The 1,153,433-nt window shown below is 38.5% G+C and overlaps 3 protein-coding genes, 2 long non-coding RNA genes and 2 pseudogenes across 5 annotated transcripts; 5 read left to right on the forward strand and 2 right to left on the reverse strand.

Moving 5' to 3' along the window:
- The first annotated feature begins 113,588 nt into the window (after positions 1 to 113,588).
- On the forward strand, positions 113,589 to 125,905 carry LOC132228475 (uncharacterized). Its single transcript, XR_009451355.1, has 4 exons — positions 113,589 to 113,857; positions 115,599 to 115,677; positions 119,887 to 120,051; positions 124,819 to 125,905. It is a non-coding gene; the product is annotated as an uncharacterized LOC132228475 (long non-coding RNA).
- LOC132228474 (uncharacterized) lies at positions 115,689 to 119,852 on the forward strand. Its single transcript, XR_009451354.1, has 2 exons — positions 115,689 to 119,534; positions 119,603 to 119,852. It is a non-coding gene; the product is annotated as an uncharacterized LOC132228474 (long non-coding RNA).
- Positions 125,906 to 177,632: 51,727 nt separating the features above from the next.
- On the forward strand, positions 177,633 to 832,456 carry GPC5 (glypican 5). The gene is made up of 7 exons (XM_059681213.1): positions 177,633 to 178,195; positions 214,876 to 215,037; positions 429,969 to 430,663; positions 465,475 to 465,608; positions 482,648 to 482,773; positions 615,179 to 615,299; positions 832,289 to 832,456. Exons 1-7 carry the CDS (start codon positions 178,018 to 178,020, stop codon positions 832,454 to 832,456), a joined length of 1,584 nt encoding a protein of 527 aa, XP_059537196.1. The 5' UTR covers positions 177,633 to 178,017.
- Positions 550,029 to 551,195, forward strand: LOC132225914 (actin, cytoplasmic 1-like; annotated as a pseudogene).
- Positions 668,674 to 669,519, reverse strand: LOC132226398 (BET1-like protein; annotated as a pseudogene).
- A 128,149-nt stretch (positions 832,457 to 960,605) lies between the features above and the next one.
- Positions 960,606 to 962,002, reverse strand: LOC132228476 (ras-related GTP-binding protein A-like). Its single transcript, XM_059684948.1, has one exon. The coding sequence runs from the start codon at positions 961,948 to 961,950 to the stop codon at positions 961,009 to 961,011; it is 942 nt and encodes a 313-aa protein (XP_059540931.1). The 5' UTR covers positions 961,951 to 962,002; the 3' UTR covers positions 960,606 to 961,008.
- Positions 962,003 to 1,098,043: 136,041 nt separating this feature from the next.
- Positions 1,098,044 to 1,098,943, forward strand: LOC132226399 (serine/arginine-rich splicing factor 1-like). Its single transcript, XM_059681083.1, has one exon. It carries the CDS (start codon positions 1,098,077 to 1,098,079, stop codon positions 1,098,800 to 1,098,802), a length of 726 nt encoding a protein of 241 aa, XP_059537066.1. The 5' UTR covers positions 1,098,044 to 1,098,076; the 3' UTR covers positions 1,098,803 to 1,098,943.
- Positions 1,098,944 to 1,153,433: the final 54,490 nt, after the last annotated feature.

The following is a 1,153,433-nucleotide window of genomic DNA, read 5'->3' on the forward strand; positions in this document are numbered from 1 at the left end:
CTCTTCACTAAATGGTGTTGGGAAAATTGGACAGATACATGCAAAAAAAATTAAACTAGACCACCAATTTACACCATACACAAAAATAAACTCAAAATGGATAAAGGACTTAAATGTAAGACAGGAAACCATTCATTCTTTAAATAGCTGAATACCAGTGCTGTGCCAGGCACTGTAGAAGGTAAAGTATAGGGTTGTTCACACGACACTTGTGGTCACTTCTCTCATGGAGCTTTCAGTGGATCAAGGAATACAGATACTAAATAAATAATTATAACTATGATGGTATAAGGCAGAAGAAAAGTCAGAATATGATGGAAGCAGAAATACAGGCCCTAATATAGTGTGCGAAAAGAAAGGGCCACTTGGAAGAACTGAGATATGAACTGAAATTTGAAAGGAACACTAATAAACCAGATGATATGGTGAGAGTGGGATCAATGAGAAGTGTGAATAATATGCTGAAAATGCCAAGTGAGAGAGAGAGAAAGAAAGAGAGGTTGCCAGGAACTGAAAGATAGTAGCCTAGCAAGAACTATGAGTGAGGGAGAGCCAGTAAGAAGAGAAGCATCAGGTAAGTACATAGAAAAAAAGAAATAGCACAGGATCCTGATAAGGGGAAAGGATACTCTCCACAACAACAATACGGGGCATGGCCGTATGCAAGAAAGGAACACCTCTGCCAGTGGCAGGAGCAAAGGAAGAAAGGAAGTTTTCTAGGTTTGGTGGTGGAAAGTTGAGGAAGAACCTCTCTCTGGATTTTTTTTTTTTAATGAGGTTGAGGATAGGCTCATTTGCTGCGAATGGGAGGGTGAAGCTTTGAGATAATTGTGTGGCACGGCACGCAGGAGCAGGAGTCTATTGGGAAATATATTAAGATTACCAGGCAGTGTTGAGGTCCCAGGCAAAGTGATGACTGTACATTTATAATGGTACTAATCTTCTCAGTTATGTAATTTTCTCCAGCAAGTCTTATCAGGCAGAATAATGGCACAGAGAGTGTAGAAGTTGGATTCATCCAGGAATGATGACTTGTCAGGATGGTGTGATGAAAAACCAAAAAAAAAAGGAAAGAAAAAAAAGAGGCCTGAGCTATTTGCCGTAGAGTTGCTAAAATGATAGTCAAGAAAATTTATCACCAAAACCAAGGATAGAAAACTAGAAGGGGCTGATGGATAGGGAGCATAAAAAATGATCAATTAACTAATAAATAAATAAATAAATAAATAAATAAATAAATAAATAAATACATAAATACATAAATACATAAATACATAAATACATAAATAATAAATAAAATAATTGCATAAGCAAAGAACTTTTATTCCCTAGAAGCTTGTATTCTACCAGAAGAGCCATAAAATGAACAAAACAGCCACAAAAGTGATAAACGCCATGGAGAGAATTAAAATACGGTAAGGTTAAATAGAGTGACAGCATGGCCATTTTATACTGGGTAATCACAGTCTCTGAGAAGACACCATTTAAATCTAGATAGCAACAAACATTCAGTTTAGATACATGACAGGAAAGAACAATCCAGAAAGATAATAGAGTAAGTAGAGATACAGTAAGATGAGAATGGGTTTGAAATGGAAAAAAAGCTAATACTATGTTGAGTCAGCAAAGACACGAATGAAAAGAATAAAATCAAAGTGTAAAGGCCACATTGTGTACAACTTAACTGAAAAAGATAAGGAGTTTGAGCCTTTTGTTGGTCAGAAGATTAAAGGGGAGGAGTGATGTGCTTTATGCTTTAAAAGTTGATTATGGCTCTTGTGTGTAGACTGAACAGAGAGATGAAGTTGCTGGTAATCATTCTAATAATCTAGGAGGAGAGGTGAAGATGGAATCTTTTAAATGGCAATGAAAAGGTGAGACTTGGAGTATGTTTTAATGGCTTGGATGTAGGGAATAAGAAAAAGAGAATACAAGCTTGGAGGTGTGGTCTATTGTAATTTCTTTTATAAATATCCTCAAATAAGGCCTAATCTTCCTCCTCACCTGGACAGGACAAGACTACTCCTCAACGCAAGACTTCAACCATTGGACTCAATGCTAACTGCATGGAAGTTCCGTTGTCACTGCTGCCAAATTAATCTTCTTGGTGCTTAGTAGAAAAATCATACCTCTTCGATGTCTTGGTCAGATAAGAAGAGTCTCACAGCGAAATTTCCTGGGATCCAATGCATTTCAGCTGTTTTAATTCATAGACAAAGCTATAGCCCAAAAGTAAAAACACGCTGCCCATGCAGCCTTTTGAGTGTGTGATCCCCCTCCTACATTTAAATCTTACTTTCTAGATCTTGTCACAGTATGATCTAGAAAGTAAGTTTTCAATGTAGGAGGGGGTCACACACCCAAAAGGTTACAAACACTAGTTAGGACTATAAATGAAAGGACCAGATGTTAGACTGTACAGTGGTATAGGAACTACAGCACATGGGAGAACTCTTGCTCTATCTAAATGGAGTAGTTGCTACTCAACTCCACTTTTGTAATCATACAGGAATGAAAATCTAGCCAAATAAACTGATTAGTGATTATCAAAAACAGTCATAGAGAGCCCTGACTGATGTTCTCAGTGGTTAGAGCATTGGCCGGAGTATGAAAGTGTCTCAGTTTTGATTCCTGGTCAAGGGCATGTACCTGGGTTGCAGTCTCCATCCCTGGCCCTGGTCAGGGCAAATATGGGAGGCAACCAATAGGTGTATTTCTCTCACATAGATCTCTCTCTCTCTCTCTCTCTCTCTCTCTCCCTCTCTCTCTCTCCCTCCCTCCCTCCCTTCCTCCCCCTCCCTTCCCCCATCCCAATCTCTCTAGAAATCAATGGAAAAAATATCCTCTGGTGAAGATAAGCAAATAAAAAATCCAGTCATAACTGAGATTTGGATGTTAAATTTCTGGTTTCTTTTAAGTGCTATCTTTGCCAACCAAAACCTGCCTTGGGTTACCAAACAAAACCTTTCAAATTTGGCCTATACACTGCTAATTGTAACCTAGTTTCTAGAAAGAAGAACAAGAAGGAGGAGGAGGAGGAGGAGGAGGAGGAGGAGGAGGAGGAGGAGGAGGAGGAGGAGGAGGAGGAGGGAGAAATCAGCAACAGCTAGCCTGTTCTTGGTACAGAACTAAAATTCAAGTTTCAAAAGCAGTATTTGTTGCACATGTATGTGGAATGCTTTAGCTCACCGGGAAACTATCAAGGTGTTAGAATCCCAAATCCCACATAGTATTAAGGTTTCTCTTCCTAGCTTTCATCTTGCTTGGGCTTGGGCTGCTGAACTCCACCACATATTAGTCATCCCTCTCTCTATACCTGGAGACTGAAAGAGAAAGCACCAGATGGTGGCCAGCATTCCCAAATCTTTGAAGCCCCTCTGCTGTCACATTTTCAGAGGAAGAAATATGGAGGGGGGAAAACAGGCCAAATTTTTATTAGGATGTTCAAGGTTCTCTATAACCTGATTTCAATAAAAGGCTCAATCCTATTTTTAATTCTTCTGTACTCCACTCAATTAGAATGCTTACTGTAATAAAACATATTATGCATCCTAATTTCTGTATCAGTCTCCCTTTACTCTCTGAATCAAGTCCTTTATCATTTTTTGTGACCTTTCCAAATGTATTCTTTGTTGCCTCTTATTTTGTACTTACTGATAATGTTGATTTTGATTCTCCCTGAGTATACTGGATTTCATCATCAGGGTGTTAGGCTGAATTCTCCAGGAATAATATGTCAAGACAAGATTAAACGTGCAAAGATTTTTATTGGGAAAAATGCCTGTGAAAAAAATGGGAGCATGCTGGCAAAGGCTGAGAAAACCATCCAAAGCAAGCAAGTCCGATCCTGAAGGAAAGAGAATAGGAAGAAAGGTCAGATAGAAGCATCCTAGATTGTCATGCCGTCAGAGGAAGGTCCAGAAATATTCAGGAGGAGTCCTCGAGCCAAAGGCAGCTGGCACAGGAGTCCCAAGTCTCCCAGGAATAGACCTGCCTCAGTGTCTCAACCGCGCTAGCGATTAACTGGAAATAACCTCTAGAAAGAGAGAACTTGGTGAAAATATGGCAGCAATGGACTGAAGAGCCCAGCAACAGAGGTCCTTGGTCAGTTACTGCTGTTGGAGGACTGAGAGGCATATTCTCATGGCAGTCATTAAGAAGATAGTAACCTCTTTAAAGGTAGAAAGATCTTCAATATACAATTTTTTCTTGCATTGCATTTAAAAAGGTGCCATGTTTGATAAAGACATGCATACATATATATGTACATACATTGCTATAAATAGATAAACACACAAATGAAAATAAATCACTAGATAATGTATAAGCATTTAGCTGTATGTTCAACTTAATTGTGTGCTCTTTTCCTAAAATGGTGAAATACTATGAGTATGGTTCTGTTGCCTCCATGAATAAAGTTACTTTACTAATCTAACATTATTTCACTTAATTTTTCTAAATTTCTCCATCTATATCAGTGATGGCGAACCTATGATTTTTGGTTGATTTTTCTTTGTTAAATGGCATTGAAATATATAAAATAAATAACAAAAATATAAATCTTTGTTTTACTATGGTTGCAAGTATCAAAAAATTTCTATATGTGACATGGCACCAGAGTTAAGTTAGGGTTTTTCAAAATGCTGACATGCCGAGCTCAAAAGGTTCGCCATCACTGATCTATATATATAAAAGCGTAATATGCAAATTGACCAGTGAAATGACTGGTCGCTATGATGCGCATTGACCACAAGGGGGCAGAAGCTCAACTCAGGAGCTGCCCCCTAGTGGTCAGTGCACTCCCAGAGTGGGAGCACCTCTCAGCCAGAAGCCAGGCTCATGGCTGGCGAGTGCAGTGGCGGTGGTGGGAGCCTCTCCCGCCTCCACGGCAGTGCTAAGGATGTCTGACTGTGCTCCCAGCAGGAGTGGCCTAAGCTGGCAGGCAGACATCCCCCGAGGGCTCCCAGACTGCGAGAGGGTGAAGGCCGGGCTGAGGGACCTCCCCTGAGTGTACAAATTTTGTGCACTGGGCCTCTAGTATTTATATATTTGTATTTGAGAAACTCATAAATAAGATAAACAGCAACAAGCATTATATCTGTAGGGGCCAAAAAGCTGCCCTGCCCCTGTGGCTTGAAAGAGTTAGTCCACATCTCTAATACCCAACATACCATTATATTCTCCCAAGGAGCAATGCAACCCAAAAGGAGACATCGTTTATTTGAGATATTTCAGTAAAAGAATATCCTTTGAACATACATGATATTGTAAATGTCCCTTGTTGTTTATTTTGTGTGTTCTTTTTTTTATTTAATCTGCATGTAGAGGTCATGACAATATCACTTAGATTCTTATTGCACACTTTCGTTAAACTAATTATCTTGAAAATAATTAGCTAATTACTGGGAAAGGTAGATAATGATAGTGAATGGAATGTAAGATAAGCATTAATGAACAACAGCAGGATCCAAATATTCCAGTCAGGGAGAAGACATTCAGGGTTGGCAGAGAGACAAGGAATATTCAATAACCTTTTGATCAGTTGCACTTGAATCAGAACTAACAATGCTACCCTGTGTTATTGCAACTGGGTAGGAATCCAAGTCCTCAATTTTTAAATTCTAACAAAGCTCCTTTACATTTCAGTGATACTGAATGATGTACTAAAGTGCCCTAGTGCAGACCGATGGCAATTTGTCAACTGGGCTTTTCACTCTTCCTCTTTTTGCCTTTTTAGGAAGTGTTATGTGGAAGATATTTGCTTTTATTTGTAGCTATTGTCAAAGCAACAGAATTTAATAATTAGGTTACAACATGCTTCTGAAGGACCAATATTCTAAACTTTAAATTGCTCACAATAAGGAAAGAGCATATTTGTCTGAAACAAAAAATAAATAAGTAAATAAAATAGGTTGAAAATAGATTTTTAATTAACTGGCTCTGGATCAGAGCACTTTTCAAATGAATATACAATAGGGCATCTAATCAGACAGGTTATTTACCCAGAATAATTGGATCCATGCTATAGCAAAGTTCTTTAAAATGTGGCTTTGCTGCAATGTTTTTTAGTTATCTGAGTGTGTTCAATGGCTAAAGCATGAAACTAATGTAGCATGTATCATGATAAAATCCTTGTTTGAACCAACAGCCTCTTCTGACAAAAACCATGCCAAGATCAAAGGCAACCATAAGAACCCGTCTCCTCTAATCATTGGATTGAAAGCAGAAGTAAATTACAAAATCCGCTGCATAATATATTTATAATATTACTTTAGAGTAATTCATGTGCCCCAATTCCCTATTAGAATGTGAGATAATTCTGAAGACAGAGTTAGCCTACCTCACCTTTTGTCCCCCAACCTAAAATCTAACAAGCCCTCAATAACTGTTAGTTAATTTAAAATGTGATCAGTGCAGAAGAAACTAAGACTAATTTAATTAAATTTTTTATTATTTATTTATTTATTTATTCTGTAGAAAGCATGAGGTTAGCTATAAATGAAAGAGAAACCATAGCTATCATCTGGGAATATATAATCTTGGAAAATTAAGACAGTCACCCATGAGACATCTACGACCACACAAGATGGTTTGTAAACATTGTGTTTGAATGAGTGATACAAATAGTGTATATTGACAGAGTTCAGAGAAAAAAGGAACCTATGTGAGGTAGAGTGACAAATATCATAAATATGACAGGCAAAGAGGAAAATAATGGCACCCAGAAAGTGGAATAAGTGAGTCCACACTTGCAAGACAGTTGGGAAATGGGTCTGACTGAAGTGGATGATTGGATGAGGAATAAAGAGGCTAAGGGTGGAAAGGTAACGTTGGAAATAAAGATGAAAAGCCCTAAAGCCATTCTGAGAAATTCAGTTCTAAAGTCTGAACTTGCTAAGGATCCTCAACATCCACTTGGGTGCTTCCAACACAACACCTCCTCCTGTGTTCAGCACACCTGGGCATTCTTCCAGTTCAGCTTCCCATACCACTCACTCTTTTGCATCTTTTCTTCTCTATCACTTCTCCATTCTCAAGTTAACAAAATCTGACTTAAAATTAATGCCTTACCAAGAAAGTTATCATGGTTTAATCATTAAGTAGGCATACTGGGTACTTGGCCATCACAACAACCTCTGAGGTATTGTATTTGTTTTGTCTTGCTACATGACAAACTACCACTAACACAAGAGCTTAAAACAATACCCATTTGTTAGCTCACATTTCTGTAGATTAAAAGCATGGCAAGGCATGGCTTTCTCTGTTTAGGGTCCCACAAGGCTCAAATCCAGATTTTGGACCACCTTGAGTTCTCATCTGCAAACTCTCAGGGACTAATCCAATTCCAAGCTCATTCCATATACTAAAAGAATTCAAGTCCTTGTGGTTATAGGTTATAAGTTATAGGGCAGTGATGGCGAACCTATGACATGCATGTCAGAGGTGACACACGAACTCATTTTTTGGTTGATTTTTTTTTTGTTAAATGGCATTTAAATATATAAAATAAATATCAAAAATATAAATCTTTGTTTTACTATGGTTGCAAATATCAAAAAAATTCTATATGTGACACAGCACCAGAGTTAAGTTAGGGTTTTTCAAAATGCTGACACACCGAGCTCAAAAGGTTCGCCATCACTGTTATAGGAGATCCCTATTTTCTTTCTGTCTATCAGCTGAGGGTTGCTGTCAACCCCTAGAGTCCACCCAGTGCCTCTCTCTGTTCCTAGAGTCTATGCAGCTCTTTCAACTTCAAAGCTAGACATGGAGAATCTCTTGGGTCAAATCTCTCTCCCACTTTGAATACCGCTGACTTTGTCTCTGACCCCTAGACCCAAATTTTTTAAAAATATATATTTTATTGATTTTTTACAGAGAGGAAGGGAGAAGGATAGAGAGCTAGAAACATCGATGAGAGAGAAACATCGATCAGCTGCCTCCTGCACACCCCCTGCTGGGGATGTGCCCACAACCAAGGTACATGCCCTTGACCAGAATTAAACCTGGGACCCCTCAGTCCACAGGCCGACACTCTATCCACTGAACCAAACCAGTCAGGGCTAGACCCAAATTTTTTAATGATTTATGTAATTACCTTAGGCCCACCTGGATAATCTTTTTTTTTTTTAATAAAGTCCACGGTGCTGTGTAACATAAGTTACAATCCCAGGGAATATACAGAACAGGGTATAGTACTGGGAGTCCATTTAGAATTCAGTCCATCCCTGGTATGTAATAGGAGTGTAGAATGGTGGCTGGGAACCAATGTTGTTTAGATACTTTCTGATGTTTTTATACAAGGTCTGATATTTCCATGATGTTTATTAATGAATGAGACAGTTTAATTTAATATTTAAGAGCTTGGGCTCTACCAGTAGATTTTTACCTCTGCCAGTGATTTGATGTGTGATCTTGTGGGGATTTTTAAATCCTCACCTGAGGATATGTTTTCATTGATTTTTAGAGAGAGAGGAAAAGAGTGAGAGAGAAAAGAAATATGGATGTGAGAAAGAAATATTGATCCAGGAATGGAATCCACAACCTCAGTATGTGTCCTGACTGGGAATTGAACCCACAACCTTTTTTTGGTGTGTGGGACAATGTTCTAACCAAACTGAACCACTCGGCCAGGGTTGATGTGTGATCTTAATCAAGATCCATACAGCCCTCCCAATCTAGTTTCCTCATGAGCAAGATACAAGGTAAATAATACTTGTCTCATATCCTATATAATAAAAGGGTAATATGCAAGCTGACCCTAACAGCAGAAAGACTGGGAATGACTGGTCACTATGACACACACTGACCACCAGGGGGCAGATGCTCAATGCAGGAGCTGCCCTCTGGTGGTCAGTGAGCTCCCACATGGAGGAGCTCTGCTCAGCCACAAGCAAGGCTGATGGCTGCCAGTATAGCGGTGGTGGTGGGAGCCTCTCGTGCCTCCTCAGCAGCGCTAAGGATGTCCGACTGCAGCTTAGGTCTGCTTCCCGCTGGCAAGTGGACATCCCCTGAGGGCTGCCGGACTGCCAGAGGGATGTCTGATTGCCAGCTTAGGCCCAATCCCCTGAGGAGCAGGCCTAAGCCAGCAGGTTGTCATCCCCCAAGGGGTCCCAGACTGCCAGAGGGCACAGGCCGGGTTAAGGGACCCGCCTCCCCCCCCCCCCGAGAGCACAAATTTTTGTGCACCGGGCCTCTCATATCTATATATATAAAAGCTTAATATGCAAATTGTCCCCGTGGGAGTTTGAATGGGAGGCCGATCGCTCACTATGATGTGCGCTGACCAACAGGTGGTGGCGTGGAATGAAGGAAGGCCCCGGACAGCAGCCAACAGCCAGGGAAGGGAGGCCCTACTCAGCAGCTGGAAGGCCCTGATCAGCCCTGATTGCTGGCCAGGTCTAGGGACCCTACCCATGCATGAATTTTGTGCACCGGGCCTCTAGTACATGTTATAAAGGTTAAGTGAAATAATTCATGTAAAGCTTTAGTACAATTGGTCTGACTCACAGATGGTTGCCTTTTTCTTTTTTAAAAAATGAGACTGAGAAAGTAACTAATTTTTTCAGAACTACATGGCTACTAAGTGGAGGATTTGGGATTCAAATTTTGGGTTTTTTTTTACTTTAGAACCTACACTCAGGCCACCAGGCTAATGGCTATTCTAGGTCATAGTTTCTACTAGCACCTCACGAATATTGTATATTTATCAATTCATTGATCAATCAGTTGCTTAAAAGTACAGATACAAAATCATTATCCAACATAAAGAATGAGTTTCATAGATTTTAAATACATTCTGCTTACACTTTCTTACTGCTGATAGCAAGCTGCTATAAAATTATTCTCTCAGCATCTAATATTTATTGAATTTTGTGAATGACATGGAATGATTACTTTGTAAAGAAATTAAATCCATTCTTTTTTAAATCATCTAGGGATCAACATATTACTGTAAATGATGTTCAAAAGAGATGTTATCATTTAATTAGAATATTATATCTGGGATTAAAGGATTCTTAATTTTTACAAGTACAGCTCATTAGACCTATACATCTGGAAGCCAGCTCACTTCTACCTAGAAACTAAGGTTGGGACACGTAATGTTATCATCATCAGCAATACTGGTAGGACTCAAGGGTATTCAAAAGGAGACGAAAGGTGAAACTTCTTAGAGAAGTTGCTTAACTCACCATCTCCAACAAGGAGTGGCCAGAAAAGCAAATGGGAAACAACACCAAGTTGAATGAGGTGGTGTCATACTAAGATAAAATAGATGACCATGGACTTAAGTTATTAATTAAACCTAAGGTCCTTAAGATATCATTCCTATTGAGCTGAGATCCTTATAAATCTCATTACCAACTTTTATTCTTTCCACATAAATGTTGACCTTTAGCATTTTGTTTTTAATATTTGATTACGTACAATATATTTGGACCCACACAATATTTTCTTTGCATTAACAACAATAAAATAATAAACTCTTATATTGATATATCATTTTAATACTTTGAAAATATTTTAACTTACATTATTATTTTAACTTACGCTATTTCTCACAAAAGTCCAGGGAAGCATATATTATAGCCCCTTTTACAGCTAAGTAAATGTAAGCAACTCTCTCAATAGAACACAAGTGGGAAAAAAGGCAAAACTAACCTCAATATCCAGTTCACAAATTTGTGCATGGATGGGGCCCAGCCAGCCCGGCCTCAGTCACCAGATCACAGCCGGGCCTGTCGGGAGGAGGAGATTGTGGGAGGTTGGCCAGCTAGCCTGCCCCAATCGGGCCTGATCTGGGTTGGGCCGGCTGGGGGGAGGGGCCCCGGGTGATTGGCCAGCAGGCCCTGCCCCCAATTGGGGTGGGGGGGGCCGATTGGGGGTGGGGCTGGCTGTGGGGAGGGGCTGTGGGGAGTGGGCCAACTGGTCCCTCCCCCAAATGGGGTATGGGGGACCAATCGGGGGTCAGTGGCTTGGGCAGGGACGTGGGAGATTGGCCAGCCAACCCCACCCCCGATTGGTGTAGGGGGGACAATCTGGGGTGGAGGTGGCTGGGGAGAGGGGCCATGAGCTGATCAGGTTGGTGGGGGCCCACTAGGGGCAGGGCTGGCTAGGGAAAGGGGCTACAAGAAGTTGGCCATCAGGCTCCGCCCCTAATCAGGGTGGAGGGGCCGATATGGGGTGGGGCCAGGCGGGGGCAGGGCTACAGGAGGTTGGCTGGTCAGCCCCGCCCACTATTGGGGTAGTGGATGGCAACCAGGAGTGGAGACAGCTGGGGAGAGGGGCTGTGCACCAATTGGGGTGGTGGGAGCCCTTCAGGGGCAAAGCCGGTCAAGGGGAGGGGCTGCAGGAGGTTGGCCGTCCAGCCCCAACCCCTATTGGGGTGGGAAGGTAGATTAGGGGTAGGGCCTGCCTATCAGGGGCAGAGCCAGCTGGAGGGAGGAGCCATGGGAAGTTGGCCACCGGCCCCACCCCCCAATCAGGCCGGGACACTGGCCACAGTGGGCGTCATAGAGACTAGTCCTTCCGGTCATTATGGCACTCTGGTTACTGGCTTTTTATACATATAGATTCAAATCATGCTATTTCAACTGACATCAAATATCAAGCTTTGACAACTTGCTTGGTAAACTATTAGCTTTTGCTTTAGAGTCTGTTCATTTGAAAATATAACCACATCACAATGACTATACTGCTATTGATTCTTTTTAGATTTTTGGAATAATGTCATAGATGACACATTCTTCATCTCATGCTAAAAACTTACCAATCACACCTTCACCTCTCTCCTCCAACCTCAAACACCCCTCCTCGCTACGGATAACCTTGATTTCTATTTCGCAGAAAAATCAAAAGCAGACCAAACGGAGCCTCCACGTGTTCTCAGCTTCCAAGCTACAAATCATTCTGCACCTGTAACTTCTACCCTCATCCTTCCTCCTTGCTCCTGGGGTGAACTATCTAAGACCACTGCTTCCCTTGTCTAGGATCGCAACCCTTCTCACAGAACCAAGGAACAGTTTTGGAATAGCCCCTGCTTTCCGCACTTCAATAGTTCCCACACTAGGGTATTATTCCATTAGCATAAACACATGCTGCTTTACCTCCCACCTGAAAAGCAAAGGCTTCCCTGTCCCACATCTGCTTTTAAATTTCCACTTCTGATCTGTTTCAGTAAGTGTCAGCTCCATTTTTTCAGTTGCTCTGATAAAAAATCCTGCACTCGTCCTAAATGCTTCCTTTTCCTTCACACTATATGTATTCCTTTAGCAAATTCTCACAGTTCTAACTCAAATGCAAACCAAATCTGACCACTTCCTGCTACCTCCCACTCCACCACCACAGTCCAAAGACTTCCCATCCTAAAAAAAAAAAAATCTGACATCCTTATCAGGTTCACCAGGTCCTTTATTATCTGACGCCAGGTTTCCTCTCTAGCCACATCGCCAACCACATTTCATTTCTCTAGCTCACTCGCTCCAGCCTCATTCGGATTCCTGGAACATGCCAAGCAAGCATCCACTTCATGCCCTTTGCCTTAACTGTCCTCCAGAGAAAATGTTCTACCACAAATAAGCAAGATACCCTCGCCATTTCACCTCAATTTTAGTCCTTAGAAAGGCCTTCCTGGAGCCACCTTGAATACTCTTTATCACATTTACCTGCCTCATTTTTTTTTTAACTTTCAATAGTATTTTGTATTGGTTTCAGATGTCCAGCATAGTGATTAGACCATCATATACTTTACAAAGTGTTCCCCCGATATTACCCACGACGACCATACATAGCTACCACAATATTATTCCCTATATTCCCTACGCTGCACTTCACATCCCTGTGGCTGTTTTGCAATGGCCAATTTGAACTTCTTAAACTCATTACCTCTTTCACCCAGTCTCTAAACCCCCTTCCCTCTAGTAACCACCGTCCACTCTCTGTGTCTGAGTCCATTTCAATTTTGTTTGTTTATTTTGTGCTTTAAATTCCACATATAAGTGAAATCATATGGCATTTGTCTTTCTCTGACTGATTTAATTCACTGAGCATAGTGTCCTCCAGGTCCATTCATTCTGTGGCAAATGGTAAGATTTCACTATTGTGTATTGCCAGATAATATTCCATTGTATATATGTACCACAGCTTTTTTATTCATCCATCTATTGATGGGCTCTTGGGCTGCTTCCATATCTTAGCCATTTGTAAATAATGCTGCAATAAACATGGGGTACATATATTCTTTAGAATTAGTGTTTTGGGTTTCCTCGGATAAGTACCCATAAATGGATACCTGTCTCATTTTGATATATTACATGCTTATTTGTTTATTAATACCTTTAGCTATTTTTTACATACCTTTTATGTTATATTCACTGGTTTACTTGTGTGTTTGTTTCTTTACTTGCCTGTCTTCACCCCACTAAAAATGGACGCTCCATAAAGGCAGGGGAATTCGTCTGTTATGCCCACTGCTCCCTCTCTGATGTCTAGCACAGTGCCTGACACATAGTAAGATCCCAACATATTTGTAAAGTAAATGATGTAAAAGTTTCCCTCTTATTCTTTTTTTAAAAAATATATCTTTATTGATATCAGAGAGGAAAGAAGAGGGAGAGAGAGATAGAAACATCCACGATGAGAGAGAATCATGGTGGATAGGCTGCCTCCTGCAAGTCCCCCACTGGGGATCGAGCCACAACCCGGGCATGTGCCCTGACCGGAATTGAACCTGGGACCTTTGAGTTTGTAGGCCGATGCTCTATCTGCTGAGCCAAACGGGCTAGGGCTCCCTTTTATTCTTAAATTACATTCAACTTTCATTCACAGGGGTTTCCTATGTGGTCATGATGCAGCAGGTCCTGTCCCAGGTGCTAGGTATATAAGGTAAGTGAAAATTTTAAAAATGATAAAAGACATAGATATAGAAATAAGCAATGAAATTCCAACAAATGTGTTATAATATGGGAAAGACAGTGTGCTTATGAACACAAAAAGATGAAGTCTCCCTAAAGATCAAGAATTGTGCCTTGCCCTAGCCGATTTGGCTCAGTAGATAGAGCATCAGCCCCTGGACTGAAGGGTCCTGGGTTCGAATCTGGTCAAGAGCATGTACCTCCTTTGAAGGTTCCATCCCAGCCCTGGGCAAGTGTGGGAGGCAACCAATTGATGTGTTCACTCACATCAATGTTTCTCTCTCTGTGTTCCTAACCCTCCCTTCCACTCTCTCTAAGAATCATGAAAAAATATCCTCGGGTGAAGGCTAACAAAAAAAAAAAAAAAAAGAATTGTGCCTGAAGGAATTGGCACATAAGTTGAAATCTCAAGAAAGACTAGAAGTTAAGAAGTGAAATTGATAGGAGTGGTAATAGAGACTGGTTTTTCATTTGTCTGTAAAAAATGGAAAATTTCAAATAAACTTGTTTTGAATGTCCCCAAATTTTACTTAATAACATATTTAGTTCCCAAATCATTGATCTGATCAAGAAAATTATGTCTGTTTTTATTTGGTAATCTCATTTTCTATTTCAGGTCAATGGCATTCAGTGTTTTTTTAAAGGCTCAAGAAAAGAAACAATTGACAAACAAGCTATTTGTTTTTCTTTGAATTGGATCACATACCGTTTTCATAAAGGTAAATAAGTCAGGATTCCTCCCTCTCCCCTGAAAATAATATCTGTAGGACAATCATTAAAATACAAAACAATAAATGAAAAAAGTACTTTATGTGTAGTTCAAAATATTTTGAAAGTGAAGAAGACAAAAATAAAAGACTCTCTATATATGTATATATATCCCTAATATGCAAATAGACCGAATGGCAGAACAACCGACTGGTCACTGTGACATGCGCTGACCACCAGGGGGGCATGTGCAGAATGTGGTGGGTGTCAGCAGCAGGGTAGAGTGCAGAACATGGTGGGCATTGGCAGAAGCTGGATGGCAGAGCGGGTAAATGGGGGTGCCAGACCAAGGCAGGGTGCCAGTTGCTTCATTGGGGTGAGCCTCTGGTGGTTACTGAAAAGCTTTGCTCCCATGCACCACAGTCCCTCCTGGTGCTCACACCTGCTGCCGGCACCAGCCCCACTCACAACCACTGCTGGCACCAGACCACCGCTTGCACCCGCTGCCCGCGCCGGGTGGTCGGTTCTGTCAGCAGGTGTGAGCAGCAGCTGCCGACCCCAATCATCGCTCCTCGGGGCAACAGCCACCGCTTGCACATGCTGATGGCACCGGCCCCGCTCACCCCTGCTGCTGGAGCCAGCCCCAATTGCTTCCCGCCATCAGCGGGTGAGAGCAGGGCCTGCACCATCAGCGCATAGGAGTGGTGGTGGTGGGAGTGGGCTGCCAGCAGACAGGGGATTGGGGGCCATGGCGGTAGGGGCCAGGCAGGGGTGCAGAGGATGGGCTGAGACCTGCCTCTGTGCCCACTGCAGACTTGTGGGCCACAGTTCCTTTCAATGTGCACGAATTAGTGCACTGGGCCCCTCGTATCTATATACAGTAGGTCCTTAGGTTACATCAGAGATCCATTCCTACAGTGCAATGTAATGCGATTTTCACCATAAGTCGGAACCCACCTACATAAGCACCTACATCACTCACATGGAGCATATAAATAGCTGTTATGAAGTGAAACAGTAAAAAAAAATTAAAAGAAAGATAACAATTCCTGACCTTTACTTGTGGTAAATAAATAAGAAAAAAACATAAAGCACATATGTACATACAAAATGACAGAACTTTCTTTATATATATACTAGGGGCCCGGTGCACGAAATTCGTGCACTGGGTGTGTCTGTCGGGGGGGAGTGTCCCTCAGCCCAGCCTGCCCCCTCGCACATACTGGAAGCCCTCAGGCGTTGACCCCCATCACCCTCCAATCGCAGGATCGGCCCCTTGCCCTGGCCTGACGCCTCTGACAGAGGCGTCAGGCCTGGGCAGGGGACCCTCATTTCCCCCCATCACTGGTTCTGCCCCCAGCCCAGGCCTGATGCCTCGGCCAGAGGCGTAGACCCCCATCACCCTCTGATCTCCTGATCGGCCCCTTGCCCAGGCCTGACACCTCCGCCAGAGGTGTCAGGCTTGGACAGGGGACCCCCATCTCCCCCTGATCACTGGCTCTGGCCCCTGCCCAGGCCTGAGGCCTCTGGCCCAGGATTCATGCCTGGGCAGGGGACCCCCATCTCTCTCTGATCGCTTGCTCCACCCCCCGCCCAAGCCTGATGCCTCTGACCCAGGCTTCAGGCCTGGGCAAGGGGACCATCATATCCCCCCAATCCCTGGCTCTGCCCCCCACCCAGGCCTGATGCCTCGGCCAGAGGAGTTGACCCTCATCACCCTCCGATCACCAATCACCGGATCGGCCCCTTGACCAGGCCTGAGGCCTCTGGCAGAGGTGTCAGGCCTGGGCAGGGGACCCCCAGCTCCCCGTGGTTGCGGGCTCCGCCCCTGCCCAGGCCTGACACCTCTGGCCTAGGCGTCCGGCCCGGGCAGCGGGGACCCGCAGCTGCAGCGGCCCCGCGATCGTGGGCTTCACTTTAGGCCCAGGGAAGGGACCCCTAGCTCCCGGGACTGCCAGCTTCGACCGTGCCCAGCTCCCATCGCTGGCTCCACCCCTACTTCCTGCTATCACTGGCCAGGGCGGCAAAGGCTCCTGATTCTCCAATCATGGCTGGGGGGCAGGGCAAAGGCAGCCCCAGGGCCGCCTTTGCCCTGCCCCCCAGCTCTTAGCTCCCCCCTGGGTTTCCGATCACTGTCAGTGGCAGGGGGCTTCTTCCTGCTTTCCCTTTCGCCTCCCTGCATTGTGCCTACATATGCAAATTAACCGCCATCTTGTTGGCAGTTAACTGCCAATCTTAGTTGGCAGTTAATTTGCATATAGTCCTGATTAGCCAATGAAAAGGGTAGCGCCGTACGCCAATTACCATTTTTCTCTTTTATTAGATAGGAGATATATATATATATATATATATATATATATATATATATATATATATGGGAGATGGTGACATAACCATGAAACAACATACATTGAGTCTGACATAACCTGAGGACTGTCTGTATATAAAAAGCCAGTGTCCCTAATGACCACAACGACCAAACGACCAGTCACCATGAGGTGCATTAAGCACCTCTCAGTCCCCCCGCCCCCCCCCACAACCGCCCGTGAGCAGCGGCTCCCGGTGGTGGGACGGGGCAGCTCCCGGCTCCTGGCGTTGGGGCGAAGGCGGGGCAAGACGGCTCACGGCTCCCGGAGCGGAAAATTCAAACCAAGGGGGTAGGACTGAGGCAGTAGATCAGATTTTAAAATAACTGATTTTGTGACACAATGTGGAACTAGAAAAGCGGTCCAGGGTAAGCAGTGTCTCTCACTAGGAAGATCACCACGTGTTCCTCCTCCATCTTGCCCAATGTCCTCAGTGCAGACTGGAGGTACCGCTGCAAAAAGTCGGGCAACTCGTGGCTCCCGGAGGCGGGGCGGGGCAGAGGCTGGCGGCTCACGCAGTTTCATGCACTGGGCTTCTAGTATATATATATAATTGATTTCAGAAAGGAAAGGAGAGGGAGAGAGAGAAACATCAATGATGAGAGAGAATCATTGATAGGCTGCCACCTGCATGCCCCACACTGGGGATCGAGCCTACAACCTGGGTATATGCCCTGAGTGGGAATTGATCCGTGACTTCCTGGTTCATAGGTCCACACTCAACCACTGAGCCACACCAGCTTGGCAGATGAGAGACTGAGTGGCTAAATGCGTTTACCACATATGCAAATAGAAGAAATCTAATTAATAAAGCTTTCAGAAATACAGAAGAATTTTTTAAATCCCTACAAGTAACTGGTACTCAAGGTCAAATAATATTCTTCAAAAGAGAGGTCCAGAATGTAAAAAAGAGAATAAAGGAAAATATGATATAAGTAGCTTTGCCCCATCTCTCCTGAGGCTGAAGATAGAATTTCAATAATGAGGATAAAGAACAAATATATCAACGTGTTTATATTTTAAGCTGAAATGAAGAGTAGGTTATTAATCTTCACCTGTAACTATCAAAGATAAAATCTCAAGTTACCTGGATATTCTCATATGAGAAACTTAAGCTGTCTCATTTATTGTTTATATATTTTCCAACAAAATACATACAGAAAAATAAAAAAAAATCTTGAATGAAAATGAACTTTTCTGATATATTCTTTACTGTTGGCTAATATGTTTTAGGAACTCAGTTTCTCCATTATCTTTCCTTATTACACAGTAAAATAAAAGTTAGAAGCTATCAATATTTAGTAAATTAGAACTTTCATTGCATTGCATATAATTCCTTGGGAGATTTTAGCAGGATAATGTTTTTCATTTCCAGAAGCAATTATATGAAAATTGCACTATCAGATCTCTGGTTGATTCCTTATAACATAGTGCCATCTAGAGATTAAAGCTGATGTTGCTGCAAGCTACATTAACCACAGCTAGTTTCTAAATTATATAAAATGTGTAAACATTGTATTTTATACCTAATAAGTTCAGTTGAGTACATCCATATGGAATATATTTTAAGTAAATTAATGACTTGAATAAACTTACTTCTCATACATTGACAACTGATACTCATAGTGTGACCTCTGCTATGGGTAGTGTTCTATTCATAATGAGTCAATATGTCTAGTAGTTCAGTGACATATGGTAGCATTGAGGAAAGTTGTATGGAGGTTACAACATGCATTTGATTAGACTTTGTAAGGAGGCATAATTAAACTTCTGCAAAGAAGCAAGACAGTTTTATCATAAATATGAAATATTTATGTCTTAGCCTATTTGCCTCAGTGGATGGAGTGTCAGCCTGCGGATGGATCAAAGGGTCCCAGATTCGATTCCCATCAAGGTCATGTACTTTGGTTGCAGGCTTCTCCCCAGGGCGGGCTCAGGTGGGGGCTCATGCAACAGGCAACCAATCTTTGTGTTTCTCTCGCATCGATGTTTCTCTCTGTCTTTCCCTCTCTCTTCCACTCCCTCAACAATTAAAGGAAAAAACCCTCAGGTGAGGGTTAACAAAAATATGAAATAGTTATTAAATACCTACTATGGGTAAGGCTTTGTACTTACTATGTGTCTTAGTTGCCATAGCAAACTGCCACATGCTTGATGGCTTAAAATAGCAGCAATGTATTCGCTCACAGTTCTGAAGGCCAGAAATCTGAAATCAAGGTGCTGGCAGGCTGCACTGCCTCTGCATGTCCTAGGGGAGAATCCTTCCTTTCCTCTGAGCCTCTGGTGGCTGTCAGCATTTCTCGGATTCCTTGGCTTGTGGCCATGTCACTCCAATTTTTGCCTTTGCCTTCCTGTCACCTTCTCTGTGTGTTGGCTGTGGCCTGGTCGCTCTGACCTCTGATTCTGTATTCACATTTCCTCCTCCACTTCTGTCTGTGTGTCCTCTGTGTGTCTAAGAATACTTGTGGGTTCCCTTAGGGCTCATCTGAATAAACCAGGATGCCCTCTTCATCTTCAGACGTTAATTTCATTTGCAAAGACCCATTTTCCAAATAGAGCAACATTCACATGTTCCAGACATTTGACATAACGTTGGCGGGGGGGAGTGGGGGGGCAGTATTCAACCTATTATACTTATGTTTTTAAAAAGGTGAAAAAAATGTTTTTTACTTCAATAAGCTAGCAGCATAATTGGGAAAAGGTTAATATGCAGATACAAACAACTACACAGATCAGGGTTTCTCAACTCAGCAATACTGATGTTCGGGGCTAGATAATTCTTTGTTGTGGAGCCTGCTCAGTACTTTTTATGATGTTTAGCATCACTGGCTCTATCCATTAGATGCCAGTAGCACCCACCTCTCAGCTATGACTAATAAAAATGTCACCATACATTGCTAAATGTCCCATGGGATGTGTGTGTGTTGGGGGGGGGATTGCCTCTGGTTAAGAGCAAGTCATCCAGGCTATGGAAGAGTGATATCAGCAACATGGCCAATTAAGCCGCCCCTCACCTGCATCCCTGCCTCAACAGCAATAAGTTGGCACACGTCCAGGGACAAAAGTGGGAGCTCTGGAATCCAGGTAGGAGACTGTGAAACCCAGTGCAGTCCAAGTCTGAGGAGAGACATTCTGAGAAGCATTTCATAACCAGGTGGCTGACTCACAACCTCGGTGCCGGCTACAGAAAAGGAAATAGCTCTACATGCCTGAGAGCTCGGCTCCAGTCCACTGGGCCTTGGGTCTGTCATCAGCATCACAGGCTAAGGGACCCAGAAGGAGTCAGGTTCACCCCTATATCGTGTAACAGACACACAGACCTCAGTCCAGTTGTGGACCCTGAAGTGGCCCCTGGAAGGGCTCCAGCCCCTCTTGGCCAGTCTGGGAGCCCCTGGAAGGAAGTCTGTCAAGATTCTGAAAGGACCAGGCAACTGGGCTCCAATTCTTCCCAGCCATAGTGTGTGACTGGCCCTGCTGGCACAGGGACCCTTGAGGAGATACTCTCTTGTCAAGGCTACAGACCAGAAACAGCTCTGTACTTCTGAGGGTGTAGCCACAGCCCCATTAGCGTGGGTCCCATCACCGGCACCATACACCAAGGGAAGCAGTCCCACCCACATAGGGACCTCAGTTCTGCTGTGGGCCCTAAAGTGGTAGTGGACCAGCTCCAGCCCCTCTCTGCCATGGTCTGGGAGCCCTTAAGCTGTAGGTCCTGAAAAGGCCTGTAAGTGGACTCTCATCCCAGCCCCTGGATGTGAACAGTCTTGCTGGCACAGAAACCCTGCAGGAGGCACTCCTGTCTGCACCCTGGAGATTCTAAACAGGCCCTATTCTTCAAGCCCCCTCACAGCCACTGCCTGCCAGAAGTCCTGAGGGTCCAGGGTTCCAGTGGGAGACTGCACCCCCAAAGACCCTGAAGGATGACCCAACCCCATCACAGCCACAGTCCACCATCAGGCCTGTCAGCCCAGGAACTCAGGACAGGACATAGCTGTCTGCATTCTCAGAGATCCTGAAAGGGCCCCTCCAGTTCCAATCCATGAGCAGTCCTGTGAGCAGTCACAATGGCACATTGACCAGGAGGGAAACACTCACATCTGTGCCTCAGGAAATCTTAAAAAGGCCCTATAGTCAGCTCTAGCCTCTCCAGCAGCAATCAGAGACCAGTCCAACCTACTCAAGAACTTGGGGAATGACAGTCCCATCTATGCCACCAGAGTCAGAGCTGAAACCAGAGTTCAATTCTGTTTGTTTGTTTTTGTTTGTTTTAAAATTATTTTTTTTAAATTAAATCTTTATTGTTCAGATTATTACATTTGTTCCTCTTTTTTCCCCCCATAACTCCCCTCCTCCCAGTTCCCGTCCTACCATCCGCCCTCACTCCCCACCCACTGTCCTCATCCATAGGTGCACGATTTTTGTCCAGTCTCTTCCTGCATCTCCCACACCCCTTTCCCCCCCAAGAATAGTCAGTCCATTCCCTATCTATGTCCCTGATTCTATTATGATCACCAGATTATTTATTCACTTGATTCTTAGATTCACTTGTTGATAGATGAATGTTTGTTGTTCATAATTTGTATCTTTACCTTTTTCTTCTTCCTCCTCTTCTTAAAGGATACCTTTCAGCATTTCATATAATACTGGTTTGGTGGTGATGAACTTCTTTAGCTTTTCCTTATCTGTGAAGCTCTTTATCTGGCCTTCAGTTCTGAATGATAGCTTTGCTGGATAAAGTAATCTTGGTTGTAGGTTCTTGGTATTCATCACTTTGAATATTTCTTGCCATTCCCTTCTGCCCTGCAAAGTTTCTGTTGAGAAATCAGCTGACAGTCTTATTGGTATTCCCTTGTAGGTAACTGAGTTTCTTTCTCTTGCTGCTTTTAGGATTTTTCTCTTTGTCTTTTGCTCTTGGCATTTTAATTATGATGTGTCTTGGTGTGGTCCTCTTTAGATTCCTTTTGTTTGGGGTTCTCTGCGCTTCCTGGACCTGTAAGTCTATTTCTTTCACCAGGTAGGGGAAGTTTTCTGTCATTATTTCTTCAAATAGGTTTTCAATATCTTGCTCTCTCTCATCTTCTGGCACCCCTATAATTCTGATGTTGGTACACTTGAAGCTGTCCCAGAGGCTCCTTACACTATCTTCGTATTTTCGGATTCTTTTTTCATTTTGCTTTTCCAGTTGGGTGTTTTTTGCTTCTTCGCATTTCAAATCTTTGACTTGATTCTTGCGCTCCTCTGGTCTGCTGTTGGGAGTCTGTATAGTATTCTTTATTTCAGTCAGTGTATGCTTAATTTCTAGTTGGTTCTTTATCACAACATCGAGGGTCTCATTAGATTTCTTGTAGATCTCATTAAGTTTATCGGCAGCTTCTAGACAGTTCTTGAGAGACCTTAAAAGTGTGGTTCTGAACTCTTTATCTTCCATTGACAATTTTGTCCTGTTTCTTTGTCTCCGCATTTTTTTTTTATGCTTTCTTGGTGCACCCCCTAGTGGTCTTTGTGCGCAGTCCTGTTGTAGTTAAGCCTTGATTGTTGTAGTTAATACTGGGGGGATTTGACCTCCAGGCCAACTGGCTGTGAGAGTCAGCTGTGTCTGCAGTGGGAAAACTTCTGTCCTCTGGGGAGGTGCTAATCTAGCCTTTGCCTGAGGCTATCTGGCAAATGGCTCTGTGCAGGGCTTGGGCGGGGCGGGTCACAAGGGATCAAAAAGGGCAGGCGGATTGAGCAGTTATGGCTGCTCTCAGTTCCGTCCCTAGGGGCTCTGCCTCACAGAGTCCCAGCAACTGCTGCAAACCTCAGAGAGAAAGCTGCCTTTGAGTTCCAACTGAAGCCAGACAGTCCCTCTTCTCCCGTTTGAGTCTGGGTCCCTAGAGACTCGCCCGGATCTGGAGCTCAGAGTCTGAAACTCCCTCCCGATTGAAAACAACAACCGTGCCCTCTGCCGCCAGCCCGCTCGCGCACGTACATTCCGCACCTCAGTATTTCACTTCAGCACTGTGCCTCCTCTGAGTCTGGGTATGATATTCTCTTTCCTCCTAGTTGCAGAATTTCCACTCAGCCAGCCTTCCTGTGGTTCTGGATGATGTCCGTTCCGTCTTTTAGGTGTACCCTTGAATTGGTTGTTCGAGGCAGCAATCTCCGGCGTTAACCTATGCCGCCATCTTGGTTCTCTCCTTAAAATTATTTTTGCAGAAATAGATAATGTGGCACAATATCACATTCCATTTTTTTAATATGACACCTGAAAGCACAGGTAACAAAAGCAAAAATTAACAAGTGGGTCTACATCAAACTAAAACACGTCTGCATAAGTACAATAACAAAATCAACAGAGTGAAGAGGCAGCCTATAAAATGGGAGAATTTTTGCAAAGCATATATCAGATAAAGAGTTAATATCCACAATATATAAGGAACTCATGCAATTCAGCAGCAAAGCCCCCCTCAAAAAAAACAAAACACAAATAATCTATTAAAATATGGGCAGAGGACCTGAATGGACATTTCTTTCTAGGGAAGATAAACAAATGGTCAATAGTCTAGATCAGGGGTGGGTAAACTTTTTGACTCGAGGGCCACAATGGGTTCTTAAACTGGACCGGAAGGCCGGAACAAAAGCATGGATGGAGTGTTTGTGTGAACTAATATAAATTCAAAGTAAACATCATTACATAAAAGGGTATGGTCTTTTTTTTCAATAGTTTTATTCATTTCAAACGGGCCGGATCCGGCCCACGGGCCATAGTTTGCCCACGGCTGGTCTAGATATATATCTGAAGGAAATAAAATCACTATCTTAAAGATATATATGCATCCCCATGTTCAATGCAGCATTATTCACAGTAGCCAATATATGGAAACAACCTTTGCATCCATCAGTGGAGGAATGGATAAAGAAAATGTGGCATATATGCATCTGATCCTATCTAATAATAGACAAACATGGTAATTGACCATAACTTCGCTACACCTCCCATTGGCTAATCAGCACGATATGCAAATTAACTGCCAACAAAATGGCGGCTAATTTGCATACTGCAAGCAGGGCGGGGCAGCGCCATTCCACCTGCCCCGCCGCCATCTGGGCCTGCTATCTGTGACCCGGGGCAGCGGGCATCCTGTGTGCGACTCAACCCGGGGCGGCTGGGCAGGGCAGCGAAGGTTTGAAGGCAGTTCCTGCTGGAGCAAAGGCCTGGTCCTGGGTGCCAGAAGAAAACCGGTGTCGGCAGCCAGGGGAAGGGAAGGCCTATTGCAGAAATCTTTTCGTGCAGGCCTCTAGTATTATTATATATGAATTCGTGCACGGGTAGGGTTCCTCTGCCTGGCCAGCAATCAGGACTGATGCGGGGGCCATCCATTCGCGGGGGAGGGACCACAGGAGGTTGGTTGGCCATGGGAGGTTGGCTATGGGAGCGCACTGACCACCAGGGGGCAGCTTCTGAATTCAGTATCTGCCCCCTGGTGGTCAATGCGTGTCATAAAGACTGGTCAACCAGTTGTTTGGTTGACCAGTAGTTATAGTCACTTAGGCTTTTATATATATACTAGAGGCCTGGTGCACAAAAATTTGTGCACTCAGGGGGAGGTGGGGTCCCTCAGCCCGGCCTGTGCCCTCTCGCAGTCTGGGACCCCTTGGGAGATAACGACCTGCTGGCTTAGGCCTGCTCCTGGATGGCAGAGGGAAGGTCAAATCCCTAGGTGCAGCCCCTGGTCGGGCTCAGAGCAGGGCCGATTGGGGAGTTGGGGCATCGCCCCTGTCATGCACAGAGCAGGGCGGATCGGGAGGTTGCGATGCCACACTCAGTCACGCTCAGGGTAGGGCCGATTAGGGGGTTGGGGCACCGCCCCCTGTCACACTCAAGGCAGGGTTGATGGGGAGGTTGCGGCACCACCCCCTGTCACGCACAGAGCAGGGCCAATCAGGGGTTGGGGCGCTGCCCCCTGTCATGCACAGAGCATGGCTCATCAGGGGGGTTGGGGCTCCGTACCCTGTCACGCACAGAGCAGGGCCCACAGGGGTTGGGGAGCTCCCCCCAGTCACTCACAGAGCAGGACGGATCAGGGGGTTGGGGCGCCGCCCTCTATCACCCACAGAGCAGGGCCAATCCGGGGGTTGGGGTGCCGCCACTGTCACACTCAAGACAGGGACGATGGGGAGGTTATGGCTCTACCCCATCACACACAGAGCAGGGCGCATGGGGAGGCGGGGGGTTGGAGCACCGCCCTCTATCACCCACAGAGCAGGGCCGATCAGGGGTTTGGGGCACTGCCACTCTCACACTCAGGGCAGGGCTGATGGGGAGGTTATGGCTCTACCCCGTCACACACAGAGCAGGGCCCGTGGGGGGGTGGGGTTGGGGCGCCACACCCTGTCACTCACAGAGCTGCAGGGCGATCAGGGCGTTGGGGAGATCCCCCCTATCAGGCACAGAGCAGGGCTGATCAGGGGGTTGGGGCGCCTTCCCCTGTCATGAACAGAGCAGGGCAGATAGGAAGGTTGTGGCCCCACCCCCTGTCACACACAGAGCCACAGGGCGATCAGGGGGTTTGGGCGCTGCCCCCTGTCACGCTGATCCCGGTGCCGGGAGGCCTCGTGGCTCCGATCCCAGTGCTGGGAGGCATATTACCCTTTTACTATATAGGCTAGAGGCCTGGTGCATGGGTGGGGGCTGGCTGGTTTGCCCTGAAGGGTGTCCTGGATCAGGGTGGGGGTCCCCACTGGGGTGCCTGGTCAGCCTGGTCAGCCTGGATGAGGGGATGATGGCTGTTTGCAGCTGGTCACACATCCTTCAGGGTGGGGGTCCCACTGGGGTGCCTGGCCAGTCTGGGTGAGGGGCTGAGGGCTGTTTTCATGCTGGCGGGTGACTGAAGCTCCCAACTGCTCCTTTTTTTTTTTTTTTTTTTTAATTCTGGGCAAGCTTTAGCTCTGAGGCTTGGCTCCAGCTCTTAGGCCTGGGCTGCTGAAAGCAGGTATCCGGTTTGTTTGGGTTCTATAATAGAAACACTGTTTCAACTCCAGCTCTGAGATCCCGGCGGGCTAAAAGCAGGTTTCTGGGGTTTTGTTTAGCTTCTATATTTGTAACAATGTTTCAAACTGCAAGCTCAGAGGCCAGCATGGCAGGTGGGGAACGTTGGTTTCCTCTGTCACTGAAGCAAGCAAGCCTCATGTTAGCTTCAAGCTGCCTGGCTGCCGGCCGCCATCTTGGCTGGCAGTTAATTTGCATATCGCCCTGATTAGCCAATGGGAAGGGTAGCGGTCGTACGCTAATTACCATGTTTCTCTTTTATTAGATAGGATATAGATTATATATGATACTAGTTGCCCAGTGCACGAAATTCATGCACGGGGGAGGGTACGTTCCTCAGCCTGGCTTGCACCCTCTCCAATTTGGGACCCCTCAAAGGATGTCCTACTACCAGTTTACAGGGATCGGGCCTAAACTGGCAGTCGGACATCCCTCTCGCAATCCAGTACTGCTGGCTCCTAACCACTCAACTGCCTGCCTGCCTGCCTGCCTGATTGCCTCTAACCACTCTGCCTGCCTGTCTGCTTGCTCCCAACTGCCCTCCGCAGCTGCCGGCCTGCCTACCCCCAAAATGACCCCCCTGCTGGCCTGCTCTCCCCTACCTTCCCTCCCCACTGGCTTGCTCATCCCCATCTGTCCTCCTACTGGCCTGCTCACTACAAACTGACCCCCCCGCTTTCCTGATCACCTCCAACTGACCCCCACTGATGGTCTGCTTACCCCCAATGGCCCTGCCCCCCACCAGCCTGATCACCCACAACTGCCTTCCCCTCTTGGCCTCTAACTGCCTCTACCTCAGCCCCACCACCATGGCTTTGTCCAGAAGAACATCTGGAAGGTTTCCCAGTCTAATTAGCATATTACCCTTTTATTAGTATAGATGTACATTATCATGTATATATGATATTATTCAGCCATGAGGAAGAAGTCCTGCCATCTATGACATGATGGATGGACTTAAGTGAACTAAGTCAGACAGAGGAAAACAAATACTATTTAATCTCCCTTGCATTTGGAATTTTAAAAGCCAAACTCATAGAAACAGAGAGTAGAATGGCAGTTGCCAGTACTCAGGATTGGGGGTAAATTAGGAGATATCAAAGAGGACAAACTTCTAGTAATAAGATGAATAAGCTCTCAAGAACTAATATTCAACATGGTGACTACAGTTAACACTGATGTATTATTTACTTGAAATTTACTAAAAAGTAGATCTTATATATTCTCACCACACACACACACACACACACACACACACACACACACACACAAATTGTAATTATGTGAGGAGGTGCATGTCTTAATTAACCTTATTGTTATCAACTTTATTGAATCATTTTGCTACATATACATGTATCAAATCACACCTTAAACATACATAATGTTATATGATAATTATCTCAATAAAGCCAGGGGAGAGGGGAAAACAATTCATCTAAATTATCATAAACAAATACCATGAGATCAGATTTCAGAGGAGGAAGAAACCAAAATGGACTAGTGTAGTTAAAGAAGATTTCATGAAGAAAATGAAAAGTGAACTAGTCATTGAATAAAAAAAAAAAAAAAAAAAAAAAGCCGAAACCGGTTTGGCTCAGTGGATAGAGCGTCGGCCTGCGGACTGAGGGGTCCCGGGTTCAATTCCGGTCAAGGGCATGTACCTGGGTTGCAGGCACATCCCCAGTGGGGAGTGTGCAGGAGGCAGCTGGTCGATGTTTCTCTCTCATCGATGTTTCTAGCTCTCTATCTTTCTCCCTTCCTCTCTGTAAAAAAATCAATAAAATATATTTAAAAAAAAAAAAGCACGTGGAATTATAGATGGAGTCATGGAAAGCATTACTGGCTAATGCGCTCTTACTGAGAAGCACCATGAGCTTGTTAAGACCAAGGAAAGACCACACTCACTCATCTTTATGTGCTAGGTTAACAGCACAGTTCTTGGCACAGAGTAACTCTCAAAAGTATCGAATGAGTCCTGGAGGTAAGGTAAATAGATTGGAGTCCGTAGTGAAGGATCTTAAATGATAGACTATGAAATTTTAATTTTATGTTGTTGCTTGTGGAAAATCTTGAGGGATTTTGAGTAGGAAAGATGAACTGAGCAGAGAAAGCAGTAGTTTATAAAAAAATATTAGCGGAGCTAGAAACAAGATCAAGAAAGATCAGCTAAGAAATTATTAAAATAGTCTTGCTGTGAAGTAATGAGTTCAGGGACCAAGATAATAACAGTGGGAATTAAAATGAGGTATCAATGACAAGAAAAAATAATTGTCAGTTTCTTATTATTGGATTTGGAGGAGATGGAGAAAAGTCAGATAGGAAAATTTTCAAGCCAGGATAACTAAGAGAATAGAGTTTGTTCATTTGAGAAAAGTAAAGAAGTCCAGAGAGGGAGAAAGATGATGAGCTTGAGATGAGATTGCACATCCAAGAGTTGTTACTCATTGAGATGCAGGACAGATTATGTTTGATTTTAGGGTAATTTTCAAAAAAGTGATAGTTGATAATGAAGCTGAATAAATATGAGATAAATTTTAGGATTTGCTTGCTAGATATTATCCCCACAGAAATCATAAGACCTTTGGGTCATTAAGAAAGTTTTTTTGCAAAGATTTCTGAAACAGTCTGAATTCAAAATCATAAATTCTGCTTGTATTCAATGGCTTCCATCTTTGGCTGAAACGTAGGCAATTCTAGATTATTGCATTATTCATACTCTGACAGGCAAGCCACTGTTTCCTCTGGATACACTGATGTTCAGGACAAACAGAATAGTTTCAAATCAAGGTCTATGAACATGTCAAGTAAGTTTGAGGATATAGTTTATGTTTTTAAAAAAGACAATTTTAAAAGATCCACTAAACAACTGAATTTTTTTATTGTTGTCAATAATTTACACAAACTGGTTATTAAGAACTTGTATAAATAATTCTATACTTACTTAAGTTAATTTTTTTTCACTTTCTATTCTGTAATTTTTACATTGTTGTAAAAATTAAGCATTTTAATATGTTACCATATGTATTTTTTAAAATATATATTTTTATTGATTTCAGAGAAGAAGGTAAAGGGAGAGAGAGAAACATCAATGATGAGAGAGAATCATTGATTGGCTGCCTCCTGCACGCCCCCTAATGGGAATCAAGCCCATAGCCTAGGCATGTGCCCTTGACCAGAATCAAACCCAGGACCCTTCAGTCCGCAGGCTGATGCTCTATCCACTCAGCAAAACCAGCTAGGGCACCATATGTGTTTTTGAAAGTGGAACACTATATACTTAATTAAGAAAATAATTTCATTAAAAAAATAATCACTAGGCTAGAAATTAATGAATGAAGAGCAGGAGCAACTCAGACTCCAAATCTGCCCTTAAAGAAAATGGGGATTTTGTTCTACTTTATAGGTGATTACCTTATCTTATTGTTTATGTAGGAGCAGTTTTAAAATTGTAACACTAGTCAATATGTGAGTATGCACAAACTGAATTATGGTGTTCAGGTTTGGAAAATAATTAAAAATAAGAATCAACTATCAAAATCAGAACAAAAGCATTAATTTTGTTTAATGATTACATATTTTTGTGTATATATTACTAAAATCAAATCCAGGTAGCAATATGAAATAAGTAACACTTAATATTGAAATATTAACAATTAATGTTGACATTTACACTTTTTAAAGTAACTTTACATTTATATCCAAAAAACAAACTAAACAGAAAGCTATTTTTTTTAAAAAGAGGTCAGTGTTTCTTATAAATGCTCCTTCGTTGCATACTGAAGAGAATTTCCCGCAAAAGCCAATATTTGTCCAATACATTTAAATAATTAATTAACAAACAACTAAATTAAATAAAAATTGCCATTATTCTCACCACCCTGTTCTAGAAGTTATCCAAATTTGAAGCCTCACAAATAGAAGTCATTTCTAATGCCAGCCTTTGCTGGGAACCCAAATATACATAGGGCAGGAGGGACAGGCAGTTTCTGAAGTCTGCAGTGCTTTGGTTAATCATTAATGAGGCTTGGATTTTGTTTCAAACCCCCTAGATTTTATACCACAGAACCTGACTCCACGGTTAGATTTGGGATTAGGAGAGGGCAGGACTTTCTTTCCCATGTGGAAGAGGGTTATTGGGAACTCCAGCAGGTTCTCTGGCAGACTCATTCTAGGAAAGACTATCAGAACTTGAGACTATCAAAACTGACCCCCTTAAGCTATACAGTGTGGACTCCTTTCCTTCACCCCCAGGCCCAAGGTGACTGGTATAAATGATGAGTCCAGCAGGTTGCGAGTGGATATGCAGGAAGGGGTGAACTAGAAAGCTTCAAAAGCCAGATCTAAAGGGCGCTAAGACTATTGTTGTCTTTAGGAATAGAGGCAATGTTGGCTTGTCTTCAGATTTTAAGAAAATTCAGAAACCCCAATTTTCATGTCAAATAATATAACTTTAAAATGCTAACTCAAAAACTGTTAAAAACCTATTACGCACAACAAATGCAACAATACTGCTACTGATTCAGCCCAATTTGTGCTTTTTGCCATTGATTGTTTTGTTGTTATTTCTGCTTAAAATTAATACTTTTATTTTAAGTATAAGTTATAATGATCATAACTCCATATACTAGAAGTGTATTTCATCTCCATGTAACATTATGGGTTTTTTTCTAGGTCAATTATAAGTGGAACTAATGAAAATTCAGAATAAATCTTTATTCCTGTCATCTAGAAAATTCATTCATTCATTCAACGTTTACTGAATGTCTATTATTTGCGGGGTACATTTGAGGCATCCTCAAGATACAAATAAGAAAATTATATGTAATTCCTATTTAATATGAAAATAACACCTTCAAATAAGTGGTAATGATATAAATTTATGTGTTTTACACTAGGAGATTAGAAGAAAAAATTTAAAGAAGATCAGTGGACTCAAAGAGCAAACTATGATTACTGAAGCTAGAGTATATTATTCATGAAAAGTATCTTTAAAAAATAGTAGTGTCTGTTACAAGATTAATGTATTTGAATTTCCAACAATGTTAGATTATGAGCACTAAATATTTCTGCACAATGTTTTGACAAAGAATATTAACAGCAAGAGAAAACAATTGCTACTTGTCTTGAAAACATTTAAGAAATGTTTCTGACATATATTTTATGTTATGGAAATAATTTTTTATATCCAATAGAAAAGTTGACATTTTCTAAACACTAAAATATGAATACTACTTAAAGTTTACCCTTTCATAAAGAACATGCTAATAAAAAACAATGGCAAGATCTATAAAATATCCATTGCCATTCAAATTGCAGTCACTCAGAAATATTAAATAACAGCAAATAGAGGAAAGGAGAAACAATCTCAACCTCCCAATTCTGCAGGAAGCAAGAAAAAAAGTGGGCAGCGTTTAACCTTTTATTGAGTGAGACTATATACGATACTACTAAAAAGCAAGGACTTTATAATCATACTAGAGGCCTGGTGCACAAAAATTTGTGAACTCGGGGGGAAGGGAGGTCCCTCAGTCCAGCCTGTGCCCTGTCGCAGTCTGGGACCCCTTGGGAGATAACGACCTGCTGGCTTAGGCCTGCTCCCAGGTGGCAGACGGCAGGCCCAATCCCTAGGTGCAGCCCCTGGTCGGGCTCAGAGCAGGGCCAGTTGGGGAGTTGGGGCGCCACCCCCTGTCATGCACAGAGCAGGACAGATCGGGAGGTTGCGATGCCACCCTCAGTCATGCTCAGGGTAGGGCCCATTGGGGGTTTGGGGCACCGCCTCCTGTCACACTCAAGGCAGGGTCAATAGGGAGGTTGTGGCGCCACCACCTGTCACGCACAGAGCAGGGCCGATCAGGGGGTTGGGGTGCTGCCCCCTGTCTTGCACAGAGCAGGGCCCATCAGGGGGTTGGGGAGCTCCGCCCTGTCACGCACAGAGCAGGGCCCATCAGGGGGTTGAGGAGCTCCCCCCTGTCACTCACAGAGTATGGCCGATAGGGGAGTTGGGGCACCGCCCGCTGTCACACACAGAGCAGGGCAGATCAGGGGGTTAGGGCGCCACCCTCTATCACCCACAGAGCAGGGCCGATCAGGGGGTTGGGGCCTGCCACTCTCACACTCAGGGCAGGGCTGATGGGGAGGTTATGGCTCTACCCCGTCACACACAGAGCAGGGACCATGGGGTGGGGGGTTGGGGCACCGCACCCTGTCACACACAGAGCCACGGGGCGATCAGGGGGTTTGGGCACTGCCCCCTGTCACACTGATCCTGGTGCTGGGAGGCATATTACCCTTTTACTATATAGAATAGAGGCCTGGTGCATGGGTGGGGGCTGGCTGGTTTGCCCTGAAGGGTGTCCTGGATCAGGGTGGGGGTCCCCACTGGGGTGTCTGGCCAGCCTGGATGAGGGAATGATGGCTGTTTGCAGCTGGTCACACCCCCTTCAGGGTGGGGGTCCCCACTGGGGTGCCTGGCCAGTCTGGGTGAGGGGCTGAGGGCTGTTTTCATGCTGGCGGTGACTGAAGCTCCCAACTGCTCCTTTTTTTCTTTTCTTTTTTTTAATTCTGGGCCACCTTTAGCCCTGAGGCTCCAGTTCTTAGGCCTCTGCTCCTGAAAGCAGGTATCTGGTTTGTTTGGGTTCTATAATCGAAACTCTGTATCAACTCCAGCTCTGAGATTCCAGGTCGCTGAAAGCTGGTTTCTGGGGTTTTGTTTAGCTTCTATATTTGTTACAATGTTTCTTAAACTGCAAGCTCAGAGGCCGGCAAGGCAGGCGGGGAATGTTGCAGTCCTCTGTCACTGAAGCAAGCAAGCCTCATGTTCAGTTTAAGCTGCCTGGCTGCCAGCCGCCATCTTGGCTGGCAGTTAATTTGCATATCACCCTGATTAGCCAATGGGAAGGGTAGCGGTCTTACGCCAATTACCATGTTTCTCTTTTATTAGATAGGATAGGCTTTTCTAACCAGCCTGTGTTTCATCTATACTCTAATTCTTAAGAGAAGAGTCATCTTATCAAAGGGTTAGGTTTAAAATGAGTGAATGGGATGGAAATGAGGTACACAAAAATTTCCCTAGCAAGCCCCTTGAGAACTGAGTCACATTAGAAAACAACAAGCACCTCTTAGTAAATCATAATCGCTTGTTTTCTTTCTGCTGTGTTTCTTTCATTAAGCACCAGATACATTAGCTGGTGTGTGTTTAAGGAGCACATCATACAAAGTAAAATCCAATTTCTCACTAGTGTTAAGAATGGACTAGTGTTAATAGGTAGAATCATTCATATTACTTAAAATGTCATTTCACCTCCTATCTTCCTCACTACCAGTAGTGAATTCATATAAGATTATTGACTCTGTGTATACAATGTGATACCACTGTGAAAACAGATAAGCTTAGACACAGACAAAAGGGTGGTGAACCCCTGTGGTGAAGGCAAGCTGGAGGTGGTAATGGAGGAAAAAAGGGGACATATGGAATACTTTAAACTATAAAGAATTTTTTTAAAAATAAATAAAAAGTAAAAATAAAAAATAAAATATATATAAATAGATAAGCTTTCTTATTAGTAAAATAATAACAATAATATATTTTTCTCAGTGGTACTGAGAGGATTAAATGAGGATCTATAATAATAAAAGCATAATATGCTAATTAGACCAGACATCCTTCTGGACGACCTTCTGGACAAAGCTGAGGCTGTGAGGTTATCCCGGGTCCCAGGTGCCAGAGGGAAGCCAGTGCTGGCAGCTGGGGGAGGGAAGGAAGGCCTACTTTTGCATGAATTTCATGCATTGGGCCTCTAAGATATATATAAATATATATATAAATATATCCTATCTAATGAAAGAGAAACATGTTAATTAGCCATACCTCCTCTACCCTTCCCATTGGCTAATCAGGGCGATATGCAAATTAACTGCCAGCCAAGATGGTGGCCGGCAGCCAGGCAGCTTGAAGCTAACATGAGGCTTGCTTACTTCAGAGACGGAGGACTCCAACGTTCCCCGCCTGCCACTTCCGGCCTCTGAGCTTGCAGTTTGAAACATTGTTACAAATATAGAAGCTAAACAAAACCCCAGAAACCTGCTTTCAGCCTGCCAGGATCTCAGAGCTGGAGTTGATACAGTGTTTCGATTATAGAATCCAAACAAACCAGATACCTGCTTTCAGCAGCCGAGGCCTAAGAGCTGGAGCCAAGCCTCAGAGCTAAAGCCGGCCCAGAATAAAAAAAAAAGAAAGAGAGAAAAAAAAGGAGAGGTTTGGACTTTCAGTCACCCACCAGCCTGAAAACAGCCCTCAGCCCCTCACCCAGACTGGCCAGGCACCCCAGTGGGGACCCCCACCCTGAAGGGGGTGTGACCAGATGCAAACAGCCATCATCCCCTCATCCAGGCTGGCCAGGCACCCCAGTGGGGACCCCCACCCTGATCCAGGACACCCTTCAGGACAAACCAGCCGGTCCCCACCCATGCACCAGGCCTCTATCCTATATAGTAAAAGGGTAATATGCCTCCCAGCCCCAGGATCAGAGGAGCCACGAGGCCTCCCGGCACAGGAATCAGCGTGACAGGGGGCAGCGCCCAAACCCCCTGATCGCCCTGCGGCTCTGTGTGTGACAGGGGGTGGGGCCACAACCTTCCTATCTGCCCTGCTCTGTTCGTGACAGGGGAAGGCGCCACAACCCCCAGATCAGCCCTGCTCTGTGTGTGACAGGGTGTGGGGCCCCAAACCCACCCCCCCCCCGCCACGGGCCCTGCTCTTTGTGTGACGGAGTAGAGCCATAACCTCCCCATCGGCCCTGCTCTGAGTGTGACAGGGTGCAGTGCCCCAACCCACTGATCCGCCCTACTCTGTGTGTGACAGGAGGCGGTGCCCCAACTCCCCTATTGGCCCTATTCTGTGAGTAACAGGGGGGAGCTCCTCAACCCCCTGATCGACCCTGCCCTGTGCGTGACAGGCTATGGAGCCCCAACCCCCTTGATGGGCCCTGCTCTGTGAGTGACAGGGGGCAGCGCCCCCACCTCCTGATTGGCCCTGCTCTGTGCATGACAAGGGGTGTCACCGCAACCTCCCCATCGACCCTGCCTTGTGTGTGACAGGGGGCAGCACCCCAACCCCCCAATCAGCCCTACCCTGTGCATGACTGAGGGTGCCATCGCAACCTCCTGATCCGCCCTGCTCTGTGCATGACAGGGGCGGCACCCAACTCCCCAATTGGCCCTGCTCTGAGCCCGACCAGGGGCTGCACCTAGGGATTGGGCCTGCCCTCTGCCACCCGGAAGCAGGCCTAAGCCAGCAGGTCGTTATCTCCCGAGGGGTCCCAGACTGTGAGAGGGCACAGGCCAGGCTGAGGGAATGGCCCCCTCCTCCCCGAGTGCACAAATTTTTGTGCACTGGGCCTCTAGTATATATACATACTAGGGGCCCGGTGCACGAAATTTGTGCGCTGGGTGTGTGTGGGGGGGGGGAGTGTCCCTCAGCCCAGCTTGCCCCTTCACACATACTGGGAGCCCTCAGGCGTTGACCCCCATCACCTGACAGAGGTGTCAGGCCTGAGCAGGGGACCCTCATTTCCCCATCACTGGTTCTGCCCCCAGCCCAGGCCTATGCTTCGGCCAGAGGCATAGACCCCCATCACCCTCCGATCGCCTGATCGGCCCCTTGCCCAGGCCTGACGCCTCCGCCAGAGGTGTCAGGCTTGGACAGGGGACCCCCATCTCCCCCCGATCACTGGCTCTGGCCCCCGCCCAGACCTGAGGCCTCTGACCCAGGAATCATGCCTGGGCAGAGGACCCCCATCTCCCTCTGATCGCTTGCTCCACCCCCCGCCCAAGCCTGATGCCTCTGACCCAGGCTTCAGGCCTGGGCAAGGGGATCATCATATCCCCCCAATCCCCGGCTCAGCCCCCCGCCCAGGCCTGATGCCTCGGCCAGAGGAGTTGACCCTCATCACCCTCCGATCACCAATCACCGGATCGGCCCCTTGACCAGGCCTGAGGCCTCCGGCAGAGGTGTCAGGCCTGGGCAGGGGACCCCCAGCTCCCCGCGGTTGCAGGCTCCGCCCCTGCCCAGGCCTAACACCTCTGGCCTAGGCGTCCGGCCCGGGCAGCGGGGACCCGCAGCTGCAGTGGCCCCGCGATCGTGGGCTCCGCTTTAGGCCCAGGCAAGGGACCCCTAGCTCCCGGGACTGCCAGCTTCGACCGTGCCCAGCTCCCATCGCTGGCTCCACCCCTACTTCCTGCTATCACTGGCCAGGGTGGCAAAGGCGCCTGATTCTCCGATCATGGCTGGGGGGCAGGGCAAAGGCGGCCCCAGGGCCACCTTTGCCCTGCCCCCCAGCTCTTAGCTCCCCCCTGGGTTTCCGATCACTGTCAGTGGCAGGGGGCTTCTTCCTGCTTTTCCTTTCACCTCCCTGCATTGCGCCTACATATGCAAATTAGCCGCCATCTTGTTGGCAGTTAACTGCCAATCTTAGTTGGCAGTTAATTTGCATATAGCCCTGATTAGCTGATGAAAAGGGTATCGTCGTATGCGAATTACCATTTTTCTCTTTTATTAGTGTAGATATATATATATATATATATATATATATATATATAGAGAGAGAGAGAGAGAGAGAGAGAGAGAGAGAGAGAGATGGAAGAGAAGCCCTCTTCCACCCTGCTCTGTGCCCTGGAAGGCCAACCTTTATGGGCTCCCTGGCTCTCAGTTTGGGGTTAGCCAATAGGAGGCATGAGCAGGGGACTGAGGGGAGAAGAAGAATATGAGGTCAGTATTCCCTGTTTCCCTCCAAGCCATAGATCAGAATGGCTGTATTCTGATACCAAAGGCCACAGCTCTTGTCACCTGGCCTCCTACATCTGGAACTCTCTCTCATTTGCTTTTGGGAGGTGCTTCTTTTCCTGGCCCCTGCAGGTAACTGCTCCCCTTTGTTACATAGAGGATGAATTGGAAGGAAAGATGACTGGAAACAGAGAGACTTAGAGAACATAAAGACTTCAGTCACCCGGCTCAAGCAGGGCCAAAAACTAGACACTGAGGATTGCAGTGGAGAAATATTGGCTATTTGATTATGAGAATGGGAAGCTAACGCTCAAAAGCCTGAACTCCCCCGATGGCGTGTAGATTACAGATTATATAGGGCAAAGTCATAAGACACCCTAGGTTAGGGGCTCAAGGTTGTGCTGGGAGCTGATCGATCAGAGGTGAGTTAAGAGTAATCAGTTATTTCTTCGGGTCTTGAGGACAGTTCTGATGTTGGTTTCAGTGTCCCTCTATTTGGTTTCACAGGAAAGTAGCTGGGGGGGGGGGGGGTAGGGTGCCGGCGGGGAGGGGGATGGTTCCATCTCAGGGCTCAGCCTCTGGAACATAACTTAAGTCAAGATGTTATCCTTAGCCTGCCAGAGGTCTGGACCTTGTGATCCTCATCATTAGTCAGGTCCAGGCTACTGTCTTCTGCTGCCTCGGGGGTTGCTGATTACCCTGGGAAAAGGCAAGGTCTCTAAGGGGTATAGATAGAAAGAGAGATATGATTTCTAGAGCTAGGATTTAAAGCTAAATTTCATCAAAGTCATAAGGACCCTGGGTTTCAATACTACTTAGAAACTAGTCGTGCACCACCTACGGTTGATTCACAATGATGGACGCATATACACAGTGATCCCATCACCTCGTGACCTGGTAGCCATCCTAACATCATAGCACTGGCTACAGATGTGTCTTCGAGGTAGCCTGTCCTGTCCTATTTGACTTTGTTGTGGAACTCACCCCTACCTCTCTTCCTTCTCCTCCTCCTCTTCCTCCCCCCCTGTCTGTTCTTCCACCTATCCCTCAGTCAGTCCTCCCAAGGGCAGCCTAAGAGGAGCCAGTGGTCAAAAAGCCAGAAAGCTCCCCCACTCCACCCAGTCAGATATCTTCCTTGGAACCCTGTTATAGCAGCACCCTGCATTTACTCACATTTTTGTGATGATGCAGGTATAAACAAACCTACCACACTGCCAGAAATATAGAAGTATAGCACAAACAATTAGGGTAGTAGGTTCTACCATCTAGGTTTGTGTAACTGCACTCTATGATGTCGCCATGACAAAATCACCTAAGAACGCTGTCCTCAAGCTGCACAGGACTGTACTTATAGACTGGAAACATCCTTAGATCTGACCAAAGCAGTAAGTGATGAGTCAGGGAAAACAGGACAAAAATAAGATGCATTTAGAATATATCTAGTATAGGACAGAAAATAAATTGCAGCTCATTGGATGAAAGAGCAGGGAGAGAAGAAGTCCAGGAGGGTGCCCAAGGATTTTGCTTTAACGAATAAATTAAGATTGATGCCATTCACAGACACAGGGAGGCCATACTATCTGTTACTTTTATTCTCCCTGCCCACTTTGTTTCCATCATCACTCATTTGGAATCTGATTGTTTGCTTCTTTGAGGTATCTCTTGTATTTTATTCAGCATTTACTAGGACCTCACCTAGTCTCCTTTCTGAGACTGCAAAAATTATTGAATATAGGCCTTTCTTTCTGAGTAGTCAAAAATTTTAGAGTACTAGTTTTTAATTTTTAAAATCTGTTTTAAACAGTTCTGTTGAGATAAAACAGACATAAAATAAACTGCATTTGTTTGAATTGCACAATGTGGTAAGTTACATACAGCTGTGAAACTACCACCACAAACAAGATAATTAAGATAGGCATGACCACTAAGAGTTTGCTGTTGGTCTTTTGTAGTCCCTCCTTCACACACCTCTTCCCAAATCCTATTATACCCCAGGCCCAGGCAACAACTAATCTGATTCTTGTCGCTATAGAGTAGGATGTGTTTTCTAGAAATTTATGTAAGCGATATATTTATATTTACAAATAAAAATATAAATTTATATAAGTAATACATGTTTTCTTTCCTGGCTTCTTTCACTCAGCATAATTACCGTGAGATTCATCCATGTTGTGACATGCATTCCTTTCATGTAAATGATATTTATTTGTATGAATACAATTATTTCTACATTTACCTATTGATGAACATTGGGTTGTTCCCAGGATTTTTTTTATATTCATATATAAGTTTGATGAAAGAGATTATATTTTCACAGAAACTGCTAATTCTGTCATAAAAGTTAGGAATCTAAAAATCAAAAGATCAGATTAATTTACTTTGGGCCTCCAAAAAGGCTTTTATTACTTTGTGGTGTTTTTTGTTTGTTTGTTTGTTGTTGTTGTTTTGTTTCTAAGTAAATTTTTTCTTTGATCTCTTTGGTAACCCAATCATTGTTTAATGGCATGCTATTCAGCTTCCAAGTGTTTGAGTTTTTTGGATTGTTTTTATTGTAGTTTATTTCTAATATAATGCCATTGTGGTCTGAGAAAATGCTTGATATGATTTCAATCTTCTTGAATTTGGGGACACTTTGCTTGTGACCCAATATGTGGTCTATTTTTGAAAATGTCCCACGTGCACTTGAGAAGAACGTGTATTCCGTGGCTTTGGGGTGAAATGCTCTGAAGATGCCAATTAAGTCCATCTGATCTAGTGAGTCATTTAGGATTGCTGCTTCTTTGCTGATTTTCTTGTCTAGAGGATTTATCCAGTGATGTCAGTGGTGTATTAAAGTCCCCTACTATGATTGTATTGTTGTTGATCTCTCGTTTGATATCTTCCAGGAGTTTTTTTATGTATTTGGGTGCTCCTGCATTGGGTGCATATATGTTTATCAGGGCTATAGTACACTATATTTGTACTTAGTTTCATTCTAAAATTGAAAAGATGAAAAAACATATCATCATTTGTACTTAGTTTCATTCTAATATTGAAAAAAATGAAAAAGCATATCATCATTCACTTGCCTTAAGGACATATTAAACAAAGTAAAAGATATCTTGATGGTGACCTATTTCAGTTTTATCCCTATATCTGTCATTATGTACGCACAGAGAAAAACAACTGCATGAACATTGCACTCTAGTGGCATGAGAAAAATAGACAAAAACATATGGATATCATGAAAATAGAGAGGAAGTAACAATAAAAAAGTGCTGAATCAAATTTATAGGCTTATGTACACTTTTGTGGGTCTAAAGATTGAGAAATCATTTCAATACTAATATTGAATTTCTGTGTAATTTTGCAGTATCCTGGGCCTCAATGTCTAGACTGCTCTTGATTTTTCTGAAGTTTTGTTTAGGTTTCCCACTCCTGTTGTAATTGTTTTCTAGAGATTATTCTATAATAAGTCATAGACATGGGGAAGTCATATTTGTGTTAAATAAGTATTTTCTTCTGTATGGTTTTCAGAATGATTTTCTTCTGTGCCTGGAGGGCAATGAAAAACAGTCATTCCTCCAACAGGAAGCCTGGAGAAATATCCAGCTCAGCTATGTGGTCACGTGTGGCTTCCTGTTACATTCCAGGAATTGCTCTTGGGTGTAAACAATCACCTTCCGGGGCCAGGCCATGGCTGCATCTGCCTTAGGTATCACTCTAAACTTGTAGAACATTTGGAATATCTGGCTATAGCTATAAAATTAATTCTGACATAGCAGAAAGTCACTGTTGAATGTGTCAAACTTTTGTCAAGTAGGCACAACTTTTTTAAGGCAAACAGAATGCATTATTGAGTGCATTCTATGCATCTTTTCCCCAAAGTAAAGCATAGATGTGTTGCTTTATCATATTGAAAAGCATGTTTGAAAGAGAAATTTTCACAAATCTTTCTAAGCTTTCCAGCACCTGCCAACAATAAACACAATAAACAAGAAGCTGACTATAAAAATGTCCACATGATCATCAGAATATAATAATGCTTAATTTGAAATATTATCTATAGTAATAAAAGAGTAATATACTAATTAGACCAGACATCCTTCTGGGTATCCTTCCAGACAACCTTCCAGACAAAGCCGTGGTGGCAGGGGCCAAGGCTGAGGCCCCTGCCTGCCACCACGCCAAGGCAGAGGCAGCCGCCATGGTGGCAAGGGCCGAGCCCCTTGCACAAATTTTGTGCATCTGGCCTCTAGTTAACAATAAAACACAACCTTCTTAATAATATAGTTATGTTAGTCATAAGTTAGGACTTTAATGAATAAAGACATAAAGCCAAAACCGGTTTGGCTCAGTGGATAGAGCGTCGGCCTGTGGACTGAAGGGTCCCAGGTTCGATTCCGGTCAAGGGCATGTACCTGGGTTGTGGGCACATCCCCAGTGGGGGATGTGCGGGAGGCTGCTGATCGATGTTTCTCTCTCATCGATGTTTCTGACTCTCTATCTCTCTTCCTTCCTCTCTGTAAAAAATCAATAAAATATATTTAAAAAAAAAAATAAAGACATAAAAATCTACATTCAGTAACTACATAGAGATACAGATAAGACAGAAGGAGTCATCTCAGAATTGACTAAGAGCATAAACGGTGGTGTCCAATATGGGAGTTATTAGCAATGTGCAGCAATGTTGATGTAAATGCAAATCAATTAAAATGAAATAAAATTAACATTTCAATTCCTTAGCCACATTTCAAGTGCTCAGTAGTCACAGAATACGTACAGAACATTTCTATTTCATTATTACATATGAATATATATATGAATACATACTACATATGAACACAAAGTAATAGCACTTTAACTGAGTGCAATTGAAATAACAAAATATATGAGCATGTGCAAACTATGCTAGAATCCCTCCCAGGGCCTTGGAATGGATCTATGCATGGTAAATCCGTCCTGATAAAAGGATGAATTCTTCACTGACACACTGCATAATAAAGGTTGAAATATAAGGGTTCTGATTAAATATAAGATAGAATTCTTGACATGATTGCTGAATGTTGACATTATGACTTAATAGAAATAGATTCACAAGTTCAATATTCAAGAAGCTGTTTATTTCTTTATAGTTCCTTTGCTTTTGTTTCAAATATACTGTCACAAGAAAAGTGGTAGCTTCTAAAATCTTTATGATCGGATATCTACATTTCTGTAACATAAGGTATCTGAGAGAGGGTCAAAGTGATACATGTCTACATTAAATAATTTGTTATAATATCAGAAACATAGCCATTACTGAATGAAGCAGTAAAATTTTAAAGAAGTAAATTTTACAAGAAACATAAGAGATCACTAGCCATCCATTTTATTTTTTCTCAATTATTATTGATGCTTTACAAGATTCCTGTTCTATCCTTGCTAAGAGCAGAACAGTTTTTTCTACTTTTTTTGTTGTCAGGTAACATACAGTAGCTACAAAAGCATTTGGTTTTCTCCTTCTGAAAGGAGATAGCCAATGTTTCCTCATTTCATTTTTTTTTCTCAGTCCTATATACTACAAAAAAAAAAAACCCAGCTACTCCTGGAAAAGGGTGGTAGATATATATATAAAACAACAACAACAACAAAACAGAATCTCTTCAGCACTCTCCTCACTCCAGATATCCTGCACCAGATAAAAAGAAAAGACAATAGAAACTCAGCAATTATCCCCCCCATTAAGTTTTCTCTCTTACAATTGCTGTTTTATATTTACATTAGATAGAGTATATCATTCTAAACTTCTTCATCCCCTTACCTAAAATCACCAAATTAATAACTTAGCCCTGATCGTTTCTATGGCAACCATCATACAGTGGAACAGACACATCTGCTCCTTGATAAACTCACCTTTTGAACAAGCATAGAGTTTAAAATTTTAGGTTTATATTAGAACATAACTTGAAACAGATGCATGTTATTAGAGCACATCACGTTCCCTAAAATGTGACAAGTGGCTTCTCTATAATTGGAAAAGAATACTAGCTAAGTCTGAACCTTTACAAAGTATGATTTAGAAAGATGGTTTTAAAATCAGCAAATATGTTCTCAGTAACCTGAAGCATTGCACATGGAGTCTACAGAAGTAACTAGACCTTTCTCCTACAGAAGTCTGCAATCTGTGAAAGAAAGGACATGAAAGGTCCTTCAGGTAGGAACAGCATTAAATTGACAATCAACTGTGAAAGTAGGAAAATTCAGCAAAAATGTAATTGTTGTATGACTGTATAAAGATTTAGGGAAGTGATCCAAAGGAATCATGGAGGTGTCTGGTGTAACATGAACAAAAGCAAAGAGAGAATAAAGCATAAGACAGTTGGAAAGAGAAGGGTGATCTACTTTATTTCAGGTCCAATGTTAGCATGGGAAAATATCTGAAGAAAAACATAAAGGAAATGTTGAGAACCAGAATATAGATGTGGGCTTGAATTAAAATTAAGCATTTGATTCTACAGATAATGCAAATACTATGAGGGGAGGGGGGAACCTTATAGATTAACAAAGCAATGTGTACAATATCTTAGGAGAAGTAATCTGGCAGTGCTATCAACATGATACCAACCAAATGTAGAGAAAAGAACAGAAGCAAAGAAATTTGTTCTATTATTAGAATCCCATATGTTAAAACATTCCTGAGTTCTGGGAAAAAAATTATTTGGTTATAAGGAAATATTTTTTATCTATTAAGTTATATGAAACAGCATTTTATTTAAGAATTTTATGTCTATATACATTGATGAGGTTGATGTATGGTTTTCTTATTAGTGGAATCCTAATCATTTTATTAATGATACTAGAGGCCCGGTGCATGAAATTTGTGCACAGGGAGGGGGGGGGGCGGTCCCCTCAGCCCAGCCTGCACCCTCTCCAATCCGGGACCCCTTGAGGGATGTAAAACTGCCAGTTTAGGCCCAATTCCCAGGATCGGGCCTAAACCGGCAGTCAGACATTTCTCTCACAATCTGGGAGTGCTGGCTCCTAACTGCTCACCTGCCTGCCAGCCTGATCACCCCTAACCACCTCTGTCTGCCAGCCTGATCACCCCTAACTGCCCCTCCTGCCAACCTGGTCGCCCCATGCAGCCTGCTATTTGGTTGTTACTGTTACTGTGATGGCGTCCTGGACAATTTGCATATTCCTCTATTATTAGTATAGATGATGTATTGTATGCTTCCTATATGTCTAGAATTATGCCAATTCTTTTCCATCTATTTGTATGCTATTTCATGTTTATAGCATAACTTCTTATTTTATAGGAGAGGAAATTTAAGTTAAAAGTTACCACTTGACCAAAGTTACACAATTAGTAAACAGCAGAGCAAGAATTGGAATTTGCCTGACTCATTCAGAAGCTTTCACTCTGATAAATATGCTATGCTGTCTTATAGAATAAGATTTATTATAGAATAAATTAAGAACTTTGTTACCTTTTTATTTGTTCTAAAGCTAATTCCATATAATAAAAAGTTTCAGTTTCTTTAAATGATATAGGAATTCCCAGAGAATCTACTGTGTCTATCTGTGTTTGCATGGTACTTAATATTTGAATATGAACCTTTTTTCACATTTATTTAATATACTTTACTTACTAATTAAAATATATTCACAGATCACCCACTATGTTGTAGACACCAAGTGCTAGAGATAAAAAGAAATGATCTGACCACATCCTTCTTCTTAAGAATTCACATTCTGGTGGGGAAAATTAGATTGTAAACAAGTACACTATTTGAAATAAAAAAATTTACTAGGTTGTCTCAATAGCAGATTTAAACTGAATAAAGAGAGAATAAGCAAACTTGCAAATTGGCCACTGAGATTATTTAGTCCAAGGAACAGAAAGTTAAAAGCATTTTAAAAAGGAACAGAGACTCAGAAAACTAGAGATGAGGCAGAAATAATATTTGAAGAAACAATGGATAAAAAACATCCCAAATTTGAAAAACGTTAACCTACAAATACAAGAACCTCAAAAAACTAAAGTAGGATAAACGCAGATATCCACACCTAGACACATCATAATCAAATTGTCAAAAGACAAGAGAGAATCTTAAAAGCAGAAATAGAGAAGAAACCCATCATGTACAAGGAATCCTTGATAAAATTAATGTCTGAGTTCTCATCAGAAGTCATGAAGCCACAAGGCAATTGGATTATATATTCAAACGCTGAAAGAAAAAGACTATGAAATGAGAATTTTATATCCAGCAAAACAAACTTTTAAAATCCAAAGGAGAAATTAAGGCCATCCCAGATAACACAAAACTAAGAGAATTTGTTGCTACCAGACCATCCTTACAAAAAAAGTGAAAAGATCTTTCAGGATAAGATAAAAGAACATTAGACTAACCCTAATTCACATGAATAAAGAACACTGACAAAAGTAAATATATAAGTGCCCTAGCCGGTTTGGCTCGATGGATAGAGTGTCAGCCTGTGGAATGAAGGGTCCCGGGTTCAGTTCCACTCAAGGGCACATGCCCAGGTTGTGGGCTTGATCCCAGTGTGGGGCGTGCAGGAGGAAGCTGATCAATGATTCTCTCTCATCATTGATGTTTCTATCTCTCTCTCCCTCTCCCTTCCTCTCTGAAATCAATAAAAATATATTTTTTAAAAAAGGTAAATATAAAAGATAATATAAATGTATTTTGTTTTTTTCTATTTTTTCTCTTAACATTTTTTAAAAAACAACTATATAAAGCAATAATGATGAAACTGTTGATGGACTTATATAGAGATGTAATTTCAATGGAAATAATAGCACAATGGAGGGAAGAGTGAATGTATGTATATGGAACTAAATTTTTGGATAGTATTGAAAATAAATGTGTATTAATCTAAATTTTTATAAATTAAGGTGATAATTATAATCTGAGAGGTTGTATATAAATAAATACAGGTATTTATTTTTATATATGAAAGAAATAAAGGAATGAAAAGGGTATGTTAGAAAATATCTATTTAACACAAAAAAGTGTAATAATGGAAGAAACAAGGAATAGAAAAGACATAAGACATACAAATTTGAAGGGATATATAGGTAATTCAACAATAATACAGTACATGCATACTTCAACACCCAATGTACCATAATGGATTGAACATCTGTGGGCAAAATCTATTCACAATTCACATTCTACTAAATGTGTAAGTAAGAATGAATAACAATCTTTAACAAACTCATCAAAAAGCTGGAAGAGAAAGTAACATTTTATAACTCATTCTAAGAATTCAGTCATGCCCTCATACCAAAACCAGAAGAAGATCTCATTTTTTAAAAAGAGTACTGGCTGATATTCCTTATGAAAGTACACAGGAAAATTCTCTACAAAATACTAGTAAACCAATCCAGTGACATATAAAAAGGATTGTACATTATTACCAGGTGGAATATAACAGAGGAGTGCAACATTGTTCAACCAATGAAAATCAATCAATGTAATACATCATATTATTAGGATTAAAGACAAATGCCATATAATCATTTCAATAGGAGCTTCAATAGCATTTGCAAAAATTCAACATCCTTTCATGATTAAAAATGCTCACCAACTAAGAGAGGAACAGAATGTCCTCACTCTCATATAGAGCATTGTCAAGAAACCCACAGTCACCAACATACTTAATGGTGAAAGACTGAAAGCTTTCTCGTTGAAATCAGGACAAGTATATCTGCTTTTGTCAATTCTATTCAGTATTGTACAAAAGTTTCTAGTCAGTACAATTAGGCAAGAAAAAGAAACAAAGAGCATCCAAACAGGAAAGTAAGAAATAAAACTATATTCACAGATGACATGATTTTGCACATATAAAATTTTAAGGAATCCATTATAAATTATTAGTACTAATAAGCAAGTTTAGTAAGGTTATAGGTATAAGATCAATATACAAATATCAATTTTATTTCTGTACACTAGGAATGAACAATCTGAAAGTGACATTTTGATAGCATATAAAGAATTCGCTATTCAGGAATAAATTTAAGAAAAGAAGTGTAAGACTTATATAGTGAAAACAACTAACACTGTAGAAAGAAGACCTAGATAAATGGAAAGTTATACCATATTCAAGGATTGGAAAGCTTAACATTGTTAACATGGCAATACTCCTTCAAATTGATCTAAAGATTTAGTGCAGTGGTCAGCAAACTCATTAGTCAACAGAGCCAAATATCAACAGTACAATGATTGAAATTTCTTTTGAGAGCCAAATTTTTTAAACTTAAACTATATAGGTAGGTGCATTGTTATTAACTTAATTAGGGTACTCCTAAGGCTTAGGAAGAGCCACACTCAAGGGGCCAAAGAGTCGCATGTGGCTAGCGAGTCGCAGTTTGCCGACCATGGATTTAGTGCAATCCCTATCAAAATCCCAACTAGCTTCCTTGCAGAAATTGAAAAGCCAATCCTAAAACGCAAGGGATCAAGAATAGCCAAAACAATCTTGAAAAGGAAGAACAAAGGTAAAGACTCAGGCAATGTGGAACTGACATATAGATCAATGAAATAAAATGAGAGTCCCTAAGTAAATCCTCATACTTATGGTCAATTGATTTACAACAAGGGAGCCACAACAATTCAGTGGAAAAAGAATAGTGTTTTCAACAAAGGGTTCTGGATATAGACATGTGAAAGAATGAAGTTTGACCCTTATTTTATACAAACACTAGAGGACCAATGCATGAAGATTCGTGCAAGAATGGGCCTTCCTTCCCCTGGCTGCCGGCACCGCCTTCGCTCCAGCCAGAGCGCCTTTCTGCCTTCACTCACTGTGATGGGCAATGCCTTAGTGTGCTCAAACTGTCATAACAAAATGCCAGAGTGGGTGGCTTAAACAATAGGAATACATTTTCTCATAGTTCTGGAGGCTGAAAGTCCCATATCAATATGCTGGCAGATTCAGTTTCTGGTGAGAGTTCTCTTCCTGGCTTCTAGAGGGCCATCTGCTTGATGATCCTCCCAGGGCAGGGAGAGAGAAGAAATCTCTGGTGCCTTTTCTTATAAGGACACACCCTTAGGCCTCATTTAACCTTCCTTAAATGCCCTATTTCCAAATTCAGTCACACTAGGGTCAGGGCTTCAACATATAGATTTGGGGGTTACATAAACATTCAATCCATTACAGACAACATCCTCTCCTTCTCTGTTTTACATTCCTGGTTCCTTATTCTTGGTTCTCAGATGACTTTCTAAATAAACTATCTAATACAAGAAGCAGATTTAGGGGGAACTCAAGCTAAGATAAGAATTACTTCCAGAAATTTCCATAGCAACATTGTCTGTGATGGCAAGAAAGTAGAAATAATAGAAATGTCAATTGACAATATAATGGAAAAATAAATTATAGTATATACATAATGTAATTAAGTACTAGAGTTAAAATGACATAAGAAGTAAATCACAAAAGAATACATATGGTATAATTCCATTTATATGAAGTTCAAAAACAGACAAAATTCAACAATATGTTTTTTGTTGTTTAGGCAATACATTCAGATGCAGTAAGGCTATAAAGAAAATCAAAGAAATGATAAACACATCATTCAATGGTTAACCCTGGGGATGAAGAAAGAGAGCTTCAGAGTTATTGGCAATGTATTTCTTAATCTGGGTTGTGGATATAGAGTTGTTGGTTTTACTATTTTTTTGCAGCATACATATATCTTTTTACCATATGTATGTCATATTTATAGTTTTATATGAATGCATGATATATTTAATAGACATTTTAATAAAAGTAGTTAATTTTTTAAACAAGAATAATAACTTAAAGCATGAAGAGTAGGCTTTTAAAATACAAACTTTGTTAAGTGATACACTCATTTAATTTTTTTTTAAATGAGACAGCAAAGTTGGTGGGATTTTGTTTTTTTGTTTTTTACCATTAGCATTTTCAAATTCAACTAGGGAAAATCCCAGGAAGAGAAAAACATGTTTCTTTCCTAAGCAGCATACATTTTGAAATCTACCAATAGGGAAACATCTTCCATGAATAAATTTCAGGAGGGAACAAATGTTATAATTTACCGTCTAGATGGCTGCCAAGTTTTAGTGACTGAAAAGGCAGCAGATTTAAGGTGCTTTTTTTCTTCCCTTTCAGGTTCCAGTTTGTTAACTGGAGACAAGCCAAGACCTTTAGATGACTCCATTTGTCACTCCATAAGATGAAGACAATACTTGCCATATCCCAAATGGAGGTTATGAGGATTAATCTGCCCATAAAGCATTTGAAGGTCCTTGTAATAAAGATTATAACCTTATATAAAATTTGTTGTATTTTATAAATGCGAGTTTGCAAGACTAGTTACCTTGAAGCTGTTCTTTCCCTAAGAATTAGGCCTGTAGTTTAAGATTCTAGCACAACAAATATGTGGTTCAATCTTAGTTAGAGATTTTTGGTCTTAAATAACTAGAATTCTCACTGTCATGGTTAATTAAAAGAGATTATAGCCATTTTCCACTTACTATTTTTTTTTCCAATTACTATTTTTGCATGTATTTACCCTTCCTGAAATACAAATAAAACTAGAGGCCCGGTGCACGGATTGGTGCACTGGTGGGGTCCCTTGGCCTGGCCTGTGCCCTCTAGCAATCCAGGATCCCTTGGGGGATGTCAGACTGCCAGTTTCAGCTCTATCCCCGTAGGCAAGGCTGAGGGACCCCACCAGTACACGAATCTGTGCACTGGGCTTCTGGTATGCATATAAGATCTTTGGTTAATCTCTTCCCGCCCTCCCGCCTCCCCCCCATCCCTCTGAGATTCATCAGTCTGTTGCATGTTTCCATGCCTGTGCATTGAGCGTCTTCCCCCTGGTGGGCAGTGTGCATTGTAGCTACCAGTCGAACAGTCGAATGGTTGCTTAGGCTTCTATATAGACTAGAGGCCCGGTGCACAAAAATGTGTGCACTCGCAGGGGGGAACCCTCAGCCCGGCCTGTGCCCTCTCGCAGTCAGGGACCCCTCAGGGGAAGACCACCTGCTGGCTTAGGCCCACTCCCCGGGGGATTGAGCCTAAGCTGGCAATCAGACATCCCTCTGGCAGCCCGGGAGCCCTCAAGGGATGTCCACTTGCCAGCAGGGAGCAGGCCTAAGCTGCAGTCGGACATCCTTAGCGCTGCTGAGGAGGTGGGAGAGGCTCCCACCACCACTGCTATACTGGCAGCCATCAGCCTGGCTTGTGGCTGAGCAGAGCTCCCCTGTGGGAGCACACTGACCACTAGGGGGCAGCTCCTGCATTGAGCATCTGCCCCCTGGTGGTCAGTGTGTGTCATTCCCAGTCTTTCTGCTGTTAGGGTCAGTTTGCATATTACCCTTTTATTATATAGGATAGGATAGAGGCCTGGTGCATGGGTTGGGGCTGGCTGGTTTGCCCTGAAGGGTGTCCCGGATCAAGGTGGGGTCCCGCTGGGGTGCCTGGCCAGCCTGGGTGAGGGGCTGATGGTTGTTTGCAGGCTGGTCACACCCCCTTCAGGGTGGGGGTCCCCACTGGGTTGCCTCGCCAGCCTGGGTGAGGGGCTGATGGCTGTTTGCAGCTGGTCACACTCCCTTCAGGGTGGGGGTCCCCACTGGGGTGCCTGGCCAGCCTGGGTGAGGGGCTGAGGGCTGTTTGCAGGCTGGCCAAACCCCCTTTAGGGTGGGGGTCCCCACTGGGGTGCCTGACCAGTCTGGGTGAGGGGCTGAGGGTCGTTTTCAGGCTGGCCAAGCCCCCCAGGAGATGGAAGCTCCCAGCCTCTCCTTTTTTGCTTTTCTTTTTTTATATTCTGGGATTTATTTACCTTCTATAATTGAAACTTTGTAGCCTTGAGTGGAGCTCAGAGCCAGGCCATGGCAGGCGGGAAGCTTGGCTTCCTCCACCACTGGGGCAACTGAGCTCCTGCTCGCTCCAACTCCGTGGCTGCCGGCCTCCATCTTGGTTGGGTTAATTTGCATATAGTCACTCTGATTGGCTGGTGGGCGTGGCTTAAGGCATAGAAAAGGTATGTTCAATTTGCATGTTTGTCTTTTATTAGTGTAGATTACAAATATGGAAGCTGGTTATTACTTGCTCCTTTTCACAACCCTAAAAGTGGAACAGGATGGGTAGTATATCTCGTGTAAAATCTAGAAATCTAAATGTTACATAAAATTTAGGTATAATACTTATCTCAAAAAAATGTCCCTGCCCTAACCAAAGATTTTTTTTTCCTTATTGAAAATCATGTTTTTCTCAAAAAATTAAAAATAGGACTATTGTATAATTTAGCAATACAAATTCTGGGTATTTATTTGAAGAAAACAAACACTAATTCATATATATATATATATATATATATATATATATATATATTCATTCATTGCATTATTTACATAGATATACTAGAGGCCCGCTGCACAGATTCGTGCAACAGTGGGGTCCCTTGGCCTGGCCTGCGGGGATCGGGCCAGCTCTCTGACATCCCCTGAGGGATCCCGGATTGCAAGAGGGTGGTTCTCGGGTGATGCACCCCAGAATCGGGCTCCCTCCTCTATAGTCCCGGGTGTGTCACCAGAGATCCATAGCTGCCAAGTCAACACAGCTTGGTAGCTCCTGCATTGAGCATCTGCCCCCTGGTGGTCATTGTGCACCGTAGCTACTGGTTGGATGATGAAACAGTTGGATAATCGCTTAGTCTTTTCTATATATAGATATATATACCATAAAATATTATTCTGCCAAACAAGGAATAAAATCTTTAACCTAGTGGGTATTATGCTAAGTGAAATAAGTCAGAGAAAGATAAATGCTATAGAATTTCAATTAAATGTGGAATCTGAAAAACAAAGCAAATAATTAAAACAAAACAGAAACAGACTCCTAGATAAGGAAACAAAGTGGTCATTACCAGAGGTGGGGAAGGAATTGGGCGGGGGGGGGGGCGGGGGGCAAGTATACAAAATAAATAAGTCATGATGAATCACTCTGATGTACATATGAAACTAACAGGATAGAATATGTCAATTATATGTCAATAAAAAAACAGATTAAGATAAAATTAAATAGAATTGAATAGGAGGATATTGTGTTATTAATATTATAGTTTAATGATTAAACTATCATAGTTTAATGATAATAGTAGTATTTGCATTTTATAATAGCATTAGGAAGAAAATACTTTTTAACAATTCATCTTGTTACTTGCCAAAATTTGTTAACAATTTCTATTCATCATACTGTAAAAGTATTTTTACCTTCAAGATTTAAGACATTGAAAAATAGCTCCATGCCTCAAGCCGCAGTATCTTCAGGATTAGGAAGCATCAGTTTTGCTTTTAGAGACATTGAAGTATCAGCCTTTCCCATTCTGTTTGTAGTTTAACAACATTTCCGAATATATTTTACTAGTTCACTTTTCTTTTCATCCAACTTCCCCTATTCATATTTTTATTCATTTATTCAAAAGACATTTATGCCTACCTACTATGTGTGAAAGCTTTGCTAAGTGAAGAGATACAAAGAAAACATTGTCCCTGCCTTCTAAGAAATTCATAGTCTAATAGACAAGACAGAACAGAACATATATTATTTTAATTCAGTATCATGTTTAAATCAATATTTCAAAGGAAAAACAAGTGCATTTTTGTGGCATCCATGTGTGAATGATCTTGTCAAACACCTACTTAAAACTTCTCATGGCTTCTATAGGTCTCAGTAGAAACCTGAACTTGGGACACACAACCATCATGAATAAACATCCCTTGCCCACCATTGCCAGGATAGCCCTCCCCGGCAGCCACATTGACTTCTCACAGCCCAACCTGTGCCATATATCTTTGCCTATGATGTACCCTCCGCTTGTACCTTCTCTTTTGCTAGATGATTGTTATTCTTCGGGTCTTATCTTAGGAGCCTTCTCTGGAAAACCATCTCTAACTCCTTCAGTTTTATTTAGATAACTCTCCTCTTTGCTCCCATAGAATTGTCTGCATATCTTATAGCATTTATCTTTTCCTTTTATTTATCTGCCCTGGTAGACTATTCAGTCCTTGAAAGCAACTCTCTCTCTCATTCATCTTTGACCCTATAATCCATCACAGTGCATACTTTTATAATATATACCCAATAAACTATTGACCTAATACCTTATAAAATGAATAATTACACCTGTATATAAAGTTACATCTGGAAGAAAAAAAACATAGGAAGTATAAGAACACATAGAAAAAGCACATAACTGAAACATGAATTTGTGACGGACTGGACCGGGTGGGCAAAGGTTTGAAAGCTCCCCTGGAGAGGTGGTGTTTCCTAAAGCACCTCTTGGAAGGGTGGCCAAGGATAACCCCAGCACAATGACAGAGGAACAAATTCTCTAACATGAACTAGTGCCTTTATGTTAAAGGAACATCCTGTCATGTGGCAGAAAAGTGAAAGTGAGTGTACCCAAGTCTCCCGGGGGACTGACCCTTTGCTGCGGCTTTACAAACAGGACAGAACTGCCTACCTACATCCAAAAGAAGAGTGCGAGGTAATTACATTCTCCCTTTGGTCTTGCCTACTATTCGGTTATAATTGTCTGCCAGATTAGGTTGCATGTTCTCCCCCTCCTCCTCATGCTTTCTTTCCTTTCTTCTCTGCCTCTTCTTACCTGCCTGCTTCTCTATAACTCCCTCCTCCCATCTCCTTCTTCCTTTTCTCATATTTCCTTTTCTGGCAAAACAATGGATGATTACAAGTATTTTTTACCTTCACAATTCAGAACTTCTTTGGACCTTAAAGTTTGTTTTTATTGTTACGCGGGAGGGGGAGAGGGGAGAGAGCCAGTCTACTAACTTCTAATGTAATAGCTTTATACTCTGTGCTATCAAGCTGATACCACCCTGCTGGATTCTAGAAATCTATTCAAGTCCACACGACTAGTTTTAAACTACAGCATGACAACAGTTTTCCTCAGTTTGGATGGTGATATTGACTTCCTGAAGATTGCAGTGATGGGAATGTGGGAAACAATATTATTTGACAAGGTAAATGTAGAGCATGAATGTTTCCTTTTTGTAAAAAATCTATTTCTTTACATCAATGCACCACGTATGTAGCAGAGTGAAAAATTACTGTATTAATGTCTGGCATAGGCACTTATCTTAGGAATTCTGTATAAGAGAGAATGGCCCAGGTCATGGGAAATGAGCAGTAACAGAGAGTAGTCTATGGAGCCGGCAAGACATTTGATAAACAACTCCATCCTGGAAGATACCTCAGCTCTTCCTTAAAAGTATTAAACTCTTGAAATGTTGGTGTGGAGTGATCTTTGGTGGGAACTGATGAATGGCAGGCCAGTTTGCACAAGTTGGTTTAAATTAGAAGGGAGAAGAAACTCACTGTGGCAGCCGCGGCTGATGTTCAGTATGTAACCATACGCTCTTCTTAATTAACACAACACTGTTTTATTCAGGGTTAAGTGTGACTGGTAACAATTCACACCAATGGAGAACACATGGAGGACTGCTGGCGATTTGGGGTTTGTCAGGTAGGTGGTTCTTCAATTCCTTTTCCTTTTTCCTATTGCAAGTGCAGTTGGGACACTGAAGGTGACGCAGCCATCTTGCAACCAGAGGGAGAAAAGCTATCCACTGGGGATGGAGGAGCAGAAAGAAGAAAAGACCAGAGGCAATGAAGACATGATAGAGCCAGACTGAGGACAATTATCCCCTATTTGATGGAGCCATTGCTGCTGGGTTTCTGTCACACACTGCTGAAAGCAAGCCCTAACTGATAAGTACAGGAATATAGGGGAAGGGAGAGGCAGGACCAAGAGGAAGTGTGCTGGAGGGGAAATTGTGCAAACCATTGGGAGGGCTTTGAATTCTCACAGACCATGTAATGGGGAGTCCAAACAAATTATACACACAATCTGAGGAAAATGGAGATTGCACTGTCCATCTTGGCTGCATGGTCTATCAAGGATTTCACTATTAACTGGATCTCTGTTTATCCTAATACTCGGACATATCTCAGCAAACCTATCTATATGAAAAGGTAGGAATGGCAGGAGTCTATTGACATGAGAACAGGAGGCCTTCTGGAGAAGAACACATTCTCAGGAGAGAAAACAGATGTGCAGAAGATGGTTTCAAGGATAAAGGATTGTCGTCACAGGGAAAACATTATGCACAGTATTTTTATATCAGATTGCTCTCTGGCCAAATGCCCAAGGACTCCTGCTTGAGTCCCAGGACAAGGAAGCTGCTAAAGAAAAGAGTAAAGCTAAAATGATCTTTCTCTAAATAACCTCCTGTGATAGGAGTCATGGTGCTGAAAATAGCCACCGCAGTGGTGGCAAAAAGATTGGTGTGTCAGGCATCGCAATGACAATATTAGTGGTTGAGTGCAACTCTTGGACAACCTGGTGCAGAGTTCTGAATGTAACCTCCAAGTAACATGCCCACAGATACTATCTGTGGAGTCAGAATTCTAGAGATGCTCACCCTCCCCACAAGATGCTCATCAACAGGCTATCCAAACTCTAATCTAGGTTCTGCCGTGAAGGGACGCTGCAGGTGGAATTAAGGTTCCTAATCAGCTAACCTTAAGATAGGGCAGGCCCAACATAATCACAAGATCTTAAAAGCCAGAGAAAAAGGTAAAAGGGTCAGGCAAGAGAGATGAAACAGGAAAGGAAGTCAGACAGATTCGACGTGTGAGAAGGACTGGATCTGACTTTGCTGCCTTTCATGATGAAGGGGGCCATGGGACAGTGAACACAGGCAGTCTCTGCACCAGTGATTCTCAGCCTTGGCTGCACATTAGAATCACCTGGGACTCTTTTTAAAATCCTGATTTCTGGGCCTCATCCCTCTGGAAATTCTGTTTCTTTGTTATGGCGTGGGGCCACAACATTAGTAACAAAGAAACAGAATTTCCAGAGGATGAGGCCCAGAAATCAGGATTTTAAAAAGATTCTCAGGTGATTCTAATGTGCAGCCAAGGCTGAGAACCACTGCTCTAAATGCTAAGAATGGCCCCTACTGCCATCCAGCAATGAAAAAAGGATCTTGCCCGACCCTCTTAGAACTGAATATTCCTCCAAACCTGAGTCAGCTTGGAAGCAAATTCCTCCCTCCAGCCTCCAGTAAGGAATGCGGTTCCCAAGGTCTGGTTCTAGCGAGGTGATTCTATGTTAGACTTCTGACCTATCAAACTGTTAGATACATTTTGTTTTAAGCCTGTTAGCTTGTGGTAACTTGTTATGGCAGCAACAAAAAACTGATAGACTAGATATACTATCCTACTGTATGGCAATTATTCCTCTATATCTCTGTCTCCTCTACTGAATTCCCATCCCTTAGGGCAAGGAGGATGTCTTTGTCATGCTGTTATTTTCATGTTTGTCTACTTCTCCCCCTCTAACATTATATATATTTCGATATAAAAATTCTGCCCCGACCGGTTTGGCTCAGTGGATAGAGCATAGACCTGTCGACAGAAAGGTCCCAGGTTTAATTCCAGTCAAGGGCATGTACCTTGGTTGCGGGCACATCCCCAGTCGGGGATGTGCAGGAGGCAGCTGATTGATGTTTCTAACTCTATCCCTCTCTCTTCCTCTCTGTAAAAAACCAATAAAATATATTTTTAAAAAATTCTGATGCCTTTCTTTAAAATATTCATGATTTGTTTTCAAACACCTTTGCAAAAAACAATGGTTGCCTTTGATTCCTGCTAAGGTGTGTTTGCACAACAGACACATACTAGTCCGCTCAGGCTGCCATAACAAAAGACCAATCTTTTAAACTACAGACATGTATTTTCTCACCATTCCAAAGGCTGGAAGTCTAAGATCAAGGCACAACAGGGTTGGTTTCTGGTGAGACCTATCTTTCTGGCTTCCAGATGCCCTCGCTCTCTGTGTCCTCACATGAGAGATCTTTGGAATGTCTTCTTTTAAACTTCTCAAGCCCCCTCCTGTGGATTTAAGGTCCCACCCTTCTGACTTCATTTTACCTTAAGCATCTTCTTGAAGGCCCTGTCTTCAAATGCAAGTACATTGTGGGCTAGAGTTTCAACAAAGGACTTTTGAGGGAGCACAATTCAGTCCACATCAGGATAATAAAGTCTAGACTTATTTGCATCTCAAATAATAAAAGTTACACTTACAATAGGCAGGTACCTGTTGTGCTCCTTTGGAATTCCGATGTTTTCTACTGTGGATACATTTGTTGCTCCTCGCGCTCAAACTTATTACGGAGAGCTTAAGAGCCAATGCTAAGCCTCTTTCAATCCTCCGTGGTTTAAAGTTTGATGTCTTCCTTTTCTTTTTCTTTTTTTTTATAATTTTATTGCTTTCACGTTTGTATTTAATTCATGTCCCAGTAGAATATATATTGAAAAACCTCTTTGTTTTGAAACATAAGAAAAAATATATAGTAAGAAGTCACAAAACTGATACTGTTTCTATTTTAAAGTTGTTTTTTAAGTGACTAGGGTCTAGAAAACTCTGCTCCGGATTAAGTTTCTAGGAACTACTCCTACTCCTGTCTCCACCTTTGTTGCAATTGGGGAAGGCAATCAGCTGTGGAGTCGGGAACTTCACCATCTCTGCTTGAATCTGCACCAAACAAAAAGGGAGGTTCTGCACCAGCTGGTTTGGCTCAGTGGATAGAGAGCCGGCCTGCGGACTGGGTCCCGGGTTCAATTCCGGTTCCAGGTTGCGGGCTCCCTTCCCAGTTGGGGGTGTGCAGGAGGCAGCCAATCAATGATTCTCTCTCATCATTGATGTTTCTATCTCTTTCTTCCTCTCTGCCATAAATAATTGTTTTTTAAAGGGAGGTTTGCACACGGCCTCTCCGCTCACATGATGCAGTTCCAAATCAAAGGCCGGCGGAGTGCAGAAAGCCAACTATCTGCGACAGAGGCTTATTTGGAGAAAAACATGAAAAAAAATTAAAATGGTCACTTACCTTTTTTGTGTGAATCATTTGTAACCTTAGATACTGATTATGTTATTTCTGAAGTTTTTGATGAATTTATAAAGAACTCAATTCATTTCTGATACTATTTCAATAGGCACTTTCTATGCACCCTTATTTATTTATTTTATTAATCCTCACCCGAGGATATGTTTTCATTGATTTTTTTTATCTTCAGTGGAGAATATGTTTATTGATTTTAGAAAGAGGAAGGGAAATAGAGAGAAATATTGATCTGTTGCCTTCTGAACATGCTGGGACTGGGAATTGAAACCTGGGATGATGCTCCAACCAACTGAACCAGCTGGCCAGGACTAAACACCCTTATTTTGAGAGAAGAGAAAGGTATCAATATATTTCAGGGGGGAAAAATGGTAGAGAAAATTGCCATCCTCTCTATCTTCTTCCCAACTCTTATCAGCTAATATAAAATGTCTAGGATTTTTAAGTTGACATGTCAAATAATACCATTAGGTCTGGTTTCAAACTAATTAACCCTTTAAACTGTAGTATTTATTTTCTTTTTCTTACTGGCATAGCTACACTCTGAAGGAGTGAAAAGAAATTTCTATTTTATTTTTCAGTGAATGCTTTCTGGAACCAGTTTATTAAATCCATAAAACAGCATAGTGTGTACCCCCAAAAAGCTGTAAGTAGGTAATTCTTGCTTTAGATTTGTGATTATAAAGAGAGTATTCAATTAAAAATCACAGGTGTAGTTTCAAACAAGAATCCCAGATGAAACCACAATGATAATTTAAATCATGAGTCAGTATTTTTTCCCTTTAAAGGCCAGATAGTCAATATTTTAGGCTTTGTGGGTCAGAAGGTCTCTTCTGTCACTATGTGACTTTGTCACAGTAGTACAAGAGCAGCCATAGGAAACATAAATGGGTGTGTCTGTGCTCTAATAAAACTTTATTTACAAAAAATAACCCAGGTGCTGGCTGGATATAGTCCATGCCTTTAGTTTGTGGAGCCCCGATTGAAGTCAAACCATGTTTCTGGTACCAGCAGCAATAGCATCTGGGAGCTTGTCAGACTCAAAAATCTTCTATTCCACCCCAGATGTACTGAATCAGAAATTCTGGGGATGAGGGCATGACCTGTGTTGTAACTAGTCCTCCGTATGATTCTGAAGTTTGACCACTAGTTATACTATTAGTATTTGTTAATGTAAATTATCATTAACCTATGATAGCTTTGCTTAAATAACATTGATTGTAAACTATTAAAAGCAGTTATGATTTTCAATTTTCTAAGAATCATATAACATTTTTATAGCACTATGCAAATAATGGGCTCTTACACACAAAGACTAGCTTATTTCTCTTTTTATCATTTATTCCAAGCAGCACATAGTAGGTGCTCAAGAAAGACTTCAAAAACAAAGTCAAAAATAAGAAAAGATAAAAAATTATGTACTTACAGATTTTCCTCAAACGTATAGGTGGACAAAAAAAAAAAAAAAAAAGGATTAGCTGTGCTTATTGAAATTATTTTGCTTTCTAAACATGGGTTGAATAAATGCATGATTAAAAAAGAGAGAGTAAGGAAAACAATGTGATTTTTCAGTGAATCTTAAAAATAATATTCTCTATGCCTAAGTAGTTTATAAGTGGCAGAAGTAAAAATATGCATAACTTCAAGCACTGACAGAAGTTCATGGAATAAAAGCCAAAGGTTCACATTCTTCCTTCCAGCTTGAAATTTCTCATGGTTTTCTATCTCCAAAAAATGAAAACAAAGTATTTGGAACTAAGAAAAATTTCCAAATTGTAAGTGCAATTTAGGGGTAAAGTTTCAAAGGAAAAACAATATGAATGGTTCCTCTAAAAAGTTGCTGCTTTCTTCACACTGACCTCCCAGCCCCTAAACTGGGTCCTCCCTGGGCCAAACCTGTTCCCCTCAGGGCGCCCATGGAAAGAGACTGGACTGCCTCTTCCAGCAGAGGGCATTTTTCAGCTTGCTTGGGACAAGTAGCAATCTAGCAAATGTCAGTTACAGAACATTTCCAGAAGTCACGGTCGCTAGAAATTATCCATAGAGAAGCTCCTTTAAGTGCTCCAAATTTACCTGTGAGGTTTTTCCTCATGTTTTCCTTACAGTTGAGTTGCTTTTTAACTCTTGATGGCACATAGTAGGTGTTTGAGCAATAATTGTTAAATGAGCCTTGGCAAGTGTTGCTCAATGGTTAGAACGTCGACACCCCAGACCCAAAGGTCTCAGGTTCAATTCCTGGTCAAGGGTATGCACATGGGTTGCAGGGTTCAGCGTGTGCCGGAGGCAACCAATCGATGTCTCTCTCACTCCCTCTCCTCCGTCCCTGGTTTTCTCAAATTAATGGTGAAAATAACCTCAGATTAACGACAAAAAAACAAACAAAACAAAAATAAATATGTATATATTGTACATATATTATATACATACTAGAGGCCCGGTGCACAAAAATTTGTGCACTCGGGGGGGGAGGGGGGTCCCTCAGCCCGGCCTGTGCCCTCTCGCAGTCTGGGACCCCTCGGGAGATAACGCCCTGCTGGCTTAGGCCTGCTCCCAGGTGGCAGAGGGCAGGCCCAATCCCTAGGTGCAGCCGATGGGGAGGTTATGGCTCTACCCCATCACACACAGAGCAGGGCCCGTCGGGGGAGGGGGGGGATTGGGGCGCCGCACCCTGTCACACACAGAGCAGGGCCGATCAGGGGGTTTGGGCACTGCCCCCTGTCACGCTGATCCTGGTGCCGGGAGGCCTCGCGGCTCTGCTGATCCCGGTGCTGGGAGGCATATTACCCTTTTACTATATAGGATAGAGGCCTGGTGCATGGGTGGGTGCCGGCTGGTTTGCCCTGAAGGGTGTCCTGGATCAGGGTGGGGGTCCCACTGAGGTGCCTGGCCAGCCTGGGTGAGGGGATGATGGCTGTTTGTAGCTGGTCACACATCCTTCAGGGTGGGGGTCCCCACTGGGGTGCCTGGCCAGTCTGGGTGAGGGGCTGAGGGCTGTTTTCAGGCTGGGGGTGACTGAAGCTCCCAACCGCTCCTTTTTTTCTTTTCTTTTTTTTTATTCTGGGCCAGCTTTAGCTTTGAGGCTTGGCTCCAGTTCTTAGGCCTCCGCTGCTGAAAGTAGGTTTCTGGCCTTTGCTTACAATGTTGCAATTCTGCTGGCTGAAGCCTGGGACTAAAGCAGGTTTCTGGAGTTTTGTTTAGCTTCTATATTTGTTACATAGTTGCTTAGAGTTGCAGCTCAGAGGCCTGCAGTGGCAGGCGGGGAATGTTGGAGTCCTCCGTCACTGAAGCAAGCAAGCCTCATGTTAGTTTCAAGCTGCCTGGCTGCCGGCCGCCATCTTGGCAGGCAGTTAATTTGCATATCGCCCTGATTAGCCAATGGGAAGGGTAGCAGTCGTACGCCAATTACCATGTTTCTCTTATTAGATAGGATAATATATGATACACATATTATACTGGTGGCCTGGTGTACCGATTCGTGCACATTGAAAAGAAATTAGTTAGAAAAAATATTTTAGTATCACTATTCTCCCTTTCTCTGTAATAGAAGTGTCAACCAAATTCACGATCGACAATGAGAGATTGAAACAAATGCAGCAAGAGCTTTATATGTATCGCACATGCGTGAGCCAATGTTTATTTTTAAATTGCCAGTGTGGGTCATATGTACCGGCCAGTTGGTCATACAGTTGATCACTTAGCCTTTTATATATATAGATATTATGTACATACTAGAGGCTCAATGCATGAAATCTGTGCAAGAGTAGGCCTTCCTTCCCCTGGCTGCTGGCACCAGCTTCCCTCTGGCACCTGGGACCCGGGCTTCCCTCTAGCCACTGGCAGGCACTTGGGACCCGGGCTTCTCTCACAGCCCTGGCTTCATCTGGAAGGTTGTCCGGAAGGATGACCAGAAGGATGTCAGATCTAATTAGCATATTATGCTTTTATTATTATAGATATGATATATTTCATATATAAAGCTATCCATCAGTGTGTATATATATATATATGTGTGTATATATATATATATATATATATATATATATATATATACATATTTATCCTATCTAATAAGAGAAACATGGTAATTAGCCATACCTCCGCTACCCTTCCCATTGGCTAATCAGGGCAATATGCAAATTAACTGCCAGCCAAAATGGTGGCCGGCAGCCAGGCAGCTTGAAGTGAACATGAGGCTTGCTTGCTTCAGTGACAGAGGAAACCAGGTTCCCCGCCTGCTGATGCCGGCCTCTGAGCTTGCAATTTGAAACATTTTTAGAAATATAGAAGCTAAACAAAACCCCAGAAACCTGCTTTCAGCCAGCTGGGATCTCAGAGCTGGAGTTGAAACAGTGTTTCGATTATAGAACCCAAACAAACCAGATACCTGCTTTCAGCAGCCAAGGCCTCAGAGCTGGAGCCAAGCCTCAGAGCTAAAGCTGGCCCAGAATAAAAAAAAAGAAAAAGAAAAAAAGGAGCAGTTGGGAGCTTCAGTCACCCGCCAGCCTGAAAACAGCCCTCAGCCCCTCACCCAGACTGGCCAGGCACCCCAGTGGGGAACCCCACCCTGAAGGAAGTGTGACCAGCTGCAGACAACCATCAGCCCCTCACCCAGGTTGGCCAGGCACCCAAGCGGGATGCCCAACCTGATCCAGGACACCCTTCAGGGCAAACCAGCCGGCACCCACCCATGCACCAGGCCTCTATCCTATATAGTAAAAGTGTAATATGCCTCCCAGCACTGGGATCAGTGGAGCAGCGAGGCCTCCTGGCACCGGGATCAGCGTGACAGGGGGCAGTGCCCAAACCCCCTGATCGCCCTGAAGCTCTGTGTGTGACAGGGGGCGGGGCCACAACCTCCCTATCCGCCCTTCTCTGTTTCGTGACAGGGGAAGGCACCCCAACCCCCTGATCAGCCCTGCTCTGTGCCTGATGGGGGGAGCTCCCCAACCCCCTGACCACCCTGCGGCTCTGTGTGTGACAGGGTGTGGCACCCCAACCACCCTGCCCCCTCGAGTGCACAAATTTTTGTGCACTGGGCCTCTAGTTATCCTATCTAATAAAAGAGAAAAATGGTAATTGGCGTACGACGATACCCTTTTCATTGGCTAATCAGGGCTATATGCAAATTAACTGCCAACTATGATTGGCAGTTAACTGACAACTAAGATTGACAGTTAACTGCCAACAAGATGGCGGTTAATTTGCATATGTAGGCACAAAGCAGGGAAGCGAAAGGGAAAGCAGGAAGAAGCCCCCTGCCACTGACAGTGATTGGAAACCCAGGGGGGAGCTGAGAGCTGGGGGGCAGGGCAAAGGCGGCCCTGGGGCCGCCTTTGCCCTGCCCCCGAGCCATGGTCGGAGAATCAGGTGCCTTTTCCGCCCTGGCCAGTGATAGCAGGAAGTAGGGGTGGAGCCAGCGATGGGAGCTGGGCATGGTCGAAGCTGGCAGTCCCGGGAGCTAGGGGTCCCTTGCCTGGGCCTAAAGCGGAGCCCACGATCGCGGGGCCGCTGCAGCTGCGGGTCCCCGCTGCCCGGGCCGGATGCCTAGGCCAGAGGCGTCAGGCCTGGGCAAGGGGCCGATCCTGCGATTGGAGGGTGATGGGGGTCAACGCCTGAGGGCTCCCAGTATGTGAGAGGGGGCAGGCTGGGCTGAGGGACACTCCCCTCCCCACACACACCCAGTGCACGAATTTCATGCACCGGGCCCCTAGTTATTATAATAAACTAGACACTGTAATAAATATAATATTCATCTATTTTCCTACCTTTGGAAGTCTTAGCATGTGTCAGTCCTTATTACATTACCCAGAGTAACATCAGCAAAATGGCAGAATAGGATATATTAGCCTTTGTCCTCCCAGAAAAAATAAAATGTAAAGAGTCATTCATAAACAAAAATAGCCCTGGGAGGGTTTAAGAGTCCAATCACTGCCCTACCCAGTTTGGCTCAGTGGATAGAGCATCGCCCTGCAGACTCAAGAGTCCCAGGTTCGATTCCAGTCAAGGGCATGTACCTTGGTTGCGGACACATCCCCAGTAGGGAGTGTGTAGGAGGCAGCTGATCGATGTTTCTCTCTCGTTGATGTTTCTAACTCTCTATCCCTATCCCTTCCTCTCTGTAAAAAAATCAATAAAATATATTTTTTTAAAAAAGAGTTCAATCACTGAACCTACTGCAACACAGTGAAGAGAAAGAAAGAAAGAAAGAAAGAAAGAAAGAAAGAAAGAAAGAAAGAAAGAAAGAAAGAAAGAAAGAAAGAAAGAAAGATGAAAGGAAGGAAGGAAGGAAGGAAGGAAGGAAGGAAGGAAGGAAGGAAGGAAGGAAGGAAGGAAGGAAGGAAGGGGAAGAGATGAGAAGGAAGGAAGAAAGAAAGAAAAAGAAAGAAAGGAAGGAAGGAAGGAAGGAAGGAAGGAAGGAAGGAAGGAAGGAAGGAAGGAAGGAAGGAAGGAAATAACTATACAAAAAGGATCACTGGGGAAACTGATCCAAATTGCCTAAACAATCCTGGAAAAGAACAAATTGTAGGCACCACACTTCCTGATTTCACACTACACTATAAAACTATAATACTTGAAATAGATCATGTAAGTCCTGAATCATAAAACTTATAGAAGAAAACAGGAAAAACTCCTTTACATTAGTCTTACATTAGTCTTCTCTCTCTCTCTCTCTCTCTCTCTCTCTCTCTCTCTCTCTCTCTCTCTCATTGTTAATCCTTACCCAAGAATATTTTCCCATTGATTTTTAAAGAGAGTGGAGGGAGGGCAAGAGATACAGAGAGAGAAACATCAATGTGAGAGAGACACAACTATGGGTTGCCTCCCACATGCACTCTGACCAGAATCGAACCCAGGATCCTTCAATCTGTGGGCTGATGCTTCATCCACTGAGCCAAACTAGCTAGGGCTACATTAGTCTTGCAAGGATTTTCTGGATATGACATCAAATGGACAAGCAACAAAATAAAAAATAAAAATGAACAACTAGGACTACATCAAATTAAAAAGCTTCAGCACAGCAAAAACAAAACAAAACAATCAACAAAATGAAAGGCAACCTACAGAAAAGGAGAAAATATTTGCAATCTGTCTAATCAGGTTAGGGATTAATATTTAAAATTTATAAGGAACTCATACAACTCAGTAGCAAAAAGTAATAATCTGATTTTAAAATGAGCAGAGAGACTAAATAGTCATTTTTCCAAAGAAGATATACGAATAGCCAAGGGCTGCTTGAAAAGATGATCAAAACCACTAATCATCAAGGAAATGCAAATCAAAGCTAAAATGAGATAGATATCACCTCACACCTGTGAGGATAGCTATTATAAAGTCGAGAGGACAAAAGTTAGTGAGAATATGGAGAAAGGGAACACTGGTACGCCATTAGCAGAAATATAAATTGGTACAGTCATTATAGAACACAGTACAAAAGTTTTTCAAAAAATTAACAGTGAAACTGTCATGTGATTCAGCAATCCCACTTCAGGGTTTATAACTGAAAGAAATTAAATCAATATCTCAGTGAGCCCTGCCCAGTTTTTCTCAGAGGACAGAGCATTGGACATTAGACTAAAGAGTCCTAGGTTCGATTCTAGTCAGGACCATGTGCCTCAGTTACAGGCTTGATCCCTAGCCCTGGTCGGAGGCCCGTGCCGGAGGCAATCAGTCGATATGTCTCTCTCACATTAAAGCTTCTCGCTCTCTGTCTCTCCCCCTCCCTTCCACTCTCTCTGAAGGACCATAAGAAGGTTATCCTTGAGTGAAGATTAACAAAAAATAAATTAATTAAAAAATAGATATATATCAAGAGACATTTCCATTCCCATGTTCATTGCAGCATTATTCACAATAGCCATGACATGGGAACAGCATAAGTCTGTTGACAGATGAATGGATAAAAAAATGTAATATATATAATATTGACATATTGATATATTATAAGCTATATTAAAATATATGAAATATTTATCTATAGAAAGTCCTGCCATTTGTGACAACAAATGGATGAAGCTGAAAAGCATTAGGCTAAGTGAAATATGCCAGACAGAGAAAGACAAATGGGATAATTTACATATGGAATCTAAAAAGAAAAAATCATGTTCATAAAAACATAGAGTACAGTGGTGGTTGACAGGAGCTGGAAGGAAAGGAAAATGAGTAGATGTTGACCAAAGGGTGCAAACTTTCAATTACAAGATGAATAAGTTCTGAGAATCTAATGTACTGAATGAACTGAAAATGTTGCCAATTATCTGGATATTTATAAATGTTAAACTTCTTATTTAGAACTAAATTGATATATTTGAGCTATTTATTGAATTATCTGATGGATTGGATTATATAGAAATTAGGGGCCCAGTGCAAAAATTCGTGCACCTTGAAAGGAACTGTGGGCTGCGAGGCTGAGGTGGGCACAGGAGCGAGTCTCGGCCCATCCTCTGTGCCCCCACCCACCCCTCCCCCTGTGGTCCCCTGTCCCCTGTCTGCCTGCAGCCCTGCTCCTGCTGCCAGGCTTGCACATGCTGACTGCCCCAAGCAATCCGGGCCAGGGCGCCAGCAGTGGGTGCAAGCAGGGCCGGCGCTGGCAGCAGGTGCGAGCACCTGGCAGGACCATGGCGTGCGGGAGCAAAGAATTTTCAGTAACCACCAGAGGCTCGCTCCAATGACAGCAACCAGTACCCCGCCTTGGTCTGGCACCCTCCGTTCACCTGCTCCACCATCCCGCCACAGCAGATGCCCACCATGTTCCACATGTGACCCTGGTGGTCAGAGCACATCATAGCAATCAGTTGTCCGGTTGTTCTGCCATTTGGTCTATTTGTGTATTAGCCTTTTCTTATATAGGACTAGAGGCCTGTTGCACAAAAAGATTCGTGCAATAGGCCTTCCCTTCCCCTGGCTGCCGGCACCGGTTTTCCTCCGGCACCCGGCACCCAGGCCTTCTCTCCAGCTGGAGCCACCTTCAGTTCCTTCGCTGCTCTGGGCAGCTGCATATGCAAATTAACCACCATCTTTGTTGGTGGTTAATTTGCATATCTCACCGGTTAGCCAATGGGAGACGTAGCGAAGGTATGGTCAATTATACCCTGTTTGTCTATTATTAGATTAGATAGCTTCAAATTTTAGCTATATGTGGCAGATTTGATTTCAAGATATTTTCAAAGAATTCATTATTAAATAACCTCAACTATTACCAACTTTTGTGTGATAATCTAATTGAATCCAAATGCATTTTCTTTACAAACTCACTATGTGTATATGCAATGTTAGAGTCTTCGTAATATAATTTCATAAGTAAAAAGGACTTTGGTTATTGCAAATGTGTGTTATTTGCTTTTATTACCAGTCTTCAGAGTGATGACAACTGTATATAAATAATGCAACACTATGAATCCATTACTTGCCTACCAATGATGTAGTCTGATGGCTGTCCTTTAAAACATTAATGTTGGGGGTGTGGGATGACTTGGAATTTAAAGGGCTTAGCCACTGTTGATACATGTTTCAAAAATCTCACTATTGACAATACTTTAGGTGTCTTGTTGAAAATGAGATGGAAATATTTCAGAGTGCCCTTCATTTTTCATATTCTCCAAGCAAAGAATGACATCAAGGCTTTCATCCCTGAGTCAGCACAGCATGTCATTTAGCTGAGTCATTTGAAATATTTTTATGTAAATCATGGAACAGAAACATTCATTTATTAACTAAATATCAATTAACAGAAGAGGTATTTGTTACAACAGATAAGGGAATCTTGTGTCTGTGGGAGAAAAAGGCTGTGTTTTAATATCTTTGCAACCATCAACCCTCTGTTTGGTTAAGATAAGAGCTATTATTATTACTATATTCATCAGAGCCAATAGTAAGTAATTTGAAAAAGTGAAATAAATAGTGAAAAACTAAAGTAAATAAAGTTTTTATAGCTGTGTCTTTTTAAAACCTTTAAAAATATGACTAGTTCTTCAGAAGAATATTAAATGAATCTACTTTTATGAATTGATCTGTTGCTCCATCTATATTTAAATCAGTGTTTTTCAGACAATACACAAAAATATAAATGACACATAATCATCTAAAAATAATATTTTAAAACCAATAAAATGTAATGCTTCATAAAAAGAATGTTACATGCTGTTTCTTTTCAAATTTTGAATTATTTTATATAGTAAGCTTCATTTTTGTCTAAAGCTTTATTTCGTTAAAATAATTTTAGCAGAGTTTAAGTTTAAAACTGTGTTAAGATATAAAGATATTTTTAAAACTTTTTATTTGGATATAATTTCAAACTTATAAAAAGTTGCAAAAGTGAGAGCCGTAAAAAAAAAAAAAAAAAATCCACAGGTTTTCCACTTACTGCTAACAATTTATCCCATTTGCATTATCATTAGATTGTGTATGTGTATGAGTATGTGTTTTTCCTGAAACATTTGAGGGTGATATACTTTGTGAAGCTTTCTCCTTAATATCTCAGTATGTATTTCCTACATTGAACGGGAATATTATCTTACTTAAATCACAGTACAAATACTAATTTCAGCAATTAAATTGATAAATTAGTTTTATGTAGCCAACCATCATTCTTCTAATTTTGTCAATTGACCAAATTATGTCCTTTATGATAGTTTCTCCTTTAATACGGGATCCAGACTAGAGTCAGGTATGGCATTTAGCTGTTAAGCCTCATTAGCCTTCTTTAGGAAGGCTAGAAATGGAAAAATTCCTTGGCCTTTCATTGTCTCTTACAACATTAACACTTTCAAAAATTAGAGTCCTCCTTTTTTCCGATAGTTCCTTTCTCATTGTAGGTTATCTGGTATGTCCTCGATTAGACGCAGGCTCTCCATTTCCAGTTCGAACACTGCATCGGTGGCCTTGTGTCCTTTCAGAGTGACATACAGTGTCCATCTGCCACTTATTGGTGATATTAATTTTGGTCATTAATAAAAATGTCCTCTGAGTCCTCCATTATGTGATGGTTATTTTTCTCATGTATCTAAAAAACGGTTTGTGAGGAGACCCTTTCAGACCATGCAAACATTCTGATCCCCTGGAGTTAGGATCCACTGATGATACTTTCTTCATCAGACTTTTACCACAATGATTGCAAAGGCTAATTTTCCAACTTCAGCATTCCCTGCACATTTACAAGCATTCAACTATAAGAGGTTCCCTTCTCTAGCATTCATTCATTCTTCACTCATCGATTTATCTACCGACTGAGTGCATGAATACGTTCTGCTGGTTGTTTCCCTAGTTTATAATTACTGGACCTAATTTTAGGTACTCAGACTCTCCCATATTTGGCCATAGGAGCCTGTTCAAGCTGGATCCTGTGCCCTATAACACATGTATTTATTTTATTTTCTTTCTTATTTTTTTTCTTTAGTTCTTCCTTACCTTGTGGCATAACAAGATTTTTATTTCAGGCCCACCTTATATTTTTCTCCTCTAAGAATCAACCATTTCTCCAAGGAGCCCTGCTTCCTTATAGTATGGCATAGTATTACAGACTAATGTCTGGGTGATGGGTGTAGTCTCCAAATGTATTTTTAATAGTGGTCAAAAATCCTGCCAAGTTGAATTAGTTCTCTGACTAAATGAGATCTGACTTATATGTAGAGGAAATGCCTAGTTCAATTTCACTATAAATGGAAATTGCATACAAATAGGGAAAAATATCATGAAGTTTTTCTGACCCCCTGAAAAAATGTTAAGAGCTATTTAATCATACACCATGATGGTACTTTTCAGTGGTACATAGATACCATTAGATATTTCAAGATATTTCTTTACATAGTGCAGATCAATCCAAAGGGAAAATTCATTCTTGGACAGAATGGAAAATTATTATAACTCTTTTGATGAAGGAATAAATTTTCATGACCTAATTTCCCCTAAGGGCTCAAACACACCTCAAAAAGAAATTAAAACTTCACATTTGCATATCTGTATATATCCATATATCTGTATGTTTCACTTTACTATATCTCATTAAGACATGAAATTAAATATGAGCTTTTGCTGCATCCTCTCGAAGATGAGATATTTAGTGTTGAGTCTGCATTAAAAATTGTTTCATTTTCTTTTGATTAAGTTATTCAATATTAGAAATATGTGTACATGTACATATGTTATGTATGCATATAGATACAGAAAAGTTTTTACCTCATTAACTTCATTTCACTAAATAAATAATCTAGGCCAAAAATAGGAAGTGATATAATCAAAGAAAATTTCTTCAAGCCTCATATGATGCACTTATTCCCTGCTTATAGAAATTTCCCATAAGGAAAGTGGGTTTTCATAACTATTGGGAAAAACACTCAGCTTGTAAACTACAGGATATAAGGCATATTTCCGTTTAGAACTCTTTATATTAATAACCTATCAATTGAAAAACATTGCCTTTGTAATATCATCTACTAACAGACATTCCACATTTTAAAATTTAAGCCAATTATAAGCCAAAAATGGAAGTCAGAGGCATGAAAAAATTGGGATTCTATTTGTTATTTATACTACATGAACCTTGCTTGGGGGTGGGAGGCAGGGGTGGGCAGGAGGAGTGGGGAAGACTACAATTTTTTTAGCTTTTTCTCCTTTATAATCACTGTGCTGTATCACGTATTTTCCTTCATGGATTGTAGAACAAACAGCCAATACACTCCTTAGAACATTCATTCATTCACTCATCCATAGATTCCTTTATTCATTACTTACTGTGTCTTGCACTATTTCAGACACTAAATTACAAAACAGACAATGTCCCTGTCCTGATGAAACTATATTCTAATTCTATCTAATAAAAGAGAAACATGGTAATTAGCCGTACCTCCGCTACCCTTCCCATTGGCTAATCAGGGTGATATGCAAATTAACTGCCAGCCAAGATGGCGGCCAACAGCCAGACAGCTTGAAGCGAACATGAGGCTTGCTTGCTTCAGTGATGGAGGACTCCAACGTTCCCCACCTGCTGCTGCCAGCCTCTGAGCTTGCAGTTTGAAACATTGTTAAAAATATAAAAGCTAAACAAAACCCCAGAAACCTGCTTTCAGCTAGCCGGGATCTCAGAGCTGGAGTTGAAACAGTGTTTCGATTATAGAACACAAACAAACCAGATACCTGCTTTCAGCAGCCGAGGCCTAAGAGCTGGAGCCAAGCCTCAGAGCTAAAGCTGGCCCAGAATAAAAATAATGAAAAAAAGGAGCAGTTGGGAGCTTAAGTCACCTGCCAGCCTGAAAACAGCCCTCAGCCCCTCACCCAGACTGGAAAGGCATCCCAGTGGGGACCCCCACCCTGAAGGGGGTGTGACCAGATGCAAACAGCCATCATCCCCTCATCCAGGCTGGCCAGGCACCCCAGTGGGGACCTTGACCCTGATCCAGGACACCCTTCAGGGCAAACCAGCTGGCACCCACCCATGCACCAGGCCTCTATCCTATATAGTAAAAGGGTAATATGCCTTCCAGCACCGGGATCAGTGGAGCCGCAAGGCCTCCCGGCACCAGGATCAGCATGACAGGGGGCAGTGCCCAAACCCCCTGATGGCCCTGCAGCTCTGTGTGTGACAGGGGGTAGGGCCACAACCTCCCTATCTGCCCTGCTCTGTTCGTGACAGGGGAAGGCACCCCAACCCCCTGATCAGCCCTGCTCTGTGCCTGATGGGGGGAGCTCCCCAACCCCCTGACCACCCTGCGGCTCTGTGTGTGACAGGGTGTGGCACCCCAACCCCCTGATTGGCCCTGCTCTGTGTGTGACAGGGTGCAGCGTCCCAACCCCTCTCCCCCCATGGGCCCTGCTCTGTGTGTGACGGGGTAGAGCCATAACCTCCCCATTGGCCCTGCCCTGAGTGTGACAGGGTGTGGCGCCCCAACCCCCTAATCCACCATGCTCTGTGTGTGACAGGGGGCGGTGCCCCAACTCCCCTATCGGCCCTGCTCTGTGCATGACAGGGGGGAGCTCCCCAACCCCCTGATCGACCCTGCTCTGTGTGTGACAGAGTACGGAGCCCCAACCCCCTTGATGGGCTCTGCTCTGTGAGTGACAGGGGGCAAGGGGGCAGCGCCCCAACCCCCCAATCAGCCCTACCCTGTTCGTGACTGAGGGTGGCATCGCAACCTTCTGATCCGCCCTGCTCTGTGCATGACAGGGGGTGGCGCCCCAACTCCCCAATCGGCCCTGCTCTGAGCCCAACCAGGGGCTGAACCTAGGGATTGGGCCTGCCCTCTGCCACCGGGAGCAGGCCTAAGCCAGCAGGTCGTTATCTCCCGATGGGTCCCAGACTGCGAGAGGGCACAGGCCGGGCTGAGGGACCCCCCCTGAGTGCTCAAATTTTTGTGCACCGGGCCTCTAGTGTAATTATAAAGACAATACACATTTAAAAATTTGGAGTCTGATACTACGTTTTTAAAGAGTGCATTAAGAAGAATAAAGCAGTAGTTATTTTTCTCATTTACTGTAATAATAAAAGGGTAATACGCTAATTAGACTGGACGTCCTTCCTGATGAAGCTGGGGCCGGAAGGAAGGCAGCTCGGGTCCCCAGTGCCCTCCGATAGCCAGAGGGAAGCAGCCTGGATATCGGGTGCCTGCCGGCAGCCAGAGGACGGAAGCGAGAGCCCCGGTGCCGGGTGCCAGAGGGAAGCAGGTGCCGGCAGCCAGGGGAAGGAAGGCTTACTCTTGCACAAATTTTCATGCATTGGACCTCTAGCCTATACATATATAAAAGCCTAAGCAACTATCCGACCGTTTGACCATCTGACTGGTAGCTATGATGTGCACTGACCACCAGGGGGCAGACACTCAGTGCAGGAACTGCCAAGCTGCAGTGACTTGGCAGGTGCGGTTCTCAGGTGATGCACCCAGAACCAGGGAGGAGGGAGCCTGATTCTAGGGTCTGCCACCCAAGAACCACCCTCTCGCAATCAGGGACCCCTCAGGGGATGTTGGAGAGCCGGTTTCGGCCTGATCCCCACAGGCCAGGCTGAGGGATCCCACCTGCTGGAGGGACCCCGCTCACTCCTCAGATGATCTTCGAGCCATGGCACCTCCCCAGGTACAACCAGGGAGGGACAGCAGGAGGTTGGCTCCAGGGCATGTCGGGCCCGTCTCTCCCAGTCCCACTCCGCTGGCCACCTTCTAATTAACTTCCTTTCAATGTGCATAAATCTGTGCACCAGGACACTAGTTTTAATATAAAACTGAATTGCAACAGGAAAGATAGCAGCAAAGCCATGCCATTACTCTGCCTGCAAAGTGAAGGCAGTATGTGATTACTATATGGTGTCCCCAAAAATGTATACACACACTTTGAATAATTATAAAGGCAGTGTTTATTAAAATACATTTCATTTTCAAAATTGAGCTATCAGGTGTTAAAGTATGTATACATTTTGGGGGACACCTTATATATTTCTGGGTTCTCTGTAGTGTAATTCTAAATTATTTGAAAAGAGAAAAGAAATACTTTTTTATTTTTATAGTTTCATTTGAATTATAGGAGACCTGCGATATCACTTGGGAAAATTCTTAATAATCAATTCTTTTGTAAGGAGGTGGGTTAACCCACTTATCCTATTATTTCCTATAATGCCCGGCCTCCTAGGATATGCCCTTTTTGCTCAGAGACAGTATGCCAGGAGAATTTAACTGTATTTCCATGAATACGAATACACACCTTTTCCTTTTAAGTAAGTTTCAGTAATTAGTAAGTATAGTTTTAGTTATAGTATTATCTTCAGAGAGGCAAAATGCTACTGTCCGGTAGGACTTGTTCCCTTCCTTCAGAGTGTTGCTAACAGATTTTGTTAATTGCAGAACTGCCAATTTTTTTCTTTTATGAGACGTCCCTAAATTATTTTAGATTTGCTCTCACAATGAGTCTATTTGACAATAAGTTCACTTGACTCTTGCGAATAATCTTATACTATACTTAATCCCAGATATGGGTTTATTGGAGTCCTAGTGCCCTAAAAATCAGTCAAATCGCACAGCCTAGATTCCCACACAGAGAGAACACTAGGACACTCCCAAAGTTGGACGGTTTGAATTTTCATAAAGAAGGATCTTTTGTTATCCTCCCAGGAACTAAACAAAGTGTGTCACCAGGCCAACTCCTGGAGCCAAAGTTAGGAGTCAAGCAGAGGCTACTTCACTGAGAAATCGACAAATTATGGAAGGAAAGGAAGAAAGAAAAAAAAAAAAACAACTGTCCCTCCTACGTGTACTCTTGGATCACTATTTTTAGTGGGACCTGTGTTTTCTATCACAACTTCATTTTTCTCCTTCAATAATTCATTTTGTATAAATGTGGTAATGGCACATTATTTCTACTATGTTAATTATTCCTTCCACATATTTACTAACTCGTTCATCTTTTGTCTCATAACTGGGTTCCTGTGATGTCTGCCTCTAATTACACCCCAACCCAAGGTTCTGAGGATAATTGTGTATCTGTGACAGAGAACATTTATTTGATCCCATTATGGGTCCTAGTCCAATGCCCCTCTGGTGACCTACTAGTTAGTCTCATAGGCCAGGGCCTGCCTTTGCCCCTGTTTCGGCATTCTTGTTCTGCCTGACCATTAGTCCCCATAGACATGAAGCCCTTCCAAGCTCTCACCAAGTCCAGTCCCAGCCTCTGGAACTCTTCCCTAAACTTCTTAACCAGAGTCTGGGTCATGACTGCCCTACAGTAGAATAGCAATATAGTTAGGTAGGCATTCAGAAGACTCACACAAATCTGAAAACTTGTACGATTATAACCAGTGTACTTCTAAAATTAGCCTCATTTCCAAGGTTTGCTTTCTGGAAACTTTGAACCTAAGAAATTTCAGTCAATGACAGACCGCTGCCACGATGGTGGGCCCATACGATTATAATGGAACTGACAAATTCCTGCAGTCTAGTGATGACCTAGCCATCCTAACATCATAGCGCAGCCCTGAAATGTGTCTGTGAGGTGGCCTGGTGAGTCCTTCCTGGCGTTCATGTGAGACTCCCTCTTTCCCCTTCCCTCCCCAGCCTCCTTCTCATCCTCCTCCGGGACTACTTCCTCCTCCTCCTCCATCTCTTCCTCCTCCTTTCTCTCCTCCTCTGTCTGTCCCTCTGCTGCTACCCCTTAGGGCAGTCCAAGAGGAGCCAGTTGCTCAAGAGCTAGAAGACACACCCTCCTCAGACACCTTCCTAGGGACCTGATTGTAGTAGCACCCTAAATTTACTCACGTTTTTCTGGCTATTTTGGTGTAAACAATTCTACTGTGCTGCCAATCATATAAAAGTCTAGTACATACAGTTATGTACAATACAGCAGGTCCTTAAAAACGTTATTTTGTTATAAGGTTGATGAGGGGGAAAAAAATTGATTCCTAGCCCAGGCTACTGTCTGTGGGGAGTTTGCATTTTCCTCACGTCTTTGTGGGTTTTCTCCAGGAACTCCGGTTTCCTCCCTTATCCCAGAAATGTGCCAGTAGGTGTACTGGTATGTCTAAATGACCCCAGTCTGAGTGAGTGTGTGTGTGTATGTGTGTGTGTGTGAGAGAGAGAGAGAGAGAGAGAGAGAGAGAGAGAGAGAGAGAGAGAACCCTGTAAGGATATCCTTGCCCCTGAGCTGCTGGGACAGATTCCACCCACCACCACTCAGGACTAGAACAAGTAGGTTAGAAAGGAATTCTCTTATTTTTATTCATAGTTCTTAAAGGTATGGATAGCTCACATTTATTTCTATCTTTAAAATTAGAAGTGTTTATGGTCTTTATTTAGAAGTTTGGTGATGTTTTTGTGACCAGAAATATGCGCTAGGAAATTAACTCTTGTTGACATCAATTAGCCTATGGAGAAATTAGTTTTGTTATGTGTCATTTCACGTAAAGTTGCAGTTTCCAAGAACCTATTGTGATGTTAAATGAGGACTTCGTGTGCATAATACTGAACATGATGATAAATGACCATGATACTGGTTCATGTATTTATTATACTGCACTTTTTATCATTAGCGTGTGCTCTTTCACTTATCAAAAACAAATTTTTGCTGTAAAATTGTATGCTGTGTTATACTAGCAGCAGCCTAATGCATCTCTTGATGACTGCGTCTCTTGATTCCATCACTTTATCTTGTGCTTGATTTAACCTCCTGTTGTTTTGTAGAGTAATAGGCTACAGAAGCTGGCAGCCTAAGAGCAATAGGCTATACCATATAGTCTAGCTGTGTAGAAGGCTGTACCACCAAGCTCATGCAAATAAACTCTGTAATGTTCACACATGATGAACATGTCCCCATGGTTAAGTGGCCCATGACTGTATTAGACTTAAGGCTTGCATGTTATAAAATCAAAACATCTCATAATTTTTTTACTTTATCAAATTCCTAAATGAATATATTTTTTAAGTCAACATATTTGTTCTTCAAAGGATGTAATCAGAAAAGAAAATTGTAACTTCCACTTACTCAAGTTAAAAATCAGAAGAAAAATATTTCTATTCGAAATAGAAATAACCAAACATTTTAAAGACAGAAACATTGTCCTATAAATGATGTTAAGAAATACTTTAAAGAAGTATTCCCATTTCTGGGGAATAATCCAACAAATGAAAGTAAAAGTATGTCCTATTGTTTGACATGATGAAGTGCCAGGAATTTTTATGATTGAAAACATAAAGACATTTCACCAACTTAAGAAACTAGAATCTTATCTATCCATGTTCTAGTGCTTCATTTCCAGGTTCTTATTATCAGCACCAGGCAGAAAAGTCTCACAAGTGGACAAGAAAGAGACTAAAGAAAGAATACTGCTGAATAGTACTATCTAAGCAGGCAATTCACAGGAGTTTCATATTAATACCACAATAGTAAAGTAATTCCATCTTTAATCAAATTTTAAGAGTAAGCAGTAGTCTTGTATTTTAATTATCTGTACCCTAAAAATACTCATAAGTTACTTGTTTCTGTGTTATCTAGATAATGAAGATACCTGACAGTTCCTGACACTGAGACATGAGAGAAATTTTTCCTATGGATGCCTGTTAAGAGGACATAATAATATTGAAAGCATGCCATTAGGAACATTACTATAATAAGTACAGCTATTTATTTTAACATCCTTTGATGTAAAGTAATGGTTATACAATAAAAATAAAAATGTTCCATAAAAGAGACTCTATGGAGATTAATTGGTTTATAGAACAATATCGTCCAAGTATACATTTCTGTTGGTCTTATTTAAACTATGAACACATTTTTTAAAGCAGTTGTTCTAGTTGTGTTTTGTTTTGCAAAAGAGAGCTATGCACATGAGCACAATATTTTGTATATAAGTACAATCTTTTCATAAATTCCATCGTGCATAGACTTATTCTGATAAGGTATCGGTGGTGATAATGTAGTTTTGGAATCCCCCTTAATTCATCCATAAAAACAGACCAGACAGACAAGTGAAAATAGCAAACCCAACAACCTTTGGACAACACCTATGACAAAACTTCACAAACCTCACAGTGTGAGCACATAGGCTCAAACCATAAAGACCTGATCTACAAGACCCAGATGGAATCAGCATCTGAGGGGCAGGAAGTGGAGGGGAAAGAGTGGGCTTGATAGAACTAGGAATAATAAACATCCAAATTGCCGTAGGCACTCACTGGAAATTGTGGCAGGCCAGTCTGAGAGCAGTAGCCTAACCCACCCAGGGTTTCTGCAAGACCCAAGTCACAAATAAGGGCAGGGTGTTGAAATGTGACCTGGTCCTATGGTACCTGAGAAGTCCGAACCCTATAGACTATTAACTAACATACCAAGCTACCTTCTAATTTTAGAAGTATAATATAATGATCATAAAAAGAGAATAACTTTTCTTTCAACTGAAATATTGATAATTATGGAAGGATTGCAATACCAAGGCTACTGTTCATCCCTAAGAATTACCTAGAGTTCTTTCTTATTTCATTGATTCTAAGGGGTATTTTTTTCACATTTTAACACCTCAGAATCAGCATGTCTTTTACTTTTTACAGTGTCTTACAATTGACGTCAGCACTTTTCCTCTGTTTGTACATTAAATAAATAATTAAAGTATGTGTCTTACCTCTGATGGCACCTTAGATATGAAAACATATAGTATTTTCCTGTTACCTACACAATGGTCCATCAAATGTTTTACCCATGAAGAATTCATTATTTTCTGGTCAATGTAAAGAAGTTTGACTGGTACAATAGAATTCAACCCTACCTCCAACCAGAGATAGATAGCCAAAATTATAAACAATTACTATTGGGTATTAAAAAAAAACACACTTCCTTGTTATGCAATATTATACAGAAAAATATTTGACCACTTGAATTGTATTATTTAATCAATTTCCCAATATTTTAAGAGTTCAAATAGCTGAGATAGTAACATTTAGAATTATGACTTATGGATTATTTAATAAATGTCAGTCTTATGGAAATTAGAGCAAAGTAGAAATTTGAATACAATTAAATACAAAATCCATAGAACTAACTCTATTTACATCACCGGTGCCTGTTGCCATTATATTAAATTTTTTCTAATGCTAGTAGACACACAAAAAGATGACTGATTTAAGTTATGAATATGTTAAAGTATAATATAAATAGGAATTATAACTAAGGATACTGTTGTGACTATCAGATTTTTAAATATATATATATACTAGAGGCCCAGTGCATGAAATTCATGCATGGGTTGGGGGGGGGGGAGTCCCTCAGCCCAGCCTGCAACCTCTCCAATCTGGGAACCCTCAGGGGATGTCTGACTGCCTCTTGCAATCCGGGACTGCTGGAAACAGTTCGCTTGCCTGCCTGCCTGATCGCCCCTAACTCCTCTGCCTGCCTGCCTGATCACTCCTAACCATCTCTGCCTGCCTGATTGCCCCTAACTGATGCCCTAACCGCCTAATCGCCCCTAACCGCCTCTGCCTCATCCCACACCCAGGACCCACGATTCCCTCCTTCTGGCCAGCCACAGGCACCCAGGACCCAGGCCAGCTGCAGCTGCAGACGACCATGGGGCGGGCAGCTTGTCTCTCTCCCAGACTGCGGGCACAGCCGTTGGCACCCGCAACCATGGGCGGGTGGCTTGTCCCTCTCCCGGGCCGCAGCCTGGCTGGTCCCCATTCCTCTCTCTCCAGTGTTGAGTGTCTGAGCAGTAACTACGTGATGGCATGAGGGCGTGATGACCATTTGCATATTAGCTCTTTATTATATAGGATTTTATTGACTTCAGAGAAGAAGGGAGAGAGAGATAGAAAGATCAATGATGAGAGAGAATCACTGATAGGCTGCTTCCTGAATGGCCCCTACCATGAATCGAGCCCACAACCCAGGCATGTGGCCTGACGGGGAAATTGAACCAGCGACCTCCTGGTTCATGGGTCGACACTCAACCACGGGGCCACACAGGCTGGGCAGATTTTTTATGTGATTATGTGATACTTCATCAACCAATGTTTTAGTCTGGGCCCAAACAAGAGACAACAATCACACAGTAGACAAGCGATATCTATACTAATAAAAGGGTAATATGTCTTCCAGTCATCCTTCCAGACAAAGCCATGGTGGTGGGGGCCAAGGCAGAGGCAGTTAGGGGCAATCAGACAGGCAGGGGAGCAGTTAGGGGGCGATCAGGCCAGCAGGGGAGAGCAGTTAGAGTTAGGGCCGACCAAGACAGCAGGGGAGAGCAGTTAGGGGTGATCAGACTGGCAGGAGACAGCAGTTAGGGGTGATCAGGCAGGCGGGCAGGTGAGTGGTTAGGGAGATCAGGCAGACAGGCAGGTGAGTGGTTAGGAGCCAGCAGTGCCAGATTGCTAGAGGTATGTCCACCTGCTGATTTAGGCCCAGCGGGATTGGGCCTAAACCGGCAATCAGACATCCCCCAAGGATTCCCGGATTGGAAATGGTGCAGTCCAGGCTGAGGGACTTCCGCCCCCCCCCGCCCCCCCCCCCCCCCCCCGTCCATGCCCCATGCATGAATTTCATGCACTGGGCCTCTAGTTTAATGTAAATAATTAGGAGAATAGCTATAAAGGTGTAAAAAAATAAGGTTGAGGGAAAGTACTTAAGAAAGGACAAACTTGTAGGAAGGGCCCCCTTCTAAGTCCAAGGGTCACACCTAATTGGGAAAGGTGTAATGGGAGCCCACTGGAGGGCAGAGAAGCTGGCTGCACTGCTGGGCCAGAGGTGGTCCACCATCGCTAGAAGAGCAAGAAATAAGCCTTCGCAGTACAGGAGAGCTACCGCTAGCGGGAAGTGTGCCAAGGGAGGGGGGATGCTGTGGCAGGAGAGAGGCCTGGGGTGTGTCCTGCCCACATTGAGAGGGCTTCGGAAAGATGGCCACCACACCCAAGCCCTGGGTACAAGGTTCCCGGGGAACTATGAGCTCTGGTGCAGGGTTGGTATGAGCTGCACTGCATGGCTTCACACACCATACCACTGACTAGCCAGGCAGCAGGAGTAAGGAAAGGTAAAACCACAGCTCAGGAACCACCAAAGTTACACCTTTCCTCCTGCAATGCCCCTCCCACCCCCTCTGCTGACTAAATTTATATTAAGCACACTGGAAAGAAGAAATGCTTCAGGAGGGCGAGGGGTAAGAGATCCACCAAAGGACTTGTATGTGTGCATATAAGCATAGCCAATGGACACAGACAGTGGGGAGTGGGTGAGGGCCTGTGCTGGGGGATGGGGGCAGCTGGGGAGAGGTCAGTGAGGGAAAAAGAAGACTTATGTAATACTTTAAACAATAAAGAATTTAAATTAAAAAAAAATTTAAAGAAACCACGAAAAAAAGAGTTCAGTATTGTGTGGCCAGTGTAAAGGCTCAGTGGTTGAGCACTTACATATGAACCAGGAAGTCACGGTTCGATTCCATGTCAGGGCACATGCCCACCTTGCAGGCTTGATCCTTGGTGTGGGGTGTGCAGGAGGCAGTCCATTGATGAGTCTCTCTCATCATTGATGTTTCTATCTCTCTCTCCCTCTCTGAAATCAATAAAAAATATATGTGTTTTTTTTTTAAAAAGAGTTCAGTATGGACTGTCAGAACAGGTAGTGAAGTTTGCCTTTGGAGCTGAGAAGCAATAAATTCATAACTGGCACCGCAGTCAGTTAAAGATATCTTGGAAGTGTTTGGTCTAGAAAGTTGTTGTAAACCCTGAGTTAGATACTAAGAAAAGCACTGGCAAGGGAAGCTGTATGGCACAGCAGCAGCAGGGGAATGAAAAGGAGAGAAACAGGTGGAAAGAGACTATGATCCTGAAGACTGCGCCTAGAAACCAGGGTTCTAGGTAGTTGGGGTAAAATCCCTTCATTTGCACGGTATTTAAGAATTTTCTAAAATCCTATACATGATCTCATTGTGAACCTCACAATCATCCTGTGAGATTTGTTGAGTCGTTGGTATTATTATCGATTTATAAGTGAAGAAACTGTAGCGCAGACACATGAACGGACTTGCCAGGGTCTCAGAGCTAATGAATACCGGAGGATTTGATCTGAAATTCTTAGAAATGTATGTCTAGTGCTGTAGCACTTAACCTGGTTTTGACAATGAAAATTAGAGTAGCGCTGTTTCAGGGTCCCATTAGCCAGATATGTTGCAAATTACAAATAAGCCAGTAAACAAGAGTATACTCTCTAAGTCTAGCCATCTTTGTAATTCACTAAAACAGCAGCTACTTCTCTCTTCTTCAGTTATTCTAAATAATCCCTGCCTTCTCTCTCTCTCTCTCTCTCTCTCTCTCTCTCTCTCTCTCACACACACACACACACACACACACACACACACACACACACACACGCGTGGTGACTATTTTGGAAACTTTCAAAGGTCTAACTCAGTGGTCGGCAAACTGCGGCCCCTTTAGTGTGGCTCTTCCACAAAATACCATGTGCGGGCGTGCATGTACAGTGCGATTGAAACTTCGTGGCCACACTCAAGCGGCCAAAGAGCCGCATGTGGCTCTCGAGCCACGGTTTGCCGACCACGGTTCTAACTGTATCTTTAAACCTTACGAAAGTAACCCCTGCCTATTCTCAAATTGTTTAAATGTGCAACCATCCTAGGAAGAATTAATAGAGCTCACAAAGGTAAAATTCAACAACTCACAAAATCTAATTAGGTTTGCTAGGGATTAATATGTCTGCTATTTTCCGTGACTCAATGAGTTCTTTCCTTGTTTAAATAATTGTTAATGTCATGTAATTAAACTCAGGCTCAATCCCATAGCCTTTCAAATTTACTTAAATCTCTAATCTGATGACTACACCTTACTCAACGTATTTAATGTGTGCACGAGGGTTGTACATATGAGAAATAAGGTAAAACAAAACAAAACAAACAAAAAACCCACCAAATCTGTCTGCTTAACATCCAGGTAATAGAAAGGAATACTCAATTTTGCTTGAGTAACACATAACTTCCCTTTGCTTTTCAAGTCAATTTAGACATTTTTTCCTAAACAAACAATCACCATCAAACTGTGATTTTTGCTGTTGTTGTTGGTTTTTTTAATCTGTCTTTGGGTATTTACGGTACAATCTAATTTTAATTTTTATGTCCAGTTTGGGTGTCATGTACATCCGATGCTTTCCCTTCCTTTGGTTCCCTATGTAGGCATTATTACCAAATACTACTACCAGAAGGCTAGGCAAGTTAAGGACACATTAGTGAAACTGAAAATCGCTACTTGAGATGAGACATTTTAGAAAAAAAGCTGAGACCACCAACTAGTTATATTTATAGTCTCTGACTATCCAGTGAACCACAGTAGGAATCATTTTAAAAGTATGGTCTTCAGAATCTTTCATTATATGAATGAACATGATTATGTCAATAAAGAAAAGGAATGAAAAGCATATTTTTCTGTTGCTCCCCTTTCTTTCCTTCTGTGTAACTTCTTTCATATCTGCATTAAATCGCATACGTGGAGAATACTTACAACAATACCAAATTTGAATGGGAGATGTCAGTTTTCTAAATTATTTAAAATAAAATAGCTTTTCTAAGAATCTGGGAATCTAAATATGGGAAGCATTTAACACGGATTTTTTTTTAAGTGAGCATTTTATTCTTTTTTTAATCATTTGAAGAACAATTTCCCGTGCGTCCTCTGTAAAGCTGCAAATGCCATGTCAGTGACAGCAGGGAGAGCCAGACCGTGTTACAAGGAATGAATGGTGCAGATTATAAACGACGGAACAAAAATGGTTCTGCCACAGAATATTAAATAGAAAAAAAACACACATTTAATAGAACAAAGGTCGTTGCCATTGAGTGGGAGAAAATTACTGCACGTATTCACACTAATAACAAAAGATATTTGAAAATGAAAACTTCCCAAGAGTAATCCCAGGATGCAGCTGGATCTGTTAGAAGAGGGATGCCCAGTCGTCCTCCACTCTGGATTTTGCAGGTGCTTCTCAACCCAGCCTGACAAGCAAGGGTTTTGCCCTGCTCCTACCTGTGAATCAACATAGATTTTCAGATAAAGGAAGTGTTAACATATCTGCTATTGTTGGGTAATATTTTAGCATTTTTAAATATTTCAGCTATTTACCATTGCAAATGTTTATTTTGTTGAACATTAATAAAATGTTTTTTTATATGAAATAAACTAAATAGGAAGGGCTTTACCTAACTTCTTTTCTGTTTTCAGGTAAAGCCCAATATTAGCATTTGATACAAAGTGACAATAAATACTCAGAACAGTCTCTCAACTATTTGTATTATATACGGTTTTCTAAGGCATCTAAAATTTTAAAGCTGGTGTATTTAGTACCATGTCCTAATGTTGATGTGAACCACATCTTGAAACTAAAAATTTTTTTTCAATCTTTTAAGCTATCTAGACTTCAGAATTTTCATTAATTCTGAATAGATCAGTTCTGATCATTCTGGAAAACTTTACAACTATCGTTTGTTTTCATTAACATTACTTGAGCAATTTTGGCAGTATTTTTAATGAAAAAACCGTAAGGATTATAATTTCCATACACAGAAAGATAATGAATTTTTTTTTAAGTTAGCATGCTCTCCTGGTAGATAAAATAATTATCACTTTCGTTTATATGTGCCAACTACTAATTATCTTAAAGGCTGTGAATTTAAAATAATTATTTCAAAATATGTATATTGTGGGTCATTAGGAAAGATGCATTAGGAAGTGCATGGAGATGCAGATCTGAATAGTTGTTACTTTGGATCATGAAGAAAAATACAATTTTTAACTGCTTTTTCTTAGTCAACTATATTCAGAAAAGAAATACACTTAGGTTCAGTTTATATGCACAACATGCTTCACCCTTTTCTTGACTATTAAAACCACTAATTAGCAGCTGTTCAATGACTTAAAATAGTCAAGCTGTGCATGCTGTAGCTAAGGACAGAATGTACAGGTAAAAGAAAACTAGTAATAAATCCATTTTTTCCCTTTTGAAGCACAATCGTTAAATGAGATCTTACCTCTTGATTCATTGTCCCAATGTGAGCCTGGGTCCTACTAAGAAACTACTGATTCAAAAATACTTGTCAAACACAGCATGTTTTATTTATACCTTTAAAAATATTAGTAAAGAACAAAACTGAATTATTAAATTGACATTTATTGGTTGCTTATGTATAAATTAATAAACAGTAAAGAAGAGTAACTTAATTTCTCCTTCATTGTTAGCATTATTCTTTGCAAAATTCTTTGCAAAATAATAAATTCATGTTGAATTTTGATTTATATACACATATGAAATATTTGGGAGAAAATGATTAAATTGGTTAAATACTCCCTTCATAACTAATAATTTCCAATTATATATTATTTACTAAATTTTTGCAATATTTTCATTGAAGCAATAGCACCATTGAATTATGTATGGCAGAAATGAAAAACCATAATATATTTACAACTGAATACATTTTGTTGATTTCAATTGGGTCATATAAAATATTTTCATCATTTTCTTATAAGTTCTATATTTTCGGAATCATCCATTTTTTGCTAGTTAGCAAACTAGGGTCAAAATGTTATATACCTAAAATGTTGGAAGCTTGAAATCAGAAACATTTGATTTTACAATTAAATCAGACTCTTTTTAATAAGTGTCTTTTTCACTTTTGACAGATAAGACAGTTTGTCCCAAACCCTTTAAAAATATTTCATTAACATAATTTAAATAGTGAGGAAATAAAAGTAGTTTATTGTTTAAAAAGGTAAAACTTGAATATATTTTCATTTTGTAAACCAAAAAACAACTAGAGTAATTTGTAGACTGTAGGGACTGCCATTTCAAGAAACTTATTAATTATAAAATTATTGGTATTCTCATAGCATCAAAGAAAAATTATAATAAAATTAACAAAAAGATTTCCCCCAAAATCGATAGTCAGCTATCACTTTTGTACTATTACAGTTCTTACAAAATAAGAAAAAAATTACTTTGGGGTGTGTTATCCTACGTATACTATGCCATATATTCTGGGATACCTTCACACTAAGCCATAAAGTTCAAAGAGCTAAATAAGAGCAATGGAAAAATATTCTTTCTTCTTCAGGTCTACTACTTAATTTTCCCTTATTTATCCAACATAACTTACATTAGCATTAATTAGAATCCTATGTACAACCTACCTCCTCTTCCCACAGAGAATGTAAGACTTAAATTAATATCAAGCTCCTTCTTTCTTCCAACTGCAGCTGTTCCACAGCAATTCAGGATATAGATAAAGCTACACAGGACTGTCTTGTGAAAAGTTGAATTTACATCCATACACAGCTGGTAGGGGTGTAAATGCTAAAACCAAAGTGGGAAAATAATTATACTTTACTTGGTAGTGTTGAATATATGCATACTGTATGACCATATCTCTGTATAATCCTATAGTCTGGAGAAATTCCTCCTTCTGCACATTGAAAGGCATGTCCAAGTTCATAGCTATATTGTTCACAATAGCAAAAAAAAACAAACAAACAAATAAATAAATAACAACCCTGCAAATAATTCAAAAGTCCCATGACAGTAGATAAAATAAATAAATTGTGATATGCTTACTGATACACTGGAACATTTTATGGGATGGAAAAATCAACGAGCTACAGTTATGGGCATCAATGAGAAAGATTTTTTTAAGATTAAATTAAAAAATTAAGCAACAGCCTGGCCAGTGTGACTCAGTAATTGAGTGTTGACCTATGCACCAAAAAGTCACTGATTTGATTCCTGGTCAGGGCACATGCCCAGGCTTCAGGCTTAATCACCAGTAAGGGGCATACAAAGGCAGCCAAATAATATTTCTCTCTTATCAATGTTTCTATCACTCTCTCCCTCTACCTTTCTTTCTCTCTCAAAAAATAATAATACACTATATTTAAAAAAAGCCTAAGTGACCATTATAATCAAACAATCGTAATGACCGGAATGACTAGTCGACCAGTCAACCAGTCACTATGAAGTGCACTGACCACCAGGGGGCAGACGCTAAATGAGGAGCTGCCTCCTGGTGGTCAGTGTGCTCCCACAGCCAACCTCCCATGGCCCCTCCCCTCACTGGCCAACCTCCTGCAGCCCCTCCCCCACACACACCTGGCCAGCCCCCTGATTGGCCCTGATGGGGGGCTGGCCGGTCAACCTCCCGGGGTCCCTTCCCCCAGCCGGCTCCCCAATAAGCCTCGATCGCTGTGCACGAATTCATGCACCAAGCCTCTAGTAATAATAAAATAAAATAAAAATTAAGCAACAGAGGAATACAATATGATTCTGTTAGTTTCAGTTTCAAAAATAGGCACACTAAACACATATTGTTTAGGAATATATCCAAGTGTAGTAGAATTACAAAGAAAAGCAAGGGCCCTGGCCAGTTTGGGTCAGTGGATAGAGCGTCAGCCTGTGAACTGAAAGGTCCCAGGTTCGATTCCAGTCAAGGGCACATGCCCAGGTTGTGGGCTTGATCCCCAGTGGGGAACTTGCAGGAGGCAGCCAATCCATGATTCTCTCTCATCATGGATCTTTCTATCTCTCTCTCTCTCTCTCTCTCTCTCTCTCTCTCTCTCTCTCTCTCTTCCTTCCTCTCTGAAATCAATAAAAATATTTTTAAAAAAAGAAGAAAAAAAAAGAAAAGCAAGGTAGGATGAGCACCAAACTTAGGGTAGGGACTGTTTTTAGGAATGAGGGGAAGGGACATAAATAGAAGAATATGCACTCAGGTAATTTCAGGTTCTTATGATATTTTGCTTCTCAAGCTGGTTGGTGGGTGGGTATACCAGTGCTCCGTTATTTGTGGGTTATTTTGGGGGTGATGTTTTTTCATAACAGCACTCTGGTTTTGTGTGTGTGTGTTTGAAATGTACATGTGTACCGTATTCCACAAAGAAACAAAGAAAGTAAAGTAAAGACATCGAGTTTAGGCATATAACTGAAGCAACTTACTAGTAACTTTCAGATTGGTTTCAAAGTAGCTTATTGACTTTAGTCTTCCCCCGACTAATAAACAAGCAAACATGTAAAACCATGTGTGTGTGAACGTGCCGAGTAAACCAAGAGAGTATCAATCCTAACGTGCATGGAACTAAATCTAAATTTGTATGAACTACATAAATGAGCGTTTAGGGCAGTAATCCTCAACAGAATTACAGTGGATCTCAGCCAAGACAAGGAAGGGAAGGTTCACTGAGAATAAGTGTTCAGAATTGTGATGGGGGGAGAATTTGAAAAAAGCTGTCCCACCCCGCCTGCTCCCTCACCTCCTCCAATCCCCCACTTTAACCCCCTAAACTGGTCTGGAGAGCAACTTTAAATATATACACATTTGCTTTTTTTCTCTCTCAAACTGGAGCGCACCATCATCACATTCATTTACGCCTTATGCAATTATCTATTGAGCACCTACAGTGTACCAGGCGCCAACTTTCCCAATAAAGCACTGAACAAAACAAATGAAAACCCAAAATTAAAAACCTTAAAAAGATTAATGCCATTCTTTAGTCTGTTATGGAAACGCACATTTATTTCTCTTACATTAAAATACTTAGAGTTTATATCACATACATAGATACCCACATTTCATTCACCAGTCTTCTGATATACCGGGCATTCCCTGTCTCAGAGCATGAGCCCATTGACTGGAATGTTACATCACCTTTTTTGCCTAAGCCACTCACATAATGCATTGTGTACAATTTTCAGGTTCAGTTTCCTTCATGTGGAGCAATAACTGAAGGCAGGCTAAAAGTTACTACTAAACGTACATTAGCTGAGAGCAAGCTTTTGGGGAGTTTGTCAATTTATTTTCCTCCCAGCCTCAATCTCCCACAACCAAGTTAACAGTCATTTTATCACTTGCCCTTCAGGGATCATTCTAAACATTTGCTTTAGAGTCCCCAGAAATAACTATTTTCCGTTCAAACTGATCTTGCACCTATCTATGTAATGCTTAAGTAAATTATGTCATTGAAATAATGTCTGCAACTGACGACAGGTTTGGGAACTGACACCCTTTCTGGTTTAAAGTCTCAGATTATTGATAAGCTCACAACTCAGTTGCTGGAAGCAAAGATGAGCCAACTTACCTATCAGAAAGGAACCGACAGTCTTAAACATTCAGTGTTTTTTGGCATCGGTCAGGATACTATTCAAGGAAAGAAATGAAGAAACTCTGTTAAGACAGGCCAGGTAAGGGAGGCTGGTTAAGATAACACACTATCAGATTGACAACAGCAGCAATAACAGCAAGGGGTTGGAGCCAGGAAATGGGCATTCTGGAAAATGCTGTGGAGAGAAGGCTCCCATCTGGAAGATTTTAATCTGTAAAATCAATTGATTATGCAGTCGGGGGCGGGGGGGCTTAAAATCTGCCCTAAAACCTGAAAGTTTTCAATCTGTGAACCAGTTTAACAGGTGCAGAATCCCCCAAGATTCCTATGCTACTGCTAACTACTAGTGTGGTGGTTAAAAAAAAAAAAAAAAGAAAGAAAGAAAAAGAAAAAACAATACAGAAAACACTGATTACAAGTAACAAGAAGAATCACGCCACTTCTAATGAGTCCCCAATAAGAGTGATGGCTTTGTTTAGCTACTGAAAGGAAATTAATGTCAGAAACATATTGGCATCACCCTATTAAAGGCCGTAAAAGTGAAAACCCATGGTACTAGCTAGACTGCTCTCTGAAAAATGAAATAGTAGCCCAAAGCTATCTAAGTTCTGAGTTTCCCAATTGCCCTGTAGAGTCGGCAATGCTGGTGCTTTCTTTTTTCCAAATATGTGGACCCCCAAACAAAGGTGCAGACTTGACACCAGGTGTTGCTTCCGGGGGTACCAACTGGGAAAGACAGGAAAAATGGGCCCAAGGGACCTAGGGGAAGTGGGAAGGGAAGGGCTCTGGGGTCCCCAGTTTGGAGACAAACACCCTCTCCAAGTCATGGGATGAGCTAGGATCTAAAAGCTGAGCCAGAGCTGCAGACAGGCACCTGTGCCCACCAGCACTGTGTTGTCTCTGGAAAGAAGTCACTTTGTGATTGGTTAAAGAATCAACACTAATAAAAGAGAAAAATGGTAATTGGCGTACGAGCTACCCTTTTCATTGGCTAATCAGGGCTATATGCAAATTAACTGCCAACTAAGATTGGCAGTTAACTGCCAACTAAGATTGGCAGTTAACTGACAACAAGATGGCGGTTGATTTGCATATGTAGGCACAATGCAGGGAGGCGAAAGGGAAAGCAGGAAGAAGCCCCCTGCCACTGACAGTGATCAGAAACCCAGGGGGGAGCTAAGAGCTGGGGGGCAGGGCAAAGGCGGCCCTGGGGCCGCCTTTGCCCTGCCCCCCAGCCATGATCGGAGAATCAGGCGCCTTTTCCGCCCTGGCCAGTGATAGCAGGAAGTAGGGGTGGAGCCAGCGATGGGAGCTGGGCACGGTCAAAGCTGGCAGTCCCAGGAGCTAGGGGTCCCTTGCCTGGGCCTAAAGCGAAGCCCACGATCGCGGGGCCGCTGCAGCTGCGGGTCCCCGCTGCCCGGGCCGGACGCCTCAGCCAGAGGCGTCAGACCTGGGCAAGGGGCCAATCCTGCGATTGGAGGGTGATGGGGATCAACGCCTGAGGGCTCCCAGTATGTGAGAGGGGGCAGGCTGGGCTGAGGGACACTCCCCCACACACACACCCAGTGCACGAATTTCGTGCACCGGGCCCCTAGTTAAACAATAAAAATGCAAAAAAGAAATTGTGGCTGCACGACCAAGGGTGATCTCGAGTGGGGGGTAAAAGGATTAAGGAAAAGACAGACAAGAGAATAATAGCTGGGTCTCAGTGGAACGCTGACTCCCTGATGAGGAGACAGCGACAGCGCCCACAAGCCGTGTCTTTATTTTATAGCAGATGCCACGAGGCAAAGTAGGGGCGTGATCACGTTGTTTACAGCATTCTCATGAGCTCCAACCCTACTCAACTACATGCACCTGAACTCCAGCACAAAGCACATGGGGCTACGTGTTTGGACCACAGGTTCAAGCTTACAACCACAGCCGTTGGCTATGATTGTGCTTGGGGGGGGGGGGGGCCTGCCCTCCAGCTGGGACTTGCACGTGGCAATGAGAGGACCCTGTCCTTTCATTAGTCCGAGGCTTGAACCTGGCCAAAACACCCTAACCGCGCCCCACAAAAAATTGTAATAAATTTTAAGAACAAATCTATACGCGAGAAAAACAAGCCTGGTACATGCCCCACCCACTTCCCCGCTGGTCCCAGCCCCCATAATTCCCACATCCACCCTCCTCCCCACCTAATAAGCGGTCAGGATCAGGTCTAAAGGAGAGGGTTTGAGCGCCATGAGGCCAAGCCCCCTGGGCCCAACCACCTAGGGTGTGGGTTCAGCCCAGGCTAAAGAGGTGAGGGACTGACTGCACCGACCTCGAGGCCCATCACTTTGTTCTAAGTGACCTTCACCCAGGAGTGACGTCTGCGTCTGGGGCTTGAATTCTCTTGACTGTCCAGCCTGCAAGCCTCTTCTCTGGGACTCCGCAAGCGTGGCTTCACTCTCCCCTCCCTTGGGACTGAAGTCAGGAGACCCTGGACTTAGCACAGCAGCATGCAGAGCCGGACACACACTGCATAGAGCCGCCCAGATTTCCAGCTCAAGGTTTGGACCAGCGGCCTCTGCGACCCCTCTCCGCCCCTCCCTCCCCGCTGAGCCTTTGCTCACTGGCCTGCTTTGGGTTGTTGAGATAGTCTTCCAATTGCTTCTGACGCACCTGAACCCAGACTGCTTTTCTAAAAGTGTGTTGCTTCCTTTCACTATTCCACCCCTTCACATCCTTTGCCACCTACCTCATGTACCTACAAGCACACATTCACACACCTTGCTGGAGACTGTTCTCTGAGGGTATTCATATAACTGTTTCCAAAGCTCACCACCCACCCCCCCTTTTTTTGAGGTTGCAATGCAATGGTATTCACTATAGCTAGAAGGATAGAAATGCTTTGTATGGTCGGTATGAATCCACCTCTAGGCCAATGTCCAGCAGAACCTGGAGTTTCTGTGCCTTCCTCAGACAGCTGGGAGCAGGCTGCCCCTGGCTAGTTGAACCCCAATTTAAAATGGAAACTTCTCTGGAACATACTTGCCATCAAGTGTGTGCAACAGGCTACCTTTGTTTGATCCTGTTATTTCCTCCCCTGAACTTTTAAAAGTGTTGAATAGCATAGAGTTCTGTTTTCATTTGAAATACTTTTCAAAATAATTGAGTTTAAGATTTTCATAGCATTCAGTGGAGACATACTTGTGTTGAGGTAAAATCAGATTTTAGGGGGAAAAGGTTTGGGGTTACTGGTATGCACAATCCTAGGCTTTCGGATTTCACAGCCCTACCTACTTATGCTTTTAATTTGAATTTCATTTTATTTTTTTAATAAAAATAAATGTCAATCCCTAAGCACCATCATTATTATCTTTTCAAAAGGGGCACTTAAATCCCATAGAAATAAAAATGTTTATTTTTAACTTTATGAAAAAAAACTTTTTAAAAAATATATAATTTTATTGATTTCAGAGAGGAAGGGAGAGGGAGAAAAAGAAACATCAATGATGAGAGAGAATCATTGCTGGGCTGCCTCCTGCCGGCCTCCTAGTAGGGATTGAGCCCACAACCCTGGCATATACCCTGACCAGGAATTGAACCAGTGACTTCCTGGTTCATGGGTCGGTGCGCAACCACTGAGCCACACCAGCCAAGCATGAAAAAACTTCTTGATGTTATACTTATGTCTCTTATTTTTGCCCTTCTCAGTGTGAGCTTTGGCATGGAACGGCATCAATACGATGGCCAGTGTTTATGAGCCCGGTTGCCCTATCAGTGGTTCTCAACCTTCTGGCCCTTTAAATACAGTTCCTCATGTTGTGACCCAACCATAAAATTATTTTCGTTGCTACCTCATAACTGTAATGTTGCTACTGTTATGAATCGTAATGTAAATATCTGATATGCAGGATGATCGTAGGCAACCCCTGTGAAAGGGTCGTTCGACCGCCAAAGGGGTCGCGACCCACAGGTTGAGAACCGCTGTCAGACATGCTTCTCTGGGATGCTTGCTTATATCACTGCTCTCCTTCACCAGCTAAACCCCACCAAGGAGAGGAAAAGCTCTCTTTTCCTTCTTCCAAAATACATGCACAGTATGCTGATCATGAAGAGGAAACAAGCTTGACAAGGTCATTTTCGGAGGTATCTTCTGCAGTCTGCTTTACAGAGGATGTGCGATTAAGAGGAAAAGTGTATTATGGGAAATTGCTGGTAGGGTCTTGTTACAGCACCGTTCTCCATAATGGCAACTTCTGATTTGAGATACAGAAAAGTGAACATTAAGGCAGCATGCCCCTGGGACTTTGAAAGAAAAAGGTCTTGTCTCTGGAACATTTCAACAGCAATCTGTGTGTTCAAGGAGAAAGTTGACTAGAGATCTGTCTATACTAACTCACTGATATATTAGGAAGGCATATAATAAATTATTATTTTTTCAGATTTCTTGTGCATGTTGACTTTGTGAACTAATTTATTAAAATTAATACATCACAATGGAGCCAGAGACTCTGGGTTTGATTCTTGTCTCTGCCACTTGATCATGCTGAGAACTTGAATAAGTTTTGACACATCTCGTATCTCGGTTTCAACTTTTGTAACACAATGATAATCTCTATTTTGCTTAACCCCCTGTAAGAATTAAAGCGCTAAATGGTATGGGAACATGCCATATAATATTATTCCAATTGTCCCACTGACTGCTGTGAAATCCTGAAAACCCAATTATTTTGAAATTTATTTCAAATGAAAACAGAACTATATGCCATTCAACACTTTTTAAAGTTAAGGGGAGGAAATCACCAGATCAGTCAAACAAAGGTAGCTTGATATGACATGAATATATTTGCATAAATTCCTATACATCTTTATGAATGGGACATGAGAGTGAGCTCTCAGGTATAAGCAGTAGGAAGAGTGAAGTAATATTCTCATTTCCTGCACATGGTATGATCATATATTTGGGTTGAAAGTGCACAGCGGCCTTAGGAAATAAGCTCTTTTATGCCAGTCTTATTGCAGTAATTGGGTTCCACATTCTCCTTTGGCATGAGGCCATGGACAATTACAGGCCAGGTCAGAGGAACTGTCAGATATGCAGGCAAGAATGTGGGGCCACAGACTTTAAAAGTGAGCCGGATAAACTACAATAGTCCCTGGTGTCCCATTAGTGGGAAAAATAAGGAAGAAAGGCTACTGGTTGTCCCTTTTACACCAGAATAACCATTCCAGAGGGTGTGGCCAAATGCATACATCCACAGAATATTATATTTCTCTCTCGTCTTCTAGTTTCCCCTGATCTATGAGCCACGTTACCCTAAATTGTTTTATTGCTAAATATGTAAACCAAGCTGCTCTGAGGTACTTGCTTGCATCATTGCCCTCATCCACCAGCTAAAGCTCACCAAGGAAAAGCTCTCCTAAAGGAAGGTCAAGGGAAGGACCAGTTTTCATACCTGTCAGAGACAAGACTGCTTAGTAAGCTCTATCAGGACTTTCTGTGATCTTAATGGAGCCAAGATGCAGCCGGCAGCAAGAAGGAGATGTGGATCTCAACAATAGCCATGACAATAACATCCTTTACTAGATGGGCAGAGGTGTGTAGAGGCTCTAACCAAAGCTCTAACCAAAAATAACTACGTTGTCCTTAGTTTTCTTTCCTTTTTTTAAATCATAGGTTAGTAAACCTTGCATCATCTGTTGAGAGCCCAGTGTGGGAGACACTGCTGTAGATCATGTTATCTGTAATCCAGTTGTTTCGGTCTGTTGGGGCTGCTATAACAAAAAGACCATAGACTGGGTGGCTTAAGCAACAAATATTTAGTCCTCACAGTTCACTTAGTGGAAGGGGCTAGAGTTTTCTGGGGTCTATATTATAAGGGCACTGATCCCACTATTAAGACCTCCACCTTTATGACCTAATTTCCTCCCAAAGGCCCCACCTCCTAGTACCATCACATTGTGGAGTTAGGATTTTAACACACACATTTTGAGGGGACACAGTCAGTCCATAAAAATAGTTTAAGCACATACAGTTCATACCTGCTGAACATTCCATTTTCATCCCTTCCACCTGGGATATACGAGGTCTTACAAACTGAGCTCAACTTCAGGAAATGGTATAAGGAATTAGTTTTTACTGTTTTATAAACCCAAGTCAACCCAACTCTTTTTAAAGCATTAAATATTGTAAACAAACTTGGTAAATGCTAAGTAATCACTTTTATATTGCATGCTTGGAATTAGGATTCACAAAAATTGACATGTAAAGTAGCAACTTGCTATAAATACCAGCGTGGCAAAATTAGGTTTACAGATGTGAGTATGTGAAACAGTGCATTATTTTATTATTTATTAACTAGCGGCCCAATGTATGAAATTTGTGCAAGGGGCTCAGTCCTCTCGACCCCGCCCACTGGTTGTTCCAGAAGGTCGTTCCGCCGACCAGTCTAATTAGCATACTACCTTTTTATTATATAGGATTATTGTATTACTAGGGGCCCGGTGCACGAAATTCGTGCACTGGGTGTGGCGGGGGGGGGAGTGTCCCTCAGCCCAGCCTGCCCCCTCTCACATACTGGGAGCCCTCAGGTGTTGACCCCCATCACCCTCCAATCGCAGGATTGGCCCCTTGCCCAGGCCTGACGCCTCTGACAGGGGACCCTCATTTCCCCCATCACTGGTTCTGCCCCCAGCCCAGGCCTGATGCCTCAGCCAGAGGTGTCGCCCCCCCATCACCCTCCGATTGCCTGATCGGCCCCTTGCCCAGGCCTGGCGCCTCCGCCAGAGGTGTCAGGCTTGGACAGGGGACCCCCATCTCCCCCCGATCACTGGCTCTGGCCCCCGCCCAGGCCTGAGGCCTCTGACCCAGGAATCATGCCTGGGCAGGGGACCCCCATCTCCCTCTGATCGCTTGCTCCACCCCCCGCCCAAGCCTGACGCCTCTGACCCAGGCTTCAGGCCTGGGCAAGGGGACCATCATATCCCCCCAATCCCCGGCTGCGCCCCCCACCCAGGCCTGATGCCTCGGCCAGAGGAGTTGACCCTCATCACCCTCCGATCACCAATCACTGGATCGGCCCCTTGACCAGGCCTGAGGCCTCTGGCAGAGGTGTCAGGCCTGGGCAGGGGACCCCCAGCTCCCCGCGGTTGCAGGCTCTGCCCCTGCCCAGGCCTAACACCTCTGGCCTAGGCGTCCGGCCCGGGCAGCGGGGACCTGCAGCTGCAGCGGCCCCGCGATCGTGGGCTCCGCTTTAGACCCAGGCAAGGGACCCTTAGCTCCCGGGACTGCCAGCTTCGACCGTGCCCAGCTCCCATCGCTGGCTCCACCCCTACTTCCTGCTATCACTTGCCAGGGCGGCAAAGGCGCCTGATTCTCCGATCATGGCTGGGGGGCAGGGCAAAGGCGGCCCCAGGGCCACCTTTGCCCTGCCCCCCAGCTCTTAGCTCCTCCCTGGGTTTCCAATCACTGTCAGTGGCAGGGGGCTTCTTCCTGCTTTCCCTTTCGCCTCCCTGCATTGTGCCTACATATGCAAATTAACCGCCATCTTTTTGGCAGTTAACTGCCAATCTTAGTTGGCAGTTAATTTGCATATAGCCCTGATTAGCCAATGAAAAGGGTATCGTCGTACGCCAATTACCATTTTTCTCTTTTATTAGTGTAGATTTTCCATACAAACAACTGTAAACCTACTTTTGCCTATTACCGTAGTGTGCGTTAATTAATATACAAACAAATGCAAAATGGTTAACTTGAATTCTAATTGTGTTAACATTACATACTTTAAATACATTAACATAAAACACATAAGGGTGCATTTTATTCCAAAATCTCCTTGATGTAGGGCCAAGGACTTTTCTTAAATATAGTTTCACTGATTAGAATTTTATTTATTAGATCATATCCTTCAAATATAAGCCATATTCCAATATATCTCCCGAAGTTCCTGTATTGATTTCGGGGGGGTGGGGGGGTGGATATAGTAAAATATTAGCCAAATAGTGGGGAGTCTTTATAGACTTTTGGCTTATTTTCTTCATAATATTTTATAGTTTTCCACACACATTTCAGTTAACAGTATTTTTTTTTTAATCTTACTGTCTGTAGGGACTTTTTCTAAAGCATTCATCTTAGTTTCCTAGAAATAACAATTTTCCCTTCCAACACTTATTTCATAAACATTACTTTATGTAACATTTAATGAAACTACATGATTACAATAACAACTAGCATATATTGGTTTGTCAAGTGCTCAACTCTGACTGGTGGGACCAGAAACAGAACTTATTGGAAAGAAACCTATGAGCTCTAGTGCGTTTTCTTTGTGGCCGCGAGTCAGTGTGTCTTGCACCGGAAAGAGAGAGCTATGATTAATGTATTGAATATAGGAAAACATGTCTGTGTTAACTGTATTCTCATTTAAGTTCATTAACTACTAGAAAAGCTAATCATGAATAGAATACTAACATTTTAGCATTGCCACATCATTAAATGACACAGAGAGAGTTATAATAATTATACTCTTCACAAATGAAAAATTTTAAAGCAAAACTATATCTGGAATATCTTGGCTTAACAAAAAGAGAGACTATAGATCTGGGCAGCAATATTAGGTCTATCCTGTTCCCTACTCAAATTTTCAAGCTGAGCCTAGGCAAACTATAATATAGACAAACTTTGTTTCATCCATTTTGCCCACCGTATTTCTCAAAAACTCATTTTTTTTCACCCTTCCCATAGTAAACACAGGGTGGGGAAAAGTAGGTTTACAGTTGTTTGTATGGAAAATAATTAATAAATAATACTACAAGGAGATAAACTATGTTTCACATATTCACAATTGTAAACCTACAATTGCCTCACCCTGTATTTTCAGATGCTTGCTAGCTAAATAATTGCCCTTAATTTTTGGCATTCAAAACTCTCCTTCTCAAAGTTCTCCCACATCAAAATTTAGCTTTTTCCTGTTTCAGTACTTCAGACTCTATTTTTCTAGGATAATAAGTTAATAGTTAAGGTATATCAACATGAATATAATGCAGTTAATAATATGAAAATCTAACATATGCTTAGGAGTTAGCGTGCTGTCCTATTAAGATAATGTAAGAATTTTAATAGGGCTGTGATAGAGATAATCTCACCCCCAAAGCTGTGATTAATGGGGAGGGGATCTTAATAAGTGCTATGGGAGACTCAGGAATTGGGAGAGAATTTTCAGTGCGTGTACCTTTTAGCCTCCTTTAAAACTTAATAGCAGAGAAGCCACCTAATCATTTCAAACGTTAGGGCTGACTATTAATTCCTTGCACCAAAGAAACTATCTCTACCAAAGAAGCGGGGAGAACTCACAAGCTGCATCTGAAGCTCAAAAAGACCTTTATTTTATTTTGGTCCAGAAAGCCAGCCTCTGTGTGTGTGTGAATGTGTGTGTGAATTTTTGGTATACTCGTTAAAGTATGTTTCCAGTGGAAAAGGAGCAGGCTATATATAACTTCTTAAGGAGTACTGATCTCATTTTAGGTCCAGCCAAAGAGGTTATTCTTAACAGAAGAGCTGGAGTCAAGCCCTTATTAAAAGGCTCCTAGGCAACTTTAACCCACAAGCCACGGGCACCATGTTTTACTCAAAAGTTAGAGGCATTAATGGAGGAAACAAAACCCCCAATGGTAAAGCTCTCCACTTCTACACGGTTTGCCTGAAACTCTATCTTCCCCCATGAGCTCTCCCCCAAGCTGCATAAATCAGGGGTAGTAAACCCTCAGTCTCAGACTATGCCAGCTTATAGCAACTATAGTTAAATATTTGTTATTTTGGAGATAAAATCTAGGCTAATGAACATTAATAAATATCTCATCCCATTTTTTCAGTAATCCTCAAGCATTTAGAATTATTGAAAAAATGGGGTGAGATCTTTTCTTCCTTCAGCTTTCAAATTGTATGAGCTGCACTTTTTTTCTAAGAAAAAAAAAAAACTCCACAAGTTCTGACTAAGACAATGTCACTTTTGCAAGTTGCTTATTACCTCTTTAAAGTGGAATTGTTCTTTAAAGTCCTTTTTTAATTGTTCAATATATTTTTTTAATTTAATTTAATTTTATTTTTTAATTAAATCTTTATTGTTCAGATTATTACATTTGTTCCTCTTTTTCCCCCCCCATAACTCCCCTCCTCTCAGTTCCCGCCCCACCCTCCGCCCTCACTCCCCACCCACTGTCCTCATCCATAGGTGCACCATTTTTGTCCAGTCTCTTCCCACATCTCCCACACCCCTTTCCCCCCCAAGGATAGTCAGTCCATTCCCTTTCTATGTCCCTGATTCTATTATAATCACCAGTTCATTCTGTTCATCAGATTATTTATTCACTTGATTCTTAGATTCACTTGTTGATAGATGCATATTTGTTGTTCATAATTTGTATCTTTACCTTTTTCTTCTTCTTTCTCTTCTTAAAGGATACCTTTCAGCATTCCATATAATACTGGTTTGGTGGTGATGAACTCCTTTAGCTTTTCCTTATCTGTGAAGCTCTTTATCTGACCTTCAGTTCTGAATGATAGCTTTGCTGGATAAAGTAATCTTGGTTGTAGGTTCTTGGTATTCATCACTTTGAATATTTCTTGCCACTCCCTCCTGGCCTGCAAAGTTTCTGTTGAGAAATCAGCTGACAGTCGTATGGGTATTCCCTTGTAGGTAACTGGGTTTCTTTCTCTTGCTGCTTTTAAGATTCTCTCTTTGTCTTTTGCTCTTGGCATTTTAATTATGATGTGTCTTGGTGTGGTCCTCTTTGGATTCCTTTTGTTTGGGGTTCTCTGCGCTTCCTGGACCTGTAAGTCTATTTCTTTCACCAGGTAGGGGAAGTTTTCTGTCATTATTTCTTCAAATAGGTTTTCAATATCTTGCTCTCTCTCTTCTTCTGGCACCCCTATAATTCTGATATTGGTACGCTTGAAGCTGTCCCAGAGGCTCCTTACACTATCTTCGTATTTTCGGATTCTTTTTTCATTTTGGTTTTCCAGTTGGGTGTTTTTTGCTTCTTCGCATTTCAAATCTTTGACTTGATTCTTGCGCTCCTCTGGTCTGCTGTTGGGTGTCTGTATAATATTCTTTATTTCAGTCAGTGTATGCTTAATTTCTAGTTGGTTCTTTATCACAACATCGAGGGTCTCATTAGATTTCTTGAGGATCTCACTACATTTATCGGCAGTCTCACCAGTCTTTTCGAGGGCCTTACTAAGTTTATCGGCAGCTTCTAGACAGTTCTTGAGAGACCTTAAAAGTGTGGTTTTGAGCTCTATATCTTCCATTCCTGACATTTGCGTCCTGTTTCTTTGTCTCCGCATTTTTTTATCTTTTCTTGGTGCACCCCCTAGTGGTCTTTGTGGGCAGTCTTGTTGTAGTTAAGCCTTGATTGTCGGCAATACCAGGGGTGATTTGACCTCCAGGCTAACTGGCTATTAACTGTTCAATATTTTTAATAAATAATTTATTACAGCTCCTTATATTATCAAGCGTGGTTTATTTTGAAAACATTTGTCCTCATCAGAAAGTTATAATTGAACAAACATGCCAAACATATGCATATATATGGTAGGGGAGTTAGGAGAAAGGTCCTGTATAAATATATATATATATATATATATATATATATATATATATATATATATAGGCTTTCTGTATCAAAATAAAATAAAGGGTGTTGTTTTTTTTCTAGTTTTAAATGTCATTCTGAATTTGCCCCACTTTTTTGGTGAGATGGTTTTGTGGTCTGTCTTCCATGCAAGGAATTAGGAGTTAGCCCTAATGATTAGGTGCTTACCAAAGTATGCTTCTGAACTTTCATAGTTTATACAGTTTTGAAGCCTTAGAGAAATATTATATGTTTTCTTCAGTGTAAGCCACTAAAGGGAATTATAAAATTGATGTTTTTCTACAGGCTCTTTCAAAATGTATTGACACTGTGGTTGATGGCCTGCATTACTAATGGTTTGTAAGTAAGATTTGCCACAATAGTTGATTATATACACAGTTCATTTTGCAAGACTATTTAAAGGCTTTTGGTTGGTAAAAGCGTTATAAAGTATTCCTAAAAATACTTAATTAGAGGGTCTACCAATACAAAGAGGCAAGTTAAAGAGTCCCATTGATCCAGAGTCCGGCATCCTGTGAGGACTGGCTTCTCTCTGATTGTTTCATTGCATAAACAGATTAATCCTAGGAAAATCAGAGAACCACTGAGTGAGACAACACGGCATGTAACTATGCCGATTAACTGAGGAGTTGCCATTTTTCTATCCCTACTATGAGTCATAATAAATTCAGAATGAGGCCAGAATCTTAGGACTAATGGAGTCTTTTTCTTTCCCTTAAAATGAATTAAATTTAAGAACATTTAATTAACATTTAGAATTTTTGTTCTCTGTTGGTGTTTTTCTCCTATGTGCCTTTATCTGTTTCCATTTTGACAGAGGCAGGGGCTAGTGTGAAGGGTGTTGAGGAGACTGGAGTGCAAATAACTGAGTAAAATAAAATTGGAATTAAGAAAAAGATAAATCAAAGAACCAGAACCTTTGAGTTGTGAAGAACTAAAAAGTAAATAAATAAATAAAAAGCCTGCCCTGGCAGACCTTATATTCCAGCAGGATGAGGCAGAAAGTAAGCAATAGACATAATAAAAAAGTAAATTAAATTGAATGCTTGAAGATGATAAGGGTTAAAAAAAAAGTAAACCTAGAAAAAAAATTGGAGAGATTTGCAGTTTAAATGCATTTTATAAAGAATAAGAGAAAATAACACTTAGCTCCAAATCTTGAGGTAGAAGTAAGGGAGTTAGGAGAAAGGTCCTGACAAAAGAGCCTTAAGAAATTGTTGGATGAGCCCTTGCTCTTAAATAAATAAGGAGCAAAATCAGCATTCCTTGCCCTCCTCCTGCCTTCCCTTCACCCATCCAGCAAATGCTGGCACCCAACCTCAGTTCTGTGTACAAACAGTGTTGAAATGGTACAGGCATATCAGTGAAGATCCACTTTTTATATAGTTATTTTAAAAAAACATATAGGCACATACAAGAAACCTTGTGTCCAGCTCACTGCAAAGCATTGTACTGTCTGTTTTCCCATACAATACTTACACACATCTGCATTCTATGGATATTTCTCCTTGAACACAAGCCTCTGTGTTATACATTTCTGTATCTTACTCAAGGATTACTTGTGGACTGAATAAATGAATTAACTCATTCATTTTATTCATTGTTGAACACTGAATCTAGCCAGAGGGGAAGGAAAAATACTTGTTCGAGCATGCTCCCAAGGAGGCAACGGTCAAGTTCAATTTAGAGAAATTTAAAGGTTATTTTTTTTTATTTTCATAAATTTTAAACCAGAAAGAAAAGACATTGAAAGAAAGTAAATTTTTCCTTCCCTTTGTACTAATTGCATGACTGGTTGAAATTTATTATTCCTCTTGCTTCATGAACACACAACCTATCCAATTCTGTATGGTCTGTGTGTGTGGGGGTTGGGGGGAGGTATGTAGAAGAGTCTATGTAGAAAGATTTTTGAGGTACTTTTTGATAGTAAAATGGCCATTTCTATGGTATAAAAATTATTACAATTTCAATTAAAATTTACTCTTACAAATTAGAAGGTTTTGAGAGTCTGGTTCAATGAGTATAACAATATAATTTACTATCTTTTCAACAATAAAAAGAACCTTGATGTTGGCAAATAATCTTATAATATATTTTAACTTTATATTACTGTTAATAACAATAAAAATAGCTAATATTTATTGAGTTCTTGTGTATTATTCATGACCTTCAACCATTTACATATATCATTTCATTTAATTTTTAAAAACAAACTGATAAAGTAGAAATTAATATTCTTATTTTAAAAATGAGGAAACTGAGAGGTAGAAGATTGTCCATGATTATAGGCTAGATAGAACATTTGGGACTTCCACACTGATCTTTATTGTTCTGAATTACATTCATTAAACATTGGTATATGTTGTACCTACTTTACTTAAAAACTGTGGAAATGGTAGATGTTTTAAGGACCACCTGAGAATGCTTTGAGATGCCTTTGAGACGTTAGGAGAAGTGGAAAGGAATTGCGTAGTTTATAGCATACTCTCAATTTTCTATTGTCTAGTATTGGCAATGTGAAAATAATTATTGACTTTTGTTCCTTCTAGCAATCAGAATGGAAACTTTGCTCTTCATTGATTCTCTAATGGAACTGAAGAAAGTGAGATTTTCTTTTTAAGGGCACATTTTTATTATTTCTTTTAAAGAGGATATGGTGCCTTGGAAATGTTCAGACTTAAATCACTTAATTTTTCTTCAAGACATTCATGTTGACTAAGCCCTAATTTCCAGTAATCTCATAAGATTAGCAATACTATTCTACCTAGCGTGGCAGATTTTAGGTAACAAAACTCAGGATATGCCTAAGGAGTCAAAACAAAAATGAAAAATATATGGAGTGTTTTCAATCTCTAAATTGAGTTTAGTTAAATTGCTAAATGTACTCTAAAATATATCAAAAGTGATAGTATATCTATGGTGTATTGCTAAATGGCAGCAGTTCATTTTTTCTTTAAAGATTCAGACATTAGAGACGATCCTGCCTCCAGGATCAAGAGAACGGATAGTACACACAGAGGGTTGCTCTGTCAAAAGTGGCCCATGCTTAGGTTCTCTTTGCTCTGTCAGTCTAACCTTTACTTACCTGCTCTCTCCTGATGCAGGGCTGCCAGTGGTTAGTATTCTCCCTGAGAAGGAGATATTTAAGAAAGTCCCAGTTGGGACAGAATTTTGTCACCATTTCAGTTGTCCCAGTTTTACTGCGCTTTGCATTGTCTTCTTTTGTAGTCCTCACCCGCTTTCCACGGTTCCACAGGATACTCCCGACCTATTGGGATAGGGAACCACCCAGATAATGTAAGACATTTAATATTGAAAAAGAGAATCCTCTTGGCTAATCTTAAAGGTTACTCTTTTCTTGAGTATCTGATAAGCGTAAGAGCCAGCTCTTCTGGCCAATGCTTGGCATTAGTAGTTTCTTAAATATTACCTGTGGCTGATTTGTCTGTCCCATCCATGACTCTTCAATTGCGAGTAGCTCATCCATGCATAATCAATCATTTAGAGAACACACAAAAGCCAGAACCAGACAGTAGGCAAGTATTTAACCACAACCTTCTTCTATGTGCCTCTTATTCCCTGCTCTTCTGTTTGCCTTGGGTTCTTACACTGATTTCTACCTCCTTGTTGTTGTTATTGCTGTCTGTATTGTTTCTCAAAATTGAAAGATAATATACATAGAACAAAGAGCATAAAGTACACTAATTATAAGTGTATTGTAATATACTTATACTTATAAATGCTAAAATTAAAATACTTATAAATATGAAGTGATTGAGATTTTTTTTTTTTTTACTCCCATGTAACCACCTCTTAGATAAAAAATATAGAATATTTTCAGCACCCACTTACCTCGGCTATTTTCTACATCCAATTCCATCCTCCAAACTCTGCCTCACTCTTCATTTTGATATCTCTTTGGACTTTTATGGCTCATAAACTTCAGCCTCCCTCGTTGCTTCCTATCTTGACTTGGTTTTAAGCATTCTCTTGGATTAATTTCACTTGCAGCTTCCAATGAACAACTACCATCACCTCTCAACCAGAGAAGAACAATTTGCTCTAAATATGTTGCAAGCAAATTTTAACATTGGGCACTTATAAGTATGTATGGATAACTGTAACATCATTTTCTTTTGAATGGATGCCCATGTAATTTTGGGAAATTCTTATAAACAAATGTGTCAGACATAACTGGTCTTCCTACCACCACAACACCATCATGCACGTATTCCCAGAAAGCAAAGGGAATCATTCACTTTCTCAGGCATGATTTCTGAGGCCCCAGAGGATACTGGTTTCTCTTTGGACAATTGTAGTGTAAAGCCCACCACATTCTCCAGTGTTTTTAATTGGCCCTTACACTTTTATCATTTCAGACATAGAAATGTCTTATTTTGTTCCAGCTCAGTTTTGGTTTTACCTGGCTAAAACTGTGTGGAGTACTTCCTTGTTGTGAACATTGGTATGTGCAAAAGAAGCTAATATATTAAAACTAGTGGCCCAGTGCACAAAATTCATGCACATTAAAAGGGAATTAATTAGAGAAAATATTTTAATATTGCCATTTGCCCTTTCTCTATAATAGAAGTGTCAGAGATGAAAGAAAATTAGTAAAACGTATACGAAAATCTCCCTCCTGTCAGAGTCTGGGGCACACTGCGGGACCCAGAGTCAAGTCCCCGCCCACCCACGTGCACCTCGAAATCGCGCGAGACCCAGACCCGGCCGGCCCCACCCCCATTGGGCGAGATCCAGACCTGACTGGCCCCACCCCCATCAGGTCCCCTGTCCTGGTGCCTGGCAAGGGGCGCAGCCTCAGGTCCCCTGTCAAACCCCACCAGGTGAGGGGCACAGTCTCAGGGCCCCTGTCAAGCCCCACTGGTGAGGAGCGCAGCCTCAGGTCCCCCATCAAGCCCCACTGGGTGGGAGGTGCAGCCTCAGGTCCCCCAGCCTGGCGCCGGGGTGGGGGGGGGCACGGCCTGAGGTCCCCTATCAAGCCCCACCAGGCAGGGGGCACAGCCTCAGGTCCCCTACCCCAGCCCAGTGCCACGCAGCCTCAGGTTCCTGCTGATCATTCGTTATGGCTCCTTACAGAAACCCCACCTCCACTGTGGGTGCAGCCATCTTGGGCTGGTATGACAGAGTAAAGGTCAATTTGCATATTGCCTCTTTATTATACAGGATGTACTGCCTGCATATGGGAAACGCTTAATTAACTGGCAGTTAAGGGAGCAAGAGTATGCTGCTGTGCAAGATTTTCCAAAAGTGTATCTGCTTTATTGGAAGTCTCATGTAAATAACACTTGTATGTTTTTATAATTGTCTCAGTTTATCTTCGTTAAGCACTTATTGAAATACAGTAAATCCTACATTTTGCAGACTTGAATTTAATGGATTTAGGATTTAACGGACAATATTTCTGGTCTGTATGTCAGATGTCAAAATTAACACTCTGATATTTTTAAAATGCTTTTAACCAAGATTTGCTTATAATTAAATTAACAGGTTATTTTGTTGTTGTTATTAATTCAGTTATTTCTGACAAATTTTAGCAAATAGGCCACATGTTGGGGAAAAAACTTTAGTAATTCCACCAATATAAATAAATATTACGTATCTACAACTATAATCTAAATATTTAAATCCAAGAGTTACAACTTCTAAATAATGTTCAGCAAATAATTACCACGTGATTACACCTCATCCTGGGGGGTAATTGGTTCTTTTGTCACCTAGCCTGACTTTCTGAAGCAGTTTTGAAGTGTTTGGGCTGATCCCGGGCATGCCCTAAGCCACACCACAGCCATGTGCATTTGTTTACTCATGATGACAGGTGAATGCACGAATTTACTAGAGCTATTGAGTGTAAATTCAAAATTATGTATATATGGTAAACACACCCTTGTAACCCTGACCTTAAAATATGGACAAATGGAAAAGAATTAATTTAATAGTAAATCAAAAATTAGAAGTCATACAAAAGTTGGAGACAGGAGTGTCTGTGTCTTGTATATGTGAGCAATATGCCATAAAACAACAAATTGTATTAGACATTTATGAAAAACAAAGACAAACTTAAATTTTGCATTAATATGTGATGTAAGTGCAAACACCAATCCCAGAAAACATGAAGTTGGCACGTGAAACTTCGGGTGAAGAAGTATTGTTGCGGTGGCACGCACAACAAAGTTCTTGTGGGGTTCCAGTTTGGGCAGTTGAATGGAAATCTGCAGCAATTAAATTAGCAAATTATATGAGCACACCATTCAAAGCAAGTGATGAACAGCTTTGATACTGTTGCAAAAGACACAGAATTATGAACAAATGAATTTACAGCAAAGCTTCAAGTGCTCCAACAGAAGATATTGAATCATTTAGACAAAAATTAATAGAATGTATAAATAATGAAAAGCTATTACAGTCTCAGACTTACAATGCTGATGAAACTGGTTTGTTCCGGCATTCTGTGCCTGAAAACACATAAGCTTCCAAATATGAAAAATCGACACCTGGAAGGAAAATCAGCAAAGACAGGATATCCATTCTGGTTTGTGCCAATGCCGATGGATTGCAAAAACCAACATCTGTAGTTGTTGGCAAACTCATAAACCTAGAGTTTTAAAGAATATAATGAATCATTTGCCCATTTTGTATTATAACTCTAAGAAGGCATGGCTCAACTCGGACATTTTCTAAGACTGTTTTTTGTTTTTTAAAGAATTTGTACCTGAAGTTGGGAAATTTCAAGGTGAAGAACTTGGAATACCACTGGAAGATGCAAGATGTGTATTGCTTTTAGCCAATGCTCCTGCTCATACATTTGAAATATTTTATGTTCAGAAGATGGCAAATTTAGATGTATGTTTTTGCCAAAAAGTACAATATCACTGACCCAGCCCATGGACCATGACAACCAAAATTATATGCCACAAAAAGATTTTTGGGGAAATAATGGTTGTATTGCGGGATGAAGATAATGAAGAAGATACAAGAGGACAGCATACCTTACAAAACTTAAAGAGTTACAGTTTAAAAATTGGCAATTTTTAATTTTGCTGTAACATGGAAAGAAGTGGAAGTGCAAACATTAAAAAAAAATGGTTGGAAGAATCTGCTTGATGATGAAGATGCAGACTTGGATTTAGAAGAGCTAGAGGTTACTGATTATGATAGGGCAATACAGAATATTGGTGGAGAAGTAGCTGAGGAAGATGTTGTATAGTGGTTAGAAGATGAAGGTGACCCTGGCTATCACATCATGACTGGAAGTGAAATAGCAGATGAGGCGATGACCTTGGAAGATGAGGATGGGGGTGAAGATAATGAAGAAGAAGAAACAATTTGCCCCAAAATAAAATTATCAGTGATTAAATTGCATCTCCATGATCTAATAACAGTGATTGACCATTCATCAGATAATAAAACTCAGCTTTCTTACACCCATTTTTGTCATTTTAGGGAGTTAATTATAAAAACAAACATCAGACTTCAAAAGTTCAAACAAAACTTAATGGTTTTCCAAAGCAGAATTACCTAAGTGCCTCGGTATCAAACATTAATGTCACACCACACCAGTAGTGTGGTTATATCATCACTTGAAGACAATTAAATGGGAAAATTTTTTGTTTTTATAAAACTGAAATTTTGGTTTTTTAAGAACATTGTTTATTTGTTTAGTTAAATATAATTAAAGTGTATTTTCATAAAAATGTTTGCTTACTTAGATTTAGATCACATACTTATTATAGTCTCAAAACTACAGGGAATACATAAGCAATAATACATATAGAAAACTTTTCCATGAAATTAAACATTTCATACGTACTTAATTTTAGTTACACAAATATGTCTACGTAAGTAAAAAAAAAAAACAGGTAAATTAACTACTTTGTCCATTTTTTTAACATACGCATTTGGAAAACCTATTTTATTAAATAATCGACTTTCAGCTTTAAGAGATACCCCCTTGTCTGAATTAGTCCATTATATCGAGGTTTTACTGTATAGCAATTTTACTATCACAAATCTTCAATCTGAACACATTGTCATCCAACCTTTTAAGTGACTTTAGAAACGTATTTACTTACAATCATAATTCACAAACCAATTAAAATTGACAAAATAAAAATTTTATCACTTTTATATGTAGAAAGAATTGAGACTGAAAGTTAAGGTGAATATAGGTTCAAGTGTAGTTTTGTAAAGTAATATTGCAATTGTGAAATCTATATTTTAACCAACCTTAGAGAGGTAATTATATAATCAATAGCTTAAGTTGTTTCTAGACTATCAACTAGCAAAATAGATCTAGATAATAGGCTAAATCAACTGGTTTCCTCTAATATAAATTGAAGTTAAAGCCTATATTTAAAAGCAAAATATAAAAACCTAAGAAGCGTTTAGGAAATTAAATAATATTGTTTAAAAACAGTAGTATTTGGCCTGGACAGTGTGGGTCAATGGTTGAGCATTGACCTATGAACCAGGAGGTCATAGTTCAATTCCCCTTCAGGGCACATGCCTGGTTTGTGGGCTCAATCCTCAGTGTGGGGTGTGCAGGAGGCAGCCGTAACCATGATTCTCTCTCATCATTGATGCTTCTATCTCTCTCTCCCTCTCCCTTCCTCTCTGAAATCAATAAAAATATATTTAAAAAAAATAAAAACATTAGTATCTGGTCATTTCTCCTACCTGGGGCCATCTTCTTGTCTGACTTTTATTATTTTTAATATGAGATGACACTAATGATCTCTATATACCACTCTCTTTCTGCTAAATGATTGCAAAATTTTTTTAACTTATGTCTAAACATGTCTGGCACAGAGAATATTTTTTAAAATACCACAACCTACATCTGGAATACTTTTCCATTGTTAAGTAGATTTCTTAAATTAAATTGTAAATCCAGATAGCAAAAATATAACGGCACTTGAAACTTTCCAACGTGCCTTATAAGCCAAGATTACTACAGTTAACATACAAGTTTTTCAAAATTATTTCTGAAGGTTTGTCTTTTTCTCTTTTAATCTTTATGCCCATAACTCTGGTGAAGGATTTAGAATATCCTGGGCAAGTTTCTCATGGTTTATGTGTATTAATAATGCACATTTGCAATGTGAATAAACACTGACACAAGCACCTATTAACCTAGTAAGATTAACCAGCTAAAGATGCTGATTGGCCAAACACTTTATGTAATGCAGCGATTTTCAACCAGTGTGCTGCAAGCATTTTAAAACATGCAATACCTGACCATTTAGTCAGGGGCACTGACCTCTTTTCCTTTACATCATTGATTTTCAACCTTTTTCATCTCATGACACACATCAACTAATTACCAAAATTCTGTGGTACACCAGTTGAAAATCGCTGCCTTAGATTGTCAAATAAAAAGGTGACAGCAGCCACACAACATTAGCCATCCAGGGTGAATGCCCTATTTTGAACCATAAATATATAGGTCATATAATAGAGTTGCCTCTCATTGGTCACGCTGCGTAATAAAGTTGCATCTGATTGGTTAATTCTTGGCACCAGAAATATACAAATTTATGGGAACCTGATAGTTTTAAAAGTCACTTTGGAGCAAAGAAGTGTAGGTAATTACTCCTATTATTTGTTTGTAAACCAATAAAAATTATACCTATTTTTTGTCAGATTGGCAAAAAATATATTTTTTGCTGTGCCACAGAATTTTAGTAATTAATTTATATGTGCCATGAGATGAAATGGTTGAAAATCACAGATCTAACACAACAAAAAAGTACCAGACCTTGTCAGTTTTGATTTAACATAAGCATGACTTGGGAATTTTTATAAAAACGATGTTAAGGTCCTACTTCTGACCAACTAAGTTAGAATGTCTGCAAGGAATGATCAGATATTTGTATGTTTTAAAGGCTCTTTGGGCAATTGTAAAGTATAGCCAGCTTGAGAACCACTGAATTAAATTAAGAAAAAAAAATTTAAAAATAAGCTACTTCTAATTTTGATATTGCATCCTTCTGGTAAAAACAAGTGAAAAACTAGTGAAATGCTTTATTAGAATATATTATACTGACACATCACCTTTAAATGTTTAATTAGAAATGTATTAGTTTTCTAAAAGCCATACAATTTTACATATATTAAGAAATGTCACTGCATTCTGAATTTCTTTAAGTGCAAAGGCTGTCTCTTTATTGCAACAAGTAGTACTTAGTCTGTCTAATTTTCTTAATTAAATAATTCTTAGTTACTTTCATCTGGTTCTACAGAGTATCACAGTGACAAATTAAAAAATACTAACAACAAAAAAGCATTTTCTTCAACTTATTTATTCATAACCACACATTTATTCATTTCCCCCCCTATAATTTATTATTTCTTAATTTCAAAACCATAAATGTGACTAGGAGTTCAAATGATTGTGGTCTTTGTGTTCACTATAAATTTATTGTCATTAATATCACCTTGCAATGCCATTTGTAGCAAATAATCTATTGCTATGACATGCATGATTACCAAACAACATATACAAAATGTAGATATTCTAAATTGTTAAATAAGAAAATAAAATAACCAAACATCAGTGGAATTATTTTATTAGAGTATTGGAACAAATAAAATAAAATCTGACGACAAAAATCTTTCAGCTTATTTGTGAAAGATTCAGGGTAATCAGCAATATCCTGTAGTTCTTGAACCTTTCATTATCCCAGCTCTTATTCCTTGTTATTACTTCAAGGAATGCCAGAATAGTGGGCACTTAATAGATGACTGTTCATTTGGATTGAACACTTTTAAAATTCTAAATATAAAACGTAATTAATATGGTAAAGAGTAGACTCTGTAGTTTCAGGCATTTCAAATATACCTTGTAAAAAATTCAAAGTGTCATCATTAAATTTGTGTCATTGATTACATTACTTAAAAAGTTCAAAATATTCTTGATTTATAACCAGTTAATTTTCCAAAGTCAAAATGATTTTGAATTTTATTTCCCTTCCTAATATAAGTTAAATACTGTGAGAAAATAATAAATAACTATAGGAATCTGTGTTAAAAATGCCACATTGCCAAAATATTAAATATACTTCATTGCAATAGCAAACATATAAACTTATATGTAAATATAGGTTTAAAATAACACCAGTCATCAGATTTGTCTTAGATTTCTGTATCATTCTTGTTTTCAAATCTGTAATGTGAATATGATTACTGCTTCATTAGTTTCTTAAAATCCTATAATTATGCTACAAAACAAGAATATTTTAACTGAGTCTATCTTTCAAAATACAATTAAGTCAGTTGGTTAATACTGACATAGTCAAACAGCAAAAGGTCGGAAGTAAAATTCTAAATATAATTAATAAACTCAAGAACTTTTTATATGTTCTCAATTCATAACATCTATGTCCATAAGGCTCTGAAGCATATGAGTGAAAAGTGAAAAATACAGATATTTATCTACTACTTGATATATATCATGTAAACAGCCAGTTATATGAAACTGTCCTGATGTTGAACTGAGCTTCTCATTTCATCTAAAATGCCCTGGATTGTGTAAAACAGTACTGTGTGTTTTAGCTAACTTGAGAAGGCTGTGTGTCTGCCTACTTTGGGGTTTCAGATAGTTTTATTTTTACATTCCTTGGTTGCAGAAGGCATTTGTTAGCAGTTCTGATATTTTTCCGATCTTCAAAATCATAACCACAAAATCTTCAGTTTAGTTATAAAGTACACCTAGCTGTAGCCCCTGAAATTCAGGAGTATGAGTTTCTCTAGTTAGTTAGGAGGGACTTTAAAAAAATAAATTGGCTACAAGTTTCAAATTCACTGAAAAGTTTTCAATTATTCTAATTTTACTGACAATAATTTATTAATTTTGAAAGGAAGTATGAGTGCGCCCCTCAAAAATAAAATGCAATCTACTAATTGTGAAACTTTCTGGGATTTCCAAGTAAGCAGGTTTTTAAATTAATTTACATCTTCCAAAATCCTGATTACCGTAAAAAAATGTGTACGCTAAGAATTAAATCTCTCATACTGTAGTCACAGAAAATACTTGCTGGTATGTTAGATACTCACAGAAATGTTGTTAGATGTCTAAAAACAGCTTTTTAAATCTAGGAGTATTGCAGTGCTGACCTTAATTGGAAAGAAACTATGAGATAACTCTCTCCTGCTAAGAAACCTGCTTATAGGTGGGATTTCCCATGATTCAGAGAGTGTGATGAATACTTTCTCACAGCACTTCTCTCCCCAGACAGTCTTATTTTAAGCAGAAGATAAGTTTTAAAGAAAAAGGAATTGACATATCAATCAATGCTGACCAAATATAATGTAAATCAGATTTTAATAAAATTTGAAATCAGTTTTCCTCTTTAAAAGACTAATAAATGACTAATATAGAAAGATGAAAAATTGTAAAATTTCAGATTTGGCCATCTATTTTTTATTTGTAAAACAGAAATACCGGAAAACAGATTCTTAACATAAAAGATTAGCAAAAACAAAAGTTAACCCACTTTTTACATCACTAGTTTGAAAATTGAATTTAAGCAAGGCATGGTCACATGAATTAGAAAGATAGTAAACAGCAATGTGTGAATGTCCAAAACTAACATTTGGACATTATAGACATCTGTTGACTTTTTTTTTACAGTTGACTTGTAAAATCACCGAATCGTGTGTGCTTTTTCCTAAGTGCTGAATTATTTAAAACCAATTTAAAATGACTGTATTGGTCGTGTTATGAGTGCTCACTTCTTTTAACAATGATGTTTCTGAGCGTGCTGGAATTTCCTACACCACCATGTGCAGAAGGAGGTGCCCCGGAGCGAGTGGGCTCCTTTCAGGGGCTTTGTGGCTGTTTCACCAGGTCCTGCCGGGCTCAGCTCCGGCTCCGGGAGCGCCAGCAGCGCCTGCTGATCGCCGCGGGGTCGGGGGCGGACCAGGTACTGCAGCTGCGAAACCTCCGCTCCGATCGGGCATGCGTTTTGGTTCGCACACTGCCGGGCGGGCGGCGGAAACACATTTCAACCACTTGGGCATCCATCACTCTCGGGGGTGATGCGTTTGTCTCTGCCTGGAGAACGATCATTGCACTGAGGGATCCCTCTTCCCTGGGAGAGTAAGTCACTGGGCGTTACTTCTCTTTGGCTCCGGATGGCACGAAGCAGACCCCCAATGACCACCAAGACCCGCCCAGAGCGAGGAAAGTGGTAGATAAGGAGTCACCCCGCACACGCGTCGAGTTCCCGGGAGGAGGGGGCTCTCGGGGAGCCGCGGGCAGCGTGCGCTCCCCGGAGGGTGCAGGGCGGCTCCGGCGCGCGGGGATCTGCTCGCGCGCAAGGCCGGCTCCCGGAGGGCGTGGCGGGGGCGTGGCGCGAGGTGTCCGGCCGGGCGCTCCGCGCGGCGGCGGCGGGGGGCGGGCGGCGGGGGGAGCGCGGCCGGAGGAAGGCTGCGCGGCGCCGCGAGCGGCTCTCGGCTCCCGCTCTCCCGACCGCCTGGCCCGAGCTGCCGTGGGCGGGGCCTGCGGTGATTGGCGGGCGGGCGGGGAGGTCGGAAGTACTTTGTTTTTTATGCTAATGAGGGAGTGGGGCTTGTCCGTATTTACGTTGAGGCGGGAGCCGCCGCCCTTCATTCACCCACATGGTCCTTCGAGGTGCTGCCGCCGCCGCCCGACCCGCGCCTTCGCGCCACTTCGCGCCCTCGGGCGAGGCCGGGGGGGTGGGGACGGCCTCCGCCGCGCGGCCGAGCCTCGCGCCCCTCGCCGAGCCCCTTCGCGGGCCGGGCCGGCCGCACCCCCCCGGGCCCGGGGCCTCGGGGTCGTAGTCAAGCGGGGGCGGGTGGGGAGGCGGGCGCCGGAGCCCACGGCGGGCGAGGCGAAGATGGTGGCGGCGACTTCTCCCGGTGAGTCCTCCCGCCCGTCCGCCGAGTGAGTGAAACCTGTTGTGTGCAGCCCGGTCCGGAGGGAGGGCGGGCGGGCGGACGGGTGGGGCGGCGGGCCCGGGGCAGCGTGGCGGCGGCGGCGTGGCCGGGCGGGTCTCGGGCCGTTGGCCGCCCCGGCGTGTGGCAGCCGCGACCCGCTGCCCCGGGCTGCACGCGGCGGGCGGAGGGGCACGGCCGGGCCGGGAGGGGAGGAGGGTGGAGGTGGCGGCGGCCGCGCCCGGGCCCCGCGGAGACCCTCCCCGGGCCGCTCCGGCGGGCGGGGGGCGCGCGGCGCACACAATGGCCCCTCGGGGCCGGGCCCCGCCGGGCTCGCGCCCCCTCCGGGGCTCGGGGTGCGCGCGGGGCGCGGGGCGCCCGGGAGAGGAAAGTTTCTCCCGGGGGCGAGAGTTAAAGCGCCTCCAGAACAAAGCGGCGGCGCACATGGGGCAGGGCAGGCCGCGGGCCGGGAGGGGGCGCGCCCACGAGGTACCTGCGCGCCGGCGGGCGGCGCGACGTGGGCGGGAGCCGCGGGCCCCCAAACTTTGTGCGCGCGAGGGTGGGCCGAGGGCGCGGGAGCTGCGGGCCGCGCGGCCTGGGCGCCACCCCCCACGCCGCGTGGGCTTTGTTACCCCGCGTGGGCAGCCCCCGGGCGGACTCGCCGCTCCCCTGGCCGCGGTCTGGGAGCAGGCCCGCGCCGGCCTCGGTGACGGCTCGGAGCCGCCTTCGCTCGCCCGCGGGCCCGGGAGCGCGGCGGCGGCGGAGGGCCGGGCCGGCTCGGCGGGAGCCGCGGCCGCGCCGCCATGTTCCTGCGGGGCGGGCTGCGCGCGGGGCGAGGGCGGGGGGACATGGCGGCGACTGCGCGCCGCCGCCGATTGTTCCCGGCTTAGGCCTCGGGCCGCGTGCGACGGGCACCGCAGTCGCGGAGCCTCCGCCCCTCTGGGCCGGGCTGGCGGGGGGGGGGGGAGGTGGCTGGGGGGACACAAAGGAGGGGCGGCGCGCCCGGGTCCTCGCCGCGTTCGGGCCTCGGCGCCGCCGGTCGCCGCGAGGCTGCCGCCGGGAAACGGTTTGGGGGGGGCGGGGGGGGGCCGCGTCCGGCAGGACTCGGCTCTGACCCGCCGCCCCCTGGCGGTCGCGCGGGGAACCGCGGCCGCGCGCCCCCTTGTGCGACATGTGCCGCCGGCCTGAGCTCCAGGAGCGTGGCGGGCACTTTGCAGCCCCCGGTGCCCGTGCCGCCTTTTCTGTTCGTGAACCGGAGCCGCGGACGGGAGCTGGAGAGGGGCGGGCTCGTCGAGGCAGTATCGCCACGAGGGAGAATCGGCCTCGCGCCGGCCGGACCACGTCGTGGGGGAAACAACTCTTTATCCCGGCTGCGGCCACGAGGTCTAGAATGGGGGAGGGGTGGGGAAGAATAGTCCCCGCGCTGCCTTTCCCTCGTTGGAGCTGAGCGATAGAGGTTAAGATTGCTGTGGATCGTGCTGGAGTCTTTCAGGGTCTTTTAAAATAAGATGTGGATCTAATACTTGTGGGTTTTTCAACTTTATTTTCTTACGAATTTTCACCCATACATTGTCGGTCTTTTCAACTCCACTAGTCTTGCTTGGCTATCTTGGGTTTTTTGATGACTGTAATTGACTTTATAAAGGGGTTGGAAAAGAACACATTTAAATAGGGATCTGGACAGTGGTAGTAAATTTGTGTTTTTTCCCTTTCCCTCCCATCCCAGTCATTCATACACGTGGACCTAACTGCGCCAAGAGCTTATCCTAAGGATAGTTGGCTGAAAACGAAGTTTTCGCAAGTGGGTGAGTGTATTCTAATTTTCTTTAACTTTTCTTTAAAATAACTTTCTCTTGACTTTAATTTGAATAATTAAGATGTAACTGGGTTTTTCAAGGGGTGAAATGGGTAGTTTGTCCATTTATGTTTTCTAGAAAATTAACTCTGGGTCAGCTAATTTTTAAGTTAGTAAAAAGTACAATCCAGATATCTTTATAAATCTTTGGAAACTGATGCACAGTTTACAAATGTAATTTTAAAACTGCTTTAAGTTGGATGATAAAATCTAATCTGTAGTGTTCCCAAGATTTAAAAATTAAGTGGAATATATAAGATCGACTAGTTGATAAACTTGAAGTATAGTCTGAATGGTAATTTTATGAATTAGTTTACCAAATAATTGCTAATTGGAAGCAGAAGAAAAGATGTTTTTCCACGTGGATGTGAAGATTTCCTCTAAAAGGTACATGAGTCAAATTATATTCTCATTTATTTGCAATCTGATTTTGATTTTGTAAGTATGCCTTTGGGAATGGAAGGTAAAGGAAGAGCCACCACTTTCTTTTACAGTATTAGGATGATGATTAATTATGATTGTCTTGTGAAAAAAAAAAAGAGTTCTCTATTTTTAAAGTCTGAATGGAACTCATGGGTTTAAGGTAATTGAACTCGTTTTTCTCTTCCCCATTAAGGATTATGCTAAATTTTGTATGTTTTATAGCCTGTAAGAGTTTGAGGTGTTATTCTAATTATTTATTTAAAATTTAGCAGGAATAAAGAGAACATCACCTTGTAAAACCTGAAGATTGTGACCAGTCAGAGTAATGTCAAAGTGCTTACAGTGCAGGTAGTGATATGTGCATCTACTGCAGTGAAGGCACTTGTAGCATTATGGTGACAGCTGCCTCGGGGAGCCATTGGTGGGCTTTAAAGCGCAGGGCCTGCTGGTGTTGAGTGCTTTTTGTTCTAAGGTGCATCTAGTGCAGATAGTGAAGTAGATTAGCATCTACTGCCCTAAGTGCTCCTTCTGGCATAAGAAGTTATGTTTTCATCCAAGCCAAGCCAAGCAAGTATATAGGTGTTTTAATGCTTTTTGTTTGCAGTCCTCTGTTAGTTTTGCATAGTTGCACTACAAGAAGAATGTAGTTGTGCAAATCTATGCAAAACTGATGGTGGCCTGCTATTTCCTTCAAGTAATTTTTACTAATTTTGTGTACTTTTATTGTATCGATGTAGAATCCGCCTGGTGTGTCTGATGTGACAGCTTCTGTAGCACTAAAGTGCTTATAGTGCAGGTAGTGTTTAGTTATCTACTGCATTATGAGCACTTAAAGTACTGCTAGCTGTAGAACTCCAGCCTCGGCCTGTCGCCCAGTCAAACTGTCCAGTTACTGAACACTGTTCTATGGTTAGTTTTGCAGGTTTGCATCCAGCTGTGTGATATTCTGCTGTGCAAATCCATGCAAAACTGACTGTGGTAGTGAAAAGTCTGTAGAAAAGTAAGGGAAAATCAAACCCCTTTCTACACAGGTTGGGATCAGTTGCAATGCTGTGTTTCTGTATGGTATTGCACTTGTCCCGGCCTGTTGAGTTTGGTGGGGATTGTGACCAGAAGATTTTGAAAATTAAATATTACTGAAGATTCACCTTCCACTTTTAAATGTTCCAGAGATAAAAAGTACTAAAAGTGCAATTTTAATTTGTCAGTGTGAAGTTTATATATGTAACTTTGTTTCTTCAATCAGATTTCATCCTTTTGTACTAAAACATTTCACTACTAGGATTGCATGTCAGATTTTACTATGTTTATAATACTTTTTGTCTGATTATTTGGTTATCAAGCATTCCATTACGACTGTCTGTATAAAGGTTATTTACTTTGATAAATGCACAATGATCTGTAAAATTAGGATATGCCTCTTTGCTTTCTTAATGTTTTATTTTAAAATTTAATAAATTATGATATTTGTACACTACTTAAGTTTTTAAATTTGGTAAAAATTTCATTCTGTTTAAAGCAGTGTATAAAGAAAGTTGTTTAAGCATGGAATTTAGATTTTTGAGGGAGATTGTCTTTTTTCTAGTAAACAAATATTTTACCAATGTTATCAGTTCATGATAAAACTGTTAACTGGTTATGTACTAGTTGTCTGGTAATTTTTAATGATTTAAAAACTTTTAGTGATCCTTAGACTCTGCTTTCTGGAAGTTAAAAATAAGAAAACAAGACATACTGATGCCAGATGGAGTCACAAGTATGTGTATACGTACATGTCTCTAACACCAAGAGTGTAGAAGTTGAGTGGAAATTTGAAAATCATTTTGCAACAATTCTAGGCTAATGAAACTTACGTCACTGGAGTAGAACCTAAGAAGTGGCAGTTACAGTATTTTATCCAACATTTCTGCCCTTTTTTTAATGTGTCTTTAGTTTATGTTTCTTATGTGTAGAAAAATGTGGGTTAACTTAGGAATGATCAAATTTGAAGATTGGTTGTTAAAATTGTGCCTGTGCTAAATTTTAGTAATAGGAAACAAATTTCTATAACATTATACCACCTGATAAATTTATAAAACATTTAAAAAGTATATTAAGCCTAACAAGAAAATTTAAGCCTCTTGAAATTAAAGGAGTTCAATTATGGATCCCTGAATAGAAAGGTAAGAGTTTCACAGTTCTGGAGCTGATTAAAAGGTATAAATTTTCAGGATGAGAAAATAGTAAGAACAATGCAGTGATTTATAAAACAAATCTAATTGTCCTTGAGTGTTCTTAAACCTTTGTGTTATAAAAAAAAAAAAATGGAAATTATTCTGTTTGGGGTTATTTTCTGACAAACATTTCTTTAAATATTTTGTAAAGTTACATAATGTTAGCATAGCTTACTATGCTGTGGTTATAAGGGGGAAAAGTGATGTTTACATGTACTAAACCATATAATTGTATTTTAAAGCTTTGGGGGAAATACCTCTAGCATTGTGGTTTAAAGTGGAACAGTGATGATTTCTCTAGTATGCTAAAATGTAACTCAAATTTTAATAACAAAACCTTAAAATGGTTAACTCTTTCTCCCTAGACATTTCACCTCTAGCACTTGTGTTCAGAACTTAACAGGACTTTTAATCAAGACTTAATATCTACTAAACAAGTTAACAGTATAATTTCTTTCGGGGTTTTCAGTGGGGCTGAACACTTTCTTAGACACTAACAGAAGACTGCAAATATAAAGGTTGACATTAATTTAGCCATTTTTTGATACAAATAAGTGAACAAGTTGGTTGTAGCTAAAAATTTCTCATTGACCTGGGGAGAGTGGCCTTTTATTGTTTTAACCTTTAAATTGCTTAAGACTTTAAGGTACTGACCCATTGCTTCAGGTTTGAGAGCATTAAAACTCAGAAAAAAATATAAACTTCCTAGTATTTCGCATGTTACATATGCACGTACAAACTTCTAATTTATGTTTAAAAGGAAAGCACTTACGGTTTTACAAATTATCCTTTGTGAGATAGTGATTTTACTAAAAATTTCTTTGAGATCTTTATTTTACAGGCAAACATGTCTAAGAAGAGCAAGCCAGATGTGGGTTTTTCTCTACACTTGGAAGAGTCCTACAGAATGATTCCTAACAAAATGCAACCTGCAGCTGCCTGGAGAACAATTCATTGTCATGTTAAAGCTTATGTACTTAATGAAATAACTTGTTAGTAACTGACAATCATGGTGTAGTTTGTCTAGCATTAAGATAAGTTAGGAGTCTGGGCTGAGCAGTAAAGGTAAGGATAGCTCTATACAGGCTAATTTTCGGTGTATGTCTGGAAATACACGTAACAGTATCTACTTGAGTCTTCACTCTCGAAATGTGAATTAATGTACTTGGCTGTTTTGATAAATTAATACTCTTTGTAGTCTTAGTGATAACGTTAGTAAAATGTAATATTCTTTGTGAGTTTTAAAGGATAAGATGGGTGTATCCCATCAATTTTAAGACCATAGAAAATTTGTTTTAAAAGGCTTAGTTTTTCCTATTTGAACCACAGAGACACAGCATTGAGATGCCTATTTTATGTATTTGCAATTTAGTCATGCTCTTTGAATTGTTTAGTGCATTTAATGTAAATAATAAAGTTATGTATTTTAAAACTGCTTGTTGAGAAATTGTCCAGAATGAACATAATGAAATAAAAATTTTAAAGTTTTTCTTAGTTGTGACAGTTTTTCTTTTTTGTTACAGTAAATGAAACATCCCTATTGAGGTAATACGGGAAGCAGCAACAAACACCAAAGTGATTTACCTGTATTAATAATTTAGTGTCTATGGCATCTGTATTTGTATCCTAATTTCACCATTGAGGAAGTGAAATCAGCAAAATTTCTTTGCAAGAAGAATATAAAACTGGTAAATGGGCTCTGAATTTAAATTCATGTCAGTCTGTTTAGAAAGGTTAATTTCTACGTAGTTTTTATAATCTGATGTTTAAATCACACCTGAATTTGCTTAATTTGGAGATTGATTTGGTTCCTAATATGTTGAAGAGCTCCAAGTACAAATTACAAGTTTAGTTATTTTTACTTATTGATAAATTGACGTTTAAGCTAAGAGGAAACCAAAGTATGAAACGTCTTTAACTGGCTTTTATTAAATACCCAAACGTTTGCTGATTACTAAGGTTTGAATGTTTCTTAGTGGAGCTATACTATATTTAAAATTGAATTATGTTCTGAGCAACTCAGAATTCAAAAAATTTATGGGTGTTCAAAAAAATAGTCACTACTTTAAAAATAAGATACTAGGTTGTACTTTGGATGGTAAAGCAACTATCAAAATTGCAGTCCTGTGTAGTTTTGAGTCTCAAGTAAATGACTGCAAATACAGGTTTGGTCATTAATGAGAAGTGTTGAGCATGGCATAGAGGTGAATAAAAGCCTTACCTTGGTAGCAAGTGGTACCAACTCAAATGTTCAGTGCAATATCTCCATTCAGACTGCAAGATTATATCTGGCCTGAAATGAGGGAGAATGTACACTTCATAGAGAAAATGAGCATGGACCTGCTTACATGTTTATAAAGTATATGTACTATGAAGTTGCTAACAAACCAATTTGACTTCAGTTTACATAGGCTAAAGGTTTGAAAGGCTGTTAATCTTTAAAGGAATCACTTTCCTGTATTTAAATTGCCTCTTGGCCTATTGGCTAAGATCAAGTGTATATTTAATAGAGATGTAATCCTCTAGAACAGTGATGGCGAACCTTTTGAGCTTGGCGTGTCAGCATTTTGAAAAACCCTAATTTAACTCTGGTGCCATGCCACATATAGAAATTTTTTGATATTTATAACCATAGTAAAACAAAGACTTATATGTTTGATATTTATTTTATACTAGAGGCCCGGTACACAAATTTGTGCACCAGTGGGGTCCCTTGGCCGGGCCTGTGGGATTAAGCAGAGAAACCAGCTCTCCCCGAGGGGTCCTGGTTTGTGAGAGGGCACAGGCCAGGTCGAGGGTCCCCACTGGTGCATGACCAGGGTGGGGAGACACATGGGAGGTTGGCTAGCCAGGGAGGGGCTATAGGAGGGCTTCAGGGCCTGTCCAGCCTGTCTCCCTAAGTCCAGACCCCAGCAGCAAGCTAACCTACCAGTCGGAAAGTCTGCCCCTGGTGGTCAGTGCACATCATAGCAAGCAGTTGATCGGCATTAGCATATTATGCTTTGGTTGGTTGAACAGCCGACCGGACACTTAGCATATTAGGCTTTTATTATGTAGGATATTTAAATGTCATTTAACAAAGAAAAATCAACCAAAAAAATGAGTTCGCGTGTCATGGGTTTGCCATCACTACTCTAGGAAAACCACTGTTCAACAGATTGGGGGAGCTGGGACTTGTGAGAGTAGAAGACAGTTGTCTACATTCAAAGCAAGTATGTATGCCCTTTGAGCCACTTACTGGCTTTAGACAGTAAGTACATCAAGTTCAGAAACATCCTTCAACACAAAGTTAGAATGCAAAGGCCAAGGTCCAGTGAAGACTCCTGCTGGGATTCTAGAATGATTGTACACTTGCAAGGTAAGGTACTTCACTACAATTAGGTGTTACAATTCAGGATATTTTTCAAAATAAAAAGTCCTGGAACTTTCAGATGCATTAGAATCTTTGGTGTGTGAGTAGGGCTGGGTGCTACGGCAAGCATTTTGAGAGTTCTGTAGATATTTGTATTTAAGAATGTAACTGCTGCCATACATTTTACAAAATGAGCCATAGGGAAAAGCAGAACATCAACATTAGAATTCATGTGGAGGTAGGAGACTAAGTAGGACTAGAGAACAGACATTTCATATATTTTATTAGTGTTTTTTTGATATATTATTTCAGAGAGGAAGGGAGAAAGGATAGAGAGAAACATCAATAATGAGAGAATCATTGATTGGCTGCCTCCTACTGGGGATCGAGCCCAAAACCCTGGTATGTGCCCTTGACCAGAATCGAACCCTGGCCCCTTCAGCCTGCAGGCACTCTATCCAAACCAGCTAGGGCTATTTCTTGGTTTTATAGCTGACTTGTGCTTTGGCATGACACCTTTCAGTTAGAGCCAATCTTATATTTGCTGCTGAATCTACGGGGTTTTCTTCGCTCCCAACTTTAGGCAATATTCCATAGATAACTTTGGTAAACGTTTGGCACCTAATACATTGAGTGTGTAATCGGGGGTTTCCTTGGGGGTTGGCTCTTAAACTATAGTCTTCAGGGTCATTCTGGCTAAGAGATTTTCTAGTCCTCCATCTCAGAATTGTGAAACTTGTATACTTACATGTGTTTTTTTTATTTTCACTGATAACCTAAATTTCTGTTTAAATAGGATGTAGTTTGTGCCATGTTCTAAACATTTCTTGTCTCTGTGCTCTTAATTGCGGTTAGTCACAACAATAGACTTCTTTTAAAATGACATCTTTCCTTGAGTATTCAATAATCATCTTGATACAATGACCTTTTATTGAAGTGTTGTACCTACCATTGTTCCCACTGTACTATTATTCTGTAGGCTTTTCATGGACTTGACATTTGTTTGGAAAAGTTTCTGTCCACATAACCACATGATTTAATCATGTTTCCTTTTCAGTCTTTGTACCAATGTCAAGTCAAAGGAGCTCTACTTAGCTGCATACTCTATTCTCCCCTGGGTCATTTTCCTAATAGAAGACTAGTAGAATCACCTGGGATCTTCGAAATTGCAGGATGTGAGTGAGGCTCATCCCTAAACCTGAATTGGCATTTTTGTATTTTTAAATGCTGTCCCTACCTTCAAAGAGGGCAGGGGTTTGAGCTGTTTGGTTCATTTATGCCCATTCATCCAAAACAGCAAGCCAGTCCATGAAATGTGTTCGATAGGTTTTGCATAAACAGTGGAAATGCCCATGGTGAATGATTGCTGGATGAGGCAGGCTCAGTGGTGGTTAACAGAAAAAAAGGAAGGCATTAATTTGCTAGTATCAATGGGATTCTAAGGTATAAGTATATTACCAAATATCTGGTAGAAAGAGTTGATAAGCAGGAAGTAGGCATTCACAGGATCCAGTAATATAACAAAAACGAAAACTGAAGGATCAAGAAATTAGGAAACTTTCCCCATATTCCATTTGGCAGTTTAATGGTGATATGTTGGAAGTAAGGTTGAACTCCACTTTTAAATATCCAGATGAGTGGCTGGCTTTCAGACCACCAGGTTAGTAAACTCTTAAAAGGCATACTGGAGGAAGGTGTACAGTGACAAGTAGATGCTTTTGTTGCCTGGGTGAAGTAAGCCTATCTCACAGCTTCTGTTTATTCCATAATCTCAAATCCCCAATGTTTGGTTATCAAACAATTTGGCATTCTTAAAATATCAAAACTGACCAAAACAATAATGGGTATTGAAACTTCTCTTCACCCCAGCAGAAGTTTTAAGGAATATAAGAAATTCCTCACTAGTATATTGTGCCTTGAATAAATTGAGTTGTGTCTTTGGTGCTCTGGGACAAAGCATCAGCAAAACCAGAATGCCTTAACCAATGGACATAAGACACTGGGTGATAGGGGAGGCTAGGGGACTGTCTAGGGCGGGGGGATAAAATGGATACATATGTAATACCCTTTGTAATACTTTAAGCAATAAAAAAAAAAAATTAAAAAAAAATAAATGATTACGGTAAATAAAAAAAAAAAAAAACCAGAATGCTTGAGGAATATTATAAGAAATTAATCTTTTCAGATTAATTTTAGGCAACAACAGAAATTGGCACAGCAGTTTATTTCCTCATAGCCTTTGTGAAGTTTATCTGGTTTGTGGGCCCATGAAAACGTGAACTCCAACTTGAAGACTGCTCTTCTAAGTTACCACGGGATACTTGGCTAATTGGTTGAGAAATTTAAAGAACTACATAAGGAGCTTCTTAGTGTAGTTTAAGAGGGAAACTTTGGGGTTTCATTGTTTTCAGCATTTTTACCTTATTCAGCAAGATAACCTATTATAGCTATCACAGTTTCTGTCCAGCACAAAATCCTCCATTCCCCACCTTCAGAGTTTCAGGACAAGTTTAGGTCCCAGGCCCAACTGAACTAGCCCAAAGGATAAGGTCATTTTCAGGCCTGATCTTTGCGCACCATGTCTTATCGTTAGCAGTGACAAAGCTTTAATTCCCATAAGCACACAAAATACCTACCTAGATGGAGTGGATAAAGAAAAGATACTTGAGAGTACAGTGCTAAGGGTTGTGGGGTATCCATCTTGGCTGGCCCCAAACAGCCTAATTTCAGAAGAGGAAAGGGGTGGAGAGAATTCACAGGCTTGTGATGTTCACCTGGATTTAGGTCTCCATTTAAATGTTTCTTCAAAGGCCTCTGACTATATTACTTAGGTCTTCATCATTTGTTTTGTTCAAAACGCTGCACAAGTTATCTTACAGTTCTGTAGATGACTCCGGTGACACTAGGTTAAAATTAAGGTGTCAGCAGGGCTGTGTTTCTGGCAGCTAGGGGAGGAGGATCCAGTGCATTTTCCAAATTCTAGACACTGGCATTTTTTTTTTTTTTTATTGCTTAAAGTAATACAAAGGGTATTACATATGTGTCTATTTTTTCCCCCCAGACACTGGCATTCTTGACTCATGGCTCCTTTCTCCATTTTCAGATCCAGCAACAGCAGGTCCAGTCTGCACACCATCATACTCGAACTCTACCAGCATCTCTCCCTCTGACCTGCCTTCCTCTTCCACTTTTAAGGATCTTGTGATTTCATTGAGTTCACCCAGATATCCCAGACTAATCATTTTAAGGTCAGCTGATTAGCAGCCTGAATTCCATTTGCTGCCTTAATTCCCCTTTACCATATAAATTTATATTCACAGGGATTAGAATGAAAAGATTTTGGTGCCCATTCTGCCTGTCACACCTTCTGGAATTAGGTCACTTGGGACTATTATGTTCTGGGCCCGCATAACTACTTGGGATTTTATTCAGACTGAGTTTAAGTAAAATTAAGAAAAATACAATTCAGTGAGACAAAATAGAACAAACAGGCTGTCCCCTGTTACTTAAATGCCAAGTTTATAGAGGTTCTAAGAATAATTATTCATAAATACAATAACCAGTTGTAATCCTTTTTCTGAGTTAAACATTTTCTCTGGAAAGGCTCATAGTATTATAAACCTATTATAGGAAAACTAAAGAACTAGTAGGTTATTTAAAGAAAAGAATGGTTAAGTGAAATGTTAGCCAATAAAGCATTAAAGAACTTCACGAAGTGAAGATGCAGAATATGAGGAACTCATCAGGGTCTAAAATGGGATTCTCAAACAGGAATGAGCCTCTATACAGATAGAGAAGGTAAATAAGCCATTTATCCTTTGCATTTTTACAGCACCTAAAGAGTGTTTTTATTCAAAGCAACCACTAGCAGCTAAAACACTAAACTTTGAAATCACTAGAAAAAGGAAGGAGAAAACAACTAAGCATTTTAATGGAAATTTAGCACAAATTTTAAGTAGCTTGTGTTATAACTCAAAACAGATTCCATAACCTGCAAGCCTTGATTATTTGTAACCATTGAAAATATAGGCAGTGGGTAGGTTGGCCATGCTCAGAGATAAGTCCTGGACCTTACTTTGGTGCTCTCTGGCCCAGCAATAAGATCTATTATAGATCAGCTTCTTGAAAACAAAACTTTTGTATTTCTCAAAACAACTGTGCAATAGGCATTAAATATTTGTTAAATGAATCTAAGACAGCCGTGGGCAAACTACGGCCCGCGGGCTGGATCTGGCCCGTTTGAAATGAATAAAACTATTGAAAAAAAAGACCGTACCCTTTTATGTAATGATGTTTACTTTGAATTTATATTAGTTCACACAAACACTCCATCCATGCTTTTGTTCCGGCCCTCCGGTCCAGTTTAAGAACCCATTGTGGCCCTCGAGTCAAAAAGTTTGCCCACTCCTGAATTCTAAGATCATTACTAAATATTTTACGTGTATTTTCTCCACTGCAGAAGGTGTTTCCACACCACACTTGCATTTCTCATCTGATGCCAAATTTTGTACAGAGGTTGAGGCTGAAGATTATACTTGCTTTGATGGAAAGCATAGAAAAGACAGGGTGTGAGGGGTAGTGCATATAAAAACCTGCTCTAGCCCTAGTTGGTTTGGCTCAGTGGATAGAGCGTCTACCCCCGGACTGAAGGGTCCTGGGTTTGATTCTGGTCAAGGGCATATGCCCAGTTGTGGCTCAGTCCCCAATGGGGGGTGTGCTGGAGGCAGCCGATAGATGATTCTCATCATTGATGTTTCTATCTCCCTCTCCCTCTTTGAAATCGATTAAAAAAAGAAAAACCACCCTGCACATCTGTGATGTGTAAGGGAGACATGGATAGCTGAATGGAGTGGGATAGTGATTGTGGGTACTGGGAGGTTTACTAGTGGGTCATACTGTGGTAAAAATGGTTCAGAACAGATCTTGGGCAGAAGTAACTCAACCAGTTTTCCTGCTTAGTTAACTTTTGGGCCATTGTTCACCAGATTCTGTAGTCCCTGAAAAAGTAAGTTGCTTAATAAACTGATATAACATTTGATAATATATAAACACAGCCCTCTATATTAAAGGCTGTGTGTCCTCAAGGACATTGCAGGTGATTTTGAGAGGTCTCACATGGGTAAATTAGAATTAGTAAAATGAAATGGTAACTAACACTAAATGAAAAGCTTAGAAAGTAAGTGCCACTGGAGTTCAGAGGGAAAATGTTTAATATACTGTGCATTTGGCACACATAATACACAGGTAATTAGAAGGGCAGATTTTGATCTAATTTAGCATACATAAATGCAGTAAGCAAGTTTTTTCCTGATTTGGTCATGGTATGTCGATCTTTAATATGAGGAATCTAATATTTTACAGGTTTTCCAGCTAAAAATGGAATTTGCAGTTTAATACCAAGTGAAACCATTCAGCCATAGTTGATAGGTATTACTGTCAGAGAATACATTCCTGGTTTTCTTGCTTTATAGAAGTTGAGACATTTCATTGCTATAGAAGTGGTTTGCTTTCTTAAAATGGTGAAGGAATATTAAAATATTGAAGACCCTAAACACAGTATTCATTTTAAAGACTTACTCAACCCTGCTGATGTTTAAAGCATGCTGTAATATTTTAATCATAGGAGGAGGCCTATCTCAAAAAGGATGTCATCCAAAAGTAATTTTCATTTTTGTACAGGTTATTACTTTGCATTCATTTGCTTTATAAAAAAGTAAGGGATAGCAAATACATTTAGACAGTCATGTAATTCAACTTTAAATTCCAGGTTTCTTATGCATATCCAGTTCTGGATAATGATAAGGTCTAGAATAAGGAAGCACTGATGAACCTTTAAAAAATTACCAGGAAAACATTAAAATAATAGTTTAATAATTCAGTGAGGTTACAATGCAGTAGTAAGTAACCATATTATATGATGCCATTATTTTAAATACCTGAGAATGACAGCTATGACTATAGCCCACTTACCTATATAATAAAAGCCTAAGAGATTGTTACAGAGGGATGACTGGTCACTATGATGTGCACTGACCACCAGGGAGCAGATGCTCAAAGCAGGAGCTGCCCCATGGTGGTCGGTGCGCTCCCACAGGGCGAGCGCAGCTCAGCCAGAAGCCAATCTCTCAGCTGTTGAGCACAGCTGCCACAGCAGGACCCCAGACTGTGAGAGGGTGCAAGCCAGGCTGAGGACGCCCCTCCCCTGCCACCATGCATGAATTTCATGCACCAGGCCTGTAGTTTTTAATACAATGCTAGCAAAACAGAGAACATGCTACTAAGATGCTGAAGAAAATTTTGAGGTTAATGATTAATTTTTACACTTTAACCATGTTTTAATCTAAGTGCTGCTGGTGCTGTTTTGTCTTAAACTCATCACATAATTGGGCCAAGTTGGAGGAAGTCAATCTCTATTAAATAGTTAACCATAAAGTATATTTGTATTAGCAAACAAAATGCTTTCAAAATATTTCACTTTTGAAACTGTTTGAGTTTTTTATGTTGACCCAAAGACTTTGTTTGCAAAAGTAAACTGAAGTGGAGTTAAGCAATTGCCTAGCAAATTGATCACTGAGATGACTATAAGGATAAAGTGAATAAACTGATTTTTAGAAAATCTACTTAATGACAGCAGACCTTTACTCTCTCTACATTTTTAGGAGTTTTTATTTGTTCCAGTATTTATTGGTGTAATATTTCTATGTTATTTTTCTTTTCTCCCTTCCTTTTTTTTCCTTCTTCCTCTTTCCCTTTTTTCTCTCCCCCTATTCATTTTCCATTCTTCCCTCTTTTTTTTGTCCTCCCTTTCTTCCTCTATGTGTTTATCAATTATCAATGGTATGCACATGGCTAAGGATTTCATCTAGTAAATATTAACTTCGTATATTTTAAGTATTTGTGGACCTACCTGTTAAGGTAATTAGAATACATTTTTAGTTTTAATTGGATGTTTTATATTCATATGGAAAACTCAAAGGCAAAAGTGTCTTTTAAAACAACAGTATGTTTTGAAACAGATGGTGAAGACCAAAATTATTTTCTACTGGATTCATTAACTTAGTACCACCCGAATTAACTGCCTATTTCTTGTATCATAATCATAACAATATTTCATGTTTCCTAGTCATCTCAACTTCAGAGTGCCTGGGGTTTTCATGTTGTCTAATCTGTCTTGATGCCATCTCAGTTTGAGAGTTACATAAATGTCTTTCAAAGACATTTTAATCTCATGAATCCATCCCCAATGAACAGTGAGTTTAAAATCTTGCGTAATGATGTTAAAGAAAAGCTTCTTGTCTTTCAAGACCAGGAAAGATTTCTGGAATGTGGACAACTAGGGTTGGCGGTGAGAAGGGTACAGAAACATCATGGCTCTCTCCTGTCTTTTGTGGAGGTTGGGCACAGACATTAATAGAAATCTCAGTTATATTGGGAATTCAATGGCCAGCCTATCTTCTCACTCGGGTGTTAGGCCTGAGAAAGACCCCCAATTTCTTGCCACTCTCTGTGGCACACCAGAGAGGTAGAGTAGTTTCTGTACATTGAAGGAGGAATGGAGTGTTAGAAGGATTCCTGTATACCTGAAAGAATCATGAAAATCAGGCCTAAGGTCATGAACAAGAGAACCCAGCAGTGATGGACTTGCCAGATATACAGAGACCAGTGTGGAAAAAACCTCTGTCCACCCAAAATTTGTGGCTAAAACGTGTAGCAGGCATTGAGGACAGGATATTAAGAAAGCATTTATGGGAAGAGTTTGGTCTAGAATCATTTGGTATAGAAGGTGGATTAGAAAAGTAGAGGTGGTTGTTAACAGAAGGAATGAAATGGGATTCAGAAACAGTCTGGCCAACAAGAACTCTGACGTCTAAGCTGACAATAATGTGAGAAGAGACCATGGCTGGTCACTGATAGGATAAAAATGGATACTGCTAAAAAACAGCAGCTTCTTTTTACTTGGAACCTTGGCACCCACAGCAAGAGAGTACCTTTTACAACTGCTTACCCTTACTCATTTATTTAAATAAACAATTGTAGTATCCATCTGGAAGAACAAACTGGTGAGATGGGAAAAAGTTAAACTTGGGAAATTTCCTAAGCACTAAATGTTTTATGAAGTTGAAACACTGGCAATAATCAAGATAAATCAAAGGAACAAAATAAATAGGCCTGCAACAGGCATCATTATATATTAGAACCCCCAAATACATAATTAAGAAAATGCCAGAACCAAAATTAAAATATATACACTACCCAAGGAAAATGTTTGAAACGGATATGGGAAACAGAATTACTATTCTTAGTATAAAAAGCAATCATAAACCATAAAAAATTACAAAGTTCTCTAAGAAATGAACAGGTAAAATATAGGCGTAGATAATCCAAGAAAAATGAAAAACAAGTGGCAAATATAGTGTGTGCTGGTTGAGAGAAATAGCAGAATTGGTGTCAGGCATGTGCAGTATTGGGGCTTACTTATAAGACCCAATACCCATGGGTTTTTACATGGTATTTTTGGAACATTTTTAGAAAATTCCTAACATACTTTATTACATTTTCTTATTTGTTTTTGTGGCTGATACTGCTTATTTCTCCCCAATTTATTTCCTAACCCTTATCTAGAAACAGGATGAGCAATGTTTTACCTGAGCACATAGCTGCCCAGCTAGAAACTACTGCCTCATTTGCAGTATGACTAAATTCTTACTAATAAACATTGCTAGTAAACATAAGAGATATGTGCAACTTCCACATCGCTTTCTTTAAAACAATGGACTGACCTTCCTCTATCTCTTTTTCCCATCCTTAGGGATGAAATATAGAACTGGTGCTGTGTCTGCTTTGACTATGCAGAGAAGCAGAGTGAACTCCAGGGGTTGCGATCAACAGGGTGAAAGGAATCTGGGTCCCTAGATGACCTTTTGGTGACCACTTAGAGAAGAGGCCTAGACCCGAAATGGGATTGCCCTGATATTAGAGGCCTACCTTGAAGTAGTTTATTTTAGAGTTGATCTCAGTAGCAGGAATGAGGAAGAGAGAAGTGAAACAGAAGAAGTTACCAAGTTGGCCACTACTAAAATTGCCTGGTGTTCCATCCCATGAAATCCTTTGAGGAGGCTTATCAAGTGCATTCCAAAACTCTGCCTAGGGGAGGAAAGGGGGAGTCATTTTTCTTATTGGTTCTCATCACCTACTGACTAAAATGTTTATTTCTCTCGGGGTATTAATCATCCCACTCTTCTGGATAGCACAAATCTACTTGTCTACTGGATTCCTTTGGACAGAAAGTGAGAGACACTGCATAGACCCAGGGTGAGGCATTGTCTGCATGCTCTAGTCCAGTGGTTCTCAACCTTCGTAATGCCGCGACCCTTTAATACAGTTCCTCATGTGGTGACCCCCAACCATAAAATTATTTTCATTGCTACTTCATAACTGTAATTTTGCTACTGTTATGAATCATAAATATCTGATATGCAGGATGTATTTCCATTGTTACAAATTGAACATAATTAAAGCATAGTGATTAATCACAAAAACTATGTAATTATATATGTGTTTTCCGATGGTCTTAGGCGACCCCTGTGAAAGGGTCGTTCGACCCCCCAAAGGGGTCGCGACCCACAGGTTGAGAACCGCTGCTCTAGTCAGTCTGTAGATCTTGGCTCAGAAAAAGCTGGAGTAAAGGTGTGATCAAGATTTTATTTTATTTTTTATTTTTTTAAAAAATATATTTTATTGAGTTTTTACAGAGAGGAAGGGAGAGGGATAGAGAGTTAGAAACATCGATGAGAGAGAAACATCGACCAGCCGCCTCCTGCATACCCCCCACTGGGGATGTGCCCGCAACCAAGGTACATGTCCTTGACTGGAATCGAACCCGGGACCCTTCAGTCCGCAGGCCGACGCTCTATCCACTGAGCCAAACCAATCAGGGCATGATCAAGATTTTAAATGGTGCATGAAAAATGTTCAACAGAATGCATCTTTTGCACCACTGAGATCTGCTTATGTCCTGCATTAATCCCAGTCCATCACAGATTTCCCTTAAGGTTATGGCTGGCCACAATCTTGGCAAGCATGTATTATGAAAGATTTATTGGAATAAGTTATAGTCCTGTTACTGAAGCTAGTTCTGACTCAACACCACAGTGACTTCTCTGCTATTCAGTGAGCCATGCTGCCTTCTCTTAACAAGGTCTGGAACTCAGTTCTTGGGGGCTTCTTTCTTGGGCCTCTTATCAGTCAAAGGGCTAGTAGTGGTTGCTCCTTATATCTGCTAGTCCTATATTATTTAGTGTTCCCTTCTTACTAGCTAATTCCTCATTTTTCCAAATCTCTGTTTAGTTAGTGATTCTTTAACTTTCCTTCTTCAAATTATCTTGTGCTATCTCTCTCCTGTTTGGACCTACACTGATACAAGATAATATTATAGAACAACAAAAATATAGTCTATTAAGAATAAAGAAAAAAGAGTACTATTTGTGGCGAAATTCAAAATGACGGTAGAGTAGGAAGATGCTGCATAGTCATGCTCCCAGGAACAAGTTGGGATTACAACTGAAATACGGAACGGCTTTCTGAATAATCAATGGAAAACTCACAGGAGAGAACCCTGCTACCCAAGGACCAAAGGTGGAGACCACATAGAGACTGGTAGGAGGGGCAGAGGCATGAAAGGGCTTGGCTGGCTGGGCACCCACAGATGGCAAATGAAGTCCTGGGGAGATATCTCAGCTGTGGGGGGTGCCTCTGAGAACTCTGGGATCTAATCCAGAAGCTGGGCTCCCCAACAGAGAGCACCAAACTGAGGAGGGTACCCACATAACATCTAGCTGTGAAAAGCAGAGGAGTGCTGTCTGCCAGAGAGTGGCAACTGAAAGTTTGGGCACCCTCTTAAAGGGCCAATACACAGCCCTAACCAGTTTGGCTCACTGGATAGAGTGTCAGCCTGTGGACTGAAGGGTCCCAGGTTCGATTCCGGTCAAGGGCATGTACCTTGGTTGTGGGCACATCCTCAGTAGGGGGTGTGTAGGAGGCAGCTGATTGATGTTTCTCTCATCGATGTTTCTAACCCTTCCTCTGTAAAAAATCAATTAAAAAAAAAAGGCCAATGCACCAACATTCCCTGTGGAGCCACCCACTTTGTGCTCAGGCAGAGAGAGGGTGAAGTGGACTGGAGCTGTGAGAGCAGAACCCAGGATGGGGGATTTGGGGGCTAGAGCTCGGAAGGCAGACACCCCAAGTTTCCTGGTGTGAGTCATTCCCTCACTCAGTGGAGGACATCTTTCTCACATAGACATCTGCCTTGCCTGGGGGGAAGACAGTTGACACACCCTATTGGAAAACACCTTGCCCTGAGGCCACTTAAGAGATTAAAAGTAACAATTAGCCTCCAGGGGGAAGCAGCTGCCCCACCCTGTTGAAAAACCTCAACCCACACCTGAAGCTGGGGACAATTCAAGTCAGAATCCTATTACAGGCAGTCCTTGTCAACATACATCATTTTGTGGTTACGTTGCCATCTCCCATTTATAAAATAAAGTTCTGTCATTTTGACATGTACACAATGTGCTTTATGTTTTTTATTTACCACAAGTAAAGGTCAGGAATTGTTATCTTTCTTTTAATGTTTTATTTACTGTTTCACTTCATTTCTGCTGTGTATGTGCTCCATGTGAGTGATGTAGGTCCTTATGTAGATGGGTTCGGACTTACGAGGAAATCGTGTTACGTCATGCTGTAGGAACAGATCTCTGATGTAACCTGAGGACCTACTGTAGCCTATAGACAGGCAGTCTCTGGAGGCTTTGAGTCTTTGCCTGATCCAATTAGTCAAAAACAGCCTTTAACACTCTCCTGCACTAGAGATTGAGAGGTATAGAGGATCTACCTAAAACAATCACAAACCCAAACAGACTACCAAAATGAGGAAACAAAGAACCCCCAAATGAAAGAACTAGTAAATTCTCCAGAAGAAGAGATAAATGAATCAGAGATAAGAAATTTATCTGAAACAGAGTTTAGAGTACTGATATTAAAAATGCTCAACAGTATGGAAAAAGATATAGTAACTGTGAAAAAAAAACAGTTTGAGGTAAAGGGTCCCAAATAAAGAACACATTGAAAGGAATACACAGCAGATTAGGGGAAGCTGAGGATCGAATCAGTGAATTAGAAGACAGAGTTGAAAATATCACTCATTTAGAGAACCAAAAAGAAAAAACGAAAAACAGGACTGCTTAAGGGAGCTGTGGGACAATGTGAAACGTAACAGTAATAGAATAGTAGGTGTGCCAGAAGAGGCAGAAAGGGTAAAAGGAATAGAGAAGGTGTTTGAAGAAATAATGGAAGAAAACTTCCCTTACCCGGTAAAGGAAAAAGTCACACAAGTTCAGGAGGCACAGAGGACCCCAAACAAGAAGAACCCAAACAGACCTACACCCAGACGCATCATAATTAAAATGCCAAAAATTAAAGACAGAGAATCTTGAAGGCAGCAAAAGAAAAGAAAACTATTACCTACAACAGAGTTCCCATAAGGGTGACACCTGATTTCTCATCAGAAACTCTACAGGCCAGAAGGGAATGGCATGAAGTACTCAAGGTAATGGAAAGCAAAGATCTGAGACCAAGATTACTATATCCACCAAGGCTATCATGCAAAATAGACGGTCAAATAAAGAGCCTCCTGACAAAAAAAAAAAAAAAAGGCTAAAGGAGTTCATCACCACCAAGCCAAGCATTACAAGAAATGCTAAAGGGATTGCTGAGAAGAAGAAACAGAAAGAAACCTAGCAATACAGAATTAAAATGGCTATAAATAAATACCTCTCAATAATAACCCTAAATGTAAATGGATTAAATGCTCCAATCAAAAGGTGTAGAGTATCTGAATGGATACAAAAACATGACCCAATTATATGCTGTCTACAAGAGACCCACCTCAAAACAAAAGACACACACAGGATGAAGCTAAAGAAAGGAACTAATGAAGATAACAGACACCTTTCAAAAGAGGACATTCAGAAAGCCAAGAGACATATGAAAACATGCTCAAAGTCACTAATCATCTGAGAGTTGCAAATCAAAACAACAATGAGGTACCATCTCACACCTGTCAGACTGGCTATCATCAACAAACGACAAGTGCTGGAGAGGATGTGGAGAAAAAGGAACACTTGTGCACTGCTGGTGGGAATGCAGACTGGTGCAGCCACTATGGAAGACAGTATGGAGTTTCCTCAAAAAACTAAAAATGGAACTCCCATTTGACCCTGTGATCCCACTTCTAGGAATATATCCCAAGAAACCAGAAACACCAATCAGAAAGGATATATGCACCCATATGTTCATAGCAGCACAATTCACCATAGCTAGGATCTGGAAACAGCCTAAGTGCCCATCAGTAGATGAATGGATTAGAAAACTGTGGTACATCTACACGATGGAATACTATGCTGCTGTAAAAAAGAAGGAACTCTTACCATTTGCAATGGCATGGATGGAACTGGAGAGCATTATGCTAAGTGAAATAAGCCAGTCAATGAAGGAAATATACCACATGATCTCACTCATTCATGGATAATAGAGACCATTATAAACTTTTGAACAATAATAGATACAGAGGCAGAACTGCCTCAAACAGATTGTCAAACTGCAGCGGGAAGGCCGGGGAGGGTTGGGGGGCAGGAGGGAGGGGGGTAAGAGATCAACCAAAGGGCTTGTATGCATGCATATAAGCATAACCAATGGACATAAGACACTGGGGGGTAGGGGAGGCCAGGGGATTGTCAAGGGCGGGGGGAAAAAAGGGACACATATGTAATACCCTTTGTAATACTGTAAGCAAAAAAAAAAATAGAGCCAGAGGGGGAAAAATATTATAGAACCCTAGGGGCCCGGTGTACGAAATTCCTGCACTGGGTGTGTGTGTGGGGGGAGTGTCCCTCAGCCCAGCCTGCCCCCTCTCACATACTGGGAGCCCTCAGGCGTTGACCCCAGCCTAGGCCTGACGCCTCTGACAGAGGCATCAGGCCTTGGCTGGGGGCAGAACCAGTGTTGGGGGGAAATGAGGGTCCCCTGCTGGGCGGGAGAGCGGGTTGGGGGCGAGTTGCCCTGCTGGCCCGCGTGATCGGGTCCCGGGTGACCACCGGCACTCATGCCCCCAACCCGCTCTCCCGGGTTGAGGGCGTGAGTGCAGGCAGACGCCGCAGCCGCCCCGCCGGCTCGCGTCCCGGTTTGCCCCGGGCGACGGCTGGCACTCACGCCCCCAACCCACTTTTGCGGGTTGGCGGCGTGAGTGCGGGCGGACGCTGCAGCCACCCCGCCGGCCCCGCGTGATCGGTCCCGGGCGACCGCCGCAGCCGCCCCGCCAGCTCGTGTCCGGGTTTGCCGGCCGGATTGGTTCCTGGGCGACCACTGGCATTCATGCCCCCTACCCGCTCTCGCGAGTTGGCGGCGTGAGTGCAGGCGGACGCCGCAGCCGCCTCGCCGGCCCGCGTCCAGATCTACCGGCGGGATCAGGTCTCGGGCGACTGCTGGCACTCACACCCCCAACCCGCTCTCTGATGGCACTGTACCATCCTGCCTGCAATATGCAAATTAGCCGCCATCTTTTTTGGCGGTTAACTGCCATCTTAGTTGGCAGTTAATTTGCATATCTCACTGATTAGCCAATGAAAAAGGTATCGGTCGTACGCCAATTACCATTTTTCTCTTTTATTAGTATAGGATAATAGAAGAAATCCTGCTACTTGCAGATTTTTAATATTTCCTACAACTTTCGTGATATCATACATATGTTAGTACTTTGGTAATCCTATATGATAAAACCCTGATGTGCAAATCTACCAAATGGTGGAACAACCGGTCACTATGATGCGCACAGACCATCAGGGAGCAGATGCTCAACATAGGAGCTGGCCCCTGGTGGTCAGTGCACTCCAACAGGGGGAGCACCGCTCAGCCAGAAGCTGGACTTACGGCTGGTGAGCACAGCAACGGTGGCGGGAGGCTCTCCCGCCTCCAAGGCAGTTCTAAGGACCCCTCAGGGGATGTCCAATTGCCGGCTGCGGGGAGTGGGCCTAAGCTGGTAGGCAGATATCCCTCAAGGGGTCCCAGACTGCGAGAGCACACAGGCCGGGCTGAGGGGTCCCCCCACCCCACACCCTGCAACCAGTGCATGAATGTCGTGCACCAGGCCTCTAGTATTATTAAATATTATTACTTAAAATCCTTTTATTCTTGAAATATTAATGATTATTACATGTAATATTATTATATGTAAGATCATTTTTCTTGAATAATTGGTGTTTGTTGCATTTAAAATCGTTTTTGAGATATTAATGTGTTTTGCATGTAACATATTTAAGATTGTTTTTCTTGAAATATTAAGGTTTATGTAACATTACTATATGTAAGATCATTTTTCTTGAATAATTGGTGTTTGTTGCATGTAACATTTAAAATCATTTTTCTTGAGATATTAAAGTTTTTTCATGTAACATTATTATATTTAAAATAGTTTTTCTTGAAATAAAAAAAAACTAGAAAAAAAAGTCTAAAGAAAAGAAAAATAAAAAAAACATTTATCCAGAAAAAAAAAAAGATAATATTATAAGAGATAATGTAGAAGAAGGAATCTCTCAGCTGGTAAGAACAGTGGCTATAGAGTAGTTCACTTTACTTTTTACTTTACTGGGAAGGAAATTTTCTCAATTCCTGCTAAATAGAGTATAGTGATTGCTATGTTTCCCATTCTTTATTTTCAGAATGGTAGTTTTTATTGCACCTCTTTGTCCGCTTTCACCATTTTGTATTGAGAAGTATTGCCTATTAGATAATAAGTTGCTAGTCCTTGAAAAGCCACCTCCACGTTACACAGAAAGAAATAAACATTACTCAGATATCCTATATTTTGAATTGGGAACAATAACTGGATGAACTTTAAGTTCCCATTCTTGGGAAGGGCCTGTGTCTGTTATATAGGAAGGTTGGTCCATGTGGTTACTTGGAAGCTAGAAGCCAAAGGCAGAGACTTCTGTTTTTCAATCTCCTTTCCAATGTTCCTTTTAATAATAAAACTCAAGTTTGGGGCAAGTACTTGTCCAGCCAGAGACTATATTTCTTCCAGTCTCCTTTGCAGATCTATAAGGCTGGTATATGTAATATCCCAGGTTTGCTCTTAATATGCTTAGGTGTATGCTCTTTGTCTCTCTTTTGCTTAGTCTTGAATGAAGACAGTATGCTGGACAGCCAGTTTTGAATAGTCGAGGGGAAACTCAAGGGCTCTTCAAAGTCCCATGTAGACAATCTGGTTCCTGAATGCCCTTGTTAAGCTCAGTCCCCTGCTTGCCTTGGATTGCCTGTTCACTCTGCACTGATATATGAGAAAAATAAAATTCTTTGTTTTTGTGAGCTAATTTATTCTTGGTCTCTTTCTTACAATAGTTTAGGCTGCTCCCTAATTAACACAACTTTCTCTCTCATATTCCTTTCACATTGACTATATTATTTTTCTTCTACTTTTACAGCATTTCTTTCCCTTGAGTCTACCCCTCCTATATTTTGCTGAGAAGAGTTTGCAGAAATTTTTGGCCTCATCTCATTACTCTTTACTGTCACTGCCTGCAGGCAGAGCCCATAATGTAAATGTAAAATTGTGTTCCGTATAAGTTCCCTTGAGTATGTAATTATAACACATTCCAGGGTGTACCTAAGTAAGAAGTATCTGTTTCTCCAACCTAAGATTGATTTTGGTGTCCATCACACAGTGAGGAAGAGACAGAGGCAATCGCTGTGGTAACTAACACTAACTGAGGCAAACCACAATGTAAAACATTATCCATTTTCATTGCTGATGCTGGGGAGGATTCAGATAATATGGAGGCCCTAAGGGTGGGATAGAAGAATGCTATTTATTTTGGAGGGCGGCAGAATATTTAGTAACAAAATCATATTTCTGCTCATCTTCAGAAGCACTAAGTGACTTAGTTCTGTTCTATAGTAAACATTAAGTGATTAACAAAAATATCTGTATTTTCTTTTACGAAATCACAAAAACTGACAAAAGTGTAGATTTTTTTTTAGTTATTATGTACTCTATAACAACTAAGTGTATATATAGATACATGAAAATTCTTTAACATATAAATATACTAAAATATGTTTTAAAGTATCTATATATGCAAAATGTTTAAAACATACACACAAAAGCAATCATTGTAAAAGTGATTTTTTTTTTCCCCTTAGCTGGATTGGCTCAGTGGATAGAGCGTCGGCCTGCAGACTGGCTGGTCCCAGGTTCGATTCCCATCAAGAGCGCCCAGGTTGTGGGCTCGATCCCCAGTAGGAGGCATGCAGCAGGCAGCTGATCAATGATTCTCTCCTATCATTGGTATTTCTATCTCTCTCCTCCCTTCCCCCCTCTCTGAAATCAATAAGGATATATTTTTAAAAAAGTGATTGTTTTTTGAGGGCCAAGTCTTATTGAATGAATACCAACATACTTATTTTAAAACAAACTATAATAAGTAGTTTCATACATACATATATTCATAATTTAATTCAAAAATAAATAGTTTATTCTGAATGAATTTTAAACATCACAACATTCACAGAAGTTTGGATATAGAACCTTTATATAGGAGAAACTTGTTTGTGAATCATTTAGTAAAAATATTCAAGTAATTAAAAATAAATGCCTTCAGTTTCTAAAGTAAATGTATTTAATTGCTGACCATAAATTGGTGCCTTTGAAAATATAGTTCCATAGCATTTTTATTTAAATATGTTTAATTTTTTTAAACCAGCATTATGATTAACACATAATATTTTTAAACTACTTCAGTTGAAAATATTTCTTGATGTGCTAAAGTCATCTCACATGGCCTGCAAACACACTTTGATTAATGATTGATTTAGTATTTCAGCATATAAAATTCTTCTAGTAATCAGTGATTAAATAAAATATAAAAATGTGCTATACTTAAAAATCTCATTGTAGCAAAAGTGTATTCATGCCCTACCAGCCAGGATTAGTGGTAATAATAGGTATGTATTTTTTTCATCACTTTAAAATACTAAAGCTCTTGAGCAAACCAATAAATCTTATAGCACATTTTATACAGAAGTGTGACTTGGGACAATATGCTGTTATTATTAATAAGGTTAACTTCAGTCCTGGCTGTGTGACTCAGTTGGTTGTACCAAAAGGTTGCGAGTTCAATCCTTTGTTGGGGTGCGTATAGGAGGCAATCGATCTATGTTTCTCTCTCACATCAGTGTTTCTCAAATCAATAAACATATCCTTGAGTGAGGATTATAAAAATAATAAGTTTAACTGCACTATCTAAATAAGTTACTCCAATTTCACATTTACCATAGTAAAGAGATAAAGGCAAATGTCAGGGGCTGCCAATAAACTGTATCTCTCAAATTCAGTATGTTCAGTAGCAATTATGTTATTACTACCAAGTTTTTTATGTCCAACTTTCTAGGAACATTTCATTTGCCCAAAACAATTGAATAATATGCATTACAGTTATCTTTGAGTTAAGAAAATAGTGGTCCGCCTAACATTAAACAATATTTTAGGTTTTTGTGTATATATTTGTGCATATCTATAAATTGCCAATTTGCAAACAAGAACTCAATAATTCAAGTTATGTTTCTTTTTTCTTTTTTAAAAAAATATATTTTATTGATTTTTTACAGGGAGGAGGGGAGAGGGATAGAGAGTTAGAAACATCAATGAGATGAGAAACATTGATCAGCTGCCTCCTGCACATCTCCTACTGGGGATGTTCCCACAACCAAGGTACATGCCCTTGACCGGAATTGAACCTGGGACCTTTGAGTCCGCAGTCCGACGCTCTATCCACTGAGCCAAACTGGTCAGGGCCAAGTTATGTTTCTTAGATAATAAATAAAATAAGAAAGCCAGATCATTCTACAAAATATAATACACTATTTTTTATTGACTATGGCACTTCTTTCTGAAGAGCAGTGGATTTGGATTTGGAGACAAAGTATTTATGATAGGACTCTTCTCTCATCCAATGTCTTGGATTACCATCTGCTTACAAAGTGGTTATGAACCAAAATGCTGGATGCAGTCCAGCTTCAACCCCATTTAATTCTTGGAGTTTTGCCCAGGTGGAATGTGCTTGGTAAGCTGGGACAATGTGCATGCTTTTCACAGACTAAAGCTGAGTAATGAAACCTCAGTACTCCATAAACCCTCTCTAGCTGTCTAGAATATAGTGGACAGTGCTGGCATGGCCATGGAGCAAGCCTATGCACAAAAGTCCCTCGATGTTCCCAGTGTGTTGAAAGGGGTCTGTCTGCTCAGGCCACCTTTGGAGGTGTGCTTCTTTTCTGTTGCTATGTAACAGATTACCACAAATTTAACAGTTTATCATTCGTTTATTAGCTCACAGTTCTGTGGTCAGAAATCTAGGCACAATGTGCTGGGTTCTGCTCAGGCTAAAGTCGGTGTTAGCCTTCTCATGGGAAGTTAATGTCCTTTTCCTAGCTCATTCTTGTCATTGGGAGAATTCATCTCTTTGCTGTCATAGGAAGTGACACCCCTGTTTCCTTGCTGGCTGTCAGTTGGAAGCAGTTCTAAACACCTAGAGGCTTCTTCCAATTCCTTACCACAAGGTCCCTATCTCAGCAGTGGAGAACTACCCTATGAATCTCTTCAACTTCCTCTTCTCTGAGCAGCCAGAGAAAATTCTCTGGTTTCGAAGGGCTCCTATGATTGGGTCAGGTCCTGCAAGTTGATCTCCCCATCTCAAGGTTAATGGTATCATATAGCATCACCTAATAGGAGTAAAACATTAAATTCACAGTCCTGGGGATTATGCAGGGTGTGTACACCGGGGACAGGGAATATTGGGGGACATCTTAGAATCCTGCCTACATAGAGGCTTTTGTCACTTTCACTTTTAGCTTTACAGACTTTTTTGCCTTCTACCTTCACACCCAAGCCTTTAAAATTTTTTTTTCCTGAAAAGAAACTCAGAAAAACTAAAATTGTCCCCAAATTAGTTTACATGTAATAAAATATACATAAAAGATGTGTATTCCTGGCCTTGCAAACATATTTCAAGCTTAGATGCTATTCATCAAATAAGCTTAGAGGCTTTTCATCATTCTCATTACAAATGCAGTTTTAACTAAACCATCACTTTATGGCGAAACACTACTGTGACACTATAGTAGCTGACAATATTATTATAATAATGAGGACATTGTATTTATTAAATTTGTTGTTTTTTCCTAATATCAGACCTGCTATGGAAGCAAGTAACAGGTTTATTTCAATACAAATGCCAGTTTTTATGATGTACTTTCTACAAGTTAAATGTAATTTTTAAGTTGTGTGAGATTAGTATGCAAATAGTGCACAATTAATATAATTATTGGTGCTATGGTTGTGTCTACCTATCCTGAAATGCCTATCTCCCCTCCATGTCTGGTTATTAATTGAATTCTTCTCTTTTTTCCTTCTAAGATGTTTTATAATATATGTAAATTTTTAGATTTATTTTAAACAGTTGTAGTCATGTATATACTTATACCAGTGATGGAGAACCTTTTGAGCTTGGCATGTCAGCATTTTGAAAAACCCTAACTTAACTCTGGTGCCGTGTCACATATAGAAATTTTTTGATATTTGCAACCATAGTAAAACAAAGACTTATATTTTTGATATTTATTTTATATGTTTAAATGCCATTTAACAAAAAAAAAATCAACCAAAAAAATGAGTTCACGTATCACCTCTGACACGTGTGTCATAGGTTCGCCATCATTGACTTATACAGTAAGATTTTTCATTTAGCATTAAAACGTGCATTTTTTCATACTATCTATAAACATACATTTTTTAGCATTAAATCATTCCTTATTTTATAGTGGAATTTTCCCACTGGAAACATTAAGGTTTACCGGTTTTGTTTTGTTTTTTTGTTTTTTGTGTATGTGGTAAGAACCCTCTTCTTTTTTGTTAATTGGATCCTTGTAGTAACTAATTTTCAGCCAAAAGCTTTGATTTATCAAAGTACAGGTGAAAAGGTACTTATGAAACACAAATCAAATAAGTCTGATTTGGAGGAACTTACTAATACTAAAATGTATAACTAAATACCAAATGGCTAATTTCTAATTAGAATAAAGACCAATAATACAAAATAGTGAGTGTAGTGTAGTGAAAAAAAAAAAAAACAATGATAAGAGTTACTGGATAAGCTACTTAACTTATCTGAGTCTCTGTTTTTTCCCTATATAGGCAGGATGATCCTCCAACTTTATTGAGTTGTGAGAGTTGAATGATTTAGCAAATATATAGCCTATAATAAATGTTCAATAGAATACTTCCCTTCTCTGAAAGTGATCAATTTAATCAACTTTAAAATGGACAAAGTCACAGTTTAGATGGACACAGAAGACTCCATAGATTTAATTTGATTTGTAAAAATTTGTAGAAAAATAATTTGTAGACACAGCTGCTATAACTGAGACAGATAACAGATAAATAATACTGAGGTACTTTTAAGTACTTGCAGCAAAGGACATTTAATAGTGGAATTACTTAGAGAAGTCAAGTGGGTCAACCCAGAGAAGAGCAAAAACAGGAGTTACCATCTGCTTACACCAGAAGCACAAAGGGAGGATGAGGTGTTCTACAAACCCAGAGGATGGGAAGGAAATGCAGCTGGAAGTCCCAACCAAGGTAGAGGGAGAAATTATCTGGTTTCTTCCTTCTAATAAAAGGTAGATCACACCAGAACATGAGAAATGGCCCTTGGAGTTTGAGAAGAGCAAAAAGGTAATGAGTATATTTGAAGGCAAGCAGACCATACATAACTGGCACTCTAATTGGTAGAACTAAGTAAAAAGTAATTGACCAGCAACTAATTTCAGATAATTCCAGAGAAGCCGGGATCCTGAAAATTCTGTGATGAATTGTGTTTTCTCAGAGCGTCAGAACCACCACTAACAAAAAAGAGCCGTTAAAGACAGAGATTTATTCCCTGAGGCCCTCTCAGGCAAGGCTGTGGGGAACACAACCAATGGCTGTAGCATACACAGCCTCAAGAAAATAACTAGGAATGTAGGCCTTCTAGGGGTCCTCAAACTACGGCCCGCGGGCCACATGCGGCCCGCCAAAAACATTTATCCGGCCCGCCGAGTGTTTTTGCTGCCGCTGTGTGCATAGGAATTTGTTCATAGTTTTTTTTTAAACTATAGTCTGGCCCTCCAACGGTCTGAGGGACAGTGAACTGGCCCCCTGTTTAAAAAGTTTGAGGACCCCTGGGCCTTGGCTGTTGCTGGCCACGAGATACGGTATAAAGCGTAGAAGTATTATTTGTTGTCTCACTTTTGTTCTTTTTCCAAATGTGAGCATTCTGCCTGTCTTCATATTTGTTATTTTGAAATGTAGAAGAGTGTGTTTTCCAAAGGTGATCACAATAAAATGTAGCCCATACTTAATACTCTTATTATGGTATGATGTTGACATATCTCCATTGAAATGTGTAAGGTGGCTGTGTTATCTCTCTTTAAATCTGTCATATCTGTGACCATGAGAAAAGTGACTGATTTTTGAGGCTGTATGATAAAAATTATACAACCTCTGCCAGGTCCTCTTGGGACACTCATCTTTGGACCCCAAACACCATGTTTTGAGAAAGCTCAGTACCCATATGAAAAATCCATGTGTGGCCTTGGCTGGGTGGCTTCATTGATTGAGCACCATCCCATGCACCACCAAAAGGTCTCTGGTTTGATTCCTGGTTGGAGCACATGCCAGGGTTGCATGCTCAATCCCCAGTGGGAGGCAGCCAATTGATGTTTCTCACATGGATGTTTCTATCTCTCTCCCTTCCTCTCTCTCTAAAATCAATAAAATCATTAAAAAAGAGAGAGGAAGAAAAACCCACATGTGGTATCTCAGCCACTATCTCAGCTGAGAGTCACTATCAACCGAATGTAAGTAACTGAGTCTTCAGATGATGCCAGCCATCAGCTTTCAAACCCTTTCAACTCCCAGAGAAGCAGAGATATGTCCCCACCAAGCCCTTCCCAATCTGCAGACTCATGAACAAAACAAATGTCATTGTTTTAAGCCATTAAGTTTTGGAGTGGTTTGTGACTCAGTAACAGATAACCAGAACATAGGATGATTAAACTTATAATTTAGTCAAATGTTGCCGTATGTGACAAATCATACTGGACTAAGAAAAATATGCTTCTCCAGAGATCTGGTGCATACTACTTTATGTAGTAGCTGGATTTGATTTTGTGTTCTCTGCCTCTGGGGAAGTGTAAGTGCATTTTCAGTTGTGAGTGGGATAATTGTATTTACTATATCAGGCAGAGGAAATGTGGGAATTGTCTGTGCATGTCTAAAATGATGTTAGAACAGGATCTTTCCTGTCTCCATTTTGACAGGCACCAGTGGTTGATATCAGATTACCTACATGGCAGATTCTGACTTCATATCAATTTATCCAACATGAAGTGCCTATTGTGTACCCCTTGTAATTCTCAGTGTTGAGACAGAGCAGTGGACATTGCAGTTAAAATTTTCTGCCTGCATGCAGCTTACATAGGCAGATTTAGGAAGGAACCAACTCTAAAGCCCTCTTCCTTAAGGAATGTAAAAATAAGTCAGGGTGTGATAAAGAGGAGTTTGGTTAAGAGATTTTATTGGAAAGTGTGGTTGGCATGTGTGTTGGTCAGGAGAGGCTGGGTTACATTATGTCAAAAAACATGCACAGATCTTATCCAATATGGGCCGGAAAATCTCTGAGGGGAAGAAAATGAAGATGAACACATATAGGCCTAAGGGTGTGGACAGTGGTAGAAGACCATCTGGAAGAGAGAGTCATTGTCTTCCTGGATCAAGAGCACTGTGGGAGAGAGATAGTGTGTTAAGGAATATTTGGAGAGAGAACAGGTGGGAGCAGAAAACAGAGGGAAACACACCTTGTCCCTATGCTACCTCCCAAGTATCCTTCCCCATGGCATCCCTTTAAAGAAAGAGCAGGTCCAAGCTCAGGATAAAAGAATATTTGATGCTAAATCAAGTTTAAAATTTTGTTTAATGTTTTTTATTGGGTACCTAATTTTTAAATTGAAACAGTATTTACCACTAACAGTAACTGAAGAACTTTATTTTCTGCGAATGAGTAACCACAAAAATCATGGGCCTGTCCAATTATCTTTCAAGGTAAGGAGAGATTACCCTGAGTAAATTTTGAAGCCAAGGTAAGAGACATAACTTAATTGTCTCTGTAATCACAATTCTTGTGTTATATTCAACATTCCCAGTTTAAATCTATGGGGTAAAGGGTGTATTTTTCTAAGATAGACAATGGATAGAACTCCACTTTTTTATACCCTATTACTGGTAAGAGAATTCCATTTCCTTATGGGGAGTGCATTAAATGGAGGTCATTCTATCTATCTTTAGTCATAAAAGTGGACACCTGACTCAGTTCAGTGAGAATGATGGGTGGTAGCAGGATAAGCATTTGACCCAAGAGTCCGTTAGGTTCTACTTTGGATAACTATAGGGAAGAGCTCTGTCTTTCTGTTGGGATTACTAAACTGTGGGTGGCTATTATTTTGACAATGAGGAGAAAGAATGAGAGAAAGAGAGAGAGAGAGAGAGAGAGAGGGAGAGGTACTCACTGTATCAGTTTAGTCCCGGCTCTAGCTTTACCATGAAAAATTTCACTTCTATAAGCTAACTAATTTTCAGTTTTTACTTAAGCTGGTTTGAGTTGTCGTTTGCAACAAAAACATGTTTTACCTATATAGGTAGCATATTTGAGGAGAACCAAGTATATACCTAATTGACAGTAGCATATCTAGAAAATGAAGCTTCTTAGTTATTATGGGTTTTGGATACTTTGTAATTTAATGAAATCCGAGAACTTTCCACATTAACACAATTATCTCAATTATTTTGGAGTATGATTTTCTTTTTTTGCTAATCAAGTACTCCCCCCCCCCTTTTGTAATCCTTATCCAAGGATATTTTTCCATTGATTTTTAGCAAGAGTAGGAGAGTGGGAAATTCAGAGAGAAACATTGATGTGAGAGAAACACATGGACTGGTTGCCTCCTGCATGAGCCCCAGAGCCTGGGGCAGGGAGGAGCCTGCAACTGAGGCATGTGCCCTTGTATTTGGAATCAAACCCGGGATCCTTTGGTCCACAGGTCGATGTTCTATCCACTAAGCCAAACCGGCTAGGCCGCTAGGGCCAACTATCACTTTTTAAAAAAATTTATTATTTTAAATATTTATTGTTGAAAGTATTACAGTATGTCCTCCTTTTCCATCCATTGACCTCTTCCCACTCCCACCCCAGGCCTTCACCTGATTTTTTTCACATGCATGACAAAACAGTAAGTTGTATCTTTCTCAAAAAGTAAAAGTAAATTTAAGGAGAAAGCCACTGCTTGGCTTGAATGCACACTTGACCCAGTGGGTTGGTTTTTGACTCATTTCTTTTTGGCAAATTGGTAATCCTTGATGCTACGTATGACTGTGTAGAAAACATCTTCAAGTGTGGTTTACAGTACTTATCTATGTCTGCACATTTCTGTCTGGAGTGAAATTTTTCATGACTGTCATTTTCATCCATAATCTGAAGATTTATCTTCAACGCTGGACCACCCACCAGGTTGTCTGCTTTTAGTATCCCTTTCCAGAGTGGCAAATTGTGCTTGAAGATAAGTGGGTTTTCATCAGTATCTATCAGGTCATGTCAAGGCTTCCAATCAAAGAAGGGATTAAGAAGTACAAATTGGTTGTTACAAAAGAGTCATGGGGATGTAAGTATAGCATAACGAATATTGCCAATAATCCATATATAGAAAGAGCCAGGGACCGTCACAACCAAAACAACCGAATGGACGACCAAACAGGCTGTGTGGGGTGACCAGGCTGGCAGGGGGGTTAGTGAGGGACAACCAAATGACTGAACAGCAGGCGGCGTCGGGTGACCAGGCCAGCAGGGGGGTTAGTGAGGGACGACCAAACAACTGAGCAGCAGGCTGCATGGGGCGACCAGGCCAACAGTGGGGGCAGTTGGGGGCGACCAGGCTGGTGGGGGAGGGGGGGAGCAGTTAGGGGCAATCAGGCAGGCAGGCAGGTGAGCAGTAAGGAACCAGTGGTCCTGGATTGTGAGAGGGATGTCTGACTGCTGTTTTAGGATGGTCCTGGGGATCAGGCCTAAACCGGCAGTTGGACATCCCCTGAGGGGTCCCAGATTGGAGAGGGTGCAGGCTGGGCTGAAGGTAATACCCTCCCTCCCCCACCGTGCACAAATTTAATGCCCTGGGCCTCTAGTCCTATATAATAAAATGCTAATATTCAAATAGACTGAACAGTGGAACGACCAGTCGCTATGACGCGTACTGACCACCAAGGTGCAGATGCTCAATGCAGGAGCTGTCCCCTGGTGGTCAGTGTGCTCCCATGGTGGGAGCACCACTCTGCCAGAAGCCCTGAGCTAGGCTCACTGCTGGTGGTGGCAGGAGCCGCTCCCGCCTCTGTGGCAGCGCTAAGGATAGCCAACTGACAGCTTAGGCATGTTTAGGCCCACTTAGGCCCTCTAAGCCATCAGTCGAACATCCTCTTTGGGCTCCCAGGCTGAGAAAGGGTGCAGACCAGGCTGAGGGATCCCTCAGCATGCACAAATTTTATGCACTGGGCCTCTAGTATTGTAATAACTATGTGTGGTATCAATTGTGTACTAGACTTATCATGATGACCACTTAGTAAGTTTTATAAATGTTTAATCACTATGTTTATATATGAAACAAATATAATATTACATGTTAGCTATAATTGAAACATAAAATATTATTTGAAAATAAAAGAAATTATATAAAAAAAGAATTTACCTCATTCACATGGCTGAGAATATCTGTCAAATGACCTAATCCATGAATCACCTCTTCCCTGTCAAACTGATGTGGGATTTGTGTTGGTTATATCCACCTAATAGTAAAAAATCTGCAAAAGATTCATTTAAGTATGTGAAGACTTGTCATTTGGAAAGTTAGCAATATATATTACATTTCTTATTATGACAAAATCTCTTGAGAGGTAGCAATTCAAAGCCCTATTTTAGTTGTCAATTACTAATAGCAAACATTCCAACGTAGAAAGCTGTGATCTGCGTCCTAGGGACATTTGGTATTTCTTTTTTCACTCAGCCACAATGCCAGATGAGTTCCAGCTACACACGTGCTCATCTGTGCTTGGAGTAGCAGGACATTTCTTCCAGTTGGAATTCTTTGGGCAAACCTTGAAGATACTCGTACCAAATTGGTAATTCCTTTTTTTAAAAATGTTTTTTATTGATTACAGAGAGGAAGGGAGAGGGAGAGAGATAGAAACATCAATGATTAGAGAGAGTCATTGATCAGCTGCCTCCTGCACATCCCACAATGGGGATTGAGCCCACAACTGGGGCATGTGCCCTGACCAGGAATTGATCCATGACCTCTGGGTTCGTAGGTCGATGCTCAGCCACTGGAACCATGCTGGGGTGGTAATTCCTTTTTTGATGATATCTGTGTGAACACCATGAACAAAAATGAGGAACTGCCTGTATTCACATTTAATTGTTTCATCCTACTGTAACTTGAAGGGGAAAATAAATACTAACATTAATTTAAACTTAAGTTTATTCAAATAAATATAGTTATTATTATTTGTTTTGGTGATGCTTAAGTACATACAGACAAAGTGATTTGACTGAATTGAATTAAACCACTTCAGTGATATTTTTTAACAATTTAGTTATTTTTTACTGAATTTATTAGGGTGGCATTGGTTAATAAAATTACATAGGTTTCTTTAGAATTTTACAATACATCACCTGGATATTGTGTGTTTACTACCCCAAGTCAAGTCTCCTTCCATCACCATTTATCACCATTTATCCCTCCTTCACCCTCTTCTACTTTCCCCTTGTCCCCTCCCTTCTCCCCCAAGATGGTCATAAGATAACAATAGTTTTAAATCAGATACTTTGAAAGATAATGTGATTTTTTTTTTCTTATAGCCTCTATCAGCAGGAATTTGTTATATTCATGTAAATATAAGAGGATGTTCAATTTGTTCGAGATATGGCAAATCTCCTTCTGAGACACCAAAATGGCAAATATATGCTCTATCCTTTTGGAATGGCTGCTAACTTTACTTAACTGATATTAAATTGTTGAACTACCAAACGCAAGTTTAAACTTCCCACATAATCAGGCACTATACTCCGCAGCTGTTAGGATCTGAGAGAACACTTGGGGGCAGGATGAGCCTGGTGTTGTACAAGGGTGTTTACAGATGCACAGAATGCAAGGAACAGCCAAGGAGTCACAGGCATTATTGCTCTGGCACCTTCCCTGTATCTTGTGATCAGAAGCAAATAAATAATTTTTAAAGAAAAACATTGTCAAACTTCCAGAACAAATATTATTCTTGAATACAATCCATGCTTCTGAGTTTATGAGTTAGTGTTCAACCAACAGTTTCACCTACAATAGTAAATGTCTGTACTATTGTTTCTGAAAGATTGATTTCTCAATAGTATCTTTAATTCCTTCTTAATCATTATATTAGTTTATTCATGTTATTTATATATTAGAGCATACTATTTTTAGAAAACTGGTATTCTCCTAGCAGCATAAGCATTTATGAAGGATGTGAGTGATGAATAATAATTAGCAAACTCCTGAGGGTCATATTTATCCTTCTAATATCAATATCTCTTCAGAATTGCTCTAATTTTTGTTTAAGTGTCATGTACTCAAATTTACACCAGGTCATTACAAGGAACAGCTGATTGAAAATTTGTTTTTGCATTGCTATTAAACATTTTGTTGATACAATGTCGTTCCTGCAACTTAATGTACCAGTTGAGACAAGTACTGAGGAGAGAGAAAGAAAGGAAGGAGGGAGGGAGGGAGGGAGAGAGGGAGGAAAAAGGAAAGAACGAAAGGAAGAAAGGGAAAGAAAGAAGAAAAGAAAAGGAAGGAAGGAAGGAAGGAAGGAAGGAAGGAAGGAAGGAAGGAAGGAAGGAAGGGAGGGGAGATAAAAAGGGAGAAAGACAGAAAAAAAAAGGACTTTGCTTCTTAAGGAAGTGTTAGTCTTCTTTCTTTTTCTTTCTTTCAGAACAATAGTTTGGTGATGGCCAGAGGGAGGGAGCTGGGGGCTGGGTGGAGGTGGATAAAGAGTGCGGGTGGGGGTGGGAGGCGGGGGGGGGGGGGAATAGGGGACATCTTGTAATAGTGTTAGCAATAAATTTTTAAAAAGTAATTGTTGATAGACAAAAGAGAAAATGAAACAGTACCTATTGTCGGGCTCCCCAATTGGGATATGAATTCCTTGAGGACAGAAAGCATATTTTCTTCACTTGTATTTTTCTGGTATCTAGCACAGAAGCTTGTATATGGGAGATATTCAGGAAAATTTGGTACACAAATTAATGAACAACTCTTTTTTTTTTTTGTCTTGGCAAAAAATAGTAACATTTTTTCTTCCTCGTCCTCTTTAGGACACTGATTTTTTATTTAGTGTATTTCAACCTATTTGTTATATTTAATGTGGTGGAAAGTGTACAGGCCCTAAAGTCATATTGCTTGAGTTCAGATCCTGACTCCATTTAAGGATGCTCAGTTATCATCATCATCATCATCATCATCATCATCATCATTATTGCTTTTTCTCAACTTCCAATTTAGTCAAACTCTTGTCCTCATTTTCCCACAGGCAAATCAAATGCCGTTTTTCTATCATCTTTCATTTTGTTCCCATTTTTAAAAATCTTTCTTTCCCTTCTATTTATCCAAGTTATATTCTTCAAAGTCCTCACAGGTCTCTTCCCTTTAGTGAAACCTTCCCTGCAGCATCAAGACTTCTCTGAGCCCACAGGCATGCAAAGTCTAATACCCATGCTTATTTGGTAATTTTCACTCCCATGCCTATGTGTCAGTCTTGCTTCCACTAGTCTATAATTTCCCTCAGGGTAGAAATTATGTATTTACTTCTTCTCTATAACACTAACCAGCCTGGTTCTCTATTCTACCTGTAACATATACTTTCTAGTTTATTGTTTTTCCATTTGAAATTGTATTGGTAGTAATATGTTATATGTTACAAAATTTGCAGAGTATTAGTTACCCATAAATATCTAAAGTTATGTTTTAAAATCTGTCTTCATTGACTTTTTTAGAGAGAGGGTAAGGGAGAGGGACAGAGAGATAGAAACATCGATGAGAGAGAACCTTGATTGGCTGCCTCCTGCACTCCCCCTACTGGGGATTGAACCCCCAACCCAGGCATGTGCTCTGGCCAGAATCGAACCAGTCACCTCTTGGTTCATGGGTCAATGCTCCACTGCTGAGCCACACTGGCCAGACTAAAGTTATTTTTATAAGAATAATTCTTAATGTAAAACTATACCATAAACAACACATTTTAAAACGAGACAGCTTCAAATTAACACATTTCAAAGAATGAATCAGAATAACATTTTGAGATTGCATCAAGTTTTAAACATATTAAGTACATTTGAATAGGGATCTTTATCCACAAACTGATAATTCTAGGAAGCATTCTGAGGGAAGACTTATTAGTCATAAAATTCAGGTCAGAATTAGAAAACCTAAAATGTTAAATTTCTAAGAAGGTTGATTGAGTCCACAGGAAAACAGATTGTACAGTATGCTTAAAATTCTTTAAATTACAGAAAATCTCTTTAAACAAAATTACTCAGTTTGCCTAAAGATATGCATAACTCAAAATAAAGACGTGAAAACACAAATGGCTGGTGACACTAGGCTCCCTCTTCTTGTGACCCTCCTCTAGTGCTATCCCCAGTACTAATATGCCATGTGCCATTCTGATGTTCTCTAAGTACAGCAATTGGGATGTTTGCTTGCCAGGTCACCAAATCTCTAAGGTTCATTTTGTGAGCAACAGATAAGATTGATGTTTTATTGTAGTTCAGATGTGGATGATACTGGAGAGTTGCAGGGTTCTCTTTGGCCACAACCATCAGATAAGAGCCACACCCTGTCCTTTGTTGAAGTTCTCTCAGAGCTGTGGTGATGGTCTCACTGGGCTTGTCAAATACCTGAGAAAAACAAACCGGTGGTCTGAATTCTTTGGGTGGATGCATGCTCTAAGGCTGAGCATTTAAAAGTTTAAGTTTGCTATATTGTTTGTTTTGCCTTTATTATCCATTCTAAGATAGGAGATTTGAACTTCCTTAATCATCAGGCCAAGCAAGCCTGACATTTTTTTTCATCAAACCAGCCAGGGGACTGTGGGTCTCTGGTGGGAGCCAAGAGGGTACATCAGGCCTCAGATGTCATATGGGGCAGCCACCTGGTCCTGAATGAAGCACCCACCAGCATTTGGGGAATCGATAATAGCCTGTCATTAGCAATACTACAGAATGAAAAAGAACTCTGCAGAGCCATATCTCATAGCTATTGATATATTTTAAAAACATTTTATTTATTGATTTTAGAGAGAGGGAGAAGGAGAGGGAAAGAAAGAAACATTGACTTGTTGTTCCACTTATTTATGCATTCATTGGTTGATTCTTGTATGTGCACTGACCAGGGATCAAACCCCCAACCTTGGTGTATCGAGAATCGACACTCTAACCAACTGAGCTACCCAGCAAGGACGTTATTGATACATTTTTAAAAATCATATAAAACTTATCACACTTATAAATATTTTTAAAAATATATAATTATTTATTTATTGTTATTTTCTGATTTTTGCCAATTAAAATTTTCAAACAGCATAACTATATGTGACTCCTTAATGGTAATTTAAGATCTTTTAGTCTGTATACAAATTTCTATATATTTATCAGAATTTTTTTCTCATGAAATATTTCCATCTATTTTCCAAATATAAATTACTGAAATGTGAGCAAATATATTTTTCTTGGATGGACAAACCACACTGGTTTAAAGTAGTAAGCATACATATAGCCTATATATTATTTCCAACATTTTTTTCTTCATAGAATTGTGTTTCTTATGGAGGTTTATTTCTTGTTTTATGAAGGATCAAATTAGCCAGGTATTGCCACTTTTGAACAGTTGGTGGCTCCAATGCTTTGCAACTGTCTTGGAAGCATGGCAGCAAAATAAGAGAGCTCTCTTTTAACTGTTAAATGCAGAATTTGAAAACAAAAATGCGTTTGAGTGATATGGTACATTTAATCAGAAACTACAAGTTATATCCGATATGCATTTAGAAGAAAAGTGTTAATATTAACATATAAATATAGTGAATACATATTAGTGCATACATTAAGTGCTCTTAAAGGATCCAGAGTATTCCACTAGAAATATAATGTAAGCCACATATATAATTTAAAATTTTTCTGTAGCCACATTAAAAAAAGAATAAAAAGAAGTAGGAGAAATTAATATTAATAAAATATTTTATTTAACCCAATATACCTAAAATATTATCATTTTAATATGTAACTAATATAAAAAATCCTAAGGAGGTATTTTACATGCTTTTACCTCCTTCAACATCCAATGTGTATTTTAGCTCTACAACATATCTCACTTTGGACTAGCCATCTTTCAATTGGTCAATAGCTGCACGTGGCTAATGGCTACCATATTGGTGAGTTCAGGTCAACAGTAGCTAGGAGCAACTACCAAGATTAGATGCAATCTATGAATATTAGATGGAAACTAAATTTTGGAAATGAAATTCTGTAAAGGAAGTCTTATTTTTTGCACTCATTTTGATCCTAAGGTTGGAGCTATTTTCTTACAAAAAAACATCCAGGAGACTTGGCTCACAATTTTGATGTGAAACATGTGGCTTGGCTAGCAGTATATGAGTTTGTGTTATTGGCATGTCTAGAGATTTTCATTACTAAAAGATTTTTGAATTACTCTAAAGCCATTGGTCCCTTAATATTTTAAAAGATTGTAAAATTTTCCCCATGCATGATTTCCATTTCTAATTCTCCCCTTCCACATTTCCAGAATTTAGCTCACAATATTCTCTGATCTGGCATTTACAAAGTCTACTCAGACTCAATTGTTGTCACCCTTTACAAGCTGCTATTATCATCTACATCAAGAGTGTGGTCTCTGGAGTCAAACTAGCTGGGTTTGAGTCCTGGCTCTACTGCTTCTTGGTCATGTGATCGTGGACCAATTATTGTATACTAGTATACTTTATGTGCTTCAGTTGACATCTTAAAAATACAGAAAGTTATAATACCTGGCTTGTGAATTGTGGTGAAGATTAAACATGTTATGTTAGTCCTAGGTATCTAATACACGCACAAAAAATCAACTCGTGTATGTCTTAGTTCATTGTTTAGATCTTGCAAAAAGCACCAGTGTCTTCTCTTACCAATTCTCTAATACTGGTATTTAGCAAAATAACATAACTTCACACAGCCTTCATATTTTTTAGTATAGAATGAGGAATTTTGTTGAAAGATGCATCTTATTTATACAAATCACAATCAAATACAGTCTAGTTAGTCTTCCTCAGAGTACAGAATAGGGCCTTCTGAATGTCCACAGAGAAAGTGCTGAGAAAGCACAGTGACTGAGGTGCAGGGCTCTGGACAGCATTTTGAAAAGTAGGGTTTTGAACAAATACATGATTTCTAGTAGCCACATTAAAAAAAAAAAGAATAAAAAGTAGGTGAAATTAATAATAATATATTTTATTTAACACAATATACCTAAGATATTATCACTTTAATATGTAATATAAAAATTTAAATTCTCCATCTATTGAAATGTTTATGAGTAGACTGTATCTCTACATTCAACAAGTATTTACTGTATGGGCCCCTGAGATCTTTTAACAGTACAAATTCTCTCCTGTACTGTTTTATTTTTTATTATGTAGGATCTGTTCTGTGGCTAAGGAAGGCAAAAAAAATTCAGCTTTTAAAGTATAATTGGTCTGTACATCTGCACAACATATCTACTGGGAAGTTATGGTGTGCTAGGTATTATGGTTGTTATACTGGAATTGCTTAGAGAAAATGAAGCACTTAAAAAGTTTGAGAACAGTAAATTTGTTCTTGGTGAATAAACTTACTTGCTACTTATATACATAGAAATTGAACACGCTTTTCAAGCTAGTCAAGGATGTTTATTACTTTCTTTATTGTAAATTGAGGTTTTACCTCAAAAAATCTAGACCATCTGGAAAAATAAGTCATCTGTACCATCTGCTAGAGTCTAATTCAGGAATAATGATTTAGGGAGAAAAAGGAAACAAAAACCAATAAGTTGGAAACAAAAACCAGTAAGTTGGGAACAATTCCAAAAGCAACTACTACTAGAAAAATATTTGTATAATGATTAGTATTTTGGATTTTTTTCAATTGATAAGCGTTTACCACCTGTGGCCACAGCTGTTAGATCTATTTCTGGATAATAAAATTCTGGAATAAGTCAGGAACTAAAAACATATTATGAAGGACATTATGAGAAAAACTAAATATGAAATTATACAGTACGAACATTCTACATTAATGTTTTAATTCTCTATCCATTAAAATGTTTATGAGTAGATTGTACCTCTACATTCAATAAGTATTTATTGTGTGCTTACAACGTATAGACACCTGATATCTTTTAACTAACTTTATTTCCTATTTATATGTTTCAATCTCTTTGGTATTTAATTACCATGGTCTTTGAAGGGATCAACTTTCATGCTGTAGCTCACAGAGGTCTCTGCAGAATGGATGGACTGTGGGAAGTTGAAGCTTGGATTAGGCTGAAGGTAGTAAGAATGATGAAGAGCAAATCCCAGAAAATGTCTGAATAGAGAATTGATGATATGATGATTGACTACATGTAGATGCTAAAATAGAAAGAAATATCAGTGACAGGATATGGTAAGATGATAGTCAGTCTGAAATACTGTGATGAAAGATAGTCAAGCTGAGGCACGTAGACAAGGTGGTTTTCTTGATGATGAGAGCGTTATTATTGAGAGAGAAGGCTGATGGCTTCAGTTCTGGAAGAGTTTTCTAGGAAGTGAAGCAGGCAGTTGAGGATGAACAGATACATTGTAAGCAGAAAACAAAGCCAAAGCAGTGTTCGATGGCCAACATTTTGCTATGATGCATAAATAATTGGCTATGGAGCTCCCTCTAACAGAGCTCCATAGCCTGGGAGGGCAGACAAATTCCATAAGTACATTTAAAGTTTATTTGATTCATGTTTTCTGCTTCTAATTAAAATCTTGTAGTTGGGAAAAGTTTTAACTAAATATTTAGGTTTTTCTGTGCAGATACTGCTACACTTTTAATTTTGAGTCTTACAGATTAACCAGAAAGGTAAATAAGAGTAAAAATATTAAATTATTGTTATTATTTTTTTAAATATATATTATTGATTTTTTACAGAGAGGAAGGGAGAGAGATAGAGAGTTAGAAACATCGATGAGAGAGAAACATCGATCAGCTGCCTCCTGCACATCTCCTACTGGGGATGTGCCTGCAACCAAGGTACATGCCCTTGACCGGAATCGAACCGGGGACCTTTCAGTCCGCAGGCCGACGCTCTATCCACTGAGCCAAACCGGCTTCAGCTAAATTATTTTTTATAAAACAAAAAATTATTGGTTATAATATTTTATCCAAGGTATCAATAATTGTGAAGTTCAGAAATGGAATAAAAGGTAGCCTGCCCTGGCCAGTTTGCTCAGTGGTTAGCATGTTGCCCTGCAAACTGAAGGGTCTCAGGTGGGATTCCCAGTCAAGGGCATGTACCTTGGTTATAGGTTTGATTTCTGGCCCATCGGGCATACGTCAGAGGCAACAATCCGTGTGTCTTTCTCATGTTGATGTTTCTCTCTCTTTCTCTCTCCTCCCCCTCCTCCCTCCATTTCACTCTCCCTAAAAATCAATGAAAAAAATATCCTCCGGTGAGGACTTAAAAAAAAAAAAAAGGAAGTCCTAGAGTTTGATGGCCCAAGTTGACTTCCTCCATTTTCCATGCTTCAGTGAAAATTCACCAAAAGAAACAAAAAGAAACTAATCTCAGCTTTTCATAGTTCTACTTCTATTTTACTTAATTTCTTTAATGTGTGTGTATTGTATAAGTATATGTGTGTTTCCCTCTTAAATGATTACTTAATTGGAATAGCTCAAGTTTCCAATGCCTGTTAATGGGCCTTCAAACTAAACATTCACTTTGAAACTTTCTAATTATCTGAGAACAAATACTAATATTATTCTAAACCACCCATATTCCCTCTTATGCTTAATGCCTTGAGGAGACAAAAATGAACTCTTCATTGATTCTCTACACAAGGATTTCATCCTAGTGGAGATGATAAATCAAGATATGAATTCTAATACCCAATAACGAAGTAATAAATGCTATAAAGAGGAACAAATGAAGTAATATGAAAGTCGAGGAGGGGACTCATTACTTGCATATAAGGCAAACTGGTTTCATGAACAATGGGTATAATTTGAGACATGTTTAAGGACTGAGAATGAAGGTCTAGAAACAAATAGCTTAATCAATGGCAGAAAGACAGGAAGAAAAAAAACGATTGAGTTTCGCTTCAATGAATTCAATGAAGTACATATATAAGGGAACAGTGGAAAACAACTCTGAAGAGGTAGGCTGTGGCTCAGCTCAAGAAGGACTTGGAATGGTAGACTACGTGATGGACAGTGGTGAGGCATTTAGTGAGCAGAGTGACAGTGGTAGGGCAATGGTTATGAGCACAGGCAGATCAGACAGACCTGTGTTCCAGATCTGGTTCTGCTGCTCACTGGCTTTGTGACCTTATCAAGTTACTCTACTTACCTTCTCTGAGCCTTGATTTCTTTCATCTGGTAACAGGGATTATGATTGTACTGAAGGCTACAATGTGGATTAAATTTTAAAAATGAGTGTTAAACACTTACCACAGACTCTGGCATATAGTAAGTAGTAAAAAAATGCTATTGCTAGTATTAGTAATGGCAATAAATATAATAAAATAACTTTGACTTTTGCATCCTGTGAAATCATTTCAATTCCTGAATTAACCAAATCATGAGGCAAAATTACCTACTGCCATTCTATGGCAGAGCAAGAATTATTTTCTATGTTATTACTAAGATTGTCTATTTTGATTTATATATATTTTAGTGCTGTCTTTATATACTTGTAAAATATAAAAATGAAAAAAATTAATTATGTGTAAATTTTTTCAAATTACCTAAGTAGTGAGAATATATCTTAATTCATTTGGACCATTCAATTTTTTTTTTTTTGCTTATTGTTTTTCAAGACCACTTATTTAAACCCAATAACATTTAATACATATAGAATTTCAGATAACAGAGATAACAGATTATTTAGATTAGTCCCTCTAGAGAAACCAGAAGCTCTGAGAGGCTTGGTGACAGGTTCAAGCTAACAGAATATTAAAGATGAAGGGAAATTTTTATTAGATCCAGGGGCTGATGATTCTCTCACATTATCTTGCTTTTTTAAAGTAATGTGATTAAAAATGATTTTCTTTCTAAGACACTTCACACAAAAAATATTGCAAAGAAACATGGGTTTCTCAGGTCAAGTAATGATAAATTAACAGGGACAACATTTTACGTGTAGCATTATTCAAAGTAGCATTCAAAGTGAAAAAATGTCAGTACTACTTATCCTTTAGTCCCTTTGGCCCTTTGTTGAGATTTACTGTTTACATTTCCACCATTGGCTGCTCAGAGTGACTTGGTTTGCTTCCTATCGGCCACCTCTCTGACTCCCAATCAGGTAAGTTATTGGAGGGAAGAGGAGTGTGAGCCCATGAGGACAGGAGTAAGGGGCATGGGACACAGTGGAAGTCACAGGGAAGAAGGGTAGAGACGGGAGTTCAGCACATTTTTAATAATATGAGCTGGTGTGCTTCCACTTAACTAATGCCCCATTGACTTAGACTCCTAAAATTGCATTAAGGTACATGAATTAATTTGGATATAAAGATTCATTTTTAATAAAAATCTATTGAGCTGCAAAATGAGCAGTCATAGCTCCCATTAATATCTATTGTGATGGGAATGTTAGGCAAATGCAAGCCTTCCTTTCAGCACTCTTCCTTTCTTCCATTAATCTTTTAGGACATTTCCTTTCCTTTCTCTAATGTTGGAGAATGTAGATTTCTTATTTTTTAGGATAATGTGCAATTTCATTTGTACAAAATGCTTATTTTCAGATTACAACTATAAATTTGGAAAATACTTGAAACTAAGAAAAAGAGAAATTAGCTAGAAATAACCAGTTAGTATGTTTTTATCATCCCCTTTTTATGCATTTTTTTATCACAGCTGCAATCATATTCTATATACATTTTAAATATTAGTTTCCCTCTCCATCATTCCTCAAGTTACTTGAAACTTTTAAAGTATTCTTTTTATTGACTACATTATATTCCATCACTTCGATGATGTGATAAGTGGAGTGAATGGGAATGAACATGAGACTCTCCTTTCCACACCCTGTGATTTTAACATTCCCTCTTGGATACAATAACTTACCATGAAGGAGATATTTGTACTTTGTTTAAACCTTCCTATTTGATTAAATTGCATTTTGAAATATTCAGAAGGACATGTCTTAAGCAACTACGCAAGAAAAAAAAAACTTGCTTTCTGAGCCTTGTGCATTGTAGCCTTCCTTTGTTTGCTCTGACACGGGGATCCAAACTTTTGGTCCTTATTTGTTTATGTGCTTGTCAATTGTTCTGAACTGTAAATTTTTTTTGAGGGCAGGAACTGCATGGGATTCAGCTCTGCTTTCCTAGTTTGTAGTTGGAAGGGAGCCTGGCATGTAGGTGCTTTGATGTTTGAATGAATTCATGTAATGAATCAGGGCATACTGAATGTTGATAAAAAAAAAAAAAAAAGTCAGTGGGGTTTGGTCTGAATGAGTGTTTTAGGTAAATTTTTTTTGGATTTTGATAGAGCATTCACTGTGTTAAATATCTGGACAGGAATGATACTGGAGAGTGTTTCTGCAGTCTTTTTTTTTTTTTCTATGTAACATCTGAGAAGTGAGAATAATAAATTTTAAAATACAGGAAATGTGTTTTCAGTTCTGAAATTTGTAATGCAGACTTGTTTCTTTTTCTGAGAAGCATAATCTAATTAATGAAAGTCGAGGTATAATTTAAAAACACATGTTCTTGCCTGGCCAGTGTGGCTCCATGGTTGACGATTGACCTATGAACCAGGAGGTTACAGTTCCATTCTCAGTGAGGGCACGTACCTGGGTTGCAGACTCTAGCCCTAGTAGTGGGTGTTCAGGAGGCAGTCTATCAGTGTTTCTCTCTCATCGATGGTTCCATCTCTCTATCCCTCTTCCTTCTTCTCTCTAAAATTAATAAAAATAAATAAAACCACTTTATTTTATGATTGTAGAGAAAACTTCTTAAAGTATCATATGTGATCATTTATATTTAATTGGATTAAGATGATAAAGCAGCTGATAGAATCTGTATAGTGTATATATTTCTCTGCAGCATACTTATGTCTTCCTCTTCATAAAGAGTAATAGTTGTCATTCTATGCTTAGTTTCCATGGTTAGTAAGCCATGGACCAAGCAATAAATATTTTGATTTTCATAGTATATGCTATGCTCAATAAATATTTGTCAGAGTGAATGGACTGATTTATATTTGAAAATGAGTAATGACTATTGGTATAGTTTTAAAATTATACTTTTTAAAAAATTTTATTGATTGAGAGAGAGAGGAGGGGAGGGGAGGGGAGAGAGAGAGAGAGAAAGATTGACATTTATTCCACTTATTTATGCATACATTGGTAGATTCTTATATATGCCTTACTGGAAATTGAACCCCAAACCTTGTCATACCAGGACAATGCTCTTGCCAACTGATCTACCTGGCCAGGGCCTAAAATTATACTTTTATAAACATAATAATTATTTTTTCCAGATGACTAGCCAATTTTTGTTGTGTTAAGACTAATTCCATGCCTATTAGGCCAGTAAACAATATGAGAAAATTGATAGGTTAAGTCTAGCTATCTACACTCATATTTCTGAAGAGCAAATATCAGACATGTTATCATTATTAAATTATCATCTTTCAGCCTTCATAGTTGTACTCCAATGGAATAAGTAAGAAGATAAGCATTCACTCATATTAGTTTACTTTCTAATGAGGGAGTATACATCTAAATCTCCTGTAATAAATAATTGTTTAGTTTTTCAAGATGCTACTCTTAGTCTTTCTTTCAGGCATTGGTTCAGCATACATTTACTGAGTTCCTAGATCCTGTGGGGAATCTGGAGTAGGGAAACAAAACATATGGTGACTTAGATAATGGTATACAATTGATCAGCAAATAATCATTGGCACAATTATATGCTACAGGAATCCAGAAATGGAAAAGAATAATGTGAGTTGATGAATTAGAAACCTGATTGAGCTTTTAATGAAAGAGAGAGGAAGAAGGAAGTAACTCTATGTTTACCTGACACTTATGAGTATAAATGAACAAGGTATATTGGAAGAGGGAAAATGATGAACTTCTCTCCTTCTGGAAGAAAGAGAGGGTTCATGTAGGAAGGAGAGTGGATTTAGAGTGAAGTAAAAGGTGTTCACTAAGTCTAAATATTGAACTTGCATAAGAGTTTTACAAGAATGACTCTGGATCCCAAACCAAGAGGCCATTTTTATTTTATTTTATTTTATTTTATTTTATTTTATTTTATTTTATTTTATTTATTTTTTTTAATTTTTTTTAATTTTATTTTTTTTTTAACAAGGCACAGGTATCTGCATTCTAATACTCCAGGTTAATATGATGCAGGTATTTCCTGAACTATACTTGAAGAAATATGGGGGTAGATACTAAAGTCTGTTTTGCCAACTATTAATAATTTTTAAAATAGAGTACAGTTCTGATATAAACTGATGGACCTGGGTGGGTCCAGGATAGAGGATGATTTAGATCATGAAGAGACTGCAGATGAGGAATCCTCTCTGAGAATTAATGTCATCACATGGCAATTTAGTGAGAAAGGGTAGGGCAGTTGGAATGAAAAAGATGAATATGAGAGATAGGTGGTTAATTGACATCTCATAATTTATATGACATGGAAACATCAGAGGAGAGACAGAATACAAAGCATTCTAAGTTAAAAGAGAAACTAAGAAAACAATCCCATTTACTATAGCAACAGCAAAAAAATAAGGTACCTAGGAATAAATTTAACCAAGAAGTTACAAGACCTGTACATAGAAATCTATAGGATATCAAAAAAGAAGTTGAGGAAGATACAAACAAGTGGGAGCATTTACTGTGTTTATGGATTGAAAGAATTATCATTAAATTGTCCATATTACTCAAAGCAATCTATGGATTCAATGCAATCTCTATTAAAATAACAATGACATATTTCACATATCTAGAACAAATATTCTAAAATTTTATATGGAATAATAAAAAGACCCCAAATATATTCAGCAATCTTGAGAAAGACAGACAAAGTTACAGATACCACAATACCAGATATGAAGCTATATACAAAGCCATTGTAATCAAAACAGCCTGGTACTGACATAAAAACAAGCATACTAGTATAGATCAGTAGGACAGAATAGAGGGGCCAGAAATCAACCCTCGTCTCTATGGTCAATTAATATTTGACAAAGGAAGCAAGAGTATACAATGGAGTGAAGACAGTCTCTTCAGTAAACAGTGCTGGGAAAATTGGACAAGTGCATGCAAAACAAAGAAACTAAACTACCATCTTACACCATACACAATAATAAACCCCAGATGGATAAAAGACTTAAAGTCACAAAACCATAAAAATCCTAGAAAGAAAAATCTTAGAAAGAAAACATAGGCAGTAAAATCTCAGACATCTCTTGTAACAATATTTTTGTCAATATGTATCCCAGGGCAAGGAAAACAAAGGAAAAAAAATAAACAAATGAGATTATGTCAAACTAAAAAGCTTCTGCATAGCAAAGAAAACCACACACACACAAAAAAGGAACCCGCTGTATGGGAGAACATATTTGCCAATGAGATATATGATAAGGGGTTAATTTCCAAAATATATAAAGAAATTATACAACTCAACACCAGTGAGACAAACAATCTAATTTAAAAAATGGGCAAACAACTTGAATAGACACTTCTCCAAAGAGGACATACAGATGGCCAAAAGACATATGAAAAAATGCTCAACATCATTAATCATCAGAGAGATGATTTAAAACCACAAAGAGATATCACCTTATACCTGTCAGAATGGCTGCCATCAAGTGCTGGTGAGGATGTGGAGAAAAGGGAACCCTTGTTCACTGTTAGTCGGAATGCAGACTGGTGCAGCCACTAGGAAAAACAGTACGGAGTTTCCTCAAAAAATTAAAAATAGAACTACCTTTTGACCTAGCCCTCCAACTACTGGTAATATATCCTAAGAATCTGAAACACCAAATAGAAACATCAATGATAAGGGAGAATCATTGATCAGCTGCCTCCTGTATGTCCCCTACTGGGGATTGAGCCCAAGCCCTGGCATACGCCCTAACAGGGAATTAAACCATGACCTCATGGTATGTAGGTCGACACTCAACCATTAAGCCACACTGACTAGGCTGTACATGCCAACTTTTTAAAAACAGTGCCTGGAACTGGGAAAGAACAAAATACATGATAGCTATTACTACTACTTCAAGTGAGGATCATTTCTTTCATCTATAATTTGGTAGCGACACTAGAAACAATGACTCTATAATAAAACACAGAAACCTGATTACTCCACCCTTTATATCATCTCCCAAGAAACATTTATTCCCACATTACAAATTTTTCTGGACCAAATGAAGTAAAGAATGTGTGTGTTTGTCTCCTCCCTTCTCAAGAAGAAGCCATTTTTCTTTTCCCTCTCTAACAATGCTCTCAGATTATTTCCAAATGTATCTGAGATTTTGGTTTACAACACTGGAATAGTTTTTATTTATATGTTTTATTGATTTCAGAGAGGAAGGGAGAGAAAGATAGAAACATCAACGATAAGAAAATCAGCCATTGGCTGCTTCCTGAACACAACACACTGGGGATCGAGCCCACACCTGGGCATGTGTTTTCACCAGGTATTGAGCCATGACATCCTGATTCATTGGTCGGCCCTCCAACACTGTCATGCCAGACTTGGGATAGATTTTACTGAATTTTACTTTTTTTTTGATTCATTAGGAACTAGACCAAGGGTGGGCAAACTTTTTGACTTGAGGGCCACAAAAAAAAAAAAAAAGAATCTGAAACACCAATCAGAAAGAATATTCATAGCAGCGTTATTTACAATAGCCAAGATCTGGAAACAGCCCAAATGCCCAGAAGTAGATGAGTGGATAAAAATGCTGTGGTACATTTACATAATGGAATACTACACATCTATAAAAAAGAAGTAACTCTTACATTGTGCAATAGTATGGATGCCCCTGGAGAGTATTATGCTAAGCGAAATAAGGAAGACAGAGAAAGATAAATACCATATGATCTGACTTATATGTGGAATCTAATGAACAAAATAAACTGATGAACAAAATAGAACCAGAGGCATGGGTACATGGAACAGATTGACAGAGGTCAGAGAGGAGGAAAATGGAGGGGCAGGGGAAGGATGAAAGAAGGTGAAGAGATTATGTATCTACATAAAAATTAAAAATGGAACTGCCATTTGACCCAGTAATCCCACTTCTAGAATATGTCCCAAGAAATCAGAAATACCAATCATAAAGGATATATGTACCCCTATGTTCATAACAGCAGAATTTACAATAGCTAAGATTTGGAAACAGACTAAGTGCCCATTAGCAGATGAGTGGATTAAAAAACTATGGTACATCTACATAATGGAATACTATCTATACTAATAAAAGGGTAGTATGCTAATTAGACCAGACATCTTCCAGATGTCCTTTGGACGTCCTTCTGGTAGTGGGGGCTGAGGCAGAGGTGGCTAGGGGCGATCAGGCTGGCAGGGGAGAGCAGTTAGGGGGCGACCAGGCCAGCAGGGGAGAGCAGTTAGGGGGCAACCAGGCCAGCAAGGGAGAGCAGTTAGGGGGATCAGGCAGGCAGGCAGAGGTGGTTAGGGGTGATCAGCCAGGCTGGCAGGTGAACAGTTAGGAGCCAGCGGTCCCGGATTGCGAGAGGGATGTCCGACTGCCCATTGGGATTGGACCTAAACTGGCAGCTGGACATCTCCTGAGGGGTCCCAGATTGGAGAGGGTGCAGGCCGGGCTGAAGAACCGCCTCCCTCCCCTCCCCTCTGCATGAATTTTGTGCACCGGGCCTCTAGTGCTGCTATAAAAAAGGAAGAACTCTTACCATTTGCAATAGCATGGATGGACCTGTAGAGCATTATGCTAAGTGAAATAAACCAATTGGAGAAAGATAAATATCACTAATTTTTGAAATATAATGAACAAGATAAACTGATGAGCAAAATAGATCCAGAGACATGGAAGCATCGAACAGATCATCAAACCTCAGAGGGAAGGCAGGGGAGGGTGGAAGGTGGGGGTAAGAGATCAACCAAAGGACTTGTATGCATGCATATGAGCATAACTAATGGACACAGACAGTAGGGGGTGAGGGCATGTGCTGGGAGGTAGGTGTGGCTGGGGAGAGGTCAGTGGGGGAAAAAGGAGACATATGTAATACTTTAAACAATAAAGAATTTAATTTTTTTAAAAAGGTGTTTTTGTGGTGCATCTTTTAATCACAGCATATAAAAAATAGTTCTTCAGCATCTCATCATTTACAAAATGGGCAGTTAATAGTAATCCTTGGTATTGCTTTATTCTAAGGTTTAAAAGTCTTTTCGTCATTCCATTTTAATGATGGGGAAACTGAAAAATTAAGAGATTTGTTATGAACAAAGAGTTTACCACATGATACCAAAGAAAATACTTATATATTGAAAGTATTTGATGCCCTATTTGATTAGAGACATCTCAAAATTTTTTTGTGTGCCAGTTGAATTTTAATAAAACATTTTGATTGACTATTATCTGCAATTATGTAGAAAGTTCAGTGTTTCCCAAAATCTGCATTAAAAATTACTTGGATCAAAATAATCAAAATAATATACTAAGTAAGAATAATAATAAAATGCTTACTATACCTCCCCCCACCCCCCAAAAAAATTACACATATAAATAGCTCATGGACACAGACAAGAGTGTGGTTGTGGCCAGAAGGATGGGGCTGGGGGCTGGGTAAAGGTGAGTAAAGAGTGTGAAGGGGGGTGGGGGGCAACTGTAAAGTGACAACAATAAAAAAAAAATATTCCGAGTTAGCAAGGATGGTTTTACTAATAAAAAGTACAAACCTCAGGGTCTTATGTTTATTGAAATCAATGGAAGAGGGAGAGTGTGAACTGGGGAGAAGATGATAAGGTCCCTTTGGTAAAAATAGAGCTGAGATAATGGTAGGAAGCCCAACTTTAAAAGCGGAGGAGGAAGATGAGAGAGCAGACCTAGAAGGAAAGGCTGCTGAATAGATGCCAGAAGTGAAGTTATGAGAACCAATAGATATTCATTTCCTAGGACTGTCATAACCAGTCACCACAATAGCCACAACTCTGTGGCTTCAAACAACATAATTTTTCTTCTCTCACAGTTGAAGAGGCCAGAAGCCTGAAATCCTGTTGTCGGCAGGCCTGGAAGCTCTGAATGAGAAGTCATCCATGCCTCTCTTCCAGTTTCAAGGGGTTGTCAGCAATCTCAGCATTCCTTGGGTTTAGTTGCATCACTCCAATCTCTGCCTCCATCTTCACATCATTCTTTTCTGTCTGTGTCCTCTCCTCTTCTTATAAGGGTACCAGTCATTGGCTCTAGGGCTCACCCAGCATGATTTCATCTGGAGAGCCTTAATGAAATACATCTATCTGTGAAGACTCTATTTCCAATTCTGAGGTTCTGGGTCGGTATGATTTTGCAGATCTAGTACATCTTTCTGGGAATATGTAGAAAAGGAACAGCAAGTCCTAAGGTGTAAGCCATGGAAAATACAAACCATTAGAAGACAAAAGAAAGGGGGAGAAACAGACAAAAGACTAGAGAGAGAAATGTTGGAGAGCTAGGAGGAGAACAGTGCACTGTCAGGGAAGCTGAAGAGGTTAGAGATTTCAAAAAGAGAGTGTTTAGCAACCTTAGGTTCAATAGATATTTGCAAAAATTGGCCACCAGGTTTTGGACTGATGTGATTTATGAACATCAGGAGAGCAGATATATAATCATTTGAGAATGTGGGAAGGCAAGGGAGAGTCAGAAAAACTAAAATGATACAGTATACAGGAAATAGATCAGATGGAGGTTTTTTTTTCTTCCCCAAATAGGAAACACCAGAATACAATTCCCCTTCAAGAGCACACAGTTGCCAATTATGTAAAATCTCCCGGGACACATCCAGAGAGAGGATTGTTTTCTCTTCCCACAAAATCTGGATCAAGAGAAGTGAAAAGTGGTTAGAGCATAGGAGTTCTCCTTTCAACCTGAGAGCACGAACTGCTTGTCCCTTTTCATATGCAAATATAAAGAAATAGGCTGAATGCTAATTAAATTGCAGACATTTGTAAAGTAATATCACATCTGCGGATATTTAATAAGGCTTGTACATGAACCTTATTTATAAATAGCAAAGATTAAACATATGATAAAGGGATCTTTAGATGGAATAATTAAAGATCAATTATGACAATAGTACACAGCAGTGAAAGCCTCAGGAAGACTTCCTACTCGTTAATCAAAGATAATTATCAATGATGAGGCTTTATCATTAGTAGAGTGTCTACACTTTGCATCTTAAAAAGCTGATGATAATTAGTCTCCAGTTCTTGCTCTGAGTGCTCATTATGTTCAGAGAGGAAAGACTCTTTCCTTTTAATAATGACTTTTGGCTCATGACCTTGGGCAACTTAGACTCTCCTGTCCATACGTTGACTTGAGATAATGCTTATTTTTTCCATTACTGAAAAGAATAATTTGATAGTTGCATAAATGCTAATTAACACGAAGAAACCATACTATTAATATCAGGAGGCCAAAAGATTTTAGTTTTGAATAGTTGTTGGATTCAGAGGAGCAGATTTATTATCTTAATTACAACTAGAATTTAACTAATAGATCAGGAACTAATGACAGTTATTTTTTCCAATAGAGAAGAATAACAATGTCTATTTGTTGAGTGTTTATATGAACCAAGAATTATACAAAACACTTCACATATATTATCTCTGTTAACCTTATTGATAATGTAATATAGCTATCCTTTTCTCTCATTTTACATAATGAAGTGTCAGAGTGGTTTAATAACTTGTCCAAGATGACACAAATAATTAATAATCATTCTGGAGAATATCTGATACATAGTATTAAAATTAATCTAACCCGAAGATACTAATATTTAAGATATTGTAATGTCAGAAGTTGCAGAAAAACAATTAGGAAAACTAATCCTTTAACTCTTGATTAAATAATTAATTTGGAAGTAACATTAAACATTTAAAACATCCACTTCACATCTTTTTCATGGAAAAGTAAATGAAAAGAAGTGAAACAGAAATAAGATTTGTTGAAAGTAAAACGCTACGTCAATACAATGATTTATACATAATTTTAATTGGGAAGTTATAACTTGGTTTTAAAGGTGTTTATTGATACCGTTGCACTTTGCAAGTAATTTAAAAATCTAGTTATTAAGTTGCATTTCAAGGGTTGAATGGCGCTTAAAAATAAACAATTCTGATAAAGCTAATACAAGAAACATGAGGATGTCAACTTCTGGGGGCTGAATTTACTCAGTAAAGTCATGGGATGTCTACAGCAAGTAGTCACTTACTGCTTAGAGAGTAGAGGTGGATATGACAGGCTTTCTTGAACTCACAGGCTTATAGTCTGGTAGTTAAACTTTTGTAGCTCCCTAGTTCTCACATGAAACACAGTAAGGACAACAGTGTGGTGATTGTGGGGGTGAGGGGTAGAGGTGGAAGAGGGCGTAGAAGAGATAAATGGTGATAGAAAAAGTAAAATAAAATAAATAAATAAAAAGCACACAAAAAAAGGAAAAAAAGAGATGTTTTAAAACTTATTTTAATTTTTTGAAAACATCTATAATAAAAGTGTAATATGCAAATCGGCCAAACGACCAAACAGCAGAACGATCATGAGGACAACCTTCCGGACGACCACGCTATGACACACACTGGCACCAGGCCAGCCAAGGCAGGTGTGATGTGATTGGTTGGGGGGCCCACCATCGCCCCATGATCGATCGCCCTGCAGAGGGAGGCCCAGGCCACTGGCTGGCAGGGTGATCAAGTGGGGCTGGGAGGTTCTGTGATTGCCCCAAAGAGGGAGGCCCAGGCCACCCTCTCTGTGGTGATTGATTGTGGAGCCCTGCAATTGTTCGCCCTACAGAGGGAGGCCCAGGCCAGCCAAGCGATTGCACCCCACACCTGTTGCTTGCAGAGAAGTGACTAGCAGCGGGGGGGAAGGGAGGGGCGGGGGAGGCAGCACCTCACAGATGGCAAGCAGTGGCAGCGGCAGGGCAGGGGCAGCTGCTGACAACAGAGGGAAGGAAAGACCCGATAGGTCCTGATCGCCAGCCAGGCCTAGGGACCCTACCTGAGGGGTCCTGTATTGTGAGAGGGCGCAGGCCAGGCTGAGGGACACCCCTCCCTGCCCCCCACCACATGCACGAATTTCATGCACCGGGCCTCTAGTTGTTTATGAAGGAATATTATATATTTCATACAGATAACAACTGAATTTATTTGTTCATGCAGTTGTCTTTTCTTAAAATATAGTTATAATATAATTCATGGTGGAATTGAATTTTGGATGTGAATTTTGCTCCATTTGGAAACCAAAAATAGTTGGGGTCATAATTAGTGCAAACTGTACATTTGGAAATGAGAGAAACTTGTACTGTATTTCTTTCTATTATAATGTTCTAGAGGCCTTGTGCACAAAAATTTGTGCACTTGGGGGGGGTGGAGTCCCTCAGCCCGGCCTGTGCCCTCTCGAAGTGTGGGACCCCTCGGGAGATAACGACCTGCTGTCTTAGGTCTGCTCCTGGGTGGCAGAGGGCAGGCCCAATCCCTAGGTGCAGCCCCTGGTCGGGCTCAGAGCAGGGCCGATTGGGGGGTTGGGGCACCGCCCTCTGTCACACTCAAGGCAGGGTCGATGGGGAGGTTGCAGTGCCACCCCCTGTCATGCACAGAGCAGGGCCAATCAGGGGGTTGGGGCTCCATACCCTGTCACGCACAGAGCAGGGTTGATCAGGGGGTTGGGGAGCTCCCCTCTGTCACACACAGAACAGGGCCCATCAGGGGGTTGGGGAGCTCCCCTCTGTCACGCACAGAGTAGGGCCAATAGGGGAGTTGGGGCACCGCCCCCTGTCACACTCAGGGTAGGGCCGATGGGGAGGTTATGGCTCTACCCCATCACACACAGAGCAGGGCCCCTTGGGGGGGTGGTTGGGGTGCTGCACCCTGTCACACACAGAGCAGGGCCAATCAGGGGGTTGGGGCGCCACACCCTGTCACACCCAGAGCCGCAGGGCGATCAGGGGGTTGGGGAGCTCCCCCCTATCAGGCACAGAGCAGGGCTGATCAGGGGGCTGGGGCGCCTTCCCCTGTCACGAACAGAGCAGGGTGGATAGGGAGGTTGTGGCCCCGCCCCCTGTCACACACAGAGCCGCAGGGTGATCAGGGGGTTTGGGCGCTGCCCCTTGTCACACAATTCCTGGTGCTGGGAGGCCTCGCGGCTCTGCTGATCCTGGTGCTGGGAGGCATATTACCCTTTTACTATATAGGATAGAGGCCTGGTGCACGGGTGGGAGCCGGCTGGTTTGCCCTGAATGGTGTCCTGGATCAGGGTGGGGGTCCCCACTGGGGTGCCTGGCCAGTCTGGGTAAGGGGCTGAGGGCTGTTTCCAGGCTGGTGGGTGACTGAAGCTCCCAACTGCTCCTTTTTTTTTTTTTAAATTCTGGGCCAGCTTTAGCTCTGAGGTTTGGCTCCAGCTCTTAGGCCTCGGCTGCTGAAAGCAGGTATCTGGTTTGTTTGGGTTCTATAATCGAAACACTGTTTGAACTCCAGCTCTGAGATCCCGGCTGGCTGAAAGCAGGTTTCTGGGGTTTTGTTTAGCTTCTATATTTGTAACAATGTTTCAAACTGCAAGCTCAGAGGCCAGCAGCGGCAGGCGAGGAATGTTGGAGTCCTCTGTCACTGAAGCACGCAAGCCTCATGTTAGCTTCAAGCTGCCTGGCTGCCGGCCGCCTTCTTGGCTGGCAGTTAATTTGCATATTGCCCTGATTAGCCAATGGGAAGGGTAGCGGATGTATGGCTAATTACCATGTTTCTCTTTTATTAGATAGGACGGTAATTTACATATGTGATTTATATCACAACTCTGAGGACACTATTTTCAAATTCTTAGCTATGAACTAGAACAAAATTATTTGAAGAAATTTAGTTTCATTGAGTTTTCTTGGTGTCTTTTTTAATGTTTTTGTTCTCATTCAGGAAGCAACTAAGAGTCTTATTTCTCAGTAAATTCTCTGAAATAAAATGTCTTTATTAGAAATTGCAAATATAAAACCTATAAAATTAAATACAGTATGAAATACTTTTGAAATTTTCACAGTTTATTTAATGCTTTTTTTGTGAACTAGTTACATTGTCTTTGCCTTAAAGCATAATTACTATGAGATGACATAAGTACATTGAATATATTTCAAAATCATTGATAAATGCGTATTGGTGATTAGCCAATGAGGATTTTTGAATTGGAAATATAGATTATCCAATTATAGTAGACATGTATTTTTAGAAAGCATTTGCTTGAAAATGTGTTTGCTGGTCACTTTCCCAATGACTTTCATGTAACTTTCAACTTGGTGTCTGGCTTTAAGCATTTTATAGAATGTCGTATGTCCTATGAGCGCTCTCCTGCAGGCAGCCTTTTCTCAGCCATTGTTCTCTTGACCCAAAGAGACATCTGGGAGGATCCCTCAATTTCCTTCTGGTTACTTGGTGGCAGAAATTCATTACTAAGGTCATCTGGGGCTGACCTCCAATTTGACTCCCTTTAATAGTGCAGCTACGGGGATAAAGCCTGCACTTGGGAGAGATAGAAAGTCAGCAAGGCGAAAGTACATTTTTTTTTTTTTGAAATAGCTAAGTGGAAGCACCTGCATTGAGGCTACGTTTGTTCTAACAGCCTCCTACTCACCCTCATTAATATGAGATGGCTAAACCCATGACACTGGAGAGCAGTTTCTTAGTTACATATGCTCACAATCCAGGGGAGGAAGACACGACATGTCATGAAGAGCTAAATGAGGGTTGCATTTGGGAGCAAAGTGAACGAGCAAGGGCTGTGGAAGGCAGGCTTTGTAGTGACAAGAGGGTTAGGTGACCCTTGGTTCCATGGAAGAATGCGATCGACTTGTTTGATAATTTCACAGGCTGCTGGGAGGGAAAATTAGGCTGAAGATAAGGTAGGATGGAGCTGGTCTGGTTGATAGAGGAGCCTTTCCTGCTGGTGAGAGGGGGATGCATATCTGGCAAGAGCAGAACCAAGGCTAGGCCTTTGAGCCCTCAAGAGGCTCAGCGGTATCAAGACAGCACATTGGCTTTTAGTCCTTACAATGCAGTTCTCATGATTAAAAGATTAGTGGGGGGCAGAGGGCAAAGCGAGTGGGACCTGGTCCAACTGCGGAGGGAAGTGCTGCTGGGCCAGGGTTAGGATCCCGCAGGTCTCTGGACCACTGTGAAGATGAGGTCCAGCTGGCTGCCCACGAGGAATAGCACTGAGGACCAGGCCTCCTCCCATATAGGATAGATTGGGTCAAGGGGCCACAGGACAGGTGTTTGGTTTGTCAGAGCAGGAGAGCGTGGTGGCTGAAGGAGCGCGGGAGATGCTTGCCTGGCTAAAAATTGGGTATTTATCAGATCCGTGGCTTTTGGAAAGTTACTTTAAATCTCTGTAAGTCTGATTCTTCATTATTAGTAGAACAGTCTCATGGGGTGGTTGAAATGTTAAATGAGATAATACCTGTAACTACTTAATATTAGCTATTCTTATTGTTTGAGTCCAGAAGTTTCCTCAACCAGCTTCTGAAGGTAATCTAACCAGGGCATCATGATATCGGTAATATCATCCTAACCATACTTGTGATTCTTTATTTCTCTTTACAAGGTCTTGAGTTGTTACACTGCAAACAGTTACTTAGAAGTATTGCACTTAGAAGATTACTAAGCCTGGCTGGTGTGGCTCAGTGGTTGAGTGTTGACCTATGAAGTAGGAGGTCATGGTTTGATTCTCAGTCAGAGCACAGGCCCGGGTTTTGGGGTTGACCCCCTCTGGGGGCATGCAGGAGGCAGCAGATGAATGATTCTCTCTCATCATTGATGTTTCTATCTCTCTCCCTCTCTGAAATCAATAAAATTATATTTTTAAAAAAAGATTACTAAGGTGTATTTTACGTAATGACCATTTAGAGATCTTTCCTATGTAAGGGTATTGATATTTTGAAAGTAAAAGCACAGTGCCTATTACATAAAAGGCATTCAGTACATATATATTGTATGATCTTTGAAAAATGAGGTACCATCACTATCAAATTATGGAAATTTCCCCTAAGAAGCTTCATCTGTAACATTTACATGTAAATTGAACAAAAGATCAGTTATAGTTATTAGTTCATATAAAAGGCACTTTGCTATTGCTCTAGAATGTTCATATAAAAGGCACTGTGGTATTGTATTCTGTTTGGAAGATGGAAACTTGTCTTGAAGCTTCACAGCATAGTCAGCACATAACTGTGCATTAGAGGGACACTGACAGAAAAGAAGCCCTTTGAAGCCACTGTTGGGGCATCCACTGTGGTAGCAGTAGAAGATAAGATGCAGCAACAAAATATTTATTTTTTTTATAATTGGAGACATTTTATATGGATGAAATATACTTTCTCATTAGATCTTACTCCATTTCTCTATACAACTTACCACCTAATTGTTCTGTTGAAATGAATTGCAAAAATGCTGGGAAGAGAACTTGCTTACATGTCTCTGTAATCCCTATTATGTCTAGCATATTGGGTTTAAAAAAAATAGTATGTGTGCAATCAGTCTTTGTTAGTTGATTAGATTTACTGAGCCATCAATAATTCTCTGTTGTGTCTGTGATTTTTTTACTCTTGTAAGACAAGTTGTTTTAGAGATTCCAAGTTAATAAATTGGTCCAGGTCATCTCTAAAAATTCTTTCAATGCTAATACTCTATAATGATCAAATCTATCAAAAAGAGATCTTGGTAAGAAAAAAGAAGCTTTAGAGAAATCTGGGGATATATTAGCCTTATAGTAACGTAGACAGGATTATAGTAGAATAAAATTCTATACATAAAATTGTGTATATTTAATAATAAAAATCTGATAAGTTAATAAATGGCCTTTGGTGTTACTGGATGTAACTCAGTAGGTTCCTTGGTGTGCCACGGAGTGACCCAGGAGAGCCTGTAGTTAATAGTATGAGTCTGGATTCTAATGCGTGGGTTTAATTCCTGGTTCCACTACCTAACAGCTCTGTTGGCCTTGGGCAAGTCACTTCACCTCTCTGTGCCTGTTTGCTCATTTGTAAAATGATAATAGCATCTAATTTATAGGGTTGTTATAAAGATTAAATGAATGAATTAGTATCCATGAGAAGCACTTAGACTATTGTCTGGCACCTAAGCACTGTGACTTCCTCATGGCTGTCTTTTCTTCTCCTAAATATAGCTGACTTTCAAGCATTCTTTCCACACTTGGTGTCTAGAGAAGAAGAAATTCATGGGGAATCTCCCCCCACCCCATACATATATAAAGCCTTGCTTGAATTTAAAAGCAGCTATTTTTTTCACTTCTCATTTATTAAGAGAGCTTCTCAAAAAAATCTAGTATTTATGGAATTGATGTCAAAAGCCAAATGAGTGCTATTTCACTGAAGTATCTCAGCCATTGCCCTGGAATGGTTTTAAAGCAAGCAATCAACTGCTGAAAGTACTGCCTTGATATCAAATGGTCATTAAAAGTCCCATGACACTTAACTAAGACTTAAAATTATTCATCTCTACCTCTTGGCAAGGGTTCAAATTTGAGATTAAATTCCCTTTGAGTGGTTAAGGCATTTATAGTACCCCTCTGCCTGATGCTTTTAAGGAGTTTTGTTTTACTGGAGGACTTCTGTCTTTAGGTACCTGTAGATGCAGACATTCTTATCACTCACAGGCTTAGTATTGAGGCAATCACATTTAGAAAATGCATATGATATAGCAATTCCTCTTCTGAGTATTTATCCAACGAATACACACACACACACACACACACACCACAAATGGAATACTACTTAGCTATCAAAAAGGTAAAAGTTACCATTTGTGAAAACATGGATGGACCTTGAAGGTATTATGTTAAGTGAAATGGACAAAAACCACATGACTGCTCTCATATGGAATATAAAACAACAACAAAAAACCCAAATGAGCAAAAATAAAAACAAATTCATAAATATAAACAACAGATTGCTGGTTACCAGAGGGGAAGTGGGTGAGGGGAGGGCAAAATGTGTAAAGGAGGTCCAATGTATGGTTAAGGATGCAAACTAGACTTTTGGTAGTGAGCATGCTACAGTGCATACAGATACCAAATTATAATGCTGTATATCTGAAACACATGTGTTATTAACCAATGTTACCGCAATCAAAAAGAAGAAGGGTTAAAAAAAGAAAAGAAAATGTATCTGACCCTTTGCTTATGGTTTCTAATGCATTCCTTTCATAAATTGAGAAAATTCCTTTGTCATTGAAAAATTACTTACAGTCTTTATTTTTCTATCTTCCTTGTGAGAAAATCTCCTGACCACTCTTATCTTAGTAAATCTTTGAGAAGTGTGTTAAAGAAATTCGAGAAGTGTGCCCTTAATATTGAAATACAAAGTATGATGCTGGCCCAGCTGGTGTGGCTCAGTGGTTGAGCACGACCTATGAACTAGGAGATCATGGTTGATTCCCCTTCAGGGCACATGCCCCTGTTGCGGGCTGGATCCCCAGTAGGGGGCGTGCAGGAGGCAGCCAACCAATGATACTCATCATTGATGTTTCTAACTCTCTCTCCCTCTCCCTTCCTCTCTGAGATAAATGAAAACATATAAAAATATGTTAAATGAATAAACGACTTTACTGTGATAAGAATGTGATAAGATTTGAATGTAATTTTTATGACTTCTAAACTCAGAAAATCGTAATGTTACAGAAAAATGTTTCAAAGCAGACCAGAAAGCGATTAAAAAAGTAACTGCTCAAGTATGCTCTTAAAACCTGTAAGTGCTATTAAGCCTCTCAATTGGAATATTTAACTGTAAACCGTTCTTGCTTTTTATATGATGCCGATACCTTTTCATGCAATTTGAATACAAAGTCCTATGTACAGAGGACCGAGATTTATAGGGAAATATTTCATCTTCGCGCTAGTTGGTGCTTCTCCTGTCTTGTGTTCTCTGAGCCTCTTCATACATTCGCTCTTTCTTTTCTCAGACTGTCCCCGCGATTGGCTAGCAGAGCGAGGACCGGGTTGGATTTCATCTATTTGTTTCTTTGCTCCAGGCAGCGTCGCTCTCCAGCCTCTGCTGCGTGGATCCCCGCATTAGAGCAGCAGGGCTCGTGCGGCTCGGGGCAGGGTGCCGAGGGCGGGGCCTGGGGGCGGGGCGGGGCCTGGCCGCGGGGCGGGGCCTGGCCGTGGGGCGGGGCCTGGCCGCGGAGCGCCGCTGGCTGGCGCGTCCCAGGTTGGCGGTTTCCAGCGGAGCCGGTGGCGACCGCAGCGGTGCCAGATCCGGATGCCCGCGGGCTCCGTACGGCTCCAGCTCCATTTCTCGCCCGCGCAGCGCCAGCTCGGCCCCGCCGGAGCGGGAGACGCGGCGGCGCTCTGCCCGAGAACTCTGGTGTCTCCGCCCCGGGCTCCTCCGGAGAAAGCCAAGTGCTCGCAGGTGCAGCGCGTGTCCCGAGCGGTCCCGGAACGCAAGCCGCCGGACGGCACCTCTAGGGAGCCTGGACCCCCGAGCCTTTGCAGAACCTTTTCAGAACCTTTTTCTAGAGCGTTCAGCGCCGGGCGCGCGGGGGAGTGGGATCCACGGTGGGAAAGGGGTGATGAGGACACCGATGATGGGCAGACCGACCTGGCGCGTGGGCTGCTGCTGTCTCCTCCTTCTGGCTCTTGCTGTATTTGCCCGAAGCGACGGCGGGCAGAGCTGCGAGGAAGTTCGGAAACTTTTCCAGTGGCGCCTGGTGGGAGCGGTCAAGGGGCTGCCAGATTCGCCGAGGCCAGGTAAGGCGACGCTGGCCGGCGCCGCGCAGTGCGCCTGGGCGCGGGCCGGGGCGTCCCGAGCGCCGGCAGGCACTGCGCCCAGCCTCCTGGGGTGGCCCTTGGTGGGAAGATGACCGTTCAGGCCCTTTGGCCGCTCAAGGTGAACCCGGTGAGGCCTCTGGGGAAAGCTCGGGGTGACCATCCCGAGCGCCGCCGCGCAGGTCCGGGTCTCCTGGACCATGGGAGTAGTCGGCGGCCAAGGCGTGCTTTGGGCATTTGCTTCCCTCAGTCTCGGCTGATGTGTGGGAACAGGCCAGTAAAGCAGACAGCTGTTCCGGGTGGGAATTTCACCAGTGCCCCGCCGGGGGCCCCGTATGTGCTTTCTATTTGGGTGGAATGAGTTGGGTTGGTCGCTCCAAGTTTGATACGAAAAAGGCAAACCTGCGTAACTCTTCTTTGCTGGAGAGCGGGGCACTGACGGGGCAGCCCACCTCCTCTGTAATTAGCACTGGGACCCGGTACACCCATCCGCACTGGCGTCCGAGCTCCGGCACCAAACCCTCTGCCTGGAACCAAACTGGCCAGTATTGTCTCTCAGAATCACCTGGTAGTTTCAACTCCTGAAAGGTGTGATGGCAACAGGCGAACGAACTGAACGTATTGGAGAGCCACTGAGCAGGGATGAGATGCACCAAAGATTGAAGGGGAGAGAGTACAGCAGGTGTGGCCAGTGTAGATTCTGCTCCCTGTATGCGCCTTTTATGTGCTCCATTGCCCCCTGCTCCCTGCCCCTACCGCGCAAATTCCCTTCCGCTGGCGCGGAATCTCCAGGTTAGGGTAGTAGGCTTGGAAGAATAGGTCTTAATTGTCAAACGCAATAGCAGGTGTCTGGAGCTGAGATCTTCCTGGAACAAGGTACCCTGACTATGAAGCCAACACAGACCGAGTACTGTGAGCGTACAGTATTGGTTAACAAAGAACTTGTGCAGGATGCTTGAGTCCAAAATCCGTTCTCTGCGTGAGTTTCTAGGATGAGGAGACTTGCTGTGAGCGCCACGGAGTAGGTATTCTGCTTGATTGCTTTGCTGGCTATGAACTCAGTTCTGGAGTCATCCTACAAGGACAGTCTAGGCATTTGGGAACGCTGAATCCATGTTAGTTTATGTGACCAGTTTTTTAATCAAACACCAATATTTATGTGACTATCTGTTCCGTACTAGGTGCTTTTTCTGTGCTATTTGAAACAATATAGTTGAAATTCTCAGTTTAGGGCAATTCTTCTGTGCAATAGGACCCCCTTTAAATCTGCTTTCTTATTTCAGTGCATTCTTTTCATTAAAAAGTAAACCTCACTTATCGGTAGCTAATAAAACCTTACTTACCAGGGGTTGTGTGTTGGGGAGGAGGACGCAGAGAGGGCATTGAGCTGTGAAATCCTTACCTGCATTATTAGATTTTGCCTCCCATTTACCATAATTTTGGCTGATATGTTCAGTGAATGTTGACAGCTCCCTAGTAAGGCCTTGATTTCACCCAGCTTTCATATCTGGTTCCCACTGGATACAAAGCATGGACTAGAAGGTGTTACATTTCTAGGACCTTGTGTGTGTTTCATCTCATCTGAAGAGGAACTTTACAGTGTATCATGGCCTTTTACCACTATGTAAGGAGAAACTGAAGCTCTGCCCTGCAGAGAAGGAAATGGTTGTACTTATTTGGGTTTGATACACATCACACACACACACACACACACACACACGCACACCAGGGTGGCAATCACCTTTTTTTTCTTAGACATTCCGGATTGTTTTCCCATTGCGAGTACCTTTATTGATCTGTGGCTTATGATGATGGAGGAATTATAGTAGCACCTCCTAATGGGGCTGTGCAGGGTTGCACTCTGAGGGACGCGAGTGGTGCTGGTGGGAAGAAGTGCTAACTTCCTTTGATATTTGCAATAAGAAAAAGTCATACAAGAGAATTATTCTGAATTAGAATCGCCCAGTAAAAGGCATTCACATATGAATTTGATATAATTCTGTACTTTTCTTGTCTCTGTATTGTTGTTCAAATTTTATTTTAGTAGTTAAATGAAATATTGAGCTGTTTCTTTTAAGACTGATATTTCTCTTCTTCCCAGTAAAAAAAAATTAATTTCCAAATTGAGTAAACCACACATATGACATGTGACCTAAATGCTTTTCTTAATTTTATATGTTCTTCAACATTTAGCTTGATTAAGTATAGTAGTTGGCTATCTTGTTTTCTAAAATTACCCTCAATCTCAAGAGAGAGCATAGTTAATATACAAGTAGTCATTTCCACATTAAAGCACAAATATTAACATTCTCTGTAACAAATGTATTTACTTAGCACACAGGCTTTCATCGACAAAAGCAAATACATATCATTTCGTATTTGTTTTCCTTAAAAGTTTATTTTTAAGTGCTTTCTTGCATTTCTTGTTCACAAAAGGTTCATTTCTGAGCTATCTAGCCAAAATGCTTTTAAAAAATAATATAAGCTGGTAGAACAACTTTTTATTTTAATTTAAATTTTTCCATCACCATCTATCCTCTCTATGCCCTCTTCCACCTCCCCACCACAGTCACCACACTGTTGTTCATGTCCATGAGTTCTCTCTCCCTTTTTTCTTCTTTTTGGCTCAATCCCTCCACCACCCCCAGTTCACCCCTCCCACCTGCTCTCTATCCATGAGGCTGTCTCTATTTTGCTTGGTAATTCAGTTTGTTTGTTCAATTCTACATTGACTGAAATCTTATGGTACTTGTCTTTCACTACAGTTTCTTCCCACATTTGTGACTTTTAATCTTCTGTAAACTACTTTACCAATTTGAAATTATTAAGGTGGTGAGAAGGGCCATTTCAGCTGTTTCTCAGATTCCCCTCACCTTTGTTCTCTACTCTGCTCCAATTCTTTTAGGCCTATTGAGCTCCTAAGGATGTTTGGATGAGAAATGTAAAAAAGGAGAGAAGGTGTAAATGTGATTAGAATTACAGATTTCCCTGTGTTCTGATTTTATTTCCTAAGTAGTAGTCAAGGTGCCCGTTGCTCTTGTTTATTTTATTCAGAAAGTACTGTTAGAGAAAGTGTCTTTTAAAGGTCCTTTTATTTTTATGTTATTTATTGGGGAAGAGGGATAATGCTTTCCCATTGAAATTCTCTTCACACGTGCATTGTTCACACATGTATTATTTCCTTTTAAAAAGAAGATAATTCAGAAAGGAGAGGCTTATAAAAAGTCCAAGACTACATGCAGTTAGTTTATATACCAACTGGTTTTTAAAATGTGCATGTTCATTGATACAAAGAGTAGTTTGTGGAAGACAACTTTTTCTTGGTAGCTTTTGGCCATAAATGAGATAATAAAAATAAAGTTGATGTGGCAGAATGAAATCATGATACTATAGAACACTTTAAGCAGAGCTCTAGCATTTTAATTTTTTTAACTGCTTTCATTGTAATCAAATCTTATAATCTCTTCAAGGACAGTGTCATTTCATTTTTACACTCAAGAGAAACAATCTGTCTGCTAGAATTATAGATATTTGGATTTCAAAACTTGGTTTTGCCACCAGAATCTCAGTGACCTAGGTTAATCAGTCATCTTCTTTGAACCTCTGTTTCCTCATCTGTAAAATGGGAACATTAATAGTTTGGAAAGGGTTGCTGCATAGGTGATATGAAATAATGGATGGATGTAAAATAGCACAAATCCAGGCATATAGTAAGTGCTCAAAAATGCATTGCTGTCATTAGAGTTTTTATTTAGTGTCTTGATTTTAACTGGTCTTGGCCTTTAAGGGTAAAATTTTAGTTTTAGATCTCTATATATCAGAAGATGTATTTATAACATCCTAGTGCTTTCTTTTAAATTCACAAATGATTGTTTTTAAAGTTGGGAAATATGTTTCTATCTGAAATGGCATTTATTAGGTTATGGTGACTATTTTGTTTCTTTTTGTGAACTAATGGAAACTCTAAGAAGGAAATGAGGCTACACCGCTGCTAGTGGCAGCACCCAAAGCTACTGCCTCCTCTGACATCACCACCATTCTGCTGTCTGTATTCAGGGAGGTGAAGTAGTATGAATAGAGTGAGTGGCTTAGGTAGTCACACAATGAGGTGGCTGGTGGCCATAGTCACTCTTTGACAGTAATCTCAAATTCTTGTTTCTCAAGAACTAACCCCTTTGGTTGATGGAAAAGCATAATTATGGTGATTGAATTTTCAAAGCCATAAAAGGGACCCATGGTCTGACATTTGGGAAGATCATTGTCGGGATTGCCTCTGTTGAAATCCATCAGCCAAGAATTGCCAGAAACAAACCTATTGTTAAATAAATTAGGTTCATTTTGCTTTCTGCAGCAAGGAGGATTGCACACCTCAGGAACTGTGGATGTCTTGGTAAGAGGTGATTGAGAGGGGCGTTTATGGGAACTGGGCTGTGCCAGCTGATCACAAGGAGGGTTTAATAAGTGGGACAGTTCAGGAACGGGGCATCTTTGTAGTTTATGTGTTAGGAAGATTAAAGTGTGAATAGTTACCATGAATGAAAAGCAGTAGTCACTCTTGTTGGTGGATATAGTGGGTTGTTTAGTCATTTTGGGGGTTTGTAGAGTCTCCTTGTGGCTCTCCTGCTGCACCACAGATCTCAAGGGGCTTTGTCTGATCATTGTTTTCTGATTCTGTGCAAGATGTCTGTGTTGAATTGTAAACATTAAGGCCTCCTTCCGGTGTCAGGGAAGTTTGTCACTTTCTCCTCTAGACAATCCAGTGTGAGTTTTGATGTCTAAGAGAATCATGGATTTTGTTTTTATCCAGGCCTTTTAGTAAAACTTAATGATGGGGAGTAAAACTTATAGTGAGTATAATGTTCTACTTTTGGGCCATGGAATATGACTGTCCATAATCATACCCTATTCTTTCATTGTTTATTAATAAATGTAAATGTTGTGTGTGTTCTCCCTCCATCCCATAATTTACTAGTAAGTTCCTTTTTGTCAATGCATTGTATATTTGTATAACTGGTGTCAGGAGGGGTGCAATTTGGGGAACTTATAAGTAGCATTTCATGATTTTCCTACTCCCCTGTGAACCCCATTTCCAACTTGTCTAGATTTTCTGAAATATGAATTTTTGTTTTCTCTATGTGTGTATATAATTTGCTTTCCACATTTGATATGAACACCTCCTATGTCTGTAACATTTATTATTATTAACTAGTATTAGACAAAAGTAACATTCCAACAACCAGATGCATCTCCTAAACAGGCACAATTTATAAATTCACTTTGTTTTAATGGAGTCATGAGAAACTTCAGTCATATGCTTTGCTGGAATAGATTGTGAATATGGTACCTGATCTACTCGGTTAAGTAACAATAACAATTTCATGGAAAGTAGCCGTTTCCCACATCTGTCTTTCTTTTATAAAAGCCTGACCTTCAACTCGAAGAGATGGCAGCACCAATTGTGCCCTCAGTTCTTCTCCTTTACAGCCTTAGGTATTTCAGATTTCACTAATGATACGGCTGAAATCATTCTAAAATGATTAGTCATTCTATGAATCACACTAAATAGGACAGTTTTTGATTAGCCATATCAGGTTCACATATGGCTGTTTTGTAAGTGGAATGTATAATGTACTTTTAGAGAAAGAAAATGAGATTTTGTGCTTTTGTGGTTTTATGAAAGAATACACATTCTCCTGAAAATTTAAAGCACTGAAAAGCATAAAATAACTACCACCCAGAAATAACCACCAATAACCCTTTGCATTCATCTTTCAATACTCTTACTAATGCTCTGCTAAGCACATAAATATTCTGTGAAGGTATATAGAACCACTTTATTATTCTTTGTAACTAATTATGAACCTATCAGTATTTCCCATGGCATTAAACATCCTTCTAGGCATGTATTTTTTAGTGATAGTATAGTATTTCACTGACTCACTGCACCATAAGTTGAATTCTCCCTTGTTGTTGGAATATGGGTTTCCAATATTTACTACCGTGACGTCATAGGGCTAAGGACATGAAAGGTTAATGTGCTAAACTCTTACACCGCTTTCGGCTTTGCCCATGACATACATTCATTTTACATTAAGATTTTTCAATATCAGCACCATTAACGTATGGGCTGAATAATTCTTTGTTGTGCGGGGCTTGGTGATGGGTAGGTGGAGAGCTGTCCTGTGCATCGTAGGATGTTCAGAAGCTTCCATGACCTTCACCCACTGGATACTAGGAGCAATAGCCTCCTTTCCCCAGTTGTGACAACCAAAACGTCAGATATTGCCAAATGTCCCTTGGGAGGCAAAATCAAACTAATTGAGAACCACTGTCATAAGCTGGACAATCTGTGGCTCCTTCACACACACACACACATGCACGCACACGCACACACACACACACACGCACACTCACACACACACGCATATGCACACGCACACGCACACGTTATATACCTGGCTGGTTTGCATACTTTAGGACTTAGCTTGAATGTCAGCTCTTCTCAGAGGCCTTTCTCGAGGTTCACTGAACTGTGTTTCCCAGTTATCAAGGTGACATATTTTCTTTCTTTTTACTGTTGATTGCTCATCACTAGATTGTGCGCATGATGAGAACAGAGAACATGTCTACTGGGGCAGTTTCACAAGCATGTAACCTGTGCAGTCACACAGGGTCCCCCACTCAGAAGAACCTCCTGCTTGGTTTAATATTCTTCTGTTGCCATCTTGAAGTTTGAACGAAGGGTCCTGCATTTTCCTTTTGCATCGGGCCTTGCAAATTAGGTAGCCTGTCCTGTTGTGTACCTGGTTCACTGTAGAATATCTGGTGCCCAGCACAGTGTCTGACATGGAATAAAAGTTGAAATATTTGTTGACATCAATCCGTGGGTATTGAACCTGCACAATTCTGCTATCTAAATACAATGACACTTTTAAATGTTTTATGGTGTTATGTAAATGGGTTAGGGCTTGGCCCCTATGCATTTAACTTGTTCACAGCAGGTTGGAGTCAATAGCCCAAAGACCACCAGTGCCATACTCAAATGTTTACACACCCCATTGCTTTAAATATGCTCAAGTAAGCACATTTGTAGTCATTTAGAGCTTGCTTGCATTGCATCCCACAAAACCGCACCCAACTTCTGCTAGTTAGAGGTGAAACGAACTCTGGGGCTGTGCTGTGAAGCTCTCTGATTCAGAGACTTCCCATCTTGCTGCTGAGTTGATATCACCAAGACACGTGAGCCCTCTCTCCAGCTCCCCTCTCATCTGGGGGTTCCCTTGCCCTTTTCCTCTTCTGGGTAGTAGTCCTGCTTCTGCTATCTCCTGTCAAAGTACTGTCCAAATAAAGCTCTTTGTGACTGCCATCTTGAGGCACTGTGTTTTTCTTCATCAGCCTGCAAAACCTGGAACTCATCGCACACAGTCATTACTTAGTTATTTCTAATACAGTGATGGAGAACCTTTTGAGCTCGGCGTGTCAGCATTTTGAAAAACCCTAACTTCACTCTGGTGCCTTGTCACATATAGAAATTTTTTGATATTTGCAACCATAGTAAAACCAAGATTTATATTTTTGTATTTATTTTATATATTTAAATGCCATTTAACAAAGAAAAATCAACCAAAAAATGAGTTCACGTGTCACCTCTGACACGCGTGTCATAGGTTCGCCATCACTGTTCTAGTATAAGGTAGGGACTCCAAGCAGCAATACCGATTTTAAAAATATCTCTTTCCCTCTACTAGACTTTAGGCTACTTGAGAGCAGGATCTGTGATGTATCTTTTTGTTCTGTGATTAGGACAACATTAATACATAAATTTTGATTTGTAGATTTAATCTTATATGTAGAGTTACCTAATAGGCTAAGTTTCTTGTGTTTAATTATGTTTTCTATGCTTAATCTTAATAGAATGAGAAATGTAGAAGTTGAAGTTTTTAAAAACATATTTTGTTCTGGGCTCAGTAAATTGTTTTTATGGAGTTAATGTTTTCTTATGTAACTCTACCACACATTCTATAAAGTGACCCAACCCTTTTTTTAAGTTTAAATTTAAAGGAATTTTTATCTATATTATCTAATATGTTTGAAATGGACTAAATTAATTAATTGCCAAACAAATGTCTGGAAAAAAAGTTTCCTGAACTCTGTTCTGCAAGGAAAGGAAGATTATTCAACATTTAAAATACTAGATTTATTGGCACACTTTAAGAAAATTATTTATTGTTGAAAGTATTACAGATGTTCCCCTTTTTCCCCATTGACCCTCTCTACACTCCTCCCCCAGGCCTTCACCACATTATTGTCTGTGTCCATGGGTTATGCATATATGCATATAAGTTATTTGGTTAACTTCTTCCTGCCCCTCCCCCCCTTCCCCTGAGATTTGTCAGTCTGTTCCATGCTTCTATGTTGTCCATCAGTTTATTTTGTTCATTAGGTTCTACATATGTGTGAGATCATGTGATACTTATCTTTCTCTGACTGGCTTATTTTGCTTAGCATAACACTCTCCAGATCTCTCCATGCTGTCTCAAAGGGTAAGAGATTCTTCTTTTATACAGCTGCATAATATTCCATTGTGTAAATATGCCACATCTTTTTTATCCACTCGTCTAATGATGGGCACTTGAGCTGTTTGCAGATCTTAGCTATTGTAAATAGTGCTTCTATAAATACAGGGGCGCATATATTCTTTCTGATTGGTGTTTTGGGATTCTTAGGATACATTCCTAGGAGTGGGGTCACTGGGTCAAATTGGAAGCTCCATATTTAATTTTTTAAAATATATTTTATTGATTTTTTTTACAGAGAGGAAGGGAGAGGGATAGAGAGTTAGAAACATCGATGAGAGAGAAACATCGATCAGCTGCCTCCTGCACACACCCCACTGGGGATGTGCCCGCAACCAAGGTACATGCCCTTGACCAGAATCAAACCTGAGACCCTTGAGTCCGCAGGCTGACGCTCTATCCACTGAGCCAAACCGGTTAGGGCATATATTTAATTTTTTGAGGAAGCTCCATACTGTTTTCCATGGTGGCTGTACCAGTCTGCATTCCCATGCAGTGTACTAGGGTTCCTTTTCTTCACATCCTCACCAGCACTTGTTATTTATTGATTTGTTGATGGTAGCCATTGTGGCAGGTGTGAGGTCATACTCCATCGTCATTTTGATTTGCATCTCTCTGATGATTAGTGACTTTGAGCATTTTTTCATAATACCAGATATCAAATTATAATACAAAGCCATTATAATCAAAGCTGCCTGGTACTGGCACAAGAACAGGCATATAGATTAATGGAACAGAACAGAGAACACAGAAATCAACCTAAGCCATTACACTCAATTAATATTTGACAAAGGAGACAAGAGCATACAATGGAGTAAAGACAGTCTCATCATTAAATGGTGTTGGGAATATTATTGGGAGAATGGAGAAAAATAAGGGTGACCAAATATAATTTACATTTGGCTCTGGATTGGTTGGTTTGTGTTTTATGTGAATATTTTTTTTGCAAAGTGTTTTTTCCATGAGGAAATTAATAGTAAGGACCTCGAAAATGATTTATTTTTTCCCATCACCTGCCCTTGTTTGGAGCAATGCACACATCACTTATATGTAGAATTATTCCTCCGCTGGGAATATTGTTTATTAAAGGATACTGATCCAGATTCCATATGGACCAAGTAGCAAGACTACAACCTTTCATAATAAGCAAACAAATAATTGCTGCCAAATTGTAAAACATGGTATTTGAAAGCAGGAATAATCTGTCTCTAAATTATTTCCAACAATTCCAATTTTAGAAATACCAAGTGTTTAGGACCTCTCTTCAATAATATCTTAGAAAAAACCCCCACATCTTTTTTTTTCTGTATGAAGTGTGGTTGGTTATTTATTTGGGATAGCTTATAGAGGCATTAGGAAATTTTACCTAAGTAGAAGGATTACCTATGTCAGTTCCTATGAGACATGAATATTTTGATATGGTTCAGGTATTAACTTAAATATGTTTCAAATACAGTTATATTCAATAGTTACTATTTCTTATTTCATAATTTAAATTGTTTATTACTCTTATTAGGATAATGGGTTTGAATTACTAGTTTTCCTCTCCTGTGCTATAACCAAATTTATTTAGGTTTTATAATTCCATATGGCAATATAATTTAATGATCTTTGCAGATATCAGAGCTCATAGTCCTTTGCTTTTCCTTGCTTTACAGTTTCAAGGGACATTAGTTCATAATTCCTTCAATATTGATTTTGAGAGAGGTAAGAACTGAGAAGGGTGTTGGATAAAAAGCCTTCATAGATCAAAGGAATGTAAAAATTATTCCTGGATGTCCTTGTTCTCTCTACATATATTTTCTTTAAATAGAAGATTGTCAATATTAAATTACCAGTTCAGATTTATTTGCTTTTTGAACAATTCTCTTATTTAGTAAGGTTATACTAAGTTACATTTGATTCATTTTCTTTTGATCATTGAAAATGTCTGTGTTTAATGAGCCAAAACTGAAGTAGGTCAATAAAATGAAGAGATGAACAGTATATTCTCACCAGAGTTGGGATACATTTTACTTTGCAAAAAAGAGTAATTTTTAAAAAAGGTTTTTTTATAAACTTAAAAGGTAAAGGAAATAAGAATAACATTGAAACTGTCATAAAGCTTTGGAATCCATGAGTTCTTCAGGGTACTATTTGTCAGGTGAAGACATATAGATATGTGTTTGTCTATACATATAAGTTCAAAGCTTTAGTTACAAAACAAAACTAAATTTTACTTTTATAAGTTTAGAGGCACAAGTAAGCTTTAGGCTAATAAATTTGTAGGAAATGTCTTACTTACAAAATAAGAAAAAATAGTAGGTATGACAAAGCATTGAAATATTATGGGCTAAAAAATGGGTAAAGCAGATATTTCAACTTATAATTTGTCTCATATTATGGTCACACATTTTAGTGAATAATAATGAACCTATAGTTTTGAAATAGCTTAGTCTTGACTCCATCACTTATTAGCTATGTGACCTTTAGCAAACAGCTCACTCTCTCAGAAAATATTTTTCTTTTTTTCACAGACATAGTGTTATAGGCTTGTTCTTTTTCCCTTTCAGTGGTTTTTGAGGATCACATGGTATGGTGATAGAGATTTGTAAACAGTAATATTTTCTACAAAAGTTACAACATTAATTTTATATAAATCTGTCACAAATGGTCTCAGATATATTAAAAAATTTAGGCTCAGTCAGGGAGCAAAGAAATCATAGAAGAGCCCTGGCTGGTGTGGGTCAGTGGGTTGGGCATCATCCTGTGTACCAAAAAGGCTGCCAGATGGATTCCTGGTCAGGACCCATGCCTGGGTTGCAGGCTCTATTCCCTATAGGAGGCACGCAGGAGGATGCTGATCGATGTATTGCTCTCACACTGATGTTTCTCTCTCTCCCTCTCCCTTCTTTCTTTCTAATAAAAAAATACCTTTAAACATAATATAGAAAAAATTATTTTTTAATCTAATAAAGTAATAAACTGTTAAATATTTTTCTCCCATAACTCACCCTCAAAGTACTAATCCTTTACCCTTGGAAACTGTTTTAATTCTTTAGTTAATAAATAATTTATTGTTTATAGTTTAATTCCTTGGTAAAATAAAGTTTGTTTGTTCATATAATGTAGTTTAAAACTAAAGGCCGGTCTTTTGCAAAATACTGTTATTTAAATTAACTCAGTTAAGGTTAAGCAGAAGGTACTTTGCCTGGAAATATGCTGAGTAAATATGAGCAGGGGGAGGCTCTGCGATGGAGTTAATTCTCTAGTGTGTTTTATCACGTTCTTGCATGTCATTGCACTGGCAGGTTTTGTGTGTTGCTGGTATTGAGGGTAAGAACTTTTCTCCCAGATGAAGGGCACAAAGGTGGAATGTGCTGGCAGGTCTCGATTTGCCCCTTCAGAGAGACTCTCCACTGAGCTCTGTTCTTAGGCTGTGCCAATGGGCATTCTTGCCTTCAGCAGTTGAGGGAGAGCAATGGCTGGAGCGGAGATTGGGCAGGTGGAGAGTGGTGGTTCCCATCTCACCTGGTGAAGCCACTGCTGGCTGCTTATGTATGTTGCCTTAATCTAAGCACACAGCTCCTGCAAGTGACTTCACAGTTCTCTCTGGATTCTGGCCACTACTTTCTCCTCCTGGCCCCTAAGCGGTAGCAGGGCGTACTACAGTATTCCTTCTAGTTTTCCTATACCCTGCCATTTGAAAGTAGCAATTTATTTCCTTCCAGGGTCCTATGTGACAAAACTTTATATAATTTAAATATTTAAGTCCACAGATTTTAGAGATAATTTGATTTGTAATTACAATGTATAGAAACATAAATCTGTCCTAGAGTTCATTCATAAATATTTTTAGAAGTTCCAATCAATGATGATTTCTCTATTCACCTTTGGTTGCCTTGTGATCATGTTTTGATAATTGTTTCTCTCCGTCCCTTTCCCCTCCCATCTTCTTTATGAAGAACAATGGTGGTAGGTAACTCTTTAGGTTCCAGTCGGAAATATGACTAAATCGATAATATGCCATAGTAGCACAGTTGTTTTATCCACACCCACTCCACGAATTCAACCAATCAACAAATTCTCTAGATTCTGTTTCACAAATGTCCCTGTAATTTCCCTACCCACTACCATCACCACCACCATGCTTTAATCTAGTGCATTTTCATGGCTGGATTACTAAATCAGCCTGCATCTACTCTTGGTCCTTTCCTTGCCAGTCTATTTGCCAATTAACTCCCAATTGAGTTCCCAGTAGAACTCAGATCTTATCTTTATTTCTCGTGTTAAATCCTTTAATGATTTTCTATTGCCTTTCTTTAAAAAAAGAAGAACATAATTATTTGAATACGTAACTTCTGTATAATAAATAAAGTAAACGTAATAGTGAAGTAAATGGGGAAAACATACCCTATGGCATTTTATCTGTAATGAACAACAACCAAAATGTTAGCATTCTTAATCACAAATGAGCTGTTATAAATTGGTAGCGAAGACACTAATATTCTAAGGGAAATGAAAGAAGAGCATAAAGAGGAAATTTACATCATATAAATGACTAATAAGGATATGTGAGGATGATTGAGCTTAACATTAACAAGGGAAAAACAATTTAATAGGAATATCACATTGTGAAACATTAAAAGTACTGATATTTAATGTTCCTGTGATGGTAGGAAATAGAGTGCTCATTTAAACATAGTAAAAGAAAAGACTGATGAAGATTTTCTCTACATTCAGTGGGAATTCTGCAGTTATAACGGGATTAATTTAAATTGTGTGCACCCTTTGCCTAGCAATTCCAATTTATGGGAATATATTTAAACAAAGTAATTGGGTAGATTTAAACATATATACATATTCATTGCACAGAAAATTTGTAGCTATGTAAATGCATATTAAATGATAAATTATGGATAATTGTGTGTTTAAACTAAGAGAGGTAAATCTATACCACTAAAGAACATGTGGCTTACTGTATGTTGAGAGGAAAAAGCAAACTATGGGCTGACTAGAAAGGAACCTTCCTGAGTATTAATTTATGTATGAACATACCCCAACACAAAGTACACAAAATCCAATTAATAGTGGGTAGCCAGCTGGGAAAACCAAGATGGTGGCATAGGTAAATGCTGGTATTTACCACCTCCCACAACCACATCAAAATTACAACTAAAATACAGGACAACCATCAGAACTGTATGAAATCTGTCTCAATGGAAGTTCTACAACTAGAGACTTCTTTACTTAGAGAAGTAAAGAAGAAATTGCATTGAGACTAGTAGGAAGGGTGGAGGCACTGAATGAGCTGGTCTGACACCTATGTGTGCTTTTTTTTTTTAAACCAGGAGGGGTATCTCCACTGTGGAGGCCTCCTGTGAGAAGCAAGGGTTCCCAGCCCCACACCAGACCCCAAGCCCAGGGTTCCAGTGCTGGGAAGAAAAGTCCCTGTAACTTCTGGCTGTAGAAAAATCAGCAGAGACTGTAACAGAGTGACACAGAGGCTGCTGGAGACCCAGGCAGTTCCGCTTAAAGGGCTGGCTCAGGAACATACTCTGTCCTGCTCCCTCTGGGCTCCAGTGCTGAGAGGCAGCATTGGGGAAACCAGGGACACACAGGGAGGAACTGGATTGTTTGGCATTAGGGCAGGAACTTGGGGGTGGCTTTCTCCAAGATATGGGTGCTCATAGGGGTCATTGTTCCTGTGCTTGGACATCTCCTGTTGCAGAGCTGACTGGCAGCCATATCTGAATTTCTATCAGCGGGGCTCACACTGTGCACTCTATCCCGATGATTTCCTGTACCACTTAAGCTGTTTGTAGCGGCTTTTCCATATGAATGGCCTGTCTTGGCTCAGGCTTCAGACTTTCCTAAAATCTCTCAATCAAGCAGCAGCTGGCATCAGCATGCCCCATGCCTATCAATAAGAGGCCCAAGACCTGGCACTAGCAGCAGCCTGTCTTGCTTCACAGCTTAGCCTAGCCCTGGCACTTTCAAGCCCAATATAAGTAGCAGCCATCTGCAGATAGCTCTGTAGCTCCTGCAGGTGGCCCTTGGCAGTGGCTGACTTTGCACCTACTAGGAGACCTCAGAGCCAGTGCACCCGGTGGACAGCTTTAGAACATACCAGGTTACAACTCTATACATCCACAAGCAAGTGACACACTCAAGGGGCAGACTCGGATAACAACAAAGCCCCACTGAAGCAAGTCTTGCTCCATAGGGGTGTCTCCTGCATAGCCGCTCTTCCAGTATAGTAGCTTTTGGTCCTCACAGCCAATTGGCCTGGAGGTCAACTCCTTACAGTGATGCCAACAGTAATCAAGGCTCAACTACAAGAAGACTGCACACATTCCACACAGGGGCAGGCCTAGAGTGCCCAGCTCAGGTGACTGGGGAGGCTGAGCCCCTGGGCCCTACAGGACACCTGCTGCACAAGGCCACTCTACCTATTCCAGGAGACACAGCAGCTCTACCTAATACATAGAAACAAACACTTTGCAACCAAAATGTGGAGGCAAAGAAACATGTCACAAATGAAAGAAAAGAAGAAATCTCTAAATGAAATGGAAGCAAACAAACTACTGGATAGAGAGTTCAAAACAATAGCTATAAGATTGCTCAATGATCATAGTGAGAGCTTCAAGGGATTTAGTGAAACTTTCAAGGATCTTAGTGAGAATTTCAAAGGCATCAAAAAGGACCAGTCAGAAATTAAGCATACACTAATTGAAATAAAGAATAATTTACAAGGATTCAATGATAGAGTAGATGATTCTGAGAATTAAAGAATTGATTTGGAATATGAGGAAACAAAAAACAACTAACCAGAAGAGCAAAAAGAAAAATGGCCCCCAAAATATGAAAATAGTGTTAAGGAGTTTCTGGGACAACTTCAAGTGTGCCAACATTCACATTATGGGGCGTCAGAAAGAGAAGAGAAAAAGCAAGATATTGAAAACCTATTTGAAGAAATAATGACAGAAACTTCCCCTACCTGGTGAAAGACATAGACAAGTCCAGGAAGTGCAGAGAGTCCCCAACAAGAGGAACCCAAAGAATCCCACACCAAGACACATCATAATTAAAATGCCAAGGTTTAAAGACAAAGAGAGAATCTTAAAAGCAGCAAGAGAAAAGCAGTTAGTTATCTACAAGGGAGCACAATTATGACTGTCAGCTGATTTCTCAACAGAAACTTTGCAGGTTAGAAAGGAATGGCAAAAAATATTTAAAGTGATGAATGGCAAGGACCTACAACCAAGATTACTCTACCCAGCAAAGCTATCATTTAGAATTGAAGGTCAGATAAAAAGCTTCTCAAACAAGAAAAAGCTAAAGGAGTTCATCACCACCAAAACAGTATTACATGAAATTTTGAAGGGTATTCTTTAAGAAGAGAAAGAGGAAGAGGAAGAAGAAAGAAGAAGGAAGGAAGGAAGAAGAAAATGGCAATAAATACATATCAATAATTGAATCCAAAAATCAAAATAAAGGAATAAGAAATCTAATGGACAAACCAAAATGGTGAATAACAGAATCAGAGGCATGGAAACATGGACCAGACTGATGAATCTCAGAAGGAAGGAGGGTTAGGGGAGCTGAAAGAGATTAACCAAAGGTCTTATATGCATATATGCATTACCTATGGATATAGACAATAGAGTGGTGAAGGCCTGGGCTGGGGCAGGAAACAATTGGAGGGGGGAAATGGGGAAAAAAGGGGGAATCCGTAATACTCTCAATAATAAATATTTAGAAAAAATGATAAATAGCCAGTAGATAGCTTTGAGGAGTAGAATTAGGAGGAGGAAATAGCAGTTAAGAAGCAAAATATACTTTACAAATTTCTATGTCTTTAGAATTCTTGAAAAGTATGATTTTTTTTAATGATTTAGAATTTTTAGTTTACCCTGAGATAAGTGAACTTTTAAGTGTATGTGATTCACACTTATAGGACTACCAAAATGAAGACCTTACAATTCCTTTTTAAAAATCTTTATTATTGAAAGTATTATATATGTCTCCTTTTTTTCCTCATTGACCCCATCTAGCCTGCCTCGCTCCCAGCCCAGACCTTCACCACACTATTGTCTGTGTCCATGAAGCCCTTACAATTCTGTCATTCTCTCCTTTTAAAATATCTTTTGTTGATTGATTTTATAGAGAGAGAAGGGAGAGAGAAAGAGAAAGAGAAACATTGCATTCATTGGTGGATTCTTATATGTACCCTGGCCAGGGATTGAACCTGAAACTTTGGTGTATTGGGATGATGCTCTAACCAACTGAGCTGCCAGGCCTGAGCCTCTTAGTTTCTTGGTATAATAATGTCTTCAGGGCTCCTGGGCTTGAGTTCAATAGCAACAATGAAACAGGGAGGCCCATTGCTCTTTATCCCATTGACCTTCATGTCTTATCAGATCCTTCATGTTCTTACCCCTTTTTCTTTAGTTTTATATGCTCTTTTTTTCCTCATTTGGAAGAGTTAGTTTTTGATCCTGAGCTACTGTAAGTAAAATTATTCCTTACGTATTATCCCTGGAACTAGTGAAGTGCTCTAAACTATCTTCAGCGCCAGGAATTATTTCCAAAGTTATCCCTGAATCATAAGTATCTAATTATGGCATGTCTTTAAGAGCAAATAGAAACATAATTTCTCTCTTGGACTATTGTGATAGGCCATTGGTCTTGTTTCCAGTTTGTCTTAATTAGAAGCCGTTTTCCATATTGCTAAAAACGTGACAATGTTTTTAAGTGATAAACCTGAAAATATTGTTCTTCTAAACTAGATCACACTTTTAGATTCAAGTGACATAAGCCAAAGTTCAATTCCCATTAATTATGAAAGGAATGCATTGGAAATATATCAAGATATCTTAAGGGACAGTGAAGGGCAAAGGAAGAGCAGGGGTGCAGATGCGCTAAGGAAATGAAAATAGAGACTAGAATGTGTGCAAATCTCTTGCTCTTTGTTGATTTAGGCTTTCTTTTGTTACAGTAAAACCTCCTTCTTATAGCAGAAAATATGACAGCCATATAGCCTTGCCCCCGAAAAGGGAGAAATGGACCAAACTCTCTTGGTTGCAAATTTATAAATTTCTGGGAGGAGATTACCATATAGAGTCCAGCAGTTTTTTTTTTAACTAACTATAAAGATGAGTTGGGGGCAAAAGAAGGAGGATGTCCTAGGAATCATTTCAAGTCATACATACAAAACCAGTGGGGTTTAGCATAAATCTTAAAACATCTTTCATGGTCCCCCAAAGCTCAAACTCCTGTGTATTGCATTTAAATTTCTCAGTGATTTGATTCCTTCCTTCTTTTTCAGTCTTGTCTCCTATGGCCTTTCTGCTCTCTCCTAGCTCACCTTCCTGTTAAGTGAGGTCATCTGCCTTGGGCCCTGAGTGTCCCGCATATGCCAAGAATGCAAGGCCCTGACTTCCCTTTACTTGGGCCATTTCTCAGTGTTGTGCTTGCAACAAGCAACATTGAGAGATAGTTTCTCCTAGGACAAAGAACAAATTGTTCCCACTAGATATAAAAATGGCAATCCCTCACAAGATCAGTATTCCTCCCCTGTAATGCAATCTACTGCATGTGCAGGCATTCATCTAGAACATCCTGCAGAGCAGGGTAACCAATGCATACTCATGATGCTTGCTTGCTGTGAGGTGAGTCTCTTGTCTTCTGTTAGCATCAGTGAAACAATAATATGCTAGCTTGCTAACTTGCAAGTATGAAGAACCCCTGGACCCTGCACAACACCCCAACAACTTCCCCTAGACTACACCATATGCAGACCTGGCTTTCCATTTAAGTCATACTTCAATGCTTTTTATTTTCTTTATTATTAAGGTATTACATGTGTGTCCTTTTCCCCCCATTCCACCCCCACCCCGCCCCGCTCATGCCCTTCCCCGCTTGGTGTCTGTGTCCATTGGTTAGGCGTATATGCATGCATATAAGTCCTTTGGTTGATCTCTCCCCCTTACCCCCACCCTCCCTTGCCTTCCCTCTGAGGTTTGATGATCTGATCGATGCTTCACTGTCTCTGGATCTGTTTTTGTTCATCAGTTGATGTTGTTCATTATATTTCACAAATGAGTGAGACCATGTGATATTTATCTTTCTCCAACTGACTTATTTCGCTTAGCATAATGCTCTCCAGGTCCATCTGCAGGAGTGTTTCTCAGCATCTAGAAGGGTTCAGGAATCTGGAGAAGGGCTGCGAGTAAATTAATAAAGAGACTAGACATGAAATATATATTTGGAATACATGGGGGAGCCAGATGGAGCTTAGCTTAAGTAACTAAGATCTCTGGACTCAGGGCTTTTTATTCATACATTTTTGTCCTAAAGCAAAGCAAACACACATATCAAAGGTAAAGTTTGGTAAGCAGTAAAGTATCAGGTTGGGGGAAATGCCTTTGGCTGTTCAGCTGTTTGGCCAGCGGCAGGTAATAACATGTAGATTTTCAGGTTTGGGGAAATGCCCTTAACTGTCTGGCAGCAGGCAATGATATGTATCTTCAGCCCTGCTGAAGCCTCAAGGTTCACCAACCTTTTGATGAACTTCTTGTTTTTATGACCTGCTGGAATTAGCCCCCAGCATCCATCCATGCTGTTGCAAATGGTAGGAGTTCCTTCCTTTTTACAGCAGCGTAGTATTCCATTGTGTAGATCATACCTCAATGCTTTTGTCCTTCCTAATGAACCATAGTTTTTCATGCATCTTGTCTATTGTTGCCACTCTTTGGGATATCATTCCTCCTTCTCTTCTTCCAATCTTGTCTGGCCAATCTGAGTTTCTTTTTGCTACTTATTACATTTGTGAACTTAGATGAATTTAATCATGAGAAACTCAACTTCTCATTTACAAACTAGGAGTATTTTCTATCTTGTATTTTTTAGTAGGGAGACCATGAAGGACCTACTTAAAAAATTATTAACGACATTGCTGAAACTCTCCTGTGACCCACTCTATTGTCTCTCCAAGAAGAGGAAATAATTTCTGCCTCTGAGCTCCCACAGAACTTAGTACATAGTTTTTTTATAACACTTTGTCACATTAATTAAATTTTTTACAAACATGTTCCCCCCTAGACTAAGCCTTGGAGGGACCAAACTGCTTTTTATCCTTCTTGGTATCTTTAATAACCATCAGAGTGTCTTGTGAAGAACAGGTGTTTAATCAATATTTGATGAATTCATTTGATTTATTAATTAAAATAAAGAACAGGAAATTACTCTATAATTTAGCGCAGGTGGAATGAATACTCGGCATCTCCTGAAGAGTCCCTTGAGAAGGGGCGGGGGGGATAAAAACCCATTTGCCTATTCCCAGCCACAACATAGAAGCTTGCACACTTATCAGTTTTTATGATGCCATTTTTAAGAACTCTGGTTAAGTTGACCTCAAAAAGAATAACTAGCAAAACCCAAATTGTGCTCTATTGCATATTACTTCCATTAACTCTTCAACTGGTCTTCTTGATAAAGAAGATCTTATTAGCTTGGGAGAAATGCTGCATTCTGAACATGTTTCTTAAAAGTCACAGTATATATTAGCATATTAAAGCTATGAGAAGTACTACACTTGAGAGAATCTATTTATTTGATTATTAAGAAAACAAATTCATTTGCATAGGGCAAGAGGTGGTTTTTGTTGTTGTTTTTTTTTTTTTTTTTTTTTTTTTTTACTTAGCTCACTTCTATCATTGCCCTGGGGCATTTTTCTTTCATTTAATATCAATTAGAGAAGCCCTTCTTGAAAAAGTGGATGGAGCTGACGGAGAGTCTCAGAAAGTAGAATTCTTAGAAACTTGGAGGGGAAAGGAAGAGTCTAGTATGATTCCAAAGTGTTTGTTTTGCTTTGTTTTCAGTAGAGTAGAAGTAGAGAGGAGAGTGTAACCTGGGGCGTATCAATATTGAGTCTACTTTGTTATATCATGGTGGAATGTAGAATAGATAGTTGGGAATATGGGTCTAACTATTACTTGAGAGTGTTATCAGTAAAGATTTGGGGATCATTAGGTATGTAAGTGAACTCTTGGGAGTAGATCACACAGAGACAGAATTGAGAAGCAGAACCTGGGGCAACACAAGTAATGATTAGGAGGAAGAAGAGTCCGGTGGTGTCCTAGAAGTTAAGGAAAGGGAAGAGTTTCAAGAAATGGGGTGTAAATATTGTCAAATTCCACAAAGATGTCAAGAGTGATTAGAAATGGATACATGTCTCTTGGATTTGATAACTCAGAGTTCACCAGTTTCCTAGAGGTATGCATTTACCAAGAAGTGGTGGGATCAAAATTGAGATAGTAAGACTGAGGTGAGAATGAAGTGGGAACGATAAATTCAGACCACACTTTCAAGATGCTTAATGCTGCAGAGAAAAAGAAAGAAAGCCAGAGTATAATTGGTCCTTCTTGTGTGTGTATGTTTCGCGTGCTACACACTTCATGAACATGTCTATAGGTTAAGAAAGTGATGGGACTGTACAGAAGAGTGAGGGAGCCATTATTTAATAAGGCTCTTTTGGCTATGTTAAGGATTTTGGAGTTCATAATGATGTTATTATAATAATCTGGTTATGATTTAACAGGGAAGGAGTAAATGGAAGATTAGATAATATGGGCATGCCATTTATGCAGCTTTGCTAATTTAACACTTTCCTAGTCTGTTCCCCACTGATTGATGTGGGAAGAGACTAGACAAAGGCAGTGTAGACGCATGATGCCCAGTAAGGTCTCAGTGACCTGAGAAGGTGCTTGTCTGTCAGTCACACCTGGGAACAGGCGATTGGCCAGAATAGGCATGGCCACTGCAATATTTAAACTTCTGAACAAAAGGAGTTTTCTCTTTTTTGGCTCTTGGCTCTCTCCCTTGCTGTTCATGCCTGACTCCTGTTGCTCCTCTGCATTTGCCCATGTGGCTCACACTATGTGGGCTTCACACAATGGGCTAATGGACTTCATTTATTTTTATTTATTTATTTTTTAATATATATGTTTTTATTATTGGTTTGAGAGAGAGAAACATCGATTCATTGCCTCCCACAAGCAACCCAACCTGGGTTTGTGCTTGGACTGGGAATCAAACCAGCAACCTTTTTTTTTTTTTTTAAAAAAAATATATTTTATTGATTTTTTTTACAGAGAGGAAGGGAGAGGGATAGAGAGTTAGAAACATTGATGAGAGAGAAACATCAACCAGCTGCTTCCTGCACACCTCCTACTGGGGATGTGCCTGCAACCAAGGTACATGCTCTTGACCGGAATCGAACCTGGGACCTTTCAGTCTGCAGGCCGACGCTCTATCCATTGAGCCAAACCGGTTTGGCAAATCAGCAACCTTTTGATGCATTGGGATGATGCTCAACCAACTGAGCCACACTGGCCAGAGCGTGGACTTTAATTAGCTGAACTGGACCTGACAGCAACATAGACACTAGTCCTACTTTTGGCTCTACTGGAACCCCAGCTGCTCCTCTTTCAGGATTTGTTTAAGGGCCATAGGACTTTGGAACATGAGAAATGTAACCCTACACCAATAAAAAACCATTCATTCTCCCATACAAATCTTAGAAAATTCTTTTCTAAAGATATTGTAAGAACCCCACTCTTATGAGTGAGGGAGGAATTTGATTTCTCCAGTAACAATACCAAGAGCCATAGAAAGCCATGGGAAATCTTTTAGCATAAGTGCCATAATTGGGTTTGCATTTTTAAAAGATCTTCTTGTCTCTATGGTATCCATTTAAAATGTCTTTTCTAGGTGTTAAGATTAGAGTGGTGGTTGTACAGATGGAAAGAAGTAAATTTGAAAATTGTCCAAGAGGTTGAATCAATATGATTTTGATTTCTTGCTTCAACTTATCTTGCAAAATGAATCTACTCAAGTGCTTCCAATATATTTGTTTAAGTTGTACATCCAGCTGAAATCAGCCAGAAAGAAAAGAGGAACATACCAACCTTGAATTCATGGACTTTTAAATAACCTTAATTATATTGCATGTTGTGTGTGGCTATTCCTATGACATATGCTTCTGACTGCATAGTTAATATATTCTTATACTGTAGACCCCTTGTAACTATTTGGGAGTGAGTTATAAAATTTCTAGAGGAGCCAATAATTTGAGCCAGAAGGAGTTAAGCTATTCTGTGTCTTAATTGTTTTCAATTAGCTACTATTTCTATTTAATGTGTGTATTTGTATCCTAGCTCTTTCAGTGTTAGTTTAAATCACTGTACAGAGATCATATAGCCTGAAAATAATAGTGGGATGAAAAGTTTGTCTTGGTATTTCCTATTAGCCACTAAAAAGAATAATGTAATTAGTTACATGATTCAGAGTAGTTATGAGAGCAAAAGAACAAATAGTGAGCAAGACGTTTTCTGTGGTTCTTTCTAGAATAGATTGTGTAATGATAGAAACAATTTAAGCCATCGGGGAGATGTCTTTAACCAATAGAGAAGACCCATGTGGAATATTTGGGTTTTAAGAGAGGAGGATAATAGCAATAAACAGGGAACAGAAGGTGGAATTGTCATCCACAGTTTCAAAGGAGAAAATTTTATAGAAGCAACCCAAAGAGAAATTGACTAAAATCAGCACTAGAGACATATTGGATATTAGGGATAATTTTATTATAAACAACACTCTCACCCCCATCTATGCTAACAGAGTTTAAGAGTAAACTTCTTATACTTGATAGAGAGTCTTCTATATAACTTATTGATTAAGTCATCCTTTCTTGCTATGCCCTTAATGAGAGTATCAGCTTAGGCACTTTGGTTGCAAGAAACACAAACTAACTTGGTCTAATATAAGCATAATGTATTATAAGCCTTTACGTGTAAATCATAAACCCCAAAGTATAAAAACAAACTAAAACAGGAACTACAGAGAGCTCTGACAGTTTTCCCTTCATTTGTCTACTCTGTATGCTCTACTGTTTGACTCTATGGTGAAATAACAATAGACACTTCACTCCTAATTTATATATAAAGCAGTTCTGATGGCAAATAAAGTAGACTTTTTCTGTGTCCCAATTCTAAATTCTCAAATGGCACGATCTGTATGGTTCTGGTTTTTACTCACAAATAACTAGAAGGGGCCTACACTTTAGGAATATATTAACTGCGTAGTGAGAAGCATATACCCTATGAATAGCCACACACAATATACTCTGATCGAATGTGCGGTCACAAATGTGGCTGGCAGGGTCCTCTCTCATGGAGGTGTTGAGAGAGCTGTTCTCAGAGGGAAGGGGCGGACCGATTCCAAGTAAATGTGGCCTCATAAGTCATTCTCATGATTGAGAGTTTCCTCTGCTTCCCCACACCGAGACTCACCACCAGGAAGGTCTTTAGCTCATATACTACATCAGTGGAAACAATTAGATGGAGAGGTAGTGCTTAATTTCCTGTGCCAGATAGCTCAGAATCTCTGATGCAAGGGCCTGGCTTCCTTAGGGAAATAGTGTGGATTGTTGGCTAGTGAGACGGCATTTTTAGGTGAGGTGGTTAAAAAGCGTTAGAATGATATGGGTCTTCTTTTAAATTGAGGGGATGAGATTGTAATTAATTTTTTCATCTCAAGTAGAAGTCTATATCACTGCTATTTCTTAAAATAAATATGTATTAACTTATATTTAGGCCTTTTGTCTCCTCAACTGGTTCATGTGTTACAAAATGTTGACTCCAAATTCATGACTTCAGGTTTGAGAAAGCCTTCTATTAGTACAACTTTCCCCTGCTTTACTGACACAAAATATGTACTTTCATTAAACCAATGCTTGCTATTGGTATAAAAGTAAGTATTCAAGTATGTGATTTTGTGTGAACGTTAATCAACCATTGCTGGAAAAACAACTCTAGTACATTGTCTGTTGAAGGATCAATGCTGCCACTTACATAGGTATATGAGGGGCAGCTTTATAGTTCTCCCAGTGAGTATTATGCTGACCCTATTTGTCTAAATCTGTAGGTTGCCAAATGTTACTTATTTTTTTATTGAGTACACAACCAGAAAAAATCATAATACATGAAATACTTAATACTCTTTGGAAAAAAAACACCCTGTTTTTTTAAAATTTTAATGAGCAACTATAGGACAGTGCCTGTATTCTATAAAGAAAAGATGGATCAATAAATGATGGATCACTGATATGAGGAAGATTTGAAAAAATGTAAGTACAGTGATCTCAAATACTATTTCAAATGGCTTATTGAACCAGTTTTTAATGTCCTCAGCAATATGCTCATTCTGGATCTATATTTAAAACTATCTCATTAATTTTAAGCCATGAAAGTGCCTTCTTTAGTCTCTTACTAAATATTTATGTGCAAGTATGGAGAAAGGGAAAGAGACTAATACGTCAATGAAGATCTTTTCTTCGAGGCATGTGCCAGTTACGTACAATGCATTGGGAACAAGGCCGTGGTGGTCCTTTTCCTGTGGAAACTTGCAGTCTTGGGAGAGAAACAAAAATTAAATAGAATCAATTAAGTACACAAAAGCAAATGTTCCGGAAAGCACCAGGTTGCAGAGCAATATTAGGGGCTATTAGGCATCCCTTCTGTTCAGGGTTGGCAGAAGTTAGAAAATAATGGGCATTAAAATTGTTAAATAGGTTTTTAGCTCAACTTTCAATGAGTTGAACTGACCTTATAATTATTTCTCATAATTAATAGGATCCCAAATGCAATGTAATTGCTCATGTAGTCACTATTTAGTTAGAGTCAAGAAAACAATCCAATGGTAGCCCATATGATTACAGATCTTTGAAAAGTACTAGCTTCTTAAATGTTGCTACTTTGCCCAGTACAGCTGATTTCTCACGTCTTATAACTTTTTCAGGACACCATATTCATTTCCTCTTACCTCCTCCCCCCCCCCCCCAACTCATTTTAATCCTTCTAGCTCATTGACTGCTTCTTTTTTTAGGCTCCTTTAAGGGGATTCTTCTCTGTTCCAATTCATATGGCTATACTTTCATCTTGGCCAATGGTTCTCACTCAGAGGTGATTATGCCCAAAGGGCATCCTTAGCAATGTCTAGGTACATTTTGGTTGCCACATCTGGGGAGGGTGCTCCTGGGATCTAGTGCGTAGAATTCGGGAATACTGCTAAACATTCCTGTACAGGACAGCTCCCCCACAAAAAGAATTATTTTGCTTCCAGTGTCAATAGTGCTGAGGTTGAGAAACCCTCTAACTTTTATAAACGAAACTCTTTCCTTAGATGGTCTTATTGAAACCCTCAGTATTTATACCATTTTGTATTTAAAACTCCCAAATTAATACCTTCACTCTGGATATCTCTCCTAGACCTAAGTCTTGCATATTCAAATAGTATTTCTACATTTTCAGTTGCATTTCTAATAGACATCTCATTTCCAAATCTGAATTCTATTTTTTCCTTAAACCTGATCCTTCTTATGTGTTCTCCTTTTCTATTAATGGTACCACTTAGGCATCCAGTTTCTCAGGCAAAAATCTAAGGGTTATTTTTGATTCCTGACTCTCACCTGCCAAATTCTATCACAGACATCTATTCCAAGTTACCTTCTACCTTCAATATGTATCTAATCTAACCACTTCTTATCTTTTATCGCAGTCCTAATTCTCATTTGCAATACAGAAATACTTATTCTCAAAATAGCAATTAGAGTGAACTTTTAAGAAACAAATCAAATGAAGTTTCTTCCCTATTATAATTGTAATAAAATCCCTCCTAAATGTGATCTATAAGGCATTATGTGAACTGACTTCATTTCTTATATTTCCATCCTTTTTGGAAAAGGTGGAAATACTGGGCTTCTTGCCTTTTCTTCTTAACCTTTGTTTTTTAGTAGTTTGATTATAATATGCTTAGGCATGATTTTGTTTCTTTTTATTTTGATTGGGGTTCAGTGAACTTTTAAAATCTGGTAATTTGTGTTTCTTATAAAATTTGGAAAATTTATAGTCATTATTTCATGGAATGTTTAATCTCTCTCTCTCCTTTCCGGAACTCTGGTCATATCTATTTTATATTTTGCACTGTTTTCTCAGTGCTCCATGAATGCATACATAAAATCGTAGGCATGTACTAGTATGTATAGGATTTTCAATCTTTTTATCTCCCTTCTTCAGATTTGATACTTTCTATTGATCTACCTTTACATTCTCTGATCTGCCCTCTGTCATCTCTATTCACTACTAAGCCCATCCATTGAAATTTTTCTTTCAAATATTATATTTTTTAATTACACAATTTTCATTTTGTTTTTTTATAGTTTCTTTGTCTCCTGAGATTCCTTTTCCTACAATTTATTCTCAGCACATGCTCCTTTTACCTCATTGAATATAGTTGCAATTGCTGCTTTAGAGCTCTTCTGTGTTTATTCTAACATCTGGGGCATCTGGAGTTGGTCTTACTTTATTATCTTATCTCTTGAAAATGGGTCACATACTGATTCTTCATATGTTCAGTAATTTTAGATTGTCTCCTGGATGCTGTAAATGTTATGTTATGGTGACTCTGGATTCTATTATATTCCTCCAAAGAGTGTTAATATGTTCGACTTTGGAGAAAATGAACTTGATTGGACTCAAACTGTCAACTATGTCTCTTGGGCAGCCACTGCAGTTTCAGTTCAGTTCTTTCATCCTGAGCTTGCCAGTAGCTGGGCTGTTTACAGTCTGCTCTGGCCATGTGAGATGTGGTTCAGGAGTCAGCAGAGATTTGAGCAGTTTACACACAGAAGTTGGGGTTCCCTCTCACTGGCCCTCCCTTTCCTGGTATTTCCCCACCACTTTCCAGTAGCTGTGATTGCCTGATTGATATCTTTTAGTTCCTCAGTCCTGAATGACTGTTAGCTTTTTTATTTTTTTTATTGTTAGTTTTTTTAAATTGGAATTTAGTCACTTTATACAAGGACTGTCCCCAGGCTAAAAGCCACAGATGAGAAAATAATCCTATGCTTCTCTCTTCTTCCAAATATTGACTCCCTTTTATTTATTTACATATTTTTTAAAAATCGATTTTTAGAAAGAGAGGAAAGGAGGGGGAGAGAGAAATGTCTGTCAATGTGGGAGTGCGACATCTATCCACTGCCTCCTGCACACTCCCTATCAGCAATGGAGCCCAAAACCCAGGCATGTGCCCTGACCAGGAATCAAACTGGCAACCCTTTGGTGCTCAGGACAATGCCCAACCAACTGAGCCACACCAGTAGGGCTTTACTCCCTCTCAGGAACTTTCTCCTTTTGTTCACTCTCTAGAGCTTTCAAGATATTTTTTTATTTTGTGCAGAGTTAGTGGTTGCTCTGTGTGAACGGCACTGCCATGTTGCAGCTGGAGTTCTTGTTGTTTCTTGGACATACCAAGTTTACTCCCACTACAGGGCAGGGAACTCAAGCAGCCATTAAAGGGGTATTATCAGACCCCTCATTTAGTATCAAGTCCTCTTGAAGTTCTGGAATAAATCATGAAGGAAAGTGGTATATCTCGTGAGCATTTGGTATTTTATGATTTTAACAGGCATCTAGCAAACCTAAAATATATCTTATTGTCTTGGTACCAAGGGCCCTTTCCTATGTCAACCATCAATAAAGCTGGTATGTGCTACAAATGTAAAAATCCTATAAGTTGACTATGGGAGAAATAAATGTTTGAAACAAAAAGAGAATGCATATTACCAACCAGCAGTCCTATTTTAAGTCTTTTTTAAAAATTATAAAATAAAGCATAGCTACAGAAAACCCTTGGATTTAAGCATATTTATTGATTGCAAGTCATTGCAATTATTATTATTGAAGGTCAGATTGTCTCATGTTTGCCAGTAGAAACCTTTCTTTTTTTTTTTTTTTTTTAAGAGAATTACTCTGTTTCTAGGTCTCATGTATACAGGAGGTATACATGTTATTAAATTTAAATTTTTAGAGGCTCTAGTGCAGGGGTCCTCAAACTACGGCCCGCGGGCCACATGCAAATACAAATATTGTATTTGTTCCCGTTTTGTTTTTTTTACTTCAAAATAAGATATGTGCAGTGTGCATAGGAATTTGTTCATAGTTTTTTTTTTTTAAAACTAGCCCGGCCCTCCAACGGTCTGAGGGACAGTGAACTGGCCCCCTGGAAACCTTTCTGATATGGGCTAAATTGTGTCCCTTACAAAAGTCCTAAATTGAAGCCCTAACTCTCAATCTGACTATTTTGGGAGATAGGGCCTTTATGGAGGTAATTAAGGTGAAATGAGGCCATAAGAATGGGCTTCAGCCCTGACCGGTTTGGCTCAGTGGATAGAGCTTCGGCCTGCGGACTGAAAGGTCCCAGGTTTGATTCCGGCCAAGCGCATGTACCTTGGTTGCGGGCACATCCCCAGTAGGAGGTGTGCAAGAGGCAGCTGATCGATGTTTCTCTCTCATTGATGTTTCTAACTCTCTATCCCTCTCTCTTCCTCTCTGTGAAAAATCAATAAAATATATTAAGAATGGGCTTCAATCCAATGTTACTGGTGACTTTATAAGAAGAAAGATATCAGACAGCGCCAGGTGAGGACATGAGAAAAGGCAGCCATAGACACGTCAAGGAGAGTGGTCTCAAACCTGCCAGCGTCTTGATCTTGGACTTCCCGCCTCTAGAACTGTGAGAAAATAAATTTCTCTCATTTAAGCCACTGGTTTGTGATTTTGTAATGGCAGCCCCAGCAGGCTATCATAGCTCCTGAGTGCTTTTGATATGATCCTGGAGTTATTTGATAGTTTCTCTGCTGTCTGGTGTACAAGAAGTTTTAGCTGGTCTGTCATCTTATATATTCATTCCCCTAATCTAGAGTGAGTCATTTCTGTAGGAAGCACTGATTTCTTCTTGAGAGAAATGATATTTCAAGACCATCATCTGGGCATGTGGAATGCCCTTTGCCACTTGGTTAGTCATTGTTCTAGGTATTTTCAATGAAGCTAGGAAATATATATTTATTGAAGGTAAATTTCTTCATAATTTCATATTGATACTTCAAATTCAAAATCACAGAGTTTTACTTAACCTCTTCTTTATTAGGCCTGTATCTCCTTTCTCCCACACTTAAAAATACTAATTTTCAAGGATACAGTTTAGACTTAGAGAATAAGTCTTAGAAAATAAGAAAGTGAATATTGCATAATTGTTTGTTTTGAATTTCATATGGCTCTCACCACTGTTTTAGCTTACATGAAATACAGATTCTCTTTGTCCTGTTTTCCTCTTCAGGGCTTACATTGTTAACAATATTTGTTGTCACCATCTTTCAAATCCTTTCATTCCTTTTGATTTTTTATAATTTTTTATTTTCTATCTTCTATTTTTTAATGCATAACCTTCATGTGATTGCCTCCTATGTTTCTTCTCATTTAGTCTTCATTTTAGAATTTTTTCTTTCATCTTTAATTATTTCTTGAGTTCCATATCTTAGATTTTCTATTAATTTTTGCCGGGGTCCAACCCCAGCGGGTCCAGGGGTCCCCAAAGGTGTGGACGGAGTCGGCGAAGAAGGAATGACATGGAGACAGCGTTCAGTTGATCAGCAACCTAGCCAGGATCTCTAGCCCGGATCTCCAGAGAGGTTCTGCTTCGGATCTCCAGCGAGGTTCTGTAGCCATGTTCCCTCGCTAGGTTCTCCAGCCAGGTTCTGTCCAGGCTCTCCAGTCAGGTTCAGTGTCCAGGTTCCAGTCAGGTTCTCCTGCCAATCTCTGTAGTCAGGTTCAGTCCAGGATCCCTTGCCATGTTCTCCCGCTAGGCTCTGTCTCTAGGCTCCGAGGCCAGTCCCTCTCCAGGATCCTCCGGCATGCTCTCTCCAGCGAAGTTCTTCTGTCTCTAGGCTCCGTGTAGGCTCTGTCTTCTTGATTCTGTTCTAAGTTCTGAGTGTTTCTGTCTTGTTACAACTGTATTTATACCAGTTGATTCAATCCTATCAATCTCTATTACAAAGGTTAGGGCGTTTCTTATCTCCATTCCAGGGAGAAAAGATTATGTAGTTTAAGCATGATTGTTCGTAGTTAAAGGGATTAATTACCCGCCTGGCACTTAGTTGAGGGGTTTTATTCCCTCCCTAACTTCAGGGGAAAATCCCTACCTGGGGATTCAACCTTTCTCGGAGAGGTGACTTTGGTTAAAACACAGCGCCAAGAAGGTGAGCAAACATATTAAGAACAGTACGCCATATATGCCAGGTCCCTTGAAACAGCAAGGATGGACCGGCTCCCGGCAAATTTTGATTTATGTTGTTCTTTCATGTTTCGTGTCATTATCTTTTCACTTGTTTTGAAATAGTATGATTATATCTTTGATCTTTTTTGGTGGGGAATGTCTTTCTGACATGTTTTCTTTATGGGGATATTATTTTGTTCTTTATTCTCTTTTTTTTTTTTTTTGCTGTATTCATGATTAATTTTCTTTTTTTTAAAATATTTTTTATTGATTAAGATATTACATATGTGTAACCTCTACCCCCCCCCCCCCCCCGCTCATCTCCTCACCCCCCCGTTGTCCGTGTCCATTGGTTAGGCCTATATGCTTGCATATAAGTCCTTTGGTTGATCTTTCCCCCTTGCCCCCACCCTCCCCTACCCTCCCCCCAAAGCCCGACAGTCCAATCAATGCCTCTCCGTCTCTGGATCAGTCCTTGTTCATCAGTTTATGTTGTTCATTATATTCCACAAATGAGTGAGATCCTGTGGTATTTATCCGCTCTCCAGTTCCATCCATGCTGTGGCAAATGGTAAAAGTTCCTTTTTCTTCTTCCTCTTCTTAAAGAATACCTTTCAGCATTTCATATAATGCTGGTTTGGTGGTGATGAACTCCTTTAGCTTTTTCTTATCCGTGAAGCTCTTTATCTGACCTTCCATTCTGAATGATAGCTTTGCTGGATAAAGTAATCTTGGTTGCAGGTTCTTGCTGTTCATCTCTTTGAATATTTCTTGCCACTCTCTTCTGGCCTGCATGGTTTCTGTTGAGAAATCAGCTGACAGTCGAATGGGTACTCCCTTGTAGGTAACTGACTGTCTTTCTCTTGCTGCTTTTAAGATTCTCTCTTTGTCTTTTGCTCTTGGCATTTTAATTATGATGTGTCTTGGTGTGGTCCTCTTTGGATTCCTTTTGTTTGGGGTTCTCTGCACTTCCTGGACTTGTAAGTCCATTTCTTTCACCAGGTAGGGGAAGTTTTCTGTCATTATTTCTTCAAAAAGGTTTTCAATATCTTGCCCTCTCTCTCCTTCTGGTACCCCTATAATTCTGATGTTGGTACGCTTGAAGTTGTCCCAGAGGTTCCTTACACTATCTTCATATTTTTTGAATCTCTTTTCTTTTTTCTTTTTCGGTTGGGTATTTTTTGTTTCTTTGTATTTCAAATCTTTGACTTGATTCTTGGGATCCTCTTGTCTGCTGTTGGATCTCTGTAAATTATTCTTTATTTCAGTCAGTGTATGCTTAATTTCTAGTTGGTCGTTTTTCATGTCCTCCATGGTCTCACTATACTCCTTGAGGGATTCATTAAATTTATCGGCGGTTTCCATAAAATTCTTGAAAAACCTTATAAACGTGGCCTTGGACTCTATATCCAGTCGTTTGCTTTCCTCCATTTCTGCCATTTGTGACCTGTTTCTTTGTCTCCGCATTTTGGCTGCTTCCCTGTGTTGATAGAGTGGCCCTGCGCGCCAGGTGTCCTGTAGGGCCCAGTGGCTCAGCCTCCCCAGTTACCTGGGGTAGACACTCTTGGTGCACTCTTGGTGCCTTGGTTGTTGTAGGATCACTGGGAGGAATTGACCTCCAGGCCAATTGGCTGTGGGAATCAGCTGTGTCTGAAGTGGGAGAATGGTCCCCCTCTGACCACTGGGTACAGTGGCTCCTGGATCTAAGGAGGTGCTAATTCAGCCCCTGCCTGAGGCCACACAGCAGGAGCCACGAAGAGGCTCAGCTGTGAAGCAATGCAAGCCGCTGCGGGGCCTTGGGCCTTCTCTTGGAAGTTCCGGGTCTGCCTGGCTGGGCTGCAGTTAGGTACATTCACATGCAAAAGCCTCTGCCGCAGCCTGGGTGGGGCGGGGTCTCAGGGAGTCAAAGGGCGGTGAAAGCAGCTATGGTGATTCTCTGTGCCCGGAGCCGCGCGTCTCAGTGTCTCGGTAACGGCTGCAAGCACCTCTGAGGGAAAGCCGCCCTCAGGTTCTCCCGCTGCCGCCTGACAGACCAGCCTCTCCCCGTATGAGCCCTGGGTCCCCAGAGACCCGCTGGAACCGGAGTTCAGAGCAGTCTTCCTGTTGTTCTGGACGATGTTTGCTCTGACCCTTGCGGCATTCTTCAATTGTTGTGTGAGGCGACAATTTCCCGGTGTTTATCTATGCCGCCATCTTAGTTTCTCCTTTATTCTCTTTTTTATTATAATAAGTTGATGTGAAATTTGACCTCTTATTGTTGTTCATTTTATATGAGGTTAGCTTTTTTTTTTTTCCTGAAAATTTAAATCGAGAATGGCTTCCAAGTGGCTTTTCTAACTTTATAGTTTTCTCTTCTGTTATTTTTGTGTAATATTCAAAAGTATGGTTGTTTGTTTTCTGAAATTTTCTGAATTTATTTCCCCTCCCACATTATTCTAGACCTTTTCCATCTATGCCTCTTAGATGCATCCTCTGTTGAATTTTGATTCCACTTCCAGGATTGTCTTTTCTGTGTGGGATTCTTCCCTGGAAAGGAGCCTGCTGGATCTGTTTAGAGATTTCGTAGGGGTCTGGATTGCTTCTGCTCATTCATTCTTTTTCATCAATGGTCCTTTGCACACATTTAATAATCAAGAGTGAAAAACACTCCAGGTTTCAGCTGCTATTCTCAAATTAGCCTTCTGGGCTTTCCCGTGAATTGCTGTTGGTTATTTCGGGTTCTTCTGTCTCCAGGTTCTTCAGACATTACCCCACTGCTTTATTCTTCTCCCTCCTGCCCAGAGCCTGCATTGGGAGTATTACGGCATGTAGTTTAGTTGTCTCTTCTGGATTTATTTTCTAGTTCTATATGAAGATGTGGAGATAGTGGAAACTATGCTGCCACTACCACCATCTTTCCACAATGCCTCCCAATGTTCCAGTTTTAACCTTTCTAGACAACACACACAGATAGATGGCCGTGACAGCTTCGTATGCTGGTTCACAGAAAGGAAGGCAAAATAACCAATACTGCAGCTTCTTGGTGAGAAATGAAAGAAAAAAAAAAAAAAAGCTCCCACAATTCTGGTTGGGAGCCCCCTCAGCAAAGAACCTGCTGTTTTATTTTTAATTTCATTTATTTTCAGTGCTTTAATTCTTGTGGAGTTTGATTTTACTGTTCAGAAACATGCCTGCTGTTAAGAAACACGACTGTTGCCTTTGAGCCTGGGTTGTGTACTCTTGCCGTTTCATAGCATCCTTAGTCGTGCCATGTTCTTTGAAGTCAGGCTTTGAAATATTTTAAAAACGTGTCTTGTTACCGTGTAGTATCTGTTTGGATTCCATCTGGCTTTGCTTTCTTATGATGCTTGTTCTTTTTACAACAGGAGAACTGTAGCCTGGGCTCTTTGTCAACCAGCATCTTTTTATGTCCTTTGTGGTTATGCTGAGAATAAAATGTAAGATAGAATCCTTTCCCTGAGGAGGTGTAGTTCATCTCACCTGTCTTTTGGACTGATTCAGGAAGCAAGGGAGCTAGTTCCTTACAGACTCTTTTCCCCATTCACTGCAACCCAAATTCCAAGGTACTTAAGCATATGTCATAGTTGATGCTGTTGAAAATGTTGTGCTGATTAAACATAACTAATCTTTGACTTACAGCCCTGATTTGTTTTGGAGTTTAGTTTTATTTCCAGTTTCCAAGGTGTATAAATGAAAGTCTGGATTAATCCACACAGGTTCTCATCAACTTGAAGAATGTATTTGTTCTAAGTTGTCTAAATTGCTACCCATGGTTACTCAGAGTTGCCGAGACATGAAGGTCTCCCTCCCGCACTGTGTTTAGGATAGCAGCCAGGGCGATTTGTAGCATCTTTCTAAGTGTACTTTCTACCACTTAAATTTTGCAAAAAAACAGCAATGGCAACTCTATAACTTGATATTTTAGCCTATTTTATTTTTGTAATATAACTCCTTTGATGGTTCCTAACCTGCAATTTATTTTCTTGCAATTTACCAAACGAATTACTTCTTTCAAAACTGGAATTAAAAATGGCCAGTTAGGGCTATTGATGAACCATTTATAGATTTAGGACTATTGCTTTCCTCCCAGTAGAGTGATTGTGAAGAAGATAGTTTGGGGATCACTGCAAACACCAGGTCCCCACTTTGTAGTATGTAGGTGTGTGACATTGGGCAGTTTTCAGAACTTCTCTATGTGTCTATCTCCTCATGTGTAAAATGTGGTAGTAATGGCCCCTGTGCTCTGGAGTGATTTCAGATACCTTGATCTTACCCAGAACTAACTTTTGGAAATGTGATTCTGAGGCCGACTCTGTGTGAAAAAGTAGGAATAGTTTGAAAAGTGGCTGTTATGTGTACGTATATGTGTGTGTCTTTAGACCAGTATATATAAGATATAGTTGCTGGTCTAAAATTAGTCAATAACAGGCTAATACGGGAACTGCGAAACTCCCCAGAGATCAAGAGCCACAAGTCTTCTTCCTGCCCTAAAATAAAGGAGTAACTGTATTATCTTAGGCCTTGTAAAAATAAATGGATCTAAGCTTTCTATAAAACCTGGGTAGCCTGAGAATGCCCTGGGACCTTCCCTGTGATGCCCTCATCAGGGTTATCCTTTTTAGATGCCACTACATGTCCGTACCTTCTCCTTCCTTCTCTAGCATACCTGCTATGTATAAAGGTGCTTGCCCTGGGACCCTATCCAGGATGTGAGGTGCTAATCATATTAGCCAAATTTTTAACCACAACTATTACATATGTTTAATAACTTCACAGACAGTTTCTGAATATGCTTAGAAAACTAAAAGGTGCTTTTTTAAAATTTTGAATTTATTGGGGTGACATTGGTTAATAAAATTATGTAGTTTTAAATAGGAGAAAGATAAATATCACATGATATCACTCATTTGTGGAATATAATAAACAGCATAAACTGATGAACATAAATAGATCCAGAGAAGCATCGAACAGACCCATCAAACTTCAGAGGGAAGGCGAGGCGTAGGGGTGGTAAGAGATCAACCAAAGGACTTGTATGCATGCATATGAGCATAACCCATGGACACAGGCATGGGGTGAGGACATGTGCGGGGAGTGTGGGGGTGGCCTGGAGAGGTCAATGGGGGAAAAAGGAGACATATATAATACTATATGTAATACTTTAAACAATAAAGGATTAAAAACAAACAAACAACAACAAAATAAAGTGCCTATGCATAGAGTATAAAAAATTATATAGGTTTTGAGTGTACAATTCTATGATACATCATCTGTATATTGCATTGTGTGCTCCCCACCCAAAGTCATAGGAGTTGTCTCTAGCAAGTTAGGTGTGAGTAGAATATTTGATGCTAGTTTTGGGCCCATGTGGGGGTCTTGATTCATATCATGTTTGCTGATAGTCACTTATTCACAAGAAGCACAAACATGATGTTGAAAATGACAAATCAGGTGAAGATTTTTTACGTTTATCTGATGTACATAATTTGATTTTATTTCCTCAAGAAAAACAATTGTTTTAGCCCATATACTTCTCTATACTATTTTCAGTGCAAATAATTTTAGCTGGATAAAATAAGCAAAAATAAATTTTCTCTATTTAGCTATGTACTTACATAGTAGTATATTTGTTTTCTATTATATAGTCTATTTGTTAATAATTAATTAATTGAGTGGACATAATATTTGATCAAAAAGTTAATAAAATATTTGAGCAAAGAGTTAATGGTTGAGGATATTTTGTTTCATGTTTAGGTTCATGAACAATAGATAAATATTTTAATAGCAAGTGCTCTGGTAAATCAGTTCCTCGCATAGAAACACAAACACTTCATGTGCAGTGCTGTGCTGATCATTAATGCCTGACGTGTAATATGTAATGTTTGTTAAATGAACAGATAATTATTCTGAAAAATCTTATATGTGTTCCAGGACCTGATCTTCAGGTTTGTGTATCCAAAAAACCTACATGTTGCACCAGGAAGATGGAGGAAAGGTATCAAATTGCAGCTCGCCAAGATATGCAGCAGGCGCTTCAAGCATCCAGCTCTACATTAAAGTTTCTAATATCTCGAAATGCAGCTGTTTTTCAAGGTAAATTTATCTCGAGTTAGGAAACTAAGGACAAGCCTTGTTATGTAATCTGCCTGTTGTCATTTTATCGGTAAACTCAGCTGGGTTTCCTTCTCTGTCTTTGTATATTATTTTGGCATAAATAAGGTTTTAACTTTTTTGAACCTTCAAAAATTGTTTCTAAGGCCAAATCAATATATATATTTTGAGTTGGACTAGGGAAACTGTTTTGTTAATGAAATGGCCCTTGGAAATATATGCCCTTCAATGGGTCTTCCAGGTCCCCAATATTCTGACCAATAGATTTACTTCAATATGAATGGACATAATTATTATATTTTATTAAAATATTTGATAACATAAATCTCATTATCTTTAAGTGTGTAATTGTTTTTAAAAATCTGATTTGAAGAAATATTTGTCTGATGTTTCCCCCTGCAACCTCATGTGGTTCTCAAAAGAACACCAGTATGATATATCAATGTGCAAACAAGTCTGATAAATAGTAAAATAGAAGCTATTAATTAGATGTTTAATGTTCAGCTAAGATCAGAACTCAACCTTAACTCAAACAATATGTTTATATATAAAATTAATGGGTTATGAAATTACAAGGCACATTACAAAATAGATGATCTTTTCCTTATTTTAGTCATCTCCTCTATAAAATTCCTTATTACTGTAATAAAATAGCTTAATTTATTTTTCCTCTTATAAAGCATTAGCTATTCAGTATATGATTGGAATGAAAATATTTATATTACACTGTTTTTCAAATAAATTTATTGCTTTTGTTCAATGCAAAATATAACTTCTGTTAGGATTTCTTTTTAATAAGTGTATTAATATCGATCTAAATAATTTGTGCTATGTCTATATACAGAACTAAATCACAAAGCTGATTAATTTTTAAAATTATACTATATATTAAATGAAATGAATACATAAATCAAGATAAAATTTGAATTAAAATGTAGTTCATGATTAATTGATGATTTTTTTTGTAGAAATTGTAAAATGTCAGATTTTAAGGTATTATTAATTTAGTGTTTCTTTTAGATATGTTAGAAAACAACCTTATTTCTGTTATGGGATTTAATCATGTACAGTTGTTGGAGGAAAGCATATTAATATGCTTTTTAAGCAAAGATTTGTGGTTTGAACTGGCTGAACTAGACACACACAGATAGCTATGTAGTGATTTTTTTCCTCATGAACATGATAGCAAGTATAATATGGAAAATACATTTTAGAGATAAATAGACCAGTTTAGCCAGAGCAAGGAGTTGTAGATGGGAATAGTGGATCACATGCTTGAAAAGGTAAGTTGGACTCATATGGAAAAAAACTTAAAACATCAACTTGATTTAGTTCTGTGAAAAAAGCCTTTGGTATTTTTTTTCTTTCCCCCCCCTTTATTGAATAAGATATTACAAATGTGTCCTTATCCCCCCAATGTCCCCTCATCCCTCCAATCCTGCCCTCACCCTCACCCCCTGTTGTCCACATCCATCACTTATGCTTATATGCATGCATACAAGTCCTTTGGTTGATCTTTTCCCCGCACCCCCATCCTATCCCACTTTCCCTCTGAGTTTTGAGCATCTGATCGATGCTTCTCTGTCTCTACATCTGCATTATGCTAAGTGAAATAAGTCAGTCAGAAAAATATAAATATCACATGCTCTCACTCATTTGTGGATTATAATGAACAACGTAAACCGATGAACAAAAGCCTTTGGTATTTTGATAGGGATTACACTGAATCTGTAGATTGATTTGAGTAGCATGGGCATTTTAATGATGTTAATTCTTCTTGTCTGTGAGCATGGTATATGTTTCAATTTATTTGTGTCTTTAATTTCTTTCTTCATTTTTTACACTTCTTCAAGTACAGGTTTTTTACCTCATTGGTTAAATTTATTCCTAGGTATTTTATTCTTTTTGATGCAGTTGTAAATGGGATTGATTTCTTTATTTCTCTTTCTAAGAGTTGGTTATTGGTATATAAAAATGCAACTGATTTCTGAGTATTAATTTTATATCCTGCTACTTTTCTGAATTCATTTATCAGTTCTAATAAAGTTTTGGTGTAATCTTTAGGATTCTCTCTCTATATTATTGTCATCTGCAAATAATGACAGTTTAGTACTTCCTTTCCAATTTGGATGCCTTTTATTTCGTTTTCTTGTCTGATTTTGGTGGCTAGTCCTTTTAATACTTTGTTGAATGAAAGTGGTGAAAGTGGACATCCTTGTTTTGTTCCTGATCTTAAAAGAAAGCTATCAAAAATAGTATGGAGGTTCCTCAAAAACTTAAAAATACAACTACCTAAGGATCCAGCAATTCCAGTTCTGGGTAGTTATCTGAAGAAATCTTAAATGCTAATTAGGAAAGATATATGCACCCCTGTGTTCATTACAGTATTATTTACAGCTAGAGGCCTGATGCACGAAATTTGTGCAAGGGGCTCAGCCCTCGCAGCTGTGGTGGCTTGCCTCGGCCTTCACAGCCCTGGCTTCGTCCAGAAGACGTCCAACCTAATTAGCATATTATGCTTTTATTATTATAGATAGTCAAGATATGGAAGCTACCCAAGTGCCCATCAATAGACAATTGGATAAAGAAGATGAATACTAGCCATAAAATAGAATGAAATCTTACTATTTGGTACAGCATAGATGGACCTAGAGAGTATTATGCTAAGTGAAGTAAGTCAAAGAAAGATAAATACCATATGATTTACTTATATGTGGCATATAATGAACAAAATAAATGAAAAAGAAAAACAAAAATAAAGTCATAGATACAGAGAACAAGTTAATGGTCGCCAGATGGTAAGGGGGTTGGGAAATATGTGAAAAGGTGAAAGGGATCAAGAAGTACAAATTGCCAGTTATTAAAATGGTCATGAGATGTAAGTAAAGCATAGGGAGTAGAAAAAAAAATATATATATATATACACACATATATATATTTATATATATGCCTAATATGCTAATTGTCCCTCAGACTATTAGACCAGTTACTATGACATGCACTGACCACTAGGGGGCAGATGCTGTGACCGGTAGGTTAGCTTGCTGCTGGGGTCCAGCCGATCTGGACTGGACCAGATGGGCTGGACATTCCCTGGAGCCCTCCCATGGTCCCCCCCAGTTGGCCTGTCCCTCCCCAGCCCTGATCGTATGCTGGTGGGGTCCCTTGGCCTGGCCTGCGCCCTCTCACAATCTGGGACCCCTTGGGGTGTGTTGGAGAGCTGGTTTCGACCCGATCCCAGCAGGTCAGGCCAAGGGACCCCCACGCACCAGTCCTCTAGTAATGTAATAATTGTCTATAGTGTACATTGGGTACTAGACTTATCAGGTGTTCACCTCATAAGGTATTAAATGTTTAATCACTGGTTTTACACCTGAAACTAATATGTGTGTCAACTGTAATTGAAAAATAAATTTTAAAGAATTAAAAAAATAATTAACTTGGGTTTGAGAGCGTCTTTAAAGATTTTTGAACAGGGAGCTTAATTATGATTTCTTCTCTTTTAATATGCAACCTAAATCCCTCAAGTAAGACTATATGACTGAAGAGAATCACTACAAAGCAAACCGAATTCTTTTTGGATAACAGTGTTAACTATCTAGGTGAAAGAAAGTGTCAACAGCTACTAACACTTAGGCATTAATTCAATATTGGTGGAATATTTCTTCTGTCTTGAAAGATACTGTAGCAAACTTTTTACATATTCTTGGATAAATTGATTAAGATAGAGAAAATTGAGTTCAAAAGATTGGGAAAAACACAAGCCCTGATTACTTATTTACACTTTTAAGATGGGTTTAAACTGCTGAAAGATTTTGTTGATATTGCTGTAAGTTTGGTGATAACTACCTAAATAGTAGAAATATATGGGGTTGTCTCTGTCTACCAGAGTGGCAGGTAATTTTATGTAAATTTAATTTTTTTTCTCTTTAAGAATTTGTATGTGCTGGATTCAAGAGGTTGAGTTTTGGTATTTATTTAAATATTAATCATAAAAATGGAAATGGGAGGGACTTTCTTAAATGTGATTTGTTATAATCAAATATTGTTTTCTCCCTTTGTGGAATGATGAGTTTTATTTGAGAATTATGAGGAGGCAAGACAAACTTAGAAAAAATTTGCCTAAAGTCTAATTTTACTGGAACAAATTCTCTTACAAGAAGAATATCTGTTTTTAATTTAAGGAACAGAATAATCATTTTAGGCTTATTTTCATACAAACAAGTTTAAATATATATGCTAAAAGTCATTTTAGCAGTCACATTTACTCTTTCATAACTGAGCAGGGCTACTTCATCAATAAGTAAAATGCCTTCCATCTATTTCTGTGCAATCAAATATCCGGAAACAATTCAAAGTCATTACTTTTCTAAGATTAAAGAATCCAAGCACATTTTATTGGGAAACAAGTCTAACTGAGAAAAATTTAATGGGGAAATCAGTTCACTTCTCAAATGATTTAAGTAGATTTGCTACATTTTGCGTATTTTGATTTTTAAGTATTTCATTTCTGTCTTCTACTTCAGCAATAAACTGTTTTTTTTTTAAGTGGTATTCTGGGTTATGAAAGACTTAGGGCTGGGATCCAGTATGGTCTCTTCTGTCATGGATCTTATGGATGCCCATGGAAATTCATTTTTGAAGCAACCCTTTAGATTCTGCTGGTGGGGATAATCACTTGGGTCTATAGGTTTAGTGAGCCCCATATTTTTGTGAGATGAAGGGGTTTTTTAGGGGAGAGAGGAAACAGTGCTGGCAACTGGTGGGCGAGGAAGCAAAGTTATCCTGTGTACAGTTCACATTCAATCTGGGATTCAGCACTGGCTGACATATACCAGTGGGGTTGGCATCAGCCTGCTGCGCCAACTCTTCCATTTTTTTCTTTTAAGAAATTTGTTGGTGTGGTGTGTTTTTTTAAAGTCCTATTTCCTTAAACAGAACAACAAAACAAAAATTTGTTTTGGAAGGACCCATAATTATGACTTGGGAATTTACTCGATCGTAAGGGTAGTCATTCATGCAGCATGCAGGGTTCTGTAAGATAACAGGCACAAGCCGATACCCCTGTGTCTGCTGCTGTTCATGAGAAAGTGGTGCTGTTTGCAGAGGGACTTTGTCACAGTGCCGAGAACTGTTCTTCATTCTCAGGGGCTAACGGCTCATGATTAAAGTGAACAGCCTGCTAAACGTGAAAGTTTGTTGCTCTTCATCTGTTTTACTATGAGTTGGGATTGACTGCTTCAGAAATATTTTGAAAATATTCCTGGCAAAGGTTTTATTTATTTCTACACTAAAGTATGGTGTGACTTATGAAGAAATACTGAAGTTGACAGAGAATATGTAACCTGCTGTGAAAAAGCAACTTTCATCCAGCTTTCAAGTTTTTAAATCTCCATTTCAATAAGATAATAGTTTAGTTTTTAAAATTTAACACTATAAATTTTCAGCATCACTTTCAAAAATAAAATGAAGGACCACTTGGGAGAATACTATTGGAAGCATTTTTTTTTTAAACTGGTAAGATAAGGTTAAGAAATTATATATTTCTTTTGAGATATACCTTTTCCTATTTCTTCATCTTCAAGTAGCTCAAATATTTTTAAACTATGTGGTAGATACTAAGTTTTTATTCTGGCAGTTTCAAGTTTTCTATAAAAATTAAAAATATACATTATTACAAAAGTCTGAGTGATAAATAATATTTAGCACAGGAAGGATTTAACATCTTTATTAACGATTTCATTCTCTTAGCTAATTAACTTTTCATTTTTTGATTGTAAGTACCTGAAAGATTGACAAGCTTGTCCTCTTGGGTTGAAATACTAGATTTAGGAATTTAATAAAAATGTATTCCTATTTTTAATGAAACATAGGAATGTGTTCAAAATTAAATATCTTTTAAAAGCAGGTGAATTAAGGATGAGAATATAATTAATGGATTGTCCTCCTTCACACTAACAGATATTAGCTACTGCAAAGTGTACAGCTGCTGTAAAACTAAAGTATGTGTGTTTGTACACATAGTCAAAAGCACAAGGATATAGTGAATATTTGACTATATTATATTTATATTTAGCATGAAATACATTATTCTTATTTGGTTTACAGAGGTGGATAATATTTAAAATTATTCCCTGGAAGAGCATTATGTGGAAGGATAAAGAAATAACGCTATTCCCAACACTGAGACTTATCTGGTCAAAAATCCAATGGTAAGAGAACTGGTAGCCTTAGGCTGGCAGTGTTGGGGAGACTTGTTTATTTTCCCTTTTCTCTAGCACCTAGAGCAGATACTCAATAGATGTAATTAAATGAACTGCATGAGCCCGGCTAGCATTGCTCAGTGGTTAAGCACTGACCTATGAACCAGGAAGTCCTGGTTCGATTCCCAGTCAGGGCACATGCCTGGGTTGCGGGCTCGGGGATCCTGTAGTAGGCAGCCAATTAATGGTTCTCTCTCATCATTGATGTTTCTATCTTTCTCTCCCTCTCCCTTTATCTCCAAAATCAATAATAATATATATTTAAAAAATGAACAGTATGAGTAAATGAAGAAATGAATGGGACTTAGCAGGAAGATGGTTCTGAAATAAAATGACAGATTTCCTCCCTCGCTGCCTTCATTCTTTTTTTCTTTTCTTTATTTCTCTATTGATGCAATTAATACTAGTATATCTGTGAAACACCTACTGTGTGCCAGCACTGTCAGGTTCTTGATTGTACAGTGTCCAAAATTCAGATCTATTTTTATTTCCATTGGTTCCTTTAGACTTCTAGTATGCCAACATTGATTTATTGATTTTATGAACTAGAAAGGGGTGCATTATAGTGTTTCTGTCAGTGGCATTCCTTATGAATGTGATTACAATTATTTTCCCATTCAGTTTTAGGCATGGGTTAGTGTGTTGCCAGCTATCAATGCAATTGGTCTTTATCCAACTGTTCTTTATCTCTGAAATGTTAAAACTTGTTTCTTTTGGCCCTAGCAGGTTTTTCCCAGTGGTTAGAGCATTGGCCTGTGGACTGAAGGATCATAGGTTTGATTCCAGTCAAGGGCACATACCTCGGTTGCAGGCTCAATTCTAAGCCAGATTGGGGCATGTGTGGCCGGTGACCAATCAATGTGTGTCTCTCATATAGATGTTTCTCTCTGTCTCTTCCCCGCCCTTCCATTCTCTCTAAAAAAAATCAATGGAAAAAATACCCTTGGGTGAGGATTAAAAAAAATGTTTCTTTTGATTCTATATCAGCAGGCTTCTATTAATTATGAAAATGAGTGATTTCCCTATATTATAGATAAAAGTTTCAAGAGCTTAAATTACTTTTCAGCTAGAAACACAGCTTGCTTTGAATGAAGCATTATCTACAGTGGAAAATATTAAGTATAATTCGAACACTGGGTTTACTTTGTAAAATTTCTTTTTAAAATTGTAAGTAGTAAACTTTTAGTTGTTTTAATTCTGACTGATGATAACTTATGATAATACCACATATTGTCACGGCAAGCTTACCTAGAAGCATAGTAACCCATTGACAGTAGGCTAAGTAATTTTTCTTGATTTTATATTAAACACAACTTCAGTTCAATCTTTTCAATGTGAGAACTGTACATTTATTGACTAGAAGAAGAGTTGACATTTCATCAGATAGTTCTTTCTCTTTTCATTTTTTTTTGCTCAATCCCTTCTACCCCCCTACCCAGCCCCATACCTGTCAGCTGTCTCTATTTTGCTTGTTAGTTCATTGAATCTAATCATCTGATTTTTATCATATGGTTATCTTTATATTAGTTTAATCTTGCATTTGCATAAGGTATCAAAAGGAATGACTCTCAAAAGCTACCTTTGCTTTGAGTAAAGGACGGGACGTGGGAGGTTAAAACTAGCTATGTTTTTGAGATTTATCTTTCCCTCTATCTCTTATTCGTCCATGTAAAAGTATTTATAAAATTTCTCTTTATAGATATGCAATATTTGTTCATTCTCCTTTCTATAAATTTCCAATTTATTTTTGTACTTTCAGCGCTGCAGTGAACATTCTTGTTCATGTCTCCATAGGCACATGCTTCTCTAGGATTTAGACATAGAAGTGAAATAGTGGCTTAGAGGCTATGAATATTGTCAACTTTCCTAGATTTTGCTGAATAGCTCTTCTAAGGCATTGAGCCAATTTAAACTCCCACACACAGTTGGTATGCTCTGTCATTTTCCCACATCTTTCCCAACAGTATTGTCAGAATTTTAAAAGATTTGCTGATATGAAATGATACCTTGTTTTCAAAATATGTGGTTCCCTATTATTAGGGAGTCTGAATGTCTTTTCACTAACTGTTCTTCACTTTGTGTGTTCTTCATTTTCCTTTATATATATGTCCTGTGAACTATATACACACATTGAGCAGCCATTCTCACCTGTGGTGCCTATGAATTTTTAAAACATGCAATACCTGACTATTTAGTCAGGGGCACTGACCTCTTTTCCCTTAGATAGTCAAATAAGAAAAACAGCAACAACCAACACAGTAGTCATCTAGTATGAATGAATCAAAATTATAACTATTTTTAAAAATCAGAAATGGAAACAGTACATTTTTTGGTGTGCCACAGAATTTTACTAATTAGTTTATGGATGCCACGAGATAAAAAAGGTTGAAAATCACTGACTTAGAGAATATTCACTATGTTGTGTTTTGTATGCATTTAAAATATTTTTCTATTGCCACATCTTAAAGTTTTAGCTAAAATATTCAAATTCCCTCCCATATTTTGCAAAAATCTAAGCTTTTCACAAGTTTTTTGCACATTCCCAGGGCTTGCAGTCACATGGTTATGCCTGCCTCTGCATCCCTGCTTTTTTCATTTGCTTTTGTCTCTTATTGCATTAATTAAAGTGAAAAATAAAACTAAATTGCTACCTCCATGGAATACACGTATATGAACACATATTAACCTAAGATGTGTATAAAATACATTTTATGAGATGTTGGTTATAAAGGAAGATCAAGTTTGAAAAATCAGAATAATTTTAAGTTGAGCATCTATTTCTGTGTTTGCAAGTATATTCCAGCTCTCACTCCACCATCACCCCATAACGCTAACATCCTCACATTGTTCTTTCTGGTCCTTATCTCTCCCACTTCTTGTGTAATACTTCTTTCCTCCCTAGATAGTGAGATAATACATCTTCTAGCTTTTACATTTATTATGTGAGCATGGATGTGTTAAATAACAATCATGTGGCTCCGAGAGTGAATTTAACCCGAGAACCCTTATTTATTTTAATATGAAAATTTATTTTATTTTTAACACCTTTTTCTCAGTTTTATTGAGCTATCATAGACATATGACATTATGACAACATTGTGTATTTTTAAGGTGTACATTAGTTAGTTATTCATAACAGGAAAGAAGCAAAGGAAAGGCCAGCTATTACAGGCCTGTCAGCGGACAGCTTCACTAGGAAGCTCCAGTTTCATACTCCCCAGGGAACTCTGGCTTATTCCATGCAAAACACTGGGGAAGGGATTCAACAAAGAGAAGATCGATGCATGCCCCGTGAAGCTGGGGTGCCAGAGGAAAGGCACTTGTCTGTCAGCCACACCGGGGACAGGTTGTTGGCCAGGATAGGCTGCTTACTGTAAGAGCGTGAACATTTGGGGACGCATCGTCCCCTCAGCAAAGAAGCTCCTTCTCTGGGGCACTTGGCACTCTTGTTGCTCGGTGCGCTCCCTTGGTTCTCTTGCATTTGCCCGCGGGGCCCGTAAGCATTCAGACCCAAATGCAGTGGACTAATAAGGGACTGCAATGGGACACACAAGCTAAGCTAGCCTCTTGGTGCACTGGACCTGGCTCCAACATGGAAAGCTAGCCTGATGCGGGACTGGACACTGGCTCTGATTTTAGCTCTGATGAAACCCCAGCTACACTTTTTCTATGATCGAACTAAAGGAAATGGGACTTTGGAAACCCAGGGGTATAATTCCACAGAAATAAAGCTTCTATCATATCTCATCCCCCCACGCGAGTCTCAGAAAATTCCTTTTTTTTGGGATATCACAAGAAGCCCAACCCCATGAGCAACTGGGGGAGATGAGACCCTTTCCTCTCCTTTAACAATATAATCACCATCATGTCACAAAATTACCATTTGTTTTTGTGGTTAGAGCATTTAAGATCTACTGTCTTAGCAATTGTCAGCCATATAATACAACATCATTAGCCCCCATGCTGTACTTACCTTCTAACTGGAAGTTTGTACCCTTTGACCAACATATCCCATTCACCCCCGCGCCCATTGCCCGCTCCCCCCCGCCCCCCCCCCCCCCCCGCCCCAAGTCCTGGGTAGCCAACATTCTGCTCTCAAAATTGAGTACTTTTTGATCAGCCTGATATCCATTAGATATTTGGGAGCAATGAATTTCCCAAGGCCATTATACAAGGTGACCCCCCAAAATGTATACACACTTTAACAGCTGATAGCTCAACTTTGAAAATGAAATGTATTTTAATAAATGCTGCCTTTATAATTATTCAAAGGCTGTGTATACATTTTTGGGATACCCTATACATACAAAGTACAGTGATATTTTATAAAATGTAGATAAGGTATATCATCTTTTTTTCTAGTATTATTTAAATTAAGTCCATGATATATTTTCAAATGTTAATGTTGATAACATTTGAAATCCATGAAAATAAATAATTATCAGCTACTTATAGAACAGAGCTTATCTTAGAAATATTTACCTCTGAAAGCAATAATCAACAGACTGATGATTGATAGAGGGAGGGGGGTTGGGGTTGAAACAGGTGAAGGGATTGAGAAGTACAGATTGGCAGGTACAAAATAGTCACAGGGATTTGAAGTACAGCATAGAGAATGTAGTCAATGATAATGTAATAACTATGTATAGTGCCAGGTGGGTATTTGAAATGTCAGGACGATAACTTTGTAAAGTATATGATGTTCTAACCACTATGCTATGTACCTGAAACTAAAACAAGTAATATTGAAAGCAGTAATAGGCCATTAAAGTTAATCAGAAATGTATTTCATTTAAATGATTTTTCTGTTTCGATTATAAATTTCATTAACACATTTTGTTGAAGTATATCCTGATGCACTACCAGGCCTTCTGACAAGCCATTTCTTTTACAGTTGTTTTTGTGTGAACAAACAGGCTGGGACAAAAGTAGATTTACAGTTGTTCATATGGAAAATAATGTAATAATGAACAAATAATAATACACAAGTAAACTCTGTTCTTTTGTACTCACAGCTGCTAACCTACTTTTGCCAACCCCTATATTACAATCATCAGTGGGCTCTGGGCATAGTAGGAAAGAATTGAGGCCAAAAGGTGGTAGATTGTTGTAAAATATACCAAAGGTGTGTCTGAGGGTTTGGTGTCTGGCTGTAGTGCAGGTGAGTTAAAGATGCTGGGGCTGTAGGATTGGTTTCTACATGGATTTTGCAATCTCTGAATCTGTTGGTAGAGTTGGAGTGAGACAAACTGTCACCTGTTTCTAAAGTTCTCAGTGAAAGAGGGAAGTTGGTGGGTGTGACAGGGGCATTTATTAATTATCTGATGGAAGCTTTTATATATATATAAATTTATAAATATATATATATATTTATAAAATTTATATTTAAACCACGTTATTGGGGTATGATTGACATACAAAAAGCTTTACATATTTGATGTATGCAACTTGATGAGTTTGGAGGTAAGCATACATCGTGAAACCTTCCCTACAATCTGTGCCACAAATGTATTGGAGGAGGTGATCTTTGGCACAGGGCTTGAAGATTAGTGGTCTGGAAGAGCCAGGAGATTTCCAACTCCTTCCTAGGATTTGGCTCTGTAAAGTGTTAGAGATGTTGTTTCTATAATAGCATATATGTAAATATGAAAATAAAATTAATTTTGATGGAATAACGTATGATTGTACACAATGAAACATCAAATTTTAGCATAATTTAAAAATAAAGGGTATTATAGATAAATAACACATCTTCTATACTAATAAAAGGGTAATATGCTAATTAGACCAGATAGACCAGACGTCTTCCAGTCATCCTTCTGGACAAAGCCACAGTGGCAGGGGCCAAGGCAGAGGTGGTTAGGGGTAATCAGGCTGGCAGGGAAGAGCAGTTAGGGGTGATCAGGCCAGCAGGGGACAGCGGTTAAGGGCGATCAGGCCAGCAGGGGAGAACAGTTAGGGGTGATCAGGCAGTCAGGCAGAGGGGTTAGGGGCGATCAGGCCAGCAGGGGAGAGCAGTTAGGGGTGATCAGGCAGTCAGGCAGAGGGGTTAGGGGCAATCAGGCAGGCAGGCAGAGGGGTTAAAGGTTATCAGGCAGGCAGGCAGGTGAGTGGTTAGGAGCTAGTGGTCCCAGATTACGAGAGGGATGTCCAACTGCCCGTTTAGGCCCAATCCTAAACTGGCAGTTGGACATCCCCTGAGGGGTCCTGGATTGGAAAGGGTGCAGGCCAGGCTAAGGGACTGCCCTCCTAACCTCCCCCGTGCACAAATTTCACGCACCAGGCCTCTAGTAAATAAATAAAATCAACTTGCATGAAATTTGTAAAGACACTTGGAGCACTGATAGGAGAAAGCATGTAATGAGATAATGTTGAATAAAGTTGCATAATAGTAATTATGGTCAAAATCATGACTTTGTATATGAGAAATTTATTTGAAGCTTTGTTTATAAAATATATAATGTTATTGCATAAAATTGAAAATTAAAATTCTTTTAAAAAATATATTTTATTGATTTTTTTTTTTTTTACAGAGAAGAAGGGAGAGGGATAGAGATTTAGAAACATTGATGAGAGAGAAACATTGATCAGCTGCCTTCTGCACACAGTGCGGGGATGTGCCCGCAACCAAGGTACATGCTCTTGACTGGAATCAAACCTAGAACTTTTCAGTCCGCAGGCCGATGCTCTATCCACTGAGCGAAACTGGTTAGGGCAAAAATTAAATTCTTTATTAGTCAACAATCCAGGTAGCATATAAGGTTCTTTGATGATTTAAGGCTCATGTGACTCAATTTTGAAGTCTTGGTGGTAATTTTTGTAATACCAATAACACATTTGCTATTTTTATATGACTAAAAAATGAACTAAGCTCTGTTTACAAAACAATATCAATAGTTATTAATCATTTGCATATCTTTTATTATATCATCTCTTAATCTACTTAGAAATACTTGCAGTATGTGTAATTGGAATTATTGTCAACTTAAAAATTTTTAAATGATATAATATTTTTTGTTTATTTAAAATGTAGAAATGCTATTAATAGTTAAATGTTTTTTTTCCCTATAGCCTTCAGAGAAGAGCAGTTTAAGATGAAAATATTAAGTCATTGGCCATAATACTTAATTGGTAAAGTGGTAAGATATAATGGGAAATAAGATACCTCTGTTTCCTCAGACAAATAGAGGACTTTAATTTTATAGTCATTCCTCAGTGTAGCTGTTCATAATGGAAAATTATCCATGCACATCTCCATGCTTTTAACATAAAATATATCTAGCAATAAATGGGATATATGTATAGCTGTTATGCAGAAGGCAAAGGGCTTGAAATGGCATCTCAAGATCCAGAGAGTCATAATAGTAAATAAAGGGTAATTGTTGGATAGCTATGCTGCCCTTCTTTTGTTCCAGGGTAACTCTGCCTGTGGGCTAAGTTTTATATAAACAAAGATAATTGAACTTTTACACCTTAAAGGATATTGCTCTCTTGTACTATTTGTTTGACTACATCTCCTCAGGGAATAGACTTGACTTGAATGTTAACTTGGGAAACCTATTCATTTTTTTCTGTAAGTAGAAACAAGAGGAAGATACCCCATAATAGAACAAACACTGGCCTTTGTTGTGGTAAAACCCTTTTTGATTGTTGTGATTGGATAGGCAATACACTTAAGAGTTTAAGAACAAGGGTCTGAGAGTTAGGATCTGAGTTTGAATCCCATCTCAAAGTTTGCTAGCTGGGCCTCATTTTCCTTGCTTGTAGAATGAAATAATAATAGTACCTTCTTCTTGGCTGCAATTAGTGATAATTGATTGAGATAATAAAGTAACTAGCATGGCGGTTGGTACATGATAAGCATTCAGTATATGCTAGCTATTATTTTTCCTCCTTTATTCATGGTGTATATTTTTTCCTAATATTTGATTGGCAGCAAAACATTTCAGGGTAGAAATTGTCTGATGGTGTTTTTATAAATGTACTTGAGGCCTGGTGCACAAAATTCGTGCATGGGGGTGTGTGTGAGCCTGCACCCTCTCCAATCTGTGACCCCTCGAGGGATGTCTGACTGATCCCGGTAGGATTGGGCCTAAACGGGCAGTTGGACATCCCTCTCACAATCCAGGACTGCTGGCTCCCAACTGCTCGCCTGCCTGCCTGCCTGATTGCCCCTAACCACTCCCCTGCCAGCCTGATCGACACCTAACTGCTCCCCTGCCAGCCTGATTGCCCCTAACTGCCCTCCCCTGCAGGCCTGGTCACCCCCAGCTGTCCTCCGCTGCTGGCCTGGTCGCCCCTAACTGCCCTCCCTTGCTGGCCTGATCGCCCACAACTGCCCTCCCCTTCAGGCCTGGTTGCCCCCAACTGCCCTCCTCTGCAGGCCTGGGTCCCCCCCAACTGCCCTCCCTGCTGGCCTGATTGCCCACAACTACCCTCCCCTGCCAGCCATCTTGTGGTGGCCATCTTGTGTCCACATGGGGGCAGCTATCTTTGACCACATGGGGGCAGCCATCTTGTGTGTTGGGGTGATGGTCATTTTGCATATTACTCTTTTATTAGATAGGATTATGGGGAATTGTGTAAAGTCAGTTGTCACATTGACAGATGTGCTGTAGTGGTCAGGATCTAAACTCCTAGATGCTTCCTTGGATTATTGCTCCTGGTAGGGTTGCCAGATTCATGTTACAAGTGCTTAGGGTTACATCCAAACATGCTCTCTAATTTGTTAAAGACAAGCCATTGAGAAAAATTATTTGGTGAATAATATTAATTAGTACATTTTAAAGCAGGGTTTTCTATTATCCAACTGGTAATCAAATGAAATTTCTAATTTTATTAAATGGTATTAGATTGTTATGCTTTTACTCTTACTGTAGTAGAAATTTACATTAACACAAAAATCTGAGATTTGACCGTCAGAATGATGCACAGTGACAGAGTCTATGGGAAATTATTCAGTGTCCTCCAAATGAGAATATATTCACATAGGAAAGACTTAATTTTTGATATCACTGATTCATTCTTATCATATTCAGGGATATTTGCAGTTTCTATTGGTATCATGACAAAGCAAAGCCTTTAGAATATGCATTTTTGAGTTATTAAATAGAGCCACTAACTTCAAGTTGGTCCATTTACAACAGCGTGGAATAAATACACAGCCTTCAGAGCAATGTGAAAGGCTTTCTGGTTGGTAGAATATGGCAAAAAGTTTCATCTGCGATTTAATTGAACTATTTTGGAACCTACTGTTCATTAAGATTATTTTGTTTTGGTCTAAATGTTGCTAATTATTATTATTTTAAAAATGTTTTTATTTTTTTGAGAGAGTAGGCGGGAGAGGGAGAGGAACTTCAATGATGAGAGAGATTCATTGATTGGCTGCCTCCTGCATGCCCTCTACTGGGAATAGAGCCCATAACCTGGGCATGTGCCCTGAGTGGGAATTGAACTGTGACCTTCTGGTTCATGGGTCAACACTTAACCACTGAGCCACACCAGCCAGGCAATGTTACTAATTATGGATTCATAAAATTATGATTGATAAAATTATCTGATAGTTGCATGCCCTAACTTTTGAAAATGTGAAATATTACTTGTCTGCAATATATTTTGAGAGGAAACACAATCTGGAGATCAATGGGCATTTACAGTCTCTGGAAGGTATGATTTGTGAAGAGTCAGAGGGGTGTGGCAAAAATGTCCGCTGGTTCAAGAAGGAGCAATAAATGTTTCACTCATGTTCTGATTTTTAAAATCTGGGCTTAATGTGCTTGCTTTTTAGCTGTGGTCCCAGGGCAATACTTTAGGTAATCTAGGCCAACTGCTTAATTTGTTTTTATTACAAACCTTCAAAGAAGGTTTAAATTAAATTATATATTTGGCAACGCTTACTAAATATATTTAGTGTATTTGTTATTTTAATGAGATCATATATTTTGAATGCAAATTAAGACTGTATTTAACAATTGGTAGTCTACACTGGTGCTGCTCTTCTGGAAAGCAATTTGACAGAACGTGGCTTAAAAATGTGTTTCTCTCTCCTTCTGATCCTTCTACTGGTTATTTATATTGGAAAATTTTTATAGAGACCAGCCATTCAGGGTCATGAACAAGCATGTTAATTGTAGTGCTTGTTGTAATAGTCGGAAGTTGAGACAGTCTGGTATCTGTAATGGAGGGACAGGTAAGGAAAAATTGCAGATAACGCATATGGAATCATATGTATCATTAGGAATAATCAACTGAATGCATATGAAGTGCCTTGGATAGCCTTTAAAAACATAAGGTAGAGTGAAGACAGGTAGAAAGAAAATGAGGTATTCAGCACAATACCATATAGGCATCTTAAAAATACATGTACCAAACAATGTTATATATTTTATTGGAACACATACTAATGAAAGAGTTTACATTGAACACATTAGTATATTAAACACATAATTAATTCCTAGAATCCTTTAAACAAACAGGTTGTTTATCCATAGCTACATGTGAATTTACAGGTCATCATTTACAAAATCAAGGTAAAAAGAATGATGGGATGGGTTACAATATAGACAGAGGAATAGATACATAGATTAGAGAATCCCAAAGTAGACCTACCCAACTATGTCCAACAGATAGGTGTAAATGCCATTCAATTTAGGAAGGATATCCTTTGCAACAGATTGTGCTGAGGAATTGGATATCAATAAGCAAAATATCATTCTAATATTTTTGTATTGCAGTGTCTAAATATTTCAGCCAAAAGATTTTCACAGGTTCTGCCTTTTCTGCTTTCATTTAGAGAATCTCTCTTTAATTGTTTCCCTTAGGCAAAACTATTAAATAAGTCATCTCTGTGATTCTTTTGAATATTTCACCAAATCTAAATCCTACATATCATAGACATTTTCAATTTCAGTGCATTCTAGTAGAGTACATTTTTTTTCAAATAAAAATAGTAGCTTCATCAAAGGATTCTTCCTACAAGTTGAGTTAACCAAATAAAATTTAAATCATGACTATTGTTTGAGACCCAGTGTTTAATTTATTCAGTTCCCCTCTTTTTTTTTTTAAAAATATATTTTATTGATTTTTTACAGAGAGGAAGGGAGAGAGACAGAGAGTCAGAAACATCGATGAGAGAGAAACATCGACCAGCCGCCTCCTGCACATCCCCCACCGGGGATATGCCCGCAACCCAGGTACATGCCCTTGACCGGAATCGAACCTGGGACCTTTCAGTCTGCAGGCCGACGCTCTATCCACTGAGCCAAACCGGTTTCGGCCAGTTCCCCTCTTGATTTTATTTTTAATACAGGCACATTTCAATGCCTTTTTGTGTCATATGTTTTTAAGAATTAAAATATATTAAAAAATTTTTAAAAAACAGTTTTTTTTTTTCTTATACATTTGTCAAATATTTTGATTTATGATGCTAGGTGATTTCTTCTGATTGTAGGATGTTCAGTTAGGCTATTTAATAGTCTGAGGTAGAGAAAAGACAAAGGAGTGAGTTTTGACAGTGATGATAGAGAGTAGAGGAGAAAAAGATCTAAGAATATTTTGAAGAAAAATTTTAGAAGACTGGATAACTGAATGAGTATGGAGTGGAACTAGAAAGAAGGAGACTAGGATCAACATTGAGTCTTGAGAGAGAATACTTTCATGGACTGATTTACAGTGTCTTCATTTTTCTTATTTCTACCTTAGTTTTTAATATAGTTCTTTTGAAAGTTTTATTCAACTCTATGATGCGGGTAAGCTACTATAGCGAACTCCTCCACTCCTTTGTTAATATTTATTTAATATATATCAAATGCTGGGCACTGTACTATATTCTGGAAGTCCCCGATTTGCACAGTTTTTTGTCAGCTGAAAATCATGCATATCTGAACTGGGTTCTTGCTTTACAGGGCTCCATTGATCTCTTTAGCCAAGAACAGTGCAAAACAAGGACTGCCTGTTTTTCATTTAGAGATAGGACTGAAAATTATTGATACCCCATATGGCAAGTTCGGACTCTGTAATTGCGGGTTCTTGTCCTATGAAGTCTGAAGAATAAAATTCTCAGACTAAAAGATTTTAAGCAAAAGTGTAGAAGTTTATTGCAAGCATATACAAACTCCCCCTGTTGAGGGGTCCCCAAAATGGAGAGCCTTGCTCTTTCTCTAAAATGAGAAAAAACTGGTCCCGTGAGTCTCTTTGTCTATGGGTTTATAAATGTTTGTAGTTTCTTTGTTCATTCCACTTTCTAATTGGACCCTTCCTTATATTATGTCCCCATTCTTTCCTAATTGGCCACTTTCCCCTTTTCCTTGTATGGTATCAGTTTTAAAGTTTCAAGGCTCATCCAGTGCCCTCTCTTCTTCTTTCCCTTGTCTTGTAACATGCTTGTAAACAATCTGGCGGCTTGGGGCTGTCTCTGCCCATTATGTATGCATCCCTCTGCCATGGACCCCCTTACACTAAAACTGACTCTCCTATCTCCAAAACCCTTTCATTATATCTGCTTTCAAGAACCTAAAAATCTTTTGTGGGAAATTGACACATGATTACCGTTCAGTGTGCTCTGATGGAGTTAAGATCTCATAGAGAAGACATTTGATGTGGATTGCTGGGGAAGGAGATTGGGGGTAACAAGTTCTGAAAATGGTGATGTTAGCTGAAGAACAAGAGTCAGGTAATTTCTGTCCTAGAGATGGAGTGTGGAGAGTTCAAGGGCCCATGAGTACTCACACAGGGACACAGGGAAGGTGGGGAGCTTTGGGAAGTAAGCCTGAAGATGTGAAATCCCTTTTAGTTATTTTAATTTCCCAGGAATGTGTTCCTTTTTCTCATTCTTAATTTTGCTTCTCTCTGTTCTTACTCTTTTTTCTTAAGTTTTCCTTCCTTTTTCATGTTCTCCTTCCTTCTGTTCTTTTCTCTAGTTTCCTCTCTTTGACTTATTATCATTGTCATAGTCAGTGTTTTGTCCATGTTTATGCTATTTTTCAAGAGCATTCTTTTAGATTTAGTTATACTTTATCCTTTTGTTTTCAATGAAGTCTATCTTAATCTTTTAAAATTCTCTCTTGCTACCTTTTGAAAATTTCTTTCATAAGTTTTTGATTTCTTAAGATAGTTAATACTTTGAGCATTTTAAGTTTTCTTTTTTGATAATGAAAGTATTTTAGGGGATACATTTTTCTGTGATTGTAGCTTTACTATATATATAGCATATAGATTTTAGTATGAAATCTTTTTATTTTGTTTTAGAGAGTCTGAAATTTTATTTTTGATTTTCTCTTTTGAGGTTATCTAGATCATTTTTGGGTAGGCTTGACTAGGTTTATTGTAGTTCTAATGACCCCCAAATATCTGGCTCACATCCAAAAAGAGGTTGCATGTCCTTTCAATGTAGGTGACGGTTCTTCCTGCCTAGGCTGAAAGGGCAGCCCTATGGGAGATGACGGTGCTCCGGTGGCAGTGGGTAAAGAAGAGGTCTTGGCTGCCTATATGTCTTCCTAGAAAAGGCACACATTACTTCCGTTCACATATCATCCATCTGCCAGGTCAAGTCCTGTGGTGCTTGCCATCGCTCCCACAAGGAGGGCAGACTATATTTTATAGGAAAATGCAATCTACCCTAGAGAATGTTGATATGGCTTGAATTATATCTCTCCTCCCCCCCCCTCCCGCCCACCACCACAAAGATATGGTGGAATCCTAACTTCAAAGTGACTTCATTTGGAAATAGTCTTTACAGACGTAATCAAGTTGAAATGCAATCATTAGTTTGGGCCATAATCCTAGATGACTGATGTCTTTACAAAAAAGGGAAATTTGGACAAAGAGAGACATATGCACGGGAGAACACTAGCTACAAGCCAAGGAAGGCCTGAGCCTCTCAGAAGCTAGGGAAGACACATCAAACAGGTTCTTGTTCACAGCCCACAGAAGGAGCCAACCCTGTCGACATGGTGATCTTAGGGCTCTCATCTCCAGACTGTGAGACAATACAGTTCTGTTGTGTGAGTCACCTAGTTTGTGGTGCTTTGTTACTACCGCCCCAGGAAACTAATACAAATATGTTTCAAAAATTTTAAGATATGCCTGGTCAGAGTCTTCTTATTTATTTCTAATTTTATTATATTTTAATTAGAAAATTTAGCCAATAAGATCTCCATAATTCAATATTTACATTTTTTTTTCATGGTTAGAATCATTGTCAGTTTTATAAAGTTATTTCAAATAGCAAATTTTCCATGTGAAAAATTTCACTCAAATTTCAGAGGTTATCATATGGTTTTTCTTTTCTATTCAGAAACTTAAATAACAGTTTGACACCCTTGTGGTTTACTGCATAGGGTTTTGTACATTTTAATTATTTAAGAATTCAGATTCATCTTACCCCCAAAGAAATATCTTAGGTTTTGAAGCCTGCCTTTATGTTAAATTTTTCACTTGTTTTATTAAGTTGCAGAGATCAGAATGGTGTAAACTATACTAGGTTGATTGTCATTGTAAATGTTTTCTTTTAGTGTCTTATCCAGGAATATGCTCTTTTTTTCTCTCATTTCTTCTTTCCCTTTCTCTTGTTTTTCACTAAAGCAGCTCAGTGATTTTCTTCACGCAGCTTTCTCTAAGGCCTGTCTATAAGACCCCTCCATCTCTCTCAAACCAGATCCTTAGAAGTTATAGGAAAGTGCTCAGTACTACTGACATCTCCTTTTCTTTACAGATGGGGCTAGGCTGATAGTGATATCACAGCTCAGCTGGGAAAGGAAATGAGGAGAAGAATTGGACAGGAGAAGGAAGATGGAAAGTAATAGATTTCATGCTCCTTTGTTCTCAGGAAAAACTTAGATGCCATTGGAAGGCATTTTGAATTTACGTACAAGATTTGTGATCTACCAAAATCATCTGCATTATTCTGAATTGTGCAAATATTATTTTATGACCTGCTCTTGAGTTAGGTAAGAGAATGGTTCTAACTGCTGTCTGTTTTGCTCTTTTTATCTCAAACACTATGACCTTGATGTTATTTTAACTTACATGTTTATACACGTAGTAGTGTCTAAAATAATTAATATAACCAATTTTGTGTCTTCAGGATTAGCTTTTTGCAAACAACAAACAAGCTTGTGTAAGAAACTGGAGCAAGTCTTTCCAATTGGACTATATTAGAATTCCATCTACATTTTAATTTGGTTCCTGCTGTGTGGATATATTAGACTGAATCTATTACCTGGCTCAATGGTCCTCTCAGACAATTTCCCTTTCTCATTCTGATTTTATTGTAAGTGATCATCAACTTACTGTAGAAGTCTGCTAATCCAATTTTGATCACTCCTATGAGGCACAGATGACTACGACCTTACATAAAACCAAACAAGCAAGCAAACAAACACACAAACAAAAACAACAAAAGCAAGAACTGTAGAAGTATTGTGATATTTAATAGATTACCTTTTTATTAAAGTTGCTAGTAATGGAGTGTTTTGTGAGATGTTATACTTGGACATTTCTTCTTTACTGATCCTTCTTTTGGGTGTTTTGCAGAAGATTCTAATAGCCATCACCCGCTTGGGGGCAGGACCTGGTTTTATAGTTAAGATTTCTGCTTTATATTTAATGTTACTTTTCCGGGTGATCATGAACCACCTGCTGTTTTTTCGTTTGGAGATATCGTTTCCCTGAGTATTTATTATAATTTCAGTTTTAAATATAGTGTTCTCATGCATTTAATCCTTACTGTGAAACAGATTAATGGACCTTTGGTGTAAAGCTTAGGAACATTAATTTAGTTCACTCTGCCTTACTGAACTGTGTTGCAGCCTTACTAGGGTATACGTTTTCAGGACATGTCTACAAGTTAAGAGAAGATGTCATATGTAGCATGGCATTTCATTTTCTCATGCTGCCCAACAGTCTGATGAAGGGTACTCTTAGGGAAAAATAAATAGTGGTTTTTCATTCCATTCGCATTTCATTCCATTCCTGACTTGAAGGTCTCATCTCCAGCTTCCAAACTGTCCTGTCATCACCTGGGGTCTGATACCTTGTGTTGACCCTCATCCTGACTCTCAGATCATGTCTTCATCTCTTCATCATTCCTCTTCCTATTTTTGTTTCTTTGCATATTTTATTCTTAATATCGTTCCTATCTCTCAGCTATCTGCTATATTTATTTCTATCTGGATATCATGCTAACACATTCAATGTTATGATTGAATGTAAATGTCTCATCCTTTTCTCAAAAACAACTTTTCATCTCCACCTCCCATTTCTGTGCCTGGTATCACAGAGTCCTAGGCTCAGAACTACAAAGCTGTGAGTGACTCATATCTCTTGTTTCCCTTCCACATGTCAACTAAAGACAAAGTTCTTCTCAAATTTACTATTTCCTTCCTGTTCCTCTTGACACTTTTTCTTTTTCACTACAACAGTCTCTTGACTGGACTAACTCTGCTGATCCAAAGTAACTTCACAGATTACGATTTTAAATTCTAATATTCATGTGCCATTCTCTAATTTAAAATTCTTTAGTACTTTGCCGTTTCTTCTGCTTAAAATGCTTTATAATATTCATAGCTTTAGATGTCCACCATAATCTCTGTTATAGCTATTCACAATTAGTTCTTACTCATTTCACATCTTTTTTTCCACCAGCAGGTCCTGTTCCCAGAGTTCTCTGCTCATTCAGTATTGTTACCTTCTGAAGAACAGGAGTTATGCCTTACTTTTATAACCATGTTCCCATAGACTGCATTTTTGTGTTCTCCCTCCCCAGTTCGTATGTTGAAACCTGATCTCCAGTGTGATGGTTTAGGAGGCAGAGCGTTTGGGAGGTGAGATCATAAGGATGGAGCTCTGATGAATGGGATGGGTGCCCTATGAACGAGATCCCAGAGAGCTCCCTCACCCCTCTCACCATGTGAGAATGCAGCATGAACATGGCCACCTAGAAAGTGAGAAGCAGTCCTCACCAAATGCCATATTGCCAGGTCCTTGAACTAGGACTTTCCAGACTCCAGAACTGTACGAAGTACTATGTTTCTCCTGTTTTTAACTGCCCAGTCTCACGTACTCCTATAGCAGCCAAAATGGACTAAGGCATGCTTCTGTCACTTTCCTCAGCAGAGTGTCTAATCTGTGATAGGTGCTCGGTTACTGTGGTTTTTTTAAAGAGTCAGTCTAGGTTATCTTTTACCTTTCTTATTTTATGACCTTAGATAATTTACCAAATGTCTGTGTGTCTCAGTTTCTTCATCTGTAAAGGGAATTAAAACTATTTTAACCTAAAAAAAATATTATGAGGACTAAATGAGGCAACACATGTACAGGGCTTTGCAAGAGTGACTGATATATAGTAAGTATTCAGTTAGGTATCTATATGATTTTATGTATGTGCCATATCTTTGTAGGCTAATGTTACTAAGAACATTTCCAGTAGCTTGGCTTATGTAGAGAGGAAAAATCTTAGTTGAGGAATTCCATGTTTTATTTTATTCCTAGTCATTGTCATCATGTGGGTTTTTTGTTTTTGTTTTGTGTGTGTTTTTAAAATGTTTTTATTGACCAGAGAGAGAGAGAGGAAGGGAGAAGGAGAAGGAGAAACATTGATGAGAGAGAACATCCATGGCTTACCCTGGCATACCTGTCCTCCACTGGGAATTGAACCTGTAACCTGGGCATGTGCCCCGACCAAGTTGACTGGGTATTGAACCAGCAACTTCTCAATGCATGAAAGGATGCTCAACCAACTGAGCCATACTGTGCCTATTTATATATAGATAAATATTTTGTCTTGTTAAATGAACTGGTATCTGAAAATATTGATAAAGTACTGATTTTAGGAATACGGAATTACTAAAAGTTTATAAGATTAATAATATTACTTATTAATAATGGAATGCTACTCTTAATACCACTATTACACCATCATTTACTTAACACTGATTATTTGTCATTTGAATTTTTTAAACTACAATCCACTAAACACTAGGTAAAATATATTAAAAAATATGCATACAGAAATTATTACCACAGAGTATATACATGTCAAATGATAATGAAACTTATCCTTATAAAAATTATCTGGTGGGAAAGTTGTTCATTTACCTATTATATTACTCATACTTCTTTTCTATCCCTCTCCCCACTATTATCTCAAATATTTTTGTCTATTAAGCGTAGAATTTTCTTGTAGTTGTTCTTTTCATTTCCAGATTTTTTTCTCCCATCACCTTTAATGTATGAAAGATAATATTTAAAATAATTAAAGATTTAAGTGGCCTTCTCTAGAATCAAGTAATATTTTTAAACATACTTTGTTGTTTTGAAAATTACTCCTTAATAAGGAGAAGAATCTGAGATTTACTGTTTTTTTTTAGCAGATTAGAAAAATATATCTGCAGGCTGACCTTGGGCCTTGGCCATTGATCACATAAAAGTGAAGAGTTGGGAGAATGAAGGATATAATTTCACTGTTGAATTTAATTGAGGGAACATCTGTTTAATATTTCTTCTGGACCTGAGACTGCAAGGTGCTAAAAGTTCAGGAACACAGACATAGGTCTTTCCTCCATGACTGTCATATTCTAGTAAGGAAGATAATGAATAATCACGGTAGAGAGGGGTCAGCACTGTAATAGACATACGGACCAGACAGTGGAGTGATTCGCTTTAAAAAAGAAACTTGACCAGGGCTGGTTGTAGAATGTTTCCTAGGTTCACTTTTTTCACTTTAATTGTAATTTGGTTGTTATATTTCTTTTTATTTTCATATATTTGATATTAAGCACAAATATATTTTTTCTGGCTGCTGTGAAATTGTTGTACCAAATCTTCTTAGTCATGACACAGTCATATAACTCACTGTAAACTTGAGTTTTATCTCCTTCGCAGGTGATATTGAGAGTTTGGCATCCATCAACAAAGCTGCAAACCAGAATATTACTAGCAAAGAAAAGAAGCTTAAACAGGCAGTTCAAAATTTTATTTATACTCCAGGAACAGTAAGGAACCTGTTTATGACAGCTATTTCTCTCCTTTCAGGCTAAGATGCTTCATCTTTTAGTGATGTTAGTTGAGCAAGGATACCATGGAGAAATAGTTTTCTTTTTTTTCTAGAGCACTCTAGGCTATCAATTTTATAGAGTCTGCATAATTCACGACAAGAAGGTAGTTTGAAGCAAGTCGTTATGATTAATTATTGCTCGTTAACTGAATCTTCCCTCTGCATGAAAGAATATTGTAGTTTTTTCTCCCTCATTCTAAAAATTGTGTTGTTTCCATTAAAATTGAAATGCATTTGGGGAAGTTGGAAGTTGAGAGGCCTAGGGTGGACTGTGGGGGAAAAGGGATGTTGTAAGCTTTGTTTATGTACTATTATGCTGATGCCATTGTGATTTTTTAGTTAAAATAAATCAGTTTGCTCAACAGAAAAATTTAGATAATTATTCATTTGTGATAAAAATAGTTTACATATTTGTACTTTATAAATCCACCTTCTTCTTGGCAAGAGGCCTTGGTCAATATATACTAGAAGATCTTAGAAGAATATGTGCCCAAAATCTTCATGTCCCTGAACTCCAATCACTTTCTTGTATTTACAGGTTATTAACTAAAATATTAACTTGGTTTATAAATATGTACCTAAAGAAAAGTAACAGTCAGTTTTTTTCACCTTCTTTCTTTACTTATTTAAAGAAGGAGATATAGACTTTTGCATGTGGTTATATGAGTAATTCTTCCTTTAATAGTTGAGCCAAAATCTATCAATTTCTCAGTCTCTCCCTACATCTACTGTTGAGAGTCTGATACGTACGATTATGTTCATGTAAATAATGAAAGTAATGTAACAAAATGTGCTAGCCTCCAACTTACAGGCAAAGTTTGTCTATAACAATTTAGGATGATGATTTCTAACAATCTTTTGCTAAAAAGAAAGGGAAAAAATGATTGCTAAACATTGTTATGTTGATGGGACCACAATTTTTAGGGACTTTCACAATTATAGTTATCATTTTTTAATTAATTATGAACATTTTAATAACAGTGGTAGTAGGAACTAAAGACATATGTGATTGACAAGGTGTTATTTTGCTATTAAATACTTAGCATGGATGACACTGCGATTAAAGTTTGTACCATACAAGGCCATAAAAAGGTAATATGTAGATCCTTTGTTTAATGTCCTTAATTCATAGCACATATACAACAAGAAATCAAGTACCAAAGAAATAGGACATAGAGCAAACAGATATTAAATGTTGTAAAGAGTTCAACTATAACTTAAAATATTGTGAGTAGAGTTACTTATTATTCCCCTTCAGAGAAGTTGATTTTAATGTACTTTTTCTTTTACAATATTCTTTTGGCATAATTTTATGCCAAAAACTGTATTCCAGCTGTTACTTTGTTTCTTATTCCATCCCTCTCCTGTGCTATTTGTAAATATTTTCTTAATAGCCACATTGTGGTCACTTTGGACACTTTCATATACTGGTATATATGAAACTATATAAACTTGAACATAAAATGAAACATAAAATGAAAAACAAAGCATTTATTAGGCGATGTTAATGTGATTATCATGTGTTTCTCTAAGAGAGATCCCATTCTGCTAAGAAAAATGTCTTGGTGTTGTTTTCTTTTATGTTTAATCCAATCAACTAATTAATCTATGTATTTATTTTTAGTGTGGGAGAAATTATGTAAAAATAAAGGTACAAAAGGAACAAGCAACCACAAAATCTGAGTGGTATAGGGCCTTAGCATTTACTTGTTGCTCACAGGTCTGCAGATCAGTTAGCGTTTGGCTGATCTAGGCTTGGTTCTTCTTGGCTTGGCTCTGAACTCTGGGTTGGGTCCACGAAGGGCTAGTCCAGGCTTTGGCTCTCAGGGCTGTAGAAAACTCTTCTTATGGTTGTTGGCAGGAGTGTAGAGAGAAAGTTGGAACTTGTGGTGCCTGTTAAAGATGCAACTCACAGCTGGCCCACTGTCACTTATGTCTGTATTCTATTGTTCAAAGCATTTCAATGGATGAGAGAGTATATTTCTGCAGGGAGCGAATGCTTGCTGAAGAGTGAGCTAATCTACCACATGTAAAATGTAAAAAGTGAAAAAGCACAACTCAAAATTTTTCAGAACTTGGAATATATGAATCTCTTACTGGTAATAATCTCTATCACTTATCAAGCACTGGAATTGGTGTGCAGTATGCTAAAGGCATGCCTGCATTGCCCTAGGGCTTTTTCAACCATGGCACTACTGACATTTGGAGTCCATGTCCCCCTCGTTGTGGGAGGTTGTCCTGTGCACTGTAGGATGTTTAGCAGCATCCTGGGCCTGTACTCACTAGACACCAATAACACCTTCCCCCTCTCAGCCAGTACAGCCCAAACTGTCCCCAGACATTGCCTTATGTCCCCTGGGAAGCAAAATCACCCTCCATGGAGAACCACTGACTTCTCTTGTACTGGAATTTTTTGAAATCGGGGATCACTTCATTTTACAGATGGAGACATTTAGGCTCAGAAAGACTACTAGACCTGTAGCTACAATGAGGTAAATAACAGATTTGGGATTAAAACCCAGACCTAATTCCAAAATACATGGGTTTGACCATATTGCTAAAGGCTAATAAAGAAGATGCCTTTGAATTGGGTTTTCCTTTAACAGTGGGGCCAGAAAAGGCAATAACAATGTATAGACCATAAGGTCTATAAAAGGTATGCTCAGGGAATTATGAGAGAATGGTGAGAACACAGCAGGATCACTCTGCTCACACTAATTGAGGCAAACAGTTGCAGGATTAGCTGAACTACTAATAGGACAAATGCTAATTACGCAGAAAGAAGACAGGATGGGTCTCACTAAGCAGAGGCCACAGTATATGAAGTCATATATACAAAGAATGTAAGAAAGCAGAGATGGCTGAAGCAAAGAATGTGGTGGAAATGAAGTGAGAGGCCAAGCAACAGTGACTTGTGCTGTGCTGTGGATTCTGAACTTGAATCCTGAAGGCAGTGTTGGACACACACAGGGTTTTTAGACAGGGAAATTACAGAGTCATACTTGAGTTTTAGAACATCACTGTCCTCCTGTGAAGGATGGATTAGGAGGGGGATTATAGATGACAGGAAAATGTGCTACAGAAGCAAGAACATTTTGTGGAAGGATATATATTGAAGTATTAAGAATATTTATCTTTGGATAAAGATTATGGTTTTAATTTTCCTTTCTATTATCTTTAGCTTGAACTTCTCTGCAGTAAAAATATATTGCTTTTGTAATAAGAGATGCATTTCATTAAAAAAGTAAGGACACTGGCACAATTTAGGCCACAAATGATGAGGCCCTGAACTAAAGCAGTGGCAGGAGTGATTGACCTGATTGTGAGGTCGGAGGTCACACTGTCAGGGCTTGGAGTCACGAATTTGCGGGCATTGCTGAGGGGAAGAGTCCAAGAGGCTCCTTGAGGTTCTGGCTTTAGCAGGTCATAGAAAAGAGCATTTAAGAAAATGGCCAGCAGTTTAGGGGAGAGCATAAGTCCTGTGTTCCATGTGGTATACGTGACATGCTTCTGGTCATCCACTTGAGGGGGTACTGAGGTGTCCATTGAAAGGGGAGTCCAGTGTTCAGGAGAGATTTTGGTGGAGATACAGATTTGGGAATAGCCAAAAGATAGATTTATCTTTCACGGTGAAATTGGCCAGGAAGAATGCAAAGGTTGGACAATGAAAAGGGCTGCGGATGGATTCCTGGTGTGGAAATGAGGCGTACAGGGGGCTTGGTGAGTGTCCAGCCAGAGCAGTGTCCAGGAAGCAGAGCAAGATCTCAGAGGAATGGAGTGGACACTAAGATGACTGAGCCAAATGCGATGCCCACATTCCTTTATATCTGGCATTTTGGTCTTTAGTAACCAGGGCAAAAGTCATTTCAGAGGGACTGGTGGTTACAGTTAGCAGTTCAGTAACAGTGGGTTGCGGTAACAAAACAGAAGCCTGGAGAAAAAGCCAGCCTTTTAAGAAGTTTGCTTTAAAACTAAAATGGGAAAGAGGATGGTCTTTTGATGCACAAAAGGACTCTCCATGTTATTCATGGTTCTTTCATATGGAAAAATTTCCTGAGCGGATTTGGAGGAAAAAAAGTATTCATATTTAGATGACATAATTCAATGTGAAAGGAACTTTTAATATGAAAATTGCCTGTTTTGAGAGGTTTTTTTTTTCCATTTCATTTCACTGTTAAACTTATCCATATTTTAAAAAGTCACAGAAACTTGAGGAGAAAAAGTTAATCTTTATATGTGAAATGTAGCATTACTCTTTTCTTTGAAGCAGGGAATCAATCCATTAAAATGATAAGAAGGGTATCCTTTTGAAGGGCTTGCCTAGCGTGTGCATTCACAAATTTAATTTGTATCTCCAAAGAATCACTTAAATATGTTATTAACATGAACAATTTCCCACCTATTTCATTTCACTTTCTTCTCTTCCCTCTGAGTCATTTTTGCCCCTGGTTATCTTATTTTTTCCCTAATGCTAAAAAATATATAGATAATGAAATGTAATATTTTTTAAGATATAACTTAGGCCATTTTATACATTACCAGTTAGGTATTGTAGTTTTAATCATCCAAATTTTTATTTACCATATCTATTACTTCTTAATTGTTAACATATTTGTATTTTGAAAACATTACTTAAAAATTTTGTTACCCTGACCATTTTTGCTCAGTGGATTGAGCATCGGGCCATGAACTGAAATGTCCCGGGTTTGATTCCAGTCGAGGGCATGTACCTTGGTTGCAGGCTCGATCCCCAGTAGGGGGTGTGCAGGAGGCAGAGATGATCTATGTTTCTCTCTCATCAATGTTTCTACCTCTCTATCCCTCTCCCTTATTCTCTGTAGAAAATCAATAAAAATATTTTTAAAAAATTTCTTACTGTAAGCACTTGGATTTTGAATGCTCATAGAAATATATTTTTATTAAATTATTTCCTTTTTCTTTTAATGCAATTGATGTATAATGATGAGAGAAACAATAATATAGAAATCAGCTATGAATCAGGAGTATTGAGTGTAGGTCACTAGATTTATTCACTAACAATGTGATTTTGGTCATGTCATTTATCCTTTACTTTAATCAATAATTTTCATTTGTTAAAAAGACATTTTTGAGGTTTTAGTACTCTTAGTCATTTATATCTAAAAACTGAATCTTATTCCATGAGAGCATCTAAACTTTCATTAAAGGAGTGAGTTTTAGAATGGGGGGAAGAGGTACATGGTTGTGGAGAATGAAATAATATAGTTGAGTAGAGATCTAATTGTACACTGTCTGTGTTTCTGGGGAAGGAGTGCCTTCAGAATCCTTCGACAGCAATTATGAAGTGTTTAGGCTTCTGAGGGTAAAAGTAAAGAGAAACAGGATCTGGTAATAAATAACAGAAAAAGAGATGGAAGGCTGGTAAAGCTTAGAACTTCACTAACACTATAGTCTACTTAAAAGTTTTATTATGGCTAACTACATATATATTTGAGTCATGCAGTTTAAATGCAGTTGTTGGTTTTGTAATAGGAAATGAGAAAATTCCCAATGTAAGTTCTTAGGAATAACAGGAGATTCAAAGAAATTGCTGAATTAAATAGAGTATAGCTTCATTTTCTAAATTCAGCGTATCTGCCAATACTAATTGACAATAAATTTATAATAGACTTAAAATGAGAGAAAGTAGAAAAAGAATTCGTTTTTCTATGGCTCTTACATTCTCAGTAGAGCGTAAAATTTAAAGGTAAAAACCTGCTGAAATTATGTGTGACCAAAAAAAAAAAAAAAAAAAAAAGAAAAGATAAATTCTTTGCACTACATACATTTTCAGAATTATAAATGAGTATAGGTTGTATGCTTTACCTACTTTATATGGAGACTGTAGTCCTAATAGATTCTTCCATGAAATTGGAATCTCTTTGTATGCATTGGGTATGTACTTGTCAGACCTAAATATGTTCTAAACAGAAACAATAATTAGAAACTTTTCAACAAAAAGTACTTCATCTGGGCAGGTTTTACACATCTGACTTATTTCAGGCTTTTGCTATGAAATGTATATTGTGTAAAGTATAAGCATATTTTCATTTATGCACACAGCTAGCTGTACTATAGACAGGACATATCTCCTAAAGTAGATGATCAGTTTTACAGAATGGAGAGAGAAGTAGAACACTCATCAATTAATTTTCTAAATTTCCCTGCTGTGGGTTTCCCTCAGTGTTAAGTCCTTCACCACATGCACATGCCTTTTTATAAAGAGTGATGTGTGGTCAGACATAGCAGAGCTGCCATTACGTGAATGAGTAGGAAAACCACTTTATATAATCTGTTGCCAAATCCAGCTTGACTATTCATTACTTACTCCTAAAAGGCTCTTTTGTAAAACTTTTTAAATAATTTACTAGAACCTCAGTAAATATTGCAGTTAGATGTCTATAAAGACATATTAAGTAGATATTCTGTTAGGCTCTTTCTGAAAAAGGTGGGCTGAGGATGGAAACAGGATATTTCAGAACTGAGGGATAACTTGGAAAAAACTTTGTAGACATCAAATAGCCTTTAGTGTTGCTAATTTTTAAATTTTTGGACTTTCTGCTAGGTATTTTTAGGATACATATTACAGTCTAATATTATGGTTTTAGAGCTATATTTTTTGTTGCTTGTAAGCATCTGTATCTCACTCTTTTGTGTTTAAGCTAAAGAATGGATATGTTGGAAAAATTTTTGGTGTAATCTCAATTTAAAGAAAATGTTGAACTGAACCTTAACAAAGCAAAGAATAAGGATGCCCTTAGCCAAAGTTTGGGGAAATTTTCTCTAGAACCTGGTCCTAAACATGACAGCACCAAGCACTCTCTGTCTCTTTGTTTTGCTGTTAAATTTTAAGTTCTGGGTGAGAGAATCATGTTGGGTCAGTTTGTGTCCAGTGTCTGTCCCGTTAGGTTACTCAGTTGTAGCCAGTGACTGAGATGAATATACACACACATAGCCACTAAGGGGATTGGACCATCACACCTTTTGTGCCTAGTGCTGTCTAACCTTTGGCTAACCAAGGCGTGTGTGCTTACACCGGTCCTTCCCCCTGGGAGACGATCCAGGGTCACTTCAGCTAGTGCAAGGAGAGCCAGGGTCATGGCACTAATGTTCTCTGAGTCCAGGATCTCTTGGTGATTTTGATGTCTTTACTAGTTACATTATGATCCTTTGTTGAATGTCCATAAATAATAGTAAGAGAAAATGAAAGAAAACACAGAAGTAAATTATACATTATACTAGAGGCCCGGTGCACAAAAATTTGTGCACTCGGGGGGTGGGGGGGAAGGGGTCCCTCACCCCGGCCTGTGCCCTCGCGCAGTCAGGGACCCCTCGGGAGATAACGACCTGCTGGCTTAAGCCTGCTCCTGGGTGGCAGAGGGCAGGCCCAATCCCTAGGTGCAGCCCTTGGTCGGGCTCAGAGCAGGGCCGATTGGGGAGTTGGGGCGCCGCCCCCTGTCATGCACAGAGCAGGGCAGATTGGGAGGTTGCGATACCACCCTCAGTCCTGCTCAGGGTGGGGCCGATTGGGGGGTTGGGGCACCTCCCCCTGTCACACTCAAGGCAGGGTCGATGGGGAGGTTGCGGCGCCACCCCCTGTCACGCACAGAGCATGGCCCATCAAGGGGGTTGGGGCTCCATACCCTGTCACGCATAGAGCAGGGCCCATCAGGGGGTTGGGGCACTGCCCCCTGTCATGCACAGAGCAGGGCCCACCAGGGGGTTGGGGCGCCGCCACTGTCACACTCAGGGCAGGGCTGATGGGGAGGTTATGGCTCTACCCCGTCACACACAGAGCAGGGCCCTTGGAGGGGGGGTTGGGGTGCCGCCCTCTATCACCCACAGAGCAGGGCCGATCAGGGGGTTGGGGCACCGCCACTCTCACACTCAGGGCAGGGCCGATGGGAATGTTATGGCTCTACGCCATCACACACAGAGCAGGGCCCGTTGGGGGGGAGGGGGTTGGGGCGCCGCACCCTGTCACACACAGAGCCCCAGGGCGATCAGGGGGTTGGAGAGCTCCCCCCTATCAGGCACAGAGCAGGGCTGATCAGGGGGTTGGGGCGCCTTCCCCTGTCACGAACAGAGCAGGGCGGATAGGGAGGTTGTGGTCCCACCCCCCGTCACACACAAAGCCGCAGGGCAATCAGGGGGTTTGGGCGCTGCCCCCTGTCACGCTGATCCTGGTGCCGGGAGGCCTTGTGGCTCCGCTGATCCCGGTGCTGGGAGGCATATTACCCTTTTACTATATAGGATATTGGCCTGGTGCATGGGTGGGTGCCAGCTGGTTTGCCCTGAAGGGTGTCCTGGATCAGGGGTGGGGGTCCTGTTTGGGTGCCTGGCCAGCCTGGGTGAGGGGATGATGGCTGTTTGCAGCTGGTCACACACCCTTCAGGGTGTGGGTCCCCACTGGGGTGCCTGGCCAGCCTGGGTGAGGGGATGATGGCTGTTTTCAGGCTGGTGAATGACTGAAGCTCCCAACCACTCCTTTTTTTCTTTTCTTTTTTTATTCTGGGCCAGCTTTAGCTCTGGCTCCAGCTCTGAGGCCTCTGCTGCTGAAAGCAGGTATCTGGTTTGTTTAGGTTCTATAATCGAGACACTGTATCAACTCCAGCTCTGAGATCCCGGCCGGCTGAAAGCTGGTTTCTGGGGTTTTGTTTAGCTTCTATATTAGTTACAATATTTCTTAAACTGCAAGCTCAGAGGCCAGCAGCGGCAGGCGGGGAACATTGGAGTCCTTGGTCACTGAAGCAAGCAAGCCTCATGTTAGCTTCCAGCTGCCTGGCTGCCGGCCGCCATCTTGGCTGGCAGTTAATTTGCATATCGCCCTGATTAGCCAATGGGAAGCATAGCGGTCGTATGCTAATTACCATGTTTCTCTTTTATTAGATAGGATATCTATACTAATAAAAGGCGTGTGGCCATGAGGCCCTCATGACCAAACCAGCAGCAGCTCTCGTGGCGGGCTGGGCAGGGTGCAAGCTACTAGGGGCGGAGAGCTATGAAGGGCGGAGGGTGGGGCAGAGAGCTGTGATAAGCAGAGAGCTACGAGCAACAGTGGGCCGGGTGACCAGCTGAGGCAAGCGGAAGCTAGCTAAATTGTGCATGCTGGGCCTCTGGTACATGTATATACACACACGTATATCCTCCATGTACTTTGTGAATATATATATATATTTTAAATATAAACACATGTACTCTATACACATATATATGTTATATGTATATATATCTATATATAGTATATCCATACATATTTCTACATAAAAAAGGATGAGAATAAGAAATTATAAAATTATGATACTGGAATAAGATGCAAGAATTTGTAAGAAAAGGATATAGTCCTTGATTCTATGAGGGGCCAGAGTCATAGCTGGCTAGAGTTACAGAGTAAAAGTTGAGTTACTTTATGAACAATTTCCTTTTATATTGAATCTGGTTGGCAACTTCATTAGTTGGGGGAGAAAAGGGGTCTTTAGCCATAACTTTATTTCTAAAATGTCTAAGCCTTTGTTTTGTCTGTGTAGAGTTGTGATAGTATAAGCGTTGATCATGAAAGTTATACCTAGACTCCTAGGTCTTTTTTTTTCCCCTTCTGATTTCAGAGAGGAAGGGGGGGCAATGAGAGAGAGAAAGAGAGAGAGAGAGAGAGAGAGAGAGAGAGAGAGAGAGAGAGAGAGAGAGAGAGAGAGAGAAACATCAATGATGAGAGAGAATTATTGATTGGCTGCCTCCTGCATGCCCCCAACTGGGGATCGAGCCCAGGCATGTGTCCTTGGCTGGAATCGAACGCAGGACCCTTCAGTTTGCGGGCTGACGTTCTATCCACTGAGCCAAACCAGCTAGGGCCCCTTCTAGTTATTAGAGTGTTCAGACAGCCTCATTCTTCCTGGATGTCCAGTACCAGATTTTAACCAACAATATTATTTCTTATTCTACTTGTTTCTTAGTGATAGAGAATTCCCAAATGGCCAGTCCATTCCCAAATGGCGGTCTCACTTGGAACCATCATCTTTTTATTTTTCACTTTGGAGTTATTCTCCCTTTTTTTTTTCCCCTTAAAACCTCCAGATGAATAGAACCCCAAGTTGTGAGGTTGCTTGCACCCGGGTAAATGGGACTTAATGAAGAATAGATCATGTTTATGCTTAACAGCCATTGCTTTTTCTTCATAAGCTCATTAAGCAAACGTCCAGCTCTCTTTGCAATGTGAAACATAATCTCAATTCCTAATGCTGCCATCTGGTCACTATTAACCTTTTTTTGCAGAGAATGTCTTCTAGTGAACATTCATGTGGGCCAGGGGGCATGATTATTTTATGTCTCCACATCTCTTTGTAATACTTCTAGTGAAGCATTTGTCATTGTGCAGATATCTTATATCAATCCTGACTCTAACCCAGTGCTCCTCCCTGGCAAAGTGGATGATCTTAAGTGACTACTCAAATTTTTGTACAAATTAAATATTTGCCTTCTGCATTGTTCTTCAGTATCTTCCCTGAGCATTGCTGTAATCTTAAAGCAGTACAATTTTTGATTGTTCTAGCATATTCCTCTAAACCCAGTTTGTGTTGGGGAACTTTTTTGGTACCTTGGGTTTGGGATGAGGGAGACTCACAGGTGTGGCTGTAGTCATGTTCCTGGTGATGTGAATAACCTGTTGCAACTTATACCTTTGAGGGCACTCTCAGATCTGATCACATAAACCACCTCTACTTAATTTTGTGAAGCTTCTGAGTAACTCTGACTTTACAGCTAAGTTGATCTAATAGCACCTCGTTTATGATGGTAGCCTGGGTTGAGTGGTTATCTAATGTCCCATCCAACATTGGAGACAAGTGTCACACCAAAAGATGATACCTGCTGAGGGACACTGGGCCTTCATCTTAAACTCCAAGTACCTCTTCCAGATTCTTCCATCAGAGCTTGCCATAAACTTCATACAGCATCCAAGCCTGAATGGAAGAACCATCTGCACTGGAACCTGGGCCAGCTTGAGACCCTTCTTTGGCTTTGCACCTGATTCAAATTTGACAGCTTTTTAAAGGATATAGTAAAAGGCTAAGAGCAGAATATTCAAAACGCAAGATCTCATCTGACACTATGAGTTCTTAGCAGGAGTAATTCATTTTAGAGGCAATATCCAAAATGTTAGCTATGCTTCTCAAAGTGTAATTTAGGAACTAAAAACTTAGGAACTTGTTAGAAATGCAGGTATCTCAGATTTACTGAATTAGAATATGTATTTTAATAATATGCTCAGGTGATATGTATGTACATTGACATAGAAGAAGCATTGTCATAGATGATGTGACCACAGGGACTTTATTGAAGTGGGAGACTCCATGTTTCCCAGGGTTTATCTCCATTCTGCCAAGCTCCGTCCAGCCCTTTAGGTCTTACCAGCATGTATCATGGATGTAATAGATCTGTGTGGTGCTCTAGGGGAAGGTCAGAGAAATATCGCTCTTTCAGGTAAGTCATGTGCTTTTTATGAGGATGGAGAAATTTTTTTGCCAGATAACTATTGGGAGCTCTATGAATTTACTTCAATTAGAAGACCACATCTAGGATTTATTGTATCTGAATTGAAGTTACCCTCTGATTGTTTATTTTAATCATAATAGTAATTTTGTTTATTAGTATTTTACCACAGTTTAATTCCTGAGTTGGAGCTCAGTGATCCAAATAACACAGGAGCCCAGCTGGTGTGACTCAGTGGTTGAGCGTCAACTTATGAACTAGGAGGCTGCTGGTTCGATTCCTGGTCAGGGCACATGCCTGGGTTGCCGGCTCGATCCCCAATAGGGGGCTATTCAAATAACACTGGAATTAGTTTAACCTTGAAATAACACAGGAATTAGTTTAACCTTGATTTACTATTCAGTATAACCCTGAAGTTTGGGCATTCCTCTTTATGCAAGGTATGGCCTAGTTAAAGTCATTTTTGGTTAGGCTTAAAAGAGTTTATAGTACAATCTTGTGAAGATAAAACTGAGTTCTTACTCAAATATATTTTGTCTACTCTTCATGCAGAGGCTCTGGGTCCATGACCTGGTAGTTAGGCTCAAAGTTCTATTCTCTAGGCTACTGGTTTATGGAAGGCCTTTGTAAATTAACACTAGAATTGTTTTATTTTAGAACGGTTAATCAAGACCTAAGGGGATGTCTAATAATTTTATTTATGGGTAGATCTTGATAAATTAATCACATTTAGGGATCTCTATATGTCAGACTGTTCCATGTACCCTCAAGGACTGCTCCAGCCCTATTGCTATTGTAATACTCATCCCCGCTTTTTTCTGGTAATTAAATGCTTCCACCTGAGCTTGGTCATTCTGGGTGCCTATTATTTCCACTGGGATGGAGTTTACATTAAGCTTATCTACTAACATTTCTGACCTAGAGGTAATATCTGGTCAAACACTGTTAAAACGTGGATCATTTTAACTTAACTTGTTTTAATTAACTATCCTAATTTGAAGGAGGTAGTGGAGAATGTTACAAATTACTGTTAAATTATATACCTCATACTTTTCCAAAATTTATGATTCATCTTTAATATTACCTTCATAATAATTTTTGAGGCAGCATTGTCAAATTAAAGCTAAGTTTTACCTTAAAAAGTGGCAATTTATTTCCTATTATAATAAATTAAATTTGTAGAATACATTTTTTTCCTTAACTGAGCTCTCTTTGCTAAAATGTTTTGACACTGTTTTGGGCATTCATTCTATGATGTCTCACTTCATTATTAGGTTAGCTTTTGATGTGTTGAAGAGAGCATTGTGCCATATTGAGAAATGGTATGATGAAAAAAGAAAAGCAGTAGAATCAAGTGCAAAGTATCAAGGCATGGCAAATATCTTAATAGCTCTGTGACTCTGGAAGGATTCTCAACCTCTCTGTACCTTAATTTCTTTTTACAAAAAGAAAAAAAGCAGAAAAATATTCTACCTACCTAGTAAAACTATTGCTTTGATTACTTCAGATAAAAATAAATTTTAAGTTTTATGTATGCCAAGAAATATTTAATGAACACATATGATGAGCCAACAAGCTCTGTCCTAGTCACTTAAAATTAATGTGAAGCACTTTACAATAACATTTTCATTAGGCCACTAAATTCTGAGAAAGCTTAACTAAATTTGGACAAAAATCTAAGAAATACAGTTACTTTGAAGACAGTTATAATGTATATATACCTATTTGCATATGTCTATGTTTATATTAATATATATTTCTGTTTTGATTTGAGAGAGTAGGTGTAGTAACTGTGGCAAAGAAGAGGCATTTTTCTCCTTCCTTTCACATATTTTATTAGAAAATTAAGGGAGTTTAGTTTAAAATAGTGCAGATGTCTTTAAGGATGAGGAGCAATTCCCAAAATGGAAGAGGGTACCCTCTAATTGAGAGACCCCTGATTGAATAAACATGTACTGAATACTTGCTATAGTGCTAGATATTTTGTGGAAATAGTGACATTATTTCTACTTTTCCTGTCCTCCACAAAGTCTCTTCAGAGTGTTTCACTGTAATCAATGTACTTTGCTATACTTTTTCTTTTCCTTATCAAAGTGTGGTCTACAGATCAGCAACCTGGGCATCACCTGAGCGCTTGGTAGAAAGGCAGAATCTCAAGGGCTATCTCTGATCAATGGAAACACAATCCTCATTTTACTCAGATCACCAGGAGATCCATATGCACATTAAAGCTGGAGAAGCACTGCCCTGGATCATTATACAATCTTCAGTTCAAATTTGAAATTATCCCAAATAATTTGGTGTGTTTGTTTCTAAACATTTACAAATTTCTCCCTCCTTTTATGTATAGGTTTTTTCAACTTCACCCATGTCAGAACAGAAAAGATTAAAAACAAATGAACTACTAACAGTAATAGCAACCCATTCTCTGTTTATTCTAGTTAAGATCCTGTAATATCCAGTTTCTTATATGTCTGTAATTACCTAGGTAACCAAGATTCTAGTACTAGTACTTCTTTGTTCCTCTTCTTGTTAGACTAACCACTGGGCTCATTCCAATTCCCACCCTTATCCAGTTCCTTCATGATGAATTGGTCTTTACCAATGAATCACCTTTTTAACAGAACCCTGCAATTTATTATTTGCCTCTCTATTCAAGCCAAACTGCTTTTCAAATAGACATTGACCTTCTTTTTCCCCTCACTGAACCTTTTAAGTACATTTGAATAAAACTTAATGTAGCAAAATAGTTCTAATGGTGTTAAAACATTGGGTTTTTTCCTAGGGACCTTTCCAGTAACCCTCAAATAATGCTACTTAGTCAGCTGCAAAGTTGGTTATTTGTTAGGCTAATTTCAATATCAGTTTGCCAGGAGTAGGGATGGGGAAAAACTAAGAAATAATGAGAAAATTATTAAGACTTGCTATTTCCTGATCTTGGTGTCTTTGAAACAAGACAAGACAAAGCCAGCATGCACCTGCTCAGTTAAAGTTATCTTTGAGGAAAGTGAAAACAAGAAAGCAAACAAACAAACCCAAATGTGGCTTTAAAATAAACCCTAAGTAGAACAAATGTCATGTCTATTATTTAGTTACTAGAGGCCTGGTGCACAAAATTTGTGCACTGGGGGTGTGTGTCCCTCAGCCCAGCCTGTACCCTCTCCAATCTGGGACCCCTTGGGGGATGTCTGACTGCTGGTTTAGGCCCGATACCGGCAGTTGGACATCCCTCTCACAATCTGGGACTGCTGGCTCCCAACCACTTGCCTGCCTGCCTGATTGCCCCCTAACCACTCCCCTGCCAGACTAATTGACACCTAACTGCTCCCATGCCAGTCCAGTTGCCCCCTACTGCCTGGTTTTCCTAACTGCCTTCCCCTGCTGACCTGGTCTCCCCTATCTGCCCTTCCCTGTCTACCTGGTCTCCCCTAACTGCCATTCCCTGAAGGCCTGATCTCTTCCATATGCCCTCCCTCCCCTGCTGGCCCGATCACCTCTTACTGCCCTCCCCTGCTGGCCTGGTTGCCCTTAACTGCCCTCCCCTGTCGGCCATCTTGTGGCAGCCATCTTTTGACCACATGGGGGCGGCCATCGTGTGTGAGGGTGTGATGGTCAATTTGCATATTACTTCTATTATATAGGATAAGTAGGAGAAAGATGGTGAGTGACTTGGACTGGGGCATCATTTTTTGTTTAACTCAGAGAGTTTATTCTGGAGGTATAAAGCAAAGATGACTGTTCATTGTACTAAACAGAGAAACAGGTGAAGGTTGGGCTGAGTTGCAGAATAGTTCATGGATTCTCTAACATGCTGCTTGGAATGACTCTCTGTCAAGGCTATCTTCTTACAGAACAAAATATGTGACTGATATGGGAATTTAGGAATTAAAGATTGTATAAGGTGTAACTGAGAAATTAAAATATCCAAATTCAGCATTGATTCAGGCTTGATATCCTTATTAAGGACTGGGTCTTACATGGGACTGCTTATTTTTGAGGTGAGTTTAAACTTTAACCATATCATTGGGAAATCTGTTATCTTTGATTATTTTCTATACATCAAACAATTTGAATTGTTTCAGGTAAAGCTTGTGTTTAATATTCCTCTGACCCCATTTTTTATTCTTAATTTTGTTCTCACTGCATCACCCAATCCTATCCTATATAATAAAGAGGTAATATGAAAATGGTCATCATGCTCTCATGCCCTTGCACCCTTGCGCCGGAGCTAGGGGACCTGAGGCCATGCCCTCTGCACTGACACCAGGCCGGGGGACCTGAGGCTGCGCCCCAGCCTGGCGGGGCGTGACGGGGGACCTAAGGCTGCGCCCCCTGGCCTGTGGGGCTTGATAGGGGTGGGGCCAGCCGGGTCTGGGTCTTGCGTGATTTCAAGGAGCATATGGGTGGGTGGGGACTTGACTCTGGGTCCCACGGTGTACCTCAGACTCTGACAGGAGGGAGATTTTCATATACATTTTACTAATTTTATCTCTGACACTTCTATTATAGAGAAAGGGCAAATAGCAATATTAAAATATTTCCTCTAATTAATTCCCTTTTAATGTACACAGATTTCATCTATATAATAAAAGCCTAAGCGACTGTTATGGCAGAATGACTAATTGCTATGATGCACACTGACCACCAGGGGCCAGATGCTCAACACAGGAGCTGTCCCCTGGGGTCAATGTGCTCTGACAGGGGAGCACCACTCAGCTAGAATCTGGGCTCATAGCTGGCGAGTGGAAGCCTCTCCTGCCTCCGCGGCAGTGCTAAGGAGCAGTGAGCCAAGTGGTAAGGAGCAGCGAGCAGGCAGGCAGTAAGGAGTGAGAGCTCCTGGACTGCGAGAGGGGGGAGGAGTCCCAGACTGCGAGAGGGCACAGGCTGGGCTGAGGTCCCCCCCCCCATGCACAATTTTCATGCACTGGGCTTCTAGTCTATATCTATAAAAGCCTAAGCAATCATTATGGTGGAATGACTGGAATGCGACTGGAATGACCGGTCGCTATGATGCGCACTGAGCAGGCAGGCAGACAAGTGATTACAAGTGACCAGGCAGACAGGCACACGAGTGGTTAGTGGGGAGCAGGCAGGCAGGCAGGTGAGTGGTTAGGGGCAAGCAGGCAGGTGAGCAGTTAGGGGAGAGCGGTCTCGGATTGTGAGAGGGATGCCTGACTGCTGGTTTAGGTGATTGGGCCTCAACCAGTAGTCAGAAATCCCCTGAGGGGTCCTGGATTGTGAGAGGGTGCAGGCCGGGCTGAGGGAATTTCCCCTCCCCAGTATACAAATTTTGTGCATTGGGCCTCTAGTTATGTTAATATTATCTACACTAATAAAAGACAAAGATGCTAACTGACCACACCTTTGCTATGCCCCAAGCCATGCCCACCAGCCAATCAGAGTGACTATTTGCAAATTAACCCAACCAAGATGGCGGCTGACAGTCATGGAGCTGGAGCAAGCAGGAGGCTTGGTTGCACCGGTGATGGAGGAAGCCGAGCTTCCTGCCTGACATGGCCGGCTGTGGAACTCCTCTCAAGGCAACAAAGTTTCAATTATAGAAGCTAAATATATCCCAGATGCCTGCTTCCAGCCAGCCTCCACTGGGAGTTTGGGTGGCTGAGGGCTGTGGCCTGCCGGCAAACAGCCATAAGCCCCTCACTCAGGCTGGCCAGGCACACCAGTGGGGACCCCTACACTGAAGGGGCTGTGGCCAGCCTGCAAACAGCCATCAGCCCCTCACCCAGGCTGGCCAAGCACCCTCATGGGATGAGGGTCCCTGCTGGGGGGCTTGTCCAGCCTGTAAACAGCCATTAGCCCCTCACCCAGACTGGCCAGGCACCCTAGCGGGACCCCCATGCTGATCTGGAACACCCTTCAGGGCAAACCAGCGGGCCCCCACCCATGCATCAGGCCTCTATCCTATATAATAAAAGGGTAATATGCAAATTGACCCTAACAGCAGAACAACTGGGAATGACTGGTCACTATGACACACACTGACTACCAGGGGGCAGATTCTCAATGTAGGAGCTGCCCCCTGGTGGTCAGTGCGCTCCCATAGGGGGAACTCTGTTCAGCCACAAGCCAGGCTGATGGCTGCCAGTACAGCGGTAGTGGTGGGAGCCTCTCCCGCCTCCTCAGCAGCACTAAGGATGTCTGACTGCAGCTTAGGCCTGCTCCCTGCTGGCAAATGGACATCCCCCAAGGGCTCCCAGAGGGATGTCTGACTGCCAGCTTAGGCTCAATCCCCGGAGAGCGGGCCTGAGCCAGTAGGTGGTCATTCCCCAAGGGGGAGTCAGACTGAGAGAGGGCACAGGCCTGGCTGAGGGATCCCCCTGAGTGCACAAATTTTTGTGCACTGGGCCTCTAGTCCTACTAAATGTCATTAGATACTATTTGCCATGTAACTACCATTATAACATTCAAACATTGGGTACTCAGTTTTTGGGGGAGATATTTACATTATAGTAAAGGAGGTAGGTCTATAAAACAACATGCAAGATAGTGTGCTCAGAGAAATTACATTGTACACATTTATTTCTATAAGTTGTATTTTTAAATGTATTTTTTTAATTGATTTCAGAGAGGAAGGGAGAGGGAGAGAGAGAAACATCAATGTTGAGAGAGAACCATCGATTGGCTGCCTCCCACCATACACCCTACTAGAGATCCAGCTGGCAACCTGGGCATGTGACCTGATGGGGAACTCCAGGTACATAGGCTGACCCTCAACCACTGAGCAACACTGTCTAGGCCTATAAGTTTTTGAGTGGAGGGAGGGAGATCAAGAGAGAAATACATATAACATTAAATATTTTGAAAGGAGAGTACATAAGGGGAGAGAAATGGACCAGTTTAAAGTCTCCATATTCTTCTTATAGGATTTATGGTCATCATAATTTACTCAGTATAAAGCATCTTTTTGAGTTGAGTTTTATGTAGAACTGAGATTCTCTTTTTTATGGGTGATTATAGAGGCTTAAAAGGGTTATTCAGACTATATTATTTTTTGTTTTCACTTTATACCCTGACAATGTCCTAAGGTACTTCTTTATGATTCCAAAATACGACACTTGCTATGGGAGATTAGAAGAGTGAAGTGGTTCCCTCAGGGGAGTTGGAACCATTTGAGTTGTTTTTTAAAGGAAAGAGAGAGATAAGTGGCACAAAATGAAGCCTGAGGTATGTTAATGAATAAATGGATGAGCAAGTGAGTTGGTAGATATGGCCTAACCAAATTCTTTTTCTTTTAAAAATTTTTTCAGTTTGAGTGCGTGTTCATTAGAAACATTTAAAAATTGTTTTAGTTGCCATCATACAGGACATCCTGTAGTTTAAAGGAGCCAAGTCTATCACTCCTCCTTTCCTTTTTTAAATGAGAAACGTGTTTGTGTGTGGGACATCTCAACACAACCCAACGGCTCTGGGAGAGCAGATGTAGTTCCAGGTTACTGTTACCAATAGAATGGTCTCCTAGTAGAGAAATCAGATAAGATAGAGCAGGGATGGGAAGGAGATGTGCATTCTTAAGTATCGTTGGACGTTTGTATCACATGCACATATGAATGATTAACACTGAAGGGGGCATCACATAAGTTCGAGGTGGTGTAAGCACCACAGGCTTTGTATGTTTAGTTAGATGCCAATTGAATAATACAGTCTGATTATTGATAAGGGATAATAATCATCATTATGATGGTAAGAAATGGTGTGTGTAAATCAGAACATTGTTTTTTGCACAAGTTTGAAGAGTTGGAGGGAGCACTTTGGAGTTAGGGAGTTTAAGAGGCTATGCTAGAGTGATGGATGGAAATAGATAAAGTGGGTGAATTGGAAAGATATGTACCAGGATGAATTTTCAGGCACTTTTCTTGATGGTGGAGAGAAGAAACCTGACATTTTCAGGCCTGGACACTGAGAAAAAAAAAAAAAAAGTACCACTGAGAAATAAGAAATTTTAGACTTAGTTCTAGGGGAAAGGTAATGATTTTGTATTTTAAATATAATAGACAGATGGTGGGCTAGGATATTTAGGTAGCTTTCACTGAGGGTTTTGTTTCTTATTTAACTTCCAACCCTTATCAAGACTTATTTAGCCTTGATAGGTGTTTGTTAAGTGATATGGTAAACTAATTATGAATAAATGTTCATTGACTGTTGGTGTTATTACCCAATTTGAATTTTAAATTAGGGCTTCAGTCTTTAGCACAATAGCAGTAAATATGTTTGAAGAAAAGATAGATGCATACTTAACTTATTTTACAATCTATCTAGGTCCAGCTCAGAGAAAAATCATTAAATGTACAAGTTGCATCATCCAGGAACACAGTCAAAAACTTACTTTTTTGCTTCCTCTTTGCTATACGAGGTTATATAACCTAGTTTTACATTGTCCAGCTACCCTAGACATTTCCTTTTTCCCAAAACATGCCGTGTCCCTTTATTACTCTTTGTTCTTGCCTATACTGTCTGGAATACTATTTCATTACTCACTTTAACTTCTTGCCTTTTCAAACTTCTGTTCTTCTTTCAAGATTCAGTTCAAATGTCCCTGTGAGACTTTTCCTCATTGTATTCATTTCTGTCACAAATTACCACATGCCAAGCACCTTAACGAAACAAAAATCTATTTTCTCACAGTTGTGGAGGCCAGAAGTACAAAATCAGGTTGTCAGCAGGGCCACCTGGAGGGTCTAGAGAGATTTGGTTCTTGCCTCTTGCAGCTTCTGCTCGCTCCAGGTGTGTTTTGCCTTGTGACTGGGTAACTAGAACCTCTGCTTCCTTTTCATATCTCCGTGTTGTCTTTGCCTCTATGTCTTATAAGTCATTGCATTTAGGGTCCATCTCAGTAATCCAGGTGTTCTCATCTCAACACCCTTAATTATATCTTCAACTCCCCCCCCCCTTTTTTTTTCTCAAATAAGGTCACATTCATAGGTTCTGGGAAGGCATATCTTTTGGGAAACCGCTATTTAACCCACTATACTCACCAAACCCACAGTTCGTTTGTTCGTTCATTCATTCATCCACTCATTCGATGTCTGTTGAGTACCTAACAATTCCTCCTCTATCATCCCATGAGGCTTGGTTCAGATCTCTGTTTTAGCACTTTTTATATTTACTTCTGTCTCACTAGTTTGGAAGGTTCCTTGATGGATAATGTTTTGTTTTGTTTTTCATTCTTTGAAAATTAAAACCTTTGGCTCATTGTTGTTCTCTCTAAATATTAATTCTTGGTGATCATGTTTTTTGGTGATTTAAATAACAACAAGGTGATCCTTCTAATATGTTAACTTTTTGGCTATTTATTGTCCTTTCTTCTAATGATCTTGTCCTCTTGTGTTCTTTCAACCTTTTGCTCCATGGACATACATACCATAGTCCTTATCATTACAGATACCTGTAACAACTTCAACATTTCAGTTTCAAGCATAGCACTTTCCTGTGATCACCACCTATTTTCCTAGTTGCTTCTTCTGAGAACTACTTCTTAGAGACCTTTGATGGCATTGATCTCTACCCCCTTTTCACTGTTGCTCTCAGCCCTCATATACTCATGGTCCTCCTTTTCAAGCAGATTTACTGCCAATCATTATAATAATTCTCTTGCATTCTCTACTTTTGCTTTGTTTTTTTGCACCAATGTTTTTTTTCCCTCTTTATTCAGTCCCATTGACATAATTTGTTTCAGTCAACACAAAATATATTTTGAAGGGATTGTTTTCATCTTTTGCTGCTAAAGGCCCGTCTACATTTGCTGTCTACAGTTTCTCTCTCGCTGCTGTCTTTTGAATCTATTGTAATAGACTTTCAAAGAAACATTTCTTGTCAACATCCCCAATGATCTCCACATTGTTAAACCAATTGTTAAATCCAATTTTCTGTCTTCATCTTAAGTGACTTGTCAGCAGCATGTGACAGGTTGATCACTTCCTTCTCTTTGAAAAATATTTCTTTCACTTGATTCCCAGGATACACATTTTCTAGTTTCTTTCTCTTCCCTTACTGATTGATTGCCTTTGCTTACTCTCTTTTGCTGGTTCCTCCTCATCTCCGATGCCGGGGTCCAACCCCAGCAGGTCCAGGGGTCCCAAAAGGTGTGGACGGAGTCGGCGAAGAAGGAAGGACACGGAGACAGCGTTCAGTTGATCAGCAGCCTAGCCAGGATCTCCAGCCAGGATCTCCAGCCAAGTTCTGGTCTGGATCTCCAGAGAGGTTCTGCTTAGGATCTCCAGCCAGGTTCTGTCCAGGTTCTCCAGCCAGGTCCAGTCACCAGGTTCTAGTCAGGTTCTCTTGCCATGTTCTATAGTCAGGTTCAGTCCAGGATCTTTTGCCATGTTCTCTCCAGCGAAGTTCTTCTGTCTCCAGGCCCCGTGTAGGTTCTGTCTTCTGAATTCTGTGTTCTAAGTTCTGTCTCTTTTCTGTCTTGTTACAACTGTATTTATACCAGTTGTTTCAATCCTATCAATCTCTATTCCAAAGGTTAGGGCGTTTCTTATCTCCATTCCAGGGAGTAAAGATTATGTAGCTTAAGCATGATTGTTCGTAGTTAAAGTGATTAATTACCCGCCTGGCACTTAGTTGAGGGGTTTTATTCCCTCCCTAACTTCAGGGGAAAATCCCTACCTAGGGATTCAACCTTTCTCAGAGAGGTGACCTTGGTTAAAACACAGCGCCAAGAAGGTGAGCAAACATATTAAGAACAGTATGCCATATATGCCAGGTCCCTTGAAACAGCAAGGATGGACCGGCTCCCGGCAATCTCCTCCAGTGTAATCTTCAAGTTGCACCAAGGTTTAATTCTTAATTATCCTCTTCTTTTCATCTGTTCTCACTTTTTAAAATTATCTCACCAAGTCTTAGGGCTTCAAAGATCAAAATGGCTATCTTCATCCTGCACCTCTGTTCTGAACTGCTGACTAATATATCCAACTTGACATTTCCACTTGAATTTCTAACAGAGATCCCAGACTCCAAACTGAGCTCCTGGTCTTACTTCCCAAAGTGGCTTCACTGAAAATCTTTTCTATTTAATTAATGGAATTTCTCTTCTAGAGTCATCCTTGATTCTGACCTTTCTCTCATACCTTTACCCAATCTGAACATATATTATTGGCTCCAGTCCAAATATATCTGTAATCTGATTACATTTTACCCCTTCCACTAATACCAGACTGGTTCTGATATTTATTTTTTTAAAAAAGTAAATTCTCCCGTTTCCGTCCTTGATTCTTATAGTCCCGTGGTCAGCAAACTGCAACTCGCGAGCCACATGCGGCTCTTTGGCCCCTTGAGTGTGGCTCTTCCTAAGCCTTAGGAGTACCCTAATTAAGTTAATAACAATGTACCTACCTATATAGTTTAAGTTTAAAAAATTTGGCTCTCAAAAGAAATTTCAATTGTTGTACTGTTGATATTTGGCTCTGTTGACTAATGAGTTTGCCGACCACTGCTATAGTCTATTCTCCACACAGCAGCCAGGGTGGGATGGGAGGAGGCTTTTAAAGTGTGAGATAATGTTAATCCTCTGCTCAAATTCCTCCAATAGCTCCCATTACATTTGCAGTAAAAGAGCCCTGCTATGGTTTACAAGGCTCCTCTCAATCCACACATCTCTCTGATGTCATCTGGAACCTCTCTCCTATGATCTCATGCTGTTTCAGCAACAGTAGCCTCCTTGCTTTTCTTCCAGCACATTAGGAATCTAATGGGCTTTGACATTCATTTTTTCCTCTGCCTGGAAAACTATTCCCCAAGATGGCTTGCAAAGCTTTGAATTTTCTTGTAATGTCTCCTCTCACTTTTCTACTTGAAATTGTGTCCCCAACACTTCCTTCCAGGATAGGGAAACAAAGAAACACTGGTAAAGAATGAATCTTGGTCAAATGGGAGCGCCATGTTTAATTTTTTGAGGAAACTCCATACTGTTCTCCACAATGGCTGCACCAGTCTGCATTCCCACCAGCAATGCATGAAGGTTTCTTTTTCTCCACATCCTCGCCAGCATTTGTCCTTTGTTGATTCATTGATGATAGCCATTCTGACAGGTGTGAGATGGTATCTCATTGTTGTTTTGATTTGCATCTCTTGGATGATTAGTGACTTTAAGCATGTTTTCACATGTCTCTTGGCTTCTGTATATTCACTTTCAAAAAGTGTCTATTTAGGTCCTTTCCCATTTTTTGATTGGATTGTTTATCTTCTCTTTGTTAAGTTGTATGAGTTCCCTATAAATTTTGGAGATTAAACCCTTATCAGTGATAACATTGGCAAATATGTTTTCCCACACAGTGGGTTTTCTCGTTGTTTTGTTGATGGTTTCTTTTGCCATGCAGAAGCTTTTATTTTGATGTAGTCCCATTTGTTTATTTTCTTCTTAGTTCCAATTGTCCTAGGGGCTGTATCGGTAAAGATATTGCTATGACATATGTCTGATATTTTGCTGCCTGAATCTTCTAATCAGAAACTCCAATCAGAAAGTATATATGTACCCCTATGTTCATAGCAGCACTATTTACCATAGCTAAGATTTGGAAATAGCCAAGGGGCCCATCAGCAGATGAGTGGATTAAAAAACCGTGGTACATCTACATAATGAAATAATAAGCTTCTGTAAAAAAGAAAGAACTCTTACCAATTGCAACAGCATGGATGGACCTGGAGAGCATTATGCTAAGCGAAATAAGCCAGTTATAAAAAGATAAATATCACAGGATCTCACTCATTTGTGGAATATAGTGAACAACATAAACTGATGAACAAAAATAGATCCAGAGACATAGAAGCATCGAACAGACCATCCAACCTCAGGCAGGGGAGGGTGGGGGGGGGTAAGAGATAACCAAAGGACTTGTATGCATGCATATAAGCATAAACAATGGACACAGACAGTAGGGGGGTGAGAGCATGTGCTGGGGGATGGGAGAGGCTGGGAAGAGGTCAATAGTAAAAGAAGACATGTGCAATACTTTAAACAATAAAGCATTAAAATTAAATAATAATAATAATAATAATAATAATAATAATGAAAAGAATGAATCTTGCCCTAGCTGGTTTGGCTCAGTGGATAGAGTGTCAACCTGCAGACCTAAGGGTCTTGGGTTTGATTCCAATCAAGGGCATTTACCTTGGTTGTAGGCTCCTCCTGGGCCTGGGCCCTGGTAGGAGCTCATGCAGGAGGCAACCAATTGATGCATTTCTCTCACATAGATGTTTCCTCGACTGAGGATTAAAACAAATAATGAGCCTTGTGATCTTCTATAGCTAAATCTAGATGGGGAATAATAATATGATTGGGAAATGCAGTGTTAGTATTAAGTACAAATTCTTAAAACGAAATTGCATCTGCAGAGGAATACAAATAAAAAATTGAAACTAAAATTTCAAACTACATCAGCATTTACATTTTAGGAATTCTTAGTAAGTGGCATGTTCTTGACTTGAAGTTGCATCTTCTGATTCTAAATATCCTCATTAACCAATTTTTCCTCACATGCCTATTGCTTCTCTGCTTATTTTCTTCCTTTTTATAGATATGTGAATAAACAATTAATATACTTTTTTTCTATCATCTAGGTTGTTTTTTTTAAAAGATATTTAAAACCAGTAATGGTCTTTATGAAACAATGCTTGTATAACTACTAAGAAAAATGTATGGCCATTTATAATTATACTTTACAGTGTCATACATAGCTTTAGCTTTGAGTCATTTTAATCGTATTTCTGTCCAAACAAACTTGATTTAAAATCTTTCCGTAGATTATTATATGTCAGGTATCTTACTGAAGCCGGATCTCGTTTATGCTTCTGATTTTTTAAAAATTAGCAAAGTCTCTACTGTAAAGAAAAAAAGTCATCAAATTTGTCTGGCCTGCCAACTTTGTTATTTCCTGTAATGTTCTCTGAATAATGACTCATTATTTCTCTCCTTGTTCTAATTCCTTTAGACGGGATGGCTGACACAGTAATTTTTTGTTGTTTTAAATATCCTTCTCCCCTTCATGCTCCAAAACCATATATTTACTGCATTTAGCTTGATTTTATAATTACAGTTTATACTCATTCTCCTAACCATATACAAATTAATGTGCACGAATTAGTCCATAAAAATCAATACCATTCTGGCCCTCACTGAGTAGCTCAGTTGGTTAGTGAGTCCCTATAAGCCAGGGTTGCTGGTTCGATCCCCTGTTGGGGCACATACAAGAAGCAACCAATGAATATTTAAATAAGTGGAACAACAATCCATGTTTCTCTCTCCCTCTCCCTCTCCCTCTCCCTCTCCCTCTCCCTCTCCCTCTCCCTCTCCCTCTCCCTCTCCCTCTCCCTCTCCCTCTCCCTCTCCCTCTCCCTCTCCCTCTCCCTCTCCCTCTCCTTCTCCCTCTCCCTCTCCTTTTATCCCTCTCCCTCTCCTTCTCCCTCTCTCCCTCTCTCCCTCTCTCCCTCTCTCCCTCTCCCTCCCTCACCCCCTTCCTTCCCCTCCCTCCTTCTCTCCTTCCCATCCTCCCAGTCCCTCTCCTGTTCTTTCCTTCCTTCTCTCCCTTTCTCTCTCTAATAGAAGTCAATAAATAAAAAAATTTAAAAACTCAATACCATTCTTTATGAAGTACCATATATTGAGGCACAGTGTTGAGGAGTTGAAGGTAAAGCACTGGAAGTGTTGCTCTATAAGGAAGGCAGGGCAACAGTTTGGGGATCATCGCTGATGATATGGATGTCCATATTTATAAAGAGATTGACTAAATTGATTTAAAGTAAAAATGGGAATAAGTTATGTCTGCCCTTTCCCCCAGTTTTCATTTTAATGTGAAGGTTTATCCACCTGCCCAATATTCTTCAATGACTTCTAATTCAAACTCCTCACTATGGTCTCTAGGCTCTTTTTCATCTTAGGGCTGTTTCCTCTGCTTACTGCTTCCTCATAGCAGCCCCTCAGGTTTATATTGCTACTTCTTGGTCATTATTGAGGCCTTGACTTTTATTTATTGCAGGCTCGATCCACAATGGGGATCGAGCCTGCAATCTGGGCATGTGCCCTGATCGGGAATTGAACTGTGACCTCCTGGTTCATAGGTTATGCTCAACCACTGAGCCAAGTTGGCTGGGTGAGGTCTTAGCTTTTAGAGATACCTATGTAAAGTCCCTTTTGTGTTTATTTTATCATGCTTATTGTTATGAAATTATTTTCTTATTGTTTTACTTTCTTTCTCCTTTTGCCCCCAGGAAGTTTAGGTTGCCTGTCTGACTGACTGACTGACTGACTGAACCAATAAAGGAGAAAAAAGTGCAACTTGCCTGTGGCCAGAGGGAACTGGGTACGCAGAGGTTTAGAGGTTTAATGAGCCATGATCTAATGATTTCTATCAAAGTGGAAGTCAAGGGCTCCACCATGACTAGAATGTGAACTGAGGCAGGGCAGCTGGGGGCGTGGAAAGATGACAGGAAGGGCAGAAATGTAGGTTGAGGAATCTGGGAGAGCGTCATATTTTTAAATATGGTAGTAAAATAGTCATACTTGTGTTTTTAAAAGATAACTCCTAGGAGAGTGGAGGACAAGTGGCTGTAATAATAGGGGAGTCAATTAGGAAACTACTTCAGTAATTCAGGGGATTGATGTCAAGGAGTGGACTCAGGACATTCCAAAAATTTAAGAGAAGCGGGCCCAAAGATGATTTTTTTGGAAGTCAAGTTGGCTGGGCATGGACATTATTAAGTTGTGGTCTGCAAGGGAGGAAAAAAAGTGAAAGGTGGCTTTGGGATTCTACCTAAGATAATTGGACACTTGTTGTTAGACAAGAATAGGAAGAGATTTTTAGGTACATTGAATTCAGTTTTGGTATGGTGAAATTTGATGGGCACATACAAGAAGCAGCTAATGAATGCTTAAATAAGTGAACAACAAATCGCTCTTTCTGCCTCTCCCTTCCTGCTTTCCCCCCTCCCTGCTTCTCTTCTTCCCTCCCCTTTTCTGAGTGGAGATGGGTCTTGGGGAACGAAAATCTGAGTCCTGATCAAGGAAGTGAACATTGAAACAACAGAGGGTAAGAAAAGTGAAAGGACAAGAAAGTCAAGGATAAAACTTGGATATGAGAAAGAGAAAAACCATGATTTTTTGCCTACAATCTCTCTAAACACTTCCTCTAAGTCACTTTTGCTGTATCTTGCTTGTCCAATATGTCTTGAAGATTAAGATTTCTGTACCACTTTGGCTTCAGCTGTTTTCCTGTCACTTCTTTTTGAAGATGGTTCATGGTTGCTTTGCTTTTTTATTTTTTTTTTAATAATTCCTGCCTCACATTTGCTGAGCCATGTAGATTCCAGTGGCATTGGAATGAGTTTATTTCCCCTTTAGCCCTCTTTGTTTGTTTTCCTTTTTCCTCCCTGGGGCTTGTCTGGCAGTTACTTTCCTGCCACTTTTCAAAGGCAGCTCTATTACGGCAGCCACCCTACTCTCAACCCTATAGGCTGGTCATTCCCAATACCTGAATCTAAAATAGACACATGGAGTCACTTTCTGTTACTTAGGATATATTCATTTGCTGTGTAAAAATTACCACTGTCTAAAATACATTGTGTTTGTTTCTTGTCTGTCTCTCTCTGTAGGAAGTAAGCTCCATGACAGCAGTCACTTCCTGGTTTTGTCTTCTGGTCTCATTTTTGAGTTTTGTTTGTGCTTAACGTTTTCTCTTCCAGGAAACTCTCCCCTTAGCCTCTGGATCATGTCCTCATTTCATTTTAGTTCTTTGCTCACATGCAGGTTTATAAGACCAGTTTTTCCCTACCCTGTATCAAATAGATCCCCACTTCTATCCTTATCACCATTTATATCTCTCTTTTTCTTTTAAAAATATATTTGTATTAATTTCAGAGAGGAAGAGAGAGGGAGAGAGAGCGATAAGAGATAGATACATTAATGATGAGAGAGAATCATTAATTGGCTCCACACTGGAGATTGAGCCTGGGCAAGTGCCCTGACTGTGAATCAAACCATGACCTCCCGGTTCCTAGGTCGACGCCAAACCACTGAGGCACACTGGCTGGGCATATACCTCTCTTTTTCTTATGAACACACATTTTAACTTGTTTATTGTCTGTCTCTTGCCATTAGAATGCAAGTTCTTAAATATAGAGACTTAGTTTTATTCACTGTTATGGCCTTAGAAATTAGGATGGTTCCTGGCACATAGAATTTACCCAATCAATATTTGAGCTGTAAATGACAAGGTGTATAGAAATAGAGAAGTCTCTTTGGCCAGTCAGAGTAAGAAGAGCCTTGATAGCCAATCTGGCCATCTGATTCTTTCTGCTGGTGAACCCTCCTTTTCACTTGTGAGCAATTAGACACACATGAGGGAGGTATTGGGGAAGATTCCCATGTAAAGAACAATATATAAAAACATATTGAAGCAGACCTAAGAATATATAGGATTATATTGGATAAACACTCTTGTCATTATGATATTTAAATACAGTATACTCGAACCCAATTTTACTATTTCTGGAAGTTCAAGCCCTTTCTCCAAAGGCTGGTCGTGGGGGCCTTATGTTCCCATGTCCTCCTCTAGCGTTTGGACTTTTAGCTCGCTGTGTTCTAGCTCTGTGCTATGCCGTATCAGTCCAGAAGTAAAAGTCAACTTTTTTTTTCAAGTTTCACAACATTAAACTAAAATAAACTTACTAGTGAAACATGTTTAAAGTCAGTTACCATGACTTCTTGCCATTTCCATTGTCCAACATTTTGTTAACCAATCTTTTCTATTGTTCTTTCTTTTCTTATTTTTTTCCCCTTTACACATTTTTGTTTCCCTCACTGTTATTTACATGGAGTTTGGTACGGGAAATTTGTAAATGTATGGATTTGGGACTCCATTTTAACTGGAAAACTCCTCTCCTTTAAAAAAATATCCCAGACACTCTTACCTTCTCAAATACCGTCTTTTGATTAAATCTCAGATAATACCAAGCTTTTAAGTAGCATATTTAAGTCAAGATCTTCTGACTCCCAATTCTACATTCTCTCACTACATTACTCCCCCACCCCCACCCTTTAGGATTAAACTTGTTACTCTTTAAAGATGAGTGATTATTTTATTAATTTAAATTGAGACTCCTAAAAATAATTCCAAACAAAATAGATATATTTAAAATTGAGGAGAAAATGAAAAACATACCAATGCTTTTGTTATCTTTTCAGTTTTACCCTCCTTATTTAATGCTTAAGGCCATTAATCTTGCTCTCTTGCTTCTATGGATTTTAGTAATGAATTTCCTGTTCTATTGCAGTATAGTCTGGTTTCCCAATTTTATCTTGATTGTCTCTTGCTCATCCTATTAACAGGGTACTGCGAGATACCACAAAATTGCATAAAATTCTGAAAGCCTGAAAGAGCAAAGTGCCAATAAGCTTTTTGAGTTTGTGTGAAGAAAAGTAGTTAATGAAGAGATAAGTAAAAAATACTTCCATATGATGAAGTAGAAAACACTTTTAAACCAGAGTGTTTGAGAAAGGCAAATGATTTGAATAAAATATTTGTAAGCATATTTAAAATAAAAGCACATATGTCATTATAAATTTTAAAATATAATGATTATCTTCCATATATGATTTCTATTAGTAACTTAGATCATAAAACATGATCTTCTGAGTTTTTCCTGTTTATTAAATTAACTAATATTTGCCTATTATAACTATTATCCAAGAGTTTAAATTTTATTATAAAAGCAACATGTCCACTATATTAAAAATTATAAAATAATTGCATAGAAAATTCAAGTCCATTTGTCCCCTTAATTTTCTACCCCCCAGTCACAAGCTAAACATTGGTTAGCATTTGGATGTATACATTCATATATATATATATATATATATATATATATATATATATATATATATATATATATATATATACCAACTATGCATCTGCTCAATTTCAAAGATGTGTAAACTTGTGAATAAACACCTATATGTCAAAATGAAATTATATTTTATATGCTTTTCTGAAACTTTTCTTTCCTGGCTTATGTAAAGATGTTTAAAGTAAGATGAATACTGAAAACACTGAAGGTGTACTTAATTGAAAAGGACTATCACTGTCTTTAAAATACTTTTTAGTCAGCCCTGGCTGGTGTGGCTCTGTTGGTTGGACATAGTCTGGCGCACTAAAAGATCACTGGTTCAGATTCCTGGTCAGGGCACATGCCCGGATTGCAGGCTCAATCCCTAGTAGGGGGCATGCAGGAGGCAGCCAATGATATTTCTTTCTTTCTTTCTTTCTTTCTTTCTCTCTCTCTCTCTCTCTCTCTCTCTCTCTCTCTCTCTCTCTCTCTCTTCCTCTCTAAAATCAATAAAAAATATTTAAAATACTTTTTAGTCTTAAAACTTACTCTATAACTCTAAAACTATATATATCCCACGTTCAAAGGCTGTTAAGTCACATTGTTTACCCATATCTTCAGAAAAAAAATCACTTTCTGTCGTGGTAAACAACCTGCTTCCCTATTTATAATGGTCTGGCCCTCTAGCAACTTCAGTGCGAAATTATAGCTAATTTGCCTACAAACGTCAGGTGGTCATAATCATCTGACCACTCAGTATATATGTTTATTTATTTATTTTTAGGGAAAGTGAAAGAGAGAGGGAAAGACAGAGAGAAACATTGATGTGAGAGAAACACACACATCAATTGGTTGTCTCCTGCATGAGTTCTGACTGGGCCTGGGCTGGGGAGGAGCCAAGGTACATGCCCTTGATCAGTTTCAAACCCTGGACCCTTTGGTCCACAGGCCAAGGCTCTATCCACGGAGCCAAACCAGCTAGGGCTTAAACAAGATATATTTAATGAAAACAAATTTCTTAGAAAATGTCTTGAATTTGAATGAGTGAAAATGTAAGATAAAGGATAAGTGACCCTTTCTTATTATCAGATTATTGGCATTTTTAAATATTATTATTAGATGATCAAGACACTTCATATTTTCAAAGGGGAATATTGGGCTTAAAAACAGTGCATAAAAATTATGGCTTTAGCTAACGACAAAATGCATTATTAGTTCAACATAGTATGAATAACATGTGAAAAATGCTAACATAAAATTAGATTGCATTTATAGAACTGAAGTGTTGAGAACAAGGGAGGAAATTATTTCCCAACTATCTACAATCATGAAAACATGTCTGGTAGAAAATGGTTCATCCAAGAAGTCACCCTTGTTAAGATGAAATTAACAATTAGAGCTTATAAAAAAGAGGGCAGCCATGTGAAGACTGATTGAAACAATTGAGGATGTTTAGATTGCTACTTAGGTTTTGTTAGTATGACTGCAGGCAAAATAGGGACAATGGAATTTATAGGAAAGCAAATTTAAACTTTATAGAAGCGCAAGAACTTCCGCCTATTGAGTGCCTACCCTGTGTGAGGCAACATAAGAGATGTGCTATGCAGATTTGGACAAGGTGGGATTTTGAATGAGTTTTCAGAAAGATGGCTTAGTCACCATATAAGCTTCAGACAACTGATTAGAAAAATGTATTTAATTTGTTACTTCATATCTCACTGTAAAAGAGATGTACAAATTGTAAAGTATTAAGGATTTAAATGAAAAAAAAATCTGTAAATATACAATTTACACAGAATCACAGCTATTCCATAATTAAGCCCATTTTAACCATAAGGATTGCCTGCAGATCTGGAAGACTTAAATAATTTGCCCAAAGAGAGCATTATAAGGTTAGAAAACACCCAAGCTAGGGTTAGCCCTGCTCTGACCCCAAAGCCCAAAACTCCATACTGTGATCCAAATCATAGTAATTAATCAAATGGAAAAGGGTTGTATGTTGTATGGTAAAATGCTGTAAGAGATTTCTGATCCTTGAGGATTGTTTCAAAGTCTAGAGACAATCTAAGTTGTTGAAGTGATCCCTAGAAGTAGGAGGTTGTACAAGTTATCATACGTATTCCCTATAAGTCTAAGACAGTATTTTTTTTTAATGCTCAAATAAATGAAAGTACAATAAGGAGAACTTCTTAAAATATTTCATATTAATGGTAAACCCCAAACCATGCAATTCTCAATGCTGTTAAAATTTCCATCTCATGTCAAACCACTGCCTCACTGAACCTCACATGCAAATAAATTTGAGTTCAAAATGATGACTACCGCAATGTATTTTGTCAAGTTGCTTCAATTAAGTCTTTAATTTAAAGTGATAAAAATACAGCTTAAACATATTCATATTTTAAGAATTCAAGAGATATCCATATTTTATAGGCATTTTTATGAAAATTCCATGGCTTAAGAAATTATGTATACTACAATATATATTAATGAAAAGTAAATGTGATTAATAACCTCATTTTAGAATGCCAGTAAAGCAATATTTCATTTTGAGGCCTTGTTTTTCATGTTTCATGAGAATTACATTAATATAACAACATATGCTCAAAAGAGCTTTATGTTAAGATGTTTCCCACTTAGATTTCTTTATCCTCTTTCCTAAAGTAACATTTTAATTTAAAGTCATATTCAATTATATAGGACTACTTAAAATGTGGTAATGATCTATTTTAATATATTCATGTACTTGTCTTCTATTGGGCATATAGCCAAGTAATACTTACTTAACAATTAACTAGAGGCCCGATGTACAAAATTCATGCAAGGGCCTTGGCCCCGGCCACCACCAGGGGCCTCTGCGTTGGTCCCCGCCCGCTGAGGCTTTGTCCAGAAGGAAGGATGTCCGGTCTAATTAGCACATTATGCTTTTATTATTATAGAAGCATAATTTATTAGAATTTCTTGTACTAATACCAGCTATACCCAAAGAGGCTTAAATATACAAGATTAACTCATTAGAGGTAAAAGAAATTTATGATTTGGCTGCAATATTTCTGATCCCACTGGTGATAAATGCCATTATCTAAGTAAGCCAAGTGTCTGTTCATTGTTATTACTTATAACATCACCGTTCCTACATAGTTTTAATAATATTTGAAGTGTTTACCGTTTATCATTTTCCTCTGCTTCTTACTCTTTTATTTATAAAGTATATTATATATAATGATAATGATTTTTTTATTACTTATTAAATACTCTTTGGAGAAATATTGGAGAGTTACAGAAGATTACATACGTACATTTTTTATTATAAACTTTTGTTCTTTTCAATGATGGATTATAAACTGTAATTATAGCTATCATCTATATTGTGATTATTTTCTGCTAGGAGCTGCACTATGTCTTTAGAGATATTATCTTGCCTAATCTGCAAAAAGCCTCATAAGTGGGTGCTGTTATTGTCCCGATTGTACAGGTGTGCAAATGGAAACACAGGGATGTTTGGGATTTACCTCAACTCTTGCAGCTGGGAGGTTGCAGAATTTGAATTTAAAACCAGGATGTCTGGTTGTTGCACAATCTTCACTTGTAGTCATTGTGTCTGGCAAACTCTCGGAGTGTGAAATGTGATAAACATCAAGAGACGTACAATTTTTACCCATATCTTAGTTTTTCTTTCTGAAAAAATTCTAAACATTTATAAAGATCTTGGACATTGCCAAATTGTTTCCCAGAAAGGTTGCATTTAAACATATATCCCATCAAGATTATTCCACAGATTCCATTTTCCTGTATCCCCTCAAGTAATGGATACATCTTTTTTATAGTTTTTGTTAATTTTATTGTAAAAATTTCTATTGCATTTATTTCTAATTCAAGCATATTAACTTTTCCAATAGTTTTTATTAACTAACTAGAGGCCTAGTGTACGAATTTGTGCATTGGTGTGGTCTGCGGGCCCACCTGATGGGGGCCATGGGTCTAGGACAGCAGGGGGGAGGGGCTGTGGGAGGTCAGCCAGCCCTGCCCTGAATGGGGGGCGGGGGGGCTGATCAGAGGCGGGGCCAACCCCACCCCTGATGGGAGTAGGGAGGGCCAATTGGGGGCAGGGCCAGCCATGGGGAGAGGCCGCAGGTGGTTGGCTGGCTGGTCCTGCCCCCGATCTGGGTTGGGGAGGTGATCAGAGGCAGGGCAGGCTGTGGGGAGGGGCCTGAAGTTGGTGTACGTCCCACCTGGTCCCCCAAAACCAGGAAGTGTGCAGGCGCCTCTAGAGCACCAGCATGGTGCTTCTTTTGCGTGCTCCCTCAGTCTCCTCCGTGAGTTTCAGGGCCACAGGAGGTGCATTGATTTCTGAGAGTTGTAGTGTGCTTCCTCCACAAAGGGCCCTCCTGTAGCCTGGGCTCTGGGTTCCCCAGAACTACGCCCCCTAGGGTCCCTCGCATGAGGGCACCAGGTGTTTGCCCAGGTCGGCTTTATCTGTCAATGCAGAGTGGAGGACCCCGGAGGCTGGCTGCGGCGGGAGGAGGGAACGCACTTGAGTGCTGGGCCAGCCTGTTCTGTTCTTCTCAATCATTGTAAACAGGTGGAGGCAGGGCGGAGTGAGAATGGGATGGAGGAGGCTTCGGTGGCTGTGGCAGCAGTATGAGCGTGAGGAGGCGGTGGCTGAGGTGTGGGTGGGCAGTTGGGTGGCAGTGGGCACAGGTTAGTGAGGGGCAGCAGTGGAGTGCAGGGGTTGTAGTGTGCCCCCCTTGCGTGCCCAGAGAGCCCTCCTGGAACCCATCTCACAGTAGCATCTGTCAGCCAGTCTGTGGGGCTGGGCTGGAGCTGGGGGTGGGGGGCGTGGCTGCCCCTAGTGTGGGTTCTTCCAGGCAGGCTTTTCCTCAGTTCTCGCACTCTTTGCTGTCGGGAGATAACCACCTGCTGGCTTAGGACCGCTCCCCGGGTGGCAGATGACAGGCCCGATCCCTTGGTGCCTGCCCCGCCTCCCCAGGTCACGCGCACGACAGGGCCAATCCGGGCGTTGGGGCACCGCCCCAGGTCGGGTTGCACACAGGATGCCCAGATGGAGGCCGGGCGGGCTGGCCGATTGCTGCTGCACCACCTGGCTGCCCCGGGTCAGGTCAAAAACGGATGTCCGCCGCCCCGGGTCGCAGATAGCAGGCCTGGATGGTGGCAGGGCAGGAGGGATGGTGCTGTCTCGCCCTTCCTGCAGTATGCAAATTAGCTAACATCTTTGTTGGTGGTTAATTTGCATATCATGCTGATTAGCCAATGGGAGGCGTAGTGAAGATACAGTCAATTACTATGTTTGTCTATTATTAGATAGGATAACATACATTATATTATACTAGAGGCCTGGTGCATGAAATTTGTGCACAGTTGTGTTCCCTAGGCCTGGCTGGTGATAGAAGGTTGAGCGTCTGGCGTGGAAGGGCAGGTCTCAGCTGACCTCTGGACCCTGGGCAGCACCTGGGCCCCCAGTCCCTCACACGTCCCCCTCCACCTGAGTCATTGGGCCCCGGCCCGGCTCCCAAAGCACCTGGGAGCTGGTCGTTTACCCCGCCCCCGCTGCCACCGCTGGTCACCATCTGTGGGGCAATTGGCAGGGCGATTGGGCCCCGCTGGCACCTGTCTTGGCCTGGCGCCACCCGCTCACCTGCTCCACCATCCTGCTGAGGTCCCGCTGTCATTGGGGCCCATCAGGGCCAGCAGTGCCTCTACTGCCGCCCACTGCCAGCACTGTGTCGCTGATGCCCACCATGTTCTGTGCTGCCTCCTGGTGATCAGCGCATGTCATAGCGAGCAGTTGAACTCCTGGTTGAACCCCTGGTCAAGGGGACAATTTGCATATTAGTCTTTTATTATATAGGATACTATATATTATATAATGTATTATCTAACTAGATACTATTTTGTTCTTTTGAGATTTCTTAGAATATACTGCTTTCATTCACAGAAGGTTTTCTTTACTGAGAGGTAAGCCATTTCAGTATGATCTTTTCTGGGTTATTTATGTTTATTTTAAAAAACACACACACTTTTATCCATTTAGGTTATATTTGAGTTTGTAGTTAACCTCTTTCCTCCGAAGTATTTCCTTTCTCCTTTCTATTATGATGTTACTTTTTAAATATATGAAACGTGTGCACAAACCACACACACACCCATTCATTCACACACATTCCCATTTTTTGCTCTCTCATTTATTTAGAATTCAGGATAATACAGTGGAAAAGAGAAGGTCACTGGAGCCAAGCTGCCTGGATTCAAGTCCAGACCCAACACTTACTAGCAACACTGCTATTGCCAGAGTTTCAAAGATAATAATAATACTTATCTAAAAGAGTTCTTGTGAAGATGAATAATTAATATCTGGAGAACACTTAGAACAGTGACTAGCACATAATAAATGGTAAAGATATTACAGTTATTACTCATGTTGTAATTTATAGTATTTTGTGTATGATAGTTATATTTTCTTAAGTTTTTAAAAATATATATTGATTTCAGAGAGGAAAGGAAAGAGAGAGAAACATCAATGATGAGACAGAATTATTATTATTATTAATATATTTTTATTAATGTCAGAGAGGAAGGGAGAGGGAAAGAGAGATAGAAACATCAATGATGATAGAGAATCACTGATTGGCTGCCTTCTGCACACCTTCTACTGGAAATCAAGTCTGCAACCCACACATGTGCCCTTAACTGGAATTGAACCTGGGACCCTTGAGTCCACAGGCCAACGCTCTATCCACTGAGCCAAACCAGCTGGAGTGAGCAAGAATTATTGATCAGCTGTATCCTGCATGCCCCATACTGGGGATTGAGCCCACAACCGGGCATGTGCCCTGAATCAAACTCTGACCTCCTGGTTCATAGGCTGATGCTCAACCACTGAGCCACACCAGCTGGGCTTTCTTAAGTTTTTGATAGATTATATTTGATAGAATACGTTTGATAGAATTTGACAGTAATACTATATAGACATACACTGTGCATGTTTGTAGCTATTTCAGTTTTTTAATGGATATGTTATATTTATTTCTCTGTAAACTTTGATAGTTTACCCTTTTCCAGGAATTTGGATTTTATCTAAGTTACTGGATTTTCACATAAACTTGTTTATAATATTCCTTTATTATCCTTTCAGGTCTATAGAATCTCTAGTAATGCTATTTCTTTTACTTTTGGTAATTGTGATTTGTCTATTTTCTCCTTTTTCTTGATTAGTCTTGATCAGTTTTGAGATTCACTAATTTTTCCCCCATCATACATCCTCTCTGCTGAAGTCCATCGTGCAAATCCTCATCTTCCTATTGTGTGTGTGTATTTAGTTTGTAATACAGGATCTTCAAGATTTCTTTTTGACTTTTTAGAAAAGTTTCTATTTCTCTGCTAAAATTCTCTATTTCTTCATGACTCTTGTCTACCTTTTTCTGTAGATCCTTTGATATTTTAGTCATAGTTATTTTTAAATCCCTGTCTAATGATTCTAACATTTGGGCCAGCTCTAGTTTCAGTTTTGTTGCTTACTTTATATATCCACAGTGGGTAATTTTTCTCTTGTCCTCAAATTTTTTCATGAAGACAAGGTGGAAATCTCTGGAAAAGAGCTGGTGAATGGATGCAGACTTCTCATGTCTAGCATTCCCAGAAATTCACACACAATGTAAAATACACGTACATATGTCTATCTATCATCTATCTGTCTACACACACACACACACACACACACACACACACACACACACACAAGAATATCATTCAGCCTTAAAAATCCTGCCATTTGTGACAACATAGATGAACAGTGGAGGACATTATGTTAAGTGAAATAATCCAGATACAGAAAGACAAATAGTGCATGATTTCACTTATGTGTGGAATGTAATATAATCAAATACATAGAAAAAGAGAGTCAAATCATGGTTGCCAGGGACGGGGGGTTGGGGGGTGGGGGTGGGTGGTGGAGGGAGAAATGGGGAGGTGTTGCTCAACGGGTACAAACATTTACTTATGCAAAATAAATAAGTTTTAGAGATATACTGTGCAACCTAGGGCCTACAATTAAGTATTATATACTTAAAATTTTGCTAAGAGGCCATATCATATGTTAAGCACTTGTATCACTAAAGGAAAAAAAATATCACAGGTTGCAGGAAGAAACTTTTGGAGGTGATGGGTAAGCACATGGCACTGATAGAGATGTTGATTTTCTGGATATAAACTTATCTCCAAACTCATCGAGTTGTATATATTCATTATCTACAGCTTTTTGTATATCATCATACTTCAGTAAAGTGAGTTAAAAATATAGAACATTTTTAAGCGTAATTTTTTAAAAGTTCATTTTTCAAAGAAAAACAAATAATGGACACTTGCTACTTAGGGCTACACACTGATTCAGGCAACACTTCATATCTCGTTTTAATCGGTGGAGAGTGTCAGATTCTCTGACAGTGGCATTCTTAGGCCAATGAGCAAATTGCAGATCTGCAAATAGTGCTCAAACCGTCTGACTTTCGTCTTGATACTCGTCACACTGTGTCAGCTCTCACAAAATTTTATTAGCACTCATATCCTGGAGATTTAGTTTGCAATAGAGGATCTTTTGAAAGGAGTTCATTAACTTTCATAACCTTTTCAGTGAAGTAGTTAAAATGAAATATTTTACTTTATTTTTTCTGGAAAGGACTGACCTGTTGAAAGTATTTTAGTGACTTATTTTCAAATACCCTATGCAATAGTGTCTTGTGGCAGATAAGTTATTGTCCAATCATTGTACCCTATATTTCTATCTGCTCCGTATCCCTGTACCATTGGGAAGTAAAGACAAAGCTGAATCATGACCCTCTCTTCCTTTTTTCATTTGCACATTTTACCTTAAATGAACCAGTTACATTTTTATGATATGGGAATTACATAATCATTAAAGCTAGGATGAAAATCAGGGTTTTTAGATGGGGCAGTTGGTGTTTACCTGGGTAGCTAAAGCCTGAATGATTTTCACAGGAAGATAATTACTTTGTAATTGCAAACCGGTTTTGAATAGAACTCCAGAGTACATTACATTGAAAAGAAAAATTAATTTCAAGAGAACTTATAAAAAATTAATGAAATAGAGAATTTATCAAAATTTGTTCTTGTTTTGTTAATCCTCATCCGAGGGTATATTTTCCATTGATTTTTAGAGAGAGTGGAAGGGAGGGGGAGAGACAGAGAGAAACATTGATGTGAGAGAAACATTGATGTGAGAGAGACACATGAATTGGTTGCCTCCCGCACACACCAGGGATCCAGCCTACAACTGAGGTACTATGCCCTTGACTGGAATCGAACCCAGGACCCTTCAGTCCACAGGCTGATGCTCTATTCACTGAGCCAAACCATGTAGGGCAATAATTTATCAAAATTTAGTGAAGGAAGTAAGATTAGGGAAATCTAGGAGTCTGGAAGCACAATAATAGAAATTGTTCATGAAAGACACATAAGATACATTGTCTGGCTGGGGATGGGTAGCAGCTCCATGGAGGTTTGATCATACAATCCAGGTCAACTGGAAACAGTGGAATCATTGAAAAGAACACTGCTTTACAAAAAGGGCTTTCAGCTTACAGAAATCTTTACACTCACAACGTGTTGTAGATTGAAATAGAAATTGATTTTTAATATGTTAAATAAATTCTTGAAAAATGAAAAGGCCCATCACCATGTAAATGATTCCTATATACATTAGGCTGTTTGCCTGCATTAATAAATATTTTAAATCGACATATTACACGTGTGTGATGGTTGATTTTGTGTCAATTTGGCTAATCTCTCATGCCCAGATGTTTGGTTAAACACCAGTCTAGATGTTGCTGTGTAGGTAGTTTTTAGATGTGATTAACATTGAAAGCAGTGGAATTTGAGACAATGTGAGTGCAGCGCATGCAATCTGTTGAAGGCCTTAGAGAAAGACAGGTCCCCTGAGGAAGTGGGAATGCTGCCTTCGGACTTATGTCTGCAGTATGAACTCTTTCCCTGGATTTCTAGCCTGCAGGTCTGCCCTGCAGATTTTGGAGTGTTAGCCCCCACAGTGGCGTGAGGCAATTTTAAAAAATAAATCTTTCTCTGAGCCTATTGATTCTGTTTGTCTGGAGAACTCTGACTAATGTAAGGTGGATTGCTTATTTTTAAACGGTAATAAGGTAAACCAGTCATTGCTTGCTACTTTAGGGTAGTTTAATAGATATGCAACAAATTAGTGATTTTCTGTAGAAATGATGATTGGTGGTTCTGGGTAACTTTAAAAGTTACAACCACATATCATTACAATTTAATGATTATTTGGGGATTTGGTCATGTAAATTAGTTTTCATAATCTAATTTCAAATGCTAGCAGTGCATTTATATGTAATAAACTGTAACTCTTTAATTTGTGTTCTTGTGGAGATTTAAAATAAGCTCCCAAGCTGAATTGCAATGATGATCGAATTACCTTTTGCCACCTGGAACATAGCCAAACCACTTGTTTACATTTGGCATCTACTCTGCTGTTTCTCTTTATTTTCCTTCATGTGCATAAACAGACACGGCTTGGTTTCTTGAATTGTCGGGCTGGCAGTGTTCCATAAGAACTGAAACCAATTCAGAAAATTTAATGTAAAACATAGACTTAACACAATGCAAATCTTAGTGGGTTCCTCTGCTTTTCATTTAAGCTCCGTAATATTCAAGATTATTCTAGGAATTGAAGCTGAAGAAACTGTGGAATGTGAGAGAAATATAAACATATGCCAAAGAATATTGCCAGTGCCTGTTATACAGATAGCTTAGTTAAATATGAGCCATCATAGGGATGATAGAAATATTGTTTCTTTCCCTTCCTTCCTTCTTCTCTACATTACTTCTTGTCAGCATAGAGTGCCATTGATATACTTGTCTACAACAATGACATTTAACTTTAAAGACCTTATGGTTTCAAAACAAAATCAAATATAGATTTCCTTTATAGCTGTGCATTCTTTTGTTAAGGACATATGACCTTGTTGATGTAAACAAAAAATCAGGAGAAAAGCTACAAATAGGGACAATCTCTGATTATTAAAAAAAAATCAGTAAAATGAGCTGTTAAAGGAATGAATAATATCTCAGGTCCTTTAACATTCATATTCACATTCTCAGTACTTTGCAGTGAGCATTTTGCAGTGAGAAAACTGAGGCCCGGAAGTTTCATACGGTCTTAGCCTTAGAACCATGATGGAACCCCACAGCTTTGGAATCTTGATTTAACATCTTGTGTCTGATGCTCCACAGTTGAAATTCTCACTTTAAAGAAATATTTTGGCATAGTGTGTTTCTTTATGTTACCACTTAATTCAGCATGGTGTGATTGTTTGATGGATGTATTGTGGTCGAAATATTAAGACATCAGATTTTCATTTCAGCAAATGAAGATACTTAACTAGGAAGTAAATTCGATCATCCTAGGCCTATCTATACTAATAATAGAGGAATATGCAAATTGGCCAGGATGCCATCACGTAATGACCAATCAGAACTGGGGCAGGGCCAAGGCAGAGAGCTCTCAGCATGCCTTTAACAGGGGTCCAAAGGGCGCGGAGAGGAAGGGAGAGCAAATAGACAGTTAGGGTGATCAGGCCAGGAGGGGAGAGCAATTAGGGGGATCAGGCCAGCAGAGGAGTAGTTAGGAGCATCAGGCAAGCAGGCAGGTGAGTGGTTAGGAGCCAGTGGTTCCAGATTGTGAAAGGGATCCCGGATTGGAGAGGGTGCAGGCCGGGCTGAGGGGACTGCCTCTGCCCCCTCCACCATGCATGAATTTCATGCACCGGGCCTCTAGTTTTTAATAAAAATAAATTCTGACTGCCCCCTGTCCAGTTGGATTTCTGAATATATTTACTACCTTATTTTTCAAGGAGAAATGCCATTAATTATATATATTCTGTTCACATGGTGACTATTTTCCTCAGTGACTAGGCTGATTTTCTTTAGGTTATTTTGGTAGCTTTGCACTTGGCTTGATCCTGGGGTAAACCAGGTGGGAGGCAGTTCTTAAAATATATATATATATATACTTTTTTTTTTTACATGTCCAGATTATTATGACCACCTGACGTTTGTAGGCAAATTAGCTATAATTTTGCGCTGAAGTTGCTAGAGGGCCAGACCATTATAAATAGAGAAGCAGGTTGTTTACCATGGCAATAGAAGTGATTTTTTTTGAAGATATGGGTAAACAATGTGTTTAACAGTGAATGTGGGATATCTTTGAACGTGAGTGGCCAGATTCTTATGACCACCCCATCAGTACTTCGTTGGGCCACCTTTTTCCTTCAATACTGCGGCGATTCTTCTTGGCATTTACTCCATGAGATGTTGAAAATGATGCGAGGAATCTGAAACCGTGCCTGATGAATAGCACTGTCCAGTTCTGTGAGATTTGATGGTTGTGGAACCAGCTGCCTGATGGCTCTTTTCTTTTTTTAAATATTTTTATTTATTTTTACAGAGAGGAAGGGAGAGGGATAGAGAGTTAGAGACATCGACGAGAGAGAAACATCGATCAGCTGCCTCCTGCACACCGCCTACTGGGGATGTGCCTACAACCAAGGTAAATGCCCTTGACCGGAATCGAACCTGGGACCCTTCAGTCCAAAGGCTGACGCTCTATCCACTGAGCCAAAATGGTTAGGGCCTGATGGCTCTTTTAACTTCGTCCCACAAATGCTCAATTGGATTGAGATCTAGTGATTGTGGGGGCCACCTAAGCAAGGTAAAGTCTCCCTTATGTTCTTGAAACCACTCCTGCACAATACGAGCACCGTGGCATGGCACATTGTCTTGTTGGAAGAAGTCATCTCCACTGGGATACACCATCAACATCATAGGATGAACTTGATCAGCAACGATACTTAGGTATGTTGTGCTATTCAGGCATTGTTCCACACGAATTAAAGGGCCCAGATCATGCCAGGAAAACATGCCCCAAACCATAACACTGCCCCCACCAACTTGAAGGGTTGTACTCATACATGTGGGGTGCATGCTTTCATGCTGTTTCCGCCAAATTCTCACTCTGCCATCTGTATGATATAACTGGAAATGTGACTCATTGGACCACATGACCGACTGTCCAATCCTTGTGTTCCTGTGCAAATTGGAGGTGTTTTATCTTGGTAACTGCAGACAGCAAAGGTGTTCGAACAGGCCTTTGGTTTCCATATCCCATATGATGCAGTGTATGGCTAATTTGCCTACAAACGTCAGGTGGTCATAATAATCTGGCCACTCAGTGTATATATATATTCCACGTTCAAAGGCTGTTAAATCACATTGTTTACCCACATCTTCAGAAAAAAAAAATCACTTCTACTGTCGTGGTAAACAACCTGCTTCCCTATTTATAATGGTCTGGCCCTCTAGCAACTTCAGTGTGAAATTATAGCTAATTTGCCTACAAACGCCAGACAATATATATATGCATTTCAGAGAGGAAGGAGGGAAGAGAGAGATAGAAACATCAATGATGAGAGAGAATTATTGATCTGCTGTCTCCTGCATACACCACAGATGGAATTGAGCCTTCAACTTGGGCATGCACCCTGCCCAGGAATTGAACTTAAACCTCCTGGTTCATATCTCAATGCTCAACCACCGAGCCACACCAGTCTAGTCATGCTCTAAGGCAGTTTTTCAAGCCCTATAGCCCTTTGGCTCTCACTGGGGCAGCCTGTAATCGACTGCTGCCACTGCCACTGAGGATTCTCTCAGCTTATAGAGGAGAGAATAGGTATTCATTCTTTCCTGGAGGCATTTGGTGATCATGGCATTTTATAATTAGTAAGAGTGAAATATATAAATGCCTATTTGTTTAGTTACATACTCATTCCCGTTTTCTTACAAAATGTCAAAACAATTGAAATTGCATGCAGGTCTACCACATAACTTAAAAAACAACTTGTCTTACTGAGGAAAAGATGTCATTTTACTATTGCTGCCAAAGCCAGGAATGCAAATATAGATATTGAAGTTCCTGTATCTTAGTACATTGAATGTCACAAATATCTACACTAATAAAAGAGAAAGATGCAAATTGACCATACCTTCGCAATGCCCACCAGCCAATCAGGAGTGAGTATGCAAATTAACACAACAAAGATGATGGGTTAATTTGCATACACAGGCACTGGGGGCGGGGCGGGATGCTTGTGTCATTGCCATGGTGACAATGTAGGCATTCCGCACTTCCCCAGCCACTCTGGGCCTCTGGGCAGCGTGGAAGGCGGAAAGGTGGCTCTGGCCCAAGAGAAGGTGGTGCCGGCAGCCAGGGGAAGGAAGGCCCATTCTTGCATGAATCTTCGTGCATCAGGCCTCTTGTTTATTAATATTTATTAATACTTATGTGCATAATTAATGTCCTCTTGATCTCTTGATTTTGCATCCTTCTTTCCCTTTTCTGTGTATATGTACAGCTTATTTCTGAATCCAAAGTAACTATATATCTTTTTCTTGGAAATAAAAAATCCATAGATTTAAAAAGATTTTACTTTTCCCTCAGAAATATTAATATTCTGTCATGAAAATTCTAGAGCAGCTTGAAGGATTTAGCAAAGATAATTGTGAAATCAATAAATAACGTAAAGAATGTTAATATGTTAGTCTTAATGAATTTTAAAAGTTATTGGTTAATTTGTATTGCAGTTCATTGCTGTGTATACCATTATTTAGATTACTAGTATATGTAACTTTTGAAGATTATTGAATGTTAGTACCAGCAAAACTCACATTTCTGAAACTGCTTGATTTCTGCCATATTTCTTGAAACTGTGGTTATTACAGAACTGTAAACTGGAGGAATAATGTTATTATTTACTTTTTATACACTACCTCTTTCTGAAAATTATCTGTGGCATTTTTACTGAGATATGGAAAAAAAGAGTAAGGTTAGTGGCTTGGGTAGAGGGGAGAGCAGCAAGAGTGTGTCTTGTACCCAGAAGTTCTGTCATTCCGTTGGTGTTGTCTCAATGTATGAGCTACTTTTGATTTAATATAAGTAGAGCTCTGGATCCTTTTTTCACTTCACTACAAGTATTGTTAGTACTTCTCTAACAGTAATGTTGCACTTGGAAGTTATCATAAAATTGGGCCTTCAATCAGCAATTGAGGGAGGGGAAAGTAAAGAATATTGTGGGGAAGCATGAAACTTGAAACTTGGTTGGAAAGTTTGTAAGGAGGACATTCTGAGAAAAGAGAGGTGTGTGGAAGGCTGCCTGCCCTGTTTATCGGAATTCCGACTTAGGGGAGACTTAGGGGAGTGTCAAAGGTGACGCCCTTAATTATTCCTTGACCTTTCCAAACAAGTCTGTGCATAGCAGACCCCTGGGTGTTTACTGGAATCCTTATGCTTAATCTTTTGGGTGTCATTACTTAAAGGACATTGCAAATACATATGTCCTCCCAAAATTACTCACCCTACTGATTGTATCTAAAAGATAAACTTTATCTCAAAATGCTGTTATAATAAAAGGCTAACAAGGCAGGCAATCGAGGCTGCCTGGCTCCTTCAGCCAGGCTGTCCCTTAGCCTTCTCTTTCACATTGAAACTGTGTTGGAGTAATCTGTTCATCTGTCCTTCAGGGGCTGTTGGTCAGCTCTGGCAGAATATTAATATATGGCTTACAATATTTATTACACAAGACCTACATGATCTGGGGGGCCAGGAAAAGGGAGATACTAAACATTTGTCCTCTGTCCCTAAAGATGCAAACAATTGAATTTATGCAGCAAGTATTGGGGCCTGCTGCAGGGACAGTATTTATCTGAGAAGATAGATTGGGGGTTGAATGCATGGTAATGATAAAATAGGAGATAAGGTGGAAAATTTTCTCTTCAGTTGATATCAAAAGGTATGGCCCTACAAAAAATTTGGTAGAGAGGTTCAAAGTAATATCTCATTAACTCATTTGAAGGAGGAGGTGAGGTCATAGGGAGAGCACAGGGAGAGCAAATTTTTATATGTATGTAAGATATACTAGTTAATCTTTTAAAACTATATCTAAACTAGTCATTGGTTTTATCAACATTTTATAAACACTCATGGGATACACTATGCTAGACACTGGGAATAGATGTGTTTGATTTGCCCTCTGTTTAAAAAACTTTTTACTTTCAGGGAAGGAGAGTGGTGAGAAAAGAGATAGTCAGTCTTGCGTGATTGTGAGACAGCATGAGTATTTGGTCGGTTGAAATACAGAGAAGGCAACACTAATTTCTACGAAGATAAGGAAACATGTAGTAATATTGTCTCAGAAACTGGTTAGAGGAAGCTAGATTTGAAGATTTAGAGCCAGGAAACCTAGATTTAAATTTTGCCTTTATCTTGGCTTTGTGTGATTGACAAGGAGTTTTTCCTTCTAAAGGGAACTGAGAATTTGTCAAGTGAGCACAAGTCTCTATGTCAGGGGCTATGACACTTGTCATTTTCATAGGCACTGTTCTCTGCTGGATGTGAGAGTTTTCAGAATAACGAATCAAAACTGATTTATGATCCTTATACTTTAGGTATGAAATGTCAATGCAATTGTACATAGAGTGAAACTCCCTTTTAGTTTTTTTTGAATGAGACATTTTGTTTTGCTTATTAATGCATGACTTGTCAGGCAGCTTAGATATTTGTCCATTTATTTATTTTATTCCTGACTTCTTAAACATCAAGTTTCATGTTAATTAAAATTACTTTTATATTTACCTAAGTTACTTAAAAAGTGACATATAAAGATGTATATATTGTTTGATTTTTTTAAAAAATGTTTTATTAAATTTATCCTGAATGGAAAGTAAAGGAGGAAATAAAATCATTAAATCACAAGATTTTGGAGGGATACAGATTTAAGGTCCAGCTTAAATTTTTATCTTTGTGCTTTGAGAAAATTCATGTCTCTATGTTTCAGTGAATTTAGAAAAAATATTTTAACCCTCACTTTAGGATATGTTTATTGATTTTAGAGAAGAAAGGAGGGAGTGTGAAAGGGAGAGAGAGAGAGAGAGAGAGAGAGAGAGAGAGAGAGAGAGAGAGAGAGAGAGAGAGAAAGAGAGAAAGAGAGAGAGAGAAGAGAGGCACATCAATCTTGTATGCAAACTGACTGGGATTGAACCCAAAACCTAGATATGTGCCCTGACCAGGAATCAAACCCACAACTTTTGTGGTGTATGGGACAATGCTCCAACCAACTGAGCCACCCAGCTGGGCCTGTTTCAGTGTTTTTATTTGTAAAATGGAATAGTAAAAGTCTATGCTTCACAGGGTTGTAAAAGGAGAAGTAGGGTAAAGTTTCCCATTGTGCCCCCCAAAAGTAATCATGCAGAAAGTGCTAGTTTTAAATAAAAACAATAATAACTGCAGTATTGTCAACTTTATAGATAATTGGTAGGTAGGTAGGTAGATGATAGAAGATAGTGTTTGAAGATCTGTAAGATGTAGAGGGTAGTTTTCCTTTGTGCTAAATATTTTTTTTCTTTCTTTGGTCTTCTGTGGAAAATCTGATGTTCAAATTGTTGTTACTGTCCATTCCAATATGCCGTCACCTTTAGATGCCCTTGGCCAGAGGTTTGCTGGAGCTGGCTGGCTAGAGGCGAACAGGAATTTTGGGAGCAGATTGATGCATCTTGACAGGTTGAAGTCAGCCAGGGTGGGGATATTTATTCCATGACCAACAAATGCTACAACTTAGGTCTTTCCTTTTCACTCAGAACTCATTTACTTCTAGTGTAGGACCGGTAATGTAAAATTTTGGCCTGGCGTAGTAGCTGATGATTGATATGCTTCCTCATTTAAAAAAAGAAAAAAGTCTATAAGATTCCTAAATTTTCTCTCTGATTTCTCCTTTATCACCACTCCCATAGCAAGACCCACCATACTGTTGTATAACTCACTGTCCTATGTAACAATAGCCCTGTTGGCATTTGTGAAATCCAATGCATTAAATGTACTGCAAACCACACCGGACCATGGTTATTCTGGTCCCCACAGGATGTGAGTCAGTAAAGGAGCTAGGCTCTGAATAGTTTGATTGATTTTCTTAAGTAAAAAGTAAACTTTGCAGCAAAGATAACAGTCTCAGGCTCTTGCTGTTAATATCAAATTCCCCAAATTGTCCACACTTAGGGAGATATTTGAGAACATTTCTCTTGGGTCCCTCAGTGACTGCTGGCTCCAGCTTTGAAGAATGCCACTGGGAGAGCGGTCTGAGGCTCCTGTCACCTCTTTGAGTCACGATGAATTGATTTAGAGCTTACATGTAATTGTCGCACATTGTATTTTAAGTCTCGCTTTGTGGTACTGAAGTTTGCACAGAAATGATTTACAAACAGTGCTCCCCTGTTTTGACTCCAAGAAAGCTTGATATTTTTTGAATAGCTGTGGTTATCCGAGTGATTCTAAAACTTCGAAATGACTTTTTAGAAGTCATTTTGAATGAAGTAAAGATCATAGGATTCTATCCCCCTACGACAATTCAGTGCTGACCTAGTTTCTTTCCCTGAGCTACTGGGGAAAAGTGGCTATTTAAAAAAAAAAAATCACAAAGGCAAGGTACTTGGTATAAATATTGAAAGCTGATACCAGAGGCTCCTTTAGGAACACATCCCTCACTCAGGAAGAAAACCAAGGGAGATGTGTCATTATTAGGTACACTTGTAACGTGTTAGAAAACAGATGTCTGTACTCGGTCCTTATTCAAAGCTTAGCCGTGTTTATGTATTGCTCTTTCTCCTTGCTCGTTACACAAAAGTAGCAGCTTCACTAGAAACTGTGCCAAGTGCACTCTGAATAGGAGCTGGTATGTGTGCTTAAACTTTAGAGGGTACACACTTCGGGTCAGACTCTTCCTTTTACTTAGTTTCTCTATACTTTGCCATTCAACTTGATGTTTTCTCGTGCTTTCAGATTAGGGATGGTGGCCGGAACACACTTTGTTCCTTCCCGGCTCTCCATGATTCTCTTAGAAAGACTTTTTTTTTTTTTTCCCACGAAGAAGACTTCATGTGTTACTTGCAGTGACAGGATTTTGTCACAAGAACATTTTTGTGGGGTTACAGCTAATTGAGGTTTTCAAATCTATCCAAGCAGTTATTGAGCATTTAATGATTGGGCATGGGAATTAGGCAAGTGGTTGTAAGAAACTCAATTAACTCCTTACTGGGGAAAAATAGAGGGACAGATTAGGGAAATTGATACTTGAGTGAAGAGTTTAATATAATTTTGACAAAAATCCCTGAATATTCATTTTATACATGCTACTGTTAAAGCTCTGTCTGAGGACAATGAAATTGCAAATGGCCTTGGAAGGGTAACAATTAAGCATTTGTATAATCCAAATGCAGGAAGATGCTTCCAGATCAACCAACCAAATGATTCTGAATGGAGACAAGTACCAAAGAGACTTAAGGTCCAAAATAAATGAACTCTGTTGCTAATTGTTCCAGTACATACTTAATTTTTTGTCAGTAAAGTTTCTGGTGATCAGAAATTTTGAAAGTCTTGACAGTAGGCCCCCTTTATCCACGGTTTCGTGTTTCTGCAGTTTCAGTTACTTGTGGTTAACTGTGGTCTGAAAATATTAAACAACAAATTCCGGAAATAACCAATTCATACGTTTTACATTTCATGCTATTCTGAGCACAGTGATGAAATCTCGGCGTGTCCTGCTGCATCCTGCCCGGGAGGTGAAGCATCCCTTTGTCCTGGTATCCACACTGTGGACGTACGCTCCCCATCCACTAGTCACTAGCCCTCTTGGTTATCAGAGCTATAGCAGTCCCAATATCACAGTGCTTGTGTACAGGTTACCCTACTTAATAATGCGCGAGAGTAGTGATGCTGGCATTTTGGATATGGCAAAGAGAAGCCAGAAAGGGCTTTCTTTAAGTAAAAGGGGGTGTATGTATAGGAAAAGGAACAGTATACATAGGCTTCAGTGCGGCCCCTGGTTTCAGGCACCCATGGTGGTCTTGGAATGCATCTCCTGTGGAAAAGGGGGGAACGCTGTACTTCCCCTGGAGCTTGGTTTATTCATTTACATCAGTTTTCTGCTCTTTGTTTTGAATGTCTTATGAGTGAGTCCTTTTAGGCTCTGGTGAAGTTAGTAGGTAAGAAAAGAGAAATAATAAAATGGTGCCCCTGATTAAAAGATGGAGAAGAGTAGAAAACATATATAAGATTAATAAATTATTAATGGAGAGAGGAAATTAAGAGTGTAGGTGGTCAGAATAACTTATAGATTCTCAAAGACAAGAGGTTTTGAAAATACAGTTAGACGGATAGCCTGGATATATTGGAAATATGAGGATTTTTGAACTATGACTTGAGGCTTGGGAGGTAAGAAGAGACCTATGTGGGCAGATTCAAAGCAGGAGTGGATATGGCGACTGCAGGGAAGGGCTAGCCGAGGGCTGACGGTGAGGCTAGATTTAGCCAGGCGACTTTTTCAAAACACCGTGCTTCCCAAGGTCTTCCTGTTCTTTCCGATTTATTTCCAATGATTTTCAAGGAGGCCTTATAATCATTGGGCCAGAGAAAATTAGTTGGAGGGCTGAATTGTTACTAGAATGAGCTCTATTTTTATTCCCTCTATTGATCAGCTTATATTCTTGAATAAAACTCCCATAATAATCTGTAATTAAAAGTGCCCTTAGTTCCCATTGTGAACTAAGATTTCAGGCTTTTCAGGAAACAAAAGGATCTCAGCCTTTGCCCTTGTGGAACAGTCCTGGGGAAGGCAGGTAGGAAACGGTGGTGAAGAATGCTGCAGACCGTTGAGAGGGGCTCTGAGCGTGTTATGAAAGGGTATCTAACATGGTCAGCAAAGACCTCCCCTAGGAAGCAGACTTAAACGGGCCTATGGACGTACTTGAGTAATTACCATACATCTTTTCCCGAACACCTGCTCAGTGCAGTAGATGTGAATTTAGAGGTAATTAGGGACTTGAATCATGTATGTGATTCTGAAATAACAGATTTGGAGTCCTCTAAAACATACTTCTTCCAACTGAATCAAAGAGTCGACATCTTGAATAGTAGAGTTAATGAAAATGGGGGTGGGGGATATTTCAGATGAAATATTCTGTGCTTTATTCTTTTTAATGAAAAAAAGAAACAGCATCTCCTTTCAGCTGCTCCCCTCTGAGAATGAGAATGAAAGCACAATAATACAATTGTTTTTGTGTGGAAAAGAATAGTCTGCCCTGCTGGGAAGACATAGCAGCTTTCATCCCGAAAGGCCATTATAGATTATATAGTGTCCTGCCAATGTTATAATACTTCATGAGTCTATATATGATTTAAGTGTAAATTAACTTTGGAAGAACAGAAAATAATTTTCTGTTATTACAGTTGAAAACCCAAAAGTGGTCGTGCCCTTCTCTCCCTTATTCATAGAAACCCTAGGTAAACACATGTACATAAACGCAGATGGTAACAATAAGCTTACAAATTAACTGCACATTTATTTTCTTAGTTATTTATTAGTTTTTACATATTTTTATCTTTGCCACTTTTTGTTTGAGTTAATATACTGAGTAGAACTTTTATATGAATAATAAAAAGTAATATAATAACAAACATGATTCTCTTATTTCTGATTTTAAGCCAACAAGAGTCTAGCCTTGTACTCTATTTTAGTAGATACTGAAAGCTTGAGATAGGTATTCTTTATTCATTCATACTAGTTTACTATGAGATTTTATCATGAACAGGTACTAAATATTACAAAATATTGTGATTTTCCCCTTCTTGACCTCTAATAAGCTGTGTTAATATTATTAAGTTAATATTAAACCCATCTTAATTTTTTAGGATTAAACTTCATTTCATTGTGGCACCTTTTTCCTATATATTCTGAAAATATTTTCAGCTATAATCTTGAATGAGATTAGATTTTATTCTCCTTTTTCAATGCTGTCTTTGTCCACTTTTATGCATCAGAGTTCAAGACAATTTCTCTGATAGTATTGAAACAAACAATCCATACCTCTTCCACCCCACACAGAACAAAGAAAATGTGAAATCACAAAAAGAGGCTTATTTCAACCTGTGTGTCTCTTTTGTTCTGAGGTGGGTCTCTTATAGACAGCATAGATATGGCTTATGTTTTCTTATCCATTCCGCCACCCTATGTCTTTCAAAAAAAGTATATATGTATATATTTACTTCAGAGAGGAAGGGAGATGGAGAAAGAGGCAGATACATCAATGATAAGAGAGAATCATTGATTGGCTGCCCCCTGCATACCCCCTACTGGGGAATTGAGCCCACAACCTAGGCATGTGTTCTCACTGGGAATCAAACTGTGACCTCCTGATTTTTAGGTCAATGCTCAACCACCGAACCACACTGGCCAGGGCACCCTATGTCTTTTGATTGGAGCATTTAACCCATTTACATTTAAGGTTGTTGTTGATAGGTACTTACTTTTCCCATTTTTTCTTTATACCTATGTTCCTCTCTCTATTTCTTCTTAAAGCAGTCCCTTTAACATTTCTTGCAATGCTGGTTTGGTGGTACCGAATCCCTTTAGCCTTTTTTGTCTAGGAAGCTGTTTTGCCTTCATTTTCTTTCTTTCTTTTTTTTTCCTGTGTGCGGTTTTCTTTTTTAAAAATTTTATCTTTATTGTTGAAAGTATTACAGATGTTCCCTGTCCCCCCCCCCCATTGGCCCCCTCCCCCATACTCCTGCCCTCTCCCCTCACCACATTATTGTCTGTGCCATGGATTATGCATATCCATAATAATAAAAGCATAATATGCTAATTAGACTAGACACCCTTCCACATGACCTTTGGGACAAAGCTGGGGCTGTGAGGGAAGCCCAGGTCCCGGGTGCCAGAGGGAAGCCGATGCTGGCATCCGGGGGAAGGAAGGCCAACTCTTGCACAAATTTCGTGCATTGGGCCTCTGGTAAGGATATAAGATCTTTGGTTAATCTCCCTCCACCCCCCTTTCCTCTGAGATTCATCAGTCTGTTGCATGCTTCCATGTCTCTGGATGTATTTTGTTTGTTTTGTTCATTAGATTCCACATGTAAGTGAGATCATGTGATACTTTTCTTTCTCTGACTGGCTTATATTGCCTCTTGTACATGCCCCCACCCAGAATCAAACACACAACCTGAGTATGTGCCCTGATTGGGAATTGAACCTGCAACTCTTCAATGTGTGGGACGACTCTCTAATCACTGACCAACACTGGCCGAGGCTCCCTCCAGATTTTTAACTACCACACGTAGCTGTGGAACCAACCTGTTCTGCATCCTCACCTCTCCTGCTAGTCTTGATGGGACTGCTTTGTATTCTTAGTTGTAGGACTTCTGTTCAGCCATATTTCAGGCAGTTATGAATGATAGTTGTCCTGTAATTTAGTGGTAATTTTGATGTGGTTGTGGGAGGTTCTGAGTACTGCATTTACCTACACAGCCATCTTGACCAGTAACTTGAAGATAGCATTAAAATTAATTTCAGTCTGTGGATTTATGTATACATTTGGAAGGGAGGAATTCAATTTATGTACATTATTTTTATAAAAGCATCTATATATATAAAAGCCTAATATGCTAAGTGTCCAACCAATCAGTCGACCATTTGGTCGACCACTCAACCAGTTACTATGACGTGCACTGACCACCAGGGGGCAGACGCTCTGACCGGTAGGTTAGCTGGCTGCTGGGATCTGGGCTGATCAGGACTGGGCAAGATGGGCTGGATACGCCCTAGGGTCCTCCTGTGGTCCCTCCTTGGCCAGATTGCAAGAGGGCCCAGGCCAGGCAGAGGGATCCCACTGGTGCACAAATCCGTGTACCAGGCCTCTCGTATTTATATAAATCTCTTTTCTTTATCACAATTTTTAAACTGTTGGTTTATATTTTCTTATTCCCTTCCCTGTTTCTTGTCTTTCTGAATGTAGAATATGATTTTGAAGCTTTTTTCTTCTTCTTATAATTGAAGAAACAAAGCGATTCTTCTTTGTATCAGTAATTAGCTTAATTTGAAATCATTTTAGAATCAATGCTTTAATCAATTCAGTGGTTATCCGAACGTATTGATATATAGCAAAATTTTTATTTTTTTCTTATTGTAAAATAATATGGATCATATTCTTAGATATATTTATCCTCTTTATTTAATTACTAATATTCAGATAATATTCTGGTTTAGTAAACCCCAAACTCCTTTTACATAGCATTCTTTGATTTTGACTTGATTGCTAGTATTTGGATAATATTACTCCAGATTATTATCCTCTGAAACCCATTGATTTAGCATAGATTTATGTAACCTAACAGGACATATTAAAATGGCCATAGAAATGAAAAATGGAATCTGTTTTTTTCAATGAATAATGCAAACATTTTTCTTGCAGATTATTTAGGATAGTGTCATGATCTCAGTAAAATTAAAATTAATATATTATACTTTTCCAGCTGCAAATTTATAGTAGAAGAAAATAGCAGCTATGTGTTTAGTTTTGAAAGCACTATGTAAATAAATGGTACAACATAAAAATATATGTCATGTAAAGCAATATAGAAACTGAAATTTTGATGCCCTCGAATGGCTCTAAGTCAAGTTTATGTCTAATTGAGTGTCAGGAACCAATATAATTGTGCATTATTTGGTAAACAGAAAACTAGGCTGAAATTAACACTAGGTATCATGCAAAAAAGGCTGTTGCAAATACTAAGGCAGCCCCTAACTCAATTTCTGTTAAGAAACTTAGTAATTTTACAATCAGCAATTTTGATAAGACTAAATATTTTAATAAAATATATGCTGCCTTAAATCATACTGCTTAATTATATTTTTTGTGTTTTCTTTTCAATGCAAGACTATTTCTTTTGCAAATAGGTCAGAGGCATTTAAAGATGTCATTCTTTGTAATGAATATAAAGATGTTTTTATTTTAGAAATATTTTTTTCCTTTCAATTAATCAAGTAAAAGTCAGGCAATTTATCTGGATCTGTGTGACTCTTGCTTGTTTAATTGAAAGGAAATGAAAGCATTTCTAAAACACAAACAGCATACATAGCAAACAGTATGGAGGTTCCTTGAAAAATTAAAAATAGAACTATCATGATCCAACAATTTCACTTCTGTGTATTTATCTGAAGAAAATGAAAACCCTAACTGTGTATTTATCTGAAGAAAATGAAAATATGTCCATGCCGGTGTTCATTGCAGCATTAGTTACAACTAGAGGCCTGGTGCATGAATTCGTGCACCAGTGGGGTCCCTTGGCCTGGTCTGTGGGATTGGGCTGAGGCTGGCTCTCTGACATCCCCGAAGGGGTCCAGGATTGCGAGAGGGCACAGTCCAGGCCAAGAGACCCGACCAGTGCATGATTGGGGCCAGGGAGGGATGTGGGAGGTTGGCCAGCCAGGGAGGGATCACAGGAAGGCTCTAGGGCGTGTCTGGCCCATATCACTCAGCCCAGATTGGTGGGACCCCAGCAGCAAGCTAACCTACTGGTCAGAGCATCTGCCCCCTGATGGTCAGTGTATGTTATAGTGACTGGTTACTGGTCAACTGCCTGCCCCCTGGTGGCCAGTGCATGTCATGGTGAGTGTTTGAGTGGCTTTAGCATATCATTAGCATATTACACTTTGATTGGTTGAACGGCTGACCAGTCAACTGGACACTTAGCATATTAGGCTTTTATTATATAGGATAGCCAAGATATGGAAGAAACAACCTAAGTGTCCACTGATAGATAAATGTGGTAACATGGGTGGAACTTGAGGATATTTTTTAAGTGAAATAAGTCAGACAGACTTTGAAAGACAAATACCATATGATTTGAATTATGTGTGGAATCTAAAAAGCAAACCAACGAACAAACAAAACAAGACTCTAGAGAACAGAGGGGAGAGGTGTTGAGGTGTGGGTGAAATGGGTGAAGTGGGTTAAGAGGTACACATTTTCATTAATATAATAAACTAGATGCCTGGTGCATGAAATTCGTGCATGGGTAGGGTCCCTAGGCCTGGCTGATGATCAGGGTTGATCTGTGGGGTGATCGGTAGGGCGATCTGTGACCCCACTAGCACCCTCCTTGGCCAGCCTGGTGACACCTGCTCACCGGCCCCTCCCCCCTGCCACTGCCTCTGGTCACCTCCCTCTGCTGGATGACCACCAGTGGAGCAATCAGGGGGATGGTGCCACCCACTTGCCAGTCAGTCTCCCCCCTGACCCCTGATTGCCCCACCACTGCTACTGGTTGCCTCCCTCTGCAAGATGACCAGCATGGTGATCAGGGGGCCCCCCACTGGCACCTGCCTTGGCTGGCCTGGGGCCTATGGGCTGGGGGAAGCTCCTGCATTGAGCATCTGCCCCCTGATGGTCAGTGCATGTCATAGCAACCGGTTGTTTAGCCATTCGGTCTATTTACATATTAGGCTTTTATTATATAGGATAAGTCATGGGGATGTAATGTACACTGTGATGACTAGGGTGAATAATATTGTAGTGTCTAATTAAAAGTTGCCAAGAAATTAAATCTTAAAAGCTCTCATTACAAGAAAAAAAACATTTTTAACTTTGTATGGTGACTACATTTATTTTGGTATTCATCTTGCAGTATATACAAACATTGAATCATTATGTTGTACACCTGAAACTAATGTTACATGTCAATTACAACTCAATAAAAAATTGAAACTGAACAAAGTGGATCAAGAAGGACCTTGTAAGCAATATTTAGAATTCTAGACTTTGACATAAAGGTGGATGAGAACCATTGAAAGATCTTAATGAAACGATCCACTTTCCATTTAAAAAGACCACTCTGCTTAGAATTAGGAAAGAATTGGAGTGGATAGAGTGGATTCAGATTTTTTACTAAACCAAATTTGCAAGCTATTCTAGCAGTCATGACAGTAATGATTATGGCTTTGACTAAAGTGAGGACTGTAAGAATGGAAAGCAGATGAAAAAGTCCAGTGATAATAATAAGGAGGTAGATAGATAAATTTTGGATGTGTGGGATGAGAGAAAAGGAGGTGAAAGAGTGAATCTCAGGTTTCTACCATAAGCAACTGGGTGAATTTTCTGAGAGAACACACTGGAGGAGGAATAAGTTTGGGAGAGGAGTAGAGGTAGGAGAGATATTTACCATTGGTTTGAAACTCAGGATCATATCCTGGAATAGAGATAGATAGTGCAGAGAGTGTACATATAAATTTTAAATCTGAAACCATTAGAATACATGATATTATTTAGGAGAGAATATAGGTGGAGATGTAAAGGGACTGGGAGAGAAGATTCATTGGAATCCCTGGTATGAAGGGATTCTTAACCTCTTAACAAAGTAAAAGGTAGACATCAAAAATGTATGGAAGCAACACACAACTACACACCATCTTTGAAGGCTTTATTTTCGTTTAATTTAATGTTTACCATTTTTGCTTTCTAACTGGTATATGCAATTAGAAATTTCCATTGGTATTACTTGGTGGACTAATACATCACTACATCATTGAAATATGAGATGAAATTAATTAGGCAAAGCTTAATAAAACCAAAGTTACATCTTTTCAGATGTCATCAGATCATTGGGAAAATAGACAACCTGATTAGGTAAAGGGATTTAAAGAATTCAAAGAATATGACTTATTGATATTGAATTTAGTCCAATATCTTCAAGAAGAACATGTTTTAATGATTGATGGTAGACTGTGAATAAAATTTTTATTGTTTTATATTAAGGAAAAGTAATGATATTGTTACTTTTATTCAGAAGAAACTGTAAAGGAATAAAAGGGAAGAAAGGAAGAGATTCCAATCAATATTGGTACAAGGTTTTAGGATACATTTAAGCATTTGTTGTTGATGATCTTGTTGACAGAAAGTATAGTGAAAGGAGTACACACTCTGGTGTGAATGGGAACATCAGTGATATAATGGTAGTTCTGCCATTAGGGGGTGGGGTGGCCTTGGACCAATTTCTTAACTTCTCTGATATCTAGGTTTCTCATTTGTGAAAGGGTTCCAGTAATTATATCCTGGATCATTGTGAGGACTGAATGACGTTCCTTAAGCTGAGCATTTTATAGACTGCTCAGTACATGGTAAGTCATCAGGAAATAGTTACTATTGATGGGTGAAAATAATCTATAAAATAAATGGATTGATTCTTAAGTGCTTTTGGTCTCTTAAGTTCTGTGGTTCAGTGAATAGAGAGTAAAATCCTTAGTCTGGGAAATCATAGTAAAATGGACAATTGCTCAGAGTTGAAAGTTGTTCTTGTTATTATAATATATTTATTGCTTAATTATCTATTATACTTTTATAGAAATCATTAAAAGAACAGGGAGACACTATGCCAGTCTGTGTTTAATTTCTTCCAGAGTAAGGTAGACAAGACAAAGTTTCACAGAGCATCCATAAAATAGAACGACAAGCGTTAGACAGCATATGGCTTCTGAAGACAAAATATGTGAAAATACTCCATGGTATGTTAGGAATTGAAATGATAATTGAATCATAGGCATGCTAATTTTTGGAAGGGAGATTAAAGAAAAATGTAGTATAATTAAGTGGGGAAGCAAAGAGTAACCTTGAGAATTCTAGACTTATGTATGGTAGAGTAAGAGCTAACTTCATGTATTTTCTGTTTATTATGCAACATGAAAAGGTTAAATTTTTGAATTTGATTTGAATGATATGATGAAAATGTATTTGGTTCTTTTTTAATGGTATAATGAGAAACATCATTTATAAAAAAAACATGGTCAAGGCATAGTGTTTATTTTAGGTGATTAATTTATGTATATCTTGGTAGGAAGCTGTTTACATTAAGACATGCTGTTTAACATAAAATAGTTTATATTTGAACACCCTTTGATAGATATTAAGTATCTATTTACATGCTGATAAACGTTGTAGCCTAAAATTTCAAGGCAAATATTTTTTAAAAAGTAACACTGGGGAGTGAAGAAAATTTAAGAATCTAATTCTATTTTAGTACAAAAACTGAACTGTTTTATTATTGTTCTACTAGAGGCCTGATGCACGAAATTCCTGCACGGGGGCGGGGGGTCCCTCAGCCGGGGGGTCCCTCCCCCCGACAGGGAGCGGGCCAAAGCCATCAGTCGGACATCATTAGTGTTGCCACAGAGGCAGGAGAGGCTCCCACTATTGCCGCTGTGCTCACCAGCCGTGAGACCAGCTTCTGGCTGAACAGTGCTCCCCCTGTGACAGCACACTGACCACCACGGGACAGCTCCTGCATTGAGTGTCTTCCCCCTGGTGGTCAGTGTGTGTCATAGTGACCGGTCATTCCTCTGTTGCACCAAAACCAGCTTTCCAACATCCCCCAATGAGTTCCGGATTGCAAGAGGGCACAGGCCAGGCTAAGAGACCCCACCAGTGCACGATCAGGGCTGGGGAGGGATGCGGGAGATTGGCCAGCTGGGGAGGGACCGTGGGAGGGCTGCAGGGTGTGTCTGGCCTGTCTTGCTCAGTCCCAATCGACCGGACCCCAGTAGCAAGCTAACCTACTGGTCGGAGCATCTGCCCCCTGGTGGTCAGTGCATGTCATAGTAAGCAGTTGAGTGGCTTTACCATATCATTAGCATATTATGCTTTGATTGGTTGATTGGCTGACTGGACCACCGGACACTTAGCATATTAGACTTTATTATATAGGCCAGTGATGGCGAACCTATAACACGCATGTCAGAGGTGACACGCGAACTCATTTTTTTGGTTGATTTTTCTTTGTTAAGTGGCATTTAAATATATAAAATAAATATCAAAAATATAAGTCTTTGTTTTACTATGGTTTCAAATATCAAAAAATTTCTATATGTGACAGGGCACCAGAGTTAAGTTAGGGTTTTTCAAAATGCTGACATGCCGAGCTCAAAAGGTTCGCCATCACTGATATAGGATGATGTAAATATATCATAACAGAGGCTGTGTGGTAAGGCCTAAGATGTCTCCTCTATTAAGTAAATCAGGGTCTATATTGTCATGCACTAACTCCACGAACATCTCCAGTGCTTTCTCTAGCCCTGAGCAGTCTTTCTGTGGGTTTCCAGGTGATGCAGTTTCTACCAGTGACCCCTGACGGCCCCTCCGAGGAGACACTGCCACAGACACCACACTGGCTTATCTGACTCTCAGAATTGTTTTGTTTTGTTCATTTGTACATTTCTTACAGTGGAATCTGTGTCTGACATGCTAGTCTTGGACAAAAAGATCTGAGTTTCTAGGCCCCCAAGCAAGACGGCCTCTGCAAGGCCTCCTGGGAGATCTGACAACTGCCCCTGGGCACCATGGAGAATGGACCCGTCGTCTCCTTGGACAAACAGTTGGCAGGAGTCAGATGTTTCCCAACATTTAGGACCCAGGCAACACTGTGACGGGGTCCAGGGTGACTGGTGTCCGTGGTGGGCAGACCCCAGTGGCCCCGGTGACCTGCCCCGTGTGAACGTTTCCTCTGGAGTGTGGGAGAGGCCGTGGCTGCTCCTAACAGCCCAGCCAGGGAGCTGGGATGTGGCCCCTGCGGCTCCCTGGGGCCTGTCCTGCTCGGTGGTGGCAGCCGCTGGGGGGGAGGCCCCCTTGGGGACTGGAGAAGCCGTGGCAAGTGCTGGGGTGGCCTCTAGGACCCCAGGGGGTCTCTGTCCACAGCCAGCACGCAGCTGGGCCTCTAGTCAGACGTCCCCAGGACGGGTTCTGCCAGCGTCCGGATGAGCGTGGGCCAGAAGGCTCCCCGCTCGCCGCAGTCTTGCACAGCGTGTGAGAGCTGGAGCAGAGGGTCCGCTAAGCTGTCCACTCTGACCACAGGACCTGTGAGACCCAGGCCTGCTGTTGGCTGAGTCCACGGGGGTTTACTGCCCCCGCTGCCCTCTGCCACCACCTCCCATCTTGTGCAGCACCGCTGTCTGCCTGCCCAGCTCCCGTGTTCCTGCACCGCTCAGTGTCCCCGTGTATTCCTGAGTGCACCTCTCTTTCTGAAGTGCTGGCCTCACCCTCCCCCCACTTACTCTCCACTTGCTCGCTCATTGGCCACAGAGCCTCTGATCCCATCCCCCTGGGGGCCAGTTTCCATCCTCCTGTAAGGAAGGACCACACACATGGGCTGACAGCAGCGCAGCTGGGGGACTGGCAGTTCTGTCCATGGGAACACAGCTGCAGCACTGGGTGTGGCAGGCGCGGCTCTGCCCAGGGGCTCGGGAGAACCACTGGCTCCGCATCCAGCCTCTTCCTTCAGCAATAGCAGCGGAGCCCCTCACACTGCCTCAGGTCCTCCTTCTGCCTCCCTTGGCCCCATGCGAGGACTCCCGCGATCACAGAGGCCCAGGGATTCAGGCACTCTCCTGCTTCAGTCAGCTGAGGCGCCATCCCAATTCCACCCGTTTAGCTTTGCTTGTCGCCCTGTAACACCTGGGGACGGGATGCAAATTAAACGGCCGGTTTTCCTGCTTTCACACATTGTGAGAGCTGTAAGTTCAAACAATGGTCTAAGGCCTCCCTAAAGCTTGAGGTTCACCTTCAAGGGGACATACACCCTCAGGAGACCCTGAAATGCACAGAATGCTTATAGCAATGGGCTCCCGGGCACTGGGTACGCTCTGAAGATATATTTTAAGGGGGGACATTCAATGGTTCACAAACCAGATCATAAAATGACGGCTGGATCCACCTTCTTATGAAAACGTCTCCCAGTTTGGCCTTCATGGTTCACACCCTCTTATTCTCCTCTCACAACCTGAAGGGGTTGGAGGCGCAGCTGTGATGATGAGCTGAGCAGTGAGAGCGCTAGAGCCCCTCAGAGCTGGTGCCAGGCCTGCAGGGCGGAGGGCAGGGGGCCAGCCACTGTGTCACAGCCCCCAGCAGCAGTCGTTTCAGGGGCTCCGCTGGGTGGCTCCCCGGCATGCATCAATGGTCTCAATGGGAGTCCCAAATTTCCCAATAAATCTCCAAACAAAATTAATTTTAATGGCTTTAATTAGCCTTAATGGGCTATTCCTATTAGTATCTGCTTTTTTTGTGAAGTTGTTGAGGACATACTTAGGAACAAACCAACAGGCCAATGAGGGAAACGATTGGTCCAAAATCTTTTGAAATTAATTGCCTGTGTGCTATCTACTCACATCTCCTTCCGTGTGCAGTGCGCACACTTCATCTGGAGCGGGGCAGGCAACCTGGAGGAAGCACAGGGAGAGTGGTAACCGCTGGCGCTGTAGAGCAGTAACAGCTCTAGATGGTGCTGCTGGTGATAGCCTTTCTTCCTTGTGGAGTGTCTAGGGAGGGGAAGTGGCTGCAGTGCCTGAGGCAGAGTTCCAGGAGGCCAGCAGCGCTATCAGGATCGTGCTAGTGGTGCTGGTCCATTGGTGCCTGGTCTGTCCTCTGGAGATTGTATCCCCAGTTCTGCCCTGCGTCTGCCACTGATTGACTGGAGTCTGAGGGCCGTAAGGAGGGACCAAGAGGCCTGCCTTCCAGCTGCTCGCCAGTCCTTGCGCCACTCACTCCAGTTCCATCGATCAGGGGATGGCTAACAGGGAACGGGAGTGAGGGGAGTGAGCGCCATTCACTCACTCCGGTTCCCTGTTAGCCATCCCCTGATCAATGGAGCCTGAGGGCCGAGGGATGGACTGGCCCTCTGTGCGGTCATGATGGACCCAGGGTTTTTATATATATTAGGACTAGTGGCCTGGTGCATGAAATTCATGCACAGAGGGGTGGGGGTGTTCCTCAGCCCGGCCTGCACCCTCTCCAATCTGGGACCTCTCAAAGGATGTCCTACTGCCAGTTTACAGGAATAAGGCCTAAACCGGCAGTGGGACATCCCTCTCGCAATTCAGGACTGCTGGATCCTAACCGCTCACCTGGCCAGCCTGGGTGAGGGGCTGAGGGCTGTTTGCAGGCTGGCCACAGCCCCTTCAGGGTGGGGGTCCCCACTGGGGTGCCTGGGTAAGGGGCTGAGAGCCGTTTTCAGGCTGGCCACATTCCCTTCAGGGTGGGGAGTCCCACTGGGGTGCCTGGCCAGCCTGGGTGAGGGGCTTATGGCTGTTTGCAGGCTGGCCAAGCCCCCTGGTGACCCATGCTCCCAGCCCCTCCTTCTTTTCTTTCTTTTTTATTTTTTCAGCACCTCCGTGAGCAGAGGCCAGGCTGTCTGGAAGCAGGTATCTGGGATTTATTTATCTTCTATAATTGAAACTTTGTAGTCTTTAGTGGAGCCCAGGTCTGGCCAGGGCGGGTGGGAAGCTTGGCTTCCTCCATCGCCGGGGGCAACCCAAGCCTCCTGCTCGCTCCAGCTCTGTGGCCGCCACCGCCATCTTGGTTGGGTTAATTTGCATAGTCACTCTGATTGGCTGGTGGGTGTGGCTTGTGGGTTTAGCGGAGTTATGGTCAATTTGCATGTTCATCTTTTATTATGTAGGATTACAATCATTACATTGCCGCAACCTGCATGGCTAGGTTCAGGATCTGAAGGAGGGGCTGAAGCACAAATGAAAATACTAGATACAAATTTGAATTATTAAGGGGTGGGGGCCAGGTGGAGCCTCTTTCTTAAAGAGACACACTGAGACCTGGGCTTATCCGCTTTTTATTCAGTTTTAGATATACATCTTGTCCTCAGTAAAACACGGCAAACAGGTAGCAGACAAACAATCTCTAAGGTCAGTAAAGATCAGTTAGATCCAGTAAACATTTACTCGGAGGCTATCAGGTCAGGCAACTGCTCTGAGCCACCACTATCTCAACACGGACAATCAGTGCTTAGTGTCAGCCCTGCTAATGCTTAGGGTCCATCGGCCTTCCGTGTTCCTTGGTGTACTCTCATGATAGTATTGGCAAGCGGTGGCTTCCCACATTACATATATTATTTTGCTGTTATTTTTAATAATCAGTATTCTCATGTTAGAGAGGAGAGGACTCTGGAGGAAGGTTTTTGGTTGCTTCATTGAATAAGTGAGGCTTTGCCCATGCCCTTCAGTTCCTGTTTTCTTTCTAAATTGAATAGTGTTTGAAAAACTTAGTTTATGGCACAGTTGTATAGGTGATGGACATAGGTCTGTGGATAAGCAGATCTTTAGATTTCTATCTAACATGTAAGGAATATTGTAGTTCATAATTTCTAATAAGCACATTTTATTTATTTATTATGCATTTATGCATTTATTTATTTATTGTTGATAATATTACAGATATCTCTGATTTCCCTCTCTAATATGAACACTTAAAAATATTTTATTAGCCTTGGCTGCCTCACTCAGTTGGTTGGAAGCATCTTCCTGTACACAAGAAGATTGTAGATTTGATTCCAATTAGGGCACATACCTAGGTTGTGGCTTTGAGCCCCAATCAGAGTGCTTACAGGAGGCAATTGATCGAACTTTCTCTCTCACATTGATATTTCTCTCTCTCTCTCTCTCTCTCTCTCTCTCTCTCTCTCTCTCTCTCTCTCTTTCTCTCTTTCTCCCACCTCTCTCTCTAAAATCAACAAACATATCCTTGGGTGAGGATAAAAAAATATTTTACCATCTCTGAAATTAGAATACATCTTAAAATTGATGTAGTAGACTAAATTTAATGGTACATCATAGTATAACTGGCAAGATTTCCCCTTTTAATGATGGGTACTACAGTCTGTGATTTGATAAAATATGGTATCCTATGTGTGCCTTGAAGAGTGCATATAATTGATTTGGATGATATATATGAGGGCTATGTGATAATCTGGGTCCGTCTGGAAAATGATTTTGAAGTAGATAGCGTTTTCCTTTCATCTTCCCTTTTACTCTTAGAAGATTATGATGCAAATTAAAGATTTAGTGTAATTCAGCCATCATTATCTGTATTTCATTTCTATAAATAGTATAAAGACAGGTGTATGACCTGATTTTTTAGAAAGCAGAAATAGCATACTACTTAGGTAAATTTACCAAAGTTTAACTAAAATGTAAACCCCTCACAGGTAAGAACAGTGTATAATATTTATCATTACCCTCAGCCCTGTTTTTTTTCAATTTTTTAACATTTTGCTTAATCCCTTCACCCATTTCACCCAGCTCCCCAATACCCCACCCCTCTTACAGCTGTAATTGTGTTCTTTATATCTATGAATCTGTTTCTATTTTGTTAGTTTATTTTGCTCATTAAATTCCACCTATAAGTGAAATCATATGGTATTTGTCTTTCTGGCTGGTTTATTTCACTTAGCATAATAATCCCTAGGTCCATCATGCTGTCACAAAAGGCCAGATTCCCTTCCTTTTTACCATCAAGTAGCTATTACAAATAGCTCTGCAAAGAATGTAGGGGTGCATATATTCTTTCAAATTAGTGTTTTGGGTTTCTTCAGATATATTCTCTAAAGTAGGATTACTGGGTCATAAGGCAGTTCATTTTAATTTGTTGAGGTAAGTCCATACTGCTTTTCACAGTGACTGTACCAGTCTGTCATCCTACCAACAGTGTATGAGTGTTCCCTTTTCTCTACATCCTCACCAAGACTTGTTTGTTGATTTATTAAGATAGCCATTTGACTGCTGTGAGGTGATATCTCAGTGTGGTTTTAATTTGCATCTCTGATAATTAGTGATGTTGAGCTTCTTTCCATATGTCTATTGGCCATCTCTATGTCCTCTTTGGAGAAGTGTCTATTCACTTCTCCATTTTTAAAATTGGGTTGTTGGTTATTTTGGTGATGAATTTTATAAGTTCTTTATAAATTTATATTAACCCCTTTTCAGATGTATCATTGATGAGTATGTTCTCCCATTTAATGGGTTGTCTTTTCATTTTGTTGGTGGTTTCTTTTGCTGTGCAGAAGCTTTTTTAGTTTGATGTAGTCCCATTTGTTAATTTTTCTTTTGTTTCCCTTGCCAAAGGAGATATGTCTGTTTTTATGCCAGAACCATGCTGATTTTGGTTTCTATGACCTTGTAGTATGATATATCACATGAACAAAATGAAGGATAAAAATCACATTGTCATATCAATAGATGCAGAAAAAGCTCTTGATAAATCCCAGCACCCATTTATGATTAAAAACTCTCATCAAAGTGGTAATGGATGGAACATACCTCAATGTAATAAAGGCCATATATGACATTCTCTTAAGATCAGGAAAAAGACACGGATGTCTCCTTTCATTACTGTTATTCAACATAGTACTGGAAACCATAGACATAGCAATCAGACAAGAAGAAATAAACGGCAATCAAATTGGAAAGGATAAAGTAAAACTGTAATTATTTGCAGATGACATCATACTATGTATAGAAAACCCAAAAAATTCCACCAAAACCCACTAGAACTGATAAATGAATTCAGTAAAGTAGTGGGATACAACATAAATATCCAGAAATCAGTTTCATTTTCCTACACCAATAAGGAACTATCAGAAACAGAAACTAGGAAAACAGTCTCATTTACAATTGTACTAAAAACAAAAATACTTGGGAATAAATTTAACCCAGGGTGTAAAAGACATATACTCAGAAAATTGCAAGGTACTGAAGAAAGAAATTGAAGTAGATACAAATAAGTGGAAGCATATACTGTGTTCATGGATAGAGAGAATTGACATATTAAATGTCCATACTACCCAAAGCAATCTATAGATTCAATGCAATTCCTATTAAGATACCAATGAGGTATTTTTTTCACAGAACTAGAGAAAATATTCCAGAAAATTATGGAACCACTAATGACCCTGAATAACCACAGCAATCTTGAGAAAGAAGAACAGTTGGAAAAATCATGCTACCTAATATCAAACTATACTACAGCCTTTGTTAAATATAGTGCTTAGTAAATGCTTATAGAGCAGAACCCAACGCAGCATGCACTTAGGAATAAATATAAGTCTTCTGTTACTTACTTCCACCTGTGTATGAGGTAAGTTGCTCTCAAAAGCTTGAGAAAGTTTTCTCATACAGTATTAGTTTATCTATGTACTTGATTAATGATTTTTTTGCATTCTTTATGTTGTATGGCTTTATTTTATATAAGACACATACTTTGGAAGATTCAAAATGATTGACATTTTTTCATTAAGTAAATATTATGTCCATCTACTGATATGAATTAGTGATCATTATGTGTTGTCATAAAAAAACACTCTCATGGAAACTGCACAAGAAATAAAAAAGATGAATGAAATTAAGGAGAATTTATTTACCTGTCAGGTGAGGACGAGCATGCAAGAGCAAGTCCGTACACACGCGCACACACACACACACACACACACACACACACACACACACACACCCCTCAGTGAAGAAATTCACTAAATAATTTACCAAAATGGTAACCTTAGGGGATTTCAAGTGGTAAAAAGCACAGTTTAATGTAGACATACTAGTTCAGTAATGAAAATTTGTTCTCTAAGTAGGACAAATGAATTCACAGATCTGTACAAAGTTGGTTAAAACAAATCCCGTTGTTCAAAGCAAATCCTTTTGTTCTCTGGTCAGGCAAGGGTTTTCATTTAGGTCCATTGAAGCTCTGGTGCATTCGAGTGACCCCAGGTTCAGGGCCCTTTTATAACTTCCGCTTGTTGGGACCTGCTGTGGTGAGGCAGGGCCTTCCATTTCATATTAGCTCTCCACAGTGTAGAATTTAAAACAAACCCACATCCAAATACTAAAGACCTTGAAAAACAAGTCAATACTGAAATCGCCGAGGGCAGAGAGAGACTTCATACAACAGTCAAAGCCATAACAATCCTCTTTACTTCTCTTTTCTTTTTAGACCACCACCCTCCAAACAAGAAACCAACAAATAACAAAGTTTTAGCCCACACAGGTTCTTTCTGCAAGTCTGAGGGAATGATGACCAAGCAAGGGGTGCTGTCTTTCTTTTTGCTGGTAGTTCCCTGCTTTTATTATTTTTTCTAATCAAACTTTTCATTTTGAGATAAATTGTAGATTCATATGCAGTTGTAAGAAACAATAGAGATGGAACCTAAGAACCATTTATCCAGTTTCCCCAATGGTGACATTTGATAAAACTCTAGAATAACATCACTACCAGGATATTGACATTGATTAAAGCCAAGATACATTTACCATCCTGAGATCTCTCATGTTGTCTTCCACCATCCTTGATTTCTGACAACCAACAGTCTGTTCTCCATTTCTATAATTTTATTCATTTCAAGATTTCTGTATAAATGGAATTACATAGTATTTACCCTTTTGGGAATGACTGGTTTTCAGTCAGCATAATTCTTTTGAGATTTACCCAAGATGTGTGTGTATCAATAATTTAGTCATTACTGTTGCTGGGTACCATGCTATGGCATGGCTGTACCAGAGTTTGTGTAGTCATTCAGTCCTTGGAGAACATCTGGGTCACTTCCAGTTTTTATTATTGGGAATAAAGCTGCTGTGAATTTTTGTGTACAGATTTTTGGGTGAATATAGTTTTGATTACACCGAGATAAATACTCAAGAGCAAAATTGCTGGGGCTTATGGCAATTGCATGCTTAGTTTACAAGAAAATACCAAATTGTTTTTTCAGAGTGGCTGTACCGTTTTACATTCCCATCAGCAATGTATGAGTGATTCACTTTCTCTGTGTCCTTGCTAGCATTTCATGCAATTACTACTTTTTACTTAGGCTGTTCTGGTAGGTATATACTGATATCTCATTGTCGCTCTTATTTGCATCTTCTTAATGGCTAATGATGATGAACATCTTTTTCATGTGCTTATTTCTCTGCCTTTTTAATGTACATTAATTTACCATTACTACCTACTCTCCCTTTCATCCATTACCCTGGCGTGCAGTTCTATAATTCAGCCCCCATCCGCTGCGTGTCTGCCGCTGGTTCCCGAGAAGCTGCAGAAAAGGCCTCACTGTTGCCTCTGGGATGATGACTTCCCATCCTGCGGGAGCAGATGTCTAGTCTCTGAGCTCTTGTCTTTGTTGGCCTCATAGCCGTCAGCCATTGAGGCAGAGAGGGCAGCATTTTCCTGACTCCAAACCTCTATCGAATGCTGCATTTAGATCCTGAAAAAGCACTATTTGTACCCAGTATCTCTGAGAGTCTTCTCATTTAAACAGAGTCTTCATTTGCTCTTCACTGAAAGGCAAGCAGATATGCAGAGGCGTTTCTGCCTTTAGCTAAACAGCTTTTTACATTAGCCCCAAGCACAAGTCCAACAGCTTCTCCCAATAGGATTATGGATTCTACTGTTGACTCTCAACTCCCTAAAAGACCACCAGAAAAATTTAGGATTGGGGAGGCTGAATCAATAAGGGAGAATACTATTTTGATAGAGTCTCAGAAAAGGGAAGTAAGGGGAGCATATTAGGGTTTTAGGTCTGGACTGGATGGTTCATGATGGAGCTTGCAGGTAGGAATGTGGGTAGAATTTTCAGTTTTTAGCTAAGAGCCATCACTGTGAGATGTAGATACTGAAGGTGAGGCTGTTGAAACAGATCTTTTTTTTTTTTAATCACGTGGTTTCTCTTTTATTGACATTTTCTTCCGGCAAACAAATTCACAAAACTTCCCTGCTACAAAAATCTTGTTGAAAAGTAAGGCTTTCTGAGAATGGAAATCTGCGTGTGGTCAGAACAAGCCCTGTGGCCGGGAGGCCATGCGTGCCGTGGGCTCTCGGCCCAGCCACCGTTGAAACAGATCTTAATGAGCAAGCTGTTAACTCCTGGTAAGTAGCATGTTTGGCTGCTCACAGTCTTACTGTCCAGGAGCAGGTAATTCCTGGAGCACACAAGTCAATTCTTTTTGTTTGGCCCACGTATTGGTTAATTTAGAGACAGGAAACTACACCTGGTCCCAGTACTATTATTACAGGGAAAGGGGATTATGTTGTTTTCAGTTCTCACTACTTTAAATATGCATAAGTTAATCACCCTGGGCCAGTTATACATTTATTGCCTTTCATTCCAAATACCCTAATCACTGCCTCGCTCTCGAAACTGGATCCAGACCATGTGAACATTTCTCCTTTGCTTGCTGGCATGATGTTAACCATTGCTGGTAGAAGGTTCTGGAAGGGCACTGCAGGGGGAAGGCACTTTTGTTCTTAGTTCCAGGGTGATTCTATGTGCTTGCTCCGATGTTGCTTGGTTAGCTTACAGGACATCCACTGACAGCCCCAGAGGGGTTTCAGTGGCAACACCTTTGCAAGAAGCTTCCTGAAGAGTTTCTCTGGCAACCTTGAGAACAGTCTCTCTGCATCACCCAGAGGGTTCTGCAGGCCTCAGTGAGCTGCTGACCCCACTGAAAGTGGTTTTCTTCTTGCTAGCCCTAGCTTCTAGCACTTCAAGCAGACTCCCATCAGCCGGAAGGCCATGACTGTGTCATAACTGTGTCCTTTGTAATTATGTCTGTTGTCAGTCCTGGGAGGAGTGGGGGACTGGGATTTTCCCCCCTTTATCTGCTATTCCTATATCCTTTAGATTTCTCTGTACCCCTTTATAGAGATCTCTTGTTAATTCTTTATATTGATTTTTTTCTGGTAAAATTGCTATGTGGTTTCTGTCTTCTGACTGATATAGAATTGCTATTGGATTGGTGTAGGAGACTGAAATTTCGATTTGGTTCAGTCACACCCTAAAACGGGACCACAATGCTGAGCTCTTTGCCAATGGAAAATGGGATGCCAGTTTCTATCGCATGCAGTCATATAATAATTAATCAAGTTATCACCGACGGTTGATTGTGATGAAAAGCCAACTAAAGCAAGTGCCTTGGAAGCTCACATGGCTTTAACATTTGAATATTATGGCAGTGAGATGTCTATAAGAAATATGATGTGGAATGGATTATAATGAGAATCCTGGAGTGCTTACAGAAAACAAAATGATGAGCTGAGGGCCTTGAACTCTCTGTTGAAGTCATGGTCTGAGAACCAAAGAACTTCCATGACATACCTAAATATTCTTTTATTTATTGGAGCCACTAGGCTAATCTTGTTAAACTTAAATGTAAAATTGAGCTGTATAGAATGTTAATATCAATTAATTCACAGTTTTCTCACATTTCTTATTTGAAAAATAGGGCATTAATTGGGAAAGACTAGAGTCCTGTACTTAGAATGGGAGCAGATAGCTGGACCCACCAAAAATGACTGTCTTGAACCTCAAATTACTCTGAGCCTCCCTTACCACAAAGTACTTTGCCCTCCGATGTCTGAAGTGACTACCTTATTCTTGCCTGTAAATTTTCTGATAACCTCACCTGGGGAAAATGCTGTAAAAGTAGGTATTCATTCTTTTTAAGACTTACCACAACAATCCTGGTTATTTCTAGGTTCACTGCAAAGGGGAAATCTCAGAATGGTCAGGGGACAGGTACACAGTTTACATACAAAAGAATGCCACAAGACTTTGCTCTTGCATAGTTTTAAAGATTTTTTAATATGTTTTTTTTTTTTTTTTTGATTTCAGAGAGGAAGGGAGAGAGATAGAGAGATAGAAACATCAGTGATGAGAGAGAATCATTGATTGGCTGCCTCCTGCATGGCCCCTACTGGCGGGGATTGAGCCTGCAACCCGGGCATGTGCCCTTGGCTGGAATCAAACCTGGGACCCTTTAGTCCGCAGGCTGACACTCTATCCACTGAGCCAAACCGGCTAGGGCTTGCATATTTTTGGAACATGAGTAAGCTTGGATGTGAAAGGCATTAGGCCGTATGGGGCAGGAGGCAGAATATAACAGTAAATATGACCAAATTCATTGATATGTATACTTACTATAGAGTTCAGACTTAATGTGTTAGCTTGTGAAACCACCAGTAACATATGCAAATTTAATGTTTAATGCTACCTACTTTGTACTCATTAAGAACCTTCAGAATTGTCTTGCACATAGTAACTCAATGCATATTTACCAATTTGATTTAAAATGTTAGTGTGTGGCCCCTAAAACCAAATGTGTTATCAAAGGGAAAAATAATAATAGCAAAGTAAATAATAGAGAATTCACATTGCAAGTAATAAGGATAAAAGAGATTAGAGCCAGCCCAAAATACCTGAAATATGGATTAAAACATGGAAAAGAATCTCTATACGTGAAGAGTCATACAATAATGTATGCATAGTCCCCTTCATAATTATATGGGGAAAGTCTTCACCAAACATTAAAAAAATCATAAGCAAAATGTATTTTGTAACTTAATATGTCCTATGACTGATTGTTACTTCTTACATTTCTAACTAGTTCTTAAGTGAGTAAGATTACTGGAAAGGTAAGCAGTTACATTCCTGGAAATAACACAGATACTTGAAAGGCTTCTGTGGATACACTGTGGGTGAGATCTCTGGTCCTAGAATCAAACTTGTCTCTAAACTCTCTTTAATTAAAAAAATGAAGACCACAGCCCTGGCCGGTATTGCTCCATGGATAGAGCATTGTTCCATGCACCAAAGGGTTACAGGTTAGATTCCGGTCATGGGCATGTGCCTGGATTGCAGGTTCAATCCCTGGCCTCAGTCAGGCATGTGTGGGAGGCAACCAATCAATGTTTCTCTCACATCGATGTTTCTCTCTCTCTACACACACTCTCTCTCTCTCTCTCTCTCTCTCTCTTCCCCTATCTCCCTATCCTTTTTCCTTCCGCTCTCTCTAAAAAAAATCAATGGAGAAAAGATTCTTGGGTGAGTATTAACAACAAAAAATGATGCCACATATTAGAAAATTTTGTGAGGAAATACATATTATTATTTATCAAAGAGGAAAAAAACTAAGACATTATTACTCCATTTAAAGTAGTTCTCTATACTACCTTTTAGTTTAAAATATAATTTACTATAATAAATTATGCTTTGGTTTAATGTTCACTGTTACTAGAGAGTAATATCTAACAATAATTCTGTTGTCAAGTTCTGTCAAATCCTTGTTTCTAATTCTAGTCTGTGCTAAAAACTGCAATTAATTATTTTTAAATAACAGACACTGGCAAGTTACTATATGGTATTTCATCAGAGAGGTTATATTTAAGAAGCTACAAATCAATCTGTGGTCACTGAATATACTGGTTCACATGCACAAATGCATGCATGTGCAAAGATAGACTGCCTGCTAATTAATGTCTAAACAGGGAAAAAATACCATGAATTAGGGTTTTCCATTCTTTGTAGTGGCAACTTTAGAAAGACATCTGCACCAGACACTAATGCACATCAGAATGAAAATGGTTTTAGATTTCCATAAGTATTTTTGATGCTGACATATATCCCATATTTCAGACATCTTTCAGTGCTGATATCTGTAATCAACATTGCGTATGTAATTAAATGAAACTATTAGCAGCTTCACAAAAATTTAAGCAGCACTCTAATACAAATGGAACAACTTAATTGCTATATGTTTCTTCAGTCGCGACACATACATAATTATAGGAAAGTGACATAATGAGAAATATATGTATGTATACACACATTCTGGCACATATATCACCAGAGGAACACCAAACTGTGTAATTTTTATTCCTCTTGACAACACCAGCAAAGATCTTTGCCTTCCTGCCCTCAGCAGGCTATCCCCTTCCCTCTGACCACTTCCCTCCTCAGCATTTCTACTTGCCTCCTCTCAGGCGGGTCTCACTAGAGCAGCGGTTCTCAACTTGTGGGTTGCGACCCTTTGGGGGTTGAACGACCCTTTCACAGGGGTCGCCTGAGACCATCGGAAAACACATATATAATCACATATTGATTTTGTGATTAATCACTATGCTTTAATTATGTTCAATTTGTCACAATGAAAATACATCCTGCATATCAGATATTTACATTACGATTCATAACAGTAGCAAAATTACAGTTATGAAGTAGCAACGAAAATAATTTTATGGTTGGGGGTCACCACAACATGAGGAACTGTATTAAAGTGTCGCGGCATTAGGAAGGTTGAGAACCACTGCACTAGAGTGTCAGTTAGATGCTGTTATGGGGACTAGGGCTCAATGCCTTCGTAAGTAGAGTTGGGAGTGAGCGCTTGCCTCTGGTCTCCCCCTGGGCTCAGGTCTGCTCCGCCTGAGGGCCTCCACAGAACTGCCTTGTGTTTGGTACCCATTACACAATCTGGAAAAGTGTCCATCAGTCTGAATTTCAAAAGTATCTAAATGACAAAACCTAAATGCCTTGCTCAAATTTATTTCTTGCCAACACCAAGACAGTGTCCTAAAACAAGGGACTAGCTTTCAGTGCACTCTGCTTTTGAATGGATTCTTCTCACCCCAGCCCGCCACTCTCCTCCCCTCCCTCCCTGCCCCTGCTTACCATCATCTTCTATTCTTAGCAGAAGATTCCCTATTTAAACCACAGTATTCTGTGTTAAGTGAATGTCAAATGTGTTCTGTACCAGGATTCCTTAACTGGTGGATCAGGTACGTCATAAAGAGGTAGCAGGAATGCTAACATATTGGCCCACTCATCTGGGGCACCCTAGCAGAGTCTGGTTACATCTGGGCGCAAACAGCTGTTGTCTCTTTAATTCTGTGTTGAAGATTAATACTATATTCTTTAGGAGGCTTATACTTTCTACCATTTCAAGTAGCATCCCTGGGATACAGACAGATAGGAATAATGTAGATAAAGATGTAGCAATCTAAGAAAATAATTGTCAGCCATGAATGAATTTTAACATATTTGCAGAGCAATCTGAGGAGCATGTAACTCAGAAGAGCGTATTTCAGAATAAATTGCTTGCAGACTATTTTTTAATCTCTGCTATCTTAATGGAATAGTGAGTTTGCTTATAGGTATCCCTGAGATTTTGGCATAATGGAGATTACCGATATATTTGAATTTCTTTCCAAGTATCAAATATGGGCTTTTGCCATTTAAAACTTATCAGGGATAATATTGATTTTTATTTGGTCTTTCAGTGATTTACTAGCTTTCCCAATAGGCTGCCTTTAAATTATACTATAACACAAAGAAAATTTGAATAATTAAATTTTAAAAATAAAATGAAATCATTAAAAGAAGTAAGCTAAAGGCTGATTTTTTTTGGGTTATGGTCAGTTTTGACTTTTCAATATTTATATTTTAATGAAAAATTGGAGTTACACTGCTGAAGTAATATACAGTTGTTAGAGAAAGTTTGGAGTTGTTGCTTTTATCATTCAGGTTGCTCTGTGGTTCAAGTGGTAGTAGAGTTATTAACTGACGTTAGTGGCATAAACAACAGAGATACATGGTTTCCTTATTACAAGTTTAAAGTAAAGTGGTGCCCAAATCATCAAAGAACTTATTGCTTTTCATCTTTCTGCCCTGCATGCCTGAGCCTGTGGGTTTTCTGCCTCTGGCTGGCTCCCACGTGGTCACAATATTGCTGCTGCAGCTACTGGAGTTTTCTTCTCTTTCAACCACAACTAAGGCAGGATGTGCAGTTTCTTCCTGAGCATTTCTTTCATCAGAGAGGAAAACCTTCCCAAGAAGTCACCCCAGCAGGCTTCCCATTACATCTCACAATGTTAGTTTTTCTGAAAACTGATGGTATTTACCATTTATGTTCTGAAGTCATTAGAGACAATGGTCCTAAACTTGCCCTTGGAGCTACTTTCTTAAGTGTGAACAGTTGATTTGGTTGATATGTCAGGAAAATATTTTTACAAACATAAGCAATAATTAACCGCCTAACTTTAATAACAGTAAATAAAGGAAGCATTAGGGTAATGGTTACATATGCCAAGCTTCGAATGCAAACGTCCTTGAGTTTCAATTCTGTAATTACCTCTGACTAACTATGTGTCCTTGGGAAATTTATATAGCCTGATTCTTAAGTTCTGAACTGAAAAAATGTGAATTATATAAAACCTAACTTTGCAAGGATTAATTTAATGAATTGATATGTTATTTTCTAACATAACAGTACACACTCAATGGCAGCTATTCCTATACTTTCACTCATGGCTAAGGGAAGCTGAAGCAGACCTGGAGGGGTTAGCTGTGGATTCAATCTCTGATCAGTCTAAATGCAGAGTCCATGTTCTCTGGACTTCTTCTGTCTTATTCCTGGTTATAACTTCACTAGCATGTTACAAACACAGACATAGGATAAATATTACAGTTTCATTAATTGACTGGTTATTCGTTGTAGAGAAATAGAAATACAGTGGGGCCTTGACTTACGAGTTTAATTCGTTCCGTGACGGAGGTCGTAACTCAAATTACTCGTATGTTAAATCAAAAAGTGAACAAGTGAGACATGTGATGCTGGGCTGATGTTGTGGCGTTCACCGTGACGTTCACTGCGCCAACTAGTGGTGGGGTATCTGAAGCTGGCTCTTAACCCGACTTTTAGCTCGCAACTCAAAGCAAAAAATCGGCTGAGAGATGGCTCATATCTCAAAATACTCATAAGTCGGGAAACTCGTAAGTCAAGGCCCCATTTTATACCCTAAGTATCACAAGAATAAGATTCCTAGATTTTTTAAAAATATATTTTTATTGATTTCAGAGAGGAAGGGAGAGGGAGAGAGAGCTAGAAACATCAATGATGAGAGAGAATCATTGATCGGCTGCCTCCTGCATGCCCCCAGCTGGGAATCGATCCTGCAACCCAGACATATGCCCTGACCGGAATTGAACCAAGATCTCCTGGTTCACAGGTTGATGCTCAACCACTGAGCCATGCCAGCTGGGCTATTTCTAAATTTTGTGTATATTTTAATCAACCTTTAGAAAACTATGATATTGATTCTGCTCTGAGATTCTATTTAAAGTGTACATTATGTATATGTATATCTATACCCATATATATCTCACTGAATCTTTTCAAAGATAACTTTTGAGGTTGTAATAAAAAATGCTTTTCTCAAACTATAAGTAAAATTTTCAGGAATATTCAATTTGGGGATCAAACATTCTCTATATGACATTTAAAATAGACTTTGTGCAACAGTGTTTTCTAGTCCTGACATTAGAATACGGCTTTGCAGATGACTTCTCAACTCCTCCCATGTGTTTGGAAGCTGGCTCACTTCTACTTCCCATACTTGGGCTGGCTCATGAAGTTCTTAGACATCAAAGAACATTCATTCCGCTTACTATCCCAGAAGAAGAGGAAACAAATAAGTAGGAAAGTGGCTTGAGGAGGGAGTGGTTACTGACATGATCCAGGAAGTGTTAAGATGGAAGAGACTGAATGTTAAGATTAGCCAAACATCTACCTACAGTCTGGATTGTTTGTCCTAGGAATTGTGCCTGGCATACAAATAAACACATATTACCTATTATTATTTTTATCATTAGTGGCAGATAATCTATATATTTTGTAGGACTCTATTTGTTTCCTAGAATTTCTGTAACAAATTACCAAAAACTGGGTGGCTTCAAACAATAGCAGTCTCTTTTCTCACAGCTCCAGAAGCCAGTAGTCCACAGTCAGGGTTTGTGTAGGGTTAGTTCCTGCTGCAGGTTCTGAGAGCAAATCTGTTCTCTGTCTCTGTCTCAGCTTCTGGTGGCATTTGGCAATTCCCTGTGCTCCTCGGCCTGTAGATCTGTTATTCCATTCTCTGCCTCCATCTTTGGGTTTCCTTCTTCTTTGTGCTTGTCTTCTCTCTTATTATAGGGGCAGTTGTAATGGATTTAGAGCCCACCTGATAATCCAGGCTGATCTCATCTCAAGATAATTTATTTTTAAAAGATATTTACTCATCCATGTTTTATGTGGACATATCTTCTGGAGAGTGTCCATTCAACTTCATACAGACTCAAGGAAAAAATGTGTTAATGTCAGTTCAGAATTTGTTAGCAAAATATATCTAAAATACAAAATAATGAAAGAGTAAAATAAATGAATGTTTTAGTATGAATGAGAGTGACTTGGATCACTTATTAAAAATACAAGTTTCTGAGCCATTTCCCAGGGAGGTAATTGAGTAGCCATAGGGCCAATTATGTGCATGTTCAGGAAGCACATGGAAGTTTACTAGTATAATGCATATATAGGCCATAGATGCATTTTTAAGAAATGAAATATACTCATAGCAGACTAATATTAGCAGAGGTAAAATGAAAAATTTACATAAAACTCTGCTTTAGTGAAAGGGAAAGCACACAATACATCTATATGACATTATTACATTTTAATACAAATTTGTTAAGGATTTAAGAGGTTTTTAATTTTGAAATCTAATTTGTCAACCAAAACATTAAGTGAGTATTCTTCAAGGTAAACAGTTTTGAGAGATTATATTACAAAATTAATTGAAATATTTTTCTTCCAATTCTTAGCTAGCACAATAAATCTTGAAAGCATTTAGCAGTAATTGGGAGTGAGAGGCAGATGTATTAGAGAATCACATTTGGGACTATGATTACTCTGTCTTCACTTGCTCCTGACAACACTCTTTTGTTTCAGACCCTCTGTTAGGATCTATCTCAGGGCCAGCCCTGTCCCTTACGCACACTAGTCCACCTTTACAGACTTTTTAAAAAAAGCAGATTATTAGAATTAAAGTCATTTAAAGAAAGCTTGGAAATTTCTTATTTTGGTCAGAATAGTTCATGCTGGAGTGTGTGAGAGTGGCCATATTTGTGTGTATATTTTTCTGTGTGTGTGTGTGTGTGTGTGTGTGTGTGTGTGTGTGTGTGTGTGGTGATGTGTTTTAAAAGCAAATGTTTTCATCTTTTGTTTAGGTGCTCTTTACCCTCCCTATATTTCTGGGTCATCCACGTTGCTAATTTAAAATGGGATTACAGGTTTCACCTGACTCCTTGCTTTTCAAAGTGAGGTCTGTGAACAGCAGCATGGCCATGGCTTGGGACCTGATTCCAAATGCAGGATATCATGCCTCATCTGAACTTCTGAGTCAGAATCTGTATTTTAACAAACTTTCTCAAGGGATTCCTGTGCTCATTAAAGTTTGGGAAGCTGAACAAAAGTATGCAATACTCCAACAGATCAGCAGTTGCTTTCAATGTAGGAGACAATTCTTGTTACGGTTCCTAAGGTAACCTTCCCATGTGATTTCTAGAACTCAAGCCACTGAAGTGATTTTGAGTTATTGCTTTCTGTAGTGGCTCCTATACTAATCTTGTCTCAAGAAATCTATAAAAATTGAGATAAGAATTACATTTTATGAGGGACAAAAAACATACCCAAGAATTTTAGAAGTACTTGAAATGTCAAGACCGTATGCTTAGTGGTATGTAACTATGTCCCTGGCAAGATAAGTCCTGAAATATATGTCACATTGCTAGGAAAAAGGAGAGCTTTTATTGAATAATGGAAGGCAGATGTGGTGTTTTGCTGTGGCATAAAAATGGATCCTTTCTCAGAATTTTCCAAACATTTTGCCTTTAATATTGTGTAGGTTTGTTAAAGATCAGCATAACCTGAAAGGCCACTAGTGCTTATCTTAAAACTAATTGTATGTAGAAAACCATGTGCAATATCTTATTTCTCCTTAAGGTGTGTACATTAAGTTTTATAACATGTAAAATACACACTGTAAGCCCTATTAAAAATTAATACATGTGGAAGCTTAGGCGGAATAGAAAGGAAGTTGAGCGACAGACTAAGGAATAGATAGAATTTAGGGATTTAGGGCATAATAGTGTCACTTCAAATTAGTGAGGGAAGATATTTTGTTCAGTAAATGATATTAGGCCACCAGGCTAAACATTTATGAAAGACTAGATTTTTTACATCTCATTTTATACAGGTAGTTTCTAGATCAGTATTTCTAAACAATGTTTTTATTATAGTCTGCAAGGAGCCTTTTTATCTACACATTTTCTTTAGTAAGCATTTTTACAATAATCAGAAAATACGTAAAACGTATATGTATTTTTCTAATTCATTCCAACTTCCTGAAATTTTGATAATATTTGATACTCTATCTACTTATGTACTATAGCGCTTTGGAGGGTAATGAACAATTTTAACATCAAACAGTTTTGCCCCATTGGGAGTGGTATGAACCCTGAGGAGGAAGCATGTTCACAAAGCAAGTGGATCTACTTCATATTTTTTATCAAACGCTTTATTTGGGATATGTTGGGGTAGGGTAAATCAGTAATAGGTGTTATTCGAACCTTGTTTTGGACAGTTTACCAGTTGCCTTTTATCTCAAAGTTGTTGTAACCTGCAGTGTGATACAATGCTTCAAGAGAAAATACAGTTATAAAAATGGTTCAGCATTAAAATTTTAATTTATCAAAAAAAAGAAAATAAGAACTTAAGTGAATGTTTATAACTTTAAGGTGATTAAGTTCTTTAAAAGGAGAATAATAAAAGATAAAGTGTACAAAAGAAATACTATATATTAAACTAAATGTTTGAAAAACTTTCTGAACTATTAAAAAAATCATGAAATTTAAAATCTTATATAATAAAGAGGCAATATGCAAATTGACCATCACACCTTCACACAAGATGGCTGCCCCCATGTGGTCATAAGATGGCCACGCCCATGTCATCACAAGATGGCCACCACAAGATGGTCGGCAGGGGAAGGCAGTTGTGGGCAATCAGGCCAGCAGGGGAGGGCAGTTGGGGGGGACCAGTCCTGCAGGGGAGGGCAGTTGGGGGACCAGGCCTGCAGGGGAGCAGTTAGGCATTGATCAGGCTGGCAGGAGAGTGGTTAGGGAGTTATCAGGCTGGCAGGCAGAAGCAGTTAGGGGTAATCAGGCAGGCAAGCAGGCAAGAAGTTGGGAGCCAGCAGTCCCAGATTGTGAGAAGGATCAGGCTGGCCTGAGGGACAACCCCCCCCCCCCCCCAGTGCACAAATTTCATGAACTGGGCTTCTAGTAGTATTTATATGCATCTAGCAAGTGGATACCAGAAAGTTAGCAATAGTTATTTTTTATTGAGGTTATTGATGTATTTTAATATTTTTATCTATACATTTTCTTTAGTGAGCCTTACTATCATAATAAAATATTTAAAATTTATGGCTTTGCCCTGGACAATGTGGCTCAGTTGGTTGAGCATCATCCCATGTACTGAAAGGTATCCAGTTCAATTCCTGGTCAGGGCACATGAACGGGTTGAAGGCTTGATCTCTGGTCAGGGTGCATGTGGGAGGCAGCTAATCAATGTTTCTCTCTCTCCCTCTAAAAATATCAATAAAAACACGTTTTAAAATTTATAGCTTTATTAATGGAATACCCATGACACTCTTCCATCTCACAAGGATCTTGCTGTAATTTCCACTTGATATTTTAGAATTATGTAGTTTAGAGCAGTTACCCAAGCTCTAACATTTAGTAACTGTAAATGTCAGGGCTTGAATTTGAACTTGGTAATCTCTTACTTTAAAGTGTTTGAAATTCATATAATGTATAATTTTTCTCCAAGCTCCTTTTTAAAGCTTAGATCCTCACCTGTGATTTTCAGCCTCTTCAGTCACAGTTGTGAAATTGTTTTGCTTCCATTGTGGATGTGGTTAGATTGACCATTGGATGAGGTGGATGCATGCACTGATGAGCTTGCCACTCAGAACTCTGGCTTGTCTGCAATTTACATTTAAAAGAGTCATGTTCCTTAGCTCCATAAAGTCTTAATTAGAAACTTATATAACTCTCTAATTAGTTTCTATTATACACAAAGACAATAACCTATTTAAGAAAACATATCAATCACATCAGTAATTAACTTTTGTTTTCCTAAGTGATTCCTCTCTATTTTGTCTCTCTTGTCTGATGCTTAAGTCTATATAAAATGTCCCCAAATCTCATTGTACTTAGCTTGATTTTTAATTATCTGGTCTTTGCACTACTCACAACCAACTGTTTTACAAAACATTGGTTGTCCTTCTTGGATAATAAGTCAGAGAGAGAGAGAGAGAGAAAGAGAGAGAGAGAGACATTATGTGAGAGAGAAGCATCGATTGGTTGTCTCCTGTACATACCCCCACTGGGGGTTAAACCCACAACCTAGGTATGTGCCCTGATGGGGAATCATACCTGAAACCTTTTGGTATTCAGGACTATGCTCCAACCAACTGAGCCATGAGGCCAGAGCCAGAGTTTATTTTATATCCTGAGTCAATATCAACTTTTAATTATTACTATACAAATATAAGTAATACCTTTTTCTGTACTTAGATATATTTTGATTTTAATTCTAATCCTTTGAATTGACTCATATAAAAATAGTTTAGAGCCTTTTCTCTTTTTTCTACTTACTGGGGAATGGGCAGGAGGTAAGGATCTAGTCATTTATAGAGAATGCTCAGCATTCTTTTTGTTTTCCTCCTGCTGTCATCTTTTTACCTAGACAAGTAAGACTGTTTAAAGCTAATAAACAAAACTGCAATTATAAAAATTTTATATGTAAAACATGTTTTTATACTGTAAAGTAGGATCAAGTAATCTTGGGTTAAAGGACAATTCTTCCCCCCAATTTTTTTCAATTAAAAGTTCTTTACAACCTTCTTGCAACAGAACAGAAACTTTACTTTCCAATACTGTCCAACACAAGGTGTAAATATTCAACTTATTTCAGTTCTTCAATTATGCTTGTTTCTTTCATCCATTTGTTAATCTGGGGCCTCCATTCATTCCCAAATTGTTGCTTTTACTATAGCTGTTTGCCAAAAATCCAGAGTTATTAAGGTATATTGGAGAAAATTAAAGCAAAAGTCAATACAACTCTACTTAATTCAGAACATTCTGTCAGTACTGCGAGAAGGAGGAACAATGGTTCCCATTAATTCTAAGTAATATCCCTGATGCTTTAGCAAGAAAGTGGGTGTTGGAAAACCAGGTTAACTAGACAGAAGTGGGCCAAGTTTTATCTAATTTAAGTCCAGGGATGCACTACTTGGTTCCAAGAATGATGAGGTGGACTCCTAGACAGGTTCTTGTTTGTTGGCTCACTGGAAATCAGTGGTGCAAGCTCATTTGCTGGGTGATGATTAATCTACTAAAGATAGCTACTTTTTAAGAAAATATGTTTCTTATTGCTTTTTTAGAGAGCGAGGAAGGGAGAAGGATAGAGAGAGAGAAACATCGATGAGAGAGTGGCATCAGTTGGTTGCCTTTTGCACACCCCTTACTGGGGATCGAGCCCGCACCTCAGGCATGTGCCCTGACTGGGAATTGAACTGGGGACCTCTTGGTGCATGGGTTGGGGTTCAACCACTGAGACACACCAGCTGGGCAAGATAACTACTTTTTAAGTGTTTAATAATTATACATGTATACAAGCAACTTGCCAAATACAGATCATTTCTTGTATAGTGAGGAAAATTTAGGGAAGATGAAAAAAGTGAAGACATATTTATTTATGGTATCATGCATACTAAAAGTAATGAAGTGAATATCTTTAGAGCTATTCACTATGTTCATTTAAAAACATACTTAATGAGTCATCACTCTATGAAATGCCTTTTAAGAGCTTAAATTGTAGCTATATATTCAATATAGAGTTGATAGTCTTTACACTCAAATATTTGAATATGTAAAATTCAAATATTTGACTTTTTTTCTGGTAGTAGTATCAGATTAATTTTCTAATTATATGTTATAAATCACATTAAAGTAAGTTTTTATTCTTGAACACTAGTTAATATAGAAGTAAGACAGATAATCTAAATAGGTAACTGTGGACAGATAAAGTCAAAATGGGCTACAATAAGAAAGTAGATGTCCCAATAAAAATGAAAACTTACCATTCCTCAAAATTTTATCATTTATGTGCTTATATGTGTGTGTGTGTGTGTGTGTGTGTGTGTGTGTATCTATCTATACCAATGTCTTTCTCTACTTTGTCACTACATTCTGCCTCTTCATTTATCATATCTGGAAAATAGATAAGAGCAGGGAACTGATGAAAGTCATCTCAAAAATTACAAGAAAAATGACTCTGCAAGGACACATATTTGTCTTATTTGCATTTTAAGCCTAGAAATTTTAAATTGGTAACTATTATGTAAGAAAAAATTCCAAAAGTTTGTATATATTTTGATTACAGTCAGAGCTAAATTCTAATCTCTCACTTTGTTTTCTAGGGCTCATTTTAAGCTAAGTAGCTCACGAATGCAATATTGGAAATAAGAGATTTGGTTTCTAGTCTATATTAACTGTGTGACTTTGGATAAGTCACTAAAACTGTCTGGGATTTAGTTTTCAAGTTGTAAAATAAAGTCTTATTTAGCTCTAACATAGTGGAATTCTAACAGTACATGAGCTAGAACAGCCATGAGCAAGCTACGGCCTTGGGCCGGATCCGGCCCGTTTGAAATGAATAAAACTAAAAAAAAAAAACAACAAAAAAGACCGTACCCTTTTATGTAATGATGTTTACTTTGAATTTATATTAGTTCACACAAACACTCCATCCATGTTTTTGTTCCTGCCCTCCGGTCCAGTTTAAGAACCCATTGTGGCCCTCGAGTCAAAAAGTTTGCCCACCCCTGAGCTAGAAGAAATAGATTAGAGTCAGATGCCTCAGGCAAAGGCAAGTGTCAGAATCAGGTGCCACATTAAAGAAAATACAGGAGACTTAGATGTTTTTTTGGAGTTTGATTCTATAAGGTCAACAATAGAGCCAGCAAGGGACCTATAATTCAAGCAATTGATATTAAAGGTCTTTTCAGGCAAGAAGTAAGAATGGATGTGCAATAGAAAAACAGAGTCAGCTTGTCTATCAGCAATCAGACCAAAAATATTAGAGAACCATAGACATGCTGTAGCAAGAGAAAGGATTCCATATGTGCATGCCTCGTGTGTGCCAGGCACTGGTTTTATATTTGTCTCTCAGTTGCCATGAAAGCAAAAAGGTTTCCCCCAATACATAAATAAATGATCTGAACCATGAAGGTTCAGTAATTTGTTCAATTTCACATTATTTAGGATTTGGATTCTGTTCATGTCCTAATATTACTATTGACGAGTTACAGGAGTGATTGCAGACCTTGTTGGGCATTAGATTTCCCTGGGTGCAGTTTAAAAATACAGATTGCTAGGGGCGTCATCCTAGACTACTGGAATCAAAATTCTTGGCATGAGGCCATGGGATTGGTTTTGCTAGAAGTTCTCTAAAGACGTTGCTGCTAGCCTGGTTTGAGAAAAAGTGTGGTCCCAAGCCCATGCAGAAGAGAAAGAGGGCGGAGGAATGGCAGCCACATGCATTGCAAACTGGAATATTTTATGACTGAAGCAATTTTTGACCACAACTTCTGAAGTTTTACTTTCTATGAATATCCTAATTTTGTCCATCTCAAACCCTATAACCTTTCCTCCTCCACCTATTTTAATACATTGAATTTGTTGGTGAGTATTCAAAGAATACCAAACATTTTTAAAAAACATCTGTTTCATTCTCTTTCTGGGAATAAAGCCTCTTAAATTATAGTATAACAGGCTTAAGTTTCTATATATAATCACATTTATTTAAATGAATGAAATATAAATCCCACATGAGTCAGACTGAGTTTGTTCCATGAGTTTGAAGTTTACTGCTGATCGATGCTTTGAAAAGTCCTAGTGTTACTTATTTAAAGATAGGGTACATTGAAAATGCATTTTAAAAGAGCTATTTGCAACTGGAAAATAGGGATGTTGAGAATAACAGAGCTTTATAAGAAAATACCCTTTAGCTAACATAGAATCTTTTTTCCAAAGGAGAACATAACATTTTATATGCATGTTAAAGCCATACACACCCACTGGCAGAAAAGCTCTATTGTCTAGCTGTATGATGCTTAATTCAATATTTTACAGCTTTATTTTGTTCCTCTCTAGCTGTTAGTCACTTTTTAAAAAATTTTTAACTAAAATTTTTTAGTTTTGATGAAATAGAAAATGTATGAGGCCAATTTGGTGGGTACAGAATGAGAAAGCAGTGATGTTTTCCATTACTGATAGTTTTGAGTAGTGGGGCTCTTTAAGAGTGTGGTTATAAGTGGCTATACATTTGGAGAACTATTTTTATACTATATCCACTCTGGTTTTTATGCTTTCTAGTTGTCACATTACTTTCAGCACCAAAAAGAGTTCCAAAAGAATGAACAGGATAACAAATAACTTAAGCAGTATTAAATAGGATTATTTAAATGTCACTAATCCAATAATTTAGGCCAAATTTATTCAGTATAAAAACTGATAGTATAAAAATATCAATGAAAGTATAAATAGAAACGTCCTGAATTTGGTCAGTCAAAAGCAATGTAGGCAAAGTCAGAGGCTAAAAGTTGATAGGGAAAAATGGAAAAAACAGAGAGAACTAAAACTACTTAAAACAAGCAAATTGGAAAAAAGAAAAAAGGAAAAACACCTTAAACAAAAAGCTCTTTGTATTAGTCAGGTACCCAGCAGGTAACAGCACTGAGTGCTGGGATTTTTGAAAACAAAAACAAAAACAACCAAACAAAAAACTTTCCAGTTTACAAAGGTGTGTGCCAGATTAAAGGAACCGCTGGAGTTGCTAAGGTGCTTCAGGACTCACAGCCTCAGAAAGACATCACACCTCTAGGATCAGAGGACAGATGTGTTACTAGAGTCTGCTGAGAGCTGGAGCAGTGGAAAGGGGCCATGCTACCAGAAACGGTTGTCATAAAGGCCCTCAACCCCGCCAGGATATCACAGAAGCAGAGAGGAAGCAGACATTTCCTGTCATTGACTCCTGCCTATGGAACTCAAGTGGAAGCCCCTTGAAAAGAAAGTGCTAGATGCTTTGAATTTACATATTACTCCCAATGCGACTTTGCAAACTCAGAGTTGATTGCTTACAGTTTTCAGCCTCTGGGCCATCTACGTGTGTGTGTGTGTGTGTGTGTGTGTGTGTGTGTGTGTGTATGTTAAAATATGTACTTTATATATCTTCCTCCTATTCTGTGCCAGAATTTTTGCACAGCTTCTTTATTCAACTCCCCTTCCCACTCCTTACTCATATTTGCATATGGCCTCTACCTCTCACTCTTGTGTTAGCCCTAAAATAATGAATAGGTTCATGGTTCTTCTTTGTTTTTTTTTAACATATTTTTATTGATTTCAGAGAGGAAGGGAGAGGGAGAGATAGAAACATCAATGATGAGAGAGAATCATTGATTGACTGCCTTCTGCACACCCCCTATTGGGGATCAAGCCTACAATCCAAGTGTGTGCCCTTGACTGGAATCGAACCTGGAACCCTTCGGTCCGCAGACTGACACTGTATCCACTGAGCCAAATCAGCTAGGGTGATTCTTGGTTCTTCTTATCTGCCTTGGCACCCTGCTGTAAATTGACTGAAAAACTGGATTATGTGGGCTTCCTTTTAGTCACTTAGCTGTCAGAGGAGGGTTATGGAAATAGTTGGATTCTTGGGCAATTAAACTTGAGAAATGTGGTTCACTTTCTCTATATTATTTGTTGCAATAGTGCCAATGCATCTGAGCTCAGCTAGCTACGGAGGATTATGCTGCTAGAGTAGGAAGAAATATTTGAATTATAAATTGTCTTTCTACCACTTCTCTACTACCACAGGCTTATCCACTTTAGAAAGAAATCCCCTGGGAGAAAAACCCCAGGGCCCGTGGACTTCATGTTCCGTGAGCTGCTAGTACAGTTTCCTACTGTCTATGGCTATTGTTGCATCCCTGTGCAATCTATTTATTGTTCCATCTTCCTTCTCTCTCCCACCATGTACTATGCCAGAAACCTTCAGAATACATGTCCTCCTGCATTCCTTACTGTCATAAGCTTTTTAAAAAATGTTTTTATTGATTTTTAGAGAGAGAGGAAAGGGGAAGGATAGAGAGATAGAAACATTGATGAGAGAGAAACATCATGGATTGGCTGCTTCTTGCATGACTCCTACTGGGAATCAAGTCCGCAATCTGGGCATGTGCCCTCTTGTTTCCTGGGCCAATGCTCAACCACTGAGCCACACTGGCTGGGCTGTGATAAGCTTTTTTTATTATTGTGAAACTATTTCAGGGCTGTGAGCTTCTGCTTCCAAATGCTTGTTACTACAGGCTCCTGAAGACTGTGATTTAAGATTCAAAATGTAGCTCTAAAATGGGCACTCCCTGGTTTTTCCCCATGAACTCCTGCCACCTCTATCCCCTATACCAGTGGTCGGCAAACTGCGGCTCGCGAGCCACATGTGGCTCTTTGGCCCCTTGAGTGTGGCTCTTCCACAAAATACCATGTGCAGGTGTGCATGTACAGTATGATTGAAACTTCGTGGCCCATGTGCAGAAGTTGGTATTTTGTGGAAGAGCCACACTCAAGGGGCCAAAGAGCCACATGTGGCTCGAGAGCCGCAGTTTGCCGACCACTGCCCTATACTAACACTGGAGGCTACATGTGGTGGTTTAAAATATGTCTACAAATTCTTTGACAAACTTTTAAAACGTGGAGCCTATTTCCCCTGGATTTAGTGACTTGTTTCTAATCCTAATTTATTATTCTAATATAATAAAAGGGTAATATGCAAATTGCCCCCCTGGACTGGGAGTTCAACTGGAGTTTGACCAGGGGGTGGGGCTGGCCCGCCAACCATTCAGGGCCCCTCTCCCTGGCCAGCCCTGCCCGATTGGCCCTGATTAGGGGTGGGGCTGGCTGACCCCACCCATGCACGAATTCATTCACCGGGCCTCTAGTAATGGAATAAGGTTGTTATCAATCGTAGTGTGATTTCTGTGGCTAAGTCATTAAAGACATTGTGGTTTTTGGCATTCTCTCTCATCTGGGTATAAGCCAGAGGCCATGTTGTAAGGCTGCCCAAGTAGTCCTATGGAGAGATCCATGTAGCAAGTGACTGAAGGCTTCCTCCACAGCAGCAAGGACCTGGGCTTTCTGCCAACAGCCGTGTGAGTGAGTCTTCTTTTTCTTAAAAAAAAAAAAATTATCTTTATTGTTGAAAGTATTACAGATGTCCCCTTTGTGTTTTTTTCCCCCCATTGACCACCCCACTCCACTCTGCACCCACCCCCTCTCAGGCCTTCACCACACTATTGTTTGTGTCCATGGCTATGTATATGTGCACATAAGTTCCTGGGTTAATCACTCCCCACCACCCACCCCCTTCTTGGACACAGATACCCAGTCTATCATTCATTAAAATGATAGCAACCCTGGCCAAAGTCTTAACTGTAGTCTCATGAGAAACACTGAGCCACAAACACTTAGCTAAACTACTCCCAAATTCTTGATCAACAAAAGCTGTGAGATAATAAATGTTTTTTTGTTTTAAACTAAAAAATTTGGGGTAATTTCTTATGCAGTATTGTTTATGTTCCTTCCCGCTCCCACAGAATTTACTACTCCCTTTATCATTTCACCACCTTCTCTCAGAAGAGAGTTGTCGCTAATTTCCCAGGACCGTTTTCCTGTAAAAGAAGTTTGGTTCAAATTTCACTATGTTCCTCAAAGTTAATAGTGCCAGTCTACCACAATTTCTATACTGTAGGATGTTGAAATTTTCTTCTCTAATCTTCCTTGTCTTTTTTTTCAGTTGATTTGTTTCTGGGAAAAAAAAAACACATATAGTCTGGTCTTTACTGTGATTTTGAGTCTTACCCTGCCTTATAACCTCTGCTGATACAAGATATCTGCTTTTAAAATTTTCTAAATTAATATAATTAATGAATTTACATTTTAAAGTCTTACTCTTGAAAACATTGAACATAAAAAGTTCCATAGCTCCTTTTGTAGTTATTTTTAGGTCTTGGGAAGATATGTGGGAACCACCACTCACTGTCCTTTCCATGACGCAATCGTAGAGACCATTTAAGTTTCCCTCAGAGGTCATGGCATTATTCTTCTGCTCCGGATGCCTCTGTGCCCTGGAATGTCCTCTAAGCCAAACATTTCCTCCTTCAAAACTCAGCTCAGGTGCCATGTTCTTTATCTATTTATCTTGTCATCTCACATCCCTTTATTCTTTGGACCTCAGCTTTACCCATGCATGCTGTTATGAGGATGCCTGTAACATTTCATTATGCTTATGACCCCTGGATCTTTCCCTATTGTCAGTTCTTCAGGGCAGGGGTCATGTCTTACCATTGTCCTGTCCTCAGCTCTGTCATCTATCATTTGAGTACTTGCTGTCCTGTCACCCATTTTATTGGTGCATCCTTGTATTCTCGCTTCTTCATCTTTTATGACTTAGAGTTTGTATCATGATAGTATTCCACAATTTTATTGTTAATATGAAAGAGCTTCAGAATTAGAGCCTTAGAGTTTTTTCAAGGTACTTCTTGAGTGATAATTTTGTGTCATAAAAGAGATATACTATTTCACTCAATGCATTTTAGCATAAGTAGTCTCAATATTTAAGGTTTGCATTAAAACTTTTTGGCGTAAAATATATAAAACAAAATAAAGAGCATTTATTTTCATAAAATACTCTATATGAGTAAAAATAGTTACTTTTTCTTGTGGGAAATTTTTGGGAGTTTTACATAGTCTTAAGAATTTTTATTTAGTTTTCCTACATGAGATCTAGTACAGGTATGATTCTGGCTTTTCTCTTACCTCAATATCCTTTCTTCCATTCTATGGTCCCACTGTCACCCTTCTTACTCCCTGCCATGCACACATCCATTGTTGTTCTTAGAGTTAGGAGCTTATAAAGTTCTTTATTACTGTGCTTATATTCATGAGTTTATTATATATGTGTCTATATGTATCAGAGTTTACTGTTTAGTATTCTATTTACTCTCAAAAACTTAGAGATTTTTCAGGAAAATAAGATACAGATATATAACCAGAGTGAAAAAAAAAATAACACCATCATGGCTCCATCAGTGTTCGCTCTATGAGCTTGGATTTTTACTGTGGATTCCAGATTTTGTGTTTTCTACTTTGACTCTGACTTTGTGCCAGGACTGACTCTTATCTCTCTTTCATCTCACATCTTGGTTTTTGTCATACTGTAGTCTCCCTGCCTTTATTTATTTATTTTTTAAATACATTTTATTGATTTTTTTTTTTTTCAGAGAGGAAGGGAGAGGGATAGAGAGTTAGAAACATCAATGAGAGAGAAACATCGATCAGATGCCTCCTGCACAACCCCTACTGGGGATGTGCCCACAACCAAGGTACAATCCCTTGACCTGAATCGAACCTAAGACCCTTCAGTCTGCAGGCCGACGCTCTATCCACTGAGCCAAACCAGTTAGGGCCTCCCTGCCTTTATTTATAATGGCTGGTACTGGTTTGCCGGTCTCTTCTCCAGCTGTAGTTATTGCTTGTGTCATAACTAATTTCTGAGAAGGCTGTACATTCACTGACGTATTTTATAATTGCATATTTATTTGCAACATCAATCTGCTTGTACTTAAAATGTTTATAACTTTAATCCTGCACAGTTTGTGAGGCCATCATGCTCTCAAATTTTAACCCAAGATAGATTAGAGACCTAAAGGTAAAACCAAAGCTGTTAAACTCCTAGAAGGTAACAGGAGAAAACCTAAATGACTTTGAGTATGGTGATGACTTTTTGGATACAACGCTAAAGACATGATCCATGAAAGAAATAATTGATAAGTTGGACTTTATTAAAACACACACACAAACTTCTCTGCAAAAGCAATGTCAAATGGAGAAAAACAAGCCATAGACTAAGAGAAAATATTTGCAAAAGACACATCTGGTAAAGGATTGTTATCCAAAATATACAAAGAAATTCTTAAAACTCCACAATGAGAAAACAAAACAAAACACAAAAAACCCCAATCCATTTAAAAATGGACCAAAAACTTTAATGGATACCTCATCAAAGAAGATATGCATATGGAAAATAAGCATGAGAAAGGATGCTCCACATCATATGTCACCCAGAAATGCACATTAAAACAACAAAATACCACTACACACCTATTAGAATGGCCAAAACCCAGAACACTGACAGCACAAATGCCCAGGAGGATGTGGGGCAACAGGAACGCTCCTTCATTGCTGGTGGGAATGCAAAATGGTACTGCCACTTTGGAAGACAGTTTGGCCATTACTTGCAAACGTAGACATTCTCTTATATGATCCAGTGCATGGATGGTTATAGTTGCTTAAATCACAATAGCAAAAAACTTGGAAGCAACTAAGATGTACTTCACTTATGAGAATTGATAAACCGCGGTACATCCGGGCAGTGGAATATTATTCAGCACTAAAAAGAAATGCTCTGTCAAGCCATGAAAAGACCAATCTATGGAGACTAAAATGTTAATCGATTACCAGGGGTAAGGATGAAGGAGCGATAAATAGGCAGAGCACAGAATATTTTGGGGGCAGTGCAAATACTCTGTATGATACTATTATGGTAGATACAGGTCAATATTCACTTGTCCAAAGCAGAATGTATAGCACCAAGGGTGAGCCCTAATAGAAACTATGGACTTTAGGCGATTGTGATGTGTCAGTACAGGTCCATCAGTTGCAATAATGTACCACTGCGGTGGGGGGTGTTGAGAATGAAGGAGGCTGTGGTTGTGTGGGGGCAGCAGCTATATGGGAAATCTCTGTAGCTTCCTCTCAGTTTTGCTGTGAACCTAAAAATACTCTGAAGAAAAGAAAGTCTTAAAAAATAGGTGGAGGATAAAGGAACAAGATAATAGCAATACCTGAATAAAATTGAATAACATGTTTTGAATTCTCATATGTGAAACTACCACTGATTTTTCCAGGAACTTAATTTTATATGTTGCTTCATTTTGTCCTCTTTGCAAATTTCCCTTTTCCTTTTAATCATTTTATGTTTTGCATCTCCTTCCAAGTGCTTCTATTAATTACTAAGATGTAATTCTTTATTATTTTAGAAACTATTTAAACAAAAGATTAGATTAATGTCTATGATTTACCATCCACTGGAAGTGAGATGCGGAACCACCTCTAAGTGGTTATAGGCCAGAACTTTGGAGGCAGACATATTGGAATCATATCCTACCTGGTTAGTTACGTAATTTCCACAATTTATCAAACCTCTCTCTGGGCCTTTGTTTTTAATATCTAGGATGAGGACAATACATACAAACTACTCACAGGATTGTTATGAGCATTACGTTGTTAATATCTGCAAGGTCTCGTGCACCTCACTGACGTTTATTAAACAAACATGGATGCTCTTCCTGGCTGCTCCTTTGTTTCCATCCCATCTATATACATAGAATGCCTCGTTTCTTCTGTGTGGCTAAATATTCAACCAAACTCAATTTCTCAGTGCCCCTAAAAATCCCCAGTGACCTTTCCGGCTTCATGAATTACCTCTTTAAGTCCCTGTACTGGGGCTAGACACTGTGCTGCAGCAATATGGAATATCTGCAGTGAGATGTCTCTGGTTATAGACAAACTAGAGGTACAGTGCATGGATTTGTGCACTGGTGCGGTCCCTCAGCTTGGCCTACGCCCTCTCACAATCTGTGACCCCTCAGGGGATATAGTAGCGTGTGAAGCAGCAGGTGGCCGGGGAGGAGCCCAAGCCCAGGCCAGGCGCCACTCCTGCTCATCCAGGCCCCGCTGTGCCTGCTGCTGCTACAGCTGCACTTGCCAGCCGTGAGCCCGGTGTCTGGCTCACATAGTCAGCTGAGTGGCACTCCCACTGTGGGAGCACACTGACGACCAGGGGGAAGCTCCTGCATTGAGCATCTGCCCCCTGGTGGTCAGTGTACATCATAACGACTGGTCAAATGGTCGACCAGTAGAACGGTCTACTGGTCCCTTAGCATTTTATATATAGAGATGATTTTCTCTTTGCGTGGAACTTTTCTCACCTTGTGTGCCTGGGCTAATATTACTGATGGTTCAAATTTGTTCTTACTCTTCTTTGTTTAACCTTCTCTGCTGCAGAGTCCCAGGTACATAACTCCATCAGAGCCTTTACCACAATGACTTACCAATTATGTTGCTTTCCCTGGCTAGGACCCCAGCAAAAATGAGTATTTTTCGAGAGAGGTGATGTGTTCTTCTATCCCATGATGTCAACAGAATTACCCAAGCTATATGTTTTTTCAGTCAGTGAGTACATGAGTGTTTGACTTTGATAAGAGCCTTATTCCTTGTTATTATCAGATGAATCTGTTTTAGGAAAATAATGTGTGACCTGATAAGTAGCAGAAATTCTCTTTCCTTCCATGATTAACCAAGAAGTATGCTTTCATAAAAAACATTTTAAAATCAAAGACAAGACTTAACAGGACAAAAAATAAGAAAAATAACTTTATTTTTGAACACATTCTTATTTGAGAAAGTCTCTGATTCTATTTATTATACAATTGACTAGCCTATGTTTTGGAATGTCCAGCACTGTATGTTCCATGCTATCATCTTTATTCATAACTTTTTCTGGGAATTAATTTCCTCATGAAATCAATGCAGATTATATTAAGAATTTATGCCATCTTATAGAAAAAAATGGTTTTAAGGGCTATGATTGATTTCTGTGACTCAATGTCTGGATATATGTCAATAGTCTGTGGCTAAAGAAGATGTCTTCTAGAGCTTTTAGTCATTTAGTGCGCACATTTTTGAGATAGTGAGTGTATGGTTTGATGATATCTATACAAGGAATTTATTGTTCCATTGATCTTGTCTATTTCTTTTTGTCCTTGATTAACAGTAGAACTGACAGAATTGTCAATATAAGTGGAAACATATTTAAATAGTATGTCTCTCCTTGAACTTCGCTGGCTTGGCCTTTACGCTCTGGTCTGTTATTGGGTTGATAAGCCTGACTGTCAAGTTCATTTAGTCATTAAGTTTTAGGAGATGTTATGTTCATTGTCTAAGTAGTTCAGATACAGAAACAAATCTACAGAGGAACTATTTTTTTCCTACTCTCTAAGTGGAATTTTTATTCATTACAGTTAGCGTTTAACATTTTTTAAAAAGTTAGCCTTTAAAATTTTTAATATAAACTTAAAGTTTTAAGTATCCCCTTAATACCACTTTACTTGCCTCATCACACATTTTTATCTCTACGGTTACTTTATTTCTTCAGTTTGAAGTATTTTTTAACTTTTATTATGATTTCTTATTAAACTTGTGAATTATTTAAATATGTATTTCAAGTTTCAAATATATGAGGTTTATATGTTCTCTTGCCTTTTCCTCCCTGTTACCATTTAAAAGTTTTGTTCTAATTTTCCCTGTTCTCTTCCATACTGCACATACTTTTCTTCTGTACTATCTGAACTTCCCTTTAAGCATATACATTTGTTCTAGTTTGCTTTATATTTCAAAAAAGCAAACAAAACCTTTCATGCTGCATTGCCCTTTGTATAACTCATTTCTGAGCTCCCATTTAGAGCAAACATTTTTGAAGGAGCCCTGGAATTTGTTTCCATTTTGTCAGCTCCCATTTCAGCTTGGCTGCCATACCCACCATTCTCCTACAATTGCTTTCGTGACCTCCGTGTTACCAAATCCAGTGGTGATGTTTTGGACTGATTATCTGTCCACTTGTTTTGTCACTTAGTGAGAACTTTGACTTCAGTGGTAGATTTTTCTTTTTTCTCTTTGCAGTTCTATCATTTCTTGCTTCAGGTACTCTGAATTCTGTTGTTGAGCACATAAACATTAGTGATTGTTACAGCCTCCTGATGAATTTTCCTCTTTATCATCATTAAGAAATAATCTTCTTTACACTTGATAGTATTTCCTCTGAAATCTACTTTTTGATATTTATATAGACATTTTTTTAGAGAGAGAGAGAAAGTGAAGGAGAGAGAGAGAGAGGGGAGAGAGAGAGGGAGGGAGGGAGGGAGGGAGGGAGGGAGGGAGAGAGAGAGAGAGAGAGAGAGAGAGAGAGAGAGAGAGAGAGAGAAAGCTGAGAGAGAAACATTGATTGGTTGTCTCCCATAGGTACCCTGACTGGGGACTGAACCCATAACTTGGACATATGCCCTGACTGGGAATCAAACCAGTAACCTTTCAGTGCACTGGAGGATGCTCAACCAACTGAGCCACACCTGTCAGGGCAATATGGACATATTTTTTATTAGTATTAATATGATATATCTTTTTTCATTCTTATTGTCTATTTAAAGTGGTTTCTTGTAGGCAGCCTATAATTTTGCTTTTTATTTAGTCCGATAATCTCTATCTTTAAATTAATGTTTTGATTATTTACATTTTTTAAATCCTCACCTGAGGATATGTTTTTAAAAATATTAATTTGAGAGAGAGAGAGAGTGAGAGAGCAAGATTGATTGCCTCCCACATGTGCCCTGACCTAGGATAGAACTTGCAACCCAGGTATGTGTCCTGTCCAGGAATTGAATCACAACCTTCAGGGTGGTTCTTCAGGGTGTGCAGGGATGATGTGTAGGGACGATGCTTCAATCAATGGAGCCACCCACTCAGGGTAGATTATTTATATTTTATGTGATTAAACATATGCTTAAGTCTAAATCTATTATCAGTTTTAATGTCTTTCCTGCTAATTATATTTATAAATTCTGCATTGATTTTAGTTTATTGAGTTTTCTAATTATGGGTTGTGTTTTCCTGCTTCTTTGTATGACTAATAATTTTTAACTCAATTTCAGACATTGTGAACTTTACCTTCTTGGGTACTGAATATTTTTATATTTATATAAATACTAGAGGCCTGGTGCATGAAATTTGTGCACAAGGGGAGGGATGACCCTCAGCCCGGCCTGCACCCTCTACAATCTAGGACCCCTTGGGGGATGTCTGACTGCCGGTTTAGGCCCGATACCTGTGGGATCGGGCCTAAACCGGCAGTTGGACATCCCTCTCATAATCTGGGACTGCTGGCTCCTAACCGCTTGCCTGCCTGCCAACCCGATTGATGCCAGACTGCTTCCCTGCCAGCCCGATCGCCCCCAACTGCCCTCCCCTGCTAGCCTGGTCACCCCCAACTGCCCTCCCCTGCTGGCCATCTTGTGATGATGTTGTGCGAGGGTGTGACGTCACCTAGGCTTTCATTATATAGGACTAGTGGCCCGGTGCATGAGATTCGTGCACATTAAAATGGAATTAATTAGAGGAAATATTTTAATATTGCTATTTGCCCTTTCTCTATAATAGAAGTGTCAGAGATGAAAGAAAATTAGTAAAATATATATAAAAATCTTCCTCCTGTCAGAGTCTGGGGTGCACCACCGGACCCAGAGTCAAGTCCCCGCCCACCCATGTGCGCCTCAAAATCACACGAGATCCAGACCCTGCTGGCCCCACCCCCATTGGGCTAGATCCAGACCCAGTGGGTCCCACCTTTGTCAAGCCCCGCCGGGCGGGGTCGCAGCCTCAGGTCTCCTGGCCCTGCACCATGCGGGGGGGGGGGGGCACATCCTGAGGCCCCTCATCAAGCCCCACCAGGCAGGGGGCGCAGCCTGAGGTCCCCCAGCCTGGGCTGGGGCGGGGGGCATGACTTAAGGTCCCCCATAAAGCCCTGCAAAGCTGGGGGCGTGGTCTGAGATCCCTTGTCAAGCCCCGCCGGGCAGTGGGGCGCAGCCTCAGGACCCCCAGCTTAGCGCTGGAGCAGGGGGTGTGGCCTCAGGTCCCCTGACCCAGTGCTGGGGTGGGGGGCATGGCCTGAGGTCCTCCATCAATCCCCGCCAGGTGGGGGGTGTGGCCTGAGGTCCCCCAGCCTGATGCCAGGGCAGGAGGCATGGTCTGAGGTCCCCCATCAAGCCCTGCCAGGTGGGCGGTGCACCTTGAGGTCCCCTGTCAAGTCCTGCTGGGTGGGAGGCACAGCCTCTGGTCCTCTGGCCCGGTGCTGGGGTGGTGGGTGCATCCTAAAGTCCTCTGTCAAGCCCTGCCGGGCGGGGATGAGTCCTGAGGTCCCCTGTCAAGCCCCTCTGGGCGGGCGGCATGGCCTGAGGTCCCCCGGCCTGGCATCAGGGTGGGGGAAGCTGCCTGAGGTCGTCTGTCAAGTCCCACAGGGGGTGTGGGGTGGGGGGGGGCACAGCCAAAGGTCCCTGCTGATTGCTCATTACGGGAACTCAGCCTCTGCTGTAGGTGCAGCCATCTTGTGCTATGGACACCCCCCCCCCCCAGCTTCCACTGTGAGCACCGCCATCTTTGTGGTGGAGTGGTGGTCAATTTGCATATTCCCTCTTTATTATATAGGAGTATTGAGATTTGTTCTGGGAGAAAGTTAAGATTGATCTTTTTGAGTCTTCCCTTTTAGATTTGTAGATGGAACAAGGGTGACTTTCAGCCTAGAGTTAATTATTCTCTAACATGAGGCAAAACCCAGTGTGTACTCTACCCAGCACCCCATGAATTCTGAGGTTTTCCAATTTGATGATAGGGATAAACACATCTCCTGGTGTGAGTGTTATATATTCCCTCTAGCTCTTTGGGTGGCTCTTTCCCTTGCCTTGGTTAGTAACATCACATGCGTGGACTGATCAGTATTCTGGTGAATACTCCAGGGACACCTTCACAGATCTCTGGAGTTCTCTCTGGGCAGCTCTCTTCTTTTTATTATTCTGTCTTGCAAACTCTAGTTGCTTTGATTTCTCCAGACCCTCAGCAATGCCTCTTTAATTCACCAAATCTTACTGGCCTGTGTGAGTTTCCCATTCCCACTGCAAATCCTGGAAATTTCCAAAGCAGTAAACTGAAACAGTTATAAAACTTATCCCTTCAATCCTTCCTGATATCAAGGATTACTATATTTCACTGCTTCTATCCAGCATCTTGAAAATAAATGGTTTATAAAATTTCTCTATTTTTTATGGTGTTCACTTCTTGTTGGATGGGAAATCTAGTCCCTGTTATTCAATTGTAGCCAAATGCAGAAATAAAAAAAATGCAGAAATTAAAATATATATATATATTTTTTAGTTTCCTAGTTGTATTTAATTTAGTACAAATAATTTCTCAAAATTAATGCTCCCATTTGTTGAATAGATTGTCTTTCCAGCATTCAATTTACTTGTACTTGCAAATCTTGTTTTGAGCTCATCTTCTGAGGGAGATTTCCCCTTACATCCCCTTCCAGTGAGTTCATTTTGAGCCTGTCAGTAATCTGGCATTGCCAGGTGCACAAACACTGTTTGTATCAGTGACTTGACCCATGGATCTGGCTCAGTGTTATTTGTGTAGTTATTAGATGCTCCCCCCCCTCCTCCCAATGAAATACAAGCCTATTTAAAACCAGACTCACAAAGTTTGTGCCTACATCCTGGCCATAGTGAACAATTTATTTTATATAGAGGGTGAGGAGTGGGCACGATTCCTGTCCTCATTCATAGCAGGAACCTCATTTCTACTTCTTGCCCTGGGGTCCAAAATGGGCCATATTTCTGATGAATGGCTTCACTTCTAATGCCCACCATCCTACCTTCCCTGTGCACTATTGATTTCGGCTTCTATTTACTCCTCTGAGTTCCTTATTCATTTCTGCTTTATGGAGATTTTCTTTTCTTGGATCTTTCAAACATGAAGTTTTCTATTAATGTTGTGGTTTGGAGCAGAAAGGAATTTATGTTTAATCTATTATTTCACCCAGGATGCAAAAAAAAAAAAAGTTTTTGGAAAGATGGCAGAAAGTGGAGACCAGGGGGGAAGGTAACATAGTAATTTTAGTAAGCCCTAATTCTCTACTCTTTGGAACTTTCATCAGTTTACATTTCTTTACTTTAAAAAAATGTGTTATGCTTATATTGGCAAATCACTTAAAGATTTTAGAGAGTTCAAAGCCTAATTTATGAGGGATAGTAAAGATTTTGCTGAAGCTGTTGCTATTCTAGTGTTTTTAAAAATTCTGATAATAACTTGAAAAAGGTAAAAACCACCTTGTGTATACCCAGCTGGCTTGGGTCAGGGCACATGCAGGTTGCAGGCGGCGACCGATCAATGATTCTCTCTCACCATTAATGTTTCTCTTTCTCTTGCTCTCCCTTTCTCTCTTAATTCAATAAAAATTTTATATATATATATATATATATATATATATATATATGATTTTTATTTTTATGATATATATATATATATAGATATATATATATATATCTATATATATATATATATATATATATATATATATATATATATATATATATATATATATATATATTAAAAGCCCGTTGCATGAAGAGTCATGAAATAGGCCTTCCTTCCCCTGGCTGTTGGCACCAGTTTTCCTCTGGCACCCAAGACCCAGGCCTTTGGTCTGGCCACAGCAGAGAAGCCAAGCCTCTTCAGTCTTCAGTCTTCACTCCGCGCCTGTGTATGCAAATTATTGAAGTTTTCAATAATTTAAAAAATGTTTCATAATTGTAAGAGCCATTTTTAATATCATGTTTTACCCATCTTTTAAAATACCTAATAATTTAAAATTTCTGATGGGATATTATTTCTTACTAGAGGCCCAGTGCATAAAATTCGTGCATGGGGGGGCATCCCTCAGCCCGACCACCTTCTCCAATCTGAGAGCCCTCAGGCAATGTCCTACTGATGGCTTAGACCTGCTCCCCGTGGTTCTCTGTCCTCTGTGGGCCATGCTTGCCAGCTCCCAGGTCGCCCTGGCGATGGCCAAGCAGGCCCTGCTGGGTGCTGCCGGCAGCTGCGCTTGCCTGCTGGGCTCGCATTTCCTGGGCGATGCTGCCAGCATCCCACCCCAGCCGCTATGGGCGCTGCCATCTTTGTTGCGGAGTGATGGTTAATTTTCATATTACTCTCTTATTAGATAGTATGTATGATTTTCCTTGTACGGATACAGTGTAGTAATTGAACCTATTTTCTTACTCTGCTAAATACCAGCCTCCTCTCATCTTGATGCATCTTAAACACTTTTATATAGTGACTAAAAACATAATTTTGCTTAACACTTGCATGTTCAGTACACTCAAGTACCTATCTTTATAAAGTTTCCGTGCATTTTCATCTTATAAACTAAGCTTTAACAATTGATTAGCACAATTAATTTTGGGCACGGGGACACAGAATAGCCTTAAGCAAATATCATCATTAAAAATATTTATTTGCTGGTGTGGTTCAGTGGTTGAATCCACCCATGAACCAGTAGGTCACTGTTCAATTCCCGGTCAGAGCATATGCCCGGGTTGGGGCTCGATCCTCAGTAGGGGGTGTGCAGGAGGCAACCGATTGATGATTCTCTCTCATCATTGATGTTTCTATCCCCTTCTCCCTCTCCCTTCCTCTCTCTAAAGTCCATGAAAACATATTTTAAAAATGTATGTATATAATTAAGTAACATAAAAATCCAATTTATCAAAGAAATTACTAAAAAAATAATGTGTACATTTAAACTCAATATAATAATTTAAAAGGAAAACACATAAAACATTAAATTTAGTTATAGAAACCAAATTCACTTTTATAAAGTAATAAAATTTACTTACATAAGGTACAGAAGAAACTCCATCTGATTAATTCATAATCATAGTCCTCTATTATGTGCTGGAATATGGAAGAGTGATAATTACATGTCCATTCAAAACATTTTATAAATTGGATATGCTATCTTTAAATACACTGAGACTCTCCAGCACTTAAAAGTAAAAAATAATGCTGATGTCATTTGTTAATGCTAAATATATCTTGAGAGTCTTTTAATTAGTGGAAATGTTCCAAAAATCTACATGGAAAAAATAAGCAAGATACATAATAGAAGTTCAAGGACTATGTTTTTGTTTTAAAGTTTGCCTTCCTATAACTAAGCATAGCTTATTGATCTATCTAAAGTATAGGAAATTATTTATTTAACAATTATTTATGTTAGATTTTAGCAATAGTTTCTATAGCAAAATATTAAGTTCATGACTATAATGTAACTCACTGGGGCATAGTTACAGACTTCATTTTTGTGTCTGTTATTTATTTCAGAATTAGAGCATTGATTTAATGTCTGACCATGGGGAGATGTATGTAGTTTTGGCAGACCTTGGTCTTTCCTTCATTTATTAACTTCAGCCAGTTCATTGGGAAATACATACTCAAAACATAAAAGAAGGGCATCCACCTGTCTTTGTTTTAACATATATATATATATATATATATATATATATATATATATATATATATATATATATATATATTTTTTTTTTTTTTTTCTTTTTGGTGGAGATGCTGGGGCTCGAACCCAGGACTGTTTTAACCTATATTAATTAAGGTATTTACTTAGTAGTATATGTCTAATTCAGCTGTGTATAGACAGTGATGGCAAACCTTTTGAGCTCGGCGTGTCAAAATTTTGAAAAACCCTAACTTAACTCTGGTGCCGTGTCACATATAGAAATATTCATAATTTTTTTTGATATTTGCAACCATAGTAAAAAAAGATTTATATTTTTGATATTTATTTTATATATTTAAATGCCATTTAACAAAGAAAAATCAACCAAAAATATGTATAAAATGAACAAAAACAGAAAAACAATCTACATTTAGGAAAAAATAATAATAAAAACAATGATAATCAAATGGTATGAAACCTAGAAATTAGTGACTTTTTTGATGCTGAAGTTTGTCTGCTAATTCTTCAATTGCAGGTTCATACTTGGTGCACTTCAAGGCCAAGCAAGCTCCACTAACTTCATCTGTTAGCTGGTTTCTTTTGTTCGTTTTAATATTATTTAATGCTGAGAACAAAGTCTCACAAAAATATGTTGATGAAAAAATTGTTAGCAAAGCCATTGCTAGATTTTTTATTTCAATAAAAGTGTCAGGTACTCTGTTCCAAGCACTCAAAATTTCTTGTTCATAGTTGCACTCTTCATTATTCAAACGATTTTGTCCCAGATTTTCAAGTTTCAACCTTAAGTTGACAAACACATGAGTCCAAATGCTAACTTGAAAATCTGCAAGTTGCATCTCTAAATCATCAATTTGCAACCATTGGAAATCCTTTAATTCCAAAGTACTGTAAACAGCTACATCTGGATACTTAATTATTTTAATGGTCTGTTCTAGGCTTCTAAATCGGTCAAATCTTTCACTGAACTGTTCAGATAATGAGTTTACTATATTCTGGTACATAAGTATGGACTCCATTACTCTCGTTGTAGTGGCCTTCTCGAAATACTTTCTTATCCGAGGAAAATACTTATAAGTTTTAGTTTCAATATCTCGCTTGAAAATTTTAAGTTTACTCTCAAAAGATTTGATGTATCCAAACATAACATCAATACTTTTGCCAAAACCTTATAATTTTAGGTTCAGTTCATTCATATGAACAGAGATCTGTAAAAAACATCAAATTGCTGACCCACTTATGATCATTGATCTGAGGAAAATTTGCCAGATCCTTATTCTCAATAAATACCGTAATTTCTTCAAAGCACTCCACAAATCGCTCAAGTACTTTACCTCGACTCAGCCATCTCACATTATTGAACATCAGTAGTCCACTGTAGGTTGAATCAACTTCCTGTAAAAGTGCAGAAAATTCTCGCTTGTGAAGGGGTCGAGAAGCTATAAAATTCACAATTTTTGTTACAACTGACATTAAATCATTCAATTCTGAGAATCCCGATTTGGCACACAACACCTCCTGATGGAGAATGCAATGAAAAGGTACAAGTGGATGTCTAATAGCTTCCATAAACAATTTCAGGAATCCCACATTTTTCCCCACCATATTTGGTACCCCATCTGTCGTGACTAACACAATTTTAGAGATATCAATGTTTAGGTCACTGAATGTTTTTATAACAACCTTAGATATTTCATTTCCTGATGTACTTATTGGCACTGATTCTAACTTTATCAACTCTTCTCTCATTGTGAGACCATCAGAATATCCAGCAATAATGGCCAACCGAGCATTTGATGTGAAATCAGTAGTTTCATCAAGAGAAATTGAAAAATATTTACAACTACTTAGGTCTTTTTTTAATTAGTGTTGTACGTTTTTGTTAAGATCTATTATTCTGTCTTTGATAGTATTTCTACTGAGTGGTAACTCAGAAATTCTTTTAATAATATCATCTTTATTTTTCATATCGTGAAATAGAGCTGGTGCACATCTTAGAAATGTTTCCTTAATAAATTCTCCGTCACTGAGGGCTTTTCCATGCTGAGCTATGGAGTGAGCAATACAGTAACTTGCTGTTGTTAAATTTGTAGAGCATCTTACAAATTTAATGATGGAATTTGATTGACTTCTATAGAGGTGTAGCTGCCTAGAAATGTATTCCTCCCTTTCATCGATACTTTTTTTCAAGAGCTGACAATGATTAGTTTCAAAATGTCTCTTTACATTCCACATTCTGCTTACTACCGTTTCATTACACAGTATGCACAATGATCTGTTGTTTCTGTCGACAGTCCCGTACATCTCGGTCCATATGTCTTGAAAGGGTCGGCTACTGCTACTTCCACTTCCTTTATCATTCAATCTTGCTCTTTTATTTTTTTGATTCTCCATCACAAGGCTGCAAAAATAAATAAATATAAATCACGGCATTTTTTATAAAAGGTTGATAGGTTTCTTACCTATTAACTTTTTGCAGTGTTGTTGCACTGACTCCTGGTGCAAAACAATTCAAAGATAGTATGTATAACCAACAAATATATGGTGCTGTAATCAATTATCCGACACGCAGAATGTCTCGTGGAGCACTGTTGCACTGTATATCTTTTTCTTCTAACCCTCCCACTCCTGTCTCCTAACGAACATGGCGATCAAGTGCGTCCATTTGCCGAATGCACCTGAACGAACGGGAAGCTTACTAGAGGCGCAAGTTGACAATAACGAGGCCGTTTCCAGAATTGGGCATTTTGTCACTCGAGTAAAAATAAAATGTCATGAGTAAAGATTAATCTCTTTATAGTGCAATTCTTAACCTTTTTATATTGATGTCAATATTGGAACAATGTATCTTGGATGTTTTCACTATGTATCTTTGCTACACAATACCGATGTACATGTTTACATCCGGTTTTAGAATTGCATTATTGATCATGAGTAACGTGAGTAATAATATTACTCGAGTGATGCCCAACTCTGGCCGTTGTGAGAGACAAATATTTGAATTATGCAATTTTTGTCTCTGTCGATGCGTGTCACCCAAAATGAGTTTGCGTGTCACCTCTGACACGCGTGTCATAGGTTTGCCATCACTGGTCTAGAATGTTCCAGACATTGTGTTAAATCCTGTAGAATTAAAATATAAAAATGAAGATGGTCAAGGAGATTCTGTTGTTAATGGGTTTTTCATTCTAAGATTTAGTAAAGTTCTTTGAATAAAAAATCAGTGGGTAGTTTGACAGTAACTATTTTAAAACAACCAATCAACAACTACTTATAGGAATTTGTACCTACCTGTAGTTCTTGGTGCTGTGAGCTACCAGAAATATATATATATATATATATATATATATATATATATATATATATATATATATATATATCTTAGATCCACTGATTGTATGAAGAAAATATTATGTAATGACAAACTTGCCCAAATCTGTACCTATTTTTTCTCACAAAGTATAGGAGTGGATGCTTAAAAAATTTATATAGGCATATTTGAGGTTGTGGGAGGATGATGTATATGCATGCACAATACTTGTGGAGAGTTGGGTATGCTCTTTATTTATTCAGGAAGTATTTTTGTGTCCAGTACTATTCTAGGCTCTGTAGGCACCTGGCCCAGATATATTTGAGTATATTTGCAAGAGTGTGGTGTATTTAGCTATTTTATTATAGCAGTTGTTTCAGATAAAATAAATTACAGCCCATGCTGAATGCAATGTAGCAATCTATTTAGTGACTTGACTTGCATTTATCCATCTTAGTGAAATAATAAGCAATTAGCCAATGATTAGAATGCAAGAGATAATTTGTAATGATGGATGCAATAATGGAATTTAATTAACTTCAAATAAATATTTTAGTAAGGATTCATTTGTACACCCAGATATTTATTTATAATATAATAGCTTCTCTATTTTTGTCATTAGCCACTATACCAGAAATAGTGCAGCAACATTAGTATCAATTTGAAATGAAAGGCCATGATCTAAAAAGCAATGGCTTTTTAGTGTTTGTAGCATTTGTATCATGATTAGTATGCAGGTCACAAGAGACTGACAATCTGATGTGATTGATGATATTGTTTTCCAGTTTCTAAACGCATTGCTCTGGGTTGTTTCAGATAGATTTGTTTGAGATTAGCAATTTTGTGAGATTGGACATTTCTTAATTGATTTAGGATCATTATTTATAAAACATAGTTCAAGAAATTACTATTTGTGATTATTAAAAATAATTTTATTTATTTCCATTTGAATTATAATAGTCAACAGATTATTTTAGTATATGTGCTGCCGAAGTGAGCACAACAGATTATTGATGAATAGGTTATCATAGCTGTTGCTGAACTAAGGTATGCCTGCAATATGGAGTTAGTGCATGTCCTCAAACCCCTTAACCTGTAATTGTTTGCATCTACCAATTACATGGGGGAAAATGATTCTCTCTGAAAAGTAACTGCAGCAATACAGGTGTCAAAATATTGGAGCATGATTGCAATAATGGGTGGATAGTACAAAAGAAGGCTTTGAGAATTCATCGCAAGGGGAAAGAAAATGTGACAGAGGAGCCTGACTTGGCTACATACCCGGGGAACCAGAGGGTACTCCTAGTTCAGGGCAGGGTAAAAATCACTCTTATTTGAACTAGTCCTCATGCAGACTACCAGGCAGGGATGAAAAGCTTTAGATTTAAATTTTAGACTTTGATGTGAAGATTTGAAGGATGTACTTCTTTCAGAGAAATTTGAGATCGAGTCTAAGATCATTTTAGTTTATATGTGTCTCCTTAGCAAAGCAAAAACAATTGTCCAGGTTTTATGAAAGGTAAATGAAGGTATATGTATAAAGATCTATTCTGCATTTTTAAAAAATATATTTTATTGATTTTTTACAGAGAGGAGGGAGAAGGATAGAGAGCCAGAAACATCAATGAGAGAGAAACACCATCGATCAGCTGCCTCCTGCACACCCCGCACTGGGGACATGCTAGCAACAAAGGCACATGCCCTTGTCCGGAATCGAACCTGGGACCCCTGAGTCCGCAGGCCGACGCTCTATCCACTGAGCCAAACCGGTCAGGGCTGCACTTTTTTATTATATAGGAAAAGAGCAACCAGATTAGTAGACTGAGATTATTTTAATACTAGAGGCCCGGTGCACAAAAATTTGAGCACTCGGGGGGGGGGGGAAGAGGGGTCCCTTAGCCTGGCCTGTGCCCTCTCACAGTCTGGGACCCCTCGGGAGATAATGCCCTGCTGGCTTAGGCCTGCTCCTGGGCGGCAGAGGGCAGGCCCAATCCCTAGGTGCAGCCCCTGGTTGGGCTCAGAGCAGGGCCAATTGGGGAAATGGGGCGCTGCCACCTGTCAGGCACAGAGCAGGGCTGATTGGGAGGTTGCAATGCCACCCTCAGTCACACTCAGGGTAGGGCCGATTGGGGGGTTGGGCCACAGCCCCCTGTCACACTCAAGGCAGGGTCGATGGGGAGGTTGCGGCGCCACACCATGTCACGCACAGAGCAGGGCCAATCAGGGGGGTTGGGGCTCCTTACCCTGTGACGCACACAGCAGGGTCGATCAGGGGGTTGGGGAACTCCCCCCTGTCACACATAGAGCAGGGCCCATCAGGGGGTTGGGGCGCTGCAACTGTCACACTCAGGGCAGGGCCGATGGAGAGGTTATGGCTCTACCCTGTCACACACAGAGCAGGGCCCGTGGAGGGCGGAGGGGTTGGGGCGCCGCACCCTGTCACACACAGAGCCGCAGGGCGATCAGGGGGTTGGGGAGCTCCCCCGTATCAGGCACAGAGCAGGGCTGATCAGGAGGTTGGGGCGCCTTCCCCTGTCAGGAACAGAGCAGGGCCGACAGGGAGGTTGTGGCCCCGCCCCCTGTCACACACAGAGCTGCAGGGCTATCAGGGGGTTTGGGCGCTGCCCCCTGTCACGCTGATCCCGGTGCCTGGAGGCCTCTTGGCTCCGCTGATCCCGGTGCTGGGAGGCATATTACCCTTTTACTATATAGGATACAGGCCTGGTGCATGGGTGGGGCTGGCTGGTTTGCCCTGAAGGGTGTCTTGGATCAGGTGGGGGTTCCCACTGGGGTGCCTGGCCAGCCTGGGTAAGGGGATGATGGCTGTTTGCAGCTAGTCACACACCCTTCGGGGTGGGGGTCCCCACTGGGGTGCTTGGCCAGTCTGGGTGAGGGGTGAGGGCTGAAGCTCCCAACTGCTCCTTTTTTTCTTTTCGTTTTTATTCTGGGCCAGCTTTAGCTCTGGCTCCAGCTCTTAGGCCTCGGCTGCTGAAAGCAGGTATCTGGTTTGTTTGTGTTCTATAATCGAAACAATCTATAACTGCAGCTCTGAGATCCTGGCTCGCTGAAAGCAGGTTTCTCGGGTTTTGTTTAGCTTCTATATTTGTTACAATGTTTCAAACTGCAGGCTCAGAGCCTGGCAAGGCAGGCGGGGAACGTTGGTTTCCTCCGTCACTGAAGTAAGCAAGCCTCCTGTTAGTTTCAAGCTGCCTGGCTGCTGGCCGCCATCTTGGCTGGCAGTTAATTTGCATATTGCCCTGATTAGCCAATGGGAAGGGTAGCAGTTGTATGCTAATTCCCATGTTTCTCTTTTATTTGATAGGATGAGGCATATTTTGGCAGAACTTTTTTTATTTTTTGTATCATTTTCAGATTTAAAGAGATATTGGCACTAAAATATTAATCTTACTGATTGCAAGTAAACCTTTTGCTTCATTACATTCTTTATGGGCGATATTTGATGACAGAAAATTAGATAGCATTAAGTATTGCCCCAAAAGGGAGACATTTTAATGTTGAATATAAAATCTTTTTTCTTCTCCAGGCAATTACATTTTTTTTCAATGATAGTTGACATTCATTATTATTTCTGTATTTGTTGCTATTTCTGTGTAACAAATCACCACAAACTTAACAGCTTAATAAACACATTTATTACCTTGTACTTCTTGTGCATCAGGAGAGTAGGCATGCCCCACATGGGTCTTCAGTTCAGTGTCTCTCTAAGCTGCAGTGCAGGTGTTGGCTGGGCTACATTCTCATCTGGTGGCTTGAATAGGGAAGAATCCATTTCTAACCTCAAATTGTTGACAGAATTCAATTCCTTGTGATTGTAGGACTGAGAAGGTTACACCTTCTTGCTGGCTGTCGGCTAGAGGCCACCCTCAGGCCTAAGAGGTTGCTCTCTAATCCTAGAGGACAGCTGCTCTTCCTAAAGGTTGCCCACATTTCTTTGTTACATGTACTTCCCCCACATGGCCACTTATTTATCAAGCAGGCAAAGAGAATTTTTAGAAAGACTCTACTGGAAAGACAGAGTCTTCTACCATTCAACATAATCACAGAAGTGAGACCCCATTACTTTTGGTTAACAGTGGTTCTCAACCTTCCTAATGTGCGACCCTTTAATACAGTTCCTCATGTTGTGGTGACCCCAATTTCATTGTTACAAATTGAACATAATTAAAGCATAGTGATTAATCATAAAAACAATATGTAATTATATATGGGTTTTCTGATGGTCTTAGGCGACCCCTGTGAAGGGGGTCGAACGACCCACAGGGTGAGAACCGCTGCTCTAGTGAGACCTGCCTGAGAGGAGGCAAGTAGAAATGCTGAGGAGGGAACTGGTCAGAGGGAAGGGGATAGCCTGCTGAGGGCAGGAAGGCAAAGATCTTTGCTGGTGTTGTCAAGAGGAATAAAAATTACACAGTTTGGTGTTCCTCTGGTGATATATGTGCCAGAATGTGTGTATACATATACACAGGTTGAGAACCGCTGGGTTAGAAGGATGTCATAGGGCCTGCCCACACTCAAAGGGAAGGAGATTATATGGTGGTATGGATCCTAGGTGGTAGGACATTGGGGGCCACCCTGGGGTGGTCTGATCATCATAATTTCACTATGGTTCACATAAAATATATTTGTTTTAACAAATTTTCTGTTTTCCCAGACATATTTCATCAAATGTGGGTTGAAATAATGATCGGAATCTTAGAAACCTTTTGTCACACATTTTTTTTTTTTGGTTAAAAATATTTATTGTAATGATTTTTCATTTCTCTTTCCTGACCCTCTAACAATCTCTCCCCATTACTCATATGTATAGTGTTAAATAAATGTACTATGTAATAAACTACTAAATGTTCTGGGTTTATTAGTACCTATTTTTTTAATAACATCTGAAATAAATGGGGCTTTCTTTGATTGGAAGTTAATGGTCACTTATAAGTCATTTATTCTTCATTTTTAATTAATTAGATATTCTAAGGAAATATTTGAAACATCAAACAGATAGTAAATACATATTAGTAAATGATGATAAGTGTACAGGACTGAAAATTGCAGGTATAGCTTAGCTTGAAATTTGTCAGGCATTGGCTCTGAGAATCATAATCATCTGTGCATGTATGGGTATTTGCTGAAGCTATAATTACATAAGTCCTAACCTGCTTATCAGATTTTGGAGTGTGATAAAATTATTTTTCCTCAAGTAAATTGAATATTTTACACTTGCCACATATAATTTTACACATTCTTGGGAAAGAGGTTCTACCTGCCTAAATGTGCTTTACTTGTCAAAGCGGAAAAGGGTGGAAATAGAGATGAATGAGCCCTCCCTTCCCCCTGGTTCAGCAGGACTCACGTGTAGTACACACATCACAACAGCTCACTCAACAATCTTTTGGGTTGGAGAACAAATGAAATGGAATGCTTTTTTTCTGTTATACATCTAAATTTAAGCAAAGGTATTTAGTAGAAGGCAGGATAGTTGCATAAACATAAACAAAAGTTTTGTTTTCTGGTTCATTCTAAGATAGAGTCCTTGGCTAACAAAAGACTCGTTTAGTATTCATGGCTACTCTTTTAGGCAGTGAAAGGTTTTCCTCCCAAAGACAACCACACAGAGAAAAGTCTACATTTCACTTTGCCTATCACCTACATTCTAAAAGTATGTAATACACTGAAAGATGGGCCTTTCATTCAATCCCAGGTGGAAGAAATAGAGAGGGGCAAGAGAGTGGAGTTGGAAATAATATTTAACAATTGCTTTAGAAATTGTTTTCTGAACTATTTTTTTCTCTTTAATCAATTCATTTTTATTTCATTATTATTTTTATAAATCTTTATTGTTGAAAGTATTACATGTGTCTCCCTCTTCCCCCCCAATTGACCCCCTTTTAGCCCACCCCAAACCCCTGCCCTAGAACTTCACCACCCTGTTATCTGTGTAGTGATTCTCTAAGGTCCCTTTGAAGAAGGCCATTTTAGTTGAATAAGCATTATCCTCATGTGATATATTTATTATAGTGATGCTCTATGGGAAATTTATATATTTTTAACATTAAATTGAATTATTTCATATGACTTCTTAAATTATTTTCTAAGGAAATTATAAGACATTATAAAACAGTGATTTTCAACCTGTGCAGAGTTGATGGGAATAAGGGGTAAGGTGAGACAACTCCTAGGAAATACAATGATTATTCAGCCATCATATATGTAGCATCCATTATGTTCTCACAAGTGTTAAGACAGGAATACATTAGGGAATAAAAGAACTGGTTCCTGCCGTTATAGAACTGGGGGAAAAAAGAATTGATCTCATTTTCCTAGGATATTTTCCTATAGAGTATCTTAAATCTTTATAAAATTTGATGTGCCTTTAGGCTATTATGTGGTGCTTAACTTCTTGCACATATTACGCATAGCTCATTGCGTATAGAACTATAGTTTACTCACACTAGAGGCCCAGTGCATGAAATTCATGTACTCAGGGGGGTCCCTCAGCCCAGCTTGTGTCCTCTCATAGTCCAGGAGCCCTCAGGGGATGTCCAACTAATGGCTTAGGCCCATTCCCCTAAGGCAGTGGTTGGCAAACTGCGGCTCACAAGCCACATGCGGCTCTTTGGCCCCTTGAGTGTAGCTCTTCCTAAGCCTTAGGAGTACCCTAATTAAGTTAATAACAATGTACCTACCTATATAGTTTAAGTTTAAAAAATTTGGCTCTCAAAAGAAATTTCAATTGTTGTACTGTTGATATTTGGCTCTGTTGACTAATGAGTTTGCTGACCACTGCCCTAAGCTGTCAGTTGGACATCCTTAGTGCTGCTACAGAGGCAAGAGAGGCTCCTGCCACCACCGCTGCACTCACCAGCGGTGAGCCCAGCTTCTGGCTGAGCGTTGCTCCCCCTGTGGGAGCACACTGACCACCAGGAGGCAGGTCCTGTGTTGAGCATCTGCCCCCTGGTGGTCAGTGTGCATCGTAGTGACCGGTCATTCTGCCATTTGGTTGATTTGCGTATTAGCCTTTTATTATATAGGACTAGAGGCCTGATGCACAAAACTTGTGCAAGAGTAGGCCTTCCTTCCCCTGGCAGTCTGCACCAGATTCCCTCTGGCACCTGGGACCCAGGCTTCCCTCACAGTCCCGGCTTCGGCTTCGGCTTCGTCCGGAAGGCTGTCCGAAGGACATCTGGTCTAATTAGCATATTATACTTTTATTATTATAGATGCTTATTTGTCTATTGTGGGTGTTTCAAGGTGGAGCTGCAGTAGTACCTGGACATGTTATGGAGGGGCTAGACCTCATTTCAAACACACATAAAGTAGCTTCTATTTTAAATTCATATAGTTACCTGCAGCTGTTCAAGGGGATTGGCGTGGTGAGTCAAGAAAAATGTTAGAATTGAACAGATGTGGGTGAATGAAAACCAATATTTAGTTTTGCTTAATAAGATTTAGAAGGTTACAAATTGGGATGGGCTGAGCTGGTTTCAGTGGCATTTGGTGTTAATGATTAAACATCAATCCTGTGTATTTGCTTTGATCATAGATATGGAAGCAGGCAGTTAAATGTGTTTATATAGGATTTGTGTCCAAGAAAAGATTTTGTTTAGAATGATTTAATCAGACTATTAATAAAAAAATTTAATTCAATGTGACAACTTTGCAGGTGTGTGCCATCCAGATATAAAATTTAGATTTGACCAGTAATCCCTCCTCACAAGTGTTTCCTCATCAAGGAAATAAGATAAACCTTTCAGGCGTCTTAAGTGAGGTAAATATTTTGTTGAAGATATTCCATCACTGAAATATCAGTTAATGGAGCTGGGTCTTTGAAGTTAGTGGGCCATGTAATTCTTTTTCTGATGAGAGCCAAAATACTGCATCATACGAGGCGAGGCGGCAGTGGCTGCAGCTCTGAGAGCTGGGAGTAATAGAGGATGTTAACACGATCAATTAGCGTCTTTCTGACAGCACCTTGGAACACACTGAAGCTGAGAGAAAACAGGATGGAACTGTGAAATAGCCGGAAACACAGCGAGAGGCAGAGATAAAAAATAGTTCATTTAGCAACCAACTTAGTTTGTCCTCTGGATTTTGAGTTTTATTTATTCTAAGCTCTCATAATATCACTTTGTAAAGTTTGTTCTTAAATGGAAACTAATGTAACAACAAATAAAATTTCATAGATATATGAGTCTATGGTCTTCCTAATGTATACGTATACAGACATATGTATACATTAGGAAGACCATAGTCTAGGTCGGAGAGTCTGATGATATTCTTCTCCATGTTACAACAGCAGCAGCAGCAGTAGCATCTGCTTAGTGCTGATCATTTATCATGAGTCTGGCACTTTTCATACATCATGTCACATGCATTATTCAAAACAGCTTATGATTGTTATTATTTAACCCTTTTTACAGATGTGCAGTCAGACTCAGGAAGGTGTGGGAGGTGGTATGAGGTCAAACTTATAACCAGATGAATGACCTCAACCTCATCTTGCTCCCTCTTAGCTTCTACTCTTCTCCACTGGACTGTGCCACTTAAGGCCTTAACATAGAGGGTAGCCTCGCTCATATGGTCTTTCATCAAAGATTTTTGCCTACTGTTCTGGAAATTCTTTAGAAAAAAGTCAACTTGAATTCAAAATGAAGGTAAACCTGTACTCCTTCAACCAGCACACATTCATTTTGCTACTTTAAAATTATCTCCCCTGTTGAACCTTTCTCCATGCTCTTCCCAAGGAATGCCACCATCTCAGTAGCTCCATTTGCTACTGTGCTGGGGATTCTAAATGTATGTTTCTAAGACCTCTTTCTCAAGCTCCAGTTTCAGATACTGTATTAGTGGGGTTCAGCCAGGATTACAGAAACTGTGGTAACTATTTCAAAAAGAGCAAATGTACATAGAAAATCAGTTTCATAGGGAAGATGTAACCCAGAGATTAATAAATGGAAAAATGTAACTCAGAGATTAATAAATGCAGCAAGCTGTGAATTTATTATTTTTCAGTTGCAGGTGAAAGCATTCAACTCAAACCATCTAAGGTCAGAAGTGTCATCAGGTCGTAGACCTGAGTGGGGATTACTTTGGTTTAGCTCCTTGGAATCAAAGGCAGAGGAAAAGGTAGCGGAGGCTCAGGAAGTAGAACTAAGATGTAATTTCTTCAGGATATATTCACTGATCATATTCATTTCTTTCCTCTGCCTCTACCTCCACCACTTTCTCCCTTCCTCTCTTTTTTCTTTCCTCATTCCTCTCCCCTTCCACATGTTTGTTTGGCTTTATGATATAGAACGCATATCTCTCCAAATGTTAGGGAAGATGGCAGTCACATTCTTATGATCCCCCAGTTAAACCACTGGTGGAAAAATCCTTTTTAGAATTTAATGACTGTTATAGTAAGAGATATCACTCAATATCTTAATCCACTATGAAGGACTCGTTGACAATTGGAACAATTTATGTTGCTGAAGGAATGGTATTCTGTGGACTGATCAAATGCCTATTCTTGTAGTGAAAATGAGATCTTGAAATTGGAGAAGTGAGGTTTTCTAAATGAAGGGATGGTAATTAGGCAAAAACGTCATATGCTCACATGTTGTTCTTATTATTGTTATGTTATCTAGTAAAAAGAAGAAGCCCCTGGTGTATGATATAAATAAATACCTCAATCTCTGTTATATATTAATTAATAACAATTGCTGAGCTAAACTAAACATGTCTTTACTGCTGCAAGTTTTCTGTGGTCATCTTTGCTCATCATCAGATTGAATTTTAGGGTTCTGCCTATTCCTCATGCAGAACTTACCATATTTCAGAAACCATGAGCTTGAAATGAGCTCAAGTATGTTCTCCAGAATTTCTAATTATATATTCTGACATAAAACAATCTCTGTTTCTTCATTTTCCTTATTAAAAACATAATGCATCAAATAAAAATCATTTATTGAAAACATACTAGAGACTGAATCCTTTCTTCTTTATTTTTAATTTCAACATGAATGTTTTATTAGAAGGGATTGGCTTGTTTTTAGAAATTCTTCAAAGATACCTACTTATATACGCTCATTAAGTGGAAATCTTCAGTAAATTAGCAAATATTTATTGAATACTTTTCATGTCGGATGTATGGTTGTCAGCTGATGGTAATTATTAGCAAGTAAGCAAATATTTTATTACAAAGGTATCATTTGGCATAATTATCAATGTTTTTATTTTTTATTCAGCACCTAATGATAGTGGATACATTTTAACTGTGTCAGAACAATAGTAAGACTGTTTATGAATTGATGATAAAATCTTTACACATCTAATTGATGAATCCAAAATTTATTTTTATATGCCACAAATATAAATGTTATCATCTTTCTGTTCTTCTGGAAAACAGTAAGCATAGGGATTTTTGTTTTGTTTCGATTTCTCTTTTGCCTCTGAAGGTACTTTGCTTTATTTGTGTACACTTTCATAATTCATTTAAATCACATTCCTTAAATAAAGGTTTATTTTATCCTTATAAATTTCATTTTGAATTGTGGCAGGCAAACAGATGGGCCCTGAAGGGAAAGGCATTATCTGTAAAAGTGGCAGTGCTGTTATAGTTATGCCAGCATCCCATCAGTCCATTTGTGGGTAAGGTTTAGAGTCTGAAATTCTCATCTTTTGTTTACTTTTGTTTCCCAAATCATCTGGCTATAGGTATAGCTTAACTATTTAGTTGATTTCAATTAATTCTTCTTTCATTTAATTTATTCATCTGTGAAATACAAAACAAAATCTTTCATTACTAGTATCATTCTGAAGCAGCTAAAAGTATGAATAAATATGAGTGAAGCTAAATCTCTAAATTAAAGAATAATGACATTTCAGTTATTTCTACCTTTTCTGTCAGTGGTCCAAAAAAAAAATGGGGAGAGGTTGTTATGTTAAAAGTGTTTTTGTCAATTAAAAGTTTTACATTTGGAGCTAAGGGGATTGCTTTAAATGTGGTGTCATCTAAGATTTTTTCATCAAATTGAAAGGTAGGTTTTGCAAAGGGATGGGGATCTTCATTCCAGTTCCAGAAAATGAGATTTTCCAAGTGACAGTGTTGATAAGATTTGTTTTTCCCCTCTATCAGCATGTCTGTTGGAAATTACCAGGGTGTCTGGATCCCACTGGGTGGTTATGAAAAATATGTCAGATTAGTTAGAATATTCAGTAATATAGTGACATTAGTTAACTAAATTGCTTCCTTAATGAGGGCATATGACATTGGGTTTTAAAATGATAGCCTAAAGATTTTTAGAGATATGTAGATTAGAAGATTCAACAAATGAAAGCTAGTAAAAGAATGTAAAAATTCTTTGCAAAGCAATTATGAAACATCTTTGTCCTGTGAATTTCTTATAGCAACTCTCTGAGCGGTCAAAACTATTAAGCTTGTATGACAAATGTTTCTTGCCCAAGGTCATGGTTTAAAATGATGAAGATAAAAGTGTAACCTGCTTTTCTCTGTCTCCAAAGTCCTTTAGACGCCATAGCTGGGTTCAGTTTCTCACTACCAGACTCAGCCTAACTTCAGATTCTGGATCCAATCTAATCTCTTAGTTAGAGAAATTTTAAAGAACCCTTGGTTACCAGTTCGTCAGGAAGTCAGCCTATTATAGGCTCTTTTGATCTTAAACTATAGTCAAGATATTTATTCATTCTTCAGCACTAAACTTCTGGTTTATATTTCTGTTTCAGTTCATGAGTGTCTGTATTATTCTTTTTTTTTTAAATTGATTTTTAGAGGGAGAAGAAGAGAGAGGGAGAAAGAAACATCCATGTGAGAATAAAACTGCCATCTGCTGTCTCCTGCACACAGCCCCTTACCAGAATTAGCCCCAAATGGACATGCACCCCTACCAGGAATCAATCTGGCAACCTTTCAGTGCCCGGGAGGACACCCAACCAACTGAGTCACACTGGCCAGGAATGTATTATTCTAATGTTTGTGAAGTGATGTTTTGGTTCATTATCAGTTCCCCTAATTTTTTGAGAACTCTGATCTAACCGTCAGCTGAGTCCTTGTTGTTCATGAAACTACGGTCTTGACTCATATTCCTGGACCATGCTGACACCTATCACCTTAGCTACACTTATTGTTTTCTGCTATGTTCTTCCTACTCAATGAGACAAACACTGAACTTCTTTGCACTGCCTACAATGAGAATCCACTGTAATCACTTCTTCCTCATTAATGGTCTCTGAGCTCTAACCACACCTAATCAGGCCTGTTCAAATGCTAACTGTTGCATTGATAACAATAGCCTAACTGTTACTCATTTTGCCTCTGGCTTTCACTCTGAGTTCTATTTCCCCCCCCCCCCAAACTTTGGAGACTTACTGTGTCATGCAAAGGGGAGTGGGTATTAATAGATAATGATAGTCTTGTTTGGCTATGACAACCCCATTTCCTCGCACAACAACTTCCTCAGGTAACTGTAATAATTTGAATGGTAGATTCTCCTTATATAACCCTCATTATGCACCAGATTCTTCTTAAAGTACTTTTCAGGCATGAATACACATAGTAAAATGTACCTTATGAGAGGCTAGCCAGCTGTTGGCAAACTGCGGCTCGCGAGCCACATGCGGCTCTTTGGCCCCTGGAGTGTGGCTCTTCCACAAAATACCACGTGCAGGCGCACATGTACAGTGCGATTGAAGCTTTGTGGTCCATGCACAGAAGTCGGTATTTTGTGGAAGAGCCACACTCAAGGGGCCAAAGAGCCACATGTGCCTCGCGAACCGCAGTTTGCCGACCACTGAGCTAGGCAATGTCACGTTTTAAGTGTAGCAGGACAGTCAGATCTCTTACCATTCACTAAGCTGCACATCAGTTAAACTTCTCACGTTTCAACATCACCCACATTCGGCATCAGGAGAAAAGGCAAATGTCACAGCTGGCATGGATGCTAGAGAGCAAATATGAAGAAGGAAGTGTGTGCAGCTTCACTTAGCAGTATAAAAAGTACAAAGGTAAAAGTAAATGTACAAGTAGGAAAGGCAATCTGGGATGTTAGTATGTGGTAATACCCATGGATTAAAGCAAGCAAGCAAACAAACAAACAAAACCCAGGATATTAGAAAGTTGAAAACATAAGCACCACTCCTATAAGGCTAAAAGGGGAGACAACTGTAGCCTCTATAACGAGATGTTTATAGTATTCTTACATATTTACTGATCACGTCTCATCCTACTTTTTCCCACAGTTTCCAAAAGCATTTTGGATGAATTTTTACTAATGATTTTCCTTAATATTAATAATGGATATAAAAAATAATGGGGACATAACAGCCCCATCCTCATGGAATCTGGAGTCTGTTGGGTGATATGAAATAGGAAACAGGGAATTTACAATACAGGGTGATGAGTGCAGTGGCAGAAATTGGGCTCTGAAGTCAGACATTCCTGGGTCTAAATGCCAGCCCCACCACATACTCACTGGGTTACTCTGGAGATATTATTCTACATCAACCTCAGTTTCTATAAAATGCGAATAATAATTGTACCTGACATAAGGTTGTATGGACTATATTAAGTCCCTAGATTACCCTACTATACTTATCCTGATATCTCCAATTTTCCTGGTATGTAGGGTGGAGAAATAGGTTAGTAAACTATGTAGTATGGTATCTTATACAGCATTCTAAAATCTTAAAATCTCTGGAAAATGGGAGATCTTTGGAAATATATCTGATTGTAAAACTTCATAGGGAGAACTACAATAGGAGCTGGGAGAGGTGGTAGGGAAGATGAAAACTCAGCTTGGACATATTGAGCCTACAGCACCTCTGAACCATGGTATTGAAAGTTTGGATAGGTTTTGGATATAAGAGTTTAGGATGTATAGTATATATGGGTTAAAAAATTTGAGTGGGAATGACCAACATATTTATGGTAACTACAACCAAGGCAGTTAAGGTGACATCACCCAGGGAGAGTGTTGAGAGAATGGGGAGGATAGAACTCTGAAGACTACCAACATTTAAAATACAAAGCAGGAGGAGTAGCCGATAGAGAAGATTGAGAGGGAGAATATTCATCCTAACATGTCCATTATTAATCACTTCTTCACTCCCCTTCCATTTTTTTAAGAGATAAAAATAAAGGCCACGTAAGTGTAATACCAAAAGCCAGTGGAAGATGATGGTTAGAACATGAGTGACTCTGGATCCCAATGCCACATGCCAGTGACATTTTAAGTAACATAAGAACTGAAACAGATATGCTAGAGACTTTGCTGGTATGAGAGTTTCTGATTGCTATGTGAAAGAAATTTTAAATCCAACTACTGAGACTAGAAGAGAAAGCTGACTATGGAGCTATAAAACTGCTCTGCAGGATTGAGGGACCTGCAGATGTGAGGGGTCATGAAGCCTTGGCAGGGTCTATAGTGGCACATTATGGATATTTAAGATATTCCTATCTGTAAGTCTTCTCAACTGAGCCCAGATGTTACTGAAAGACTAAAGATCAGGCAGGTCTGAGGCATAGTTTTCTAACTGATACATCTTCTTTTCTCTTCGGCATCCATTCCTTTTCTATATCCATCATTCCATCTATCCATTCATCATTAATCCATTCATCCATCTATTCATGTATTCATCCATCTATCCATACTAAGTCTGTCCAGACATCCTTCCATTAATCAAATATTTATTGACTGACCCACTTTGACCCATTATGAGGCACCTGAAAGATAGAAAACAGCATAGTAATGGTCTCTTTTCACAGGATATTTTAACTAAGAGACAAGTTCAGATTGGTGAAGAATGAAGTTTATTTCTCTCTCACTCTCTCATAGGATTCTGAGTAAATAATTCAGGAAAACCAGGCTCTTTCCATCTGTTTGCCTTCTGATATCCCTATGGTACAGGTCTTATACCTATGGCAGAGAATAGCTGATTTGATGTCTACACTCCCACTTACCAGCCAGAGGAAGGAGGAAGGTAGGGAAAGGTATGCACCTTCTCTTTAACTCAAAATATGACTTGCACCTATCACTTCCATGCATGTTTGTTAGTCGTTAAAAAATCATATTTTGCCACACCTAGTTTCAAGGTGAGACTCACCACGAAACTCTTATTTTGCATGACCATATGTCCAGTTAAGAAATCTACAAAAGAAAGGAGAAGTCAGATAATGAAGAACTGGCAGATGTTTCTCACATACAGAGTTTGTGTTCTGGTTGGAGTTACAGGAAGGTGAATTGACAATCACTATAAATTGTGCAGAGGTCACAGTGGTAAATCAATACTTAATTCATCCTAACATGTCCATTATTAATCACTTCTTCACTCCCCTTCCACTTTTCTTTATAATACTAAGATATTTTCATATGTCTTTAATTGGTAGATTTTCAGGCTGACTTGGAAAACGTTTTCAGACAGACCTGGTTAATCTGAGATTCAGGTTTGATAATTAGATTTGAAGCTTATGGAGTCCAAGAAAAAATTGATTGCAATGTCACTAAAAATAATCAAGTAATCATGTTCACATGTACTGTTAAAAATAAAGATGCTTAAAAAAAGAATTTCCAGCCCTAGCCGCTTTGGCTCAATGGATTAGAGCATAGGCCTGTGGACTGAAGGGTCCCAGGTTCGATTCTGGCCAAGGGTACAAGCCTGGGTTGTGGGCTCAATCCCCAATGCGGGGCTTGCAGGAGGCAGCCGATCAATGATTCTCTCTCATCATTGATATTTCTATCTCTCTCTCCCTCTCCCTCTCCCTTCCTCTCTGAAATCAATAAAAATATATTTAAAAAAATTTTTGCTGATCTGGTAATTAAAAGAATCTTGTAGCAAGGGGTGTTATATTGTCCTAGAAGAGAATAGATATAGCCTCTGAGTATGCAACTTACTGCCTTTGACTTTTTGTTGCTTATTTGTGATTCATGGTGGAGCTGGGTATCCTGACAATAAACCCTTCCCTGTGACTGGTTTAATTTTAGAGAACCAGAACTCTTTATGAGTTACTTAAAGATACCTTTCTTGTAACAGATTAAGCCTTGGTAAAATGACTAGAAACAGAACCTCCAAGTATTAGATGGGCACACATCCGAGGCCTCCCAGTGTTTCTTACGAGGGTCTCTGGGCTTGATGAACTATGGGGAACCCTCAGAAAGCCTGGGATTAACAACAACACTACAAAATACAGATTATCTCATTAAGAAGGATAATTCAATTTCTGTTTCACTGGATCTACCTGGCTAATTTGCCATCTGATGTTCATTAAGGAGTTTATGACTTTATCATTTTACTCTGCCTAGTTTTCTGATTTGAGTGTCATTTTTGAAGCATTTAAGCTCAGCGATTTTGTCAATTCCTAGGTGTAAAAGTATTGTTATAGCACTGAAAATAACAGATCGCATATTTAGTGGTTAGTAGTTTAGTTTTTTTCCTTTTAAGTGGCATTTTATAAAATGCTGTATAAATTTAGAACATTGTATTATGATTGGTTTAATTTTGGCAGCTTCGGGTAATTTCTGTGTATATAATATTGGGCATTTATTGCTTTTTTATAATCATATTCCAACTTTTTCAGGAGATGAGTGGTACAATCCCAGTTGTCACCTTGGGAGACTTGGCCCTGATTCTGATGGCTGCTATCTTTGTACAATACATTTTTATTGCGGGGAGCGGGGTGGGGGGGGGAGTGGTTAGGTTCCAATTTTGTGCTTAAAATGATCATGTAATTCAATTTTTGCCAGAGGTTTTATTAAAACAGAAGAGTATAGTCAAGTCAGATCAACTAGTTGGGTCTTTTTAATGTTTAACACATTGGCTGGTTATTTATTTGTTTGACAAACAATTATTGAATGCCTGTCATATGTCAGGGTTCGATTCACTGATGAATTAAATGTTATCATATGCCTGACTGGTTTGTTGACAAAGTCTTTCTTCCTTCTCTCCTTCCCTCTCTCTCCCTTTCCCTCCCTTCCTTCTTCAGCACATTTATTTGAATATTTATTTCCAGGTGCTAAGGATAAAGAAGTGAGCAAAGCAGATAAAGCCTTGTTAGCATGGAGCTTGCATTCTAGAAGTGAAGCTTACCTTATAAAAACAAGATAGTAAATATTTTAGGTTTTACAAACTATATGATCTCTGTTGCAACTAGTTGATTCTGCCTGTGCAGTGAGAAATCGGCCCTAGACAATACATAAACAAATGGGCATGCCTGGCCTCCAATAAAACTTTATTTACACACAGAGGTTTGAATTTCACATACATTGCATGTGTCAGAAAAGCTTATTTTTAATGATTTTTTAAAAATTTATTTTTAGAGGGAGAAGAAGAGAGTGAGAGAGAAACATTGATGTGAGAGTGCCCTGACCTGGAATTGAACCAGAAACCTTTTGGTGTAAGGGACGATGCCCAACCAACTGAGTCACATCAGCAGGGTCTTCTTTTGTGATTTTATCTCCAACCATTGAGAATTGTAAAAATCATTCTTAGCTTGCAGGCTGTAAAAAAATTGGCAGGCTAGATTTGGCCCACAGTCTATAGTTGGTCTGATTCTGTTCTAGAGGTTCAGATTAGTGGAAACCTTAGACATAGACATTATATGGCTGAATTAAAACCAGTGCACATATGTAAAGGATTTAAAAGTAGTCAGTACAACCAGCTTATAAAGCACAGAGATTTGCCAGTTCTGCAGGAGAGACAGGAAAGTGCAAGCGATTGGGCCGTGAACAATCTTGGACATTAATGTCTAAGGGAGTGAAGGTCTTCTGTAAGGTCAATTGTCCCTTCCTATGTCCAGACTTTTATTCATATGGCATTTTTGTTTATATCCTAGTCTGGCTATATGCTGGGACCACCCTATCTGAGCCAGGCCCCTGTCATCAGTCTTGATATTATACAATATTCAATGTCTACTCAGGCATGACCAGCATTCATCTCTCTCAGCCTACCCATGTGAACATAGACCAGTTCAAGTACTTTTCTCAAAGATTACTGCAGAATTGGAATGAGTTTTAGGTACCTAGATGTTTCGGAGAGGAAGCTCTCAGGCCTGCAGACCAGCTGCCAGACCTTGCCTACATATTTTAATAACATACTTTTCATCTACTCACAATATTATTGTGTTTCATTGTTGAAGTTCTGAAGTCATTGTTGCTTGGAATCCAAGCTCAGTTCAGCCTGTGCTAACTATGTGACACCAGGCAATTTATTGAAACTTTCTCAGTCCCAATTTTCGCGTTTGTAACTTGGAAATAATACTGATATGTAACTTGCAGGGCTGTTGAATTAAATGAAATAGTCCTCATAATCCTTATCAAGAATATAATAAAATATCTTTGATGTAGTTAAATGAATGGATAAAAATGGACTAATAATTATCATTGTGATTATAGAAAATAAGAGAGAAATTAAATATTTTTTCTAGTAGAGTTTTAGCCATTGTTTTTTTTAAGACTGGATGAATATTATTCAACTCAACTTAAAATCTAAAAGTCCTGTAGAATATTACAGGTAACAATACAAGAGGAAATTAAATATGAGCTGTATTATTTTGAAATTGCACAACCAACTGTTAAACATTTAAAATTTTTAATTTGCTAAAGGTTAATTACTTTTACTATGTCAACTACATTTTTAAGTGAAGGATTCTTAATTCTTTTGAAAACATGCCCAAGACATATTCACTTGCTAATATAATACTGTGGACCCCCAACTCCCATAAAGTGAGTATAAACCTCTATAATGTATCTTAATGTAAAAGCTCACCATAGCCACTGTCAACTTCAGCTTCTAAAATTAGAGTATGCTCCTTTCTACATTCTCCCCACTGTATTAGAATTCGCCTTGTTCTGACACCAGTAAGAGGCTTTTTATTTACTTTCTATTGCTGGGACGGATTTTAATTGGTTTTACGGCTCTTAGTCAAGTATCACTTTATTTCTTAACAAGTGATTCAGACCTGCAGGAAGCATGCCATAATTTAACTGTAGGAAAATTTAAGACCTGGAAATGTCACATACACACAAAAAAATTGCACAGTAGAGAGAAGGTTGTGCTGATCTTTGTAAGAATGAGTGAAATGATGCTGTCTCACCCTTGTAGGTCTTGTGCTTCGGAGCTATTTTCCAACTGAGAGAGAAGGCTAAGGTGATCCCTGTACACTTTCCTTTCCAATCTGCTTTATGCCTACCAGCGTGTACTTACACATGCACATTAATATAAGTGTGTGTGTGCGCACACGCACATGCATGTATAATTAGGGATTTTTCTCCATGAGATTTATTTTTTTGTTCAAATTGCATTCATTCATACATGTCCATAAAATCTACCACCAACCCTTCAGTGAGTTATTGCTCTTGGCCTCAATTTTCTCATGAGTGAGACAAAGTGATGTCTTGAAAGGGGTTATTGGAAAGACTTACTGAGATAATAGGTATAAAATTGCTTGTTCAGTGCCTAAATCAGCAGGTGCTTCATAACTGCTTGATTCTTTCCCCTCCATCTTTCCTATGCCTTTACTCTGCCTTCAGGCCCAGGTCATGCTTTAACTACCATCAGGTTTCTTCTTTCATTTCTGAAAGCACCATGTAATTTATTCCCATTTTTAATCAAAAGTCGACAAATATGATAAATACCATCTCAGAGATTTCCCATTTGTAAATGTGATGAGCTTCATTAGGCATTAACCTAAACAGAATAATCTAATTATGAAATGAACATGAGTCTCCAGGCTTTTATTATGTTTATGATTGAAAATGATAGTGCAGATGTCATGTCTATTACTGCATGGCAATTTTGGTAAAATGACAAACCTCAAATATTTTTCTCCTAGGTACCTGTGAGGAAGGACTACCATTTTCACTTACCACCATCATGTGCTATGCTCTCCACTGAGCTGTCAAATTCATTTATCCCCATTAACATCTCTTAAACTATAAGATGGTCCTGGTTACTCACAATCCCTCTGTCCTCCAAAAGTATGGTCCTTATTGTTCTGCTTTCTCTGTGTATGATGGCTGCTAGGTTCTATAGGCTTTTCCTTGTCTCACATGCCTTTTTGCTAGTGAGCCTATTTTGTCACATAATATTTAGAATTATTTATATCTAATGCTAATGAAATTGGTCTCACATAGGTATGGCTATTGGGCATGACTATTGCTTTGCAAAACTTAAGTGTGTTTTGAGGCTTTTGCTACATTGGATTCCAAAGTTGGTATGTTTAGTTGCCAGAGGGCAGACAGTCTATGCTTAAAATATGGAATAATGAAATTTTATAGTTGTACATTTCTGGGGAATCTTCTCCAGGCCAATATCAGGTCTTGGACTAAGAGTTTATCATAACAGAAATGTCCACAGCCATGTGATTCATGTTCAGTATTTCTACAACCGCTGTAAGAGGTCTTCTGTTATACTGTGTGAGAAAGCAGTCTAGATCTCTCTACTTAATTCCATTATGTCTGACTAGCTTATTGTAGTAGGAAGAAGGGGCTTTATTAAATCCAAACATACATAAAGCATAGTTTGTCTAATGGGAAGTTTTCTAGGCTGAATATTATTTTTCTGCTCCCTTTAAAAAATAGAATTAACTGACATCTTGAAGATAGACATCTGTTATGTTGGCCTGCAATATATATATATATATATATATATATATATATATATATGTATATATATATATATATATATATATATATATATTCTCTTTTGATTTGTTTTTTGACTTTTAACTATAGCCCTCTTCTTAATTTTATGGTGGTAAGAACACTTACCATAAGATTTACCCTCTTAACATATTTTAGGTGTACAATACAATATTGTTAACTATAGACACAATGTTGTACAGATCTTTAGGACTTATTCATTTTGCATTACTGAAACATTATACTGTTGATTAGCTCCTCCCATATGCTCATCCCCCTATTCCTGGCAACCATTGTTTTGCTCTCTGCTTCCATGAGTTTGACTATTTTAGATACCTCATATAAGTGGAATCAAGAAGTATTTACCCTTCTCTGACTGGCTTATTTCACTCAGCATAATATCCTCATGTGTTATGTGTGTTGCCACAAATTATAAACTTCCCTTCTTTTTTGAGGCTGAGTAATATTCCATTGTAAGTATATATACCACACTTTTTTTTTATCCATTAATTCAGTGATGGACATTTAGGTTGTTTCTACATCTTGACTACTGTGAATAATGCTGCAGTGAACATGGGAGTGGTGATATCTCTTTGAAATTCTGATTTCAAATTAGAATGGCTATTAGCAAAAGACAAGACAACAAATGGTTGTGAGAATATGGAGAAATTGGAACTCTTGTACGCTATTGGTAGAAATGTAAAATGATAGAGCTGCTATGAAAAGTGGTAGGGAAGTTTCTCAAAAAATTAAAAATAGAATCACCATATGATTCAGCAATCCCATGTCCCTTTTATCTAATAATGTCACATTCATTTGGTCCATTTGATTCAGATGAGACTAACCTCAATCTAGGTGTGAGCATGTGTTGAGCCCCTCTGTTCCTTTGATTCAACTACAGGGAGACACATTAAAGCCAGTTCTAGAAATTCTGGGATTTCTGCCACTCTGTCTCTCCCTCTCTCCAAAGCCCTTAGCTCCTCCCCCTCCGAAGGTGCTCTCCTTTGGCGTCCTCCCAGCCTGAAGCACTCCCTTGTAAACCAAACACCACCACTTTTTTCCCTTCTAGTTGAAGAGGTAATGCTCAGTACATTATGTAAGTACAGAAAATGTGCTCATTGATTAAGGAAAACAGATGTAGATTCAGTAATTCCTAGTAAAATTCTCGAATTTAAAAGATCAAGAGACACTATACAAGCTTGAAAACTGAAAGAATATATTTACAAAATAAATAAGAATCATAGAGATTGCAAATCTTATCTGCAACATTGGAAGTTCAAAAAATAGTTATACATTATGGAGAGAAAAGCACTGGGCCACCAGAGTCCTATACCAAGTACAGATCTAAATCATCTGGTTGTTTATGGTGGATAGAATAAAGTGTTGTGGATTTCAGTGATTCCAAGACTATATTGTCTATGTACATTTTGAGAGATAATTGCTTAAGAATGAATTCCCTTGTTAAAGAAATAATAATGTATCAGATCAGACCCTGAATATACCAGTAGAAGAAAAAAGGAGATGGGAGTACACAGTGGTGAATAATCAGACTTGGTCTATCTGCCTTATTTATTAATCTATTTATATACCTATTTCTATATCATCTATCTCTATGTATTCCTAATAGGATTAAGAAATATGCATTGTTTAAATGCTAAATATTAATTATTGGAAATGAAAATAATTCAGAAAGGAAAGCTACTAACAATCTAGGACTAATTTACTGTATTATGTACACAAATGTGGGATTTGTGTAATGAGTTCAGGGACTTGGGGGATGATCAGGAAAAAATATACGATCATCAGGTGGCAGAAGCTCAGAGCAAGCTTTATTGTGACAATTTGACAGGTTTACAAGCCAAGGAAAGTCCCTCAGAGCATGAGACTTCCCAAAGGCTGTGGGTTAGGCACCACCCAGAACAGGAAGAGCACCAGGGAACTTCTATGGAGAAAGGGGAATTATATGTTCAGCTAATTATATGTTCAGGTGATGACACTCAGGAGAATGGCAGGGAGAACTTCAAAGCCAAAGCGAGGCAGCACCTCAGGGTCTTCTAGTCATGAGGTTTGTGTTATTTATGACTAGCAGAAGTGTGATGCAGTTTCGCAGGTATGCATCTCAAGCAAGTGGTAAATGGCTAAACATCTGCATGTTTAGGTTACATTTAAAACAATTTGATGTGTAAAAATTTGAGTTTGGGCATTGGCAGGCCGTTGAGATCATCGTGCTAGCCTCCTGTGCAGAAGTAAACGCTGTAAGGTCAGTACACTGGGGCCATCCTTGGCTCATTTAGATCACAGGTTGGTAGTGAGGACCACATACTTTAAGTATCTAACCTTGAGGGATGTAGGAATGAGCAATGAGAGCATGATGAGTGCTTTATCTTATGGAGATTGGATAGAGAAAGCAGTAAGGAAATATATTGTCCTAATGGATAACAAGCATCATGCTTTTTTATAATTGAGAAGTATTTCACTGTAAGTGGTAGTAAAGGGAAGACAAACTAAATAAATTAACTAATGGAAAACTGGAGTGGAATTTCCAGATCAACACAAGGAGCAAGCAAGTGAGCGAGAGCAAAGGAATGATTAGCAGTTTTATTAGTTCAGCAAAATATTGGAACAGGAAAAAAATCTGAACGGGAACATAACATAAAACAATTAAATAGGTAAATATATCAATTGTTACATTAAATGTGAACAGGCTGATTTCAGTCTCCTATGAAAAGGTAGAGACTTCAAAGTCTACTATTATATGCTATCTTTGAGAAATACAAAAATCATGATGCTATTATCAGACTAATTAGTCAAAAGCACTTACTCATCTATAGACATGTAATAATGAAATACCTACTTTTGAAAGAATGTATAGTTGTCACATATCTCGATGCACCAAATAGCATAGCTGCTAAATAGATGTAGAAAGAATTATTTAAAACTCTAAAGAGAACTTGATAAAAATACAACTACGTGGGAGATATTAATATGCCTATTTTGGCATCACACCTAGTAGAGATAAAATAACCAAGGACATAGAGTATTTGAATGATATCAATAATCATCATTTAAAAGCTATATATAGGAATTTATACTTTTAAATGGAAATGTTGTTTAATATATTTATAAAGTATTTGTAAGTAACCATATACTTGGCAATGAAGAAACTAGGAAAAAAAACAAGAACGAAAACTAGAAAAAATACTAGAAAACTAGAAAAAGGTAGAAATTTTACAAGTTCAATGTTATATTTGTATTTGTTTAAAATAAAATTAGTATCAAATATGAACACCCCAACCTCCTCAACTATTGGAAATGAAAAACCACACTACTGAATTAATTATGGATTAAAACAAATTAAAACGAAAATTATAAATTGTAAACTATTTAGAAAACATTGTAAAGGAGAATACTTTAGAAAACCAATTAGCCTCAGCAAAAGCTGTACTTAAGGGATAACTTCAGTCAATGGTCCAAAAAGTGAACTTTATTTTTTTTTCCAATTACTAGAAAAGCAGCAGCAAAAAATAAAATAAAGGGAAATACTGACCTTATGTTTTATAATAAATGTAAAATAGGAAGAATAAAACTGTTTTTCTTTGAGTATTCAAGAAAATCAATAAAACCCTAATTAAAGTGAAGAAAAAAAGAGAATAACATCACACATGCTTAGGAATAAGAAAGATCACAAATCCACACAAATAGAAGGGATTAACCACACAAGGAAACACTGTATACAACATAAAAAATAAAAATCTTAGAAGAAAACATGTGCAGCAAAATCTCAGATATGTCATATAGCAGAATTATCATTGATACATCTCCTAGGGCAAAAGAAACAAAGGAAAAAAACACACCAAATGGGACTACATCAAACTAAAAGGCTTCTGCACAGCAAAAGAAACCATCAATAACATGAAAAGGGACCCCACTGTATGGAAGAACATATTTGCCAATGATATATCTGATGAGGGATTAGTTTTCAAAATATATAAAGACTTCATGCAACTCAACAAAAAGAAGACAATCCAATTAAAAAATGGGCAGAGGACCTAAATAGACACTTCTCCAAAGAGGACATACAAATGGCCAGTAGACATATGAAAACATGCTCAAAGTCACTGATCATCAGAGAGATGCAAATTAAAATGACAATGAGGTATCACCTCACACCTTTGAAGTGGCTACTATCAATAAATCAACAAACGACAAGTGCTGGTGAGGATGTGGAGAAAAGTGAACCCTATTACACGCAGGTAGAAATGCAGACTGGTGCAGCCACTATGGAAAACAGTATGAGTTTCCTCAAAAAATTAAAAATGGAACTGCCATTTGAGCCAGTGATCCCACTTCTAGGAATATATCCTAAGAAATCAGAAACACCAATCAGAAAGAATATGTGCACCCCTATGTTCATAGCAGCACAATTTACAATAATTAAGATTTGGAAACAGTCCAAGTGCCCATCGACAGATGAGTGGATAAAAAAGCTGTACATTTACACGATGGAATACTCTCACCATTTGCAACAGCATGGATGGACCTGTAGAGTATTATGCTAAGCGAAATAAGCCAGTCAGAGAAAGATAAATGTCACATAATCTCACTTATATGTGGACTCGAATGAACAAAACAAACTGATGAACAAAATAGATCCAGAGACATAGAAGCATGGAAGAGATGTCGAATCTCAGAGGGCAGGTGGCTGTGGGTGGGTAGGTGGGAAGAGATCAACCAAAGAACTTGTAAGTATTTATGCATAACCGATGGCCACTAACAATAGGGTGGTGAAGGCCTGGGGTGGGGGGTGGATGTGGGCTAGAAGAGGTCAATGGGGGGGGGAAGGGGACATATGTAATACTTTCAACAATAAAGATAAAAACTATATCTTCAGTCACTTTATTTGTCATAATCCACTGTATATCCTTTATAATATATAGGGTGTCCCAAAAAATGTACACATATTTTAACAGCTGATAATACTTAATTTTCATTTCTTTTCAGGTTTAATTGGTTTGAAATAGTGGGTGTAGCCAGATTAAGTTTTGAACAAAGAAAATTTATCCTAAAGTGCTACTAGAACATTTTTTTATGGGGATATATAAAGATAAAGTTTACGGTATAAAATCAGCAATAGTTGATGAGTTGAGGGCAAATACATACCTAACGAAATGATTGTTGATGTTTGTGATTCCATTGCTTCACGTTATCAGCAATTCCTAGACCAGAATGTTCATCAGTTTGAAAACAGGCATTGACAAAAAATTTGTAAATGAACTGTATGCTAGTAAACACTAACTTTATAATCATTCAAGGTGTATATATATACATTTTGGGGGGACACCCTGTATCTCCATTGTATGAAGTTGTCATTGAAAATAGCAATATATTGCCCAACTGGCATGGCTCAGTGGTTGAGCATCAACCGAGGAACCAGGAGGTCACATTTCAGTTTCTGATTAGAGCACATGCCCGGGTAATGGGCATAATCCCCATGGGGGGCGGGGAGCATGCAGGAGGCAACCAATCAATAATTCCCTCTCATCATTGAAGTTTCTATCTCTCTCTCTCCCTCTCCCTTTCTCTCTGAAATAAATAAAAAATATTTTTTAAAAAAGGAAAATAGCAATACATGGTTCAGCCCAACAAAAAGTGCTCTTAACAGTGTGTGAACTTAATAAATGCTAGTTTTCCTTCCCCTTAACCTCAATTTTATTTTTCATGAAGCTATTCTCTTACCTGATTTTAAGCAGATCTTTCAATTTCACTTTTATTTTTGAAGTGGTAAGGGCCCCATTAGCTGCTTCTTAAGAGCCCTACTAACATCAAACTGAATATATTTTGCTTTCAAGTAATAACTGGTTTCCTGAGAAGCAATAACTGGTTTTATAAGAAAAGATTATGGTATTATGACTGTTCCTTTGCCAGCTAGAATCTTAGAAGAAACCTTGATTTGTCTTTGTGGAAAGGAATCTTTTCAAATTATGTATTTCAAGGTTACAAATAGGGAGTGACATTTGTTACAATGACACAACTCAACATCATATATCAATTTGACATATATAGCACATTTTGAAAATAGTGGAACTATGTATTAGTAGAAAAACCTGACTTGGGCCTGGCTTAGGCCTTTACTGGCCATGTGGTTTAGGGCATGTTAATGAATTTCTCTAAATCTCAGTTTACACAGCAAAATTGTCCTGGTCCATCTACTTAGAGCAGCGGTTCTCAACCCTCTTTGGGGGTCGAACGACCCTTTCACAGGGGTCGCCTAAGACCATCGAAAAACACATATATAATTACATATTGTTTTTGTGATTAATCACTATGCTTTAATTATGTTCAATTTGTAACAATGAAAATACATCCTGCATATCAGATATTTACATTACGATTCATAACAGTAGCAAAATTACAGTTATGAAGCAGCAACGAAAATAATTTTATGGTTGGGGGTCACCACAACATGAGGAACTGTATGAAAGGGTCGCGGCATTAGGAAGGTTGAGAACCACTGACCTAGAGGATTTGTTGTGAAGACTAAATGACTCCTTTGTGTGAGAGGGCTTTGTAAACAAGTACTATACTCTTCAATGCATCCATGAAGTAGTATAGTTGATAGAGGGAAGGGCATGCAATAAGACTACTGACTATTCACCTGACTGACTATAGATAAGAGGTTTTCTGACAGACCCTGGGAAACTGGAGGATGTGCTGCAAGGGTAAAAACAGGGCTGTAAGAAGATGAGACACCTGGGGCCCAGATGGGTTCATTATTCAGAAAAAAAAAAAAACACATTTGGAGAACAAACCAAGGACAGGACACACTTTGATTTGGTTGTGGTGCCTGGACCCTGACCCACTCTGGGAGTTTGCATCGGGAATGCTGACCATTCTCTGGCTTCAAGAACAGGCTGAGCTGGGTTTTAACATCATAGAAAATCAACTATCTTGTTATTGGACTTCAAGATCCTGGAAAGAGAGACAAGGGCCACAGATGCTGCAACCCTCATCTGCTTCCCTTTTCCCTATGCACGAAGCCCTTCTTCCTTATCTACTAGTCTATATATAAAAGCCTAAGCGATCATTAGGAGAGATCGCTGCTCAGCTGACCAATGGGCACCAGGTGCTGGGCTCATGGCTGGTGAGTGCAGCTGCAGTGGCATGAGCCTCTCCTACGGTCACTCCCCTCCCCCATCTGGAGCGGGACCTTGGAGGTGGCAGGCATAGCGGGGCTGGGATGAGCAGGAGCTGCACGGCTCCAGCTCAGGCTTCTCCCCGGCTGTCTGTAGCTTTGCATACTACTACATCCCTCGAGGGAAGTAGGATTGCTGGTTTTGGCCAATCCCCGCAGGCCAGGCCAGGCCAAGGCACCCCACCGGTGCATGAATCCGTGCACCAGGCCTCTAGTCCCTATATAAGCAGCCAGCTAGTAGGAGATGTTAGAGCAAAATTTTCAGGATGACCTGCTACTCTCTCCATACCGCTGGCATTATTGGGTTAAACGCTTATATATGATTCAACCTTGTCTCTGCTTACTTTGGCTCAAGTAGTGACAGGAGGCTCCCAGACCCATTTCATGTCTGGTTTTATAGTCACGACTCAAACACAAGAAACCTTGTGTTTTATAGTCACGACTCTGCCTTCAGGCGCATCTTCTCCAGGGACCCCTCTGTGCCTCTGGAGTCATGCCTTTTGCTCTGTCCAGTTGGTCTGGCAGTCAGCTCTGCTGGAAATTACATTGTAAAATAATGTTTTTAAACAGTGTGATTGAGTATCTTTGTTTTGTTTTTTTCTCTTTTTGGAAGGATTTTTTTTTCTTTTTCTGTAGGATCTTAGATTTTACTTGTCATTCTCCAGATATATCTGGGAAAGATTTTATCAGTGGTACAAAATTTGAATCTCTAGAGATAATGTTTGAATAATAATTAAAAAACCCCACATTGTTTTATTCTTGTTCTTGGCATGAAATAAGTACCATATTAGGGAGACCTACAATTAGGTTGACTCTTAAAACAGGTACTTAAAATACAAAATAAAGTTAGCCTACTTGAAATCATTTAAATTCTGTAAGGTGTGATTTTATGAAATGACTAAGGACATAATTTTCATGCAGCAATAGATGCCATATAACCTTCTGGAGGAGATGATGTAAAGGGGTAATAAAATATTATGTTCCTCCTAGCAGTATTCTTCAACACCAATATGTTATGTAATTCTAAATAATTACTGCAAGTAGATGTTTACTGGTTCTACAGAAATTCTATCTCTGTTATAAAGGAAACTACTTTGCTCAATACTCTAGCATTGTCTTTGAACACTTTCTTTAATTACAATTTATAGAATTTTAATAAATCCTAACCAAATCATTTAATTTTTTGGTTAATTTTTAAATCCTCATCTGAGGATATGTTTTTATTAAAGAGAGAGAGAGAGAGAGAGAGAGAGAGAGAGAGAGAGAGAGGAGACAGAAATATCAGTCTGTTGCCTCCTGTTCCCACCCAGACTGGGATTGAACCCACAACCTTTTGATGCATGGGCCGACGCTCCAACCACCTGAGCTACCTGGTCAGGGCCAAATAATTTAATTTTTATATATTTTTCTATAATCTATAAGAGACCATATAAATAGGGTAATTTTCTTTTGATGAAAGAAGTTTACTATTTTTTGTTGTTGCTGGTTTCTATGCTGTCTTATTACCTCAGACTCCTATGATGCTATATTTCAGCATTTCAAATTTTGCTATCTCATGATCTGATTATAATATAAATTATTACAATGATTTTAGTCTACTAATTGACTAAATAATATTTGTTGTGGATTTAATTTTTCTATTATATCAGTACAACAATTTATAATAATTATTACTAACACTTTTATTAATAGAACAAGCAAAAGAATGGCATTAGCTGCAGTTTTAATTAGTCTCAAATGAAAGGAAGTGTAGACTAGAGTGTCATAATTCACCTTCTTTTATACAATCTGGTTATATATATCATGCAGCTATGTCTACTAGTATATCTACCAATAATTTATATCTATCTTATCTATCTATCATCATCTATCGGTTTAAATAAAAGTGAGTATATAATTCCAGATGGAAAGTAACTTGGTATGGAGGAAACAGCATCGGGTTCGAAATCAGAAAAAAAAGTAGATTACAGCTTTACTACTTATTAGTTTTGTCGTAACTTAGGGGCTAAATTTCTCCGTCCCAGTGCTTTATCAATAAGTAACATAGATGTGGCTAAGTCCACCTCTTCTCATTCCAGGGAGTAGCATTGTCTACCTAATGGCTGCCAAACCTAATGTGCAGATTGGTCCCATTGGGATCTTGTTTACATGTCAATTCTGATTCCATAGGTTGAGGTGGGGCTCAAGGTCCTGCATTTCTAATAAACAGATGGCTCACCTGGGACAGAATGAATAGCAAGGTTGTCATGTACACTAGGATGCAAGAAGCTTTGATTATGTGCTAACGTGCTCTTTCTAATATCTGAAATGGGGATAGTGACATGTCTTTTGAAGAGTTATTGTGGCCATTAGAGATGCTAGCTATGTAAAATGTGTGCCCTGGCTTGTGCCACATGATAGACGCCCAGGAAGCCTCAACATTGTGGCCTGTGTATAAGTAAATCATTTATGTTTGGCACTGAAGCAGGTCACAGGTAGAACACCAAAAGAACCATATTGTCAAGCATGGCCGGCATGGCTCAGTGGTTGAGTGTTGACCTATGAACAAGGAGGTCATGGTTCCATTCCCTGTTAGGGCACATGCCCTGATTGCCGGCTTGATCCCCAGTGGGGCGTGTGCAGAAAGCAGCCAATCAATAATTCTCTCTCATCGTTGATGTTTCTATCTCTCTCTCCCTCTCCCTTCCACTCTGAAATCAATAAAAATATATATATTTTAAAAAAGAATCATGTTGTCCAGTTCCCTTTTGTTTACAGAGGAGGCAAGTTTCCAGAGGACAGAAATCCAGACCTCAGGATTATCAACATTCTTTCTACCCCATCATAGTGCCTTCCTTGTCATAAAAACTGAATGAATTTGAAATCTAAAAGGTCTAGTAAGAAATTATCTAATTTTATTTTTTCAAAGAGGACTAGAACTTAAAGCCATTTAAACATACAAAGGAGCATTTCAACAGAGTTAAAAGATGTCAGTGAGAACCTGGACTTCCTTGTGCTATAGTTGCTTACTGTTTTGAATCACTCTTTTTGGCACTCAGAGTGGAAAATGGCACACTAATGTAAAAATGACTTTAAGAGCTATGATATGTATTAAGGAAATCTTGTGCAGTGAACCAGATAAGTTAGGACTATCTGGTGAGCCATACTGTAAAGGTAGGGATATATTTTTTCTGCACCTTATCTTTTACCTTTCTGTGACCTTTTCCAATGACTACCTATATCCCAGGCACAGAATTTTCTCTGGTCTACTCTATTTTCTCTCTAGGGGAGATACCGATCTAATATACTCATTCAAGCTATAGGAATCAAATAATGACTCCTTGTAGTTATATTTGTATTAAAAATAAAAATAACAACAAACATACTTCCAAATTAGGAAATGTGTTCCAGTTTATTTTTTAGGGCCTTCTTGGTTTCTCTATATAACACAGAAACTCTACCTGCTCTGCGTCTTTGGAACAGTAGCTTTTATTAAAATTTTATAATAACAGTTAAAGGCAGCCTCAGAAGAATTATTTTTTTATAAGATTGCATGGAATGCTTAGATTTTAAATAGTAGATATCGGCTTGCTTGTTATTTATAGGCGATTGGAGAATAGAATCAGAGCTGAAGTGTTCAATAATTAGTGTTACCTTGACTTTCTGTCCCCATTCTGCCCAGGTGTAAAAGCAATTTTGAGACAGAGCTAAAGTCAGGTGCTCGCACTCTCTCATGCACTCACTTTCTCTTCCATATATGTATCTGTGTATATATATTGTTTTGAAATAATATCCAAAATTTATAAAGAACTTATAAAATTCAATACCAAAAAACAAACAATCCAATAAAAAATGGGCAAAGGACATGAACAAACACTTCTTCAAAGAGGACATACAGATTGCCTATAAATACATGAAAAGATGCTCAAAGTCACTAATCACCAGAGAAATGCAAATTAAAACCACTAGGAGCCCTCATACCTGTCTGAATTAGTATCATCAATAAATCAATAAACATCAAATGCTGGCAAAGGGAACCCTCATGTACTGTTTGTGGGAATACAGATTGGTGCAGTCACTGTGGAAAACAGTATGGAATTACCTCAAAAAATTAAAAATTACAAAAGCAATGCCACTTCTGGGAATTTTTCTGAAGAAACCTGAAACAATAATTTGAAAGAGTATATGCACCCCTATCTTCATTGCAGCATTATCTACAATAGCCAAGATTTGGAAGCAGCCCAAATGTCCATCATTAGATGAGTAGATAAAAAAAGTTTTGGTACATTTACACAATGGAATACTACTCAGCCATAAAAAAGAAGGAAATCTTGCCCTTTGTCATATCATGGATAGACCTGGAGAGCATTATGCTAAGTGAAATAGGCCAGTCAGAGACAAAGACACGTACCATATGATGCCATTAATATGTGTAATCTAATGAATAAAATGAACTAACAAGCAAAATATAGAGCATACTGACAGTTGCCAGGGGTAGGGGGCTGGAGTGTGCGGGGACAGAGCAAAAAAGAAAAAAAAAGAGAGAGAAAAACTTATGGACATGGAAAACAGTGTGGCAATTGCCAGGGGGAGGGGGCAGGAAAGGGGAAGGAGGGTATTGGGGGTATAAATGGTGATGGATGGAGACTAGACTTGGGGTGGTAAACACACAATACAGTGCACAGATGATGTGTTGTAGAAGTGGGCACCTGAATCTGGTATAATTTTATTAACCAGTGTTACCCTAATACATTCAATGAAAAGGTTAAACAACTCGTTCTCTCTATATATATACATTGCTTTGAAATAATAACTAGTTTCCTAAGAAGCAATAACTGGTTTTATGAGAAAAGATCATGATATTATGACTATTTTCCTTTTCTAAATATATAGCCAAGTGGGCTTGTTAACACTTTGTCCTTAGAGAGACTAAGCACATTTAACTTGAGACACAGAGTCAGTGGCTGCTCTGAACAGTATCATACCTCCCCACAAGAGGGCCTGCCTCTGTAAATTACAGAATGGAAGACAATGCTTTCTATAGGCAGGCTGGTTGGCTACAGCGTGGATGGACCTGGAGAGTATTATGCGAAGTGAAATAAGCCAGTCAGAAAATGAAAAATACTATCTGATTTATCTTACATGTGGAATCTAGTAAACAAAATAAGCAAAGAAACAAAATAGAAATAGTCTCATAGATACAGAGAATGCACTGACAGCTGTCAGAAGGGGAGGGGTGTTGGGGATTGGTGAAAAAGATGAAGGGATTAAGCACAAACAAATAAACAAACAAAAACCCTAAAATTTATAGAGACAGACAACAATATGGTGATTACCAGAGGGGAAGGGAGGTGGAGGGAGGTAGACGAGGGTAAAGGGAGGATAAATGGTGATAGGAAACTTGATTGGATGAGGTGAACACACAATACAATATACAGATAACATATTATAGAATTGTATAATTGAAAGCTATATAATTTTATTAACAAGTTACCCCAATAAATTAAATAAAAAATTTTAAAAAGGGGGGTAGAAGAAAACTTTTAAAAAGCTCAACTCCCCGTTACTAGTACCTGCTCTGAAATTTTACAATCAGAAAATTCACATTCCTCCTCTGAGGGAGAATTGGGAGGAAGTCAAGAAGTTACTTTAGTGAATGTCCTTCAACAAGGATGGGAGATAAGTGACAAGGATGGGAGAAATATTCCTAACATTTCCCAGCTTTGTTCTCTTAATCCATGGACTTAACTGTAGATCCAATACATTCATTTTCAAAAGGTTTTATTTATTTTTGGTGTCTATCTACCTGATTCCTCCTTCTGCCTCAGTTGGTTCTGAACCTGGGCAGGGAGCAGCAGTTTTAATTGCAATAGCTGGAATTCATTATCTTGTGAGTTGGGGCAAAAATCTGAGTTACAGAGTGGAATTTAGGGGTAAAAATTACTGCTGTGTATATATATAAATGAGTGACTTTAGGCTTTTGATATTAGTAGGTAAGCACCACTTGTGTTTTGGAGTTTTATATATTTAAAAAATTTGTTTGTTTGATTTTTAACTGGTGGGGCCTCATCAGGCAATTTCATACCTTAGGCTTAAGAAGCATGGACAATTACACATGGGTCTTGATGCTATACTTTATGACCTTTGCCCAAGTATATGTGACTGTTTTTAAAGTGGTAGGTAAGTAGGATATGTCTTTAGAAAAAAACCTCTAGTCATTTAGGAGGCCAGAGAATATGGGGTGCTTGTGTGAACTGAAATAACACAGGCACAGTTAGAGCCTGGTGTTGCTATCAAGAAGCAGACAGACTTTGGAACACCAAAAATGAAGTTTTAGTGCTTCAGAAAAAGAACCAAAAAGAAAAACTGAAGGTAGTCAAGAACTACATCTGTTGTAGACACTGTGAGTTGCTTGGTGTAAACCAAACATGTCAAACTCAAAGGCTAACACAGGCCAAATAAACGAGGCATGTGGCCCACGGGCCACGAGTTTGATATGCTTGGTGTAAACTCTGTGGGTAGGCAATGCTAAAAACGAGGCTTCAATTCTTTTACTGAAATTAGGACAAAATGAGTGAAATAGTAATTAAAAACTCCCATGCTTGTTCTGTATATAAAAATATTTAGATATTCAATGAGGAATCAGAGGCCTTGGAAAATACTGTTCAGTTTTATTATCAGGTCAGAGCTAGTCCTATATAATAAAGAGGTAATATGCAAATTAACCCTCACACCCTCACAAGATGGCTGTCTATGACCAGGCCGGCAGGTGGGTTAGTGAGGGATGACCAAACGACTGAACAGCAGGCTGTGTGGGGCAACCAGGCTGGCAGGTGGGGGAAGTTGGGGGCAATCAGGCTGGCATACGGAGGCAATTAGGGGCGACCAGGCAGGCAGATAGGTAAGCAATTAGGAGCCAGCGGTCCAGGATTGTGAGAGGGATGTCCAACTGCCTGGTCATTCCCCAGGGGTCCCAGATTGGAGAGGGTGCAGGCTGGGTTGAAGGGGACCCCCCCATGCATGAATTTTGTGCACTGGGCCTCTAATATAAGAATAAGAAGAAAGGGAAGAAGACAGGTTGGTTAAGCTGGAGGAAGAGAAATTTCATTAAGAACTGTTGACAACTTAGAGAAGCAACTGAGGAGAGATGAAAGGCAGCAGAGATTGTGATGAAAGGGAACTGAGATGGTGAGGAAAGGCAAAGGAGGTAAAACAATACCTTAAATGCTATTACAGGTGATATTAGAAAATGGGACTCTGTTAGATCTTACTAGATCAGAAACACGGGCTAGACATCGTAAAGTGTAAGAGAGGTAACATTCCTAAGAGCCAACTGGAACAGCATCTAAAAGGGTACTTGGAAACTATTGCGATAGCCTTTTAAAACTGAAGTTTGTATCCACTTATCTATTAATGGGCACCTGGGTTGCTTCCATAGTTTGGTTATTGTAAATAATGCTGCAGTGAATACAGGGGTGCATATATTCTTTCGAAGTAGCGTTTCGAGATAAGTTCTGTGCATCTAGATGTGGGATCACTGGGTCAAACAGCAGTTCCATTTTTAATTTTTTGAAGGAATTCCATACTGTTTTTCATAGTGGCTGCACTAGTCTGCATTTATACCAACAGTGTTGGAGGTTCCCTTTCCTCTACATCCTCGTAATAACTATGTATAGTGCCAGTTGGGTTTTAAAAGGCTATTGCAGTAGTTTCCAAGTACCCTTTTAGATGTTGTTCCAGTTGGCAGGTGTGGAAGGCAACCAGTCTATGTGTCTCTCTCACATTGATGTTTCTCTCTCTCTCCTGCTCCCTCCCTTCCTTTCACTCTCCCTAAAAATCAATGGAAAAATATCCTTAGGTAAGGATTAACAAAACAAAACAAAACAACAACAACAAAAAAAGAAAAAAAAAACCAAAAAGAAAAGCAACAATGGTTGCCAAGAGCTGGGAAGAGAGAGAAATGGAAAATGTTCAAGGAGTACAAGTTGGTTATGCGAGATAAGTTCTGTTTATCTAATGTACAGTGATATGACTATAGTTAATAAGACTGTATTGTACACTTGAAACTTGCTAAAATAGTAGATTTTGAGTGTTTTCACCCCCCACACAAGAAAATGTTAACTGTTAGAGGTGATGGATATTGTGATTACTTCACAATGTATGCATATATCAAAACATCTAGTTGTACACCTTAAATATGTACAGTTTTTACTTGTCAGTTATACCTCGGTAAAGCTGGAGGGGGAAAACAGGTACATCTGTCCTTTGAAGCATAATTCGGACTATTAATTACAAAGCTATGTGCTATTCTCTCTCACTGTAGAGTATGTAACAGTAGGTTTCTGTTCTTAACTTTTCAACTTGACTTTGGAGTTGAGATTTTAAAGACTTAACCATGAAAGAATATGAAAACACAAGTGGAAAATTTAAAATTTACAGTGTGCAAAACAAGCTTAAGCTTGAAAGATAACAAACAGTAGGATGCCTCAATTATGTTGGTTGTATCAAGTAGGCACACAAAATCTGACACGTTTGACAGGGGAAGACAATATCCACGGAAAAATGATCAGAGAATTGTTAGATGATTGGTGTGAAAGGTGACACATTCCCTGTAAGTTATCACGCAGGATTTGGCTGTCTTTATGGAACACACCAAAGAGATTTGTGGAACTTGGATTCTAAGGGCAGTGGCGAGAGCAAGAAAGACAGACTTGTGAGAGAGCATCAGGCATGATGATGACAGTTTGAGTCCAAGCTTGGTTTAAACAATACTTTTGCTAGTCTCAATACCATACTTCTTGACTTAATCTCATTATGGAAGATAAAAATAAAAGGCTTATGTTGGAAAATAAGAGATCTAGGCCAGAAAACAAAGAAAAATGTAGTGAAAGAAGGCTCTTGAACAGAGCAAGCAATGCTGCCCTACCTGAGCTGTAGTAGGAAAGGGGCCAACCTCAAAGCAAAGTAAATTATTTAAACTTTAGCTGGCCCTTCTTGAAAGGAGTAGAAAATAGCAGAGGGAAAGGGTATGTGAGAAGCATGGACTACAGGGAAATATGTAGCAAAAAGAACAAAAACAAAATAAAACAAAAAACCGAACAACTACGTAACTCCTGGACCAATGGAGAGCTGTTGAAGTTAGGGTCATCCAAGGATCATGGTGGAGGACTCTGTCCTCAGGAAGCCTCAGGGTAACAGACTTTAGACCAGTGGTTCTCAACCTTCCTAATGCCGCGACCCTTTCATACAGTTCCTCATGTTGTGGTGACCCCCAACCATAAAATTATTTTCGTTGCTACTTCATAACTGTAATTTTGCTACTGTTATGAATTGTAGTATAAATATCTGATATGCAGGATGTATTTTCATTGTTACAAATTGAACATAATTAAAGCATAGTGATTAATCATAAAAACAATATGTAATTACATATGTGTTTTCTGATGGTCTTAGGCGGGGGGCCCCTGTGAAAGGGTCATTCGACCCTCAAAGGGGTCGCGACCCACAGGTTGAGAACCGCTGCTTTAGAAAGACTATCAGCATCCTTTGCCCTGGGATCTGAAGAGAAGATTCTCCAGTTGATCAATGAGTAAGCATTGGTTCAAGAGGCAGGTTTCTCATATTTCAGCAGTTTCCTGGGAAAAGGTAGTGTGATCACAGACAGCCACCACAGCCGAGGGTGGAACTTCCAATCGATTAAGCCTGGAGGTGCTAGAAATGTGGAGCACAAACGAAAATGAAGATTCAGAAGTTTTGATTATGTAGAAATGAAAATAAAGATGCTGTAAATAAAACCTGGTGACTGAGTTAGCCACCACTGTGTATTTCTAAACTTTGTAGAAAAACAAGAATACCTCTGTCTGAGAGAAGATAGATAGTAGGCATGGATCAATTTCCCCCTCTAGATAAATGCAAAGGACCCATTTTAACCTCTTGGTGCAAACTTCATCTTAACTTTTTCAGTTTTGAAAAAAATCTTTAAAAATATATGGCTTTTTTAAATAAAAAAAAAATTAATCTGTATGAAGGAATAAAATGTTTTTTGAGCAAAGGGAAGGGTTGCAGCCTGGGGCACAGATTCAGGTAGCAGCCTAAATTGTGTTCTGGGGAGAACAAAGAAAGGCAGGGCTTATAAAGGCTCGGGTTGCATATGCTACTCTTAATCCAATCCTCTTTATATAAATGAAGGGTTCTGGTTAAGTTTGTAGTGATTGGTCAAGCCCAATAGTAAATGAAGGGTGCCGGTTGGCAAAACAAGGCGGCTCCTTTCAAAGTGAAACAATGTAGATGATCTAGTTGTCATGGTGAGGAGGAGATAAAGGTCAGGCAAGCTCAAAGGTTCATAAGTTCATGGAAAATGAGCTGGGTGGGATGTGTGTAAGACACATTTCTTCAGGGCCTTCTGGCTTCATTTCAGCTCCCTTGACCCAAATGACTCTGCCTGGCAGTCTCCATTCAGACTTGGGACATCTGCTGTAGATGAATAGGTTTCTGGGGAAGCTGGGAATCTGCTCCCCCTTCCTCAGATATCACCGGATGTTGCTCTGGACTATGGCAGAAGTACTGGCTCCAGGATTGTCATTTTCCTTGGAACAGTTTTTCTAATGACTGGGGATTGCCTCAATTTCTAAATTTTGTTGAGTGTGGAGACACTGCCCTGATAGTCGTTTGTGGTCTATTAACTCTACAGACTGTTTAGTAGTGAACATAGAAGTGCTTTTGGAGTTGAACTGATTTAATATTGGGGATGCTTCTCGTGGAGGAAATCCAGTTTAATCAGGTATCAAGCGCTCCTTTGCCTGAGATTGAGGAAAAGAAACTGGAGGATTTAACTTATATTTAGACTTCTATTTTACCTTAAGTTTAGGATTACAACATTAACTTAAAGTTTTGGACAATTTCTTTTTTTTTTCTGAAAATTTGATAGTGGAAGCTATATTCAAATTTAGGGTTTCTTTATGGTTTAATTTTGTTACAAAATCTTTGAGATGTATTGGACAATATGGCTGGACATCATTAGGGAATGTGATTATAATATGGGCTGAGTTTTCAGCATAGTACTTAAGTGTGTGTGTGTGTGTGTGTGTGTGTGTGTGAAATTTTATATTTTTTCAGAGCCAAAGTTTATGTTGCCCACAAGTAGTCTCTAGAAGATAAAAGAAAAGTGTACTTATTATCTTAGAGACAGAATCCCCACGACTTTGGAAGTGATAGTCCGATGTTTCATGACTGAGTAACTGAAGACTTTCAGGGTGAAGAGACTCTTTTTCTTTGGCTTCATGTACCCATATGGAGGGAAGTCTATCCGAATAACAATTTCAAGCTCTCTTCATTGTCTGCCTTGCTCCTTTCTCTCAAGGGGGGAAGTGGCTTATCTGATCAGTGGTTTTGGAGACAGTTGAGCATACGTAGCTCAGCCCCTGCCTCTTTCCTCCTTATTGGGGTCTGACAGCCTACAGAGAGCACACATTCTGTTCTGTACCTTCATGAACAGACGTTTCCTGAGGCAGCTTCCCGCGGAGAAGCCTTTCACTGTGCAACCATGCCCATGACCGGTTGGATAAACCCACAGTGAATTAGACAAATATAGTAAAGTAAGTTCATTCAGTCGAACAACTAAGCCATGCATGTCAGTATTGCTTTTATCAACAATGAAACAAGTATTTGTTTCCTATCTGCCTGGCACCTATAACTGTCTTTTGTCCTTCCTTTTTAAATTTTTTATATTTTATTATATTCTTTCTTAACTACAATTGACATATTATATTAGTTTAGGTATATAACATAGTTATTAAACATTTATATACCTTATGAAATGTATATAAATAAATCTGGTACCCATATGACACCTTGGATAGTTGTTACAATATTATTGACTATATTCCCTAAGCTGTGCTTGACATCCCCATGACTATTTTTATAAGTTGAGCATGAAGAGATTATTTACTGGGTTCTTCAAACCTCACCTTTGAGAATCAAGACATTTCCTAATGGTATATATTATTTTGTTAATATTTTTAAAGTAAAAATCTTACTATTCAATTATATATGTTTAAAATCTCTTAAGATTGATTAAATATAAGATACTTTATAAATTATAAAAGAAGTTTGGGTTTTAAGTGGAAAGGACACAGAAACATTTAACAACAGGATTTTGAAAGGCAAGAAATATTTGAAGTTGTCTATCTCAATCCAGTTATTTAATTTTTTTTTTAATGGTTGAGAAACTAAGATTGAGAGAGGATAAGATACTAGTGTAGGTCACACAGCTGATTTGTGGCAGAATAATTTTTTCTACTCTTCTGTAACCTTGACATGAGCTGAGTTTATACTTGTTGTTGAATTAGAACAAAAATAAACTATTACCAAAGTCCTATAAATCTAAGAACTGCTTTTAAAACAAATCACTTAATTTAGCTCTCTTCCAATCAAGTACACTTTGATGTTCATGGCATTCTTTTAAAACTTTTGAGAGCAATAACTTTTTCTCCACCTTCTTGACTTGAATTTGAGGTATTTTCTTCCTTGCAAATTTTTAAAAAAGATATGATGCTTAAAGAAGGTAAAAAAAAATCTGAGAAAATACTAAGTTTGAGTTTATCATATATCAAAGATGAATGCAACTGCATTTTCTACATGCTTTTCATTAGCAAGTATATTAAAAAAAACTGCTGCAATCTTTACCTTGTTTTATTTTAGTAGGCAATATTTTAAATATAAGAAAAGCTTGAGTCATCTTTTTTTAAGCTCCTCTGTCTTGACTTCTTCCTATCATAGATGTATGGGATATTATAAAATTTGACAGAATAAATAATTATTATAGTTAATCTATATATATAAAAGTCTAAGCGACTGTTATGATGGAAGGACAAGAACCACTGGTTGCTATGATGCACACTGACCACCAGGGGGCAGATGCTCAATGCAAGAGCTGCTCTTGGCCAGCAGGCCCTGATCACCAGCTGGGCCCTGCCAGCCAACCTCCTGGATCTCTCCCTGCAATCAGCAGGCTCTAATCGCCTGATCAGAGCCAGGCCCTGGGCTGGGCTGGGGAACTGGGGGTGAGTGGCGGTGACCACTCTCCTGAGTGGCACCCAGGCAGGGGGCTGCAACCTCTCACCAGCTACCTGGGGGTGGGGGTGACGGGGATGGGGGTGCAGTGACAATGTGTCCATCAAGCTCACTCTCACTCCCCTTGCTACCCTCCCCTAGGACGCCAGGGCTTGCATGCTGGGGAATCCCCCGCACTCAGGTGCCTGGTGCCCATGAGGAGCCCACCTCACAACCATGCGGTCGCTTCTGGGTCAGCTGGACCACAGCTGCTGGGTCTGCAGGGGCCGGTTAGGCTCCCAGTGGGATCTGGTCTGGCATAGCTCTTGCCCCAGCAGTCTCGGCCCCTATCAGGTTCTGCCTCCACCCTGAACCTGGGCTCCTGCCAAAGCTCCTGCCAGGCACTGAATGTGCTCGCAGCCGCTGCCTTGGAGCAGGCACCATGCTAGGTCCCCTGCTCTCCACACGCAGCCCCTCTCCGGGTGCCCGGCCCATGCTCACTGCTCCTTGGAGTAGAGCTACAGCTGCTGTCCTGCTGCTTATTCCAGATAAATGCCGTGGAGGGCAACAGGCATGGGCGTGGGCACAGGATGCGGGAACACTCGCTGCCGCCCACCAAGCAGGCGCTGGTCTGTGAGGCTGGCTGGGAGAGGGCGTGCTGCCCACCCGGCTTCTGTGCAGCACCGTTGGTTTGCCCAGATGCCCAGCCGTGGTCACCGCATCTCTGCCTGGGAACTCGGGCACCCTGACTCAGGCAGAGAGGGGTAAATGGGGGCCCAGTGGCCCAGGTGTTGCCCAGGACCCAGAGGTCAGCTGGGACCTACCCTTTCATACCAGACATTCATGCTTCAATCGCAGGTCAAGCCTAGGGAGCCCACCCGTGCATGAATTTCATGTACCGGGCCTCTAGTCCTATCTAATAAAAGAGAAATATGGTAATTATCATATGACTGCTACCCTTCCCATTGGCTAAACAGGGCGATATGCAAATTAACTGCCAGCCAAGATGGCGGCCGGCAGCCAGGCAGCTTGAAACTAACATGACGCTTGCTTGCTTCAATGACGGAGGACTCCAACGTTCCCTGCCTGCTGCTGCTGGCCTCTGAGCTGCAAGTCTAAGCAACTATGTTACAAATATAGAAGCTAAACAAAACCCCAGAAACCTGCTTTAGTCCTGGGCTTCAGCCAGCAGGATCGCAACATTGTTTCAAATACAGAAGGTAAACAAAGGCCAGAAACCTGCTTTCAGCAGCAGAGGCCTAAGAGCTGGAGCCAAGCCTGAGAGCTAAAGCTGGCCCAGAATAAAAAAAAAAACAACACGAAAAAAAGGAGCAGTTGGGAGCTTTAGTCACCCGCCAACCTGAAAACAGCCCTCAGCCCCTTACCCAGACTGACCAGGCATCCCAGTGGGGACCCCCACCCTGAAGGGTGTGTGACCAGCTGCAAACAGCCATCATCCCCTCACCCAGGCTGGCTAGGCACCCCAGTGGGGACCCCCACCCTGATCCAGGACACCCTTCAGGGCAAACCAGCTGGCCCCCACCCGTGCACCAGGCCTGTATCCTATATAGTAAAAGGGTAATATGCCTCCCAACACCGGGATCAGCATGACAGGGGGCAGTGCCCAAAACCCCTGATCGCCCTGTGGCTCTGTGTGTGACAGGGGGTGGGGCCACAACCTCCCTATCCGCCCTGCTCTGTGCCTGATAGGAGGGAGCTCCCCAACCCCCTGATTGCCCTGCGGCTCTGTGTGTGACAGGGTGCGGTGCCCCAACCCCCTTTCCCCGCCACGGGCCCTGCTCTGTGAGTGACGGGGTAGAGCCATAACCTCCCCATCGGCCCTTCCCTGAGTGTGACAGGGGGCAGCGCCCCAACCCCCTGATTGACCCTGCTCTGTGCGTGACGGGGAGGTGCCGCAACCTGCCCATCAACCCTGCCTTGAGTGTGACAGGGGGTGGTGCCCCAACCCCCCAATCGGCCCTACCCTGAGCGTGACTGAGGGTGGCATCGCAACCTCCTGATCCACCCTGCTCTGTGCATGACAGGGGGCGTCGCCCCAACTCTCCAATCAGGCCTGCTCTGAGCCCGACCAGGGGCTGCACCTAGGGATTGGGCCTGCCCACTGCCACCCGGGAGCAGGCCTAAGCCAGCAGGTCGTTATCTCCTGAGGGGTCCCAGACTGGGAGAGGGCACAGGCTGGGCTGAGGGACCCCCCCGCGCCCACCCTGAGTGCACAAATTTTTGTGCACCAGCCCTCCAGTATAGATATAAATGTTTTGGAGTGGCAAGATGCTTTCACTCTTTTGCTTCAAATATAGTGTAACCTTTATTGTGTATGTAGTCTGAGATGCTCTGACAACACTGTTACTAGAGGCAGATACCTCAAACTAGAAGATTAATTTATGTTACACAAAATCTCTGGATCTCCATAAACTGGAGTTCTTCGTTCACTTTCTGTTATTTTAAAGGACTTTCCATGATATTGTATGTGATTTCTAGTGGTTATAAGTTACTCTCCCCAAGGTAACCCGATCTACATTTTCCAGGTATTTATCATATTCAGTGTTGGTAGCCATGACAGTTCTTTGTTGCTCTAAATGTATTCACTGGAGTCTATGAACTGACTTTGAGTTGGTTGGAATTCCTGAACTCCAATTACACTTAATCTTTCGCCACTGCCCAAGAAGTCCAGTAGTGGATAAAACAGCAGAGTCAGAGTGACAGGCACAGTCCTGGGTGGAAGAGGCGGTGGACAGGTGCTCTAGTGCCATAAATTCCTTCTCCTCATAATACTCCCATTCACTGAGGATACAACATTCAGGCCTTGTTCCAGGTTCTTTCCAAGCACCATTTCATTTAATGCCCAATACAAGCCTGAAAAATGAGCTTTATTATCTTCAACTTACAAATAAAGAATTGAGTGTAGTCAAAAGTAAAATGAAAGGCAAAGGAATAAACTTTGATGGGTAGGTGGCTAATTTTTTCTTAAGTATGGATATAGTATTAGGTGTATATTAAAAATTACATAGAGATTATTTTGAGTTTGCAATTAATAGGATGTTTATTTTATTATAGAACATCAACACTCTGCATCCAGTACATGGTGTCATTTTTAGTTTATTGATGGTTACATACAAGTTAGAGAAATAAGAGGGCAAGATCTGGATACTGTGAGTTCTTTTCTGAGGGGTCATCCTGTGATCTGTAGGGAACATTTAAAGGATTTTGAAATGGAGTTGGACAGACTAGGGACATTGATCCCACTGAGGGTGAGCTAATTGAGGAATTCTAAGGGTTGAACTAAGGCTGATACTAAAGATAGATTGCAGAGAATAAATACTAGAGAGTCAAGTCATGAAAACAACAGGCATAGAAATAACTGATAAATGTAAAGTGATTAATCACACATTTATGGCTTGATTAACTGGGTTGGTGGTAATGACATTCACAAATATAGGTAACTTAACAAGAGGATCAAGTTATGTCTTGAAAATATCTAGGAGGAAATACGATGTTTGATTGAAAATTTTATATGGTGATGTCAAGAGTGGTATTGTTTGGATAATTTAGGGAGTCATCAGTGTAGAGATTAAGCCTTCCTACATTTCAAGGAATGTAGGCTTTGTGTATATGTATGCATACTTTTTATTCTCAGAAGAGTGTCTTTATTTTCCTTTGAGTCTGAGAATCCGACTCAGAAAGGTTAAGCTACACTGGTAGGGTTGTTGATTGAGGCTTTGGGGTTTTTTAAAAAGTCACTGCGGGAGAAGTAGAGGGGAATGTAAATACAATAAGGAAACCATAGGCTTGAGAATGGAAAACACAGTGCACACCTGGTTTAGGGATCCAGGGGAAGAAAAGCAACACATAAGAGACAGGAGTGTCTGGGGAGATGGGGAGAGGAGTGGCTGGGAAGTGGCTAGGAAAACTGGAGAGGAGTGATGCCACAGAAGCCCAGGAAGGGAGAGTTTCAAGAACAATGGTGTGGTCCACATTGTCATCCACTGAAGAATGGTCCAGAGAAAAATACAAAGGGTATCCATGGAACTTGGTGATATGAGGGTGGTTGGTGATGCCAGAGAGATGAAAAGTGGAAGTGAAAACCAGATGTTCGTGGAGTGAGAAAGTGAAAAGGGAAGAGGAATTAGATGGTAATATCAGGTAAAAGAAAGCTTTGCTTTTTTGTGTGTGCATGACTGAGGCTTATTTTATTCTCAGCATAAAGAAGCATTAGAAGGGAACCATTAGTTGGAGATAAGAACCTAGAAAGGTGATTGCTAAAGCATATATCCTGTGGATGTGGGAGTGGATAAAATGTAAATACTTCAACAGGTTCTGGAATCTGGAACAAAAAGAATAATTCCCAATTCCCCAGAGATTGGAAGGGAGTTGGAATTTTGGTTATAAATGAAGATAAGCTCTGGGTGGACACATACTAGTAAATACCTGGAGGCAATGATACTGAAGGCTGCATCAAGGTAAGAGAAAATATTGAGCATTCCAGTTGTCATTGTGTGATTCCCTCCATTACAATCTGAGCATGGGGATGGAGAACAGTGACTGGATGGATTCAGTGGCAGGGCTTTTAGAGACGGGCATAACAAAAGCAGAGGCTGAGAGATTTATGTGCATAATGGGCTGGACAGAGGAAAAGACAGATTGGGTGAACAGACTCCTGGGAATCAGGGGAAAGAGTAATCCAGAATCAACTAGCCTTTCTATTGTCAGAATGAGAGTTCAAGTTATGGTGACAGAGTATAACTTCAATTTAACCCCATGGCATAGTTTAAGTATCAATGGACAACCTGGGAATCACTGGCCCATAAGTGCCTACCAACCATTTGAAATGTAATTATAAATTGAGATGTGCTGTTGTGTAACACATGTCAGATCTTGAAGACTTTGTATAACAAAAAGATTACACAATATTTCATTTATAATACTTTATATTGATAACATACCCAAATTATGATATTTTGGTTATATTGGGCTATATTCATTTGCCTTAGCAAAGTAACACTAATTGCGTGGCTAAAAACAATAACAATTTATTGTCTCACATTACTGGAGGCTAGTATAATTTCAGTTTAACTCCAGGGCATAGTTTAAGACATCAATGTGTTGGTAGGGTTGGCTCATTCTGAAAGCTCTGAGGAGGAATCCGTTCCATGCCTCTCCCCTAACTTCTGGTAGTTTGCTGGCAATCTTTGGCATTCCTTGACTTGTAGAAGCTTCACACCAATCTCTGCCTTCATCTCTATTTTCCTGTGTCTGTGTCTGTGTCCAAATTTTTCTCTTCCTATGAGGTGACTAATCATATTGGATTAGGGGCCCACACAACCTCATCCTAACCTAAGTATGTCTTCCATGACCCGGTTTCCAAATAAGGTCACATTCTAAGATATTGAGGCTTAGGAGTTAAACATGAATTGGCAGGGGATACAATTCAAGATAACATGGGCTGTGTAAAATATTTTAGTAAAGTTAATTTTATTTTTTTACTTTTTTATGGCTACTAGAAACTTTAAAATTAGACATGTGGCTTACATTAGATTTCTACTTCACAGTGCTTCTTTATAATACTAGTTAACTCTAATTGAGCACTTGATATATGCAGGCCCTCTTCTAAGACCCTATGTATGTTAAATCATTTTACCCTTAAAACAACCCTATTTGGTGTGCGTGATTGTTTGCCCCTTGTGATAGAGGGGTGAAAGTATCTGCCCAAGGCCACATAGTGAATAACAGAGTCAACATGTGAATGTAAGCAACTGGGCTCTAGAATCTGCACTCTGATAAAATATGGTAATATTTTTTGCCAGTCATGTGAATTTTAAAAACATTTCATCATACAATTTGGCACTGGGTAATCTCTGCTGATCTCTTTCCATTTCCATTTTCCTTTGGTCTCCCTCAATTTTTCTTGATAGTTTTTTTTTGTTGTTTTTTTTTTTTTACCTCTAGCATCCTGTACTAATCAATATCAATGTTTTTCCCTTTTACTCACTGCATATTTTATTATGTGCTTGATATACTTTCTACAACACAACTGCATATTTTTGCTATTTTACCTTGTCTTTTGTTTTAAGACTTCTAGCCATTATTAGGAAACAAATCTTCTGTATTCGTGGAATTTTCAAGAAAACAAAACCATATACTTTAAAATAGCATTTGTATTTGTGGTTATATAAAGACACTCTTTGAAAAGGTCATGGAAAACAACAGTGTAATGTGTTGTGACAAAAATTCAAAGTATACTGTTTATTAAGGGAATGATCACAAAGGCTTTTCATTCCAAGTGAGAAAGACATTTAAAAACAAATTTTGTGGGCAATGGTGGATCTCAGTGGTTTACATTTAATTAAATATTGGGTTTTAGTCTCATAAAGTCATGCATTTATATGTTGAAAGATAGCTGAATGGAAGGATTTGAGGAGTTTGCTATTTTATTTTTTCTGACTTTATCACTTGTTACATGACCTTGACCTTAGACAAAAGGAACAAAGACAGATTGAGTAGGAGGCTAGGAGCAGCCCTTTCAACAGATACTTCAGGGACTCTCATTCTTTCCTCTTACATTAGGACAGTATCCAGTTTTTCTACCTTCTCTAAACTTTCATCTCTGACTTGACTAATCTTTATCTTGACTTTGAAACCCGTACTTTATTTTGTCCTTACTGCCGCAAATTTTGCCCTTTGAATTTGACCTCTGTGTTTCTCACTTGGCTTAGTAATTTGGTCTTCACTTTCATCATGCTTTTCCTGGTGAGTATTTTATACCCTACTCTAAGAGCTTGACCCTTAACTCCAGCTAAAATTCAAGTTAACCCAATAGTACAGCCCATTAGGAAGATCCAGACACTGCCCCTCTTCCTTACTGTTCAGCCCTTCAACCCCTTAGTTAATGGCTACTTCATGAGAATTCTAGACAAAAAAAAAAAGTTTTAGAGTTTGCATAAGATAGTATGAGGCTTTTATGATTAAGGATTTCCATACCCTAAGAACGTGTTTATATATTACTGAAGCTTTTACATAAAAAAATGAAGTCTAGTCAGTCATCCAAATTTATTTTTCTGTGTGTATGCAACACCCATACTGCCATGGGGGCCAGTACTTCTCATATCTTAGCAAGTCTGCTAAATTTGCAAGACAGTCACCCAGGGAGTTTGTTATAATCCAGACTCTAAGCCATATCCAGAGATTCTGACTCAGTCAATCTGTGTTGGACCCTTAAATTTGCACTTCTAACAAAAGCCCTGTTAGCTCCAGTCGTGTTGATGGTGTCCTGAGGATGTCACCAGGGCACTAACATACACCAAACCTCTACTTGATCATTTGGCCCAAATTGGTTGGTAACATGTTGAAAGTAGGCACTATGTCAACGTCATTCATTGAAGGCAAAATAAAACCAGAATGTTGGTCACTTTTTGTTTCTAAATGTTATATTATGCATATGTAAAATGAAAGAATGGCTAACCTCACCAGTGGTTCTGGTAAAGGGTTTCCAAAGCTATATCCCAGAAATCCTTTATTAGGGAAAACGACGGCTCAGGTTATTTGAAGCAAAGTACCTTAAAAAATAATCTTTCCCTAAAATGTGCAATTATTTATCTTCACCAAAGACACAGTTCAACAATGATTTATAACTACTTTAAAGATTCCTTATATGGAAAAGAAATCCTCCTTATAGTGGGATGAGAACATTTTTTTTTTTTAACATTTAGGGAAATGTGCTTTTACATTTGTTATTTTGTGTAACATTTACATTGAGATAGGTTCTCTATTTCAACTACTCGTATAATTTCCATTGTCAGAAAATTAAGTAATATAATGACATTTAGATGCAGTTATCTACATTTAGATTATAGTTATCTAAAACCATTATTATTTTAAATTATGAAAATATAAAGTATTTTAATAACACAAGCAAATAAAGAACTCAAAATTATTGATTTAATATTTCCTAAATGATTTTGTTTATTTTTCTCAATCAATAAAATATTTATTGAGTACATACTGTTAGCCCAGCAATCAGTTAGATGATCAGAGACATAAAAAGATGTAGAAGGCATTGGTTCTACCTTCAGTTCATGGTCATGGTATAGAATAAATAGATTCCCAAGGCATTATACTATAGGTATTTGTAAAAGGATAGAAATGTGACTTAAGAACATACTAAAAAGAGCTGTAGAATTTATTAAAATATGCATATGTATCTGAAGGTGAGAATGGGTGAGTGGATGTAAATGTGGAGAGGAATTAGGGGACATTTGCCATTCAAACTAAGGATCACATTATATATTCTGAAAATGCTGTTTATTTTAAACTTTCATAACTTACGTACAAAATTACAGTGGAACCTCAGTTCTCAAACTTAATTAGTTCCAGAAGGCTGTTGGAGAAGCAATTTGTTTGAAAACTGAATCACTTTTCCCCATTAGAAATAATTTAAATTGAATTAATCTGTTCCAGGCCCACATATGATTCTCTTTTTTAACCTTTCTTATATACAGTACATGTCTAATGTACCGTTTAATTTATAAACAAACACTTCTTTTCTTAACTTTATCAAACCACCCCTTACTAGCCTTAATTAAACAAATCACTTTCAGCACTCTTTCCAGGAGTGTCTTTTAAGAGGTCAGCTTGTAGCATCTTCACTTTTCATGTATCATTGTCTCTGAAATGCTGTCACTGTCTAACTGCTTTTCCTCTATCCAAGTCAACAACAGTTTTTCTACCTCTTCAATTGTTCGAGATGGGAGATAATTCAAGAACCAAGGTTTGACTGTATTATTATCCATTAAAATTAAGAGTATAGTAAAACAAGGTAATGAAAGAAAATATCTGTGAGAGAAATAGCGTACTAAGGAACATGGGATAATTTGTGTGTGTGTGTATCTCAAATTTACCTATGACATTCAATTATGTGAAATATATCAAGAATAAATAAAATATAAACCTTCATATGTCATCCATGAACGATGCTGGTTGTTTCATGGAGAAAGTATGGCCCAGTAGGTTAACTCTACCATTGATACCAGAATAACATTCTACATTTGACTCTTTTATTAATGTTTCCTATCATTATTTAAAGCAAAAGCTTATCTTTGAATGCGTTACTTAATAGAAACTTTTAGGTTTGCATTGTACATGTAGTGGCTATGGAACTGGCCCCACAGACCTTCAACTCCAGCGAGCTGACATGACCAAGGACCCAGGCACAGAGTTCTGGCAGTCGTTACTGCGTTTCTGCTGAGGCCACGTCTCCATGATCTGTTCCCCGTTAGTCATTTGAGTATGGCAGGGAAACTAAGTCAGGTCTATTCCTAGGAGACACAGGAGGGATGCCTCTTACTACTGACTTTGGCTCCTGGCTGCCCTGACAGTCTTGCGGAATCTTTCTTAGACTGCAGCAGGCTGGGGCATTGTCCCTCGAGTCTTTCCCCCTTCCCTCCTGACCAGGCTCACATCACGGTCTGAAGGCTCTTGCAGTGTTTCCTGGCTCCCTCCAGATTTTCCCTCACTAGCACACCTCTAGTAAGATCCTGACAAGTAATCCCATTTTGGCATCTGCTTCTTAGCAGACCCTGCCTGACTGTATTGGTTCACTTGATGATAGAGGCTGAAAAGTCCCATGATCTGCGGTCTGTAAGCTGGAGACTCAGGCATGCTGATGCTATAGTTCCAGCCTGAGTCCAAAGGCCTGAAACCCAAGTGAGCTGATGGCATATGTTCCAGGCTGAGGGCAGGAGAAGACTGCTGTCCCAGTTCAAGCGATCAGGGATGGAGGGCAAATTCTGCCTCTGCCTGTTTGTTCTATTCAGGCCCTCAGCCAATGAGATGATACCCATTCATACTGGGGAGGGATATATTTTTTATTTAGTCCACTGACTCATGTGCTTATGTCTTCTGGGAACACTCTCACAGACACACTCGGAAAAATGTTTAACCATATATCTGGGCACCCCTCGATCTAGTCAAGGAGATGCATAAAGCTAACTAGCACACCAATGCAGTATATCAGGAACTGTACAGCCATGTGCTAAAGAGGCACACAAACAAATATGAGTTCAGGAGTTAGGACTCTGACGACAGTGTCAATCTTGAAGTCTGAAGCGGGCTCCCCCACTGCTGGGAACTGTCCAGCTCAAGGACCCTTCTCTGTGAAGCTTTCCTTAAATGTTTATTTAATCAATGTGTGCCTCTTCCCTTTGAACTTCTTGGTAAGATTGTATACCAGCCTGGAAAAGTACCTTAGTGTTCACAGTGCTATCTTGATTCTAGAGTGCTTTCCTTTAGCCTTTTCACTCATTTATCCAACATTTATTGCAAATTGATTTTATGTCAAGTATGACCCTCAACACTGTAGCACATGTGCTGTACTGGGCATGAAGATTTATTACAAGAGAGGCACAATTTTTCCTCCTATAACATTGTCCGGAATTGCATTTAGGTAGTTCCTGGGTTGTTGTTTTGTGTTTTGTTTTTTTTTTGTAACAGAAAAGCAAATTAAGTAACATAAAAAAACTAAAGAAAGAACTCTGGCCAGTGTGGCTCAGTTGGTTGGAACTTCGTCCCATACAGTAAAAGGTGGCAGGTTCGATTCCCAGTCAGGACACGTACCTAGGTTGCAGGTTCCATACCCAGTGAGGGTGTGTGTGGGAGGCAACCAGTCAATGTTTTTTCTCTCTCTTTCTCCCCTTTCTCTCTAAAACCAATAAACAAAACAAGCACACACAAGAACTAAAGTACGCTATGAAATTTCCATGCTGTTTTATATTAAACAATGAGAACGTCTGTCTATTTCTCGATACATATGATTATTTTTCTGGAGGCAGGGAGTATTTCAGAAAGCCTCTTCAGGTTCAAATTACTTTTATCATTTTATTTTGTAAATATGTGTTTATTATGAAAAAGTACAAAATTAGTCAAGGTAATGGGAAAAGTCTTCTCTATAACTCTAGTTTCCAGAAATAATCACTATTAACCTTACAGGCATGTCCTTTTAGCTGTTTTACCACAACACACACACACACACACAGTCAGCTATATTACAATCATTAAAGTTTCCATACAGCTATTGAACATCTATTCATTCATCTGTCAGGTTCCCACCATCCTGAAACTGGAGTTTCCATATAGTGTAGTGTCCCTGGAGTAAGGCCACTTAGGTGACATCTCTCTCTGTCCTGCACTGCCATTATCACTGGACATGCCCCAGTATACAGATGAGTCTGGTTCCATGTCTTTAAAATAGGGCACCCAGCCAGTGTTGCTCAGTGGTTGAGCATCAACCCACGAACCAAGAAGTCACCGGTTTGATTCCTGTTCGGGGCGCATGCCTATGTTACAGTCTTGATCTCCAATAGGGGACGTGCAGGAGGCAGCCAATCAATGTTTGTCTCATTGATTTCTATCTCCCTTCTCCCTTCCTCTCTCTCTAAAATCAATAGAAACATTTTAAAAATTAGCTAAAATGGGGTTGTAACTGTAACTACCACACAGGTCCTAGTGAATATACAGCTAGCTCTTATTCTGCAATGTCCAGTCTGTAAGAAGTGCTGAGCCATTGTTGTTAGTGCTGCACCACTAGTTGCCCCTTCCTGATGTTGCTTAGAGATCACTAACTGCAATAAAGTTGATCAGTCCTCAGTGCTCTTTACCCTGGATTATGCTGCAAACTGCCCTGTGACTGTATCCAGGGCGTATATTTGTATTCACAGGACATCGTTCTCTCCACAGCAGGTCAAGTCTAGGCTGACCAACAGCCACAGAGCCCTTTTGTTTACCTGAGTTGTGGCATCTTGGAGCAAGCCTGCAGAACTCCTTTCTGTGCCCAACCCCCACCCCAGTGCCTTCTCACGTGGATTTTAGAGTGTCCCACCTGCCTTTTTTTCTTCAGATCATCCCAAACATAGCATCTAAATTAGGTGGAATTTTCCCAGGCAATAACAGATCACCAGAAACTTAATTTTGTTGCTATTGATTACTATAGTCAGGTTTATAAAATGCATGGCTTTAAATTTTTTTATTTTGAAATAATTATAGATTCACAGGAAGTTGCAAAAATAGTACATAGAGTCCCCTCAACCCTCCACCCAGCACCCTGCAAAGGTGATACTTCACATGCTGTAGTGCTATAGCAAAACCAGAAACTTGGCATTGGAACAATACTGATAACTGGACTAGACTACAGACCATGTTTGGTTTTCACATGTATTCATGTGTATGTGTGTGGCTCTAACCAATCTGATCGCATGTTTGGGTTTGTATAACCACCACAAGCAAGATCAGAACTGTTCCATGCTAAAAGTATCTCCTTGCTACCTCTTATAGTTGTACCCATTCTCCCACCCGAGTTCCTGTCCCTAGCCACCATTCTATTCTTCTATCTCAGCAGTTTTGTCCTCTTAAGAACGTTAAATGCAAGCACGCAGTGTGTAACCTTTGAAATGCACTTTTTTATTTTTTTTCGGAAATCAGACTCTTTCAAACCAAACTCTTTTCTGTTGACTATACATTATGAACATCTTTTCATTAAACTTGTTTGCCATCTATTTTCATTTTTTTTTAAATAGGAAAATAAAACAAACTTAAAACAGTGCAAGACAAGATGTTAAAACTTTGAAAGAAAACTAAAATTGCCTATAGGTGATCAAAGATAATGAAGGTACTTGGTTCTCAGCCTTCACTTAACACCAAGAAAACTATTTTAACTTAACCTGGAAGTAAAGGTGATACTTGTTCCTAGTTATCTCTGACTGCTCCATATTAGACACCAGGGAAAAGCAAATAGAAGAAGAGCTACAAATGCTCTTTGTGGTGACAAAATTCTCATAAGCTTTTTAACATAGAGGGTTGAAAGCCATTTTGTCTACATTGGAAAATAAATCCTTAATTTTAGTGAAATTATAAAACTTCATGATGAAATTGAAAAAAGTTTTCATTTAAGTTGCTGCCTTTATCAAGCAGTTTTCAGCAAAGACTTTCTCTTCAAAGCCATTATTAATAGTGAGTATATTTCTAACATTGTTAAATATTCAGTAAGTCATTGATATAAATTCAAGTAATTCAAATGTCAAGCTGAGTTCTCAGTAGTGATTTACATTGGCAAGAGTTTTATGAGAGTGCATTATTGGTTTGCTGACTGCCTTAATATATAAAGGTTATAAAAGAATTTTATCTAACAGTTGTGAATTTTAGCACACCACCAGATAAATATAAATTTCCAAAAGAATGCATGTGGCTTTAAAACCTCTGCAAAAATGGTCAGGGTGATTCAGCTTTTCAAAGTAGAGACACCCCTTGTTCTCATTAAATGGTGCATATAATCTTCTGACATTCTGAATGAAAACATACTCTTTTGGTAGTGTGATATAAACTTGAAATTCACATTGGCTTATCAGCATTTCCCTTCCCATCTGTATCTCTGATATCTCCATCAACACCCAGAGTTTGACAAAATGTGTACTTTGGGCACTTCAATTTATAGAACCATTCATGTACATTTTAAACTGTCAAGTTAAAATAATGTGGCAGTGTAGGTATTATTGTAATGCAGATGTACAGGCAAGAGTCTCAGAGGATGATTAAATTTGGGTGTTTCACTGTCCGTCTGAGATTTCATTTTTTTAATTTGCATGTTGAAGCACAACTTTATTAGTTTTCCCAGAATCAATCAGTTGAGTGTCAGGTTTTTTTAAAAAAAGAACTGATTTATAAAATAAACGTATTATATTATGTGTTTTTATATGGCACACTTGCCTGGTGACAGGTAAAAGTTATCTTCTCAGAAGATGAAATAATAGAGAAGGTTGTTTGTTAAACAAGGAATTAAAGTGATTTAGATGTTTCTTAAGACTCTGGTTCTCCAACTTTTGTTCAAGAACTAAGGAACTAGAAAGGTAATAGGTTTCTTGCTCCTATACCAGGGATTCTGACTTAGGAGGTTTGGCCTTCAGTATCTATTAATAAGTATATCAAGATTATTCTTATACTATTATGCAGAGAAATGCTGCTGAAAGTGATATGTTCATCAATCTGTTATAGTTTGCTGGTCGAGTTAAAGGGCATTTCTACACAGTACAGTTCATGTTAGTCAAAGCATCCTGTTCCAGGACAGTGTTGAAAACATTTTCCTTCCTTTTCCCCTTCCATCTTCATTCTATTTCTAATAATTATCACTGTGTACTTTGACATAAAATTTTTACCTTGAATAACATAAGCATGTGCTTAAAGATACTTCTATGAAAATGTTCATTGAAAAATAAATGGAAAATTTGTAACTATTTTTAAATAAAGCATTAGTTAAGTGAATAATATAACTAAGCGAAGTAATTAAAATCATTTTATATATTATGATTTATTATAGATATTTATAATATATGACTCATGAAACTTAATCACTAGGCAGAGTATCCTATCTAATAAAGGACAAAAAGGGTAATTGACTGTACCTTCGCTATGCTTCCCATTGGCTAATCAGGGCGATATGCAAATTAACTGCCAAGAAAGATGGCAGTTAACCGCCAACAAAGATGGCAGTTAATTTGCATACATAGGCGCCAAGCAACAGAGCAAAGCCGGCTGGCCCCAGGCAGGAGCAGTGAGCAAAGGCCAGCGTGGCGAGTGAAAAGCAAAGAGGGAAGCCCACGGCGCCGGCCTCTGCCACGCCCCCGGGGCCCACGCACGGTGAGCAAGAAGCTAAGCCCCTCGCCCGCCGCGCCGGCCCCTCCCGGCGAAGAGCGAAGGCCTGGATTCCAGATGCCAGTGCCAGCAGCCAGAGTTAGGGCCCCCGAGGGGCTCCAGACTGCAAGAGGGCACATGCCGGGCTGAGAGACCCACCCGAGTGCACAGATTTTTGTGCACCGGGCCTCTAGTATTTATATAACTAGAGGCCGGGTGCATGAAATTCATGCACAGGTGGGGTGCCTCCACCTGGCTGGTGATCGGGGCCAGTCAGGGCCATCTCGCCCAGTCCTGATTGGGACTGATTGGGGTGGGGGGCTGCAGAGGGACCACGAGGGAGACCGCAAAAGGGCTCCAGGACATGTCCAGCCCTGTCTCATTCAGTCCCGGTCAGCCGGACCCCATCATCAAGCTAGCCTACTGGTCAGAGCATCTGCCCCCTCATGGTCAGTGCACATCATAGCAAGAAGTTGAGTGGCCTTAGCATATCATTAGCATATTATGCTTTGATTGGTTGAACAGATGACTGGATACTTAGCATATTAGGCTCTTATTATATAGGATATGAACTATTAAAATATATAAATAGTATATATTTTAGATCAGTTAGTTGAAAATGCGAATATTTTAATATTTTTTTCTCCTTTGTTTATATTTTCTATTTTTGTCTGCCATGAAGTAATGTTTTGGAAACAAAATATTATTGCAAATTACGTTTCATGTAATGAACTTAGCACAATGCCTAGCTGTTCACATTTTCATGGTTTATTTTCTCTTTACTTTTTATTGCTGTTTGTATGCTTTGATCCCAGTATTAAGGCTTAAATCCAGTTGGGTCTTGGCCTATTTTTGACAATCTTTCTCTTTTTATACACACAAAGAATATCAACTGCTTCTCTTATTACAATCTCAAAGCAGTGCTTATACACCTATAATTGTATCTCTAATGTAGTATTGCAATTTTTTTAAAATATATTTTTTTTATTGATTTAAGAGAGGAAGGGAGAGGGAGAGCGAGAGAGAAACTTCAATGATGAGAGAGAATTATTGGGTGGCTGTTTCCTGCATCCCCTCTCGCCCATTGGGGATCGAGCCAGCAACCCAGGCATGTACCCCAACTGGGAATTGAAGCATGACCTCCTGGTTCATGGATTAATGCTCAACCACTGAGCCCCACCAGTAAGGTTGCAATGATTTCTTTACACATTTCTCTCCTACTGTGGAACTTAAATCCAGCTGATGGCATTCAATGTCTTGCTGATTTTTGTTTGTTTCAGGGTACCTACTATATATTTCTTCAAAGACTGGCACTTGAATGAATGGCCTCCTCCATGTATCAGGCACCAATAAGAATATAATCAATGAAGTGGTAATTTTTATATAGAGATTAAGATTATTTCAGGTTGTTTGATTTTGAAGGTTGCATACATTCTATTTTCATTTTGAAATTACCATATAATTAATTCACTGAAAAATAGTCCTGAGAATCTAAAACAAGATGGCTTATATAGTAACTTATTTTTCTAGGCCAATTCTTAAGAAAACATATATAAACATATTTTAAAATTTATGAATAATCTTGACCCTTTAATTTGGAGCAGTCTGCAAATTTATGAAACTGTGTATTAGTCATGTTAGTGAAACTGTATGTATAACACCATTAATATATATTTGAATAGGACTTTCAATTTAATGTATCCATTTTATAACAAAAATGAGTTGAACAATTACATAATAAAAATTACATAGCTCAAAGGACATTTAAAATATTGAAAGCACAGACAATAGAGTGGTGAAGGCCTGGGAGGGGCGGGTACAGGGTGAAGGGAGTTAATGGGGGTCAAAAAAAACCCAAAAAACAAAGGGGCCATCTGTAACACTTTCAACAATAAAGATTAATTTAAAAAATATTGATAAAGACCAAAACCAATAAATCTTTTGTGTTAGGTAGACTTCATAATGTGTACTTTGCTAAGTAGAATACAAATATTTATTGATTTTGATCTTTATCACTAGTGGAATATAAAATATTGATGAGGATATCAAAAAGATGAATTCTAAAACAACAATAAATAAATAATCCAGTATGTGTGACTTTAATAAAAAAAATTTTATAATGTTTATCAGCCAAGGATAAAATTTAAAAAAAGATTATTGAGTCAATTGCCTGATAGTTTTTCAGGAAAGATTATCTGTCATTTAACTCCCAGAGGAATGTCTCTTTTGAGGTGAAAGAATATATGAGGTCTGTTAACTGACTAGCACAGCAGCATATTATTTACTAGTTCCCCAAATAAATATACGTCAAAACTGGAATAATCTCTGTGTATCTGAAAATCCTCTTAGAGATTGTGGTTTCAATGGAGAGACCCATTCCATAGCGTCAGCCTCCATGTTTTATTCTGCTCCTTCAAAATGCACCAGGCTTTATTACTTCTACCTACCACTTTGAAAGGCAATATGGTCTTTTGTACTCTTTTTCCATAAATAACAATAATTGAGGCGATGTGGAGTAATTAGGGTACTTATATTGACAGCTGAATGTAATGTTCTATTATCTTCTTATATGTATATGTTATCTATTGATGTACATGTAATTTTCTGGAATAGCCTTATTGTCATCATGCATGAGTATCACCTAAAGTCAAATGGCAAGTAACAAACCAAAAAATTACTATTAAAGAATGTAATCAGTCATGGGAATGGAAGCAATGATTACTGAGGTGTAGATTTGCTAATAAGAGTGCGTATATAATATAGGCCATAGCTTAATACTCCTTAACTGTCATAAAATGTACTAGGATATGAGAACTATGTGTTGGATGAGAATGAGATTTTCTTCAAAGATATTATTATAAAGAGAGATAAATGTGAGGTCTTGGAAAAATATTTAAAACAACAAAAATATGTATAGCAGAGAAACTCCATGTTATAACAGCATGTCAGTTGTTTGATAAAGATCCAAATGAAATCTGAAAACTTCTCTTAAAACATCCATGACTCTCTTACCCATGACCGATCCATACATGTGGCCCACTGCAGAATGAAGCTCTCCTTTCTTTGTGAATAATAATTTTTGGATAATCTCAAAACCACATCATGAACAATGATGCGCCGGTGCAGAGATGCATGGCCTGTTTTTGCCAGAACTGACTTCCTTATCTTGTTTTGAACATTTCAAAAAATTAAAAATGGGACTACTATTTTACTCAGTGATCCCACTTCTAGGAATACCTCCGCAACACAATCAGAAAGAATATATGTACCCCTATGTTCATAGCAGCATTATTTACAATAGTGAAGATCTGGAAAACAACCAGAGTGCCCACCGGTAGATGAGTAGATAAAACAGCTGTGGTACATTTACACAATGGAATACTATGCAGCAGTAAAAAAGATCTCCTACCCTTTGAGACAGCATGGAGGGACCTGGAAAGCATTATATTAAGTGAAAGAAGCCAGTTAGAGAAAGATAAATATCACATGATCTCACTTATATGTGGAATCTAATGAAAAAATAAACTGACAAACAAAACAGATCCAGAGACATGGAAGCATGGAACAGACTGATGATTCTTAGAGGGAAGTGGCGGTGGGGTGATGGGAAGAGATTAACCAAAGAACGTATATGCATATACTAGTATGCAAAACTCATGGACTCAGTCAATAGTGTGGTGAAGGCTTGCAGGGCTGGGGGAGTAGGGAGGAAGAGGTCAATGGGGGAGAAGGGGACATCTGTAATACTTTCAACAATACAGATAAGTTTACAAAAGTCAAAAGGTGGAGTGTTGGGATAAACTTGGACAAAAGTAGTTGCAGCAACAAATCAAAGGCCACAGATTATGTGTAACATTATAGAAAGGCTCAGTTATGAATATTAGTAAAATGTATGGTTCCACCCTACCTGTTTGGCTCAGAAGTGAGAACTTTGGCCAATAAACTGAAGGGTCTTGAGTTTGGTTCTGGTCAAAGGCATGTATCTTGGTTGCAGGCTCGATCCTCAGCCCTTCTGGGGCACATGCAGGAGGCAACCAATCCATGTGTCTCTCTCACATCGATGTTTTTCTCTGTCTCCAATCCTCCCTTTAGAAATCAATGGGAAAAATATCCTCAGCTGAGGATCAACAACAACAAGTATGGTTCCTTTTGAACATAAACTATATGGGTATATGAGAGTATATTTTGAAGACTACTGTGTATAAAAATGAATAAATATAGGCTATGCATACTTTGGAAATTTTCAAATAAGTTACTTATGAAATTGAGGAATGCACTATGATTTTATATCCTAGAAAACAACATATGATACTTATTATCTTGAACTTTCAGTCTTTACAAAATATTTTTAACATTTAAATGATCAATATATATTTAAATAGAGTATGGGCTGGAGTAGAGCAAGCTAATTGTAAGAGATAGAAACAGATCAGATTTGAAAGCAAAACTTGATTCAGTTCTTTCCTATCACAAGGTTAAACCACCTTATGCTTTTCTTAAATTCTTCTTAAAGGATAGACATTCTACACTACAGATTAGGTAATTAATATTGGTAAAGTTCAGCTGAACTCTAATAGTGAATAGAAATGTAATAATGGTGTGTTGATATTATCTATAGCATATTTATTATTCTCAAATTGATTTATTTTCTATTTTTAGGAAATAGCTCATATCTTTTGGGAAAAAGCTCATATCTCTTCAAAGATCTATTCATTTTGAAGATTTCATTAATAAGGCCAATTAATTCAGATAATTGATTCCAAAGTTAAAAATTTGAGCCAATTATGCACCCAAATTGACCTTTCTGGTATAATACTATTTCAATTGCTATTCCAAGCTTATGTTTAATTACACTATCTGACTATGTTTAATTATTGCTTCTGAGTAATGTTTAATGAGACCCATATTTAATTGCTGTTCCTGATTAATGTAATTACTCTTAAGTGATCTCTGTCATTATAAACTAAGCAACTTAAGCTCTATGGGTCTGTTCTCAGCCTCATTCTCCAGGCACATCTTGCTTCATGGGTATTTTTTTTTTTTTGTATAGAGCTTGCCTGCCCCTGGCATTCTCTTAGCTCCTATAATGCTCAAAGCTGCTTCCTACTTTAGGGCCTTCACACTTGCTCATCCTCCTTCCTTTTGATCTTTAGGTCTTTTTTTTAATCTCAGCTCATGACTCTATCTGAAGAACAATGTGTTTTCTGGTTTTCCAGAAAACTTCCTTCCTGGATCCACTCACTTTTAATATTAGCATGTCATTATGCAATTTTGCTTTATACCAGGTACTGCAATGGTTTTTATTCATAATCTGTATTTATTTAATTGTATGTCACAAGCTCTACAATTCACCATTATATGCTCCATACTATTTATTAAAAAATGAGAATGAATGAATGACTCAGTGAACCACAAAAGTGAAATGATAGGCTTTTTAAAAAAATCCTCACCCAAGGACATGTTTTCATTGACTTTAGAGAGAGAGGAAGGGAGAGGGAAAGATGGAGAGAAACATCAGTGTGAGAGCCTCGCATATGACCTCCACTGGGGATGGAACCTACAACCTAAGTATGTGCCCTGACTGAAACGGAACCCAAGGCCTTTTGATGTACAGGACAACCCTCCAACCAACTGAACCTGATCCGTCAGGGTGATAGGTTTTTAATTACCAATCCTTTATATGGGTTTATGAAGCCATTACATTAGCATGGTGATTAAAAATACAAATGCTTACAAAAACCAGAAGGTAAAAAAATGAGTAAAGTATATGGTGTACTATACTTTACACCATGATATCCAATACAGAGTCTGGAGAGGACTCTCAGGACAGTTGTGAAGTGGGTAACCCATGCCATTGGCATTCAGAGTCACTTTTTAACTTTCTAAATGCCAATAAGTAATAAGTTAAGCTCCTGGGTCCAGCATGTGAACTAGTTCTCAGGAGCTGGGAGCACTGGCAGCCTCAAAACACTAATGTTAGGCAGATGGTGCTTATGGTCACATATCATAGTTCTGCTTAGATGTCACCAAGCCAAAGACCCAAATGTGCCTATGAATATTCAAGAATACGCATTCAGTCCTGCTCTATGATGTATGTATCATTCATTTACACAGTGTTAAGTTACAGTGTGTATTAAAACAGAACAAGTGTAAGAGTAGTCTTTTTCAAGGAATCTCAATAAAAAAAATGTATACTTAAGTCCAAAATAAACTTGGGTCTAGCATTTATGAAAGAGTTATATAAGACTTGGGGAAGCAGGCCCCACTGTGGCATCCAATGATCCCTAAGTCTGGTACTCACTCTTGTGTGATGCCCTCCCCTTGGGTGTAGGCTGGACTTATTGACTTAGTTATTTACAAAAATATATGGCAGAAAGAATGGTATGTCATTTCTGAGATTTGGTTTAAAAAGACTATGGTTTTGATATTGGGTGTTCTCTCCCCTCTCATATCACCCACTTTGGGGGAAAGCAGTGGATGTGGAAATAGATGAAGACCCAGTGAGAACAAACAAAGGCTATTTATTTAGGGCTTGCTATTGCAATGGAGTCGATCACTGTCCTTTGAATTTGGTGGATGCAAAGGCAGGCAGAGGAGTGGGAGAGCTTGATAGAAGGAAAATAGGGAAGACTTCAGTATGCCCTTATTGGAGGCTGTTGGCACGGGGTAGCCGAGGATGAACTAAGGAGAAGTGGGGCATCTTATGTCACTGGTTAGAGGTACATATCTGGCTTTCTCTGCTTGGAGCTAAATTGGAAGTAGGGGGCAAATATTAGGGAAGCTGGCAATCTGGGACACTTTGGGCCAATTGCTACAGAGACTGGCTTGACTTCCTGGACAGTTTGCTGCAGGTTGTGGGTCAGAGTTTTATTTTGATATATGTATGGTCTGCTGTTGCTCATTTGTACATTCAGTCTTTTGTGAGGCAGCCCAATGGAGAGACTCACATACGTGAGCTTGGAAGCAGATCTTCTGAGGTCTCCAATGGTTAAGTGACTGAGTCTGGAAGCAGATCTTTACCCATTGGAACTTTGAGATAACTGCAACCCTGGAGACCTCTTCTATTAGATTGCAGCTTTGTGGAAGAGCCTCAGCTAAAACTCCTCAGCTAAGAAGCTGTCTGATTCCTGACCAACAGAAACTGTGCCATAATACATGTTTGTTGTTTTCAGCCACTAATTTATGGGGTATTTTATTAACTAAAACATATGGGGAGAATATGTTTTTTTGTCAATCAGATCACTAAGAATTTTGGATCAGGAACTTCAGGTAGTTTTATCTGGGAGGCGTACAGAACTACAATATTTCTCAGAAGGCTCTGTTTGTAAGAAATATAAAACTGAGTCAGACGGTATGAAGTCACTATTTCTTCTTAAATGTCCTCAACCTCTTTTAATGTCTATTTTATTTGATAACAATATCATCTATATAGCTCAGTAACCAAAAAAAAATTGAGTCATCTTTGATTCTTTAACAAAATATTTCAGTCTCTACTATGCATTGGTCTGTGGCTTAGAATACAGAAAAATTACTTGTCCTTGTGGAGCTAATATTCCAGTGAGAAAAAATAAAATAAACCATAAACATAGTTCTTGTGTGGGGAGTAGGAGAAAATTATGTATCATCACCTAGTATAGGATAAAGAATAGGTTTTGTTGAGACATATTGTAAGCCAATGATCAGCAAGAGAAGTATGAGTCCCCAAAATCTTCCATAGTCTGACAGGGACCACTGCTGGACATAAAATAGCTCTGTGTTCCAGTGAAGGGGTGTCACCCCACTTCGCTCTTCCTTCTAACGGTGAGAGCACGTGAACAACTTTTTTTGCTGTTGGAGAGGCCACTTGAGCACCCACATCATCCGGCTAGCAGTTTAAAGTTGTCTAAGAAAGCCAGCTGCCCAGCTGGAGGAAGCCTTGGGAACTTTCAGGCCCTATTGTTAGGAGAAGAATCCATGGGGCCTATGGCTTCCCATGGGATTGGATTCAGGTGCAGCCTCTCCAGTCAGGATTAGGGAGCTTCCTAACCCTTTGTCACAGAGTTCCTGGACAATTTTTCTCATTGCAGTGTCATGATAAGTAAGTTACCCGTGCAATACATTACGTGATACATGCTATCTTTAATAAAACACTGGGTGTCGAGTTAGAGAGTCCTGGGGGGAGGGTAGGTTGCTATTTTAAATAGATCTGCTGAAGGAAACCTCATTGGTAAACTGACCTTTGTACACAGATTTGAAAGAGGAGTGACTTTCTGGTAGAGAAAATTAGCAAGGGATAATAGGCTGTCAGTAAAGAATGTACTTGCTGCATTTGGATAATGGTAAGGAGGCAGGCATAGTTGGGGTAGAATGAGAGAAAGGGAGAGTAGTAAGAGATAAAGTGAGAAAAGTAATGAGGGGTCAGATCATACAAGGGACTTTTTAAAAATATATTTTATTGATTTTCTTACAGAGAGGAGGGGAGAGGGATAGAGAGCTAGAAACATCGATGAGAGAGAAACATCGATCAGCTGCCTCCTGAACACCTCCCACTGCGGATGTGCCCGCAACCAAGGTACATGCCCTTGACCGGAATCAAACCTGGGACCTTTCAGTCTGCAGGCTGACACTCTATCCACCGAGCCAAACCGGTTAGGGCAGGGGTGGGCAAACTTTTTGACTCCAGGGCAACAATGGGTTCTTAAACTGGACCGGAGGGCGGGAACAAAAGCATGGATGGAGTGTTTGTGTGAAGTAATATAAATTCAAAGTAAACATCATTACATAAAAGGGTATGGTCTTTTTTTTTCAATAGTTTTATTCATTTCAAACGGGCCAGTTTGCCCACGGCTGGGTTAGGGCTACAAGGACATTTTATGAACCTTGTTTTTACTCTGAGGTGGGGAGCAATCAGAAGCTTGTCAGCAATAAATTGACATAGTCCTGTGTTTTAAAATTTCACTGTGCTGTTATTTGAGTATAGTCTTGGCTTGTCTGGAATTCAGGATAGAGGTCTGGACTGGAGATATGCAGTTGGGAGTCATTGCCTCATGTGTAGTATTTAAAGCTATGAGACTGGATGAGCTCAACAAAAAGTGGGTCTAGATAGACAAAAGAAGAGAACTGACGCCCGAGCCCTGGGAACTCTAAGATGAGAACAATGGAGAAAGAGGGGAAATAGCAAAGGAGCCTAAGAAGGAATGGCCAGTGAGGCAGAAGGAAAACCAAGACAGTACAGTGTACCAGGAATCAGGTAAAGAAAAGGTGGGGGAGGGAATGAGCCCCCGTCAGATGCTGCTGATATGTCACCTACGGTGGGGACTGAAACTCACCAGTGGATTTGGCAACCACATGGAGGTCACCGGTGAAGTTCACAGGATTCATTTTGGTAGAATAGCGGAGGCAAAAGCTGATTGTTTTACAGAGAAATGGAAGAGAGAATTGTGGAGAATGATAACGTATAAATCTTAATTAATTTTGATACAAAGGGTTGCAGAAAACTGAGCAGAAGTTAGCAACAAAATTAGGAGTATGAAAATAATGTTAAAAAAATATCTAAGTAATAAATCTCTCTCAGTCCCTGAAGGCAATTGGAAATCAAGTCTTGTCCTGAGCCTACGTTGATCTTTTAAAGTTATTTTCCTCCATGTCTGGTGTAGTTATCCTGGGGATTTTCATGTTGATCTAGGTAATCTCTCACCTGGCCTATGACCTAGTATCTCAAGATCATTATTACTAGGTTACCATCCCACTACCACCACAGCACCTTTCTGCTTCATTACCCCTGCTAGGACTCCTTTTCCAGCACATACCGCTTGTGATGTCAATAGCTCAGCTATTTTCAACCTTTTTCATCTCATGGCTCACATAAACCAACTACTAAAATTCTGCAGCACACCAAAAAATATGTTATATATATTTTTTTGCCAATCTGACAAAAAAAAAACAACAACTAGGTAAATAGGTATAATTTTGATTCACTCCTACTTGACCGCTATTGTGTTGGCTGCTGTCATTTTTTAATTTGACAACCTAAGGAAAAAGGTCGATGCCCCTGACTAAATAGTCAGGTACTGCAGGCTTTTTAAAAATTCTTTCGGCACACTGGTTGAAAATCACTGCTGTAGCTAGTTTAAGTCTTTAAATGACTTTCCCAGGACTGACTGGCTATAGCTCCCAAGCAGGCTGGAACGTGGGAGGAAACTGGAACGAGATTGTGCAGTAGGGTTAGCCTGCCAGTTGTTGTAAGATTTACAATGGCTGAGTCACACAGAGCAAAGCTCCTTATCAGCATCTTCTGAGGCCTGATTTTTGGGAAGAAGATGGAAGCTCTTGACTTATTCTTCCTAGTGTAGGCCACCTAGTTACACAGTGTTGGATTTAGGACCTCAGATCATTTAAAGACCCATACTTGGGAGAACATAAGATTCCTGAAATTCTGCCAGGTTTAGTTTTCACATGCAAAGGTTTTTCAGGCCACACATTAGTTGACATGTGTTGTCTCCTTCCATTATTATACCAATATATACTCATCTACATTTTGAATATACCTATATTTTTCTCTACAAATATATGTGTATATTGTGTTTACTTTTACAGCATTTTTTTTCTTTCTCCTCATTTTATTTTGTTTTAAATAATAGGAAGTCACTGAAGTTGTTGATGCCAGGGTACTGCTGCAGCAATAACATTGTGAACCGTGACTGAATCCAGATGTATTTTCGTGCACTTACTATGAACCAGGAACTGATTGTATAATCATGGTAATTTGATGAAAAAGATACTTAGATACCTTATTTATTTTTTATGGAATCTTATATCTTGTGATGAGATGACTAAATGCAGTAAAAGCACACTGTATGGAACAGTGTTTCATACTACAGTATAACTCTATGGCTTTTTTTATAATATTTGGTGACATTTTATAAAATTGGAGCATGCATCAGGCAGGTTAATCATACTCGGAAAGATCAGATGTTCCTAAATGTATGCCTATTGCTTAGCTCCTGTTTCAGCCAGAGCTGAAGCTTCCTGTGAAATCATGTGACTCACCTCTGCAGAGAGTCTCTGCCTGCATGATTATTCTATTTGAAGCCTTTACCCCCAGGTAGTGGATGTGGCCCTTGTAGTAGGTGCTCCACACATCCCCTCCATGACTATCTATTTGAGAAGTGGTTTTGTTTTTCTGTGTTGAGTTATATTTAGGGTGCTTACCACTCTCAGAGGCAAATTACTCTCCAGTGTTCCTTTTTCAAATTAAAAGTGATGGTGTTTTTCTAAATTTATACCCGCTCTCTGAACAGATTCATTCACTTTATATCCACATGATTTGCATCGCGAAACATTCATGTAAGTTTTTGTGGAAACCAGGACCTACCAGTCAATGCTCTGCATTGAGGTTGATATCTGTGTGTTGCTTAGGTTTTATGATGACTGAGACATACATTCTTTAGTAATTTGCATGTCCTTCACTGTTCAGATTTTACGTTAGCTAGGTATCCAGAGATGACACAAAACTGGAGCATTAACTGCAGGCTTTGCTTGCCGTTCTTTACCTGTGGATTCTCTAGCATGTGAATCACGTCGTTTCTGCAATTGATGCACATTTTCTGAAACTGAACTGGAAGGTCTCCACTTTATTTTCATATTATGCATGCAGTTAATTGCTATTTTGATTGAATCAGCAGAAGAATAAAAATGCCTATGAATCAAAGGAAATTATTCTCATTAGTTGTGAAACAAAGAAAGCAGTGGTTTCAGGAACAAATATTATTCAAAAGTATTCTCATTAAAAGAAATTACTCTCTCTGGTATAATAAAATTCTCCTGAAGAGCAGCATCTGGCAGAATCATATAACTTACTGTAGCACAACATTTGGGATGAATTAAGTTACTTCATGTCACAAAATGCTTTTAAGGCTTCTCAGTATTTTTTCTTCATTTTAACTTATCTGTGATTTTCAGTTCTCCAATTAGATCATTTTTTACTTAGTGTTTCTTTAAAGGAATTGCATTGTGAGTATTATATGGAAGTACAGTCTCTTGAAGGTTAGAAATATTGCTGAGTAGCATTCATTTAAGCCCATGTGTGGAATGTGAATGTTTTTCTGTGATGGATTCACCTGTACAACTTTCCATATTAATAAGTGAGAAGGTTGAACTACAAGTGCAAAGGCAAATGAGCTGTGGAAATGGACATTGAGGAAAAGATAGTCATTTGAGTGCATGTGTTTGTTAGCCACCCATGGGTAACCTTTATATCAATCAACAATTGAGCATAATTGAGTGAATTGTTATGTCATTGAAGAAGCATTCAAATTAAACTTAACAATGGCTCTTAAGGTTGGAAGGAATTTTAGAGGTCAGCTATCCTTTACTCTCTCCACCATCACAGATCAGTTGTTTAAATGACTCCTTTTCCAGGGCTCTCACTACTTTTCAAGGAAGCCGATTTTGTTTTCAGAAAACTTTTTTTAAACTGACTAGAGGCCCGTTGCAGGAAGATTCCTGCAAGAATAAGGCTTCCTGCAGCCGGAGCAAAGCAGAGAAGGGAGCGAAGCCGGCCCTTCTCCACTGCCTCGGCTCTGCTCCTATGTCCGCTGCCTCGGGACACTCCATTGGCGGCGGAGTGGTGAGGCTGGATCGGCCGCCAGAGTGGGCAGATCGTGCCTCGCTGCTTGCCCCTACAGCCCCCAGACGAGTCAACAGGCCCAGACACTCCAGCAGCGATGGAGTGGCGAGGCTGGACCCGCCGCCTCTGGGACCACGCCCCCCCCCAGGTCTTTCCTGCCACCTGCCTGGCCAACAGGCCTGGACACTTCAGCGGTGGGGCTGAGGGGACTGGGCGCAGCCATCTTTGTGATGGAGTGACTGTCAATTTGCATATCACTCTTTTATTAGATAGGATATACCCTCTGTTTCCATACTTTGTTCTCAGATCTGTAGAACTCTATATGAGGACCCATCTTCTATATAAGTGCCTTTAAATTTCTAAAAACAACTTCTACATACCCCCTTAGTTTTTTTACCTGACCCTTTTGGGTTTTTTTGTTCATTTGTTTGTTTTTTGTTATACAAATCACATAATACTTTATCTTTTCTAATTCACTAGACCAGACTATTCAAAATAATTTTGAATGTGATGATAGACATTATTGTTTTGTTCTTGATTTAAGAAAAAATGATGGAGGAGTGATGCGGTCTGGTGGAGAAAGGCAAAGAGGGGGAAATGGGGGACATCTATAATAACGTCAACATCAAAAAATAAATAATAAAAATGAAAGAAATGGCTTTAACATTACACCATTTAGAATTATGTTTGTTTTTGAGTAGTAGTCTGACATATTTCATTAGAGTCCTTCTATTCCTAACTTAGAGTTTTAATAACTTAGAATGGTGAAATTTTATTAGCTGTCTCTTTTGTACTTATTGATGTGTGATTTTGTGACTTTTCTTTAAGTTGTTGACATCATTGATTATGATATTTTTATTTAGCCATCCTTGCCCCCTGGAATGAATATTTGCTGTCAGTGTACTATTTATTTTGTATGATGCTAATTCCAGTTGTGAATTAACTGCATTAACTATAAGTAACTTGTTGCTAGCATATATATATGTTATATGTCTATGTTGATATATATTTATGTATATATATATATATATATATATATATATATATGCTTTTTCTTTCATTCTATTTAATATTTCCCCCATGATAATGATTGCTCTTCATTTAAACTAAAACTATAATAGGTTTGTGAAAGGGCTATGACATATGAGTAGTGCAATTTGTATCATGCAGAAAGTGATATCTACATAGTGGTATATGTACATAGAAAAATATATAATTAGCAGCCTGATTGGGTCAGAGAAATTTCTGTATAAGATGCCATTTTCTCTTAAGGATGATTATGAATATTCCAGATAGAAAAAGATAGAAGAAAGGGAATGGGTGAAGGCTTGGAAGAGCCAGTTCTGAGCATTGACTGCATGTGCGTTGAAAGCAGAAGGGGTGCTGGGGGAGGAGTTTGGGAGAGAGAGAGAGGAGTGGCCAGGATGAGAGTGGAAGAATAATTGGCCTGACATAGAAAGAACGTGGTCTGTCTCACTCCAAGGTGATTTGACTCTTAAAGTCACCAGGCAAGATTTTCCAATGCTTTTTAGAAATGCTGATTTCTGGACTCCATCTTAACCTACAGAATCTGAGTATCTTTATTAAATACTTAGAGGCCCAGTGCACGAAATTCATACACGGAGGGGGGGGGGCCTCAGCCCGGCCTGCACCCTCTCTAATCGAGGACCTCTCGAGGGATGTCTGACTGCTGGACATCCCTCTCACAAACCAGGACCACTGGTGCCTAACTGTTTGCCTGCCTGCCTGATCACCCCTAACCACCTCTACCTGCCTGCCTGATCACCCCTAACCACCTCTGCCTGCCTGCCTGATCACCCCTAACCACCTCTACCTGCCTGCCTGATCACCCCTAACCACCTCTACCTGCCTGCCTGATCACCCCTAACCACCTCTGCCTGCCTGCCTGATCACCCCTAACCACCTCTATCTGCCTGCCTGATTGCCCCCTAACTGATCCCCTGCCGGCCTGATCACCCCCTAACTGCTTGCTCCCCTGCACTGGCCTGATCTCACCCCTAAATGCTTGCTCCCCTGCTGGCCTGATCACCTCTAACTGCCTCTGCCTCAGCCCCCACCACCGTGACTTTGTCCAAAAGGAAGTCAGACATCGGGAAGATGTCCGGTTGACCAGGTCTAATTAGCATATTATCCTTTTTTTTTAGTATAGATTAACTTGAAGTAGCTTTTATGCATATTAGTGTTTAAGAAACTCTGCTATAGGGAACATTTGACTATTTTAATGTTCATAATGCTAGGTCATAGCTGGTACTGCAGACTAATATTCTGAAGTATATATTTTATGTGCATTTAACAACATACTGACAAAATTAGTTTTCACATAGCTTGAAAGCTGCACAGTACCCTGGGTAGCTACTTAGCGTAGTATAACTTGTGGATTTTATTGAGTGTGTACTAAAGTACCATTGGTCAAACTTTTCCAAGTGTTATTTTTTTCTTGTATCCCTTCCCACATGCATAATCAAGCCTGTCTGAATAATTTAATAACTTCTAAGGAGTTAATCTTGCTTGTAATGTCAGCAATCAGCTAAACTTTTATATAGTTAGAATTATTTTTCTTTTCAAGCTTTCTATAGATCCAATTAATAAACTATAGCTTTCAGGTCTTTATTCACGGTCTTCACATTTACTTATAGTAAGTTCTCAAGTTGATTTAAGGTCTCTAAACTGTCTTTAAAAAAGTGGCAAAACTTCTCAACAATTTTTTAAAAATATATATTTTCATATAATTCTGGAACATTACAACAGGCTCCATTCATGCTTTGAGGATAACTAAAGATTTTCTTAACAATAATGAGGCTTTTCAAAATGGTGTGAGACAAATTACATGGGGTGGGAGGATGTGGCTTTATTGAAACTACCAAGCTAGCTTTCAGTTTTATGCAGGTAATAGTTTTGAAAAGAAGCTGTTATTTAGTATGGCTAGCAAGTGAATTGGCTCTTAACCTTGTGAGATTTAGAAGAGGTAGGTAGAGGGATCACTACTCTTTAAGGCTGTTGATGGAATCAAGAACACCATCTATGTTTGCCTAAAACACTTCAATGTATATGAACAGGGAACAGCTTGTATATATGTAAGGTGAATCTGAATTAAAATTGAAAATAGAAAACGAAGTGCAATAAAGACAGGTGTAGACTACAACACAAGGTGGGAAAAGCTGTTGAAATAAAAAAAATGCTAATGATTGCATTGAGGTTTGAAAAAGACACAAGAAGGATCATGGATAATATTTTCAAAATAGAAGATAATATATTGGTATTCATAAATACAAGTGCAATACAGAGGAAATGTGACTTAGTCCTTCTGTTAAGCTCCACATTGATTAGTATTTTCCTAAATGATGGGTTCTACTTTTTAATGATTTTCAAAAGCATAGATACATTTCCACACAGAAGCTAAGATCAATTTCCAATAAAACAAGTTTTTAAAAAATAAAAAGTTTCTAACTGTAGCTTTATGACATTTGATGTAATAACTACAGAGCTACTATGTTTTGACTGAATTAAACATGGCAATGAGGTATGAGAAAGGCTCTAGAATAATATTATCTAAAATAATATTAATAGAATCAAGCCAAAATAAAGTCCCTGAGATGATTATGGGGCATTGAGAGATGAATTTTAGTATATTGATCAAATGTTTTTGCGTTCCTAATATACTGACATTTCAAAAGCTTTGACCTTGCTCTGCAAAATTGTAGCAATAATTTACTTAACAAATATTTGGGGGGTATTTATTATATTTTCATAAAGAAAATAGATAGTATAAATCATAATTATTTAAAATTTAGATTTTTAAAAGATATCTTTGGAAGCACAGTGTTTTTTTTTAAAAAAATTAAACTTCTAGCAAGTTTATAAAGGACTGCCAACATTTCATAGCTTAATCACATAATTATGTTATCCTATGCTTTCTGCTTTTGACTATATTACTCTTGGAATATTTTCTGGTAACATTTTTGAAAGCAGGAAAGGATATTGTAGTAAAACAGACTCTCTTCAGTCTGATTGATTTTGTGCTCTATAGCCCATTTCATTTGTCAGAAAGTATTGCAATTTTTTCCTCCTGCTATTTGGAAAGAATGTAATAGTCTAAAAGATTGCCTACCTTCTAAAGGAGTTTCTCTCTTGTCAGGGCAGGAACAGTATATTTATTAAACTGCCTGTAACTTTGGAGTGAATACTTCCAATGCATTCTCTGCGTGCTGTCCTATAACTGTAGGAAGCACTCAGACATGACACTTGGCAGTATGATCCGGCAGATCTGTAGGACCATGGCTAGGGTGCTCTAAAATCAGGAAATTCTAGAATGTCATTAAAACCTTTTATTTTTTTTAAGTTCCCTAGTATTAGGACATAAGGTGGTTAGAACTCATCAGCATTTTACTTTAGTATGAATTTGTATAATGACTATGTTTGTATTGCCCAATGAAATTCTTTTTACTATAAAGCTAATAGAAACAAACAAATATTTTCTTAGCAGTATACTGTAGACAAATACCCCAGGAACCATGATATGAGATACTAAGATACACACATTTGTACTTCATCACTTGGTGAAAAAAAAAAATCTCCTAAATTTTCTAGAAGAGGGTATAAATTAAAGACATTTCTTAGACTAATAAATGTGGTCAATGACTTGCAGTGATTTGACACAATAAGATAAACTTTTTTAGAGGGTACTAGAAGTTTTGCTTTTGTACATCTGTGGATTTTATACAGTTAGCTTTAAAAAGGAAAGATTGAGCCCTGACGGGTTTGGCTCAGTGGATGGAGCGTCGCCCTGCGAACTGAAGGGTCCCGGGTTCGATTCCAGTCAAGGGCATGTACCTTGGTTGCAGGCACATCCCCAGTAGGGAGTGTGCAGGAGGCAGCTGATCAATGTTTCTCTCTCATTGATGTTTCTCTCTCATTGATGTTTCCAACTCTCTATCCCTCTCCCTTCTTCTCTGTAAAAAAATCAATAAAACATTTTTTTTTTAAAAGGAAAGATTGAGATCAGTATAATTATGTAGTCAGAGGAATTGTAGGTCCAATTCATGCTAATTTAGAATGCCATGTGCTACTTGATAAAATGGCTTTTTTGGCACCTGCATATCCTTTTAGGCTGTTTGAAAACCATGCAATGTAAATAAAATTGTGTTGATTTGTTCAGGTCTATGATGTTTTGACTTGCTCCTGGAGTGAACATTGTATGTAAGTAGATAGGAAAAAGGATGGATGAAACTTTCAGAATGCTCGCTATTGGAATGAGGAAAGAAAGGGCTGAGGAACCAGTAATCCAGGCTGGATGATATAGATTTTTGGGCAATATATGGCAATAAGAAATATTTTTAAGAAGAAAGAATACTTATGATGTCTAATTAGAAATAGTAAATAAACATCCCAGTACTGCCCCAGCCAATTTGGCTTAGTGGTTCTCAACCTTCTGGCCCTTTAAATACAGTTCCTCATGTTGTGACCCAACCATAAAATTATTTCCGTTGCTACTTCATAACTGTAATGTTGCTACTGTTATGAATCATAATGTAAATATCTGATATGCAGGATGGTCTTAGGCGACCCCTGTGGAAGGGTCGTTCAAATGCCAAAGGGGTCGCGACCCACAGGATGAGAGCTGCTGGTAGTGGATTGAGCATCGCCCTGTGGACCAAAGGGTCTTGGGTTCAATTCCACTCAGGGTTTTGAAAAGTCTGGCTTAGGTCTTAGAGGAACAGAAAGAAAAAAAATTACCCATAATGGATGTAAGAGGATCAATGGCACCAGATTTAGGGCCTAGAGCAGGGGTCCTCAAACTACGGCCCCCGGGCCACATGCAGCCCGCCGAAAGCATTTATCTGGCCTTCCAGGTGTTTTTGCCGCTGCTGCCTGTTGCTTAGCAGCCGACTCATCCTGGGCCGGCAGTGCGCATGTGTGGAATGTGCGCAGCACTCTCCCACTCCCCTCCTTCTCTCTGTCTCTTGACTCCTCCTCTCTGTCTCGGGTGTGATCGGACGAGTCACGAGCTTGCCTGTGCAGAGCCTGCTGCTGCCTGAGGACCGAGGTAAGAACAAGTTAGGATTTATTTTTTTTTTTGAAGTTAGGAGTTCTATTTTTTTTTATTTTGCAGTTAGTAGGGCCTTTTTTTTTTTTTTTTGAAGTTAGGAGAGCCTTTTTTTGAGGTTTTTTTTTTTTTTTTTTTACTTCAAAATAAGATATGTGCAGTGTGCATAGGAATTTGTTCATAGTTTTTTTAAAACTATAGTCCGGCCCTCCAACAGTCTGAGGGACAGTTAACTGGCCCCCTGTTTAAAAAGTTTGAGGACCCCTGGCCTAGAGAAACCAGGAGAGTGTGAGCCCTGAGATGCCAATGAATCTGGTTAGGAAGAGGTTGGACCATCTTTCTAGAGATGAGGATGAATTTTGCAGTTAATAATTACAAATATTAGAGAGTCCTTAGCTGTTTTGACTCCAACACAACATATGTAGTGCTATCTCTTCATTTATTTTAGCTATATTAATAGTATTGGTTAATTTCCAAAAAAAAGTAATTACAGTAGCTAAATTATGTTATCACATAATGGCTCAATGTGCTAAATTAATGGTGAAATATTTCTATTTTATTTAGACATATAAATAAAATTGTTTCACTTTTCTTTTGTTTTTGATTTAAGTATATACCAAACGGACCATTTTCAACTAATTTAAATAGACTTTCAGCCTATTTTAAAAGAGATAATATATGCTAATGGTTAAGAACCCAGAGTTTAGAGCCAGAGGCCTTGGATTGAAATCCAGGCTATGTCACTTTCTTTGTAAACCTTGGGCAAACCACTTATATATTCAGTGTTTCACTTGATTATCTTTATAATAATAACAATAATAATAATAATAGGTGTTGTTATTATTGTGGGTTGGAGAATCAAGGAAATTAATTTACTAAAAAAAAACCTAATGATACATCTAGTTCATGGCAAATACATAGCAGAAGTGAAGGGTGACTGTGATGATGACTCTTTAATGTATTTGAGCATTTTTCACCTGTAGACATTATGCAGGTACGGAGCATGTACAAGTTCATTTAATTCTCACAGCTACGTGATTAGATAGGTACCGAGTTCTGCTTTTGCTTAATCCCTTCACTTTTTCACCCAGCCCCCTAATCCTTTCTCCTCTGACAACTATCAGTTTGTCCTCTGTATCTATGAGTCTATTTTGTTTATTTTGTTCATTAATTCCACATATAAGTGAAATCATACAGTACTTGTCTTTCTCTGACTGGGTATTTCACTTACCATGATACTCTCCAGATATATCCATGCTGTAGCAAAAGGTAAGATTTCTTTTTATTTATTTATTTATTTATTTATTTATTTATTTATTTATTTATTTATTATGGCTGAGTAGTATTCAATTATGTAAATGTACCACAGCTTTTTGACAGGTGTGAGGTGATATCTTATTGTGATTTTAATTTGCATTTCTCTGGTGCTTAGTGACATTCAGCATCTCTTCATATGTCTATTGGCCATCTGTATGTCCTTTTTGGAGAAGTTTCTATTCAGGCCCTTTAATTGGATTGTGTTTTGTTTTATTTTGTTTGTTTTTTTGTGTTGAGTTTTATAAATTCTTTATAAATTTTGGATATTTAATCCTTATCAGATGCATCATTGGTGAATATGTTGTCTTTTCATTTTGTTGATGGTTTCGTTTGCTGTACAAAAACTTTTAGTTTGATGTTGTCCCATTTGTTTATTTTTTCTTTTATTTCCCTTGCCTGAGATCTATCAGAAAAAATGTTGCTATGAGAAATGTCTCAGATTTTTTGGCCTATGTTTTCTTGTAGGATTTTAATGGTTTCAAGTCTAACATTGAAGTCTTTAATCCCTTTTCAGTTTATTCTTGTGTATGGTGTAAGAAGGTGGTCTGGTTTTATAGTTTTGCTTGTATCTATCCAATATTCTCAACACCATTTATTGAATAGACTATCTTAACCCCATTGTATGTTTTTGGCTCCTTTGTCAAATATTGATTTACCATAAAGGTGTGGGTTTATTTCTGGACTCTCTATTCTGTTCCATTGGTGTATTTTAAAGGTTATTAGGAGATTTGATTTAAAATCTTCATTCCACCATAATTCATGAAACAATCTACAGTGAGTTTTTTAACAATTATGTTATCCTATGTAATTAAAGGCTAATATGCAAATTGCCCAACCGTGGAACAACTGGTTGCTATGATGCACACTGACCACCAGGGGACAGACGCTCAACACAAGAGCTGCTCCCTAGTGGTCAGCGTGCTCCCACAGTGGGAGGGCCACTCAGCCAGAAGCCGGGCTCATGGCTGGCGAGCCTCTCTACCTCCCCAGCAGTGCTAAGGACCCCTCGGGGGATGTCCGACTGCCAGTTTAGGCCTGCTCCCCACACCAGCAGGTGGACATCCCCTGAGGGGTCCCGGACTGTGAGAGGATGCAGACTGTGCTGAGGGACCCCACCTCTCCTCCCAGTGCATGAATGTCATGCATCAGGCCTCTAGTATTGCATAAACACTTAATAAGTTCAAATTTTTGCTAAAATCATAAGCTGATTTTTCAGAACATAAATGGTTATAAAATAATATTAGAAATAAATGTGAAGCACTATGATAGCCAAAATAATGGGGAGGGAGATGAGGGAGGAGAAAAGTTGAGAAAGCATTTTTCCATGCAGTGCTTTTCCTAGACCAGATTAATTACCGGTATGTTAATTTTTGGTAGTGCAGATTAATATTCCACTCACTATGTTTTGTATAGATGACTAATTTCTGAAGAATGATATTATAAATCATACTGCATAACATTAAAATATGTCATTAAATTAATATTCCAGAAAACATTTATTACACATTTTACTTGATGAAAAAATTGAATAAACATGCAAATATTATAGAGATGAATTCAGTATAAACACTTCCAGACTGGAGTAATAGATAATTGCTGATTTTATTTAAATATGCATATTTTCAGAGTAGCTATAATGGTCTTCTAATAACTAAAGGCATTATTAAATGTGACTATTAAAATGATTAGAAAGTATTTTTATTTAAAATAAAGCAGAAGAATTACAGCTCATTGTAATGTATGTGTGATTAAAACTGTTTGAGAAATTACTCTTAAAATTACCTACATATCTTGTCATTTGTCTGTAATTCAATTCAGAAAGATGTATAATCTCAGGCACACACTAGTTCTAAATTAGCAGTTTAGTAATGAAGTATCTGTTGTAGTAACACAATCTGTGACTTGAGAATTGTAATGCACAAAAATGTAAATTTACTGTGAACATTTCCAACCCAGATACACATTGTAAAACCATCTGATTATCCATGGTTGATATAATTTAATCTTTCTCCATCTATTTTATTGCTATGTTTGAGGGTATCTGTGGTCTTGAATTGTAACACACTTTAAATTTTGTATCTTAAAATGTTCATATATCAAAAATAATAAAAATGTAAAAAGCTTCATAAAATGTCTGTTCCTGTAAGGCTGGTTAGGTTATTACAATAGTTATTTCATGATCATTGCATTTTGAAGTCAACTTTATCTTTAAAGCAATAAAAGCTCTATAAATATTAAATTTCTTCCCATTGCAAAAAGATACCTGTATATTAATCTTCACTGATTTAGCAATTTATCAAGTTTAATTTTAAATCCCTATCATCTGATTTTATCTCCCCAGTTGTATTTAAGTTTAAATCCTTGATTTAAGTTTTAATAATCATTGGTACATATAATAAAATGTCTCTGAAGGGAGTGTGGGCTGGAAAAGGTTGAGATAAAACTACTTGTTATAGGTGTTTTATTATTTAAATTTCTCAGAAAGTTAATGTTGAAATTGGAGTAGATGTAGATAAACTTTATGCATTCCAACTTTACTTCTTACTTTATGAGATAAGGCATAATTTGATTTTCTCATAATGCTGGAAGAAATTAAGTTTTTATTCAATCAGCAATTAAATTGCAGTTTTTATTTAATCTACCACTCTCAGGAATTAAAAGGAAAGTTGAGGTTTGGCCTTGATAAACTTGATCTGATAATACTGAAAATAAGAACTTATTGAAATTCTCAGTGAAAAACAACAAAAAGATAATTTTTTTCTAATCTATTGCTAAAATTCCTTAAGCAAGATTAACAGATGTTTATTTATTTTCAAAATATATTACACTATCTAGCACATGAATAGAAAGCTATTACTTGTATAGCTTGAGTGAGTGGCATTTTTTATTTATTAAAACTTTGTAATGAAAGGAACTGTTTAGTGTCTCCTTAATAGTTAAGTAGATGTGATGAATTATTCAGCACCTAACCTACCTTGGATTTATAAACTCCGATTATGTGAATTATTCTTTTGCATTGCAGCAAAATATTTTGTTCACTTGACAATTCTCAAAATTCTTGTCAAAATAAAAATATTAATTTCATAAATGGAAACACTCAACTCTATGGTAAACATAGTAGAACATTGTGATAATTTTGCAAATTCAGAGTTGATATAACAATACTTGTAAATTAAGCTTCTGATTTTACCAACATTTATAAAAATTATTAACAAGATAATTCAATAGATTGGCTTTTAGATTGTTTAGTTTCTGATATAAGAGTTTTATATATTAAAATTTTATGAACCTATTAGGACCAAAACTTCACAAATGTTTATTTCTACACATTAGAAAGTGAAATGTATATAAAATAAGCATTTATGGTTTTTCTTATTGATTGGATTTAAGAAACATTTATGATCACAAATACATATAAATAAAAAATACATACCTAACATATGTTCAGGTAATTAAATAACTGGAAAGTGTCAATATAAGGTTTAATAAAGATTAAAAGGAAAAATAACATATTGTGATGAGTTAATAGAATAGTGAAAACCAATTGCAGAATAGTTCATTTTTAAAACCCACTGTGTGTTAGATATTCAGGATAGAATCAGAATGTTGATATTAGAGAACATATAATGTCTCATTCAAAGGGTAATACAATCCTATCAATTAAAGAGGGGATATGCTAATTGACCCTCACACTGTCACAAAGATGGAGCGCCCACAGCCAATAAGGAGGGAATATGCTAATTGACTGCCACTCCCTCAAAGATGGTGGAGCCCACAGAAAATATGGAGGGAACATGCTAATTGACTGCCCACCCTCAAAGATGGCGGCACCCACAGCCAATAAGGAGAGAATATGCTAATTGACTGCCACTCCCTCAAAGATGGCGGTGCCCACAGCCACAAGATAGCCGGCAGGGGAGGGCAGTTAAGGGCAACCAGGCCAGCAGGGGAGGGCAGTTGGGGGCACCAGGCTGGCAGGGGAGGGCAGTTGGGGGCACCTGGGTGGGCAGGGGAGGTCAATTAGGGGCAATTGGGCTGGCAGGGGAGCAGTTAGGCTTCTATCAGGCTGGCAGAGGAGTGGTTAGGGGTGATTAGGCTGGCAGGCAGAAGTGGTTAGGGGCAATCAGGCAGGCAGGTAGGCAGGTGAAAGGTTGGGAGCCAGCAGTCTGGCTTGTGAGAGGGATATCTGACTGCCAGTTGGACCTAAACCGGCAGTCGGGGGAGGGATCAGGCCTAAACTGGTATTTTGACATCCCTGAAGGGTCCCAGATTGGAGAGGGTGCAGGCTGGGCTAAGGGATACCCCCCTCTCCCTAGTGCATGAATTTCATGCACCGGGCCTCTAGCCTATATTATAAAAACCCAGTGGCCCTAACTCTTTAACGACCAAAGACCGGTGTGGGTGGCCGAGGCACGTGCAGGTGGGTGGGGCTGTGAGTGCAACAAGGTGCACATGGGTGGGCGGGGCCACGTGATTTCGTGTGCTGGGCTTCTAGTTAATACATTATAATGAAACCTAAAATTTTAATCCATATGATATTAGGAAAAGATTTTAAAATTTTACTATGATATGTTTCCTAAATTTTTTCTTCAGTTTTTTATTTTGTTAAAAAAAGAATAACAATAAACCAGAGAAAAACTAGTGTGAAATGAAATAAAATCAGCATTGTTGAATTTTTTCATAAATTTATTTTTAATTATGAACTCAAAGGTAATCAATTTCAATTTTTGCCTTTAGTGCAGAGCAGCCTTCAAAAGAACTAATGATTTTTGGAATTACTATACCTATTTTTTTAATGGATACAACTAAATATTAAATATATTCTCTTCAACATTGCTTTTACAAAGTAAATTAATTTGTAAACATTAGTTATAGCAATGGAAATGATGACTTTCCTATATTCCTGAATAAATTATAAATTAATGGGAGTGGAATTTATAAAGAAACATTTTAATTTTTACTTTAAAAAATTGTGTTTCATCATTATTTAGAGTTGGCAGAAGTCAGATGGGATCTTTGTCTTATTGCTTGGGGTAGCATGAACCTTTATTGCACCGAGAAACATGGCAGGTATCAATCACATACACCTATAGCATGCACCTTAGCAAACTTGGTGGGAAGCATGTAGGAATGTTTGTGATATATGGGCATTTTTTTAACCTAGTCTTATTTTATCTTACAAAAGAAAACTTGCAACCTATCTCCTCCCAGTTTATAGTCTCACAGAAGAGGAGGAAAACAAGCCTATGCTATTGATAATAAATAAGTTTAACAGTTTTATTTTAGTTCCAACCACAGAGGTTTAATTTGCTTTTCACACTCATTCTCATGGTTCCATGAAAGCTTTAGTAGCAGCTGAGGTTTCAACTGTGGGGTCAGACTATCATGGCGGAATGCTTGTTGAACCCCTCTATCAAAGCAAAGAGAACATTTTATAGATATATGCAATTGCAATGTTTCAAAAACTGGCCAACTTGGGATTCTTAGGATATATCCCCAGAAGTGGGATCACTTGGTCAAACAGCAGTTCCATTTTTAATTTTTTGATGAAACTCCATACTGTTTTCTATAGTGGCTGCACCAGTCTGCATTCGCACCAGAAGTGCATGAGGGTTCCTTTTTAACATCTTCACGAGCACTTCTTGTTTCTTGATATATGAGTGATAGCCATTCTGGCAAGTATGAGGTGATATCTCATTGTCATTTTAATTTGCATCTCTCTGATGCTTAAGGACTTTGAGTATTTCTTTCATTTGTCTCTAGGCCTTCTTTATGTCCTCTTTAGAGAAGTGTCCATTTAGGTCGTTGGCCAATTTTTTAAATGGATTATTTGTCTTCATTTTGTTGAGTTGTATGAGTTCTTTATGTATTTTGGAAATTAACCCTTTATCAGATGTATCGTTGGCAAATATGTACTCCCATTGAGTAGGATCCCTTTTTATTTTGTTGATGGTTTCTTTTGCTGTGCAGAAACTTTTATTTTGATGCAATCCCATTTGTGGCCAAGTCAAAATAATTCCACCCTCTTGTTTTTATGACTGCTTGTTAAATATAGATTCCTGGACCAAGGCAGGCCAACTGAGTTAGAATCCACAGTACAGAGACCTGGCCATTGGTATTTTCCTCAGGCAGCCCAGATGGTCAGGCCAGTCAGGAAAACCTGGTGTTAATTCTCTCTCACTTGGCAGAGCAGCTAATCTCAGTTGAAGCCTTCAGTTACATGCTATTTTCATCCTTTCACATTTTAATTGAGATTGAGAATGCAGTTTGTACTATAGTGGGCCCTGGAGATGCACAGGTAATGCATGAGCTCTGCCTGGTTAACAATCTAGAGTTCCTAGCACTCCAGTTTCATCAGAGTTGCAACAGCCTTTAAAAACTATTGCCTTTGATTGCAAGGTAAAATCTCTCTCTTAGGCCCAGCTGCTGCAACAGAATATCATAAACTGGGTAGTTTTATAAACAAGACAGGTTTATATCTCAGAATTCTGGAGGGTGGGAAGTCCAAGATCAAGGTGCACATAGATGCATTATCTGGTGAGAGTCCCCTTTCTGGTTCATACACAGCTGTTTTCTCTGTGTCCTCACCTGTCAGAAAGGGCAAGGGAGTGCTCTAAAACCTCTTATATAAGGGCACTAATCCCATTCCTGAGGGCCCCACCCTGATCACTAATCACCTCCCAAAAGTCCCACTTCCAAATACTATCACATTGGAGATTAGGTTTCGACATATGGATTTTAAGAGAACACAATAGCATGTACCTTGATATATCACACTGAAGCCTGGAACCCAACCTGAATCAGTCTCAGAACAGAATTAGGGTACATGATATTGTATCTTATCTTATGAAAGCTTATTTTATGATAGTGGTTAGCTTCTTTTAGGATACTATGGCAAATTCAGACACAGTTCCATTTCGCCAGCTCTCCCTGCACCTCTGCTTTCTATTATTTAATTTTATTTTACAATTTGTAATCTCTTTTTATAATATACTAGAAGCCCAGCATGTGAAATAGCGCAGCCCCTTCCATCTGCATCAGTCTTTGGTTGTCTCGGCGTTAGGGCCACAAACCTTTTATAATATAGACTAGAGGTCTTCTGCACAAAATTTGTGCACAGGGTGGGGGTGTCCCTCAGCTCAGCCTGCATCCTCTCAAATCTTGGATCCCTAGAGGGATATCCGGCAGGCCTAAACTGGCAGTCGGGCATCCCTCTCACAATCCGGGACTGCTGGCTCCCAACTGCTCACCTGCCTGCCTGCCTGATTGCCCCTAACTGCTTCTGCCTGCCAGTCTGATCGCCCCCTGACCATTCCCCTGCTGGCCTGATTGATGCCTAACTGCTCCCCTGCAGGCCTGATTGTCCCCAACTGCCCTCCCCTGCCAGCCTGGTCACCCCTAACTATCCTCCCCTGCTGGTCCAGTCACCCCCAACTGCCCTCCCCTGCTGGCCTAATTGCCCACAACTTCTCTCCCCTGCTGGCCATCTGTGACCACATGGGGCAGCCATCTTGTGTGAGGGCATGGCAGTCAATTTGCATATTACCTCTTTATTATATAGGATTCAATGGTTGTGTTACAGTTATTGTGTGGTCTTTTATGACCTAATGAAAAATAACTGAGATTGAAGTTATGGAAGATAATTTTATTGGTGTATTTTATAATTAATTACATATTATATTGATATGTATCATATTTAGGATAATTATAAAATGTAATTACCAGTGGTGGACTGCTACCTAAAGCTATCATTTTGAAGTATAACAACTACTTGCTGATTACTACAACCTCCTTTAATTTATGGATGAATTATTCTCTGTTCTTTCTGTAGCAAAATTTATTTGGAAGCATTACTTAGTAATAAAATAAAATGTCCCACAATAAAGTCTTTGAAGATAAGATGATTAAAAACAACAGAAGATAGTAGAGAAGGTGGTCGTACAATTATTTATTTTCATCAATTAATACTTCCCACGACTTTCCCACTGTGTAAATAAGGTTTGACAATTTAGGGGTTTAATTATAAAATTTTTTACTTTCTTTTTAATTTGAACATGCTAGGAGGTCCAAGGATTGTCAGATTTTCCTTTGGGAACTTAGCCTCTCTTAGGAGTAACTAGTACATAATCTACAAGTTTTCATTCTGAGAAAAAAATATAAAAATACGGTACATGTTGAATCAAGTAATTAATATCACTATATTTGATAAACAATGAACTCATGATCAAAAATTATTTTCTCAGTGATACCGTTTTCCTATCATTATTGGCTTATGAATGACTAAGGCATAATATAATGTACATGTAAATTCTTTTTTATTTCTATTCTTTTTTAAAATGTGTTTGATTCTAGGAAAACATTTCTGTAAAACAAGTGTGCTGTGTGTGATGCTCACTGTTGACCAGACATCATCTTTCAGAAACTAAATTGGGTTTGTAGGCTGAGCGTTCTCATTTAGATCTTTAGGAGAGTTTCAGTGCATTAAGCTCATTTACTGTCTGGAGCAGATGGACAAAGAGTTCTAAAATGAATACTAAGCTTTTCCATCCTTTGCCTCTGCTTTTGTTACAGAAACCCTTGAAACTCTCATCAGACAAGCAGAGAATTACACCAGCATACTTTTCTGCAACACCTACAGGAACATGGCCCTAGAGGCTGCTGCCTCAGTTCAGGAGTTCTTCACCGATGTGGGGCTCTATCTATTCGGTGCGGATGTTAATCCTGAAGAATTTGTCAACAGATTCTTCGACAGCCTTTTCCCTCTAGTCTACAGTCATCTCATTAACCCTGCTGTGACCGACAGCTCCCTGGAGTACTCGGAATGCATCCGGATGGCTCGCCGAGACATTAGTCCATTTGGTAATATCCCCCAAAGAGTGATGGGGCAGATGGGGAGGTCGCTGCTGCCCAGCCGCACGTTTCTGCAGGCACTGAATCTGGGCATTGAAGTCATCAACACCACAGACCATCTGCTCTTCTCCAGGGAGTGTGGCCGAGCCCTCCTGAGGATGCAGTACTGCCCTCACTGCCAGGGCCTGACGCTCAGTAAACCGTGCATGGGGTACTGCCTCAACGTCGTGAGAGGCTGCTTGGCTCACATGGCGGAGCTGAATCCACACTGGCATGCGTACATCCGGTCCTTGGAAGAGCTGTCAGATGCCATGCATGGAACGTATGACATTGAACACGTGCTCCTGAACTTCCACTTGCTTGTGAATGATGCTGTGACGCAGGCCCACCTGGACGGACAGAAATTATCGGAACAGGTAGGCAGCCACTCCATATTAGCTGTCTGATCTTTTAGAACTCAGAGATAGCCAAATACATAGAGTTTGTTGATTTTAAGCACATGATAATGCACTTTAAAATCCTGGCAGCCTCACAAGGTTCACTTTGTTCTTTCCCTCTCCTGAGGCCAGCCCTGAGCAAACCTCGGCGAAGAGGGTTACTTTAGTCTCTCAAATGATTACAATCATCACTGTGCTTGTGTTTTATAAATAAGTTTCACACAAAACTCTTGTCATATGAAAGTCCAAGGTGGACTTACAAAGAGCAGACTTTTCTTTTAAGTAAATAGTTTGATTTCATATCATAAATAGTCCTGTGACTATCCTGATAAAAATAAATTATTACAAAAACAGTTGTAGATTCTTTTCTAAATGAAACAACTTGAGATTCGCTTTTTAACTTACGGTGACAGAAGAAGGAGAAACTGACTTTAAATTCCTTGAAAGTTGACTCGTTAATATTTATTTCTGCCAACCCTAAAGTGATTTATAAGCTATTTATCAAGCTTTGATAGGCAGTCACACATCAATGAATTTAACAAATTCAAAATAAATTACTGGAAAGCCAGCAAATAATGACTTTCTCACATTCCCAAAGCAATCTCTGAGATCTAGTACTTCCAAGTCTAATCTCAGTAAATACATATTTCCACTTTAAGGAATCCGTAGAGGTACCTGATATATTTCTGTCGGATGAATTTCAACTCGAAAAAAATGTTCTCAATTTCTTGAGAAAATCAAATGTATCTTCTGTTTAAACCATTAGAGAAACACATGCCTGATGAGATCCAAATCCTTCATCTTTTTTGGAAATTTGCCTCCTGCAAATGTGGATTATGGCGGGGGGGGGGGGGGGGGGAGGGAGTTTTATTTGATAACCTCTCCTGAGACTGAAATGATTGGCAATGATTGGCAGTGGTCAGGGCCAAATCAAGACCCATGAACCTCATGAGAGATGTCTAAATGTTATGAGGGACACATTAAATAACAAGCTTGCATTGTTTTTGAATAAATGTTTTATAAGACTTGGAAAACATTACATGACTAATTTGTGATTTTATCTTGCTGAGAAATACTGTAATATTAATTGCTTGATAATAATTACCAATAATCATAATTCTTTCTGCCTAATTTCCTGCGGGAGGGAATTTGTTAAATATCTATGAAAGTGTGAAGGCTTATAAAGGGGAATCTGGACCAATATCTCCCAGAACAGTGACCCATCGGGTTTGTGGACAGCTATCATTGGAAGGTTCATCTTTATGGTGAATGACTATCTGCACCCTAAACTGCCATGTGTGGCACTCTAGAATGTAATGCTTTGAAGAAGGGGAATTAGTCTTAGCCATCTTGGACTTCAGATATATGAAAACAATTATTCTGCCACTTGGCCTTATATCTTCTATCTAGACTATTCACTCCTATTTTATTCAATTCTTCGATATATGCTTTCTTTGTAAAGTAACTAATTGAACCACATAGCTCTGTCTTGCTCTCCTGGAAGATCTGCTGATTCAGGATGGAGTCAGCAGATTGGAGGGATCATGGGGGTTGACACACAGTGGATACTAGGCCTGGATCTTTTCATTCCCTCACCATTGCAGCCTGATGTTCTTCTCTCAGTCTGGTGTCTGGAAGATACCTGGTTGTGGCCTCAGGTCTGTGCCAAATGCACTATTTTTTAAAATAAGGAATGGGAGGATAGTTTTCAGAAACTTTAAGTTATTTCTCAATTTTTGTGTTATGTATGCATTTGCTTTAAGTTATTGAGGTTTCTCTGAGCTAAGAGATCTATTATCTCCATAACATGAGCTTTTGTGTCCTGGGACTAAGAAAGATTTAATAATACCTAGTGATTCTTTTAAAATTTTCTGAAATAATTTTGATTGAATTTTATAATATGTAGCTGTTTGTATGCATTACTGATATGGTTTGAAATAATTCTCCTCCACCTTGAATGGGGCAAATTTTCTCTAAATTGGATAATTTTTTTTTCTTGATGAAGTTCAATGATATTTCTGTTGGAGATTTTGATCTCCCTTTCTACCTGGGTGTGTTCTGAATGCAACAAAGCTTTCTTGGTTGGAAATTTTTCAAATGATTTTTAAGTGCACTGATTTTAGCTTCTGTAGTTTGTTTTGGTATATGTGCTGTCTTTTTTTTTCTTCAAGAGTTTGTAAATTGATATTTAATTTATTTGCATAAATAAAAAATCCTTTAGATTCATCAATTAAAAGGTCTCTATTTCTGACACCTTCGATTGTCCCGTTCCATATTTCCACAATCCATGTTGTTTTCCCCAGGAATAGCAGCCCAATGGCTCATTTATAGCAGGTGTTCACCTACAGGTTTGATCTCTCTACTGTTAGGAACTCACTCTCCAGGCAGGATTTTGATTTTTTTTCTCTCTTTAGTAGTTTTGCACACCCTTATCTTCCATTTTTAAGATTCACATGAAAGCAGCTTTATGCTTCTCTGAAGAATGGAATTGTCCTCCACAGCTTGTCAATGCTGTCCGAAGCAGTTCTCCAAGTTTCTGATGGTTTTTGAAGGATATTTTGGTTGCTACTTGATGTTGAATTTGTTGGATAAGTCTTCTAAGGAGTTAATCTTGCTTGTAATGTCAGCAATCAGCTGAACTTTTGTATAGTTAGAATTTTTTTCTTTTCAAGCTTTCTATAAGTCCAATTAATAAACTATAGCTCTTCAGTTCTTTATTCACAGTCTCAACAACTTCATGTTTTTTAAAAATATATTTTTTATTGATTTTTATAGAGAAGAAGGGAGAGTGAAATGATGAGAAATAACCATAGATTAGCTGCCTCCTGAATGCCCTCCACTAGGGATCGAGCCCACATGCAGGCATGTGCCCTACCAGGGAATTTAACTATGACCTCCTGGTTCATGGGCCAATTCTCAACCACCAAGCCACACTGGCTGGGCATCAATTTGATGTTTTTCACCTAGAGGGACAAATGCTCCAGAGGCTAGTTCTTTGTCTCTCCTCACGAACAACATAAACTGATGAACAAAAACAGATCCAGAGACAGAGAAGCATTGATCAGACCATCAAACCTCAGAGGGAAGATAGGGGAGGGTGGGGGTAAGGGGAAGAGATCAACCAAAGGACTTCTATGCGTGCATATAGGCCTAACCAATGGACACAGACACCGAGTGGCGGGGCGAAGGCATGAGTGGGAGGGCAATGGGGGAATAAGGACACATATGTAATACCTTAATCATTAAAGAAAAAAAAATATATATATATATATACTAGGGGCCCGGTGCACGAAATTCGTGCACTGGGTGTGTGTGGGGGGGAGTGTCCCTCAGCCCAGCCTGCCCCCTCTCACATACTGGGAGCCCTCAGGCGTTGACCCCCATCACCCTCCAATCACAGGATCGGCCCCTTGCCCAGTCCTGACGCCTCCACCAGAGGTGTCAGGCTTGGACAGGGGACCCCCACCTCCCCCCGATCACTGGCTCTGGCCCCCGCCCAGGCCTGAGGCCTCTGGCCCAGGAATCATGCCTGAGCAGGGGACCCCTATCTCCCTCTGATCACTTGCTCCACCCCCCGCTCAAGCCTGATGCCTCTGACCCAGGCTTCAGGCCTGGGCAAGGGGGCCATCATATCCCCCCAATCCCCGGCTCCGCCCCCCACCCAGGCCTGATGCCTCGGCCAGAGGAGTTGACCCTCATCACCCTCCAATCACCAATCACCAGATTGGTCCCTTGACCAGGCCTGAGGCCTCCGGCAGAGGTGTCAGGCCTGGGCAGGGGACCCCCAGCTCCCCGCAGTTGCAGGCTCCGCCCCCGCCCAGGCCTAACGCCTCTGGCTGAGGCGTCCGGCTCGGGCAGCGGGGACCCGCAGCTGCAGCGGCCCCACGATCGTGGGCTCCACTTTAGGCCCAGGCAAGGGACCCCTAGCTCCCGGGACTGCCAGCTTCGACCGTGCCCAGCTCCCATCTCTGGCTCCACCCCTACTTCCTGCGATCACTGGCCAGGGCGGCAAAGGCGCCTGATTCTCCGATCATGGCTGGGGGGCAGGGCCAAGGCGGCCCCAGGGCCGCCTTGGCCCTGCCCCCCAGCTCTTAGCTCTCCCCTGGGTTTACGATCACTGTCAGTGGCAGGGGGCTTCTTCCTGCTTTCCCTTTCACCGCCCTGCATTGTGCCTACATATGCAAATTAACCGCCATCTTGTTGGCAGTTAACTGCCAATCTTAGTTGGCAGTTAACTGCCAGTCTTAGTTGGCAGTTAACTGCCAATCTTAGTTGGCAGTTAATTTGCATATAGCCCTGATTAGCCAATGAAAAGGGTATCGTCGTACGCCAATTACCATTTTTCTCTTTTATTAGTGTAGATAACACAAAAACAACAAAAAAAATTATTCACACAAAAAATTGTTTTTAAATAAAAATCAGTTGTGCTTGCCCTTACCTTGGTCCTGCCTTTCAACAAACTCTCAAAAGGTCTCAGGTATACCATTTTAGAGTTTATCTTCTCTTCTTTGGCCTTCTTTAGCCACAATGTTAAGTATGTAAGATGTCTATATTTGTTACTTAATCCATTCTCTTAAAACTTTCAGCCAATAGCATTCATCAAAAGACTATTGTTGCCTGGTCAGCTTGGCTCCGTGGTTGAATGTTGATCTATGAACCAGGAGGTCATGGTTTGATTCCCAGTCAGGGAACATGTCCAGGTTGCGGGCTCAATCCCCAGTGTGGGGTGTGCAAGAGGCAGCTGATCAATGGTTCTCTCTCATCATTAATGTTTCTATCTCTCTCTTCCACTCCCTTCCTCTCTGAAATCGATAAAAATATATTTTTTAAAAAAGTTTTTAAACATGAAATCTCTCACTCTGATTATAAAAACCACCATCTTTCACAGCGTTCCTTTGGGAGCTAGGCCTGGGCCAAACTCCCTTGGCACAAACCTCGGTGATGGGCACGGAGCTGTCAGAATCAGCATTACACAGAGCATCATGGCTCCATGGATGGCTCACCTCATTTGCCATGACTCTGTGGCCATCACAGGCCACGTAGCTTTGCACAGATAATTCTTCCCAGAACCTCTCCAGTGCAGAGCACACCTCAGTGCAGGGGATAGGAATGACAAGACAGACAGAGCCTCTCAACCTTCCCTACATCTTGCTCCACAAAGTCAATAGTCATGGCTCATCCCCAGTGGCTTTTCCTGACTACCCCAAGAATAAGCAGGGAAATGTCTTTCCACGTCTAATTTTTGTTATTTGGGAAGTTACTTAATGGACATTTGGAATCCCCAACACTGGCCACTGATCCTCACCTGAGGATATTTTTCCTACTGATTTTTAGAAAGAGTGGAAGAGAGGGAGGGGAGAGAGAGAGAGAGAGAGAGAGAGAGAGAGAGAGAGATCGATCAATTTGAGAGAGGCAGATTGATTGGTTGCCTCCCTGCTTCCTGTCTCCCACATTGGGCCTGGACTGGGCCAGGGATTGAACCTGCAACCCAGGTATTTATGCTTGACTGGGATCTAACCACAGAGTTTCTTCAATTCACAGACCAGCACTCTAACCACTGAGCAGGGCTGGCCAGGGTTGATCCATTTTTTCTTCAATAAGCTTTCCATTTTGTGGCCTTGGAGACCTAATCTAGCCCACAGTGATCAGAGTAGACTGACTCTTAGTATCCCCTTGGTTTGTGTCTAGCTGACCTTGAATGTGTGTGGGAAGGGCAAGAGGCAGTGTAATAAGCCTTGAGTAGGGTTTCTGCTCACTTCTATAATTTCACATTTGTCAACTAAGGGAGAATTTTCAAAGTCTTCACGATTCAAGAATGTTCATTCTAACCATGAGATCTTCCACTCCATTCACATTTTTCCCCTTAGACTGCTCACAAGGCCTGCATGGACCACAAGGGCTGACATTAACTCTTCAGCAGCTACCCTTTGAAATGGATAGAGCCTCCAACTTTTTTTTTCTTTATTGATTAAGGTATTACATATGTGTCCTTATCCCCCCATTGCCCTCCCACCCCCATCCCCATTCATGCCCTCACCCCCCAGTGTCTGTGTCCATTGGTTAGACTTATATGCATGCATACAAGTCCTTTGGTTGATCTCTACCCCTTACCCCCACCCTCCTCTACCTTTCTTCTGGGTTTGACGGCCTGATCAATGCTTCTCTGTCTCTGGATCTGTTTTTGTTCATTAGTTTATGTTGTTCATTATATTCCACAAATGAGTGAGATCATGTAATATTTATCTTTCTCTGACTGGCTTATTTTGCAGAACCTCCAACTTTTAAAAATGGAGGCTTGCTCATTTCTTATTCCGTTTTCAGCTACTCTCTGTGTTTATTTGGAGACTAGAATAAGCAGATGAGGCAGTCTTGCAATAGGTGCTGCAATTGCTGCAACATTACCCAAGGGAAATGTAAGTCATGATAGGAATAGAAACCCAGGAAGGGTGCATGTTAGGATGGGAGAGGGTCAGTATTAATATATGGACTAAACTCTTCAGTGACCTTTGAGCTCTTTTTCTCTGTACCCTATGGATAGTCTGATTTGAAGAAGGTACCACCTCATTCCATCAGCCAATAATAGGTGCTTGATGCTGGATATCACAGTAGAGAAGGAGATGCCCATTTCAAGGTGACCTCCAGGATTTTAAATTAAATTAAATGTTTCAATTATAGTTTACATTCAATATTATTTTTAGTAGTTTCAGGTACACAGCATAGTGGTTAGATAATTATACATGTTACATAGCGATTCCCCTCATATTTCAAGTACCCACCTGGCATTATATACATAGTTATTATAATATTGACTATTTTCCCTATGTTGTACTTTATATCCCTAATTATTTTGTAACTAACAATTTGTACCTGTGCTTCTTAACCTTTTCCTTTTTTACCCAACCATCTAATCCCTTACCCTCTTGACAACCATCAGCATGGACCTCGAGGATATTATGCTAGTGAAATAAGTTAAGGTGACCTCCAGGTTTTGATCTAGGGATAGGAAACCTTTATCCTCCAACTGGATAGAGAAGGGCTCAAACAACAATTTATCATTGTGCTAAAAATTATGTAGTTATATCTCCCCTCAATAAAGTAGTAAGTACTGAGAAAATTATCCAAAGAATTAAAAGAAGGTAAAACATTACTCTTTCAATGATTTAATAGAGGAAACCACCTGAGTTATCTCTCAGTATATGTGTTTTTTTTCTTCTTTTTTACTTATTGTACTTACTATAAGGGCTATATGATGTTCTGTAAAGTTAGATGTTAATTTACAAGTAATTTTTGTCCTATTGAATTAATTTTGTCTGACTGAGAAAACAGCAAAGTTACCATTTTACCTAAAAATATTAATTTTATATTTTACATCAAACATTGGAATAATATTCCAGTGTTCCTTTTTTACTGACTATAATGCTAATCTCTGGTATTCACCTTTCAAATGGTTTCATTGTGCTGCTTATTCCCTCATTGAATTGTACAAATTGAACAAATCTTTCACAGCTGCTCATTATAGATTAGTTTCGGAGTCATATTTATTATTATTTTTTTGAAAATTATACTTTGACCTAATACATTGAGGGGAAAAAAGGCACTAGAGAAATTATTGCTCTAATGGATAGCATTTTTTGTAGGAAGTGGCAGAAACTCAAATTAATTTAAACTCTCCTGGGAAGGGGGCGACTATTAGACCATATAACTAAAAAGGTAAATGGGCCCTTGGCAGTGTGGCTCAGTTGGTTGGGCGTCATCCTCTGGACTGAAAGGTTGCCAGTTTGATTCCTTGTCAGGGCACATGCCTGGGTTGTGAGCTCCATCCAACTTGATCACCAGTGGGAGGCATATTGAAGGTAGCCGTTTTGGTGTTTCACTCTCACATTGATGGTTCTCACTCTTACATTGATGTTTCTCTCTCTCCCTCTCACTTATGCTCTCTAAAAATTCAATTAAAGTATTAAAAAATAAAAATAAATAAAAAATCAAGAGGTACAGATAACTGAATGTCTGACCTGACCTAATTCTTCATACATGTTATCAGGATTCTTTTTTAAAAAAATATATATATATTTTATTGAGTTTTTACAGAGAGGAAGGGAGAGGGATAGAGAATTAGAAACATTGATCAGCTGCCTCCTGCACACCTCCTACTGGGGATGTGCCCGCAACCCAGGTACATGCCCTTGACTGGAATCGAACCTGAGACTTTTCAGTCCACAGGCCGATGCTCTATCCACTGAGCCAAACCAGTTAGGGCTTTATCAGGATTCTTGATTCTTCTTTACTTCTCAGTGAAACTTTTATCTATGTTGGTTTGTTTCTGAGGCAGGCTGTCACCAAGTGGTAACAAGCAAATAAAACATCTAAACTCATCATCTTCCAGTTTAGCAAATAAAAATAGGATTTATGTTTCATTACTCACAATGCCCTAAGCTCTCGCTCATTTCTCTGGTTTGGGGACTTCTCTTCACCCTGGGGCATCTGTAGGCTCTATGACCACTCTTGGGTCATATTCCCACCCTGGAGCCAGGAGTGGGGTCAACTGACCTAAATATGTCAACAGAGAAGTAGGCGGCTGTTCTCAGAGGATGAATACAGGGCAACAACAAAAACAGAAAACATAAAGAAATATTAAACAAACAAGAAATGAAGAAGTATACTTTATATTAATATACTTTTTTCTCTGTACCCTATGGAATGAGGAGAAAGCCCAAATCTGCCTCCGTGGTTCAGGGTTCAGGGCAGAGTATGTGGAAACATCGAGGACTTTGGAATTTGGCCGTTTGCAGTAAGGGGCTTCAGCCCTGGGTATTCCTGCAGAAAGGACCTTTCCCCTCTGAATTTTGGTGCCAAAGTTCTGGTCATGTCTCAGGCCTTTGGTTTCATGAGAAGGGTGAGTCTTTAGTTTCAGGTGCAGTTGGAGGTCAAAGTTCTCTCTTCTGAAAACACTCCAGATGCATGAATTGCAGGGTTGGTCTGTTGTCTCTGAACAACTGGATCCCATTGGAAACTGGAAAGGACCAGTTTGAGCTGGTTCTGTAGTTACAAATACACAAATTAAAAATAAAACATAATAGACATAGAACACTGAAAAATGTTAGCAGTATTCTATAATTCCAAGAACACAATGAAATTACTGGAAGCATTTGCTTTAAAATCAGAAATAAGACACTCCTGCCAGGGATTCTACTCTCCAAGCTCAAGTTTACATGGAAGCACTAATTAATACAAGTAGATAACACATCAACAAAAAGTAACCCAATGAAAATGGGCAAAGGATTAAATAGACATTCTTCAAAGAGGTGTACAAATAGCTACTAAAACATATGAAAAGATGTTCTCCATCATTAGTCACTAGAAAAGATTTTCTACATCATTAGTCATGCAAATCAAAATCCCAAGATAGTAGGATACCACTTCACACCACCTAGGATGGTTACAATATAAAAAACAATTGAAAATAACAAGCCTTGCTGAGGCTGTAGATACATTTGAACATTCATGAATTGCTGAAGGGATTGTAAAATGTTGCAGCCATTTGGAAAACAGTTTGGTAATTCCACATAAAGTTAAATATAGAGTTACCATATGACCAGTGATTCCAGACCAAGTTATATATCCAAGATAATTTAATACAAAAAACATATAAATATTCAAGGCAGCTTTATTTATAATAGCCACAAAGTAGAAATGACCTGTGTTCCTCAACTGATGGATGGATAAATGAAATCATTTTTAGCCAAACAATGGAATATTATTGGGCAATAAAACAGGAATGAGTTACTGATACATGCTACAATATGTTTGGAACTTGCAAACATTATGGTATGCTGAAAAAGTCATAAAAGACCACATAGTATATGATTCTGTTCACATGAAATGTCCAGAATAGCAAATCCATTGAGACGGAAAGCACATTAGTGGTTATCAGGAGACGGGGGCATGGTGGAATGTGGAAATTCCTGCTAATGCCTATAGGATTATTTTTGTGAAGGGAAGTGATAAAAATATTGTAAAATTGCATAGTGGTGAGGGTTTTACATTTCTCTCAACATAGTGCCATTCACTAAACTTCACATTTCGAAAGAGTGTATTTGATGGTACATGAATTGTATAACAATAAAGCTGTTATAAGAAGTTATAATGTATAATTTTGAAAATTGACTCATACAAATGGTAAGCCAGTATATTCCAGTGAATCATTTTCATTTATCGCTTTATTCTTTAGTTGACATATGCTTCTTGAGGCTTTGGGAACTCAAAGAGACAATGTGTCTTCTCATTGTCATCCAAAGGACACACTAAAAATGTCTTTAGAGATATTTTATCATCAGTGCTGCAACTTCTTTCAGAGACAGATTTGCCACTTGTATTAAAAGTGTTGTTTTCCTCATAAATAGTAAATTTTTGCACCTTGAAAAACCGTTTTGCTCATTCACGACATTTCCAGGTCAGATGAAAATGAATAGGAAGATAATCTGCCGGGGTCCAGCCCCAGCGGGTCCAGGGGTCCCCAAAGGTGTGGACGGAGTCAGCGAAGAAGGAAGGACACGGAGACAGTGTTCAGTTGATCAGCAGCCTAGCCAGGATCTCCAGCCAGGATCTCCAGCCAAGTTCTGGTCTGGATCTCCAGAGAGGTTCTGCTTCGGATCTCCAGCCAGGTTCTGTCTGAGATCTCCAGCCAGGTTTGGTCACCAGGTTCTAGTCAGGCTCTCCTGCCAATCTCTGTAGTCAGGTTCAGTCCAGGATCCCTTGCCATGTTCTCCCTCTAGGCTCTGTCTCCAAGCTCCGAGGCCAGTCCCTGTCCAGGATCCTCCGGCATGCTCTCTCCAGCGAAGTTCTTCTGTCTCTAGGCTCCGTGTAGGTTCTGTCTTCTTGATTCTGTTCTAAGTTCTGTGTCCTGAGTTCTATGTTCTAAATTCTGTGTCTTGCTGTCTTGTTACATCTGTATTTATACCAGTTGATTTTAATCCTGTCAATTTCTATTCCAAAGGTTAGGGCGTTTCTTATCTCCATTCCAGGGAGTAAAGATTATGTAGCTTAAGCATGATTGTTCATAGTTAAAGTGATTAATTACCCACCTGGCACTTAGTTGAGGGGTTTTATTCCCTCCCTAACTTCAGGGGAAAATCCCTACCTGGGGATTCAACCTTTCTCGGAGAGGTGACCTTGGTTAAAACACAGCGCCAAGAAGGTGAGCAAACATATTAAGAACCGTATGCCATATATGCCAGGTCCCTTGAAACAGCAAGGATGGACCGGCTCCCGGCAAATTCCCCCTTTTTTATTTTTTAAAAGCAGGCATTAAAAAGAAAAACCTGAAATGCTCTCTTATATCCATTTTAAGAGTAGGATTGGCGCTTTCCGCTATTACCTGAGTCCTGATCTATCATCCCAGGGAGAGCTTGCCAATCCTGCACTTTCCCAGGGTAGAAAGGCTGCAGTGGGGTTAAGGATAAGGCTCCTTGGGCCTACCTTCTCCCATGCCATTACATTTACCTTTCCTTCCTCAGAAAAGCATGGACATACTTCTTGTATAAAACGTTCTGTCTGACTGGGAGTAACCTTAATTCCTCTGCTAGCAAGCACATATGTTAAAAGATCAATACAGAGTCTTTTTTCTTTAGACTCAGTATGGCACATCTTCTTAATCTAAAGATCAATACAGAGTCTTCTTTCTTTGGACTCAGTATGGCACATCTTCTCAATCTAAGGATCAATACAGAGTCTTCTTTCTTTGGACTCAGTATGGCACATCTTCTTAATCTAAGTTCTGTACTATCCACCTTCTTACCCTACTTATCTTCTATAGGGGGGTCTGCAGTACCCTGGTGGAGTCCTATCCGTCCCGAGTGTGGGGTTCTCAATGGGGGGTGGGGCTTACCTAGGGGAATCCTGTTCCAGGGGTTCCCAAAGGTGTGGACGGAGTCGGCGAAGACTATCCACCCTTTTCCTATGGTGGAGTCCTATCCGTCCCGAGTGCGGGGCGCTTACCTAGGGGTCCCTGTTCGGGCGCCATATGCCGGGGTCCAACCCCAGCAGGTCCAGGGGTCCCCAAAGGTGTGGACGGAGTCAGCGAAGAAGGAAGGACACGGAGACAGTGTTCAGTTGATCAGCAGCCTAGCCAGGATCTCCAGCCAGGATCTCCAGCCAAGTTCTGGTCTGGATCTCCAGAGAGGTTCTGCTTCGGATCTCCAGCCAGGTTCTGTCTGAGATCTCCAGCCAGGTTCGGTCACCAGGTTCTAGTCAGGCTCTCCTGCCAATCTCTGTAGTCAGGTTCAGTCCAGGATCCCTTGCCATGTTCTCCCTCTAGGCTCTGTCTCCAAGCTCCGAGGCCAGTCCCTGTCCAGGATCCTCCGGAATGCTCTCTCCAGCGAAGTTCTTCTGTCTCTAGGCTCCGTGTAGGTTCTGTCTTCTTGATTCTGTTCTAAGTTCTGTGTCCTGAGTTCTGTGTTCTAAATTCTGTGTCTTGCTGTCTTGTTACATCTGTATTTATACCAGTTGATTTTAATCCTGTCAATTTCTATTCCAAAGGTTAGGGCGTTTCTTATCTCCATTCCAGGGAGTAAAGATTATGTAGCTTAAGCATGATTATTCATAGTTAAAGTGATTAATTACCCGCCTGGCACTTAGTTGAGGGGTTTTATTCCCTCCCTAACTTCAGGGGAAAATCCCTACCTGGGGATTCAACCTTTCTCGGAGAGGTGACCTTGGTTAAAACACAGCGCCAAGAAGGTGAGCAAACATATTAAGAACCGTATGCCATATATGCCAGGTCCCTTGAAACAGCAAGGATGGACCGGCTCCCGGCAATAATCTTATTCATTTATCAAACATTTAATAAAATTGCATTGAGTGCTTGCAGTGTACCAGGCTAGACATTGGGTATATCCAACTGGGTATGCAGCTGTGGCATTGGAATTTACAATAGGCTAACTCACTTTTCATAACCATTTTAGCACGTCTAGTCTATTCTCCACACAGAAGTCAGAATATTCTTTCTGGGCTATAAAATAGATTATGATTATAAAGTTACTATTATGCAATAGCGACTTCCTATTGGCCTTAGAATAAAATCTAAACACCTTTATATTAACCTTTAGAGCTTTGCATTTCTGGTTTTTACTATTCACACCACTTTGAATAATTATTTGCTCTAGTTGTTCTGGAGTTCTCTTGATTCCATTAGCATGTGGTCCTCTCTCTTAATTCTTGTCAGTTACATTTTTCTGGAACTAAGCTTCAACTATGTGTCCCCCCTTCTCCCCCCCCCCTTCCCCCCCCCCCCCCCCCCCGTGCCCCGCAAACCTTATCTAGATAATTCCAGTGCTGCTCTTCATTTTGGTCTCATCTTAAATACTACTCACTCAGGGAAGCATTCCCTGGCCTCTGTAGGGAAGGTGAGCTAACTTTGTTATATATGCCAGTAACATTATACCTTTTCCTTTATAGCATCTTGCATAGACGCAGTTATTTGATTATTTGTTTATATTTTATATAGAATTGTATGTGCCAGAGGGCTGAGACCATCCATTGTGTTCATCATGGTATACCTAGAGTCTAACAAATTGTCTTGATGGACATATGAGTTCCTCCATGAGTCTACAGTAAATCTGACCTTTTGGCTGCATTTCCTAGACTATTGAATTGTCTCCAAATTGACTTCTCTGTTCCACCTTGGACTTATTTGTGTCTAAATTCCTTGTCATGGTGTCTAAGGTCCTCTGTGCTGTGATACCATTAGATTTCACTTATCCATATTATTTCCCTTTTCCTGACCCATCTTTCCTCACATTCATGTTTCAGATTAAAGTACTTCACCCTTTCCCTTCAACTCCATGGGAACCTTAATATTCTTCCACAATGTGTACCTCACTCAAAAAACTGGAAGCTTGTCTGGGAATTTACTGGATCTTTTTCATGTCTTTATAACCCCAGTGCCTAATAAAGTATCTGGAAATGTTTGTTGAACTGAAATGACTTCCTAACTTCACAGTAGAAACTTCTTGATTAATACATGGAATTAGATTTAATTTTGGGCATTTACAATTTTTCATTGAATCTTAAATTACTAACGTTTCATATCTCCATGAGAGCACAGCAAGACAATTGTGATAATCTATGAGTCTCTTAATGAATGCACAAAATGCTTCCATTTCAACTTTTATGTAGATAAATACCCTGGCAATATTAATATTACATCTACATTTATCTTAAGCCCAGTCAAAAATCCCATCTATCAAATGTGATTATTAGAAATAAAGGCAGAACAAAAATAATAAACATTGAAAACAAATCTTGGTACATTTGCATATAACTTACATAATTTGGGGTATGGTCCTGCACAGAGATCAAAGCTGCCTTAATGTCATAGGTGATATTTTAACGGAACTTTGAATGATGATAATATTGAGGCAAGAAGAAGAGTACATTTTTTTTTTAAAGTACAGGGCAACTTTAAATACTATGAGTAACACAGTTTAGTTAAAGCACATAGTGTTTGAAGGGGACTGCTGGGAAATGTCAAGATTCAGCTGTAAATTCCCATGAAATGCTTGCTTGTGCTCATTAGGGAATGGGAGGAACCAAGAAGGCTTTGGATTAGAGAAGCAGTGTGGTGGGAACTGTGCTTAAGGAAGGTCAGTCTGGGATGGGGAGGGAGAGGACTAGAGTTGGGAGAGTGTTGGAAGGAATGTCAAGAAGGAAGCTCTTGCATCTTTCCAAGGAAGAGCTGATGAAAGCTCACTCTAGGGCAGTGATGGGGAACCTATGACACGCGTCTCAGAGGTGACAGGAGAACTCATTTTTTTTGGTTGATTTTTCTTTGTTAAATGGCATTTAAATATATAAAATAAATATCAAAAATATAAGTCTTTGTTTTACTATGGTTGCAAATATCAAAAAATTTCTATATGTGACACGGCACCAGAGTTAAGTTAGGGATTTTCAAAATGCTGACACGCCGAGCTCAAAAGGTTCGCCATCACTGCTAGGGCGATAGGAATGTCCGTGAGAGGAGGGGAGAAATAAAACATGAATGCTTGGGACCTGATGAAAGAAGAATAGCTTTGTTTTGAACTTTTTAAACCTCTAGCTGATGCCATTTCTGGAGCATCTTTAGACATTTTCAGCTTTGAAAAAAGTGGTGAAAATGTGGCCATATTCATTTATTCTTTTAAATTTTTTATCTAATTATTCTCTTGAAAAGTATTTACTTTTACAAGTAGGATTCTTATTCCCTCAATAATGAAATGGTCAAGTTTTGTGTCTCTAGGGGTATTATTTAGACTTTCAATGGCCCCTATTCTTTTTTAAAAAAATATATTTTCATTGATTTTAGAGAGGAAGTGAGAAGGAGAGGGAGGGAGAAACATTAATGATAAGAGAGAATCATTGATTGGCTGCTTTCTGCATGTCCCACACTGGGGATCAAGCTGCAAACCAGGCTTGTACCTTGACCAGAACTGAACCATGACGGCCTGCTGAGAATGACCCCTATTCTTAAACTTGATTTCAAGTTGCTTCTCTTTCCTTCCCTGTGGTTTTGCACCACCTGAATATGGAGTTGTACTGGCTGGGTGGCCCTTCTCTTTTTGTAACAGAACCCTGTAGCTCATAGAATATTATACTGTCTAACTCACGGGGTTTAAAATATCATAAAGCTCAATGATCACATAAGGAAAATGAATTCCATCCCCCTAGAGACCATATTGAAAAACATAATTGAATCAAAGTTTGCTTAGTATAACCAAGTTAATATCTATTGTTTAGAATTCTATTCCATCCCCATCCCATCAGCCCCATCAGCCTCAGGGTAGGATTCCTTTTTTTTTTCCTTTTTACCAATGATTCAGAGTTTGTCTAAAAACCTTCTCTGTTGCCTCTGGTTCCAAGTGATTTTTCTGCAGGCTCCTATGCAACTTACTGCTTATAATATTTTTTGACACATAGCTTACTCCCTACAGAGACATTGCTTATACTGTATTCAAGTTAACTTTATCAATTTATTTTTGTCATTGGAAATCTTCCCTATCTAACTAGGTTATAAAATCCTTAAAGACAAGAAATAATAGACTTGGCAAGTGTGTTCTAATTCTAGATTTTATTGCCCGTATCAATAAAAATTTCTTTATAGAGAAACTTCTTTAAAGAGAAAAAAAATATGTGTATAGAGATTTTTACAAAATTCCCACTGCTGCACTAAGTATGTCTATTTTTCCAAAGTCAAAAGATGAACAGAGCTTATAAATATTTGCTTAAAGCTCATCACCAGTACTTGCACCATCTCTGAAATATGCATTTCACACTTCCTACCATTCCAGCTTACTTAGTCTTATATTTCTTATCCAAAAATTATTTTATATTATGGAAATTTTCCACGTATTTACTCTCTTCCCTTATTTCTCTCCTTATCAGGATCTAGCTTCTGCAATGCATGTGAATGTAATTCTCATTAGCCATGGATAATTGCAGAAGTTTGGGTTATTTATTTAAATGACGTCTCCATGGTGGCACTCACACACCTTGAAAAATATCTCACTTATTTTATAATAGAACCCTCTTGGATCAAATGATGTGAAACAGGATCTCTGCCATTAAACATGCAATTGTGTTGTAATAGCTACTGTCATAAAACAAAACAAAACTGACTTGACTCCATGCCTTCTCTAGGTTCTACCTCATAAATTTGCTCTCCTTTACTACAAAACTCTGTGGAAGATTTGTGTATTTTCAGTCCTTGCTTTCTTATTTCTTTTTATCTCATGTACTTCCACCAATCACTGTGCTTTGTGCCATACTTCTCCACATAAACTATACTTTCACAAGTCTTATTTCTCATAAGATAATTTTTATCCTATTTTACATGACTGTCAGTCACTTTGGATATATTTGATCATTTCTCCTTTTTAAAAAACACCATCTTCATTCGTATTTTGAGATAGTTCACTCCTGTAAGATTCCTCTTCTCTGAAAACTCCTTCACAGGATCTTTTTCAACTTCTTTTTGACTCCACTTGTAAACATTGGAGTGACCATCTTTCAGTCTTCAGCTCTCTCCTCCACCTGCACCCATTTCCAAGTACATGTTGACAACCACATCTATGTATCTTGCCTGACCTCACCCTTGATCTTCAGCTCATATAACTTCTAGCCTACTGGATAGCTTTTCTTGCATTACTCATAGTCATACTCATAAAAGCCAAACATTTCCAAAGAGACTTTTAGTTTTCTTCCCAAATTCATTCTTCTCTATCTCACGTAATGACACTTGTTATTTACCCAGATGCTTCAGCCTAAAATTACCAGAAGTCATTCCTGAATTCACTGGTTCTCTCAATTGTTACATTTAATCCATCCTCAAAAACTGTTCATTCCACCCATTATAGTCAGTTATCTATTTTTAACTGAATAACATTCTTTAAGACAGCGGTTCTCAACCTGTGGGTCGTGACCCCTTTGGGGGTCGAACGACCCTTTCACAGGGTTCGCCTAAGACCATCGGAAAACACATATATAATTACATATTGTTTTTGTGATTAATCACTATGCTTTAATTATGTTCAATTTGTAACAATGAAATTGGGGGTCACCACAACATGAGGAACTGTATTAAAGAGTCGCAGCATTAGGAAGGTTGAGAACCACTGCTTTAAGACATAATATATTTAATCTTCTATTTTTAGTTTCCCCTGATATATATATACTAGAGGCCCGGTGCACAAAAATTTGTGCACTCGGGGGGGAGGGAGGTCCCTCAGCCCGGCCTGTGCCCTCTAGCAGTCTGGGACACCCCAGGTGGCAGAGGGCAGGCCCAATCCCTAGGTGCAGCCCCTGGTCGGGCTCAGAGCAGGGCCCATTGGGGAGTTGCGGCGCCACCCCCTGTCACGCACAGAGCAGGGCCAATCCGGGGGTTGGGGTGCTGCCCTCTGTCACGCACACAGCAGGGCCCATCAGGGGGATTGGGGCTCTGTACCCTGTCATGCACAGAGCAGGGCCCATCAGGGGGTTGGGGAGCTCCCCCCTGTCACTCAGAGAGTAGGGCTGATAGGGGAGTTGGGGCACCGTCCCCTGTCACACACAGAGCAGGGCGGATCAGCGGGTTGGGGCGCTGCCCTCTATCACCCACAGAGCAGGGCCAATCAGGGGTTTGGGGCGCCGCCACTGTCACACTCAGGGCAGAGCCAATGGGGAGGTTATGGCTCTACCCCGTCACACACACAGCAGGGCCCGTGGGGGGGGGGGGCGGGTTGGGGTGCCGCACCCTGTCACACACAGAGCCGCAGGGCCATCAGGGGGTTTGGGTGCTGCCCCCTGTCACGCTGATCCTGGTGCCTGGAGGCCTCTCGGCTCCGCTGATCCCGGTGCTGGGAGGCATATTACCCTGTTACTATATAGAATAGAGGCCTGGTGCATGGGTGGGGGCCGACTGTTTTGCCCTGAAGGGTGTCCTGGATCAGGGTGGGGATCCCCACTGGGGTGCCTGGCCAGCCTGGGTGAGGGGATGATGGCTGTTTGCAGCTGGTCACACATCCTTAAGGGTGGGGGTCCCCACTGGGGTGCCTGGCCAGTCTGGGTGAGGTGCTGAGGGCTGTTTTCAGGCTGGGAATGACTGAACTTCCGAACCGCTCCTTTTTTCCTTTTTTTGTTTATTCTGGGCCAGCTTTAGCTTGAGGCTTGGCTCTAGGTTTCTGGCCTTTGCTTACAATGTTGCCAATCTGCTGGCTGAAGTCCGGCGGTATTTGTTACAATGTTTCTTAAACTGCCAGCTCAGAGGCCTGCAGCGGCAGGCGGGGAACGTTGGAGTCCTCCGTCACTGAAGCAAGCAAGCCTCATGTTAGTTTCAAGCTGCCTGGCTGCCGGTCGCCATCTTGGCTGACAGTTAATTTGCATATCTTGCTGATTAGCCAATGGAAAGGGTAGCGGTCGTACGCCAATTACCATGTTTCTCTTTTATTAGTGTAGATCAGTGGGTTCATTGCATTCCCATATCTTAGAATCATGTCCTTCAAACAACAGGTGCTCAATTTATTGATTGACATTGCTATCTGTAGTTAAAAACCAGGACTAAAATACACATTTTGACTTTTCGTCTTGGGAACTTTCTAAACTAATGTGGAAATAATTGAAAATAAGGAAGATAAGAAGGAAGGAAAAAAAGTAAAAGGACGGAGGGAAGGAGGGAAAGGGGGGAGGGAAGAAAGAAGTAAGAAAGGGAAGAGCAGAAAGAGAAAGATGAGAAATAATTGATTACCTTGGTCAATTTTTAGTCTCTCCCTACTCTTGACTATAAAACAACTCAGAATAAACTAGTTCACAATTCTGGGCTGCTTTTCCTTTTCTCATTTGATCACATTGGCACTGCAACACCAGTCTAGTAGTTTTACATTTAAAAGTGGGGTTTTATGAATATTCCATAGAGCGAAACATTTTTCACTTCAGCCTTCAAGTTGGCTTTTTCTCCAGGAGTCCCAAGCGAAATGATTGTAACGGACCCGCATTCAGTTTAATTAATGATTGTGAATAGGATTGAAATGCAGAAGCTCCCTCTGGTGGTTTAATTTGCAGGTGTGCAAGAATGGTGATGCAGAATCAAGCTCTTGCTCTCTGTGGGCCAAATACAAGATTGTAGAACTATTTCTGCTTCTCCCCATCCTCCTTTTCTCCTCCTCTTCTTCTCCTTTAATTTTAAATATAAAATGAATTAGAGTGGCAACCCTTACGAAGATAGCTACAGAAATGCAGATGCAGATGCAACTTCTGGAAAATGAAAAGGAAAGACAAAGAGAAACCGGTCTCCCAAAGCCGGTGGCTCCTAGCAAACACTTTAAACATTTTTCATCTTTATTGTTGAAGGTATTACTGATGCCTCCCCCTATTTTAGTTACTTTCTCAAGTAAACACTTTTTAAAAAGTTTATTTACTCTTTGCTAATTATAGCGTAAACATATCTCTAGCCCTTGTAAAGTGGAGACAGTAGGTGTTTTCTTCCCTATGTAACTTGAACATTGTTTTATTTGCTTTTTCCCCAGGAACTGGGCACCTTGTACAAATTTAGAATTCTCCTATGGATAAGTTATATTTAAAGGAAGTGCTTCATAGAGCCTTAATAATTTATAACCTATTATAATATTACTGTTGCAACACAAGAATGTTCTAGTGTTTTAAAAGCAGTGTTATGGTTATCACTGCTATATTTTTCCCATAGCTGGCTTATGGAATAATTTGTACCTTGAACTTCTAAGTAGCATATATTTTATTTGAATAGTGATTATTCCATAGTTTTAGAGTGTTATATTCTAAAATTGCTTATTTTTTTTTTATTTCCCTGAATACAAACTTAGCAAAAGCTTTTTATAATAATACTAGAGGCCCAGTGCACAAAAATTTGTGCACTGGGGGGGGGTCCCTCAGCCCGGCCTGTGCCCTCTCACAGTCTGGGACCCCTCGGGGGATGACCACCTGCTGGCTTAGGCCCGCTCCCCAGGGGATTGGGCTTAAGCTGGCAGTCAAACATCCCTCTGGCAGCTCAGGAGCCCTCGAGGGATGTCCACTTGCCAGCGGGGAGCAGGCCTAAGCTGCAGTCAGACATCCTTAGCGCTGCTAAGGAGGCAAGAGAGGCTCCCACCACCATCAGGCTGGCTTGTGGCTGAGCAGAGCTCCACCTGTGGGAGCACACTGACCACCAAGGGGCAGCTCCTGAATTGAGCGTTTGCCCCCTGGTGGTCATTGTGTGTCATAGTGACCAGTCATTCCCAGTCATTCTGCTGTTAGGGTCAATTTCCATATTGCCCTTTTATTATATAGGATAGAGGTCTGGTGCATTCGTGGGGGCCGGCTGGTTTGCCCTGAAGGGTGTCCCGGATCAGGGTGGGGGTCCTGCTGGGGTGCCTGGCCAGCCTGGGTGAGGGGCTGATGGCTGTTTTCAGGCTTGCCACAACCCCTTCAGGGTCGGGGGTCCTGCTGGGGTGCCTGGCCAGCCTGGGTGAGGGGCTGATGGCTGTTTGCAGGCTGGCCAAGCCCCTCAGTGGGGACCCTCACCCCATGAGGGTGTGGCCATCCTGGGTGAGGGGCTGATGGCTGTTTGCAGGCTGGCCACGGCCCCCAGCCACCCAAGCTCCCAGTGGAGGCTGGCTGGAAGCAGGTATCTACGGTCTATTTATCTTCTATAATTGAAACTTTGTTGCCTTGAGTGGAGGCCACAGCTGGCCAGGGCAGGTGGGAAGCTTGGCTTCCTCCATCACCCGGGCAACCAAGCCTCCTGCTTGCTACAGCTTTGTGGCTGCTGGCCGCCATCTTGGTTGGGTTAATTTGCATATAGTCGCTCTGATTGGCTGGTGGGCGTGGCTTGGGCATAGCAGAGGTATGGTCAATTTGCATGTTTCTCTTTTATTAGATTAGATACCACCACTATTCCAGAATTCTAGTCATCATGACATTGATTTTTCTCACCAAAAATAACTTTGAATGGGGAAACATCTGGGTTGCTAATGGAAATTTTTAGAATATATTTTATAGTGGCTCCTTAAAGTTCAATTTTGTTGGATTTCACCTCTTGATCATATATTTCTATTATATTATTATTTTTGTTCAATTCATATTGTTTAATTATCATTTGTTTAATAGTTTATCAGTATTCATTCAGAGTGTTATAATTTCATTGAAGTATATGTTGCATTATATTGAAAAATATACTAGGATCATGTTTTGGGTGGAATCTACTGGATTCAAATGCTGAATTCCTGTTATGATATAGGAGGACACTGTGATATGTATCTATAGGATTAGAAGATATATATTTTTTTTAGACAAAACACTATGACATATGAAGAACATTAATATATTTGATAATATAAGGGAGATAAAACAGGATTTTTATAATGTTTTCATGTCTGCTTCCTCCTTTTATTAATTGCATTCTATTATAGTCATTTAATTCATGTATCAAAGTAGGATTAAGCTACAAAAGAGACTATTGATGTTGTTAACAACAAGCCTGATTCAGGCATTGCATTAGTCGGGGTTCTCCAGAGAAACAGAACTAATAGGAGATATATCATCAATATATCTATATTGATCTCAGTATATAAAGATATTTGTTATGAGGAATTGGTTCCATGATTATGTAAGCTGAGAAGGCCCACTATCTGCTCTCTCAAGCTGGAGACTCAGGTATACCCAGCGTGAGTTCAAAGGCCTGAGAACCAGGGGTGCTTATGGTATGGATGTCAGTCTTGAGAGCAGAAGAGATGACACATCCCAGTTCAGGTCCTCAGTGGATTAGGTGATTCCCACTCCCATTGGGCATCCGGAGTCCACTGATTCAAGTGCTAACCTAATCTGAAAGCATCTTCACAGACACACGCAGAAATAATGTTTAATCTGGGCACCCTGAGACCAGTCAAGGTGACACATCAAATTAACCATCACAGTTATCATGTCATCATTAAAGCCAATATTTATCAATTGCCTCCCAAGTATATATTTCATTGAAGTATGTGTTGCATTATATTGAAAAATATACTAGGATCATGTTTTGGGTGGAATATACCTGATTCAAATGTTGAATTCCTGTTATCCTATCTAATAAAAGAGAAACATGGTAATTGGCGTACGACCGCTACCCTTCCCATTGGCTAATCAGGGCGATATGCAAATTAACTGTCAGCCAAGATGGCAGCCGGCAGCCAGGCAGCTTGAAACTAACATGAGGCTTGCTTGCTTTAGTGACGGAGGACTCCAACGTTCCCCACCTGCTGCTGCAGGCCTCTGAGTTGCAAGCAACTATGTAACAAACATAGAAGCTAAACAAAACCCCAGAAACCTGCCAGGCTTCAGCCAGCAGGATCGCAACATTGTAAGCAAAGGCCAGAAACCTACTTTCAGCAGCGGAGGCCTAAGAGCTGGAGCCAAGCCTCAAAGCTAAAGCTGTCCCAGAATAAAAAAACAAAAAAGAAAAAAATGAGCGGTTGGGAGCTTCAGTCACCCCCAGCCTGAAAATAGCCCTCAGCTCCTCACCCAGACTGGCCAGGCACCCCAGTGGGGAGCCCCACCCTGAAGGGTATGTGACCAGCTGCAAACAGCCATCATCCCCTCACCCAGGCTGGCCAGGCACCCCAGTGGGGACCCCCACCCTGATCCAGGACACCCTTCAGGGCAAACCAGCCGGCACCCACCCATGCACCAGGCCTCTACCCTATATAGTAAAAGGGTAATATGCCTCCCAGCACCGGGATCAGCGGAGCCGTGAGGCCTTCCGGCACCGGGATCAGCGTGATGGGGCAGCGCACAAACCCCCTGATCGCCCTGTGGCTCTGTGTGTGACAGGGTGCGGCGCCCCAACCCCCCCCCCCCCACGGGCCCTGCTCTGTGTGTGACGGGGTAGAGCCATAACCTCCCCATCGGCCCTGCCCTGAGTGTGAGAGTGGCGGCACCCCTACCCCCTGATCAGCCCTGCTCTGTGGGTGATAGAGGGAAGCACCCCAACCCCCTGATGGGCCCTGCTCTGTGCGTGACAGGGTACAGAGCCCCAACTCCCCTGATGGGCCCTGCTCTGTGAGTGACAGGGGGAAATGACCCAACCCCCTGATTGGCCCTGCTCTGTGCATGACAGGGAGTGGCACCACAACCTCCCCATCGACCCTGCCTTGAGTGTGACAGGGGATGGTGCCCCAACCCCCCAATCGGCCCTACCCTGAGCGTGACTGAGGGTGGAATCACAACCTCCCAATCGCCCTGCTCTGTGTATGACAGGGGGCAGCGGCCCAACTCCCCAATCGGCCCTGCTCTGAGCCCAACCAGGGGCTGCACCTAGGGATTGGGCCTGCCCTCTGCCACCCGGGAGCAGGCCTAAGCCAGCAGGGCGTTATCTCCCGAGGGGGTCCCAGACTGCAAGAGGGCACAGGCCAAGCTGAGGGACCCCCTACCCCCCCCCCCCCGAGTGCACAAATTTTTGTGTACCGGGCCTCTAGTCAACATTTAATAATAATAATAAGAAGGTGATATTAACAGTTGATAACAACTTTTAAAAGGCATTTATAAAATACCCTTTAAAATATCACTTATTCTCTAATATCACTTATTCTCTAAATATCAATATTCAGTTTCAAAGATCAATGTGGATTAGGAAGGTTTTAATTTGAGCCATGGATTTCAGGTATAACTACAAATCAGTAGCATTTTAATACTGAAAATCTAATGTTTTGGAGAAAATATTGAGGATTCATACATTCAGAATATGTAACATAAGTTAATTGTAAAAGTTATAATGAAATCTGACACACCTTTGCTTTTTTAATCCTATTAATCAGGTATTTGATTAGACAAATTGTTTTGTTGTGATAGTTTTTAGATGAGGAAGTTGCCAAGTATTCTTTTTTACAATGTTATCTGGATTTTGTAGAAAAGAGAAAAGTCCTCCACTGCTACCTCATGAAATTAGAACTTGGAGTTCTTTTCATAGTTCAGTTATTCTGGTTTTCCTCCTGAAACCAGGTTAGAAATCAAGTTGTCTAGTATCTCTAATTCTTATTTTCTCCCCTCTCTATTAATCCTCTGGAATCTTCAAGGTAGTAACTGTTGTGTTTCCTCTCATCTGCTTCCACATTTGTAGGGAAAATGGGACTCTATTGTCCATTTATATATCAAGATCATTTTCAACCCAAATTATTCTATTCATGTAGAACACTTAGGAACCAGGAATTACATAATGTGAATCCCTCATAATAAATATGAACATATGAATAGTAAGACCACTGATAGGCCTAAAAAAGAGAGCACTGATTCAAAAGTAAATAGATTTGCCTTAGCCGCTTTGGCTCAGTGAATAGAGTGTTGGCCTGCGGACTGAAGGTTCCCGTGTTCGATTCAGGTCAAGGGCACATGTGTGGGTTGTGGGCTAAGATCCCCAGTAAGGGGTGTGCAGGAGGCAGCTGATCAATGATTCTCATCATTGATGTTTCTATCTCTCTCCCTCTCCCTTCCTCTCTCAAAGCAATAAAAATATATTTAAAAATCAAAACCAAAAAGGGTGGGGGTTGGGGGGGGAGATCAACCAAAGGACTTGTATGCATGCATATAAGCCTAACCAATGGACACAGACACCAGGGGGGTGAGGGCATGAGTGGGGGTTGGAGGAGGCAACGGGGGGGATAAGGACACATATGTAATACCTTAATCAATAACTAAAAAAAAAGATTAAAAAAATAAAAATAACACCCTGAGCACATACATACATACATTCTTTTCTCGGTCAATACAGCAAGTTATTTTTAAAAGAAGAAAAAAAAAAAGACTCACACCAATGGGTTTGTTTAAAATTAAGCAGGGCTATGCTGATGACAGCAGATGTCTAGTTGTAATTCACTTTCCTAATGCTGAGGAATATATGTATTCATAAACAAATCAAATGAATTGCCAAGAGATAAATGCTACTGTTAACACACCATCAAAACAAAAAACAAAAGTAAATAGACTCTTCCACTGACTAGATGTAGTCTTAGCAAAGATATTTTCCTGCTTTGGTTTTCAAATATCTTCTCTATAACTTCCAGCTCTATTAGTTTAAAATCCTTCTTTCCTTCTTTCTTTCCTTTTGTTCCCTTTATCTCTCCCTTCTCTTCTTCCTTGTTTTTAGTTCCTCTTCTTTGTTCTTATTTTTTTTATCTGAGTTCTTCTTCCCCTGCCTCTGAAAGATTTTCTTTCTGATCTTTTTTATTCTATATACATTTTATAATTTCCTCCATTTCAGGGCTTTATCTATTGGCTTCATGCAGGTGATTCTAATTATTAACTTTTTTTTTATCTCCAACCCATCATTTAAAATTACCTTTTAGTCTTCCCTCCAAATCAAAGTTCTAAATGAGATAAAAGGAACAGATAAACCAAAACAGTAAATTTATTCCATCTTCTGTCTTCTACATATCAGTTATTGTGCCTTTACACACATTGATTACAAGATTCAAAACTGCTAACAGCTTTAGCTCTTTCTTTCTTGCCTCTTATAGTGAATCAACCAGTAGCCAAATCCCATTCAATTTACTCATTAAAAGAGCTTTCTCTTCCCCTTTCTCTCTGGTTTCATGGGTTCTTTTTGAGTTTATTCTAATATTCTTTTGTCTTACCAATGGGAAATGTCTTTGTCTACTCGGTCTTCTTAAAACAAGGCTCTGATCATGCCATTCCCTTGCTTGCTAATCATGAATAAATATATTACATACTCTTCAAAATGAAGTGTAAACTTCATGAACCTGGCACTTAAGCACCCCTCACCCTGTCATTTGTCCCAACCTACTTTCCAAAGTTCTCAATAGAATAAAGTAAAGATCATGGATTTTATGTGTGTCTGGAAAAGTTAGTCTTATTCTGATTCGTGGTTACAGATTTTACGCCTAACACCAACCACCTCTTTTGCAAAGTATTTTTGAGAATCATAGAGAATGAGACAGTAAGGGCAAGAGACGGTAAATAAACTCACTTGTTAATAACTGGAAACACTGCCAACGGTATGTTTCCTCCAGGTAGTTTAAAAGTAGCTTTTAATATAATGGAACACAGAACATTTGAACACAAACTACTCTGTTCTTGCCATAGCTGGTTTGTCTCAGTGGACAAAACCCCCTGGACTGAAGGGTCCTGCGTTTGGTTCTGGTAAAGGACCCGTACCTCAGTTGTAAGCTTGATACTAGGGATGCTAGTCTGGGCGCATGCCAATCGATGGGTCTCTCTCCCCCTCCCTTCTACTCACTCTAAAAATCAATGGAAAAAATATCCTCAGGTGAGGACTAACAAAACCAAACCCAAAAAACTACCCTGTTCTTTACTTTTATCTATTATCATCATTATCATTAGTAGTAGTAGTAGTAGTAGTAGTAGTATTTTCCTCAAGCATACGTGTAGAGTCATTCCTTATGTAATTTGTTCTAATCACCTCTCATTTTGACACTGGAAGATTAAAGTCGGTGGTGCACAGTCAGGCTAAATAACAATCTCAGAAGGTGAATAAAGAAAAATTGAATTTATTTAAGGAAAAGGGAGTGGGGGGTGGGGATATCTGAAGTGAAGGGCTACACAGCACTGAGTCAAAGGGTATTGGGTCCATGGTGGCAGCAAAAGTATACTTAGGAGAGTGAAACAAGGAAGGGCATAGAAGAAGCAACAGGAGAGCCCAGGCTGGGCTGCCTTGGCTCACTGGGAAGTCAGAGAAAAGGGGGCCTTGGAAACAGGGTCAGGAGGTTAGTCCAGGATGAGCTGTTGCTACCCATTGCTTCCCTGGTTGCAAGTCTCATGGGGTCCCTTAGAGGTTAGGGGATACAATGTCTGTGGGGAAAGAAAAGGGGGAAGGGAATGCCAGGGGCATGCTCCTTGGAGGGAGAGCATGCACTGGGTCCTTTGTCCTGAGCATATTTATCTGTCTCTTGCAGGTGGAAAACTTAGGGGAGGTCTCAGGGGAGGGTCTTAAGAGAATATGCATCAGCTTTCCAGGTGTGCTCTCTGAGGGTCCTGGTCTCCACTGATTGTTTGGTGCCAGCAGGGGTCATTAGTCGATGTAGCTGGTCCTGAGGCAGCCACGCTGTCACTTCTCTGGTTTTGCTGCTTTTCTGGGCCTGGAGCTGAAATACAACTGAAGCCCAGGTGCTATCTTTAGGGAGGGAATGGTCAGGGGGGTCTCAACCTCCTGACCAGTGATCTGAAAGATCAGGGGTTCAAACAATATGGCCCGTGATATGATAGGGGAGGGTAGGTTACCCTGGGGATAAGGTTCTTTTCCTAGTTTTGCTGTTGCCAGGCGTCCAGGGCTTTCTGCCCTAGTGAGCTTCTATACTTGGCCCGTCATCCTTGCTCTGCTCATGCCTGTCTAACAGACACCAAACCTCCTAACTATGGCCTGTAGAAAAACAACCTACATACACGGTGATGTAGAGCCCACCTTTGCCTTATTCTCTGATCCGGATTGCTTAATAAACACTCATAATACCGCCACATTTCTTGATTTTTAATTAATAATAGTCTCAACATTTTTTCCCAATTTTTATTATTAATAAACATTTTAAAAAACTGTTGCCAAATAAATGGAGGTTGTGATTATGGGAATCCAGTGAAAATAAACTAAAGAGTGTTCTTTACAAAGCTTTTTGGGATTGTTAGCTAAAAGCTTTCAAGATTTGAGTAAGACTGAGTGAATAGACACACAGAGGCTCTAAGAGAAGTTTATACTTTTGGATACTAAGTGACAAGAAGTTGTTGGAACCAAAATATGATCAGAGTGGGAGAAATGATATGAGTTTGGAGCAACTGAAGGAGTCATTTCAAGGTGAGATGGCAACTTGAGAATCAGTGGGAAGCCAGAGATGGAATTTATAGCTGGAGCAGATAAGCATTAGGGAGGAAAATATATTTTTTTTTCCAAGACACTTCAGACTGATTGCAGGGGAGAACGGTTGAGACCAGGGAGGAGAAAAAGGAGGAAATTGCAGTATAAGTCAAAGATGAAAAACTGTCAAAGTTAAGTGTGAGGGTTTTATCAATAGCAAGAAGGTGCTAGTTATTGAAATGTGCCACCCACATCAGCTCACCTCAGGGGAGCTAAGGTGCAAGGCTAATATGCCAGTAACAGATGGTTTTCCATTCCTTTTCAGTCAAGTGTGAAGTAGAGCTCCCTGATAGCGAGTCAACAAATAGAAGGGCTTTGAAATTTATTTGTATTTATTGGAATCTGCTATATGTGCTTGTACCTTTGGATAGAATCAAACATAACTTATCTCTATGTCTTGTATATTTTCTTTTGTATTTGTAAAAATAAGTTAAGTAAGTTAAAAGATGATAATGGAAATATAGATCTTTTCTTTTATTCTTAAATAAAACTTATTTAATTATAAGTTTATATAATTTATTTTTAAGCAACCACTATGTTTAGGGAATAAAGATCTTATAAGGCATGTTCAGCTCTCCCTCTGCCTTCCAGGGAAACATGTTTAGTAGCAGATATGGTCATAGGTCTGCATGGAAGGGATTGGGTGACATAGGATTTCCCTTAACTCATAACTGCAAAGTGCTTTATTCTCTCAAGTTTCAAGGACGAGAAAGCTGGCATTCAAAGAAGTTCTGTAACTTGTCTAGAGCCCATGGCTAGTCACATTGGACCATGACTGCAGTGTTTTCCTTTTACTCTTCTTTTATTTCTAAATTTCCTGTAGCTTCACTAAATAATCTGACTATTGACATTTCCACTGTCAACTTATATCATCTTTCCTTGGTTCTTGTTACTAGGAGTTGTTGACAATGAAGATACTTTCCTCCTTTTTTATGACTATTTTAGCACCTTGCTAATATATTTACAGTCTACTCTCACTATTTTTCAGCTTCAATGACTGCAAATTCACTTGGAGCCTTTTAACACCTTGGCCTTATACTTCCTTAGCTTCTCACTTTCAGTAATTTGCTAAACTCTGTTGAGTTTCTTTTTCAAAATAGACTTTATTTTTTTAGATCAGTTTTAGGTTCACATTAAAATTGAGCTGAAAGTACAAGGATTTCCCATCTAGCCTTTGCCCCCACCTCCCCACACACATAGCCCTCCCCCATTATCAGTATCCTCCACCAGAGTGATACATTTCTTAGGATTGATGAACCTACATTGATTGACGCATCATTATCACTCACAGCCCATAGTTCATTTTTGGTACATTCTATGGGTTTGGACAAATGTATAAAGACATGTATCCACCAGTATAGTATCCTACAGAATAGTTTCACTGCTCTACACCACAGATCGTCTGTGCTCTGCCTATTCATTTCCCCCCCATCCCCACCCCTGACAACAACTGATCTTTTTACTATCTCCATGATTTTGCCTTGTTCAGAATGTCATATAGTTGGTATCATACAAAATGTAGGTTTTTCATCTTAGCTTGTTTTACTTAGTAATAAGTATTTAAGTGTTCTTTATGTCTTCTTACAGCTTAATAGTTCATTTCACTGCACACCACCTACTGGGGATCAAGCCCGTAACCTGGGCATGTGCCCTTGAGTGGAATTGAATTGATGATGTTTCGGTGCTCAGGATGATGCTCTACCAGCTGAGCCACACAGTATCTCTTCACAGGCAGTGTCACTACTATAGTTCAGAATAAAATTTTCTTTTCATAGGACTACTTTAGGGGTGTGTTAATCTACCTGCCTGTAATAGGTATCTCTCTCTCTCTAGTTCTGCTTATAAAGCGCTGTCGTATTCACTTGCTAAATATCAGCTCTAGTATTTTACTTTTCCATCCAACAGCTGGCAGAGGCTTTTGCCTAATAAATAAAACTTCTTAGCTTGAAGATCTTACTTCAACCTACCATGCAAACAGAATTTTCTTTTGCTATTATCCTTCATGCCAGACAAACTGAATTTTTATTTATTTTCTCTGTCAGCCTTATGTTTTCTTGCACTTACCTCTCAGGATTTTTCATCATTATTCATTGTTCTGACAACATGATATATCTAGTCAATCTCCATGCCACTACCTCTTCCTCCTGTGCACTTATATCTGCTTCTTCCTTTTCATCTATTCTGTCACTGCCCTTGGGCTCAGCAGTTCTCCAGTGTTTCTTGCAGGAACCTCTTTTCTTTTCTTTTTTTCTCCAAAAGTTTTCTTTATTCAAATACTATATAAGATTTTATTTTATTTTTATTTAAATTCTTTATTGTTTAAAGCAGTAGTTCTCAACTTTCTGGCCCTTTAAATATAGTTCCTCATGTTGTGACCCAACCATAAAATTATTTTCGTTGCTTCTTCATAACTGTAATGTTGCTACTGTTATGAATCATAATGTATCTGTTATGCAGGATGGTCTTAGGCGACCCCTGTGAAAGGGTCCTTTGACCGCCAAAGGGGTCGCAACCCACAGGTTGAGAACCGCAGGTAAAGTATTTCAGGAGTCTCCTTTTCCCCCCATTGATCTCTCCCCAGCCATTCCAACCCCCCAGCACATGCCCTCACCCCCCTGCTGTGTGTGTCCATTGGTTATGCTCATATGCATGCATACAAGTCCTTTGGTTGATCTCTTACAACTGCCCCTTCCACTCCCCCCACCCTTCCACCTTCCGTCTTAGGTTGGGCCAGGGGTGGGCAAACTTTTTGACTCAAGGGCCGCAATGGGTTCTTAAACTGGACCGAAGGGCCGGAACAAAAGCATGGATGGAGTGTTTGTGTGAACTAATATAAATTCAAAGTAAACATCATTACATAAAAGGGTACGGTCTTGTATTTCAATAGTTTTATTCATTTCAAATGGGCCGGATCTGGCCCGCGGGCCGTAGTTTGCCCATGGCTGACTGTTCCATGCTTCTATGACTCTGGCTCTATTTTTGTTCATCAGTTTATGTTGTTCATTATATTCCACAAATGAGTGAGGCATGTGATATTTATCTTTCTCTTACCAGCATATTTCACTTAGCATAATGCTCTCCAGGTCCATCCATGCTGTTGAACTCCCTCCCTGCATACTCCTGTTGTAAAGATCTCTCTCTTGTGGAAATCTTAAGCTACCACTTTCCTGCTTGGGAACTTTTGTTTGTTCTTCATTTGCCAAAGCAAATTTCCTTCCTTCCTTCCTTCCTTCCTTCCTTCCTTCCTTCCTTCCTTCCTTCCTTCCTTCCTTCCTTCCTTCCTTCCTTCCTTTCTCTCTCTCTCTCTCTCTCTCTCTCTCTCTCTCTCTCTCTCTCTCTCTCTCTCTCTTTTCTTTCTTTCTTTCTTTCTTTCTTTCTTTCTTTCTTTCTTTCTTTCTTTCTTTCTTTTACTTTCTCTCTCTCTCTCTCTCTCTCTCTCTCTCTCTCTCTCTCTCTCTCTCTCTCTCTCTCTCTTTCTTTTTTTTTTTTTGCATGGTATCCAAGTCATGGCTTTTTCAAATATTGAGATATAATTGACATTTAACATTATATTAGTTTCAGGTGTACACCATAATGATTCAATATTTGTATGTATTGCAGAATGATCACCACAATAAGTCTAGTTAACAACCATCATCATACTTATCATGGCATTTTAATGTCTTAACTCTTGTTGTACCACCATCTTTCATTATGTACTTTTTGTTCTACTTGAACATATTAGGTTGTACACCTCTTTGCTTTTTCACTCTCTCTTGGAATTTTTTCCTGCTTTGTCCATCTGAGAAATTCCCAATTCATTTTTTTTTTCAGGTCTCACTGCTTCCCAGTGTGGGCTGAGACTGAGCCTCTTGCTCCTTCTCACAGTATTATGCTCGATTTCTCCTCTAAGTTCTGTGTGTGTGAGTGTGTGCTATAGCTTCAAATTTGTGACTGCGGTTTTTCTTCACACTCCCTTTCCATATCCTATTTTTTTATTTCATCTTTTAACTGCTGTTTAGACATGACCTCCTGAAGCTCTTTCCTGAGCACCCCAAATAAAGTTAATCTGTCTGTTTTTAAGTGTTGCAGGGTTACTTCTGTGTATTTCTTGATTGCTCTTGTCATGTTGTATCGCAAGTACTACTAGTATATTAAATGTCTGGCTTTCCTCTTAACTGTGTATCCCAGCGACACTTTATTCATGTGTAGTGTATGTATCTCTAGTATCTAACAGAACAGAGATGCAATGGATATTTATACATTTATAATTTGGTTGAATTGAAATAAACCTCAACATATTGAGGCCAAGTGGCTGCTCCAAGTCTCATCCCGATGGAGCAGTCTTTCCCACAGCAGTCTTTCCTGATGTTTTTCTTCACCATCACCCTGAACTAGAAATGATCCCACCTTTCTCCAGATGTCATAACACCTTGTGTGCCCCACTTTTTTGATACACACAACTGGCATTTTGATATTTGGAAGGAATTTTTTTTTTCCTTTCCATCTGAATTGTCAGCTCTTTTAGGGGGAAATTTTAGTTTCTGATCTTTTTTTTTTCTTTTTTTTTTAAATTGTTTTATTGCTTAAAGTATTACAAAGAGTATTATATATGTCTTCTTTTTATTTTCTCCCCTTGACCTTCCCCTAGCCTCCCAGTGTCTTATGTCCATTGGTTATGCTTATATGCATGCATACAAGTCCTTCGGTTGATCTCTTACCCACCCACCCCCAATCCTCCTACCATAGCTAAGATCTGGAAACAGCCTAAGTGCCCATCAGCAAATGAATGGATTAGAAAACTGTGGTACATCAACACGATGGAATACTATGCTGCTGTAAAAAAGAAGGAATTCTTACCATTTGCAACAGCATGGATGAAACTGGAGAGCATTATGCTAAGTGAAATAAGCTAGTTTCTGATCTTTTATCTTTTACTAGAGGCCCGAATTTGTGCACGGGTGGAGTCCCTCAGCTTGGCCGGTGATAGGGGCCGATCAGGGCTGATCAGGGCCGATCAGGGCTGGCCAGCCGGGGGGAAGGACTGTGGGAGGTTGGCTGGCCATGGGAAGTTGGTTGTAGCAGTGCACTGACCACCAGGGGGCAGCGCCTGTGTTGAGCATCTGCCCCCTGGTGGTCAGTGCACATCATAGTGACCAGTTGAACGGTCATTTGGTCGCTTAGGCTTTTATATATATAGACTAGAGGCCTGATGCATGAAATTCATGCAAGGGGCTTGGCCCTCGAAGCCGCTGCAGCTTGCCTCAGCCCTTGTGGCTGTGGTGGCTTGCGTTGGCCCTCGCAGCCCCGGCTTCATCCAGAAGGTCATCTGGAAGGATGTCCGGGAGGACATCCAGAAGGTCGTTTGGCTGTCTGGTCTAATTAGCATATTGCACTTCTATTATTATAGATAATACCTCATACATATTCTTTGCAAATACTAGAAACAAAATAAATATGGGTTAAAAAGATAACTTGGTGCATAAGATTTTAATGCTCATTGCATGGGAAATCAAAGAAATTTAGAACTTTAAGGAACTTTGGGATAATTTACTCTAAAAGTTTAATTTTACCTATATGGTATCAAGTTCAAAGAAGTTCTGCCCCTGTTTTCAAGATCTCAGCACTGAAGGAAAAAAAGTGAGGATACTAACCAAAGACTCCTGATTCCAAGGCAATGCTTTTATATATTTCTAATTATACTACTCTGCCTCTTTAATTGAGTAAAGTATCAATGAGTCTTTTTGATGCTTTAAATTGTAATGCCTCCGATTATTGACTCAATTTTTCAATAATAATTTGTAAATTATACAAAAGATCTTTGCTAAATAAGTATGTACAAAACAATGAATTTTCCAATTGGATTAATGATTTTTTAAAAGAGGATTATAACAACCTTAAAATCAAACCTAATTGAGGAATAAGATATAGAGCTAGCACAAAATGAGATCTTCATATAAGCATATTCATTGTCATTTCTAAGAAATGACCTTATGAAGAAAACTACCCTTAGAACTAATTTAGAAATGGACCACATATTCAATAGCATTTTTTTCATTTGAAAAATCAGTACAAGTATGTGATTAGTCATACATATGAATATAAACCATAAATAATATCCACTTTGGTTAAGTAACCTTATTTATACCAGCAGACAAGTTTATTAATATAGTTCTCTGACTGATTTTGCATGCTCATTGATATTTATGTATTTTGCACATGTATACATACAAACTATATAAATGTGTATAGCATCCATTTGTCACAGTTGCCATATAGTTTGATTCCCCCAGTGAAAAATTGACAAATAGTATACGTCTTGAAAATTAACATTGAGGGGTAAGTAAGAACATGTCATTGTTTTGTACTCTGACCATGCCGTTCTCAGAAAGGCAGAAGCACAGTTTCTAACTGTCTTTTCTATATATTTTTCTATTGAAAGGTAAATAAGATCTGTGGTCATCCAATCAGAACACCCACCGAAAGCCCTCGTTGTTCTTTCGATGGGAGTAAAGAGAAGCTTAGAATGAAGATCTCTACAAGAAATGGTGAAGAGACGCTTGCCAACAGAAGAAAGTAAGACATTTGTTTTACAACCAGAAAGAGAAAAGAAAGTAAGCCATTAATTTTACAACAGAATAGAATGTATTCAATTAAGTAGAACAAAATACACTGTTGAGGAAACCTTTAAAATCCAATGGTTCCTTCTTATTCCATTAATGAGGAACATAGCTGCAACTTTTGAGGTCAATAAAACTTTCTGTGAAAGGGGCATTTTCTATAATAAATATGGCAGGCCCTGGGCACATGTGATCACCATGCCCTTAAAACGTTGCTCAGCAGATCTCTATGGCTTACTCCTCTTGCTGAACTGACGCTTTATGCACGTTGATTAGCGACTCCCCATTTCCCCCTCCCTATGGTCAACAGTATTGTTATGTACACTAGTAAATTTGTTAACAGGGTATATCTCCTGGTAAGTATTCTTATCACAATAAAATATAAAAAAATGTAAATGTAGCTAGTGAGATTGAGGATTGAAGTTTTAATTTATTTCATTTTAATTAGTGTTGGTCAATATTCTATGTAGCTACTGGCTACTGTATAGATCAATATAAGACCAAAAGAGTATATATGTGAGTCTTAACTAGAGGTTAAGACTCTGCTAATAAAGAGATTGATATAAAGACATTTTTATACCTTTTACCTGGAATACTGAAAATGGCTATCTGTCGATTCAAAATGATCCAACATTGAGTGGCTTGCTCTCCTAACTCACACTTCTACCATTATACCCATCACTAGAGGCCCGTTGCACAAAGATTCGTGCAATAGACCTTCCTTCCCCTGGCGGCCAGCACCAGTTTTCCTCAGGAACCAGACCTTTGGTCTGGCCACAGAGGCAAGGCTTGGCTTCTCTGCTTGGGCTGCAGCAGCGAGGCTTGGCTTCTCCACTCCAGCTGCAGTGGAGAAGCCAAGCCTCTTCAGTCTTCAGTCGTCTTCAGTCTTCTTCAGACTTTGCTCCATGCCTGCATATGCAAATTAACCCACCATCTATGGTGGGGTAATTTGCATACGCATCCTGATTGGCTGGTGGGCATAGCGGAGTGACACCAATTTGCATTCTTCTCTTTTATTAGTGTAGATTATTTCACATGTTAAATCAACCTTCATTAGTATCCCTTTGCTACATAATGGGCAGTTACTGAAAAACTCTTAAAACTGGAGGAAACTATTATTTAATTTTGTGTTCAGATGACCAGTGTATGCCCTGGCAAATACTAGATTCTCAGTGCATGTTTTGTATTAACTAAAATTCACAGTTTTATATTCATTTATTAATTCAAATAATTATTTCTAATAATACCTTAGGGATCATTCAATATTTTACATAGCTTACTCTCTGTAATTTGTTTCTTTCCTTTGGAGGGTGCTCCTAAATTGTCCCAGTCTCTCCTCAGATGGGCTATAAGTTTTGGATAAGATCTGGGTTATTGCTGACTATTTGCTACTACAAAAAAGAATTAATATGTTACGTGCAAAATACCTGTCCTTTTTCTCTCTAAACATCTATGGTGATCAGCAACTATGTCTCGTGTTTGATGAATTAGTATGCTTTGGATGGGGTGTTTTTAATAATAAAACCCAGCTTAAAGGTCATGCCTGTTTCACTACCAAAATAATCAAATTCCTGGAAAACCAAAACAAAGCCCAACACTTAACATGGTTTATTCACTAGCAAAACTAAGCCAATGCGGTGAAATGTTACAAAATGTCTCAGTAATAATGTGGGGCTCAAATGAGTGGACAGTTTTATTACTATCTTCTCTGGCCATCAGGTAGACCACTTTGTCACCAATCTTTCAAACTCATTATTTCTATGCCCTTGGCCAGAGGGCCATCATTAGCCATTGCCTACAAATCAGGATAGACCTATCACAGAACAGTCTCATGCCCCACAAAATGAACAACCATCGATACTACAAATGAGCCCACGTAAGTATTTCATTTTTTACAGTTCTTTAAAATATATCTTTTATTGATTTCAGAGAGGCAGGGAGAGGGAGAAAGAGATAGAAATAGCAGAGATGAAAGAGTATCCTGAAACGCCCCTTACTGGGGACTGAGCCTACAACCTGGGCATGTGCCCTGACCTTGCATGTGCTGTAACCTCCTGGTTCATAGGTCAGTGCTCAAGCACTGAGCCACACAGGCTGAGCAATTTTTACAGATTTTTTACTGCCACTCCTGAATGGAGCTTAATTATTTATCCTTTCTTGCCTTCTTTTGAGTTTAACAGGTATTTTGGTATTTATTATTCTTTTTATCCTTAAAGCTTTATGATCTTTTTTTTTTCCTTTTGTTGTTGCATTAATATCACCCAAGAATATTTATTGATTTCTAGAGAGTGTAGAAGGGAGGGAGGGAGAGGGTGTTTGAGAAAGAAACATCAATGTGAGAGAAACACATTGGTTGCCTCCCACATGTGCCCCAATTGGGGCCGCATCAAATCCAAAATTCAGGTATATGCCCTTGACCAGGAATCTAACCTGGGACCATTCAGTGAGCAGGCCAGTTTTCTAACCACTGAACACACCAGCCAAGGCGTGTTTATTACTTTTTAATGGCTATCATAGAGATCAAAATATGCATTTTTAGTTTTACCATATATTTTAAATTAGAACTCTTGCCACTTTATTAAACAATGTAAGAATCTTAAAATAGTTTCACTCTATTACTCTCTTCCTATATTTTGTACTGTTTTGTCAACAGATCTTACTTCATCCAACATTTTAAGAAGCCCGAAGACATTGTTGTTGTTCTTTTGAAATACCAGTAGTCCCTATTTATGTACAATTCTTCATATATTTTCATTCTTTTTGGTGCTCTTTTATTTTCCTAGTTCCATGTATCCATCATGAATCATTTTATTTTAGCTTTAGTATAACTTTTATTACTTATTACTAGTGATGAATTCTCACAGCTTTTTTTGTCTGAACATATTGTCATCTTTTAAAGAATATTTTTAATAGATCTAGACTTCTAAGTTGTTGCCAGTCACACCATATTTAAAAGAACAGATGTCCAGGCCACAATGAAGTTCATGACATGACACTCTGTAAATAGCAGGGGAGGTTTAGTGGAAACACTTACCATGAGAGGTAACTAAGGTAGTAGATGCTGCGGGGGGCCCTGCTCGACTCCCTTCTCCTGGTCCTCCTACCTGCCTCCTGGCTGCTGGTCACTCCCGGCTGCCCTCTGCTCTGGGGAACTGTCCTCAACAGACAGGAGCCATCTGATCTGTTTCCAACTGCTGCCTAACAAATCATTCCCAAGCGAGTGGCTTAAAAGCGACAATAAGCATTTATTATGCATTTTCCGGGGGTCAGGAGTGTGGGGGCTGCTTAGCTATAGGATTTTGACGCGGGTCCCTAGGGAGACGGCTGTCAGGTTGTCAGCCAGGATAGAGGCCTCAGAGGGACGGATTATCATTTCCCAGGAGGGGTCACTCACACGGCTGTTGGCAGGAGGCCTTGCTTTCTTGTCACAGTGACCTCTTCATAGGACTGCTTGAGTTTCCTCTCAATGTTGAGGCTTGTTTCCCGCGGGACAGGCAATCCAAGAGAGAGCAAGGCTGAGTCTACAGCGCCTTTCATAATCTAGCTTCAGAAGTCTCCCACTGTCATCTCTGCAGTATTCTGTAGGTCACACAGGCCTGTCTGCTCAGTGTGGATGGGGACTACACAAGGGCATGGAAGGCAAGATTGTTGGAGGTCATCCTAGAGACTGTCTGCAGCACCATCTCATCCTGGGGGAGGGGCCAAACTCCCACCTGCCTCACCCCTTGGAAGCATCTCACATGGCTGGCATGGGAAGAAAGGCTTGTTTTTTACTGTAGGTGATGGGACCAAAGACGTGATGGTTTCATGCTTCAGCGCTCCCGGTGGAGTCTGCCTGAAGCTGAGACCACATCCCTGCCTCATGTCTTCCTGCCACTCTCCCTGGCTTCCCTCATGACCTTTCTCTTAAGAGCAGTCGCTCCATGAAATTGACTGCATCCAAATTCCCATCTCAGGCACTGCTTCTAGGGAACCTGACCTGGAGATCTTTGAAAAAGTACCTGCACTGAGGGCAGGGCAGTAAGTGCAAAATAATTGTAAACTAAAGCAGAAGTATGGTATCTTATCCTAATGATAGATATTTCTCTATACTTCCCAAGCTTCTAAAAAATTACAAAGAACGCCCCACATTTTGTTTGTATATCCTCTCCTCCCCTCCTTCTAAATTCATTTTATAGAGAGCCCTTCTGTGTAGTGCACTGCATTTTCCTTGCTTTATTTCTAATGTTTGAAGAAGGAAATTTCCCTCAATCAAGTCTGTCCCTGGATCTAAGAGTTGTGCTAAACTTGCTCGTGGAGTAGATCTTTTAGCTTGGAAGGAGGGGGGCCAAACCAAAGCATTGAATTGTCTTGATTATATTTTGGAGATGTGATTGTAGACATTCTTCTACACTATTTTTTAAAAAATGTATGCAACATACATGTAATTAGCTAATTGAAAGCTTTGAGTGGATACACACCGGTTACAAAGATCTCCAAAAGTTGAGAAAGGCAAGGAAAAGCTATCTCTCCTTTACACATCCAGCAAAGCATCGCTGGTTAGCCTTTTGGTGCAGGAACCAAATCCGCGCCTTTATAGAGGACAGCAGTCCTATGGCTGTCGAAACCAGCCCAGGCACAGTGATTTCCCTGTGGCAGTTCCTCTCTCTGCTTGATTTCTTGAAGTTAGCTGGTAAGAATAAGCCATTAGCAAGCTTAAATCGGTGATAATTAGCTGTACATTATTATTTCAAAGTGGCGTGGCTGTGCCAATTAAGTGGGTAATTAGGAAAACCCCAGGACAATAAATTAAGACAGAGAGTCTCAACACCAGTGCCCCATCTGTTCTCCAGCAAGCCTTCCAATCAGCCAAGCTTCTCATTTAAGAATGCACCAATTAAGGGGATTGGCTGCATGCACAGGTGTGTATTGAGGTAACGGAGACTGTCTTAGGTACGTGGTAAAAGTAAGATATTTGTTTAATATCAGAGAGGATTTTTATGTGGAGGTGGGAAAAGGAGAATTTTTAGAAATGTTGGGTTTTTAATGTTTGAAGCAAAATATAATTTAAGTTGTTTTATGTGTTTTTTTTAATTAATTTCATTTGGGGACTTCATTAGGAATATTGTTTCATCAGGCAGCTTCATATTATTTTAATGTGTTTATTAATTCTTGATTTGAGTGTTTTAACCACATAGAATTTTAATGGCATAGAACATGGACACTTTCATTTATTGAGAGTGGGGAACTAAAGAGGACACTTGGAAGTGTGTGGTATAAGGCTAGGAATGAGACAGGACATAGTTCAGTTCAGGATGTCACAGCCTATGGAAGCACATAAATTGGTCCCCTGTATATCACAAAAGAACACAGTGAAGTGGTTAAAAATAATTAGTGAAGCAGAAAAAAATTTAAACATAGACTGAATGAAGAATACAATATTATTTAGGATTATTGCTAAGATAGATAGACTAGGTTCATATTAAATTTGATTAGTTTAGCTTAAAAATGCAAGAATGTATAGCTACATAGTTAAACCTTATTTAAGACAATACTCCTGATGCATGTCCTTGGGTGTCTATGTTTGTTTACATGGAAAACCAGTATTGATATACTGGGCTTAGCGATGAATTGTGAATGTACATCCTCAGTGAATGAAAAAGTCCAAAGGTCAGGGAAAAGTTATCTCTTTGAGGAAAATGTAATACCATTTATACGATTGGAGAAAGCAATTTCCAATTTATTTCCTAAAAGGAAGTTAAGGCCTCTTTGAGGTGCCATTGTTATTTATTATCTGTAAGTTTAATTTACTAAAATAAAGGTCATGTTCCCATTTCTGTTTAATTGAAACCAGTGCTTAGTGAGTGGTGGTAGTGAGGGCACCGAGGGCAGGGCAGGACAAGGCCAGGCTTTGGTTAGGGGTGAGAGGCCCGGTCAGAGCAGGACTGAGGAAATGTAAGCTCCCGGGCAGGCCAGCATCAAAATTTACATGAATAATGAAGAGCAGGACCTCCGCGGGTCAAAAACCAGGCACACAGGAAGAAGGAATGCCAGAAGGCTGAGCACACATATGGCAAAAGTTTAGGCTAGTGGTGCCTAACTTTGCGGGTCACGTATCCCACTGAGAATTTGATAAAAAAACTTCCCAGGAAAAGTTCATAAACAAAAGCATGCAAAATTTTGTGCATTGAAAAGTAATTTGACCAATATTAAAAAATAAAGATTTTACAAACTGAGTTTTCTTAAAACCAATATTAAAAATAAAGTTTTTACAAACTGAGTTTCCTCTTACTTTCTAGATATTCATGGAAAAATTAATTACCATTTTATGAAACATCTGAAACTAAATCTAATCCATAGAATATTAAAGTAACATTACACACTCCTTGTGCTGAGAGAAGAGATGGCCTCAACTATTTGATGTGAACTAGAAGTTGAAATCATGATTAGTCTTAGATGTGGCTGCATGCACATGTGTGGTATCGAACAGATACCCACTTTTTGTTTTGATGGTAACAATTACTGAACATTCTAGGCAAAATGTATGTGGCTGTCAGTGGCTGTAATTAGAACTCACACAGTTAGCTTGCTTAAATGAGGATAGGCTTATTTCAGGGAGCATGGCATTTATTCTAAATTCTCCAAGTTATATCAATGGTCTATAATGCGTTGGTCCTCAAGTTAATTTGCAACATCTGTAATGTTGAGGCTGTCAACTTAAAGTTAATGTGACAAGAAAGAAATCTCAAGTTTCTCACTGCAGAAAAATGTAAAAAACATTTTTTTTTCTCTCAGCCATACAAATAATGACCATTAAGTCGGATAGTTCTCAACCTTAGTGATATGTCCTGCCACCCATCAGAAATAGGGAACTACAGTAATAACTGGGTCACATGTGAGTCTCATTTCCCCCCAAAATGAGACTTACTTGAATAACAGGAATAAAACTGCAGACTAAATTGCCTCATTTTTTTTCAAACTCTATTAATTATAGATATCCTGACCTAGAGTCCAGGAGCAGAAGAATTAGCACTGAGAGATGTATAGTAACTGGAAATGTGAGTGGGAGCTATTGTACCAGGCATATATTGTCCATCAATCAGATAAGTAAGTTCATGGATGGAGGTAAATAGGAATAGCTGATTGGAATCACAAATGGAAACAAGAAAAAATGGAAGGAATGAGGAAGAAGTCCTTCTATTGGCATGGTATTAAAGGGAAGGTATTTTATTAATGCTCTGCTAGTGCTGAGAGAAGAAAATACTATTCAAAGTGTGTTCTCTTGTCCTTCAAGTAATGGAATTTATAGTCAAAATGTTAGCAACCACAGAATATTTATCAATTATTAGCAAAAAAAGTAATAACTATCAAGATTTGACCTAAAATGCTGAATCTCAAAATATAAGGACTCAAAGTGACTTTTTGTGTGAATGACCTATATTAGAATCCTTAGATTTGTAAATACTCTATTTGGCTAAACATCTTTGTTAATCTTGAACCAATCATGTGCTCAAAAATATTTTCTATAGAAAAACCAATAGTATGCTTTTTGAAATTAGTAAATTGAACAAATCATTGCATAATTTTATTAAAAAACAAAATTATGAGGTAGGAGAAATTATATCACATCTCTCTTAGAATCGATGCTCAATTTCCCTAATAGTATCTGATTTCTTTAAATATTAGACACTTGGTTCAGTGTTTGGTTTTATAAATGAATAAGGCCTTTGTTTAAAGTCCTTTCAAATGGAGAACAGAATCTATGCATTTTAAGGTACATTTTTACAACATGGGTAAACGAGATGAGAACTGGTTTTAAAAACCCAGTTTTGACATCAGGTTTAAATCATTCTTTTTAGAGGAAGATGCTTTCAGAAAGGGACCTTTTTATTGGGACATTAAATGATAATGTGTGGGGTTTAGAGGTTTATTGAAAAGTGAGAAATAGAGGGGTCTATACTAATTGTACAGAGAGCTCGGGACGTCCAGCTCAGGGTTAGTGTAAAACCACCACCAGAGAGAGCTAACCATGCATCACCTGTCAGAAAAGAATCCTCTGCAGAGGGTAGCTAAGGACATTAGCATATTTCCATTTCCCCTTCCCATTCCTTTCCCTGATGCTCCCTAACCTACCACCCATCTTAGCTCCTTCAGCTTTGTTGAGAAAGCACAGTCAATCTTCTAATGAGGGGAAACCGTGCCACATGAACAAGGAGACTTCCTATGAGGAGCAAAAAACCTGGAATCATTTAGTCAGGAAATAAAATCCTTCTCTTAGAGTATGGTGTGGATCCTCAGGTCACAGCTTCCATAATGAGCAGTGAGTTCAGGTGGGGTTCAGAGAGCAGACTCTCTGAGTTACTCCTTTAGAAAAAAAATTGCATTTTTCTTTTTAATCAAATCGGAATGCCATGTGCGTGAAACACATTCATGTTTGCGAGGAAGGTGCCTGGTGCTGTATATTGCATGGCTTCTTAGTATCAATTACACCCTCTCCTCCCATTCTCCATACATCACAAAATCTCTCTAGGAAGTGGCCAAGAACCTAGATTTCGTTTCTCCCTATAGCTGATCTAACTATAGACATTGAAGTATTTTCAAATGTGTACAGTGAAAACTATTACTGCTATAGACTAGAAATCTATAATTTTTCTAGTTCTAAAAATTTATAAAAATATTTTGTCTAATAGAATGACTTCGTTGAGAAGAAAAATGACTAAATATGGATTCAGTATAGCAAACGAAAATAGTACTTATCTAGGAACATGTAATTATACATTTCCTCTGCTGAGCAAGAGACTGACATTTTGAAAGTCTACTGTTTGACAACTGTGGTCAGACATCCCTGCAGGGGTGAGCCTGCTCATTAGCGCCACATTAACCTTGACTTTGCCTCAGGCCATTAACTAGCAAACTGCACGTTTGACCTTTGTTCTACAGATATTTTCAAACAGTGTGCGAGGCACTGCTTTTAATTTGGGTTCTGTGTTATGTGTAGACTGACTTTAGGGGTAAAAAAAAAAAAATCAATACATGTCATTAAGTAAAGAAATGTGTGGTCTGCAACAATCCACAGAGAAATGAGCCTTTTAAAAATAAGATTCTTCTCCAACATTTTTCCAGTTAATTAGATTTGGCCAAAAATTAGAAATAGTTTATTTTATATCGTGTGCAAAAAAGAGAGGGAAGTGCAATATGTGACAGTTTATAAATGTTTTAAAATTGAAACAAATTCCCTTTAGATGAAGACATAAGATTGAGCGGTATGCCTTTTGAACATAGCTCTGTTTCCAGCAGCATCTAATGAAATGCAGTGCCAAGTCCAGTGCAGATCAGAGCCATATGCCTAAGTGAAAACAGCCCCTAGAAGATCAGCACAGTTTGGGACATGTGGTTGCCACTCTTCAAACCATACCTATGAGAAGCGCCAGCCATGTAAATTACAGTATAAATGAGCTTAACGGAATACTTTAATAGATTATGCTAGTGTTGCTATATCTAGTTTATGGAACATTGTACAACTACATAAAAATAAGTAAGACAGATTTTTTTAGTTGATTTTAGAGAGAGGGATAAACATCAATTTGTTGTTCCACTAATTTGTGCATTTATTAGTTAATTCTTGTATGTGCCCTGACTGAGGATTGAACTCCGAACTTTGGCCTATAGGGAAAATGCTCTAATCCACTTAGCTGCTCAGCTAGGGCAAGACTGAGATTTATTAACATAAAATGGGTCCATGATGTATTATCAAGTGAGCAAAGCCAATGTCATGTATGCGTTTAGCTTGGTCCTAGTTTTGCAAAACCAAACTATCTCTTTGTCTCTTCTTATGTATCTCTCTGTTTGTTTGGGGTTACTTACTGTTATACACATAGAGGAAGCTGAAGAAAAGAGACCAGGTTGTTAATGTTGGTTTCCTCAGGAGGGAGAGAGGTAAAAACTATAAAAGGCATATATTAACTTGTTCTTCATGTGCTTTTTAATTATTTTACTACTCGGAAAAGGTATTTTTATTATTTGAAAAAATGATTAAAGACAATTATAAAGGAGCAGCCAATCAGAATTGTTGCTCCATTTTACTATTGTAACTAGGCATTCCTATGTCAACTGAACAAAGACAGGACAACTTTGGGGTGAGTTGTGTTTTCTTACTTTTTTTTTTTTTTTTGGCCACGTGTCAGATCAGAAAACTATTCTGGCACTGCTGGCCTCAAGGGCACGGGGAGCAATGAAGCAATAACTATGCTGGTCCATGTTTCCCTCTTGCCTTTAGTGAGCTCAGGGCAAACAAGGCTGTAAGCTCTGAATGAGCAATTGTGCTGCAGCCTTTTCCCTCTTTGCTGTGCTAGCATAGTGTACAAAGGTGTTCATTAGCCAGTGGTCAGCATGTTCCCCACTCCCTGCTCTCCTACCAGACCATGCAGACTGTACAGATACACAGAGAAATCCTGTCTGAACATATTACTTCCTAAGTGCCAATTCTGATAGGGAGAAGTCACCTACCTGCTTCCTAGTCCACTGATAAGTGTGCTCTGTTGAAAATGTGATAATTTCTGTAAACATTTAAAGAGGGATGAAAATATTTTTCTATGTAAACATTCAAGTTTAGTTTTCCAGACATCCAGTATCAGCCTGACATTGCTAAGTTTTGGCATTTTAAGCGAATGAATTAATTATTTATTGCTTAAAGTATTACAAAGGGTATTACATATGTGTCCATTTTTCCCCCCACCCTAGACAGTCCCCTTATTAAAAGTAACTTAGTTCTTTTGTCAGACTAAAGGCCTGACTAAACTTAGTTACTTTTCACAGGTCTTTTCATTTTTCTGATTTTTCATTTTCCTTAATCCTATATAATAAAACCCTAATATGCAAATTGACTGAATGGTGGAACAACCAGTCACTATGATGCACACTGACCATCAGGGGGCAGACACTCAACCCAGGAGCTGCCCGCTGGTGGTCAGAGCACTCCCACAGGGAGAGTGCCGCTCAACCAGAAACCAGGCTCACAGCTGGTGAGCACAGTGGCGGTGGTGGGAGCCTCTCCTACCTCTGCGGCAGCACTAAGGAGCAGCGAGCAGGCAGACAGTAAGGAGCAAGGGGTCCCGGACTGCGAGAGGGGTCCCAGACTTTGAGAGGAATCCCAGACTATGAGATGGATGTCTGCCTGCCGGCTTAGGACTGATCCTCAGGGACATCCCTGAGGGGTCCTGGGATGTGAGAGGGTGCAAGCCGGGCTGAGGACCCCCTGCCCCCCAGTGCATGAATTTCATGCATGAGGTCTCTAGTTATAACATAACAGGGTTGGATTAAATCACTGGTTCTCAACCCTGGCTGTACATTAGGATCCTGTAGGTAGGAAAATCCAGAAAAACTCAGGTGCCTGGATCCTAACCCAGACCAATTAATCTGAATGTCTGAGGGAGAAATCTGTGCATGCAGCTTACATGTTTCCTTGGTGATGATAAAGTGCAGTAGGACAGAGAGCTATCAGAACAGAGGATTTCTTAGGTTCTTTTTCACTGTTTTTTACAATATAGTGTATCTGTGATCGTTAATTATGATAGCTATCTTACAAAGCAGTGTGACTAAATATTAATATGTAACTACATATTAATTTCAGCATCACATTTATAATCCGTCTAGAGCCTGTTTAGTAGAATCTGTCACAGTCTGTAATCCTGTCCTTTAGATTTCTTCATTTTTAGTGCAATGCACCAGAAAGATTTTCCTGATATTTCTCCACAATCTAGGAATAGGTCTCCAAATTTAAAGTTTCCCAAGTCAGCTGTGTTCTTGGAGGGCTTTAAATTATCATTATCATTTTAAAATATGTATTTCCTGTAGAAATTTCTAATTCTGGAAGCTGTTAAAAAATAATACTGCATCTGACTCAATTCAACCAGAATTTATTGCGTGCTTGTTGGGTACCAAACTGTGATCCAAACCTTGGGGGTATAAAAAAAATACATAGCTTTTGCCCTTAGCTGGTGTGGCTCAGTTGGTTGAGCATTGTCCCATGTACCAAAAGGTCACTGGTTCAATTCCTGGTCAGAGCACATGCCCAGGTTGAGGGTTCCAACCCCAGTCAGGGTGAGTATGTGAGGCAACCAGTCGATGTTTCTCTCTCCTCTCTTTCTAAAATAAATAAAAGCTTTTTTGTGTGTGTGTGTTTTTTTTTTTTTAACATGAAGAAGACATGATGTTTGCCTTTAGGGAACAGAGATTTACAAACAGAGGAATTATAATCAGGGAGGCATATATACAAACAGAGGAGTTACAATACCACCAAGCTAGGGTTGTAGAACAGGCGCTAAGTGCTGTGAGAAACAGGATGAACCAACAAAAGCCGCACAGGCTGTGGGCAGGGGTCAGAGAGGAAATGAGGTTTCAACTGGATCACGACTGATGGGTAGGGGTTGGGGGCAGTTCTGGGTAGAGGAAATTGTATGTGATAACTTGGAATATTATCTGGTTAATGTTGAAATATCTTATACAATAGAAGTATGTGGTTTTTGGCTGGGTGTGTGAGTGGAGGGTAGGGGACTGTCATAGGATGCTAGGGGCAAAGAGTATAGAGGTTATATGCCAATGTAAGATATTTGACTTGAATTCTTAGGATTTGAAAGTGGGAATGTGATATGGCTGATTCCCAAAACTAATTCTTACAACAGTATGGGGCTTGCAGTGAAGGCTAAATGAGTGGGCAAAACCAAAGGAGGAAATCATTTGTTAGACTGTTGCAAGCACAAATCAAAAATTATGAAACTATATATAGCCCTGACATATTGGCTGTGAATAAGTGTTCTGACCAGGAATCTTTTCCTGTTTTTTTTTAAATATTTTAAAACTTGCTTGTAGTAATTATATTTGATTTCTGTATTCTAGAGATGTTTTAAGACCAAGATGAGTAACTGGCATATGTAACACAGTCCCTCAAGGATAATTATCTGGAACTTCTAACATCTCCCTGAATTTGTTATGCTGTTAATTTTAACTGGAAATATTCTCATAGAAAAATAATTGTAATGATATAGTCACCTTCCCAGAAACCTAAATTCTGACTATTCCAAAGAATATAATGTTTTATTCATTGAGGGATTTCATGTAACTGGAAAAGGAGGTATGGTGTGTCGTACACCAAGTATTGAGCTGGAAACTGAACTGTGGATTCTTATAATAGGAACAGCATTAATTGGCTCTGTGGGGATAGATAAATCTTGACCTCACTATGGCTACTATTGTTTTAACTCCTTTATTTTCTGCAATTATTTTTATTTTCTGTAGACAACGTAGACCCCCTTGACCTTCATGCAACTTCTTTTCGCAATCCGACTTTTAATTCCTGTGATCTAAAAACTGCCTGACATGGAATATGGAGTTCCAAAGTAGGTTCTCTCCTGAAATTTCTGTCCTTACAAACCAAACCTTATCCCAACATTCACATAGACTTCTTTCCATTATTTTAGTCTCAGAGAATTTGCTCCAAAGCTCACTACCCCGTCTGCTTTTAGTAATCCTTCTTTCCAGAATGTGTGATTCATTAATTATTAATTTACTTTTCTTATCTTTGCATCAATTAAGAGACTAAATTATGATGTAGTAGTAAACAACCCAAATCTATCATTGACTTAGGACAAAAAAAAAGAGTTTTTTTGTTGGCAATCTTTGCCCATTTTAGACCAGTCCCGGCTGTTCAAGTTGTCCTGGCTTTAAGCCTCAGAATCACAGAGCAACCAGCTTGTAAAATAGTCCCTGTTGTCATAGGAGAGGAAAACAGAAGGTGGCAAAGCCACATTTGGTCCTTAAAGCTGAAGGCTGGAAGGTACATACTTCACTTCCGCATGCATTTACCAGAATGCAGAGCAAGTCACAAAACCAAAGGACTTCAAAGGTGCTTTGTGCCCAGAAGGTAGACATTTGGGATGTTTGGGAACAAGCTTATGACAGCATACCCTTGTGTTCTCCTTCCTTTTCACATACAAATATTTTCAAAGCTCTTCCTTACTCATACAAGCACATGTGTGTGCGTGCGCGCAACCACACACACACACACACACACACACACATGAAACTCCCCTAACTCAAACTTTCCTTTGGGACTCTCCACTTCCAGGTTCTCACCCCCTATGTAATGCTCATCATACTGCAAATATGAAGTTTATTACCCTCCCCCAAGTGCTTTAACTATTATATCAGTTTGCTTGGGCTGCCATAACAAAATGCTACAGACTGGGTGGCTTAAACAATTAATTAACAAAAATTAATTTTCTCACAGATATTTGATTCTAGAAGTCCAAGATCAAGTTGTTGGCAGGTTGATTGATCCCGAGGTTTCCCCCTTGCCTGGCAGATGGCCACCTTCTCCTGTGTCTCTCATGGCCTTTTCTCTGTGTTCCTGTACCCCGGACATCTCTGTGTCTCCTCATTAGGACACCAGTCATATCACAATAGGCTCCTAACATCTGACTCATTGAAACTTAATTACTTCTATAAGGCCCTCTCTCCAAATATAGTCCCATTGAGGGTTAGGGCTCCAGCATATGAATTTTTGGGGACACAATTTAGTCCATAACAATGGTGGTCACCACATATAAGGGACATATTCATTATTTTAGGTAACTGCTGATCGTGGCATTTTACACCATGAAGAACTCTCCAAGTTCAGATTCTCTCATGTTTTAAGTTTTCATTGCTCTCTAGCATTAAAGCTTTTCTTCCTCTGCTCTATTTGGGTCCCTTGGGCTTTTCCTGGCTGCATTTTATTTTCCTGAGAGATTTCATCCATATCCAGGACTTCAGCTAGCACCTCCACAGATGATGACTCCCAGATATGTCCAGGGCATTGAGCTCCAAGGTCACATGTCCAACAGCAAACTTGGATGTAGTCATGGTCTTGTACCCATAGCGTCAGCATCATCTGAGTGCTTCTTGGAAATGTAGGGTCCTACCCCACAACCTTTGAACCCAAATCTGCATTTGGGCAAGGTCCCCAGATATTACATTAATTAAGTTTGAGAGGATCATTCTACTTGATTTCTCTTTCTGAATATTCCAAAGAAATCTCAAACTGAACACATTGAGAATGGAATTAATTAGTTTTTACTCATTTATTAATTCAATAACTATTTATTGAGTCTGCTATAGGCCCTCCCACTGCTTTAAGACCAATACTAATGGACAAAACAAACCCAAAAGAAAAAAAAAGACATAAGCAAAGATTTCCCCATTGTGGTCTATTGGTTGTGAAGGGATAAATGAAACCAGGGCGACATTCACCAAGATTGGAGGAGGAGGTTGGGGTTCCATAAAAAATATCTATTCAGTTTTACACCATCAATTTTGAGGTCTTAGCATTTCAGCCGTTTGTACCAGGAGTCTTCATTTCTAGAAAATTCATCGATTCAAAGTAGGTTCAGGACACTTCTTAAACATTCATTAAATTCCATGTCTCTAGGAAAGAACCAGTCACCCTCAATTATATTTTAGTAGCTGCAACATGAGAATTGATATTTGTTCATGCACTCGAGTTAGTAAGGATATAGACATTAAGGAGGGCTTTTATTTTCTAGTAGAGAAAACTGACAAAATATAAATAAGTAGTTACTATGCTAGAAGGAAAATAAAGCATTTTTTTATTGAGTGTAAGTTAGAGTTGAATCAGATTTATGCTTCTTGTGATGATTTTGTTATTACTTGTCTGGCCAAGCTTTGCTAAAAATTGATTAAATACTCACCAAACACTTGCTGTGGGGACTTCTTATCATCTCAAGGATATCAGATGTTGCATATTTGAGAATTACAATTATCATTCCAGATGAATGGTTATTTATAATTCCATCAGTTTTTTTAAAAAACAAAAAAACAAAAGAGTTCTATGAAAACTGTAAGAATTATGAAATTAATACTTTGAGCATGTCAGTCAAAATTGTATTTATTAAAAAATAGTTATTTCAGCTAAACTAAAGATTCACCCCTTGTTTTTGATCCGATTTTTAAAGAAATTTAAAAAAAAAATTTCAGTGGGAGATGTAGTTTCATAATTGCTACATTTTAACTACTCAAGCGATGAATTTCTGAAGTTTGCTTTCATTCAAACCTTTCATTTTCCTACCCCTTCTTTCTAGCCCAGAAATTATCTCCTATGTATCAATCTAGTAGCTTTTCATTTTTTCCAAAGCATTTGTTTATGTAAAAAACATTCAAACTAAAGTCTTCAGGACGTAGTCTTTTGAAATGTTAAAACCAAGTTCTTGGAACCTGAAAGACTTGGTTTTAAAACTCAAAATTCTTGGCTTTCTAAATTGAAAACCCAAACAAACTGCATTTGTGCTGAATTATTCCTTTCTGAACTTGATGGAGGAAGGGAGTATAGTGAAAGGGGAAAAGTTAGTTAACATATTAAAGTAGTTTTCCTTCCAACAAGTTTTATTTTCAAGCCTCTGAAATATGTTGCATATCTTGGTTTTTCATATTCAGTAAAAACACATCACTTTATGTTCTTAGACACCAAAGAGAAAATCCAGATGGGAAAATCATAAGTCTACTACTAAACTTTTAATCAGTAAGCAAACAATTGGCGTGTTATAAGACTCTGACATTTCTATATGGAAAAGGAAGTAATTAGTTATCACTGTGGTTTCCAAGCCAACAGCCAGTGAGAACTTCTAGGGAAACTAAGTGAAGTGTGTGTGTGTGTGTGTGTGTGTGTGTGTGTGTGTGTGTGTGCGCACGTGCTACTTACTACTTCTTGGACCTGTAGTTATAATAATATGATTCATACCCAGTGGAAACTTTTATTCAAAACAAATAATTTCTATACATGTTTTTAAAAATAAATGTGGTATTTATCTTGATTGTTAGAAAAGTATTGAAAATATATAAAAATAGGTAGAGAAAACAAAAATTTGCATTCTAGACCTTTTATTTATCAAATTAGGCCATTTATATTGGCATTTGTTATGGATTTTTGGTTTTAATAGTTTTCTTTGTGTGTTTTTTTCCATTCAGAGAATTTATCAACAGCCTTCGACTGCACGGGTCATTTTATGGGGGTCTGGCTGATCACCTTTGTGTTAATGACTTAGCCGCTGCTGATGGACTGCCATGCTGGAATGGAGAAGACATAGTAAAAAGGTATTTTATGGGCAGTGGTCTGTGAAAACATAATGGCTACTTTCATCCTAGCGTTCTTTTTCCAGATCTTCAGTGGATTATTCCAGTTTAACTTTGCCACATGGGTTAGAGTATACAGTAATTCCTTCTCTTTAGTTTGTTAAAAATACATATGATCCTTTTGACATTTTAATAACATTCTGTGTTATTCCCTCTTATTTTCTACTTATCTATGACTTACCCCAAAATTCTACTTTTTCAATCAAGTATCATTTGCCTTCTATCTAAATATTTATTGTTTATAAAGTATTTTATTTTTTTAAGTTTAACTTTATGAATATTAGAAAATGAGGAAATTCAGTGAAATGTGAATATCTATGCAAAGATTCATTGATATATGGATTTGTGAATCAGCATTAGTTATATGTTTACCCTATAAGTACCTCTGAGAGAGAGAGAGAGAGAGAGAGAGAGAGAGAGAGAGAGAGAGAGAAAGACACTAGATAAGAAAGAGTAGGTGCTTTTATGTATATCTGTTTGAAACATCGTTTATTTGTATGTTGTCAATTGTTCCTCAAACTTGGGAGTGAAATTGAACTTTTACCTTTTTTCCTCACTGTCTAGAATTTCTTTGACAGTTTATTTTCTTTTGCTTCCTATAACTGATTGTACTCTCAAGTAATCCCCTGAGCTTGACAAAGTTTAAATTTCTCCCTCTATAATATATAACCATGGTTAACATAATTGGCTGGAAATTAGCCCTTTGATTTTCCAATGCTGGTGATTATTATAGAATGTCAGCTTATATTGTGTTTGGATTTGGATATTTTTGTGTGTTTTATTTTTAGCAATGTGCAAAAAGAAAGGTAGGGTGTTAAGCTTTCTGATTTACAAAGATGCCTACTCCAGGTAGAGATAGGTGGTTTAGTTGCCACAAGAGTGATGAGTTAATTGGAAAGGTCATATAACAAGTAAAATTGCTATGATAAACATAGACTGTAATTTATTTTATTATAAATTTATATAATAAACGCTGTTTACATATTTCTGGGTGATCATAACCATTTCTGATTTTAAATAAATAATTATATCTGAATACCTCATAGAACTTCTTAGATTTCATAGCAAAGTTGTTGAAGAAAGGAACTATAATTAACTTTAAATAATTATTTCTTAATTCAATAATTTAAAGAATAATTTAAAATAAAATATTTGGTCAACATGGCCAGTGCTCTTTTTTTTTCCATTTTGCTCTTTGAATGTTGGACCATATTTTGTAAATATACCTTCCTTGCCTTTACTGAGAGCAATCATCATGCATAGTATTTTGCCTGTAGTATTATGATGCCAATAAAATTTCCGCCACTTAGATCTAGTGATTAAATTCTATTTTGACTTATATTTTCTCTTTTCATACTGTTCATACTGGAATTGAACTTTTTTGTGTATTAACAATTTTTCTACAGGTGCTACTGAGAATCTCATGGTGATTAATTAATGATTTAGTATATAATATAGATTTGATATAAATTAATTATATTATAGTATAGAATCATTGGATTCTAGAGCTGTAGGAACCTTTGTTTCAGTTTGCCCCATTCCTTTCTATTTGGTCTGAGGTTTGTTAATAGGACATATTGTGGGAAATGTCAATGATTGAGAAAACTTTTTAGAAGGATAGTATTTTCAACCCGAAGAATATATTTTCTTCTGCATTATACACATTTAAGACCTCATTCACAGTTTATGAATAAAGATAGCTCATCTATAGTAAGAATTCTCCAAAGAAAGTGCCCACATTTCTGATGGAGAGTGATTGCCATTATTCTCATTTGCTTCCAGCTCATGCCTCCCCTTTCCTAGACCACCTGGCCTTCTGTTGGTTAGCCACTCCTGAGTGTGCTGTGTGACTCTACTCTTCTGGGAGCAGCTTTCACTTTGCCTGAATCTTTTCTCAAACAGCCTTTCTATCTCCTCCTGGTAGCTGACATTTCTCTGTCCTGAGCATAATTCTTCTCTTTCATCCCTATCTCATGGGTCCTCAAACTGCTTCCACAACCCTTGGTTGGCCTCACACACTGGCCCTTGACCACTTTGGGCTACTTCCAAAATGAACATTTTTCAGCCCTGATTGTTTTCTAATCTATAGATATAAAACCCTAATATGCAAATAGACCAAATGGCGGAACAACCGAACAATTGAACAACCAAACAACCGGTCACTATGATGTGCGCTGACCACCAGGGGGTGCGCACGGAACATGGCGGGCATTGGCCACATCTGGAAGGTGGAGCGGGTGAGCAGGGGCACCAGAACAAGGTGGGGCACCGGTCGCTATCATCGGGGCGAGCCTATGGAGGTTACTACAAATTCTTTGCTCCCGTGCGCTGTGGTCCTGCCTGGCACTCGTATCTGCTACTGGTGCCGGCCCCACTCACACCCACTGCTGGCACCAGAGCCGTGCTCACACCAGCTGCTGGCACCCGGTCCGGCCCCGATTGCTTGGTGCTGTCAATGGGCGGCTGCTGGCTCTGATCGTCCCTGAGGGCTTCTCCACCTCCCCCTGCTCCTGAGGAATGATTGAGGCAGCAGCCGCTGCTTGCACCCGCTGCCAGCGCCGGCCCGCTCGCACCCGCTATTGACGCCAGCCCCAGTCGCTCCACACCATCAGCAGGTGCCAGCAGGGCCAGCGCCCTCAGCGCGTGGGAGCAGCTGCGATGGTAGCAGGGCTACTGGCAGACCGGGGGAGGGGCGCACGGCAGGAGGGGCTGGGCAGGGGCACGGAGGATGGGCCAACACCCGCCTCTGTGCCCACCACAGCTTTGCAGCCCACAGTTCCTTTCAAGATGCACAGATTCGTGGACTGGATCCCTAGTGTTAGATAATATTTCACAAACATTATCTCATTTAGTTACCCCAAAACTTGACTCCCTAATGCTCCAAAGTAAGTTGATTGGGTGATATCTCTTTTCTATTTGATCTTGAGAAAATGCTCATGTGTACTTTGACTTCTGTAAAATATAATTGAATTTTTAATTCTTTCATGACTCAGTCAATTCTTGATATAAATTTAGAACAGTTTTTTTTCCAATACAAAATCAATAATAAATTCTAAATATCCATCATATCTGGTTGATTTAGTGTGATATATTCTCCATGGAATATTATGTGGCAGTAAAAAAAATGATGCATGTTTATATTTGCTAATGTGGAATAATTTCAAATAAAAATAGTTAAAATAGAACATTTTATCAGCAGATTTGAATAAATAAAAAACATTGATATTGGTTCTGCATAGAATATTTCTGGACAGTTACGTAAAATCTGCAAATATACTTACAAAGTGCTGGGGGAAGTTTTATATTTTTATTTGCTCTGTAGTTATTTATGTTGAATGAAACCATGTTATAGTGATATTAATATTAGGGAGCATTATTTTCTTCTTTTTGAAAAAAAAGTGCTATTTTCACATTTAATTCCAACCAATTCTTATTTTTTTAATAATTTTTTGATATAGTGTTGCCAAAACATTACTGGATATGGTTCAATACTGGACTATTGAATTTAGCTAAGAAAGATTCAATATAAAGTAGAATCCTGGTGAATGTTACAATTTTAAATTATTAACTACATCTTTCTTGAGAAAAAATAATGAAGTCAATGATTGGAGAGTGAAAGCACTGAGGTCATCATATATGATGCTCATTTCAGGAACCTACAGTTACTTAAATAATGCCACCAAATTTTGAAAAAATGAATATCAAATGACCGTATGTCATATTTGGGGATAATAGAGATATTTATCTTTTTATTTTTTTCATATTCATCAAGTTTACTCCAGAGGAATTATGCCAAACGCAGCAATAAGATAAATTGATGGCCAATACTGAGTCTATTATTCATTATAGGAGCAAAGTGATTATGTTGGCAAGATTTCTTCTCCTGACGGCCTTTTTATAGGACTTGATTGATAAGATTATTTATGTGCACAGACATGGTGTCTTGAATAATAGAATAACCATACAGATTGTTTCAATATTGTGACAACCCTATAAAATTGGATGAAATTACCTTTGTTCTCATGGAAAGAAGTGAAATTCCTTTGTGATTATAGATAAAAATATCTCAGATATCTCTCATAGATAAGGAATATTTAATTCGTGAAACAAAATATATTTTAATTCAAATTATTTTAAAGACTGTATGCATATCATATACTCTATTGCAATATTGAGGTCAACAGTTCAAACAGTTTTTGATTTAAGATGAAAATGTGTTACTGGAATCCATGTCATCTCCATCTCTTAAAGACACTCTTAATACCTTTCTGTCTCTTCATCATGAAACAAAACTGTTCTCTGAAAGACTTGTCAGTCCCTCTTTGTTCTCAGTTCTCTGTTATTGCAAATTGATTGCTTAATGGTTTGTACTCATCTTTCTGGGTATTGAAGTTCAGGAGACAGCTACTTAATTATGAAGGCTTCCTTTCCCCTTTTGACTAATAGACAGATAATCCAGTAACTCTTCTCAATCTCCAGGGATTTATGCCCTCTGTAACAACTCTTAAACTACTGAGTAGCTGTTAAATACCCCAATAAAATGAATAATCCACATGATTTCTACTTCATCTTGATTTAGTTAATGTTCCTTAATGCTTCTTTAGTAATGCAGTATTTCTTTTTGAACTCCTATGATAATATATTCTTCTCAAATTATTATAATTGAATGTTTAAAAATCAATAAAAATGTAAAACCTTAGAAATGGCTGAGATTTTGTACTTATCTACTATCAGTTTTCTTTCCACCCAGACAATGTAATTGTTTGTAACCTCTTTTTTTCCTTTTACTCATTGTTTGATCTTTATTTTTCTTCCTGCATTCAATTATATATATTTTTAAAAACACCTAGTCTACTTTCCAAATGTTATGGACTACATTTAAAAAACAATCAGGACTCAGATTGTTTTGAGTTTCATTGATGTAACCACTAGTTGCTTTTCCTATGTCGCTTGTGTAAAGGCAGTATCTTCTTTGTGACCACCAGTGTGTTTTCTATTTCATTTTTTTCTCTTGCAATTTCTACTTATTCAGTTTCTAACATTGCTTAACTTTACCTTCCTAATACTCATCATTGTTATTATGCCAATGGCCTATCTCCCTTGGTTGAGAATTGAAGGATGCTTTAAAGGTGTGATTAGGACATGGCCCCACGTTTACTCTATTGCAACAATTTACTGTAGACCTTGAAACTCCCATTATTAATAGAAGAATTTTCAACTAAGTCATTTTCCCCATGCACTGATGTATACAGCTTTCCCAAACTCCCATATTTATCTTGTGTCCCCTCATTTGTTATTTATTGTAATGTCTAAATCCATCATGACACCCATAGTACTTCGTGCATTTATATGTCATGAATCTTCTTTCTCTTCTCAACTGCAATTTCTTTTATAACAGAGTTCCTGTATTATTTGAAAGGCCAAGACTGATTCATATCACTGCACACCAATTGTTAAGTTTTAAAAGACAAAGGACTCTGAGGAAGAGTAATTTTTACTTTTTTACAAGTGTTAGTGAGAAGTAAGAGGCTTGGGGATTGGGGATATGGCTTGGTGATAACACCTGGGTGGATAATATTGAGTCCAAAATGGAACTGAGCGCCTGAAAATGAGAAGAAAAGAGGTGACACATAAAAGTTTCTCCCTGTGCTGACTCTGGATGCTGACTTTTTTATTGCTTTGACCTAAGATTCTACACGTCCCATTATATGCACTTCCGTAGACATTGTGAAACTGGAGTCTAAATAACTCTAAAAAGTTCATGTATTCTGGGTTAGAGACATATGAGGGATGATTGTCTTTATCACAGATGAAACACCTGGGATGAGGTGAATAAAAGTGCCAGGATCTGCCCAAGGTGAAAAATCTGATCTGCCTTTATGATTACTAGTAAGGGAAGCATTTCTGTTTTGTTTGTGACAGAAATGAAAAGTGTGGTTTTAGTTGTATTATAAGGTCTGTTGAATTCATCACATTGTGGAGTATACATTCTAGGTCCAACGGGACAAGTCCAAGGAAGGCTGATGTATCAAATTTGTAATGGACATAATATTTGCAGAATTCTTGACTGGGTGCTATTTCTTTCTGCCTTGCACTAGTACATTTGCTTGGCAGATAATTTTTATGTAAATGGTAGTACCTGAAGTAGTTATCCCATAGTTTGGTTCTGCAGAACATAATATAGTAGATGATAACAAGGGGGATGCATGCTTTATCAACTTTGCTCCAAGCTCTGATATCCCAAACACGTTTTAAAGTCTAGGAAAATAGGCATCCTTCTCAGATCAATATACACATTTTGTTCTCTTCTAAAAATGCGCCATTGATTTGTCAATATTTTCATGGTATCTCTCTGATGAACTGAAAAGTTTCTTCTGAATCTTTCTCAATTGGCTCACTAACTTACTAGTCAGTGTCTCTTGTTAATCATGTGTCATTATATTCAGGCAACTGGACTCCGAAAGGTGAAAGTAGAAACTGTTTCATTAAACCCACTCAGAAGACTGCTTTTACCTTGTCACTAGAATGAAATTGTGGCCAATTCTCAGCATTTTTTGGTCACTACTGTAGTCCCCGCTTATCCATAGTTTTACTTCCTGTGCTTCCAGTTATACTAGGTCAACCATGATTCAAAAATATTAAGTGTAATATTCTAGATATTTTGAGAGAGAGGGAAAGACCACATTACATAATTTATATTACAGCATGTTATTATAATTGTTCTATTTTATTATTAGCTGCTGTTCTTAATCTCTGACACTGACTAATTTTTAAGTTAGAGACCCAGTGCACGAATTTGAGCACAGGTGGGATTGGGCCTGCCCACCCTGATCAGGGCACGATCAGGGCCAGGCCAGCTGGGGCTGTGGGCCAGCAGGCCCTGCCCACAGTTGGGGTGGGGGGTGATCGAGGGCAGGGCTGGCCATGGGGAGGGTCCATGGACAGTGGGCTGGCCGGCCCTGCCCACGAATGGGGTGTGGGGGGCTGATCGAGGGTCAGCAACTGGAGGAAGGGCGTGGGAGGTTGGCCGACCAGCCTCACCCCCATTAGTGTGGGGGGATCAATCAGGGTGGAGCTGGCTGGGGGGAGGAGCCGCGGGCTGATAGGGTGGTGGGGGCTGATCGGGGGTGGGGCCGACTGGGAGGAGGTGCTGTAGGAGGTTGGCCGGCTGGCCTCGCCCCCTATTGGGGTGGGGAGGCAATCAGGGATGGGGCCAATGGGGGGAGGGGCTGTGGGAGGTTGGCTGGCCAGCCAACCTGGTTCACTGGCCGCAGTGGGCATCATAGTGACCGGTCATTTCGGTCATTATGGCATTCCAGTCATTGGCTTTATATATATATATATATAGATTTTTCACAGGTATGTATATAGAGGAAAAGCATAGTATACATAGGGTTTGTTATTGTGCACGATTTCAGACATCCACTGGAGATCTTAGACTGTATCCCCCATAAATAAGGGGACTAGTATATTGGTGTCTGAATGACCTTTTACTATTAGCCCCCTAAAGAGTCCCAATTCAGTCCCAATCAAATTCAGTACCATAAAAAGTGTACATTTAACAATGAAATGGTCTAGTCCATCTTACTCGAAACTCAAACTTCACTTAAAGTGGCTATTTCTGGTCTTCCCTGGTTAGTACTGCGTCAGTCTAGGACAGTGGTCAGCAAACTGCGGCTCGTGAGCCACATGTGGCTCTTTGGCCCCTTGAGTGTGGCTCTTCCACAAAATACCACGTGCAGGCGCGCATGTACAGTGTGATTGAAACTTCATGGCCCATGCGCAGAAGTTGGTATTTTGTGGAAGAGCCACACTTAAGGGGCCAAATAGCCGCATGTGACTCGCGAGCCGCAGTTTGCCGACCACTTTTCTAGGAGGCTTAGTGGGGGCTGAACAACCTCTGGTCCATGTGACAACCTTGTGCTCTGCGTATCCTCCAAGCAATGTTTCTGACTCTCCAAGTTTGGAGCTGGAGGTATGACGGCACAGAAGTGAGGGAGAAGGAGTAAGATAAAGGAAAGTTCTCTCTGACTGATACTGTTGTGTCTCTCATGAATACTTCCTAGCTTGGCAGCTATTAAAAGCTACTGATGTAGGGCTTTTTGTGCTCATGGCAGTGCTTTTCTCCCATACTTTCCCATCTGACGGTAAACCTCTCACCTCTTCCTGCGGAGACCCTCTGGTGGGGCCCTTTTCTTCTGCATGGATCACTCTAAGCTACGGAAACTTTGCTCACTCTCCTGATTTTGGTGATTACAGCCTGCATGCAGTGTAGCTGCCCTCTGCTCTGACAATAGCCAGGGAACTTCAAGTACAGGAATGGTCTGCCCTGTAATTTCTTGGGCCTGGATCAACTACCAGCCCTTTTAATCCTTCAGACTCCAAGGAACCCTCAAAGCTTCTCTCACTTAGGACAAACGAATGAGGGAATACTGCAGCGGTTCACACGTTTTTTCAAAGAAGTTTCTTCATTTGGCCTCTTTGACCTTAATCCTTTTACACTGTTAAGGTGGATGTCAAGATGAGGGACTTAAAACCGGTTTTCAGCCCTCTGCTTTTCATGTCTAGCACCTCAATTTGGAATGCCATCCATTGTCCTGTTCTCAGCTGAAAGGGAAACAGAAAGCGATCCATTTTAGCATCTCTTTTTTTCTCTCCTTAGATAAACGGTCTTTAATTAGTTTTTCTAAAACGTAAATCACCTGTCGTGATAATTTTATTTTATTTTTTGTATTTTAAAATAAATCTTTATTGTGGAAAGTATTACATATGTCCCCTCATTTCCCCCATTGACCTCTTCTAGCTCGCCCCAACCCCTACCCCAAAATAAATCTAAAAGATGCGAAAATACCTCTGCTTTTCAGAGGAAACAAAGCAGAGGTATTTTAGTATCCTGTATCATTATTTGGAAGTGGTGGGTAGACGACAGAAACTAGATTCAATGCCCAAGATACTGCAGAAGACCTTGAACAGGATGCAAAGGTAAGACGTTGTCTCTACCTTTGAGCTTAGAATCTAAAAGTGGGTAGTAGACATGTTCCTAATCTGTACACAGCAAAACATGTTCATAATCTGTTCACTTTGTGAAGTAAGAGAAACACAAAATAACCCACAGGCTTTCAAATAGGGGAGAAATCTCTTTTGATTAAGGGGATTTGTAAAGTCTTTGATAAAGGGGTAATATGTGATACAAGTCTCAATTTACTCATTTAAAATAACTTAACTGAAATATTTATGGATGAGATGATATGATGTCTGGCATTTGATTTAAAATAATTCAGCAGATGGGGGAAGAGGGCCATACTATATATAAAAAGGTTTGTGTGTGTGGATAATTACAGGAGCTATATTATGGTCACAAGGGGGTTTATTCTCTATATTTGTGTATACTTGAAAATTCTATAATAAAACAAATAAATATAAAAATATAATAAGACATATGAAAAATAGCATTAGTAGGTATCACAAACACTGTTTTAGACAGTGGGGTACAGTGATGGACAAAACAGACAATGAGTTTATGTAGATTAGGATGTAGGAGAGATAAACACTGATCAAATATTTACAAGTATGATTATTTGCAAAACCTTTAAGTTTTCCTGGAAATTTAATCAGCAAACTTGGAAGTAAGAAACAGCAGGAGCCAGTGTATTCTTGAATGAAATGCTCTAAGTTTGCTTGGCCTATTAGCTGTATTATTTTCATTGGTGTATAACCTTTCAGATGATATTTTTCTCCTTCTCAACACTCTCTTCCACTTGAATTTCATGATTGTGTCCCGAATACATAGCATGAAACCTTCCTTTCTTTGTTATAGTCTAGACCTGTGGTCGGCAAACTGCGGCTCATGAGCCACATGCGGCTCTTTGGCCCCTTGAGTGTGGCTCTTCCTAAGCCTTAGGAGTACCCTAATTAAGTTAATAACAATGTACCTACCTATATAGTTTAAGTTTAAAAAATTTGGCTCTCAAAAGAAATTTCAATCGTTGTACTGTTGATATTTGGCTCTGTTGACTAATGAGTTTGCAGACCATTGGCTAGACCAAGCATGTCAAACCCACGGCCCGTGGGCCACATGCCTTGTTTATTTGGCCCATGTTAGCCTTTGAGTTTGACATACTTGGTCTAGACATTCATTCAGAAAGCCAGTAAATAAAGTCCAGTAGTTAGGAACAGAGTCTCAGGAGCCAGGCTACCAAGGTTCTCAGTAAAGGTTAGGCACTTACGCCCTGGCCAGCCCAGTTGATTGGGCATCCTCCCATATACCTAAAGGTTGATGGTTCAATTCCTGGTCAGGCCACATGCCCTGGTTGTGGGTTCAATCCCCAGTAGGGGGCATGTAGGAGGCAACTGATTGATGTCTCTCTCTCTCGCTCTCTCTCTCTCTCTCTCCCCCTCTCTCCCTCTCTCCTTCCCTCTCTAAAAATCAATAAAAAAAACCTTAAAACAAAAAGATTAGGCACTTACTAGTGATGTGAATTCTGGAATATTCATTAACCTCCAATTATATACTTTAAAATAGTTTCTCATTTTTTAAAACATGACTGAAAATATACATACCTCATATTTGAGAATTAAATAGTTATTCACATAAACATTTTAGAATACTAGTGATTGCATTGTAAACATTCAGCAACTCTTAAATCTTATTATTAAACAATGTATGCTCATTTACTTTAGTAGGAATGAGCCTGGTTTATTGAGCTTCTCTCTTCATTGAATGGCTTCTATCATGGATCAGAAAACTTCCATTTGAAAACAAAGACATATGTGAAGGTTATTTTATGAGTTAGTGAAAATTAACATTAATTAGGGTTTTTTACTTGGGAGCAGGAAGAGAGTCCCTTATTAGTATTTTAAATTATTACTTTCTTGAGGCTAGAATTAGAGAAATGTTATCTTAATAGGCAGTTCCTCAACTACTCCAGTTGTGGGGAATCATGGTCTGTTCGTACCCATGCAGCATATCAGTTTTCTCCAGGGGGAACTAAAAGTTAAGATACAAAGACAAAGCACCATAGAGATAAAAGGAAGACATTGTACTCCCAAGCAGTAGCTTGGGAATAGTCAGTCACTGGCTACAGCATCTTCGCGTTGATCACTGGAAATAAATCTCTGAAGCCATGCTAAATTTCAGTGCATCATACCCCAAATTGTTTTGGTGAAATGACAATTTTAAGGCTGCTGCACTTACAGACATTTCTCTCCGTGCATGAAATTCCCAGAGGAAATACGTGTTGTAAACAGAATCCCTAGAACAAAATTAGGTTGAACCTCAGCCCTTACCATGTGTCTAACTGCTCAGTTTCTCACCAGACTGACACAGTACACATAAACTATTTTTAACTTGTTACTTGGTTCCATTAGAGATGTGTGTAGAGAAAGATTTTTTTAAAAAAGATAGCAAGGTAAAAGTTCACTGAAGTGGAAACCTAAAAGACCTTTTCCCATCTGTTTGGCACAGAAGTTCTCTCTTTGGGGGTAGAGATGTCATCACAGTTCCATAGACTTGTGACTTCCAGATTGTGTTTACTGCAAAAGAGCAGCTTTCAAGGCCTCTAGGATACCTATTCTTACGTTAGTCTGAGCAATGCCTTTTTTATTCTTTATTTTCATATTGATTTTACATGGGAAAAACTGTTGCCTTTTCAGTGAAATAGGTGTGTTTGCTAAACTATAAAGGCAGCATGCATTTTTTTTTCTTAGTCTGGTTCCTGTATTTCCATATCAGAGCAAATAAGTCCATCAGTGAATGATTTATTATATTTTAAAATAAAATGCTGGACGAGAGATGAAAGTGAACAGTCGCTTACAATGCTTTCTTCTTCAAATAGACTTCAGTATAGTTTCATTAATTTTATAAGAACAGCTCATCAGTTATCACTGTATTCTATTGCTCAGCCATCAAAATTCTTATTTTCTGGTGCAGTCTTCAAAACAAATAAATAACATTTGTTAGGTACTGTTGAATAGGTTCCCAAAATCTGATTTGAAACTACTTGCAATGTATTAGTGGATGTAATATTTAAAGTATATTGACCTTCACATTTTGACTTCCATTGCTAATATGATTATATATTTCATTGTTCTGCAGATTTTATTTTCTCATGACTATATTGAAATAAGAAAATGTTTTAATTTTTTGTTTTGTTTTCCTGGGGAGATAGATGAATGCAAAGCTTTTTTTGAGTATTTCGAAGTTATGACTTTAATCAGTTTTATATGTAATGGCAGCCACAAAGAGTGCGTTATAAATCTTTGAGGTATTGAATAAACCCAAACGTCTTAGAATCATGAAATAAATGAGTTTCAAATTGGAAAGCACCCTGAATGACAGTTCATTCTATAAAGTGCAAAACTCTAAAAATGGTTGGGAGAAGGGGAAAAAACAAATGAGAAAATTTTTCTCTCTATACACTATAAACTTAATTTTATATCATGTCCATATAATTATATTTAAGAAGTTATTTTAAAAAAAATTCATATAATTCTTGAGTTTTCTCTATCAGCATCAACCAAGGTATAACTGAACTGGTACAAAGTTGTACCTTACTTTACCCCATTCCATGAAGTTCTGATAGGAAGAAAGGCCTCCTTCTTAATAAACTGAACACTCTTTGCTAGTTGGCCAGACAACCTATATAATAAAAGCCCAGCAACCAAATGGTGGAGTGACCAGAATGACCGGTCGACCAGTTGCTATGATGCGTACTGACCACCAGGGGGCAGATGCTCAATGCAGGAGCTGCCCCCTCATGGTTTGTGTGCTACCACAGTGGGAGCACTGCTTGGCTGACAGGAATGAGCAGCTGCCCCAACAGCAGGCTGTTCCCCGTAGGCCATGCCCCCCACCAGTGCATGAATCCTGTGCACTGGGCCTCTAGTTAACATATATGTGATGATGTAAACACTTTTAAAATAAATTAAGTATGAGATAATAATGATGAATATAAATGAAATATTGTTCAATTTTTGTATTATTCTAGACAGAATCTAGGCATTTTAGGTATATTGGGTTTTTTTGTTGTTGTTTTTTTTTTGGTTAATCCTTACTGGAGGATATTTTTCTATTAATTTTTAGAGAGAATGGAAGAGAGAGTGAAAGAGAGAAACATCGATGTGAGAGAAACACATTAATTGGTTGCCTCCTGCACAAGCCCTGACTGGGAGTGGGTAGGAGTCTGCAACCAAGCTTGACAGGAATGAAACCCTGGACCCTTTGGTCCACAGGCTGATGCTCTATCCACTGAGCAAAACCAGCTAGGGCCATTTTAGGTATATTGCGTCAGTAAATCAACAGCGTTTTAGAATAACACATTTAAATTATTTCGAATCAAGCATTAATATTTTCTTTTAGTGAGCATGGGATATTTAAATTAAAGGAGTATTGCAAAGTAGTAAAAAATGTATGATGCTGTTGGTTTGGGATTGAGTCATTGTCATCTCTGTGAAGTTGTGCTTCTCAGACTGGGATGCATGGTTCTTTAGAGGTTGGCAGTGTAGTGATGTTCTTTGTGGTAGAAAGAACCACAGTGTAAACAGGACACCAGCTGTTAGAGTGCTTGCTATGAGAATGGTATATAATAACGTGTGTGTATATATGTGTGTGTGTGTAGAGATTTTAAGAATATGAAAAATACTCATTCTCAACTTGAAAAATAATTTCTAACATAAATTAAATGCAAATTAAATTAAAATATTTTATTATACTGATAAAGATAATTAAATTTGATAATTCACAGCATTGACTAAGATGTCGGGAACAGGTATTTCAGTATTCCAATAGGAGGGCCAATTCTTTGTAAATCTTTGAAGAGCAATTGGACAGAATATATCAATGTTTTAAATGCATATGGGCATTGAATCAGCTGTTCCACATGTAGGAATTAATCCTCAGATATAGTAACATATGTAAACAAAAGAGTATGCATAAACACATAGTTTATGGTAGCATAAGGTAGGGACAGCCAAAATGCCATTAATAGAGAAATAATTAATGGTTATTAGATTCAAAAAATGAAGTGTAATACAGTTTTTTTTAAAAAGAAAGATGTAGCCATATAGGTAGTGGTATGGAAATACCTATAGGAGAAGGGAACTGGAGGGTATGTATCAGAAGAAAAACAATTTTTTATAATTCTATGTGCTTCATAATTTACCATGTGATTTCAGTCATTTTAAAAAAAAATAAAGAAGGGTAAATTATTCATATAAATGGTAAAGGAAAATTGTCATGTATCCTTCTGAAATACAGAAAGATGTCTTTCTTAGGAACAATATCTTGAAAAACTCATGCACTTCAAATGAAATAGAAGCAAAATGTCAAAATAAAGGTTTCTCAGGTATTTTTTCAATGGAAGGATTAGTATTTTTGAGAAATGAATTTCATAAAATAGAATATTTTGTTATTGCAGTGAATGTCAAACCAGTGATTTGGAGAGGGTGACAAACAGATTAGAACTGCCTGAACACAGCTCTCCCAACTGAGTGGGTGGAACCCAAACCTAACCTGGTTCTCACATCTCCCACCGTAGATGAAGAGGTGTGCTATACACTGAATGTTTGTGTCTCCCCCACATTCATATGTTGAAACCTGACCTTCAATATGATGGGTTTAGGGAGGTAGGGATCTTTGGGAGGTAATTAGATCGTGAGGCAGAGTCCTCACGAATGAAATCGGTGCCCAACACATGAGAAGTACAAATTTTTAATTACAAAATAGTCAAGGGATGTAAGCAAACGAAATATAGTCAATGATATTGTGATAACTATGGTGCCAGGTGGGTACTGGAAATATGGAGGGGAACACTGTATGTGATCGTCTAACCCAGTGCTGCACATTAGAATCACCTGGGAATCTTTTTAAAATCCTGATTTCTGGGCCTCATCCTCCGGAAATTCTGTTTCTTTGTTACTAATGTTGTGGCCCCACCCCATAACAAAGAAACAGAAATTCCGGAGGATGAGGCCCAGAAATCAGGATTTTAAAAAGATTCCCAGGTGATTCTAATGTGCGGCCAAGGCTGAGAACCACTGGTCTAACCACTATGCTGTACCCCTGAAACTAATACAGAATGACATTGAACATAAACTGTAATTGAAAAAAAACACACAAAAAACCCCAGAGAGATCCTTCACCCTCTCCCAGGTGAGGACACAGCTAAGAGACCTTATAAACTAGGACTCTGACCCTCACGGGACACTGAGCACGTTGGGGCCTTGTCTTGGACTGCCAGCCTCCAGAGCTGTGGGGAATAAAGGCTTGTTGTTTATATGCCATTCACTCTTGAGTATATCTGTTGCAGTGGCCCAAATGGACTATGATAGGCTGGATAGGGGTAAGGAGATAACGTAGTCACCGGTACTAAGGATTTTGATTGCCTGTTCTGTTATTTTATTACAGGTTATGTAATTTCATATCAGAGCAAATAAGCGTATCAGTAGATGATTTACTCTATTTTACATACTGGAAATTCAGGTATAGAGCATGTGAGTGGTGTGAAAAAAAATTACATTAATCTCAAATATTGTACAAGCATGTGATGACATTTGACATTTGCATAGAAGTCATAACTTTTTAAATGTATGTTTCTTTGTACAAAGCCATACATTTAGGAATACTATCTATATATCTACACTAATAAAAGAGAAAAATGGTAATTGGCGTACGGCGATATCCTTTTCATTGGCTAATCAGGGCTATATGCAAATTAACTGCCAACTAATATTGGCAGTTAACTGCCAACAAGATGGCGGTTAATTTGCATATGTAGGCACAATGCAGAGAGGCGAAAGGGAAAGCAGGAAGAAGCCCCCTGCCACTGACAGTGATCGGAAACCCAGGGGGGAGCTAAGAGCTGGGGGGCAGGGCAAAGGCGGCCCTAGGGCCCCCTTTGCCCTGCCCCCCAGCCATGATCGGAGAATCAGGTGCCTTTTCCGCCCTGGCCAGTGATAGCAGGAGCCAGTGATGGGAGCTGGGCATGGTCGAAGCTAGCAGTCCCAGGAGCTAGGGGCCCCTTGCCTGGGCCTAAAGCGAAGCCCACGATTGCGGGGCCACTGCAGCTGTGGGTCCCCGCTGCCCGGGCTGGACGCCTCATCCAGAGGCATCCTGCAGAGGCAGGGGTGGAGCCCACGCGATCGCGGTCCCCCCCACCCCCTGCTGCCACTGCAGGTCCCCGCTGCCCGGGCCGGACACCTAGGCCAGAGGCATCAGGCCTGGGCAAGGGGCCGATCCTGCGATTGGAGGGTGATGGGGGTCTACGCCTGAGGGCTCCCAGTATGTGAGAGGGGGAAGGCTGGGCTGAGGGACACTCCCCACCCCACACACACCCAGTGCACGAATTTCGTGCACTGGGCCCCTAGAATATATAAAACCCTAATATGCAAATAGACTGAACGGCAGAACAACCGAGCAACCAACCAACCAGTCGCTATGACGTGCGCTGACTACCAGGGGGCACATGCGGAACATGGAGGGCATCAGCACCAGGCAGAAGAGCTTGGAACATGGTGGGCATAGGCCATGGTGGGATGGTGGAGCAGGTGAGCGGAGGCACAGACCAAGGTGAGGCGCCAGTTGCTGTCATCAGGGCAAGCCTCTGGTGGTTACTGAAAATTCTTTGCTCCTACATGCCGAGGTCCCGCCCAGCACTTGCACCTGCTGCCAGAGCCTGGCACCAGCCCCGATGGCTTGGTGCCATCAGAGGGTGCGAGCGGCGACTGCTGGCCCCAATTGCCCCTCAGGGCTTCTCCACCTCCCCCTGCTCCTGAGGGGTGATCCAGGCAGCAGCCACCACTTGTACCCGCTGCTGGCACTTGCCCCAATTGCTCTGCACCATCAGCGGGTGTGAGCGGGACTGGCGCTGACAGCGCATGGGAGCAGTGGTGGTGGGAGCAGGGCTGCCGCCAGGCAGGGGCACAGAGGATGGACCGAGACCCGCCCCTGTGCTCCCACCACAGCCTTGCAGCCCACAGTTTCTTTCAAGGTGCACGAATTCATGCACTGGGCCCCTAGTTGTCTAATATATAGTAGTTAGCACTGTAGGGCAATATAATCCTTAATGATATTTGTAAGCTTCTGGCCACAGGAGAACAAAAGAGTAGGAAGAACTAACTGGACACCAGGAGTCAGACCATACAAGGAATTAAAATTGTCAGAAGCCACCCGATCACACACCGGCATTCCATCCACATTCCAAGCCCAGTGACTCAGCCCCCAAACCCACTGAGGACTAGTTTCCTGCCAGTGACTGCATATCAGTATTAAACTCCAGCTTCTGGGTTCTGCCATCATCAACCCAATGTCCCCTTCTCAGTGCTGTGCAGCACTTCTCTTTGGATATCCCATCCACCACCCCCTTTCCCTAAATAAAATCAATGTTTCTTTATCCACCATCTGAGATGCTATTTAGCCTACCACCATGCTAACCTACCATGTTCACCTTTCAATAGTTGATCACATATTTGCTTTTATGTTATGAACTTTTCTGAATGGACTTGCCTTATTTTTGTTTTCATCTATTCCCTCTAGTTTTCCCTTATTTTTTTAAAAAATATATAATTATTTATTCAAGAAAAAGGCATTCTTTTATGTCACCTAACTCAGTGAGGAAGAAAGGTGTTTATTTGAGAGAAATACTAACTCTATAAAGTTATCACCTTTAAGAAGATGTAGAAAAATATAGTTAAAGAGGACTGTAGTGATACTCCCTAAAGGAAATAATGGAATAATTATGCTCTTTAGATATACATTTTAATTTCCCAGATGTTTAATGTTTAATCATGTTCTCAAAGTGTGGTTTCCAAATTCTCAAGCCTCTACCCAGGACTGTACTGAATCACACAGATGGGGGATGGAGCCCAGGAATCTATGCTCGAACAGGTCAGATGGTTCTCAGGAACACTCAAGGGCAAACCACTGTATTAGGGCATCACAATTATTTTTTGGTAATTTAACTTTTTTAAATTTTAGATATTTTTAAAAAATAAGAAAGGGCCCATTTTCCTTATAATAAAGTTTAGATGTCATGGTAAGAAAAATCTTACTATAGAAATGATGTGATTCTTGTTTGAACAAAGATTTTAGAGCAGACTTGGTATCCAATAGAACTCCATTTTGATATACAGAGCACCTTCTACATAATGAATTTTGAATATCAGATGCTGAAGCCTTTCCACAGCCAGAATTCTAAGTATTGCATATTTCTGGACAAAAGCATTGATCACATCTTCCTTAGGTATTTAGTATCACCCCTGGAAATTAATTATTTAAGCCACATTTGGATCTGTAGCAGTGCTCAGAAGTCGAAGAGTTTTAAAATCACTGCTGTTTCATGCAGATATACAAAATACAATATAGAGGGTTTACATAATAATAGCTATTTTGGAATTTCTAAATTCTGACTCTAATAGACTGCTGGGTAACTGAAAATACATAGAAGGTAAATATCAACCATAATTATTCTTAGTATAGCATCTCCAGAAAAATTTCTGGAAGGAAAATTCATGGTTTATTAATGATAGTGGTATTTTATTTCAAAGAAATGTTAGGAATGAAATATTGTCTCTAAACAAGGTTGAATATTTTTATATATAGTTTTAAGCTTATGTAGTTGCATAAATATTTCAGTTTGAAACATGATGTTTTCAATATTACCTTCTTCTACAATTTTAAAAGTTCCATGCCTCGTTAAGACCCGCAGATCAAGCTATTTGTAGACTGTAAAAGCGTCAGGACTGGGCAGCTAATTAGGAATTTGTTCATGCAAGATGCAAGTCGGCTTCTCTTTGGGACTCTATCCAAGTCCACACAGCAAGCCTCAAGACACATACACGAACCTTATCCATTAGTGCATATATTGACATAATTTACATAATTTTTAATGTGTGTCTTTTGGGAACACTCACCAACAAACTTTATTATTATTTGTCTTATTTAGTTATCTTAAAAAAACTTAATGATGTTACTGGGAAAACACATGGTTGTTTTGGGATGCCTAATTAGCAGTTTCCTGTTCATTTTACTTGCAAATGTATTGCTTTCCTCTGTGGAAGTTTTGTAACAGCCCAGATGACAAATTGTTCAGCTTCGTGACGATTTCACCAACTACACAAACTGTGCCGTCTTAATTCAAAGAAACTGCAAATCAACTTACAGGTGGCACACTATGGAGAGAAATCGCACCTGTCCAGGTTTGTTCCTGGAAGACTGTGAAAGTTGAGAGTCTTTTTTCTCTGGGCTCTCTTAATGAAGCAGATGACTTTGAGCGGCATACAAATGAGGAAAAATAACTTGACATCTTGAACAGTTTAGGCTGCTTCAAAAGAAATTTGCTATTTAAGAATTTCTATTATGGGATTTTAGCTTTCTCCCTGCTGAACAATGTTTACTAAATATTTACTCACTGCCTACTGTGGGAGGTTCTGGGCTACAGTGTTAGAAATCTATAGCCCTGATCTTGGCCTTCTTGAGAATTACAGTGCTTGTCAAAGCCTGCAGTGAGCCCTGGGAGAGTGACATGCAGGTGCCATGGGAGGATGTGGGAGTGGTGTCTGGGAGTGAGGTAGTAAGGGATCCAGTGGATTCTGTAGCTGCCTCCACGCCCCCCCCCCTCCCCTGGATCTGCAGCACACCCATCCCCCTACTGCTGGAAGTGTTGGTCAATAATAACTCAAGGCTGTCACCTTCTCTACAAAATTACAGCCTGGCTCAGAGTCCATGCATTGCTCCTTAGCGCGCCGCCGCCGCCCCCCCCCCCCCCGCCCCCCCGCACTCAGGCCCCAGCAGTGAGGCAATGGCTGAGGTTCACAAGAGCAGCAGTTTGGCCTCAAAGAATCAACTCTGTGCTGCAGTTTGTGTATCAGTGCTTCCTGGTGGGTTAAGAAGAAGCTGGACTCCAGCCCAGACTCCATTCTCACATAGCTTTTTATCTTGGCCCTGTGCTGCATCTCTCACTCCCTGTACCTGACAGCACTTCCCCAATAAGTCTTTTGAACCAGAATCTGCTTTTAGGGAGCCTGATTTAGAGTAAGTTTCAGAGACCTGTAGGGTAAGTGGGAGCTAGCTAGAGAATTTCATGCAAAGACATCTCCAAGAAGGCAGGGGGAGGGGGGAAGTTCTGGATAAAAGAGTAGAGTGATATGAGTGTGGGCTGGGCTAGAGGGTTGGAAGGAGGTGGGAGAAAAGGGGTGGTAATGAAAGATGAAGCTGAAGACGTTAAAAGTCTTTGTAAGCCAAGTAAGTATATCTACAGCTTATTAATGTTAAAAAGTTGTGAAAAATACAGAATATTACCTATATTTTATTCTACATAAAATATGTGATATTTGAAATAATTTATGTATTTGAGATATTTCAAAATAGTATTCTCAGATTAATTCATTGAATATGCTATAAAAAAGAAGGCATGCTATCATGGAAATGCTCCTACACCTGCTGAAATTCTCATTCTCTTTTCAAAGGAAGGTCTCCAATATGCAGTTTGAAGACCATATAGACCATAAGTCTATAAAGGATAATTTTTAACCATCAGTTGGAAAACATGTATATAGGATAATACTGTCCATAATAGATCTTATCATAACCCAATTTTAAACATGTTGATAATTTTTTATAAATATATTTTTATTGATTTCAGAGAGGAAATGAGAGAGAAAGAAACATGATGAGAGGAAAACATTGACTGGCTGCCTCCTGCACACCTCCTACGGGGGAGCGAGCCCACGACCCGGGCATGTACCCTAACCAGGAATAGAACCATGGCCTCCTGACTCGCAGGTCGATGCTCAACCACTGAGTGACACTGGCTGGGCCATGTTGATTCTTGTGTATTCTACAACCTGGCAGTAACCTATGAAGATGAAGCTGTGGAACTCATTACTGTATACTGTAGTTCTAGTGAAACAAATTTTAATCCCTATAAAATATGGAAAAATTACTTCCTCATCACATCTGACTACCACATGTAGGACTATTTAAATGAAGTGTTATTTTCTAAAACTCAACTACCTTTTGAGTTGTAACCAATGAGATTTCTATTTGTTTGGATGTTAAGTTGCCATAATTTGCGATTTTTTTAAAAATATACTGGTGTGAAAATACATAAGAGGTAGAGCACTGTTGGGAGTTTAACTTGCACTTGTGTTCCTGTTATAATTTTGTTGTATTAGTATCTTTATTCTACCACCACTCCTGTTTCACTCACACTCCCTTTTTTTACCCTTAGATTTTTGTAATAGATCCCTAATCTGTCCACTTGCCACTTCCCTCACAAATTTATTCCACGTACAGCTGATACTTTAAAAAATCAAAAATGCAATTTTTGTTACTTTAAAAAAATCAAAAATGCAATTCCTTCTTTACAAACCCCTCCACAGTATGAACTTTCTCTACACCTCTAGACTTACCTCTTTCTACTCTCTTCCACACATCTCCAGTCCAAATACCTATTCACATGTCCATGGTTTGGGACAAGCATTTCTCTCCCCAATACTTCAAAATCAAGAGTAAATGTTACCATTTTAAAAGGATGGTAAACTGATCCTTACACTTGGTGTATGCCTCTGTCAGAGCATTTGCCTAGGACATATTTTAATTATTTGCTTAGATGCCTGTCTCTTTCACTGGACTATTCCATGAGTCTCAGGTGTCATCTAAGTGAGATTCAATTGTATATGGCAAAGTGAAACTGGGAGAATGGGTGGTTAGGAGTCTAGTTACAGGAAGAATCACCCAGAGCTAACTCAGAAGGGGCAGGCACAATGGGCCCCATAAGTAGAGAAGAGGTCCAATCCCAAGGATATCCTTCTGTTGGCCACTCAGCTTTATTTCCCAGCTCACAGACCACCAGGCAGTTTTTAGACTGCTGAGCATTCACCTAGACCTAGACGATCAGTGGGGAACTTTAAGAAACTGAGTTGATGGTCCATGTTGGTGCAGTGGCTTCACTGCCTACCTGAACAGGAGCAGACTTCCCAGACACCTTTTGGGGATTTTCAGAAATACCTGATTTTAAGGGAATCTCAGATCTAGCTTCTTGCAGGCAACTATCACTAGGGTGCAAATTAAGTTAATGTGGACTTTTCAATTTATATAGCCTTGTAAGTTCTGAGAGACAGTTTACACATCAATATTAGAATTACGTCTAGTTAGTTAGAGAACATTACTACTTACTCGAAGCCAGCTATAGTAAAGCACTTTGTATTACCTCTTATTGATACCTATTAAGGAGGTATTGTTACAACTCTATTTTCAGAAGGGAGCAAGAATTGGAGACATTAAATAACTAACACAAGATCCTATCAATAGTAAGTAGCTAAAACTGGAAATGATGCCCGATCTCATGTTACTTTTATTGTTATGCTCCAGTGCCTGCCCCTAATAAATTGTCAGTGATGAGCAACTGAATGAATAGATGTGAAAAGAACTAGTGTATTTTTTAATTCAAGAAATAGCACAGTAGATGTCTATATTGAAAGTGTGAATATTTTTCCAATGCTTGTGTGATATGACTCCCGAGTAATAAGACAATGTTGAGGTCTAATTTACAATGCCAAAAATACCCTTCTTGCACCATCAGAAAATAATTAAATCTCTCTCCATAACCTTCAAAGCTCTTTTTAGTCTCTGCCAACACACAACTACTTTAACATTATAATGTGTAACTGCTCCATAAAATTGCTTTTTAAAAAGCTCTTCCTGCTAACCTTTAACCCTGAGGACTGTGCATAATTTATTATCCTATAAACAATTGAATTCTTTCCTTTCTCATTTTGGGAGGATTTTCTTTCTTCCTCCTTCTCCATCTATCTACATTGCTCCTTTACTGATAATATTGAATCAAGGCACTTTTATTATTTGTCATTTTCATTTAAGAAGTATGCTTCCTGGTCTTAATCAGCATTTAATAAAAATGGGACATGTTATCTCTAACAAAATCATTGCTTTTATCATTTTTCTTATTGTACCCTCTTTTAAATTCTCTTTCTTTGAACTGGCATCCATTGTAAGAAAAAGAAATTTCCAATTTCTGTTCTTAGTTATGCTATTACTAGAGGCCCAGTGCATGAAATTTGTGCACGGGAGGGGGGTGTTCCCCAACCTAGCCAGCACCTTCTCCAATTTGGGACCCCTCGGGGGATGTCCGACTGCTGGTTTAGGCCCAATCCCTGCAGTTGGACATCCCTCTCACAATTTGGGACTGCTGGCTCCTAATCGCTCACCTGCCTGCCCACCTGATTGCCCCCAACTTCCCTCCTCTGCTGGCTTGGTCGCCTCCAACTGCCCTCCCTTGCCAGCCTGATTGCCCCCAATTGCCCTCCCCTGCTGGCCTGATTGCCCACAACTGCCCTCCCCTGCCGGCCATCTTGTGGTGGCCATCTTGTGATGTCGCAGTAGCCATCTTGTGAGGACGTCGCACAAGGGTGTTGCGTGACGCCACCTAGGCTTTTATTATATAGGATATTTTGAGGATATTGTGATTTGAAGCAGAATATAGTCAAGTCTCTCATCTTCATATATGGGTGGAGTGGAACTATATAATATGAAGTCATATAAAAATGTTAATTCATGCTATGTCAAATAAGATTATAAAATATCAATGGCTAATTCTAGAACTAATTGTTAATTCATTTAAATGTAAAAAAAATAATTATGTTCTATGATGATCTTATAAAGTTGTTAATATATTTCTTAAGTTTCCAGGCTCTATACAAAATTTCTTGTGTATCAAATAAGAAATTATCTTAATGTAAACGTAGATCTGGATTTAGGTCTGAGATAGGTCTGAGATAGGAATCTGAAAACTCTATTTGCTTTTATTCATTCCCCAAACCTATACTTCTTGCCCTTTTGTTTTCCTCAACATTCTCACTTTGTTTCACTTACTTAAAAACACTTCCTAAAATCTGATTTTCTTTAAGACAGTTTTACAGTATGGTCAGGTGACTTCCTCTTCAGAGTAACAACTTATAGTGGTTCCTGTCCCACTTTTGGGAGTTTAGGGCTATGCTTGTCTCCACACTATGAAAGGCGCCTTTTCTGAGTACCTCAGAGAGCCCCAGCAGCACCTCAGGAAGCTCGTTCTTATAAAGATGATCCAAGTGCTCATCAAACTGTGAGAAGAGCTAAAAGCATCATCTCAAATACCCACCTCATTCCATCATAGTCTGGATCTCCTGTAAGCAAGATTTTCTTAGAGCATTTTCAGGATTCTTAAAAATACAAAATGTGCTTTGGCTGTGCAAAATCTCACTAGGTGGCTGAATGGGTACTTTTGTTCTCTTCCCAACATCTTATACGACAAAGTCAAGCAAAATCTTTAAGAATTCAGACAGTGATTATATTATTGAAGATTCTGCTAAGTCACCAGTTTAACAAAGTAAACAAACCAAAAATTACACTGCACATGCACACCTGAAGATTCTGGGGTCAACCTGTGTCTCTTCATTATTATGTTCAAACAATTAGGTCTTTCACACTGATCAATAATTACTGGGCCTTCTCCTACTCCTCCTTATCTCAATTCCTTCTGTATTAGACTAGAATCTCATTTGTCTCTGGGCTCCCTGCCACACACGTAGTTCTTTTCTCCATCCTGGCACACTGTACAAAGTGGTATTACAAAAATATAACTATAATCATTACACTGCTCTGTTTAAAACTCTTCAGTATTCCCTGTTGCCTTCCAGAGGAACTTGAAACCGCTCCATTGGCACTAAAGGCCCTCCAAGATCTAGCATTCACCTATATGTGTGTCTCACACTTCACCACTGTCCATTTTCATCTATCACTCATTCTTTTCACTCAGTTAACACGTAACTATTTATGATTTCCCATATACATCATGTTTTTCTTTAAGCTTTTGCTTCAAAAACTCTGTAGTATACATCATGGTTTCCCTAATAGCTAGGATGGATACTTGAAGTCAATGCATGTGGTGGACATTTGCTAAAATGTCAAAATTGCTACTTAGGGATGTTTTTATAGTAAAATTCAGCTCTGGGATTGAAAAACTGTAAATAGATCAGTTTTTCTAGAGAAGTTTTTCTTGACAAATTACATATAATTTCATTTAAAATGTATCTTTCTGTTTTATTATATTTATAATTCAATATTACTCTTTCCATAGTCAATGTCATAAATATAATAAATGTTAGAAAAACAAATCATTTTTCATGATGAAATAAACATATAAGCCATCTCTTTTTTTAAGATTTTTAAAGTGCTTTTTACAGAGAGAGGAAGGGAGAGGGAGAGAGAGAGAGAGAAATATCAACGATCAGAGAAAATCATTGATTGGCCGCTTCCTGCCTGCCCCCTACCGGGATTCAAGCCCACAACCTGGGCGTGTGCTCTGACCAAAAATGGAACCTTCACCTTCTGGTTCATGGGTCAATTCAACCACTGAGCACCACTGGCTGGGCAACATATGAGCCTACTTATTCTTAGTCCAAATATAGAAACCCCCAACCCTCATAGTCATCTATCAGTCAGAGGTTTAAGAGCAAGGATTACCTTTTAAAAATTGGAACTGAAAAGTATAAGAAAAAAGTAAGTATGACTATATGAGAGGACTTTCTCTAGGATTTGAGGCATACAATATTTTTCCCCCAGTTGATTTGCCATAATCTATAGGCTTAGGTGCTGGTGTACAAGCTTAATGAAGGCAGAGTGCTGGTTCTACTTCCATAGTCATTTGTTGGCATGCCTTTGTTGTTCAGCCTGAGCTGCCACTGGCTCTCAGAATAAAGTATTCATGTCACAGGCGCTGTCTCTTGTCACTTCAAAGCTGAGTTTGCCTGTCCAACACTGACATCTGGTTTAAAGGAACTTTACCTAAAGAAGTCAACCCAGAATGCACCCGCTATAATATGACAGTGCATATGCTCTACTGAGGATGGTTCAGTGCTGTTGCCATTTTATAGAAAGGAAGTGCACTGATTTAGTTTACTTAGTTCACTAAGTAAGTCTAACCTTTTATTTGTAAGGTATTCTTTAGGAAAGTATCACAGGTAAAATAAATGAGAGGTAATGTGGTAATGTGACAATTTTACTTGCGATGAAGTAAAATATAAACAAAATGTATAAAAATATAAACAAAATGTATAAATATAAACAAAATGTATAATTTAATCATAGAATGATTGTTAAATTTGCCTTGTGTCTACTGTATACCAATCACAATAATCAACCCCTCTGTCTAAATGAGTTAATTTTTTTCTTTTTGCCAACCATATGAAATACATATATTTTCATCATTTTTTAAATGAGGAATCCATAGCACTAATAGTAAAAGAATCCATGCCAGTTTATATCATTCTTAAGTTCCAGGACTGTTGCTTAAAACTAATTCTGACTGTTAACAAAGCTTGTGATTTTTAACCTGGGCAACTGCACACATTCAATTATCTACTGTAAACAATACCCTCCTACTGATCCTCACTTCTCCTTCCCTTAAATGAAAGTACCTTCAAAACAACACCTTGAAGCCAAACTTTGAAAAATGTATTAGACTCTGAGCTAGTCCAGATGAGATCATCATTGCTAACTTCAATCATTTTTTTCTCTCCAAATATATTAAAATATGATTTGTTGAAACAACATATTTTAAGTTACATAATACATTATAGATACATATTTTCTTTACCTGCAGAATGCATCCTTTTTAGTAAGATCCTCTTAAATTCTTTTTGAAATATTGAGACTCTTTACTGAACCCCTGGCATTGCTGGTGTTTCTGTGTCATTGGTTGCCACCCAGTGGCAGCAGCCAGACACTTCAGTTGTATAACAAAGAAGGAAAATTGTATTTTTCTGAGTAGACTGGCTCTTATAATTCAAAAGTAGATGGTAGATATTACTTTTGTGTAACTATTTTGTAAAAGTGTTAGCCATGGCCATAATTGAGTGCAATGAAGGAAAAAAATCTATCTAGCTATCTAGATATTGCCAAGGACAACTAATTCTCAGTAAGGGGGGAAAAAACAACAACACCTATTTTATATTTTCTCAGAAAATTGATAGCCAACACTTGTCCTTTCAGAAAATCATTAGAAAGAAAGTATTTGTGTTAAAATTCCTGTCAAAATACATAATGAACTTATCCATAGGTCAGTGATTAGTGCAGTCAAATCAAATGCTAGATATCTCCAATTTTTTCAAATATGATGTTTTACCAATAAGGAAAAGCATAAATATCGTACACCAAATAAATAATCTTAAAAGATTATGTCTTCTCAGGAGGGCAGGTTGTAGAGTGTGGCATGGAAATAATTTATAGGAAGTACTTTAAAGCACTTGCTTCCAGAGACATCTCAGAAACTACACGAACCGCCGTGAGGAACATTCAGTACCTTATAACAAAATGGGTTTTATTGAAACCTCCAGAAGTATGGAAATAAAATGGACCACCCCCAATAATTAAAAAGTAAAGTGTTAACCTGTTTAAAATACGAGATCATTTTATTTGAGATTGTCTTTTCTTTTAGTTCGAGGATAACAAAAATTTGCTATAAAAATTATTAGCAAAGTATTCTTCATCTGTTTGAAAAGTTGTATGTCTCTGTATAGATATTAATTTTATTTTTATTTGATTTAACAAGGTAGGGTTTGGAAATGGGACAGATAAAGCAGTGTTATACCACTTACAATTACTTAGTTAATCTTTAAATATATTGATCTAAGTAACAGCAATGCGATATTTTGAAGAAATTTTCCCATTTTTTTAAAAAAATTCAAGCTTACAGAACTGCATTGAATATTAAATCCCTCTTGTGTTGATTAACCAACTATCATTTTGCTACACCGTAGATTGTATAGTGGTTTCCTCATGATCAGGTTCAGGTTAAACATCCTTGAGGAGCATCCTACATAGACGATATGTGCTACTCATTGCCTCACTTCAGTCCATACGTCATGCCATTGTCACGTTACTGAAAAGGTGCTATCCGCGATGCACACACAGGCCTGGTGTCTGCTAGGTCTTGACATTTTAATGGTACTTTCTGCTTTGTTATTAATAAGTAATCTGTGGAGTAATACTTTGAAATAATCTCATTTCAGTGCACTATTTTACTCAATTACTTTCAACTATAATGTTAATTTTCATAAACACTAAACTTAAACAATGATTTTGGGTGTTTTCAGTAGAGAGCAGATATCTTGGTGATGCTGAAACTGAAAAGAAATATGTATACACCATTAAAAAATAAACATGAATCTAAAATGGGGAGAGAGGAGTACATTTTAAATGCTGAAAAGTTACTCAAACTTTACACAATAAAAGACATGAAAATATTAAAAATAGAGCCATCTGGACTGTCTAATTATATTGCATAAACATATGGGAGAGATGCTTTTAATTGTTATTTAAAAAACTATTTTCACCTGCCTTATTGATCTGTCACTATTTTTTAGTAGAGTACAGTTATGCCTACATTAACTAAGCAGCAATAACACTAAAGCAGTGAGGGATATTGACATACCAAGAACATTAACCTGTGTCTTGGTCATGTATCTAGCAAGTTATTAGTTGGAACATAGCACATTTCATGTGGCAACCATAGTAATGAGTTTACCACACTTTGCACCTTAGAATCAAAACTGAAGACCAATTTTAATGTGTTGGATCTACTGATTTATTATTTCTAAGAAATTTTTCAATAATTTGATAATTACTTGGAGAGTTTCACTTAAAGCAGCATGGACCAAATTCAGAAAAAAAAATGAAAAAAATTTGTCTTTATAAGCCCTGAGTAGAAACGCATTGTGTCTGTACTTCACAAAGAAATGAGCATCGTGATTAAACAGTCAGATGCCCCAGAGCCAGTTAGTAGACAGCTTTTAGCTTCAGCTGTTGCAATCCAGTCTGCTACATTTCACAGTGGAAGGCAGTTGGCTAATAGAGCAAAAGAATTCGAGATAAGGGTGAAATATTCCAACTAACATTCTTCTCAGTATCATCAATTCCTCCCCAGATGCAATAGTCAATTTTAGCAGATACTTTTTCCAAACAAATGACAGAGCTCATTGCAATGACAGGGCACCGGCATTTATAACACTTGCATAGGTATAATTTAATACATTGTTAATATATTTTAATAACTTCATTTCTTCCTAAAGCATTTCCTGTTATGAACGGTTGTACTAATGACAAAATAATTTGAGAAAACTCTATCTGAAATCCTGGTGTCCTTCATACTCCTGTCCCTCCCCGCTTTTTGGTGTTCAGAAGTTAAGTGGAAAATAATTATGTTTTTAGAAATATATCGGAAGATATGTTTGTTGAGCAAAGCAGAATGTCATTGAGAAATTGCAGAGAAGATGACTAAGAGCTTTCTGAATATTACCTATCAGGTCAGAACAAAGGGGGTGAGTCATGAGCTGGAGACTGACCCGGTGTAGACAAGAGGAAGGATAATTCAGAAGCAAAACAGAGGTGATGTGTAGCAGCCAGCTCATGCTGTCTTGGAAAGAGCTGGTTTTTAAATTTCCACTAATTTTGAGAGCTGATTTGCTTTAAATTGTTAGCTTAACATTGCAAAGAGAGAGCCTTCATACTGCAGTGATTAGCAATTGCTTTAATTTGAAGCACCCTCCATATCCTAGAGAGCAGGTTTTTAAAAATTTACTAGTTTATTTGGATAATAAGCTGGTTTATGAAATAATACATAATTTATATGTGATATGTATAAAGAATGTTATTTGGAAAATAATAATAGTAATGGTAATAGCGTATTTGGCTAAAGAAGTCAGAGAGTGGTTAATAATCATACCATGGTTATAACTATATAGTTAAAATTTATAGTCACTCATTAGCAATATCCAAATGAGAAAATGTGTCAAATGTTGCTGGTCACAAAGCAGAAGCTACCACATACAAAAACTGCCTTTGCTGATATTGCCAGTGACCTCCACATTGCTAACTCCAACCGTCAATTCTCAGGTGTCTTGGTAATTGACCTGTCAGCAGTGTTTGACACATTTCATTCTTCCTTACTGCTTGGAGCACTTCTTCTCGTGGCAATGCAGATACCACATCCTATCTCACTGTTTGGCACTTCAATATCTCCTTTGTTAGTTCCTCCCTTTCTCCCTGCACTCTTTTTTTAAAAAATTTCTTTATTGATTAAGTTATTACATATGTGTCCTTACTCCCCCATTGCCCCCCCCCCCCCACTCATGCCCTCACTGCCCTGGTGTCTGTATCCATTGGTTAGGCCTATATGCACGCATACAAGTTCTTTGGTTGATCTCTCCCCCTTACCCCCACCCTCCCCTACCTTCCCTCTCAGGTTTGATGGTCTGATCGATGCTTCTCTGTCTCTGGATCTGTTTTTGTTCATCAGTTTATGTTGTTCATTATAATCCATAAATGGGTGAGATCATGTGGTATTTATCTTTCTCTGACTGGCTTATTTCACTTAGCATAATGCTCTCCAGTTCCATCCATGTTGTTGCAAATGGTAAGAACTCTTGGTGATCTCATTCAGTGTTACACCTTTACAGGCATCATTGTGCTATTGATAAGTACATTTGTTTTACCAGCCCAGTCTTTAACAAATTCCACATTTGTACATTCAACCGTCTACTTCACATCCTCTGTTTGATGTCTATAGATATGTGAAACTTTAGATGTGCAAAACTGAATTGACCTTTTCTTTGAAACCTTCAGCCTCAGCCTTCTGCATCTTTTGATACTAATTTCTACCTTCAAAATACAATAAATGGTTATATGGTTGGCTTAAACAAGAAAACATTTATTTCACACAGTTGTAGAGGCTGGGAAGTCCAAGATGAAGGGACAGCTGATTCAGTGTCTAGTTGAGGGCATTTTCCTGGGTTGCAGATGGCCACCGTTTTGCTATTATCCTCATATGGCTAAGAGAAAAAGAGGTCTTTTGTCTCTTCCTTTTTAAAATAAGGGAATTAATCCTATTATAGGGCCTCACCCTCATGGCCTAACCTAACTCTAATTATCTCCCAAACCCCACTTCCAAATACCACCCCACTGGAGATTAGGGTTTCAGCATATGAATTTTGGGAAGACACAAAAATTACCCGATATAAATGCATTTCTTTTGCTGTAGAAAAAAGTTAGAAACAGAAAGTATATTTTCCCATGTAACTAATTTGGACCCCTTCATCTGCATTTTTGGTGACTGTTTTGCTGGATAATCTTTGATGGGGAATAGAGAATTGTTTTAATTTTATTTTACCTGGTGGTGCTATTTGTCAAAATGGTGATATTTTATATTTACTATTATTAAAGAGAAATCAGTTTTTCAAATTTGTTATACCCGGAAAGCAAAATCTCTGAGGATAAATGTTATTGACATTCAAGAAATTATGAAGAGCATAGGTAGAGAAAGCATGACCTTATTTATTGAATTTCAGAATATTGCAGCAGAAATAACACTTAAATATTCAAAACAACAGATTTGGGGGAAACAAAGGGAAATACTGGGTTACATGGTGGGTAGTAACTTTTAAATAATTGTTATTCTACAATATAGTACATGTTGAAATCTTGCTTTTAAAAGAACCTATGGATAACTATTTCATAAAAGGTTAATAAGAAAAGTTAATGTGTTGGAGAGCATTTAGATATTTTAAGATTATCATAATAGAAATGAGCATTTACTCAAAATATCTTTTACTAGCATCATAAAAAACAATATTGGTCTGGCTACTCAATATGTCTGTTCTTAAATAGTATTCATAATGAGTCAAGCTGAAGCAGAAAATGAAAATGTTTTTCCAGATAATTCAAACTAAAAATACACAGTCATCTAACATAATTATTTCTATTGTGAGAATTTTGTAAGGGCATAAAATCTTTGTCTCAGAGCAGTATTTTAAATATAAGTTAGTGATGATTCTCTGGTATATTAAGCTTATTCATTTATTTCCTATTAACTTTGCATGCAGATTTTCACTCATGCAAGTATGTTTATGTTCCTATCATGTGACAGACCCTCTTTTAGTTGCTGAGGATACAGATTTGAAAAAACAAAAAACAAAGGTCCTGCCCTCATGAGCTGCACTGTAAGTAGCTCATGCTAGTGACATATTAGTGATAATTGCTATGTCATAAAATCAGGACTTTAAAAAATGAAAGAGTAATATGTAAGTGGCATATTATTTTAGATAGGATTTTTGCAGAAGGTACCCATTTTGTTAATCCTCACTGGAGGATATTTTTCCATTGATTTTTAGAGAGAGTGGAAGGGAAAGGGAGTGACAGAGAGAGAAAAATTGATGTGAGAGAGACACATTGATTGGTTGCCTCCTGTGCATGCAAGACCAGAGCCAGGGATTGAGCCTGCAACCAAGGTACCCAGGAATCTTTAGTCCAAGAGCCTACTAGTATGCTCTATCCACCGAGCAAAACCAGCTAGGGCTGCAGATTCTATTTTATTTAAAAGGGAGAACCAAGTTTTCTCTAGATGTTCAGAACATGTAGTATTTTCTCAAATAGTCAAATGAAAGGCATCTGATACAGTATAATGAACTAAGTACTTCTAATTACTTCTCATTCTAAATACTTAATATACTGTATATTATAGATGCAGTGCAATAGCCACTAATTCTCCATTATGCAGTGAGATAATTGGCATTAGTAGTTTGCAGTATACATCTTTGTGTTCTAGGATCCATTATATAGGGCAGCTACTAAATGCAAAGTAAATGAAATGGGTTGATAATTTCCATTTATGATTTTATTATTCTCAAGTAAGTCATACACTTAAAGGTGAAATATCATCAAAAGGTTGATTTAAACAAAACAATAGTTCCCCTGAACTACCTCACCTTAATCCCAAAGCCAACAAACCATAGCAAAATAGGTACTTTTATTGCAACTTTCTGGTACAACTATTCTGGACATGATTTTTTGATTGCTCTTTTGACGGATTCTAATGAAGAACACTTCACCTCCTCACTTTCCCTTCCCACTGTTGCTCATCTAGTTATATGGCTATGCTTAGTTCTTCTAGGGTATCTTACTGACATTACAAAATGTTCACACTTTGCTTTCTGGCTTGCCACATCCTGTGAATATACCTGGTAAATGAGGTGCTTACCTTGCCCTTTCTCCTCTTCCCTCTGCATCCTGTGTGTTGACCATATGCCCCTCCTTGGCTGTAGCCCATTCTGTGACCCCTCCAGCTCTGGGCTTTCTCTGCCTGCTTCACTGGGCAGCACCTTTTCACATGCCGTCTTTCAGAAATGTGTGGAAATGTCTTTGATGTTAGTGCACTTCTGATCTCTGTATTGGGGGTTAGACCATCCTATTTTTTAAAAATATATTTTTATTGATTTCAGAGAGAGGGAGGGAGAGAGAAAGAGAGATTGGAAAGTCAATGTTGAGAGAAAATCATTGATTGGCTGCCTCCTGCATGCTCCCTACTGAGGACTGAGCCTACAACCCAGGCATGTGCCTTGACCGGAATCAAACCTGAGACCCTTCAGTCCGCAGGTCGACGCTCTATCCATTGAGCCAAACCCGATAGGGCCCATTCTATTTTTTAATTTTTTATAAAAAGCTTTATATTATAGTTGACATTCAATATTATACTAGTTTCAGTTGTATAGCATGTTAGTTAGATGTTTATATAACTTATAAGATGATCCCCCTAGTAAGTCTAGGACCTACCTGGTACCATACATAGTTATTATAATACTAGAGGCCTGGTGCATGAAAATTCATGCACTGGAGAGGGGGGTCCCTCAGCCCGACCTGCCCCTCTCACAGTCCGGGAGCCCTCACGGGCGGGAGGCAACCCGGCGATCAGAGGAAGGAGATGCCCCCATCACACCTCTGCTGCTGCCACTGCTGGCAGCACAAGCCTTGGCCGTCCCTGGTTACCTGAGCCTCGGGTGGCCCTGAGCAGCTGGGCAGCTGCCATCTGAGTCTTGCCTGCACCTCAGGCCTGCCCTGGGATTCTGGGGGGCTGAGGGGACTGGGGGACTCCAGAGGCAGGCGTGTGGAGCAGCCGGGCCCACCTGGGGGTGGTCCCGGCCTTGCTGTGTGCCTGCCACCCCAGTGGGACTGGGTATCACCATCTTGTGACTGTGGGCGCTGCCATCTTTGAGGGTGTGACAGTCAATTAGCCTATTCCCTCCTTATTGGCTGCGGGCGCCGCCATCTTTGTGATGATGTGAGGGTCAAATAGCATATTGCCTCTTTATGAGACAGGATTATTGACTATGTTCTGGTTGTACTTCACATTCCAGTGACTGCTAATTTTTATTTCTCAGTCCTTTCACCTTTTTCACCCAGCCTCCACCAAACCCCTCCTTGATGACAACCATTAGTTTGTCCTTTGTATCGATGAGTTTGTTTCTGTTTTGTTTGTTCCTTTATTTTGTTTTTTTGATTCCACATATAGGTGAGGTCATACAGTATTTGTCTTTCTCTGTCTTATTTCACTTAGCAGAATATGCTCTAGGTCCATCCTTATTGTTACAAAAGATAAGATTTCATGCTTTTTTTGGCTGAATAATATTCTGTTGTATGTACGTACCACATCTTCTTAATTTATTTCCTCCTATATAATAAAGAGGTAATATGCAAATTGTCCATCACACCCTCGCACAAGATGGCTGCCCCCATGTGGTCACAAGATGACCACCACAAGATGGCCAGCAGGGAAGGACAGTTGGGGGTGACCAGGCCTACAGGTGAGGGCAGTTGGGGGGTACCAGTCTGGCAGGGGAGGGCAGTTGGGGGCAATCGGACTGGCTGGGGAGCAGTTAGGCATCAATCAGGCAGGCAGGCGAGCGGTTGGGAGCCAGCAGTCCTGGATTGTGAGACGGATGTCCAACTGCCCATTTAAACGTGCAGTCGGACATCCCGCGAGGGGTCCCAGATTGGAGAGGATGCAGGCTGGGCTGAGGGGACTCCCCCCCCCAGTGCACGAATTTCATGCACCAGGCCTCTAGTCCTATATAATAAAAGCCTAATATGCTAAGTGTCTAGTCATCTGGTCGGCCATTCAACCAATCAAAGCGTAATATGCTGATGATATGCTAATGCTGTTCAATCATTCGCTATGATGTGCACTGATCACCATGGAGCAGATATTCGACCAGTCTCTGTGTATGTGCAATGACCACCAGGAGGCAAACACTTTGACCAGTAGGTTAGCTTGCTGCTGGGGTCCGGCCAATCAGGACCTAGTGAGACAGGCCGGACACACCCCAGAGCCCTTCCGTGGTCCCTCCCCAGCTGGCCAACCTCCTGTGTCCCTCCCTGGCTCTGATTGTGCACTGTTGGCATCCCTCTGCCTGGCCTGCACCCTCTCGCAATCCGGGCTGAGGAATCACCACCCCCCGGCCCGAGTGCACAAATTTCGTGCATCAGGCCTCTAGTTGTAATATATCAGCTGGAGAAGAAATAAATGTCTTTATTTGACCAGGTACACAGGAATATCTTTTATTTCTTTGTGGTTTTTATTCAATATTTTTATATGATTTAGGTTTTGTTCTTTAGTCTGTTTTTATGTTGTCTATTTTTCTTTAATAATAGATTATAAATTTAATATTATTTTCTTACAAGAATAAGAAAAGTTAATTACTAATTTCCCCCATGACATATCAAGTTGTAAAATTAGTACTTGCCCATTCTATTTATTACCTATGATTCATAAACTTTAGTTGCATCTTATGTGTCATAGTATTATCCGATTTTAATAAATTGAGCTATGCTATTTGATAATAATAATAATTTTTTAAATGTAATAGATTACATTTTGCAGCACAGGCTCACATAAATTATCTTATTTTTTTAAAAAAATACAGTTTGAATGCTTGCCTAAAGAAAAATTTCACATTCATCTTTCTCGCCACCCCAAATTCAGCTTTGATATAGAAGTATAACCTCCAGATCCCCCAATTCTAGACTACTTTCTTCCTCCTAGTATGCACTCATTTATTATATCATTTAGGGAGCAACTGTTTGTGTACAGTGTTGGATTAAATGCTGTGTTAAAGTTAAAATGAACATTATTGCTATAAAAGTTGTGGCATTTTCATTGACACTGAATAATTTACTTGCAGTAGTTCAAGGAAAAATAAAAATAGGGAAACACTAATATTAAGAACATACTTTCTCCTTCATATTCTTTATTTATAATCAAAATAAAAATTCCAACTTTTTATTTATCTTCTCCATATTAATCATCTGAGGTCATTTCAACAAATTCTCGCTCTCTAGATATTCTTCAGCTTAGTCTGAGAACAATGATTTAGCCAAGATGTTTAGAAAAAAAGGTATTTAACATCCAATTCATGCATTAGAAAACAGACTCTTGAAAGACAAAATTAAGAGCTCGGCGTCTGCCCCTAAAATTAGAGTGAACAGTTGGAACGTGTTTCATCTGCCGCGGACGTTGACAGAGTGCTTTTTCTGCGCCGTGAGCAGCAGGAAGCACAGGGGGAACTGTGACCCCGAGGAAGGCAGGTGGCAGGCTGACAGCGGAGCTGCTTGTGATACCTCAGCTGGGCCCGTGGCCCTTTTATTTGGTTGTGTTCACATCAAAAGAGCACCTATGAGAATCACTGGATTGACAGCGTGGTTGACACATAGCTACAGCTTCTGCAAATATTTACAGGAAGTGTCAGGGAGAGGATCAGCACCCATTATGGGGAGCAGAGTAAATAGGAAGTATGCATTAGGGAGATTATCTCGCCTTTCGAGGTAACAGGGAAGCTTTTATAAAAGGAGTGATTACGAAAGTGTAGTATAATCTGAAGAGTATGATGAGCAGATTTTCCCAGGAAAGGAAACATGTTGTTTTAGGAACTTAAAATTTTACTCTACATCTTTGACAATAGTTCAATGTTGTGCATTTCTTGATGTTTGTAGCTTTATTTTTTAAATGTGCACATCTCCTCTCTAGTTTATTACATGTTTTAAGGTAGAAGCTATAATAATCAAGGCCTAGACATATTATAGGTTGTATCCTAATTATGACACATTCTATATATATATATATGCACTTTAGTTTAATGCTTTGAACATCATGGGTCCTCCAAAAATATTTATTGAGTAAATTATTGAAGATAATAGTAGGAATGGCAACATGAGAGTTTAGGAAGTTTTAACTCTTTTATATTTTCAATAGCATTTTATTGACTGTCAAATACAAAAATGACCACTATTGCTACCAAAAGGGTTGCTATCTTTTATTAATATTTAAGTTTTTATAACAGTTCAAAGTAAATATAGGAAAATGTTAATATTGGGAACAACTCCCTCACCCATATTCTCTATTAATGATAAAATGAGAGCACCAATTGTAGCATTTAATTTTTTCTACCTACCTCTTAAAAATTAACTTTTTTACAATTTTCTATACTTTATTATATAACAAAGACACATTTCTTTGAAAGTGAAAGAAATGGACACTTTGTAATTTATAAATGCCTTAGGGATGATACTAGTAACATAGTGGTTTTTACATTATTAAAAAATACTCATGAACTTAAGTTAAAAAAATTACCAAAAACAAAACAAAAAAATGGTACTATGAGAAAATTATTCAGACATACACACCTTGACATTATTTGAAGAAAAAATAAAGATAGAACATTTGTAAACTTAGGAACCTAACACTGAATGGTATTTGTTTTGGCTTTATAAGAGATGGGATTAACCATTCAAGTAGTTATTTACCTGTCTCACTTACCTTGCTTGTCCATTGCATTTCTGTTTCTATATAAACAAACAAGCACCAAAACCTTAAGGGTCAGAAGTTTAAAATAATAAACATATGTCACTCAAAATCATGTTACAAGAAAGAAAAGGAATTATAGGAATCCTAGAGATCACCCCCTTTCAGCGGTCTTCATTAGCTCACAGCAATCCACGTTCCTCATACAATATCTTCATTGATTGTATTTCCTATCATTTCATCTTTAAAGTGACTATTTTTTCCTGTAGAGGTCAGGTTATGCTCAATCTCTTCTGTTAATAGAGATAAAAATAAAGCCACTATGCTTACACTTAGGGACAAAAAATTAAGGAAGCTGAATGGCAAGGATTCTGCCAAGAGAATGTTTAGAGATACAATTAATTATGAAATTTCTTTTACTTATATATTTTAAAATCTACTCTAATCTTTCTTGTTTCTAATGGTTTGAAAATGGTATGGCAGATTTCTAGATATATTAGGAGTTATATTTTTAATAACTTTATCTTTATGTGAAATATACAGGGTGGGGCAAAAGTAGGTTTACAATTTTTTGGGGGGGGGCATTAGGAACTAGAAGTTTTAATACATTTTATTGATGTTTTACAGAGAGGAAGGGAGAGGGATAGAGAGTTAGAAACATCTATGAGAGAGAAACATCTATCAGCTGCCTCCTGCACACCCCCTACTGGAGATGTGCCCACAACCAAGGTACATGCCCTTGACCGGAATCGAACCTGAGACCCTTCAGTCCGCAGGCCGACGCTCTATCCACTGAGCCAAACTGGTTATGGCTAGGTTTACAATTTTGACTGCAAAATACAGTTTATTCTTGCACTGTTATTTATTCATTATTATATCATTTTACATACAAACCACTGTAAACCTACGTCTGCCCACGTGTGTATATACTTTACACATTTCAAAGTTTCTTTACCTCGTTTGTTTCTTCCATATCTTTACAAGATAAAATGAACTGGGATATCTTGAACTGTTAACTATAATGTTAAACTTTTCTCCTTTTAATTTTAAAAAAAATCACATTAACTTTTTATATTACATATTTAGTATTCAAGCCCAGGGGGACTACATAGCTGTAGGTTTTAGTGTAAAGGTCATTCTTTCAGCCGCTTTCCCTTACCTTCAAAATTGTCTTAAGTTGAAATGATGTGGGAAGATGTTGATACCCTAGTCCAGTGGTCAGCAAACTCATTAGTCAACAGAGCCAAATATCAACAGTACAACGATTGAAATTTCTTTTGAGAGCCAAATTTTTTAAACTTAAACTATAGAGGTAGGTACATTGTTATTAACCTACCTATATAGTTTAAGTACTGTTGATATTTGGCGCCTCCCCCACGCTGGTATCCCGCAGCCCGCCTGAGCCAAGCCTCCCATTGCTAGACCGACCAACACCCCCCACTTCTTCTAACGCCACTTCTTCAAAATAGACTCGCCCAGGCCGAAAACCGACTTCTGCGCATGGGCCACGAAGTTTCAATCGCACTGTACATGCGTGCCCGCACATGGTATTTGTTGAAGAGCCACACTCAAGGGGCCAAAGAGCCACCTGTGGCTCGCAAGGGGCGGTTTGCCGACCACTGCCCTAGTCAATGAAAAAAAAATTAAGACCATGAATTGAATATTAAGAAAAAAAAGTTCCTTATGGTTTTATTTACATACACACCAGATATAAATTCATATGACATCCAGGCCTTTGTTTTTTTTTTTCTCTTCATAAATAAAAATGTGTTTCTTTGATTTTGCTTTTGAATCCTCAGCCATCTGTGACACTGTGAACATATTTCGGAGTTTACAGTTGTTTGTTGGCTTGAATTAGATAAAAGTTTATGCAGCTTTCACAGTTTTACTTGACACAGTTCTTTCTTGTGTTTTATATGTGTTGTTCCGTTCTGAACAAATTCTCTGGCTGTCCTAAAGAAATATGTCTCTGAAAGAATGGATTTGTACATGTAGCTGGTGACATAAAATCAGATTAATGGTTCACAAACAATACAAACAGAAGTTAAGTGATTCCATTGTTGTTTCTCTTCATGTCACAAAATTTTAATGCCGCATAACTACATCTCAGAAGTGGAACTATTTTCCAATAACTAACATTTATTGAATGCTTGCTATGTACTTGGTATTGTGGCAACACTTTGTGGTGACAACATTATTAGTGTCATTTGCACATTGAAGAGCTGATGTATACAGAGCCACATGCCTAGTGTTTTGTTGCACCAGGATTTGAATCCGTGCAATCTTACCCCAGTGCCCATTCTAAATCTTCACATAATACAGTGCACAGGGAGGCCATGGCTCTGTGGTTTGGCACTTCAGCATACCTGTTCCTCATTAGGAAGTTTCCTTCCTTGGATGCATTTTCTGCCTTGGCTCCATGGGCATGGATTAAGCCAATGACCTATGAGCCAAAAATATAAATATTCAAGCACAGAACTATTTATGAGTTTATTTACATGTAAATAATCAGAACCATAGCAAGAAGCAGGGAGTATTAGCATGATATTAAGAAAGAACCCTGGACTTCGACACTTAGAAGACCTGGACTCATATTCTGTCTTGTGTTTGTTTTGTTTAGATTTTCCCTAATCCTCACCCAAGGATATATTGAGAGAGGGAGAGGGAGAGGGAGAGAGAGAGAGAGAGAGAGAGAGAGAGAGAGAGAGAGAGAGAGAGAGAATATGAGAGAAACATTGGTGTGATTCATCGATTAGCTGCCTCCCTGTACTCATCCTGAACAGGGGTTGTACCCACAATTTAGGTATGTGCCCTGACTGGGAATCAAACCCACTACCGCTTGGTGTCTGGGATGATGCTCCAACCAGCTTAGCCACCTGGCCAGCCTTCTGTCTTCTTCTTGATAAATGAGTGATTTAGGCTGGTTAGCTGAGCAAAGAGTCTCAGTTTTTTCATTCTAAGAAAAAGGTAATAATACTTTTCCTTGTATGGATTACTGTGGAGATTAAGTGAACTAATTTTGTAAAAATAATAGTAAACCAATTTAAATGTAGTAGAAAATAAATATGTGATTGTGTTCTTTGCTTCCTTCTTACAAAGCAGGTGGTTTAAAAATAGTTAAAATTATTTGTAAAAAGTATTTAGAAACACAAAATATTTAGCAATGGGTTGTTTTAATTTTTGATAATTTTAATTGAAATCAGAGGTAATTATGAAATTGCAAACCTTTGTTTGTAAGAATGATTGCTGATAGGATAATTGTAATACTTTAAGTAATGAGATGTTAGTTTATATGATTCATCATAGCCATAAAATTTAATAAATGGAGATAGTTAAAATATTTTTCAAGCTATGTAATTGTGGCCCATTAGAGAGTTATAAAATTAATTTAAAAACCATATTTTTCATTAAATAATGGAATAAAGTAGAATATATCACTTATAGTAAACAAGCATTATTTTATGATACTCTTTATTTGGTTTTATATACGTACCCAATCATATGTATGTATATACTAGTTTGTGATATAAATATACTTCTTTCCATGAATTTCAGCATTTTTAAAAGTCACTGTTTTAAAGGCCAATTAATCTCTGAACAGTATGTTTATCATCAGAAAGATGAAGTAGTATTACTATCAGTATTATTTATACTCAGGCATTTTTTTTTCCTCCCATAGTCCCACTGCCATGCCAATGTGCCAACATAGCCTTTACAATTATGACATTGATTCTTATCCCACTGCTCACCAGCCAGCTATCATAGCAAGTATATTAGAAGAATTTCTTGACATCTCTTGCTTAAGCTAATGTTTTATTTAGCTGATGCAGGCTCTTTGCTGTTAGTTGCTGTTAGCCATGAAAAGGAAGCTTGGTGAATTAAAAAAAAAAAAGGAGGGGAGATGAATTATCCTTTTTCTTATTTGAACTTTGCTTGATAATTCTTCCTAATTTGAATGGTTCTTGATGTGCTAAAATTATTTCAGGAGAACAGTTCAATAATTGCATAGTACATTAAGATAGCAAGTCATTATGCCATCTTGAGTCCCTAAGAGAAGCAGGGTTAGCCGGGAAAAAGTACAAGAAAGATCTGCCCGTTAGATGGAAATTTTACTGGAGATGTATGCATACATGTGAACCTTCACTCAGGCTGAAGGAAAGGAGATGAAATCTCAGTTATGGATCAGGTTGACATGAGAGAGATCTGGTTCCTTTCACAGATGTCAGAATGGTGGTGGAAGGAGCAGAGAGTTGAAAGCAAGTTGCTGAGTTTTAATTCATTGTGGACTGTTATAGAGCTGGGGAGAATCATTGCTTTTCTGAACTATATGGCAGAGCATAGCCTTTAATCATCTCTCTCTCTCTCTCTCTCTCTCTCTCTCTCTCTCTCTCTCTCTCTCTCTCTCTCTCTCTCTCTCTCCTTCCTTTAGTAAATTGACCGAGAAGTATGCAGTTAAAAAAAAAAAAAAGATAGGCCAAGAGAAAAGGCATGGTATGGTTGACTTACTTTTAAAAGTATTCTAATAGTACAGCTTTTCAAACTGTTCCACCGCCAGCCCCCAAGTCCACTCTCTGCCCCCATGCAAAACTGAGCTGAAAATATTTAAATTTAAAGCTAAAAATTACTGTCAAGAGAGATTTTACATGTAAAGTTATGGTTAAAGAATTCTCCTATTTTTAACCCCTTGATGCTTATTTTATGCATATGCTTAAGAACTATTGGAAGGAACAAATTAATATTTTATTTTCCAATTTAAAAAGTTGTGTTTTGCTGCCATTAGGATACCCTAGGCTTTGCTTTATTGGATCATTAATTAGTGCTTTGAATGGTTGAAGAGACTTATTCCGTGCACATCACACTTGCAACACACAGGAGGCATATATTTATGAAAGACTAAAACATACCCAGGAGTCCCTTACTGCCATATTAGAACATTTATAAATGGGACTTTAATTTAAAGAGCTGCTGCAATGAAAATGAAATGCTATATTGATTCTTAGGCCAGATGCTCTTTAGAAAAATGCAGTGTGTATATTATTCCCACTCCAAATTATAGCTTCAAATCTGACCTGGACATACTCAAAGATAATTCTCTGATGACCTTCTAAGGCAATTAAACTAAGGGTCCCTGGGATGACTTTTGTACTCTGGGTGGCAGAGGGTTTCTAGGAATAGCCCTCTGGTATCAAGCACATAGTTTTGTATGACTTTGAAACTGAAACCAAAAATTTGCTAAAATTTTGTTCTTCAACATTGGAGTAAGGTTCTCCTTTTCAACAATAAAGGGGTTGACAAAAGTATACAGTTGTGAGTGCAAACTGTAGTTTAATATTTAATTATTTGTTAATTATTGTATGATTTTCCATATAAACAACTGTAGGCCTATTTTTTCCCACCCCTCATGGTGGGAAAGTACTTAGTAAATTTTATGATCCTTCTATTCCCGCCTTGCTGAGAGTTTTTATCAAAAATGGGTGTTGAATTTTGTCAAATGCTTTTTCTGCATCAATTGATATGACTATGTGGTTTTTTTCTTTCAATTTGTTTATGTGATGTATCACGTTTATTGATTTGCGGATATTGTACCATCCTTGCATCCCTGGGATAAACCCTACTTGGTTGTGGTGTATGATATTTCTGATGTACTGCTGGATCCGATTTGCTAAGATTTTGTTGAGGATTTTGGCATCTATGTTCATGAGGGATATTGGCCTGTAATTCTCTTTCATTGTGTTGTCTTTACCTGGTTTTGGTATTAGGGTGATGCTGGCTTCAAAGAATGAGCTTGGAAGTGTTCCTTCCTCTTGGATTTTTTGTAGTAGTCTGAGGAGGATAGGTTTTAGTTCTTCCTTGAATGTTTGGTAAAACTCCCCTGTGAAGCCGTCTGGTCCGGGGCTTTTGTGTGATGGAAGCTTTTTGATGACTGCTTCAATTTCTTCCATAGTTATTGGCCTGTTGAGATTTTTAGATTCTTCCTGATTGAGTTTTGGAATGTTGTATTTTTCTAGGAATATGTCCATTTCCTCCAGGTTGTCTAGTTTGTTGGAGTAGAGTTGTCCATAGTATTTTTTAACAATCATTTGTATTTCTGTGGGGTCAGTTGTTATTTCGCCTCTATCATTTCTGATTTTGTTTATTTGGGTCCTCTCTCTTTGCTTCTTGGTGCATTTTAGTGAATAACTGTAAAAGTGCACATCAAGTGAATTGATCAGCTAACCAATATAGGCATGAATGTAAAGGAAATCAATTAAGTGTAAGATCAGTCATATAAAGAATATTTTCCAGGATTTATTTTGAGAGATATTTAGAGGAGCAACAAGAAGAATAAAAGTTTCAAAATTTTGAAGATTATATATGTATTTTTAAATATTAAGTATGGTTTTGTTTGTTTCTAATTGTAAGATTTCTTAGAGCAATTAATAAGGCCATTGTACATATAATTCCTTGAAGATGACATAGCTCACTGTTTCCTGAAAGTATTTGCTAACAAAATGGTTTTTTCATCAGTATCTTCCGGGACTAGTATAGTGTGGAAGTTTAGAAAATATGAATTTAAGATTAGAGATCAACAATGAACCCATAATCTTCTTAAGATAGATCTTCCTAGAAAACAGTTGAATTTAAGTATGATTTATTGTAACAATTTTATAACCTCCCCTATCCTTCATCCTCCCAAAGTCATAGTTGTCTCTTTGGCTGTAAGCATGAGTTCTGCTTTGTCATGACTTCAAACATAGCTTAATAGGCCAGGAGGACCCAAATACAAAAGGAAAGAAAGAAGAGTGCACCGAATTCATTGGTTATTGATTATAGCTCTGCTAGCCCTGGTTTTGTGCCTTCCTATCTTTACCATTATTATGGATTCTGACCGACCTATCTATGAAGAACTCAGCTCTCTGTGCCTTTGAACTGACACGGATCACAGGGACTCTGGTAGTTCTACAACTCCCAGACTGTACTCTTACCTGCCTACTTGAAATCTTAGGACTTCATGACAGCTCCTCATATCAGGGTGACTGTCCGTGATTCAAGGACAGAGACAGCAAAATGGAAAGTCTAGATCAGCTAACTCCTACTATAACACAGAAAATTGAAACTACTGTATTTATTACATCCATATATTATTTTCTATCAACTCCTGCCTATGAAACCTTGCATCATAACAGTGATTCCTTGAAACTTCAAATTCTTACTGGGTCCTCAGACCTAAATTCTCCAGAGTGGTCCTGTTATGCTTCTGCTTAGGACATGGCATACCACTGGGGATTGTGGGGGGGGGGGGGAGGCAGGGGGCTTGCTGAGGTAGCTCCCTTATAGAAATATTTATGGAAGTAGGATTAAACTAAAAGTTCCACCTGGCAGTACACCACTTCAGAGTCAGTGCTACCATTATTGCATATATCCATATTTCAGCACTTAGCTTTCCAGCTCTGACCCAACACAATGCTCCTCAGTAACTTTGTGTTAGAGGGATGAGTGCAAAATATAGATAAATGAATTGAAAGCAATGGCTGGAGTAAGTTATATAATGACTAGAGGCCTGGTGCACGAAATTTGTGCACAGGTAGGGTCTCTAGACCTGGCCGGCAACCAGGGCTGATCAGGGCCTTCCGGCTGCCAGCCAGGGCATTCCTTCATTCCGCGCTGCCCCCTGGTGGTCAGCGTATGTCATACCGAGCGACCAAACTCCCGGTTGAACTCCTGAGGGGACACTTTGCATATTAGCCTCTTTTATATATAGATGATGGCTAGTTGTCAACAGTATAAGCTGTATACCCTGAAAGACGTAGTCTAAGATTTCATGTTTTTATAGTAAAAAACGGCTACCTTTACTATATCTCTAAGGAATATGCTTAAGCCTTATCTATTTCTACACCTGTTTCTTGTGCTTTGACATTATACTAGTGCATCACTAGATACTTTAAACTTATAGTAATTAGCCAAGAATTTTGCACCTTAAATCTGGTGGGTTACTATCACCATTCAACAGTTATTTTAGCTGCTACCAAAATATTTTAAGTCCATGGCTGTTTAATCACAGTAATTGTCCTGTTTGCAGACTTTCCAATGGCAGAGAGGCCTTGTGACTGACAGCTGGAGATGATAAAGTTTCTCCTGACACTAAGTTTGGCTAACAAATAAGCCAGAGTCCTTGCATGGTGTCATTGCCTTGCCCTGCCAGATGCCAAAGCTGTGAGGACCCTGCCCAGCGGCTGACATTTGGTTTGGTGAAACTATAATCGCCTTGTGGGTACTGGCTCCGTTAGAGAAGAGATATATAATCAAACAGAATGTCAGATCAGATGGGTTCCTCAGCTATATTGCTTACTTTTGCTTATTATACAATGAACTGGCAGTTCAGTATCTTTTTTTTTAATTTCCTTGGAATATGCTACAACAATCGAGTTCATTTTTCACACATAAAATGCCCATCATCTGCTTTAAAAAAAAAAATAAAGAGAAATGTTTAGCACAGAGTGCATATGTTCCAAACACATAGTGAAATGTACATTAAATACACTCTACTGAATATGTATTCCCTATACTAGTACATGAATAAGTATTATGCATTCATGACATACAAAATAAAATGGAAAGTAGCTTTTATAATATCACTCTGGTCTTTGTTAAGAAGTAGGCATAAAGACATAGTTCATTATTTTTTGGGGTTTATATGCCTGTGGTATGAAATCTAAGATTCAGGGATGCAGTTTTTCTTGGATATTTATGTGCAATTAAAAAAAATAACACTTTACTTAATTGGGGTGGCATAAAGTGTTCCATTCCAAGGGAGAAGTCATATTTTATACCACACCAAAACTAAGAGAAGTTTGGAGATAATTCAGAAAATAATAAAATGATTTCTTTTCAGAGACTTAATTGCTATGATAACTGAGTACTAAACCTGGGGTTGTGAATTTATTATATATGAGGACTAAGCTCTGAGACCTCATTATCCTCATTTTTTGGTAGAATAACCAATGCCAGTTATGGATTGTTTATTATGTTCCAGAATTTATATTAGATATTTACTATATTATATTACTTAACTAGAGGCCCAGTGCATGAAATTCATGCACTGGGGTGTGAGGTTCCCTCAGCCCAGCCTGCTCCTCTCACAGTCCAGGAGCCCTCAGTGGGTGTCCTGCTGATGGGGCCACAGTCTGGCAGCAGAGGCTCGGAGCAGGCATCCCATGTGTGTGTGTGTGTGTGTGTGTGTGTGTGTGTGTGTGTCCCCACTGGGGGCCTGCCCCCAGATGCATTGGAGGTTCAGAGCAGGCGCTGTGTGTGTGTGTGAGTGTGTGTTCCTGCTGGGGGCCTGCCCCCAGCTGCATAGGAGGCTCAGATCAGTCGCTCTGTGTGTGTGTGTGTGTGTGTGTGTGTGTGTGTCTGCTGGGGGCCTGCCCCCAGCCACACCATGGAGGCTTGGAGCAGGCACCCCTCTGTGTTGATCTCTCAGGCTCCTGGCCTCCACTGCGTGTTGTTCTCTCTCTTGAGCTGTGGCCAGTGTGGGGTGCTGCCTGCAGGCTGCACTTTCCTGCTTGCAGATCGCCATGGCGACCCAGGAGCATGCCCACCTGGGGGCTGCCTGCCCTCCGCACTTTCCTGTTCGTGGATTGTCATGGGTTCCCGGCTGGGGGCGGGGCTTAGGCGGCTTGGGGCTTAGGCGGCACACAGGCGTCCTGGCTGGGGGTGGGGCTTAGCAGTGCGGGGCTTAGGTGCCGCCTAAGCCCCATCGCCCAGGTCCGCACATGGAGCCCAGATGGCGGCTTGCACTGTTCCGCCCTGCCTGCAGTATGCAAATTAGCCGCCGTCTTTGTTGGCAGTTAATTTGCATATCACGCTGAGTAGCCAATGTGGGCGTAGCGAAGGTACGGACAATTACCATATTTGTCTATTATTAGATAGGATATTTCCTACTAGAGGCCTGATGCTTGCAAGAGTAGGCCTTCTCTCCTTCAGCTGCCAGCAGGCACTTGGGACCCTGGCTGGCCTCCCCAGGGCTGCCCGCAGGCACCCGGGACTGGGCTGGCTTCCCTCTGGCCTGGCTTCATCAGGAAGAATGTCCAGAATGACATCTGGAAGATGTCTGGTCTAATTAGCATATTACCCTTTATTATTATAGGTAAGTCAAAGCAACATTTATTATTTCCTGTATTTTGTAGATTAGGGCACAGAATTCACAGATTATGTGATTTCTGGTATTATAGAGCCAGTGAATGGCTCTTCAGATTTACCAAATCTGGTGTTATTTCTGTAAACTCTACAAGGGTATAGGTACAACAATCATTCTGTTGTTGCCCACTTTGTTTAATATTTAACCACTGCTAACCCAATACCAGAAACATAAAGCAACTTTATATTAAAAATAGATTTGAGAGATTACTTTGTAAAAAGTATGTGATTCTAGGCAATTTTATTTCTCTGTTATGGTAAATTGCCTTGAATAAAATGCTGTTACTGACATAAACAAAATCATTACACTATCCACTAAAGTAAGAACTGTGTTAAATAATCATATTCAGATAGGAAGCCCCAAAATGTTGCTCTCTGCATAGGAATCTACAAATAAAAGAGCCACACCTCCATAACGTCCTTCCTAAATGATGTTACTACGTCCGAGCAAATTTCTAATACACAGGGTGACACGTTCACTGAGAACGTTTTCTCAGCTCAGCCACAGCGTGGAGCTGCAGTGTCAGTGAGTCAGAGCCGCTGCTCCAAGGCAGCCGAGCCCAATGAAGCAAAACGGATCAGACTGCAATGCAAGTGGAAGCATCGCACCTGAGAGCTTACGGAAGGGGCTGAATTGGAAATATCTATACTCTCAATGCTGAACATCTGTATGAATGAGATGGGATTAACTGGCATAGACTCAGATAAAGGTTTACAGAAGTCCAGATTGTCAATATAAAAATGTTTTTAGAGTCTATTCAATCTTCCTGTCCTATTTCTTAGACCTGTGAAATCATACTCCTGTATATGCATATGCCTTTGTTTTCAACATATGCATTTTGGTTGCTTTGAAACTGTAGAATAAAGGAACACTGCTAAGAAGCTGGAAAGAAAAACCAGGAAAACAAACAAAAAAACAACAAAACAAAACAAAAAAGGCTTATAAAAAAATACTTATAGGAAGCTTAAACACACCAGCTATTTTATACTCTATAACAAACTTGTAAAGTAGTTTGAACATTTATTATTACTCATATTTTTCAAATGGGGAACTAAAGGCCCAGAAAGCTTAAATAAATTGCCCAGATTTGCATCTAGTCATAGAACCGACATTAAGGTCTAATTTATCTTCTAATTGCAGCACATCCTCAATTTGGGGGTGTGGGGTGGTGTAATATTGTTTATTATTCCTCAATTTGCTGTGTTGTTTGGATTTTTCTTCTTTATTTTTTATGGCCCCTTCAGCATTCCTATGGTATTCACAGCAGATAGGGAGGGTAACTTTCACAATTTCTGTTTATTCTATATCACCAGTCACTTAATTGCCCGAATGAAGTAAACCCCAGTAGCAGAAATGGAGATGGAGGTTGAAAAGTCAGAAAGCTGTCGCTCTTGTTACTTCTGTCCCAGTTCCCAAGAGCACATTGATTAAAATACCTTCACCTCTTTGGGTTACTGTCTGAGCCCAGCTGGGTTTATATTCATTGTCTCCCCCATCTGTCTTACCCCTTAAAATATGTGTGTGGTTTAAGACCAAAGTGCCATAGAGCCGCTGTGTTACTGTGGTTTGAAGCAGAAATTCTAGAGAGGCATTTCAAACTGTAGATCTGTATGTTTGTTCTTTAAACATGAAAAAAAAATGGATCCTTATGCACTCTTGCAGTTTGATCTTCTTGCAGTTACTTGCTGAATATGGAAAGGGGCTTTTTGACACATAAAACAGGGTTTATGCATACGTCTTATTTTAATTTTTTATTTTTTGCTAGGCCCAAGAAGACTCCCCCCCCCACACACACACCACCACCACTTCCCTTTTTGGATTACTTGTGTGCACCTGTGATGGTCCCGCTGAAAGCGCTCTTGCTTCTCCAGAGCTCTGAGAAGTGCTTTGTACCTTTGAAATTTTCATTAGCTGTGACTGGCTGCCAAGATTCCGGCTGCCGTGGTGTGGCACAGAAGCGGCATGCACGGCACTGCCAAGTCTCCAACTCTCCTTTAGCCTGACAGTGAGAACCTGCAGAGCTCGCTAAAGTAAAGAGTATTCACAGAACTTAATAGGTGGTTGGTGCAAAGAAAGGGTTAGTCCTGGAAGGTCCAAAAGCCAGTAGGGTCGGTAGCAGAAGCGTCCTTACATGGTTTTCAGGTGGGGGGTGGAGGATAGGGAGCATGAAGGGGCAAATGAAGTTTGCCAAGTCTTACAAATAAGGGGGATATTTAGAAAAGGTGCCAAGCAGTGACCTTATTCAGATTTCTTCCAGTATCTCCTCTTTGTGTGAAAGCTAGACATTTGAATTAGAAATAATCTAATTAATTTGGAAAACCAAATTAATAATTAACAACACAGAGCATTTTTTGAGACTTGGCCAATTCAGCATTTAAAATTCTCCCCTCCAAAAAAAATTTAAATCCTATCAATATAAACACTGGTTTTTGATGAGATAATCAATATTTAGGCTAAGGCTTTCAAGTCATCATAACTGAAAGTTTAATATAGCTTTTAGGGATACCTATGCAAGTACTATTTAAATTCTATCATTTATACCTCTATATTTCTCTTTCTCTTTCTCTTATATATAGATCCATGTCCATATCTATCTATTCATCTACCATTTATAGGTGTTGTACATTCAGTATTAACAGGTATATATAGGACAAAGGACTCTGATACCATAATATGCAGTATTTTCACAAATACAATATTGAAATTCATCCTCAAGTTGCTGTTGGAATGCAATAGTGTTCGATAGCCTGTGTCTGACAGTCACTTTTTATTTGTTGGTTCAGTGCTGCTGTACCTGAGGCTGGTCAACACCTGGGGTCTACTTCCCTCTGTGGCAGGCATTTGGAAGATTTAAAGATTATAGGCATTCCTTGCATCCCAATTGTCTTCCTTGCTAATTTTAAAAGACCTGCACAAAGGAGTGCCCGGTGGAATGACGAGAAAGGCTACCACCTTCAGTAAAGAGAGAGACCACAGCAGCCCAGATCTTGCAATGCTCTAGTGCAGCGGTTCTCAACCTGTGGGTCGCGACCTCTTTGGCTGTTGAAGTAGCAACGAAATAATTTTATGGTTGGGTCACAACATGAGGAACTGTATTTAAAGGGCCAGGGGCTGAGAACCAATGCTCTAGTGGATAAGTGAGAGAACACAGTGTGACTCCATTTACTCCCCTATTTTTTGTTCTTTCCTTGAATTCTTCTAATACTTGTATCTTTATAGTATTCTTTCCACAAACATTTGACATACATGGTGTAGTAGGCAATGTGCTGGCGCCAAAGGCACATAGATCATCTGACCCAGGGTAATGGAAATCCGGGCCATATGATTCCTACATGAGCAAGACGTGATGTATCCTCCAGCTGCTGTTAACACGCTGGCTCAGCAGTGCCTCCCCACCCTGCAGGGGACCTGGCTCTCACTCAAAGCTCTGGCCCAGTAGTGGTAGTGACTCCACCTAGAGTTGTGTTTTCCCATTCAGTTTCCACTTATATAGGATTGGTTTTTTTCATGAGTTAGAAATGATTTATTTTTCCTAAAGCAAAGAATAGTTCATATGAGATCCCCTCTTTCTCCTCTTTCTTTTTTTTCCTTTCTCTTCCTCCTCTTCTTCCTTCTCTCATCCCACTCCTCCTTCCCACTTCCTGTACTACCAGCAGTCTATCATAAATTGCTTGTGGAGTACTTGATTATGTCAGGTTAGCAAAAGAATAAAACCCATTGCCCCACTTCTCCAGGAGCTTACTTAGCTAAATAGTGTTTTACAGTGTAAGTGCTCTGGTCCTTAAAGAGATCAGATGGAGAGATCAATACGGGCTAAGTTAGCCAGAAATGGCTTCATTTAATAAATATTTAATGATGATTTACTGTGTGTAGTTTAGTGGTGTTGGACTGTACCACCTCCCAGTTGTACTCTTCTGCTATGGTAAGCTCTTCCTGGGCAAGGACTGAGTTTGTCTTGTTCAAATTCTTGTGCCCTCTGCCTGTGACATGCAAGGCAGACATTTGTTGAAGTGTTTGTTGAATGGAGGCATGCATATGCAATGAATGCATGAATGAATGGCTACTGGGGAATTGTAGGAGATGGTTTTTTCCTTTCTTGGATGCGTTTCTTTCTTCCCTGGATAGGAAAGCTAAGACTGGACAAATTGCCTGGCTAGAGGGCTAAGAAGGGTGTGATGGATTTAGTTTCAGCGAGGGTTACTCATTGCTGGTTCCTATTCTCTTTAATAAGGGTAAATTCGCCCAGCATTGAAATCAAGGAGGAAGATAATTAACTGCTTAGTCATTCATGTGCCTTCATCCCAGGAACCTGCTGTTTCCTGGATCATGTTTTATTATGATTTTTATTTATAGGATGTCTTTTCAAGAAAAGCATCCATCCCAGCAGAGCTGAGCAGTTGGTGTGTAGCGATGTGTATTTTAAAGCTTCCTAGAAGACACCTTCTCTGAGTTACCCTAGGAAGTGAGGGCATCAGGTCCTGTCACGCTCCTTTTGAAGCTGTGGGAGATTTCTTCTGGGGCTTATGGTTGTGGTAGAATGGAGAGGGGATTAGCCTTAAGGTTAGACAACATGGGTCTAAGTCCTGGCCCTCCCACTTCCAAGCAGTGTGTCATTGGGAAATTCACCTGGGTGTGGCTCAGTTAAAACGTTTCTCCCAGCCGAAACCGGTTTGGCTCAGTGGATAGAGCGTCAGCCTGTGGACTGAGAGGTTCCCGGGTTCGATTCCGGTCAAGGGCATGTACCTGGGTTGCGGGCACATCCCCGGTGGGGGATGTGCAAGAGGCAGCTGATCGATCTCATCGATGTTTCTAACTCTCTCTATCTCTCTCCCTTCCTCTCTGTGAAAAATCAATAAAATATATTAAAAAAAAACAAACAAACAAACAAAAAAAACGTTTCTCCCAGAGTGTGGAGGGGTGAGAATTGAAAGAGATAAAGATGTCAAGGAAATGTACTCAGCACACATCTTTCTCTTTCCCGAGCTCCCCTGTATGGATAATTTTTTGTTATTAAATTCTACTCACACAATTTAGGGATTAATTCAACTGGAATTATTTTCACTTGTGCTGATTTTTAATTTTAGCTTGAATTTTAAGTACTTTGTGGGAAGGCCCATAACCTGCCCTATTTTATTTTATAATTTACCTCAAAATTTATTTTTATGTTTTAAAATAGTTTTATTGATTTCAGAGAGAGAAGGGGAGAAAGAGAGAGAGAGGAAATCATCCGTGAGAGAGAAACAGTGATTGGCTGCCACTGGCAGGCCTCCTACTGGGGATTGAGTCCCAACCCAGGCATATGCTGGATTGGTAATTGACCTGCAACCTCTTGGTGCATGGGTTGATGCTCAAGTACTGAGCCACACCGACTAGGCTCAAAATACCAAAATTTAATGCCATTTCTAGATTTATTCTCCTATCTTTAAGCATAGTGATTGAACTCTTCTGGATTATAATTGAATGGGTTTTGCATTCATTTTCATGGTACATAACTGGATTGAATTGTTTTTACAATGTATCGTAGTACAAAAAGAACAAACGTTATAAAAATTGAAGAACCAAGGTGAGAACAACATCCTTTGGAATCCTCCTTATAGCATTTATTTTGAATCCTTTCTGGGAAGCTTGTAGAAATGTGCAGTCGTGTCTGTAGATGGCACCATTGCATCAGATGGAATAAAACCATAGTCAAAGGTGGGAGTTCTTTCCCAGAACAATCAACCTGTTTAGAGTCAAGTGCATGCTTCAGAATCCACAGCACCAGTTTGGGGAGTTGGGAAATTATGTATGAGAAGAAGATAGGCATTTTGGGGGGGAATAAAAAAATAGAAGATTAAATACAACCTGATCATTCTGTAGTACTTGTATTCATTTAATAAAAAAGTATTTCAGATTAGAAAAGAGAAGTTGCTGAATGGTCCAGATGGAAGGCTTTACTTTTATTTTCTGGAAACACTTAAACTATAGAAAAACACAACTAATTGGATTTAAGCTGATCAATGTCAGTCCCAAGCCACCCAAAATAAAATCCTGCAGCCTCCTCTATTCCTTCAACATACTTTCTGTGATCAATAATTTTTTCTCAACATTTTATTTTCATTTTCTTATGACTAGTTTTCATCCTGGTTTATGTAAGCTACTCACGTCTTTTTTTTAAACCTATGATTGGATTTGTGTTTATAATCCTGGCTAGGAGAATACTATTTTAGTTTCAAATATACTTGTGGCTTATAAATCCTTAAGGAACATTTCACCTAAAAGGACGTTATTGTAACCAGATTATTGGGATACATTTTGAAAATAAATTTGCAACTCTGGACTAGAATTTAGCATCTGGGGAACATTGTTGCCAAACACAATTGATACATGACACGGGAAGGTTGTTTATTTTTTATTCTAAATTGCAGTTGCTGGAGAGAGATTTGAAGGCAAGCCCCATATTGTTTGCTTCTGAGTTCTGTAAATTATTTATTTGTTCATTGTTTTGGATTGGAATGTCCGGTGACCTGTGAAGCACAACCGCTGGGCCATATCCACTTTCAACAATAACAATGGAACAAAAATGGCATCAGACTTCATTGATGCAAATAGCAAGCACCACTCAAGTTTTCATATTTCTATGTATTGTGAGTAGTGATACTTATACATAACTGATATTGTTAAAAGACCCTAATAAATTACTTTTATGTAAATTGCATCATAGCTGCAATTATTAAAATGTTATAAAATTATTTATATTTGTCATAAATATAATACATAGAACAGAGGTGGGCAACCCCTGGCACGCGTGTCAAAAATGGCACGCCAGTAACTTTTGCTGACACGCAAAACCCTCTCTTACAATCTTCCATTTACAATTTTTTCTTAATATAGACTTTTTTATTTTTCAGATAAATTCAGTGTAAGTGCATCTTAGATAAATAAATAATTTTACATAACAAGTTATCTTAAAGACCATAGAAATGGATTGACGAGAGAGGGGAAGAGCAATTTCTATGTCTCTGCCTTAACTCTCCCTGCCTTCCTAGATCCGACCAGTTTTTTGGTTTCATCCATGTACGCTTGTGAATCTTTGTTCTCAGTGATGAATTTTGTTAAGTCTCGTAATAGGAGTAGCCTGACGGATGAAAGTAGTAGCTCGTGCATATCTCTGAAGGTCATGAAATATAAACCTGATGTAAAATCTCTGTCATCAGTGATGCAGCAGCAAAAGGCCCACTGATAATATCAAACGGAGTCATAAAGTTTTCTGTCAGACTATAATGTGTACATGTATACATTAAAAAATAAATGTATTTTTCATCATCATATACTGTGTTTTTGTCGCTCGAATGAATTTTATTATTTCTTCAAGGTTCTTCACATACGTATGACTTAAGAGATATCAAGTAGGCGTAACATGTTCTCAAAAAATTAGGGTTGGCACGCAGAAGAATTTTGAGTCAGAGATTTTGCTGGTTTTGGCATGCACTCACAATAGGGTTGCCCATCCCTGACATAGAATAAAACATAAATGTGAACTTAATGAATGCATTTAAAGTGAACTTCGTGTTGACATTATCAACTCAGAAGATAGAATTTTGCCAACATTGTAGATTCATCCCCACAAGGAAACATGGGCCTCTTGCCAGTGTAAAACCCTCTGTTTCCCCAGATGAAAACAAGATTCCTAACTTTACTGAGAATCATTTACTTGCATATACACACACACACACATGTGTGTGTGTGTATATGTGTATATATATATACATATATACACACACACATATATATTTAATCTATGTAGACATCCTTAAATAAACAGTTTTACCTGTTTTGAACAAGTATCATACTGTATGCATTACATTGTATTTGGCATCTGATACTCAATATTATGTTTGTAAGATCCATGTATTTTAATAATGTGCAACTGTGGTTTATTCATTTTTAATTGCTGAATATTTTATGACTACAACACAATTTATTGATCTAGTCTGCTGCTGGACATTTTGAGACTATTAGGAACAATACTGCCAGAACTGAGAGGTCTTGTGTGAATAAATTGTTGCACATATGTGTGTTTCTCTACAGTGTATAACTGAGGAGTGAAATTGCTAGATTGTAAGTTTTTCATACTTTTGGGTTTACTAGATAATGCCACATGGCATTCAATAAGGTTGTACCGATTTCTATTATCACCAGCATGAAATGAGACTTCTTGTTGTCCACATCCTCGCTAACACAGAGTATGGTCAGACTTTAAAATTTTCGCTCACTCAGTAAGTCTGTGGTGGTATCTTCCTTGCTCTAATTTATATTTCCCTCATTCCTGTTGGTTACAGTCTATTTGTATTCCATCTTTGTAAAGTGCCAATTTTTTCAAGGTTGTCTTGTCTTTTTCTTTATACTTGCAGGAGGTTTGTTATTGTTGTTTTTCTAGTCCCTTTTAAATTATATTTTTTAAAAAAGTATCTTCTTCCGTACTGTGGTTTATAATTTTACTCTCTTCATGGCGAATTTTGATGCACAGATGTTATCAATTTTCACAAAGTAAATTTCATCAATTATTTACTTTATGATTTAGTGCTTTTGGGTTTTAAAAACACTTGCCTTTACCTTGGCATATAAAGACATGCCCTTGCACAATTTTCTCAAAGTATTATGGACATGTATTTCACATATAGGTAAAATTTAGTTGCCCCTACAACTGAATTTTATGCAGAGGGTCATGTAAGTCCTGGTTATTTCATTTTCTATTTAAGTGGATTCCTTTCTGCAAAGCCTGCTTCTCTTCACTACTCTAAAGTGGTAAATACCTCTTTATCAAGTGTTCATAAATAAATGGATCTGTTTCTGAGCTTCTTATGCTGTTCCATTGGTTCAAGTATCTGTCCTTGTGGTAATGCCATAGTTCAGTTAGCAGATCTCTATAAGTGTCTATGTTTAGTTGAGCCCTGTTTTACTTGCAATTCTATATACATTTTAAAATCAACTTGTCAAATTCAGCTAAATTTTGGGGGGGTTGATGTGGTATTATATTGTTTTTACTTCTTTACATTATTTCAACTTTCAAACAATAAATATGGTATATATATATATCTTGATTATTTAACCCCTTTTAATTTCTTTAATGTTTTTCAGTAAAATTTTATAATTTTCTCAGATGATGTCTGCCACATATATTTATAGTTATCATAAGAATCTACAAATTCACATTGATTGGTATTAATATAATTTATTAAAATTTTGATTTTCTTACTTTTGCTGGTAAATAGGAATGGAATTTATTCTGAGCACCCATTTTATAGCCAACAATGTGGTAGAGCTCCTTATTTAATTATATAAATATGCCTATAAGTTCTTTTTTATAAAATAGTATTACTTGAGAAACTGTCATTTTTTCCCCCTTCCTTTCAAATCCTTAAACATATTATTGTTTTTTCTTGCCTTGCCACATTGTCTAAAACTTCCTGATGTGATGGGTAAAAGTGGAGATAGCAGTTCTTCTTATCTTGATTCAAAAATTAAGTGGATAGCTTGTTACTCACCAATAAATGTGAGGTTTTCTGTAGCTATATCTTATGTTAGATAAAGGGAGTTCTACTCTTAGTTTTCTGGGAATTTTTATAATGGACGGATGTTGAACTTTATGAAAATAGATTTTCTTAATGCATTATGATAATAATATAATTTATTCTAACCTCTTTATATGATTAATTATACTAATTGGTTAAGGCTAACCAATCTTTATTCCTAGACTAACTCCAACTTAAACATTACCTATGATCCTTTGTTCACATTGCTGAAATCAATTTGTTAATATGCTTATGGGATTATTGCACTTGTGGCTATAAATGGAAATGTCTGGATTTTCAAATATGCAAGATAAAAGGAATTAAAGTAAAAATCAAGGTGCAATGTTCACATACATGCAAAATAGAAAATATTTTCTTTAGTTGTGAAATTCTGTGGTTTTTTCCCCCCTCCTAGCATATTTAAAAAAAGGCTTTTATGTGCGATTTTAATACTATCTTGTAATTATAAAGATTTATATAACTTGCCTCACTGGCAATATTCACCAATTATGTTCAAGTGTGAAGCTTGGTGCTTTATGTCTTATCTCACTCAGAACTTGTCTCTTTTCTATGTGCATGGCTTCAAAGGAAAGTGAAACAAATTAAATTCCATCTTCCCTCACTCCTCTAAAAACAAAAAGAGTCAGTTGAAATTCATTGGTGTTGCAAGTTTCATTGTCTGTCCATCTTTTCCTGACATATGAATCAGGGGCTCAAGTGCTATAAACAGCTCAAGTTGATGATTGATGGCTTGAAGTTGACTGTGACATGAATGACTTCAATGTTGGATGTCTGGAGACTACACACTTGCTCTTTATTTGTGGTTTGAGAGAGACATCTATGAAATCCCACTCTGTGTTCTACCAACTCAATTATGCCTGTACTCTGCTGTGCAGACAGAGCTCTGCCAGAGAATTAATTTTCCCCAAGAAAGTCTAAAAACAATATAAGATGAAGTTTTTCCTCTTAAGAATATTAAAAATGTATTGGGGATAAATGATACATATATAAAACATTTTAACATGCTGTAAAATAGTATGTGTTCTCTTTCCAAAACAGATAATATAACAAACAAATATTTCGGAGTTCAGAAAAGTGAAAGAGTTGTTATATAATAGAATTTGAACTAGGACTTGTTGGATTTATTTGAGTAGATAGATATAAGAGGACAGTGGAAGTGGAGGGTATGGTATAAATAATATTCCCCCTTTTTTCCCTCTCATTATATATTTTCTGAATCTCCAAGGGAAGAGTATACCAAATAGCAAGCGCATTGAGGGATTGCCATTGCCTCAGCCCTGCCCTTGACATTGCATGTATTATCTCATTTAATCCTTGAAGCAACTGTAAAAGATAGAACTATTACAGATGGAGAAACTAAGGCCTGAAATCTAAATGAAATTGTCAAAGGCCAGGCAAGTGCGTAGGAATGACAGAGTTGATCTGAGTCATTTACCTCAAATATTGATACTCTGAACTATTATGATATATTCCTGCTAAATTGTGATCATAAGAAGCAGAAGAGCTTGTTGTTGCAAGAGAATGAAAATGATAATCTCAAGTGTCTCCAGCCTAGAATGTTCCCATACTCGGTCAAAATCACCTGGTTCTGACTCTAAGACTAGGTCGCTCTCTATTATAAGTTTTAGAAACTTCTTTTAGGATACATATGTTAAAGCCAAGATTTTTTTGAGCTTAATATTACCCCCCCCATGTCTGTGAAGTATTCTTAAGAGTCATTAGCAATTAAAAGCATCAGAGAATCATTTATTTAAACAAGGATGACATTTCTTAAGTATTTAGTTTCTGACATCTACTAAACCAATGTAGAGATTGGATTCAGTGTTGTAAAGGGATGAGGAAGGAAAACTAAGAAGAAAAGGGATGAAACAACAAACTCTGGAAGTAGCACTAACACAAGTTTTATACTGATGAACTATGAAAAAGTGGGAACTAAGGAAATGTATTTTATGAACCTGTCCTTTCAGTGTATGTTGTCAAAAGTTTCATGTTATGACACTATCCCCCAAACTGCAAATACAGGTAGGTATTCATAGACTTAGAGGTTCATTCACCATAGCCTTTACCTGCATGTAAAAATCACATTCTTAACAAAATATGTTCTTTTTGTCTGCTTGATGCTCCACAGATATTAATTGTGACTCAGCAGACCTCAGATAATCAATCCTAGATTAGAATACAATAACAAAAGTGTGAAAGAAATTAAATAGATAATCCAACTTCAACTTGGTCAAATAATTGTTAAAGAATATCCTTAGATCTTAAAGAAAGACAGAGCTGAAGTTAGAAGTAGTTTCTTCGTATTTCTGATCAATGATGTACCATCTTTGTATCTTTTATTTTCTGCAAGTTGAGATAAACAGTTCATTTTAACCTATAATCTTTTGTTAACTTCTCTAAAAATTATGTCTCAAACTATAGAATGTATCATAAATTGCATAAAACAAATTTGTAGTATAATAAAGTACTTTTGAGTACAATCCAATGTCATAATCACCTTTTGTCTATTACAATTATATGTAACTGAATCCCTACTCCTTTATTTGATTGCTGTTTCATTTCTATTTAGTCCTTTCATCTCATACTGAAGTTTATTACTGATATTACTGATATGACATGTATCATTCTATTTCTAAGATCATTTTTGGCTGAACCACTTTGAGGTATTGATATGGTTGTGTATGTTCTGTAGTATTCTAACTGAGATCATTCTTCAGGACTACCTGGAAGAGGCGAGTACAGAATGTATTAGCTAGGTAAAATAGTAAGTGTCCATATATGATTTAATAAAACCAATGCAGTTAAAACCTTCAGGGAAGGGATAAGAGTGTGTAAGTCTAATTCACTCTTCTCAGTGCCTAAAACAATATAATATGTGATTATGTGCTATGTGAATCGTTTTTGAGGATCATAGAACTACATTTTGGAGCCAATCCAATAAAAATGAAGTAAGTGGATACAGAGAAAGACAGAAAGATCAAGTTATAATTCTATTATGTTGGTATGAAATTTTGAAGGAAGAAAATTAGGACATTAAATTGAGGGGAGTGGAAGGAGAGTGACTGAGGAAATGAAGTCCAGAAAACATTTAAACACCAGACAGTGTTTTAATAATAAGAGTTTTATAAGACTCACTACTCACTATAGATCATAGTAATCTAATTTTGTAACATGGGAAGTGAAATAACGGATTAAAGTTTTAAGAGTGACTGAGATACTTAATAGTTTATGATGGTGGTAAATTACTTTAAGTTTTCAAAACTTTAGTCTCCATATCTGTGAAAAATGGAAGTCATATTTACTTTCCAGAGTGTTATGAGAATAAAACACAATAATATATTTTAAATGCTTATCTCAATGTTTGGAACATAATATACCTCCAATAAATGCTCATTCCCTTTCTCCTTCCCACTTTGTATGATTGGAATTATTTATGCAGCTGTGTTGGATCAAGTCTGGAATAAATATATTATGAGATAATTTTTTAAAGTCTTTTCAGGAAGATTACATCCTTAGTATTTTGAAATAAAACTAGTTTAATAGTTATTATAAAATTTAATATCTATGGAGTACTTTTTATGTATGTCAAATATTCTGCATGAGATAGCCTATTTAATCCTCACAACAATTTTATGCTTTTGCTATCATCCTCTTTTGTAGTTTTGACCATTTATATAGGGAATATGCACTGAAGAAGGACTAAAAATCAAGTTTGTTTGATTCTGAATCCCCTGACCTTAACCACAAGTAACACTGCTTAATCGGCACTCATCAAATTATAGATGTAAGATGTATTTATTTAAAGGGGGAGGTAGAATGAACAGAAGTAGAGTGTGACATGACTGTGATTGTTTCAAGCTTTTAAAACTTGCTCAAGCAATAGTATCTCTCAGCCTAATTTTTTGCAATGTAAAATGGGGTAAATATGCTTATCTGCAATATTATTTTTAGAATGAAATGAAATTATATGCTTGTGCGTGGTGTCAAAGCAAATGTGTATGTATAGTATATAGCGTAGCACTGTTCCTGGCAGAGTAAGAAAAAGAGCTGACAGTTTTTATAGATTGAAAATATTTGAATCATAATGCCTTATGATGACTGAAATAAAAAGTGAACCACTTGGTTCCAATTCCAGTAATAGCAGCAAAGCTGGAACTAAAAATTATAAACTCAGGGGAAAATATAAAAGCAGCTATTTCAATGCACAGGAAAATGATCAAAAGAAAGCAGAGACTGCAGGGATTTGACCCTTAACGGAAGAGAATTATGCTGGGAGAGATTCATATTTATAAGGCTCATCATCAGAGGGCACACACAGGTCACAAGATACTAGGTGGCTAGAACTCAAGCCAAAAGCTATGGTCTTACTGGCTTGAAGAGTTAAATGATGATGTTTAAGTCCATAAGACAGGCTTGAAAGTGAGAGGGGAATCCAATAAGGGGAGGACCACAGAAGAAAGAACCATCAAATCTGTATATAAACTCTTATCAAATCTTTGGCTCGCTCCTTAACGGTGCTTACATGAGGGAGACTTAATTTATTTATTTATTTATTCTGTAAGTTGATTGTATTCATTGATTAATATAACTTTTGACATTTTCTTATGTCAGTATATATAAAGTTGACCCATTTCCCCCATTCATCTTAATGATCACATAAAATGGCTCTAAATTACAAATGAGTAATTTACTAATTTCATACCATAGGTGGCCATTGATGCTGTCTGTATATTTTCTTCAATACAAATGAATATCCTTCATTCAGTATATCTACATGATAAATACCTGTCGAGTAAGACTCCCTCCACGTTCTGCGTGGAGTAGGGTTCGGTATCTGAAAGAGGAGCCGCACAACAAATGAGAGAAAAAGACACGAGATAATTTTGCAATATTGGGGGACCAGGCGGCAAGTCCCGAAGGACTTCCTTCTTGCTCAGGCCTCACCAAGCTTTTATTGATCTGGGATGCACCCATAGCATAGCCCTTAGGCAGGTGACCCCTGGCAACAGGCAGACTAGCCCATCAGCAAAGATTTACATAATAATAAATGGGGGTGTAGTTTCAGCTACCACTGTCTGGACAAACAGAGGTGGCACCTAGCTCCGAGCTTTGCTAGGGCTTCAAAGGCACCCAGCCTTCGGGGGGGTTTCGGGGAGTTCTCTGTCTATGCTTATCAGATAGTGAAGGCAATAAACAGTTTCCCACAAATACCCAGAAGTGAAATTACAGGGTTAAATGGTGTGTGCATTGAAACATTGATAGAGATTGCCAAACTAACACCCCAAAGTGTGCTAAGTTCCTTCTCATGAGGGAGACTTTAAATATCCCAGAATTGCATAACAGCTGGAAGCCCAAAAGAACTAGTAGTGTAGTGAAAGTAGCTGTTGTTCACCATAAGGAAACAGCTTGGAATTAGTTCAGCCAAGTTAACTGCTTGCCATAACTAAAAACAATATTTTTCAGAGGAAGATAACAGAATCCAGCATTCATAATATATTCACAAAGTTCAGTTCAAGATAAAAAATGAATATACATGCAAAGAAATATGAGCAATGGAATGTAGAGTCAAGAGAAAGGTATTAAATAAACCATAAACTGGAAATGTCCACATCTTGCAATAAGCAGATAAGGACTTTAAAGGGCCTATATTAAATGTGTTCAAGCACTTAAAGGAAAATAAGTTTTTATTCAGAAAAGAGTGTAAAATATCCATTTCTATCTATATCAAGAGAACCAAATGGAAATTATTTTAAATTTAAAAATAAAATCTAAATTAAACTTTTACTACAAGGTTTTAACAATATTTTTGACAGGTTTGGAAAGAGTAGGTAAATTTGAATGCAGATCAATAATATTTATCCTAGCTGAAGAAAAGAGAATGATTTAATAAACCAAGTTCAGATAACATACAATAAAATGTCATTTTAGTAACCAGGAGCATGTGGCACAGTTGTTGTACATGTATTCGGATATGCCAAAGAAGAGGAAAAGCCTATGTGTAGAAAATGTAGTTGAAGAAATGAAAAACAAATTTCCTGAGTGTGGTAAAAAACAGCTTAAAGAACAAAGTAGATCAGAAACTCAAAGCATGACATAAAGAAACATAAATTCCCTCAATGTATCCGAGAAAAACTTTCAAAAAGTGAAGATGAATAGAAAACTAGAAAGAAACTAGATAAAAGAAGATTCATTACATTCTGGGAAACAATAACTACTTTTCTTCAAAAACATTATAAGACAAGAGATAATGGAAAGGTATTTGTAAAATATTATAGGAAAAATCATACCTGTCTACCAAATATTCCATCTAATAATTGGGAGAAAAATACTATATCTATGGATAATCAATATTGTTAAGATGTCAATTTCCCCCAAGTTAATATATAGATTGAGTGCAATGTCAATGAAAACTTCAGCAACAACCTGTTGAATAGAAATGAGAAATTGATTCAAAAATCTATATACACTAATAAAAGACAAACATGCAAATTGACTGTACCTTAGAAATGCCTTAAGCCACTCCCACCAACCAATCAGAGTGACTATATGCAAATTAACCCAAGCAAGATGGCGACCGGCAGCCATGGAGCTGGAGCAAGCAGGAGGCTTGGTTGCCCCAATGATGGAGGAAGCCAAGCTTCCTGGCCGGCTCTGAGCTCCACTCAAAGCAACAAAGTTTCAGTTATAGAAGATAAATAAACCCCAGATACCTGCTTTCAGCCGGCCGTGGCCACAGAGCTGGAGCAAGCAGGAGGCTTCCCTCCTGCCCGCCCTGGCTGGCTCTGAGCTCCACTCCAGGCTACAAAGTTTCAATTATAGAAGGTAAATAAATCCCAGAATAAAAAAGAAAAAAAGAAAAAAAAAGGAGAGGCTGGGAGCTTCCGTTGCCGGGGGGAGGGGAAGTTAGCCAGCCTGAAAATGGCCCTCAGCCCCTCACCCAGGCTGGCCAAACCTCCATGGGGTGAGGATCCCCACTGGGGGCGGGGGGGCTTGACCAGCCTGCAAACAGCCATCAGCCCTTCACCCAGGCTGGCCAGGCACCCCAGTGGGGACCCCCACCCTGAAGGGGCTGTGACCAGCCTGAAAACACCCATCAGCCCCTCACCCAGGCTGGCCAGGCACCCAAGTGGGACCCCTACCCTGATCCGGGACACCCTTCAGGGCAAACCAGCTGGCCTCCACCTGTGCACCAGGCCTCTATCCTATATAATAAAAGGGTAATATGCAAATTGACCCTAACAGCAGAATGACTGGGAATGACTGGTCACTATGACACTCACTGACCACCAGGGGGCAGATGTTCAATGCAGGAGCTGCCCCCTGGTGGTCAGTGTGCTCCCACAGGGGGAGCTCTGCTCAGCCACAAGCCAGGCTGACGGCTGCCAGCACAGCAGTGGTGGTGGGAGCCTCTCCCGCCTTCTCAGCAGTGCTAAGGATGTCTGACTGCAGCTTAGGCCTGCTCCTCACTGGCAAGTGGACATCCCTCGAGGGCTCCCAGGCTGCCAGAGGGATGTCTGACTGCCAGCTTAGGCCCAATCCGCTGTGGAGTGATACTGAGCCAGCAGGTGGTCATCCTCTGAGGGTTCCCAGACTGCGAGAAGGCACAGGCCGGGCTGAGGGACTCCCCCGAGTGCACAAATTTTTGTGCACCAGGCCTCTAGTATGGGAATATAAAGGACATGGAATAATTAAAATAATATTTAAAATGATGCCTATGATTAAGAGATTTACACTTCCTGACATCAAAATATAAATTAAGGCTACAGTGTTTAAGATGGTTTAGAATTAGTATTAGAATAGACAATTAGACCGCCAAAAAAAAAAAGAGTAAGGTCAATGCATTTTTAGCAAAGTTGCTAAATAAATTTAATGTCAATTCATGTCATCATATAGTTTTAGAACACCATTCAATTGAATGTATATTTGTGTGTGCATGTGTGTGTCGCAGTATATACAAAAAACAATTCACGATGGATCATACATAGGCTTAAACATAGTATATAATATGTCAAACTTTAAAAGAATACAATATATAACTATTGATTTAGATTAATATAGAAAGTAATAGCAATAACATTAAAAGTGCTACTAAATTTTTCTATTTGCTAAAAATGCCATTAAAATTTTAAAAAATAAATGTACATTCATTAAAAACACTTATAAAATGAGCCCAGAGCCACATACAGAAATAAATATGTATAAAAACAATATTGGGCAAAGGTCTTTTATCTAGAATATAAGGAAATACTACAGATTAGTAATTTTAAAAGGATAGTACAGTCACACCGGTGTGGCTCAGTGGTTGAGTGTTGACTCATGAACCAAAAGGTCACTGGTTTAATTCCAGTCAGGGAGCATGCCTGGGTTGCTCAATCCCCATTAGGGGGCATGCAGGAGGCAGCCAATCCATAATGTTTCTTTTTCATTGATGTTTCTATCTCTCTATTCCTCTCCCTTCCTCTCTCTCTCAAAATCACTAAAAACATATTTTTAAAAAAGACAGTCCAATAAAACAGGCTTAAATATACACTTAGTTCACAAAGGAAGATATATTAATGGCTAATTAGCACATAAAAATTGCTCAAAGTTATTAGTCATCAGGGAAATGTAAATCAAAACCATGAGATACCATTTCACATACTAGTACATTAGAATAACTACATTCAAAAAGACTTATCAAACCAATTGTTTCTATGCAGTGGAGTAACTCATACGTTCTGACTGAGGTTTAGAATGGTATAATCTAAATGGGAATATGGACTATAGGAGTATATGTTTGCTAAAACTCATTGGTATATAAAGATTTGTGCATTTCATTGTATGTAAGTACTCACTCCCTATGCTCCAATACATACATAATTGTGAATACATATTGAACAATTAGTAGAATTTGTTTTATATTGCAGTGGAATATGTTAGCAATCCTGAAGCCATTTGCTGTCATTTTAGACTTGACCATCTGGTGAGTAAATACATTGATAATGGGAGCCAGTTGCCAAATATTAGACATGGTATAGTAATATGGATAAGGGAAGAATAATATAAATTCCATTGCATTATATTGGGAATTGGAATGATGATCATTCATGATTTTTCAATATATTGTAGCTATATATACAGTTGTGTAGAGTATAGATAGATAGACAGACACAGACACATGTGCATACAAACTCTTTGTAACTCTGTTGTGAGTACCTAGGAGTAATATCACATCAAGAGCAATTGCATATAAATTGTGAAGATCCTAGTTTTTTAAAAAAATATATTTAATTGATTTTTTTACAGAGAGGAAGGGAGAGGGATAGAGAGTTAGAAACATCGATGAGAGAGAAACATCAATCAGCTGCCTCCTGCACACCCCCCACTGGGGATGTGCCCGCAACCAAGGTACATTCCCTTGACCGGAATCAAACCTGGGACCCTCCAGTCCACAGGCCGACGTTCTATCCACTAAGCCAAACCAGCTAGGGCAAGACCCTAGTTTTTAAATATTATTTTTTAATAAAAGTAATCAGGGTTCCTTGGAGAAGTGGAGAGTCCAGGGTCTAGACAGGGGAAGTACAAGATGCCAGAAATTCTAGAATGTAAAGCATTTCTCAAAGAATGATAGGAGCATGTTAAAAGCACACAAGATCCAGATTGAAGAGGCTCCAAACAGATGAATCTTGTATATTCAGTTTCCTAAACAATAATAATACAAGTTCCCTGCCCAGGCCATGTCAACCTGCCAGCACAGGCCCCTCTACTTTGCTGCTTCTCTAACTTCCCATCCACACTGCCTCCAGCTCACCATGCATGATGATATTGCTGTACTCCTGGTTGACAATGGTTCTGGCATGTGCAAAGCAGGCTTTGTGGGTGAGGATGCTCCCAGGGCTGTCTTCCCCTCCATCATGGGGTGCCCCTCGCACCAGGGCGTGATGGTAAACATGGGTCCGGATTACTACATTGGTGACAAGGCCCAGAGCAAGAGGGGCATCCTGACCCTGAAATACCCCATTGAGCACAGCCTTGTCACCAACTGGGATGACATGGAGAAGATCTGGCATCACACCTTTTACAATGAGCTGCATGTCACCCCTGAGGAGCACCCCATCCTGCTCACTGAGGTGCTCCTGAACCCCAAGGCCAATCCTGAGAAGACGACCCAGATCATGTTTAAGACCATCAACACCCCAGCCATGTATGTGGCCATCCAGATGGAGCTATACCTATGTGCCTCTGGTTGAACCACTGGCATTGTTATGGGCTCTGGTGAGGGGTCACTCACACTGTGCAAATCTATGAAGGGAAGCCCTCCCCATGCTAACCTGAATCTGGACCAGGCTGGCAGGGATTGAGAGACTATCTCATAAAGATCCTCACAGAGCTGGCTACAGCTTCTCCATCCCAGCCAAGCAGGAAACCATGCATGACATAAAAAAGAATGCTGTGCTACATTGCCTTGGACTTCCAGCAGGAAATGGCCCCTGCAGCCTCCAGATCTTACCTGGAGATGATACACAAGCTTCCTGATGGTCGGGTCATCACCATTGGCATGGAGCGAGTGGTTCCACTGACCCGAGGCTCTCTTCCAGCCTTCCCTCCAGGGCATGGAATCCTATGGCATCCACAAAACTACCTTCAACTCCATCATGAAGTGTGACCTCGACATCCATAAGGACCTCTATGCCAACATAGTGCTATCTGGTGGGACCATCATGTACCCAGGCATAGCCGACAGGGTGCAGAAGGAGACCCTGGCCCTGGCCCCCATGATTATGAAGCTCAAGATCCTTGCGCCCCCTAAGAGCAAGTACTCTGTGTGGATTGGTGGCCCCATCCTGGCCTCACTGTCCACCTTCTGGTAGATGTGGATCAGCAAGCATGAGTATGACGAGTCGGGCGCCTCCACCGTCCACTGCAAATATCTCTTGGCAGACTGTTACTTGGTTGCACTGCTTCTTGACAAAACCTAAATTGTGCAGAAAATAAGAAGAGGTTGGCATGGGTTTATTTTATTTTTGTTGTTTGTTTAGATATTTTGTTGTTGCTTGACTCAGGATTTAAAAACTGGAGCAGTGAGTGTGACAGCAGTCTGTTGAAGTGAGCATCTTCAAGTTCTACAGTGTGGCCAAGGACTTTGCTTCTACATTGTTCTTTTTTTTAAAAAAAATAGTCATTGCAAAAATTGTGAGATGCATTGTTACAGGAAGTCCCTTCCCTGCTCAAAGGCTGCCTACTTCTCCCTAAGAAGGGCCAGTCTTTCCCCGAGTTCATACAGGGGAGGGTGGTGGCATTGCTTTTGTGTAAATTATGTAATCCAAAATTTTTAAATCTTTGCCTTTATACTTGTTCTTTTTGTTTTGTTTTATTTTGAATAGTCAGCCATCATGCCCCTCCCCTTCTTTTTGTCCCCAACTTGAGATGTATGAAGGCTTTTGGCCCACCCCCATGAGAGTGGGTTGAGGTGTGGAGGCAGCCAACCCAGGGCTTACCTGTACACTGACCTAAGACCAGTTCAATAAAGAACACGCCATAAAGAAAAAAAATACTACAAAATCAAATCCAAATGAGAATTAATGAGTGCAAATTGATATGAATGAATGAATAAAAATGAACCAAAAAATGGGAAAGAAGGAATAGCTTTTCCCTGCAATATCAACAAATAAATGTAGACAAAATGAAGAGGCTAGAAAACCAATATTGTAGCTATCTTAGTAATAATTGATTTATCCAATAGTTATCAATTTGTGCTACAACTAGTGGGTAGAATTTTGATGAGGATCAATAGTACTTATTAATTACAAAGAAAGCATATGTGAATTTTATACTTCATAAAGCCAGTGTACAACACCTGAATTCAATCATCAAAGTTATTATCATCTATATTGGGATGAACTGACATCATGTGCTTGATGATATGTTATCTAGAAAGACACAGTAATTTTGTGACATTCTTGTCAAAAGGACCTAAACTTACTTTAATCCTGAGAAAAGAACAGTTAAACTTATCTTGAGGATTCTATCAAAGAAGTAGCTGTACTCTTGAACAATGTCAAGAGGAGGAATGACAAAGAAAAGCTGAAAAACACTTGTTTCAAGAATAAATTGTACTAAAAAGATATGGCAACTAAATGCAGGATTCTAGATTTGATCCTGGACTCAGGGGGGGCGACAGGGGTGGGGGGTTGCGGGGAGGAGAATAAACAGGAAGGAAATCACTAGGATAGAATTATATTTATGTTAAATTTCCTGATTTTGATAATTGTTGTATGGTTAAATAAGAGAATTTCCTTGTTCTTAGAAAATATGTACTAAAATATGTGTGTGGGAGAAAAAGAGAATTAGAATGATAAATCAAATGGAACAAAATTAAATAATTAATGAATCTTGTTAAATGGTATACCAGCATCTTTTTATGATTTTTGAAAATTTACTATAAATTTGAAATAACATCAAAAGGAATAATTCAAATGTAAAACTGTACTTCTAACTTTTCCCATTACTATTTACATCCTATTCTGTTTCTTTGGAGAACCCTGATTATTAATCCAAAATTTTTGAAAAAAGCATATTTACCTGTTTAGAAAATAAGAAATCATATTACATTAATTGAAGAGGAAATTAGCTAAAATCTTGTATAACAGAGGAAGTGAAAGACTTTGACCATAAATTTGTTAGATCTACAACTTCCTAGTATCTCAAACACAGCGTTTATTAAAGTCTTAACCTTTGCAGTTAAACTGTTTTATAGTTTCTTTAATGATTAAAACAAATGCATCTGAAGTGGCGGTGAGTAAGTGCTGATGGGGGGAAGCCAGATTGAAGAAAATACTAAATACTAAAAATATATTTCAATATTGTTCACAGGAACATATAAATAGTAAATACTCTTTTAATGTTGTAAATAGAAAACATTGAATAATGATATATACTAAATATGTATGTGGGATAAAAGAGAATTATAATGATAAATCAAATGCAGCAAAAATAAATTATTAGTGAATCTTGTCAAATGGTATACCAGAGCCTTTGTATGTTTTTTGACAAGATAAATCTAGGAGGTTGATATTATCACTGAGACTGATGTTATTGTATTATTAGATTTTTATTATTATATCAATTTCCAATAAATTATTTATGATGAAAGTTGACCTTTTTTCTTTTTTTATTTAAACTTTTCAGTTTCATATCCTAAAGGGTTACATTAAATTTATGAAAAAATTTTAAAATCTACATTACATAACATTATCTTGCTTTATTTCTAAAATAAGGGTGTGCATTTATATTTGACATCATTGCAGATTTAGTTCTGGCAATATGTGCAAAATACCTATTCTCCCCAAAATATAGTTCTTCATATTACTATTAATTAGTTTCAATTATAATTATAATGATTCACAAATTAGTTCTTTTTGATGTAACAATAGAGGGATTGAGAAAAAAAGAGAAAAAAACTCATGGACATAGACAATGTCGTGATTGTGGGAGAGGAGGGAAGGTAGAAGAGGGTATAGGGGTGGTAAATGGTGATGGAAAAATATGAATAACAAATACATATTATAAAATCAGGGGTGCCGGGGTCCAACCCCAGCAGGTCCAGGGGTCCCCAAAGGCGTGGACAGAGTCAGCGAAGAAGGAATGACATGGAGACAGTGTTCAGTTGATCAGCAACCTAGCCAGGATCTCTAGCCCGGATCTCCAGAGAGGTTCTGCTTCGGATCTCCAGCGAGGTTCTGTAGCCATGTTCCCTCGCTAGGTTCTCCAGCCAGGTTCTGTCCAGGCTCTCCAGTCAGGTTCAGTGTCCAGGTTCCAGTCAGGTTCTCCTGCCAATCTCCGCAGTCAGGTTCAGTCCAGGATCCCTTGCCATGTTCTCCCGCTAGGCTCTGTCTCTAGGCTCCGAGGCCAGTCCCTCTCCAGGATCCTCCGGCATGCTCTCTCCAGCGAAGTTCTTCTGTCTCTAGGCTCCGTGTAGGTTCTGTCTTCTTGATTCTGTTCTAAGTTCTGAGTGTTTCTGTCTTGTTACAACTGTATTTATACCAGTTGGTTCAATCCTATCAATCTCTATTACAAAGGTTAGGGCGTTTCTTATCTCCATTCCAGGGAGAAAAGATTATGTAGCTTAAGCATGATTGTTCGTAGTTAAAGGGATTAATTACCCGCCTGGCACTTAGTTGAGGGGTTTTATTCCCTCCCTAACTTCAGGGGAAAATCCCTACCTGGGGATTCAACCTTTCTCGGAGAGGTGACTTTGGTTAAAACACAGCGCCAAGAAGGTGAGCAAACATATTAAGAACAGTATGCCATATATGCCAGGTCCTTTGAAACAGCAAGGATGGACCGGCTCCCGGCAAATTCCCCCTTTTTTATTTTTTAAAAGCAAGCATTAAAAAGAAAAACCTGAAACGCTCTCTTGTATCCATTTTAAGAGTAGGATTGGCACTTTCTGCTATTACCTGAGTCCTGATCTATCACCCCAGGGAGAGCTTGCCAATCCTGCACTTTCCCGGGGTGGAAAGGCTGTAGTGGGGTTAAGGATAAGGCTCCTTGGGCCTACCTTCTCCCATGCCTCTACATTTACCTTTCCGGCACCTTTCCTTCCTCAGAAAAGCATGGATGTATTTCTTGTATAAAATGTTCTGTCTGACTGGGAGTAACCTTAATTCCTCTGCTAACAAGCATATATGTTAAAAGATCAATACGGAGTCTTTTTTCTTTAGACTCAGTATGGCACATCTTCTTAATCTAAAGATCAATACAGAGTCTTCTTTCTTTGGACTCAGTATGGCACATCTTCTCAATCTAAGAATCAATACAGAGTCTTCTTTCTTTGGACTCAGTATGGCACATCTTCTCAATCTAAGTTCTGTACTATCCACCTTCTTACCCTACTTATCCTCTATAGGGGGGTCTGTAGCACCCTGGTGGAGTCCTATCCATCCCGAGTGTGGGGTTCTCAATGGGGGGGGGGGCTTACCTAAGGGAATCCTTTTCCAGGTGTTCCCAAAGGTGTGGACGGAGTCGGCGAAGACTATCCACCCTTTTCCTATGGTGGAGTCCTATCCGTCCCGAGTGCGGGGCACTTACCTAGGGGTCCCTGTTCGGGCGCCATATGCTGGGGTCCAACCCCAGCAGGTCCAGGGGTCCCCAAAGGTATGGACGGAGTCGGCAAAGAAGGAATGACACGGTGACAGCGTTCAGTTGATCAGCAGCCTTGCCAGGATCTCTAGCCACAATCTCCAGACAAGTTCTGTGTCCATGTTCTCTTGCTAGGTTCTCCAGCCAGGTTCTCCAGGTTCTCCAGCCAGGTTCGGTCGCCATGTTCTAGTCAGGTTCTCTTGCCATGTTCTATCCAGGTTCTGTAGCCAGGTTCTGTGGCCAGGTTCTTCAGCCAGGTTCTGTCTAGTTTCTCCAGCCAAGTTCTGTAGCCAGGTTCTGTCCAGGATCTTTTTCCATGTTCTCTCTAGGTTCTGTGTAGGTTCTGTGTCTAGGTTCTGTGTGTAGATTCTGTGTCTAGCTTCTGTGTCTAGGTTCTCTGTCTAGGTTCTGTCTTCTAGGTTCTGTCTTCTAAGTTCTGTCTTCTAAGGTCTGTAGGCTCCCGGCACAGGGGTGCTCTTTAATCATGAATTTATTTTACAACATTAATACTAATACAATCTTAAAGTAAATTTGGATGCACTTTTAAATTTCATCTGAGATCTATTTTGAAGCTGATGTTATCTACACTAATAAAAGACAAACATGCAAATTGACTGTACCTTTGCTACACCTTAAGCCACACCCACCAACCAATCAGAACGACTATATGCAAATTAGCCCGACCAAGATGGCGGTCGGCAGCCACAGAGCTGGAGCAAGCAGGAGGCTTGGTTGCCCCAATGATGGAGGAAGCCAAGCTTCCCGCCTGCCGCGGCCGGCACTGAGCTCCACTCAAGGAAACAAAGTTTCAATTATAGAAGGTAAATAAATCCCAGAATAAAAAAAAAAAGAAGAAAGAAAAAAAGGAGAGGCTGGGAGCTTCCTTCACCTGGGGGCTTGACCAGCCTGAAAATGGCACTCAGCCCCTCACCCAAACTGGCCAGGCACCCCAGTGGGGACCCCCAACCCTAAACGGGGTGTGGCCAGCCTGAAAACAGCCAGCAGCCCCTCACCCAGGCTGGCCAAACCTCCATAGGGTGAGGGTCCCCACTGGAAGGGGGGCTTGACCAGCCTGCAAACAGCCATCAACCCCTCACCCAGGCTGGCCAGGCACCCCAGTGGGGACCCCTACCCTGAGGGGGTGTGACCAGCTGCAAACATCCATCGGCCCCTCACCCAGGCTGGCCACACACCCCAGCGGGACCCCTACCCTGATCCGGGACACCCTTCAGGGCAAACCAGCTGGCCCCCACCTGTGTACCAGGCCTCTATCCTATATAATAAAAGGGTAATATACAAATTGACCTTAACAGCAGAACGACTGGGAATGACTGGTCACTTTGACACACACTGACCACCAGGGGGCAGACGCTCAATGCAGGAGCTTCCCCCTGATGGTTAGTGCACTCCCACAGGGAGAGCTCTGCTCAGCCATAAGCCAGGCTGATGGCTGCCAGCACAGCAGTGGTGGTGGGAGCCTCTCCCGCCTCCTCAGCAGCACTAAGGATGTCCGACTGCAGCTGAGGTCTGCTCCCTGCTGGTAAGTGGACATCCCCCGAGGGCTGCCGGGCTGCCAGAGTGATGTCTGACTGCCAGCTTGGGCCTGATCCCCCAGGAACGGGCCTAAGCCAGCAGGTGAACATCCTTTGAGGGGTCCCAGACTGTAAGAGGGCACAGGCTGGGCTGAGGGACCCCCCCCCGAGTGCACAAATTTTTGTGCACTGGGCTTCTTGTGATTAATAAAAGACTATTTTTATTCATATTTGCCACTATATTTACATTCATATTTTTTAGAATCCCTAGTTTTGTTCTCAGTGATAGATTTTTTTTTTTTTTTGCCAACTGGGAAAAATATTTGTATTCAAACCATTTTTATGTACTACTGTAAATATTTTTGTTATATTCAAATAGAAATAAATCACTTTAATAATATATGTCAATTAAATTGTTTGGGTTTCTAGAATAAGTTTGCCATATCGAATAGCTTGAAGTTTTTGAATAATTGAAGGTTTTTTTTAACTCTTTATATCAGAAATTAAAACTGTGATATATGATAATTCAACATTTGAAATAAAATACATGTATTTCTTTTACTCCCGAAGTAAATTTAAAATTTCCTAAATTGTTAGTATCGTCACAAATTTCTGATAAATTAAATTACTGTCTAAATTGCTATTCAAGAGAAACCCTATTTTAAAAGGAACCTTGTCAAGATTCCATTCTACAGGAAAGCAAAATTAATCAAAACTTTTATATATTTTTGCCTTTCATGTGTGAGATTCAAATATAATTATGTTATTGGGAATCAGGAAGGTATTCCCTGAATGACAATATGGGTCAAGTTCACCTTTATGCTTGTTAGCCGAGATGCTCATCCAGAGACCCTTAGCTTAACAACCCAGCGTCTTCTGTGTAAGTTACAGGCTGAGACCTTGGCAGGGACTTCTGAAGCTGCATTAGCCTATAAGGCCACAAGGGAAACATTAAATTAACAAAAAGGAAGGAAACCACATCTCAAGTTAATGATCCCAATGAGCTCCTAGTCCACGGAGTCTGTTGGCTTTCCAACATTCCTTAGCTGTAGAACACTACACTGAGTTGCGTTTTGGTAAGATTTGTGTAACTTCTGCTGTCATTTAACTCTTGCACCTGCCTAAATCTGTTAAACAGTATTCCCTAGTAATAACTTTTTGTGGTTAGATAATTATTATGCCATACTCACCATGCTCTGAGGTGGAATCCTCTTTGCTGCAAAGTGTAAACTGGATCTAATCAGATGAGCAGGCAGTGGGGGACTCCGAGTCTGGATCTCAAGAGAGAAATGAGAGACTGAGCTATTATTTTAGATGTCACGATGGTATGTGAAAAAGTGACATGCATGTGGTTACCTAGAGAGAGAGTTTTAAATCAGGAATCCAGAAAGCTAAGATTAAACCTTTGAATCACCAAAGCAGAGCAGCAAGAAGATGTGGCAGATGTAGAAAATAATGTGCTGAAACTAAGAGAAAACACACTTAACAGGAGGTGACAACGGGAGCAGAGAGCTGATTATTAGAGTGGTGCAATATTGATTATTAAATAATTTTAATAACACTCCAGGAGGAAGACATAGCTCAAAAGAGATTGTGGGGTTTTTTTTTTGTCTTGTTTTTAAGTAAAGAGAGATTAATGTATGCTTACAGATAGAAGGAAAGGATTGGGTAGAATGTAAATCAGTCTGAATTAGTGTAGGAGAAGATTAAAGGTGCATAGAAATATGTAGACATTAGCTTTGGTGGGGAGGGGACTATCATTGTTCTAGGATGGGAGAAAAGCCTGGGGGTGGATATGGATAATTTGCACATAATAGGTAGGAAGATGATGAATTTCCTAGTCAGGGGCCTTTATTTTCTTTCTATAAAATAGGAGACATTGTCATCTCTAGGAATCAAAGGGTGGTAGTGAGTCAAGAAGCTTGAAGATAATGGCCAACATTTCTTTTTATCAATAATGTGGGCTACCTGCTCTTTCCACAGACCTCCTATCATTGAATAGATTTGAAACCGGGAGTAAATGCTAGTATGTATTTCATTCTTTTAATGTTTTAAAAATTTATCTCAAAAGCTATTATGTTAATAACAAGAACTATAGCATTCTACCATGTTTCCTATGCCCCTTCACGCATATATACTGATCAGACTTTTGTTAGTGATAATATTTACAAAATGTGATTATTCCATATATTATTCATTAAACCCCAATTTTCTCAATTTTGTATCTGAATAGTCTTTCCCAGAGTTGATGTGGAAATGTCCCACTCATGCTTTTTAGTAATTGAATAGCATTCAATAATATGCTTTTGCTAACTTGATTCAGTCATTTCTGTCCAAATGAACATTTATGTTTTTTCCTCCTACAAACAATATGTGGTGAATAACAGCATACACATCTTTGTATACATATACTGTAATTTCTATAACATTGCTCAAATTTTTATATTTACACTTATATTGTTTGAACATTTGATATTTTAATGCATGATTTTCCAAAGGGTTCTAACAATTTTCACTCCCCCCACCCCCCGGATATTCATTAAAACTTATTTCTTTGCATCCATATCAGCACTGAACATTGCTGTTTTCTGGCTGCTTTTGGGTGGGGACAGAATTGTGGGACCATAACTCCATTTTTGTTTCCATGTGACTGAAAGTTAATAAAAATTGCTTAAATATTAGCAAATGAATTTATGGAAAGAGTTCCCTGATATAAAGGAAATAAGCTGCTTCAAACAATCCTTTGGTCTCATCTAGTGCTTTGGGAAGACAATCTAGTTTTTCTGTTTAGAAATTAATTTACACATGTTAGCCTACTATGCTGGTCTGAAATAAGAACTTTAGTAATGTGTGCATACACAATTAATTCAACTCATAGTTTTGTAACCTGTACCAAAATTATTTATGTTTTATTGCCCTGGAGACTTAAACTTTTTTAACCCTGCCTGCTATGATGTGTTATGAGAGAGTAAAAGATTTACAAGAAATGGGGTGGCTGGCTATGATGTCTTTTAAAATGGTATATACTTAGTATCATCATGAAAGTCTCAGAATTTACTGAAACAGAGTTCATACACAATTCACTGATTTTGGAGCTAATGGTAATTAAAGCCCCCTATGGTGGTCTGGAATTTGCTTATTTATTTTTATATCTTCTTTTTCTTTATTTTATTTATTCTTCTTCTTTAAATGGTGATGGAACTTGCTTTCAAATAACTTGTCTCCTTCTAGATTCATCTTTTCCTCATGTGCTACCAAGAGTGTATTATTCATAATGCCTGGGATCTGCCCTACACATGCATTCCTTTCTGTAATAATTCAAGCCACTTTATTGAATTAGAATCCATTTCCCCCATTTCTGCCTGTGACAGTCAAGTGACACGACTCGGCTCAATGTCTACTCTTTCCTGAAGTATTCCCCAAGGTTTATTTTCTTTTTTTTTTTAATTTGTTCCCACTTTTATCTATTAAGATACTAGATTTTGTATCATTGCTATCTCCATTACTCAATTTTAGGAGTTTTGAGATCAGAGACTTTATCTTACTCACCTTTCTATTTGGCAACCATTTGTATTATTTGACATCTAGCTCAATGCATTGCACATAGGAGATACTCAATAACAGTTGAATGAATGAAAATATATGTGGAAGATGGAGTAGGCTGGCTAAACCAGGTTAGGGAAGGTGCAGCTGTCAATGTCCACTGCTGGTTATAAATCCTGGGAACACTGTATTAAGGGCTTCAGGATATAGTGACGTTTGCAGTGGGTCAGATCACCCTGTTCTAAAATCTCCCGAGAATAAAACAAACCAATAGATTGGTTACACACACAAAATATGAGACTGCAAGGGAAACCGGCCTCGTTTGTTCTCTTCTCATGAGTGTTAATCACATTTTACCATGTGATTTCATATTTACAATATATTTTCTGTTCAAACCATCCCATATATGCCATTGGAGGAATTTTGCAATTTTTAACCTAGTCACACATGATTTATATATTTTTACTTTTATGGTTTTTAAAAGCATAGTTAGGTGCTTTTAAATATTTATTACTATTCAAGTATTAATTTCAAGCATGGGATATATTTCTGAATTAAGAGAATATATATCAGAACAATTTCTACCAGTAACAGCCTGATGTGTGTTAGTCTAGAGAAGTGTGCCTCATTTTTAATGTTCTGCTTGTACACTCTCTGTCATAAGTTCTTTTATTTCATAACTGTAGATGAATCCCTGAGACCCATACAATCCTATCCTATCTAATAATAGACAAACATGGTAATTAACCATACCTCTGACACGCTTCCCATTGGCTAATCAGGGCGATATGCAAATTAACTGCCAACCAAGATGGCGGCCGGCAGCCAGGCAGCTGAAGCGAACAGAAGGTTTGCTTGCTCCAGTGATGGAGGAAGCCAAGGTTTCCCACCTGCCGCTACCAGCCTCTGAGCTGCACTCTAAGAAACAATGTTGCAATTATAGAAGTTAAACAAACCCCAGAAACCAGCTTTCAGCCAGCCAGCCTTAGAGCTGGAGCTGCAACGTGTTTCAATTATAGAAGCCAAACAAACCCAGATACCTGCTTTCAGCAGCTGAGGTCACAGAGCTGGAGCCGAGCCTCAGAGCTAAAGCCAGCTCTCAGTTCCAGTGACAGTCATAGAAGGTAAATAAATCCCAGAATAAAAAAAAAAAAGAAAAAAGGAGAGGTCGTTAGCTTCAGTCACTGGCCAGCCTGAAAACGGCCCTCAGCCTCTCACCCAGCCTGTCTAGGCACCCCAGTGGGGACCTCCACCCTGAAGGGGGTGTGACCAGCTGCAAACAGCCATCATCCCCTCATCCAGGCTGGCCAGGCACCCAAGCGGGACCCCCACCCTGATCCAGGACACCCTTCAGGGCAAAACAGCTGGCCCCCACCTGTGCACCAGGCCTCTATCCTATATACTAATATGCAAACTGACCCTAACAGCAGAACGACTGGGAATGACTGGTCACTATGACACACACTGACCATCAGGGGGCAGACGCTCAATGCAGGAGCTGCCCTCTGGTGGTCAGGGCGCTCTCACATGGGAGGAGCTCTGCTGAGCCACAAGCCAGGCTGATGGCTGCCAGCACAGTGGTGGTGGTGGGAACCTCTCCTGCCTCCTCAGCAGTGCTAAAGATGTCTGACTGCAGCTTAGGTCTGCTTCCCGCTGGCAAGTGGACATCCCCCGAGGGCTGCCGGGCTGCCAGAGGGATGTCTGACTGCCAGCTTAGGCCCAATCCGCTGTGGAGTGAGACTGAGCCAGCAGGTGGTCATCCTCTAAGTGGTCCCAGACTGAGAGAGGGCACAGGCTGGGCTGAGGGACCCCCCTCCCCCCGAGTGCACAAATTTTTATGCACCGGGCCTCTAGTCCTATATAATAAAAGGCTAATATGAAAATAGACCTAACGGCAGAACAACTGAAGAACCAGTCACTATGACGTGCGCTGACCACCAGGGTGTGTACGTGGAACATGGTGGGCATCAGCCACAACGGGATGGAGGAGCAGGTGAGCATGGGCGTCAGACCAAGGCTGGGTGCCAGTCGCTGTCATCAGGCTGAACCTCTGGTGGTTACTGAAAATTCTTTGTTCCCACACGCTGAGGTCCTGCCCAGTGCTCGCACCTGCTTCCGGTGCTGGCCCTGCTCGTACCCACTGCCAGCCCTGGAGCCACTGCTCACACCCGCTGCCGGTGCCCAGTGCCGGCCCCAATTGCTCAGCACCATCAGCGGGTGTGAGCATCAGCTGCCAGCCCCGATTGCCCCTTAGGGCTTCTCCACCTCCTCCTGCTCCTGAGGGGCAATCGCGACAGGCAGCCTCCTCTTGCACCCACTGCTGGCACCGGCCCCAATTGCTCCATGCTGTCAGTGGGTGGGAGCAGCAGTGGCAGGAGTGGGGCCCTCAGACAGGGGACCAGGGGCTGTTGCAGGAGTGGCTGGCGGGGTCTCAGAGGATGATCTGAGATCTGCCCCTGTGCCTACTAGAGCCTCACAGGCCACAGTTCCTTTTAAGGTGCACGAATTCATGTGCTGGGCACTTAATGTAATCATAATATATAAAATAGATTATTATCAACTGCTTCTGATATTATCTATAATAATAAAAGGGTAATATGCTAATTAGACTGGACGTCTTCCAGACATCATTCCAGATGTCCTTCCTGATAAAGCCAGGGCCAGGGGGAAGCCAGCCTTTGTCCTGGGTGCCTACTGGCAGCCGGAGGAGGGAAGCCTGGTCCAGGATGCTGGAGGGAAGCCAGTGCCGGCAGTCGGGGGAAGGAAGGCCTACTCTTGCACAAATTTTTGTGCATCGGGCCTCTAGTAATATATATTTTAAACAAATTTGAAAGCTAGTCTCTCTGCAGATGCTAACTCATATAGAACAGTTCATATATGAATTTTGAAAGAGCCTGGAGGAAAGAACTTTCTCACAGAGACAGATGAATTAGGATACTTACCTGACAGGGTCATCACTGCATTTCTTATCAGAAAAAATGGATTTCTACTACAGGGCTGGAAAGTACTGGAAAAAACCCTCCAGTAGGCTATAGCATTCAATGACTCATGTCATAAATTGAATGGGAAGAGAATCTGAGCATGTCTTGGAGAATATGGAGCGAGAAAGGGGCATGCAATATCAGGCATGCTAGATGAAGAAAAATACCTGATGCCAACAAAGAGAGCTTTTGGGCTTGAGGTAGAAAATTGAATGGTTACATTTAAGTGAGTGCTTCAGTAGCATTTTACATAAAAAACCCATCTGTTTTTCAGAGTAATATACTGTGCTAACTACTGTGTATATCATCTAAATTATTTTGCCCCAGTTAAACATTATGGATGGAAATTCAATCCTTGTGGAAGAAGTCAGCTTTAACAAAGTGGCCAATGCTTAATACTAATGCTATTTACTTTTTTTTCAGAAACAACTTAAAAGGCATTGAATTTATGCTAGTAATTTGAGGTAGTTTAGAAAACCAAATGAAAGTAAGAAGGAAGGAAGGAAGGAAGGAAGGAAGGAAGGAAGGAAGGAAGGAAGGAAGGAAGGAAGGAAGGAAGAAAAATCTCAAGGCAAGAACTCATAAGAATGATATTTATTTTATATTCTCAATGACAGCCTGTATTTTAATTTTATCCATGTTGCTAAAGATTTTTAAAACAGCTGAGCTGAGACTAATCTTAAGAAAGATGAGATATGAGCTTTAAAATTTGAATTACTTTTCAGAATGCATTTTAATTCATTTTATTATCTGGATAAATGGACTCCTAAGATCATAATATGAAAGTAAATTAATATTACATCTTCTTGTGTCAATTAATGCTTTTATATTGCTAGCCATGTTATTTTGTTTGGCAGTATTTCAATGACTGTTTCAGTTTAGGAGTTTATTGGTCCCTTTTTCTTTTTATATTTTAAGATTTTATTTGAATAGCCATATCAGAAGCCACATAGGCCAGTGTGTGAAGGGGCAGCAGCCTTACAGGAAGAAGGAGAAGAATGAACACAGCCTCTAAAATATGCAAATGTGTGATGGATTTTTGCAATGGCAAATAGACCAAATTATTTTATTGGTCTATTTGTAGACCAATTTATTGCTAAATGGTAGACCATTTATTACCAAATAGTATACCAAAGGATTTCTGAGGAAAATGAGCAGAAAATGGGACAAAAATATAATTTTCTTCAACTTATAAGTCTTTGCTGTTTAAAATAAAATTATTATGCTAAGTGAAATAAGCTAGTCAGAGAAAGACAAATCCTTGACCTCACTTAGATGTGCAATCTAATGAACAAAATAAACTGAGGAACAGAGGCATAGATACATGGAACAGACTGACAAAGGTCAGAGGGGAGGGGTGTTGGGAGGCTGGATAAAAGAAGGTGAAGGGATATATATATGTAGTCCTCGGGTTACGTCGGACTCGATGTATATCATTTTGTGGTTAAGTCACCATCTCCCATTTATTTATAAAAAAAAATTTCTGTCATTTCGACATATATACATATGTGTTTTTTATTATTATTTATTTACCACAAGTAAAGGTCAGGAATTGTTATCTTTCTTTTCATTTTTTTTACTGTTTCACTTCATTACTGTGTATGTGCACCATGTGAGTGACGTAGGTGCTTATGTAGGCAGGTTCTGACTTAAGGCGAAATAAATCGTGTTATGTCACGCTATAGGAACGGATCTCTGAAGTAACCCAAGGACCTACTGTGTGTGTGTGTGTGTGTATTATATAATTTATTTATTTATGTATTTATAAAACACATAGAAACAAAAAACAGTGTCGTGATAGCCAAAGGGAAAGGGAGGCTGTGGGGTAGGTGAAGGTGGTCCAAGGGAGGGAAAACGGGGACGGAAAGAGACTTTGCGCAGGGCGGTAGGCCCAAGATGTGGTGTCCAGATGATATTTTGTTGAGCTATATACTTGAAACCTGTATGATTTTGTGAACCAATGCCACCCCAATAAAATTAATAAAAATATCTTCCCTTTGGGGCCAGTTAAAAGCACAATAGAATCATCATCATTAATACTAATAACAGGACCTTATTTCTAGTATTAGTAATAAACAATTAAGCCTTAAAAATAAAGCTAGTGGGAATATTTCTTATAAAAAGTGTGGATATCTGCGAAGCTCTTAAGTAGGGAAGTGATAGAATTATAACATATTGTTAGAAAAACCACTGTATTTGCTATATGAAGCGTAAGTGGCCAGCCCAGCATGTTGAAGGGAGGGAGAGGCATTTGGAGGCATCTGAAATGCTCTCTGTGGAAGATAAACTTTCCATATGCAATGCTAATGAAAAGGACAAAACATCTGCAAAAATATGATGCAGTTTCTAGTGCCATGACCTGGTGACTAACTCTTTTAAGACGTAAAGGAGAATATAAAGGATTAAAGGTGAGTGAAATCCAAGATTTTAAGCTTTGGTAGCCTCAGGGCCAGTGGTGCCTATAATAGATAAGGAACACAGGGAAATGATCAGCTTGGGGAGGAAATACTATCTTAGACATGGGAAAATAATATACACTTGGAAGTTTTGCGTTTATCTAATATTGAAGCTGCATGGTAGATTTTACCAGAATAAGATGTAAAGAATAAGAGAGTTGAACAGATATTCCAATAAACAGTGAGGAACAATGAAATTAGTGTACTGAACAAACTATATAGAATCTTATTTTAAATGTTTTGGAAAAATAGGGTTTCAGGAAGAGTAGCAGCAATCAATAATTTTGGAAGCTACATAGAGTTTTAGAGACATGCAGATTGAGAAGAGGTGGCTGGATTTGTTGACTTTTGTTTAAGATCAGGTTCCCTGGAAGCTGAGATTTATTGAAGGCGTGCTCTCTAAGGAAGCTTATGATGTCATCAGACAATCATGATGGGGAAGGAGATCACAAACTCAGAGGAAGTCTAACTTCAGTCCCATTCCAGGGGGAGCTCTACAGTATCAATTACAGCAGAGTCTTGAGACAGATAATCTGGGCAATTATAGCTCTACATCTATCAGTGGTTGGTTATGGCAAACCCTGAAGTGGTCAGTGATTGTAAAAATAAAGCTTTAGGCAAGAGGTTTGCTTCAGCTGAAGGCATTCACCTAGAGAAGGATATCAGTGTGAGCCCTCAGCAGCCAACAACCAAGCAGGGAGGATTCTTGCCCACTGGCCTTGCCAGTGGTGTTTGGTGTGGGGTACACATGTCTTCTACACCTTTAAAAAGAGCTGTCTCACTTGAGCTGTGGAATCACACACAAGATAGCAGCTGTCTAAGTACTAAGATCAAGGGGACACAATAGCTGAAAGCAAAATTAGGGACAGTCTGTTTACATATATATATTTTTATATTTAAGACTAGAGGGGTCCGGTGGGCCCACCCTGATGGGGGCCCATCGGGCAGGGCCAGCCGTGGGGTCTAATGCTGAGAGCTATAGCTTTCCCCCAGCTGGATCTAATTATACTTTAAGGATGGCCAAAAGAAAACCCACAGCAGAACTGTTTTGCATTTCACGTGCCATGAGATGAAGTTGTTTATGTGTTGTTTGCAAACCTATATCAAGATGGATGGTGGCCCTTTCATAATTTTTGCATTCTTCCCAGGGCTCTGCCCTCAGTTTCCCAATATGATCTTCATGTCTGTTTGTTTAAAAGTTTTTCTGTTTTTGAATGTGCCTACCCTTCGCTGTTGCTCCTGGCACCTGCAGGTCCTCTTCGCCGACACTTTTAAAGAGAGATTGAAAGCTCATCTAATCTGCAAGGCACTGCAATTTCACAAAATCCCCACCCAGCCTCTCTACATTCCTCAGCAAAGGGCCATCATCCTGTTAATGCTTACGTAGCCTTTTTGGTTAACTTGGCAGGCCTGCTGGGGCTGTGGGCCATGGAGGGAGAATTCCACACCTTGGCTGCAGTATTTGCAGAGCCCTCTGGAGACTGGTTGGGGACAGAAAAGACTGATAATTATTTTCTTGTACTTTGACTAAATGTGCATGCACCAGGGAGCCAGGCAGTGATTTAGGGGTGTTAGGACCTATTCAGGGGCAGGGCCAGCCGGGGCAAGGGGCCGTGGAAGCTACAGAGAGTTTTAGAGAGATGCAGATGGAGAAGAGGTTGCCATAACCAACCACTGATAGATGTAGAGCTATAATTGCCCAGATTATCTGTCTCAAGACTCTGGTGTAATTGATACTGTAGCGCTCCCTCTGGAATCAGACTGAAGTTAGACTTCCTCTGAGCTTGTGATCTCCTTCCCTATCATGATTGCCTGATGACCCGATGGGCTTCCTCAGAGAGCACCAGTTGTGGTCGTTGTGTCATTCGGTTGCTGGCTTTTATTATATCGGAAGACTTGGTAATTTTTGAGGGACCCAGGGTAAAACAGGGAGGAAGGAATATGGCTCCTATCAGAGCTTAAACAAATTGAAACCAAAGTTGGCATGAAGTGTTTAGTCTTAGAAAGTCAAGGTTTCTTTAACAGATGGTTAACTTCCTCTTGTCAATACAGGCACTAGTAATAGGAAAACTTTATGTGGTTGTTATTTGTTTTATTTTGTCTTAATAAAAAGGGTGGATTTACAACTGTGGTGTGCTGGTAAATTTTTAACAATTGTCTCCCTGGAAAAAGTTAAAAAGCCCTGATTTATAGCATTTGCCAGTTTCTGTAATGTATAGATGTAAATACTTTTACCATGGCTGATTTCAAGCTACTGATATGACCTCAACTGGCTTGCAAAAGTCCTGAAAATGTAGCAGTCACCTCTGCTTTGACTGCTGGGCAAATTTTCAATTAATTGTAGTGAGGGAAAAAATCAAAGATATTTTTCTTGAAACCCCTGCCTCTAATATTGAAAAAAAAGTATAATATATCATCTCTAGGGAGAAGATTTGAAGAACACAGGATTTACTTTTAAAGCCAAGCATGAGATAAGGTTATTATTTTAGGGTGGGTCTGACAGTTAATATACACTGATTATATACATAAAATAATGCTTATACACTGATTATGTACATAAAATAATGAATTCTGTTTTTATGACACAATAATTAGTGCCTTTAATGTTTGGTCTTTGACTTCTTATTTAAGTACAGTGAAATTTGTTCATTTATTAGGTTTTAGTATCATATTTCAACACAGAATTCTTAGATATTTTTAAATTGTAAAAATCAATGAGTTTGATTTTTTTGTCATTTAATCTTTTCTCTTTTTTAATATATTTTATTGATTTTTTTACAGGGAGGAAGGGAGAGGGATAGAGAGTTAGAAACATCGATGAGAGAGAAACATCGATCAGCTGCCTCCTGCACACCCCCTACTGGGGATGTGCCCACAACCAAGGTACATGCCCTTGACCGGAATCGAACCTGGGACCCTTCAGTCTGCAGGCCAACGCTCTATCCACTGAGCCAAACCGGTTAGGGCAATCTTTTCTTTTTAAAATTTCTTTTTTAGACTTAAATTTATTGGCAGTGACATTGGTTAAGATTATATAGGTTTTAAATGTACATTTCTGTGATACATACTCTATATATTTTGTGTGATACATTGAATACACACCACCCAAAATCAAATAATCTTCTGTCACCATATATTGGCCCCCTTTACCCTTCCTATTTGGTAGCCACCAAACTATTGTCTGTGTCTATGAGTTTCAGTTTTATATCCCACATATAAGTGAAATCATATGGTTCTTAGTTTTTGCTGAATGACTTATTTTACTTAGCATAATATTCTTAAGGTCCGTCGATGTTGTCACAATGGCAATATCTCATCTTTTCTTCTTATGGCTGAGTAGTATTCCATTGTATATATGTACCCCATATTCTCTATCCGATCATCTATCAAAGTGCACTTTGGTTATTTTCATGTCTTGGGCACTGTAAATAATGCTGCAGTGAACATGGGAGTGCATATATCTTTGTGAACAAATGTTTTCAAAAATTTCAGGTAGATAACCAGAAGAGGGATTGCTGGGTTATATGGAAATTCTATTCTTAATTTTTTGAGGACCCTCCATCTGTTTTCCTTAGTGGTTATATCAGTTTACATTCCCACCAGCAGTGAATGAGAGCTCCTTTTTCTCAACTACCTCTCCAAATCTTGTTATTACTTGTCTACTTGATAGTAAGCATTCTAACAGGTATGAGGTGGTATCTCATTATAGTTTTGATTTGCATTTCCATAATAGCTAGTGAAGTTGAGCATCTTTTCATAAATCTGTTTAAATCTCAATGACATTTTTTAAAGAAATAGAACAAAAAATAATCAGATTTGTATGGAACTACAATAGTAATTTAATCTTAATGAGAAAATACAATTGTACCCAAACCTAGAATGCACAGGCATGAGTTCTTTGCTTTTCTCCTACAATCCTGTTCTATCTGCAAGGCTATATGAAGAAAGAAACAGTTCCCTTGGTAGACTGTAAAGTATTAGGAAAAATAATAAATATTATTTAACAAGTTTTTGTTCTTTCAATGTATTTTCTAACTTAATTTTATAACATCCCTTTATGGGGATTTATTATCCCTTAAACAGTGGTTCTCAACCTTCTGGCCCTTTAAATACAGTTCCTCATGTTGTGACCCAGCCATAAAATTATTTTCGTTGCTACTTCATAACTGTAATGTTGCTATTGTTATGAATCATATTGTAAATATCTGATATGCAGGATGGTCTTAGGCGACCCCTGTGAAAGGGTCGTTCGACCGCCAAAGGGGTCGTGAACCACAGGTTGAGAACCGCTGCCTTAAGCTATAAAGTTGGGCCCTGGCTGGTGTGACTCAGTTGATAGAGTGTCGTCCCGTGCACCAAAAGGTCAAAGGTTCAATTTCCAGTCAGGGCACATGCCTGGGTTGTGGGACCCATTCCCAGTAGAGGGCATATTCCCAGCAGGGGAGATGGCTGTTCAATGTTTCTCTCTCACTCACTCTTACTTCCTCTCTCTCTAAAAAAATAAATAAAAAACACTTAAAAAAATAAAAAAGTGATCTTGGTTAAAATTTAAAAATGTTCACTTACTATATGCATGATTTAGAGTTATTTAAATTCTCTAAGCTTCTGTTTTTTCATCAGTAAAATGGAAACAACTTACCTACCTCATGTGTTTATTAGATTATGGTTAAATTAGATCATGGTTAATAGTAGTTTACCTGGAGCTTTAATCATCATTATTCATATCCATCCCCATTTTGTTTCCCTATTGGCTGAAAGAGGCTAGTGGAGAGTGAAGTATATGCACAATTAAATTGGAATGTGGAGATCTGTTTCTGCCTGTGTGCAGAGGGTTTGTGAGGCTCCCCATACATAGCTTGAAAAGAACACATATGCCTGCCAGAAACTTTACACATTCTCTACCCTGCCATGCACATGCAACTGATTGTATCATATAAGCAAACAAAATTCTAATATCTCATTATATTGATCTCACAACCTCTCAAATTAATTTATAACCCTAAATCTCATATTTTATGTTGAATATAAAGCAACTATCATACTATTTTTGTAAAGTACTAAATGTTAAATTCACCTAATTCTCCAAGTAGAACAATTTCCATTTGTACATAGGGTTTTATTGAAAGTTTCACTTGTTTATTAGTCATGGGTTTAATAGGTTAGTATTCCTGGAAATATATGTAAATATGTAAGTTAAATGTGATGTTCAAGTAATAACTTTGGAGTAAATGAAGCAGCTTTAGGCCACCTAGTTCTTCTGTGAAGTGCAAATTCGCAAAGAGGTGTACCTGCATGCTTCGGCTTCCCTATCTATTGGCTTTTGAATGACTATTTATTGAAGACAAAAGAAAGGACCTCAGAATGATTCCTGAACACTTAGGTGCCTCTGTAAGTGTAGTCAACTATTATTTATCTTTATTGCACTCTCCAATTTCCTTTCATGAAATTGGCCAATCTCATCTCAAAAGCTCTAAGGAAAGCTTTTGAAGTACTCTAGGATGAGATAAAGTTTCTCAATATTTATGAGACTCAAAGAGGATTTTGAGAAAATGGATAATATTAATGAAAATGTATATTTCTTCTGAAATTGGAGAAATTGTTGAAATGAAGTCTAAGTTTGAAGAAGAGGATATGAGCTTCATTATATTTTTGTGCAATTAAAGCAGGTATGTAGTATAATTTACAATTATAAATGCAATTACTGTAAGTAGCAACTCTTAAAAACACTCCATTTACAGTGGCATTTAAAAAGGTTGAAGTATATTATGTGTGTATATATACATAAACACTTAGATTGGAACTGATTATTTTCTTTATCGTGTCATAATTCAATTAAAAAAAAAGCTCTAGTCCTGGCAGGGTGGCGAAGTTGGTTGGAGTGTTGTCCCATACACCAAAAGGCTGTGGGTTAGATTCCCGGCCAAGGCATATACCTAGGTTGTGGATTCAATCTCTGGTCAGGGCATGTATAAGAGGTAACCAATCAATCTATGTTTCTCTCTCACATCTATGTTTCTATCTTTCTCTGCCTTTCTCTCTTTCTAAAATAAATTTAAAATATTAGAAAACAAAACAAAACAAAAACATACTGAGGTGACGATTAAAAAAAAAAAATTAAAAGCTCCACCGAAAGAGAAACAACATACAATCAAACATGGTCTTCTTTCACCCGTTGAGAATTAGGTTCCTGGTTTATTGTTCAGAGGGGAAAAGTGATCTTTTCCCATAAAATTTGATGTAATACTTCTGCATTGGTTCCAAATTTAGAAGTGAAGAAAAAGTATTACTAAAAGAATAATGAGAAACATATTCCCTGGTTAAAACATATTGTAGTAGACATAGCAGGAAGGAGATAAAGGTAGTATTTAGAAATAGTTTTATAATTTGAATATTTTCTCTTAATCTTCTTGGTAGTATAATTGGAAATTACATACATCTTCAGGTTCAGTTATCTCTGAGATTATTTATTAAAGAAATACATATGTTGGCAAGAAAATTTAATGCTCTAAAAATAAATTTCCTTTAATTGCCATAAATATAATTCTATAAAATTATTCTTTATAGACGTGTAGTAGAAAATATAGCCATGGGTGCTACACTCTTTCTATCACTTTGGAGAACATCATTCTAGTGGAGCAAAATAGTTTTATATTTAGTTACAGAAGTCACCTTCTGTGATAGAAGTAATAATAGTAGTATCTTAGTATAATAGTAGTAGTGAAATATAATAGTAGTATAGTATAGAAGTAGTAATAGTGGTGCAATAGTATGGTAGTAACATAGCATAGTAGCAGTGTAATAGGAGTAGTAACAGTAGTAGTATAGTCTAGTGACAGTATGGTATAGTAGTAGTACCAGTGGCTGTTATACATCATTATTTCATGAAATTGTTTTTTGAATTGTGAATAAATTAGTTCACAGTGAGAGAATTGGCTGCTTCTTTCCAGTCCTGAACTTTCATAAGAGAATTATGATTGTCAATTAGTACAAGGTTGATACCAAGCATTTAGATGGAATTTTTTATTTTAATGTCAATCCTATCACTTATTTACTATCATTTCAAAAAAGTGATTGCTCTATCATATTAAGGAGGAAGCATAATACTTGATTGAATTCTCTCAGTATGTTTGTTGGATGAACCTGAGAAAAAATTAACTCAATTTTTTAGTTTAAACAACATTTCTTAGAAGACCTTGTATCCCACAAATGATGGTAGAAACCAGGAATGAAAACTATAAGTGGGCTCACCCATGCCCTCAGGATCCTATAAGAAGAGGGTTGAAGTAAAAGCAGTGAGAGAGAAACGCATTTGGAAACTTGCTGGAGGTGCCCTGCATACAGAGAAGGCTTTCTGGGGGAGGCTGTACCTAACAAGAATGGGAAGAGAGGAAAATAGAAATGAAGGAGAAGAGAAAGTAGAAGGGGACAAAGAACAGGGTAGGGATAAGGATGTTTTGGAGTAGTTCAATTTGTTTTAAAAGTGAGGTTTATCTGTTATAACTAAAAAGAATACAATATTTGAGCTAATCTCTTAAACCATATTAGTAAAGATTTTCAATAGGTGTTTTCTACAGGGATTTCCAAAGATTAATCCATTAAGAGTTTGGTACACTAGAAAGTAAATTGTTATGCAAATAATTTACTGAATATTATAGCAGTAGCCTTATATAATGAGTAACTTCATAAGACATTATCCAGGTGTACCTGAAAATGTATTTTTATGCAGTATTCTACTACTAGAATTTATGCAGTATGACTCTATTAAAAGCTTAATTATACTGAGTGTGGATTTTTTATCTTGAATCAGTAGTGCTAAATGTGATACCATTTTAAGAGGTTATGTATAAAAGTAGCTTTTGGTTTATTAAAAGAAAGAATTCAGCTCCTCATATCTTATCCTACTATCTCTGCAACTTCTACATCTCTCCCTTCCACCTATGTGCTACCAAGCTGACAATTTTTCCTTGGTGGGATAATGTGTGCACTTACTCCTATTGGGTCTCCATACACATGCCTGTTTTAAAACCGTGCAACTGTCAGCACACTGACTTGCCTTTTTAGTAGGATTCCGTGACATATAATCCTATACTCAAAATTACCAGTGTTTTGGGTTTTGACTTTTCAAGCTTGTTTACCCCAGATACTGCTCTATAGGGTTACCACCTCCCCTGAAAAGACTGCTTTAGAGAGGAGAGGAGCGTGAATGAATTCACATCCATCATCAATGAAGCACATATGGTTTAATAGCCCATCAGACACTTGCAAAAATTATATACATATACATGTATATATGTATATGTATGTATATGTATATACATATGTGTGTTTTTGAAAATAATACATTCCAATGTTTTTCATATCTAGTCAAATCCTATGTTCAAATAATTATTTTGTTGAACCTTAATAAATAAAATGATGAAAGCTTTGGTATTCTGTTTGAATTATTGGCAAGGGTCTAGTTCATTTCATGCTTACTTGCCCTCTAATGTATACCCCTGAGTATCTATAGAGCACAGTTTGAAAATTACTGCCTTAAGTCAAAGAAACAAAATATCAGTTTCTAGTAGTAGAATTTGATGCTTCTTCAACTGGCCATTGAAACTAATTTCTTTTGATGGAGTAAAAACTCCAAAAATCACACAACCTATACAAATATCTTATATTTAATATTAGTTGTGGTACAACTATCAAAAAGAGAGTAGTTATTTATTGATTCTGAAGTATAGATGAGGTAGTATCATATGAGTATGGACTATTAGAGAAGCAGGTTACTAAGAAATCAAATAATTCATATCTTCGATTTAAAATTGGGAAAGTGAAGGACAAAATCTAAAGAGGATTGTTCAAGGTCTGACAGCATAGGGGCAAAGATGAGTCAAGCATTTTGATTATTTTCTTTTCCAGTATACCAAATTGGCCACCTAATTGCATATTATTGTTCATGGGACTTCTGTCTTAAAACAGAATCTTTCAGGTCAATGTTTGCTTAAAAGTTAAAATATTGTTTTGTTGAGATATCATATTCAAAAATTAGCAATGCAATGTAGATATCGTTAGATTATGCACAAAACCTTCACTATATCTTTATCTTCTACGCTTTTATTTAAATTTGCCTTAACTATATAGAAAAACCAGGGCCAATTTTACCCTCCAGGCAACACTTTTCAATGTCTGTATACATTTGTGGTTGCCATAATAAAGAATTCTAGCTCAAAATGTCAGTAGTGCCAAGGTTGATGAGCCCGCTGAAGGGAATTTAATGTTGCCCTCTGCAACATCTAAATGTAATGAATGGCGTGTTTCCTATACTAGTTAAAATGAAGCCTGATCTTCCCTATCATATTTGATTTCAAATTGTAGGGTTGTCCCAGATTATAGTATTTCATATTTTGGTGAAGGTTTCCAAACGTTGTCATCTTTATAAGATTTGGTCCTCTTCTCTTTTGTTCTAAGTTTTTTGTTGTTGTTACGTCTAACCTCACAAGAATGCCAAAGATTTTCCTTTTTGACTTTCACACTCCATTTGTCAGATGTCTCCAGATATATAGAAAAAGCTGACTTGTATTTTGGATGGGTTCCATCATAAATCTATACTAGAATAAGTTGTGTTTTCTGTGTGTGTGTGTGTCTTCTGGTATTTATTTGCCTTTTGGGTTCTATCCTTATTAATGATTTAGAATTCCATGTAATGATTAATGATGCTTTTTTATACATGGAAGAAATATTTATGAGTCTGGGAATACAAGCTAGATACCTCACCGCCCTTTTTGGAGCTTAGTATTGTGGAGGAGATACACATATAAACTATAGTCAAAGTGTGATATAATGATAAAGAATGGGGAAGATGCCATGAATCCATACAACGGAGACACATAACCCAGGCTTCAGCCACCAGGGAAACGATGCTTGAGCTGAGACCTGAGGAATGAAGTGAGGGGAAAGTATTGTTTCTAGAAGAGGAAACAATGTGTTTAAACACTTAAGACATAGAATCCAATCAGTGAACCAGAGCATTTAAAATACCTCTATGAGATAATATAGAGCTTGGAGAGCTTTATTTCATATGCATTGATTCATTAACAAATATTTATGGGGTGCCTACCCAAGGACAGGTACTGTTCTCGGCATCAGAAGAACAGCACTGTTCAGCAATACAGTCTGCATCCTGCAGCCTACGTGTTAGTGTGGTGGTGTGTTAGTACTAATTACTATACATATAGGTTACTTTTCATCAACAGATTGCCCTCTTGTGTAAAGTCAAAGTGGTGAATGTGATACAAGTGTACCGTAGACTGAGCAATGCAACGAGAAATAAGTTAATGGAATGTTTTTTAAAATCCTAAAAATAATGTTAATTTTTAGTTGATTTGAGAAACTTTAAAAATTCATTCAAGAAATTTTGACATCTAGTTCCTAATTCTCAAGCTTTCTTTTTGGGGTTTGTCTTTCTCTGTCTGTGGATATAAGACTTATTTGGATGAGACTTTTCTCCATGGGAAAATTTTATTTCTTTTTTCAGTTAAAGTATCATAGTTGATTTGACAGATATATAGATCAATAGTACTTACAGAGGATCTTTTTTTAAAAGCAGCATATGAATTATAGCATCACTTAGAAAAGTGATTCTCTACCCTTACACTAAGACCCATTAAGACTTTGCATGGGCATTGCAGCAGGGAGAGATTTATAATAGCTTCCATTGGGATACAAATGGCTAAAGAATTAACAGAGGATTAGTGAGTAATTTTCTGAAAAACTGTATTCATAGGAAATGTAAGTCGTATCTAGAAATATAATCCAGTATTTCTATATTATTTTCCCAACACCTCTGAATGATTGTGCTCCAACAACAACATTCATTAAGTCAACTTAAAAATATTTAACTTGAAACAATTTTATAATTCTTTGAAACCATATTTCAAATGTCCTGATGTCAGCATAGTCATGTTAGAATAAAAAATAAAGTCATTCAAGAAACATATATTAGACATGGCTGTTTTGAGGTCATAACATTTTATTGGATACAATCAGAAAATGTGGTGTGGTTGGCAAACCCTACACTGGGTTTTGAAATTACTCTGCTACCACTATGTTCCAATCAATGAGAACCTTTCAGCCATGAACTTTTATTGATTTGTATTCCTCAGAGTAACATAAATAGCTTTCCTTAAGTCTTCCAATTTCACTATCGTTATTTTTTTTCTGAAATCTCTGCTGTTAGAAGGTTTATTTATACACTTACTAGTACTTGGTTATTTTCTAACTCCTTTATGGTTTCAGCCCAGAATAAGTGTAGGTGTTCTCTATCAAGCAGGAAAAAAGGTTACCATCTGACCAAGTTATTTTATGAACAGTTAAATTACACTATGAACCATTTAGTCAGTACAATATGTTTGCCTTTTTAAGTACAAAGTTACTGAAAATTTCAAATAAGAAAGCAAAAAGAGCATATAATGACACATCAATTTGTACTAAGAATTAAATTCATTCTAATAAAGAACTGGAAGTTTTCAATTGCTTCTTTAAAAGAATATGTGAAATCTAACCCTAAAATCCATACTACTGATAGATGTATTTTTAAAATTTGTTGAAAAAATAGTTTAGTTTTGAGATTTATCCTATAATGGTCAAAATAAGAATTCATACTTGCCAAGGTACATTTGATTTTTCTGTACCCTCTAAGATGTTAGCTATTTGACATTGCCTAGAAATGTGAATAAATGTATAAAATAGCAATTACTTTGCACAATGAAAGAACAAATTGAAATATTTATGTTGCTGTTGTTAAAAATACCCATTTGAATTGTTTTTATACTGTTTTCAAAATATGAATTTCAGAAAATATGACAGGAACTTTGATAAGAAAGACAGATTATAGATGTTGACACACATTATCTTCTAAAAGATGTGTTTCAACATGTTTTTCCAACTAGTTTCTAGTAACCATGGAGGAAATCAAAGAGTAATAAAATAAAATAAAATAAAATAAAAAGATGCAGCTTCAAACTTCATTTACTTTTCAGCTCTTTAACATTATAGTCTGATATCTAAGCAAAGAAATCTTGTTTAATCTTCCTTAAAAATACCTATAAAATGTGTACTTTTCCACTAGCCATTGCAACATGGCAATCTATATGCAAACATGAATATAAAATCAGTCACTCCTTCTTGAAACAATAGAGTTATGGAAAATTACTCCTCTCCTCTCCCCTCCCCTCCCCTCCCCTCCCCTCCTCTCCTCTCCTCTCCTCTCCTCGCCTGCTTAAAGCTGCTGTGGCTGGCGCTGGCAGGCCCTACCTGTCTCCCTGCTCCAGGCCTGCTCAAAGCCTCTGCGACCAATGATGGCAGGCCCCCCTCCTGTGTCTGCTCTGAGGCCACCCTGTCCCTCCTGCCTGTGTCCACTCTGGGGCTCCCCAGGCCCCCCTGACTATGTCTGCTCCAGGGCCACTCGAGCTGCTGTGCCAGCTCAGGCAGGCCCCCCTGTCTCTTTCTCCGTCTCCATTTGGGCCTCACCTGCGTACTCAGCCTCTTCCTGACTGGTCGTGACTGTTATGGTGCCTAATTTGCATATTTCCTCTCTCTCTCTCTCTCTCTCTCTCTCTCTCTCTCTATCTATCTATCTAAACTAATAAAAGAGAAAAATGGTAATTGGCGTACGACGATACCCTTTTCATTGGCTAATCAGGGCTATATGCAAATTAACAGCCAACTAAGATTGGCAGTTAACTGCCAACAAGATGGAGGTTAATTTGCATATGTAGGCACAACGCAGGGAGGCGAGAGGGAAAGCAGGAAGAAGCCCCCTGCCACTGACAGTGATCGGAAACCCAGGGGGGAGCTAAGAGCTGGGGGGCAGGGCAAAGGCGGCCCTGGGGCCATGATCAGAGAATCAGGCGCCTTTGCCGCCCTGGCCAGTGATAGCAGGAAGTAGGGGTGGAGCCAGCGATGGGAGCTGGACACGGTCGAAGCTGGCAGTCCCGGGAGCTAGGGGTCCCTTGCCTGGGCCTAAAGCGGAGCCCACGGTCGCGGGGCCGCTGCAGCTGTGGGTCCCCGCTGCCCGAGCTGGAGGCCTCAGCCAGAGGCGTTAGGCCTGCTCAGGGGCGGAGCCTGCAACCGCGGGGAGCTGAGGGTCCCCTGCCCAGGCCTGACACCTCTGTCAGAGGCCTCAGGCCTGGGCAAGGGGCCGATCCTGCGATTGGAGGGTGATGGGGGTCAACGCCTGAGGGCTCCCAGTATGTGAGAGGGGGCAGGCTGGGCTGAGGGACACGCCCCCCCCCCACACCCAGTGCACGAATTTCGTGCACCGGGCCCCTAGTGTATATATATATATATATATATATATATATATATATATATATATATATAAATGATAATCTCTACCTTTAATTGGATGATTTCATTCATTTTTAATGAATTAATGAATTTACATACATATCCTATCTAATACAAGACAAACAGGGTAATTGACCATACCTTCCCTACGCTTCTCATTGGCTAATCAGGGTGATATGCAAATTAACTGCCAAGAAAGATGGAGATTAATTTGCATACGTAGGCACAATGATGTGAGGCGAAAGGGGAAGGTCAGAAGAACGGTGATCGGAAACCCAGGCGGCAAGCAAGAGCTGCCTTTGCCCTGCCCCCTGGCCCTGGATCGGAGAACCAGGGCGCCTTTGCCCACCCCCAGCCCGTGATCGCGATAGGAAAGCCGGGCCGCAGGCAAGGCGGCACCCCCAGGACCCAGGAGCTTCCTTGTCTGCGGCCTGTGATCCTGATCACGAAGGCTTGGAGGTGGCTCTGGCTGGAACAGACATGGACAGGGACAGGGGCCTGGCCTGCAGCCTCTGCAGCTGAGCGCAGGCCCAGAGAGGAGACGGTGGGCCTGCCTCCTGCAGAAGCAGCACGGGTCCCTTCCGCCTCCCACAGAATCTGCACGAGTCCCTCCATGCTCCAGCAGAAGTGGCGTGACTCCCTCCCACCTCCCACGGAACCAGCCGGCTCCCTCCTGCCTCTGGTGGAAGCAGCGCAGCTCCGGGCGGTGCACTGGGGTTCCTGCCAGCTCCCGCGGAAGCAGTGGGCAGCCTACTGCGCAATGAGCTACTAGTCATGTATAACTATATAGATATATATCTATATATGTTGAGTGAAATGTATTGCTTGTTTTGTTTTTCTATTTGCTCAGCTTTTAAATTTATTTTTCATAGCTTTTCTTTTTTTTTTGTTTAATTGAAATTTTAGTGTTTATTTGTATTTCATTGACTTTCTAGTTAGTTACATGTCTTCTTATTATTTATTACCTTATTTTATTGATTACAACAATCATCAATATTTCCTTAATTAATCTAAATTCTGCTTAGTGGTAATTATTTTTACTATTTCACATATAATGTAGAAAACTGAAAAAAGTATACTTTCTTTATTTTTCCCCCGATTTTTAGTGTTTATTGATGTTTCAATCAATTGTCTTTCAAAGAAATTAAGAAATAAAAAAAACCTGTAATGTGACTTATGATCACTGGAAGATTTGTATGATTGTGTCAATCTCATTCCATTAAAATGTCTGTTTCAATAAAAAAGAAATTAAAAAAAGAAATAAAAAAACCTAGTCTTTTATATTTACCCTTATACTTACCATTTCTGTGCTCTTTATTTCTTTTTCTACAATTGAATTTTTATTTGTGTCATTTCCCTTCAGCCTGATTTTTTTGTTAACATTTCTTATATTACAGGTTTGCTGGTGACAAAATATTCCAATTTTTCCTGCACATGTTTTATTTATCTTCAAAGAATATTTTAACTTTATATAGAAATCAGCATTTACATTTTTTTCCCTTTAATCAATTCATTGTTTTCTAGCATATTTTTTTCTTTTATAAAAAGAAAACCATCATCTGTATCATTGATTCCCTATATAATGTCTCTTTATTTCTCATGTGTCTTTTAATATGTTTGGTTTTTACCAGGTTAAGGATTTTTTTCTTATAGGTTAATTTCTCTCTGCATTTTTTTGCTTAAACTTTCCTGAGGTTCTTGGATCCCGAACCATTTGGTATTAAGCTGCAGACTTGATGGCCCATCATCCTCAAATACTTTAGTAGAATGCTTTTCAACCAGGGCAGTGTTACTCTTTAGGGAACATATGTTAATATCTGGAAACATTTTTGTTTTGTGTCTGGGGCAGGAAGGCAGGAGGGAGGAGGACGAGGCTATTAGCATTTAGTTAGTTAGTAGAGGCCAGGCAAGTTGTTAAATCCTACAATTCAGAGGAAACCCTCCCCCCACCCCCAATAAATATTATCTGGCCCAAAAGGTCAGTAATAATAGTACCAAGGTTAATTTTTTAAAAAACAAACAAAACTGCTTTAGTGTATATTTCCTAAAACAAAACAAAACAAAAAAACAATACATGAACAATCTGCCCTACAAAACTAAAAAATGAACAGTAATACATTCCTACCATCTAACCCTCAGACATCCATTAAAGTTTTAATAATGGTCCCAATGATAGAAGAGACATTACGTTTAGGATTGTGCATTGCCTTAGCCGTTCAATCTTTTTAGTTAATGACCTGTGTCAGGAAGAGATCTTCAAACTTTCCTTAACTTGACCATGATATATTTGAAGATTTCTGGCCAATGCTTCCTTTGTTGTTCTTTCCCTCTTCCCCTCCCTCCCTTCTTCACTTTCTTCCTTTCAACTTCTTCTTTTTTGCTTCTGTTTCTTCTTTTCTTTTGGAATACCTCATTTCTGATGTCTCCTGGTAATTATATTCAAGCAATACATGTTGAAAAGAATATCACAAAATTGATGCTGCTTTGCTTTCTCTATTGTAGGGATGATGCATGATTTCAATTTATGACAGTACTGATGACATATATTTGACAGGTTAATCAATGTAGTATCTACCAGATGTCTACCTTGCTAGAATCTGTCACTTGATTGTGCTCTTTTATCTTATGTCACTTTTCTTAATATGCAATAGGAATTGTATTTGCTTACTAGTGTTTGCCTGTATTTTTTTCTATTATATTAGCAGCGGGTTTTATTGCTTACTTTACTTATAGTTATGGTACCTAGTGCAAAACTCAAACATATTAGTTGTTTTGCAGCTGGATCTGTACTTCTAACACAAAGTTGTCTTCCAATAACATTTTCCTTGCAGTGATACCACCAGCTTCCTAATTGTTTAAGCCAAGGCCTTGTGCTAGCACTGACTAGACTCATTGGATCCCCTCTTATTACCCATAGCCTGTTATATTGATAAACTATAGATATAATAAGTGGTTAATCAGTCTTCTGCTTATGATATGAAAAATAAAACAACAACGAATAAACAGCAAAGAGATGAACAGTGAGGAATAAAGTGGAAAACGTTTTTGTGGTCACAGACCCAACTAGGATTTATTTCTTCTCTTTTAATGATGAGTGAATAGAAGAATTCCATCACTAAATAGATTGGTTTCTATTACATTAAAAAGGAAATATTTGTAGTACACATATCATAGAAACAATGCAATGTGCTCTATAAAGATAATTACAGGATTCACAAATGAAGTATAGAGATCATTGACTTTGTGAATTGGTTTTTCTGTTTTGTATTTAAGGAAAAATGAGAAATGACAATGGGATGAAAAGACAACAGTATAAGATTTTTTTAAAGCATAGTGATAACTTATGTTTTAATCTTTTTCTTATTAACAACCTATAATGTGAATTTTCTAAATTTTATCTAAAAAAGTCTTTATCTTTTAACTGGAACTCTTGGTCCATTTACATTTAATGGAATTATTGATATATTTGAATTTAAATCTATTATCTTATTAATTATTTCTATTTAAGCCACCTGTTCTATGTTCCATTTCCTGTCCTTTCATGCCTTCCTTTGCTTTTTTAATTTATTTTTGTTTTTTAAATTAAATTTATTAAGATGACATGATTGATATGTTCATATAGATGTCAAGTTTACATTTTAATGACACTTGATCTGCATATTGCATTGTGTGCCCACCACCCAGTTATTTTGTCTACCTGTTACTGCCCCCTACCCCCTTTCCTCTGGTAACCACTATATTGTTGTCTGTGTCTATGAGTTTCAGTTTTATATCCCAAATATAAGTGAAAAAGTAAAAGAATGAAAAAATATACCATGGAAAAAACTAAGAGAAAATTGATATAGTTGGCATCAGTCAAGTCTACTTTAAGATAGAAAGGATTATTAGAGTAGGTCACTTTATAATGATAGAAGGTTCAAACCACTAGAAGGATTTAATAATTCTAAAATTTTAGTTCCTGCAAGCTTCTATAAATGTGTAATTTCTTTCCTTATATTCTAAATAAAGTTACTTTTGTACCCCCATAATAATGCATAGTAAATAAGGAACATGAAGAAGGCAAATGAATGGCAGAGTTTTAAAATGTGCAACCCTTGAACAATAAACCACTTTTGTTACTGTTCCTGAAAGATTTATGTGAGATAATTTGTAGCAACTAAACGCATGGATAAAAACCTAAATTTTCAAGAAACAGAAATGTTCTGTCAACAAAGCACAGATGGGGATTTAATTCTAACTATTTGCCTACTAATACACTTAAAGATAAATCAGAAGGTGACTGCCACAGGTGAAGATGTATGACCTAAAGGCAATAGCTTAACAATTACAGTCTGAATCTAGCATCCAGGCGTTGGTAGGAAGAAAGATGAGTGAAATTAACATTTCTCCTCCTACAGAGAGGGTATGATAGATTTGGTGTTACTCATTGTGCTAACAGGGACATGCACATTTAATTATATCTAAAGCTTTAAGGCGTCTGAGGACATGTACATTCTAGATTACCACAAGAAATGAAATAAGAGTTTCTTCAGCAAAACATGGGAGAGACATAAAAACAAAAATATTAAAAGTAAGATGACAAAAGTAAAACTACATGTGTCATTTAGGAGAGTAATTTTAAGGGATAATTGGAGACAAGACATTTGACTGAAAGGAAGCCCAAAAATGAAGTAGAGATTAGAGATTGTGTTTTATGTGGGAGACACTAGCTTTGGTTTCTATGGTCCGTAACCAAGAGACTATGACAGGAAACTCAGAGGCTCTAAGATAAGAAACAATTTCCTCGATGAAACTAAAGGGCTTGACCTTGGAAGAGAGGAGGGGCATTTTCTTTGTTGGAAATGGAGGAAAGAAAAAGATCAATGTGGCTACAGGAAGATGTGTACATTTTCCAGGCACGGTGTTCCTCTTTATAATGTAGTATAATCTCTATTTATATAGATTATAAATTGTATGCTTGGACAAACCCCACACACCAGGAAAGAGAGAAATTCACTAGACTGACACTCCTCCAATAGCTTGTGAAATCACTTTTAGTAAGTTGGGTTTTAATTTTTAATTTATTCTCTAATATATTTGCTTTTCTTTGTAATTGCTTCTATTCTGATAATAACTTGCACATTTTCTCCTATATTATCATTGAGATTTTAATTTTGATGTCTCTAATGTCTCTTCATCTATACTGTGAAGCCCAAGTAGTAATTTGATTTTCAGAATATTTGAATAGCATAACTTGGTGAAAGTGTGTTTTGTTTTGTTTTTATTTTGTTTTGTTTTTCATTTTCTTGGTTTCCCTCATGGATAAAGATTGTTCTTTAAATGTTATATGGGCCTAAATGCTACATCAAATTCCCATCTTCACAAAGGTAAACTGAATATATGTTTTGTCTTTTTCATACTGTCACTATCCCTACCACTCTAAAGATAAGCTTTCTTAAACACTATGCAGTATTAAATGATGTAAGAACAAGGAAATGGTTCATTAGAAAAGGAATAGATAAAACTGCTTCAATAAATGACAACAGTTTCTGTCCTCAGCCTTAATTTATTACTCCCAAGGATTTCCTGCAAGAATGAAGCACGATGAAACAGTATTTAAAATATTAGAAAACAAGGAGAGAAGAAACTCAACCACCCTAAGCTCCTATGAGAACATCATAGTACTTCAACAGCTAGATTTTATCTTTATGATTAAAATGGTGATTAAGTGTAGGTTTTATTCAAAAGAATAAGATGTGATACTTACAGAGCTGTTGATTTTACCCACACTGGAGGGTGCTTACCATCTTCAGGAAAACAATCCGTGCCCTCATCACTTGGAGTCTTCCTACTAGACACGCACACTGAAACACTATGTAATAAAGGTGCAGCCATTTTGCTTAAGAATTAAGAGTTTAGGAATTTATTATCCATAACATACAGGGGTTTTGTTTGTTTGCTTGCTTGTATTTTGTTTCTGGCTTAACCAGTTAGGAGTTAGAAAAACACAGTTTTGATTAATTTATTTAAATTGATTAATGTCCCATTTGGAAAGAAATATGAATTTACCTAAGTTAGAATGTATAGCAATAGAGCAGGATACTTCCTTTTAAACTTGGAAAATAATAATTACATAGCTTCTAATGTATTTTTTGACTCTGATTCACAAATTATAAGGTTGGAATTTAATGTTATGAAGCCTATAATAGTTTTAATATATCAGTTGCATTGGCATTTGAGTGATCTCATTTCTACAGTTCAGTTTATTTTCTTAAGTCATTTCAATTGTATCTTACCTGTCTAAAATGATTGTTTTAGGAATATCTCATTTCTCCTTTACACAGTAATAGTGTTAGGCAGTAGCAAATGTACTGCCTTGATTCTTTAAGTTAGTACAGAGCTTAAAGCTATTTTTCCGTGCCAATAATAGGCACCTTACTTCAGACGAGATCGGGCGCGTTCAGGGTGGTATGGCTGTAGTATAGGCACCTTACTTCAAGTGTTTGTTGGAAAGGCTAAAAAGGCTAAAGAAGGAATGAAAAGTTCTAAAGTTCTAGAATCATAGATAAAAAATTAAATAGGAAGAATTATTAAAAAAATGAAATGAGAATCGGTGGTTGTGACCATCTACTTGTTAAAGGAACCTGAACACATGAGCACTCTGGACATGTCCTAGGAGGGAGACTGTGGATGGAGTCACTTCATATCTTTGGGATCCAATGCCCTCTTTTGTAGAAATGAGAGTTAAACTAGACGATGGTTAAGGTGCCTCCCTGTATCTCTAAATTGCTACTATTGTATTAGCATCTCAACTATGGTCCCAGAGTATAACTGGCTAGGTGTTAAACAGCAAACTATATGTGATATACCTCAAGGTAACCTAATAACTACAGTAAAAAGAAAAAAACCTCTAGAATCATTTCATTGAAGTAAAAGTGTTAATATAAATTTCCACATCAGGATAATCAATAAAATTAAAGAGTTGAAATATAAGTTATGACAGCATTGGAAACATTTGTGATGATATCCACGTTAAACAATATTTGAGGAGAAGTAACCATTCTTTCTTAAATCAACAATAAAAAAATATGTTCTTTTTTTTTTTACTTATCAGAATAATGAGCATAGAATCTGAAATTTAAAAAATATTACAACCAAGGGAATGAGGATTTTAATGTGTGTATACATATGCATTGGACTTCTCATTCCCTTGGTTATAATTTAATTATATATTTTATATAAGATATATACCACAAATACATATGGCTACATATGTATGCATATATATGTGATATTGTATATGTAACATATATGATACAATATATATCAATGTGCATTGCTTTACTAAAAATATTTATTTCTCACGATAACCCCATAACATTATATAGTATAACTTGCTCATTGTCCATGCAGATTAAAATTTATAGGAAAGAAATAATAATATTGATTGCCTGAACTATAGCCTATATTTTCTACATGATTTATTGATGTGGTTAATATTTATTCAACACAGAAAAAGAAATCAATAATAAACCTGGCAAATAGCATTGGATAAGCACTGCAGTCATGTTTAATAAAAAAAAGTCTTGCAGAATCAGGAAGTATGATGCCTCTAGCTAAAGATTCACATTTCTGGATTAGAAATTATATTGCAAAGTTATGGTAACCAAAACATGAAGGTACTGGAATAAAAACAGCCACATAGACTACTGGAAAGGAACCGAGATTTCAGAAACAAGCCCTCATGTATAAATGATCAATTGATCTTGGACAAGAATGCCTAGAATATAAAATCAATAAAGGATAGTGGGAAAACTGGATATTCACATGCATAAAATGAAGTTGCACACAAAAATCAACTGTAGATGGATTAAATACTTAAATTTAAGACCGGTTGAAACCATAAAATTCCCAGAAAAAAGTTATAGAGAAAAATCTCCTTGGCACTTGTCTCGGCAATTATTATTTATTGGATATAATGACAAAAGTACGGGCAACAAAAGAAAAAATAAGTGGTACCACATCAAACTAAAAAGCTTCTGCGTAGCAAAGAGAACAATCAACATTAAAGATAAAGCTATGGAATGGGAGAAAATATTTGCAACTATTTATCTGATAAGAGATGGATATCCAAAATATGTAAGGCACTCCTATAACCCCATAGCAAAAACAACTAACTGGAATTAAAAAAAAAAAATGATCAAAGGACCTGAATAGAGAATTTCCCAACGAAGACACACAAATGGCCAGTAGACATATGAGAAGGTGCTCAACATCACTAATCATCAGGGAAATACAAGAAAAAGCCACAATGAAATATCACTTCACACCTGTTAGGATGGCCAAAAAAATAAGTGTTGGAAGGAACTCTAGTTCTTATGGAAAATAGTAGAGGCTCCTTAAAAAATGAAAAATAGAATTATCATATGATCCAGAAAACTCACTTCTGAGTATTTATCCAAAGAAATTAAATTCAGGAACTCAAAGGTTTGTCTGCACTCCATGTTCATTACAACATTACTCACAATGGCCAACATATGGAAACAACCTAACTGTCTGTTGATTAGTGAATGGTTAATGAAGTTGTAAGATACATAGTATCTGCAACATATACATGTATACATATATATGTACAGATACACACAGTGGGATTTTTCATTCAGTTATAAAATTACGTAAATCCTGTCATTTTTGAAAACGTGGATGAACCTGGAGGACATTGCACTAAGTGAAATAATTTGACCACAGAAAGACAAATATGATATGATCTCATTTACATGTGGAATCTAAAATAATCAGATTCATAGAAGCAAAGGGTGGAATGATGATTTCCAAGGGCTGGAGAAAGGAGAAAATGGGAAGGAGATAGTCAAAAGATGTAAAGTTTCAATTATACAAGATAAGTCATTTCCGGAGATCTGTGTTTCAACATAGTTCCTAAAACTAATGATACTGTAGTGTATACTTATAAATTTCTTACCACGGACACAAAAATAATAAAGGGGAGGAAAGGAAACTGTGAAGAGATGGGTATGTCTGTGGCCTTGATGATGGTGATGGTTTCACCAGTGTGTACTTATCCTTAAACTCATCAAGTGAATCATGCTTCAATAATGTAGTTTAAGAAAAATGAAAAATAGTTGAAGTTAAAAAAAAAGAAGCCCATGGATGAAAGACACTGAGGAAATTATCTTTGTTTCTGTTTTCTTTTCTTTAGTGTGTGTGCGTGTGTGTGTGTGTGTGTGTGTGTAAACATTCCCTGCTTGATATTCTAATTAATTCCAGAGAATTCACTCATTTGTAAAGAGGAACAAATGAGGAAATTTAATAATGATTAAATTTATATAATCAGCAAATAATTAAATTAAGAAAATAAATATGCAATTTGCATAGACAATCTAGAAAAATTTGAATCATTTAAAAGGTATAAAATTTTATCTTAGTATTTTGGTATGTTTTCTTCCTGTGTTTCTAGGAAGCATTTTGCATAGTGATTATGAGCATGGACTCTTTGATTGGACTATCTAGATATAAATTCACTAAATTGTGGTAAATTATTGAATATCTCTTTGCCTCAGTTTTCATGCATAAAATGTGAATTATAATGTTATTCATATCCTGGTGTTCTCACATGGATTAAATGAGTTTGTCAAGAGCAAGTGAGCATCCCTGAAAGGAGTCACTCACACACGTTTGTGTCTTTCCACAATGTCAGATTTAGTAGGGGAGACCTAAACAATTAACTAATAGAGTCATAGCAGGTTACACACAGAAAAGGAGAACTTATGATAGAAGTGAGCGGAGTGATCATCTGGCATGAGGTCCCAGTCACTGGCAGCGTCCGCAGGTGGGGAGGCAGGCATAGGTGTCAAGCCAGGCAGCTGCAGCGACAATGTGCATTCAGTGGAGTGGAAGTCCAGCAGGGCTCCAAGCCTGCCCTCGGTGCAGCCACGCCCCAGCGTTGGGTGGTTGGAGCTCTGGGTTCTTATAACCCACCAGGGTGGAGGTCCCACTCATATCAGTGTCTAGATGGAGTCCTTATGCAACTGTGCAGACTTGGGGCTTTGGGCATCCTGCCCCCCTGTCAAAGGTGTTCCATTACACCCCATTACCTCAGTCTTAACATAGCACTTGACAGAGCTGTCATGGCTGACAGTGACTCCATAGTGGATTGTCCAAGGTCTGCAAAAGTCCACTCTGCTCTTGCTCAAAACAGAGTTTAAATATACAAACTACTTGAAAGCCTGCCTGGTACATAGTAAGTAGGGTGACACATGTCCTTGTGTTTCCAGGAGGTTCACAATTTAGTCCTCGTGCCCTAAATTATTACTAGTAGCCCCTCCTTAACTTTCACTAATGCCCTACTGTGGACAATACATTTTATGGACACCATGTTTTTGAAAGTGTGTTATTAAATTTCCTAGGCATTTACATAATGTTTATATGGTAATATTATTATATGAACAGTTTTAATAATGCTTTTTTTTTCACTTTAACATTGTGTAGCCAGAATTTCCCTATGTCAATTTTTAAATAAATTATTTTAATGTTTGTATATGACTCCCTAGAATGAATCTGCCATAATTCGCTAATGCTCATTCCTATTTTAATTTTTCCCAACAAAATAATGTGACGATGACTTTTTTGTCCTTGCGTTTTGACTATTCTTTTGTTGATTCATTTACCAGGATCAGACTTAAATTACTGAGTCAAAGTAACAAACATTTGTTTGGTAATTGTAAAGATCTTCAGACAGAGAGAATTTCAAGCAAGGGAAAAAGACAACACTATCTTTGTCCAGACTTTTGCTGAAACTGAATTTCTGAGTTGCCATTACATAGAAACATAGGTTGATTCTTTCATATGACCTTTTTTTTTTTACTGCCCTTCCTATCTTGGGTTGGTAATAATATTCAAGTTTCTCATGAGCTTGGTATTCTATGCCATATCACAGCTGTCATTTTGTGCTAATTTCCCATAAATTATCTAGCAACAACAAACCATTCAATAACAAAGGATGAATTGAGTATATGCTCCTTTGACTTATTTCTGGAGCTGAAGCTCTCCTGTGGCTAAAGGAAAATATTCCACATGTCAGTGTTATGTCAAACATCAGTTCTGAAATTATCAGGTAATCTCAAGTCTCCAAGGGTGTTGCTGTGGTTCCAAGAGATTTACAGTGTTGTTTTAAAGGAAATTGTAAATGTCAGACTTGTGTCTCTACGGTTTGGTCTCCTGAGGAATGAATCAGCTGTGTCCTTTATTGGATGCCCTTTTGTCTGCATAAAATAGAAGTATTCAGTCTCGGTTTGGAATCTTTGCTCTCCTATTTTATTTTAAGAAGCCTTGACAGTTTCAAATCTTCCCTTGGTTTGCTTTGTTCAAGAAAAGTACCTTTTTTTTTTTTGTAGCTGCCCTTAGCTCACAATAAGGTACTTTTTAATGGTAATTAATACTTTATAGTGCCACTAAATGAATATGTGAAAGAGGTATGGTATTTTAAAAAGTAACTGAGATTTTGAAAACTTCATATGCAGTAGATCTTAACTGCAGGGATTGCTGATGGTTAATTTAATAGGATTTTCTTCAGTAATAAATTTGCACTTAATTTAATCATGTTTTTTAAAAAGGTTCTTCCTCAGATAAGAATTCTTTTCTTTGTTTTTCATTCTTCCGTTTTGAAGGATTAAATTCACTATTTCTAAGACATTTCCTTCTTTAATTTGTCTTGTTTCTCTTCTCTTTCTCTTCTTGACTCGTGTTCTCTAGGATTTCAGTTAGGATTAAATTATTTTTATTTTTTCGTTATTTGAAATGAGTAAAGACTCACAAAAATTTGCAAACAAAATGTAGAGATAACTTATGCATTCATTACTGTTTTCCCCAGTAATGAAATTTTGTATAACTGTAGTGTATTATCAAAATCAGGAAACTGATATTGGCATAATACAATTAACTAGACTAGTTTATTATTTGGGATTTTGTATTATTTTGAAGCAGATTATGTAATTATATGAGCTTTCACCAAGTTTAGCTCTTATAAGGAGTAATTGGTTCTGTATACCTCCTGTATATTTATGATTGGAGCAAAATGAAGCATCTTAAAATGAATGCTTTGTATTCCTCCTTCAGCTCAAAATAATAGTAACTAATATTTGTTAACATGCTATATTATTGGCAATATACATGTATATTTTTACTCAGTACTCACAGCCATTCTGAAAATTAGAACACATCGCTGATATTTTAGATATAAGGTAATTGAGGCTCAAGAAGAGTTAAAAAATGACCTAATATACACTGTAAAAGGCCAAAATAGGATTCAGATTTAATCTTTGTGATGATCACATTCAAACTTTGTGATGAACAACAATATGAAATTTTTCTGTAAAATCATATTATCTAACAATTTATCTTTTGGGTAAAGTTGTACACATTTCTGTAGTGTGTTTCATATGATCCATGTGATCACACACAGTGTCATAATTATATGATTAGTTATTAAAATTATTAATGATCATTTATTCTCTCTGTTTTTTACATAAATACTCATTTGTTTAGCCATTTTATGGCCTTGGCTAGAACTAAATAATAATAAAGTGCTTGTTAGTTTAATATACTTATTTCAATAGTGGTAAGGAAATATCCTATAAATACTTTATTAAATATTTTGGTAACATATTAAACTTATTAAGTAACAAATATGCAATATAAAGTAATAAAAGGAAACACTTGAAGGAGAAAAAAGGGAACCATGATTTGCTGAGAAAAGAACGTTGCAAAGAGAGGACATAGCTTGTGCAAAAACCCTGAATCAGAAGCATGCGGACCTACTCCTCCAATAGCATAATGGAAGCCAGTGTGGCTGGAACATAGTGAGAGAGGACAAGAGGATCAGTAGATTATGCCAGAGAAATAAAGAAGAAATGGAAGAGTATGGAGAGAGAGTCTTGTAGGCCATTGTAAGTATTTGGCTTTTTCACTAACTGAATGAGAGCCACAGCAAGATTTAAACAGAGAATTGACAAGATTTGATTTATGTTTGATAAGATCTCCTGGCCCTTGTGTTAAGAATAGCAGAAGGGGATCGATGACAGAAGCTGGGAGACCAGTTAGGAGGCTTTTGTAATAATCAGGTGAGGAAATAGGTGTGCCTTAGACTAGAATGGTCATGTTGGAAGTGGTTGCCAGTGGTCTGAGTCAGAATACTTTGAGTAGAACCTACAGAAATTTTTAATGCTATTTCTTGAGTTCACTCAATGCTAGATAAAGGAGATAGAATTATTTTCCTTCCCTTTGCCCCTAACAGCTCTCAGTATCTAGTATTATACTTGGAATGTGAAATATAATTGCATTTATTAAATATTTATTTTTTCCTCTTGCAATTATACTTTTAAAGTTGTGGCAAACAATTATAAAACATGTAAAATGAACTTTATGATTAATTGAATCAATTATCTGATTTTAAGTTTTTGGCTTTATAACTTCCTAACTCTTGAAACTTTAATTTTGATTAGTTTTCCCCAATATGTATCTATATATATTTGAGCAAATTATATTAGAAGGACAAATCAATGGAATAAACAGTTGTCATTCCTTTGCATTCAAGCTTGATAAAGACAAACTGGTAGGTATAATATTCTTGGTCATATTCTTTCAAAGCTCCATGTTTTCTAATATGTTAACACTAGAGGCCCGGTGCACAAAAATTTGTGCACTGGGGGGGGGGGGGCGGTCCCCTCAGCCCGGCCTGTGCCCTCTTGAAGTCTGGGACCCCTCGGGGGATGACCACCTGCTGGATTAGGCCTGCTCCCTGGGGGATTGGGCCTAAGATGGCAATCAGACATCCCTCTGGTAGCCTGGCAGCCCTCAGGGGATGTCCACTTGCCAGCGGGGAGCAGACCTCAGCTGCAGTCGGACATCCTTAGCACTGCTGAGGAGGCAGGAGAGGCTCCCATCATCATCGCTGTACTGACAGCTGTCAGCCTGGCTTGTGGCTGAGCAGAGCTCCTCCATGTGGGAGCACACTGACCACCAGGGGGCAGCTCCTGCATTGAGCATCTGCCCCCTGGTGGTCAGTGTGTGTCATAGTGACCAGTCATTCCCAGTCTTTCTGCTGTTAGAGTCAGTTTGCATATTACCCTTTTACTATATAGGATAGAGGCCTGGTGCACAGGTGGGGGCCAGCTGGTTTGCCCTGAAGGGTGTCCTGGATCAGGATGGGAGTCCCGCTTGGGTGCCTGGCCAGCCTGGGTGAGGGGCTGATGGTTGTTTGCAGCTGGTCACACTCCCTTCAGGGTGGGGGTCCCCACTGGGGTGCCTGGCCAATCTGGGTGAGGGGCTGACAGCCATTTTCAGGCTGGCTGGTGACTGAAGCTCCTAGCCTCTCCTTTTTTTCTGTTTTTTTTTTAAATTCTGGGATTTATTTACCTTCTATAATTGAAACTTTGTTGCCATCCTGCTCACTCCACCTCTGAGACCATGGCCTGCTGAAAGCAGGTATCTGGGGTTTGTTTAGCTTCTATAATTGAAACTTTGTTGCTTCGGAGCTGTTGCTTTCGGAGTTTAGAGCAGGTTGCAGCAGGCAGGGAACCTTGGCTTCCTCCATCACTGGAGCAAGCAAGCCTCCTGTTCGCTTCAGCTGCGTGGCTGCCAGCCGCCATCTTGGTTGGTGGCTAATTTGCATATCGCCCTGATTAGCCAATGGGAAGTATAGCGAAGGTACGGTCAATTACCCTTTTTGTCTTTTATTAGATAGGATGAAAGAAGAAATGTCTGACACAAGCCTAACATAATTTTTTTTTTCTGTCTATATATAAGTAGGACATTTTATTTATTTTTGAAATTGTGGCATTTGGCTAGTTTCTACCTAAATATGGATAACTCTTTACTGTTTTCCCCCTACTACCATCACCACCAGAGTCTGTTTAGTCTTTTTATTCTTCATATTTATTATAGATTTGATTACTGCTGTAGATATAGATCAAGTTGCTCTTATTTCTTTCTCAGGTACAGAAATTACTCTTGAGCTGAAACTTTAGTCTTGGCATCCCCATCTACCATCTTCTCTGACATTATTTTGTCTCTTTCTCTTTTCCCCTTGGCTCTGATTCAATTGCTGCTTGAGTTTTCCAGTGTATCTTTTCTTCTCCATGGACTCCATTGTGGGTAGAAATTCTGCTATTATATTTTAGTTTTTGTGTAAGCCTCCTAATCTCAGCCATTTTTCATTTTACCATTGTTTACCCATTTTGTCATTATGACTTTCATCTCCAGTTTCATAAATGACCTGCCTTTCCACATACTCTTCATAGTTTAAGTGGCTTAAAGCAATTTTCTAAATTTTTCTTTTTGTTTAACAGTCAAATTATTTTTAGGCATATTCTTTTCCCCCGAGTCATCAACATGATGTTCCCTTTCGTGTGTGTGTGTTGTGTGTGTGTGTGTGTTGTGTGTATGTGTGTGTGTGTGTGTGTGTGTGTGTGTGTGTTGTGTGTTCTGTTACATTTTTCCTGCTCTCTTTAAAGGTAGTGATAGTTATCCAAAGTCAGTTTTTTTTTTAAATAAAAAATAATCAGGTGCCTATTATCTTCTTTGTCTACCTTTGAGATGATGGCTAACATCCTTTTGATCTAAACTGGAGAATGGGTGTACTAGTATATCTACAGTTCCTCTCAATAGCCAGCAAGCATTTATTGGAATAGCTCAACTAGGCCAAGGTGGATGCCTATTGTATACTGTCTCATTCAAAGTATAAGACATACTATTCAGCATGCATTTAGTTTAGCCGGGGATGGGGTGGTGACAGCAGTGACTACTGTTTGTGAATCATACATGCTATCTGGGTAGGAATTCTAAAGAAACGTATTTATTTGTCTGCCTGCCACTTAAAGGGGTGCAGGTGGTTGCATTTAGGGCCCACCCAGATAACTCAGGGTAATCTCACAATCTTTCATCACAGCTGCATAATATTCTCAAAGTCCATCCATGCTGTTACAAATGGCAGTATTTCATCCTTTCTAATGGCTGAGTAGTATTCCATTGTGTACATGTACCACATTTTCTTTATCCAGTCCTCTATCATGGGACACTGGTTGTTTTCATGTCTTGGCCCCAATGAATAATGCTGCAATAAACATAGGGGTGCCTGTAACTTTGCAAATACTTGATTTTGAGGTTTTTGGATCAGTCAGAAAAACTAAGAACCATCTGATTTCACTCATATGTGAGTTATGAAACTAAAACCATGAATACAAATAGCAGTGTGGTGGTTGCCAGAGGAAAGGGGGTGGGGGAGAGGACGGGTCCTAATATACAGTGGGGCCTTGACTTACGACTTTAATTCATTCCATGACGGAGCTCGTAACTCAAATTACTCATATGTCAAATCAAAAAGTGAACGAGTGAGACAAGTGATGCTGGGCTGATGTTGTGGCGTTCACTGTGATGTTCGCTGCGCCAACTAGCGGTGGGGTATCTGAAGCTGGCTCGTAACCCGAATTTTAGCTCACAACTCAAAGCAAAAAATCGGCCGAGAGATGGCTCCTATCTCGAAAAACTCGTTAGTTGGGACACTCGTAAGTCATGGCCCCACTGTATGGTGACAGGAGAAGATTTGACTTTGGGTGGTGGACACACAGTGCAATATACAGATCTTGTAACATAGATATCCACACATGAACCCGATAAGATCATGTCGGCCAATGTCACCCCAATAAATATAATTTTTTAAAAATTACAGCGGCCAAAGTCTTTTTAAAGTTTAGTGCTTTTTTAAAAAAATTTTGTTTTATTGCTTAAAGTATTACAAAGCGTATTACATATGTCTCCTTTTTTTTTTCTTCTCCCCTTGACCTTCCCCTGGCCTCCCCTACCCCCGTGTCTTGTGCCCGTTGGTTATGTTTATATGCATGCATACAAGTCCTTCGGTTGAGGTTGATCTCTTATCCGCCCCCCCCCCCCAACCCTCCCTGGGAGAGTAAAGTTTAGTGCTTTTGAAAGCCTTCAAGAATCTCACACTCCAAAGAGAAGACAGGTAATAAACATAATGAGTAAGTTACATAGTTTGTTAGAAGCTGATAGGTGCTAGGGTGAATAATAAGACTGGATATGGGGGAGGCCTGGCACATTTAAGACGTAGGAAGGAAGCCAGTGTGGTTAGAGGAGGTGAAGGGAGTGGGGGTGAGGAAGAATGAGAGGTATTAACAGCAGAGATGAGTTATAGGAGACAAAACTGAACATTTCAGGGCAAACTGATCCATCTGGCACTCCCGTCAGGTCCTGTGTCTCGTTCTTAGGTACATCTTGCCCTTTGTTCGGGACTTGGTTTTCTAGGAGTGGCAGGGGCAAGTCAGTGCTCCAGCTGCTCTTTCAGGCAGAGAGCTCAGGCAACCTAACAGCCCCTGGCACATGTGACCACAAAGCCAGCAGTCCACGTGTTTGCTGTTTGTGTGTAGGCTGGAGAGTGCTGGCAAGAAGGCAACAATCTCAGGCCTTTTACTCCAGTCATTCTGCTTTTCCTAAAGGCTTCCTTCCTTGTTAAGTGTAAAACCTCTTCCCCCGCATGTCTGTGATCTGAGCATCTCACAAGTGGTTTGTCTTGTCAGCTCATTTCCCCATTTCTGAATGTCTTCCATTTCAAGTTCACCTTGTGGTGACATTAATCACAACTATAGCAGACACCTCTACAAAGACTCAGACCCTGCCTCTGGCTGTCTGGCCAATGCATATCAGATATTACCTGTCTCTGACCTTCAGATCCAGATAAACACAGACACTCTTTTCTCAATAGGAAACACTGCAGGGAAGGGAGCCCTTGGGATCTTTCTCCCTGGTGTATGTCACCAGTTTGGCTCAAATAAATTCTTGCTAATTTTTTTTTAAAAAAAAACGGGGGGCGGGGACAGAAGAAAGAGGATTCCTAGAGGAAAAATAGATAGTAAAGGAGTGATTGGTCAAATTTGCCTGGAGATGTAGAATCTTTGGTTTATCTGGACCAGAAACACCCATTCTATTTGGACTCTGGAGGACATCAGAAATGGTCTGCATTTTGTGGATGCACATGTTTCATATACTGAATCAGCCAAGTGCGTGCGTATTAGGAATCTAAAAGTCCCTAGGCACATATAGCTCTGTCTATGGGGCTAAATCCAGCTGTTTTCTGTACAACATAACTGGGTTTGCCAAGATATAGCTGGAAAAGCAATTTCTCATGTACGCAAGTGGGAAACAAATTCTATTACACAAGTGGATTGTTTTCTTAGGACTGTTTGATAGTAGGAATTTGGCTATGGTCTAGTTAAGATGAGGTATGGACAAAAAGCTTAGTTATTTCCCCATCTCTTCCTCCTTTTTCTTCATAATAACTATGATTCGAAATCTTTCAGTTTTTATTTTGAGATGCAACAGACCACAAAATGGAATTGTTTTACAGAATTTAAAGTTCAAATTGAAGACAATATTGAAACTGTATATTAAAACTGATGTTATGCTCAATTCTAATTTGTTTCTAAATACTAACTATTACAGACTTATTTTGTTAAGGAAAGTTATTTACAAATCTTTTCAAACTTAAAATCTCTTTTATGGGCCCAGGAAATTTCTTTTTTTTTTTCTTTCTATTGAGTGTGTGTGTGTGTGTGTGTGTGTGTGTGTGTGTGTGTGTCCATTTAGTTCTTATTATGCCTGGATTTCATTAATATCCTAACCACTGTATTTGGTCATGACTAAAATAAGAACAGATGGAGAAGTGTCCTTTCAAAGCTACAAAATGCAGAGCTTTAGACACTCTTAACAGGTTTCCATCCCCAGTACAAAACAACATGGACCGCATAGCAAGACCAGCTAATTCATAGAACACTGTTAATGGAACTGATTTAAACTTTGAAAATAATATCTGTCAAATAATTTTCTTGATAAAAAATCTACAAATTTGCAAAAGTGAGGGAAGGAAAGAAAGAAAATGATCACATTAATGTAGGATGAAGAAATCTATTAGAAAATGTTTAATTAGCCCAGCTGATGTGGCTCAGTGGTTGAGCATGAACCAGGAGGTCACAATTCAATTCCTGATAAGGGCACATGCTTGGGTTGCAGGCTCCATCCCCAGTGTGGGGTGTGCAGGAGATATCTGATTAATGATTCTCTCTCATCATTCATGTTTTTATCTCTCTCTCCCTCTCCCTTTCTCTCTGAAATAAATAAAAATGTGTTTTTAAAAAACAAACAAAATGTTTAATTAACTGTCTATTAGTTAAAATATATTTCACCATATGACTGCCCTTTCCCCTCTCATTGATATTTGTTAGTAAATTGCTCATCTGTGTTTCTACTTACTTTGTAGGGTAGTGGCAACAGCATAGTTCTTCAGACCAGACCTCAGCTTTGTAACTTATCTTAAGTCACTTGGACCACACGATTCTTTGTCTACAATGCTTTAATACATTGCCTATGTTCTCTGAGTGATAAAATATCAATTATGAAATTAAAATACATTTAGGGAGATATTAGCCATCTGCTCTTCTAAGTTCTTCATGGGTCATATTTTTTTACCGAGTGAGATAAACATAACCCAGTAGAAATGCCTACTCAGAACTCTAACATGATGCAGGCAGCTTTTAACAAAGATTCAGATATGGAAGGGTCCTGTGTACATATTTGAAAGCTTTGAAATTGCCATTGAATGTTATTTTTGTTGTATTGCTCATTGTCTCTTACTTAAAGCCTCATGAGTTACGCTTGAGAGTTGCAGGGGTGGGGCACATTTTTCTGCGAAGGGCCATTTGGATATTTATGACATCATTTGTGGGCATACAAAATCATCAACTTAAAAATTACCCAGCTATATTTGGTAAACATTTAATTAACTCACCCCCAATACCTTGGCAGGGCCAGAACACATGATTTAGGGGGCCTTCTATGGCCCACAGGCAGAATTCCCCACCCCTACTAGAGAGATCAATACAGCAGAACCTTAGTTCTGGAACTTAATTTGTTCTGGAAGGCTGTTTGAGAAGCGATTTGTTTGAAAGCTGAATCATTTTTTTTCCCATTAGAAATAATGTTAATTAATTTAAATCACTCCAGACCCCAAAATGACTCCCTGTTTTAACCTTTCTTATATGCAGTACATGTCTAATGTACTGTTTAATCTATAAACAAAAATTATTTTCTTAAATTTATCGAACCACCACCTACTAGCCTTAAACAAATCACTTTCAGCTCTTGTTCTAGGTCTGTCTTTTCAGTAATCTGTATGCAGCATCTTAGCTTGTGCGCATGTCACTGCCTCTCAAATGTTGTCACTGGTCAACTAGTGCTTTTCCTTTATCCAAATAAATAATAGTTTTTCTACCTCTTCAATTGCCTGTGATCATTGTGTGTTTTTTTAACAGCCTACGCAACATTAGCAGTCTCAATGGCCTCTTTATATTTTATAATTGTGCTAATCAAACATTTTACCAGCACAAAAGCATGAGAAACACAAAAATGTTCACAGCATGATTGCCTGAGATGATCAAAATGGGAGGTTTAGTGGTAAGCTGACCTGCATTCTCTCCTCTGTTTGTGGCCTGAGAGATGCTTTTTGTCACGTTGACGTTTCAGCATGAAAGGGTTGTGAGGGCCAGAACAGAAGTTTTGTCCAGCAACCAAGACATATTTCCTATGAACAACTTGGTCAAGAACAAAATTGTTTGAGATGGGAAATGTTTGAGAACTGAGATTTGACTATAATGTCCGCTGACATTTGCAGATACTACTTTTATTGACTAATAAGACCTTTCTGAATTTTGGTTTTCCTTTTGGCCTTCACAAACAAGAGGGATAGGGTGAAGTTTAGGCTGTAGTATATTTCTCTCCTTCCTAGTTCTCCTTATGTAATTGTCACCTCCTTCCCTTTATTATTCTGTCATTTTGCCCTTGCTTTATAGGGGCTTTGTCTTTTATTATAAGCTGTCTCAAAGACTTTTCTGGAAATATACAGTGCAGAAGTACAAAATGATGAAATAAACATACTACTTCATTTGTTTTAAAAGATGCCTAGGTTGGACTAGATGACCTCTAAGGTCCTTTCCTATTCAAAATTTATGATACTATCACCAAAAACAGACAAAAAATCTATTAGGTTATAAGCCAGGAGATGACTACCAAGTACTACATTCCTGGTATGGGTGTATTTCTTCTTGAAAGCAGAGTGCTAGATTCAGCAACCTGGTAAGAGCCGTCTTTTTTTTTTAATCCTCATCGAGGGATATGTTTTCATTGATTTTTTTTTTTTTTTTTTTGAGAGAGAGACGAGACGGGGCGGGGGAGGGGGCAGGAGAAGAGGGGAGAGAGAAAGAGAGAGAGAGATCAATTGCCTCCCCTGTGTACCCCAGCCAGAGATTGAACCAGCAACCGTTTGGTGTACAGGACTACACTCCAACCAACTGAGCCACTTGGCCAGAGCAGGCCCTCACAGTCATTTGGTGCTAAAATAAGAGAACTGATTGCTGAAAAAACAAAAAAATCTCCCAAAATAAGAAAAACAAAACAGAAGAGCTTAATTATTTCTTTTTGAGCATTTGTATAAATTTGAACATCTTAAGCTGAACTTAGTGAGTGTAGCTAATTTAATGAAATTAGTCACATTTGAAGATTGTTGTAATCTTGTTGCCACATTAGCATTAAGTGTGATTAAAATTTATTCTGTGTGCCTACATGGTTCCCCAAAGCATCAGCTGTCAACACCTTCATTATAAGCTAGCCCTTCAAAGCTTTCAGAAAACTTTTACATTCAGCGCAGGCAGTTGGACCACTGCTTCAGAAGAGAACACATCATTTTTTTAGTGTGTATTTTTTATTTTTATGAATTTAGAACTTAGGAAATTATCAGTAGCATTGTTTATTTTTGTTATTTTTGTTAGTAAGATAAAAGGCACTGAAAATAAGGAAATGCTAGATACTGTGTGCTGAAAACTTCCAAAGCTGATTAAAATATTTTCTTTAAGGCCAAAGGAACTATAATGTCAAAATAAATGGGAAAACCCAAGTTATAATTTAAAAGATGTGTTTGTGATATATAAGTAATGTTTTACAGTAAATAAAATTTTCATAGAGGAAAATATTATTTCAAGGGTAATGATTTATACGTAAAGTCTATTAATTAATTGAGAGTCAAGGGAAAATTCAGGCAGCTTCCAACATCTTTACAATACTGTGGGTAGTGTTTAATATAGTGTCCCTAGGAAACTAGTAGACTGAAATTCATAGGTTCCTTCTCTCTGATTTTATTATGTTATTGGTAGGATGTACTTGAGTGTTTCATTTGAATGGCATGTTGGTAATCTTAGAATAATGGTATCTTGCAACTAATTTTAAACTATGATGTAGTTGGAAGTTTCATGTCTGAAATCTCATTAATGTTGGTGTCAATCATATTTTAAAACATTTAAAAATATCTGTATAAAATTCTAAGAACTTACAGTAATTATGTCTCTACTAGATAAAATTTACACGCTAAATTATTTTGACTCTTTTTTTGTTGTCGTTGTGCAAATATTATTTAATTTATTAGTACTCATTTACAGAATTTACCAGGCGACCAAAACATACACAGGGAGTACTCTGAGATCCAGGATAAACCCACTTATTTTCAGATGTACTAGAACAGTGACTCAGGGGGTCAGTTTTCTCCAAATCCTGAGTGAGTGAATATGGAGGAAGCTTTCCCCTCTGTACCCTTTGGTTTCTCTGTTTTCTATCTGTCTCCTAACTACCAGGCTTTTGTGGTGGGCTTCCACAGCCCTTCCTGACTCAGTTGGAATGGGGAAGTTAGGCTGTATCTAAATGCCTGGTCTGGGTGGTGTCAGTGAGCTCCCCTCCAGCTAAGCTGTTACATTGTTTGTTTATGGCCTCTCTGTAAATTGGGAGTAATTAGGAAAACAGGTCTTGCTAGACCAGATTGTTAAGAAAGGGGCAGTGACTTAATTATAGGCTATCGAGAACGTACATTAGGTTATTGGCACAGATTCAGATTGCTAGTCCCCCCCAAATGTCTTATATTCCCCATCACTCAGATAATAGTTATTCCCTAAATAGCATTTTACTTTCATATATTGAAATCAGTGAAGTGAGACAGAGAATCAGTGCAAAGGGGTGATTGTCAATCAGCATAAATCCATAACAGATAGCCTGTGTCTTATTGAAATGTTTAAATTTGGAATGTATGCTTTGGAAAATGGGACTTCCTATAACATTTCAAAACTCATAACAGTATATTCAATTGATTATAGTTAGAACTGATCATTTAAAAACCATAGTTGCTTTGAATTGAATAAAATTATAAAGTAAGTCAAAGGTTTGTTATCATTTGCTTTGAATTTTTAATTCAAACATTTAAAAATATAAAGATAGAGCTTTTGCTATAATTGAGGTATTTATCTTATAAAATGTCATGAAATGGGTTACCTATGATTCACCTGACTAAACAGACATACACAAACATTCCAATTAAAGAATCAGGGTAAAGACTTCTTAATATTTATTTTTTAATAAGCTCTTGTTTTCTATCTCTTCCTAACATGTTCTTATTTTATTTATTACTGGAGGCTCGGTGCACATAATTGATGCACGGGAGGGGTCCCTAAGCCTGGCTGGTGATCAGGGCCATCAGGGCCATCTTTCCCAGTCCTGATCGGGGCCTGGCAGCCAGGGGGAGGGACAGAGGGAGGGACCACAGGAGGTTGGCTGGCGGGGGGTGGGGGGGTTAGGGGGGGTGAGGGGGAGGTTGGCCGGCTGTGGGAGGTTGGCTGTGGGAGCACACTGATCACCAGGGGTCAGCTCCTGCATTGAGCGTCTGCCCCTTGGTGGTCAGTGGCGTCATAGTGACTGTTTGGTCATAACAGTCACTTAGGCTTTTATATATACTGAGTGGCCAGATTATTATGATCATCTGATGTTTATAGGCAAATTAGCTATAATGTTGTGCTGAAGTTGCTAGAGTTATAAACGTCTAAATAGCACAACATGCCTAAGTATCGTTTCTGATCAAATTCATCCTATCATGTTGATTGCGTATCCCAATGGAGATGGCTTCTTCCAACAAGACAATGCGCCATGCCACAGTGCTTGTATTGCGCAGGAGTGCTTTCAAGAACATGAGGGAGACTTTACCTTGCTTAGGTGGCCCCCACAATCACCAGATCTCAATCCAATTGAGCATTTGTGGGACGAAGTCGAAAAAGCTATCAGGCAGCTGATTCCACAACCATCAAATCTCACAGAACTGGACAGTGCTATTCATCAGGCATGGTGTCAGATTCCTCGCATCACCTTTCAACATCTCGTGGAGTCAATGCCAAGAAGAATCGCCGCAGTATTGAAGGCAAAAGGTGGCCCAATAAAGTACTGATGGGGTGGTCATAATAATCTGGCCACTCACGTTCAAATATATCCCACATTCAAAGGCTGTTAAATCGCGTTGTTTACCCATATCTTCAGAAAAAAATCACTTATATTGTCGTGGTAAATAACCTGCTTTCCTATTTAAAATGGTCTGGCCCTCTAGCAACTTCAGCGCAAAATTATAGCTAATTTGCCTACAAATGTCAGGTGGTCATAATAATCTGGCCACTCAGTGTACATAGATAGTGATCTGCTACACATTTCTTATTGTTGCTACATAAATTATTAAAAGTGTTGGTTGCTATATCTTATTAAAATAATGTTAATGAGTGATACCTATATGATATTACAAAACATACCTTAGCAGAAAATTGGTTATGTGTAAATAATAATAAAGATGGTAAGAAGGTGTCTATTAACTCTATTTATTTTTACTTCATTATATAAATTCAGAAACATAGATATCAAATTTATACATTACTTATCTATAATTATAACATCACATCAATGGTATAGATTAACTTAAAAAATAGCTTGTGACACAGCAATTGAAATGAGATAGTGCAATTACAAAAGGTTTAATCATTTTTTAATTGATTCAGTGGATGTCTTTATTCTCTAAATACTCTGTAAGCCTCTTATCTACCATGAAAGGTTGCTCCCATAAACCTGGCATATAAAGTCAATCATATGACTTCTTTCTGTTCTGAGATTTCAAATATTAAGACCTGAATTATAAAGGAAAAGTGCTGTGTATAAGCTGCCTGAATACAAAGTAACATTTAGCAGTAGTATCCAATACTACCCAAGTATTTTAGGAAATTTACAAAAAAACCCACTTCTTTAGTACTTGCTTTTACAGTTGCTACCAGAACCAGGAAGGGGGGCCCAGGAATTATTTCAAAGGAAAATTTGTTCTTGAAGAAGAGGTTCACTGATGAATACATACACCATGCTACCCAGGCCACCTTTTAACCTGAGATGACAACATATCTAACAGAGGCAAAGAACACTCCAGCATGTTGCCTCTAAGAAATTAAGAGACGCAAAACTAGAAATAGAAATTTTAATATGGAATCACATAACCCAAGTCATACAAAAAAAAGTAATAAACAAAAACACCCGAAATACGTATTAACTAGTAGCCCGGTGCACGAAATTAATGCACATTAAAAGGGAATTAATTGCCCTAAACGGTTTGGCTCAGTGGATAGAACATCGGCCTGTGGACTCAAGGGTCCCAGGATCGATTCCGGTCAAGGGCATGTACCTTGGTTGCGGGCACATCCCCAGTGGAGAGTGTGCAGGAGGCAGCTGATCTATGTTTCTCTCATTGATGTTTTTAACTCTCTATTCCTCTCCCTTCCTCTCTGTAAAAAATTAATAAAATATATTTTTTTAAAAAAGGGAATTAGCAGAGATATTTTAATATTGCTATTTGCCCTTTCTCTATAATAGAAGTGTGAGAGAAGAAAGGAAATTAGTAAAATGTATATGAAAATAATATATAAATTTATCTACACTAATAAAAGACAAACATGCAAATTTACTATACCTTCGCTACACCTTAAGTCACACCCACCAGCCAATCAGAGCGACTATATGGAAATTAACCCAACGAAGATGGCGACCGGAAGCCACGGAGCTGAAGCGAGCAGGAGGATTGGTTGCGCCAATGATGGAGGAAGCCAAGCTTCCCGCCTGCCATGGCCTGGCTCTGAGCTCCACTCAAAGCAACAAAGTTTCAATTATAGAAGGTAAATAAACCCCAATACCTGCTTTCAGCCGGCTGTGGCCACGGAGCTGGAGTGAGCAGGAGTGGGTTGCCCCTGGTGATGGAGGAAGCCAAGCTGGCTCTGAGCTCCTCTCAAGGCTACAAAGTTTCCAATTATAGAAGGTAAATAAATTCTAGAATAAAAGAAAAAAAGGAGAGGCTGGGAGCTTCCATCACCAGGGGGCGTGGCCAGCCTGAAAACGGTCCTCAGCCCCTCACCCAGACTGGCCAGGCACCCTAGTGGGGACCCTACCCATAAAGGGGGTATGGCCAGCCTGAAAACACCCATCAGCCACTCACCAAGGCTGGCCAAACCTCCATGGGTTAGGGTCCCCACTGGGGGGTGTGGGGGCTGACCAGCCTGAAAACAGCCATCAATAACTCACCCAGACTGGCCAGGCACCCCAGTGGGGACCCCCACCCTGATTTGGGACACCCTTCAGGGCAAACCAGCCAGCCCCCAACCGTGCATCAGGCCTCTATCCTATATAATAAAAGGGTAGTATGCCAACTGACCCTAACAGCAGAACGACTGGGAATGACTGGTCACTATGACGCACACTGACCACCAGAGGCAGACGCTCAATGCAGGAGCTGCCCCGTGGTGGTCAGTGTGCTCCCACAGGGGGAGCTCTGCTCAGCCACAAGCCAGGCTGATGGCTACCAGTACAGTGGTGGTGGTGTGAGCCTCTCCCACCTCCTCAGCAGCGCTAAGGATGTCCGACTACAGCTTAGGCCTGCTCCCTGCTGGCAAGTGGACATTCCCCAAGGGCTGCTGGGCTGCCAGAGGGATCTCTGACTGCCAGCTTGGGCCCAATCCCCCAGGAACGGGCCCATGCCAGCCAGTGGACATCCTCTGAGGGGTCCCAGACTGCAGGAGGGTATAGGCCAGGCTGAGGGACCCCCCAAGTGCACACATTTTTGTGCACTGGGCCTCTAGCTAATAAATAAACAGTAACAAAAGGAGCTGATTTCATGAGGAAATGGGCTCCCTCCTCTCTCCTGTCAGGGTACTGGGTGCAGGAGAATGGGGTTCCTGGCTGGCAGGCCACTGACAGCACGCTATCCAACAGCAGATTCTGTGAGGAATGGGACTCCCTCCTTTCTATCAGGGTCTGGTTTGAAGGTCGACCATGCCCACTGTTGGGCCAGACCCAGAGTTCTACCATGCCGTGGCCTCTACCTCAGCAACCCAGGACTGACTGCTGCTCAGCGCTCTTGATGCTCTGAGGGTGGGTTCAGCTGGGGAGGGCACAGCCGTTGGCAAAACGACCCAAGATTCAGTGGGTCCACGCTTTGAGGGCGGCTTCCTGACTCAAATCCTGCCCTCACTGGAAACAGCTCCAGGAAACAGCTTGGGGGAGGGTGCAGCCATTGTCAAGACAACCCCTGCAGGACTGACTTCCTTCCACTTGATCGCGGTGGTTCAGGTCACGATGAACACCACCCATGGTTTTTATATAAGTAGATACCATCACAAACAGCATGGTCACCCATCTCATCTTTAACCTCTAACAAAGATGGCAATAATGATAAAAAGAGAAAGCTGTGATTAGATGGTTTCCTCTTTTATCATTACAGTGGGGCCTTGACCTACGAGTGTCCCGACTAACGAGTTTTTCAAGATATGAGCTGTCTCTCGGCCGATTTTTTGCTTTGAGTTGCAAGCTTAAATTCGGGTTACGAGCCAGCTTCAGATACCCCACCGCTAGTTGGCGCAGCGAACGTCACAGTGAACGCCACAACATCAGCCCAGCATTACGTGTCTCACTCGTTCACTGTTGATTTGACATACGAGTAATTTGAATTACGAGCTCTGTAAGGAATGAATTAAACTTGTAAGTCAAGGCCCCACTGTATTATGTTTTATATCCTGTCCCAGAGAAATTACCAAAGACTTCTAAGACAGACCCTTGAAATGATTTGTTATAAACTCCAGGGTCAGATTTCAGATTTTTTTCACCTAAAATTGTATAAATGCATAGCAAAATAACATACTTTTGATGTGACTCTGAAACAAATTCTATTGCATTAAAGATAAAGTGAAATTGGTATCAGCCAGTAGGATATAGCATGAGTTTCAAATAAGTTATGTTGGTAAAGTTGGGAGAAATGCTTCCCAGTGATATACTGTGTGTAGATTTACTACTTCTATTTCATATTTCATGCGTTGAACACAAAGAGAACTGGAAACTTGTTAATCATCATTTTAAAACATTTTTATAGAATGTAAATATATCAGTGCTTGCCTTTTTTCTGTGTTAATGAAAAACAAGGTGTACTTGGGGAGCGGGTATTCCTATTAAACTACTGTCATCCATTACCAGACCTGCTTGGAAGAAATAAGCACAGATGGTGGGTCTATTACTTTTTGAACAAAAAATTTGCTGTTTCTTTTTTTGTTTTGTTCCCTCCTTCTCATTGAAATGTGGACAATTTTTCAAGTCAAGAAACCTCTGTAGGGTTCCTTGAAATGTTTTATCCATTACTTGTACATTTATAAGCAAAAAAGAGTGATTAATGATTTATTAAAATTTCATAATGAAAAAAATTCAAGTAAAAAGTCTTTGTTAGAAAAATTGTTATTTGATTCAGAAACCATATGTTTTGAATGAAAATTAAAGTCTGCAGGGAGTAAGTTTGTATATCAAGCCAGAATTCTAAATTACTCATTTAGTGATGACAAAACCTTTTAGCCCATGATAAAAATACCTATGCTGATCTTTTATTTATCTATACATTAAAGGCCTGGTGCACGGATTTGTGCACATTGAAAGGCAATTAATTAGAAGAAATATTTTAAAATCACTATTATCCCTTTCTCTATAATAGAAATGTCAACCAAATTCATGATTGACAATGACAGAGTGAAACACACACATGCAATTGGTGTCAGTGAGAGCTTTATTTATTTATTTTTTAAAAATATATTTTCTTGATTTTTTATAGAGAGGAAGGGAGAGGGATAGAGAGTTAAAAACATCAATGAGAGAGAAACATTGATCAGCTGCCTCCTGCACATTCCCTACTGGGGATGTGCCCGCAACCAAGGTACATGCCCTTGACCGGAATTGAACCTGGGACCCTTCAGTCCGTAGGCTGATGCTCTATCCACTGAGCCAAACCAGTCAGGGCCCAGTGAGAGCTCTATATGTGTTGTGCATGTGTGAGTCAACTTACCCTTTTATATATATAGAATAAACTTGCTTAATTAGACCTGTGTTCTGATATAGGTAAACTTTTTCCAACCCAGTGAAGCACCCCAACTTCTCTTTCAGGGAATTGTAAGCAACACAGCAGTAAATATCAACATGAAGCAGATTATTATTATAGATCATGCAGGGAGGACAAAAGGTAAAATACTTAACTGCAGCAAAGTTTGACTATATTCTGTGCAGTGAGAAAACCTGAAGTCATTTTCAAGCTCCACCATTTCTTCTTTTCAGTGGGGTCAAGTTTCTAAACTTTCTAAATCTCTGTTTTCCAGCTAATGAAAAGAAAATAGGATTCTACTGAGTCTCCTATCTACCTGCTCCAGGACTTCTGTGAGGATCAAATGAGATGAGGCACGGGAAAATGCTTCACAGACATTTGGTTAAAGTGTAAAATGTTTGCACCTGGCTATAAAACAAATCATGTTTTAGGGCTGAAGAAACTGCAAGGAGGCTAATCACTAGGGAGAGGAAGCTGGGTGTTGCTACATGGCATCATTACCTGCTGTTCACAGTGACTGTTTCCCAGCTAAGCTGGGCTGTGGGCTGCACTTATGCCATGGGGTTTGGCAGCATTGGCTGTGATTTGGCGGGCTGTTGCTCTGGGGTGGTGGTGGGGCCTGTGTCCCACTATGGGGAAGCCGAGTGTTGCTTTGTCAGCGCCAGGTCCTTGGTTCCATTTCTTCGTAAATGGCCAGTGCATGTCATGGCAGCTCTTGTGTTGAGTGTATGCCCCCTGGTGGTCAGTGTGCATCATAACAACCAGTCGGAAGGTTGGAGGGACACTTAGCATATTAGCCTTTTATATATATAGATGGCTCGATGAAAATTTGCATGTTGTGTACATATTAAGAAAAAGAGCACACATTTTCAATGTTTTATTTAGGTTGAAAATACATGTATGCCATAAAGTATCCAAATCTTAAATATACAGTTCCATCTTTTTAAAAAAGCATAAAATGAACATTTTTGTTTAAATAGGACTCAAATCAGGAAACATATGCCAAAACCAGTTTGGCTCAGTGGATAGAGCGTCGGCCTGCGGACTGAAGGGTCCCAGGTTCAATTCCGGTCAAGGGCATGTACCTGGGTTGCGGGCACATCCCCACTAGGAGATGTGCAGGATGTAGCTGATCGATGTTTCTCTCTCATCGATGTTTCTAACTCTCTCTATCTCTCTCCCTTCCTCTCTGTAAAAAATCAATAAAATATATTTAAAAAAAAAAGAAACATATTACTGAAATCCCAGAAACCCCCTTCAACCTTCTAAACACTCTCCCCTAGAACAACACTTATGGTGATTTGAAATATCATTGGTTAGATTTTAACACTTCTTATAAATGGAATCATAGAGTATATTCCATATCCTCCTTCTTTCATTCAATGTTTAGTTTATAAGATTTTTAGTAATTCATTCATTCTCACTACTATATGGTATATTATTATATAAATACTAGAGGCCCAGTGCACAAATTCATGGACGGGTGGGTCTGGCTGGCCCGGCTCCAATCTGCAGATCTCGGGGCAGGGACTGTTGGGAGGAGAAGATGGTGGGAGGTTGGCCAGCTGGCCCGCCCTGATTGGGGCCCAATCAGGACTGGGCTGGGTGTGGGGAGGGGCCATGGGTTTTTGGCCAAAAGGCCCTGCCCCCAATTGGGGTTTGGGGGCGAGACAGCCATCGGGAGGGGCTGTAGGCATTGGGCCAACTGGCCCCACCCCTGAATGGAGTGGGGGGCTGATCAGCGGTCAGCAGCTGGGAGAGGGGATGTGGGATGTTGACTGGTCAGCCCCAACCCTGATTGATGGAGGGAGGAGGCTGATTGGGGGCAGAGCTGGCTGGGGGGATGGGCTGTGGAATGAATGGGGTGGGGAGCACTGTTTGGGAGTGGGGCCAATTGTGGGGAGGAACTGTGAGCTGGCCAGTGCTAATCAGGGCAGGGCTGGCTGGGGGGAGGGGCTGAGGGAGGTTGGCCAGCTGGCCCCACCCTCTGATTGGGCCGGTTTGCTGGCTGCAGTGGGCATCATAGTGACGGGTCATTCTGGTTGTTATGGCATTCTGGTCACTGGCTTTTTATATAGATATATACTACCATTCATTTGCCTATGCTAATGCTTATGGACATTTGAGTTGTGTCCAGTTTGGGGTTACTTTAAATAATACTTTTTTGATGATTCTTATACCTGTTCAGTATATACCTGGGGTCATATGATCTGTTCAGCTTTTGCGTAATGCCAAATAGTAGTTTAGATCCGTTTACACTTCATCCACAAAGACAGAAGGTCCCAATGCCTCCACAACTTTTTTTTTTCTTTTTCATTTATGTCACTCTGGTGTTCATCACTATTCCATTATGGTTCTTAACCTTACAAACGTAGAAAAGAATAACTAGTTTTATTAAATTATGTTTTACTTTAAGTATCTTAAATGCTCTTCTTTGAATTACTTTTCCTTATTTAAATGATACATAAGATTAATGATCCTGACTTATTCAATACTATACTAGCTTGGAAAGGGATTCTTGATCAATTGTAATTCTGATCAATTTTACATTTCCATGTTATTAACTATGATATTTAAGAATGAAAAATGAGCAATTCTTTACATTAATGTGAAACAAGATTTCCGCATGTTAAAAAGTTACTTCCGTGGCCTAATAAACCAAGATGTGAACCAGTAATCGTTTATTTAAAATTAATGGATGAATCTCAGTTTCTATTGCTTGTATTATGTCTGTGTTTCTAGAGAAATAGAAAAAAGTTATTCCAAACTTGAAGTCTGTTAGTTTCTTTTCTCCCTGCCAGAAACTGTCATTTCACTCTTTAGCTAGTAATATACAACTGTTTGTTGAGGAGATTTTTGAAGAAATTAGCATCTTTCTTCTTAATTAGAATCAGAGACACCTTTGAAAAAATAGTTACAGCAAAATGAAAATAATAATAATAATAATAATAATAATCTACTACTACTAATAAACAGCAACAACAATGTTTTGCACCACGATAATTGTATCTCTAATTTATATTAGTTGGGTTCAGGAATTTTCATTACTAATTATTTGAGTGATTGCATTTCGGAGCTCACATTTACTGGGTTCATATCCTTGCTGCACACTTAACCAACAGTGTTGCCTTGCGAAAGTTACTGACTAGTAACCTCTTCAGATCTCAGACCTGTAGGATGGGAATAATTCTAGAACATATATTATATGTTGTATTAGTTTGGGTCCTCCAGGAAGCAGATGCCAAGAAGAGATTAAACACAAGAGGATTTTATTAAGGGAAAAGTCTCTGAGAGAAAATGAGGGGGGAAAAAACTGAGTAAGTCTGGAAGACCTAGCTGTTGGTGGAGACGCAATAGTGATCCAGAGTGAAGGGAGTGGAGGACAAGGTCGCGTGCAAGTCTTCAGCATGTTGCTCAGTCTAAGGAAGGGATAGCGAGAGCTTTAGGGAATCCTGAGCCAAAGCTGGCCACCAGAGGAGGCCTGTGTCTTTCAGTGATGGAACTGCTTTAGAATCCCTGCTGCACTCTGTCATTGGCTGGGGCAGTTGCAGAAATGGATTTCAGAAGAAAACAGCAGGTGCTCTTTAGGCAATTAAACGTCCTGTACTTAGAGGTCTTGAGGCACATTCTCATGGTCACAACAAATGATTATCATGAAGATGAATTGGCAAACTCCCAAGAAAGTAATTAAAACAATATCTGAATCAATATTTATTTATCAATTTATTTATTCATATTATCCATCATTATTAATAATCACTGAATTAATAAAGGAGCCACACGTTCAGTCTGCTTGAAATATTTGACAGAGGTGTTGAAAAGCCTGCTGTTTACAGTTTTCTTCATTTTTCCTAACTAAGAATATTATTACACATTTATAGCATATGAATAATTATTTCCCTTCTTTTTATTTCCCGATTTATTGCCAAGTCCCTAATGCATAGTGGAATACCAAACTAACCCCCTGTATTTCTGCATAAATAATGGGTTTAATTGTTTTAAAAATAAAAAAAGATCTGCCCTGGTTAGGTGGTTCAGTTGGTTGGAGCTTTGTCTTGTATACCAAATGAGTGTGGTTTCAATTCAATTCCTGGTTAGGGCACATATGGGAGGCAGCCATCTCTCTCTCTCTCTCTCTCTCTCTCTCTCTCTCTCTCTCTCTCTTTCATCAATAAACATATCCTTGGGTGAGGATAAACACATTAAAAATACAAAGACATATTAATAGAATTATGTTTGTTATGTCCAATTGATAATATCAAAGAGTTTCATCATTTATCATCATTACAAGGACATAATTGGGAATTGTTTGATCCAATTTTTAAAATTGGTCCTTGGGTGTGCATAATCATGGGAAAAACTCCTTTTGAAACTCCTTTTGTAAGGTCATTTCCTCAACAGTGGAAACTCCTTTTATCTTTTTAAAGAATTTTCATGGCATTAGAAAATTCAGAGGGCATATGTGAATAATTGCAAATGGAGGAAAGAAAAATTACAGTAAAAATCATGTGAAAATGTTGAAAAGTCTGTGAGGCCACTTTATTATGATACTTGAATGTAAGCAAATTTATCCAGAAGAGAATCTTAAACATAGAGGATGGACTCTTTAGGGCATGACCTCCAATCTCCTTCTTTTGCTCATTTTACTCTCCCTTTATAAGTAGAAGCCTACTTATTCTTTCCTTTGTGCATTAGGCATGTGCCTTTCTCATCTCCCCTTCTGGGTTGTCTTCCTTTGCACTGAAGTCTGCATTAACCACACCATCTGAGACCTATTCTTACCATAATATTTTGAGGGCCACCTCAAGTTACAACTTCTTTAGTTCTTCCCCAAATCATCTTAGTCCAAATAGACGTGTCCATATGCTCAGTGTCTGCGAGCTGTGTTATCTCTAAGTGTCACTTGATATATGCTGTTCCTTCCAGCTTTCCCCTTGGCGCACTGAGCATCTCAGTCATTCCTCATGTTATACTATAACTGTTCTCTTGTCCTTATATTGCACCACACTGTCAGGAAAGTAAGAATGATTACACTGCTAGAATCTAGTAGGTATTTTTCTTACCTCATTCTATTTTTTCTTCTTTATTGACTACGATATTACATATGTGTCCTTATCTCCCCATTGCCCCCAGCCCCAACTGCAATCATGCCCTTACCCCCCTGGTGTCTGTGTCCATTGGATAGATTTATATGCATGCTTACAAGTCCTTTGGTTGATCTCTGCCCCTTAATTCCACCCTCTCCTACCTTCCCTCTGAGGTTTGATGGTCTGATCGATGCTTCTCTGTCTCTGGATCTATTTTTGTTCATGAGTTTATGTTTTTCATTATATTCCACACACGAGTGAGATCATGCGATATTTATCTTTCTCTGACTGGCTTATTTCACTTAGCATAATGCTCTCCAGCTCCATAGTATTCCATTGTGTAGATATACCACAGTTTTCTAATCCAATCATCTGCTGATGGGCTCTGGTTTCTCTTCAGATCACATAAATCTTTCACCTTTTACTTGTAGGTATTTCTAAAATATAGTAAAATGTAATGAATGCATGTATGAATGTACAAGTTAATTGATACGTTATATTCCCAGAAAGATAATCAGCATTGTGAGACAAACATTGAGTCTTATAACTTCTTATGATCCCAGTCACCTAGTATAGGATTTGAATATTGTAGGAGGCACATAATACATTTTTGTGACTGATGAGTTTAAATATTTGTATGAATACCTGATTTAAATTATATGATTGTCATTTTGGAGAGGTAGTGACTTGCCATGAATTTCACTGCTTGTGCAATCACTTTTTATACAACACTAGCGGCCTGATGGATGAAATTCGAGCAAGAGTAGGCCTTCCTTCCCCCAGCTGCTGGCACTGGCTTCCCTCTGGCACCTGGGACCTGGGCTTCCCTCTGGCCACTGGCACCCGGGACCTGGGCTTCTCTCCAGCTGCCGGCAGGCACCCAGGACCCAGGCTTCCCCCGCAGCCCCAGCTTAGTCAGGAAGATTGTCCGGAAGGATGTCTGGTCTAATTAGCATATTATGCTTTTATTGTTATAGATGATTTGCTAGACTCTTGTAGTTCACCATTAGGTGAACCTTGGCAAAAGCAGATTGCACTTTCTCTTTTTGCAAAAACAGTGTGCCTGTATTATTTGTTTACTTATAATAATTGTGATTTTCACTTATGCAATTGATATACATTTATAGTTCATTTGTAGTGTAATATGTAAAAAAATTATTGGGACTTATCATATGTAAAATGAAGTAAAGTGACCCAGATAACATGGATTCAGACATAGTGTAAGTCAGCAAGAATTGGTAACAAGGTGAAATGTATATTAACTTTTTCTAGCATATTGGTAAATAATATTAAAAAACACAATTAATTTTGGGTTGTGTCCTTTGAGGGTAATGCAGTAAAATAATTTACATTTCCATGCTAAACATTCTTCCGGGAAAAGCACTGCAATTTCTACCAGGTTCTGTTCCAAGAAAAAAATACATTGTTGTATACTCTCAAAGGAGTGATATTCTGAACTCAAATCTGTTCAAATAGTTGTAGCAGGTAATACCCTGACCAGGTGACTAAGCCATGTATCTTCCGCTGTTCACTTTGTTAGTTACACTCAGCGTGTGGTTGGAAGTGGAATCAAAGCCCAGTCTGGGAATCCTGAAGTCAAAGTCAAGGGGACTGATCCTGTGATAAATCAGATTATTGATAAACTGAAGCATGTCATTCAGGTAAGTTCTGGTCCTCTCTTATTGGTATTCTCAGTGGTAAATAATAAGTGATTGCTTTCCATTGCATGTGATAGACTTGTTAATCCTATCTGATAATCCTACCTACAATTGAGTATTGGAATAACTTCTTTGAATCTAAGGTTTTAGAAATATTTGGTTGAGTGGTTTTTCATATAAAGTCAATGTGCTACAATATTTTAATGGGTGGGCCATCTGTATGCATGAAAAGGAGCCCCGGCTTCAGAATTCTAATAAATAAGGAGACTTTCAGGATGAGCTTCATCTCCAATAATAAGCTTTAGACACTAGAACAACTGACTTTAAAGAAAACACATAGCAGAGCATGGGAGATGCCAACCTCACCTTCCAGGTAAGTCTCTGAGCCTTTCTATTAAGGCGTTTTGCCACATTTTCAGCAAAAGTTGTCATAAATGAAAAAATACGCATTTCTTGTACTTATTTTCTGTATCACCTTTTATATATTATTGCATATTCTAATTGTTTATGAAATACTTGTTTTATACTTAGTAATGTTATTCAACCTAATGAACAATACTGCATGTGAACAATATATGGCACAGTATATATCTAAATAATATTTCATTGAACTACTCTATCAGTCAGAAATAAATATTATGTTACATGCTATAAAGATTACTCTTAATTCTACATCTATTGGGGTTTCAGGTGAGAATGACTATTTTTTAGTTATTGGTCTTCATATAACAATTTATATATGTACATTTTCCTAAGCAAAACTGTGTATGTACAGTTGATACTCCTAGCATTATATTATTATATATCTGAAACTATACTTAAGCATAATACTGAGTTTTTATTGATATTAAAGTATTCTAGAGTCACTGGTATGTTTCTCATGATTGTTCTGCAAAAGTTAAGTTTATGTGGAGCCAGTTCTTATAATCCTATTTTTATGAGCGTCTCTGTATCTTGAGCAAAGTTTATATAAGTAGGGCATGGTGGCCTGTGTCCAAAACCATGGATTTCTACCATCCAGGTGTCAATGATAATGGCTACTTTGTTTACTTTATGACTGTTATATTAGGAAAATAGACCTCTCCCAGGGGAGGCAGAACCAAAATAACTTCCTTTGAGAAAAATGTAAGAGCAAATGATGTCACAACTATTAGTGAGTCAAACCTCAAGGCCTCTAGTGAATTAAACCAGTTCTCTCAGAGACAAATGTCCAAAGTAAGGCAAGTTGGTAGGTGCCTTACACTTCCGGTGGGCCAAGTGCTGAGACATTTCTTGGAAATGAGTAATCTTGGGATTGGGTCAGGAGCTCAAGTGATAGTGAAGGAGGGGCCAGAGTGAAGAGTAGGAGTTTGACCAGAAGCTGAGGCAGAATGGCTGAGGTCAGTCTGGAGAAAGGCTGCTGCCCGCAGCAGCAATGACATTAAGTCCATCAGGGAATATTACTCAGGAACTCAGGAGGAGGGAGTTCATTCTTCTTGCCAAATTTTTGAAACCTTGCTTCCCATAATGAGAAACACAGAGTCCAGTTAAAATAAATTTTGACTCAGTAAGAAATGAATGAGGGTTTAGGAAAACTTAGAATATTGCATTAATTCTTGAGTTTCTTAGTGGCTCAATAAACAATCTATTTGGAACTTGACATATAAGCAAACTAGATTTCTAAATCTATGTGTCATTGTTGGGGTTCCCCAGGAAGGGACTCTGGAACCTAGAACATAGATTTGCATACAGATCTATGGCAGAGCACCTTTGCAATATGTGAGGGACTGGAGGAAGTAGGACTGTGCAGAGGGAGCAAGTAACTGTACTATATCTGTAACAGAAGTCTCATCTGAATCCAGTAGGAACTCTGGAACTGGAAGGGCCCTTTCAGATTGTCCTGAATTGAGACAAGGAGTTGTGTCTTTATCCCCCCAGTTGAACCTTCATTGGATAAGGGCTCCTGGGTGGATGCTGGTAGTATTAACTCAGTTCTGAGTCATCAGCAGCCAACAGTATTATCTGAGCTGAAGGAAGAAATGCCTTGGTCTAGGTGGCACCCCCATGGCATCATGCAATATAATATGGTATGTAGATCAAGCTTATTCAAAAACTCTAATGCACAATTCATCATAAAATCAGAAGAGCTGAATATAATCTGCTCCTCTCAATGAGACACAGTAAATTCACAGTAGTCTCTACAGTGGGGTAAGCATTCCCCAGAGAGTGCACAAGCTGATCCACAGGAGGTCTGGAGGGAAAGAAAGAACTTTTTGTGTAGTGTATGTATTCTAGATCATTCTGTTAACTTTTTTTTTGGTTGTAGAAATAGGTATTAAATGTGTAACAGCGCAATAGCACATGCACATAGTTTATAAATACAGAAATATATGTGTCAGGTGGTATGCATCCCAACTATTTTATGGAACATATGACATGATGAAAACAGATGGAATGCCCTGCTATAGGTAATAATGATGGAGTTGCTATAGGGGAGAGTGTATGATATAAGAAAACACATTCACAAAGAAATAAGTAGATACTCAAAGGATAGGGTTTATAACAACTCTCAGGAGAAGGGTTCACTGATGTAACCCATTCAGCATAACATTTTCCTCTTCTTGTTTCACAGATTTCAAAACCACCTCTTTTTAAAGGTGACAAAGGGAAACAATCTCATTTTTTAAGCTCCTGTATTAAATTGAGTCCCGTTCTTTTATCTTAATATTAGTGTTAAGATCTCCAATTATTCATACTTAAGCTTTATTCTAGGGCTACAAGAAAATGTCATATAAAATTCTACCTTTGAGGTCTACCTTTTAAAAGTCTACTAGGATGATCTGATTGAAATTTAGATTTTTACAGAAGATAGCAAGAAGTCTAGTTTGTACAGGTATCACTAAAATATTCACCTTAAAGTCTTAGAACATGTTCTTCCCTAAGCCAGCTCTCCTAGAGATGAAGAGAAGTTTTTGATTTTACCAGAGTTCTGACTGCTGATCATATGTGTGTCCCCTGGCAGGGGTGGCTATTGTACTGCCAAAATTAAGGGATAGTTAAAAGGACTCATCACAGTGTCAGGTGTGAAAAGGCTCAGGAAACTGTGTCCTATAAGTGAGAATTTATTAATTGGGAGTCACTGTGTGACAAGGGAGGAAGTACAAGTTGGAATATATTTCATAATGTCATCTGCAGACTTAGGTGGTTCCTTGTGTTTGCGGTAAAAAATGAGTTTATATTTTATTGTAAGGGATATTAAGCGCATTTGGTAAAGTGTACCATGAAAATATCATCTCTCATCATAGGGATAAGCAAGTGTCCCTCTTGTCTATTTTTTCTTATATAAGCATATGGAAATAAGCCAGCCATGTTTATTAGCAAAAAATGGCTTCATACATTAGCCTCCAAATACGTTTCTTCTTGGACCAACATTGACCTGCACCTCATTTGCTACCCTGTAACCTTTGCAATTAGAGTCACCAAACAAGTGGATAGGGGTTTCACTTTGTAAATGCCACTTTTTAGATGTCTTATTAGATCATTTATTCAAAATATTCAACTACTACTTATGGAGGTCCCACTGTGGGCCTGGTCCTGCACAGGGCACTGAGGTGAGAGAGGTAAACAAAGCAGACACAACCCTACTCTCATGGGTTTGCATTCTAAGAAAAATTAAACAAACACCAACTAAAAATGCAGCTGACAAATATACAGGAAACAAAACAGGATGAAGTGGGGAAAGGTACTTGAGAAGACTGCACTAGTGGAGGCCAAGCAAAGGGAGGTGGTTGGGTTGATACTGAAAGAGGAAACAGGAAAGGAAGAAAGAAGTCACTGGGAAATCTGGGAGAACTGTGTTTGGGGCAGAGGAAATAGTAAAGGACCTACTGCACAGATAGGTTTACTGCATTCCGAGCGCAACAAACCCATGTGGCTGGAACATACTAAGTGAAGGAAGGAGACAAAGGCAAACTGGATTGAGGAAGTGTGGCAGGGAGTTTAGATTTTGTACTAAGTTGAGTGGGAAACCATTAAAGACTGTGGAAGGAGAATGATACAAGTTAATTACTGTATTATAACAATAATTTTGGCTTCACTATGGAAAATGGACCTTGAAAGAGCAAGAGTAGAAGAAAGTTATCCAAGCAGATCATGGTGACTGAAGTTAGAATAAGAGTGGATAATATGAGAAGTGGATCGGTTTAGGTTGAATGGAAAGTGGAGTTATCAGAAATGGTGATCAATTGGAAATTGAGGTGATAGAAAGAATAAGAATAATATCTAGGTCTGGTGGGATAATTGTTTCAGTAAGTAAAAAAAAAAAAAAATCTTGGGAGTGGAGCAGGACTGGGTTTTGCTCATTGAGGTTGATTAGAAATTATGGTTCTGTTACACTTGAGATGCCTTTTAGACACCGAAGGGGGCATCCAGAATTCTGTGGTGACCACAGAGCTGGAGGTATACATTTAGGAGAGATAGTTTCCAGCTGCTTTCTGCATTCTAAAGCCTGTGCTTGAGGTGGGCAATGCTTGTACCTTTCAAAATTACCTGTGATAAATATGGTATAATCAATAGCCAGTGAGGAATTTTCTAAAGGGTTATCATGAACTGTCTTAGATGTTTGCATCAGACTGAATTCGCTTTGATTATACATGGAAATAAACCTTGATTACTCTTAGTTCATGACTGAGGAAATGTATGAACATTTTAATTCAGATTTTCACTCCTATTAAACTAATTTTGAAATGTATTTTCATGACAACTAAGTTTGTTTAGGGCAAAGTTGTCAGCAAAAAAGTCACAGCTATGCAGCAATTTATCTTTAGGTATTAAATAAAATCTATTATTTTTCAAATAAAAATATATCAGCAGTTAAAATCCCAACCTCTGAGCAATTGTAAATGATAATGACCCACTGCTTAGAAATTACTTTGCCTATTTTCAATATGAAACATAAAAAATAAAATCAGAGCAATTTTCTATGATTATATTATTTCAAAACCAATAAATGTTGTAATTGTTAAAAGTAATAGATTTAAGTAATAGTTTATTTCTTCAATCCTAACAATTTTGACACATATAAGAATATTATCAGTTTCTGTTCCATATTTTTTTTTCCTAGGGAGACTAAGACTTCTTTAGAAAGCTGTCTTTGTGTGTAAGTTAATTTGATTTTTAAATGAGTGTAAAAGCAATAATCATAACCATTTATTTAAAACCATAATATGGAGACATTTTATAATATGTATTTCAATAATCACAGCCTACTGGGTTCAAGCAGAAATCTGAGACACTTATTTTATATAGGAAAAGACTGCTAAATTGCATTTCTTATTTCTCATTCTGTTCCTAGGATACCAATATGAAAATAGTAACTTTAGAGCTATGATACACTGAGATGAGAATCTCAATGGGTAGTTATAAGGTTAGTTTTTAATAATATTAAAAAAAATATACAGGATTTAAAAAAGATGTTAGTATCTCAAAGTTTCTGAATTCTGAAAACTAAGTTTTATTTCCCATTAAACTACTTACTATAAAACATTTTAGAAACTTTTTTCTATTGTTAATAGCCTATAACAGTGATGCAGAACTAGTCAATTATAATGGACTAGAGGCCTGGTGCACAAAAATTTGTGCACTTGGGAAGGGTCCCTCAGCCCGGCCTGTGCCCTCTCGCAGTCTGGGACCCCTCGGGGGATGACCAACTGCTGGCTTAGGCTCGCTCCCCAGGGGATTGGGCCTAAGCTGGCAATAAGACATACCTCTGGCAGCCTGGGAGCCCTCAGGGGATGTCCATGTGCCAGCAGGGAGCAGGCCTAAGCTGCAGTCGGATACCCTTAGTGTTGCTGAGGAGGCAGGAGAGGCTCCCACCACCACCGCTGTACTGGCAGCCATCAGCCTGGCTTGTGGCTGAGCAGAGCACCCCTGTGGGAGCGCATTGACCACCAGGGGGAAGCTCCTTACTATATAGGATAGAGGCCTGGTGCATGGATGGGGGCCGGCTGGTTTGCCCTGAAGGGTGTCCCGGATCAGGGTGGGAGGACTGCTGGGGTTCCTGGCCAGCCAGGCTGAGGGGCTGATGGCTGTTTGCAGGCTGGTCACATCCCCTTCATGGTGGGGGTCTCCACTGGGGTGCCTGGCCAGCCTGGATGAGGAGTGGATGGCTGTTTTCAGGCTGGTCACACACCCTTCAGGGTGGGGGTCCCCACTGGGGTGATTGGCCAGTCTGGGTGAGGGGCTGAGGGCAGTTTTCAGGCTGGCCAAGCCCATCGGAGATGGAAGCTCCCAGCCTCTCCTTTTCTTTCTTTCTTTTTTTATTCTGGGATTTATTTACCTTCTATAATTGAAATTTTGTTGCCTTCAGTGGAGCTGAGAGCCGGTTCCTGCTCGCTCCAGCTCCATGGCCATGGCCGGCTGAAAGTAGGTATCTGGGTTTATTTACCTTCTATAATTGCAACTTTGTTGCTTTGAGTGAAGCTCACAGCCGGGCCTCGGCAGTCGGGGAACCTTGGCTTCCTCCATCACTGGAGCAAGCAAGCCTCCTGCTCGCTTAAGCTCCATGGCTGCCGGCCGCCATCTTGGTTGGGTTAATTTGCATACAGTCGCTCTGATTGGCTGGTGGGCATGGCTTAAGGCATAGCGAAGGTATGGTCAATTTGCATGTTTGTCTTTTATTAGATTAGATTGGTCAATTGGTAATTCTGATCTATTTGTCCAGGGGATGGCAGCTGTCTCTGGGAAATTCACCGTTGCAGACTCCTTTTCTTGTTCAGAGAATTTACTATAACACCTTGACTCCTTCCCCCCTCATCTCCACTGCACATGATGTTGTGCAGTGGAGATGATGTTGTGAGCCCACGCTTACAATATTAATATTCCAGAAAGACAAGCACTTTTGACTTTGTATTAGCAATGCAGCGGTGATCAAAACACATTTAGTTATATTTTGGTTCAGAGGAAAGTATTTGAAATGCATTCAATAACTTTGCATTGGTCATCTAATTTAGCAATTAGTTTGTCTGAGTAAATTCAATGGAAAGTTGCTTTCTGGAGTGTGTGGTATAATGCACTGACTTCACTATTGGCCATTTCATTAAAAAAATCAATTGTCAGCATATAACCAACTACTTCAATTAGTGTACAATCAACTGGAAATGAAAGTATAAAAACTCTTCTTGAAGGTAATGGGATTTGGTTTGGCCATTGATAATTTATTTTTTATTATCTAAAGAGTATGTAATTATTTTATGTTAGATAAAAATTTGAACTTATATTCACTTGGCTGCTGCTGATCTTATACATTGTCATTGCTTGTTAAAATTTGAGCCTTTTATCTGCCAGGTTTTTGATTGGAAAATATATTGAAAGAACACTGAACACTAGAACTTTTATATTTTCTATTTAGGTGATTAGGACAAATTTTAGCTATTTATAGCCTAAAACCTTTATCTTTCTGTTTAAAACCTAATGTAAAATGTGGTTTATATAATAAAAATGAGATTGCAAAATATAGTCAGTTCCCACTAAATTCAGATTTATTTTTTTAAAAATTGAAACCATTTTTATCAATACCAGGCACATGAGATACACCCCAAATTTCTGCCAGCCAAGGTGATTGACCAGCTGGCCTCACCCTGATTAGGGTGTTGGGGGTGATCCAGCCCGGACCAGTTCGCTGGCCATGTACAGTCCTCTCCTGAAAACTGTCACAATTCAACTCCAAATTTTGCAAATTTTGGTATGCAAAACCAAATAATAATAATTCACCTAGTGATCTCTTATAGCACTCTGTCATACTTAATTTTTGACTGGCTCATGCATATTCTCATCATTCTGTAGGTGTATTATGAGTCTATAATGTTTTGCAGACTCAATAAATGTACTCTGTAGTCACTTAAATGCCATTTTATGAGTGTGCTTTGAAGATGTGACTAGTCAGAGCAGAGCAGAATAGTTTCTGGATATATGTATTGCAGGTCAGCAGCAGTTAACTACATAGCACCTATGGTTCTGAAGCAGTTAATTCACGTTGAAAGTAGGCTGACTTTTGAGAGGAATATGGTAACAGGGGGTAAATGGGAAAGTTTCTTAGGCACAGGATATTGAAAAACTGAAATAAATGCTATATGAAGATTTAATTAAAACACTGTAAAGGTTGAAAAATATAAAAATTAAAGTATGAATCATGATAATTTAAGAAATGTATGTCTTATGAATATAAGTTCTGCATTTATTCTGTGTTTCACATTGATGTAATGGAAACTTAATTGATTTCATTAGAAATAACACAAATCATGAGATTTATAGTAATGAGTTTGAATGGCATTTATATGCCTTTTTACAAGGCAGGTCTGATTGTGAAAATTATCAGACACACAGACTAATGGAACAGAATTGAGAGCCCAGATACAAAACCACATGTGTAAGAGCAAATAATTTTTTTTAAAAGGAAGGAGCCAAAACAAAGCCTTTTCAATAAATGGTGTGGGGGGAAATTGGAAATCCACATGCAAAACAATGACACTAGAGTACAGTTTGTCCCCATGTATAATAATTAATGGATCAAAGACCTAAATATAAGACCTGAAACAATAAATTACATAGAAGAAAACATAGGTACTATTCTTATGGACCTTGGTCATAAAGATATTTTATGAATTTGACCCCAAAGGCAAGGGGAGTAAAGCCAAAAATAAATGCTTGGGATTGTATTAAACTGAAAAGCTTCTGCACAGTAAAAGGCAAACCAACCAAATGTGAGGAGATATTTGCAAAAAAATAGCTCAGACAAGGGGTTAATATCCAAAATATATAAATAACTCATACAACTCAACATCAAACAAACCAGCAAATAATCCAAGTAAAAAATGGGTAGAGAACCTGAAGAGACAGTTTTCCCAAAAAGTCATACAAATGGCCAACAGATATATGAAAAGACGTTCAACTTCACTAGCTATTAGAGAAATGCAAATCAAAACTACAATGAGATACCTCAAACCTGTTAAGAATGGCTATTACAAACAAAACAGGTAATAACAACTGTTGGGCCCTGACCGGTTTGGCTCAGTGGATAGAGCATCGGCCTGTGGACTGAAGGGTCCCAGGTTCAATTCCGGTCAAGGGCATGTACCTGGGTTGCGGGCACATCCCCAGTGGCAGGTGTGCAGGAGGCAGCTGATCAATGTTTCTCTCTCATCGATGCTTCTAACTCTCTATCCCTCTCCCTTCCTCTCTGTAAAAAATCAATAAAATATATTAAAAATAATAAAAAAATAACAAGTGTTGGAAAGGTTGTAGAGAAAAAGGAACCCTCATTCACTGCTGGTGATAATGTAAACTGGTACAACCACTATGAAAAACAGTATGGAGGTCCCTCAAATAATTAAGAATGAAGTTACTATATGACCCAGCAATCCCACTTCTCTTATCTACCCAACAAATTTGAAAACATTTATACACAAAGATATATGCCCCCCTACGTTCTTTGCAGCATTATTCATGGTGGCCATGACATGGTGACAACCAGTGTCCTTCGATAAATGATGGGATAAAGAAGATGTGGTACATATATACAAGTTAATTCTACTTAGCCATAAGAAAAGATGAAATATTGCCATTTGCAATAACATGGATGGACCTTGAAAATATTATGCTAAGCCAAATAGAAAAAGCTGAGAACCATATGATTTTACTCATATGTGGGATATAAAACTGTAACTCATTGCCCTGGCCAGTGTGGCTTGGCTGGATGGATATCTTCCCATGCTAACAAGGAGTCACTAGTTTTGTTCCTTTTGGGGGGGCATAAGCCCAGGTTGTGGGCTTGATCACCGGGGCGGGGGCGGAGGGGGGGCGGGAGTAAGCAAATCAGTGTTCAGTGAGTGTTTCTCTCTCTCCTCCATGTTTCTCCCTCCCTCTCCCTTCCAAAAAAAAAAAAAAGAAAAGCAAAACAAATAAAGACACACACCCTGTAACTCATAGAGGAAGACAACAGTATGGTGGAAAGGGTGGGGATAGTAAAGGGCAAAGGGGGCCAAATATATGGTGACAGAAGATGATTTGACTTTGGGTGGTGGGAGCACAGTGCAACATACAGATTATGTATTGTAGAAATATACACTTGAAACCTATATAACCTTATTAACCAATGTTGCCCCAATAAATTTAATATAAAGTAAAACATAAAATAAAATAAAATAAGAATGATTCAAAAGGAGGGAAATAATAATAAATTCTTTATTTTGCTTTTCACCAGCATATCTCTAAACTAAATTAATTGTCAACATTTGTAAATAAAGTTTCTGTCCTGATTAAAAAGAAATTATATCTGTCCTGAAACTCATTAAACAGATGGTAAAATCTAATTTAACTTTCTTTAATACTGCCTTTTTAAAAATAAGAGCAAATGAGCTTGTCAGCTTTTAATTATAAAAGTTCTCATTTTAATTTATTATATATATAACAGAATAAGACAGTGGCTAAATTTACTCTATTCTAATGTGCCTTCCTATTTTATACACTGTTTTTGAATTTAATATTTTAAATTTAACCATCCTTTCAAGATTTTTTGTAAAAGAATCACATTTATTAGAAGAGAAGTTTACATTTTTAGAAGTTTAAAGTTTTTAGAAAATAAATATTAACTTAAGTCACTTAATAGATGTTGAAATGAAGACCTAATAGATGAGTTTCTAAGTATTGTATTTGCAACCATTAAAATGTTTACAGAGTTTAAATTTCATAATGTCCCTTCTTAAAAACATGCCTCAAATATATCAATGCAAGTTATTTATACTTAAATTCTGATTTAAGTAACTATGTTTCGTTTTTTCATTGATGATAATTGTTACAAAATTATTATATGGCATTCTAGAGCACAATAGCCTTATTAGAAAACTAATTTTCAATGTCTGTTACACAAATATGCTTTGACCTGTTAATTGTTTAATTGCTATGCTAATTCATTGAAGTGTCATGTTTTATTCTTTCTGAAAAAAGCCTTTTTATCTGACATTTTATTTTTTTATTTTTATTATTTTTATTTATATTTTTTTATCCCCAGAACTAAGAAGAGTGCTTGGCAGATGGTTAATAATGTGAATGCCTGTTGGTTGAAAGACCTACTCCTTTCTGCCTCTCTTTATAATTTCACTTTGAACCCTACTCCACCAATATTTCCTGCATTCCTTCACATCTACTCTGTTCTGCAAACATACCAAGCTCTAACCAGGTTTGGGTGCTCTCACTTACTGTTCCCCTGCCTGGGAATGCTCTTCCCTCCCATCTCGGTGTGGCTAGCTCCTTTCATTTTTCATGCTTTACTTTAAATGTTATCACTTCATGCCTTTCCTGATCACCCTTTCTGAAATAGATAGGTCCTCCCATCTCTATCACATTATCTTATATTATTTTCTTCATTATGCTTGTTATATTGTTTGTGTTTACTTATTTTGTTTTTTTTTAAATGCTTTAAAAATTACTGATTTGAGAGAGAGAAGGGGGTACAGGCGGGGGGGAGGGGGGGGCGGGGGAGGAATATCAATTTGTTGTTCTAGCCATCCATGCACTCATTGGTTGATTCTTTTTTTTCCTCTTTCTTGTAGTGTCTTTTTTCTTTTTAAAGTGTTTTGTTGCTTAAAGTATTACAAAGAGTATTACATATGTCTCCTTCCCCCCCTTGACATTCCCCCGGCCTCCCCACCCCCCCCAACCCCGGCCCAGTGTCTTATGTCCATTGGTTATGCTTATATGCATGCATACAAGTCCTTCGGTTGATCTCTACCCCCACTCCTGCCCTCCAACCCTCCCCAGCCTTCCCTCTGTGGTTTGACAGTGTGTTCAATGCTGCTCTGCCTCTGTATCTATTTTTGTTCATCAGTGTATAATGGTCTTTATTATCCATAAATGAGTGAGATCATGTGGTATTTTTCTTTCATTGGCTTATTTCACTTAGCATAATGCTCTCCAGTTCCATCCATGCTGTTGCAAAAGGCAAGAGTTCCTTTTTTTTTTTTTTTTTTACCGCAGCATAGTATTCCATTGTGTATATGTACCACAGTTTTCTAATCCATTCATCTGCTGATGGGCACTTAGGCTGTTTCCAGATCTTTGTTATGGTAAATTGTGCCATTATGAACATAGGGATGCATATATCCTTTCTGATTGGTGTTTCTGGTTTCTTGGGATATATTCCTAGAAGTGGGATCACTGGGTCAAATGGGAGTTCCATTTTTAACTTTTTGAGGAAACTCCATACTGTCTTCCATAGTGGCTGCACCAGTCTGCATTCCCACCAGCAGTGCACGAGTGTTCCCTTTTCTCCACATCCTCTCCAGCACTTGTCGTTTGTTGATTTGTTGATGATAGCCATTCTGACAGGTGTGAGATGATACCTCATTGTTGATTTGATTGGCATCTCTCGGATGATTAGTGACTTTGAGCATGTTTTCATATGTCTCTTGGCTTTCTGAATGTCCTCTTTTGAAAAGTGTCTATTTAGGTGCTTTGCCAATTTTTTGATTGGATTGTTTATCTTCCTTTTCTTTTTTTTTTCTTTTTTTTTAAATTAAATCTTTATTGTTCAGATTATTACATTTGTTCCTCTTTTTTTTCCCCCCATAACTCCCCTCCTCCCAGTTCCTGCCCCACCCTCCGCCCTCACTCCCCACCCACTGTCCTCATCTATAGGTGCACGATTTTTGTTCAGTCTCTTCCCACATCTCCCACACCCCTTTCCCCCCCAAGAATAGTCAGTCCATTCCCTTTCTATGTCCCTGATTCTATTATAATCAACAGTTCATTCTGTTCATCAGATTATTTATTCACTTGATTCTTAGATTCACTTGTTGATAGATGCATATTTGTTGTTCATAATTTGTATCTTTACCCTTTTCTTCCTCTTCCTCATCTCAAAGGACACCTTTCAGCATTTCATATAATCCTGGTTTGGTGGTGATGAACTCCTTTAGCTTTTCCTTATCTGTGAAGCTCTTTATCTGACCTTCAATTCTGAATGATAGCTTTGCTGGATAAAGTAATCTTGGTTGTAGGTTCTTGGTATTCATCACTTTGAATATTTCTTGCCACTCCCTTCTGGCCTGCAAAGTTTCTGTTGAGAAATCAGCTGACAGTCGTATGGGTATTCCCTTGTAGGTAACTGAGTTTCTTTCTCTTGCTGTTTTTAAGATTCTCTCTTTATCTTTTGCTCTTGGCATTTTAATTATGATGTGTCTTGGTGTGGTCCTCTTTGGATTCCTTTTGTTTGGGGTTCTCCGTGCTTCTTGGACCTCTAAGTCCATTTCTTTCACCAGGTGGGGGAAGTTTTCTGTCATTATTTCTTCAAATAGGTTTTCAATATCTTGCTCTCTCTCATCTTCTGGCACCCCTATAATTCTGATGTTGGTACGCTTGAAGCTGTCCCAGAGGCTCCTTACACTATCCTCGCATTTTTGGATTCTTTTTTCATTTTGCTTTTCCAGTTGGATGTTTTTTGCTTCCTCGCATTTCAAATCATTGACTTGATTCTTGCGCTCCTCTGGTCTGCTGTCGGGCGTCTGTATAATATTCATTATTTCAGTCCGTGTATGCTTAATTTCTAGTTGGTTCCCCAATATAAGATCGAGGGTCTTATTAGTTTTCGTGTAGATCTCATTAAGTTTATCGGCAGCTTCTAAACAGTTCTTGAGAGACCTTAAAAGTGTGGATCTGAACTCTATATCTTCCATTGACAATTTTGTCCTGTTTCTTTGTCTCCACATTTTGTTATGCTTCCTTGGTGCACCCCCTAGTGGTCTTTGTTCGCAATCTTATAGTTAAATCTTGATTGTTGTAGCTAATTACAGGGAGGGTTTGACCTCCAGGCCAAGTGGCTATGAGAATCAGCTGTGTCAGCAGTGAGAGAACTTCTGTCCTCTAGGGAGGTGCTAATCTAGCCTTTGCCTGAGGCTATCCGGCAAATGCCTCTGTGCAGGGCTTGGGCGGGGCGGGTCGCACAGGATCAACAGGGTGGGCCGGAGAGAGCAGTTATGGGGGCTCTCAGTCCTGTCCCCAGGGGCTCTGCCTCTCTGAGTCCCAGCACCCGCTGCAAAGCTCGGAGAGAAAGCTGCACTCGCTCTGACCAAAGCCAGACAGTCCCGCTTCTCCCGTTTGAGTCTGGGTCCCTAAAGACTCGCCCGGATCTGGTGCTCAGAGTCTGCGACTCCCTCCCGATTGAAAACAACAACCGCGCCCTCCACCGCCAGCCCGCTCCGCGAACTCCGCACCTCAGAATTTGACTTCAGCACTGCGCCTCCTCTGAGTGTCCGTGTGCGTTTCTCTTTCCTCCTAGTTGTAGGACTTCCACTCAGCCAGTGTTCCTGTGGTTCTGGGTGATGTCCCTTCCATTTTTTGGTTTCACTATTGAAGTAGTTGTTCAAAGCAGCAAACTCTGGCGTTAACCTATGCCGCCATCTTGGTTCTCCTCAAAACCCTTTTCTTAAGTTGTATGAGTTCCCTATAAATGTTGGAGATTAAACCCTTATCAGTGATAACATTGGCGAATATGTTCTCCCATGCAGTGGGCATTCTTATTGTTTTGTTGATGGTTTCTTTTGCTGTGCAGAAGCTTTTTATTTTGATATAGTCCCATTTGTTTATTTTCTCTTTAGTTTCCAATGCCCTAGGAGCTGAATTGGTGAAGAAATTGCTTGGGCATATGTTTGAGATTTTGTTGCCTTTGGATTCCTCTAGTATTTTTATGGTTTCCCATCTTAAATTTAAGTTCTTTATCCATTTTGAGTTTATTTTTGTGTATGGTGTAAGTTGGTGGTCTAGTTTCATTATTTTTTGCATGTATCTGTCCAATTTTCCCAACACCATTTATTGAAGAGACTGTCTTGACTCCATTGGATGTTCTTGCCTCCTTTGTCAAATATTAATTGAACATATTGGTTCGGGTTTATTTCTGGATTCTCTATTCTATTCCATTGATCTATATGTCTGTTTTTGTGCCAGTAGGAGGCAGTTTTGAGAACCGTGGCTTTGTAATACAGCTTGATATCTGGTATTGAGATCCCACCTACTTTGTTCTTCTTTCTCAGGATCTCTGCAGCTATTCGGGGTCTTTTTTTATTCCAGATGAATTTTTGGAGAGTTCATTCTAGGTCTGTGAAATACGCTGTTGGTATTTTAATGGGAAGTGCATTGAATTTATAGATTGCTTTGGGTAGTATGGACATTTTAATGATGTTGATTCTACCAATCCATGAACACGGTATGTTCTTCCATCTGTTTATGTCTTCCTCTGTCTCTTTTTTCAACATCCTGTAGTTTTCTGAGTAGAGGTCTTTTACCTCTTTAGTTAGGTTTATTCCTAGGTATCTTAATTTTTTTGGTGCAATGCTAAATGGGATTGCTTTTTTAGTCTCTGTTTCTGTAAGTTCACTATTGGTGTGTAGAAATGCCATAGATTTCTTGGAGTTGATTTTGTATCCTGCTACATTGCCAAATTTATTTATTAAGTCTAATAGTTTTTGATGGAGTCTTTAGGGGTTTTTATGTACAATATCATGTCATCTGTGAATAAGGATAGTTTTACTTCTTCTTTTCCAATTTGGATGCCTTTTATTTCTTTTTCTTGTCTAATCGCAATGGCTAATACTTCCAGTACTATGTCAAACAGGAGTGGTGAGAGTGGGCATCCCTGTCTTGTTCCTGTTCTTAAGGGAAATGGTGTTAGTTTATGCCCATTGAGTATGATGTTGGCTGTGGGTTTGTCATATATGGCTTTTATTATGTTGAGGTATGATCCTTCTATTCCTACCTTGCTGAGAGGTTTTTTTTTTTTTTATCAAAAATGGGTGTTGGATTTTGTCAAATGCTTTTTCTGCATCAATTGATATGACCATGTGGTTTTTTTCTTTCAATTTGTTTATGTGATGTATCATGTTTATTGATTTGCGGATATTGTACCATCCTTGCATCTCTGGAATAAATCCTACTTGGTCATGCTGTATGATCTTTCTGATGTACAACTGGCTCTGATTTGCTAAGATTTTGTTGAGGATTTTGGCATCTATGTTCATGAGGGATATTGGCCTATAATTCTCTTTCATTGTGTTGTCTTTATCTGGTTTTGGTATTAGGGTGATGCTGGCTTCATAGAATGAGCTTGGAAGTGTTCCTTCCTCTTGAATTTTTTGGAATAGTCTGAGGAGGATAGGTTTTACTTCTTCCTTGAATGTTTGGTAAAACTCCCCTGTGAAGCCATCTGGCCCTGGGCTTTTGTTTGCTGGAAGCTTTTTGATGACTGCTTCAATTTCTCCCATAGTTATTGGCCTATTTTGATTTGTAGATTCTTCCTGATTGAGTTTTGGAAGGTTGTATTTTTCTAGGAATATGTCCATTTCCTCCAGGTTGTCTAGTTTGTTGGAGTAAAGTTGCTCATAGTATTTTTTAATAATCATTTGTGTTTCTGTGGGGTCTTTTGTTATTTCACCTCTATCATTTCTGATTTTGTTTATTTGGGTCCTCTCTCTTTGCTTTTTGGTGATTATCTGACATTTTAAAATGTATTTCATCTCAAGGTATAAATGCATTTGTTGTATTTGTAACAAGAAAAAATATTCAAGATATTATCTGTTTAAAACAAACCTTTAGGTATAATGCCATATATGATATCTTCTGATTACAACCTTCATTATATCATGGGACATACCTGTATTTCTCATTGTGTCTAGGAGACTACTAAGAAAGATAAGAAATGTTCAATATATACTTATTGAGAAAAACAAAGGAAATGTATAATTAAGTTGATCTCTCTATATAAAATTTAAATGGAATGAGAAAGTGATTCTTCCTAATTATCAAATAATAATTACTTAAAATCATTCTAATCACAAATAATATGCTTTCAATCTCTAGTTATAATTTTAAAATTTCTATATTGTTTTACTCATTCATCCCATTCATTCATTGAGCAGACATTGATTTAGTTTCCATTAGATCCATGTTTAGTAATAGATACAGGGAATAAAAAGAATTATTAAATGAGGGCATTGAAGGGAGTGATTATATTCTAGAAACAATGCCTATTGCAATTAGGAACTTGTATGCATCTGAGCAAGTTTGAAAGGCTAACAATATCTCTTCACTCTATTCAACAAATTCTGAGGTTCCATTATGGATCAGGAGATTTCCTAAGTAGTGAGTATATGAAATTGAATAAGACCATGACTACTTATAGTAAATCATTCAATAATAAAGAGATAAAGGATTTACTTTGAAAGCAAGGATATCTTTATTTATTTGAGAGAGAGAGGCATGAAGATGAGAGAGAGAGAGAGAGAGAGATAGATTAGTTTTGCCTTCCATAGATGCCCTGACTGGGGATCAAACCCACAACCTTTTGGTGTACAGGATAATGCTCCTACCAACTGAGCACCTGTCCTGGGCTACAGTAAGGTTTTGATCTAACTATAAAAGCATCAGAGAATTAGTCATATTTCCAGGAATCTAGAAGGCATTCAATTGAGATTAAATGTAAAATGAACTACTTGAGAATATTTACCAGTGGTACCATTTACCTCAATTAGAATATAGTTATAACTTATTTTAAAAGATGTTATGACTTGCACATAGTAGGTATGATGATTGAGTAATAGAAATATTGAACCATGACTCATTTGTAGCAGTGAAGCTATTGCTACAATAATTCCGCATTAGAAAAAACACACATGAAAAACTTAGTGAAATGTATCAAGACATATTTTTTTCTTGTTCATGCACCTGTGGTCAGGTGCAACTCAGTTGATCAAGGCTAGATTTGGCTGGGGTTTGCTTGAAGCCCAGATCTGTTGTATGTGTAATTACTAGGTCAGATATTGATTTATTTTAACAAATAACAAAAATCAGAATAAATTACTAACCGAGAAATTACACTTACAACTAGTCTGAGCTACAAATGAGATTGGATTGTTATAGTACACATTTGTACTCTATTTTGTTAGGATTGGTTTACTAATATTATAGCAAAATTAGTAACATTATCAGTAGAAAAAGATGTTGTACTATAATTAAATCATTTAAATAATCCTTTTTTGATGCCTTAATGTGCTAGATTTCTCAATTCACTAAAGTAGATAAGATTTTTCTGTAAATACAACTTATTATCAGTAGTTTGCTTCTCTAGAAATAATACAGAATTTAGAAGTCTATATTAGCATTTAATGACAATATGCTATTCTGATGTTGATGCATTATGTTTATCTACAGAACATGCAACAAGACAGAAATATAGGATAATTAGATCATTTGAAACCTGTTAGCTTTTGGCAATTATCAGTAATAGGTTTTTTTTCCTTTAGAAAAATATAGATGATTTTGGTAATGGGGTAGTCTCAGTTTCAAAGAAGAACAATTTATATACTGAGGTTATGTTTACTAGTGTTTCCGAACATAATGTATTCTTTCCTGTTTCTTATATTCCATGCTTAGAATTTGTTCAAGAAAACAGGCTATCAAAATTAATAGTATAGAGATACTAGTACAAATATCTTAGAGATTTTACTGTTCCTCCTAACTCATGAAATTTATCACTGGGATGGAGAGATGGAAATGAAGCCATTGGGAATGTGTATTTCTTGCTGATAATTATTTGTCTTCCTCAATAGACAAAAATATGGAAGTGTCCATATTAGATATTTTTGGGATCTAAAGCACATACTTTCTCTAGAAAACGCAATAAGAAGATCCATTTATGTGAAATGTACTCAGTGTAACTGATTTTGCCTGTGTATGTGTAGTATACACATATGCATGTATTCTCAAACTGTTCTTAGTTACTGAACTGTTAAGCTAAACTGAATATCATTCTACTGTGTTTAAGATATATAGTAACCTGCTAAATAGACTTTCTTAACAAGAACATCAGCCCAGCTGGTATGGCTTAGTGGTTGAGCCTCAACCCATGAGTCAAGAGGTCACTAGTTCGATCCCGGTCAGGGCGCATGCCTGAGTTGCAGGCTTAATCGCCTAGGAGTTGTGCAGGAGGCAGCTGATCAATGATTCTCTCTCATCATTGATGTTTCTGTCTCTCTCTCCCTCGCCTTTCCTTTCTCTCTAAAAAGAAAATCGATGAAACATTAAAAAAAACCAAACTTGATTGTTCCTAATACTACTCACCATAGGTGAGCTACTCTCTTCTCCACCACGTTCCTTGCTAAACTTGTTTCTAAACATCTGTTCCACTCAGAGACAGTAGTTGACATTGTTATAAATGACTTTAATAAGCATTTACAGAATCTGCTTTTATCCTAACTTAATTTTCATATGTTTGTTTTGAATGGATCAAGCCGAAGGAACTACATGGAGTATCTCTACATGACTTCATAAAGTAGGGTAAAAGAGGGAAGTTGTGTTTGGAAAGGGATCAGGTTGATGCAGTGCCCCTCTATTAACCAAGTGGTAATTTTCATTGTAGCGGCCAGAACATTCTAACAGTTGGTTCGTGTGCGTGTTTTGGCAGCCAGAATTGGTCACAGTGCGTGTTTTAAAGTTATAAAGGAGCCTCTTGGTGGGACAGATGCAGGACAGAGGAGGTAACTGTGTTCAAGGCTTTAAAATGAAGCTGGAGCGAGAATTCCAGGAAGTCAGCCTTTGGAAGCAGGCACCCAGGAGACTCCAGAAATCTCCTCTCAGACCCTAGACCCCTGGACTTTCAGGAATCTTTACCTTATTCTCCTTTTCTAAAATATACTTAATGGTCATGACAACATCAAAAATCAAATTAAAAAAAATACAGGGAACATAAGATGCATCAAAGGACCTGCTAAACACAATATGCCTAAGATCTGAGAAGCTAAGAAGCTGAAGATACCAAGAGGGAGATCAACAAAAGCTAATGTGAAAGGAAAGGGGCATAAATGCTAACACATTTCTTAAATTTTTATCCAAAGACATTTACTGAATGTCTTCCCCACACCAAATTTACAAATGTATTTTATTTTTTAAAGCCCCCTCACCCCTTTTTTCACAGTGAAGTCCAGATGAGGGACGCTGGAACTCAGTGTTCACCACCACCCTCTCAGTCCTGTTCTGAAGAGTCCACAAGTGTTTCTTTTTTAAAAAAAGTATTTATTTAAAATTTTTGTTCTCCTATTACAGTTTACAATCAATATTATCTTGTATTAGTTTCTGGTGTACAACCAAAGACAGAAGTCTTTCTTGAGTAGGCTTCAGGTTTCATTCTGATGACTCTGGCAATCTCTATTTAGATCTGGCTCCCTCCATCCTCAATGTTCCACAATCACTTGACCTTTTTTAATTTTATTCATTGGTAAACTGTCTGTGCTCTTATTTTAATAATAATATAGTGACTATTTTTAAATTCTTCAATGACTATGAGTCTTATTCATTAATGCTTCTAAAATGCTCATAAGATCTTTTCTAAAAAAATTTATTGTTGAAAGCATTACACATGTCCCTCCTTTCCCCCATTGACCTCTTCTTACCCGCTTCTACCCCCTACCCCAGGCTTTCACCACCCTATTGCCTTTGTCAATGGATTATGCGTATATTCATACAAGTTCTTTGGTTGATCTCTTCCCACCCTTCTCCCTTCATCCCCTCTGAGATTCCACAATCTGTTCTTTGCTTCTATGTAAAACAGTCATAGATCTTAAGAACTTCAAATCAAATAGTCACTAAAGTAGAAAAAAAAAACATATTATGCATGACTTCTGAAGAACAAAAATGAGCCATTTGTTTTTAAAATAAATTTACTTTGTTTCCTTCTAGAGTTTTTGCTAGATTATCTGCAATGTAGCAGATAATCTTATAGACTACAATATTAATTATCTTCTTTTTTAGGATTGTAAAATGAAAATTGGCATTTATCCACCAACTCATGATTTTCTCTTTATTGGATGAGTGCACATAGATTGCTTTTCCTCTACCTCAATTTCCAACTTAAAGTTTTAGCAGAATCTTTCATTTTCATCACCGTGCAAGCAGATGTGATCTTTATTCATTTTCCTTTTCATTGAAGAGTTACATCATTTGAAAATTTTCACATGATTTAATTTAACTTTTTCTATTTTTTTATGGTAGATACATCTGCTGCTACCTGTGTCTGATTGTCATTTTAATGGATTGCCAAGAAGCTATGACCACAATGATATTGTATTTTCCTGCTATTCTTTTATTTTTTGTTTCACATATACAAACTTTTAAGAAGTGAGGTTGATATATTGTTAGAGATTTGATTTTTGTTTTTCCAAAATGTTCCTCCATAATTATTTTATTAATGCCTTTGAAAACATTTTATGGTTAATTGACACATAAAACATGGAGTATCTGTACAGGACTTTATAAAGTAGGGCAAAAGGAATTGTTTACTTTCTCAAATGCGCATTGATGTAGATTACATAATAGTTAGTACAAAACTATATTTGAGGGAATACATTTTGTTTTATAAGAATAATTCCTAAATGTAATTTAAAAGTGATAAACTAGCCTTTTATGGCCTAGAATTTATGCACATTTATTATCTTAATCTTGATGCAAATTTAAGAAGACTGTGTTTTCATGTTGGTTACATAAGTTTCAGGTCCCAGTGCAAAATGAAAATGTAGATCCCCTTGTTCAAAAGTTACTAAGAAGTTCAGGACAACCAAGTGTCACATGCACAGGCCCTTTGCAAGCATATTGCATGCCGATGAAGGCAGCTCTGTTCGTATTTTTTAAGCTTATCACTTGGTTTGCCAGCAAATCTTTAAATTGAGAAAACCTACCCTAAAGAATATCTTTACCAGAATGTTTTAAGGGTTATAGCATATTATTAGATCCATATAATTAAAACTATGAAAAATATCACATAGCTAACCTCAAATTCAAAGCATGGGATTCTTACATGAACTCTCTGATAAAACTCACGTGGCAAGTTAATATTTCACCTGTATTTTCACTTCTGAAAAGTCTAGGTATCATTTCTATCATATGTTAGCCCCATCTCTAACTTGTGTAGATTCTAAATACTATCCCAAGTTAGCCCTAATGAATTCAGAGATAACTGTATTTCCTCTTCTATTAGTTGGAATCATATGAAATTGTCATTATTCAGCCTTTTAGCTTACAAAAAGGTAGTTTTATGTGTTTCTACCTAAGACGTGGTGGCCTATTAAATATGTGAAGTTAGGGACCATATAGCCTCCACCCCAACCAATACCAAACATAGGTGCATAATCCATATGAGAAATTTTCCAAACCCTTCAACATGTTGGTTGAGTGATTATAACAATTAAGTTTATTAATTTTTCTTTTGACATACTTTTTAAAAATGAATGATCCAAATTTTAATGAATAGACTGCATAGTGAAACATGCTTACCAGTTCCCATGACCTAAAACAAAACCCTTACCCAAATTTTGGTCCTTATCAACTCCTAAGCAATCACTAGCTTAACCTTGTACAATGTATAAGTGAAACCTAACAAATTTTAATTGCATGCACTTTTTTATCCTTTTTCCAGCAAATAATCCCTTCAGTAATGTCCCATATTCCATTTTTTCTTATTTTTTCCAATATTATTTCTCTTAAAATTATAAGAGTTTCTGTGATGAATCATAGTTCTTTCCACTTCTGAGGTCTGAGAGCATTCTTGCAAAGGTTCTCATAAACCTATCTGACATGTGGGAAATAGATTTAATATTATCAGTATAATGAATGCCATTGTAAATTCTATGAGACTAATGTATAACATCAAAAAACAAATCAGAAAAAGAAAACAATTCTATTATATTATGGTCTAAAGATATAATTTTCTGATGATTTCAAATGAAATGAAAATAACATTAATACAATGTAGAGCACTGGATTTCTAAAATTTTCATCTGCTGAACATTTTCCATCAACATATTTTACATAGAAGTCCAACATGAGAAAACCCTAGCTCACAGGGCCTCCGAATTAATCCCTCTGTACACACACACACACACACACACACACACACACACACACACACACACACTAACTCCAAAAATATTAAATCTGAATTCTTAGGGGCCTAGCAAATTCATAGTTTATCTGCTGCTTACACAAAGTCCAGTGTCGGTCAGGATACCCTCTTCTATCTTTAAACTGTGGTACTCATTACACGTAATCTTGAGGTACCCAAGGCAGAAAAAGAGAGCGCTTAAGAGTAAGACAGGGGCTTTTAGCTGTCTCATCCCCAAAGTGACACATGTCACTTCAAGTCATAGTCTATTAATTAAATATTTTCACATGATCTCAACATCACTAGAAGTCTCTGAAATATCTGGAAGTACATGAATATTTGCTGAGTATGAAACGTCTGCCAGTTTCTCACATGCCTCCTGGAGATGATTTCCCTAGGCTTCAAGCAGTCCTCCATGAAATATGATTCTCCAGTACCAAACTTTCTATGACAAATTGGCTGCAAAGAATGCAATGTTTGATTTCCTGAAACAGACTGGAATGCTGAAAGCGTGGGCATCGCCACAAGGACCGAGCTGTGCTTTTGGATGCCTAGTCTGAGGTAGGGGTAATGTTCTTTTTTGAAAATTGAGTCTCTCAAGGACATCCGTCTGAATGGACAGGCTTCTGAGACACATGAGCATGTCCAGGATTCCCCTGCAAAAGATTTCTGGGTCTGCTGTAATGTGGGAGTGAATCCAGAAAATGTTAAGACCTCAAGAGTAGAAATAGTGACTTATTCATCTTTTAGTTCTTCCCATTGGACCTGAATCTGGCACTTGCTGGGTTTCAAACTGAGTTTGGTTGACATGAAACAAAATCTTCAACTTCCTGCTGAATAGTTCTAAACCAGGCCCTAAAGCTCAACACTTCCAGAATTGGCCCTTTTCCTTCCAAATCTTATTCTCCCTTCAGGGTTTCCAATTTTTATTACAGATCCCACCTGGTATGCAGTCATTTGGGCTTAACATTTTAGAATCCCTATTGGATATTGAATATTCTTTACTTTTCATATAATCATTCATATTCTAGGAATTAGGCCTCTTCTTTACACTGTTGCTCCTGGATAAGCTTTAGGACTTGAAGGGTATGAAGGAATTCACAATAAAAAGTAACCATAAAACCTCGTAGCCTATGTCATTTTACAAAAAAGTGGGGAAAAAATCAAAGAGAGGTCACCAGTAATCTGAAAGCAGAACACATTAAATAGTTAATTGAAAGGATTTTTACATGTGCCTTGCTCAGGAGCAGAAGTTAAGTACGTAAAAAAGGGGTTAAGTAGGGAGGAAGGCTCAAACATACTTTTCTTTCGGAGGCTCAGACATGACCCTGAGCAGTTGTGCACTTCAGATTGCTTTCTAAATTGCCATCCTAAGAGTAATATTTGCTTTTAAATACACATTTTAATGTAATTGCATTCTGTCACTGATATAGGCTGCCTCATAGTCATTCAAAATAGAAATGCTTCCTTTTCACCTTAAAAACTGGGTGTCTTCCAAGGTCAAAGTTGGGATTTAAGTCTTATTTCAAAACAGACTAGATGGCAGCTGAAAAACTTACACTGATTCCTGGATAAGCACTTTCTCCTTTTTGGTCCACAAACACTGAGGGTATCTCAGAAATTATTTAGATTATTAAATGATGTGTTTGATCCTATTTACTTATCAGGAAAAGTAAAGATAGATTGGGAGAGTCCGAATACTCTTTCTAGACTCACAGTGGTTCTCAACCTTCTGGCCCTTTAAATACAGTTCCTCATGTTGTGACCCCCAACCATAAAATTATTTTCGTTGCTACTTCATAACTGTAATGTTGCTACTGTTATTAATCATAATGTAAATATCTGATATCAGGATGGTCTTAGGCGACCCTGTGAAAGGGTCGTTCGACTGCCAAAGGGTCGCGACCCACAGGTTGAGAACTGCTGTTAGAGGCAAATGGAACTGAGATGTTCTCAACTTTTTCAAGTTTCATGGATTACACCTCAATTCAAGCTAATGGAGCAGTATTCTAAAACCTGCCAAAATTGACACGAGTCAGGCTTCTATGAGGTTCTTTCCTTCAGATGTTTTATGAAAAATCTTGATAAATGTATCAGTGGATTAAAATCTATTCTTGTTATTGCTTTTGACCTGTCACAGTGATCTTACTGTAGAAGTGTGTTTTATTCTGTAGGTCAACTTTTGCCATTTCAAATCACTTTTTCCAGAAGAATGCTGCTCTGCCTTTCTGCCTTCATCCCAAACAAAAGCAAAAGCTTTACTCTTAATTCCTCAAAGCACGTTTAATACCATAGGGCTTAACTATACCCCTGGGAATGCTTCAGGTGATACTTCCCAGTTGCCATTCCAAAGAATAACAGTATTTTCTAATATCTCCATCTAAGGCCAACCTTTTGCATAACCATAATAACCTATACCGAAGTAATTTTAAGTAATAAAATAATAGTCATTTCTTCTATTATTAGACCAATAGGCTTATCACCTCACTGTCTCAAAACTTTTTATTTCAGAATTTTTTTCTCTTTTCTTAATTTTTTTTTATTGATTAAGTTATTACATATGTGTCCTTATCCCCACGTTGCCCCCCATCCACCCCACTCATGCCCTCACCCCCCCTGTTGTCTGTGTCCATTGGTTAGGCCTATATGCTTGCATATAAGTCCTTTGGTTGATCTCTCCCCATTACCCACACACTCCTCCACCTTCCCTCTGAGGTTTGACGGTCTGATCGATGCTTCTCTTTCTCTGGATCTGTTTTTTGTTCGTCAGTTTATGTTGTTCATTATATTCCACAAATGAGTGAGATCATGTGGTATTTTTCCTTCATTGACTGGCTTATTTCACTTAGCATAATGCTCTCCAGTTCCATCCATGCCGTTGCAAATGGTAAGAACTCCACAGAAAGTTACATACAAGGGATCTCCCATTAGATTATCAAATGATTTCTCAACAGGAACACATCAGGCCAGAAAAGAATGGAAAGAAATTTACAAAGTGATGCAAAGCAAGGGACTGAATCCAAGAATACTCTATCCAGCAAGGCTGTCATTCAAAATTAAAGGGGAAATAAGAAGCTTCACAGACAAAAAAAGGCTAAGGGAGTTTATCACCACCAAGCCAGCAATGCAAGAAATGCTAAAGGGACTGGTTTAAAAAGAAGAAATAAAAAGCTAAGAAAGAAAACAGGCACAGAAAGTAAAAGTGGCTACAAATAAGTACCTTTCAATAAACTTTAAGTGTAAATGGACTAAATGCTCCAATCAAAAGACATAGAGTGGCTGAATGGATAAAAAAACATGACTTATATATATGTTGTCTATAAGAGACCCACCTCAGAATAAGGGACTCACACAGACTGAAAGTGAAGTGATGAAAAAATATCTTCAGGCAAATGGAAATGAAAAAACAGCGGGGGTAGCAATACTTATTTCAGAATTTATTTCAGATAGTTGATTGACCTTCTTTATTCAAAAGTCTCATTGTTGTAAGTTCTTCTGAAACAGAGGGGTAACTTGTCATGCCACTCTCCCCACCAGTTTTATTAAAGACAAAAATGTATATAACTCCTTTCCTTAGATAGAAATTGTTGAAAAATCTAGGGTTACAGAAGAGCAATTGCCTTTTTAAAAGAAAGATATGGCAGAATAAATTTTCCTGATGTTAACATTTAGAACTGGTTAAATGCAAAATTCTTGTTCAATAAATATAAATAATGTGAAATTTATTTTAAAAAAAGAAAAAAATATAAGTGAATAGGAGAAGGAGACAGATTTTGCACTCGTGAAACTTAATGTAGGAGGAGTGGTGATGGATATGAACCAAATGATGATATGCGCGATTACTGCTAGGTTATCTGATATGAAAGAAGGGCACATAATGCCACAGACTATAACTTACAAAGGAAGTTACTTTGATATGAGTGATAATTAGGAGTTCACCTGAAAATGAAAAAGCCCTATGGAGTGGAAATCCAAGAAAGAGAGAGTGCAACTGCATACAGTATGTGTTGAGAAGTGTGAAACATTACAGACGGAAAGAAAACCAGTGTGATTGAAGCTCAGAGATCAAGGGAAGGAATGGAATAGGATGATACTGGAAATAGGCAAGAATGGTAGAACACAGAGCCTGGCAGTAGAGGATAAATGGTTTGATCTTTATCAAAGAAATAGAAAGTCCCACCGGGGTTTTGAGCTGAGGCATGTGTTAACTAGATTTACAGTAGGTAGAATAGATTACATGGGAGCTAAATAAACATAGGAAAATGACTTTGTGAATTATAGCTTCAGGTCATAATAGTCCTATGGATTAGGATAGTGAAAAAAAAAAAACATAAAGATGGATGGAAAAGCCATGTCAGAGGTAAATTTGTCTGAATGGCTAGTCAATTATTTGGTTCTGAGAAGGGTGAGGCAGAATGGTACTGAGAATAGTTCCTAGGTTTTTGGCTAACACACTAGATTGATGTTTTGGAGTTTCCCAAAATAGAAATCAATGAGAGAAAACTAATAAATTAGAAGGAGGATTTGTTTACTCTTTAATATGTGAATTTTGGAATCTTTTTGAGAGTTGGTATTAGGTAGAAAATTGACTTCCCTTGCTTAAACCTCAAAGGATAAGTTTACATTAGAGATATAAACAGTATCATTATCAATCAGCACAGATAATAGAGTTCACAGGTGTTGATAAAATTTTCTAGGGAAATAAAGTGACAAGAAAATTGGGTGTGGGACTGAGCACTGAGGTAGAAACATACCGTATAATATGGCTACCTGAAATGGAACAAAAAGGTCAGCTAAGGATTCAGGTGAATTTAGATTTCCACCTCCAGGAAAAATAAATCAAACTTTCTGTATGTCTGTATATTTAGCATTCTCTCTATACAAATCCTTATATCATGGTTAGTTACAGTGTTCCAGGCATTGTTATAAGTGCTTAACTTAATTTGGAAGAGGATCCTCCCCATTTCCTACTCCTATCTCTAGCCTAATACCAACAGATTTAGTCATCAGGTACAAATATTTTAGACATAATGGCAGCTATGTCAACTAGGACAGGCAGACTACTATAATAATTCATATCCAAATCTTTGTGGCTTATTGCAACAAGTTTCTGTCTCATTATAATATCTAGTAACAGTAGACCACAGGGCTTTACCATGCTGGATTCTTCCATTATGTGTCTCAGTGCTCTCTCTATTCAGTTGGAGGAATGGGCAAGCTTAAAATCACAAGGAAGTTCTCATGTGATTGGCTTGGGAGTAATCTACAGCATTTCTCCCCATTTTCCATTGACAGAAATTCAACAACATGGTCACTTAGACTGTAAGGGAAGCTGGAGAAAATGATATTCCTGTGTCCAAGGGGAAAAGAAAATAGGTTTTGATGACCACAATGCATTATTTTTTTGCCACAGATATCTGGCCAAAGATAAAGAACCTTGTAGCAAAAATATGTTTATTTGTGTGTGTTTTTCAAAATTTCTTAAGCCATGCAGTCTTCTTATTACACAATTCAGTGCATCACATAAGTGGATGTACCCAGCATCCCCATTATCTAGAGAACATAGAACAAAATATTCATCTCTAACCTATTTTTGCTCTAGGATCTCAAATAATACTACAGATGTTTCTTCTTCAATTGGCTTGGTTTATTTAAAAAAAATAGACAGGAGGGAACAAATTTAAGTCATGGAAGTCAATTGACTTGAGTCTGTATGCTTTCCTTATGGGGCTCTGGGAGTCATCTACTCATAGCCTGGAGATGAATTCCATTGCAATTTTGACATTTTCCATGCAAATAGTTCATTATTCCTTGCCTACTACCAAGACTTTCAAATTACACAATTTACCACTACAGGCAAGAATATCTTCTATACTGCTGATAACTTATATCCTAAGCCCAGAGGTGGAGGACTGCACCACGTGCTCTTTTATTAAGCAGATGTGGATGCATACTGGCTAATGCATTGCTCACGTTTTTACCCAAATGCACTCATAATGGAAGCAGCACAGTACATCTTTTCTTCCCTAAACTAAATTACAAAACTTTGATTTTTACTGTATCACCCATAGCTATATCCCTCAACAAATAAGACATTTGGGTCAATGATAATATGATAATATGACAAACACATCCAATAAAGGTGTTCTATTGGTTTGGGAGTCCTCTTTCTCATAAATTATTTTTATTCACATGTTTTTACTTTGATTAACATAAACACACTTTTTGATGAGTGAGAAAAAGTAGTGCAACTGATTGTTTTTCAAAATGTTAAAAATATTTTGGAAAATAAAGGTCCATTTGTTTGTGAAGTGTGAAACATTATGATTAAACTTAGCTCTGTTTCTAGAGAAGAGCATATTTGGAGAGGAGTGGACGAGTTAACATCTATGGCACAATGTTGAAATCCTCACAGGTAAATGCCTTAATATTGATTTTTATATAGGTTTGAAGATCTGTCGTGAAGATCTATTGACTTATGTGTCTTGTAATGAAGGTTACAGATACTTTTTCCAGATTGTATTTCTCCACACAAGCTTTTACCAAAAAATGTAGCTGGACTTGTTTTGAAAAATACATTAGAGGAGAGAAAGTATTTTCCAAGATATGACATACAGAAACACAAGATTCAATTTTTGACTTTATTTCTGAATTGTATATAGGTTTATTTAGATTGAAATATATAAGCAAATATAAGTGGAAGCTAGAAAGATAATCTGGGGTGGTGGTCATGGTGGTGGTAAAATAACCATGACTCAAAGGACATAAGGCATTGTGTTATCTAAGGAAGTCCAGAGCTTACACCCCTTCCATTCTCCTACAGTATAAAGGAATGAGGACATAGGAGTAAGTAGTCATAACATGACTCTCTTATATTGGCCAGATATCTGGTAACTATTTGGGGGATATTTTATGAACTGAGGCTATTTCAAATACAAGGGGAATCTTTGGAGACTTCTGGAATAAGCCCAGTCAGATTTGAAGCAGCCCACAGCTCAGGGATCTGTACTAAGATTAGTCCCTTCTAGCCAAAAGTTCTAGTGATATAATGCCAGTTTACAGATCACGGCCATTGCCTACTGGTCAATGTTAAAAGAGCATCATGTTACCAGAAGGTTCAGGGATGGGAAGTGGATATGTAATCATCGCATTTCTTTTTTTAAGAATGATACTTAAATAGCAGTGCCATTTTCTCATTGTTGAATATGAGACTGTTTTATATATATTTATGCATACACATACATATATAGATGCATATATAGTATATACTAGAGGCCCAGTGCATGAAAATTTGTGCACTCGTGGGGGGGGGGGTCCCCTCAGCCTGGCCTGCACCCTCTCGCATTTTTGGGAGCCCTTGGAAGATGTCTGACTGATGGCTTAGGCCAGCTCCTCGTGGAGTCTGGTCCCCTTCTGGGGGAGGTGACTGGTGGGCCAATCTGGGGATGGTGCAAGCCAGCCAGCCAGTGGCCAGCTCTGACTCCCCATTGCCCTGCCACCACTGGCAGTCACCTCCTGCAGAGCAGCTGGCCCTGCCCCCCGATCGTACATCTGCCACCCCCAGTCGCTGCCACCCATGACCCCCCACCCCCCGATTGCTGTCCACTCCCTCTACCTGTCTTTGCAGGCCTGGAGCCACTTGCTCGCTGGCCCTGCCACTCACCAACTGGTCATTCTGCAGTTCAGTCAATTTGCATATTAGGCTTTTACTGTATAGGATATATATATATATATTTAACGAAGAAAAATCAACCAAAAAAATGAGTTCACGTGTCACCTCTCACATGCGTGTCATAGGTTCGCCATCGCTGGTCTAAGAGATCTGTCTGCCACCAGAACTACGATTCCCAGCATTCCTGATGCTCCCCGCACTCTGGGCTTCTGGTTCTGGTTCTGGGCTGCCACCAAAACTACTATTCCCAGAATTCCTGGTGCTCCCTGTGCTCTTGGTTTTCCCTTCCTGCTCTGTCTCTGTCCCATGGCCTCCCACTCTGCCAAGTCCTCCAAACCGCCAGCTCTCCCTCTCTGCTCTCCGTCTGGTGGCTTGGGGAGCAAATTTCCCCAAGCTGCTCCACTCTCCACCGGCTCTCCCACTCTGCTCTCTGCCCGGTGGCTTGGGGGACGTGGCTCCCCAAGATCGATCTATCTATCTATCTATCTATCTATCTATCTATCTATCTATCTATCTATCTATATCTAGATATACCTATATCTATATCTATATCTATATCTATATCTATATCTATATCATCTATATCTATATCTATATCTATATCTATATCTATATCTATATCTATATCTATATCTATACCATCCATTTTATTCCATCTTTATTCCATTCATCTGATGATATCATTTATATGTGGAATCTGAAAACAAACATACAAAAAATAAAATAGTGGTTACCAGGGAGTGGGAAGTGGAGGCATAGCCAGTTATTATTTAAGGTTACAAACTTGCAATAAGTAGTAAATAAGTCCTAGAGATCTCAGGGACAGCATATAGATAGCAATGCTGTATTATAACCATAAAACTTTCTAAGAGACTAGATTTTACTTATTCCAAAGGAAATGATAAGCCTGTGAAGAAATAGAAGTACTAATTATCACTGCAATGATAATCATAATATATAAATATATTGAATGAACATATTGCACACCTTAAATTTATACAATGTTATATGTGAAATATATTTCAATAATTTCAATAAAAAGACAGTTGTTAGATAATATATTTTTTATAAAACACTTACCTCTTAATTACTTCAGTATGATCTAAAATTTGACTAATGAAAACAAGTAAAAATGTTCAAATAAAAATTAAGTACACTAATGTTGCTATACATTGACTAAAAGATGAAAGATGATTAAAATTATATAAAATATCCTTGTAATGCTCATTTTCAGTGTTTCTATTAACAGTGAAAAAGAATATTATTATACTCAGTTTTTAATTTATTATAAATACAAAAAATATATTTCTGTAGCAGTTGAACTCTGAATTCTTTAAATGACTACTATAATTACTTAAATGTTACAACATTTTAGGAGTTAAGTAAAAATATAACTACAGTCATATTAGAAAAACCCCTGCTTTTTGTTCTTGCCTGATCATATCTATCAATAAATATTTATGTAATTATTAATTGAAAAATAAATAATATTTTATAGCAGGACTTAGTGACTTGCTTCAAATAATTAAAATGAAAAAAATAGTAACTTAGAATGGAAACACTTGCAGATATTACTTTAAGTGTTCAAAGTTAATATCACTAATAATAAGTCATGTTGACGTTACCCTCTGATATGATGCAAGGAGAAAGGCATTTTACCACTGTATTTTTCTTCCTCAAGTCCATCATTACAGTCTAATTATTAAATCAATCACAGTAACTCAAATTGAGGGGAAGTATACAAAATATCTGACCATTATTCATCAAAATTGTAAAATTCATAAAAAAATAAGGAAAGACAGAAATATTTATAGATTATAGGAACCCAAGAATATATAAAAACTAAATACAGTGTCTTATTTTGGATTTGGATTTAATCCTAGATAGATAAAGGACATTAGTGACAAAAATTGTGAAATTTGAAGATAGTCTGTGTTTTACTCAATAATATTGTACTAACATTAAATTCTTAGTTTGCACAATGTACTGTAGTTAGGCAAAATTTTTGTGTTAGGGGAACGTGGTTAAAGGACCTGTGGGGATTCTGTATATATTTGCAATATGTATATGAATGCAATATTATTCAAATATAAAAAGTTAAAGTAGGAAAAAGAAATCTGTTAAAGGATGCTATCTTGTGCAGTAGAAATGTCTCCATTTTCATCTTTTATGCAGACTAGCTTGTGATAGAATTTTATCTACATAGAGCTGGTTATGATTCTGATAGGGAATTAAGAAATCACCCTATATAATGAAAGAGAAACATGTAAATTGACCACCCCTCTGCTACACTCACCAGCCAATCAGGGGTGAGTATGCAAATTAACCCAACAAAGATGGCGGGTTAATTTGCATACACAGGCACCGGGGGAGAGCTGGTGGCTTCGGGGCAGCATGGCTCCCTCGGTTGCTCCCAGTGACCAAGGAAGCCACGCCCCCCCCCCCCCCCAAGCCACTGGGCAGAGAGCAGAATGGGAGAGCCGGTAGAGAGTGGAGCAGCTTGGGAAATTTGCTCCCCAAGCCACCAGACGGAGAGCAGAGAGGGAGAGCTGGTGGTTTGGAGGACTTGGCAGAGTGGGAGGCCATGGGACAGAGACAGAGCAGGAAGGGAAAACCAGGAGCACAGGGAGCACCAGGAATTCTGGGAATAGTAGTTTTGGTGGCAGCCCAGGACCAGCACTGGAAGCCCAGAGTGCAGGGAGCATCGGGAATGCTGGGAATCGTAGTTCTGGTGGCAGAAAGATATCTTAGACCAGTGATGGCGAACCTATGACACGCATGTCAGAGGTGACACGCAAACTCATTTTTTTGGTTGATTTTTCTTTGTTAAATGGCATTTAAATATATAAAATAAATATCAAAAATATGTCTTTGTTTTACTATGGTTGCAAATATCAAAAAATTTCTATATGTGAAATGGCACCAGAGTTAACTTAGAGTTTTTCAAAATGTTGACACGCCGAGCTCAAAAGGTTCGCCATCACTGTCCTAGACACTAGAGCAGCGGTTCTCAACCTGTGGTTCACGACCCCTTTGGCGGTTGAACGACCCTTTCACAGGGGTTGCCTAAGACCATCCTGCATATCAGATATTTACATTATGATTCTTAACAGTAGCAACATTACAGTTATGAAGTAGCAACGAAAATAATTTTATGGTTGGGGGTCACAACATGAGGAACTGTATTTAAAGGGCCAGAAGGTTGAGAATCACTGCACTAAAGCAAAGTGAGCCTGGAGCAAGTTACTGTTGCAGTGGAGGATGGAGGGAAAGCAAAGGTGAGAGACATAAGTAAAATCAAAGTGTCTAGGAAAAATTAAAGGGAAGATATCCTAAAACTTCCAGGAAATCTCCACCAATGAAGCAAAACAAAACAAAACAAAACAAAACAAAACAAAACAAAACAAAACAAACAAAAAAACCCACCTCTATTATTCTGTCAGCAACAAACCAGACTGAGTTGGGGTCTCAGACAATTTGCTCATATGATTGAAAAGACAGACAGAAACTCTCGGATTGGAGAGGGCTCCCCTGAGGGCTCCCAGATTGGAGAGGTTGCAAGTTGGGCTGAGGAACCCCCACCCCCCCAGGGCACAAATGTCATGTACCAGGCCTCTAGTCTGTATAATAAAAGCCTAAGCAACCATTATAGCAGAATGACCAGAATGACCAGTCGCTATGATGCACAGCGACCACTAGGGGGCAGACACTCAACACAGGAGCTGCCCTCTGGTGGTCAGTGTGCTCCCACAGGGGGAGTACCACTCTGCCAGAGGCCGGGCTCACGGCTGGCAAGTGCAGCGGCAATGGCCAGAGCCTCTCCTGCTTCCACAGCAGCACTAAGGAGCAGCGAGCCAAACATTAAGGAGCAGCGAGTAGGTGGCCGGTAAGGGGCAAGGGGTCCTGGACTGCGAGAGGTATGGTAGGGAGTGGGCCTAAGCTGGCAGGCAGACATCCCCCAAGGGGTCCTAGACTGTGAGAGGTTGCAGGCCAGGCTGAAGGGGACCTCCGCCGCTCCCCCTCCCGCCGGGGAAGAATTTCATGCACAGGGCCTCTAATAGCATTTATAAAATGAAAGCTGCCTCAGAAATAGCTTAACTTCCTATTTACATATGAATAAATCAAGATTCAGAGATGTTTTATGTGTTCTGAGAGTATTGGGCAATATAAGACATAGCCTGAAACTCAGATCTCTGGGTTGAATTATCTTTCTGCCATATGCAATACCAACCAGTAAATCAGTGTACCAGATACTACTGTTCATATCTCACCAATATTAATTCCCTAAACAGCCTTTGAGAAAACTATTTTTTATTGTACCTGGCATCATGTTATTTTTAACATGGGTTTAGCAGACAGATGACCTCATTAAATTTGTACTTCAGAGAATTTGCTCTGAGATTTTAAAGGATCTATCAGTTTGAGAGGAAGTTAGATAGGAGACAGAAAGGCTGTTTTCAAGGTTCCAGCAGAAGAGACCACAAGTGCATGTGAGGATGAGGTCATCAACTAAGGTTTTGTCACAGTGCCTGAAGGAGTTAAAAGAGATCGGACTGACAGGAATTGGTGATTTCTGGGACCCATGAAAGAAGGAAACCAAAAGCCCTCTACTGCTGAAATCAGAAATTCAAAACCTTTCTATCCTCCTTTCAGCTCTCTCACCCTGTTGGTTTCTCTACCTGATTTTTGGCCCTGTTTAAACCTCCCATACTTTAAGGCTCATATGGCCTTATGTTGTTTTCATTATTCCTCCAATCTAGATGCCATTGTCCATTATTTAACAGTTCTTGGCAAAATTTTCAACTCCACCATCTTGTTTCTTCCTACCTGACAGATCCCCTCTGCATTCATACAACTGTCTACCTTCTCACCTAAACCTAGACTGCTGGGGAGTCCTGGAAAAATCCCAAAACGATGCAAGTTGTAACTGATACAAATGCTTGGATTCTGTCCTTTTCACTCTCTTCTTTATGTAAGAACACAAAATGACACCCTCCTCTTGTCTGAGGCCAATTCATCCACCTCCACAGGTACTTATCCTTATAAAGTAATTGTGTTTTGTCACCAACATTTCTCTATATTGGACTTTTTTTTTTTTTTGACATGTTAAAGTCTCTCTAAGTTCTATCTCCAGTTTTCCCTCAGCTCTTTATTTCCCTCCAGTTACTAGCCTGTCTCTATCCTCTCCTTTCTGGTCAAGTTGTTGACTCATCCTGGTTATGTTATGATCCCAGAATATTCAGCCCTAGGTCTTCTCACTCCATAGTCTATTTAACATTTCTGGACAACGCTATACTCCCTTTGGCCTTCCAGGTGGACTGAAAACCTCACACCAAGCATGCCAAACTCACGGCCTGCGGGCTGCATGCGGCCCAGAATGAGTATTTTTGTGCAACAGGAAACATTTGGCTTCTGGAGAACAAGTAAAATAGGTTTATTTGCGTTATGCTGATTAATTTGTGTAGTTATTCAGTGTCTGATTAGTTATTGTTCAAAAAAATTAATTTCTATTAAAATGTTCTATGATTTTATGTTAATGATTACTCATTTATTTCAGCCCTTTGTATTCAGCATGTCTCTATCGAAGTAAACCTACGTTTCTATGAAAATTGAAGCTTTTGTTTTTTGCGGCCCACATACACTTAAACCTTGTTTATTTGGCCGGTGTTAGCCTTTGAGTTTGACATGCTTGCCTTAACACCTCTAGATTGGTGCCTCAGAATTATGAATGTAGCCACCATGGAATTCTCACATTGATTTAGATTTATTTCAGTGATGAAGAGGGATTATATTTCTTCTAGGTTTCCATTTGTGTCCAGTGTCTGGCTCAGAGTGGGAACTTGTGATGTTTCCTGGATCACTTAAGTTAAATGTTACTATTAAAACCAGAGTGTAGTATTCATTTGTAATTGATTGACAACAGATGTCATTTGCATGTATATTCTCTAGAATATCTCTTTGGTAAAACAAGGCAAAGTTATATTCTTAATCTTGATTATGTATACTTTTGACTTATGCTTTCCTAAGAAAATTGATTTATGTATGTTCCTGACTTAAAAAAAAAAGGTACCGTTTCTGTTCAGAATACTGGGACAATTTTAAAATTTGATCTCTACCTTTACTTTCAAAATAGATTTAATTCTAATATATCTTTACTTACTACATCTCTAGTCGTAGTCATTTTATCATTCAACCTGGTGCAAACAGTCCATCAGGTCTCCAAAAAGAGAACAATGACACGCAAAAAAATGAAAATCTATACTATGAATAAGTCTTATATCAAGGCTTTCTGATTAATTCTCCCTTTCTTTTTTAACGTCTAACTCATCCCGACTGAATGAATCAAAAAGCTATTACTTTCATACTTGGAAGTGTTGCTTTCAAAATCAATAAAGCACAGCTCATTTTTAATATGCAATATATTATAAAAATGAAAATTCACATTTACTTGAGGTGGAAATTTATTTCTTAAAAAGTATGGTTGTTAGAAAACTCTTGTTGGCTACATATATGTAATTTTTCACCACAGGCTTTATATTTCATCTCACTTAGAATTTCATCACTATTAACTTTTTGTATGAATATATGTGCATGTATGACATAAAATTTAGAAGAAAATAATGAATTACTTTATGGTGAGTTATTGCTCAAGTCTTCTGCTTCTGAATTGTAGCCAGGAAATGAATCAACCTATTTTATAATGTTCCAGCCACAGTCCTTGCCAGCTTGTCTCAGTGGATAGAGTGTTGGCCTGTGGACTGAAGGGTCCCGGGATCAATTCTGATCAAGGGTACATGCCTGGGTTGTGGGCTCGATCCCCAGTAAGGGGCATGCAAGAGGCAGCCAACCAATGATTCTCATCATTGATGTTTCCATCTCTCTCTCTCTCCCTCTCCCTTCCTCTCTGAACTCAATAAAAAAATACATATATTTTAAAGTTCCAGCCACAATAGATAGCTATATTAAAAAATCAAATGTGCCATCCAAAGACTTCTCTAGCAATAATTTTGTTTTTTTTATGGGGACATTAAAAACAGCTAACTGCACAATTGATAAATAATCACATTTATTAAAGGGAATAAATAGAACCTCTAGCTTCTATTTGGGAATGATTAATTGGACTATACATCCATATTCAGGAATGTCTATTTTCTAATGGTTCAATCACTATTCATCTGTACTTCTATAATAATTACACATATTTGTAATAATACACTAGAGACAATTATTCAAGTCAATATCTATGTTAGATTATTTCCTTCTTTTTTATTTCATTTGACATATATAATGTTGGTATAGATTATATTATCATATGTATAAAAGGGTGTTTGCTTAACAGAAAACCTTATTATCAGATTTTATAGGTAAAATGAGTGTTATATTTTATAGTGTAAGTTATAATTTTGGTATTCATTACATTATTATGGTATCACTGAAGCCTGGTTTTATTGATCATTCATAAACTTTCTGTATTCATTCTTTGAAGGTGATCACATAGCCATGGAAGAAAAGTTTTTAGATCCTCAGAAGTTGACAGTTTTCAGTGTAATGTGTGTGTTTAGTGTAAGATAGAATTGAGTTTGGTATGTGGGTGATGGATGAACTTTTACTGAGTGATGGATAACTGCTCATTCTGTTAATGACATTTCATCTATCAACTACTTTTGATATGGTTGATCATAAGATGTTGCTGACTCAATTTAGGTGGATTAACTGAGTGAAAATGATATCTCTTTGAAGTTTCACTGATACAAAATATCTCCTCTTGGGAGCAGGATGGATTATATTGTTTGTTCAAGTCATTTTCCATATGAGTTCTTTACTGTCAACTTTCTTGTTCTCTCAACCATATCTCTTCTGCATTAGCTGAAATAGAAGCTTATATTGTTAAATGATTTTCCCATGTCATAGAAAATTTATGTCTCCAAATATGCATTCCATCCTACAAGTTACAGTGAGGAATAACTTTTTTAAGAAAATGAGATGGATTCCCAGCCCACTGAGTCAGGATAAGCTATAGCCTATCCTTTACATTGATTGCAACTAAAAATTTGAAAAACTTCAATAAAAAACTAACAGAGGTCTCTGAAAAGTAAGCAGAAGTGGGAGGATTATGAAATGTAGTCAAAATTTGGAGAGGCAACCTGCAGTGCTGTGAATTTCCTATTGTTATTATCTCAATGAAAAACCAGAACAAAACAAAATTTTAAAAAATAAAACACTCAAGGAAAATAGATATATGAGAGAAATAGCAGAAACAAGAAATGATTAGAACTGTAAGATTAGAATTGTTAGAACAGAATATGAAAGAAGCAATCTTAAATATCTTGCCCTGGCCAGTGTGGCTCTGTTGGTTGGGCATTTTCCTGTGCATGAAAGGTCATTGGTTCAATTCCCCCACAGCACACAGGCCCGGTTACAGGCTCTATTCCCAGTAATGGGCGTGCAGGAGGCAGCTGATAACTGTTCTGCTCTTGCATTGATGTTTTTCTCCCTCTCCCTTTCTCTCTCTCTAAGAAAAAAAATCAATAAAAATACTGGAAGTAAATAGGTCTTTTAACAAAATTTTAAAAATTAATAAAATCATAAGCAAGGAATAACTTGCTAGGAAAAATAGGCTGATGATTCTTTTCCTTTGCATTTGCCTTATTTGTATTAGTAAACTCTTTTTAAAAACATTTTTGATTATTTTTTGGCATAATTTTGTATCTATATAATAAAAGCCTAAGTGACTGTTACAGCAGAACAACCAGAATGACCAGTTGCTATGAATTGCACTGACCATCAGGGACAGATGCTCAATGCAGGAGCTGCCCCCTGGTGGTCAGTGTGCTCCCACAGGGGGAGCACCACTCAGCCAGAAGCCAGGCTCATGGCTGGCAAGCACAGCAGCAGTGGCAGGAGCCTCTCCCACCTCCACAGCAGCACTAAAGAGCAGTGAGCCCAGTGGTAAGGAGCAGCGAGCAGATGGGCGGTAAGGAGCGAGGGGTCCTAGATGGTAGGCGGACATCCCCCAAGGGGTACCACACTGTGAGAGGGTGCAGGCCGGGCTGAGGGACCCCAGCTGTGCCCTCTCACATAATGTTGAATGTTGATTATATCATAAAATTGAATGTTGCTTTTTAATATACTTGAAATATTTTAAATAAATAATTTATTTTCTTGATAGGGCAGATGTATTTTTATAGTCATTTTTATAAATTTACCTGTATTTAAATTTCCCCTATTTTTTAAATCCCTACTTAATGGCTCCCACTATGAATGGCAATAAAAGTAAGACTAGGTGCTATTTCTAGTTTCTCTACTTCTCCTGCACCACTCCATTTTTGAAATTGGACATTTGTTAATATTTGCCTTTGTAATATTTAATATGCTTATATTAATTTGGGTGAATCGTGAGCCTTAAGAATATTCTGTTACTCTCAGCTATTATATGTATGAGGCAATTGGGGAGCCAATCTTACTTTCTACATTCTTGTACTCTCTCCCTTAATTTTTATGGTTGGATCATTTGTACCTTGTCAGAGTTGAAAATGTGTTTTACATTTTCCATACCATTTTTCCCTTAAGTCTACAGATGAATGGTTTTGTTGCTCACTTCTAACCTTGCTGGCAGTATCCTAATCAGAAATAGGTTAACCGCTTTTTCCAATCATCCATCTAATTACACTTTGGTTGTTTCCATGTCTTGGCCACTGTGAATAATGCTGCAGTGAACACAGGGGTAGACATATCTTTATGAATAAATGTTTGTAACTTTTTTGGGTAGATACCCAAAAGTGGGATTGCTGGGTCATATTTTTTTTTTTTTTTTTTTTTTTTTTTTACAGAGAGGAAGGGAGAGAGATAGTCAGAAACATCGATGAGAGAGAAACATCGATCAGCTGCCTCCTGCACATCTCCCACTGGGGATGTGCCCGCAGCCCAGGTACATGCCCCTGACCCGAATCGAACCTGGGACCTTTCAGTCCGCAGGCCGATGCTCTATCCACTGAGCCAAACCGGTTTTGGCAACTGGGTCATATTATAACTCTATTATTATTAGTTTTTTTGAGGATTCTCCAAACTGTTTTCCATAGTGGTTGTACTAGTTTACATTTCTACCAGTAGGGAGTGAGGATTCCTTTTTTTTCCACAACCTCTTCAACACTTGTTATTACTTGTCTAGTTGATAATAGCCATTCTGGCAAGTGTGAGGTGTATCTTATTGTAATTTTAATTTGCATCCCCTTAATAGCTAGTGAAGTTGAGCATCTTTTCATATATCTGTTGGTCATTTGTATGTCTTCTTGGGAGAAGCATCTGTTCAGGTCCTCTCCCCACTTATTAATTGATTTTGTGTGTGTGTGTGTGTGTGTGTGTGTGTGTGTGTGTGTGAGTGAGTTGTATCAGTTATTTATATTTTTTGGATATTAATTCTTTATTAGAGATATTGTTTGCAAATGTCTTCTCCCATTCTGTTGGTTGCTTTTTTGTTTTGTCGGTGCTTTCTTTTGCTGTGCAGAAGCTTTTTAGTTTGATACAGTGCCATATATTTATTTTTACCTTTATTCCCCTTGCCTTTGGGGTCAAATGCATAAAATGTCTCTATGACCAAGGTCCATAATTTTAGTATCTATGTTTTCTTCTATGTAATTTATTGTTTCAGGTCCTTTATTTGTGCCATTGATCCATTTTGAGTTAAATTTTGTATATGTTGACAAATAGAAGTCTAGTTTCATTCTTTTTCATGTGGCTTTCCAATTTTCCCATTTATTGAAGGGACTTTCTTTTCTCCCCTGTATGTTTTTGGCTCCTTTGTTAAAGATTATTTGCCCATATATATGTAAGTTTATTTCTGGGCTCTTAATTCTGTTCCATTGGTCTGTGGATTGGTACATATATATAATAGAATACTACTCAGCCATAAGAAAAGACGAAATACTGCTATTTGCAGCAACATGAGTGGATATTGATAATATCATTGCTAAATGAAATAAGTAAGATGAAAAAAATTCAAGAACCATGTGATTTCACTCAGGTGTGGGATATAAAACTGAAAACGACAAATGAACAAATAAAACAAATAAACAAAAACTCATGAACCCAGATGCTACCCTGAGGGGAAATGGTGGAGGTAGTAAAGGGTAAAGAGGGTCAAATATGGAGTGATGAAAGGAGATTTGACTTTTGGTGGTAAACACACAATGCGATATGCAGATGATGTATTACAGAATTTTACACTTGAAAACTATGTAATTTTATTAACCAAAGTCACCCCAATAAATTTAATAAAAATTAAGTAAATAAGAAATCGGTTGACTAAAGTCTGCCCTCTGGTAAATTTCTCAAGAAGACCCTCACTAACAGTGTTCCCTCTATGTATGGGTGTTCAAAACTTCATTTGTAGATATTTCCTCCCATTTTCTAGTGTCAACTTTTGCTGTGAAAAACTCTTATGCCCCATTGGTTTTCTTTTTTTTTTTTCTTTTTTTTTTTTATTAATGACTTGACCTTTGCATGTGAGCTACCAAACAATACTTTCTTAATGACTAAAGTCCAATTATTATACAAGGATTTATCTTAGAGTTGAACATAAAAGTAATACAGGCATACATAATGTAAATGTATCTGACTATATGTTATACTTTTGCCTAACAGACAATATTTTTTAATCTATACTTCTGTGTAGTGTTTTTTTGTTTGTTTGTTTTTAAGAAAGGAGATTGTTTATTTTGTTTCCTTCTTTTATTTTTTCTCTTTATAATTCTTACTTTTGGGGGGCTCAATCTTCTTGTTTTCCTTATAATTTAGTCATTTCCAGAATGATTTTGTCTTTTAATTCTCTTTTGTTCATAAATCCTACTCGTTTGATTTTATCTCTATCTCTTCCCCAAGGTCGTGTATTTCATCTCATGGTCTCGTTATATGTTTTAAGTTGTTTAAATTTATGTTGGCATGTACACATGTTCATTGTATTTGTCATCTGGTTTATAGCAACATGTTTCTAATGATAAGAGAGTTGTTATGTTCCTTTTTAACTATGTTCTTATAGTATCTTTCTTGAATGCCAAGTAAATTCCTTTAGTGTTCCTCATATGGGAATCTGGAATGCCCTTGACTAGCTAATAGCAAGAGTTTCTAGTAGGAAGTTGGAAAGAGGTTATAAAATTTATATCATTGTGGCTGGTTAGCCTTCTCATCATTTGCTACAAAGAAAGACCGTTGACTCATGTTTGGGGATCTTATAGAGCCACTGCTGTTCTGATTCCCAGAACCCACGCCAGTTTGGAGTCATTTCCAGTTTCCTTTCCTGTTTCCCACTGCCCTGCCCAAAAGGATACAACCTTTCCCACCCAGAATGATTCACTCAGTGTTGGAAGTTATATTTTATGTGTTTTCTGGGTCCCAATGGGTATTTTTGTTGGACATTCTCTCTTCATTTCCCTGAGGACTCCATTGCTGTTAGCTCTTAGCTCTGCTTCAGCATTTCTAACACTGGCTGGGGCCTTCTATTTCTGGGTATGTACATGCTTGTGGATTTTAGTGATCTATCACCATTAGATCCCCCCCACCCTCCAATTCTTTCTCCTACCAAAGCCCGACTTCCCTATGATGCTTCTTGCTCAGTTCAGTATTATTTGTAATGGCATGTTATATAACTTAGAATGAGGGGTCTTTCTTTGTTTCATGGTCTTGATGAAAAGAAAATTTACTGTTTTAATTTATTACTAGAGGCCCAGTGCACGAATTCATGCATGGGTGGGTCCCTTAGGGTGGCCTGTGGGATCAGGCCAGAGCTTGCGCCCCCAGACTTGCAGCCCCAGTTTGTGCCCCCAGCCTCACAGCCCCGCAGCCCTGCCTGGCACCCAGCATTGGCCTGGCCCTGCCCCCTCACCTGCTGCACCACCCCGCCTTCAGGGCAATCGATAGGGGCCACACACCACCACCCCCCCTCCCCCGTCCAGTTCCCTCAGTGCCTGGGAGCCAGGCAAGTGGCCACACCCCCTGCCACAGCCACTGGTCACTGTCTGCAGGGTAATCAGAGGGGCAATTGGGCCCCCACTCCCACCCACCTTGGCCTGGCGCCACCCGCTCACCTGCTCCACCATCCCGCTGCGGTCCCGCTCTTGTCGGGGCCCATTGGGGCCAGCGGCACCTCCACTGCTGCCCGCTGCCAGCTCTGTGTCGCCAACACTGCCATGTTCCACGCTGCCCCTGGTGGTCAGCACATGTCATAGCAAGCGGTCAAACTCCTGGTCAAACAATTTGCATATTAGGTTTTTATTATATAGGATTTTCTTCTTGTGTCTAAGAGAATGACTTAGATCTAAGGTGCTACCTTGGAAGTGTACAAATATTTTTTTGTGTTTAGATGATAGAATGTAATATTCAAATTTACCATTACTCCATATACTTCTATATCTACCTCTTTTCAGAAAATTTAGTTTATTATTTGCTTTAAGTTTTATTCTTTAACATAATTATATGTGAAACATTATTTTAAAATCAATTAAAAATAATCTACACCCTTTTACTGGGAAGAACTGAAGCCCAACATATCTTCAGGAAAAAAAATGCCTCATTTCTATTTCCCCGTAATATCAATTTGACTGCATTACCTGCATAGGTGCAAAATGATTCCTAGTCGCTGAGATTACATTATGTAGCATCCTGGTATGTGTAGTCAATGGACAGCAGATGTCACTGTTGGATGAAATGAGCCATTCTGCTAATCACACCCTCTCTCAAGTAAAGGTGCCTTTCCAAGGGTCCAAATCCTGGGGTTTACTGATAAAGAGGGGAAAAAAATAAATTAAGCTGAAAACCCTGAGTCAGTTTCATAACTTGGGCTGGCACTCTAGGGCATGGGATATAAGCCAGCTTTGCAATTAACTGAACTTTTTCATCTGAAATTAAGGCATACTTTTTTCAGTTTGTTCTTCATGGTGGAAAATAACCAATGATATTAGAATTCAGAATTCGTATGTCTTACTTTGTGCAATTGTTTTCCTTTTTTTTTTCCAACACATACCTGCAGGTTTAGCTTCAGTAGAATTTTATCTGTTCACACAATGCTTTTAAAACTAATGTGACATGGGAATCCTGGCACACAGAAGAGCCATTTAATATTAAAAGGCAAAATTGAGCAAAGTCAGAGTACTTATTTTAATATACCCATCTCCTAAAATTTATCTCTTAATATATTTTACTACTGAATGTTGTGTTTTGCAGGGACTCGTATCTCAATCCTTATTCAAACTGAGATTTTTAAATCTTGGTACTTTTATTTTTCAGGTAGCTTTTATTCTTTGTAAGAAAAAACAAACAAACAAACAGCATTTCCTGAACTTTCTAAGACATTTAAATTGTTAATTGTCTCTATTATCTAGCTATGCATACCTCTAACTTTTTGAGTTATTTCTCACTTTCTGTGTCACTTCTTTTCTCATTCTTCTGGATAAAACCTTATGTTCAACTAGTGTATCATTACTAATTAAGTTCCACTTTGGTTTCTAATTTCCAGCTTCACAATTTATTCTAACTCAACTCTTTAATTTTGTTTCACAGTTCTTTCATATAAGAAACTTCAAAGTAGCATGACATTTTAATCTTAATTTTATCAGCCTTTAGTTGGAAAGCTTATCTAATTCTTGCTGCTTAATGTGCCAGGCTAGTGGTTGAGAGAATGACTGAGAAAAAGTGACATAGACACATTCTGTCTTTGGAGAGCATTGTAGTTAGAATTATTGCATGGACATCTGTCACTATTTTTATCCCAATTCTGCATTTACATTTTGCTGATTGGGAATGGGAGAGGGAGGGATGGAGTCTTTTGTTTGTTTTGTGTTGCTTACCTAGCATTGAGTACAATACTTGGCAAATAATAGAGGCTTAATTGTTGAATTAATGAAAGAAGGATTGAGGTGATATTAGATAACTGTGATCCTTATTCCCGACATTACTACTTTGAGACTAATAATATGAAACAAACAAAAATAGAAAAGAAGAAAGTGATGTTGATTTCAATTGAGATATTAGGGCACACATTTTTTCATTCATTCATTAATTTTTTTTTAAATCCTCACTTGAGGATATGTGTAGAGACAGGAGCTAGAGAAAGAGAGAAGAGAGAGAGGGAGAGAGAACCATCGGTATATTGATGTGAGAGAGAAATATCCATCAGTTGCCTCCTCCTGTACGAGCCCTCATCAGGGATCAAACCCAAAACCTAGGTATGTGCCCTGACTAGGAATCAAACCTGCAACTTTTTGGTGTATGGGATGATGTTCCAATCAACTGACCCACCCGACCAGGATTCATTAAGTAAATTTTCATTAAGCACATACGATATGCTAGGCACTATTCAGGGATGGGGCTGCATCAATATATTTCTCTCTTGTGAGCTCACAATCTAATTTGTGAAAAGATCTCATGAATACATTCCTGGTTTTGGTGGGTTGTTGTTGTTTTTTACAATATAAAAACAGTCAACTAAATTATTTTTTCTAAAATAGATCGGAAATTCATAAAATGTATAATAAGGGGAAAATGAATATAATTTACATAATATAACCACTTATTTAACTTCACAATTTGTCTGTGATGGTTAAGTTTTGGCAGACATGGTGTGACAGATCTTATACTTAAATCAATTTTTTAACAAACTGCATTCTAACTAACTTCATTACAATGGAGTTCCTACCATAGGTTTAAATACCAGCAAACTGAAATTCTGCAAAGTCAGAGTGAATTATCTATGCAATGGCCCAAATGCAATTTAAGTATGCCTTGTTAGTGTACATGTCAGCTCTGTTTCAGTTTTTCTTTTTTATACAGTTATTACCATCTAGGAGAGACATATGGTATGTCAATGGTAGAGCTTATTAAGGTGCTTGAGGAGGAAATATTAAGAATGTGCACCAGATGGTATTTAGCTCTGTAAGAGCACAAATGATTACCAGGTAGTTGCTACTGTCTTCTCTCCTTGATATTCATGTATAACTCATAGTACTTCTGGAAAGAACTTTTTAAAAATACCAATATATTATCTTTGGAAAGCTCTTCGTATGTCACTGCACATTTGTTTTGTGTAAACTGGCTACTCCAATGAACTCCAACTGTAAGGCAACCCATTTAGGGTGGGAGGAAAAGACACACGTCTCCTATGTGTTTCCAGAATTCTAATTTTAAAAAATCGGATGCCACTTCCCAGTTTAACCTAGGACCCCCATTTATGTGTGTACACTCAGTCAATTATGAATAGTAAAAATACTTTACTATTACTATAAATTTGGCTAGTTTGTAACTCTATAAAAATTCACAGTAATGGAAGAAATGAGGGAAAGCAAAAAAATCTAAAATACAAAATCTACTTCAAAAGTATATAAGAAAGCTCAGTAAGTGAGTTGTAAAAGAAAATAATATGAGGCCCACTGTATGGTTTAGAGGGTAGTTTCATAAAAGACAAGCAACCTGAAAATATACTCAGGGTATATTTTGCCATAGTGTGTGGTAGGAGAAATTAACCTGGATAAAATCTATAACACCCTCATTATGTGACACTGGATGCCAAAAAAATAAAAATAGAAAGCAGGTGAAATGTTTAGCATTACCAGTTAAGCTGCTAAATTAGATCTGTGGAAGTGGGAAAGCCAAATGCCTCAAGGCTAATGACAGTGACAGAAGTGAAGGATCAGAGGTCATCCTAATGATATTTTTAATGTAAAATTAACATAGCTGCAGTTAATTTGTGAGCAGGGTATGTTCTTTTTAGTGGTGGGAAGTAAAAAGTTTTTGCATTATTCAATAATACACAAGAGTATTCTTTGCTGTACTAGATTCTCATGTCATTGTCAACCTTTCACTTGGCCTTCGGATATCAGGAACTCTTTGCTTCACCTTTTTGAGAATTTGATGCCGTGTAAAATGGACTGACTAGAGGAATGGCCTTGTTTTAATTCACAGGCTGAGGTGAAGTCACCTCAACTGAAAATACACAGATGCTTAATCTGTAATCATTAGCCTGAACAGCCTCTCCAGAGAGGAATTCAAAATGTGGTCACAATAGGTTCAGAGTTGGGCCCCATTAATTTTGTAGAAGTTGGGATGAGCTGATTCTGTAAATGTTCACTAAAATTGTCTCCGGCACGATCTGCTTACCAGAACTTTTATACTCTAAAAACTATTTCCCCTCACACTAGTAACACAGAACTTTCCTCTCATTACTAAAACTGCCAAGTTCTTCATGGATTAACGTCTTTGACATTCTGTTCCTTTATCCTGGAATGAAACTTCAGGATGCTTTATTATGTATTATAAAGACATTCCCTACTTTATTATGCATTATACACCAGCTAATGCATACTTGTGTTTCAGTTTTCAAACCAAATGACCCACTTCCAATCAGTAGTTTGCAAATTTCAAAGAAACCATCTGTTGATCCATCTTACGTGCTGTCAAAACTCTTGGTTTGGAATATGAATAACTGGAGGATTGGACTGGATTCTAGCTCTTTAAATTACTCATTGTGTAACCTTGAACAAGTCACTAGTACATTTGAGCCTCAATTTCCACTTTTATAAAATTAGAATAAGAATACTAAACTCCCAAGGTTTTACAAGGGTGAAATGGATGACATTTGTAAAGTATGCAGGGCAGTCTCTACCGATGCCGTGTACACCCTATGCTTTATATTATGCTAATAAATATTTTTTTGCACTTGTTATATGCCAAATATTCTTCTAGGTGAGCATTGTGTGTAATAACTCTATTGTAGGTGTTGCATCCCCATTGTAAAAAATATATACTGAAGCACAGAGAAACTTAAAACTTTTCCCAAGCTCAGATGTCAGAAAACAGACTCCCAAAGCCCACACTCACGTGGCTGCCTATCACTCCTACCGCTTCTAACATATGAGTCCTCCTCCTATTACTATGCCAACTCACACGTCGTTTTCATGCTTATCACATTGCTTTATATTTTATTAATTTATGTGTATTTCCCTACAACTAGTTTAAGAGCTCCTTGAGGGTGATTTATTTATCTTTTCTGGCTATTTAGCATGCCTGGCCCATACTAAAAACTCATTAAATATTTACTGAAGAATGAATTAACAAAGCCCATTAAACATGGAAAAATTTTAAGAATTATAGATGACCAACAAGATCCTTCCTTACAACTCTGTATGGATCTCCATCACTCTGCAATCATGCTTTATATTGTGGATATATACATTTCAAGAATTACTGAAACTGGCAAATCTTGTGTATTCATGTATTCATATACATATCCAACGGTATATATGTAAGTGTGTTTAGAGATAGAAACAGAGAGGAGATCTGCTTGTTTAGCCAACAACTAGTATTCACTGTTAAAGTATATTGATGGTTTTCTATCCTTAAGCTCTGTCAGTTTATTTGGTTTTAGCATGCCTGAATGTTATGTCAGAGTAAACAAGCCTTCTGAATACTTACTTACATGGGATTTTTGGTGACATTTTAAAGCATTAATGACAGAAAAGCAGAGGATTCTTTCAGTTATTAATTTTCTGCCAACTAACCACATGTTTACAAACATTAAGGCTATTTTTCATAGAAGAGCCATATGGTTGATTACAGTAGATTAAGAGGTAAAATTAGAGGCCAATTTTAAAGCTATTTCTCCAGTTTTTAAATGCTGTGAAAAGAGTTGAATTAATACAATAAACTAATGGGACTTTTCCAAGTTCCTGTTGGGTATTTTATAGCATATCCCCAACCTAAAAGAAAGGAAAATATTTTAAAAAGTTAGTTGTGATGGTGAAACATAATTAGTTTTGCTCTAAATATATGTTTTTCTCAATGAATTGGACCATGCCTCATCAAATTAAAATTTCACTTATCTAATTATAAATCTGTAAAACATGCTTCCTATTTCTAATAATAAATATTTCTATTTATTAATAGAATGTCCATTTATGAAACACTGAATGCATGAAGATGAGTGAGAAAAACTAATTTTCTTGAGAAGAGCTTTTCCTCATTAAAAATGAGGACTAAGCCCTAGCTGGTTTGACTCAGTGGATAGAGCATGTGGAAGGCAACTAATCAATATGTCTCTCTCACATCGATGTTTCTCTCCTTTTTTCTCTCTCCCTCCCTTCCACTCTATCTAAAAAATCAATGGAGTTCCATTTTTAATTTTTTGAGGAAGCTCCATAATGTTTTCTACAGAGGCTGTATCAGTCTGCATTCCCACCAGCAGTGTACAAGAGTTTCATTTTCTGCACATCCTTGCTAACACTTGTCGTCTATCTATTGATTTGTTGATGATAGCCATTCTGAAAGGTATGAGGTGGTACCTCATTGTTGTTTTGATTTGCATCTCTCAAATGATTAGTGACTGAGCATTTTTCACGTGCCTCTTGGCCTTCTGTGGGTCCACTTTGGAGAAGTGTCTATTTAGGTCCTTTGCCCATTTTTTGATTGTATTGTTTATCTTCCTTTTGTTAAGTTGAATGAGTTCCCTAAAAATTTTAGAGATTAAACCCTTATCGGGTATAGCATTGGTAAATATGTTCTTCTATACAGTGGGCTTTCTTGTTATTTTGGTGATGGTTTCTTTTGCTGTGCAGAAGCTTTTTATTTTGATGTAGTCCCATTTGTTTATTTCTTAGTTTTCATGGTCCTGAAAGATGTATTGGTGAACATATTGTTATGAGAAATGTCTGAGGTTTTGCTGCCTATGGTTTCTTCTAATATGTTTATAGTTTCATGTCTTAAATTTAAGTATTTTATCCATTTTGAGTTTATTTTTGTGTATGGTGTAAGTTGGTGATCTAATTTCTTTCTTTCTTTTCTTTTCCTTTTTTTTTTCTTTTCTTTTTTATTGCATGCATCTACTCAATTTTCAAATCCCATTTGACCCAGTGATCCCATTCCTAGGAATATATCCTAAGAAATCAGAAACACCAATCAGAAAGAATATATGCACTCCTAAGTTCATAGCAGCACAATTTACAATAGCTAAGATTTGGAAACAGCCCAAATGCCCATCTGCCAATGTGTGTATAAAAAATGTTGTGGTACATCTACACAATAGAATACTATGCATCTGTAAAAAGAGAAAGAACTCTTACCATTTGCAACAGCATGGATGGACCTGGAGAGCATTATGCTAAGCAAAATAAGCCAGTCAGAGAAAGATAAGTATCACATGATCTCATATGTGGAATCTAATGAACTGATGAACAAAAATAGATCCTGAGATATAGAAGCGTTGAACAGACTGTCCAACCTCAGAGGGAAGGCAGGGGAGGGCGGGTGGTAGGAAGAGATCAACCAATGAACTCGTATGCATATATGCATAACCCATGGACACAGACAATAAGGTAGTGAAGGCCTGTTTTAGGGGTGGGCTGGAAGAGGTCAATGGGGGTAAAAAAGGAGCATATGTAATACTTTTAACAATAGAGATTTTAAAAAATTAATATAAAATATCCTTGAGTGAGGATTAACCAAAAAGAATTTAGGACTAAATGAGTTATTTTATATAAATATTATATACACTTTTGTTTTTATTGTTTAATTAAATTTATTGGTGTGACATTGGTTAATAAAATTATATATGCTTCAAGAGTGCAATTATATGACACATCATCTGTATATTGCATTGTGTGCCCCCTGCTTAATGTCAAATCTTCTTCACTCACCATATATTTAACCCTCTTTACCCTTTACTACCTCTCCACGGCGCTTCCCTCTTATAACCACCATACTGTTGTCTGTGTCTCCAAGTTTTTGTTTGTTCTTCTTCTTTATTCTCTTGTTGCTTTCATTTTTATATCCCACAGATGAGTAAAATCAAGAAATACTTTTGAATGTGTACTCTGTGTCAGGTGCTCTACTAGGTATTACTAATATAGAAATTAATCTTATTATACTATTGCTTTCTTCTAATAATAGCTACCATTTGTGATTATTGTGTGTGTGTCTATGTTTGTATGTGTTAACATGTGTGCACTCCAGGTACTGTGATGGACCGTTATTCCTTTTACTCCTAATGACAAATATTCAATAAATATTTGTCATTTCAAAGATGAAAAAAACAGTATCAATGACGTGAACATAAGCTTATACAGAAATTACATTTCAAATCCTAAATTTGATCCCATATCTGTTTGCTATCAGTGTGTGTACATTTTTTTTTTATTCCAAATTTTTATTGTATGGTCCTTGAGTTGTGGGGGAGCCTGGCAGGTCGTCCTCACATGATACAGGCTGCTCTTAGGGATCAGTGTTGGCAACCCCCCCAGCACAGAGTTAGGTGCTGTGTGCACAGCACACCCGTGCTGAGCAGGAGGGTGACGGCCTGCGCGCCCCCTTCATGGAATCCAACCTCACTCAAGAACAAGAAGCAAGAAGTCCAGGCCCCCAAATGGCTGAAGTTGCAAGGGGCCCTGGAGACAGATGGAGAGGAGGGCACGCACAGCGAGGAGTCAGAGCAGGATGCCTCCTGGAGGCTGTCCGCGACGCAGAGCCTGCACTCCTCACCTGCACCAGGAGAGGCACAGCCCTGGGCGTGGTAACCTGGTGCCACGGCCGAGCCATGTTGCCAGGGCGTGAGGCTAGCACCGCAGGCCCAGGGAGGCGTGGGGGCCGTGGCGCGCGGGCTCAGCTGTCTGCAGGACCCGGCGGAGGTATGGCAGGCAGCGGCAGCAGCGCGAAGTGCACAAGCCCCCATGAGGGTTCCCTGGAGAGGAGCAGAGGCTGAGCCAGAGCCGAGGCACCCGGGGTCACAGGCAGGACCACAGGGCTCTACCATCATGGAGGGAAGCAGCCCCAGACAGGTGGGTTCGAGAGCTCGGTGACATGAGCATGCGCTGGAGGGGATGGGCAGACAGAGTAGAGCCCTGGGGACCCCTCCCCCCCCCCCCAGGCTGAGGGTCCCACCCAGGTGCTGGAGAGGACAGTACGGTGACCGTGAGGACAGGCTCGGCCTGCTGGGAGGAAGGGGAGGAGCACGGAAGGCAGGAGCCAACAGGCCCCATGGGGTGACGGTGCAGGCAGGCGGACAGTGGGCCGACAGTGTGCAGGTAGTAGTGGGAGAGACCAGGAAGGCAGAGGATGGGAAGGAAGGAGGGAAGGACAGAGCCGACCACTGGCTCTATGTGAAGACAAGGGCGCTGGGGTCTCCCTGGGGTGAGAAGCTGGCCTGGCCTGGCCGGGCTGGGGTTGGGTGTGTGTGGGCACAGGGCCAGCCAAGTGGGAAGTTAGGGACCAGGGAGGACAGGCTGCAGGAGCTGGGGAGGAGGGCTGGGGTGGAGGGCTGGCTCAGAGCTCCCTCACAGCGCGGGGGACTCCCTGTGGGAGGAAGGGCTGGCTTGGCGGAGAGGGAATTACCCAGGGACCCTCAAGAAGTGGCCACGGGCCCTACAAGCAAGGTCCTTGCAAGGAAGCCTGCTGTCAAGACCCACGGAAGCCCTCACACTTGTGCACGCACACGTGTACGCACATGCACACGCTGCCCGACTCTGAATTGCCAAAGGGACCCGCTTCTAGAGCCCTGGCCTCCCGGAAACGCATCTTTGGGTGGATCCTCAATCCTGAGAACACGTAGATTTCTGCTCTTGGATACATGGCCGCGAGATCCAGAAGGCTGGGGCCTGAGGCCCCCAGGCCGGACTGCATTCCATCCTTCACCCGCACCACCTGCTCTTCCCCGGAGATCTGGCTTCAGTCTTCAGTCGCGGGACTGGAGGGCAGGCCGAGGTCTAGGCGGAGTGGGGGCTCTCGGCACCGCCGCCCCCGCCCCGTGCTAGGCAGCCCTGGGCAGGAGGGACTGCCACCCTGGGCTGGAACCCACGTGGGGAAGACGGCGCCGATCTGAGGTTCGCAGCCTCACCTGCTTCCCATGTCAGATCCAGGCACCTGAGAGCAGACGCGGCCTTTCCCAGACAAGGATGGGGTGGAGGAGCCTTGAGATGTCAGAGCCGAGGGCTGGGGAAGGGCTGCGGGCCACAGGCGGCCATGTCCAGGGTTCCCGGCTGCTCTGTTCCGAGGAGGCTGCCGCTGCCGCGAGCATCTAGGGCCCTGCACCAGCCACACAGCTCAGGTCGGAGGCAGCTGGTCTCCCAGCCACAAGGGAGGGGATCCTAAGCCGCGGTCACCGCTTCAAAGCAGTGTTTGGTAGCAGGTCCTCTGCAGCCAGACACCGGGCAGGAGATCCTGGTTGCCCAGGGCACCCTCGGAGCCAGCTCCACTGGCTCATGTCCTCGCTCTCGACAGGAGGCAGGAGAAGATGAAGAAGACCACGCTCAGGCCCCCGGGCACGCCCACAGCAGCTTCCGGTTGTCTCGCCCAGAACGCGCTGTCGTGGAAAAGCGCTTCACGCTCCCGGTGAGCCTGTCATGCTCATGAAATACGAATCCATGCCGTCCAGGTACCGGTTCTGGTCCTCCGTATCCCTATCGATGTCCAGGGCCAGCGATTTGAGCCTGGTGACCTTGGAGGCCAGGCTATCAGCCCTCCGCCTGTTCTCCTGATCGAGAATCTTCTCCAGGGCACCGGAGCTCTGAGCAGAAGCCCAGTCCGCCATCACGCCATCCAGCCGGACCCGGGCCCCAACCGCCGCTGCCTCCCGCGACGTGGCCAGTGTGTACTTTTTATATTAGACTGTGAATCTCCAAAACATGGCCTTTCTCTCACATGATCAAAATTTATAATAGGAGAAAGGTGCCAGTGTCAATAACAGAGTGTAATCAGCAGTACCCCTGCAGAGATCTATGAGTAAACTGGGCATCTGGAGTTGTCCAAAGTGGAGATCTTGAGGGTGAAACCACTGGAATATAACTAATGAGGTTATTTGCTTGAAGAAGAGTAGGAGTCAGTTTTAGACAAGGTAGTGAAGAAGAGAATACAAAGTGTCATCTACGTATATAAAAGCCCAGTGACTGAACGGTAGAACTACCAGAACCACCAGTCCACCAGTTGCTATGACATGCACTCACCACCAGGGGGCAGATGCTCAATGCAGGAGCTGCCCCCTGGTGGTCAGTGCACTCCCACAGTGGGAGCACCGCTGGGCTGACCAGGATGAGCAGCACTCCCACAGCAGGCCCATCATTGCAGGCCACACCCCCACCAGTGCACAAATCCATGTACCGGGCCTCTAGTTTATAACCAAAACCTAAACACAACTTAAATATCTATCAAAAGTTGAATGGCCTATCCATAAAGTGTATTTGTATGCGTTATACAGTAATGAGAAAAAAAAGTTCTTGCTTTACACATCATAGATGGATTTCACTAGCATACATTTTTTTAAAAAATTGATTTTAGAGATACAGGAAGGGGACTAGAGAGAGAGAGACATAGAGAGAGGGACAGAAACATTGATGTGAAAGGGAAACATCCACCAGTTGCCTCCTGTATGTGCTCTGACTAGGGATCAAACCCATAACCTAGGTATGAACCCTGACCTGGAACTGAATCCCCAACCTTTTGGTGTACAGGATGACATTCCAGCCAACTCAGCCACCCAGCCAGCACTTACTAGCATACTTTTGAGCCAAAGTAGCCAAACACAAAAATTAAGGAAAATCAAGATAGTGCTATATTTGTGGAGAAAGGAAGTTAGTGATGAAAAGGAAAGCAGGAAGGGGACTTCTGATTTGCTGGTGGTGTTCTATTTTTTTATCTAGTTGGAAGTAACTGAGGTGTGTTCACTTTGCAAAAATTTATGAAGCTGTAACTTTCTGTAAGTATACAAATCAGTAAAATTTATATATATATATATATATATATATATATATATATATATATATATATATTTTTTTTTTTTTTTTTTATTTCAGAGAGGAAAGGAGAAGGGCCGAGAAATAGAAATATCCTATCTAATAAAAGACAAAAAGGGTAATTGACTGTACCTTTGCTATGCTTCCCATTGGCTAATCAGGGCAATATGCAAATTAGCCGCCAACAAAGATGGCGGTTAATTTGCATACGTAGGCTCCAAGTGGTGGAGCGAAGCCAAACGGCCCAAAGCCGGCTGAGCAGTGAGGCCTCCCGGCCTGAGATCAGCGGAGCTACGAAGCCTGATGGCTGGCGGGGGCGTGGGGAGGCTCTGGCTGGGGCCCAGCCAGAGCGAAGGCCTGGGTCCCGGGTGCTAGAGGAAAACTGGTGCCAGCAGCCAAGGGAAGGGAAGGCCTATTGCACGAATCTCTTCGTGCAATAGGCCTCTAGTCAACAATAGGAGAGAATCATTGATTGGCTGCCTCCTGCATAACCCCCCACTGGGGATCGAGTCAGCAACCTGGGCATGTGCCCTGACAGGGAATCTAAAGATGATATGATATCCTGGTTCATACGTCGATGCTCACCCACTGAACCATACCATCCTGGCCAAACCAGTAAAAATTTTACATCAATTACAAAGTAAGTGTAGGAAAAGAATCAAAATGATAACTTTTGGAAACTATTCAGAATGTAATTAATATGAACAAATTAAGTTGAGAATTAAGTTTAGATGAGCATGGATGGACCTAGAGATTATTATGCTGAGGGAAATAAGCCAGTCAGAGGAAGACAAATACTATATTATCTCACTTATATGGGAATCTAGTGAACAAAATAAACTGGTGAACAAAATAGAGCCAGAGGCATGGGTACATGGAACAAAATGACTGACAGAGATCATAGGGGAGAGGTGTGGGGAGGAATGGATAAAAGAAAGTGAAGGGATTAGTCAAAGAATATACAGTGGGGCCTTGACTTACGAGTTTAATTCGTTCTGAGACCGACCTCGATAAGGAGCTCTTTAACTCAAATTACTCTGTCAACTCAATGCAAAAAATCGGCTGAGAGACAGCTGGTATCTCAAAAAACTCGTTAGTCGGGACACTCTTAAGTCAAGGCCCCACTGTCCATGCATAGTCCATGGAAACAGACAACAGTGTGGTGATTTCTAGAGGGAAGGTGGGGTGGGAGCTGGGTAGAGGTGGGCAAAGGGGGGTGATGGGGGACATGTGTAATAGTGTCAACAATAAAAATAAAGTATAAAAATAAATAGTTATTAAATTTCATAATTAAAAGATCATTGGTGACTGCATAAGAGTATTTTCTGTGAAATAATGGGGGTTGAAATCATATTACAATGTTCTGAAAAATGGATGGGTGAGATGGCAGTATTAGGAAATGCCTTCTTTTTGAAACTTTAACATCTTTTTAAGGCTTAAAGAATTGTGTTGGAGAGACACCATAGTTTTCTAAGTACCTTTTTAAAATTTATTTTTCAATTGCAGCTTACACTCAATATTATTTTCTTTTAATTTTAGGTGTACAGCATAGTGATTAGACAATCAGATACTTTACAAAGGGTTCTCCTCAATATTTCCAGTACCTGCCTGGCACCATACCTAGTGATTACAATATTATTGACTGTATTCCCTGTGCTGTGCTTTACGCACATGTGACTATTTTGTAATTACCAATTTGTACTTCTTAACCCCTTGACTTTTTCACCCAGCTTCCCAATCCCCCTTTGCTCTGTCAACCATCAGACTGGTCTCTGTATCTCTGAGTCTGTTCCCTATTTGTTTGTCATTGTTTATTTTGTTCTTTAGATTCCACACATAAGTGAAATCATGATATATGTAGTATTTCTCTGTCTGACTTATTTCATGTAGCATAATTATATTGCTCCCTTCTTCAGACAACCTTTTATTTAAATCATGAGAGAAATAGGAAAGTTTTCCTGACTTACAGACAATCACAACAAATGAATCATTTTATTTCTATCTTGTGTAGGATGTGTGAGCCCTGGACTAGATTGGCCTGTAAAATGCAGAATGGTATTACACATTTTGGCATTCATCTAATAGACTTAATTGCTAAAAGTTTTGGGGAAGATTTTTTTATAGACTCAGTATCAGTTTAATGTATCTATTCACACTCATAACTTCAAACATACATTTGCACATTTCCATTATGACTCAGCCGTGGGAAACAAAATGTGCTCTCCGTAGCTGTAGCTACAGCAGATGTTTAATAGACATTTCCCGTTGTGAAAAATAAAGTGGACTTTTGCCTCACAATGGGAGCTGTCTATTAACCATTGGCTGTAGCTACTAATGTCAGGTTTAGCGAAGACTCCACTGATAATAAAAATCATTATACAGTGTAGAGATCATATCATGGTGGCCTTTGGGAAAATTCTGCCTGCTGATGTGTTTACTTTGCCACATTCCTTAGTTATCGTTTATGGTTTTTAAATGCCAGAAGGCAGTGCCTGTGCTCGCTAGTCTATCACAATTCCTGGTGCTTTATTGTTCCTGCCTTCTAGGCTGGAAGCATAGAATAGTTAGCTAAAAGTGTGGGCTCAGGGGCCGGCCCACCTGGGTTGAAATCCCAGTTCCATCACTTACTACATGACCTTGGGAAGTATTTCTGTACCTCTGGTTTCACATTTTCAAAATGGGAATGGTATAATTTTGTGGCTATTAGGTAAAGGTATAAAATCCAAAATTATGGAGCTGGGTAGTGCTTAGAAGTGGAGTTGTGTGAAGATATGGGAACCCTAATTCATTGCTGCTGGGATCGTAGACCTAGTTATATATGTGTATATGCTTTGACCTCAGTTTTCTGCTCCTGTGTGTGTGTGTGTGTGTGTCCCAAGGAAATTTCCACAGAGGTACAAAAGGGAACATGTAGCAGGAAATTTATTGGAATATTTGGAACACAGGGAACAAATGGAGCAAAAATTGGAACATTTTATTTTGGTGGCAGAAATAGGAGGCAAATTGGGTATTTATAGATGAGGGAGTGGATAGAGAAAATGTAGCAGGCACTCATCATGGAGCACTTTGCACCAGTTAAAAACAATAAACTAAATGCACACATATCAACATGGGTGGAATTTAAAGGCCTAACATTGACTGAAAAGCTAGAAACAGAATGATTTCTAGAGCGTAACGCTGTTTACATGAAAGAAAAATTCATGTAGAAAAATACACATTTTACCAATCCCCAAACAAAAATGTGTAGAGTGAACATATTAGAATCTTACCTCAAGTGGGGGAGGCAGAGAGGGACAGCAGTGGGGATATAAGGATAAATGGGAATAAATAAAACACAGAGAATGAGCATATTGCAATGCCATGATCTGATAGGGGATATTCTGAGCGCCTTCTCTTGTATTTGACCTCCAACAATGAAAGCTAAGTGCAATTCAATAGAATATGAAGAATAGAGTACTTTCCTTATAAAAGATATGGTGAGGATTAAATTAGCTACTACTTTAAAAAGTACTTCCAATTTTGTCTGGCACGTAAGTACTCAATAATGTCCACTATTAACTCCTGTACATAACCTACTTAGTTAGCTCCAGGAGGCATTTTAGTTATGAAGCCAGGTATAAAGGAGTGTTCATTTGGAAAAATATTTTAATCTTAAATTGCTATCTTATACATTTTACCATGATGTCAACAGAGTTAATGATTAGATATTTATAACATTCCTATTTTTTGTGCATCTTCACTTAACCAGTTTTTCTCTCCTTAGAGCTGTGAGAATTTCAGATACATGTGCTCCTCTATATTCAAATGCATTGCAGGAAGAAACAGACACATTTGCTTAGCACATAAGGGAGTTTAGCCAACATCAATGAATCCGAGGGCTTTAATTCACTGGAGTTCAAATTCATTTAGGCCTGTCATATCCTACAAAGGAACATCATCAACCGGAAAGGGGCAGCCAAGCATGATATTAAACAGCTGAACGTGTCAAAGTAATCACTCTCGCTATGGACCCCACTCAGGACCTCCGTGCTTCAGCGGCGGTCCCTGTGTAGGATTTTCACCCTACTTGATAAGCTGGCCTGTTTTTTCCAAATGTAACTATCATAAAGCTGTCTCTGAAGTGAAAATTTAATCTGAATAGGTCTACAGAATTATAATTCTTGAAATATTTAAATATCAAGTACATTTACTTTGTAAAGTCGGTTTCGATGTGGGGGGGGGCGAGGAATGCTGTTTTACTATTTATTGTTGCAAGGTGGAATTGTATGTACTTACTAAGGCATAAGAGTTTTCTTTCTAATTGCCTGATGTTTAAATAAAAATAATTAGATAACTTTCAGGTACATTTCTCACAGACAAATGCGAGAGCCAGTGGTTTTCTAAGCTCAGCAGTATATTTCAAGAAAGGTTCATTTGCAGGTCATTCAGCAGTCTGACATCAGTGAACTGAAAAATTCACTGAATTATTAATAAAGAACAGCTTGCTTTAATGTTTCCCTTTAGAATTAGTGAGGAAAAGCAAAGGGAAAAGTTATAAACTTATATTAGCAATCAAAACATATATTTGAAGTAGTATATGATCAGAAAAGAAATTCATTTTCAGTTTCACAGGGCATGGTTTTATCAAGAGACTTGGAAATATTTTGTTTCATTTTAGAAATTAAGAGGGAAAAGACTATATAACAAATGGCTTCTTAGTGAAGTCTTTTAGTCTGAATACTAAACATATGATTTGCAGACAGTCATTGAGACAGGTGTATACACTTTTGAATCATATTTACTTGAAGGATATATTTGATACAGAATATTTCCTTGTAACTTGGGTATGATCATCCTTTACTATTTATTACTTCATGAGTCAAAATGTCATCAACAATATATCTCTTTAACTCTGACAGCAAATTTTTACTTGACACAGTATATTCACACATTAGTCATTATCCAAAATATTAGGTAAGCAATAAAATATTTGATGCATTTAAAAACTGATATAAGTATTTTAAAAATGAAACAATGACACAATGGTTACTGGTGAGAGTTTAGATGATAAAGTATTGCAATATGATTATACACAAAATGAATGAGGAAAGGAAAAGGGGTAATTGCATGAACAGGAGAAGAAACAAATTTCTGTTGGTGCTAACAAGCTGAGTTACTCTTTAGTTATACATGACTGATTACTGGTTCTGAAAAATGTTCATAATTTTCAGTCCTTGTGGTCAGGATGTCTGCTTTTCTGATGGCTTTACAAATAATTGCTTACAAGACAATGTTGGTTTGGATCAGTCTAAAAGTGATGCTGCCCAGTCCAAACATTTCAAAGATTTAAGGAGCAAGATTTTCAAAGCTATACCTCTAGAAAGGATACTCTATTTTGAAAAGGCAACATATCATTTTTCACACCCTTTTTCTTCTATATTTTAAAAAAATTAAGTTAGAATTATATTCCATTACCTCATTTTCTATTTCCAATTATATATATCATGCACATATTTGAAAGTATAAATGTTTTTAAGTACATCATTCCTATGACTGCATAATAATTAATGTGTGAGTATTCCATAATTTAATAATTAACAATAAATATGTATATTTTAAATTTTGTAACGATTTTTATGTAGAAAATTTCAGAATGGAAATTTCTAGAATAAAGAAGATACATTTTTAAGTTTCTTAATACTATTAGCCCATTGTTTCACCTAAAGTTTATAAATTTGTAAATCCACCAGCCATATTGAATACCTCTTTCATCACATGCTTGCCAAATTATTTAGTGTATTGTATTCACTTAAATTTATTTAACTCCTATAAAAATTTGATATTTTTGTCAAATATTCATTAGCTATCATTGTTAGGTACTTCCTATGTACCTAAAATAAAGGCCCCACTTTCTTTCTTTTTTTAATTTAAATTCTTTAGTGTTTAAAGCCTTACATAAATCTTCTTTTTTCCCCTTTGACCTCTCCCCGCCCTCCCCCACCCTCCAGCACATGCCCTCTTTCACTGGATGGTATTCGAGTAGGGGTGGGATGGGATGGGGATAGAGTAACCACAGATAACTGAGGCATGAATAAGACCAATAACAGTTGTAGTGAGCATCTTGATAGAAACAACAAAGGCAGATATGTGAGAGAGAAAGTCATGGGGGTGAGTCTACTTTAGGTCAGGTAGTGAGAGAACACCATGCCAGCTGACACTTGATTTTGAGAACGTGAGCCATAGGAAGCCATCAGATTTCCTTCCCTAAAATAGAATAGGGGGTTAGGGAGCTGGGGACTGTTCAACCAAGTCTTGTGGGCCATAGGCCATGGGAGAGAGATTGGTTTTATTCTGCATGTTTTAAGAAGTCATTGCAGGATGTGAAGAACAGGGAAGACATTATTTAAGTTTGAAAACATTCATCTGGTGGCTTTGTGAAGAATGGATAACACGGGGAGCAGGATGATTGATTCAGTGATACAGTAGTCCAGGTGAGATATGGTGGTGGCTTGGAATAAAATCATGTCAGTGGAAATGAAGAGGACTTTGAAAATTTATGATCTGTCTTGAAGAAAGTATTGACAGAACAAGTTGATAAAATGAGTGCAGGGGATGAAATAAATAGGCCAGTTGGATCTTAAGTATTTAGCTTGAGCTGTTGTATGGATGGTTGCCATTTACTGAGAAGAGGTAGACTGAGAGAGAAATACATTTGGATCAGGGTGGAGATTAATTGTACTGTTTTAGTTATGAAATACCTAAATAGCCAGGCAAGCAGAGGTGTTAATCAGGTAGCAGAAATTTATCTTAACTCAGAGGGGAGCTAGAGCCAGAGGTTTAAAATAAACACATAAACAACAATGAATTTTTTAAATCCTCTACTATCATCATCAGAAAGGTTTTCAAAGCCATTAGTCCAGATAGGTCCTCTAATGGAAGCATATAGAGAGATGGCAAGGACTAGAATGAAACTTCAGTACCTTAATTGCATTACCATATTTTATTTTCCTTTTTTCAACTAATTTAAAATATTTTCAAGCTTTACTGAGATATAATTGACATATACTTGTTTAAGTGTAAGGTGTATAATGTAATGATTGATATATGTATGTATGTATGTATGTATGTATGTATTACAAAATGATTACTACAATGTCAGTTTAGCGCCTCCATCAACTTTTGTGGTGAGAACTTTTAAAAGCTACTATCTTTGCAATTTTCAAATATACAATATGGCATTGATAAGTACAGTCACCAAGCCGTACATTGCATCCCCAGTGCTAATTTAACTGCTGGAAGTTTATGCCCTCTGACCACCTTCACCTATTTCCTCTACCCACTCCCTTTTCCTGGTAACCACCAATCTGTTCTCTGTTTTCATGCATTTAGTTTTTTTTAGATTCAACACTCAACTTATTTTGAGGTTTATTTTTATTTTATTTTATTTTTTTATTGCTTACAGTATTACAAAGGGTATTACATATGTGTCCCTTTTTCCCCCTGCCCTTGACAATCCCCTGGCCTCCCCTACCTGCCAGTGTCTTATGTCCATTGGTTATGCTTATATGCATGCATACAAGTCCTTTGGTTGATCTCTTACCCCCCTCCCTCCTGCCCCTCAACCCTCCCCGGCCTTCCTGCTGCAGTTTGACAATCTGTTTGAGGCTGCTCTGCCTCTGTATCTATTATTGTTCAAAAGTTTATAATGGTCTCTATTATCCATGAATGAGTGAGATCATGAGGTATTTTTCCTTCATTGACTGGCTTATTTCACTTAGCATAATGCTCTCCAGTTCCATCCATGCTGTTGCAAATGGTAAGGACTCCTTCTTTTTTACTGCAGTGTAATATTCCATTGTATAGATGTACCACAGTTTTTTAATCCACTCATCTACTGATGGGCACTTAGGCTGTTTCCAAATCTTAGCTATGGTGAATTGTACTTCTATGAACATAGGGGTGCATATATCCTTTCTAATTGGTGTTTCTAGTTTCTTTGGATATATTCCTAGAAGTGGGATCCCTGAGTTAAATGGGAGTTCCATTTTATTTTAAAGCATGTTTTTAAACATGCCTGGTAATCGGTCTTCACATATATTAACTGTCTTGCAATTATGTTGTCCCTACTCTTTGCATATAGCTTATTCCTAGACACTGTGCTACATCAACCTCTAATTCAATTCAACAATTTTTGATGACTCATTTCCGCAAGTACTATGGGTATAATATTTACTGTACTGGTTAATGTGGGATAAGCCTCCCAAACTCTATAATGAGCTCATGTGTCTTATCCATTGAGAAATTTAGACATGATTATAATTCTGTATAGCTCTTGAATGGGAAGTTGATTACAATATGTATCAACCCAAAGACCCTGCATTTATTTTTCTGTTTCTTTGTCACAGGTTATTTGTGTTTATAGAAAGTCCTGTAGTCACACATGTAATATGATTGCAGTAGCAGTGTTTATTATCTCTTGAGTCAATAGAGCCAGCATGCTTGCTTTATGTGATTAGAACACATTTTCCATAAAGGAATTAGTAAATATGATTATGTTAAGTAATAATAATCACAAATCACCTAGTGCTTTCTACTTTCAGGACACACCCCTACAGTTCCTTACCTTAGTAAAGGTAAAAGTGAAAGAGAGAGATTATAGATGAGAAAATTGAAGCTAAACAAAAATAGTCAGGTACTGGGTCCCATATTTATGCAGAGCTATGATTGAGGGGAAAGAAAAGCTTCCAAAGTTTAGTCTGAATTCTACTCAGAAACATAACACTGTAAAAGAGGAAGCAAAATCCACCTATTTAAAAGTGTAGCATGCTTACTGGAAAGAATTCCAAAAGAAAAATTTGTACATATGGTATCTAGGCCAGGTTATGCTATTTTGATTAGCTATGTGTCACTGGAAAAGACACATTACATCTATAGACCTCAGAATTTTTTATCTAAAAATTAAGAAGAAATTGACTTCATTCAATTGTTTATTTATTCAATAGACACTTGATTTTGTGCTAAGTAGAGTCCTCATCATCATAAAACTAGTACAGAAGACAGACTGATTAAAATGAAATATTACCAGTGCATTGAAAGAGTTGTGCATTAACATGCTGTAATAATTTGTGGTTGGGACACTTAATCTTGACTCATTCATCCATTCATAAATGTTATGGATTCCTTTTATGTTCCAAGAATTATTACATGAGCTAAAAATGAAAATGTGATAATTGAAGGATTGGAAAGGGTAAGAGTTAGCTCAGTGAATGGGGAGTGATGAGAGACTGGAACAGGATATACCTGGCAGAAAAAGAAACAAGTGCAAAAGCAGGCTGGTAGGAGGTGAGACTGGAATAGGAGGTAGGAATCTTTTCATGAAGGGTCCTCTCTTGCTTTTGTTAGTAGCAGATACTTAATTAAAAAATTACCCTAGCCGGTTGGCTCAATGGATAGAGCATCAGCCTGTGGACTGAAAGGTCCCAGATTCAGTTCTGGTCAAGGGCACATGCCCAGGTTGCAGGCTCGATCCCCAGTAGGGGGCATGCAGGAGGCAGCCTATCAATGATTCTCTCTCATCATTGATGTTTCTCTCTCTCTCTCTCTCTCTCTCTCTCTCTCTCTCTCTCTCTCTCTCTTCCTCTCTGAAATCAATAAAAATATATATATTTAAAAAATTGATAAGGAACTGGAGAAGTAAATAGGAAAATGGAATGGTTAGATCTGCATGCTAAAACAATCATGAAGTCCCTTGTTGCTAAGTAGTTAGAGCATCACTGGTGCACCAAAAGGTCAAGGGTTCAATTCCCAGTCAAGGGCACATGCCTGGGTTGCAGGTTCCATCCCTTCCCTGGTCAGAGCATGTGCTGGAGACAACTCATTGATGTGTCTCTCTCGCATTGATATTTCTCTTTCTCTTTCTCTCTTTCTTTGTCTCTTTCTCTCTCTCTCCTCCCTCCCTCCTGTCCACTGTCTCTAAAAATCAATGGGAAAAAATATCTTCAGGTGAGGATTAAAAATAATAAAATAACTAACTAAATAATAAATAAATAAAATAAAACAATCATGCTGGCAGCATTGTGAATGCTGGACAATAGGACCCAGGATGGAAGCAGAGAGCTGATTTAGGAGACTGCTGTTGTAAGACACCTTCCACTTCATTTCTTTGGAGGACAATGCTGCAGTATCTATAAAGATTGAAAATATTTGTTCGCTTAAACCAGTTAATTCCATCTTCAGAGAATGATCCCACAAATATGTTCCAGTGTGCCAGGGAGCTTCAGTACTATTTGAAGTAGCAAAAGATTATTAAAACAAACTGCTTTTCAGTGCTACACTAATGGTTATTTAGATAATGAAACACTCATACTATATAAGGATATGAATAATATTGCATATATATCTAAATGAAACATAATAATAAAAGTGCTGTGTTGTTGAGTGAAAAAAAGCGAGGAGGGTCAGGGAGGGTACTTATAATGAACTGATGCACAGTTAGCTGAATACCATTAGCACACAAATAATGATTAGTATAAGTAAATGCAGGCAATGAGACAAAATAAGTACTAGTAAATAGGAAAATGCAAAAATGTTGAAGAGAATTTGGAACAAACATAAAAGTGAGTTTTATGTCAGGGAGAGTGATAAATGATGTCAGATTCCACTGAGACACCCGTCAAGGTAGGGCTGGAAAGTGTCCATGAGATTTAGTAACAAGGAAGTTATAGATAGCTTTGAAAATTGAGGTCATGGGTCATTTTGATAATTGTTCAAATAAATTAGGCTCATAGTTTCTGACTTTTCATCTTTCAACAACTTAAAGAAGAGCTGAGCTTCTGCTCAAGATTTCCTTTAATTACAAACATATCCCCCGCTACCACCATATGGTATAAATATAAAATAAGATTTATTGAGGGAAATGTTCAAACATATAACCCATGATTCCCTGGGCTCTCATTCCACAGCAAGTTATGCTTAGGTTGGTAGAGCTAAGAGTGCCACAGAAAGAACCCAAGAGCAGTATAGTGTGGCAGGCAATGTCCAGTAACTATGCAACAATAGGGTTTCCTGGTCAATGAAACATGTTAGAAAGTAGAGGCCGAAACCTCTTGGGCTGGCATCAGCCTGTTTTTCCATTGAGCTAACTCAGACCTGCTGAGCAGGCTCTTTGCCTTCCCCAAATAGGAAAGAACTAAAACTCTGGAATATCCAGAATTGCTCCACCCCTTAACGTTGGAGGCTCATTAAATATTATTCTCTCAAAAGGCTCAACTTAATATCAGATTGCAGCATTTTCTAAGTTGGAGTCTGGGAGTGGAATATTCATAAGACCATCTGTAGCTCAGTCAAGCAGGGAGTGGCATATCCAACCTTGGGGTGAGGTCATGTTACTTCCTTCTGTACGAAGGCATATGGATGCTCCATGGGACTATAATAAGAAAAGAGGGACTTATGCCTTAATTCTCTGCCCACTTCCTGGAGTTGAATATAGTTTTCCCAACCAATGTTTATCATCTCTTTTTGAGGATAGCCAGACACTCCACTCTTCGTCGGAATTGTGATTTCCAATTAGGCTTTAGCAGATCATCACTTTGCAGTCTCTGTGGGTGGGAGAGGGTGGACAAAGAAGCACATACATGAAAGTTTGTATCCAAGTTCATGTTTATAGAGTTGCCCTTCATCTCAGCAAGATGTTAGTCAAAATAACTTCTCTCAGGTTGATTCTAGGTCCTTTTTGGTGGTAATACAATGGTGAAGTTGGACATTGTTCCAGAAGGTACACTAGAGAGATGATGGTTGCACTTACTTGAATAGTTTCTCATTTCAGATATATAGTTAGATTTTGTTCATCTACATGTATATGGATAATTTAAAAATTGAGTTTGTTACTAAACTGTTGTATATGATTCTGTAATCATGGTTCACTAATAAAATAACATGCTGTGGACATGAGCAAATCTGATACAATCCTACAGCTGTCCACTATGATGATGTCAACTTGCTGACAGCCAATGGCACTCGGTTAAAGTTCAGGTGACACTCTTGACCTTAGAGCTCACAATCCTAAGGACCAATCAAGGCTGTACTTTATAGTCAACGCCCATGAGTACTATAAAGATGAGACAGTGATTATGTCATTGCATTTGTTTTCATATCGTAGTTTTAGCTCTTCTTGTAGCATATTGTCATGCCTATTGTGGTTTGAACTGCATTTTCCTGCTCACTAATATGCACATTAGTCATTTAGATATGATCTTTTATAAAGTTCTGATTTAATGTTTTTCCATGAAAAAGTTTATAAATGTTTTAAAAATAGACATTTTCTATTTATCTTTGCATTATTGATTTTAAGTGTAATTACTTTGTGGTCAGAGACCATATTTTCTATGATTTTAATAATTTGAATGTTTTTGAGACTTGCTGTATAGTCCAGGGTATGGTGTACTTCAGTAAATGTTCAAATGTGCACTTAAAGAATGTGTATTATGCATTGTTTTGCACAGTTATAATGTGAGAATTAAGCCAAGTTGGCACATTGTATGTCTTCTAATTTGTCTCCATCATTACTGATATTTTTGTCTGCTTTTCTTAGTTAAGAAAGTATGTTACAATCTGAAACTATAATTATGCATTAGCCTATCTTTCCATTTACTTTTGTTTACTTTGCTTTCTATATTTTTAAGTTTTGTTATTTATTATATATACATTTAGAATTTTTTCCTTTGCATTTAATTGTCCCTTGTATCATAAAAAACTAGGGGCCCAGTGCACGAATTTGTGAACATTGAAAGGAACTGTGGGCCATGAGGCTGTGGTGGGCACAGTGGAGGGTCTTGGCCCATCCTCCATGCCCCTGCCCAGCCCCTCCCACCTTGCCCCCTGGTCCCCTGTCTGCCGGTAGCCCACTCCCGCTGCCGCCACTCCCATGCGCTGATGGCACTTGGCCTGCTGCTGGTGCTGGCCCCACTTGCTCCACACCATCAGCAGGGGGAGGTGGAGGAGCCCCCAGGGGCGATGGGGTCCAGCAGCCACTGCTCACACCCACTGAAGGCGCCAAACGATCGGGACTGGCACCAGGCACTGGCAGTGGGTGTGAGTGAGGCCATCGCTGGCAACGGGTGTGAGCTGCAGATGCCGGCCCCGACGCCCCTCAGAAGCAGGGGGAAGTGGAGAATCTTGCCATTTGTTTGCTATTAGTTCCATCTCTCTTTCATTCTTTATTCATCATTTCTTGACTTTTATTGAATTGAGTAATTTTAGAATTAATTTTGTTCTCAGTTGGCTTTATTTACTGATTTTTATTACTTCCATAGTTACACTTGATATCAATTGTGCATTCTTGATTTTTATAGTCCATTTTAAATTAGTACTTTTACAGTTTCCCAAACAATTCAAGAAACCTTCTGCTATTTAACTTTATTTCACTGTCCCTCTAGTCTATTGTGTCTTTTTATCATCTATTTTATTTCTCCATATATTTTAAACCCTACAGGGAAAGCACAGCTTGCAACATCTTTAAAAAAGCACATCATATTCCTCCTTAAAGATAATTTAGTAAAGTTGCATTCTGAGAATTCTTAGGAGACACAGCCAAAAAGATGAAAACAAACAAACACACACACACTCACGAAAAACCCCACATAATGTCACTTTTCATTGTACTCATAGACATACAGCACTCTGGTTCTGACACTCCACACAACTGTAAAGCTGAAATTTATTGTTCTTCATAGTCAAGACCTTTATAAATGTATTCTAATTTATTCTTAGCCTAAAGATTCCATTTATTTCCTACTTTACCTTTAAACATTTCAGGGAAGTGCAACTAGAATTATTCCTTTAGATGCATTGCACTTGTCTGCTTTTGTTTTTGCTATTTCCTCTTCCCAGCCTTTACCTTCATATATTTGAACCATGTATTTAAATACTTCAAGCCCCAAATCTTGCCTTACTCCCTTCAATAAGCCCCGCCTTGTGCCCCTCCTCCCCGTGGTGTCTCCCTCTTGTCTATTTGTGCATGTGTGTAATCTTCCTTACTGTACATTCGTTCCTTGAGGTGAGATCCCAAATATGGGAACTTTGTATGTTCTCAATATCATCTATCACAATGCCTTACACAGAGTGAGAACACAGTAAAGACAATCAATTATAACATTGTCATTGCCTGCATAATAAACATTAGTAAAAACAATGGGCTTGCTGCAGCATTTTTCAACCGAAGCTAATTTTCAAGACTTCTTTGGCAATGGATTCTCATGTAGACAGTTTCAAGGTGACTGTCTAAATGTTTCCATAAACAATGGGTTGTGTGCTAGGGCAATATATTATGGATCAATTATCATTTGGTAAATAAATTAGATAATAATCAAGGTTACACAAATTACACCGTCTTAAGAATACAAGTTAGCTGGGAAGGCATAAATGAACTGATACCAGATGGGAAAAAATTATGTCAAAGGAATGCGTTTCCTTAAACAACTCTTATGACTAACAGAATTTTAATAAGCTATTACCCCTAGCCAATAGGAATCTACTGAAAAAATAAAATAAAACCTGCTAGGGTGATTTTTTTCATTGTTTTATATTGTAGTTGATTTCTAATTTTATGCCATTGTGATCTGAGAAGATGCTTGATACAATTTCTATCTTCTTGAATTTGAAGAGACTTTGTCTGTGTCCCTATGTGGTCTACCTTTGAAAATGCCCCATGTGCACTGGAGTAGAATGTATATTCTGTAGCTTTGGGGTGAAATATTCTGAAGATGTCAATTAATTCCATCTGATCTAGTGAGTCATTTAGAATTGTTGTTTCTTTGCTGATTTTTTTGTTGTTGTTGTTTAGAGGATGTATCCAGTGGTGTCAAAGGGATATTAAAGTCCCCTACTACAATCATGTTGCTGTTGATCTCTCCCTTGGTATCTTCCAGAAGTTTTTTTATGTATTTGGGCACTCCTGTATTGGGCGCATATATGTTTACCAGAGTTATATCCTCTTGTTGAATTGCTCCTTTAGTATTATGAAGTCACCCTCCTTATCTCTTGTTATGTCCTCCACTTTGAAATCTATTTTGTCAGATATAAGTATTGCTACCCCGGCTTTTTTTTTTACTTCCATTTGCCTGAAAAAAACTTTTTTTCATCTCTTCACTATCAGTCTGTGAAAAACAAAAACAAAACAAAAAAGAAGCAAGCATTTGGAGGCTAAATAGCATGCTATTAAACAATGACTAGGTTACTAAAGAGATCAAGGAAGAAATAAAAAGGATCCTGAAAACAAATAACAATGAAAACACAACAATCCAAAATCTATGGGACACAGTGAAAGCAGTCCTGAGAGGTAAGTTCATAGCTCTGCTGGCCTACTTAAAAAAAAAAAAAATACAAGAAAAATGGTAATAAATTATCTAATCCCACAACTTAAAGAATGAGAAAGAGAGCAATAATAAAAGTGCAGAGTGAGCATAGGAAAGGACATAATAAAGCTCAGAGGGGTAATAAACAAAATAGAGACCAAAAACAAAAAAACAAAACACTACAAAAGATCAATAAAACCAAGAGCTGATTCATTGAAAGGATAAACAAGATTGCTGAACCTTTAGCCAGGCTCACCAAGAAACAAAGAGAAGTGAAGTAACAACTGACCCCACAGACATTCAAAGGATTGTAAAAATATATATATATATATATATATATGGTACTACAAACAACTCTACTCCAACAAACTGGACAACCTAGACAAAATGGACATATTCCTAGAAAAATTTAAGCTTCCAAAACTCAATCATGAAGAATCAAAAAACCTGAAGTAGCCAATAACTACCTATGAAATAGAAGCAATAATCAAAAAACTTCCAGCAAACAAAAGCCCTGGTCTGGGCAGCTTCAAAGGGGAGTTTTACCAAACATTCAAAGAAGAACTAAAACCATTCCTCCTCAGACTATTCCAAAAAATTTAAGAGGAAGGCATACTTCTAAGCTCTTTCTATGAAGCCAGCATTACCCTAATCCCAAAACCAGATAAAGACACTACAAAGAAAGAGAATTACAGGCCAATATCCCTGATGAACATAGATGCTAATATCCTCAACAAAATTCTAGCAAATCAGGTCCAGCATTACATTAGAAAGATCATACACTATGACCAAGTGGGACTTATTCTGGGGATGCAATGCTGTTACAATATCTGCAAATCAATAAACATTATATACCACATAAACAACTTGAGAGACAAAAATCATATAACCATATCAATTAATGCAGAAAAAGAATTTAACAAAATCCAACACGCTTTCTTGACAAAAACTCTCAGCAAAGTGGGAATAGAGGGATATACCTCACCAAAATAAAAGCCTTATATGACAAGCCTACAGCCAACATCATACTCAATGGGCAAAAATTAAAACCATTTCCCTAAGAACAGGAAAAAGACAGGAATGCCCCTTTTCACCACTACTGCTAGACATAGTACTGGAAGTGCTAGTCATAGCGATCAGACAAGGAGAAGAAATAAAAAGCATCCACATTGGAAAAGAAGAAGTAAAACTGTCATTATTTAAAGATGGCATGATATTATACATAGAAAACCCTAAAGACTCTATCAAAAAACTACTAGATTTAATAAATAAACTTAGCAAGATAGTAGGATACAAAATTAACACCCAGAAATCTCTGGCTTTTTTGTATACCATTAATGAACTGAGGGAGAGAGAAACTAAAAAAAAAATCCCATTTACCATTGCAACAAAAAATTAAGATGCCTAGGAATAAACTTAAGGGCATAAAAGACCTGTACTTGGAAAACTACAGGACGGTGAAAAAAGAGATAGAGGAAGACATAAAAAAATGGAAGAAAATACTGTGTTTATGGACTGGTAGAATCAACATCATTAAAATGTCCATACTACCCAAAGCATCTATAGATTCAATGCAATCCCCATTAAAATACCAATGGCATATTTCACAGACTTAGGAAAAACTCTCCAAAAAATAATACGGAATAAAAAGACTCCCAAATAGCTGCAGCAATCCTGAGAAAGAAGAACAAAGTTGGAGGGATCGCAATGCCAGAAATCAAACTATATTACATAGCCACTTTTCTCAAAACTGCCTGGTACGGGCACAAGAAAAAACATATAGACGAATGGAAGAAAACAGAGAACCCAGAAATCAACCCAGGCCATTATGCTCAATTAATATTTGAAAAAGGAGGCAAGAGCATACAATGGAGTCAAGACAGTCTCTTCGATAAATGGTGTTGGGAAAATTGGACAGATACATGCAAAAAAACTAAACTAGACCACCAACTTACACCATACACAAAAATAAACTCAAAATGAATAAAGGAAACAGTCTAAGTGCCCATTAGCTGATGAGTGAATATATATATATATATATATATATATATATATATATATATATATATATATATATATATATATATATATATATATAAAAAGGTAGATCTACACAATGGAATACTACGCTGCTGTAAAAAAGAAGAAACTCTTACCATTTCCAACAACATGGATGGAACTGGAGAGCATTATGCTAAGTGAAATAAGCCAGTCAGAGAAAGATAAATATCACATGATCTCACTCATTTGTGGAATATAATGAACAACATAAACTGATGAGAAAAATAGATCCAGAGACATGGAAGCATTAAAAAGACCATCCAATATCAGAGGGAAGTTAGGGGGGTATGGAGGAGGATAGGAGATCAACCAAAGGACTTGTATGCATGCATATTAAGGATAACCCAGGGACACAGACAGTAGGGTGATGAGGGCATGTACTGAGGGTTGGAAAGGCCAAGGAGAGGTCTATGGTTGAAAAAAGAGACTTCTGTAATACTTTAAAACAATAAAGAATTAAAAATAAAACTGCTAGGGTGGTTGCTGCAACTCTGCAGACACACATGGAGGCTCAGTGGGCAGCTCACAAAGGCTTCTTACCTGCTCTCCCACTATTTATAAACATAATTACAATGAAAATGAATATGCTGCTTGACTGCTCCTATAACAGGGACTGGGAGAAGATATTGCTTTAATTTGTCAGGGTGACCTTTATGAATTTCACTGTTGCTAGAAAACTCTGGCAGGTTGGACGGCATTCTCATTTCTTCAAGGAAGATTTGAAAGTGTTGCACAGACTTCTTTTCAAATTACTTCTTGAAGAAGTGTTGCCTTTTTTGTTCACATTTAATTTGCTTTGTTTTGTTTAGTTTTTAAGGACAACTGATGATTGATTTACATGTACATGGATGAAGATGAATTAAGGGAGATTGGGTATAATTTCCCAGCGATTGTTGACTGAAATTTGAGAGGTGTTACTTCATTTATTGCTTAGTCATTTTATTATATGAACAGTAAGAATCACACACACACGTTCTAGTTTTTCTTCATCATATTATAAAGTAGGTCAAAGAAGCAGTTAGGTAAATATTTCAATCCCATTGTTATGCTAGCATTTGAAAGAAGTGGAAGCTTTCATGGTCAACCCAAAATCACTTTTTCCTTCAAAAATAAATCTTTCATAGGCATCATGTTTTCTAACTCATATAATTAATTACGCATTTGGTTTGGAATGTTAGGGTTGTCCTTGTGTATGAGAAATGCAGAAAGTCAAGGAGGTGGAAAACTCAGAATCCTTGATATTCATCTGTCAACCACCTCTTCTGGGTTGGAATTTTGGCTTTTTCCTACATATAGAATAGTGAGCTTCTCAGTCTGAAACCTTTGTTTTGACCCTTTGGAAAGGCCGTCAGACACTTACTTGCGACTTATTGACTCCATACGGCCTGCTCATCTGACTTCTCAGAAGGCGAGTAGAAGCAGCAGTTTGGAAGAGACTGCTGAGCTAGGCAGGCTTGCTGGTAGCCAACCAACCATCTGATGTCTTGACATCAAGAAAGACAACTCAAATCTCCTGTATTGCAATCTAGCACAATTCCTGACAGTCACGCATTTTTTATTGATAAGTTCTTTATTATAAATTATTACATGAAGTCTGAAACAAGTGAGAAAACTACAATTTGGATTCTCTTTCTTTAGTCAGTTATTCTGTGCCATAGAGGGCCCTTTGTGGATGTCACAATATTCCATTAGCCCTCAGCATTTCTTTCTTCTCTTTAAGGTTTTTATGGTATTTTTTGTAATTTATTTTTATAACTGACTAGTGGTATTTTTTGTAATTTACTTTTATTATGTTTAATGCCTTTTTAAAATTTTTATTGTTGAGAGTATTAGAGATGTCCCCCATTTTATCCCCTTTAACCCCCTCAACCCAGCTCCTGCCCAGCCCAGGCCTTTGCTGCACTAAGTATGTGTCTACAGACTATGGATATATTCATGTAAGTTATTTTTTAAATTTCTTTCCACCCCCTCCCTTCTCTCTGAGATCTTTCACTGTGTTCCATGCTTCCATGTCTCTTTATCTATTGTGATCCTCAGTTTATTTTGTTCATTAGATTCCACATATAAGTGAGAACATTTGATATTTCTCTTTCTAATCATCATCATCATCATCATCATCATCATCATCATCATCATCTTGGTTCCTCCATATTGTCTCAAAAGGTAAAAGATCCTTCTTTTATACAGCTGCATAGTATTCCATGGTGTAAATGCACCACAGCTTTTTTATCCACTCATCTACTGATGGGCACATGGACTATTTCCAGATCTTGACTATTGTAAATCGTGCTGCTATGAACATAGGGGTGCATATATTCTCTGATTGGTATTTCAGAATTCTTAGGATATATTCCCAGAAGTGAAATCACCGGGTCATCTTTTTGCATATTTCCCTATATTTTATACCAAAGTTTAGAAAACAATCATTATCTAATAGCTGCTTTGCGTAGTGCATTGTGCCATGTGCCAAGCATGATGAAAGGGTATGCACAGCTCTCCCCACACTCACAGAGCTGCCACGATGAAGCATTTTCTGTGACCCATCAGTACCTCAGATGTTTCCAGGAGGGAAAATGTTTCAACAAAATAAAAAGATAGAAATATAAGTCTAATGCAAGTAAACATAGGATTTAAATTGGAACTTTCCCTCTTACTGAGTTGTTTCACTAATTATTAAGATCTTTCCCAGTGTAGCTTACTTAATAGGTATTGTGTCCAACAGAACTGTAGTGTTCTCTTTCACTATAGCTATGGTCATTAGCAATGGAGGGGAAAAGTTGTTTTTGTGAATAAAAAAGTCCACAAAACCTAAGTTGTATTTAGCATCCATAGTAAAAGCAGTAGAACCAGCCCAACACATTAGTCAACAACAGTGCAGCATAATTGGATACACCGGTGATCATCATCAACAATAGCTTCGGCTGGTTGTTTGGTAACACTGTGTTTATAAATCTCACTTACCACCTTCACTGCTCTCCTGGTAATTATATTTTGGAGTTTCCTCATCACTAAAGTAAAAGAGTTAAACAATTCCTACAGTTTGATAATTCCTTTTTTTCCCTGAAAGATTGCAATTTCCTTGTTGTCAGAGACACAACATTTTATTCATCTTTGCACGTTTCATAATGCTCAGCAATGATAAATGAATGGCATTTGAAATGTATCTTATTTTCCCTCTTTATGGTAGTTATACTTGATTGCTAGTAATCTTCACATAGGCTCATTTGAGTAAGTGGGTACTAACTTGGACATTTTCATAAATGTTATTTTTATGCATTCTAAGTGCAAATCCAGAAGTAAAATATAAAGTAGAAATCTCTCTCTCTCTCTCTCTCTCTCTCTCTCTCTCTCTCTCTCTCTCTCTCTCTCTCTCTCATTTGTCCCAAGCTTGTGAGTCTGGTATGTGTTGTTAGTGTGTGTGTGTGTGTGTGTGTGTGTGTGTGTGTTTATAAATTTTGTTTTGCATACCCAGAAGAATTATATTGTGAACATTTTTTATGTAGAAAAATACTAAAAATAATGTAAGGAAATTATTCATGAACTTAATATAATGTTCTATTTTGGTTAGACTTGTACCATGAACTATATTTTTTGTCTTCCATGCTATGTGAATGTTAACACAATTTCTCCATATCTTAGATTTGTTGCAAAATCACACTGATGTACTATCAACATGGATGTGTGGTTAGGAATTATGTTTTTACTTTCTGGTAAAAATTTATATTGAGTTATATTCACATGTGCAGTATTGTGTTCAAAATGCACATGTATACAATTTTATGTTATACACTAGGATACTATAAGGGCCATATTTACTTTTCTATCAGTTGTCAGTGAAAACCATCACTGCCTTTTTTGTTGTTGTTGTTAATCCTCACCTGAGGATATAGTGTTTTGTTTTGTTTTTTATGTATTTGAGAGAAAAAAGAAAGGAGAGAAAGAGAGATACAGAGAGAGAGAAATACATCAATATGAGAGAATTTCAACATCGATTGATTGCCTCCCATACATGTCCTGACCAGGGATCAAATCCGAAATCTTTTGGTGTATGGCACAATGCTCCAACTAATTGAGCCATCCATCCAGGGCGACCTTCACTGCCTTTTAAAAAGGTTTTAAGTAAAAAAAAAAATTCTGCCAAAACCGGTTTGGCTCAGTGGATAGAGCGTCAGCCTGCGGACTGAGGGGTCCCAGGTTCGATTCCGGTCAAGGGCATGTACCTGGGTTGCGGGCACATCCTCAGTGGGAGATGTGCAGGAGGCAGCTGATCGATGTTTCTCTCTCATCGATGTTTCTAACTCTCTATCTCTCTTCCTTCCTCTCTGTAAAAAATCAATAAAATATATTTAAAAAAAATAAAAAATAAAAAAATAAAAAAATAAAAAATAAAAAAAAAATTCATAGGGAACAGTATTTACTCTATACCTTGATGCAATAAATTATGGAAAAACTTTAAAAAAAGGGGGAGGGTTAAGTTAATTAGCCGGTTATAAAAAAGGTTTAAGGAACTGGACTTTTAAATATTTTAATATAGCTATTTGTTTTTTAATAAAGTTCAGAGCAATTGCTCATATATAAACCTCAATAAGCATGTCACTGTTTGTTTGATGTCATTAATTATAATTAAAATAGATTTGTAAAACAGAAGCCTCCTGACAGTAGTTCTAATGAGATGGCACATTCATGCCTCCTAAAGAGGCAGCGCTGTCTCTGCTCGCATGAGTAATGACAACTGAAACTGTTCACAGAGGAACAGAGTGAACTGATATTGATCCAGCTTTAAAGCATCGTCAGGATGTAGCCTTCGCTTCAGAAGTGACTGGAGGCCTGTGGGGATCAGAAGCAAATTCTATTTCTGTGAAAGTTTAAACCATTGGAAATATATTGCTTGAGCCAATTGCCTTTAATAGTCCTTCCGACTAAGTAAATTTTATAATTTTTCATCAAATGACTTGTGTTGACTGTTTGCACTCTGAGACAAGCACATGTTGCCCATGTCCTTCTGTTCTTTGCAGTGTGAGCAGACTTGCGTTTGAATGAACAATGTCTGCCTTCATCCTGCATCCGGAGTTCCCTTTAGCCTGCTTAGCTCAGCCGCTCCCTGATGCAAATCCTTCTTTTTACTTCAACCCATCTTACCGCCACACTTCATCTTAAATGTGCCACACATTGTGTAAGTCACAATAATTCAAAACTAAACAAACCGTTTGCTGCATAAAATCCAGTCTAAATTATGGCCCTTTTTTGATTTCCTCCCTATTGATTTGACAATGTGATTTTAAAGGGAGCATGTAATAGTCAATTTTCATGTGTTCAAATAACATAATTGAGAGTAGAATGATACTTTCTTTCAAATGTGTCCAAGTAGAACCCAAGTGTTCTCACCACTTTAAATATTGTTTTGATAAATATCAGAATTAACTTGTCTGTGTGAGTGCATGAGAGTGTGTGAATGTGTGTCTGTGTGCATGTGCACACTGATACTACTTCGGGGTTTATCCCAATATCTACACTGAATATTCCTTTCATGAAACTGAAATACCCCTTTTTTCATTGGTGAAAGCATGGTTCCTTTCTCATTTAGTTGATTTGTAACTATCTCATATATATAATAGTAAGTCTTCACCTCACTTGAGAATGTCATGTGTAATTCTGAAACTCAACAATCAAGTCACCTTAGTTCTCAGGTATATATCAAGTGATAGTTGATACAGTACAAAGACCAAGAGCAGTCAGGGATGTGCAGAGCAAGTAAGCCAATTTAATAAAAAGGGACAAGGAAATGCAATGACATAAATCCCAGAAGCAATTTTGTAGTCAGTATGGTGTTTACACAGAAGCCAGGGAAATGCCTCTAAGCTGAGAATGTTTCACTGAATCTCTGAACAGTATATGTCACTTTAGATCTATTGCCAATATGTTGCCCATGAATTAGCGGTGGGTTAGAGGAATAAAAGGTACCAGTAAGAAAAGGTCGGTATCTTCTAAATGGAAAGCGAAAGTGAATATGCATTTATGCCTATTGAAAACTATCATGAGCTAGACCCTGAAAAGGCAAATCTCTATTATAGCATTTCATACATTTATTTCCCCTCCTTACTTCATCTGTTCACAAATGTGTCTGAAATATTACTAGTGTATTATCTAAGTTACAAATATATATGTTATTCAGGGCTTCACATGTGCCTGTATTAGGCCCTCACTGATTTGCCTACCTTCATTCAATCTCAAGCCAGTATTCATTGAATTCCTGTTATGTGCTGAGATAAAACAGAGAAAGAAGCATACAGCTTTAATTGAGAATGATCAATTGTTAATGATCCTTAATTGTTAATGATTCTTCCCTCTGAGCACAATCTATCAATCATATAAATTCACCTAATGCTCTGTTGTCAAGCTCATACTGTCTCATCTCCCGCAAGTCCTGCTGTGGAGGACTCTGCCTATAGGATTTCACTGAGCTTCATGAAGACTACCGGAGCGGCAGAGTGGCAGTGTTTAGTGTACTACCATTCACCAGTTCCATTTTCAATTACATGAAAGTCACCTGTTCAACAATCTGTTCTAGGATTTTATCTGGAATCAAGCTTGATTTCTGTTTCAGCAACTGTCTTATGTTTTTAAAAAATGAGAATACTCTTAGGTCTTCTGAACTTTCTTCCATTCTTCATTAGAACTTCAGATTTATGCATTTATTTATTTGGTTGGTTGGTTGGTTTTTAGTTAACATTATTTTTGGCCTGGAAAATCATCATTCTTGAACTGAGTTAGGTAATACTTTGCAATTTCCATATTTATTTTTAATTTTGCTTTTAAAAATACCATTATGTGGCTATCTTTTGAAGTCTGAGTATGCATATTGTTGGCTGAGTAAAAAGTTGGAAAAGTGGATAAAAGTTAACTTTGAATCATGCAGTGGGTATTGAAACATGCCCTCTACCTATAGGTAGCATGACATTTGCAAGTTACTTAAGATCTGTCTGTTTTTGTTCCCTAGTCTGTAAAATGGAGAACAAAACTGTTGTGAAACTTAGATAAGTTGATTCCTGTGAAGAGTTCAAAATAGTTTCATGAGCATGGCGTCTTTGTGTGGTAAAATGGAGTTTAATTGAATAAATGCTTGGGGGGACATGCATGTTGAGGGGTGAGTCAGTCTGTTTTCTGATTGTGTGATACTATCTTGTTTTGTGGGAAGTTGAATGTGGTCTTTAGTTTCTTTCTTTCCATTAACTCTCAAATTCCTAAGGGACATCTTCCCTTTTCAAGGAACCTCCCTCGCCCAGAGGCAGTACAATCCTGAAACAAGGAGTCAGTGGTTCTGCCCACTCTCTAGGCATCTTCTTTGTATTCTCAGTAATTTCCCCAGTTCCTTTTTGGAATGAGCCTGGCCAATATTTCCTGTATCTTCCACCACTAATATCTTGCTGCAGTCTCTTCTATTCTTGTAATATCTCTGTCTCCGTTTTAGTGTGACCTCTGAGACACACTCTGCGGTTTCTTTTTATGTGTTTTGTTCTTGTTGTTGTTTAGTTGTTTTAGAGAGAGAGAGAGAGAGAGAGAGAGAGAGAGAGAGAGAGAGAGAGAGAGAGAGAGAGAAAGGGAAAGAGAAACATTGATTTGTTGTTCCACTATTTTTTCATTCATTGGTTGCTTCTTGTTTGTGCCCTGATCAGAGATCAAACCCACAACCTTGGCATATCTGACAATGCTCTAACTAACTGAACTACTTGGCTAGGGCCACTCTCTGCTGATTTTAATATTTGTTTCTCTACTTATATGGAAATTGAATTTTTTTAACAGTATTTATTTATTTTCCAATTTTCAGTGGGCATGAAAATTGATTTTTATTGCATCTGATATCATTTTCTTTGTAATGCTTTTTTATCTGTATGGATTTTAGATTAAAAGTAGCATGATTTGGATTTAGGTGATGTGATGGCTAATTTTAAGTGCCAACTTGACTGGGCTAAAGGATACCCAGATGACAGGTGAAACAAGCACAGTGTTGAGTATCCACCCATGAACCAAGAGGTCACCAGTTCAATTACCAGTCAGGGCACATGTCCAGGTTGCAAGCCTGATCCCCAGTTTGGGGGTTGGGGGGGTGGGAGGAGGAGGAATCAGCCCAATGATGTTTCTCTCTCATTGATGTTTCTATTTCTTTACTTCCCCTCCTCCCCTCATAATCACTATACTGTGTCCATGAGTTCTTTCTCTCTCTCTCTCTCTTTTTTTTTTTTTTTTTGCTCAATCCTTCCATCCCCCCGCCCACCACTCCACCCTGTCCCTGGCACTGTTTAAATTGGTTTGAGGCCTATGCTATTTTTTTTTTTTTCATTCTCCAGAGGCTATTTGTATTTGCTTGAGATAGAAACAGTCCAGGAATTTATTTTTAAATTTTCTATCATCAGATCAGATAAGTAAAGATGGTCTTCAGTCCTTGCAAGGGCTGTGCTTGATACCAACCAAGAATGACGTTAGTGTGATCCCCTCTCACTGGCCATGTCCTCCAATTTATATCCTCCATTCCCAGGAGGCTGTGTAAAGCACTGCTCAGCTCCTCAACTGCACGGTGCCTTTTAGGAACTCAGCAACGGCCCCAGGAGAAAAGTGGCATAAAGATCAAGCTGACTGCTGAAGCCGGTTTGGCTCAGTGGATAGAGCGTCGGCCTGCGGACTGAAGGGTCCCGGGTTCAGTTCCGGTCAAGGGCATGTGTCTGGGTTGCGGGCACATCCCCAGTAAGAGATGTGCAGGAGACAGCTGATCGGTGTTTCTAACTCTCTATCTCTCTCCCTTCCTCTCTGTAAAAAATCAATAAAATATATTTAAAAACAAACAAAAAAAAAAGATCAAGCTGACATATTTGGATCTCTATCTTTTGTTTTAAAATCTTGTCTAATGTTCTTTATTGCATTAATAGTCTGGTGCCTTATAGCAGGTTTAAAAAACAAGCAGTCTAATTTTTCTTCTTTTTCTTTTCTCAGCAGGAAATTTGGTCTGAATTACCTAGACCAGAAGTCAGTGTCTTAGAAATGAGGTTTTACATGTAATTATGTGGCATGAGTAACACATAAGTGGGAAAAGGCTCAAACTAGATTTTGTGATATATGTACTTATATAAATTATCTCACTCTTGGTTCCATAATTTTTTAATAGCTCCAGTAGCTCAGTTGACTGATACTAAGAGAGGATATCATTTGTTAATTTTAATGACATTTTAGGAAAATATCAACATAATGTATTGGTAATGTCTGAGGTCATATTCTATAATGAAAGCTTACTACATTTTGCTGTTCCTGATGTGAGAAAAACTAAGACCACTCATCCAAGCATTGCAGAACTGAATATATAACTGGGCTATTCACTTAAAGGGCCCCATGCATCTAAGCTATCTACGTGCTTATTTCAAGAATAGGCACATGCCCAAATTTGAGTCAAATAGAATCTCCCTGAATCTTGTCTACTAGAGCTGGCAAGAATGTCAGTAAAAGACATTAGTTTAGTGCAATATTCTCTGCAAATTCTAATTCTAGTAATATGTAATACTTTTTCTTTAACCTAAACTTTGTACCTCTTGTTATGGTTGGTAGTTCATTTTCTCCATGGGACCAGTTTTTTCCCTTTGATCAGAGACAAATGTAATCCCATTTCATGAAGAATTTTATTTTTCTCAAGTGCATCAATATCACATTTTTTGTAATGCTATTAAACATCCAGTAGATCAAGCTTAATTCAGAAAATTACTATTTAATCTTATAGCACCTAGTATCAGATGGCCTAAAAATTCAGATAAGGGGGAGGTAAACTATCTCTTCCAAAAATATTTCTTAAATTAATTAAATTAATGCAAATATAAGTGTATTATAAATTTCAACCTCAAGGAGAGAGAAATGGGATCATTTTGTCTTGATTCATTGTCTTGATTACTTTAAAAAGTGACTCCACAATGGTATTTTCTTTAGTTGGCCTGTTAATACATTGTTCTTTGGGCTCAAAGATGTTATTTACTTGAAGATCTGTGATATTTTCCCATTTCACATAGATTGGGTGTAGATTGTAAGTAACCTTTTCCAAGAAGCAAAATGAGTACCCACCCATACAGCAATAATCAATAAATAATGTGCTCCCTTTTTATCCATTTGCTGTGAATATCCACCCCAGTCTTCTTAAATAACAGTTGTTCCTAGATAACCAATCTCATGATGTTTGCCAGAATTCACTTCTAACATATTAATTATATTTTATATGTATGTATAAATGAAATAACATGATCACAACACCAAAAATATAGATTAAATTCCTGCTCTTTATTCTATTGGGGCAAATTGAACAAATTACATATATATTTTATATATATATATATATATTTATTTATTTATTTATTTCTTTTTCCCCCTAAATCTCACTGTATGCATCTTCAGAATAGGAAAATTCAAGGGAGTGTTTTTGAAAATTAAGTGAGAAAGCCCAAGAATGTATATCAAAATGTAAGATATTTTTCTGAACTGAAAACTGGCCAGTGATCCTTATAAAACAGACTTAATCCTCAAAGAATTTATATTCCTGAAGTTGAAATCAGACTTAACATTTTCAGAATGTAATCCATGAATAAAAAGTTTTTAAGACAATAATAACTGCCATCTGTTCCAATCTGGTGGGAACACACTGAGGTATGCTGTTGCTATTCCTGTGTAGTTATTTTCATTTCTTTTACTCTTGAAAAGTCTCCTGAGCATGTGCTTATATGAAAGGTGTAGTTTTTCTAGAATTACTGATGTGCTTCTTTTAGATTTTAAACTCTAGTAGTATATCTGAATTTTAAAAAAGGCACTGAAATGATTAGTAGCTTTATATTTTTGAGATCCAACTACTTTTCATATATGAATATGTGACTCGTTAAGCCTTTAGATCAGACTCATGTTGTCCTAGGTTTTATCCAAATTGGAATGTTATTATAACATTTTTATTGTATAATTTACCTAAAGTATAGTCACTGGAAGATATTTTGGGTTGCATTGCACTTGCTTAGATCTTTAATGACTTCAAATATGTATTATTATCCTATTGGAATGTTCTGTGACTCATTTTGTCTGTAACAAAACCCGGAATATGTATTGTCTGAGTGCCCTGCTGGTTGGCTAACATCCTCTGGGGAGCACATTTATTGTAACCAAATCGAGATGTTTAGCACATTCTCTGACAATTGCAAGTAGCAGGGATATTAAACAGCAGGATTTCTTGGTATTTTTCATGCCGCTGAAACTTAGAGGAACCACAATTCTATAATTTTTTAACTTAAGCAATATTTAACAGAGTAGCTAATGCTAGGCAAGGTTACACCACGCCATTACTGAATGTTCTCAGGTTAACCATATCATATTCATGCCACTGGGAAATTGTACAGGAGGAATGGATGACAACTGCAGTGTTGAAGCATTTATAGTCTACCTTAGCTCTGTAAGTGTGGGGGCAGTTTGCATATTGGGCTGTTATTATATAGGATACTTCATGTAAAGAATGTGGTGGATGGCATAAAATCAGTGTGCAATGACTTTTAGAAACCCCAAGACACATGCACACACATGCACTCCACAAACATGCAGCCACACTTTCCCAAAATTCTTGGGCCTTTGGGGGTTGTTCTGGGCCTCCTACCTTCAGAACTGGTCTCTAATAAGAGCATTCAGAATTCAAAATCAGTGATAACGAAATAGAAACCCCCTTGGAGAAGCTCTTTGAGAATGGAGTTGTCTTTATAAGAAATAAGTTGTTTTAAAACTTGATTCAGCATCCAGTTATATTCTCTGGATTCCACAAAACTCTCAGGTCATAAAGAAGTGAAAAGTAAACAGATACTTTTTTCTTTGTTTATTAAGGTATTACATATGTGTCCTTTTCCCCTCATTTACCCCCAACCCCCCACTCATGCCCTCACCTCCCTGGTGTCTGTGTCCATCGGTTAGACTCATATGCATGCATACAAGTCCTTTGATTGATCTCTCCCCCTCACCCCCACCCTCCCCTACCTTCCCTCTGAGGTTTGATGGTCTGATTGATGCTTCTCTGTCTCTGGATCTGGTTTTATTCATCATTCTAAAAAGATAGATTCATCTGAAAATTTATTTTTAAAAAGATAGATTTTTAAAAAGATAGATTCATCTGAAAATTTATTTCAATTACTTTATGTAGATATGAACAGAGCTTTTGGAAGTAAGGAATGGGGAAATATGAGAATCTATTATTATCCCATCCCTTAGAGCAGAAACAAAACTTTAAGTATTGATCATAGTTTTAAGTCTAATTTTTTTACTGAGAGCAAATACTATTTTTGTTCAACATCCTTTCTACATGCTAATTGCATCAAATGACTTTACTAGTAGTTGTATTTGATTTTGATACTATTCTACCATTAATATTTTATAATAATATAGTTCAAGTAAGCATACATAATAGTTTAAAATGCTTTATGATTATTTCTCTTTAAAGAAAATATCCCAGAAAAATTGTTTTTTAACAGCTTATATATGTGATTTTAACAACCTCTTGAATTTTGTATAGGTGTGCATTCATATATGTGTGTGTGTGCATGTAATGTAAAGGGGGAAATGCTTTTAATTTTCTAACTTATTTTTTGATAAAATGTATGTAACAATAATATATGAATCTATCATTAGAAATACAAATTCATATAGAATATAATATGAAACTCTGTTGCTTTGAGTTCCCCGTGGGTAACTAATGATTATGATCAGGTTTGTTGCAAATGTCCATTAGATATTTTTTAGTCTTGAAATGGAGAGAGTACTGTGATACATGTTTATGGCCAATAAAATCTTAGGTTTACCCGAATTGACTAAAAACCAAGATAAATCAGATAGGTAAGAAGGATGGCATTTTGGACATTTCTTGGACTATAGATAAAAATGACAGAATGGGACTTATTGTTTCATTATTTTGCCATTGACTAGACTTCGTTTGTACAGTGGCAAATTGTATCAGTTTGAACTATTTGCTGCTGTAACAATTTGCCACAAACTTGGTGGCCAAAAGCAAGTTTATTATCTTTTGATTGTATAGGTCAGGAAAGTGCAACATAAGCATCATTGTGTGAAAATCACAGTGTCAGCAGAGCTGTGTTTCTTTCTGGAAGCTCTCAGGGAGAATTCATTTCCCTGCTTTTTCTTGCTTCTCCAGGCCATTCATATTCCTTGGCTCTTGGTCTTTCATCTTCCAGGCCAGCAACGTGCAACTCTCTGTGCCTTCTTTAGTAGTCACATTTATTTCTCTGACTCTACCTATCCATTCCAATTTGAAGGAATCTTTTGACCAGATTGGGCTCATATAAATGATCCAACTTAATCCTTATCATAAATTCAGCTGATTAGCAACCTTAATTCCATCTGTAAACTCATAGGTTCTGAGGATTAGGATGGAGACATCTTTGATAACCATTATTCTGTCTACTACAAATAAGTTTTAAGTTTGTTAAGAGAAAAGGCATTCTGCAGCTACTATGGACAACAGTATGGAGGGTCCTAAAAAATTAAAAATGGAACTGCCATATGACCCAGCAATTCTATGTCTGGGTATTTATTTGAAGAAAACTAAAACACTAATTCAAAAGAATATATGCACCCCTATGTTCATTGGATTGTTATTCACAATAGCCAAGATATGGAAGCAACCCAAATGCCCATCAGTGGATGAGTGGATAAAAAAGTGGTGGTAGATTTATAAAATGGAATATTACGGGGCCATAAAAAAATGAAATCTTACTATTTGCAACATATAGATGGAGCTAGAGTATCATGCTCAGTGAAGTAAGTCAGTCAGAGAAAGACAAATACCATATGATTTCACTTATATGTAGATTCTAAACAAACACAATTGAAACAGACTCATAGACACACAGAGTGGACTGATGATTGCCAGAGGGGAAGGGGGTTGGAGACTGGGTGAAATAGGTGAAGGGTTTAAGAAGTAAAAATTAGTAGTTACAAAATAGTCATGGAGATGTAAAGTACAGTATAGATAATGTAATCAATAATATTGTAATAGCTACGTATTAAAACCAGGTGGGTACTGGAAATATCAGGGGAAACACTTTGTAAAGTATATAATTGTCTAGCCATTGTTGCTATACACCTGAAACCAGTATAAATTGATATTGAAAGTAAACTGTATTAAATATGCAAGACAATAAATAAAAAATATTTACTTTTTTTAAGCAATAGTAATCTCTACTAATTCATTCAGGATTTTCACATTTATTTATTTCTTTTTAAGCTAGTTACACCATTCCAGCAATACCCTTTTAGATTTAGGTTAATCCAATTTTTAAAAATTCCTTATTGTTAAAAGTATTACATATGTCCACCTTTTCCCCCCATTGACTTCTCCCAGTCTGCCCCCTCCCTCCAGCCCCATCCTTCACCCCCCTATTGTCTGTGTCCACTGACTATGCTTATAGTTCTTTGGTTGATCTTTTACTCATTCCCTCCCATGCCTTCCCTCTGGGGTTTGATGGTCTGTGGATTAGAAAACTGTGGTACATCTACACAATGAAATACTACGCTGCTGTAAAAAAAGAGAAAGAACTCTTACCATTTACTATAGCATGGATATACCTGGAGAGCATTTTGCTAAGTGAAATAAGCCAATCAGAGAAAGATAAATATCACATGATCTCACTCATTTGTGGAATATAATGAGCAACATAAACTGATGAACAAAAATAGATCCAGAGACAGAGAATCATCCAACAGACTATCAATTCTTTTTTTTCTTTTTTTTAACACAGAAACGTTTGCTGTCATAAATAGCATGGATTTATTTCAGAAATCTTTTGATTTTGTAGCAGTGGTGATGGAGACTCTGTGAAACTGATTTTAGTTCATAGGATTAAGCTTTTTAAATTAAAATAGGAAGTTGGCTGGTTAGCTCAGTTGGTTAGAGCATGGTGCTAATTTTAAATTAAAATAGGATATCAGTTATTTGGGCTATTTTCAAGGGTTAAACAAATTTTAATTTGTTTTTGCTTTTTTCCCTTTTAACTTTCTCAAGGACAGGAACTGTATCTTGTTCAACTCTGCATACTCATGGATTTACAAACACATAATTATATGTTTAACAAATGAAACCAGCTATTAAAATATTTGAATAAATGCTTCAAAATCTACAGTTAAATAATAGAATATTAGGGCCTGTTTTCTAAAAATATAAAACAGTGATTACTTTGTATATTTTCATTGCTACCTTTCTTTTTCCAATTTGACTGCTAGAATTTAAAAAAAATCTGAAAGCCCAAAATATAAAACAAATTTAAAAAACCAATGAATTTCTGCAGTATAGGATAATCATTTAAGGATTATTTTGTGTTCATTTATAGGATGTTGTAAAATATACCCTTTATGTAAATATGGGCACATGAGGTCTTCAAAATCTATGTATGACAAGAGTGAGTGCTAAAAGAGTGCTCACTGTTTATTGCAGTTAGAATAAATGATGAGAGAAGAATGTCCTATATGTTTCAATTAATTTTTTTATTTAGTGCCTATTTTGCAGAGAATAGCAATACATATTTCATAAGATACTGTTCTCTGAAAGATAGATTGTTAATATTATGCTGAATAAAATATTTGGTTTGTGTTCACTTAACATGGAGTCTCCCACTGCCTAAGATAGCATCTGACAAGCAAGAGTGTCTCAGAATTGTTTTTGAATGAACAAAGCGATGACAGTGGTAAACTTTCCAAGTGCTTGATCATTTGGCAGGGGTAGAAGAATTATCTCTGCCCTCCAGACTTTTTTCCAAGAAGAAATAATGCTGTCCATATAAAATTGATGTAAGGAAAAATAATGGTCAAATGTGTGTCCAATAGAAGTACATGAAATACTGAATGAATAGCATTATACACACTCGAGCATTTTATATCAGAAAGTTGCCTTGTTTTTATTCCCAGCAAATGAGAATTGTGTGAATTTTAATGACTTAAGGGTCATTTAGTCAATATCAGGGTTTCATGCTGGATGTGTCTTTGATTGACATCTTGCTTGAACCATGGATTTCTTTGTCCTTAGTAATGTTCCCTTGTTGAGAACATACGCACAGGCACACACAGAAAACTATAAATGTATTTTAGTCAAGGATAGAAGAACACACACTTCACAGGAGCATGCCAGTCACACAGAGTAGGAGCAGAAACAGCACCTCTCCCAGCTTCTCCAGCTCCCAGAATCTCTCACCGAGTCGGGAGGGTAAGTGCAGCTGATGGTGCACATGCAGGTTGAACGTGACAGATGTTCAAAAGCTAATTTTGCACACGTCACAGTCCCTTTTCCCTTGGCCCTTACATTACTTTGAAGGAGCATTTTATGCAAACAACCTCTGCACTTAATGCCTCTATTTAAGAGAAGGTTTACAGAGAACAGGCACTTCTGGGTTTTGAACCAAATTTAGCATTGGTGAGGCCAAGTCTTTATCTTGGGAGAAGAGTAAGTGCCGAGTTGCCATGCATTTGATCTGCCTGTAGTTTACAAAGTGCTGGATTGGTCCTGTGTCTTCTGGAGCTATTTGGAGCCCATTATTTTAATGAAATTGAAATAGGTGAACTGCCTGCTCTGTGACCTGTACATGGGTGGCTGCCTCCACTGCTCCTCTGTACCTTCCATCTGTGGAGGATGTGGGCTTGCCTTGGACACCCACCTTTCTTTTCCTTCTTTTTTTTAAAAAAATATGTTTTTACTGATTTCAGAGAGGCAGGGAGAGGGAGACAGATTGAAACATCAATGATGAGAGAAAAATTGATCTGCTGCCTCCTGCAGGCCCCCTACTGGGGATTGAGCGCACAACCCTGGCATGTGCCCTGACCTGGAATTGAATGGTGACCTCCTGGTTCATAGGTCCACACTCAACCACTGAGCTAAGGCGGACAGGAGACCATCTACCTTTCAATTGGCCTAACAGACACCTACAAAGTAAAAAACACATACTTTTAACTTTACATGAAAGGCTTAATTTTATGTAGGAGCTAGAGGCCCATCGTGCAAAATCATGTGAGACCCAGATCGCCATGCCTGCGGGACCCCAGACCTGCTGTGCTGTGGGCCCCTAGACCCACCCTGCATGAGCTGCAGGCCCCACCTCCACCGTGCCAGCCCCGCCAACCCCATATGAGCCCCGACAGCCCCATGTGAGCTGTGAGTCCCAGCCCACGAGAGGTACTCTATGCACCTCCTGGTGACCGGTTGTTTGGTTGTTCAGCCATTACAGCATCACGACCACAGGCCTTTTATGATATAGATACTCTTAATAAAATCGTTGAGTAGATAATAAGTTAATAATAACTGCATTTACATATAAAAAAAACAAAAGACAACACTTAGAATTGTTGCCACAATCTCAAATGAATGCTTTCAGTCTTAGTTTCAATCACTTCCCATTTAGTTGAACTTTTTGTTACTTAGTATAATTTATAACTTATTTAGAAATTATAATTTATTAATACACTGTTGCAGACCTGCTTATTGCTCACTACTTCAAAAACTACTCTACTTATTTCATATCCTCAAATGATTTTAGTCAATCTTCAATGCATAGCCCTGATTTTGCAAGAAGCCTGAAAGTTTTTGAAAAAATATTTCAAGAACTAAAACTTTTTTTTCAAATAATTTTGTAGATAGTACTAGAGGCCCGATGCACAAAAGTTTGTGCACTCGGGGGGGTCCCTCAGCCCGGCCTATGCCCTCTTACAGTCTGGGACCCCTCAGAGGATGTCCACCTGCTGGCTTAGGCCTGTTCCCTGGGGGATCGGGCCCAAGCTAGCAGTCAGACATCCCTCTGGCAGCCCGGCAGCCCTCGGGGGATGTCCACTTGCCAGCGGGGAGCAGGCCTAAGCTGCAGTCAGACATCCTTAGTGCTGCTGAGGAGGCAGGAGAGGCTCCCACCACCACCGCTGTGCTGGCAGCCATCAGCCTGGCTTGTGGCTGAGCAGAGCTCCCCCTGTGGTAGCACACTGACCACCAGGGGGCAGCTCCTATATTGAGCATCTGCCCCCTGGTGGTCATAGTGACCAGTCATTCCCAGTTGTTCTGCTGTTAGGGTCAATTTGCATATTACCCTTTTACTATATAGAATAGAGGCCTGGCGCACGGGTGGCAGCCAACTGGTTTGCCCTGAAGGGTGTCCTGGATCAGGGTGGGGGTCCCCACTGGGGTTCCTGGCCAGCCTGGGTGAGGGGCTGATGGCTGTTTTCAGACTGACCAAGCACCCTGGCGACCGAAGCTCCCAGCCTTTCCTTTTTTTTTTTTTTTTTTATTCGCTCCAGCTCAGTGGCCATGGTGACTGGAAGCAGGTATCTGGGGTTTATTTACCTTCTATAATTGAAACTTTGTTGCCTTGAGAGGAGGCAGCAGCTGGCCAGGAAGCTTGGCTTCTTCCATCATTGGGGCAACCAAGCCTCCTGCTTGCTCCAGCTCCGTGGCTGCCAGCCGCCATCTTGGTTGGATTAACACATTGTATGCGGGAAACGTATTTATACGTTTTACATTGACTGGTAGTAGAGTGCGGGACACGTATTAATACGTTTTTTATAGACTAGCGGTAGAAGGCGGGTAATGTATAAGTACGTTTATTTTTATACTTTTTTATTGCTCTAAAGGGATGCTAACATGCAGATAAATGAATTCCAAAGGACAAAATTTGGGTCTCTAACACATACAATGGTGATTTATGTATGTACTTCCAGGTATAATGGTAATCAATCTATTAAACTGCAAAAATGGCCCATGCCACTTGTTAACGCGTGATAAAAACTACCCGCAAACAATGTGTTAATTTGCATATAGTCACTCTGATTGGCTGGTGGGCATGGCTTGGGCCATAGCAAAGGTATGGTCAATTTGCATGTTTGTATATTATTAGGAAAGATTTGCCCAGTTGGATCACTTATTGACACAAAGTGCCAGGTACTTTGTAAGGTGTTTATAAAATTTAATTAATTTAATTCTCATAATCATCCTGTGAGGTGATATAAATATATCCATTTTACAAATGAATGTAGTTTTTTAAAAAATAAACATTTACTTAAGGTCATATAATGGTATTTGTTTATATGCGTCTGACTCCAAAGTTCATACTCATAAGCATTGTTATAATACCTAATAAACTAATGTATCAATGTTTTTAGTTTCAGAAAGAGATTCACTTTTCCTCTCCTTCTTTGATGTGGTTGCACAATCCTCTGAACCCATTTATTAAATAGGTGATGGCATATTCATTTTATGAACATATATATATATATATATATATATATATATATATATATATATATATATTAGAAGCCCAGCATACAAAATCGTGTGGCCCCACCAACCCACGTGCACCTCGCCACACTCACAGCCCCGCCCACCCGCATGCACCTCTCTGTGCCTACCTTGCTGTGCCTGCCTTGCCATGCCCACCTCCCCATCCCCCCACCCGTCCTGCCCGCCCACTGGCTGCCAGCCTTGCTGTGATCGGAGCCTGTGGGCTGTGCGGCATGAGCCACGATCCCTGCCACTGCACACGGCTGGCAGGCCGGTGGGGAGGGACCGAGAGGTGCTCCATGCACCTCCTGGTGACCAGTCTTTGGTCATTACAGCATTACGTCATTACAGACGCGTGCTTTTTATAATATAGATAATGTTTATTTTGAAGCAGAATATACTAGGAGACAAGCCAATAATTTAGTTTAACTGGAAAGTATAATGTACAACTTAGTAAATGAAAATGCCATATTGAAATTACGATTGGTTATTCTATAGTTACAGTTTAAGCAGCTTTCTCCTAAACCAGTGTAGTGATTAAATCTTGACACCCCATCCTGTGATAAAGACATAACATTCTTCAGACAGTCTTCATGGAAAAGACTCATTCAACAAGGCTGATTATACAGTCCATAAAGTAAATTACGTTGTCTCACTGAGTGGCAGAGTCTGTGTTCAAATGGAGGAGGGTAGAGCTCCGGCCGCCGGTCCCACAGCAGGCCCAGTAGGGAGCCCTCCTCTAGACTCCTCTTTAGCACATTCCCATAGCGAAGCACCTCAGGTCCGGCCATGCTCAGGAGAACTGCTTGGTCCTCCATCTCCTCAGCCTGGCCAACTGCTATGGCTTCTGGTCCTTCTGCAGATTTCTCTAAATGACTCACCATCAGCCCCTGAGGCTCTCCAGCTCCAAGGCCCTGAACATCCAAGGCCTCTTACCCAAGACAGGCAGGAAATGGTTTCCCCAAAAGAGCCCTCTCTGAAGTTTGACAAAGTGAAATTTACTTGCATTATGCTACAGGAATAAAAACTTAAAAATTTGTCCTTGGAAAATCACTAACTTGCAATTTCAGGGTTCTGACACAGGATACAAATTGGTATAAGTACAGTTCTTCTACTACTACATTTAAAAATGCAAGTTAGGTGTCATAAGATGTAGAATTCTGTGACGCCTACTTTGTAAGAATGACAGGTGACGCCTGCATGAAACTGGTAACTGTCTTCCAGGAAGTCCTAGGACTTCCATGTGTGCCATTCTGAGCAGCATGCTGTCTCACTCAGGAAGGGAATCCCCTCTTTGTCCACTGTACCCACCCATTAGTCACTTAGTAACTATCTTGGTTATCAGATCAATTGTGGTATGGCAGTTGATCCTGGTTTTACTTAATAATTGCCCCAAAGCCATTCTCATATACTTTTTAACGGTCACAATAAGCCTTTGTGGGCAGGGACAAGAAATGCCACAAACCAAACACAAGGAAGGATGGGGAATGGACGAGAATGGAGGAAAACCACTGTCAGGCGGCATGTTTGAGGGCCAACTCGTGGAGGTCAGGTTTGCAAGTCCCAAGGGATGAATGAGGGACAGGGATCCCCTCATCCCCCTTCTCCAGTTCTAGAGCCTGGGAAGATCTATCCTCATCTCTCTGGACTGAACTCTGGAAAGTTTCCAGAGTAATGGCAGGCAACAGTAGGGACGGGAGGCAGCGATCAATGATTCTCTCTCATCATTGATGTTTCTATCTCTCTCCCTCTCCCTTTCTCTATCTGAAACAAATAAAAAGTATACATTGTAAAAAAAAAAAAAAATGTGTGCCATTCTGAGCAGCATGCTGTCTCACTCAGGATAGGAATCCCCTCTTTGACCACTGTACCCACCCATTAGTCACTTAGTAACTATCTTGGTTATCAGATCAATTGTGGTATGGCAGTCGATCCTGATTTTACTTAATAATTGCCCCAAAGCCATTCTCAAATGCTTTCTAACAGTATATTGTTGAATTGTTCTGCTTTATTATTGCTGTTTTTAAGATCTTACAGTGCCTGATTTATAAGTCAAACTCTTCATAGGTATTTATATGTAGAAAAAACATAGTATATACCAGGGTATAGGATTGAGAGTATCCCAAGGTTTCAGTCATCCACTGAGGGGTATTGGAATGAAAATCCTGTAGATAAGAGGGACTTGTGTATGGTAACTGTTGTATTATTGTCCAAATCTCTCTTCATCTCACAACATAGATTAAGATTCTATGTGAAAAATATAATGGAATAGGGTGCTTTTCTCCCTTTTCCATTATACGTCTCAGAAAGCTTTTTAAAACATCAGTATAATCTAAAATAAACTTTCTTATTTCCATTTTTACTTAGCATTGTTTAAAACATGCAATAGGATAACTACCCTTTCTCTCTTTTTAGGGAGTATTTATTAAAATTCTTGCTTTAGGTAAAACATTCCTTTTATTATCACTTCCAAATAGGTGTTTATCTACTTAGGTACTTTTGAGAGAAAACTGTTCAGGCATATTTCAAATGGGCAAATGCATATTTAGTGGATTGTTTTCCCTCTTACCTCAAATGATTTAATCTGCTGAAACATACATAAATCATACATCTATTGCATTATAAAGGAACCTAATACCTTTATATGTTTTATGACTATAGGTATAAAAATTATAATTGTGAACATTAGCATTTCATTTTCACAAAGCAGCTGCCAGTTTATGATCCCTTAGGACTGTATTAAATTTGCGAGTTGAGTTGAAAGTCATCATGCTTACTCAGATCTATTCCCTGTCATCATACATTTTGAAATATTCTTTCTGAAATGATATCTTCAGTGGCAAAGGTATTTAGGAACTAATCTCTAGCATTTTCTCAGGTACTATTCCCACATCACATTTTGTCTCCTTTTTAAATTTCTTTTATTCCATAAGTCCTCTTGTGGCCAGAATATGTTTTCTGCACTACATTATTTATATCTGCTCCTTGTGTTACATTTGATTTTTAAATAAATTATAATCAAGAATCCTAACACTTTATTTTTTGATGATTATTACCAAGACTACTTAGGGCTCACGGACAAAAGACAGAGAAATGGCTTCTACAATAATTTGATTTCTCATCCTCTACAGCAGCCCCACCTCCTTGCCAAACACTTCTGTTTGTGCAAAGAAAGACAATAATAAAGTTAAAAAAGAGAAAATAACTGCCTAAACATTTTATTAGTTTTCTTCCCTTCCCCTTCTCCAGAGCAGCTGATGGAGAAAGTCAGAGCCATTGTCTGGAGCTCCTGATGGGCCACAGAATTCCACATTGGACGTGGTCAGCAAAGCTGACTGTGGGGCTGGCTTGCTTCAGCTCATTTGGCCCAGCCTATGAAGTAGAAGTCAGGAGCTTAAAATGTTGGGACAATTGTGTCAACACATGCCCAGTGTGCATGCAGTGAGAGTGGTGCGTACCCCTTCTTCTGTATATGAGTCACTTCCATCCACTTTTGTGTAGTATACAGGGTAGGGCAAAAGTAGGTTTATAGTTGTTTGTATGGAAAACAATGCAATCATGCTATATAATAAGAGATGGATATGCTAATTAGCCCAGATATGCTAATTAGTCATGGCCAGTATGCAAATTGACCACCACTTCAACACGATAATAAGAGATGGGTATGCTAATTAGGCCAGATATGCTAATTAGTCACAGCCAGTATGCAAATTGACCATCACTCCAACACACAAGATGGTTCCCCCCATGTGGCCACAAGATGGCCGACAGAAAAGGGCAGTTGCAGGGGACCAGGCCTGTAGGAGAGGGCAGTTGGGGGCAACTAAGCCTGCAGGGGAGGGCAGTTAGGGGCAACCAGGCCTGCAGGGGAGGGCAGTTGGGGGCAATCAGGCCTGCAGGGGAGGGCAGTTGGGAATGATCAGGCCTGTAGGGGAGGGATGTTGTGGGGGAACCAGGCCTGCAGCAGAGGGCTGTTGGGGGTGACAGGGTCTGCAGGGGAGGGCAGTTTCAGGTGATTGGTCCTGCAGGGGAACAGTTAGGTGTCAATCAGGCTGGCAGGGTAGTGGTTAGGGGGTGATCAGGCTGGCAGGCAGAAGCGGTTAGGGGCAATCAGGTAGGCGGGCAGATGAGCGGTTGGGAGCCAGCAGTTCTGGATTGTGAGAGGGATGTCCGACTGCTCATTTAGGCCCAATCCCTGAAGGGTTCCAGATTGGAGAGGGTGCAGGCTGGGTTGAGGGACAACCCCCTACCCCCAATGCATGAATTTCATGCATCAGGCCTCTAGTTTATAAATAATAATATAAGAATAAACTCTGTGTTTTATGTACTCACAACTATATACCTACCTTTGCTCCACCATGTATGTATGCCTACCATTTGTTTTTAAATTTATTATTATAGATAATTATCTCTCTATATACAATCAAAGTTCCACATGAACCAATGCTATCTATACCTATCCAGTCTATTTATCATCTATCTATCTATCAATCATCTATCTATCATCATCTATCTATTCACACATACACATACACACACCTGTGTGTAAACATATATGTTTCTATATGTACAATCAAAAAAGCTATACCAAAGACATTTTTCTGAAATTTTTGGTTCTTGGACTAGTTGGAATCAAACTTGGTGCCAATTTTTTCCCATCAAAAATTGCTGCAATAAAAATCCAGGTTCCTGGCTAGGTTTCAATGACCCCAAATTGGAAACAGTATTCCCACAGCACTTCTGAGCAGGAGGTAAAATCATAACAAAAACTGTTGCTTTTAGAGAAAGTCAAGTGGCCCAAGGAAATGATAATATTTTCTCAGTACACCTGTATTTCCCTGTCAAAGTGTTCTAATTCCTTGCTTTTCTAAAAAAGCTGTGCATATTACTGTGGAAATAAGTTTTTATTCAGACATTTTATTTATAATATATGCAAAAATTATTAACAATATATTTTTCTTTTTCACTTTTCTATGTTTTCACATAGTGATGACATATAATTTAGACAATACAATCCTACTTTCAGAACCAGACTGACTTTTCTACAAAAAGTAAACTTAAAGTAGAACAGCACTTTTAATGTTTTCACTGAAGTATAGAGGGACACTATTTTAAAGGTATCATGAATGACAATTCTCTTCTTGTTTTTTAATTTAACCAAACTTCAAGCCAAGTGAATTTTTATTTATTATTTTAAAAATATTTTTTTTATTGATTTCAGATAGGAAGGAAGAGAGAAATAGAAACATCAATGATGAGAGAGAATCATTGATCAGCTGCCTCCTGCACACCTCACACAGGGGATCGAGCCCACAACCTGGGCATGTGCCCTGACCAGAATCGAACTCTGACCTCCTGGTTCACAATTTGATGCTCAATCACTGAGCCATGCTGGCTAGGCCCAAGTGAATTTTCACTTGGTCAAATCATCATAGAAGCTACAGGCTCTGAGTGCTGTAGAGCTATATAATGAGTGCCAACAGTCTTGTAAAATACTAGAGGCCTAGTGCACGAAATTTGTGCTCAGGTAGGGTCCCTAGGCCTGGCCGGTGATCAGGGCCTATCAGGACCTTCTGTCTGCTGGCCCAGGCCTCTCTTTCCTGGCTGCTGGCTGCCAGCCAGGGCCTTTCTTCATTCTGTGCCGCCCCCTGGTGGTCAGCACACATCATAGCAAGTAATTGAACTCCTGGTCTCCTGGTCAAACTCCCGAGGGGACGATTTGCATATTGGGCTGTTATATAGAGAGATTATTCTATTTAATAATTGAATTACACTGATACTTTATTTTCTGTAAGTAATCCTACTTTGAGGGTGGCCAAATCCAAATGTAAGATCAAATGATATTATCTTTAAAATGCTTCATTTTTATCAGGATTAAAGAAAAATTATATTTGGTGAAAACCAACATAAGTAATGGACATCACATAGATGAATGACTGGATTTGTGGATTATTATACTTTTGAAGCTGAAGTAGTAAAACTACCTCTCTGTCCATAACAAAGATTTCTTCTCTTAACATGTTTTAGGACTATGTGACTTAAAATTTCAGATGGCTAGGTGTTAAGTGATTTGTTTTATTTCCATGGGTATGAAGCAATTTTGACAGACCGTTCTAAGCATTTAAAATCTTGTAACTATTTATTTGAATGATCAGTATATTGCCTGCCGGTCTTCACAGCTGGCTCTAAAATTTTCAGTAACTTGAGCAGAATGGCTAGGATTTTGTAATCACCAACCATGTGAATTACGTTGTAGAGTAGGTCTTTGTTGGAATCATGAAGGATTCATGTGAAGATAATTGAGGTACTTCTGGTATTTTATTTCCAATGTTAATAAACATATAATTTCTGCTTAGGTGAAAAGTGAAATAATAAAATCATAGGATTATAAATGACAGAGAAAACTTTTTGTTAGTTTTAAGTTATACCTATGCTATTTCACAGAATGTAAATTACATGATATTCCTTCAGAAATTGGTTACAGCATATTAAAGCCAAACATTGAACAGTGCCTAAAATGTGTAGTGATTATACAAACATTTTACCGTATTATTTAATTTCACTCTCAAAATATATCTATAAGGTTAGTGGCTATGGATTATTTTAGCTACTGGATAATTTAAAGAACAAAATCTCATTATATGGAACTTATTTTATCTTTAAACATGTACCATCACTGTACAGACTAGTCTCAAGGGAATTTCCATAATTTCTCATGGCATAGATACTAAGCCTCCCATTCGTTTGACAACCTAATGAATGAATAATAGCAGTGAATGAATTTACCTGACCCCATCAGTAGCGGGTAGATGGAAGATCCAACACTGGACATAGAATGGGTCACTGTTTAGAGAAAGCCTACCTTTCTTCCTCCCTAAAATATTAATATCCTCTATCCCAGTGGTTCTCAACCTTCCTAATGCCGCAACCCTTTAATACAGTTCCTCATGTTGTGGTGAGCCCCAATTTCATTGTTACAAATTGAACATAATTAAAGCATAGTGATTAATCACAAAAACAATATGTAATTATATATGTGTTTTCCGATGGTCTTAGGTGACCCCGTGAAAGGGTCGTTCGACCCCTAAAGGAGTTGTGACCCACAGGTTGAAAACCACTGCCCTATCCCCTCTCATCTCAAACATCAATACACAAAACATTTACCATCAAAATAGATATGACTGAAAAATGAGTGTAGTTGAACAAATCCTCCTACGTGCTTTTAAGATTCAGATTTTAGTAAAAATATTAAATCTTAAGAGTGAGAGATGTCAATGTAGAAGGAAAATTCCAAATTTTCTTAATGACAGACAATGCTTAATGCTAGATTCTTAATGCTAGCTAGATATGCTTAGTTGACTTTCTGGTATAAACCATGTTTTAAAACCAAACACTATATGATGATTAACATTTTGAAAATATTTTATACCTGCTTTATTGGATGGGGGGATCTCATTAGGAAAAAAATTAACTTCTTATGACTCATTAAGTCAGTAGCACTACTATAAATCATAAACCTATTATAAAGAAGTAGCTTCATACAGAAACAGCAGGTCCAGCTGTTTAAACATCATGTAGCATATGGGGCTCAATAATTGGACTCAAATGCTATCTGCTAAATCACTAACACTGTGTTCAAGTGTTGTGTTTCTATAGGGAAGGACAAAGCATTACTTGAATTGCTGCTAAACTGGATAATACGCTCTTAACTTCAAGTGAATAGCTACCAAATTAGTATCTACTTGTAGACTTCAGTGGGTTCCCTTTAAAGGGAAATCTAAAGTGTATTTATTTTGGGATATTTCATTGTACCATTTATTTATATGCTTTATTTGCCTTTGGATTTCAGCCTAACATTTTCTTTCTTTTTTGTTTGTTTGTTTGTTTGCGTATTTGTTTTATATCAAGGATTTCTACTTTAAAACATTTTTCATGTAGAATACAATCTTGTCACTTTAGTAACTCCTATGAATATCTGTGGTGAGAGTGGAATGAATAGAAAAGTTTGAAAAAAGCAAAATATTTTTCAAATAAACATAATAAAAAAGCAAGTCCCTCTAATAAGAGCTGATGTACTGTGACCCAACATTTAGGATGTGAGAAAGCTACCAACAGAGCCAAAAAGAAGTCTAGAGTCATACCCATGATGTTGGTAGTGAGTGATTTTTATTTGGCAGAACTTGTACCAATATGATTATATTGGCTCCCAGCACATAGATTCACTACTACAACTCTACTTCAGAATTACCTGTTTCTGTTTTGTTTTACTTAAATTCAGACTTCTGAGGCTCATTCCACACTTCCTCATATGGTCTAGAAAACTATGTATGTTTCTAATTTGCCCAGGAAATTCTTACTTAGCCAGGTCAGTATAAGCATTTGAAAATCATCACAATGTGGTAGGTTGGGGTTGTGGGGGAGGAGATGCCATTGCTTGAGATTCTATACTACCACCAACATGCTAGGTAAGAAATTTACCCCTAACAATTTATCTAGTCCTCAGAACTGGTGCTCAATGAAATTAAATGGCACCCACAAGGTTATAGAATGCAGACAACCTGTAAGTGATGTGTTGGCCTATGCTATCAGATTCATTCCTGACCTTCTGCTCTACTCTGAGTCATTAAGTGGAGAAGGACACTGCTCTGCAGACTTCCTAGTCCAGGCTCCTGCAGGAAGGAGGAGGGGCAAAGCCAGGTTTTTTCTCTCACTTCTAATGCCTTGGGTAGCTTCTATGGGTGTGGTTACATCTGCATCACCTCCAAGCTCCAGCTGCTTCTAAGCTTGCCCAGATTTTGATAGTAGACCCCAGCTCCTAAAGTCTGGGAAGCCTATCTCTTCCATTTGTTCTTCATTTTAGAGGAGAGAGCAGTTCCTTATGCTATTCATCTGTAGGTTGACTCTGTCTTCTGTTTGGTTTCTCAGTTTTTCTTCACCCATGTATCTAGTTCCCTGGGCTAAATTCCCTTCATTTTAAACACTTAAGTAGTTTCTATTTTCCTGGGTGGATCCTGGCTGATGAAATCTCAAAACATCAACTTAAAGTTTCCACAGGGATGTAGTAAAACAGATGAGGTACGCCAATCTTTCCTTCACTGTATATCAAATGTGACAGATTCTGACAACCTGATACAGTCTATAGAAAATTAACCATGAACCCATTGGTTACTACTGAAGGGAAATCATAGAAAAAGTACTAGAAAAATTGGTTGGAAACATAGAGATTATAGGCTCTATCAGAGAGTGGAAATACACCAGAGAAACATTACTGAAACTAGAAATACATCCAATTTAAACATTGTCTGCCAAGCACACAATATCATTTTGCTGATGGAACAGGAAGACAACAGCAAGAATACTGAACAGAAAGAAAACAAGTGTCTTAATTGAAAATATTTGGCAAGAATACAAAATTAGTTTTAGCATAAGACTAGAAATAAACAAAGCCCTCAGGTGAGGACTCCGTTTCCTATCACTGATTAAGTTCTCCACCATCCTCTCCTTCCTTTCTGTTGCAATAGTTGAGGTAATTCCACTTTATTTCTCAGGCTCATGTCTCTACTTATTTTAGATTATACTCCTTGCTTGGTAACCTTAAACTCCTTGCAAATTAAAAAAAAAATACATCCCTTTTCTTATCACCCCAACCTGGTCCATCCAGGTTCAGTTATTGCCACCTCATTCCCCCCAAGTCCAAGTTCCTGAAAGTCTTGTTTTGTTTTATTTTTCCTCCAATTTCTTTCTTTTTTCATTTTTAAATTATCTTTTATTATATTTCAGATATACGCCCCCCCTTTCTCCTCTTCCTCCCATCCCCTACCCACCCCCCAAGGTCTTCACTACTCTATAGGGTAGTGAAAAATCTTGTTTATAAGGACCATCTTCATCTTGTCCCCTCCTCTCACTTATTTACAACCTCCGTGATCAGGCTTCTGCCCCATCATTACACCAAAACCATTCTTACTAAGGTGATCAGTGACCTCTATGTTACTAAATCCAGTAGACAATCTCAGAATTTAATTGTCATTGCTTATCAACAGTTTTGACCCCTTTGTTGACTTTTGGCACACTCTCTTCTCTTAGCTACTATGACCCCATGGTTTTCTGCTTTCTGTATTACTTCCCTGGCCACTTCTACCCAATTCCCACAGCAGGCTCTTGCTCTTAACTCAGCCCTTAAATGATGTGCTTCTTCCTCCGGGCTAAGCTTTCCAACCCTTTTCTCTTTTAACTGGGTGTTCTCTTCTGCAGGCATCTCATATATCTAACTCCAATTCTGACTTTGCCTTTGAGCTCCAGACTGGAGGCCACAATGGTATAGAAAATCCAACACTCTACTTCCCTCTTGTACTGGTTAAAGTGTCTTTTCTAGTTCTCCAACCCAGTGAGTAGCATCTCCTCCTGTTCAGGTTCACATTACAAAACTTAGCTCCTCCCTTTCCCTGATCTCAAATAGCCAATTCACCATTAGATGATGTTGATTTTATCTGTTATTTTTTTACTGTGTATCTAAGGCTTCTCCTATATATGTGTTCTACTGCAACCAAAGCACAAATTTGTACATCTATTCACCCACTTTATCAACCCAATAAATTCCCTTTCCTCTTCCCAGAGAGGTTTACCTGGCCAAAAAGGTCCTTATTGGCTGGTTCTCTCAAACTTAGTGATCCATGATTTTGGTCACATTTTCTGTCCATTTGTCCCTTTGCACACCCTCCATCCTTGATCAGTCCAGATTCCTCTGCCACACTCCTCTGTGCATGCTCTTCTTTCTCTGTGGACTGATCCTTACCTCTTGCCTGTGTTAACTCTTGCTTGAATCTAACTCTAATATTACCACTTTGGGAAACAGTCCTTTTTTCTTCTGCCCAGTCTAGTTATTTTCTTTTTAGTACCTCTCACTGAATTATATTAGTTTCCTTCAGAGCAATTATCAGTAATTGTACATTTCTTATTGGGGTTGTTTGTAAAAATATATTTCTAACCCCCAAAACTGAAAGTTTCTCAAGGGCAAATTGCTTAATTGGTTTTATTCAACATCATATCACAATGCTTTCTAGAGCATCTGACACATAGTAGGCTCAAAAAATATTTTTCTTTCTTTTTTTTTTTAATTAAATCTTTATTGTTCAGATTATTACATTTGTTCCTCTTTCCCCCCCCCCCCCATAACTCCCCTCCTCCCAGTTCCCGCCCCACCCTCCGCCCTCACTCCCCACCCACTGTCCTCATCCATAGGTGCACGATTTTTGTCCAGTCTCTTCCCACATCTCCCACACCCCTTTCCCCCCCCAAGAATAGTCAGTCCATTCCCTTTCTATGTCCCTGATTCTATTATAATCACCAGTTCATTCTGTTCATCAGATTATTTATTCACTTGATTCTTAGATTCACTTGTTGATAGATGCATATTTGTTGTTCATAATTTGTATCTTTACCTTTTTCTTCCTCTTCCTCTTCTTAAAGGGTACCTTTCAGCATTTCATATAATCCTGGTTTGGTGGTGATGAACTCCTTTAGCTTTTCCTTATCTGTGAAGCTCTTTATCTGACCTTCAATTCTGAATGATAGCTTTGCTGGATAAAGTAATCTTGGTTGTAGGTTCTTGGTATTCATCACTTTGAATATTTCTTGCCACTCCCTTCTGGCCTGCAAAGTTTCTGTTGAGAAATCAGCTGACAGTCGTATGGGTATTCCCTTGTAGGTAACTGAGTTTCTTTCTCTTGCTGTTTTTAAGATTCTCTCTTTATCTTTTGCTCTTGGCATTTTAATTATGATGTGTCTTGGTGTGGTCCTCTTTGGATTCCTTTTGTTTGGGGTTCTCCGCGCTTCTTGGACCTGTAAGTCCATTTCTTTCACCAGGTGGGGGAAGTTTTCTGTCATTATTTCTTCAAATAGGTTTTCAATATCTTGCTCTCTCTCATCTTCTGGCACCCCTATAATTCTGATGTTGGTACGCTTGAAGCTGTCCCAGAGGCTCCTTACTATCCTCACATTTTTGGATTCTTTTTTCGTTTTGCTTTTCCGATTGGGTGTTTTTTGCTTCCTCGCATTTCAAATCATTGACTTGATTCTTGCGCTCCTCTGGTCTGCTGTCGGGCGTCTGTATAATATTCGTTATTTCAGTCCGTGTATGCTTAATTTCTAGTTGGTTCCCCAATATAAGATCGAGGGTCTTATTAGTTTTCGTGTAGATCTCATTAAGTTTATCGGCAGCTTCTAAACAGTTCTTGAGAGACCTTAAAAGTGTGGTTCTGAACTCTATATCTTCCATTGACAATTTTGTCCTGTTTCTTTGTCTCCGCATTTTGTTATGCTTCCTTGGTGCACCCCCTAGTGGTCTTTGTTCACAGTCTTATAGTTAAATCTTGATTGTTGTAGCTAATTCCAGGGAGGGTTTGACCTCCAGGCCAAGTGGCTATGAGAATCAGCTGTGTCAGCAGTGAGAGAACTTCTGTCCTCTAGGGAGGTGCTATAATCTAGCCTTTGCCTGAGGCTATCCGGCAAATGCCTCTGTGCAGGGCTTGGGCGGGGCGGGTCGCACAGGATCAACAGGGTGGGCCAGAGAGAGCAGTTATGGCGGCTCTCAGTCCTGTCCCCAGGGGCTCTGCCTCTCTGAGTCCCAGCACCCGCTGCAAAGCTCGGAGAGAAAGCTGCACTCGCTCTGACCGAAGCCAGACAGTCCCGCTTCTCCCGTTTGAGTCTGGGTCCCTAAAGACTCGCCTGGATCTGGAGCTCAGAGTCTGCGACTCCCTCCCAATTGAAAACGCCAACCGCGCCCTCCGCCGCCAGCCCGCTCCGCCACTCTGCACCTCAGAACTTGACCTCAGCACCGCGCCTCCTCTGAGTGTCCGTGTGTGTTTCTCTTTCCTCCTAGTTGTAGGACTTCCACTCAGCCAGCGTTCCTGTGGTTCTGGGTGATGTCCCTTCCGTTTTTTGGTTTCACTTTTGAAGTAGTTGTTCAAAGCAGCAAACTCCGGCGTTAACCTATATCTATTTTTCAATAAATAAATAAACATTAGAATTATAAGAAATCTTAGAGGCATATGCTACAAATTTTTACACAAAGCTTGAAACTCAATGTCAATGCCATGAGGCTCAACACATGTAGGATACCTGATCTGGTCATTCTGGCAAAATCCTCTCTTTAGACTGTGAACTTTCCAAGGAAATTTACCATATGTTTCTCTGCCCAAGCAAATGGTTGCACTGTGCTTATTTTCACAGAACATCTGTGGAGGACAGATAGCTGCTGATTATTACTCTGTGAGTTGGAGATTGAAAATGTACATGATATATTTAATCTCATTTTCATACAATATTTATATCTTCTAAATATTCGGTAGTTTAGCTTCTCTTCCCCAGATTTTTCAGTGGAAATATAAATAAAACAAAAGTCTGAATAGTAAATTTAAAGAAGTCACATAAAAAATAGCTGCCTGATATTTAAGCTGGAATAGATTTCCCACCTCACTTTGAATAATTCAATGAAATTGTCAGGGAGACAAACCAGACTGGTAGAAATAACACTAAGTTACAAGACAATGGAATTCCACCTCAGCCTGTCAGTAATTGTTGTGACCTCTGGCCTTCATTTCTTCATTTCAAAAATAAGCATATTGTTTTGTAATAAGGAAAAATTCCAAATCCAGATGTCTATTATGAAGTGGAGTTACAAGACTTTTGGCACATACAGGCATACCAATCAAATGCTATACAAGACACTTTAACCAGTACAAGTGGAGTTAAGATGAGTGGAGTTCCCGGACCCAATTCCAACTCTGGGGTGCATTTCTTCTCACACCAGCAAACAATTCCCAGACACCTGCAGGGGTGTCTGAGAATTCAACTCATTTCTGACATTATCTACCTGGAGATTCTACAAGTTAAAGATTCAGTCCTACAAGACTGCCTCTACTCCACCCCCACCACAGCCACACACACACACACACACACACACACACACACACACACACACACTTTTCAGAAGCTAGCTGGAAGGCCACATTCTTACCTGTGCTTATGGCCAACTGGATTCAATTAATTTGCTAGAATGGCTCATAGAACTTAGGAAAGCTCATTTACTCACTATATTACTCATTTATTACAAAGAAGATGAGGGATAGGAATCAATAGCCAGATGAAGAGACACATAGGGCAAAGCCCCAGCGAAGGAGCTTCTGTCCGCATGGAGCTTGGGGTTTGGCAAGATGGTATGTAGCTCTATTCTGGTTCCCCACTGTGGAAGCTCTAAAAAAGGGCCAAGGAGGTGTCCTACTGGGTGTTTATGGAGGCTTCATTCCATCGTCATGACTGACTACATCATTGGCCATTGGCAATAGAACTCAACCTCCAGCCCCTCTTCCATCCCTGGAAAATTCCAAACTCCTAATCACATGGTTGGTTCTCCTGGCAACCAACCCATACACTTGGGTGGGGTTCAAAAGTCACCTTTATTAACATAAGGAAAGACACCTTGATCACTTTCAACACTAAGGAAATTCCAAGGTTTTAGGGAGGTATGAGCCAGGAATTTTGGAAATCTTATAAATCATAATATTGCATAGATAAATGAACAAGTTAATTATGGTATGTTCATAAAATGCAATATCATATAGCAAAGAAGATGAAGGAATTATAGCTTAAAAATCCAACATGAATAATTCTAGCATCTACAATACTGAACTAACAAAACAAAATAACACACTGTAACCTCAATTATATACATTTTATAATTTTTATATAAAAATTAAACTATATTATGTAAGGATACATGTACAAAAAAACAAAAAAAAAGAAATCAAGAAAATTTTTATAAAAATATGATAAAATTAAGAAAGTTGTTTCTACTAGTGTGAAAGCGAGTATTCATACAGAATGGAAATTGGTGGCTTTAGGGTCATAGACAAATGTCCCTCTTTTTGGTCTGAGAGATAGATACCTACATGTTCACTTTATACTTATTATATTGTACTAGAGGCCCGATGCACAAAATTTATGCAAGGGTCTTGGCCCTCGCAGCCATGGCAGCTTACCTTGGCCTCCACAGCTGCGGCTTCGTCCGGAAGGTTGTTCAGCTGTCTGGTCTAATTAGCATATTATGTTTTTATTATTATATATTATATACTTTGTTTTGTGCACTCTCCTGTTTGCACACTTTGTTTATGATTAAATTATTTTTAAGGAAAAATTTCATATGAGTCTATAAATTTTTTGGTCATTATTATTTGCTATGGTCAGTTCATACATAGTGAATCATACAATATAAGCAAAAGCCTGTGCGTATTATCTCTGTAGACATACACATAAAATAATCTTTATATCCTATTATGGTAAATTTTATACAATAAAATATATAGCTGATATAGATTGCATTATATGTTATAGAAGTGTATACAGGAAACCTAGGTAATCTTATTAAATAGTTTACCCCTACATCTGGAGATTAGTAAAAAGAGGCCACTTAACTGGATTCAGTCAAGAGTCATAGTTTGACCCACAAAATAGTTAAAAAGTGCTTTGCTTCTGAATTTGTGACAAAAATTCAAAGAATTTGAGAATTTTCACATCAAAAATCCAGATGGTTTTTGTATTAAAAGTATTTAGTCCAAACTGGAACCCTATTCTCAAATTATAAGAATCTGGTCCCTCTTCAGATGAGGTATTGGACCTTCTGCTCTCCTCAGCTCCAACCCTGCTGTCACTCTGGTCCCTGAGAGTGGGCTTTTCCATTCAGTGTTGTGTCTGTTGGTATAGATATAATTTTGGTTTTTTGTTTGTTTGCTCTGTTTCTTTTCTTTCTACACACAGGGTATTGATCCTTTGTTAACTGCCTTGGTACAATAAGGCATTGTAGTTGAGATCACTACCCACAAACTTCTGTTTGTGCCAATTCTTCCCTTTGTATTAATTATGGCTTTTACTGCTCTGCCTTTGGAGAAAACCATCTATTTGCATGTAAATCATTTCATTCAGAAAATGAGATTAGTCAGTTTTGAACCAAAAAATAAGCCATTTATTTTTCAATATGCTGTAAAAAAAATGAGTATTAAAAAGTTTAAACCGTCTTCAAAAAAATAACTTAAAGTATTTTTTAATGTGGTAGATGTTTCTTTCTGAAGAAATATATTTTTAAAGTATTCTCCAACACTACCTGATTTAGTAAGAAGCTTTTGTCTTCCCTGCAGAGAGCTGAGCTGAAGTCTTCTATTTAGTTCTTAATCTTTCAGCATTTATTCTCTTTCAAGGCTTTCCAATTTGCCAATTCATTGGATTTTGTTTATCACCTTTTCTACAAAAGTCCATTTGTTCATTGACAGTTGTATTCTAAGTTAAATCAAAAGCAGGCTGATTAATAAATATTCAAATTGGCCCCAAGAGCTCTTGTTAGCTTGATGGTTCTATCACATCAGCCATATGTAAAATCTATTTTCCTTTTAAATGTGGCTGCTTTTGCTGTGTCAGAGATTATTTATGACTCTATCCTCTATTAGTCTTGATTAACAGGAAGTTTTTGATCAAGCAGGGCCTTCTCATCTCTGACTACTTATACATCAAACATTATTTTGCTATGGATTTGACATGTTGCTATTTATTTGTTTCATATCCCTTGTATAATTTAATGCAAACTAAATGAAACTGACTTTCACAAAGATCTTATTTTGTAGGAGAGTGTTACTGCCGCAACCTGCATGGCTAGGGTTCAGGATCTGAAGGAGGGACCAATGCACAAATGAAAATGCTATACAAGAAATATGAATTTAGAAGGCTTTGGGGGCCAGGGGTGTCTCTTTCATGAAGAGCACACTGAAACTGGGTCCCGTCTGTTTTTATTCACTTGAATACCCATTTGCCCTTTAACAGTGCATACAGGCATATCAATCAAAGGTAAAGTTTGGTAAACAGTATAAGGAGTATTAAGTTAGGGAATTGCCTTGAGTCACCACTATCTCAACACATCCCTGCCAACTGTGCCCAATTTGTTAAATAATTTGACCCAGGACACAGAGAGGAATAAAAGAAAACCTAAATATATGTAGTCTGACTCCAAAATCCATAAGGTTAACCACTACGTCTACTTCCTCTAAATCCAAAATAATCAAAGTCTTAATCGACTAGAATAATTTATCCAGAGCAGTTTAAGGCCTGTATCCCATTATCTTTCACTAGCTATTTACTACTGGAATTTTTATTAGCTTCATAACACTATCTTTCTGTTCTTAAATAGAATCAGATGAATATATTTCTACAATCTAAATTCAGTTATTTCAGTTATTATCTTAATGAAATTACAGGGTTTACACAGTCGAAAGCTATATAATTATAAATCTTTTCCCAATTAATAATATAATGCACTGTTGGATTACTAAACAATAAAATTTAAAAAGGAATACAGATACAGATAAAACATTAGACATTCATCTAGCAAACATGCCTTTAAACACTTATCTACCATGTCTTAGTCTCTGAAGATACAATGATAAATTAAATGTAGTTGTTTTTTTTTTCCATGAGTGAACTCACTATTTAGGAAAAATAACAGCCATGTCAATAGATAAGTCCAATAAATTCAGTATAATTAGAAACCTAGTTGAAGATCCAGATCATGGAGCAACCTGTATATTATGCTCAAGGCAAAGTTTGGCTTGTATTCTCGAAGTCAGTATTGTCTACAGTGGAAGGTATGAATGGGTGCTATTCCTGTTGAAAAGGGAAGAATGACCTCACAGGTAAGTCAGGGATCATCAGGCCACTGGTTTCACAGCTTCAACTGCTGGAGCCTTGGGAGTGGTATCCCATTTGGCAGAGCCTGGAGCATTGGAACTGCATGTTGTTTAAGCCAGTTGTGTTATGGCTGCCTGAGCAGATGAATACAACCATGTAATTTGCAGGCCGGGCACATGGACATTATCTGAAATGCCTCCTTAAGCCTGACATACCCATCTCCCTTCCTCAGGGGTTCCTTTTTTACCACCAGTAATAGTAGGACATTAAGTTGTTACCTTGGCCACAGCTAACTGGCATCTTCTATAGGTATTACCTTGGCTAAAGATAGTTGCCTTGCTAAGGTCCCTTCCCAAGGTAGCCCCAATATAATGACTGATTTGCTTGGTGGTATAGGGTCCAGCTCCCTTGCCTCAACACAGGACAATTCTGAATGATCATCTGAGCTTAAGAATTCCCCATTGGTTTGCAGAGAACTCTGTTGCGATTGCATTGCAGCTTGACTTCTCCCTCTGCTTCCTGTCCCCTCACATTGATGATCCTTGAGCTTGTACTAAGAAACCTACTGCATGCTAATCTCCATCTCAGAGTTTGCTTCCTGAGTAACACAAAATTCAATGCACAGGCACCCAAATCATTTCTCCAGATCCTGTTTTATGTGTGTGCATGGTTGTGGGAATCCAGACTGACAAAATATTATAATTTTATTGTAATTTTTCTATTTGTGTATATATATATATATATATATATATATATATATATATATATATATATATATATATATAAAAGCCTAAGCAACGATTATGACCAGTCAACCTCACTGACCACCAGAAAGCAGATGCTCAACACAGGAGCTGCCCCCTGGTGGTCAGTGCACTCCCACAGCCAACCTCCTGTGCCCGGCCAACCTCCCATGGTCCCTCCCCTCTGCTGGCCGGCCCCGATTGGCCCTGATTGGGACTGGGAAGACAGACCTGATTGCCCTGATTACTGGCCAGGTCTAGGGACCCGACCTGAGTATGAATTCGTGCACTAGGCCTCTAGTATATATATAATGATAAGATTTCAGAGGACAAAAAGGATATATTATTCATACTGGTATGCCTATCCACAGCATTTATTACTTCATCAAGTTACAATAGTCCTTGGCAAAGGCTTGCCAAATAAACTCTATAGTTTTTTTCATCATTTCTCTAAAAGCTAGATTAACTCTAAGATAAAAACTAATATAAAAATGTGCATAACTAACCAAGGGACTTTAAGTTGCATATATTTTGCTTGAATTTTCCAAGTGCAATTTTATTATTAGTCTTCAATAAAACGTTTTTCTCAAAGTACAAAGAGAATTACAATGCACATGATGATGTATTTGTGCGGTTGAGAGGACTTAGCTCTTTAATATTTCCTACTGAAGGCTATTTGTATTTTGAATACATACATGTTTAAAATAGTGTTAATAGCTGCATAATGTGACAAATTTCTTTTTTAAATATGCATTTGCTAAAGTACATAAATCAGAACTGTATAAATTAATATATAAAGCAAATAAAAATAAGTACTTACTTTAATCATCTCCTAATAATTAAATATTTGCAAAAGTATTTGCTGATTGGTTCAATATAGAATTCTGTAATTCTTGAATATTTGCCTTCTGCTTATGTAGAAATGAAGACAGCATATCTCTAAAGTCAAAACCTACAATTGTATTTTTTTGCTAAGTGTAACTGAGTGAGCTTTGTCTAAGTTTCCTTTGCTTTATCCATGAAGTTAATTAAATGCTATCTAAATACTTTTTCTACCTGAAAATTTCATTTTATCTCAAATGAACCACTTCTAATATCATATCTGCTTGTTGAAATAAAGGCAGACCATCAAACTAAAGATAAGATTATAATAAAGACACTGACTCATTTCTCTGTTTCTTGTGGGACATTATTAATGTTTCCCTAAGTTCCAGAGGTTGAACTTAGGTTATCCTCATTTATACATAGTTTCCCAGTCCTATACTTGGAGATTTTTTTTTTCATTCTGTTTTTATTTATCCAAAAAATAATTATTGAGCATCTACATTATATCAGGAACTTTTTAGGTGTTTGGGGGTACAACAGTGAACAAAACAAAGATACCAGCTCTTCTGGAGATTACATTCTACTTTGGTGATACAGTGAACATATACTGTATATATACTAGAGGCCTAGTGCACGAATTTGTGCACCAGTGGGGTCCCTCGGCCTGGCCTGCGGGATTGGGCTGAAACTGGCTCTCTGACATCCCCTGAGGGTGCCCAGATAGTGAGAGAGTGTAGGCCAGGCCGAGGGACCTCACTGGTGCACGATTGGGGCCAGGGAGAGACATGGGAGGTTGACCAGCCGGGAGGGACCATGGGAAGGCTCCAGTGTGTGTCTGGCTCATCTCACTCAGTCCCAATTGGCCAGACCCCAGCAGCAAGCTAACCTACCCATCGGGGCATCTGCCCCCTGGTGGTCAGTGCACATCATAGCAAATGGTTGAACAGCCTTAACATATCATTAGCATATTACACACACTTTGATTGGTTGAACAGCTGACCAGTCAACTGGACACTTAGCATACTAGGCTTTTTATTATACAGACAGTCCTCAGGTTATGTCAGACTCGACATACATAGTTTCGTGGTTATGTTGCCATCTCCCATTTATTTATAAAAAAAAAGTCCCATCATTTCAATGTATGTACATATGTGCTTTATGTTTTTCATTATTTATTTACCACAAGTAAAGATCAGGAATTGTTATCTTTCTTTTAAATTGTTTTTACTGTTTCACTTCATCACTGCTATGTATGTGCTCCATGTGAGTGACATAGGTGCTTATGTAGGTGGGTTCCAACTTACGGCGAAAATCGCATTACGTCGCGCTGTAGGAACAGATCTCCAACATAACCTGAGGACCTACTGTATATGACATATAAACTATATTGTAAGTGACAAGGATTGTGAATTTAAAAGATGTGTAGCAAATAAAGGGGCTATTGTGAGTGTTGGGGTGGAAATTGTGGCAGGTTGCAAATTAAAAAATGTGTAGCCTTAATTAAGAAGCTGAGGTTAGAGCAATATTTAAAGAAATGAAAAAGTTAGCCATGCTAATGTATAGGGAAGAGAACTCTAAGCAGAAGAAACTTCTAGAGCCAAATTGGAAAAGCTGGGATGTGTTTAAAATGCTTAAGGAAGTATAAAGAAACAGTGTGGCTGGATCACAATAAATAAGGAGAGTAGGATGAGAGACATTGGAAATTAAAGGTGAGATTGGTGGCGAAGAAGCAGATCCTCTGTAGCATCGTAGGTCTTTGAAGGACTTTGGATTTTACTGAGTCAAATGGGTAGCCACTGGGATTTTGAGCCAATTTTAGGAGAATAACAGTATTCTTTGCCTTTTAATATATTTTGTTTATTAATTTAAGAGAGGAAGGGAGAGGGAGAGAGAGAGATACAAACATCAATGTTGAGAATTATTGATCAGCTGCCTCCTGCACATCCCCTACTAGGGACTGAACAAAAGGGGAGGGGGGAAGGGTAAAGAAAAATGAACAGAGTCTCAGAGAAATGTGGGAGACCGTTGAGCATGCCAACATACACATAATGGGAGTACTAGAAGAGAGAAAAAGGAGAAAAAATAATTGAAGAAATAATGGCTGAAATAATGTGGTTTTAAAGTGGGATCTTTCAGTATGGTTGTGCTGTAATTTTCCAGCCACATTCAGTTATGTGGGTCTGATTACGGAATGGGGAAAGAGCTTGTCTCAGCCAAGCAAGCAGGACAAAGTGAGGGGGGGACGGAAGGTACAAGAGCAATTATGATAAACTATGGGATTAAAACTGGGTCAGGAAAGAAGGAAGAACATCAGGGTACTGAAGGGCAGAAACAGGTGGTTGTGTCAGTGAATTGGAGGTCTTCAGGTGCCAAATAGATCTGAGATGTTCCTCAGTGAAAGGTACTCATTACATTTTATTACATCACATGATCGCAGTTGTGTGCACATGTTGCAGTTATTGGTAATGACAAGGTCTAAGATTTCACTTTAGAGGGAATGACAGGTGGATAGATACCCTTGAAACGGGAAGCATTTAAGGAACTAAAAAATACAAGGTATTGGAAAAACCATGTATACATATGTAGAAATTGCTTCAAGTTAAGTCAGGCATTCTAATGGATAAAGTAGGAGTGAACCAGGAACTAAAATTTTTGATAAAATACGTAGGAATGATCCTGGGTGTGAGTAGCTGATAGCAATAATGTATTTATTTTCCAGCACTTGACTATGGAGTCCGATAGGGTAGGTAAGCCTTTAAATTAGATAAATTAATGTTCCCCTTTTCTTCAGGATTTGTGATTAAAGGTTGACTTCTTCAACTAGGATGGTAATTGTTAGTGCAAAATACAATGTGGTCTCTTTGGCTTGAACCATGGAGACTTGGTAGCTGTGTTTAGTTTTATTCCTCTTGGTTTAAATTTCCCCATAACTCTGGGCATGTTTTTCTCAGTTACACCTTATACAATATTTTTTGTGTGAGTTTAATTGATCTTTTAGAATCTATTTTTACCTTAAATTCTTATTTCCATCCTGAATTGTTTTACTGATGTATTAACCAAAGTTCTTAACTGTGTACAGGAAACTATATCTGGCTTAAGGGATAAAACTATCTCATAGATTAATTAGTAGGATTACAAAACACAAGACCCTAAGCTGAGCTTCTGGGAACAGCCCTGAATTGAGTAGAAAATGGTCTGTCACCGTTACAGCTGCCTCTAGATCAGTGGTTCTCAACCTGTGGGTCGAGACCCCTTTGGGGGTTGAATGACCCTTTCACATGGGTCGCCTAAGACCATCGGAAAACACATATATAATTGCATATTGTTTTTGTGATTAATCACTATGCTTTAATTATGTTCAATTTGTAACAATGAAATTGGGGGTCACCACAACATGAGGAACTGTATTAAAGGGTCGTGGCATTAGGAAGGTTGAGAACCACTGCTGTAGATGATTGACAAGCTACAGAATCACATGCTGCCATTACAGCTAATGTCTCAAAAACCAGTTGGGAAACTGCTAAATCTACATTTGGAGAGCTGCTTCTGCCCATATAAGAGTGGGTTTTTTTGTTTTTGTTTTTGTTTTTTTACTTTGTCAAATGATTCCGTTCTGAATGGAGATCTTTGACAAGGATATCTGATTGGTGAAACCTAAATTATATTTGAATCCCTGGAGCAAAAAGACTCAGGGATTATACTTCTTGTCTTTCAGGCCCTGAAAGCTAGAAAGTTGTTAGGATGGATGTTAAGAGTATTAAACTCCAGGATCCAGTATCAACCAGGTGTATAATTTTGGCTTCTGATGTAATTTGAAATGTAGTAAGAGGATTAAATACACTAACTAGATTTGATCAGGACAAAGACTTTACATAATTCACCAAAATCTTGCTGTGCTAAGTCCTAGCATCTTCCTAAGAGAGTTTTAAAAAGAAAATCTTCTTTGAAGATTTTGGAAATTAAAACTCTGGTCTTACCCAATTTGAAAGGGCTAGTGAGAATTATTTTATCATGATCACTCTCATCACCCGTAGTATTTGATTAGCTAATTAACCACCCCATCTCATTCCCTCATGATTCTGAACCTATTTAAAAATATATAACAGAAATTAGAATGAGCAGACATCATCTGTTTTATTATAGTTGCAAGGCTGGATTAGAAAATTTAGCTTGGATTTCAAATAAAATCTTTTTCTTTTTCTTTCTCCCTCCATAGAAGCTGCACAGAAATATTACAAATAGAGCAGTTGAACAACCGAAAACTTGACTGCACAAGGCATAGCCTGTTCTCTTTATTTTATTGTATGGAAAATGCATGATGGGAGATAAAGTGTATAGGGGTGTGTAGGGCTCACAGGCAGGAAATTTCCAAAACAAAAATCCAAGAGTAGTAAGTAGAGACAAAGAAAGGAAAGCCCAAGAGCATGGGGATTAGGACCTTAACCTTCCCAATTAAAGATAAAGAGAAAATAGGTATCAGCCTTTTTAGAATTTTATCAGATTCCTTCTACCAAAGAAAGAAACTAATGAACCTTAAGGAGATTAGAGCAAATTTTACCCTAAAATTGTTCGTGAGGCATTTTCAAGGCTTGACAGAAACTTTGGAAAGGGAGATAATGACTTATCATGCGTCCATCATCACCACTAGCCCCTCATCATGATCAGGATCATCATCATCATCATAATTACCATCACTATGAACCACCAACATTGTCATTTCAAACATCTGTGGAGGGTCTAATATAATATTTCATGTCACATAAAATCCAAATTATTTTAAAAATTAAAAAAAAAACTGAGGAGGATTTATAATTAATGTCTATCAAGATGATATATTGTTGAGAGGAATAGAGTTTGGGGTAGAGATCGGGGAGGAAATAATGTCTAAGAACTGAGGCATCTGGGATAATTAAAGAAGGCATGGAGTTAAGTCATATTTGGGCCTTAGAATAAATATTGATACAGGGATTCAGAGTGTAGACCTACTACAGAGATGAGGGATAAGACAAATCATTATTTGCCTCATTAAAGAATCTGTGTATATCCAGTTGAGAATTTCACAAGTCTCTCAAAGAAATGGGACTGATCTTTAAAAAAAAAAAAATCCTAATTACTTAATTATGACTGTAACCCTAAATGACTAATGTTATTAAAGTTCTCTTTTAAGAATCTAATATTCTTTTTACCACAATGTTCCTCCAAAAAACAACAACAACGAAATAGTTCATCAATCTGTTTACTACAAGTTTCAAAATGAATGTTGTTTTAAATGAATAAGTCATTCTGTTTTTGTGTTCGCCGAGTCAACACTACCATCATCCAAAACCCTTACTTGCTTCCTCGTGTTTTGAGAACTAAGCAGCATATTGGGAGTTTCAGTTGGATACTGTATGGTGTCTTGTAATTCTGGGAAATTTTGAGGACAAAGCTGAGATTATTCAACAAAAGGAAAACAAATCTCATGTTTTCCGTCATTTCTTCCAAGTGAATACTGATTTTCATGCAGGCAATTCATTTTTTATTTTACTTCTAGCCCACCCCTCTACCCCCCAAAAAATAACTTTATTTTTTACCTTAATAAAGTACCTCTGGCCCTAACTGGTTTGGCTCAGTGGATAGAGCATTGGCCTGCAGACTCAAGGGTCCCGGTTTCTATTCTGGTCAAGGGCATGTACCTTGGTTGCGGGCGCATCCCCATGGGGAGTGTGCAGGAGGCAGCTGATCGATGTTTCTCTCTCATCAATGTTTCTGGCTCTCTATCCCTCTCCCTTCCTCTCTGTAAAAAATCAATAAAATATATATTTTTTTAAAAAAGGTACCTCTGATTTATTCTGCTGATTAGTCACACAGTTGATGCATTTTATTAGAAAATCTTTCAAATATGAAGATGTTCTGTTCCTCAAGTATTTTTAAATAAACCACAGAGTTAATGGAGATAAAAGTTTGAATTATTGAAACGGAAGAATAAAATAACTTTCATCTTAGCTCTGAGCAGCAGATAAGAACAAGCAGACTGCTGTTGTTTTAATAAGTCCATGCATTTTTAAATGGATTTTCTTAAATGCCCATTTAATGGTTTAAAATCACTGGTGTTTTTATGAAAAAATGAAAAGTAATTTTCAAAGGCACTTATGAGGTCTATTCTTATCTCATTAAATACAATGGAGTTGCATGCTTTACACCTACCTCCCTAGAACAAAGGGAATTCAATTTTCAAATAAGAACCCACAGATGCCATGGCTCTGTGTAATATTTCCTCTTTATTTTCTTTCTTCTACTTAAGCACCTGGGTTTTGTATGAACCCAGAATGAAGAGAAAGAAAACAAATCCATGCTAACAAATACATAGCTACAGCAAAATTAGCTTAGATAATCACTGATAATTTAATTTTTTATATTAGAATTTATCACAAAAACCGCATGAGTGAAATCATCTCAAAACTGAATTCTCAGTAGGTTAGCATGAAAATGTATCAGCAGAGAAATGGTTAATGATTGTGCAAATGGACCTGGAATCTTAAAACAATGACAAATTTCTTACTCTATTGTGTTTTTTCTTATTCTGTTTGCCTTTTCTTTACATCTTAGATATACATATTTTCCTGTTTGTTACCACAATTAGAGTCTTGTATCTTACACATAATGTGATGATTTGCACTACCAGCATCATCATTACTATTATTGTAATTAATTCTAACCTTTATAAAGCCACAACATCAATAATGGTATGCTACATATATGAATATTATTCTGCAATTGTTGTATTTTAATCCATATTTTAACTACTACCTTTAGTTTTTAATATTTATTGCAAGAGTAAGTGGGATTGTTTTTTTAGTTTCTCTTTCTGTGAGTTCATTATTGGTGTAAAGAAAAGTCATAGATTTCTGGGTGTTACTTTTTTATCCTGCTACATAAATTAATTTTTTTAAGTCTAGTAGTTTTTTGATGGTGTCTTTGGAGTTTTCTATGTACAATATCATGTCATCTGCAAATACGGAGAGTTTTACTTCTTTTCCGACTTTGATGCCTTTTATTTTTTCTTCTTGTCTGATTGCAATGGCTAGTACTTCCAGTACTATGTCGAACAGTAGTGGTGAGTGTGGGCATCCCTGTCTTGTTCCTATTCTTAAGGTAAATGATTTTAGTTTTTGCCCATTGAGTATGATGTTGGCTTTAGGTTTGTCATACAGTGGGGCCTTGACTTACGAGTGTCCCGACTCACGAGTTTTTCTAGATATGAGCTGTCTCTCGGCCAATTTTTTGCTTTGAGTTGTGAGCTAAAATTCGGGTTATGAGCCAGCTTCAGATACCCCACTGCTAGTTGGCGCAGCGAACGTCAATGTGAACTCCACAACATCAGCCCAGCATCACGTGTCTCACTTGTTCACTTTTTGATTTGACATACAAGTAATTTGAGTTACGAGCTCCGTCACGGAACGAATTAAACTCGAAAGTCAAGGCCCCACTGTATACGGCTTTTATTATGTTGAGGTATGATCCTTCTAATCTCACCTTGCTTGGAGTTTTTATCAAGAAAGGATGTTGGATTTTGTCAAATGCTTTTTCTGCATCAATGGATATGATTATATGGTTTTTATCTCTCAGTTTGTTTATGTGGTGTATCACGTTTATTGATTTGCAGTTACTGTCCCATCCTTGCATCCCGGAATAAATCCCACTTGGTCAAGGTGTCTGATCTTTCTAATGTAATGCTGGATTTGATTTGCTAGAGTTTTGTTGAGAATTTTGGCATCTATGTTCATGAGAGCTATGGGCCTGTAGTTCTCTTTCTTTGTATTGTCTTTATCTGGTTTTTGGGATTGGGGTAATGCTGGCTTCGTAGAAAGAGCTTGGACATGTTCCTTCCTCTTGGATTTTTTGAAATAGTTTGAGAAAGATAGGTTTTATTTCTTCTTGGAATGTTTGAAAAAACTCCCCTGTGAAGCTGTCTGGTCCGGGGCTTTTGTTTGTTGGAAATTTTTTGATTACTGCTTCAATTTTCTCCACAGTTATTGTCCTGTTCAGATTTTTTTATTATTCCTGGTTGCATTTTGGAAGGTTGTTTTTTTTTTTTTCTAGGAATATGTCCATTTCTTCTAGGTTGACCAGTTTGTTGGAATAGAGTTCCTCATAGTATTTTTTAATGATTCTTCATATTTTTGTGGGGTCTGCTGTTATTTCGCCTCTTTCATTTCTGATTTTATTTGGGTCCTATCTCTTTGCTTCTTGGTCAGCCTGGCTAGAGGTCCATCAATGTTGTTTATCCTTTCAAAGAACCAGCTCTTGGTTTCATTGATCTTTTTATTGTTTTTCTGGTTTCTATGTCATTTATTTCCACTCTAATCTTTATTATTTCCTTCCTTCTGCTCACTGGGCTTTTCTTGTTGCTCTCTTTCCAATTCTTTAAGTTGCAGAGTGAGATGGTTTATTACCAGTTTTCTTGTTTTTTTTGAGGTAGGCCTGTAATGCTATGAACTTCCCTCTCAGGATGCTTTCACTGTGTCCCATAGATATTAGATTGTTGTATTTTCATTGTCACTTGTTTCCAGGATGTTTTTTTTCTTTTTTCTTTGATCTCTTTGGTAACCCAATCATTGTTTAATAGTATTCAGCCTCCAATGTTTGAATTTTTGTGATTGTTTTTATTGTAGTTGATTTCTAATTTTATGCCATTGTGATCTGAGAAGATTCTTGATATGATTTCAATCTTCTTAAAAATGGAGAAGAGACTTTTCCTGTGTCCCAAATGTGGTCTATCTTTGAAAATGTCCCATGTGCACTTGAGAAGAATGTATATTCTGTAGCTTTGGGGTGGAATGTTCTAAATATGTCGATTAAGTACATCTGATCTAGTGAGTCATTTAGGATTGATGTTTCTTTGTTGATTTTTTTGTTTAGAGGATTTATCCTGTGATGTTAATGGGGTATTAAAGTCTCTTACTATGATTGTATTGCTATCAATCTCTCCCCTGATATCTTCCAGAAGGTTTTTTTTTTCTTTTTTATGTGTTTGGGTGTTCCTGAATTGGGTGCATATATGTTTACCAGAGTTATATCCTCTTGTTTTATTGATCCTCTTAGAATTATGAAGTGGCCTTCCTTGTTTCTTGTTATGGTCTTCATTTGAGGTCTATTTTGTCAGATATGAGTATTGCTACCCCAGCTTTTTTTTTTCATTTCCTTTTGCCTGAAAGATATTTTACCATCACTTCACTTTCAATCTGTGTGAGTCCCTTGTTCTGAGGTGGGTTTCTTATAGACAACATATATATGGGTCCCGTTTTCTTATCCATTTCATCACTCGATGTCTTTTGATTGGAGTATTTAATCCATTTACATTTAATGTTATTATTGATAGGTACCTGTTTGTAGCCAATTTCTGTTCTTTATGCCTATATTCCTTCCTCCATTTCTATTTTTATTTTTTTAAAAATAAAAAGTAAATGAGAGAGAAACATCGATCAGCTGCCTCCTGCACACCCCTTACTTGGGATTTGCCTGCAACCAAGGTACATGCCTTTGACTGGAATCGAACCTGGGACCTTTCAGTTCATAGACTGAAACTCTATCCACTGAGCTAAACCAGTTAGGGCTATTTTTTCTTTTTATAGTTTTTGTTTTAGCATTTTTTTGCATTGCTGGCTTGGTAGTGATAAACTCCCTTAGCCTTTTTTTGTCTGTGAAGCTTCTTATTTCCCCTTTAATTTTGAATGATAGCCTTGCTAGATAGAGTATTCTTGGATTCAGTCCCTTGCTTTGCATCACTTTGTATACTTCATTCCATTCCCTTCTGGCTTGATGTGTTTCTGTTGAGAAGTCATTTAATAATCTGATAGGGGGTCCTTTTTAGGTAACTCTCTCTCTCTCTCTCTCTCTCTCGCAGCCATTAAGATTCTCTCTTTGTCATTAACATTTGCCATTGTAATTATGATGTGTCTTGGTGTGGGTCTTTTAGGGTTCATCTTGCTTGGGACTCTCTGTACTTGTGTGACTTTTTTTCTTCCCCATATTAGGGAAGTTTTCTGTCATTATTACTTCAAATAGATTCTCTAATCCTTGATGCTCTTCTTGTCCTTCTGTCACCCCTATTATTTGTATGTTACTTCATTTCATATTGTCCAAAGCTCCCTTAGGCTCTCCTCTGCTTTTTATTTTTTTCCTCCAGTTGCTGTTCCGATTGGGCTTATTTCTCTACTTTATCTTCTAACTCACTAATTCAGTCCTCTACGTCTTCTAGTCTACTGTTGAAACCTTCCATCGCATTTATGATTGCTGTTATATCACTTTTATTTCTTCCTGATTTTTGCAAAAGTTGTTGATTTTCTTGTCCATCCAGTTTATGAACTGTATGACCATTAAGCTGAATTATTTTTCTGTCATATTGCATGCCTCCATTTCACTTACTACCTTTCTTAGCTAATCCTTTTTTTCTTTCCTTTGGGGATTGTTTTATTGTCTCCCCATTCCAGCTATCACCAGAAGGTCCAAGTGCAGAGTTGCGGGGGCCTGAGCTGTGTGCAATGGGAGTGTCACACCACCCAAGTGTCACTGAAGAGCTCTGACACTGAGACGTATGGCTGCCGTGGGTTGCTGGGAGCCATGCATGTGGAGAATCAGAGTCACTGGCACTCAGTGCAGTCTTGTGAGTGCATCTAGAATCAGAGTCCCTGCATGCACAGTGCTGAGAGAGAGTCCCCTCAGGTGTGCCCTGAAAATCAGAGTCCCTCAGAGCATGCCAGAATCAGAGTCCCCATGTGCATGCACCAAGAATGGAGAATCGCAGTTTCTGTCACTTGGCTCAGCCTTGCTCTGGTGCTGAGAATCAGAGCCCCTGTGCACTCATAAACAGAAAATTGGAGTCACTGGCACTCAGTGTGCCTGCACCGAGGCACTGAGAATCAGGGTTCCTGTGCGCACGGTGAGAAACAGAGTCCCTGCATGTGCGCACCAAGATTCAAAGTCACTGGTGCTCAGTGTGGCTTCTTTTGCAGAGAATCAGGGTCCCCGGCTTGCTTGGGGGCTGGGTTGCACAGCCTCCCTGGGTTAGCAGGAGGCTTGCTCACACACTGCAGGAAACAGACTCCCTGTGTGCGTGAGACCTGAGTCAAAGTCAGGTTGCACAGCAACCCTGTGTCGGCAGGAGGCCTGCTCCGGCGGCGTGGATGTAGCAGGTACACTGCTGCTGCGGCAGGCCAGCAGGGAGGGGGGTGGGTTCAGTGACTCACAGAAATCTGCGGCTGGGATGTCCGGTGTCTTTGTGTCCATGGGTCTGCAGCTGTGGTAGCAGGTCTTTGTCCCGAGTGGCTTTAGGGTCCCAGTGTGCATATGAGGCCAGACTGGGTGGTGGTGAGGTTAGGATTCTAGGTGCAAGCAGTTCTGCCCTTCAAGTGGGATTTTTTACAGCACTGACCGTCCCAGAGTGTTTGCAGTGGCAGTGGGGTTTTACAGTCTAAGACTGCCCAGTCCTCCAGCCTCCCAAAAGTCCTGCAGGATCTAACTATCCCTAGCTCACACACTTACACACACACACGCACACACACACACACATCACACACATCCACACACTCCTCTATTACTCCCTCACTCTTTCATGCACTCTCCCTCCCTGCCTTTTTGCTGGTCACCATCTTCCCTCCTATTTGTGTAAGTTTTGAAATCACATGGTGTTCATTGTTACTTGGCTGAGTTTCTGTTCTATATACTAATTTTTCTGATTCTTACAACAATAGTTCATGACCTTTCCAGTGTTGTCTCTTAAAAATATAATTTTACAATATTAGTATTTGCCTGAATAAGTGATTAAAAATTTAAAATTCAGTTAACCAGATATTTTTCTTATATCAAGCAGTTCATAATGATTTTTTTTCTCAATTTCAATGTTGTGCCGACTAATGGTTTGGTCATTATATTGAAAAAATAAAGGGGGGAAAAGTATCAAAAACCCACCATGTATTTCTAGGTCTTTAACTTTTTTTTTAAAGAAATTACAACATTACAATTATGAGTATAACCAAGACTTCAGGTTAAAGCACAGTTCATTTGGAATAGACTTCTTTCTATTTGACCAAAATAAAGTTTATTTTCCCTACTTTATAATGTCAAATACAAATATCATGTCAAGTAAAAATTCATATTTTCAGCAGATTTGGAGAGAGGTTTTGTTATGAACTGAAATACGGGTCACAGAAAATTTATGGAATGCCTCGTCAATAATCACTTTGAGAAAAGCTAAAACTGAGCATTGCTTTTCACATAAATGGATAGTATAATAAGGATGATCTGACAAAATATATATATTTGTGTTTTAAATATAGAAAAGGTACAGTAAAAACAGCATAAAAGATGAAAAAATGGTGTATCAGCATAGAGTGCTTACCATGAATGAAGCTTGCAGGACTGGAAGTTGCTCTGAGTGAGTCAGTGAGTAAGTGGTGAGTGAGTGCTGAGATTTCAGACATTACTGTACACTATTGTAGACTGTTATTACTGTACACTAGTTACACTAAATTTATAAAACATCATGAGACAAAATCAAGCACAAGAGAAAATAATATAATCAAGAGAGAGTAAACATGAGATATAATTTATAAGGCTGCTGCTGATGCAACATGGAATACAGTTTTACAGCAACCTTTTTTTTATAAGTAGAAAGAGTTTACTCATAAAATAAAGATGAAAGATTTAGTATAGTAAATACTATAAACCAGTAAGAGTCATTTATTAACATTACAGAGTATTATGTACTGTACATAATTGTAATTGCTATACTTTAATTTTTAAATTAAATTTATTGGAATGACATTGATACATGTTTCAAGTATATAATTCTATGATACATCATGTATATATTGCATTGTGTTTTTACCACTCAAAGTCAAATCTCCTTCTGTCATCATATATTTGACACCTTTAATTCTTTAGTATTTTTCCCATTCCCTTTTCCTCTGGTAACCACCTTACTGTTGTCTGTCTATGAGTTTCTATTTGTTTGTTTTGTTTGTTCAATTGTCGCTTTCAGTTTTATAACTCACATATGAGTGAAATCATATAGTTCGTGACTATTTCTGTCTAATTTATTTCACTTAGCATATTTTCAAGATCCATCCACATTGTCGCAAATGGCAGTATTTCATATTTTCTCATGGCTGAGCAGTATTCTATTGTATATATGTACCACATAAGTACTAAACTCATGGATCTTGGTCTTAAAGAAGATTTTATGAATTTGACGTCACAATCAAGGGAAGTAAAAGCAACAATGAATGAATAGGACTTTAACAAACTAAAAAGCTTCTGCACAGCAAAAGAAAGCACTAACAAAACAGAAAAGCAACCAACCAAATGGGAGAAGATATTTGCAAACAATACCTTTGACAAGGGGTTAATGTCCAAAATATATGAAAAAATCATACAACTTAACAATAAAGAATAAACAATCCAATTAAAAATGGGCATAGGACCTGAACAGACACTTTTTTTTCCAAAAAGACATGCAAATGAGTAACAGGCATATGAAAAGATGCTCAACTACACTAGCTATTAGGGAAATGCAAATCAAAACTACAATGAGATACCATCTCACACCTATTAGAATGATTATTGTCCACAAGTATTAAGTGTTGGAGAGATTGTGGAGAAAAAGGAACCCTTATTCACTGCTGGTGGGAATGTAAACTATATTTACTATACTTTTATACAACTGGTAGTACAGTGAGTTTGTTTACACCAGCATCACCACAAATACATGAGTAATTTATTACACTATGACATTACTATGGCTGCAATGTCATTAGGTGATAGGAATTTTTCAGCTTATAATCTTATGAGACTGTATATGCAGCCCAACATTGACTGCAACATTGCTATGTGGTGCATGACAGTATAGATGAGCAAATATATTTATATTTTTGTATATGTATGTATTTTTTATTTTTTTTATCATCTTCATGACCCAGGAAGGCAGTTCCTTGCTCTCCTACTCAAGTCATTTTCAGTTAGTTTAAATGACTTTATTTTTCCTTTTAGTACTAATCACTGTTGATTTTAGAATGTATCTTATTTTTTTAAAAAATTTCTTAAATCCTCAAAGTGTGGAACAGAACCTAGCATTTAATCTGCATTAAGTGAATATTTGTTGAATCAAAGTGTGAAGAGAGTGTATAAGCATTTCTTTAAAATCTAAGCTCCAAATAAAAGCCACAGGGGGTGCAGGAATTACAGGTGTTTATTTACCATTGTATAGTTTTAGTTCTGCTTAGTTGTTTACTTGGGAATTAACCATAATGATGATTAGCGGTTTCTTTTTGAAATGCTCGGTGAGAGAGATAGTCTAAAATGAGTAAGACTATTGATATTATATAAAGAACTTGAGACCTGGTGCACAAAATTCATGCATGAGGGTGGTCCCTCAGCCCAGCCTGCACCCTCTCCAATCTGGAACCCCTTGGGGGATGTCTGACTGCCGGTTTAGGCCCGATCCGAGAGATTGGGCCTAAACTGGCAGTCAGACATCCCTCTTACAATCCTGGACCACTGGCTCCTAATTGCTCACCTGCCTGCCTGCCTGGTCACCCCTAACTGCCCCCCCCTTCTGGCCAGGTCACCCCAAACTGCCCCCTCCCTGCCGGCCTGGTCACTCCTAACTGCCCCCCACCCCTGCTGGTCTGATCACCCCTTAATGCCCCCCCTGTCGGCCTGGTCTCCCCCAATGACACCCCCCCTGCTGGCCTGGTCACCTCTTACTGCAGCCCCTGCCATCCTGGTTGCCCCCAACTGCCCTCCTCTGCTGGCCTGGTTGCCCTTAACTGTCCCCCCCTCCGCCAGCCTGGTCACCCCTTATGACTCCTGCTGCCAGCCTGGTTGCCCCATGCAGCCTGCTGTTCAGTCGTTTGGTTCTCCTCACTAACCCCTCTGCCAGCCTGGTCATAGGCAGCCATCTTGTGAGGGTGTGAGGGTTAATTTGCATATTACCTCTTTATTATATAGGATATTTTTAAATGTTTCTACCATCAATTGCCTTTGAACCTATAGAATATAATGGAATAATTACAATTTTGGGTGCTAGATAAAACTAGATTGAAATCTTAACTCACTTTAGTTTGTGATGAACAAAAAAGTATAAAAACAGCAGCCAGGGTCTATTTTTATGATAGAAGTGAAGGCAAAAAGGAGACTAAAAATGAGATTTTTTTTTCATCAAAAATATGTTTGGAATAATTTGAAAACAAATTCAGTGGTAGCTTGCATTTTTGAAATATGAATTGCTCATGTAAGTTCTCAGTGGAAAGGAGAGAAAGCTGGCTATGAAATGCCTCGTGACTGTGAAACTTGTCTTTCTGGACCATGAAAAGTGATAGAAAATGATAAACCAGAGTTTTAATAATGAAATTACTGAGATACATGGGGCCACTGATAAACTTACAACAGGAAATAAAGAACATGTACTTCTCTGTCCATATGTGAGAATTTGGTGATTTCTTAGTAAAGGGCCCTTCTTAATTTCAGCTGTCTGTATGGTATCCACAGAGATTATTTTAGGTATAACATATAGCATATTCAGAAAACTTAGGTATTCCTTATCAGACTATGTCTTTAAAAATTGTTTTTATGGTGGCACCTACCTTAGGAGAAACATAACAGAGACTCTTACGTTGATAACCAGCTGGAAGAAGGAGAAATCTTGAGTCTGAACACACCTAAAATGTTGAGATTCACTTGAGATCAGTGCCACGTCCCTGATCCCAACAGGCAGGATGAGAGTAATGGGCCGGTGACATTAGTGGGAAGACAGAAGCAAACTGTGCTTATTTGCCATTTTAATATTTAGAGAATTAGATATTGCACATTAACAATTTTTCCAGTGTTTAATTTTAAACATCACTTTTCCTGATATTTTAAGTTAAGTTTGTAAAATGTAATTTGACCATTTCTTCATAAATCAGAACATCCTTTTCCAAAGTGTGTTATACAAACCTCAGTGTTCTAAGAAATAATAGATCACCCAAAGCAAGCATAGCTTCATGGTCAAATAGGTTGGAGAAATGCTGCACATGCCATTTTTCTCTTTTAGCATAACAATGCTTACTTGGGCTCTAAGAAGTCCTGCGAAAGGAAATTTGCTTAACTTCTTATTTTTAAAATACATTTAAGTATAAAATTCATTTTTGTGGAAAAGAATTTTAGAAGATATTATTTTTTAAGGAGCACTGTTTGGAAATGAAAGCCACCATTATTAAAAACCCAGCCTGGCTGGCATGGCTCAGTGTTGAGCGTCGACCTATGAACCAGGAGGTCATGGTCAGGGCACATGCTCAGGTTGCAGGCTCGATCCCCATTAGGGGGCGTGCAGGAGGCAGCCGATCAATGATTCTCTCCCATCACTGATGTTTCTATCTCTCTATCCCTCTCCCTTCCTCTCTGAAATCAATAAAAATATATTTTTTAAAAAAGAATGAACAAGAAAACCATGATCATCTTAAGGAATCTGTTCAGAAATGAGGCCTATTGAATAGGGTTTAACTTAGTGATGGTGGAAGAGGAAATTAAGTGATGAGTGCTGTGTGTGTGTGTGTATGTGTACGTGTGTGTGTGTATTAATGTTGTAAGTCAAGTGTGTTTAACAGGCTGGTCACAGAGGATTAATACTGATCAGTTCCCCTACTGGTGTCAGAGCTCACCTCTTACTGTAGCCTCTCTACCACTCACCTTAAATTTGTTGCTTCTAATCAATAAAGGGCTCAAAACACAAATGATCTGGCCCATCAAGGTGCTGAGTGAAGGCAAGGAGGTCTCTTCTTTGCATAAAATGTAAGGATTTCAACTCAGAAAATGTACTTTTGCACACAATTTATTTCCTTGCTTTTCTTTCTTCCCCTCCCTTCTCCTTCCTTCTTCTCTGACCCCCTCCCTTTCTTTCTTCTTTCTTCTTTGGTTCATTTAATGTTCCCTCTTTTACTTTTTTGAGATGTTAACCAAATTCTTATAATCTCATTTGTAGAAAACTTTATACACACATCTGGAAATATGAGCAAAATGCATTGCTATACTTAATCTATCTCAAGAAGATGTATATTATTTTCATATTTGTTCAGTGCTTCAGGGAATTTTTTTAGGTTTTAGACTTCACTTATAGAGGAGGAATGAAGACAACATAATAGATATCTTAAAACAATAAGTTACTTCAGGTGTGTCTGTATGTGTGTATTCTCATTCAAGTGCTGAATAAATCCTGAGTTTTGACATAAACACACAAAAAATAAACAGACACAGGACCAAGACTTATTTTGGTTTCTACAGGAACTTCATTTTTTTTTAAATATGACCTTTTCTCCTTTCTTTCCTTTTGATTCAAACTGGCCTCATTTACCACCATGACTCACCTGCCTCTTTCCATCCTCACATGTCCACTCCCTTAATCATTAAGGCTCCAGGGCAATTAGGTTCTGATCAGCATCAAACAGTCTTACGAACAAAGCCTCTGTTGACCACTAAACAGAGTTTTGGTCAAACTAAAGATAACATCTAGGCCTCGGTTGTGTTTCAGCTCAGACCCAGCAAGGCAGAACGACCTCTCCATTACACCATTGAGAAACCAGAGTGATGCATGACGGACACCAGGACCTGATACAATAATCAACTACCCCCTAGGACCAACCAAACAATAGAGCACACAACCCTAACTCCCTTAGTCACCATGACCAGTGATTTTCCCCCCACATAGCCCATCCCCTAGAAGCCATCTAAGAGCCAGGTTTTAGAGCAGTGAAAAGTGGAAACCAAGCTGAAATGCACGGTTTCTTCCCTGGGCAGGATGCAAAGGTGGTTTCTTTCCCGGGTTCTTGTCCAGGTGGATTCAAAGAATGAAGCCAGGGACAAATGGTGATATATGAAAAGGTGGACATTTATTGGAAACAAGTACAGGCTCCTACATGGGGAGGGGGTCCCAAAGGGGTAGCCCACTAAGCCCCTTTTTCCTAAGGTTTATAAAGGCTGCAGTTCCTTGGGTCCTGATATCCCCTCTGGGTGGTCACTATATTAGCTTCAAACCCCACATGGGGCCCCCCTGTATTTCTCCCCTTTCTGAGGTAGAATTCTTTAACCTCTGTGAAAATCTGTTTTCCTCTTTCTCCCTTTTGTTTTTCTACTCTCTGTGGCTTCCCCCTGTCTTCTGTGAATGGGTGTCTTCCTCCCCCCTCAGGCTGTGGTACCTTTAGTTCTTTGTGAATATATGCTTTTTGCCAGCTTCAAGTCCCCAACCAACTTTCCCCCCCTCCCCCATGGACTCCCTAATTCCTAAAACTCCCTAAACCCGCCTATTTTACCCCCTAAAAACTCCTTTCAGTAGAGAGCTTACCTGTGCCTTGGAGTTGGTGCCAATTCCTTAAATAAACCTTTACTTTCTTTGCTGTAAACTCCTGCTCTCATTTTATTGGGCTTTGATATGCACTGGCAAGCAAATCCCTTTACTTCAGTAACATTGGCCAAGTTAACATTGGCAAGGGAACTTTCCACCGCTGGAACCATCAACTCTTTGTGAGTTGAAATTATTTTCATTTTGTCTGACTGCCCTTAATATTGGTGACCATTTTATTGTGAATCAGAAAACATGCTGAGTATTTTATATGGATAAATTTAGTTAGGCCTCATCTCTTCCAAAATTTCTGATGCAGGCATTTTTATCCCTATTAATATGAATAAAATCAGGCTTACAATTTGCTAGTGAGTCCAAGTCATAACCTAGGTTGTATAGAGTAATGAAGCCAGACTTTGAATCCAATGAGCTGTCCAACAAGGCTTCCACTCATAGCCACTATGACAAAGGAGTGTACAAACATTTGCTTTCTGTAAGGAGTTGGCTTTGTCCTATAGGTGTAATGCAAATTTCATAGGGATTTGTTCTCTATTTACAATGCTATTGCAGAGATTATATCATAGTTCTTCCTTTACCAGTTATTTACAATAACTGAAATTTAATATCATCTCAAGAGGTAACATTAAACTATACAAAATCCCCAAGATTAAAGAAAAATATGCTCTGATTTTATTTCTAATTCTTTTTGGGAAATGAGAATTTGAACTATTCTGCATTTTATGAGTATACTATATATGTTCATGTACATAAAGTTAATTCCCTGTCTCAAGGGCAGCAGAGACATAAAAAGGCCAATTACAATTTTATGAATAGGAAATATAAGATCTGGGGCTTCGATTTTTCTCTATTGTTGCATTCTAAATAACAGCACTATTTCTAGGGAATACTTACATCTTTCCTGACACAGAACAAATAGGAATTTTCATTAGAGAAAAATCAAAGCAGATGCGATGTGAGTCACCATATATTGCAAGTAATGTTAAAATAGATTCCAAACTGGTGCCTTGTTTTGATGAAAACTCAGAAGACAATTTGGAGATTTTTTTGTCTGACTCTGGAGACTGAGGCACAGATGGAGTTCTGAATTAAGTGATTGTGTATTTTGATATTTAAAATGAGCTCTAGTCCCACTTGTATATTTCAGTGATTGTGGACTAATTGGATGTGGTAATTGATTGTTAAAGGCTTTATACCCTTAAAATTGTAGGACTCATAAATAGTAATTTAAGCATTTATAACAAAATTCAAGATGTAAACTATCTCCAGATTAATACATGTAGACAGAATTACTTGAATAAAGTTTGATTTGGTTGGCTACCAAATATTACAGATTAGTGAATTTTCCATAAAGCCAAAGAACATTCCTTGAGATATCAATGGTTTAAATATTTTAACTCATCTAATATGTAATACTATATATATATATAGCTTACTTCCCTATCATATTATGTCTTTTTGTTGACCAAAAAACACCACAAATGCCAATTTATTCAACAAGTATTCATTTACTACATATCTCATGTCTCCAGTGTGCCAGGCTCCATTCTTGCTGTGCATACAAAATGCATGCCTCTGCCTTTAGGGAGAGACAGACAGTCCACATATTAAACATATGTGCTATATATAAGAAAAGAGCCTGTATTGTGCGCAAGAAATAGAGCAGGGTAATGTGACTCTGGACTGCTAAGGAGGCTGGAGGTTGCAATTGCATTTGGTGTTCAGTAGAGGCCTTACTGAGCAGGTGGTATCTGAGGGAGTTAGCCATGCAGTCACTGTCCAGGAGACCAGGAGTTCAGGCACAGGACTTGAAAAGGCTCTGAGGTGGGAGCATGCCTGCTTTGATCATGACATAAAAAGGAAGGCTGGTGTGGATGGAGTGAGGAGATCACAGAAGGGCATGTCAGGAGGTGGTTAAGCCATCTCCCTGTCATGATCCAGCCGTGGTGACAAATTCCTTAAAGTCCTCACACCAAGAGCAAGACTGAGGGAAGCATTGAGTTTAGCAAAAATATATATGGGAATGTTTGTTTGGTTTGAACTAAATGGTTTTGTAATTATAGGGAAGGACCTTTGCTAGTGGTTGGGCATTCAGAAGCAAAGACTCAGGTCTAGTGGAGACCTATTGAAGATCGAGAGGGTAGGCAAAAGAACTGAGCAGGATTAGACTGTGTTTCATCAAAGGTGTGCTGCACTGGGAAGGCAAGCAAAGTGCAGCTCCCTCTCTGACTCCCTTCAGAGAATCAAGGGAACTGCTTCTTCTTTTCTTATGTGGCATAACTCATAAGAGCATCATGCCCTTTGCCCCTCACGACTATTCAACCTCTACTTCTACAAATCATTTTAATTGTCACACTTCTCGAATGAAGGCTAAAGCCCTATTCTATTGCTATGGTAGTAGTAGGCTGGCTTCCTCACTTCCTTTCAATGGTTTTACCCCTAAATAAACATGTGTCAACTATTTTATTCAACTCATTTTAGGCCCCTGTAGATGTTATAATTGGTTCAAAAGAGGTGTCAAATACCATAAATTGACAGTCAAATAGAGAATGCAGAAATGAATTTACCTTTCTTACTTTTGATCCTTATTTAGCAAGGTTCACCTGAAACCAAAGACAAAATTAACTTTATTACCTCTGCTAAAATAACTTGGGCATAAATAAACTAGAGTTGTATAGATTTCTATCTTAATTGCTAATATAGTTCTTCCTTACTCTATAAGAGCAAAGATGCTTTCACATCTTATTTCTTGGTGATTGTAGTTCCTGTTTTGTAAACCATTCTTTTTTAAACAAACGGAAGGAGCAGCTGACATTTATTAAGTACATTTATGCCTCAAGCACTGTCAGGCACTCTGCAAACACTGTATCCTTTAACCAGCCCAGCAGTCCTGTGGGGTGGGTGCTGCCAACACTTAGATAGTTTTTAGATCAGGAAAATGAGACTCCTGAGTGACCACCAGTTGCCCTAGTCATGGCAGGTTAGTGGCACAGCCACAAATGGAGTCCACACTGCAAACCTTTTAAAGATTCATTCTGAGTCTTCAGCAACACCTTCCTAAGTGGTCAAGGGTTATGAGATCTAGAGAACACCCACATTTTATACCAATTTCCTCTTAACACCTTACCAAGGGGCTTGGGCTGAAGCAGATAAGGTAGACCAGGCTAGAAGGAGTACAGGAAAGCTAAGAACATGATTCTAACTTGTGCCTTTCATTCTTAAAAAAAAAATATTTGGAGAATTGGAAACATAAGCTAAAGTGGGAAAGAATTTATATGTGAACAAGTCTGATTTTATTCTGTAAAACTAGAGGCCTGGTGCACAAATTCATGCACTGGTGGGGTCCCTTAGCCTCGCCTGCAGGGATTAGGCCAAAACTGGCCCAGTGCATGGATTGGTCCAGGACATGTCGGGCCCATCTTGCCCAGCCCTATTGGGGCTGTTTGGGACCGGCCGTATGGGAGGGACCATGGGAGGTTGGCTGGCCCAGGAGGGACTTCAGGAGGGCCCCAGAGTGTATCTGACTCATCTCGCCCAGTCCTGATGATCTGGGCCCCAGCAGCAAAGTAACCTACTGGTTGAAGCATCTGCCCCCTGGTGGTTAGTGCGCATCATAGCGACTGGTTGAACAGTTGAACTAATGGTCAGATACTTAGCATATTAGGCTTTTATTATATAGGATGTAGAGAACTATTAAAGCTTTAAGCAGGAAAGTGACCTTGTTCATTAGCATAAATTGAAAATATATAATGTTGGAGCTCCAGTACCAATTAAGATGGGAAACAGAATAGTGGCAAGCAGAGAACATTGGGCATAGTGTGTATTCAGTTTCACCATCTGCAGAAGTAGACCAATGATGCTGTTAGTTTATGATAGAAACTGACTAGATCTCATGTTATTGGCTGTGAATATTTGGCTGTTCTTTCTCCATTTCATTGTAATGTTGAAGTATATGTAGATCTCCCATAAATGAAAATGATAAAAGTTTGACATGTTCAATTTATATGCTTTTACTTTTAACATAAAATAAATTTATAGATCTACAAAGAAATGCCTGTTTCCCTCCCATCTCCTCCTCCAGGTCCTCTTGCACACACCAATTAAGTTATCTACGAGAGCAGAGAGAGTACACACACACACACACACTTCACAAGCTAGAAATTGGCAACTAAATGACTGGTGGATTTCATATTGTTTAAGTTTTCTAAATTCCATTTTATTCTATTATATTTCTAATTTCATAGGGAGAGAGAATCTTAAACTCACAAATTAGAAATTTCTTCCATGTTTTATTGCATAGGTTAGAACAAAATATGCTTATTTTATTTATACAGATTTTTATTCATTGAAAAATATATTTACTTTTTAAAATTCTTTATTTTTTTAAAGTATTACATATGTCTCCTTTTCCCCCCATTGACCTCTCCCGGCCACCCCCACCCCGTAGCACATGCCCTCAACCCCCCAGGGTCTGTGTCCATCAGTTATGCTTATATGCATGCATACAAGTCCTTTGGTTAATCTCTTACCTACCCTCCCCACACCTTCCCTCTGAGGTTTGACTGTCTGTTCGATGCTTCTCTGTCTCTCGATCTATTTTTGTTCATCAGTTAATGTTGTTCATTATATTCCACAAATTAGTGAGATCATGTGATATTTCTCTTTCTCAGACCAGATTATTTCGCTTAGTATAATGCTCTCCATTTCCATCCATGATGTTGTGAATGTATATATTTACTTTTACATAAATTAAAGAGGTTAAAGGAATATATTAACTAGTTTCCAAAATGTTAAAGTTGATTTAATATGTTCCAGAAAAATATATGTGTGTGTGTGTTTATTATCATTAAAATGAATACCATAGCAAATGCTATATGCAATCATATACTTTTAACACATCTTTTTCAAAGCACATTTTACATTCTTTCCACCAACTTTATTGCTGAAAATCAGTTTCTGAATCCCTGATGTCATAGTTGGATAACATTAATGTCATTGACTACTTCACCATAAAATTAGTTTCAAATTCTTTTCTAAATGATTTATTGATTGTTAGCTATCATTTAAGATAATTATAAGTTCCATTTCAAATTTTAAAATCATTTATTAATTTTCTATTGATGCTGTAACAAATCACGACAAATTTATTGGCTTAATGTTTTGTGTTACAGTCCTTGAGGCCAGAATCTTATGATGGCACAAATCTTGTGGGGCTGAAATTATGGATTGTGCCCCTTCTATAGGCTCCAGGGGTGAATCTGTTCCCTCCTTTTCCCACCTTCTAGCAGCCAACTGCATTTCCTGGCTCCTGACTGCATCATTCCAAACTCTGCTTCCATTTTCAGGATTCCTCTGACTCTTAGACTGTTAATTTTTATTTTCACTTATAAAGATCCTTAGGATTCCATTGGGCCTACCGAGATAATCCAAGTTAATCTTCTCATCTCAAAATCTTTATTTTAATCACATCTGCAAAGTCAATTTTGCCATGTAAAATAACATGCAGGTTTTGGGGATTAGAGTATAGGAATCTGGGGTGGGAGGTGAAGCTTTATTCTTCTTACCATAATATGTGTGTTTTTTTCTACTCTTTTCGTTTGTAATACAAACCTTTAGCTGCAAGTTTGGAAAAAGTATTCTATAAAAAAATGCAATGAGAATTAATGTTTTCTCCGATGTATTTTTTTCTGTAACTATATAACATACTTGATTAAATTTTTTTAAAAAATGCTAATAATTTCATGCTGTACAAATTAAATTTGATTGATCAAAGCATGAATTTGGGGCTGTTAATTTTTGTTTGCTTGTTTCTTTATTCTATTACCATAATTTATATACTTTTTAAAGATATAAATATAGCAATATAATATATATTGCTTTATTTTTCTAAAATAAGGACACCTTTCTTCAGTTCTTACCCTCTTCAAAATCCAAATGAGAAGGTAAAAGATCAGCTCAAATCTAATAAGACAGTTCCTAATGCGATTAACCTCAATTACTAATAGAAATGGATGCTTTTTGCCAAGTGCCCTATTGAGATCTCTTCCTGTGATAGATTAAAAGTTGAGCCCAGTACTTTCCTATTCCTCCTACAGAGAGGCAGGGCCCGTTGACACTTTCCTTGAACCTGAGTTGGCTCTGTGACCAGCTTTTCAAATAGAATAGAATAGAAATGATGCCAAATGATTTCATGTCTGGGTGTCAGGAGCTACACGGCTTCCACTTTTCCTCTCTTGGACCAATCCCTCCATGTATGAAATCCAGCGCTCTGGAGAATCACACATCTCAAACTAGCCAACTTGCCAGAGGCCATATAGAGTGACAGAAGTATGGAGAAAGAGCTATAAAGCTTCCAGCCCCAAACAGTGACCAGCCATATCCAGCTGACTGAATGATCCCATCTGTTGCCATGTGCAACCAGAATACAAAACTCAGCTGAGCCATGCACAGATTCCTAACCTGAAAACTCATGAATAAATGAAATCGATTTGTAAAGCCACTAATTTTGGAGCTGTTTGTTACTCATTGATAGATAGGTAATTCATCCTCTCTTTTGAAAATTGAATTTAGTAATTTAATTCAAGCCTCTTGCTTTTTTGTGTGATGCATCAAGAAAGAGACCTCAAATTGAGCTTATTTTGAAATGTCTGCATGGTACAGCATCTCCCAATGGCACAATGGCTATTTCTATATCTAGATGAGGATTTCGTCAGTCTGCTAAAAGCTATAATGTAACTTGTTTATTATGGACCCAGAGTGATGGTACAATGACTTGAATTTTACTGTTTATTTGAAGGATAATATCAGCCTTAAACAGATTTAAAATTCCCATAGACCCCTCAATCCCAAGTTCCCACACACATAGAATCTCTTTTCACTGTCAACACCCTGGTTCCGGGTGTAACAATTACAACTGATGAACCTACATTGAAACATCATTATCACCAAAAGATCATATGTTACATTAGGGTGGATTTTTAGATTTTTATTCTATTTCTTTTTTCAAAGGTAGGAGCAAGTGTTCCGGTCTTCTGTCATCCCAGTTAGAGAATCCTTGACTCTGGGCCTTTGCAGTTTCTCTTTGCTCTATCATGTTTTTGCCTTTTTTCATTTTGCTCCCCAGGAACTTTTGAGTTTCCTTGTTCTCTTTCAGTAAAACCATATATTTTATGCAAGAACATTTGACTTTTGGTGCACGTGTTTGTTCCTGAATTGGATTTTACTCCTTTCCTATAGAGATTTTAAAAGAAATCACGCAGGGATTTGGCTATGGCTTCTCAGAATATGTTTGTATTTATATTCTCTTAACATGCCTCAGATGAGAAGATCACAGCTAGTTTCAATAATAAGGTGCATCTGGATGGTAAACAAGAAGATTCAAAGTCATTGCAGAAAGATCAGCACTGCTATTACAACTCTGGCCTTAAAGAATATAAACATCATTACAAATTCAGCTGCCCAAAATTGCAACCGTTTTTGACAAGTTAAAGACATATGCATCGACATCACTCATTGAACACATATATTCTATTACTATTTTAAATAATATATGTTACATATCTATAATTTTATATACAGCAGGTCCTTGGGTTACATCAGAGATCCATTCCTACGGGGTGACATAACGTGATTTTTGCCATTTTTGCCGTAAGTTGGAACCCACCTACGTAAGCACCTACGTCACTCACATGGAGCACATACACAGCATTAATGAAGTGAAACAGAAAAAATTAAAAGAAAGATAACAATTCCTGACCTTTACTTGTGGTAAATAAATAATAAAAAACATAAAGCACATATGTACATACATCGAAATGACAGAACTTTTTTTATATATGCATAAACTAGAGACCCGGTGCACAAAATTCATGCACTGGGGGGGTGGGGGTCCCTTAGCCCAGCCTGCCCCCTCTCACAGTCCGGGAGCCCTCAGGGATGTCCTACTGATGGCTTAGGCCCGCAGTTTGGCCGTGGAGGCTCGGTGCAGGTGCCCCGTGTGTGTATATGTGTGTGTGTGTGTGTGTGTGTGTGTGTGTCCTCTGGGGCCTGCCCCCAGCCGTGCCACAGAGGCTCAGAGCAGGTGCCCCTCTGTGTTGATCTCTCAGGCTCGAGGCTGTGCCTGCGTGTTGTTCTCTCAGGCTCGGGGTCGCACCCGGCCCCTCCTCCTGAGCTGGTCATGACTGTTACAAAGTCCTGACCTCATTTGCATGATACTTCTTTATATATATAGATGGGAGATGGTGACGTAACCATGAAACGACGTACATTGAGTCCGACATAACCCAAGGATGGCCTGTATTCTATATATGCTTTTGCTTGTAACCTTTATTCACTCAGTAGCATATGGTTTAAATATCTTTGTATCAATGTATAATATCATTTGTAATGACTGTAGAGTTTTCCTTTATAACAGCGAACCTTCATTTCTTTAGCTATGATTGACTTTTTAAATGTTTCTGTATTTTTATTATTATAAATAATACAGAGGGGCCAAATGTAAGTCTACAGTCATAAGTATGTGAAACAGTTATTCTTATATTACTATTAATTATTGCATTGTTTTCCATAGAAACAATTGTAAACCTGCTTTTGCCCCATTATGTATTTAGATGAACATTTTCTTTACTATATACTTCTTTATTACTGAAACATGAGACTCACTTTTGCTTAGAGTTATAAAGATTTATTTATTTAAAGTTCATATAAGTTGCCCATTCTACACAGGAATTTCTCATGTTTATCTTGGATTTCAGTATTTCTTTTGATGTGGATAGATTATTAGAACATAGGTAGATAACAGATGACAGATAGATAGATAGACAGACAGACTGATATATAGATGATAGATAGATAGATAGATAGATAGATAGATAGATAGATAGATAGATAGGTAGATAATGATAGAAAAAAATTTCATATGATTTTTTTAGGTCTAATTTATATTTCACAATTTTATTATAGACTAGGGGCCCGGTGCACGAAATTCGTGCACTGGGTGTGTGTGTGGGGGAGTGTCCCTCAGCCCAGCCTGCCCCCTCTCACATACTGGGAGCCCTCAGGCGTTGACCCCCATCACCCTCCAATCGCAGGATCGGCCCCTTGCCCAAGCCTGACGCCTCTGGCCTAGGCGTCCGGCCCGGGCAGTGGGGACCCGCAGCTGCAGCGGCCCCGTGATCGCGGGCTTCGCTTTAGGCCCAGGCAAGGAACCCCTAGCTCCTAGGACTGCTAGCTTCGACCGTGCCCAGCTCCCATCGCTGGCTCCACCCCTACTTCCTGCTATCACTGGCCAGGGCGGAAAAGGCACCTGATTCTCTGATCATGGCTGGGGGGCAGGGCCGCCTTTACCCTGCCCCCCAGCTCTTAGCTCCCCCCTGGGTTTCTGATCACTGTCAGTGGCAGGGGGCTTCTTCCTGCTTTCCCTTTCGCCTCCCTGCATTGTGCCTACATATGCAAATTAACCGCCATCTTGTTGGCAGTTAACTGCCAATCTTAGTTGGCAGTTAATTTGCATATAGCCCTGATTAGCCAATGAAAAGGGTATCGTCATACGCCAATTACCATTTTTCTCTTTTATTAGTGTTGATGGTCCAGTATAGGAATCAAAGCCCTCACACAGATGCCTGCAATAATAAAAAAAATAGAGAACTGATAGATTTTATGTAAATGGAAATATATGAATTATTGATACAAATGTAGTTATTGTAGTAATAGTGTCTTTTGTGTTGAATCTAGTTCATTCTATCTTTCAAATATATAATAAATATTAAAATATTTTTTATTTATTCAAAAATTCTTTTCTTTTATTATTCTAACATGCAGTATAAGGCAATGATTGGTTTCTTTAACTTAATTCCTCATTGCTTGACTTTTTGCCATTTGATAATCTAAGAGAAAACTCTGAGAAAAAATATGATGGCATTTTCCCCAAACCTCTCTTACATCATTTAATTTGGATTTGCATCAATAACAAAAATGATACAGAATTCTTAAAGTTCTTTTTATGACCTGATAACATGGGAAAGGCAGCACATATGTCAGAATAACTTGCTCACGTGGCTACAAAGGAGCTATGCAGAGTGACAGGTTTATACTGTTTCAAGTGGATGAACAGAAGTCACTGCACACTGGGGGTGGGAGGAAAAGCAAAATGTAATTACATAAAATGTTTGTCAAGTTACCATAGTCTATTTTTAAAATATGAACTACAATTTGAGAATGGGAATTATTAAAGATAGCACAAAAATGGTATTATATCATTGTCTTAATATAGCCTAAATTGTCCTTAGCCCTACTTAATTATTCAGCATATTTTAAAAATCTTTAGAAAGTCAATCACATTTAGCCCATTCATTACAGCTATTTATTCTTAAATAGCTGTAGAAGCAAACTGCAAACTCTAGGTTAATTGTGTTTCAATTCTAAGACATTGACCAGACCTACAACTAAGCATAAAAGACTTATCAGTTTCTTTCCAGAATTACTCCAGGGTTTGGAATAAGCTGGATTTGTATAGTCTCTCTTTGTAACCAGGCTATTATTCAGATAATGCATAGCACTTTAGTCAATAGAAAATGGAAGAACCTATTGTTTTGTGGATGTGATTTCTTTTGAAAATAGATGATAAATCCAAATTATATAAACTGAGGAAGACATAACATACCTATAGGCTGAATAATATTGATTGTGGGGAGAGGAACCTATTGTATTTGTGAAATTAAAACTAACAGGTTCTGCAGAGAGTGCAGTAAATCAATTTTGAAAATGCCAAGTCAAATCAGGTGTGCTAAGCTATTAACTAGAATTTGGTTTACAACAAAACCAGAAATTGAATTTGTTTTAGATACCTTCGTTTGCAAAGTACATAAGAAATACTAAGAGTGATGATGCATATGTAAATAATCTTATGCACTCATAAGAAAGAAATATTCAAATCCCAATGCAAAATACCATTATTTCTACTTTAAGGGAATTAAATGAATTCATGAGATTAAAAAGTTAGTAGTCACTCCTGAAAGGGATCATGTTTTCAAACAATCTAGAAATAGTAGATAAAAACATATGAGATTTAAGCATTGCCATGCAATATTCTCCGCTATAAACTAACTGTGACCAAAGGACAGCCACACCCTCTTGGGGAACACTAGACTATTTTTGCTGTATCAGTGAAACCATTTTTTTTTCTGAAGTCTCAGTTTTTTCTAACTATCCCTCGAGCTCCATTACCAAAGTGAAAGAAAGACCAACAGATAAAGCTGTGAATACTCACCTGCTTTTACTACTTTTATGTACTACCATGCTTCATAAAGCAAACTCCAAGTCTTTTTTATTCCTAATATTCATTCTATTTTGCTAAGAACAGCAAGAATGTATCACTCTGTTTCTCAACTAATAACATGTTGCCAAGATGGATGTCTGTGAAACCAAGCTTCTACTTTTATGTTTAAATTTCCCCACTTTTCATGTTTTCTTATTTCTAAAAGTTCAAGTCAGGATGTCGAAGAAAGAAGATGTTTAGGAGAGGAACAGTTATGCATATTTTTGTTGGTTTTTTTCATGAGCATTTATATTCTGGCCACTCTATATGGCACTTTGTTAGTAATTAATAACTGTTGACTAGATAACTATTAATAAAGTGGTAGGTTTTCACTTCTCAGAAATGTATTTATATACTCTGTAGAACCTATTTGTACTACCAACTAAGAAATAATGTGTCTGATCATTAGCATTGGTTTATTCCATATACAGTTTTTATACTTGGTTACTTATACATAACTAAGTGAAATTTTTCAGACACTTCTAAAAGTAAATCAGCATGTTTCTTAATACAAAATTTGACTGTAAAGGATATTGACATTTTTAGGGTAGAAACCATATATGACTAGTCCCACATAAAATGGTTACTACAGAAAGCTTCAATTTTATTTCAATGAAGCTGTTAGCGGAATAAGACACCTTCCTTGAATACAACATGCATGTTTGTACATCATTAAGTATCTGTACTGGTGAAAAATTTGTGGATGAGTTTGGTTTTGTAAAATAGTAAGCTTTTTGAGTCCAGTGAATAATATGGATTCTCAAGTTACATACAGGGGTGGGCAAAAGTAGGCATGCAGGTTGTGATTATTACAATAGCTTCATTATCTCAAAAGAATGTTACAGTGACACAGCAAACCTACTTATGCTCACCCCTGTATTTATCTTTATCTGATGAGACAGTAAGTCTCAAATTCCAGAATGGTTTATGATCTGATGCTGAAAGCATGTTCCAAAAGGAATGAAAACATTTTATGTTATTCTTTGTAAGTTGAAGTGCAATTTACATGCAGTGAAATAAACATATCTTAAACATAAAATTTGATGAGCTTTAACAAATGCCAAACCTGTATAACCAACATGCCTCATTATGCATTCAGCAAAATTTTATTGAGCACCTAGTATGACCCCCTAGTTCTAGAGATAGTTATGAATAAGACCAAATCACCACCCTGAAGGCATGAAGAGGAAGACAAGTGATTTGTCATTAAGTGGCAAAGGCTCTTGAATATAAGTATGCACAGGAAGGAGGAATAGCAAGAAAGTGATCAATTCTACTTGGGAAATCAGATCGAGAAAGACTAGTTAGAGGAGATGATATTGTTGCCCTGCCTCCACTTTAATATTTCATGAATTGGCGTGAAGAGTGTGAGGTTCACTTAAAAAGGAGATACCAAATTTGCCTTGTAATGCAAGTCCCAACCACCTGTAACAGAAAGGTCTTTTTTTGAAATGTATTTTCTAATTTGGTTCAATCCAATGGACTTGGTTCAAATCCAATGTAATCAGATTCACTGTGACCAAAACCAGTTGGGTTTGCATCATTGTTAATAATCACATTCTCTTATATTTTATTCCATAGAAACTTAAATTGTCATGTTAACGTTTTTCTCTTTTTTAAAAAATCTGAAATCTCAGTTTGCTAAGTCCCATTAAAGAAAATGACAAAGTTGTCAAAATCAAAGAAACTGGTTGCTTAATGAAAGGGCTATGGTAAGGGTAAAAGTGAGAGTGAAACCTTCTGAGAAAAGATTTCCTGATTTTTGATGAATGAAAGATATCTTATTATACCTACCATGTTTTGGACTGAGAAAGAAATTCTTAAAAAATAGTGTTTTGAAAATATATTCTGCATGTGTGCGTGTGTGTGTGTGTGTGTGTGTGTGTGTGTGTGTGTGTATGTGTGGGTGTTTAAATTGGAAGAACTTGGAGCTGAAATTTAAAGGTGAGCTCAGCCCTGGCTGGTGCGCTCGGTGGTTAGAGCATTGGCCCGCACGCCTAAGGGCTACAGGTTTGATTGCCAGTCAAGCAAGGGAATATACCCGAATTGGAAGTTGGATCCTCAGCCCCTACAACTAATCAATGTGTCTCTCACAACAATGTTTCTCTCTCTCTTTCCCCCTATTAACCTTCCTTCCACTTTCTCTAAAAATCAATGGAAAACATATCCTTGGATGAGAATTAACAAAATAAAATAAAAAAGGTGAGTTCAAAATCACACAGATGATTTTCTTTTGAGCTATTAGAATGAGCCATAAAAAGGAATTTGACTAGTGAACAAAAAATCTAAATGATATTACATGAGGGAGTCTCAGGTACCATAAAGTCTAGCATGAAGATGTAAGAAGTTACTAATGACAAGTAATGCTTTTAGGAATTCTATGTGTTAACAAATTATTCTAAATAAATGGCATGTATAGCTTATTAATTACCTGAAAGTTATTAATTTGTAGTTATTGGAAAGTGGCAATTTTGTTCCATAATTGTAATTTTTAGGTATATAATTAAATGGCCAAATTTTGGTTAGAGCTGCCATTTTTAAATCAGGAAAAGCATTCTCCCACTTTGGAGTAAATTTAGCCAAGACTCTTTATCAGAACTTGATGGCTCAAACTTTAAATTACAAGGACATAGACAGAGGTTTTATAAAAACACCTTAGCAGAGTTTAAACAAAACAAATAGCTTCGTGTTACAATCATACATTCACTGATGCCATTTTGCCATTTGTAATATGCTGGGCTATTAATAGGAAAGTTGTGTGATAGCCTGAGGTCATTTCTTACTCTAAATAGTGTTTTTCAGCCATGACTGCGCATTGGAACCACCAGGGAGTTTAAAAATTACTGATGTCAGAGTTCCACCCCTAGAGTTGTTGATGTAATTGGTTTGAGGTGCGGGCTGGATGTCAGGACTGTGCAGTCAAGGTTGAGAAACACTGTTCTAAGGAACTTGAAATATGAGTAGGTTGGAGATTTTAAAGGAGACCCCAGAGACAATGGCATGGCTGAAATTATGGTAAAAATAACTCTGTACATTACTCAAAGATAGAACATGTAAATGTCAGGTAAGGAAGATACTTAGATAAGGGTTTCTTCAATTACATAGAAGTGTTTATCATAGATTTAAAACAACCTATTCACACAGCAATGTAGGAGAACCATAATCAAAGTAATTCTGAATAAAACCAATTGTGTTAATAATTTTTGTTCACAAAATAATGGGGAAACAGACAAAGCAAGGCATCTCAAATCAGTGATGTTGTTAAACATCAAAATAGCATTTTGAGAGCACCTATAAGGTCAGTTAATTTAAGACAAGATATTTCTGATATAGGTTTGGGATCACTGGTTTGCATTTGCTCAAATTTTTAATGTATAAGTCAAATAGTGATGAGTTCAAATTATTTTGTAAGTAATCTCTAATCTCCAAAGAGATAAGTGGGACACGAAAAGTTGACCCCAGTTTATGCAGAGCCCATAAATAATTGCTTTCAAGGGATGCTTAAATGAAATTATTTCCCTAGCTGCAGGGGTTTGGGATTGGTGAAGATCTGTCCTTTGTGAATAATAACAAGAGTGTAGTTGACTATAAAAATAGTACAGAAATAATTAGCTTAAAAAAAAAAGTTTAGCAAAATTAATGAGTCCCTAAATTCCTAAAGTTGTATATTGGTGTATAAATGAGTATACCAAACCAATAGAGAATAAGCTTAATAGTTATGAATATTTAGCCAGGACCTAATTTCTTCCTATTATTCTATATCTCCTAGGTTTAGATCAAACAGATGTTTTGGCTCCGAAAGGTCTCAAAGTAATTTTGCTTTTCTGACAATTCCTTAATTAGTGAGTTACATTTAGAGGTCATGTATCAGGAAAAAAATTAAATTTACATTTTCAAAATTCTATATTGGATTAACTGACCATAACTTTGATCTCTTTTGTGTTTCCAGCTAATTTCTTTAGTTACTGATGTAAGATATTCAAAAATATTTGCCGAAAGTACACATTTTACTGATTGATTTTTGAGGGGACTAGTGTGAGGTCAGTTACTTTTTAAAATGCTTAGCGTTTTGCATATTTATACTGACATTATAGTGTAAATAATTAGAAAGACTATAGCCACATGATTATTTCAGATAATAGTAATTGAATATGCAAGAGTTGAAAGGACACGTTTTAATTATGGACTGAAGAATTTGAACTTTAACTAAGGGATAAAATAAAAAAAAACACTGCTTAATTGAAAAATTAAGTTTTCCTTTTTGGGAATTTGTGTAGAACAGATATGAATTGAAAAAAGAAGGAATATATTTAAAGGGAACAATTGATTAGGTAAACTTGCATAGTTTTAGATTTAGGAGGGACAGAATTCTCAAGTACTGAAAATAGGAAAAGTTGCTCTGTAATGTTAGAGGCCAAGGGCTGCCATATGCTAATGCAATCTCATGTTATGCTAATTGTTCTAGTTATGATCATAACCTATAAAGTGATTTGTACCAGGAAGGGGTTTAGTAAATATTTACTAAATGAAGGTTAGGTGATGGAATGGCCGGTGGGCGGGCGGGCAGTGTGTGTGGAGGGGAGGGTATGGCTGAATGTGAGAGTAGTGGAAATGGAGAAATTAGAAAGGATGTTGATGATTTACTCAAATTTTGTTCATTAGGCTTTGATAAGCAGAAACTGGAAAGAGGAACAAAAGAAATAGGAAAGATTAATAGAGCATGGAGAAGGCTAAATCTCCCTACTCAAGTTCTACTTCCCCAGGATTTCCATTGGCTTCCTCGCACCACATATAGCAGTTTGTCCAGAGCAGATTTAAGTTTTCCAGAGTCAGCACGGCCCGCGATTCCTGCTCCATTTCCCTAATTCACAGTTTCATGGGTGAGAGGAAAATTAGCTGCTCCTCCAAGACAAGGTGGGCCAACTCTATGGGCAATTTTTAGAGTCATCTTTCAAATTACTCATTTTCACAAATGTTGACTAATCAGGCTGAGAAAAAAAAGGAAAACAAGCAGACTTGGTTGGAGGAGCATGTAATATAAGTTGTTTCAGGATAGTGCTTTTTAGACAAGCTGGAGCTTGCTCCTATTCCAAAATAAACAAGATGTGTTTTCCTGGAACACTGCAAATTTATCAAAGGGTAACTTGACAGAAAATGTACAGAATGATATTGAAATAATTTCCTTTTTTTTTTTACATGCACGTGTGATTCCTGCTTGAAAGCAAGAGGGCTGAATACCAGCCTTATTTAATATATTTTGTGTCAGCTTCTGTATAAAGATTTTTTGAGGTGAGAGGAGCAGAGAGAGGAGAATATTAATTCCAGATGGCTTTAAGCAAATGTTAGAAAGGTGAACATTCATCGGCTTCCAAATATCTGTTGGCTAGTTGACATTTACAAACACTGCGCTGGGTAAGCTTTCTCCGTGAGCAATATTAAGGTTCTGGCAGCAAGGAAAGGATGTGTGAAATGAAACATGCCATTCAAATATCGTAAAGAAAGAGAAGACTATTTGTAACATCGTTGGGGGAAGTCATAAGAACCAAACATTTCAGTTATTTTAAATGTCCTGTTAAAAGCACTGGGAAAAGTTTAACTATTTAATCTGCTATTTCACATATTTGGAACTATTAGCTCCTATTCCAACATTACATTTTAAGGTCTACAAAATATTTGAGTGGCGAGTTATCTATTTTAAATGAGGAAGCAACTATGTTTTGAGTTTCTGAGTGTACTCCATTAAAACTTAATGAACAGGAGTCATTGTTAATCAGAAGGATGGTATTCATAAGGATTGCTTAAGAAAGTAAGCTGGGGACCTGCTAATTGTCATTCTTTAATTAATGGTATGTTGCGTTGTCCCAGTTATATGGGAATAAAGTGTATATTTCCAAACTGTATGTTTTATGAATAGAGGAAATCCAACGTAACAAATATTAAATTCCCAAATAGTATACCAACATGTGTCAATCATTACTTTAATATAACATGGCAGGTGGAGGAAACAACTCCAAGCAACATGTGTAGTTGATTGTATGTATGTTCATTTGTACACACTCAGGGACATATCACTGCAGAGATGAGAAAACATGCAAGTAACTCTAGGGTTTCATACTATTGTATTTAAGTTCTAGTTGCTGTCTACATTCAAAAATAAAAATAGTTTAAAAATATCATGCATACTACAAATACATCATTAATTGACCTCTATCTGTTTCTATCTATTTACTTATGTATTTCAACCTTCCCAACACGTACATATATACTCTCACTTATGGATATACTAGAGGCCCAGGGTACAAAATTCATGAACAGGTAGGGTTCCTAGGCCTGGCCTGCGATCAGGGCTGATCTTCCCTGACTGCCAGCAGCCGGCCCAATCCCCCACCACTACAGCCAGTCACCTCTGTGTGGGGTGAACGGTGGGACAATTGGGGCCCTGGCACTGCCCACGTCTGCCGCCACCCACTCCTGGTTCCTGGTTCCCCATTGGGTGATGGGATCCTGCCAGCCTTGGGAGGGACCAAGAGGTTGGCTGGCAGACCCTGATCAGGCAATCGGGGCCTGTGGGCTGGGGGCAGCTCCTGTGTTGAGCATCTGCCCCCTGGTGGTCAGTGCACATCATAGCCGACCAGTCATTCCACAGTCTGGTCTATTTGCATATTATGCTTGTATACATATATAGCCATAACCACATAGATACACACCCACACGACAGAGACATATATAACTACTAGGGGCCCGGTGGACAAAATTCGTGCACTGGGTGTGTGTGGGGGGGAGTGTCCCTCAGCCCAGCCTGCCCCCTCTCACATACTGGGAGCCCTCAGGCGTTGACCCCCATCACCCTCCAATCACAGGATCGGCCCCTTGCCCAGGCCTGACACCTCTGACAGAGGTGTCAGGCCTGGGCAGGGGACCCTCATTTCCCCCCATCACTGGTTCTGCCCCCAGCCCAGGCCTGATGCCTCGGCCAGAGGCGTAGACCCCCATCACCCTCCGATCGCCTGATCGGCCCCTTGCCCAGGCCTGACGCCTCCGCCAGAGGTGTCAGGCTTGGACAGGGGACCCCCATCTCCCCCTGATCACTGGCTCTGACCCCCGCCCAGGCCTGAGGCCTCTGGCCCAGGAATCATGCCTGGGCAGAGGACCCCCATCTCCCTCTGATCGCTTGCTCCACCCCCCGCCAAAGCCTGTCGCCTCTGACCCAGGCTTCAGGCCTGGGCAAGGGGACCATCATATCCCCCCAATCCCCAGCTCTGCCCCCCACCCAGGCCTGATGCCTCGGCCAGAGGAGTTGACCCTCATCACCCTCCGATCACCAATCACTGGATCGGCCCCTTGACCAGGCCTGAGGCCTCCGGCAGAGGTGTCAGGCCTGGGCAGGGGACTCCCAGCTCCCCGCAGTTGCAGGCTCCGCCCCTGCCCAGGCCTGACGCCTCTGGCTGAGGCGTCCGGCCCGGGCAGCGGCGACCCGCAGCTGCAGCGGCCCCGCGATTATGGGCTTCGCTTTAGGCCCAGGCAAGGGACCCCTAGCTCCTCGGGCTGCCAGCTTCGACCATGCCCAGCTCCCATCGCTGGCTCCACCCCTACTTCCTGCTATCACTGGCCAGGGTGGAAAAGGCACCTGATTCTCCGATCATGACTTAGCTCCCCCCTGGGTTTCCGATCACTGTCAGTGGCAGGGGGCTTCTTCCTGCTTTCCCTTTCGCCTCCCTGCATTGTGCCTACATATGCAAATTAACCGCCATCTTGTTGGCAGTTAACTGCCAATCTTAGTTGGCAGTTAATTTGCATATAGCCCTGATTAGCCAATGAAAAGGGTAGCGTCGTACGCCAATTACCATTTTTCTCTTTTATTAGTGTAGATATACACCCAAATAGTAGCAGTGGTTATTAAGATAAATCTGGTAGATTATTTTCTTTTTCTATTTTTTATGTCTCTAAGGATTGCAAATTTTTAAATAAACCTAAATTATTTAAAGAGAAAGAGGGAAAAATATTTTTCCATTTTGGTAAATAAATATCACTTAGGAAATCAGAACATGTAAAAATTATATGTAAAAATTGTCTTCATTAAAGAAATATTCTTACTACCAATATGGATATGCACAATAGCGAGCAACTTGGATATTCTTTATTGTTGCTGTTGGCTAGATATATTTAACATTATTTAAATGACTTGAATAATTCCTCAAATTTTCCAAACATATTAAAAAGGAAAACTTTCAAAGTAACTTTATGGCCAAAACTGGTTTGGCTCAGTGGGTAGAGCGTCGGCTTGCGGACTTAGGGGTCCCGGGTTCGATTCCGGTCAAGGGCATGTACCTGGGTTGCGGGCACATCCCCAGTAGGAGATGTGCAGGAGGCAGCTGATTGATGTCTCTCTCATCAATGTTTCTAGCTCTCTATATCTCTCCTTTCCTCTGTGTAAAAAATCAATAAAATATATTTTAAAAAAAGTAACTTTATGAAGTTAGAAAAATATTGTTCATAAATAGAATACCTTAAATGTTAATTTTCTAATTGATTATTAGTAGGAAAAGAAAATAGAATAGAGTTTTATATGCTGATATATCTAGCAATGTTGCTAGCTACGTCCACTCTTAGTTTTAATATTTAAAATTTTTTGCATATACAACAATGCAATTTGTATATGTAAAGTTTGAAAATAATAACCAATGTATTTCTCTTCTGCCAATATTTAGGTTTTTTTTTCTCTTATTGAGCTGACTGGGATATCTTTTTGTTTTCCTGATCTTAGAAGAAAATATTTCAGTATCTATTATATTTTCTATGGAGATCTTTAATCAGATTATAGAAATTCTGTTCTAGTTCTCATTTGCACATATTTTTGAAGAATACTGTGCAATTTTGTGCATATTAGATAATATTTTATCTTTCAAACAGTTAATGTAGTAAGTTATAGTAACTGATTTTATTATAGTAAAACAATCTTACATTATTGGAATAAACCTAATCTGATTTCATTTATTATAGTTTTCCCGGAAATATAATTTACGCACCATAAAGTTCATTCTTAAAATTGTACAATTTAGCCAGGCTGGCATGGCTCAGTGGTTGAGCATCGACCTGTGAACCAGGAGGTCATGGTTCATTTCCTGATCAGGGCACATGTCAGGGTTGTGGGCTCCATCCCCAGTGTGGGGTGTGCAGGAGGCAGCCAATCAACCATTCCCTCTCATCATTGATTTTTCTATCTCTCTATTCCTCTCCCTTCCTCTCTGAAATCAATAAAAATATATTTTAAAGAATTATTTTAATTATACAATTTAGTGATTGGTATATACAAAGTTGCTCAATAATCACCACAATCAAATTTCAGAACAATTTTATCACTGAAAAAAAATTCTGTGCCTTTTATTACCCAGGTCCTACTTATATTCCTCTCCCTAGCTACTGGTAATGACTAACCTGTTTTCTATCACTATAGATTTGCTATTCTGGATATTATATATAAGTATAATCATGTAATACATCTTGTGTCTTGCTTATTCACTTCATAATATTTTTAAGATCTGTTCATGGTGCAGCATGGATCACCAGTTTATTCCATTTTCTGACAGAAAAAAAACACACACACAGCTATTTGTTTAGCCATTCATCAATCAATGGGCATTTGAGTTGTTTTCACTTTTTGACTATTATGGATGATGGTGCTATAAACATTTGTATGCAACATATATATATGCAACCATCTGACCAGCTGGTAGGTAGGACTCTCGCTGAACACCAGGGGACAGACACTCAACGCAGGAGCTGCCGAGCTGCAGTGACTTGGCAGTAGCAGTTCTTGGGTGATGGACCCCAAAATCAGAGAGGAGGGAGCCCGATTCCTTGCAGGGTCACACGATTCTACCTTTGGCTGTGGTTTATGTTGTTGCTGGGGCACTATGGGCCCAAATCTGGTTTACTGCACACTGTGTTTGCGTTCCACACCCTGTATGACATCAGCTTTGTAGAGTGCCTCTCACATTCCGGGACCCCTTGGGGGTGTCGGAGAGCCGGTTTCTGCCCGATCCCTGCAGGCCAGACCTACGGACCCCACCTGCGAGAGGGACCCTGCTCACTCTGCAGACACCCCACCAGCCACCTTCTAATTAATTTCCTTTCAATTGCACGAATCTGTGCACTGGGTCACTAGTAGACCTATAAGTGGAATTGCTGGGGCATTCTGAAGTTTTTCTGTTAAGGACTGAAACACTGACTTTAAAGTGATTGTATTATTTTACATTCCCACCAGCAATGTTTGAGAGATTGCTTTCTTTTTTTTTTTCACATATTTTACTCTCACTTGTTATTTTCTTTTTTTTTTACTTGTTATTTTCCATCTTTTGATTATAACTATCCTAGTGTGTAAAAGATCTTTCATTGTGGTTTTAATTTGTATTCTATAATGATTAAAAATATTGAGCATCTGTCTTGTGCTTCTTGTCCACTTGTATATCATTCTTGGAAAAATATCTATTCAATTATCTTCCCAATTTTAATTTTTTATGGAGTTGTAAGAGTTATTTATATATTCTGAATACAAGTTTATTATGAGATGTATCATCTGTAAAATTTTTCTCTCATTCTGTAGATTTTTTCACTTTCTTGAGGGTTTCTTTTAAACTCAAAACATTTAATTTAATTTTGAATAAGTACAATGCATCTTTCTTTTTCTTTTGTTGCTTGTAATTTGGTGTCACTTATAAGAAGTCATTATCTAATCAAGTTCATAAAGATTTTTGCTTATGTTGTCTTCTAAAGATTTTATACTTTTAGCTCTTTTACTTAGGTTTTAATCCACGTTGAGTTATTTTTTTTTAACCTATGATACAAGGGCATTCCTTTGCTTGTATATATGCAATTGTCACAGCACCATTTATTGAAAAGTCTATTAATTCCCCATTGAATTGTCTTGAAATTCTTGTCAAGAATCAATTGATTTTTTAAAAATATATTTCAGAGAGAAGGGAAGAGTGAGATAGAAATATCAGTGATGAGAGAGAATCATTGATCGGCTGCCTCCTGCACAACCCCTACTGGGGATTGAGCCTGCAACCGAGGCATGTGCCCTTGACCAGAATTGAACCTGGGACCCTTCAGTAAGTAGGTCAATGCTCTATCCACTGAGCCAAACCATCTAGGACAAAAATCAATTGATCTTACTAGTAAATGTAATGGCTTATTTCTGAATTCCCAATTTTATTCAATAATCTGTATTTACCTTTATGTCGGTACCACACTAATTTAATTACTTTAGATTGTAGAAATTTGAAGTCAGGAAGTGTGAGTCCTCCAACTTTATTTTCAACTCTTTGGGGCTATTCTGGGACCTTTGCTGTATTAGTTTCCTATTGCTGATATAGCAACTTACCACAAATTTATGATCTTACTTCTGGAGATGATGCCCTAAAATTAAAGTGCTACTAGGGTTGCATTCTTTCTGGAGGTCCTAGGCAAAGGCTGTCCCTTTGTTTTGTGCAGTTTCTAGAAGCCACCCTCATTTCTTAGCTTTGGCTCCCTCCTTGCAACACTTTATATTTTTCATCATTTCATCTTTCTCTGGCTCTATTACTCTACCTCCTTCTTTCCTTTATAAGCATTACATTGGGCTCACCCAGATAATCCATGACATTTTAGCCAACTCAAGCTCCTTAACTTAATCATAGCTATAGAAGTCTCTTTAGTCATTTAAATTAAAATATTTCCAGGTTCTGAGACGTGGATATATCTTGGTGGCCATTATTCTTTCATCACACTTGCATTTTCATATGAATATTAAAATTACCTTGTGAATTTCTGTAAAAAGGTCAGGTGAAATTTTTATAAGGATTGTGGTGAATTTGAAGAGCAATTTGAATTTTTTTTCCATCTTAACAGTACTAAGTCTTCTGATCCGTGAACATGGCATCTTTTTCCATTTAATTTCTTTCAGTGATGATTTGTAGTTTTTATTGTTCAGGTTTAATGCTTCTTTTGTTAAATTTATTTTTTGTTATTCTTTTAGATACTATTTTAAATGGAATTATTTTAATTTAGCTCTTGGTATAAGTCACTCAAGCTCATGATGTATTTTCCTTTTCATATGTTTTCTTATTATAATATCACAATATTCCGTGGTGGATTTTTGTGTCTGTATTCATAAAAGATTTTGATGTATAATGTTCCTTTCTTGTGATATTGTTGCTTCAAAGTTGCTTTCAGAGTAACATTGATTTCATAGGGTGATCTGGGAATGTATTCTCTCCCTGTCATTTTTTGAAAGAGTTTGTGAAAGATTGATGAAAACTTTTCTTTAAATATTTGGTAGAATTTACCAGTGAACCTGAATGACTTCTGGGTCATCTGGGTCTTTTCCCTAATTCAATACCTTTACTTGTTATAGATTCATTCAGATTTTATATTTCTTCTTGAGTCAGTTTTTGTAGTTTGTGTCTTTCTAGGAATTAGTTCATTTCATCTAGGTTTTCTGGTTTGTTGGCATATAGTTATTCATAGTAATTGTTTATATGCCTTTTTGTTTCTATAAGGTCAATAGTGACAGCTCCTTTTTTATTCCTTATTTTAGTCACTTGTATCCTCTCTCTTATTCTTGGTCAGTAAAACTAGAGTTTTGTTTTTTATATTTTTTAAATAACCAATTTGGGTCTTTGTTTTTTCTCCATTGTTTTCTTATTTATATTCACTATAACCATAATTATTTTCTTTCCTTTGCTTTGGATTTAATTCTTTTTCTAATTTTTAAAAATAGAGCATTATGTTATTTATATATCTTTTAAAAATATTTCCTAATCTTTTCTTCAAAATGAATAATCTTGATTGCTTATTTTCAAGTTTTCTGATTCTTCTGTCAATTGGAATTTACTATTGAGCCCCTCTTGTGAATTTTTAAAGTGTTTGTCCAGGAAACCTAATCTGGACCATCTCAGGGACGGTTCTATAAACTGCTTTGGGGCGTGTGAATGACCAATGCTTTCTTGTTTGTTTGTATGTGCCGTAATGTATACTTGAAAATTGGATGTGTTGCCAGGCGGGTATAGCTCAGTGGTTGATTGCTGGCCTATAAATCAGGAGGTCACGGTTTGATCCCCGGTCAGGGCACAGGCCAGGGTTGTAGGCTCAAACCCCAGCAAGAGGCAACTGATCAATGATTCCCTCTCATCATTGATATGTCTTATCTTTCTCTCCCTCTCTTTTCCTCTCTCTGAAATCAATAAAAACATTTAAACTATGTTTAAAACAACAACAACAGAAACTGAATGTGTTAAAATATATGTGACAACTTGAAATCAGATTTGTCCATACTCAGGGATTTTTGTTGTTGCTGTTTGCTGTTTTTTATATTGCTGCTTGTTTAATGAGTTTTCTGAACTAATTCTATGAAGTGGCTATTTGTTGTCATTGGCGGGGGGCACTTAAGTTTCTGTCCAGTTGAATTATTGTTAAGTTAATGATTTTGTAGAGATTTTCTTAAATGCCTTGCACCAATAAGACTCTGTGTTTACTGATGGACTGTGTGTGTGCTGGGACACACTGAAGGCAGTTAATCACTATATCTGAGTCTCCACTTCTTGCTTGTGCAGTTCCTCACGTTCATCCAGAGGTGAATGATTAGGGACTTCTCACATCTGTGGCATAAGTGCAGACCTGAACATAAGCAGGGCCCTTTGGATTGATGAATATATCAAAGTCACAAAAGTCACTATAAAACACAGTGCTCTTACTGAGATTCAGTGTTTTTCTTGAATGAGCACTTTTCAAGTTATGACAGCCTTTGGTTCATTTCCAAAGCTCTGAAAATAGGATTTTGACCATTTTTGCCATGCTCTCATTGCTTGTAGAGGGGAAGAAATTTTACGAGTTCTTATTTCATCATAACTGCTGTCATGCCCCCACCCCCCAGTTGATTATACTTTTGATGTACCTCTGGAGTCAGTTTTCTAATATTTTATCTAGGATTTTGGCATCTGCATTTCTGATGCAGATTGATTGTAACTTTTCTTTCTTGTGAGGTCTTATCAGGTTTTCCATACATAGATGATGTTGGCCTCACAAGCCAAGCTGGGGATTGTTATTTTCTTAATATTTTGTAATTCTCTGGAAGAGTTTGTGTAAATTTGGTGCATCTTCTTTAGTTATGTGGTAGAATCCTAGTGAAGACATACGGGCCAGGAATTTTCTTCATGAGAAGGTTTTTAATTATGGGTTTGCTTTTGTCAACTCATTTAAGACTATTCAAACTTTCTCTTCCTGTTTTTTTTTTTTTAATTTGAAATGCATTGTTTTAATTAATTGTTATTAATATTCCTTCAACTATTCTACATGTCCATGGGATCTGTAAGGATATGTAACCTGATTCTTCTTCCATTTCTAATATTATTTGAGCTCTCTATTTAGATTTATTATTATTTTTAAATAATTTCACAATATATTGAGTATACTTATTTGAATATAAATAACAGGATATTTTTCTATGTTTTAAAAAAGGTTAGACAATTTATAAGTGTCAAAACCTGGAAGCAACCAAGTTATTCTTCAGTAAGTGAATGGATAAATAAACTGGGGTATATCCAGAAAATGGAATAGTATCCAGAACTAAAAAGAAATGAGCCATCAGTACAGGAAAAGACATGGAGGGGCCATAAATTTATATGACTGGTGAAAGAAGCTAATCTGAAAAGGCTATATACTGTATGATTCTAACTATATGTCATCCTGGAAAAGGAAAAACTATAGAGACAGTAAAAAGTTCAGTGGTTTCCTAGAGGTGGGAAGGGATGGATAGGTAGAACACAGAGGATTTTTAGAGAAGTGACAATACTCTGTATAATACTGTAATGATTAACATCTGTCGTCATGCATTTGTGAAGATCTGAAAAATGTACAACACTAAGCGTCAACCCTCATGTAAAGTAGGGACTTTGGGTGACTATGGTTTGTCAATGTAGGTTCATCAGTTGTAATATATGCATACTCTGGTGGGAGATGTTGATAATGGAGGAGACTATGGGTGTGTGGGAAGAGCGGGTACATGAGGAATCTCTGTACCTTCCTCTTTATTTTGCTCTGAACCTATAACCACCCTGAAAAAATAAAGTCTTTGAAAAAAGAACAAACACTAACAAATAAATTAGAAACAATCCACTTACTAGAAAATAAATAAAATAGCAACTGAATGCTATTAGTAGAGTTTAAAAAGCACTATTAGTGAGGTGTGTTCTCCTTGATGAATTTAAGGAGAGAAGTATGTAGATAGGTGCTCTCTGTCATCAGATATACATGTATTTTTTGTATTTTTTGTTCAGATGTCTGAATATACTAAATAAATCAAAACAAAATTCAAATGTGTGTGTGTGCACACTTGCATATGCATGTGCTTTCACATGTGCACTACTGTGTACACACCCTGATAGTTATTTAGAAGAATATGATTTAAATAAATTGTGAACCACTTACTTAATACTATCTTAAGAGTGAATGAAATAATAGAAATTCATCATCACAGTGATTTTTCTATGCAATAGTGATTTAGTCTACATAAAGTCTTTTATTTGCTTTCTTTATCAAAATAATGCTTTTAACTTATTCTGAATTAATGAAATTATTTTCTGATCTTATAATAAGTGTGATTTTTTTTAAAAAAAAAATGATGGGCCATATTGAACACACACACACACACTCAGAGGTATAAACAATACATAATCCTAGAGGACATGTGTCTAGAGTTTACATTTATTCATTCACTCATTCATTTATTCATTCAAGAAATGTAAGAATTTGATCCCAGACTAATGTCCAAATCAATAAAACATGATCCTACTATGGAGAGTACCACAGTATATTAACTTTGTAAACTGACTTGAAATCTCCCTGGGCAAATGCTAAGTTCTCATACATAAAATGATGGCTTCATTAACAATTTATAAGATGATGACTACCAAATTATACAATCAGCCTTGACTTTTATCCAGAACTGCCAAACCTGTACATAAAACTGCTTTCAAAAGATTTCCACCCAGAATTCCCACAGGCACTTCAAACTTAATGTATTCAAAATAGAACTCATTCTTTTTCTCCCATAAATTCATGCTATGCTTCTTATATTTATAGTCTTGATAAGTGTGGTAGCAGAATAAAGGCTCCCAAAGATGTCCATGTCCTAATGCTTAAAACCTTTGACTAGGCTATATTATGTGACAAAAGGGAAAAAGGTCATTCTAATTCCTAATGATTAAAAGTCTTAAAATAGGGACATTATGTTGGATTGCTTTGATTAGCCCATTAAAACCACATGAGCCCTTAGAAATAGAGAGCTTTCTCTAGCCAGTGCCTGAGAAATGGAGCAGAAGGGCCAGTCCTGGAAACCAGAAGGGTGAGAGTTGCTGGAAGAGGCCACATGGAAACCATGACGAGGAATGTAGGCAGTCCCTAGGAGCAGGGTTGGGCCCCAGCAGCCAGCCAGCAAGGAAATGGACACCGAGGAACGACCATCATGAGGAACTGGATTTGGCTAACAAACTGGTGAATTTCAAAGCAGATTTCTTTCCAGAGGCTCCAGGAAAAGATGCAGGGATATTGGAATTCTTGTATTATTACCTGAATACAACATATTTTTCAAACCACATAACTTTTATACTTTCCCGATTTTACAAAAGTAATTCCCTTTATCTTCAAAACTCTCCTCTCTGTTATTTATCCCCCTGTGTCTTCATCTCAAGCTCAAATGCTCTTTTAAGTGTGAGGTCCTCCTAGACGATCCCAGGTGAATATAGTACACTTATTTTTTCTCCAATTAATTTGTAAACACATTCATTATCATAATCACCTTTTACAGGAAATTTTTGTTTACATGTCAGTTTTCCTCACTAAACTGCTAACATTTTTATTATTTTCAAGTTCCCATCAATTGTTGAACATATATTATGTAGAACATATTAAATGCATATATCATCTCACACCTGTTAGAATGGCTATTATCAGGAAGACGAGAGTAAGTGTTGGGAAGGATGTGAAGAGAAGGAAGCCTGCCCTGGCCAGTGTGGCTCAGTTGGTTAAGCATTGTCCTATACACCAAAAGGCTGCCAGTTTAATTCCCAGTCAGGGCACATGCCCAGGCTGCTCCCGCCATGGCTTGATCTCCGCCATGGATTGATGTTTCTCTCTCACATTGATTTTTTTCTCTCTCTCTCCTCTCCCTTCCTCCCTTCTTCTCTCTCTAAAATCAATAAAAAAATATATTTTAAAATAAAAATAAATAAAAGGAAACCCTTCTTCTCTGTTGCTGAGAATACAAATTGATTCAGCCACTATGGAAAATTGTATGGAGGTTTCTCAAAAAAATAACAAATGGAACTATGATATGACCCAGCACTTCTGACTATATATCCAAAGGAAATGAAAATAGGATATTGAAGAGATACTGCACTCTCTTATTCATTACAACATTATTCACAGTTGCCAACATGTGGAAACAACCTATGTGTCAGTCAATTGATGTATGGATCAAAAAGATGTGGTGTATATCCATACACAATGGAATATTATTCAGCAATGATAAATAAGGAAATCCTGCCATTTGCAATAATATAAATGAACCTTGTGAACATTATGTTAACTGAAGTAGATCAGACAGAGAGAAAAAATTATTGCATGATCTCACTTATGTATGGAATCTAAAAATGTTTAATTTGTAAAAAAACAAATGTAGAATGGAGGTTATAAATAAGTCCTCGAGCTCTATAGACAACAATACTGAATTAAAAACTTTGAAGTTTCTAAGTCACTAGATCTTAATTGTTCCCATAAAAAAAGAAATAATAATTATGTGACCTAATAGAGATATTAGCTAATAGAGCAGAGGTAATTAATGGAATTAACCCTTCTATTTAAAGATAATTTCTTATTGACATGCAAGAATTTTCTGCTTATTGTTCATCATATAACTTGAAAATTTTCTCTGGTTTGTAATATATCTTTTCATTTTATTGCGAATGATATTATAGAACTTCAACAATTGTTATAACATCAGATTGATCAATACATTCCTCTATTACAGTGGTTCTCTCAACCTTGGCTGCACATTAGAATCACCTGGGAATCTTTTTAAAAATCCTGATTTCTGGGCCTCATCCTCCGGAAATTCTGTTTCTTTGTTACTAATGTTGTGGCCTCACCCCATAACAAAGAAACAGAATTTCCGGAAGATGAGGCCCAGAAATCAGGATTTTAAAAAGAGTCCCAAGTGATTCTAATGTGCAGCCAAGGTTGAGAACCACTGCTCTATTAGTTCTTTTTGGATATTAGTTTTTGAACTTATTTTCCACCTCAAGATCAGATAAATATTCATCTATATTTTCTCCTGGATTCATTTAAGTAACAAATCTCTTGTTCTTTATGAAATTATTTTGAGGTATAGGAATATAACTTTATTTTTTTCCAAATAGCAATTAGCCTAGTTTCAGCATTCTGTTACATTAGTTTTTCTTATCACACTAACTTAAAATACCAAAATCTGTAATGTAAAAAATTCATTGATTTTCCAATTTTTACACAACTACAGCACTATTTAATTATTGTCATTACAGAATTACCTCATCTTTCCACACATGTTTTACTATTTTCAGTATATATCATTGCAGATAACATTTAATATTTTGTAATAGGCTTAAATGCTTCATTGAATTTATATATTTTCTTAGAGAGAATGGACAAATAAAAATTATCTACTTAATTCTTTTATTAAATCCCTAGGAAAAATAATATTATTTTCTTCACATATAATTTATATATTTATTTTTATATTTAATTTTAGAATTGTTTCTTGTTAATTTTATTTATTTAAACATTTAATATCATTCTTCAAATAGATAAAATAGGAAAAATAACCAGGCACAAAAACACAAAAGGAAACAGTAATTGCATATTAAATATGGTAGAATTCAAGGCAAAACTCTATTTTATTTGGGATTTTGGATTTCCTTGTGTATTTGAGCCTTTTCATGTCAACCGTCCTCAAAGCCACTTCTCTCTCTATGGTATTCTACTCCAGTTTCTTAAAATCTATGGCTCTGTGTTATTTGTGGATAAAATGGAGATTTTTTTTTCTGTTTCTTGTGTTAAATCCTTTACATAAATTTGTTATTTTTTTACTAAATATTTTTATGTTAATGCTTGTGAAAACTCAGTTTCCACATTTTTTAAAATTCAAGTATAGATGGTATCATTATTGCATTAGTTATATTCATTTTACATGTACAACATAGTGATATCACATTTTTATACTTTACAATGTGATCATTCCACTAATTCTAAAAATCACCTATTGTGATGCAACTTAACACAATATAATTGAGTATATTCCCCTTCACCTTTTTTTCTCTGGTGTTACTTCCACAGAATCCTGGAAAGATTCTTCCTCCCAATGCCAAGAAAATCTACTTGATACATTCTGCTGAGGCCTTCATTCATATTACTAGCTGTTAATTTTAAGCAGGAATATTTTGCTAGGTGACATATGCTTGTGGCTAACCTGTATTTACTAGAGATACTGTCAGCAATAACAAGGATCCCATTATCTGCAATGTCACAGTTGACTGGGAGGATGATTAGTGAGATACCCTAACACTAGCAGCACAAAGACATTTAATGTTCCATAATACTTTAAAGTAAAGCCAATTTCTTAGTCTCTACCACCATATTTTTAAAAAAATATGTTATTGATTATTTTAGGGAGAGTAAGGATGAGAGAGAGAGAGATAGAAACAGCAATCAGAGAGAAACATCATTGATCAGCTGCCTCCTGAATGCCCCCTACTGGAGACCAAGCCCACAACCTGGGCATGTACCCTGACAAGGAATAGAACCGGTAACCTCTTGGTTCATGGATTGTCCCTCAACCACTGAGCCACACGGTCCATTTTATAAAACTTTCTAAGTTTTTAAAGGAGCTGAGACATTGGTTTAATTGTAAAAATCAAATATAATCAACATGATTTAAGGTCACTTAAGCTAAATTCTAAATATTCAGTGTAAGATTAATAGTATGTTCATCTTTAACTTTTAAACACATGTGAGATCAGCAAATTGTCTTAAATATTAGTATTTATCATATCCACTTCTTCATATTAAAATCACCTAAAGCAATCCTTCCACTTCTACAACTCCTCTATAACTGTGTTTACTGCACAAATACTGCTGTATTGCTTAATCCATTGGGTATCTTCTATCTTTATTTTAACTGACTTCCAAGTAGAATTTTACACTTAATCAAACCTATAAAAACAAACAAACAGAAAACCTTTTGTAACTTAGTTTCTATGATACAGCTCTCCCCTAGCTTTCTTCTTACCTCTTAGGCTATTTTTCTATTTCCTCTTTCTGCCTGCACCCTAGTAGCCACAGGAGTCTGTTCTCAATTCTATTTCCTTTTCTTACAACAGACTCTCTTTGGATGATCTCATGCAGATCCACAGTATCAATTCCCAGTTAAATACTTATGACTTCCAAGCCAGTACCCCTAGCTCTTTGCTCAGCTCCATGTATATAATCATTTGCTAAGACCTTGATGTATTACTTATTCCTTAAAAGTCAAACAACCAAAAAATAAAATATTTTACTCCTATAAATCTTCTTTCTTTTTCAATTTCTTATCTCAGTGAATCACCTCACAACCCGACCTTTATTATCTACATCATTTCACTGAAATTCTGACTATATATATATATATATATATATATATATATATATATTCTCTAATTTCTATGCCCACTGCCCCAGCAGTGATTGAGACTTTAATTATCCTCATCATTAATCTTCCTCTTGCTCCAGTTCAATCTCTCTTGTACCTCATAAAATAAGGTCCTTAAAATACAATTCTCATGGATACGTCCTTGCTAAAATTCATTTCTTTCCCTCGTCCTTGATATTTGTAATATGAAATACAAATAAATCCCAAGCACTTCTCCAGGCTCATTCACCAACTGGTACCCATCTTGCACACGTTTTTCTCACCGTGTCAAACTACCTGCAGCACCTTATGGTTCATGCTGCCTAGCACCACAGCCCTAGCACGTGTTGTTTCTGCACATTTTCTTCTCTGTCCTTGACTTTGGGTGGTGGATGAGTGCTCATTTTCATATTCTTTTGGATTGTACTGTTTCTTGTTTTCATAGAACTCGATGGATACCTCCAGTGTTAATTTAAATGTCCATCTTACCCACTGGGTATTGTATTTCATCTTGGTCACAGAACATAGCAAAGGTCAAAACGTAGTAACTGCTAAATAATGATGAATAAATGTCTTTAAAAAGCCAATTAGGATTTCTTTTATCTCTACAAATATATGTGAATTTAGATGCAGTCTAAGTACCCAAAATAAGGATGAACTGTCCAAATGATTTTACCTGTACTTCTACAGTATCAGGCATAGCAAAGGGAGATTAAAACTTAAATATTCCCTTGTATTCCTATAAAAGATATTGATATTTTATGTTATTAATTTTGTGTTTTATATCAAACCATAAAGTATAATTCAGTGTGAAGCTTATAGGGAAAGCATATGAAAGTTGAATTCATTCATGCATGAATTTGCTCACTAAATTAAACAATTTTAATCGTAATAGTCTTTGTGCATAGACAAAGCTTACATGTTTTATCAATACTATAATGCCTATATTGTTTAAAAACATTAAGAGACTGTTACATAAACATGTATAAAACAAAATAAATGAAATTAGACATGTATATGCTAGTGCAGGGAAGTTATAAATAGATAGAAAACCAGGGATAAAGAGAAATATAAGCATTCAGTCTAAAAGAAACTGTATAGAAATTATAGTTTTAGGTTTAGTTTCCTAGTAGCCATGTTAAAATGAAAATAGCATGATTTACATATTTCTCACTTTAACAAAAGGAGAAGCTTGCCTCTGAAGGAGAAAAACTTTTCTCAGTACTGACATGTGATATAGATGCCTCTCCTGGGATGTTATATGTGGGCCACTGAATGATGATATTTCTCAACAATATTTGTGTATATTAAGTCACAAAATTAATTCCATATGATTATTTGTTGTATTGTAGTTTCATAAAGAGAAAATCAGCCCTGACTGGTTTGGTTCCATGGATAGAGCGTCAGCCTGTGGACTGAAGGGGCCCAGGTTCGAGTCTGGTCAAGGGCATGTGCCTTAGTTGCAGGCACATCCCCAGTGGGGGGTGTGCAGGAGGCAGCTGATCAATGTTTCTCTCTCATCGATGTTTCTAGCTCTCTATCCCTCTCCTTTCCTCTCTGTAAAATATCAATAAAATATCTTTTAAAAAAATTAGGGTATGTCCTCAAAACTTAATTCAGAAGAGGCACATTAAAGACAAAGACATTATAGTGCAAGTCTATAGGAATCCGGTGATCTGATTTAATGAAGGCAAATTTTTTAATACTCACAGGAATGACAGTTTTCAAGTGATATTCCATAATTATTAGAGCTGGGGTATGTTTTAAATATACACTTCTGTTTGTGACACTTTAAGGTTTTAGTTATTTTCAATAAACAAGAATTCTTTAAAAAAACCCTTAGTAAACATTAGTTTACCTAAAAAATATATTGCATATACTTTTTAATACTTTGATATTAAACCAACAAGGAGAGGGCATTGTCTTTCTAAAGTATTGTTAATTGATAAACAAGAGCTCCCCTCTCCCTTCGCAACATTTAAAATTGAGCCATTATTTTACTATGAGAAAAGAGGAAAGCAAAACAACATTCCAAATACTATTTACAGGGTGAGGCAAAAGTAGGTTTACATTGTGAGTATGTGAAACAGTTTATTCTTGTATTGTTATTTATTAATTATTATATTTTAAAATATGTTTTCATTTATTTCAGAGAGAGGGAGAGGGAGAGAGATGGAAACATTGATGAGAGAGAAACATCAATCAGCTGCTCCTGCACACACCCTGGGGATTATGCTTGCATCCTGGGCATGTGCCCTGACCGAGAATTGAACCAGCGATCTCCTGGTGCATGGATCTAGGCTCAACCACTGAACCACACCAGATGGCTATTATATATTTTTAATCATTGCTTAAAAAGTGAGGATGTTTTTCCCATTGATTTTCTCAGAGACAGTAGAAGGGAAGGGAGAGAGAGAAAGAGAGAGAGAGAAGAAGAGAGAGCCCTGACCAGGGCAGGTATCAGACCCGTACTCAGGAATGAGCCCTTGACTGGGAATTGAACCGGAGACCCTCCAGTGTGCAGGTCTATGTTTTAACTACTGAGCAACACCAACCAGGGCTGATTATGGCATTTTTCATACTAACAACTGTAAATTTACTTTTGCCCCACCCTGTACTATATACTAGTGTCAGATTATTTTACATATTTTATATCATTAAGCGTTTCTTGTGAAAGTCAAAGCTGGCTAAAATTAGATATTTAACATTTTTGACTATATAGAAATCCAGTATGGAGATGTGTCTACATGGGAATATGAAATCGATATTTGAATGAAATATATTTCATAATCATTCTGAAATCAGCAGCTAATCCACAGACGTAAGTGAAAAGAGGTTATAAATATTGATTCATTAAATTTATTCCCCTAGTTTCATATCATGCATATCCTTAGAATACTTAACCTAGAGTTATATTTAAAATCATACTGTTATATACAAGTATAATACAGTTTAATTTATAAAGTGTTTCCCTTTGGGGGATAAAAAATATTAATGGATGTGGTTCTCTGCTTGCTAATAGGGATTCTGGCTCTGCCAGCTTGGTTTCTTCCCCAGTCTTGTTCTCTGAGAAGGTACTGCTGGAAGCCAACTGACAGGTGATCTGCTCTTTGGTGTTGCCTCATCAGTACAATGATAAGAGGAAATCAAGACTAGAAAGGCAAGAGGGAAGGGGATAGACACTGAGGAGATGCATTTGGGTTAGTTCTAGGGAAGTTTTGTCTAGCAAAGAAAAAATATGCATAGTTCGTGGGTGATTATGACGTTAACTACAACAATTTAAAGAAAGAAGGAAATGGATGAAAAAGAGGGATGTAAAGATGTGTGCTTTGTATTATATAGCTTCTTCAAATATTATCAAAATACAAGTAGAGCCTTGAGCTCTTTTAAAAGTATTTTCTGCCTTTTCTTCTAAACTGGACGGTTGTATTATGTGGGTCACATCTTTATATGCCTGTGAATTCTAATAAGCTGGTAGAGGAGACAATGTTTAAACTGTGTGGACTGGACATAATGTGGAAGAAGTGGGGGTTGGGAGTATAGATCTTGGCTAGGCTTTAAGTCTGTGCTCTGATCCTAACTGGCTCTATACCTGTGGATATGTTTCATATGTGGACAGAGACACAGAGACACAGAGAAGGGGAAGTAGGGGGAGGATATGAAGGGGAAGGAGGGGCGTTGATTCAACAAAGGGTAATATGTGTGAGCACCAACCTATTGATGTTTTAAACATATATTCAGGAAAAATATATAGGGAAAAGTTTTAAGTCATTGAAGCATTATAATATAGACATATTAGTTTCCTGAGCATGCAAGTTAATTAAAAGCATGATATTGATGGTTTTTACTGTCGGAAACATTTTACTATTTGTGTACCATGAGAGGGAAAAAAAATAAGCCCTCTAGGTAGTGACGAGAAATAGATACGGTGAAGAGAAATTCTATTCGAGCATCTGAATATAAAAAGTAAACAGTGCCTGTGGAATTCACACCGTGTCACCTTCTCTAAGGAAAGTGCATTGCAGGGATCATCTGCATTACCTGAGGCTTTGTGTACATGCGCCAGATGTAGCTGGCATTCTCCTCACTCTGCATGGCTGCATCGGAATCAATACTCCATCACTTCTGTGAGATTCATGTGATGAGGCCCTAAGTCCCTCCATTTTTCAAAATTTCTTACTCCCCAGGAAGGCACATCTGCATTTTACCGAAAACTCTGACTAGAAGCTATCTGTGGTTTTTCTTCTTTGCTGTTGTTGGTGATTGTAGTGCCTTTGTGAAAAATACATTCAACAACCTGGCTTTACTGCTTGTTGATCTCCTATTATCAGTAACATGCATTCTCCTTCTAATTTAGCCACCATACTTTTTGCTTTAGGAGGATTCATGACACCACTTTGTAGCTAGTTCATATCAGATTTTTAAATTCTGGTATACCTCTGTAACTTCTGACTTCAATTCCTTAACTTTCATATTCTCTGAAAATTTTATTTTCTCTACACATATAATTTGACCTCATAGGACACAATATTTTCTTGGTTATTTGTATTTTTATAATACAGTTTCTTCTTGCCATTAGTTATTTTCCAAATAGCTCTTGGTTACCTCAAATCCTTTGCAACATAGAATGCTAGAATCCAGTTGAAAGTTAACCAGTTTCAAGCCAAATCAATCTTTCATCCCTGCTTCTACACTCCTATAACTGAAAACCTCGTTCATGTAAATGGATTTTTATTAATGTGATCTTTTCAATTCTACAAATATAATACAACACACTGATACATGCACACACAAAGTAAGAAAGGTGATAGAATAAAACTCAGATAAAGAACCAACCTAGAGCAACAGAATATTATTTGCGGAGGCTGGGGTTGATTTCTTCTTCAATTTCATTAGATTACAATTATAATCTGTTTATTGAGATTTTCTGATTCTTCCTGATTCAAAAATGTGTATGTTTCTCAGAATTTAGCCTTTTCACCCAGATTGCCCAATTTGTTGGCATATAGTTGTTCATAATATTCTCTTATGATCCTTTATATTTCTTTGGTGTCAGTTTTTACTTCTCTTTTATTTCTGAATTTATTTATTTGGGTCCTCTCCCTTTTTTTCTAAATGAATCTGGTTAAATGTTTGTTAATCTTGTTTGTTTTTTTCAAAGAATCAGTCTTGGTTTTATTGATCTTCTGTACATTTTTTTAGACTCTATTCGATTTATTTCTGCTCTAATCTTTATTATTTCCTTTCTTAAACTCATTTTGGGCTTTTATTGTTCTTCTTTTCTATTTCCTCTCAGTGGAAAGTTAGATTGTTTATTTGAGATTTTTCTTGTTTCTTGCCATAGAGCTTTAATGTTCTGAATTTCCCTCTTAGGGCTGCTTTCACTGTGTGCCCTAGACTGTGGGTTGTTGGGTTCTCATTTTCACTTGTTTAAGGTTACTTTTTAAAATTTTTTCCCCTTAATTTCATAGTTAACCCATGCATTGTTTAGTAACAAGTTATTTAGCCCCTCTGTCTTTGTATGTGTTTCAGTTTTGTTCTTGTGATTGATTTCTAATTTTATGTCATTGTGCTTGATATGATTTCGATTTTCTTAACTGTATTGAGACTTGTTTTGTGTTATAGCATGTGGTCTAACCTAGAAAATGTTCCATATGAACTTGGAAAGAACAGTATTCTGCTGCTTTGGGGTGAAAGGCTTTGAAGATATTAATTAAATCCATCTGAGTTAGTGGGCCATCTAATGCTACTGTTTCCTTGTTGAGTTTCTGTCTGTAAAATCTATCAATTGATGCTGATGAGGTGTTAAAATCCCCTACTCTGACTGTATTACTGTCAATGTCTTTCTCTATGTCCATCAAGATTTGCTTACAATATTTAGGTGCTCCTATGTTGGGTGCATAAATGTTGACAAGTATTATGTCCTGTTGTTGGATTGCTTCCTTTATCATTATGTAGTGTCCTTTGTCTCTTACTACAGCCTGTGTTTTAAAATCTATTTTGTCAGATATACGACTGTTATCCTAGCTTTTGTTTCCCTTTACATTTTCATAAAATATATTTTTCCATCCCTTTACATTTAGCCCGTGTGTATCTTTCATCTTTAGGTGGGTCTCTCGTAGATACCGTATATATGGGTCTTGCTTTCTTACCCGTTCACCTACCCTACATCTTTTGACTAGAGCATTTAGGCCATTTACATTTAAAGTGATCATTCATAGGTACATAGTTATTGCCATTGTATTCATTAGCAATTATTATTATTGAAGGCCTCTTAAAATTTCTTATAATAATGGTTTGGTAAGAACAGACTCCTTTAGCTTTCTCTCATCTTGAAAGTTCTTTATTTCTCCATTTAAGTGATAGCCCTATGGGTAAAGTAGTCTAGGTTATATGTTCTTACTTTTTATCACTCTGACTACTTCATGCCAATCAATGCCTTCTGGCCTGAAAAGTTCTGTTGAGAAATCCGGTGACAGTCTTATGGGCACTTCCTTGTAGATAATGAACTGCCTTTCACTTGCTGCTTTTAAGATCCTCTCTTTGTCTTTAACCTTTGCCTTTTTAATTAGGTTGTGCCTCGGTGTAGGCTCTTTGGTTGCATCTTGTTTGGGACTCTGTGCTGACTGGGCTTGTATGACTTTTTCCTTCACCAGATTAAGGAAGTCTTCAGTCATTATTTCTTCAAATAGGTTCTCTATCCTTTGTTCTCTCCTTTCTCATTCTGGTAACCCTATGATGCAGATGTTACATTTCATGTTGTCACAAAGGTCCCTTAAACTATACTCATTTTTTAAAATTCTTTTTTCTTTTTGCTGCTTTGTTCAGATGTTTCTTGCTGCCTTGTTTTCCAAGTCACTGATTGAGTCCTCTGCTTCATCCAAAGTACTATTTATTCCTTCCAGTATATTCTTCATTTCAGATATTGTATTCTTCATTTTTGACTGGTTCTTTTTTATGGTTTCTATGTACTCTTTTATGCTTGTTATCTTTTTGTTGAAGTTCTCTTTAAATTCCTTGTGCATCCTTATAATTATGTTTTTACACTGTATATATGATAAATTGCTTATGCCCATTTTATTTAGCAATTTTTCTGGAATTTTTTCCTGTTTTTTGATTTGGTGCATATTTCATTGTTTCTTAATTTTGGTATGACTTCCAGTCTTGGTTCGGTGGCCATATGTAGTAGGTATCCTGTGATACTCAGTGGTGCATCATCCTTGATAACCTGAGCTGGGTGCTCCAGGGATGTCCGGTATGTGGGTTATGTGAGCCCTCCTGTTGTAATTGAGTCTTGATTTCTATTGGCCGGTTGTACATGGGGCTGACCCTTAAGTTGGCTGACTGTGAGGAACAACCCATGCCTCAGTATCTGAGCTGCTGTGCAGGTGCTGGCCACATGAAGCAAAATTCTCCTCAGCAGAGTCTGTGCCTGCTGAGATCTACCTTAGGATATGCTGCTTGTTAAGCTAATTGGCTCTTGCTCTGATGTTGTCTGAACCTGGCCAGGGGGTATGTGTGTTCTGTGCCTTTTGGGAGGCATTCTGATGCAGGCCAAGGTCAGATGCTGCCAAAGGCTAACCCTGGGCAATCATTTTTGAGCTACAAAGCAATCCACAGTTTTTAGCTGCCTCTGCTGCACCTTGGTGTGTGGGGGAAGGACCATGCTGTGCACAAGGCCAGCTTTTACCAACACTGGGCCCAGCGGCAGGTCAGCAAAAGTTCAAGGCACCCTGAGATCCACCTACCTCTGCCTGCTGGCTGCCTTTTAAGCTCACTCACTGAAAGAGCCTTTGGTAGTATTTGAGTTACATGTAATAGGTTCTCAGTGAGTCACCCGGCAGGAGCAAGAGGTGCTCACCAGATTGATACAAGTTCAAATTGGTGCCAGTCAGAGGCCACTCAGCAAAAGCCTCAGGGTATATATACCAAGTCTAGGTGCCATTCACTGGGTACTCGCACATCTTTGTGATGGGGCAGGGTCTCAAGGGGTTGTCAGGGTGAGGATAGCTGAGGTTTTCAGGACCAAACAGAACAAGATGTAGCCATGGAGGGCTCTGCACCATTTAGGCATGTGAGGGGGAAAAGTCCCCCATTTTAGTATTACACACCTCAGTCTGTCCCAGATTCTACCCAGAGCCCGATTTCAGCAGGGCAGGGCAAGGCCTCTGGGAGTTTGGAGGATGGGGATGTGGATCTCCTGTAAGGGAGAAGTGCCAGTCATGCTTGGGGAAGGAGGGGCATGGATAGACTCCCTGCAGATTTTCACAGCCCGTTCTTATATGGGTATCTCTTCCTGGCTTTGGTGCTCTGCGCTTGGGAGCCCTGCTTGGGGTTGAAACCCCACACTTCTTAGGGGAAAAAATTGCAGCTGAGGTATCCCTCTGGAATCTGAGCTGTTTCCCTTCATATCCAGACCAGCCCTTTTAGCACCTCTGCCCTCCTACCAGTCTGTGGCTTGCTCTGTAAATCTTTGGTTATAAGACTTATCTTCATCTAGTCTTCAGTTGGTTATTCAGGCTGATTATGCTATATTCTAGTTATAATTTCAGTTTGGTCCAGGGAAGAGGTGAGTATAACTGATTCTGCCACCATCTTGGATGCCCAAGATTGTTTAAAAGTAAACTTGTAGCCCTGGCTCAGTTTCTCAGAGTGTCATCCCATGCACCAAGGAATTTCAGGCTCGATTCCCAGTCAGGGCACACACCTGGGTTGTGGTTTTGATCCCCAGTTTGGGTATGTACAGAAGGCAACCAATCAATGTTTCTCCCTCTCCCTTTCCCTTCTGCTCTCTCTAAAAAATAAAAAATAAATAAATTAACAAAAATCTTTTTAAAAAGAAGAAAAAAGTAAAATTGTAGAGCTAGTAAAACTAAATGTCAATTAATTGCCAATAACATTTTAGAAAATAACAAATAAATTAGAAATGTCATGAAATTGTATGTGTATTGTTCTAAGTACTTTTATAAGAGATAGACTTAAAATGTGAACTTTAGTAAATACATCTAATACACCCAATGTAATTGGAATAATTAGAGAAAATAATAGATATTGAGAAAAAATATTAGCCCAATTAAGATAAATGAGTCTAAAGAGAAAAATTATATGTGGGTGTGTAATAACAAACTAAAATATTTGGAATATTTGGAATGTGATAACCTCCTTATTATAGATACAAGCAGCTACATTGAAACAGATAATTTTAAAAATTATGACCTCAATTCCAAAGTATTGTTTTTTTATTTCTCCTTAAACTTTCATTATTTTGAGGATTAAGCTCTCATAATGCATCCATACATTTAGACATGCATGTATTCATGTGAAGTGAAGAGTCAGAGTCCCAGTTCATCAATTTCTTACTTCCTTTTATTTCTTCAAGGATTATTACATTTATTTTATAAATTAACAATACATATGTTTTATTATACTATTCTAAGTTATACTACTAACTAGTTAACAATCCAATAAACATCCTATCTAATAAAAGAGAAACATGGTAATTGGCGTACGACCGCTACCCTTCCCATTGGCTAATCAGGGCGATATGCAAATTAATCACCAGCCAAGATGGCGGTTAACCGCCAACAAAGATGGCAGCTAATTTGCATACTGCAGGCAGGGCGGGACAGCGCCATCCCGCCTGCCCTGCTGCCATCCGGGCCTGCTATTTCCAACCCGGGTGGAAGGCGGCCCCTATGGGAACAGACCCAGGGCTGGCAGCGGGACCCCAGCGATTGGCCACCGGCCACGCCCACAAATGGACCTCCCAATGGGATCCCAGGCTGAAGGCACTGATCCACCACCAGCCACACCCACAAACTTCCATCCTGAGGGGATCTGAGGCTGACTGGTGCTAATGCACCCATCTTCCACTGGCCACGCCCACAAACAGCCCTCCAGGGGGATCCCCAGCCGACAGGTGCTAATGCACTGATTTGGCAAAACGCACACCCAGGCAGCCTTTGCCCTGCACGAACTATGCAGCCCGGAGAGGGGAGTGGGGCCACTGGGAGCAGGCAGGAACTTCCCGGGGTTTGAGTCAGACAGCTCAGAGCAGAGTGCGAACTATCCCCGCTGGCAGCTGCTTGCTCATTCACTTACTCGCTCATTCATTCACTCATTCACTCACTCATTATTCACTCACTCATTATTCACTCACTCAGCAAACCCACTCAGGTCCATGGCACCAGGCCAGGCACTGAAGTTGAAGCAGGATAAGACAGAGCTATGTCCTCAAGATGTTAGAAATTCAGTATGCAGCCAGGAGAGGGGCGCCAGGACGCTGGGAGCAGGGGGGAACTTTCCCCGGGTGGGCTTCAGGGAGCCGGGAGTGGGGCCAGAACTTCTGCCATGTTGCCGTGGCAACCTGTTCCCTCCCCTGAGCTGCTTGCTCATTCACCTATTTGCTCATTCATTCACTCATTCACTCATTCATTATTCACTCACTCACTCAGCAAACCCTCTCAGGTCCATGGCACCAGGCCAGGCACTGAAGGTGAAGCAGGCTAAGACAGAGCTATGTCCTCAAGATGTTAGTAATTCAGTAGGGCGAAGCAGGCACATGAACGAGGCAGTTGTATGCACAGATGCAGTGTACTGGGTTCTGTGAGGGCTGTAACCAACGCTGACTTTGTTCTCTTGATAAATTGGGGCCTTGGGAGCCAGGCTGCCCCAAGCCTGTAGGCCTGTGCCTCGGCCAGAAGTGGCCGTGGTCCCGGAACATGACAAAGGGTGCAGGTCGAGCTGAGGGGTCTGGCCCCGCTCCTCACCGTCACCCCTGAGTGCACAAATTTTTGTGCACTGGGCTACTAGTCTATAGATATAAAGAGCCAGGGTATATAGCATCCAAAATGGCCAAATGGACGACTGAACACCAGGTTGAACATGCAGCAGGCTCAGGAGGGTGGGGACTGGTGAGTGGGCTGAACTGCTGACCTCTCAGTCCCTCACCCCCACCTCCCACAGGCACCGTGGTGACCCAGCACTGACTGCTGCCACCATAGGTCACCACAGCAACCCAGCACTGACTGCCTGGGGCACTGTGGGCCCCATTACACCATGGCTCCATGGCAGGAGGGGGCTGTGGGACATGGTGAAACTCTGGATCTTGTGTGATTGGGGGCGTGGCCAGCCTTCAATCTGGACCCTGCCAGGAGGGAGGAGGGAGCCCTATTCCTCGCAGAATTGGCCATTGGATAGCTTGCTGTCAGCAGCCTGCCAGCCAGGAATCCCATTCACCTGCACCCCAGACCTTGGAAATCAGGCAGGGAGAGGAAGTTAGGGGCGAGATCAGGCTGGCAGGGGAGGGCAGTTAGGGGCGAGATCCCTGTATGATCAGGCCTAAACCAGCAGTCAGACATCCCCCAAGGGGTTCCCAATTGGAGAGGTGCAGGGTGGGCTGAAGGACCACCCCCCATATAGGAATTTCATGCACCGGGCCACTAGTCCTATCTAATAAAAGAGAAACGTGCAAATTGACCATAACCCCGACACCCTTCCCATTGGCTAATCAGCAGGATAGACGCAAATTAACTGCCAACCATGATGGCGGCTGGCAGTCAGGCAGCTGAAGTGAATAGGAGGCTTGCTTGCTCCAGTGACAGAGGAAACTAAGGTTCCCCGCCTGCCGCTGCCGGCCTCTGAGCTGCAACTCTAAGAAACAATGCTGCAATTATAGAAGCTAAACCATCCCCAGAAACCTGCTTTCAGCCACCTGGGCTTCAGCCAGCAGGATCGCAACAGTGTTACAATTATAGAACCCAAACAAACCCAGATCCCTGCTTTCAGTAGCTGAGGTCTCAGAGCTGGAGCCGAGCCTCAGAACTAAAGACGGGAAGAGTAGCAAAAAAGAGATAAAGAATCAAATTTTCCCCTTTATTTATTTATTTTTTAATGAGGATATTTTTTTCGTTGATTTTTAGAGTGGAAGAGAGAGGGAAAGACAGAACTATGGATGAAAGAGAAGCACATCAATTGGTTGCCTCCTGCATAGGCCTGGTCCGGGGTCAGGGAAGAGTATGCAACTGAGATACATGTCCTTAATCGGAATCAAACCCGGGACCCTTTGATCTGTAGGCTGACGCTTTATCCACTGAGCCAAACCCACCAGGGCTTGAATTTTCCCCTTTATTCTAGTCAGTATGTACTAGGAAAAATAAAACAAACAACTTTAGAAGATTTTAAGTTGACTATATTAAAATGGTTAACTCTTATGTTTTAGAAATCACTTTTTATCTTATAATGCTGCTATTTGACTTTTGATTAATATTGGGATCAATACATTGCTGATTTTCATTAGGTAATCTTTTCAGTGATAACTTTTTATAAAAACTACTAGAGGCTCGGTGCACAAAAATTTGTGCACTTGGGGGGTTCCCTCAGCCCGGCCTATGCCTTCTTGCAGTCTAGGACCCCTCGGAGGATGTCCACCTGCTGGCTTAGGCATGCTCCCTGGGGGATTGGGCCCAAGCTAGCAGTCAAACATCTCTCTGGCAGCCCGGCAGCTAGCCAGCCCGTCGTTTTCAGGCTAGCCAAGCTGCTCCAGTGATGGAAGCTCCCAGCCTCTCCTTTTTTTCTTTTTCTTGTTATTCTGGGATTTAATTACCTTCTATAATTGAAACTTTGCTGCTTTGAGTGGAGCTCAGAGCCAGCCAGGGCAGGTGGGAGGGAAGCCTCCTGCTCACTCCAGCTCCGTGGCCACAGTCAGCTGAAAGCAGGTATCTGGGGTTTATTTACCTTCTATAATAGAAACTTTGTTGCTTTGAGTGGAGCTCAGAGCCGCCACGGCAGCTTGGCTTCCTCCGTCATTGGAGCAAGCAAGCTTCCTGCTTGCTCCAGCTCGGTGGCTGCTGGCTGCCATCTTGGTTGGGTTAATTTGCATATAGTAGCTCTGATTGGCTGGTGGGTGTGGCTTAAGGCATAGCAAAGGTATGGTCAATTTGCATGTTTGTCTTTTATTAGTGTAGATATTGTTTTAGAGGGCTTCTATTCAATGTTTGTTAGCTCTTTGGGATTTAAAAATCAAAATTAAAAAAATAATTTCACATTGGTTATGCTAAAATCATCAATATTTGGGAAAATTTTAAGCAAAATAATAATTAGTTTAAAATATATATTATTCTCAAAGAAGAAAATTTAAATTGCTTCTTAGTAAATAACAGCAACAACAATAAAAACAAAGAAACAAAATGCTTATAAATATAATGTAACAAATTATACATATTGCTTGACCCCCACAAATGTTTCAAAGTCACTTTTATTTTAATTTGCATTTTCTAAAATTATGAGCATTAATTAAAGAAATATTCCAAATTATCTTTAATTAGTTTTCAGAAGATTGTGCCATTTTATATTCTATTGTCTTACACCAATCTGTTTGTTTATGTACCGTTTTTGCTAGTTTTTAATATTTTAAAAAATGTTCGTATGTTTATAGAGAGTAATATTTTGTTTTTGTTTCTCTCAATTGTTTTATTTTCTTCTGTAAACTTTAGCTTGTCTCCTTTATTCCTTAATCCCATTTGTACATAATAGTTTTCAAGAATGCATTTCTTGTTTACACAAAAGCAAGGCTTTTGAACCAAGTTATTTGGAATGTAATCAAAGTCAAGGCTCAGTGTTTGAAAATGAGATATTTCTGAGTTGGGGATCAGAGCAATCCATTGCCTGATGTAATTTGAGAACAGAACTTGTTACAACCCTGCATATATTAATAGCAGGAAGAAAAAAATTAGATAAAATGGAGGTTAAATGTATATATATATATATATATATATATATATATATATATATATATACACATTCATAGAGCAAGAAGAAACACTGAGACTCTCACATGAATAGGGTTTTTTAACACATTGTATGCGGGAAACATTTATATGTTTTACTTATACGTTTTACGTTGACTGGTAGTAGAGTGCGGAACACGTATTCGTATTGATATGTTTTTTATAAACTAGCGGTAGAATGCAGGTAACGTATAAATACGTAAACTAAAGTTATCATAATTTTACTGAACGTTGCCATTTATGCAAAAAATTAGCAAAAATGGCCCGTGCCACCTGTTAGCGCGCAATAAAAACTACCTGCAAACAATGTGTTAAATTAAACTTACCAAGTTTTGGTACCAATATTCATGTTTCATTCTGTTATGTTCTTATTACTTTCAACTCATTTTTCTCTATGATAGTTTTCTAAATCTTTTCTTTCTCCAATCCACATATACAATTGTTATTCACAGAGATCTCCCACATTCTATATTATGTGTTTCTCAAACTCTAGATGCTAAGCCTAGACATGTTACTGATATGAAAAAGGATATCACTGGGAGATAACAGTGACTTTCCCAAGGTCAAGGCTTGTAGTGTGCAGTTTCAGGACTGGAACAGAGAAGTTTGGATTTTTTTTCTAATTTACCTTTCTTTGTACCACACCATGACCTCTGACCTCCTCAGCTCTGTCACTGCTTGTCTGATGGGCAATCATCTTATTTACAAAAGCAGCATTTTGTTATCTATTAGCATTTTATATCTATAACCTATAGCTTTGAAGCACCTGAGATATCTACTTTTTCTTTTTCCTTTTTCATCAGCAGCCCACATTTTTGAATATATTAATGCTCCATGCCAGGGTCATCCTATAACTATCTCCACCATTTATCATATACTAGAGGCCTGGTGCACAAAATTCGTGAGTGGGTGCAGTCTCTAGGCCTGGCCAGCAATCGAAGCATGAGCATCTGGCGTGGAAGGACAGGCCCCAGCTGACCTCTGGGACCTGGGCAGCACCTGAGCCCCTGGGCTCCTGCGCAACCCCCCTCTGCCTGAGTCACAGCACCCGAGTCCCCATGCAAAGATGCAGTGAGTGTGGCCGGACACCGAGGGCCAGGGCACAGCATAGGCCTCTGGGTCACTCAGTGGCGCCACAAGGAAGCCGGGTGTGCAGTGAGCTCTCTCACGGCCAGCCTCGCAGACTGGCTCCTGTGCAAATCATGGGGAGCCTGAATGTCCCCTGTGGTCCCGGGAGCTGTGGCCCAGCTCATCTGGAAGAGACCTAGCAGGTGCAGGCTGGGCTCCTCATGGGCGCCTGGCACCTGAGCATGGGGGCTTCCCCACCATGTGAGCCCTGGCATCCCAGGGGAAGGTAGCAGGCAGAGTGACAGCGAGCTCAGCGGGCACCCTGCATTCTCACCACACCTCCATCCCCATTACCCCCACCCCCAGGTAGCCAGCGAGAAGTCACAGCCCCCTGCCTGGGTGCCGCAAGAGGTTGGTTGCCGTCCCCTGGTGGTCAGCACACATCATAGCAAGTGGTCGAACTCCCGGTCTCCAGTTCAAATGACCGCTGGAGGCGACAATTTGCATATTAGGCTTTTATAATATAGGATACCTAACCTCTGGTAATATGACAAAGTTTTTCACTAAGAATCATTAGAACAGCACCTATATTGGATCTACCTGGGGTGTCTGGTACGTGCATATTCTTGGACCTTCATACCCTCATAATGAATGTCTTACAGTAAGCCTTGAAAAAATGCCTTTTAAACAAATTCTCAGAAAATCACTGCATTAAAGGTATTAAAGTCCATACATTATGCATGCCTTCTTGCCAAACCTTTCAGACTTGTTCATTCAGCTGCCACCTGGATTTAATAATTTGGATGTCTGGATGCAACTCTTACTCACATGTCCCAAACTGAACTCGTCAAAGTCCTCTCTAGCTGTTTTGGGAAGGCAGGGTAATGCTCTCCACTGCCAAGATGTCGACATATTAATCTCTGGGATATGTGACTATATCAGGTTACATGGCCAAGGGGAATTAAAGCTGCAGATGGAATTTGAATTGTTAATTAGTTAGCCTTAAAATAAGATTAAATGGAATATTTAGGTGAGCCAACTAGAATCACAAGGTTGCTTAAAAATTGAAGAGGAAGGGAGAGTTTCATGGAGTTGAGTCTATGTGAGAATGGTTAGCAACAGTCAGAGGTGCTGACTATGCAGTTGAGCCTGAGGCAAAGACTGGGTTTGACCTCTTGAAGCTGGTAAAGGCAAAGGAGCAGATGTTTCCCCAGATCCCCCAGTAAGAAAGTCATCCCTGCAGACATCTAGGTGTTAACCCAGTGAGACCCATGTTAGGTAACATTAATGTTGTTTTCAGTTTTAAGCTACCAAGTTTGTGGTGTACTGTGGCAACAAGGAAACTCATACAGAGTTTGATGCCTGGAAGTTGGGTATGACTATAGAAATGACCTAAAAATGTGGAAATGCTTTGGAATTGGGTGGTGGGCAAAGGCTGGAAAAACATTGAGGAGCATAACAGAATAAACCTGCATTGTCCTGAATAGACTGTGAGTAGAAATATGGGTAATAACAACGATGCTGGTGAGGCCTCAGAAGGAAGTGAGGAGCATGACAGAGAAGCTATTATCACCTCAACGAATACACTGAAATTGTCATGAACAGACTGTCAGTAGGAGTACAAACATTAAAGGATCTGCTGGGGCGGCCTCAGGAGGAAATAAGGAACATGCTTTTGAAAACTGGAAGAAAGAGGATCCTTGTTATATAGTAGCAGAAAGCTTGGCAAAATTGTTACCTACAGTTATATGGGAAGGAAACTTTTTAAATTGGGTATTTAGGTGAGATTTCCTAGCAAAGTATTGAACAGTCATCCTGCTACTTCTCCTAAAATACAAAGGAAAATAAATAAATTGAGGGAATAATTGTTAAATGACAAAACATGGAACCAGGGCTTAATGATTTGGGAAATTCTCATTCATGTTGCGGAAGATATTAAAATCAACAGATTTGCTGTCAAGAATATGTAGTCTAAGAAAGCTAAGGCTGTGGCTGATCCAAAGGTCAGAGTATTCTGTCACACAAAAGGCTATTTGAGGAGATTAAGTGTGTGACTCCTGAATGTCCTCTTTCATGTCAGCAGAAGCTGCAAGTAGAACTGGGATTATCTAGGAGATGTCTGTGCACAAACCTTTCGTCTACTGGAGTGAACTCCATGGCATACCGGGGATACCCACAATACACACAGAATTCTGGAGAATGTTATACCAACAGAGACACTGCCAGCTGGGACTGAAAGGAACAGAAAGAGTACAAAACAAAAGGAGTTGATCAGAATTCCAAAATTCTTCCCAGAGGAAACAGGCTGGTTAAACTTCTCAGCTGTAAATGCTACAGTTCATGGAAAGGAATGATGATCCAGAAGGCAGAGCCTTGAGCCTGGAGGGCCTACATTCGAGGCTCCAGAGGCAGCAACCAAAAAACAAAGAGGCTTATTTTTCTGTCAGGATTGTGAAACTGCTTGACACTTGTGACTCTTTATTCTCTTACATCTTCACATCTTTTGAACCAGAATATTGATAACTATTATCTCTTACCTGTCATAATGCATTTCAGGAATAATCTGGAACTTTTGAACTGATGGGATTTAGATAACATTTAGTACTTTCAGTTGATCCTGCACTGTGTTGAGACCTTTGGGGAAATTGGAAGGAGTTGAGGTATTTTGTATGTGGGGTGGATGGGTATCATTGCAGGTCTGAGAGCAGACTCTGGAAAGCAGTCTGTACCCCGACCCTGTATCTTTGAACTAATCCCTGGAACATGTGAATTGGCCAAGTTACACAGCAAAGGAAAATTAAGGTTGCTAAACAGTTGACTTAATGTAGGAAGATTATTCTGGATTATCCAGGTAAATCAAATGTAACCCACCACAAGGGCCCTGGAAGTGGAAGAGGGAAAAGTGTAGTTCTTCCCTAGAGCCTTCTAAGAGGACTACAGTCTTGGTTACACCTTAATCTTAGCTTGTTAAGACAGCTGTTAAACTTCTAACCTTCAGAAATACAATATAATTTATTTATATTCAGCCACTAACTGTGTGGTTATTTTTTACAGTGTTGATAGGAAACGATGCTTTGTTCTTGCCTCTTTGTTGTTATCTCAGTTTTCCATATCCTCTGTTCATCTATCCCTTACCTAAAATTCTGAAGATCATTCTTGCTTCACTTCTCTTTGCTGACCCTGCATCCAATCAGTTATTGAGTGATGTTACCTGAACTCTTAATTTTTTTCCTGAAATATGTCCTCTTTTCTCCATATCCACCATCATTTCCCTAGATAAGTATCATTATTGTTAACCAGAATGTGTCAATACTTAAAACTGCCTTCATTTCACTGCTCAGAGTCGTTTTTGATGCCCTCTAATTATTTCCCATCATCTATCCTAGAGAATAATGTGCAAGTTCTTGAAATCACATATGGATGTTTTCACGCCTAGCTCCTGCTAACCACGCCAGCATCATCTACCTTGCCGTAAATGCCAAGACAACACTGAGTCCCCTTGGTGCCCTTGACATGTCAGGCTCTTTTGTATCTTTCTGCCATTGATCTTGCCATTCTCTTTTCTGCAATGTTCTTATTTCCTCTCTGTACCTTTGAAACACATTTATACTCCTAATGTCTTGTCGTCTCCAATAATGTGTCCCTTCATTGTCAGATGGAACTCTGTGCTACTGCTTTATGCTCTCTCTCCCTCTCTTTTTTCTTCCTGAGCATTTCTTTATGTAGATGTTTAACAAAATAAACTGTGTTTATTTATTTATGGGTTAGTAAAAGAGTGGCTGGTGCATAGTAAGTGATCAATAGCTGATTATTTAATTTAACGGAATTAAATTGCTCCACCATGGCCTTGGACACAGCCAAAGGTGAACTCCACTGCCCTCCCAATAAGTCATGTTCTTGTATAATCCCCTTCCCTTGAGCTTAGGTAGAACCTATGACTTGCTTTTAGCTAATAGGTCAAGGTAAAGGGATTTCTGCAGGTATATTTAAGATGCCAATTCAGTTGGTCAAAAGAGAGATTAACCTGGATGGGCCTGGCTTAATCAAGATGAAATCTTTGAAATGGGCAGGCAGAGGGATCCTTCCTGAGATATTTTACCTCATGCACTCCTTAAAGAAGCAAGCAACCATGTACTGGTAGTGACCTGCTTAAGGAGGAACCATGTGGCAAGGAACTGTGACAGCCTCTAGGACCTAAGGGTGGACTCCAGTCAATAGTCCACCAAAAAAACCCACAAAAAAAACAAACAAAAAAAACAACCAAACAAAAAAACAAAACAAAACAGGTCCTTAGGTCAGAAGTTGCAAGGAAATCAATTTGCCCATTAATGGAAATGAACTTGGGAGTAGACTTATCCCCAGTCAGACCTCCAGATGAGAATGCAGTCAGGTCAACCCTTTGCCACCTTGAGAGACCAAGATCAAAAGACCCAGATAATTTGTGCCAGAATTCTTGACCCATGGAAACTGAGATAATAAATGTGTTATTGTTTTAAGCTGCTTCTAAGACGTGGTCATTTATGCAGAAATAGACCACCAATACACTCATAAGAAACCCATACCATATCTACAAGCAGTCATTTTCTGTTACACATTTACTATTACCTATGCATATATATTCATTGCTTCTATTTCATTACTTCATTCATTCACACACCCTATCATTTGCTCATGCATTATACATGCCATCAATATTTTTAAAATATGTTCTTAATAGACAGTATGGCTCTAGAGATCAATAACATAAATACTCAGCACTCAAAGAATTTATAATCTGGTGGGACCCCAAAAAACATATTGGAAAATGCAGCTATCCCTACCTAGGTGAGATGGTGCGATACATGATTTTATGACTCCCAGCCAATCCAAATCTGCAAACCGCTTCAGGGTTTTCTTTTGAAACGGCATCGCTGCCATTGCGCTATCTACAACCATTTTATACACAATCAAATTTCAAACACAACCACCTTTAACACCTGATTTATCTTTTGATTATTTTTTCTGTATCTTTGCATTCATTTTTACATAACGAATTTTAAGTTTTCTGTATTTTAAGTTTAAGAAATAGAAGATCTTCCTTTATATTCCTTTGCCAAGAACAGTTAAGCAACATTATAGACTCATTTCTGGATATTGTCTCTCTGTGTGTCTCTCTTCTCTGTTTCTGTCTCTTTTCTTTCTCTTCCAGAAACTTTCACAGGGTAATGCAGTTGGAAAACGTGAGATGTGCTTAAGTATTTTCTCTCTTCCAATGTACGTAAAATTCATTACTACTGTCTTTTTGGGCGAAACAATAATGTGTCCCAGAAAATTCTGTTAAAATTCAGATAATTGCAGGGGAAGCTATAAGATTGTATGTTCAGGGATATATTTGGATTTATTACAGAATGGGATAGCAAATATTTTGAAAATTAATATTGACCCATTATGAACTACATGATACTAGATAGAGACTCCATTTGCTGACAAAAGGGAGTGGAAAGGATTGAGAACTTCCTCAAATCTAGCTTGAAAGACCATGTAAAATTTTTTGATAAATTTAATAAATGTATCAATTTTGACTATAGGCAGACTACAAGGCTAACTAGCTGAGACTTCCGTAGATGACAGAATGGCTGCTTATATTCCATCATATTAATCTGCTCAGACAGCCATGATAAAATAACATAGACTGAGTGGCTTAAACAACAGAGCTTTATTTTCTCTCAGTTCTGGATTTTGGAAGCCCAAGATCAAGGTGCCAGCAGATCTGGTTTCAGGGCAGGGATCTTTTCCTGGCTTGCAGATTACTGTCTTTGTGTGTGTGTTCTCTCATGGAAGAATGAGCACGAGAGAACTCCAATGTCTCCTCCTCTTCTAATAAGGGGATTGAGGCTCCGTTACCATGACTTCATTCAACCCAAATCACCTCCTTAAATGCCCTATCTCCAGTATAGTTACATAGAGGGTTAAGGCGTCACCATAAGGATTTGAGGGGACACCATTCAGTTGCTAGTCCCCATCTCCCAATAGTTCCTGAAAAATAATACAAAGTAATAAGAAAAAATAAAGCTATGCCAAAGCCCCACCTTCACCATAACATGAAGACAGAATGCCTAATCTTCAAAAACTCTAAGTAAACAAGAGGAAAGAACAAATTCCAGCCAGAGAGATTTCACTCTCCTGCGTCAATCTACTCCAAGGTAGGGAGGGCTCTGTGACAAGAAAAGGCAAATGGATAATAACTATAGGATGAGAGAAGAAAGAACTGACAACAGGCTTTAAAACCCACACCAGGAAGACTGAGCCATTCACAAGTCTGAAAATACAAATATAGCGTTTAGGCAGAGTGCACATGGAATCCCACAAAAGGGATTCAGACGTTGAGCCATCTGAAGCACCAAGTCCAGAACACATGGGTCCTGGGAGGAGTGTGGGGGCAGAAAGGTAAGATACGCTTTTTAGCAATTGCTTGATGAAAGAACAAAGAGAAGAAAATATAGGGTTGCGAAATATAGAAGAACACCAAGGAATTGAGGAGCACACTACCCAGAGTAATTTCAACAACGCCATAGTATAAAAAGGTAATAAAATACTATGGAACTGTTCACATTTAAAAATATTTAAGTACAGAGGTAAACACTAGGATGACAAGAAATCATGCTTAAAAATATGTGTATGTGTGTATATATGTACATATGGTAAAGAGCAATGAATATGGATTTTATAGAGAAAGAAAAAGTGAACATATATCAGAATATAACAAAATATTAATACAGAGTTGAAACCAAATACAGAAGTTATAGATATAAATGTGAATGTATCTATCTCTCCTAAAAAAAAAAAAGATTTTCATCTTAAGTGCAAGATATCCACATGCTTTGTACAAAAGACAAACCTAAAACAAAGTGATTCAGCATAGGGGAAAAAGGATAAACAAAAATATATGAGACAAATAGAAAAAAATAAAAACCATAAGGAAGCAGAGGTAGCAATCCTGATATCAGAGAAAGTGGAATTCAAGAGCAAAATCTTTAAACATGATACAGATGGGTGCTTTTTAATGGCAAAGACCACAATTCACAATGAAAGCATAACGTGTATGAGTATTAATGTTCTGTGTGACACAGGAGTGGCTTGATGAAGTGGAAACTATCAGCAAGTGCTAGGAGATAGGAGTAGAATTACAATAGTAGTAAAAGACATTAATAAAACACTCTTAATAGTAGAAGACACATTAAGTGGACAAAATATAAATAAGGATAGGAGACATAAACAAAAGTCAGTAAGGTAGATATTATGGATGGATATTGGAATTTATTCTCTGAAAACAAAAAAAAATGCATCTTCTTCTATAGCACCAAGTAACCTTCATAAAAAGACAAATAATCGTATATTAAGCCCATAGAAAATATCAGTGTTGCTCTCAGGATATAAATATTACAAGTAACACTTTATAATCACAGTAAAATTTTATATGCACAACATTTGTGACAACTGTATTATTTTCCTAGGACTGCCACAACGAATTACTTCAAATGGGGTGGCTTACAACAGCAGAAATCTATTTTCTCACTGTTCAGGAGGCCATAAATCTGAAATTGAGGTGTCGGAAGGGTTGGTTCCATCTGTAGGCAAAATGCTAATGTGATCTGTTGATAAGTTAGTATTATTGTATTAATGTTAATTTTCTTACTTGAATAATTCTACTGTATGTATAGGTATCTATATAGAGTAGAAAATAACACATTTTTGAAAAATCCAGCAAGTCAACCACAGAACAAAGTGCCAGTCATCTAAATTGAGTCTCCTTTATTAATTTCACCAAAAACTTGCTATATTGCAAAATTCTTATGGCATTCCATTAATCTATGTGATGTTGTAAATTCCACTGTTATTTCTCTGATTGCATAAAATGGATTGGCAATCAGGTTTAATCCAATGTTGCTTCCTTCTCAGAATTCTACAGAAATAAATCTGTACTTACGGAATGATTACGAGGGTGGACAGTTATTTCCAGTTCGACTATGGACCCTAAAAGTGAAATTGGCCTTTTTCACATATATTTTTAAGCCAGATAATTTTTAAAGCTTTACTTTCTTTATCTTTACACTCTCAGCTATGCTCCTTCCAAGAAAAATAAAGGAAGGGGAGACAGAGAAAGACAAGTAGTATAAATTTTCTTACAAAATAAAAAGAAAGGGGAAAAAGTTAAATTCAGAGGAGGTAAAAAAGAAAAAGTCAAATATTGCACCAGGTACCTCTCAAGGATTATTTTAAGTTAATAGCAATTTGAGCATATCCATGCAGAGTATTAACCTGTTTCTCATGAATAGAAATGAAGATTGTGACATAAACTATAAATATTATAGTTCAATTTAAATTCTTGAATTTCTGGAAGTCAAAATATTTTTTTAATTAGATATAGTATGTATTATACATTAAGTATGTTAAGAGATGGCATTATTTTGCCATATCATATCTAACTTCTGTGGATTTTTTAAAATTATTGATTGACGAGAGAGAGAGAGAGAGAGAGAGAGAGAGAGAGACATTGATTTGTTGTTCTACTTACTTATGCATTAATTGATTGATTTTTGTATGTGCCCTCATGGGGATCAAACCTACAACCTTGGGTTATTGGGACAAAGCTCTAACCAACTGAGCTACTCGCCATGGCTCTTCTGTTGTTTCTTGATAACTAGATATAATAAATGTGACTGTAACCAAAGTTTACTCATTATTTATATCTCTAAAATTGGCTCTGTCATGGTAAGCAAGGTGCCTTACCAACAGAAGCACCCCTGGTTTTGGTTTTTCAAATATAAAATGCCAGATCAAATAACAGTCATTGTGATAAGTTAAAAACAAAATACAAAATGAGGATATGAGCAGTAAATTCACAGAAAATTAAATACAATTGGATGATAAACATGAAAAATCCGTAAGCTTGATAAATGAATACTGTTTTACTAATTAGTTAAGGCATACAGGGTGGGACAAAAGTAGATTTACAGTTGTGAGTACTTGAAACAGAGTTTTTTCTTATATTATTATTTATTAATTATTGTATTATTTTCCATATGAACAACAGTAAAGCACCCTGTATTAATAAATTTGATCCCCTAGTTACAGCTTTACTAAAATATTTATTGTAGTTGTTTGGGAATTAAAAATTTCTTATGTACATTAATAACAATAATCACATCTTATCCTGTGCAGCACAGAGCAGTATACAATACAAGCCTGCACAGGGAAGAGGAAAAAAACTGACCATCTCATTAAAACTTCAAATGAGAAACACATGAATTGTTAATGGATTCTGAAAAATGAAATCATTTTTCTTACCACACTACTTTTTAAGGTTTCTAAATTTTTTTGACTGTGGGGAGTTAAGATCTTACTATTTGATATACAAATTTACCAATAAGCTGCTCGCCCCCCAACAGATACTCTGTTTTATTTTGCAATGAAAGAAGGCAGATACAAGGGTTAGCAATGCCACTCCTTGGGGATATAATTAGCTAGCTTGTTTACAGTACTCTGTTAAGCTTGAAAGTGTCTATACACAGATTATGTTAGTTACCCCGAACTGGCCATGTCCACAGTGGATTCCCAATGTGTTTTTCTTCATATATTCACTACAGAGTTCTCCCTGGCTATCATTTAATTAGGATGCAAACAAACTGGAGGAAATGAATTTAAATTTGAATTTCTCTGCAATTAAGGAGAAAGTTTAAACGTGGGTGACTTATAGTTTATAATATCAAATTAATTTATGCATACTACCTCAAGTCATTTCTAGAAGGAATATTTAAAATCAATAATTACAGTCTTAAATTATGCCCTTGCTCCTGGGGAATAAAATTATCTGTTCTGAAAAGTCAGCCGGTTATTTAGTAGTTTTCCTTTCAGGTTTTAATAACAATTACTCACCTGAGACTACATTTTTGGTGGCTTTATTTTTGCCTCTAATATGAGATGAAGACATTAAGAGTATCTGATTTTAGAGGAAAAAATAAAACTAAACCAAAACTCTAAAATATTCAAAGTAATATTCCAATGCCAAACTGAAATTCATGTGAGTTCTCTGGATACTATCAACAGCCATTGATTTTGTGGTACCTCTGGGATATCCAGAAGGCATAATTTAGAAGCTGAATATGAGGGGTCTGAAGAAAGGGCAGATAGAGTTTATAGATTGGCATTCTTAAACATATATTCAGTGATTGGCATCATTTAAATAAATAAGGTTACTTTAAGAAGGCAAAGAGCATAAAATAAGAAGGGTATAGAATAGATGAAACCCAGAGAAATATCATCTTTTAAGAGCAGGCAGGGAGAAATACAGTGGGGCCTTGACTTACGAGTTTAATTCGTTCCGTGAGGGAGCTCGTTAAGGAGCTCATTAATTCAAATTACTCTGTCAAGTCAAAGCAAAAAATCACAAGAGATAGCTCCTATCTCCAGAAAAACTCTTTAGTTGGGACACTCGTAAGTCAAGGCCCCACTGCACTAGAAGTGAGATGCATGAATAAAAGTAGGAAAGTCAGGAAGAAATAGGAAAGAAAAGGTATAGAGTTTAAGGAGGGCCCAAGAAATCATGCCAAGTAGGGCTATCACAGAAAAGGCAGGGAAAATAGCCTTTGTATTGACAAGTCTTTGTTAACCCACTTATATCAGTGATAGGGGATGGACAAAGTCACTTCAGACACCAGATGACCAAGAAGAAAATTAAAGATAGGAACTTAATAGTTTTTCTTTGCAAGACCTTGCCTATGAATGTAGAGAAGGACGATATCTAGAATAGGATTCAGAATGTTTTTAAAAAGATGTGAGCAATTTGAGCCCGTTTATAAGTGGGGGGAAAAAGTGATATTGGTGAATAAATGGTAAGGATGGAACAGTGAGAAGGCACACATTCATTTTGGATGATAGAAGGAATGCATTTCCCTCTAAAAGAATCTATAGGAGAGAAAGAACCATGATATATAGACCTGGGTCAAGAAGCTTAAATGGTATATGCCAGAAAACTTCTTTCTCTGTGAAAGATAAAGCCAAGTCATTTGCATGGAGTAACATTTTTTGATGCTAAACTGGAGGGAGACAAAGTTTGTAAGAATAGGACACATTTTCATAGGAAAATGAAAAACTGCATGAGATAGATTGATGGGGATTGCTGAGGTTGAAAACATAATTTTGGATGACACTGTGGAAGGATATGATTTTGGCATATAAGAAAATCAATTTCTTGGACAGAATGTTGTTGGTTTTTGTTTGTTTTGCTTTTCTTTTGCAATTCCCAATGGGCATATATTCATGGTATTCCAAATATGTAATTAAAAAAAAAACCTAAGTATTTACTAATGTAACTATTTAGCTCAAAAATATTACCCTTCCTAAAGGACCAATATTCCACTAAAATCTTTATGAATTTTTTTCCTTCAGTTTTTTGCAATGCAGCTATTTTTTGAGAACTTCAGTTTTTTGGTATAACAACTATTTTTGGAGAACTCAAGAACCATGGATATTGCCTGTAGTAAACAAAAAGTATGTTCAAAATTATTGTGACATTTCTTTATCCAAAAGTAAGTAGGTGTGTGTGTCCAAGATTTCATTGACTGCCTTCCAATTATACATTGAATAACTTTCCCAGTGTTTTCTGAGCATCTCTGTGTGTTTGTAGGGGCGCGCTTAGTGTTTCTGGGTACCTTTACAACACTGCCATAGCCTTACTTCTAGGTTTCATGGAGTTTCAGGATCAGCAGCAGAGAGAGTGTCAGGCCTTCCCAAGATCCTCTCGGAGTGTTAAGGGCAGAAATAGAATATTGGAAACTAATTATAATGATAAGAAATATTAATCATGCTCCGTTAATCATGATGGTTCTGTTCTGATTAGAAAGCTCGTTCTCACCTGGCTGGGAGTTGTACGCCCTGGGACATGGGAGCTAACATCAGAATGCAGTCCATCCTCCTTTCCTGAGAACTGCCTATCATTATAAAAAGATTTACAACCTGGTGGCTGAGAATACCTAGTCCTAGAGGCACCTGCTCTGTACACCCCCCAGCCCCACCCCCCAGCTCCTATTGCCTGTAATCTGGTCCCGGGGAACCCAGAGGTGCCCACCCTCTGTGACGCCCCCCCCCCCAGCCTGTATGTCTTGTAACCTGTAATGATTATCCCATGCCCACTTTCCCATACCTGTAATTTCCCATGTAATCTTTGTCCTTCCACCCAATATAAGAAGCTGGCTTATGGTGGGGTGCAGAGCAGATTTTTGTGGATGACCTGCTGCTCTCCCACAGTCAGCATTATTGGAATAAATGATTCAACCCTGTCTCTGCTTAATGGGCTGAAGTAGTGACAGGCAGCCCAGACCCATTGGTTGTCTGGTTACAGCAGTACTCATGGCACTGCAAATGTGTATGTTCTACATTCTCAGGCACATCTTGGAGCTTTTCATATGAGCACCTCATTCCTTATTCCCCAAGATTCCTTTTAAGATATTTCATCAACTTCTGGCTTGCTCAAACCACTATTACTTCAGAAAACTGAAATATTAACTCATTGTCACTGATTATTGTTTGCAGATACCCCATGGGAAAAGGCTATTTGTACCTCCAGGGCTATGAATTGGGTAAAATATAGACAAGGACTGTGAGTGGTTTTCGGAAAACTGCCCTGTCAATAAATGATCATGCTGTGAGGATGTGGCTTTTGAGGAGCCCTTCTTCCCCACCCATTCAGGCCCAGCAATGTCTACTAAGCTCTTGATTTTCAGTACAATTTGGAGGCTACTCATTTTTAAGGCTACCACAGACCTGAGGATAAGGGGATGGATGGGAAAAGGGCCAACTAAAATGTTACAAAGCTCACTGAGATTCAGCATTTTTCATAAAGAAGCACACCTCAAATTGTTGTAATCCTTTGATTAACTTTCAGAGTTCTGAAAAAGTTGATTATGACAATTTTCCCAGTGTTTTCATTGATTTTATGGGAGAGGATATATCCAGAGGTCTTTACATTCTAGAAGTCAGAAGTACCTTACATATGCTTTTAAAATATATCCTCCCATGTACTCAGTTTAAGTAGGTAAGGCACACAATTTATTAGAGAATTCTGAGAGAACATAGATGAAATAATTATAAGTTATCTTATGGTAGTAATCAACTGAGAATCTAGGGTGTTTGTTCCAGTCTTTCCTGTGATAAGAGTGATGAGTAGAGTGCTAAAAGAAAAAGGTGAAAGATTGGGATTGTAATTGAAGAGTAAGAGAAAAAGAGCGGAAAAGGTATTTGTAGGTAGATCTCTGTGCCTCGTGGAAGTCCCTGCTGAAATTTTCAATGCAAGTTTTTTGGTGAATTTGGGGTGACAGGTTAAAATGGATTATGTGTGAAGTCTGGAGTATTTTGGAGCTTATCCAATCCTTTGCAGTGACATTATAGATGACAACCCCACCATCCTGTAAAATATATTCCTGTCAGAAAATATTGAATTAGTTCAGTCATTGATCTGACCCAAGTTTTTGTGTTCATATTTTTATAGAAATTATGAGGACAAGGTATACAGAAGCATCAGAAAGAAGTTTTGTTTTAATTGCAAAGGGGTTAGGATATTCTTGGGTTTTTATTTGATTTTTCCTGCACAGAGCATGGTCATTAAAATAATTCACTATGGTGTGAGAAAGAGTTTCTTGTCTTAGGGCCACTGGGGAGGTGAATCCACAGCTATGGATGGTTTTAAATGAATTATATTCTTAGAACTTTAGTTCTGAGCTCTGAATCCACCATTGTAATCTGCAAGTAATCACTGAGGTTTATTTAAATGTTCTTGGGTAAGGATGGTGTGAATACAGAGAGTTGATTGTTTCTAGCAAAAATAAAAAATAAATAAAATGTTTAAGCAAAATAATAGAGCATTGCAAACGAACTGTTAAAAAGGAAATGTAATCTTGGTTTGTTTATTTTTAACACCTTCATTTAATATTTACTTCATTTAATATTTTTAGAAATCACTTATATGTAATTTAGTTCAACTATTGTTAAAATATGAAAGTAACTTTGAAATCAAGCATTCATATCTCATATTTTTAGTACTAGACATTTTTCATCTTTCATGGGAAAATATTCTTTATATTTTAGAATTAATATCCATTCCTACTTGGAGGATAGTCAAGGAAATGCCTAAAAGAGGATTCTAAATCACTATATGTTAAATTATATAATGATAGTTCTCTGATATTGACAAAGGTAAAAATTATCCTGAAATATAACTTACATAGAGTATTCTTGTGTTCACCATGATAAATTCACAAATATGCTTTTGTAAGCTCTAATACACCTTCAGATTCCCAAAATAATCTATCTTTTTTGTTGTTGTCATTCTTCCAGTTAATGGTACCCCTGAAATTCCCACTATGCTCACCTATGTTACCATAAATTAATATTTCCTACCTCGGTCTTCAAATAAATGGAGGTATACAGTATTTTCTACTTTGGTTCTGGCTTATTTTACTGAAAATTATATCTATAAAATCCATCTGTTATTTTATTAAAATGATTTATTCTTTTCTATGCTGTGCTGCATTCCATTGAATAAACATGAAGCTTTTTAATGCATTCTATTGTTGACGTACATTCAAGTATTTCTGTTGAAATTGCTAGTTATAAGTTAAATACGGGTTTAATTTTAGTAGATAATGTCAATCTTTCCTACCCACCCCCAAAGGGTTCTACCAATTTAAGGACATAATGCCAAACATATGCAGACCTCCTAACAATCAATTAATTAAATGATGGGCACCCGATTTGGAAAACAAAAATGTCAAAATATTTCTAATGGCATTCACACTATTTACAAGTTTTTGAAAACCAAGGATTAAATTAAATTTTGAAAAAGAGAAGTAAGAATCTCATTTGAGCAATATGTGTGAAAACAAATAATTTTTCACATTATTAGATTAAAAAAATAAGTTTAGGGTGTAAGTACTTAATTGAGACTTTTCACTTGATAATCTTCATAGTTAAAATTCTTAACTCACTACAAATTTTTATAATTTTTATATGTGGATAGAATTGTGAAAATGCTTTAAAGTCATTGAATAAAATATGTAAAGGCTCTTATAAGACAAGGAGAAAATAAAAGTGATCAGAGATAAGAAGCATAAGTGATGGAGAATAACAGCTCAAATACAATCTAATGAAAAAGTAACATCTATGACTATTTAATCAATTGTATGTTTACTATTTTCATGATATTTAACCCACAGATTTTACTCCATTTATGAATATGGCTAAATATTTCTAATTATGAACTTCTTCTAGTCTCAAAGTCTTACGATAAAGAAAATTATCATTAAACACTTCTGATTCTAATTTTGAATACCTGCATAAAAATTTTCCATCAGCTTCCAACAATTTAGTTGCTGATCTCCTTTTTTGACTAGCTACCACTCACTATCATATTTCCCTTACTTCTTTATATTACATGTTATATACAAATGTTATTTTCTTTCAAAGTGTTCTTACCTGTATTAATGTATTTACATTGTTCATTTGATATATTTTTCTGCTTTAAAATTTGTTTAATATACTGAATTAGGATTAAACACATCATATTTCCTCCAAATTTTATGATCGAATCATGTTTTATTTAATAGATTTTATGTAATGACAGTTTTAGAAATGAATTAAGGTTAAGTGATGAATGGGTAAACTTGAGCAGAAGGATGCCTCATGTCTTATCAACTTGATTTATTTAGTTTGTTTATTTCCCAAGCTCAAACTAAGACCCTCCTCCTTTTCAGGGAAACTTATTTTTAGACATTTATGAGTATAAGGTCTACATACTCTTTTATTATTTCTACCAAAATTGCAAGCTGATTTTTTCCCACACAAATTGGCAGTGTACATAGGAAATACAAGAGACCAATTATTCCTTTGGTCACTTAGATATTCTTAGGACAGTTTTTTTGTGACATGCTTAGTTTTATAGTATTAAAAACTTGATAGATACTTTTAAAACAGTCTATATTATGCCACTTAAAAATGTTCTTAATAATTCTGAAACCTTACTATAGAATAATGTAAAAACAAGGGTGTTTTTTTTTTTTTACTACATTATCCTGAAAAGCTAATATGCCATCCTTTGAGTTTCTTCAGTTGTATTATTGAAAGTTCCAATTGCCAAGAATTAAAGACAGAATTTTCCAGAAAATATTTTTTTACCTTTCTCTGAAAAGTTTATGTTACTCTCCTTATAAATACATACATATATATATATATATATATATATATATATATATATATATATATATATATATTTCAGTACCTACTTTGTAGTCTACATGTGAGCATAGAACTTAACAAATTAAGGCAATTTATAGAGTAGGATGCAACACACTGATCAAATGGCTGAATCACCTCCATGACTCAATATCTACCTCATTGCTCACTATGCTCTTTTGATGTAGTCTCATTTGTTTATTTTCTCCTTAGTTTCCATTGTCCTAGGAGATGTATCAGTAAATACATCGCTATGACATTGTCTGATATTTTGCTGCCTATGGATTTTTCTAAGATTTTTTTGGTTTCCCATCTTACATTTAAGTCCTTCATCCATTTTGAGTTTATTTTTGTGTATGGTGTAAGTTGGTGGTCTAGTCTCATTTTTTTGCACGTATCTGTCCAATTTTCCCAACACTATTTATTGAAGAGACTGTCTTGATTCCATTGTATGTCTTGCCTCCTTTGTCAAATATTAATTGAGCATAATGGCTTAGGTTGATTTCTGGGTTCTCTGTTCTGTTCCATTGGTCTATAAGACTGTTCTTGTGCCAGTCAGGCAGTTTTGAGAATATAGCTTGATGTCTGGTACTGTGATCCTTCCAACTTTGTTTTTCTTTCTCAAGATTTCTATAGCTATTCAAGGTCTTTTTCTTTTTCATATTAATTTTTGGAGAGTTTGTTCTAGGTCTGTGAAATATGCTGTTGGTATTTTAATGGGGTTGTGTTGAATCTATAGATTGCTTTGGGTAGTATGGACATTTTAATGATGTTGATTCTACCAATCCATGAACATGGTATATTCTTCCACTTGTTTATAACTTCCTCTACCTCTTTTTTGCAATGTCCTTTTGTTTTACGGCAAATATTCAAAGAATAATTAACACTGATCCTCCTGAGACTACTCCAAAAAATTCAAGTGGAAGGAATACTTCCAATTTCTTTCTATGAAGCCATCATTACCCTAATTGCAAAACCAGATAAAGTCACCACAAAGAAAGAGAATTACAGGCCAATATCCCTGGTTAACATAGATGCTAAAATCCTCAACAAAACATTAGCAAAATGCATCCAGCATTACATTAAAAAAATCATACACCATGACCAAATGGGATTTACTCCAGAGATACAAGGCTGTATGATGTCTGCAAATTAATTAATGTGATACACCACATAAACAAATTGAAAGACAAAAACCTCCTTATCATATCAGTTGATGCAGAAAAAGCATTTGACAAAAACCAACACCCTTTTTTGATAAAAACTCTCAGCAAAGTGAGAATAAAGGGCTCATACCTCAACATAATTTTTATACAACAAACCTATAGCCAACATCTCAATGGGTGAAAACTAAAACCATTTCCCCTAAGAACTGGAACAAGACAGGGATTCCCCCTTTCACCACTCCAATTCAACATAGTATTGAAAGTGCTAGCCATAGCAATCAGACAAGAAGAAATAAAAAAAAAGTATACATATTGGAAAAGAAGAAAACTGTCTTTATTCGCAGATGACATGATATTCTACATAGAAAACCATAAAGACACCATCAAAAGACTACTAGATTTAATAAATGAATTCAGCAACACAGTGGGATACAAAGTTAATGCCCAGAAATCTATGCCTTTTTTATACACCAATAATGAACTCACAGAAAGAGAAACTAAAAAAGCAACTCCATTTACCATTGCAACAACAAAAAATAAGATACCTAGGAGTAAACCATACTGTTCTATACCAGTTTCTATCTTCTCAATCCAATTATCACCTGAAACTCATCACACTATGCATGAGCAGATTTGTTTCCTGAAATGACTAAATCCCTCCCAAGCTACTTCTTCCAAATATTTTTTTTCTCCTTATGAAAGTTTCAGTGTTTAACCTGTTCTATCCTTGTCTATCCAATTTCAGAGTAAGATAGTACTTTCCTCCTTCCAAGGCTGATTCCTGCGTCTGACTTGTTTATTTCAACCGAGCACTTTGCTCCATTAATTATCTTTTTCTTTGTTACACCTTTCATGTTCTTTTAAACTTCTACTTCATATATTCTCTTGAAATTGCTTTATTCTAAGCTTTCCATCAACATCAATAATAACTAAACATAATATTAAAGAATACTACTATTAATTCTATATGCCATATGCTGGGTAATATGCTTATAATTATACAGTGGAAATGATAATGACAAATCCTTGTCGATTCCTTATGATATTCCAGATATTTCTCCTTGCTTTTACATATATCAACAGACATAAAAATAAACTTTGCAAAGAAAGCGTTATTATAATCCTAATTGGGCTTTGTGAACATTAACAATCAGCAAAATTAAGAAGCTCTATCCCACACACAGAGAAGGCTGTGGTACTGGGAATTTACCCCAAACCCCTGGATTCTCATTACTTTTACCATATCTGCCCTCCATGCAGTGAAAAAGTTTGCATATTCTAAACTCACTATCTTTACTCTGTCATCACATGAATCTTTTAATAAACTACAACAACATAGCATTAATTTCCAGCATTCTAATAAAACTTGTTTCCCCACATGTGGTTATAGAATCTTATGTTGACTCTTCTCAGTTTTATTCTAGACAAAAAAATTTATAATATTGTATTCTTTGCCAAGTTTATCTGCAGAAACATCTCTCTCCTTTGCATCTCATGTCCAAATGTGTGGATCTCCTCTTGCCTCTTGAACAGTCTTCTCACATTCCTCTGCTATCACCTCCTGTTTTTATTGTCCTTTAATATGATTGTTACCTAAGTCTCTATCCCCAGACCACTTATTTTCTAGACATACAAATATTCAGTCATCAATTTTAATGCTCAAAAGTTTAATAGCCATATCTGTGCAGATTATTTTTGATGTACATATCCAGCATAAAATATAAATAACTTCCTTCTTAGTTCCTCATTATCATGTGGTTGCTCTAATAGACCCTCAAATCAGTCATCAAATCCTCTTGATCTTGCCTCCCCACTATTTTTTTTTTCTGTAGAATTTTCTCTCACCATGAATACTTCTTTTACCTGGTCTTCATAATCTCTCACTAAAACTGAACAGGTGTTGTAAGCATCTCCTGCTTAGACTTAAGTTACTCAAGGTCTTGCCTTAAATTGTCCTTCAATATAAAATCTTTTTGTTAATGATTCTTTCTCTTGGACTTTTATTCTTTTAAAATATATTTTTTAGAAGAGCAAATTCTGAGACCTGAAAGACAAGGGAGTCAGATGATTTTGGAATTGAAGCAATGCATATTCTATCAATCCTATATAATCCTATATAATAAAAGGCTAACATGCAAATCAACCAAAGGATGAAATGACTGGTTGCTATGATTCACACTGACCACCAGGGGGTAGACGCTCAACACAGGAGCTGCCCCTGGTGGTCAGTGCGCTCCCACAAGGGGAGCGCTGCTCAGCCAGAAGCCAGGCTCAGGGCTGGCAATTGCAGTGGAGGTGGGAGGAACCCCGAGGGCTCCCAGACAGTGAGAGGGCACATGCTGGGCTAAGGGACCCCCCCCAAAATGTACGAATTTCGTGCACTGGGCCTCTAGTATTAAATGACAATTGTAAAGGACCAAGTAAGACAGGATGGTGTGTCTGGGGCAAGAAAATCTTGTTATGACTAGGACTTGCATAAAGGGTTGCAAGAAATGAGAGTGTGAAGGAAAGAAAGGTCAAACCTTGCAGATACTATGAACAGTAGTAAGTTTGAACTTTATACATTTTTCTTTAAGATTTTAGGATAGAAGTGGCAATTTGATATTTGCAACATGTACAGATCACATGGACTGCAGTGTGGAAACTGCTTGGGCAAAGTCTCTTTTAGCCAATGACTTAGGATTTGTGTTTGAGAGTGAGGTAAGTATGCCAATCAGGATCCTACTAAAAGAGTCTAGTTGGGAAATCAAGGTGCCTGAAAGAAAGCATTCATTAGGAAAATTAAGAGACATATAGGTATATGAAATTTATTTAGGAGGGTAAATCCACATAACAAGGCAGTCAGCAAAAAAGAGGCTATTCCAGTTGTATGGAACAGGACAGCCATAGGCTGACAGCTTTTCATAGTTTCTGATATGAGATGTACAGACCAAGAGATGCAGGATTGACACTATCTTACATTTCAAGGACACTAACGATGACCACCCCGAGCACATACAAATAGAGACACAGACCAAACACCAGGTAATACCAGGACATTCATGTTTCATTGCACATGTACAGCTGCATTTCCAGTAGGATTATGGCCAAATACAAAGCCAGTCTTTTCTGAAAAGATTGCTGAGATGTGAGGAGAGTTTCAATTATATTTGCTTATAAAGTTAAAATAATAGAAAAAAAAATCTTATAATTGGAGCTAAGGTAATATATTTTTATCCAGTGTTCTTGAATAATCTAATCAAGGCTAGAGAAGAAGTAAGTTCCATTTTGGCCTCTGTTAGAAGCAACTTGCAACAAAACATGCAGCTGGAGACTTTGTGGCATTCGTCTAGTGATAGCCACAATATTCCAGATATCACAGGAGCTACAGAAATGTAACTATTAAAATCGTTTCACCAATGCAGAGTAAGCAGTAAGCACTCTGGTGTAGTAGTTTTAAAAGGAAATTGTACTTGGAGAAACAGGAGCTTAGGCACTTTGAGGTACTCTTTGTCTTCCAGATCATAATTCTACTTGGGGCTCAGAGTGAAGTTTATTGGGTTTTCAAAAACACTGCTTACTTGATCGAGGGCTGGCCATTTTGCTTTTAATAGCCACAGGCTTCTGGGTCTCTGCCCTCAGTTTCTTCTCAGGGCCATAGAGGTGGGAAAACCTAGTTCCAAATCCTCCTCCTCTTGCTTTTGCCTGTGGGTGCTTAATTAGGTGCTCATCCTCACACCTTTCTGTATATGGCCTAATTCCCAGACCATCATCTTTGCTTTTTCTCACAGTTTTTCCAACTTCTCAAAACTTTTCTGTAAATGAGGCCATGTAGGCATTCTCTCCACGACCTCAACTTCCAATCAGATCAGAAACGCCATCTATTGCTTCTGTTATGGTTTGATAGCTTTAATGTTACTGGCAGACTTTGCTTCCAGCCCTCTCCTAATCAATATGTCAGTCTACCCCCACCCCGGTTTTCAACTATCTAGTTTTATTCCTTATATATGGTTAATATATATTGGCAAGGAGACAACTTAAAAATGTTTCAAAACACACAATTTATGTCCTTGTTCTGCTTTAACACACTGAAAATATAAACTACAGAGAAACTTCATATGCCCCCATCAAGTTGATCCTGCAGAAAATAAATATTTACCTTTGATACTGTCGTCTTTGGATCACATATTGAGGTAATTTAGGAGACAACATTCCCTATCTTATAATCATCTCTTATTTTCAAATAACTGATAAAATGTATAGTTGCCATAATAGAAATTATAAAAACTCACAAACAGTTCCAAAGTACTATTTGCATATATTAATTTGTAAATCTAAGGAAGTCATTTTTTTTAAAGATTTATTTCTTTTTAGAGAGAGGGGAAGAGAGTAAAGGAGAGAAGGAGGGAGGGAAAGAGAGAAAGAGAGAGAGAGAAAGAGATCAATGTGAGAGCAAAACATGGATCGGCTGCCTCTTGCACACCCCCTACAGGAATTGAGCCCAAAACCCAGATGTATGCCTTGACCAAGAATCAAACCTTCAACCTTTCAGTGCACAGGACGATGCCCAACCAACTGAACTGCATGGGCCAGGGCTCTAAGGAAGTTCTTAATTTGCAGCCTTGAAAATATTTACAATATTAGTAGTTTTTACGGCAGCTGTAACATTATTTATTTTATGACATTTCCATACCCAGCTTACTAGAATTTTGAAGACTACATTTAAAATATGAAAATTTTTAAAAAGACAGGGAGTTGGACTTTTTTTTTTTTTTCATGTTTATTACAAGTTTCCCCAGGAGCCTGGGTCTTATTTATGTCATCATGTATTTATTTTACAAGTTTGGCCTTGCAAAAATGTGCCAGAATTTGAAAGCTGTACACAATTTTTGAAAAGCAACTATAATATACAATGTCTTGACCTTTTAGTTTTCATTTTGATTGGAAAATGGTTACAACTTTGCAGCTCAGTCAGGTTGTAAACAAGGGGTAAAAACTGAATATATAAAGGTCAGGAAAGTTTACTGAAAAATTTTATGAAACCCTTTACCTTCCTATAAATAATAATGATTAAAATTTATACATTGTTTTCTAAACATATTTTTAAGGTCCTTAAAAATTAGTTCAGCTCTACTTGGTTTGGCTCAGTGGATAGAGCGTTGGACTGAGGACCAAAAGGTCCTGGTTTTGATTCTGGTCAAGGGCACATTCCTAGGTTGCAGGCTCCTCCCCTGCCTGGGCCCTGATCAGGGCTCATTGGTTTCTTTCACATCAATATTTATCTCTATCTTTCCCTCTCTTTTCCACTCTCTCTAAAATTCAATGGAAAAATATTCTCAGGTGAGGATTAAAAGAAAATTAATTCAAAACATAATTTACCAAATATCGCTTTCTTAATTTTAAGTAAACCTTGTTTATGTATACCTTTTCCCAAGAAAGTCATATTTCTTCACTGACCAACTTTCTCATTACTGTTTTTAAAAATGAATGACATTGTGCTACCATGTAGTTACAATAATGATACTGGAAAATCCTCAAGGTTAGGGTTTTTATTGTTATTCAACTTTGTTCATCTAGTTCCTAGAATATTGTCACTTAAAATAATTCATTTATCAACTTTGATATCTCAAAGAGAAATATAAACAATATAAATAAGCATTCAAAGGAGGGTAGAAACTCTTAATACAGTAAAATCTTAGCAATTCTTAGAAATGTCTTCCAACATTATTAGCTTCCCATCTCACTCTGTACTTAATGGAAAAGAAAGTTCTCTATGGTATATAATCATTCTTGAGCTCAACTAAGAAAAGGAAAAGATAAGTGAAAAGAGCTGGCTGTTACAACCGATTGGAGCAGTCCAGTCACATTGTTCAGGAGCATATATTGCAGGAAAATGTTTAGAAAGGGTCCCTTTTACTTGAAATTGCACAGGAATGAAGAAAATGACATTGCAAAAATGAGAAAAAAGAAATTGTAGCCAGCGTATTGTTATTATAGAAGCCTAGTTGACAAAGAGAAGGAGAAATTAGGTATAAAAGCAACCAACACTCTTGAAACTAGAGAAGGGGGAAAGTGGAAAATCAAATGGTTCTCTAGAGTGGGTAAAACAGTCACCTGCATGTCAGCAATATATAGATTTTGAAGACAGACTTAGGCAGACACATAGTGGGTTTCCACTGTACACCTGAGTCATGCGTGAAGCTGGTGGCAAGGAAGGGAAACAAGCCACTCTATGTACCAATGTAAATCAGGGGGTTAAGGGAGGAATAAAAAAACTGCATAGACCTTTACTCTCCAGGATGGGGAACCTTTTTGCTGCCAAAGGCCTTTGGGATACTTATAACATCATCCGTGGGCCATAACAATTGTCACCTTGTAAATTAGCCTGCTATATCTGGTCAAATATTTAATTAACTCACATGTAATGCCTTGGCAGAGCCAGACCAAATGATTTCCCAACGCCTACAGCTTATGAGCTTAATTTAAGTGTTTTACAAAGAAAAATAACATACTCACAGAAGAGGAAAATGGGTAATTATTTGGGATGGAGTCATAGGCAGTTCCTGACATAGCTCTCTGTGATCCTAACCTTTTAGTATTCATGCTCTGTGTGACCTCCTCTCCTTAGTGTAGGCTGGATCTAATGCCTTGTTTCTAATGAACACAATACATCAAAAATAATTGAATGTTACTTCTGTGATTAGGTTATAAAAACTATGACCTGCATCTTGCTGGCCCTCTCCCTCTCTTGCAATTACTCTCTTTGGCCCTCTTGCCCACTTGCTATGATAAAGGAGCTGCCATGTTGTGAGGTGCTTGATGAGGAGTCCTCCGTCCAATGACCCGCAAAGAACTAAATCCTGCCAACACTGTGTGAGTGAACTTGGAAATGAATCTTTCCCTGTCAAGCCGTCAGATGACTGCATTCAAACAGCTGCGGTCACATGTGTGTGCATACATATGTGCACATGTGTGGATACACACGATCACACACAGACTTCTCCTTTCCACTTTCATTGTTAGTATCCTAGTGGTTTAGAGTTATAACTGACAATATAGAAGAGGAGTCAGTGATGGTGCCTAGATGGCTTTGAATTGGCCATCTACTCCTTTTATATTTAAGTGCAATTTTGTAGGGATAATTTTTTCAACCCAACCCTTAAGAAAAAGTTTAATAAGCTGGTCATGTTTTTTATCCTAATACTTAGAATCAACTGCACAGAGGAAAAGATAATATTAGTTGAGAAAACATCATGATCTAATGAAAGAGAAATTGCATATTTCTAGATGAACAGCTAAAAAATGATAGGTAGTGAATACATGGAAAAGAAGGAAAGATTGAGGAGATGAGAGCAACATTTACAGGAAGCCAGTTTGCATAAAAAAATAAATAGTTCTCACATGCCTCCGGCATATATGTCTATCAAAAGATACTAATATGTAATTTTTGCATGAAAATATTAGCTATTAATATGTGAAATTAAGTTATATGAGGTGAAAAGCAGTAATTTATTTAAATAGCCAGGCTCTTTTTGGTGTTTAAATTATATAGTAATAAACCTAAATAAGGGTTATACTAAAAAGCATTCATGAACCAGACACATACATAATATTGTTCAGGGTTCAGTAGGTTAAAGGTTAATGTCCTTGAATCCACATAGTGAAACTAAGCATCTAAATACCAGATGTTGGTCTAAAATGACAAATACATCAAAGTAGGTTCCAACTATTTGAGGGCACTCACCTGGTACAGGGACATGGGCAAGATGCCAGATACACAGTGACAAAAACACTGTGAATGGTCATTCAAAATTGAAATATATCAAGTTTTTATTGAACCACAGAAGGTTTTTTGCTTAAAATCTTATAACGAGAATAAGGTTGGAATGGGGGTGGAGGGAGGTTAGAAGAAGGTAAAGGGAGGACAAATGGTGATGGAAGGAGACTTAACATGGGGTGGTGAATATATAATATAATATACAGTTGATGTATTATAGAATTATGCAGTTGAAATCTATTCATTTTATTAACCAATGTCACCCCAATAAGTAGAAAAATAATATTATTCTAAGTGAGATAAGCCCCACACAAAAGGATAAATGTATGGCCGTGGCGGGTGAGGCTCAGTTGGTTGGAGTGTTGTCCTGTACGCCAAAAGGTGGCATTTTGATTCCTGGTCAGGGCACACACCCAGGTTACTAATTCAAGGTTTAATCCCAGATTAGGGCATGTGTGGGAGGCAACTGATCAATCGATTGATGTTTCTCTCCCACATCTCTCTCTTCCTTTTCTCCCTCAAAGATCAATTTTTAAAAAGGATAAAGGTATGATTTCACTTATATGTGGTTCCTAGAATAGTTGAATTCATAGAGACAATAAGTACAATAGAGGTTATCAGGGGCTGGCAGGAAGGAGAAATGAGGAGTTACTGTTTAATGGTTATAGAATATCTGGGGTGATATCTGAAAATGGCGATGATGATTGCATGTAATTAATGCCACTTAACTGTACATTTAAAGATATTAAAATGGTTAAAATGAAAAAAATATTTCTTGAAGTTGCACATTTAGAATTCATGCACTTTTTAGTGTATATCTTTGTATGCATTTGTTAAGGCTATTGTAACAAGGTACCACAGACTAGGTAGTTTAAAACAACATAAATGTATTGTGTCACAGTTCTAGAGGCTAGAAGTCTGAAATCAAGATGTCAGCAAGCGTGGTTCCTCTGAGGGCTCTGAGAGCTCTGGGGAGAATCTGTTCCTAGCTTCTGGTGGTCTCTCTCTCTCTCTCTCTCTCTCTCTCTCTCTCTCTCGATCGCTCTCAAATTAATTCTTTATTTTTTAAAGTATTACATAAGTCTCGTTTTTCCCCCATTAACCTCTCCCCGGCTGCCTCCACCCTGTAGCACATGCCCTCACCCCCTCACCCCCCATTGTCTGTGTCCATTGGTTATGCTCATATGCATGCATACAAGTCTTTTGGTTGATCTCTTACCCCCGCACCCCCCCATCCCCTGCCTTCCATCATAGGTTGGACAGTCTGTTCGATGCTTCTATGACTCTGGTTCTATTTTTGTTCACCAGTTTATGTTGTTCATTATATTCTACAAAAGAGTGAGATCATATGATATTTATCTTTCTCTGACTGGCTTATTTCGCTTAGCGTAATGCTCTCCAGTTCCATCCATGCTGTTGCAAATGATAAGAGTTCCTCCTTTTTTATAGTGGCATAGTATTCCATTGTGTAGATGTACCACAGTTTTCTAATCCACTCATCAGCTGATGGACACTTAGGCCGCTTCCAAATCTTAGCTATGGTAAATTGTGCTGCTATGAACATAGGGGTGCATATATATTTTCTGATTGGTGTTTCTGTTTTCTTAGAATATATTCCTAGAAGTGGGATTACTGGGTCAAATGGCAGTTCCATTTTTAAATTTTTGAGGAAATGCCAGACTGTTTGCCACAGCAGCTGCACCAGTCTGTATTCCTACCAGCAGTGCAAGAGGGTTCTTTTTTCTCTGCATCTTCTCCAGCACTTGTCGTTTGTTGATTTTTGATGATAGCCATTCTGACAGGTGTGATACCTCATTGTTGTTTTGATTTGCATCTCTCAGATGATTAGTGACTTGGAGCATGATTTCATGTCTCTGGGCCTTCTGTATGTCCTCTTTCCAAAGGTGTCTATTTAGGTCCTTTGCCCATTTTTTTATTGGAATGTTTATCTTCTTTTTGTTAAATTGTATGAATTCCCTATAAATGTTGGAGATTAAACCTTTACCAGAGATAACATTGGCAAATAAGTTCTCCCATGCAGTGGGCTTTCTTGTTGTTTGGTTGATGGTTTCTTTTGCTGTGCAGAAGCTTTTTATTTTGATGTAGTCCCATTTGTTTATTTTCTTAGTTTCCATTGCCTTGGAGCTGTATCGGTAAAGATTGCTACAACAAATGCCTGCCATTTTGCTGCCTATGACTTCTAAAATTTTTAAAAAATATATTTTTATTGATTTCAGAGAGGAAGGGAGAGGAGAGGGAGAGGGAGAGAAACATCAATGATGAGAGAGAATCATTGATCATCTGCCTCTTGCATGCCCCTACTGGGGATCGAGATGCAAACCTAGGCATATGCCCTTGACCATAATCAAACCCAGGACACTTCAGTCTGCAGGCCAATGCTCCAAACCGGCCAGGGCTTTTCTAAGATTTTTATGGTTTCCCATCTTACATTAAAGTCCTTTATCCATTTTGAGGTTATTTTGACAAAGGAGGCAAGAACATACAATGGAGTCAAGCCAGTCTCTTCAATAAAGGGTGTTGGGGAAATTGGACAGATACATGAAAAAAAAATGAAACTAGACCACCATCTTACACCATACATAAAATTAAACCTAGTATCTCTTCATCTAGTCTTCACTCTCTGCATTTCTGTCTCCATGTTGAAACTTCCCCCTTTTATCAGGGTACTAATTATATTGGATTAAGACCCACCCAAATGACCTCATTTTAACTTGATTACCTTTGTAAAGACCCTGTTTCCAAATACGGTCATATTCTGAGGTACTGGAGCTTAGGACTTCAACATATATTTTGGCAGAAACACAATTCAACTCACAAGAAATCCATGCTATAGTTTTTTGGTGTTTTTTTTTTTTTGTATTGTTTTGTTTTAATCCAAAAGTTAAATCCAGCACAAAAAGAAATGCAAACGAAATATAGGTCAAGAAGGGCTGCTGTAAGCCTTGAAATGGGGACATAATACCCATTTCTAAACCAAATGTTAGAATGGTTTGAACATGTTAGAATTGAATATTTTAGAGCTATAAGACACATTTGAGGACTTTCAAGCTCTTCTTGTTTTCACCTGAAACATGTAGGACCAGTAAGTTTAAATGATTTAAGGTCACACATTTCAATAGTTAATAGGAGAATTTGGTTTAGATTCTCGGTCAAATACCCACCTAACTCTCCTTAAGACAACCACAACCTCAAATTTCATCCATTTCCCTCAAATTATTTCTAAAATATCTAGTAAAACCACATTATCTTAATCCTCATTTGGTATATTTTTATAATTTATGTAAAGAATGCTAGATTAAGGAGATTTCAATGCAAAGGTGAAAATCAGAATGACATTTGTGAAGGCATCACTTTCCTTGCCATCTGGCATACACAAGGGTGTCCTACTGAATGCAATCAGAATGAGCTCCTTTTGGAAGCGACCTTTAATAGACCAGGAAACTTTAGGTGAGTCTTCTGTAGAATGTTTTAATAGAGAATTTGAGAATGAATTCTGCACAGCTGGCCAATGAAGGAAATATAGATTAGTTGCCAACAGCAGGTTTTAAATGAATTTTCCATCCTTCACATTTCTTTAAACAGGCAATGGAAATTTTGATTAATTAAGAAATAAAATATTTTATAATCAGGAAAGCCTTGTGATGGCAATGTATCTTGATTAGTGTCTTTCTCCATCTTTCCCTCCCTTGTTTCCTCCTCTGCTTTCTTTTCTTCTTACTTTTTTCTCTTCTGTCTTTCTGTGACATCATAACACTGACATCAGTGTTAATGGTTAAAGAGCAATGGATACAACATAACAGTTGAATGACATAAATCTTGTATTCCTGTTACATACATAATAAAAAAATGGCAAGGAAACAAATCTAGGTTAATAATGAATAATTTTAATTCCCATATTTCTTATAGAAAGAACATTATCCTTCAGTCCATTGTTTTTTTGTTTGTTTTTAATATATTTTTATTGGTTTCAGAGAGAAAGGGAAAGAGAGAGAGAGAGAGAGAGAGAGAGAGAGAGAGAGAGAGAGAGAGAATGTCAATGATGAGAGAGAATCATTGATTGGCTGCCTTCTGCATGTCCCCACTGGGGACTGAGCCCACAACCCGAGCATGTGCCCTGACTGGGAATTGAACCATGACCTCCTGGTTCATGGGTCAACACTCAACCACTGAGCAACACCAGCTGGGCTGTTTGCATATTCTTATTGCATATGAAGACCTAACTAAGGAGATACAGGTGTTTGGACATGTTGAAAAACCTATTCCTCAATGATAAACCAAGAATAATATAAATTTACTCTGTACCTAAGAGATGAAAAATATGGAAATTATTTAATATCTTATCATTCTTATTTAGAATGTCCTTTAATTTCAATTATAGACTACCCTGTAGCAGCAGGAAACCTGAATGGTTTCTCTCCTATTATGTCTGTAGGTGCCAATGTGTATTTGTGATTTGTGTGTGTATGTTGGCAATGACTTAGAATATGTGGCAATGATTTAGAAAATTATTAATAATTCAGCTTGGAAGTAAGAGAGTGATATAAAAATACTTCTCTTTTTATTTTGGGAAGTATAATTGTTATGCATTGTGCTCTGCATAATAACATGTTTGGCTTTCAGAAATTTGCACTCCACATCTACTTATTCCATTAAACATGTTACATGTTTTTAATTTACTTATAATCTTCACTTCCCTTCTCCTTTATTCTGCTGATGTGGGGTCATTATACATTGCTTACTCACAACATGTCCTCGTTTCTTCTCCTACTCTGGTCATTGATCTACTGTGTCTTGCCAGCTAACATCACATAGATGTTTTTATAGAAGGCCCTGGCATTAACTAAGGGGTTGTTTGTTCTTTACGCACCTGCTCTTTTCCGGTCCTTGGCGTGTTTTCACATAGATGTTTTACAAGAGCCATTGGAGAGTTGATAATATTTGGCGTGCATACTTCCTCTTTTGGACCCCCTATTTTTCTCAATTCTATTTGAGGATGTGTCTATTTTTCTTTTATTTCTGTGCTACCTTGTTGTCTTTTAGTTTTAACTTTCCTGTGAGGTCAACGTTAGAGATTGGAGTAGGACACATGTTAATTGTAAACTTACCTGGGTACTTTTGATAGGACAGCTCAGAAGATAGAACTGGCCATGTTTTCAGTTGGACTTAAGGATCAGGCATGGTGGAAAGGAGACATACAGAATTTTATTTTGGGAACAAGAGAAAATGACTTCTTTGCATTGTTACAGGCCAGAGAGTGAATGCAGTAAGCCTTTTCTAAGTGCAGTATTCTATTTACAAAATCATAAGACTTTTATAAATTGCCAGACTGCATTGCATAAACCAAATGTCAACAAAATAGTAACCTTTCAAATTGCTGGTGCAACAGGGGCCAATATCAGAAAGCTCAAACTGAAAGGAAGCACTGACAAGAAATCCTACAGAAATGACTTATGTGTTTGGTCAAGTTAACAGAACGTGACATATTGTAAAATGTCTTTGGCTTTTTAGGTAGAGTAGTGTATAAAGGTTTAGCTGCATTTGAAAATATAAATCTGGAGATTTGTGATAGTTAGGTTTTATAGATAAACTATTTTCTAAATTGGAAAGAGAGAGCTTGGGAAATTTGGTATAAGTAAAAATTTTAAAAGATGACTGTGATAGCGAGAAAGGTGAAAATAAGGTGGAGTAAGTTGGGGTGGAGATGGGAACAGAGTTGGAGGTTTGGGGAAAGGGAAGTTACATTGCAAAAAAATAATGAGAGTCTGCATATAGGTTTATTTTTTAAATTGATTTTGTTGGGGTGATATTGGTTAATAAAATTATATAGTTTTCAGATATACAATTCTATAACACATCATCTGTATACTGTATTGTGTGTTCAACACCCCAAGTCAAGTCTCCTTCCATCACCATTTATCCTCCCTAAAGGAAACCTCCTGCTCTCTTTTCCTGCTGATAATCACCATACTGTTGTCTGTCTATGAGTTGTTAGTCTTTGCTTAATTCCATCACCTTTTTCACCCAGTCCCCCAACCACCTGCCCTCTGACAGCTATCAGTCTATTCTCTGTATCTATGAGTTTGTGGGCTTTTTAAGGTCTAATTTAAAATATGTTACAGAGGTAGTTTAAAAATACACATTGAGAAAATTTGAATCAGAGTTCTAATTTCAAAATGTTTTGAACTGTTGTTTACCCATTTCCCATATATTTCTTTATAGGTTTCAGTTAAATTTATGAAAGTGCATATACTAATTGCTTTGTAACAAAATTAAATTCATATATATGTGTATATTTGCATGTTTATACAGGGTGGGGCAAGATAGGTTTACCATTGGTCCTATAGAAAATAATTTAATAATTAATAATTAATAATACAAGAATAAACTGCTTCATGTACTCACAAATGTAAACCTACTTTTGCCCCACCCTACATAGAGATTTTTTTCAGGCTCTTCTTAAAATGCATTCTTTAGAGATGTTTCATTAAAAAATAAAATTACAGGATTTTTTCTATTTCTTTAGTATTCTGTTTTGAAATTTCTGTCAACATTTTGATTTTCACTTACATATTTCCATCAATAGTATAAATTCATTTTAAAAAGCAGATTTTACCATGTCTACGTTTGAATTATTGACTAGAGGTACATATATGATGACTAAGAGTTTCTAAATACTTCGCTTCTTGTATATCTGTATAAATGATTGTAAGAGGATCAAGGACATATTTTAGAGATATATCATTATATATAGGATTTTGAAGTACATTCAATTGCTCTCATGTTTAGAGATTTTTGAATTTGATGAATATGTTTCTCTTTCACAGTAAACACGTTGTGTATGTGAGCCACCTATTGCCAGAATTTATTGGTTTGAAAGGCTATTGCAACCGTGGAATAGTGCCAGTTAATAAAAAGCAAATCGAGCCTACTGAGAGATTAATTCCCCAGCTGAAAGAAATACATTTGCCTTAGAGTCATCAGATATTCTACCCACCAAAATCATTCTCCAAGATAGCATCCCTAATGAGCTTCCTAAACCAATTAAACATAAGCAGGAAGCATCCGTCATCAAAAATGACTATTTTCAGCTAATCAGCTAAAGGCATATACTGCATGGCATTTACAGCCGTGGGCAAACTATGGCCCGCGGGCCAGGCCCATTTGAAATGAATAAAACTAAAAAAAAAAAAGACCGTACCCTTTTATGTAATGATGTTTACTTTGAATTTATATTAGTTCACACAAACACTCCGTCCATGCTTTTGTTCCGGCCCTCCAGTCCAGCTTAAGAACTTATTGTGGCCCTCGAGTCAAAAAGTTTGCCCACCCCTGCATTAGGAACACCCTAAAATTGGTTTCACTCTACTCTCACTTTGTTTACTTCTCAATTTTATGGGTGCAGTGTCTTGCACAGACACTCTAAATGAGCATATTGCTTTAAAGGTCATAAAGTGCCTCCCTTGCATTATTATTCAGTAGAATAAAATGAGTTTTAATGGGTTTACGTGATTTGCTTAAAGGCACACAATGTGTGGCTGGGACTCAAATCATACCCTTTATTATAATTGTTCTAGAAATGCACAAGTATTGATTGGCTTTCTCCCCTTCATGACAGGGTTCAAGTGTTCAAAATGACATCATTCAAGGTAGTATGAAGATGAAGGGGGGCATTTTTACTCCCATATGTTCCTTCCTTCAAAGACAGAATCAGCAATACCATTTCTTCCTGGTTATAATGATAATAATGAACACTTGAAGTATGCTAGCAGTTTACATAATTGAACCAAAATAATAACTCACAAAAATCTTTCAAATAAATATATTTTCTCCCAATTTACAGATGCAAAACCAATAAGCCCAGAGAAGTAATGTTAAATTCATTTGAAGTTTTAAGTTTTGAAAAATTCTTATATGTTCTATATTTTATGAATATATTCAACAGCTATTCATGTATGTGGGGGAAATGAAGAGATATTTGTAACAGGGTGTGGTATGAGTGTGTCTGTTGTAATATTACTTATTTTCCTGTGACATTTATAGAAATTGGCTTCATTATCATTCTATAGTCATTTTGTTTGTGAATGTTCCTTTAAATGTGCACATGTGGAAACCCTTTTGTTTTATTAAAGACATGTGAGGAGGGCTCCTCCCTGATGGAAGTGGGTTCAGAGTAGAATGTGAAATAACACTTGCTGTTTGGGTGAAGCCAAAAGATCAGGGAGGGGGGGGGGCGGGGGATGGGGGTGATTTGCATGCTGTCTCTAGGAGACATTGGGGGAGGAGAGGACTGGAAAGGACTGGTCCTCCCTGAAAGAAAGGGGGAGGATTTCATTACCTGATGACCCAAATTCTGAAGCTAAAGTTCCCTCTATATCCTAGAAAAAATAATATTTTTGCACAAATCAATTATTTGAAAAATATTTTTACATATGCATTTTAAAAGGTAATTAAAACTTCCCTTTTCTTTCTAGTTTATAGGAATTAGTATGGCAAATAGATATGTTTGGTAAATATTTCTTGATATGATATTTTAATGTCAAATTTTTGTTTAAATAACTTCTTAGATCTTTCAAATAACTATTTTTTCTCCCAATTTACAGATGCAAAACATGTTTCCAGTTACTCAGGAATGAGATTGTTTTTAATTTATTTCTTATTAAGGATTAAAGAGAAAAATAATTTAGCAAGATTGCAAAACTAAGTCTTTAGTCTATTGCTCATTTTATCTGACTTCATATTATTTCTTTTATTTTAATCCTAAATTATTGCATATTCATGAATGCCAAATTGGAAATACAGTAAGGTAAATACTGAGCACTTGTTAAGAACTAAAACATAGTATGAATTCAAATTTATATGAATGTATATCTTTCAAAACGCATACACATTGTATAGTATGTGCTCAATAGATGTCACTGAATGAATAATGAATCAATCTTCCAGTCAATAAGCATAAATCCAAAGTTATTCTAGAACATTATGGCCTCCAAAGATTTGAGTAAAAGTGAAAGCCCTTTATTGACTTAGATGTAAAGGGCATTGAAGACAAGGTAAATATAATAAATTATTTTCAAAGTTAAAATAAATAAATTAAACCTTGTTTATTTAGCATCAACAATGTTGAAATCCCTATGATAATGATGGTGAGTATATGATGATTAAATCATGTTCCCTATGATCAACTTATCCAGCTATATCCAGTATCAATCTGACCCATGCTGTCAGACCCCCAATAATATCCATCTCCCTCTAGCAGGATCAATACTGCTGTCTCCTCTGTATGAAGGTTCTGCCTTACAATGCTCATTTCTTGCTTCTCAGTTATCATGCATCCACAAATGTTCATTTTCATTCTCACAATTACAATAAAACTTAACTTGTAAAAAAATCCCAATAAATTTCCCATCAACCAAAATAATAGGATTTTAACAGTAAGAGCCATATTCAAAATCTCATATTTCCCAATAGCATATGCCCAAGAAAGTTAATTGTCAATGAATGGTACATACATTTAAAAGGTCAGAGAAAAATGTGTGGGCTGGAAAAATAAGTTATTTGACTTAAAGTTAAAATTAGGTATACTGTAATAAGTTGAAGAAGAGCAAAGGGGTTATTCTATGTGGAGGAAAAACAAAAATTAGGAGCGAGGAGATATAAAACAAGCATAAACAAATTGTAGACTATGCATTCATATAATTTCTGTATGAAAAACACAATGCTGTGTGGCTGAGTTTGGGTACTGGGGGCAGTGGGCAGTGTTTAGACATATTTTCTTTTAAAACTATATCATATACGGGACCTTGACTGCAAGCTAAATTTGAACTTCTTTTTTAGGCTACATTTCCAAAAGTATGTCAGTGGAGGAGGGGTTAATTTGCTTATGTAAATTTGGAAAATGAGAGGTGAACCTAAACTAAACCAAATTGCTTCCTGTCACATTCTTCAGGGATACCAAGAAGGGGCCATAGCATGAATTTCTCAAACATTTTACCACCAGACTTCTTTCTGTGACTTATCTATCTGGACTGATATCTATCCTCCAGGCATGTTGGGAACCAGTGGTTTTTGACAGTAAAGAGTCACAAAGAGTGCTAAGGCAGAGAAATGGCATGGCGTAAGTACTGATTAGGGAGAAATAAGCTGGTGTTAGTAGATGAGAGGGACTGATGTCCACTGCAGAAAAAGGAGTTGGGAAGATAAGTTGTGGTGACACATTACTAGTGGAGACGAATGGTTCTACTTTAATATACAAAGTGGTAGAGTATGTTTTATATCCGAGCCTTACTTAGAAATGAACTACAGGTTAATAAGGGCTATAAACAAAGACGTGAGTGTAATATGTATACAGATGAGAACACAATTTGTCTGGGTTCCCAGAAAGAGACTAAAAAGTCCCATCCTCCTTCCCCTGTCACCAAGCTACAATCTCTGTGATTTACGCTGATAGCCAGGTAAAACTTACGCCTTTTATTTATTTATTTATTTTAAAGAATAGGGGATGTACATTGTTAATTGAAACGTCTTCATTTTTGATGTGAGGAGAAAGATGAGCAAACTCAGAAGAAATCAAAATAGCTTAGTTCAAAAGATGTGAGATTTGCCCAACTGGCGTGGCTCAGTGGTTGAGCATTGACCTAAGAACCAGGCCGTCATGGTTCAATTCCCAGTCAGGGCACATGCCCAGGTTGCTGGCTGGATCCCCAGTGTGGGGATGTGCGGGAGGCAGCCAATCAATGATTTTCTCTCATCACTAATGTTTCTATCTCTCTCTTCCTCTCCCTTCCTCTCTGAAATCAATAAAAACATATTTTTAAAAAGATGTGAGATTTTGAATATGGATCTTACTGTGAAAATCCTATTATTTTGGTTGATGGGAAATTTATTGGGATTTTTTACAAGTTAAGTTTTATTGTAATTGTGAGAATGAAAATGAACATTTGTGGATGCATGATAACTGAGAAGCAAGAAAATGAGCATTGTAAGGCAGAACCTTCATAGAGAGGAGACAGCAGTATTGATCCTGCTAGAGCGAGATGGGATTATTGGGGACCTGACAGCATGGGTCAGATTGATCTGGATATAGCTGGATAAGTTGATCATTGGGAACAGCAATTATACCTTTTGCTCAGAGAATTGGAAAAAAGTGAGAGGCATTGAAAAAGGTAGAGAACCTGAAAGATAGAGACTGGGTCAAATCCTATAGCATAATCTTTTCAGTAAGGTGTCGTCTTATGGATATGTCGACATTTTATCCTGAGCAATATGTTAGACCCATGGTCGGCATACTGCGGCTCGCGAGCCACATGCGGCTCTTTGGCCCCTTGAATGTGGCTCTTCCACAAAATACCGGCTCTTCCACAAAATACCGACTTCTGCGCATGGGCCACGAAGTTTCAATTGCACTGTACGTGCGCTCCCGCACGTGGTATTTTGTGGAAGAGCCACACTCAAGGGGCCAAAGAGCCGCATGTGGCTCACGAGCCGTGGTTTGCCGAGCCGCAGTTTGCCGACCACTGCTAGAGAATCCAAAGAGACCAGAAGAAAACATTGCCCAAGATGTAAGTGGCGGTTAGAGAGTGTATTCATTTTCTGTTGCTGCACAACAAATTACCACGTTTAGTAATTTAAGAAAACTTTTATTTATGAATGCAATAGGTCCATAGTTTAGAAGTCCAGGTGGGCTCATTGCTCAGGGCTTTCTGCTTGCAGCGGTTCTCAACCTGTGGGTCGCGACCCCTTTGGCGGTCTAACGACCCTTTCACAGGGGTCACCTAAGACCATCCTGCATATCAGATATTTACATTACCATTCATAACAGCAGCAGCGTTACAGTTATGAAGTAGCAATGAAAATAATTTTATGGTTGGGTCACAACATGAGGAACTGTATTTAAAGGGCCAGAAGGTTGAGAACCACTGGTTAGGGTCTCACAAGCCTCAATTGGGAACAACAATTATATCAAGTTGTCAGTCAATCTTGAATCAATTGGAGAATAATGGGGAGAATCCTCCTATAGACTCAGCTAAGTTGTTGATACAATTCAGTTGTGGGACTGAAGGCTGACTTCCTTGCAGGCTGTAAAGTGGATCACTCTCAGCAACTAGAGGTTGCTGGCAGCAGGACTTTTGGCAGAATCTCTCACAGGCCCTCTCACGACATCCAAGTTTACACCTTCAAGGCCAACAGCCTGATCTCTAAAGTCCAATCATCCTTCCTCCCTCCCAAAGCTTCAAAGTTCTCTGATTTATGCTGATAGCCAGGCAAAATTTTCTGCTTTCAAAGAACTCATGTGATTACAGTAGGTCCACCTATAGGGTCTCCCTTTCGATGAACTTGAATTCAACTGAATTATAACCTTAATTACATTAGCAAATTTTCTTTTGCCATGTAATTTAGTGGATATGACAATGACATTATATTCATAGTCCAGGGATGAGAGTGGATCATTTTGGGGCCTATTTTACAATTCTACCCAACACAGATATTTAAATTAAAATATAGTTTGGTATAGTTCTCTCTTTTAAAAATGTGAATTCCTGTGTCTTATAGATATTTCTTAGATTACTTCAGTGATTTAGAAAAAAAAATGTAGAAAACAAAAAAAAAATTTTCTTTAAAACAATGTTATCAATTATCTTTATAAGTCACTATAAATAAATGAATAACTCTCTAACAATTAATATATTTAATTGCTTTCAACCAAAACCAATTTCTTAAAATGGTAAGTTTTGATTTACATGCAATATCTTTCCCTTTATATTTTTCATTTTTATTATTTTTTATTTTATTGTTTAAAATATTACAAATAGTAGTGCACATGTCTCCTTTTTTTCCCCATTGACCTCCCCCCGGCCTCCCCCACCCCCTGGCACATGCCCTCACCAACCCCCGCCCGAGTGTCTTGTGTCCACTGGTTATGCTTATATGCATGCATGTAAGTCCTTCGGTTGATCTCTTAAACCACCCCCTCCCCCCAACCCTCCACTGCTTTCCTTCTATAGTTTGACAGTCTGTTTGATGCTGCTCTGCCTCTGTATCTATTTTTGTTCATCAGTTTATAATGTTCGTTATATTCCACAAATGAGTGAGATCATGTGGTAATTTTTAGTTCAAATTTGTTGGGTTGGGTCTTTATGACTTGCATATTGTAGGTGTTGTTCCTAAGATGCCATCTTTGTTTTGCCAAGAAACCAATAAAATATTGTAATAATAATTAGGGAAGTAAAGAGAAAATAAAGTTAAAATGGAAAAGTGTTGAGAAAGAATGTTAGAAGCAAAAGGGGATAACACATCACCAGAAAGTTTGATTTTTGTTGTACTTATCAGGTAATACTTAGAAATAGTTTAATTTAACTCACCTAATTGAATTCTTTAATTGCTGGGGGTGTTTAAGTAATATTGTAATAAAATACATACTAAAGTAGATAATAATAATATATTAATTTTTAATTTCCCAACACTGTGCAAAGTACTTTATGTGTATTTTTTTCTCACAATAAGAAAAATGGCTCAGGTATATCATTGTCCATATTTTAGATATGAGGGAACAAGCTAGTTATTCAGTAATTTGCATAATGTCCATTGTCTCATGGTTAATATATGTCAGAATCAGGATTCAAATCTAAGTATGTTAGACCTCAGAGACCAAGGCCTTTATGATTATGCTAAATAACAAATGGCAAATGGTAGAAAACAATGCCATTATCCTTCCTTTCTTGTTTTGGATTTTGGATTTGCATGTGCTTTGTTATATATCTGTATCTCTCCTGCAGGAAGAAGCACACACATGAGTGCATTCAACATAGTAACTTATTGTTGCCTAAATCCACTTGACCATAAAGGAAGCCCTCTTTTTAAATTAAATACCTATTAATAAATTTGGTAAAATGCTGATGCATAGAAATAAATTCTGATAAGAATTTAAAAATTATTGCTGTTGTTTTAGCATTTCATTTTAGTTAGAAAAAATACATTTTAAGGGACTATAATATTTCAGAATTCATGACCTTTTTTGGAACGCTTATGAATTGTCAAAGTGTAGTTGCTTAGTGTAAATGTTCTTTAAATGCTAAACATATTTGTCTTAGGTATACGGAGAATATTTCACTCTATTTTTTCAATATAAATTTCTTTCCTTGGGCTGTGCATTTAATTACTGTCTGATAATCAATATTATTATATAGAAAATCTCTTAGAAGTAACAACCATAATGCTTTCATAAAGCACTTTGAAAATGTAAATGACCATTTAGTGTTCCACAGAGGTATATTTCATTCATAATATAGCAGTACCCTCTAGTGCTCATGTCTGGTCATGTGTTCTCCAGAACTGCCTTAGAGGGGTAAATATCATGTATTGGATCATTTTACTCAGCTTTTGTGTTAAGTGAAATAGTTTATTATTTATAACATCACCTTTTTTTAAAGGAGTTCAGGCATTTATATTATTCAAAAATATTACCAGCACTCTTGTGCTCTAGGGAAAATAGCTATTCCATCTATTTTGCTCATAAAAATAAATGAAATGCTTTAGAACCAAGAAGTTGGTTAAATTTCTTAACTTACTTATAGAAATGGAAGTAGGACTTAAGTCTTTTGTTCCAAGGTTTAGTTCTGTGCTATATGCATTGGACTATGTATTTGATCCAAGAACTAAAGCTAAAAATGTATACGTCTAAAATTCTTTTAACCTTTTTCTGGAAGAATAGTACCAGTTTAGTAAAATAATTTTTGAGAAATTTTGGATTGTTGGTTTAAGAAACAGCAGAATATACTGTAATATACTGCAAAGGAAGTTGTGTTGCATTGGAGTTTGATTTATTGCGCTTAAACATTGTTTATTCAGAAACAAAGGATCCTCTAGCCAAACTTTTCATGAGCAAGATGACCTGGTTTTATTTGCTTTCCAAATCTTTAGCACAGAGATAATATTCAGATCATAGCCCTTTTGGCTGTAAAACCGTGTACATTATTTATTATTATTATTTCAGTCGTTTTTACTTTTCTTATACACTTTATTTAGTACAGTGTCTACATCAAAATAAAACACCCACATAAGAACATAATCCTAATTTCTATATATGTTCCTGAATAACATTTTTAAATGATTTGAATTTGCTCTTAATATATTTTTTTAATCCATATTTAGTTGTTACAGGGTAGGTCACCCAAACCCGACAAATGGGAAGTTCACCTGGGCAGTGGTGGCGGCGTGGTTGAACAGGTCAGCGGGGACTGTGACGATGAAGATGGTTGTGGGGGATCAGGAAGCGGAGAAGTCAAGAGGACACTAAAAATCACAGACTGTAAGTTATGATTCTAGTACTATTATTAAAGAATCAATTTTGAAATATAGTTAAGGATAATTATTGTTATGAATGTAAAGTAATAATGACAGTAAATTTAGAAGCATGCAAGAGGAGTTGAAAATGAAAATGAACCTACTTTTAGTTTAGGGCATACATGCTTGGAGTTTTGTTTATTTTTAACTTATGGCTTTTAAATGGTAGTAACATTTTTTGTAGGAGAAACAAGTGAATGACCATCAGTGCTGAGAATTAAAGGTTATAAAGTGAGATCATCCTTAGGACATGATCAAACTAGTAACTAGTATGGTGGATAATAAATGTATATTGGTGAATAATGTTAAATGAGGATGGCTAAGGCCTATAAATAAATAAATACTGCACTTTAATATTATCATGCCATAATATCAAACTATTATTTAATATAGTTTCATTATAGTCAAATTGCAAAGAAATTGGTTAATTATATGTTTGTTAATGTAAAAAACAAACAAACAAAAAAACAATTACTTGGATTTAACTCATGAATTTGGTTTTCCAAAAATGCTCACCAATCATTCACTTCGTTTTGATTGTATGGGTTTGGAAAACACTTCTGATATAGCTGGACCGATCAATATCACAAAAGATGGAACTGCCAAATTAAACAAAAATCACCCAATGAATTTAGTTTCCTTGTGTTAACATACAAAATGAGTAATAGACATTCTCCATTGTGATGTGTATACATTTGTTGACATGGGTGAGACAACCAAAGTCATCAACTGAGAAATGTGTGCAAGTGAGTGTACCCCGAGCAGCTAACTTTCAAGTACTCATTTATCTCCGGTCATACCAAAGATAATTGCTTTATAAAGTAATCTCTAGACCTGTGCCCTCTGTGGAGACTGGCCTGACGTCCCCCTCTAAACCACAGCAGGCTATTTTGGGTCTGTTGGACATGTCATGGTGGGAGAAGATTTTATTTACTTTTTATTATTTTGTAGTTAATGTAGAACACTACTAATGTTTCAAGCATCAATGCTCCATTCCTTCTAGCACCTTATTTATAAGCCAAACATTGGATAAAGGAGTAGAAGCCAAAAGAGGTGTAAAATCAAGGATAAAAATCAATACAAAGAAATATATTTTTCTGTTAAACACAGTAAGAAATTTAACATAGAAGGTAAATTGATTTAGTACACTTGGAGCAGCAACTGAACAAAGGCCACAAAATGTAATGTATTAATATAATTAATACAATTTCCTAGTGAAAATTAAATATATTCTGCTTTTGTAGGAACAGATAAGGATATGTTTTTGTTATTTGTTTTAATACAGTTTATCACAAGAAGAAAAAATGAAAACAAAATGGTTTTATTAAAAAAAAATTTTACTGAGTTAAAATGTCCTCCACTGTATTTTAGAATTATGATACTTATGTATTAGGGCACTACTGAGTAATCTTTCATTTTTATCCTATCCTTAATACTGATATGTACTATAATTTCATTGCCATTTGAATATTAAGGCATAAAAAGTATTAGAATAAATAGCTTAGGTTGAAATTTCATTCTAATATTGATTGTGAGTATGTGTGTATATACAGAGTTAGCAATTTCATAGGAATTTTTCACTCGAGCATATTTATAAGCTCAAGAACTTCTTATGTAAAAACGGATAACCTTTTGTTTGTTTCACAAGAGAAGTAGAGACAATGGAGGATATTCACCTACTAACAGTTTTCTCATAGATCCATACTTGTCAAGGTGGCAAGAATGAATTTTTACTTCACCCTGTTTTCAATTACTACTGAAATGGATAGGTATGATACAAACAACTATCCATCAGATCTGGGAAGATTTAAGATATACATTGTTTTCAGCAAAAAAATCCCCATCTGCTGTCAATGGCTTGCTGGTTATGTTTCTAAGAGTTTATAGCTGTTGCCTTTCAATTTTTAATAAGTGGTTAGGAAGCCACTGTGGATAGCATGCTGAAATAGAGAGGGACAGGGAGAGTAGCAAAGGTAGGTCATATTTCTGTTTTCATAAAGCACTATAATATTTTTCCTGTGTTTGGCTAGTTTGATATATTGGTAAAGCAAGTTAACACATAGTTTTACATGGTCTTACTGACTTTAAAATATTTAAAGAAAGCTTACCAGGACGTCCTTTGTGTTCAGAACTTGAAATACACCATTAGTTCTACCTTACACTGATATTTATTCTTTGTAAAATACAACTTAAGTTGAACACAGTCCATTTGCCACCTCAAAAATGAATTTATTTCTTTATATAATTATAAGGAATAATTGTGTCATGTGAATGTAATGATTTTGCTCAATTTGTGCAAATGTCCAGGTTGTTAAATATTTTACTGTCACTTGAATCAATTTTCTATTTCATTTGTATCCCTCATGTTGACTGTTATTAAATGTAAACTGTCATGTTTCTTATAAAACACAGCCATTTATGTAGTGTTCTCGCTTAGGAAATTGAAAATATTTTCTTAATTCGGTGGAATGATTTTAAAATTCCAATGTTACAGAAACTTATTTTATATTTTTATTTATTGAATTTGGGGCTTTTACACAGGTATGTATATTTGACTGGTGGCCTGATTCACAGGATTGGAATGGTTTTAAGCCTTTGTTTCAGTTCACCTCTGATACCTGCATCTTTTCAAAGTACCTAATTGACACAGGTTCTAAACCCCAGTGGAAAAACATTCTTTTAGCCATAACAAGCTGGTTCAGATACCAGACTTTCAAAAATAGTAGGGTGATTTTAAGTCTTTGAATTGTCTTCACCTTTGCCTATTGTCATATTCATCATTGCACATACAATATGATGTAAAATGTTTAGCACTTTTTTAATTTTTTTCTTTATTGATTATGGTATTACATATGTGTCCTTATCACCCCATTGTCCCCCCACACCCCCACTCATGCCCTCACCCCCCTGGTGTCTGTGTCCATTGGTTAGGCTTATATGCATGCACACAAGTCCTTTGGTTGGTCTTTCCCCCTTACCTCAATGGCGAGGATGTTTAGAACTTTTAAAAATAATTTTACTTTAACTGAGAAATCTGCAAATGACAACTAAGTCTGTTAAGTGTGTGTTCATATGACTTATTTCCCAGAGGTGTTCTCAACATGCCTCTGCAGAGTAGTTAGATATGGGTCTATAGAGACTGGTGTATTCATAGTACCAATTCAGCATTCTGATCCCTAGGCCCTGCTGCATTACCTCTCATTCAGTCACCCAAAGGCTATCTTTCTAAGGACTGTTTACCACTAGGTTCTTCTTATCTCATGAGACATTCTTCCTCTTCTCTTTAATGGGTTCTCCTCATCTTCCCACGTTCTAAATATGTAAAGAATCCAGGACTCAGAAATCAAGCCTTTTGTTGCCTCTATTCTCAACTCTCAACTCTTCCCTGTTCTACAAACTACCCACTGCATCATAACAGCGATAAGGGTATGGTACCTGCCATGGATAGCACTGTCCAGTTTAAAAACATTCCTCTTCTATGTGTTATCTCAGGAAGTAGGCTTAGCAAAACAGAAATTATTAAAGTTCAATGATATTAACTTAGAAATAGAAAGATAACACATTGAAATATCAAGTCACTGAATCTAGAAAAAAAATGTTGGTTGATCTTCTATAGCCTAGAATAAATCAAACTTGTTTGTATTATTTTACGTTGTCTAGTTGATGATTTTTAAATTTAAATACAAATTATTTCGAACAGGTAATGCAAGCATATAAAATGTGTTTCCATTAATAACAGTTCTGAATATGTATATTAAAAGTATGTAGTCTTTTAAAAATTAAAGTGGTATCAAATTTCATTAAAGTGTATTCAGCTTACTTTGCAAAGTGTTGACAAATAGCCTATTAATGAATTATCCCAAATATAAGAAAAGGTACTGAAAATAACTATGTAGCTTGTTGTGTTTACCTTATTCAATTACACAAAAAATAAATCATCTTTATAAGGTTACTTAGAGTCGAACCTTTGTGACATAGTGAAAATAATCTTGAATAATGACTATACACTTTGATTTATACAGGGCAAGGCAAAGTACGTTTACAGTTGTTCATGTGAAAAAAATAATACCATAATTAATAAAGAATAAACTGTTTCAGGTACTCACATCTATAAACCTACTTTTGCCCCACCCTGTATTATACAAGTGCCTAATACTGAAAGGTTATGTAAAACCCTGCATAATAAATCAGAAAAATTCACAAAGAAACACATCCTCATCCTGTAGAATGCCCAAAATTGTAAAATTTTGAAGTTGTCGTCCACTGCAGTTTTTACACTAATGATGAAAATTATACTTACTAGAAATGAAGTATACATTGAAGTTAAATGTATTTCAACTAATATATAATCACTATGAATATTATTCTGATTATACATTTCCATTTTGGTCCTTAAATAATTGAGACTCATCCTGGCTGCTTGCTATTTTGTTAACAAGATTATTTAATGGAATCTGGATATCAATGAATCATCTAAAGTCATTTTTCATTCCCTTGAAAAGTTATATATCACATTCATGAATTTAAATAATAGAATTGAAATAAAAGGGTTTGTCCTTGAATGCCTAAGAAATGATTTTCATTGCTTTGGCTTAGACACAGAACTGATGTTAAATCACTGAGGTGAAAAGGGATGACTTATTAGTGAAAGCTTGAGGAGCCTCCTAGCATGCATTCCAAATCAGCCACCTGTTCTGCAAATCTCATAACTAAATCTATACCCCACCAGAGGACATAAAACAAAGTTATGGTCTGTTTTGACTAGGACAGTGTTAAGTGTAACTGGATGATCACTAAAGGAAGAAAAAAATTAAAATTTAAGAGCATATCACCAGATATATTTTATTATGACTTGCTCAAATTCATATAGGTGACCATAAAGCCAAAAAGAAACCATATTTATATTCAGGTCTATTTTTATAACATTCTGTTGCAAATAAACAGAATACTTAGCAAAATTGGTATAGTCTCCCTCAGGATTAATTGTTAAAGGGCATCATGTAGAAACAAGTTGGGTATACTTTCAGCTCTTTAATAACTTCCATACCTCTACTGTGTAGAAAGAATATTTTCATCTAGCTTATTGACCAATTAAGTGCTCACAAACTATAAATAATTAAAATAAATAGTAGAGCATGTGATCTGGGCCCAAAGCTTCTCAAACTCTCTTGTGTATACAAATATGTATGCAAATCTCTCTTGGGGCTCCTGTTAAAAAGCCGAGTATGATACAGGAGATCTGAAGTGGGGCATTCCTTATATGCCCCCAGAGGAGGGTCTTGCTGCTGGTCGATAGATCATACTGTGAGGAACAAACATGTACGCCTTGTTTATTAAAGCACTTATTTATTAGTATCTCTAAAATAAGTCTCTAGGAAGCAGCATGAAGAACTCTTATAAAACGCTACCTATCTTTGTATATTCTCATTACAAGAAAGCCTCATATGCAATAGGACATTGGGAATATAAAACCATTAGGCTGGGAGTGGTGACTTCTCCTATATGATTTTTGGTAGCAGTTTCAGTTTGATTGTTTTAGCCTTGAGTTTACTTTATCTCTATTTTTAAATGAATTTTTTCCTTTTTTTAATATCTTTAATCTCATTTCTGAATTTTTTCTAATTCTGATTTATGTTATTATTTTATATTATGTTATTTTTAATATTCTTTTCTTAATGCCTTTCAGCTCATTTTGAAGTGATATATTAAAATTTTGGCCTATACTGGTGAGCTTTCACTGTAGAGAATACTTTGTTATAATCTTAATGGGAGTTGATCACAAACGTTTTCTGTTGCTTATTTTTGTGTAAATTTATATTTTCTAAATTTCTATAAGGAGGCTTGATTTACTAGTAGATGGATTTTCTAAATTTATTTAGTTCAAGGTCCCACTATGTTCATGTATTGTTTAAAAAGCATGGTGACTTGTTTTCTGAGCTATTCTAGCTTGTCCTCTCCCCCATATTTATTCATATTTTCTCTTTCCTAATTCTCCTTTACTCTTGTCCCACTAATTCTTGACCTCACTTCCAGCAGTTTCTCTTCGATGTAGATAGACCCTCTCAAGTGTAAGGAAGACTTACCAGATTAGTTTTGAGAGTTAAAAGGTTTCAGAAGATCCAGCCCCTGAAGCCTTATATCAGGGTCTTCACATTCATCCACTGTTAGAATGAGCACTCTTCTCCCAATTCTCTGCTGTTTTCTATTTGATTTCCAGTGAATACCTGTTGACTATTTTGCATTGGTTTGGTTTCAGCTCTGTAACCTGCTGTATTGCTTTCAGTGCTTTCTCTGCACATATGATGATAGCATGTGTTTTATGGTTCTTGGTAGTATGCCCTCATTCATTTGTATTTTGAGGTTCATGAGGGTAACTCATGAAATGGGCTGTACATGGTTTCCATTTCACCATCTAATTGTTCTGTTTATTTCACATAGGGATTTGGGAGTTTCCAAAAACTATAGTGCAACCACTGCTACTATCTTCCCCGAATCTCCCAGATTGTTTAAAATGTTTAAGGAAACACTGGTGATCTTTTTTGTCTTTGGTTCTGTTCCTTGACATGCCATGCATGCAATCATACATACATGTATTTTCACATATGTGAAAAATAGCAGTGCTTTTCAAATTTCCATGTCACCAGTAGTCTTTCTGCTAATGAAATATACTTCATTTTAATTGACATATGAATATACTATGATGCATTGTCTATTGTTTCCTAATTTAATGATCATAAGCACTGTTACTGGAAATCACCTTTATCACTTGAGTATAACTTACTTCAGATAGTAATATTCATCTTCAGAATCATCAATTATACAAACACTTTAGGTAAGCTCATTTTTTAATGTTTTTGCCATAATTACATATCCTTAGACTTTTTAAGTTTCCAAACTTTTGGATATAATGATTAAAAAATATATTGTGTGTTAAAGTAAAATTGCATCAGACAGAATTGACTAGGAAAGGAAGTTCGTACTCAAAACTACTAAAATAGGAGTCAAGACTTTGCAATGTAAGGGAGATTGGACTCAACTCTACTGAAACAAAATGTGGGATAGTTTTAATTGCTGGGGTGAGTTACAGGAAAGGTACAGGGAGAGGGGTGTGTGTCAGGAGGAGCCTTTGGTATATGTGATCAGGCCATCTGCTTTTGGCTAATGACACTTATCAAGGTTAGGCTCTTACCCATTCACAGAAATGGACAGATTGAGGCTCTATCTTTCTTTCTTTTTTCATTATTGATTAAGGTATTACATATGTGTCCTTATCCCCCTTCTGCCCCCCACCCCCACACACACACTCATGCCCTCACCCCCCTGGTGTCTGTGTCCATTGGTTAGGCCTATATGCATGCATACAAGTCCTTTGGTTGATCTCTCCCCCTTACCTCCACCCTCCCCTACCTTCCCTCTGAGGTTTGACGGTCTGATCGATGCTTCTCTGTCTCTGGAGCTGTTTTTGTTCATCAGTTTATGTTGTTCATCATATTCCACAAATGAGTGAGATCATGTGGTATTTTTCTTTCATTGACTGGCTAATTTCACTTAGCATAATGCTCTCCAGTTCCATCCATGCTGTTGCAAATGCTAAGAATTCCTTCTTTTTTGCCATAGTGTAGTATTCCATTGTGTATATGTACCACAGGTTTTTAATTCTCATCTGCTGATGGGCACTTAGGCTATTTCTAAATCTTAGCTATGGTAAATTGTGCTGCTATGAACATAGGGGTGCATATATCCTTTATGATTGGTTTCTTGGGATATATTCCTAGAAGCAGGATCACTGGGTCAAATGGGAGTTCCATTTTTAGTTTTTGAGTAAACTCAATACTGTCTTCCACAGTGGCTGCACCAGTCTGCATTCCCACCAGCGGTGCACAAGGGTTCCCTTTCCTCTGCATCCTCGCCAGCACTTGTCATTTGTTGATTTGTTGATGATAGCCATTCTGACATGTGTGAGACGGTACCGCATTGTCATTTTGGTTTACATCTCTCAGATGATTAGTGACTTTGAGCATGTTTTCATATGTTCTTTGGCCTTCCTTATGTCCTCTTTTGAAAAGTATTTATTTAGGTCTGTTGCCAATTTTTTTATTGGGTTATTTATCTTCCTTTTGTTAAGTTGTATGAGTTCCCTGTAAATGCTGGAGATTAAACCCTTATCAGTGATAACCATAGCAATTAGACTAGAAGAAGAAATAAAAGGTATATAGCTTGGAAAAGAAGATGTAAAACTCATTATTCACTGATGACATGATACTGTACATAGAAAACCCTAAAGACTCCATCAATAAATTATTAGGCTTAGTAAATGAATTTGGCAATGTAGCAGGATACAAAATTAACGCCAAAAAATCTATGGCATTTCTATACACCAATAGTGAACTTACAGAAAAAGGGATTAAAAAAACAATCCTATTTACAATAACACACACACAAAAATTAAGATACCTAGGAATAAACTTAACTAAGGAGGTAAAAGACCTCTACTCAGAAAACTACAGAACGTTGAAAAAAGAGATAGAGGAAGACATCAACAGATGGAAGAACATAACATGTTCATGGATTGGTAGAATCAACATCATTAAAATGTCCATACTACCCAAAGCAATCTATAGATCCAATGCACTCCCCATTAAAATACCAACAGCATATTTCACAGACCTAGAATTAACTCTCTAAAAATTCATCTGGATTAAAAGAAAACAAACAAACCCCAAATAGCTGCAGCAATCCTGAGAAAGAAGAACAAAGTAGGTGGGATCTCAATACCAAATATCAAGCTGTATTACAAAGCCACTGCTCTCAAAACTGCCTGGTACTGGCACAAGAACAGACATATAGATGAATGGAATAGAATAGAGAACCCAGAAATTGACCCAAACCACTATGCTCAATTAATATTTGACAAATGACGCAAGAACATCCAATGGAGTCCAGACAGTCTCTTCAATAAGTGGTGTTAGGAAAATTGGATAGATACATGCAAAAAAAAAAAAAAATGACACTAGACCACCAACTTACACCATACACAAAAATAAACTCAAAATGGATAAAAGACTTAAACATAAGATGGGAAACCATAAAAATCTTAGAGGAATCCACAGGCAGCAAAATCTCAGACATATGCTGAAGCAATATCTTCACTGATACTGCTCCTATGGCAATGGAAACTAAAGAGAAAATAAACAAATGGGACTACATCAAAATAAAAAGCTTCTGTACAGCAAAAGAAAGCATCAACAAAACAATAAGAAAGCCCACTGCATGGGAGAACATATTTGCCAATGCTATCACTGATGAGGCCCTATCTTTCTTGATAATTACATTTCAAAGGAATGGTTCGCAGGTCCTGGACTGATAGTTTTTCCTGATAAAACTGATAAGAGGAGGGAAGAAGATTTCATTTCAAAGGGGCAGAGAATTTTTATCTTAAGTTTTCTAAAGTAATTCCTCTAAGAAAAGGGAGGTCAAGGAGTTATAGTTGGGAAGGAACCTGACTAAAGTTTAGTGAAGCTAAGGAGGGCCTTTTTGGTTATGTGTGTTTCACTGATTCCTGAAGTTGAGCATCACTTTTTGTTTATTGGTCATTTTGTGTTTCCTCTTTTGTGGATTGCCTACTTTTCCCCTTTTCCTATTTTATAACTACTTTGATTTTAAGTTTCTCATTATATATCTAACAGATAATATTTGTCAGTGTATGAATTATAAAAAAATCTTACTGTTTCTGCTATGTATCTTATTTAAATACACCTATGTTGCCTTGATATATTTAAGGTACTCAAAGGGGAGACTGATACTTAAGTAAATACATTAAAATAAACTCTAAAAATAAAAATGGAATAATATAAAGATGGAGGGCACATAAAAAGAAGAATGATAAATTCTATGGTGTTTTATTTTTTGGTTCCTCTCCCTCCCAAGAATAATATCCTAAAAGTTACACCTGAGCTTATTTCCATAGAAGATTAAAGGTATCAAAAATAGTCAGGTGGGCAGCTCATTTTCTAGACAGAGCATTTACAAAAGCCCACATGTTTCAAATATCACAGTGTCTCTGTGATGTGTTTGATCTTCCTGAAGCACCACTTTTTGAGGAGGGAATGAGACAGGAGGTTAGCAAAGCAATCAGGGCCTCTACAGTGTGGGAGCATATCTAATTGCCCTAGTTATTAGTTCAGAGTTTGTTCTGTAGGAAACAAGGATTTACTCTTCTCCAAAGAATTCCAAAAGAAAATTCTTATATTCAAGGCCCAATACCCAAATAAAATAACTTTCAGTGATGTTCAGATAACAGTTAATTCTACATTATGCAATCAGCAAGCCCAAAACTAAACTTGTCACATTTCCTTCCAAAGCTATGTTGTGACAGGCCAGCTCAGCCAAGGTTTTGGTGAGCCTGCGTGGGGGGGGGGGGGCGCACGCGGGGCGGCCAAGGATGTAGTAAAGACAAAGAGAATAAGCTGATAAGCTGGACTAGGTGGATCTCCTGTGCCTGGGTAAAGCCACAGAGAGAGACCCAGACAGCAAGCTGAGCCTTTATTTTATAGCCAGAGGTAAACAAGGTAGTGGTCACCATAGTTACAATGTTCTTGTGAGTTTCACTTGTTTTCCTAGCTCTTGCTGCACCTCCCACAGTCCATTAGCTACCCAGATAAGATCTAGGGAGAGTCATAAATTCAGCCTAATTATGCTAAGAGGGCTGTGCCCTCTAAGCTGGGACTTGTTTGTGGCTTTGCCAACAGGTCAGTCCGAGGCTTAACCCTATAGCCGCTCCCTCCACTATGTCTTAATTTTCCCTTTGGTTGGTACACAGTCACATGCCATCCTCTTAAGCCAGAAACTAAGGCATCCTCCTAGGTTCCTTTACTTTCTAACTCCTCTCATGTACTTTTCTCACTCCATTGTCTTTAACTGCTAAATTTTTCTTAAATACATTCTTTACATTCTCTCTGTCCTATTCCCATTGTTACTTTCTTAGCTTAGGTCTCCAACATCTCTTGTCAGAATTGCTTTTATTTTTTATTATTTTTAAAAATATATTTTATTGATTTTTTACAGAGAGGAAGGGAGAGGGATAGTTAGAATCATCAGCGAGAGAGAAACATTGATCAGCTGCTTCTTGCATAGTTTCTACTGGGGATGTGCCTGCAACCAAGGTACATACCTTTGGCTGGACTGGAACCTGGGACCTTTTAGTCTGCAGGTCGATGCTCTATCCACTGAGCCAAACTGGTTAAAGCAAGAATCGCTTTTATAATGTCCTACTCTTTGCTTCGATTTTGTCCATCTCTGCCCTGCTGTTGAAGCAACCTGAGTGGTAATTAAACCCGTAACTCAGGCATGTGCCCTGACCAGGAATAGAACCCATAGCCTCTTGGTGCACAGAATGTTGCTCCAACCAACTGAGCCACCCAGCCAGGGCCATGAAGGACTTTTATTAAGCAGAGAATTGGCTGTCTAAGAGAGGAGACCATTCAGTATTCAGAGAGTCTGAAGAGTTAAACAATAGATTTTACTTACTTGTGATTTTAGACAGCCAATAAAACTTTTCTGAGGACACCCAGATGCTTTTGAACAAATGAATACCCTAATTGTCTCATTTTCCAAGGAAATGAGTGGTGGTTCTCAGTTGTTCTTTCTTAAGACATAGACCTTTTTAAATTAAAGGATTGTTACAGCTATTTACCTGTTGTGCCTCAGCTCTAGGCCAACCTTCTAAAATTATTCCATGATTATGCAAACTGCATTTCCCAAGTGCTCAACTAAATTTCCAAACTACAAGGTTTCTATAAATTACTAGAGGCCCAGCACACAACATTCATGCACTTGGATGGGGGGGCTGGGGAGGGGGTCCTCTCAGACTGGCCTGTTCCCTTTCGCAGACCGGAAGCCCTCAGGGGATGTTCGACTGGCATCCATTGCACTGCGGCAGTGGCGGACCCGGCTTGTGGCTGAGTGGTGCTCCCCTGTGGGAGTGCACTGACACCAGGGGGCAGCTCCTGCATTGAGTGTCTTCCCCCTGGTGGTCAGTGTGCATCATAGCAACCAGTCATTCCAAAGTTCGGTCGATTTGCATTACCCTTTTATTATATAGGATGTTTCCCAGCTCTAGCCGGTTTGGCTCAGTGGATAGAGTGTTGGCCTGTGGACCTAAGGGTCCCAGGTTTGATTTCAGTCAAGGGCACATGCCTGGGTTGCGGGCTCGGTTCAATGTGCAGGAGGCAGCCAATCAGTGATTCCCTCTCATCATTGATGTTTCTATCTCTCTCTTCCTCTCTGAAATAAATAAAAATTAAAAAAATTAAAATAACAAAAATTATGTTTCTCGATTATCCTGCCAGCCAGTGTTCTGTTCTTTTTCTGCCAATGGGAGATACTAAAAGAAGATCAAAAGAAGGGAGAAGAGGAAAATGCTTCCCTCCTGTTTCCAGTTCTTACCTGGGTTACATCCACAGTAAAGTATCATAACTCCCCTGCCTGCAGACACTTTTAGCTCTTACAGTAGAAATATGTTTTACCCCTTAAAGATAGAAGGTACCTGTGCCAGCTAACTTTGCTTCCATCGATAGTCTGAGACCAGCAATGTGTTGCCCTGTGTGGGTCTGAACATCATCCAGGAAGGGCTGCGCTCCCATTTTGTCCATCCTGAGGAATAAACTTCCCTTTCAAGCCCCCATCGCTTCCTTTTCTTTAGTCCTAAGTGTGGGAGCTACTCCCTGTAGTTACTAATATCTCTAGTTTTCAACATCTTCTTTTTGTTCCACTAACCTTTAAGAAGCTACCCACCACTTTCGTTTATTATCTATAAAGTAGCTACAAATCTCTATGTATTTTTTACTGAACCCTGCTGAGACAGCTGATGTTAATTATATATAGTTAGAATCCGAATGTAATTATTATCTGAAAACCAAGTAAGAACTTCCTCTAGTTTTTAAGGAGATAACACTGCCATTTTCTGTAAGAGTATATTCTGCTGTGAAGGCTAACACCTGGTTTACAATTTCCTCCCACCTCATCGAGGGAGATAATCACGTAGAACATTAGAAGAAAGGATCCATTCATGCTTGGACATAGTGAACAGAGAGTGAGAGGAAATAGTTCTTTTCTGGGTGAGAAATCCCTGGAAGATCAGTCCAGGCACCAATGAGTCTTTGTTTTAATTTGGCACAGTGCCTGGTTCTCTTGAGTTAACTAGAAGCACTGAGTGTCAATGAAACCACCATGTAAAACTGCCTCTGCTGGGACTATTGGGTTTGGGTCTGGTTAAGGCAAGGCAATTGAAACATACATGCAACATACATACATACACACATACATACATACACACACATACATGCACACATACATAAATAGCAATGCTAAGGTATTAAACGTTATTGGTTCTTGAAAACAAATTCCATGTCCCTTTCCTTTACTATGATTAATATCAGGTTTGGAATATTTAAATTAATTCTCTAAGATACAGATAAGAACTTCTTCAACATCTTGAATATTTGCTAGACATATATTTCTGAAGTATGATTCTGTTTCCACAACCAGCACCAAAAGCATTAATAATTTTTATGGGCCACTAAAGAGTATAGTTTTGAATATTAGTTGTATTAACTATAATAGGTTGTAAGATCTCCAGGGAAAGTCAGACAACACCTTTTTATTTTATTTTCATTCATCACAGAACTACCTTTGATCATGGAATATACGACTTCCATAAGAATTATCACTGTGCTGTTTCAAATGCAGATTGTAGAATTCCAAAAACACTGAGTCAACATTTTAATGGCTAGAGTCAGGAAATTTATATTTAACAAGCATAATAAATAATAATTATTCCCAAAAAAGCATGAGAACAACTGCCTCACAGTCTTTATTACCAGAATTCCTCCAAAAAATGAGACATTTAATGAATGTGCTCTGAATTTCAAGAATAGATATGAGAATAATCTACATATCTCTAATACATATCTTAACATTAAAACTCAGATTTTCTAATGAGTTGAAAATATTGACAGTAATATTAGTCAAGAATATTAACCAGAAACTAAAATGAATATAAACATATTCGCATTAAAAAGGCCATATGTGTTAAGTACAGGATATATTTAATTAACAGTTTTCTTCAATAACTATCAGTATTTGTGATTTACATAAATAACTTTCTCATATTTTCACATAGTAGAGACCTGACTGTGAAATTTTTGCATTAATTTAATGTGCTATTTTGAGTGAAAATTAATGTCAAAAGTAATTATTTGAGTGCTAATTATTAAACTGGAATGTAAACCAATGAATTTATAAATTTCTAGATTAACTAGGGGCCCAGTGCATAAATTTGTGCACCTTGAGAGGAACTTTGGGCCATGAGGCTGTGGTGTGCACAGGGGTGGGTCTCGTCCCATCCTCTGCATCCCCACCTGGCCCCTCCTGCCACAGTCCCGGTCTCCTGTTTGCTGGCAGCCTCACTCCTGCTGCTGCCGCTTCCACACACTGACGATGCTGGCCCCACTCGTACCCACTGATGGCGTGGAGTGATTGGGGCTGACACCAGCAGCGGGTGCAAGCAGGGCCAACACCGTCAGTGGGTGTGAGCGGCAACTGCTGCCCTGATTGCCCCTCAGGAGCGGGGGAAGGTGGAGAAGCTCTGAGGGGTGATCAGGGCCAGCAGCCACCACTCGCATCAACTGATAGTGCAGAGCTATCAGGACTGGCACCAGGTGCCAGCAGTGGGTGCGAGTGGTGGCTCCAGTGCCAACAGCAGGTGTGAACAAGGCTGGCACCAGCAGCAGTGTGTGCCCAACAGGACCACAGCATGCGGGATCAAAGAATTTTCAGTAACGACCAGAGGCTCACCCACTGACAGCAACCAGTGCCCCGCTTGGTCTGGCGTCCCCATTCACCTGCTCCACCATCCCACCACAGCCAATGCCTGCCATGTTCTGCTCTCTGCTGCCTGCTGCCGATGCCCGCCATGTTCCACGCATGCCCCCTGATGGTCAACACACAGCATAGCAACCGGTTGTTCGGTTGTTCCGCCATTCAGTCTATTTGCATTTTAGGGTTTTATATATGTAGATATGTAGTGTCTCAATTTTGGAAGAGATACATTAACATAGTATGAAATTCTTTGGAGTAGATTTTGATTGATTATGATTGACTTCATTAATTTTCTTTTAACTCTAAGGTTTCACCTTAACATTAAAAAATATAAATAATTATATGTATCTATTCAGTAGTGTATAAAATTAATTCCAGTCCTCTGATTGTAATTTTTCTAAGCAAACATGAATTTTTGTATAATAATATTTTTATAGTAATTAGTAATAGTCCTTACTTTTATGATATAAGTATATTTGATGGAACCTTGTTTTCTTCCTGAAATGTAAATTATATTATGGAGCTCATATGGGAATAGTATGGCACTAATTTAATACAAATTTTGAACATCAAATTAAATTTGAGTCACTAATGGCTTCTGTATACTTCCAACCCATGTTTATCTTTGATGTTAACCCCTTACCTCTAAATCTATGCATGCAGACATTCATTTGTATAACAAATACTTACTTGATACTTATTCTATGCTAGTCACCATGCAAATTTCTGCCTCTGGTGGGTAAAGATGAGTCATCAGAAAATGCAATGCAATAGGAAGAATTTTATTTGTGGAAAATGGGTCTTATGGGATCAAAGAGGAAATATATACATACTTAGGGATTATGGCAAGTTTTCTCAAAGAAATTGAAAAAATAATCTGGTGCCTGAAGAAACAGTTATTAATAAGGCTAAGGATAATAAGAGATTAATCACTGCAGGAAGAGGAAGCAGAAGCAGAAACCTGATAACTGCAGAAAGCTGAGCATCTGTAGGGAACTGCATGAAATTCCAGAATGCTATAATACACAATGTAGGCTGGGGGTTGGCATAAACCAACTCATAAATCACTAAACTATAGCAAGCCATGCCAAAAGTCAGTTCATTGATCAATTTGCACTCTGGCAAGACCTAATTGAAGTGTTAAGAATTCATCTGGAGAGAGTTGTTACTACAGGAATCCAGAGATAGTATGTCAATGACATAAATAAAAATCCAATATTTTTTGTGGTGATTTTTCTACCTCTTCAAGTAAACTTGTTCACTTCCTTATCTGCTAACTTAACACCATATATCTATACTATTACACTGTATCTTACTTAATTTGTATTTTATTTCTTCTTAGACAATGAGTTTCCAAATATTGTACCCATGTCTTATTCATCTTTATATCTTTGCAATCAAATATAGTACACAAGCAAATATGCTCAGAAAATCTGTGTTAAGTTAATTATCAATATATGAATGAGTAAAGGAAAGTATTTTGAAGCCCTCATGGGGAACATATGAAATAAAATCTCACTAATAAGACTAATAAGAACAAGAGTGATGGAAATAATGAGGAAAGTTATGACATATATGATAAAAACTAACAAGAATTTCTACTGAATATTTTATTTCCCCCAACGTGCAGATTAGCAAAGTTATTACCATATAGTTCTTAGTTTTATTGTATTTCAGGATGTCTTGGTTTCTTTGACAATAACTTATCATTATTGTACAATGTTCCTATAGGTAGGTTCAGCAAAACATGTCAAAGATCAGTGAACAATGGCAATAATAGTAAAAAGAATAAAAATACCTTATTTCAAAGGTGAAGTTTGCTTACAAAACTAAACATACTCTTACACTATAATATAGCAATTATGCTTCTTGGTATTTACCCCAAAGAATTGAAAATGCATGTCCACACAAAAACCTGCATCTAGGTGCTTTTAATAGCTTTATTCATAATTATCAAAACTGGGAAGCAAACAAGATGTCTCTAGTAGGCAAATAGATAAAATATGCTACATCCAGAAAATGGAATATTACTCAGTGCTAAGAAGAAATAAGCTATTAACCTACAAAAAGACATGAAGGAAGCTTAAATGCATACTACTAAGTGAAAGAAGCCAATATAAAAAGGCTATATTCTGTATGATTCTAATCATATGACATCTGGAAAAAGCAAAATAAGATACAACAAAAAGATCAGTGATTGCCAGGGTTGGGGTAAAGGAGGGATGAATAGACTAAGTACAGAGGAATTTTAGGGCAGTGAAAATACTGTATATGACACATAATGATGGAAATATGTTATTATACAACTAGAGGACGGGTGCACGGACTTGTGCACCAGTGGGGTCTCTCGGCCTGGTGTGTGCCTTCTCATAATCTGGGACTCCTTGGGGGATGTCAGTCCTGCAGGCCAGAATGAGGGACCCCACCGGTACACGAATTGTGCATCAGGCCTCTAGGATAAGATATTTGGTTAATCTCTTCCCTCCCCGCCCCCTTTCCCTCTGAGATTCATCAGTCTGTTCAATGTTTCCATACCTGTGCATTGAGCATCTGCCCCCTGGTGTTCAGTGTGCATCATAGTTACCGGTTGAATGGTCAAACAATCGAATGGTCGTTTAGGCTTTTATATATAGAGAGTGCCCAAATAGCAACCTAGCATGTGTCCTGATCAGGAATTGAACTGTGATCTCCTGGTCCACGGGCTGGTGCTCAACAACTGAGCCACAACAGCCAGTCAGGGCATATTTTTAAATAATGGCCATTACTTAGGCAATGTCTTAGATATAATTGCTTTTGTTGAAATCCCTTCTTTCTAAGCTAAAACCACCAAGGAAGCTTCCATTATCAAACAAAGTTAGATTTATTAATTTGCTGCATTAAAAGAGACAATGCACCAAAAGAATTGTGAGGCAACTCAGTATGAGGTTGTTGCAATGACTGTTTATAGATTTGTGCTTGTGATGAACTATTTGAAGGTTTGCACTCGTGTTAAATGGTTCTAAGAAGGAACTTGAAAGAACAGCTTAGTCTTAGAGTCGGTGTGGTCATGAGGGAGGGCTGCTTAACACTTGTGCATCACAATAATATCAATATTATTTGTTAGGAGATTAGAAGAATCAAGAAAAACCAGTTAAATCATTGGTAAAAGAAAAAGCCTTGATCACTTCCTTGATCTTGGCCATGTTCCATGATCCCATAAGAAACATTGTTTTAGGTTCTATTAGGAACATCACTATCTCATTGTACCCAAAATGAGACAAATAAAAATGTAACTGAAACACACACACGCGTGCGCACACACACACACACACACACACACACACACACACACACACACCCTCAGCTGAAGAGTGAAATTTCTTATGAGTAACAGAATTTTTGATAGAGAAAATAATTTATACAACATTATTTTTCCCATAATTAAGTATGTGGTCTGTGTAATATGAAAACATCTTATATCTAGAATACAGTCTTAATTATCATATCAAAGAGGTAAAATTAATTTAAAATAACCACTGAGAAATATTACCAACTCATTATAACCCAATAGATGCTAACAAGTGTTAGTCCATGATTAGTAAGTGCATCACTTAAATGTTCATCATTGTCCACGCATTGAAGTGGAGAAAGAAAAGCTTTTCTGATAACAAAAATTCTATATGGGTATTACCATTGGGGAGAAAAAGACCCAAGTTGAAAATGATATAAAAATTCAGGTTCTACAGGGTTCTCAAATGAAATGAGTAAAAGCAATGCAAATGATCAAAGTAGCAAGAAATAAACTTGAGAGAAAGAGATCTAGGAAACTGAACAGCAGTAGCAATGTATGAAGATATATTGCACAAATGTTTTCTGTTTTTCCTTTCCTTTGAAGAAAGTAAATGGTTTTAAAAGGAGCAACAATAATTGGAGCTACGAACAAAGGAAAATAAATTCTGATTTTAACGGTTCTGACATACAAAAATGAATTTCAAGGGTAGGTGAAGCATTTCTTTCCTTGGGTTAAGTTAAAGACCAAACTAGACAGCTGATAACCGATATTTGTTAGATGTGGCCCTGCCTCTAGACACAACAGCTTCCAGATTCCACTCTGCTGTCATCTTAATCATGTGGATTATCAGAGCCCCAAGCTTCCAGAAAAGGTCAACTGTTGTTTTAAATTGACTTCTTAGCTCAATTTAATTTTATTCATTTTAGTTCAACTTCAGTTTTCACTGTCAAGTTAGTACTAAGAAATACCAGCTAGGAAAAAAAAAAAAAAGATAGTTTCTGTCTCCAACTGAAAGGCAAGTCAGAATGCTCATCGTTAGCCAGATACTGGAAAGAGGTCCAAACCGTAGGATTCCGTGGTCTCTCAGTATGTGAGGGGAAGCTAAGTGAGGTAGCTGTCACCTGGTAACTAATGGTCAAGGCTGATTCAATGGATTTGCATTTCTAGGGTGGCCACATTTTCTTCTCTCCAATCCTGGTCCTGATTAGGAGCTATTAGTTCTAAAAAGACTGCATTCCTATCTACATGATCAAGGTTATACATAACCATTCCCCTCTAATAAAACATTCAAGCCCTAACCGGTTTGGCTCAGTGGATAGAGCACCGGCCTGTGGATTGAAGGGTCCCAGGTTTCATTCTGGTCAAGGGCATGTATGTACCTTGGTTGCGGGCACATCCCCAGTAGGAGGTGTGCAGGAGGCAGCTGATCGATGTTTCTCTCTCATCGATGTTTCTGACTCTCTACCCCTCTCCCTTCCTCTCTTTAAAAATTCAATAAAATGTATTTTAAAAAAACATTCAAGTTGCCCTTTTTCTTAAGTATCTTCAGTATCTATTTTTAAAGAGTCTACCATCTAACCTCTAAAACTGTTTAAAAATCTTTGAAGTTTAAGAATTCACATTTCTCCATGATGCTTTTCCTTTACACAGAAAAAAAAAATCTTTCATTTTTCTAGTCTCACTTTTATGTCAAAGATAGTGTTATAAGAAATTACTAACAGAGAAGAAAAATGGGAAATCATTAAGATAAAATACTGGTACCTTGAAGATGAACTATGAAATGTACAAACCCTTAAATATAGAATAAACTTTGATTTCCTTACCTTTTATTCAGTATTAACCTAAAGTTTCTGTTTGAATCCTTTTTCTTATAAAGTTTGTAGGATGTCAAAAAAGTTTTTAAATTCACAATCTGCCTTCTATGGGTAACTTTTCTTGGAAAATAGTTATATATAAGACTAGATAAGAGTCATCCTATAACAGTTGCAAAGAATGTATGATTATTTCATAATTTGAAATAGCATAGCTGTTATTAGTAAAAAAATCAGAAGCTTATTAAAAATACATTATATTTAGTTATTTGATTTAGGCTGTGCACATATGACAATCTGTTATTCAAGTGAATAGTTTTCAGTATTTTAGAAGGCTGGCTTACAAACATAATTGGAGGCAGTTTTCTTAATTGATAATATTCATTTTTAAATATAGTTTTTAATGTGTTTCTCTGGCAAATATTATTTTTTGTGTCGTAGTCAAAGGCATAAAATATTATGATTGCCCAGCTGGCGCAGCTCAGTGATTGAGCATCGACCTATGAACCAGGTGGTCACAGTTCAATTCCCTGTCAGGGTACATGCCCGGTTTGTGGGCTTGATCCCCAGTAGAGGGCTTGCAGGAGGCAGCTGATCAATGATTCTCTCTCATCATTGATGTTTCTATCTCTCTCTCCTTCTCCATTCTTTTCTGAAGTCAATAAAAAAAATATTTTTAAATATTATGATGAAGATAACATCAGAAGAAATTTTTCAAGTAAATCTTCCACGTATAAGAATGTTTCCAGTAAAATGATTGAATATAGTCAGTTAGTATCATCCTGAATTCAAAAATTAGTAAAATCAGCATTTTCAAAAGATTATTTTATTTCAAAATATAAGCAGAACTTTGAAAGCAACATTTTACCCTTACATTACGGGTTGCTTTAGATTTACTGCTTATATTTAAAATAATGTGTAAAAGGCCTCCTGCTTGGGTTTTCTAATGCCCTGAAGAGTTCATGCAGCAATCGAGGGGCTGAATATTGATTTAAGAATATTATCAAGGATTTATTTTCTGATGATGCTAATTATGACTTTACTTCCTAAAACCTCAAAGCAAGATGTTTTACCAATACAGTATATTTAACTTCCAACTTCTTCACAGCTTCAGATGTCGTGGTTGCTATCAGGAGCAATTGTTTTCCAAAATCAGAGTGAGCAATGTCTGTTGATGAATTGTTTTTGTCTATTTTCCTTGGAAGTGGAATAAGAAGAGATGGGATACTCATGTAGTAGGAGAGATGGTAGTAAAATCTTTCAAATTATAAACTTAAGAAATATTTTAAAGCCACACAATCTTAATTTTTGGAGACATATTATACTATAGCATATTGCTTTCATGGTACTCTCCCAAGTCAGCTGCCTTGTAAAATATATAGAAGCTACTGCACACATATTATATTCTCAAATCTTTTACCATGTCACTAACTCTCCAACTACTGTCCCATCAAATGAGAACTTCCTGAACTTTTTCTGGAAAATATTCATACCTCCCTCCACCTCTACTAATTTTCTTCCTTTTCCCCCTTTTCTATACAATAGCAGTGTCCTATTTTCTATCTATATACTATCTTCAGTTGCATCATAGAGACCTTATGTCAATTTTTTTTCTGTATCTTCAAATTTCTATTCTAATAAAGCCTATCCTTAAATGAAACAAAACAAAAACCATGCTGACTATTTTCAAATCTCTTTTATGTTTTATAAATGCATCCCTTACATACATGTACACCTACATTCACCTTTCTAAACCCTTAATCTCCTTTATTGCCTTTTGTGGCTCTATCTTGTCACGACCAGTGTTCTTGAAATACTGTAGTTATCTATATTCAGAGGTTGCTGTTTCTAACATTCATTTGCTCCTCAATTCTCTTCTCCTTCTAAACTGAATATGTTATTGCCAAAGTCACCATCATCCTGTAGCCACTTCTTAATTTTGTTGTATTTGTCCATTCCTCAGAATTGACCATCCCAACCTTAACTTTTTTTAAAAATTGATCCGAAAGAGAGAGAGAGAGAGAGAGAGAGAGAGAGAGAGAGAGAGCGCGCGAGAGAGAAACATACAAAAACAAACATTAATGTGAGAGAGAAACATTGATCAACTGCCTCCCATATTCACCCTGACTGGGGTCAAACCCACAACGTGGGCATGTGCCCTGACCAGGAATCAAACCCATGACCTTTTGGTGCATGGGACAATGCTCCAACCAACTGAGTCACACTGGCCAGGGCTCAACCTTCACTTTTTTGAAACATGCTTTCCGTTGGCCCATATCTTTCATTAGCAACTGTTTGGGGAATATTTTAAGCCTACATACTTTTCCACTCTATATTTCCCCCTGAATAATATTGTCCTCTTGAATGGGTGGGTAATTGATACCTATATATCGTCAACCCTATGATTTCTTCTGAAACTCAAACACCTATCATTCACCATCATAACTGAGCTCTTATCTCCATTACCCCCTTCCTGAAACCTGCCCTCAATCTTAATAGATGTTATCATTATTCATTCAATTTTCTAAGGGAAATTTCTTGAGCCATTAGTTTTGGGTTTCCACTCTCATCTATTCCTAAAGCTTCCAATTACCATAGAATCTATTAATCAGACTTAAAATAAGAGTTTACTTATTTGTTCCTTCAATAGATAGTAAAATCTGTGTGTTTCTAGTCAAAATGTAGTGTTGACAGTTCTAAAATACATGACAGCATAAAATAAACATGCCTCAAGGTATGGAAGAATGGGTGGATGAATGGATAGATGAGAAGGGATGTGCTTGTGTGTTTGTGGAGTAGGGGATGCATTTGGAAGAGTAGAATTTTCAGTTTGAAGTAGTGATATCTAGCTGAGTTGTGTGATAACCCTAAGGTACATGGAGAAGATGCCCCGAAAGGAGAATGTGGAAATCAAAGCCATTTCAGAATCATTAGAATGTGAGTTCTGCAATGAAGAATTTACGAGGGTTTGTAAAACCATGAGCTGATTCCTAGTATTGAAAATAGCAAACAAAACATAACCTTGGAATTGACTCTTAGATGAAACTTTAAATTCAGTTTGGGGAGATCTGAGAAATAGAATCAATTTTGAAAGAGTTCTAAGAGGTAAAATATGGTGGTAAAAAAAAAAAAAGAAGAGAGAATGTCTCTTAGTGAGTATGACATTTTTATATGCTTTATAGTTGTAATAAATTTTATGTCTCTCTTGTTCATCTAACACTCTTTTCATTGAACTGACATGTCACCTTGAAAATATTTTCTGAGAAAAAAAGATTGTTTTATAAAAAAGTGCCTTTTATAAAAAGATAACTCTTCTCATTACTTAAAAGAGATACTATATGTTGTTTGCAAGGTTTGCACAATACTTTTTCTTAGTTCCTTGGAACCTTAAATGTACAACATATTTGAAGCTAACGTTTTTAGTTTCAGCAATTTAATGCTATTATTAAACAATCATAAAACAACTCCATTCTTGTCCTTCCTCTCACTATTTTTTAAAATATATTTTTATTGACTTCAGAGAGGAAGGAAGAGGGAGAGACAGAAACATCAATGATAAGAGAGAATTATTGATTGGTTGCCTCCTGCACACCCCCCACTGGGGATGAAGCCCACAACCCAGGCATATGCCCTGACAGGGAATCTAACTGCAAACTCCCAGTTCCCAGGTCGATGCTCAACCACTGAGCCACCCAGGCCAGGCTCTCTTTCTACTTTTAAAAACACTGTATAGTTCTAGGGTTTTCTTTTTTTTTTTTTAAGGAAAAAATTAGCAATTATTTTAATTTGACTATACCTATTAATATCAGGAACACACTAGTACTCAATACTTTGGTTCTAACTTCTGTAATCTCTATCTCCACCAAGGATCTTTTGGTTAAAATTAATTCTTGGTTGTTGATAGATCTGATATGTAAAACTGATCCAAAGGGAAAATCCTGAGCTGCTTATGTGCTATGATCTGTGAACTGAATATGAGTGTAATTAAACTCCTATTTAAATTGATAATTAGTAGATATTTAAAAATATGGTTATTCATGTTAGAAATAAAAATCTGCCCCTATCACCAGGGCTATTAAATTTGTTTTGTTGACTATCTTTATTTTTTCTTAGTGCCTTTTCTGCTAGGAAGTGAAGGCCTTCGGGTTGGAATCTGGCACAGAAGGCCCCAAACTCTGCACTGCTCTGACTCCACTTAATTGTTAGGCTTTATTGCCCTATTGCTTCTGGTCATGTACAAGGTGCCAGAAGCACACTGGGGAGTGGTGGCCCATGTCCAAACAAACCCTTTACCTAAGTTCTTCCTCTTAAAGAAAAATTGTACTAAAAATTTTCAGGAGTCTGTTTAATAGTCTTCCTTGTTGTCTTCAAGTAAAAGTCACTTCTTCCAGTAAAACACAAAGAGCAAAAAGTTGTCATCACTTGCATGCCAACGAGTGTAATATAGAATATATTATATTACATCTTATTTATTTATAAAAGTATTTATTTCCCCTTAGTAAAGCCTTCATTAATCAATAATTACTTTTATTTTTATACAACAAATATTTGTAGAATGTAGAACACAATGCTAAGACCTCTTTGGGCATTCCTACACTTGCTGATAAGATTCAGTTTCACTGTTATGAAAGTAATATATGTGTGTGTGTAAAAGATGAAATATAAAGGCAGAGATTTAAATAACTCATCTATTACTTTATTCACATATTTACCTAACCATGCATTTATTTATTTAACATGCAATTATCAATCTCTTTATTGAGTACTATGCCTGATGCCAACAATAAAAACAAATTAGTAAAAAATGGTTAAATTTCTCTAAAGAGCTTAAAAATTGTACATAAAGATTAAAAAAGCAATATCATAGAGTGAAAATGCTACAGAAAAGATAATCACACAACACTGTAGGAATAACATACTGTATGACTTTGAAAAAGTCCCCTTCTAAGCTTTGGTATTTCTCATCTAAGTATTTTGGAATCATAGATAATTTAATTTTATTATGCATTGTATATTGTTACAACATTTACGTATTCACCTATGTTTATAAATTTAATGGCCACGCTGTATATCTATTCTATGTCTCTGTCCATATCTATGTCTGATTTTATTTATATCTATACTGTGGTCACATACCTAAAACTATATGAAAGCATCCAACATGGAATTTAAGACATAATTTGAACTCAATAAATGTTTCCTCCTTTTATGGTTCTGGATAGTTTTGAAATTTAGCTGTCGTTCTAAAATGCTTGAGAAATGTTTTGCATAAGAGGATATGATGTGATTATGATGCTTACATGCTGTAGTCCAGGTATCTAAGAGCTAAATGGCTTGTATGTTTGAGGTTCTGTAGTTGCCTTGTACCCCATTAGAACCTTCACTGCAATCTTGGTACAAAAGCCACTAGATGGGGCCTGTGTGCTTAGTACCTTATGGTTTTGCAAAATGCATTTCTTTAGATTTGTTAAACTCAGATATACTTCCTTTAACATATCCTATTCTTTATTAACCATAACAGGATAAACAATTCTCATTAGAAATCATTTTTTATTAGCAAGTGTGCAACATAACTATTGCACTTGCAAACATGTAAAGTTCCTCAAAGCAAAGCAAGCAAATCGCCTTGCAACCAGGCACATTTATGTCCTTAGAGGCTAAATGCAACATCCCATTACTGAGCTAATAGTTCTTTTCAACATTCTGTCTCTTCATATTGTAGAATCTCAGAGATTGTACCTTAAAAGCATTAATTCCTACATTTTTAGGGCCAGGCAAAACCTTTACCATTGATTATAAGTTGGCTCCTTAACTATGACTATTCTCTGTTTTTCTACAAAAGAGTGGTTCTCAAACTTTAACCTGCATTGGCATCACCTGGAGGGCTTGTTAAAATTCAGATCACTGGGCTACATGCCCCAAATTTCTGACTCAGTAACCTGGGAATGGGAGCAATGACTCTGCATTTCCAACCAGTACCCACATATGCTTATGCTGCTAGTCCACAAACTACACTTTAAGAACTTCTGTTTCACAGAAACACACACACACACACACACACACACACACACACACACACACACGCACATCTCCGTGGATAAAATGTATACCATTCACGATATGGCCCTCCTATCTCAAGACAGTTCCATGTCATACTACAACATTTATTACTTTAAACACTGAGACCTGGACAAATACCAGAAATGAGGGGTGGTCTTTTCACTGCATTTATGCTTCTAACAACTAGGCACCGAACTCTCTATCTTAGATGAGACTCAACTTCATCACCAATCCAGGGGGCACGACTCTGTATCTTCTAGCAACCAATAGGTAACACTTATTTTTTTAATAAAAAATTTTACCCAATACACCAAAACCATGGATTCTGACATTCTTTCACAATCTCCAAATGACAACTCTGAACACATACTTGAACTCTGCCTCCTATTGTAAAACTCACTTCCTTAAAAAGACTAGTCACAAACTCATATCCCTAGGGTAATTTAGTTTATTTTTATTTTACTTTATTACTTTTTTTTTTAGGGAGAGAGAGAGAGAGAGAGAGAGAGAGAGAGAGAGAGAGAGAAACATTGATTGCTTGCCTCTGCATGCACTTTGACTGGGGATTGAACCCACAACCCCACCTTTTGGTGTATAGGACAATGCTCCAACCAACTAAGCCATCCAGTCAGGGCATCACAATTTAATTTAAATAAATTACAACAAGGCTCAACAAAAATTGGCTTCAATGCACCACCATGTTTCCTCTATTTTTCTCTCAATTTAAACACTAAAATCACATAATGTTTAAGATAATTTAAGATACCCCGCTAGTCTACATACAAAACTCATTTGTGAATGAGGGGGGAAGTAATTGAGAGTAACATAAAACATTCAAACCACCGGTTAGTATTTTTGGAGACCTGGAGCTGAGAGGGTTAAGGTATTCTGGCACATAGAATTTTTACCCACATCTTAATCTAATTATATTCATGATACAAGTTAGGCTCAATTTACTCAGTAGGGATGCTGCAAAGTGAAGGATATCATGAGTACGGTAATAGAAGCAATTGCTTCAGTGAGCCTAGAACTGTCGCCATAGCCGTGTCGGAACAGATGGCTCTGCATTTATTCCAGTCTAGGGATTCAAATTGGCAGTAGTCAAACAAATTCCTGAAAAGCATGTCAGCAGTTGCGGCAATGAGTTTTCTTTATTTAAAAAGTTGTTTCATAACATTTCATTGAGAATGCCTATAAAACTGGAGGTATTTGCCACTTTAGTTAATTTGCCTATTAGTGTGTTGAACTTGTGACACACTATTTATTTGTATATAAATAAAATTATATATTTATATGAATTATATATAAAATAATAGTATATATTATATATAAAATGATATTACATATTATATATTATATATTAACTATATATGATATATAAACTGTGGATCATAATCTAATACTAAATTACATTTATTATATAATATATATTCATATATTATAATAATTGTGTATAAATAAATTGTGGGTCACAAGTTGAATACCCTAAAATATATATGTACACACATGTATTCATATATACAAATAATACAGTCATTTTTATATATACTATTAGTAATCCATAGTTAATATATAAATCTATTCTTTAATGCATTATATGTATATAATATATATGCCAAGACTCCTTTGAAATATATTAATATTATGTATCAACAATTACTAATTTCTGAATTGATATATGTTAATTTGCATTTTGAAAATATATGGCTACTAGCATAAGAATTTTAATTTTTTAAAAAAACAAACTATTATATCTTAGAGGAAGCATTCTATTTCAGACTACTTGAATTTTAGATTAAGGCTGAAAATATATAATAGTCAAATGACTACATTTATTCATTAACACCTTTTTCTCCTTGTGCAAGGAGTAATTAATAGTTTCTATAGAAGTTAAATGAGAATGGATTTGACATTTCTGAACCAAAATTTCTGAATTAGCCCTGGGGAAAAAGAAAAGTTTCCAAATATTTACCACCATTTAAAATGTTTTTAGCCCTGAATGGTGTGGCTCAGTTAGTTGGGTGTCATCCTGTGAATCAAAAGGTAGATGGTTCAATTCTTGGTTCAGGGCATAGGCTCCATCTCCTGTAGGGGGCGTGCAGGAGGCAGCCAATCAATGCTTCACTCTCGCATCATTGTTTCTCTCTCTCTCCCTCTCCCTTCCACTCTCTCTAAAAATAAATAAAACTACTTTTAAAAATCTTTTCAATAAAAAGAGAAAAAATAAAACATAGGCTATATCATGCTAAGTGAAAGAAGTCAGCAAAAGTCAAGAACCATATGATTTCACTCATATGTGGAGTATAAAACTGAAAACAACAAATGAACAAAGGACAAACAAAAACTCATAGACACAGACAACAGTATGGTGGTTACCAGAGGCAAAGGTGGGTGGTGGGAGACAGTCAGTAAAGGGTAAAAGGGCTCAAATATGTAATGATGGAAGCACATTTGACTTTGGATAGTAAACACACAGTGCAATATACTGAGATGTATCATAAAATTGTACACTTAAAACCTATATAATTTTATTAACCAACTAGTGACCTGGTGCATGAATTCGTGTACATTGAAAGGAAATTAATTATAAGAAATATTTTAATATTGCTGTTTGCTCTTTCTCTATAATAGAAGTGTCAGAGATTAAAGAAAATTAGTAAAATGTATATGAAAATAATATATAAATTGATTAAGTAAGCAATAACAACATGATAAAACAACAACAAAGACATATAAAAAGAACAAAAACATGATATAAAAACAACAAAAACATGATATAATAGCAACATTGATAAAAACAATGACTGATAAATTGATTAAACTTATTCTAATACTGAGGCCAGTGTCAGACAGGGACAAATCAATTCTTGGAATCAGAACAACCTCTCCTCCACAGATCCTGTTAATACTTCAGCTTTGATTATGTTAGGTCACAATCTTTTGACAATAAATCTAGTACCATTACAAAGACCCCATTTACTATTAAGATTTCTCAGTAGTGTGATTGCACCTACTTTCGATTCTAATTTATGACACAGTATTACCAAAGGAGTAATACTTTTAAGAAATTCAATGGGAAAATTTTCCTTTTTGGCATCATCTATTGAATCTAGTATTATCGTCGATTACACTGTTGTCTCTGATTCTTAATGCAATATCCGTTCTCACCATGTGAGAAAAGAGTAGGATATGTCATTGCATCTAATGTAGGAAACAGGATACTGATTTGTTTCATTTTAGTGTCATTCGGATTATTGGGATCTGGTTTACAATGAATGAACAAGTCCCTTTCAAAAGGAGATCCTCCATCTTCGTTTCTGAATATGACGGCAACTTCGGTTACATGGGAATAATCATATCTACCTGGATCACTATTATGACCATATTTAATCGCCATTATTACTTCTGTGAGATGCCGCTGCTTTCTTTCAGCTTCAGAATGTCAACAAAAACAACCAAATTCACAATCTACAATGACAGATTGAAACATACACGTGTAATTGGCACTAGTGAGAGCTTTATATGTATCATGCATGCACGAGTCAACTTAGCCTTTTATAGATATAGAATAACTTGCTGAATTAGACCTGCTTTCTGTTGTAGCTAAACTTTTTCTAGCCTCAGTGAAGCACCCCAACTTCTCTTTCAGAGAATTGTCAGCAACACAGCAGTAAATATCAACACAAAGCAGATTATTACTGTAGATCATGCAGGAAGAACAAAGGGTAAAATATTTAACTGCAGCAGTGTTTGACTATATTCTGTGCAGTGAGAAAACCTGAATTCATTTTCAAGGTCCACCATTTATTACTTCTTTTTAGTCAGGTCAAGTTTCTAAACTTTCTAAATTTCTGTTTTCCAGCTAATGAAAAGAAATAGGATTCCACTGAGTCTCCTATCTACCTACTCCAGGACTTCTGTGAGGATCAAATGAGATGAGGCACGGGAAAATGCTTCACAGACATTTGGTTACAGTGTATAGTGTTTCCACCGGAGGCTAGTCGTCCCTATGGAGAGGAAGCCAGGTGTTGCTACTTGACATCATTGCCCTGATGGTCAGACCCTTAGCATGTTAGCCTTTTATATAGATAGATATTACCCCAATAAATATACTAAAAAAAAGAAAAAAAATTAAAGAAAAGAGAAGCTTAGTTGATTGATATTTTGCAATTTGATATTTTAATTTGAAAAGAAAAGAAAAGAAGGGATAATACCTTGGACTTCTATATACTAACTCTGTAAAACTGGAACTGTTTCCAAGTGAGCTCGTCTCTTCTGCTCTCTTTTACAGAGGACACTGCTACATGCAGGTGTCTAAAGGGATGTGTGTTCTCCTGCCTTTGCCTTTTCAGGGTATTTAGTTAGTGTGAGCTTACCCATTGAATGTGTCCTAATGTTGCTAATGTTGGGTCCAAAAGCTAGTCTCTAGCTGAACTGCTCCATCATGATCGATCTGTCTAACCATATTATCAGATTATATAACCATAATAGATCTCTTGAAAATATTTTTATTCCTTCTTTATCATAGTTTTGCTCATAATTTTTGTAGAATATTCATTACTAGCTAAATAATTCATTTTACCTACTATAATATTGTACTGACAAGTCTAGCATCCAAGAGAAAATATTCGGAGCCTAGTCTTATTTTTATTTCAGATTTATTATATGCTTTTACAAAATGGAATCTGTTGATTTATGTGACTACAGTTTTTTCTTTTCTAGCCCATGGAGAGATTGAATATGTTAATTACAAATTAATATCTATACACATAAATGTTAAAATTGGAAACCTTAAAAGGAAAATGAAAAATTGTATGTGAATTAGCTAAATTTGGGATGGGGAAACATATTATAAGCCTAGATTTAAATAAAATTCTATAAATATGTATTATTGCAGTCTTCTCTTGTACAATCAGATGTAAAGTATGGCTTAGATTTGAATCATAAACCAGGGTCTTACTGATTCTACACTCTTTCAGTTGGGGACACCTAAACTGATATAACAAATATTCCAAGTGTGCATAATGTCTCAAACAAATTAGAGGCTTATTTTTTAGTGTCCAATTCAGACCTTCCTATTTGAAAGTTGGCTGTTCTCCATGTGATAGGTCAGGGACCACTGCTTGTGCCTGATAACAGCGGGTGTGATTGAGAAAACACCACACATAACCTGATCTTTGTAGTCAGGTTAAATCCTTTTTGATTAATGCTAAAATTTAAATTGGCTTTTTTGGCGCATCTCCAACTGTTAGATTGCAGGACCAAAAATTATGCAAACTTTAAAATTATATATTAAAGTATAGAAAAATAATACTTAGTGAAATCAAAGAAATTGCAAAACCCATGGCATCAATAATTTGAGTCCATTTTTACTTTGCAAATGTGTGTGTGTACTATACAAATAACAAGCAGAAATAAATTCACCAAATGGTAACAGTGGTTATCTTTAGGTATTATGATTACAAGTGATTTTAGTTTTTTTTACTTTTATTTTCTAATTGTATGCAATGAGAAGACACTGCATTTATAATGAAGAAAAAAAGGCATATAAATTACTGTATTTCTGCAGCTAACAAAACTATATATGAATTGTTTTCTTAAACTCATGGCCTGTCTGAACATCAGTTATTTAAAAAAAACCAGTGTAGCTTGCTCTTGCCACAGAAAGCCTGGTTATGTGGGCTGCTCTTTTCAAATAGCCCACAACACTAATTAGCTTCTTAACTTTTCTGAAATAAATCTTGGTTAGAGAGGGGAAAATTTAAAATTTTTCTTGATATCACTGAGTTGAGCTTTAAAACAGTGTTAACAATGAGACCCACGGCACATAATTTCTTGTTACTGAATTAAAATAAACTTAGACCAGGTAATGTAGCTTTTAATTTACTCTCAGAAAGTATCTTGTGTTTGGGGAATATCTGCATAATGAATGAATTCAATCAAGCAAACAAAAAATAAATATGATTTCCCTCTTGATGTGCTAGATAATTAATGTTTTTGAATACATGAATGATACCCTGCTAAGCGCTATAAAATGTTTTTTAAGATAGTACAATTTTGCTGGAGTAATTTTTTAAAGTATGAATGTATTAAATTTTCCATGTAGAATGTGTGATAGTGGAATATATCTTATTGCAATTTACAATTAGAAGGCTTTTTAAAGTGAAATCTCAAAAGTCAGTTAACCAAGAAAACATAAGCAAAGACAACCTATTAGAGAGGAGAACTCAGATTCCCTGACTCACTCCAAAATTTGATGTGTGTATATTGTATCCCATTGTTTCTCTGAAATGTGAAGTTGTATTATGAGAGTGTAGAAGTCAAAATGGTGAAAATGAACATGTGATAAGCCTTATCAAGCAAATTAGGATATACCGATTGATTACTTATGTAGTAGTAGGTAGTTTAATAATAATGACAACATGTAAATATTAGGTTCTCAATAACTCTAAAACTTGATATTTTTCAACTAAAAAATTTATAATTACTAAATGCGAATAGTGATTCAATTAATGAGAAATATTCAAAGAAAATATGATCACAGCTTTGAACAGTAATGAAATATTAACTTAAGGTTAAATGTAAGCAATATAATCAGACACTACTAAAATATTAATGCAAAACAGGGAACTCAAAGGAAGTTATATTTCAAAAGCCCAGCTCCAAATAGAGTTGCTTCTGAAGATAATAGAGTCAAAGATTTGACCTTTTAAAGAAATCATTCTGGTAGGAATTATCTTCTCATTTTTTATAGAAATTTTATAATTTCTAGTCATTTTAAATAAAAAAAAAAATTGTAAGTGTCTCTAATAAGTGTTTTGATATTTTTGGCATCTAAGCTGTGAAATTTGGTAAAGAGTCTTAATATTATTTAAAGATTCAAAGAAGTATTGTCATTATCATTGGATACAATATAACAGTGATGGCGAACCTTTTGAGCTCGGCGTATCAGCATTTTGAAAAACCCTAACTTAACTCTGGTGCCATGTCACATATAGAAATTTTTTGATATTTGCAACCATAGTAAAACAAAGATTTATATTTTTGGTATTTATTTTATATATTTAAATGCCATTTAACAAAGAAAAATCAACCAAAAAAATGAATTCACGTGTCACCTCTGACACTCGTGTCATAGGTTCGCCATCACTGCAATATAATATCCCGGGACTGCAAGGAAATCTGAGTAAAAATGCATGTAAAAAATTTATTGATAGATTTATCTAAACCTTTTAGTAGCAATTATATATACATATCCTATATAATAAAAGGCTAATATACAAATTGACTGAACACCAGAATGACCAGTTGCTATGACACACACTGACCACCAGAGGGCAGACACTCAATGCAGAAGCTGCCCCCTGGTGGTCAGTGCACTCCCAAAGGGGGAGCTCTGCTCAGTCAGAAGCCGGGCTCATGGCTGGCAGGCACAGCAGCAGTGGCAGGAGCCTCTCCTGCCTCAGTGGCAGTCGGACATCCCCCAAGGGCTACCGGACTGTGAGAGGACACAGGCCAGGCTGAGGGACCCCCCAAGTGCATGAATTTTATGCACTGGGCCTCTAGTCTATATATATAAAAGGCTAAGTATCCATCTGACCAGTAGATATGATGCACACTGACCACCAAGGGGCAGATGCCCAATGCAGGAGCTGCCATGACGCGCACTGGCCATTTAAAAATAAACGGCACCATGGGTCTGGTGCCGACAAACCAACACTCAACTTCCCCCAAGTGGGACACTGGCACTGGTACCATCCCAGAGTGACACCCCACCAAATTGCAGCCAAGACTCTATGGTACAAAATGCAGCCCATGGCCCAGTCTGGAAATGGTTGCTGTGGGTGCCGGGTAATGCAACGCCCAGCTTCCTCTCCCTAGCAACTAGCCTCCTTGAAGTTTCTTTAGCCCAGGAGCACAACTTGCTTTACAGCCAGTGCAAACATTTTACACTTCAACCAAATGTTTGTGAAGCACTTTCCCATGCTTCATCTCATTTGATCCTCAGAAGTCCTGGAGTAGGTAGATAGGAGACTTAGTAGAATCCTATTTTCTTTTCATTAGCCAGATATAAATAATGATATTAAAATATTTCTTCTAATTAATTTCCTTTCAATGTGCACGAATCCATGCACTGAGACACTAGTGCAGGGGTGGGCAAACTTTTTGACTCGAGGGCCACAATGGGTTCTTAAACTGGACCGGAGGGCCGGAACAAAAGCATGGATGGAGTGTTTGTGTGAACTAATATAAATTCAAAGTAAACATCATTACATAAAAGGGTATGGTCTTTTTTTTTTTTTTTTTAGTTTTATTCATTTCAAACGGGCCGGATCTGGCCCATGGGCCGTAGTTTGCCCACAGCTGCACTAGAGTAATATAATGTGTTATTCATAATATATATAGAATGAGTAAACTTTTGCAGAAATATATAATATATAGGTTTCTATAATCAAATATATATATATATATATATATATTTAAGTGACCATTTGACCAGTAGCTATGATGCACATCAAGGGGCAGACATTCAATGCACAGGCATGGAAAAATGGAACAGACTGATGAATCTCAGAGGGAAGGGGGATGGGGGGAGAGCAGGGAGAGATTAACCAAAGATTTATATGCATACTAGATGCCCAGTGCACAGATTCGTGCACCAGTGGGGTCCCTTGGCCTGGCTTGCAGGGATGGGGCCAAAACTGGCAGTCTGACATCCCCCGAGAGATCCTGGATTGGGAGAGGGCGCAGGCCAGGCCGAGGGACCTCACTGTTGCACAAATCCGTGCACCGGGCCTCAAGTATAATATATTTGCTAGTAGTTAACTGGTTGAATATTTTTGGCATAGGAAGTAAATATGAATGCTTAGGAAAGCTTATGAAAAATAAATGTTTAGCATCTTATGCAGAACAGTTTTCAGATATTCAGTGACATTGAGTGGGAGTGTTTCATTGTGGAAAACTCATCAAAATTTGGAGTTCTGAATGTGAATTCTAACTCACCACTTGCTGCATCATCTAGGATAGGTGATGTCCACTTGGAGCTTGAGGATCAAATGGAGTACATTTGCATCTTTCAATGGAAAATCATTATTCACATATAATTTTAAAATGTACTTCTAAAGCTGTTCACTCTGCATGTATGAAAATCCTCCATGTAATGTTTTTATTTGCATAAATCACCTCACCCCAAGATAAAGTTACCCATCCACCTTTCAAATAGAATGAAGTAGGTTCTAATGTTTGTTGTATCTTGAAAGTTTAATTCCTTTGCCTTGTACATCTTTAAAAGCACATCACTCATTTGTTATCTTTTAACCTATGAAATTATCAAGGCTTGTTGAGTTTGACAAAGTAGTCCCTTCCTATTGAAAGAAAACTCAAAATGCTTTAAGTGTGCTTTACATCAAATGATGTTCTCAGTGGACTAAATTTCAACACTTTATGCCATTATAATAAGGTGAATGAAGTAGATGCTTAAGAATAAGTACAATAGAAACAGATTCGTAGCTATAGCAAACAAACTGATGGTGGCCAGATGGGAGTGAAGTTGGAGGGCTGGGTGAAAAAGTGAAGGGATTAAGAAGTACAAATTGGCAGGTACAGAATAGTCATGGGGATGTAAAGTGCAGTATAGAGAATACAGTTAATAATATTGAAATATGTAACTATGTTTGGGGCCAGGTGGGTATTAGACTTATGGGAGGGAATCACTTCATAAATTGTATAAATGTCTAACCACTATACTGTACACCTGAAAGTAATATAATATTGAATGTCAAATATAATTTAACAATTAAAAAATAATTACAAAATGAAGAACATCATATTTACCTTACTACATTTCCACAGTTGGATTCCAGTTTCAGTTAAGCTAGACATAGAGAAGCCATCCCCCTCTCTACCAGAAGGTGGCACTGTACTCCTCATTAAGGATGTTCTGCGGTGAATACAGAGATTATTCTCCATCTCGAAAGAAGTTGGGTTTTAGAACATTTCATTTGAAATGAGACACACGTGAGTAACTTCCTAAAGGATAATTTTACTTTTGTCTTTTTGGGGAAAGATGTGCACACTAAGTTAAAATGAACAGCTGTTGAGAATAAAAAGAAAATGCTTCATTTAGAATCTATTAATTTCTATCATTATTGCTCAGTACAATATTCTCAGACTTAATTACTCATGTAAAGAACATTATGACTAAATGTAAAATAAAATCTTTACTCCCCTCAAGATTTTTTTCTGCTTCTAACCACAAACTGCGTGGCTTAATTTTTATTTACTTTTTGATGTAGAAACCCCACTGGGGTAACTAGTTTTGTTTTTAAATCAATGTACTCATATTGTGGTACATATGACAGTAACTTTTTTGGCATTATTTTTCTCCTCTCCTCCAGCTCAGTCTTATGGAAGTAGATAACTAAAACAGTCATTAACTGGTGGAATAACTACTTTGAGAGAACAAGGCTCTTTACAATTACTAGTAGCACATATAATATTAAAAAGCTGATTTTTACTTTCCTGGGAACAATTTAGATAGACTTATATGTAGTTTGAAATGTATTATTTGCTGGTGACAGGAGGAAAGAAGGGAGACTGTGAAAACTTATTGACAGCTCCAGTTGGTTATCTTTAAAGAAATACAATAGGAAGAAGCACTTTGCTAAAAGCACATCTTTGAGCAAGCCCTCATTAATTACTTGTTAGAGTTGGGAGTACAAAATAGCACCTGAAACAAACAAACAAAAAATTACAAGGAAAGGATGAGAAAGAGTAAAGAAGTCTTTATTTTATATATGTAAGGTGAGAATGCATTTAATACACCTATACACCTAACCTACTGAACGTCATAGCTTAGCCTAGCTCCGCGGTCGGCAAACTGCGGCTCGTGAGCCACATGCAGCTCTTTGGCCCCTTGAGTGTGGCTCTTCCTAAGCCTTAGGAGTACCCTAATTAAGTTAATAACAATGTACCTAACTATATAGTTTAAGTTTAAAAAATTTGACTCTCAAAAGAAATTTCAATTGTTGTACTGTTGATATTTGGCTCTGTTGACTAATGAGTTTGCTGACCACTGGCCTAGCCTGTTTTAAACCTGCTCAGAACACTTACATTAGCATACACTTGGGAGAAATCATCTAACACAAAGCCTATTTTATAATAAAGTGTTGAATATCTCATGTAATTTATTATGCATATTGCTTTCACAACACCATAAAATAGAAAAATCATAAGCCAAGCCATCATAAGTCAGGGATCATCTGTAAGTTTAACTGATACTATGATCATAAAGTTTTATTGAGAGCTTATTAAAAACCTTTGAATATTATGCTCCTGTAGAGATTTAAAGAACAGAATTAACTTTATATCTGTCTACACATTTCTACATTGAAATAAAATATTTTTCTATTAAAAATGAACCTTACTGGTTTATAATTTAATATTGGATAAAAGTAGCATGTTCACATTTATATTACTCAAATACAAGTCTGGACTCAGTATCTCAACTACTCTGAAAATGTAATAAGAATTCATTTGATTATGTATATGTAGCTAACTGTAAAGATAGATCTATACAATAGAGTGTCCTATATTGGGTGACAGATAAGAGAGAGTTCTTTAACTATGAGTGTGATCAGCATTTCAAAATCCATCTTGAGAATGTTTGTATTTAAACTCTGAAATGGTACTTTATGCCATTTTATTTTCATTATAGATAAATGAATCAGCAGCTATATACATTACTATTGGAGTTCTAAGGAGCTGGTGTAGCTCTTTAAGTAGAGTTGTTCAGCTCTGCCCAGAGGTCCCTCATTCTTTCTGACACAGAAGCCATAACTGAGTGATACCTCCACTACCTTCTGTTTCAAGAGCCTTTTACTGACCAGGAGGATTGGCCACCCCATTCTTTGTGTTCCCATTATAGGCCATGCACATTTTATTACATAGGTAACAATATATTACTCTACTTTGACTTAAATATCTCTTCTTGCCAGACTATATGCATTTTTAGAGTAAGATAAATAACGTTCCTTCTGCATTGGCAATTTTTAGCCCCATAGTTAACTCAGTGACTAGCATATATCAGGAACTAAACAGAAACTTACTCACCTTTGTTAAATGAATGAAAGGAGAGAACAGAGGAATGTAAAGAAGAAGGATACCAATTTTCTTATGTTAGTTCTTTTATAATCAAGTTCTTAGCCTTTGTATTAGGAAATTCCTACACTTCATTCTAAGTACAAGCTTTAGATAGTCTGTGTTTAATGTTCTACTAGCTGCTGGACAGCTACTTTTTTGTGATCTCAGGAACAAAGACCTAGAGTCCTGTCTGTAGTATCCCTGCTCCATAGCCGCCAGCTTTCTCCCAACCTCTCAGCAGCTGGCAGGACTAGGAAGAGTCACATCCTGTTGGGGAAATACTATGATACAGCCTCTTTAAGACATGCTACTTCAGGTAGCAGTCAGGCAGACACCTCAGGTCTAATCTAAGAATAAATATTTGCTTAGGTCATGAAAAACATGGGAAGAATTTTAATGTTATGACTCTATAGTTGTACTAAGATATTAATGATACGGGATTTCTGGACTAGAACATGTGGTGTTCCCCTGGGCAGGATGGTTCCTGGGCTCTTGTCTGGTGGAGTGGAAGAAAGAAACCACGGACGAAAGGTGCTATAGCAAAGGTGGACATTTATTGAGAAACAAGCACAGACTCCCATGTGGGGAAGGGGAAAGAGTCCCACTGAGTCCCTTTTTTTCTACGGTTTATAAAGGCCATAGATCTTTGTGCTTTGATATTGTTGCAGATAAGCTGCCAGGTGGCATGGGAGAATTAATCAGCCGGGCACTCAGAGGATATTCAGAAAAGTAGCCTTTATTTGCAGATGCACTAGTGTCCTGACTCAGGGGAGTCAGTCTCCAAATCCTGAGCGATGGATATGGATGAAGCTTTCCCTTTATACCCTTAGTTCCTTTGTCCCCCAAATATGGGTCAGACTCTGGACTTTTCGCAGGCTTTGCAGCCCCCCATGAGTTGGATGCGGGGAGTGAATTACACTCACAGGCCTGTCTGGCGCCAGCTCTGCCAACCCCCTCTGGGGGTTGTATATGGTTCATGGTTTATGGCCTCTGTAAAATGGGAGTATTCTGGAAACCGGTTCTGCAAGGCAGGGCAGGCATCACAGATAAGAATAGAGTTTATCAGCAAGCAAGAGTGTGTGTCCCAGTGCAGGTTACTGGCACAGATTCAGATAGCTAGCCCCCAAATCTCTTATTTTCTCTTTCATTATCCTCTCTGATGGGTCACTATCCCCTTCTGATTTGGTCACTATAGTAACTCTTAAGCTCAAAGATTGAACCTCACATGAGACATGAGAGGCTCTCCTCCTTTTTCTCCCTCATTGTTTCCCTGTTCCCTATGGGCTTTCTTCTCCTCTCTTTGAATGAGGGGCTTCCTTCCCTTTATTCTGGAAATGTATACCTTCTGCAGCCCCCAGCTCCCTTATTCTATGGAAATGTACCTTCTGCTGTTTCCAGCTCCCTTGTTCTATGGAAATGTGCCTTCTGCTGTTCCCAGCTCCCTTGTTCTATGGAAATGTGCCTTCTGCTGTTCCCAGCTCTCTTGTCTTATGGAAATGTACCTTTTGCAGCTCTGCAGTCCTGTGCTTTTTCCATGGACCCCTTAATTCCTAAAATTTCCTAAACCTGCCTATTTCACCCCCAAAACTCCTATTTTACTCCAAAACTCTTTTCATTAATTCTTCAAATTACAGCATTCATATTCAGCTAGATATAATACAGAATGGGAAAATTATTATAATTTAATTTAAAGACTTGGATATGAATAGAATGATTTTTAGTAATGAAGGCATAATTATCTCACCAACTGCTCACCTTCAACTACAAGCTGCTCACCTTCAGCTCATTTCCCAACTTTTCATTCCATAATTAGCTATAGATAACTATAGTTTATTTATTCTACCTACATAACAATACTTCTTTTTTTTATTGACTTTTTTGGAGAGAGTGAAGGAGAGAGAGAGACACCAATTATTTGCTCCACTTATTTATGCATTCATTGATTATTTTCTGGTATGTGCCCTGACTGAGAATTGAACCTGCAACTTTGGCATATTGGACAACACTCTAACCATCTGAGCTACCCATCCCAGGCTCATATGATGATTTACTTTCATAACAACCCCATAAAGTAGAGATAATTACCCACATTTTACAGCAAAAACAAACAAACAAAAAACCAAAAACCTGATGCTCAGAGAGCTTTAAGCTCCTTGCCTGATTTCACCCAGCTCATCATGTGTTGTTGAGACAAATCACAGATATTTCTGTCTGACTTGAGAGCTATGCTCAACCACCTCCTGTTAGTGTATTGCAGGTTTTGGCAATGTGTGATGTGTATGGTAGGTTTTCCCTCTTAGGAACACATTTAATCCTAACACGAAACCGTGGGCTAGCTTTGATGACTCATTATTTGCAGGTCAAGAAAAAGAAAAAAACAAGTCTCCTTAGTCCCTGAGCAAATTAAAAGAAACCAGGATACAGAGATCCCATGATTCTGAGTTCAAGGCTCACTCCACTGCCTCAAACCTGCAATGCTTTTGCACATTTCCTTACTGAAAAAACAGTATCCTCATTCAGAAACTGCATAATGGTCATAGCTGTATATGTATGAATTTAGAAATCAGTTTCAATTTGCTGGAGCCTGCAGATGCACATTAAGGTATGGTAATATGGGTATGCATTAGGGAAGAGAATGGGGAAAAAAATAAAACTCAAGTGTAAAAGGGATTAGCAGAGGACATCCAGTAAGCTCTTTCTGACCTAATATTAGTTCCCCAGCCAGGTCTCATTTCTAATGGTCTTTCCAACAACGTGGTCTTTATGCCATTTCCTCATAATCTGAGACTGAGTGAGAAGGAAAGTAATTTTAGGGTCATGATTAAATAGCTACAGGGGCACAAATTCAAAGAGTTCTATTATTGGGAAAAAATAAGGTTATCTTATGAAAATGATCATTGAAAATTCTAAAGCTTAAATCGGAGAAGCATTAGCTGTCTAATAAAGATCTCTGCTATAGATGATGTGTGGAGATTATATTGCATTAAGGATAATTTAGGAAGGCACACATTAAAAATAAGGATAAGAATTGAAAAGACATCTGAAAATAGTCATAAGATTACATATGCATAGACAGATCTTAACATCCAATTATACTGTAATATTGGCTTATTACAGTGTAATAATGTTAAAATTTGTCTATGCATTTTCTTATAGGGTAAAATATTTTTCAGCTATAATCTATGTGCAGACATAAATGTGTTTTCTTTTCATTCAGTGTTGTACATACATAGTGCCTAAAGCTAAATAACATGACAGAACCTAAACCATATCAAGTAGTACAAACTTATCAAAGAGAGGTATAAAAGACTTAACTTAGGCACTATGCAAATTATGTTATATTTACTAGGTTTCTGCTCATTATTTAATTGAATATTTAAAGTAACCCTCTGAGTTAAGAGCGTATTGGCCCCAAATAAAGACACTAACATTAACTTGCTGCTGTTGTGGGGCAAATGTTCAAATCTAGGATTCCAGTCCAAATCTGTCTGAGGCCAAATCCTCTGCCGCTGATAATTGAACTCTATCCCCCCGTCCGGCTCATACCGCCACTGTGCCCCGGTGTCAATAGCCCTGGTGGAGAAAGAAGGGCATGAGAAAAAACCCTGATTTCCAATCATAAACTTCAAGTGAGGTGAGAGGACATGAAGCAAACAGAAAATTCTCTAACTCTGGAAAGCAGGTTTCAAGGAACCACCACTGAATAACAAACAGCAAATTATACTTCATTTTGAATAAATTATTAATGCAGTTAATAAAAATCATTCTTATTCACCTTTGAAAAGTTTTCCTGGCCATTGAGTGTATCCCAGGTTTTCATTGATTCATTCCCTCTCCGTAGATTTATTATGTACTCACTGTGTTCCTTGAATCAGAAGGGGATTCTGAACGTGACCTGAAGAGTGAATGCGGGCTGGCGGGGAGGATGAGCATCTGATGAGGAGGACTGAGCCTATGCACAGCCTCCTTGGCAAGGAACTGCCGAGCCTTCCAAAGACTGAGAGAGCTCGTGGGGTAGGAGGCAAGGGAACAAGGGAAGCAGAACGAGGAACTAATTAAAGAAGAATTAATTTGCTTTTTATTGATAATATCTTGAAATTTTATTTCTCCATGTGTGAAATTTATTGGAAACAAAGATGTATTCCATCGCATAAAAGGAATACAATACTATGATATTAATAAAGCATTTAGTATCAATTATTAAATTGTTTATCTAAAATATTTGAAATATTAACATCAACTTTACAAACATTTATGCTCCTGATAATTTTTATAAGATTTAATTAGAGATGTAATGTTTTATTTTAAAGGCATATGCTTACTTATACACAGCAATATGAATGGAAATGTACATATAGGCTTAATATATATTTTCAATTTTAATTTAAATGATTTTTAAAGAGGAGAAGTAGCAGTTTGATTAGCATCTTCTTGTTCTAATTTAATCAGTCCTAAACTATAATTATAATCCTGAAATAGAATTACACTCCAACTGAAAACTTTAGTAAAAACTAACTGGCCTCACTAAAGATTTTAGTCATGAATTTGTAGAAAAATTTCACTTTTGCTTGTAAAACTTTTGCTATGGCCCTTCTGTTCGTGATCCAAAGGCAACATTTCTCTAGTTGCTAAGCTGCTGTTTTCTACTTTCTGACATGGCAACATCAAAGCTGTTCCTCTGCCCTTTCCTCCCTGAGCCATGGCAGACCCAGGGCAACTGGGAGAACTTTCAACATCAACAGCGGCTCATCTTACCCATAAATGAAGCACAAAGACAGAAGATCACAGGTGCCAGGCATAGAAAGCAGTGGGTGAACATGGGATATTCCCCTTTTTATCTAAAGATAGTAGAAAGTTTGCATCATTCGTGACATGATCCTGTTAAAATAATATTTTTTGGGTGGGCCTGCTATACAGGAAACATTAAGATACTGAGAACTGTATAGTGGAAACCACATGAATTGTAGAACTAAAGGTGAGTGGTCTCTGAAGTCGTGGGAAGTGAGCGAAACCATAAACAGGGAAGATAGCAGCTCTGATAATAGTCTCTGCTCTCAGGAGGAGCTCATCAAAGCACCTCCACTCACAGATCCCTGATACATGTTAGAGCTTCTGCTTCCCTTCGCTCAGAATTTCCCTTCTCTGAGGTTCTAAAAATATAAAGCAATAATAAATTAAACCTTGCAAAGCTAGCTATTTTCTTAAAACCTTTATACTGGTTAACTTTAAATTTGACAGTATCAAGAATAAAATAAATTTGAAATGTTGCCGTATTCAGAAAAGGAACGGAATTAAAACATTGCTCAGATTGTTTCCTGGGCGCCTTCATATCTCTTCAGGTAGAATGCAGACATCCTACTGTTTCCTACAGGACTCTGCCTCATGTGCCACCTCCACTTCTATCACTCTGACCCACCTGACCCACCGCACGCCCGTTCCTCCATTGCAGCCAGGTGGTCACATAGGTCTCCTCTTGGTCTTCAACATGCCAAACAAACTTGCCTCCATATTCTTGCACTTGCTATTTTCTGCTTCCTGGAATTCTGATGCCTGGCTTTTGGGGTCTGAGAGTCCTCATCTTCCAGTCTATGGTCAAATATCATCTTCTCTGAGAAACCATTTCTGACTTTATTTAAGGAAGTCAGCCATCCCTCACTATCATAACACCCTATCTATAATAATAAAAGCATAATATGCTAATTAGACCAGATAGCCAAACGACCTTCTGGATGTCATTCTGGATGACCTTCCTGACGAAGCCAGGACTGCGAGGGCTGAGCCCCTTGCATAAATTTCATGCATTGGGCCTATAGTTATTTTATATTAGGGGACTTATCTCAGTCCAAATATATCTTCTCATGTGTTTATGTAGTATGTATTTGTACATTATGTATCTTTCTTCACTAAACTATTATCTCCAAGAGAGCAGGAACCTTGCTAATACTCTATTTCAGTATATCCCCAGCATCTAGAGTTGATTCTGTTACTAAGAGGTGTCTAATTAAAAATTTCTTCCATTGACAGATTGGTTTATGGGTCATTGGTAAGCTCGTTATTAATTAGTAACACTCTTTTGCTGATAGGTAATGGTTTCTCCATAGCATTCTGAAGTCCAAATTTATGACTTGTGGTTCAAAAATTTGTATGATCTAATTAGCTCAGATATTACTCTTCAGTTCATCATGAGTGAAATACAGGTGAATGAATAAACAAAGAAATGAATTAATGAAACAACATAGTAAAGTCAGAATCTTAGGGACATAACTGCTTCTTTCAACACTGATATCAAGAAAGAAGAAAACCTTTGTTAAGGTGACATACTGGTCTGAGAAATTTTATTTTATTTTATCTTAATATATTTTTAATTTTTTTTTAGTGATTTTTAGAGAGAGAGGAAGGGAGAGGGAGAGAGAAACATTGATGCTAGAGTGGAACATTGGTTGGTTGCCTCCTGCTTGTCCTGCAATGCCGGGAGCTGATCCATCCTTGCTGTTTCAAAGGACCTGGCATATATGGCATACTGTTCTTAAAATGTTTGCTCACCTTCTTGGCACTATGTGTTTTAACCAAGGTCTCCTCTCTGAGAAAGGTTGTTTCCCCAGGTAGGGATTTTCCCCTGAAGTTAGGGAGGGAATAAAACCCCTCAACTAAGTGCCAGGCGGGTAATTAATCACTTTAACTACGAACAATCATGCTTAAGCTACATAATCTTTACTCCCTGGAATGGAGATAAGAAACGCCCTAACCTTTGTAATAGAGATTGATAGGATTGAATCAACTGGTATAAATACAGATGTAACAAGACAGCAAGACACAGAATTTAGAACACAGAACTTAGAAGAGAGAACCTACAGACAGAACCTACACAGAACCTACAGACAGAAGAACTTCGCTGGAGAGAACATGGCAAAAGATCCTGGACTGAACCTGACTACAGAAATTGGCAAGAGAACCTGACTACAACCTGGTGACTGAACCTGGCTGGAGAACCTGGACAGAACCTGGCTGAAGAACCTAGCGAGGGAACATGGCTACAGAACCTCGCTGGAGATCCGAAGCAGAACCTCTCTGGAGATCCAGACCAGAACTTGGCTGGAGATCCTGGCTGGAGATCCTGGCTAGGCTGCTGATCAACTGAACACTGCCTCCATGTCATTCCTTCTTCACCGACTCCGTCCACACCTTTGGGGACCCCTGGACCTGCTGGGGTTGGACCCCGGCACCGCAAGGGGTATCTAGACTGCAACCCGGGAATGTGTCCTAACCAGGAATAAAACCAGCAATCATTCAGTGCACATGACAATGTCCAACCAAGTACGCCAGACCGGCCAGGGAAACCTGAGAAATTTTAATTTCTGATTTGGGATGAGCATTAATATAATCTTTACTAGTAAACTACAGTTATATAAGGAATCAAAGTAGTTATTTCTAATAATTCGAGTTACATCTCCATTTCAGAAATAAGGAAATGGTCACATACTCAAAATGCGATGGAAAACAATGAGACTGAACCAGGTCCTATCCCATTAATTCCACAATAAAATTGAGACATCATAAAGGTAGCTGACTTGTGGATGATAAGTAAATTTGATAGGCAATATACAATTTTTATCTCACCAAGAAAAGTGCTTAACCTCTAGGGGGGTAGTCGACAAATACTGTCTGACCCTCTTCAGTGATAAAATAACTTGCCATCAACTCTCAAGTCCTGCAGATGCTAAGTACAAGGCCATTACTTGGGAGGGAGCAGGAAATTGCATTTGCAGAGATTTGTGTATTCCATTCTCCAAAATCAGCAATGTCTAGCCTGTGGTCCACTTAACATAAAAGGTATATAAAATATTCAGGTACTTAATTTATTGATTTTACTATCACCGTTCCTTTAATTTGGAAGCAAAAGTAACATAATAAATTAATCAATAGACCTTCCATTTAATTTCAAAATGTAAATGTGCCCAGTGTCAGAAAATGGTTAATTCTACATATTTAAAAGAAAATGTAATAATGAAAAATATTTTCTTTCATAAAAATTTAAATTGGCTTCATAATGTTTTAAAATGAATTGTGTCTACTTTCAATTCAATTCAATTCAATTCAATCTTCTATAATTAGAAGATTACAATTTCAAAGGAGAACGCTGATCATTATTATTTTTATAGTTTGTATGGTTGGCTATTTTATAGATCAATATTAAAGGGCCAAGATTCCAATGCTGGTATGCAAATACTGGTATTAGTATTAGATCTGTCTTGGGACTCTCCATATACTCAAAAGATTTGCCCACTTGTAATAAAGGGACACATTGCATACAGAACTATTGAAGTTGTATTTTAAAATTCAGGCATAAGTGTTGATACTATTTGCATCAATTTAACACAGTTTAGGTTTTTTTTCTTTAAGTTATGAAATTCCCTCTAGTCTAGTGCATATAACTTTGTGTCTCAGGAAATTCCTTTGAGAAATATAGGCATAGGTTAGAGCCAGCAATATTTTTTAAATTTTAGAGCAAGCTGAGAATTGCATGAAATCTGTGAATATGTCAAGCTAAAAAACACCTACTCTTTCTTGCCTATCGCTTTGCTCAATGTATTTTCCATTGAGAATATGAAGCGCAGTTTTTATATTTATACTTTTGGCCAAACTTTATGTTGGTTATATAATAACACACCCAAAAAGGAATGAATGGCTACATTTTTCAGTATGCTGAGGGTGACTATGGTTACTTTCAATTCATTTTCATTTTTTTTACATTTTACTTTTCCCAAATGCCAAATAAAATTTTGCTTACATGTTTCCTTTTAAAACATGAGTTTAGAAGAAAACTAAAGGAAGAGAATTAACAGCAATGAAAGTTTTATTCACTTCCATGAACCTGAAAATGGTGTGATTTTACTTTCTGTGATTAAGTGACACTTGTAGTCACACAAAATAATTAAAATATTATCCTTAATCATAAACAAATCCTGAGACATATTTCCTTAAATAATTGTATCAGCCAGAGCTAACACAGTTTTTGGTTGTAAATGCAAAAAAAAATCCAACTCAAACATACTAAGCCAAATGGCTTATTTGGCTGGCATAAACTGTGGAAGCTTCTCAATAAGAGGAATCAGAGATTTAAAACAGTTGGAATTTCACTCTACCTCTTTTTTTTTTCTGTGTGCCGGCCAAAGTATCTCAGACTGTGTGTGTGTTTTTAAGGCTGAAATTATGATTTCTGACATTATCAGTGCTTGTATCAGCATAGCTTTCTGAACAGAAAGGGAAAAATTTCTAAATTCAGCTTCATTTTTAAAAACCCTGGGGGAAGATTTCTAATTTGCCTGTTTTGGTTCACTGGCCCACAAGTAAACTAATCATTATGGCCCCAGGAATGTGATCGTATGTTTGGACTAGACTTTGGTCAGGTGGCATCCTCATCAATAATTGCAACTATGGATTTGTGTCACATAAAACATGCTGGCTTTTATTCTGTTCTCATGGTTAGAGCAACAGGAGTGATATATATATATATATATAGAGAGAGAGAGAGAGAGAGAGAGAGAGAGAGAGAGAGAAAGAGGTTAAATCTTCCCTTATTTAGATTTTTTTCACCTTTCTTATTATCAAACATGTACTGAACATTATTCCTGGACTCGAAGGAAGCTAATGAATTGACACATTTTGGATTATTATCTTTATTGTTCAGAAATTTGAGATTCCATTTTTTATGCCTTTTACTGTCAAAAAGAAGACATTAATGTTATAATCTAAGATGTAAAATTTATCAACATAAAAGGAAAAATCAGGTGGTTGAAGTAGTATTTCATCAGTTCTAAGTCACATTTCTAACACTTGGTTAAATCTTATAACTGATGGAGTCTTAAGTTGCTGTTGCCCAGAAGGTAGCCTTGGCACATTGTCACTTCAACTGAATGAAGATAACTTCAAAAAAGACTTAAAATGAGACAAAAAAGATGGTCTTTGCAGAAATTCACTTAACAGAACAGTGATACATGAATTGGTATTGCCGAAGCAGATATTCAGAATTAGAAGAATGAACTCAGTTCCATTGTTTTTTCCTTTGGAGCAAATAGCAAGTACCTTAAGTGACCTAAGAAAGGACTCCCATGCCGGGAGCCGGTCCATCCTTGCTGTTTCAAGGGACCTGGCATATATAGCATACGGTTCTTAATATGTTTGCTCCCCTTAGCGCTGTGTGTTTTGACCAAGGTCACCTCTCCGAGAAAGGTTGTTTCCCCAGGTAGGAATTTTTCCCTGAAGTCAGGGAGGGGATGAAACTCCTTAACTAAGTGCCAGGTGGGTAGTTAATCACTACAAACAATCATGCTTAAGCTACATAATCTTTACTCCCTGGAATGGAGATAAGAAACGCCCTAACCTTTGTAATAGAGACTGATAGGATTGAATCAACTGGTATAAATACAGATGTAACAAGACAGAAAGACACAGAACTTAGGAGACAGGACTTAGAAGACAGGACCAAGAGAGACAGAACCTACACAGAACGTTCTCTAGAGACAGAAGGACTTCGCTGGAGAGAACATGGCAAGGGATCCTGGACTGAACCTGACTACAGATATTGGCAGGAGAACCTGACTAGAACATGATGACTGAGCCTGGCTGGAGAGCCTGGACGGAGCCTGGCTGGAGAGCCTAGCGAGGGAACATGGCCACAGAACTTCCCTGGAGATCCAAAGCAGAACCTCTCTGGAGATCCAGACCAGAACTTGGCTGGAGATCTGGGCTAGAGATCCTGGCTAGGCTGCTGATCAACTGAACACTGTCTCCGTGCCCTTCCTTCTTCGCCGACTCCGTCCACACCTTTGGGGACCCCTGGACCTGCTGGGGTTGGACCCCGGCACTCCCACAGGTAGACGAAGCTATGCTTTGCTTTAGTACTGACTCAGGTGTAATGCAACTGAAGTTAGGAGAGATTGCTAGATGCCTTGAAAGAGTTGAAAGGAATTTAAGGACAAGAGTCTTGAATGACAAAAATATGTGGAATTGTCATTATGATATGCCAGATTTTATTTAGCGAGGAATTTTTTCTTTCTTTATAATTCATAAAATAATAGCACATCCTATAATTGATGGTATCTTTGATGTTGATGAAATACTGTAATAAGAGAAATTGGTTTTACTTCATGGAAGTCATTTTGGCAATATTCTGGAGTAGCAGAATTATTGTACTATTAATTAGATTACCTATATTCTAATCTTCACTCTCTCACCAATTAATTCTAAGAGTTGTTAAGTAAACACTGAGGGCTTCATATACACTATAAAGGGTTGGGACTAGATTATACCAAATGTCAGTTTCAAACATGAAATCTCATGATTCTCGATGGAGTGAAGAATATGAGAAGGAATTCATTAGTTCTTCATCTTAAGGATGTTGGTTGTAAATTCTGTAAGTCTGGCTTGGTAGTTGTATAACTTTCAGAGACCATGGTAATCTTTTCTATTTTCAATTCAGGAATAACTTATCTAAATGACATATGTAATGTTCCCAGTTGAACTATATTTAGCATGCAGTACGTGCCATCTTTCTTTTGTTTTTACCTTCATGGTGTTTGTTATTTTGAATTGTATAGCTTCAGACAGATAAGTGAGGCAACTAAGTAGAAAATGCTAATAGACAGCCAATCAAGTGAGTGGGTATCAGATAGTCAATTACTATGGACTACAATTATAATTCAAAAATATGTGAAGCATTATCATTTTGATGCAGTGTTTTTACACCAAACATTCTAACAAGAACAGACAAATGGTTGCAAACTAGCACACTTGAGATATATAGTCATTAACAACCTAAGATTTTCAAATAACAGGGTAATCTCCTTTCTCAGATGCCACAGGCATTATAGCTGCTCATATGTGAAAGTTTAATGCAGCATTTGTAAAACAGAAGCAATAACATTTTATTCTGTTGGTTTCTTAGAGTCTGAGGATCTGAAATTGACTTAAGTTGTTAAATAGTCCTTTACACATTTTTGAGAATGACACAAACTAAATCATCTCAGTCAAATTATTTTTATTGCAAAATTTCTGGAATAACAAATAAATAAAGAGATGTTATGATCTCTCATGATAGCATTGTCTGAGGCATATTTTTAAAATGTATTCTCTTATGCCAACTTTTTTAAAGTGACACTGTGCCCTTTACTTTTTTTTTTTAATATGTTTTATTAATTTTTTACAGAGAGGAAGGGAGAGGGATAGAGAGTTAGAAACATCGATCAGCTGCCTCCTGCACACCTCCTACTGGGGATGTGCCCACAACCAAGGCATATGCCCTTGACCAGAATCGAACCTGGGACCCTTTAGTCCACAGACCGACGCTCTATCCACTGAGCCAAACTGGTCAGGGCCCTTTACTTTTTAATTTACTAAAAAAAAAAAAAAAAAATCATAAAATTTAGACCTAGGAAGTAGGCTAAAAATTGCATCATTATTCAAATTTTTAATTTTAAAAATGAAAAAGCTAAATTATAAAGGGGTTAAAGAAAGTACTCAACCCCACAGAACTCACTGTAAACAAACTAAATAAGGAGCCCAAATCTTTTAATTTTTATTTTAATGATTTATTCATATTTGTTTTAAAACTAAAACATATTCCAGCAAATGATTATACCTTTCCTTTGTTATTTAATCTTTTTATCCTTCAGTTATGATGTTTCAATATTAGATCCTGGAACATCTGTTTCAAGCCACCCAAATATACACAATATTGATGCTAATTTATTCATTGACAGTGAAAATTCTACCACCAAGACTGTGTCTGTTTATCTGTTTATAACAGATAAAACATCTGTTTATTAGAATTATAATATTAGAAAGTAAAACTTTCTGAGAAATATTATCAGAGTAATGTTTGGTATATTAAATGATTAGAATTAATCTCCAAGAAATTCAGTATACTTGTATTAACTTTGGTTCTCACAATGGATATTAATAAATTAAAATCATTAAGTGATTTGGAAAAAAAAGTGTTTAATGTTGTTTAAATAGATTGATTTCAAATAATTTGGCAACAGAATTTTTTTCCATATCAACTCCTAACATATTGCAAAACGCTGGTGTACAGTGTAGCATACATATTTTAGGAAATGCCATTTAAATAGGTAAAATTTGATAAACTGCTCCAGCTCAAATATCAGTAATTACCATGTATATCTGCTATGTTATCTAAGGTTCTGCTTCTACCAAAAAAAAAAAAAAATAGTGTATAGTTAAGTTTTAAATATAATAGGATTTGTGGTAAGTGCTACAGATGATAGCCTGTGTAAGTTGCAATATTTTTTCCTGGTGTGGCCAGAAAATGCCTCCTGAGAAGATGGCATGCAATTATGTGGGGAGACCTCTATCCAGAAGTGAAAACAGATGTGAGGCAGGTATCTCTGGCATTACTTGTAGCTGTGCAAACCAGTGCAGCTAGAGGTGAAGAACTTGCCCAGGATTGCAGGGATAATAAATGATAGGACCATTACTCTCACTGGGGTTTGCCTAGCTCTAAAGCGTGAGTATTTTCCCTTATGTTATATTTCCTACAGAGATATATTATAGCATTTAAGTAAACACTCTTCTGTTACTGGTAAAAAATGAGCTAATACAGCAAAATTCACGAATAATGAATTTTATGGAGTTTTTTTGGAACCCCTCCATTCCCTAAAAAAAGCTCCTATCGAGCGCGCTATTTTAGGGAGAAATTTACATCTTCTTCTTATATTAAAATTAAACTGCCTGCCCCATGGATCTACCATTATTTTGGGGGGCGGGAGGGGAGCATCAGACCCAAAGCAGTAATAAATTTTCCTTTGCTTATACTGCAGCTTACTAGTATATTCAGCTTGTTTGGGTCAGCTGGAGTACTTCCGGTCAGTAACTAGCTGCTGCCTTAAGCTCAATTAGTATCCTCAATTAATATCAATTAATACCCTCAGCAAGCCTAATGCCTCCCTTAGGACCTTATTCTGGTCCTGGACCTAAAGACCTGCCTGGCATGGCAGGGACTGTAGGACCCTGTGCTGTTGCCAGGACCCATTCTAGGTGGGTGGTACCTTCACAGATCTAGTTATTAAACATTTTGCACATCGTCCTGTACTATGTCACTCCTAAGCTCTACTACCCAAATCACTTGGTAATGTATCCAACCTATCAGTGATGGATGGGGTGGTAGTGAAAGAGGTTTCTCTCAGCTGTGGTCCAGCCACCAAGGGGAATAATCTTGACAAGAATCCGATTGATACAAACCACAGTCTGCTGTCCTCTACACCAGCCCAAAGGAGAGGGAGAGATTTCTCTGTGAACTCAAAGCTCAGGTTTCTCAAACAAATGGATGAATAGTTGGTGATTGCCTTGAATAATAGATGTGTCCTTCAGTTAACAGATGTTTCCAGCAATTGTTAAATATAAATTGCACCTTTTCAATGTGTTTTCCTTTGTATCAAACATATATATGACAAATTCCCCATCCTCCTGGAGCTTACAAATCAGTGTTTGAATAGAAAACTTGGGGAGACAGATTTTATTTCATATAATAATTTTCAGTGAATAGAAGGCTGGCTCGGCTATAGGGAGAAAAAAAATAATGCATTGGAAAATAATGCCTTATGTTTGTTATCTATGGAACACTTACCTCTGAGAATCTGTCAGAAAATGAGGCCTTATCTTGCATGACAACAATCATTATGTAGTGAATAATTCCTTTTGAGGAATTGAAAATTTCTGCCTTTGCCCTTGCAATGACTCTATAATCTGGCAGAGCCATTATGTAAACAAACATTTAAAAAGCAGAGCGTGTATAACTCCTTTCATCAAAAAGTTAATAATCAGTGGCATCCCCAAATCACAACAGAAATGCTATGCTGGATCTTCCAATAATGATACTAAAGAGAGCCTTAATGAATGGTCTTCAGCATACAAAAGCCCAACTTCCCAACAGCTCAGGTCAATTGAATTCCAGGTGATGGCATTTTTCTATAGTCTTGCTTCCGTTAGACAGATCGAAGTGTATCTCAGAAGTGAAAGCAGGAAGATGCCAGTGTTTTATAAAGGAAAATGCTGTCAGATTCTCATGTTGACAGAGCTTTCCAATCCTCCATTGTGGTTGTAGTTTTCATTGACGGACATAAAACATTTTACTTCCATTATATAGGACATTTTATTGATATATCTAATTGTAATCTATTTATGCTCTTCTTTATAAAAGCCTAAAGTGGGTTCTATACTGCTACATCATGGGGGGGGGCATATATGATTGGGTATGATTTTTTATTGGTGTCGTGGTTCTGAACTAGATATTGAGCCTGCCAGCTGCTTTCTATCATATGAAAATCAAGGGCTGCCAAGCGCCAGTCCTTTCTATGCTGCTGTCCTTGTTGTTTTGAGAGCTTATTCAATATTTCTGGTTTATTCCATTTTGGTGGTTTGTTACTTTAAAGACAGGAAAATACATGGGACTCATTCATATTTTTGCATAGCATTTACAGAAAACCAATAGTACTTTTGTTTTTAAACATATTTCTCATCTTTATATATATCACTGAAGTGTCCGTTTAAGAGCCCAAATTTCTTAAAAATCCAATTTCATTCACCCTTCTGAACACTAGGCTCACAGCTCCCAAAACTCACCTGGATTCAGATTAGTGACTAGTTATTAACTCTTTCCAGCCTTTAGCTCTATTGAGTGTCATCCTGATAATAAGTCCCTTAGAATTCATGCACAAGTTTATTTCCATTAAAATTCCTACAACATTTTCTAAATTAATTTGAGAAAATGTAATTGCTTGAACAATTCAATAGAATAATTAAGGCAATTTTGATACATCAACATTTGGTATTTGGCAAAGGAATTGAGGGGAAGTAAAATAATTCCTGTGTATAGATTTGGGTTCTTTTGTTATTTAAATTTGAGAAGGGATTAGGAATTGATGATTGTAGAATTTCTGGGTCTGCAGGTGGAGTGACATGCGTGTGCTCACCAAACAAAAAACTCATACTTGCTTGGGAATCAAGCGTCTAGAGGTGATGGATTCTTTGAACTGTTTGGAGCCCTCATCCCTTTGCTGGTTCATTGTTTGTGGACTTTCACCTGTGTTCTATACCGTGTTGGTTTACTGCAAGGTGGTTTTTATTAAAACACTAGTAGTCCTGCACACAAATCTGTGCACCAGTGGCTCTCTGCAGGGCCTGGCTGCTCTGTGCCTGCTGCCCACAGGCTCTTGGTGGCCCAGAGGCCCATCTGCGGCTATGACCAAGAAGCAAGCATTCTGCCCAGCCGCTCATGCTGCCCACTCTCAGCAGCTGCCGCTCCCTTCTGCCCCCCGGGACTTAGGGACTCTGGCAGGGCTGAGAGGACTGGGCGCTGCCATCTTGTGGTTATGGGTGCTGCCATCTTTGTGACAGAGTGATGGTTTATTTGCCTATTACCCTTTTATTAGATGGGATTATGTGAGGGAAGGATGGAAGGTCTACCAACGCATTTTATCCTTGTTAATGGTGTGTGTCTTCTCTCCTGTGGGACCCTGGTTTGCTAGGGCAGCAAAGGACTTGGTTTGAGGGAACAATGGTTACCTCTCCCTAGTCCAGGCTTTGGTGTGAAGACTTATAGTCAGTACATGGTGAGAGGGCCCAGGGAAGGGGTCCCAGCACTTTGCTTGAGCCTTTTGAGTGGAATAGCATTCAGTCTCTAATACTGGGTTCAATCTTCAAAAACACAAGTCCTTGTATGCATGCATATAAGCATAACCAATGGACATAAGACACTGGGGGATAGGGGAGGCTAGGGGACTGTCTAGGGCGGGGGGATAAAATGGACACATATGTAATGCCCTTTGTAATACTTGAAGCAATTAAAAAGAAGAAAAAAAACACAAAAAACAAAAACACAAGTCCTAAGACAATTAGTTGTAGCCTCAAGAACTTTCTGAGGGGATCCCTATTGTTGAAAAACAGGTAGGCAGTTTGGTCGAGCTGCCTACAATTATCTCCTACTCCAAATGCTAGAAATTTCTTTCTCTCTCAGAATCTAGCATAAAGACGTGCTAATGTGCAAAAAAGCTATTAATAATTAGCAATGAAACAAAAGAATAACAAATGATAATAGCTAATACTTAGGGCACAGCTACTCTATGGCTGACCCTGGGTATTGTTATCATTGCTATTTTACAAACAAGGAGGCTGACACTCAAGATGTGTGACTTGCCCAGTCACACAGCTTCTAAGTAAAGGGGCTGGGATTCAGGCTCGGTCTTTTCCACCACACATGCTGCCTTTCCCGTGGAGAGCAGTGGCTTACTGCTTTCCCAGATGGAGATCACTTTAAGAATCTCCTCAGCTTGACTACATTTTAGACTGATTTCTTCCTGATTATAGGTCTCCGACCTCTTTCTTACATACAGTATTTACTTTAGAAATTTAGAAATTGTAAATTCCTTCTCTGCCTTTGTGATGTAAAAGTTCTCCAGCCTCTTGCCAGTTTTACACCCAGGATTGTCTACATCAAGAATCTGGGAGATTCCTTTAAAAGGTAATCATCAGGAAAGAGGGGGGATCTGTCCTCCAGTCTCTGTGGGAGAGGAGGAGCCTAACTTAAGGTAAGTGCTCATTACATGCTTCATCATATCACTAACCTTCGCTCTCCCTCACGCCCTCCAGTTCTTTTCTGGTAGCTGACGTCAATGCTGGGTGAAAACTCTCCTGCTTTCTGTTTCAGTGGAATTGAGTTCAATCCCTCTCCATTTTCTGCAGTATTGACCGCTATTGCAATACCCTTGAATAAAGTCTTCCATGCCTGTTCAACCTTATCAAGTGCAATTTTTTGCTTTGACACAGGTTATCCCTCAATTTTTCCCTATTTCAAGCATGAAGAGTGAGTTCTTTAAATTTCACATCCCTAGGTTATGCTACTTAGATTCAAAAGAAGGCATACATCTAATGATTTGATCACACGTTTTTGCTATCCATTTACCTTGAGGTAGGTTATAGACTAGCTTCTGTATCTATTGTGCCAGAAAACTCAGTTATCCTTCTCATAATCAATGTATTTTAATGACAGTGATGTGACATATAAAACACATACAATGTCTTTTATTCCCCCAACAATCCATGACAAAGGTAATGTTTTTACCCAACAGAATTTAAAGTGTCCAGAGGTTAAGAATCCCAAGTTGCAAAGCTACAGAGGGGAAAAAAAGAAAAAAACACTGGATTCATTTTTAAATGGATTTAGTGGAGCTAGGATGCAACTCATTTTTATGATTGTCATGCCTTTAGTAATTTATTTCTCTATTTCCATGTGAGTTCTGGTCATATCATGAGTGTGATCAAATGATATTAGTTTAGATAGCATTCCCAGAAGTCTCAATACCTATAATTTGTAATATTCTTTTCCCCCCATTTTATTCTACGATGAGATCTTGAAGGATGGAAATCCACAAATGTGCCTCAGAGATGGTTCCCTCGGTCCACTTCATTCACCCACTTCATCACTTCTTCACCCTCCCCCTCCCCAGCTTCATTGCTGATCTCCTTTTATCACCTTATTTCCCTGAGGTTAGTCCATAAAATTCTGGTTAACTAAACTCAAACAAACAAACCAAAAACCAATTCTATAAAAATGATCAAATTCCTTTAATAAATGCTGGCAAAATCTTCAAATTCAGCTTTCCTGAAATTGTAGATCAAGCCCAGTTGTGTGTGATTCATAGATAACAGCTGAAACCACTTCATCTACAAGTTAATGGATAAAATTAGCATGTTAAAGAGTTGGAGGGCTCAATTAGAAAGGCAATCCTTAGGCAAAAAGCCTCTCAGGAACACTAAAGCATTTTGTTGATTTTGTTTATAAAAGGTTTAGTGGTAGAACCTGAAAATAGAAATTGACTGACTTTGAAAAGCTAAATTCACGATGAAATTATACCATCCTCAGGCTTGCTTCAAAGGAAGTATGTTCATAGTAAATGTGTAATCTTTTACCTCCCATGACTATTTACTGTAATTATCTCCATGTTCCTGTGAACACTGGCCTATTTATTTCTATGCACTTTCCTCACATTTTCTCTGTGTTGAGGACAGGTGTTGGCACTCCAAAGAAATCATCCTGAATAAAGAGGTGGTTCTGTTTTGCCAGCAGCTGCTGCCCTTACCCCTTTGTGATACTAACCACAGCAGAGGCAATGATTCTCACTCTCTTGAGAATGTTTGTTTATTCTGGTATGAACTTGCATATTTCTAAATCTAAACATAGCTTAAAATACCACTATTTCTGGATATTCAAATTATATGCACTGTCCTGTTGCCTTCCTATTATAAAGTAGGATTTAGGCCACTTATTTATTCCCATATCATATTCTCTCTCTCCATATTGCTCTCCTATAGTTACAGGATAATCTTGGTTAAGTTTATAAGGTTCATCCTATATAATAAAAGCCTAATATGCTAAGTGTCTGGTCATCCAGTTGGCCATTCAACCAATCAAAGCGTAATATGCTAATGATACGCTAAGGCCACTCAACCACTCACTATGACATGCACTGACCACAGAGGGCAGACAGTTGACCAGTCGACCAGTCACTATGACGTGCCCTGACCACCAGGGGGCAAACAGTCAGTGGGACATCCTCAGAGGGCTCCCGGACTGCAAGAGGGCACAGGCCAAGCTGAGGGACACCCCACCAGTGCACGAATTTCATGTGCTGGGCCTCTAGTATGTCTATAACCATATCAGTAATGTTATAACCATCTCAATAATGTTAATGCCATAGTGTTCTGTGTGAATAGTGATATCTTTCCTTTTAGTTCCTCAATTTGTGGGTGGCAGGAATGGCACTGCATGTTAGACCCATGGGGTCAGACCAGACCCGAGTTCTGGCTAGGAAAGAATTCAGAGCCAAGACGCAAACTATAAGAGAACATTATTTAGAAAATCAAAGATGTGAATAAGTAACTCATAGAAGTAATTCATAGAAGAAATGGACTTAAGAAACAAGTTATAGAGACAAAGGAAGGGCCCTTGGAGCTTTGAAGTAAGGAAGGCAAAGGTGACTTGCCTGGGGGGATGGGGATGGGGATGGGGAGGGGAAAGGAAAGGGAAAGGTACTGGCCTGCTGAACTGGGTCCTCAGTCCTAAGGGTTTTAAGGGTGTAGATTTTAGGGGAGGTCCCAGGGGGAAGATCTCAATAGAATATTCAGCAGCTTTCCAGGTGTGTTATTTCAGAGTTGGGGTCTCCATTGATTGATTGGTTGGTGCCAGGGTTGGGGTTCATTATTCAATGCAGCTGGTCCTGAGGTTACCCTTGGCCTCTGTTTGTTTATGCGACTTTTCTGTGTTTGGAGCTGAAATACAACTGAGGCCTAGCTGTTATGTCTAGGAATTAAAGGTCAGGGGAGCTAAACCACATAACCATCAATATGCTAGGGGAGGAAAGGTCACCCTGGGATGAGGTCCCACCCTACAATTGTCCATTGCTAGGCAACTGGGGCTTTCCACCCTGGTGACCTTCTGTACTTGGCTCATCTGTACTTGGCTCACCATCCTTGCTTTGCTTGTGTCTAATTGCCTACCAGAAATGATTCAACAAATATGTATCCTGCTGGGAGCCGGTCCATGCTTGCTGTTTCAAGGGACCTGGCATATATGGCATACTGTTCTTTATATGTTTGCTCACCTTCTTGGCGCTCTGTTTTAACCAAGGTCACCTCTCCTAGAAAGGTTGAATCCCCAGGTAGGGATTTTCCCCTGAAGTTAGGGAGGGAATAAAACCCCTCAACTAAGTGCCAGGCAGGTAATTAATCCCTTTAACTATGAACAATCAAGCTTAAACTACATAATCTTTTCTCCCTGGAATGGAGATAAGAAACGCCCTAACCTTTGTAATAGAGATTGATAGGATTGAATCAACTGGTATAAATACAGTTGTAACAAGACAGAAACACACAGAACTCAGAACACAGAACTGAGAACACAGGGCTTGAAAGACAGGACCAAGAGAGACAGAGCCTAGGCACAGAACCTACACAGAACGTTCTCTAGAGACAGAAGAACTTCGCTGGAGAGAGCATGCCGGAGGATCCTGGACAGGGACTGGCCTCGGAGCCTAGAGACAGAGCCTAGCAGGAGAACATGGCAAGGGATCCTGGACTGAACCTGACTACAGAGATTGGCAGGAGAACCTGACTGGAACCTGGACACTGAACCTGACTGGAGAGCCTGGACAGAACCTGGCTGGAGAACCTAGCGAGGGAACATGGCTACAGAACCTCGCTGGAGATCCGAAGCAGAACCTCTCTGGAGATCCGGGCTAGAGATCCTGGCTAGGCTGCTGATCAACTGAACCCTGTCTCCGTGTCATTCCTTCTTCGCCGACTCCGTCCATGCCTTTGGGGACCCCTGGACCTGCTGGGGCTGGACCCCGGCAGTATCCAACACCCCATACTCTTATGTAGATATTCTTCTAGGATCTGGAAATGTTAACAGTTAGAAATGGGGGGAGGGGGGAATTTTTGACCCTAAAGAGCTTATTTTTATGAGGAAGCATCAGAACCAGTGTCTAAGAACAGAGTATCTGAAATCTTCCCACTTAGGTTAAAATACTGTTTTGATACTTAGCAACTTTGTGACCTTAGCATGTTAACCAACCTCCCAATGGCTCAGTTTCATCATCTATAAGTTGGGGATAAAACTTATTTATAGGATTGTAATAAAGACTATAAGTGAGTCTATATAGCTTCGGAGAGGCTATAGTGAATTAATATAACTTTGAACAGGCAAGGGTATAGATAAACATTTTTTAGAAAGAATGTTAGGATGTTATGGGAGGGGCAGTAATAAAATCATGGAAGAGATAGAAAAGGCACGTTTGACGATTCTAATTTTAAATAAGTCAAAAAACGATTTTTTATATCACTAATACATCTTCAAACTTTCATATTTATGAAGATGTTAATTCTACTTGTTGCATTTTCATTGTTTTCCATTATGTCTTTTATCTTTGTATGGATTTCTGTCTACAGTGTTAGTAGTTCCCTGTTTGGTAGCACATGCATTCCTATTTCAAAATAGGTCACTAAAAACATCTGACTACCTGGTCAGGGTTTTTTCCTGTCCATTCATTGACTTTTCTGTTAGTGATGTTTTTATGTCATTCTTTGTAGATCTTTCCTGGAAAGGGTGTTGCCAAATTTTCTTGGAGAGAAATAACTCTCATTTCCTCTGGTTGGCAAAAGGGATACCTCAGTTTTGAGCCTTTCTGGTCCAACAGACTCCTGCTCAAGTAGAAGGGTGGTCACCTAGCTAATGGCATGTGTGTGGGGGGGCGGGAAGGGGGGGGACTGAGAGGGTCTAACTATAAAAGAACTCACTGAATTCACTCATTTTCAGTACCACTCTACCCCCATCCTCTTCAGAAGCCCCTAGCGAAGCCAATTTCTAAAACCTAATGAGGTTCTGTGATACAAATCAATCTGCTTCTTTCCTTGTGTAGCTTTCAGTATTTTTCTTCAATTTATAGATGTTGCAGCTGAGGTTTAGAAAAATGAAGAATCTGAACTGAGGTCCCATAACAAATAAGTAGTAACTCTAATACTGTTTTCCCAGACTGTTGGAGCATAAAAGCTGCACTAGAGGTATCCATTACACTGTGCCTGCTTCCTGCTCCAGTCATGGAAATAGAAATGATAGCTAACAACACAGTAGCACTTATTATATGTATTTTACACACTTCACATGTTAATTCATTCTCAGAACAATCACATGGCACTGATTCTAGTATTAGCATCGATTTACTGATGAGGAAACCAAAGCAATAGTACAGGTACCTGGTTTAGCAATTATTACCAGTAAGTGGTTGTTAGACTGCCAGGACTTAAATCCCTGCTGTGCCACACAGTACTATTTTAGAAGACTTGATAGTTAAGAAACGACTATACCATTAATCTTGGCTGGAAACTTATTTTATGCCTGGGTGTAATGCTACTAAATGTCTCAGGGCTAGTCTGTTATTTTGGCTGATCATAGACTGAGTTTTTCTAAGAATACATGGTATATAGTTTCATGCAACTTATCATTTTCACCTACTATATACAATATAAGACATTTCATGCTAGGAGGTATTATTTTAATGATGAATAAAACAAAATCACTCCCTTGTCAGGAATCATTTAAGTTGACTAGTTTGGGCTCTAATAAATTCCCTAAATTTGACTTACCCAACTGCAGAGATGGAAGGTGGAGATCAGACATGACCCTATGTCAATCCAATACCTTCTTTCAGCCCAACACAGTGCCTGTGCTTTTCTGCCAATGATTCTTCCTACTATTGTCAACATTCTCTCAATGTTATTCCTAATCCTTTCCATTCAGCACAATGAGACTTTCCTCCTACTGTCAACTGTCTCAGCTAGAATCCAGCTCACAGGCCCCCTCCTCACCTCTTGACACCACTCAGGAATACTTAAACTCCTATTAATAATAGATAGTTATTTCAACTCCTTAGAGAAGAAAAATATACATCTAAATTATAATTCTGAACAATACAATAGACTTTACTGTCTTATCTGAAACACTCAGTTATAATATAGTTTAAGCAGCATTAAGCAGAAGCATTTTATGAATTGCATGATATTTGAATGTGCCAGTAAATGAGTTGGATTCTTGACCTTTAGCTGGTGGGAAATTTCTTATCTTCTTTTGTTTTCCTAAAGCTAATCTGCACAGTGAATCAGCACATTTCTTTGTGTTGTGGCAGAGTGGTTACCCGTTATCTTCCTGTGGTATCTCCAATCAATTCCATAATCTCTAGGTGCTGTTTCACACTGTGTAAAAATGTGAAAAGAAAAGCCCTCTGAGCATAGGAGGCCTGAGCTATTGTAATCTGAGTTCCTTGGGTTAGTAGGAAAAGATGGAAGGCAAAAAAAAAAAAGAAGAAAAAGAAAACAAAAAAGGCAAATAACTGGTTATAACGTATGCCTTAAAATATTTTTTCACAATTCAGTGATTGTACTATTTATTTGATGCATTTGAAGTTGTTTAAATACAGAGATGCACATAAACTGAGACTTGATAGAAATAACCAGAAGTTTAATTACAGTACATTAAGAGAAGAAAACACTGAAGCGGAAATAACAGATGGTCAAAGAAAAAATGCAAATTCAAAACTATTAGAAACATGGAGACTGAGAAATGAAAGACACAAAACAATTTCTTCTATTCCTTCCACTGTTTTCTTTGACATTCTTAAGATTTCTCAGGAATGTTTTCTGGTCCCCTCCTGTGTGTGTGTGTGTGTGTGTATGTGTGTATGTGTTTTCCCCTAGATCCTCCCATATCATCTTACATGTTGTTTTTTTTTCAGAATTATTTCCCAATTCAAGATGTTTTATGTTAAGATTTTCTTAATTACAGTTCTTAGTTTCAAGTGTTAATGATATTGATAGCTAATAGCTTAAAAGTACTTCCCAAATATAAACTTAACATATTTATAGCAAAACTAGCATGTGTTTATTCAACAACAACGAAAACCCACAGAATATGTAATAACTTTTTTTGGCAGATATCTGTATGCATCAGGTATTGGGCTACTGAACACAAGTTCATACTTTACAGAAAATTAAAAAATTTAAAATTATTAGAAAATATTTAGGATTATTAGAAAATATTTTAAGGTTGTATTTGAAGATTTCTTATGAGGATTGTAAATCCTGAATATAACTTTGTTTATCCAGTTTCTTTTATTTATGTATTTATGTATTTATTTATTTATTATTTATTTATTTATTTATTTATTTTTATTTTTAACCCTTTGAGTGCCAACCAATATCCTAGGAACTATGCTAAAATTGCCAAGGCAATTTTGCTGATTGTACAGCAGTTTAGGAAAAAAAATTATGAATCGCAAGTAAATGAAGTTACATATTCAAAAACTTAAGGAAGCCTTTACTACATTGACATATTTAGCAATATCATCAACTCTAATAAAAGCAGACTTAGAATTGGACGCCATTTCAAAGCTTTGATAGTGCTGCTGGCACTTTTGGCAACTGCGCTCCCCGGCCCTCTAGGGGTTAAAATTTGTATTGATTTCAGAGAGGAAGGGAGATGGAGAGAGAGAAAATCAGTGATGAGAGAGAATCTGATCAGCTGCCTCCTGCATGCCCCAAACTAGGGATTAAGCCCTGACCATCAATTGAACCATGACTTCCTGGTTCATAGGTCGATGTTCAACCATTCAAACATGTGATCTGGACAATGCAACTTATTTTTACAGAAAATGTGACAATTAGAACTTATTGCAGAAACTTAAACACAATGACAATTTTGTGTTCAAATAAAGATGAAGTGATTGTTTATACATGATCTGAAAGACATTCTGTTATCAGTGGGGAGCTCTCTTTGTCCTCACTACTTGCTAGTGGGAGTGGGCTTCTTACGATGTTCCAAAATTTTTTTTTTTCTTCTGAGACTTGTATTGGAGGATGAGATATTGTACAAAGCTTTATTTCTGTGGAATTACAATCCTGAGTTTTCAAGGTCCCATTTTCCTCCCTCCCTGTGTAGCTGTGACATCAGCAGAGCTAGGAGGAAAGCCATTGCCCAGAGTTTCTGTTCTATGTTGGGACACAGTCCAATCCAGCATCAGGCCAGCTTAGTTTATATTCCTGCTGCAGTTCATCAGTCCGTTGCATGTGGGACCTGCAGGGCCACATGGCTATGGAGGGAACACAGGCCACAGCAAAGCATCAAGAGCCAAGAGAACCAAGGGAGCCAAGAGAGTGAGCTCCTTTGCTTGCAATTATATATCCCCAATTTTTGCAGGCTTGTGAGTTACAAGCCTTGCCTACTCTAGACAATGATCTGTTCCCAGGTTTGATTAACCCACACCTTCCCTATGTCATCCCAACTTTACTGCACATGCCTCCATCTCCCCTTGTCCAATCTCTCCCCCACCCCCTACCCCAGTGACCTGCAGGGAACGGACCTGTGGATCCCTGGGGAGTGTAAAGTTGCAACTTCTTGGTCAAGCTGCCCAAATGACATGCTTATGTCTGGCCTTCCTTATGCTCCTTTCCTATTAATAACAACTAGCTAATTACAATGGTATCCATTTCATCTTATGAAATTTGGACCTAGTAATTTGAAAGGCTTCTTTCTCTAGTGTATGACACATGGAAATAATCATCATGTTAGTTACACCCTAGTACTTTTAGCCAACTTATTCCCACCCTATTCTGGAGATAAAGTAAATTTGATTTAACATCAGGGGTCAACTTTTTCTTCATAGTTGTACATTTTTTTTATTAGCAACAGCAAAATGTTATCCTTCGGAGAGTATCCAGGGTCTTCTATCATCAGGACAATTTATAATTAATTACTTAGGGAAATAATTAAATTTTTGTGTATTGTTCAAGTTTCCTTCACTCACCACTTGCTTAAAAATACACAGTGCTTTTGCAAGTTGAAATCTTATTTCTTCAGTTACAATGATAGAAGGTATAAATTTGAAGTTGCTGGCATATGACATAAAGAAATAAAACCTCATTGATATATTCTCTTCTGTAACCTTTGAATATTTACTTCATATAATTGTGATTCTAGATAGTAGTAAAAATTCAGTTGGAAAGAAGAGTTTGAATAACTAGCTTCTTTATATTTAACAATAATCTGCTTTGTTAACAGCACACTTGCAGTTCTTGAAAGGACAAAATTTTAAGAAGCAAAAACCAGCACACCAAATTTCTTTAGTCAATAAAATATTTTGTGAAGAGCATGTCAGCTTCAGCTGGGCCTCACTGCTGTGAAACATTTTACATAAAACCTGGAGGTAAACTCTTACTCCAAGAGTATGAGAAGAAATAAACAAATGAGCAAAATTGAAATGCTAGCAAAGCAATTTATGGCACATTAATTTTTTTAATCAAACCCCGTTTTCACAACATTATGAAAATTGTTGTTATATTTGAAACAGAACACAATGTGTAAATAGACTATGATAACTTACAATTATTGTTTAAAGAAAATCTGAACTCTAAAAGAACTTTCTGTACTATTAGAGGAAAAACTAATGAAAGAAAATTTTATGTAATATACCAGTCCTGGCATCAGAATAGTAATATCAGTAATCCAGTTGTTGACCAAGACCTTTCTCTTTCTGTTTTCTCTTAACAATGGAGAGTAATAAATGTGGCAGAGGAAGAAGTTTTCTCCTCACTTTTTCAAAGTGGTATCAAAATTAGATTAACAACAAGATTGAATGCTTCAGGATTTTTTTTAACTTTCAAGACCTTTCACAATCTGTCTTCTGTAGTTCATCATGCAGAAGAGAACTAACTGCAGGCCCAAGTCTGCTCTCCTTTGCAAGGCCTGCTTGCCTGGTTGGCCTTTGGCTGGCTTATGATAAATTGGATTTCAAAAGTGTTCCTACCATTCCCAGAACTGATGCAAGTGTCTCTCTTGCCTAAAATATTTGTACAAACACTGTGGTTAATCCTGAATAGCTGCTTTTTAAATTTTTTCTCTAAGTCCAGTATTGGGGTATGTACTAGGCAGAAGGTGACTGTGATTGACCCCCCAGTAATAACCTTAGACTCATAGACTCAGGTGAGCTTTCATTGTGGATAACATTTCATACATGTTTTGACAATTCTGTTGCTGGAGGCTTTGAGCACATTCTATATGACTCTACTAAGAGGATTCTTGCCCTACCCATTTTGGTTCAGTGGATCTATGGAGTGCCAGCCCTCAGACTAAAGATTGTTGGGTTCAATTTCAGTCAAGGGCATGTACCTTGGTTGCAGGCTTGATACCTGGTGAGTGCGGGAGGCAAGCAATGTGTCTCTCCCACATCGAAGTTTCTCTCTTTTGTCTCTTCTCCACTCCAACCTTCTACTCTTTAAAAAATCAATGGAAAAATATCCTCAGGTGAGGAGTAACCAAAAAAAAAAAAGAAAAAAAAGAAAAAGAAAGAGGACTCTTGAAGATTGTATCTGGTTTCCTATGGACTTTGCTCCATGTGCCTTGCCTTGTCACTTTGCTGATCTTGCTTTTTACCCATTTGCTATAATAACGCATAGCCACAAGAATAACCATATGCTAAGTCCTGTGAGTCATCCTAGCAAATCACCAAACTGGGAGTGATCTTGGGACCCTCTGACATTATAGTTTCTTAGAAACCAGTTTTATCAATTATACTTTCCAACTTCTATACCCATTTCCTAGTCCCAGACCACCTTTTACCTCATCATCTACTGAGTAACTCTTCAGTACCTGGAATGGTTGACACACCTTACCAAGATTAGCCTGACTCATTGTTCCTGAAATAGAAATGACTCTGGAATATTTAGACTGTAACTGCCCATATTACTTGGACTCACTTATGGCATGAATCAATCTACTTTATAATGTCTCTACTTCTCTCTCCTACCTGATTTTAAGCTATTAGAACATGTAGACTTATTTTTGTGTGCCACCCTTAGCTGCTTGCACTCTGCATGAATTATGTCTTTGATGCAATGACATATTAATGTCATTGATGTACCATATTAAGTGATTATTTTTGATAAGAGAATGCCATTACAGTAGATATTGCTTCACAGCTTGCATCTAATCTCAATCTGTACAAATACTTGGATTTAGAATATCTAAGGGAAAGTCTTAAAGTAAAATGCAGCTGTTGAATTTTAAGCAATTAGTGTTCTGCAGATGATTAGTGCATTCTAATAACGTTGATTAATTGACCTGAAATTTGTGAACTTTTGCCAGCTGCTTTCTGGATTCTTATAAAGGGAACCAAAATTACTCAAGAGAATTGAATTATTATTTTTCAAGTGTGTGTGTTTGTGCAAAATAATATAAACTAGTCTTAAATTAGAGCAATTAGTGGGGAAAAAATAAAACAACTAACACCAATCTCAATTTCTTCCCCCAAATACCTTCAAAAACCTTTTCTTAAAGGCATAATGTCATTTTGTTTTGTTTTGTTTTCTATTTTTGTTAAAATTTCTTTTTAAAAACTTCACTGCCAACTATGAGGCAACAGCTGGAAGCTGAAGTCCACTGGATAGGATAGAATTTAAAAAATAAAGAGAAAGTTGAAAGCCACTACTGCATTTTAAGGACTTTTTTGATGTTTGATATAATTATCAAGGGAGTTTATAAAGAGCAATTAATATTCTAAAGATCCTTTTTTCTCCATATTACAATTTTTTCAGAGGTTCTTATATGATTTTCTCAACTGAATATAAGTTTATAACTTTGAGATTATTTTAGCACTTCTGAATAATTATGGCAGGTTAATCAAACATAATTTTTCCTTCTTTAAAGCATATAAAACTGAGAGCAAAATGTTAACCAAGATATGAACCTGGACAATGGGAGAAAAGATGCAGACAATATGAAGGACTAAGTGGTGACTAAACTATCAAAAGAATCTCACACTATATGTAGAGATACCAAGTATACTCAATTAGAGGACCCTAAGAAAGGCTCTGAACTTGGACCAGTTAAACCTATAAGTAATGGAAATTATTGAATCTTAATACATTGGGATGTTAGAAATTCAGGTCTTTCCCTTACCTTTGAGTAACAAGGCAAATTCCAGATTTATTTCTGTTCTTTCTGGTCCCCTCTGAAACACACTAAGAGTTTGTTCTCTGTGTGGAAAACTGATAATAGAGACTCTAGACATGGAAAAACCAGACGAATGGGAAGATGAAAAGTAAATTTACCTGCTTGGTATAGTGAGTTAAAATTTATAAACTGAACATTATCCTCCAGGTCTTTATCTTGTGCTTCCTAATCACCTCAAGCCTGCCTCAGAAAATACCCTAGACATAAAATTAGGTGATTATGTCCCCAGAAATTCTAAATGGCTCCAAAGGGTAGCTCTTCAGAGCCTGACATGGATAATTCCCCCAAAGAAAAAGTTGCCTCACCCATTAAGCCTTTAGTGAACCTATCAAACTACATTCTTATAAAGGTCTTGTCATCAACATTTACCTCTCCTTTTCTTGACTATAAGTAGAAAGCCAAAGATCACAGATATTTGAAGGAGGTCTTTAGTGTGAAAGAAATCAAAGCAAAAACACAAAAATGGAAAAAAAAAAAAAAAGCAACAGACATAATAGAGGAAGTAGAAGAAAATGCTAAAGGTAATATGTTCATAGATTTCTCCAGAGATATACATAATGAAATATAATGAAATATTAGTTAAAATGTTACAATATATTATAATATTTTAAAATACTACAAACTTAATTATCAATGGAAGAATAAGAAGGTAAAGTCTTATAGAAATAGAGCAAGTGTAGATCTTAGAGGATAAATTCAAAAGGTCCTATCTACATTTAATACAATTCTAAAAACATTAAAAAAAAATAAATTACAGATAAAACTTTTCAGAGACTTAAGAGTGAATATATGACAAAATATTATGCTGTAAATATTAGAGTTTTCAAAGAATTATCTTGCTGGTCTTGAACTTTCATAGATTCCCAAGGCATGTTGGTACAGTTGCTATTGTTTTACAATCTCTTTTTTCCTCTCAAGCACTTTAAATACAAATTTGTATTAAATGACATTTTATTATTAAAATATTAATTACTAGTGGCCCGATGCATGAAATTCATGCACATTAAAAGGAAATTAATTAGAGGAAATATTTCAATATTGCTGTTTGCCCTTTCTCTATAATAGAAGTGTCAGAGATGAAAGACAATTAGTAAAATGTATATGAAAATCTCCTTCCTGTCAGAGTCTGGGGCACGCACGTCACGGGACCCAAAGTCAAGTCCCCACCCACCTGTGTATGCCTCAAAATTGCACGAGACCCAGACCCCGCCGGCCCCACCCCCATCAAGTCCTGCTGGATGGGGGGCAGGGCTGGGGATGCAACCTTAGGTCTCCTCAAGCCCCACCAGGCAGTGGGGAATGCAAGCCTCGGGTCCTATATCAAGCCACGCCTCCTGCTGATCCATCATTATGTGTGATGACCATTTGCATATTAGCCTTTTATTATTATGACTAGCTTTTAATATGCTACCATATTTTTAAGATTGAGAATTATTACAGGAAACACATTTCTCTAAAGTAAATTATTCTTAATATTTGACTAAGGAAAAATAAAGTAAAAACTTCAGCGATAATATAAAGATCATCATATCCAGAGCTGACATGGTCTAATTTGAAAAACCTATACTAAAGAGAAGATAGCTTTGTAAATGATAGTTATTGGGTTCATAGTACCCGAACTCTTAGCTACAAAGTGAAAAGTATTAAATATGCCTTCATTTAACTGGACTTTTAAAATAAGTCCAATGTTAGTTAAAAAATTACATCTTTTCAGACTTTTTCTAGAACTGTAATGCATTTGGGAATTTAAAAAACTTAAGATGGTCAATTGTATGTAATATATATCACCACCAATGTGTTTAGAGGAGAATATCAGTGTAATATACTGTGAACAAATGTATTTAAATCCTCAATAACACTGAAACAATTCAGTTATTGTAATTTTCTCTTCTTTTTGATCTGAACATATCTACTTATTGACTTTAGCTAAGTTTTGAGATTTCTACTATCTGTGGTTTTCTTATTCTCCATACAGTAAGGTCAGAAGTAACTTAACCATGGTGCTTATTAACGATCCACTAAGTCAATTACCTTTTCATGACTAGCAAACTCAAGAGATACTGTCTAATGATAATGGCTACAAATAATAATCTGAATAGAATTACAATTTTATAATAAAGCATGGTTTTCATATTCCCTTACTTTAGGGCAAGGACTGATTTATTTACCCTGTTTTGTTGTGTGTGTGTTTTTTCAGGTGCTGGTATAGTGATTGTCACATAGTAGATTCTCAAAATTACAGTGGTTAGTGAAAATAAATATGCAGATAATTTTTAATAAAACTAGAAAGTCATAATTAGTGACTATATAAATTAATCCTGCTACTCCACTTTCATGAATACAATCTTCAATAAATGAGATGTCCTTAGAAAATACCAGGTGGATGGAGAGGTGGCAAAGTGTCATGGAAAAGCAAATGGGATAGGCAAGGATTGGAGATTTTTGCTCTCCTTTGGGGTATGTTAAATATCCTCTTCAAATATCAGCTTTCTATCACCTGATAATATCAGCACCTATCTTGTAAGACTTTTGTGAGGCTTAAAAGGGAAAATTAGTTAAAGGACTCAGTGGTAGCTGAAGTAGATGGAAATCTAGTTTGAATTGTACACAATTTAACCTTTTTTGTCTCCCTGAAAGGAAGTTAACTCATGATAACAATTATGGGGTCAAGCAATTTTCCCTTTTCCATGCTTCTCCACAGCAGATTTTCTTTTCACTGGCAAAGAGTAGTCCAAGGGTGAAATAATCATTTACATGGCTATTAAGTGTTTTTTCCAGTGCTCCCTAGCCAATCTAGTCAACAAAAATGCTAATTAGTCCTAATTGTTTAGAGAACACCTGTCAGTCCATTAATAGATAAGGAGATTCCCTAAAGCATCCCTCAGAAAATAGGATATTTTAATTCCCCTTGAGGTGAATTTAACTCAGTCATTAAGAGGTAACAGGTTTAGGATTAAACTACCCTTCATCTACCATTTTAACTACCCGTAGAAAAATACAGATACAGACATATATTCTTCCAGAGGTTTCTTAATAAGAAAACACTTGCTAAGTAGAAGTTCCCTAAGAGTGAACTTGTTTTTTGATGAGATGAAAGAAAATTCATGTGAAAACCTTATGAATATAAACTATTCTGGTAGAATCTAATGTGCCAGTAAATTCAGATTTGCCTTTGGTAATTTTTATTAATTGTAGAAAGAAAATGAATTTTTTTTTTCATTCAGTCTTACCTGTTTTAGTGGTTATATCAGCATGTCCATATAGGCAAAATTTTCAAAAGCATGTCTATGAAAATTGTGTGTGTGTGTGTGTGTGTGTGTGTGTGTGTGTGTGTGTGTGTGAAAACAATATTGTAAAATTCTATGCAATAAGTCCCATTCAGATAATTTGATTTTAGGTTATAGACAGACTAATGGTAATGTTGCAAGGCAATTTTATCACCCATTTGTCCAATTAATGCTGGCTGGGGTCAGCAATATTTTCATGTGCCTGGCAGAGAATCCATTACCATTCAGTAATGGAAATTCATGGGTACAGCAGACCCATCTTAAACTCATCTCAACAAATTCTTATTTTAAATGCTGAAATCTACATTTTTAAAATAAAGCCTTAATATGGCTAATAAATTATCAGATTTATAGAAATTTATCATAGATTTCTAGCCTGAAATATAGTAAGAAAAACACATTTGAAGTATAAAAATATGTGAGGTAAAAGTTTCCTATGGGTAGTGGATTTAATCTAAGCTTTTCTCCTATTAAACATAACATAGTATTTAGGATGTTCCTTTTTCTAAACTAAACAGACCATATCAAATCTGTAATTGAAGTAGTTATCAAAACTTGCACATTTTTTCAATCATTCAAGCAAGAGTATTGAAGAAGTTTTTTAAGAGAATCTTCAACTTGACCCTAAGAACTTCTTAGTATATATGAATGGTGCTCTTTCAGAAATTTCTATAACTAAATTGAGCATTTCTATCATATCTAAATGTCAGCCACTCTTTGTAGCTGCCATGTAATCTTTTGGGCTGTATATCTTTAGGTTATTGCTTTATTGCCACTATGGCTACAAAACACTTTTGCATTTGTTCATCATCTCATTTCTGGATAATGGAAGAGCAATGTCTATGGTACCATGATGGGGTTCCTAAATGGTAAATCTGCCTTCTAGCAACCAGCTTAAGCATGAAAGGAGATGAAAGTCATTGCTGTCATTCAGTACCATATTGTACTATATAAAACAAAATGTGTAGCTATTAGAAAGGCATTGCTATTTTAATAGTTTTCAGCCTTTCAGACTTAGAGTAATTGGAGTATTGTTGTATCTAAATGTGCAATTCTTTGTCCAAAAAATGAGCATGTTCAAAAATTAAATGAAGAAAATTTAGATATACTTGATGGAGATTTTCACACATATTTGAGTGATGATTCCATTGATTCCACAGATGATGCTGAAAAGGAAAATTTTCCCATCGAATTTCTTAATAGTATTACTCCTTTGGGAATGCCGTATCATAAATTAAAATTGAAAGTGGGTCCAATCATCATGCTATTGAGAAATCACAATAGTAAGTGGGGTCTTTGTAATGGTACCAGATTTATTATCAAAAGATTATGACCTAACATTATCAAAGCTGAAGTATTAACAGGATCTGCAGAGGGAGAGGTTGTTCTGATTCCAAGAATTAATTTGTCCCCATCTGACACTGACCTCCAATTTAAATTGTTTCGACGATGGTTTTCCGTGATGCCAGCATTTGTGATGACTATTAATAAATCACAAGGACAAACTCTAGAGAAAGTAGGCATATTCCTACCTACACCCGTTTTTGCACATGGTCAGTTATATGTTGCTTTCTCTCGAGTTTGAAGAGCATGTGATGTTACAGTTAAAGTTCTAAATACTTCTGCACAAGGGAAATTAGTCAAACACTCTGAAAGTGTTTTCACTCTTAATGTGGTGTACAGGGAGATATTAGAATAAGTTTAATCACTTTATTAGTCATTGTTTGCATCACTGTTGTTTTTATATCATGTTTTTGTTGTTTTCATATCATGTTTTTGTCGTTTTTATATCATGCCTCTGTTGTTGTTATATCCTTTTGTTACTGTTTATTTATTAATAAATTTATATATTATTTTCATACGCATTTTACTAATTTCCGTTCATCTCTCACACTTCTATTATAGAGAAAGGGCAAATAGCAATATTAAAATGTCTCCGCTAATTAATTCCCTTTTTTAAAAAAATATATTTTATTGATTTTTTACATAGAGGAAGGGAGAAGGATAGAGAGTTAGAAACATTGATGAGAGAGAAACATCAATCAGCTGCCTCCTGCACACTCCCCACTGGGGATGTGCCCGCAACCAATTTACATGCCCTTAACCAGAATCGAACCTGGGACCCTTGAGTCCACAGGCTGATGCTCTATCTGCTGAGCCAAACCGGTTAGGGCAATTAATTCTCTTTTGATATGCATGAATTTCATGCACCGGACTACTAGTTATATATATATAAATAGAAAAATATTGGAGAAATATATACATTGATTAGAGATAAAATTGTGGAACTGGAACTAAATTTAACTCCCTTTGAGTTAATGTTCCAATATTATTGTTTTGAGTAATTAGTTAATGCTATGTGAATATGCATGTGTAAGATTTATTTTCACAGATTTTACAATTTATTTGTTCTACTTCTATTCTTAAAATTTTTTAATGTTCTTTGAGGTTTAGACATGTTTTACTAAGTTTAAGTGTATATAATTGCAATTCAGTTAATTATGAAAATGTATCATGTTGTTTCAAGTTTCACTTAGTGATAGCAAGAGTTTAAAGATGACATTAGCACAAGTTCCTACAGGTAAAGCCAAATTACCTAGGACAGTGGTCGGCAAACTGCAGCTGGCGAGCCACATGCAGCTCTTTGGTCCCTTGAGTGTGGCTCTTCCACAAAATACCACGTGCGGGCGTGCACGTACAGTGCAATTGAAACTTCGTGGCCCATGCTCAGATGTCGGTATTTTGTGGAAGAGCCACACTCAAGGGGCCAAAGAGCCACATGTGGCTCGTGAGCCGCAGTTTGCCAACCACTGACCTAGGATGTTCAGCAAGTCTCTATGTCCCTTACATGCAAATTACTATCTTTGCCACCATGCTGTCTCAAATTATTGTCCTTGCACTATAGTTATAATTTTCATCTTATGTAGCTTCTTAAGTAAACATAATTAATAATCAATGCCTTTCTTTAGCTTATGTAATGTTTCAATAAATTTTCTGCTCTGATTGCTTATCATAATATTTCTGAAAATATTTCATATCTACTCTCTTAAGGGGTTACTGTGAAGGGACTGACATGTTCTAAAGACTCCCACCGTAAGGTTTTAATGAGCTCAGATGACATTGCAGCACATTTTCGTTTTTGCCCTGCCTTTTTGTTAACACTTGGATGCAAATGCAGGACTTTGTTTCTTCAACTTCACTATATTGGATTTAATTTTTTAAAATCATGGTCCTATGATTGTCTCTTCTGTGTGCATTTGGCAAACTTGTCTTTCATTGTATGTATTTTAAAAGACTGAATATTTTTACAATATCTATTGAGATATAGTTCCCATACTATATAAATTATCTATTAAAAATGTAAAAATTGTGTAATTAGTAACTATTTCCACAGTTAATTTTGTCATCCCCCCAAAAAGAATCTATATACTCATTAGCAGTGTCTCTCCAGACCTAGGCAACCACTAATCTACTTTTTTGTCTCTATATATTTGGCTACTCTGGACATCTCTATAAGTGGATTTGTGCAACATGTGGTCTTTATGATTGGATGCTTTTACTTAGCATATTTTTTTTCAAGGTTCATTTATGTTGTATGTCACAGAAGAGAGTCATAGTTTCATCAATCATTACTTCATTTTTATGGTTGACTAATTTAATGTATGGATCCACTACCATTTTTTCATATGTCAATGGATCTCTTCCTCATAAGAACATTTATATTTGTTAATATGTACATTTTCACTTATCTGGGATAATATACTTGAGAGTAGAATTTTTAGGTTATATAATAAGTCTGTTTACCCTTTTGAGATACTTGCATACTTTTTTTCCCAAAGCAGCTGTATTTCTTCACATTTCAACCAGCAGTGTATGAAGATTCCAATTTTTCCACTTCACACCAGTACTTTTTTCTGTCTCTTTTTTTTATTATTATAACCATCCTAGTTAAGTGTGAAGTGGTATATCTTTATGGTTTTGATTTGCATTTCTATGATAGCCAATATGAACATTTTCTCAAGTGCCATTGATACATCTTTGGAGAAATCTCTCCTAAGAATTTTTTTTTATCCATTTTAAATTGGGTCATCCATGTTTTATTATTGAGTTATAAGAGTTTGTATATATTCTAAATAAAAATTTATTTTCAGAGATAAGATTAGCAGAAATTTTCTCCCATTGTGTAGTTCCTCTTCATTTCCTTAACAGTGGTCTTTGAAACACAAAAGTTTCTCATTGTGATGTCCTATTTGTCTTTATTTTCTGTTGATGCTTGTGTTTTCAGCAGCACACTGAAGAAGCCGTTAAGACTTGTTTTCTGTTCTCTAGCAGAAAGGTGAAAGAAGGTTAGGGGAGAGGAGTGTGCTTTGCATCTGGCAGTGTGTCAGGCAGATGGAGTGCTTGGTAGACTTAATTAACTCTCATAAGAGCTGACTTAATGTTTATCATTCCTGATTTGAACTTCAGGACCTAGTATACCTTTAAATTCACTGTCATTTCTTGTTTACCAAAAAGTTGGTGAGAGAAACAATTTGTGTAGATATTTATCCAAAGTATGTTCAGTTCCTCAGAAGGTTACAACTGAAATCATTCTGATTTTTAGGATAGTGAATTTTGCTGAAGTACAATTTGATATCATGACATTAGGCCTGCATCAGGGAGTATTTGGAGGACTAGCACAATGAAATGTTACATTAGCCCATTATCAATTGACATAAACCAGTTAGTTGATACTTAAACAAAATGGATTAGAGTCAATATTCTGAATCCTCTGAAAACCCAATGTATTCTCTAAGATTCCAACAAATTTCCAGAGATTAATAATTTTATGTCCAGTCTAGGTCCAATATTTTTTTCTATTGGCTCGCATTTCACCTTATTAGTTAGGATCTTACAAAAACTCGGAAAACCGTAATTCAGCTTTTTGTTTGCTTCTCCAGCTTTTGGACTCCTCAGTCACTCACAAAATGCATTTATACATCTAACATGTCTGGTAAAGCTGGACTATCACTGTAATCATTGTTTAGCATTGTAAAAATTTAAAATTGCATATTGTTATGCTGGTTAAGTCAGCATAACAATATACAATTTTTTTTGTCACTCTCCAGATGAATGCATAGTTGGTCTTCGTTTCACCCAAGTGCAGCTAAAAGAGAGACCGCCTATTCACCCTATGTGAAATAGCTTTCTTACCCTACCTGACTTCTTTTTGTTTTTTTGGAGTGCTAATTTCCACTTGAGATATTTGTCTGTCCTAACCCCCCAGACTGTCAAGCGTAAGCTCAGAGAGTTAGGAATTTTATCTGTTCCATTGAATATTATATTTCTAATACCCAGGATGGAGTTTAGTCTATGGTAGGTGCTAAATAATAGTAACAATGCAATGAATGAATGAATGATTAAACATATCTGAACCTCAGTTTATTTTTTCATAAAGTGAACATACACCTGCTTATTTAATTCTCATGAATATTTTTACAGTTAATGATATGTAATGCTTTGTTGTGTGCTTTGACAACTATAAAGTTGCATACATTTTTATATATCTAGTGTCATAATATTGCAAACATATAATAAAAAATTTAACTGCTATAAAATGATATAAAATTTAGCTGCTATCAAAATGATTTGTTAGTATCACAATCAAATCTACAGAACTGATGTATCCTTCCCTCACTAAAGTTGTTTTGGGTATATGAATTCAGGGTCTTTATTCCTCTTTCATAATTTTTTTCTCATTTATTTTAACATCTTTGTGTGGAATATAGTTTTTTTGCTTAGGTTCTAATTTTTTTTTGGTGGTTGTTTTAACTGATAATTTGGTTTTGAACCATCCTTGTGAAGAAACAAATGGGTCCTATAATATATAATTTATTTCCTTAGTACAAAGGTAAGAAGTAGGGCCCATTTATAGAAATAGTGTGGTTAATTAGTCATGAAAAGTTATTGTATCACCCATGATCACTCCATTGATTTTTGAAATGCTATGATGGGTGTAAAGAAGTAAGAGTAGGTAATAAAAATGCTTTTTCTTGTTGAGTTGTAAGGATTATTTCATGCTATACATTACTCATCTCAAAGTACCAACTTGGGAAAGTTAGATTTTAAAAGCACCATTTATTTAAATTTGAGGCCTTTGTATCAGATTGTTATCTCCATTGGCTTGCTGGTGAGAGCTCTGAAACACTTGCTCTCTATCACATCAATAACAAGGATATATTCATTTGATTTATGCAATAGGATGATGTGTATACTTAGTCAGAGGAAGATTGTTTAAACATGTGGTGGCAGGAGAGAGAATCTTAGCTGCTGCCTTTATTTGTTCCTTGTTTGGAACTCAGGTGTAAGGTAAATCACTGCCATTTGTCTATAAACCACATCCCTCATCTTAACCGACTGCTCTGTGGGTATCACCGCCACACTGCTGAGGAACCCGGGGGCTTATTGCTGTATAAAAACATCTAAAACTTAGGCTGGAGTTGAAAAGTCAGCTCTTCATACTTAAGAACAATCCACTGAACTATAATATTCAGAGGTGAGCCTATAAACTATATACAATTCAGTTCTCAAATTCTGGTCTCTGGGTATGAAAACACGTTTTTCTTTAAAATGTATGAATTTTTCTTTTTTTATGGATAGACTGTAATGTTTTCAACTTTTTAAGTTTTCAACATTGATTTTTTAAATTAATTTACATTAATTGTAAAAGATTCGGTACACTAACTTCGATCTTTTCATTAACCATTTAGATAAAAATCTCCAGGTGTCTGTGATAAAATCCATACTCAGTGATGCTGATGTGATGTGAATATTTCTCCTGTAATTTCTTTGCCATGCTGGAGCATGATTCTCCCAAAAGGATAATGGTTGCCCTGTAAGGGATTACTAAAGACCAGCAGTGTACTGAGACTTGTGCATGACATTGTGCAAAACTAAACGATTAAAATAATCATTCTAAGTCATATGTTGCAACTTAGTTTGGCTTTGCCCTAACACCTAATAATTCTGAAGAAAAAAATGAACACTGTTTTTCAGAGTTGTTATTAATAATTAACATGTTAAATATTTGCAGCTTACAAAACATTTGTATGAATGTGTGTGTGTGCGTGTTTGTGTGTATGTGTTTGTGTGTGTGTTTGTGTGTGTGTGTGTATCCTATATCCTATTTGTTCACCATGAGAACCCCATGAATGAAGGTGTATTTGATGTATATTATGAAGAAATTAATATAGATAAAAAATTTATAACTAAGTAGTCAATAGTTGAACTGTAATTTATTCTTTTTTTTTTCTTGATATTTCTTTTTTTTCTTTTTTTTTTTCTGGCTTTTTTTTTTTTTTTATTAGTTAAGGTATTACAAATGTGTCCTCATCCCCCCCATTAACCCCCAACCTCCCCCCCCACACACCCACGCTCCCATCCCCCCATTGTCCATGTCCATTGGTTTGGCTTATATACATGTATACAAGTCCTTCTGTTGATCTCTTCCCCTTACCCCCTCCCTCCCCTACTTTCCTTCTGGGGATTGATAGCCTGATCACTGTTTCTCAGTCTTTGGGTCTTTCCCTTTTCATCAGTCTATGTTGTTCTCTATAATCCACAAATGAGTGAGATCATGTGGTATTTATCTTTCTCTGACTGGCTTATTTCACTTAGCATAATGCTCTCCAGTTCCATCCATGCTGTTGCAAAAGGCAAGAGTTCCTTTTTTTTTACCGCAGCATAGTATTCCATTGTGTATATGTACCACAGTTTTCTAATCCACTCATCTGCTGATGGGCACTTAGGCTGTTTCCAAATCTTAGCTATGGTGAATTGTGCTGCTATGAACATAGGGGTGCATATATCCTTTCTAATTGGCGTTTCTGGTTTCTTGGGATATATTCCTAGTAGTGGGATCACTGGGTCAAATGGGAGTTTCATTTTTAGTCTTCTGAGGTAGCTCCATACTGTTCTCCACAGTGGCTGCACCAATCTGCATTCCCACCAGCAGTGCAGAAGGGTTCCTTTTTCTCCACATCCTCTCCAACACTTGTTGTTTGTTGATTTGTTGATGATAGCCATTCTGACAGGTGTGAGATGATAACGCATTGTCGTTTTGATTTGCATCTCTCGTATAATTAGTGACTTTGAGCAGGTTTTCATATGTCTTTCGGCCTTCTGTATGTCCTCTTTCGAAAAGTGTCTATCTAAGTCCGTTGCCCATTTTTTTATTGGATTGTTTATCTTCCTTTTGTTAAGTTTCATGAGATCCCTGTAAATGTTGGAAATTAAACCCTTATCGGTGGTATCATTGGTAAATATGTTCTCCCATGTAGTGGGTCTTCTTGTTGTTTTGTTGATGGTTTCCTTTGCTGTGCAAAAGCTTTTTATTTTGATGTAGTCCCATTTGTTTATTTTCTCTTTAGTTTCCATTGCCCTAGGAGCATTATCAGAGAAGAAATTTCTTCGGCATATGTTTGCGATTTCGCTGCCTGTGGATTCCTCTAGTATTTTTATGGTTTCCCGTCTTACGTTTAAGTCTTTTATCCATTTTGAGTTTATTTTTGTGTATGGTGTGAGTTGGTGATCTAGTTTCATCCTTTTGCATGTATCTGTCCAATTTTCCCAACACCATTTATTGAAAAGACTGTCTTGACTCCATTGTATGCTCTTGCCTCCTTTGTCGAATATTAATTGGGCATAGTGGTTTGGGTCGATTTCTGGGGTCTCTATTCTATTCCATTGATCTATATGTCTGTAATTTATACTTATGTCACCGCATACTACATTTGATGACACTAATATATAATTTTTCATCTTTAATATTATTTATATTGCTATTAATGTTGTAATTTTACATATTGTCAATTATGGCTATATTTTAATAGTAAATAAGAATGCTTGAATAGCATTTAGTGTGACATAGTCTATGAAACATTCTATACATTACTTCTTATATGTATACTAGAGGCCTGGTGCACGAATTCCTGCATTGGTGGGGTCCTGCCAACCTGCCCCCGATGGGGGCCATTGGGGGTGGGCAGGCTGGGGCGAGGGACTGTGGGCAGTTTGCTGGCCGGCCCCGCCCCTGATCTGGGTGGGGGACCCCTGGGGGGCAGAGCCATCCGCGGCTCGGGGCCGCAGGTGTTCCGGTTGTTCTGCCTTTAGGTCAATTTGCATATTACCCTTTTATTATGTAGGATTGCAATATGTATAATACATGGAACACAATCATAAATACTTAAGATGACATAAGCCATGTTAAGTTAAATATGCTGGTGAATGATCATTTGCGAAATACACTGTCATTCTTATTAAGAAAGTCACTCTCTTGTTTTATTGACTTATCTATAATAATAAAAGTGTAACATGCTAATTAGACCGAACAGCCCAATGACCTTCTGGATGAAGCCGGGGCTGCGAGGGCTGAGGCAGCCACCATGGCTGCGAGGGCCGAGCCCCTTGCATAAATTTTTTGCATTGGGCCTATAGTATATGATATCAATATACCAGCATACTAGCCTCTTTTTAATGAAGACCTCTTAACATCATTGGAACTTGTGCTATTTCTAAACAATCTAGTTTCCCACCAAATAAGAATTTGAAAGCCACATTCATCCACATTATGTGACTTTTACTTGAGTTGGTTGATATATGTATTAGTCTCTGATAGGTGCTATGAGGACACAGATATACAATAGTATTCTTATTATAACCCAAATGGACAGACGGGACACACAAACATGTTAACACTTTAAGAGAAAAGGTGGGTTATCAGGATGTTTGGGACTCAAATAGCAAGCAAGTTGTCAGGCTGTCATATCTCCTAGGCAACTTAAGCTTGTCTACAATGTATGATATTGACATGAGGGGGACCTATGGTTAAATATATAGGATGCCTTGACAGGTTGGTGAGACATGAAATAGGGAAGTGGTCATAAAATTAGATTAAGCATTAGATTTTTAGAACTGTAGGCTGAGAGATTTGGGAGGCTAACTAGAGGCATTTGGGAAAGCAGGGTGATATACCAGCAAGTTAAGCTTAGTGTCTTGACAATAGGCAAGCAGACACTCTGTGAAAGTTCAAACGTGTGGAAGAAATCTGACGGTATATAGCAAGAACCTAGCCCCAGGAGCTAAAACCTGGGGCTCTGGAATCATTATAGTCTGCTTTCCAATACTGCTTTCAATATAGTTTAACAGCATGGCCTTGAGAAAGTTACTCACCTCTCCTGTCTGACTTTTCTCATCTGAAAAATGGTGAGACTACCTCCCGCATAGGGTTGTGGGCATGATTAAATGAGAAAATGTACATAAAGGGTTCAGTAGACAACTGTGTGGTGATTGTGGGGGGGGGGGAGTAGTGGTGGAGGTGGAAGAGGAAATAAATGGTGCTAGAAAAAAATAAAATAAAATAAAAACGAGTTAGAGGTGGAACTCCTCCAGACTCTATTTTGAACCCTGTTTGGCTAACCCTGCAGATGGCCTAGATTTCAATCCCATGGCCACCGTCATGCACAGGACCTTACTGAGCTCTCCTGGTCAGAGAAATGATTCTCATCCCACATCCTCTTCCCATTCCAAGGCCACAGACTAGGCTGCTCTCTGCAGAAAGAATAAACTTCAAACTGCTCAGCTTAGAGACCTGGCCCTTTACAATTTGATCGCAGAATATTTTCAAATCTTATTTCTCATTACTCCTCACTCAACTCCAGTAGCCTTCTTTGCATTTTCTAAACATCTTTCAATGTTTGGACTTGATTTTTCTGCCTTTGCTTAACTCTCTGGCTGGAATAGCCTACCTACTTCTCTCTGTTTATTGAAGTCTCATCCATCTCATCTCAATTCCTCTCCTCATCTGTCCACAGACTCATTACCTGCTGTGGCACATTGTTTGTACTAGTTGCTATATCTGTTGTTAAACTCTTAAAATATTGACACTAAAAAGTCATTATGGAAATGAAAATTTCATTAAACATTCATTGGTAGGTTAATACATAAATAAAATTCTCTATGCCAATAACAACAACAAAAAATTTAGTAGGAACTCTTAATAAGAGTAAATCATTATTCCTGCATTCACCAGGAGGCTTGGAGAGAGAAGGTTAGGGTTCTGTTTTGCAAAGGGCACAAAGCAGTGTTTGAACACAGGGGAATGAGATGGGTTTCTGTTAGGAAAACACCTGTTTCACTGTTGAACCTTTATTTGCCTCTTCAAGCAAATAAAGTCAGCCTGATCCAGTCTTCCACCTATTGGAGATGATGTAGTTCCTAAAGTTTAAGTTTCATGATATGGATAAATTCTGGCAAATATAATGACAACTTTAAACCAATGTTACAGAGGCCAGTACAAAGGGGTATGAGTAATGGAATAATAACTGTGTTCAGAATATCTCAAACCACAATTCAAATCCTTGCCCCTTATATTTCTTCTGTGTGGTTTTTTTTGTGAAATACCCTGTTTGGTCCATATAAACAAAAGTCAGAAATGGCTAAGAATCTTCTTAGGTATATTTATCCTGACATTTTCCTGCTTCTTTTCTTGTCCTATAGATTAGCATTCAGGGACTGGCCAGATGGATCCTGTCCTGATACACAGTAAAAGGATACTTAAAAATATTAGGAGCGGGGGTAATATGACAAGTGCGACATTTTAGGATATTTAAAGTTGTGACAGGATGTAGAAATGATGGTGTGTAGGGAGCACAGAGCAAAACAAGCCTTTCAGGAATCTATGTGGGTTATTTTAATTAGTTCTGTTTTGTCACCATCTTATTTAACCTGAACAAAATATTATCTAAGAGCTACCAAAATCAAATACATGCACAGTGGAAACTTTGCATAGCGGAAAGGTTATCCATTTATCTCTCTTAGTTTCTAATACAATGACTTTCCTGGCAGCTGTCATACATGAAATATATGAGTTAGTTAACAAAATCATATTTTATGTAATTGTACACTTTAAACAAGAGATCAATAACAAACTTACAAATGCACAGTAATAAAGGTCAGTGGATAACAAATACCTCTGCATTTATTTGTAGGAATTTACCCTATATTTTTCTTTTGGCAAATGGTAAGCAGATTAAATTGGAGAGTAGTCTCATAAATACTTAATTTATGGGAATTTACTAATATATGCTCTAGCAAAGAAATTGAGAGATAAAACAATTTAAAGCTTCTATGTGTGTGTGTGTGTTCACATGTGTGTGCACATGTGTGTGCAGTAGAGATTTGACTTTTTATGTGTAGTTCTATGTATTTACTACAGGCCCGGAACAGTGAGGTCTCTTGCACTGGTGCGTGACTGGGGCCGAGGAGGAACCACGGGAGGCCACCAGAGCATGTCCAGCCCAGCTTGTCTTGCCCAGTCCTGATAGGCCAGACCCCAGCAGCAAGCTAACCTACCGGTTGGAGCATCTGCCCCCTTGTGGTCAGTGCACATCATAGCTACCAGCCAAACAGTTGCTTAGGCTTTTATATATACTAGAGGCCCGGTGCACGAAATTTGTGCACTGGGGGGTGGGGTTCCCTCAGCCCAGCCTGCCCCTCTCACAGTTCGGGAGCCCTCAGTGGGTGTCCTACTGATGGCCACAGTCTGGCAGCTGAGGCTCGGAGCAGGCGTCGTGTGTGTGTGTGTGTGTGTGTGTGTGTGTGTGTCTGCTGGGGCCTGCCCCCGGCCACATTGGAGGCTCAGAGCAGGTGCTCTGTGTGTGTGTGTGTGTGTGTGTGTGTGTGTGTGTGTGTGTCCGCGCTGGGGGCCTGCCCCCAGCTGCATAGGAGGCTCAGAGCAGTCGCTCTGTGTGTGTGTGTGTGTCTGTGCGTGTGTGTGTCTGCTGCAGGCTTGGAGCAGGCGCCCCTCTGTGTTAATCTCTCAGGCTCCTGGCCTCCACTGCATGTTGTACTCTCCCTTGAGCTGTGGCCAGGGTGGGGTGCTGCCTGCAGGCCATGCTTTCCTGCTCACGGATAGCCGGATTGCTGAGGAGACCCAGGGGCAAGCCCTCCTGGGTGCTGCCTGTGGCTGCACTTTCCTGCTCTGGGATAACCAGGGTGACCCAGGAGCAGGTCTTGCTGGGTGCTGCCTACAGGCTGCACTTTCTTACTCTGGGATCGCCATGGTGACCCAGGAGCAGGCCTTGCTGGGTGCTGCCTACAGGCTGCACTTTCCTGCTCACCAATGGCTGGATCGCCATGGCAACCCGGGGGCAGGCCATTCTGGGAGCTGCCTATGGGCGGCACTTTCCTGCTCTCGGATCACCGTGGGGTCCTGGCTGGTGGTGAGGCTTAGGCAGCACATGGTGGTCCCAGCTGGGGGCGGGTCTTAGGCGGTGCAGGGTTTAGGCGGCACACAGGGGTCCCAGCGGGGGTTGGGGCTGCATACGGGGGCCCAGATGGTGGCTTGCGCTGTCCCGCCCTGCCTGCAGTATGCAAATTAGTCACCATCTTTGTTGGAGGCTAATTTGAATATCATGCTGAATAGCCAATGGGAGGTGTAGTGAAGGTATGGTCAATTACCATTACCATCTTTGTCTAATATTAGATAGGATATAGATAGAAGATAGGTATGATTTCAAGCAGAGTTACACTTAATATGGGCAACTACCATATGCCCATTTTAATATTAGTCTTCAAATAAATGATTAGTTTGACGGAAACTCCCATTAGTGAAACTTAAAATCATGCTCACAGCTGCCAGCTGCCACTAAAGGTGTGTATGAGTTCTGAAGAAGACAATGCTCTTTATGCCAAGTGTCTTGAGCAGAGTTCACATACACCTCACCCTTTCCTATGCCCATAGAGAGGCTGTGTTCTTGAAGACACTGGCCTAGTCTAATCTCTCCAACTGTAAGCAGTGCTATGGAAAGGCTCATCCAAAATAGCTTGCCTGACTCATTTCCTCCACTTCAAGATTATCACTTTTTTTTTTGCCCCAGCTGGTTTGACTCAGTGGATAGAGCCTCAGTCTGCAGACTGAAGGGTCCTGGGTTGGATTCTGGTCAAGGGCACATGCCTAGGTTGTGGGCTCAATCCCCAGTAGGAGGTGTGTAGGAGACAGCCAATCAATGATTCTTTCAACATTGTTGTTTCTATCTCTCTCTTCCTCTCCCTTCCTCTCTGAAATCAATAAGACCATATTTTAAAAAAGATTATCACTTTTGACACATGAAAGCAATGACAGCTTGTCAAAAATATAGATTGAATACGTAAAATCTATTAAATAATGCATATAAAAATGAGTTTTAGCTGACTGATATAATTGGGTTCTTGACTTTCCCAGATCCTGCTAAGTGAGGATGTAATATAAACTAATAAAAATTAAGCCTGACTAGCTTTATGATGCCATATGGCAAGTCATTTTCATTGTCTGAAAAAAAAATATTTATACAGTTTATATGAAAAATCAATCAGTTCCAAAATGAGTTTAGGCTTAGGAATCCAAGTTAGAACAATTTAAATTCATAAATGATGGTAAATCTTTCAAAGTACAAAAGCCATATTTAGGATTCTCTGTAGTCCTTATTTTGTGAATCATGTTCTGTACACTTAAATATTTTGCTAATCCCAAATAGCATCGATTTAATTGTAATCCCTCATAAAGCTACGAAAAACAAAACAACAAAACAAAACAAAACAAAACAAAAACAAAAACACCTGGCAAATAGAAAGCAAAGATGGGAAGGCAGTAAAGGGTCATATTAATGAGTTGAGGATACTAAAGTCAATAGGATGGATGTATCAAACAGCAGGGTGTCTAAAATGGCTTTAGAGTTCATGAAGTTGTTGGGGATGCTGCTGTCAGTGTGGAAGGGTGAGGTTTGCTGTTGGAAAAATAACAATGTGAGAAAGGTGGCCTGTGTTTGCTTCCACGCTTGTGCTCAAGGCATTCCTTCTAGTTCAATTCTTTTTTATTCTACCTGCTGTTTCTTCTTATCCTTCAAGACATAACTGAAATATTATTTCCTCTTTCCCAAGGCCAATACAGATTCCTCCCTCCTTCCCATGTGTTGTCAGAGCTGTTCTATAAATATCTATCATAGGTTATTTGTGAAAAGCAGGACAGGTAACTTTATAATACAAAGAACATCATATCAGGGGTCAATAAGTATTTATGGTATTGTGCTTGTACTCTTGGATTTTGGTAGTTAGGTATTTTTAAAGTAGAGAATTTGTTTGTAATTTAAATATTATCCTAATGTCACTTACCATGTACATTTATATGGCAAATATAAAGCTGAGAAAAATACAAGCATGGTTTTGAACTTTTCAGTAAATACTTTCACTTAAATATTTTGCTAATGCCAAATAACATCAACTAAATTGCAATCCTTCATAAAGCTATGAAAAAAAACTGGCAAAACATTTAAGTGAAGTTATACAATTTAACACCAATAATTATGTTTATTTTTTCAAAAAGCAAAGAATACTAGTAATTCCAATTCATATATTAAATGCTGAATAAGTCATAAAAGCCCTGGCTAGTGTTTCTCAGTGGTTAGAGCATCAGTGGTTAGCACCAAAGTGGTCACTCCTCCCAGCACAGTACATTTCCTGTAAGCAGTCTTTTTACCTTGCATACAACACTTCTCAGATCTAATTGGCCTGAACATAGACACATGGCCAAACTTGCCTGAATGGAGAGGTGCTCACTGTAGCCTCAGATGAAATGAATTCTATTACCAAGGAATAAAAGGTCATGGGTGGCATCTAGCAATCTCTACCATTGACTCTTATCATTACAGTTTGATTCCTGGTTTGATTCCAGGTCAAGGACACATACCTGGGTTGCAGGTTCTATCCCTGGCTCCAGTTGGGGGTGTTCAGGAGGCAACCAGTGGATTATCTCATATCCATATCTCTCTCTCTCTCTCTCTCTCTCTCTCTCTCTCTCTCTCTCTCTCTCTCTCTCCTCTCCTCTCCTCTCCTCTCCCCCCTCCTTCCTACCTCTCTCCTTCCCCTTCCCTCTCCCTCCTTCCCTTCCACTCTCTCAAGAAAAAATATCAATGGAAAAAATATTCTTGGGTGAAGATCAATGACAACAAAAACATCATAGAAGAAAAAAAAAAAACTAGAAAAAAATGAATAGATCAGAACTGAAGTTGAGTATAAGTGATTTTGGTTCTATCATCAATTTTCAAGTCTGTCAAACTCAATTTAACATTTCTTATAGTGATATTTTTCTCCATTTATTTTTCAGTCAAGTGGTATAATTTTACAAGTCTCAAGAAATTACTTTGTAAAATAGAAATTCAGAAATAAACTGAATTCTTCACCAATTAGGATTAGGATCATCTGCAAACAAGCAAAACCCCCAAATAACAGAAGTTTAAAGAAGACTGAAGTTTCACATAAAAGGAGTGGAAGGTAAACAATTGAGAGTTGTTATTCTGTCTTGTGGCCATGAGGGAATACCTTTACTTCATTTTTTCTGTTCTCCCATTCTTAGTAGATGGCTCATTTTCAGGGTGCAAAATATCTGCAGGCACTTCTGCAGGGTAATACCAAGTAGAGGAAGGGTGAATGAAAGGTCACTCCTCCCAGCACAGTACATTTCCTGTAAGCAGTCTTTTTACCTTGCATACAACACTTCTCAGATCTAATTGGCCTGAACATAGACACATGGCCAAACTTGCCTGAATGGAGAGGTGCTCACTGTAGCCTCAGATGAAATGAATTCTATTACCAAGGAATAAAAGGTCATGGGTGGCATCTAGCAATCTCTACCATTGACTCTTATCATTACAGATAATTAAATTACCCCTTTTCCATGGGAGAATTTAGTCTAAGTTTGCTGGGATGAAAATTCCTTATCTTTTATTTATGATCTGTCATAACACTGTTGAACCTTCAAAGTGATGATGTAAGATGGCCAATACTGAAATCAGCTAATTAAACTCAGCAAAGAAGAGCCTTGGGGGAAAAAGGACATAAGCAAAGTCAGAAGAGGCTATTAATAATTCAACTGTATCTAATTTATATCCCTTTGTGTATATATGCATAGAAGTCCACATAATATTTGTATTGAGTAAATCAAAGTTTTAAAATCAACTAGGATATTTAATAAACTAAAAGTATAGTAGAAGAATATTTTAAAGGTGGTCAAAATATTTAGTTTTAGAGAAGAGAAAGTCAAGAGGTGGAGCATAGCTGCAGTCACTTATTTTAAGAGCATTTTTAAAGAACAGGGATTTGAATTGCCCTATGTGGCCCAAAATATAGAATGAGAACATTCTGGTAGAAGTTATTAGCTCATTCACTTGTTCACTTAATGAGCACCTGCTATGTCTCAGGGGCAGTAGTTTTTGTATGTAAATACAACTGTGATTAAGTCAGACAAGTTCCCAGTACTCACAGCTCTTGTGTTCTATTAAAAGCAGGCTGATACCAAACAAGTAAGTAAATAGAAAATTCAGATAATGCTGTGAAATATGAAGAAAATAAGGAAGACCTATGAGAGAGAATACTTCATGGAGGAGAAGGTGAACTATTGATAAAGAGTGGTCAGAGAAGTCTGAGGCCAGATGTTCTCTTTATCTCTACAGCATAACCAACCTCTCAATGATCCTCATATCTTTGTCTACACACTAGTCCTTGTCATCATCATCTGCCACAGGGCTATAGTGGTACTCAAAATTATCTTTTTAAAATGACAGTTGTATCCCTTCCTTCCTTTAAAATGTCCTAATGACTCCATTTTGAAGTTAGAATAAACTCAAAATTATTTAGCAAGACCCATAAGGCTGTTCATACTGGGTTTCTGCAAAACTTTCTATCTTTATCTCATACTTAAATATATTATCCTTTTTATTCTTGTGCTGCATGAGCCTTTTCTCTGTATTTAGAATACTTTAAGCTCGTTCTTACATCAGAGATTCATGCTTTCTGTTTCCTCCTCCTGGAATTCTTTGTTCCCAGTCCTTCCATGGCTGGTAAGGAATAATGTTCAAACCCCTGGAATTTAAAGCAGAAGCAGGGAGAGTAGTGGGTGTGAAGCCACGCCCTGGAAGGTAGTGTTGTCCCAGTCCATACCTTCAGGGCCTCTTTTACCGATTACTTTAGCTCAGTTGATACTTAGCCACTCTGTCACAGTACCTTTATTTATGTTTCAATAGTACACGTCAGTAATTGGCATTGCCTATTATTTTCCTTTATTCATATATTTGTCTCCTTATTCCATTAGAATATAAATCTTTAAATTTATTTTTTATTTTATTTTATTGATTTCAGAGAGAAAAGAAGAGGGGAGAGGGAGAGAGATACATCAATGATGAGAGAGTCATTGACTGGCTGCCTCCTGCATGCTCCCTACTTGGGATTGAGCCCACAACCTGGGCATGTGCCCTTGTCCTGAATCAAACCTGGGACCTTTCAATCTGCAGGCTGACACTGTAACCACTGAGCAAAACCAGCCAGGGCTAGAATATAAATCTTTTAAGGTGAGGGGAAAATAACTAACTTGGAAACAGTTTGCCTGTTTTCTAGAATATTTCTTTACATGTAATGGGCACTCAAATATTTTTTTTTTGATGAATTAATGACTTTTCTTCTAGGTTCCTAGAATGTGACTTAAGAAATGTGTTGGGGTACTAGAAACATTTCAGTAAGGTAGAGCTCTTTTCTCATCTGTAACTTTTAATCTATTACCTTGGGTTTTGGAAAATTTAAGTACTAATAGAGTATAAAATCTTATTTATTATATGTGCAATTTGATTTCTGTCTCTCCTTAGTGGAACAAAACCTCGTGGCAGGAAATTTAGTCTGCTTTGGTTACTGATAAGTTTCCAGCATCTGGAACAATGGAGTCTCTTGGGAAGAGCTCAATTGTTACTTAAGGAATAAAAAATACTGTGAATGTGCAGACCTATGAATATGAATTTATGTACTATAGTCCAAAATTGGAAGCGAGGTTCATAGGCTTTATTTTTTGACATATCTAGAAAGATGTTCTATCCTTTGTCAATATCTTCTCTCTTGTGAGGTATCTTTCCCTCCTTGATGTAAGTAGCCTGTGTGTTACAGCTATTCTGATGGAAATACAGTTTTTCAATAAGAATTGAGCATTCTCCAAAAATGGCTCAATTTTGAACTGAATAGTTGCTTTACAGAAAAATAAATAAAAATAAAAATAAGTCTGTTATTAATGGCCAGGTGGTATCAGGGCAGAAGTTGCCATGTCTGTTTCACACCTGCCTTTCAACACTCACTAATCGGGTGGTAGACAATGTTTGCATTTAGCTTTCCTTGATAGCATACTTTGGAATATCCAATGCCCTGCAGGAGTTAGCTCTTAACAGACTACAAGATCCAAGCTATGTACCCTTCTTTCAAGGTATGAATTCAGTAACTTTGTGTTGGTAGCTTGAAGTTAGTCATGGTGGAATCCTTATACCTTCGAATTTCTAAAGGCTACAAACCCAAACTTCTCGGTCTCATTTACCAACCCACCATGGCATACATCTGCGTGGATGCTGGGCTTCAGGGGCGCTGCCTCACTCTCAGGCCCTCTGGACCTTTCTTGGTGCACAGCATGGGGCACAGAAAAGTCTGGAGTTTAGAATCCCCTCCCACTCACTTCCTCCCTCCATGACCATGGGGACGAGGGAGCTTCTCTGGACCTCATTTGTAAATGTGCTTTTGGGAAGGGAAGGAGGTAATATATGTAATGCTGTAGCACGGTGTCTGGTATATATAAGGCCCCAACAGACAATGCCTTTTTTAGAAGACGTGGTAGTAAGAGATACAGAATATAGACTTTCATAAACCTCCTCTATAAGAGTATGTCTAGCAAAATGGACTCGACTACAGCCCCTTAAGTAACCATTCACAGTCCCAATTAGGTGTATTTATTCTGGCCCATTTTTGGATCATATGCGATCCAAAGGAAGCTGGCTCCCATCTACTGCATAGCATTATCTAATAGTGCGGAGCAGGGGTAAATGTCGTTAGAAGCAGAAAGAACATCAGACACTAATGTAATGATCTCAAGCTGAGTTTATACATTCAAAAGGTAAAATAATTTCTCCAGCATGGCTACATCCTTTCATGTTATGTCTTATCTGAAGAGATAAATTATCGGAGAAAGGGTGGAATTTAAGTAAGTTGAAACATTAAGCAACCATTGATTTAAGGTAGCACTCAAATCTGGATAAGCATTAGTGACATGACTTGATGCTCAGAAACTAGGGTTTGTGAATTATTTTTTTTTTAAGGAGACTAGAAAGAAAATAAGTCCTGTGCTTTATCCTATATAATGAAAGGCTAATATGCTAACTGTCCGTTCGTTCGTTCAACCGTTTGACCAGTCACTATGAGTGGGGTCCCTTGGCCTGGCCTGTGCCCTCTCACAATCCAGGACCCACTGGGGGATGTCAGAGAGCTGGTTTCAGCCCTTTCCCCACAGGCCAGGCCGAGGGACCCCAACCGGTGCACAAATCTGTGCACTGGACCTCTAGTGTTAAATCAAATCATGTTAATTATTATTTGTAAGGCACAGAGACTGATAATTGGATAATCTATAAATATTTCCAGTTAACTGAAGCTACTCAATATGTTGTAATAAATGCAAATACATGTGAGAAAAAAGGTCCCTGAGTGGTTACAAGGAGACTTTTATTACATATCTATCAAAGTATTAAAGATGTATTTCATAACATTAATATGAAACTACATAAAAATTTAGTCTTATTTTTTCTGCTTTTTTATTTAATACTCATTTTGGGAGTGCAAAATGATAGGTGCATTCAAAGTATTAGAATGTAATGGAGAAAAATGCACATATAGTCATATAGACTTATAAATATCTCTGTGTGTGTATATATATCTACCATGTGTTAGGTAAAAAAGTTACCATTTTATAAAAAGTTTTTCTGAATTATATTTTCACTACTAGAAGTTACAATAAAGTTATACAATTGATGCAAGATGTTATTAAAAGATGAAAAGTAGAATTTGGTTATGCACAATTGATCAAAAAGTTTTAAAGAAACATTGCTCTCAATACAGATATTTATTAAAAAAAAAAAAAAAGGTTGACAAATATCTTCTTGAGCCTACATTTTTCCAGTCAATTAATTTTCAATAACCTCCTAAGTACTGCAGACATGAATCAGACATTTCTTTACCTCAAGGGTCTGAACCATATAGTGGGCATGTACATATATACATAGAAGCTGAAAGAGGAGTGCAGTGTGACATGGAGAATGCAAGGGTGTGAGGGCTGTGGACATCTAGAGAGCAAAGTGATTTTCTTCTGGCGGCGGATCTGGCGGCGGAAACCTAGAGTGGTATTTTACTTGGGCCTTTTACACTAGGGAGCATTTTATCACTTTCTAAGAAAGAGAAGTTCCCCAGTATAGATGATTATGTGGGCAAGGCATATGAATAGAGAAAATCAGGACAATCGTATTTGAGTCATTTATTTGGACTGAAATGGGAGGGGGTAACAAGGAGAATAGTGAAAGATATGTCTGGGGTTGTTAAAGGCTCAAATTGTGGACTCTGGAAATTGTTACTGGCAATGAGATGCCACGGAAGGCTTTGGAACTTGTCTATGTCATGAAAGCTCTAAGAAAGGTTATTCTGCTGATGATAAACTGCAGGGAGTGAGGATGGTGCAAACTTTACCTAGGACTCTTTCTTTTATTTTTTAAAATTTATTTTATTTCAGAGAGGAAGGGGGAGGGAGAGGCGGAGATAGAGAGTCATTGATTGGCTGCCTCCTGAACTGGGGATTGAGCCTACAACCTGGGCAGTTGCCCTTGATCTGAATTGAACCTGGAACCCTTCAGTCTGCAGGCCAACATTCTAGCCACTGAGCCAAACCAGCTAGGGCAGGGCTCTATTTAAATAGTGTATGGCTAGGAGAAAATGTGACATAAAGAGGAAGATAAGAGGCATTATAGAGATGGAATACAAATAAACAGCTACTCATTCAGGTAAGAAAAGTCACCTGTGTTTAGTGGAGACCAAATGAACTGAAGCTAAAATTGGATTCTGGATGACCACGTGTGATGTTGCTAAGCAGATTTCTTCTTGTGTGCAACAGAAGTAGTGTTGGATAAATTGTGAGATTAAATGAAAGGATGTCCATGAAACAGACTTGTTCAGTCTAACGTTCTAATCTAAGGAAATTAGTACTGTTATTATTGTTTTTTTTTAAATTGCTTGATAACATGGCTAGGAAAATTATAATATTTTATTAAACGAATAGCAATAACCAAAAGAAAAAGTTTTGGGGATATTAATTAATTTAACTTTGGAAAGATCAAGATACTGTGTCAGTTAAGGAGAGTCCTAACAGAAAAATAAATTGGTTAGTTTAAGGAGGGTTTTGATTATAAAATGGTCAATTATAAGGGTGTTTACAGGTCCTAAGGAACTACTGAAGCATCCATCTTATATAAAAACTGCTGTTTGAGATTTTAACCCGCTATTTCTGGCTTCTGTAAATGCTTGCTGGCTTAAATAATAAGGAAAATAAGACTACTCCCATTTCAAAGAGGCCATTAAACCTTCCCCAGATGAAGTTATCAGTGCTGGCACTAGGCCTAGGCACTAGGTCGAGGTCTCAAAGCCCCAGGACATAGGGCCCTTCAAGAACTTGGGAACTGGAAAAACCCCATATTTGGGAGACAAAGAAGGTAAAATAGTATAAATATGGGAAACTTCATATGTGATTTCACTCAGAATTTGAGAGACATTTTCCTCTGGGCCTGCACGTAATAAATGTAACCCCATATCTCTAAGCGTTGCTTGGTTCTCCGGTTTTTCTGTAACACTACAAAATATACAATAAGAACACAGAGCAAGTAGTACCCAACTAAGTCCACCCCTAAATCTGAATGGATGAGGGGAGAAAAAGATGGAAGAAGAGAGATTTCTGCATAGTTAAGTGACCTTGAAAGCAGTAGCAGGCCACACAGACACCCCAAGGCAACATCCTGGGGGAGTGTACGGGGGGAAAACTGTGACACAATTCTCCCTTCCTTTGGTACCTGGATGGGATTCTTCATTGGCCGAACTAACTGAAAACCAGAGTGTGAGGACGGGTTCAGGTGATCCGTACACACCTGCCTCTGGGGACAGAGAGCAGCACTGAGAACAAACCTGCACAAAGGAAGATACCCAGCACAAATGCCAGCAGGGAGGTTTCATAGGGGAATAGAAATGAGCCTTTAAACAGAACTTAAGAACTTGTGTTAGTGGCACCAACAATTGAATAACTAGTCTCTATTCCCCAGGAACTACCCAATGCATGCTCTAAAAATAATGGAAGCATCTTTGAAGAACCTCGGGTAATGATAGGTCTTCTGCATTTAATGAGGTTTATATAGATTCACATTAAAGTAATTTTGAAACTAGTTACTCACTCTTACTCATGTGACCAGGAAAGGGAACAACTTGTACTGGACAAATGGGAAGGAACAGATTTTTATATATTTCGCTTTGGGGTACTTCCTGAGGAAAGGAACATATTGATAAAACAGCCGTGACAACAGGCAAAAAAAGTTCTATATTTAATTAGAAAGGTACATCAGATACTTTCTATCTGAATACTAAACAATGAAGTTGTGATTCTGCATTTAGAAGCCATTTGAATTTGCATGGAGGAACATCAAACCTAAAAACATTGAAATTCTTTCAGGTTCTGGACCAGGATAACTTTGTCTCCTACAAATCTATGCATGTAGATACATAAGCTTGAAAAATAAAATAGAGTATTATTTTTCACATTTCATGTATCAAAAAAGATAAGGATATATGAATGTAAAATATCATGCTATCCAGGCCCCATCTTAAGGAACAAAAAACAGTTGCTCAGGCAGATGTTTTCTTTATGCAATCACTGCTAGTCCTGAATTTCTACGTTAGATCTTAGTCGATTTTGAAATATTAGCATAGAGATAAATTTCAGCATAACACAGCTGGGTCCCTTGGCTTCCAGACATTTGGAACTCTCACAATATTTGGTTTCTTTCAGTATTGTCATTATTTCCCTTATTTATCTTTTAATGCTGTCTCTAGTTCTATTCCAAGGGTTTTCCATATCTTTGCTAATCTCAAAAAATATGAGTACATAGTGTTTAGAAAGAAGGGGAAAATTCTTTATAATTTTATTTGCATACCTCTATGCAAAAGGGTCTCTTCAAAATCATTTAGGATGAAAATTACTAAGACTTAATATTCTGAATCAATGATTTTCTATAGTAGGTCAGACAATATTAATGAAACTAAATGTATAGTTTACTTTTTCTAAGATGCTGTAATTCCTACACATATAATTCCTTATATATTCTTGAAAAGGCTTAATTTATATGTAGGGCCAGCTGATTTTGAAAATATAGATATATAAATATATTTATAAAGGCTTAATTTATTTGTAGAACCAGTTCATTTTGAAAATATAAAGAGATACATGTATTTATTTGTTTTTGTACTGTAGTTTATGTCAATTGATAGTCACTCAAAGATGGTATCTTCTATTTAATGTCATATATCCATACATGTGAGTGTATAATATTGCACATAGCATCTCATCTTAAATATTCATAAGGACTCTGTAGCATAGACACACTTCATATATCATTAATACATATATATGTATATACATATATCATATATATATATATATGATATATATATATATATATATATATATATATATATATATATATATATATATATATATATATATATCAGAAAAGAAGAAAATGAAGAAAATGAAAATCAACTATGTTAAGTTATTTGGCCAAATCCCACAATGGTTTTATTACTTTTAAATCCAGAACATTGTCCGTGGTTATCAAGAGTTAGCAATATTTGAGAAATAGCCCCTGGTACTTGCTATAGTTATGGGTGAAATGTAGTTCCATTTACTTTATAGTTTTATTTTTATTTTCTTTCTAACTCATGATTTTCAATCTATTGTTTTACTTTGCACCTTTAAAATTTAACATCCCTAATTTAAATTTATTTGTTGTCTATTAATGAAGAAATGTATTATTAAAACCTTCACCTAGCCCTGACTGGTTTGGCTCAGTGGATAGTGTCAGCCTGCGGACTGAAGGGTCGCAGGTTCAATTCCGGTCAAGGGCATGTCCCTTGGTTGCGGGCACATCCCCGGTGGGAGGTGTGCAGGAGGCAGCTGATCGATGTTTCTCTCTCATTGATGTTTCTAACTCCCTGTTTCTCTCCCTTTCTCTCTTTAAAAAAATCAATAAAATATGTTTAAAAAAGACTAAAAACCTTCACCTCGGTCATTATAAATCCCTGCCAACTAAAATCAATCATCTGATAGTTTCCCCTATTTAGAAAAGGACACTGCTACATTATTTTCCCTAATTTTGAAAATATAGAATAAAGTTTGCCTTTTTTGTACTTTTTTTTGCATTACTAATTTTTCATTTAAGAATCATATTAGAAAGAAAATAGTTGCTAAGTACCCTTAAGAAAGTAAGAACACACAGCAGTAAGTATATTTGCTCAGCTGGAACTAGATATGTAATTTCAGGTAAGTACTTGAACAGTATCAAAACAAAGCCAAAAAATATTTGAAGTGAACCATCTGCTAGGAAGTATCTGGGAGTAGTTTTAAAATTTTACTAAATTGAAATTTGATTTTATATCAAAGCAAAGAAAGTGCATTCTTCAAATACTATGAATACACCCCACTACTTGAAAGGAAAAGATGGGAACTGCCTAATATTTTATTTAGAAGTAAAATATTTGCATTTTTATTATTTGGAAATATTTTGCTATTTATAGAAACAGCTATATGACTACCATAATCTGTGATTCTTAGGGTATTATGAAAAAAAAATATTGAGAGATTTTAAATATGTTGACTTATCACCACAATACAAATAAAAAATTATATGAAGTTCCTGTTATGTGAAATTTCTAGATAAATGTCTGTACCCAGTGATTACACATAGTCATAGCTTTTAAGATAGCAGAAGAAACTTCTAATCTAGGGTTGTTTTTTGATAAGAATCATTTGAGCTGTGGAGCACAAGCTAAGTGAGCTTGTCTTTTAATAGTAATTGTTCCAAAGTAATACAAGATTTTATTTAAAAGGTATAATAAAATGTAACTTATTTTGGGTTTGTTTTTACATAATCTAGTTATTATGGTTGTCTAAAGGGAAAAAAATAGTTGACAAGTTTTTTAATATATATATTTTATTTCAGAGAGAATAGGAGAGGGAGTGAGAGAGAGAAACATCAATGATGAGAGAATCATTGATTGGCTGCCTCCTGCATGCTCCCTATTGGGGATGGAGCCTGCAACCCAGGCATGTGCCCTTGACAGGAATTGACCTATAACTCTTCAGTCCACAGGCTGAAGTTCTGTCCACTGAGCCAAGCCATAGGACTTGACACAGTTTTTGATTCCTAAATGCAAAGGCTTCTTTCCATAATAACTTTTTGTTGACGAGATAAAATTTCATTTATAAGATTTTCATGCAAAACTATTTTTAAAAGTAGGGGTATATCCTTTAACAGTTCCAAAGCATGTTAATTCCAATGTTGATTAGGTTAAATCTATCAGGCACTTTCTAACCTAAAGGTTGACCTAAGATCCAATTCCTCTGTGGGCTTGTAAATGGTCACAGCTACTACAATAGTTGCTCCTAACTACTCACCTGCCTGCCTGTCTGATTGCCTCTAACTGCCCCCCTGCCAGCGTGATTACCCCTAACTGCCTCTCCTGCTGGCCTGATTGCCCCTTACTGCTGACCCCCCACTGGCCTGGTTGCCCCTCCCAACTGCCCCCCCTCCTGCTGGCCTGGTCACTCCTTACTGCCCCCCTCCCACCAGCCTGGTTGCCCCCAATTGCTCCCTCCCCCCTGCCTGCCTGGTCACCCCACACAGCCTGCTGCTCAGTCTTTGGTCGTCCCTCACTAACCCTCCTGCTGGCCTGGTCGCCCCACACAACCTGCTGTTCGGTCATCCATCTGGTTGTTTCGGTCATGATGGCCCCTGGCTTTTTATATATTAGGATGATTATCTTTAGAATAAACATTTCATCATATTTGGTTGGTTTTATTCTCCCTTCCACTTTGAGTTCTTTATGTCTGTATATAACTGAACTTTGGAAAACAGGCCAAACCCATTGCAATGGCAACTTCCCTCTAGGATGCAGCCAGAACAGCTAAACTGCATGTTCCTCTCCCTCTAGATTTTCATACATGAGTTAGCCTTGTCTACCACTAAGACTGGGATTCACATCAAGTTTTTTGGAATATCCAGTTGAAATCTAACAGAAATTGGAACAAAGAGATAGCTCTTGGCCAGTCTTCTACCTTGGGAGTAGGGAGGATGATAAAAACATAATAGCTTTCCCCAGAAATGCTTTTCAGAAACTGTACCAAACTCTATCAAAATTCAATGTGGATGAGTTTCCTAAATTCATTTCTAAGCCCTGTCTTGGAAACTGTGCAATGTGGTGTATCTGTTGTTGGTTTTTTAAGGTAGTCTCTATTGTCTTTATTCCTCAAATGAAAATGAGACAGGGGGAATCCCACTGTAAGATCTGTGACACTAAGATACTATCATAACAGCACAGAGAAAGAATACTGTTCTCTGTGCTGTTCTGTAAGTTCTCCACAGGCCCTGATCATCTCAGCAAACCTTTGGGTAGCACCCTCCCCTCGGGTCTGTGCTCCCTGACTTGCATGCCATTCTTTACTTCTACTCCACCCTAAACCAAAGCCTCTCTTGCTATAACATTCCTCTTGCCATATCTGCAACTCCCTACTGCATTTTCAAAAATTTCAAAATATCTACACATAAGCCATAAGAAATTGGTGAAACAGGTTTGGCCACTATAGTAAACCATGATTGAGTTTCTTTTTCTCTCGTTCTTTCTATCTGTTCTTAACAGTCTTATATTTTCTTGGTAGAAATCCTATTACATGACATCAGCCTTAATTCCTATCTTATTACTTGATTAAATTAACCAGCTCTCTTAAAATCAGATGTTTGAATTAAAAGCTAAATGTTTAAGAATCCTTAGGACCTCAAATTTTAGTCGTTATAGTAGTAGAAATAGCAATAATTACTGGGAATTACACATCATATGAATTTTCCAAAACTAAGAGCTCAAGTATTTTTATTAATTTTTTTATTGATTTTAAAGACAGAGGAAAAGGGAGGGGAAGAAAAAGAGAGAAACATTCATTTGAGAGAAAAACATCAATTGGCTGCCTGCTGGACACCCGCTACTGGGAATTGAGCACATAACCCAGGCATGTGCCCTGACCCAGAATCAAAAAGGCCACCCTTTGGTGCATGGGACTATGCTCAACCAACTGAGAATAAAGAATTTCATATTGCATAGTAATTATTGGCATTGGTTAGTCATTGGTATAGTGAATGGGTCATTGTCTCTAAAAAGAGAATATATTGTCATTTAAGTGGGACCAAAAAAATCTCTGCAGAGTGTGCATTACACATCTAAATGAGAAGGATGTAGAACTGATGATTCCTGCCAGCTTTAAGATGGATAACGTTTAATTACTACTAAATATCCCATTGAGCAGAATGATGTACAGGTCAACAGGAAAACTTCACTGCCTTCATATTAAAAGGACATTAATTCATGACAAATTTTACATTTAATAAAAAAGTGCTTTATGTAAATAGTGAAAAGAAAGCTTCATTTGTTAAGTTTTAATAAAGATTTGGGCAATGAAAGGAAGCTGATACTTAACTTTTACCTCTTTGTAGGATTTTATTCCCAAAATTAATGGAAAATGACTCATCAGATAAAAAGGTGAAATAAATTTCTCAGTGTTCCTCAGAAAAATATTATCCTATGTTCCTTAGAAAAATATAACTTGACTATTTATTTGAGTTAGCAAGTGAAATAACATTACTTAAACATAAAACTGTGTACTCTGGCTTTCCATTGGTGAATATTTATATCTAATATTTTATGTATAAAAGTATTGGGCAGAGGAAGCTTTGGAACTTTACACACCCATATTTATGTTAGATTAAATGATTTTCAAGGAGAAAAACAACATTTCTAATACAGCATTTTTTTAGTATATAAATTGTCCAAATATTGGCTTCTTTCTGAAGGTATTTAACATATCTTCTGAGAAAATTTCTGTAGAAGAGCAAATGGAAACATTAATGCAATTTAATGAAAGCATCAAATGGCCAATTTTAAATAACCAGGAAATATGTGTGTGGGTGTCTGTGGGAATCTGTGTGGGTGTCTGTGAAATCAATATATTTTAATTGACTTCAGAGGGAGGAAGGAAGAGGGAGAGAGAGATGGAAGCATCAATGATGATCATGAATTATTGATTGGCTGCCTCCTGCAACACCACCTACTGAGGATTGAACTCGAAGCCTGGACATGTGCCCTGACTGGGAATCAAACTGTGACCTCCTGGTTCATAGGTCAATGCTCAACCACAGAGCCATGCTGGCTGGGCTTGCAGGCTAATTTTTGTGTATGGCCCAGGAATGATGTTATAAATATCCAAGTGGCCCTTGGCAGAAAACAAAGTTCCCCACCCCTGAGAGTAATGATCTGTGCAGTTTTTTTATTCCTCCCTTAAACCCCTGATTTACATTGGTACATATAGTGGCTTGTTTCCCTTCCTGGTTCATGGTCAAGGCTCAACCACTGAGCCATGCCAGCTGGCCTGGAAGGGAATTATTTTAAATGAATGAGTTGATGTATCAATAATGAAGTGATTACTAATGTTCTTAATAAGAAAACCACTGTATTAATGTATGGATTTTTTGAGATACAGTTTTAATACTTTAAAAGTAGACATACAAAAATATAATCAAAATTGAAAACTCTACTAAAAACAGAAAACTTATACATTGGTAAAGGAAGATCAAAGGAGTAAGGCAAATCAAAGACAGACACTTGCTTTTCTTACTCCTTTTGTAGGCCATTGTAAAGCTAGCATTAAGGATTTAGATGGTGAATTTGCAAAGAAAATAATAATAGTTTAATGGAAAATTTCTCTAAACCATTAAATGCAATTATAAAAACTACATTAAAATGAATAATAGCATATGGCCAAATATTTCATGAAATGCAAGATAAAATGTTGTATGTATCTTAAGTAAAATTGCATGTATATGTGCAAGTATACACCCTCATGTGACATTATTGTTGTAGTATTGTAAATGATATGAGTTAGGTATCCAAATAAAAATACCTAATGAGGCTTTACTGTATTTTCAATATTTTTAGTCAGGCATTTTATTTTCCAAACTTACAGCTTTAATACAAAAGACACAAAAAGTAGGAAGAAAAGAAAAATACTTCTGTCTTTGAGAGAAAGAGAAGCAAAACTTCTCTGCCCTTTTCCATTCAGTGCTTCTTTCTCTAAAGGGTCTTGGGCTGTCATGGAGCTTGGAGCTGCTTTATAACATCTGATTTATATTTTGTTTCTAGTATTTCACAAGTGCATTATAACTAGAACGGGAGCCAGAATCTTATTAGTGGAGATGCTATGCCGTGAAATGTCAACACGGGGCATTTGTGTATTACTCATGTTGCTTTAATAGAGAGTACATTTTGTGACAACATGGTCCATTTGAATAATGTGACATTTGGAAGAAGATTTAAAATTGATTTTATTCAATTGATATTAATGTTGGGTTAAGACCTAGTATAATAAAGAAAATAGATGTGTCATTCTCTGTCTTTCAGAGTGAGGGAGTTTGGGCCAGGAGGTCAACAAAGTTTGAAAGGAGCTTTATATTTTGCACTAATGCCATGTTTTAGGCCCTCTATTTTCAGAGTACAGCTAATATTTTATTTGAATAGAATAATTGACAGATACCAATCAACTACCATTTAGGCAGTAGCAAGTCATGGCTGTAGACAAGAGCATCCTAGGGCAAAGTAAGTACAATTCATGACCTTACAAATGAGGATAATATATATCATTTTGTTCAAACACTTTTCACACAGTACATAGTTTCAAGTTAGCAGAATAATGTAAATATGCTTCCTGCAAAGACTTGAGGGACAAAGGGGTTATACATTTATTTCTGTTATCACTTTATGTGATTTATTATTATACCCTACTGAGTATATGAAACCCTCAATAAAGCTATTCCTGTCCTTTTATCCCAGTATTCCTTTCTGTCCTGCCACTTGCATGCTGTTTAGCTATCAGTGGAGACCCAATATTTTATACTTTATCATAAAGATGTAATTCCTTGGTTTCAATTTTTATATCTGAGAGAGTAGCCATTTTAATGTATTATTGAAGAGTTCAAAGTCTCCTTCCATTATATAAAACAATGAAAAACAGATTATATAAAACAAGAGAATAAAAGGAAATAAGCTTGTAATGTAAGTCATGTGGAATAAAAGTTATCACTTGGATATTTAAAAATATTGACATACTAAAGTAGAAATACTTGCTATTCGCACCACAAAGCGGTGTCCCTGAGTTGCACCCCACATCTCACACTATAGTGCAGCCTTGCTTCCCATCCAGCTAAAAAGGTCAACTTCACATCGAGGGACAAATTTTCTTTCCTTCTTCCTCTCCAACACAATGTTTTTAAAACATTTTTCTTGCCTTGTTTTCTATGTGAGAAAACGATTTTTGCTTTCCACCGCTTATTCCCTTCTTAAATCAATTTTACCCCTGCTTCTTATCTCCTGTGAAAGTATAACATTTAGGTGATGTAGAGTAGGGAATTGGTTGTTGAAGTCAGATAATACTTTAAATTCTAGCTGTGCTTATTGGTGATGTTATGGAATCTCCTTATTTATAAATGGGGGCAAGGACTTTGCCACATTGTGTTAAATCTTTACCTTGTATGTTAAGGGCTCTATCCTAGCTTAGGATCATCCAAAATAAAGTATTTTCACCCATATATTCTGCTGAATCACTTATAAAAATGTTAATGGGGACAGGCCAATAATTAAGTTAAATGATTAGTGACTGAGTTTTCTTCTGGAAATTGAAATTATGCATTAATTGGTAGAGAGCAATGGTACAACTTGTCAGGAAAATATTTAAATATACTATTAACATACACATATTTCCCATCATATTTAATAATCAATAATTAATATAAGTAGTTAATATATCTTCTAATTTTTTTACAGAATTAGGTGTTATTTCTACTGTATTCTGTTTTATAATAGTATGAATTTAAATTATCAGTAAAGAATAAATATACTAATAATAACAATGAAATAAATGAAATAAAATATTACATATGGAGGTATAGCATCAATTTTTTAAATAAAATTTATTAAGGAGTGCTACCTTGTAAGAGATGAACCCAAGGCAATAAGATAGATCCCCAACACAGGCAAAATATAGACATTAGCCCAGTATTTTATCACCAGATCTTTGCCAATGATTGAACTGTGGTTTATCAGCATAGAAGCCAAGCAGATAGAATAGAAATGATAAAAAGTGGGAGCCCAAAACTGAGAAACTAAGCAGTGCTTTAAATTTCAAATGAGTGTAAAGGACATAAATTAGAAAAAATGTAGGACTGTAAAGTGTTATATCCTAAAAGTATTTATCTGGATTATTCACAGAAACCTGATTTTATAAACTAAAGACCTGTCTTACTTTATCTTAGTGACACATTGGAGTAAGCTCACTTGCCCACAGGTGACTGTGGTAGACATACTCTAAAATCTCTTCCTGTTACTCATATCTTTGTGTAATCCTCTCCATAAGCAGACAGGACCTATGACTTATTTCTAACTGATAGAATATGGCAAAGATGATGGGATATCATTTCTATGATTGTGTTATCCTATCTAATAAAGAGGGAATATGCTCATTGACTGCCCCACTCAAAGATGGTGGTGCCACAGCCAATAAGGAGGGAGTATGCTCATTAACTGGCCTGCCCTCAAAGATGGCGGCACCCACAGCCACAAGCTGGCAGCACCCAGTCCCCTCAGCCCCGCCGCTCTGCATGCCTGCCTCCTGAGACCCCACCAGTCCCCTCAGTCCCCCAGCCGCCCAGGGCTGCCCGAGGCTCAGGTAACCAGGGCCGGCCGAGGCTTGCGCTGCTGGTAGTGGCAACAGCAGAGGTGTGATGGGGGTGTAGCCTCCCCCTGATCACTGGGTTGCCTTCCACCCCTGAGGGCCCCCAGACTGTGAGAGGGGCCAGGCCGGGCTGAGGGACCCCATCCTCCAGTGCATGAATTTTCATACACCGGACCTCTAGTGTTATATAAGAATCAATGCTGACATCAGGCCTATTCCAGAGTGTCTCTTTGTTGATTTCATAAAGGAAGTGAGAATGTTAGCTAGAAATTACAGGTGACCTTTCAGACTTGAATGTACTCTCTCGTTTTGCCTATATTAAGATCTTTCTGGTGCCCTGTTGCTTTTCTGTTTTCTCCCGTACAGATGAAGGTAACTCACAGCTCTGTAATTGCTATTGTTTTCCCTATTCCAATTATATTTTGTTTTGGAGGGGAGAATACCTTCACACCCAATTTTATTATAAATGTTTCATAATTTTTTTTGGTTTGCTATTGAGTTTTTATACAAGCATGTGTGCGCGCGCACACACACACACACACACACACACACACACACAATTTATAACCAAACATATGAGACCATAAAATCATTTCACTAAATTATAAAGGATAGAACATATTATATGAACATGGCATAATTAAGCTAGAAACTAGTATAAAAACTGAGTCAGAAAAATCTGTATCACTAGGAATTAATCTATATACTTCAAAATATTATATAGACCAAACGAAAAATTAAAAATAAAATTAGACAATATTTAAAATTAAATAACAATAAAAATGTATCATAAAAAATATGGGGTGCAGCAATAGCTACCCTGTGGGGAAAATGTTTAGCTTTTACTGCATTACTAACAAAGAAGAAAGACTAAGAATCTGTACCCAGAGAAAAATTTTGAAAATAGTTGCAAATTGAACTGAAATAATCAAAATATTGATAAAAACACACAGTTAATGAAATAGAAACATGTTCAATTGAAAGAAAAAAATGGTTTCTTTGTGGAAAGAGTAAGATAGAATGGGTACTGGACAAGAACTAATGAAAGAGAGGGTACATTTTAGTAACATAGTGAACAAAAAAGAGGACATTACTATAAATTTTATAGTATTTAATTGCTCAGAAAGAGTAGCATAACCACATTTTTACCAATGAATTTAAAAATTTTGATAACATGTATATATTTCTAGAAAAATGTACCAAAGCAAACTAGAAAGTACATTTGAGTAGTTTATATTCTGTTACTAAAACTTAATCTTTAATTTAACAAAACAAAACAAAAATAAAAACTTCCCAAAGAGAACTTAGGCCCAGTCGTTTCAATAGTGAATTTTCCCAAATAAGGATGAAACAACATTAACCTAAGACAGATTCTACAGGGAGATAGAACAAAAAAAGAAAGATTAGAAGTTAATGTATTACATAATTAAAACTTGAAAGTTTCCTATTGAAATTGGGAACAAACAAAGCAGTCTACCATGTCATCCTTAATTTCAGTTCTGGCTACATACAGATTCAAAATCCACCCACTCGTATGTATACTATACTTCCAATTTTAAAAGTCAAAAATATGGTTCATGTTACTTTCATCTTTGTAAACCTGTATCTACCAAAATTCTTTCTCTTTAAACTGAATTAGTAGGCGAATTACATGGGTGAGAAGAAAAGTAAAGTCAAACGCTTTGGCTCTTCTCACATTATATTTTGGATATATTTAAATCACTTTAACTTTTATAAGTAACTGAAGTTATATAGGCTATTGAGGGATAACTTTGCCTATAGGAGTTGAGGCTACCATACACTAAATACTGTTGCAAATATGTCTTTTCCCACTCTTGCTAGAAGAAAATATGTACTTTGAACATCACTATATACACATTTGAAACATGAACATATGATTTCTTTTTCTAAAAGCTAAACATATTTTTCTCTGCTATATTGGTTCATGGTAACAGCATATCTGTTTGCTTATAATAATGGTACAGATAAAATTACTCTGTTATTTATTTCATCTAAGAGATCTTAGATCATCACGCCAATGCAGTTTGTCATGATCTTATTGCTATCCTTCTCTTCTCAAAGTAAACTATAAAGATTGTAATAAGGTAGGGTGGAGAACAAAGGCATATTTTGATTGAGTTGATGTTGCCTCAGTTTTATCTCATAAAAACTATTCTATCAGATAATCTATGGAAAAAGTTGTTCAGTTTACTGTATTTGATGGATGTTTGAATGGTAATAGAAAGTCTACTTCCAGAAAATGATTATTTTTTCTCTTTGGCAGTGAACCAATTTGTTATCTATATTTCTTATTTGTAATTCTTCAGAAAGCATATAAAGTTGAATGCCTTATATACTTTTTATAACTCCTTTAATGGAGGGCCAACTTTTTCACATAATCCAGATCTATTTGTTCTTCAGTGGTTAGTGAATATTTATCTATTCCCTGTTCCCTTCTTAATTTTATTTTAGTTTTAAAACATTTCCAGATAAGTAAAGCCTAGAATATAGTGAATCTCAAGTTCTTCTAAATACTGTTGCTAATATTCATTACAATAGAAATTGTTGTGTACACACCAACTACCTACTTCTAATTTAAGAATGCATGCATAATTAAGATAATATAAACCTCTACAGTTTTGTGAGCTATGTTTCATGGTTAAGTAAAATATTATTTCATAAGGTAGCTTCATGGGAACGTAGTGCCATGGTGACTAAAAACAAATACAAATTCTGTATTCAGCCATAATTTGTTCCAAATATGTCCCTTTAGTCACTAATTTACTAAATTTTATTTTCATTTTTAATTTAAATATGTAATTTTATGTTCACTGAGACATAAGGTAAATAATAGCTGTATTTACTTTGGCTCAGTTGGAAATACACACTTAAGATTCTTTGTCAGCTTTAAGAAATACAAGCAAACAACACCCTTGTGAAACAAATTTATTTTCCTAAAAAAATTAATTCAATGACATTTTTTACATCTTTTATTACATCTGTATAGTAAATTGTTATTCTCATTATGAGGTATAGTTATAGCGAATTTCTATTATTCTGAGCATCATTGAAAAATAAAACCATAAAGTGCCCTCCTGCATTCAAATGACCTGGTTTACTTGTTTCTTTGAAAGCTAGACTGTTTCTGTTTCATTGAATTGAATATTCACTTTCACTAGAATCATGAATAAATGCCTTGAACCTGTCCTACTTAGCATTATGTGTATAGATTTTGCATGCTTTTTAAAAATGGGGACTTTTGCCTGCTATTTAGAATAATATGTTGAGTGTCATTACCTCAGACTTAGAATTAATAACATTGACCTTAGGATAAGGTCCATAATTCTAATAAGACTTTTGAGGCTTTTTATACCTAAAAGTCCTTCTTAATACTCTGGCTTCTCATCTTATAACTCTCCATATTCTATAATAATCCTCCTGCCACAATGAATATTGTTCTATTACTCTGTTACCTTTATCTTCAGAGTTATTCTTCTCTTTTTATATCCTTGTCAAATATAACATAATATCAGGAAAAATGATATCCTTTGATATCTTTATTAAAAACCAAGTAGAAGATACCTTTTATAAAATCATGTTTGTAAGAGAAATCTTCATTTGTGAGGGTGTTTCCTTTGCTGTACCTGCAGGAAGGGATGACTTTCTCTCTAGTAACTCTCATCAATGCAGAAGACAGACTCAAATCTGTGTAACAACCTAACCCTCCTTTACCACACTTTTGCATGGTAACCTGGCTTACTTGATTGCCCTGCTCCCAAGGTCTTCCTTTGTCTTCAGCTGGAAGATGGTTTTTAAGGTGGTAGCTTCTTAGATCTTTTCAATCTTTTACCCAAATTGGGAAGATTTTAGCCACCATGTCTTCAATACATTTTCTGTTTCAATTTTTCTCCCCTCCTCTTGGTCTTTTATGCCACAGATTTTAGAACTTTTGGCATATTTTCCCTGTGATTATTTAATTTTCTGCATTATCGTCTCTTTTTTATTCAGTTTAGATGATTCCTGCTGGTCTTTCTTCAGGTATTCTTTATCACACTAATTCTGTACTTATGAGACACTCCAGTAAAATTTTAATGTTTTTTATTGTATTTTTCATTTATAGTTTAATTTTTTTTATTGCTGAGACCTCTCTCTATTCATTTCAACACTGTTTACCCTTTCTTCATGGATCATTGTTATTATAATAGTTGTTTTAGGGTCTTTATATTATTGATGTCATAATGTCTGAATCTACAGAAATATCTTATGAGTTTATCAGAGTTTAAATCAAACTGAGGACATGACCAGAAACAAGATCTCAAGAGACTGAGAAATGCTCCAGCGAATAGCAGTTTTGTGGTTTATTTTATGCACTTGGAATCAAAGGGGGGGAAGATATAAGAAAGATTACATGAATTCCACTAGTGGTAGATTAAGGAGGCAAGAAGAAAGGAGTTGTGGAAATCTCTGTGATTGGATAAGAGGTAAAATGGAGACATTTTTTACACTGGCGGCTACAGGTCAGTTAACATTTATAGTAAATAGAGATAGTGTAAGGGCCGGTAAGCCTCACAGGGGTCTGGGAAAGAGGATTACCCCGGCATTTCAAACATAAGTTAACCTAGATACACAAGAACAATGCAAGGCACTACTTAGAGCAAAGATTAACTTTTTGCTAAGGAAGCTATCAGCCTGGGACATGACTACCCACCATGACCTACCCAGTTAGGAAGTCTAGATCAGATCACCCTGTGAGCTTACTTTTGATCACTGTGTTTGTCAGATTTACTACATAGCTCTTCTTTAGTTCAAAATCTTATCATTGTAGCACTCATATCATCTCCAGGTTGGTATTTTTTTAAATCTTTTCCTCTGAGAATTTTTGAAGTTTCCTTATTTCTTTGTATATTTAATAACTTAGATTATATCCCATACCTGTCACTGTCTGCCCCCATATATATATGCCACGATGGTCCCATCTGTAACTTAGCTTCAGTCTGTATGTGCTCAGAGAGTTGCTGTCTGAATTCATGTATGTGCATTCGAGAGCAAACTGGGATGTGAACGGCCCCTTTCTTCTTCCTCCTCTCCAGGATCCTATCTCCATTCTCTGGTTTCCTGGTGTTCATTCCCTTGTTCATTTTGAAAAGTTGGAATTTTAATTCCCAATTGTATTTCACAATTCTCACAAACAGGCCCAACGTGGGACAGAGTGATGAGGGAAAGAGCCTGCAGGGCTGACTCAGCCACCACACCATTGCTGCTGCCACACCAGCAGACCTCACACGTTGTAGGAATGGGCGGGTGAGTGAAACACTCCATCCTGAAGGGGTGGACCTCAACCATGTCAGTGCAAGGGGGAGGGTGCCACCTGATTGCTGGTGCTAAACAGGTGTAAGCTGGGGAGTGTCAGGAGATGCTGTTGCTAGTTGGTGGCATCCAGGGGAAGGGGAGGAGCTGCTGCCTCACTGCTGACACTCACCTTGCACAGAGCAGGGAAACTCCAAAAAGTTTGTCCTACAGGGACCACCCCCTTCCCCCAAATTCTCTGGCTAGAAGGAGTGACCTTCCCTTGGAACATTTTGGGCTTTCCTGAAGCCCCAGCTGGAATATACAGGAGGCACAAACCACAGCACAGGGAAATAGTCATCCCTCACATCTACCTCCTCTTAATCCACCTTTTGATAGGTGCTTTATATATATTTTTCCAAGTCTTATACAGCAGGTAAAATGATAGAAATAAACAAAACAGGGCACTCCCTCACCCTCAAGTCCCCAAACTTCCAAATAATTATTCTTTTTTGTGTGTTTTTTTTTTTTGTGTGTGTGTTTTTTTGTGTGTTCTATCATGTATCCTCTTCTATTATTATATCTACTAGAGGCCCAGTGCACGAAATCGTGCAGGTAGGGTCCCTAGGCCTAGCCTCCATCTTCTGCTCATTCGCCAGTCCCCAGGCCAAATGCTGCCTCTGCTGCAGGGCTGTCAGGCTGTTGGGATCACCAGCTCATCCCTGGCTGCTCGGGGGCTCAGGCCTGTGGGAAAGCAGGTGCCAGCGACTTCACCTCCATGCGTGTGCACTGGGCTGGCCGCTGATGCAACACGCTGCCCATTCGGGGCCACTCACGTGGCGCCACCACTGCCGCCGCTGCTGGAGCTTGAGGTGCTAATGGAAGCTGCGAGGCGCGCCCATGACCTTCCTGCCCCAGCGTGAGAGGCCCCAAGCGGGCAGCACGTTCCATCAGCGGCCAGCCCGGCACCCACACATGGAGGTGAAGTCGCCGGCGCCTGCTTTCCCACAGGCCTGAGCCCCCGAGCAGCCGGGGATGAGCTGTTGATCCTAACGGCCTGAGAGCCAGCCCGGTCCTCCCACCACCCACCCCGATCCCCCCCCCCCCCCGTCCCCATTCACCATCACTGATCCATTGGAGCCTAGGGCTGGGGGCAGGGACCAATTGATCAGCCGTTCAGCCAGCTCGCCAGTCCCCAGTCCCGCCCCGCCCTGCTCACGGGCCAGGGGGGAGGGACCGAGAGGTGCTCAATGTACCACATGGTGACCAGTTGTTTGGTCATCCTGGTCATCATGGACACTGGCTTTTTATATATATAGATTACAATACAGTTTAGTTTGTTTCATTCAACTTTGTTTGAAATAAACAAAATGATAAAAAAGGAAGACAAATTTCCCAAATATCGCAATATTCATTTTGAGATATATGAAGTACAAACACTCCAGCCCTTTAATTCTATCCCATCTTTACCTCCAGAGATTACTACCGATATGTATCTCTTTCTGTAGTGTATGTTCATGGAAAAATTAGATAGCTAGTAACAGATATGTAACAAAATATCCTATATAATAAAGAGGTAATATGCAAATTGACCATCACACCCTCACACAAGATGGCCAGCCCCATGTGGTCACAAGATGGCCACCCCATGTCATCACAAGATGACCACCATAAGATGGCCGGCAGGGGAGGGCAGTTGTGGGTAATCAGGACAGCAGGGGAGGGTAGTTAAGGGTGACCAGGCTGGCAGGGGAGCAGTTAGGCATCGATCAGGCTGGCAGGGGAGTGGTTAGGGGGTGATCAGGCTGGCAGGCAGAAGAGGTTAGGGGCAATCAGGCAGGCAGGCGAGCAGTAGGGAGCCAGCAGTCCTGGATTGTGAGAAGGATGTCCAACTGCCGGTTTAGGCCCAATCCCACCAGCTGTAGGACATCCCCCAAGGGGTTCCAGATTGGAGAGGGGGAAGGCTGGGCTGAGGGACACCCCTGACTCCATTGCACAAACTTTGTGCACCAGGCTTCTAGTAATGATATAATATAGAAGTTAGTTATCCCCCGCTCAAAAGAAATCTGCTAAAAAGGTCTACTGTTTCTCACTTATATATGGAATCTTAAATAAAAATAAAAAAGCTCATAGATACAGAGCATAGAATAAATTGGTAGTTGCCAGAAGGAGGCAATAAGGGATGGGCAAAATGGGTTAAAGCATCAAAGGGTATAAACTTCGAGTTGCAAAATAAGTAAATCCTGGGGATGTAGTTTATCACCTGGCTGCTATACTTAACAATACTGTATAATACTGTATCACTTATTTGAAAGTTGCTGAGAGTTAATCTTTAAAGTTCTCATAACATGCAAAAGAGTCTGTAAGTATCTATGGTGATAATAACTAAACTGACTGTGGCAATCATTTTGCAATACATGCAGATATCAAATCATTATGTTGTACACATTTATGTCAATTATACTTCAATTTCAAAAACCTCCTTAGTAACTGCTGTTAAGGTCAGTGCATGGACTAATGAGCCTCACTTTGAAAACAGCAACAAGGTGTAGATGTGTAGTATACATCCATAAGCTTCACTTTGAAAATAGCAACAATTATTTGACCTGTTCCATATGATGGATATTTAGATCAGATCCTTTTTTTTCCTTTTTTCCCCCATAAACAATATTATTAATTTATCTTTATCCATTTATGATAGTATTTTTGTTGCTGCATTTCTTGGAAGGCAGCTATGCTCACCACTATACCACCAACGCCGCACCAATTGCTGCAGTTCTTGAGGTGAAACTCCAAAATGACTTTATAAGATTTATTCTCTTACCCTAGTCTCCCAGCTTCAGTGCTGGGGGACAGATATGTGAACCCTCTGCTTTGTGTCTGAGCAGCATCAGGGTGACTTTCACTCCAGAATAAAATGCGTGTTTGTCAGTACCTATTTCTTATGTCATTTTTGAACAGTGGATATAACTAACTTTTAAAAATAGAAATTTTATATTTATGTTGTCAAAACATATTTAGTATATTTAACAGACATTTGTATACAGTCTCATTACCCATTTTTCTATTTGGTTGTATGTCCTATTCATATTCATGTGTAAGAATTCTTGATTTAGTAGAGAAGTTATCATGTGACCTGTTCATAATCTTTAAATATATTTCTCCAATCCATATTTTATCATTAGACATTATTTATAGTTCTCCTCAGCTTTGTTTTTGTAATCAAGTCTACCAATTATTTTCTTAGAATATGCTATATTACTTGATTTTTTTTACTATCTCTACTCAAAGGATGTAAAAAAAATTCTAATTTTAAAAATATTTATTTATTAATATTGGTTCCCTTATTCATTAGATTTTTTATGTGAACATTAGGTTGTATGACTATTTTATTTTTTCAAATCATATAGTAAATTGCTAAATCACATCCATTTAGTTTATTCTTTTCTCTCTGAATTGACATACTTCTATTGTTTTTTAAAAATATGTTTTTATTAATTTCAGATAGAGGGAGAGAGAGGGATAGAAACATCAATGATGACAGAGAATCATTGATTGGCTGCCTCCTGCATGTCCCCCACTGGGGATCTAGCCTGTAACCTCCCAGGCATGTGCCCTGACTCGGAATCAAACCATAACCTCCTGGTTCATGGGTCAACACTCAACCACTGGGCCACAGTGGCTGAGCGACATATTATTACAGATCTGACTTTATTTCTGTACTCTATTCTGTTGCAATTTTCTATTCATCAACCATGTTTCCATATCAAACTTTTAATTACAGTAGCTTCATTTGTTTACTCATCTGCTTCTAGATTTCAATTCTTAATAGCTTTAAATTCTCACAAGGAAGAGCTCTTCTTTCTCATCTTTTTGGTCCTCGTTTGTCATAGTGCTGACACACAGATATTATATCTAAATTATTATCTAATTATTGTCAACTTGAAACTCTATTGCTCCGTGAATCTTGTGATGTTTCATGTTGGATAATGACTTCAAAAATACTTTTAATACCACAACTATTTATTGAATGTGGGCTGTGTGCAAGAAACTGTATTAACTATAGAAAACACAAAAAATAATCTGTCCTTAAAGAACTCTCATGCTAGCATGACAAGCATTAGTTCATGTAAGTAAGAATAAATAAGTGTGATATGAGACCATAGGAAGAGTGATTTGAAGGAAACATAATGTGGCAAAAGGAGAAACAGTAGTGAAGTTATCTCAGTCACTGAAAAAAGTTGTTTATATATAAATATAAAGTATAAATTGTATATATATATATATATATATATATATATATATATATATATATATATATATATAGTCATTTTGACTGACAAGCTACCCAAGTGAATATAAAATGAAAAATGCATATAAATCTTCTGAAGAATTCCTTTGACCAAAATCCTAATCTCTACAGAGTTATTGAATCCTTGTGTCTCATGGGACACCATCACCCAACAGACTGTCACCATCCGCCCTTTCCTTGATGCTCACAAACATCCCATCCTTCTGTAAATTTCATCCTTCATGTCTCAGCTCCTACTTCTCTGCAAAACTTCTCCCGTCCCTCAGGCCCTGGTTTGGTTCTCTGAATTTCTGTTCCTACAATTTAGCCATAGTCACATTTCACTTCATAGCATTCACCATGCTGCTATATCTGCTCCATGAAAAATAGCAACTCTTAATGGCATCCCTAGGTTTATTAGTTACCTATTGTTGCATAACAAATTACCACAAATATAGCAACTTAACACATTATTGCTCAGTTTCTGTGGGTCAAGTGTATTAGCCCAAGTTAGATGGGTCCTCTTTTCAGAGTCTCTTACAAGGTTGTAATTAAAGTGTTAGGGTTGGAGGCTCATTAAAACCTAAGATGGGGAAGGATCAGCTTCTAAGCTCACATAACTGTTAATAGAATTCAGTTCTTCACCCCTTATTACGTGGAAGCCACCCTCAGATTTTTACCATGTGAGTCTGTCCAAGATAGCTACTTTCTTAAAGTACTAAGCTGGGCCAGTGTGGCTTGGCTTGCTGATTGACCTATGAAACAGGAGGTCACAGTTCAATTCCTGTCAGGGCACATGCCAAGGTTCTAGGCTTGATTCCCAGTAGGGGGCGTGCAGGAGGCAGCCAATCCATGATTCTCCTTCATCATTGATGTTTCTCTCTCTCTCTCCCTTCCTCTCTGAAATTAATAAAAATATATTTTTTAAAAATGCTCAAACTAAGAAGACGATAGTTTGTTAGCAAGATGGAAGTTACAATCTTATGTAACATAATTACGGAAGTGACATCTCATCGCCTTTGCCATGTTCTGTTGGTTAGAAGCAAGTTATAGGTCCATCCACACTCAAGGGAAAAAATTACACAAGGTGTGGATCATTGCAACCAATTTAGAGTATGGCCAGCATAGTAGGGCCTGGCACTGCGCTATCACAAAGTAGGTATTGAAATAGTAACTGCCAAATGAATGAGTCATTCATTGAATGGGTACAATATGTGGAGACTACCCTACAGAAACATGCAGAAAATCCCTTACTTTAGCATAAGATAACAGATTAGTTTGTTTCACTATAATCATGAAATTCTTTTCTGACTGGATTATTTTACTTTCTTACTCTCATTTTTTATTAGTTTTCAAAACAGTTTTTAAACACATGGCCAATTTAGCTAAAAAGTAGGGACATAGGAAAGAAAACCAAACCATTAAAATAAACTGAATTAATTTAGGAAAATTATTGTAAATAATTTTGTTTAAAATACAGATGCATCTGTGTTTATCTAATATTTTGAATCTGCATGGTAAATAGAACCTGTGTCCAGAGCAATGAATATATTGCCATAGCTGTTGCAGAATCTCTTATTTACATTATTTCATCATAGATTTTGTTCAGCCTCTTGAATTATGACTTTAATGGTTCACACTAAAACTATTTCATGTAGTGAAATTGATTTCATTGAATTTTATAACAGGAGACACTTTTGACTTCCAATAAAAAATAAATAAAATAGATAATATCATCCTTGCGAATTCTGTCTAAACAGAAAGACAGAATTGGGGAGTAATTCTGTAATAAAGAGAACAGTATTAAATTCTGTTTCCTTCCCTATTTCACCTATTAGACATCTGAACATTTTTTAACCATAATTTTAGATTCTTCTAAACCATAGATAAAAGGCCAAACTAAGTTGAAGAGGTGGTTACATAAATATAGTTAATATTCTCTGCCATATATGTAATACCTAATATTACAATGCAGTATTCCTGGAGCCATACGTTCACTATTTCCAAGGATAAATAAACTCTTTTCAAAAGTGTATTGTAAATGGGTTAATGTCTGCAAAAGGTTAAAAACATCAAACTCTGAAATACCATGACCTGACATTAATGACCCAATAATTGGTTGACATTTGCAATTCTTTTTGGGGGGCTAATAGCCCACCATATGCAAAGATCAGCTTCTGCATTTAGCTCCTTATCTCAAAGGAAAAAATATGAGTAATAATAGTACAAGGGAGGTTAATAACAGGTACAAGCCTAGCATAGCTTTTTCAGTCTGTTTAGAAAATGCACTGAGAATTGCTGTCAACTTGACTGGGGAGGGGAAAGGAAGGATAGATCCATATGGGAGGCATCACTCTGCTTCCCGTGTGTGTGTATGTGTGAAGGTGGTTTGCAAGGTTACCTGGACTGATGCAACATAAAGCTGAAATTTGCATGTCAAAGCTTTGTTCCTTTTGCAACATACTGCCATACAAATCATTGGCCCTGGGGTTTAAATTTCACAGATGTCTAAGCTCATTTAAAAATTAAAGTGCAATAATTTGTGATCCACAGTGCACCTAATCATTCTGATTTTAAAGAATGTTTTGTTTTGCCACTATACTTTGGTCTTACCATCTAAAATTCTCATTTTTCATAGCCTTCCTCAGTTTTTCCTTTGAAAGTTAATGCATTCTTTGACAAGAAAATTCTTCTTTGGGGCCATTATAGTATTACTAAACTTAAAAGATTAAAATATACATTCATGTTTAAAATCCCAATGAAAAATAAATTAGCATAAATCTAACCATTATATTTTTCTGGGCCCCTGGGAAAATAAAAAGGTGACTCATCATTGCTAGTTCTCTATCCTTGTTACTGATTATCCTCTCAACTACCTTCTAGTTTCCAGAACACATTACAATGTATTTTGCTCTATGAGCTATTTCATAAGAACCGATAGCTTTACATAAGTAGAAAATATCCTAATATTGGCAATGTTGGCTCTTGGTTCTTGAGTTCAGCAAAGAAGGAATTTAGAGCCAGGGACTCTAGTACAAGAGGAAGCTCCTTTAACATACAAAGCAAAACTACACTTGAGGAGAGGATTCAAGCAGGCTGCTCAGAGATCTGCCTTGGCCTTTTAGAAAGAGAGTCATAGATCCAGAAGAAGTGGGCCAGCTGGCTTGTGTGGACTCAGGAACAAGTTACAGAGGCAAAAGAAAGGCCCTTGGCGACAGGTTCAGGAGATGAACCCCAGGACAAACTGCTGTTGCCTGGGATGAGCTGCCACTGCCCTCTGCTCCTCGGAATGCAAGTCTTATGGGGATCCTGAGAACTTAGGAGAAAGAAGGCAAAGATAAATGCCCGAAGAAAGAAGGTGTGGCATATTCTACAGAGAGAGCATGCACTAGATCTTTTGTCTTAAGGGTTTTTATCTGTTTTCTAAAGGCAGAAGTTTTAGCGGAGATCTCAGGGAAGGATCTCAATAGAATATTCATCAGCTTTCCAAGTGTGTCCTTTCAATACGCTGATTCATCAAAATGAGTGTATAGGGTCAGGATCAGGGTCTCTACTGAGTGATTGGTGATAGGTTATGGGTCATTGGTCATTGCATCTAGTCCTCATGTCAGCTATGGCATAGCTTCCTTGGGTTTTGTTCCTTTTCTAGGCCTGGTGCTGAAACAAACTGAGGCTAGATGTTATCTCTAGTTTGATCAAAACTCTGTCTCTGTGGTCAAAAGACTTGAGGCTTTGTTCCTAAGCTTATTTAATGCTGATCAGAACTTCATTGTCCTGAGGGCTTAATGCTTAAGGGGGTAGCTGTGTAATGGAGAAGGAGGCAGGTAAGTTAAGGTGCTGGAGGAGGCGGTTTGAGTCAGCTATCTGTCTGTTTCCCCATTTCACTTGCCAAGAAATTTTCCTAGCGTCTTCCTATCCTGCCTCACTAAGATGCAATGACCCAATCCTATATAATAAAGAGGTAATATGCAAATTGACCATCACACCTTGCACAAGATGGCTGCCCCCATGTGGTCACAAGATGGCCACCACAAGATGGCCAGCAGGGGAGGGCAGTTGGGGGTGACCGGCTGGCAGGGGAGGAAAGTTGGGTCAATCGGGCTGGCAGGGGAGTGGTTAGGGGGTGATCAATCTGGCAGGCAGAGTGGTTAGGGGCAATCAGGCAGGCAGGCAGGTAGGAGAGCAGTTGGGAGCCAGCAGTCCTGGATTGTGAGAAGTATGGCCGACTGCCAGTTTAGGCCTGATCCCACAGGCTGGCAGTCGAACATCCCCTGGGGGGTCCCAGATTGGAGAGGGTGCAGGCTCGGCTGAGGGTCAACCCCCCTTCCCAGTGCATGACTTTCATGCACCAGGCCTCTAGTAGGCTTATAATGACTCACTAAGATTATATCTAGTAACTTTGCCATAAATTAACATCTTCATTGAATTGAAAGAGTTACATGATAAAAATTTAGTATGAAGTTACCAGAAAATAATTATAAATTATGAAACAAGTAGAAATTTAGTCATCCTAACTAGGAGTACATTTATAGGATTATTTTAGTACAAAATATAAACATCTGAAGAGTTAACTTCATTTTTAGTCATTTTTACTTTACACCAAATCTATGAGAAATGCTAACCCAACATTTTGGTGCTTACAATATTGTGCTTAGTTCCAATTATGCCTGGTTGATTCCATGTTTCAACTTTTGCCTTTTTTAAATTATCAAATAAGATGGAAACAGCTTCTGTTTCATATTTTCCAAAACTGTACATCTTTTCAAGAGAATAGTGAATGAACATGCACTATGGGTCTAGAAACACTTAACAGCTTGATTGACCTTGGGAAAAAGAAAAGGTGGCAAAGTGATTGCAATGAAATTTCATGGGGGGTAGTACAGAAATTAATTTTAAAATATGTCACTGATCTAATAATCATTCAGTATATAATATTAAGTAATAATGATTTATTAGAATATGTTAAAAATACAATTGTATTTCTATTTGTTGCATAATTATAAATCTGGATTATTTTTCTTTTTTTTTTTTTAATTAAATCTTTATTGCTCAGATTATTACATTTGTTCCTCTTTTTTCCCCCCCATAACTCCCCTCCTCCCAGTTCCCGCCCCACCCTCCGCCCTCACTCCCCACCCACTGTCCTCATCCATAGGTGCACGATTTTTGTCCAGTCTCTTCCCGAATACCCCACACCCCTTTCCCCCCCAAGAATAGTCAGTCCATTCCCTTTCTATGTCCCTGATTCTATTATAATCACCAGTTCATTCTGTTCATCAGATTATTTATTCACTTGATTCTTAGATTCACTTGTTGATAGATGCATATTTGTTGTTCATAATTTGTATCTTTACCTTTTTCTTCCTCTTCCTCTTCTTAAAGGATACCTTTCAGCATTTCATATAATCCTGGTTTGGTGGTGATGAACTCCTTTAGCTTTTCCTTATCTGTGAAGCTCTTTATCTGACCTTCAATTCTGAATGATAGCTTTGCTGGATAAAGTAATGTTGGTTGTAGGTTCTTGGTATTCATCACTTTGAATATTTCTTGCCATTCCCTTCTGGCCTGCAAAGTTTCTGTTGAGAAATCAGCTGACAGTCGTATGGGTATTCCCTTGTAGGTAACTGGTTTTCTTTCTCTTGCTGCTTTTAAGATTCTCTCTTTGTCTTTTGCTTTTGGCATTTTAATTATGATGTGTCTTGGTATGGTCCTCTTTGGATTCCTTTTGTTTGGGGTTCTCCGCGCTTCTTGGACCTGTAAGTCCATTTCTTTCACCAGGTGGGGGAAGTTTTCTGTCATTATTTCTTCAAATAGGTTTTCAATATCTTGGTCTCTCTCATCTTCTGGCACCCCTATAATTCTGATGTTGGTACGCTTGAAGCTGTCCCAGAGGCTCCTTACACTATCCACGCATTTTTGGATTCTTTTTTCATTTTGCTTTTCCCGTTGGGTGTTTTTTGCTTCCTCGCATTTCAAATCATTGACTTGATTCTTGCGCTCCTCTGGTCTGCTGTCGGGAGTCTGTATAATATTCGTTATTTCAGTCCGTGTATGCTTAATTTCTAGTTGGTTCCCCAATATAACATCGAGGGTCTCATTAGTTTTCTTGTAGATCTCATTACGTTTATCGGCGGCTTCTAAACAGTTCTTGAGAGACCTTAAAAGTGTGGTTCTGAACTCTATATCTTCCATTGACAATTTTGTCCTGTTTCTTTGTCTCCGCATTTTGTTATGCTTCCTTGGTGCACCCCCTAGTGGTCTTTGTTCGCAGTCTTATAGTTAAACCTTGATTGTTGTAGCTAATACCAGGGAGGGTTTGATCTCCAGGCCAAGTGGCTATGAGAATCAGCTGTGTCAGCAGTGAGGGAACTTCTGTCCTCTAGGGAGGTGCTAATCTAGCCTTTGCCTGAGGCTATCCGGCAAATGCCTCTGTGCAGGGCTTGGGCGGGGCGGGTCGCACAGGATCAACAGGGTGGGCCGGAGAGAGCAGTTATGGCGGCTCTCAGTCCTGTCCCCAGGGACTCTGCTTCTCTGAGTCCCAGCACCCGCTGCAAAGCTCAGAGAGAAAGCTGCACTCGCTCTGACCGAAGCCAGACAGTTCCGCTTCTCCCGTTTGAGTCTGGGTCCCTAAAGACTCGCCTGTATCTGGAGCTCAGAGTCTGCGACTCCCTCCCGATTGAAAACGCCAACCGCGCCCTCCGCCGCCAGCCTGCTCCATGCACTCCGCACCTCAGAATTTGACTTCAGCACTGCGCCTCCTCTGAGTGTCTGTATGCGTTTCTCTTTCCTCCTAGTTGTAGGACTTCCACTCAGCCAGCGTTCCTGTGGTTCTGCGTGATGTCCCTTCTTTTAGTTTCACTTTTGAAGTAGTTGTTCAAAGCAGCAAACTCCGGCGTTAACCTATGCCGCCATCTTGGTTCTCCCCTGGATTATTTTTCAAGGTCAAATATTAGGATGGCATATGGTCAGTTAAAGGGCTTAATTATACATCACTTATTATTTTGCCCAAATGTTGAAAACACCTCCCCAAATTCCAGAACACATGTAAATTAATGATTGACTCTCTCTTGTTGCTAATAAGATGCCCAATAGAAAACTTTCAGAATACATTAAAATTCAGTGCTAACATTTTCTGGACTTCTTTCAGTTTATGGTGGCTACTGTAAAATTAAATGGTCAAAACTTTTTATATTCAAAAACAGGTTGTTCAAAATTTTGATCACAAAAATGGCATCATTTATATATTTTTTTAATAGTGAAGAAGTATTCAATCAATAGGTAGTTCATGAACACCTGCTACATCAAGTATAGGCATATATGGAGAATACACATTTACTGTTGGTTTGATATTAAGACCCTAGAAAAAGCCATACGTTCTTATTTTAGTATGGTGCCTAGCTACTATTTCACTAAAACTAAGAGCATATGGAGTAATAGTAAGTAAATAGGTGTAGGCCAATAAATAGGATGAGAACTTTTATTGGAGAAAGCATCTGGAATTTCAGAGTACATCTATCTGGAGTTAGTCAAAGATCCTAGTGCTCTCAAACTTGAAAGATGCAAATATTACACTCTTGATTTTTAAAATACAAATTTATTTTTGTGGATTGAAATTATCTACATAAATAATCATATCATCTGTAAATAGAGATGTTTTATTACTTCTCTTCCAATTTGGGTTCTTTCTTTTCTTGTCTAATTACTCTAGACAACACTTCTATTACAATGTTAAGTATCAGAGGTGAAAGTGGGAATCTTTGTCTAGTTCCTGATTTTAGAAGCAAAGCTTTCATGGAATATGCTCTGTGTTATTTTTGTGGTTGTTGTTGTTTTTAATCATAAAAGACTAGAGGTCCGGTGCACAAATATTTGTGCACTCGTGGTGGGGGGGGCCCTCAGCCCGGCCTGTGCCCTCTCGCAGTCTGGGACCTCTCAGAGGATGACCACCTGATGGCTTAGGCCTGCTCCCCTGGGGATTGAGCCTGAGCTGGCAATCAGACATCCCTCTGGCAGCCTGGCAGCCCTCGGGGGATGTCCACTTGCCAGCAGGGAGCAGACCTAAGCTGCAGTCGGACATCCTTAGCGCTGCTGAGGAGGCAGGAGAGGCTCCCACCACCACCGCTGTACTGGCAGCTATCAGCCTGGCTTGTGGCTGAGCAGAGCTCCCCCACATGGGAGCACACTGACCACCAAAGGGAAACTCCTGCATTGAGCATCTGCCCCCTGGTGGTTGGTGTGTGTCACAGTGACCAGTCATTCCCAGTCTTTCTGCTGTTAGGGTCAGTTTGCATATTACCCTTTCACTATATAGGATAGAGGCCTGGTGCATGGGTGGGGGCTGGCTGGTTTGCCCTGAAGGGTGTCCCAGATCAGGGTGTGGGTCCCACTTGGGTGCCTGGCCAGCCTGGGTGAGGGACTGATGGCTGTTTGCAGCTGGTCACACCCCCTTCAGGGTGGGGGTCGCCACTGGGGTGCCTGGCTAGACTGAATGAGGGGCTGATGGCTGTTTTCAGACTGGCCACACCCCCTTTAGGGTGGGGGTCCCCACTGGGGTGCCTGGCCAGTCTGGGTGAGGGGCTGAGGGCCATTTTTTTTATTCTGGGATTTATATACCTTCTATAATTGAAACGTTGTTGCTGTCACTGAAGCTGAGAGCTGTTCACTCCAGCTCTGAGGCCACAGCCTGCTGAAAGCAGGTATCTGGGGTTTGTTTAGCTTCTATAATTGAAATATTGTTGCTTTTGGAGCTCAGAGCCGGGCCACGGCAGGCGGGGAACCTTGGCTTCCTCCATCACTGGAGCAAGCAAGCCTCCTGATCACTTCAGCTGCGTGGCTGCCAGCCGCCATCTTTGTGGCGGTTAATTTGCATATCACCCTGATTAGCCAATGGGAAGCATAGCGAAGTTATGGTTAATTACCCTTTTTGTCTTTTATTAGATAAGATGTTGAATTTTGTCAGTTAGCAGTTCTGTATCTATTAAGATGATTATTTGTGTCATTTATTTATTTATTTATTTGTGTGTGTGTGTGTTTGTTTTACTTTGTTCTGTAAATATGACGTTAATCGTTTGTACTGATTCAGCCTATCAGGAAAGGATGTTGGGACTGGAGCAGACTTTGTGGTTTCTATTATGATGCAAGACACTCTTCTGCAATATTCATCAGGAAACTTTGAAGAGGTGTATGTTTATTATTCATAAAACCTGTACATTATGTAGGACAACTAGAGACACACAGCAAAGTCACAGGTAAAGAGAGAAAGTTCACGTGAGCCTGGTATTTTGTTTCTATTGGGGTAAAAGGTGGGGGCCTAGGCTTTCAAGAGCTCATACTCCACTGTTGTTTAAGAAAAACTTTCTTAAAGTCAAGTCTACATGTATGTAGTAATTAATAATTGATTGTTCAACATATATATAGCTATTGCTATAAAACTGTAGACAGTATACTCCAGATGAGCAATCTAAACCTGTGTTGTACCCTAATTTTTACTAGAAAATGGATTTGACTTGTATTAATTTTGACTTACAGCAATTTTCCATGAATGTTAATCATGATTAATGTGAGAAATCTCTTTACTTTGCATACATGCTGATTAAAATAATTTTTTAGCAATCTTTTTTGGAATTTACATTTAATAAACTGTGAGTCTGTATTTGAAAATCTCTTAATTTAATCTGAAGTTTAAGAAAATTTATATCATTTTGTAATCCAGTTTTTAAATTGTTACAGCATTATAACATATTTTAAATGAAAACACAGTTTGAAATATGTGATATGTATCACTGCAACTCTTAAAATGCTTTACAGTATTTTTTCTTTGTCTCACAACTTATGACAGAGATCTTTATGAATTTCTATTTGAATGGTCTTAGTTTAAAACTTCAAAATATCCCACGTGATAAGCCATGGGTTATCTTAATCAGTTTCTGGAGTAAAGAAAATCTCTTGACAGCAGCAGATGATATACGTAGGAGCAAGCCTTTGGTGGTTCATTGTATATTCAGAGAAAGGTGAAACACTAGGGTGATTACCCAGATTTTCAAAGGAGGAGTGACTATGAATAGTGACTGTAATTAACGTTCAAATTTATAAATGTCAGTTTCCAATGTGAACAGTTTCTTTTAAATGAAAGTACTGAAATCTCAGAATAATCTTATGAATTGTCATATATATTTGTTATAACAAAAGTCGTATATATTTGTTATAACAAAAGTACCTTTTAAGATGGTGTAAAAACAATTAAATATTTAATAAACATAGCATAAATTTATATAAAGTGATTTTTTCTTTCCTTCAGATCTATAATATAAATGATTATTTCCAAAACCTGAAAAAAGTAAAAAAAAAAAATACTATTCTAGAGTTAAAAAATCAAGTAGTCACTTCTGTTTTCATTTTATGTATCTAAAATTATGCGCACATTTTAACTTACTAAGAGGTCGTTAGTAATGATTGTTTTAAAGCTAGTTGTTTTGGAGAATATGTGTCTTTAACTATTGCATAAGTAGGAAAAACTTCTAAGCTGTTATATTGTATCATTTGTATGCTATGTAAATTACATAATCAGCCTGAGGCTTGTGAAAAAGCAGGTTTGTGAAATTGACTTTCTGCTAGGAGTGCTCCTCCTCCCTTAATTTGCCCACCCTGGAACCAGATTTTATGGTACAATAACATATTTGTAACAATACCTGGAAATTTGCTGAGTTAAGCATTAGCAAAGGTAGTAAGGTCCTAATAGAAAGATTTTGGTTCTCTTCACTAAAAATGTTAAAAGATGGATTATTGCATAATAGGCTTGTCATTACAGTTTTAACAGCAATAAAAAGAAAAAGTCTGTGATTCTCCTTTTGCTGCAGCAGTAACCTGGTAGTACATAGTATCAGGAAAGGGAGAGAGAGTACAGTGCACTAACCACAAGCCACTAATGGAGTCAACTTGTCTGGAAATAATCCCCCCTGTTCTCTACTCCCCCCCCCCCCCAATCCCAGCCTTTATTCTTACTCTGGAGAAAATATTGCAACTCAGGACAGTAAGGGTTCTTCTGTAGATACAAAATGAGCATTTATTGCTGATAACTTCAGTTTTTTTCAGAGTCATAGATTATGTAATCATCTTCTAGACAGAAGTCAAGCATGGGCAAATCTTGGAAACATGGACATTTTAGAATTCCTATTGTTTAAATAGGAGGATAGCCTGTGCCACAACATGTAAACATATTTCTGGGAGTCTGGTTAAATTTGTAGGTTATATCAATGTGTGGAAGATAGGCACTAAAATTTGTTAAGATACAGTAGCAAGAAAATTGTCTTTTTAAAAAAATATGTTTTATTGATTTTCTACAGAGAGGAAGGGAGAGGGATAGAAAGTTAGAAACATCGATGAGAGAGAAACAACGATCAGCCGCCTCCTGCACACCCCCAACTGGGGATGTGCCCGCAACCAAGGCACATGCCCTTGCCCGGAATTGAACCCGGGACCCTTGAGTCCACAGGCCGACGCTCTATCCACTGAGCCAAACCGGTTCTGGCAAGAAAATTGTCTTAAAGTGAGCTTGATTTCTTATAAAATACTGATTCTTCATTCAGTAATTTTCAAACTTAGTACATGTTGTTTAATCTACATATATAACTTAGTCTATTCACTTACAAAGTCAGCATAATGCATTTACTAGTCTATCAAATTGTGTTAAGGAATCTTTGTCTAAAATGGCCATAACTCGAAAGTGTTTCATAAAGAGATGTATGAGTTTAAGATGATGTTGCTATTATTAATGATGTGATTATAGCTTAAATTTATTCATTTTAACTGAATCTTAAGACAGTCAAATTTATATTGTACAGTAGTGGAACAGATCTCGTGTGTCTGTTGTGTGTGTGTGTGTGTGTGTGTGTGTGTGTAATTTTATATTTAACTAGAGGACTGGTGCACGAAATTGTGCATGGGTGGGGTTCCTTGGCCTGGCCAGTGATTGCGGCTCACTGGGGCTGGGTCAGTGGGGTGGGGTGGTAGGGAAGAGAAACCAGAGGAGGTTAGCTGTGGGAGCACACTGACCACCAGGAGACAGCTCCTGGGTTGAGCATCTGCTCACTGGTGGTCAGTGCATGTCATAGCGACTGGTCGTAAGAACATTCTGGTTATTCTGGCCGTTTGGTGATAACGGTTGTTTAGGCTTTTATATATATACTAGAGGACCGGTGCACAAAAATTTGTGCACACGGGGGGAAGGGGGGTCCCTCAGCCTGGTCTGTGCCCTCTCGTAGTCTGGGACCCCTCGGGAGATAATGACCTGCTGGCTTAGGCCTGCTCCCGGGTGGCAGAGGGCAGGCCCAATCCCTAGGTGCAGCCCCTAGTCAGGCTCAGAGCAGGGCTGATTGGGGAGTTGGGGTGCCGCCCCCTGTCATGCACAGAGCAGGGCGGATCGGGAGGTTGCGATGCCACCCTCAGTCACGCTCAGGGTAGGGCCGATTGGAGGGTTGGGGCACCGCCCCCTGTCACACTCAAGGCAGGGTCAATGGGGAGGTTGTGATGCCACCCCCTGTCATGCAGAGAGCAGGGCCAATCAGGGGGTTGAGGAGCTCCCCCCTGTCACTCACAGAGTAGGGCCGATAGGGGAGTTGGGGCACCGCCCCCCGTCACACACAGAGCAGGGCCTGTGGGGGGGGGGGGTTGGGGCGCCACACCCTGGCACACACAGAGCAGGCCCGATCAGGGGGTTGGTGCGCCACACCCTGTCACACAAAGAGCAGGGCCGATCAGGGGTTGGGGCACCGCAGCTGTCACACACAGAGCCACAGGGTGATCAGGGGGTTGGGGAGCTCCCCCCTATCAGGCATAGAGCAGGGCTGATCAGGGGGTTGGGGTGCCTTCCCCTGTTATGAACAGAGCAGGGAGGATAGGGAGGTTGTGGCCCCGCCCGCTGTCACACACAGAGCCGCAGGCCGATCAGGGGGTTTGGGCGCTGCCCCCTGTCACGCTGATCCCGGTGCCGGGAGGCCTCTCAGCTCCACTGATCCCGGTGCTGGGAGGCATATTACCCTTTTACTATATAGGATAGAGGCCTGGTGCATGGGTGGGGGCCGGCTGGTTTGCCCTGAAGGGTGTCCTGGATCAGGGTGGGGGTCTCCACTGGATTGCCTGGCCAGTCTGGGTGAGGGGCTGAGGGCTGTTTTCAGGCTGGTGGGTGACTGAAGCTCCCAACTGCTCCTTTTTTTCTTTTTTTCTTTTTTATTCTGGGCCAGTTTTAGCTCTGGCTCCAGCTCTTATGCCTCGGCTGCTGAAAGCAGGTATCTGGTTTGTTTGGGTTCTATAATCGAAACACTATTTCAACTCCAGCTCTGAGATCCCGGCTGGCTGAAAGCAAGTTTCTGGGGTTTTGTTTAGCTTCTATATTTGTAACAATGTTTCAAACTGCAAGCCTAGAGGCCGGCAGTGGCAGGTGGGGAACGTTGGAGTCCTCTGTCACTGAAGCAAGCAAGCCTCCTGTTCGCTTCAAGCTGCCTGGCTGCTGGCCACCATCTTGGCTGGCAGTTAATTTGCATATCGCCCTGATTAGCCAATGCGAAGGGTAGCAGACGTACGGCTAATTACCATGTTTGTCTTTTATTAGATAGGACTAGAGGCCTGTTGCACGAAGAGATTCGTGCAATAGGCCTTCCCTTCCCTTGGCTGCTGGCACCGGTTTGCCTCTGGCACCCTGGAACCAGGCCTTTGCTCTGACCAGGCTCTGGCTGAAGCTGGCCCCAGGGCCATCCAGCTTCACTCTGCCAGCCCCGGGGTCATCTGGCCTCGCTGCTCCGGTCATGGGGCCATCCGGCTTTGCTCCGCCGCTTGGCACCTACATATGCAAATCAACCTCCATCTTTGTTGGGTTAATTTGCATACTCTCCTGATTGACTGGTTAGCGTAGCAAAGGTACGGTCAATTTACATGTTTGTCTATTATTAGGTTAGATTATGTAGTTATAAATTTTTGTAATTATGTCTGTATTATTGATACATTATAAATACTAGGTATATCAGTTAATAATGCTGATTTTGTAATCAAAGAAAACATGATAATTTCAAGAGAAACATCAAAAGTGCTTTATTCAAAGTAATGTCCATCGCTAGCTACACATTTCCCCCATCTTTCAGATAATGTGTGGATACTGTCCCAATAGAACTTTTCTTGTTTTGAGGCAAACCATTCAGAGGCCCAATTTTCCACTTTTTCGTATGTTTTGAAGTGCTGCTCAGAAAGTGTGTGTGCCATCGATCGGAATGAGTGGTAATCTGAAGGAGCAAGGTCTGGTGAATACAGCGGGTGGGTTAATATTTCCCAGGCAAGATCTTTTAACATGTTTTTAACTGGTTTTGAAGTGTGTGATAGTGCATTATCATGAAGGAAATTACTTTGCGGTGTCTTCTGGCACATTCTAGTCTTTTTTTTTTTTTTTTTTAAATTGCTAACAGCAAATGTTTATTTATGACTGAAGCCAAGAAGAATTTATAAATGCATTTTAATATCTTGCTGATAAAATAGTAACATTCCACCTTTGCAATCTTGCAAGGAATACAGGAAGATATTGTAAAGGCTCTGATGTGTATATCTATTACAACCAGGTAATCGGAACACACATGCACACCACACACCACACACACCACTTACTTTAGTGTTACACCATACCAACTTTTCAGAAAGGCCATCTTAAAGCTCTACTGGATAGCTGAGGAAAGAGCGTCCGAGATTTAAAGAAGGGGGAGCAGGGAAGAGATGGAAGTAGTAAGCAGCACACAATTGAAAGCCCACTTTGAAGCACAAGACATTATGAATACTAAAAGGATGCGGGGAGGGAGGGGGGAGGGAAGGCATTTCAGCATCTTCAGAGAGAGCATTTGGCAACATTCAACGCATGAGGAGGCTGTGCTTGGGACCATTCACCCTCTCCAGCTTCTCAAAGTGTTTCCTGGCATTGCGAATGTTGATCAGCGTGGCTGCAGACGGGATCGACGGATCCGACATCACCACCATCACGTACGTGTTTGAGGTGAAGATGTCGATGAAAGGGGCGAAGTTGGAATTTCTAACTTCCATGCTCTGGAAAGAAGCGGCCAATTTACTGCAGCTCAGCTTGAACTGCTTGATGATGTTGCTGATCTTCTCAAATCGGTGCACGTCGCGCTGCTCTTTGCACTGGTAATGGGAAATGACCAGGAACGTCGCTCTCTCGAACAGCAGCACTTCGTCGGCCTCAATAATTTGGGCAAAATTCCTCAGGTTCATCTCCAGCTGCTGGACGTTGGGAATCAGCTGGTAGACAATGCTGGACCAGGCTTTGTAGAGCGTCTCGTCCCAGATGGAGGTTCGGAAACAAGCGCACTCCAGGGGGCGAGACAAGCGCCTGAGGTCTTCCTCTCGCTCCTTGAAAATCAGGTCACGCTGATCCTCCTGAACCAGATCCATTTTGTGCACCAGGCAGAAGATTTTGGCATCAGGCGAGTTCTGGAGGATGGCCTCCAGACACGACTGGTAGTAATACATGTCCTTCTCCAGTTCGCGGCTCTCCACGTCGAACACGTAAATCAGCACCTCGACGTTACGGAAGATGTTGTCTCGCTGGCTGGTGAAGTAGTTTTCCATGAAGGTGTCCTGCCCGCCACAGTCCCACAGGTTCAGCACCAGGTTGCCCAGAAACCGGACGTGGGAGTGCTCCACATGGATGGTGGCACCCAGGCGCCGGGTGTCGCGAGCGATGTAATTTGCAAAGATAATCGACCTCATGCTGGTCTTTCCTGACCCGCTCTTCCCCATCAACAGCACCTTTTTCTTCATGGCTGTATTGGGCATCACCCGCCGGGAGCCGCCTCGGACTGGGCCTCAGGGCGCAGCCTAACTGCAGCGCGGAGGGAGGGAGGGAGCGGCCGGGCTTCGCGGGGGGCTCCGCAGGCTGGGCCGGGCGGCGGGGCAGGCGGGGAGGCCGGGAGAGCAGAGGCCCGGCGGGGTGAGCTCTGCGCGGGAGAGAGGAGCAAACGGCTGCAGCAGCTGGGGCGACCGCTCGCCTTCCAGTGAGGAAAGCCGCTGCGTCTCCCACATTCTAGTCTTTTTACGATCAAAGTGTGGTTCAAATTGATTATTTGTTGTCAGTAGCACTCAGTACTAACGATTTCACCTGGTTTTAGAAGCTCATAATTCACCACACCTTCCTGATCCCACCAAACACAGAGCATTGTTTTCTTTCTGAAGTGATTTGGCCTTGCAGTCAATGTTGATGGTTGACCTGGATCAACCCAAGATTTTGTGCATTTGGGATTCTCAAAATAAATCCACTTTTCATCGCCAGTCATAATCTGATGCAAAAAAGACTTTCGTGCAGTTCTTCTGTCTCTAGAGAACATTCTGTGTAGGTTCTGTGCCTAGGCTCTGTCTCTCTTGGTCCTGTCTTCCAAGCCCTGTCTCTGAAGTTCTGTCTTATAAGTTCTGTCTCTCTCTGTCTTGTTACATCTGTATTTATACCAGTTGATTCAATCCTATCAATCTCTATTACAAAGGTTAGGGCGTTTCTTATCTCCATTCCAGGGAGTAAAGATTATGTAGCTTAAGCATGATTGTTCGTAGTTAAAGTGATTAATTACCCGCCTGGCACTTAGTTGAGGGGTTTTATTCCCTCCCTAACTTCAGGGGAAAATCCCTACCTGTGGAAACAACCTTTCTCAGAGAGGAGACCTTGGTTAAAACACATAGTGCCAAGAAGGTGAGCAAACATATTAAGAACAGTATGTCATATATGCCAGGTCCCTTGAAACAGCAAGGATGGACCGGCTCCCGGCAAAACCCCAAATACCTAATATGACATTAAGGCATTAAGTCAACAAACTGTGTTTTTGTATGCACTGAAAGAGAAGATACCTGTCCCTCAGCCTTTACCTTCATTCAGCACATAGCCTTGGCTGAATCAAAGAGTTATTTTAATATTCTTCCCTTTACATACCATTATCATAGAAACATCATGAGTTAAGACACTAGGTTGCCAAAAATTTAAAACTAACTGCATTTCACATCAAAAAACACCTTGAAAGAATATCATTCCAAAGCAAATATTGCCAATCTGTCATTTTCTATTTATGTTCACATTTTTTCTAAGAACACATTTATTCTATTCTTTGCAATTAGTTATTAAGCACCTATTGTTTTGAGGACCTGATATATTTGATAGAAATCCAAAATTCCCTCTGTTTGGTTTCCAAGTCTTCTTATTCCAAGCCCACTATTTCTTGCCCTGCCATATAATGTCTTGCCTATAGAGTCAGTGAAGAATTTAAGGGACTATAGCTTTTAGGGTAACCAGAGGTAGTTGGGACAGCAGATCACCCAAGAAGGGCAAAACCCAGTGTTTTAAAGGAGGTACTATCAGTTGTTTCAAGTGATACAGAGACATGGGAAAGTATATGAACTGAAAAGAGAAATGAACTGACCTTATCTATTAATTCTAACTGTGACTTTTAAGGTTGTTTCAAATTGTGAGATTAGAAAGTAATTTGCAAGATGCTATAGAGTAAGTGAGCAGTAAAAAAGTAAATGAAGTGTGAATACGCCTGTTTTTCAAAAGATTTGGATTTTATTTTTTTTTTGTCAAAAGTAGAAGCCCATCCTAAAAAAAAAAAAAAAAAAAAAAAAGAGAAAAAAAGGAAAAAGAAAAAAAAGAAATCTAGTGTGAAATCCTGAAATTGGCAAGAAGTAGAAGTTGAATTCCTTCCCTCCTCCTCCCTGGATCTCTGGCTCAGTATCTGTTACACATAGATTGCATACTAAAGGCAGACCATCTCTTTGCAATGTTTAACTGGGTAAGAAAGGAGGGAAATAGGAGAAAAAGGAGCACAGAGGAGGTGCTGAGCTGGAAAAGAGTAGAGGAGCTTACAGTGTCTCAGAGATGAGAAAGTCAAGAGAAGGCTTCATGTGGAAGGTGGTGTAATGGAGACTCTACTCAAGTCAGATGAGACCTCCTCACTTCTCTTAAAGCTACTCCTGCGCAGTCTCTGCTCTCCATTCTTTTTTTTTTTTTTAATATATTTTATTGATTTTTTACAGAGAGGAAGGGAGAGAGATAGAGAGTTAGAAACATTGATGAGAGAGAAACATCGATCAGCTGCCTCCTGCACATCTCCTACTGGGGATGTGCCCGCAACCCAGGTACATGCCCTTGACTGGAATCGAACCTGGGACCTTTCAGTCCGCAGGCCGATGCTCTATCCACTGAGCCAAACCGGTTTCGGCATCTGCTCTCCATTCTTGATCTAACAGAAAGCATATAATGAATGTTGGCCCTTAAGGGCCTTATGCTTGGCAATGATTTTTTTTTAAGTTTCACCTTCAACCTGCTGCATTATTATTCTGCACTTGCAGTCAATTGTTCAGAGTCTCTGGGAGCAATTTAGAGGAGCATAACCTAGTTTTCTTTTTGGACAATGATTTTATGGTAAAGAGCAAGAGCCAACATTAATGAAAGAGGAATCACAGGATATTGAAAATGTTTGCTATTTAGTCACCCTGCCTTATTTTAAAATTTAACTTTTCATAAGAAGGTGAAATTAGACTATTCCTATGAAATACGTGATTGGAAAGTAAAAGTAGTCTAAGAAGCATTTGTTCTTTTTTTTTAACAGATATCTCCTTTTTTCCTTATACTCAGAATCATGTGTTATCCATATCTTTTTTTGTTCTTCTTTCTAAAGCTGCTCTTCTTTTTCTGAGGTTTAGACATTTTGATCTTAGCCTAGAGAATCTTTGTTTCCTTAGGCTCAAACTTATGTTAAACAAAAATCACACCCCCACCTTACCCCAACCCACCCCACCCCTGAAAAATTAGCCAGAAAGATATCGGGGTGAGGAGGTGAAAATAGGAAACACAGAAAGAACACAGATAAAGAAAACCTAAAATAATAAAATAATATTCCCAAACAATATATATCCCCTAGAGGCCCAGTGCACAAAATTTGTGCATGATAGGGTCCCTAGGCCTGGCCAAAAATCAGGGTCAATCAGGGTCTCTGGCTGCCAGCTGGGGCCTTCCTTCTGGTTGCCGGCCAGGGCCTCCCTTCCCTGGCTGCTGGCTGGGCCTTCCTTCATTCCATACTGCCCCCTGGTGGTCAGCACACGTCATAGTGAGTGATAGAACTCCTGGTCATCCAGTCGAACTCCCTCGGGGACACTTCACATATTAGCCTTTTATATATATAGACTAGAGGCCCAATGCACGAAATTTGTGCAAGAGTAGGCCTTCCTTCCCCAGGCTGCTGGCACTGGCTTCCCTCTGGCACCTGGGACTCTGGCTTCCCTCTAGCACCTGGGACCCAGGGTTCCTTCGCAGCCTCAGCTTCCTCTAGAAAGTAATCTGGTCTAATTAGCATATTATGATTTATTATTCTAATAAAGAGGGGGTATGCTAATTGACCATCACACCCTCACAAGATGGCAGCACCCACAGCCAATAAAGACGGAATATACTAATTGACTGCCACACCCTCAAAGATGGCAGTGCCCACAGCCACAAGATGGCGGCGCCCAGTCCCCTCAGCTCCACTGGGGCAGCAGGCCGCTCTGCGAGCCTACCTCCGGAATCCCCTAATCCCCTCAGCCCCTCAGCCTCCCAGGGCCAGCCTGAGGTGCCGGCAAGCCTCAGATGGTGGCTGCCCAGCTGCCCAGCTGCCCAGGGCCAGCGCAAGGCACAGGCAAGCCTCAGATGGCAGCTTCCCAGCTGCCCAGGGCAGCATGAGGCTCAGGTAACCAGGGCTGGCCAAAGCTTGCACTGCCAGCAGTGGCAGCAGAAGTGGTGTGATGGGGGCATTGCCTTCCTCTGATTGCTGGGTTGCCTTCTGCCCCTGAGGCCTCCCAGACTGTGAGAGGGGGCAGGCCAGGCTGAGGGATCCCACCCCCCCCCCCACCTCCAGTGCATTAATTTTCATGTACTGGGCCTCTAGTTATAGATAATACAGAGAAGGAAATAGAGTAGAGAAGTTAAATAACTTGCTCTATTTTCTCCCTTTTTAGGGCTAAATATTTCATCATGTGTATGTCTCAAATGTGTGTGCGGCCACATTTTTAATTGTCAGGCAGAGAATGACAACTGAGGATTTGCCTTAAATTATTAAGTCTCTTTGTTCAACCAAACATGTTACTCATATATATTTTTTTCAAGGTAATCAGTGGGTGGTACAGAAAGTATAATGAGGTGGAATCAGAAGAACCCGTGTTCAATGCCTTGGGTCTCTTTAGTTTTGTTACTTTTTAAAACTAAAACAAGGGCAAAATAATTTAACATTTCAAACTTTTTCCTCTTATCTATGCAGTGAACATTATAAAAGTCAGAGTTTTTCATAATTATATAATGAACATAGGGAAAGTGCTAGCACTGTGCCTGGCACTCAGAATGTGCAACAAATACTATACTCACTATAATCATGAAAAGGGGTAAGGCCATGTTTAGGAGTGGAATGTTATTTTTGTTTTGGCATGTTAAAAAGTTTCAAATATATTACATCAATTCTTCACTACCTACTAGCTTACATTTACTAAACATTTTTCTGTGGAACTCAAAATACACAATAGCTGTGATGGTGTTCTTCAGGAATATGTTCCTATCAGGGATATATAAATTACTATCTATCTACAATAAATAAAATTCTTGCATGATGTATGCAAATGCTACAGAATATCTTAACAAATGGAGATTGAAGATCCTTATTGTAAGAACTCAGTAAGGTTTTCTGACAGGCATGGCCATTTTATATTTAGTTATTTTTTTCTAATTCCCTGTGTGGATGGTTTATTCAATTTCATAAAGATTTGGAAAAAGAAATTCCATAGGAACTTTTGGTATTGACTTTGGGTAAGTTTCTTTTTAATAATCCTTCCATATCCTTTTCTGCATTTCTTCTTTCTTAGCACAAAGCAAGTTATGGTTCAATTGATTTTCTGTCTGCTTAATAAATATTGATATATTGGATTCATTCAAGCATAGCCATGTGTGATCCATCTTTAAAGGTAGAGTCATTATGCAGGGAGGTTGCAATTTATTTATTGTTCATTCTCTCTTCTTTTGAGAGGAATCATTATGCAAATATTGAACACATTCATGACACAAACAAAACAACTAGATTTTTAATAGCTGTTGAGAGCAAGAGAGCAGCTACAGCAGAATGAAGTGAATATAAACCTGATTGTGGAAATTGTATTAGTATATACATATTTTAGATAATAGGAAAAGTTAATTGAAGGTAAAATGTGCAATTTTGGGATTGTAAGAGGTGCCGTGCACTGCAAGGATTGAGGAAACAAAATATACTTCTTTTACTGCAAATTCTACAGTCACAAGATTAACTCAACCCTGAAAAAAATGTAATTATATGATCTCTCAAGGCTTATTTTACACATCTAATAATTTATGTCTTTGTGTATATTTAATTAAATATTTGTATTTTTATTCCTATTGCAGGAATAGAACTGTTTTTTTGTTGTTTGTTTGTTTTTTAATCCTCACTTGATTTTGAAGAGAGGAAGGGAGAGAGAGAAATATTGATTTGTTGCCTCTCATAGGCACCCCAACTGGGTATTGAACCTGTGACCTCTTGGTGTACAGGAGGACACTCCAACCAACTGAGCCACACCGGCTAGGGCTGGGTTAGAGAAGTTTAAATGTGTTTACATATAGACATACCAGATTAAATTTATCACTAGAATCAATTTGTATCACTGTTTTATACTATTTTATTCATTTAACTTATTGGTTAATAATTAAGAAATATTTTAAAAAATATTTAAAAATTTAAAATCCCTTCTAAATAACTATGTCATTTTTTTATTTTCTTTAAAAATTTTTCACATTTAAATGAGGCAGATTTTCTGTATTATAAGTTAGTAGGCTGGGGTCTTGAGAACAAAATTGCTGAGTGGTTTAGTATTGACTCTGTCATCATATTTTTTAATTCTGTTTTTAATTATATGTATCTGTAGCACAGCAGAAACATCTATTGCTGCCAAAAGTTTAGAGTTATAGCTGTCTTTCTAGAAAGCAGGAACATGGTTTTAATGGTTGTATTGCATCTCATTCAATGCAAGCTGCATTAAATGTCCTTCATAAAACCATTTGTGCAAATTCCCATGAACGTAGACCAGTAGGAAATTCAACTCTATACTTTATGTGCAGATTGGCCATATCATAGAAAGTGATAATTTCTCCAATTATTTTACAAAGTTTTTCTCCTTATCTCATTTTCTATTTTTAATACTTTGAAGAATATATTTTTATATTTTCTTTGATGCCTTTTTCTAAGATTTTAATTTATTCTAGTATAGTATATGTTATAAATATATAAAGACATTTTAAAAATAATTAAATCCTGCAGTTGTATGCAAGTGATAATCACATTTAAGTGAACAAATGGTGAATGGTTATTTGTTAATTCATAGAGATAGCATTAATATTAATTTTGGAGGAAAGTTTGAGTGAATAAATGCTTTGGGGATTATCCAAGTTGAATATATTGTATCATTCTTCCATGAATATCTCTTCTCTTTAGTAGCAATTTTCAGGCTTCAAATGATAAGTCTGAAACTGAAAATGGAAAATTAAGAGAGATAAAAAAATTATAAGTGCACAGAGGAAAATGTCACTTGATATTTTTATGGAAAAAACAAACAAATATGTGTAAATTCAGAAATATGCACACATAGAGAATCTAAGAGAAAAATTGAGGCAATCCTAAATTATAGAATAGCCACATAGTAATTTTCTTAAGTTAAAAAATAGCCATTATTCAAAATATTTGTAGAGGAGCTAGCATGCACTGTAGCTAACTTAGCCACTGAAGGTAGAGCAGTGAATAAGACATACATGGCCCCCTTCCCTCACTGGATTTACCTCTATTAGAATTAGGAATTATAAAAGTGATTTAAAGGGAAAGAGAATTTGATTTGGTCTCTGTAGTAGTGAATTTTCCCTTGAGGAAATAACCTTTGGATGAGCCCTGATGGGTGGAAAGAGTGTAGGAGTGTGGCTGGGCAAGGGGGGAGGTTAATCCAGGATGAGGATGGAGCTGTGTGAAAACCCTAGGAAAGAAAGAGCAGGGAGTGCCCTGCAACTAAGAAAAAGCCAAGGTGGCAAGAGCTATGAAAAGAAGTGGGAGAGTAAGATAAGTCAGGTGACATAGTGACACCCAGTCATACATTCTGACCATCCAAAGGACTTTGTTCTTTATTCCAAGAGCAATGGGCAGTCATTAAAAGATGTTAACCACAGTAATGGCAAGATGAGGTTTACTTTTTAGAGAGGTTTCTTGGTTCTCTGTGAGACAGGATTACGTTTAAAACATTTTCAGTGCAAAGAATATAAATTTCAAAGCCTTTCTTCTACTTCTCTTTATTAGATATCTCCAATCTCTTTCCGCTTTAAGAGAGACTTAAGATATGTGTGTTGATGGGAAACACTATATAATATATACGATGCAGTTAAGTTGTAGGAAAGTATATCAAAATAAAGCAATTTCTACAAAACTAAGGACCCTGTGTGTTACATAATAGTTTGAAAGCCAAACAAACTCTTAACATTGGTTACTACAATGAAGTAACTAATGATGAAAAATTTGCCCTCTTAGAAAGTTTCAAGTACATAATACTGTATTACCTATATCCTATCTAATAATAGACAAACATGGTAATTAACCATACCTCCAACACGCTTCATATTGGTTAATCAGGGAAATATGCACATTAACTGCCAACCAAGATGGCGGCCTGCAGCCAGGCAGCTGAAGCGAACAGGAGGCTTGCTTGCTCCAGTGAAGGAGGAAGCCAAGGTTCCCCACCTGCCATAGCTGGGCTCTGAGCTTGCACTCTAAGAAACAATATTGCAATTATAGAGGCTAAACAAACCCATGCTTTCAGGCAGCTGGACAAGCTGGAGTTGCAAAAGTGTTTCAATTATAGAACCCAAACAAACCAGATACCTGCTTTTAGTAGCCGAGTCCTCAGAGCTAAAGCCGGCTCTCAGTTCCAGTGACAGACATAGAAGGTAAATAAATCCCAGAATAAAAAAAAAAGAAAAGAAAAAAGGAGAGGTTGGGAGCTTCAGTCACCCGCCAGCCTGAAAACGGCCCTCAGCCCCTCACCCAGACTGGCCAGGCACCCAAGTGGGGACCCCCACCCTGAAGGGGGTATGACCAGCTGCAAACAGCCCTCATCCCCTCATCCAGGCTGGCCAGGAACCCCAGTGGGCACCCCCACCCTGAAGGGTGTGTGACCAGCTGCAAACAGCCATCATCCCCTCATCCAGGCTTGCCAGGCACTCAAGCGGGACCCCCACCCTGATCCAGGACACCCTTCAGGGCAAACCAGCCGGCCCCCACGTGTGCACCAGGCCTCTATCCTATATAGTAAAAGGGTAATATGACTCCCAGCACCGTGATCAGCGGAGCCGCGAGGCATCCTGAACCTGGGATCAGCAGAGCCGCGAGGCCTCATGCCCTGGCATCAGTGGAGCCGCGAGGCCCCCTGGCACCGGGATCAGTGGAGCCTCCCAGGACCAGGATCAGTGGAGAAGCGAGGCCTCCCAGCACCGGGATCAGCGGAGCAGCGAGTCCTCACTGCCCTGTGTCAAGTGGAGCCGCAAGGCCTCCTTGCACCGGGATCAATGGAGCAGTGAGGCCTCACTGCCCTGTGTCAAGCGGAGCCGCGAGGCCTCCCAGCACTGGCATCAGCGGAGCCGCGAGGCCTCCTGTCCCCTGGAGCAGCGTGATGGGGCAGCGCCCAAACCCCCTAATTGCCCTGCGGCTCTGTGTGTGACAGGGGGCGGGGCCACAACCTCCCTATCCGCCCTGCTCTGTTCGTGACAGGGGAAGGTGCCCCAACCCCCTGATCGGCCCTGCTCTGTGTGTGACAGGGTGCAGCGCCCCAACCCTCCCATAGGCCCTGCTCTGTGTGTGACTGGGTGGAGCCACAACCTCCCCATCGGCCCTGCTCTTTGGGTGACAGGGGGCAGTGCCTCAACCCCCTGATCCGCCCTGCTCTGTGTATTACAGGGGGCGGTGCCCCAACTCCCCTATCGGCCCTACTCTCCTACTCTGTGCGTGACAGGGGGGAGCTCCTCAACCCCCTGATTGGCCCTGCTCTGTGTGTGACAGGGTATCGAGCCCCAACCCCCCTGATGGGCCCTGCTCTATGCGTGACAGGGGACAGCGCCCCAACCCCCTGATTGGCCCCGCTCTGTGCGTGACAGGGGGTGGTGCCACAACCTCCCCATCGACCCTGCCTTGAGTGTGACAGGGGACAGTGCCCCAACCCCCCAATCGGCCCTACCCTGAGCGTGACTGAGGGTGGCATCCCAACCTTCTGATCCATCCTGCTCTGTGCATGACAGGGGGCCGCGCCCCAACTCCCCAATCGGACCTGCTCTGAGCCCGACCAGGGGCTGCACCTAGGGATTGGGCCTGCCCTCTGCCACCCAGGAGCAGGCCTAAGCCAGCAGGGCGTTATCTCCTGAGGGGTCCCAGACTGCGAGAGGGCACAGGCCGGGCTGAGGGACCCCCTTCCCCCCCGAGTGCACAAATTTTTGTGCACCGGGCCTCTAGTATATATATAAAAGCCTAAGCGACCATTATGATGGAAGGCCAGAAAGACTGGGACGACCAGTCGACCAGTCACTATGATGCCCACTGGCCACTCAATGCAGAAGCTGCCCCCTGATGGTCAGTGCGCTCCCACAGAAGGAGAGCCGCTCAGCCAGAAGCTGGGCTTACAGCTGACAAGTACAGCTGCAGTGGAAGCCTCTTCCAACTCCGCTGCAGCACTGCCGAGCAGCGGCAGCAGGCGTGGCAGGCCGGTATGAGCACGAGTGGCGCAGTGCCAAGCCCCGGTTCTGGCTCCTCCCTGGCCACCTGCCACTTGGCATACTGGCCTGCGGGGATCAGGCCTAAACCAGTAGTCACACATCCTTCTCACAATCTGGGACCCTTAAGGGCCTAAACCAGCAGTTGGACGTCCCCCAAGGGGTCCCTGATTGCGAGAGGGTGCAGACCAGGCTGAGGGACCCCACCCAGGCATGAATCTGTGCAGTGTGCCTCTAGTTAACTATAACCACCATGCTGCGCATTAGATCCTCAGAAATTATCATATTTGTACACTTTGATCAACATTTCCTCATGTCCCCCACTCCTCACCCCTTCCCAACTCTAACATCTGTCAAACACTGTCCTACTCTCTAGTTCTATGAGTGTGACTGTAAAAAAAGTTCATATACAAGTTATATCATATAGTATATATCTCTCTATGGCTGGCTTATTTCACTTAGTAAAATATCCTCCAAGTTCATCCATGTTTTTGCAGATGGCTAGATTTTCTTCTCTTTTATGGCTGAATAATATTCCATTGCATACATATACATAGTGTATATACACACACATACACTCAACATTTTATTAACCTGTCACTGGACATTTGGGTTGGTTTCACATCTTGGCTATTGTTAGTAAAGTTGCAGTGAACATGGAAATGCAGATATGACCACCTTTGGATATATCCCTGGAAGTGAGATTGCTGGATCATGTAATAGCACTATTTTTAATGTTTTGAAGAACCTCCATTTTTTTTCTATAGAAGCTGTGCATTCCCACCAACAGTATCCAAGGTTTCCCTTTTTTCCACACCTTGCCAACACTTGTCCTCAAGACAAGATAGATACTTCCCACTGGATATCATTATTAGTAGAATAAAATCCATTGACTTCCTCTCATATTTAAAAATACTCCTTTGAAATTTAATTATAAATGGGCCATTATTGACATAATTTTAAAGTGACCAGAATATAGTTAATATTCATGTCAAATTAGAAAAAGAAAACTTCTGTGACTAGAATATGATTTTGTCTTCAATTACTGTTAGCAACTAACATTTCTGTTTAATGATTTTAATCTCAAATTAAATTTTGAATTTTTTCCAGGCCTTGATTATGTAAAAGTCCTAAGTCATTTCTAAAATGTATCTTGTGGTATAAAAATTTATTAGTTATTCTAATATAAATTGATAACAAATTTCAATACTATTCATTAACTTCAAAATGCCTATTTTTTTGAGGCAACAGGCTTCATGTACTTTCTCTGGAAGACTTTTTAATGTTAAGTCAAAGATGTGGATCATCTACTTGTTCATGCAAATAATAAGTTTGCTAAATAACAGAACACTGTCACCCCTCTGTCCATGAAATATAAATTCTCAATGTTTTTGGCTAAAGAAACTAGAAAAATAAAACCAATATGGAAAAGGCAGTAGAATTGTAACACAGCTGCTGATACACATGAATATTTTTTCTAGCCAATGAGGTCATTGAAGTGGAACTTCATGCCAGTTCTCCACTCCCCACAGAATAGCACACCAACATCAGCTCCTGGGAGCCATGCTGAGAAGAGTAATAGATTTTTATCTTGATCTACTCAGCACACCTAAAAGTCACACAGTCCCAAATTTCACCCAAAGAAAAGGACCTTTCTGTGCTTCAGATATTTACAAATCATTTGTGACAAAGCAACTCAGACAAAACAAGACTGGAATTAATTAAAGTCAGAATCAATACATAATATATCTAAAGTCTACTGTTTCCAGGATGAGTTTCTCTTTTTTTTCTTTTCCTGATTGAGCCAGAGGTTAAGATTTCCCTTGCCATTGACTAAAGGAGACCTCAGCCAGTTTCTGCTTGGCCTGAACAATGTCACACAGAGGTTTATAGAGGATGCTTCAGTGAAATGTTGGATTAGATTTTAGCCTCAAATCCCTGGTCTGTTCTTATCCACATGAGCTAACTGGGATCAAGGACTACTCTCACCACACGCTTGATCCATTTTCTTGCTTACTACTGGTCTAATCTGGAGCAAGATAGAAAGAGGCCTGTGTAGGCACCTTTTCTTTATCTCCTAACCCTTGGTCCTTGGTTCAATTGTGTCCTCTATAGCAGTTTTCTTTTCATGAAAGAGTGAAGAAAATGAGAGGTTTTCCCATATCTACCTACATTTGAACATCACTTGCCTGGCCCCACCTTTAGGCCAGTCTTTTCATCAGTACTTCCATCAATTTGAAATAAAATAGCTCAGAACCCTAAGTCCTTAAAAACTTGCATATAAACCCTTAAATCTGAGAGATTTTTAAATAAAATTTTCTGAGGCAAATGGATAAGAACTATATCACATGACGCATTGCAATACTTCTTAATATTTATTTCCACTAATAACTGCTCTTTCCTGAATTTGTCTAGAAGCAAGAAAATGGTGACTTATCTTGTATCTCTCTTCTCTCTCAATCCTTATCTTCAAAGTTATATCCTACTCTGCAAATGAAAACCCAAACTCGCTGAAGTAGCTGCAGCAAAATAATTTTCTGCCATTAGACAGACTGTAGAGTTAGAGTGAGAAAGCATGTAAGTGAAGAATTGTTTTGCTGAGAGATGCTGTACTAAATACATCTATGTAAGGCACTTGAATAGTAACTATGGGTTTTAGAAAAGTATTCATTCCCCACTTACCTATTATCTTAAACACATATTTTTAGACATTCTGTATGTATCATAGAGCAACAAACAAGAAAAGGGCAATTCCAGCTGGATAGTGAGGCTAAACAGGTTTCTATAGGAACACAAAAAGTACTCAACCAATCTGTTCCATGAACTAGGGAAACTAACAGTAAGCTGACACTTGGTAAATAAGTAGAAATTATCCAGATGAAGATCAGAGAGAAATTGAAAAAGTGTTCACAAGTGATCCAAAGCTAGAGAAATTATATTAGAAGACTTCGTAATAGAAAAAAAACCCCACAAAAAAAACCAAAACAAACACACACACACCACACAGAAACACATAAGAACAGAGGAATAAAATAATAGTAATATATTTAGAACATAGAAGGCTGGATGTGAGAGACATTTCTTGTTTTTTATATTTTGGACTTTGGCTTTTATCCAAAAGCAATCAAACACTACTTTAGGTTTTATATTTAAGAATGACATAATCAGATATGCTTTAGTAAAGGGGGCATTACATTGTATGTTAGGATATATTGCCAAAGTCATGAATGGAAAAAGAAGTCATTTTGACAAGGTTCTGGAGTAGTCCAGGAATAAGACATTGGTTACCTGGACTACAGTAAAAGGAATGGGAGTGGAAAAGAGCAAATGAACTAGGGAAGTTTTGAGGAGATGGGAATATGGAAAATTGAAAAGAATGCTAAATCTTTTAGGTGTGGATAATTAGATAAGGGTTTGTTCTCATGTTTCAATCTCAGCTGCTTAGAATCTCTCTTTATTGACCTTCACTTAACTAAAACAGTGGGTTTACCAGGTCTCCTCATTCAGTTGGTCATATGTATTCATATTACAAATGTCTAGTTTAGTGTCATACGAAAACTTAAGGATGTAAGAAAACAGATTTGAGACAATTTCCCCTTAAATAATTAAACGGGGAAGGGATAAGAGTGGGGTGTAGGGGATCAAAGGGGGGAGAACAGGGGCATCTGTAATACTTTCAATAATAAAGATAAATTTAAAACAACTCAAATTTTAGAACAATTCAATACATTTAAACTGCTATAAGCATTTGTTTTGGATGAGATGTAAATTGGAAAAAACAATGAGAAGACATCTAAGGACTCCCATTTAAATTATTTTTAAGTGTTTTAATTTGTACTCTTTTTGAAAATATTTTTTATTTATTTCAGAGACAAAGGGAGATGGAGAGATAGAAACATCAATTATGAGAATCATTGATCAGCTCCTCCTGCACATCCCCTACTGGGGATCCAGCCCGCAACCTAGGCATGTGCCCAGAACTGTGAACTCCTGGTTCATAGATTGACACTCAAACACTGAGGCACACCAGTCGGACTTAATTTGTACTCTTCTTAAAAAAACAAAAAAAACAAACACAACACAGTGTTGTTGTTTTTTTTATATATATATTTCATTGATTTTTTTACAGAGAGGAAGGGAGAGGGATAGAGAGTTAGAAACATCGATGAGAGAAAAACATCTATCGGCTGCCTCCTGCACACTCCCTACTGGGTATGTGCCCGCAACCAAGGTAGATGCCCTTGACCGGAATCAAACCTGGGACCCTTGAGTCCACAGGCCGACGCTCTATTCACTGAGCCAAACTGGTTAGGGCTTAATTTGTACTCTTAATGGTTAAAATAGAATTGAAAAGAAAAAGTTGGTTATATGTAATATTTAAATAATTTCTCACTTTTCAATTAGTTAATTAGATGTCAGATAGTGTTGTATTAAAATATTTTTATTGTATTTAAAACCTTTCTGCTTGGCAGTTATAGTTATCTCTCTTCTCACATCCCAATCTGCATATAATGCTGAGAAAGCAATGATCAGTAAGCGAGTTCAACAGGCACTCATACAAAATAAAAATGAGAATGGTAACTGTATAAACTTAGAAAAAAGAATACTGACCAACACCTTCTTTCCATCTAGTTAATGGATTTTTATTTTTAAATATCTGCAGGCTAATTATATAGAAAATACACTATTTATTCTCTTTTCAAAATTCAGGAGAAAAGGTCATACTCAAGAATGGGGAATTTGTGGATAATTATGCTTTCCTCAATGAAGGATTTCCTGTAGCTTTATGCATTAAACAGGTTCATTTTTGTACATCCATATTTTTACTAACTTTTAGTAAAATCACTTTTGAGACATAAAAGGATAGTTACTTAAATTCTTATATGTATAGAGTTTTACTAAATAGCTTTTTATTTAAAAAAGTGTAATAAAATTAAAAACATGATATGAATTCCAAATATTTATTAACTTAACTGAATGAGCATTGAGACCCTATTTAGTAGACTCAAATATATTATCTCAAATTCACAAGGAATTTAAATATATTTTTCAGGGACAGAATTGCATTTGATAAAGTAAATAAAGTATAACATATTCTGTAGAAAAATTATATATATATATATATACATAAATCAGTTTGAAAGGAATAATCTGGATGATCAAATTTTGATGCTTAACTTTATTCTGCAGAGTTCTGCAGAGTTCTTTAGTAATTTTGGGTTGTTAGCTCTATCTCAATTTTTATGTAGGATGCTTCTCTCTTAATCACTCATAAGTTATTCATATTTCTAGGTGCTAAATATATTGCATTGTATTTTCCCTAATATAGGACTAAATAAATTGCTACCCTTCTTTTGGATGTGGTCTTTCTTGTTTATTCTATAATAAAAGTCAGCTATATGAAATTCCATATCAAATTATAGCTCCAGAAATTGTATTTATAAGCTCCCATATTTCTAAATGTTAAATATGTCAAAGTTTAGATTGCCAAAAATCATTAATATACACTTGTCCAGAGCCTTCTCCAACCCCCAAGAGTGCATTAGGGAGGTTGCCCAAAGGGCAGGATTCCTGAGATAAAAGCCATCAAGTGATAGATAGTGTGCCTGGGACAACAGAACAGACTGTTCATAGACTGTGGGCAGCAAGGGAGGGTGTGTGTGATCTGTCTGGAATGCTTTTGGTGGAAGGGTGAAGGTTGTGGGGTGAAGGAAAGGACCCAAGATAACCATCAAGAGAGAAAACTTCAGCAAATTCGTGGGAATTTTAGGCTGCTGGAAAATAGAAGAAGAAAAAAGATTATATCTCTTTATATATCAGAAAGAGATGCCAGCTAACGTTTTAGTTGGAACCTGATTCTCTAAGTGCTACAATAATATGGAAGATTTTGTAGGTATATGACTTTAAAGTATCTCAAGTATAATAAATTTTAATTCTGAATAATGTATTTCATTGGAAAAAGTATATTTCAGCAGTTAGCCACTAATGTGTGTTTGATAGTCTATTTAAATATGAACACCAGTTGCAAAATTGTGTTCGTTTTCTGTCTCTGCTGGTGTTGAGGAGGGTGGAACCTGAAAGAGCAGTGTATACATATTCAAGCTACTTTTATTAAAATGGAAGTATCTGCAGTGTTAGAATAAATGTGAATTTGAATATTCATGCAATTTATTAGAGTTGATTATTTTCTTACTAACTTAGGATTGGCATTAGTGAGTTAACTATATGACATTTCACATGGACTAATGTAGACTACTCTTGTAAAAAAAACATGAGGAATCTTAACTGTGATCTTTATTATAATTTTGGGCCAAGGTATTTTTCCCTATGAGAATACATCTCAAGACTTAGAAGAAGGATTTATTTAAAAAAGTATGAATTAAGATGGATATGCATTTGTTATGAAGGTCGCCTATCCTCGAGTCATCATGAAACACACTGAGAAGGAAAGCAAGGTCTATTTGTGTTATATGAACAGATTGTCTGGCACAGCAGCATATACTTAATGTACTTCACATAAATACTGAGCTTCCAGAAGCTCACAGTTTTTATGATTGCTCCAGTACTAGTTTACTATTTTTTTAAGGAAAAGAAGCAACTTTCTTAATACGTTAAAAGTCACTGGCATTTATTATTATCTACTCGGTATTGGGTATTTCCATACACTTATCCACCATGAATACTAAAAAGTACAAGATATCAACATTCTCACCATAATTTTTCAGAGAGGATTTTTTAAGAATTAAAAATTTCATGCACTGTGTCACATTCCAATTTTAGTTCAACACACTATGAAAGCTGCTTTAAAGCATCAAACAGTATATGGTAGTCATTTTTTTATCCCTGCCTATTATAACTTTAATTCCATTTATGCATTAAACCTTATATATTAGAAAATCTGAAGTATTATTGGCATATATTAATGAACAGTTTTAATTCAAGGTAATTTACCTATTGTTATGCCACACAGTACCCCATAGTCTAAAGTAGAAAAAATGAATGCAGGATGTAGCTTACAAATTAAGATTAAATTTAGGTTCACTTTCTTTTGATTTGGTCTAAAGTTACTTCTGAGGTATGAAAGAAATGCAAAGCCTTGTTGATATATGAAGTTGCATGCATTCTTGTGTTGAGCAATCTAAGCAACTTAAAGTATTTATTATCTCAAATATTTTACTTGAGGGGAAAGTTAAATTCAATACCAAAATATCAATCATTGTGTTAAATAAAATATGATATAGGATGAAACAAATTTTATAAGGACCTAGTTTACTCTTTTGAAGGAAAACATATTTCTATAATATATAGGATAATGACATGCAGGTGGTTTTTCTAGCTGTTCAACTTTTACCTTTCAATAAATCTATTTTATGTCATTTTGCTTGTAATTTTTGGCTTTGCTTTGTTTATTTAAAAGGCCATATAAATATAGTCATTCTTTTAGTACACGATGTTCCTCATAAGTGTTTTATTAAACTAACTAATGAGTTCCAGCTTGTCTTTCGCTGGATACTTTATTTCTTAATGACCCTTGATAAGGGAAAATATACTTTTGTCTAAAATCTCTTTCTAATCAAAGGTACATCAAAACATAAGGAGAATGCCAAATCTGATTAACAACTAGAAAGGCTGCAGACAGAAAATTAATTAAGGTTCCCAAAGCCCAAACTTCATGAAGTTGTTTTAAAGATTTGCAGGGCAACATGATTTATGAAAGAGACTGTATTGGATTTTTTTTAAATGTGGATTTTTAAAATCAATAATGATTCACAAAACTATATAACCCATGATTCTTCTTGAATCCTTGACCTATTCATAATAAATCCATGTTTCTTATTAAACTTGAATTTGGATATGAGTTGTTTTATTTGATAGTAGCAGATTACTTGTGTTTTTCTCTTTTGTACAATGTAGAATAATATTATTAGAAATCACCTTCCTAAAAAAAATCTGTGGAAGATATATCTGGAGTAAGTTATCCAGCCCATTATTAACAAATGGCAGTGTCTTGACAGCATACCCATTTAAAACTATAGCTAAATGTACCATTGGTTTAGATACTGTCATTTTTATATCAATGCATTTCTAAGTAAATTACATTTCAATGTAAGATACATTAAATGTAAAGACTTTGAAATGTATAAATTGAAAAAAGGTTAAGGTTAAAGACCGGAGTCTAAAACTGAGTTAGTAATCAAATGAAATTGCTGATGGAGAACAGAAAATAGTCCAGGAACAGGGATGCTTTCATAGTTGCAGTTATGCTGACTTGGCCACTAAATTTCTTTATTGTATTTCATGTTGTAATTCAACTTATGTGGCCATTATATATGTTTCTTGTCTTTCAGACATGTTATAATGGGTTGAAAAAATTTGTTGTATTCCTCATTCACTTTCTTTGAAATAGTTTTACCTGCCATGATACTTTATGTTAACAAGCAACCATCAACATGGATGTTAACAGCTGAAAGTCTTTGTGATTATCATTAATCTAATTTGTCTCTTTCAATTGTAATTCGTAAGATGATTAAATGCATATTCCAGGTAATAAGTACTTAGTTATTGCTTGACATATCAGCTAATCTAAGGAATACAAAGATAATTAATGCATAGCCTCTGGTAATTCAAGTGAGGAAGCTGAGGCCCACAGAGGTTAAGTACTTGTGCAGGGCTACAAGAAATAGAGCTTGAGAATGACCTTAGAAGAGAGATGAGTAGAGCCACGTAGATGGTGAATAAAGAGAAGATCACAAACTGTGAGAAGACACTATATCTGGTTAATTTAGTGCTTAAATAATACAATTAAAAGAAAATTTTAGACCTAACCTGTTTGGCTCAGTGAATAGAGTATTGGCCTGTGGACTCAAGAGTCCCAGGTTCAATTCTGGTCAAGGGCATGTACCTTGGTTGCGGGCACATCCCCAGTAGGGAGTGTGCAGGAGGCAGTTGATGGATGTTTCTAACTCTCTATCCCTATCCCTTTCTCTCTGTAAAAAAAAATTAATAAAATATATATTTTTTAAAGATAAAATTTTATGGAACATCTGACAACAATTGTATCACAAAGAAAAGGCAGTATTTTTGTGAAGTCAGAAGTACAGCACAACTGTGAAATTAATTTCTATAGAAAGCAAAAAGAAATTACTGGAAAATACTTGCCTTCTAAACAGAATGCAAGAACACCTACAAACACATATGTTTTGTAGTTGCTTAATACAATCTCATTATCTAGATTGTGTACCTTTGCAATGTTCTATAGATTAAATTCAGTTCTATGAATTTAGTGGGCAATAAGTTCTTGTGACTTTATTAAAATTTCAATGTATGTGCAATGGCATATCTTTAAAGAGAAACAAATTTCATTGACTCAACTTCATTGTGCCTTTCAGCTTGAAAGAAATAAGGTTTCATGCTCAATTTATGTCATGGACAAAATGATTCGAAGGTTCAATTTACTATCTAATGAATTTGTCCCCATCAGGCAATTATTTAATTTGTTACCACAAGCATTCTCCGAACAGAAAAAAGTGTGTGCCCTTAACAAGGAAGCTTCCAAACTCACCGGAAAAGAGGGAGCCCAGTAAAGCTTTGGATTAGCTCTGTGTCTGTCATGGGAGGACACAAAACACCAACACATTTATGAATTACAGAGAAGCAGATTGTCTCTTATTATGAGCACCTTTTTAGGAAAAAAATTAATGGTTAAGTTTTACACTTCCTAAAACCTCTCTCCCTCTCTCTCCGTCTCTCTCTTTTAATAAGTTTAGCATATATGGAAGGAAGCTGTGTAATCAAAAGAACAAGTCTATGAAATCAGATATGTCAGACTCCAACATCAACTTTGTAAATATTTCTGTGCCCCCAAGCAGGGTACTTAGTAGTTTTGATATTAGATGCATTTTTTATAAAATTGAGCCACAATATTTAGTTTCAACTGATCAGATGACAAGAAGATATTTAAAGGAGTTGGAAAACATTAGGCATTCACTTACCATTTATTTCTAAATTAATAAAATCATATTTTAAAAATGCTATACTGATATATCCTCCAAAGAACAAATTTCAAAAACTTTTCAATTATGTGCTAAATCCATCTAATAATAAAAAATGTGATTTTAAAAGGTTTTAAACTGATATGAAAGACTGAATATTTTTAAAACATCAAATGATTCCTGATCTTAAGAATAGTTTTAAAACATGTAAATCAAATGAGTCTATTGTTCTACAAATATCCAAGTTCTCTAAGTATAAAATGTACTCAAAATACAATTCCTTTCAGAGATCAGTGTAGTTGGTATGCCATAGTAATGGAAAATAAATCCATCAACTCATGTGATCTCAAGCTGAAAGTACTTCACTATACTTAAAAAGTAGTATTTTACAAAAAAATTGCATGAAGATTAGTACATTTTTAATAATGTCCCTTTCTCTGTTTTATTTTGTTTACTATAATATTTTGAGGTGATTTGCATTCACAAGAACTAATATGGTAATCCACATTTGTCAAGAGGTTAAAATATTGTCATGTGTAAGCTATAGAGATTTCTGGAATCAACACTAATAAAAGAGAAAAATGGTAATTGGCGTACGAGCTACCCTTTTCATTGGCTAATCAGGGCTATATGCAAATTAACTGCCAACTAAGATTGGCAGTTAACTGCCAACAAGATGGCGGTTAATTTGCATATGTAGGCACAATGCAGGGAGGTGAAAGGGAAAGCAGGAAGAAGCCCCCTGCCACTGACAGTGATCGGAAACCCAGGGGGGAGCCAAGAGCTGGGGGGCAGGGCAAAGGCGGCCCTGGGGCCGCCTTTGCCCTGCCCCCCAGCCATGATCCGAGAATCAGGCGCCTTTGCTGCCCTGGCCAGTGATAGCAGGAAGTAGGGGTGGAGCCAGTGATGGGAGCTGGGCACGGTCGAAGCTGGCAGTCCCGGGAGCTAGGGGTCCCTTGCCTGGGCCTAAAGCGGAGCCTACGATCGCGGGGCCGCTGCAGCTGCCGGTCCCCGCTGCCCGAGCCGGACGCCTAGGCCAGAGGCGTTAGGCCTGGGCAGGGGCAGAGCCTGCAACCACGGGGAGCTGGGGGTCCCCTGCCCAGGCCTGACGCCTCTGCCAGAGGCCTCAGGTCTGGTCAAGGGGCCGATCCGGTGATTGGTGATCGGAGGGTGATGAGGGTCAACTCCTCTGGCCGAAGCATCAGGCCTGGGCGGGGGGCTGAGCTGGGGATTGGGGGGATATGATGGTCCCCTTGCCCAGGCCTGAAGCCTGGGTCAGAGGCGTCAGGCTTGGGCGGGGGGTGGAGCAAGCGATCAGGGGGAGATGGGGGTCCCCTGTCCAAGCCTGATACCCGTCAGGCCTGGGCAAGGGGCCGATCAGGCGATTGGAGGGTGATGGGGGTCAACGTCTGAGGGCTCCCAGTATGTGAGAGGGGGCAGGCTGGGCTGAGGGACACTTCCCCCCCCCCACACACACACCCAGTGCACGAATTTCGTGCACTGGGCCCCTAGTCTATAATAATAAAAGCATAATATGCTAATTAGACCAGACAGCTGAATGACCTTCTGGACATCATTCTGGATGTCCTTCCAGATGAAGCCATGGTAGTAGGGGCTGAGGCAGAGGCAGTTAGGTGCAATCAGGCAGGCAGGCGAGCAGTTAGAGGTGACCAGGCAGGCAGGCAAGCAGAGTGGTTAGGGGCGATCAGGAAGACAGGCGAGTGGTTAGGAGTGATCAAGCAGGCAGGCAGAGGGGTTAGGGACAATCAGGTAGGCTGGCAGATTGGGTGGGATCCAATGCAGGATTGGGTGTAAACCGGCAGTCAGACATCCCCCAAGGGGTCCCAGATTGTGAGAGGGTACAGGCTGGGCTGAGGGACTCCACCCCCCCATGCACGAATTTTGTGCACCAGGCCTCTAGTTACTTAATAAAGACCTGTGAATAAGACAATGAGGGGAAAAAATATTTCCTTTATGTAGACTTGACTTTGCAATATAATACAACAATAAATACACCTCAAAGTATGTTTGCATATATATAAGATCGTAATTTAAAATTTAACAAAATAAAAAATACGTTAATAACAAAAAAACTAAATTGGGCTCATTGTTTATATTGTAAAACTAATATATTTAGTAGTATAGAATTATGGAAGCTTTTATTACTTAACTAGAGGCCTGGTGCACCAACTTGTGCACAGGTGGGGTCCCTTGGCATGGCCTGTGGGGATTGGGCTGAAACTGGCAGTCCAACGCCACCTGTCACTCCTGCCTGCTGCTCCCGCTCATCCCGGCCCTGCTGCGCCTGCTTCAGTCTTGTGCCCAGTCAGTCCTGATTGGGAGAGGTTTATGCTGCTACAGCGGTGCTTGCCAGCTGTGAGCCCTGCATCTGGGGCCTGTCCTGAGTGGAGGAGAGGGGGGATGCGATCAGTCCTCTGGGCAGGTGGTGGGATGCCCTTGCTGGCCCAGGATCCGTATCCATCCTGCTGACATTCGCACCGGTTGTCAGGAGCCAACTGGAGGCTGCTTTTATATTGTTTCTTCCATGCAGAGCATCTAGGGAGGGGAAGCAGCCATGATGTCCTAGGCCAACTTCCAGGAGGCCAGTGGAGGCATGTTGGGATCATGCTGGCAGTATGGGTCCATCAGAGCCTGGCCCATTTCTGGAGATTGGACCTACAGGACTACCGAGGCAGTGACCAGGATGGGTCAGTCAGCTGAGCGGCACTCCCATTGTGGGAGCACACTGATCACCAGGGGACAGCTCCTGCATTGAGCATCTGCCCCCTGGTGGTAAGTGCATGTCATAGTGACCAGTCATTCGGTTGCTTAGGCTTTTATATATATAGATGTTTCCAGTGCTAGATTCAACATGATTCCAGCTCAGCTGGTGTGGCTCAGTTGTTGAATGTAGACCCATGAACAGGAGCGCACAGGTTCGATTCCAGGTCAGGACACGTGCCTGGCTTGTGGGCTCAGTTCCCAGCAGGGAGTGTGCAGGAGGCAGACAATCAATGATTCTCTCTCATACATGTTTCTATCTCTCTCCCTCTCACTTCTTCTCTCTCTAAAAATCAATAAAAACATATTTAAAAAACAAACAAAAATGATTACAGTAGTTTTGCCGCACAACACAGAGAGGAGTGGATGATGAGGAGTAAAGAACATTATTTTAGAAAATAATGTAAAAAATTGTAAAAATGTGTGCTGTCAGCCTATTAAAACTAAATTCTCTATACCTGAATATTAATATTAAATTAATACTATTAATTTAGTTACATGAGTGGCAGCTTTGTTCTGGTGCTTTGTTGTAGATTAGCACAGATCAGAGAGTATATTCCTATTCTCATGTCTCTTAATCATACAGGTTTGGGGTGTACAATTCAATAAGACGTAAATTAAGAGATGTGAGAATAGAAATATGACTTTTAAGACAATAATGAGATGACACCTTATTGATGTTTGTTGTAGTAGTGTGATCTCTAATCAAGTTAGTGGTAATGCTGTGAACACATTCTGCAAACTACTATGTGTATGATTTTTTAGTTTCTGAATTTTTGCTGAAGAAATTTTAAAGATCTGCTGAATATTATCATAGACTTCTGCATCTCAAAAGGAAATAAACTTTGATCAAGAACAGTATTCCAGAGGCAAGGATACACGGAACATACTGACAACTGTCAGAGAGGAGGGAAATGTATGTGTGTGTGTGTGTGTGTGTGTGTGTGTATATACACACACATATACCCACACTTATATACACATATACATATAACATATGTGTGTATATATGTGTGTGTGCACATACACACATATATGTATATATACGTGTGTGTGTGTGTGTACACATTACACATTAACACAGACAACAGTGTGGTGATAGCCAGAGGGAAAGGGGGCTGTGGACTGAGGGCTGGGTAGAAGTGGGCAAAGACAGGGGAAAAGGGGCCAGAGAGAGACTTTGCTTGGGACAATGGACACATGATGTACTGTGCAGGTGACATTTTGTTGAATTGTACACCTGAAACCTATATGATTTTGCAAAGCAATGCCATCCCAATCAATTCAGTTAAAAAAAAATGAAGAGTATCCAAGCCATTCTTGGAATAACTTATTTTTATCTAGGCATCCTTAAGTGCTTGATATCCCATAAAAATAAAAAAAACACTATAGACTGAGAACACAATTATACTGTTTAATTGGCAGAAGTGAAAATTAATTTAACAAAATATGTTGTCATATTTGGAAAGGATAAAGGCAGATTCCAAATGGAAGTCAGTCTGAAGATGTGATTTTAAGATGAATCACTCTGTTATGTAGACGTTGCCACTCTGAGTGAGGGATAAAACTATTAATCAGAAAAAAAGAAAACATAGATTTATGATGTTATTCAAGTGTCATACCTTTTACTAGTAAATCATTTGCATATATATATGATAAAAAAGTCAGACTTGCACAACAAAAGAAATGTGTTATGCTTTTTCTCTCCCTCCCTCTCTAAATCTTTTAAAAAACAGCTTGCATGCATATAGTATGGAACTGAAAAGATTTTATAACATTTTCTTCAAGTAAGGCCTATTTTTCATAGAAACTTCATCCAGATAGTACATGCTTTCATGTTTGTTTGGTTTGGGTAGTTTATTGATTTAGTTTTTAAATACCTTCTGAATCTATTTGACTTCACATTATATTTGCAATATTGATAACTATTTAAGTGTCCATGAAAAGCAATTTAATGAACGTCAAAGGTTTGAAAAATAGTGTTTCCCAAGCTGATGAAATGCAGCATGAGGATATTTTCTGTTTCCATTTCCTTCTAGTGGCCTCACTAATTTATATCTCCATTGAGGCGATCATTTCAGCAATCATAGTGCAAGGCCCCTGTTTAAAACTTGGTTATTTTAAATACAGGAAATATCCTCATCTAATGTAATGAAGTAACTTTCCTTTTTAAATTGGGCCTTTGGAAATTGATTAACATTTTTCAGGACCACTTAGTTACTATTAATATTTTTTAAAACACATTTTTAAAAGCGGTGAACACCTTCATTATAGGAGTTGTTTTGGTCCAATTGGGCTTCCATAACAAAATACCATAAACTAGGTGGCTTATAAACATTTATTTCTTACAGTTCTGGAGGGTAGAACCTGGCAGTGGTGGATTCAGTGTCTGGTGAGAGCCTGCTATCTAGGCTGTGGTCTTCTCAGTGTAACCTCACCTGGTGGAAGGGACAAGGGTGCTTTCTCTGGCACTTTTATGAGGACACTAATCCATTCATGAGGGCTTCACCCTCATGACCTAAGCATCTCTCAAAGTCCCCACCTCCTGATATACTGGGCCTTAGGTTTTCATATAAATTATAGAGGGACCCAAATATTCAGTTCATAGCAGGAAATATGCCTTATATTTCTTCTTTAGCACATCTACATGTAGTGAGGTGATATTCATGGGTAAGCAAAACGAGCTTGGCAACTATGTGGATGATTGCAAAATGCAGATCTCCAAACTGGTAGGAAGTTCCCCAAAAGAAGATAACAGATACCCACAAGGAGACCAAGATGTAGGGTCTGAGGACATCAGACACTTTCCCACTTCCTAAGAAAGCAAGTGAAATAATTCAGAGTGTTAGTCCCAAATAAATGGGAAAATTAGGAAAAGTCTTAAATTGAGGTCTTTGTCACAGAAGAATGAGAATGAGCATGTTGCTGGAACAGGCTATGTGGTAAGCATTGTTTATTTGAAAAGAATCAGAGTAAATAGTCCAAATGACACAAGTAACAAGATACCAGTAATACGGTGCTCCTTACACCAGGAGCAGACTTATCCCAGGGTGTCTATGTCTGGTCAAATTCATTCATATTTCTCCATACTCATGTAAAGGAAAAAAAGGGCTGTCATTGTATTTCTGCCCTCCAAAGCGTTTCTCCAGGCTCTGGATGGCTGCCTAGGCCAAATGCTCTGGTTTTGGTTGGGTGCTATATTATTATTTTGTGGTGGTGCTTTTATTTTTTTTTTAAATTAAATCTTTATTGATCAGATTATTACATTTGTTCCTCTTTTTCCCCCCCCCCATAACTCTCCTCCTCCCAGTTCCCGCCCCACCCTCCGCCCTCACTCCCCACCCACTGTCCTCATCCATAGGTGCACGATTTTTGTCCAGTCTCTTCCCACATCTCCCACACCCCTTTCCCCCCCCCAAGAATAGTCAGTCCATTCCCTTTCTATGTCCCTGATTCTATTATAATCAACAGTTCATTCTGTTCATCAGATTATTTATTCACTTGATTCTTAGATTCACTTGTTGATAGATGCATATTTGTTGTTCATAATTTGTATCTTTACCTTTTTCTTCCTCTTCCTCTTCTTAAAGGATACCTTTCAGCATTTCATATAATCCTGGTTTGGTGGTGATGAACTCCTTTAGCTTTTCCTTATCTGTGAAGCTCTTTATCTGACCTTCAATTCTGAATGATAGCTTTGCTGGATAAAGTAATCTTGGTTGTAGGTTCTTGGTATTCATCACTTTGAATATTTCTTGCCATTCCCTTCTGGCCTGCAAAGTTTCTGTTGAGAAATCAGCTGACAGTCGTATGGGTATTCCCTTGTAGGTAACTGAGTTTCTTTCTCTTGCTGTTTTTAAGATTCTCTCTTTATCTTTTGCTCTTGGCATTTTAATTATGATGTGTCTTGGTGTGGTCCTCTTTGGATTCCTTTTGTTTGGGGTTCTCCGCGCTTCTTGGACCTGTAAGTCCATTTCTTTCACCAGGTGGGGGAAGTTTTCTGTCATTATTTCTTCAAATAGGTTTTCAATATCTTGCTCTCTCTCATCTTCTGGCACCCCTATAATTCTGATGTTGGTACGCTTGAAGCTGTCCCAGAGGCTCCTTACACTATCCTCGCATTTTTGGATTCTTTTTTCATTTTGCTTTTCCGGTTGGATGTTTTTTGCTTCCTCGCATTTGAAATTTGATTCTTGCGCTCCTCTGGTCTGCTGTCGGGCATCTGTATAATATTCGTTATTTCAGTCCATGTATGCTTAATTTCTAGTTGGTTCCCCAATATAAGATCGAGGGTCTTATTAGTTTTCGTGTAGATCTCATTAAGTTTATCGGCAGCTTCTAAACAGTTCTTGAGAGACCTTAAAAGTGTGGTTCTGAACTCTATATCTTCCTTTGACAATTTTGTCCTGTTTCTTTGTCTCCGCATTTTGTTATGCTTCCTTGGTGCACCCCCTAGTGGTCTTTGTTCGCAGTCTTATAGTTAAATCTTGATTGTTGTAGCTAATTCCAGGGAGGGTTTGACCTCCAGGCCAAGTGGCTATGAGAATCAGCTGTGTCAGCAGTGAGAGAACTTCTGTCCTCTGGGGAGGTGCTAATCTAGCCTTTGCCTGAGGCTATCCGGCAAATGCCTCTGTGCAGGGCTTGGGCGGGGCGGGTCGCACAGTATCAACAGGGTGGTCCGGAGAGAGCAGTTATGGCGGCTCTCAGTCCTGTCCCCAGGGGCTCTGCCTCTCTGAGTCCCAGCACCCGCTCAGAATTTGACTTCAGCACTGCGCCTCCTCTGAGTGTCCGTATGCGTTTCTCTTTCCTCCTGGCTGCAGGACTTCCACTCAGCCAGCGTTCCTGTGGCTCTGGGTGATGTCCCTTCCGTTTTCCGGTTTCACTTTTGAAGTAGTTGTTCAAAGCAGCAAACCCCGGCATTAACCTATGCCACCATCTTGGTTCTAGTCCTGTGGTGGTGCTTTTAAAATAAATTCTGTACTTAGGAACTTTGGATCAATAACTGCTTTGTTTTTTTTCCCTTCTTGGATGTGCCCTTTTTATGTTCCCCACTTTGAACATATGTGCTTAGGTATAAAGACGACTCCTTATTTACCCCTTGCCAGTTTTAACCTCTTAGGATTTTGTGCCCTTACCTTGTGTCAGGTCTTGCCATCTTAAATTTCTGAGCAGCTAAAGATGTGGAACATTGTAGAAGTGAAGTAGGTTATAACCACCCTTCATCCAAACGTGCATAAAAGATTAGGTTGGTTATCTCAGCATCTTCTCATCATCAGCTGTTGATGCCACACTAAAAAGAAAGCTCAAGTAGTATAAAAGTAAGGGCAGAAATTATTATCCCCGCTGTATATATTCACTCCTTTTAACTTGAGTTTATTGAAATAAAAATGCTGGGCTTAGAAACGCAAGAAACCCGTGGCTACACAGTCCATCAACACCTGCCAGGAAGACACGATGAGGCAGCCACAGTGCTCCGGCATGGTAAGGCAGTGGACAAAGGAGGATGTAAATGTGGAGCGCTCTCATTGAGGTTGCTTCACTTCCACTAGGCAAATGTTCTGCATAATCGTTTTGGAGTTGGAAAAGGCCTTGATGTTTTTAATTTCCCCTTCTATAAAAGAGAACCATTTATGAGACTATTAAGTTGTAAAAACAAAGATTTTCTTTTTTTCCCCCTCATGTATCCAAGCCTCAAGCCAATTTTTCCTAATTAGTCAGATGGAGACCTGATGAAGTTGCTAGAAGGCTATTGAGTACTTAGCAGTGTACGAAAAACATCAATCACCATTTGGAGATAGGAGACTGTGTTTAGCAATGTAATGTATTGGTCTACTGAGATGGCTCAATCTCTGGCCCCAAGGAAAGTCTTACAGAATCCTTCGAACCTAATCCCAATGATCTCACCTCATTGTTCAAGAGAGGCTGCCAGTGGTAGAGTACTGTAATCACCTTTATGTATCTTCCAAGTCCCTGAACCTCAGTTCTTTATTAATACCAGCTCTTGGAATATCTTAGAGGTGAAACATTTGCCTGCAGAGGATGGGTTCTTTATTCACTATTTTTAAAAATCATCTCTTCAGCAAACAAGCAGTTTTCATGTATATTGTAATCCTATGTATGTAAATTTTTTAAAGACATGGGGAAATTACTAGAAATATATAAAAATATGCTTAGCCTTGTTTTTCCGGGCCAGTGAGAGTAGAATCTGTTAATCTGTTAAAATGTTTGATTGCATTCACAATGTATTTATGTATTAACTTTTAATTTAAAAAGTAATTCTATTTACTTGAAGTACTCCCTATCTTCCTAGGGAAGAAGCTGCAACTAGAGAGAACCTGTCTCTTAGGACAAGCTCACCTTGGCCGTGCTTGTGCGGAACACATAGCACTTAACTCGGGTGTGAGGCATGGCTGAGCCTTTAGCGGGGAGTGTACCCTGCTGCTACACGACTTGGTCAACCGTGAGCCATCAGCAAACTCCAATGGATCCTTCAGTGGTCTTGTTTCTTCCTTGCTTCTGCTTCAAACACAATAGATTATTTTTGTTTTCAAAGTTGATTGATTCTAAATAAAAATAGCAGGTAATTCTTTCCAGTTAAGGTCATTTAAATTAATTTGTACTGATCCCATTGCTTTCAATTAATCTCAGGCAATTTAACAACAAAAAAGGATAAATAGATTTTTCAACATTCTGATAAGGAGATATTACTTGTTGAATCTTTGATTATCTATATTATCTCTGCTCATTCTTCAGTGAAGTTTGAGTGAATAATGTTTTCAATAATCCAGTCTTTTCCCCCTCAACATTTTAATGCACATGAGTATACCCTAAATTCAGTGAGGCAGAAAACAAAGTAGAAATATATTTTAAAACATAATTATTACAAACTGCCTCCAGTGTAAATTTTCTCAAGATGAATCAAGTCTGTGAGTTTAAGCTGTTTCCTCTCTTCCGGTTCTTCTCTTTGTCTTTGCATCCTTTGTCACATAATGAGAAGTTTATGAATGGTGAAATTTGAAGTTCACTAAGAGAAGACTAAACTGAAAAACAAAGTTTTCTCCATTTTTATATTCACAATAATGTTAATTGTAAAGCAAAATAGCAGTTACTGAGAGATCTGGTTGAAATATAAGCACCATTACACACTGTCTGTGTTGAAAACAGGATTTCAAATTGCCTCTCTTCTATTTGCCTTCCTTTTGTTCAACTGTAAATATTTACTCAGCTTGAGATAAAATAATTCCCCAAAATGATTAATAAAATGTTAATTTTTTGTCTGAATGCTAAGCTGAAATATACATTTTATTTTATTTCATACTAGTGACCCTGTTCATGGATTTGTGCACATTGAAAGAAAATTAATTAGAAGGTGGCTGGTGGGGTGGGACTGGGCGAGATGGGCCAAACACATCCTGGAGCCAACCTCCCATGGTCCCTCCCAGATGGCCGCAGAGTGAGAGGGGTCCATCTGACAGGTGGGGTCCCTTGGCTAGGCCTATGGGGATCTGGCTGAAAGCAGCTCTCTGACATCCCCTCAGGGGTCCCGGAGTGCGAGAGGGCACTCTGCAAAGTTTCTGTTGTAAAGGGTGTGGAACCCAAATGCAAGTGTGCAGTAAACCAGATTCGGGGCCGACAGTGCCCCAGCAACAACATAACCCATGCCGAAGGTGGAATCATGCGGCCCTACGAGGAATTGGGCTCCCTCCTCTCTGGGTTTGGGGTGTGTCACCTAAGAAAGACCATTGCCAAATCACCACAGCCTGCAGCTCCTGCTTTGAGAGTCTGCCCCCTGGTGGTCAATGCATATCATAGTGACCGGTTGGATGGGAAGAGGGACACTTAGCATATTAGCCTTTTATATATATTGATTGTGTTCTCATTAGGGAAATTGGGGTATCCTTTTCCCCACTGAGTGCTGGAGGTGGAGTCCTTATGATAATCTCAAAAAAATAATTTTCTGAGACTTGCACAGGAAATGGAGTGATTTTTTATTTTCATGGAATTACATACCTTCAGTAGGGCTAAAAGCAAAGCCAATGTCCAGAGTTTCCATTCCATATTGCAGCTGGGTCCAGGTCAGCATCAGGATAGTTATAGTCTGTTAGTCCATTGTGTGTGTGGGTCCACACGGCTGTGGACCACGTGTGTGAATGCAAGGGAGAGCAAGAGGGTACATCCCCTGCAACAATAGTCCCAAGAGAGCCAAGAGCAACCGAGAGTACAAACTCCTTTTATTAAGGGATTACATATCCCAAATCTTGTACCCTTGCAGTGGCAACGCCCATTTTGGCCAATCACCTGTTCCCAGATGTGATTGACAGAATGTACCTTTGCTAGTCCCCCCAACTTTACTGGGCATGCATCTATCTTCCCCCTGTTCAGTACTTTCCCCCGAAGATCTAGTGGGGGGGGGAGCATGGGGGAGAGGAGGTGGCTCCCTGGGGAGTGTAAAGCTTTAGCTTCCTGATAAAACTGCCCAAATGACATGCCTGTAATATTTAGCCTTTCCTTTGCTCCTTTCCCGTTATTAATAACTAGTTAATTACAATGGTATCAGTATATCAGCATGAACTTTCCTCACCAAAAAACCATCTTACCTAAATCGCTGTCTTGATGTCTTTTGCCAGACTAACATAGATTATACTACAGATGAGTATTCTGTATGCTTACTAATATGTATCCAGTGTGGGATTCTTTTATAATTTCAGTTCAATAACAAAAATAAGAAATACTGAAGCACTAAATAAAATTTCAATTACTAAAGCAAAGTAACAAGTAGTTACAGTTTCAACAGTACAAAAGCAACTGGGTATATAAACTGTGTAATTAGAGGAATATGGGCAAATTCCCCTCTTTCTAACACTACCAGTCTTTGAAGTATTTTCTGGAAAGTTTGTTGCATATGTTAGCATAGGTAGTTAACTCGATAGTAATACATAAAAGAAGCAAAGGGGATCAGACATTATAGAGCATAATCTACTGGAGAGCATGAGCCTGCTTCTTTCACCAGGAAATCACTGCTTCACACACTCCCCAGGGATCCACTGCTCCCTTCCCTACAGATCACTGTGGGAAGGCACAGAAAAATGAATGGGGAGGTAAACACCAGTGCAGTAGAAGTCAAAATGAGGTGGGTCCAGTATAAGCCAGGGAAAGCTTGGGAAGTTGACTGATTATTTTGAAAAAGTGCCTTGCCTTTCCCAAGCCCCGAGATAATATAACCCCAAGGAAACAAAGAAGTTATCTCGCTCCCCAGGAACACATGCTGCCATGAGGCTCTAGGTCACCTGGGGTCCTCAGCAGACCATGTGGGCTCCAAAGGACTAAGCCTTAATGTCAAGCAGACACTCTGGCCACTGGCCTTTATTTTGGCCTTGCTGAAGCTAGGGTTGGGCTTTTTCCGTGGTTGGACCAATGAAGGTGGGACCCAGGCGGCAGCTTCTATTTCCAACCCCAAATAAATCTTGCCGCACACAATCTCCCATGCATGGGACCATGAAATGCTTTTCTCAGGATCCTGTGGAAGAACACAATTTCCACCGGCAAAACTAATATCAGATTTCCCCACCTCAATTCTGCCCCCATTCTCAACATTTTCAAATGCTTCCTTCTCAGACTTATAATGAAATCACTTAACTTTTTCAACAATACATTTTATATATCAATGTTGCTTATACCTTTTCAAATAAAATACTTCTTAATGGGACCAGAATAAACAAGTTGGGGATATTGGTTTGATAGCTTCTGCACTGTTTTTCTGTCTTCTGTTTTTCACCTGTACTGTATATGGCTTTTAGCAGTGAGGAGTACAGAGGATTGGCATATAATAGCGTTAACAGCATGAGCTTTGAGGTCCTGGGGATCTATGCTCCATCCCAGCTTTATCATTTAATACTGGGATGGTTTGAGACAATTCACTAATGTAACTGCCTCCATCCTTAGTTTTCTCAATTATAAAATGAGAGCTGTGGGAGTACTTCATAGGAATGTTGTGAGAAGTAACAGCATAGTGTAGACTAAGCAATCAACATATTCCAATTATTTCGATTTAATTTGGAAGCAGATCACACATCTTGTTTTGGAAAATAGGGAACATTTTATTTCTAAGAAAATAGCTATTTACAATCACTCTCTTAAGTTGATTTTGAGCCCTGATGTAGATTCAGCCTTGATGGAAAGGACAGGACAACAGAGAAGCTATTTTATTTCCTAAAACACTCATGAGACAAAAGCGCTTCCTTGACACAAGTTATAGCATTTAAATATTATTTCTATTGAAAGGACAGATGCTAGAAGTGAATATATATGAGCAAGATAGAGAAGTTATTTTTCCATAGCATCTCTGTTTCTAATACATTTTTCATATTTATTTTGCTAGTGATAAAGAAGTTCCTTCAAATATAGAAGGTTTATTATGCCTGTAATGTGTCAAGATTGAAGAATAATTTTCTATTTATAAATGTTTGCTTTGCTTTATAGATTTCAAATGAAAAGGCCATTTGTGTTTAAGTAATCAATGACATTAAACTGGAAAATTTTTTTTAATATATTTTATTGATTTTTTACAGAGAGGAAGGGAGAGAGATAGAGAGTTAGAAACATCGATGAAAGAGAAACATCGATCAGCTGCTTCCTGCACACTCCCCACTGGGGATGTGCCCGCAACCCAGGTACATGCCCTTGACCGGAATCGAACCTGGGACCTTTCAGTCCGCAGGCCGACGCTCTACCCACTGAGCCAAACCGGTTTCGGCAAAACTGGAAATTTTTAAGGAACCATTAGTGTGTTTTGTAATATTTATTCACCTTATTTCATGAAAAGGTGAGACATATTTAGAGATTTATACTTTATAGGATTAACTAGACTTCTGCCATGATTATTTCTACTTTCCACTTAGGAATGAACTAAATGGTATTACAACCAATTAGTTAGCAGTGTGCACTTAAAGTATTTTTAAGAATATTTGATTTCATATGCACAGAAAAATATTGATTAACTGTATATAAAAATTAGGAATTGTACATTTAAACTAGAGAATTTTCAAATCTACAAATGTGCTATTTTAAAATTAATTTTAATAAAACCAGGTACTTCTACTTGATATGGACATATGCAGAACCATTAAAGACATTTATAGCAAAGTATTCTCATAATTATAACAATTTTATTTAAAACAATATCTACTTTCTTATCGATAATTTATAATTATTAGCTAGTTAATTTATAGCTCTGTTTTTACAATGAATTAATTGTATTTATTCTGATAAATGCACTCACACAAAAATATATACAATTTTTAAAAATTCTGCCATAAATGTGCAGTCTTTGTACTTATGAACAAAAATATATGAAGATGCATATATTAGTCAACTGTTTACTTTTTTGTCATCTTTACATATATTACCAAAATAAACTCAGGATAAAAATTAAGTGACAAAAATTAGAGAAGACTTAATACTACCTTAGTATTTAATGTTAGAGGAGAGATGCAATTTTGGCTTAATAGTTGTCACAATCAGAAAATTACTTATTACTAGTACACATTTCCATAATAAAATTATATGCAGTTTATAATTGTTATTTACATTCAAAGAAGCAGTAATAGTAAGGATGAAAATGGGTAAAATTTTGGAAAGAAGCCTTCCATTCAATGACAATAATTATAATCCAAACAAATATTAATGTTAAGAAAGCAGATGAAAATAAAACTTCTCATATCTGTGTCTAGTTTTTGAAATCTGACTGAATCTAAAACTTTTCATTCTGACACAGTTCTCTAATATTTTAAGCATTGTAATTTTTATTGATCTGTGTTTACTTTTTGAAAGGGCCTGTATTGGAAGCTGTTGAGGTATGAAAAGAAAATCATTTACATGGCTGTATTAACAATAAAAAACATTACGGTGGCTTTTATAAAAGCCTAAATATTTTACTTCTATTCCTAGCAGGTATTAAAAGCTCATGTTTGGCTTTAATAAAATAATAAAAAAGATGTTCTTTATATGTCCTTCTATATAGCACTTAATATCATCAGCTAGGCCATTGGGTTGTAAAACCAAAAAATATCATGTAATGAATATTATCATGAAGCACTAAAGCAACAGAGTTATTTTCTTTTTTGCTTGTGCTTTTCAGGATTGTATTTGCTTTCTCTATTTTTTCTTAGTTTTAAAAATGTTGATATTTCAATAACAGACATATTTAAAGAAATATTTGTTAGCAATATAATGAAAATAATACTTCACTTATATATTAGTTTTAAGAAAGATTGGGTAAAAAGAAATATATCTACATTCTCAAGCAGAGAAGAGATTAGATGATAAAATATTTTGTTAAAAAATACCCAATTACAAGCATCATTAATTTACTGATATTTTTCCCAGTAAAAAGGACTTTCAAGGGCTTTCCTTTGATATTTTAGAATAAATTTTATCTTAGCAAGCATTTATGAAAGAAATAAATTCAGGCTTCAGTTGTATTTATACTGGGCCCAATCTCAAAAGGCACATTGCTGAATCATATAATCATACCAGCTTCTAAATTTTTGATGAGATTTATGAAAGACATAGGTTTATTTTTCTTCTTATAATTAAGATTAAAGAATAAAACATCTGGATTAAATTAAAACAATAAAATAAACTATTTGTACTAGCAATTTTAAAGTAATGCAGTAAGTATTTTAGGGACTTTTTTACAACAATTTTTTTCAGGTTTTCTTTAAAAATATTTTGATTGTATAATTAAGAGTTGAAAAAAAAAGAGTTGAGGTACTGATTTAGTGAGTTTAAATTTGTGAAAAATAAAACTTCAATGATTACAAACATCATAAAATCTTTGCAAACATGAGCCACTTGTTATTAAAGTTATTTTTTGTTATTAAGCACTAAAAAAACCTTTTTGTATATAATCAATGAAAGTTTATAAATTTTACAGGGTACCATTTATTGAGAGGGAAAGTTTTACCCACAGAAACATGAAATGCAAAGACACCAGAAGTTATGATATTTATGAAAGGGGAGATAGAATGTGTCTGAGAGAGGAATCACCGTTCCTTTTTGTAGGACACATATGTTTATAAATTGTAACGTTAATATCCTAAAATTTATATTTTTAGCATTTGATAGTTTGATACCTTGACTTCTCAATTCTCTGACATCTTTCTCCAATGTCTTTTCTTATCATTTTTTGAACCTCTCACCACCTCTAATTGTTTGACTCTTAAACCACAACACAGCCTCTTACCTTGGCAGTTCTTTTCTCAACTATAAGCTCTACAGTTGCCTTCTTTGGGCCACGGTGTCCGTTTCCCTGAGCTCTAATTTTCTGTTTTCATATTACACTACTTAACTAGGTGTGCCCATTCCTGTCTAATCCATCAGCATTTCCCATCAGTTATCCAAAGAATCATTCCCCCCCTGGAATATTGCAGTGACCTCCTCACTAGTTTTCTTGAACCCACTATTGGTGAATATTGGTCACAATGATACCAAATGCTGCCTTAAAAAAGATGAAGGTTTGCCCTAACCGGTTTGGCTCAGTGGATAGAGCGTCGGCCTACGGACTCCAGGGTCCCAGGTTTGATTCCGGTCAAGGGCATGTACCTGGGTTGCAGGCACATCCCCAGTGGGGGTGTGCAGGAGGCAGCTGGTCCATGTTTCTCTCTCACTGATGTCTCTAACTCTCTTTCCCTCTCCCTTCCTCTCTGTAAAAAATCAATAAAATATATTTAAAAGGAAATGATGAAGGTTCAAGTGTCAATATTCTACTGAAAACATTCTATTATTTCTCATTGCTTTTCAGTGAATGTTCTAAATTATAAAAAAAAAAAAAATCTAGAATCTATCACCACTTTCTATTACTCCAGCCATAGTCAGGTATTTAAATTTCCTCTTCATGGGATTTATTTCAACCTTTAAGTATAATTTTATCATATTACTTTAACACATTTTCTTGCACTTTACTTTCATATATTACACCATAATTTAGTATATTTTCTCTCCATCAAGAACATAATATTTATATATTTAATATTTTAATTAAAAATTTAAATAGATAATACATGAAACAGTACCATGGTGAGATGTGAAGCTCACAACAACCATTTGTTTTCTGCTCATTTATCAAGGGACCAACGTTTCTTATTTTTTGATAATTGGATAGATCTGGTGGTGTCTTTCAAGGTATCAGCAAGTAGTGGGTGTTGCAACACCACTTAGACACTTACTGCAAAATCACACGTCATCATCATTTAGATCAATATGTCTGTGCCTACATCCCAGGAGCCAGGAAGAGTTGCAAATTGCTAATTAGTGGTATAGTTTGGAAGATCGAGTGACGTTCAATTGCCCTATATTATGAGAGTGTGGTGCTTTTGGTTTTGATTTTGTGGTTGTGCTAATATTCTTGACCTTAAACAACTTCTTTTATTTCCATTTCCTCTGAAATGGGACTGAAATTATGGTATATTACTGTTTTATTTTTCTTAAAGATGCTTTATTTCATGAGTTCCCAAAATCTGCTTTGACATATCGGGCAAACACAGTTCTTCTGATTTGAGTGAGATATGTATTAAAACACAATAATATGACTGTTGTGATTTATATTGACACCTATTTTTAAAATAAACCCATCTTAACATGATTTTTAAATAAAATTAGCATTTCAATAGCTTCTTCCTAACACTGATTTCATTTTAATCAAACATCCATCATATTTGTAAAATCACAGTTTGTAAAATCATAGTACAAGAGTGGATGAAATACCACTAAACACTCATTTGATGAATACTTTATGGAAGTAAAAACAAATGAAATCAGTGATACATGAAATGTGCATTTAACTTGGAAATATGATATTAAATGGAAAAAACTATGTTCCATATTTCCTGCAGTATCAAATTATTTTTATAAAGTTAGAAGCATCTCAAATATAAGCAAATATACTTTTTAAGGTTTATACACTTAGTACATAGGCATATAAAACTGAATAAAATGGAAAGGAAAGGGCAAACAAGGGAATGGAAAGATTCTCAGGTTTTTCCCAATTATCAGTCAGAGAGGTAGAATTAATGAGGAATCATCTGGTTTATTGTATATTTTGTTTTGGGTGATATATTTGTACTGCAATATTAATTATTAAAAATTGCTCAGTAAATCTCTCTCTCTCTCTCTCTCTCTCTCTCAGTCTATGCATAAATAAATGACAAATGCATATAATGCACCAAGATTATGGTTTCTCCAGTGATTTTTAAAAAAAATAATTTTGGGGGTGACATTGGTTCAAAAAACCATATAGGTTTCAAGTGTATAGCTCAATAAAACATCACCTACATAAACACAATAAAACATCACCTGCATACTGTATTATATGCCCATTACCCCAAGCAAAGTTTTTTTCCATCTCCATTTTCCTCCCCTTTGCCCATGTCCACCATCCCTCACCCCTTTCCCTCTGGCTAACACCACACTGTTGTCTGGGTCTATGTATTTTATATATTCCTTCACCTTCTTTCATCCAGTCCCCCAAGCTCCCTCCCCTCTGAAAACTGTCAGGCTGTTCTATTATCCATGCTTGTTTCGAATATAAATAATTATTACAGTGTTAGTGTTTTTGTAGGGGTGTGGATAAACACTGACTTCATTAGCTGAATCACTAAACATTTAGCACTAAATGATTCTCTATGCTAAACAAAAACTACTTATATATTAATGTATTTTGAAATTACTTGAAATTTATTTCTGTAGAGCATATAGGGATTATAAAAATGTATACACACATGCACAACTGAGAATGTTTAGCTATTTTGAATTGAAATATACAAATCTTATTTGGAAGAATAATATTTTAGAACCCCTTTTATGACTAATGTTCAGGGGAATGAAGTTCATAAACAGACTTGTCATTTTTTCTCATGTATTCTGTTAGTAACCCACATTTTAACATTTATTTTGTTTGACCTTGTCAAACCATAGCTCTCAATGTGATTATAAAGTTATACATGCCCTAAACTCATAGCCTGTAAAGCTTTTGTGCTATAATTTGACAAGTAATTGTGATCATACATTTTGTTGAAATAATTTTCCACTAAGGAATCATGCTATTTCATATTAAATCAAGGGTTCTCTGAATTGCCACTTTCTATTGATACAACCACAGTAATATAGCTAATATTATATAGAACTTTTTCTTAAAATAGCTCAAAGCAGGTTTATCACGATTTTTTTTTGCTTTTTTCCCTTACCAGTTGCTAGCAGGTTAAATAGAGATGTATTAAATAATAAATTTCACGTAACCAATACTAGAAATGGGACAAGAACCTATTTTTTCACAATTTTCAGACTAACTTTGCTAATAATTTATTCCTCAATTCATTGAGTATTTCAGATAATTTACTATGTACCAGACAGACACTCTTCTTGACAGTGTTGCTGGTGATTCTGTCTATTGGGTGGGGTAATCCTATCTAATAAAAGAGAAACATGGCAATTAGCGTAGGACCGCTACCTTCCCATTGGCTAATTAACACAATATGCAAATTAACTGCCAGCCAAGATGGCGGCTAATTTGCATATGAAGGCTCCAAGTGGCAGAGCGAAGCCTGGTGAGGATGCAGGCTTCTGCCTCAACCCGCTGGTGGAGGGCCTCTGGGCCTGCTTGGTCAGCGCTGCCGGGGGGATGGAGGAGCAGAGAGACACAGTCTGCAGGGGCACCGGCACCCAGCAGCACCAAGCCCCGCCTCCGCGGTGGGGTTGGGGGAGCAGAGACACAGCCTGCAAGGGCACTGGCACCCAGCAACCCCAAGCCCCATGGCCCCGGAGGTGCTGGGGCCGCTGGGGTCAGAGGAGCAGAGACACAACCCGCAGGGGGACCAGCACCCAGCCACCCCAAGCCCCCGCCTCAGCGCTGGGGTAGGAGGAACAGAAACACAGCCCTCAGGGGTCCGGGCAGCCAGTGGCCCCAAGCCCCGCCTTGGGCTGGGGTCAGAGGAGCAGAGGCACAGCCCGCAGGGGGGCCGGCACCCAGCCGCCCCAAGCCCCATCTCAGCGCTGGGGTTGGGGGAGCAGAGACACTGCCCGCAGGGGGGTGGGCACCCAGCCACCCCAAGCCCCGTCTCAGCGCTGGGGTTGGAGGAACAGAAACACAGCCCTCAGGAGTACCGGCAGCCAGTAGCCTAGCCCCAAGCCCCAGCTCGCCGCTGGGGTCAGAGGAGCAGACACATCCTGCGGGGGGGGGGGGGGGGGGGCAGCACCGAGCAGCCCCAAGCCCCGTGGCTGAGGAGGCTCTGGGGCCTCTGGGGCCGCTGGGGATGCTGGGGCCAGAGGAGCAGAGATAGTCTGCAGTGGGGCCCAGCACCCAGCAGCCCCAAGCCCCGCCTTGGCGCTGGGGTTGGAGGAGCAGAGACACAGCCCTCAGGGTGACCTGCACCCAGCAGCCTCAAGCCCCATCTCGGCGCTGGGGTCAGAGGAGCACAGACACAGCCTGCAGGGGGGCCGGCACCCAGCAGCCCCTAACCCCAAGGCCGCAGAGGCGCTGGGGCCACTGGGGCTGCAGCAGAGACACAAACCGGCAGGAAACCTGTGGAAAGGGAGATAAACTACCATAACTTTATCTCCCTTTCCACAAGATGAGAAAACTGACCCTGATTATTTAGTGATATGGCCCACACCTTTCTACAAGCACAGGGTATGTTATGATCACTCCCAGGAAGTGATCAGAATACTGGTCAGAATACTGTTTCCAGGGAATAACGCTACTGTGGCAAATTATCTAAGAGAGGAAACAAGCTTTTGTTGGGTTTATTCTGAAGGTCAGAGAACAGGCCACCCCAACATATGCCATGTTGTTATACTGACGATCTTGACCTGCAGATGCTTGAAAAACAGCAAATGCAAGGAGAGGTTTTCACTGAGGTCTCCTTCTCTGCCTAAAATCGGACCCCGCAAAAGGTCCCCTTGATGGGAAAAGTGCCATCAGCCAGTGGAGACTGACTCCTGTCACAGGACAGGAGACTAGAAGTTGACATCACATCCAAACTTTGTTACAAACTATCTCCCGCACCCCCATTCATCTTTCCTAAAAATCATGTACTCTCCTCTAAGAGGCCTACATCTCCCGTCCCCTCTCCCTAGAAAGAAGGTATTTAAATCTGGATTCTAAGCCACTTTGGGAAGTTATTCATTTTTCCCTGGGATCTCCCACATATACACGAGGTACACATGTTAATGAACTTTGTTTTTTCTCTTGGTAATCTGTCTTTCATTACAAGGGCCTCCTCTAAGAACTCAGAAGGGTAGAGGAAAACTATTTTTCCTCCTTCATAATTCTACCTCAGGAAATCAAGTCCTGGGCTGAACAGTGAGTTTGGCTCAAGTGCCAAGCAGTCCTGGCTGAGGGGAGGGAAGCTTCTAGGGGGAAATCAATGATACTGGCATTAAAGTAGGACAGAGGGCACATGCATGGCTGCTGGTGGGAGTTTAAAGTGATTCAACATTTTTGGAGGATGATTTGGCAAAATCAATAGAAATGTTCAAGGTACATCCAAGAGTTTTCTAGGAATATCATCTGCTGAGATAAAGCATGAGTGCATAAGCCCTGGTCAGAACCCAGGATGCTACTGCGGGCTCTCCTTCCATGATGGGAAAACCTGCATTTTTAGGCAAGGTGGCATCTATACTAATAAAAAGGTAATATGCTAATTAGACTGAACATCTTCCAGATGAGGTTCCGGATGTCCTTCTGGACAAAGCCATGGTGGCAGGGCTGAGGCAGAGGCGGTTAGAGGTGATCACGCAGGTAGGGGAGAGCAGTTAGGAGGATCAGGACGGCAGGGGAGAGCAGTTAAGGGTATCAGACCATCAGGGGAGAGCAGTTAGAGGGATCAGGCCAGCAGGGGAGAGCAGTTAGGGGGATCAGGCCAGCAGGCAAGTGAGCAGTTAGGTGCCAGCAGCCCTGAGGTGTCCCGAATTGGAGCGGGTGCAGGCCAGGCTGAGGAACTCCCTGCTCCCGTGCATGAATTAAGGGCAATCAGGCAGGCACGCAGGTGGGTGGTTAGGAGACAGCGGTCCAGGATTGTGAAAGGGATGTCCAACTGCCGGTTTAGACCCAATCCCGGCAGTCGGACATCCTGGGATCAGGCCTAAACCAGTAGTCGACATCCCCCAAAGGGTCCAAGAATGGAGAGGGTGCAGGCTGGGCTGAGGGACACCCTCCTCCCGTGCATGAATTTCGTGCACCGGGCCACTAGTCTATCTATATAAAAGCCCAGTGACCAGAACAACAGAACAACCAGAATGACTGGAGCAACCGGTTGCTATGATGCACACCGAGCAGGCAGGCAGGCAAGAGGTTAGGAGCAGGCAGGCAGACAAGCAGTTAGGAGTGGGTAGGCAGGTGAGTGGTTCCAGATTGTGAGAGGGATGTCCAACTGCTGGTTTAGGCCAGATCCTTGCAGGGATTGGTCCTACACCAGCAGTCGGACAGCCCCCAAGGGGTCCAGGATTGTGAGAGGGCACAGGCCAGGCTGAGTGACCGTCCCACCCCTGCCCCGCACATGCATGAATTTAGTGCACCTGGCCTCTAGTAAGTAAATAAGCAAACAAACATACTATTAAGTACTATGAAAATTTAAAAGTTTGTGATAATGAATGGGCAGCTAACTGTATTCTATATGGTCAGAGAATTATATCTCACTAGATGGCATTTAAACTAAGATCTAAGTCACAAGGAAGAGTGAGTCATATGGAAATCAAGGGGAGGGCATTTTAGGCATATGTAACACCTATATGGAGGTCTTTGAACAGGGTGTTCCCTCAAGCCTTTGGCTCAGTGCTGATTGCATGTGCCACTGTCCAAAGCAAAGGGAAAACCAATGGAATAGTTACTGTTCCCACCAACCAGAGTGGAAATCTTATAATACACGGGTTTTAGAACCATCAGAAAATTATTATCTTACCAGTGGGGTTAACCCTAGTCTAAAGCTGTTTTGGACTTGCCTTTATGAAACTTTAAAGCAAGCCTTGAAAGCATTAACTAATTTCAAGTTACCTCATTGTTTACCAGACCAAAGGTGAACACTCTTTTAAAAGACACATCAAAATCCAGTAACAATGCAAAATATACAATGTCCAACACTCAATCATACATACCTATGTAAGCAAAGAAGCATAAAAATCACATTTATACTCAAAAGATAAATAAAAATAAAATCAACTGATAAAGATGATGGAACTAGCAGGCAAGGACAGCAAAGCAGTACTTATAATTATTCTCCATATGTTCAGAAAAGTAGAGGAAAACATGCATGATTTGGGAGATAAATGGGAGATATTAAAAAAGAGAAGCTGAGAAATATTTAAATAAGCTTATAAATTTAAAAATTGCAAATCTAGTTTGTTAAAACGGTATGATTCAGAGGAAAGCATGTATAAAATTCTGCAAAGATACTCTACCAGCTTAGTAGAATAGAGGTTCATTCCTATTTTGCTCTACAGTGAGAAATACATTACTAAGCATATTTTTAAGTATTCAGTGTTTCCTGAAGGAATGCCAGAAACACAAAACTGGCCTCGAGTTATTTCCATTACAGGTGTGAACTTGCTTTTCATATAACATTTTCCTAATTTTAATAAGTTGCATAGAACATCAAGTTTACAATTTGAGATTATGATTCACTTCTCTTGAGATTCAACATTGATTTTTGAAATGTATTTTCATCTTTTTTATTTTGCCAATAAAAGATATAGCATTGATCCTGAATAGATTTATGATAGTCTTCCTATAAGTTTAATTCCTACCTTTGTTTTATCTTAGTCAAATCTGTGAGAATAAGGAGTAAGCAACTGAAGATGCATCCCCAGAATAATCCTATCTAATAAAGAGGGAATATGCTAATTGACCCTCATGCCATTGCAAAGATGGCAGTGCCCATGGCCAATAAGGAGGGAATATGCTAATTGACTGCTATGTCCTCAAAGATAGCAGTGCCCACAGCCACAAGATGGCAACACCTAGTCCCCTCAGCCTCACCGGGGATGCAGGCACACCTGGGGGTGGGCCCAGCCACTCTGCACCTGCCTCCGGAGTCCCCCAGTCCCCTCAGACCCCAGCTGCCCAGGGCTGGCCCGAGGCACAGGCAAGCCTCAGATGATGGCTGTCCAGCCAACGCCCAAGGCGCAGGCAAGCCTTGGATGGCGGCTGCCCAGCTGCCCAGGGCTGCCCAAGGCTCAGGTAACCAGGGCCAGCCGAGGCTTGCACTGCCAGCAGTGGCAGCAGCAGAGGTGTGATGGGGCGTCACCTTCCCCTGATCACCAGGTCACCTCCCACTCCTGAGTGCTCCCAGACTGTGAGAGGAGGCAGGCCGGGCTGAGGGGCCCCTCCCTCCCCGCCCTTTAGTGTATGAATTTTCATGCACTAGGCCACTAGTGCTAATATAAAACAAACTATATTCTATAAGTAAAATACATAAATACAAAGTGTACTAAAAATGAGAAAGGATGCACACTTTCACAGCTAATAGCTCAATTTTGAAAATGAAATATATTTTAATGAACATATAAACATTCCTTTATAATTCAAGCTGTGTGTATACATTTTTGGGGGATACCCTACATACTGAAACAGACAACACATATAGCTTTGTAATTATTAGTTTAGAATTATATAAAGCTGCATGATTCTGTGTTCCAATTCTGGTACTGCAGGTTCATGCCTTTATTTTATCCCTATAATCAAAGAAATTTTCCCATAAATTAAAAAATATATATATTTGATTAGTGACTCAGTGCCTTTTAGGAATTAATGCCTCATGAATAACTTTCTTTGTCATCTGTAAACATGAGGAATAGCAAACTACAATAAAGTTAACATTATTGTATCATTAAGGTTTTTTTCTGAAATTCTTTATTTCTTGAGTGCATCTCTTTATAAGGGTAATATTGGTTTCATTTTTTTTTAAAAAAACTGTGATGTCTGAACGGATATACTCATATCTGAGTGCTACATCTGACATTTCAATTCCAAGTTTAGGCCACCAGCATTTATTGCTACTGCTGTTCTATTAAATATGTGTCAGAGAGAAAGAGGATTACATTTTTTCATTTACCTAGTATATTCAACACTACACCTAAGAAAAACTGTTGCCTAGACATCAACAGAAATTTTATTTTTTTGATTAAAACTCTGGTAGTGTTATTATTCAGACTTTGGCATTAGCACTTCAAGACTAGTGCACATATCACATAAATAAATACAAGTTTGTTATTTGAAAAGTAAAGTAGGAGATTTGGGAATTGACATATTGCAAAAATATTTATTTCGCAGTTCACTTGTTATACTTTCAGCATTATTATTGCCTAAATTTATTTCACTTCAAAGCATAGTTTGAACTTCTTGATGGTGAATCATCATTTTACACCCATTTCAGACAGGACAGTTATATTAATACTAGAGGCTCCGTGCATGAAATTCGTGTACTTGGGGGGTGGGAAGTCTCTCAGCCAGGTTTGGGAGAGGGTGCAGGCCAGGCTGAGGGACTTCACTGGTGCACAATCAGGGCTGGGGAGGGACATGGGAGGTTGGCCATCTGGGGAGGGTTCACAGGAGGACTCTAGGGAGTGTCCAGCCTGTCTCTTTCAGTCCTGATTGGCTGGACCCCAGCAGCAAGCTAACCTACTGGTTGGAGCATCTTCTCCCTGGTGGTCAGTGCACATCATAGCGAGCAGTTGAGCAGCCTTAGCATATCATTAGCATATTATGCTTTGATTGGTTGAACAAATGACTGGACACTTAGCATATTAGGCTTTTATTATATAGGATTCCATGAAATGTTGCCACATGTCAAAATCTACACCTGTAATGCACATAAACAAGGAACCAAATACATAATTGAAAACAAGGAAAACCACATTAATCATTAAATTCTCAAGTGGAGAGTTGGTGACATTAGGCCATCTTCTTCTATAACAACAGTGTGACATTTGAATAACCATGAGATTTAATCTATTTCATATTTTATATGATTTTGAAAACATTTCTGTCAATATCACACACAAAAAACATGTAATTTTAATCACCATGATGCACTCATCAAGCATGATATCCTAAAAAATTTGTATTCTGGTGGATACAAATATCATCAACAGCTAAAGAATTTTGTTATTTTACCTATTGTCTGTCCAAACTATTGTCACTTTTTACATTTTTCATTATATCAGTGAATAAATCTTATTCATTATGTAACAAAGTTGTTGATACTGCCATTTTCTATTTTGAAATTATTTTTCTTTTGTTTTTTACTTCAACTTTAACATTCCCAAACCTTAGATTTACATATTTATGTAATTGAATAAATACAGCGATTTGACATGAGGAAGTGAAAGGGAGATTTTCTATTTAACATACAAGGCAATTTTACAAAAACAAAAACACACTTAATATCTATAGGGTTTTTGTGACCTGGAATGAAATATATAAAATAGCCAAATGCTGAGTTTTCCTTAGTGCTGGAAAATGAGGGCAGTTAATATGAAAAGAGTTTTCAGTCCCCTCTTCATGAGTTGATAAATCAGTTATATTTGTGTGAATGATCTGCACTATAGCTTTCAAGTTCCTTATGTAAAGATCTTTTGTTATCACCAATAAGCTTAAAGCTATATTCCTTTGTCTCAGAAAAAAAAAACCTCTAAAATTAAATAGAATCCTAAAAGTTAAAATTTGGAAGTGTGACTTTACAATATAGTCTAACCCTGGTTGGTTTGGCTCAGTGGTTGGAGGGTGAGACCCAGGGCCGAAGGGTCCAGGGTTTGATTCCTGCTCAAACTTGATCCCTGTCCAGGTCAGAGGGTGCAGGAGGCAACCAATCAATGTGTCTCTCTCATATTGATGTTTCTCTTTCTTCTCCTCTTCCCTCCCCTCTGTGTGTATACAACAAAACAAAACAAAACAAAATGGAAAAAATATCCTTAGGTGAGGTTAATAAAATATTGGTCTGAATTATGAAAATTGTTAGAGTAATGTGCTGAATAACTTATGAGTGAATTACAATTCAAACTTTTTAAAAACATTTGGTATTAAGTCTATGTACATTTGAAAGACTGGTCCAATTTGTTAGAGTTCATTAAAGCCAGGAATACACATTTTTTTAATCAAAAACTCCCTTTCTTTTTCCAAGGAAAAGAGTAATTATTGGCTTTTTGTTAATGAGGTGAAAAACTGTCTTTAAATGTTATAGTCAAGCATTAACTTACGCCACCATCTTCTCTCAACCTGTATACTGTCTTGCTGTGATTTGTACAGGTAAAATTTGGGATCATTCATAGGCTAAACAAATTCATCATGGTAATATTTTCTGAAGACTTACTATTTGCCAGGTGTTGGGATAGGCCTGGGGTAATGTAATGATATGCAAGATACAACCTCTGCCCTCACAAAGACTGAAATAAGTATAAAATTAAGATAGTTAAATAAGGTACTCTAAAAGAATACTGTCATATCATCACTGCATCTTTAGAGCTATTTCTAATGATTTTATTGTTGCTGTATTCCTTTGGTACCCAACATAGTATACAGAATTGAACATGTGCTCAATAAGCGAAGCCTGAATGAATAAAACTGTGAATATAAGTACTATAAACTATTCTATTCTAGGAAAACTAGTTTATGAGTCTCAAGCTATTCACTCAATGAACCTCAATAAAAATGAATTTAAAGCAGTGATAACACCAAATCTCAGAGCATCCCATCATAAAAATCCTTTCAGTTTAATGCATAATCACCATTAATATTTCATTTCCTTATCTTTTGCCTGTAGTAATTAGAATTGATTTTTATAGTATACTTTCACAAGATACCAAGACAAGTATTCTGCTAAAGTCCAGAAAAAAGACTTATGGTATGCATTTCAATGTTAACAGTACACTTCCATTAAAGAAAATCAACAAATGTTTAATAAACCCATGTAGTATGGCGCTCATCTATTGCATTGTCCTGTCAATGTTTTCAGGCATGTCCTTTAAGACTACTTTAGCAAGTACTATCTTTAGATAACTTCTTCACTGCTTCAGAATCATCAAAACATTATTTCAAATTTAAGACTGATAAAGTTTTCTTAGAACTTAAAATTCTTGCTGTCACCTATTGATGTTTAAAATTTGAACATATTTATATAATTATATCTGAACATGGACAATTTAGTTCAGTATTATAATTAGTTTGATTAAAACAAACTCAGATATTCTTATAAAATATTAATATGAAGTAACTTGGTGAAATGTGTAGGAATAAGTGTAAAAGCAAGCTTCACAGACATGTTTGGGGAAGGCCATTAAAACTTGTCTTTTGTTTTTTTCCTCCATTATGTCTGGTTCTTTGGTCCATGAATTTTAGCAGGATTATACTGTCCACCTACTGAGCTGTGACTGCAACTGCTTAATTTCTTTTCCATTAAATGGTCAATAGCTTTGTAGTTTCTAAATTGTAAAATGCACAGGGAATCATTACTTTAGAGTTATTGTCAGATGGGATTGGGAAGCCTTTGTCAGCAAAGTTTATGGTTCCTTAAGATAGGATGGAAACTCCACCTACTTAATTTTCTCTAAAACCTGGAAATTAGTGGTTTCATTTTAAAATTTGAAATAATTTTATGTTATTTCAAATGATATCAGCATGTTAATTACCTCTATTAGCATTCTGTTAAATGGAAAATATTTGAGACACTTCTATATATGATTTTTAAAAAGCATTGTTTATTTACACTGAAATATTTAGAAGATGCAGTTTACATTTTTAGGAGGCAATTACTGTATTGAATATAGTTTATTTTTATGATATGTATTTTATATGATTAGCTTATAATATTTTCTTAAGAAATTAATTTTGTCTTCTCATTCACCAAAAGGTATATTTCAGAATTCTTTTTTTTTTTTTTTTTTTTTTGGTAAAGATATTTGTGGGGTTTTTTTTCTTCATTAATTATGAACTGTTGATGTGGTAGGTAGGATTTTGACCCCATATTCTTTATCCTCTGGTATTTTTCATATGTATGTTAATAGGACAAGGCAGAGTGGCTTTGCAGATGAAATTAAAGTTTTATCTTAAAACTAGAGGCTCTTTGCAGTCTCCGGCCAGAGCTGCTCCTGTAGCTCCTTCTGCCCCCCACCCTCCCCCTCATAGCTTGATCACTGCTTTGCATGCAGACCTTGACGACAGGCTCCTGGGTCCCAGGGTGCCGCCTTGCCTGAGGCCCAGCTTTCCGAACACAATCACGATCACAGGCCGCAAGCAAGGCGGCTCCTGGGTCCTGGGGTGCCACCTTGCCTGCGGCCTGTTTTCTGATCACGATCATGATCACAGCCACAGGGTCCCACTGCCCAGGGCCAAACACGGGGGTCCCAGCTGGGGGCGGGGCTTAGGCGGCACACAGGGGCCCGGATGGCGGCTCACGCTGATTAGCCAATGGGAGGTGTAGCAAAGGTATGGTCAATTACCATGTTTGTTTATTATTAGATAGGATAACACATATCCTGTTTTATCCAGTGGGCCTAAGTAATTATATGGGCTCATAAAAGTAGAAGAATGCAGGAGTGTGCATCAGAGAGATGCAAAGGAAAAAAGGCAGGTGAGTTTCAAAGCATAAGACAAACTCAATCTGCAATTGCTGGCTTTGTAGATGAAGGAAGGGCCATGGATCAAGGAATATGAGTAGTTACTATAAGAGGAATAACCCTGAGGTGACAGCCAGCAAGGAAGTGGGAACTTCATTTCTACAGCCACAAGGATCTGAATTCTGCCAATAACTTGACTAAGCAGGAAGGAATTCTCCCCTGGAGCCTGCAGAACACAGTGCAGCTGACACTTTGATTTCGCCTTGTGAAATTATAGGGTATCCAGCTGATTTCTCTGGCTGGACTTCTGACCCACAGAAACTATAAGATGATAAATGTTTTTTTGTTAAGCTACTAAATTTGTGGTAACTTGTGACAGCAGCAACAGAAAACTAATACACTGAATCTTCAGTACTTGGAGACACTAGATTACAAACTTCTGGCTAAAGGATTCTCTTCAGTGACATGGTATATTTTCTGTAATTTTCAAAATGTGAAACACTGAAATGTTATTCCATGAATATAAAAGAAAAAGTAAGTAAAAACAACCCCTACCTTCCAAAAATATATTAATTGGTTCTAACCTAATTAAAAATGTATCTTTCTATAATATCAGTGACTTACCCCCAAATTAAATAGAATTCTTTCAAGTGAAATTGCTGTTAAATTGCTACATTTTCAAAGTATAAAAGAACTAATTTATTTTATTAGTTGTTGGCTTTCAGTGCTGACTCAAAGTATTTGAGATGAGGATTAATCTGCTAAATGCCATCATTCTTGATCTTATTATTTTCCTATTCAAAACGTCAGTAATTTCCATGTAGTGAGGATAATTGTATTGAGAGACAAAGAACCTAAGAAGAAGAAATATTGTTTGAGCACTGTGGTCTCAAGTAATCATTTTGTTGCTATTACATCTCATGTTAAAAGGCCCCTGTAGCTATTAAAACAGAGCTGTCTGAACTAGGTGAACTCTGAACATCTTCAGTTCCTAATTTTGTGCCTGCATTATGTTATACAGCAAAACATAACTTCATCATTACAACACATAATCTTTTTTGAAGTCTGTAGTTTATGTCTGACATTAATTATAACTCTAAATACTTTGGAAGTAGAATATTTCCTTTGTTTATTTGACAATGTAAATAGTAAAAGCATATTAGCTCTAAATCTAGAGCAGTTGTTTAAATATATTCTCTTTTATTTGCAGAGTCAATAGATGTGGTGTGAATAATCTCTTAATATAACATTCTGCGTGTTTCCCAACCATAAGTGACAGTGCAGTCAGCTAGATCAGCACATGAATATCTGGAATACATTCTAGTTTTAATGTATTAAAGTACACATATAATTAGAGCAAAAATAATACAATGCTTTAAAGTAAAAATGGAAAATTCATAGCACACTTTGTGCACTGCTTTTAATGTTGTGTCAGAGATTCCCTTGTAATTAATATCAATGTTCCTCCATAAACTATATACCGTGTTGTCTCTGTAGAAAGAAATGCTAGCCATTGAGCACTGAAACCAGTAAATCCTGCAAACAGTTACCAACTCTTTCTATCCTCACTCCCTATGATGATTGTAAGTCCTCATATGAGAAGTCCAGGAGAAACCATTGGGTCTATAAATCCAAACTTATGAGAAGCTTGATCTCTGTATTCTGTTATCTGGTAGATGTTTTATTCATGTCCTATGATTGTAAACCTTTCTGTCTAACTTATAGGCATTCATATCCCTGATAATATTCTGCTATTGAACATACCTCATTAAAAATCTTTTAAAGCACAGAATGAAGTGAAGGTTATGGGGGTAAATTCTATAATTCACAAATGAAATTTTCAATATAGAAAAATAATAATCAGTTCTAGCTAGTTTCGTTTTACTCTAAGAGGGACAAATCCCACCACAACTAACTAAGGTCACAATAATGTTCCTTCATCTGATGAACAGTAAGGAAAGAGATTGGTGAGTTTCATAGAACCTATAAATAATTCATAATAAGATGATTGGTGTAATGTTATACAATACGATTCAGATTTTCTTGGAAATTTTCAATAATTCTATTAACATTATAGCATACTGCTTTAATCTCAGATTGCAGTTTTCCTATAAATTTATCAAAACCTTGAGCTCACCTATGATTTTATTTTATTAACCCTCTTACTAATTGTAGAATCAAATTTGGTCAAATTTTCCTTTAACAAAAAAGGAAACCATAGTATATATTCAAACCTTAGTTAAAATCACACTGCTATAATACACCAATAGAATGTTCAAAAATAAAATAACACTTTCCCAATAGGTTCTGATTCCTTATTAAATATTATTCCACAACTTAGATTTAGTAAAATTTAATAAGATGGCTCCTCTTACCCTTAGAATGCAGGTAAAATAATTGAGGGCAGGTTAAGAGGCTGTGATTTGCAATATTTGCTGATTTCTGTGGTGTAAATGGTTTCATATAACTGATTTTAAACTCTCAACATGATGGCACTCTAACTTAAGAGATGTGCAATTGGCTCTCTCTTATAAGTGGAGCCAGTAAGACACTCTCTTGGACAAGAAAAAAAAAAAAAAGAAATGGATTGTTGATACTCTTGTTATAATTCTGATAGATTCTGCCCAATGGAATTCTCTAGACCAATGTTTCTCAAACTTTTATTTAATATGCAAACAAATCACCGAAGCAGATTTTCATTTAAAATAGAATTTCTTATTCAGCAATCTTGAGATGGGGCCTAAGATTCTGCTCTTTTAACACATTCCTAGATGATGCCAAAACTTCTGGTCCCATGGACCACTCTTAGAGTAATTAGAGGATACAACATTGGTTTCAAAATTTTAGCATGCATCAGTCACTGTGTGACAATGTTAAAACATTTCTTGGCCCCAGAGTATTTGATTCAGTATGTGTGGGGCAGGGGGTCAGTTTCAGTGGATAAGAATTTGCATTTGTATAAACTTCTAGAGGATACTGGGGATGCTGGTCCAGGGACCACATCTTGAGAACCACTGGTCTGGAGATACCTCAGAACTGTTGAACTTTTTCTTTTAACTTAAAGAACAATTAGAAAGAGCCCAATTAGAGTTTTGAATCAAGCAGTTAGTTCTTTCTGTCATCCCATTATACCATTGTCAGCATGACATGACTATCCATAGGATTTACAGCATTATGCTATGTTCTGTGGAGAGTTAGAGTGGAATTTAAAGAAATTATTCATTGCCTTTGGGAATTTTCAATCTATAATGAAACACTAGCCAGGAACAAATGACAGCAGTATAAAAGATGTATAAGAAAATTCATCAATCCTGAAGTGTGATTATGTGGGTATTAAGTAAAGGCGATGAGGGAAATGATGAAGGAAGGTGATTATGTATGTTACCTAGAGATATGGTGATCAGCCAGATGTCTAACAACATTAGGTGGGAAATATGGTTCATAATATTAAGTCCCAGAGAAATTGGATGAAGAAATTTTTAATGTGGAATTCAGCTTATAACTCAGAGGTCACTATTAGCAGTTTGAAAACTTTTTATAAGCTATCGTCACATTAAGGTTCATAGAGATCCATGGCAAGCATGTTGTTTTAGATGGAAAAACAAAAAAAACAAAAACACAGGCATTGTGAGACCTTGGTATTCTAGTCTAAGTTAGTGGTGAGAGCTATGAAAATTGTTAACTATGTAACTATCAGAATTTTCTTTCCTTCTTGGTAAAATGAAGACATTACTAATTGAAATGAATAAAAACCAGCCAAATGAGAAGAGGCTGGTTGTTCATCTATAGCAAGGTAATCAATCACCATTAGATACTCAAAGGTAGGCCAAGGAATGGAAATATTTTATAGTGCAAAAAGAGGAAAGCTTCAGGTATACTCTGGTTGGAGATTGTTGGCATGGGGAAGCTGGAAGAGGGCCAACTAGAACAGGGCATGTGATTGGTTTGAGGATAATCTTATTTTCTTTGGTTGGTCCTGAATTGGAAGTGACCGATCAGTTTGTTATTGTTCTGGGCTGATTGTTATTTATTAGTCCTAACAGTTTTTTTATTTTTTTATTTTTAGGATTTTCTATATAAAAAGTGTCATCTGCAAATAGAGACTATGCAAATTTTATTCCTTCCTTCTGAGTTGGATGCTTTTTATTTTTATTTTTTTGCTTAATTTCTCTGGTCAGGACTTTCAGTGCTATATTAAATAAAAGTGATGAGAAGGGGCATTCTCATATTATTTCTCATCTTTGAGAGAAAACTTTTAAGTTTTCACCATTGACTATGATGTTAGTTTTGTGTGCTTGCTATGTATTGCCATTATTATGTTGAGACACTTTCCCTCTTTACCCAGTTTAAGAGTTTGCATCATGAAAGGATGTTCAATTTTTTCAAATGCCTTTTCTGAATTCATTGAGATGATCATATGATTTTATCCTTCATTTTTTTAATTTATTCTCTAAAGTTTTACAGATGTCTCCTTTTCCCCCCGCTTGACCCCATCCCCCACAAGCCATTCCTACCCTGGGCAAGCCCCCACCAGCCCAGTCTCTGTGTCCATTGGTTATGCTAATATGCATGCATACAAGTCCTTTAGTTGCTCTCTAACCCTCCATCCTCTGCCACTTGTCTCTGGATCTATTCTTGTTCATCAAATTATGTTGATCATTATATCCCATATAGAGTGAGATCATGTGATATTTATCTTTCTCTGACTGGCTTATTTCGCTTAGCATAATCCTCTCCAGTTCCATCCATGCTGTTGCAAATGGTAAAAGTTCCTTCTTTTTTACAGCAGCATAGTATTCCATTGTGTAGACGTGCCACAGGTTTTTAATCCACTCATCTGCTGATGGGCACTTAGGTTGTTTCCAAATCTTAGCTATGGTGAATTGTGCTGCTATGAACATAGGGGTGCATATATCCTTTCTGAGTGGTGTTTCTGGTTTCTTGGGATATATTCCTAGAAGTGAGATTACTGGGTCAAATGGGAGTTCCATTTTTAACTTTTTGAGGAAACTCCATACTGTCTTCCATAGTGGCTGCACCAGTCTGCATTCCCACCAGCAGTGCACATGGGTTCCTTTTTCTCCGTATCCTTGCCAGCACTTGTCATTTGTTGATGATAGCCAGTCTGACAGGTGTGAGATGGTACCTCATTGTTGTTTTGATTTGCATTTCTCGGATGATTAGTGACTTTGAACATGTTTTCATATGTCTCTGGGCCTTCTGATTGTCCTCTTTAGAAAAGTGTCTATTTAGGTCCTTTGCCCATTTTTTGATTGGATCATTTATCTTCCTTTTGTTAAATTGTATGAGTTCTCTGTAAATTTTGGAGATTAAAATTATCTGAAATATCATTGGCAAATACGTTCTCCCATGCAGTGGGCTTTCTTGTTTTGTTGATGGTTTCTTTTACCCTTCATTTTTAAATGTGGAGTATCACATTTATTGTTTTGGAGAATTTGAACCACCCTTCCTTAAAAAAAAATGAATTACACTTGATCATGGTATAGGATCCTTTTAATGTATTACTGAATTCAGTTTGCTAATTCTTTGTTACAAATTTTTGCACTCATAGATATTAGTTTGTAATTTTCTTTTTCTATACTGTCCCCATATAGCTTTGGTATCAGGGTAATGCTGGCCTCATTAAATGAATTTGGAAATGATCCCTCCTCTTATTTGGAACAGTTTATGAAGGACTGGTATGTATTATTCTTTGAATGTTTGGTAGACTTCACCAGTGAAGCTATCTGGTCCTGGACTTTTCTTTTGTGAAAGATTTATTACTGTGTCAAATCCTTACTTAAAATTGGTCTGTTCAGATTTTTTATTTTCTATGATTCAATATTGGTAGGTTGTATGTTTCTAGGAATTTATCCACTTTCTTTCTAGGTTGTCCAATTTGTTGGCATATATCTATTTACAGCCACCTGTTCGGATTCTGTGTTTGTGTAGTATCAGTTGTAATGTGTCCTCTTTCGTTTATAGCTATATTTCAATATTCTTTTTTTTCTTGATTTGTTAAGCAAAACCTTGTCCATATTGTTTATCTTTTAAAAAAATCAGCTCTTTCATTAATAATCTTCTCTGTCTCTTATTACATTCTTTGGCTTAAAGTTTTCTTTGTCTAATATAAGAATAGCTATCCCTGCTTTGTTTTGGTTTCCATTTTTCTTGGAATATATCTTTCCATCCCTTCAGTTTCAATCTGTGTGTTTTTTAAAAGTTAAAGTGAGTCCCTTGTAAAGAGCATATAGTTGAATCTTTTTCCTTTTTCTTTTTCATTTCCTTCCCCCCCCCCCCCCCGCATTTAGCCACTCTATCTTTTGATTGGAGAATTCAGTCAATTTACATTCAAAGTAATTATTGAATCTAATGAACAAAACAAACTAATGAACAAAATAGATCAAGAGACAGGGAAGCATGGAACAGACTGGGGAATCTGGGAAGGTAGGTGGCAGGGAGGAGGTGGGAAGAGATTAACCAAAGAACTTATAGATGCATAACCCATAGACACAAATAATAGTGCATTGAAGGCCTGGGGAGGTAGGTGGGGGTTGGAGGGGGTCAATGATGAAAAATGGGACATCTGTAGTACTTTCAACAATATAAACAAGTAATCATTACTGAAGGTGTGGATTTACTATGCTCTTTTTCCTGGCAAGGGCAGAAAAGTGTCAGGATTTAGGTAGGTGTTGCAATAATGAAAATTACCAAGAAAGGGAGAAAGTAACAGAGTTTCATAACATGTTTTTGGTACATACTCGTCTTCCACTTGTTGGTCCTAGTTGGAGTCAAGGGCCCAAAATAGAAAAGCTAGAAGACATGGACATGAATGTTCAGAGCTGATTGTTGGAGAGGTTGTGGTTTTCTTCCCAGGCTGGTAGCTACAGGGTTTGTGGATTCATGTGTCATAGCTTATCTAGCCATATCCATTGATATAATCAATCTCTCACTAAATTATTAAAATAAAATTTAAAACAAAATATAACATCTTAGAATAAATGAATATATGTCAAATATGAATATACCTAATAAACTACATTTGTCTGTTACATTTTTACCACAAACCACATAACTTTTTTTTTTTTAATGCTCACTAAGGACATGCTTATTGATTTTAGAGAAACAGGATCGGGGTGGAAGGAGAGGGAGAGACAGACAGACAGACATCCATGGAGAGAGGAACTGTTGTCTTTCAATAGGTGCCCTGATCAGAGATCAAACCCACAATCTAGGTATAACACTCCAACCAAATGGGACACACAAGCCAGGGCCACATAACTACTTAAGTGACGAAAGTTACATTCATTTAACAGGGTAAAATAAAATGAAGTACCTAAAATGAAAATATTACTAATTTATATTAAAATAGAATACTAATTTAAATCCAACCTTATCACTGCCTAACACATAAAAAGTCCATTGGGAGAATGATTCCATAGGACATGTGTCCAAGTAATATTGTTAGAGCATCAAGACTAAGTAGAAATAAAATGTATCGTATGAGCAGAGTTGAAAAAGAGAGATTTGTCTTTACTTTTTATTTTTGTTAACCCTAATCCAAGGACAGTTTTCCATTGATTTTTTTTAGAGAGAGTGGAGAAGGGGTGGGGAGAAACAGATAGAAACATCAACCATGTGCCCTAACCAGGGTCAGGAATGGAGGCAAACCAGCTAGGACTGTCTTTTTTTTTTTAGCATTTGGATCTAAGAAAGTTTTAAGATTTTTTCATAAAGTGTGGTGACCTGCATCAGACACACCTGGAGGAATGGCCTTCAAAAATACGCATTCGAGCCAAAACCGGTTTGGCTCAGTGGATAGAGTGTCGGCCTGTGGACTGAAAGGTTCCAGGTTCGATTCCGGTCAAGGGCATGTACCTGGGTTGCGGGCACATCCCCAGTAGGAGATGTGCAGGAGGCAGCTGATCGATGTTTCTCTCTCATCGATGTTTCTAACTCTCTATCTCTCTCCCTTCCTCTCTGTAAAAAATCAATAAAATATATTTAAAAAAAAATCCGCATTCCTAAGGCCCAAAAGTCAGAGCATTTAATGAACCAAATTTTAAAGACTTCAAAGCCTCGGGTTTAAAATAAAATGTTTCTTCCTAAAGGTCTTTGTGTTTCACGGATTAGTAGAATTTTGTTTGCTGGTTTGCTTTTTAAAATTACTAACACATTTATACGTATAAAAACAAAAATAAAATAACTTAATACAACTCTACTGTTGCATAATATACTGTGATTTAGAAGAGCTTAGGGAAAAATATCTTAAAATAAGGAGAATTACCACAATTCATTTCTTATTTATCTTAAAAAAATAAAAACATATAATAAATTATTTTAATTAGTATTATCTTGAGGAAAAAATTGTATGTATACTTGTCAACACAAAGTATAATTCGTTTTCCAGTAATATATTTTAGGTTCCCATCTTTTTTTTCTTTGCCTTGGTTTGAAATAAAAATAAAAAAGTAAATTTATTTCTTTTATTTTTGTCTTCATATCTTTTAAGTTCCATGCTTCTATGTGGTAACTGAGGGACTTGAAAATTCTGTTTTATAGAATTATATAACTTCAAAGAATTTGGGGATTATTGCTTTTTAGAGGAAATACACATCTAGTGATCATTTTTATTCTTTGCTCAAAGAGTTGTCTCCAGTGTTCCTTAAATACGTTTTCTTGCTCTTAACATATCCTGTGACAAAATTTATTCAATTCTCTAAATTGTTGTCGTTTGGAAAACTAATTAGAGGCCTTTAGCTGTGTTCTGTCCTTTCCCCCAGACACACTGAAACAGGAAGGCAATAAACCAGGTACCTAAATTCTGAGCTCAAAAAGGAAGACCCGAGTAAGGAGTCTTCAATAATTTAATATAAATGTTTTTTTTCCTCCAGAATATTATATCACTGGTACATAGAACTCTGGCTGAAATGAAAGATAATGTCCTTTGCTTTGTGTTATTTGTAAATACTGTATACTAAGGAACTGCAAACCGTGGTCCAATTCAATCCATCACCTATTTCTTTTAAATAAAGTTTTATTGGAACACTAATGCCCCTTCATTTACTTATTACCTACAGCTTCTTTCACATTTTGAGCCGCAGTTTCAGAGTTGAGTAGTTGTGACAGAGATGGTGGAGCTCACAAAACAAAATGTTCACTCCCTGGATTCACAGATAGAAGCCCAAGACTTTTTTCCCCCCTAATTAATTACTTTTTAACTCCTAAAAATGTCCGGAAGTAAAAGAAAGAGAGAACGTTTCTCTAATTGTTCTTGATGTTTTTTGCTGATGCCCTACCTGGAATTTATTTTTATCCTTTGAACCTTAGTTCTTGAATCAACTCCCCATGAAGCTTTTCTAAATGCTTGCAAATTAAATGAATCACTCCTCTGTGCTGCCTTCATATTTGGAACATGCTTGTACTGCTACAGCTTTCACTCTGATGTTTAATTACAATTTACTTTTCTGTGCTCCCTACTATAGCCTGAACTCCTGGAGGAGGAGGATAGGATTAGCACTATGTTCAATGAGTGTTTATTGAATTACACTTACATTAGCCTAGTATTCTAAGCATCGCCGGCTGTGTTTACTAAACCTATTTTTACAGTATATACAAGGCAAAATAGTGGAAAGCACCAGGTGATATGGAAGCAAATTAACTGTGTAATATTACATGAAAATTAAACCAGTAAAATTTTATTAATAAGAATTTTTTAAAATATATCTTATTTTATATTTTTACAGAGAGGAAGGGAGAGGAATAGAGAGTTAGAAACATCGATCAGCTGCCTCCTGCACACCCCCCACTGGGGATGTGCTCGTAACCAAGGTACATGCCCTTGACTGGAATCGAACCTGGGACCCTTCAGTCCACAGGCCGATGCTCTATCCACTGAGCCAAACCGGTGCTGGCAAGAATTTTTAAAAATTGTACAGTTTTTCTAGCTTTCTAAGAACTCATTAAGCTGGAGAGAGGGATAGGCACAGGGAGAGAGAAGGAGGACGAGGGGGAGAGGGAGAGGGAGAGGGATAGAATGTGTTGGAGAATGAATAATGAATGCCCGTGTGCAGAGATTGAACCTCTAAGTGATTAAAAATAAAATTAAGCCCTAACCAGTTTGGTTCAGTGGATAGAGCGCCAGCCTGTGGACTCAAGGGTCCCAGGTTCGATTCTGGTCAAGGGCATGTACCTTGGTTGTGGGCACATCCCCGGTAGGGGGTGTGCAGGAGGCAGCTGATCGATGTTTCTCTCTTATTGATGTTTCTAACTCTCTATCCCTCTCCCTTCTTTTCTGTAAAAAATCAAAAAATATATATATTTTAAAAAAATAAAAATAAAATAAAATGGAAAGCTTACTTTCAAAATATAAAAAATAAATCATTTTAATCCCCCTTTCACAGATAAATTTTGTATATATATATTTATATATATATACTATGTGTATGTATATACACACACATACATGATTACATAAATTAGACTGAATTCAGAAAAAAAATGTTAAAATTCTCTTTGAAGAGTAGTCATAAATTATAAAAATTTAAAAAACACACAATGATTTATAGAGAAAAAATTGTGAAATTGTCAAAATTTGGGTATTAGTGGTCTTTTTCTGAGCTTCTTGTCATAAACACAGGATACAGTCTTTATCAATTTAATTAAAATAAAACAATAGTATGTTCTATATGACTAGGAAATTCAGATAAGAACACAAAAATTTCATAAATTAATGTACTCTTTCTTTGGCTAACACATTTGAGTGTTTTTTGCAGGCCTGACACATAGTAGGTACTCATTAATCCTGCTTTAATGAATTTTATTGCTAGGGAAGATGAACTCTATAGCTTTTATGTTTCCTTACACATACTGTGATTCTAAGCCCTGCAAGAGGGTTAGGGAAGCTCCCTGTTTTTCATCTCAGTCTCTGTTCTTCTCCCTTTTTCTTTCCCTCCCTCTCTGCCATATCTTCTTTTCTCTCTGATGCCTTTATTCTCAGTCATGTTTCCCTAAAGGTAGAAAACATGGCCACTAGATGGCCACCAAGAACTCTAGATTTAAATCACCCCTCACATCTAAGGACCCCTATCCCTCCCAAACAAGTCACTTCTTTGGTAATTTAAGGGAAATTATGGGTTGGTTCACTCTCAAATAAATGGCAGCTACAGAGGAATATGAATATCCTTGCTTATATATGTGAAACTAAGGGTGAGGCTTAACTAAGACTAACCTAACATACTATATTAAAAATGGCAGTGCATGATTATACAAAGGAGGTCTAGGCAACCAAACCAAAAAAGAATGTCCACTACAAAAACCTTGGCTGTTCATCATGCCATCACTACTAGAAGGTTGGAGTTATTCTTCTCAAATATCTTTAGTTTCCCTTAATAACCCATTTGCCTTTGGGAGTAGATTAATAACATAGTCAAAACAGTATGGACTTTGGAACCAAGGAGACCTTTTCTTAGCACCACGAGTTAATTTTCTCATCTATAAAACTGGGTTTAGCAAGACCTCTTTTACAAACTTTTTGTTGACATCTGAAATGGAAAACATGACTATTGTTGCATTTATTATAATTAGAAATAATCTGTGTATTTTTGCTTTTAGAGTGTAAGCATCTTGAGGGCTGGGATATTTTCCCCCAGTGGATGATACAGTTGCCAGCATGGGTATGAGGTATAAGGATAGGTGTCTCTTACCTTGCTTTGACTTCTTGAAGGTGCCACATAATAAACTGCCAAAATGCCAGTCATCTGATCATATGTACTAGCTTCTGTCTGAAGAAAAATAGCAGGCATACAATATGCGGTTTGTGGAATAAAGTAAATGTTTGTGGAATAAACGCTAGTTTCTTCATTTTTAAAGTGAGGTAACTGAAACCCAGCAATATTAAGTAATGTCTAAAGCTTACCCATGAAATTAGTTTATTATTTTGGTGGCATTCAGACATGGTTCATTTTTTCAGGCATGGTCCGCTGAGTTCAAACATGCTCTGTTGAAGCTCCCCTTCTTGTGCATGGATATTATCTGTGGCAGATCCTATGTCTCCTTACTCCAGTTCACTCTGGTCTACTTCATCACTGTTCCTTCTAAGCAATGCTCATCATCTCCCCTCTTTCTAATGTTACCCAGGCCCAGGCAAAGAGGTCTACAATGTAGAGAAGGCCTGTTTTTTTCTTTTTTTCTCTTATCCATCTCTTTTGGTCTAGGTCAGTGGTCGGCAAACTGCGGCCCATGAGCCACATGCGGCTCTTTGGCCCCTAGAGTGTGGCCACGAAGTTTCAATTGCACTGTACTACGCGCCCGCACGTGGTATTTTGTGGAAGAGCCACACTCAAGGGGCAGCAGTTTGCCGACCACTGGTCTAGGTTCCTCCATTTTTGAGGCAAGAAGGAGGGATTAGGAAAAAGAGGAAAAATCCATTAGCTTGATTAGCATTGTTAGTTCCTTTCTGTATCCTCTGCAAAGGAAATAAACGAAATGTTGGCTCTCTCATGGCTCACACATGTGAGTTATGGTGAGGGAGGAGGGAGTCTTTCTCACACGCATTTCTCTAACAGGAAAGATCATCTCTGGCTTGCTACTTTCTGGCTCACTGATTTCTGTTGTTCAGCTAGCTGCTACCTGTGAAGGCCCTCACCTGATTAGCAGCCGTCTTGGTTTGGGTGCCCAAAGCTGTCTCCATTCTGGTTACTGTAAACAGTGTCTAGTTTACCCACCCAAAGTGGGCCACCCACTTGCCCTTCCCATGAAACACTGTTGTTCTATAGAGTGTTTTGCTTCTATACCTTCCTCCCATCTCAACCTAACTTATTTCTCCTTCTTGGCTTGGCAAAGTGCAAAGTGTTGCAAGCCCACTCCTAAGACTTCAAATACGAAGAAGATATTGGTATCCATTTCTCTGGCCGCCCCTTTTGGTGTGCCTTCCTTACTTGGCTTGGCCTCTGGGAGAGAGGCCATTCCTTCCATCCCCAAATCTCTCACTCAGAGCATTACACTCCTGAGAATGCTTTCAACCTGATTTCTCCTCATAGCTCTGCTTATGTATACTGGAGGAGTGTTGTCTGCTCACAGTAGCTGGACCAGATCTGCCAACTTAGCAGGTTTTATGGAGATGGATCTGGAAACTCCTCCTGGCTCTTTCAAATGTGGGCATACCTAAGATTTTCCATTTTTGAGACTTTATCCTTTTTTTCAAGACCTCTGGAAAATTTCTTTTCAACATTGCTACAAAGGATGACAACCTTCTTTAGATAGTAAATTATATTAGTCCATTCTTACTGAAATAATTGGCTATTTTAATGTTAACATAGAACTATCTAGAAAATCAAATTAGGACTAGTAAGGAAGTATTCAAAATGCTTCCTGATTTGAATAAATGTTGTGCCCCAAACCTTATATGCCTTTTCCTATTTATGTTAACCAATTTTCAGAGTGCTGTATAAGATCAGAGGTCTGCCAGGCACTAGCAGCTTCCAGTTTTGGGAACTAAATTGTACCTCCTGTCCTTGGTAACCTGCATTGTCATCGATTCTCTCTGTTCTTACCTACCTTGCTGTGATGTTGAATGAATGAATAGTGGGAAGGCCTGATTTCATATATGTTCTATGATTTGGATGGGGATTTAGGTTGTCTCACTAGTTTAGAGAATGATTACAAAGATGATTGCTTTTTATACTTGAATTATAGTGCTATTGATCACAATGAGAAGAACACATTCTTAGATAGGTTTAAATACATTTATTTCTTAAAACTTTTTTAGTGGTGGTTGTATACACCTGACTTCATGATATCAACACAAGTTCAAGTTTAACTTAAGCAAAAATATTATCAAAGTGCTTATAGAAAAAATTGTTCCCATGATTAGCTTATGTCAGTTGATAACATGCACATTATAAGTCACATTATAAGAAATAACATGTAGAGAATTGATACATTATTTCAAGATAGAAGATAAGAATAGTGTTCATTGGTCATAAAAAGTACAATCTCATATTAATAGGCATGACGCTCATTGCTCTCCCATCTTCTGTATCTGCCATTTTGCTTCCCAGAAGGAACATTGAAATGTTTCATTTAAATGTAAAGAATGCTTAAGCCATTGTGTAGATGTACCACTGATTTTCAATCCATGCATCTGATGATGGGCATTTAGGCTGTTCCCAAATCTTAGCTATTGTATATTGTGCTGCTACACAATGGAATACTATGCTGCTATAAAAGATAAGGAACTTTACCATTTGCAACAGCATGGATGGACCTGGAGAGCATTATGCTAAGTGAAATAAGCCAGTTGGAGAAAGATAAATATCACATGATCTCACTCATTTGTGGACTATAATGAACAGCATAAATTGATGAACAAAATAGATCCTGAGAGAGGGAAACACTGAACACACCGTCAAACCTCAGAGGGAAGGCGGGGGAGGGTGGGCGGGGGCTAAGAGATCAACCAAAGGACTTGTATGCGTGCATATTAGCATAACCAATGGACACGGACACTGGGGCCGTTGGGAGCTTGTCCTGGGGGGTGGGAGTGGCCGGGGAGGGGTCCATGAGGGAAAAAGGAGACATGTGTAATAATTTAAACAAACAAACAAAAGAATGATTAGGCCAATCTCTTTATTTTTTTATTTCTTAAAAAATTATTGTTTAAAGTATTACATATAATATTACATATGTCTCCTTTTTCCTCCATTGACCTCCCCCACTCCCGGCATGTGCCCTCACCCCCCTAGTGTCTGTGTCCATTGGTTATACTTATATGCATGCATACAAGTCCTTTGGTTGATCTCTTACCCCCCTTTCCTGCCTTCAACCATCAAACTTCAGAAGAAGGAAGGAAAACCAATTTCTTTTTAAAAATATATTTTTATTGATTTCAGAGTGGGAGGAAGAGGGAGAGAGAGATAGAAATATCAATGATGAGAGAGAATCATTGCTTGGCTACTTACTACATGACCCCTACTGGGGATCTAACCCACAACCTGGGTTTGTGCCCTGACAGGAAATCTGACTGTGACCTCCTGGTTCGTAGGTGGAAACTCAACGAATGAACCACATGGGCCGGGCAAGCCAATTTCTTATGTAGAAATTACCATGGCATATTGGAGAATGAAAATTTATTTGAAAAAGCAAAAGTATTCCACACATGCTAATCAAATGACTACTTGCTTTTAAATTAAGTGGTAAATCATTTGATCATTTGAATATCACAGTCTTTCAAAATCAGTAGGAAAGAGGGTTTCAATACTATTATTTTTCTTCTAAAGCTGCCATATAATTGTATAACATTATTAACAAAGGAAGTATAGTGATAATATTTAATAGTAATAGGTCAAAAGACTAAGGTTACATCATGCAAGTTTTGGTTTAGTGCACAGGCATGTTGATTCTCTTTGCATTCTTTGAAAGTAGAATGAGTCTTATAAATGGAAGGGAACCCAAATGGAGGAAACACTGAGGCCAGTCCTTGTTAGTCTTTTGGCCAACAAAGTATTCAGGTCATATTATACTTACTAGTCATCATAAATTCCTCTTTATTTAATCTTTTTAGTAAAGCTTGTTTTTTTTAACTACATGAAAAAGATAAGTCAATTAACCACTCAAGGCCTGATTATAAATAACTCAAGCTTTAACTTCAAATTATTTTTTTTAAAGTTAAAAATTTTCAAATTTAAAGAGTTGAGAAATAAAATTTCAGATCATGAGCATAATCTATAAAAAGACCAACAGTACCCCTAAGAATGCAACTACTAGGAAGTTCCCTATACTCAGAGAATGAAACTAGGTTATTTAGAGAGCATTTGAAAATTAAAATTATAATGTATTTATCCACCCCACCACAGTGCCAGTTAGTAAATTAAGGCTGTTTGTTCAGCAGTTTCTTTAATGTTTAGAAGTACAGTAAATAAGATATTGGGTACGGTGAAGAGAAATACATATATTTATTTATTGTTGATAGTATTACAGATGTCCCCCATTTCCCTTGTTTCCCCCCTTCCCCCAGCCCCTTCCTACCCACCCAGGCCTTCCCCACACTATTGTCTGTGTCCATGGGTGATGCATACATGTTCTTTGATTGATCTCTTCCCTTTCTTGGCATCCCCCTTCCCTCTGAGATCTGTCAATCTGCTCCATGGATCCATGTCTTTGGACCTATTTTGTTCATCAGTTCATTTTGTTCATTAGATTTCACATGTAAGTGAGATTATGCCATATTCGTCTTTAATTAAATATATTCACAAAATTCCATATTAAGGTAGATAGACATACTATTTTTATTTTACTCTTTCAGTCCAGGTTCTTTCAGCTGCTATCTGATTGATCGGTGACTACAACTAATTGGCAGTTCAGCCAAATCTCATGGTAATTGGGACAAAGTTTTGTAGATGAATGGATGATTATACAAATACGGCATTTGTGCCCAGTTTGTAATCAATCCCACCTTTCTGCTCCAAGACTCTGAAATTCACTTGGAGACCGAGGATGGGAACTCATTTGTTCTTGTAATTTTTTTGTTTTCTCCTATGTTGGACAAAAACTTGCTTTTAAAACATCAAATTATTTTAGCCAGCTCTATTAAGACACAGCATGACTTAAGGAAATGTAATTACTTTCCCATTATTTATGTAATCAACTTATAGTCCTATCCTATAATAATTTTCTGAAACATAAACATCTCAGTGGTACCAAGACAGTGTATGTTATTTTTCTTCTTTAAAAAAATCCCACAGAGTAACTTAAAGGCAGATAAATCCCAGCATGTGAACTTGAGCTTGGAGGGTAGAGTAACATAACCTCATAAATAGAACTGTTTTCATCTGGGCAGGGAGAATCAGTGCAAAATTGGTCCCAAATAAATAGTAGTATGTTACATGTGAGAGGTTTAGAGAGGGAACAATAACTTCACCCCAAATGATTCTTGTCTTCTTTCACCTGTGAGCAAGAGTCTACTATAAAATAGATACGGGCAGAAATGAGAACTAATGTCAATGATTGGATAGTTTTTATAACACATGTCCACTAAAGCACTAGCTAGACCAGGGGTGGGCAAACTTTTTGACTCGAGGGCCACAATGGGTTATTAAACTGGACCGGAGGGCCGGAACAAAAGCATGAATGGAGTGTTTGTGTGAACTAATATAAATTCAAAGTAAACATCATTTCAAACGGGCCGGATCCGGCCCGCAGGCCATAGTTTGCCTATGGCTAAGCTAGACCATCAATGATGCCAGAATTCCCTTCCCAATCACTAAATTTCCCTCTGGAACTATGACCAAGGCAAATTTCATATGAGGTCATAGCTACCCTGACTACATTGTAAAGATGTGGCTGATGAATGGGTGACTCCAGGTTGCTGAACCACCTGAGTTACATGAATAAATGACTAGAACAAGTGTATTTTCTCTGTAAAGCAACTATTAAAACTTTTCCCAAAAATAGCCTTTCATTTTCTAATTGCTATTATGGGAGCAAAACATTAGTCTTTAATTTCAATGTGCTGAAAAATATCAGTGGTAGCCTACTCCTGGCCAATTAAATCTGAATAAAAATGCTATACAGATACATTTGATACATTCATTTTACTTCAACTATTATGGCAAAAGTGGTAAGTTTAGAATTTGGTGGGGTAAGAAGAGAGAAAGAGGGAGAAATAAAACATAAACCACTTCATTTAGTGACCTAAAATCATACCCAAGTGACTCACTTAAGTTTTAGCAGTCCAAGTAGTCTATGGCCTCCCAATGGAGACACTATACCCCATAAAACAAGCTGATTTCTAGCTAGGGCAATGTAATGAACCATAGAATATCTGTCACTATAAGTAACTTTTCCTACTTCATCAAATTAAACTGAGCCTATTTAAAGTTTTGCAAACCTAGTAAGTTTCTTTTAAATTCTTGGTTCAACACATGAGAAAAGTCATGGTCCGTGAAACATCTAGGAAAACTCTTAAGGTGTAGAATTCCAGAAACATTTAAAAACTCATGATGAGGAATTTGCTTATGTTAGCTCCAGGCCATTTGCTGTTCTTATGTATAGTATTTTTTGCCAGTTTGGCTGAAAGCTTCTGCAAAACTAAATGTGTTAGATATAAGTAGAGAACCAAAGGGATCTTGACAATTTCCCTTTTATGGTTCCATATGGTCAGTGTTAATAATACTTGCACATAATCAATGTGCTTTGATATGTATGTGTATATGACCAGCCCATGAGGCATAACTATGTATTTAAAAGGTAGATTCTACAAGTCATACAATGAATCTCTATCTCACTTTCTATGAATCTTAACTTATAGACACTAAACTATTATCCAGTGAATTGTTTTTAATATATTTATTGTGTCTAGTACAGTATAAGCTCTTAAAAATTCTTTCATGAATGTGTTTCAACTAACTGGAAATCGAAACTTCCATCTGCTTTCTAAGGGTGCATTTGTAGAATTACACCTGCTGCATATTGTGGCAACAAACAGCCATTCCCAAATATAAACATGGCCCACAGTTTCATCAAAAGACATTAATTCTACATGTTTAAAATAAATATTCATTACTCTCCAGTGAATTTGCTTTTTAACTTCTTATTTGGTGTCCTGTCCAGAACTTATTGTATTAAGAATATTTCTACTGTAATGATATAATTATTGAAAATAATGTCTCAGTGTATTGGACATGCTTCAACATAGATGTTTCTCCAAGTTTGAATGTAAACCTTTTGCTATTTTAAAATTTAACCTCCAATTTGTTCAGTCTGAAGATGTGTGGGCTACTGGACCTGACCAATGCCTTTAATAGAGTCAAGAATAGACCATCAAACCTCAGGGGGAAGGTAGGGGAGGGTGGGGGTAAGGGGAAGAGATCAACCAAAGGACTTGTATACATGCATAAAAGCCTAACCAATGTACACAAACACCAGGGCAGTGAAGGTATGAGTAGGAGAGTGGGGGCAATGGGGGGTAAGGACACATATGTAATACCGTAATCAATAAAGAAAAAAATAAAGAAAATAATATAAATAAAGGGTACCTTGGTGATGGGTGGTAACTAGACTTTTGGTGGTGATCACTTTATAGTGTATGTCGAATTATAATATTGTACACCTAGACCACATGTCATATACCAGTTTTACCTCAATAAAAGAGTATACCTTAAAAAAAGAAATAGAGGCCCCAAATAAAGAAAATCAGAAATCAAAGAGGAATGTAACAATTTACTCCACAGAAATACAAGGGATAGTAGGAAAATAGTATGAACAACTATGTGTCAACAAAGTAAACAATCTGGATGACCTGGATACATTCCTAGAAATGTACAATCTTCCAAAACTGAATCAAAATGTAATCAGGAAGAATAAAAAAATCTGAATAGACAGATTACAGCTAATGAAATTGAATCAGTAACAAAAAACTCCCAACAAACAGAAGTCCTGGGCTGGATTGTTTCACAGGTGAATTTTACCAAATATTTAAAAAAGAACCAACATCTAGTCTTCTCTAAATATTCCAAAAAATTTCAACAAAAGGGGACTACTAGTTCATTTTAAGAGGCCAGCATTATCCTAATTCCAAATTCAGATAAAGACAGTACAACAAATGAAAATTATAGCCAATATCCCTGATGAACATAGATGCTAAATTCCACAACAAAATAATAGCAAATGGAATCCAGAGATACATTAAAAGGATTATGCACTCTAACTAAGTGGGAATTATTCCAGGGATGCAAGGTTGGTACAACATTCACAAGTCAATAAACCTGATACATCACGTAAACAAAATGAAGAATAAAAACCACATGATCATATAATAGATGCAAAAAAAGCATATGATATCATGCAGCACCCATTTATGATAAAAACTCTCAGTGAAGTGGGAATAGAGGGAACACACCTCAACATAATAAAGGCCATAAAAAGAAAAAACAAAACAACAACACATGTGTCCTGACATTTCATTCTAGTTATCTTTTACTGACAATGTGCTGTGTGGTCTATGCTTACCTTGATCACAAATATTTTTATTGATTGATTTCAGAGAGGAAAGGAGAAAGAGAGGGAGATAGAAACATCAATCATGAGAAAGAATAATTGATTAGTTTCCTCCTGCATACCCCCTACTGGGGATTGCGATCACAACCTGGGCATGTGCCCTGACCAGGAATTGAACTCTGACCTTTTGGTTCATAGGTCTAGGCTCAATCCCTGAGGCACGCTGTCTGGGTGATCACAAATATGTTTAATGAAGTTGTAGTTAATAAGGCAGAAATAAGGACACCAAATGTTGAGTCATTGCACTTGGCGAAACAGTTACTCTCTGATTTCTAGAGAGGTTTAAGAGTTGCTTCACCATGGATGTTTCTCTGAAGTATTTAAACCACTTTTATTATATACAGTTTCCTGTGTGTGGAAATAAATTTTCCTAGAAACCTGAATCTTTGGGAATTCAGAAGTAATTAGAGGTTAAACATGTAGAATTGGATTTTATGATTTTGAATTGCAATTGTACCATCAAATTATATAAGCTGAGACAAGTTTCTTATCCTCTGAAGCCCTGATTTCCTCACCAGAAAAGTGGAGATATGGGTAAATTAATTCAGAAGACAGATGTAGGGCATGTAGAATAAATAGTGTCTACCAGTTAATATTCAATTGAAGTAGGGCAAAATTACTGTTTTACTGATTAAATTGTTTACCTGATACAGCTTGTATTTCATAACTTATGTGGTGCTATTGTTCTAGATTTTTCCATATTTATTGAATATTTTATTATATCTAATTACTAAAATCAAAATTAACTTTATGTATACTTTACTTTTAAAGTACATTTTCCTTAAGTTAGACTTTAAAATATACCTTTAGTATATTTTTAAAACTCCTTTGAACTGTATTTTTATTATAAATATCCAATTTTAGAATTTTAAAGTAATTGTATTTTTTTTTCATTTTGTTAATACTTTAAGTTAATGGAACATCAAAAAGGGAAGCTAATTACCTTGACCTTTAACTCATATGTGTATGTATAAGGGAAAGGAAATAGTTTTGTACTTTCAATATTTTTGCCTGAGAAAAATAATAAGCTTGCTATTAATTTCTTATAATCTCTGGGAACTAAGTGTTTGCTATTTAACTTGAAATATATGCCACTTTTGATGAAGGAATTTGGAGTTCATATAGTGGTTAGAACAACATAACTATAAATGTCATCTCTGACAAAATGGCTTTCTCATTTCGGAACTTTCCCTGCTATTTTTTGTGAATTCCCTCCAGCTAAAGGTTACCAGGAATACACCTGTGATTAAACAAGTTAGATGTATTGCTCATTGCAGTGAGGAGGAACATACACCGTGGGAAATCACGGGCATCTCAGTAAGAAGTTGTTAGAAAGACCTAAGATTTGGGTTCATATTCGGTGACTCAAGGGACATTTTAGGAAGCAGCTCTTTGAGTGGATTGGATACTATCAGGAAGCAGAGTAACTTTATGGCTGGGTATTTCAATAGGCCTTATCCAGAAGGAGGGGTGCTAGACTGAGACTGAATTGTATTTGTTAAAAATGTAGCAGTCCTTTACATTAGCCAGGATCGAGAGAGATTTGTTCAGATTTTTTTTATTTTTTAGAAATATGATTATACTTTTGTTTGTGTTTAAAAATAAGTGTGGAGTTGCCTCGCTTTTTGTCTTGACCCATCATGGTCACAGAGTAACCTTGTTTGATCATAATGTTCTGTGAAGTTTTTTTATCTCAAAGGAAAATACCATGACCTCGCTGTGAGTGACCGAAGGCAATCAGGCACCGCTTTCCTCTTTCTCACTGTGTTCATAATATACATGGTCAGTAAATATTGGCAAATAAAACCAGTATTTATACTCAGTGACAACTGAGTACCAGAGCTTCGCTGGATGTTTCAAATACATGATTATGTTTATACTGCACCAAAGTGTTAGTTTTATAAAACAAGAATGTCATCTTTATTTGCAACTGTGGAAACAGAATCAGAGAGATCATGTGATTTACCTATGGTTATACACAGAGTAAGGATTAGATCTCCAAACTATCTCTTCCCAAAAGGCATCTTCTTTCCAATATGGCATTCTTCCTCCATGTGTTTTAATTAGCACACTGGAGAGAGAGACGTAGGACATTTCATACAAAACAACTTGGGTGTTTTTCTTCAAAACTGCACCATCCTATCTAATAAAAGAGAAACCTGAAAATTGACGATACCTCCGCTATGCCCACAAGCCACGCCAATCAGAGTGACTATGCAAATTAACCCAACCAAGATGGCAGCCGGGGGCCACAGAGCTGCAGCCAGCAGGAGCCTTGGGTTGCCCCGGGAATGGAGGAAGCCAAGCTTCCCGCCGGCCCTGGCCAGCTGTGGCCTCTGCTCAAGTCTACAAAGTTTCAATTATAGAAGATAAATAAATCCCAGATACCTGCTTCCAGCCGGCCTGGCGTCCGCTCACAGAGGTGCTGAAAAAAAGAAAAGAAAAAGAAAAAATGGAGGGGCTGGGAGCTTGGGTCGCTGGGGGGCTTGGTCAGCCTGAAAAAGGCCATCAGCCCCTCACCCAGGCTGGCCAGGCAACCCAGCGGGGACCTCCACCCTGAATGAGGTGTGGCAAGCCTGAAAACGGCCCTCAGCCCTTCACCCAGGCTGGCCAGGCACCCCAGTGGGACCCCCACCCTAATCCAGGACACCCTTCAGGGCAAACCAGCTGGCCCCCACCTGTGCACCAGGCCTTATCCTATATAATAAAAGGGTAATATGCAAATTGACCCTAACAGCAGAATGACTGGGAATGACTGGTCACTATGACACACACTGACCACCAGGGGGCAGATGCTCAATGCAAGAGCTGCCCCCTGGTGGTCAGTGCACTCCCACAGGGGGAGCTCTGCTCAGCCACAAGCCAGGCTGACGGTTTCTAGCACAGCGGTGGTGGCAGGGCCTCTCCTGCCTCTCAGCAGTGCTAAGGATGTCTGACTGCAGCTTAGGCCTGCTCCCCACTGGCAAGTGGACATCCCCTGAGGGCTCCTGGGCTGCCAGAGGGATGTCTGACTGCCATCTTAGGCCTGATCCCCCGGGGAGTGGCCTATGCCAGCCAGTGGACATCCCCCGAGGGGTCCCAGACTGCAAGAGGGCACAGGCCGGGCTGAGGGACCCCCCGAGTGTACAAATATTTGTGTACCGGGCCTCTAGTCTATATATATAAAATCCTAATATGCAAATAGACCAAATGATGGAACAACCGAACAACCAGTTGCTATGACATGCTCTGATCACCAGGGCCATGCACAGAACATGGTGGGCATCAGCAGCAGGCAGCAGAGCACAAAATATGGCAGGCATTGACCATGGTGGGATGGTGGAGCAGGTGAGTGGGGGCACCAAACCAGGGAGGGGTGCCAGTCGTTGTCATCAGGGTGAGCCTCTGGCGGTTACTGAAAATTCTTTGCCCCTGTGCACCACTGTTCTGCCTGGTGCTTGCATCTGCTGCCCCCACTTGCACCCACTGCCAGAGCAGGAGCCACCACTTGCACCCACTACCAGTGGCTGGTGCTGGTCCTGATCGCTTGGCGCCATCAGCAGGTGTGAGCAGCGGGTGCCAGCCTGATTGCCTCTGAGTGCTTATCCACCTCCCCCTGCTCCTGAGGGGCGATCGGGGCCCCAATCACTCAGTGCCATCAGCGGGTGCAAGTAGGGCCAGCACCATCAGCGTATGGGAGGTGCGGCCACAGGAGTGGGGCTGCTGACAGACAGGGGACCAGCACGGGGGAGGGGGTGCTGCAAGAGGGGCCGGGCAGGGGCGGGGAGGATGGGTCAAGACCCACCCCTCTGCCCACCACAGCCTCGTCACCCACAGTTCCTTTTAAGGGGCATGAATTTGTGCACTGGGCCCCTGGTCTATAATAGAAACAAGGACTCTAATTAGAACCATTCTCTCTTTTAGAGTCTACTTACATGGATTTAGGTGTTTTTCTAATAAACTAACTATGTGTAGTCCCAAGTCATAAAAATATGTGCCAAAAGGCAAAGTGAGAACCATTGTGGAGCAGGATCTTGCACATTAAGCACACTGCTAACTACTGGGAGAGAATAGAAAACCCTAATTAATAAGCACATGTTCTCAATGACCAAATTAATTTGAGACCTTTGAGTGTAAAGACAAATAGCATAATCAATCTCTAAGCCCATTAATGTATGAATATAATAATGCCCTGATGTTGTTATAGTCATCATGTTTGCTATTTCAGTATCATAGTTACACTAAGTTTGTAAAAAATGTAAAATAATATTACTCTTTATTGAGTTGACGAAGGTAATACATTTTAAAAAGTATATTAAAAGGTCTGAAATAGAACATGTTGATTGCTCAGTGGGTGAAATGCTGTAATCTAGAAAATTTACTACTTATAACACCACTTTGTCAGATAAAGCTGACATTATGTTTATTAAAGATAGAAACCAAGTAATCTTATCACCATTTTACAACTGATTAGAATTGTGTCTTCATTCAGGGGCTTTGCTTAAATTATGTAGGTGGTCGTGAAAGTTTAGAAAATGATAATTTACAATGTAAACCCAATGTCCAAAACACGTCAAATGTAATAGTTTATCCTGAAGGCAGGATAAAAGTGGTATAAACTGAAGAAAGATTCTTTTATATTAGACCTTAAAATAGCTAATGAAAATAACACCACTAATATTATTCCTAAAGGATTTATGTCAGGAGAATGAGTTATATGAGCACCACAGTCGTCTGGATTCGAGGTGGCAAACCATCAGCCTATGAAAAAAATGCGTTTTGCAGACATGTTTTGTTTAGTCTGCCGAGTATTGATCCACTCAATTTTTTTTGAAGAAACATAAGCTGATCTCTACAAAGATAAACAATGAGCCAGCATGGGAGTGAGGAAGACATCTGTGTGTCCCATGTGTCTGCATGACGTAATCAGCTGGAGCCAAGAGCAGCTGTCTTTTATGAGGTTGTGGTCATGAGAGTCACACACCTGCACTTTCCCCATCTACACTGGGCTCCTGTAGACACTTGTATTTATGACCTGACTCAGGATATTTGCTTAGATTTCCTTCTAGCTCTGACTTTTTGTATTCATCAGTATGCTTCTCTTCTCCTTTCTGTTTTTTATGCACACCTTTATCTTTATGTGTGTATATGGCTAACAAGACGAAAGAAGCAGTTTTTCGGAACTGAATATGTATTTTATCAAATGTATATATTTTACCAAGAAAGTTTTCATTTTACATTAGGTATATTAGTGACATCTATTTTTTAACAAAATCTTGAAAAATATTTAGGGCATTGGTTTAAGTATTCATATTCTCAATGTATTAATTTTATTTATAAGACTGAGAGTTAGAATGGGATTTAAATTATGATTTTCTTCAAAATATAGATATATAATTATTAATTAACACGAGAAATTAATGTTCACTTATTTTCTTCAGTGTACATTTCTATCTTTTTTATTTGATCTATATAAGCAAGATTAGCAGCCTCCTTATGTTGCTTGAGAGACACCACAAATTTTATTTTGGAAAGATCTCCTCATTAATAGAAGTCTTTATGTATTTATTAAACACAGGAAAAATCACATTTTATATTAATGTCTTTAATTTTTCAATCATATTTTGTTGATATTTTTGTAGCTATAAATACTAATTTTGCAGGTCCATGCCTGCATCACAATTATATCAGTTTTGAAATTTTATGGTAATGCAATATGATTATCCATTTAGATACAGCCCAGCTGTAAACACACATTATATTATTGTGAAGAGTAAGCTATGGTAATAAATTTTTCACAATAATTTGTTTAAAATACGAGATGATTTACAATGTTTTTGTTTGATTGAAAGTAAACTTTGTATATTTCCTTTGCCCGAGATCTTATATACAGAATGAGATTTCTATACATTATTAAAGACTTCATATTCTTATTTAAAACTTCATATACATTATTATGATCCTCCCCATGTCTAACAATATTTTAAAGGCTCTATTTGATAATGTTATACTATAGATTCATTCATTTGCTAGAATGATATCCCTCTTCTGGATTACTACTCTTTATATGAATAATGTATATTCTAATTTTTACCTTAATATCTGATACTGTATTTATTAATGGCTTTTTGTAAAGACTTTCTCTACTAAAATCGGCCACTTTTCTTCTGGCTCTCTTAAGAAGCCACCACCAAATCCTTTAGGCACTCATATAGAATTTAAGGTATATTGACTATGACTTTCTGAAGGCCATGTTTAGAAAGATGTAGGTCAGATTAGATTCCAAGCAGCAAGGCCGGGTGATGATGGCAAGAGGGGATGGATTTGGGAGGCAGGGAAGCTCTAAATGGTCTTCTATCATCTACCCTAATGATTTTATAAGAGCAAAGAATTACATGAGTATATAGATACCCAAAACTTAAGGATGTATATAATTATATAAAATTAATGCTAGATGCTAAAGCAAAACAGAGTTAGTGTACTAGAGCTAAGGATAAGGAACCATCCATATTGTGACAGTATTTTGAAAGGAAAATATGTATATTTTAATAACAAAATAAATATTGTTATTCATGTAAAATTTTTTCATGTGAAAAAAGAGCTATAAGACCCGTTCTACTTCAGAGGATAGAACTAAGGACCAAAATTCACACACACACACACACACACACAGACACACACACACACACAAACACACACACACACGAAAAAAAAATTAGGTATGTTTTAAATTAGCAGTTGTTATACTTTTACAAATCTGATTCATAAGTGATGATTTACTCTTTTTTTTTTAAATCTCAGAAAGCAATTTCCAACTGCTTTTAAACCTTTAATTGTATTATCTTTGACCCATGGCCATTGGAGACTTTTAGGGGGTCAAAAATTTTTATGCTATAAAGCTATTTAAAAAAATATTTTTTATTGATTTTACAGAGAGGAAGGGGAGGGAATAGAGAGTTAGAAACATCAATGAGAGAGAATCATTGATCAGCTGCCTCCTGCATGCCCCCTACTGGGGATCGAGCCCGAAACCAAGATATATGTTCTTGACCAGAAACAAACTGGGACCCTTCAGTCCGGGGGGCCAACACTCTACCCACTGACCCAAACCAGTTAGAGGATAAAAGCTGTTTTTGTTTTTTTTTTCCTTATTCTAAGATGACATTTAAAAAAATACTGGGGTGACATTGGATAATAAAATTGTTTAGGCTTCAAGTGTACAATTCTATACTTATCTGTATATTGCAGCAATTTTTAACCATTTTCATCTCATGGCACACAAACAATTACTAAAATTGCTTGTATTGTCAAAAACAAAAATATAATTTTGATTCATTGACACCAGATGCCTATTGTTATGTTGGCTGTTATTATTTTTTTAATTTGACAATCTAAGGGAAAAGAGATCAATGCCCCTGACTAAAATAGTCAGGTATTACATGTTTTAAAAATTCTTGCGGCACACCAGTGTGCCTTTTGCAGCACACTGGTTGAAAATCGCTTTTATAGTGCATTGTAAGACAAAATATTTCACTTGTTCATTTTCCTTGAGATTAATTTGTTTTCACTTAATTATCTTTCATTCATATGACTTTTGTTCGTAGTCAAAGGAACTGATGTTACAGAGGCTTTTTGTCCTCTCTGCTGCTTTCACAGATGTCATCTCGGAGTAATTTCGTAGTATCCAAAGATTTCCGAATGCCATTCAGGGTTATTTCATGAAGTGAGTTTCCCAAACTTGGGGGTATTCAAGCACAGACTGAATAATAATGAGAAGAGAGTTTCCAAATGGGGAGCACAGCGGAGTTTGGGCCCTCAAAGATTCAGTTATCTAAGTGTGTGTAATATATCACTACGTTCATTTAAAGAGGCAAATGAAAACCTTACAAGTGTTCAACAGCTTATTGATCTATATTTTTTGTTTTATGTGTATACATGCGATACACATACCTATACATATCTTCCTTAAGTATGTCACTTATGAAAGTCGTTTTAAATAAAAATAAACAGGTATTAATGTTGTAAACTAATAAACTTTAAGTATATTGATATGTTTTTTTTTATCATGTGTACATAGTTATTTTTTAAGATAACAATTTTATTTTTGTAAATATATTTATAGCAAAATTTATTTTATAATTTTTAAATAGTTAGTTGAAAAGTATAATTTCAGCTTTTTTAACCTAAGATTTTTCCCATTCCTGCTAATGATATATGAGAGTTCCAGTTCCATAGAGCAAAATGTTTAGCCCTAGCTGGTTTGGTTCAGTGTATAGAGCATTGACCTGTGGACTGAAGGGCCTTGGGTTTGATTCCAATCAAGGGCACATGCCTGGGTTGTGGGCTCAATCCCCAGTAGGAGGCATGCAGGAGGCAGCCAGTCAATGATTCTCTCTCATCATTGATGTTTCTATCTCTCTCTCCCTCTCCCTTCATCTCTGAAATCAATAAAAATATATTTAAAAATCCTATATAATAAAAAGCCTAATATACTAAGTGTCCAGTCATCTGGTCGTCCCTTCAACCAATCAAAACATAATACGCTAATGATATGCTAAGGCTAATCAACCACTCTCTATGATGTGCACTGACCACCACAGGGCAGACGCTCTGACTGGTAGGTTAGCTTGCTGCTGGGGTTCGGCCTATTGGGACTGAACGAGACAGGCCGGACATGCCGGACATCCTCCCAAGGTCCCTCCCTGGCTGGCCAACCTTCCGCATCCCTCCCTGGCCCCGATCGTTCACCAGTGGGGGCCCTCGGCCTGGCCTGCACCCTCTCGCAATCCGGGACTCCTCGGGAGATGTTGGAGAGCTGTTTTTGGCCCAATCCAACAGGCCAGGCTGAGGGACCCCACTGGTGCATGAATTCGTGCACTGGGCCTCTAGTAGATAAATAAAATGTTTAAAGTCATCTTTTGATTTTTGACCACATAACTCAGGGGTGGGCAAACTTTTTGACTCGAGGGCCACAATGGGTTCTTAAACTGGACTGGAGGGACAGAACAAAAGCATGGATGGAGTGTTTGTGTGAACTAATATAAATTCAAAGTAAACATCATTACATAAAAGGGTATGGTCTTTTTTTTTTTTTTTTTTTTTTTTTTAGTTTTATTCATTTCAAACGGGCCAGATCCGGCCGCAGGCCGTAGTTTGCCCACGCCTGACATAACTACTAAATCCAATTGACTCTACTGCTAAAACCTCTCTTCCTCTCTACATCTCCATCCTATCCCAGATCTTCCTTATTCCCTGCCTACACTCTAACTTGCTTCTGCCTTTGTTGACTGTCTTCTCTAAAAGGTGTTTTATGATACTGCTAGATTTCATCTCCCTAGGTGAGGCCAAGCTTTCACTCAAAAACCTCTCTACAGAGGCTTAGATTTTGTCAATTCACATTCGATAAATCCTACCATTTGGTTCACATTTCTATTTATTTTTTCACAAAAATTTATTGATTGTAATATATACAAATATTACATATTTAAATAAATATTTATATGTATGATTATATGTACAACATATGTATTATGTATGTAATTACATTATATATGTGCCATACCAAGTGTTGTTCTGAAGGCCCAATGTAGTGTAGTGAGATAAAATCTAGACCCTTCAAAATAATTAAAATAAATACTGTGATAAGTGTATTAGTACACTTATGTGCAATCTATATTATGACTATATGACCTTGGACACATTACTCTCTGTTAGTCCCATAATAGAAAGGGTCTAGAAAGGACTGGGGTAACATTATACATAATATACTCATTTCAGGCATTTCTTCCAGTTAAATTTAAGTTGCTTCTTTCTAGAACAGCGGTTCTCAACCCATGGGTTGCGACCCCTTTGGGGGTCGAACAACCCTTTCACAGGGGTCGCCTAAGACCATCGGAAAACACATATATAATTACATATTGTTTTTGTGATTAATCACTATGCTTTAATTATGTTCAATTTGTAACAATGAAATTGGGGGTCACCACAACATGAGGAACTGTATTAAAGGGTCGCGGCATTGGGAAGGTTGAGAACCACTGTTCTAGACTAAAACACTCTCAGCCACTCCACCCTCCAACATACACATACAAAATGGGAACCTGCAACAGAACCCTGTTTTTCCCCTAATTATAAACAGTATCATCATTCTGAGCCTACATGATTCTAGGAAGAAGGAAAGAAATATGTGTATTTTCCATTAAACATTTTGTAATAATGAGCATAGTTTCATCATAAGAGACCCCGGGCACACAGGTGCCCCAGGAGAGAATCCACTACCCCTTTAGACGTACCCACATCTATCATTTATTTGTCTAGGTATGCTTTATATTTCATTATTATTTGACTTTGAGTGCCTGTGTCTCATCTCTTCAACTAGAAAACTAAGCTACTTCAGTGCAATGATCATATCGTGTGCTTCTTTGTTTCCCCAAGGACCTCTCACATAGCAGCTTACCTCTGTAGACAGTTCAGAATTATTTGTGGTTGGCTGACTCTAGGCTTTCATAATTCAGTTTGTGGTCAGGCATTGGTTGCATTTATGAAAAAAAGAAAATTCAGACTTTCAGTCAGCCCTGGCCTCTGGGATACTCCATAGATTGCCATGTTTCTTCATGAATTACCTTCTACAGAGTCCATTTTTAAAAAGGAATAGAATGGGAGAAATGGTGATAAAACAATATTTTTAGCATTATCAATGAGATTCTGAACTCTAAATCAGCTAAAGAATAAAGCAGCATGAATGTCAATATCAGCTCCAATATGTATTTCACTAAAAAAAAGATAAGTTCCAAAGTGTATAGAGCAGCTGTGGGCAAACTATGGCCCATGGGCCAGATCTGGCCCATTTGAAATGAATAAAACAAACAAACAAAAAGGCCATACCCTTTTATGTAATGATGTTTACTTTGAATTTATATTAGTTCACACAAACACTCCATCCATGCATTTGTTCCAGCCCTCTGGTCAAGTTTAAGAACCCATTGTGGCCCTCGAGTCAAAAAGTTTGCCCACCCCTGGTATAGAGACATCTCTGGTATAAAAAGCCCTCGTCTTTCATTTAGGGAGACCACGTAGCAAGAAAACAATGAAAAAATCTCTCCCATATATGTATAGCATTTAATGATTTACCTACTAATCCAACACTTTGATATCCCTTTGTTTGCACAAATTCATGCCACCTAACACTAATCATGGCATGCTATGCAAATCTATCTGCTTTCTGAATGCTCTTCTTTTGCGAATATTGTTTCATTGTCCTAGAATTTCCCTGTCCTTACCCCATTTGCCCAAATTTTAATGTTTTTGAAGATCTAACTGAAATGTTATGGAGTTTTCTTTTTCCCTGTAGTGGAAAGTTATCTCTCTTGCCTCTTGAACTTTACAAAGCATATGAGTATATATGTCTCTGGCAGTATATCTTTGTTTTATTTTACAGTTATTTTTCATTCTGGTAGTAAAAGTTCAGGAATATATCCTATCTAATAAAAGAGAAACATGGTAATTAGCCGTACGTCCGCTACCCTTCCCATTGGCTAGTCAGGGCGATATGCAAATTAACTGCCAGCCAAGATGGCGGCCGGCAGCCACGCAGCTTGAATTGAACAGGAGGCTTGCTTGCTTCAGTGACGGAGGACTCCAACGTTCCCCGCCTGCCACTGCCGGCCTCTGAGCTTGCAGTTTGAAACATTGTTACAAATAGAAGCTAAACAAAACCCCAGAAACCTGCTTTCAGCCAGCCAGGATCTCAGAGCTGGAGTTGAAACAGTGTTTAGATTATAGAACCCAAACAAACCAGATACCTGCTTTCAGCAGTGGAGGCCTAAGAGCTGGAGCCAAGCCTCAGAGCTAAAGCTGGCCCAGAATAAAAAAAAAGAAAAAAAAGTAAAAAAGGAGCGGTTGGGAGCTTCAGTCACCCGCCAGCCTGAAAACAGCCCTCAGCCCCTCACCAAGACTGCCCAGGCACCCCAGTAGGGACCCCCACCCTGAAGGGGTGTGACCAGCTGCAAACAGCCATCATCCCCTCATCCAGGCTGGCCAGGCACCACAGTGGGGACCCCCACCCTGATCCAGGACACCCTTCAGGGCAAACCAGCCAGCCCCCACCTGTGCACCAGGCCTCTATCCTATATAGTAAAAGGGTAATATGCCTCCCAGCACCGGGATCAGCGTGACAGGAGGCAGTGCCCAAACCCCCTGATCACCCTGCGGCTCTGTGTGTGACAGGGGGCAGGGCCACAACCTGCCTATCCACCCTGCTCTGTTCATGACAGGGGAAGGCTCCCCAACACGCTGATCAGCCCTGCTCTGTGCCTGATACAGGGGAGCTCCCCAACCCCCTGATCACCCTGTGGCTCTGTGTGTGACAGGGTGCGGCGCCCCAACCCCCTGATCCGCCTGGCTCTGTGTGACAGGGGGCAGTGCCCCAACTCCCCTATCGGCCCTACTCTGTGAGTGACAGGGGGGAGCTCCTCAACCCCATGATCTGCCCTGCTCTGTGCATGACAGGGGGGAGCTCCCCAACCCCCTAATGGGCCCTGCTCTGTGCGTGACAGGGGGAGCTCCCCAACTACCTGATCAACCCTGCTCTGTGCATGACAGGGTACAGAGCCCCAACCCCCCTGATGGGCCCTGCTCTGTGAGTGACAGGGGGCAGCGCCCCAACCCCCTGATTGGCCCTGCTCTGTGCATGACAGGGGGTGGTGCCACAACCTCCCCATCGACCCTGCCTTGAGTGTGACAGGGGGCAGTGCCCCAACCCCCAATCATCCCTACCCTGAGTGTGACTGAGGGTGGCATCTCAACCTCCCGATTCGCCCTGCTCTGTGCATGACAGAGGGCGGCACCCCAACTCCTCAATCAGCCCTTCTCTGAGCCCGACCAAGGGCTGCACCTAGGGATTGGGCCTGCCCTCTGCCACCCGGGAGCAGGCCTAAGCCAGCAGGTCGTTATCTCCCGAGGGGTCCCAGACTGCGTGAGGGCACAGGCCGGGCTGAGGGACCCCCTCTCCCCCCCAAGTGCACAAATTTTTGTACACCGGGCCTCTAGTTTTATATATAATTTGGTTAATTGAATCATTTTCAAAATAAAGAGATTGTGCCTGAATCATGTTTCCTTTCTCCATTTTAGGATTAAATGCTTGACAAATATTGGTAGAACTTTCTTATATGGTTTATTTTTTAAAAGAAGGTATTGTCTCTTATGATGGGGAATAAAGTGGTAAGGTGACTAAATTTTTCTTCTATGACAGGGAGACATCTTATATATTCAGGGGCAGATAGAGGTTCTTGGCTTTGATTTCAAAATACTCCTTTAATGTGATTTATTAAATAAAATAATGTAAAATCACGAAGTATTCCTGTTCCAGTGACAGATTTGTACAATAGACTATTCTAGTAGCCAATAATTTACAAACTTGCTACTACTTATTTTGTTTTGTAATTCTTTTTGTTCAGCCTTCTAAAGAATCATTCCTTTGGGGAAATTGAAGGAAAATAACATAACTTAACCTTCTCTTCAATACTATAAGCTCCTTTAGGATATGATCGAAACTTTCTTACCCTCTAGGTACATAGCATTATGCCCTGTCTTGTGTAGATATGTATTGAATAAATGATGAAGAGTTGATGAAAAATGAAAAGAAATTAAAGCAGCATATTCTGTTTGAAATTCCTTTTACTGATTTACTTCAATTCAATTCAACCAATGTGGAGTACTATTTAGGAATATGAAAAAAGACATTCAATTTTAAACTTATTATTTCACAGATAACATTAATTTGCATGAAATTTATAAAAATAGACAAAATGCAATCCATATATTTATTTCATAGAGTTATTCTTGGTGTCCTGTGAAAATTTTGCTCAACTTTTGAATAGTAAAGTTCAAATTCAAAAGAGAAAGTTGAAACGATAATAATACGTAAGAAAAAAATTGTATATAACCCATATTAAATTTGCAAGGTTTCTGGAAGTCATTTCATTATACTATTCTTACAGAAATTCAAAATAATTAAAAGTAAAAAATAGCTATGCTGAATTTTTCTGGAGACACCAACAGTCTGCCTTTAATTATCTGAGCATAAATTGAGGAAGAGATCATGTGTATTAAGAAAACATGACACTGTTATGAAGAGCAAAGAAACCTTGCTTCACTGCTTTTGTTGCATACTCTCCTTCTCTTTTGTCATGAGGTAAATGGCTTAAAATAACATCTTTCTGAGTTTCCTGTGGCAGGCTACATAAGAAGGAAAAATTGTCTGAAAGCTCCCTGTTTCCTAAAAGGGATCGTTCTTAACCATGTTTAATTGTTTTTAACAAGCCACCAGAAGGCCCCTGTTGAAAGCAGTTGAACTAGTTGATTCCTTTTTCTCAGAAAGTCTGTATTCTGCGTGGTAATGTGTCGAGTGGAAAATAGTTGGTGAACATTAGTCAACTAGGTAGAACTCTAACTAGAATATGAACTAACCAGGAATGGACCATACTATCTTCTTTTGTATTCAACCTTTTCAGTATAACATCAGCTGTCACTTTATTAACAGTGGGGAGTTGAGGGAAACTAAGCAATCACTATCACCTATTGTGACCATTTAAAAATGACAATAACAAACCGGTCACTAGGCAGTTCCATACCCATTTCCTTTTCAGCATAGCAATCACACTTTGAGTCTGAACATACTTCAGACTCAGAGCATGCAAGTTTCTGAGATATTTGGGAACCATATTAGTTTTATGCAACATAATGGTGATATACATCTTTTTCTTTATGATCTTGACCTCCTTTGCATCTTGAAATTGACAGTATCATTTCCAAGAATATTAAAGCATAATGTTTTTGTGTACCTATTTTTTTATTTCATTAAGTTTGTAGCTTATTGTTGCTGTTTTTAAATGAATTAGAGTGGAAGCCAAAACTCTTCTTGAAAGTCAGTTGGAAGCTCTTGACAAACCTCTAAGAATTTCAAAGTCAAATTCATATCACAAAAGATTCATAAGGCAAACAGAGGCTCTCTTTATGCCTCTCTTCCACTGAATTTAAAGTCAGCAGCAATAAATAAATAAATAAATAAATAAATAAATAAATAAATAAATAAATAAATAAATAAATAAAAATAAACTCAACAGCATAGCTCTACTTGTTCTTTTCTGGAAAAATAAAGTCAGGTCTTGCTCTCAAACCTCTCTAATGATTCCCTAAAAATGTTTCTTATGTCCAGAATCAATTCATTATATTCAAATTAATTGATAACTATAGCGACCACCCCAAATTTCTACTTTAATATAGAATTATTATACTACACCCTTATATTCAATTTTGTCCAACATATTTCTGTTCTATTAAATTTGGCAGTGTTTAAGGCAAGATACCTAAAAAATTGTATAGAACTGCTGAAATGTTATTGGTTGAGGCTTAAGGAGTAGACTAAATAAACTAACTGAAAGCCATTTAAAATGTAGTTTTCCTAACTATGCATTAAGTACTATAAAAGCAACTTGAAGCAGACTAGCATGTTGAAGCAGTCAAGAGATGTTGTTTTGTAATTATACAATATTTACTTGTTCTTTCCAACGAGGGATTAGAAGAGGATGTAGCTTTCAGTCCATAAACTGCCAGGGCATAATCCAAATGCTAATAGGGAAAGTGCAAACTTTGTCAGTGTTACTGTTTTTATAGCATTTTGCTAAATGGTTATTCATGGAGCTAATAATCTCTGCAAAGAAACTACTAACACAAATAAATATATTAGCAACTTATTATAATGTGCTGAATTAATAAGTAAATAATCATTCATAGAAACTAGGAAACAGCTGATTTCATTTTGCCTAATTTACAGAAAGAAACTGAGTTCTAAACTCTGTTATTTTCAATGCCTCACCTTAGTGGAGCTAGAACTTGAACCCAATCTTCTGACTTCAATGTTCTTTCCACTAAGCCAACGCTTTCGCAAAACAGTTCCACCAAAGATACTTGGTAGAAAGAGATAATTTACCCCCAATGATGATAATCTTAAACTACTCATTCTGGTGGTACATTAAAAGTACAGCACAGAGCCCTGGCTGGGTGGCTCAGTTGGTTGGAGTGGCCTCTTCTACCCTGAAAGGTCACAGGTTCCATTTCCTGTCAGGGCACATACCCGGGTTGAAGGTACGATCCTGGTCGGGATGTGTATGAAAGGCAACCGATAGGTGTTTCTCTCTCACACTAATGTTTCTTCCTCTCTCTCTCTCTCTCTCTCTCTCTCTCTCTCTCTCTCTCTCTCAAAGTACATCAAAGATAGCTTATTTTACTTTATTTTAATCATCACCCCAGGTTAAATTTTTATTTTATTTTATTTTATTTTATTTTATTTTATTTTATTTTATTTTATTTTATTTTATTTAGAGAGAGGAAGGGAGAGGGAGAGAGTGAAAAAAAAAATCAATGTGAGAGAGAAACATCTATCAGTTGCCTCCCATATGTGCTTGGACTGGGGATCGAACCTGCAACCTAGCTAAGTGCCCCGACCGAGAATTGAACCGCAGCCTTTTGGTGTATGGGACAACACTCCAACTAACTGAGGCACCCAGCCAGAGCACAGATAGTTTACTTTAAATGTGCTTTCAATGTAAAGATAGAATCCCTTTTTAATATATATAAAATTTTCAATTCTTATATTAAAAATTTTGTATATTTAAAACATATTTTAACACAAGGACTGGGTCTACAAAATCAGGGGAATAAAATTTCAGTATAAAACACTGAATTATTTTCAAGGATTTCTTGTTCTTGTGTAAATATTTGAAGTTCATAATACTGACATGATATCTTATTTTATTTATGACAACTGATTACAGATATGAAAATTAGTAATGTGAAACTAGTGTTTAAAATCTCTAGACTCCTATCTCTCTAGTATCTACTGTTTTCAACCTTTTGAAAACAGAAAAACTCTACATTTACATGCACTCTGTCATCTCGCATTTAATGGAAAATTTGGCACAGTTGCAAGAAAGATGATTGATCACCTCTAGTGTTTTTAAAGTTGATTCACCTTTGCTGCTTCTTCTAGGGTAACTCTCCAAGTGTCAGAGGAAGCAGGTGGAATTCAGACAAAGGATAGATGGATGATGAATAGAAACATAGAAAAATAGATGATGATAGATAGATAGAAGATAGATAAATGATAGATAGATTGATAGATAGATGATAGATGATAGATAGATAGATAGATAGATAGATAGATAGATAGATAGATGATAGATAGATAGATAGATAGATAGATAGATAGATAGATAGATAGATAGATACTAACTATGACTAAGGGATTCACCAGGCTTCTTTACTCAGGGGATTTTTGAGAACACAGTTTACTAAATTTATTTAATCTACTATTCGCCCTTTGTGTGTTGCACTGATACCACTTAAATACACGTCACATTTTCTAAATGGAAACTAAGTGTTCTTCAAGAAAAGTATGGCATACATGTCCAATTATTAGATACTGAGGCCCCCTTGTTTACAGTTGTTCACATGGAAAATAATACAGTAATTAATAAATAATAACACAAGAATAAACTGTGTTTGGCATACTCACAACTGTAAACCCACTTTTGCCCCACACTGTATTCACCATTTCTCAATTTTTAAAACCTGATTAGTATTAACCTCTGCAATTAATCTTCTAGTCAAGAAATTAATAATGAATGTCGAGCTCAAAATTATGCCTTTGAAATTTCTCACAAGAAAAATTTTAGTTCATGGGTAAATATCAAGTGATAAATGAATTTAAATTTTTCTGTGACTATGATACTAAAAATAACTCTTTATTGATTTACTTTTAAATGGGAGGACATTAAAAATGAGTTTATCAACATTTTCATCTGTTTCCAGGCTGTTGTGCAAAAGAAAGATAATTATTTCCAAGGATACGCAATCTGAATTTTGTGGGCATAGGGAGAAGATCATCCATTCCCTTACCTAAAACAGCTTTCATGGCTTAATTCTTTAAGTGCTCTATGCATCTTCAAAAGAAAAATAGTTGATTTTTAACCATTAATTGAAAAATAGTTTACATATAAGCTTTACAAGATAGTCTCTTTTTAATGGGACTTTGTTTGAGATATTAAGCCAGCTACTTTTTCATTAAATTAACAAGCTGTTATTCCAAATATTGGCATTATTTATTCTCTTTTTGAGTACTAAGTGCAAAACTCAGTTTACTCTTATTAAAGTTATTATTTATTAAAGTACAATTGAAATACAATATTATATTTGTTTTAGGTGTACAACATAGTGCTTCTACATGTATATACCTTACAACGTGATTACCACCTTAAGTCTAATAACTCTCTGTTACCATAGAGTTATCACAGTTAAAATGTTACTGAGTATATTCCCTATGCTGTCCATTGCATCCTTTTGACTTAGTTGTTTTATAATTGAAAGGGTACACCTCTCATTACCCTTCACCTTTTTCATCCATTCCCTTACCTACCATGCTTCTGTCAATCATCAGTTCATTCTTGGTATCTGAGTCTGTTTCTGTTTTGTTTTGTTTTCTTTTGTTTTGTAGATTCCACATGTAAGTGAATTCATATGTTGTTTGTCTTTCTTATGTGACTATCTTACTCAGATTATATTTTTAAGGTTGATCTATGTCAGTGATGGCAAACCTATGACACGCGTGTCAGAGGTGACATGCGAACTCATTATTTTGGTTTATTTTTCTTTGTTAAATGGCATTTAAATATATAAAATAAATATCAAAAATATAAGTCTTTGTTTTACTATGGTTGCAAATATCCAAAAATTTCTATATGTGACATGGCACCAGAGTTAAGTTAGGGTTTTTCAAAATTCTGACACGCCGAGCTCAAAAGGTTCGCCATCACTGATATATGTTGTTGCAAATGGAAAGATTTCATCCTTTTTATTGCTAAATAACATTCCATTAAATCTATACACATATATACATATGTGTATATATGTATAAATACACCCCGCATCTTGTTTATCCATTCATCTATCAATGGACGCCTAGATTGCTTTGCTCCCATATCTTGGCTATTGTAAATAATGCATCAGTGAACTTAGGGGTACATATATGTTTTCAAAATAATGTTTCCATTTTCCTTAGATAAATGCCCAGAAGTGGAATTGCTGGGTTGTATGGTAGTACTATTTTTAACTTTTTGAGAAAACTTCACTGTGTTTTCCATAGTGCTACGCTAATTTACTATACCACCAGCATTGCACAAAGATTTCCATTTCTCCACATCTTTGTCAACACAGGTGTGCAGTGATAGCTCATTAGTGTATTTATTTTCACTTCCCCGATGATTTGTGATGTTGATCATTGTTTCATGGATCTGTCGGCCATCTGTCTTCTTTGGATACATGTTTATTCAGGTCCCTAGGCCAATTTTTATTTGAAATTTTTGTTGGTGTTGAGTGTGTTTGAGTTCTTTATATATTGTGTATATCAATCCCTTATTGATCTGTTATTTGCAAATATCTTCTCTCATTCAGTATGCTGTCTTTCATTTCATTGATGGTTTCCTTTGCTGAGCAAATCTTTTTTAGCTTTATGTAGTCACATTTGTTTATTTTTGCTTTTGTTGCCCTTGCCTGTGGAGACATATCAAAAAATATATTGGATCAGTGTCAAAGAGTTTAATTATGTTTTCTTATAGTTTTAGGCCTTACATTTAAGTCTTAAATCCATTTTGAGTTTATTTTTTTATATGTTGTCAGAAAGTGGTTCAGATTCCTTTTTGTCTATGTCTACCTAGTTTTTCCAAAATCATTTACTGGAGATTCTGTCATTTACTCATTATTTAATAGACAATATAAGCATGAGTTTATTTCTGGGATCTCTATTCTTTTTCATTGATCTATATGCCTGTTTTTGTGCCAGTACCAAACTCTATTTATTACTATAGCTTTGTCACATAGTTTGAAATCAGGAAGCGTGATGCCTCTAACTTTGTTCTTTCTTTCTTCCTTCCTTCCTTCCTTCCTTCCTTCCTTCCTTCCTTCCTTCCTTCCTTCCTTCCTTCCTTCCTTCCTTCCTTCCTTTTTCTTTCTTTCTTTCTTTCTTTCTTTCTTTCTTTCTTTCTTTCTTTCTTTCTTTCTTTCTTTCTTTCTTTCTTTCTTTCTTTCTTTCTTTCTTTCTCTTTTACATGTTTTTATTGATTTCAGAGAGGAAAGGAGAGGGAAAGACAGAAACATCAATAATGAGAGAGAATCATTGATCGGCTGCCTCCTGCACGCCCCACACTGGGGACTAATTCTGCAACCTGGGCATAGTCTCTGACCAGGAATTGAACCATGACCTCCTGGTTCATTAGATCAATGCTCAACCACTGAGCCACGCCCGCCGGGCTGTTCTTCCTTAAGATTGTGTTGGCAACTCGAGATTTTTTGTAGTCCCATATAAAATTTATTTGTTCTAGTTCAGTGAAAAATACCTTTGGTATTTTAATATAGATGGCATTGAATCTGTAGATTGGGAAATATGGACATTTTAGCATGAGTCTTTCCATTCCATGATCACTAAATATCCTTCCCTTTATTTGTTTCGTCTTTATTCTTTTTCATTAGTGTGTTACAGTTTTCTGAGCATAGGTATTATACCTCCTTAGTTAAGTGGCTGGGCCTAGGTATTTTATTCTTTTTGATACAATTGTAAATGGAATTTAAAATATTTCTCTTTCTGATTGTTTATTATTGTTATATAGATTTATAAATATTAATTTGTACCCTACAACTTTACTGAATTTATTAGTTCTAATAGTTTCTCCTAGAATCTTTCAGGTTTTCTCAAATAGAACCAACTTATCCTCAAATAGTAACAGTACTACTTCTTTCCAATTTGGATGCCTTTTATTTCTTTTTGTGAGAACCATTCCTAGTCTTTCAGCTTTTTACCACGGAGTATGATGTTAGCTATATATTTGTCATATATATCCTTTATTACTTTCTTGACATTTTATCAAAAATGGATTTGAATTTTGTCCAATTCTTTTGATATGACCTCATGGTACTTCTTGAGACATGTGCTTCAAAATGATTTCTTTTTTAATTATTATTACTGCTCAACAAAATTCTGTAATGTATCTTTTTCTTCTAATATGTAGTTATACAAATTGTTGCATAGCATTTTGCTGTATTAGGGACATATAGATTATTGACAAACAAAATTATTTTGAAGACTTATGGAGAAATAGAAACAGAGGAAAATCTGATAGAATAGTAAGACCTAAAGAAAATCTCACTAATTACTGTGAGATTAGTCTGATTTTATTACATAATAAAAATCTATGAATGAATAAGCTGAGGTTGATAAACATTGAAAATAATAGATTAGTAAAAAATAACTTTAATCCATCAACTTTATAGAAAAGATTGGTCTATAAAGAGAAGGTCCAAATTTAATAAGTATTGATTTTAACAAAGTACTTGATGGTGCTCATAATTAAGGTAATATGATTATTTTCTTGCTGATATTGAAAACCAGATATAGTATTAAATAATGCTACACAAAATTGCAGCATATGCTCAAAGTTTCACTTTTATAAATGTCCTCATTTAAATTCCTTTCAGAATTCTGACCCAGAGAGTAAATTATAAGTACATGGCCAATTGAAATATAAATATATTTTCTTACATCTTGAACTCTCCTTTTCTAAATAGAAAAGGCACAATTGCCTTTCTACTGGGTTATGCATTGTAAAGTTGCACAATTTACTTGATTCTACAGGCCTTTATTTCCTGCAATGTACAATTAAACAGACTAAACTAGATAAACTAGAATGTCTCTATCTTTGATTCTGTTTTGCATATGACTTTTCAGAGAAACATATATTAGGCAAATTTTTAAATACTATTTAAATTACTAAAAATAAAGTAATTAAAATTATATATAGATATATGTGCATAAACCATAGACACAATAGTGAGGTGATGGCCAGAGGGAAGGGGGCAGGGGGCTGGGTGGAATTGGGCAAAGGAGGGATTGGGGACATCTGTAATAGTGTCAACAATAACAATAAAGTTAAATAAATAAAAGTGTACAGTTTTTAAAAATAACTTAAAAATAAAATACCTAAAAAAATGAAAACACAAAACAAACTATATGTGGAGATTCTATACTAAACCACATAACCGACTCCAAAAAGCATATCATTACAAAATAGTGAAGGAATTTTAACTTGTAATATTTTTTAGGAAAATAAAGATTGTGGCCTATCTATATATCTAGCTAATTGTAAAAGGATATAAGTTCCTTGTGAGTAATGAAATAGACGTTGGCAATTAATAACCTATTTTAGATATTTAATATTTATTTAAATTAACTGTAGTAGAATATAAACACATGAACTAAGGACTGAGCACAAATAAAATCCCACTATTATTTCAATTTCAAGATGAGAAAATCCATAAAATTCATTGTAGATGTTATTAAAATAACCATATAACAAATATAGGATTTATCTCTTAGTTTTATAAGATGATTTACAACATGATATCCCAAAAGTACTAAAGAATATAAAATACTTTTATTTTGCTTAATTATTAAAAAAAAAACCTACAAAGTGACCAAAATCTTATATAATATAAAATAAAAACTTATATTTAAATAGTATAAAAATCCCTTTGGATGGAACTTTTTAAAAATAAGCATCGACTATTTTGATTCTTATTGTTTTAAAAAATATGTATTTGTTGACCCATGAATTTATTCATCAAATATTTATTGAGCTACTTTGAAATGTTATGTTAGGCCTTGTGTTAAATATATGGTGTGTAGAGCTCTATTATTTCTATTCACTTTTACTGGAGTGATCTTCCCTGATAGCCACATGACTTGCTTCCTTATTTCTTTCAGGTCTTTGACCAAAGTCACCTGTGTATTGCCTGCATTAGAAATAATTTAACCGGCTTTAGTTATCTACTGAAATCAATATGCCCACATATTTCTTTACTAATCCACAGATATTTCAGATTAATTTTATTATTTACCTTTTTATGGAACTCTTCCATATATTTCTTTACAAAACTATGTGTACTCTTTAAGGAAAAATGTTACCTTCTCAATGAAGCATTCATTGACATCCCAAAGCAAAATTGGATGTTGCATTTCATAATGCTCACGATGTTATTATAATGAAGAAAAGTCCATCAAATTAGCTCAAATTAAAAAAGGCATTATTAATGTAAAACAAGGGAATCTTTTAACTTTCAATGGACCAAACAAACAAAAAAAAAGGCACAACAAAACAGAAACTTTTTTTCATCCAAGTTACCAAACATTTTTAATCCATGGCCAAATGAAAAGTCATGAGATTTTACTTCTTTTTACCTCCTAGGCTTTCAGAGGCAGTTTTGTTTTCCTCAAATATCTTCAACTTTTTTCCTTCGGCTTCATTGTACCTCACAGCTTTGAATTGCATGTGATTTGTCTAGACCTAGTTTTATAAGATCCTTCATTTCTGCCACTGACATGAATCTAACTGTCTCAGTCTTTCAGTTTTCCTGTTCTAAATTTATGAAAAGAAGCATCTATTTGTATAAGCTTGAGCTAATACAGTAAATTCCCCTAAGGCAAGTGACTTATGTCAGGTATCCACTGTGCACTCGACTGTACCCAGTAAATGGGTTTATTTGGGTGGAACAAGACCATCTAGGCCAGTGATGGCGAACCTTTTGAGCTCCGTGTGTCAGCATTTTGAAAAACCCTAACTTAACTCTGGTGCTGTGTCACATATAGAAATTTTTGATATTTGCAACCATAGTAAAACAAAGATTTATATTTTTGATATTTATTTTATATATTTAAATGCCATTTAACAAAGAAAAATCAACCAAAAAAATGAGTTCGCGTGTCATAGGTTCGCCATCACTAATCTAGGCCCACCTCTTCAGAAGAGGCTCTGGTGAGAAAAAAAAAATGTCCATGAGGGGAGAGTGGGCTGGGTATATAGTGGACAATATTTCTTTTTGACATTTGATATATTTCTGAGGTATAGTATTCCACTCTTGTGCTATCATGCATCTATAAACCTGTGAATTCAAGAACTGTGACATTTTTCATCTCTGTATATTATAGGGAAATTTTTAAACATTAAGGAAGGAGAATTGAGAGGTCATTTCTGAGTAAAATATATTTGTGTTGGTGAAAGATGAGTACACAATGACAGTGTGTGTAGATAAAATATTGTGTAATAAGACACTATGCTGGACACTTGAAAATACAATTTTAAAAAGGTTAAGATCCCATGCTGGACAAAACCAGGACTTCGTCTAGTTTTGGGTGCTATGTTTCTGCTGCATACTAAGTAAAGTGCAGACTAAGTTCAAATAGAACAAGGTGACTAGAATGGTGAGATTTCTGTACATCATATCATGTAATTAAATATTTGGAAAAAAGGGCCTGACTGGTGTGGCTCAGCAATTGAGTGTTGACCCAGAAACCCAGAGTTCACTGGTTTGATTCCCAGTTAGGGAAAATGCAGGCTTGATCTTGGTGGGGGCATGCAGGAGGCAGCTGATCAGTGATGTTTCTCTCTCATTAATGTTTCTATCTCTCTATCCTTCTCTCTTCCTCTCTCTCCAAAAGCCAATTTAAAAATATTTGAAAAACATATAAATACACAAAAATAAAATACTACCAATGGAGATAGGATAGCTATTTTTAATTTACTGAACAACTCTAATTTGAAAGATTAAATATAAAAACATTTAAACCATGAGAGAATAATTAAATGCTTCTCAGGAAGCCTGGAGTAATATATGTTAAACTAGAGGCCTGGTGCATGAAATTTGTGCATGTGTGGGGTCCCTAGGCCTAGCCTGCGATGAGTGCCAGTCAGGTTCCCTGCCTCCTCCTTCCCTCGCTGCCAGTGTGCTGTCACTGTGCAGTTTCCCACCTCCCCACCTCCCCACTTCCCCACTTTCCCTATCCTCATTCCCTCGCCATCCATGTCTGCTGCTACCCACACCCATGTTCCCATCCCAGCCTGGAGCCCAGCCCCGATTGGGCTATTGGGGCCTGCTGGCTGGGAGGAAGGACTGGGAGATTGGCCAGCAGGCCCCATCAGCTATCAGGTCCTGTGGGCTAGGGGTGGCTCCTGTGTTGAGCGTCTTTCCCCGGTGGTCAGTGCACATCATAGTGACCAATCATTCCGGACATTCCATCTTAATGGTCAATTTTATACATATATATATATATATATATATATATATATATATATATATATATACACACATATATATATATATATATATATATACATATATATATATATATATATATTTACTGAAGCTATAAAACATAATATCTAACACTCTAGCATGGATTTCAGTTTTCTTAGCAGAATGGTAACCTCTGCTAAGCTGGTCAGTTTGCTATTATTTGGAGAGCCATTGCCCTATGTGGGTAGGTGGCACTACATCTATTCCCAGCCATTTCCCCCCTTGGCAGTATTCACTACTGAGTCAAATCAGCTTCTGTTTATCAGAATTTCAGTTGCTGACAGCTTATCACATTAACAGAAGCAAAAGACCTGTAAGAAAATCTGTGTCCACCAGAAGGGGGCCGGGCCTGTTATAAAATGGAATTAAAGAAATAGAGTGAAAAAGGCAAATATTGTCAAAAGTTCTCCAAGAATGTCCATGGACAAGTACAACCTAGCACAGAAATTTATCTGTCCAAGCTAATTGGTTTGTGAATCTCTATTGAATAGTTGGATCCATTACATCATTAAATATTTGAATTAAATAATGGACTTCCTTTGTTCTTATTTCATGCTCAGTCAGCTTTCTGATTATAATTTGTGTTATCCTGTAGCTTGTTACATTGAGAAAATATGATATGTAGGAGAAATAAAGATAACTCACTCAATTATCATTTTCATTATAAGTTTAAAATAGTAACATCATGTTTTATTTACTTGAGTTGCCTTTGAATAATCCTCTCTGTCTAATCCAGACTTGTGCAAGTACAGGGTAGCACCTCATTCCCAGTGAGCAGAATATATTGGCATTTTATAAGGTGTTTCAGCTTCTGTGATCCAACTTCCTTGCAGACAACAAGTACTCTGCGGGATTTATTTATATGTTTTTCTATATAAAATATTTTCTATATGTTTAGCATAATACTGATCAAAATCACAAAAGATTTTTTATGAACTATTAGAAATCAGTTTTACATTTCAAATGCATAAAGAAATAAGAAGGAATAATCAAGACACTTTTTACAAATAAGTACAGTGATTATGGTCTTCCCCTGAAACATTCCCCAAAAGTTCATTAACCTAGAATTAAAAAAAAAAAACAGTGTATTCCACAGTGGCTGTGCCAGTTTGTGTTCCCACCAGCAGTGCAAAAGTGTACAATTATATGATACATTACCTGTATATTGCTTTGTGTGCCCACCGCCCAAAGTCAAATCTTCCATCACCATATATTTGACCCCTTTCACCCTTTGCTACCTTACACCTCCCTTCCCTCTTGTAACATCATACTGTTGCCCATGTCTATGGGTTTTTGTTTGTTTGTTTTTTTCTTTGTTCAAGAGATTTATTCAATAAACAATTCTTCAAGTACTGTCTATACCAGTGATGGTGAACCTTTTGAGCTCGGCGTGTCAGCATTTTGAAAAACCCTAACTTAACTCTGGTGCTGTGTCACATATAGAAATTTTTTGATATTTGCAACCATAGTAAAACAAAGATTTATATTTTTTGATATTTATTTTATATATTTAAATGCCATTTAACACAGAAAAACCAACCAAAAAAATGAGTTCGCGTGTCACCTCTGACACGTGTGTCATAGGTTCGCCATCACTGGTCTATACAACGGTAAAGAAATAGTTAAAAACCTTTTAAATAAATAGTTAAACACCTCCTTACATTACACACTGCAGACTCACACATGCAGACTCACACACACATTTCAGATGAAGTCAATAACTAAAATTAAGTACATTTTAAAAATAAGAAATAATAGTGGAAAATAACTTTAGAATATTTGATAAGAAAGACTTTCCTAAGTAAGAACCAAACCCCAGATTCCATAATGCAAATGTTCCCATAATTGACAAAGGCAAAATTAAAAATCCTCAATGGGAAAGTTTAACTTTAAAGATACAAATGCCAAGTAGAAGAAAATATTTTCAACACATATAATAGTCATAGGATCATCATCTATATAACAATGAGAGAAAGATAATCCATTTAAAATGAACAAATATTCCCCAGCAAGCGTGGCTCAGTGGTTGAGTGTCAACCTGTGAACATGAATGTGTTTCAATTCCATGTCAGGCCACATGCTGGGGTTGTGGGCTTGATCCCCAGTGGGGGGCATGTGGGGGAGCAGCCGATTGGTTACTCTCTCTCATCATTGATGTTTCTATCTCTCTCTCCCTCTCTGAAATCAATGAGAATATATGTTTTTTAAATATGTAAAATAAATATTATGAGCACATAGATTATAAAAATTTCCATACATGAGCAGTTGCTTGACCTCACAATATTTTAAGAAATATAATTAAGCAATAATGCTTATTTTAATCCATATTATTGACTATCACCAGAAAGATTGATACCTGTTATTATTAAGGATACAAAAAAAGGAATCAATCATAGGCTATATGAGTACAAGCCTTTTGAAAAAAAAATAGCCCAATTTTTAAATTTAATATTTGCATCCCCCTTGACATTGGATTTTCTCTTCAAGACTCCATCCTAGAGTAATAGTCACACATTGTTACCCGAATGTGTGCACAGAATGTTCACTGCAGAATTGTATATCATACTATGAAATAGAAAATAAACTGAGTGTCCATAAGAAGGTCATAATTGAACACATTCTGATGCAACTAAGCTAGTATAGCCTTAGCAATAAGTGGCACAGAGCTACAAATACTGGCAGGGATCCATTTCTAAGATGTGAGGTCAAGGAGGAAAAAGAATACAATCTATAAAGTATGTTCCTATTTATATAGAAATAGTATGTGTGTGCATATGAATGTATAGAGGGATTTTCCCAACTTGCTGATATATATTATATTATTTGAATATGTTGCAATAATGATTTATTTATCTGTTACTAGATTAAGCACACTTTTTAAGTCATTTATGTTTTTACAGAGTATTGTAGTATATTACTTAGGCCAAAACAAGCACCAATGAATAATTGTTACAGAGAAACAACATGGGTGGTTTCTGTAGTATATATTGGTACTGATGGAGGTCATATTGAAGGCAGGATGGCAATCTATCAATGATGCCATGAAGGGGGTACAGCATCCTAGGAAACCTGTGCTGGTTGATACACTTTAATTTATGATTCAAGGTGTGAACCTTGGATAATTAATCTGCATGTATTGCTTTAATCAGTTACCTATTACACAGATGCTCTTAACTATGCTGGCTTTGACTTGGGCTTTCTTGCGTTGTTCACACATTTGGCGATAACATTACTACTAGAAAGGGAACTAGATGTTACACTTAAATATGTTCAAAAACATGGTACAAATCGCCCTTTTATATTTAACCCATTAAGCTCGGTGCCTTTTTCCAGTTCAAAAGACAAAGAAATACCGCATTTTCTAAGCTTACTAGCAGTGATAACAGATACACAGAAATTTGTTGATTGAGGATTGTTGTGATGCAAAAAGAGTGGCAAAATGGTAGTAAGACTTATTGCAAATAACATAAAAACTGTTTTAATTGACTTGAGTTTAAAAGTGGATTAAATTGTTCTCTTCTAGCATTGAATTATGACAATGAATTTGCAACTTCCAGATTATGATTTGGGCTAATACTATTTAAATAAATCTCACAGCTGTAACTCCACTGTATAATAATTCTAAGAGCTACTTTGGAGGAGAGACTGTTCTATGACATGACCTGGGGGCTGGACCCTGGACAGAACAGAGATTGCTTCCTGCAAGCCCCCCTTACAGACTGCCTATTACAATTGATGTCCATTCTGCCATAAATCAGCATCCCTCCCTTGTCTCCTGCTCTGTGCCGGCTCCTAAACAGGTTTTTGTCCTGACCTGGCCAAGCATGTAAAGTGCTTTCTTGATCTGGTAGCATTCATGTACTGTACGTGTAACTATCCCCCTTTTTACTCTATAACATTTTCTGGCACCTGTCATGTTCTACAGAAAAAAATGCACTTCATCTTGCAGCTGCCCAGTGTTTCCATAATATACTCTTTGCGAGTTGCAGACTGGAACGGCCTGCTTCATTCGTTGGGCTTTTCCTGCCTTCGCTTACAGAGCTATATTTTCAGTCTCCAGGCTTTTCCCTGGGACTCTGTATACTAACTTAATACTTTTTACTTAATACTTTTTAGTTCTCATTTCATTAAAGACTAGAAGCCCAGTGCACGGATTCGTGCACCAGTGGGTTCCCTCAGCCTGGCCTGCGCCCTCTTGCAATCCAGGACCCCCAGGGGATGTAGCAGTGTGCAAAGTAGGAGGAGTATATTAGCACTGTCCCTGAGGCAGGAGAGGCACGCGGCAATGCAGCTGCATTCGCCAGTAGTGAGCCTGGCTTTAGGCTGAGCTGCTTCCCCACTGTGGAAGTTCACTGACCACCAGGGGGCAGCTCCGGCATTGAACGTCTGCCCCCTGGTGGTCAGTGCACATCATAGCAACTGGTCATTCGGTTGCTTAGGCTTTTATATATACTGGTATAGCTGTGATATCATCCTTAGAGGTGAATGTTGTCTACTTCTGCTATTCAAAAATTACTTGAGTCCTAGCCGGTGTGGCTTGGTTGGTTGGGTGTTGTCCTGAGCACAGAAACGTTGCTGGTTGGATTCCCCATCAGGACACATGCCCTGGTTGTGGGTTTGTTCCCCAGAGGAGGGTGTACAGGAGGCAGCCAATGTTGCACTCTCATATAGATCTTTTTCTCTCTTTCTCTCCCTATCCCCTCCTCTCTTTCTAAAACTCAATAAAAAATTAAAAAAAAAATTACTGGAGATAGGAAAGCTATTTGAAGTTTTATATAAAATTATATAGAATTCTCTATATAGATCAATCAGTGTATCTACAATATAAAATAATCCATTTTTAAAAGTTCACAGATAATCTTACATCTAAAAAGTTTAAAAATTAACTACACATATTTTTAAAATATTTTTTCGGAGAAATCATGCTATGTATTACTATGTGAGGACATTCTTTTCCCTTTTATTACCAATGGGAATTATGATTTATGGTAAGTGGTTTGGACTTCATGTTTATTGAGAACAAACATAGATTCAACAGGACATTTGACATTGTCCTAAGATAATTATGTTGCAATGTGTTTCTTTTTAAATAAAGCCAATTAATCTTAGAGTTTAATAGTGTTGGTTTTTCTAAGGTGAATGTGTTTTCACTTTGTGATTAATTAGTGTCATTACCACTTAACTGCCCTGATTAAACATCTGTTTAAGTACCATACTCAAATTATTTGTGTATAACAATTTATATAAACCTAAATACAAATTAATTATGGAACGTGTTAGTATCAAAATAGAACTTGTATATGTTTATGAAATAGTCATGTATGTATATATCTATATTGATGTATATATATGTATATGCATATATGTATATATGTGCATGTGTGTATGCATGTTATATAATTGTACACTTTCTGTGCACATACACAAAGAGGTTATCAACCTTTAACATGTATTTCTCTTGATACCATGGTTTAAAGTATCATATTATTTTGAAGTAATAATCATTAAGTCAAAATTCACTTTTTGAAATTTTTAGTCCTCTGTCTGTAAGGACATATCAAAGAGCATGTGAATACTCTTGTATTGCTAGTAATTCCTACCATAAAAAGTTTGGGAGAAAAAAGAACATTTTATTCATTCAACAAATATTTATTATTTACATTATGCTAGTTACTATTCACTTGGAAAACATCAGAAATTAAAACAGTCAAAAAACCCCATGCTTATAGAACTTATGTCTTATAGAGGATCAGGAGTCAATGAAAAATGAACATAATAATATATAATTAATGAGTAAATTATATAGTGTACTCAGAAACCATCACCTGTAGGGTTCAATCAGGCCTAACACCTGCATTTATGGTCTGTGAGCTAAGTTTTCATATATATATATATATATATATATATATATATATATATATATATATATATATATTTAAATGGTTGAAAACTTCAGATTTTATGACATGCAAACTTTAATTCGTGTGTCCATAAATTAAGTTTTTTTGGAACATATCCATGATCATTGGTTTAAGTATTATTTTAACTGCTTTTGCACTGAGGGTGTTGAGTAGTTGACACAGAGACCATATGGTCTGCAAGGCCTAAAGTATCCTATTTAGTCCTGTACAGAAAACTTTGCTGACCATTTACTAAATAACTCAGTAATATTTTACTTTTCTACCACAAGTCACAGTTAATAAGTGTTTCTAGAGATAGATTCATTGATATATAGATTTCAGTTTATTAGTACTTCATTTTGCTGAAAGCTTCATTTTGCTAAAATAAAAATTCAAACATAGGGTTGTTTGCTGGTAAGAAACATAAAGAAAGCCCATCTGGTCTACCAAGTATCTTCATTAGTAGATAAAATACTGTCAGATAAATATGGAATTCAAACTATGATTTGCATTAAACTAACAATTATGGGGAACTTACTATGTGACAAATGTGTTAGCTGTATTATCAAATTAAGTTCTCAAAGTTACCAACTGAAATCGGTGTTTTTATTCCCATTTTATCGAGCAAGACAACTGAGACACTGGAAATTTGAGTGACTTTTCCAAAATCCAGATGGACATAGTGGAAGGTTGAGCCTTGATTAAATCCTAATCTATTGACTCTAAATCTGGTTGTTCCCTAGACCCTACTAGAGCTACTCTTCATTGTGCAGAGTATTGGTTTGACAGCTTCTTAACAATGCTTAGCAATCAAGTAACATTGCAATTTAAGTATTATAAGCAATTTAGTTTCAAACAACTAGAACTGCCATCTAAGTCTAGAATACAGTGAGTAAATTAATCTTATTTTATTGGCCAGACACTATAAACAGGTATGCTACCTTCTTAATGATTTCAACTCTGCTTTTATCACAGAAATAATATGTATACTTGATAAGTCCCAGACCCCATCTTGGCTTTTTTTTATTGTTTACTTACTCAAGAATATTGGTTACTATGAGCTGGTGGAATGGATGAAGGAGTGGTGGGACAGATAAAAAGTTTTAAGATAAGCCAAGGGGAAAGATCAAGGGTAGAGGAAACAGGACTCACTTTCAAGGACTGTGACAGTGATAACCATAGATAAAACTAAGCTATGGGCTCAGGTAAAAACAGAGTATTCAGATAAACAGGCTGTGTGAAGGCATAAAGTAAACCTCCAAGGATCTTTGGGGTTTAGGCATGCAATAGCCTAACTAGAATGGAGGCCAAGTTGAGGTTTATTTATCTGAGAGTTTAAATAATAGGAGGAGGGCTTTGGGTGTCTCATTTTCACAAAATATTAAATATCTTTCCCATATTTCTAAGTGTTCTAAGTAAGGATGGAATCATAATCTATAGCAAGATTTTCCATTTGTGAACTTCTCCTATTCTCATCTTTCTAACTCTGTTTCTATTTTGTCCCTATTCTGTAAATTGGATTTATAAGCCAAATCAAATTATTAGTGAAGTGAAGTCACTGAATCATTCATTCAGACTATTTTCTGAGAATCTTTCTCAGATCAGATATCATGTTAGTCCTGAGAATGTATTAATATAGCCCACCATGATTTATTTCCTCTTTAAGTTGACATTTTATTGCAGAGATAGATAGCAAACTATTTATTACATAATTTATTATCTAGTTAAAAGTACTCAAAGTATTATGAAGGGAGGATGTACAGGGTACTTTGAAAGCTTATGAAGGAACTGATCTAGTCAGCATTACATTTTTGAAGATGTAATTATTAAGCCTAGAAATTAACAATGTGTAGGGGTTTCTTTCTGTATGATGCTGGAGTTGACAGAAGAAAGAATACTTGAATAAGCCCTAAAGGTGGAAGAAGAAGAGCACACCTGTTTAAAGAACGGAAATGAATGAAATAGTCTGTAATGTAGAGAATGAGGGGAGAGAGGAGAAAGATGAAACTCAGGGGCTAGGCAGGGTGAGGTCATGCATGTGCTTTAGAACTATGTCCAGGATTTTAAAAGTTTTATCTGACCAACAAATTGAATTAAGTGATTTTAAACAGAAGCAGGATTTTTGAAGGGACACTCCAGAAACTAGAGAGAATTGGAAAAACTCCAGAATAAATGTGAAGATTGAGTAGAAAATAAATATATCCAGGTGGAAGATAAAATAAAGGAACAGTGGCAAAGGCAAGAAAAGTAGACAGGTATGAGATATATTTAGAAAATAGTATTATATGTTGCTAGTCATTAATTGGATATGGGAGGTAAGAAAGAAGTTTAAAAAAATGGTTGTAGCTTTCTATGACTGAATGAATGAATGTACTAGTCACTGTCTTGTCACCAGAGGTTAGTGGGCTATAGCATGACTTAGGTTTTGAGTTACTGAGTTTTAAGTGACTGTGTGATATCTAAGTCAAGAGATTGAGAATTTAATTACATGTGAGTTTGATGCTTAGTGGAAAGTCCCAGCAGGAGATACAAGTAGCAAAGTAATAATATAGACCTGGTAGTATAAGCCTTGGTAGTGGGCTGTGCAGAAGGCACTGAGTGGTGAGAACATATCTAGAAGCATGCCATGAAGGTCTCCAGGTCATATTAAGGAAGATGAGCCAGTTTTGAATGCTGCTTAGAGATCAAGGAGCATCAATACTGAAAAATACCTCTAAGATATAGAAACATATAGGTTATTGATGACTTTGCAAGATACATTTTTGTTGAGAGGGACAGACTGAAAACATGTTTAGGCATAAATCATAGGTGAAGACATGTAGGAAGCATATATAGATAGCTCTTTTAAGAAATGTCTATCTGTGAAGAAAAGGAACTTTGATAGTGATATTAGTTGATGTATTACATAGGATTATGTATTGATACTAGTAATATAGTAATGTGTGCATAACCTTTTAAAATAAAAGGTACTGGAATGGATATTTAAATGTATATTTAAATAATATATATTTCAATGCTAAATGGCATCCAGTAGAAAGGAAGACATTGGCGTTTTAATAAAATGGTATAGTTTTACTCAGTTCAGTTCAGTCTGTTATGACAAATTACTATAGACTGTGTGGTTTAAACACATTTATTTCTTCTCACAATTTTGAAGGCTGGGAAATCCTAAATCAAGATCCTTGGCAGGTTTGGTGTCTGGTGAGAGCCCACTCTCTGGTTTTCAAATGGCTGCCTTATCCCTGTGTACTAGTACTTACAGCAGAGAGAGGTAGCAAGCTCTCTGTGACACTTCTTATAAAGGCACAGTTTCCATCATGAGAGCTTCACCCTCATGACCTAATTACCTCCAAAGGCCCCATCTCCAAATACTATCACCAGGGAATTAGGGTTTCAGCATGAGAATTTTGGGGGACCACACATATGCACAGTTTATTGCGTGCATTATACACTAGTTTGCTCTGAAAATTTAGGTGGACATCTGTTGTCACACCAAAATTAATACTGGCTCTTTTCAGTTTAGATAATAAAGTACATGGTCATCCCAGATACAGAAGGAGGAGGTAATAATTTAAGGTATAAGAAAGGATCCTGAACATAGATGGAAGAGGATCAACTTCTTTTATAGCATGCTAGAATGAGGTCAAAACGAGGTAAATAGAAGTGACTTTGTAGATTTTATAGTGAAAATTGATGTTCTAATTTCCTACATGTAGTGAAAATTGATGTTCTAATTTCCTAGGATCAACAAGAGTGTTAATATAAAGTAATTGCGATAGGACATTTTGTTTCAACAAATGGTTGGGGAGCAAATGGATCTACCTACATGCAAAAGAATGAAGTTGGACACTTACCTCACATCACACATAAAAATTAATTCACAATATATCCTTGATACACCTATAATTTTTAAAAACTATAATACTTTAGAAGAAAATGTAGGAATAAATCTTTATAACCGTGGGCTATGTAAGGCCTTTTAGATATGGCATTAAAAAAAAAAGTGATAGCATGGAAAAGTAGAAAAATTTGACTTTATCAACATTGAAAAAGTTTATGCTTCATAGGTTATGATCACGAAAGTAAAAAGACAACTCACAACATGAGAGAAAATACTTGCAAAACATGCATCCAATAAGAAATTATATCTAGAATACATAAAGAAATCTTATAACTCAATAATAAAAAAGCAAATAAACCAACTTTAAAATTAGGCTGAGGATCTAAATAGATCCCTCTCCAAAAGAGATACATAAAGGCCAATAAGCAGTTTAAAGGATGTCAACACAATTAGTCATTAGTGAAATGCAAGAGCACAATGAGATACCACTTTACATATATACAATTGCTATAATGGAAAATATATATATATATATGTATATAATAAAAAAATGTTGGAGAGGGTGTGGAGAAATTGGAACCCCCATAACCTATTTTTGGAAATGCAGCTTGGTGCAGTGACTGAAAAGGTTAAACATAGAGTTATCATATAATCCAGCAATTCCACTCTAAGCTATATACTCAAACAAGAAAAAATGTGTTTATAAAAACCTAGTACACAAATATTCATAGCAACACTAGCTCTAATAGCCAACAGGTGGAAATAATCCAAATGTCCATCAACTAATGAGTGGATAAACAAAATGTGGTATGTATCTACAATCAAATATTATTCAGTTAAAGAAGATGAAGTACTGATATATGACACAACATGGATAAACCTTAAAAACATGATGCTAAGTAAAGGAAGTCAGACACAAAAACTCAAAATGTTGTATGATTCCATTTATGTTCCATTTCCAGCATTGGCAAACCTATAGAGACATAAAGTAGATTACTGGTTTTCAGGGGTTGGAGGTGAGTGACTGGGAGGAGGTGGGAAAATGAGAAGTGGCTGCTACTAGGTATGGGATTTCTTTGTGGGGTGATGATAATGCACTAAAATAGATTAGGTGATGGCTGCTTAACTCTGTGAATCCACTAGAAACCATTGAATTGGATACTTTAAATGGATGAGTTTTATGCTATAAAAAATGCCAGGGAGACAAGATTATGGATTTGATAGTGAGCAGAGATGGGAGAACAGAAGGTTGAGGACTAGGGAGATTTGGAATAGGTATTTTAGGAAAGAAAAAGAATGAGCTGTTGATTTAAAAAAAAAATCTACATGAGAAAGGGAGGAAGTAATGTTAATAGAGAAATGAGGGACAGTGAAGCAATGAAGATCATTACCATATTCAAATTTCTAATTGTGTAAAATATATACCATGTAAGGCTGGGCTTATAATGTATAACAATCAATTTTTGTTGTTCAAAATGTTACATTTAGTCTGATGGCATAATGCTAGAATTAGGGAAGAACAGCCAATTGTACTTTAATTTGAGTTTGTCAGTATTTATTCTGTGTCCATGGAAATTGGGCAGCTCAAGCTTTAGCTTTTAACTATTTAGCCCCATGTTCAACTTTTGTATGTTTACCAGAATGAAAGGCAAGTTGCCAGAAGTATTTAGAGAAATAGATAGCGATGTAGGCAAGGGAAAGCATTCTATCTACAGGGTCCTTGCCTGAAAAAAGCATAAGATTATTGTGAGGAAAACATATACCCAACTTCCCAAGCCCTCCAGGGAGCCCATCCCCAGCCCTGGAGAGTAAGCATGGCCTGCCTAATGTAAATAATAGAATATCAACTCCTTTGTGCATTACTTATAAGATGTGTGAAGCAAAGGGCAAGAAGTCTGTGCAAACCAAATAAAATGAACTGTCATTTTTACTCAGGAAAGCACTTAAGACTAGTTATGCATTTAAGCTGCAGCAACTCATTTAGTCATAAAAATCAATAAGACTGCCACCTGGGTCATCAAGGGAACCATCCCCACTACAGGAAAACAGATCAGAGCTTTCATAACAATGAGGCAGAAATCCCATCCCTCATTAAACCACAGGCAAGACCAAGCTGTATTTTGTTTTGTTTTTCAGTTGAGAAACTGTTAAGCATTGTTCATGATTGTTCTGGCTGTGACAAGTGACTTTTTCTTCCTTTCATAACGAATCACTCTCTCAAGTTGTGGCTCCTCACTAAAATACTTTGTACATTGCAAAGAGGTGACTCACTAGAATAAGAATTTCAGATGGAATTCTTATTCTACAGTCACACTTTGCATGAAATGGCCAGAGTTAAATATTAAATGCCAAGGCAAACCTCAGTTTCTTCAGTGATGAGTGAATTTAATATTGAGAAACTTGGTTTTTCTTCACATTTCAGATTAGGCATATAATATAATATAATAATATTATAATATAATATAATTAATATAATATAATATAATAATATGATATAATTAATATAATCCTATCTAATAAAAGAGAAAAATGGTAATTGGCGTACGACGATACCCTTTTCATTGGCTAATCAGGGCTATATGCAAATTAACTGCCAACTATGATTGACAGTTAACTGCCAACTATGATTGGCAGTTAACTGCCAACTATGATTGGCAGTTAACTGCCAACTAAGATTAGCAGTTAACTGCCAACAAGATGGCGCTTAATTTGCATATGTAGGCACAATGCAGGGAGGCGAAAGGGAAAGCAGGAAGAAGCCCCCCGCCACTGACAGTGATCGGAAACCCAGGGGGGAGCTAAGAGCTGGGGGGCAGGGCAAAGGCGGCCCTGGGGCCGCCTTTGCCCTGCCCCCCAGCCATGATCGGAAAATCAGGCGCCTTTGCCGCCCTGGCCAGTGATAGCAGGAAGTAGGGGTGGAGCCAGCGATGGGAGCTGGGCACGGTCGAAGCTGGCAGTCCCAGGAGCTAGGGGTCCCTTGCCTGGGCCTAAAGCGGAGCCCACGATCACGGGGCCGCTGCAGCTGTTGGTCCCCGCTGCCCGGGCCGGACGCCTAGGCCAGAGGCGTTAGGCCTGGGCAGGGGCGGAGCCTGCAACCGCGGGGAGCTGGGGGTCCCCTGCCCAGGCCTGACACCTCTGCCGGAGGCCTCAGGCCTGGTCAAGGGGCCGATCCCGTGATTGGTGATCGGAGGGTGATGAGGGTCAACTCCTCTGGCCGAGGCATCAGGCCTGGGTGGGGGGCGGAGCCGGGGATTGGGGGGATATGATGGTCCCCTTGCCCAGGCCTGAAGCCTGGGTCAGAGGCGTCAGGCTTGGGCGGGGGTGGAGCAAGTGATCAGAGGGAGATGGGAGTCCCCTGCGCAGGCATGATTCCTGGGCCAGAGGCCCCAGGCCTGGGCGGGGCCAGAGCCAGTGATTAGGGGGAGATGGGGGTCCCCTGTCCAAGCCTGACACCTCTGGCAGAGGCGTCAGGACTGGGCAAGGGGCCAATCAGGCGATCGGAGGGTGATGGGGGTCTATGCCTCTGGCGGAGGCGTCAGGCCTGGGCAAGGGGCCGATCAGGCGATCGGAGGGTGATGGGGGTCTACGCCTCTGGCCGAGGCATCAGGCCTGGGCAAGGGGCAGATCCTGCGATTGTAGGGTGATGGGGGTCAATGCCTGAGGGCTCCCAGTATGTGGGAGGGGGCAGGCTGGGCTGAGGGACACTCCCCTCCCCACACACACCCAGTGCACGAATTTCGTGCACCAGGCCCCTAGTATAATATAATATAATATAATCAACACTAATAAAAGGGAAAAATGGTAATTGGCGTATGAGCTACACTTTTCATTGGCTAATCAGGGCTATATGCAAATTAACTGCCAACTAAGATTGGCAGTTAACGGCCAACAAGATGGCGGTTAATTTGCATATGTAGGCACAATGCAGGGAGGCGAAAGGGAAAGCAGGAAGAAGCCCCCTGCCACTGACAGTGATTGGAAACCCAGGGGGGAGCTAAGAGCTGGGGGGCAGGGCAAAGGCGGCCCTGGGGCCGCCTTTGCCCTGCCCCCCAGCCATGATGGGAGAATCAGGTGCCTTTTCCGCCCTGGCCAGTGATAGCAGGAAGTAGGGGTGGAGCCAGCGATGTGAGCTGGGCATGGTCGAAGCTGGCAGTCCCAGGAGCTAGGCGTCCCTTGCCTGGGCCTAAAGCGGAACCCACGATCGCGGGGCCGCTGCAGCTGTGGGTCCCCGCTGCCCGGGCCGGACACCTAGGCCAGAGGCGTCAGGCCTGGGCAAGGGGCTGATCCTGCGATTGGAGGGTGATGGGGGTCAATGCCTGAGGGCTCCCAGTATGTGAGAGGGGGCAGGCTGGGCTGAGGGACACACACCCCCGCCCCACACCCAGTGCACGAATTTCGTGCACCGGGCCCCTAGTATAATATAATATAATATAATATAATATAATATAATATAATATAATATAATATAATATAATATAAATAATATTAATGTTAGGTTCTGTTTTATTTAAGTGATACATTTAAGCCACCTACTCAAAAATCACCATATGATTTTTTGACACTATTTGACAATTATTGGAAATGGTTTCTGAACTAGTCCCTTGTCCAAGAGTATTGGTTAGCCTTAATAAATATGGTTTATAACAAGAACACAGAGAGAAAGATTAATTTATTGTGTTTCTTCAAAAAAGACCAAACTATCCCATTCTAGTTGATCAGCCTTTTCATCTCCCATTCTTCTTTTTGGGGAGGTTGGGACATTCTTTTTTTCAAAAAGAAATTACTCCTCCAGAAGTATTCTGTGCCTTAGGACATTGTTTGAATCAGCTTAAGCCTTCTCTTTGACTTGCTGCCAAAGCCCAAACCTTTTAACTCCACCTTGCTCCACCCAATTCCTTTCTACCAATGCAAGATCATCTCCAACTTATCTCTGGACCTGAAAACCTAACCTTTATTGACATATTTACTCCAATCCAGTCAGAGTTATAGATGTCAAATTTCTTTTGCCATTTTCTAGAAAAATGCTCTATAAGAACACATTAAAAACCAAATACTGTTTTCTGGTGAAAACTTCATTGTGGAGAACAAAATAATTACTTTTCCTTTCCTTTCCTTTCCTTTCCTTTCCTTTCCTTTCCTTTCCTTTCCTTTCCTTTCCTTTCCTTTCCTTTCCTTTCCTTTCCTTTCCTTTCCTTTCCTTTCCTTCCCTTTCCTTTCCTTTCCTTTTCTTTCCTTTCCTTCCTTTCTTCCTCCTTTCTTTCTAGTGAAAATATACTCAATATCCAGCTTAAATATAGGTAATAATATTACAATTATTCTTCCAGGAAAAAGTCACCCATCAGTATTAGAAATTGCCCATTTACAGATTGATACTCATGCTCATTTCCTTCGTGCTGATGTATGGTAAATAGCCACAAAAAGGAAGAATTCTGGTTAGTGAGAAGTCCCCAAATGTGGGAGTGTAAACATGAAAGGGCCAGCTAACTTTCCAGCCATTCCTTTTATCTGTACATCACCCTTCCACACTGTGTAGTATGTACCTGAGTGACGACTTTGCCAAACTGCATACATTTCTTTGATTTAGAGTGCAACTTATTTTTTAAATGTAAGACACAGTCTTGTTAGTATTAAAGACTTCCAAGCAAACTTAAGTCAAAACTTACTGCTTGGTCCTCCTGAGCTGTGGTGCTGACTTCTTGGAGCGGAGGAAAGGGAAAAATGGTCCCTCTGTGAATGGGATCACGCAAGAAGGCAAGGGAGACCAATGCTCTTCTATGCCCTTGGTGGGAGCTGTTCTTCCTTGCATTGAGGTCCTGTCCATTTCTGTTCATGCTGAGGTATCCTCTCTATGGGTCATGTGAATATTACCTGCACCCCAAGTACAACACTGCTGAATACCTCACCTTCCCTTAGTGCAGAGAGTCTGTCTGCATTTGGCCCTGCCAAATCTCAGGGTTTGACATTCTGGAGGCCTCACAGCTACTGACAGTCTACTAACTCACTTCCCTCCACACATCATCACTACAAATGTGTAACCGGATTAGGAAGATTTTATTTTATAAGGACTGTTTAGAAATAGGACATGAAACAAAAGTTGCTCCATATTCTTCCCAATCAAACACACCTTACCACCATTTTTCAAACCTGCTCCCACACACCACTCTAAATGCTCCTGCCTTCCGAACTGAAAGAGAGCAAGTCTCTGTTGAAAAGTGCTCCCTAAACTGCCAGGGATACATGTAAAGTGTCCCCCTCTTCCCGCATGAATGCAGGCGGGGTCTAAACAGGGGCAACACACTTTGGAAAGAGCTACCCAGAAGATTCTTCCAAGAGCTCTGCACCAGGGTGAATCTGTGGGTTCTAAGGCTTAGCAAGTATCCAGCCCAAATCAAGAAGTCAATTTCCCATAGTAACTTCTACCCCCAAATGTCATGGGATATTTTAAGCACTCTGCACCACCACTGCCACCACACACGTGGCTTCTTCGAAAGGAAGGCATCTCCTCTCTCTGGGGGTGATGAGAAGGCTCTGTCCCTCTGCATTTATCTCCCCGCTGCTCCCTGCCCTTCTTGTTATATCAGGTGAGGCGGGCTTTGTGTACAACCTCTGTAACAAAGAATGTGGTCAGTTTCACAATTCCAGGACCCGAGGATCTATTCTACAAGCAATCTGACTACTTTCTTTTCTTTTCTTTCTTTTTTATTTTTTTTTTCAAATTGCTCACACAATTAGCAATTCTAGTTAGCCAGTCTGGGCCACCCACTTCTGACTTGTGAATTCTGTATTTTGTGTTAATACCAACTGAAATATAAGATCCAGAAAAATAAGAAAATACTCTAAATATTTCTCAAGTATTATGTACTAGCATCAAACATGCTTGCTAGTATAATATTTACAGAACTAAGGATGTTGTCTTGCTCATATTAACAAATTTCAGCGTTTTGACTCTTTTAATTTATCTAGTTTCTTATTTTCTTGTCAAATCTCATTACTTGCTTCTTCTTCTTTTTTTTTTTTTTTTGCAAATAGTGAAATGGGAATAATAACTATCTCACAAGTGTGTGGTGTATTAATTTGTTAATTTCACTAAGCAGTTCAGAAAACAGAAATCACTGTCATTGATGTTTGGAAAATGAAGATGTCTCCAATCAAGCACTGAATAGGAGCTGCAGACTTCAGCCCAATTCTGCTAGAAATTTAAATGCCTTCACTAGATGCCAGCAACTAAGATGATTAACTTTGCTTTCTTAGCAATTTCATAATGCTACTTAGCAACTTCACTTTAAAAATATCCATTTCACGTCCCTGTAGCGTTAGGAGCATCATTAGTAGTAAAATTACATGTTTGATTGCATAGCCAGAGAAGAGTTCATGCTATGCCTTGAAGACCTATTTCACTGGCTTCATGCGACTAACCAGACAGCATGCATTTTCTGCCACTTTGAAAGGATAAAAATTTTTACCAATCAGTAATTTAGAATATTAAATGAATCACTTTCACATGTGGTACATTCCACATATAATAAATTAATACCTATGCATTATTATGTAATAAATACATATCTCAACCAGAAGTTTTGTATAAGATCAAAATTACTTGAAACACAAAAATCTAAAATTTACCAAATGTCCCCTACATCATAAGAAATGTATGAATATTTTCTAATGTAACCTAGGAATGATCATGTCTCAATAAATGTCAATGCCTTTGATAGTATAAATACTTAACTAGCTTAATAGCTTTTTCAGAAATCAATGAAATGTAACAGCCATAGAAACTCAAAAACATAATCAAAACATTGTAGTTAAACCAATTATTTATTCTACCTTCCAATTTCCTGTGTTTTCAATTGCTTATAATTAGCATATGTAGTTTTACTGAGAGATAAGTTATCTTATTGTCCTTGAGTAAAGGTGTCTAATCCAATTAATATTTATCCAGTAGCTAGCTACATACAAGTATGCACTCAATATGACAGGTACTACTTATTTTTAAATTATGAAAACAGAAATTTAATTATCCTCATCTTTATTCTAGAAATAATATACCTTGATATTTTTGGTTGCACAGGCATTATCTATTCATTTTTTTACTTATCAAAGGCAGGGGTCATCCATTTTTCCTATTAGAAGAAAACAAGTTAAAGCACTTAAATATTATCAGTAAGTTAATTCTTCTTCCATGGCTTCATACCAGGATCTCTGATTGTCTTCCAATTCTCTGATATCTCACTCATCTCTTTATTGCTCTCTTTCCTTTAAATATAGATATTCCTTAAAACGTCCTTCCTTTCTTTTTTCTTGCACACTCCATTGGTTTTGCTGTCTCATTTATGTAGTTGATACTTAAATCAACATTCATCTATTCATCCATCCATCAATCTATGTATTCATCCATCCATCAATCTATGTATTCATCTATCCATCCATCCATGTATCCATCCATCCATGTGTCCATCCATCCATGTGTCCATCCATCCATCCATCCATCCATCCATCCATCCACCCATCCTTCCATCTATTCATCCATCCATTCATCCAAACATTTACTCATTCAACATCTATTGAGTCTACTATTTTTCAGATAAGTGAACCAAGTGGTAGGAATTCAAAGATGAATAAGACACAGCTCCTGACTCAAGGGGCAAATAAGTGTTGGAAATTTCTATCTGGATAGTCTGACATTCTCTCAAGTTCAACATATTAAAATTGTCTTTTTTTTTATCTCAGACTGTATCTCCAGATGACATTTTCAATTTATGTTCATAGTTATTTCATGTTTCTAGTCTCTCAGGATAAATTTACTGACCCTGCTCTTCCCATGAGGCCCATCCAATCAATCTCCCCTGTTGCCTCATTATTTAGTTCTTTATTACTCCCTATCAGAACCACACAGTTTAAAAAATGTCCTTATTTATAAAAGATAGATTTAAAATTTTATTTTGGTAAGTCATGATAGAACAGACACATAAATATATATATTTAGTAATTATGTATATATAGTAATTATGGGGGATGATATGGAATGGGATGAAAAGACCTTGCTTAGTCCAGTACCTGACATATACAAAAGAATCACTAAATTTTAGAAATGTTAGCTCATGTTATGGTTTCTGAGAGGTGTATCTATGTGTAGGTATAGGTAGAAAAATAATAAATTTCACTCCACATAGACATTGTATATATTTATACACATGTGATCAAAGCCTGAGGAAAATATAGGTGAAGAAAAATATACAAGCAAAATTATAAAATGTAGTGATTCTTTTGTATATGTCAGGTACTGGACTAAGCAAGGTCTTTTCATCCCATTCCATATCATCCCCCATAATTACCACAACAGCTCTATGACAAAGATTCTACTTTTATCACCTGTTTAGAGGTAAGAAAATGAGTGTGTTGCTTCAAGTCATATAACTAAGGAGTGGCTATCCAGATTTAAAACCAGGAGGTCAGATTCTGGAACCTATTTTCTTCACTTATCTTCTATAGAGTGTAATAGTAAATTATCTTTGACTTTTGTTGTTGTAGTTATGCCCATAATTTTGTATTTTTTATTAGCTTTTAGACAATGCCTATATGCTCCCCACAAGGAAAGAAAAGGGTTCAGTTCATTTCTCTTAATCCCATTTTCCCTGCTTCTCTCTTCTAAATGCATCAATGCTTTGTAGTTTATTTATATCTTATTTTCAAGTTGTTTTACTCAAGCAGTGGCATATTATACAATATTATTCTACTCCTTGCTTTTCACCTAAAAATCTTCCCAATATTATGTCTGTACATTTCCAATTGCGTTACTCTTAATGGTTATCTAAGATTCTAGACTAATTGTAATTAATTTTCATTTACTCAGTCAGTCCCCCCACTGGTGGATATTTAGGCACTTACACTCTTCTATCACAAACAATACAATATAGTATACAGAACACTTGTGATCTAGATTTAAGAATACTTTTATTTGAGGTACCCAGACTCACAGTGGAAGCTCCAGCGCTCTTGTGAATTTATTTCACCAAGAGCCTCTTTCACACCCTTCCTCCCCACCTAGAGTAGAAACCAGGTCGTCAGTCCTGTGAATGGAAGTAGAACAGAGTGCTGCAAATCACTCAGTATGAGGACATTTAGTGAATACCCCAGTTTACCCTGATTCTCATGACTAATTTTCATATTCTGAGCATGTTCTTTCAGGTCCTTCAAAAATGATTGGCATCACTTCCCCCACAGTGGCCTCCTCTGCTATGTTATTTTTCCCCAAAGTTTCAACCCACTTTACGTATTTTTAAAAACTATATTTTTTATGCAGTAGCAACCTTTCCAAATCATTTATTAGTTCAATTTATTCTTAGAAATCCAGATAAGAAGAATTTTATATGTTTTATAATGGAAAGTCATATTTATTTTTAAACAAAATATTTTATTGCATTATTCATTGGAGAAAAAAGGAGAAACTTCACCTGTTTTAGCATTCTACTGGGTTATGCTTATGCTTTGCTTCCATGTTTAATTTTGCTTGTACACTTTTCTTCACCTATATTTTACTCAGGCTTTGGTCACATGTGATAATATATACTATTCAAAAAAAAGAAGAAATGAAAATCAGAAATGCAGGGATATCACTGCAGAATGGAGGCCAGAGACTAGAAAAGTAGAATATGAAATACAGACTATATGTTATACTCACGTTACAGTGCAATAGACTCATCTGTACCTAACTATAATGAATTAAACTATAGTGGAGTTGTGATAATGAGGAGAAAAGAAAGAACTAGTTAAACCATGTTAGCTCAATCCTCTGTTGGGGACACATTGGAGGCAGCCAATTGATGTTTCTCTCTCATCATTGCTTCTATCTCTCTATCCCTTTCCCTTCCTCTATCTCTAAAAAAAGTAATAAAAATATTTTAAAATATATTAGTCAACAAAAAAGAGGAATCCTAATATTGCCATTGTAAAATATCTATCTATTTATCTATCTATCTATCTATCTATCTATCTATCTATCTATCTATCTATCTATGTATCTATCTATCATCTATCCATCTATCATCTATCTATCATTATCTATCATCTAATTGATTTCAAATATCATCTGGTTTTCTCTTTCTTGGCCCAACATAATGATGAGTCTCTATCACAGTGGATAGGGCTGTTTCTGATCTAAAGATAAGGATCTAATCCCCTGTCCTGGACCATGTCTTCCTTGAGTTAAGCCATATTTTGATTTATTTGTCTTGCTTTGACCGGAAAAAACATTCTAAGTATATCAAGTCTGAAAGAGTCATCTGAACAAGATATACCCTAAGACAATCAATTCACTGCCTCCCACTGCCTTGGCCCTTTTTACACAGTCCAACCATAAATCCTGGTGTTTCTGGTGCCAGGTTGCCTCTGATTGGTTTATATTTCCCAGGATTATTACAATAGGAGTGAGTTCTCTCTCTAAAGAGTGGGTATGTGATCATTGTCGGCTGAAATATGTCACAGAAACTGAGTTTGAATAAAGAGAAACATCAAAATATTCAAATGATAAGTTGGTTGTGACAGCTTAGAGTTATCTCTAGTTCACATTATATTTTATACCAAGCATACCCAAAGGCTTGACATTTTCTGTAGGAAAATTTACACACAAGGCCTGACATCTGCTTTATTTATTCCAACCCCTAGAGTGGAATTTAAGAATGCTCCTGTACAGCTAATCATTAGTAATTGATCCTACTGATCAATGCTTTTGAAAGTGAAATCATGCATCTAAACAAATAAAAATATATCTACAGCTATAAAAGAAGTCTAGCAAATACTTGACTTCAAGAAATTCTTAGAAAATAATTTTCCTTACATGTTAAGCTTACTGTATATTCACCTATGGGGAAAGAATAAGTCAGGATCGCCAATAAATGGCTCAAAGACAATTAATAATTAGCATTTTAGTTTTTTAGGGCAAATACTTTAGATCCATGTCCCCCCACATTTATATGTTGAAGCCCTAATGTCCACTGTGATGATATTTGGGATGGGCCTTTGAGAGTTAACTGGATTTAGATGAGATCATGAGTATAGAGCCCTTATGATGGGATTAGTTCTCTCTTTCTCTCTCTCTCCTTTTCTCTTTCCCTTTGTCCTTTTCTCTTGTGAGAACACAACAAGCAGGTGGCCATGTAGAATCTGAGTATCTTGGACTTCCAGCCTCTGAAACTGTGATAAAAGTAAGCTTTAAGCAACTAAGTCTATGAATATTCTGTTATGGTAGCCTTGGCTGACTTATACATTAGGTTTTACCATGAAAAACCTGGTAGTACCTATTAAAAAATTATAAAAGTCTTGGAGAAGAATAGGTATGAGGGAAAATCAAGAGTGTGGTTAAATAAAATGTCAATCTCCAAGTTCTTAAAGAGTTAGATTTTTTTAATGTAATATTATTATTATTATTATTATTTATTATTTTTAGTGTAAATCCTAGGAGGATGTTCTAGATCAAGGGTGGGAAATCTCTGGCCTGTGGGCTATATAAGGCCCATTAAATCATTTGATATGGTCCTGCCAAGGCATTAAGGATGAGTTAATTAAATGTTTGACCAAATATAGCTAATTTTTAAGTTGATCATTTTGTATTGCCCACGAATGATGTTATAAATATTCAAGTGGCCCTTGGAAGAATAAAGGTCCCCACCCTTGTTCTAGATTAACATAAATACTTGTTAGTTACTGTTATAAAGCTTATATCTAAAATTTTGCACTAGATAAGATAATTAGAGAAAGCACATATAGAAACAAATATCAAGGATATTCTGAAAATGTCAAATTTTGCTTTGATTGTCAAATATGCTTTTATTGTCAAAGAAATTAAGTGGTAGCTGGAGGAGAATCAGTCAAAAGAAATGTTTTAAGTGGTTAATACTTAGACATGATTATGTGCTGATGGTAAGGAGCCACAGAATGGGAGAAATGTATAGTGCAGAGGAATAAAACAGACTATTCACAGAAGTGGGAGACATTGAGAAGGTGAGAAGAGATGGGATTCAGAGCAGAGATGAAAATGGGGACCCATTTTCCATCATAAACTGAGGAGAAGTTAGAATATATGGATATACAGGCAACCAGATAGATGAGTTTGGTGAATGCAAGAAGAGGCTGTTATATATAATCACATCTATTCTCTCTCTGAATTAGAGGGTAGGGTTATCATCTGAGAGTGGAACCTGGGTAGCACTATGACTTAAAAGTTCGGATGAGATATGAGACTTGAATGAATAATCTATAATAATAAAAGGATAATATGCTAATTAGAACACACAACCTTCCAGATATCTTTCTGGACTAAGCCAGGGCCAGAGGGAAGCCCAGTTCCCAGGTGCCTGCAGACAGCCAGCGGAAGGAAGCCCGGGTCCTGGGTGCTGGAGGGAAGCTGGTGCCGGCAGCCAGGGGAATAAAGATCTACTCTTACATGAATTTTTGTACATTGGGCCTCTAGTAATTCTATAATACATAATATGGTAAATAGATAATTTTGATCTCAATGTGGAATGTTTGAGGTCATGATGGCAGATCTGGTGCCACTATTGGAGATGATGGTTCATGACTGATTAGATATGGAGGAATAGATAGTTGAAGCTAAGGGTATCAAGAACTGAGAGATCAAGGTGCTAGGCTGATTATCTATATGAATGTTATATATATATAATCTATATATAGAAAAGGCTAATATGCTAAGTGTCCAACTTTCTGACTGGTCACTATGACATGCACTGACCACCAGGAGGCAGACGCTCAACACAGGATCTGCTGAGCTGCAGTGATTTCACAGTGGTGGTTCTCTGGTGATGCACCCTGAAACCAGAAAGGAGGGAGCCCTGATTCCTCACGAGGCCGCACGATTCCACCTTCGGCCTTGGATTATGTTGTTGCTGGGGCACTATAGGTCCCGAATCTGGTTTACTGCACACTTGCATTTGAGTTCCACACCCTGTATGACAGCAACTTTACAGAGTGCCCGCTCACACTCTGGGGCCCCTCGGGGGATGTCAGAGAGCTGGTTTCAGCCCAATCCCGATCCCCGATCCCCGTAGGTCAGGCCAAGAGATCCCACCTGCCAGAGGGACCCTGCTCACTCCGCAGATGCTGGGGAGGGACCATGGGAGGTTGGCTCTAGGGCTTGCCCAGCCCATCTCTTTCAGTCCCACCCTGCCAGCCACCTTCTAATTAATTTCCTTTCAGATGTTATCTTCAATAATTGATACAGGCATAGGGTTGAATAAAAACAGAAAACCAGAAATAATAAGTGAATTGTAAAAAAAATAAATGGCAGGTTAATAGATTACATCAAAAAAGATGAAGTGACTGGTGCCTTGTATTCTTAAAGGGGCAAGGATTTTGGGAAGAGTAGGGGAAAGATAGGGTTTGGAAGTAGCAAAGAATGACACCTATCGCTATGTAGTCATGAACAAGAAGCTATGCCTTTAAAAACAAGCTGCACATGAAAAGGGTTCTCACAAAGCAGCCAAGTATAGATTTGAGGAGACAAGTAAACCTATGAAGTATACATCTTGCAAGATTGGAGAGTAAAAGTAAAAGGGTTGTATAGTCATTGTGTATAGCAATGTTGAGGGCAATTTTGAAAAATTTTACTAACTTATAATAAGTAGTCAGTGTGGTGGTAAGATTTTCTTCAGGATTTTCAAGAACTGATGTTCAGTAACATATTTTAAATGTAGCTTAGAATTATCTTCATCTTACAACATAAGTAGAAAGTTCTGCAGGGGAGTGACTGAATGTATACTAGGCATTGATAAAACACACACACACACACACACACACACACCACTCACTCACTCATTCACTTGAATACTCACTCCTGCATGATTAAATAAGAAATAATAAAGTAGGAATAACATCACTCCATATCACTCCATATTATCAATAAAAACCAGACTTGTTATAACTTTTATTAAGCATATTTATTAGCATTTCTCAATAAACCTAGTCATTTTTTATTTTAGCAAACTGAAAGAACAGTGGCATTTAAAATGACTATGATGTTGAAAGAAGAAAGAAATGCGGTTGTCTCTGTAACTGTACTGGCTGGGGAAGAGACAACCCCTTGAAGTAACAAAAGTAATATCTTTGAATTAAATATAAGTGAATATTGTAGCCTTTTGATTTTAGATTGCTACTTAATACTTTTAGGTCAAACTTACCTAGAAAATGAGGATTTTGATATCTTCAATGTAGCATATGGTAAGAATTAAAAGCAGCAAAGAAAGAGTACCTAATGAAAAGTCTAAAATGTAGTAAGCCCTTAAAAATTATTAGTTGTGGAGGCACTCTGCTATTTTCTGAGACAGGCTGCAGTTGCATAAATAAACACATAAATATCAAAATAAGATTTTTATTTTTATTTATTAGTAATCAGACTGTTTTGTTCTTCCAGCCTCTCTTAATGATATTAGCAGGTTGGATTCTACTTCTAAAACAAATGCTGTCAACTCTTAAAAGTAAGTTCCATCTACACATATTTTTTAGTATCTCAACTAAAAAAGAAAACCTGTATTTGTGTAGTTGATTCATTTCTATTCTTCAATTTCAAAGAGCCATTGTTAATATTTTTTAAATATATTTTATTGGTTTTTTACAGAGAGGAAGGGAGAAGGATAGAGAGTTAGAAACATCAATGAGAGAGAAACATCGATCAGCTGCCTCCTGCACACCCCCTACTGGGGATGTGCCCGCAACCAAGGTACATGCCCTTAACCAGAATCGAACCTGGGACCCTTGAGTCCGCAGGCCGACGCTCTATCCACTGAGCCAAACCGGTCAGGGCATTGTTAATATTTTGATGGTCACGAAGCTGTAAAAGCTTCCTCTCAATGAACAATACATTCTCAGCTCAAAGAGGAGGAGGAAGCATCATGGAGGGACAATAGAGCAGTGGAATGGACAGACAGGATTCACTTAGTCCAACACTGGAGTGAAGGGGAAATTGGTTCTATTGTGTCAAATAGAGAGAATTTAGAGACTGAAATTTCAAGAGTAAATAGAAAGAAAGTTCTAGGGACTTTCTACCTCATCTTGAAATAATACCTAATCAAAGCTTTTCCCTGAGAGTTTTGAGAGGAATTTTAAATGGAATGAAAGTAAAGTGAAAAGCAGGCCAGTATGAAGGAATCTTTATTGGTTACTGCTGAGGCAGCCTTTGGCAGATGACAGAATTAAGTCTGAGAAAGCAAATCAATTTACAATTATCAGTGTATTATGAGTTTTGACAAATAATAATTTTATAAAGTGGTGCTTTAATGGGTATAATTTGTACTTCAATGAATAGACAAAAAGGCATTAATCATGTAGTAAAATCAGCAGTATAACTTGATATTTCTTGAACATGAAAAATAAAGCTATTTATTATTAATTCCCTGAAGTGCCGTAACCCCAAATACATACCCCATTTGGTTTCCAGAGGTAAATAAACATTTGGCTAATACAAGTGATCTAGTTATCTATTGCTGCACAACAACCCCCCCCCAAATGTAGGGGTATAAAACTATGATTATTTTATTATGCTCAGGGTATCTGTGAGTTAAACCTCAACTGGAAGACTCTAAGAGTGAAAGCGAGTTGATGGCTATAGGATCATAATTAGTTATGATCCTATATACACTGGAAGAAGAAATATTTACCTACATTGGTTAAGAGAAAAAACCATTTTCCAGAGCCATAATGGAAAAAATGTCGGGGAAATGGCTTATATTCAGGATGATCTTTTTCTCAAGATCTTTTTAATTATTATATCTTGTGATATTAAGACAGAATGACATTTTAAATCCCATTGTAGCCTTAATTTGCTACTGTAGAGGTAGAAAAACATTTAAAGTAAGTATAGCACCTTAAAGATAAATTTATAAAAAACAAAGTTAAGAGAAATCTCCAAGGATATCAGGTCTCTTATTTCAAAATAAGACTTTACCAGATATATGAAATACCCACTAGTACTCAAGGTCAAGGTCACATTTGGTTAATTCAAGTTAGGATCAGAACTGAGTCTCCACAAAGAGAGAGCCATTGAGTTATCCTTAAAGGAGATCATATTAATTATATACAAACAGATACAATAAAATTTGGCTATCAATATTAGCATTAAACTAGATTTATCCAATTAAAATTTGGAGAAAAGCAAAAAATACATAGTAATATCTACCAGTGTTTTTATTGTGACTTATTTTGATTGTGAATACAGTCCATGAATCAACATAAATAGGGTATGACTAAACTAAATATAAATAAATCTGGGAGGTAGAGAATTAAAAAGACATTCTTTAGAAGGATTCTTTAAAAAACAATGAAAAGTTAAAAATTTTGAAAACATTAGGAAAAAAATAGAAAAATTTTGTCAAATAGAAAAAAGTGATTCTGTTCCGAGCAAGAAAAACAAAACAAAACAAACAAACAAAAAAAACTCCTGTGAAAATTTTAAAAAGGACTGACTTTCTTTTGGAAATATGATGTGAAGGAAGGCTTTCCAAAGACAAGATAGAAATGTCTGAAAAGAGAACTGAGTCACAGGCAAACTACAAGGAGGGATATATATGTGTGAAAAGAAACAAAGATCATCACTGGGCATTGCTTATAAAAGAATGGAAAAGAACAAAAGTCTGAAATGTCATTATTTTAGTTAACTGACGTATTTATAACTTAATGTGGTTAGTGTGTGTTCATGAATGTAGATAAACCAGAGAAGATGATGAATATTTGATTAAAAATAACTGAACATGAAATTTATCAATAGGCTAACTTGGCAGAATATAGTTAGGACATTTATGCCATTTAATTCAACAATAAATAACATGAGATTAACATTTTGTATCTTTAAAATATAGCATTTCATTTGCTAAAACTACATGCAGCCACTGTCCTGAACTTAAAAGGGATCCATTTAATTAAATATGTATATTTTTAATTAATCGTTTAAAAATTATAAATGTATTTTTATTTATTTTAAAATTTTATTGATGAAAATATTACATATGTCCCCTTTTCTCCCCTTTTGACCCCTTCACCCCCTCTCCCCCGACCCCTGCACCCCAGGCCTTCACCACACTATTCTCTGTGTCCACGGGTTATGCATATATACATACAAGTTCTTTGGTTGATCTCTTTCCACCCACCCCCATCTTCTCTCTGAGATTCAACAGTGTGCTCCATGCTTCTATATATTTATTTTTTTGATTTAAATTTGTTAGAGTGACAAATAAACATTGTAGCAACTAATTGATTAAATGTATCATGGTTAATATTATGTCATTATTTTGATATTATAGTCATTATTTCTGTCCATGGGATACCATTCAGGGAGTTAAGATGCTAATCACTATATCATCCCTGAATGTTGATATAGTAACCCAAAATGTAGTTTTGTGTTAAAGACTTATTTTGTTGTACCAATTGAAATATGCATTCTTTGTATGGCTAAAATACCTGGGGCTATTTGGAAATGTCTACCTCAGATTTTACACAATCCAGCACATGGCTATGTTTTGTGTGTGTAAATTAATAACTATAACAATGTGGTCATTTGTATTGTATTTCTGGGAAGAAAAATTCCATTCTTTCATTGCGTCTGACTTAGCAGTCTTGTATGTTCTACCAGCATCCTTGAAATTAGGTCAAACTGACTTGTTAGCTTGCAATAGAGTCTCAGGATCTTCACAGTTCTTGACATAACTTTGCCAATTCCATTTCTTGCTGCCCTTATATTCCAGTTTACATGACACTTAAGGTGCATTGCTTACCCTTCCCAATTATAACTTGCAATTCTATATCTTAGTGTATATATTGCTCGTCCATAACTTTCCACTCAGAAAAATTCCATGCACATTTTTTTTGACACATTTTTTTCCTCAAACCACTCAGGGACAGCAATTTGACCTATTAGTTTTTAGTCCATAGTGTTGGACTAATGCACTATCTGCTACTTAATTTGTATTATAATCAGTTTTGTATAAGGTTATTCAATATGTGGTGTTCATTTTGACTATCTTTATTATTTTATCTTTATTATTTTATGTCAGAATTTTCACATTTTAGGAAGATAATGGAGGCACATACACAATTTATTACATAGTGCCCTATAGTAGCTTGCTTCACTTTTCCCCTCAATGTTTAAGATTTATTGTCCTATCCAATTTTGAGTGTCCACTTCAGTAGCATTAAATACACTCACACTGTTGTGCAACCAATACCAGCATCAGTTTACAGAATTCTTTTCATCTTGCAAAATTGAAACTCTGTCTCTATCTATCTATCTATCTATCTATCTATCTATCTATCTATCTATCTATCTGACTGTGGCACCCGTCTGACCGACCTACTGGTCGCACATGCGCAATACATATAAAGCTCTTGCTTGCGCCAATTGCCCGTGTTTTTTTTTATTTTTATATTTTTATTTATTTTTTTGTCTTTTTCTAAATTGTTTTATTTTTTTATTATTGTTTTTTAATTTTATACTACTACTAGAGGCCCGGTGCTCACAAATTTGTGCACTCGGGGAGGAGGGGGGTCCCTCAGCCAGGCCTGTGCCCTCTTGCAGTCTGGGACCCCTCAGGGGATGACCACCTGCTGGCTTAGGCCCGCCCCCCAGGGGATTGGGCCTAAGATGGCAATCAGACATCCCTCTGGCAGCCCAGCAGCCCTTGGGGGATATCTAATTGCCAGAGGGGAGCAGGCCTAAACTGCAGTCGGACATCCTTAGCGCTGCTGAGGAGGCAGGAGAGGCTCCCACCACCACTGCTGTACTGGCAGCCATCAGCCTGGCTTGTGGCTGAGCAGAGCTCCTCCCATGTGAGAGCAACCTGACCACCAGAGGGCAGCTCCTGCACTGAGAGTCTGCTCCCTGGTGGTCAGTCAGTGTGTGTCATAGTGACCAGTCATTCCCAGTCATTCTGCTGTTAGGGTCAGTTTGCATATTACCCTTTTACTATATAGGATAGAGGCCTGGTGCATGGGTGGGGGCCAGCCGGTTTGCCCTGAAAGGCGTCCCGGATCAGGGTGGGGGTCCAGCTTGGGTGCCTGGCAAGCCTGGATGAGGGGATGATGGCTGTTTGCAGCTGGTCACACCCCCTTCAGGGTGGGCATCCCCACTGAGGTGCCTGGACAATCTGGGTGAGGGGCTGAGGGCCGTTTGCAGGCTGGCGGGTGACTGAAGCTCCCAACCTCTCCTTTTTTTCTTTTATTTTTTTATTCTGGGATTTATTTACCTTCTATGGCTGTCACTGGAACTGAGAGCTGGCTTTAGCTCTGAGGCTCGGCTCCAGCTCTGAGACCTCGGCTGCTGAAAGCAGGTTTCTGGGGATTGTTTAGCTTCTATAATTGCAACAATGTTTCTTAGACTGCAGCTCAGATGCCAGCAGAGACAGGTGGGGAAACTTGGCTTCCTCCATCACTGGAGCAAGCAAGCCTCATGTTCGCTTCAAGCTGCCTGGCTGCTGGCCGCCATCTTGGTTGGCAGTTAATTTGCATATCTTGCTGATTAGCCAATGGGAAGGGTAGCAAAATTACGGTTAATTACAATGTTTCTCTATTATTAGATAGGATGTTATATATACTGTTTTGACATGTAATTTTTTGCAGTAACATAATTACCACACAAATTTTTCTTCTAATTAATTTTCTTTCAATGTGCATGAATCTGTGCAGAAAGACGCTAGTTAAACAATAATTCCCTATGCCCTTCTCCCCTGGAACCCACACTTGTACTCTAAGAATTTGACTACTCTAGGTATTGCATATAAGTGAAAACATACAGTATTTGTCCTTTTGTGGATGGCATATTTTACTTAGCATAATGTCCACCCATGTTGTAGCATGTTATAATTTCCTTTATTTTCAAGATTACATTTTGTTTCATTGTATGTCTATATCACCTTTTGATTACTGTGAATCATGCTGTAATGAACAGGGGTGTGTTTGAGATGCTTTTAATTATTTTGTGTATATAGCTAGGAATAGGATCAGATAGTACACACTTCACTTTTGTTGGATTAACATTTTATGAATCTTCACATTAAATTTGATTTTTGTTGTTTTTTAATTTTTTCTTTATTTTTTTCCAACAGCATCTACTTTTCAGTGAGGCAAAGATATAAAGAAGTAAAAATGTAGTCATTTCAAACAAACTAACACAAATACATATTTTTGGGCTTCTCACACATTTTTAGGGAAAAAAAAACTATACATTTTGAGCTTGTGTTATATTCTTCAGGGGAAAAAGTTGTAAATCTGTTGTAATTTTTTTGGTCTGCTTGTTTCTCCAATTTTTATTCCTACCCCTCGCACCTCTTCTTTTTTGACAACTATCAGCTTTTTCTCTGTACCTATGAGTCTGTTACTGTTTTGTTTATTTATGTTTTTAAGATTCCACCTAGAAGAGATCATACGGTATTTTTCCTTCTCTGTCTTAATTAGTTCACTTGGCATAATACTGAAATATGGGGTTCTGGGAAAGGATCTCCCCATTGCGGGTTCTTTCCTCACAAAGTTTGAAGAATAAAATTCACAGACTAAAAGGACTTGTTAGTAAAAGGGTGGGAATTTATTGGAAGCAAATACAGATTCCCAGATAGGGAGGGGTTCCCAAGCAAGTAACCAACCAAGCCCCTTTTTCTAAAGTTTATGAAGGCTGTAGTTCTTTGTTTCTTCATTCTCCCTTCTAATTGCATCTCTTCCCCATTTTATGACCCTGTGCTCTCCTAATTAGTCACTTTTTTGTTTCGAAGTCTAAAACCCATATGGTGACCCCCCCTCTCTCTCCCCCTTATCTTGCAACATTCCTCTATCTCCTATGAAAATATATTTCCTTCTTTCCAGAATCTGTCAACATTTCTCTATCCTCTGTGAAAGTATGTTTCCTTCTTCCCAGTACTCTGTGACTTTTCTTTATCCTCTGTGAATGTAAGCCTTCCTCTCACCTTATCCTGTAGCACTTTTCTATTCTCTGTGATTGTAAGCCTTCCTCTCACCTTATCCTGTGGCACTTTTCTATTCTCTGTGAATGTATGCCTTCTGGCAGTTCCAAGCCCTCACCTATGCATTCGTCCCCCCTGGATCCTCTTGTTTCCCTAATCTTATTTTGTCCCTCAAATTTCTTCCAATGCCCTCTAGGTTCATCCATGTTGTTGCAAATGGCAAGATTTAATTCTTTTTTTATTGCTGAATTATAAATATATACTTCACCTCTTTTTTAGCCATTTTTTCATCTATTGGTGGACATCTAGGTTGTTTCCATATCTTGGCTATTACTAGTAATGCTGCAAAGGGCATAGAGGTGTATATATATTTTTAAATTAGTGTTTTTGTTTTCTTACAATAAAACCCAGATGTGGAATTACTGGGTTGTATGTCAGCTTTAAAAAAAAAATGAGAAAATTTCATGCTGTTTTACAGTGGCTGCACTAATTTGCAATGTCACCAATAGTGCACAAGAGTTCCCTTTCTTTACGTCTTCATCAGCATTCATTGTTTGTTGATTTATTGATTATAGCAGTTCTGACAGGTGTGAGGTGATATCTCATTGTGATTTTAATTTACATTTTTCTAATGATTAGTGACATTGACCATCTTTTCATATCTATTGGCCATCTGTATGTCCTCTTGGGAGAAGTATCTATTCAGGTCCTCTGCTCATTTTTTAATTGAATTTTTGTTGTTTTTGTGTAAAATTATAATAGTAATTTATATATTTTGGATATTAACTCCTTATTGCATGTAGCATTTTCAGGTACCCTCTCTCATTCAGTAGATTACCTTTTCATTTTTTAATAGTTTCCTTTGCTGTGCAAAACCTTTTTAGTGTCATGTAGTTCCCATTTGTTTATTTTTTCCTTTCATTTTTTCCTTTACTTGAGTAAATATATCCAAAATTCATCTTTATAGTTAATGTGCCAAGCACTGTGCCTGACCCGAAGTTTTCAATGAAAATTTAAATCAATCAACACAATGAATATTTCAAAGATTCATCTAAGTGTTATTTCATAAAATCCTCTAGATAACCTGAATTATTTAAAAGGGAAACAGGACCAAAAACAGTAGGAATGTGTGACTTTCATTTCCTTATTATTATAGGAAATATTTTCTTAATAGACTAAGACTAAAAGAGAAATAAATGTCAGCAATCAAACCACAATCCCAGAACAGCAGGTGATTTGAATACTTGGCTTGAATAAGCAAACAGTCTACATTGCTCTGACATAGCTTAAAGAGTTGCCTCTGGGAAAAATGGCAAGGCAAAACAAGAACACTAAGACAGTCACCCAGGGAAGTATATTGGAGACAAAGACATCAATAGAATCAACCCTTTTCAAACCAGTGACAAGCATTCAAGCAAGTGCTGGATCATTCATTGAATTACTAATAATGCTGTTGTTATCAGAGTCTTTATTTCGATAGGTCTAAATAAACAAGTCTATAATAGACTTGTCAAATGTACTTTAACATTGAGAAGTGTTGGCTTAGAGATGCTGCTTAAATTACTCAGGAAACATCAAATTATTTCATTTAAAAATGAATCACTTTTTCACTTAAAATTTTACACTTTACCAAATGAACTTTTACATCAAAGAACAAAGAAGTTTAGAGTTGTTATTATTTTTAACATTGCATTAAAGTCAGCTATTCTATACACATGTATTGAGCTCCAACTGTTTCAGGAAGTGTGCTGTATTAGTTCTCTATTGTTGCTGTAATAGATTACCACAAATTTAGCGGCATAAAAGCATACCCATTTATTATCTCAAAGATCTTGAGGTTGGAAGTCCAACTGGTCTCACTTGGCTTTTCTGCTTAAAGTCTCAGGCTGAAATCAGCCAGGCTGAGCTCTTATCTGTAGGTTTTAGGGTAAAAAAAAAGCTTTCAGGTTTTTTTAGGTTATTGGCAGAATTGGCTGGAATGCTTTTCATGTTTTAGATTCTCTCTCTGTTCTACTACAAGTCAAAGAAAACTTTATTTTTAAAGGGTTCATGGGATTAGAGTGGTCCTATATAGTTAATGTCCATTTTGATTAACCTAAGATCAACTGATCGTGAACCTCAATTGCATATGTAAAAATTGCTTTATTATGCAATGTAACATAATCACAAGAATTATGTTGTATCATATCCACAGTTTCCATCTACTCTGGAGGGGTAAAAATCATACAAGGGCAAGGGTCCTTCATTAAGGGTCAGTCTCAGAATTCTGCTTACCACATTACATGTGTTAAGTTCTAGGAATAAAATGATAAGCAAACAGACTCAATCCTTACTTTTATAAGTCTTAAACTTAAATGGAAGGGTATACAATAATGTATAAGTTGTTTAAGGAGGCATTGCGTATATATATATATATATATCAGATGTACCGGTTAATAACACGGGTTTTGTAATCAAAGAAAACATGATAATTTCGAGAGGAACATCAAAAGTGCTTTATTCAAAGTAATGTCCATCACTAGCCACACATTTCCCCCATCTTTCAGGTAATTTGTGGATACCGTACCAACACAACTTTTCTTGTTTTGAGGCAAACCATTCAGAGACCCAATTTTCCACTTCTTCATATGTTTTGAAATGCTGCTCAGAAAGTGCATGCACCATCGATCAGAACAAGTGGTAATATGAAGGAGCAAGGTCTGGTGAATACAGCGGGTGGGTTAATACTTCCCAGGCAAGATCTTTTAACGTGTCTTTAACTGGTTTTGAAGTGTGTGATGGTGCGTTATCATGAAGCAAAATTACTTTGCCATGTCTTCTGGCCCATTCTAGTCGTTTTACATCAAAGCATGGTTCAAATTGATTATTTTTTGTTGGTAGTGATCAGTATTAATGGTTTTACCTGATTTTAGAAGCTCATAATACACCACACCTTCTTGATCCCACCAAATGCAGAGCATTGTCTTCTTTCTGAAGTGATTTGGCCTTGCAGTCGATGTTGATGGTTGACCTGGATCAACCCATGATTTTGTGCATTTGGAATTCTCAAACAAATGCACTTTTCATTGCCAGTCACAATTTGATGCAAAAAAGACTTTCTTTCATACCATTGAAGCAACATTTTACTGATGACTTTTCTGTTTTCCGCTTGCCTTTCGTTCAGTTGATGTGGCACCCATTTTCCCTCCTTTATAATCTTTCCCATTGCCTGTAAATGATTGGAAATTGTTTGCTGAGCAATGTTTAATATTTCTGTAAATTGTTTTTGAGTTTGACATGCATCTTCATCAATAATGCTTGTAATTGTTGGTCTTCAAACTTTTTCGGTTGACTTGGACATTCTTTGTCTTTCACTTCAAAATCATCACTTTTAAAGCATTTAAACCAGCGTTCACAAGTATCTTGAGATGGAGCATGTTGACCATAAGCTTCCTGAAATATAAGATAACTTTCAGCAGCACTTTTCTTCAAAATAAAGTAATAAATTAACACTTCCCACAAATGCTCTTTTTGGCACCAAATTCGACATTTTTAAGATAAAAATATCTATGATGTTAACACCTTCAGAAGAATTGACATATAAAGTTTTGAAGCTTGCTGTCAATACAACAAAAAAGCATACATATCAAATTGCATATATATCAACATATGTGTAACTCCATCTATTGAAAAAAAATACGCATTAATAAATGGTACAACTGGGTAAGAATGCAAATGGAACAACCAATTCAATGTAAGCTGTTTCCTGGAGGAAATACTAGGATTCATTTGGTAAATGAAGATCATTGTAGGGTGAAAGGGTAGGATAGTGTTTAAAACAAAAGTAATAAAATTATGTCATCTTTTGAAAGAAGTTATGCTTAAACATGGGTGTCATAGTTTTTAATGTCTGCAGAGGAGAGTGATGGCTAACATTGAGAGAGAGGAGAATAATGGGAAAATATTTTTAAGGCTTTTATTCCAGGATACTGCCTAATCAAATGTGTGTTTTAAAAAGGTTATCCTGGATGCAGTGCCCAAAACAACTCTGAGAAGTATAACATTTGAAGGAATGGGACCAGTTATAAGACCATGAGATATAATCTGAGTGGGCGATTATGGTTACTGGGAACATGATAGTGATATAAAGATCTGACCATAAATGGGTATACTGAGGGAATTTGGGAAGTGGATCCTAAAAGAGTTAATTGTTAAATAGATGTAGCTGTGAAGGGGAAAGGAAGTGATGAAGTCCAGGTTTCTGGCTTGAGACACTGGGGGGAGATGGGCTGTTTTCAATAAAAAGAGAGGTAACCATAGGAAAGAGATTAGTAGCTCAATAATAAACATGAAAAGTTTGAACTCCTTTTGAGGAAGACAAGTGTTGATATTGATCATACAGTTGGATATACTAACCTAGAGCTCAGATGAAAGATCTAGGCTGGAGATATACAACTGACAAACCTCAGTACATAAGGTTAATAGAATCACTAGAGTGAAAGCCGTCCCCTAGGGAAGGTATGTAACATAAGAAGAAGAGGATCTAAGACATATTCCCCAGGTCCACTGACACTTAGGAAAAGGATCAAAGAAAAGAATACATAGCAGATTCTAGATAAAGAAGAACCAGTACATTTGCTGTTAAGCAAGAAAAAGAAATGAGAATTTTAAAATATTTCAAATTTGGAAACAGTGGCTAACATTTATAGGGAAGTCATGTAAAAGAAGATTGGTAAGTGGAATGGACTTAGTGACAAAGGACTCATTGGTGACTTTGATTAAGTAGGATACAGTGGTACAGTGTGATACACACTGTAGTGGATTTAGGAATAATTAACACCTGAGAAATTTATCTTTCAATAATATTTCTTTTATAATTGATACCTTTGGTAGAGTCCATTTTGAGTAAAGATTAAGAGTTTCTTAGAAAAGGTTGTTCAGAGAAGATTTCTGCAGTGGAGGGGAATTGGTTTACCATAAACCATGGATACCAGAGAGCACAATGGAATGGTTTCAGATGAGAGGAAGAGTGGAGGGCTATTGCATTATTGACTTTAGGGAAATATGTATTTTTTTAAAAAAATTCTTTATTAGTTAAGGTATTACAAATGTGTCCTCATCCCCCCCATTAAATCCTCATTCCCCCCCCCCCGCCCCCACTCATGCTCTCTTCCCCCTGTTGTCCATGTCCATTGGTTTGGTTTATATGCATGCATATAAGTCCTTTGGTTGATCTCTTCCTCTTGCCCCTTCCCTCCCCTACTTTCCCTCTGGGGATTAATAGTCTGATTGCTGTTTCTCTGTCTTTGGATCTGTCCTTGTTCATCAGTCTATGTTGTTCTCTATATTCCACAAATGTGTGAAATCATGAGGTATATGTATTTATTTTAAAAAGATGAAAAACTATTTTTGATCTGGGGGAACCCCCAAACTATAATGGCATATAATGTATGATGACCCTTCCTTAAATCCCATCTTGTGGTGGCCATCTTGTGACAATGTTGTGCATGAGGGACACCTAGGCTTTTATTAGTATAGATAGAATAAACTTGCTTAATTAGACCTGATTTCTGATTTATTTTTTTAAAATATACTTTATTGATTTTTTACAAAGAGGAAGGGAGAGGGATAGAGAGTTAGAAACATCAACGAGAGAGAAACATTGACCAGCTGCGTCCTGCACACTCCCTACTGGGGATGTGCCCGCAACCAAGGTACATGCCCTTGACTGGAATCAAACCCGGGACCCTTCAGTCCGCAGGCCGATGCTCTATCCACTGAGACAAACTGGTTAGGGCCCTGCTTTCTCATTTAGCTAAACATTTTCCAGTTCAGTGAAGCACCCCAACTTCTCTTTCAGGTAATTGTCAGCAACACAGCAGTAAATATTAACACAAAGCAGATTATTATTATAGATCACGCAGGGAGAACAAAGGGTAAAATATTTAACTGCAGCAGTGTTTGACTATATTCTGCACAGTGAGAAAACCTGAAGTCATTTTCAAGGCCCACCATTTCTTCTTTTCAGTCAGGTCAAGTTTCTAACCTTTCTAAATCTCCGTTTTCCGGCTAATGAAAAGAAAATAGGATTCCACTGAGTCTCCTATCTACCTGCTCCAGGACTTCTGTGAGGATCAAATGAGATGAGGCATCAGAAAACGTTTTACTGACATTTGGTTAAAGTGTGAAATGTTTCCACCTGGCTATAAAGCAAGTCGTGTTCCTGGGCTGAAGAAACTGCAAGGAGGCTAGTTGCTAGCTAGGTGTTGCTACGTGATGTAATTACCCAGTGCCCACAGTCACGGTTTCTGGGCTGGGCTGGGCTGTGGCCTTTTGCAACATGGCAGCATTGTTTGTGATTTGGTGGGCTGTCACTCCGGGGTGGTGGCGGGGCCTGTGTTCCACTTGGTGGGAGCCGAGTGTTGCTTTGTTGGCGCCAGGTCCACACTGCTGTCTCTCTGTAAATGGCCAATACACATCACAGCAGCTTTTGCCTTGAGCATCTGCCCCATGGTGGTCAGAGTGCATCATAGCAACTGGTTGGACAGGTGGAGGGACACTTAGCATATTAGCCTTTTATATATATAGATGACTTTATCCAGTAAGCAGTTTGTGCTGGGCTGCATATCTGGCACTTTGGCCAGACGGGGCGTGCTGTGCTGCCTGTTCCTAAAACACATAGATAGGAAGGTACTGACATCAGGCCAGGCCTTGAGATATGGTCTCATGGCCCCTTCCCAGCACTCTGTACTCTCTGTTCCTAGAACACATAGATAGGAAGGTAGTCACTGTATGATGCTATACTGTGTCGAGAACTAATTATGTAAACAAGGCTTTGTAACTTTGTGGTTTTTGCAAATAAAAATGCTGTAATTCCTGTAGTCTGGGCTGCAGTTTGGCCTCTGCTCCGGCAGGGTGTAACTGTAGTCACTGGCCATGGAAGTCGGTGCTGCAGTTCAGCCTCTGCTTCGGCAGGGTGCTGTAACTGTAGTCAACTGGCCAGCTTAATAAAGGCTCCTAAATTTAAATTCTGAGTCGGTGGTCTATCTCGCTGAGTCTACCCATAACAAGTTGTGTATTCATACTTGGAATTCATGGGTTTTGTCAAAACTAGAGCTACAGATTTGAAAGTTCTTAAGTCATAGGTGGGAGATGAGATCACTTTATTAAAGAATCAAGATTAGAAAAGGTTAGAAAAGAATGGGAACTTGGGAAGACCCAGAATTTATGGGCCAAGTTCAGTATCAAACTTAGTGAGGGAGGCAGAAACTGAAGATGCTAAGTGCAATTTGATTTGAGGGTAAATAATAAGTAGAAAGGGAGACATTACAGGAAGAGACATATGACCTATAAAGCAAAATGCTAGAGGATTCTGCAGTAGGCAGGATTGAGACTGTCATGGACATTGGCATTGAATAGACCTTACTCTTGGAGACTGGAGGGAAAGCAACACTAACATATCTACAAGTAGCAACTTGTGGTTGTGGAATTAGGAGGGGATGATGGCTTTTATGGCCAGTGGCTTCAGATTTCTAAAATAACCAGTAAAGTTGATCAGTTCTGGGTAAGAGATGGAGAAAGGGATGTGGAGAAAAGTAGCAGATTTGAATACTCTCTGATGAAAAAGAATAGCTGACCAATTGCAAGGGTTCAAATTGTAAGAAAGAAATGAGATACAGAAGTCTGACAAATTGGAGAAACTAGAGGGATACTGAGATTGGAGTTTTAAATGTTCAAGTCTATACACAGGTATAGGAGGGATGAATGTATACTAGACATTATCTGGAAGAGGGATTTTAGTTATTCATGTATATTGATTTTTGAGATGACACAGTGCTTATATTCAAGAATCATCTGTGGAAATCAATACAGTCATTTTGGATATGAGAAGAAAGGGAAAGAGCAAATTTATTTATTAAAAAATATTTTTGAATGAACCATTTACCCAAACAGCCATGACCCAAAGAATAATGATGTGCACACCCACATTGTATATGTTTATGTTCTCTATGTATACATTTCCATTACCAAAAAATATCCTTAGAAAAAAATATTTATGTTATTTCGGGTCCGACCTTGGAGTATATGTGTAAAACGCAAAGGGGAAGTAAAGAACACTGTGATAGAACAGGAGGCATTTTTGATTTTGTCCCAGGAGAGAATATAGATATAAAACACTAGAAGTAGGAGAACTTTATCAAAGCATTGTAAAACAACAATGATAATAATCCTAATCTTACTCCTATGCCATAACTCTGTGTTGGGGGGAGATAAAAATTCTATAAATTGATTCAGAGTTTTCCTCTGCCAATAAAGTCAAAGTCATTATACCATTAAATAAAGAAGATCTTTTTAGGTCCAAATACACAAAGTATATTTCCAAATTAATTTCTGTGTATTTATTAGCACATAGTATGTGTGTGTATATACTAGTATGTGCATACTAGTATGAGAGAGAGAGAAAGAGAGAGAGAGAGAGAGAGAGAGAGAGAGAGAGAGAGAGAGAGAGAAAGATTGATTCCTTAAAAGAAGCTGAATGGCCCAGTCCCTCTGAGTATAATGTTTGGATTTTTTTTTTTACAAGTGTTTGTGATCAAACATTTATAATAATGATATTTTAAAACAAACAAAATATAGAAAAGTGTAACTCCATTTAAAAAGGAGCAAATACATTTTTATATTTCAAATAACTTTTAAAAGCGATTAAAATATCTACATTTATTTGCAAAAGAGACACTGGACGGACAACTAAGAACAAATCACGGGAGAGGACATCGATAATATAGACTTTTCTTTTTTTTAATATGTTTTTATTGATTTCGGAGAGAGGGGAAGAGAAGGAGAGAGAGAGAAAAATCCATGGTGGGAGAGAGTCATGGATCGGCTGCCTCCTGCACACCCGCCACTGGGGATGGAGCCTGCAACCCAGGCATGTGCCCAGACAGGAAATCAAACCCTGACCTCTTGGTTCATAGGTGGATGCTCAGCCCCTGAGCCATGCCAGTTGGGTTGGGAGAACATTTTTTATCTCCTGCCCCTGCCTCTCCTTTTGAAAGGGCAACATGAACAGCTGAGGGAACGCCATCCGGTTCATTAACACTAAATAGACGCTCTCTTTGGGTAACAAAGGGTGGACACAGATGGTGAGAGCATCAGAAAGAGCATGAGTGGCGTGGCTCATGCCCAGTGTGGGCTCCGTCCCCATTGTGGGGTGTGCAGGAGGCGGCTGATCCCTGATTCTCTCTCCTCATCATTGATGTTTCTCTCTCTCTCTCCCTCTCCTTTCCTCTCTCAAATCAATAAAACTTTTTATTTTATTTTTTTAAATAAAGGGCACCAATGCCTGAAGCTGGTCCGTCCTTGCTGCTTGACATAGTCGCTGCAGGGAAGAAACATCTGCACAGCATATGTTTCAAGGGACCTGGCGTATATGGCATTCTGTTCTTAATATGTTTCCTCCCCTTCTTGGCGCTATGTGTTTTAACCAAGGTCACCTCTGCGAGAAAGGTTGTTTTCTCAGGTAGGGATTTTCCCCTGAAGTTAGGGAGGGGATAAAACCCCTTAACTAAGTGCCAGGCAGGTAGGTAATCACTTTAACTACGAACAATCACTCTTAAGCTACATAATCTTTACTCCCTGGAGTGGCGATAAGAAACGCCCTAACCTTTGGCTTAGAAATTGATAGGATTAAAATCAACTAATATAGAGCCGAAGTGTCGCTGCAGGTTCACTCTCGGTGAGCTAGGCTTGGTGGGAAGGCTGTTCTCCTGTCCCCGCTTTTCGGCGTCGCCATGTCCGGAGGTGGTGTGATTCGTGGCCCGGCAGGGAACAACGATTGTCACATCTACGTGGGTAATTTACCTCCAGACATTCGAACCAAAGACAATGAGGACGTGTTCTACAAATACGGCGAGATCCGGGACATCGATCTCAAGGATCGCCGCGGAGGACCCCCCTTGGCCTTCGTGGAGTTCCGGGACCCGCAAGACGCGGAAGACGCGGTGCACGGTCGCGACGGCTATGACTACGATGGATACCGCCTGTGGGTCGAGTTTCCTCGAAGGGGCCGCGGGGGTGGAGGCGGCGGAGCACCCCGAGGCCGCTCTGGCCCCCCATTCTGGCGATCCGAGAACAGAGTGGCTGTCTCCGGACTGCCTCCGAGTGGAAGCTGGCAGGATCTGAAGGATCACATGCGTGAAGCCGGTGATGTATGTTATGCGGATGTTTACCGAGACGGCACTGGTGTCGTGGAGTTTGTCCGGAAAGAAGATATGACCTATGCCGATCGAAAACTGGATAACACTAAGTTTAGATCTCATGAGGGAGAAACTGCCTACATCCGGGTTGAAGTTGGTGGGCCCAGAAGTCCAGGTTATGGAAGATCTCGATCTCGAAGCCGTAGTCGTGGCAGACGCCGTAGCAGAAGCCACAGCAGGAGTCGCAGTTACTCCCCCAGGAGAAGCCTAGGGTCGCCACGCTATTCTCCCCGTCACAGCAGATCCCGCTCTCGTACATAAGATCATCGGTGACACTTTTTGTAGAACCCGTGTTGTATACAGTTTTCTTTTTCTCAGTACAATCTTTTCATTTTTTTTTTTTTTAATTCAAACTGTTTTGTTCAGAATGGGCTAAAGTGTTGAACTGCATTCTTGTGTAATATCCCCTTGCTCCTAACATCTACATTCCCCTCATGTCTGGTAAATTGTTTTTCAAGTGGAAAAAAAAAATCAAATAAAATCAACTAGTATAAATACAGATGTAACAAGACAATAAAATAGAGAACCTGGCTAGGCTACTGATCAACTGAAAAAAAAAAAAAACAACAACACATATTTTTGAGCAACATCTATGTGTCAGGAAATACTGGAGATACTGAAATGAATAGGATTCAGTGTTTGTTTTCAGTTACATCAGTCTACTTTAAAGGTTGATGTTTCCAAATTAGGGAACCATGTGAATGAGAGAGTGGCAGTTTTAAAGGGCAGTACATGAAGTATAATTAGTACACATTTAGAATGAGTAACTGATATAACAGGCCAAGTGGCAATATAAGCCAAACAAGCTAGAGAGATGAATCTTTAATCATGAAGAGAAGTCAGCTCTGAGTAGGAAACACCTAGGACGACCCCTAGAGAGCATGCGGAGGAAGGAGTGGGTGGATTTCTACTCTAAGAAGCTCTCAAGATTAAGCCGTAGGTGGAGAAAGAAAGGAGCCACTGAAAAAGAGCAGAGTTGAGGCTAGGCAACTTGCTTTTAAGAAAAATGAAGAAGAGCATTCCAGGAGAAAGGTGGTCAACATAAATCCAATAAGTCAGCGAGCCAGACAAGAAAGACCAAATTGTTTGAATAGATTTGTCAAATAGAAAAGCATCAGTAATCCTAGCAGGTGCAATTTCATTGGGTTAGGGTGCCATACAATCAGCAACTCTCAGCGCTTTTGAATGATTATGAAATATAGGCTGTATATAATTGGTCTTGTAAATGAAAGGGAAGATATGTACATTTAATTGAGAAATAATAAGTATAGGGTATACATAAGATGTAAAAATTAACTTTAAACAGGAGAAACTAAAATGCAGTAAGAATAGAAATTTTTTTGGGAGGGGGAGGGATATGCTATTTGTAGGAATAAGAATGCTTTTAAAAGTTGGTTTCATCATACAGTATTGAAAAAAACCTTTGATAGTTTCAGCTAAATCCAAAAACCTCAAATGATATGTGTCCTGCAAAGAGTGAAATTACATATCTTTGTAAGTAAAAATAATAGATTATTCTGACACAGACAAGTAATTCCACATGTTATTGCTTTCAAATTTTAAAGGTAATATGAAATGTGGAGGTCTTTTAAATTTTATAGATGACTTCTGATTTGCAGAAAAAAGATGACCTTCCAGGGATTGGGGAAGTGAATGTATGTTTACTAGTAAGAATGCAGTTACATTTTCCACATAATGGAGTCATCTAACTGTATATCCAAATGAAGCTAAAGGATTTCCGTGTGATTTAGCTAAGGGTATTGGAGTTTGTATTATCTTCTATCAATTTTCTTATAGTTATTATTTTCTAACAATTTGCTAATTATTCCTAGTCAAACTTCGCTTTGAGTGAATGAAAATCTCTTTTTACGCTGTGGAATATATGGGACAGCAATTAAAAAAATATGGTTGCAGAAAATTCAGCTTTACTTTTTTTTCTGAAAGAAGACATTATTTGAGAAGGCAAATTAATTATTTTAGTTCTGTTTTAAAGAAATTAAAAATGAATGAGACCTTTAAAGTGATTTTAAGATTCAAAAGAATAAATACTTCCTTGCCTATATTTTAATAGCTTCATTTTTTTTTATTGATCTTGGTTTTATTTATTTTGCTACTTAAAAGTAATGGAGTATATACTTGTATTTTCTTTGAGATTTTGTTGAAGGATATGTGGAAGTTAGAGTGTAGCAAATTTATGAATCGCTTTAGGATTATTCCTCAGATGCAATGTGCTTATAAAGTATATAAAAATCCAACGTGGTTGAGAAATAACCAGCTATATGTTATTTTAAAAATTGGTTAGGTATGAGATACATGAAATGCTAAACAAAAACTATCTAGAGTAATATGCGGTAACTAAATGGTGTCCAAATAATTTCAAACTCTTAAAAATGTTTTAGAAATGCTTAGTAAATACTATAGTAATATATATTAATATTAGCTATATTTTAAAACAAATTGGATGCTTTTTCAGAAAAATCAATGTGATATTGATAGGCATAGAGTTGGACTCAACTCTAAGGAAAATTTCCATTAGATTTTGTTGATTTTATAATTTCACTTTAGTATAAAAATTGCTCATTCAAAATGCCTTTAGCAATTCTTTTTAAAATTGATAATTCAACATATAGAATTAATCCATATTAAAACTCCATTTATCCTAGCTTTATCACTTTAACAGATTGCTACATTCTTTTTCATGGAGCCAATGCAATTATACCCCAATAAAGCTAACACCGCTGGATACTATAAAGTGCCTACTGGGCAGAGGGAGAGGAGAGTTAAGTGGTTTTCTGCTCTAAGAAGCTTCAAGTTTGAGGAGTAGATGGAGGAAGAAAGGAGCCACTGAAAGAGATTAGAGATGAGGCCAGGCAACTTGCTTTTAAGAAAAATAAAGAAGAGATAACCTGTAGGAATCAAGAGTTTCAAAGTCATTTGTCATATAACTTAACTTATTCCATTTGTTTTAAGACAGTTCTGATAAATCTCAGGTAAAGTGCACAGGCTGTGGACTCTCTTTACTAACAACTGTATGAAAGCTCAATTTTTCCTACTGATAGATCTCCTCAAGGTTCTTGTCAATCCAAAGATATTTTAAAGATGATGTTCAAGGCTTACTTAAGTGAAAAAGCCAGGCATATCTCAAACAAAACAAAAATAACAATAGAGGTTATCATTTTAAAAAGTTATGCAGGCCCTAACTGGTTTGGCTCAGTGGATAGAGCATCGGTCTCAAGGGTCCCAGGTTCGATTTCAGTCAAGGGCATGTACCTTGTGTGTGGCCACATCCCCAGTACGGGGTGTGCAGGAGGCAGCTGATCGATGTTTCTCTCTCATTGATGTTTCTAACTCTCTATCTCCCTCCCTTCCTCTCTGCAAAAAATTAATAAAATGTATATTTTTTTAAAAAGTTATGCAGTCCCAACCACTTATTATGGTGCTGCTGGGCTAAGAAAGGGTTTGCCCTTGACCATTGCCCTGTGATTCTCTCCCTTGTTTCCAGTTCTCACATGCAGTCCTCTTGTCTCATTGAGTCATGTGTGTCATCAACCTCCTTTCAATTCCTAGGGTGGGTGGGAAGAGATCAGCCAATAAACTTATATGCATATATGCAAAACCATGACAGACATTGGGGTGGTGAGGGCCTGGGTGGGCGGGGGCGGGCTGGAAGAGGTCAGTGGGGGGAAAAGGGGACACTTAATTAATACTTTCCACAATAAAAATTAAAAAAAATACAAGGTATGGAAACACCATAATATGTCTACTCTACCTTTAAATATTAATGTAATTATTAATGTATGTTAAATAGGAATCTGATACATTATGCATAAGGTTTTTATTATAATGAAACTTGAAATCTACAGTTTTAGTGTTTCAGTTTAGACAATAATCATTATGTAATACAGTGAATAGATGAGCTATAGGCAAAAGTGAAATAAAATAATAGTTGATTAGATAATAAAAGAACAGTTGATTAGAGAAAAATGTTGTCAGTTTATAGTATTTCATGAATACTGAAAAGCAAGTATAGAAAGCACCCATGCAATGGAATTCTCACTTGAGTATTACACTTTCATACAGGCCCATGTAATTAAAACAAAAGCAGTAATTTAGCATATGTTTTTATGACCATGCTGTGAAAACAATACTGCAAAATTGTATGTGTACTTCAGTGTTATTATACATTAATCATAGTCTAATAAATTAAAAACCAAGGCCTCAAAGACTTGTATTTCAACCTTTTAACAAAAGAAAATCTTAAGTACTGTTTTTTGTTATTATACATTAATCATGGTCTAATAAATTAAAATTAAGAGCAAAAAGATCTGGATGTCAAACCTTAAGTAAAAGGAAACTATGACTAAACAGAACTTGTGAATTATTTAGAGAATTTCAGAAATAAAACATACCGCCACCCCAATCCATACTTACAATGAACCTTGAAATACTGGGAACTTTGAGTGCCGGGAGCCGGTCCATGCTTGCTGTTTCAAGGGACCTGGCATATATGGCACACTGTTCTTAATATGTTTGCTCACCTTCTTGGCACTATGTGTTTTAACCAAGGTCTCTGAGAAAGTTTGTTTCCCCAGGTAGGGATTTTCCCCTGAAGTTAGGGAGGGAATAAAACCTCTTAACTAAGTGCCAGGCGGGTAATTAATCATTTTAACTATGAACAATCATGCTTAAGCTACATAATCTTTACTCCCTGGAATGGAGATAAGAAACGCCCTAACCTTTGGAATAGAGATTGATAGGATTGAATCAACTGGTATAAATATAGATGTAAGAAGACAGCAAGAGACAGAACTTAGAAGAGAGAACCTACAGACAGAACCTACACAGAACCTACAGACAGAAGAACTTCGCTGGAGAGAACATGGCAAAAGATCCTGGACTGAACCTGACTACAGAAATTAGCAAGAGAACCTGACTAGAACCTGGTGACTAAACCTGGCTGGAGAACCTGGACAGAACCTGGCTGGAGAACCTAGCGAGGGAACATGGCTACAGAATCTCGCTGGAGATCCGAAGCAGAACCTCTCTGGAGATCCAGACCAGAACTTGGCTGGAGATCCTGGCTGTAGATCCTGGCTAGGCTGCTGATCAACTGAACACTGTCTCCGTGTCATTCCTTCTTCGCCGACTCCGTCCACACCTTTGGGGACCCCTGGACCTGCTGGGGTTGGACCCCAGCATTTGAGGAGGAGAAAATGGGAGGGGTTTGTACATTCACTGGGTTTTATCTCCCACCCCAGCAACATTGATAGAAATGGAATATTTCAGTTTAATTTAGGAATACTCAGGAAGTAAAGGCAAGCTTCTGTTTGGAAGCAGCAGGCTAGTTGATGTCATAATCAACAGAGAGAAAGAACATGAAAAACTGACCTCTTGAATACGAAATAAGGCCAACTTGCAGATTATGGTGTTTTTTTCTATTTGCAATTGGGAATCTGCAAATATGGAGGAACGATATTTCAGTCATACAAGGGTTTTCGACGGTGCAGGTGGTTGGTGCACCAGATCCCTACGTCGTTCAAGGGTGAGCTGTATGGTGCATCAGTCAGAGCAGTTTGATGTCATAAAGCCTTATGCTGAAGAGACTGATCCCTAACCGAGGTTCTAGAAGAGGCTCTGTAGCAGTCAGGAGGCTTCTCTTCTCTTGCTTTTATTTTTTCATCCTTCATGTGGAATAATACGTTATTATGGAAAAGTAAAAAGAGATAGGAGGGCAGAGCTTTTAGCTGGCTCCCGGCACCGAAAAAGTCCTCCAGAAAGATATTATGAAAAATATTGCCTCTTGGGGTATCTATTATTTTTACTCCATGTTTACTAATAGAAAGAATGAATGAATTATGCTTCTTAATATAAATGTGCACATGTGCTAATATGCCCCATATTAGCATTTATCTTGCCAACTCAAGTCTTTTTCTGGTCCTGACCGAAACAATAAACTGTCATTGTCCTTCAGTGACAGGCAGGATTCAAAATCACTTCCTGCCACTCTGGTTTGGAGTGCCAAGAGCCAGGGGCCTGATGGACAAGGTCCCCCCTGGGTTCAGCAGAGCATTGTAAATTGTTAACTGACTTGTTCTCTTGGTGCAATGAGATGGAAAGTCTGGTCTAGGTCTACCTAAGGTTTCTGTGTAATTTTCTAGCTTTCTATAAGAACTTAATGTAAATATTAGGGTGTAAATATGGGTGGGTGGGAAATGATCAACCAAAAACTTGTGTATATATGCATAACCCATTCACACAGACAATAGGTGGTGAAGACCTGGGGTGGGAGGCAGAGGCAGACTGCCCTTGCCCATATTTACACCCTAATATTTACATTAAGATGATCTGTTCAAAAAGTAGCACATTAACTCAACACTTAAACAGAGAAATAATCACCAAAATAATTTTAGTGCCATGAGGGATGGGAATAAGAGGGATTAGTATTATTTTTTTTATGACAACTGAGACTTCTATCACAGTAAGAAAGATGTAGTCTAAATAATGATAAGTTCTATATTTGCCAAGATCAGCACTAGGCATTTAAAAATAGGTAATTACACTTAATAATAAAAGCCTCTACCACAGCCTTGTTTTTAGAGTAGTTAATACATGTCAGAAGAGACTGGCTTGAGTTTCAGCTATGTTATATTCCCTGGAATCACAGCACTTCAGAAATGCTGAAAAATTAACAAAATTTCAGCTAAGACATTATATATTCCTGAACCTCAAATGGATTCAACTTCTAGGAATTCAAGTATAGTCCAAATAGTTGGTTTTTATAAATATGTTTAGTCCAAGTATTTTTGCTGTGTAGTAATAAATGCCTTTGAAACAAACAAAAAGGTATTCTTCTCTGTAACATCATGTACTTAAAAATATAGGACTAACGCTTTCAGATTGGGGCCCATTCTGAAAAATGTATGCAACTTGGTGGCCATAGACAAATATGGTACAATCCTAATAAAAAGAATAGTACATTAAAGAGTAAATCTCTAGTAGGTAAATATTTCAGTTACTATAGGAATTTATCTTTTAAAAATTGTGGTGGAAGCAATTTGGAGGGGAGGTATAAAGAAGGGTTAAGTCTGTTATCAAACTTAAAAGTGCTTCATTCACTTGCATGCATCCAAGTCCAAACTAACGTGAACAGGGGTTTGCAGCAAAGAAAGTAAAAGTTTATTTCAGGAAATGATTCAAAACCTAGAGTCACAGTTAGGACCATTGTTTTAAGACCTGGCTCTCCAATGGTTTCTAGGGTAAGGATCAGGGGGAGGGGGGAATAATTAATCATGGTGACTAAGTGTGTTGGGGTTGTGGTCTCTACTGATTGGTTAGAGCCAGGGTAGGGGGTAGTTGGTCATTGTGTCTGGCCATGATGTCAGCCATGGCATAGTTCTTTCTGTTTCTTAAGGATGTGGTCTGTGGGGTTGTCTGCTTCTGGGTCTGGGGCTGAAGCACAACTGAAACCTGGCTGTTATCTTTTGTTTGACTGAAACTGTTTCCTATTTCTGTAGTCAACAGAACCCAGGCTTTGTTCCTAGTACTGTTTGATGCTGACAAGAACCTAATTGTCCTGAGGGCTTAATGATTAAGAGTGCATCTACAAAGGAGAGGGAGGGAGGTGAAATGAGATGGAAAGTCTGGTCTAGGGTACTGGTCAAGGCCAGTTTGATTCAAAAGGAAAGAAAGGACTACCCTGGCCAGTGTATCTCAATGGTTAGAGTGTTAGCCGGCACACCTAAGGATTGCAGGTTTGATTCCTGGTTATGGAAATGTATCTGGGTTGCAGGTTCAATCCAAGGCCTTGACTGGGGTGTGAGCAGGAAGCAGCCAACCTGCCTCTCATCAATGTTTCTCTCTCTCTCTCTCTCTCTGTCTCTCTCTCTCTCTCTCTCTCTCTCTCTCTCTTTCTTTTTCTCCTTCAACCCCTTCCTCCCTTCTACTCTCTCTAAAAATCAATGGGAAACATATTCTCCAGTGAGGATTAACAACAACAAAAAAAATAAAAAGAAAAAGAAAGGAGAAAAGGTCATAGTAAAGAAATGAAGTTTCTGCATGGTTACAAGACTTAGGAATTATAGAAACAAAGGTAAAACATATATGTAAAAGTTATAGTGAACTTTCACCTATATGTATAAAGATAGAATAACTGTGATCATTTTAAGAAGCTCTAGTTATCAAAGAAATCTTCTTGTTAAAGTCACTTTTTTAAAAACAAAGTCTGTGCAGAAAAGTGAGCTAAAGTTCCTAAAAGGCATAGAATAAAAATACCTTAATAAATAAGACTTACTGAAAATATATTTAAAATTTGGAAAGAAACACAGAAAATAATCTATACTAATGAAAGCCTAGGTGGCCCTTGTGTGTGACATGGTCACAAGATGGCCACCACAACATGGCTGACAGGAGAGGGCAGTTGGGGCCAATCAGGCAGGCAGGCAGGCGAGTGGTTAGGAGCCAGCAGTCCCAGATTGTAAGAGGGATGTCCAACTGCCGGTTTAGGCCCGATCCCACAGGGGTCCCAGAATGGAGAGGGTGCAGGCCTGGCTGAGGAACACCCCCCCCCCCGAGTGCATGAATTCGTGTACTGCGCCACTAGTGAAATAATAACTATCATTTGACATTGTGATTCAGCTTTATTCTTTGCATTAACTAACATTTAATTCTTAGAGTAAACTACCCTTACCAGTGTTCTCAGTGGTTAAAGCATCGGTTTGAACACTGAAGGGTCACAGGTTCAATTCCCACTTAAAGGCATATATACCTGGGTTGCAGGTCTGATCCCCAGCCTCAGTAGGGTGTGTGTGGGAAACAACCAATCAATGTGTCTCTCTCACATCCATCTTTTCCTTTCTCTCTCTCTTCTCTGTCTCTCTCCTCCTCCCTCACCCTCAAATATTGTTTGCTACTAATGTAATCTTGATATTTATGGGATGTTTGATCCAAATCAACATGTAGGTCAGTGATGGCGAACCTTTTGAGCTCGGCATGTCAGCATTTTGAAAAACCCTCACTTAACTCTGGTGCCGTGTCACATATAGAAATTTTTTGATATTTGCAACCATAGTAAAACAAAGACATATTTTTGATATTTATTTTGTATATTTAAATGCCATTTAACAAAGAAAAATCAACCAAAAAAATGAGTTTGTGTGTCACCTCTGACACACGTGTCCTAGGTTCGCCATCACTGACTGGTTGTGCTGTGAACAGAAGCATGAGAAATAGGCTGAACTGAAAGCAAGCTTTGCAAGAGCTATAGCTTAACGAAATCCTCCCAGTACATAGAATGCCTTGAGCCCTGGGCTGACCAGAAGATGAGAAAATCAATTGAGCAGAAAGAAATCACACAAACTGATGTTAGGATTTTATAATTTTGTATGAGAATGGAGGTTTGACTAAAGACATGGAAGAGTTTTGAAGATCCTAAAATAATCTGACAAAAATGACAAATATGCAGTGCAAATGAAATCAAATTGTCTTTTTTTATTTTTTTAAATCTTTATTGTTGAAAGTATTACATATGTCCCCCCTTTTTCCCCCATTGACCCCTTCTTGTCTGCCTCTGCCTCCCCCGCCAGGCCTTCACCACCTATTGTCTGTGTGAATGGGTTATGCATATATACACAAGTTCTTTGGTTGGTCATTTCCCACCCACCCATCCTCCCCCGCCTTCCCTCTGAGATTCCACAGTCTGCTCTATGCTTCTCTAACTCTGGATCTATTTTGTTCATCAGTTTATTTCGTTCATTAGATACCATATATGAGTGAGATCATGTGCTACTTGTCTTTCTCTGACTGGCTTATTTTGCTTAGCATAATACTTTCCAGGTCAAATTGCCTTTTCTCCCTAATCTCCCTTAAAAATAATGTGTGCATGTCTTTAAATAAAATGGAAATATGGCATTACAAAGGATGTCAAGGTGGAATTGTAGCACTACATTTTTGTTGTTGTTGTTGTTAGTCAGGACTGTCATTTTTATGTAAATGTTAGAAAATGTGACACCGCATTCCTTTCATTTAAAATCACCTTTCTTGCTGCAGCAAAGGCAGGCCATATCTGTATTTAGGTTACATAATCCTCGTTAATGATTGAAATTTCAATTGTCATGTAAATAGCATGCAATCTGGTCTAATTTGATGCATCTGTTTCCACAGTATTCAGTATCATCCTTTTCAGGGTCATGGTAAGAAGGGACTGAACTCTAACTAAATCCTAGGATACCCAGCTTAAACCAAGGCTTTAAAAAGCTACCTGTTTCAACAAACCTATTCTTAGTTTAAACCACCTTTGCCAGGCTCACAACAAAACAAACAAAACAAAAAACAAAGGTACTTTGGTAATTTATCTTCATGCCTATAACTCATTATAGGCATGAAGATAACCACTGAACAACACTGGCCGGGTGACCAAGTCTATCTTGCCCATCAGTCCAGTTCTTGGTACATTGAGGCTGCACACCCCAAACACTCTCTGTTTATTATGAGAATTAATTCCAAGCCATCGTGTTTGTCATGGAATTTACTAGGATACTTGGCTGTGAAAATGCAAAGACCATTTCTGGGCCATAAATCTGGGATTACATTCATGAATTCATAGTGAAAATTCCTCAAGGTCACAGGACTAGTAAAACAACTTCTGAACCAAGACAAGTAAGCAAACAAATAAAAATACCAATAAAGTACATAAACTTCTAGTAATTCCATGTCCAAGTCATACTTATAAAACAATGCTTGAACTCTGCAAAAGAACAAATGTCTTTAAGATAAATATAACTCATGATAGGCATGAAGATAAATTACCAAAGTATCTTTGTTTTTGTTGGGTTTTTTTGTTGTATGCCTGGCAAAGGTGACTTAAATTAATAATAGATGTGTTTAATCATGCAGCTAATGGGCAAGTTAGACATGGTTCCCCAGCCAGTGTGGTTAAGTGGTTGAGCATTGACCTATGAACTAGGAGGTCATGGTTTGATTCCTAGTCAAGATATATGCCTAGATTTCGGACTTGATCCCCAGTGGGGGACGTGCAGGAGGCAGGCACTCAATGATTCTCTCTCATCGTTGATGTTTCTATCTCTCTCCCCCTCCCTTCCTCTCTGAAACCAATAAACGCATATTTTTTTTAAAAAAAAGAAGAAAAAAAAGATTGACAAGGTCCCTGTCCTCTTAGAGTTCTTATGCTTGTGAGATCTCTGTTGAGATGGTATAATGTTCCCATACTTGAAGTCTGATTATGGAGCCAAAGATGGAGACTTCATCCTAGATAATGATGAAGACTCAACAGTTGAGAAAAAATAAAAAAAGATTTTATTGTTCATTATTTTTCTTCTTCTTTCACTTTAAGTAATTTTTTAACCTCAGTTAAAACAAAAGAAATATTCCATTCTACTTAAGAAGACATTATAAGAAACAGCTGGATCAATGAACTTAATTTACTTAATTTAACAGTAAAATAGGCTCTTGTGATGATAGCCTTACTAAATACTTATATTCTTAGGAAGAGGAGCTGTATCTTTTTTTTTTTTTTTTTGGTCTCAGAATCATTCAGTTAATTTGCAGATGCTATAGATTTAATACATGCTGTGAAAGAAAAGTGAAATCAGAATAAGGAACGGAGGAGCAGTTGACTTCCCCTCCTGGAGACTGCAATGTAAACATCACGGCTGCGCACCCGGACTGGAAATATCCACTTGTCAAAGGTGGGTGCTGAAGACTGAAGGGTCTTGGTGACCCCATTAGTTTTACTGAAGGTAGCCATTCTTACTAGCACAGTTATGATCATTCATAAATAGAATTATGATATGTCATCTTATCTCAGTATTTTGCTCTAAGGGAACAGAATAGAAATATTCAAAGGTAGAAACATTCAATTTTCCCTAAAAATACATTATCCATATTTCATATGTGATTTCTGGAAAAAAAGTCTTGACTTATTTGTAAAAATTCAACTAATACCAGCATAAGTTCCAGGCATAATCAGTTTATAATGTCTCTGCAAATACATTTTGTAAACAACTCATGTAAGCAGTATTCATGGAACACAAAATCATACTAATTTTATGGTAATTATTCTGTACTACAAATGGATTTTAATGGAGCATGACATAGAAATGATACTGCATGACTGATCAGAGGTATGGGGAAAAAAATAATAGTTAAAGTAAGGCTATAATTACTGCCCATATTCTGAGATATGAAAAAAACACACATCCTATTTCAGTTTTAAAATTTTTTAATTTTGGAAAATGAATATATATATATATATATATATATATATATTTATATATATATTTATATTTAGAATATATAAATATATATATATTCTAAAGTCCATTTCAGGGCTAGTAGCTGTTAAAATGTTAGCTTTAGCGAATTTTATCATCTGTAGTTGCAATGTCTCAAGGCCCATAACAAAATAAACCTAAATAATATCACCATTTCAGCTAACTCCTCATATTCACTGGATATTAGAGGTTACCAACAATGTGTTACTTCTAGGAAGGAGAGTACATTTCTTCTGGGTTCTTTTTCTTGAAACACAAACTTTGAAGACTTCTTCATGCATAAAATAACTTAAAAAACATTTTTTTTCTCAAATAAAGAATACACCGGCATTCTAATACATTTGATTTGAAAAAAAATACTTCACCGTATTGTAATCTTTTCAGAAAAAGGATAGAATAGTCATTGTTCATTTTTAACTAAGTATATTACTCCTAACTACATATCCTGTCATTAAAGTGCTTAAGTTATCCAAAAGTTGATTTCCCTCAGATATTGACTGCCTCTTCACTGTAGGTCATTTCCTCTCTGCTATAAAACTCCAATTCTTAGTATTAATGAATGTCGCCTAGATGTGACCTTGCTCTTCATATTCTCTGTGCCTGTAGGATGCTGTCTACAACATAACTTTCCTAGGCAGCAGATGTCTTTCAATCAATATATACCAAACTATGTTCATTATCTTTTCCCAAAAAACCTGAACTTACTATTTCTCCTAGCTAATAAGAGTACTACTCAGATACTTGCATTCACTAAGTTTCCTTCCCTTTCTTCAGAACCCTGCACATCCATCACCCATCATCCTTAATAACACTAAAATCCGACACCTAAGACCGGCTCCATAATTTGCAAAGCCCTGTGGACTCCTTGTTTAAAAGTACTCAGAATGTTTATACATGGCAACAGAACATTAAGCCAAATGTGGGCACTCTTGAGCTTGGGGTCTTGTGCGACTACACAGACTGCATGCTCACCCACAGTTCCATTACCTCTTATTCAAATGCTCTAATTCCACAGGACTATTGTCCTACATTCTTGAAACTGCTCTCTTTCTTTTTTTCTGTACTCCACCCCCTGCCCCTCATAGTCTATCCTCTCCATTAGGGCTCTCAACTTCAGCACTATTGCATATTGGACTAGAGAATTATTTGTTGTAGAGGGTTATTCTGTGCTTTTAAAAATGCTAAGCAGCATCTGTGGTCTCTACCCATTAGATACCCACAGCCCCTTCCCTATTACAAGTTTTCATCATCACAAATATCTCCAGCTACCTCCATATGTTCTCAAAAGGCAAACCTGTCTCATGGGGAAGCACTGATCTGTTATCAGAATTCTCTGATAACATGGAGATGGTCATGTTATTCCCATTCTTGAAACATTTGAAGAACTCTCCCAAGTAAAGTAAAAACACTTTCTCATGGTTTTTAATGGTTGTCATAACTTGGCCTGTATATCTCTCCAACTCCAACTCCAATTAAATGTAACCCATTTCTCTCTCGAACTCTATACTTCATCCTTGCTAAATGGCTTAGTTTTTTTTTTTTTGCATGATTTTTACTGTCTTTGTAACTGTGCTTACTAATCTCTCTAGTTACATGATCCTGCCATTTATTTCTCCTATCAACTCCAAATTCCAGTTTATTATCTTTTAAGATTAAGCTACAATATAATTTTATTTTAAGAAGTCTTTCCTATTTGTATGCCATCCCACACAGAAGTATTATTTCCTTTTGCCCTGTATTATACCTGTAAGTATATTGTATCAACATGCTATTTCTAAATCTAATTTGATTAAAAGAGGTTTAACTTTACAATCCTTCAAAGTATTTCCAAAAATTAGAAGAATGTGTCCATCTTCAGAAACATTACATTGAGGCAGTTCAATTTACTTTGGAGTGTATGTTCATATAGGGAATATATCTAAGTAAAAAAACTCCTGTTTTGTCACTCCTAAGGTGTGTTACACTTTGTTTTCTACAGGCCTGATTCAATATACTGATCTCTATATTCTTTAAAACTAGAGAGCATTCATTGTACATATTTATATCTCTAGCTTATAGCATATTAACACATAGTAGGCTATTACTTATTCTTTGTTAAAAAAAAAGAAGGGAAAGGAGAAAGGAAAGGGGGAAAGGAGAAAAAAAGAGGGATGCAATGAAGAAGAGAAAAAAGAGAAAGAAGTTTTGAAGAAGAGCTTTGAGTCTTGCAGTAGATGGGCTGCAGATTAATATTTAGGCAATCTTTCCCTGCCTCTCAGCATATGATGTACAGATTCTTCATCACCATCATTAATGTCATCACTACCATCTCATTAACAAGCACCATGATAAGAACATGTACTGAGCACTTTCTAAGCCTTTTATGCACAACGCTTTTGAAAGACACACATACTAGTATATGGTGGGTGTTTAAGGGATTTGCATGCTGCTGCTGTTATTAATCCATCCACCCTAATATTGCCATTTAAAAGCTTATAGGTTGACATGTTCAGATATATGCATATTTACTAATGTATATTCTAAACCTTTTAAAAAAAAAGGATATAGAATTCTACCCCCCCCCAAATGCTACAGGTTTGCTTTTGAAAATCTCCATGTGTTATTAAAAACATAATTTTCAGTTAATATAGAAACATATTATAGAAATGAATCACACATGTGCATAAGTGTTCTCATAATTTTGGTAGAACATAGATACACTTTATATGATGGTGGACAAGCTCTCAGGCAGCAAGACACAATCCAGTGACTAATGTTCAAGGTACGTCCTTCACCGATGGGTTGACAGAAAATTCCAAATCAATGTTCCTCATGATCACACTTTGATTATGAATTTAAATCACTTGAAGTCCATCTGTTCATCAGAGAGTAATTTACTGTCAAATTCAATAAGTGACAGGATATCCCTTCCCTTCCGACCTTGTTCTTGGCACAGAAGAAGTTGGTGCAAATATGACAAATTCTCCCCCGACAGCTGGGCGATTGTTCACTGTGGCCAAATGAGAAATCTGCTGCAGGGCATGGACAGGCTGGATGCACCAAATATTTTACCATTCTAAAATGTGCTTCTGGATGCATGTATTATTTCTTCGATTTTGTCTTGCTGTATTTAATAATTTTCTACCTTTAAGCTAAGTTAGTCCTATGAAATGCATATATCTCATCTCTGACTGCTTTTGAAACACAACCTGTGCCTCATCTTCTCATTATTATTTAAAAACTGAAATTCCACCTTTTTCTTCAGTCTCTCTAGTTTAAAATACCTGGTGAACTCTGTTGTTTTTATTTTAAAGAAAACGCATGATGTAGAAGTAGAGAGATTTATCAGTCCCTTCTCATTGTTATTTCCTTGAATAAATGTATCTTTACATCTCCACCAAATTGCACAGCAATTGTTAGAATCTGCATAAAAAAATTCCTGGAATATAATTTGAAGCACTTTTAAGAGAAGTAGTATAATGCAAATCATTTATTCTGAATAAATACTTTGGGTATAAACAATCTTAATTTGGTTTAGCATATAATCTCCATTTGAAAATGCCATACACTACTGTACAATAAAATTCTTGTCAGTTACATCAATACCAATTACCAACGACTTTTTGGTACTTAGGACATTTAAAGGGTGTGATTTGTATCATATTGATTGCAATGTCCTTAAAAGTTAATATGTGTTTGTTAATTTTGTGCCTTTTCACACTAAAGTCAGTGCACTTTAAAGAGCAAAGTCTTTAATACACAGGCATATACTTACCCTTCAATCAAACAAAATACATAGAACTCAAAAAATAAGATCACCATCAGCCATTTCCTCCCTCCCTCCCCCTCTCATTCTCTCTCTTTCTACTTCTCTCCTTTCCTTCCTTCCTTCCTTTTGTTTTCTTCAAGAAAAAACTAAGTGGCCAATGAGTACCAGGCACTTTATGTGTTAGATAAATAAATAATTAAAAAACAAACAAGCAGTAGCCTTTAAGAGTACATGTACCAGGGGATATTGAAGAAATCTGAGTACTTATGTAGCACTCAAACAGCTTATAAAGTAGTTTTAGAGACTAACTAAATGCTCAATTATGTCTCACACTAAATATGCAGTAGTTACTCCAATAAGGAGGAGATCAATGTTACCTAAACAATTGGAAATTGCTATAAGGAGAGAGTCCAGTTGAACTAAATCTTAAAAGTGGCTAGTGTTTGAGGAAGTAGAGAGGGCCTTTAGAAGAAGGCTCGACATCCTAATTGAAGTAGGAGAAGAATATTAGAGTTATGTGGAAAGTAAAATTAAAAAATAAATGTTTTAGAAAAATGAATATAAATCTCAGGGACCCTGGATCCTAGAGAGATGCATCTAAAAATGCAATAGGCAGGGGTCCTCAAACTGCGGCCTGTGGGCCACATGCGGCCCGCCGAAAACATTTATCCGGCCCGCCAGGTGTTTTTGCCGCTGTTGCTTGTCCTGCTTAGCAGCCGACTCGTCCCGGGCCCGCAGTGCGCATGTGTGGAATGTCTGAGGGACAGTGAACTGGCCCCCTGTTTAAAAAGTTTGAGGACCTCTGCAGGGCATTCTAGATTCTAGGTAATAGAAGTAAAAGGGTGCTTTCCCAGTAGAATGTACAGTATGTACTACAGGGAAAGTATTCGAGTTTGGGAAACTATGAAATATGAGTGAAACTTAGAGGCTTTGCAAAAGAAGAAACAATTGGTCTTAAAAACAGACTAGTAAGATTTTCTCCGCACACATGGCTGTATAAGTCAGCATTTTCTCCTTTTCCTGGAAATCAATCAAAAACATCAAGGAGAATAAAAAATAAATCTTGTAAACTTTATATTTGGTGATATAAAGTAAAACATATTCTCTGTAGATTCAACTATACAGAAAAAGATTCTAAGACAGAAGTACAAAAAGAAAACAGGAAAATAATGAAAAGATTGGTTGGGAACAGAAATGTGTATTAATTGACCAACAACTATACATTGAGCTTCGCCTGTGGGTCAGACCCTGCTTTGACCATGAGGGAAAACGGAATTAATGAAATGGACAAAAGTTCCTACTCTCATAGAGCTCATAGCATAGTTGAGAGACATACAATAACAAAATAATTAAAATATATAATGTAATGAAGGGCAATAAGTGCTATGAAGTAAAATAAAGTAGAAAAAGGGATAGAAATTGTGCACACAGGGAAAGTTTAATTTTAAGTAGACTGGTCAGGGGAGTTTCTATGGACTGGATGTTTATGTCTTCCCAAAATTCTTATCTTGAAACTTTAATCAACCCTACTGTGATGGTACTTGGAGATGAGGCCTTTGGGAGGTAATTAGATCATGAGGGTGGGGACCCTCCTGGTGGGATTAGTGCTTTTATGAGAAGAGACATAAGAGACTTGCCTCCCTCTGTCCTCTGTCACCTGAGGAAACAATGAGAAGGTGGCCACCTGCACACCAGAAAGAGGGGCCTCACCAGACCCCATATCTGCTGGCACCCTGATCTTGGACTTTTTAGCTTCCAGAATTGTGAAAAATAAATGTTTGTTGTTTAAACCACAGTTTAAGGTAATTTCTTATAGCAGCCTGATAAGATTAAGACAGAGTGTCTCCCTGAGTAGGTGATATTTGAGGAAAGACCTGAGTGAGAGAGAGGAGAGAGGAAAAGGGAACAGGGAGTGGAAAGGCCTGAAGTCCAGGCCTTCTGAGGGGCAGCTGGGATGCCTGTGTAGCTGGACCTGAGAGAAGGGCCAGGCAATGATTAGGGAATGCAGTCAGAAATACAAGGGTGCCAAATTGTATGGGGCTTGTTTGTGGGAATGAATATTGGGCATTTAATCAGAATGACATAGGAAGCCATGGATAGTTTTGAGCCAAAAGACTGATGTGATCTGATTTATATTTTCACAAAATTATTTTTTAAATTGTTATTGAATTTATCAGGGTGACATTGGTTAATGAAATTATATAGGTTTTAGGTGTACAATTCTATAATACATTATCTGTATATTGCAGTGATTTTCAACCTTGTTCATCTCATGGCACACATCACCTAATTATTAAAATTCTGCAGCACACAAAAAATATACTTTTCCTTATCTGACAAAAAAATAGGTATAATTTTGATTGGTTTATCAAAATTATAATAGTAATTATCTATAATTTTTGCTCCAAAGTGACTTTTTAAGAAATCAGGTGCCTGTATTTATACATAAGGATTTCTGGTACCAAGAACTAACCAGACATAACCTTATTATGTGATGTGATCATTAAAATGCAACCCTGTTATGTGACCTATATATTTATGGTTCCAGAAAGGGCATTCACACCACAGGGCTATTGTTGTGTTGGCTGTTGTCATGTTTTTATTTGACAGTCTAAGAGAAAAGAGGTCAGTGCCCCTAAGTAAATAGTCCGGTATTGCCTGTTTTAAAAAGTCTTGTGGCGGTCCAGTTGAAAATCACTGGTATAGTGCATTGTCTTCTCATCATCCCAAGCCAAGTTTCCTTCCATCACCATTTATTCCCCCTTTACCTTCTACCTCCTCCCACTCCCCTTTCCTTCTGGTAATTACCATACTGTTTTCTGTGGCAATGAGTTGTGGGTGTTTTTTTTTTCTTTGCTTAAATCCCTTCACCATTTTCACCAGCACCCCCTCCCCGCCACACCCTTCCCTCTGTGACAACTGTCAATCTGTTTTCTGTATCTATGAGTGTGTTTCTATTTTGTTCATTGATTTTGTTCATTAGATTCCATATATAAGTGAAATCATATGGTACTTGTCTTTCTCTGGCTGCTTATTTCACTCAGCATAACAAGCTCCAGATTCATTCAGACTTTCACAAAAGGTAAGGATCATAGTGTTTGGCTTCCTCATTGAGAATAAATCCAAGGTTCAAGGCGAAAGCAGAGGCCCCAATTGTTTAGGAGGCTTTGTAACACACCAGGTGAGACAAGATGGTGAAGTTGGCTAGGGTGATGTCAATCGATGAGGGGATAGGTGGTTAGAATTAGATCCATCATGAAAGTAGAGAATGCGGCAGTGGATGAGATGTGGAGTCTAAAAGAAAAGTCCAGGTATTTGGCCTAAGAAATGAAAGGATGGGGTTGAGATAAACTGAAATGAGACAGACTGCAGATGCAGTTTTTTGGGGAAAGAACAGTATTTTGGTTTTGGAATGTTAAATTTCAGATGCCTCTTCAGCGTCCATGTAGAGATGTATAGCGGTAAACAATTAGACTTAAGATTCTGGAGTTCAGGAGAGATCTGAACTAGAGAAATTAATCTGAGAGCTGCCCCAGTGTAGATGGAATATAAAGCTTCAGGAATGTGTGAGATCCCCCAAGGGGATGTTCTTTTGTTGTAGTAATGTGTGTGTGTGTGTGTGTGTGTGTGTGTGTGTTTAAATAAAGAAGTACATGGCAAAGATGAAGAACATACTTCACAGTACATCTATTTTTCAAATTTGTAGTAAGTACCAGCATAAAGAGGGTCTGTGCCAGGGTCATTCAGGACCTTATTTAGTTCAGAGAATAGAGGCTCAGAGCTAGCACTTTACTGGGGATCTCAGATGAGCCAGACTTGGTTGAGGAAAACATCCAAATTATCCAAAGATTTGAATCACCATTCATCTTTAAGGCATATAAGACAACTGTGGGTATAAATTGGATTTTCAATAGAAGATGTCAATTTTTTCCTTTGAGGTTGGCCTGCTGCAGTTCCCTACAGCACAGTTGCCTAAGGTGCTCCTTACACACAGGAAGTATATGAGCTGCCCAAACTGTCAGGACCTAACTCTATTGTTGGACAAGACACTTCACCTCTTTTAGTCTCATTTTCCTCGTGGCAAAGAGGAGGGTTTGCCATATCGCTCCAGTCTCTGAAGCCTGCTACTCCCACCCCTCATCACTCATTACCATCTGCTTTAGTCGCACTTTGAATGGAATTTCATTGCTTTAGGATAAAGTTACTGTGATCTTTAAACGATATTTGCAGGTTAAATGATCTCAGTTGGGGAGATCTTTTTTTTAAATTTTAAAATATCTCAATTAGATTATACTGTGATGGCTGTGCTTGTAGATGTACAAAATAATATTTATCGACCTCTATTTAACCTCTATTTATATTTTCCTAGTTTGTATTTAGTATCTTCCCAGATATGCTTTCATAAATATTTATTAATTATAAGACATAAAACTTTTTTATCTATGAAATGTTATATCTCTATTCCAAAATTGTTATTATTTAAAGATGTAGTTTTAAAATAAAATTCTAAGACAATTTGCAATTCAATTTATTAGATTTAAGGTTTTCTCAGGAAGGAATGTCTGCCTTTTACACTCGCAGTTGTTATTTTGTTTCTTGTATAATTTTTTGTTACATGTGAAAATCAAAGGAGACGTGGGACTAGCTGGTATATGCTAGGTGGTATCATCCTAACTACCCATTGCAGTCTGAGGGAAGTATTGGTGTTATCAGTGTTCTAAGGAGGTAAATGAGAATCAGGAAGTTGAATAATTGCTTAAAGGTGTGTAATTTGTCACTCTGATCTGAGTCAAGACACCAAGATATTTTTTATTGCCCCTTACACTTTCATGTAGCCACCATATCTTACTTCATGTCCCTAGTTTTATACATTGCTTTAAGGCCCACTTCATATATGTGAACCAATAATATTAAATGATTCATAATCAGTCTATCTTCTCATCTTTTATGTCTACCATGAACATTTCCATATTTTGAATACAAATTATTGTAGATTGATTTTGCACAATCACCTCTGACTGGGGATTGAACCTGAAACCTAGGTATTTGCCCTGACTGGGAATCAAATCCAAAACCTTCTGGTGTACGGGACGTTGCTCCAACCAAACTGAGCCACACCAGCCAGGGAGCAAATGTAAACACTTCTAGTGAGCATCTGTCTTCTTTGATAGTACTTTATCTTTATCCTTCAATCCTAAAAAATTCAGAAGTTTTAATAAATACAAATTGGTTACATTTATTTCCCATCAATTTCACTGTGATTAACAGAATTCAGTAATTTACTCAGAGTCAAGAACATCTTAATACAATACAGCCTCATCGAGTTTCTTTGGAGTGGTATGTACTTACATATAATAGGGCCAACATTCAGTCTCATAATGCATGCATGGAGTAACCCCAAGCGGTGCTATCTACTTAACCTATGAAATCAGTGACACTTCTGGAGTTATGCAGTGCACAATCTCCACAACTCCACACCATAACCTGCATAGGTTAAAATTTATTGCATTTAGAACCATGGTTAATTTGAAGTTACATATTGTATAATAAATTAAACATGTCATTAATAATTAAAAGAGAAACTTTGAAAATCATATTAAAGCATTTAATTATATAATATATATCATGACAGAATTAGAATTACACCCAATATATGTTTGTTTGTTGGTGCCCTTTCTCATCTATAATTATTAAAGGAAGATTATGAGTATGCGGATTTACATAGATTTACATATATGTTTACATATCTAAATACAATTTTCATACATACATGCAATATATTCTTAAGTATTAATATGTTAAAAATGAACACAAGGGAAAGAAGCAAAGATGCTAATACTAGTGACTAATAAATTGACTGTGACAAATGGCATATTAATTTCCATGTTTCCCAAACAACCAATATAAGGAGAGAAGCTAGAATTTGCAAAATTATTTTTCTTCAAATGTAAAAAGACTATCAGATTTACTATACAATCAGTTCAAAAATAATGTCTCATGTGTGCCTTTATTTGAGGCATGGGGCCCATGTATAAGTGCATATATTATTGAATAACTACAATTGTCATAACAAATCCATAATAATAATAGGGTAATATGCTAATTAAACCAGACGTCATTCTGGACAAAGCTGGGGCCAGAGGGCAGCCTGAGTTCCAGGTGCCAGAGGGAAGCCGGTGCTGGCAGCGGGAGGAAGGAAGTCCTACTCTTGCATGAATTCATGCATCGGGTCTCTAGTAGGAAATAATTGTTTATGCAGCTTTTTGTTTTAAAATTCAAGCCAGTATTTTGGAATAATGCTTCTGATGAGATAATCTCACATATGGGTAGATATAGACTGTTTAGGGGAAAAAAGAGATGAAAAACATGTTCTTTAAAATAGGCTAACTGAAATTTATTTCAACATGAGTTTGTAGCTGGATGTCAAACTACTTGCTGGTCCACTTTGACTTAACCTGGGGTGTTTCTAGTCTAGGTTGTTTCGTAGTCAGAGAGAGAGTCTATGTGTGTTATAAATTAGATGAGCTTATCTAGAGTCAGCAATGTGTTTTGACATTTGAAAACCCAACTATGGTTTTTGTTTTAGAGTGGGTTTTGTTGTTGCTTTTGTTGTTTTGTTGGTTTGGGGGTTTTTTGTTTGTTTTCATTCTATCCTGAGGTGGATGGCCACACATTTTCATGTGGATTGATTCACTGAGGTTCCTTCAGGCAACACCCTGTTTGTTGCTATTGTTTCTCAAAGTCATTTTTATTTCATTACAGCATTTGAGCAAGAGCTGAATAAAACCCCTGAGCTCCACACCTGTAGCAGAGGGGATTCTGTCACAAAACTTAAGCCCAGTGATCATCCTTAAAAATAACATTTCATTTTAAATACTATAATCTTGCTTTGTGGCCCTGAGGATAATTTCCGTGATGAAGTAGTCTTGCATATCTGGATAAGTTGACTTAGATCTTAATGACACCCAAAATAAGTATTAGGTGGATAACAGGATTCTGAGTGATTTTTAGTTTTGGTATAAAATCTCCCCATCGAGTAGTTCAGACTCATCTCCCTGTTTACCCTCAGAGAAAATTATGCATTCAGTTCATCTCTAAATAATCTCAAACCATGATGGTGTAAATTAAAGAACACAGGATTAAAATGCTGGCTTACAATCTATCACTTGAGATTTTATCTTATTTCCAGACACTCTTCATGGTAAACCTAATTCCTACAGGGGCAGTGAAATGTACATTTTATAGAAGTAATAATAGCCAGGGCTTTTGACTATAGCTGATTTCTCTTCTAATCAAAAGCCAATTAAAAAAAGAATAAAGTTTTATGTTGCTCTTAGTCATTTTCTCCATGAAGGTTTAAGGAGTAGTCAATAGTAGAATGGTGGTACCTGGAAATTGTGTGGGTCATGGTGAGAGATATTGGGTTTGGTTTAAAAAACAATAAAGCTGGCATACTCACCAAGACTTTTAGTGAGTATTTTTCTTTCTAAAAAGAAAAACCCCAAAAAACGAGGCTGATTTACATTTTGATTCAATTGAGAGGGTACTAGAGGTACTGAATTGGAGGTGTTAATGAAAGCTTTGGTGCCCACTATGCGAAACAGGTTTCACACTGTTCTGTCTGTCCTTTCTAATAAAAGCTGGAGGAAAGCGGCCTTCTTTTCCCAAAGGCAGGGCAGCGCTTCACTTTCCCTCAGTAATGCTGTGTGATGTGATATGTGAGCCAGCCTTTCTTAAGTGGCTTTTGAAGACACTCTTAGAAGTTGTTTGAACATTTTAAGACTATTTAGAGAGCTAATAAGGACTTTGAACCAATTCACCTTTATCTTCTAAGCTTTTCAGACATTAGTGGTATCATTTGAACACATTAAAAAAAAGAGAAGGGATAATGGACAGAAACTCATATCCACCTTAAGTAAGCACAGAATGACTACTGGTTAATCAAATTGGAAATCTAATTACATTGACACACAACAGTATAAGTTTATGCGTATAGATGAGTCTGGCTAGACATTTGTGTGTGTGTGTGTGTGTGTGTGTGTGTGTGTGTGACATGTCTATTCCTAAGTACAAGCTTGCAGAGAAAAGGATATCCCAATCATGTATAGGTTGAGCATTTATTATGTATTTATCACTGGTCTATATACAATTTATGCATTCTTTTATTTAATTTTCACACACAAAGTAAGTATTTAATTTCTATTACTAGTTTCCATTTCAGCATTTGAAATGGAGATATTAAGTCATTGAGAGTTAATGTAACTTGCTCCACATCCCCAAACTCTGTGGAAGTATATAGAAAGAGCAAGTTTCTAACTCCATTGTCATATTTTTAACTGCTGTGTTATACCGCTATTCAGATATGCCTGTAAGTAGACTTCGTTTTGAAAACCCCCCAAAATTCCAGACTTTAAATCCCCCTTCCAAAAATAATTTATTTCCTAAATGATGAAATTATATGCAGTTTGAACATCTGTCAGAGGCAAGACCTTTAAACAGCCTTGATGCACCTTTGTGAGATGCATAGAAATGTTAGGATATGAAATGTTGCACACAAAATGGAGTTCAATAAAAATTAAAAGAAATAAGCTCCTGGCCCAGAGGGCTAAGCATTTATTCCTGTCACAGATTAAAATCAATATTTCTAGCTTCTCTCACACCTTTCATTTCTCTATATCCTTAGAATAAGCAAGGTCTAAGTGTTTCTGAGACAACATTGATATTGTGAAGCCCAAACCTTAAAAAGCCAAAAATAGTGTAATACCTGGGGGAGGGGCAGCTAATAAATTGGGTGATTCAGTTACGGATTCAAGGATTCCTCTAAACAAGTTTCCAGGAGCTGCAAACTCGAATGCAAAGCTATTGCTTCCCTTCAAGGGAACAAACATACAAACAGCAAATTACAACTTCATAAGAGAGATATATGGAGAGTGAAGTGGGGACATCTGAAAGGCCCATCTCACTCCAGGAGAGCATTCTTGGTTGTTTGGAATGTAGGTCCAAAGCCTGCCTGGCCTGGGGAAAGCAGCCACTTGCCTTTTTAATTTCTGCTGATCTGTATAGTATTATGCAAGCAAATGTCTGTTCTGAAAAGAAGCAAATAGACATGAACTGGGGATTTCCTAGATTTTTGAGAGGAGACAGGGATGTAAACAGACTGGCATTTGTGGTACATAATTTTTTGGAAAGTATGTTTATTTATAGGAGTAAAAATCTTCCATAATTTTACAAAAAGGGTGCTTAGCTAAGTTTCTTCCATCATGTGTTTGCAACCCAGGATGACCGAAACGCATGCACACATGCACATACACACACAAACATTGTCTGTCTGCTGTTTGATGGAAGCTCACAGCAGGATTGACTGAGCATTTCACTTTTTTGCATCTTTGCAATCATGGTCCAGTCATTCATAACTCCTCTCAGTTCCTGGCAAAGCACAAGTGTCACCCTGTATCCATGCCCTCTCCACCTGGAAAAGCCACCTTTAGCTTTCGCCTTGCTGGTCCTCCAGTATTTGCTCTAGGCATCACTTCCTCCAGAGAGCCTCCCTTATGGCCTCACTGATGTGCTCATAGCATCCTGTCTCGATTACATGAATTAATACTCTGCCTTGAAATTGTCTAACTGTTCCCTGATGTCTTATTATTTTATTTTTTATTTTTATTTTTCTGTGCCTGACACAGGGCCGGGTTCACGGGACTTGGCAACATATATTTATAACCTAAATGAAGAACAGCTGTTACTCATTCTGTTAAAGGAATACTTTTTCCTCTCCCCAAACTTAACTACAGTTGTCCCTCAGTATCCATGGAGAATTGGTCCAGGATCCCCCATGGATGCTAAAATCCTTAGATGCACAAGTCCCTCATATAAAATGTCATAGAACAATGCATACAGTTGGCCTACTGTATCCATGGACTGCCAACCGTGGATCAATAATAATGTCTTGGATATATGCATAGCCCATGGGTAGACAATAAATAGTGCAGGGAAGGCCTGGGGAGGGGACTGGAACAGGTTGCAGGTGGTCAATGGGGGGGAAAAGGGGGACATCTATAATACTTTAAGCAACGAAGGTAAATTTAAAAAAATAATGTTTTCAACCTACAGTTGCCTGAAACTATGGATGGGAAAGCTGGTGATGTGGAGAGCTGACTGTACATTTATTGAAAAAAATTGTAGGTATTCAGTGGATCAGAGCAATTTAAACTCATTCGCTCAAGAGTCAACTGTATACGAAATGGTTCTATACAAAGAGGCCTATTGTATAATAGATAACATATTAACATTTAATACTTACTGTATTTTCCTGGTATAGCAATCAATTTGTATTTCATAGCAGATTGCATGGAATTCAAGCTTGTAGTTTACCTGAACATATATATTGGCTTTCAACTGCATTTTCAATCCATTTTCTCCTTTTACCTGAACATGATTTACTGTAGCCCTAAAACATCTGGGAAGAAGAAAAGACCATTCTGAGAAGAAAGAGAGGCCAGCAGTAATAAGAGAAACATGATACGGGAGGATAATGTGCTCGGCCTCACACTGACCTCTCTATTCAGCATCATCTTCCCTTGACCACTGCTGAGCAATAGAATTCTCACCCCAATCATTCTTATCTGGCATTCATAAGAGAAGAAAATTATTTTGGTTATTGTAGGTCTGAAAGCCAATTTGATTATGCAGCTTCAGCCTTCATATTGACACAGGATATCCTTTTAACATGTGGGTTAAATAGCAGGGTTTTTATGTTTTTAAAGGGCTTTGAGGGACTTCTTTGGCCCACACGATATAAATTTAACAAAGAACATCTATTTTTATCAACTATTCTATTTAGATGTACCAATCATGTGGGGGCAGAGGCAAGCTCTTTGGTGAGAGACTAAAGTGGAGGGCTCAGGTTGGTGAGCCAGAGGCTTCTTTCCTGATTTTGCCTCCAAGGAGTTAAGAAATGGGATATACAAGCAGCCCTTCTTCCTGCAGCAGGGCTGACTCTGCCCTTAATGGTGGCCACACCTATTGGAACTAACAAATGGACATTTCTCTGAGCCAGATTGTAGAAAGAGATATTTGCCCACTCCTTTTTTTTGATGGTTTTTCTTTTACCATTTTTTAAAAATATATCAGACTCTCTGAGCTCTACTGAGGAGAACCAGTGAAGGCATTTTTTGTGTGATTTGGAGATGACATTTAAGGTGTACATAGACCTGTGAGGAACAGCACGAAGGTAGAAGTGGTTGTCACTTTCTGAGCAGCAGAAGAGAAAGGGACACTCCAAGAGACCACAATGAGTTCATTTGATAACTCATCTCTTCCTCTTTTAGATACATCATCCAGGGTTGGCAACTTGGAGACCTTCGATTGCATTGATAATAAGGGATGCACACTATATTCAGGCAGAGAAGGAAAACCTAATTAATTGACTGGCAGAGAGTTATTTATTGCTTAAAAATTGAGTAGTTGGTGAAATTTCAAGGAGTTGCAGGTGCTAATGAGTTATTTTGCTGACACGTTAAAACAATTTTTTGAGTATTTGATTATCTGCAAATTATTTTAGTGAAGATGTGTAGGAATGGCTGTGTTAGATCATAGTGAAGAAGCTCAGTCATCTGTATACTTGATCCACCATGAAATGCAGAATGTACTAGTAGATCTGGGGGCAGGGGGTGGAGGGGGTTGAATTAAGTGCTCACCTGTTCCAATCTCTCCACAGTAGGTAGTTTTGTTACTTTAGAAAATGAAAAGTGCAGAAATATTTTGACACTACATGTGCTCAATAATTTTCTCTTCTGTCTTAGATTCCAGATAATTGCAACCCTCTTAGCTGCTGGCTAGCATGCATGAAGTCATGGACACTGTTTCCAAATGGAAAGAAACATAATTCATAAAGATATGGAAGAATTTTATAGAGTAGAAAGCATGAGTTTTGGATTCTGACAGATCAGAATTTGAGTTCTAGGCCCATTACTTCCTTGCTGTATAATCTTGGGAAAATTATTCATGCTCTCTTTATCTCAGCTTTTTCAGAATATAAACATATCAATTCAATTTTTTTCTCCTCCCTCCTGTTTTTGCAAAAATATTATTAAAAGACTGTTCTCTTTCTAGGCACTTTGCTGGCTCCTCAAAGATACAACATTGAGCAAAACTGATACTGTCTGTCTTTTTGGAGATTTTAAGCTATTGAGGTTGTTGTGATGATTGAATGAGATAGTGCATGTCAGTTCACTTAAAGTTTCTCAGTAAGTATTGGGGCTCTTCATTCTTCCTTCCTAAGAATCTGTTAGGGTCCTTTATAGGAAAGGTCCAGGTGCCTCTTGTCTGTTGTTCAAGTCATGCACCTTATTCAGAGGGTAGGAGGATAGGGTCAGTGGGTTCATACTTTTCAACATATAGCAGGCTTACTGTACATTTAATTATTTGACTTTAAATAATTTTATTGTGTTGCTATTTTGTAGATGAATATAAAGGGACAAAAAATGACATTGACTCCTTGGGCTATATAGAGGGACAAATATTGTGAGTGGTAGCCTCTCAGACATTATCAAGTTAGTATTAATAGTAACTTGTCAGCAGTGTATGTGCTAATGGCAAACTCAATTGACAAGATAATCATGACTCGGAAGGGTGTGAAATTAAAATTTTAAAAAACCTCTTATGTAATAAAAGCCTAGGTGATGTCACGCACTCGCATGACATCATCACAAGATGGCCGCCACAAGATGCCACCCTCATGTTGTCACAAGATGGCTGCCACAAGACGGTCACCACAAGATGGCTGGCAGGGGACGGCAGTTGTGGGAGATCAGGCCAGCAGGGGAGGGCAGTTGGAGGTGAACAGGCCAGCAGGGGAGGGAAGTTGGTGCAACTAGGCCTGCAGGGGAGGGAAGTTGGTGCAACTAGGCCTGCAGGGGTGGGCAGTTGGAGGCAACCAGGATTGCAGGGGAGGGCAGTTGGGGGTGATCAGGCCTGCAGGGTAGCAGTTAGGTGTCAATCAGGCTGGCAGGCAGAAGCGGTTAGGGGCAATCAGGTAGGCAGGCAGGCGAGCAGTTAGGAGCCAGCAGACCTGGATTGTGAGATGGATGTCCCACAGGTATTGGGCCTAAACCGGCAATTGGACATCCCCTAAGGGGTCCCAGATTGGAGACGGTGCAGGCCAGGCTGAGGGCCCCCCCCACTCTCCGCCCCCATGCATGAATTTCATGCACTGGGCCTCTAGTATGAAATAATAGTGCAATTCAAAAGTTTTGTGTGAGCAAAGCAAGGACATTGTAAAGCACCTTATTTATGATTGGTTTTTTCATACCTACACAATTTCACTTGGTATCTGTCTTAGTTTATTTGGGCCACTATAAAATATTATATAAACTGGATGGCTTATAAACAACAGAAATGTATTTCTCATCATTTTGAAACCCAAGATCAAGGCTCTGGTATATTCAGTGTCTGGTGAGGGACTACTGCCTAGACAGTTATCTTTTCTCTGTAACCTTACATGGCACAAAGGGCTAGGTTTCTCTGTGATGTCTTTTTATAAGAGCACTAATCATATTCACAAGGATCCTTATGACTTCATTATGTCCAAAAGGCTGACATCATCACTTTAGAAATTAGGATTTCAGCATAGAAGCTTTCAAACATTCAAACCACAGGAGTATCAAATGGTAAGATTGATCTAAATAAGAAAAAAAATGTTAAAAAATAGACATCCATGCCCTTCCAGAGTGGCCCAGTTGGTTGAGCATTATCCTATGTACCAAAATGTTGCCAGTTTGTTCCAGGTCAGGGCACCTTACCTGGATTGTGGGTTCGATTCCCAGTTGGGGCACATACGGAAGGCAACCAATTGGTGTTTCTCTCTCACATCAGTTTCTCTCTCTCTCCCTCCCTCTTTTTATGTATGTCCTAAAGTGAGGATAAACAAAAGTAGATATCTGTGATGTTTCTAAAAATTGCAGTTCAGAATGGAGCAGCATTTCACATCTAGATTCTGAGGATTGTGGCCTGGAAAGCACAGGGTGTTTTCCACTGTCTGAATCTTTATGACAGCCACAATGTTTAAGATATTTTTTAAAATATTTTTATTGATTTCAGAGAAGAAGGGAGAAGGAGATAGAGATTGAAACATCACTAATGAGAGAGACTCATCCATTGGCTGCCTCCTGCATGTCCCCTACAGGGGACTGAGCCCACAATCTGAGCATGTGCCCTTGACTGGAATCGAACCAGGACCCTCCAGTCTGCAGGCCGATGCTCTATCCACTGCGCCAAACCAGCCAGGGCTAAGATTTTTGTAAGTTTCTATTTTAAATTATTACTAGTATCTCAGTACTTCTCAAATACAGAGACCATGCTACTGATCAATGACTGTGAGATTGGACTTTGAGCCTTGCGTTTCAGGAGTGATGATTGTAATGCATTATTTACATTCTCTTACTCTGTTTCTCTCCTGCTCCAACTTTGTGATCTGTGTCTTGTATTGGTAGAGGACTAGGTGACTAAGTATTGTTCACATGGGTCACAGAATAGACTAGAATGAAACCTGTGTCTCTACTAATGGTCTGTTGTTCTGGCCCAATGAGCTTTTCTTTCTTTCCCTTCCTTCCTTCCTTCCTTCCTTGCTTCCTTCCTTCTTTCTTTTCCAAAATGATACCTTTACTTTGCCAGGTCTGTAACAGATACAACACAATTTACCAAAGCACAAGAGAGTAAAGTGGAACATGTTTCTTTACTTTCCCTACAATAATATTGTCTGCATTTCTTAAGATATAAACTCAAGTTGCTGTTCTTTATGGCAAATATCCATTTCAAATGAGTGTTTCAAAACAAATGAACTTCATCGATGTTATTACATGTTCTTTTAACAAATTAGAGAACTTATTTTTCCAAATAGAAATAGGTTATTTAAAGTTCAAATAATATTATACTTTCAAATTTCAAACGTGAGATTAGGTAAGTGGAAGTGAATATTTAAGTTTTACAATATGGAGAGAAAATGGTGATGTAAATTATATGCACACTGATAAGATAGAAATCTTTCTAATTACTTTCTATTTTTTATAGCATCATGATAATACAAAAAAAAGGACTGCTCTATTGCATTAAAAGCACCTACTTATTAATGAAATGGCCAGGAAAAAAAATATTCACTCACTCAGTTAAATATTAACGTGACATATTTTGCCTAGGTGTGTATATCACTTGAACTTTCTTTGAACTCTGCGTACTTCTTGCTATTTATGACAAAGAAAGCCATTGCTCACAAAGTACTGGGTTTGCCTTTGAAGCAATACCAGGAGATCATTGACAAAAGGCAGAGCTAAGATTAGATGCTGTGGGTTATTGTCTTGTGATAGTCCCAAAGCTACTTTGAAATGTCAACTAATTGAAAGTGGTAATTATCCTACATCACAACATAAGGTGTTTCATTCTAGGATATGTGTTGCTTTTAAATTAATAGCCATTGATCTTCTGTTTTTTTCACAATTCTTCTCTGCCCTTTTGTCAAATTATCTAGCTATCAGTCCTTGGGACAAAACCCACTCCACCATTTTTATTGACCATGGTTTAATGAGTGACCTGGCCTTCCTGTTTGGAGAGACTGTAATAGGTCCATCCATCTGAAGGTCTGTCAGCCAGAGCTATGTAATCTTTACTGTATATTTGGTTTCTTAGTGGAAAGGTTTTAAAATGAAAACTTCAAATAATTGTGTTTACTATGGCTATTTGCATTTCTTTCAGATACTGGTTGGGAGGAGCTATATTAATCACAGTAGCACCAGATCTTCAAATTATGACCTAGTGAGAAAGGGCATCCCTGGAGAGAAAAATAATATATATTCAAAAGCTCAGCTTGCTTTTAATGCCCAGTGCTTCATACTAAATGGCTTTGAGGGAGATTTATTTTATCACATGATTTTTCAGACACAAAATTAAAATTATTAGTTATGATGAGAAAAAAAAAACCTGTCAACCTGTCAAGTATATATATTCTCATCGCTATAATACAAACTACAAGTGCATGCTGAACCTGTAAAATTGAGTTCCTTTGGAAAATATTTCAGTTACCTAATCCCAAATCAGTCTTCTATTGCAATGGGTAGGCGGTCCAAAATCTCATTGAGCTCCTTCTGTTTGAACAAAGTGAGGAAAGTATGAAGAGTATGGGAAATTATTCACATATATTCATGCAGAATTCTCCAATATTGAGGTTAGAAGCCTAATACACGGTGATTACAGAAAAAAAAATAGATTATGTCCTTAGTTCAAGCCTTGCCACAAAATCATAAAATTAAATTTTTTTAGATGTGAAGGAAGCCAGTAGACTGTCTTTCTAGTTATACTGGAAATAGGAAATGGTGCTATCTACAGCCTTATTTTTAAGTTGTATATTGTAACTATGAAGTGTTTAAAAATTATGGAGACTAAGGACATATGAGAAAATTTGGTGCCAAAAATAAACAGTTGAAGGTAAAATAACTTGACACATTGAATAATGAACACATATCTTTTGCACTTCACAATATTCAGGCACAAATCGAAAATACTCTATTATGTTGGGAAATCATGGCTTTATATCTTAGAGAGCAAAAGGAAAGGGTTTGCGGGTGATGGGCAACTCGGTTGCCTCCCTTACTGGAAACAACAACTTCTCACAAAGACTGTCTTCTGGATGAAACTTTAGTCAAGCTCCTTTAAGATCTCTAGGCCTTCACCTTGGCATCCATCCTTGTTAGGCCTGAATCACCCAGCTGTAGCCAGAATCTTCCACCCTCAATATCTAATCACACAATATCTTCTCCCACAATTCCCCCGGTGATATTTGATCACCCTGGTCTTCCTTCAGCGTCTCAGTCAAGAATGTTTAACCAGAATTCCCCCTTGACCCCTGGTGTGCAATCTCAGTACTTTTCTTTCCACTGACTGTCCACCCTGCCCTTGGCTATAAATCTCCATGTGTCCATGCTGTGTTGAGAATTGAGCTCAGTACTGTGTTGGGGTCTCTTTTCTCTTAGCAAGAGTTCCTGAATAAATATTTTTACCTCTTTTTTTTTTTTTTTAACCAGGGAAAGCTTGTATTTTATTTTGTTCAGACTCAAGAAATATTTCCCCATTTCATTAATACACTAGAAGCCTGATGCATGAAATTCGTGCAAGAGTAGGCCTTCCTTCCCTCAGCTGTTGGCACAGGCTTCCCTCTGGCACCCGAGACCCAGGCTGGCTTCCCTCCAGCTGCTGGCAGGCACTGCACCGGGGACCTGGGCTTCCCTCGCAGCTCTGGCTTTGTCTGGAAGGACGTCTGGTCTAACTAGCATATTACACTTTTATTATTATAGATTTTTGTTCTAACCTATTTTTAATTTATTGTTGACATTATTGCAGATGTCCCTCATTCCCCCCCTTTACCCATCTCCACCCAGTCCCCACCCCCTCTCTCTGGCCATCACCACACCGTTGTCTGTGTCCATGGTCTATACATACATGTGTTTTGGCTAATCCCTTAACCTTCTTTCATCCTCTTTAACTGCTATCCAGCCCTGGTTGTCTTTAGCGGTTTTTGCTGCTTTGACCCCTTCGGGTCCTGCTTTGACAATCCCACATAGTCTTCTATTGCAAGCCTGAATTATTTAGAATGCCCCGCCTGTCCCATCCTACACGTAATATCTGAGAGTAAGTGACGGTGTTTGCCAGAAGAACTGAGGCATGTATCTGTGGGACTTTAGCAGCCCTCCTACCCTGCATGGTTCTCTCCTCCCTCCCTCCATCTGCCATCAGCTGGAAGAGGAGGCTGGGGACCAAGCCTTTTTCTCCCTCCCCACTGTGAACTAAAATGACTAGTGATGAATAGCCAGTTCTGTCTGAATTTGATAGCATAAAATGAGGACCTTAGGTTTCTTTCCTGAAAATCCTCCCTTTTTTCCATAAAAGTAACTCTATAGCAAAATTCTGTCCCATTGTAAAATAACATGCATTAACAGCAACAACAACCAAAAAAAAAATAATCACAAGAATAGTCATACATGTGTTCTGTAAAGTTAATGAAATTTAAGTCCCAGAAATCTGTCCTTTTAGCACTCTGACACCTTGTAATAAAGGCTCTCTAGATGTTAGAGGCATAAAAGCGCATGCAGAGTTATAGCTGGGTATTGCTACGGGAAAAATAAAGCCACAGTCGTTCACTATACAGCCCGCATTCATGTAATTGCCGTTCCCTAGTAAACTATCTGGCATGCGAAATGCTAAGTATTCAAAGTACCTGGCATTTGTGATCACTGTAATTGTAAACTGTTGGCATTTGGTTCATTTTCTCGAGCCAGACCATTTTGAACTACTCTTAAATATTTTGGCTTTAGAACTTTGTTTTTGATACAGATAATTTCTCTCCTTATTTCCCTGTTTCCCTCATTGCTGCTCTGCATTTAGCTGCAATTTGCTCTAATTGAGTCATCTCTATGATCATGGAGAATTTGTTTAGCCATTGCAATTTTTAGCTGTAATCTCATTTTGAATTGTTTACCCTGATGATTAACATTAGTGGGTGAAGACTCAGCAGAGAAAAGATATGTGGAAAATTCATTCTTTAATAATTAATATAAGCCTTCAAATGTTGAGCATGAAGGCTGGAGCGTGGCTTTGATCTATCTTGTCAATGAAGACAGTTCAGTCGAAGACGGTATATTGTTAAGTCCAAATATTTTTAGAAATAGGCTTTGAGTCTTGAGGATTTAGACATTTGCATAAATGATATGAATCTCAGCTCTGCATAAATGCTCTGAATACACAGCAGCTATTTGATGGGAGAATTTAAAAAGGGCCTCCCCCTGGAGTGATCACTATCTACAAAAGTGATCACTCATAAGGGATTATATGTAACCTTGTAAGAACGTGATATCACATTGGTAATTTTTTTATCAATAAAGTGAAATACAATCAGGTTGGGGAACATATAAACCTGTAGCAGTCCAGTGAAATGTGTCAGCAGGGAGAAAAAGAAAAAAAAAGTATAAGAGTTAGATGGAATTATTTGGGAAAGCTTAAAAGAACTGTAGTTTTGTCTCCGCTGTGACACTCAGCGAGGGGCAGAATGAGCTTCAGGGCTTGTATTTCCAGGAGTCTAGCCAATGGGGCTTTGCCCAATATTAGATTTTCCCAGAAAACCAAAAGGAATCTTGCGCTCTAGCTTCTGAGTATTTGAAGTATACATCATGTGGTTTTATGGTTCCAGTAAACACAGCTGATGGTGCTGGATTCGAGGCATGTCTGCTCTGCTCTGGACAAGTGTGTGAGACTCAGCAAGTTCTCGTCCTCTATAAATGTTAGTTTTACCATTTAGAAAAGGATGAGGACTGAGATGGTCATCTTCAGGCCATCTGCCCCTCCAAAATTCTAAATTTTGTAGAGATGTCAAGTCTGCAGTTTTTTTTATACAAGTCAGACTTCCAGAGAAAGTTCAGAAAGGGAGATTTAGACTTGAAAGTCCTATTTCTATGGATGCTGATTAAAGCTCAGGGATTCGATGGGTTCAAGAAGCTATATTTGTACATAGGAAAGAAGACAGGATCTAGGAAGGTGTCTAGAACCTTGCAAAAATTGGGGTGAGGAGCTAGCAAATGAGATTAATAAGAGAGCATTAGTGACTAGGGGGAAAACAAGGAGAAGATGGGATTTCTGAAGCCATGGGAAGAAAGCCTTTAACATAGAAGGGGGTGATAAACTGGGTTGAATGTGTCTAAAACATCATAGAAAGGAACAGAAAAGGTACCACTGGGCTTAGGTGTTTGTAGCTTGATAAAATTGGGTCATGACAGTGAAAGTCCAGTTTAGAAATGACAGTGATGGTCCAATCAAAATAGTGTGAAGCATAGAATGGGGTTGAAAGTAAACTTTCTAGAAGTTTACTCTGAAGGATAGAAGAAAACTAGAACAGAGTGGGGAAGGATGTGCAATTAAAGGAATTCCTCCTCCTCCTGCTTCATCATCTTTTACTTTTTTTGATGGGTATAATAAAAAAAATTAGAACATAATACAATTGACAAGAAACAATGGTGCAGAGAAAAGATCAGATTATAATCCAAGATACATAAATCCTCAGAAGGCACAAAGCTGTTGGCTGTGGCACACAGAGGGGTTGGCTTATGATATAAATAGAGTGGCTTTTTCCATATAACACTTATTTTTCTAAGAAAATTTAATTGATAAAATTTAGTTGAGAACCAAAGGCTAGATCTAAGTTGTGATGTTAAATGCAGTTCTCATTATAGGTTCTTGTCTAAAAATGCCTTGAGATAAATAAAGTAAGAAGACAAAAGGATGAAAGACATAAGAAAGAATACAATGGAAAAATAGAATTGTAGCAGTGTTTCAGTACAAATCCTGGGGAATTTCAGCAAGTAGCAGCTGATTGACATCAGGTGCTGCTGAGAGCTTTATGGAGTTCAGTGCCAAGAGGTCATCTTTTTAAAAATCAATTTTGATGTAAACATTGCTTTGTTTACATGGTTCAAATGAAGTGAAGTATAATGTGGAGAAACAGAAAAATAAACAAAATTAAGTAACTTGAAATAATCTTTATTCTTAGGGCAATGTTTTTCCAAAGTAAGGCCTGTGGCCCATTTACTGGTTAATAACGTAAAATGTATTTCTCACTGTGGATGGCTTCAAAGAAAACTGTAATAAGAACGTTTAACCAATTTAGAGTTCACTATGTCACTGAGTTATACATTTACTAGTAACCATTCAATGGCCAGATAGTATTAGAACTTGCATTTGGATATGGTCTTTCCTCATGCTTGTTGTCCTGGGATGACAGACTGTTCCATTCTGAGGCACCATATTTCCATTCAAAGAATGAAAACACTGTGGTAGGCATGAAAATGCCCAAAGGTCCATGCCCTAAGGCTCAGAACCTGTGAATATGTTGCCTAACAGCAAAAGAGCCTTTTCAGATGTGATTAAGTTAAGGATTCTGGGTTATCTGGGTGGGTCCAATATAATCACATGACCTTATAAGTAAAAGAGTGAGTCAGGAGATTCAGGGACGGATATATGACGATGGAAATGCAGTGGGAACGATACAGGTTGAGAATGATACCAGTGACAATGGCTAGCTTTAAAGATGGAAGTGGTCCAAGAGTCAAGCGATATGGGTGTCCTCTAAATGTGTGTGGGGGGGGGGAACTGATTCTTCCCTTGAACCTCCGTATAACTTTAGCCAATGACTCTCATTTCAGACTTCTGACCTCCAGAACTATAAGATAATATTTTTATGTTGTTTTAAGCCATCAAGTTTGTAGTCACTGTTATAGCAGCAATGGAAAACTAATATGTGGGGAAAAGGGGGGAAAGAGAAGTGACAGCTGAGTTTATCACTTTATACTAAGAAAGAAAATGCCTTCCAAGGAACTCTAATGAGTTGGCATTTGCTTATATCTTCTTACCCAGAATTAGGTAACATGACTACCCTAAATCAATCACTAGCCAAAAAGAATTCAATTGTCCTAGCAGTATTAGATTAGACAATCATAGTCTATGCCTTGGACCTGAGGCAAGGATTTTTTTTTTTCGTTTGTAAAATCCATTATCTCCAACATTAGCAGGAAAAAAACAAATTCTGTGGGAAGGGAGGAAGGGGGTTGAAGAGGAATAAACTTTGGATATGTAGCTGATGTTGAGATGTTGGGTAAACAGCAGGCATTGGGACACTAGAGGTATAGCAGATGTTGAAACAGAGTATAGAGCAGATGTTGGGTATAAAAAGGTATGGGGAAGTTGGGTGTGGAGCAAATGGTGTCTGCCATAATATCCCCCATTTCCCATCTACCAGTAACAGTCATTGTTTCCTTTCAAAAATATATTTCAAATTTGTAATAACCTTCTTGTCCACAACCATCATTCTGTTGCAATCTAACATCATCTCTTTTTTGAATTACTAAAATAATCATCTAATTCTCCTAGGATCTGTTTTGCTTTACACTCATCACTATTTTTTTCACCATTATACAGCCAGAATAATTTTATTAAAAGTATACTATATTAACCCCTTGGGGTTCTTTTTAAATAAGTTTTTATTGATTTTTAGAGAGAGGAAGGGAGAGGAAGAGAGAGAGATAGACACATCAATAATGAGAGAGAATCATTGATGGAATGCCTCCTACACATCCCCTACTGGGGATTAAGCCCACAACCCAGGCATGTGCCTGACTGGTAATGGAACCAGTGACATTTCAATTCATGGGACGATGCTCAATGAACTGAGCCACTCCAGCTAGCCAAACCCTTGTTTTTCGATTAATAACTCCTTATTGAAATTAGAGTTAAGATAAAAGTCCTCAACTGCCTCCTCTCTTTTCAAGCACTGCTTACAGGGTAACAAGATTCAAGAACATCCCTCTTTTCATCTTTGGTCATTTTTTTTGAAGTGATTTTTTTTCATATAATTATATTTTAGTTTGTAATTATGAACTCATTTGTATGAGTACTTAATTAATGCCTCTATTCTGAGTTATGAACTCCACTATAGCTGAAACCAAATTCACCCACTATTATATTGTACTTTAACTACAACTGTTGAATGAATGAAGAATGAGTCAGTAAAGCAAGAAAAAATAACATTTCTCATTTTCAAGAATTTTCTAATCCAGTGGGAAAGAAAGAATGAAATGACTAATAAAAATGACAAAACTACACTCTTAAGAAGGAAAGGAGATGTGAATTTTCACCATTAGAGATCAGATGTGCTTTGAATATACATTTGAAAGATGCAGGTAAGAGGATGTTGGAGGATTAAACATTTGAGGCATAATAAAAAGTATGAATCAATGTAGGTTGAGATGGCAGATTGAGCCAGACTTACACACCTCGAGTCATAATCTGCGATGGTATAGAGACTAGAAGGGTGGAAGGGAAACGAGTCCTGGAAGTTCGGTGAAGGCCAGACTGTGAAAAGTTTTGAATACTGTAAAGCTGTGCAAATAAATTCTAATTTTGGTTATGTTTATATTTTGTTTCTGAATATATGAGTTATAAGATTTAATGGTATTATAGAAAGTTAAAATTTCAGGTACAGTCATACCAATAAATGCTGATTTATTCAACATATGTTCAACAAATATGTTTTGAGTGTTAAATAATTCTAAAATTCAAAATAAGCCCTGGAGATAATACAATGAGAGAAAAATAAAGGCACGATTCTTGCTCTCATAAAAAAGGTTTTTTTTCTCTAATTTTAAAGTTATTTGTTAAATATTTTTTAAAAAATATATTTTTATTGATTTCAGAGAGGGAGGGAGAGAGAGATAAAAACATCAATGATGAGGAAGAATCATGAATCAGCTGCCTTCTGCTTGCCCCCGCGCACTGGCGATGGAGCCCGAAACCCGAGCATGTGCCCTGACCCTGAATTGAATGAACTGTGACTCCCTGGTTCATAGGTCGACACTCAACCACTGAGCCATGCCCTCCAGGCTATTTGTTACATTTTTAAAGTCATTTGTTATTTACCTGTTTAAATTGATGACTTTTAAAGTTGTCTTCAAGATAACATCACGTGTCCATTGAGAGCAGAGAAACTCATACTTCCTATATTTCTCTGTTAATCACTACAGCAGAATTAAGCTGATTGAGCAATACCTCAAGTGGATTTATTAATGTGATAATAAAGATATTTCTGGATGGTAAAATTTAATGGAATAGCATGATGCCATCTTGAATCATTACACAGACATTATAACAGGTGGGTAAAGTGAAAAGGGGCAATTAAAACACATGTATTTAGACTAACTAATGAGAGGCAGTTATTATGGATTATTCAGGCTGACAAAATCACTTGGAGGTCTGAATGATCCTGATTCCTCATTCTGATGGTATTAAATAAATGCAACTGCCAAATGCTCCATCGCATTCTGTAATGTCTCACTACAGCTTGGATATCTTGCTTATGCTGGAATTTATCAGTATAATCAAAACATTTAATGCTGGTTAACATGACAGTACCCTGACTTAATTATAGGGGCTGTCAGGTAAAACTGACAGATGGATCTCAATGAGAACAAAGCATATTCTAGCCTGCCTCCCACCACAGAATACACTAAGGAATGACATTTCTGTCCTTCTATCCTTACATAAGGTTTTTTTTTTAAGTTGGTATAATCAGAATTATAACTGCATACAGTATAATAATAGTGATCATGACTTAAGTTTTGTAAAATATAAACTGCATACGACATGCTTTAAAAATATGACAATTTTCAAATAAAGGAGAAACACATTAATTTACAAACTCTCTCAAAAATTATGTATGTTTGCCTTGTTGACGTGAAGAGCTGGAAGGTAGGAATCAAATTGAAAGCAATAGTTTTAGTTCCCAACATCCAAAATTCCATCTGTACTTTAAGTTTGTCTTCTTGGCAATTTAGAAGTGCTTGGTTAGTTCCATGAAAGGAACGTAAGGATGGGGAGAGTTAAGGATCACTGCTGTTTAATTCCTAATACAATCATTAGGCTGCTATCCAGTATGATAGCCTCATGTGGCTATTTAAATTTAAAGCTAATTAAAAGTAAAAAAAAAAAAGTTTTTAATTTCGTTTCTGTCACATCAGCGACATTTCAAGTGCTCAATAACCATGTGTGTAGTGACCATTCTGTTAGACAGCTCAAGTATAGGGCATTATTAGCATGTTAGAAAGTCTCATTGGATGCAGTGCTTCAGTGCATTTGCATTTTTGTTTATCATCTCTAGGCAGTGAACAGAATGCGTGGAGGAGAATGAGGAATTTCTCATGGTGAGAAACTGTGTTTCTCAAGGGAAAACTGGTGTAAATGATAACCAAGTGTTTGCAAGAGAGTGAAGGCAAATGGAGCCATTTGTACCTGTGATTGCCAGAATCGGAAGGGAATTTGTAATCTGGAGACTACTGACATACTTAATTTCTGAAATTGCTCCATCATAACTTTGTTGTGATCTTACCAAGACCTGTCATGATGCACCTTGTGCAATTCAAGATAAGCTGGTATGATCAGGATTGGCTACTTCTGAAAATGGGCCTCCATCTAGTTCATGAATGGAAAACTTTGGTAGAGTGCAATAGTTTTTATCATCCAGCGGAAGTGTTTACTTCCAAACCATTTTTTAAAAATGTTACATATGTTAGCCCAAATTTATCCTGGTATTAGTTATAGTGGGACACAGTATCAGATCAGTGTTGATCCAGTTAATATTAATCATTGTTTTGGTTATTTGTGTAACCCCTGTGAGAAATAATTTAAATCATTCTATAATGTGTTATTATACATAGGATATATACTAATGTTAACTGCCAATGGACATACTGGTGTCCACTCCAAGGAGAAGCCATAAAATCCAAATTTCTGGCCCTGAAACCAGGTGCTAAGCAAGTGTCTAAGTCCTCCACCGGGGAATGCAGGTTATTTATGCTAAAGATTTGCTGCCAAAGCTGTTTTCCTTTGTAGTCTTGTAGTCACCTAATCTTTATTATTATTTGAAATATTGTTTACATTTTCTGATTTGGTTCTAATACTCTATAATGGCCCTTGAGACAGTATTATTTCTACCAAACATATAATTTAGTTAGCAGAAAAAAATAATCAAATTATATGAATGTGGTCTGAATAGTAAGTTTTATGGTTTCTTATTATTTACTAGAGGCCTGGTGCACAAAATTCTTGCATGGGTAGGGTCCCTAGGCCTGGCCGGCGATCAGGGCTGATCTGTGGGGAATGGGCAGGGCAATTGGGGAACCCCCACTGGCACCCACCTTGGCTGGCCTGGCACTGCCCGCTCACCAGCCCCACCCCACCCCATCCTGCCGCCACTGGTCTCCTCCCTCTGCGGGGTGACTGGTGGGGCAATTGGGGGGCCCCCGCTGGCACCTGCCTTGGCTGGCCTGAGGCCTGTGGGCTGGGGGAAGCTCCTGCATTGAGCATCTGCTCCGTCCTGGTAAGTGCACAACATAGCGACCCATTGTTCCGCCGGTCATTCTTCCCTTTGGTTGATTTGCATATTAGGCTTTTATATTATACTAGGGGCCCGGTGCACGAAATTCGTGCACTGGGTGTGTGTGTGGGGGGGAATGTCCCTCAGCCCAGTCTGCCCCCTCTCACATACTGGGAGCCCTCAGGCGTTGACCCCCATCACCCTCCAATCGCAGGATCGGCTCCTTGCCCAGGCCTGACGCCTCAGACAGAGGCGTCAGGCCTGGGCAAGGGGACCATCATATCCCCCCAATCCCTGGCTCCACCCCCCACCCAGGCCTGATGCCTCGGCCAGAGGAGTTGACCCTCATCACCCTCCGATCACCAATCACCGGATCAGCCCCTTGACCAGGCCTGAGGCCTCCGGCAGAGGTGTCAGGCCTGGGCAGGGGACCCCCAGCTCCCCGCGGTTGCAGGCTCCTCCCCTGCCCAGGCCTAACGCCTCTGGCCTAGGCGTCCGGCCCTGGCAGCGGGGACCCACAGCTGCAGTGGCCCCGCGATCGTGGGCTTGGCTTTAGGCCCAGGCAAGGGACCCCTAGCTCCTGGGACTGCCAGCTTCGACCGTGCCCAGCTCCCATCGCTGGCTCCACCCCTACTTCCTGCTATCACTGGCCAGGGCGGAAAAGGCACCTGATTCTCCGATCATGGCTGGGGGGCAGCTCTTAGCTCCCCCCTGGGTTTCCGATCACTGTCAGTGGCAGGGGGCTTCTTCCTGCTTTTCCTTTCGCCTCCTTGCATTGTGCCTACATATGCAAATTAGCCGCCATCTTGTTGGCAGTTAACTGCCAATCTTAGTTGGCAGTTAACTGCCAATCTTAGTTGGCAGTTAATTTGCATATAGCCCTGATTAGCCAATGAAAAGGGTATCATCGTACGCCAATTACCATTTTTCTCTTTTATTAGATAGGACTAGGGGCCCAGTGCATGAATTCATGCACCTTGAAAGGAACTGTGGGCTAAGAGGCTGCGGTAGGCACAGGGGCGGGTCTCAGCCCATCCTCTGCAGCACCACCCAGCCCTTACTGCCACAGGCCCTGGTCCCCTGTCTGCCAGCAGCCCCACTCCCACCGCCGCTGCTCTCACACCCTGATTGCACCATCCCCACTCTCACCCCCTGACATCACAGAGCAATTGGGGCCAGCACTATCAGCAGGTTCGAGCAGCAACTGCTGGCCCCGATCTTCCCTGAGGGCTTCTACACCTCCCCCAGCTCCTGAAGGATGATCGAGGCCAGCAGCTGCTGCTCGCACCTGCTGATGGCTCTGAGAGATCTGGACCAGCACTGGGCACCGGCAGTGGGTGAGAGCGGCGGCTCCAGCGCCAGATACAGGTGCAAGCGGGGCAGGTGCTGGCAGTGGTGCAAGTGGGGCCATTGCCAGCAGCAGTTGCGAGAGGTGGCTGCTGGTCCTGATCTCCCCTCAGAAGCAGGGGAGGTGAAGAAGCCCTGAGGGTCAATTGGGGCCAGAATCCATTGCTCATACCTGCTTTCGTCGCTGAGTGATCAGGGCCAGCACCTGGCTCCAGCAGCGGGTGCAAGCGCCCGGCAGGACCGAGGCGCGCAGGAGCAAAGAATTTTCAGTAACCACTAGAGGGTCGCCCGAATGACAGTGACCTGCCGGGGTCCAACCCCAGCAGGTCCAGGGGTTCCCAAAGGCGTAGACAGAGTCGGCGAAGAAGGAAGGAAACGGAGACAGTGTTCAGTTGATCAGCAGCCTAGCCAGGATGTCCAGCCAGGATCTCCAGCCAAGTTCTGGTCTGGATCTCCAGAGAGGTTCTGGTCTGGATCTCCAGCCAGGTTCAGTCACCAGGTTCTAGTCAGGTTCTCTTGCCAATTTCTGTAGTCAGGTTCAGTCCAGGATCTTTTGCCATGTTCTCTCGCTAGGTTCTGTCTCTAGGTTCTGAGGCCAGTTTCTGTCCAGGATCTTTTGCCATGTTCTCTCCAGCGAAGTTCTTCTGTCTCTAGAGAATGTTCTGTGTAGGTTCTGTGCCTAGGTTCTATCTCTCTTGGTTCTTACTTCTAAGTTCTGTGTCTGAAGTTCTGTCTCTTTCTGTCTTGTTACAACTGTATTTATACCAGTTGATTCAATCCTATCAATCTCTATTACAAAGGTTAGGGCGTTTCTTATCTCCATTCCAGGGAGTAAAGATTATGTAGCTTAAGCATGATTGTTCATAGTTAAAGTGATTAATTACCTGCCTGGCACTTAGTTGAGGGGTTTTATTCCCTCCCTAACTTCAGGGGAAAATCCCTACCTGGGGATTCAACCTTTCTCAGAGAGGTGACCTTGGTTAAAACACAGCACCAAGAAGGTGAGCAAACATATTAAGAACCATATGCCATATATGCCAGGTCCCTTGAAACAGCAAGGATGGACCGGCTCCCGGCAGTGACCGGCACCCCTCTTTGGTCTGGTGCTCCTGCTCACCTGCTCCACCATCCCGCCACAGCCGATGCCCACCATGCACCTTGCGCACCCCCTGGTGGTCAGCGTGTGTCGCAGTGACTGGTTGTTCAATTGTCCAGTTGTTCTGCCATTCGGTCTATTTGTATATTAGGTCTATTTGTACCGATAGTAGATAGATAGATAGATAGATAGATAGATAGATAGATAGATAGATAAATAGATGATAGATAGCTAGATAGCTAGATAGATAGATAGATAGATAGATAGATAGATAGATAGATAGATGATAGATAGGATCATCAATCTTTTTCTCCTATTTTGCCAGGGTATCAATATACCCATGTTCATAAAGAACAGTGATTGTGTTTAGGCTTGGAAGCCAGGATATCAGGATTGAACTCTGGATCCACTACTTACTAGTTGTGTTCTCTCATAATTCTGTGACCCAGTTGTACAGATGTACACATCTATAAAATGTGGATGATAATAACAGTGCCCACTTTGTGGATGTAATATGATTATTAAGTAAGTTAATTATAAGCAAACTAGAGGCCCATTGCACAAAATTCATGCACGGGGTGGGTGATCCCTCAGCCCAGCCTGCACCCTCTCCAATCCGGGACCCCTCGGGGGATGTCCAACTGCCTCTCGCAATCTGGGACTGCTGGCTCCTAACTGATCACCTGCCTGCCTGCCTGATTGCTCCTAACCACCTCTGCCTGCCTGCCTGACCACCCCTAACTGCTCTTCTACCGGCCTGATCGCCCCTAACTGCCCCCTGTTGGCCTGATCGCCCCTAATTGCCTCTGCCTTGCCCTGCACCCAGGACCCAGGATTCCCTCCTCCGGCCTGTCACAGGTACCCAGAACCCAGGCTTCCCTCTCTCTGGCTGGCTGCAGGCACCCAGGACCCAGGCCAGCTTCGCCTGGGCCAGCAACAGCTGCAGGGGACCATGGGCAGGTGGCTTTACTCGGGCCACAGCTGCAGGTGCCTGGGACCATGGGCTGGGTGGCTTGTCCCTCTCCTGGGCTGCAGCCACAGGCACTGGCACCCAGGACCGTGGGGCAGGCAGCTTGTCCCTCTCCCAGGCCCCAGCCTGGCTGGTGCCCATTCCTCTCTTGTGAGCTCATTTGTGCACGGCTGGTCCCTATTCCTCTCTCCACAGTGTTGAGTGTCTGAGCCGTTATGGTGTGATGGCGTGAGGGCATGAGGACCATTTGCATATTAGCTCTTTATTATATAGGATTATTTAGAGGAGGTTAAGGCACAGTCTAAGTGTCCACTGAGCATGAAAATTTATTGCCTCTTCTTATTTTATGATGTGGTGCAGATGAGAGTCTCATCAATGTTCTTCTAGCATCACTCCCTCAGTCACTCAGGGGTTTTGTTTTGTTTTTAGCGCCTTAGATTTTATTATAAACTAGGGGCCCGGTGCACGAAATTCGTGCACTGGGTGTGTGGGGGGGGAGTGTCCCTCAGCCCAGCCTGCCCCCTCTCACATACTGGGAGCCCTCAGGCGTTGACCCCCAGACCCCTCCGATTGCTGGCTCTGCCCCTTGCCCAGGCCTGATGCCTCGGCCAGAGGCGTAGACCCCCATCACACTCCGATTGCCTGATCGGCCCCTTGCCCAGGCCTGACGCCTCCGCCAGAGGTGTCAGGCTTGGACAGGGGACCCCCATCTCCCCCCGATCACTGGCTCTGCCCCCCGCCCAGGCCTGAGGCCTCTGGCCCAGGAATCATGCCTGGGCAGGGGACCCCCATCTCCCTCTGATCGCTTGCTCCACCCCCCGCCCAAGCCTGACGCCTCTGACCCAGGCTTCAGGCCTGGGCAAGGGGACCATCATATCCCCCCAATCCCCAGCTCCGCCCCCCACCCAGGCCTGATGCCTCAGCCAGAGGAGTTGACCCTCATCACCCTCCGATCACCAATCACCAAATCGGCCCCTTGACCAGGCCTGAGGCCTCCGGCAGAGGTGTCAGGCCTGGGCAGGGGACCCCCAGCTCCCCGCGGTTGCAGGCTCCTCCCCTGCCCAGGCCTAACGCCTCTGGCTGAGGCATCCGGCTCAGACAGCGGGGACCCGCAGCTGCAGCGGCCCCGTGATTGTGGGCTCTGCTTTAGGCCCAGGCAAGGGACCCCTAGCTCCTGGGACTGCCAGCTTCGACCGTGCCCAGCTCCCATCGCTGGCTCCACCCCTACTTCCTGCTATCACTGGCCAGGGCGGCAAAGGCACCTGATTCTCCGATCATGGCTGGGGGGCAGCTCTTAGCTCCCCCCTGGGTTTCCGATCACTGTCAGTGGCAGGGGGCTTCTTCCTGCTTTCCCTTTCGCCTCCCTGCATTGTGCCTACATATGCAAATTAACCGCCATCTTGTTGGCAGTTAACTGCCAATCATAGTTGGCAATTAATTTGCATATAGCCCTGATTAGCCAATGAAAAGGGTATCGTCGTACGCCAATTACCATTTTTCTCTTTTATTAGTGTAGATTCTTACTGTTTACCACTGGAAATACAGAAATGAATAAGAGACAGGTCTTCATATCCGAAAATACATGTTCTTGCATATATATTGTTATCTTTTAATACATATTTGCCATAAGCAAAATTTTAGGATGCAGAAGTAATTTAGCTTAACTGGAGAGACTATTAAAGAGAAAATGAATCATAATAAAATTTTACATTTGATAGTTTATGCAATTTTCTTGTGTTTTAACATAAATTAACTAAATCAATTCTTATAATAATCTCAATTATAACAGTATCTCAGGCAAGTGGCTTGCATAGATTTGTGAAATAGCTTTTGTCCACAATATGCTGCCTTCCTGTGAAGAAAAGTATGATTTCAAACATAGACTTGATACAAAAGCAGAAAACTACTATATATACTATTGGAAGTCAGGACAGTGATGTCTTTGTTGGGGAGGCGATAAAGATTAGTGACTGGAAAAGAACATGATGGAGTCTTGAGACTGGGTAAACTTCTATTTCTTAGTATAGGTCATGGTTTGCTGTTTGTGAAAATTCATCAAACTATACACTTTTGATATTTGCACTTTTCTATCTTTATCTACACTAATAAAAGAGAAAGATGCAAATTGACCATAACTTCACAACACCCACCAGCAAATCAGGAGTGAGTATGCAAATTAACCCAACAAAGATGGCAGGTTCATTTGCATATGCAGGTGCTGAGTGGCCATCGCCATGGCGATGACCCTGGTGTTCTGCACTGCCCCAGCCACTCCGGGCCTCTGGGCAGTGTGGGAAGGCAGAAAGGCCGCTCCGGGCCGGAGCGAAGGCCGTGCCAGCAGCCAGGGGAAGGAAGGCCCATTTTTGCACAAATCTTCATGAATCGGGCCTCTAGTATTTAAAGAAAAGTTCAAATACATATACAAACACTGATATATTGCCATATATATATATATATGTATATATATATATATATATATATATGCATATGAATGAGTTCAAATAAGTTCAAATCAATATCAAACCTCACATAAAAACCCCAGTCATTTCCCTAATGACACTATGACTATATTTTTTAAAGATAGGAAACTTATTAAACAGCCCCCAAATTTTCAAACTTATTTATATTGAAGCACACTGTTATTAAGCATGGTATACCCAAGCAGATTTTTCTACTGTACTACCATTTTTCTTTTTCTAGACTGTAGATGGTAAAAATGAACAAAGACACAAATAATTCTGTCAGTTTAATAAACACTCCAATAGATTTGCTTCCATTGTGAAAAGAAATAAACAAGGAATGGCATGCCTCGCTTTCCCCCCTCAAAAAAAAAAAATAGATTTATGCATTACTCTTCCATGATGGAAAGACAAGTAGATTCTATGCAATGCTCACTTCAGAACCACTTCATTTCTAAAATGCCACCGAAGCATAAGTTAACCAAATTACATACCTTCCAGGCAGTGATGGGAAAAGCAATATTTGATACAAGGGCATATTCTTGCAGAAAGCCCTTCCTTATAATGCATGCTGATACATGATCTGCTTAACTGCTGGCCTTCTTTATATGTCCAAAGGGGAAACATATTTAAGTAGGTTAGTTATTCCCTGGCTTGTGAAGTGCTATCAATTTTACTATTTGCTAATAGTCTGCAGAGTGGAACTCATTCAAAGCCAGATAGGAAATATAATGATATTAAATATAGTGTTTACAATACACATGCTCAGAACTCACAGTAATACTGTGTCAGAGGTGGTGGGCTCCTGCAGGCATTCCATTTCACTTGATTCATGATGATTGGGGCTTTGAAAGCGAAGTCCTCAAAAATTAATTATATTTGTGAAACTGCCCTCTGGAAAACTGTCCATGCTGATATCGATAAATGCACTAATGCAGCAACAGCATTTAAAGGCTTGGCAAAATACAGCTATTAACAAATGAAACATTAGAAATAGCTTCTAATACAATAACAAGGTATACAGAAAAGAGATGGGGCTTTTCGTTTTTCAAATCCCACAAAAATATGGCCTGATAATGAAAGGGGAAAAAATCAGAATTATTTTATAAACTAAAAGTCAACTATTGAACATATTTCTAAAACTAGTATATTTTTAAAAATCTGTAATGGATACATATATTAATCTTCAATATGCATATTAAGATCAATGATTTCTTTTACATGCTAAATAAGTTTATTTGATCAATATTTGCTCATGTGAAAACAAAGATTTTCTCATCATACAAAGGCAATATCTTCATAATTATTTTTTATGGATAAATAGGATTCCATGATATCATGATAATGGAAGAGAATATAATCAGTGTACTTGGCCAGTTATGCAGGTCATCCAGCTCAGTATTTGTCCTCTAACAGGCATCGAGATATAAATTTTAGAATGTTCTGTTGTCTTCCTGAAAATTACTCTAAAAATTAGGCAACGCATTCTTAAACTATCCATTTTTTTAGACTACTATCTATCACTTTCATTTAACATGTTTCCTAAATCTCATTAATACATGATAAATTCAGATTATGAAAATTCCAACTGGAAAACTCAACTTTATAAAATTATTCAGTATTAAGTAGTGTTTTATTTTCCCTCGTTTTTCTTCTCTCTTGGTTCAAAGATATAGGGCGCGGCTATAGGATTAAGCCTCGGACTGACCTGTTGGCAAAGCCACAAACAAGTCCCAGCTTGGAGGGCACAGTCCTCTTAGCATAATTAGGCTTAACCTTATGAAGCTCCCTAGATCTTATCTGGGAAGCTAATGGGCTGAGGGAAATATAGCAAGTGCTGCCCAAACAAGTGAAACTCACAAGAACATTGTAACTCTGGTGGCCACTACCTTGTTTACCTCTGGCTATAAAATAAAGGCTCAGCTTGCCTCTGGATCTCTCTCTCTCTGTGGCCTCAGCCGGGCATAGGAAGATCCACAAAGACCCAGCTTATTCTCTTTGTCTGTGATTTCTTCATCCTTCACCGCCCTCACCCAGGCTTGTGAACTCTTGGCTGACCTGGCTTGGCACAAAAGGAGGTTCTTTTTAAATGAACTATGTTATAATATATTCTTATCTTTCATAATTTCAGAATTATGCCTTCAACTTCACAGTTTTTTAAAATCATTTCAGTCTTTAGTCTACATCATTTAAGTCTAAAGAGGCAGACCCCTGTCCTTTTGATGTTTCTTTTGTGTGCTGTGATCTAGATCTAAAAGACTTTCATTTTATCTTTCTTGAGGTGCTAAGGCACCATTATAAACTCAGTGTAAACTTAGTATTTTGCACAAAAGTTGTATTTAAATTTTTTCCCATAGCTTGCCAATGATGTCAATGTTGCCTTTCTTTCCTCCTTCCATCCTTTCTTTTTTTTTCATTCTTTCAATATTACTGATACAAATACTGAAGACTGTAAGTTTTCTTCAGTCCTATTTTAACTGAATTGCATATATTGCTATATGTATTTCTTTATTTCTTTTTTTATAAGTTCCTTAGTGTTGAAAGTTTTACATGGCTCCCTTCTCCCCCATTGACCTCTCTGCTCCTGCTCCTGCCTCCCAGCCTCCTTCCTCCCTCCCTTCTTTCCTTTCTTCCTTTCTTTTATTAATACAGTGGCACACTAATTTTTTTAAGAAATTAATTATTTAAACCTTAAAAATACCTGGCAAAATATTTCATCAAAGGGATGGTAATAATAGGCCACAAAGTAAAACTCAAGCAAGCAATCAAGAAATACAATTCTGAATAAAATTATTCTCCTTCATTTTGAAACTTAGTTGAATCAAAGTGAATATCCTTAATTTGTTGAATCTTGGAACACAATCTTTTGTGTTTCAAAAGTAAAGGAAGTGTATATTTAAAAAAAATAAAATAAAATAAAATAAAATAAAACAAAAAAAAACAGCACCTAGTAATCGCCAGTGATGTCTAGCCCAGTGATGGCGAACCTTTTGAGCTTGGCATGTCAGCATTTTGAAAAACCCTCACTTAACTCTGGTGCCATGTCACATACAGAAATTTTTTGATATTTGCAACCATAGTAAAACAAAGATTTATATTTTTGATATTTATTTTATATATTTAAATGCAATTTAACAAGGAAAAATCAACCAAAAAAATGAGTTAGCGTGTCGCCTCTGACACGCATGTCATAGGTTCGCCATCACTGGTCTAGCCCATTACTTGGATCCATAAGCAGCTATCTCAGAGTTCTCCTTGAATCCCTATCAAGAGAATGAGGAGTAATATTTCCTGTCTGATAGTTGCTGAACAAAGCCGCTTCACCCTGAGGCTGACTTCAGCATGTCAAATACGTGACTGTTCTCCCACAAATAAATGACAATAAACCCGTGGGTTGCCTTTTGAATCCACACTCAATGGCCCTCTTCCAGGGCTCTGACTGTGAAGCTGTTCTTTCTTTCTTAACACAGACTCAACAAATTCAGTATTCTTTCTAATAGAGTTTATTCAGAAGTTATGTTCTTAACATTCTCATCCATGACACATGTTTGAAAAACATATACTGAAATGCACACATCGATTAAAAATTAGAACTTGTTCTTAACAATAAAGATTGGCAAACATTATTTACCTTTGTAGTTATCTTACTATATGTTGATCAGAACAATCATACTTGGGGAAATAAGAAGGTACATTATAATTAGTGTGGATACAGTTTTAATAGATTAGGGGAAATGGTTTTGGGAAAATTCTTTTCTTCATTAAAAACACCCTTAGACTGGCTGGTGTGGCTCAGTGGTTGAGCATTGACCTATGAACTAGGAGGTCACGGTTCGATTCCCAGTCAGGGCATATGCCTGGGTTGTGGGCTTGATCCCTAGTGTGGGGTGTGCAGGAGATCAATGATTCTTTCTGATCATTAATGTTTCTATCTCTCTCTCCCTCTCCCTTCCTCTCTGAAATCAATAAAAATAAATTAAAAAAATAAAAACACCATTAATAAGATCTGATGGAATAAGGGAATGTGTCATTCATTGTTTACTTTAGCATTGATCAATTGTCTGCATGTTCAACTGCTCCTACTGAGGTGGTGAGTTGTAGTTCATTCAGGCAAAGGCTTTGGATTCAGGAAGACCTATTTGTGGGTCCTAGTTTTACCAATTTGATGAGTTACTTCTAGTCTAAATTTTAGTATCTTCATTGGCAAGTGGGAACAACAATTCAAATTATTTCGGTGGAAACTAAATAAAATCACTGATATGGGCCTAGCACATTTTCTGTATATACTATGATTTTGATAAATATTTTTTTCTCTCTTGTATTTTTAGAGGATACAAAGATGTAATGCATATGCAGTTCAGGTATGAGAATTAATAATGCAGAATATGAATTTGTAGAACAATGGACTTTAACCCCGATAATGATTTATTTTGACTCTACCACTTTTCACTCTTTGAAATCTTCAACTCTATTCTTCATAGTCTTTAAAGGAAATGATAAAATATGCTATTCCTTTGCTTCCCAGGATTTATGTACAAGTTGTTTATTAACTTACGTGCAAATTTCTCTTCTTTTGGGGTTCGAATTTTTTCTTTTCAAAAATATAGAGAGACCATATATGTGAAATAATTAAAATATCTATGTAATATTACTTTTTAAAACAAATTTATAGTTATCTTTGTCTCTAACAAATACTTATTATATTAATTTATGTTTAATTATTCTTAATATTTTGACTGTATAGGGAATGAATCTACACCTCTAGTGTGTCATTAAAAAGGAAGAAAGAAAGCTATCGATAAATTAGAATTAACTAAATTCTGAACCCATTAACAAAGATGGTTTGAGAACAGATCCTGGTATTAGAGATTCAATCTTCCTTTTTCTCTTTTTTCCTCTCTCTTCCCAGCAACCAAAGCTTCTGTGCTTCCTCTTTGTACTTTCTCACCAAAACAGAACTTTTGATTGTTCTCTCATTCATAAGTTAATTCTAGTGGCTAGAGAAGTAAACATTTGATTCCTTTTGTACCTGTGACTTATTGGTCTTGAAATTTAAAATCCAGATTTACCAAAATAATTAAAACCACTTATTTACCATCCTCTTAAACATTGGTTCTCAACCTGTGGATTGCAACCCTTTAGGGATCAAACGACCCTTTCACAGGGGTCTCCTAAGACCATCGGAAAGCACATATATAATTACATATTGTTTTTGTGATTAATCACTATGCTTTAATTATGTTCAATTTGTAACAATGAAAATACGTCCTGTATATCAGATATTTACGTTACAATTCATAACAGTAGCAAAATTACAGTTATGAAGTAGCAACGAAAATAATTTTATGGTTGGGGGTCACCACAACATGAGGAACTGTATTAAAGGGTCGCGGCATTAGGAAGGTTGAGAACCACTGCTCTAGAATCAAACAATAAGCTTAAATATCCTAATTAACATCAGAAACCCTGATTTTAAATTACTGTTATCCACTGTTCTAGAACTTTATCATATTATTGTTTTAACCCTACAAATGAAATATTATTTTTGTATTATAAGGATGATGACTTAATTTAGTTAAATACTTACAATTCTACCTTCAAATTCTTCCTTCTTGCATCTCATATTTTCCATCTGGAGTAGTTTCCTTCTTTAAGTCTTCTAGTCTCATATTTTGGTGGTAAAATCTGTTTGCCATTGTGTGAAGAAGTCTCTTCCCTCATACTTGTTCTGATTTCATAAGTCTAGAATGTAGTTCCTCTCAGCACATTGAAAATAACATTATACTGTCTATATCATTATGGACACTAGAAATGGTGATTTTTTTTTTCAGAGAAAAAGGCAAATTTTAATCAAATATTTTAGGCAAAAAGATCAACAATAACAGTTATAATCTGCATAGCAATAGTCAAAATAAGAAATGTCAAAACAGTCAATCTTTTAAAGATTGTGAATTCATATTTAACAAACTATCAAGGCGGGACATGGTGGGTCGGGGGGTCCTGAATGACTTGGATTGAGTATGTTTTTTCTCCAGAAAAAATATTTTAATTTGATTCTGAATCATGTCCACGCTGGAAACACATTAATTATTGTTCAGACATGAGAGCCCAGCTTTAGGGGGGAATATTAATTTAAAACACAGAAACATGAAACAACAGACCTATGGGTACAGATTTGAAGGAGAATATTTTGTGCCACAGAGAGAAGCAGAAGCAAAGAGTTGTCTTTATTGTTTCTTTCATAGACAGATTTTTATGTAACCCTTAAGCAGAATATTAGGACGGAAATGGGAGACTAGGGCTGGAACTGGTACAAAAAAAAACAGACTCTGAACTACAAATTCATGAATAAGGCCAAGATACTGGTCTCAACAGTATTTTTTGATCATATAGACAAGTTGATTCTAAAATGCATATAGGAAGAAACAATAGTTCTTGAATAACCAAAACATCTTTGAAAAAGAATCAACCAAGAGTCTTTCCCTTTCTGATTTTCAATAATTATTTTTTTAATATATTTTATTGATTTTTTACAGAGAGGAAGGGAGAGAGATAGAGAGTTAGAAACATCGATGAGAGAGAAACATCGATCAGCTGCCTCCTGACACCTTCCACTGGGGATGTGCCCACAACCCAGGTACATGCCCTTGACCGGAATCGAACCCAGGACCTCTCAGTCCATAGGCCGACACTCTGTCCACTGAGCCAAACCGGTTTCGGCAATAATTATTATAAAGCGATAGTAATCAAGATAGTACAGTATTGGCAAAGAAATGGGCAAATAGATCAATGGGAAAAGAGGTTGTCCAGAAGCAAATCTACACAAATATGGCCAACTTTTTGACAAAGATGCAAAAGCCATTCCATGGAGAAAGCATATGTTTCAACAAATGGGTTTGGAACACTTAAGAATACAAATTCAAAGAAAAGTTAACACTAGTAAACTTCACACCTTCCATAAAAATTGTATCAAAGTTGATTATTGATCTACATCTAAAACACAAAATTATACCACTCTTAGAAAAAAGCAA

The sequence above is a fragment of the Myotis daubentonii genome, chromosome 2 (assembly GCF_963259705.1).
Source record: "Myotis daubentonii chromosome 2, mMyoDau2.1, whole genome shotgun sequence".
Taxonomy (NCBI): Eukaryota; Metazoa; Chordata; class Mammalia; order Chiroptera; family Vespertilionidae; genus Myotis; species Myotis daubentonii.

What these genes read in the sequence shown, in the direction of transcription:
- LOC132226399 (XM_059681083.1), top strand. Translation starts at nt 1,098,077, where the DNA reads ATGTCCGGAGGTGGTGTGATTCGTGGCCCGGCAGGGAACAACGATTGT.
- GPC5 (XM_059681213.1), top strand. Translation starts at nt 178,018, where the DNA reads ATGAGGACACCGATGATGGGCAGACCGACCTGGCGCGTGGGCTGCTGC. An exon ending in AAATGCAGCTGTTTTTCAAG is followed by an intron (nt 215,038 to 429,968) that starts GTAAATTTATCT and finishes CTTTTGTTACAG; the next exon opens with AAACCCTTGAAACTCTCATC. An exon ending in GGAGAAGACATAGTAAAAAG is followed by an intron (nt 482,774 to 615,178) that starts GTATTTTATGGG and finishes TCACTTTGTTAG; the next exon opens with TTACACTCAGCGTGTGGTTG.
- LOC132228476 (XM_059684948.1), bottom strand. Translation starts at nt 961,950, where the DNA reads ATGCCCAATACAGCCATGAAGAAAAAGGTGCTGTTGATGGGGAAGAGC.